The sequence below is a fragment of the Ovis aries genome, chromosome 2 (genome assembly GCF_016772045.2).
Source record: "Ovis aries strain OAR_USU_Benz2616 breed Rambouillet chromosome 2, ARS-UI_Ramb_v3.0, whole genome shotgun sequence".
Classification (NCBI taxonomy): Eukaryota; Metazoa; Chordata; class Mammalia; order Artiodactyla; family Bovidae; genus Ovis; species Ovis aries.
The window spans coordinates 118,978,961-120,132,393 of NC_056055.1; the positions used below are offsets into that span (position 1 = coordinate 118,978,961).

At 39.2% G+C, this 1,153,433-nt stretch overlaps 11 protein-coding genes, 3 long non-coding RNA genes, 5 other non-coding genes and 1 pseudogene across 75 annotated transcripts; 10 read left to right on the forward strand and 10 right to left on the reverse strand.

Annotated features, from left to right (window-relative positions):
• The first annotated feature begins 9,428 nt into the window (after positions 1-9,428).
• Positions 9,429-119,365, forward strand: HIBCH (3-hydroxyisobutyryl-CoA hydrolase). 4 transcript variants are annotated; one of them, XM_060409636.1, is made up of 15 exons: positions 9,429-9,539; positions 19,748-19,790; positions 36,607-36,808; positions 38,968-39,108; positions 40,891-40,975; positions 45,004-45,084; positions 55,065-55,117; positions 80,726-80,804; positions 94,154-94,299; positions 97,538-97,624; positions 102,013-102,071; positions 102,786-102,867; positions 111,020-111,139; positions 115,641-115,674; positions 118,731-119,365. In XM_060409636.1, exons 4-15 carry the CDS (start codon positions 38,971-38,973, stop codon positions 118,844-118,846), a joined length of 1,080 nt encoding a protein of 359 aa, XP_060265619.1. In that variant the 5' UTR covers positions 9,429-9,539; positions 19,748-19,790; positions 36,607-36,808; positions 38,968-38,970; the 3' UTR covers positions 118,847-119,365. The 4 variants fall into 4 exon arrangements, with proteins under 4 accessions (XP_060265619.1, XP_060265620.1, XP_004004547.1 ...); XM_060409637.1 differs by having other exon boundaries at positions 36,689-36,808; XM_004004498.6 differs by lacking the exon at positions 36,607-36,808.
• On the forward strand, positions 66,779-66,849 carry TRNAG-GCC (transfer RNA glycine (anticodon GCC)). Its single transcript has one exon. It is a non-coding gene; the product is annotated as a tRNA-Gly (tRNA).
• Positions 119,366-121,644: 2,279 nt separating the features above from the next.
• Positions 121,645-164,455, reverse strand: C2H2orf88 (chromosome 2 C2orf88 homolog). The gene is made up of 2 exons (XM_042243623.2): positions 164,142-164,455; positions 121,645-125,450 (listed from the first exon to the last, which is right to left on the reverse strand). Exon 2 carries the CDS (start codon positions 125,278-125,280, stop codon positions 124,993-124,995), a length of 288 nt encoding a protein of 95 aa, XP_042099557.1. The 5' UTR covers positions 125,281-125,450; positions 164,142-164,455; the 3' UTR covers positions 121,645-124,992.
• PMS1 (PMS1 homolog 1, mismatch repair system component) lies at positions 121,645-596,642 on the reverse strand. Of its 41 annotated transcripts, none has more exons than XR_009599278.1 (18): positions 596,542-596,642; positions 588,711-588,862; positions 584,051-584,233; positions 572,200-572,302; positions 543,016-543,179; positions 514,856-514,972; positions 511,444-511,566; positions 510,373-510,516; positions 509,280-510,169; positions 497,499-497,984; positions 494,268-494,398; positions 489,478-489,638; positions 488,755-488,861; positions 477,013-477,094; positions 413,457-413,478; positions 350,992-351,042; positions 350,751-350,826; positions 121,645-125,450 (listed from the first exon to the last, which is right to left on the reverse strand). XR_009599278.1 is itself a non-coding variant. In XM_060409623.1 (14 exons), the coding sequence occupies exons 2-14, from the start codon at positions 588,840-588,842 to the stop codon at positions 477,088-477,090; spliced, it is 2,748 nt and encodes a 915-aa protein (XP_060265606.1). In that variant the 5' UTR covers positions 588,843-588,862; positions 596,542-596,642; the 3' UTR covers positions 474,002-477,087. The 41 variants fall into 41 exon arrangements, 13 of the variants coding, with proteins under 13 accessions (XP_060265606.1, XP_060265608.1, XP_004004549.2 ...); XR_009599285.1 differs by having other exon boundaries at positions 350,751-350,839; XR_009599281.1 differs by lacking the exon at positions 121,645-125,450 and adding an exon at positions 352,869-353,877 and having other exon boundaries at positions 339,978-350,826.
• On the forward strand, positions 267,497-267,568 carry TRNAC-GCA (transfer RNA cysteine (anticodon GCA)). The gene has a single exon. It is a non-coding gene; the product is annotated as a tRNA-Cys (tRNA).
• Positions 306,898-313,654, forward strand: MSTN (myostatin). Its single transcript, NM_001009428.3, has 3 exons — positions 306,898-307,478; positions 309,312-309,685; positions 311,716-313,654. Exons 1-3 carry the CDS (start codon positions 307,106-307,108, stop codon positions 312,094-312,096), a joined length of 1,128 nt encoding a protein of 375 aa, NP_001009428.1. The 5' UTR covers positions 306,898-307,105; the 3' UTR covers positions 312,097-313,654.
• On the reverse strand, positions 324,490-324,561 carry TRNAE-UUC (transfer RNA glutamic acid (anticodon UUC)). Its single transcript has one exon. It is a non-coding gene; the product is annotated as a tRNA-Glu (tRNA).
• Positions 477,380-477,462, reverse strand: LOC114113390 (small Cajal body-specific RNA 18). The gene has a single exon (XR_003588427.1). It is a non-coding gene; the product is annotated as a small Cajal body-specific RNA 18 (non-coding RNA).
• On the reverse strand, positions 477,538-477,679 carry LOC114113405 (small Cajal body-specific RNA 17). The gene has a single exon (XR_003588441.1). It is a non-coding gene; the product is annotated as a small Cajal body-specific RNA 17 (non-coding RNA).
• A 160-nt stretch (positions 596,643-596,802) lies between the features above and the next one.
• ORMDL1 (ORMDL sphingolipid biosynthesis regulator 1) lies at positions 596,803-608,152 on the forward strand. Of its 3 annotated transcripts, none has more exons than XM_042243633.2 (4): positions 596,803-597,099; positions 598,437-598,617; positions 603,609-603,760; positions 606,613-608,152. In XM_042243633.2, exons 1-4 carry the CDS (start codon positions 597,077-597,079, stop codon positions 606,746-606,748), a joined length of 492 nt encoding a protein of 163 aa, XP_042099567.1. In that variant the 5' UTR covers positions 596,803-597,076; the 3' UTR covers positions 606,749-608,152. The 3 variants fall into 3 exon arrangements, with proteins under 3 accessions (XP_042099567.1, XP_004004552.1, XP_004004554.1); XM_004004503.6 differs by having other exon boundaries at positions 596,803-596,887; XM_004004505.6 differs by having other exon boundaries at positions 596,803-596,849.
• OSGEPL1 (O-sialoglycoprotein endopeptidase like 1) lies at positions 603,646-628,454 on the forward strand. Of its 4 annotated transcripts, none has more exons than XR_009599297.1 (8): positions 603,646-603,760; positions 617,851-618,091; positions 622,636-623,023; positions 623,803-624,007; positions 624,084-624,232; positions 625,025-625,192; positions 625,280-625,351; positions 626,834-626,929. XR_009599297.1 is itself a non-coding variant. In XM_060409633.1 (8 exons), the coding sequence occupies exons 2-8, from the start codon at positions 617,871-617,873 to the stop codon at positions 626,910-626,912; spliced, it is 1,245 nt and encodes a 414-aa protein (XP_060265616.1). In that variant the 5' UTR covers positions 603,646-603,760; positions 617,851-617,870; the 3' UTR covers positions 626,913-628,454. The 4 variants fall into 4 exon arrangements, 3 of the variants coding, with proteins under 3 accessions (XP_060265616.1, XP_060265615.1, XP_060265617.1); XM_060409633.1 differs by having other exon boundaries at positions 625,025-625,155; positions 626,834-628,454; XM_060409632.1 differs by having other exon boundaries at positions 625,025-625,155; positions 625,280-628,454.
• Positions 610,982-616,250, reverse strand: LOC132659192 (uncharacterized). Of its 3 annotated transcripts, none has more exons than XR_009599300.1 (3): positions 616,057-616,250; positions 614,395-615,290; positions 610,982-613,701 (listed from the first exon to the last, which is right to left on the reverse strand). It is a non-coding gene; the product is annotated as an uncharacterized LOC132659192 (long non-coding RNA). The 3 variants fall into 3 exon arrangements; XR_009599299.1 differs by having other exon boundaries at positions 610,982-612,260; positions 613,552-613,701; positions 614,395-616,250; XR_009599298.1 differs by having other exon boundaries at positions 614,395-616,250.
• A 1,222-nt stretch (positions 628,455-629,676) lies between the features above and the next one.
• Positions 629,677-683,455, reverse strand: ANKAR (ankyrin and armadillo repeat containing). Its single transcript, XM_027964714.2, has 22 exons — positions 682,826-683,455; positions 673,543-673,980; positions 671,794-671,957; positions 671,089-671,192; positions 669,772-669,952; positions 668,477-668,696; positions 662,752-662,953; positions 659,746-659,954; positions 655,764-655,868; positions 654,056-654,297; positions 652,056-652,224; positions 647,131-647,372; positions 646,826-646,979; positions 646,580-646,741; positions 645,099-645,205; positions 642,751-642,873; positions 639,615-639,773; positions 638,449-638,566; positions 635,772-635,881; positions 634,121-634,317; positions 631,472-631,518; positions 629,677-629,988 (listed from the first exon to the last, which is right to left on the reverse strand). Exons 1-22 carry the CDS (start codon positions 683,424-683,426, stop codon positions 629,741-629,743), a joined length of 4,302 nt encoding a protein of 1,433 aa, XP_027820515.1. The 5' UTR covers positions 683,427-683,455; the 3' UTR covers positions 629,677-629,740.
• A 7,487-nt stretch (positions 683,456-690,942) lies between these two features.
• On the reverse strand, positions 690,943-695,742 carry ASNSD1 (asparagine synthetase domain containing 1). The gene is made up of 3 exons (XM_042243634.2): positions 694,234-695,742; positions 693,780-693,961; positions 690,943-691,288 (listed from the first exon to the last, which is right to left on the reverse strand). The coding sequence occupies exons 1-3, from the start codon at positions 695,740-695,742 to the stop codon at positions 691,015-691,017; spliced, it is 1,965 nt and encodes a 654-aa protein (XP_042099568.1). The 3' UTR covers positions 690,943-691,014.
• ASDURF (ASNSD1 upstream open reading frame) lies at positions 690,943-699,959 on the reverse strand. Its single transcript, XM_027964716.3, has 4 exons — positions 699,791-699,959; positions 697,542-697,595; positions 696,457-696,532; positions 690,943-695,834 (listed from the first exon to the last, which is right to left on the reverse strand). Exons 1-4 carry the CDS (start codon positions 699,878-699,880, stop codon positions 695,764-695,766), a joined length of 291 nt encoding a protein of 96 aa, XP_027820517.1. The 5' UTR covers positions 699,881-699,959; the 3' UTR covers positions 690,943-695,763.
• Positions 699,960-798,238: 98,279 nt separating this feature from the next.
• On the forward strand, positions 798,239-825,011 carry SLC40A1 (solute carrier family 40 member 1). The gene is made up of 9 exons (XM_042243635.2): positions 798,239-798,351; positions 799,567-799,745; positions 800,236-800,303; positions 805,550-805,709; positions 807,869-807,984; positions 809,243-809,369; positions 817,987-818,229; positions 819,049-819,702; positions 820,909-825,011. Exons 2-9 carry the CDS (start codon positions 799,703-799,705, stop codon positions 821,220-821,222), a joined length of 1,725 nt encoding a protein of 574 aa, XP_042099569.1. The 5' UTR covers positions 798,239-798,351; positions 799,567-799,702; the 3' UTR covers positions 821,223-825,011.
• Positions 825,012-870,524: 45,513 nt separating this feature from the next.
• Positions 870,525-909,658, forward strand: LOC105608837 (uncharacterized). Of its 5 annotated transcripts, XR_009599303.1 has the most exons (7): positions 886,869-887,856; positions 891,159-891,319; positions 894,558-894,705; positions 904,580-904,726; positions 908,693-908,733; positions 908,957-909,039; positions 909,454-909,658. It is a non-coding gene; the product is annotated as an uncharacterized LOC105608837 (long non-coding RNA). The 5 variants fall into 5 exon arrangements; XR_009599302.1 differs by lacking the exons at positions 886,869-887,856; positions 904,580-904,726 and adding an exon at positions 870,525-870,648; XR_009599301.1 differs by lacking the exons at positions 886,869-887,856; positions 891,159-891,319 and adding an exon at positions 870,525-870,648.
• Positions 909,659-913,585: 3,927 nt separating this feature from the next.
• LOC101119622 (lysine-specific demethylase 3A-like) lies at positions 913,586-926,772 on the forward strand (annotated as a pseudogene).
• A 25,239-nt stretch (positions 926,773-952,011) lies between these two features.
• On the reverse strand, positions 952,012-987,563 carry WDR75 (WD repeat domain 75). 2 transcript variants are annotated; one of them, XM_004004512.5, is made up of 21 exons: positions 987,453-987,563; positions 981,386-981,515; positions 980,560-980,625; positions 979,705-979,795; positions 976,443-976,567; positions 972,899-972,969; positions 969,483-969,602; positions 968,954-969,042; positions 964,866-965,024; positions 963,926-963,985; positions 963,720-963,835; positions 962,369-962,544; positions 961,079-961,236; positions 960,428-960,608; positions 959,351-959,445; positions 958,106-958,201; positions 957,343-957,512; positions 956,793-956,852; positions 953,989-954,138; positions 953,544-953,635; positions 952,012-953,258 (listed from the first exon to the last, which is right to left on the reverse strand). In XM_004004512.5, exons 1-21 carry the CDS (start codon positions 987,536-987,538, stop codon positions 953,054-953,056), a joined length of 2,496 nt encoding a protein of 831 aa, XP_004004561.1. In that variant the 5' UTR covers positions 987,539-987,563; the 3' UTR covers positions 952,012-953,053. The 2 variants fall into 2 exon arrangements, 1 of the variants encoding a protein (XP_004004561.1); XR_006058719.2 differs by lacking the exons at positions 952,012-953,258; positions 953,544-953,635 and adding an exon at positions 954,473-954,733 and having other exon boundaries at positions 954,026-954,138.
• Positions 987,564-987,732: 169 nt separating this feature from the next.
• Positions 987,733-1,028,838, forward strand: LOC132659193 (uncharacterized). Of its 2 annotated transcripts, none has more exons than XR_009599305.1 (2): positions 987,733-988,019; positions 1,021,893-1,028,838. It is a non-coding gene; the product is annotated as an uncharacterized LOC132659193 (long non-coding RNA). The 2 variants fall into 2 exon arrangements; XR_009599304.1 differs by lacking the exon at positions 1,021,893-1,028,838 and adding an exon at positions 1,015,576-1,019,772.
• The last annotated feature ends 124,595 nt before the right edge of the window (positions 1,028,839-1,153,433 follow it).

Here is a 1,153,433-nt window from a genome sequence, read left to right on the forward strand (position 1 = left end):
CATCCACTCTGATTTTTTTTTTTTTTTCATTTCATTTATTTACTTAGGCTATGCTGGGTCTTCATTGCAGTTCAAGGAAAAGACATTGGTTTCATAGCTGTGGCACACAAGTTTTGTTGCCCTGTGGCATGTGGAATCTTCCCAGACAAAGCACTGAAACTGTGCCCCCTACATTGGCAGGCAGATTCTTAACCATTGGATCACCAGTGAAGTCCCCACGCTGAATCTTAAAAACACACCAAACAAATATTGTGATCTTGCCTTCCAGTATCTTTTTGCTTTAAGTGACCATTTTTCTCCTAAATACAGGCGGAAATTTTACAAATTTTGATAGATCTTACCACTAATAACATGGGATACATTATCTTGGTTTTTTAATTTAAGATTTGGAGGCAAGGGTCTCAAAGGAGGGTTTCTCAGCATTGAGGCTGCACAAAATACTGATGTTCACAAGTTTCTCGTTTGTTACCTCTTTATCTTTGGGAAGGTGAATGTAGCATTAAGAATAGTAGCAGACCTCACCAACCAAACGCCAGAACAATAAAAATGTGACTCTGAAGAGGACTCAAAGTCTTCTCATGTAAGAGGAAAAGCATATGATTTTGACAGTCATTTTATTTTATTTCTCCTCCCCCAAAGAAATAGCAAATATTAAGAAATCCAAAGTCCATAAGAGTGAACTATATGCATACTTTAAGATAAGTTTTAGTCTTCTTACATATTATTATTGCTATGTGTGCATGTGTGTGTAGTTGCTTCAGTTGTGTCTGACTCTTTGCAACCCTACAGACTGCAGCCCACCAGGCTTCCTGCCTAAGGAATTCTCTAGGCAAGCGTACTGGAGTGGGTTCCCATGCCCTCCTGCAGGGGATCTTCCCAGCCCAGGGATGGAACTCCCATCTCCTGTGGCTCCTGCATTGCGGGCAGATTCTTTACCGCTGAGCCACCAGGGAAGCCCATTGCTATGTTCAGATGCGTACAATTCTAGGGAATTGTAGGGAAACCTCGAAGAGTTTAAAGACTATAATTATCACAAAAGATTTTCTTGATTACATAGTTTCCAGTTGACCTTGCTAACATAACAGTATTTGTAACTGTACTTACCAAACTTGGTGAGTGAAAAAAGTGATGTTGCTCAGTCGTGTCTGACTATTTGTGACCCCGTGGACTGTAGCCTACCAGGCTTCTCTGTCCATGGGATTCTCCAGGCAAGAATACTGGAGTGGGTTACCATTTCCTTCTCCAGGGGATCTTCCCGACCCAGGGATCAAACCCAGGTCTCCCACTTTGGAGGCAGATGCTTTAACCTCTGAGCCACGAGGGAAGCCCTTAAGAAAGGTCAATTTACACATTAACTCATTTGGGGATGTTATAGTGGTAATATAAAATATTTATTGCTAAACTGAAATCCTGAAGACTATATATAGTATGCATATTTCAAAATAATGAAGCTAATTTGACATTACATATTAGAAATATGCCCATTATTAGAAATATGCAAATAGACATTTGTACTATTATCATGTACCAAGGCTTATGTTTTTTGAAAACAAAGTGCTTCATAATGTCAGTGTTATATCTTGGGTTGTATATATAAGAGTTATGCATGTATTTTTATGTTAATTATTAAAGACAAAATTGTGCATGCAATATATCAAAATAAGCAATAAATGAAAGCTCTTATGTAAGGAATCTGATTTGGAGACACTACCTTAAGAAAAAAACATGTCTTCCCATCTTTGATGTGATATAATCACCACCTGGTGGCAGCTTACTAGAAACCCAGTCCACGCCACAAATTCATCTGAAAAGTATTTGGGGAATTACCTACAAAGAAAATGTGGTAGGTTTTGTGTAATGTTTTTTATGTCCTTAAAAACAACTTTTTGTTGCAAAACAATTATTTACTCTCAAGAGAAACAATAGAAAATATAAATTGTAATAGCGAAGTAGAGAGTCACCCCTGTTTCTACTACCACCCAAGGATAACTGCTGCTAACATTTTGGGTATATATTCTTCTAGAGTGTTTCTGTGCATATACACAGATTTTTTTTTTCTAACAGAAACCATCTTTGTTTTTGAAATTTCCCATTTTATTCATGCTCCTAACTTTATCAGCTGCTGTTTGAATCAATACACTGAGCATGATACTGGCTGATGATCTGAGAAACAACCCATCATTGCCTACCAAATCCACATAATGCTGGAACTCATGAACATTCCCAGTATCCAAACAGATGGTTAAATCTCATGATCTCTGAATCTAAGGTGACCAGTTTATAGCTCAAAAAAGTAAAACCAGGGACTTCCCTGGTGGTCCAGTGGTTAAGAATCTGCCTTTCAATGCAGGGGAGGTGGGTTTGATCCCTGGTTGGGGAACTAAGATCCCACATGCCACGAAGAAATTAAGCCCATGCCACAACTCCTGAGCCTGTGAACCACAATTAGAGAGTCCATGGGCCACAATAAAAGACCTCATATGATGTAATGAGGATTCCATGTGCTGAGATCCAAAGCAGCCAAATGAATAAAAAACAAAACAACCTGAATTCTTCTGAGTAGCCTTTTCTGATTCCTAGACTATGACAAGTGGCCCTACCCTGTGCTCCCATCGCACCATGTAAACTCCAAGGCTGCAGGGCCCAACACCTAACTCAGCATCTGGATCATTAGAGGCCCTCAGTGACTAGACAAAGCACCAAGAGAGAGGCAGATATACCACAAGTGTGTGTGAAATTCCATGTGACCAGAAAGAGGAAGTTGAAAAGAAAGGGCACTCAGAAATGTGGCTCAAAGGTAAGCAATATTAGACGATGTTTTAGTCACTGGTTCAATTGTTAAATTTAAATTAAAAATAATTCATTTCCTCAGTTGCACTACACACATTTCAAGTGTTCAGTATCATTTGTGTCTGGTGTTGAACAACACGTGTGTATGTTAAGTCGCTTCAGTCATGCCCAGCTCTGCGGGACCCCATGGACTGCAGCCTGCTAGGCTCCTCTGTCCATGGAATCCTCCAGGCAAGAATACTGGAGGGGGTTGCCATGCCCTGCTCCAGGGGATCTTCCCAACCTGAGGATCAAACCCTCCTCTCATACATCTCCTGCACTGGCAGGCAGGCTCTTTACCACCAGCACCACCTGGGAAGCTTGAACAACATGGTAATAGATGATGGTGAGACTTTTTAGCAACTAAATAATAAGTCAAAAGGGTATCCTAGGAAGACTTGTTATCAGTAAAATCAGTAAAGGATGTGACGGTTGAGAGACAAGAGAGAAGTCACATCTGGAATGAACGTACACGAATGTGGGTACTAGAATGGTAGCAGTGAGGTGTTGAGAGGAGCGGGCAAATCTGAGATAGGTTGCAAAGAAATCACTGGTATGCCTGGATGACTGATCGGCGACGGGAGAAGGAAAAACTATTCAAGAGCGGTAGCCAGCCTCCAAGCAGCCCTCCATGACCCCTGCTTCCCAATAATCACGCCCTGGTGGAGTCCCCGCCCACACTGTACCAGGCATGGTCTGTGTGACCCATAGAATAAGGCAATAGTGATGGTACCTCATTCCCAAGATTAGGTTATAAGAGATATGGTGGCTTCTGTCTTGGTGGCTCTCTTTTGGATCACTCGGTCTGGAAGAAGCTAGCTGCTACTTTGCGAGAAACTGTAAAGAGAAAACCTTGAGGCTAGCATTGAAGGCTGCCAGCAGGCATGTGAGTGAGTTTGGAAGTGGGCTCTTCTGCCCCAGGAGAGCACTCAAATGACCACTGTCCCAGCTAACGAACTGACTGCAGTCTCAGCAAAGATTCTGAGCCAGAACCACCCACCTAAGCCTCTCTCTGATTCCTGAGCCTCAGAATCAGAGACATAATAAATATTTGTTGTTTTAAGTTGCTAAACTTTGGGGTAATTTGTATCAGCAAGTGATAATCGTTGCATCAAACACTAATAAAAAGATAACCTAATTTAAAAATGAGCAAGAGAGTTAAAACTGCTACTTTACAGAAAAAGATAAAAAGTATATGAAAAAGTGCTCAATATCAGTAGCTACAAGGGAAATGTAACTGAAAATCACAATGAGGTAATACTAAACACACACCAGTAGACTAAAATTAAAAAGACTGACAGCATAAAATATTGATAAGGATGTGGAGCAAACACAATTTTTTTTTTAGGTTGAGATATAATTCATAATACTGATTTACCAATTTAAATTACGTAATTCAATGGTTTTTAGTTTAGTGCAACCATAACAATGGGCTTCCATGGTAAGTCAGTGGTAAAAAATCCACCTGCCAATGCAGGAGGGCAGGAGACTCGGGTTTGATCCCTGGGTTGGGAAGAGCCCCTGGAGAAGGAAATGGCAACCCAGTCCAGTATTCTTGCCTGGGAAATCCCATGGACAGAGGAGGCTGGCAGGTTACAGTCCATGGTTTCACAAAAGAGTCAGACATGACTTAGCAACTAAACAACAACAACAACAAAAAATCAGAACATATTTCAGAATATTTTTATTACACCAAAAAGAAACTCATATGACTTAGCTGTCACCCTCCAGTTGTCCCACCACTCCTCCCAAGCCCTAGGCAGCCACTAGTCTACTTTCTATCCCTATATATTTGCTTGTTCTAGACACTCATATCAATGGAATCATAAAAAATGTCATCCATTGTGACTGGCTTCTTCACTTTGCAGTGTTTTCAAGGTTCATTTATGTGGCAGCATGTATCAACAGTTCTTTTCTCTTTATTGTCAAATAATATTTTATTGTGTGCGTATATCACTTAAAAATCCACCAGTTAGGCCAATTTTTTCATGATTATAAATAATGCTTTCATAAAGATTTGTGTGGACTATGTTTTCATTTCCCTTGGGTGTATATCCAGAAGTGGAATTGCTAGGTCTCATGGTAACTCTGTGTTTAACCATTTAAGGGACTGTCAGACTTCTTTTCTGAAATGGCCATGGCATTTTACATTCCCACCAGTATTCAGGATTCCAATTTCTCCACCAACACCTGTTATTATTTGTCTTTTTGATTATAGCCACCCTAATAGGTGTGAAGTCACATCTCATTAGATGGTTTTGATTTGCATTTCCCTGATGGCCAATCATATTGAGCACCTTGTCATATGATTATTGATCATTTATACATCCTCTTTGATCTTCTATGGTGGCTTAAACAGTAAAGAATCTACCTGCAGTGCAAGAAACCTGGGTTCAGTCCCTCGGTCAGGAAGATCCCCTGGAGAAGGAAATGGCAATCCACTCCAGTATTCTTGCCTGGGAAATCCCGTGAGCAGAGGAGCCTGGTGGGCTACAACCCATTGGGTGGCAAAGAATTGAAAATGACTTAGTGACTAAGCAACAACAACAGCTTCTTTGGAGAACTGTCTTTTCAATCTTCTGTCCATCTAAAAGATTGGACTATTTGTAATTTTTTACTATTGAGTTGTTACAGTTCTTTACATATTGTAGATACCACCTCCTTACCATATATATCATTTGCAAATTTGTTTCCCATTCTGTGGATTGTCAGCAACTAGAATTCTTAGTCTAAAATAATACAAACACTGAAAAAGATTTTAGGTTACATAATTTGCCCAAGGTCACTAAATTCTTAGTGTGTTAGAGGCAGGTCAGGATTGAATACATAATTTGTGGAGCTTAGTGCAAAATGAAAATGCAGATTCCTTTGTTCAAAAATTATTAAAAGATTAGCAATAAAGCAAAGGCACAGTCCTTCTAAGCATGGGGCCCGTGAGCCACAGATTACACACACATGAAGCTGGGGCATAGGGAAGATTTGAATTTTGGACTTATCATGGGAAAGCCTATGCTTTTCAAAGTAAACCATGCTGATGATTGTTCATTTTTTGTATATTGTCACCCTGCTTATTTAACTTATATGCAGAGTACATCATGAGAAATGTCGGGCTGGATGAAGCATACACACACTAACTGACGGTGATGTGAGAGTTGAGTTCAGTTGCTCAGTAGTGTCTGACTCTTTGCAACCCTATGGAGTGCAGCACGAAAGTCTTCCCTGTCCATCATCAACTCCCAGAGTTTACTCAAACTCATGTCCATTGAGACGGTGATGCCATCCAGCCATCTCATCCTCTGTTGTCCCCTTTTCCTTCTGCCTTCAATCTTTCCCAGCATCAGGGTCTTTTCAAATGAGTCAGTTCTTCACATCAGGTGGTCAAAGTATTGGAGTTTCAGCTTCAGCATCAGTCCTTCCAATGAATATTCAGGAATGATTTCTTTTAGGATGGACTGGTTGGATCTCCTTGCAGTCCAAGGGACTCTCAAGAGTCTTCTCCAACACCACAGTTCAAAAGCATCAATTCTTCCGTGCTCAGCTTTATAGTCCAACTGTCACATCCATACATGACTCCTGGAAAAACCATAGCTTTGACTAGATGGACCTTTGTTGACAAAGTAGTGTCTCTGCTTTTTAGTATGCTGTCTAGGTTGGTCATAGCTCTTTTTCCAAGGAGCAAACATCTTTCAATTTCTGCAGCCACCATCTGCAGTGATTTTGGAGCCCCCCAAAATAAAGTCTGTCACTATTTCCACTGTTTCCGCATCTATTTCCTATGAAGTGATGGGACCAGATGCCATGATCTTAGTTTTCTGAATGTTGAGTTTAAGCCAAATTTTTCACTTTCCTCTTTCACTTTCATCAAGAGGCTCTTTAGTTCTTCTTTGCTTTCTGCCATAAGTGTGGTGTCATTTGCATATCTGAGGTTATTGATATTTCTCCCGGCAATCTTGATTCCAGCTTATGCTTCATCCAGCCTGGCATTTCTCATGATGTACTCTGCATATAAGTTAAGTAAGCAGGGTGACAATATACAGCCTTGACATACTCCTTTCCCAATCTGGAACCAGTCTGTTGTTCCATGTCCAGTTCTAACTGTTGCTTCTCGACCTGCTTATAGATTTCTCAGGCGGCAGGTCAAGTGGTCTGGTATTCCCATCTCTTGAAGAATGTTCCACAGTTTGTTGTGATCCATACAAATCAAAGAATTTAGCATAGTCAATAAAGCAGGAACAGGTATTTTTCTGGAGCTCTCTTGCTTTTTCAATGATCCAATGGATGTTGGCAATTTGATCTCTGGTTCCTCTGCCTTTTCTAAATCCAGCTTGAACATGTGGAAATTCGCGGTTCAAGTACTGTTAAAGCCTGGCTTGGAGAATTTTGAGCATTCTTTTGCTAGCATGTGAGACAAGTGCGTTTTCATAGTCTGAGCATTCTTTGGCATTGCCTTTCTTCAATCCCAAAGACGGTGATGTCAGAGGGAGATGTCAAATAGCAATTTCCCACAACTGATTAAAAACTGAATTGGAAGTCAGGAGTTCTTTCTGTCACCCTGTTTGTCCTCTGTTCAATGGGTATTTGGTAATTATATTTGAGGTAAGTAGAAAGGTAATTTTGGACCAAAGCCTTGACAGTATATCCACAGATGTCAAATTGCTGAGACTAACTCCTTCAAATTCCCTCTCTGAAATTCTTCCCTGAGTTCCTCCTTCTTGATAAATGTATCAGTGCTTCAGTCGTGATGAAATGTTTGCTGAGGGACATCTGGGTGTATCAGGTCGCAGAGGACCAATATTCTGTATCTACGTAATAGTGGATACCAATGGATGAGTTAAATTTTGGTTTCATTGAAGAGTAGGCTACTTTCTAAGTGCAATTATGCTTTCACTGATAACAGTAACTTATTTCAGTTGAAGACATATCTATCACCTCTTAAGGAGATAATTCTTGTCTGTCATTAATTAAGAAAGAGTGGGGAATTTATAACTTTTCCAAAAAACTGGAAATATTAATATCTCAATATTAATATTCTGCTGTTAGGCTAGCAAATAGATGGGGAAACAGTGGAAACAGTGTCAGACTTTATTTTTTTGGGCTCCAAAATCACTGCAGATGGTGACTGCAGCCATGAAATTAAAAGACACTTACTCCTTGGAAGAAAAGTTATGACCAACCTAGATAGCATATTCAAAAGCAGAGACATTACTTTGCCAACAAAGGTCCGTCTGATCAAGGCTATGGTTTTTCCAGTGGTCATGTATGGATGTGAGAGCTGGACTGTGAAGAAAGCTGAGTGCTGAAGAACTGATGCTTTTGAAGTGTGCTGTTGGAGAAAACTCTTGAGAGTCCTTGGACTGCAAGGAGATCCAACCAGTCCATCCTGAAGGAGATTAGCCCTGGGATTTCTTTGGAGGGAATGATGCTAAAGCTGAAACTCCAGTACTTTGGCCACCTCATGCCAAGAGCTGACTCATTGGAAAAGACTCTGATGATTGGGGATTGGGAGCAGGAGGAGAAGGGGACGACAGAGGATGAGATGGCTGGATGGCATCACTGACTCGATGGATGTGAATCTGAGTGAACTCCGGGAGTTGGTGATGGACAGGGAGGCCTGGCGTGCTGCGATTCATGGGGTCGCAAACAGTTGGACGTGACTGAGGGACTGAACTGAACTGAACTGAACTGAATGACTGAGGCTAGAAAAGATTACATAAATGTCTTCCTATCACATATATTTCATCCATTTGATTCTCAGAATAGAAAGTAAGTTTATATTTTTTAAAATTAAAAACAAAAATTTTTTGACCCCACCGCCAGGCATGCGGGATCTTAGTTCTCAAACCAGAGATAAAATTTATGTCCTCTGAAGTGGCTGGCTGGCAGTTTTAACCACTGGACCGCTAACGAAGTCCTAAGCTTACATTTTTAATTTTAAAAAAGCCCTTAAAGCTCCAGAAGAGTCTCTCCTATCACTCAATAGTCAAAGTAAGCTAGCTAGACCGCTTGGGCTTTTCCCAACAGAGCCCCTAGCGAGCCATCGCCTCCCACGCTCCCTATCAGCCCGCCCCTGTTCTCTGACCGCGTCTTCAGCCCCACCTGGACCTCCGCCTCCACCCCGCCCCCGGCCCGCCCCCGGCCCGCCCCCGGGTCGCCCCGGCCCGCCCCACCCCACCCTGCCCCCTGCCCCGCCCCGCCCCGGCCCCCGCTCCGCCCCCGGCCCGGCCCCCGGCCCCTGCTCCGCCCCCGGCCCCGCCCCCGCCCCGCCCCGCCCCTGCCCCCGCCCCGGCCCCGGCCCCTGCTCCGCCCCTGCCCCGCCCCGGCCCGGCCCCCGACCCCGCCCCGCTCCGCCCCGGGGCCGGCCCGGCCCCCGCCCCCGGCCCCCCGGCCCGGCCCCCGCCCCCGCCCCCCCCCCCCCGCCCCCCCGGCCCCCCGCCCCCCCCCCCGCCCCCGGCCCGGCCCCCCTCCTTTCTCTCTCAGTCCGTTTCCTCAGCAGTTGTTCTCTCCCTACCCCTCAGCGCGGCGCAGTGGAAAAGGCCTGCTCTGGGCCTCTCTAGCCCTCTGGAGGACTTGCCGTCTGTTTCTGGAGGCTTCCGGCGGCGGTAGGCGGGCCTGGCCTGAAGAGCCGCGCCGAGGGGGCTGCTCAGTCAGCGCGGATTTGGCTCGGGAGTTTTGGCAATGGGGCTGCAGGAGTTGTGCAGACTCATGTCGAGGTGAGTAAGCGAGCGGCTAAGGACAGCCTCGTCAGTTGCGCTTGCCGGGATGAAAAAGGTTGGGAGTGGGGACTGTCTGGCCTTGAAGTTTCTCGTCGCCTTTGGAGACGGCAGCTCTCAGACCCGACTCGCGCGGATCATCCCTCTACCCACCTCCTCCGAGTGTCGCCTTACTCCTTCTAGCACCATCCTCTCAGCATCGCCTTCGTTTTCTGCCTCTCTGACTCTTAGGCAGCCTTGACCCCCGTTCCTTTCCTTCTTTAGTTGAGGAAGTTTGGGGGACACGCAGTTTCAACTTGGAGGAATTTTGTGGCATTTTTGGTGCTGGTGACAAACATTCGTGCTTTGCTAGGTGTCTTTGTGCTCGTGGTGTGACTACTGTCACATGATTCCAGCGTTGGTATAGGTGTCTGAAACTTTGAGCCGTGTGTTGCGCACACACAGCTTGCCTTGGGGAATATGTGTGCAAACGTTTAACTTTTGAAAGTTCTGCTCAATGCCACTTGAGCTCAGCTGAGAAAATCTGGTAGCTATCACTGTAGGCAGGCAGTTAGGCTGCAGCAGTCCTGAGACCGTTTGCCTGCCCCCCCGTGCATTAAAAGGTAGCAGATGGGACCACTTGAAGGGAGAACCATTAATTTGCCTAACGGCTGAAATTTCTGGGGTTTTAAACCTTGGCGTTTGCCTTGGGGAAAAGAGATGGGAGTGGTTTTTTGATTTAAGGCTAGTTGAAATGGCAACCCACTCCAGTATCCTTGCCTTGAAAATTCCATGGATGAGGGGCCTGGGAGGCTATAGTCCATGGAGTCGCAAAGAGTTGGATACGACTGAGCGGCTTCACTTCACTTTTAGGGCTTCAGAGGGGGCTTCCCAGGCGGCGCTAGTGGTCAGAAACCCACCTGCTTGTGCAGGAGACAGAAGAGACCACGGGTTCAATACCTGGGTGGGGAAGAACTCCTGAAGGAGGAAATGGCAACCCACTCCAGTGTTCTTGCCTAGAGAATCCCATGGACAGAGAAGACTGGCGGGTTGTAGTCCATAGGGTCGCAAAGAGTCGGACACGACTAAAGCGACTTCGCATGCACAGCTTTAGAGCGATGTGTCTTGTCTTAACATTGAATCTGTGGGCCTGGGGCTTCCCATGTGCCGCTATTGGTAAAGAACCCGCCTGCCAGTGCAGGAGACATAAGAGAAGTGAGTTTGATCCCTGGGTCTGGAAGATACTCTGGAGGAGGGGATGGCAACCCACTCCAGTATTCTTGCCTGGAGAATCTGATGGGCAGAGGAGCCTGATGGGCTGATAGTCCGCAAGGTAGCAAAAAGTTGGACACGACTGAAGGGACAGCATGAATGCACGCTGAGGACCTGGTGTTCAGTATTTGCGGGGGGCGGGGCGGGGGGGGGGAATAGAAGAGTTGCTTTTGTTCTCTCTTTGTGGTTATTTTTTAAAAAATTTATTTACTTGTTTATTTTTATACCTTGAAATTATTTGTCCCTGTGGCTCTAACTAGCTCACAGAGAGACTTGGCAGATATAAAGAAAATAATCACTGCTGCTGTTTTTTTGAAGCTGTAAACAAATACCAGATTGTTTGAGAAACAAATTGGGAAGGCATATTTGTTAACAAAATTAAATGACTTGGGAAAGACTTTGTTACTCCCAGAGTTCAGGTTGGCTTTGTTCCTCCCAGTATTGCAAGGTGCACTAATTAGGCAAATCCTGGATCCGTTTGGGGGTTTTGCTCAGAGATGCATTTTCCAGGGGTAGGTCTGGTGTGGGTATTACCCTAGCAAAGCAGAGAATGGAGGCCAGTATCATCCAGTCTATCACAATGTAGTCTACAAATATACTAAGTAACAGGGTGCCACAGTTTTCTGAGAGGAAGTAGGGTCTCTGTGCTGTGGTTGACATTGTTGTCCAGTCCTTGAAGTCTGGCTACCCTTGGCTTTTCGGCCAGTGTCTTGCTTTCCTAGTACCACTGTCCACTATTTATCTTGCCCTGGTGCCAATACAGCCCTTGGAATTTGTCATCATTATTCCCCAATAAAGTACCTCTCTCTGAAGATAACTCTCAGGTTTGTATGACTAACCCTAGTTTATCCTGAGCTCCAGTACTATTCACAAACACCTGAATGTCTTCTTTGCACCTCAAATGTACATTTGAACGTAACTGCAACCCTTGTTCCACCTCTGCACTTTCAACTTCTTAGTACTGTCCATCCTTTTAGATTCCTAAAGTTATCTAACTTCTCCCATATGCTCAATCCTTATCTCTTCCTGCTCATATGAATTTGAACCCTCTTCTCATGTTCATTTTGTGGAAACTTGATTTATCTCTTGTTGTTCAGTCGCCAAGCTGTGTCTGGCTTTTTGTGACCCCCATGGACTGCAGCTCTTCAGACTTCACTGTCCTTCACCATCTCCCCGAGTTTACTCAAACTCATATCCATTGAGTTGGTGATGCCATCCAACCATCTAATCCTCTGTTGTCCCCTTTTCCTCCTACTTTCAGTCTTTCCCAGCATCAGGATCTTTTCCAGTGAGTCAGCTCTTGAATCAGGTGGCCAAAGTATTGGAGTCTCAGCTTCAGCATCAGTCCTTCCAGTGAATATTCAGGACTGATTTCCTTGAGGATGGACTGGTTTGATCTTGCAGTCCAAGAGACTCGCAAGAGTCTTCTCCAGCACTACAGATCAAAAGCATCAATTCTTTGGCACTCAGCCTTCTTTATGATACAACTCACATCCATACGTGACTGCTGATTTATCTCTTATCTCTTTGCAAGGTGAATAGTTTCTGCACATGGCTGTCGTGTTAATCTTGTGAAAGTTTACTTCAGTGCCATCCATTTCTGTGCTCAGAAGCTTTCAGAGGTGTCCTCTTAGCTATGGCGACCTCCTTCAAAAGATCCCATGCATGTACTGTTACATTCACTGCCCCCAACCCTGCAGCAGGCCACTACCACCGACCCACGCCTCCACTGGAGACTCCTGGACACTCTCGGGCAAGTGTGGGTCAGTCTCATGTGGGGTCACTGCCCCTTTCTTCTGGGTCCTGGTGCACGAAAGGTTCTGTTCGTGCCCTCCAACAGTCTTTTTCCCAGTCCTGTGTAAGTTCTGGCGGCTCTATGGTGGGGTTAATGGCAAGAGTGAATGTTGACATTTTAGAAATCAGTGAACCAAAAAGGGACTGGAATGGGTGAATTTAACTCAGATGACCATTGTATCTACTACTGTGGGCAAGAATCCTTTAGAAGAAATGGAGTAGCCATCATGGTCAACAAAAGAGTCGAAATGCAGTGCTTAGATGCAATCTCAAAAATGACAGAATGATCTCTGTTCGTCTCCAAGGCAAACCATTCAATATCACGGTAATCCAAGTCTATGCCCCAACCAGTAATGCTGAAGAAGCTGAAGTTGAATGGTTCTATGAAGACCTACAAGACCTTTTAGAACTAACACTCCCCAAAGATGTCCTTTTCATTATAGGGGACTGGAATGCAAAAATAGGAAGTCAAGAAACACCTGGAGTAACAGGCAAATTTGGCCTTGAAGTACAGAATGAAGCAGGGCAAAGGGTAGTAGAGTTTTGCCAAGAGAATGCACTGGTCATAGCAAACACCCTCTTCCAACAGCACAAGAGAAGACTCTACACATGGACATCTCTAGATGGTCAATACTGAAATCAGATTGATTATATTCTTTGCAGCCAAAGATGGAGAAGCTCTATACAGTCAGCAAAAACAAGACCAGGAGCTGACTGTGGCTCAGATCATGAACTCTTTATTGCAAAATTCAGACTTAAATTGAAGAAAATAGGGAAAACCACTAGACCATTCAAGTATGACCTAAATCAAATCCCTTACGATTATACAGTGGAAGTGAGAAATAGATTTGAGGGATTAGATCTGGTAGGCAGAGTGCCTGATGAAACACGGATGGAGGTTCGTGACATTGTACAGGAGACAGGGATCAAGAACATCCTCAAGAAAAAGAAATGCAAAAAAGCAAAATGGCTGTCTGAGGAGGCCTTACAAATAGCTGTGAAAAGAAGAGAAGTAAAAAGCAAAAGAGAAAAGGAAAGATACCCATTTGAATGCAGAGTTCCAAAGAATAGCGAGGAGAGATAAGAAAGCCTTTCTCAGAGATCAGTGCAAAGAAGTAGATGAAAACAATAGAATGGGAAAGACTGATGATCTCGTCATGAAAATTAGGGATATCCAGCGAACATTTCATGCAAAGATAGGCTCAATAAAGGACAGAAATGGTATGGACCTAACAGAAGCAGAAGATATTGAGAAGAGGTAGCAAGAATACACAGAAGAACTAAAGAAAAAAAGATCTTCATGACCCAGATAATCATGATGGTATGATCACTCACTTAGAGCCAGACATCCTGGAATGTGAAGTCAAGTGGGCCTTAGGAAGCATCACTATGAACAAAGCTAGTGGAGGTGATGGCATTCCAGGTGAGCTATTTCAAATCCTGAAAGATGATGCTGTGAAAGTGCTGCACTCAATATGCCAGCAAATTTGGAAAAGTCAACAGTGGCCATGGGACTGGAAAGGGTCAGTTTTCATTCCAATCCCAAGGAAAGGCAATGCCAAAGAATGCTCAAACTACTGCACAAGTGCACCCATCTCACACAGTAGTAAAGTAATGCTCAAAATTCTCCAAGCCAGAGTTCAACAGGACGTGAACCGTGAACTTCCAGATGTTCAAGCTGGATTTAGAAAAGGCAGAGGAACCAGAGATCAAATTGCCAACATCTGTTGGATTATCGAAAAAGCAAGAGAGTTCCAGAAAAATATCTACTTCTGCTTTATTGATTATGCCAAAGCCTTTAACTGTGTGGATCACCACAAACTGGAAAATTCTTTAAGAGATGGAAATACCAGACCTCCTGACCTGCCTCCTGAGAAATCCGTATGCAGGTCAGGAAGCAACAGTTAGAACTGGACATGGAACAAAAGACTAGTTCCAAATAGGAAAAAGAGTACGTCAAGGCTGTATATTGTCACCCTGCTAATTTAACTTATATGCAGAGTATATCATGCGAAATACCAGGCTGCATGAAGCACAAGCTGGAATCAAGATTGCCGGGAGAATTATCAATAACCTCAGATATGCTAATCACACCACTGTTATGGTAGAAAGTGAAGAACAAAGAGCCCTTTGATGAAAGGGAAAGAGAAGGGTGAAAAAGTTGGCTTAAAACTCAACATTCAGAAAATGAAGATCATGGCATCTGGTCCCATTACTTCATGGCAAATAGATGGGGAAACAGTGCAAACAGTGACAGACTTTATTTTTGGAGGGCTCCAAAATCACTGCAGATGGTGACTGCAGGCATGAAATTAAAAGATGCTTGCTCCTTGGAAGAAAAGCTATGGCCGACCTAGACAGTATATAAAAAAGGAGAGACATTACTTTGCCAACCAAGGTCTGTCTAGTCAAAGCGATGGTTTTTCCAGTAGTCATGTATGGATGTGAGAGTTGGGCTATAGAAAAAACCTGAGTGCCGAAAAATTGATGCTTTTGAACTGTGGTGTTGGAGAAAACTCTTGAGAGTCCCTTGGACTGCAACCAGTCCAATCTAAAAGAAATCAGTCCTGAATATTCATTGGAAGGACTGATGCTGAAGCTGAAACTTCAATACTTTGACTACCTGATGGGAAGAACTGACTCATTTGAAAAGACCCTGATGCTGGGAAAGATTGAAGGTGGGAGGAGAAGGGGATGACAGGAGATGAGATGGTTGGATGGCATCACCGTCTCAATGGACATGAGTTTGAGTAAACTCTGGGAGTTGGAGATGGACATGGAGGCCTGGTGTGCTACAGTCCATGTGGTTGCAAAGAGTCGGACATGACTGAGCAACTGAACTGAGCTTAGCTATGGAATTAAAGAAAAACTTCCCAGCCTCGGTTTCAACAATTTGGCCCCAGTTTACCTCATGAATTCAGTGGTACTTACTGTTCTGTTAACAGCTCCTGGGAGATAGTATTCTAGGCACTTCTCTTATCCTGTGGCCAAACTAGACTACTTGTTCTTATTGTTCTTACTTCAGGTCCTTGAAATCCAGGGGGATCAGATGAAAAACAGATATTTAAACAGAAGTAATATTTATCAGCTCTGATAAGTGTCTTAAAGGAAAAGAAAACCAGGTTTAGAAGGAAGTGGGAGATCAGGGAGCCTCTTGAAAGAGATTGATCTCTTTTAAGTCGTTAGTAACACTGATTCCCTTTATCTCCTCTGTGGTTTGCTGAACGGTATTCTTTTGGTTTGCTTCTTGGTCTACTTCTCTTTACTTCTATGTAGTTGTTTCTGAAGACTCAATACTTGATTTAATTTTGTTTTTCCTGTGCTGAAAGTGAGAGTGTTAGTCACTCAGTCATGTCGGACTCCTGGAGTTTGCTCAAACTCATGTCTATCGAGTTGGTGATGCCATCCAACCATCTCATCCTCTGTCGTCCCCTTCTCCTCCTGCCCTCAATCTTTCCCAGCATCAGGGAGATAACTTTTCCAGTGAGTCAGCTTTTTGAATCAGGTGGCCAAAGTATTGGAGCTTCAACATCAGTCCTTCCAATGAAGGAAGGACCCCATGGACTGTAGCTCCTTTCTGTTCAAAGAATCACAAACTCATATGCAGATGCTCAGATGGGAGCATTGAGTGGTGCTGGCTGGTGGCAGCAGTGGGGATGAGCAGGGAACTGGTGAGCAATCGAGGGGGCTTCCCTGGTGGCTCAGTAGTAAGGAATCTGCCTGCCAGTGCAGGAGACTTGGGTTCGATCCTGAGTTGGGAAGATCCCCTGGAGAAAGAAATGACAGTCCACTCCAGTATTCTTGCCTGGGAAATCTCTTGGACAGAGGAGCCTGGTGGGCTACAGTCCATGGGGCTGCAAAGAGTCAGACGTGACTTAGCGACTGAACAACAAGTGAGCAATAAAGAGCCCTCTGTCTCAAGGAGGCAGCTTTTCCACCTTGGGCATTGTTTCCATTGTGAAACGTAGGCCCAGTGTTTCCATAACTATTAATATTTCTGGAGAGACTGGAAAACTCCACTGTAAGTGAAATCTCTTGATGATTTTTAAAATCTTCATCATTTTAAAATCCTGCTAACCATACAACACATTTGTCGGCACAGGCAGCCTTCAGGCCACAGTTGTCAGCTGCAACTTTCTAATTTATTCCCCATAGAGAACTGAGAGGTTTGTATGCCTCAGTGATTGTTTATGCATGTGACTTGTTGACAAGTCTTTAGCTAACTTTTCTTTCAAACTCCAGTCTCTTCTCCACTTGCTGTTGAATATTTTTACTTATCCCATTACAAATTCAAGAAATTAAAAATGGAATTCATATTTCATTCTACAAACTAGCTAGTTTCCTTTCCAACCTTTTCAGTACCTATTTCTCCTGATTCTCCTGGCTTGAAATCTTGGGGTCATTTTGGCATAATTCTTTTTCTTTTCCATTGAGTTTTTACTTGATAATAACTCCATAAATCATGCTTTTGTTTCCACAATTGCTTTTCATCAGTTCATGTCTGAATTGCTTGGCCTTGGACTTGATCTTCTATTCTATTCATATTCTACTTTGCCTATTTCTGCTGTAATAATCTTCATTAAGCACTATTTTTATTATATCGTCATCTTAAACAGGTTCACTGAAAGTTAATTTTGTAAGCCCGTGTGTGTGTGTGTGTGTGTGTGTGTGTGTGTGTGTTTGATAATCAAAAATTCCCTAAATGGTAAGGTTCTCATTCTTCTTAGTTGTTTTTAACCTTAGCATGTATCAGGATTACCTGGAGGGTTTGTTAAACATAGATTTCTGAGCCTTACCGCACAGTGTCTGATTCAGTAGGTGTGGATGGGGTCAAGTATTTGCATTTCTACATGTTCCCAGGTAAGCTGATGATGTAGGCCCAGAGACCACTTTTGGAACAACTGCTGCTAGCAGCAGAGTTGACCATCATGTGAAGGAAGTAAGCCTTATAAAGTGGATTAGTAAATTAGCAGTAGCTGGGATGTGCATGCCTCTTCCCTTCTTCCAGATGGCACTCTGGGAGCCAATAGGAAGGAATATGAATATCATAAATTCAGAATTACTTGGAGACTCTGAACATGCAGATACATTTTTGAGTTATAAAAGTTAATACCAGTTTAAAAATAATAATTGAGTATAAATTGGAATATATAGAAGTAATAGATTGTATAGAATCTGGCAGGGAACTTAGTTGTACTTAAGTTTGTTTTCTATTTGCTTTATAGTAATTGGTGCAGAGATTTTTTGACCTGTAAGTGTGATACATAGTGGTTTGAACTGATGTTTTATAGTTTTACATCAACTTTCTTCAAATGAAATAAGATTTTTTTGAGCTTCATTGTTTTATTCACCTTTTCCCCTTTAGTGTGGACTTGAATTTTCACTTCTGGAATGGTGGAACAAATTTGGGGTAGTTTCTTTAAAAAATTTTTTTAAATTGGAATATAGTTGCTTTACAATGTCGTGTTAGTTTCTGCTATACAGCAAAGTACATCGTTTATACATGCACAGATGTCTACTCTTTTTCAGATTTCCTTCCCACGTAGGTCACCACAGATCACTGGGTAGAGCTCCCTGTCTAAATAGTAGGTTCTCGTTAATTATCTGTTTTATATGTAGCAGTGTATATGTCAGTCCCAGTCTCTGAATTTGTCCCCCCATCTCTGCTGTAGCCATAATGTTCTTGCATCTGTGACTATTTCTGTTTTGTCAATAAGTTCATCACAGTTATTCTGGGGGACTTCCCTGTGGTCTAGTGGCTAAGACTCCTGTGTTCCCAATCAAACCTAGGATCAAACTCCTGGGTTTGATCCCTAATCAGGAAACTAGCTCCCACATGCCTCAACTAAGAACCGGCACAGCCAAATAAATATTAAAAAAATAAAAATAAAAAAGGAGTTCAGTGTTATTCTGGATCTAAAGAAATTAGCACTTAACTTTTTTGATACTTAATTTTTCTTTCTGGAAGTTTCTGAGTTAAGTTGAAATAAATTTTAGAAATGATGCTTTAGGGTAAGTATAATTCAGATTTTAAAAGTCTGTATGAAATTTATTTTAGCAATGCTCCTAAATAAGCTAGAATCTGTCACTTCAGATTAATTTTTTTTAAGTATTGATTTTAATGATAACTTGTCTGCACTTTGGAATCATATAGGAGGAGCTTCAAGCAAAATATGTGCCCTATTTTGTTATGTTAGGACACACAATATGTCTGTATCCTTCCATAGTTTTCAGAATGTCCTATGCTTGGGATCACAAAATATATATAGCCTTTTCAGATTGACTGCTTTTGCTTCAGTTCAGTTCAGTTCAGTTCAGTCGCTCAGTCTTGTCTGACTCTTTGCGACCCTATGAATTGCAGCACGCCAGGCCTCCCTGTCCATCACCAACTCCTGGAGTTCACTCAGATTCACATCCATCAAGTCAGTGATGCCATCCAGCCATCTCATCCTCTGTCGTCCCCCTCTCCTCCTGCCCTCAATCCCTCCCAGCATCAGAGTCTTTTCCAGTGAGTCAACTGGAGGTGGCCAAAGTACTGGAGTTTCAGCTTTAGCATCATTCCTTCCAAAGAACTCCCAGGGTTGATCTCCTTTAGAATGGACTGGTTGAATCTCCTTGCAGTCCAAGGGACTCTCAAGAGTCTTCTCCAACACCACACTTCAAAAGCATCAATTCTTCGCAGTGTGCTTTTAAGGTTCCTCTCTGTTTTTTTTTTTTTTTCCCCCAATGGACTGGTGTTTCTTTTTATTGCTGAGTAGTATTTCATTGTATATATATGCCATAGTTTGTTTATCCATTCAGCAATTGAGGAACCTCTTGGTTACACCCACATTTTGGCTAATATGAATAAAACTATCATCAACATTTACTTGTAGGTGGACATAAGTTTTCAGCTTATTTGGATAAATACCAAGGAGTGCAATAGCTGGGTCATATGATAAGAGTATGTTTAGTTTTTAAAGAAACTACCAAAATTTCTTTGAAAGTGGCTGTATTGTTTTGTGTTCATACCACAAGGAATGAATTAAACTTAAAAAAAATTTTTTTTTTTGTTCTAGTAACTGTTCAAAGAAACTAAAGCAAACAAAAGGGAATGTAGTATTTATACACTGAAACATGACTATCCACGTTACTGTGTTCATTGTATTCTACATTTGTTTCAGGTTTAATTCATATAAAAGGACTAATATCATACTGCAGCATTTGGTAAGTTTGGATTTTGTTTTTCTGGCATTATTAGACTATGATGGGTAATTTAAAATGTCATTGTTAGGGAAGTAGAGAAATACTGGTAGATTTTGTTGACCATGGTACACTGTGATTTTCAATTTTATAGTATCAAATTTGACACATATAACTGGTAGGAATTGGCATAAGGTTATAGGTAAGAGGTCAAGTCAGAATGCTTAGGTTTAAATAATGAATCTGCTACTTAATCTTGGGCAGATTACTTGCTGTCTCTCAGCCTCCTTTATGATATTTTAAAAAGGGGGATATTAGTATTCACCTTAGAGTGCTTATGAATAGTAAATAATTCATTTAAAAATCTAATATAGTGCTTGGCATATAATGGTCATTTAATACATGTTACTACTACTATTGTACTAATAGTACCCTTCCAGAGCTTAGATGGTCTTAGTTTATCAAGTTGTTAGGAAGAAATGCTTTTTATTCATTTTTGTGTATCTCCACTATCGACTGAATCTGTCCCCCCAAATTCATATGTTGAAATCTAATTGCCAGTGTGTTGATATTTGTTTTTTGTTTTTAATTAAATTTTTATTTTTACTTTATTTTACTTTACAATACTGTATTGGTTTTGCCATACATTGACATGAATCCACCACGGGTGTACATGCGATCCCAAATATGAACCCCCCTCCCACCTCCCTCCCCACAACATCCCTCTGGGTCATCCCCGTGCACCAGCCCCAAGCATGCTGTATCCTGCATTGGACATAGACTGGCGATTCGATTCTTACATGATAGTATACATGTTTCAATGCCATTCTCCCAAATCATCCCACCCTCTCCCTCTCCCTCTGAGTCCAAAAGTCCGCTATACACATCTGTGTCTTTTTTGCTGTCTTGCATACAGGGTCATCATTGCCATCTTTCTAAATTCCATATATATGTGTTAGTATACTGTATTGGTGTATTTCTGGCTTACTTCACTCTGTATAGTCGGCTCCAGTTTCATCCATCTCATCAGAACTGATTCAAATGTATTCTTTTTAACGGCTGAATAATACTCCATTGTGTATATGTACCACAGCTTTCTTATTCATCTGCTGATGGACATCTAGGTTGTTTCCATGTCCTGGCTATTATAAACAGTGCTGCGATGAACATTGGGGTACATGTGTCTCTTTCAATTCTGGTTTCCTTGGTGTGTATGCCCAGCAGTGGGATTGCTGGGTCATATGGCAGTTCTATTTGCAATTTTTAAGGAATCTCCACACTGTTTTCCATAGTGGTTGTACTAGTTTGCATTCCCACCAACAGTGTAGGAGGGTTCCCTTTTCTCCACACCCTCTCCAGCATTTATTGCTTTCAGATTTTTGGATCGCAGACATTCTGACTGGTGTGAAGTGGTACCTCATTGTGGTTTTGATTTGCATTTCTCTAATAATGAGTGATGTTGAGCATCTTTTCATGTGTTTGTTAGCCATCCGTATGTCTTCTTTGGAGAAGTGTCTATTTAGTTCTTTGGCCCATTTTTTGATTGGGTCGTTTATTTTTCTGGCATTGAGTTGCATAAGTTGCTTGTATATTTTTGAGATTAGTTGTTTGTCAGTTGTTTCATTTGCTATTATTTTCTCCCATTCAGAAGGCTGTCTTTTCACCTTGCTTATATTTTCCTTTGTTGTGTGGAAGCTTTTAATTTTAATTAGATCCCATTTGTTTATTTTTGCTTTTATTTCCAGAATTCTGGGAGGTGGGTCATAGAGGATCCTGCTGTGATTTATGTCGGAGAGTATTTTGCCTATGTTCTCCTCTAGGAGTTTTATAGTTTCTGGTCTTACATTTAGATCTTTAATCCATTTTGAGTTTATTTCGTGTGCAGTGTTAGAAAGTGATCTAGTTTCATTCTTTTACAAGTGGTTGACCAGTTTTCCCAGCACCACTTGTTAAAGAGATTGTCTTTACTCCATTGTATATTCTTGCCTCCTTTGTCAAAGATAAGGTGTCCATATGTGTGTGGATTTATCTCTGGGCTTTCTATTTTGTTCCATTGATCTATATTTCTGTCTTTGTGCCAGTACCATACTGTCTTGATGACTGTGGCTTTGTAGTAGAGCCTGAAGTCAGGCAGGTTGATTCCTCCAGTTCCATTCTTCTTTCTCAAGATTGCTTTGGCTATTCGAGGTTTTTTGTATTTCCATACAAATCTTGAAATTATTTGTTCTAGTTCTGTGAAAAATGTGGCTGGTAGCTTGATAGGGATTGCATTGAATTTGTAAATTGCTTTGGATAGTATCTCATTTTCACTATATTGATTCTTCTGATCCAGGAACATGGTATATTTCTCCATCTATTAGTGTCCTCTTTGATTTCTTTCATCAGTGTTTTATAGTTTTCTATATATAGGTCTTTAGTTTCTTTAGGTAGATCGATTCCTAAGTATTTTATTCTTTTCATTGCAATGGTGAATGGAATTGTTTCCTTAATTTCTTTTTCTACTTTCTCATTATTAGTGTATAGGAATGCAAGGGATTTCTGTGTGTTGATTTTATATCCTGCAACTTTACTGTATTCATTGATTAGCTCTAGTAATTTTCTGGTGGAGTCTTTAGGGTTTTCTATGTAGAGAATCATGTCATCTGCAAACAATGAGAGTTTTACTTCTTCTTTTCCAATTTGGATTCCTTTTTATTTCTTTTTCTGCTCTGATTGCTGTGGCCAAAACTTCCAGAACTATGTTGAATAGTAGTGAAAGTGGGCAAGTGAACAAGACCCTTGTCTTGTTCCTGACTTTAGGGAAATGCTTTCAATTTTTCACCATGGAGGATAATGTTTGCTGTGGGTTTGTCATATATAGCTTTTATTATGTTGAGGTATGTTCCTTCTATTCCTGCTTTCTGGAGAGTTTTTATCATAAATGGATGTTGAATTTTGTCAAAGGCCTTCTCTGCATCTATTGAGATAATCATATGGCTTTTATTTTTCAATTTGTTAATGTGGTGAATTACATTGATTGATTTGCAGATATTGAAGAATCCTTGCATCCCTGGGGTAAAGCCCACTTGGTCATGGTGTATGATCTTTTTAATGTGTTGTTGGATTCTGATTGCTAGAATTTTATTGAGGATTTTTGCATCTGTGTTCATCAGTGATATTGGCCTGTAGTTTTCCTTTTTTGTAGTATCTTTGTCAGGTTTTGGTATTAGGGTGATGGTGGCCTCATAGAATGAGTTTGGAAGTTTACCTTTCTCTGCAATTTTCTGGAAGAGTTTGAGTAGAATAGGTGTTAGCTCTTCTCGAAATTTTTGGTAGAATTCAGCTGTGAAGCTGTCTGGACCTGGGCTTTTGTTTGCTGAAAGATTTCTGATTACAGTTTCAATTTCCGTGCTTGTGATGGGTCTGTTAAGATTTTCTATTTCTTCCTGGTTCAGTTTTGGAAAATTGTACTCTTCTAAGAATTTGTCCATTTCTTCCACGTTGTCCCTTTTATTGGCATATAGTTGCTGATAGTAGTCTCTTATGATCCTTTGTATTTCTGTGTTGTCTGTTGTGATCTCTCCTTTTCATTTCTAATTTTATTGATTTGATTTTTGTCTCTTTGCTTCTTGATGAGTCTGGCTAATGGTTTGTCAATTTTATTTATCCTTTCAAAGAACCAGCTTTTGGCTTTGTTGATTTTTGCTATGGTCTCTTTTGTTTCTTTTGCATTTATTCCTGCCCTAATTTTTAAGATTTCTTTCCTTCTGCTAACTCTGGGGTTCTCCAATTCTTCCTTTTCTAGTTGCTTTAGGTGTAGAGTTAGGTTATTTATTTGACTTTTTTCTTGTTTCTTGAGGTATGCCTGTAGTGCTATGAGCTTTCCTCTTAGCACTGCTTTTATAGTGTCCCACAGGTTTTGGGTTGTTGTGTTTTCATTTTCATTAGTTTCTATGCATATTTTGATTTCTTTTTTGATTTCTTCTGTGATTTGTTGGTTATTCAGAAGTGTGTTGTTCAACCTCCATATGTTGGAATTTTTAATAGTTTTTCTCCTGTAATTGAGATCTAATCTTAATGCATTATGGTCAGAAAAGATGGTTGGAATGATTTCGATTTTTTAAATTTATCAAGGTTAGATTTATGGCCCGGGATGTGATCTATCCTGGAGAAGGTTCCATGAGCACTTGAGAAAAAGGTGAAATTCATTGTTTTGGGGTGAAATGTCCTATAGATATCAATTAGGTCTAACTGGTCCATTGTATCATTTAAAGTTTGTGTTTCCTTGTTAATTTTCTGTTTAGTTGATCTGTCCATAGGTGTGAGTGGGGTATTAAAGTCTCCCGCTATTATTGTGTTATTGTTAATTTCCCTTTCATACTTGTTAGCATTTGTCTTACCTATTGCGGTGCTCCTATATTGGGTGCATATATATTTATAATTGTTATATCTTCTTCTTGGATTGATCCTTTGATCATTATGTAGTGTCCTTCTTTGTCTCTTTTCACAGCCTTTGTTTTAAAGTCTATTTTATCGGATATGAGTATTGCCACTCCTGCTTTCTTTTGGTCTCTATTTGCGTGGGATATCTTTTTCCAGCCCATCACTTTCAGTCTGTATGCATCCCTTGTTTTGAGGTGGGTCTCTTGTAAGCAGCATATAGAGGGGTCTTGTTTTGTATCCATTCGGCCAGTCTTTGTCTTTTGGTTGGGGCGTTCAACCCATTTACGTTTAAGGTGATTATTGATAAGTATGATCCCGTTACCATTTACTTTGTTGTTTTAGGTTCAGGTTTATACGCCCTTTTGTGTTTCCTGTCTAGTGAATATCCTTTAGAATTTGTTGGAGAGCTGGTTTGGTGGTGCTGAATTCTCTCAGCTTTTGCTTGTCTGTAAAGCTTTTGATTTCTCCTTCGTATTTGAATGAGATCCTTGCTGGGTACAGTAATCTGGGCTGTAGGTTATTGTCTTTCATCACTTTAAGTATGTCTTGCCATTCCCTCCTGGCCTGAGGAGTTTCTATTGAAAGACCAGCTGTTATCCTTATGGGAATCCCCTTGTGTGTTATTTGTTGTTTTTCCCTTGCTGCTTTTAATATTTGCTCTTTGTGTTTGATCTTTGTTAATTTGATTAATATGTGTCTTGGAGTGTTTCGCCTTGGGTTTATCCTGTTTGGAACTCTCTGTGTTTTTTGGACTTGGGTGATTATTTCCTTCCCCATTTTAGGGAGTTTTTCAACTATTATCTCCTTAAGGATTTTCTCCTGGTCTTTCTTTTTGTCTTCTTCTTCTGGGACTCCTATAGCAGTGTGTTGATATTTGGAGATGGGGCCTTTAAGAGGTGATTAGGTCAGGAAGGCAGAGCTCTCATGAGTGAATCAGTACCTTTATAAAGGAAACACCAGAGAGCTCCCTCCCCTCTTCTGCCTTCCGAGGAAGGATGCAGTGAGAAGACAGCCATCGATGTATGAACTGGGAAGTGAGACCTCACCAGACACTGAATCTGCAGGCGTTTTGATCTTGACTTCCCAGCCTCTAGAATTGTGAGAATCAAATGCTGTATAAGCTATGCAGTCTATGGCGTTTTTGTTATAGCAGCCTGAATGGGCTAAGATACCCTCTCATACAACCTGACAAACCCCTTGCACATAAAAATGACAAGCCCCTCTGATGTAGCACTTATGGTATGGCAGGTGCTATTCAAAGTACTGATACTTACTATTAATAGTTCAGTTGATTCTCATAGTGTTATGGGATAGATACTACCGATCTTTCATCTGTAGTTCTGAAACCTCAAAATCAAACGTTTGTGGATGTTTGTGGTCAGTGCATTTGGTGGCTATCTTGCTGTTCACGCTGTGATCACTGAACCCAGGGTATGCAAGGCACATGCTAAGAGACTGGAAGGAGACTCAGGAAGCCACAGGAACTGCAAACACATTTATTCTCTCCCGGCTGGCACAGCAGCCATTACACAGCCTCTCTTTTGGCTGATGGAGCAGTCATAGCAGCAGCCGTAACATAACCAGAACGCAGCTGTGACCTTATATAACATAACCGTGATGTCACTCCAGTATAGCCCCGATAAGCAGCAGCAGCTGGGGCTTTCATGGTGGAGCTCATACAGGTGTACCTCACACACTAGCCTGCGACCAGGTGAGTACCTCGTGATGCGCCTGTGCAGTACCATAAGCAATCTCAGCTGTTACATACCGTGCAAAGTCATTGTCTACAGAACATGAGGTGAGAGGGCCTGACTCGTGCCATCTTGTTAATTTCTCCACATTCCACCTCTTCAGGCTATAATCCATGGGGTCGCAAGAGTTGGACATGACTTAGAGACTAAACCACATTCACCCCTTCAGGGTCTCTCACATCACAATCTATCCACAGTCCATCTTCCACGATGTTCCCTTGACAAGTAATGCTGATCTTTGAATTTACATCTCCCAAAAGCCGTAGCTATAACAACAGTTACATCCCCCAAACATAGAAAATCCAGTGCCGGGTATCACCTGGAACTCATGTTGCAGTCCTTGCCATCAGTGGGGCTAAGAAGAGCCACCTACTGCGTGTGGAGTGCCGTTTTCTTCCTTGGCCAAGTCCAGTCCACCATCTGTCCTTGTGAGATTTCAGGAAAGCCTTCACAGGAGCAACTCCATGTCTGCTGGTTTTTTTTTTTTTTTTTTTTATTAAGGATCCACAAACCTCCCCCATAGGCTCCAGGCCCACCCCTTCTGGGAGGGGATTTTTTTTTGTGGTATTCATGGACCACCCACATGATTCCAAATGCTTTCACACTGTTCTAAATCTGCAAGAGAATCAGAAGTTAGTAGCACATGACAGGACACAGCCTTTACAGTACGACCTATATCACAGAACACAGCCTTTACAGTACGACCTGTATCACAGGACACAGCCTTTGTAGTATGATCTATATCACAGGACACAGCCTTTACAGTACGACCTGTATCACAGGACACAGCCTTTACAGTACAATCTGTATCACAGGACACAGCCTTTACAGTATGACCTGTATCACAGGACACAGCCTTTGCAGTACGATCTGTATCACAGGACACAGCCTTTGCAGTGCACTATTCTACTAAATCTACATCACAGGTCACAGCCTTTACAGTACACTGTTCTACTAAACCTATATCACAGGACACAGCCTTTGCAGTACGATCTGTATCACAGGACATGGCCTTTGCAGTACGATCTGTATCAGAGGACACAGCCTTTGCAGTACGATCTGTATCAGAGGACACAGCCTTTGCAGTACGATCTGTATCACAGGACACAGCCTTTGCAGTATGATCTGTATCACAGGACATGGCCTTTGTGGTACACTGTTCTAAATCTATATCACAGGACACAGCCTTTACAGTACGATCTGTATCAGAGGACACAGCCTTTGCAGTACGATCTGTATCAGAGGACACAGCCTTTGCAGTACGATCTGTATCAGAGGACACAGCCTTTGCAGTACGATCTGTATCAGAGGACACAGCCTTTGCAGTACGATCTGTATCAGAGGACACAGCCTTTGCAGTACGATCTGTATCACAGGACACAGCCTTTGCAGTATGATCTGTATCACAGGACATGGCCTTTGTGGTACACTGTTCTAAATCTATATCACAGGACACAGCCTTTGCAGTACGATCTGTATCAGAGGACACAGCCTTTGCAGTACGATCTGTATCAGAGGACATAGCCTTTGTAGTACGATCTGTATCACAGGACATGGCCTTTGCGGTACACTGTTCTAAATCTATATCACAGGACACAGCCTTTATAGTACGATCTGTATCAGAGGACACAGCCTTTGCAGTACGATCTGTATCAGAGGACACAGCCTTTGCAGTACGATCTGTATCAGAGGACACAGCCTTTGCAGTACGATCTGTATCAGAGGACACAGCCTTTGCAGTACGACCTGTATCAGAGGACATGGCCTTTGCGGTACACTGTTCTAAATCTGCATCATTTGCCTGCCATAGCCATCAGTGTATGCGTTAGGAATGGGAAACTGCTCTGGCTTGCCATAAACAAGGCTGCATTCAGCACCCGTGTCACCCAGGGCCATTACTCTTTGTATACTAGCTAGTGACCAGTGAATTGCAAGTTCTACATGGGGCCTCTAGTCCCTGTTTGGGCTCAGGAGGGTGCCTTGATCTGAGCCCTATTCAAAGTGAAAAAGGGCGTCATCTAAAGGTACATGTTGGGTGCATGTAGCCTTCTAACCGAACCACCTATATCTCTTGCTCTGGGTGCTTCCCGAACTTGGTAAACTTCTCCTTCAGTCTCAGTTGCCTCCATAGCTCTCTGGGCTATCAGTTTCATTTTGGTCAGCTCCTGCTACTAGCAGATCAGCCCACATTTGCATTCTCATCACCTGGAGGGGGCTGTTATCAGTTTGGGCCCCCTTCAGGGTCCTCACACTTCTAATCCCCTGTGCCTGTGGCCATCCCTCTATTTCTCCCAAGCTAGCCACCACTGAGGTCACCGCATAGATGGGACGTCCCACATAGGGTACAAGAATAGCAGTCGGGGTCCAAAGTGGTAGATGGGGCATTGTTCAAAATGGCATCTCGAGCGCCACCAGTGAAATGCTCATCATCTAGGCCCCAGCATTTGGGTTAGCTGTCTACTGCATCATGCCCAGTCCTCTCGCCGCTTGGGTCAGCTCAGCATAGGCATGCCTCTTAGGGTATCCGGAGCGCTCCCGCGTTCGACCACGTGGTACAGATGGCAGCGTTAATCCATTCCGTCAGGGTGTGTGCTTGGTGAGGTGCACCCTGCGTGAGCCACCTAGCCTTCTGTAGCCTTTGTCTCAACGAGGGGTGAGTGGTTATAGATGCCAGCTGTTCTACCTTGTGCCCGGAACACAAGATGCCGTCTACCCTGGTGTCCCCGAGTTGCAAAAGCCATCCATACTGCCAAGGGTTCCCTGTGCGTTTGCTGAAACTGCTTACCCAAGTCAACCAGCTTGACCTGAGTATACGGTGGATACCTCATTAACTCAGTCACATTGGAGCCCGCTTGAGGATGCCCCCAGCCCAGGTCACAGACTGCTCATGCTTCCCCTTCTGCTGCACAGCGGGCCTCACTGCCAAGTGGAGACCCGCAGTCTCGCAGCGTTCATCACCACTGTCACTTACCGCCTCGCTGTCAGAGATGCTGGGTTCCCCGGGGCCACAGGGTTCTTGCTGCAATGCCAGTACACTTCTTCCAAGCATCTCTGCATATTGCACACCGGAGTGGCATCATGGAGAGCACTCTCCATATTGGCCTTCAGGGCAGCCAGGAGGATCCACTGTACGGTGCCAGTGGCAGTCCGTGCTGCCTTGTGCAGCAGAGGGGAACTCATCGCCTGTTCACCTTTCCAGTGCTGTCCAGGGAACAGTCCACCACTTTGTGGTCTTCCACTGGAGCCCACACCAAGAGGATCGCAGCCACACAGTACCGCGTGCTATGAGATGGCCACGGTCTTCCTACATCCAGTGGAGCCTCAGGCTCTTCTCCCTTCTGGGTACCCTGCCGCCTCTTCTTATGTGGAGCCTCAGGCTCCTCTCCCTGCTGGGTATTTTGTCAACTACACCAATTTATTGCTCTTCATCCTGTTCCTGACACCAGTTGTCTTGCTGTTCACACTGTCTTCGCTGTTTGCTGAACGCAGGGTAGGCAAGGCATGAGCTAAGAGCCTGGAGGGAGACTCGTGGAGCTGTAGGAACTGCAGACATGTTTATTCTCCTCTGGCCGGCACAGTAGCCATAACACAGCCTGTCTCCTGGCTGATGCAGCAGCCGTAGCAGCCACAACATAACCATAGCGTAACCGTAACAGACTCACATGACTCACATAACATAATCATGACGTTGCTCCAGTGTAGCCCCAGTGCAGCAGCAGGCAGGGCTTTCATGGTGAAACTCACACAGCTGTACCGCACACGCTAGCCCGCAACCAAGTGAGTACCTGTGACGTGCATGCACAGGGCTATGAGTGATCTCAGCCCTTACACAACCACGTAAAGTCATTGTTTACAGAACACGGGGCGAGAGGGGGTGAGAACAGCGGGTGAGAGAGCCTGACTGGGGCCATCTTGTTAGTTTCCCCACGGTGGCAAAATATGACCGGAACATACTTTTGAAACTCTTTTTGTCTCTATCCTTTTTAAAAAATATTTATTTATTTATTTTAATTGGAGGCTAATTACTTTACAATATTGTATTAGTTTTGCCATACATTGACATGAATCAGCCATGGGTGTACATGTCTTCCCCATCCTGAATCCCCCCTCCCCCCTCCCTCCCCGTCCCATCCCTCTGGGTCATCCCAGTGCACCAGCCCTGAGTGCCCTGTCTTATGCATTGAACCTGGACTGGCGATATGTTTCACATATGATAACATACATGTTTCAATGCCATTCTCCCAAATCATCCCACCCTCGCCTTCTCCCACAGAGTCCAAAAGACTGTTCTATACATCTGTGTCTCTTTTGCTGTCTCGCATACAGGGTTATTGTTACCATCTTTTTAAATCCCGTATACATGCATTAGTATACTATATTGGTGTTTTTCTTTCCTCTGTATAATAGGCTCCAGTTTCGTCCACCTCATTAGGACTGTCTTTATCCTAACTAGTGTAAATATCCATGGTTTGGTGCAGAAGTAGTAAAGCATTTGGTTACAGTGTACTGACCCAGACTCTATGTGATACGTATTTTTACCTTTCCAAAGTCTAGAAAATTTTCTGAATTTTGAATTGCATCTGGGCCCAAGGAGTTGTGATAAACAGACTATGGCCTTATCTCTGTTTACTGGGTCAGCATCAGAGGGAACAAGAGGCTAAGTAGTGTGCCCCAGTGTCCATGCTGCAGAAGTAGGAGGTGGGGTTGAATCCAGGCTATCTGGCTCCGTGACTGCCTACTGCGCTCTAGCCTGTGGTGGAGTGGGCGCTGAGTTTAGCCATTGCGGCGTGTTTCTCCATCCAGCCCAAGTGGAGATGGGCATATGAAAACTGGAATGTCTTACCCTTGTTTGTTTTAGTCAGCTGATTACACAGAGGCTGAGGAGTTCCCTGGAAAAGAACTTAGAACAATGTTATTTTTCATATTTAGGTTCATAGTTAGATACGCACATAAGTGGAATACCCACTTCCAGTGGTATTCCAAGAATATTCTTGCCTGGAGAATTCCATGGACAGAGGAGTCTGGCGGGCTACAGTCCAGGGGGTTGCAAGAGTCAGACACGACTTAGTGACTAAACCACCACCACAAGTGGAATAGAAAGACATGGCAATCCAAATTTCATGGGATTGTGTGACCTGGGGTATAAACCACTTTGAGCAAAGGAATGTAAATTGGACTCTCATCAAGGCCTGAGGGCTGAATGGTTCTAGGTACCAGTGTTGGTTTTTACATATTCTCAGATCTGGGGGGAGAGGAGCTTCCCAGCTGGCACAGTGGTAAGAATCTGCCTGCCAATGCAAGAGACATTTGATCTCTGGGTCAGGAAGATCCCCTGGAGAAGGAAATGGCAACCACTCCAGCATTCTTGCCTGGAAAATTCCGTGGACAGAGGAGTCTCATAGGCTGTTGCCCATGGAGTCGCAGAGTTCACATATGCACGTGACTGAGCACATATGCACACAGAAATAGGGAGGCTGTATCCCAAGAAGTCCTTCTGTGACCCTTTTAAAGAGCTAATGACTCCAGGAATAAGAGCCCTTTTGATTTCATACTGGAATGATGGAAATATGTCATTGATGGCAGAACTTCAGGCAGAGTTATGAGAAATGGATAGAACTGACTTGTGATAATAGTGTGACATTCCTTTTGACCCTTCAGAGATATTAGATGGACCTTACCTGCCTTGTGAGAAATCTCTATAAAGGTCAAGAAGCAACAGTTAGAACTGGACATAGAACAACAGACTGGTTCCAAATAGGAAAAGAAGTACGTCAAGGCTATATATTGTCACCCTGTATTTAACTTATATGCAGAGTATATCATGAGAAATGCTGGCTGGATGAAGCACAAACTGGAATCAGAATGTGAGGAGAAATATTAATAACCTCAGATATGCAGATGACACCACCTTTATGGCAGAAAGTGAAGAAGAACTAAAGAGCCTCTTGATGAAAGTGAAAGAGGATAGTGAAAAAGCTGGCTTAAAACTCAACACTCAAAAAACAAAGATCATGGCATCCGGTCCTATCACTTCATGGGAAATAGATGGGGAAACAATGGAAACAGTCACAGATTTTATTTTCTTAGGCTCCAGAATCATTGCAGATGGTGACTGCAGCCATGACATTAAAAGATGCGGGCTCCTTGGAAAAAAAGCTATGACCAACCTAGACAGCAAAGCAGAGACATTACTTTGCCGACAAAGGTTTTTCCAGTGGTCATGTATGGATGTGAGAGTTGGACCATAAAGAAAGCTGAGTGCTGAAGAATTGATGCTTTTGAACTGTGGTTTTGGAGGAGACTCTTGAGAGTTCCTTGGACTGCAAGGAGATCAAACCAGTCAATCCTAAAGGAAGTCAGTCCTGAATATACATTGGAAAGACTGATGCTGAAGCTCCAATACTTTGGCCACCCAATGCGAAGAATTGACTCATTTGAAAAGACCCTGATACTGGGGTCATCATTCTAGTGGCTTTTAACAGAAGATTTCGTAATATTCTTTGTTCGAAGTTTGACCCTCTGTAAATGTCCTGCAAAAATACTTCACCTAAGTGCTGGAAAGTCCATGTTTAAAGATATTCCTACATCACTGTAATAGCAACAGTAAAAAATTAGACACAGTGTTGATCAGTAGGGGACTGACTAAACCGTAATTGAGAATGAACAACTGTTGAAAATAAGTGGGCAGCATGAGTGTGCAATTGGCAAAATGCATACTAGGAAATACAGTCAAGGCTATGGTTTTTCCAGTGGTCATGTATGGATGTGAGAGTTGGACTGTGAAGAAGGCTGAGCGCCGAAGAACTGATGCTTTTGAACTGTGGTGTTGGAGAAGATGCTTGAGAGTCCCTTGGACTGCAAGGAGATCCAACCAGTCCATTCTGAAGGAGATCAGCCCTGGGATTTCTTTGGAAGGAATGATGCTAAAGCTGAAAGTCCAGTACTTTGGCCATCTCATGCGAAGAGTTGACTCATTGGAAAAGACTCTGATGCTGGGAGGGATTGAGGGCAGGAGGAGAAGGGGACGACAGAGGATGAGATGGCTGGATGGCATCACTGACTCGATGGACATGAGTCTGAGTGAACTCTGGGAGTTGGTGATGGATAGGGAGGCCTGGCGTGCTGCAATTCATGGGGTTGCAAAGAGTCAGACAAGACTGAGCGACTGAACTGAACTGAACTGAACTGAAATGCAATGCTCTTCTCCCTCCCCCGCAATAAACAGAAGAGGAAACAAAGGGATGGAGGCTGAACCTGAGATTTTAAGACTGAAAAGATACACCCTCTTTTAAAAAATGAACAGATGACGTTTATGAATGTATATTTTGTGTTTATCGTAGAAACCAAGGCAGTTGTTACTTTTGAAGAGAAGGAGGAGTCTGTGATCAGGCTGGGGCAAGTGAAGCTGGCTAGATAACAGAGTTTGGGATAGGTTTTAGTCTGGTAACTAGTAGTTAGCCTGTTAGTGTTCCATGGATGCTGGGAAAAGATATGAAACTCTTGAGTTAGAGATAGAGAACATCATTATTAGTGACCCAATGAGCAGTGTTGAGCTTCAGGTTAGTTCTGGTTTCCCTTGCTCCCCAAGCCCCACGGGTGGCAAAAGGCCCAAATGAATGAGTTCATATGCAGTGAATTGCATTACAAGACAGTGGTACTGAATTTGGGGGAACCTGCCAGTCTGTAACATGCTGTAAGCAAGCTACTGTCTGTCCCAGAGGGACACTACCTTTTCTTCAGTTTTTCTCACAGCAAATACAGCTCTGAAAAATGACCCGGGAGCAGAGCAGTCAGGCCCTTGGATACATGACATACAGCAATAAAGTGCAGGGAAACCTCAGGACCTGCAGTGGATGGCTTTTCCCAACAGCCCGTCAGGTCACTGCAGGTGTAATTAGTTAAAACGAGGCTGTACCGGAGTAGGAATTACTGGAGTAATTCAGTATCGCTTGTCCTTATGTTGCCCTTGTTGTTGTTCAGTCACTATGTCATGTCCTACTCTTTGCGTCCCCGTGGACTGCAGCACGCCAGGCTCCTCTGTCCTCCACTTGTCCTTATATAAAGGGAAAATTTGGAGATATACACAGGAGAATGCCGTGTGAATATTGGAGTTATGCTGTGACCAGCCAAGGAATTACCAGAAGCTAGGAGAGAGGCCTAGAACAGGTCCTTCTCTAGCGACTTCAGAGGAGGTTTGGTCCTGCTGACAGCTTGATCTCAGCCTTCTAGCCTCCACACGGTAAATTTCTGTTTAAGCCTAGACTTAGTCTGTGGTGCTTAGTTACAACAGCCCTAGCAAAGGAATATAGTTACTGTGTTACACTTGTCAAAATTAAGAACATTGCAATATTAGTGTTAGTATTAATTTTGGACTTTGTTTGGATTTCACCAGTTTTTCCGTTAATTTTCTATTGCAGAATCCAGTCCAGGATATCGCCTGGCTTTTCTTTGTTGTGTCTTCTTAGTCTTCCAATTTGTGCACTTAATCAGTCTTTCCTTATTTTTCATTACCATGGCAGTTAGGAGGAACACTGTCTGGTAGCCTGTAGAATAGTCTCTAATCTTGGCTTGCATCTATTGTTGCTGTTTGTTTTTTAATAACTAGACTACAGTTAAAAGTTTATGGAAAGAATATTACAAAGGAAAGCCACCTTCTCATCGCATATCAGGGACTATCTGAGGGTTTTGACATATGCCTCAGGGAGTGCATGACATCCTCATGACAGCTGGTGATGCTGACCTTTATCAGATAATTAAGGTGGTATTTGTCAGTAGCTCAGCTGGTAAAGAATCTGCCTGCAATGCCAGAGACCCCGGTTTGATTCCTGGGTCAGGAAGATCCGCTGGCGAAGGGATAGGCTACCCATTCCAGTATTCTTGGCCTTCCTTGGTGGCTCAGCTGGTAAAGAATCCGCCTGCAATGTGGAAGACCTGAGTTCAGTCGCTGGGTTGGGAAGATCCTCTGGAGAAGGGAAAGGCTACCCACTCCAGTATTCTAGTCTGGAGAATTCCATGGACTGTACAGTCCATGGGATCACAAAGAGTTGGACATGACTGAGCAACTTTCATTGCTCTCTGAAGTTGCTGTTTTTTTCCCTTTTCTACTCTGTATTTGGAAGCATGTCAGTAAGTTCAGCCCACACTTGGAAGGTGAGGGGGACTATGCTTTACCTTCTGGAAGGCGGATTTCCATAAATTATTTAAATTCTTCTGTGGGTGAGATCATCTCATCTCTCCCATTGATTTTTTAAAATAATATTTATTCCATTTTTATTTGGCTGCATGGGGTCTTAAGTTGTGGTACACAGGATCTTTGATCTTCGTTGTGGCATGCCAGATTTTTAGTTGCAGCTTGTGAACTCCTAGTTGCAGCATTTAGTATCTAGTTCCTTAACCAGCTTTGCAAGAAATGTTCCCTTGGTATCTCTAATTTTCTTGAAGAGATCTTTAGTCTTTACCAGGAATGGTATGGACCTAATAGAAGCAGAAGATATTAAAAAGAGGTGGCAAGAATACACAGAAGAACTATACAAAAAAGATCTTAATGACTCAGACAACCATGATGGTGTGATCACTCAACTAGAGCCAGACATCCTAGAATGCGAAGTCAAGTGGGCTTTAGGAAGCATCACTACAAACAAAGCTCGTGGAGGTGTGGAATTCCAGTTAGCTCTTTCAAATCCTAAAAGACGATGCTGTGAAAGTGCTGCACTTAATATGCCAGCAAATCTGGAAAACCCAGCAGGGGCCACAAGACTGGGAAAGATCAGTTTTCATTCCAATCCCAAAGAAAGGCAATGCCAAAGAATGCTCAAACTACTGCACAATTGCACTCATTTCACATGCTAGTAAAGTAATGCTCAACATTCTCCAAAGTAGTCTTCAACAGTATGTGAACCATGAACTTCCAGATGTTCAAGCTGGGCTTAGAAAAGGCAGAGGAACCAGCGGTCAAATTGCCAACATCCATTGGATCATCAAAAAAGCAAGATAATTCCAGACAAACATCTCCTTTGCTTTATTGACTATGCCAAAGCCTTTTACTATGTGGATCACAACAAACTGTGGAAAATTCTTCAAGAGAAGGGAGTACAAGACCACCTGACCTGCCTCTTGAGAAATCTGTATGCAGGTCAGGAAGGAAGTTAGAACTGGACATGGAACAACAGACTGGTTCCAAATTGGGAAAGGAGTACATCAAGGCTGTATATTATCACCCTGCTTATTTAACTTATATACAGAGTAAATCATGCAAAATGCCGGGCTGGATGAAGCACAAGCTGGGATCAAGATTGCCGGGAGAAATATCAGTAACCTCAGATATGCATATGACACCACCCTTATGGCAGAAAACAAAAAGGAACTAAAGAGCCTCTTGATGAAAGTGAAAGAGAGTGAGAAAGCTGGCTTAAAACTCAACATTCAAAAAACTAAGACCATGGCGTCTGGTCCCATCACTTCATGGCAAATAGATGGGAAAGCAATGGAAACAGTGACAGACTATTTTTTGGGGCTCCAAAATCACTGCAGATAATGACTATATCCATGAAATTAAAAGACACTTGCTCCTTGAAAGAAAAGCTATGACCAACCTAGCAGCATATTAAAAAGCAGAGACATTACTTTGCTGACAAAGGTCTGTCTAGTCAAAGCTATGTTTTTTCCAGAAGTCATGTATGGATGTGAGAGTTGGACTATAAAGAAACCTGAGCGCCGAAGAATTGATTCTTTTGAACTGTGGTGTTGCAGAAGTCTCTTGAGAGTCCCTTGGACTGCAAGGAGATCCAACTAGTCCATCCTAAAGGAGATCAGTCCTGAATATTCATTGGAAGGACTGATGCTGAAGCTGAAACTGCAGTACTTTGCGAGGTATCTTTTTATCAGTATATTCTTTTGTTCATCACACTTTTAATGTTGTAGCCCATTAATCCTTAATGTTTGGAAGGTACTGTGAGTCATAGACCAAGGGTGTGGTCCTCATAAGTGCTCCTGTCCTTTCTCTGGGAATGGGTTGCCTTTCCCTCCCTCACTTTTCCTTTGACTGCTGTTCCTTTTCTCCAACTCTGGGTGATAAACATTTAGGTCAGGAGGCTGTGGTTTTGAAATGCTTCTCCCTTTGGATTAAGGTTCTTATTTGGTAAACCTCCAGCCTATTTCCCCACTGTGGAAGGGCTCCCCTAGAACAAGGTTTTGAAGTCCTTTCTCTTTCCCCTGCAGATTTAGCCTTTTGCTCTGTAAGATGAGAGAAAGGAATTTAGCTGTGCCTGATGTTTCCCACCCTCAGCCACCACCACACGGGGGAGCTTTCTCTAGTCTTCCCTGGGAGAACCTGATTGGTTTCCAGGAGGAAAAGCCAGCAAGAGTAGGAGCTCCCCGCATGATTGTGACCCCCTCACTCCCCGCCATCAGGAACTTCATACTCTCAATTTGCCCACACTTGACCTCTCAGTTCAGTTCAGTTGCTCAGTCATATCTGACTCTTTGCAACATGCCAGGGTTCCCTGTCCATTACTAACTCCTGCAGTTTGCTCAAACTCATGTCCATTGAGTCGGTGACTTGACCTCTAGCAAATCATTAGACATTCTAGTTAATCTTCCTTAGGGCTTCTGCCTGAGGTAAGCAAATATACTGGTCCCACACCTCCCTGAAGGCACCTCTCTCTCCAGACTTTATTATGGGACTGTTTGACCTCTGACCTCCTGTGTCTGATTGAGTTCATCAAAAGCCATTAATTTGCAGTCTCTTCACCCTTTTTTCTTGTTAGAAGGTCAGGAGGTGCATCTTTTCAGTCTCAGCATCTCTGAGCTGAAGCCAAATAATAGTCTTAAGATTGTCTCTGATATTAGGTGGTAATTTATGTTGTTGTTCAGTGAAACTTTTTTTTTTTGACTGGCAAGTCTGACTTGGTTTAAGTAAAAAAGAAATTGAATGTGGAGAGAGATGAAAGTTTGTTAATACTTGTATGTAGCATGTTATATAATATGAAAACTTTTATCTGTATTACTTTAAAATTTAGAATAATGTAGGTATCTGAAAACTGCAATTTTTTTGGTCTATCGTCTGTTTTTTGTCTGAGTAAGGGTTTAATCAAGGAAGTAGAACCACCGAGTATTGAAGGGGAGCAAAATTCGCCACCCCAAGATGTGCCACTTGCCTCACTCAGTGTGGTGTGTGAGGCCCTTCTGGTTGTCGTTTAGTCACTTGGTTGGGTCTGACCCTTTATGATCCCATGGACTACATATAGCTCATCAGGCTCCTCTGTCCGTGGGATTTCCCAGGCAAGAATGCTGGAGTGGGTTGCTATTTCCTCCTCCAGGGGATCTTCCCAATCCAGAGATCGAACCTGAGTTTCCTGCCTGGGAAGCCTGGGTGAGGCCCTAAGAACTTCTGTATTAGGCATGTTCTTCACTACTACTGTATATGATCTTGTAATCTCACTTTATAATCTGGCCTTAAAGCACTTTTTCTGCCTACTTTCCTGTCATTTTCTCAATCAGCCTTTATCCCACTCCTGTTAAACATCTTAATAGTACCAGATATTCGTTGTTTATGTTTCAGCATGTGCTACTCTCCAGGATTTTCACTCCTTTTTTTCCTAGAGTACATCAAGGTCCAGCTCAAATATCATTGTTTTTTCTTTTTTCCAAGTTGTTGGTAGCTACTATAGTCAGAATTACTTGCCCTCTGTATTCATCTTTGATTTCCAAGTACCTAACATATTGCTTGGTATACAATAATACAGATTTAAGAGTATTTCATAGTCTAAGAAATTCTAGGACTGGGTTCTAATCGATTCACTAAGTTCACTCAAAAATTAAGAGATTTAAGAGGTATATATCTTTTTTGGAATTGTTTATCTACACTGTGTAAAGAACTTTAAGACACTTTGTCAGATGTACCAAGTTGTCCGTTTGATTAGCTGCTCTTAACATTGTGTGAAAGATTTGCATTTAATGTGTGATGTTGATGTTGACTTGTGACAAAAACTTAATGAATTTCATCCTAAAGTTATTCTTTGTTTATACAGAAAATGTCTAATCACACAGATGCAGCAGCAGAAGTCCTGTTGGAAAGAAAAGGTTGTGCAGGAGTGATAACACTAAACAGACCAAGGTTTCTGAATACACTGACTCTTGGTATGATCCGGCAGATTTACCCACAGCTAAAGGTTTGTCATTTTCTTAAAGCAGTCATATGGATCCTTTTAAAAGCGTGTCTTTATAGAACTTTCCTAGTGTTTTCTCCCACAGAATCGCTTCAGTGTATGGGCGCAGTGCCCAAGGCCCATTGCTTCTGGAGTCCTCAGTTCTTTCCTCCGTGGTTGTCCTGGAGCATCCCTAGTGACAGGGAGTTCATTGCTGCATAAGACACTCTATTCGGCTTGAACGTGGCTCCAGGTTCTGGTGGCTCAGATGGTGAAGAATCTGCTTGCAATGCAGAAGACCTGAGTTCGATCCCTGGGCTGGGAAGATCCCCTGGAGGAGGGCATGGCAGCCCACTCCAGTATTCTTGCCTGGAGCATCTCCATGGACAGAGGAGCCTGGAGGGCTACCCTCCATGGGGTCACAAAGAGACACGACTGAGTGACGAAGCACACCACAAGTTTCTTCTTACATTCTGCCGCTCTTCATTTTTCCAACCTTTTGACCAGTAATATTGGTCCTGCCTCTTGCGTCATGAGTATACACATATAGTCTGCTTCTACATGACAGCTTTTTTGGTTGGAAGATGACTGTTTTTGAAGTACTTGTCCAGCCTTTTCTTGGAGAAGGCCTTAAGCTTTCCTATTCTAAGAAAACTGCATGGTGTAGTGGAAAAACATGACTTAGTCACACAACCTGGGTTTGAAATTTTGAATTTCTGTTTATTAACTGTATAGATTGAAACTGTTACTCTCTCTGTGTTCCATTTTCCTCAGCTGTGAAACAGGGATGGTAATTCATAGAATTGTTGTAAAGATAAAGTGAAATAGTATACCTGATACACTTGGCCACATAGGGGTTAAAGATGAGTTCTCCCCTGCTCGCCAGTTCCTTAATTCTTCATTTGATGAGTCTTCCGTTCTTTATCTGTTTGGGCCACCTTATAATATGTACTTAAGTGTGATACAAAGGAATAAATCAGGTGTTCCAGGTTAAAGTGGAAGAAAAGTAGAAACTTCCATGTTAGAATACCATATTTCTATTAATGTAATCCAGTATTGCATTAACCTGTTGGACAACCACCTCTTCCCAGGTACATCTCTTCTTTATCTTGTATATTTTTATTCTCTAGTGTAGAATTCATGGAACCCTGGTTAATTCTTCTGGCTCTGGGAAACGAATTTTTCATTTGGTCCATTGTTCTAGCCTTTTCAATATCCATTGGCTCTTGATTCTTTCATCCTGCTTATTTATTAGCTGTCCTTACCAACCCTAAAACACTTCCGGATTTGATCAGAAGTGTTTCCACTCTGTTATTTACAAATTTGTCAGTAGGACAGAGCCTTTATCACCACAGTAGAAAGATCACTGCTGTTTATCTGCAATCTCTGGGCTGACTTGTTTATCAAATTTATAAGCTTATGTAACATAATATTATTAGGCCCATATTTTTTTCACCTTGTATCAAAGTTGTCATTATCAAATATGGATCACAAAATGTACTCATTTAGCAACTTTGGAATAGCTTCTAATTTATGTCAGAAAAGAAAATGAAGTTAGAATCCATTCTTCTGGATACGCTTTATAAAGCTTATGCTTTGCATATATCCATATATGTCTATATATACACATATGTGTTTATGTGTATATGGATATATATCATTCATTTTTGTAATTTATTTTTTTTATTGACGAATAATTGCTTTACAGAATTTTTGGTTTTCTGTCAAACCTCAATGTGAATCAGCCACAGGTCATGAGTTTGTATTTATAATATGTTTATACCGTCTTCTTTTACATTTGACTAGAAGTGGGAACAAGATCCGGAAACTTTCCTGATCATCATAAAGGGAGCTGGTGAAAAGGCTTTCTGTGCTGGAGGTGATATCAGAGGTAAAAACATTGCTCCCTTTCACCTAAATACTTGATTTCCCCTAATCATCTTGAACAAAATGTCTAATTTATGATATGTGAATTCACTTTTTATTTTTGAATAGCTGTTATTAACAGCTCAGTTTATCACAGGCATACATGTCTGCGTGCTCAATCGCTCAGCTGTGTCTGACTCTGTGACCCCATGGACTCACCAGGCTCCTCTGTCCATGGGATTCTCCACGCAAGAGTACTGGAGTGGGTTGCCATGCCCTCCTCCAGGGGATCTTCCCCACCCAGGGACTGAACCCACATCTCCTGCATTGGAAGGCAGATTCTTTACCACTGAGCCACCTGGGAAGCCCTTTCTTTAGGCAGTTTACCAGAAATGCTTCCTGGTTATAACTCAGCTTCCTCTCCCTAAACACTCATAGGCCTGACAATCTGGCTATGTTGAGTACTTGTCATTCTCCAGATATAGTGTATTCTTACATATATCTATGACTTCATCTGTGCTTTCCCACTGTTCGTGATCCCAAAGCAAGAATGCACTTAATATAGTATTTATCCTGTTTATATTATCAATGTTTTTATGTTTAAATACACATGTTGAGATAGTCAAAAAGGTTAATTATCCTTATCTTGCTAATTATTTAGGTCAGTCTGTACATATTTAACAGTTAAAGACAAAAGAGAGAAGAAATGTTGAGTTTGTAGGCTCCTGGGATTTTTTTTTTTTTTTTAGTGTTTTATTTTTTATATTTGATTTTTTTTTTTGTATTGTGTTAAGATGATGTTCGGAGAAGGCGATGGCACTCCACTCCAGTACTCTTGCCTGGAAAATCCCATGGGTGGAGGAGCCTGGTAGGCTGCAGTCCATGGGGTCGTGAAGAGTCGGACACGACTGAGCGACATCACTTTCACTTTTCACTTTCATGCATTGGAGAAAGAAATGGCAACCCACTGCAGCGTTCTTGCCTGGAGAATCCCAGGGACCGGGGAGCCTGGTGGGCTGCCGTCTATGGGGTCGCACAGAGTTGGACACGACTGAAGTGACTTAGCAGCAAGATGATGTTAGGGTTATTCTGTTTACTAAATCTATAATTTTATGTAAACCATTATATTTGGAATAGAAAGAAACGATCTCGATTCAGGACATAATTTCAAATATCTGTTAACAGAACTGAATCTTGAAATCTCACTTTAAATTTTTCAGCTGCTCAGGCTTTATTTTCAGCTGTGCTGGGCCTTTCTTGCTGTGGGCTTTCTCCAGCTGTGGTGAGCAGGGGCTGCTCTAGTTGTGGTGCTTGGGCTTCTTACTGCTGTGGCCTCTCTCGTTGCAGAGCATGGGTGCTCGGCCATGCGGGCTTCAGTAGTTGCTGCACACGGGCTCAGTAATTGCGGTTCTTGGGCTCTAGAGCGCAGTCTCAATAGTTGTGGCACTGGCTTAGTTGTCCCACTGCATATGGGATCTTCCCAGACCAGAGATCAAACTGATGTGAAACTAGAGAAAGTGTTAGTCGCTCAGTCATGTCTGACTCTTTGTGACCCTATGGACTGTAGCCCACCAGGCTCCTCTGTCTGTAGAATTCTCCAGGCAAGCATACTGGAGTGGGTAGCCCTTCCCTTCTCCAGGGGATCTTCCTGACCCAGGGATGGAACCTAGGTCTCTCCTACACTGTAGGCAGATTCTCTACTGTCTGAGCCATCAGAGAAGCCCTAGCCTGACTTGTTAATTGAATTGTTTTTGAATTTATTGTTTTGCCTACAACTGAAATATTTTTAAAACATTGTTTTTCAGCCTAGAATTAACTTTTGCTCTAGAGTTGGGCCTTTGATCCTGTCAGTTTACAAATGAGCAGAGCCTTATGTGTTGATTTTAGCATCTTCTATTTTTGCATATGAGTTTTAACTTTATATTGCTGTTTGGGAATACATTTACAAATTCTAGAATTATCCTCATTTGCATGTATTAAGTAACGGATCTCAATTCCAAGAAATTTAGTTTCTTTAAAAATAGTCTGAGACAGTAAGTGAGCACTCTGAAAAAGATTTTTAAATGATATTACTAAAACGTTATTTAATTTATGTGAAACTATTAATAATTGATTAGAATAAGATTAGAAGGCAATCTCAGAGGATTTCTGAAGTAAAAGAGATTTATTTCACCAGCAATACAATTTGTACTCCTCTTCTTTTAGAATTGGTAAGAAATGAAAAAAGATAATAGATAATAGTTTTAGGGATTTTATCAGTGAAAGCCTCAGAATGAGGCTCAATATCAAACCTTTAAAAATTTTTATATCTTTTAAATTTCACTTTTAATGATTAATTAATTAATTGATTTGGCTGTACTACATGGCCTTTGTGTAGTTCTCTGACCAGGGATTGGACCTGGGCCGTGACAGTGAACTCTGATTCCTAATCACTGGACCAGCAGGGAGTTCCCAATCTTTTTTTTAAAAAAAAAAAAAACAGGAAAAGAAGTCAATATTTGGTTGGGACATTTTGAAGGAAGCTGTATCAGTTCTGAAGTTTGTCTAAAAATCTAATAGTCACCAATTTTTACGCAGCTCTTTCCCATAAAAGAAGAAACATGTATATATATTTAGTTTATATTTTAGTAGGTAATTTTCATGGAGAAGGAAATGGCAATCCATGGCAGTATTCCTGCCTAGAGAATCCTGTGGACAGAGAAGCCAGGTTGGCTGCTGTCCATAGGGTCGCACAGAGTCGGACATGACTGAAGTGACTTAGCATGCATGCGTGCATTGGAGAAGGAAATGGCAACCTGCTCCAGTGTTCTTGCCTGGAGAATCAGGGACAGAGGAGCCTGGTGGGCTGCTGTCCCTGGGTGTCACACAGAGTCAGACACGACTGAAGCAACTTAGCAGCAGCAGCAGCAGGTAATTTTCATAGGACTTAAAGACAGGAAAAGCATATGCACTTGGTAGAATATGGAAGAGAGTTTTGATGGCAGTTTTGACATTGACTATAGTAAGAGTGTAGTGGATGTGAACTCTGGATAACAAAAGAAACCATTTGATTTTAACATCCTTATTAATTAATATCCATGAAAATATAATAAGAATATTACTATCTCATTTACCTCTCAAGCCTCTTAGTTTTTAGAACTACTTTTTCTTTACTTATTTCTTGATTTTATTCTTCTTGCTGTTTGCCATTGTAGGTACCCCTTTGTCTACTCAGAGCCCCCAACCCCCCGCTGCCATCATTTTCTAGGAAACCCTTACCTGTTGTTCACATTTGGCTCAGATGTCTCTTTTCTGGATTCCGGAAAGCCTTCTTTTAATCGTATCTCTTCTGCTTCCATTCCTGTCGCATCCCAACCTTAGAGTGGGCATGGCACAAGGAGTCTATTTTAACAGTCTGTCTCACTAGTCTGAACTCCAGGCAGCTGTTTTATAACAGCACTGAAAGCGCATGGTACCTAGTAGATGCTCAACAAATGTTCCATGAAATGAATATGACAGACGTATTTAACTAGTCAGAATATATAGAACTCTGTGTGTGCATTTATTCTTTGTATGCATTCGTATAATGTACTTTTTCTCTTTTTTTGGCCATGCTGCACAGCTTGTGGGGTCTTAGTTCCACCACCAGGGACTGTGCCCCCTGCAGTGGAAGTGTGAGTCCTAACCACTGCACTGCCAGCGAATTCCCTGTATAACGTATCTGTGTTAAGATATGTTGCCAAAGAAAACATGTATACAGCAAATGTTTATTCAGGTGCTATAGAAAATAGTCAAAATAATATGTATTTGGTACCAATATATAACGTACAATTTATAACACCTTGTAAGTTGTTCTAAATAAGAATTTTTGCCTTGAAGTTTTGACATTGAACTATGGATTTGGGGCTGACTATACTATGTCTGTGGTATGGGCGACTTCAGAACCTTAAGAAACCATTCTAGACTTTCCCCTTGGTACTTTCTATCACAGTATTTTAAATTTATCTGACTGTATTGACTGGAAAATACTTTTTTATATCTGTAATCCTTTTTTTTTCTTTTCTCATATTTTAGCACTCTCAGAAGCTAGAAATACAAACCAGAAAATGCTTCAAGATTTATTCCGAGAGGAATATATTCTGAACAACGCCATTGGTATGTGTGCTCTGCTGAGACCTTTGAAAATGGAATGAAGACAAAAGCTTCATCAGTTCAGTTCAGTTCAGTCACTCAGTTGTGTCCGACTCTTTGAGACCCCATGAATCGCAGCACGCCAGGCCTCCCTGTCCATCACCAACTCCTGGAGTTCACTCAGACTCATGTCCATCGAGTTGGTGATGCCATCCAGCCATCTCATCCTCTGTCGTCTCCTTCTCCTCCTGCCCCCAATCCCTCCCAGCATTAGAGTCTTTTCCAATGAGTCAGCTCTTCGCATGAGGTGGCCAAAGTACTGGAGTTTCAGCTTTAGCATCATTCCTTCCAAAGAACACCCAGGGCTGATCTCCTTCAGAATGGACTGGTTGGATCTCCTTGCAGTCCAAGGGACTCTCAAGAGTCTTCTCCAACACCACACTTCAAAAGCATCAATTCTTCAGCACTCAGTTTTCTTCACAGTCCAACTCTCACATCCATACATGACCACAGGAAAAACCATAGCCTTGACTTTGTTGGCAAAGTCATGTCTCTGCTTTTGAATATGCTATCTAGGTTGGCCATAACTTTCCTTCCAAGGAGTAAGCGTCTTTTAATTTCATGGCTGCAGTCACCATCTGCAGTGATTTTGGAGCCCAGAAAAATAAAGTCTGACACTGTTTCTGTTGTTTCCCCATCTATTTCCCATGAAGTGATGGGACCAGATGCCATGATCTTCGTTTTCTGAATGTTGAGCTTTAAGCCAACTTTTTCACTCTCCTCTTTCACTTTCATCAAGAGGCTTTTTAGTTCCTCTTCACTTTCTGCCATAAGGGTGGTATCATCTGCATATCTGAGGTTATTGATATTTCTCCTGGTAATCTTGATTCCAGCTTGTGCTTCTTCCAGCCCAGCGTTTCTCATGAGTCAAGACGCTTTATTTAGTCTTTTATATACTTTGTGACAGAAATGAACTCAATTAGCCTGACTGCTCAGTTCAGTCACTCAGTCGTGTCCGACCCTTTGTGACCTCATAGACTGCATCACGCCAGGCTTCCCTGTCCATCACCAACTCCCGGAGCTTACTCAAACTCATGTCCATTGACTCGGTGATGCCGTGTAACCATCTCATCCTCTGTCGTCCCCTTCTCTTCCTGCTTTCAGTCTTTCCCAGCATCAGGGTCTTCTCCATGGAGCCAGTTCTTTGCATCAGGTGGTCAATGTATTGCAGGCTCAGCTTCAGCATCAGTCGCTCCAGTGATTATTCAGGGTTGATTTCCTTTAGGATTGACTGGTTTGATCTCCTTGCAGTCCAAGGGACTCTCAAGAGTCTTCTCCAGCTTCACAGTTCAAAAGCATCAATTCTTCAGCACTCAGCTTTCTTTATGATCCAATTCTCATATCTGTACATGACTACTGGAAAAACCATGGATTTGACTAGATGGGCCTTTCTTGGCAAAGTAATCACGAGCAAAGCTAGTGGAGGTAATGGAATTCCAGATGAATTATTTCAGATCCTAAAAGATGATGCTGATAAAGTGCCGCACTCAATATGCCAGCAAATTTGGAAAACTTGGCAATGGACACAACTGGAAAAGGTCAGTTTTCATTCCAGTCTCAAAGACGGGCAATGCCAAAGAATGCTCAAACTACTGCACAAATGCACTCATCTCACACACTAGCAAAGTAATGCTCAAAATTCTCCAAGGTAGGCTTCAATGGTGTGTGAACTGTGAACTTCCTGATGTTCAAGCTGGATTTACAAAAGGCAGAGGAATCAAAGATCAAATTGCCAACATCTGTTGGATTATCAAAAAAGCAAGAGAATTCCAGGAAAACATCTACTTCTGCTTTAATGATTACGCCAAAGCCTTTGACTGTGTAGATCACAACAAACTGTGGAAAAATCTGAAAGAGATGGGAATACCAGACCACCTTATCTGTCTCCTGAGAAGTCTGTATGCAGGTCAATAAGCAACAGTTAGAACTGAACATGGAACAAGAGACTGGTTTCAGATTGGGAAAGGAGTACATCAAGGCTGTATATTGTCACCCTGCTTATTTAACTTAATATGCAGAGTACATCATGCAAAATGCTGGGCTGGATGAAGCACAAGCTGGGATCAAGATTGCTGGGAGAAATATCAATAACCTCAGATATGCAGATGACATCCCCCTTATGGCAGAAAGCAAAAAGGAACTAAAGAGCTTCTTTATGAAAGTGAAAGAGGAGAGTCAAAAAGCCGGCTTAAAACTCAACATTCAAAAAACTAAGATCGTGGCATCTGGTCCCATCGCTTCATGGCAAATAGATGGGTAAACAATGGAAACAGTGAGAGACTTTATTTTGGGGGGTTCCAAAATCACTGCAGTTAGTTACTCTAGCCATGAAATGTCTTTTAATGCTTTCTCCTTGGAAGCAAGCATTGCTCCTTAGAAGAAAGGCTATAACCAACCTAGACAGCATATTAAAAAGCAGAGACATTACTAGGCTGACAAAATCTGACTGCTCATTCCAGAACAATTCACACTTTATTATTAAATGGGCTTCCCTGGTGGCTCAGATGGTGAAGAATCTGCCTGCAATGATGGAGACCCAGGTTTTGTCCCTAGTTTGGAAAGATCCCCTGGAGAAGGGAATGGCTACCCACTCCAGTATTCTTGCCTGGCGAATTCCATGGACAGAGGAGCCTCGTGGACTACAGTCAGGTTTAACTACTGTTTGCCCTATAATCAACATGGAATCATGGATTCTGATCATATGGTTGGGTTTCTTGGAAAACAAAAAATAGGGTCCCAGTTTTCTCTATAAAATGAAGTATCATTTCCTAATTCCTGAGAAACTCTGGGATGAAATTTCATCATAGTTATCATTCCAGATTTCATTGTAAGTGAAGTAGTAGTTACTTTTATTAAGCATGTGTTTCAAATGTTAAATTATAGTGGATAATATAGTGAATACTTGTGTACCCACTAGCTCAGAATGAATAAACCTCTATATTTTATTTCTGTTTGATGTTTTGGAACTTATTTGAATTAAATAGAATACTGTAAATTTTTAAAATCACTGTCCAGTCTACTTTGTTGCTCGCTTCAGTGCCATTTCTTTCTCCAGAAGCAACCTGATCCCTCCTCAGAAGAAACCATTGTCATTAATTTGTAGCACATCTGATTAGGCTGTACTTTATATTTTTACTATACATTTATGAACAAAAGTAGTATAACTTCGTGTTTTTGAAATTTTCATAAGTGCCTTTTTACTGCATATGCCAAAAGTTGTTTTTTTAATAGCATTGAATGTAACTGTTCTATATTATTCAGCTACCCAGTATTACTTATCTGTTTGACATTAATGGAGATTTTAGATTATTTCAAATTTTTATTAATACAGATTGTTACATCCTTACATATAAATCCTTGGTGCCCATGTACAAAAGTTTCTAGAAATAATAGAAGCCAAATGGATGGATCATAGTTTATACCACTTCAGTATGTTTCCATATTCCTCTCCAAAGTACAAGACTTTATTTTCTGCATGTCATTGCTATCATTTGTTTGTTTTTAAACTTTGCATGCTTGATATCTGATTGTGGTTTAATTTGTGCTTCATTGTAAGTGCATGAGGTAGAAGGTGTTTTATGTTAATCATTTAGATTTTCTTTTCAGTTTCATCCTTTGTTTTTCTTTCTTATGGATCATTTTTTTCTTAATTGATTTTATAGGTCTTTATGTAAACACACTTTTCTCAGTCTGCTACTTTATCTTTTAAAATTTTTTGTTTGAGATGAAATGTATGGATTCTTTTCCTTTATGATTTGCATTCTTTTCACTAAAAGAAAAACAAACAATAACATGGGAGTGTTTAAGATGTTCTTTTATATCTTCTTTTAATAATTTGTTTTTTATACTCTAAGTCCTTAATGTACTTGAACTTTTTTTACATGTGACATAATCTATTTTCTTTTTAGAAAACTAGATGTGTAATGTTTTTGACTGAATAGGCCTTGTCTTCCTCACTGGTTTTAATGATACTTCTATCATATATCGAGTTCTTCTTTGTGATTAGATCTGTTTCCGGACAACTTTATTCACTGGTCTATTTGTGCTTATGATGAAACTATAGTGTTAAAATTATTATGGCTTTAAGATACATCTCTATGTGGTAGGACAAGTTACCCTTGTTTTCTTTTAGGATTGTCTTGGCTACTCTTGGAATTGATTTTCCAAAAGGATCTTAAAGTTATTTCGATGTTTAGTAAACTTATGCAGACATCACCATAAACCAGTTTTAGCACATTTTCATGAGATTGACTTTCATATCCTTTCATGTTTTGTAATTTTCTCTATAAAGATCTTGCTGATAAAAATATTTTTTAAAGTGTTATTCTTAAATAGCTTATGTTTTGTTGCTTGTTACATTTCCTAATTGACTATTTCTAGCATATAGAAATATTTTTTATTTTAGTATTTTGTTTTTATAACCAGCAACCCTGCTGAAATTTGTTGTTAGTTTTAAAGATGTTTCTGTAGATTATCTTGGCTTTTCTATATAGGTAATTCTACCCTCTGCACGTGACTTTTCCCCATCTCTTTCTAGTCCTTATATTTATGACTTTTCTTGTTATATTTGGTTAGAACCTCTGTTATAATACTGAATGATTGTAGTGTTGTCTTATTTCTGATATACATGGGAAAGCTTTTAACATTTCATTCTTTAGTATAATCTTTTTGTAGACGTGTTTTTACCAAGTTACAGACATTATTTCTATTCCAAAGTTGTTCGGGGTACTTTCTTTTGTGTGTTCAGGTGCGATGGCCCAGTACTTGAGCATCCAATTTTTCTGACTTTTTGCGACTTTTTCCTCTTCTCTCCTGGGCAGGGACTTACTGAGTCCCAGTATCAGCAGATAGAGTTTTCCTAGCTATGTTTCACAAACCATATAGCTCTTATTACTATAAGGCTTTATGTAGGTAGCTCATTGCATGTTCTGTGTGGCCTAGAATTTGTTCCTGACTCAGAACAGATACACACACCCTCGCTCATAATCTTTGGCTGTAGCTTCCCCACAGCTATTAGCTTTGAGTTTCTTGTATGTTTCTGGCACTTGGGGATTTCCCTTGTTTGGCTTTGATCTTGGATATACATTGAAAAATTATTTTTTTTCTAGAATTTCAGTGTCTTTGAAGTAGCAGTTGGGAAAAGAGGCTGTTTCCCAATTTAAGTGAGCCACTTTTAGTGGAGAGCTCTAATTTTTTTCATAATCTGTAAAATTATTCAGATCAGATTCACTTAGAATGTTTTATTTATTCATTCTAAAAATTCTTACCAGCACTGTCCAACAGTACTTCCTGGAATGATGAAAGTATTCTGCTTCTGTGCTGTGTAAATGGCCACTGCTAGTCACACGTGACTAACGAACACTTGGAATGGGGCTACTTGTGATCAGTAAGCCTAACTTTACCTTTGTTTAATTGTAATTAATCTAACTATATTTGGCTGTTGGTATACTAGTGCAGTTCTGTACTAAATAAAAGAGGGGAGAAAACCTCTAGTTTGAAAAGAGTTTGGTAAAATATTAATATACAAGAGAAAGCCTTCCAGACATAAAATTTCTGTACATTATAATGACCTATCTTAATCATTATGGAATTTGACAAATTTTGGCCTTGTGTCCTGCATCAGTTAGCTTTTAATACTTTATAACTAAAATATATGCATCTGTAGCTGAAATAGTGAATTTGTATTTACTCCACCACAATCAATAGAGACAATTTCCATTGTTTCTAGGGAATTATAGTTAAAAATTGAGGGCTGTGGACATGCTTGTGTATGTGAAGTTAGAATTGTACTTTGGTGGTTCGTTTGGCAGGTTGGGAATAATTACAGAATTGCTAGATGGATCAAACCTGAAGTTTTATATTGGTCTTTGGTAAGGAAGTTGTATTGGCAACAAGCTGTAGTAGAAGTACAGTGATGGATATGTTTATGTTGTGGGTGACTCCCTCTCTCAGAGGAAGAAAAAACAAAAAAGGGAAAGGAGCAGAGTAAAAGTTTGCAGAATTTTTGAGCTGGAAGGAACTTCTGAAGCAAATCTCATTTAATAGATGAGAATTTGTATCTATGTATCATATACGTAATATACATATGTATGATAGGCATATATACATATAGCTTATGTGTGTATATATGTATACAAATGTGTACATATATGGAAATGCCAGTATATAAGTAGAGACATCACCTTGCCAACACAGGCCCATATAGTCAAAGCTATGGTTTTTCCAGTAGTCATGTATGGATATGAGAGCTGGACCATAAAGAAGGCTGAGAGCTGAAGAATGATGCTTTTGAACTATGGTGCTGGAAGACTCTTGAGTCCCTTGGACAGGAGGAGATCAAACCAGTCTATCCTAAAGGAAGTCAACCCTGAATGTTCATTGGAAGGACTGATGTTGAAGCTGAAGCTCCAATACTTAGGCCACCTGATGTGAAGAGCCAACTCATTGGAAAAGACCCTGATTCTGGGAAAGATTGAGAGAAGGAGAAGGGGGTAGCAGAGGATGAGATGGTTCAGTTCAGTGACTCAGTTGTGTCTGACTCTTTGTGACCTCATGTACTGCAACTTGCCAAGCTTCCCTGACCATCACCAACTCCCAGAGCTTACTCAAACTCATGTCCATTGAATAGGTGATGCCATCCAACCATCCCATCCTCTGTCGTCCCCTTCTCCTACCTTCCATCTTTCCCAGCATCAGGGTCTTTTCCAAAGAGTCAGTTCTTCGCATCAGGTGGCCAGAGTATTGGAGCTTCATCATCAGTCCTTCTAATGAACATTTAGGACTGATTTCCTTTAGGATAGACTGGTTGGATCTCCTTGCAGTCCAAGGGACTCTGAAGAGTCTCCTCCAACACCACAGTTCAAAAGCATCAATTCTTCAGTGCTCAGCTTTTTTTGGGGTCCAACTCTCACATCTGTACATGACTACTGGAAAAACCATAGCTTTGCCTAGACAGACTGTCGGCAAAGTAATGTCTCTGCTTTTTAGTATGCTGTCTAGGTTGGTCATAGCTTTTCTTCCAAGAACCAAGCATCTTTTAATTTCACTGATGTAGTCACCATGGGCAGTGATTTTGGAGCCCAAGAAAATAAAGTCTCTCATTGTTTCCCTTGTTTCCCATCTATTTGCCATGAAGTGATTGGACTGGATGCCGTCATCTTTGTTTTTTGGATGTTGACTTTAAGCCAGCTTTTTCACTCTCCTCTTTCACTTTCATCAAAAGGCTCTTTAGTTCCTTTTTGCTTTCTGCCATAAGAGGGGTGTCATCTGCATATCTGAGGTTATTGATATTTCTCCTGGCATCTTGATTCCAGCTTGGGGTTCATCCAGCCCAGCATTTCTCATGATGTTCTCTGCATATAAGTTAAATAAGCAGGGGGACAATATACAGCCTTAACATACTCTTTTACCAATTTGGAACCAGTCCATTTTTCCATGTCTGGTTCTAACTGTTGCTTATTGACCTGCATATAGATTTCTCAGGAGGCAGATAAGGTGGTCTGGTATTCCTATCTTTTGAAGAATTTTCCAGTTTGTTGTGATCCACACAGTCAAAGGCTCTAGCTTAGTCAATGAGGCAGAAGTAGATGTTTTTCTGGAACTCTCTTGCTTTTTCAATGATCCAGCAGATGTTGGCAATTTGATCTCTGGTTCCTCTGCCTTTTCTAAATCCAGCTTGAACATCTGGAAGTTCTTGATTCACGTACTGTTGAAGCCTAGCTTGGAGAATTTTGAGCATTATTTTGCTAGCGTATGAGATGAGTACAACTGAGTGCTAGTTTGAACATTCTTTGGCATTGCTTTTCTTTGAGATTGGAATGAAAACTGACCTTTTCCAGTCCTGTGGCCACTGCTGAGTTTTCCAAATTTGCTGGCATATTGAGTATAGCACTTTCACAGCATCATCGTTTAGGACTTGAAATAACTCAGCTGGAATTCCATCACTTCCACTAGCTTTGTTCATAGTGATGCTTCCTAAGGCCCACTTGACCTCGCACTCCAGGATGTCTGGCTCTAGGTGAGTGATCATACCTCCGTGATTATCTTGGTCGTGAAGATCTTTTATGTATAGTTCTTCTGTGTATTCTTGCCACCTCTTCTTAATATCTTCTGCTTCTGTTAGGTCCATACATTTCTGTCCTTTATCGAGCCCATCTTTGCATGAAATGTTCCCTTGGTATCTCTAATTTTCTTGAAGAGATCTCTAGTCTTTCCCACTCTGTTGTTTTCCTCTATTTTTATGCATTGATCACTGAGGAAGGCTTTCTTATCTCTCCTTGCTAATTCTTTGGAACTCTGCATTCAGATGGGTGTATCTTTCTTTTTCTCCTTTGCCTTTTGCTTGTCTTTTTTTCTTAGCTATTTGTAAGGCCTCCTCAGACAACCATTTTGCCTTTTTGCATTTCTTTTTCTTGGGGATGGTTTTGATCACAGCCTCCTGTACAATGTCATGAACCTCTCTCCATAGTTCTTCAGGCACTCTGTCTATCAGATCTAATCTCTTGAATCTATTTGTCACTTCCACTGTATAATCATAAGGGATTTGATTTAGGTTACCTGAATGGCCTAGTGGTTTTCCCTACTTTCTTCAATTTACATCTGAATTTTGCAATAAGGAGTTTATGATCTGAGCCACAGTCAGCTCCGAGTCTTGTTTTTGCTGACTGTATAGAGCTTCTCCATCTTGGCTGCAAAGAATATAATTAATCTGGTTTTGGTATTGACCATCTGGTGATGTCCATATGTAGAGTTGTCTCTTGTGTGTGGAAGAAGGTGTTTGCTACGACCAGTGGATTCTCCTAGCAAAACTCTGTTAACCTTTGCCCTGCTTCGTTTTGTACTCCAAGGCCAAACTTGCCTGCTGCTCCAGGTATCTCTTGACTACCTACTTTTGCATTCCAGTCACCTATGATGAAAAGCACCCCTTGCTTGTGCTCCAGGTATCTCTTGACTGCCTCCTTTTGCATTCCAGTTCCCTATGATGACTAGGACATCTTTTTTTGGTGTTAGTTCTAGAAGGTCTTGTAGGTTTGTATAGAACTGTTCAGCTTCTTCAGCGTTTGTGGTTGGGGCATAGACTTGGATTACTGTGATGTTGAATGGTTTGGCTTGGAAACAAACGAGATCATTCTGTCAATTTTGAGTTTTCACCCAAGCACTAAATTTTGTCTCTTTTGTTGACTTTGAGGGCTATTCCATATCTTTTAAGGGATTCTTGCCCATAGTTCATCTTCCAGTGTCATATTTTTGCCTTTTCATACTGTTTTTGCGGTTCTCAAGGGAAGAAGACTGAAATGGTTTGCCATTTGCTTCTTCAGTGGACCGCATTTTGTCATGGGAGAGATGGTTAGATAACATCATTAAATCAATGTACATGAGTTTGAACAAACTCTGGGAGACAGTGAAGGACAGGGAATCCTGGCATGCTGCAGTTCATGGGGTTGCTAGAGTTGGACACGACTTAGTGACTGAACAACAACAGCAATAAGTATTTAATACCAACATATATATTGAATATTGTTGAATTGCCAGTTAATGACAAAGCAGAGACTACAATTTGGGTCTTCTCACTCTCAGTCCATGCTTTTTCCTGTATGCTGCACTTCTCTTTATATCCAGATGCTTCTTTAGATGCATAAAAAACAAATTATGTTCTTTAAAATACAGCTGTGTTAGATAAACATTCATGACTTATAAGGGAAACATTATTCTCAATAGCTGAATTATATGGCCTTTCATTTGTTTCAAATTGAGGTATTGAGTTATTTAATAACAGTGAATAGCTGATTAGGATTGCATATGAATTGATGTTTTAAAAAACATGTTTGTATTATAAGCTGTGTATTTAATCTACTTGATATTTCACAGTTCATGTAACTTGTGATTTTTAGAAAAAGCAAATGTATTTTAAACATTGTAACTAATTACAACTCCATTTCTTTTAGATTCTTGCCAGAAACCATATATTGCACTTATTCATGGAATTACAATGGGTGGGGTAAGTAGCCAGCTCACTCTCGACATTGTTATGTGAGTGGTATTAAAAAAAGTTGATTATTAAACAGAAGTGAGATGATGAATATAATACAATAGAACTTGTTGAAACAAAATCATGTTTGGAGCCTTGCAGGTTTGGGATGTAATATTTGCTTCTCTCAGAAGACTATGTTATATGCTATTTCTGCTTCTTCAATTAGTAAGTTTTTTTAGCTGACAAATGGGCTTCCCTGATAGCTCATTTGATAAAGAATACCTGCAATTCAGGAGACCTCTGTTTGATTCCTGGGTCAGGAAGATCCACTGGAGAAGGGATAGGCTACCCACTCCAGTATTCTTGGGCTTCCCTTGTGGCTCAGCTGGTAAAGAGTGCACTAGCAATGTGGGAGACCTGGGTTCGATCCCTGGTTTGGGAAGATCCCTTGGAGAAGGGAAAGGCTGCCCACTCCAGAATTCTGGCCTAGAGAATTCCATGGACTGTATAGTCCATGGGGTCGCAAAGAATGGGACATTACTGAATAACTTTCACTTCACTTTAGCTGACAAAAATGATTGCGTCTTTTTTTTGTAGAGCCCTTTTTCTACTTACAAGGGAACTGATTGCTTTCACCAGTTTCATGAAAGAAGCTGGAATGTTGAGGTTTTTTTAGACTCTGTATAGGATGTGGTTTACCTAAATTATATCTACTGCACAACGTCTCACCTTAGTGAAAGTGTGTGAATGCTTTGTAAAGTTCTCTGAAAGTACATTTCTGTCAATTGACAAACCTTTTAATAACACAGATGCAAAATAAATAAGTCTTAGATATCACTAGCTTTGAACAACTTTATAAGGAGTTGGAGAATACATGAGATAATTACAGAAGAACTGTTCAAATGTATGACACTGACAAAGACAAACTTTTAAAGTGAGAAATCACAGTGGGTCTTTATGGTGGGAAAAGATAGGATTTAAGAAGGTGGTAGGAAGTTGAAGGGTGAAATTTCAGTGTTTGAACTTGTTAAGTGTTTCAAAGATTTTGTCAGTGGGAAAAGTCTCCCTTCTTCTAGGAAGACCACACACTAAATGAGGTCTCTTGGGCACTTGGAATTGCTTAGATTAAAAAAAAATTTTTTTGAAGCATAGTTGAAGTATACTGTGTTAATTTCTGCTGTACAGCAGAGTGATTCATTTACACATATATGTACATTCTTTTTCATATTCTTTCCCAGTATGGTTTATCACAGGATATTGAGTATAGTTACTGTACTATACAGTAGAACCTTTTTGTATATCCATTCTGCATGTAATAGATTGCATCTGCTAGTCACAAACTCCCTATCCATTGGAATTGCTTAGATTCTGCACATGATTTTGGAAAAGGGCTTCCATTAGCACATGTAGTTAGGAACAGGATCAAGGGCAATCTACATCTTTGTTAGTGGCAGGTATTAAGCCTGAGTTGATTGTGCCTTTTTTGTCAGTGAAGTGTTACCATGGGAAAAATGAGAAGTCCCTGAAAGAATTCTGCAGAACAAAGGGGAAGGAGCATAATGGGAAGCACTGAAGAAGGAGCCCCCTGTGTATGTGAAATGAACTAGGAAAGAATGAAAACAAACAAAAAAACATTGGGCATACTTGATAACGTGCAAAATGATGTGGCTTCAATAAAATGGGAAAGATAGTCTGTAGGGAGACAACAGACTCAGATGAAAGGGCAGCAGCTAACAGAAGGAAGGCTGACTAGAAACTGAAGCACAATAGCAGAACCTGACATTCCACTTTGAAGGCCATGGATTAGGACTCGAATTTAACATTACAGATGAGCAGTTGTGTCTGTGGAGGACAAACTTGACAAGCTCTCACCAAGAAAGGACAAGGATAAGAATGATGAGACCAAATGTTGTGAGGTAATGAATATGGAAGAAAGATACTGGGAAACCAACAAAGAAATGATACCTATTCAGTGGGAAGTAACTCAAACAAATGGTCATCTATAACTAAAGATTACTTTCTTTTACTTAATTCAAAACAACAGCAAACCTCTCTCTAACCTAAGATATGTATAATCAAGGGAAAAACAGCTTTTCAGGTAAAAAAAAAAAAAAACCCAACACAAAACCTGTGAAAGAGATCCACACCTAGATAAAAACTCAGGTAAGGTTTTTAGAATTGTGTACTTTAGGAAACAATGCAAGTGTTCAGGCCAAGCACTGCTGCTGATGCCTGGGTGGTTAGTGGCTATAGGTTATGTATTGGGTTGGCCAAAAAGTGTGTTCAGTTTTTCCCATATGATGATATGGAAAAACCCAAATGAAAATTTTGGCCAATCCTATACAAAGGAGTGTAAATCATTCTGGTTTTAGACTTTCTTGCACCAAGTGCCAGAAATCAGTAGACAGAAAGTTGTGAAATAAAGTGATTGAGACCCAAGAATTTTCTACCCAACCAAATTATCGTTTAGTATAAAAGAAAAATTCTCAGAAATGAAAGGAAAATGTATTGCTAACATACCACTGTTGAAAATATATCAATAAATATGTGGTCTAGGTGACTGAGAGACTGCTGACTGCTGAAATTGAATAACACAAGGCTAGTTTCGATAAGAAAGGATTGGTGAACTGCCCTTTTTTTTTTTTGCTATTAATGGATAGAACTTCCTTCTTTTCATAGGAACCTGAGAAAAATTGTTTTGGCATACCACATGTAAATGAATTCGCCATACCTTTTGGCCTCTGTGACATGTATAGATTGCTATAGTGTTTGCATACATTCCTAGGTAACAGCCAAGAATACTCCATTTATTTGCAAAGAAAAGACTGCAGTAAAACAGACCAAAATTTTGTCTTGAATAGAGGGAGTAAGTGGGATGGTACTTCTTCCTATGGGTCTTTGTTTTCTGTATTTACTTTGAGGAGTATAAATGCCTTTCAAAATGAAAATATACTTTATATTGGCTTTTCTTAACCAGAAACCACCATATAATTAAATTTTACTGCCCTGAGGCAAGAATTGTCAAGGCCTTAACTTAACCCTGTACCAACAGTATCAGTAGCATAGAATTTCTTAAAATGCAAAATCTTTTTTTTTTCCTTCTGTGTAGCATAAGGAAAGCATCTTAACTCCTCAACCAGGGTCAAACCTGTGCCTCCTGCATTGGAAGCATGGAATGTTAACCACTGGATCACAGGGAAGTCCCAAAATACAAATTCTTTTTTTTTTTTTTTTTTCCAAAATACAAATTCTTGAGGCCTACCCTCAGAGTCAAACTTCAAGGGTAGAGCCCAGCAGTATGTGTCTTGATCTAAGTGATTCTGAGTCGTGTTAAGTGGGGACTAGTTCCCAAGCCATCGATTGTATGTGGTGACTTAACTTCCCTCCTTCTGACTTCCCAGGTGGTGCTAGTGGTACAGAATCTGCCTGCCAGTGCAGGAGACACAAGAGATGTGGGTTTGATCCCTGGGTCAGGAAGATTCCCTGCAGTAGGAAATGGCAACCCACTCCAGTTGCCTGGAAAATTCCATGGACAGAGGAGCCTGGCGGGCTATGGTACATGGGGCCACAAAGAGTCAGTCATGACTGAGCGACTTAGCACACACAATTGCATTCCTATTTCTGCCTTATAATTCTAGAATGGTACCAGTTATATACCATCCTTGGGAAAATTGAGAAAATAGTTAAGTCATTTGTAATTATCTGTGGTTCAGATGAGGAACCCCTCAAAGGGACTGAGGATCCCCAGGGAATCTGACTTTAAAGGACAATGGGATTTGATTACAGAACTTCCACAGGACTAGGGGAAACAGAGGCTCTTTGAAGGCAAAAATAAAATCTTGTGCCCATCAGGACCCAGGGGAAAGGAGCAGTGACTGCTCAAGAGACTGAGCCAGATCTGCCTGTCAGTATTGAGGGCCTCCTTCAGTGGCATGGGTTGGAAGTGGCCTGCCGCAGGGACAGGGGCACTGGCAGCAGCAGTCCTGGGAGGCTGTGTTGGCCCAAGTCCTTTTTAGAGGTCACCAGTAGCCCTACCATAGAGCCTGTAGACTCCTGGACTGTAGACTCCTCAGGCCAAGCAACTAACAGGGAGGGAGCACAGCCCAACTTATCAGCAGGCGATTGGATTCACACATTTACTGAGCATGGCCCCAAAGAAAGGCAATGCCAAAGAATGCTCAAACTACCGCACAATTGCACTCATCTCACATGCTAGTAAAGTAATGCTCAAAATTCTCCAAGCCAGGCTTCAACAATATGTGAACCGTGAACTTCCTGATGTTCAAGCTGGTTTTAGAAAAGGCAGAGGAACCAGAGATCAAATTGCCAACATCCACTGGATCATGGAAAAAGCAAGAGAGTTCCAGAAAACATCTATTTCTGCTTTATTGACTATGCCAAAGCCTTTGACTGTGTGGGTCACAATAAACCGGAAAATTCTTCAAGAGATGGGAATACCAGACCACCTGACCTGCCTCTTGAGAAATCTGTATGCAGGCAGGAGGCAACAGTTAGAACTGGACATGGAACAACAGACTGGTTCCAAATAGGAAAAGGAGGCTGTATATTGTCACCCTGCTTATTTAACTTATATGCAGAGTACATCATGAGAAATGCTGGACTGGAAGAAACACAAGCTGGAATCAAGATTGCCAGGAGAAATATCAATAACCTCAGATATGCAGATAATACCACTGTAATGGCAGAAATTGAAGAGGAAATAAAGAGCTTCCTGATGAAGGTGAAAAATCAGGCTTAAAACTCAATATTCAAAAAATGAAGATCATGGCAACCAGTCCTATTACTTCATGGCAAATAGATGGAGGCAAAGTGGAAACAGTGACAGCTTTGATTTTCCTGGGCTCCCGAATCACTGCAGACCGTGACTGCAGCCACAAAGTTAAAAAGACGCTTGCTCCTTGGAAAGAAAGGTATGACAAGCCTAGAGAGCATATTAAAAAGCAGAGATATCACTTTGCTAACAAAGGTCTGTATAGTCAAAGCTATGGTTTTTCCAGTAGTCATATGTAGAGGTGAAAGTTGAACCATAAAGAAGGCCAAGTGCCCAAGAACTGATGTCTTCAAACTGTGGTGCTGGAGAAGTTTCTTGAGAATTCCTTGGATAGTAAGGAGATCAAACCAGTCAATCCTAAAGGAAATCAACCCTGAATATTCATTGGAAGGACTGATGCTGAAGCTTTAATGTTTAGGCTACCTGATGCAAAGAGCCAACGAGAGGAGGAGAAGGGCACGACAGAGGACGAGATGATTGGATGCCATTACTAAGTCAAAGGACATGAGTTTTGAGCAAACTCCGGGAGATAGTGAAGGACAAGGAAGCCTGGCGTGCTGCTGTCCATGGGTTCGCAAAATGTTGGACATAACTTAGCAGCTGAACAACAGCAACATATTGTCAGCTCTGCCCCTTTAAAACAAACTAACAAAAACATCTCTTTTCTTCCATCAGGTCTGCCAACTACAGTGCCCCATATGTACTCTACTTATAATTCATCCTTAAAGACTGAAGTTCTACCCTGTCTTTTTAAAGTCTTAAATACCACTATGGTTTGATGTGATTTCTTTCTTCATTGACTTGGTGCATTCAAACTTTACTGCAAATATGGCATTTATTCTTGTTGTCAGTTATTATGAAATGTGCCTAAGTATGTTAGATGGTTTATAAAGGCAACAACTACTTTTTAACATTTCCATAGCAACTAGTGAATGCACAGTAAATATTTAACAAATTATTTATTGAAAATTTTGCCTTAGATAATAAACATCTTGTAGCCTTTGAAAGAGTAAAATTTACAGACTCGACACGAAGCAGTTCTTCTTGTAATAGGATTTTGTATGTATCTTGGTTTTGAAAGCTAACTGTTGTATTTTTTCACATTTCAAATAATGTCAAATTATTTAATCTATGATTTTGGTAGAAAATAATAATACACACAGAGTTAAAATCATGCCAAGGAAATAAACTAGGTATGAAAAGTTGCATTGAAAAGGCATTATGTTATTCTTAACATGGCAGTGTTCTCAAAATAAAATTACATTAGAAGTCCTCCAGCCTGGTCGCACTTTGGACTTTACCTGTAACTGACTGGTGGGGGTCCTTACTCTGGTACTACATGGCTTACTAACATCAGACATCGTGTTTGTATACCCCAAGAAGTATGAAACTGAAATCCTTGCTCTGTGGTCCACTTTTCCATCAGAGTTAGTGATAACAAGGTCATTGGCACCCTGCCTGCTGCCTGACCTGAACCGAGAACCAAACGTGCGTGCAGTGTTCTCAGTCTGTTCTAGTCTCTACATCTTTCTGAGGATCTTTCTGGCTAGCTAAATTGTGAGATGGAATCTGAAAGCTTGTTGAGGACTCTTGTTTTTCTGTTGTTCCTTCTGGCTATGCTCTTTCTTGAAGGCTAACTTTTCATGTCTCATTTACAAACACTGCTTAACCTAAGACTCAGTGAACTTTAACTTTTGAAAATGTAACTCCCTAGATCTGTGGCTCTCAACTTTGGCTGCCTTTTAGAATCACCTTAGAGATTTTCAGAAACCCCAGTGCCCAGGCTTTACTTACCTCCCAGAACCATTAGTCAGATATTGGAGCAGGTCTGATGCATTTTTAAAGCTCTCTGGTAATTCCAACATGAAGCATAAGGTAATGAACTGCTGATCTACTAGTGATTCCTAACTAGTAGTTCAGTGTTAGCTGTGGACTTTTTTCAAAATTCCCCGAAGGCAGTGGTTCTTACAAGTTGCCGCTGTTGCTGTTTAGTTGCTCAGTTTTGTCCAACTCTTTTGCAACCCCGTTGCTCAGTTTTGTCCAACTCTTTTGCAACCCCGTTGCTCAGTTTTGTCCAACTCTTTTGCAACCCTATGGACTGTAGCCCACCAGGCTCCTCTGTCCATAGGAATTTCCAGGCAAGAATACTGGAGTGGGTTGCCATTTCCTTCTCTAGGGGATCTTCTTGACCTAGGGATTGAACCCATGTCTTTTGCATTGGCAGGCAGATTCTTCTTCTTCTTTTTTTTTAAAATTTATTTATTTTTGACTGGAGGATAATTGCTTTACAATATTCTTTTGGTTTCTGCCATATATCAACATGATTCAGTCATGGATATATATATGTCTCCTCCTTCTTGAACCTCTCTCGCATGTCCTGCCCCATCCCCACGTTGTCACAGAGCACCAGATTTGAGCTCCCTGTGTCATATAGCAAATTTACACTGGCTATCTAATTTTACGTATGGCAGTGTATATGTTTCAGTGCTACTCTTGCAGTTCATCCCACCCTCTCCTTCCCTTCTGTGTCCACGAGCCTGTTCTCTATGTCTGTGTCTCTATTGCTGCCCTGCAGATAGGTTCATCAGTACCATCTTTCTAGATTTGCATTCCCACCAACAATACAATAGTGTTCCTTTTCCTCCTCACCCTCTCCAGTGTTTATGGTTGATTTTTTGATGATAGCTATTCTGACTGTGAGGTGATACCTTATTGTAGGTTGATTTGCATTTCTCTAATAATGAGTGATGTTGAGCATCTTTTCATGTGTTTATTAGCCATCAGTTTGTCTTCTTCAGAGAAATGTCTGTTTAGGTCTTCTGGTGGGTGGATTCTTTACCACTTGAATCGAAATCCAAGAACTTGTTAAAAGGTAGATTTCCCATTCCAAATTCCAGTTTAGTCAGTCAAGGATGGCCTAAGAATTTGCATTTCTAGACGACCCAGACGCTGCTGCTGCTGCTGGTGACAGTGAGCATGCCTCACTTTTGGAGCTGCTGCCTTAAAGTGTTGAGAGCGCATAGTTTTTATGCAAAGGGCCTTTTTATTTTCAGAATTTTTAGTAGAATTTTAGTATTATATGTAGTTGTTTTATGGATATGTTTTAAATCCTAATATAAAAGTATGAGAATAAGATAGGGAAAATGTAGCTTAACAAAAAAAGGTAGCCAAATAGTTTTGCCTCTGTCTTTATCTTGCATCTGATCAATAAATTGTTTCCTGTAAGAACGAATTACAAGAAAACTTGAACAGTCCAAAAGATGGCTCCATAGAACTTGATTTTTATTTTTTTCTTTTTACTATAGAAAAAAAATTTTTTTTTCAGTAAGGAGAATGACAGTTTTACAGTCTCTTAACGTTTACCATGAAGAGTAGAGGGGATGCACGATGTAGAGGGGATGACTAAATTCTATTATGTTTCAGCTTTTGGAAATTCAAATGTTTATTTGATATTTTGATATGCAGTAAAATAAAATGTTTCTGAGTGGTTTTCTACTTGGTTAACCAAAACTATGTAAGATTATATCTTTACAATGTTTCTGAAATATACCAAATTATTCTGAATAGCAATTTGAAAGAATAATTTATTCTGTTTCCAGGAAGAAAGAATTTTAAGTTCTTTTACCGTTTATTTTTAAATATCTAAAGTCATATTTTCTTAAGTTAGTATATAACAGGAAGGCAAACTTGCTTTAAAATTAAAATTAATTTTAAATATATATAGAAGAGAAAAAAAAATGTTTTTGTTTTGTATATGTAGTACTACCTGCATTTCCTTCCCAACTGAATTGAATTTAAAGAACTTTTGATTCTTTCCTTTCTTTGTCCCTTTCTCTCTCCCTTCCTCCCTTTTCTCTTCACACCAATGCATTTTACCATAGAAACAAAATTAGTTCCCCCAACTCAAAATATGTATACAGTATGGTATTGTTTTTCTGTTTCTTAAAGTGTCCTGCAGATGCTGCCAGCAGAAGGATTTGTGATTAATGTAAATGGAAAATTAAGGTTTCAAGGCATACTTTAGAAGGGGCATATTCTGATGAATAGACAAAAAGTAGGAACTGGGTTGGGAACACTGAGCATATACAGTCTTCGAAAGGCTTTCTGGGCCACAAACCAGACCCATGGAAAACTGACTAGTGCTCAGTTAAGTGGGACCTGCTGAGTCAGATTAGGTTGAGCCACTGATTAATGTCACTGAGACATGTTCTTGTGAAAAGAATGAATAGTCTCACAGATTGAATTAGCTTGATGTACTGCAAAGGTCTGTAAGACATCTTTGTTCTGTATTATTTTTTCTTACATTGCTTTTAAAAAAATTTATTTATTTTAATTGTAGGTTAATTACATTGGAGGTTTTGCCATACGTTGACATGAATCAGCCATGGGTGTACATGTGTTCCCCATCCTGAATCCCTCTCCCACCTCCCTCCTCATCTGATCCTTCAGGGTCATCCCAGTGCACCAGCCCTGAGCACTCTGTCTCATGTATCGAACCTGGACTGGCGATTCGTTTCACATATGATAATATACATGTTTCAATGCCATTCTCCCAAATCATCCCACCCTCGCCCTCTCCCACAGAGTCCAAAAGTCTGTTCTTTATATCTGTGTCACTTTTGCTATCTCATGTATAAGGTCATCGTTACCATCTTTCTAAATTCCATATATATGCATTAATATTCTGTATTGGCGGTTTTCTTTCTGACTTATTTCACTCTGTATAATAGGCTCCAGTCTCATCTGCCTCATTAGAACTGATTCAAATGTATTCTTTTTAATGGCTGAGTAATACTCCATTGTGTATATGTACCACAGCTTTCTTATCCATTCATCTGCTGATGGACATCTAGGTGGCTTCCATGTCCTGGCTCTTATGAACAGTGCTGTGATGAACATTGGGGTACCTGTGTCTCTTTCAGTTCTGGTTTCCTCTATGTGTATGCCCAGCAGTGGGATTGCTGGGTCGTGTGGCAGTTCTATTTCCAGTTTTTTAAGGAATCTCCACTGTTCTCCATAGTGGCTGTACTAGTTTGCATTCCCACCAACAGTGTAAGAGGGTTCCTTTTTCTACTCACCCTCTCCAGCATTTATTGTTTGAGAACTTTTTGATAGCAGCCATTCTAACCGGTGTGAGATGGTACCTCATTGTGGTTTTGATTTGCATTTCTCTGATAATAAGTGATGTTGAGCATCTTTTCATGTGTATGTTAGCCATCTGTATATCTTCTTTATTAATTATGTTAAAGAAGATTTTTAAAGAAGCTTTTAACTTTGGTATACCTCTCCCCCCATGCCATTTAAATATCTTGATTAAAAAACATTATTATAATATTCTTTAATGTGTGTACATTGTAGTATAATGAGAACAGTGAGACTTTCATGGGCCATGCCATTTTTAAATGAGAAACCAGCCAAGAAGCTTTCAAAAGATCAGATATTATTAAGTCATTAACACAGCCTGGAAAACATTCTAAATTTACATTTTAGCCATTTCAGTTGCTCATGCTTGAGACTTTCATCATGAAGGCTGTATTCCACCAACCAAAGAATGTTCTTTTTCATGCAATAAAGATAGGAAGGGCTATGCATAGAAAATCGATCTTGTATTTGCTCCTGCACACCATTCATTAGTGATGTTTTGTTTGAAGACTAATTGAGAGGCCTAGCCATGTTACAAGAAAAGAGTTTAGAATGACCAACCTTCCTCCAGTGAAATAAAAATCATAATAATTCTTACAACTAGAATGAGGTGTAATTGGTAGGTAAATTGCAACTAAAGTATGTAACTTGATGATATAAATACATTGTGAATGGAATATATTATGAAAGGATCCTCTGATCTTATTCGTCTTATAACTTTTGTCTTTTTTGTCTCTTTTGTTTGTGTCTTTTAAACAATGTCTTCATATTTTCCCCACCGCTGAGTCCTGGCAACCTCAGTTCAAGGCTCTGAGTATATGAATCATACTTTTTGTTGTAGTTGTTCCACAAAATGAGTGATATTACCCAGTATTTGTCTTTCTCCTCTGGCTTATTTCACTTAGCATAACACCCTCCAGGTTCATCTGTATTATTGCAAATGGCAGAATTTCCTTTTCTAAGATTGAATGATATTCCATATTTTATATATATATGTAATTTATACTATGTGTATATTACATAATCACTATATCTAATATGCTATATATTCATATTATATATGTGTGTGAATACACACACACACCCCACATTTTCTTTATCCATTTTTCTATGGACAGGCACATAAGTTGTTTCACGTCTTGACTATTGTGAATAATGCTGCAGCAAGCATGGGAGCACAGAAGACTCTTCAAGACAATGACTTCATTTTCTTTAGCTATATACCCAGAAGTGGAATTTCTAGATAACATGGTTCAGTTCAGTTCAGTCGCTCAGTTGTGTCTGACTCTTTGTGACCCCATGAACTGCAGCACGCCAGGCCTTGCTGTCCCTCACCAACTCCCGGAGTCCACCCTGCTTTTAATTTCTTGAAGAATCTCCATACTATATTACATAGGGGCTGTACCATTTTTCATTCCCACCAACAGTACAAGTGTTCCCTTTTCTCCACATCCCTGCTAGTGTTTATCATTTGTCTCTTTAATGATGGACATCCTAACAGATGTGAGGTGATAACTCATTGTGGTATTGACTGATGTTGAATACCTTTTCATGTGCCTGTTGGCTATTTTATATACCTTCTTTGGAGTAATGCTCAGGTCTTGTGCCCACATTTCAATTGGATTGTTTTTTTGCTATTGAGTTGTGTGAATTTTTTGTATACAGTTGCCCCTTTGTATCCACAGGGGATTGCTTCCAAGACAATGCCCCCTCCCCTCTGCCATGGATAGTAAAGTCTGTGGATGCTCACTGATGCATAGGTGGTTCAGTGGTAGAATTCTCGCTTGCCACATGGGAGGCCTGGGTTTGATTCCCAGCCCATGCAGCTTCAGTGTCCCCTTTGGGTTCTCTGATGGCTCAGATGGTAATGAATCTGCCTTCAGTGTAGGAGACCCAGTTTCCATCCCTGGGTTGGGAAGATCCCCTAGAGAAGGGAATGGAAACCCACTTTAATATTCTTGTCTGGAGAATTCCATGGACAGAGGAGCTTGGTGGGCTACAGTCCGTGGGATCACAGAGAGTCACAACTGAGTGGCTGGTCCCTCACGTAAATGGCATAGTATTTGCATATAACCTATGCATATCTTCTCATAAACTTTGAATTATCTCTAGGTTACTTATACCTAATATGATGTAAATGCTGTGTAAATACAGTGTTAATAGTTGCTGTTGCACAGCAAAATTCAAATTTTGCTTTTTGGAACTTTTGGAAATTTTTTCTTCCAAATATTTTCAATTCAGTTGGTTGAATCTGCAGGTATGGAGAGCTAAGTGTATTCTGGATATTAACCCCTTATCAGTTATATGATATTTCTCCCATTTCAGATGGTAGATGATTTCAGGTCTCCATTCCAGTCTTTAATCCATTTTGAGCTGACTTTTGTGTGTGGTGTGAGGGACTTAGTTTCATTTTTTCCCATTCCAGTTTTCACAACACCATGTATTAAAGAGATTGTTCTTTCCCCATTATAGATTCTTGACTTTTTTGTTGAAAATTAATCAACCATATTGTGTGGCTTTATTAATATTTATAGGCTCCCTTTACTTTTTTTTTTTTGAGTGGGGTTCCATTGATATGTGCATCTGTTTTTATGCCAATACCATAGTGTTTGGATGACTATAGCTTTGTAATATGATTTGAAGTCGGAAAGTGTCATCCTTCTAGCTTTTGTTTTTCTTTCTCAAGATTGCTTTGGCTGTTTGGGGTCTTTTGTGGTTCCATACAATTTTTAAGATTATTCTACTTCTGTGAAAAATGCCAATGGAATTTTAAGAGATTATGTTGACTCTGTAGCTGCTTTGGGTATATGGACATCTAAACAATGTTAATTCTTTCAATTCATGAGCACAGAATATCTTTCCATGATATGTGTCTTCTTCCGTTTCCTTCATCAGTGTCTTATAGTTGTGTAAATGCAGCTCTTTCACCTCCTTGGTTTAATTTATTCTTAGGTAGTTTTTGTTGATTCAGTTGTCAATGGGATTGTTTTTTAGTTTCTTTTTCTGAAAGTTATTTGTGTACAGAAACACAACTGACTTTTGTGTATTGATTTTGTATTCTGCAACTTTATTGAATTTGCTAGTTTGAACAGTTTTTTGGTGGCATCTTTAGGATTTCCTATATATACGATCATGTCATCTTCACAGATAGTTTTACTTCCTTTCTGCTTTAGATCTTTTTATTTCTTTTTCTTGACTAATTGCTTGGACTAGACTTTCTATGGTGAATAAAAGTGATGAGAGTGTGCGTCCTTATCTTATTCCTGATCATAAGAGGAAAGGCTTTCATCTTTTCACTGTTGAGTATGATATTAGCTGTGGGCTTGCCATATATGGACTTTATTATGTTGAGGTACATTTCATCTATATTTAACTTGTTGAGGGTTTTTATCATAAAAGAATGTCGAATTTTGTCAAATGCTTTTTCTGCATCTATTGAGATGATCATGTGATTTTTATCCTTCATTTTGTCAATGTTGTATACCACGTTGATTGCATATGTTGAACCATTCTTGCATCTCAGGAATAAATCCTACTTGATCATGATATGTGGTTCTTTTATTGTTGAATTTGGTTTCCTGATGTTTTGTTTTTCACATGTGTGTTCATCAGGAATACTGTCCTGTAATTTTCTTTTCTTACAGTGTTTTTGTCTAATAAGAATGGTAGACATTTTTATTGCTAAGCCTGTTTGTGTAGATCAAGGTAACCTGATTTCAGACACATGAATCTGAGACAAGTATGCATTGAACTATGATTGTGCTTTATGGGCTTAGGGTGGAAGCAGTCAGTTGCAGGTATGATGGAACTAGACTTGAATGTACAAGGATAAAGGATGATCAGTCGGAGGCTAAAGGAACGTATTGCAGTGCATTTGCCCTGGGAAGTTAAAAGAACTGTATTGACAGGCAAAGCTGTCTTATGGAGAAAACAGTAAAGTATATTAAGAGAGGGAGAATAATCAGACAAAAAAGGATATGAGAAATTCCCTCGTGGTCCAGTGGTTAAGACTAGGTGCATTCACTGCCAGGACCCGAGTTTGATCCCTGCTCAGGGAACTAAAATCCCACAAGCTGCGTGGCATGGCCAAAAAAAGAGAAAAAGAGCCTTTTTAAAGAATGAAGATTGGTAACATGGCAGGATCTATGAAAGGAAGAATAGAGAGGAAATTTTCCTTGGATTTCTAAGTGTTTAGAATAAATTGTATATTCATTTTCATTTGTGTTCACTAATGAAATTTCTTCAAAGAGATGAAGATCTTTTTCTTGATAGAGAGGGTTAAGTTCCTACCCTCCCCCCATAGGATTCTCTCTACTTATATTTTGTTCTGCTATTTTAGGAAAGAGTAAAGATTGCTTTCATTTGCAGAATTTCTCATAATAGATTTTTAAGGTTATCTCATTTCTCAGCAAGCCTTTTTCGTAGGTAAGCATGGGGTTCTGTTTTTCAAGATATGATGGATTACCCTCTAACAAATGTTTCTCCATTGTTTAACCCCGTGTCACCCATTGTCTGTCTTATTAGATAGGGCCTTTCAGTCTGTCCTTTCCTCTGCTCTTTTCACCCTGGCTTTTAGCCCAGACATATCTGGTACAGAATTGGGGAGTGCTTCCATTTACTAACCAGGAACTTCGCTTTACTGCTTGGGGCTTGCCCTCTGCTCAATCTCTATCCTCATTTTAAGGTATTGATTTCTGGGAAGTAAGAGTTTTAACTTTCCATGAGTGTGGGTATTCTTGGCAACTTTTGTAAACTTACAGATTCTCAGATCTACAGATAATTCTTTTCCTTTTTCCTTGGCCATTCCCTGTGGTCCTAATGGTCAGGATTTTCGTTCATTTCCTTTTTAACTGTGAAAGTGTTAGTCACTCAGTCGTGTCCGACTCTTTGTGACACCATGGACTGTAGCCTGCCAGGATCCTCTGTCCATGGGATTCTCCAGGCAAGAATACTGGAGTGAGTTGCCATTCCCTTCTCCAGGGGATCTTCCTGACCCAGGGATCAAACCCTGTTCTCCCACATTGTGGGCAGACTCTTTACTGTCTGAGCCACCAGGGAAGCATACTAGGTTTTGGTCTGTGCCATTCTCATCCTGCCTCTATTTTACCCCCACGGTGCGGAGTTGGATGATTTGTGGTCTAGAGGGCTTTGTGCCTTATTGATGCTTCAGATTATTTCACAGAGAAGAAAGAGGTAGAGGAGCTCCACTTGCCAATAATATGAGCTCATTCTCCTAAGGTATATGGACACAGGAGGTTTAAGACTAACTAGAGGTTCATTTTGATTTTAGCCATAATGTGAGGTTGCTCTCAGCTGTTTGAATAACTAGCAAAAGTTACTGGATGTACTGGTTAGGCTCTGGGGATAAGATACTGAGCAAGATAAATCTGTTTTCTTTCCTTTTGGAGCTTACTGTCTTGTAGGTGGGTGTAAGGTGGTCTGGAAATACATGAGTACCAGCCTTAACTGTGTATGTATATGCAGGCACTTTAGTAATGGGGATGGTGTAGGGAAAGGATACTGGAGGAAGTTTTATTTAAGCTGAGACTTAAAGAAAAATCAACCAGGAACAAACAAGTTGGGATAGTAGAGAAATGTGATATAGTTGATGCAGGTGTGTTAAAAGGTTGCTGGAGTATAGAAGATAGTATGTAAGAAGACAATATTAATAGTATACGTGAAGCTGAGAAAATTCATGTTTGGGAAGAGTTAAGTGTGCCTAGATTTGAGACTGTGAAGGAGAAAGTGGTTCAGTTCTTTGGTTAGAGAGGAAGGCAAGAAGCCAGATCAGTCCTCTTATATAAGATATATTAAGTTTATCCTGATATCAAGAGGGAGAGCCATTTTTAAGTGCTTTTAGCCAGGGAAATGGCTTGAATGGTGAATTTTAGACAGAACTTTCTCATGGGAAGAACAGGTGTAGGGGGCATGGATAGGATCGGACGCAGAGATTATTCAGGAAGCTATTGCAGGGATCCAGGTGAGTGATTGTGGTGATGTTGAGCTAAGGTAGAGATAATGAAGGGGGAGAAAATTAGGTTTAAGGGAGATACTTAGGAGGAGACTTGTGGGATTCAGTGATGTATTGGGTGTGAGAGATAATGGGAAGAAAAAGGCAAGGATTAATTCCAGATTTTTAGACTGGGCAGTGGGATGAACAATGGACTATTTAAGATTTGGGAGGAAGTATGGCTGGGGAGTGGGTTGGAGAGAGAGTGAAGGGAGATGAATTTAATTTGGGCCTTGTTAGGTGTGAAATGCCTGTGGGCTTATCTGTGTGGGAGGGTGTTGTCTGAACCGCAGTGTTTCATCAGTTCTGCAGGTCTGGAGCTCAGGGTGAAAAGGCTATGGGCTTATCCGTGTGGGAGGGTGTTGTCTGAACAGCAGTGTTTCATCAGTTCTGCAGGTCTGGAGCTCAGGGTGCTGCCTAGGTAGGAAGTGTAACTTGAGGACTCAGGCACCGTATGCTTCATGTATGCTTCTGCAACATGAATTAAGTCATAAGTGATTGGCAATGGGAAAATGATATTAGGATAATGCAAAATTAGATTGGTTCAAGTGCAGTTTTCTTTTTTTCCCTAGGCAAGGAGAGATAGGATAGGCAGTAGATGTATAATCATCTAGTGGAGCTTCCCTGGTGGTTTAGACGGTAAAGAACCTGTCTGCAATGCGGGAGACCCGAGTTCGATCCCTGGGTCAGGGAAGATCCCCTGGAGAAGGAAGTGGCAACCCACTGCAATATTCTTGCCTGGAGAATTCCACAGACAGAGGAGCCTGGTGGGCTACAGTCCATAGGGTCTCAAAGAGATGGACACGACTTAGCAACCAACACTTCAGACAGGAAAAGACCACTTAAGTAGCTCAGTCATTGCACTGTGAACAGGAATTTTCTTGTCTGTATTTTAAGAAAAAAATAAAAACCCACAGAAACAAATGCCTGTAGCTCGGGGTGGGGGAACCTCCTCCATTAGGCGACCCCCCAATTTCTGGCACTTGGTGTGGCACTTGGTGTTTCGTGGCAGTTCCACTGGCTCATAGCTACACTTCAACCACTTTGTCTCAGTATCTGCCAGTCCTGCTCTGATTAAAGTATTGTCATTCTTTCCACTTCATTTTTGTGCATTTTAAATATTGCTGTGGCATTCTTTATTCATATTGAGCTGGCGGTCCTAATCAAGTCCTTGGGACCATTTATACTTCCTATTAGCACTCAGATTACAAAGCTGTGTAGGTTTTGAGCAGACTGCTGAAACTATTTTTCTTATAAGATCTGCCCAGTTTTGTAGAACCTGAGGATTTTTTCAGTAACTCATGTTATAGCAGAGATACTTGTATTGAAAATTTGTCAGTAGAAAAGATTGTGCAAGGAAATGTGACAAAATAGAGTGAGAGCCAAAATAAGTCCAGAATGGAATACAAACGTTTATTGGCCAGAGGCAGAACAAGGAGCCTATAAAAGACATTGAAAAAAGGGGAGCCCAGAAGATTGGGGCAAACCAGAAGGATGGACTTGTCCTGGAAACCTTCATGTTGGTTTCTGTACCCCCAGAAACCTTTGATGGTAAAGAACCATATTCCAGGTTCGTCTGGTAAATTTCATTCACCAGACTTAGAAGTCAGCTGTTTTCCAAGGATGGTTAGCAATGATATTCTTCGTCGTTGGTGTTTGGTCACCAAGTTCTGTCCAGCTCTTTTGCAGCCCTGTGGACTGTAGCCCGCCAGGCTCCTGCGTCCTGGGATTTTCCAGGCACGAATACTGGAGTGGGTTGCCATTTCCTTCTCCAGGAAGATACCCTGCATTGCAGGCAGATTGTTTACCATTGAGCCACCAGGCTGGCCCCAGTAATAGCCGGGGCACTCGTTAAGTTTGTAATTGTTTTCTAGGCTTTTTTGAAGAGAACTTAGAATGTGTTTTGTTTTTAAGAGAAAAACAGACCCTAAATTAAATACTTCCTATTCAAATTTAGATTCTTACTCCTTTGATATTTGTATCTTTCTTCCCATATATGTTGAATATCCTGTTTTTTTAAAAAATAACATTTATATGGCTGAGTCTCTCTGCTGTGCACCTGAAACTGTCACAACGTGGTTAATCAGCTATACTCCCAATATAAAATAAAAAGTTAAAAATAACGTTGTGACAAATTTGCTTTGTCTTAATGTGTGTAGTAGTTTCAGAATAACAATATCAACATTATTATGAAGAATAGTCACTTGAGATAATTGCTGTCTTTGCCTTATACCAATTTATTTTAGTAACTTAGCTTTTTCATATTTTCCCAGAGTATTTGATTCTCATGAAACAATTATTTATTTATGACTGTTATTTGGTAAACTCTGAACTCAAAAGATCAGAGAGGTGAAAGTCGCTCAGTCGTGTCCAATTCTTTGCGACCCCATGGATTATACAGTCCATGGAATTCTCCAGGCCAAAATACTAGAGTTACTTTTCTCTTCTTCTCCAAGGGATCTTCCCAACACAGGGTTCAAACGCAGGTCTCCCGCCTTGTGGGTAGATTCTTTACCAGCTGAGCCACAAGGGAAGCCCAAGAACACTGGAGTGAGTAGCCTATCCCTTCTCTAGGGGATCTTCCCAACCCAGGAATTGAACCGGGGTCTTCTGCATTGCAGGCAGATTGTTTACTGACTGAGCTATCAGGAAAGCCCTGTATCAGGCATACCAGAGAGTAGCTTTCAGGATGCTAATTAATATGGATATTAGTTAATGTTTTGTGGAGCTAGTAGAAATCTTTGGTAAATCTGAGGTCTATTAAGAGTTCCTCTATTATAATAGCCCTTCTTGTTTGAATATATAATATAAGGCAGTGGTTTCTTAGAGCCTCTCTTTTTGGCAAAGTCGCTCAGTCGTGTCTGACTCTTTGTGACCCCCATGGACTGTAGCCTACCAGGCTCCTCTGTCCATGGGATTTTCCAGGCAGTAGTACTGGAGTGAATTGCCATTTCCTTCTCCAGGGGATCTTCCTGACCCAGGGATCGAACCCCGGTCTCCCGCGTTGTAGGCAGACGCTTTACCGTCTGAGCCACCAGGGAAGTAAGCATCTGTTAAATATATAGGGGCTTCTCTTGTGGCTCAGACAATGAAGACTCTCCCTGGAATGCAGGAGACCTGAGTTTAACCCCTGGGTGGAAAAGATCCTCTGGAGGAGGAAATGGCCACCCACTCCAGTATTCTTGCCTGGAGAATCCCATGGACAGAGGAGCCTTGCAGGCTACAGTCCATGCAGTCACAAATACAGACGTTTAAATATAATATGTGATAATGCTATATTGGGAGAATGTGGTTATTGAGGTAAAAACCTTGAGTATGAATTTAGGAGGCATGTATAAGAGTTATTTCTAATTTATGTTTTAAAGTATGATGTACCAAATTCATATTTCTACTCCCTGGCTTTTTTATTGTGACATAATTGATGTATAATTTGTTTTAGATGTACAGCATAGTAGTTTGATGAATGTATATGTTGTAAAACAATGCTAATACTCATCGCTACACATACTTGAAAAAAATGTTTTTTTCTTTTGATGAAGACTTTTAAGATTTATTCTCTTGGCAACTTTCACATCTCTCTTTTTCTTTTAAACCAGAACTGTACCTCCAAAGATGTTAGACTGTTAATTCATAAATAAGTTAAATATTTCTACCTCAATTATTTGTTTCTGTTGAACATGTTTTGTCTAAACATAGCATGAACTATGTGCATCCAAAGCAGAATAAAAAAATGTGTTTGGTGCTAATCTCTGTAGTCTATCAGTATACATTAATGTTACATAATCAATATGTTAATATCACTAATATGCAGTATTAGCCTGTTAATATTAATGTGAGAAGTGTAATAAAAAGTCATTGTTTTTACTGTGTAGGCTGCTAATTTAAAGCGTGTGGACCTGAAGATACATTATGAAACTTATGATATTAACCTTCATACCATAGTGAGATAATGTGTGATGAAAAATCTATTTGAATTTCTAACAAAAATATCTAATTTCAAGACACCATTTATAACCGTGAATGATGTGAGAAGACTCCCTCGCATACTCTCTGATACTGTGACGCGCTGTTCATTCTGGACAGGCGCTTACTCATTCTCTCTGATCATAATTTAAATTCATGACTCTGTGTGTGAGCATGAGTCACATCACCCCATTGTATGCCTTTCTGACTTTGTTGTTTTCTTTACTGTGGGTGTTGGTGCTGGTTACTCTGGAACATTTATTTTTATTTTCATTTTGGTTAAAAGGACTGTTTTATTGTGAAACAACTGTCAAACTTACAGAAAAGTTGCAAAAGTAGTACAGAGAACTCTGATGGATCCTTCATCCACATTCCCTGTTATTTCCACAGTGGCTTTATTTTCTCTTCTCTCCGAAATGTGTCTAGTTTCTGGACCATTTGGGAGAATTGAAGACATGATAATCCTCTGTTTCTAAAGTATTCACTATGTATTGCCTTGGAATAAGGACACGAAAATCAGGAAATTTAATACTGAAATATCTGGAACATTTCTTTTTCAGCTACCAAACTAAATTGTTCTACATGTAGTTTGTTTGTTTTGTGTTGGGGGATTAATCTTGTCTTTAGTAGAAATTATGGAACAATTGACTGTATTAAATTAACTTTAAATACCTGTATAATTTTCAGTTTTTAAAAGTTAATATTGCTTTTTTGTCTAGAATAGCAATATTGAAATACAGAAGTGATGCTTATTTCTAAAGCATCAGATAAACCGATTTGCATTTTGAACGCTTTAATTCGGGGCTTCCATGGTGGCTCAGTGGTAAAGAATCCACCTGCCAATGTGAGAGATGCAGGTTTGATCCCTGGATTGAGAAGATACCCTGGAGAAGGAAATGGCAATCCAGTACTCCTGCATAGAAAATCAAAGGACACAGGAGCCTGACGGGCTGTAGTCCATGGGGTTGCAAAAGAGTTGGATACAACTTAGTGATTAAACAACAACAAAATTTTACTTTTTAAAGTAATTATAATGAAATCTTCTTTAAAAGCCTTAAAGCTATACCAGCCTTTCCCATCTATTAAACAGTCTGGAAACTCACCTAGCTACGTCTCTTAATTTAACAAAAGTGTTAGATTGCCTAAGTTTTGCCTTTAAGAATGTGAAACTTAAAGAAGGTTACAAGTTTGCCTACATTCATATATTCAGTTATTCATGCTTATCCACATTAGTATTCTCTATATGAGCTTATAACTATGGATCAGACTCATTTTACTTTATCTGCACAATGTTCATACAGTATTGCAGTTAAAATTATTTAATAATAATCCATCTAAAAAGCAATGTCAGAATGCTTGCAATATCATAATTGTAAGACCCAGAAAGATTAAATGTAAAATAATAGAAAAAGATACTATACCAATACAAAATAAAGCTAATAGTTATTTTTATATCAAATAAGGGGTGTGCTTGCATGTGTGCTAAGTCGCTTCTGTTGTTTCTGACTCTGCCACCCCATGGACTGCCACCCCACCGCCAGGCTCCCCAGTTCATGGAATTCTCCAGGCAAGAACACTGGAGTGGGTTGCCATGCCCTCCTCCAGGGGATCTTCCTGACCCAGGGATCGAGCCCACATCTCTTTTGTGTCCTATATTGGCAAATGGGTTCTTTACCACTAGTGCCACCTGGGAAGCCCCAAATAAGGTACATTTTATGGCAAAAACTTGTAATTAAGGACATTTCACAGTTATAAAAATAGGTATAACAAATCTAAATTTGTATGTCCTGTGAATCTTTCTATTGTGTATTTTTTCTATTAGGCTTTAGTCATATGGTCTTATGTTGGATTATTTCTAGTCAAGTGCTGGTTGTTTATGACTGAGTTATTTCTACTTCAGTATTATTTGAGCCCTAAGATATAATCTCCTGACCTTTGTATCTAGTAGTATTTCGGCTAAGGGCTGTAGCATCCCAGATCATCTCAATTTGGTCAGGAATGAGAGGCTTTGAAGCTGATCTTCACTTCACGTGAAGGATTATTTAAATCCAGGCCACGGTAACTCATAATGTGTAATGTTTGGGGGCTCAATTCAGCAAGGCCTAAATTTCAGTTCTTGTTCTCTCAGCAGGTAAGACTTAGTTCAGTTCATTGAAAATTGTTCAGCCTTTCTCCTTAAGATCAGTGAGATCACATTCTGAAAGTAATCTTACTGATTATAATCAACTATAGAAAGATATTTTATAAATATTGTATAAAACTGTTTCTAGCAATGAAGCAGAACAGAATTACTTAATGAGTTTTGTAACATATGACACTGAGAAACAGTGGAACAAGCCTCTGCCTCTTTGAGATAACTACTGGTGTGATATTTTCAAACATTTAGAAATGTGTGGTCTTTCAAAAAACTGGAAAGTCCTTAAAGGAGAAATAGACAAAATCACAATCCTAGGAGAAGTTTTAAACATACTAATTTCAATAACAGATGAAACAGACATAAACAGTATATATATGTATGTACGTGATCATTTTACATGCACACACATGATTTGAACATTGTTCAGTAAACTTGATCCAGTTAATATGTAATCAATAATTTTCATGTTCATTTCATATGTGCATGGAGCATTTACCAAAATTGGCCATAGAATTAGTCTCAGCATATTTCAAAGGATTAATCTGACAGGCTGTTCTCTGGTCCCAAAGGAATTAAGCTAGTTTTCGATAACAAGTGAAAGTGTTAGTCTCTCAGTTATATAAGACTCTCTGCAACCCCTTGGACTATAGCTCACCAGGCTACTCTGTCCATAGAATTCTGCAGGCAAGAACAAGCCCTGAGTGGGCCTTAGAAAGCATTGCTACAAACAAAGCTAGTGGAGGTGGTGGAATTCCAGCTGAGCTTTCAAATCCTAAAAAAATGATGCTATGAAAGTGCACTCAATATGCCAGCAAATTTGGAAAACTCAGCAGCGGCCACAGGACTGGAAAAGGTCAGTTTTCATTCCAATCCCAAAGAAAGGCAATGCCAAAGAATGCTCAAACTACCGCACAATTGGACTCATCTCACACACTAATAAAGTAATGCTCAAAATTCTCCAAGCTAGGTTTCAACAGTACATGAACAGAGAATTTCCAGATGTTCAAGCTGTATTTAGAAAAGGCAGAGGAACCAGAGATCAAATTGTCAACATCTGTTGGATCATCGGAAGAGCAAGAGAATTCCAGAAAAACATCTCCTTTGCTTTATTGACTATGCCAAAGCCTTTGACTGTGTGGATCACAACAAACTGTGGAAAATTCTTAAAGAGATGGGAATACTGGAGCACCTTACCTGCCTCCTGAGGAATCTGTATGCAGGTCAAGAAGCAACAGTTAGAACCGGACATGAAACAACGAACTGGTTCAAAATTGGGGAAGGAAAACGTCAAGGCTGTATATTGTCACCCTGCTTATTTAAGTTATATGCAGAGTACATCATATGAAATGCTGGGCTGGATGACTCACAAGCTGGAGTCAGGATTGTGGGGAGAAATATGAATAACCTCAGATATTCAGATGATATCACCCTCATGGCAGAAAGTTAAGAGGAACTAAAGAGTCCCTTTATGAGGGTGAAAGTGGAGAGTGAAAAACCTGGCTTAAAACTCTATGTTCAGGAAACTAAGATCATGGCGTCTAGTCCCATCACTTCATGGGAAATAGATGGGGAGAGAATGGAAATAGTGACAGACTTTATTTTCTTGGGTTCCAGAATCACTGCAGATGGTGACTACAGCCATGAAATTAAAAGACCCTTGCTCCTTGGAAGAAAAGCTATGACAAACCTACACAGCATATTGAAAAGCAGAGACTTCACTTTGTCGACAAAGGTCCGTATAGTCAAAGCTGTGTTTTTTCCAGTAGTCATGTATGGATGTGAGAGTTGGACCGTAAAGAAAGCTGAGCACCAAAGAATTGATGCTTTCGAACTGTGGTGCTGGAGAAGACTCTTGAAAATCCCTCGGACAGCAAGGAGATCAAACCAGTAAATCCTAAAGGAAATCAGTCCTGAATATTCATTGGGAGGACTGATGCTGAAGCTGAAGCTCCAACACTTTGGTCACCTGATGCGAAGAGCTGACTCATTCAAAAAGACCTGATGCTGGGAAAGATTGAGGGCAGAGGAGAAGGGGATGACAGAAGATGAGATGGTTGGATGGCATTATCAACTTAATGAACATGAGTTTGAACAAACCCTGGGAGATAGTGAAGGACAGGGAAGCCTGACGTGCTGCAGTCCATGGGGTTGCAAAGAGCTGGACAAGACTGAGCAACTGAATGACAACAAAAACATTGTGATAAACAAAAGTGCAGAGTAGAATGTGAGGCAAAGGTTCTTACTGCTGCTGCTAAGTCGCTTCAGTCGTGTCCGACTCTGTGCGGCCCCATAGATGGCAGCCTACCAGGCTTCCCTGTCCCTGGGATTCTCCAGGCAAGAACACTGGAGTGGGTTGCCATTTCCTTCTCCAGTGCATGAAAGTGAAAAGTCAAAGTGAAGTCGCTCAGTCATGTCCGACTCTTAGCGACCCCAGGGACTGCACCCCACCAGGCTCCTCCGTCTGTGGGATTTTCCAGGCAAGAGTACTGGAGTGGGGTGCCGTGCTTACAATAATACAAAAAATTATTAATAAAACTAGTGCATATGTGCGTGCCAGTTCGTTTCACTCATGTCCAACTCTTTGTGACCGCATGAACTGTAGCCTGCCAGGCTCCACTCTCCATGGAGTTCTCCAGGCCAGAATACTGGAGTGGGTAGCTGTTCCCTTCCTTCAGGGCATTTCCCAAGCCAGGGATCGAACCCAGGTCTCCCACACTGCAGGCAGATACTTTACCATCTGAGCCACCAGCGAAGCCAGAGATAGAATTCACTGGTTCAAAAGGATTAAGAATGAGTAGATGTTTTGAATACTGTGAAAAGAACATAACATAGGAAATGTATGTCACAATGTGAGCATTGATACAAACTTGGATTCTTTGTAATCACATGTATACCTCTTATTTTATTCAAATATGTCTGTTTATTCCAGAGATGTCTCTTAAGTTTGTCCTTTTCAGTGTATTTATCAAATCAGAAAAGAATTTCAGCCAAATCTTCTTATTTTGTAAAACTTTTGCTTACTAACCAATTTTAAGAGTTAAACGGTTCCTAAGTGGTATGTCTGAGAAAATTGTTGCTAATTTTATTTGATGGAATAATGTGAATAAATAAAATGTGTGAGTATGCTATTTAAGGCCACTGAAATTTTCTAGAATAGCTTGGTTATGCTTTTTCGATGATCTGTCCTACTGAGAACAGCCAGTGGTTCTGGGAATAGTCAGTACTCTGTAATGCTGAGTCTAGTTTGAAATGAGAAGGAACTGGGGGAGAGGATATGAAGCAGAAGATAGGACGCTGATGAAAGGTGGCTTGCTGCTAAAACAAATCTGTTCCATATATCAGGGATACCCATGTATCTTTTTGCTTAGTAAGTTCTGAAATTGTGCGGTTTAGGTTTTCCTTCTCATCTGTCTCCTGAAATTTCCTTTAAAGATATGCTTTATGAGGAGTTATATCTAATACCTATTACGTATATCTTTATATATAATATATAGGGATAATTTACTTGGCTTTTAATGTTTATAAATGTGAGAGTTTAATTTTTTTTTTACCCCCACATTATTTTTAAGTAATTTTTTGCCTTTTTCCTAGGGAGTCGGTGTCTCAGTTCATGGGCAATTCCGAGTGGCTACCGAAAAGTCTGTTTTTGCGATGCCAGAAACAGCAATAGGTAAACTAAAACAAAAACCACCACAATAATTACTTTTAGAATGATCATATTTTGATACTTTTCAAATTATGTTGTTATTAAAGGAATTGATGGAATTTTGTGTGAGCTACAGCAAAGAAAGAACTTTTAAAGCAAAATTATTATAGGAAGATACCTGAGAATTTATATTAGCTCATAGGTTTATCTGAAAACACAAAAGCAAGCATATTTAACTGGAAACACTAGCACATTGTAGTTGATTTTATTTATTTATTCTTATTGAAGTGTAGTTGATTTACAGTGCTGTGCTAAGTTCTGCTGTACATATATTTAATTTTAGATAAAAAATTATTAGAGGAAATATTCTTACATTCAGATCTAGTCTCAATTTGGAATAAACTTTTTATGTGGTGTGAGGTGTGGGTCAAAGGTAAAGATCAAAGTTTAGGTTAAAGGTATAGATCAAAGTTAATTATTTGCTTATGGAGATTAAAGCATTCCCACATTATTTTTTGGAAAAAGCTGCTGTTTCTCCACTGATTGCCTTTATGCCTTTGTAAGTGCCGATCATGGGGCCAATGCCCTGCTGTTTTGATTACTGTTGCTTTACAGTAAGTCCTGATCAAGTAATGATAATCCTCTAATTTTGTTCTGTTTTTTCCCCTCGCAAATTGTTTTGGCTATACAGATCATTTGTATTTCTATATGAATTTTAGAGTTGTCAGGCGAGTGTATTCTCCTCGGTTCTGTCTCATCACAACAAAGACTTGGAGTGACGGACATTAAAGCCCTTGGCGCGTCACAGCTCTTGGGTCTTGAACAGACCGTGTTATTGCTCTTAGACAGATCAGTGTTACAGCTCTGTGTTACAGCTCTATTTTATTTAGAAAATAGCAGGAAAATCCATCCTCGAGGCATGAGGGCATGCCGACCGGAAGACGCGAAGAGAAGAGAGTGGGGGAACGCGTCAGTGCGCGGGAGAGAGACCGGGCCCTTTGGCTCCTCTTTTTATATGTTTTTCCTCCCCCGGGTCTGTGCTATGTAAACTAGGCTAGCCAGGACTGCTGTTTGTCCTACCCGAGGCCCTCACTCTGGTCCTCGGACCTTCCTTTGACCTTCCTTTGTTCTATTTTCGTGGGCTTCTCCCTTCCTTGTCTTTAGGCCACCGCCATTTTGGACTCCTGTTTCGTATTCTAACTACCTAACAGAGTGATTTTGTAAGTTTCAACAAGAAAACATATTAGAATTTTTATTTGGCTTGTCTATGATCTATCAATTTAGGGAGAGTTGACATCTTAACAATATTGAGTCTTTAAACTTGTGAGCAAGGTATATCTTTCCATTTATTTAGGTCTTCTTTAATTTCTTGAAGCCAAATTTTGTAGTTTTCAATTTCTTATACATCCTTTGTCAGATTCTTCCTTAAGAATTTAATATTGTTCAATGATATTATAAATGATATTAAAAAATCTAGTTCTGATTGTTAGTTATTAGAAATTGACTTTTGTACTTTGTATCCTGGGAGAAGGAAAAGGCAGCCCACTCCAATATTCTTGTCTAGAGAATCCCCATGGACAGAGGCGCCTGGAAGGCTCCAGTCCATGAGGCCGCAAGAGTCAGACACGACTTCGCGACTATATCACCACTACCACCTTCATATCCTGCAGTGATACATTCACTTATTATTCTAGTAGATGTTTTGTAGATTGAATTGGAGTTTCTAAACATAGTTATGTTCTTTACAAGTAAAGTATGTTTTACTTTTTTTCTTTCCCATCTGAATACTTTATTTTTTCTTGTCTAATTCTGCTAGGTAGAACCTCCAATACAGTGTTGAACAGATATGTTGAGAGTGGACCTTCAAACATTCAGTCTACACCAATTAAGTATAATGTTAGGTATAGGTTTTTCATAGATGCCCTTTATGGAGGATGAGGAACTTTCCTTCTATTGCTTGATTTCTGGGGGATTTTATTAGGAACGGATTTTAGATTTTGTCTTTTTTTTCCCTGCATCTGTTCATATGACCACTGGTTTTGTTTTTGTTTTTTTAGTTTTTAGTTTTTGGTTTTTCTTTTTTAGTTTATTGTTAATGATGAATTACTTGATTGTTTTTTCAACATTAAACTAACTCTGCATGCTGGAATAAATCTCACTCTAGTATGTTGTATTCTACTTTTTATATGTTGTTGGGTTTGGTTCACTGAAATTTTACTTGGAATTTCTGCATCTGTGTTCATGAGGTATATTGGTCTGTAGTTTTCTAGCAATATCCTTGCTTCATTTTGATGCAGGATAATGCTGGCTTCATTTCTTGAAAAGTTTTTGTAGAATTGGTTCTGTTTATTTTTTTCCCCCACTGGTTTGGTAGAATTCACCAGTGAAACCATCTAGGCTTGGCGTTTCCTTCTGTAGGCCTGGTAAGGTTTTTAGCTCAAATTAAAATCTTTAATAGACATAGAATTTTCAAGTTGTCTATTTCTTCTTACACAAGATTTGGTCATTTGAGTCTTTTAAAAAGTTTGTCCATTTACTAGCCTAAAGTTAATTTCCTTATTATCTTTTCAGTATCTGTAGAACCAATATCTGGGTCTCTCATTCTTGATATTAGTAATTGTGTCTTCTATTTTTTTCTGATCAATCTAATTAGCATTTTGTTAACTTTATTGATCTCAACCTTTTTTTTTTTTTGGTTTTATTTATTTTCTATTTTATTGATTTCTGCTCTGATATTTATTACTTCTTTCTACTTTCAGTTTTACCTCTTTCTCTAGTCCCCTAAGGTTAAACCTGAGGTCAGGTATAGAATTCTGTTCTGACGTTTAAATGTGATCTTACCCTTATCTTGGTTCCTCTGTGGGGTTTTTTTTCCTTTCTATGGCTGCTCTTAAAATTTTCTATTGGTCATTTGATGGTGCTGTACCTTTGTGTAGCTTTCTTCATGTTTCTTATGTTTGTGTGTGTGTGTTTTTTCATGCTTGCGTTTGTCTAGTTATATTTATAGTTTTTATCAGATTTGGAAATTTTGACATTATTTCTTCAAATATTTTTGTGTTCCACCGCTTCCTTTTCAGGAACTCCATTTAAACTTTTATTAGGCTCACTCATGCATTGTTCATTTTTAAAAATTTTCTTTTTTTCACCTTGTTGTTTGCTAAGTCGTGATACTTGCTATTGCTATATCTTCAAGTTCACTAATCCTTTCTTTTACAAAGTTAAAATTGCTCTTAATCCCATTTAGATATTTTTTTTAGCTTATACATTCATCTTAGTTTTCATCTGTAGTACTATCATGTGGGCATTTTTTGTTTTTAGCTTTTTGAACGTAAGGTATATGTATATTATAACTGTGTTGATCTCCTTGTTTGCTAATTCTCATGTATATGTCAGTTCTGAGTCAATTTTGATTGTTATATCATGTCATTATGGGTAACATCTTCCTAGTTTTAGATACCTGTTATTTTTTTATTGGATTCTAGACATTGTAAGCTTTATTTTGTTGGGTGCTGGCTACTTTTGTATAGATGATTCCTAACTTATGATGGTCTGACTTATGACTTTACAATGGTGCAAAAGCAATATACATGTAGTAGAAACTGTTCTTTGAATTTTGACCTTTTCCTTGGCTGGCCGTATCTGGTTCCATACTTTTGTGATGCTGGGCAGTAGCAGTGAACCATACCTCTTAGGCAGTCATCTAATCACTAAGATAAATATCTGGTACTTAGAACCGTTTTTTCACTTTCAGTGTAATATTCAATAAAATTATATGAGATATTCAATCAGTTCAGTTCAGTCGCTCAGTCATGTCCAACTCTTTGCGACCCATGAATCACAGTACACCAGGCCTCCCTGTCCATCACCAAATCCTGGAGTTCACCCAAACTGACGTGCATCGAGTCGGTGATGCCATCCAGCCATCTTATCCTCTGAGATATTCAATATTTTATTATAAAATAAGCCTTGTGTTAGATGATTTTGCCCAACTGTAGGCTAATGTAAGTGTTCTGAGCACACTTAAGGTAGGCTAGGCTAAGCTATGATTTTTTGATAGATTGGGTATATTAAGTGGGTTGGCTTATGGTATTTTCAATTTATGCTGGATTTATCAGAATGTAACCCTTACACACAACCCCAATGTAAGTTGAGGAAGATCTGCATTCTTGTAAATGTTCTTTACTTTGCTTCTGGAATGAGGTTAAGTTACTTGGAAATAGTTTGTTCAAGTCTTTTAGGTTTTTCGTTTTTGTTTGTTTTTAATGTAGGATTGGAGCAGTGCTCAGACTAGGGCTAATTATTTCCTGCTACTAAGAAGTAAGACCCTTCTTTGGATTCTACTCAGTGCCTCCATGAATCCTGAGCTGTCATGGTCTGGTTGGTGGGAACAGGTACTGTTCTCAGCCCTGTGTAGGTTCCCAGTACCGTTCTCTGTAATTCTTGCCTGTGGTTCTTTCCTTAACCTCACAGTTTCTTCATTGAACACATGTATTTGTCAGTACCAAGCTGGGGACTTACGGGAGACACTCTGCTGATCGCCAGTGTTTTCTCTCTGTGCCGCTCTCTCCTCTCTGGTACTCTGTTCTGGGAATTCTTTCTGCCTCTGTCTCCCTGAACTTTTAGCTTAATTCCCCTCAAATCTAGGACTGTTTTGGGCCTGGACAGTCTCTCCAGGCATTAAGATGGAGCTTTTGTGGGGCTTGTTGTATAGTCTCTTCATTGCGTCTGACTCTTTGAGACCCCATAGACTGTAGCCTGCCAGGCTCCTCTGTCCATGGGATTTCCCAGGCAGGAATACTGGAGTGGGTTACCATTTCCTTCTCTAGGGGATCTTCCAGACCCAGGGATCAAACCCGTGTCTCCTGCATTAACAGGTGGGTTCTTTACTACTGAGCCACCAAGGAAGCTTTTAAGTAGGGTTTACCTCATTTGTTTTCAGATATTCAGACATCACTTTCCTTTACTGCTTGGTGGTCCAGTATGTTGAAAACTTATTTCATATACTGCAGTTGTTTTTCTATACTTATTTTAGGCGAAGAGTAAATTCTGTTCCTTTTACTCCATCTTACTCAAAGTGTAATTCTCCTGAATGGCTATTTTAGCTTTATTTCAGTTCATTTCAGTCACTGAATTCTGTCTGACCCTTTGGAGCATGCCATAAACTGCAGCATGCCAAGCTTCCCTGTCCATAACCAACTCCCGGAGCTTACTCAAACTCATGTCCATAGAGTTGGTGATGCCATCCAACTATCTCATCTTCTGTTGTCCCCTTCTCCTCCTGCCCTCAATCTTTCCCAGCATCAGGGTCTTTTCAAATGAGTCAGTTCTTCACATCAGGTGGCCAAAGTATTGGAGCTTCAGCTTCAACATCAGTCCTTCCAATGAATATTTAAGACTGATTTCCTTTAGGATGGACTGTTTGGATCTCCTTGCAATCCAAGTTATTCTCGAGTCTTCTCCAACACCACAGTTCAAAAGCATCAATTTTTCGGCACTCAGCATTCTTTATAGTCTAACTCTCACATCCATACATGACTACCATAGCTATGGAAAAACCATAGCTTTGACTAGACAGACCTTTGTTGGCAAAGTAATGTCTCTGCTTTTTAATATGCTGTCTAGGTTGGTCATAACGTATCTTCCAAGGAGTAAGCATCTTTTAAGTTCATGGCTGCAGTCACCATCTGCAGTGATTTTAGAGCCCAAGAAAATAAAGTATCTCACTGCTTCCATTATTGCCCATCTATTTGCCACAAAGTGATGGGACTGGATGCCATGATCTTAGTTTTCTGAATGTTGAGCTTTAAGCCAAGTTTTTCACTCTCCTCTTTCAACTTTCATCAAGAGGCTCTTTAGTTCTTCTTCACTTTCTGCCATAAGGGTGGTGTCATCTGCATATCTGAGGTTATTGATATTTCTCCTGGCAATCTTGATTCCAGCTTGTGCTTCCTACAGCCCAGCATTTCTCATGATGTACTCTGCATATCAGTTAAATAAGCAGGGTCACAATATACAGCCTTAACGTATTCCTTTCCTGATTTGGAACCAGTCCATTTTTCCATGTCCAGTTCTAACTGTTGCTTCCTGACCTGCATACAGATTTCTCAAGAGGCAGGTCAGGTGGTCTGGTATCCCCATCTCTTTCAGAATTTTCTGGTTTGTTGTGATCTGCAGTCAAAGGCTTTGGCATAGTCAATGAAATAGAAGTAGATGTTTTTCTGGAACTCTCTTGCTTTTTTGATGATCCAACGGATGTTGGCAATTTGATCTCTGGTTCCTCTGCCTTTTCTAAATCCAGCTTGAACATCTGGAAGTTTACAGTTCATGTACTGTTGAAGCCTGGCTTGGAGAATTTTGAGCATTACTTTGCTAGTGTGTGAGATGAGTGCAATTGTGTGGTAATTTGAGCATTTTTTGGCATTGCCTTTCTTTGGGATTGGAATGAAAACAGACCTTTTCCAGTCCTGTGGCCACTGCTGAGTTTTCCAAATTTGCTGGCATATTGAGTGCAGCACTTTCACAGCATCATCTTTTAGGATTTGAAATAGCTCATTTGGAATTCCATCACTTCCACTAGCTTTGTTCATAGTGATGCTTCATAAGGCCCACTTGACTTTGCATTCCAGGATGTCTGGCTCTAGGTGAGTGATCCTGGTTATATGGGTCATGAAGATCTTTTTTGTATAGTTCTTCTGTGTATTCTTGCTACCTCTTCTATTCTGCTTCTGTTAGGTCCATAACCATTTCTGTCCTTTATTGTGCCCATCTTTGCATGAAATGTTCCCTTGGTATCTGTAATTTTCTTGAAGAGATCCGTAGTCTTTCCCATTGTATTTCCTCTATTTCTTTGTATTGATCACTGAGGAAGGCTTTCTTATCTCTCCTTGCTATTCTTTGAAACTTTGCCTTCAGATGGATATATCTTTCCTTTTCTTCTTTGCCTTTTGCGTCTTTTCTTTTCTCAGCTTTTTGTAAGGCCTCCTCAGACAACCATTTTACCTTTTAGCATTTCTTTTTCTTGGGGATGATCTTGATCACTGCCTCCTGTACAAGGTCACAAACCTCCATCCATAGTTCTTCAGACACTCTGTCTATCAGATCTAATCCCTTGACTCTATTGTTACTTCCACTGTATAATTGTAAAGGATTTGTTTTAAGTCATAACCAAATGGTCTGTTTTAGCTTAGATGATTAAAGAAGTTGTCCACGGAGATGTCTTTAAGCTGAGATTTGAATGACAGGAAGCAAGCAGCTATATTAATATCTTTTATAACAGAACACTGTGCATTAAGAAAAGTTAGTCTAAAGCAAGAATGAAGCCTTACTGTATTTGTTCAAGAAACCAAATAGCGTCTGCTGTCTGAATCGGGGGCAGAGTGATACACTGTGCTCTTCCAGAGCTACACAGGCAACGCAGGTGAAGAGTTTGGATTTAAAGGTAAATGTTATGGGAAACTGTGGGAGGGTTTAAAGCAGAGAGTGATGTCATCTGGTATACATTCTGATACATTCTGACTGCTTTAAGGAAAATGGATTGTATGTATGCAAGAGTAATGGCAGAGAGGCTTGTTAGAAGGTTATTACATTAATCTAGAAGGAAATGGCAGCCCACTCCAGTGTTCTTGCCTGGAGAATCCCAGGGACGGGGGAGCCTGGTAGGCTGCCGTCTATGGGGTCGCACAGAGTAGGACATGACTGAAGTGACTTAGCAGCAGCAGCAGCAGCAGAGCTCTGTTGTCTAATACTGTAGCTACTAATCACATATGACTATTTAATTTAAATAAATTCAGTTCCTCAGTTGCTAGCCACATTGCAAGTATTTAATAGCCATATCTAGTGGCAGCATAGATTATAGAGCATTTTTATCATCAAAGAAAATTCTATTGAGCAGCACAAGTCTAGAGAGAGATAATTTTAGGCTTGGAGTGATAAGAAGCTGTAAAATTGGAATAGAGAGGATATATTTGGAAAATGTTTTGGAGTTAACTTGTGATGTAGTGAATCAGGAATAACTCCAAGGTGTTTAGCTAGTGCTGCTAGATAGCTATAAGGCCACTAGAGAAGGAGCAGTGTGGTTGGAGGAATGTGACTCAAGGCTTGTGTTTGCCGTGTTATGTCTGGGATGTTTATTATCTATGTGGTTAAATGCAGATATGATAGTTCATATCTAGGAGAAAAAACCATAACTAGATAGATAGATTTGGGTCTGTATTGGGCTACCATAGCAAAATACCAAGACTGGGTAGCTTAAACAACATTTATTTCTCCCACTTATTCTTCCCGCTGGAAGCGGGAAGTCCTGTATCAAAGTATTGGTAGGTTTGGTTTCACCCAAGGCCTCTCTCCTAGACTTGTAGAGAGCTGCCTCTCTCTGTGTCCTCACATGGCCTTTTGTCTTGGAGTCTTTCCTCTTCTTATAAAGACACCAGTCCTATTAGATAAAGCCCCACCCTTAAAACCTCATTTAATCTTCAGTTCTGTTCAGTTCAATTCAGTTGCTCAGTCGTGTCCAACTCTTTGCAACCCCATGAATTGCAGCATGCCAGGCCTCCCTGTCCATCACCATCTCCCGAAGTTTACTCAAACCCATGTCCATTGAGTCGGTGATGCCATCCAGCCATCTCATCCTCTGTCGCTCCCTTCTCCTCCTGCCCCCAGTCCCTCCCAGCATCAGAGTCTTTTCCAATGAGTCAACTCTTCGCATGAGGTGGCCAAAGTACTGGAGTTTCAGCTTTAGCATCATTCCTTCCAAAGAACACCCAGGGCTGATCTCCTTCAGAATGGATTGGTTGGATCTCCTTGCAGTCCAAGGGACTCTGAAGAGTCTTCTCCAATACCACAGTTCCAAAGCATCAATTCTTCGGCACTCAGCTTTCTTTACAGTCCAACTCTCACATCCATACATGACCACAGGAGAAACCATAGCCTTGACTAGATGGACCTTAGTCGGCAAAGTAATGTCGCTGCTTTTGGATATGCTATCTAGGTTGGTCATAACTTTCCTTCCAAGGAGTAAGCGTCTTTTAATCTCATGGCTGCAATCCCCATCTGCAGTGATTTTGGAGCCCCCTAAAATAAAGTCTGACACTGTTTCTACTGTTTCCCCATCTATTTGCCATGAAGTGATGGGACCAGATGCCATGATCTTCGTTTTCTGAATGTTGGGCTTTAAGCCAACTTTTTCACTCTCCTCTTTTCATTTTCATCAAGAGGCTTTTTAGTTCCTCTTCACTTTCTGCCATAAGGGTGGTGTCATCTGCGTATCTGAGGTTATTGATATTTCTCCTGGCAATCTTGATTCCAGTTTGTATTTCTTCCAGCCCAGCGTTTCTCATGATGTACTCTGCATAGAAGTTAAATAAGCAGGGTGACAATATACAGCCTTGACGTACTCCTTTTCCTATTTGGAACCAGTCCATTTTTCCGTGTCCAGTTCTAACTGTTGCTTCCTGACCTGCATATAGATTTTTCAAGAGGCAGGTCAGGTGGTCTGTATTCCCATCTCTTGAAGAATTTTCCACAGTTGATTGTGATCCACACAGTCAAAGACTTTGGCATAGTCAATAAAGCAGAAACAGTAGTTTTTCTGGAACTCTCTTGCTTTTTCGATGATCCAGCGGATGTTGGCAATTTGATCTCTGGTTCCTCTGCCTTTTCTAAAACCAGCTTGAACATCAGGAAGTTCACAGTTCACGTATTGCTGAAGCCTGGCTTGGAGAATTTTGAGCATTACTTTACTGGCGTGTGAGATGAGTGCAGTTGTGCAGTAGTTTGAGCATTCTTTAATCTTAGTTACCTCTTTAGAGTCCGCTTTTCCAAATTGTCACATTGTGGGGCTAGGACTTCAGCTTAAGATTTTGGGACACAATCTGGGATAAAATTCGATATTATCTAAAGCTTCAGAGCTAAGGAAACGTGTGTAGTGGGGAGCGGATCGTCTAAGATGAGGCCGAGGTACAGCAGCATGTGCAGGCCCAAGGGAAGTGAAGCCAGCAGAGGCACTGGAAGGAAGCAGCCACTGAGGCAAGGGGCGAAGGGAGAACGTGGGTCTCTGGAACAGATGAAAGTGCTGCAGGACAGAGGTGTTTTTGCTTCGACAGAGTGCTCTGAAGTTCAGGGTAAGTAGGAATGAACATTGAGGAACAGAAAGATGGCCAAAATGCCTGGGGTATAGTGAGTGAGTGGTAAGAGATGTAATTGAGAAAGTGATAAGGGGTCTTGAAGACGGATAAAGGTGTTAGTTTTAACCTAAAAGAAATGGGCAGTCATGGAAGACTTTTAAGCAATAGAATGCAAGACTCATCAAAATTTGCATTATGAAGATAATTTTAAAAATTCAATCAGACAAGAGCATTAAAAAAAGATTTTTGTTATTAAAAAGATCACTGGCTGTTGTGTAGAGAACTGTCTAGAGGAGGAAGCGACATCATAGTTGTTGATGGAGGGTTAAGGGGGTGGTACAGGAGGAGGTTTGAGTCTGGATAGTTGTACCCTTTATTGGGGTGGGTGATCCTGGATGACAGTGTTGGCGGGGGTGGGCAGGGGTTATGAATTCAACTTTAGACCTATGTTGTTTGAGATGTTAAGAGATATTTCTATTTACAGTAACATGCCACTGATGCTAGGAACTTTTTGGCAAGTGGACCTGGAAAGAATTTGAATACTTGTATTTTTATCTCAGCTTAATTAATTGAAGCAATTTTGAAATAGATAGCTTTTAAACCTAGAGAGTCAAACTTGTTTAGGAAGCTCTTAAACACCAAAAAGTAGTATATTGACAGATATTTTCATATCTGCTGTTTTTAGTTGTTGCCAGTAGAGAGAATAAGGGAATTTTTAAAATACTCATGATTAAGAAAAGAATAGGTGCAAGTTCTGTTGATTCAGTATAAACTTGTTCATTTACTCGAACTAATGGTTATCACATCACTTTAAGTACCTTGAATATTAGATATTTGACTGTTTAGAAATTGATTAAATGGTAATAATAATTTATCACATAATAGCCACAGGTTACATTTTTTTCTGTGCTAATCGTTTGGACAGGAAATATTTGTTTTCAGTCTTTACCTACATTGGAGATTCTTAAAAAGTAGTAGTTGAGATAAGAAATTTAGGTAATATTTATCAAGTACTTACATGTAAAACACTGTGTCATCAAATCCTTTATTGTCTTCTATAGAAATGAAACATGAAAAGTTTGAAGTATGGTACTGGCACAAAGACAGACATATAGATCAATGGAACAAAATAGAAAGCCCAGAGATAAATCCACACACCTATGGACAGCTTATCTTTGACAAAGGAGGCAAGAATATACAGTGGAGTAAAAACAATCTCTTTAACAAGTGGTGCTGGGAAAACTGGTCAACCACTTGTAAAAGAATGAAACTACATCACTTTCTAACACCGCACACAAAAATAAACTCAAAATGGATTAAAGATCTAAATGTAAGACCAGAAACTATAAAACTCCTAGAGGAGAATATAGGCAAAGCACTCTCCGACATAAATCACAGCAGGATCCTCTATGACCCACCTCCCAGAATACTGGAAATAAAAGCAAAAATAAACAAATGGGATCTAATTAAAGTTAAAAGCTTCTGCACAACAAAGGAAAATATAAGCAAGGTGAAGAGACAGCCTTCTGAATGGGAGAAAATAATAGCAAATGAAGCAACTGACAAACAACTAATCTCAAAAATATACAAGCAACTCCTGCAGCTCAATTCCAAAAAAATAAACGACCCAATCAAAAAATGGGCCAAAGAACTAAATAGACATTTCTCCAAAGAAAACATACGGATGGCTAACAAACACATGAAAAGATGCTCAACATCACTCATTATTAGAGAAATGCAAATCAAAACCACAATGAGGTACCACTTCACACCAGTCAGAATGTCTGCGATCCAAAAATCTGCAAGCAATAAATGCTGGAGAGGGTGTGGAGAAAAGGGAACCCTCCTACACTGTTGGTGGGAATGCAAACTAGTACAGCCACTATGGAGAACAGTGTGGAGATTCCTTAAAAATTGCAAATAGAACTGCCATATGACCCAGCAATCCCACTGCTGGGCATACACACCGAGGAAACCAGAATTGAAAGAGACACATGTACCCCAATGTTCATCGCAGCACTGTTTATAATAGCCAGGACATGGAAACAACCTAGATGTCCATCAGCAGATGAATGGATAAGAAAGCTGTGGTACATATATACAATGGAGTATTACTCAGCCGTTAAAAAGAATACATTTGAATCAGTTCTGATGAGATGGATGAAACTGGAGCCAATTATACAGAGTGAAGTAAGCCAGAAAGAAAAACACCAATACAGTATACTAACACATATATATGGAATTTAGAAAGATGGCAATGACGACCCTGTATGCAAGACAGCAAAAAAGACACAGATGTGTATAACAGACTTTTGGACTCAGAGGGAGAGGGAGAGGGTGGGATGATTTGGGAGAATGACATTGTAACATGTATACTATCATGTAAGAATCAAATCACCAGTCTATGTCTGACACAGGATACAGCATGCTTGGGGCTGGTGCATGGTGATGACCCAGAGAGATGTTATGGGGAGGGAGGTGGGAGGGAGGTTCATGTTGGGGAATGCATGTACACCCGTGGTGGATTCATGTCAATGTATGGCAAAACCAATACAGTATTGTAAAGTAAAATAAAGTAAAAATAAAAATTAAAAAAAAAAAAAGCAGAGACATTACTTTGCCGACTAGGGTCCGTCTAGTCAAGGCTATGGTTTTTCCAGTGGTCATGTATGGATATGAGAGTTGGACTGTAAAGAAAGCTGAGCGCCGAAGAATTGATGAGTTTGAACTGTGGTGTTGGAAAAACAAAACAAAACAAAACAAAAAAAACCTCTTGAAACTATATCCCCTGGTGTTGTATTTAGATTGACTCTGAAAGAAAATGGGGAATACTAATGGTGATCATATTTGCTTTAAAAACATGTAATATCTCGGGCTTTCTTGGGTTTTCATGGAAAGTGGGTTGAATCTCTTAAATGAGAAAATTTCCACTTGGATTCATGATTCCATTGTATTATGATCTGAAAATAATCAAACTGAAGAAAAGCATTTCCAAATTTAGCAGCAATTGTAATAAACTTAAAATTTGTAAAGGGCAAAAAAAAAAAAGATATCCCAATTAAGTTAGCACAATTTATAGCACGTCTTTTGTGATATTGGTTGTGTTGTATGTGTTGCGTTATAGTACCATGGTATAGTAATAATATTTTTAATATAGATTCAGACTCCAGAGAAGAATGGCTCTTTGATATAAAGTAAGAGAGCTGCAGTTATCTCTTTCATTTGAATCATTATCTTTTTTCGTTTTTACAGGGCTATTCCCTGATGTGGGTGGAGGTTATTTCTTGCCACGACTTCAAGGAAAACTTGGGTACTTCCTTGCATTAACAGGATTCAGACTGAAAGGAAGAGATGTGTACACAGCAGGAATTGCTACACACTTTGTAGATTTTGAAAAGGTAATTACTTGGATGGCTGCACTTTGTGTTGTTGGAATAACTCATATTGCATGGGGAGGTGGTATAAGTGTTTGGGATAACAGGCTTTTGGCAAACATGGGTCTGAATCCTGCATCTGCCCTTCAAGCTGTGTGACCTTGGAGAAGGTGCTTAAACTCTTCAATCCCCAGTTTTCTCGTATGCAAAATGGAGATAATTATATCTAGATCCAGGGCTGTTTTGCCTACCTCTAGTGAGTATCTTTTAATGAATAATTATAGTCTGTGTAAAAAAAAAAAAGTAATTTTAAGAAAGTCTAATATATAAAAATCTGAATTTATAAAAGAAGAAGGCTGAATGCTGCAGAATTGATGCTTTTGAACTGTGGTACTGGAGAAGACTCTTGAGAGTCCCTTGGATAGCAAGGAGATCAAACAAGTCAGTCCTAAAGGAAATCAACCCTGAATATTCATTGGAAGGACTGATGCTAAAGATGAAACTCCAATACTTTGGCCACCTGATATGAAGAGCCAGCTCATTGGAAAAGATCCTGATGCTAGGAAAGATTGAAGGCAGGAGGAAAAGGGGGTGACAGAGGAAGAGATGGTTGGATGGCATCACTAATTCAATGGACATGAGTTTGAACCAACTCTGAAAGATAGTGAAGAACAGGGAAGTCTGGTGAGCTGCATGCAGTCCATGGGGTCTCAAAGAGTTGGACACGACTTAGCGACTGAACGATAACAGTGGCTTTTGTAAAAATATTTTTGAAAGGTTCTCTTGTTAGTTTCCCCAGTGCATTTAAAAGTTTGTAAAATATGATCTTAAAAACTCTTCTAAAAGGGTATTTGTTGTAAGGAACCCATATTTCTTATCTTGGTCTTAGAATTTTTTTTTTAAGCCGCATGGTCAGTTTTCTTAGCACAGGATAACATAGTGGCAAAGGACGTGCAGATGGACAGTCTGGTTTTAAATCCTAGCTTGAATTTAGCCTCTTTAGCTCCAGTTTTCCCATCTCCAAAGTGAGGACAGCAGTTTTACCATAGCAGTTGAAACTCATTGTGTTACATGTAACAGAAACCACAGTTCAAGTTGGTTTTGGCTCAGAATTCTCAGCAAGAGATTTGAGATTTATTCTTCAACTAGTTAGCTCAGTCTGATTCAACTGGCTTGTATAATGCCTGAACCACGTGGGTGGGTAGAATATATTGACTAATCTCTCCCAACTCCTAGAACTGTGGGAAGTCAGCTTTCCAGAAATTTCTGATCTTGAGGGCAGGATGTTAGGGGATAGGGGAGGGAATGTTATTAAAATGTATGAAAGTATACAAAGTTGAAGGTTGCCCCTGTAGTGCTGACATGAGGGCCTTTCATCACATTTGCCTGAATTTTCAGATCTTTATTGGCATCTTCGGTCACATTGAGTAGGTGGCTGTCTCATTCTTTCCCAAGCTGTAACAGGGAGCAAACAGGGGCACTCTGTTATCTATTCTGGAGGGACATAGTGGAATTTGGTTAAGCCTGGTGGGGAGAACTGATCCACAACCCTTCCTTTTTTTGTCAGTCTGCCCAGTAATATCTGCAGTGCGTAGGCTACCATTTACAGGGCCTGAAGCAGATAATAGAAATGAGTAGTATACATTGAGAATGGAGCTAGAGGCAAAAGAGATAAAAATCCACCTGTATCGTCTGACAGAGTAAAGTATGATAAGTCTACAGATAGAATACAAAGAAAGGATTCAATGGACTGAGAGGAGGAAGAGGTTGCTTATAAAAAAGGACTGAAAATTTCCTCTTAGAGGTTGCAGTTCAACTTGAATCTTAACAGGTCAACTGGGCCTTAAGTCAGGAGAAGGTTTTCTGGATAGAGGAAGCTTTAATGAGCAAGCCCATAGGGTAGGAAAGCATTAGCTTTGTTTTAGAAACAGTAACAAGTCCATTTGGCTGAGCTTAGGAAGAGGTGTGTGAGGGATATAGATGGAGAGCTGTTGGAAGATAGAGGGAACAAAAAGTACCCACCAAACTGGGACAGTATCTTGAGACCAAAAAAAATGAGGCAGATGTCTCCATATAATCATTGGATCAGTTTATTATAGGGTAACGTACTCTCAGGGTGGGATCAGGCGGACCGTGATCTGGCAACATTCACAAGCTGAGGAGCCACTGGGACGGTTTTATAGTTGACCTTTGGGTCTGGAGGTGTGTGCTTGGAAACAGGACATGCATTCCTAGATCAGGATTTATGGATGGTTAATTCATTTCTGGGCTTCCCTGGTGGCTCAGGTGGTAAAGAATCTGCTTGTCATGCAGGAGACACAGGTCCTATCCTTGGCTGGAAAGATCCCTTGGAGAAGGAAATGGCTACCCACTCTAGTATTCTTGCCTGGGGAATTCCATGGTGGGCTTCCCAGGTGGTGCTACTGGTAAAGAACCTGCCTGCCATTGAAAGGGATGTGCGACGTGGGTTCGATCCCTGGGTTGGGAAGATCCCTTGGAGGGCATGGCAACCCACTCCAGTATTCTTGCCTGGAGAATTCCATGGACAGAGGAGCCTGGCGGGCCACAGTCCATGGGGTCGCAAAGAGTCAGACACGACTGGAGCAACTTGGCACACACACACGAATTCCATGGCATCTCTTGGGCACTGGGAATATGTTAGCGGGAGTCTTCATCATCGTCTGGGGACTTAACAGAGCATGGAGACCACCTGGCCTCAATGATTATTAAGGGAGGTCTGTTAACTACAGAGTGCTTGATAGAGACGGAGTTCCTGCGCAGCACAGTCCTGGCAGGGTCGGTGGAAGAGCAGAAGAACCTGCCTGGGCGCAAGATGGCATCAGCTACGTTAACAGCTGCAAGAGCTAACTGTGGCCATATTATAGAGCTGCGCATTGACCTCAGTAACTGTGAGTCACAAGTGGCGGTTTCTAATTAAAGCTGACTAAAGTAAAATTTATAGTTCAGATCTTTGGTTTGCAGTAGCAGTGCTCAATAACCAGAAGGAAACAAAGATGAATGTCTCTATTTCTCCTCTTCATTTTTTTTTTTCTTTCATCTTTTATCCATTCCTTGCAAGGCAGCATTTGCTTTGTGGGAACGTGTGTGCCTGCAACTTCAGTGAAAATTGCCTTCATTGACTCAGCTGAAAAGCGAGTGTCATAATTTTAAGACAAGGATTTTTATGAAAGAATAAGGTTTCTTTAAAAAAAAATTGTGTCTCTATGGGTTTTTAAATGTTTTCCTTTTTTTCCACCTGTAGTTGGGCATGTTAGAAGAAGATTTGTTAGCCCTGAAATCTCCTTCAAAAGAAAATATTGCAGATGTCTTAGAAGCTTACCATGCAAAGGTAATCTTATCAGTATTCTAACCTCAGATTTTAATTCATGGGAAAGGGGAAGTGACTGAAAAATTAGAAGTTGATGAATATTATAGTTTGTGACTATAAATAAACCCACTGGTATTTATTTACTTTAAAACCTGATGGGAGTGTCAGTGTTTCACAGTTGTTAGGATGGGCATCTGAGAAGATGACTTCTTTACCTGCAACTACATGGCTTGTTTTCTCATTGCTGGTGAATTTCAAGGCATAGCCTTGTGACTGGCCCTTGCAAAGGCCTGTTACAACACACTGTGACTTTTCTATAATGTAAGTTCAATGTAGATGCTACTTGTGGAGCTGCTAAAGTGAAAGTTTGGTATCTGTCTGAATATAATAATGAAGTACATTGCAGTGTTTTCTTTTAATTGCTTATGTAGTCTACCTTAAGTTTTCTTTTGAGCACTGAGAATCTATAAACATGCGACATGAATAATAGTTAAAAATGATATCAATAGATTGAATATATGCTCTCTCCTGAACCCCACTAAAATTATCATGAAGGAATAGAAAAGGCAGGAATCCACAAAGAGAAGCAGAGCAGAAGAGGAGACAGTGGCAGGTATGAGATGTCACTATTTTGGAAGCTTGAAAGTGGAAGGATGAGGGCAGCTACTTATCCTTCAATGGGGGAGGCCAGTAAGCAAGCCAATTCTTGCTGTAGACTCTTTGTAGGTACCAGGGCCTCTGACAGGGCCTCACTGGCTAAGGGCAGGGTAGATGAGGTGTTCTACTGAAAAGATGCAGAACATATTAAATGGGAAGAATGCTGGCTCTCTTCCTGGTTGACTCCTAGAATTCTTACATACCATCTATCTTAGTTTGGGCAGCCATAACAAAATTGCTGTAGACCTGTGGCTTAAACAATAGAAGTTTCTCCCGGTTTTGGAGGTTGGCAAGTCCACGATCAAGGTGCCAGCTGATTAGGTTCCTGGTGAGGGCCCTTTTTCTGTTCTGTATCCTCACACAGCAGAGAGAGAAAGTGATCTCCGTCAGGGCTCTGTGTATGAGGGCACTAATCCCATCCCGAGGGCTCCATCCTCTTGACTTAGATACCTCCCATAGGTCTCACCCCCCACATACCATCACACTGGGGTTAGGGTTTCAATGTGAGCTTTGTGGGGACACAAACATTTAGTCCATAGCACCATCCCACTCCCAAGCAATTCATTAGAAGCAAAAGAAAACGTGTAGCTATTGACATTCGAGGACCTTTCTAATGAAAGAAACATTCGGGCCTTTGTGTGATCATCTCATAATGTATAGATATTTGACACTTCTATCATTGCAATTGACATTACAAAGCTTCTAAATTTTAGTGCCTCACACAGAAAAACAAGGATTGTCAGGCATTAAAAAACAGAGATTGGCCAAAAAAGGTACTCGAAGGGAGTAGACAGTGCAAGGAGAAGGAAATGAAGCAATTATAGATTTGGCTGTGTGTTTTTTTTTTTTTAATCTTCAGATAAGAGAAACATATTTTATCTGTGAAATAAGAACAGTTGTTACTAAGAGAAATAGTTGAAGAATAAAAGAGATATTTAAAATATGACAGTGAAAGGGAGAAGAAAAACCCACAATCGATTAGACTAAACTTGGTGGATGAGGAAAACTCTAAGAGGATAATACGATGAAAAATGAAGAGAAAAGAGGATTATTCCAGGAGGCCCAATATTGTAACTGTCAGGAATGTGTAATAGAGGACAGGAAATATTTAGAGAAATCATTCCCCCTCACCCCAAAATCACCCAGAACTGAAAACCATGAGTAGAGAGTCATGGGCCGTGAACACTTAGTGCTGTGACTATGCATGCAAGCATGTGAGCGTTTCATCGGAGTTTGTCAAAGCATTTGACAGTCCCTTATGTTGTCAAGTTGGATAAATGTGGGATGGATTATAGTATGTGGAGGCTGAAGGGCCTTACCAGAGAGTTCTGATAAGTCTGTAGCTGTTGGTCTGTAAGTAAAGTCATCTTGGCCTTATTCAGTGGTTTTCTTTCTAGTTATTTGGATAAGAATGTTGATGGCATTTTGATCAGATTGATTTGAAACTAAGAAAAAAAAGTGCTTCCAGTTCAGAGTAATATGTTTAATAGTAAAACTATGAAATTTGATCGGTATGTAGGGAAGCATTCCGTGTGTTTCCTTTATTCTCTCATTACTGCCGTGTTCATAACACGCCTGACACCACATGTGTTTGCTTTCCACGTATTGGGCGGTTCTGTACAGACACCAGCGGGGTGTCTTATGACTCATTGCAGTGCTAACACCACCTGCCTGAGGTTACCATCAGATCACACCACTCACAGGCCCGGTCCCACAAGATGGGCCGCCCTTCAGACTCCAGTTACAAGTCTCAGGTTGTCACCTGTGCTTCTCACTGACTGGCAGTAAACTGGGGTTCTTTCCTCGGCTTTGATAATTTGCTAGAATGACTCATAGAACTCAGGGGCACATATAACATTTATTGGTTTATTATAAAGCACACAATGAAGGATATGAATGCACAGCTCAATGGACAAACACACTGGGTGAGCTCCGGAAGGGCCCCAGGCCCAGAAGCCCTGTCTTCGTGAAGCTGGGGTGAGCCACTCTCCCTGCATGTTTATCACCTGGGAAGCCTTCCAGACCCCGTCCTTTGGAGTTTTTTCTTCGGAGGCTTCACTACGTAGGGACAGTTGATTAAATCATTGCCCACTGGTGATCAAACTCAATTTCCAGCCTCTTTCCCTTCATTAGAGGTGGACACGGGGGAGGTGTGGGAGAGTGTGGACAGTGAGGGATGAGACTCAAAGTTCCCTTGGTTGGTTCCCCTGGCACCTGGGGGCTTTCCTCAGGAACATAAACAAGGGTGTGATTGAAAAGGGCTTGTGAATAACAGAAGACACCCATTTCACCTTCATTTCAGGAACTAAGGACAAAAGACCACATATTATAACAAAAGATGCTCCACTTAGGGATTTCCATGGGTTTTCGGAACTGTGAGCCTGGAATAAACGGCCAAATATATGGGTGAAGACCAGATACATGTTTTTTATTTTAAATCACAATGTCACAATAGAGTTAATTGAATTTCAGTCGAGGGTACTAAATTCATAAGTACAGGATGGGAGAAATGTAGCCTACAATGGCACCAGTTTAAAGAAAGTCTTAACTGTTCAGTGGAAACCAGTAGCATAAGAAGACTGCCCCGAAACTAAGCCAGAGTTGTTGCAGGAAGGGGGACCCCTTCCAGGGCCTGAGAGGGGGCTCTTGTCTAACACTCAGAAATGAATTTCTGAGGAGACACACGTGCTGACAAAGCAAGAGATTTTACTGGCAAGGGGTGCCCGGACAGAGAGTGGTAGGGTAAAGGAGCCCAGAGCGGCCCTGCCTCGCGGCTCGCAGTCTTGGGTTTATGGTATGGGGCTAGTCTCTGGGCTGTCTTTGGCCAGTCTCTCTGATTCAGAGTCCTTGCTGGTGGGGTACACATTGCTCAACCAAGGTGGATGCCAGTGAGAAGGATTCTGGGAGGCGGTAGCACACGTGGCACCTCCTTTTGATCTTTCCTGAACTCTGCTGGTTAGTAGTAACTTATTAGTTCTGTGTTCCTTACTAGGACCTCCTGTCCTAAAACATCTCACACACTTGGTTACGGTGGTGCCTAGCCAGGGTGGGCGGTTCCAGTCAGTGTGCTTCCCCTAACAGTTAGTCCTATTATATAAAGCATTGTTTCCAAAACAAGCAGGGGTGTGCAGAGCCTTGTTGTACTGTGCTGTGATTCAGCCACACCTGCAGCTAAGGTACTGTGCCACACTTGGAGAATAAACTGGGACTTGTACATAGGCAGCTCTGGATTGTAAGGGGACTCAAAACTGCACTGTGCAAGAACTAGCACTATAACAGGAGAGGGCGGATTTTTGGTCCAGATTTTTTTTTTAATCCTAATTATAGTTTTTCATACACTCATGAGTTCCTTTCTGAGGTAGTGTTTTTCCCCCTGGAGGTCAATGCTCTGGGGACATCAGAGATGTGGTAGGAATTTGTGTATCAGAAATTGGGGCAGGATGACTTCTCAGGTCCCTTGCAATCCTTAAATTCACTGACACACTTTGATGATGATATCATCATGTATACTGCCTACAAATAAAAATACAAGAACTTTTTTTTAGCTGTTGATACTTTTATCAAGTGTTAGTCTGGAATAATATATAGTCTGACTTTTGAACATACAGTGGTAGTTATTTATGAGACTGGATGTAATTTTGACTGAAAGTTATAATTTCCCTCAAAATATATCATTAAAATGGTGAAAATTTTAAAGATTTTACAAAGATTTGTATTACTTCAAATTAATTAAAGGTTTTCTTTTCAAACAGTCAAAGATTGATCAAGACAAGCCTTTTATACTTGAGGAACACATGGACAAAATAAACAGGTACTTAAAGAGAGATCTCAATTATGTCTGTTCCTTTGGAAAGACTATATTAAACTGAATTTACTGACACTGTAATTGTGCTGTTTGACAGTGCACCGAATTCTGAGATCAGGTAACATAGTGTTTTTATTTTCACTTACCTTTGAAAGTGGCTTCGTGTCCACTCTTTCAGGGGGAAATAAATTCATTATATTTAAGTAATCTATCATGTTGTTTCATTTGATCACAAAACATCTTTCTTTTTCTTTAATGAGGAAGAGAGGCTAGAAAATAATTAACTTATCTGTTATCTTCGTGAAGTCATCTTTTCTGAAGGTCTTATCAAGCTGATCAGCAAAACGTTTTGTGCAGTGTTTGCGAGACCGACAGACTGACTGAAACGTAAGAGGAGGGAAAAACCACTGGAATATAAGGCAACTATCTTTATACTTTAGAAGCATCAGTTTTTTTATAGTTCAGACATCATTTATGTATATATAATAGATTTAAGAAAGCAGAAGAGAAATTTAGGCTATATTCATATTAGTGAAGGTAGGTTGCAAACACATACCCAGAGAAGCAGTATTTTATTTCATCATCCTGTAGTATAGGTTGGAAATTTTTTCATTTTTGAAATAAGGTTTAAGGGAAATCTATGTTTAGATTCGTTGCTATCATGGAAAGAAGAAATCGCTTGCATGTTGTTGAAGTCATATGTTTCCTTTTTTTTAATAGTTGGTTCTCAGCTAATACTGTGGAACAGATTGTTGACAATTTACAGCAAGACGGTTCATCTTTTGCCCTGGAGCAGCTGAAGGTAACACACAGACTGTCTCTGCCTGGAGTGTGGTGAGCTCGTGACAGAGCAGTCTCTGGGGGTGTCAGAGCTCTGTGCTAGGGATGTGGCCCACTGCACAGCGTTTTTTCTGAGCTCCATTGAGCATCGGAGAGTAGTTCCACAGAGCCTTTACCTAAACTCAGATGCCCTGTTGCCGGGGTCCAGCCCCGGTGGATCCAGGGTAATTCGAAGGTAGGGACGGAGTCGGCGTCCTGGAAAAAACTTATTTAATTACAGATATAGAGGGAGATTAGAAACAGATAGTGTAGTAGAAAAAGAGGCTGAATTCAGCTAGGAAAACGGGGAGCGAGAAAGAAACGACACGGGGGAATCAGTCTTTCCAGAAACTGAGCTGATTTCTTTATTTTTCAGGTTTGTTTATATACCTTTTTGTTGTACATAGGGATGAATACAGAGTCACGTGGGAGTCAGCAGACCTGACCCTTGTCAAAATCAGGTGCTTCATATAAAATTATACAAAGGTCTTATGAGTTTCATCATTTTTTAGCCATGAGGTCTGCTGACATTTTATGGCCCTTTCTGATACCGGTCAGTTAACCAGAAAACTTATTTTCCAGGGGTGATTTTTTCTTAAATCAGGCGCCACCCTCCAAATAAAGTTGCATTCCTATAGGGTGAGGGTGTAGTGAGTTACAATCAAGAAAGGAATTTATTTAACCTAAGGTTTAACATGATTAATCTTAAAGGTTAATACTTATTTCTCCTATATGTTAGTTATATTCATTATAAGGGCAGGAATATGGAGATTTAGCAGCAAATATTGGCTCAACAAATGTAAACCCTTCACCAATGTTTCCCTTAAGATCTATTTTGTCTTAAGATAGTGATAAAGTTACATTTTGCATAGCAAGGACACAGTGATTTATAACAAAGTACAGTGATCTATAACAAAAGATTCATTAACTCAAAAGTCTAGTATTGCTAACATCAAAAAACTACTATATTTCCTTTTCTATATTCCAGATACATTGATTAATGTATTCTCAGGTGCCTAAGGATATGGAGGCCTGATGGCAATCATTGACTCATCAATGAAAAAAGCCCTATGCTAATACTCCAAACTCTCTGTGCTATTTATGGCTGAGAGGCTGTCACACAAGCTAGTCTGTCAGCAGAGAGGTTTGACCTGAGACATCCTTGTCACACCCAGGGCAGGGAATCAGCAGTAATTATTGGCATGACAAATGGAAAAAACCCTTCACCAATATAATTCCTAATCAGCCTACTAATACTATACTAATGATCTTCTAACTTCTCAAAAGAGTCTGTATTTAGAAAGTTTTAAAACATCCTGTGCCTCTCACAGTTGGGAGGCTGTAAACAATCACATGTGGCTGGACAAGCCTGATCAGGCAGGCCAGAGAACCTTCAGAGTTCATAAGTTGAAACACTCTTGTCACGCCCAGGAATTTTTATTAACTGGAGCTGCAAGTTAACTCCTTCTCTGAGAGAAATGGTTATGGGGGAGCGCTCCCTGTAAAATACTCTGATTTTGGGGGTAGATGCTCGGGAACAGGGGGTTTCCTGAGGCTTGATCACGCCTTTGCATATGCCAAGCTTCCTTCCTCATGACCTTTGCCATGGGTGGAGTTCCTCATGCTGGCTCCCAACACCCTGTCTACCCACTGCATAGTGACAGCAAAGCTAAGCTGATTTTAGGTTCTTTGAATGGAATAGAGAAGGACTTCATGAGCATGCTTCATCTCCAGTAGTCCTTTTTGTCTTGAGGGAGAAATGTTCAGGGACATTTTTATAAGGGCTGGATTGATGGACAACAGTCAACCTTATAATTTATTGCAGTTGTGACATTAAAATGTAAGTTCTGTTAAACTTGCAACACGTCAGAATATGGTCTTTTTAGCAGGAAGTTTAATAAGAAAGTGACCCCTTTAAAACCAGCAAGAGGCTCCATCTTCAGCCATAGGTGAGTGCTAAGTGGTGTGTTAGTACACACCAGTGTTAGTACACTTCCGTCTTTCTTCAACATGACTCTCCTTGTGACCGCAGGAGAAAAGCTGTTTTTGTGTAAATGAGTGCACATTTGGATACTGACATTTGTGGAACCGTCATGTGACTGTTAAAGTTGGTTTATTTTAGACTTCTAGACAAAGGAAAGAAAAAGATGTTTCCTTATCCTGAAAAGAAAACGTGGTTTCTCATTATCTGATAGTATTTTTCAATTTATAGGTATAGCATTTCAGTTGTCAGATAACTTACTGACAAAAATTTAAGTTAAATCTTACCTGTAAAGATGAAAACATTTCTTCATTCTTGAGGGAATGTTAATTTGTCACTTAGGATCTTATTTAGTATGGGGATTTTATTAACTTTCAAAATGAAAGTGAAAGTGAAGTTGCTCAGTGGTGTGAGACTCTTTGTGACCCCATGGGCTATAGCCCAGCAGGATCCTCCATCCATGGGATTTTCCAGGCAAGAATACTGGAGTAGGTAGCCTTTCCCTTCTCCAGGGGATCTTCCCAACCCAGGGGTTGAACCCAGGTCTCCCGCATTACAGGTGGATTCTTTACCAGCTGAACCACAAGGGAAGCCCAAAACAGCCATATGTTTCCCTAATTCACAAAAATAATGTTAGCATTAATAACTCTCAGAAATGTTTGCATAAACGTAGGTAATCATTTTATATTTCAAGGATTCTGACTTGGAAGTTGATTTTGTTGGTTTCAGAGCAACACAGAAGCCAGCATTCCTGTCCCCCCTTCGCCTGCCCCCCTGCAAGAATGTTAAGTATGCACTTGGCAGTTTCATTTGAAAGCAGTCATGGGGCAGCATATTATCTCATAGGCTATATAGCACCACTTTAAGGCAGTACAGAAGAGCAACTAGCCATATTATTTTAAAACCACTGGCCTAAGATTGATTTAGCTTTCTTCTTGGAGGAATTTCCAGGATATTGATCTGTAAACGTTACAGGTAAAACTCCACAAGACCAGGGAAAGAGTCACAGGAAAACAATAGTTTGAATAGTTAGCAAGGCTCACACAGGTCTGCCATGAGCCAGAAGGTTTACACTTGAGCAGTGGGGATAAATTAATACTAGATTGAAACTTGCTCTGAACTCCCAGGATAATTCAGTGGGGAGAAGAAAGCGTTTTCAACAGATGGCTCTGAAACAAATGGATATCCATATGCAAGGAAAAAAAAAAAGGTTATTGGCTCTTACTTTGCCCTTGTAGGGAGGAAAAAATCCTCTATCCTCTTAGGTTCTCTGGCTGGTCTGAGAGTCACACTGACATAAGACAGATCAATGGGAAAAGAATATACAGATTTTATTAAATTTTTACAGATACATGGATGTCTGTACAAGAGAATGAAGATGTGAGGGATGACCAGAGCAGGAAGCTTTCATACCTTTTAGATAAAAAAAGACAATAAATTTGTAAAGAATTGACAAGACAAAGAACTTTTGGTTAGGAGTAGTACATGGTGAAGAAGTAAACAAGGCTTATTTGTATAACAAGATTTATTGGCCCCAGTGGAGAAGGAAATGGCAACCCACTCCAGTATTCATGCCTGGAGAATCCCATGGACAGAAGTACCTAACGGGCTACACTCCATGGGGTCTCAGAGAGTCAGATATGACTGAAGCGACTTAGCACACATGCATTGGCCCCAAACTCCCTGTTTCTGGTGATCAGGATTTCTTCCTTCCTCCTGGCACAGGGAGGGTACCTTTCACATGGGGGTTGCATCTCCTGCTTTCAGGAAGAAAAGGAGGGTCAGAGTGCCCTTCTTATACCTATTGTTTCCCAAATGCCTTTTACTCAAAATAATCAGTATGCCAAGGTGGCATATCTTGGGGTAACATGCTTTGAGCTCCTTCACACCAGATGCAGTTCAAAATAGATTACAAATGTAAGTGCTAAAACTGTACCACTCTAAAGGAAAGCATAGGAGAAAATCTTGGTAACTTTGGGTTAGGTAAGATTTTCTTTAAATGTGCAAAGCTGGAATAGCAAAAGAAAAAAAGTTGATAAATCTTTATTACAGTCAAACACTTTTCCTCTTTGAAAGACACTATCAGGAAAATGAAGCAACACTTTGGGAGGAAATATTTGTAAGACATGTATCTTATAACTAGACTTAAATCCACCATATATGAAGAACTCGTATGATGTAAGAATGTAAACACAACTAAAAATGGGAAATGTGGACATTTCACCAAAGAAGATATGTGAACGGATAGGAAGCACATGAGAAAATGCTCAGCATCTTTATTATTATTAAAAAAATATGTCTATCTGTGCTGGGTTTTAGTTTCGGCCTGATGGATTCTTAGTTCCCTGACCAGGGACTGAACCCAGGGCCCCTGCATTAGAAGCATGGAACCTTAGCCACTGAACCACGAGGGTAGTCCCTCAAGATCTTTAATCTTTAGGAATATGCAGATTAAAGCCATGATGCGATGCTGCTGAGCATCTATTAGAATGGCTAAGACTTAAAAGGTGACAGCACCAACACTTTGTGTGGGTGAAGATGTGGAGCACCTGCATCTCACGTATTTCCGGCAGGAAAGCAGTTTGGCAGTTTCTGATGGAGTTAAATGCACACTCACTGGGAAAATCCAACAATCCTGCTTCTAAGGGTTTACCAGAGAAAAATACAAACATATGTCTACACAGGTGCTTGTACTTACATGTACATAGTAACTTTATAGTTGCCCCAAACTGGAAACAATCCAATCCCTGGTGCTGTTGAATGAGTAAACAGATTGTGATAAATTCATACAGTGGGATATTATATTCAACTATAAGAAGGGATGAGTTGGTACATTAAAAGCTTGGATGAATTTCAGAAGCAATATGCCAAGTGAAAGAAGGCAGACACAGAGGATTACTTAATGTATGACTGTATTTTTATGAAATTCCAGAAAAGCCAGAACTGTAGGCACAGAAAACTGTTGCTCAGTGATAGAATTGAGGGAAGTAGAACTCTTTGGGGTGATGGAAATGTTCTGTATCTTTTTTGTGGAAGTAGTTGTACAACTGTATACATCAAAATTTGTAGACCTAAATTCACTTAAAATGAGTGAATTTTATCATATGTAAATTATACTTCAGTAAAGCTAATTATTTAAAAAATAAAATGATATGCCAAATTATGTTTTAAAGTTTGCACTATAGAAGTGGGCATTAAATTTGCTGCAGTTTTGCTTTTGCTAAGACATTTGAGGTTATTTGTAGTTTTTTACTGTTAGAAATAATGCTGCTATGAACAATTTGGTCTATGTCTTCTGGTAACAAAGATACACATTTCTGTATACACCTAGGAGTAGTTCTGCAAAATCACATGTGTTGTTAAAAGATACGCTGAGGGATATTAAAATTTTTAAGAGTTTATTTGAGCAAAAATTGATGCAAATGGGGCAAAGTCTTTTATGGAAAGGAGGTGGAAGCAAAGCTTATTTGTTTGGCTGTAGCTTAAGCAGTAGCTTTATTTGGGAAAGCCTAAATTGGCTGTTTATGATTGGTTGTCCTTAAGTTTTTATTTTTAAACTTGAGGCATTACAGGCTCAGATTTTGGTTTGCTTACAGGCTACTAAAGCATTAAGGGCACTTCAGTTGGTTGGCCTCTATTTAATTTAACAGTATGTACATTTATGTTGGTTACTGTCAAGAAGTTTTCCAATATGGTTGTACCAATTTACATTGCATAGTGAGTTGCTCTACATTCTCACCAATGCTTGAGATTACTTGTCTTTTTCAATTTAGTCACTTTGGTATATGTAAAATAGCATTGCATAGTGGTTTTAATTTGCATTTCCCATGATGACTAATGAGGTTGAGTATTAATTGATACCTTTATTGACTGTGTGGTATCTTTTCTTGTGAAAAAAAAAAAAAAACAAACAAAAAAAAAACAAAAAAACCCAAAAACCTAAGTTGCGTCAGTCGTGTCCAACTCTGTGCAGCTCCACAGACGGAAACCCACCAGGCTCTGTCCCTGGGATTTTCCAGGCAAGAACACTGGAGTAGGTTGCCATTTCCTTCTCCAATGCATGAAAGTGAAAAGTGAAAGTGAAGTCGCTAAGTCGTGTCCGACTCTTAGCGACCCCATAGACTATAGCCTATGAGGCTCCTCCGTCCATGGGATTTCCCAGGCAAGAGTACTGGAATGGGGTGCCATTGCTGTTAAATCTTTTATTATTACTGTTAATATGTAGGAGTTATTTCTATGTATGTGGATATTTCTATCCATACTAAGTCCTTTATCCAGTACATAAGCTACATAGATCTTCCTCCTATCTGTTACTTGCCTTTTTTCTCTTTTAATGGTGGCATTTATTTCTGTTCAAAATATGTGAAGACCGTATCCTGAAGATTTGAGGCAGACCCACAAATGGGAGATTTCATTAAAGACTCTTTACATTAATCAACTATAATGTAGGAGTTTGTTATTTTGTGGTTTTGATATCTGTTAACTGTGTTATTATTCTTATTAACTTCTTAAAAAGTGATTGGATATACCATTTTAGATTTTTCTTAAAAAAATTAAAAATCCAACTGTATACAGTGTCTCTAATTAGTATTCCTTACTTTTTTATTTTCTAAGTGTCATTTCCCCTTGTAGAAAACATTACTTCTAACCAAAATGGTTTCTATACTTTTCAAATAATTTGTTTTGACCTGTTTAGCACTGATTTATTTCTCTTGTGCCTTGCAAGTATTTTAAAGTATCTGCTATTCAAATTAAATAATTAAATAATTTCTATTGTATGAACAGATGATTTATTCTTCTTCTCTGACCTCTGTAATTTGAAAACTACATTGAATACTTCTTAAATGAATACTGCCTGTAACTTACTGAAACTTTTCTCCATGGCATTTTTAACAGTTCAAAGAAAGTTTTTATTTTTTAATTAATTTATTTTAAGCTAATTTTTTTCTTTTGTATAGTTCAGTTCAGTTCAGTCCAGTCACTCAGTCGTGTCCGACTCTTTGCGACCCCATGAATCGCAGCACGCCAGGCCTCCCTGTCCATCACCATCTCCCGGAGTTCACTCAGACTCGCGTCCATCGAGTCCGTGATGCCATCCAGCCATCTCATCCTCTGTCGTCCCCTTCTCCTCCTGCTCCCAATCCCTCCCAGCATCAGAGTCTTTTCCAATGAGTCAACTCTTCACTTTGTATAGTTATTTATTTATTATTTTTGGCTGTGCTAGGTCTTCGTTGCCATAGGGGCTTTTCTCTGGTTGTGGCAAACAGGGACTGCTCTTCGTTGTGTGTGGGTGTCTCATAGCGGTGCCTGTTCTTGTTGCAGAGCACGGGCTCTAGGGTGTGCAGGCTTCCCTAGTTGCTGCACGTGAGCTCAGGAGTTGTGGCTTCCGGCCTCTGGAGCACAGGCTCAGCATTTGTGGCACACGGACTTAGCTGCTCTGTAGCACGTGGGATCTTCCTGAGATCAGGGATCAACCCTGTGTCTCCTGCATTGGCAGGCAGATTCTTTAGCACTGATCCACTAGCGAGGCCCCAAAGACAGTCTTTTAAAGTAGTGATTTGGGGTTTTTAATGGAAGGATTAGAAATTTCATCTCATAGTATGCTAATAGATTGGGAATATTCTGTAGTCTTTCATCAGAAGAGAGCAGAATTATATGCATTTATATTTTTTCCTATACCTGTATATATTCTTTTGAGTTAGATGAAGAATAAGCCAATTTGTTGCCTTTAATTAGCTCCTTAAGCTCTCAGTTCCTGTTCATTGTCTTTACCCTCTATTTAATTTCAGTTATCAGCTCCATTTTTCAGTGCATTTTTAAAGAGTAAAATGATCTAAGTTTACTTGAATTTCTATTAGTGTTCCTACTTTTGAGATTAAATTTGACAGAATTTAAACTTTAGAGAACATTATACATTTTTTTTTAATAAAGAAAAAATGATCTTCTTTGTGGTACTGGACTAAAAACTTTTGTTTGGTGCTTTGCCACAATTAGGCTAAGGCATAATCTTACTTTTGTGAGATTTTGTTGTATGAAGGTATTGTTAAGGAGCAAATTTTAATGTGATTTGTATCAAAACTCAGCTAGTTTATTATTTAAAAGTAAAGGAAGTATTGGGTTAAAGTGAGTAAAAAAATTTTTTTTTCTTTAATAGGTAATTAATAAAATGTCTCCAACTTCACTAAAGATCACACTAAGGCAACTCCTGGAGGGGTCTTCAAAGACCTTGCCAGAAGTATTAACTATGGAATATCGGCTGAGTCAAGCTTGTATGGTAAGAATTTTTCTTTAAAGTAATTCCATTTGCTAGTTGTGAAAGTCATATATGTTCATTATAGAACATGATAAATATAGAAAATTTATAAACAAGAAAATTGAAACTGTATAAATTTACTCTGTGAAAATACAGTGAGCCAGTTAGCTTAAGGTGTGTGGAAATACTAGATTGTTAAGCCTTTATGAAATAGCAGTTACATTTCCATGTAATTGTAAGAAGGACTCTGACCTCTTGAAATTCAAGTAGAAATTATAACCATTTTCAGAAATTATATGCCATTTTCAGGCATAGGCAAGAAGCGTAAATTCTCTAAATCTAAATGTATATAAAATGTGCAAAGGGAAGTTATTAGTCAGTTACGTGTTTCAGTTAATAGACTAGCATTAAAATACCATTATGGATACACTTAAAATAGGCAATAATCACATAGAATATTGATTTCATGAAATATTTTAGTCATAGTGATTTCTTCTTCCAGGTAAATTCTTTTAAAGCAAAATTACCTCTTTTGCGTTATGTGTAGAGAACCTTTGCATTAATAAACTCATCGCCTAAAGGAAATATTATGTTTAATATCTAGAAAGCAGATATACCTAATAGACTTCCATGTCCTAGAATATTATTGTGAAGATACTCAAAGTAGTTCATATAACCATCAATGAAGCTCTATTAGTCATATCTTGAGGTTACTCCATAGTCTGTAAATTGCAGTGAGGTCAAGTCAGCACTGTGCTTGGTACTTTATATGCATTCCCTCCATTAAATATTATACCGTCTCTAGAAAGCAGGTATTACTATTATTTCCACTTTGCAGATGAGGAAACAGTGGCATAGAAGAGTAACCTACCTCAGGTGATGCAGCTGTTAAGTGGCACAGACATGGCAGGTGAAGCCCGGTGGCCAGAGTCTTGACCACCACCCGATATGCCTCACACAGTGCCTCTTTCCCACTGTACATTTAGCGCACTGACTGGATGGACTGGTTCCTCCCTCCCGTCATTCTCCCAGCAAATACGCTAGCCATATGCCAGGCACTGTGCTGTGTATTACATTGTTGTATGTCCTTGTTCTCATGTAATTTATGGTTTCCTGAGACTATGAAGGACAAATAAGTAAAATAATCACCAGCTGTGGTAAGTGCTCTGAAGGAAACATACAAGGTTGGTGACAGCATTATGTGGGGAAAAGACGGAATGGGGGAACCTTTAGATAAGTAGGTCCAGGAAAACATCTTGAGATGTTAGCTCACCTGTCACCTGAAGGGTGAGACATGAACATGTTGAAAAGCCTTATGGGTTTCAGCAGGGGGTGATTTGGTTTGATTTGTTTCAAGAAGGTAATTTATTCCTGCTGAGTGATGATGGGGTTGGAGGGGTTTCAGAGTGGGGGTGAAGATCAGATATGAATTTACTGCAGTAATCCAGGGGCAAAATAGTAGTGGCTTAGATGTGAGTGGTGGCAGTGGTGGGGAATAAATGGATTTGAGATAGATGTAGCAGATAGATAGGCCTTGATGGATATGAAGGACAGAACACATTTAGGAGTTGGAGTTTACAGGTGTGGGTTAGAAATTTAAGTCTGAAAGACACCACCAGTTTAAAAACAAACAAAACTTTGGAGATTTACTTATTTACTTAACAAATACGAGTGCTTATTACCATGGGCTCAGCATGGTAATAAGGTGAACAAAACAGACATATCCCTCCTCCCATGGAACTTTCTTTATAGTGGGGCAGATAAACTATAAATAGATAAATTTGTTAATATGTAGTATATTATTATAAATACTAAGGAGAAAAAGTAAATTAGGAAGAAGGGTAAGGAATAAGGAGGACAGAAGTTGAACTTGTAGATAGGATGACCAGGGAAGAGCCCACTGAGATGGTGATCTTTGAGTGAAAACCTGAAAGAAGTATGGTAGTGAGTCACGCACATACCTGGAGGGCACCTGAGTACAAAGCTCTGAGGCGAGTAAGGGGTGGCCTCGTGGATAGAGTGGGGCAGGGGTGGTCAGTGGGTGAGAAAGAGCAGAGCTGACAGGGTAGGGAATGGCTGTGCAGAGCATAGGGGCCTTGGAGGTCTTTATAAGACTTCATAAGATTGCTGCAGGGGTGCCATAATTCTCATGGCCTGCAACCAGAAAGGCAGGAACGTGGAGTAGAATTGCTATCATGGCATTTTATGGGATCATGTCCATACAGTACCCAGGGCAGATGAATGAGTTTCTGTGAAACTGAAGTTAAATTCATAAAAGACTTCATTGATTTTCTCTCCTTTTCACTTCACTTCAACATGTGGCTGTAGGTAGGGTAGTAATCTTCCCTGAACATTTCTTGTACAGTAGTCATCTGTTTTAGCTATGTCAACTGCTTGCTTTCGTTCTGAGTAAAATGGGAAGGCACTGGATGTTCTTTGAGCAGTGGAGGGCCAGAATCTTATATGTTAACAGAACTGATTGCTTAGGCACTGCTGTGTTGAGTTTAGAGTGGATAAGATCATATCCTGATGCTGGGAAAGACTGAAGGTCAAAGGAGAAGGGGGCAGCAGAGGATGAGATGGTTAGATAGCATCACTGATTCAATGGACATGAATTTGAGCCAACTCCAGGAGAGAGTGTAGGACATAGGAGCCTGCTGTGCTGCAGTCCCTGAGGTCACAAAGAGTCGGACGGACATGACTTAGCGACTAAATGACAAGAAGAAGGTCGTATAGAAGGAAAATGAGCAGTGGAAGAGGAGGAGGACAGAGGTGGGAGGACCAGAAGAGCATGGTGTCATAAAAGCAGGAGAGGAGTGCCCCAGGGAGGAGGAGTGCTGCCGAAGCCTCTGATAGACAAGAATAAAGGCATACTATGCGACGGCAACACTGAAGGTACAGGCAAGCCATTTCAGGGGTGTGTTGAGGCAAAAGTTACAGTGTGATAAGTTGGGGAGGGGAGGGGAAGTGAGTAAATGGGATGTGAAGAAGCGAAGACTGTGTTCACAGCCTTTTCTTCTTAAAAGAGAAACAGGGTAGAAGCTGAGGCTGTGAAATCAAGTGAGATTCCTTTTTTATTTTGTAAGGTGGAAGTTACTAGAACATGTTTGTAAATGATTGGAAATGATCCAACAGGGGAAAAGGATTATGTTGATGCTACTAATAATAGTTAACATTTACTGAGCACTTACTTTCTGTCAGACGTTGTATTGAGATGTTGATATAAAATAATTGCAGAGAAGGCAATGGCACCCCACTCCAGTACTCTTGCCTGGAGAATCCCATGGGTGGAGGAGCCTGCTAGGCTGCAGTCCATGGGGTTGCTGGGAGTCGGACACGACTGAGCGGCTTCACTTTCACTTTTCACTCTCACGCATTGGAGAAGGAAATGGCTACCCACTCCAGTGTTCTTGCCTGGAAAATCCCAGGGACAGGGGGAGCCTGGTGGGCTGCCGTCTATGGGGTCACACAGAGTCGGACACGACTGAAGCGACTTAGCAGCTTAGCAGGAAGATGGAGGCATTATCATTTCATATAAGGAAACTGGGAAGTAGAGAAATTACTGGCCCAGGGTCACGTAGTTACCAGGAGATGAGCCCAGATAGCTGAAGTGTAGGCACTTAACCACAGTTATACTGTGTACATTGACCATGCCAGGAAGAGAGAGAGAGAGACCTTCTCAGGTATAGCCCTTGAGAAGAGGGCAGATGAATGGGAAGGCAGGGGAGGACTGGCCTTTGGCAGGGGAGGGTCCCTTCTGCCTTAGTTGGGGCTCAGAAGGCATGGTGCAGATAGCTGTAGTTGGACTGCAGGTTTTTCGATAGTGAGAAGAAGAGAATGTTCATGTCTTAGGGCTTCTCTTTCTTTTTTTAAAATAAAGGTTAAGTCATTAGCTGAGAATATAGTGTGGGCGGTTAAATCATTAGTTGAGAATCTAGTGTAGAGAGTAGAACTTGCCTAGGGGTAGACGTTGCGAGGACGAAGACAGTGGAAGTCATATCCAGCAGTGGGGGAGAGAGCACGGATTGTGAGGCCGTTCTCTGTGCCTTTGAGGTTTGTGATCATGACTTTTACGGAGCCAGTCATAGCTGTATGGTTCGTCTGCAGTGAGATTTAGCTGTGTGAACGCAGGCAGAGATAAATGGTAGGGTCTAGCTGGTGCTGAGATTTTGGCAGGATAGAATAAATGGGAGAAAAAGGCTTGAGGGAGATGAGGGCATTTTCAAGAAAAAAATGACTGCATTAAATAACTGGGGAAACTGGGCTGGATGAAGAGCAAAGTGAAGCCAGAACAAATGGTGAAAAAGTCATAGGTCACTGGAGCTCAGTAAGATTGGGGATTTGAAGCAGTGGAGGTACTTAGCAAATAAGAATAGGAGGAGGTGATCAGAGGTGGTCCAGTCTCTGAATATCGTGGCTCAGGGTTGGCCACGAGAGTGGGGACTAAAGGGGGTGGAAGAGCAGGGCTCGTCAGGAAGGAGGATGCCCAGAAATTCCTCTTTGAATCTTGATTTTCTTTCAGAAAGGCCATGACTTTCATGAAGGCGTTAGGGCAGGTAAGTGACACTTGTTTCCTTCTTGGGTATTATGGAAACGGGAACAGGATTTTTGAGCATATATTGTTTAAAAAGGACAGTTGTTTTATTAGTGAAAATCAAACTTTTGTAAAGACTGAAAACAAATTTTAATATTACCAACTGACATATGAGGGAAGATCAATCTTTGAAACCAGAATTGTTTTAAAAATTCCAGTAGCCTTGTCACTGCTCCCTAATTTATATATAAGAAGTAATCCTGCTCCTAGCAGTCACACGGACTGCCTCTGCTGAGTGCAGTGTGGGTTTGTCAACTCATTCTGCAGCTGAAGCTTTTGAAAGATGCCTTTGTTCTCTTGCAAAAAGCCCTGAAGTCCCTGCTTTTCTTTTGTGCTGCCTTGGTGAAACCCCAGCCATGTTGAGCCCTGCCATCTACCACTTTGCCTGTACCTAGCAGCTCAACATTGCCTTGAGAAAAAACTGCATGACATAATTAGCAGCATCTGCAAATGGTATCAATTTCTATTCTTGCTTGTCATCTTCAATCAGAATATTAAGAAAAAGCAAGCAACTGATTTTTGTTCTAGCAAATTTGCAATCATTTTTTAATGTATGAGCTCATATCCCTATAAACAATAGCTGTCATTTATGTTGTGTAAAATGAGTTCTTTCCCTCTGCATGTATTTTACATATCTACCTTTCTTGTGTTTTTATTTATCACTTTAATATAGTACAGACTCTAGATATACTTTATCTGAATAAATATTCTCTGAGCAGTAAGCTTCAGTAAACACTAGTCACTATGGTAGAATTCTCTTCACTTCTGGCATGATATAGTATAAGAAATAAAAAATCCTTTTAGAGAACACATGGAGCTGAATCAGAGGAGATGGTTATACAGAGGAGTATGTTTTATAGAAAACATACATTCATCCCACTGATTCCCTGCAAATTCTTGCTGCATGTGGATCAGAGCTTAGACCTCTGATTTGAGGAGGACCTGTGTGCTACTTCGGAGAAGGCAATGTCACCCCACTCCAGTATTCTTGCCTGGAAAATCCCAAGGGCGGAGGAGTCTGGTAGGTTGCAGTCCATGGGGTCGCTGGGAGTTGGAGACGACTGAGCGACTTCCCTTTCACTTTTCACTTTCATGCATTGGAGAAGGAAATGGCAACCCACTCCAGTGTTCTTGCCTGGAGAATCCCTGGGACGGGGGAGCCTGGTGGGCTGCCTGTGTATGGGGTTGCACAGAGTCGGACACGACTGAAACGACTTAGCAGCAGCAGCAGCAGCAGTGTGCTACTTGGATTATGCTGCTAAAGTATTCAATGTATGTTAATAGAAGCCCTTCTTAACTTAGAAAGGTATTATTTTTAGGTATACCGTTAGATATTTTAAGGAAAAAGGACTGAAACCAAGTGACATCAAAGTTTTAATTCACAGGGCAGGGGCTTATCAAGCTACTTTTTAATGAGGAGTAAGTATGCACCCTCATCTTTCAGCATAACCTCTTTATTCAGAAAGCAGTATCTATTCTGAGTAAAACTGTTAAAATGTTCTTGCATAACCAAATGTTACAATTTGCTAATTATAAAGTATGTTAGCAGATTAATTAAACTACCAAATTAGAGGAATGGTTGTCAGAAATGCTCTTAACGTCTAGAATAAACTTCTTCCTTTAGAACTTACAGAAATGAATTTTAAAAGGATTAACTCAGATTTGCTGGAGAGTTACCAACTGGAGTTTTGAGTGGGTACCTCATGAAACCTTCTGAAAAACCTGAGTTTCCCAAATGGCAAGAATGTTTTATCTGTGCTGGATTAAAAGTGTTGTTAGTTTGAAATTAAGTAACATTGAAGATTTGAGTGATACTCTCTTTGCTTTTGTCCTTTAGTAGACTGTTAAGAAGGTATATAGCATTGCCTTGAGAGCTTAAAAGAGATTCTTGTAGAAAGAATATTCCAGGATTGTTTTTATTTACTCCGTCCAGGGAATGTAAAACTTTCAAATTGGCTGGGATCATAGCATCAATGTTCAGTATCACCATTGATCAGATACTGGAATCCTGTAGTCAGGCGGCTAAACCTTGGAACCCTACAGTATCCACATTTAATTATGCATAAATCCTCTTTCCTTCTATCTCCCCCTGCTGCCTTTGGTTCCCAGATTGCTTCTTTAATTATTTAGCGTTTTAGTGATAAACTTATTTTTTAATGTCGGCCAGTTGGCCTTGTATGTTTAAATATTTTCATTCCTCACAAGAATTATGCACATTCTAAGCATGGTTGAAATTCCCTACCACAGCTCATTCTTTCTTGTTTTTAATTTTTTTGAGATAATTGTAGATTTACATGTAGTTGTGAGAAATAATATGGAGAGGTCCTCCATACCCTCTACCCAGTTTCCCAAATGGTAGCATTTGTATAACTGTAGTATGTGATCACAACCAGGAAACTGACATTTTCCTCCCTTTTAGAAGGAGGTTATGGATTGCTTCATCCTTAAAATCCTGTGGGGATACTGTGTGGCTATGCTAAGTGATGACTATACTTGAAATAAGAGAAGTAGAGCTTCTCCTGATAACCTGAGGTGGTCTGGTGTTTTAATTCAGTGTGAGCTAGATGATTCAGCAAAACAGCAGTATGCATATTAATTATGCATAAAGTCCCTTTCCCTGTACCTTAAGTAATTTTCCTCTCAGTTCAGTGTAGAGGTTAGAAGACAGATCTGGGCTCTCCACCGTCCCCTGCCTTTTTTAGCTCTTTTACAGCAGAGATTTCATTTATAATTTTATTAGAAAAAGTTTGAAGGCTTAAATCACTGGATGAGTTCAGTAGACTGTATTCAAGTTAGAAGCATCAGGCTTAGCATGTTAGGTCATCATCCAAATTCTGTGGGGGCTTAATTTAAGGAGAGTAGGGGAAGGAACATATACAAAAATTTCAACTTTGCAGAAAAAGATGTGCTATAGAAAAATATGCCTAGTCCAAGGTAGTTTGTGTCAATTCAGTAATTAAAATCTGGTAATACCAGGAAAAAAAAAAAATTAACATTTCTTTTGTCTCTACTTGACAGTTTTAATAGATAAAGACCAGAGTCCAAAGTGGAAACCAGCTGACCTAAAAGAAGTTACTGATGAAGATTTGAATGATTACTTCAAATCTCTGGGAAGTAATGATTTGAAATTTTGAAATGATTGGATTTTTAAAATATTATTTTGGAGCAGAGGTTGCCAAACTATGGCACATGGGCCAAAGCCAACCTGCTGCCTGTTTTTTTTATATATTGCTCAGCTAAGAATGGTTTTTGCATTTTTAAATTTGGGAGAAAAGAAATCAAAGACCAATATTGGCATGGCATGTAAAAATTACATGAAATTCAAATATGATTGTCTATAAATGAAACTTTATTGGAACATGGTTTTACTCATCTGTTTACATATCTGTGGCTGCTTTGAGTAGTTGCAGTAGAGATTGTAAGGCCTGCAAAGCCTAAAATATTTACTTATCTCATCCTTTTCACTGGAGGTTGGGGCTGGTGCACTGGGACGAACCAGAGGGATGGTATGGGGAGGGAGGAGGGAGGGGGGTTCAGGATGGGGAACACATGTATACCTGTGGCGGATTCATATTGATGTATGGCAAAACCAATACAATATTGTAAAGTAATTAATCTCCAATTAAAATAAATAAGTTTATATTAAAGAAAAAGAAGTTTGCCAACCTCTATTTTAAAAGATGGAAAAATTTGAAGGTCTTTAGAGATTCCTGAGTTAGCATATCTAACTGAAATGGGAATTTTATGTTTTGGCTCTGGATATTGATTTTGAATGTTCAGTCAATCAGTTGTGTCCGACCCTTTGCAACCCCATGGACTAGACACACCAGGCCTCCCTGTCCATCACCAACTCCCGGAGTTTACCCAAACTCATGTCCATTGAGTCAGTGATGCCATCCAACCATCTCATCCTCTGTCATCCCCTTCTCCTCCTGCCCTGAGTCTTTCCCAGCATCAAGGGCTTTTCCAATGAGTCAGCTCTTCGCATCAAGTGGCCAAAGTATTGGAGTTTTCAGCTTTAGCATCAGTCCTTCCAATAAATATTCAGGACTGATTTCCTTTAGGATGGACTGGTTGGATCTCCTTGCAGTCCAAGGGACTCTCTGAGTCTTCTCCAACGCCACAGTTCAAAAGCATCAATTCTTCGGCGCTCAGGTTTCTTTATAGTCCAACTCTCACATCCATACATGACTACTGGAAAAACCATAGCCTTGACTAGACGGACCTTTGTTGGCAAAGTAATGTCTCTGCTTTTTAATATGCTGTCTAGGTTGGCCATAACTTTCCTTCCAAGGAGTAAGCTTTTAATGTTAAGTTTAATGTTAAGTAAACTTATATGTAGGTTATAAAATGTTTTTTGGATACTTTGTTAACACTTCATAGAATTTCATAGTATAAAAATCTATTTTAAAGAATTCCGTGTTACTGTAGCTGAAGTGTTCCTTTTATAACATTAGAAATCTCAAGCAGAGAGAAAAAGGTTATTATGATATTGTCTCTTCATTATTAACTCAGCCTTGGCCTTCCCTGAAGTTAATCAGAATCCCTTCCTATGGTGAAAGTAAAAGCATTATTTCTTGTTGCTTGCAATATTTGCTAATCTGGCAGAGTGAGGTATTAGAAAATTCTTATCTCTTAAGATAGACACTCTGCAATTTACATCAGACTTTGGTGTGATAATAGTAATTTGTCCTTACAGTAGTTCAAATCAGGAGAAAAAACTTGAAAACCCTTTGGTTTTCTGGTTTCAAGAAAATACTTGAAACCCTATGAAATACCTTCCGTAATTGCTACTGTTGACAAAATAAGTTTAAGGTACATAACTGTCAAGGCCAAGGTTTTTCCAGTAGTCATGTATGGATGTGAGAGTTGGACCATCAAGAAGGCTGAGTGATGAAGAACTGATGCTTTTGAACTGTGGTGCTGGAAAAGACTCTTGAGAGTCCCTTGGACAGTAAGGAGATCAAACCAGTCAATCTAAAGGATATCAACCCTGAATATTTATTTGAAGGACTGATGCTGAATCTAAAGCTCCAATACTTTGGCCACCTGTTGTGAAAAGCCGACTTATATGAAAAGAGTCTGATGCTTGGAAAGACTGAGGACAGGAGGAGAAGGGGTCGATGGAGGATGCGATGGTCAGGTGGCATCATTGACTCAATGGTCATGAGTTTGAGAAAACTCCAGGAGATGGTGAAGGACAGGGAAACCTGGTGTGCTGCAGTCCATGGGGTCACAAAGAATTGGACACAACTGAGTGAACAACACAACTGTGGATATCCCAGACTTGGAACGTTAATGTCTAGGTAAGAATCATCTTTAAAGATCAGCTTATAATTTATTTTATAACTTGGTTCAGTTTTTCCTTCATTCCAAACCCCTCAGAAACTAAGAGAACTTTAGTTTTGAAAACTGAAAAGCAGGCAGAACTGAAAAAGACAAAGATTATATCCAGCACTCTTTTCATAGATGAGAAAATTGCAGTCCAGAAGGATTTGCTTTACAGTTTCTGTTCAGTATCTTTAACATGAATCATCCCTCCCCTCCCCCAGAATTAGGACCATATTTGGAAAAAAGATGCCATAGTAATGAATGAACATGTTTACATTTATATTCTTTTTTTTGTTTGTTTTGGCTGCCCGCCACTACATGAGGGCTCTTCCCCAACCAGGGGTCAAACCCATGCCCTTTGCAGTTGATGCATGGATTCTTAGCCACTGGACCACAAGGGAAGTCCTACATTTATATTTTTAAAGCTCCTAAGTGTGGATGCAAATGACCTAGGAAAATATTTTGTATAAATGGATTTTTATTTTCTTTGCATTTGCTAGAAATGCAGAAAATGTTAAGTCCTTTATGTTAAAAAAATTTTGAAATCGCACAGTGGGAAAAGGCAGTTGCTTGCATCAATTAAACAAGAACTCATAACTAGTTAATTGCAACTGGACTTTTATTGTACAGTTAGGAAAAGTATTTTCACAAAAATATTTGGAAAAAATATACCATTTCATAGGTAAGTCTTACAGTGAAGAGAATTTGCTAACAAATGTCATTTCAAGATGTAGGGAGTACGTCTGAGCTCGTGCCCACTGCTCCAGGGAAGACATGTCCAGTTTGGTCACAAAGATACAGGATGAGGGCATTATGATTAAGCAAGCCATTTATTTGTTAGAACTTTGTTTCTAAATTACTGCTCCTTGATATTATAATTTGTCTCTTAACTTCTGATTTCTAAAACTATATAATTACAAAAGTATAGTTCCCCTATCTCATAAAATGCCAATGATACCAAGTGGGCTATACGCACGTCATGCTACTTGATTCATTCAGCACGTCTCTCTTTAATACTAATAAGGCAGTCTGACACAAACGATTCCTGTGGGACTAAGGTCACGTTTATCCCCTTCAAAATTGTGCTTTAAGTGCTAATAACCATAGGTAGTTTGCAAAGAACTGATAAGGCAACGAAGTGGAGCGGTCTCGATCAAAGGCCCGTGCATGAAAGGTGGTGACTAGCACTGGAGAGAGGCTGCACGGGGAAGGGGGCGGTGATGGCGCGTGTGGGGGTGTGTGGGCTTTTAAGGGAGGAACTTGCACCGCTTCTCTGCTCATCTGCTGCTTCCACAGCTGCCCCTGCAGGTGCTCCGTCATCTGCTGGCACTCATCTCCCCCCTCCACTGGGTGTTCTTGAGGTAAAAGATTGAATGGTTTCGCGCATGGCATGTGGTAACCAATGGAGTGGTGGTGGTGGAGGGGGAGGGGGGTCTTGCCCTCAAATAGCAATACTGGAAGCTTGTTTTTAGAGCCTCATGAGAGTGTTGTTTCTTGGTCCCTCTTTCCCCCACTTTCCTTTTCCTTATAGTTTAGTCACTATTCTTACTTCTTCGTGTTTGTGATCTAAGTTGGAACAGATGTTTTCAGTTCCAGTAGCAAATAATTCTTTCAGTCTTGTTTTATTATTGTCTGTCTCCTTCCTTCTCAAACAGCCTTTCTAGTTTGTTCATGAAAGACCTTCAAATGGAGGAAATCTGATAAATATTAGGGCAGGTTAGAAGTTGAATTATCCTGTCAAAGATGTTCTTGTTTATCTTGCCATCACACCAAACTATATCTTGATAACAGTCATATGTAGTACATTTGATCCAGCTGTTTCTTGCCTGCCCCCAGCTTGGTTTATCCACTAACTCACTGATTATACAAGCTTTAAGTCTCTGTGTCACAAGCTACTATAACTCTGTTACAATGAGTTGGGAGCGAGGGGGTGGTGCTCAGTGACAAAGCCATAGAATCAGAGAGGTGGCAACAGAGATTAGGCTTCTAGCTAGATTACGATCTGGCAGACATCCTTGTACTACTCCCCTGGAAAGTAAAGGCCCAGGGCAAAGGAGGAACCTGAGGTTAAAATATTTAGGTGTAATCAAAGCCTTCTAGTCTATATCCCTATGTATGCTGAAAGATCTAGTGTAACACACTTTCATATGGCTTTGTGTTTTCACCATAATATGTATTATCTTATATACTTAATTATATCTTTTAAACAGCAGTGACCTTGTAGTGAAAGTATATGATGTGAGATATAAAATGAATGAAAAATGACAACATCTAGGCTTTTGTTTGAGTCATTAGTATAAACACTCATAAAACTTAATTTTTCTTCATGAGCTGGAAATACGTTTTGCATGTTTTGGAAACTTTCTATTCTTAGACTTGTGACTTCAGATCTTTGTATGAATGGGGTGGTGGTTCTTCTGTTTTGTACAGTTGCTAGATTATAAGTACAACAGTACAGTACAAACCCTGGGAGTAGGTGAAGGTTAAACGACCAGTTTTACAAATGCAACTGAAAGATGACACGCCTGTCACTTTGAAGAATTTTCTTTGCCCATTTACCTTGGAGAACTTAGTCTATTTGACTGTGGGCTTCAGGGTATAATGCTAAACTTAGAGGTCGCAATTCTGTCTGCTCATAAGGTCTTATACATTTATGTCATTAGAGGTCACAAGCTTTTTTTCTGCCCTTCTTTACTTTTGATTATAAGGGTCTATGTATCTTAGTAAAAGGATCTTATAATGTTTCAGTTTTCTTGCAAGTTATGTCTTCTCGGTATCTTCTTTCTGCTTTCCTGAATTTTCCATCACTATCTTAAACTAATTTTTTTTAAGAAAACTTCCCCCAAAAGCCAAATTTATGAAAATAGTATAGTATATGGCTGTAAATGCCCCCATGGGCTTTTTTACCAGTAAAAATATATATGTGAGTATTCCCTTTAAAGGAGTATTTGATCTTTTGTAATAACTATACATCTCATGCATAATCCGAATAGTAATCTGAATGGTGCCTGTCCATGTGCCAGTAGTCCCTTATATCTGTGAGACAGTAAAACTTAACACACGTGCAGCACTGAGACTGGGTTCTTCTTCTTACCTTGCCAGTGAGGGTGTCTGTTACTTTATAGTTTTTGGGATTGCTGTTTATAAAAGCTATGCATGCTTGTTTTCTTATATAGTAGTATCACTGGGCTACCTAATTCAATGCAGTAAACATTGTCATGACTTCTATAAATTGTATCTTGTTAAGACACTTATATGCAAAGTCTGAATCATCCAATAACAGCTGTGATTAGTTAGGGCCCTGACTAACTATCCAGGTGATAGTTATGCTTTTCATCTACAAACGTAAATATTTAATTAAGGACAGGGTTCATGATAGACCTCTTCCACATGGGTTGCTTTCTTATGTTTGACCATTTGTGTTAAGGAGGGATCCAAACCTTGACCCAAAAGGTTTTGACAAACAAAACCCATCGTTAACCACTCTGGCTTGAGTGCCATTCCCTTACCCAGGCATTTCAAGAAAAATCCTTTCGTACCTTGTGGTTTTTGTTTAAATTGACAGTTATTTTAAAGAAATGTCTTTAAAATAACCATTTGTAAACCCAAGGTGCTTTTAAAATTCTTATTTCTTTGGTGATGGCATTACTGCCTCTGGAAGGAAGTGGTGTGACACACAGCTGATTGATTCCTGTGGCTCCAGAGGACTTACATTTAAACCTTTAATGACTAAAATCCAAGACCAAGCAGAGAGAAACTGCTTAATGTAGAACTGCTTAAACACTTCATTTTAGGTATTAGATTCTTGAAGCTATTGTAATATTTTTCTTTACACCCAGGTGGAGTTATTTGAATTTATTCACACCAGTTTCTGCTATTGTTTCATGTATTTAAACTAGCACCAACTTTATCCACAGTTCAAGAAAGTGTTGTCATCCTACACATAGAATCAAGGCCCTTCACTCTCAATATATGGGATGTCATAGTACTTGAGGTTGTTGCCTGCCCACTGCTGCAAGGCATCACTCAAGATTTCCTGGGACAGGTGCTGTGCAAATTCGAAGACCACAATTTGAGGCCCTGGGGGTTCCTTCACTTCCTCTTTGACATTAACTAGAGAAGGTATCCTGGGTAGAAATTTCTCTTCAGGCATAAAGTTTTCTTCACTCACATGCCTCTTCTCACTCTCAAGTGTGGTGGGAAATGGGAAAGTTTGCTTTGATTTCATGCAGCCCATGTTATGAAGAGCTCTGACTGAGTGAAGGAAAGCAGTAGCAAAGACTACTTCAATAGCATCTTTGGAAAACACCAAGCATTGTCCACTTGATACTGACCAGTGTTTTTCCTCTCCAGGACACTTCAGAAATCAATATTCCCTTTCACCAGTCTTCACATGTAGTGTTTTATCTGTCAAGAGAAGGTAAATTTCATTTTGAAGTCATATAATGCAAATACTGCCCATTAGGTAGCAAGTAGAAACAAATCTTTATCACTTTACTAAGGTATCAACAGTTTTATCTTATCAATAGAAAAGATAATCATTCAAAACTGGCAATTAAGAAATAGGAAAACATTTTTTCAAGATCATGAAACTTGAAAATAGTCAAACTGTTGTTACCTTAGATTTTTTTTTATGTACACTAGGGTTCAGCAAACAGTATATAGTCTTTGGTTGTAGTTCACTGGAGGGACAAGAACTCAGGTGGCCATAGTCCTGGGGAAAACTCACTGGTATGCACTCCTTTGGCCAGGTGAGATGCTGAGAAAGACTGAAGGCAGGAGGAGAAGGAGATAACAGACGATGAGATGTTTGGCAACATGAGTTTTAGCAAACTCCAGAAGATAGTGAAGGACAGGGAAGCCTGGAATGCTGCAGTCCGTGGGGTCACAAAAAGTTGGACACAACTGAGTGACTGAAGAACAACAATGAGCTTTTCTGGAGGTGGCCATCAGAGAGAAGTGAAGAAGAGAAGTAAATGAGTTCAGTCGTGTCCGACCCTTTGTGACCCAATGAACTGTAGCCTGCAAGACTCCTCTGTCCATGGGCTTCTCCAGGCAAGAATACTGGAGTGGGTTGCCATTTCCTTCTTCAAGGGATCGTCCCAACCCAGGGATCGAACCCAGGTCTCCTGCATTGCAGACAGACTCCTTACTGGTTGAGCCATGAGGGAAGTTCAGAGGTGGTCATTTTCTCCCCCAAACCTGGCCCCACCCTAGACCCTTTAGGCTCCAGTACTGGGAACCCTCAAGGCAAACAACCAATAGGATAGGAACACAGACCACCCCCATCAGCAGACAGGCTGCCTAAAGTCTTCATGAGCCCATAACTGCCAGCTAAACATACTCCTGGAAATAGCCCTGCCCACCAATGGACAGGAACTAGTTCTTCCCACCAGGAAGCCTGCACAAGCTCTTAGACTGGCCTCGTGCACCAGGAGACAGACAGCAGGAGCAAGAGGAACTACAGCCCTGCAGTTTGTGAAATGGAAAGGGCAATCACAGAAAGTCAGACACAGTGGAGATGGCACAGGAATATGTCCCAGACAATGAGCAAGATAAAAGCCCTAAACAACAACCAAGGGGAGTGAGGCTAGGTAGTCTACCCCCAAATAAAGAATTCAGAGTAATGACAGTACAGATGATCCAAAGTCTCAGGAAAAGAATGGAGGACAGTACAAGAAGATACATACATGTTTAATAAAGAGCTAGAAGATCCAAAGAGATGAACAATGACAATAACTGAAAATACATGAGACTAAATCAGAATAAATGGGCAGAAAAATGGATTAGTGTGAGTTGGAAGACAGAATGGTGGGAATCAAAGAAAATAGTAAAACAAGGGAAAAGCAACAAATAATATACAAGGCAATTCCCATAAAGTTTTTCAGCAGAAACTCTGTAGGCCAGAAGGGCATGACATGATAGATTTACAGTGATGAAAGGGAAGAACCTTCAACCAAGAATATTCTACCCAGAAAGTCTCTCCATTCAGATTTGACAGAGAAATCAAAAGTTTTACAGACAAACAAAAGCAAAAAGAATTTGACACTATCAAACCAGCTTTGTAACACACTAAAGGAACTTCTTTAAGCAGGAAAGGAAAAAAAAAGCCACAACTAGAAATCAGAAAACTATGAATCGAAAAGCTCCCTGGTAAAGGCAAACATACAGTAAAGGTAGGAAATCATCCAACACAAATACAATATCACAGCAATTGTGAGGAGAGTACAAATGCAGGATACTGGAAATGTATTTGAAATTAAAAGGTCAGTAACTTAGGACAACCTTGTTTATATATAGAATGCTATATCAAAACCTCATGACTACTGCAAACCAAATATCTACAATAAATTCACTCACACACACACAAAGGAATCCATATAACAGTATGAAAAGTCACAAGAGAAAAGAACAAGAGGAAGGGGAGAAAAAAAACCTAAAAAAAAAAACAAACCCACCACAATTAACAAAATGGCCATAAGAACCATATATATTGATAATTACCTGAAATGTAAATGGATTAAATATTCCAACCAAAAGAAATATATTGGCTGAATGGATTAAAAAAAAACCAAACAAACCAGGACTTTTATATATGCTGTCTATAGGAAACTCACTTCAGATTTAGGGACACATACAGTCTGTAAGTGAGGGGATGGAAAAAGATATTCCATGCAAATAGAAATCAAAAGAAAGCTGGAGGAGCAATACTTGTCAGATAAAATAGACAAGAAAGACTGTTACAAGAGACAAAGGACACTACATAATGATAAAGGGATCAATCCAAAGAGATATAACAAGTATAAACATATGCACCCAAAATAGTATTTGCCTTATATATTCAGGTGCTCCTAACAGCTATAAAAGTAGAAATTGCCAGTAACAATAACAGTGGGATATTTTAATAGCCCACTTTCATCAACACACCAGACAGAAAATCAATAGGGAAACAGGCCTTAAGTGACATATCAGACTAGATGGAGATAATTGATATTTAAAGAGCATTCTATTCCAAAGCAGAATACACACTCTCTAAGTGCACATGGAGCATTCTCCAGGATTGATCCCATGCTGGGCCACAAAGCAAACTTGCTTAAATTTTGGAAAATGGAAATCATATTAAGCAGCTTTTCTGACCACAACACTATGAGATTAGAAATCAACTACAAGAAGAAACTTGTAAAAAACACAAACACGTGGAGGCTAAACAGTATGCTACTAAAAAATCAATAGATCACTTTAGAAGTCAGAGAAAATACCTGGAGACAAAACAAAACCCACAATGACCCAAAACATATGGGATGCAGGAAAAGCAGTTCTAAGAGGAATTTTATAGCCATACAATTTTACATCAGGAAACAAACCTAACCTTACACCTAGAGCAACTAGGGAAAGAACAAACAAAACCCAGTTAGTAGAAATCATAAAAACCAGAGCAGAGATAAATGAAAGAGACAAAGAAAACAATAGAAAAGATCAACGGGAAAAAAAGCTGGCTTTCTGAAAATATAAAATTGTTAAACCTTCAGCCAGATTCACCAAGAAAACAAGGGATCATCTTGAGATTCTGCCTGGAGCATCTTCCAACATTAACACTAGAAGGCTGAGTCCAAGCAGAGTAGCAACTCTGCTGTGTTATAGCAGCAGAGACTGAATTACTGAAGCAGATGAAATTACAAGAGAATTCAAGAGAAAAAGGAATTGGGAAGGAGGAAGAAATTTGCATGAAGTCTCACTAAAACCAAACAGGACCCTGCAGGGCCTTCCTTGGGAGAGACCTGTGGTTCCTCTGCCTTTTCCAAGGCCTTCTCTGAGTTCCAAAGAACAAATGCAGAAACAAAGGAAAACAGTCAAGCAAGACAAAATAATAATAGCCATGAAAAAAAAGTCAAGAATCTTTAGTTCCTCTTCAAGTGCTATAGATAATACCTTGAGCCATATTCTTGCTAAAACCACCAGGTGAAGGAAGTTAACTGTCTGCTGACCACCAGCATGCAGACCCCAGACTCGCTGGAACCAGAAGGTTGATGCTATTAACTCCAGAGTGCCACCTAGTTACCTCACCACTAACCAATCAGAAGGATGTCCATGAGGTGATCACACATCCTGAGACCTTCTCCCTTACCCTGCCTTAAAAAAAAACAAAACTTGAAAACTATATACCTGTATATGTATAACTGAATCACTTTAACTGTAACTTCACTATAATCTGAAACTAACATTTTTTTTTTAACTTTATTTTACTTTACAATACTGTATTGGTTTTGCCACACATCCACAAATCTGCCACGGGTGTACACGATTCCCAATCCTGAACCTCCCTCCTACCTCCCTCCCCATACCATCTCTCTGGGTCATCCCAGTACACCAGCCCCAAGCATCCTGTATCCTGCATCAAACCTAGACTGGCGATTCGCTCCTTATATGATATTATACATGTTTCAATGCCATTCTCCAAAATCATCCCACCCTCTCCCTCTCCCACAGAGTCTAAAAGACTGTTCTATACATCTGTGTCTCTTTTGCTGTCTCACATACAGGGTTATCGTTACCATCTTTCTAAATTCCATATATATGTGTTAGTATACTGTATTGGTGTTTTTCTTTCTGGCTTACTTCAGTCTATATTGGCTCCAGTTTCATCCACCTCATAGAACTGATTCAAATGTATTCTTTTTAATGGCTGAGTAATACTCCATTGTGTATATGTACCACAGCTTTCTTATCCATTCATCTGCTGATGGACATCTAGGTTGCTTCCATGTCCTGGCTATTATAAACAGTGCTGCAATGAACATTGGGGTACACGTGTCTCTTTCAATTCTGGTTTCCTTGGTGTTTATGCCCAGCAGTGGGATTGCTGGGTCATAAGGCAGTTCTACTTCCAGTTTTTTAAGGAATCTCCACACTGTTCTCCAAAGTGGCTGTACTAGTTTGCATTCCCACCAACAGTGTAGGAGGGTTCCCTTTTCTCCACACCCTCTCCAGCATTTATTGCTTGTAGACTTTTGGATCACAGCCATTCTGACTGGTGCGAAATGGTACCTCATTGTGGTTTTGATTTGCATTTCTCTGATAATGAGTGATGTTGAGCATCTTTTCATGTGTTTGTTAGCCATCTGTATGTCTTTGGAGAAATGTATATTTAGTTCTTTGGCCCATTTTTTGATTGGTTCGTTTATTTTTCTGGAATTGAGCTGCAGGAGTTGCTTGTATATTTTTGAGATTAGTTGTTTGTCAGTTGCTTCATTTGCTATTTTCTCCCATTTTGAAGGCTGACTTTTCACCTTGCTTATAGTTTCCTTTGTTGTGCAGAAGCTTTTAATTTTAATTAGATCCCATTTGTTTATTTTTGCTTTTATTTCCAATATTCTGGGAGGTGGGTCATAGAGGATCCTGCTGTGATTTATGTCGGAGAGTGTTTTGCCTATGTTCTCCTCTAGGAGTTTTATAGTTTCTGGTCTTACGTTTAGATCTTTAATCCATTTTGAGTTTATTTTTGTGTATGGTGTTAGAAAGTGTTCTAGTTTCATTCTTTTACAAGTGGTTGACCAGTTTTCCCAGCACCACTTGTTAAAGAGATTGTCTTTAATCCATTGTATATTCTTGCCTCCTTTGTCAAAGATAAGGTGTCCAGAGGTGTGTGGATTTATCTCTGGGCTTTCTATTTTGTTCCATTCATCTATATTTCTGTCTTTGTGCCAGTACCATACTGTCTTGATGACTGTGGCTTTGTAGTAGAGCCTGAAGTCAGGCAAGTTGATTCCTCCAGTTCCATTCTTCTTTCTCAAGATTGCTTTGGCTATTCGAGGTTTTTTGTATTTCCATACAAATTGTGAAATTATTTGCTTTAGTTCCCTGAAAAATACTGTTAATAGCTTGATAGGGATTGCATTGAATCTGTAGATTGCTTTGGGTAGTATACTCATTTTCACTATATTGATTCTTCTGATCCATGAACATGGTATATTTCTCCATCTATTAGTGTCCTCTTTGATTTCTTTCACCAGTGTTTTATAGTTTTCAATATATAGGTCTTTTCTTTCTTTAGGCAGACATATTCCTAAGTATTTTATTCTTTTTGTTGCAATGGTGAATGGAATTGTTTCCTTAATTTCTCTACTTCCTCATTATTAGTGTATAGGAATGCAAGGGATTTCTGTGTGTTGATTTTAAATCCTGCAACTTGACTATATTCATTGATTGGCCGTAGTAATTTTCTGGTGTAGTCTTTAGGGTTTTCTATGTAGAGGATCATGTCATCTGCAAACAATGAGAGTTTTACTTCTTCTTTTCCAATTTCGATTCCTTTTATTTCTTTTTTCTCTCTGATTGCTGTGGCCAAAACTTCCAGAACTATGTTGAATAGTAGCGGTGAAAGTGGGCACCCTGTCTTGTTCCTGACTTTAGGGGAAATGCTTTCAATTTTCCCCACTGAGGATAATGTTTGCTGTGGGTTTGTCATATATAGCTTTTATTATGTTGAAGTATGTTCCTTCTGTTCCTGCTTTCTGGAGAGTATTATCATAAATGGATGTTGAATTTTGTCAAAGGCTTTCTCTGCATCTATTGAGATAATCATATGGCTTTTATTTTTCAATTTGTTAATGTGGTGAATTACATTGATTGATTTGCGGATATTGAAGAATTCTTGCATCCCTGGGATAAAACCCACTTGGTCATGGTGTATGATCTTATCAATGTGTTGTTGGATTCTGATTGCTGGAAGTTTGTTAAGAATTTTTGCATCTATGTTCATCAGTGATATTAGTGTATAGTTTTCTTTTTTTGTGGCATCTTTGTCAGGTTTTGGTATTAGGGTGATGGTGGCCTCACAGAATGAGTTTGGAAGTTTACCTTCCTCTGCAATTTTCTGGAAGAGTTTGAGTAGGATAGGTGTTAGCTCTTCTCGAAATTTTTGGTAGAATTCAGCTGTGAAGCCATCTGGACCTGGGCTTTTGTTTGCTGGAAGATTTCTGATTACAGTGTCAATTTCCGTGCTTGTGATGGGTCTGTTAAGATTTTCTATTTCTTCCTGGCTCAGTTTTGGAAAGCTGTACTTTTCTAAGAATTTGTCCATTTCTTCCACGTTGTCCCTTTTATTGGCATATAATTGCTGATAGTAGTCTCTTATGATCCTTTGTATTTCTGTGTTGTCTGTTGTGATCTCTCCATTTTCATTTCTAATTTTATTGATTTGATTTTTCTCTCTTTGCTTCTTGATGAGTCTGGCTAATGGTTTGTCAATTTTATTTATCCTTTCAAAGAACCAGCTTTTGGCTTTGTTGATTTTTGCTACGGTCTCTTTTGTTTCTTTTGCATTTATTTCCGCCCTAATTTTTAAGATTTCTTTCCTTCTACTAACCCTGGGGTTCTTCATTTCCTCCTTTTCTAGTTGCTTTAGGTGTAGAGTTAGGTTATTTATTTGACTTTTTTCTTGTTTCTTGAGGTATGCCTCTATTGCTATGAACTTTACCCTTATCACAGCTTTTAATGTGTCCCACAGGTTTTGGGTTGTTGTGTTTTCATTTTCATTCATTTCTATGCATATTTTGATTTCTTCTTTGATTTCTTCTGTGATTTGTTGGTTATTCAGAAGCGTGTTCAGCCTCCATATGTTGGAATTTTTAATAGTTTTTCTCCTGTAATTGAGATCTAATCTTAATGCATTATGGTCAGAAAAGATACTTGGAATGATTTCAATTTTTGAATTTACCAAGGCTAGATTTATGGCCCAGGATGTGATCTATCCTGGAGAAGGTTCTGTGAGCACTTGAGAAACAGGTGAAATTCATTGTTTTGGGGTGAAATGTCCTATAGACATCAATTCGGTCTAACTGGTCTATTGTATCATTTAAAGTTTGTGTTTCCTTGTTAATTTTCTGTTTAGTAGGTCTGTCCATAGGTGTGAGTGGGGTATTAAAGTCTCCCACTATTATTGTGTTATTGTTGATTTCCCCTTTCATACTTGTTAGCATTTGTCTTACATATTGTGGTGCTCCTATGTTGGGAGCATATATATTTATAATTGTTATATCTTCTTCTTGGATTGATCCTTTGATCATTATGTAGTGTCCTTCTTTGTCTCTTTTCACAGCCTTTGTTTTAAAGTCTATTTTATCTGATATGAGTATTGCTACCCCTGCTTTCTTTTGGTCTCTATTTGCGTGGAATATCTTTTTCCAGCCCTTCACTTTTAGTCTGTATGTGTTCCTTGTTTTGAGGTGGGTCTCTTGTAAGCAGCATATAGAGGGGTCTTGTTTTTGTATCCATTCAGCCAGTCTTTGTCTTTTGGTTGAGGTATTCAACTCATTTACGTTTAAGGTAATTATTGATAAGTATGATCCCGTTGCCATTTACTTTGTTGTTTTGGGTTCGAGTTTATACACCCTTTTTGTGTTTCCTGTCTAGAGAATATCCTTTAGCATTTGTTGGAGAGCTGGTTTGGCGGTGCTGAATTCTCTCAGTTTTTGCTTGTCTGTAAAGCTTTTAGTTTCTCCTTTGTATTTGAATGAGATCCTTGCTGGGTACAGTAGTATGGGCTGTAGGTTATTTTCTTTCATCACTTTAAGTATGTCTTGCCATTCCCTCCTGGCCTAAAGAGTTTCTATTGAAAGATCAGTGTTATCCTTATGGGAATCCCCTTGTGTGTTATTTGTTGTTTTTCCCTTGCTGCTTTTAATATTTGTTCTTTATGTTTGATCTTTGTTAATTTGATTAATATGTGTCTTGGGGTGTTTCGCCTTGGGTTTATCCTGTTTGGAACTCTCTGAGTTTCTTGGACTTGGGTGATTATTTCCTTCCCCAGTTTAGGGAAGTTTTCAACTATTATCTCCTCAAGTATTTCCTCATGGTCTTTCTTTTTGTCTTCTTCTTCTGGGACTCCTATAATTCAAATGTTGGAGTGTTTCATATTGTCCTGGAGGTCTCTGAGATTGTCCTCATTTCTTTACTCGTTTTTCTTTTTTCCTCTCTGATTCAATTATTTCTACCATTCTATCTTCTACTTCACTAATCCTATCTTCTGCCTCTGTTATTCTACTATTTGTTGCCTCCAGAGTGTTTCTGATCTCATTTATTGCATTATTCATTATATATTGACTCTTTTTTACTTCTTCTAGGTCCTTGTTGAACCTTTCTTGCATCTTCTCAATCCTTGTCTCCAGGCTATTTATCTGTGATTCCATTTTTATTTCAAGATTTTGGATCATTTTCACTATCATTATTTGGAATTCTTTATCAGGTAGATTCCCTATCTCTTCCACTTTTGTTTGATTTGGTGGGCATTTATCCTGTTCCTTTACCTGCTGGCTATTCCTGTGTCTCTTCATCTTGTTTATATTGCTGAGTTTGGAGTGCTCTTTCTGTATTCTGGCAGTTTGTGGAGTTATCTTTATTGTGGAGTTTCCTCGCTGTGGGTGTGGTTGTACAGGTGGCTTGTCAGGGTTTCTTGGTTAGGGAAGCTTATGCCAGTGTTCTGGGTGGAGCTGGATTTCTTCTCTCTGGAGTGAAATGAAGTGTCCAGTAATGAGTTATGAGATGTCAGTGGTTTTGGAATAACTTTGGGCAGCCTGTATATTGAAGCTCAGGGCTGTGTTCCTGTGTTGCTGGAGAATTTGCGTGGTATGTCTTGCTCTGGAACTTGTTGGCTCTTGGGTGGTGCTTGGTTTCAGTGTAGGTATAGAGGCGTTTGATGAGCTCCTATCGATTAATGTTCCCTGGAGTCAGGAGTTCTCTTATGTTATCAGGATTTGGACTTAAGCCTCCTGCTTCTGGTTTTCAGTCTTATTTTTACAGTAGTCTCAAGACTTCTCCTTCTATACCACATCGTTGATAAAACATCTAGGTTAAAGATGAAAAGTTTCTCCACATTGAGGGACACCCAGAGAGGTTCACAGAGTTATATGGAGAAGAGAAGAGGGAGGAGGGAGTTAGAGGTGACCCAAATGAGATGAGGTGGACTCAAAAGACGAGAGAGAAGCTAGCCAGTAATCACTTTCTTATGTGCACTCCACAGACTAGACTGCTCAGAGATGTTCACGGAGTTATACAGAGAAGAGAAGAGGGAGGAAGGAGACAGAGGTGGCCAGGAGGATAAAAGGGGGGAATGAAAAGGAGAGAGACAGATCCAGCCAGTAATCGGTTCCCTAAGTGTTCTCCACCATCTGGAATACACAGAGATTCACAGAGTTGGGTAGAGAAGAGAAGGGGGAGGGAGGAGACAAAGGTACCCTGGTGAAGAAAAAGGAGAGTCCAAAGGAGGAGAGAGCAGTCAAGCCAGTAATCTCACTCTCAAGTAAAAATGGGTACTGAAGATTGGGTTTTTGAAGGTACAAAATTGATAACAAATACCAAAAAGCAAAGATTAAAAATCTAGAGTAGAGGTTGGATTTTTCAAAAATACAATATTAAAGAAAAGAAGATGAAAAAGAAAGAATGAAGTCACAAGAATTATTAAAAAACATATATATATATATATATATATATATATATGAAGTTTGCTTTAAAAATTGGGTCTTGTTTTTGAAAAGTAATAGTTGGTTATAAAAATGAAAATTAAAGGAGTAATAGAGGACTTAAAAATTTTTTTAAATTTAGAAAAAAGGTAGAAGAAAAAGAAAAAAAAGAAAAAAGAATGATCATAAAAATAGTAAAGATATATCTAGGACTTTCTCTGGTGGTGGTGTGGGTATTGTGGGGTCAGTTCATTTTCAGATAGTTCCTTGGCCCGGCTTATATTTCTCAAGATCTATAGGCCCCTTCCTATGTAGTCGGTACTAACTGCAGGGTTTTAATCTATTGCACCTGTCACTTCCAAGGCGGTTCCCTTTGTTTTAGCTTCTTCTGTTTGCTGGTCTCTTCAGTGTCTGATTTCAGCCCTGACACAAGAGGGGCAGTGGTGGACACTTTTTTTAGGCTTACTTGTTCAGTAGCACTGTGGGGAGGGAGGGATGCTGCAAACAAATAACACTGGCATGTGCTTGCAGTGTCTCAGCCACACTGGGCCTGCCCCCGCTCACAGCGCACACAGTTCAGGCTCTAGGTTGCTCTGCCAGGAACCGTCTGAGGCCGGCCCTGGGCTGCATGCACCTCTCAGGTCTAAGCTCAGGCTCAGGCACTCAGTTGGTCCTCAAAGGCTCAGACTCGGTTGGGCCTATGTTTTGTGCCCTTCCCAGGTCTGAGTAGCTCAGGTGTTTGGCGAGCACGGTTGATGCGACTTATCGCCTCTCCCATCCCTGCTGCTCAGTTTTCTGGGTGTACAACTGGCGCACCTTCTCAGGAAGATGACGACTGTCCAGAACCCCAAGAAGTCTTAGTTAGCAAAGAAGCCTGTTTGCAGTTTGGTAGTTAATGTCTCTCTGGGGCTGCTATTGCCCCCTTCCGGCCCTCTGGCTCTGGCTGCCTGTCACTGGAGGGGGATGGTCTGCAGCTGGGCTAATTCTATTCCGTCCTTTGTTCTGTGCACGGTCCTGGTGGTGTCTTATGTTAGAGCTTTTTGTGTGGCAGCTACCCCACAGTCTGGTTTGCTAGCCCAGATTAGTTTGCCTGGTTACCCTCGGGGCATTTGGGCATGATCCTTAAAAAGCAATGCAGCCTCCCTGCCCAGCCCCTGCTTGCTAGTGGTGGATCTAGGTGTCTGCGCTGCTTCTTGCTGAGGGAGTTACTGTTGGGCTCGTAATCTGTGGGTTTTATTTATTTTTCCTCCCTGTTATGTTGCCTTCTGTGCTTCCAAGGCTCGCCACAGACTCGGCAGTGAGAGTGTTTCCTGGTGTTTGGAAACTTCTTTTTAAGACTCCCTTCCCAGGACGGAGCTCCCTCCCTACCTCTTTTGTCTCTTTTTTTGTCTTTTATATTTTTTCCTACCTCTTTTCAAAGACAATGAGCTGCTTTTCTGGGTGCCTGATGTCCTCTGCCAGCATTCAGAAGTTGTTCTGTGGGATTTACTCAGAGTTGAAATGTTCTTTTGATGAATTTGTGGGGGAGAAAGTGGTCTCCCTGTCTTATTCCTCTGCCATCTTAGGACCGCCCCCCCTAACATATTGTTAGTTAACTTTACTCCAATGTAAAAAAAGACAAAATGTCCAATGATAAAAAATAAATTTGACACTTTGCTATTTAATGACTATGTTTTAAACAGTGTTTCTGTATGTTTGTCACTACAGCATCCTTAATTAATCTGAACGTGGGTAATAAAGCTTCTTAAAAAGAAAAATCCCTTCACCAAAAGCCATCAAGGAGTTCAGGGGTTTTGACCATGATCTGTTTATTCTCCTTGCTTGGTCCCACACTAGGCATCTTGCAATAAACACTGCTCTCCTTCACCACAACCTGGTGTCAGCTGCTTAGCTTTGCTCTGCATCAGAAAATCAGACCTAAATCTGGTTTGGTTGAGGGCTGGGGTGTGTATATACAGAAAACATTTGCAAGAGTTAGCAAATGAATACCTGCTCTGGGACTTAGAATTGAACAGTGATGCTATAAGTTCAATAGTGCTAGGGAATTCCTGAAGTTCCACACCAGCCAACGTGATGAAACCTCACTGAACACTTGAGGCATTTCGCTACCACTTTATGTGACACTTTAGGAGTGAACCCTAGAGCAGAGTTTAATGAAACTTTTCACTAAAGGTCTAGATAATATAGTAAGTCCCCTACATACCAACAGATTCCATTCTGAGAGCATGTTTGCTCCTAAGCCCAACAAAATTAGCTAAGTACCCAATTAACACAATCAGCTATGTAGTACTGTATGTAATAGGTTTATAATACTTTTCACACAAATAATGTATAAAAAATAAAATATTTTTGAAAATGGCAGAGTAGAAGGAGATGTACTCATCTCCTCTTGTGAGAGCACCCAAATTGCAAATAGCTGTTGAACAACCATTGATAAGAGGATGCTGAAACCCACCACAAAAAGAAACCCCACGTCCAAAGACAAGAAGCTGTAGCAAGTTGGTAGGAGGGATGCAATCACAATAAAATTAAATCTCATACCTCCCAGGTGGGAGAACAGTAATACCAAAGAAGTTCTTGCACTATTGTGAAGATTCTGAACCCCAAGTCAGGCTTCCCAGCCTGGGCATCCAACAAAGGGACTGGGATTCCTCAGGGAATCTGGCCTTCAGGGCCAGCAGGATTTGATTATAGGCCTTCCAGAGGACTGAGGGAAACAGAAACACTCCAGTCTTAGAGAGCACAAACAAAATTTTGCATGCACCAAGACCGACAGGAGAGGAGCAGTGACTTCACAGGAGCCTGAACCACCACTACCTGCTAGTGTTGGAGGGCCTCCTGTGGAGCATGGGTTGGCAGGGGCTCACCACAGAGATGGGGCACTGGAAGGTCCCCCTTGGTGTAAACCCTCTTGGAGTTCACCATTAACCCTACCATAGAGCCTGTAGACCCCTTAGGCCAAATAACTACCAGGGTGGAAGTGCAACCCCACCCATCAGCAGACAATTAGATTAAAGCTTTACTGAGCAAGGTTCTGCCCACCAGAGCAAGACCTAGTTTTTCCCATGCCAGTCCTTTCAATCAAGAAGCTTACACAAGCCTCTTAGCCTCATCCATCAGAGGACAGAGAGAAGAAGCAAGAAGCACAGTCTCACAGCTGCTGAAACAAAAACCATATTACAGAAAGTTATGTCCTAGATGAATGGACAAGATAAAATCCCAGAAAAACAACTAAATAAAGTGGAGACAGGCAACCTTACAGAAAAAGAATTCAGAATAATGATGGTAAAGATGATCCAGGATCTCAGGAAAAGAATGGAGGCAAAGTTTGAGAAGATGCAAGAAATGTTTACCAAAGACCTAGAAGAACTAAAAAACATGCAAACAGAGGAATAATACACTAGAAGGAATCAACAGCAGAATAACTGAGGCAGAAGAACAGATAAATGACCGGGAGGACAGAATGGTGAGAATCACTGCCACAGGACAGAATATAGAAAAAAGAATGAAAAGAAACGAATATAGCCTAAGAGACCTCTGGGACAACATTAAACACATCAACGGTCACATTATAAGGGTCGCGAAAGGAGAAGAAAGAGAGAAAGGACCTGAGAAAATATTTGAAGAGATAATGGCTGAAGACTTCCCTAACATGGGAAAGGAAGTAGTCAGCCAAGTCCAGGTAGCACAGAGAGTCCCAGGAAGGATAAACCCAAGGAAGAACACACTGAGACACATAGTAATCAAACTGACAAAGACTAAAGACAGAGATAAAATATTAAAAGCAACAAGGAAATTCCCATCAAGCTATCAGCTGATTCTCAACAGAAATGATACAAGCCAGAAGGGAATGGCATGGCATATTAAGGTGATGAAAGGGAAGAACCTAGAACCAAGAATACTCTACCCAGCAAGACTCCTTCAGATTTGATGGAGAAATCAAAAGCTTTCCACACAAGCAAAAGTTAACAGAATTCAGCACCACCAAACCAGCTTTACAGTCAAAGCTAAAGGAACTTATCTAGGCAAAAAACCCAAGATAAGGAAAAGACCTATGAAAATAAACCCAAAACAATTAAGAAAATGGTAATAGGATCATGCTGCTACTGCTGCTAAGTCGCTTCATTGTGTCCGACTCTGTGTGACCCCGTAGACAGAAGCCCACCAGGCTCCCCCGTCCCTGGGATTCTCCAGGCAAGAACACTGGAGTGGGTTGCCATTTCCTTCTCCAATGTGTGAAAGTGAAAAGTGAAAGTGAAGTCGCTCAGTCGTGTCCAACTCTTAGCGACCCCATGGGCTACAGCCTACCAGGCTCCGCCATCCATGGGATTTTCCAGGTAAGAGTACTGGAGGGGGTGCCATTGCCTTCTCCCAATAGGATCATACATATTGATAATTACCTTAAAATAAATGGATTAAATACAGCAACGAAAAGACTCAGACTGACTAGTCGATGAAAACGTGCATGTATGCAGTTCAACTTACCATATCACTCTGCTTGACCACCCCCCCAATTGTATGTAATTATTTTATATTGTTAACTTAATCATGTTCCCATTATGACTTAGTTATAATTATCTTCTATTTATTTGTCTGGCTATTGATTGTTGTGAAAACTGATAAACATCTTTTACTATTGTGATTATGTAACTATTACTCACTTAATACCACTGTATCATGATTGGTCAACAGAAAAATAATAGAGCTTTATATCACCAAAACTGGAATCTAATAGAAAAATCAGTAATCAGTTTTTAAAATCCAGATGCATATCATAATTATCTTGAAATTTTTTGAAAAATACAAATGCTTAGGTATTGCTTTTTTTCTCCAGAGCTCCAGATATTATGTTTCTAGAGAGCAGTCATGTTTAAAAACAACTGGACTATATGATCATCTTTTATTTTTATCTAGTTTGTTTTGCTTTTTCTATTTCATATTCAGTATTCCCGTTTCATTTAGTTTATGTTCTCCAATTTCTCCCTCTCTTTTTATTTGATGCTCTTTCTCAAGCCTTTAACAAGTGTAGTAGAAAAGCTTTTGTATATATGTTAGAAAACTTTTGAATTTTTGCCTAATTATGACATTTTGATTCTGTTTGATTTAGTATAAATATAATTTTGATTTCTAATTAAAAATAGGTATACAACAAGCAACAAAGTTTTACTGTAGAGCATAGGGAACTATATCAATATCTTGTAAGAACTTATGATGGAAAATCATTTCAAAATAATATATGTGTATTTGTATAACTGAATCACCCTGCTGTGAACCTGAAACATTGTAAGTCAACTATACCTCAATAAAATATATATATATATATTTTAAAAATAAAACATTTTTACTTGAAAAGTACAATAGTACAGTAACAATAGCTGGTGCTTCTTAACTGTACCAGCTACATCACTGCTGCTTTTATGCTTGCTTTTGGACATCCTAAACTTGAAATAAGGATACTGTACTAAAACTGTATACAGTACTGTGCAGTAAAATATGCAAAAGCAGAACCACGTGCAGAGGATTACGCACGTAGGCTAGACATGGGAACTAACAAGTGACAAGACACGCTTGTATCTTTGAAAGTTTGCAACGTGAACTTTTGCATATAGGGGACTTACTGTGTATAATTTAGTTTTGTGAGCCATATAGCCTATGTTACACTACTCAGGCCTGGTATTGTAGTGCAGAGGCAGCCATAGATAATTTGTAAACAGACGGGCAAGGAATAAGTTCCAATAAAACTTAATTTTTAAAAAACAGGTAGCCAGTCCAATGGGCCGTATTGGACTAAGTTCGCACAAACAGTTCCATTTGAACAAAGGATAAAATTCAATACTATTTAAAGGGAGATAGCATAATCCAAAATTCCTACAAATTATCCACAATGTCTACCACATAATAAAATATTACTAATAATGCAAAGAAGCAGGAAAATGTGCCTATTCAAGAAATAAAAGTTACTAGAAACAGATCCACAGATGACCAAGCACTTGGTAATTAACAGAACTTAATAGAACTTTAAACAGCAATGTAAATAATTTCAAGGCTCAGATGGTAAAGAACCTGCCTGCAATGCAGAAGGCCCAGGTTCAGTGCCTGGGGTGGGAAGATACCCTGGAGAACATACCTCCCCAGAGAAGACAAATGGCAAATAAGCATGTGAAGGGATATTTAACATCATATATCATTAGGGAGTTGCATTTTAAAACTACATTGTGATATCAGTACAATCTACATGAATGGCAAAAATCCAAAACACTGACAGCACATAACGCTATTAAAGATGTGGAGAAACATAACTCTTTTTTATTGCTAGGGGAAACGCAAAGTTGCACAGCCTCTGTGGAAAATAGTTTGGCAGTTTCTTACAAAATTAAATATACTCTTTCCATATGATCCATCAATTACACTCTTTTGAATTTACCCAAATGAGTTGAAAAACTATGGTGATACAAACATTCATACATGGATGTTTATAGCAGTTTTGTTTATAATTGCAAAAACTGGAAGCAACCAAGATGTCCTTCAGTAGGTGAATGGGTGAACAGTGGTATATCCAGACAATGGAATATTATTCAGTGTTAAAAAGAAATATGTTATCAAGTCATGAAAAGAAGCTGAAAAGCCTTAAATGCATATTACTAAGCTCTAAAGACAATCTTTCCAACTGTATGACAGTCTGCAGAAGTGAAAATTATGGAGACAGTAAAAAGCCCAGGGGTTGCCAGCAAGTAGAGAGGAGGGAAGATTGACTAGGTGGAGCACAGAGAATTTTTAGGGTAGTTCTCTGTGTGCTACTATGATGGATAATGTGCCAGTTGTCAAACCCACAGAATGTATAGCACCAAGAATGAATCCTAACATCCAGTAAAGACTTGGAGAGGTCACATGTCAGTGTAGACTCATTGACTGTAACACTCAGATTGGAATGTTGACAGTGGGAGAGGCTGTGTGTGTTGCAGGGGGTGAGGGGAATGGGAAGAAGGTAACTGTATTTCCTGCTCAACTTTGCTGTGAACCTAAAACTGCTCTAAAAAAAGGAAGTCTATTTAAAAAATCCAACTATATTGCTAATTATAAGAGATATACCTTACGTACAAATATACCAGTTGCAACGAGGTGAGAAAGGATATACAATGCAAACAAGTATAAAAAAGCTGCTGTGGCTATATGAATATCAGACAAATCAGACCTCAAAGAACCAGTAGTATTACAAAAATTAAGAGGGACATTTTATGTGTCAATGAGGAGAAGACATTATAATCATAAGTGTACACATAACGAATAACAAAGCTTCAAAACACATTAAGAAAAACTGATAATTAAAGGCAGAAACAGTATTCTCTCAGTAACTGATAAGACTACCCAAAGGAAAAAAATAAGGAATTCAATTTTTTTAACAACACTATAATTCTGCTGGACTTAACTAACATTTATAGAAGATTATACCCAATAACTGTAGGATACACTCTTATAAAATGAATACAGAACAATCACCAAGACAGACTACATGATAGTCTCTACAAATTTCAAAAGCTTGGAATCTTAGAGTATATTTTCCAACCATCACAGAATTAATAAATAATAAAATATCCAGGAAAGTCCCAGATACTTGAAAACTAAACAAAAACCCATGGGGCAAAGAAGAAATCATAAGGAAATTAACATATTTCAACCAAGTAATAGCCACAACGTATCAAAAAATTTTAAATGTACTCTTGAAAGTTTAAAGGGAAACTGATAGGCTTAAATCCTTGTAACAGAAAAGAAGAAAGCATTAAGTCAGTGATCTAAGCGTTCACCTTAAAAAGCTAGAAAAAGAAAAGTAAAGTAAACCCAAAGTAAACAGAAGGAAGGAAATAGTATAGATGAGAGCAGAAAAAAAAAGCAAAGGAAAAAGGCAAATATTGGAGAAACATCAATGGAACCAATAGTGGTTCTTAAAAGACCATCTCATAAAATAGCTAAGTCTGTATCTAGTCTGATCAAGAAAATGAGAGGACACACATAACCAAGAAGTGATGGGGGAAAGGACACTAGTGTATATTCCTTATGCATTAGAAGACTAAGAAGGGAATATTATAAGCAACTTTGTACACACCAAATTACCAAAACTGGCACAAGAGAAAACAGAAAGTCTGACATCCCTATATAAATGAAAGAAATTGTATTTATAACTTAAACCTTCCCAGGTAGAAATCTCTGGGCTCAAATGGCAACTCTGAAGTTCTAAATTCTTTCAAATGTTTCAGAAAGAAATAATACCAATCTTACCCAAACTCCAGAAAATAGAGGGAGAGGATTCCATATTCATTCTGGAAGAAGTCAGGATCCCCCTGCTACCACAAGCAAAGACAGTTCAAGTAACGAGCACTCTGCAAGTCAATATCCCTCATGAATACAGACTCACGTAACATTTTTTTTAAATGGCAAACTGAATCCAGCATATATATATAGTATGGTTGCTACATCATGACCCAAGTGGGATTTATACCAGAACACGATGTAAATTTTGATTGTAACATTCAAAAGTCAATGAACATAATTCACTGTTAATATAAAAAACAGCCAGATGATTATCTCAATAGATGCAGTAAAAGCTTTTGATAAACAACCATGCATGATAAAAATTCTCGGCAAACTAGAAATAGAGACTTCTTCAAACAAATATCTAACAGTGAAAGACTGAATAACTTTAGCCATGATGGGAACAAGGCAACAGTGTTTATTCTCATAATTTCTATTTATTTTGCAATTTTTACTTAATATTGTACTAGAGGGAAGAAATACAAAGCATAAAGTTTGTCAGAAAAAAACCTGCCTTTAATTGCAGATGACATGACTTGTATATGTATGTAAAAAATCCAAAGGATTATATATGAAAAAATTACTAGAATAAATGATTTTAGCAAAGTCTCATGATACAAAGTTAATGCACAAAAGTTAACTGTACTTCAGTATACTTAGCAACTGAAGGATGAAATTAGTGCCATTTGCAGTATATAAAAACTGAACAGCTAGGGACACATTTAACAAAATATATGAAAAACTACATGGTATATGCCATACGTAAATAATATAAATTGTAAACTAAGTAGATAAAGTGTTCATGATCTCAAAGATAATATTGTTAAGATGTCAGTTCTCCCCCAATTTATATATATATATATATATATATATATATATAAGTTTACATATAAGCACTAGTCCAGGAGGCTTTTTTTGTAGAAACTGACAAACTGATTCTAAAATTCCATTCAAAATCCCATGAGGATTTGTTATAAACACGCCAAGTCTAAGCTCACTATGGAAATGCAAAGAAAGAAATTAGAATAACCAAAACAATTTTGAGAAAGATCAAATTTGGAATACTCACATTACCCACTTTTAAGAATGATTAAAAGGCTACAATAATCAAGACAGTGCTATATTGATGAAAGGCCAGACACACAAATTTTTGGAACAGAAGAGTCCAGAAATAGACCCACAGAAATATGGTCAATTGAGTTTTGACAACTGTGCAAAAATAATTCAGTTCAAAAAGGCCAATTTTTTCAATGACTGGAACTAGAAACAACTGGGCAGTCATATCCACCCCTCAGAGATCTATACCTTACCCTTTATATAGAAAACTAACTCAAAGGAAGTCATAAATCTAAATGTAAAATATAAGACTTTCACAAGACGTTACAGAAAACATTCATGATCTTGGGTTTGACAAAGAGCTTCTAGATATGACACCAAAAGCATTAACCATAAAAAAAAACCTGATAAACTTGACTAAAGAAAAATTGAAAACTTTTGTTCTGAGTAGAACACAGTTAAGGAAATAAAAAGATGAGCCCCAGATGGAGAAAAAAATATTTGCACATCATTTGTCCAACAAATGACTTCAATCTAGAATGGTCAAATACCAAAAGTCAACAGTAAGAAAACAATCCAATTGTTAAGGATGTGTAACAGAATTTTCACGCAAGACATCATCTATGGATGGCAAGTAAGTACATGAAATGAAAGTGAAATTGCTCAGGCATGTCTGACTCCTTGCGACCCCGTGGACTGCAGCCTACCAGTACATGCTCAACAATACTGACCATTTGAAGAATGAAAACCATGGTATGATACATCTGTACATCTATTAAAATGGGTAACATTAAAAATATGCAATACCAAGTGCTGGTAAGTATGCAGAGCAATTAAAACTTTCATAATTGCTAGTGGGAATGGAAAATGGCACAGCTACTCTGGGAAACAGCTTAGCATTTCTTATAAAGTTGGAATATCCACTTATCACATAACCCAACACACCTAGGTATTTAGAGGAATGAAATTTGTGTTCACATAAAAAGCTTTATGTAGTAGATATTTATCCCAGTTTTATCCATGACTGCCAAAAATCGAAAGTAGCGAAGATGCTGATACCAATATGGATGACTCTAAAAGCATTATGCTGATTGAAAGATCCCAGTCTTAAAAGGTTTCATGTTGCATGATTTTATTTATTACATAGTGCATGATTCTGGAAAAGGCAAAACTATAGGAACAGACAACAGATGTGGTCTTTAGGAGTCAGGGTAAGAGGAGAATGTGACTACAAAGAGGCAGCAAAAGGGAACCTTTTGGGGGTGTTAGAACTGTTATGCTTACTTAACTTATACACAGAGTACATCATGAGAAATGCTGGGCTAGATGAAGCACAAGCTGGAATCAAGATGCTGGAGGAAATATCAATAACCTCAGATATGCAGATGACACCACCTTATGGCAGAAAGCAAAGATGAAAGTGAAAGAGGAGAGTGGGAAAGCTGGCTTAAAACTCAACATTCAAACAATGAAGATCATGGCATCTGGTTCTGTCACTTCATGGTAAATAGATAGGGAAGCAATGGAAACAGGGACAGACTTTATTTTCTTGGGCTCCAAAATCACTGCAGATGGTGACTGCAGGCATGAAATTAAAACACTTGCTCCTTGGAAGAAAAGCTGTGACAAACCTAAATAGTGTATTAAAGAGAAGAGACATTACTTTGCCAACAAAGGTCCATCTAGTCAAAGTTATGGTTTTTCCAGTAGTCATGTATGGATGTGAGAGTTGGACCATATAGAAAGCTGAGCACCGAACAACTGATGCTTTTGAACTGTGGTGTTGGAGAAGACTCTTGAGAGTCCCTTGGACAGCAAGGAGATCCAACCAGTCCATCTTAAAGGAAATCAGTCCTGGAAATTCATTAGAAGGACTGATGCTGAAGCTGAAACTCCAATACTTTGGCCACCTGATGCAAAGAACTGACTCACTGGAAAAGACCCTGACGCTGGGAAAGATTGGAGGCGGGAGGAGAAGGGGACGACAGAGGATGAGATGGTTGGATGGCATCACCAACTCGATGGACATGAGTCTGGGCAGGCTCCAGGAGTTGGTGATGCACAGGGAAGCCTAGCATGCTGCGATGCATGCAGTCGCAAAGAGTCAGACACGACGGAGCAACTGAACTGAGAACTGTTGTGTATCCTGATTGTCATAGCAGTATATGAATCTATACATACATCAAAACTCATAGAACTATTCACCAAAATAAAGTCAGCTTTGCTGTATGTAAACTAAAAATTAAAAAGGTGTTTTCAAAACAATATCACCATTATATACTCATTAGGACTACTAAAATTAAAAAGCCTAGCAATGCCTAGTGTTGGTGAGGATGTGGAATGCATATATTGTGGTGTGAGTGGAAAACAGTACAACCACTTTAAAGAACTAAACTCGCCATTTTATTTCTAGGTATTTATTTATGACAAGTGCAAACATGTCTGCAAAAAAAACTCTAGTCCAGTGTTCATAGCAGCTTTATTCATAATACTGAAAGCTGAAAACAAATGTCTATCAATAGGTGAATGGATGAGTAAACTGGGATATCCATAAAGTAGAATACCACTTGTCAATACAATCCATGCCGCAACATGGAGGAATCTCAGAAATATGTTGGGCCAGATACAAAAGATTGGTCACATTTATATGAATGAACAGTACTAATCCTATGAATGGAAATCATAAGAGCAGTTCTTTTGAGTGGGAGTTGGTAAGGACTGCTTGGAAGGAGGCATGAAAGAAATGTGTAGGTTATGGAAATGTTCTATATCTTGACGGAAATGTCAAGTGCTTTGATTTGAAATAATGTCAGAAGAGAAATCAGTTTACAAATTGGATATGATGGTCCTTTGTCCTTAACAGTATTGTTCCTGAACTTATAGCTAATGGGAGTGGAGTGGGGAGAGGGATAGACAGCCTTTCTAAAGAAATGGATTAGTGATACCCCATTCCCTACAGTACAGTCTTTAGTTTGAGTACATTATCTTGATTATCTACAGGACCAAAAAATATCTAAGTGGTAAAATATTTATGCCACCAACTAGGTTTAGTGATACTGCTTCTAACATGGATAGAATATTCTACAGTTATCACTTAAGTTCATTAATTTATATCATGTTTACCATCTGCTTCCTTCTAACTAATAGAACCAATCAGCAGACAGGCCTGGATATTTCCACTTGCAGAGGAAACTGACCCAGAGAAGTCACACTTCCTAGTGTGAGCTCCCATTCTTAATTACAGGTTCTTCTGAGAATAACAGTTGCTCCAATAATACTTTATCTTATAATTTTTAAGTGTTTAACACTTATAGGTTTCAAGTGTTAAACATCCTCCCCCTCTTGAATTTACAGAGCCTCCCTCCCCACCTCTAGTTTTGAAGTTAATTCTGACAAAGACCAATACAGCTTCTTCCGAGGCTCTCCTGTTACTCTCTGCTCACTGGCCTAGTTTGTGATCTGGTCTCCATCAGCAGGGACATTATAGCTCAGAGCTTCCCAGGCTCCCAGAGACCACTATCTAGGACTAGCTGTCAACTCTGGTCTTCAGGGCCTATCTTTGATAAAATGACACTGATACATTCATGTCATTGGGTAATCAACTGGTCCAGTAACTGTCTAATGGAATTTCTTATCATCACATGCTTAGAAAAGATGTACTTGCCCTGACAGAACAGGATTGGTAATCCTATATCTTTGTTAATCAGATTGTAATTCTGTGGTTTTTTTGGAAGAGTGATCCTGAAAGGAAAATCAGAGCCAAAAACAAAAAGTTTATGCTACTTCTGTTTATAACAGCTATTCGAACACTTGACAGACATGGTAAAAAGCAAAAATAGAGAGTTTTCTGATCGTCTTGTTGTTGTTTAGTTGCTAAGTTGTGTCCGACTCTTTGTGACTGTGTGTACTGTAGCCCTCCTGGCTCCCCTATCCATGAGATTTCCCAGGCAAGAATGCTGGAGTAGGCTGCCATTTCCTTCTCCAGGGGATCTTCCCAACCCAGGGATCGAACCCATGTCTCCTGCATTGTAGGTGGATTCTTTACCACTGAGCCACCAGGGAAGCCCTCCCTGTTGGTGTCTAGTAGTGTTAAGATTTGGTGCTTTCACCACTGTGGCCTGGATTCAGTCCCTGGTTGGGGAACTGAGATCCCCCAAGCTGTGTGTCATGGTCAAAAATAAATAAAATTACAGATGTGAATAAAGAAATGTGAATAAAATTACCTTAAAGGCAATGAAATCCCAACCTGTATGTCACTGAAGAATAAGCTTTATATAATTTCAGTCTCCTCTAATAAGACAGTCGATTCATAATGAAGCAATAGTTTCAACAGTGTTCACTATTAATGCATGCTAATAGTTGGGCAGATATAATTGGCCTTCTAAGGATTGGCCTTTAGGATGAGCTCTCCTTAAGTTAATTCTTAGACTGCATTATTCATCTGGCAGGTTAGAAAGTTACCACAGCTATCAGTTAAAGGTGTGATGTATTTAACGCTGGATGTTAGCAAAGAAAAGTGTTTTGGCTCTCTTGTCATTGTAACTGGCTGATACGGAAGTGTAAGTATAAAATGTTTTTTAAAATACACTTTTCAAAAATACTGAATATCAGTTTCTTTTATACTATAGTTTAACATCTTAAGATGCATAAAGAGTTGTCAGTGAGAACATTCTTCAACCATCTAGCCAGTATTTAGTGAGTTTCTGTGTGTTCAGGACCAATATCCATCAATATAAGTGCTTTCAAAATGTACTTAACAAAATAAAATCAAAGGGAAACAGAGTGAGAATGAGATGACAGCTCACTCAGGCTATAATTAGTGCAAATGCCCAGAAAGGACCCTTCGCATTATCTTTGTCCCAGTATGTGAAGTGGCCATTTGTTCGTGCCACTGCCAGCAAAAATAAAATACAAAGATGCCCCCCACCCCGCCCACCATTCCTTCCCCAAATCCCAACACTTATATGTATACACACACACATACATCAGAGTCACACATAAAGAAAGCCCCTTTTACTTGGTTCCCTCCATGCTAATGTAATGTAATGTTAGTCGCTCAGTCATGTCCTACTGTTTGCAACCCTATGGACTGTAGCCCCCCAGGCTCCTCTGTCCATGGGATTCTCCAGGCAAGAACACTGGAGTGGGTACCCACGCCCTTCTCTAGAGGATCTTAGTTCCTTCAAATAGAAGATGCAGTTTACAGCAGCTCATTCTGTATATTTCATCTTGAAGCTGTAGCCCTCCATCCTGGATTCAATGTCATCAGATTGAGCCTGGTAAGTAAGCTCCTTGGGAATACATCAGGGAAGGTTCGCCAAAAAGCTTAACTTAAATATGAAAGTGAAGGGAAAGTAAAGTCACTCAGTCATGTCCAACTCTTTGTGACCCCACAGACTGTAGCCTGCCAGGCTCCTCCATTCATGGAATTTTCCCAGCAAGAATACTGGAGTGAGTTGCCATTTCCTTCTCCAGGGGATCTTCCTGACCCAGGGGTTTAACCGGGTCTCCCACATTGCAAGCAGACTCTTCACTGTCTGAGCCACCAGGGAATCCCCAACTTGAATATGAGTGGAGCCAATACACACAGCTCTATCAGAGAAAAAACACAAAAACTTCCAAAATCTGCTCTGAGAATGAACAGGCTCCTAAATCCTTGAGAGTCCTTCTTAAATACTAGATTAACAGAAATGGTTATTACTGTTGTCCTACTTTATTTCATATTCTAAGCCTTTAAACAGGTTTTAAGGTTTTGTATCTCAAGCTATAGCTTTAAATGGGCCCTAGCCCTGAATTAATGCAAAAATCTATATAATAAAAACCACATCGTAGTCTTTAAAAGCTGAGTGAATATACTGTCTTTCAAAGTTTAATGCAGTTAATTGAAATGCCAATTCTTTAAAAATATAAAGTTCATTAAAAAAATAACCAAGTTCCTAACAGCATGTTTGTCATTGTTTGTTCTGTAATAACGGATACTAAGAGTATATTTTCCTTCTTGTAGAGGTCCGTGAAAATCAGACAGTTAACAGAGGACTCTGTATTGGTAATACTGACTCTAAATTCTTAACCAGATCAAATGACACCCGCTAGACTGGCAAGCAGAAACGGACTCAAATGTAATACTCTCATGAAAAAGTAAAGGCTAGAAAAGCTAGCAGATGTGATTTTGGTCCATCTGAAGGTCACCTAAAGGGCACTACTGTACAGTCTTGGAAACTGAGTAGCTGGTTTCGTCCTCAGACACACAGAACACACGCTGTGTGCAGCTGGTCTTGAGCAGGCTGTCACAGGGGCTCTTCGTGAAGTCACACGTGGGGCCAACTCTTCCCAGTGGAGAGGCAGAGGAAACAACATTGAGAAGGGAAAGGATGGCATCTGAGAGTCTAATAAACCTGAGTAGAGCTGTGCGGTGTCTTTTTCTGTAAACTGGGAATCTACCTCAGGTGTCCATGATAAAAATCATGTGCGCTTCTACACTTGGAGCATCTAGAGCTGCCTGGGAACAGGGAAGGTGTTCAGTAAGATTTCTTTTCCTTCTCTCTCTTAGATTGTCTCCTAAATCTACTAAAATCAAATTATTAACTATTTTAAGTGCTTTAGACAAATGGATAAGAAAGACAATATCTGTGTCTCTTTTCATGTCTCACATATAGGGTCATGTTTCAGAATTATAATTAGGGAAGAGAATTACAACCCAAGAATGCTGACAGTCATTTGGGATATTAAAGAGTTGTCAGGTGGCCGGTCTATGTCAGGTGTCAATTACCAGGTTCTCCAGGTGGTGACAGGAAACGGGCTTTGTTCTGGGTGCAAGTCTCCTCCACCTGACCAAGCCTATTTATGACTATAAATATTGAACTTCAGTCTCCAGCCCTGTAATCTACACCCCTGTAGAAAATGACAGGTAGCTCCTGATCAACTAGTTGAAGAAACCTGATCTAGATCACCAAGATGGTAAACATTTAAACTTTATATTCTGTACTCGTCTCTCGGTCATGTCATGTTCTAACTCAACGACACAACTGTACTAATGGCACATGAATTAAGTTCTGTAAAATTCTTCAGCCAGTTCCTTAAGCAACTGTTGCTAAATGGAGGTGGGGAGTGGTGGGTACTGGGTGACTGAGCCCAAATCAGAACATGAAACTAAAACACAAAACACAAAAATGAATGTTCAGTCCTCAATTCACTGCAATCTGAAACCCATGATCCACTCATTCTTATATACTAAGCCAATTACTGAATCCATAGATGCCTATATCACATTTGTAAACTGTTTTCTGTTCTAAAAGGGCTTTCTTTTTTTTTTCCCCCCTTCTAATTCACACGGATCTTTTCTCTTTACAGAGTGACTGATTTTTAAAAAATTAATATTTATTTTAATTGGAGGCTAATTACTTTACAATATTTAGTGGGTTTTGCCATACATTGACATGAATCAGCCATGGGTGTACATGTGTCCCCCATCCTGAACCCCCTCCCACCTCCCTCCCCATCCCATCCCTCTGGGTTGTCCCAGTGCACTGACTTTGAGTGCCTTGTTTCATACACTGAAGTTGGACTGGTGGTCTATTTCACAATACATATGTTTCAATGCTATTCTCTCAATTCATCCCACCCTCGCCTTCTCCCACAGTCCAAAAGTCCGTTCTTTATATCTGTGTCTCTTTTGCTATGTCACATACAGGGTCATCATTACCACCTTTCTAAATTCCATATATTTTTGTTAATATACTGTATTGGTGTTTTTCTTTCTGACTTACTTCACTCTGTATAATAGGTTCCAGCTTCATCCACCTCATTAGAACTGATTCAAATGCATTCTTTTAAATAGCTGAGTAATATTCCATTATGTATATGTACCACAACTTTCCTTTTTTAAAAAATTTATTTATTTTAATTGGAGGCTAATTACTTTACAATATTGTGGTGGTTTTTGCCATACATTCACATCAGCCATGGGTGTACATGTGCTCCCCATCCTGAACCCCCCTCCCACCTCCCTCCCCATCCCATCCCTCTGGGTCATCCCAGTGCACCAGCCCTGGGTACCCTGTCTCATGTATCAAACCTGGACTGGTAATCTATTTCACATATGATAATATACATGTTTCAACACTATTCTCTCAAATCATCCCACTCTTGCCTTCTCCCACAGAGTCCAAAAGTCTGTTCTTTACATCTGTGACTCTTTTGCTATCTTGCATATAGGGTCATTATTACCATTTTTCTAAATTCCATGGATATGCATTAATATCCTGTATTGGTGTTTTTCTTCATGACTTACTTCACTCTATAATAGGCTCCAGTTTCATCCACCTCATTAGAACTAATTCAAATGCATTCTTTTTAATGGCTGAGTAATATTCCATTGTATATATGTACCACAGCTTTCTTATCCACTCATCTGCCTATGGACATCTAGATTGCTTCCATGTCCTGGCTATTATAAACAGTGCTGCAATGAACATTGGGGTACATGTGTCTCTTTCGATTCTGGTTTCCTTGGTGTGTATGCCCAGCAGTGGGACTGCTGGGTCGTATGGCAGTTCTATTTGCAGTTTTTAAAGGAATCTCCTCACTGTTCTCCATACTGGCTGTACTAGTTTGCATTCCCACCAACAGTGTTAAGAGGGTTCCCTTTTCTCTGCACCCTCTCCAGCATTTATTGTTTGTAGACTTTTGGATAGCAGCCATTCTGACCGGTGTGAGATGGTACCTCACTGTGGTTTTGATTTGCATTTCTCTGATAATGAGTGATGTTGAGCATCTTTTCATGTCTTTGTTAGCCATCTGTAAGTCTTCTCTGGAGAAATGTCTGTTTAGTTCTTTGGCCCATTTTTTGATTGGGTCATTTATTTTTCTGGAATTGTGCTGCATGAGCTGCTTGTATATTTTTGAGATTAAATCTTTGTCAGTTGCTTCATTTGCTATTATTTTCTCCCATTCTGAAGGCTGTCTTTTTACCTTGCTTATAGTTTACTTCATTGTGCAAAAGCTTTTAAGTTTAATTAGGTCCCATTTGTTTATTTTTGCTTTTACTTCCATTACTCTGGGAGGTGGGTCATAGAGGATCCTGCTGTGATTTATGTCAGAGAGTGTTTTGCCTATGTTCTCCTTTAGGAGTTTTATAGTTTCTGGTCTTACATCTAGGTCCTTAATCCATTTTGAGTTTATTTTTGTGTATGGTGTTAGAAAGTGTCCTAGTTTCGTTCTTTTACAGGTGGCTGACCAATGTTCCCAGCACCACTTGTTACAGAGACTGTCTTTTCTCCATTGTATCTTCCTGCCTCCTTTGTCAAAGATAAGGTGTCCAGAGGTGCATAGATTTGTCTCTGGGCTTTCTGTTTTGTTCCATTGACCTATATTTCTGTCTTTGTGCCAGTACCATACTGTCTTGATGACTGTGGCTTTGTAGTATAGCCTGAAGTCAGGCAGGTTGATTCCTTCAGTTCCATTCTTCTTTCTCAAGATTGCTTTGGCTATTTGAGGTTTTTTGTATTTCCATACAAATTGTGAAATTATTTGTTCTAGTTCTGTGAAAAAATACTGTTGGTAGCTTGATAGGGATTGCATTGACTCTACAGAGTCAATGCTTTGGGGAGTATACTCATTTTCACTATATTGATTCTTCTGATCCATGAATGTGGTATATTTCTCCATCTATTAGTGTCCTCTTTGATTTCTTTCATCAGTGTTTTATAGTTTTCTATATATAGGTCTTTGGTGGCTTGTGGGATCTTAGTTCCTCAACCACAGACTGAACCTGCACCCTTGGCAGTGACAGCACAGAGTCCTAACTACTGGACTGCCAGGGAAATCCCCCAGATAGACCCATTCTTAAGTGTCCATCCCAAGTACACTTCCAGTGTAAAGGCCTTCTCACTACCTGATAGTACTCTTATCAGGTAGTTTCCATAACATAGTTATCTTTGTCACTGTACTTTTCTCATTCTGCTTGTTTATAAGTGTGCTAGACTCTTGAAGGCAGACAAACAGCCTTCTTAAATTCTCTATGAAAGAAGATGGGTAATAACTAATTGTTCATCTCTGTATCTCACTCTTATATGCCTAGCACAGTGAGGGGCGTCCATAACTGATGTAAATAATTTAAGTTTAGATATTTTAAGTAAAAGTCCAATACTCTTAGCAACAGAGTATGTATAGTCCTGAGTTACAAATGATAACCCAGTGTCTGGAGTTTTTCAGAGTAAATTACCCATCTATCTCTATTTCTGTTGAGCATATTTCATTTGCATTTTCTCTTTTCTTCTTTTCCTGGTATCTTATAAGTGAATTTATACAACAGAGAGGGATTATTTTTCCTCAGTTTACAAAACACATTGATGTATAACTCTGTAAGTAAGCAGCTTAACTATCCTACCTTGGGAAGCATGTGACCTTGATGATACTGTATGACAAATCAAATGCACTGCCTGGTCTAACATCCATATCTTTTGATTCTAATTTCAGGGATTTTGCTAGATCACAGTGCTTTCCTTTCACATCTCATGACTTGTGCTAATTCAAATAATTGCCTAATTAAGGAACAATTTATTTTATAAACCCAATCTTCTAAAGAACTCTCCCGCAGGTAAGATAAGACTATAGCCCCAAGTGATAACTTGATTTTGAGAGACTTTGAAGCAGAGGTACTCATCTAAGCTGTATTCAGATTCCTGATCCACAGGAACTGTGAAATAAATATATGTTTGTCATTTTAAGTAATCAAGTTATAGGATAATTCATTATATGAAAATAACTTTAAAAATATTTAGTAGCTTGAGAAAATGTTCATATGTTCATTTTTTAAAATTACCAGTCAAATGGTTATTTATCCATAGCAAAAACTATGGATAAATGAAAAATGAAAAAAACTCAGGCTATAAATAACAAAAATATTGCTTAAAAACAGACTGTGTACTCACATATTTGTTATTTGAACCAATAATTTCCTATAATATTTCTATTTATTGAAAATATTTTCAAGACTGTTATAAGCCTGCCTTGTAATATCATATAATCTTACTTGTAATTAGCATTTAACTAAAGAAATGACACCAAACATTGAAGATATTACCGTCTGCTGCCTAAAATAAAGAAAAATTTGCAAAGATTAGAAGATTCTTCCAAGTCTCTAGAACTTATAGTTAATTTTTAAAAGCAGAAGACTATAATATACATGTATGATTCTAATTTTTAAAATATATATCGTTTTAAAAGAATAGAAAACAGGGCTTCCCTGGTGGCTCAGTGGTAAAGACTCCATCTGCCAATGCAGGAGATGTGGGTTGGATCCCTGGTCCAGGAAGCTCCCACATGCTGTGGGGCAGCTAAGCCTATGCGCCACAACTGCTGCTGAGCCTGTGCCCTAGAGCCCGTGTTCCACAGCAAAGAAGCCACAGCAGTGAGAAGCCTGAGCACTGCAGCTGGAAAGCAGGGCCCACTTGCCACAACTAGAGCAAAACCCATGTAGCAACAAAGGCTAGCACAGCCAATAAATAAATAAAATTTTAAAAGATGGGCTCAACTCTATGAAGGATTTTTTTAAAAAATAGAGAACAACAAGTGTTTCTCTTTGGATGGTGGAATTACAGGTAACTTAAATTTCTCCTTTGCACTTTTTTCTGCTCCCCAGTTTTTCAAATGCATATATTATTTTTATCATCAAATATATCTTTTTTAAGAAAGTCAAACTGATGATTTGATGTAACACATTTTAGCTGCTTCAAACCAAGATTTAATGTGAATAAAAGACTCAATCATTTTGTGAAGAGAGAGAATAATAATAGCACTGAACCCATATCAAGATGTGACTTCCCTGGTGACTCAGACGGTAAAGTGTCTGCCTACAATGCAGGAGACCTGGGTTGGGAAGATCCCCTGGAGAAGGCAGTGGCACCCCACTCCAGTACTCTTGCCTGGAAAATCCCATGGGCAGAGGAGTGTGGTAGGCTACAGCCCATGGTGTCACAAAGAGTCGGACATGACTGAGCGGCTTCACTACACTACATATCAAGATTTAGGGGATAGCACTCAATTAGCAAGTAAAAAGTCAATAATATATCTAAATTTCTTTTTTAAAAAAAGATGAATAAGCAGCTTTGATGCTGAGAGTCAGATGAGAGTTAAGCAGACGCAGTCTTCAGACACGGGAATGAGTCTGTGCGGGGATATGACAGATGTGCTCCGTGGTACTGGTCCAGAAGTTCAGGGTTTACTAATAAATAAGAACATCAAAGAGCTGAGCAACTCTTCTGTCTCCCATAAACTCAATATTTATCACCTATGATTTACCTGGAGAAGGCAATGGCAACCCACTCCAGTATTCTTGCCTGGAGAATCCCAGGGACAGAGGAGCCTGGTGGGCTGCCGTCTATGAGGTCTCACAGAGTCGGACACGACTGAAGCAACTTAGCAGCAGCAGCAGCAGCAGCAGCAGCAGCATGATTTACCCAAATATGCTTGAATCTTACATTCTAGCCCACATCAACTTCGAGGATTTTTTCTAGGTACAGTATAAAGTGTGTTTTCTATTAAAGCTTAACGTACAGGGAGAAGGGGAAAATTGTTTCAGGTTTTAGGACTTGGTAAAATTAATTTTTGTTGAGCCATTTCTCACTTCTCTGAGTGCAGACAGGTCATTCATCCAAGACACAGACGAAGTTCCTTTGAAAAATGACACCTTGATATTATATAATATTAAACCTAAAAGGCTCCACTAAACAAAATGACTTTACCCTCAAAATCAATGCATAAAATCTTTTTCTCACAGAGTTTTCTTTGAACCTCATGAGCTTAAGGAGAGAAATTTATCATGCACAGCAAACTTGTGCCATTCTGTACTCAGAAAAGTCAGAAAAACCAATAGATTCTAACTAGAGACCTCTTCACATGACTTCTGTCTAAAAAAAGGTAGAGGAATTTAATTAGCAGTGCAACCACAGGAATTTTTCTTTTCTTCTTTGAGACTCTGCTTCCTCATCTTTATACTAAATGTAATAATGCCTGCCCCAAATTCATCGGGTATAGTGATAACGAAAACCAGAAAGCACCATAGAAATGCAGCAGTTATTTTGCTATTATTATTACTAAACTGATAAGGAGGTAAAAAGAAGGAAGAAAACACTGTGAAAAGGAAAAGATGACTGTTGAGTAGATTATGTTGGGTAACTCACATTTCCTGGTTCTGAACAGTTCTTCCAATCTCCTCCACAAAAATCTACCCATAAGAAACACATCAGATACCTCAGTCTCAAAACTTCCCTTAAAGGTGGAAGCCATATACTCCAAAACAATTTTAAAATATTGATCCTTGCGGAATTACATTTCACTGTGACTGCATATCCCGTTCTAGTGGGATGGATGGTAGGTCTGTCAGTCTCTTTCACAACCTATGAGTTCACAGAGGGTAGACACTTTGCCTTAGTCAAGTCTGAACCTTAATATGTAGTGTCTAATCAAGGTTGGTCCAAAATACCTAAATCTTAATCATTTTAATTGATCAAATAATCTTAACTGACATTTTTTTCGGAGCCATTACATTTTATTTATCTCAATTGTCATTAAGGAATTTGAGAGAGATTAGAGTTTGTCACCCCAAAATTTGCCACCCTGCCCAAGCCTTTTTTGAGCCAAAGGCAATTAGGCCTCTGCCCTCCAACTTTTTGTCCAAAAGCAGGGCAAAAGCACCTTTGTAAAGGTGTCTCACTCTCCTATACCAAGAAGAGTGCCACTCTGGAGACAATTCTCTGCAGAACAAACAACCCTATTTATCATATATTTCCTAGCCACCTTCACAGAACTCACTGTCATGCCCTTTTCTTTAGCCTCTTTCCACACTTTAATATCCTTTGTTAAGATGGTATGTAAGTCTGCAATTTTAATCATCCCCTTGAAACATGATTTTTGTGAACTCTCATGCGTACAGAGGCAATTAATTCCTTTCTCCTGTTAACTATTCTGATTTGCAGGCCCAGCCAATGACCCTAAGAGAGTATATGATCTTTTTTTTCTTCCCTACATAATCAAAATAAGTTAGTCCTTATGTAGTGAAGCCACCTCAAATATTTTAGAACAAGTAGGAGGCATAAATAATGAGTGTTAAGTGCTATGCACTGAATTAAATTCCAGGCAGCAGTACACATAATTTTGAATAACTAAAAGAACCGTTATTCATATGTAGAGACATGAGAAAACATGGTATCCAAATCCACTTGGACTCTAGGTCAAATGACCAAGAATTCTGAAAGCTTTGCTATTTAAATTTTTGTACTGTTCTCATGATACATATACAACACTACTAAGAAGTGATTATAGAGTGATTATACCCTAGTCTCTGTAGCTGATGATACAGTATTTTAGGATGGGCAGTGGAGGTAAGGTACGGCAGAGGTACATTTAAACATTTCTAAAAAATCTTCTTTTTACCTAGTGGATTTAATTTCTCACTAATCCAAGGACACTTCCTCCCCCATCAAGATATTATCCTTACCACAAACACACACACATCCTCATTTTCTCCTTCCGACTTTCTCTTGGTTGAAAAACAGCACCTGCCCTGTATCTCTACCCTGTATCTCCAGCACCCTTTCCCTCTTCCCTGTATAAACCAAATCTGTGCCATCTTTAAGGCCAGAGGAAATGCCATCTCCTTCGTGCAGACCTTCTGAAATTCCTCAAACCGTTACCCAGAATTCTTCTTGAACTTGTGTCCAGCCTATTAATTTATAAGTGCTGCTTCCTCAAATGAGATCAAACATTCCTCAAGGGCAGGAGCAATTTCTCCTTTTGTTATTTGGCAGAGAACAGTTCTCTACCTAAAGGCACTTAATGAATGCTAATTAAGGTTTGGCTAGACCACCTAACCTGCTTCTTGAGAAATTTGTATGCAGGTCAGGAAGCAACAGTTAGAACTGGACATGGAACAACAGACTGGTTCCAAATAGGAAAAGGAGTACGTCAAGGCTGTATCTTGTCACCCTGCTTATTTAACTTATATGCAGAGTACATCATGAGAAACGCTGGACTGGAAGAAGCACAAGCTGGAATCAAGATTGCTGGGAGAAATATTAATAACCTCAGATACGCAGATGACAGCACCCTTATGGCAGAAAGTGAAGAGGAGCTAAAAAGCCTCTTGATGAAAGTGAAAGAGGAGAGTAAAAAAGGTGGCTTAAAGCTCAACATTCAGAAAACGAAGATCATGGCATCTGGTCCCATCACTTCATGGGAAATAGATGGGGAAACAGTAGAAACAGTGTCAGACTTATTTTTGCAGGCTCCAAAATCACTGCAGATGGTGACTGCAGCCATGAAATTAAAAGACGCTTACTCCTTGGAAGAAAAGTTATGACCAACCTAGATAGCATAATCAAAAGCAGAGACATTACTTTGCCAACTAAGGTCCATCTAGTCAAGGCTATGGTTTTTCCTGTGGTCATGTATGGATGTGAGAGTTGGACTGTGAAGAAGGCTGAGTGCTAAAGAATTGATGCTTTTGAACTCTGGTGTTGGAGAAGACTCTTGAAAGTCCCTTGGACTGCAAGGAGATCCAACCAGTCCATTCTGAAGGAGAATCCCAGATCAGCCCTGGGATTTCTTTGGAAGGAATGATGCTAAAGCTGAAGCTTCAGTACTTTGGCCACCTCATGCGAAGAGCTGACTCATTGGAAAAGACTCTGATGCTGGGAGGGATTGGGGGCAGGAGGAGAAGGGGACGACAGAGGATGAGTTGGCTGGATGGCATCACGGACTCGATGGACGTGAGTCTGTGTGAACTCTGGGAGATGGTGATGGACAGGGAGACCTGGCGTGCTGCGATTCATGGGGTCGCAAAGAGTTGGACACGACTGAGCGACTGAACTGAACTGAACTGAACTGATTTATCAAATATGCATGTGCTTCAAGGTGTGTTAGATACTGGGGATAAAACAGTGAGACTCCATGTAGTTCTGCCTCTTTCAGGACACTTGCAGCGAGCTGAAGCCACACCCTCACAGCAGGGTTAGGGCCAGTGTATCCTTCGCCCAGTGTAATGCTCCAACTGCTCTGAATTAGAACAGCTCTAAGCTGGGCGTTCACGCTCCAGTTTGCAGGACTCTTGTCATGCTCATGTCTGGAACCCATCCAGCTTCACCAGTCTATGTTACCCTCAAAGCCCCTTGTGAAACATCCTTTATTTCACAACTCTTAACTTATAAGGAGTAAATTCTTAAAGTGCAGGCTCTTACTATATCATATATTGACTAGTAATTTATTACTCCCTAAACTTTCAACATGATAATGTAGTATTTCTCCACCACCATTCTGTTCGTATCAGTCTTACTATGGAAAATAGGCTCCAGTTTGATTAAAAAAAAAGAAATCCCCAATCCAAGGCAGATGGTATATTAATTAATTAGGGAAAGGAAACAGAACTGCTCAGCAATTGTTTAGCTTTCTTAAAAGCAAATGATCTTTAAGCTGCAAAGTACAGAAGAAACCTCAATGCACAAGCAGAAGAGGTCACTTTAAAAGAATTCATGTCTTCAAAATCTGGTGAATCACATTCCAGAGAGAATTGGCAGATGTAAGCACAAAAATATTCTGACAACCTCAGAAAAACATGGAGAAGGAAGGCAGTCTCAAGAGACTAGAGATTGAAACACACTTTTTCTCCCCTAATTAAAAAAGTATTCAAAATTGAAGGAAAGAATTAGAATTCCTAGGCAAACCAGTTAATTTAATACCAATCTCCAGCAAAATTCAAGATTTAATCAGAAAACAGGGTGAAAAATACTGAGGGTTTCAAAGAACTAGGACTTTACTGAGAATCAATCATTTTAAAGCTAATATCATTTACTTTTGTGATGGATCAGAGAATTTTTTATTTTTAGCAAAGCATTTGATTAAAATTATTTTCATAATGTCTGTATGAAGAAGACTGATCTGTAGGCTAGAAGAGTTTAATCTGAAAGACAGTGTTAAATTCAGTGGATTAATTAGTCTCAGCAATACCTACTGAGAGCCAAATACATCTTCCCAACCAGTACTGTAGTTGGCACTTTCAATACATTACTTTGAATTCTAATAATTACCTGAAAGGCAGAAATTCCTAACCTCAATTTATTGATATGGAAAAGAAGTTTCTCATGGTCACAAAGCTAGTAGCCAGGCTCCAAAACCAGGATCCCAAAGTCCACATCTTTCTATGTGCCACAGGCTTCTACAGATGCCACATGCCGAAAGGACCTGTCGCATGTATTATCAATGATACAAATGTCTAGTGAACAAACTCACCACATGCGCAGGTAACACAAAGCCAGAGGCAGGGTGAGCATGCTGAAAGCCACAGTCAAGACTGAAACACATCACCGGAAAAGACCCTGATGCTGGGAAAAACTGGGGGCAAGAGGAGGAGGAGGCGACAGAGGATGAGATGGTTGGATGGCATCACCGACTCAATGGAGCAAGCTCTGGGAGATGGAGAAGGACAGGGAAGCCTGGCGTGCTGCAGTCCCTGCAGTTCCAAAAAGTCACACAGGGCTTAATAACTGAACAACAATAACAAGCTGGGAATGGGAGAGAGACTTAAAGTAACAGACGACAAGAGAAAAAGTGTTCATCGTCAAGAAGTTAACTGCATAATTTAAAAATGAATAAAGCCTACCTAGACAGCAAAGTATGTGTGTTGGGGGTGGGGGTGGGGGGTGTGTGGATAGTGGTAGTGGTGAGTTTTTTAGTCAACTTTGTTGTATTTACTACAACAGCCGATTAAAAATCAGATGATTTTTTTTGAAGATAGGAACTCATTGCAGTCTGTACTGTTCAGACTAGACTGCATTTTTAAATTCAATTTGGGACTAAGGATCTTTAGCACAGAGAAAGGTCTTAAGTAAGGGGAAACAAAATGAATATTATTTAGTGACGATAAACATTTACTAACTTCTAGACAACTATGATAAGTACTTTATGAATATTATCTAATTCTCACAAAACCCCTATCATTCCTATTTTACAGATGGGGAAGCCAAAGCTGTCAAGTAAAGGAGACAAAAGTCTTACTCTAAACCATTTTAGACTTTCCATTTCTTAACAATTTTTTGGTCACAAACTTTTTCAGATGGATGAAAGTCTTAGATCTCTGCTGAAAAATTCTACGTATAATTTCACAGGCTAGAGAGCTATTGGCAAAAGCAGGACTAATGAGAAGCTGGTCCAAGGAAGCAGTTGTCAGCTCAGTGTCAACAAGGCCTTGCTGACAATAACAGAAAGGAGGGACACTCACAACGCAGTGAGCCTCCTGTCACTGAAGCGCCCCCGCAAAGTGTGGCCAGTCTGTCAGGACAGCAATAGAAGGAATGTTAAAATGGACCGGAGGTTGGTCAGTGATTTTAAAGTATCCTTTTGTTGTAAGACCGTGGGCCTAATAAGTAATTTTTGTTTGATGGCAACACAAAGAAGTTAAAAACTGAAGTTATGGCTTTAACAGACTATTCTGCTGAATACCTAAACATTCGTTATTTCCCACTTATATATGGTATCTATATCAAGTACTTGAAAACTACCTCATCCAAATATTAAAGGTATATTCAACTGTTGATCCTGATGTGATTTATACACTGTCATAATAAAAATAGACCCTTTATTCCTCTGAATTCTTCACTAAAATATTCCCTAAGATAAACAGCATAAATCTCCGATCCGAAAACGATGGGGTCTTTGATGAAAATGTTTACTATTTCCATAAGAGATGGGGAGCGGGCAGACGGGACACAGGAGAGAAATAAACTCTAATTGTTCTGCTCTGCTTCCCAGACCCCTTCGCTAACAGCCAAAGGGTCTTACCGCCAGCTCTGCTTCATTTCCCACTTGCGATATAATGCACCTCCAGATTCAGCCTCCCACAGCTCCAACCGGAGCTCACAGTTTGCTCCTGACATGCCATTCGGAGCATAAGCCTGACAGCTCGGCATACAAATTAAACGTTCACAGGCAAATCTTTTACCTGAAAATCTTCTTCACGCTTCAGGTAAGGAGGAGGGAAGAAGGTGAAACTGCAATTTATTAATGCAAAGCTTTGAATCTGGGGGCTGAGAACAAGGGGGATGGGGGCGGGGGCTAAGTTCTTAATTAGGAGCCGGAGACACGAGGCTCTAGCAGGCAGCTGGCCAAGAAAGGTCCGGTTTAATCAAAGCCTCCTGCAACTCAGATTTCTGTCACTCAAAATCAAAAAGGCAAAACGGAGGAGCAGAGGCCGACGGACAGGTCGCCCACCTCTCAGGAGTTCACTTACACGACAGGACCGGGGCAGGCGCGCGCCTCTCTGGCGTCTGGCTGGCGGCGGGGAGGGAGCAGGCATCCGAGGCGGGTGGGCGTCAGGCCGGGCGGGAGCTGAGGCCGGGCCCGGAGCGAAGTGCGGTCCAGCTGTGCGGGCAGTGGCGCCGCCTTCTCGCCAGCGGCCGGCTCAGTCAAGTGGCAGCGTTTGGAGGACGGGGTGCCCTTCGGCCACGCTCTGGGCTCCTCCTCTCGCCGCTGCCGCCGCCGCCGCGCCCGCCGCGCGCTCCAGAAGGGTTTGCGCCCAGCGCCCGGCTGGCCGGCCCCGCAGGTGGCGGCGGAGGGGCGCGCTCGGCTCCAAGGCACGCCCTCTGCGGGCGGCACTCCAGCGCCCGGCGGGGCGGCCTGGGCAGCGGGGATCGCGTCCTCAGGCGCTGGTCGGGGGCGAGGGCGGAGCTGGGCCGTGAGGCTAGCGGTTTCGGCCACCACCCTCGCGCCCACCCTCTATACACTATCCAGACTGCGGCTGTCCCCGACCCCAGCAGGAATGAGAGCCCCAGATTTCAAAGACAACGTAAACGAGCAAGTCACTTCACTCCCCTGGCCCCTGATTTGAGCCCCCAGGGCTGCTAACTCTGGGCTCTGCCCAGGTGAAAAGAGGGTTTGGTCCCTTGCGGGGCTGTGGGGAAAACAGGAGCCCACGTGCACAAACCCAGCAGCCTCACCGAGGTCTTCCCAGCTAAGGGTTCCAGCGCCCCGGTCCAGGCTGAGCAGCCAAACCCACTTTGACCTCAGAACCTCACACCCTGCAAGCCTAGGTCAGGGACTCTGCCCTTCCTAACTAGCGTGCACACTGAGTATGCGGAGCAAAAGTGCTTGATGTCATAAAAAGGACACATCCATTTGGTACTTCTCTATCCAGAAACACTCAACATTTTCCAAGCATGTTTCTCCTTAAAACACCACTAAAAAAACATCCTTTACTAGCTCTTTTTGGTGCTTAAGTCTCTATCTCAAAACATGGCCATAATTCAGTGGTCTTTCCATGCACATTCCCGGTGATGCCTTTATCTTTCCAGCATGATTCCTGGCAACGATAAAAGCCCCAAAAGAACTACAGAAGAACCATTATTTTAGTTATGTTCTACAACGGATTAGTCATGCACAACTCACACTTGAAGAGACTTTGGTGATAACTTCACCTGACTTCTTTACGTAACAGGTGAGGACAGAGGCCCAGAGTCCAGTGGCAAAACTAAATATGAAAAAGAAAGGCTGGAACCTACACAGCTCACAGTCTGTAGATTAACATGAAGGTTAGCTCTTTAGAGGTATAGTAAAGAATATGCCTAGATTGCAGAGTGGTGGAGAAGCATAAATTATACAAAATCTAAATGGTTCAGACTTTTTTAGACTTTAAATGAATCAAACATTCCTACTTGCTACAATGCTTAAATTAACTAAAGTAACTTTTATACACAGAGACAGTAGCTCAGGAACACAATTTTCCTTCAGTATAATATTGATGGAATTGGAGTAGTCACATTCTGACACTTTTAGAATATGAAATACTTCTGTTAATTGATTTGTCTGATCAGCATTAATTTCTAATGTATACCAGTTGACCACACTAAGATAAAACAAGTATTTAGTTCCATATATTTCAGGCATATCATGCTAAATAGTTAGGATCAAATGCAAGGTTCCACCATTAGGCCTAACTCTTCCCTGAAGGTGTCACTGTTTGCCCTCCCTCTTCACACTTTAAGCCTTTACCAACTTTAGGCTGCAGTGATCCGTGAGAGACCTCTGGGTTCCACACTGAGAGATCAGTGTTAGTTCATGGTGTGCTCAAGGTACACACAATACCGCCATACAGCCAGACACCGAGATATGATAGTCACGAAGTAACTAAGGAAGTTCAGTTCAGTTCAGTCGCTCGGTCGTGTCTGACTCTTTGCGACCCCATGAACTGCAGCACGCCAGGCCTCCCTGTCCATCACCAACTCCTGGAGTTCACCCATACCCATGTCCATTGAGTTGGTGATGCCATCCGGCCATCTCATCCTCTGTCGTCCCCTTCTCCTCCTGCCCTCAGTCTTTCCCAACATCAGGGTCTTTTCAAATGAGTCAGCTCTTTGCACCAGATAGCCAAAGTATTGGAGTTTCAGCTTCAACATCAGTCCTTCCAATGAACACCCAGGACTGATCTCCTTTAGGATGGACTGGCTGGATCTCCTTACAGTCCAAAGGACTCTCAAGAGTCTTCTCCAACTAAAGAAGAGCTATAAGCAAACCAGCCAGTCAATATATACCAGTGGATAGAGGACAGCGTATACTGCAAAATGTAAATCATAAGAGGTCAGCGAAAAGTGAGTTAGTTTTGATTAGGTCATGAGACAAGCATAGAATTTTAATTGTTGCAAGAAGATGTGTAGTTGATGCTATATCCACAGGGGTGGCAAAGAGCCTGGAACACATATGAATGGGAAGAAAATGAATCCATGAGAAACAGCAAGGCCTGGGGCCCACTGATGTCAAACTAGGGTGATTTGTTTAAAGAAATAAATCAGCCACTGAAAGTTCTTAAATTGTAAATTGATGTAATAAAAATTGTCCTTGACTAGAATAGATTTAGGATTAATTTGGCAACTCCAAGTAATTAGGTAGAGATTTGTAACACAAGCCAATCATTCTGCAGAAATCCAGATGGAAAAATACCATGACCTGGCGTACTATAATGCCTGAGAATGAAAAAATACTCATAGAAGATGCTTTGTTATGTTCCCTTCATAAACTTTATCTGTGGTTATTCTTGACAAGATCTGAACTACCAAGATCTGAAACACTTAAAGCTTACTGGAGTTTAAGTATTACTTAAGTATACACTGAGTTTTAAGTATTTCAAGTAATAAGAAATTTGCTCAGGCAATAAAAAGTATCTACCATGTACATATTTCTAGAGTGGAGTTGAAGCAATCACTCAGTTTGCTCAGTAAAAATAAGAGTGTTATTCCCTGGTGGTGCAGAGATTAAAGTGTCTGCCTGCAATGTGGGAGACCTGGGTTCAATCCCTGGGTCGGGAAGATCCCCTGGAGAAGGAAATGGCAACCCACTCCAGTATTCTTGCCTGGAGAATCCCATGGACGGAGGAGCTTGTGGGCTACAGTCCACGGGTCGCAAAGAGTCGGACACGACTGAGCGACTTCACTTTCACTTTCACTTCAGCTGAGTCTGAAATTACTGGAATTTGAGAAAGGCTTTTGTTTTGAGAACTTAACCTTTTTGTAATGAACACTGATTACATTTGGAGTTAGAAAAAAAACCCAGTAAGACAGTTTACATTTTGAAAAGAAAAGTTGAATAGTTTTAGGCCACCTCTAAGAAACCATGAGGTCTCTTAGACCATGGGGTCCTTGTTTAGAAATTAGCTACTAGTTTCAATAAAGTTTTAGCTAGTACAGTTTTAGCTTCTTTATCAGGTCTTGCTTGACCTTCAGTAAAATATTTTGGACAGTATTTTCACTATTTACCTTAAAATTTTTTTATTTACATGTTATAATAGAGAATTAGAATTATTGGTACAAGAGGCAATTTATGGATAACCTATGACCTAAGCCAAAGGAGCTAGATGCTTTAAATCATTTCATTGGCTTCTCAGAGTTCCTCCTATGACCTCCACCTAATGTGCTACTTGCAACTGAGCTAAATTGATCATCTCGAATTAACGATGAGCTTCCAATTAAAAGCGGTTACTGGGGGCCCATCTATTTCCCAGGAGAATGCCTAGCTCAAAAGAGTTCAATTTCTGGGACATTACTACTTATTCAGATCTTGAATTACTCAGTCTTTATGGACAAGGAAGTTCAACACACATAATCTACAGTCAACGTTACAGATTCCTAACCTGATTCCAGCCTGATCTAACAGCTGAGATCAACTTGACAAGTCTAAAGAGACCAAAGAGTGAATTTACCCAGGGTAAAGCACAACAGAACATCTGTACAACAACCGCCTTATCTGTTTTATGCATGGATCTCAGCCCCCGTTTCCTCCAGTGCATAAGACCAAGACCACCCCTCCTATTACTGTGAGTCAATCACAGCCTGAGCTACTAAGCTTTAGGGTCTCTTTCTGGCTGAGATGACCCCACCCTTCTTGATGTCAGCTGCTATGCATACAACTCTAGCTTTCAGTTGCTTCTTTGGAGGGATGTACCGCGTAACTTCTGTTCCTTTCTTGTGAGGCCACTCTACATTTCAATTTGTTATTTGAATTTAGCATGGCTATGTGTTTAGAGAGTGATGAGTCACGTACCAGTTCAGTCCCCCTTTTGCTAGAATTGGAGGCCCCATTTGCTCTTCAGCATACTCCAGCCTGGCTTCTATTCCAGCCACTCTTAAGATGCCTGTTCCTGCCAGTCACCAATGTTTCCTGCATCATTAAATTCAAGGGACATTTCTTAGGCCTTAATTTTTAGGGCATTCGTAAGAACTGAAACACTGAAATATGATGCTGATTTCCTTCCTGTGTCTCTAACTGCTCCTAGTCTTCTGATTAATCTAAATACTGTTGTCACCCCGGGTCGGGTGTAGGTTCTCTTCTTTCTCTGCAATATTTCTTCTGAGGACCTTATCCATTTGCACTGCTTTCATATCATCCTCCTGCCAGCCCCCAAATTTACATGTTCTGCCTTGGAGGCCTAACAGGCACCTCAACTTTAACATGTCAAAAACAGAACACTTGACACCGTTTCTCCAAATAAGTTTCTCCTCTGGTCTTCTCCAACTCAATAAATGGTAACTAGTGGCTATGAATAAAATCAAACTTAGGAGTCATTTTCAGTTCTCCTACTTCTATATCCCTCGTCCCATTATATACAGTTTGCTAGCTGTTACCTAGATTACCTCCTCTTCAATTTTACCTTATACAGGCGGTTCCTTTTCTCACTTCAAGGCCGCTCAGTTCAATTCAGTTCAGTTCAGTTGCTCAGTTGTGTCTGAGTCTTTGCGACCCCATGAATCGCAGCACACCAGGTCTCCCTGTCCATCACCAGCTCCCGGAGTTCACTCAAACTCATGTCCATCGAGTCCGTGATGCCATCCAGCCATCTCATCCTCTGTCATCCCCTTCTGCTCCTGCCCTCAATCCCTCCCAGCATCAGAGTCTTTTCCAATGAGTCAACTCTTCGCATGAGGTGGCCAAAGTACTGGAGTTTCAGCTTTAGCATCATTCCTTCCAAAGAAACCCCAGGACTGATCTCCTTTAGAATGGACTGGATGGATGTCCTTGCAGTCCAAGTGACTCTCAAGAGTCTTCTCCAACACCACAGTTCAAAACCATCAATTCTTCAGCGCTTAGCTTTCTTCACAGTCCAACTCTCACATCCATACATGACCACAGGAAAAACCATAGCCTTGACTAGATGGACCTTTGTTGGCAAAGTAATGTCTCTGCTTTTGAATATGCTATCTAAGTTGGTCATAACTTTCCTTCAAAGGAGTAAGCGTCTTTTAATCTCATGGCTGCAGTCACCATCTGCAGTGATTTTGGAGGCCCAAAATAAAGTCTGACACTGTTTCTACTGTTTCCCATCTATTTCCCATGAAGTGACGGGACCAGATGCCATGATCTTCATTTTTTGAATGTTGAGCTTTAAGCCAACTTTTTCACTCTCCACTTTCACTTTCATCAAGAGGCTTTTAGCTCCTCTTCACTTTCTGCCATAAGGGTGGTGTCATCTACATATCTGAGGTTATTGATATTTCTCCCAGCAATCTTGACTCCAGCTTGTGCTTCTTCCACCCCAGCGTTTCTCATGATGTACTCTGCATATAAGTTAAATAAGCAGGGTGACAATATACAGCCTTGATGCACTCCTTTTCCTATTTGGAACCAGACTGGTTCCATGTCCAGTTCTAACTGTTGGTTCCTGACCTGCATACAGATTTCTCAAGAGGCAGGTCATGTGGTCTGGTATTCCCATCTCTTTCAGAATTTTCCAGTTTATTGTGATCCACATAGTCAAAGGCTTTGGCATAGCCAGTAAAGCAGAAATAGATGTTTTTCTGGAACTCTCTTGCTTTTTCCATGATCCAGTGGATGTTGGCTATTTGATCTCTGGTTCCTCTGCCTTTTCTAAATCCAGCTTGAACATCAGGAAGTTCACGGTTCACATATTGCTGAAGCCTGGCTTGGAATATTTTGAGCATTTTTTTTTCTTATTTTAAAAATTTATTATTATTATTTTTTTTTACTTTACGATATTGTATTGGTTTTGCCACACATAAACATGAATCTACCATGGGTGTACACGTGCTCCCAATCCCATTACTTTAATATTGTGTGAGAAGAGTGCAATTGTGCGGTAGTTTGAGCATTCTTTGGCATTACCTTTCTTTGGGATTGGAATGAAAACTGACCTTTACAGGCCTGTGGTCACTGCTGAGTTTTCCAAATTTGCTGACATATTGAGTGCAACACTTTCACAGCATCATCTTTCAGGACTAGAGACAGCTCAACTGGAATTCCATCACCTCCACTAGCTTTGTTCGTAGTGATGCTTTCTAAGGCTCACTTGGCTTCACATTCCGGATGTCTGGCTCTAGATGAGTGATCACAGCATCGTGATTATCTGGGTGGTGAAGCTCTTTTTTGTACAGTTCTTCTGTGTATTCTTGCCACCTCTTCTTAATATCTTCTGCTTCTGTTAGGTCCACACAATTTCTGTCCTTTATCGAGCCCATCTTTGCATGAAATGTTCCCTTGGTGTCTCTAATTTTCTTGAGGAGATCTCTAGTCTTTCCCATTCTGTTCTTTTCCTCTATTTCTTTGCACTGATCACTGAGGAAGGCTTTCTTATCTCTTCTTGCTATTTTTTGGAACTCTGCATTCAGATGCTTATATCTTTCCTTTTCTCCTTTGCTTTTCGCCTCTCTTCTTTTCAAAGCTATTTGTAAGGCTCCCCCCCTCCCCCGATAGCCATTTTGCTTTTTTGCATTTCTTGTCCATGGGGATGGTCTTGATCCCTGTCTCCTGTACAATGTCACAAGCCTCCGTCCATAGTTCATCAGGCACTCTATCTATCAGATTTAGTCCCTTAAATCTATTTCTCACTTCCACTGTATAATCATAAGGGATTTGATTTAGGTCATACCTGAATGGTCTAGTGGTTTTCCCTACTTTCTTCAATTTGAGTCTGAATTTGGCAATAAGGAGTTCATGATCTGAGCCACAGTCAGCTCCTGGTTTTGTTTTTGTTGACTGTATAGAGCTTCTCCATCTTTGGCTGCAAAGAATATAATCAGTCTGATTTCGGTGTTGACCGTCTGGTGATGTCCATGTGTAAACTCTTCTCTTGTGTTGTTGGAAGAGGGTGTTTGCTATGACCAGTGCGTTCTCTTGGCAAAACTCTATTAGCCTTTGCCCTGCTTCATTCTGCATTCCAAGGCCCAATTTGCCTGTTACTCCAGGTGTTTCTTGACTTCCTACTTTTGCATTCCAGTCCCCTATAATGAAAAGGACATCTTTTTTGGGTGTTAGTTCTAAAAGGTCTTGTAGGTCTTCATAGAACCATTAAACTTCAGCTTCTTCAGCATTACTGGTTGGGGCATAGACTTGGATTACTGTGATATGGAATGGTTTGCCTTGGAGATGAACAGAGATCATTTTGTCGTTTTGAGATTGCATCCAAGTACTGCATTTCGGACTCTTTTGTTGACTATGATGGGTACTCCATTTCTTCTGAGGGATTCCTGCCCACAGTAGTAGATATAATGGTCATCCAAGTTAAATTCACTCATTCCAGTCCATTTTAGTTCACTGATTCCTAGAATGTTGACATTCACTCTTGCCATCTCCTGTTTGACCACTTCCAATTTGCCTTGATTCATGGACCTAACATGCCAGGTTTTTATGCAATATTGCTCTTTACAGCATCGGAGCTTACTTCTATCACCAGACACATCCACACCTGGGTGTTGTTTTTGCTTTGGCTCCATCCCTTCATTCTTTCTGGAGTTATTTCTCCACTGATCTCCACTAGCATATTGGGCACCTACTGACCTGAGGAGTTCCTCTTTCAGTATCCTATCATTTTGCCTTTCATACTATTCATGGGGTTCTCAAGGCAAGAATACTGAAGTGGCTTGCCATTCCCTTCTCCAGTGGACCACATTCTGTCAGACCTCTCCACCATGACCTGCCCGTCTTGGGTGGCCCCACAGGGCATGGCTTAGTTTCACTGAGTTAGACAAGGCTATGGTCCTAGAGTGATTAGACTGACTAGTTTTCTGTGAGTATGGTTTCAGTGTGTCTGCCCTCTGATGCCCTCTTGCAGCACCTACCATTTTACTTGGGTTTCTCTTACCTTGGGAGTGGGGTATGTCTTCATGGCTGCTCCAGCAAAGTGCAGCTGCTGCTCCTTACCTTGGACGAGGGCCCTCAGACCTTCCATTTCCTCTGTTTTTCCTACTTTTTCACTTGGCTGCCTCCTTCACATCTTGCATGTCTCAGTTCAAGTGTCCCTTCTTTGGAGATGACTTTCATGACTATCTCTTAAAGCAGCCTTCTCTCTATAACCAGTTACTCTTTTATACATCACACTGTTTATTTCCTTCGTAGCCTTTATCGCTACTTGAAATTACCTTATTACCAAATTCAGACATAAATTGAAAAAGTAGGGAAAACCACTAGACCAATCAGGTATGACCTAAATCAAATCCCTTATGATTATACAGTGGAAGTGAGAAATAGATTTAAGGGCCTAGATCTGATAGATAGAGTGCCTGATGAACTATGGACGAAGGTTTGTGACACTGTACAGGAGACAGGGATCAAGACCATCCCCATGGAAAAGAAATGCAAAAAAGCAAAATGGCTGTCTGGGGAGGCCTTACAAAGAGCTGTGAAAAGAAGAGAGGTGAAAAGCAAAGGAGAAAAGGAAAGATATAAGCATCTGAATGCAGAGTTCCAGAGAATAGCAAGAAGAGATGAGAAAGCCTTCTTCAGCAATCAATACAAAGAAATAGAGGAAAAGAACAGAATGGGAAAGACTAGAGATCTCCTCAAGAAAATTAGAGATACAAAGGGAACATTTCATGCAAAGATGGGCTCGATAAAGGACAGAAATTGTGTGGACCTAACAGAAGCAGAAGATATTAAGGAGAGGGGGCAAGAATACATGGAAGAACTGTACAAAAAAGAGCTTCACCACCCAGATAATCACGATGGTGTGATCACTCATCTAGAGCCAGACATCCTGGAATGTGAAGTCAAGTGGGCCTTAGAAAGCACACTGCGAACAAAGCTAGTGGAGGTGATGGAATTCCAGTTGAGCTGTTTCAAGTCTGAAAGATGATGCTGTGAAAGTGTTGCACTCAATATGTCAGCAAATTTGGAAAACTCAGCAGTGGCCACAGGTTTGTAAAGGTCAGTTTTCATTCCAACCTCAAAGAAAGGCAATGCCAAAGAATACTCAAACTACTGCACAATTGCACTTATCTCACATGCTAGTAAAGTAATGCTCAAAATTCTCCAAGCCAGGCTTCAGCATTACATGAACCGTGAACTTCCTAATGTTCAAGCTGGATTTAGAAGTGGCAGAGGAACCACAGATCAAATTGCCAACATCCACTGGATCATTGAAAAAGCAAGAGAGTTCCAGAAAAACATCTATTTCTGCTTTATTGAGTATGCCAAAGCCTTTGACTGTGTGGATCACAATAAACTGTGGAAAATTCTGAAAGAGATGGGAATACCAGACCACCTGACCTGCCTCTTGAGAAATCTGTATGCAGGTCAGGAAGCAACAGTTAGAACTGGACATAGAACAACAGACTGGTTCCAAATAGGAAAAAGGAGTATGTTAAGGCTGTATATTGTCACCCTCCTTATTTAACTTATACGCAGAGTACATCATGAGAAACGCTGGACTGGAAGAAGCACAAGCTGGAATCAAGATTGCTGGGAGAAATATCAATAACCTCAGATATGTAGATGACACCACCCTTATGGCAGAAAGTGAAGAGGAACTAAAAAGCCTGTTGATGAAAGTGAAAGAGAAGAGTGAAAAAGTTGGGTTAAAGCTCAACATTCAGAAAAGGAAGATCATGGCATCCAGTTCCGTCACTTCGTGGGAAATAGATGGGGAAACAGTGGAAACAGTGTCAGACTTTATTTTTTGGGGCTCCAAAATCACTGCAGATGGTGACTGCAGCCATGAAATGAAAAGACGCTAAATCCTTGGAAGAAAAGTTACGACCAACCTAGATAGCATATTCAAAAGCAGAGACATTACTTTGCTGACTACGGTCCGTCTAGTCAAGGCTATGGTTTTTCCTGTGGTCATGTATGGATGTGAGAGTTGGACTGTGAAGAAGGCTGAGCACCGAAGAATTGATGGTTTTGAACTGTGGTGTTGGAGAAGACTCTTGAGAGTCCCTTGGACTGCAAGGAGATCCAACCAGTCCATTCTGAAGGAGATCAGCCCTGGGATTTCTTTGGAAGGAATGATGCTAAAGCTGAAACTCGAGTACTTTGGCCACCTCATGCGAAGAGCTGACTCATTGGAAAAGACTCTGATGCTGGGAGGGATTGGGGGCAGGAGGAGAAGGGGACGACAGAGGATGAGATGGCTGGATGGAATCGCTGACTCGATGGACGTGAGTCTGAATGAACTCTGGGAGTTGGTGATGGACAAGGAGGCCTGGCATGCTGCAATTCATGGGGTCGCAAAGAGTCGGACACGACTGAGCGACTGAACTGAACTGAAATTACCTGATTTGTTTTTATTTATCTGTCTTCTCTAGAATTTGGGTTTCATGAAAAGAGCTACTTTTAGTAGCATTTAAACATTATTGGACTTCTCTGATGGTACAGTGGAAAATAATCTGCCTGCCAACTCAGAGGACACATATTTGATCCCTGGTCCGGGAAAATCCATATGACACAGAGCAACTAAACCCACATGCCACAACTACTGAGCCTGCGTCCCTAGAGCCTGTGCTCGCAAACAAGAGAAGCCACCACAACAAGAAGCCCTACTGGCCATGACTAGAGAAAGCCCTGCACAGCGAGAAAGACCCAGTGCAGCCAAAAGAAAGAAAGAAAGGAAGAAAGGAAGAAAGAAAGAAAGAAAGAAAGAAAGAAAACCCCATTATTTGCCAGTGCCTAGGATAATAGTACCTGGGATACAGTAGGCACTAAAAATATTAATAGTTCTTGAGCAAATAACAAAAAGCTATTTCCACTTCCAATTATAGCAGACTAATTTATATTACATCAACTTTCCCCATGAAAATAAGTATAAAATTTGGATAAAATCTTAAAAAATTGAATAAAATTATCCAAAAACTATCAAGGCAGTCAAGACTCAAAGAACCAAGATCCTTATTTGAATATAAATGCTAAAAAGTGAACCTGAGGTTTTGTGCAGCATGTCCACTTGAGGCCTTTGCCAATGTGTAAGCCAAGAGGCTGAGAAGCTTTCATTCATTTCACGGAGTTTGGGAGTTGGAACTGCTGAAGTGGTACATTGCAGGAATAACCAGAATAAATCATAAATAAAGTGAAAGTAAATCAGCTCTCACAAAAACTAAGCCTAGTTTTGATTAGCTCAAAACATTATGTAGTCTTCCCTAGTCTAGCAGACTGCAAAAGCACCACCCAGAATCTCAAATTACTCCCGAAATTTTCAAATCACAAAGTCTGAGATTCAATTAGTTACTGCCACACACATTCTGAAGACAAAGACTAAAGACTAAGAGAAAAATGGGAAAAATAAGTAGATCTACAAGAGTTCCAGACACAGATTTAAAATAACTATGATTAATAAGGTAAAAAATAGAAATCCACACAGAATCTTTGTTTTAAATCATATAGAAAGTTTAGAACTGAAAAAGGCAATAACCAAAATTAAGAACTCAGATAGACTGAGTGCAGATTAGATACAAATAGTAAGAGGAATGGCTTCCCTGGGGGCTCGGTGGTAGAGTCTGCCTGCCAGTGCAGGAGATGCGGGTTTGATCCCTGGTCCAGGAAGATCCCCTGGAGAAGGGAATGGCACCCATTCCAGTAATTCTTGCCAGGGAATCCCATGGACAGAGGAGCCTAGTGGGGTCTAGTCCATGGGGTTGCAAAAGAGATGCAATTTAGCACCTAAGCCACAACAACAGTAAGAGGAATAGTGAAGAGAAAGATTGGACCACAAAAAATATCCGGACTAAGTCTTCAAATCTTAAAAAGATGAAAAATGTAGCAGACTTTAAGAGGAAAATATGCATTATAGGTGAAACTGAGAGTTTCAGGGGAAGATATAGAGAATAGGGCAAAAGTGATATTCGAATAGATAACAGAGGATTTTGCAAAACTGATGAAAAACATCAAGACACATATTCAAGATCCTCCATGAATACCAAGCTAGAGAAAGTCCAATAAAACCACATCTCAGCACATATTAGTAAAACTGCTGAAAAACAAACAGAAGATCTCAGAACAGCGGAGGAAAAGAGATAGTATAAATCAATAGTATTTACAAAAAGATCAATAGTATTCACAACTGCCTTTGAATAGAGTTGATGAAAGCTAAAAGGCAATAGAAACGACATCAAGATGTTTAATAAAACCTGCCAATATTCATGTTTTTTCATAACCCTGCATAAGCAAATATTTCTTAAACAGAACACAAAAAGAATATCCATAAATGAGACTGAGTAATAGAATCAAATTAAAAGCAAAACCTTTTCATGAAATGATACTAAGAATGAACATGTGAACCACATCATGCTGCTGCTAAGTCACTTCAGTTGTGTCCAACTCTGTGCGACCCCACAGACGGCAGCCCACCAGGCTCCCCCGGCCCTGGGACTCTCCAGGCAAGAACACTGGAGCGGGTTGCCATTGCCTTCTCCAGTGCCATAAAGTGAAAAGTGAAAGTGAAGTCGCTCAGTCGTGTCTGACTCTGTGCGACCCCATGGACTGCAGCCCACCAGGCTCCTCCATCCATGGGATTTTCCAGGCAAGAGTACTGGAGTGGGTTGCCATTGCTTTCTCTGGAAACATATCATAGGAAAAGACAATTGCAATAAAGAGATCTTTTTTTTTTTTTAATAAAGAGATCTTAAACAGGACTCACATATAAAATAAAAGTAACTTCTGCAAGAAAATGATAACCCAATTTTTAAAATGCTAAAAATTTTGATGGGAAATTTACAAAAGAGGACATCTAAGTGGGCATTTTACAACAGAGGATTAATAAATATATGCAAATATGCTCATCATTACTAGTCACTATGAAGTGCAAATTAAGATCAAAATAAGATACTGCTAGACACCCATAAGACTTGGGAGAACACCAAATGTTGGTTAGGATAATGCACAACTGGAAGTCTCATATGCTACAAATGGGAGGAAAATTGGTACAATCATTTTCAAAGATGTTTGGCGCTATTACTTAGAGCTAAATATTTTCCTGTCATAAGATATGGAAATCACAGTCATAACAAAAATTTCTGTGCATGTGTCCCAAGAGACAAGAATATTTACAGCATCGTTCTTTATGATAGCTCCAAAACTAGAAATGCTCATTACTATTAGAACCACATCTGGTAATTAGTGTGCACTCAATGAATATAAGTTTTATCTTTTTAGCCTATGAAAATCTTTCCATTATATTGTACATTCTAAAAAATCTGCCTACCTGAGAACCAAAACCATCTGCTTAGAAATATCTAATTAAATATAGTAATTGGAAGTACCTAAATAAAATCATTACTACCTCAAGAATTGTTAAAATTTATAATAAATTTAATCATTAAGTTTTTTCTTTTCAAGTATCAGAATTCCAATATTAGGCATAAATTAGATTCAATTTAAGAGGCATGCTCTTACGACACTGGAACAAAGATTCGTCTCCCTGTTGAAATGCAGAACTAAGTTTTTAAAGCAAATAACTTGCAAAGAGAAAAAAAAGTGTTACTTCACTATACATCATCAGTTAACATCTTGGCTACTAACTGTGGCCAAGTGAATCGGATAATTTCAGGAAAAAATAACCTGAAGTTATCAGGTTCACTAAACTATTACCAGTCTCCTTCAGTAGTTGTGAGCCCAACTGAATGGTTCCTCCGTAGATGTTAGAGTCTTGTTTTTTCAAGACCTCTCATGCTACTTTTTCTAAGTGACGGTTGAAAAAGATTCACAAGATGCAATCCTAATCCTAAGAATCACTGGTTTAAAAAACATATACACACACAGAATATATACACACACATACTGGAACTTGGTATAAGATGATTTGTTAAAATTCCTACATATTCTTTCTGAAAATGCGAAACCAAGGATCCACAGTTAGTGGCCAAGGAACTAGTCAAAACCTACAGGACTGATTTAGGGGCACTTTTCCCTGTCCTCCCATTATGTTTTATATATGTGTCCCTAATAAGATGTACTTAGTTGTAAAGAATGGTTTGCATTTCTGTATTCTCACTCAAATGACAGAAATGATGTTTTAGTTAGCAAGTTTGAGATGGACATGTACACACTGCTATATATAAAATAGATAACCAACAAGGATGTGCTGTATAGCACAGGTAATTCTGCTCAATGTAACAACATAATTGGGAAAAGAATTTGAAAAATAGAAACATTTATATGTATAACTGACTTAATTTGCTGTACATCTGAAATTAACATGATGTTGTTAATTTACTGTACTCCAATAGAAAAGTTCAAAAAAATGATGTCTTTTTATTAGCATGCCCAATTCCTAGCTGAGTGGCTAGTGCCTAATGGGAACTTAAGATGTGCCAAGTAGATGAAAACCAAAGGAAGTTATAAATACACTAGAGAGAATTGTGAATTTCAAGTCAAGGTCTCAGATTTGTAAATCACAGGGTAAGACAAAACTTTGTAGAACTTGATATCCCCTGGGTGACCTAACAGAAACCAAATCCTAAAGTCAAAAAACAAGCAGTTGGATGATGTCTATCTCAACATGATTTAGTAATCTGTTTCAACATTGGGACAGTCTGGCTCATATTTATCATAATGTACTCTTCTGCTTACCTTCTAATGGTATTTGCTTGTAATAAGAACTTTTATTCTTTCATTTCTAGTGAAATAAAAAAATTTACTCTCAAATATCTGGATAAATAGGTAACTACTTAAAATGATAAATCTATCATCATTGTATTCCAGATAAGAAATTTTCATTAAAATGTTTCCTTAGAAATTGCTCCCATGTGCCCAAAATCTTAAGCAAGAAAAATCCATAGGATTCCTCAGATATGTCTATCAGAGTTTGTTTGGATTGTGTTTCTTACCAATAAATCTTAAAACAAGACTTAAATAATTATTTCCCTGGTATTTTGTTAAGTGATCATGGGGACATGACCATTCCAATTTTACTGATGGAGGAATCAAAAGGCATAAAGCCCTCTTGCCTTACCTCTGCAGTTCTGAAATTGGGAGAGAGATTACTGACCAACATGTTTCTCTCAGATGTTGCCTTTGTGGCTCTACTAGCAATTCTATTTTCTTTTCCAGGGCTTCTTTATGATTCATAAAGTTTAAATTATAATTTCTTTTCTGTATATATTCCACATTTATGGCTTCTTTTCCTTCAAAAGACTTTCATTCCATTTTTCCCCAACTACTTCATTGCCTAGGGTGGTTGAGAAGAATATTCTGTTTAAACAGAAAGCTATCATGGGACCAACATCAGTTCAGTTCAGTTCAGTTGCTCAGTCATGCCTTTGTGACCCCATGGACTACAGCACACCAGGCCTCCCTGTCCATCACCAACTCCCAGAGTTCACCCAAATTTGTGTCCGTTGAGTCAGTGATGCCATCCAACCATCTCATCCTCTGTCATCCTTTTCTCTTCCTGCCCCCAATCCCTCCCAGCATCAGTCTTTTCCAATGAGTCAACACTTCTCATGAGGTGGCCAAAGTATTGGAGTTTCAGCTTCAGCATCAGTCCTTCCAATGAATATTCAGGACTAATTTCCTTTAGGATGGACTGATTGGATCTCCTTGCAGCCCAAGGGACTCTCAAGAGTCTTCTCCAACACCACAGTTCAAAAGCATCAATTCTTCAGCGCTCAGCTTTCTTTATAGTCCAACTCTTATACATGACTACTGGAAAAACCATAGCTTTGACTAGATGGACCTTTGTTGGCAAAGTAATATCTTTGCTTTTTAATATGCTGTGTAGGTTGGTCATAGCTCTTCTTCCAAGGAGCAAGTGTCTTTTAATTTCATGGCTGCAGTCACCATCTGCAGTGAGTTTGGAGCCCCCCAAAAAATAAAGTTTGTCACTTTTTCCACCATTTCTCCATCTATTTGACATGAAGTGATGGGACCAGATGCCATGATCTTCATTTTCTGAATGTTGAGCTTTAAGCCAGCTTTTTCACTCTCCTCTTTCATTTTCATCAAGAGGCTGTTTAGTTCCTCTTCACTTTCTGCCATAAGGGTGGTGTCATCTGCATATCTGAGGTTATTGATATTTCTCCTGGCAATCTTGATTCCAGTTGTGCTTCATCCAGCCCAGCATTTCTCATGCTGTATTCTGCATATAAGTTAAATAAGAAGGGTGACAATATACAGCTTTGATGTATTCCTTTCCCAATTTGGAACCAGTCTGTTGTTCCATGTCCAGTTCTAGCTGTTGCTTCTTGACCTGCATACCTATTTCTCAGGAGGCAGGTCAGGTGGTCTGGTATTCCCATCTCTTTCAGAATTTTCTACCATTTGTTGTGATCCACACAAAGGCTTTAGCATAGTCAATAAAGCAGAAGTAGATGTTCTGGAACTCTCTTGCTTTTTTGATAATCCAACGGATGTTGGCAATTTGATCTCTGGTTCCTCTGCCTTTTCTAAATCCAACTTGAACATGTAGAAGTTCACAGTTCACGTACTGTTGAAGCCTGACTTGGAGAATTTTGAGCATTACTTTGCTAGGAACAATATATGCATAATGAAATTGCTAAAAAGTTATTGTATTAGAATAAAAATTAACTCATATTACTACTCAGATTTTCAAATAACTTCTTTATTTCCTACAACCTGTCCCAATTACTCTCCACCCCACCAGGGAGCATCCTGGAGGTGAAGGTGGGACTTTGGGAAGTAACCATGTGTGCTCAGTTGGCCATCCTGATCTGAGGAGTCTCTGGGTGTAAACCTCACATCCTCTGTACCAGAAGGGAGCATCCTAGGCAGCAATGCGTTTGAGGAAAGTTGATTACAGGGCTGTCAACTACCAACTAGGTTAATGACTTTAGTTTTGGAATCGTTGATCTGACGTCATTTTCTGTTTTTCTGGAAGAGATCAGAGAGTAGAACCAAGAGCCTTCTAAGGTCACTCCTGGGTCCTGATAACAAACTCAGTTTATCATCTGAATAGAGGCCTTTTCTTTTTTGAAGCTGAGAAAAAAAAATGTAACCCATATATCCTGAAGTAAGTCTAGAACACATTCCTATTTCCTATGCACTCCTAAATTTTTTCTTAGGCCACAAGAGACTATTTCCACTGCTCAGCCCCTGTTTCTGCACAAGCATCTGTAACAGGTGCTGCATTTTGTCTCATAACTGATTCCCACCCCAGGAGTCAAAGGCTGATCAACAAAAATAAAAACTAATAATCTGCTTCACAGTGAATCTAACAGATCTCTCCACAAGACAACATAACAATAATAAAAGAATGGAGTGGTTATGCCTGGAGTCCGCTGCTACTTTCTTGGAATGTAGGGCTGGGAAGTCCATGGAAAACAAATCTACTATAATTTAAAATGGAATGCCTATTAAGGGAATAGTTTACCATTTGGTTAAAGAAATGCCTTATAAAGGCTGGTATAAACTACATTCTGGTTTCAACCATATTAGACCATTCCTGTGGGGCTGATAAACGGCAAACAAATGACTAATTAATAAATATGTCACCATGGGAAGTGTCATTGATCATTTCTGGAGGTAAGGTCTTCCTTCAAGCACCAGCACCTTCACTGAAATTAGTGGAAACCTCTCTTCAAGAGCAGCTGAAATTCAATTACTCCCTCACGGTGGCCCCCTTTGGATATCAGCCTGTTCCCTCAAAAACTTCAGCAAGAAGGAGAAAAGCGAGGTATGAGTCCTACTTTTGAACTATTCTTTAGAATAAGCTGCAGCGTCAGAAAATGACCGTCACTATAAACTGAAGATGGTTTGAGAAATCAGAAATAATTGACAATTGATGAATTGTTTTCTTCTCTCATATTTGCTCACACTTTTCCTTTTTTTTTTGCAGTCAAACCGTATTATAGATACCATACAACTTTATGCATAAACCCAAGGAAGTTACTTCCTCCACACACATAATACTATACCATAAACTATAACAAATAGGGCCTTAAAAAATACCAAAATATCACCATTATATTAATAACTAACAAAATTTACAATTATTCCCTAACGGCACATGGAAACATCCAAGTCCAATGTACCTGTCTGACCTAAATCTCTGGCTTTGATTTTTTATTAGGATCCAAATAAGTATCTTACAGAATACTAACTGAAATATAATTTAATCCTTTTAAAATCTATAATAGCCACTCTCCTTTTCTTTGCTTTTCCTTGTGATGAAAAGACTGAATTATTTATCCTGTAGAATTACTCAGATTCTGTATGTCTCTGTATGCACCCTGCCTGAACACACCATGTATATTTTTAAAAAGAAAGCTTAATTTAATTATAAATGTATTAATCAAGAGAACTGAATTAAAGCCCCAGTTTTGTCCCTGGGTAACTGAAAAGCTTTAAAAATATTCGTCTCTTAGAGACTGTTTGTTCTATAGGTTTTTCTAATGAATCATCTAAAAGCAACTAAAAGTTAAATTTTAATATTCTTCATAGGTGAGTATTTTATTAACTTTACTTTCACTTAAGAGTGTAAGTGATAAAGCAGAAATTAAACTAATTCTACTATTAGTTATTTTAAGATTAAGCAGAAAAAAAAATCAGCATGCTTTTCAAAGATAAAATCTTTAAATATTTTGATATATTTCCTTTCAATCTTTTATATATTTTATAGTAAATACCTAAAATTACATTTTATATAGTGCTTCTTATTTAAGTATAGTTCTATAATATGACTTTTATTTCAAATAACATTAAATAGTATTGACTTTTCTGTAATTATTGACTATATTTATAGTATTTAACTGAATGAAACCATATTTTCACTTAGGGAAACAATCTGGAATATATTTCTTTCTGATTTAAAGCAAGTGTGACTAGACTTTTATATAACTGAAAATGAACATGTAGGATCATTGAGAAATGTTACTGTTATATTAAGAAATAAAAGTTAGTCATCCATGGGATAATATACTTATCTGTCTTGGAGTCTCTCAAGCATTAATCATCCCTCATGCTGAAGTCTTTTGTGGTTATTATTTAATATCTGTCTTTAATTTTCAAAACCTATTCCTCTTAAAATATCCTAAATGAATAAAAAGAGCTAATTATATAAAACACTTTGTCTTAATGTCACTTTAACTAGACAGTGTAGGTCAAGCACAATAGTCATATCTGCATGAAAGGAGAAAGAAGTATATCCTAAAATTCCAATTTGTCTCCCATTCCGTGAGTCAACACACAAGTTTAATCATATTTTGTAGATATCATGGGAGAAAATATGTTTCAAAGTGTATGCTTTTAGCCTTGAATATGGGAAGCTATTCAACTCTCACACAAACTATAAATAAAAGGTTAAGAAGCTAGTATTTAAGGGTTCATATTTTGAGGCGGGAGATCCCCAAAGAGGAACATGGACTGATAAGTCTAGGACTATGGCTTAAAAAAGCCTTTTTCTAGGACTAGTCCTATCAAGGCAGGAAGGAAAAACTGGAGGAGAGTGTGGAGATAACAGACCAATGTCCAAGGGCAGTTCATAAATGACGACATCATCAGCCCACTCCTATGCTCTAAATATGTAGTTTTTTCAAAGCAGTTTAATTTAAGAAACAGAAACCAAAAAGATCAAAGTAACTTGAGGTTGAAAGTCACATCAAAACTAGGTCCATGAAAACATCAACTGGCTCCTGACTGTCCTTAAAAAGTTCCTAACGTTGAAAATGAACCTCCACTGTCAGAGTAACTGCCTGGATCTAAAGAAGTACCTGAATTCTAAGCCGAAACATTAGCAGAAATAGTTCAATAAAGTTTTTTTTTTAATTCACATTATAACTTTATATTAGTTTCAGGTGGTGGCTCAGATGGTACAGAATCCACCTGTAATGCAGAAGACCCAGGTTCAATCTCTGTGTTGTGAAGACCCCCTGGAGAAAGGAAGGGCTACCCACTCCAGTATTCTTGCCTAGGAAATCCCAGGGGCAGAGGAGCATGGTGGACTACACAGTCCCGGGGGTTGCAAAGAGTCAGACATGCCTGAGTGAGCAACACTTTCACTTTTTACATAAAAAATAATAATTTGATATTTATATATATTGCAAAATGATTACTACAGTAAGTCTAGTTAACATCTATGCAATAAAATTTTATTTGCAATGAAATTCTAAACTCATACATTACTTTTTGTTTGGCATTAACAGATTTCAGTTCCTAATACCTTAACGTTTTCAGATAAAGATAGCAGTTTTGAGAAGTTAAAGAATAGACACAAATGGGGCCAACCATGCCTCTTAAGAATAAATGACTGCAACTTGAACTTGAACTTTCTCACATTTCTTCATTGAATTCCTTGATGCTTTCCCCTCCTCCTCTATATGGCAAAAGTCTGGTTTTGTGAGTCACTGAAGTCAGCCTTTTTTCTTAAAGTGATCTCTCAGTCTGAGATACTGAATGCTACTGGCAAGCTCTGTTACTTTACATCAGGCTGGCTAGAAGAATGTGGTTACAAAGTAGTCCTCAGCCAAGGACCTTGGGGACAAGAGAACTTGGAAAACCAAGCCTCACAATACAAAGGGGGCTCAAAGAAAGGAGTCCCGCTCACAGCCGAATATGACAGCCGCAACACATCAGCAGCTCTACTTCACAAACTGAAATAGGCCATGTCCTGAATTAGGTGAAAAAACCCAAACATCTCCAGAAATTGTGTCCAGTCTAGCTCCTAACCAAAGAGTAAATGCTAGCTATTAACAATGGCATTTTTGTACTCAAAAACATACCACTGTTAACAGTGACTTGGATAGAAAGTGAGAACACAGCAACTCAGCACAATAATATGCATCACCTAGAACTCCCCTGAGCCTCCTTGGAGGCCCTGCCCTTCAGCTCCGCCACTGTCTCCAGGCCCATATAAACAAGCTCCTGAGACAAGTAGGCGGTTACGGCATCACCAATAAAGTCTGTATCAAATTGGGTGGAGGCCAATCACTGCTAATCATAACTCTCATGTAGAGGGACCGAGGCAAGACCACCTGTCTTCTCTAGCTCTTTTATGCCCTTCCTCTGCTCCCTCAGCCTGGCAAATCCCCCTATCATCCTTCATCTCAGCCCCTTTCACTGCAGCCTTGGGAATCCTAATCCCGGTCCAGTCAACCTCCTACATCCTCATCTCGTCATAGCAGTCTCTTTGCCTCCAGGCCCGAAGGGGAACCTGGGCCTCCTCCTAGGATAACTCTTCTCCTGCAGCCCCTCCTCCAAAATGGATAGAAGATTCTCTACCCACACACGTCTCCAAACAGGAGCATTTCCCTGTTTCTTGAAGCTTTTGCTGTGGGATCATATTCTCTGCTATGCTTCATTGCCTTTCTATTTTATTTTTTTTTAAAAAACGAGTTTATTTTTTGGCCATGCCTTGCAGCCTGTGGGATCTCAGTTCCCCAAGCAGGGACTGAACCCAGGCCAGAGCAGTGAAAGCCCAGAATTCTTACCATTAGGCAACCAGGGAACTTCCTTCTCCACCCTTTTAGATCCACCCCTTACACATTCCTTATTCAGTGGGAACTTTGGGGCTTGGGTCCACCCTTCTCCACCCTAGTGTCCACATGATGCTGGAGATGATGTTATCCATGCAGAACAGAATAAAAAATAAATTTCTTCAATGATAATGTAAGACTGTTCTGCTCCTCCTCAGGAATTCATAATTTAATCAATATTATTAAAAGTAATGTGATTATAGCTTGTATATAACAAAACTCATTTAAGATATATAAATATTTATATAGGCGTGTCAAAATAATTGTTACTGGTTCCTATTCAGTAAGTGAAACACACTTTAATTTGCTTCCAATTAATTAATGTAAGAAACAGTATGTCACCACATTAAAATGAAACTACTTTTTTGAGGGATCTGCATACATATTAAAATATATATTAAGTTTAACTTCTGCTGAAAAAAAACCTTTGCTTTTATGACGATGTTGAGAGTCTTACATATTAAATCTTACATATCATCACCATACCCTTTCATTAGCCTTAATTTTTTAAGTTTTAGAGATGTGGGGGAAATAATTTTGAGGTGGATTTACAGAATTATCATTATTATGTCCCCATTAACTTAGGTTTTCTCGGTATCACTTTCCGTTCCCTCAATCATGCATGCTCATTAAATAATAATACAATTAAGTATTAAAAACCAAGGTAAAAATAAAAATGACAAACAATCCACTCTTTCATACTCAGATAATCATTCTTTCATAAATAGCTATATGGGATTAGAGGCTTCAAACTTTTCTTTTACCATAAATAGTAAACTTCCTTCTTCCTTAAGAAATAATGTTACCTCATGTGTAACACATCAGACTTTTCTGGTATACAAACATATCCTAGATACATAGCATGGTATGGGGTTTGTGTGTATCTGTATACAAAGTGCAGGGGCCGTTTAGTTTTATAATAATGTTATATTTTGTGGGGCTCCCAAATCACTGCAGATGGTGACTACAGCCATGAAATTTAAAGACACATGCTCCTTGGAAGAAAAGCTATGACCAACCTAGACAGCATATTAAAAAGCAGAGACATTACTTTGCCAACAAAGATCTGTCTAGTCAAAGCTGTGGTTTTTCTAGTAGTCTGGTATGGATGTGAGAGCTGGACTAAAAAGAAAGCTGAGCACCAAAGAATTGATGCTTCTGAACTGTGGTGTTGGAGAAGACTCTTTAGAGTCCCTTGGACTGCAAGAGATCCAACCAGTCCATCCAGAGGAAATCAGTCCTGAATATTCATTAGAAGGACTGATGCTGAAGCTGAAACTCCAATACTTTGGCCACCTGATGCAAAGAACTGACTCATTGGAAAAGACCCTGATGCTGGGAAAGATTGGAGAGGGGAGGAGAAGGGGACGACAGAGGATGAGATGGTTGGATGGTATCACTGATTTGATGGACATGCGTTTGAGCAGGCTCCAGGAATTAGTGATGGACAGGGAAGCCTAGCATGCTGCAGTCCATGGGGTTGCAAAGAGTCGGACACAACTGAGCGACTGAACTGAAGGTTTTCATTCTGAACAATATTATGAAAATCTCTCCAAGTCAGCTGGCATAAAGAGAAAGCACGGTGTATTCAGCAGTGTTCACTGAGGCCTTGGATAACTTTGTAACAACGTAACCTGTAACATCATGGCTACCTACTTCATCAGGTTGCTGTGAGGACCACTGAGAGCCCACCAGGGGAAATGCTTCGTAAGAACACAATTTATAAGATCAAGTGCTGGCTCAGACAGAAAGCATCTGTCTACAACGTGGGAGACCTGGGTTTGATCCCTGGGTCGGGAAGTTCCCTGGAGAAGGAAACGGCAACCCATTCCAGTACTCTTGCCTAGAAAATCCCATGGATGGAGGAATTTGGTGTCCATGGGGTTGCAAAGAGTTGGACACGACTGAGCGAAAGAACACAATTTATTTCTTTCAACGGGTGCCTAATACCTGATATGGTTATGCCATAAATACTTAAATCATTTACCTCCTGAGGGCCATTCACTCTGTTTTCAGTCTGACTAGTACAGTGTACAATAAACATAATCTCATATATACCTAATCTAGTGATTTTATTCCCATGGAGTAGATTCCTAAGAGTGGTTTAAGTAAATGTGTTATCAACTTCAATGGCTAATAACATATTTCTTTTCAAAACGGCTGAAACAATGGCCATTTCCACATACATTAGAGTACCCTTCTCCCCAGCTTTCTTCACAACAGGTATTTTCACTCTCAGCTTTTGGTCATCTAATGGCTTTGAGAGGCTGTGTCATTGTTTACTTCCCTAACTCCTAGCAAGGTTGAGCAAGAGATCACATTCACTGGCCACTTGGATTTGTTTTCTCCAAATCTCGTTTGCCCATTTTTCTTTGTGGTTATTTATGTTTTTCTTCACTGGTGAGCACTTTTGTATAGTTTCAGTACAGTTCAGTCGCTCAGTTGTGTTCGGCTCTTTGTGACCCCATGGACTGCAGCACACCAGGCTTCCCTGTCCTTCACCAACTCCCAGAGGTTGCTCAAACTCATGTCTGTCAAGTCATGAAGCCATCCAATGATCTCATCCTCTGTCGTCCCCTTCTCTTCCTGCCTTCAATCTTTCCCAGCATCAGGGTCTTTCTGAGGAGTTAGTTATTCTCATCAGGTGGCCAAAGTATTGGAGGTTAAGCTACAAAAACAGTCCTTCCAATGATATTCAGGACTGATTTCCTTTAGAATGGACTGATTTGATCTCCTTGCAGTCCAAGGGACTCTCAAGAGTCTTCTCCCACAACACGGTTCAAAAACATCAATTCTTCAGTACTCAGCTTTCTTTATAGTCCAACTCTCACATCCATAATATGACCACTGGAAAAACCATAGCTTTGACTAGATGGACATTTGTTGGCAAAGTAATGTCTCTGCTTTTTAATATGCTGTCTAGGTTGGTCATAGCTTTTCTTCCAAGGAGCAAGTGTCTTTAAATTTCATGGCTGCAGTCACCATCTGCAGTGATTTTGGAGCCCCAGAAAATAGTCTGTCGCTGTTTCCATCATTTCCCCATCTATTTTCCATGAAGTGATGGGACCAGATGCCATGATCTTAGTTTTTTTGAATGTTGCGTTTTCAGCCAGTGTTTTCACTCTCCTCTTTTACTTTCATCAAGAGGCTCTTTAGCTCCTCTTCACTTTCTGCCATAAGGGTGGTGTCACCTGCATATCTGAGGTTATTGATATTTCTCCCTGTAATCTTGTATAGTTTAGAGCTTCTCTACTATGTATATCAAGTAATTTCCCTGAAGTTATTATTCTCTTCTTTAAAGTTTATTGAAGCACAACATTCATTTCTTTCTAATTTACATTTAATCTTTTGTAAATACTTTAAATTTTAAGATGAGTATCTTTTCCTTTACAGCTTCCTAGTTAATCTACAACTTAAGTAATACTTGTATGTATATAAAATCTATTATTTTCTTCTTTCTTCTCTTTACTCAATCTGGAAGTTATCTGATATACTTTTTTCCAGATGACCAGGTTGTTGAGTTAGCATCATTGTAAAAATAACCCATCTATCCCCATGCTACTGAAATACCATTTTTGTTTTATGTCAAATATCTGCGTGTACTAAGATCTATTTCTGACCTTTTAATCTGTTTTCTGACTGGTCTCTTTCTAAGCTCAAACCAGAGCTTTTAGGTCACAATATGCTTCAATCATATGAAACAAGTAATTTTTTCCTAGTCTTATTTACAAGATTTCAGTAACCCTTAAGGTCACTTTATCCACCCATCTTGTTCACATTTAAATCAGAATTGTATTACATTTGCTTAATTTCAGGAGAATTCATGTTTTTATGATATTGTCTTTCTGTCTAAAAACAGATACTGTTTAATGTCTTTGTATAAAGTTTTTCAGCTGACCCATTGTTATTTTTTTGTCTTTTATAACTTGCTGCTAGTACAGAAAAAAGTAATTTATTTTTATCTATCTTGAGTCAAATTCAACTTTAGTGTTTCAGTGAACATTCTAAACCTTGCTGTTCAAGCTGTCCTCGTTCTCACCAGACACACTCGCTCCTACTTCATTTTAAAAAACTGAGGTTATCAGCTTTCCAGACTCCTCCATGCACAATTACCTATGTTCAAACCCATTCTTAACACCTTTCCTCTATTTCTGAAGGACTTCAAATCCAGGCTTTATTGACTCCAGTCCTTTCAACCTCCTTGAGTACCTTGCTCTATTAGCTATGCCCGCTTCACTCTTGTGTCTTCCACCTCTGCTTCTTATTTCTTTTTTTCAGTCTTTGTTCTCTGTTAAAATCCCCGTTCTGTTGCGGAGAGGCTTCTTTAATTCCCTTGGCCAGGTTGTACAGTCATGCAGCCATTTCTAGCCACCAGAAAGACATCATTCTGATGGCCAGCTCTTCTCCTATGTTGTCTTAACTTAGGCCAAAAGCTGTGCTCTGTTTCTTGGAGTGAGAAGAAAGGGCAAGGAACAGGTGATAGTTATTTTCAGGAGAAAATTCTATGAATCCCAATTTCTTGTATCTTCTCATGCTTAGAGAAGCACTAAAATCATTAACTAAGATATCTGTGCCTTGTGATTTGCAGTAACCTTCTACCAAGATGTGTGCTTGGCTACACAGACTCCTTTCACCAAAATCATATTCTGACTGTCCCCAACTTCCTACCTTTTTAGAGCAGTTCCTCAGAACTATTTGAGAGGCTGTCTCCCAGGCTCTAGTCCTCACTAAACCCCAAATAAAACTGAACTCACAACTCTCACATTAGACTTTTTTTTTTTTTTAACCCAGTCCACACATGGATTCTTAAGTGTTAGTCACTCAGTAGTACTCGACTCTTTGCGACCCCATTGACTGCAGCCCACCAGGCTCCTCTGTCCATGAGATTTTCCAGGCAAGGATACTGAATTGGGCTGCCATTTCCTTCTCCAGGGGACCTTCCCAACCCAGGGATTGAACCCATGTCTCCTGCACTGCAGGCAAGTTCTTTACTGACTGAGCTACAAGGGAAGCCCATATGGATTCTTAGGTAAGGTTCAAAAAACATCTCTCTCCAGCATAGTTTCTTCAGAAGGAGATCGGCCTACAGGAGTGCATATCTCTCCATTCCCCAGTTAATTCCTACACAGGCAGTCCACCTCATTGCCTGGAGTATATCCCATTCTTTGACCAAACAGTAACAAAATTTTGCAACTTTGCAAAGAAATTTTGCAAGAATGGAGTTAACTTCCCCACCCTTTGAATCTGGACTCAGCCATGAAATTTGCTTTGGCCAGTGGAACATAAGAGAATGTGACTTTTGGGGTTTGTATGCAAGCTATAAGGCACACTTCTATTGTAAAGCAAAACTGAGCACTATGCTGTAAACAAAAGGCACTCCAGAAGTAATGCAATTCAGTTCAGTTCAGTTCAGTTCAGTTCAGTCACTCAGCTGTGTTGGACTGTTTGCGACCCCATGAACAGCAGCTCGCCAGGCCTCCCTGTCCATCACCAACTCCCTGACCATCACCAACTCCCTGAGTCCACCCAAACCCATGTCCACTGAGTTGGTAATGCCATCCAAGCATCTCATCCTCTGTCGTCCCCTTCTCCTCCTGCCATCAGTCTTTCCCAGCATCAGGATCTTGTCAAATGCGTTAGCTCTTCGCATCAGGTGGCCAAAGTACTGGAGTTTCATCTTCAACATCAGTCCTACCAATGAACAACCAGGACTGATCTCCTTTAGGATGGACTGGTTGGATCTCTTTGCAGTTCAAGGAGCTCTCAGGAGCCTGCTCCAACACCACAGTTCAAAAGCATCAATTCTTCTGTGCTCAGCTTTCTTTATAGTCCTACTCTCACATCCATACATGATCACTGGAAATACCATAGCCTTGACTAGATGGACCTTTGTTGGCAAAGTAATGTCTCTGCTTTTTAATATGCTGTCTAGGTTGGTCATAGCTTTTCTTCCAAGGAATAAGCATCTTTTAATTTCGTGGCTGCAATCACCATCTGCAGCAATTTTGGAGCCCCCAAAAATAAAGTCAACCACTGTTTCCACTGTTTCCTCATCTATTTGCCATGAAGTGATAGGACTGGATGCCATGCTCTTCCTTTTCTGAATGTTGAGCTTTAAGCCAGCTTTTTCACTCTCCTGTTTCACTTTCATCAAGAGCCTCTTTAGTTCTTCACTTTCTGCCATAAGGGTGGTGTCATCTGCGTATCTGAGGTTATTGATATTTCTCCTGGCAATTTTGATTCCAGTTTGCGCTTCCTACAGTCCGATGTTTCTAATGATGTACTCTGCATATAAGTTAAATAAGCAGGGTGACAATATACAGCCTTGACATACTCCTTTTCCTATTTGTAACCAAGTCTGTTGTTCCAAGTCCAGTTCTAACTGTTGGTTCCTGACCTGCATACAGGTTTCTCAAGAGGCAGGTCGGGTGGTCTGGTATTCCCATCTCTCAGAATGTTCCACAGTTTATTGTGATCCACACAGTCAAAGGCTTTGGCATAGTCAATAAAGCAGAAATACATGTTTTTCTGGAACTCTCTTGCTTTTTCCATGATCCAGTGGATGTTGGCAATTTGATCTCTGGTTCCTCTGCCTTTTCTAAAACCAGCTTGAACATCAGGAAGTTCATGGTTCACGTATTGCTGAAGCCTGGCTTGGAGAATTTTGAGCATTACTTTACTAGTGTGTGAGATGAATGCAATTTGAGCATTCTTTGGCATTGCCCTTCTTTGGGATTGGAATGAAAACTGACCTTTTCCAGTCCTGTGGCCACTGCTGAGTTTTCCAAATTTGCTGGCATATTGAGTGCAGCACTTTCACAGCATCATCTTTCAGGATTTGAAATAGCTCAACTGGAATTCCATCACCTCCACTAGCTTTGTCTGTAGTGATGCTTTCTAAGGCCCACTTGACTTCACATTCCAGGATGTCTGGCTCTAGACGAGTGATCACACCATCATGATTATCTGGGTGGTGAAGCTCTTTTTTGTACAGTTCTTCTGTGTATTCTTGCCACCTCTTCTTAATATCTTCTGCTTCTGTTAGGTCCATACAATTTATGTCCTTTATCGAGCCCATCTTTGCATGAAATGTCCCCTTGGTATCTCTAATTTTCCTGAAGAGATCTATAGCCTTTCCCATTCTGTTGTTTTCCTCTATTTCTTTCCATTGATCGCTGAGGAAGGCTTTCTTATCTCTCCTTGCTATTCTTTGGAACTCTGCATTGAAATGGGTATATCTTTCCTTTTCTATTCTCTTCACAGCTATTTGTAAGGCCTCCTCAGACAGCCATTTTGCTGTTTTGCATTTTTTTTCATGGGGATGGTCTTTATCCCTGTCTCCTGTACAATGTCACCAACCTCCATCCATAGTTCATCAGGCACACTGTCTATCAGATCTAGTCCCTTAAATCTATTTCTCACTACCGCTGTACAGTCATAAGGGATTTGATTTAGGTCATACCTGAATGGTCTAATGGTTTTCTCCACCTTCTTCAATTTCAGTCTGAATTTGGCAGTAAGGAGTTCATGATCTGAGCCACAGTCTGCTCCCAGTCTTGTTTTTGCTAACTGTATAGAGCTTCTCCATCTTTGGCTGCAAAGAATATAATCAGTCTGATTTCAGTATTGACCATCTGGTTATGTCCATGTGTAGTCTTCTCTTGTGTTGTTGGAAGAGGGTGTTTGCTATAACCAGTGTGTTTTTTTGGCAGAACTCCATTAGCCTTTTCCCTGCTTCATTCTGTACTCCAAGGCCAAATTTGCCTGTTTCTCTAGAATTTTCTTGACTTCCTACTTTTGCATTCAAGTCCCCTATGATGAAAAGGACATCTTTTTTGGGTGTTCTAGAAGGTCTTGTAGGTCTTCATAGACCTGTTCAACTTCAGCTCCTTCAGGGTTACTGGTAGGGGCATAGACTTGGATTACAGTGATATTGAATGGTTTGCCTTGGAAACGAACAGAGATCATTCTGTCATTTTGAGATTGCATCCAAGTACTGCATTTCAGACTCTTTTGTTGACTATAATGGCTCCTCCATTTCTTCTAAGTGATTCCTGCCCACAGTAGTAGATATAATGGTCATCTGAGTTAAATTCACCCATTCCAGTCCATCTTAGTTTGCTGATTCCTAGAATGTCTATGTTCACTCTTGCCATCTCCTGTTTGACCACTTCCAATTTGCCTTGATTCATGGACCTAACATTCCAGGTTCCTATGCAATATTGCTCTTTACAGCATCGGACCTTGCTTCTATCACCAGTCCCATCCACAGCTGGGTGTTGTGGATGCAATTCAGTAAAAAGAAAAATAAAAGGATGAACAAATACTAACAAAAAGAAAGCGTGGCAGTGATTTTGGTATCAGTGAATACAGAGCTGAAATAAAAAAGCAATTTTAAAAGACTTTTTTTTTTTAAATGCTAAGGGTAAGAATTCAAAAGGAATATAAGAAATGAAGACCTAGGTACCACATAAGTGACTTAGCAATAGCTAACTTTCATGAAGTAAGAAATCATAGACTATACAAGGAGAAAAAGAAATATACTACAAACAGGATACTTTAATTTACTTTCCAATCCAAAAATATCAAACAGTCAAAAAACAAGATACAAAATAAATGGAAATAATCACAAAACCAAAAGGGATTATAGAACTATTTTGTACAACTCTATGAAAAATAAATAAATAAATAGATAAATTCCCAGGAAAAAGTATTCTACCAAAACTTACCCCAGCAGGTTTAGGAATTTTATTGAGCTCAATTTCTATTGAAACTTATAAATTAGGCTGTAGTAGCTAAAGTACAGTTAAGAGTATCAAGGTTAAACACTGTTGGATACTAAAGTTATATATTGGAATTGAGGGAATTCTGACAAAAGTGGTTGCAAACTAGCTTAATTGCTGGTTATATGTATTGCAAATATCTACTCCACCCCTCCAAAAGTACTATTTTCTAGTTTCACAGAGAAATCTTAAGAGAATAGGTAATTCTAACATTATTTAAACTATCTCAGATCTCAGAAAATGTCTCAGTTCTCAGAATAATGAAAACTTGAAAATTATCTCATAAATCATTGATACTAAAACTGATAGAATGCAAAAAGATGAATTATATTTATGACTATCACTTCAAGAAGACAATAAAATATTAATAAACAGTACAGTAAGATAATTGTCATAATCAAATTAGGTTCCTCCCTACCCCCTTCCTGTACAAGAATGTCTGAATAGTTCAATAGTACAACATTTAGTTCTGTATTTTAGCATATTAATAAATCCATGGAAAAATTACATTTATATATAATCAGAGAAGGGAAGGTCCCCTGGAGTAGAGCATGGCAGCCCACTCCAGTATTCTCGCCTGCAGAAGTCCAGGGACAGAGGAGCCTTGCAGGCACCAGTCCATGGGGTGACAAAGACTCGGACCTGACTGAAGCGTTTAGCATGCATGCACATAGACACAGAAAATCAATTTGCTAAAAATAAATCTACCCTTGATTTACAAAAATAAAGCACTCAGAATAAGAACTGATGAAAACTTCACTTATATGATTGGACATATTTTATCTCAGCCCTAAGGAAAATGTATTTCCTAATGGAGAAATATCTCCTAAAGTCAGAAACTAGACAAACTGTCATTATCAAACTATCAAACTTCTACAATAATCACTACAATAATCCACTACATTGGATACAAGTGAACACTGTCTAATTAATTACCTAATACCTCCAAAACCATAGAAAGTTAAAGGTAAAAAATTGGAAAAAAAATTATCTCCATTTTGCAGATGGTAAGATCATATACCTGAAAAAGCCCAAGAGACAGCAAATGAAACTGACAACTAAAGAGAATTCAAAGTAGTCTGATATAAAATGATTATTATACAGAAATTATTAAAACCACAATGACAGAAATCATGTGCTAAGTAGACTCTCTTTCAATAACAACAAAAGATGAAGTATTCAGGGCTTAAGAAATACCCAGAACCCAAAGGAGAATCTTTCTAATGCAAAGAATATGAAACTTAACTTGGGAGGATGTGGAGAAAAAGAACCCTTGTGCGTTGTTGGTGTGAATGCAAACTGGTGCAGCTTCTATGGAAAACAGTATGGAGGTTCATGAAAAACTTAGAAATAGAACTACCATATGGTTCAGTGATTCCACTCCTAGGCCTATACCTGGAGAAAACCATAATTCAAGAAGAGACATAAACCCCAAAGTTCTCTGCAGCTATTTACAATAGCCAGGAAATGAAAACAATCTAAATGTCCAATGACAGGAGAATGGATAAGACAATGTGGTACACATACACAACGGAATATTACTCAGCCATAAAAAAGAATGAAACAGTGCATTTGAAGCAACATGGATGGGCCTAGAGGTGATCATACTAAGGGAAATATGTCAGAGAGAAAGGCAATCATCATACGATATGATATCACTTATATGTAGATGCTAAAAATGATACAAATGAACTTATTTACAAAACAGAAACAGACTCACAGATCTTAGAAAAAAATGTATAGGTGTCAAAGGGGAAAGGTGAGGGTGGAGGCAGGATAAATTAGGAGATTGGGATTTACATGTACAAACTACTATATATTAAATAATCAACAAGGACCTGCTGGATGACACAGAGAACTCTATTCAATATTCTGTAATAACCTAAAGGGTAAAAAAAATCTGAAAAAGAATAGAAAGAACAGACATATGAACATGTATAATGGGATCGCTTTGCTGCGCACCTGAAACACAACTCTGTAAATCAACTATACTCCAATATGAAATAAACACAAAAATAAAGCTTAGAAATAGAACTATCATATGATTTAGCAATTCCACTTCTGGGTACTTTTCTGAAGGAAACAAAAACATTAACTTGAAAAGATATGCTCATATTTGCTGCAGTATTATTCATAAAAGCCAAGACATGGATATGGAAGCAACTGAGGTGTCTACTATTGATGGATGAATGGACAAATGAATGGATGAATAAATATTGATGATAATTTAGCCGTAAAAAGAAGGAAATCCTGTTATTTGGACCTGGAGAGTACTATACTGAGTGAAATAATTATGAGAGAAAGACAAATATTGTATGATCTTACCTCTATGTTCAGTTCAGTTTTTTTAGCTTAACTTATATGGAACCCAAACACGGAAGAGATTAACATAACCAAGCTGGTACTAATGATTATCAAGGCTTGGATATTTTGAGTATGTTGGCTATCTCCTACATGGTATAATGATGATTGTTCTCAATTCATGTCTCAATTTGATTGCTATCAACTTCAATTGTTCTACCTGACTGTGGAGCATCATCCAGTGAAAAATTTCCAGCCTGAAACTTCACAAACCACTTTTGACATGTTTGGTCACTCGGAGAACCTTCTCCATACACTGCAAAAATCATTTGTGTTTTAGTTGTGTTTTTACCTTTCTTGAAATAACAAAGCATAATATGCTAAAAATTTTGCTTTTCTTCCATTTTCAATAATAAAACAGCTACAAAAATTTTGCCAATATTTTTAAAATGCATGTCAGTATGACAGCTGTCATAATACAATCTAACAAAATGTTCTGAATGAATCTGAAGACTGCTGCTGCTGCTGCTAAGTCGCTTCAGTCCTGTCCAACTCTGTGTGACCCCATAGACGGCAGCCCACCAGGCTCCCCCGTCCCTGGGATTCTCCAGGCAAGAACACTGGAGTGGGTTGCCATTTCCTTCTCCAATGCATGAAAGTGAAAAGTGAAAGTGAGATCGCTCAGTCATGTCCGACTCTTTGGCCCCATGGACTGTAGCCTACCAGGCTCCTCCATCCACGGAATTTTCCAGGCAAGAGTACTGGAGTAGGGTGCCATTGCCTTCTCCGAATCTGAAGACTCAGTGCTACTACAGCCATCTTATGGGAAAATCCTGAATGAACTTTTTGGCCAAGCAACTATATCAAATTATTATGTTGTATACCTGAAACTATTAACTAAATTTTATATGTCACTTATATTACAGTGAAAACAATTTAACTCAGATTAATGGAAAGATGTATTGTGTTCTTTAATGGGAAGCCAATATCATAAAGCAATGTGTGATTTTTAAATTATCAAAGAACAAACAGTAAAAATATGGATTATTTTCTGGAACTAGATAAACCAAGTTTAAAGTGCACAGGAAAAAATAAATGATCAAAGAAGAATAATTTGGAAAATTCTAATAATGAGTAATAAAGGTACTACTCCTTCCAGTGTAAAAATACTATAATGCATCAATCATTAAATTATAGGACTGGCTCATGAAAAGACAGACTAATCAAATAGGATAGAAAGTGCAGAGACAGACTTGAATACCTATGGGGGTTTAGTGTGCAATGAACACCGCACATCAAATCAAACAGTAAAGACAGACTTTTTAATAAACAGTGTTGGGAAAACTGGGTAGCAAGATGGAAAAAATAAGGCAGATTCCATACTGATGCTATGTATCAAGTTAAACAAACAGATCCAAATGGATCAAAGATTTAAACGTAAGAAAATGAAATTTAGAAGCATTAGAAAACAGCAAAGGTGGTTTTTATTATAACCTTGGGAAAGTATTTTTTCATAACTATTTAACTGTGACTCAAATTTTGGAAAGGCTAACAGTTAAAAGTAAATACAAATGAAATCAATACTTCTGCATGTCAGAAATATGCCTTTAGCAGAGTTAAAATAAACATAACAAAATAGGCAAGATATCTCCAACTCATAGCACAGACCAAATGCTTACATCCTCAATATACATTAAAAACTTTTAGGAATAGAGAAGAAAAAGACTAACTTTATAGAAAAGTAACGGAAAGATATGAATGGACAAGTCACAGAAAAAAACCCAATAGCATAGCCACTAAATCAATAGCATCTGAAATGGTGCTAACTTCACTAGTAAAAATGCAAATTAATACTACTCTGAGACATAACTGCTTAACCATCAGATTGGCAAAATGCAAAAATGTTATAAGATGCTGTTGGAGAGGAGGCTATGGAGAAATAGATACTTTTAAACATTGTTGGTAGGTGCAGAAATAACCATTAAGAAAGAATTTCTGGAATTATCAACCAAAATCTCAGATGCATTTACTCTTGATGTAACTGTCTAAATTTTAAGAATCTCATACATATGCGCAGGAGATTTATTTTGCTGCTGCATGTTCTCTGTCACGTCTGACTCTTTGCAACCCCATGGACTATTGCTTGCCAGGCTCCTCTGTCCATAGGATTCTCCAGGGAAGGATACTGAAGTGGGTAGCCATTTCCTTCTTGAGGGGATCTTCCCAACCCAGGGATCAAACTCACGTCTCCTGAGTCTCCAGCATTGGCAGGCAGATTCTTTACCACTGTACCACCTGGGAAGCCTGTGTGTGTGTGTGTGTGTGTGTGTGTGTGTGTGTGTAACATAAGAAGATACAGATATTGTATGTAACATGCATACACATACAAATATATACACATGTGTGCCTAACTATATATCTGTGCTAATTTGAAATGACTTTTATTTTTTGCAGAATTGTTTGTAAAAGCAAAAGACTAGAATGCAGCGTCCAGCAGTATGGGACTACCTGAATAAATCATGGTATATAAAAAATTCTGCATCCACAAGAATGACTAAGGAATATCTGTATCAACTACTGACTTGGAAATATCTCTAGGATAAATTTTCATGTTAAAAAAAGCGAGGAATAAAAGTGTGTATATATTTCAGGCTATGTAGCGCAGGAAACACAGGAGAGGCAGGTTCAATCCCTGGGTCAGGAAGATCCCCTGGAGGAGGAAATGGCAACCCACTCTAGTATTCTTGTATGGAAAATTTCATGGACAGAGGAACCTGGTGGGCTAGACTCCATGGGGTCACAAAGAATAAGTTACCAATGAGTGAAAGAGCACAAGGCAATCTTTTATATAAAAATACATTCATATCCGCTTGTTTTTGCATAAAGAAATACTGAAAGGACAACAAATGAACTAGTAAAAAAGGTAATGTAGTGTAGCTAGAGGAAAAAGGTGAAATGGCACAGGTAGGAATGAGATTTCAATAAACATATTTTAAATTCAGACTTAAACTGAAGAAAGTAGGGAAAACCACTGGACCATTCAGGTATGATCTAAATCAATACACCCTTATGATTATACGGTGGAAGTGACAAATAAATTCAAGGGATTATATCTGATAGACAGACTGCCTGAAGAACTATGGACAGACATCTGTAACATTGTACAGGAGGCAGTGATCAAAATCATCCCCAAGAAGAAGAAATGCAAAAAGGCAAAATGGCTGTCTGAGGAGGCCTTACAAATAGCTGAGAAAGTAAGAGAAGCAAAACACAAAGGAGGAAAGGAAAGATATATCCATCTGAATGCAGAGTTCCAAAGAACAGCAAGCAGAGATAAGAAAGCGTTTCTCAGTGATCAATGCAAAGAAATATAGGAAAATAATGGAATGGGAAAGACTAGAGATCTCTTTAATAAAATTAGAGATACCAAGGGAAATTTTCATGCAAAGATGAGCACAATAAAAAACAGAAATGGTATGGACCTAACAGAAGCAGAAGATACTAAGAAGAGGTGGCAAGAAAACACAAAAGAACCATACAAAAAGGATCTTAATGACCCAGATAACCACAATGGTGTGATCACTCACCTAGAGCCAGACATCCTGGAGTCCAAAGTCAAGTAGGCCTTAGGAAGCATCACTACGAACAAAGCTAGTGGAGGTGATGGAATTCCAGCTGAGCAACTTCAAATCCTAAAAGATGATGCTATGAAAGTGCTGCACTTGATACGCCGATAAATTTGGAAAACTCAGCAGTGGCCACGGGACTAGAAAAGGTCAGTTTTCATTCCAATCCCAAAGAAGGGCAATGCCAAAGAATGTTCAAACACACAATTGTACTCATCTCACACACTAGCAAAATAATGCTCAAGATTCTCCAAGCCAGGCTTCAACAGTACATGAACCGAGAACTTCCAGATGTTCAAGTGGGATTTAGAAAAGGCAGAGGAACCAGAGATCACATTGCCAACATCTGATGGATCATCAAAAAAGCAAGAGACTTCCAGAAAAACATCTACTTCTGCTACACTGACTACACTAAAGCTTTTGACTGTATGGGTCACAACAAACTGTGGACAATTCTTAAAGAGATGGGAATACCAGATCACCTTATCTGCCTCCTGAGAAATCTGTATAGAGGTCAAGAAGCAACAGCTAGAACCAGACATGGAACAGATTGATTCCAACTTGGGAAAGGAGTACATTAAGGCTGTATACTGTCACCCTGCTTATTTAACTTACATGCAGAATACATCATGTGAAATGTCAGGCTGGATGAAGGACAAGGTGGAATCAAGATTACTGGGAGAAATAGCAATAACCTCAGATATGCAGATGACACCACCCTATGGCAGAAAGCAAAGAGGAACTAAAGAGCCTCTTGATGAAGATGTAAGAGGAGAGTGAAAAAGCTGGCTTAAAACTCAACCTTCAGAAAAACTAAGATCATGGTATCTGGTCCCATCTCTTCATGGCAAATAGAAAGGGAAATAGTGGAAACAGTGACAGACTTTATTTTCTGGGCCTCCAAAATTGCTGCAGATGGTGACTGCAGCCATGAAATTAAAAGATGCTTGCTTCTTGGAAGAAAAGCTATGACAGACCTAGACAGCATATTAAAAAGCAGAGACATTACTTTGCTGACAAAGGTCCATCTAGTTAAAGGTATGGTTTTTCCTGTAGTAATGTATGGATCTGAAAGTTGAGAAAACTTTCATATAAAGAAAACTGAGCACTGAAGAGTTGATGCTTTTGAACTGTGGAAATGAGGACCCTTGAGAGTCCCTTGAACTGCAAGGAGATCCAACCAGTCCATCCTAAAAGAGATCAGTCCTGAATATCCACTGAAAGATTGATGCTGAAGCTGAAGCTCCAATTCCTTGGCCACCTGATGCAAAGAGCTGACTCATTGGAAAAGACCCTCAGGTTGGGAAAGATTGAGGGCAGGAGGAGAAGAGGGAGACAGAGGATGAGATGGTTGCATGGTATCATCAACTCAATGGACATGAGTCTGAGCAATCTCTGGGAGATAGTTATGAAGGACAGCAGCCTGGTGTGCTGCAGTCCACTGGGCAGCAGGGAGTCAGACAAAACTGAGTGACTGAACAACAAATTAAATTAATTATAAATAAAATTGACTGTGTTTATATAACTTCTTTTCAATAGAAAAGTGTTATTTTCTGGAGAAGAAATGGCAACCCACTCCAATATTCTTGCCTGGGAAATCCCATGGACAGAGAAGCCTGGTGGGCTGCAGTCCATGGGGTTGCAAAGGGTCGGATATGACTGAGCAACTGAACTGACTGAATCAAATTAAAATAAATAAAAATATAAATTTTTCTTAAAACCTCATGCCAATTTTTAGAGCAAAGATATCTGGATAAACTTTAGCAAAGTAACACAGTTTTAGAGAATTATATGAAGAAATTACCAATCTTTGCTTTCAATGTGCCAATCTTTTGATTAGGGTATTCTCCTTTTCAGTGGAAACTGAAAACTCACAAAACTTGACAAAATCAAATTTTAATGAAATCATTTATGTCAGGTACTGAGGATGGAATAAGAATACAAATTCTTGCTCTCAAGGAGTTTGTGGTCTTATAGGGAAGACCACAAAAAAAGCATTGATTATGCACTGTAAGAGCACCAAGAACTGTATGTAATATGCAACATGATTAACTACCTTCTTTGCCAAGGCAGTCTTCCTAGAAGAGACAAAAGCCAGAAGTGAAATGAAAGTGTTGGTAGCTCAATCATGTTCAGACTCTGTGGGCTACAGCCTGCACCAGGCTCCTCTGTCATGTTATTTCCCAGGCAAGAATACTGGAATGGGTAGCCATTCCCTTCTCCAGAGGATCTTCCCTCCCCAGGAATCGAATCTAGTTCTCCTTTGCAGGCAGACTCTTTACTATCTGAGCCATAAGCCAGACTCTAAAGCATGACTAGGAGCTTGAAGAAGACCCTGGAAGGGGGGGCGTTCCAGGCACAGGCAGCAGCAAGTTCCAGCATCAGTGTGCGTTGTTATGCTTGTAGGGTAAGTCTCAAGCTCCTTCGCCTCAAAGCACCCCTTCACAAGCTGGCTCTGGCTTATCTTTCTTTCCTTATCTCCTACCATCCTGGAGGCCTGGACGTGGTTAAGTGTGGCAGGAATTAGAAAGTCGGAAATTGTGGTCAGGAGTTTACTGGCATATAAGATGTCTCCTATAGGGTGGCCCCTGGAGTTGAGGATGTCAGGCACTCTGAAATAGGAGAAGAAGCTGAGCTTATCAACAGAAGGCAGCAGGAGTCTGGGTTAGAGAGAAAAACTGTGACCCAGGGAGACTACACTCAATAAATACTACTCAGCAAAGCCCACGTGAATGTAACTGCAATTACTGACTGAGCACTGTTCTAAATGCTGCCCTCAGAGACAGTTTTTACCTGCATAAGTCGTGTTACACCCTTACATAAAATCATTGCTTCTCATTACATTTAAAATGATATTTAAACTCCTTCCTCTAGCCTTCACATTCAGGTCCCACAAAGGCCTTTAAGGTCCCCTCTGTCTACAAAGCTCTCTCCTTCCTTTGCTCCGCTGCCTATATCCTACCTGTCTTGCTCTTCTCACTTTATTTATTTATTTTTTTTAATTTTTATTTTTACTTCATTTTACTTTACAATACTGTATTGGTTTTGCCATACATTGACATGAATCCACCATGGGTGTACATGAGTTCCCAATCCTGAACCCCCTCCCACCTCCCACCCCATATCATCTCTCTGGATCATCCCTGTGCACCAGCCCCAAGCATCCTCTCACTGTAAATGCACCTCCTCAGGCCTTGCCACCTGACCACCTCTCCACCACCTAAGTTATATCTCTAAATAAACCTTTGTTACCACACCCTATATATTCTCCCATATTAGATTTTGTAATTATCTGTGTATAGTCAACTTTCTTGCCTCATGAAACTATAAGCTTCATGAAGGAAGGATTTGTTTTGTTGAGTACTTAGGAAAAAATGCCCAGCACAGGGTAAGTAGCAACCATTTGTGAAAAGGATGAGTACATTTAATCTCCATAGGCTTGCAAAAACAACTCCCCTTTTTCAAATGTGGAAATTGAGACTCAGAAATGTAGTGTGATCTATTCAACATCTCAAAATATGGATTCAAATCCAAATCCCATGATCCTAAATGCTATATACATTGTCTCCCAAATGAAGAAGGGCTTCTCATGAAAGTAAGAAAAGTCTAGAAGTGGCCTAGGTGGCTGAAGTGGATGATAACCTGCCCCCTGGCTCTGGTTTATGAGGTTAAGGTTATGCACGAAGAGCAGGCTCTGTTTGAGGGGGCTGAAACACGAATAAGGTCTGAAATAAAGATGCAATGGAATATACTCTAGATGGGTTGAGTGAAGTGCATTTGCAAAGGAACAGGGCTTTCAGAGGCCCCTGTGGAACTGAATGCAGAGACTGCACACCAGTAAGAAAATGGGCAAGGAAAGAGGGTGAGACTTCCAAGCATCCACAGGGATCAAAGCACAGACAGATGTTTGGCTGAATGCCATGAATACCTAGGGAAGCACGTGGGGACTCTGGGAACAAGCAGCTTGGACATGGTTAGAGGGACTGAACGACCAGGAGTATCAGGGAGTATTCAGCCAGTGTGAGGCTGCAGTATTCACTACCATCCTTCTCCCTGGACAGACTTCTCCACTAAGATGGCCTGTCTGTCCCTCATCAAGTTCTGGCGTAACCCTTGGTTCCCCTGGAAACTCCTGCTTCACTCCTATTAGCTGAGCTGTATCCTGCTGCAAGGGCCAGAAGCAAGAAGATAAATCCCAGTCAGTAGCAGGAGGAGAAATGTAGAAATACAAGGCAGGAAAACAAGGTGGCCGGGGATGGGTTTTTCAGGAGGAGTTGAAAGTTCCTGGGGGATGTTTAATACCATATCTTATGTTCTTGGAAATGGATGTAAATCTGGGTTATCATCCCAGACCACTCACTGAAGAACGTGTCAAGCCTAAAAGGAACAGATAGGAATGTTTTTAAAAAACCACTAAAGCTTATGACCTCAGACCTATTATAGGGTAGTTCAGAAGGTCTATATATTTATGTTATATTCAGAGGTGGATTAAAAGTAATAATTATATGTTTATTGTATCAGTCACTAAAAAGCAAAATATTTAATATTAAGAGTGGCTAAGAAAAATTCTACCTTAAAACTGGAATTCAGATCATCCAAAACAGATATCCCAGGAGGTGTGTAGAAGCAGGCAGATGGCTCCTGAAAGGCGGCAGCAGCAGCTGATTCCCAGCCACCTTTCGCCTAGAGACAGTTGCTAGGCAGTACTAGATTTGCTCATAAATGCACTTTTTACCCAAGGATCTGTATTATGATAACACACATACCCCCTCCCACTCAATTTCTCTGCTCCTCTTTCACTAAAGGCAAGAGACTGATAAACATTATTGGTGATGGTTAATAGTCTCATGGATACTGAATTGTGCTGGGCTGTTTCCTGGACAAAAACATTATTTTTGCCTCCTAGGAGGATGTAGAAAAGCCTGAAAGCTACCTGCTTCATTTGTTCTTAAATTTCTTTGAGTCTGAGTACAAATGCTGTCCAGGGAGAAGAATGACGGGATAATGGACCTGAGACTCATTTTTCTTTCAAATTCTTTTGTTGATTCATAAACAAGCTAATAATTAATTAATTACTAATACAAATTAATAATTAATCTAAATGCAACTCATTTAGACTAAGGGAAAGACAGACAAGAATTTGAACTATGTAAAGAAAACAAAGATGTTTTCATTTTAGAGTTTTAAGGTTTTCCCGTTGTAAGATGCTAGTGAAGTGCTCAGTAATACAATGAAAGGAAAAACCATTATTGGCTTTGTTTTGGTCAGGTTGGTTTATGTCTCTGCATCAGTTCTTGTCTCACTGCAACAATAAACTGGAGTGACAGACTGCAAGGTGCAGACCAACAGACAAGTTAAAGCTCAGTTCAGCTCAAGCAGACAAATCTTTTATTAATCAGACACTCCCAAAGAGGTCTTCCTATCCATCATCCTTCGATAGGTCATCCTTCCTATCGATCCCTCTTGGCTTCCCCCTTTTATACTTCCAGTCTCCTCCTTTTTGGTTGCAAAGTAGGGCTTGTGGCCACAATCAATCAGTGAAAGGGAATGGAAATGAGCATACGTTTAAGGCCGATTGACAACTGTAAGTTATATAACAGCAGGCTCTGTTGTCTGTCTTCCCATAATTCAGTCTATCTCCTGCCTGCCAATGCGGGAGGTATAAGAGACACTGGTTCGATCCCTGGGTCTGGAAGATTCCCTGGAGGAAGGCACTGCAATCCACTCTGATAGTCTTGCCTGGAGAATCCCATGGACAGAAGAGTCTCGAGGGCTATGGTTCATAGGGTTGCACAGAGTGGGACAGGACTGATCCCATGAAGGAATGGAAGATCCCCTGGAGAAGGGAATGGCTACCCACTCCAGTATTCTTGCCTGGGAATCATCTATTTAAAACCATAAAGTAAAAATAAAGGAGCATGCCCATTCTTTTCATGTCATTTATATATGTCTATTATTTAAATAAAAACTACCTACTCCACCCCCTTTTTCTTACCACTTTTACTCTCCCCAAATCTATGATTTTGTGGGTCAAAATTTGTTTATTTTGTCTTTCTTTGCCTAAAGTCCTAATTCTGTAACTTATTTGAATATGCATGTAAACAACTTCATATCCAGGAGCTTTTCCTATGGATCTAAAGTAACATTAACCACCAAGTGAAAATTTTTGTTGTTGTTACAGAAGGAAGTAAAGTAGAACAATACTCCTCACATTTATTTACATATATTTAGAATGCCACATAAAATAGCTCCTTGTAGATTTCTCTTATATGTGAACTAGGACACTATTCATAGATAAGCATTTTTTTAAAGGATACTATTAAGGTGCTTTCAGATCACTGTAGTTTATACATATTTAACACAACATGCTTTTTTGTTAATGAAAATTTATATAATGCTGCTTTCCAATATATAATGTATCTTCGATTTTAATACATTACATCTGGAACAATGAATAAATCTCAACAATTAAAGACATTGTTTTCAAAATGATTTTGAGGGTAAAAATATCTCATGTCATATATTTTACATAGCTTTGTGTAAGTAAGAAAGCCTTCCTCAGTGATCAGTGCAAAAATAGAGGAAAACAATAGAATGGGAAAAACTAGAGATCTCTTCAGGAAGATTAGAGATGCCAAGGAAACATTTCATGTGAAGATGGGCTCAATAAAGGGCAGAAATGGTATGGACCTAACAGAAGCAGAAGATATTAAGAAAAGATGGCAAGAACACATAGAAGAATTGTACAAAAAAATGTTCATGACCCAAATAATCACGATGTTGTGATCACTCACACTCACCTAGAGCCAGACATCCTGGAATGTGAAGTCAAGTGGGCCTTAGGAAACATCACATTGAACAAAACTAGTGGAGGTGATGGAATTCCAGTTGAGCTATTTCAAATCCTGAAAGATGATGCTGTCAAAGTGCTGCATGCAATATGCCAGCAAATTTGGAAAACTCACCAGTGGCCACAGGACTGGAAAGGGTCAGTTTTCATTTCAATCCCAAAGAAAGGCAATGCCAAACTACTGCACAATTGCACTCATCTCAGACGCTAGCAAAGTGATGCTTAAAATTCTCCAAGCTAGACTTCAGTAATACATGAACCGTGAACATCCAGATGTTCAAGCTGGTGTTAGAAAAGGCAGAGGAACCAGAGGTCAAATTGCCAACATCTGCTGAATCATCGAAAAACAAGAGAGTTCCAGAAAAGCATCTCTCTGTTTTATTGACTATGCCAAAGTCTTTGACTGTGTGGATCACAATAAAATGTGGAAAATTCTGAAAGAGATGGGAAGACCAGACCACCTGACCTGCCCCTTGAGAAATCTGTATGCAGGTCAGGAAGCAACAGTTAGAACTGGACATGGAACAACAGACTGGTTCCAAATAGGAAAAGGAGTACATCAAGGGTGTATATTGTCACCCTGCTTATTTAACTCATATGCAGAGTACATCATGAGAAATGCTGGACTGGATGAAGTATAAGCTGGAATCAAGATTTCTGGGGAAAATATCAATAATCTCAGATATGCAGATGACACCACCCTTATAGCAGAAAGTGAAGAAGGACTAAAAAGCCTCTTGATGAAAGTGAAAGAGGAGAGTGAAAAAGTTGGCTTCGAGCTCAACATTCAGATCATAGCATCTGGTCCCATCACTTCGTGGGAAATAGATGGGGAAACAGTGGAAACAGTGTCAGACTTTATTTTTCTGGGCTTCAAAATCACTGCAGATGGTGACTGTAGCCATGAAATTAAAAGACGCTTACTCCTTGGAAGGAAAGTTATGACCAACCTAGACAGCATATCAAAAAGCAGAGATATTATTTTGCCAACAAAGGTCCATCTAGTCAAGGCTATGGTTTTTGCTGTGGTCATGTATGGATGTGAGAGTTAGACTGTGAAGAAAGCTGAGTGCAGAAGAATTGATGCTTTTGAACTGTGGTGTTGGAGAAGACTCTTGAGAGTCCCTTGGACTGCAAAGAGATCCAACCAGTCCATCCTAAAGGAGATCAGTCCTGGTTGTTCATTGGAAGGACTGATGTTGAAGCTGAAACTCCAATACTTTGGCCACCTGATGCGAAGAGCTGACTCATTTGAAAAGACCCTGATCCTGGGAAAGATTGAGGGCAGGAGGAGAAGGGGACAACAGAAGGGGATGATGAGATGGTTGGATGGCATCACTGACTCGATGGACATGGGTTTGGGTGGACTCCAGGAGTTGCTGATGGACAGGGAGGCCTGGCGTGCTGCCATTCATGGGGTCGCAAAGAGTCGGAGATGATTAAGTGACTGAACTGAACTGAACTGAATCTTAGCCTTTCAACTGTCCAACAAGCCTCTGCTCTAGTCACCCTATGCCCTCCTCAAAGTTCCTGGCACCTAGCAGACATGATCCCTGATTTTCTCTGTCCCTCTCCAAACCTTCAGACTGCCTCTAAGTCTGTCTTACCTGAAAACTCTTAAGGTTTTTGTCTCTAATCATTACCTAATTTAGTTTTCCCATAAAAATGAATTCCCATTCCTCCATAAAGCTTCCTTCATTCTTCACGCTCACACTAATAGAACACCCTCAATTAGTAACTTTTTTTAAAGTATAGTTGATTTACAATGTTGTGTTAATTTCTGCTGTACAGCAGTGATTCAGTTATATTAATACATGTATGTATCTTCTTCCATTATGAAAGATATAATACATATATGCTATATATGTATTACATATATAGGATATTATACACATATAATACATCTACCTCTTCCATTATGGTTTATCACAGATATTAAATATAGTTCCCTGTGCTATACATAGAATCTTGTTGTTTATCCACGCTCTATACACCAGTCTGCATCCGCTAGTCTCAGAGTCCCACTCCAACACTGCCTCTTCCCCGTCTCTCTTGGCAACCACATGTCTGTTCCCTATGTCTGTGAGTCTGTTTTGTAGGTTAGTTGATTTGTGTCATATTTTAGATTCCACATATACTCACTAGTAACTTTCAAGTCAGTTGGCACCTCCATATGTTCTAGAATGTTATCAGTCAAGAATCTTAACTCATAATGAGAGCTGATACTTACATAGTTCTTATTCTGTATCGAGCGCCAATCGACTTTATCTCTAATAAACTCATTCACATCAACCTTATGAAGTAGAAACTATTAAAATTCCTATTTTTAAGTGAGGAAATTGGGGCACAAAGAGGCTGTATAATCTTCCCACTTAGTAAGTGGCAGAATTGGGAATCAAATCCAGACACAATGGTTCCATAGTCCATATGCCCTAAACCATTAACCCCTACTACAGTTTCCCTTCAGTTCAAAAATTCCTATACAATATCTAGACCACCCTCATCATCTGATCAAAGAGAAACAAAGGAGGAGAGATATTCAGTTACAAAAAGTTACATAAAGCAATGTTTTTCAAAACTGAACATGCTGTGAATCACCTACAGGTGTTTTAAAATGCAGATTCGAATTTAGTTTATATAAGATGAAGACTGAGATTCTACATTTTTAACAAGTTCCCCCATGATGCTGACTTCACTGGTCCATGTATTTCACACCAAGTGACAAGAACAAAGAGAAACCTAAGCTGAGACTGGAACTCAGTTTTGACTTATTCCCTTCACTCTTATCCCAAACATTATGCTAATAGTTAAGGAGGAAGAAAAATGTGATTAAGAGAATTTACTGGGAAAAATTTTACTTCCTTTTCAATCATCTTCTTGCTGATCATGAAGGCAAGAACAGTTTATGATGCTTTTTTCCACATACATTTTAATTTTGTAGTAGTATAAAAAGTACATTTAGGGACTTTGCTTGTGGTCCAGTGGTTAAGAATCCACCTTGCAATGCAAGGGACATGAGTTCAATCCCTGGTGAGGGAACTAAGACCCCACACACCACGGTGCAACTGAGCCTGTGCACCACAATGAAAGATCATGCCACAACTAAGACCCAACATAATCAAAGAAATAAATTTTTTTTTTTTTTTACAAAGTACATTTACAGAGTGCAAAGCTTTACTGGTTCTCTCAGATCTGCCTGAGCACTGAGCTTGTCCAAGATTTATCATCTATAAATTTACTACTCATTTCTTTGTATCCCATTGATTTGCTGCTCTGGGTAGTGCCTTGGGGATACAGGACTGAAGGAGGAAAGAATATGTGGTAGGAAAACAAGCTCTCCAAGATACCAGAAAGCTGGAGTCTGGACATCACTTGTGAATATTTGGGCATTCAGTCTAGGTTTTCCTCTGAATGAATTCATCACTGAGTTAGACTAGAAAACCAGAGTTCCAGATGTCTTTTTTTTTTTTTTTAACAATGGGATATATATTTCCTAAAGAAAAGCGAAAGTTGCTCAGTCATGTCTGACTGTTTGTGACGCCATGGACTATATAGTCCATGGAATTTTCCAGGCTAGAATACTGGAGTGGGTAACCCTTCCCTTCTCCAGGTGATCTTCCCAACCCAGGGATCGAACCCAGATCTCCTGCATTGTGGGCAGATTCTTTACTAGCTGAGCACAAAGGGAGCCTAAGAATACTGGAATGGGCAGCCTATCCCTTCTCCAGTGGATCTTCCTCACCCAGGAACTGAACTGGGGTCTCCTGCATTGCAGGAAAATTCTTTACCAACTGAGCCATCAGGGAAACCCATATATTTCCTAGTTCAGTTCAGTTCAGTCGCACAGTCGTGTCTGACTCTGTGACCCCGTGAATCGCAGCACGCCAGGCCTCCCTGTCCATCACCAACTCCCGGAGTTCACTCAAACTCACGTCCATCGAGTCAGTGATGCCATCCAGCCATCTCATCCTCGGTCGTCCCCTTCTCCTCCTGCCCCCAATCCCTCCCAGCATCAGAGTCTTTTCCAATGAGTTGACTCTTTGCATGAGGTGGCCAAAATACTGGAGTTTCAGCTTTAGCATCATTCCTTCCAAAGAAATCCCAGGGCTGATCTCCTTCAGAATGGACTGGTTGGATCTCCTTGCAGTCCAAGGGACTCTCAAGAGTCTTCTCCAACACCACAGTTCAAAAGCATCAGTTCTTCAGCACTCAGCTTTCTTCACAGTCCAACTCTCACATCCATACATGATTACTGGAAAAACCATAGCCTTGACTAGATGGACATTTGTTGACTAATGTCTCTGCTTTTGAATATGCTATCTAAGTTGGTCATAACTTTTCTTCCAAGGAGTAAGTGTCTTTTAATTTCATGGTTGCAGTCACCATCTGCAGTGATTTTGGAGCCCAGAAATATAAAATCTGACACTGTTTCCACTGTTTCCCATCTATTTCCCATGAAGTGATGGGACCAGATGCCATGATCTTCATTTTCTGAATGTTGAGCTTAAGCCAACTTTTTCACTCTCCTCTTTCATTTTCATCAAGAGGCTTTTTAGTTCCTCCTCACTTTCTGCCATAAGGGTGGTATCATCTGCATATCTGAGGTTATTGATATTTCTCCCGGCAATCTTGATTCCAGCTTGTGCTTCTTCCAGCCCAGCATTTCTCACAAGGTACTCTGCATAGAAGTTAAATAAGCAGGGTGATAATATACAGCCTTGACGTACTCCTTTTCCTATTTGGAACCAGTCTGTTGTTCTATGTCCAGTTCTAACTGTTGCTTTCTGATCTGCATACAGATTTCTCAAGAGGCAGGTCAGGTGGTCTGGTATTCCCATGTCTTTCAGAATTTTCCACAGTTGATTGTGATCCACACAGTCAAAGGCTTTGGCATAGTCAATAAAGCAGAAATAGATGTTTTTCTGGAACTCTCTTGCTTTTTCGATGATCCAGCGGATGTTGGCAATTTGATCGCTAAGGGCTTCCTAAATAGTGATATATGTCCTTGGTATGCAAAGCACAAGACAAAAGTAAGTTTTCCAGATCTGGGAAGACTTGCCTTGTGCAGCTAGTGTTAGCAGTTGTAAATCCCTCTTTTCAGGGGTTCTGGTGGCTGAGGGAAGCTGCACTGAGATATGCCAGGAAATGTGGCCAGCTGGTTTCCATTAAGTCTGTGTGACCTTAGCCAAATACACAAATATGTCAGAACTTGAGGAGAGTGTGTGTGTGTTCTCTTTCTAGCCATCTATTATATTTAGGGGCTTCCCTGGAGGCTCTAATTTATTTAACTAACATGCAGAGCACATTATGAGAAACGCTGGGCTGGATGAGTTACAAACTGGAATCAAGACAGGCAGGAGAAACATCAATAACCTTCGGTATGTGGATGATACCAACCTAATGGCAGAAAGTGAAGAGGAACTAACAAGCCTCTTGATGAGGGTGATGGAGGAGAGTGAAAGAGCCAGCTTAAAACTAAATATTAAAAACTAAGATCATGGCATCCTGTCCCATCAATGGCAAATAGAAGGGGAAAAGGTAGAAATCGCGACAGATTTCCTCTTCTTAGAGTCTAAAATCACTGCAGATGGTGACTGCAGCCATGAAATCAGAAGATGATTGCTTCTTGGCAGGAAAGCTATGACAAACCTAGATAGTGTGTTAAAAAGGAAAGACATAATTTTGCAACAAAAGTCCTTATAAGCAAGGTTATGGTCTTTCCAGTAGTCATGGACAGCTGTGAGAGCTAGACAATCAATAAAGAAGGCAAAGCACTGAAAAACTGATGCTTTTGAACTGTGGTGTTGGAGAAGACCCTTGAGAATCCCCTGGATAGCAAGGAGATCAATCCTGAATACTGACTTGAAGGACTGATCCTGAAGTGATACTTTGGCTACTTGACGTGAACAGCCGACTCATTGGAAAAGATCCTGATGCTGGGCAAGATTGAAGGCAGAAGGAGAAGAGGGCGACAGAGGATGAGATGGCTGGATGGCACCACTGATATAACGGACATGAACTTGGGCAAACTCTGGGAGATGGCAAAGGACAGGGAGGCCTGGCATGCTGCAGTCCTTGGGGCCATGAAGAGTTGGGCATGACTCGACAACTGAACAACTGTTGGCTCAGATGGTAAAGAATCTGCCTGGAATGCAGGTTTGATCCCTGAGTTGGGAAGATCCCCTGGGGAAGGGAATAGGTACTCACTCCAGTATTCTTGCCTGGAAATCATCTATTTAAACCCATAGAGTGAAAAAAAGGAGCATGCCAATTCTTTTCATGCCATTTATATATGTCTATTATTTAAATAAAAACTACCTACGCCACCCCTTTTTCTTACCACTTTTACCCTCCCCAAATTTATGATTTTGCGGGTCAAAATTTGTTTGCTTTGTCTTTCTTTATCTAAACTCCTAATTCTGTAACTTCTAATATGCATGTAAACAATTCCATATCCAGGGGCTTTTCCTATGGATCTAAAGTAACATTAACCACCAAGTGGAGATTTTGTTGTTGTTAGAGAAGGAAGTAAAATAGTACAATAGTCTTTATATTTATTTTTGATACATTTAGAATGCCACATAAAATAGTTCTTTGAGAGCTGAAAAATAAACCTTGTAGATTTCACTTATATATGAGAACTAGGGCATTATTCAAAGATAAACATTTTTTTTTTTTTAAAGGATACCGCTAAGGTGCTTTCAGATCACTGTAGCTTACACATATTTAACACAAAATGATTTTTTTGTTAATAAAAATTTATATAATGACACTTTCCAGTATATAATGTCTCCTCATTTTTAATACATTACTTCAAGAACAATTAATAAACATGAATTATTAAAGACATTGCTTTAAAACAGATTTTGAGGGTGCAATCGTCTCATGTCATACATTTTACATAGCTTTCTGTAGGTATTCACTGCAAATCAATAGCTTTGAGACCTGCTGTGCTGTTTTATTAACTTGCCTCCTCCTTCCACAGTATAATTAAGTGTGTTGGGGAGGGGAGACTTATTTTGTTGCCCTCAACATTTCATTAATTAGTTTACAGAAAGGTGTTTTGCCCATAAACTTTTAAAAGTTGAGATACAATTGATCTGTGATATTATATTAGTGTCAGGTGCACAGTATGACATTCAACTTCCCTGGTGGCTCAGGCAGTTAAGCGTCTGTCTACAAAGCAGGAGACCTGGGTTCGATCCCTGGGTTGGGAAGATTCCCTGGAGAAGGAAATGGCAATCCACTCCAGGACTATTGCCTGGAAAATCCCATGGACAGAGGAGCCTGGTAGGCTACAGTCCATGGGGTCGCAAAGAGTCGGACACGACTGAGCGACTTCACTTCCCTTCATACTCCATTTATAGCTATTATAAAATATTGGCTATCATCTCTGTGCTGTACAATATATCCTTGTGTCTTATTTAGTTCATGCCTTTTAATCTCCTACCCCTATCTTGCTCTCTTCCCCTACTCTCTCCACTGGGAACCACTAGTTTGTCATCTATATCTTTGAGTCTGTTTCTTTTTGTTATATTCTCTAGTTTATTTTCTAGATTTCACATTAAGTGATAGCATACAGTATTTATCTCTCTGTCTGACTTATTTCACTAAGCATAACATCCTCCAGTTCCATTCATGTTGCTTCAAGTCCCATGAACTTTCATTAATAGCAGATTGCCTTTAGAGTGCCATGTCAGGCGCTGTGTTCTTTGTGTAACAGACTTCTCAACATATATCCCAAAAAAGGAGTAGGAAAAGAGAGAGCTCTCTCAGATAACTCACTATTCCAGCACTGATTCCTCCATCAAGTACAGAGGCTGATTTCTTGGTTCACCATGCCCCGCCCCCAGTTTAAGTCAAGTCCTTGTCTTTTGTAGACAAAAGCTGTGTTAAAGAGCACAAGAGAATCTAACACCATTTCATTAAGGTGGCTTTGGAGACCAAAAAAAGAATCCTTTGAATTATGTAGAGGACATCATTTCACTGACAGATGGGCTTCGTGTACTCAACGTACTTAGTAAGTTCTGTAATTGTGAGCTATCTGCTTTTGGCAATGCTACAGAGTCATATATTCCAAATTTAGGAGAATATAAACTTGAAAGAATTAAGACATTTTCTAAAAATACACTTGAATTAAACGTGGAAGACTTGAGGTGAAGAAAGAATTTTAAAGCTAATGATATTATCTCTTGATAACGTTTACAAAAGCACAAGACTGATTTATCACATGAGGAATAAGCAGACTTCACACCCAAATACCAAGTTTTTCAGAAAAAGATTTTGGAGGAGCAAGCAAAGAAAAAAGAATCACAGCTACAGTTTTGCAGGTAAAATAAAGCTATATAAAAGGAACGTTAAGGGACTTCCGCGGTGTTCTGGTGATTAAGACTCCAAGCTTCCACTACAGGTGAGCTGGGTTTCATCCCTGGTCAGGGAACTAAGATCCTGAAAGCCACGTGACACAGCCAAATCAACAACAGCAAAAACTCCAGGGCTGCAAGAAGCGAAACATTATAATGAGAATGATATCTAGTACCATGTTACATGAAAAATTTACTAGTGTAATCTCTTCAACCACAAAGATAAAGGCAACTAAAAGTCTTCTGTAAAGTAGAACTGATTAAACAAGCAAATAAGAGAAATTAGTCCACTGGTCCCGTCAAGATCTTACTGCCTCTTTTTAAAATTTATTTTTTCCAGCTTAAAACATTTTTTTTAATTTAAACTTTTCTTTAGATTTATTCTTTTTCTTCTTTTTTTTTTTTTTTACTGGAGTATATGTGATTTACAATGCTGTGTTACTGCATCTTTAAAGAGAGAAACTGAGAGATGTAATCAGAAGCTTCCGAGCCTGTAGAAAATGCTACATCAAGTGAACAGCTTCAAGAATCCGATTAAAGTCATCCGTCCTCCATTTCTAGCCCACTTGCAACATAATCTGAAGGTCAGTCTACACAAGAAAGGCACCAGGACACTTGTCTGTGTGTGTGTTCCCCCTCTGCTTTCAAAGGCAGCCTTCATCAGTGGCCCAGCCACTTTTTTCAATAACAAACTCACCACTAGGTTGCAGTCTTAGCTCAACCCCTCCTTTGAGAACAAATTACTATGCATAAAATAGATAAACTCCAAGGCTGTCTCGTACAACACAGGGAATGCAATCAATATTGCACAGCAACTCTAAATGGAGCCTAAGCTTTGAACGCTGTGGATCACTACGCTGCACGCCTGAACGTGTAATGCTGCATGTCAGGTAAGCTCGGAAAAAAACCCGTTCATAAGCAGTTAGCCATTTAGTGGCTCAACACGTGCTACCTTTCTCTCCTGACGAAAGCTGACACAAGCCACGTCCAGCTTAACAATCAGTTCACTGGCCCATCCAAATGCCGTGCAGACACACTGTTTTCCAAGAGCATCAAAACTCACATATTGCCTGTCAGAATGTTCCCACTCATCAGCAGGCGCCCTCCTTAAGACCTTCCTTCCATTACAAGCGCATAATCATGTAGCCCCCCACATCATTCCCTGGGTATTTTAGGTCTCTAGTTTCAATGTAGAACAAATGGTTAAATAAGTACATAATTGTCCTCCTCTTTGTTTCATGGCTTATACTGGGTCCCGAGATCTCCATGTAAGGCCATGGAGGTTGACTCCTTTGAAATGTCCACCTGTCAGTAATTGTTGTCAGCACTTGCACTAGTAGTTTCCAAAAAAAAAAAAAAATCAGATAATATTCATTCTTTAATCCCTAAAGGCATATTTTTAAAGGAACGTGACACTTCTCATTTTAAAAGAGAAAATCCAGAAATAAAACAGGGAAGCAAAACAATAATTTCTTATTTGTAATGCCTTTGAATTTTTTTGAATATTTTCTAATGGAAGTGCCTGTAAATATATTCCACAAATGACTCAGTTCTGTGGGTGTTTTAGGGTGGAGGAGATAGCTATCACAAACTTTTCTGGAGAAAATACTGAGAAAAAGTCTTTAGATGAATCTGTTTCTGTTTTCCTGGCTTTGGCCTGGAGATGGAAGAGTGTCCAGTAAGCAAGAAAATACCAAAGGCAGGGCAGGGGGAACAGCTCTTGCCTCCGCCCATTTTCTGGAAGCAAGCTCTCTCTGCACGACCCGCCCCCCGCGCCCCCCCCCGCGCCCCCCCCCGCGCCTCCCCCCCCCCCCCCCCCCCCGCGCCCCCCGCCCCTGCCCTCATCCTCAGAAGCTGGCTTTCTCAGGCAGGATTAAATGGCAGCCACAAGTTCAGAGGGGAGCTTGCTCACTCAAAGTGTGTCCCCATTAGAAATTTAAATTCTTAGGCCCTACACTGGTTTTGGTGGTTTAGTTGCTAAGTCGTGTACAACTGTTGTGACCCCATGGACTGTAGCCTGGCAGGCTCCTCTGTCTATGGGATTCTCTAGGCAAGAATCCTGGAGTGGGTTGCCATTCCCTGCTCCAGGGGATCTTCCCAACCCAGGGATTGAACCCAGGTCTCCTGCACTGCAGGCAGATTCTTTACCAACTGAGCTACAAGGGAAGCCCTAGGCCCTACCCTAAATCTACTTAATTAGAATATCTGGGGTTGAAACTTATAGCTTACTATGAATGATGTCGGATTCGTGATCTCCGAAGAAGAAGATTTAGCTTTGGGACCAGGGGCCAGGCTTGATCTCTCAAGAGCTTTTGTGTAGCAGAGTACTATTAAAGTGAAAAAGGGACTGATAAAGCTTCTGACATAGACATCAGAAGGGGGATGGAGAGTGCCCCCTCGCTAGTCTAAGCAAGGGATTTACATACATTTATAATGGGTTGTTACAATAAATCAATGTCTCAAGGTTGTAAAGGTCTTACTAGACCTACTCCCACAATTTACATTTTAAGATAATAGCCAGATATTTTAAGATAATATTTTAAGATATTTTTAAGATATTTTAAGATAATTAGCCAGAAGGTTTTCAGGAAGGAGAAACTGTCCTCAAGCAGGATACATTGTTGTTATATAATCCTTAGTACAGTACAGAGTTAAAACTCAGTTGATTGTTCTGTAAACACGTTTTATGTGCCTAAGGCTAAGGAATGTAGAGAGAGAGAAAAGATGTTTGTTTTTCTCTCCTCCTTGAGAATTCCAAACTCCTATCTCCATTTTGAGAGCCCCAGACCCTTCTCCTCCTTGGGAATCCCGGACTTCTTATCAACCTGCTTAGGAATTATTCTCTCAGAATAAAGGAATTTGCATTTTAATAAGCTCTGGAGATGGCTGATTCATGTTAAAGCTTGAGAAGCACTGGTCCATAGCCATTGGAAGCCTAAAAGTGAGGCTGAGTCTGTCAGTGAGGCCCACAGGAGGCTTTGCCCAAGTTGAGACGGATCAGCAGTCTCCTTCAGCCACCAGGCAACAGGGGCCACTACTCCTCATGGGGAGGAGGCAGCCGAGAGAGAGCCCTGGGGCCCTGGGAGCCTGTCTTGCCCCTGTATCTTAGGATCATGTAAGCCTCATACCTCTCTCCCCAGGAATCTGGCCTTCCTGGAGGAGGGAAGAAGATAGATAAGAGACTTGGTATCTCATGCAAGAAAACCCAAGCACTACCCAGAAGAATTCTTTAAAATATTGGATAGAACTTTTAACTAGATTGGACATTTTTTTGTTTTATTGTTTGTTTTTCTAAGCAGAGAATGGTGAGCATGGGAAGAAGACCAGATCAGCTACAAAGTGAAGAAGCTATAAGCTATCTGTACATTTGAATTATGTTAACATGCATTGTAAATTTCCAAGAGTGAAAGGCTGTATAGCATTTCCACACTCATTTCAACACAGATCCCTATTTTCCCCTCTAAAAAGAATAAAAGTTAACACTGATTGTGCGCTTATTATCTGCCAGGGACTATATTAAGTAAGAACACTTGGAGAGAATAGAGACTAAAGTAACAGGAAAGTAGATTCCATGTCATTACCATTGTAGCAGTGGATATGCAATGAAGCGAAGACTTAAGACTTGGGGTCCTCCATGGAAACAACTAAAAATGCCCATCATTCAGCGAAGGAATGAATAAAAGAGATGTGGCACACACATAATTGAATATCACTCAGCCATAAAAAGGACTGAAATTGTGCTGTTTGCAGAGACATGGATGGACTTAGGGACTGTCATACGGAATGAAGTAAGTCAGAAAAACAAATAACGTATATTAACACATATATGTGGGATCTAGAAAAATCGTATAGGTGAACTCATTTGCAAAGCAGAAAGAAACACATTGTAGAGAACAAACATGTGACAATCAAGGGGAGAAAGGGAGGTGGGGTGAATTGGGAGATTGGGACTGACATACATATGTTCTGTGTGTGTGTTAGTCACTCAGTTGTATCCAACTCTTTGTGATCCCATGGGCTGTAGCCCACAGACTATTCATTCTGTCCATAGAATTCTCGAGGCAACAATACTGGAGTGGGTTGTGATTCTGTTCTCCAGGGGATCTTCCTGACTCAGGGATCAAACCTGGGTCTTCTCCCTTGCAGACAGATTCTTCACCATCTGAGCCATCAGGGAAGCCCATATATGCTGCTGCTGCTGCTAAGTCGCTTCAATCGTGTCTGACTCTGTGCGACCCCATAGACGGCAGCCCACCAGGCTCCCCTGTCCCTGGGATTCTCCAGGCAAGGACACTGGAGTGGGTTGCCATTTCCTTCTCCAATGCATGAACGTGAAAAGTGAAGGTGAAGTCGCTCAGTCGTGTCTGACCCTCAGCGACTTCATGGACTGCAGCCTCCCAGGCTCCTCCATCCTTGGGATTTTCCAGGCAAGAGTACTGGAGTGGGGTGCCATTGCCTTCTCCGCATATATATACTACAATGCATAAAATAGATCACAAGTGAGAACCTGCTGCATAGCACGGGGAACCTGACTCAGCGCTCTATGGTGACCTCAATGGGAAGGAAATCTACAATAGAGGGGATATATGTGTACATATAGTGGATTCACTTTTCCGTACAGCAGAAAATAACATAACATTGTACAGCTACTATGCTCAAATAAAAATTAATTAAAAAAAAATTAGGGGTTCTCACTTGCATAGCCCCTTCCAAGGCCCTGTGTCTAATTTCATATTGTTTTCTTCAAAAAGGCTGCTGTATTTCAGCTCCACTATCCTTGGCCACCTGGCTGCCGCCTACATTAAATGCAAGGTCAGTGGTAGAGCTTACCTGATAAAGAAAAATAATGGGGAAAAAGGTGTGCCTTAACCAGCTATACTTTGGAGATTAGAAAACTGAGATACAGTGGGCTGAAGGAACTTATTCAGTTAAAAAGCATCAGTTTACCTCAAGACCTGAGGTTTGAGCCTTGGTCACCTGACTCCATGCTCCTCACTCTTAATCACTACGCTGTCCTGCCCTTCTCCAGCTTAAGGTGTTATTCCCATAGTAAACTACTTTTGGAATTTCTTTATAGTAGACTAGGTCAGGCATCTTGGGGAAAAAGTTAATCCACTTACATACACTCATGCAAAGTTAAAGAACCACATGAAAGTTGAAGAATAAGGGAAGCCCAGTTCTGCCAGATGGGGGAACTGAGTCCAGGCTGATAGTTTTCACCTTACACTCAACTCTGGGCAGGCCACAAGAGGAAGAAATTTATGAACCCAGAGTCAGGCTCAGCAATGGAAACAAGCCCTATTAGTGGTCCTTCGGAATCAGAAAGTCACAATGGAGAAAGCAAATGGTGATGAGGATGGAGGGAAGGGCCACAGGGCTACAGCCGGGGTATGCATAGATGTGGAGCGTGCTCATGCTAAATTCTTTTCCTCTCATTCTCCTGTTCAGTTCAGTTTAGTCGCGTTCAACTCTTTGTGATCCCACAGACTGCAGCACACCAGGCCTCCCTGTCCATCACCAACCCCCAGAGTTTACTCAAACTCATATCCATTGAGTCAATGATGCCATCCAACCATCTTATCCTCTGTCGTCCCCTTCTCATCCCATCTTCAATGTTTCCCAGCATAAGTGTCTTTTCAGATGAGTCAGTTCTTTGCATCAGGTGGCCAAACTATTGGAGTTTCAGCTTCAGTATCAGTCCTTCCAATGAACATTCAGGATTGATTCAGGATGGACTGGTTGAATTTCCTTGCTGTCCAAGGGACTCTCAGGAGTCTTCTCCTGTAGGAACCTAAAAGCGGAGTTGCAATCACAGTCAGCTAAACTGGGACCAGAACGATAATACACATCCTCTGATTAACGTTCCAAGTTTGCCCAACATTAAAGGCTTTCCGATTTGTGTAGAATTCTGCAAAACAGGGCACTGGGTGTGCATTCACACACATACACACACGCACAAATGTATTGCATGGGCACAGATTTCCAAGACTCAGAACGGTGCCCATTATGTTGATCTCACAGAGATGGAAAACAACAGGATCAACTGGGAGCAGCCATGTGGATATAGGGCAGAGCCTGGACCTTGCTGAGTGGAAAGCCAGAGGAAGTAGTACCCTCTGGCCCCTGAGTATTTCCCCTGTCCCTCACTCCTTGATCAGGAAAGGAAGCAAAAAACAAAGCCATTTGCTTTGAGACAAACAGTGCTTCTAGTGGAGGGGTTGAGAATACCCCAAGGGAGAAGTGGACTGTTGAAAGGGAAAGCAGGAAGTAATAGAATTCATTAAATGAAGTCACTCAGTGGGGTCCAACTGTTTGTGACTCCACAGACTGTCGACCACCAGGCTCCTCCATCCATGGGATTTTCTAAGCAAGAATACTGGAGTGGGTTGCCATTTCCTTCTCCAGGGGATCTTCCTGACCCAGGGATCAAACCTGGGTCTCCGACATTGCAGACTCTTTACCATCTGAGCCACAAGGGAAGCTCAGATTAATGAGCACAAGCATCTCTCCTCTCCTCTGTTCTCTCCACTCTCCTTCCCTTCCCACATCCCTTTCTCATGCAAAAGTGTGTGTGCACACACACATACACACATTCCCTTTGAGAAACAGAAGCCAAGGCTTAGGCTTTTGTTCAAAGTAAAAAAACCAAGACAATACATTGTGCCAAAAATTAAAGATGAGCTTAAAAAGAAAAATAATTAATCTCTGAGGAACACAAGCATTTTGAAACAAAGATAACAAACCTAAACAAATTACAACAAAATTTAACAATATCAAAGACAGCGAGGGACTTCCCTCACTGTGGTCTAGTTCCTAAAACTCCACACTCCCATTGCAGGGGGCTAGGGTTCAATCCCTGGTCAGCGAACTAGATCCCATATGTGGCAACCAGTGTTTGCATGCTGTTAGGGAAAGCACACTGATTGAAACCGTCCTCCCTGGCCAGGCACCATAGCAACCATTTGCATGAGTTGTTTTACAACAGGAGGTCCTGGTAAGGAACACAGAACTAATAATCCTCCACGAACCAGAAAAGTTTGGGAAAGGTCAAAAGGAGACACCACATGTCCGACTACCTCCTAGAATCTTCTCTGGCATTCCTCTTGGCTGAACAAGGCATCACCACCAGAAAGGTCTCTGAGTCAGAATGATTGGCTAAAGAGAACTCAGAAATGAATCCCATCACCATAAAACCTGAGACTGCAAGCCATGTGACAGAGCTGTTCTCCTGGGTTCCCTTACCTACTACTCTCCACCCAGGTGCCCTTTCCCAATAAAATCTCTTGCTTTGTCAGCACATGTGTCTCCTTGGACAACTCATTTCTGAGTGTTAGACAAGAGCCCAGTTTCAGGCCCTAGAAGGGGTCCCCCTTCCTGCTACAAATGGCGACTCTGGCGGGGACTCTTCTCCCTGAGACTGACATCCTGACCACTCGGGGTACTCAGGGGCCAGCTTTCCTGCCAATGGACCAGACCCAGCGGTCGCAACTGGGACCCTTTTGTCCTTGGTCTCCTCCTGATGTGGACAACTGGCTAGAGTGCCCCCACTGGTAAGGAACAAGAGACTTTATTGACCTCTCTCCCCTTCCCTCTCTTTCCTCTCCTTAACCCTTCCTATCCTTCCGCGTTTTTCTAGTCCCTCGGTCCTGGATGCAGGAATCTGGTCAAAGGGCCTCAGCTTGAGCTGAGGATTGGAGACTGATCACCTCCTCTTGGCAGAGAACTCGAATTCTGATTTGAATTCTGGTTTCTGGTAGGGCCGAGTTCCAGTCCTCCCTTCTCTGGAGGCCCAGGGTAAAGTCCCATAATGCCTGGGTATCTGCAGGTGGCAGGAGACGTCTGTAAGGCCAGCCCTTCCACCCCCCTCTCCTGCCTCCTCCCCTTTCTTCTTCCAACCTGGCTTCCTTTCCTCCCTTTGAAATCTTTGAAGACTTGAGATATTTTCCTTTACTCTGTTAGTACCTGGATCTGAAGTTCTGTATCTCTATAGGAGGTTTTCTGAGAGACTGTATTCTTGTATTTAAGGGAGTGTCTGATGAGGACTGCAAGGTTTATATGTGTGTGTTTTAACTCTGTGTTCTGTGTTGTGATTTTTGATGGCCATTTTGCTTTGTCTGGCCACCATTTGGTTTAGACCTGTCGCCATTTTGTTAGAACTTGATTTTCTTTCCCTGTGCCTTGAGACCAGGGCCCTCAGGAACACTTATCTAGACTCCTGAGACTGAGGAAAAATGGGAAAAGCCTTTAAAATTTTTATTTATCCCAACTTTTTTATAAACTAGTAAATTTTATATTGTAATATCTAATTCATGACTAAACTTAGAAAATGAAGCTAGATCTTGCACTGTGTCTGTCTAAGTATGTCTTCATATGTCTTTGTCTCTGGGTAGTATTTTTGAGGTTAATTTGTAAATGAGCTCTATTTAATTGGCTTAAAGAAAGGTAAGCACTTACAAATCAAATAATTCTAAATTACACAATAAATTTCAGGTTCATGTGAACTGGAAAGTATTCAATATTAAATACCTGATATTAATGTTTGTTGACCTATCTAATATAGACATGTCTTAGAGTAATTAACATTAGAATATTTTTGTTGTACCAGGGTTTAATATAAGTTAAATATTATCCTATCTGTTACAAGTTTGTCAACAAGGACATTACCTTGAGTGAAGAAACTTCTTAAAAAAATGTAAATGAGATATGAGCTTTTAGATAAGCTCTATCATGAATAATTATGCTTTAGGAATATCTGTCTAAAATAGTCTCTCCAGATTGGGGTAACTTGAATTTCTAAGGTTGTGCTAAACTAAGTGTTGGAAGTCTATTGTATAGTTAGGTCATTTCCAAATAAAATAAGATTTTGAAACATTTACTACTAAACAGTGATTTCCTTTTACAGAAAAACTGAAGAGATTTGGGACTATAAATGAACAGTGTTTGGTGCCATCCTAAAGTGTTTTAAGAAAGCAAGGGTTTTAGAAACTATCACTGGTATTTATACTCATCAATCTATAAATTGCTAATATAAACGTTCTTGGTTGCTAACGGAAAGTAGGAAGTGTGTTTTCAGTAAAAAAAAAAAAAAAGGTATGAAAAAATACTAAAAAGAGTTATGCATGATCAGGATTTTTTAAAAATTGGATTGCAATTGGTTAGATAAATGGATTTTGTTAGGAATAACACAGCCATAGGAAAACTAGTTAGAGCCAAAACTTGTTAGGTCCAAGATGGCTGAGTCAACTTTCACTAGAACTTAAGCCTTGGTATATAACCCCATCGTGACATATCAGCAAGCTAAATGATACACCCATCAACATTGACTAAATCTGACCAAATGTTCTAAACCCTTTTAATAGATTTTTTTTTGGACAAAACTTCCTAAATTGAATTCTTTTGAAGTTCCTTTGACCTCTAGCTAACTTTGAGGTGCTTCAGAGGGCCCCTGAAACATCCCAAAGAGATATTAAACTGTGTTTATTTGGTTGGTTAAATTACATGAAAAATATTATCAAATGAGTAATAAATTCTCTCATGTCATAATGTATGGTAAATATTACTAATATAGATATCCTAGAAATTATATGGAGTTCTTAACATTCTGATATGTCCTGGTATTCTAATGAAAAATCTGATGACCTCACAGAAGTTAACAAAAGGACTGAATGAACCAGCAAATATGCTTATAACTTTTATGATTTCTATCTGAAAAATTATGGGTTTGAATCTTGTGTTTTCTGGGAGTAGGGAAAATCTTCCTCTCAAACTAATTATGATAATAATTTGGTAAAATTATATGTTATAAACAAAACAATTATATCTTCTCTCTATCTGACTCCTCCAGAAATTGGAAACTCTTAGGTTTCCAGTAAGTCTATCAAATGAGTTAGGAAGGTTATCTCATTAACAGGGATAAAAATCTCAAGGAATTTTTGAGATCTTAAAAAGGGAAGAATTCACCCAGATTTGTTAAGCTAAATCCACAGATAAACCTTTGGTGTGAGTTTCTCAGCCTTATTTTATTTTAAAAGTTCAGTCTGAGACTCTATAAACATTTCAGCAAAATAAAAAGTCTATGATCAATTATGGTTATGTAAATCATCAGGTCAAAATTAGTGAGAGTAGATGTATTTTGCAAACAAACTAGCCTTAATTTGGTTATATTTGATAAAAATGAGGGTAATCTTAGGGAGAAAAAGATGTTTCAATAAATGTTAAATCCCAGTTTGTTAATGGAGGTCTGCATCTAGTAAGACTCATCTCTTAGATAGTTCTTTGCTGTTATGTGATATTAATGTAAAATTTAATTGAATTCTTAAAGAATACCCTAAGTTTGTTTCTGAAGCTTATCTCATCTATCTTTGGATGAAGATCAGATGCCTCATGACCTGCAACCAGGACTGGAAAAAGACGTAATTTAAGGGACTGTCTCCAACCTGGATGGAAGGGCTTTTTTATCAGGTACTCTTAACTAGCTCATGCACAATGAAACTGAAGGAAAATTAACTCTTAGATTAATTCCCACTTCCAAAGGCCCCATACACTGGACTGGTCTATAGAGAAGACAGCTGACCTGATCTCACCTTAAAATGATGCTCAAGCAGGAGAAACTACACTACACCAGGATGAGAAGACGACGACATTAGAGGTAGACAACTTGCCCAAGATGCTGGGCCTGATTCATATGATCATTTATGTTTTCTTGGCTTCTTAGACCTATGCATATAAATCAAATGCTTTTCTAACATTGGGCTGATCCTATAGAAATCAATCCAATTGTTGGGTTTGTGGCCAATTACCTGTGTCTAGTTCTGGGTTGCCTTGGTAAATTTCTCTACTACAAGGCTATAACTGGTTGGCCCTGAGAAAATTTATTTTAAAAAATTGAAGTCATATTCAGGTCACTATTGATATTACTAGATGGGATCCCCTCATTGGGCCAATTAATGATGCCTCCTCTGACTCTGACCATAAATTTGAGCTTTCTTCTATTACTCAAGCTCAATCAGAGCAACAAGCAAAGTTTCAGCAAAGGAGGAAAAATCCCCCATAATTATGGGATGACTTTATATAGATAACAGCAGGCTATGAGAATCCCAGGGATGAGGGGAGTCTGGTGGGCTGCCATCTATGGGGTAGCACAGAGTAGGACACGACTGAAGTGATTTAGCAGCAGCAGCAGCAGCATGGTAATTTAGGTTTAAAGTATCCTCTATGTTGGAAACAATTAAATCATACTAAGAATAATCAGTCTAGTAACACTAGAAACTGGGCCATGTGCCTTATAGACAGTGTCAATATATAATTTCCCTGGAAGATAAAGATTAGTACAGAGTACACTAAGTCAGATGACCTAGGATATACTGGGCTACATCTAATGGAAGCTCTTAACTTAAGTCTTCCAGAGAAGGCAATGGCACCCCACTTCAGTACTCTTGCCTGGAAAATCTCATGGACAGAGGAGCCTGGTAGGCTGTAGTCCACGGGGTCGCTAAGAGTCGGACACGACTGAGTGACTTCACTTTCACTTTTCACTTTCATGCATTGGAGAAGGAAATGGCAACCCACTCCAGTGTTCTTGCCTGGAGAATCCCAGGGATTGGGGAGCCTGGTGGGCTGCTGTCTGTGGGGTTGCACAGAGTCAGACATGACTGAAGAGATTTAGCAGTAGCAGCAGCAGCAACTTAAGTCTTACTTGTGACTTCACTAATACTGCTAGCTGAGGGGCGGTCCTAGGATGGTGGAGGAATAGGACGGGAGACCACTTTCTCCCCCACAAATTCATCAAAAGAACATTTGAACACTGAGGAAATGCCACAAAACAACTTCTGAACACTGGCAGAGGACATCAGGCACCCAGAAAGGCAGCCCATTTCTTCAAAAGGAGATAGGACAAAATATAAAAGATAAAAAGAGAGACAAAAGAATTAAGAATGGAGACACCTCCCAGGAAGGAAGTCTAAAAAGAGGAGAAGTTTCCAAACACCAGGAAACCCTCTCACTAGCGGGTCTGTGGGGAGTTTTAGAATCTCAGAGGGCAACATAACTGGGAGGAAAAATAAATAAATAAAACCCACAGATTATGTGCCTAATAGCAACTCCCAGCAGAGAAGCAGCCAGGATGCTCACATCCACCAGTAGCAAGCAGGGGCTGGACAGGGAGGCACCAGCTGCATTGCTTAGGTTAAGGACCAGGCCTGAATGCCCTGAGGGCAATCTGAGGGAGCTAACGTGAGATAGCAACCCAAACTCTCTATAGGATAGCCATAGAGAGAAAAAGAGAGAGAGAGAGAGAGAAAAAACTATCCCACAAAGAGCCCTGACCTAAGGCACTGCCAGGCCGGCTTACAGAACAAAGGACTGAGCGAATACCAGAGGAGAGCTAGCCGGCTGCGGATCGGCCCATCCCCCACAGGAGGCAGAGAGGCAGGCGGGTGGCAGCCAGAGCCAGAAAGGGGCAAATGGCCCCAGAGATGGCATCCTCTACCGAACTGCAAGCAGGCTCCCAGTTGCTAACCAAGACTTCCTGGGATTCTGGATGGTTGACATCTCCCGGGAGGGTTGCAGCCAGAGATCAGCTCCCCAGAAGAGACACATGGCACGCCTGAGATGGTGCACCCAGAAAACAGAGCAGCTGGGACGGGGGAGGCGATAAGATGCACCCCACCTGGGGAGAGTGCGCTCACCAAGCATCTGGTCTCCTGAGCGGCTCAGACCTGGGAAGGGCACAAAACTCAGGCCCAACCAAGTCTGCACCTTTGTGGATGCCCAAGAGCCTGAACCTGAGCTGCTTAGACCTGGAAAATGCACGTAACCCAGGGCCCACTTTAGACAGTTCCCCTGCAGAGCAACCTGGAGCCTGAGCAGTGTAGACCTGGAAAGCACACATGCTATGAGCAGGGGCAGACCCAGTGTGGCCCAGACACTGTGAGCACTCCCCACACACACCAGTGATACTTGTTTGCAGTGTTCCTCCCTCCCCACAGCACGACTGAACAAGTGAGCCTAAATAAGTGACCACCTTTGCCCCCTTGCGTCAGGGTGGAAATTAGACACTGAAGAGACTTGCAAACAGAGGAAGCCAAAATAAACAGAGGGAACCGCTTTGGAAGTGACAGGTGCAACAGATTAAAATCCTGTAGTTAGCACCAACTACATTGGAAGGGGCCTATAGACCTTGAGAAGTATAAGCTGAAATAAGGAACTATCTGAAACTAAACTGATCCCACACTGCCCACAACAGCTCCAGAGAAATTCCTAGATATATTTTTACTATTATCTTTTTTTAAAGTAAAAAAACATTAAAAAAAATTTTAAGTCTTCTATTACTCCTTTAATTTTCATTTTTATAACCTATTATTACATTGCAAAAAAAAAAAAAAAGACTCTATATTTAAAGCAAACTTCATATATATTTGCTGGGGTCCAGCCCCGGTGGATCCAGGGAATTCGAAGGGTGAACAGAGTCAGTGAGGAAAAACTTACTTATTTAGAAATATAAAGAGAGATTAGGAAAGAATAGCATAGTAGGAAAATTAGTGGAGAAAAGAGGCTGAATAACTTGGTTTACATGGAAAGCTAATAAAACCTCGAGACAAGAGGTTTGCACCATCTACGTTAGGCCACAGGCGCCCGCTTGAATAGCAGAGAGTGCCTTGCCTTGGGCTCCCTCTCGCGTGGGTCTTAGAAGCCAGGACAAGTAAGTAGTCTCAGAGAGCCTCTGCCCTCCAAGGGATCAGCCTGAAAAGGAGAGGGAGGGAGACAGAGAAAGAGAGAGAGAGAGAGTCGACACGGGGGGAGCCAGATTTCCAAGAAACCAGTTCGAGAAGCCGGTCTGAGAAACTGGTCCATCCTTTATTGTTCGGGAAAGCTTTTTAAACTTTTGGTTGTACATAGAGATCAATGGATAATACAAAATTATGGTGTCAGCAGCCCTCTTACCAAGACCAGGCTTTCTCTCTGCATACCTAGCTGTATACACAAGTCTTAGATGATTTACATCATCTTCTGGCCAGAAGGCCTATTAGCATTTTATGGCCCTTTTCTGATAAGGGTCTGTCAACCAGAAAACTTATTTGCCTTAATAGTGTTGTTCTTCCCAAAGTCTGGTGCCACTCTAAGAAAGCACTAAATAAAGTTACATTCTTACATAGCAAGGGCACAACAATTTATAACAAAGAAAGAGGAGTACACTGATTTATAACAAAGAGAAAATTCATTAACTCAAAAGTCTAGTATTGCTAACATCAAAACTACTATATTCTTATTTCTGCATCCCGTTTACATTGATTAATATCCTCCCAGGTGCCTAAACGATAAAGGATATGGAGGCCTGGAGGCAAACATTAACTCAACAATGAAACCCTTCACCAAACTAATTCTTAGCTCTAAAAGGCTCTATATCTTTAAGATGTTTTAAACTTCGTGCCTCTCGCTGTTGGGGGGCTGTAAACAATCACAAGTTGTAAAAGTCTCCAACTGTCAGGCAAGTTAGAGAGCCATCAGAGGGATTTGAGCTGAGACACTCCTTTCATATGCAGGAGACCAGTTGGAGCTCTAAGTTAAATTTTTCCAGAGAAAGGTGGTCGAGGATAGCCCCCTGTAATGTCAGAAGAGTATAGTATAGCAGACAGTAAACAGACAGATTTTAGTTTCGGGGTAGATGCTCAGGCAGAGGACCCCTTGAGACCTGACTCACCTTGCCCTGTCAGGTCTCTCCGTATGACCTTGTCATGGGTGGGATCTCCTGTGCTGGCTCCCGGCATATATTTTTATAATTTTTGTGATTTTGTTTTGTTTTTTTAATATTGAATTTTTTGAGAGTCTAACCTCTACTCTAGATTTTTAATCTTTCTTTTTGGTATTTGTTATCAATTTTGTACCTTTAAGGATCCAGTCTTCAGTACCCATTTTTACTTAGGAGTATGATTACTGGCTTGATTACTCTCTCCTCCTTTTGACTCTCCTTTTTCTCCCCCAGGTCACCTCTATCTCCCTCCTCCCTCTTCACCTCTCCATGTAACTCTGTGAACCTCACTGGGTGTCCCTCACTGTGGAGAATCTTTTCACCATTAACCGAGATGTTTTATCATCAGCGCTGTATGGATGGAGATGTCTTGAGGCTACTGTAAGAATAAGACTGAAAACCAGAGGCAGGAGGGTTAAGTCCAAAACCTGAGAACATCAGAGAACTCCTGACTCCAGGGAACATTAATCAATAAGAGCTCATTCAAAAGCCTCCATACCTACACTGAAACCAAGCACCCCCCAGGAGTCAACAAGTTCTGGAGCAAGACATACCATGCAAATTCTCCAGCAATGCAGGATCATAGCCCAGAGCTTCAGTAAACAGGCTTCTCAAGGTCACATCAAACCCATAAACATCTCAAAACTCACTACTGGACACTTCATTGCACTCTAGAGAGGAGAAATCCAGCTCCACCCACCAGAACACCGACACAAGCTTCCCTAACCAGGGAACCTTGACAAGCCACTCATACAACCCCACCCACAGGGAGGAACCTCCACAATAAAGAGGAACAAAACCCACCGAATACAGAAAGGCCACCCCAAACACAGCAATATAAATAAGATGAAAATGCAGATAAATACTCAGCAGGAAAAGGAACATAATAAATGCCCACCAAACCAAACAAAAGAGGAGGAGATAGGGAGTCTATCTGAAAAAGAATTCAGAATAATGATAGTAAAAATGATTCAAAATCTTGAAAACAAAATGGAGTTATAGATAAATAGCCTGGAGACAAGGATTGAGAAGATGCAAGAAATGTTTAAGAAGGACCTAGAAGAAATAAAAAAGAGTCAATCAATAATGGATAATGCAATAAATGAGAGCAAAAGCACTCTGGAGGGAACCAACAGTAGAATAATGGAGGCAGAAGTTAGTATAAGTGAGGTAGAAGATAAAATGATAGAAATAAATGAAGCAGAGAGGAAAAAAGAAAAAAGAATTAAAAGAAATGGGCACAACCTCAGAGAGCTCTGGGACAATGTTAAACGCCCCAACATTCAAATCATAGGAGTTCGAGAGGAAGAAGACAAAAAGAAAGGCCATGAGAAAATACTTGAGGAGATAATAGTTGAAAACTTCCCTAAAATGGGGAAGGAAATAGTCACACAAGTCCAAGAAACCCAGAGAGTCCCAAACAGGATAAACCCAAGGTGAAACACCCCAAGACACATTGTAATCAAATTAACAAAGATCAAACACAAAGAACAAATATTAAAAGCAGCAAGGGAAAAACAACAAATAATACACAAGGGGATTCCCATAAGGATAACAGCTGATCTTTCAATAGAAACTCTTCAGGTCAGAAGGGATTGGTAGGATAGACTTAAAGTGATGAAAGAGAAAAACCTACAACCCAGACTATTGTACCCAGCAAGCTCATTCAAATATGAAGGAGAATTCAAAAGCTTTACAGACAAGCAAAAGCTGAGAGAATTCAGCACCACCAAACCAGCTCTTCATTCTCTAGACATGAAACACAGAAAAGGTGTATAAACTCGAACTCCCAAACAACAAAGTAAATGCCAACGGAAATCATAGTTATCAATAATTACCTTAAACGTAAGTGGGTTGAACGTCCCAACCAAAAGACAAAGACTGGCTGCATGGATAAAAAGATAAGACCCCTATATATGCTGTCTACAAGAAACCCACCTCAAAACAAGGGACACATACAGACTGAAAGTGAAGGGCTGGAAAAGATATTTCATGCAAATGGAGACCAAAAGAAAGCAGGAGTAGCAATACTCATATCAGATAAAATAGACTTTGAAATAAGGGCTGTGGAAAGAGACAAGAAGGACACTACATAATGATTAAAGAATCAATCCAAGAAGAATATATAAAAACTATAAATATATATGCCCTCAACATAGGAGCACCACAATATGTAAGGCAAATGCTAACAAGTATGAAAGGGGAAATTAACAATAACACAATAATAGTGGGAGACTTTAATATCCCACTCACACAAACAGATAGATCAAGTAACAGAAAATTAACAAGGAAACACAAACTTTAAACGATAAAATGGACCAGTTAGATCTAATTGATATCTATAGGACATTTCACCCCCAAACAATGAATTTCACCTTTTTCTCAAGTGCACACAGAACCTTCTCCAGGATAGATCACATTCTGGGCCATAAATCTAGCACTGATAAATTCAAAAAAATTTAAATCATTCCAAGCATCTTTTCTGACCACAATTCAGTAAGATTACATGTCAATTACAGGAAAAAAACCATTAAAAATGCCAACATATGGAGGCTAAACAATACGCTTCTGAAAAACCAACAGATCAAAGAATAAATCAAAAAAGAAATCAAAATATGCATAGAAATGAATGAAAATGAAAGCACAACTATGCAGAACCTGTGGACACTGTGAAAGCAGTGCTAAGGGGAAGGTTCATAGCAACACAGGTTTACCTCAAGAAACAAGAAAAAAGTCAAATAAATAACTGAACTCTACAACTAAAGCAACTAGAAAAGGAAGAAATGAAGAACCCCAGGGTTAGTAGAAGGAAAGAAATCTTAAAAATTAGGGTAAAAATAAATGAAAAAGAAACAAAGGAGACCATAGCAAAAATCAACAAAGCTAAAAGCTGGTTCTTTGAGAAGATAAATAATATTGACAAACCATTAGCCAGACTCATCAAGAAACAAAGGGAGAGAAATCAAATCAACAAATTAGAAATGAAAATGGAGAAATCACAACAGACAACACAGAAACACAGAGGATCATAGAGACTACTATCAGCAATGATATGCCAATAAAATGGATGACTTGGAAGAAATGGACAAATTCTTAGAAAAGTATAACTTTCCAAAACTGAACCAGGAAGAAATAGAAAATCTTAACAGACCGATTACAAGCATGGAAATCAAAACTGTTATCAGAAATCTTCCAGCAAATAAAAGCCCAGGACCAGACGCTTCACAGCTGACTTCTACCAAAAATTTAGAGAAGTGCTAACACCTATCCTACTCAAACTCTTCCAGAAAATTTCAGAGGAAGGTAAACTTCCAAACTCATTCTATGAGGCCACCATCACCCTAATACCAAAACCTGACAAAGATGCCACAAAAAAAGAAAACTACAGGCCAAATATCACTGATGAACATAGATGCCAAAATCCTTAACAAAATTCTAGCAAACAGAATCCAACAACATATTAAAAAGATCATACATTATGACCAAGTGGGCTTTATCCCAGGGATGCAAGGATTCTTCAATATGTGCAAATCAATCAACATAGTACACCACATTAACAAATTGAAAGATAAAAACCATATGATTATCTCAATAGATGCAGAGAAAGCCTTTAACAAAATCCAACATACATTTATGATAAAAACCCTCCAGAAAGCAGGAATAGAAGGAACATACCTCAACATAATAAAAGCTATATATGACAAACCCACAACAAACATTATCCTCAATGGTGAAAATTTAAAGCATTTCCCCTAAAGTCAGGAACAGGACAAAGGTGCCCACTCGCACCACTACTATTCAACAGAGTTTTGGAAGTTTTAGCCACAGCAATCAGAGAAGAAAAAGAAACAAAAGGAATCCAAATTGGAAAAGAAGAAGTAAAACTCTCACTATTGGCCGATGACATGACACTCTACATAGAAAAACCTAAAGACTCCACCAGAAAATTACTAGACCTAAACACAAGCTGAAATCAAGATTGCCAGGATTTCTCCGGCAATCAATATCAATAACCTCAGATATGCAGATAACACTACCCTCATGGCAGAAAGTGAAGAGGAGCTAAAAGCCTCTTGATGAAAGTGAAAGAGGAGAGTGAAAAAGTTGCCTTAAAGCTCAACATTCAGAAAACAAATATCACAGCATCTAGTCCCATCACTTCATGGGAAATAAATGGGGAAACAGTGGAAACAGTGTCAGACCTTGTTTTTTGGGGTTCCAAAATCACTGCAGATGATGACTGCAGCCATGAAATTAAAAGATGCTTACTCCTTGGAAGAAAAGTTATGACCAACCTAGGTACTATATTCAAAAGCAGAGACATTACTTTGCCGACTAAGGTCCGTCTAGTCAAGGCTATGGTTTTCCAGTAGTCATGTATGATTGTGAGAGTTGGACTGTGAAGAAGGCTGAGTGCAGAAGAATTGATGCTTTTGAACTGTGGTGTTGGAGAAGACTCTTGAGAGTCCCTTGAACAGCAAGGAGATCCAACCAGTCCATTCTGAAGGAGATCAGCCCTGGGATTTCTTTTGGAAGGAATGATGCTAAAGCTGAAGCTCCAGTACTTTGGCCACCTCATGCGAAGAGTTGACTCATTGGAAAAGACTCTGATGCTGGGAGGGATTGGGGGCAGGAGGAGAAGGGGATGACTGAGGATGAGATGGCTGGATAGCATCACGGACTCAATGGAAGTGAGTCTGAGTGAACTCCGGGAGTTGGTGATGGACAGGGAGGCCTGGCGCGCTGCGCTTCATGGGGTCGCAAAGAGTCGGACATGACTGAGCAACTGAACTGAACTGAAGTGAACTGAATCAATGAATATAGTAAAGTTGCAGGATATAAAATTAACACTCAGAAATCCCTTGTATTCCTATACACTAACAATGAGAAAACAGAAAGAGAAATTAAGGCAACAATTCCATTAACCATTGCAATGAAAAGAATAAAATACTTAGAAATAGATGTACCTAAAGAAACAAAGGACTATATGTAGAAAACTATAAAACACTGATGTAAGAAATCAAAGAGGACGCAAATAGATGGAGAAATATACCATGCTCATGGATTGGAAGAATCAATATAGTGAAAATCAGTAAATTACCCAAAGCAATCTATAGATTCAATACAATTTCTATCAAGCTACCAATGGTATTTTTCACAGAGCTGGAACAAATAATTTCACAATTTGTATGGAAATACAAAAGCCTCAAATAGCCAAAGCAATCTTGAGAAAGAAGAACGGAACTGGAGGAATCAACCTGCCTGACTTCAGGCTATACTACAAAGCTACAGTCATCAGGACAGTATGGTACTGGCACAAGGACAGAAAGATAGATCAATGGAACAAAATAGAAAGCCCGGAGATAAATCCACACACCTATGGACACTTTATCTTTGACAAAGGAGGCAAGAATATACAATGGAGAAAAGACAATCTCTTTAACAAGTGGTGCTGGGAAAACTGGACAACCACTTGTAAAAGAATGAAACTAGAACACTTTCTAATACCATACACAAAAATAAACTCAAAATGGATTAAAGATCTAAATGTAAGGCCAGAAACTATAAAAATCCTAGAGGAAAACATAAACAAAACACTCTCTGACATAAATCACAGCAGGATCCTCTATGACCCACCTCCCAGAGTAATGGAAATAAAAGCAAAAATAAATAAATGGGACCTAATTAAACTCAGAAGTTTTGCACAATGAAGAAAACTATAAGCAAGGTGAAAAGACAGCCTTCAGAATGGGAGAAAATAATAGCAAATGAAGCAACTGACAAAGAATTAATCTCAAAAATATACAAGCAACTCCTGCAGCTCAATTCCAAAAAAATAAACGACCTAATCAAAAAGTGGGCCAAAGAACTAAACAGACATTTTTCCAAAGAATACATACAGATGGCTAACAAACACATGAAAAGATGCTCAACATCACTCATTATCAGAGAAATGCAAATCAAAACCACAATGAGGTACCATTTCATACCAGTCAGAATGGTTGCTATCAAAAAGTCTACAAACAATAAATGCTGGGGAGGGTGTGGAGAAAAGGGAACCCTCTTACACTGTTGGTGAGAATGCAAACTAGTACAGCCACTATGGAGAACAGTGAGGAGATTCCTTAAAAAACTGGAAATAGAACTGCCATATGACCCAGCAATCCCACTGCTGGGCATACACACCGAGGAAACCAGAATTGAAAGAGACACGTGTACCCTTATGTTCATTGCAGCACTGTTTATAATACCCAGGACATGGAAGCAACCTAGATATCCATCGGCAGATGAATGGATAAGAAAGCTGTGGTACATATACACAATGGAATATTACTCACTCATTAAAAGAAATACATTAGAATCAGTTCTAATGAGGCGGATGAGACTGGAGCCTATTATACAGAGTGAAGTAAGTCACAAAGAAAAACAATTCAGTATACTAACGCATATATATGGAATTTAGAAAGATGGTAATGATAACCCTATATGAAGACAGCAAAAGAGACACAGATGTATAGAACAGTGTTTTGTACTCTGTGGGAGAAGGTGAGGGTGAGAAAATTATTGAAAATTATTGAAACATGTATATTATCATATGTGAAACAGATTGCCAGTCCAGGTTTGATGCATGAGACAGGGTGCTCAAGGCTGGTGCACTGGGATGACCCTGAAGGATGGGATGGGGAGGGAGATGGGAGCGGGGTTCCAGATGGGGAACGCATGTACACCCATGGCTGATTCATGTCAATGTATGGCAAAACCACTACAATATTGTAATTTGCCTCCAATTAAAAAAAAAAAATACTGCTAGCTATGTTATTTGTATTTCATCTGTTTTACAAAATTGCTGTTTCTTACACTGCCAAATATGTGACTGAGGCCTCTGATAAAATAATATATAGCTCCATATGAGATCAATGATGGTAACAGTGTAACTAGGTATGGGAAGAAGCAACAAGAGGGAATGTTTTCCTGGACCAAGAGCTAGTAAGACAGGTGGTCCAGAGAATTTTGGATACTGTTTTATGGCCTAGTCCAGTAACAGCACATTGAGTGACCTGTCAACAAAATCTTTGCCAAACCTGAGAACAGACATTCTCAGCACCATGGGATAAAATGGTCATGAAATGCCCTCGTCAAAATCACGGTCAAGTTTATGAACGAAAAGGGGCTCGGCCAACTGAAAACTGACACTTGCCATCTATGTCTAAAAAGATTAAATCATGGCCACTGCAACTGCTGACTTTCAATGTCCCTGAAAGGAGTTCAGGGTGAAAAGCAGGAATGAGGCACTCTGTGCTCTGGGAAAAACTGGTAGAACAGGTCTTCAGATAATTAGATCTTTTCAGGAGAAGATTTAATGAGTCCCAATTCTTGCATCTTCTCTTACTTAGAGAAACACTGACATCATTAATGGTGACATCTGCTTTGGCTATTATGGAAAATTTTACATTAAAAGTCAAGATAGAGTAGCTATCATTTAGACATCCTGGGATAACTAGGTGATACTATGGGTGTAATTTCAGATTATACATTGTATTGCTAAACACTTGAGTTTTCTGAGTGATGTCAGGCTTAGATGCCACCATTCTCAAAACAATGTCTGCTGGAAGCTAGTAACTGCAACCTTACTTTTTATAAAACTAGGCAACTGGGTACCTGGCTACAAGTCTCCCTGAAGTGCCAGGTCCAGACTGGGTTTCAGGCCTATTCTTCTAAAAAGAAATGAGATTTATTTTGCCTATTAAAATTCCAGTTATCCCACCTCTGGTCCATTACAACAAAATGGCAGACCAAGGGACTGAGATTTTAATCATACAAGGCTCAGATCTAGGACTTGGAACTCAGGAATACTTCCAATTCAGTGTCTCTTCTCCAAGTTGAGGCAGTCCTATGCCCTTTTGACAGGAAGTTATCACAGCCATATTTGCCCAGTTTCCTAAATTAAAACTGAGCAGGACTCTGTGGGGCTCTGGAGTACAGATCTGTTCTGTGCTCTCCATTTCTTGTCAGTAAGATATAGGCTACATTCAGCATCCTTGACCTTCCCTGAGTTCCAAAGGGTGGATTCAAACAATTGCTAATCAGGGAAGGGAGGGGATACAGAAACACAGGAGAAACAATCAAAGGTTGGTACAGCCTCCAGACAGGGTCCTGGCTCCTACTCAAGAAATATGCATAACAATGTCTTTGAGTTCTTCTACAGAACAGGAGCCCCCACCCAGGTAGAGGATGGTAATTTCAGACTAAACACAAGATTCCCAGAGCACAGCTCTGTTGCCTCACCACCAACCAATTTAAAAAAAAAAGTCACAAACCCTGCAGCCCTCACCCCAAATGTTGCCTCCTGTTTCTGGGGACCAGTGATGACCATCCTGTTAGGTCTCCTGTTTGGCCCCTGTCTATTTCATCTCTGAGAGGAGCCAACAGTTTCAAACTAAAGTGCCGTTATTACAAGGGTGAATGCTGGTTTCAGGCAAAAAAATACCTTGACTTAGATCAGGTAGAGAGAGACTTCTGCTCTGCTAGGGAGGCCTATGCCCATGCACAACAGGAAGAAGTTACAGAAGAAAAAGACCTCCATCCTAATTCCCAAGAAGTATCTTGAGTATGAAGTCTCTCAGGGGGAGTTGTTAGGGGAAGCACACTGATTGAAACTGCCCACCCTGTCCAGGCACCATAGCAACCATTTGCATGAGTTGTTTTATGACAGGAGGTCCTGGTAAGGAACACGGAACTAATAAGCCTCCACCAACCAGAAGAGTTCAGGAAAGGTCAAAAGGAAACATCGCATGTCCGACCACCTCCCAGAATCCTTCTCTCTGGCATCTATCCTGGCTGAACAAGGCATGCACCACCAGAAAGGACTCTGAGTCAGAATGATTGGCTAAAGACAACCCAGAAACGAATCCTATCCCCATAAAACCTGAGACTGCAAGCCATGTGACAGAGCAGTTCTCCTGAGTTCCCTTACCCTACTGCTCTCCACCCGGGGGCTGGTTCCCAATAAAATTTCTTGCTTTGTCAGCACACGTGTCTCCTTGGACAACTCATTTCTGAGTGTTAGACAAGAGCCCAGTTTCGGGCCCTGGAAGGGGTCCCCCTTTCTGCAACAATGCCACAATTGAAAAAAAGATCCTGCAGGATGCAGTGAAGATTGAAAATCCCACAACAATGGGATTTTCAATCCCATTGAAAATGCCACAGGTAAGACAAATAACTGCAGCCAAATAAATAAAATATTAAAAAAAAATCCAAAGCCAGAGAAAATTCTAAAGGCTTCAAGAAGTAAAAAGAAAAACAATAATATAAAAGGAAATTTAAAAAGACATTGTAAAAACAAGAATCATGCATTAAACTTTTCAACAGTAATATTGGTTAGAAGACAACATTGGAGATATACTTTCAAAATTTGGAGGGAAAAAACATTTAAACCTAGAATCTTATTTCCAGCTAAACTGTAAATACAAGGACAAAATAAATATTACAGAAAGTTTACCATCTTTCCTTTTTGAAATAACTACCATAGGCCTTACTCCAGGTAAAAGATCTAAGAGCCCAGGAGCAGGCAGTGAGAAATGTGTGAAAGACTAAAGCACTGAGTACTTTATTATTGTTTAAATCAGAAATTAGTACAAATAAACCCACTTGATCAATATGAATCTGGAATTTAAAAACCAAATGATACAAATAGGAGTTTGTGGTTGTATAGGTCAAAGTGTATTAAGAACCAATTAATAGGACTTCCCTGGTGGTCCAGTGGACTCTGCCTGCCTATGCAGGGCACAGGGACTTCCCAGTCCCTGGTCTTGGAAGATTCCACATGCCTTGAGGCAAGTGAGCCCATGTACCACAACTACTGAGCCCTTGAGCTCTGAGTCCCTGAGCCACAACTATCGAAGCCCACACACCTAGACCCTGTGTTCCACAACAAGTGAAGCCAAGCAATGAAAAGCCCATGCACCACAGTGAGACAGTAGCTCCCACTTGCCCCAACTAGACAAAGCAATGAAGATCCAGTGCAGCCAAAAATAGATAAATCAATAAAAGTTAGTTTTTAAAAAAGAACAAGTTAAGATTACTGGTTTGCTTGTGGTAAAGACTGAGATATTGATAAACTTTAGGTAAATGCCCTTGATTCAGGATCTTAGGGGTATTACCAGAAAAATACAGGGAGGGAACACAGCCCCACCCATCAAGAGAAAATGGGGTTAAAGATTTACTGAGCATGGCCTTGCCCATCAGAGAAAGAGCCAGTTTTCCCCACAGCCAGTCCCTACCATCACGAAGCTTCCATGAACCTCTTATCCTCATCCATCAGAGGGGAGAAAGAATGAAAACCACATTCACAGAAAACCAACAAAACTGATCACTTGGATCACAGCCTTGTCTACTTCAATGAGACAATGAGCCATGTCGTGTAGGGCCGCCCAAGACAAGACAGGTCATGATGGAGAGTTTTGACAAAACGTGGTCCGCTGGAGAAGGGAATGGCAAACCACTTCAGTATTCTTGCCTTGAGAATACCATGGAAATTATGAAAAGGCAAAAAGATATGATACTGAAAGATGAACTCCCCAGATCGGTAAGTGCCCAATATGCTACTGGAGAAGAGCTGAGAAAAAGCTCCAGAAGGAATGAAGAGATTGAGCCAAAGCAGAAACAATGCCCAGCTGTGAATGTATCTAGTGGTGAAAGTAAAGTCCGATGACGTAAAGAACAATATTGCATAGCAACCTGGAATGTCAGGTCCCTGAATCAGGGTAAATTGGAAATGGTCAAACAGGAGATGGCAAGAGTTAACATTGAGATTTTAGGAATCAGTGAACTAAAATCGTTGGAATGAGAGAATTTAATTCAGATGATCTTTATATCTACTACAGTGGGCAACAATCCCTTAGAAGAAATGGAGTAGCCCGCATAGTCAACAAAAAAGTCGGAAATGCACTCTCAAAAATGATAGAATGATCTGTTTGTTCCAAAGGCAAACCATTCAGTATAACAGTAATCCAAGTCTATGCTCACAGTACTAATGCCAAAGAAGCTGAAGTTGAACAGTTCTGTGAAGACCTATAAGACCTTCTAGAACTAACACCAAAAAAGATGTCATTTTCACCATAGGGAGTGGAACATTAAAGTAGGAAGTTGAGAGATACCAAGAGTAACAGGCAAGTTTGGCCTTGGAATACACAATGAATCAGGGCAAAGGCTAACAGAGTTTTGCCAAGAGAACGCACTGGTTATAGCAAACACCCTCTTCCAACAACACAAGAGAAGACTCTACACATGGACATCTCCAGATGGTCAATACTGAAATCAGATTGATTATATTCTTTGCAGCCAAAGATGGAGAAGCTCTATACAGTCAGCAGAAACAAGACCAGCAGCTTAGTGTGGCTCAGATCATGAACTCCTTATTGCCAAATTCAGACTTTAATTGAAGAAAGTAGGGAAAACCACTAGACCATTCAGGTATGACCTAAATCAAATCCCTTTACGATTATACAGTGAAAGTGAGAAATAGATTCAAGGGATTAGATCTGGTAGACAGTGCCTCAAGAACTATGGATGGAGGTTTGTAACAATGTACAGGAGGTAGTGATCAAAACTATCCCAGAAAATGCAAAAAGGCAAAATGATTGTCTGAAGAGGCCTTACAAATAGCTGAGAAAAGAATAGAAGCGAAAGGCAAAGGAGAAAAGGAAAGATATATCCATCTGAATGCAGAGTTCCAAAGAATAACAAGGAGAGAAAAAAAAAGCCTTTCTCAATGGTCAATGCAAAGAAATAGAAGAAAAAAATAGAATGGGAAAGACTAGAGATCTCTTCAAGAGAATTAGAGATACCAAGGAAACATTGCATGGGAAGATGGGCACAATAAAGGACAAAAACAGTATAGACCTAACAGAAGCAGAAGACATTAAGAAGAGGTGGCAAGAATACACAGAAGAAATATACAAAAATGATCTTAATGACACAACCATGATGGTGTGTCACCTAGAGCCAGATATCCTGGAGTGCAAAGTCAAGTAGATTTTAGGAAGCATCTCTACGAACAAAGCTAGTGGAGGTGATGATATTCCAGTTGAGCTATTTCAAATCCTAAAAGATGATCCTGTGAAAGTGCTACACTCAATACGCCAGCAAATTTGGAAAACTCAGTAGAGGCCACAGGACTGGAAAAGGTCAGTTTTCATTCCAATCCCAAAAAAGGACAATGCCAAAGAACATTCAAACTATCGCACAGTTGCATTCATTTCACATGATAGCAAAGTAATGCTGAAAATTCTTCAAGCCAGGCTTCAATAGTACAGGAACTGAGAACTTCCTAATGTTCAAGCTGATTCAGAAAAGGCAAAGGAACCAGAGATCAAAACGCCAACATCTGTTTGATCATGGAAAAAGAAAGAGAACTCCATAAAAAACATCTAGTTCTGCTTCCTTGACTATGTTAAAGCCTTTGACTGTGTGGATCACAACAAACTGTGAAAAATTCTTAAAGAAATGGGAATACTGGACCACCTGACCGGCCTTCTGAGAAACCTTTATGCAGGTCAAGAAGCAACAGTTAGAATGGGACATGAAACAACAGACTGGTTCCAGATTGGGAAAGGAGTACATCAAGGCTGTATATTTATTATTTAACTTATATGCAGAATACATCATTGGAAATGCTGGGCTGGATGAAGCACAAGCTGGAATCAAGATTTTGCCAGGAGAAATATCATTAACCTCAGAAATGAAAACGACACCACCCTTATTCCAGAAAACAAAAAAGAACCAAAGAGTCTCTTGATGAAGGTAAGAAAGTGGAGATTGAAAAACCTGGCTTAAAAGTCAATATTTCAAAAAACAAAGATCATGGCATCCGGTTCCATCACGTCATGGTAAATAGATGGGGAAACAATGGAAACAAACTTTATTTTCTTGGGTTCCAAAATCACTCCAGATGGTGACTTCAGCCATGAAGTAAAAAGACGCTCCTTGGAAGCAAAGCTATGACCAACCTAGCGAGCATATTCAAAAGCAGAGACATTACTTTGCTGACAAAGGTCTGTCTAGTCAAAGCTATGGTTTTTTCCAGTAGTCAAGTATGGATGTGAGATTGGACTATAAAGAAAGCTGAGTGCCAAAGAATCGATGTTTTTGAACTATGGAGTTGGAGAAGATTCTTGAGAGTCCATTGGACTACAAGAAGATCAAACCAGTCAATCCTAAAGGAAATGAGTCCTGAATGTTCATTGGAAGGACTGATGCTGAAGCTGAAGCTCCAATATTTTGGCCACCCGATGGGAAGAACTGACTCATTGGAAAAGACCCCAACACTGGGAAAGTTTGAAGACAGGAGGAGAGGGGGAAGACAGGCACAAGATGGTTGGATGGCATCACCAACTCAATGGACATGAGTCTGAGCAAGCCAGGAGATGCTGAAGGACAGGGAAGCCTGGTGTGCTGCAGTCCATGGGGTCACGGGGAGTCAGACACGACTGAGTGACTTGACACAATGTATATTCTGACTCTCACTCAGTGAAATTAGAAGGAAAATCATTCACAATATTCACAAGGTTGTCCTCCTCTGTTTTTGGTTATAGCAAACTATATTACTGGATGAACCCTTCTACTGAAAAAATCTAAATATACTGAATATAAGATTTTAAAAGATTTCTTTAAATTAATGGAGAATTGACAAGATTGTAAGAAATTACTAGGCAAAGCCTGAAGTGCACAGAAGAAGGTAAAGAGGTAAGCTCATACAGGGTCCTCTTTTGACTTGAAGGCCAGTCGCAGTAAATTTGAACTTTCGTTTTGATAACTTCATTTGAATGAGAAGATCAGAAAACAAGCTCAGTGTCAGACAAGGTGAGGAATCTAATGTTAGAGATTTCTCATGATAAGCTGGGATCTCAAAGACTCTGAGACTGGGGTTAACTGAAAACGAATCAGCACATATAGGTATAATAGTATACATTTCCATAATTGCAGTAGACCGAGGAACCTTAACTCTTGAACTTGCCTCAGGGTGGCACATTATAGTATCCGATAGAAGCCAATCTAAATTTTCTCTGGAAAAAAAGTAGCTTTATTCTAGATCTCAGAATTTTCTGTAATATTTTTTTAAGTACAATGGCTATAAAGCAGCCAAAGATAACAAATAAATAGAACACAACAAACAAGAACCGGAAAAAACAGCAGACAAAAGAAACAGATCTATAAACCTTCAGATACCAGAATTATCAGTCATAGACTATAAAACAACTATGTTTAAATAAATAAGACAAATCTGGGGGGAAAAGTTTGCAAGGAAGAAGAACCTAAAAACTGATGGATTATATCCAAAAGAAACCAAAACCTCTAGCAATGAAAACTACAATGAACCAAATTAAGAACTCAGTGGAAAGTTAAAAGAGTAGATTACAAACAGCTGAAGAGAGAATTGGTATAAGGAAAAAAATATACAGAATGCAGCCCTGGAAGATAAAAAGATAGAATATATAAAAGAGAGGGTAATATAGTTAAAGGACAGGGTCTAACAATCAACTGGAGTCTCAGATGAAAGAAGAGACTGATCAATATTTTTGAAGATAGCAACCAAGCCGTGTATAGAATTTATGAAAGACACCTTTTTATATATTTAAGAAACAACCAACGAGAAAACTTACAGCTGATTTTTACAGCAACAATGGAAGCTAAAAGGAAGTAGAATGGCATCTCTGTTGTGCTGAAAAATAATAGTCAAACTAGATTCGGCAACAATATTTTTTAAGAATAAAGGCAAACTTAGATCAACACCTATTCTGGCTCTCCTGTATAAGAAAAGATTCTCCATGTAAGTTTCTGCAGATTTTGCCTCCAAAATAGTTCTCAAAAGTCTATATATTTCCGTCTCTACTGCCACCACTCTATTTTTTTTTTAAATTTTTATTTTTACTTTATTTTACTTTACAATACTGTATTGGTTTTGCCATACATTGACATGGATCCAGCACAGGTGTACATGCGATCCCAAACATGAACCCCCTCCCACCTCCCTCCCCACAACACCCCTCTGGGTCATCCCCGTGCACCAGCCCCAAGCATGCTGTATCCTGCATCGGACATAGACTGGCAATTTGATTCTTACATGATAGTATACATGTTTCAATGCCATTCTCCCAAATCATCCCACCCTCTCCCTCTCCCTCTGAGTCCAAAAAGTCCGCTATACACATCTGTGTCTTTTTTGCTGTCTTGCATACAGGGTCATCATTGCCATCTTTCTAAATTCCATATATATGTGTTAGTATACTGTATTGGTGTTTTTCTTTCTGGCTTACTTCACTCTGTATAATCGGCTCCAGTTTCATCCATCTCAACAGAACTGATTCAAATGTATTCTTTTTAATGGCTGAGTAATACTCCATTGTGTATATGTACCACAGCTTTCTTATCCATTCATCTGCTGATGGACATCTAGGTTGTTGATCTAAGTGGGTAATCATTTGTCTATGTGTTATGAGTTAGACATTCCCAGAGAAAAACCTGTCTCCAAATATGATCCTTGTGAGCTGAAAACCAGTGCCTTCAATTCAATCATTAATGATTAATTTATTTTGATAAGCAATTAATCTAAGATCTATGTGCATTACAGAAGCAAAGCCAGAAATTATGTTTCCTAGAATCCCTTTCCTTGTGTAGCTGTAGGGAAGAGCTCACATGTGATTTGGAAGTTGGGAAAGGAGAAGCCAGTATTCACTGGACACAGTTGCACCAGATACAGAGGCAAAGGTGAGATTCACTGAGGCTTCCCAGTGATTTCTTAAGAATCAGTCTGTGGCAGACTGAGACAGTCGGTGCAAGCTTATCAGCAGTTTCCTGGCAAACTTTTGAGATTCACCCACTTTGTTGCTTCAATCTGATATCATCAGTGTTAGTTTCCTTGACCTTTGCTCGTCTAGCCTTTCCAAAGATTACCCCCAATTCCTGTAGTAAACTTTTCCTATTTCAAATGCAAAAAAAAAAAAAAAAAAGAATAAAGGCAAAATAGTCATTTTGTGACAAAAATGAAAGCATTTATCAAAATACACTCACAGTAAAGAAAATTCAAAGCATCTATAGATGAATAAAATGATGAATATGTAGGTAAACTATATGAACAATGAGTGATACAAAACAGTAGTAATAATGTCTTGCAAGGTTTAAAAATTATGTATTTTTCCTGTAATAGTGAACCTGGTGATTCTAATCAATGCACCCTCTGAGAACAACTAGAAAAACTGGCGTCAGAGAGCCTGTGGAGAATAACAGTGCCAAGCCCCAGGAGAAGAAATACAGATAAGAAGCCTGCTATTAGGAACATCTATTAATTACTGAAGAATCAGCTAATTAGGCCAAAAGCTGAAATGAGCTTTTCATAGACTCATAGGGGCAGCAGCATAAGGACTGACGTTTAAGACCAATTGAGTGGTAAATGGCGCCAGTAACACCCCTGCTTCAGGTGGCATCCCCAAATGCTACACGTGAGGAATAGGTGAGCTAAAATGTAAAAGCCAGGTTCAAATCACCAAACAACTAGAATGAGCTAAAATAATCTGAGATCACTTGTACCCCTGGACACCTGCCTGCAAAGGTAAACCTATTTTGGAAGAAACCCAGCAACAGTCCGGCTTCAAAATTTTCTACAATTTTTCAGAGTCAGTTCAAGTACTCAGCCTAAAAAAACTAGGCATACTAGAAAACGTGCTAAAATAACAGACAATAGGAAAAAATGCACAAAGATACAGATACTATCGGATATGGTACTGTTTTTAAAATAACACAATATTTTCAAGGAACTAAAAACAAGATTTAGAATTTTGACAGAGAACTAAAAACTATATAAAATAGCTGAATAGAAATTCTAGAACTGAGAAGTACAATAGTAAAGCAATGGATTGTTTTCAAGGCAAATTACAGACAGCTTAAGAAAGGATTGATGACCTAGAATATAGACCACAAGAAAATGTCCAAACCGGAGGACAGAGAGAAGAATGGAAAGTAGAGAAAACTAATGTAAAAGGCAGAAATTGCAGTGGGACAGTCTGATATGCATGTAATTGATATCCCGAAAAGGAGAAAGAAAACGGGACAGAAACACCTGAAGAGATGGTGACTGATAATTTTTCAGAAACAGTAACAAGCTACAGATTTAAAAGAACGATAAACAAAGGAGAATAAACATAGAGGGGAAAATACTAAGGAATATTACTGTAAAGCTGCTAAAACAAGTAGAAAGAGGAAAAAATCTTAAAAACAGATTACCTGTCCCACCCACTGCCACACACAGGGGTTTCCTTGGTGGTTCAGAAGGTGAAAGAAACCGTCTGAAATGCAGGCAACCCAGGTTCAATCTCTGGGTCGGAAGATCCCCTAGAGAAAGCAACTGCAACCAACTCCATTCTTGCCTGGAGAATCCCATGGAGAGAGGAGCCTGGTGGGCTACAGTCCATGGGGTTGCAAAGAGTCGGACATGACTGAGGGGTTAACCCGTTCAGTTTCACCACCACACACACACATACAAAAAAACCCAATATAATTCATAGCTGAATTTAAAACATAAAAAAGCGCCAGAAAACAATGAAATGATAGCTTTGAAAGGCTGGGAAAAAATTCCATAACCAATTAAAAATAAACATTAAACAAGGACATTTTCAGATACAGCTGAGAGAACCGGTCACCAAAAGACCCATTCTGAATGTGGAAGAAAAATGATGCCATCTGGAGGCTTGGGGGTGTAGGAGAAAATGGGGAGAATGAAGACTGAAGATCATGGCATCCAGCCCCATCACTTCACTGCAAATAGATTGGAAAAAAGCGGAAAGAGTGACAGACTTTATTTCCTTGGGCTTCGAAATCACTGCAGACAGTGACCTCAGCCATGAAATTAAAAGATGCTTGCTCCTTTAAAGAAAAGCTATGACAAACCTAGACAGCATATTAGAAAGCAGAGACATCACTTTGGTGAAAAAGGTCCATATAGTCAAAGTTAAGGTTTTCCCAGTAGTCATGTACAGATGTAATAGTTGACCATAAAGAAGGCTGAGCACCAAAGAAATGATGCTTTCAAACTGTGGTGCTGGAGAAGACTCTTGAGAGTCCCTTAGACAGCAAGGAGATCAAACCAATTAGTCCTAAAGGAAATCAACCCTGAATACATATTGGAAGGACTGATGCTGAAGCTGAAGCTCCAATACTTTGGCCACCTGATCCAAAGAATTGACTCATTGGAAAAGATCCTGATGCTGGGAAAGATTGGGGGCAGGAGGAGAAGAGGGAGACAGAGGATGAGATGGTTGCAGGGTATCATCAACTCAGTGGACATGAGTCTGAGCAAGCTTGGGGAGATAGTAATGAAGGACAGCAGCCTGGTGTGCTGCAGTTCTTTGGGCAGCAGGGAGTTGGACACGACAGCGACTGAACAACAAAAAATTAAATAAATTATAAATAAAATTGCCTGCATTTACATAACTTCTTTTCAATATATAAGTGATATCTTCTGAAGAAGGAAATGGCACCCCACTCCAGTTTTCTTGCCTGGGAAATCTCATGGACAGAGAAGCCTGGTGGGCTGCAGTCCATGGGGTCACAAAAGAGTTGGAAGAGTTGGACTTAGTGACTAAACAACAACAGATTCATCACACAGCAACAAAGACATGGGTGCAATCTAATGTATGTTGACAGATGAATGGATTAAAAACGGTATATATATATACACAGTGGAATACTATTCATCTTAATAAAGAAGGAAATTCTGCAATATATAACAACATGGATGAACCTTGAGGACACCATGTAAAGTGAAATAAGCCAGTCACAGAGAGACAAATATAGCTTGATTCCACTTATATGAGATACCTAAAATATTCTTTGCAGCCAAAGGTGGAGAAGCTCTATACAGTCAGCAAAAAAAAGACCAGGAGCAGACTGTGGCTCAGATCATGAACTCCTCATTGCCAAATTCAGATTTAAAATTGAAGAAAGTAGGGAAAACCACTAGACCATTCAGGTATGACCTAAATCAAATCTCTTATGATTATACAGTGGAAGTGAGAAATAGAGTTAAGGGACTAAATCTGATAGAATGCCTGATGAACTATGGACGGAGGCTTGTGACATTGTACAGAAGACAGGGATCAAGACCATCCCCATGGAAAAAAAATGCAAAAAAGCAAAATGGCTGTCTGGGGAGGCCCTACAAATAGCTGTGAAAAGAACAGAGGTGAAAGCAAAGGAGAAAAGGAAAGATATAAGCATCTGAATGCAGAGTTCCAAAGAATAGCAAGGAGAGATAAGAAAGCCTTCCTCAGTGATCAATACCAAGAAACAGAGGAAAACAATAGAATGGGAAAGACTAGAGATCTTGTCAAGAAAATTAGAGATGCCAAGGGAACATTTCATGCAAAGATGGGCACAATAAAGGACAGAAATTGTATGGACCTAACAGAAGCTATTAAGAAGAGGTGGCAAGAATATACAGAAGAACTGTACAAAAAAGATCTTCACGACCCAGATAACTATGATGGTGTGATCACTCATCTAGAGCCAGACATCCTGGAATGGGAAGTCAAGTGGGCCTTAGAAAGCATCATTACGAACAAAGCTAGTGGAGGTGATGGAATTCCAGTTGAGCTGTTTCAAATCCCGAAAGATGATGCTGTGAAAGTGCTGCACTCAATATGTCAACAAATTTGGAAAACTCACCAGTGGCCACAGGACTGGAAAAGGTCAGTTTTCATTCCAATCCCAAAGAAAGGCAATGTCAAAGAATGCTCAAACTACCACACAATTGCACTCATCTCACACGCTAGTAAAGTAATTCTCAAAATTCTTCAAGCCAGGTTCAGCAATATGTGAACCGTGAATTTTCAGATGTTCAAGCTGGTTTTAGAAAAGGCAGAAGAACCAGAGATCAAATTGCCAACACCTGCTGGATCATTGAAAGAGCAAGAGAGTTCCAGAAAAACATCTATTTCTGCTTTAGTGACTATGCCAAAGCCTTAGACTGTGTGGATCACAATAAACTGTGGAAAATTCTGAAAGAGATGGGAATACAGACCACCTGACCTGCCTCTTGAGAAACCTATATGCAGGTCAGGAAGCAACCGTTAGAACTAGACATGGAACAACAGACCAGTTCCAAATAGGAAAATGAGTACATCAAGGCTGTATATTGTCACCCTTCTTATTCAACTTATATGCAGAGTACATCATGAGAAATGCTGGGCTGGAAGAAGCACAAGCTGGAATTAAGATTGCTGGGAGAAATATCAATAACCTCAGATATGCAGATAACCACCCTTATGGCAGAAAGTGAAGAGGAGCTAAAAAGCCTCTTGATGAAAGTGAAAGAGGAGAGTAAAAAAGGTGGCTTAAAGCTCAACATTCAGAAAATGAAGATCATGGCATCTGGTCCCACCACTTCATGGGAAATAGATGGGGAAACAGTGGAAACAGTGTCAGACTTTATTTTTTGGGGCTCCAAAATCCTGCAGATGGTGATTGCAGCCATGAAATTAAAAGACGCTTACTATTTGGAAGGAAAGTTATGACCAATCTAGATAGCATATTAAAAAGCAGAGATATTACTTTGCCAACAAAGGTCCATGTAGTCAAGGCTATGGTTTTTGCTGTGGTCATGTATGGATGTGAGAGTTGGACTGTGAAGAAAGCTGAGCACAACAGAATTGATGCTTTTGAACTGCAGTGTTGGAGAAGACTCTTGAGAGTCCCTTGGACTTCAAGGAGATCCAACCAGTCCATTCTGAAGGAGATCAGTCCTGGGTTTTTATTGGAAGGACTGATGCTAAAGCTGAAACTCCAATAATTTGGCCACCTCATGTGAAGAGCTGACTCATTGGAAAAGACCCTGATGCTGGGAAAGATTGAGGGCAGGAGGAGAAGGGGACGACAGAGGATGAGATGGCTGTATGGCATCACTGACTCGATGGACATGAATTTGAGTGAACTCCGGGAGTTGGTGATGGACAGGGAGGCCTGGCGTGCTGCGCTTCATGGGGTCACAAAGAGTCGGACACGAATGAGTGACTGAACTGAACTGAACTGAAAATAGTCAAATTCATAGAGTCAAAGAGTGGAACACTGGTTGCCAGGGGTTGGGGGAAGGTGAAATAAGTTACTAATCAAAAGGCATAAAGTTTCAGCTAAGCACGATGAATAAGCTCTAGAGATCTGCTGAACAACACTGCCTACAGACAACACTAATATATTATGCATTTAAAATTTGTTGTGTGTAGATCTCGTTAGGTGTTTTTACCATAATGAAATAAATTAAAAAAAAACTGGTGGTAAAAAAGTTCACCTATAAGTAAAATATTTTTAAAGTATCACATCTTAATTATGTAAATAGATATTAATGTTGATAAAAAATCTATTCTGTTATTAAACATTTTCAACTAACTTCCATAAAAAGTGCTGTCTTCATGTATTATATCTGCATATATATTATATACATATACTTACTTGCTTATCTACATATGCATATACAGGCATATGTATAGACACATATATGCATGTTGTATGTATGTACTCAATGATGTTGAGTGTCTTTTATTGAAACTCTTGCTCACTCTATTGAGTTGTGCCTCTCTCAGTAATGGAAATAATTAAAAGAAACATCAGGAGGAAAATCGTAAAATATTTAGAAATGAATGAAGGCTTATTAAGAGAAAAGGGGAGGAAGATGTAAATAACAATATATGGAACAAAAAAGTTAAAATAGTCAAAAAGATAACAGATTTTTTTTAGTTATGAAATAATACCATAAATGAATTAGTGAACTTGAAAAATTAATGAAATGAAAATAATGAAGATAAAATTTTAAAATTGGCCAAGTGAAAGAAAACTTGAATAGATCAATAAGTACAAAGAAAGTTTAATCAATTATTTTTAAAAAAACTTTAAAAACTGGCTAAACCCCAAATTTCTAATTATTGGGAAAGCTACTCAATTAATTTTATAACACTAGTATTCTCTTCATACAAAATATAATAAGGATGGGAGAAGCAAAGGAAATTATGGGCAATTTTATATATATATATATATATATATATATATATGCAAAACATCGATGCAAAAATATGAAATAAGGTATCAAATAATAGAACCCAGGGTGCTATAAATGATAATAACACGGACAAGAAGAGCAACCAAACATCATGATCAAACAGAGTTCATGCCAGGAAGGTAAAGTCTAAGGAGGGAAGGCATGTGACCAACTCAGTCAGTTCAGTTGCTCAGTCGTGTCTGACTCTTTGTGACCCCATGAACTGCAGCATGCCAGGCTTCCCTGTCCATCACCAACTCCCAGAGCCTGTTCAAACTCATGTCCTTTGAGTTGGTGATGCCATCCAACCATCTCATCCTCTGTCATCTTCTTTTCCTCCTGTCTTCGATCTTGCCCAGCATCAGGGTCTTTTCCAATGAGTCAGTTCTTCACATCAGGTGGCCAAATTACTGGAGTTTCAGCTTCAGCATCAGTTCTTCTAATGAATATTCAGGACTGGTTTCCTTTAGGATGGATTGGTTGTATGTCCTTGCAGTCCAAGGGATTCTCAAAAGTCTTCTCCAACTCCACAGCTCAAAAGCATCAATTCTCTGGTGCTCAGCTTTCTTTATGGTCCAATCTTGCATCCATACATGACTACTGGGAAAACCATAGCTTTGACTAGATGGACCTTTGTTGGCAAAGTAATGTCTCTGCTTTTCAATATGCTGTCTAGGTTGGTCATAGCTTTTCTTTCAAGGAACAGATACAGAAAAATAATCTGATTACGTCCAAAATCTATATATGTTAAAAAGCTCTTAACAAAACTAGAGATGGGAAGGAAGACCCTTACTTTGATAAAATGATCAAAAAGCCTTTAGCAAGAATCATACTAATGGAAAAACTTAGTGTTCCCTTTACACTCAGGAACAAGATGGAGATTCTCCTTATCACTGTAACAGAACACTGCAGGTGTTGGCCAATAAAAGTTCAAAAGTACATAACTAAAAAGAAATAAGAAATAGGGTAGAAAATGAACATATCAAAATTTGTGGTGTTCCACTTTCCAACAAGTAGAAGATAAGATATCACAATAGTAGCAACAAGAACAAAAAAAACTAAGAAGACTCTACATAAATCAACAATGAATGCATAAGGAAAGTCTAGAAAATTCTCTAAAAGTTAAACATAAGACTACAAAATTTTATTAAATTTACAAGATCTGAATAATTGGAAGTATATATTAATACTACATTTATTACTAGAATCATGACTCAGGCAGAAGTGAGAAGGAAAAATGTTATTCTAAACAGTGTTATTCTAAACTGAAAACATAATGTTAAGTGAAAAAATAAGCAAATTTCTACAATTTATGTAAAATTTATAAACCAAAGACTATGTAGTTTTAACAATATGTACTGCTCATTTCCACATACATACACATGAACATATATACATTCCTGGTATGAACTCTATTTCTTGATCATGATGTGTTTTTACATATTTTGATATATTCTGTTTGAAGGATGAACATTAAAGACCCACAGAGGCTTATTTCTCCCTGCACAAGTGCCTTCAGGGGTGACCTAGTCTGGGCCTGAAAGACTTAATCTCTCTAAATACCTAGCTTAGTTTACCTCGAGTTGAAAGAGATGCTGCTGGCACACTCACACAGTTAGAATGATGGTAAAAATCCTCCAGATGCATTTTCAGTGTAATATCATACCTCTGCTTGGGTTTATTAATGCACTCCACGTGATGGCTAATGGATACTGGGCACATTGGAGCTCGGTCTCCTATGATGTCCTGCTCAGTAATTCGATGACCAGAAGTGGGACTCAGCCATGAGAAGGAATCTGATTTCATTTCTGGGATGGAAAGAAGCAAAGTAACAGAAACATTCCAACCCAGGTTGTGTTTTGTTTTCAAAGTGGGCGCTTTGACGAGGTATCTGGGTCACCTGGCAGCTCTGAGGCATGGCTCAATTTGCAATCTCTCTGCCCTGTCCACACACAGAATAGACCTTTCCCTGCACTCTCAGGGGTTCTCTCCGCTCCTGGAGGCCTAAATCATCCGCTCTTCCCACAGAATTAGAATCACTGCTTTTCAGTTCTTGACCACTTGTCTTTGGACAGATTAGGAGTCATAAAGACATGGTTGTGATCTTGCAGCCTGTCTTTGAGCTTCTAAATGCTCTGAGAGTTAGATCCTGGGACCCCGTGGAAGCCTCTTGCCTCAATGGGTGTGCTCCACATTCTTAATCAGGCAGGCTGATGTGTGTGACGGAGGATAAGACTGGTTCTCAGTGACGGTAAACATAGCCGCACCGGGTGCCAGCATCCATTAACAGTGTAAGATATGGCCAGAAGAATTTCCTTCCCCAGTTTACCTTCCTGAATATCACAGATCACAACTTCTAGATCATTTTTAAGACCAGGTGAATCTATGGTAATAAATAGTAATGCTATTTACATTACAGAGTCATCCTATATAAGAGAAGGAAATAATCTTGCTATTCTGCTGATTCTCCTATATTTGTCTACCTTATAATGTCAACTTTCTTTATCGTCCTTTTGATTTCAGCTTACTCTAAGCAGAGTCTGGGCTAAATTCAGGATTTAAAAGAAGTAAATGACCTCTAAAGAAAAAAATACTCAAAATTTCCCCTTGATATCAAAGGGAAAATAGTGCACAGCAGGATGTGAGGACCACTGTTTTGTATGAGTCTGGAAAACAATGCACTTTATTCTCTGGGAGGATTTGAATATGATGATGCCATGGTGATGCTTGGCAGCTTTCTTAGTGATTTATTGTCTTCCAGGGTGATATTCTGTCTGAGTGTTGTCAGTTTAAAGTATTTTTATTTTACTGAAAAATAGCTTCACATTTTTTTTTGCAAAATATACCCTCATTATGTGATATTTATGGGAGCAGCAGGTACGAGTGAGTGGTCTAGCTATTCTGATGTTGGGCCACTGTATTTTGTTGTGATTTTGTCTAGATCTCACCATACACCAGGTCAGTGGTTTGCAAACTGTGGTTCCTGGGCCAACAGCATCAGGATCACATGAGAACCTGTGAAAATTCAAATTATCAGGCACTACACCAGACCAACTGAATTGGAAACTCTGGAGTTTGTGTCCAGTAATCTCTTTCAAGAGAAACTTTAGGTAATCCTGACGCTTGTTTAAGTCTGAAAGCCGCCATCATAGGTCAGCTATACCCTCAGTATGTGGCGTCCATGGTAGCACCAGGGAGGCTGAAGGAGTCAAACTTTCTTAAGCCAGGCAATTGCATTTTTTAAATCAAATGTCCTTGGGCTTAGAGGGTAAGTCCGCAGCTTAAGGTTACAGTTTCTTTAGAAAGAAAATAACAGTCCTACTCTGAGAACTCTAGAAAAGAAGCAAACCCTGGGATAGGTAACAGGCATTTAGGAGGATATCCTAGTTCTCAGGTTTGTGGGATTATTTCCCCTCTCTAGCCTGGTGGTTACGTGGTCCTTAGGAAGAGGGGGTGTTTGTTCCTCCTAGGACAGAGTGGCCAGGCGGAGACAAGTGCCTCACCAGCAGATGGGATGTTGTGGGCTCACATCCCAGCAGAGGGTTGATGGAGTCCTGGAAAAGGCGTTGTCCATCCAGCAGAGGGATCTTGTGAGACAGTGCCAGCAGAAGGTGGCATACAGGCCTGTTAAGGAGCCTGTGTGACAGTTTTGGGAACACTGTCAGATAAAACCTGAGAAAATGGTGTAGAGGCTAAAGGTAGGCAACACCATGTTGGTAAGACAAATGAAGGTTACACCGACTGGCTGAAGATACCTGGACACGCGTTCACCCCTGGACATGCCTTTACACCTGCTGCATGGCCTCGATACCACAAACTCCTTCACTTCTTGTTTGCTGACCTCTGAGTCTAACACTGCCTCCCTGCTATTCTTATATCTCACAATATGCATACCTTTTCCCCTTAGCCCTGGCTATAAATCAATGAGATTTGAAAGGCAGGAAATACAATTTCACAGTTAATTCAATGCTGTTGTAAAAACATATCTTATTAAGACAGATTATTCCTCCGTATCTCCTACAATATTATAAACCAGCACCTGAGAAGTCATCAGAAAGTAAAGAAAACAGAAACCCCACATAGGAATGTTGAGAGAGCTAGCTAGCCTTTGCCTTTTGCCAGTAAGAATTTGAGTAAGTGAGGCAAATTTTAGCTAGAGTCCAGTCAACCTTTTAGGCCTCTTTGACTTTTGCTTGAGAGTCTGAAATTTATGTTTAAACATTTTTAGAAGGAAATATTTTCTCCTCTAACTTGAAATGAGGCCTTTGTGAAACTTTACTAAGAATCCTAAGGAGTCAAGAAAAATAAACACAGATGGGCAACATAGCATTTATTACTTGCTCATCACGTGCTTTCTATTCTCTCTAAACACCATAAACTCCCATTTTCTTCCTGATCCCAACAGACTCTTCCTACACATGTCTTATAGGTTTGATACTCAGACTGCCCAGAGAAACATCTTGCCTAAGATATTCCCCGATTTGTGCCCCCCGAATCCAGTCATTTCAATAACTTCAGCATTTGTTCAGGGGATGGCCACATTCTACAGGGAGAAGTTGCCATATAAGCACCAAGAATAATTCCTAGGTAAATCAGAGGGAATTTCCTATAAAGTTTCCAAACTTTATAGGAAAGGTTTTTTTTTTTTTAATTGTAACAGATTTAGTTTTCTTTATGTAACCAGAAGTGATTACATTGGTTAATAGATCTTTTTGAGTTGTCTCTATGTAAAATTTGGACAACTTGTTTATTTCTGTATGAAGCTGAAACTGTACCACCAGAAGAGTTTAGTGGCAAATATACTGGATTATCAGTAAAGTGGCCAAGTTACTTCTCCAGCCTATCATTTCTTCATCCATAAAATGAAGGAAATAGACTCTGATCTTTCGCAATATTTAATAGTAATTAAGGTCAACTCCAGAAAAAATTTTTTATGCTGTAAAATTCAATTTGATATGTTCTGTTGCATCACCTCACCTGGTCTAGCTGTTTCTATGCACAGAATACTGATAAGTGTTATTGGATGACTATCAGACCATGTTTCCAAAACTGTGTCCTGGCATTGCTTTCCTGAGACACCCATGCCTGACTTTGTATGACTCCACTCTTTCAGCAATGCACTTCTGGAACAAGCAGTACTCAGGCTGGTGAAGGATGAGGCTGGACAACATCCTGAAATCAAATAGACTCATCTAAATAGCCTACTCCCACTGGCAAACCAGCCCAGTTCCATATTTCTCAAACTGAAATAAAAACCCACTTCATTTCCTTCTCCAACTTGAAGTCCCGAGACCAAGATCATGTAGGTGAATAACAAGACAAAATGAAATTTTAACGAAAACTTGTTTTAAATAATTGCCTCTTTCATGTCAGATGTTCAGATACTTTAAAATATCTTTTTAAAAATTTACTGTATTAACGACCCAGTGAAGTAACTATTATTCTTCCCATTTTACAGATGAAGGCAAGGTCTCAGAGAAATTTGGTGACTTGTCATAAGGAAAGGCAGAATCAACTAGAATCCAGGTCAGTTTGAATGCTCTCCCTACTATATCACCCTGTCCCTCATGTTTTAGGTACTGATTAATAAACATGTGACAGCCCAGATATTTGAGTAAAAGGTACTATTTTCCACAAAAATACGGCCCTTCTCTTCAGTACACCTAGATGTGGCCCACACAGTTGCCAAAGATTACTTAGCAGTCTCTAATTTCACCTCTTCTCTCTCCAGCTTATGTTTCTTGCTGGCAGAATAGTAGGGTCTAGGAATAGAATCTCCTCAGTTGGGTGAATTTAAGCTGTTCCTCAGTGATGGTCACCACTTAACATTACCACAACAAAAAACATACCCGTTGAGTTGCTACACAATTGTTTAACCTAAATCCTAATGATAGAATATGTTTTAATGAACAATTAGCACCTCTTTTTGAGACAGAGACAAAGAATACAGTCATTTAAAAACCTTTTTTGAATTGGTCTCATTTCTTGGACATTTAGGATGAGGCTGATTGCTTTAAGATGCTTTATTTGGACTATGATTAGGATTTGCTCTGATAAGAATTAATCTGTATCCAAGGGATAAAGGCCTTGTGACTGTCAAATTCAGAATCATCCATGAATATAGAAAATAGGTGATAAGGAGAAAGGCTAGAAAAATGTAAAATTTCCAATGTTCAAGAGCTAGACAGCAATTAGGAACAGAGACGTCAGCAGAGATAGAACAGGATGAGCAGATATTGGACAACCAGAATAAGGACTAGGATGAGAACTTCCAGATGATGGCACAGATGGTTGGAAATGTAGGAAGGAGCTTTTCCTAGGGCAGGAACTATAGCAACTCCGCAAAACTGAAAACATTTTATAAGACTGAGAGTGTACTGGCAACCTCCAGTGACAGAATTTTCAGATATCCTTGATCTCAGTGTTATTGGCGCCTCAGAACAGATAACACAGAGAAATATAAGGTTAGTTAGATGTAAGCATAAAAATACAATTAAATCCTAGTATGATGTATCTACAGCTTTAATTATTATGCTACCTCATATTAAATAACTTATAAATAAGAAAAATACACTTAAATTTTTATGCTGTATTAGTTTGAAGTGTACAGCAAAGTGATTCATATATGTATATATATATATTCACATACATTTATGTGTAGATATAATCTTTTCTAGATTTTTTCCATTATAGGCTATTATACGATTTTGAATATAGTTCCTAGTGCTTCAGTAGGTGGGTGCATGCTCAGTCATACCTGACTTTTTGCGACCCCATGGATTGTAGCTCACCAGGATCCTTTGTCCATGGGATTGTCCCAGCAAGAACACTGGAGTGAGTTGCCGTTTCCTCTTCCTGGGATCTCCCCAACTCAAGGAAGGTGGATTCTTTACCACTGAGCCCCCTGGGAAGCCCATACAACAGGTTCAGTTCCATTCAGTTCAGTTGTTCAGTCGTGTCCGACTCTTTGTGACCCCGTGGACTGTAGCACACCAGGCTTTCCTGTCCATTGCCAATTCCCAGAGCCTGCTCAAACTCATGTCCATTGAGCCAGTGATGCCATCCAACCATCTCATCCTCTGTCGTCCCCTTTTCTACCTGCCCTCAATCTTTCTCAGCATCAGGGTCTTTTTCAATGAGTCAGATCTTCGCATCAGGTGGTCAAAGTATTGGAGATTCAGCTTCAGCATCATTCCTTCCAATGGATATTTAAGACTGATTTCCTTTAGGATGGACTGGTTGGATCTCCTTGCAGTCCAAGGGACTCTCAAGAGTCTTCTCCAACACCACAGTCCAAAAGCATCAATTCTTCAGTGCTCAGCTTTCTTTATGGTCCAACTCTCACATCCATACAAGACTACTGGAAAAACCATAGATTTGACTATACAAACCTTTGTTGGCAAAGTAATATCTCTGCTTTTTAGTATGCTGTCTAGGTTGGTCATAGCTCTCCTTCCAAGGAGAAAGTGTCTTTTAATTTCATGGCTTCAGTCACCATCTGCAGTGATTTTGGAGTCCAAGAAAATAGTCCGTCACTGTTTCCACTGTTTCCCCATCTATCTGCCATGAAGTGATGGGACTGAATACCATGATCTTAGTTTTTTGAATGTTGAGTTTTATATTTTTAATTTAAATTTATTTATTTTAATTGGAGGCTAATTACTTTACAATATTGTATTGGTTTTGCCATACATCAGCATGAATCTGCCACGGGAGTACATGTGTTCCCAATCTTGAACCCCCCACTCCCACCTCCCTCCCTGTACCATCCCTCTGGGTCATCCCAGTGTACCAGCCCCAAGCATCCTGTATCCTGCATCAAATTTGGACTGGCGATTTGTTTCTTATATGATATTATACATGTTTCAATGCCATTCTCCCAAATCATCCTACCCTCTCCCTCTCCCACAGAGTCCAGCTTTTTCATTCTCATCTTTGACTTTCATCAGGAGGCTCTTAAGTTTCTCTTCACTTTCTGCCATAAGGGTGGTGTCATCTGCATATCTGAGGTCATTGATCTTTCTCCCAGCAATCTTGATTCCAGCTTGTGCTTCATCCAGCCCAGCGTTTCTCATGATGTACTCTGCATATAAGTTAAATAAGCAGGGTGACAATATACAGCCTTGATGTACTCCTTTTCCAATTTAGAATCAGTCTGTTGTTCCATGTCCGGTTCTAACTGTTGCTTTTTGACCTGCAGATTTCTCAGGAGGCGGAGAGAGGAGGTACTTATTGTTGTTTATTTTTTATGTAGTCATGTGTATATTTTAATCCCAAACTCCTGATTATCCACCCTTTTCCCCTTTGGTAACCATAAGTTTGTTCTCTATGTCTGTTTTATAAACAAGTTCATTTGTATAATTTTTTTTTTTTTTTAGATTCCACATGTAAGCAATATCATATGATATTTGTCTTTCTCTGTCTGACTTACTTCACTTAGTTTGAGAACCTCTAGGTCCGTTCATGTTGGGGCAAATGAAGAAACATAATATACCCTTGTCTCTTTTGCCATGGTTTAAAAAGTTCATAAATTAGGTGCTATTCTTGTCATACCACGTGAATACTGAGACTAAGCTTCATTGTCCCACTTATGCTTCTTGTATTAGTTCTTTGTCATTTCATTCTCATCCTTATTCATTCATTGTTCAAGTATGTATTTCTGGCACTTTCTCTGTGCCAGGAAATCTGCTAGATGCTAGAGGGCCCCACTGCCAAGGAATTCTATTCGGCAGGATAACTAGATTCACAATCACATAACCCCAGTACAGTGTGACAATGCTAGGGCAGAGGTACGCCTGCAGTATGCTGGGATTTTAGAGACAGGAGTAGCATGGAAATGTTGCTAGGAAGCCTTGAGGGTCCACTAAGAACGAAGACAGTGAATATGCAGTGGAATCAACTCACTCTGCTGCTACAGCAAAATCACAAAATATATCAGAGCTTGTCAAAAAAAAAAAAAAGGCAAAGAAACCAAGTGGATCTATGGTAGACCTAGAGATTTGTAAGGGTTGTTGGATAGGGGAAAAAAAAAGGATCAAGAGATATGGGGTATTGATACTTTTCATGAAAGGGCTCAGACTAAAGTAGCTAGACAAGAGAGTAAGCTAAAAGAGGTTAGGTGAGTTTACAGATAAATAGAAAAGGAGGAGGATCAAAGAAACCAGAGGTCTCAATGAGATTTTAAGGGCCAGGAAAGAGGGAGACAGCGAATTAGGCATTTTGGTTCAATAAACCAATCAGCCCACAATCAGGGTATTCATACAAGTTTTATTGCTCAAACAGTGAGAGGAAGTGAAAGAAATTGTTAATCATTACTCCAGGCATCAGATGTAAATTGGAATGTCCCTAGGATACCATTACCCAATCAATAGTCCACATATTAGATAGACACTGTGCTAGTTACTACGGATAAGGTAGTAAACGAGGCAGAAATCGCACCTGTCATCATGGAGTTTATAGTCATCTAGGAATGACAAACATTGAACAAGACATTATTACAGTGATGAATGTTGCTAAAAAGGGAAACGAAGGAGCCATGAGAATTTATTACAGAGGAAACCAACATCTTCTCACAGGTCAGCAAAGGATCCCCTTTGCTGAGACTGCAAAGATGAGTAGGAGTTTGAAGGCAGAGAGGTGAGGCATGAGCGCACAGGCAGAGGGAAGAATATTTCCTAAAGGTCTTCAGGTGGAAAAGAACATTATATTTGATTTTAAATTCCATTGACTTTATAAAGATCCTTATCATTTTTTCTTGTTGTTTTTTCCCTTATGTTTTATACTCCTTCATTCATGGCTTTGAACATTTAAAACATAAATTGTAAACATTTTATTCTGGTTATTCTTCTCTTTCAAGCTTTGGCTCCTCTTTCTTTCATCTGCTGACTCTCGCAGATAGTGGTTTGTTTTAAGGTATGATTTATCATTTGTGCTTGTCACTAGAAGAGAGTTCCCTCTGGGGAAATAGTCTACAGGGTACTGCTCTTCTCAACTTGAGCAAAACAACCAGGTTTCTGTTCAGGTTGATTTCCCAGCTTCAGGTCCCTTCACACAAGGAATGTGATTTTAGACTCTCCGTCTGCATGCGGCACAGATCTGGGGTTTTGATTTCTTGTAGGTGAGGTTTTCTCATTTGTGATCCTGGGATATTATAAACCTTCTTGTTGTTTATATGAGCTGTTGGGAAGAGTTTCCTAAGTTTCATTTCAAAGTCTCCACAATCCTTTGTGACTCCCAGATGCATTGAAATGGCTCAGTTCCAGCTTTCCTCCGAGGGCCTGGAGCTTGCGCTCTCCTTCCAGGGCAGTCAGTTGTTGGAACCAGTTTCAGCATCTAAGGTCTATATCTGGTTCCAACAATTCTGTGAGCTGTTTGGGCATAAGAGTCTGCTTGCTGCTGCTGCTGCTGCTAAGCCGCTTCAGTCGTGTCCGACTCTGTGCGACCCCGTAGACTGGACTATGCAGCGCACCAGGCTCCGCAGTCCCTGGGATTCTCCAGGAAAGAACGCTGGAGTGGGTTGCCATTTCCTTCTCCAGTACATGAAAGTGAAAAGTGAAACTGAAGTCGCTCAGTTGTGTTCAACTCTTAGTGACCCCATGGACTGCAGCGCACCAGGCTCCTCCGTCCATGAGATTTTCCAGGCAGAAGTACTGGAGTGGAGTCTGCTTAGCACTCTGATTTGCTTAGCACCCTGTTTAATTCTGACATATGGAGGGGCTCTCCTGGTTTCAAGTGAGCCGCATACTTAAAGATTTAGCCATATTTTATTCTGTGTTTAGAGCAGAAAATAATTATTTTGTATCAGCTTATGTTATAATATGGTACATTTTATAAACTGTTTTAAAAAAGTATTCATTCATCCAAAACATATTCATGGAGCACCTATGATGTTCTAAGGATTATAGCACTCAAAGGTAGAAAGTACGGGAAGAGGGGCATTATATCAAGAATGAGATAGCGTTGTGCAGAACATGTTAACAGTCTGGATTTTTCTTGAGAGCAAAAGAGCAGCTATTGAAAGATTTTAAAACAAGTTTGCATTTTTAAAATTAGTAGAAAATGGGTTAGAGCCCAAACAGAATAGATGTGGGAGAAGTGTTCAGTCATCCAGTAAGGTGATGACAGCTTGAACTGGAGAATGCGGACAGATAAAAGGGAAGGTAAAAGGGAAGGTACTTAAGAGGTATTCAGGTAACTAATTTAGTAATACTTGCTTATGGACTTAATTGGGAAAGAGAGATGAGTCAAATGCCAATCCTAGGTGCTTGGTTTGAGTATCTGAGTGGTTGTTAATGGCATTTAATGACACAGAGAGAGTACAAGGATAAGGAACAAACTCAGTGGAAACTATCTCAGGTTCAGTTTGGGGCATGTTGAATTTAAGGAGCCAGATATCACGTGATATCATGATGATATCAGGGTAATATCAAGTAAGCAGTAGGCTATTTGGACTAGAGACTCAGAATGTAAGTCTGAGCTAGAGATGAAAAGAAAATGGAATTTTGTGGAGTAGATGAGGTTTCCTAAAGAGAGAGGGTAGAGTAATCCTAAAATTCATATGGAACCACAGAAGACTCTGAATTCCCCAAGCAATTTTGAGAAAAAAGAACAAAACTGGCAGTGTCATCCTTATAGACTTCAGAAAAAGCTACAGAGCTACTGTCATCAAAATAGTTTGGTACTGGCACAAAACAGACATTTAGGTCAACAGAACAGGAGAGAAAGCCCAGAAATAAAGCCATGCCCCTATAGTCAGTTAATCTATGACAAGGAGGCAAGAATATACAGTGGAGAAAAGGCAGTTTCTTCAGTTAAGTGGCACTAGGAAAATTGGACAGCTCCATGTAAAATGATGAGATTAGAACATTTCCTCACCTTTTCATATTTTATTAAAAAAATAAACTCAAAGTGAATTAATGATCTAAATGTAAGACCATAAAACTCCTAGCAGAGAATGCAGGCAGAGCATTCATTGAGGTAAATCACAGCAATATTTTTTGGATTGCTCTCCCAAGGCAAAAGAAATAAAAGCAAAAGTAAACAAATGGGACCTAATTAAACTTAAAAGCTTTTTCACAACAAAGGAAACCACTGACAAAAGGAAAAGACATGTTATGAAATGGAGGAAAATATTTGTTCATGATATAACCAACAAAGGGCTAGTATCATAATGATATAACAGTTCCTATAACTCAGTATCAAAAAATCCAAACAACCAATCAAAAAATGGGCAAAAAACCTGAAAAAACATTTTTCCAAGGATGACTTACAGATGGCCAACAGGCACATAGAAAGAAGCTCAACATCACTAATAATTAAAGAAATGCAAATCAAAATCAAATGAGATATCACTTCACACCTATCAGAATGGTTATAGTCAAAAGGTGTCCAAATAACAAATGTTCGCAAACATGTAGACAAAAGGGAACATTTTTTTTTAACCTCACTATACAACATGTGGGATTTTCACTGACCATAGGTCAAACTCGTGCCCCCTGCAATGTAGTTACAGAGTCTTAACCACTGGACTGCCAAGGAAGTCGGAGAAAAGGAAACCTTTGTATACTGTTGGTAGGAATGCAAATTGGTACAGCCACTATGGAAAACAGAATGGGGAACTAAAAACACCAAAAACAGAACTACGATCAGCTCAGTTCAGTCGCTCAGTCGTGTCCGACTCTTTGCAACCCCATGAACTGCAGCATGCCAGGCCTCCCTGTCCATCCTCAGCTCCCGGAGTTTAATCAAACTCATGTCCATTGAGTCGGTGATGCCATCCAACCATCTCATCCTCTGTCATCTCCTTCTCCTCCAACCTTCAATCTTTCCCAGCATCAGGGTCTTTTCCAATGAGTCAGTTTTTCACATCAGGCGGTCAAAGTATTGGAGTTTCAGCTTCAGCATCAGTCCTTCAAATGAATATTCAGGACTGATTTCCTTTAGGATGGACTGGTTGGATCTCCTTGAAGTCCAAGGGACTCTCAAGAGTCTTCTCCAACACCACAGTTCAAAAGCATCAACTCTTCAGCACTCAGCTTTCTTTATAGTCCAACTCTCACGTCCATTCATGACTACTGGAAAAACCATAGCCTTGACTAGATGGACCTTTGTTGGCAAAATAATGTCTCTGTTTTTTAATATGCTATCTAGTTTGGTCATAACTTTTCTTTCAAGGAGCAAGCATCTTTTAATTTCATGGCTGCAATCACCATCTGCAGTGATTTTGGAGCCCAAGAAAATAGTCTGTCACTGTTTCCACTGTTTCCCCATCTATTGTCATGAAGTGATGGGACTAGATGCCATGATCTTCGTTTTCTGAATGTTGAGTTTTAAGCCAACTTTTCATTCTCTTTGACTTTCATCAAGGGGCTCTTCAGTTCCTCTTCATTTTCTGCCATAAGGGTGGTGTCATCTGTATATCTGAGGTTATTGATATTTCTCTTGGCAGTCTTGATTCCAGCTTGTGTTTCTTCCAGCCCAGCGTTTCTCATGATGTACTCTGCATAGAAATTAAATAAGCAGGGTGACAATATACAGCCTTGACGTACTCCTTTTCCTATTTGGAACCTGTCTATTCTTCCATGTCCGGTTCTAACTGTTGTTTCTTGACTTGTATACAGATTTCTCAGGAGGCAGGTCAGGTAGTCTGGTATTCCCATCTCTTTCAGACTTTTCCACAGTTGATTGTGATCCACACAGTCAAAGGCTTTGGCATAGTCAATAAAGCAGAAATAGATGTTTCTCTGGAACTCTCTTGCTTTTTTGATGATCCAGTGGATGTTGGCAATTTGATCTGTGGTTCCTCTGCCTTTTCTAAATCCAGTTTGAACATCTAGAATTTCACAGTTCACATACTGCTTGGAGAATTTTGAGCATGACTTTACTAGCATGTGAGACGAACGCAATTGTGTGGTAGTTTGACCATATTTTGGCATTGCCTTTCTTTGGGGCTGGAATGAAAACTGACCTATTCCAGTCCTGTGGCCACTGCTGAGTTTTCCAAATTTGCTGGCATATTGAGTGTAGCACTTTTACAGCATCACCTTTTAGGATATGAAATAGCTCAACTGGAATATCATCACCTCCACTAGCTTTGTTCGTAGTGATTCTTCTTAAGGCCTACTTGACTTTCCATTCCAGGATGTCTGGCTCTAGGTGAGTGATCACATCATCATGATTATCTGGGTCATTAAGATCTTTTTTATATAGTTCTCCTGTGTATACTTGCCACCTCTTCTTAATGTCTTCTGCTTCTGTTAGTTCCATACTGTTTTTGTCCATTATTGTGCACATTTTTGCATGAAATGTTCCTTTGGTATCTCTAATTTTCTTGGAAAAAATCTTTGTTCTTTCCCATTCTATTGTTTGCCTCTGTTTCTTTGCATTGATCACTGAGCAAGGCTTTCTTTTCTCTCCTTGCTATTCTTTGGAACTTTGCATTCAGATGCTTATATCTTTCCTTTTCTCCTTTGCTTTTCGCTTCTCTTATTTTCTCAGCTATTTGTAAGACCTCCTCAGACAGCCATTTTGCCTTGTTGCATTTCTTTTTCTTGGGGATGGTCTTGATCCCTGTCTCCTGTACAGTGTCACGAACCTCCATCCATAGTTCTTCAGGCACTCTGTCTATTAGATCTAATCCCTTGAATCTGTATCTTACTTCTACTGTATAATTGTAAGGGATTTGATTTAGGTCATACCTGAATGGGCTTCCCTGGTGGCTCAGACGGTAAAGCGTCTGCCTGCAATGCAGGAGACCCAGGTTCGATTCCTGGGTCGGGAAGATCCCTTGGAGAAGGAAATGGCAATCCACTCCATCACTCTTGCCTGGAAAACCCCACGGATGGAGGAGCCTGATAGGCTACAGTCCATGGGGTCGCAAAGAGTCAGACACGACTGAGTGACTTCACTTTCACTGAATGGTCTAGTGGTTTTCCCTACTTTCTTCAATTTAAGTCTAAATTTGGCGATAAGGAGTTCATGATCTGAGCCACACTCAGCTCCTGGTCTTGTTTTTGCTGACTGTATAGAGCTTCTCCATCTTTGGCTGCAAAGAATATAATCAACCCGATTCCGGTATTGACCATCTGATGACGTCCATGTGTGGAGTCTTCTCTTGTGTTGTTGGAAGAGGGTATTTGCTATGACCAGTGTGTTCTCCTGGCAAAACTCTACTAGTCTTTGCCCTGCTTCATTTTGTACTCCAAGGCCAAATGTCAAGAACTACCATAAGATCCAGCAATTTCACTCCTTGATATATATCTAAAACAAAGAACACACTAATTCAAAAGATACACACACCCCAATTTTCATAGCAGCTCTATTTACTGTAGATAAGATATGGGAGCAACCTAAATGTGCATCAACAGACAAATGAATATTAAAAGATGTATATGTGTGTGTGTGTGTGTGTGTGTGTATGCGTGTGGGTGTATACAAAATGAAATGTTACTCACCCATGGAAAAGAATGAAATTCTGTAACATTGAAATGCAGTAACATTGAAGGACCTAGAAAACAATATTCTTAGTTAAATAAATCAAAGACAAATACTGCATGTTATCACTTATAAGTGGAATCAAAAAACACAATTGAATGTACAGCAAAACAGAAAGACTCATAGATACAGAAAACTAGTCTTACCAGAGAGGAGAGGTAACAGAAGAGAGGTATATTAATTTAAGGGTGTGGAATTAAGAGATACAAACCACTGTGTAAAAAATACACAAGCCACAGGATACATTGTATAGCACAGGGAATTATAGCCATTATCTTGTAATAACTTTTAATGGCATATAATTTATAAATTATAGTGAATCACTATGTTGTATACTTGAAACTAATAAGTCAAATATACTTCAATAAAAGAAATAAACAAATAAGCTAGTTTAAAAGAAAGAGAATAGACTGGGAAGAGAAGAGGGTTTGTTATTCACTTTGAGGAATTCCATCACCCAACCAGTCCATTCTGAAGGAGATCAACCCTGGGATTTCTTTGGAAGGAATGATGCTGAAGCTGAAACTCCAGTACTTGGCCACCTCACGTGAAGAGCTGACTCATTGGAAAAGACTCTGATGCTGGGAGGGATTGGGGGCAGGAGGAGAAGGGGACGACCCAGGATGAGATGGCTGGATGGCATCACGGACTCAATGGATGTGGGTCTGAGTGAACTCTGGGAGATGGTGATGGACAGGGAGGCCTGGCGTGCTGCAATTCATGGGGTTGCAAAGAGTCGGATACGACTGAGCAACTGAACTGAACTGAACTGGACTGAATGTTTAGGTAGAGGTAAAGAAAAGCCAAGAAAAGAACAGTTGGAAGGGAATGTTATATCAAGGGTGACTTTTTTCTCCTTAAGATGGAATGGATTGAGGATATTTGATGGCAGGAAGCGCATCAAGGAGACGGCTAAAGTCACTATACAGAGGAAAGACAACTGCCAACGTAAAGTTCCTGAGAATCTGGAAGAGGACAGGGATTAAGGGCAGAGGTAGAAGCGCTGTTCTTTGACGGGAACACAATGCTGAAACAGGAGGGAAGGAAGGCAGAATGGAGACAGATGCAGACAGCTTTGTAGAGTTGATTTTTGAAAAGCCGTGGTAGTTCTCTGACAATGTGTTACTTTCTGTGTAAAGCTGATGGTGAGTTCCCCTGTTCCATGTAATAGCGTAGGCAGAAGGACAGAGGCTTGAGCAAGTTTAAGACTGACCTGGCTGTAAAAACACACTGGGATTTCCAGGGAATGCTGACAGCTCAGAAATTTGCTTTTTTATATGATGTATTTCTATTAGTGCTCTTCAGCCTGGGTACAAGTATAGAGAAGATGGGTAGCTGGATTCATCCAGCATGGGCTTTGTCAGCTTGGGGCTTTGACAGGTGCTACAGAAAGACAATGAGGCAAGGTAAATAAGAATACTGACAGGAAACTGGCGAAAATGATAGCTTGTACAATATACACTGGATAAGGGAGGAAACTAAATACAGGAAGGAGATGATGAGATAAAGATAGTAGAATGGTGCTAGGGTCTGAACGTTTGTATCCTGTCAAAGTTCACATGTTGAAATTCTAACCTCCAAAGATGATGGTATTAGGAAGTAGGGTTTGGGGGATGAGGGGTGTGTTAAGTCATAAGGATGGGATCCTCATGGGTAGAATTAGTGCCCTCGTATAATACAAGAAACTCTAGAGAGTTCCCTAGCTCCCTTTTTTCTACCTTGTGAGTACATAGAGAGGAGGTGCAGGCTGTGAACCCAGGAAAATGCTCTCCCCCAACTATGCTGGCACCTAAATCTCAGACTTTTATTCTGTAGAACTGTAGGAAATAAATTTTTGTTTATAGGCTACCTAGTCGGTGGTATTTGGTTACTGTAACCCTAACAGACCAAGATGAATGGTCAGTGAACTGAAAGTTGTTAAGTGAAGTAGCAGTAGATCCAAGTGAGCAAGCCAAAAAGCTCAGTGTCTATAAACTAAGAACGTGAAGTTTCTAGAAGTGGTTTCAAAGGTGGAACTTTCCAGTGATGAGTTCTAGAGTTTGAATCTGGGAATGGTAGCTGTACTAGTCAGGAAAATATAAGCTATTCTGCATTAAAAGATTGATTCCAATCTCAGATAAAATCTCAAATAAAACAAAGCTTTACTTATCACTCAAGCCATTTAATTTTGGCATGCTGCCATTTCAACACATAGCCTTCAGGTTTCTATGGCAGGGGATGAAAAGACTGTACTGAGTTCTTAGATGCTTCGTTCTGGAAGCAAAACATGTCATTTCGGCTCACAGTCCTTTGTCCAGAAGTAGTCACATGGCCCCATCTGCAGCGGGGTAGGAATTTAAAAGAGCACATGGATATTTAGTGAGGAATAAATGTCTCTCCACAGCAGCTGAGATGAATGAAGTAGATGATTAAAAATAAAGTGATTACAGAATGTCATCTTTGATGAGCTGCTGGGGTGTGGTAGAAAGGAAAACTGAATGAGGTGCTATGGCCTTCAGTGAAAGGGCGAGCAGATGCAAGTTGGTAAACGACAGCAATGAGAAGAGAGCTGGATGGTGAGTCTTGAAGAAGAGTGGAATTTTCTCCTGGGTGGAGAAGAAAGTGCCCAAGAGAAAAACGATAAAGACGTTTATCACCTGGGCAACAGGAATCCAGCCATTCTACTAGACTGCCTGGGTATCTGGACTATTGCTCAATAAAGTCTTGTAGAGAGATTAGAACCGCCATCCAGCTGATCTTCAGAAACACAGAATGTTGTTGTGTGGTAGGAAATTATTTCTGAATATAAATGGATGTTTTCCCTTGGATTTCTTTCTCCCTATTGTGTTTGCCCCTATAAAGAGCTGGTTGTGCTCCTTGCCTCAAGGTAAGAGTTGTGGCAAGGTGGAAAGCAAAGGCTCTGAAACGTGCTCTTAAGTTCGAGTGTACCAATAGGCCAGCCTATGACCAGAATGGAAAGGTATGATATCCAGAACAACGGCTCCCCTAGAGACGTCCATGTCCTAATCTCTGGAACCCCTGAATGTGGTAGGCTAGCCGGCAAGGGGGAAGTAAGCGTGCAGATGAAGATACTAAACATCTGACATTAAATTAAGGAGACTTAAATGTAACACAAGGGTCTCTGACTATGGAAGAGGGAGGCAAATGAGTCAGTGTCAGGCTTATGCAGCACCAAAGACCTGACTGACCAGCAGTGGCTTTGGAGATGAAAGCGGGCCATGGACCAAGGAATGTAGGCTAATTTAAGAAGGAAAAGGAAAAGAAGAGCATTCTCCCCTAAAGCCCCCAGAGGGCACAAAGCTCTGCCAACACCCTCATTTTAGCCCAGTGAGACCCACGTCAGACTTCTGAACTCTAGGAAAAATTAGTGCCGTAATGTGTTACAACTGCAGTAGCAAACTAATATGAAGGGCACAGACAGAGTTTTGAGAGCTGGAAGTTTAAAGAGGGAATTACCCAGGAGCAAGGACTCAAGCAGTGCCCAAGCAGAAGCACAAACCCAACACGGAGCTGAGTTAACAGCAGAGAGAGAAGCCCAGGACGCTGCTCCCCAACGGAGCACGGAGGCAGGCGGCAGGCTCCCTGAAGTGGGGTTACGACCTGAGCTTCAGACCTGGCACCATGCGGGGAGACAGCAAGACCCCCACCGAAAATGGCACCTTAATTAGCCCCAGGAAGAGTTTGTTTTATTTTGGCCACTAGTATTTTGTCCTCTTTTCCAGTGCTATACCCATAATATTGTTTTTGTTTAGTGTGGTGGTTTTGTAATGTGGTAACCTGGCTAGAGTTCTTGGTTTTCCTTTCCTGTAGGTTGGGGTGGGCCCCAAGAGAGATTTTTTTTGTGGAGGGGGGTGGGCATGGGGCAGCACATGGAACCGTAGTTCCCCACCAGGGGTAGAAACCCTGTCCCCCGCAGTGGAAGCTGGAGTCTTAACCGCTGGCCGCCGGGGCAGTGCCCCCAAGAGAGGTTCTTGCGGGTGATGTGAAGGGCGGAAAGGAAAGAGCAGCTCAGCCGTGGGGTCACTCGATGCTGCTGAAACCGCCTCACTTTCCCCTCGAGCTTCCTTCTTCTCCAAAGCCTGCGCCAGGTGTGGGTGTTTAGCTCCCTGAAGAAAGCCCTGGCTTTGTATTAGTTTCCTACTGCAGGATAACCCACCCCACCATGAGCAGCTGCAATAAGAACTGATAGGTGCGTCTTGTCAGCTCCATCTCAAGCTGGGTTCTGGCTGGTTCTTGCTTCCTCCTACATTATATCCATCTTTCTTTCCCATCTGCCTGCTGCGGACTTCAAACTCCAGTTTAGATGTGAATATAATAGCCTTTCAGAGACTGCATCACCAGCTCCCCCAGACACAAAATCAAATTACTGTAATAAATACCTTGAATATGATATGTGTGTGTTTGCGTCTGTTAGTCAGTCATGTCTGACTCTTTGTGACCCCATGGACTGTAGCCTGCCAGGCTCCTCCGTCCGTGGGATTCTCCAGGCAAGAATCCTGGAGTGGGTTGCCATTTCCTTCTCCGTGAATATAAGAGAATGTATATGTCAGAAGGCCAACAGGCACACAAAAATATGCTTTACATTGCTAATTATTAGAGAAATGCGAATCAACACTACAGTGAGGAATTACCTCACACCAGTCAGAATGACCAGTAATAAACACTAGGGAAGGTACAGAGAAAAGGGAACTCTCCTATACTGTGGTGGGAATGTAAATTAAGCAGCGACTATGGAAAGCGCTATAGAAGTTCCTCAAAAAACTAAAAATAGGCTTGCCATATGATCCAGCAATCCCACTCTTGGGCATATGTCCAGAAAAGATGAAAACTCTAAATTGAAAAGATACACTCACCCCAATGTCCATAGCAACACTGTTTACAAAAGCCAGGGCATGGAAACAACCCATGCATCAACAGATAGATGCATAAAAAAGTGGTTTCATCTGTACAATGGAATATTATTCAGCCATAAAATGAATGCATTACTGGCATTTGCAGCGACATGGATGAACCTAGAGATTATCATACTGAAGTAAGTCAGTCAGACAAAGACAAACATTACATCACTTATATGTGGAATCTGAAGAATAATGCAAATTAATTTATTCACAAAAGAGAAACCGTCTCACAGACATAGAAAACAAACTTATGGTTATCAAAGGGGAAAGGAGTGGGGGATAAATTAGGAATATGGGATCAATAGATACACACTACTATATATAAAATAAAGATTTACTGTATGGCACAAGGAACTGCATTCAATATTTTATAATAACCTATAATGGAAAACAACCAAAAAAAAGAAAAAATACATAACTGAATCACTTTGCTGTACAGCTGAAACTCACGCAATATTGCAAATCAACTGTACTTTAAGACAATGTGTATATATCCAGGAGGTAGGGGAGAAGGGGATGACAGAGGATGAGATGGTTGGATGGCATCACCAGTTCGATGGACACAAGTCTGAGCAGGCTCCGGGAGCTGGTGACGGACAGAAAGGTCTGGCGTGCTGCAGTCCATGGGGTCGCAAAGAGCTGGACATGACTGAGCAACTGAACTGGACTGATGTGTGTACATGTGTCCTGCTCCTCCGAACCCCTGGTCTCCATCATATTTGTTTTTGATATAACCAAAAATTCTTTCCAGTTTCTGTGATTTGTAGGACTTATATTTAGTGCTGTTCATGGATTATTATTCTGGTCATTTACTCTTTTAAATTATCCCTCCCTTTTTCTGAATACTATTTTTCTTGGATCAGTAGAACATGAACAACTCATTCAGATAAAGTAATCATTTGTTCCCTGCTTAAAGCTATCTTTAAAATGCCTCCCCTCACCTCTGCTCTAACACTCTCCAAAAAGCCTTGAAAGGATCATTCAAAATACACAACAGATACACTGCTAATAAGGAACCAGTGATCCATGAATAAATTATGAGTAGTGACAGAAGGCAAGGCAATGTTTGTGATTCAGCTCAATAGACTTTGCTGGCAGGAAAACATCCTGTAATCAATCCTTTGATTGCTGGAAAACATAGTTCAAAGTAAAAAATGAAGTAATCCTGCACATACCGCCAGAAGCATAAGAACAAACACCGCAAACTTGTAATTCCCCTCCCTGGGCCTGCTTTGAGACAAAACTTAAGCAGCCTGGAAAGCGTGGGAGATAGGATAGTCAGATAGTCCTGGGTGGAAACTAGGACTCTAGTTTGGTTCCGGCACTCTGCAGCTCTGTGAGTTTAAGCCAATGATTTAACTTTTAGAAGCCCAATTTTCTTATCTACAAAATGGTAGTAATAGTACCAAACTCATAGGATTGTGGAAAAGATTAAAAATAATATGTAAAACTTCTAGCACAAAAAAGGCTATTATTAAACACCCCAAATAGCAGTTGCATCCCCTTTGTTAATACCTTTAAAAACATATGTCTCTGAAAATGATGTCCTAGAAAACCCCTGTAGGTGACTGCATCCGTGTTTACCAGCTGCTTACGCCCATTCATCTTCCTTTGCAGCTATAACACCCACTGAGGCCAAACTAAAGACGGGCAGGAGCTCGCCCTCTTCACGGCTGGGGGAAGACGGAAGTTCTTGGCAGGAGTGTGGAACCTTAGAGAAAGCAAGGCCCTTGTCCTCACTCAGGGAGCCGCCACTTCAGTAGCTGCACTGTGTGCCTGGTCACAAGACGGGAGGACAGAAAGCGGGCAGGCCGTCCTGGCCCAACCTGGAGTTGAGTGCGTGAGAAGACTGCTTTCCTCTCCGACTGCCTCCAGCTGTGTCCCACCTTCTTCTTCAAGTTTCTGTGGTCAGGTTACCAAGCCAGGGCATTCCCGAAGTGAAAATACACCGACAGCCGCGTTTGGAATCTATAAATAACATTTTAACAATTACGCACGGAGTCAAATTTAACACCAAGACTACGGGAAACTTGTCCCCAAAAGACTGAATGAAAATGAAGAGGTCACATGACCCTCAAATAGAGTGAAATTATGGATGAAGAAAGGAAGACATGAAAACAAAATGTCCTTGTGTTCCAGACAATAGTTTACACAATTCTGGGGCCAAGGGTGGTGGTGGCGGCTTAGTCGCTAAGTTGCGCCCGACTCTTGTGAGCCCATGGACTGTGGCCCGCCAGGCTCCTCTGTCCACGGGATTCTCCATGGAGTGGGTTGCCATTTCCTTCTCCACGGGATCTTTCCCACCCAGGAACTGAACCTGGGTCTCCTGCATTGCAAGGGTCAAGGGTACATAGCCTTAAACAAAACTCTTTATTTCCCCCTAACTATGCTATAAGGCGTCCAAGGATATTTATTTTCTGATTCTTGCCACACGTATTATTATCACTTTAGGTTAGTAGTTAATGGCTTTTTAAAAGCTGTGAACATTCATCTTTTGCCCTCATATACGTTTGCGGTGGCTACCCTGGTGGCTCCAGAAGGTAAAGAATTGGCCTGCGATGCAGGAGATGCAGGTTCAATCCCTGGGTCAGGAAGACGCCCTGGAGAAAGAAATGGCTACCCACTCCAGGATCCTTGCCTGGAGAATTCCATGGACAGAGGAGCCTGGTGGGCTACAGTCCATGGGGTCTCAAAGAGTCTGACGTGACTGAGCACCTTAGCACATGCCTATCTGTACTATTGATAAACTTTTCTACCTATGGTTTGAGGTTTCTGTAGATATGGGATCCAGAAGAGCATGAACTTCACGAATAGCGACATAGTCTTAAAAATGAAAATCGACAACACAGCCTTTCTTCTGTGTTTCTTCTGCTTCAGGCAATAAGCCCAATACAAGTGAAATTCTATTCACACAGGTTAGAATTAGACAACAGAACCAAGGTGGTGGTTTGAGACGTAAACGAGTGGAGAAAAGAAGGCTGCCCTGCAGAAGCCTGGTGAGGGGAGTGGATTCAGCTCACTTGGGAAGAACTGCTTCCAAGATGGTTCACTAACGTGGTTGGCACGCTGGTGCTGGCTGCTGTCAGGGGACTTCATTTCCTCTCTACAGCCCTCCTTGAGGGATGGCAGCTGGCTTTTCCCACAGTAAGCAACCCAGGAGACGAGGCAGAATACTTCCTGTGACCTTGTCGCAGAGAGCAGACTTTTGCTGTATAATCACCAGGCCACCCCGATTCACTGTGGGAGGCTTTCCTCGCTTCAGTTCAGTTCAGTCGTGTCCTACTCTTTGCGAACCCCTGGACTGCAGCACGCCAGATCTCCCTGTCCATCCCCAACTCCTGGGGTTTACTCAAACTCATGTCCACTGAGTCCTTCCTTATTAACAAATAAAAAGAAACCCAGTGATCTGCTAGACTAGGACTTTAAAATAATACTATTGGAAATGGCAGCAGCCCCTGAGATGGGCAATATCAATCTTTGTCCAAGGGGAGGCAGGTATGTATAAGAAGGGAAATGGAAGACAAGCTTAAATGTGTCTACCATTCACTTACATTTACAAGAACTGTTTTGGGCTAAGCAGTGTCAGGACGGGGTGCCATATACATCGTGCCGGAGGAGCCGAGACACAGAGCTTCACTGTATAAGAAGTCAGCTCTCTGGTTCCTGGCGCAATGGAGCCAGCGTCAGCTTTTGCATAAGCACATGGAGTTTGGGGAAAGGTTTTAGGGCAGACAGAACCTCTTCAGAGTAGTCCTAAATGGAATCGTAGCTCTAAAGAGTCCTAAGATTTAGGATTCAAGACTCAGGACTTAATCCCCAAACTTAGGACTCTAGGGAGTCCCACGACTTTTGGGGAGTAACACTGATATTGCAGGATGTCTGCCTTTCAGCCTCACAGGCACTGTGATCTCCAGCTGTCTGTGTGATATGTACGGTCACAATGCCTTCAGAACAAAAACATATGGTATAATTTGGCAATGGACAGGGGTATTGGAAATGAGAGCTATCTTTGAAATCCTTACCCAGCTCTTGAATATATGAACTTGTCCTTTTATAGGAAAAGCAAAGTAGCTATGGGGAAGTATAAGCAATTAACAGAATTCTAGAATTCTCAAGGATGGATGGGTTCTAAAGGAAGTGAGGCTTTTTTTTGGGGGGGGGGAGGGTGTTCATAGATTAAGAAAAAAAGATTGAATTTCGTTTTGTGCTTTAATATAATCTCATATTTTTGAAGAAATACACGTAATTTTAAATTTACCACAACTTTAAGAGGTGAAAAATATGACATAGCTAGTTAAAATAAATTCTCCTGAAAAACCTCCAAGTCAATGAAGGTGAATGATCACCTGTGACTGGGAAAATAAATAAATAAAACAAAGGAAAAGAAACAGAACAAGAAAATACCTGAAGATGAATTTAGGTAACAGCTGGGTGCAGACAGGTCTGTGTGGTCTCAAACAGAGCAAGCATCCAGACACAGGGTAGAGGAGATGCATGGTTATAGCGAAGATTCACTTAGGGCTCGATGGGACTCTAGTGACCCCTGCTGGAGCCTATCTTTTTATTTTTAAATTCGAGAACCCAAGCCAGGGCCTGTGTAAAGATAATTACAACTTCTACGGAGTAATTGAGTTTGAAAGTTGGGTAAAGACTTAGAGAGCATTTAGCATCCCTCATTATTTCATCAGAGAAGGCGATGGTACCTCACTCCAGTACTCTTGCCTGGAGAATCCCATGGCCAGAGGAGCCTGGTGGGCTGCAGTCCATGGGGTCGCGAAGAGTCGGACACGACTGAGCAACTTCACTTTCACTTTTCACTTTCATGCACTGGAGAAGGAAATGGCAACCCACTCCAGTGTTCGTGCCTGGAGAACCCCAGGGACGGGGAAGCCTGGTGGGCTGCGGTCTATGGGGTCGCACAGAGTCGGACACGACTGAAGCAACTTTGCAGCAGGAGAAGCAGCATTATTTCATAACTGATGAAATGGGTCTTTAGCCCACAGAGTTTAAAATGACTTACTTTAGATCACAGAACTGGGATTACCAAAAAAAAAAAAAAAAAAGACATCTGCCCAGTCTGTGGGCCTGTTTATACAGGTGGAGTTTTGTGTCACAACAAATAAAAGTACCTGTAACACACAAAATGAAGAGGCCAAGCAACATATCAGGAATTAAGCTTATTTTAAGATAAACTATTTAGTTGATTTGGTTAGTGAAGACTCAATTTTGCTGAAAAGACAAATTTCTAATCCACACTAACATGACATTTATTTTTCTTTCTTTCCTCTTTGGCCTTTATGAGCTTGCTGCTGCTGCTCCTGGTAAGTCACTTCAGTTGTGTCCGACTCTGTGCGACCCCATGGATGGCAGCCCACCCACCCCGTCGCTGGGATTCTCAAGGCAAGAACACTGGAGTGGGTTACCATTGCCTTCTCCAATGCATGAGAGTGAAAAGTGAGAGTGAAGTTGTTTAGTCATGTTCTACTCTTAGCAACCCCATGGACTGTAGCCCACCAGGCTCCTCCACCCATGGGATTTTCCAGGCAAGAGTACTGGAGTGGGGTGTCATTGCCTTCTCCACAATTTCATATCAGAATTAAGTGTTTTGGAACGTTAATTTCTGTCCTTCACTGAGTTACCTATGTTCCATACCTCTGCTGTTTTGATCCTTTTCAAATATTTCTTTGGGCTTGAGTATGATTTTTATGCCCTTCCCCACTGTCTACCTGTAAAAATCTCCTGACACTGTATTGAGAAAAAGGATGAAAGGGAAATAACACATATGGGAATGAATAATAATTCCATATATAAGAATATCATATCAGGATTTTCTGGAAAGCCTGACTCTAATTCTTCCCCTCTACTCAGGGCCCTGGGGTCAACCATTCCTGAGTGCTCTGCGTCTTCATCTTTCTCTCTTCAATCAACATCTCTCCTTCTCCAATCCGTAAACCAGAGTTCCCAAGACACAGGGTGACCCTGGGGTTTGTGCCTTTCTTCTCCTATCACTGTACCAGGGAGGCAAGATCCCAGTCCCTGCTTATATTCATAGGTAGCTATGAAAATTTTGGCAAAGCCACTTTTCTTCCACATTCTCAGTTCTGTGATTTAAATGAATACAATATTGGCTATATTTACTTCATAGTGTTTCAGTCCAGTTCAGTTCAGTCCCTCACAGTGTTTAGTGAGGTTCAAATAAGAGGAAATATTTGAAAGAGAATTGAAGAACAGAAAGAATTTTGGATAAGATAATTTCTGAGATATTATTTTTATCATTTTCTTTGTAATTTTTTTCCTCTCCAACTATTATTCAAGCAGGTAGCCAGATTCTTCTCTCTCTTTTTTTTTCTTTTGCTGGTGGAATTTTTTTGCACAGGGAGAACTTAAGCTATCTGAGGTTTTAAAAATTTCCTCTTATCTTTTATAGAAAAGATTATGCTAGGAACCCTTGGAGAAGGAAGGAAGAGGAGAGATGCAGGCAATGAGAACAAGATGGAAGTCTGTCCCATTTAGACTAGAAAGGTTATAGAGATTTATTGCTTTCATACTGCACAGCCTGAGGTTGCCCCTGAGGAAGGTGGCAAGACCTCCAGATAGAAAACTTCATGACAGAGATATTAAAACCTGACTGTCTGCTCTGCTTGCAGAGAGACAGAGAGAAGTGGAGATCTACCTCAGTTCATGGGCAAGTGCTATTTGACCAAGGGGTCAGGGGCTTGAAGGAAAGGATTAGTGGACTGATTAAAAGGAGGTCTGAAGAAGACTTGTGTGGATGGGCCTCTCAGAGTGGCCAGACTGAGGATATTTGCGTCTTGTACAGAAGTTTACTAAAAGGTACTCATTGAAAAAGATCCTCAGTAAACAAGTAAGTGATATGACCCATCCTGTGAATGTCAGTTAACTATTTTCCCCAGTCACCCTGGTGCCTGACAGTGGGCCCGGCAAGAAAGTGGGCTTAGGAATATAGGCTCCCTTTCATCCAGGCTGATCTGGCTACTTGCCCTGACAGTACCTAGCTAATCAACACCAGAAATCACACCGAACTCCTCAAATGGCATCAGTTCCAGGACTTGTCAGTCACCTAATGCAGGTGGGTTACGCTGAACCTCCATCATCACAGAGGAAAGACACACTCTGGATTTGGATTTGTCTTTTTGCCTATAATGTTTCTGCTAGCACCACTATTCACGGACTTAGGGACTGTTCCATTTACTCTCCTGGAATCCCATAAAAAATTTTTTTCCCCTTAAAAATTTTGACTAATGAACTCTATTAAAAGAATAAGAATTTAAGACATGGTTTCCCATCCAGAGGGAGAAGCTACCTTGATAGAATGGTGGAATGATCTATTAATAACACACGTATATTGCCTCTTGTTGGGCTGGGGAGTTGCCCCACAAGCTATACTGAATTCTCTGAGCCAGCAACCAATATATAATGCTATTTCTCCCAGAGCCAGAATATTTACAATACAGAATTATAATGAGCAGCGGTCCTTTCATTATAATTGCTAATGACCTAATCTTGTAACTCTCATCTCATCTCGATGTTACGCTCATAGCTTCCAAGGGAGGAATACATCCTCTCGGAAACATCAGAAGGGTTTCACAGAATAGGAGCTGAGACTGCCACATAGCCACTTGAGTTCTTCATGCCACTGAACCAGCAAGGATGGCAACCCACTTCAGTATTTCTGCTATACTGACTGGGGAACTTGATCATAATTAGAAACTAAGAACAGGGTTAGTACTACACCGCGAAGGGAGGCAGGACTCTGTCTGAAAGCCCAGGGATTTTTTTGGGCAATTCTTTGTACTCCCAGATCCATGTAACATCTCTGGAGGATTAGAGCAATCGTAGCCTAGCAGGAACCATGTATGGTTTAGCTTTTTCAGGGGTGGAAGTTTAGGTTACCCTAACTGACAATCGCAACTAGTGAAATTATTATCTGAAGACAAAGAGAACAGTGGAAAGGCTGTAGAAGAAGGGACTTGCAAATACCAAGGACGGCCTATAAACTGTGCAGAAATAAGGACTGCAATCATCAGGTATATTTTCATTTTTTTTTTTTTTCATTTTCTTCCCTGAGGTCTACCAGCATCCGAATCTAATTATGGAATAGGCCCAGGTCTGGAAGCAATGAGAAGCAGTGGGTTTGACTTTGAGGAGATTCCTTGCCCTCTGACAAATCAACTATCTTGGGTGATACTAAAACAGGTTATCATGGGACTTCCCTAGTGGTCCAGTGGTTAAGACTCAGCACTTCCACTTCCACCACTTCCTGGTGGAAGACTCAACCCTTCCACCAGGTGCCTGGCAACCTGTCAATAAATGGTGTACCTTCCTTCACCACCTACACACACAAACACAGACTCAGCAATTCCAATGCCAGTGTTGCAGGTTTAATGCCTGGTAGCTGAACTAAGATCCCACATGCCACAATGTATGGCAAAATAAATAAAACAGGGTATCAGGCAGAGATACTAAGATTATCAGGCAGAGGAGGAAGGGTTGCTTCTGGGAAGGTGGTGCAAGCGGTAAAGAATCCACTTGTCAACGCAGGAGATGCAAGAGATGCCGGTTTGATCCTGGGTCTTGAAGATCCCCTGGAGGACGGCAACCCACTTCAGTATTTCTTCCCTGGAAAATTTCATGTAGCCTGGTGGGCTACAGTCCATGGGGTTGCAAGGAGTCAGACATGAATGGGCACACATGTCCCTAAGACTCAGTGGGATTTGGGGATTCAAGGCAGCTGGATTCATTAGAAACTACCCAAGGATTTCCATTCTCAGGATCCCACTCTCCTAATTAATGCCTAGAAAGCTTGCATTGTAATGCACAAAGCTGCAGAATCAAACTTTGGTTTGTTTTTTGGGTACTTCAACCCCACTGGTTCAAGAAATGAGACATTTTTTTAGGAAGTCAAGGAAGCATTCTGATTCTGACAGTGCCCTGAACTAAAAATGTAAATCTCTGACTTTGTCATTTAGGTAAGCTTTCTAGTGCAATTAGAACCACACCCCACAGCTCACATAATTTCCACCTTGGTAATTTTACTGTAACAGCCACTGTGTGTGCATGCTAACTCGCTTCTGTAGTGTCTGACTCTGGGTGACCCCATGGACCATGGTCTACGAGGCTCCTCTGTCCATGGGATTCTCCAGGCAAGAATGCTGGAGTGGGTTGCCATGCCCTCATCCAGAGGATCTTCCTGACCCAGGGATTGAACCTCCATTTCTTATGTCTCCTCCACTGGCAGGCGGGTTTTTTCTCTACCAGTGTCTTGTTTTCCACTGACAGATCACTACTGATTTCAAATCTGACCTATGTACATGTTAATATCCACTATATGCTCATATTATGTGCCAGGCTGCTTGGGAAGAAAGGGATACAAATGAAGGAAAGAAATGGGCCCTGACCTCAAATATGTTGTGATCTTATAATTGGTAGCTAAAAGAGTTCTCCTAAACTCTGGAAAGCAAACAGCATTCCTTGAGCTGCTCCATTCCCTTTTCACTAGATGACCAGTGGGCGCTATATTTGTTAAGCTGAGTGAGAGAGGAAAGAAGTTTCTTGGGTCTCCCCATATTTTTCATTGAAACAATGTTATAAATGATGGTTCTTTTTATACACATTCTTCAAAGACTATTGAACCCCAAAAGTTACTGAAATGCAATGCTATTTGTATATAAAACAGTCTGTTTCTGGAAAAATTATAAATAAGCTTTAAGTGAATAACCAGGAAGCCTAATTACTATCCAGACATTGTTTCTATTATAAAATATACTTCACATCTATTATAAGACACTGAAAATATACTTACCCTTTCCCTCTCACCTAAGCATACAGACCAGCTCTGGCATCTGAGGCCGAAAGGGAACCCTCCTGTCCTGGTCACCTCTCAGTGACTCCATGTGGTCTGACAATTAAGGAATCATCCCTGCTGGCTTGGGAAGCATGTGGCGGAGGGCATGGTGGGCAGAGGGGGCCTTCTCAAGGCACTAGGGGCCGACTGCACCCTCCCAACCAGGCCACCAGAGGCAGCATTCACTCCATACGTTCCAATATAGAATCCTTTCCTCAAAGACACCTTTTACTTCTTTCAGAATCAGTACTATTGCCTGGAAAATCCCAGGGACAGAGGAGCCTGGTAGGCTATAGTCCATGGGGTCCCAAAGAGTCAGACACAATTGAAGTGACTTAGCACTCTCTTCCTCCAAAGATCACATTCCTTCCTCTGTGTGCTTTAGTACTTTCTAGAAAATACAGTCACTTTTAAAAATAGTTCACATTTCCCACCGAGTTATCCTGATAAATGAAAGCATGCCTTGCCTCAAAGCTTTCTATTCACTTTTGAGAGCTATGGTCTCAAAGCCGACAGCACTTTAAAATAATCTGGACTGTACTCCAGACCAACCAACTAAATCAGGCTCTATGCAGGCAGGGCTTTTTTTTTTTTTTTTTCAAAGTTCCACTTACGATTCCAGTATATTCCTAGGGTTGAGAACGACTGGTGTTTGAGGATCAGACCTAGGCTTGAAGTTGACAGCTATAATATGCTGGCTGTTTTAGCAAGGTACCTAGCAACATATTTTAAAAATTCACGCTGGTTACAGACAATGTATTTGAGCATCTCACACTGTGTCTGGCAAGTAGTAGAAATACAATAAATGTTAGCATTAAAACTGGACAGTGCTACAACGAAAAGAAAGTGGGGTTGTAGTTAGATAGACCTGATTTCAAATCCCAGTGTTAGTATTTTTAGATTTTTTAAGTTTAATATTCTGTGGCTTTGTTTCTTAGTTTGTATAACAGTTATAATAATTCCTATCTCATAGAATTGTGATATTTTTTAATCAAAATTGTGAAAATGTTTGTGAAAAACCTGGCATATTCCTCCTATAGTTTGTAATCTATGTTAGTAAAACAGTCATTGCAAACAGTTATAGAATGTTCCTTATTTTTAGAAATGTTATGTTTTAGATGTGGAATCGTACAGGTTTTTTTGTTTAGTATAACAGATTAAAAGGACAATGTGGGTTCTATTTATTCTCTACTATTCCATACTCTGCTACAGAATAAAAGCATAGAGATTTGATGATTGGGTATGATAAAGGGGCTTACTGAAGAGAGTACAGGTGGAGCCCATTGGGTCAGTGAGCTGGGACAAGAAATGCAGGCGTCTGGGTTCTTCCATCCATGCTCTGAGAAGAGAGGTGGCCTGTACCTGAGCCAAGTGCAGATCAAAGTGGCCCAGAACACAGCGGGGAGCCAGGCTAGCCGTCACGACTGCCATCATGAAACTGAGTCCAGAAGAGTCTTTAGCCGCTTCGGTCTCGATGCAGTTACTGCTGCCGCAGGGGCTGCCATCGAGATGAAATGTGTCAGCAGTGTTAAAGCAAACGTCCCTGCTCCATCTGGAGAGCAAAGTCTATAAATAGGAGATCGGGACATGGCTCACACCAGACCCTTGTGTCATTATCTGCCCTCACAGGATGTGCCTGGCACAAAGGGCTGAGAAATCTGGAACAGGGCCTGACGTATACAAGGTACTCAATAAGTGTTCCTTGAATTGAATTGACCTGTGTCCTCTGCCTGGGACACTTTTCTGATGGAACTGGATGTTAACATTTACTGGGTCCTACCAACTGCCTGGCCCTGTCCTAGGCACTTTATATAGAGATCATCTCATTCATCTGGCAAACCCTTGCCCATCCTTCAAGATCTGGCTCAAATGTCACCTATTCTGTTAAACCTCTTGATTCCCTGAGGCAGAGCCCTCTGCGCTTTTGCACTGACAGCTCTTTGCTCAGTCTTCAGAAGGGCACTTACCACCTTCTACTTTAACATATCTGTTTACAAGTCTGTCTCCCCCACTGGACTGAGAGGTCATCAGGGGCATCATGTCTTTATTACTTTTTTTGTTACTGGTACTTAGCACAGCATCTGAGGCAATTAATTTTCAAAACTCATTTGCAATTCTTCTGACTAAATAATGTCATGTTGAATATATTTATTTTAAAAATGGCATCTTTCTACACATAAAGCCAGCTAACGTCTTTATATAATCGTGGAAGGATAACTTTCATATAACTAAGGAAGAGTGAATCTTGCATTGCAGAGTCTGAACTGATTAAGAGTGAGATCCGAGGCCTAGCTGCACACATCAGCTGTGAGAATGAATACCTCACAGGAAGTGCCTGACAGGAAGTGCACATACCTAGGGACCCAACTGGAGTTCTCAGGATATCTGAGACAGTACCTGGCCACTGTCTCCTGGCAGTACCTACGGGCTGCAACAAAAAGAAACATGAGCAGATTTATATAATAAACATGCTAACACATACACACCCATCATTTTTCACTAAAGCACTATCACCTGAAAACTTAGACTCCAGTTATAAAATGGACAGATGACACTTGCTTTACAGATTGAGCGAGGATTAAATGAGATAACATATATGAAGTGTCTGATACAGTGACTAACTTATTGCTACCAAAAAAGGAGTGGTAGCTATTTTATTATCCTGCAACCAGAAAATACTCTATTAACCTTCCAGCTTTCTGATTCCTTTATTGCATTGAACAGCATGGAGCTGGGAACTTCTCAAGAAAAATTCCTCGAGTCCCAGATGTTTGACATGAGCAAGTGGTTGAATGATGGTGCCATGTATTGAAAATGAGAGGTCTGAGTGGGAAGGAGAGGATGAGTAACTAGCCATGTTAAATTAGAAATTCATATTAACTATCCAAAAGGGATTAACGTAGTCTGTTGAATATGAGTCTGGAGAAAACATCAGCAAATATTTAATACTAAAGTCATAGGCTTGGATGAAATATCTATGGAGAAAACATACATATTAAATGTAACTTTTCTTGTTTTCATAGATATATAATCTGTTCTAAAATTTGCTTTCTCTACTTAGCATGTGATATTCATCTTTCTATGTCACTGCATATGCCTAGATTTACCTGGACATACTAAAATCAATTTAGTTTAATTTATTTCTCATTATTGGACATGTAGGGTATTTTCAACATTTCAATATAATAAACTTCCCAAATATTTTTTAATAATTTATACTTGTTGATCTGAGGGGAAAGTTCTAGAAAATAGATTTGCAGGTCAAAGTGCCTGGTATATTTAAAATTTTGAAAGAGAATGCCAAAATGCTCTACAAAGTGGATAAAAATTAACATTTACACTCCTACTGAGAGGGAAAGAGGGGGCTATTTTCCAATGCTTATTCTACCACTTGAATGAGAGATGGTATTTCACTGATATATTTTAATGATATTCTTATTTGTGAGTGATGTTGAACATCTTTTCAGATTTATTGGAAATCTGTATTTCTCTTTTGTTATTTTCCTACTGGGTTGTTAACTTTTTCTTATTCTTGAGGGTAACTGAAGGTAAGAGAAATAAAGTCTTTTCCCTCTCATAAGTGTTTCATTTCCCGTTTTGTAATGTTTGTCTTCCCAGGGACCTCTATCCCTGGTCACATTTGTTATCTGGTACTGTACTTGCCTTCCTGCTGTAAACAATTAGAAAACAGGATAAAGTACAAAAAAAAAAACAAAAAAAAACAACAAACCAACTCTTTCAGAAACTGGAAAGAGACAGAATAAATATACATGGGTGCTGAATTTTGTCAAAAGCTTTTTCGGTATCTGTTGAGATGATCCTATGGGTTTATTCTTTAATTCGTTGATGTGATATATCACATTGATTGATTTGCGAATACCAAACACTCCTTGCATCCTTGGGAAGAAGCCCGCTTGACCATGGTGTATAATCTTTTCATGTGTTGCTGCATTTGGATTGCTGTTAATAGTATTTTGTTGAGTATTTTGTTAATAGTATTTTGCATCTATGTTTATCAGTGATACTGGCCTGTGGTTCTCTTTTTTGTGTGTCTTTCTATGGTTTTGCTATCAGGGTGATGTTGGTCTCATGGAATGAATAGACATAGACAGAACAAGACTGTGGTCTCTAAGAGAAGGGAAACGATTGATCCATAGAATTGCACTGGACAAACATTTTGGATTACAATGCAGAGAAGTAAAAGCCAAGCAGACTACAATAGTCTTGCTAAGCTGGGGAAACAGAGATCAGAAATGGGGGAGGTCAAGGGCACTGGATATTATGTGGTGGAGTGCTGGAGAGAGGGAGCTATTCAAAGGAAGATTCCAGAAATCTGCAAGGAGTCCCCTTGAAGTGGAAACAGGCTGCAGATGAATAGAGTACAACTTCATGGGCCAGGCAAAGAATAATCAGGGAACTGTAAGTTGAGTACTTCTTCAAGGTCACAAAGGGCTCCAAGTTCTGATTAGCCAGAGAGAAAGACTTGCTGAATATCCTGGGCATTAAACAATCTCAGAAACTTTGTATGCTCCTAGTTAGATTAAACTAGGCCTGGAGTAAAGGCTACTGTATACCCACCCTAGCAAGCCTGAAAATCAGCCTCATAAACATCAAACTTATCTGCTTGTCTAAACCAACTTGAACATTCATTACAGAAAGGACAATTTAGACCCTCTATAACACAGCATTTACAATTCAGTACACCTAATAAAAAATAGCAAACATACAAATGAACAAGAAAATGTGACTCAAAATAAAGAGAAAAAATAACAGCCAATATAACAGACACAGAGGAAAGACACTGATGATGGAATTTGCAGACAAGGATTTTAAAAGTCATTATAAATATGCCCAAAATTTAAAAGAAAATAAATGAACATAATAAGGAAAGAAATGGAAGGTATAAAAAGGAACCAAATGGATTTTGGGGGATGAAATACGATATCTGATATTAAAATTTCATTTGAGGAGACTAACAGATTAGACATAACAGAAAAAAAAAACCTCAGTGAACCAGAAAAATAGCTAAAAGTTGTCAAAACTGAAGCACACAGAGAAAAAGAGAATGAAAAACAATATTAATAGTGCCTCTGTGACTTGTGGGGCAACATCAAATTGTCTGATTAATACATGTGCAATTTCAGTCCCAGAAAGGAATAAGGCAGAAAAAATATTTGAATAATAACGGTTAAACTTTTTCAAAACTGATGAAAGCTCCAAACCCCCAAATTCAGAAAAGCAAATGAACCGCAAGCACAAGGAGAATTAACAGAAAGAAAACCACATCACGGTACGTCATATTGAAACTGCTAAGAACTAATAATAAAAGCAGTCAAAGAAAAAGGCATGCTAATACAGAACAATGATAAGTATTACCACTGATGTCTCTCAGAAAATGCAGGGTGGAGGACAAGGAAATGGCATCTTTAAAATCTAGGAGGATAACGGGGACAAAGAATTTTACACCCAGTGAAAATATCCCTCAGAAACAAAAGTGAAAAATGCTTTTTTTTTTAGACAGACGAAACCTGAGAGGCAGTTTCACCAACAATCCTCAAGTACACTAAATGCTCAAGAATTGCTTTTAGGCTGAAGGAAGATGATTTCACATAGAAACTTTGAGCTCTCCCAGTGGTTCTTGACTGTTGATAGTTCTGTCCCCTGGGGAAACATCTGGCCATGTCTGTAGACATTTTTGGTTAGCATGACTCAGGGGGAGAGCTGTTACTGGCATCTAATAAATAGAGCCAGGGATGCTGCTAAACATCCCACAGTGTACAGGACAGCACCCTACAACAGAGTTTTCCAGCCTGAAGCGTCAATTGTGCAGAGTGTGAGAAATCCTGATCTGTACAGCGAATGAGGAGCGTTGGAATTAATAAATATACGCATAGGGACTTAATTGTTTGAGGCAAGATTAATAACAATGTATTAGGAAATTGATAATACAGGGAGAGCACAATGGATGGGACAGAAGCATGTTATTAGGAAGTTCTCAGGTTATAAACAAAAGCAGTAAAATATTACTGGAAAGTAGGCTGTGAAAAGTTAGAGATGCATGTTATAACTCTAGAGCAACCACTACATAAAGGCACTAAAAAAATACTCAATTTGAAAGAAGATGGAAAAAGAAGGAAACTGGAAAAAAAATAACAGGTGGGACAAATAGAAAACAAATAAAACATGCTAGACTAAAACCAGGAGAAGGCGATGGCAGCCCACTCCAGTACTCTTGCCTGGAAAATCCCATGGATGGAGGAGCCTGGCGGGCTGCAGTCCATGGGGTCGCGAAGAGTTGGACATGACTGAGTGACTTCCCTTTCACTTTTTACTTTCATGTATTGGAGAAGGAAATGGGAACCCACTCCAGTGTTCTTGCCTGGAGAATCCCAGGGACGGGGGAGCCTGGTGGGCTGCCGTATATGGGGTCACACAGAGTCGGACACGACTGAAGCGACTTAGTAGCAGCAACGGCAGACTAAAACCAAGTCACACTGATGGCTGCAGTAAATGGAAAAGGCTTCCCAGGTGGCGCAATGGTAAAGAACCTCTCTGCAATGCAGGAGACACAGAAGACTCAGGTCTGATCCTTGGGTTGGAAGATCCCCTGGAGTAGGAAATGCAATCAACTCCAGTATTCTTGCCTGGAAAATTCCATGGAGACTGGTGCCTGGTGGTCACAGAGTTGGACATGACTGAGCATGCATGCATTAAATGTAAATAATCTAAACATTCCCAATAGAAGGCTGAGGTTGCAAGATTAAAAAAGCAAGACCAAAGTATATCTGGTCTATAAGAAACCCACTTTATTTTATTTCTTCAATAGTTTTCTTTTTCCTTATCATTATTATTATTATTTTGAGCCACACTGTGTAGCTTATAGGATTTCAATTCCCCTCCCAGGAATTGAACTCAGGCCACGGCAGTGAAAGTACCAAATCCTAACCACTAGACAATCAGGGAACTCCCAAGAAGTCCACTTTAAAAATAAAGACCCAGACAGGTTGGAAGTAAATAGATGGGAAAAGATACCATGCAAACACTAGTCCTAAGGAATCTGGAGTTAGGAATTCCCTGGCAGCCCAGTGGCTAAGAAACCTGATGTGTTATATTAATACCAGACAAACACGATTTAAAGGACAGGAAATAGTACCAGATATACAGAGGGACATTTCACAACCACAAAAATAATCAATTTAATTAATCACAAAAACGTAACAATTGTAGGCCTGTATACATCCAACTGTGCGTGTGTGTGCTTAGTTGCTCAGCTCTGTCTGACTCTTTGCCACCGCGTGGACTTGTAGCCCACCAAGTTGCACTGTCTATGGGATTTTAAAGGCAAGAATACTGGAGTGAGCTGCATTCCCTTTTCCAGGGTATCTTCCCAACCCAGGGATCGAACCTGAATCTCCTGGATAGGCAGGTGGATTCTTTACTACTAAGCCATCTGGGAAGCCCTTGCATCCAATTACAGAGCTTCAAAATACTTAAAGCAAAAACTGACAAAACTCCAACACTCCTCTCCTAGTAACTGATAGACTAAATAGACAGAAAATAGATAAGGCTCTATATAACTTAAACAACCCTACCTGACTAATCAACACCTTGAATCATACACTCAACCACAACAGGATACACCTTTTCAAGTGCTCCTGAAACATTCACACAGATAGACCATCTGCTGGGCCATAAATCTAGCTGCAATGAATGCAAAAGGCCTGAAATTATAGAGTATGTTATCTGATTAGAATAGAATTAAACTAGAAATCAGTAACAAAAATATATCTAGAAAGTCTTCAAATATTTGGAAACTAAACAGCATACTTCTAAATAGTTAAAAGGTCAAAGAAATAATCATAAGAAGAATTAGAAAATATTTTGTGTTGGGAACAACTTTGTTTTCTTTACCATGCTGAAATTTAAAATTTTTTAAAAATCTGGGCACATTTATTAAGCTACAATAGAAAAGATTGATAAATGGGCCAAGTTAATTTTAAATTCCATCATGACAAAGAGAACCTCAAACTAATTCATGGATGTATACATGCTTAGTCTATATGATACCCAATCCAAAATTTACATCATGGCATTTAAAAACCACTCACATTTTACTCTCATAATGTTTCATTTTTGAGATTGAAATTTCTGATGAATATGAAACTGTGCCTGTCTTCATGGAGGTTACAGTCTAGTAGCCAGAGGTCTATCTGGCTATATCTGCCCCTGCGCCAATACATAATCTAGCTATTTAATTAAAAAGCTAATGACACTTTTTATCTCTTATGTAGTTTTCTTGGGGCTTCCCAGGTGGAGCAGTAGTAAAGAATCTGCCTGCAATGCAGGAGATGCAGGAGATATGAGTTAGATCCTGGTTTGGGAAGATCCCCTGGAGCAGGAAATGGCAACCCACTCCAGTATTCTTGCCTGGAGAATCCCATGGAGAGCGGTACCTGGTGGCCAACTTCCATGGGGTCATAAAGAGTCAGACATGGCTGAGCATGCATGCATTAAATGTAATAATGTACATTATTTTCCTTACATGCTTGTGTCTATTTTTCATTCTTTTTTTTTCTGTTTCACATCTCTTTTTATTTTTTCCATAAATACCATGCTATGTTAAATTACTGGTCCTTAAAATGTTTTCATATCCATTAATGCTAGTCCCCTTTCATTCTTCTTCCTTACCAAAATTTACCTACCTATTCAGAAATATTTGTTATATTTATACAATTGTTTATGTTTTAAATGGAACTGCTTTGCATTTATAGACTAAAGAGAATGACATTTATATTATAAATCACTGAGTATTCCTATCCAAGAACAGGGTATGTCTTTCCATTTGAATTTTAATATTTTCTTCATATGAAGCAGTGGCTTTTTACCCTGGTTGTATACTATAATCACTTTGAAAATAAAAATGAAAGTCTCTCAGATGTGTCCCACTCTTTGCAACCCATGTCCATGGAATTCTCCAGGCCAGAAAACTGGAGTGGGTAGCCTTTCCCTTCTCCAGGGTATCTTCCCAACTCAGGGATTGAACCCAAGTTTCCTGTATTGTAGATGGATTCTTTACCAGTTGAGCCACAAGGAAAGCCTGAGAATACTGGAGTGAGTAGCCTATCCCTTCTCCAGCGGATCTTCCCAACCCAGGAATCTAACTAGGGTCTCCTGCATTGCAGACGGATTCTTTACCAACTGAGCTATCAGTTCAGTTCAGTTCAGTTCAGTCCAGTCGCTCAGTCGTGTCCGACTCTTTGCGACCCCATGAATCACAGCACCCCAGGCCTCCCTGTCCATCACCAACACCCGGAGTTCACTCAGATACACGTCCATCGAGTCAGTGATGCCATCCAGCCATCTCATCCTGGGTCGTCCCCTTCTCCTCCTGCCCCCAATCCCTCCCAGCATCAGAGTCTTTTCCAATGAGTCAACTCTTCGCATGAGGTGGCCAAAGTACTGGAGCTTCAGCTTTAGCATCATTCCTTCCAAAGAACACCCAGGGCTGATCTCCTTCAGAATGGACTGGTTGGATCTCCTTGCAGTCCAAGGGACTCTCAAGAGTCTTCTCCAACACCACAGTTCAAAAGCATCAATTCTTCGGCGCTCAGCCTTCATCACAGTCCAACTCTCACATCCATACATGACCACAGGAAAAACTATAGCCTTGACTAGATGGACCTTTGTTGGCAAAGTAATGTCTCTGCTTTTGAATATGCTATCTAGGTTGGTCATAACTTTCCTTCCAAGGAGTAAGCGTCTTTTAATTTCATGGCAGCAATCACCATCTGAACTGAGCTATCAGGGAAGCCATAATCACTTTAGACAGTTAAGAAAAATACAGATGTTTAGGCCCCAACATCAAAAGCTTAACTGGTTTTGGTGTAGAGCACAGGAGTTGTGTATTAAGAGCTTAACCCTGGTCAGGGTTAAGAACTAGCAAAGCCGGCCTGCATACTTGTTGAGTTCTTCTTAGGTGTTTCTACTTGTTTTGGCTTAGTTTGGGCTGTTATTTTGAATGGTGTCTGTTTTGTTCATTATTATTTTCTAATTGATTACTTCCTGCATAAAGAAAATCCAGGATTTAAGAATGTATTAATTTTGTGACTTGCCATCTATTGAATTTGCTTAATATACATATTTTCAGTCAATTATTTATATTTTATAGGCATTAAATTATACTACCTACAAAAAAGACAACTCTGCCTTTTCTTGTCCTATACTTATGCCTTATTCCACTGTCTTGTCTATTTGTGTTGGCTAATAATTCCAGAAAAATAACAAGTAATAGCTAAGGTATTTCTGACATATTTCTGATTTTAATGAGGCTATGTATAGTGTTTCACCATTAAGCATAATGCTGGTTTATCACTTCAAGAAAATATCTGTCTAAAAGGTTTTTTAATAAGGAATGATCCTAACTAAAGGACTTCTAAATTCTATCAAGTGTTTCACAGGGATTAAGATGATCGTATCTTTTCTCCCTCTTTCTACCTAATAATATGTTGAAAAATATTAATAGATTTCAGATGTTGAACCATGTTTGTGTTGCTGGAGTGACTTGGCTTCATTACAGTATATTGTTCTTTTCTGTGTACTGAGTAATTCTGTTTGCTAATATTTAATTTAAATTTTTGGGTTTATTTTTTTTCTTGCTTTCACAGACAGGTGTTAGCAGTATTGTAGTAGCTTAAATTTTTTGGTAAGCTTTCTGTATTAATTTATTTTTCTTCTTTACTTTCCAAAAATTCTAGAACAGTGGCTTTCGGAGTGTTTTGATTGTGACTCAGAGTAAGAAATATAACTTTAAAAGGGGACTTGACATAAATACATGCATTGTAACAAAAGTTTCAAATAATAATACATGTCCCATGAGTTTGACTTTATACTATTTTATCAGCATACAGAAATGCTCATCTTAAAAAACTATTTAGAAAACTACTGTATGTTATTTGAGGATTTGGAAGAACCATCTATAAACTGGTACTTTTTTCAGAAAGTAGCTCTCTGGTAATTATTCCATTTTCTTCCTTGTGTGTTTTTTTTTCTAGACAATCTATATATTCTTAATGTCACATAGGTCTCAAAATGTATTTGCATAATAATTTTGCAGTATACTCTAATTCTTTAACCCTCTCACAGAGTCTGTAAATCACTTTTCTTTGTTCTTTCTGATTTAGAAATTAGTGCCTTCTTTGGAATTTCTAATATTGACTGACTTAGCCTAGTATATTCTTGTTTTTCCCTCCTTAAGGAAACAGGCTATAGATTTATATTATCAATTCTACTGCTTTGATGTTTCTCATTTTACCTTTTTATTTCTTTTCTGCTTTTTAAGGTTTAATTTATAGTCTGTTTTGAGGTTCATTTTCTATTTTTTTTTTAACTTTGTTATTTTCTTGTGTTTGAAACCATGACTATCTGCTGAACAAAGAAGTTGTATTCTACAGCTTTGGGTGTATAATGTTTTAATTACTGCTTTGTATGCATTCTGGAGTATCAGTTTTCTTTCTTTCTTTCTTTCTTTCTTTCTTTTTAACCAAGTTTGCTTTAAATAGTTTTCATATTTCCAAGCAGTTGAGATGTTCATTTTTATTTTGGTCGTTCATTTTTTGTTGAATTGCATTGTTTTCAGAGAATGTGGTCTGGATTACTTCTAATTTTCGGAATTAACTGAGAGATCTATGTGTGTGTACGTGTGTGTGCCCGTGTGCATGCATGCACGTGTAGGCCAACATACAGTCAATCTTGTAAACGTTTCATGAGATTTTAAAAATAAGATTGATTTTCAGTTAACAGGATATCCGTTTCCTCTGTTATTTTATCAACCAAATCTATTTCATCAACCTCCTTGACTTCACTGTTCAAAATTACTAGCTACTGACGTCTTGATCCGGGAAGTGTGTTAAAGCAGGCTACTGCTATTTTGTTTCTGATTATGTTTCCTTGTAGTTCTGCAGTTTTCTTTACGTCCTTTTACTGTATGTTATTTATCCTTTTAAGATTTATGAAAGGCATATCTTTTCTGTAGATCCTTTACCATCAAAAAATTTCCCTTTCATCTTGTATTGTATTTTCTGCCTTAAATATCATCCTGTCTGACTAACATCATGATCCCAGCTTTCTTTTTGCTAGCACTTGCCTGGCAGATCTTTCCCCACTTTTTTCTCTCTAGTTTTCTAGTCATTTTGCTTTAGATCTTCCTTGCATATATCATGTATACTCATCCCTCACTTTTAGTTCAGTTCAGTCGCTCAGTCATGTCTGACTCTGTTACCCCATGAAGCGCACCACGCCAGGCCTCCCTGTCTATCACCAACTCCCGGAGTTCACTCAAACTCATGTTCATTGAGTCGGTGATGCCATCCAGCCATCTCATCCTCTGTTGTCCCCTTCTCTTCCTGCCCCTAATCCCTCCCAGCATTAGAGTCTTTTCCAAAGAGTCAGCTCTTCACATCAGGTGGCCAAAGTATTGGAGTTTCAGCTTCAGCATCAGTCCTTCCAATGAACACCCAGGACTGATCTCCTTTAGAATGGACTGGTTGGATCTCCTTGCAGTCCAAGGGACTCTCAAGAGTCTTCTCCAACACCACACTTCAAAAGCATCAATTCTTCGGTGCTCAGCCTTCTTCACAGTCCAACTCTCACATCCATACATGACCACAGGAAAAACCATAGCCTTGACTAGACAGACTTTTGTTGGCAAAGTAATGTCTCTGCTTTTCAATATGCTATCTTGGTTGGTCATAACTTTCCTTCCAAGGAGTAAGTGTCTTTTAATTTCATGGCTGCAATCTCCATCTGCAGTGATTTTGGAGCCCCCAAATATAAAGTCTGACACTGTTTCCACTGTTTCCCCATCTATTTGCCATGAAGTGATGGGACCGGATGCCATGATCTTCGTTTTCTGAATGTTGAGCTTTAAGTCAACTTTTTCACTGTCCACTTTCACTTTCATCAAGAGGCTTTTTAGTTCCTCTTCACTTTCTGCCATAAGGGTGGTGTCATCTGCATATCTGAGGTTATTGATATTTCTCTCGGCAATCTTGATTCCAGCTTGTGCTTCATCCAGCCCAGCGTTTCTCATGATGTACTCTGCACATAAGTTAAATAAGCAGGGTGACAATATACAGCCTTGACATACTCCTTTTCCTATTTGGAACCAGTCTGTTGTTCCATGTCCAGTTCTAACTGTTGCTTGCTGACCTGCATATAGGTTTCTCAAGAGGCAGGTCATGTGGTCTGGTATTTCCATCTCTTTCAGAATTTTCCACAGGTTATTGTGATCCACATAGTCAAAGGCTTTGGCATAGTCAATAAAGCAGAAATAGGTGTTTTTCTGGAACTCTCTTGCTTTTCCATGATCCAGAGGATGTTGGCAATTTGATCTCTGGTTCCTCTGCCTTTTCTAAAACCAGCTTGAACATCTGGAAGTTCACGGTTCATGCACTGCTGAAGCCTGGCTTGGAGAATTTTGAGCATTACTTTACTAGCGTGTGAGATGAGCGTAATTGTTACAAAAGTTAAATTTATACATTTTCAATTTAAAAAAGATTTCTAGCACAAATTATTATTAGTAATAGGAATACTGTTAGATATTGCTGGTATTTTTATTAGATAGTGATAGTGCCTTTAACATTGAATATTTATTAAGCACTTACTTGACAACAGGCACTGTTCTTGGTATTTACATTATTATCTCATGTAGTCCTCACAACTCGACTAACATTTCCATTTTGCAGATGAGAAAATGAAGGTTTCCTAATTTCTCCAAAGTCTGAGAGCTCATAGGTACTAACTGGCAAATGCGTTTCTTTATTCACAGGTTTTGGAGAGGGGAGGTTTCGTAATCTTGTTTCTAGCCACCTATTGATACTCTACTCGGTATTGTGAGTATCCCAGGTACCTACCATTTCACCAGGAAACTGTCGGTATGTCCCATAGTCCATACTCCATTCCATAACCTTGCGCTTGCTCAAGTACTGTTTTATAACTACGACCCACTTCTCTTTAGGTGTAGGGCAATGTTGTATATAAGTATGCTCAATGCCAACCACAACTAGTGAGTGTTACATAAATTTGTCGAGATGAAATTCTAAGTAGGGTCTTTACCACATTTCATCAAGGTTTTAAATTTCACCTGTTATCTCATCAGATGTGTCCTCCGAGTCTGAGTGAAGATGAAAAATGTTAGATTTATTCATTTATTAAGGATTTATTAATTTTAAATTAAGGTAGAATATTTTATTGTATTACAGTGGATTTAAATTCATTGTCTGAATAATGCACATGTTAAAATGTCCATTATTTAACACAAATTTTGAGTCTTAATAGTAATGCCTTATTTATGGGTTGTATTCAATACATTTCTGTTTGTTACAAAAAAGAGAGTAGATACATAAAACTGAATTCAAAGTTTAACCTGAAGTCCCTATGACCTTAGAAAGATTAACAGTACAGGTGATGTAGTTCTTAGAGTTCCCAGCAGGGGCCAGGATGTTCATATTAATGAACATTCACATTAAATGACAATGTTTTTACAGTAATTGAAGACTGTATCTGCTTTTAAATCAATAAGAAAGTCAAACAGAACTTTTTATAGTTAAAATTACTAGAAACTTCTGACTTATTCATTAAAAATTTTAAGAATGTAAATATATAATTCAAAATATCAAAAAAATGAGTTTGACAGAAGTAGTAAAGTTCTATAACAAAAGGCTAACCCCCAATATCTGAGCAAATGGGAAGCCTAAGTAGTTTTAGTCAGTAGACACTAAAACCCCTACACTAATTGCCAAACTCAGGTCACTGGGTCTTTTGGTTGCCAAGCCAGACCATGGACCGGGTCCAAGAACAAAGGTCACCATTGTGGCATTGACCCAGGAAATTGAGCACTGACCTTATTTGTTAATTTTAGAATATTAAAAAAAATTCTTAACTCAATATAAAAAGTACTGGTGCTTCAAAAGTATTTCAATGCAAATTGCCTTTGCAAATCAAACAAGCTTTTAAAATTTGATTCTAATTTAAGTCATGTAACCTCTCTCAGGGCCTCAGTTTCTCCATCTATTCAAGAGTAGATCAGATATGATGATCTTAAAATTCTGATGTTCCTAAAATTTAATTTTTTCTCTTAGACAATAGGCATCATTTTTTTTTCCTATCTCTCATTCTTGGCATGGTCTTAGCACAAACCAGGTGCTCAGGAAATGTTAAATGAACAAATAAATTAATAAATAATTTTTAGAGAGTTCCTTTCTAGGAATTTACAGAAGAATTTGGAAACAGAATTCCTCTGAAAGCCAGTCTTCCGTGAATTATGAAAAACAATGTTTTAGGCAATTTCAAGGAAATGAGAAAACATTTTCTGAAGACTCTTGAATAAAACTGAATTCTTCTATGGCTACCACCACATCCAAAACACTACCTGAGTAAAGAGGGAGTCATTTTTTAAAAAAGGTTTAAAACATTAAATTTAAAATTGAAATCTAAAAAAAATTCAAGAAAAATTTTTTTATCTGCAGAAACATACTCTGTATTGAGTCTATGGTTACCATAAATCCCCCCAAAACAAAACCCTAAGAATTGCAACATTTTCTCTTGGGAAGTGTTTGTTTACTGGAAGGCTTATTAACTCAATACTAAGGGAGAGTAAAGACTTCAGAACTAAAGATCTGGTTTTGTCTGTTCAATGTATATTGTCATCTGCTCTGGAAACCCTGAGCTTGTTCTAAAGTAAACTGAACTATCATGAAGAAAATCAGCCATCAAAAATAATGACAATGAACCTCTTACACTCAGTTTTTTCTTATTTATAAATTTAAAAAATTTAACTTCATTAAGTCTGGGGACCAATGTATAGCTGCAGGGAGGAATTTTATGGCTTCTTAATCCAGAGAGGTGGGCAATGGTGTGGGTTTAGACCCTAAGTAAGTATGTGGGTGCAGCAAGTATGACAGCCCAGCTAGAGACTGCTATAACTTATATCAGAGAATCTGAAACTCCCTATAGGCTCTGTCACTGTACGTGCACTCAACATAACCAAAAAGAAAATTCAAATCCAGTAAAAAGGGCTAAATTAGTGAATCACAGACTTTTGCCAAACAACAGTCAATGATTTGGGCAAAGGACTTAAGTAGCTACGCTTATTTGCTATTAGTAGAATAAAGAAATTTTTGAGCCTGGTTCTCAATGCTTGAATAGTAAGATTTCTTTTCAAGGAAAAACAATTTTTTTGAGAACTCATAGATAAAAGTCAAATCTATCACTTTAGATGTCACTTGAAACCAACTGTATTATAGTAAACAAACTCAGCTGTAAACATTTTTTTTATAACACTGTAGACACTGTACTTTTATACACTGTATAAATGAAGACACTGAAGATGTAAAGTGGTTACCTGGATGATCCAGAATATGCAATAGGCATCAAAAACTAAGTTTTTTTAATGATGCAAATGAACTTACTTACAAAGCATAAATAGAGTCACAGATGTAGAAAACATACTTACAGTCACCTAGGGGGATGGAGGGAGGGGGAACTGGGAGATATGAATTGACACACACACACTACACACACTCAGAAAGCCTGTATATACAACAGGTAACTAGTAAGGACCTACTGTGTAGCACACAGAACTCTACCCAATACTCTGTAATGACATAATAGGAACAGAGTCCAAAAAGGGTGGGTATGTGTGTATGTATACACTGATTCACACCCCTTGCCTTGCCTAAACACAGACACACAGACACACAGACACACAGACACACACACACACACCCCTTGCCTAAACACACACAGACACACACACACCTCCCCTTTGAGATTTCTTTCCTACTCTTTGGCTACTTTTGACTCAGTTTGACCTAGATAGGACCTGTGCTGGGTAAGGGCTTTGGCAGTCTTAAGTAGTGTCAGAGCAAGCACAGTTACTCCCTAGCAAGGTCTTATTACTAGCTACAGAGTCTCTCTGTGCAGTCATAGATCACTGAGTGCAAAACTCCAGTGGAATGTTTGAGTCCCAGGCATGCTCTCACGGAACTGCGAGAGGAGGCAAGGACGCAGGACCCACCAGTACTGGGACTCTCTACCAGGGCGAGCAAGAGGGAACCCAATAGAAATGCTGCGAGCCACAGAGCAAGCAAAAACACAAACAGAGCCAACAGAAAGCCTGTAAATATAAATATAACAACACGTTATGAATATATAAGTATAAATATACCTACCAGAAAATCAGAAAGTTGAACTTTTTTGTATTCAAGGGGACAGTCATTCATTTATCAGTTCAGTTATCAGTAAACACATTTGGGAACTGTAAAAATCTAAACACACATAAAATTTTAACACCAAGTCTTTGAGTCTAGTCTCTTTTTTCAGTGGAAAAGTAGAGGAAAGCAAATTATAACAATTTTTTTCTTTGTATTACAAACATATAATTAATAAACTGGAGTTTCCATTTCAGAAAGGAAGAAGAGAAATCACATTTTGCAGCTTTCCTGAACTAATACAGCTTCTAAAGGACAGTGAAATGCAGAAGTTTTGTTAACTGGATATTATTATGATACGTTGCCATAATATGAATGTTATCATCTCAAGACTGACCTGAAAACCAAAATAAATAAAGAAAACCCTCAAGACCAGATTTCAGTCTACCCCCTTCAGCTGACAAACTTGGGCAAATGTCCTCTACAGAACCTGTAAATTAGTAATTGGTAATTATAAAACAAGAAAGTGTATATTTATGCTCTTAGCAATAATATGTATCAGTTAAAAAGTATACATTGTCTAGAAATCACCATATTTGATGTCTCATTAAAACAAAGTTACAAATATTAAGATGAGAGGACTTAAAGTTAGATGGGAAAATATTCAATTGAAGCAGTATAAAATGCATTACTGTGGGGCAAAGTGTGGTCTGGAGATCCCTGGAGTGAAGACCCTTTTAGACAATCTGTGGAGTAAGAACCATTTTCATAACAAAGCTAAGATTTCCTTGCTATTCTCATTTTCTCTTAAATGTATAGTCAAGTTTTCCAGAGGTTCCATGTTATGTAACATCATTATTACTCTGTCAGCAAATAGAATATATGTGTGCATATGTCTATATTCTAACATTTTTCATTTTTAATTTATAATACATTAAATATTGATAGATATGACCCACATAAAAGCTTTTGAGGATCCTAAATAACTTTTCAGAGTAGAGGAACCTTGAGACCAAAAGGTTTGAGAATTACTGTTTTAGGGGATACACCTCAAGTGAAAGAGCATGCCTCATCAAATTTCCATTCTATACTGAAGAATCTAGAAGATTGAACCTACAATTGAAGATTGCAGGCTTTATGGAGACAGTGACTGGTTCTGTCTGCTTTCTCCTCAGAATTTAGCATGATGCCAGGCACATAATTTGTTGTTGTTCAGCTGCTAGGTCATCTCTGACTTTTTGCGACCTCATGGACTGCAGCATGCCAGGTTTCTCTGTCCTTCACTATCTCCTGGAGTTTGCTCAACTCGTGTCCATTGAGTCACTGATACCATCCAACCATCTCATCCTCTATAAGACACATTATAGGCATTAGAATATTTGATAAAATAATAAGTGAATTAATACAGTTGAAACTCAAACAGCACAGGGGTTAGAAGTACCAACTCTCCTCCCTCCCCATAACATCTTTCTGGGTTATCCCCATGCACCAGCCCCAAGCATGCTGCATCCTGCGTCAAACATAGACTGGCGATTCAATTCACATGATAGTATACATGTTAGAATGTCATTCTCCCAAATCATCCCACCCTCTCCCTCTCGGGGGGTTCATGTTTGGGAATGCATGTAAGAATTAAAGATTTTAAAATTTAAAAAATAAAAAACTAAAAAAAAAAAAAATTAAAAAAAAAAATGAAAAAAAAAAAAAAGAAGTACCAACTCTCATCCAAGTTGAAAATCTACATTTAATCTTACAGTCAGCCTTGGGTACATGCATATCCAAGGTTCTGCATCTGAGGATTCAACCAACCTCAGATAGTGTAGTACTGCAATACATGTTTAGTGAAAAATGTGCACGTAAGTGGACTCAAGCAGGTCAAACCTGTGTTGTCCAAGGGTCCACAGTACACACACACATGCATACATGCATTTCTAAATGAAAGCTTTGCCATCTGACTTACTCAGTTCAGTTCAGTTTAGTTGCTCAGTCGTGTCCGACTCTTTGCAACCCCATGAATCGCAGCACGCCAGGCCTCCCTCTCCATCACCAACTCCCGGAGTTCACTCAGACTCAGGTCCATCGAGTAGGTGATGCCATCCAGCCATCTCATCCTCTGTCATCCCCTCCTCCTCCTGCCCCCAATCCCTCCCAGCATCAGAGTCTTTTCCAATGAGTCAACTCTTCTCATGAGGTGGCCAAAGTACTGGAGTTTCAGCTTTAGCATCATTCCTTCCAAAGAAATCCCAGGGCTGATCTCCTTCAGAATGGACTGGTTGGATCTCCTTGCAGTCCAAGGGACTCTCAAGAGTCTTCTCCAACACCACAGTTCAAAAGCATCAATTCTTCAGCGCTCAGCTTTCTTTACAGTCCAACTCTCACATCCATACATGACCACAGGAAAAACCATAGCCTTGACGAGACGGACCTTAGTTGGCAAAGTAATGTCTCTGCTTTCGAATATGCTTTCTAGGTTGGTCATAACTTTTCTTCCAAGGAGTAAGCGTCTTTTAATTTCATTGCTGCAATCACCATCTGCAGTGATTTTGGAGCCCCCAAAATAAAAGTCTGACACTGTTTCCACTGTTTCCCCATCTATTTCCCACGAAGTGATGGGACCGGATGCCATGATCTTCGTTTTCTGAATGTTGAGCCTTAGGCCAACTTTTTCACTGTCCACTTTCACTTTCATCAAGAGGCTTTTAGTTCCTCTTCACTTTCTGCCATAAGGGTTACTCAAGGTCACATAAAACGTCAGCAAGAAACCCAGAACTATATTCCAGATCTCTATTCCTATACTGTGACTCCCTGAGTCAAGGGTACTTTCGTGTTTGTTCGTTTTTGTTCTGTAATCTATTGAGAGCACGGATAATCAGATACTGCCACCGTAGGATGGCAGCTTCTTGGGCTGTTATGTGAACTGAGTGCATAACAGAGCAGTTTGTTTCTGGCTTTAAGCATTATCAGAACAGTGTTATACCAAAGGGCTATCATCACAAGGAAATGGCAAGAGTGATCAGATAACATGCATCTTTCTCTCCTTTCCCACAACAGAGTCGAATTTTTCATGATCCATCCTTACTCTAATTCTTAGTCTCCTCCTTTCTTTGGCCACATCATCAAACTTCTGGCAAACTTTTACATTAATAATACTTGGGAGCTTCCAGAATGCAAATAGTAAAACCATTAATGTATTTTGGGAAATATGCTTTATACTCTCAAAGTTGTTTTGAAACGCACACCCCTCCCCACCGCCGCCTGGTGTTTGTAAGAGAGTTGAGAGAAGTTTGCTTGCTACCTTACTTACGGTTACACAAAGGTAAGGCCCATTGAGTACAAAGAACAGGGGGAAAGAAACCTACAGGTCTTGTGAGGAGGAGCACTGGACTCCTGTGAGAAGAAACTGCTTTCAAAGATGGGAAAGCTAAGACAAACCCAACACGGTGGTTGACAACGCCCTCCCAGTCACCTAGAAGGAATTCTCTATGCACTCATCCTAGCAACAAAGTCCTGTCCAAAGTTAGGCCCCCAGCACCCAGACGGCAGTGAAGGTTCCTACTGCTTGTCAACCTTGCTGCTCTGAAGCCAAGGGAAGGTTGCAAATCACGGCACTGGAGGAGGAAAATACATTCTTGAAACTTCTTGAGTACCTCTTAACTCATTCAATACTGACCTCCAGAGATCCTGATTGGATAGAGCTGACTCTCATTATTCACAGTGATTATGTTCTACCCAATCACTGCCAACATGAATAAGTGATTACTGAACCACTGCCCCTAGGGGAACTACAAGGTTAGATTCCCATCAGCCTCTGGTCACGTTTTTGTTAAACAATCAATAAATAACCTTGTTTTGTGTGCATTTCTATTTTAAAATATCTTGTTTAATACATACTGCTAATTCTTCAACATTGGATTCACAGCCAAAAGCCCTATAACTGAAGCCTGAATGAAGCTTACATAACACACATTGTTTTTCTATGAGGAAGAAATTTTCCTTCAGTCCTACCACAGCCTTCTTGTTTAAAAATTGTGGGCAAAATATACATAATGTGAAACTGACCATTTAACCGATTTTAACTGTACAGTTCAGTGGCATTAAGTACACTTACCTTGCTGTACAACTGTGATCAACATCCATCTCCAGAACTTTTTGATCTTCCCGAATTGAAAACTCTGCATCTAATGAACAGTAGCTTTCCCCCATCATACCGCACTCTTCCTCCAGCCCCCCGACACCACAGTCATCCTGTGCCTAGGAACACAGACCTTCAACACTATGCTTGAGGGGCACTGTAAGCAACAGAATCACCCCCTACCTCCACCAAATGCACACAAAAATATAAAAAGCATGGTGGTATACTGATTGCAAAAAGGGCCCTCACTAAGTATGAGGGCTGAAACAAGAAAGAGAGTTGACTTGGTTGACCTCAACTGGGATCCTGTGTGTTGGAGGCCTCAAATTTTTCATTGTTCTGTGCGTGTGCACAAATGCTTATAAAAGCACTGAAAGTACTGATTATGAAGTTAAGATAAATCTCAGCAAGACATAAATGTGCAAATGCAGGATCCATAAATAATGAGCACTGACAATATGGAAATGATAATCTTTGTTCCCTTTATCCCAGGCAGTAAGGAGAAAGCGCTCACAGGGCTACCTTACAACATTTTACTAGAGAGCTAGCCTATGTCAGTCGGTAACTGGCAACTACAAACTGCAACAGTTCTAGTTCATGTGGAGGATAAATTTAACCATAATCTCAAACCTCTCTGCATGAAACAAAGACTAAGTACTCAAGTACCAGTTATCAATCACTTACTATATGACAGGCACTGTACTCAACAATTTACATGTATTATTGAATTATATGCCCCCAACACTCTATGAGGAAACTGAAGGTTAGAGAAGTATCTCATTCATTATTACACAGTGGCAAATTGAGATCTGAACTCACATCTACCCAACTCCAGGACCTGAGATCCCAATTGCAACACAATTCTAATCAAGTTAAAAGGGAAAACAGATTTGATTTGCTCAGAAGTGTATAGGGGCATATGTTATGATTATAACATTACAAAGATTTATATGTTGAAAAATAAATTTACCAAACAAATAAAACTTTATAAGCCAGATCTAATACTGCTCCACAACAAAGACTATCTGAAATCCTTCAGGGCATCTGGTTTGTGTGTGGTTTTCCTTAATCTTTAATGATGGGCAAATCTAATGCATTATGTAAGGCCATTTTTTCTCAAGAGATGTAGATACCTCTTAAGAATTTGATGAAAATGCATTAACTTTTCAGGCTACTGAGTTGCATTTTAGTGCACTGAGGCAGTAAATTAGTGTACAATGTGCGAAAGTAGTGACCTAAAAAATAAATATTTGATATGAACCACTGCACTCTCTTGGGGAAGAAAGTAATGGATTAACTCTCTTAGGAGTCTTTAGCTACCGCAAAAGTAGTAGGAAAAATAAATCTCCTGTGGCCTGGAAACAGCTTCTATTTCTTTCTGGCTATATTTGTTTAGCTTTTGAATAGTTCATTTGATTAGACCTTGTGGCTCCCAAAGCTAAGGTTGAGAGTTTGATCCCTACAGAGGCCACTTAAATTTAGAAAACAAAAAGCCCCATTCTCTGCTCCCAGACCTTACCCTAAATCCCTGCCAGGAGTCTGCCCTCCGGTCAAATGAGAAACTTCAAAGGAAGTACTAGGAAGTGGCACAGTATTAGAAAGGAGAAAAATGTACCAGCACAGTAGTGAGAAGCAGAAAAATGGAACATAAAGAACACCTTTATGACGGCGTTCCTTTCCTTTTCTGTGTTCACAATGTTTGGATATAATTTACAGAGAGTAGGTAACTACGTTTTTTCTTTTACCGCTGGAAAGCTGAGGAAATGTTTGTTACCCATCATAAAATTCACTATCTTCTAAGTCATTCTAAGTTATTCTAAGATCAAATTGCTGACAATATCCTCTTTGTAACAAACAATGAAAAAACACATCCTCTAAGCCACATTAATCTGCAACTTTGATAGGAAGTAACTCAATAGTAGTCAATCGAAACTGAAATGCAATTTTCATATGAATAAAAGATATTATTTAAAAGTAATTCCATGAGCAATTTAATATTAAAGTAGGATTTTCATTATGTGCTAAGAATTTATTCAGGGAAACAAGTTTCTCAAATTATAGCAGAAAATCTTTTACTAGTATCACAATCTTTTCATTTAAGTCTTCCTGAATAAATCTGTATTTTCTAACTATACAAGACTAAAAATAATTTAATATAACGAATAAAACTCTTTTTATTTCAAATGCTTACTTAAATAGTATAAAATCATTTTATTTTCTGAGGGAAAAACATATCAACTTTTTAAGTATGAAGTGTAAGTTAAGATTTATTCACTTAAATTATAATTTTAAAGTTTCACATATAAAGATGAATAAGATCTAAGTGCATATGTTATTGTTACTAAAGTTTTTAATTTTTCAAATGTCACAGACAGCCTTTATTATTCATAGATTTATTCCTTTTAAGAAGTAGTCAAATGAATCAGCTCACCCTTGACTGTAACAAAATACTGTTTGGTGACTTGTGACAGACAGGGTTTTAACCTCTGACAGTGAGATTCATTGTGGAGCAAGAGCCAATCACAGATCCCGACGACACTTGTCTCATCAAAGTTGGAATATAAAAAGCCACTTGGAATACAGTATAAAAGATTCACTGGTGTGGCAAGTTGTCTCTCAGACTGGGCAGGCATTAACGTTTGGCTTGGCGTTACTCAAAAGCAAAAGAAAAGTAAAAGGAAGCAGTAAGAGCAAGGAAAAAGATTGTATTGATTTTAAAACCATGCAAAAACTGCAAATCTTTGTTTATATTTACCTATTTATGCTGCTTGTTGCTGGCCCAGTGGATCTGAATGAGAACAGCGAGCAGAAGGAAAATGTGGAAAAAAAGGGGCTGTGTAATGCATGCTTGTGGAGACAAAACAATAAATCCTCAAGACTAGAAGCCATAAAAATCCAAATCCTCAGTAAGCTTCGCCTGGAAACAGCTCCTAACATCAGCAAAGATGCTATAAGACAACTTTTGCCCAAGGCTCCTCCACTCCGGGAACTGATTGATCAGTACGATGTCCAGAGAGATGACAGCAGCGACGGCTCCTTGGAAGACGATGACTACCACGTTACGACGGAAACGGTCATTACCATGCCCACGGAGTGTGAGTAGTTCTGCTAGGGCAGAGCAACGACTCTGCTGACTGCTGTTCTAGTGTTCATGAGAAACCGATCTATTTTCAGGCTCTTTTAACAAGCTGCTGGCTTGTACGTAAGGAGGAGGGCAAAGAGCTTTTTGCAAGACTTCATGAGAAATATGCTAATGAGACTGAAAGCTGCTACATTATCTGTTTCCTTAGAGAGCTAAAAAGCTAAAAATCAGAAATGAAATGCTTGCATAGCATTCGTGTTATATAGTTTAGGATGACAACTATAACATGTTTATGTTTTCACAGCTTAATGCTACCAAGGTGAAGGATTGGGAGACAGTAGCAGCCATGTGAAAAATTTACATGAAATTTCCTAATTGCATTTGGTTGCCTGAAATATGCATTTATAATAACAGGGTTTTTTTCACTAATAAAAGAGAAAGGAAGAAATCTCTAGATGTTGAAGCCTATTTGGGCATTTGCTGAACACTTAGAATGACTTCTGTTATTCAAAACTATTTCTCATAGGGTTTTTATGTTCTTCATAGAGTATCTGATTTTGAAAGCTATTACAGTGGAAAGGATAAAAAAATGTTCTTAATAAACTTAATGTATTAGTAAGAGCAATAAGGAAGTAAACACAGCATAATGATAAATCATGAGCCAATGAGCAGAAAATGCTAAGAAATAAACATTTTAATTGAGTAGGTTATGGCTTACAAAGTCCCACTTATACCCTGACCATGGTACTATTGTTGAGAGTACCTGGTCTGCACATATCTAGGAGGCACATGCTTAATAACCTTCTAAAATATTATTTGATTCCTCATAGGAGGGAGAACTATTACCTGTATGTAGTATCTATATTGTTTCTGAAAGATAATATGTTTCATATATTTCTGTTGCAGTCAGTTCAAACATATACTCAAGGAAAGGGAGACAGGCACCTCAACAGAGAAAGCATGACCAGGAAGATTTTTGTGCCGTGTGTCTGCGAACTGGCTTTATGCTACCCACTTTAGACTGGACTCAGAACAGTTTCAAAATACTGGTTTTCTTATTAAGTAACTAGGTTATAAGGCAACAAACAAATTTCCTTTAAGACTGTGCTATCAGATAATCCTGGAATAGATTTGCCTTATTTATAAACAATCTTGAGAAAACAAAAAGGCAAGAAATTGCTAAGTGCTTCTGCTTACAATGACAGTCTGACCCTAAAGACAGTGTTTTCTAGGTTTTGAAACAGCTTGAATACAACATCGAAATTTTGGTGCCAATTACCTGCTAGTTTTTAAATTTTTTTTCCTTTAAAAGGCTGTCCCAGCGCCCTAACATAACAGATGCACTATATTTTCTACTAATTCCCGAGGCTCAGTTAGTTGCTCACTGTGTCTTGTCCCCAGGTAATTCAGGCCTGGGGGAAGGGTTCCTTCCTCCAGACTGATTGGTACAGCTGCTCAGTAAGTGTAACTACTCAGATTCCCAAAGAATTCTAAGTGGATGTTCTTCCACAGTGTCTCTTGTTCTCTCTAATCATCATCATTTTAAAATTTCATCCACTTTTCATTCCTTAATAGAATTTTCCTTAGTCCACAGTTCTCTGGAAAGGAAGTAGGCTGCTCATAAACAGCTGAAAAAACATATACCTAAAAGATTTTGACAAGCTGTAATAATTGTTATACTTGATATTTTGCTGTTATGAATGAAATGCTACATATTTTTCCATTTTAAAAGACTAAATATGCACACATTATTCCAATTTAAAAAATGTTCATAGATTGACATGGAGGCGTTCGTTCATTTTTCATAAAAATGATCTTAGTAACTTTTTTTCTTATTCATTTATAGCTGATCTTCTAGCAGAAGTGCAAGAAAAACCCAAATGTTGCTTCTTTAAATTTAGCTCTAAGATACAACACAATAAAGTAGTAAAGGCCCAACTGTGGATATATCTGAGACCTGTCAAGACTCCTACAACAGTGTTTGTGCAAATCCTGAGACTCATCAAACCCATGAAAGACGGTACAAGGTATACTGGAATCCGATCTCTGAAACTTGACATGAACCCAGGCACTGGTATTTGGCAGAGCATTGATGTGAAGACAGTGTTGCAAAACTGGCTCAAACAACCTGAATCCAACTTAGGCATTGAAATCAAAGCTTTAGATGAGAATGGTCATGATCTTGCTGTAACCTTCCCAGAACCAGGAGAAGAAGGACTGGTAAGTGATTACTGAAAATAACATGCTAAAAACCTTGTGATGTGTTTATTCATAATGTGAATGAATAGTAGTGAAAAATAACTACCAGTTTCCTGTGCTTATAAGCCAGACAAAGGTACCTTACCCCGATGGTAGCCCTGTACCCAATAAAAGTAGGTGTCCCATTTCACACCCTATGAAAACTCTCTTGATACTTTTACTTTGCATGAGGATTTAAAAGAAAAAAAGTTATACCATGGTCCTTAAGTTTTTAAGGAATTCTTTTGAATTGAAATTGAAATATAAAATGCTTTCCATTGATGTGCTACTTGATTATATAAATAAAAACAGGAAGTCTTCACAGTAGATCTAGTACACACTCAACAACACATTTTTCCCCCAGAAGAGTGAAATATTTGTTAAAATTCTTTTGCTTAGTAAAGCAGAAAAATAAACTCTAAAAGTTATAATTAAAATAAAATGCTTTTACTTATAGAAATTAACTAGATATATGTTTAGGTTTATATACTATTAAATATACTATATTTAAGATCTCTCATGATAAATATGTTCCTTGTTTTATAGACTATTGATGTACTGATGTATATATGTGGATTACTTTGTGAATTACTCCTAATAAAATAAAAAATTTCAGGCTAGTTAACTTGTACTACCCAGCTATTTTCTGAACTGTCTTACTGTTCTTTAACAGGAGTTAACTTAGGTAATGTCAACTAATTTAATATAAAGTCAAACAGAAAATAATGCCTTATATATTATAAAAATTAATAAAAAAACATTTTAAAATCTAGTATAAGTTTAGAGCTACTCACTCTTCTGGCTTATCTATGCTTGTATTTACTTCTGTTTTCAAAAACTTTTTTAATGTGACCATACTTTTTATTTCCATTTATTGATATAATTTACAACAAAAGATTATACTTGCAAGCTTTATAGTTTTTAAATGGCCTTATTTGTAAAGAATATCATATCTAAATGATATCTAAATGTAAAGTAAATCATATCTAAATGAAAACATATTCTTTAAGAGATTGTAAAATTTTCCAAGTGATCAATTTTTCTTTAAATATACTACATAAAATGTTATTAACTCCCCAAATGATGTTATTTTGTATAATCTTAAATACCAATAATTACCAGGTCTATTTTGATTTTAATATAGGATAAAAAAGAATGTGTTCTTTTTCTAGTTAGCATTTTAATGATCAAAGTTGGTGACACGGCAGAGGTTTTAATTATTATTAAACAGATGACTAATAAGATGTATTCCTCAGAATTTTCCATATAAAAGGAAAAATGTCTCAAATTCATGAAAAGATTGGTGCAGGAGGAGGATTAGCAAATTGTTATTTAAATATCTGAATGGAAACATATTTTAGTGAAAGAAAAAAAGGGAATATCATTGTATCTTCTTCTGAATCTGCGCCTCTCTCTCTTGGAGTTCGTCTTTCCAACCCTATATACTTACCACTACCTTCATCACTCTGCCTTCCTTTTTCCCATTACATCTGTGCAGTACTGGGTGGCAACTATTTTATTTCGGTGTTAATATCCAAATTTCCCTGAACAAGACCAAGTGAATGGAGAATGAATGAGTAAACCTATCCCTCCAGGAGTCATCAGACATATTTAGCCACCATATTTAATCAATAAGCAGGAAGACATAAGCTAGGCTTGTCCCTCTTCTCTCCTCCCTGCTCCTTTCTCTTCTCTTCCCCCCTCCCTTTACTGTCATCCATTAGTATATTCAGAGCATCTATTATGTGTCAGGCATTCAGATATTCAAACTGAGGAAAACAGCGATAAACAAGACAAAGCTCTGACCACAGGGGAATTCCTATGGTTCCTGTAGACTTTTGAGCCATAAAGGCAGAATCAAGCCTAGTGTAAATGAAAATTCCTTAATGCTGTGCAGTTTAGAAAGAGATGTGACATAAACAAAATGATTAGTTTCTTTCTTTAATAATGACTCCTTGCGGTAGGAGAGTGTTTGGGGATCTATTACTAACTCTTCTTTCCTTTCCATACAGAATCCTTTTTTAGAAGTCAAGGTAACAGACACACCAAAAAGATCTAGGAGAGATTTTGGGCTTGATTGTGATGAGCACTCCACAGAATCTCGATGCTGTCGTTACCCTCTAACTGTGGATTTTGAAGCTTTTGGATGGGATTGGATTATTGCACCTAAAAGATATAAGGCCAATTACTGCTCTGGAGAATGTGAATTTTTATTTTTGCAAAAGTATCCTCATACCCATCTTGTGCACCAAGCAAACCCCAAAGGTTCAGCCGGCCCTTGCTGTACTCCTACAAAGATGTCTCCAATTAATATGCTATATTTTAATGGCAAAGAACAAATAATATATGGGAAGATTCCAGGCATGGTAGTAGATCGCTGTGGGTGCTCATGAGATTTATATTTGGTTCATAGCTTCCTAAAACACAGAAGGTCTTCCCCTCAACAATTTTGAAACTGTGAAATTATGTACCACGGGCTATAAGCCTAGAGTATGCTACAGTCACTTAAGCACAAGCTACAGTATATGAACTAAAAGAGAGAATATATATGCAATGGTTGGCATTTAACCATCACAACAAATCGTATAATAAAAAGTTTTATGATTTCCAGAGTTTTTCAACTAGGAGATCAAATTCCATTTATGTTCAAATATATTACAACATATGCAGGTGAATGAAAGCAATTCTCCTTGTCTTCTGGTGAATTAAAGGAGTACGCTTTAAAATCTATTTCTTTACAGTTTCACTTAATATTTGCAGAAAAATCTATATGTAGTATTGGTAAAATGAAGTATTGTTATATACCATTATTTGAAACATCCTTAAACACTTGAATTTATATTGTATGATAGCATACTTGGTAAGATGAGATTCCACAAAATAGGGATGGTACGCCATATGCAAGTTACCATTCCTATTCTGATTGATACAGTACATTAATAGTTTATGCCAATGGTGCTAATACAATAGGCTGAATGGCTGATGTTATCAGGTTTATCAAGCAAAAAACATTCAGTAAAGTAATAAGTTTCTCCTTTCTTCAGGTGCATTTTTACACTCCTCCCTATGGGCAATGGATTTTCCATAAAGAAAGAAAAATCATTTTTCTAGAGGTCTACATTCAATTCTGTAGCATACTTGGAGAAGCTGTGTTTAAAAGGCAGTCAAAAAGTATTCATTTTTGTCAAAATTTCAAAATTATAGCCTGCCTTTGCAATACTGCAGCTTTTAGGATGAAATAATGGAAATGACTGATTCTATCAATATTGTATAAAAAGATTTTGAAAACAGTTGCATTTATATAATATGTATACAATATTGTTTTGTAAATAAATGTCTCCTTTTTTATTTACTTTGGTATATTTTTACAGTAAGGACATTTCAAATTAAGTATTAAGGCACAAAGACATGTCATGTGGGACATAAAAGCAAATGCTTATATTTTGGAGCAAATTAGTTGATTAAATAGTGGTCTTAAAACTCCATATGCAAATGGTTAGATGGTTATATTACAATCATTTTATATTTTTTTACATTGTTAGCATTCACTTATGGGTTCGTGATGGCTGTATAATGTGAATGTGAAATTTCAATGGTTTACTGTCATTGTATTCAAATCTCAACGTTCCATTATTTTAATACTTATAAATATTAAGCAAACCAAAATGATTTAACTCTATTATCTGAAATCAGAATAATAAACTGATGGTATCTTACAAATTGTTAATTTTATTTTATAATTTGATAATGAATATATTTCTGCATATATTTACTACTATTTTGTAAATTAGGATTTTGTTAATCAAATAAATTGTACTTATGATTAAGTGAAATTATTTCTTACATCTAATGTGTAGAAACAATGTAAGTTATATTAAAGTGTTTTCACCTTTTTTGAAAGACAACAGTTTTAGGTTATAATGATTAACTCTAGATTTCTGGCTTCCACTTTATTATAAAAGTTTAAGGACTGAGCACAAAAGTTTGGTTTAGAAATGTTAGGTCTGCTACTCTAGTTTCTCATGGGTGAAATTCCTGTTACATTGGTTCTGGTCAAGTTGCTTTAAACACACAAAAGCAAGGACTAGTTACATCTGTTTCATTTCTCTTTATCTTGACCTGAAAACTATTTATATGTTTTCTTAGGTTCAATTTCCAAATGCATTGCAGTTGGCAAGGGTATATGGTCCTAGAGTTACAAGTTCTACTGAAGCCACAGGGACACAGGGAAACTGCAACTTTTTCCTAGCACTTAATGAGACTGACACGTTTATCTGAGTTTGGGGGAATACATTTTCAAATTGAACAGAGAAATAATTATGAAGTGCCTAGAATCCTTAAGTGCAACACTATTTATACATGTTTTTGAAATGAGCTCTCTTCTCCACTCCTGGCCAGTTTAATAACTTAGCTCTAAAGAAGTGACTATGTTTAATTAGCAGTGACTAATTCTCTCTGGTGTTCTGGTTCTTAAATAAATAGTTTATAAGTATGATAAATACAATTTTAAACTATATTACAGCAATTTACACTCATGCAAACAAAATGTACTACTTCTTCTAATTGTGATAATATTTAACACTGACAAGGCTGGAGCTATACATGAGTTGCTCTTGAGGGGGTGGGGGTGCAGCAAGGAGCCAACTGTGGTGACGGGCTAAGGCCACTTTTTGATTGTACATATCAGAACCTGCTTTTTCCCAGGCCATGAATATACATGACCTAAAAGTCTGGGTCAGCAGGTGCATTCACTCTCCTTAGGCTCTGGAGTACAAATAACTGGGGCAATTGAGCCCTACAGTGAGAAATGGGAGGAAGTATCCCTCTCAGTTTCCACGGGCCCAGCCACAGGACTCCTCAGTCTTTATACTCAGCCTTACTCATGGACCCCCAGGATCACATCACCAATCTCTCCATTTAGTCGTCCTTTTCAAAACCCGTAAGACCATGAAAGAAAGCATCAGGACCAATTTCTTTTGTGACAAGACCTAGGCATTTCCCCCCACCCCTATTTTGCCCAAGTCATAGGAATGGCAAATGTGCTTTGGTAGTCTGTCTATGGGCACATCACTTTCATTTTCAGCACCCCGAGAATATTCACTTGTGACATGTGACACTAATCCCTGAAATTTTCTGAAAACATCATGTAAAGTTCGCTGTAGTGTATCTGTTTTAGTATTCTGAACGTTTTGTAATACTTCCCATGCTTCTCCAAATTTATATTAGTTTAAAAGCAAATACAAATAAAAAACAAACAGAAAACCCTTACAAACTCTATGGCTCTTTTTGTATTTAAGTTTATTTTTGCACTTCTCTATAGGACTTTAATTTCTTAAACTAAAAAGGCAATATTTTGACACTGACAGCAGATCAATTATAACTCAATTACCCTATTCCCCCTAACAGAAACAGATCTGCTTCACTTTAAGCTACCATATACTCACTGAAGAATATCTATGACCCTGCTGGGTCTGTTGAAAACTAGGGACACCCTCACCAGGAACAAGAAAACTCACAGTTTTGCATATAATATCAGGGAGTTTAGGGTCTTCCTAGAGTTTATTCACAAAATTAATTTACAAACCCTTAGGAGGGATATCAAGTTTTCCTTGTTAAGGTAAAAAATTGTTTATGAAGTATTAAAATACGTTTATAAAGGCCTGGTTCCTAATTAATTGGTTTTAATTCTTAACTAATTTGAATGTTTGAAAAGGAAAATGAATATCAAATCATCCTAGATGTCTTAACATGACTAAGTGAAAGTCACTCAGTCGTGTCTGACTCTTTGTGACCCCATGGACTATACAGCCCATGGAATTCTCCAGGCCAGAATACTAGAGTGGGTAGCCTTTCCCTTCTCCAGGGGATCATTCTAATTCAGGAATCAAACCCAGGTCTCCTGCATTGCAGGAGGATTCTTTACCAGCTGAGCCAGAGGGAAGCCCAAGAATACTGGAGTGGGTAGCCTATCCCTTCTCCAGTGGATCTTCCTAACCCAGGAATTGAACTGGGGTTTCCTGCACTGCAGACAGATTCTTTACCAACTGATCTATCAGGGAAGGCTCGACATGACTAAAACCCTTTATAATTGCCAATTAATAATTGGATGATCTTTAAGAAACATAGGATGTTTTATAACTTGACTAAAACCCTTGCTAATTATAAAAACATTCTATGTTTCTTTAAGATCATCCAATCATCAATTGGCAAGTCTGTGGCAGATTTAACTAGACAGCTGAATAAAAAACACTTCAAAATATGAACCCACATTATTTTCTTGTGTCAAGAACAAAGTCAATAAATCATCAGGGTTCTGATGTCTGAGTATCAGAATTAGGCAGGTATGAGAGACATTACTTTGCCGACAAAGGTCCGTCTAGTCAAGGCTATGGTTTTTCCCGTGGTCATGTATGGATGTGAGAGTTGGACTGTGAAGAAAGCTGAGTGCCAAAGAATCGATGCTTTTGAACTGTGGTGTTGGAGAAGACTCTTGAGAGTCCCTTGGACTGCAAGGAGATACAACCAGTCCATTCTGAAGGAGATCAGTCCTGGGATTTCTTTGGAAGGAATGATGCTAAAGCTGAAACTCCAGTACTTTGGCCACCTCATGTGAAGAGTTGACTCATTGCAAAAGACTCTGATGCTGGGAGGGATTGGGGGCAGGAGAAGAAGAGGACAACAGAGGATGAGATGGCTGTATGGCCTCACTGACTCGATGGACGTGAGTCTGAGTGATCTCCTGGAGTTGGTGATGGACAGGGAGGCCTGGTGTGCTGCGAATCATGGGGTCGCAAAGGGTCGGACATGACTGAGCGACTGAACTGAACTGAACTGAGAAGACAACAGTTGCTGAGCACCTTTGCAGATCTGTGCTCAGAATCTTCCTCACATGGTCAATATAGGAGACATCACCATCCTCCCTTCACAGAAGAGAGCTCTGAGGAAGTGAGACACCAGGAGGCACCCCAGTGGCTGGTCTGGATTTGAACTCAGAGAAACCTGACGTAATGATTCATTGCTCTAGTTACAACAATTCTTCAACAAATCCTAATGAAAAGTGAAGCTATATTTTTAAATGTTTACACTTTGTAATATATCCTTATCTATATTCAGCATCGGTTTCTGCAAATATTGTATGGCTGTATTTTGAAGTATTATGAGAAGGTAGAAGAAGAGCAGGTGACTAGCAAAGCCAGGAAACATAACATGCAGAGAGAGAAGTGTGTCAGTGTCAGAGGATATGAGAGCCGCAAGAGACCTTGGAGCCCATCTAATTAAATACGACAGAAGTGAGGTCTAAAGAGAGGGTTGCCCAAAGTCATACATTGAACTGGTTCATAAACTGAAACAAGAGTTCTGCAGTGCTGGAGGAGAGTGGATTGTGGGTCAGAGTGAGAAGAAAGATTCCAAGAGGCGAAACGCAGGAGAGATACGAAAGGAAACAGGCTCTGAGTCTTCATTTGCTGGCTGAGGAATGTCCATACTGGGCACTAACTAAATATCCATGAGGTGAAAACAATTTACATGTATCTAAATAAATCTCTTATCAACTGGAGATGTTCTTGGGCAAATAGACTCCAAAGGGAAATCCATGGCAGTATGTCATTAAAACCACTACTTTACTCTGCACAGTAACACAAATGAACAATATCTTTCAAAGAAATGATGTAATTTCCTCTTCATAATGCTTAAAGTATTATTATCATGCCCATTTCATAGAGGGAACTGAGGTTAAAATAAATTAATCAAACCACCCAAGGAAATCTAGCATTTATATTTGTATATTAATTATATAAGAAACAGAAATCTAAGTCAAATGTTAAATTTGTTTGATCATTCATTCCAATAGTACTTATTAAAAATGTAGCATGATAAGAAATTTCATTTAAGGAAATTTGCTGTATGACTCAGGGAACTCAAACCTGGGGTCTATAACAACCTAGAGGGGTGGGAAAGGGTGGGAGGTGAGAGGGAGGTTCAAAAGGGAGGGGACATATGTACACCTATGGCTAATTCATGTTGATGTGTGGCAGAAATGAAACCAATATTGTAAAGTAATTATACTTCAATTAAAAATTAATAAATTTTTAAAAATCATGCAAACAAAATTCCACTTAAAATATCACATGATCACTTAAAAAAATAAGACACATGAATACTACCCAGTAATATAACTAGGAAATTAAGCCTTAGGCTAAATATGATATGCAAGTCATGACTTGCCTGGCACATGACATATAGTGTTGAAATTTCATTTGCACGGCCATTCAGTTCCAGTTTACACATTGCAAAACATATCAAAGTAAACTATACTAATTCTGGCCATCTCTGAGTACAATGTCAAGCAATGCAAAGTGCTGCTAAATTTAGTTCATTCATGCCCAGATGGAATTTTGTAGTCTTTAAAAAATTAATACATGTTCATTAGAGAGCATTCATTTATAGCAAGATTATCTTTGCTACCATTTAAAACATTAGATAGATTATTTACAAATACTTTACTAGATTACCTGTCAAAATACCTCAATGAATGTCACATCCTGTCAACAACACAGAATGTTCTTGAATGTAAGACTTTATGTATGAAGCTGTCTAATGTATCTGATAGGTATAACATATACATGTAATAATGATAGACAACTCTCCAATAATCTGTTACAATGGTGGAACAGTTCACTTCAGCTGCTGTTTAACATTACATTAAATGTTCCTGATACAGAAATACATAGTTTTGTCAATGAAACAAACAAACAAAATATATGCTTTGTCTTTTCACTGATTCCAATTTTGCATTACTTCAAGACAGAAAAGTTTTTAAAATAGTACAGTGCTATTATTTAGGCTCTATAATAAAGGTAATTTTTATTAAACACACATATATCGACTTTCTTGAAAAACAGACTTTAATATTTTCTTTTATTAGTTCTGCATATCACTATAGATAAATCACTATTCACTGGAATCAACTTATCTAAAACATATTTCCAGATTCTGATCTTAAGGGGATCTGTGGAGCATTCTTCCAAGAAGGGCCAACAGATAAATTTGATTCCATTAATCTTAAAGGTAAGCTTTAGGCAAACCAAAAAAATGAAGAGATTAACCTACTAATTCTTATCTTTAATTTGTTTTCCTAACCATTCAAGACCATTCTACTAAGAAATTTTTTTCCCCTATAATGTTATGTTCTTTTACTTCCCCTAACATCTTATGAAGGACCCTATTCAGAACAAAATCTGATTATGCGGTTTTGGCCATGGATCCTCCACAGGACTTTCCCATATCCGCTCCCACGGACACTAACTCTAAGAAGCCAAACGTCTCTTGGCTCTATTCCCATGGAACTCAGAATTTTGGCATCACCTCTCCACTAGCCAAAAACAAAACATGTCAATACAGGAACGTTCGCCTACATCATGACATCAGATCTTCAAAATGCTGAGATAGGATTCTGAAAGTGAAAATCAAGCATAAAACACCAATTTACTGAGCAGACTAAAGTGACTGTGGGAGAAAACCCAAACTGTTAAATGGAAACAATAGGGCAGTCATTGAGGCAAGTGCTTGGCTTGAGCTCCAAGAATATCTTCCTGAAAAGCTGCATACTTCTCAGCAACTCGAGAAATGGCCTGAGTTATGTAGCTGCCTGCACCCTGAGTAAGGAATCTACTGAGGCCATCTTGGGCCCTGAACCAGGCCAGGTGCTCTGGGATGGAGCAAAACAGACCAAATGAGAGTATTGGTTGCTACTTGTAGACGTTGCCTGGCAGCAAGTAAAATTGTCCCAAAGTCTAGAATCTATCAGGACCTATAACTTATGAATTAGTGAATTATAGTTCCTTATAGTTCCAGAGTCATGCAAAATTCCAAGGAAGTTGCATAGGACTGATGGGAAGCTAGCTGGGCTCCCATCTACCCACAGGTCAGGATGCATCTCTGTGACTGAAATAACTTGCACCAACTGGGACTTTCCTGGGGGAAGACCCTACACGGCAGTGCCAGCAGAGCTCTCTCCTTTGCTGATAGGGGAGGGTAGACTGTGGCTAGTGAGCCCCACCTTGCTTTTACCAGATGTTTGAACAAGCAATCCTTGTACTGGCCAAAGAGAGCAGCGTTATTTCAGGCAGAATTTGTGCCAAAGGCTGGAATATGGCTTTATACCTGTTGATACAACATGCATTGTGTTGACACACTATATCTGGTAACCAGGTACATTACCTGGTTAGTATTCTTGGGCCTCATATATCCTGTTCAGATTGGCAAGAAATAAACTACTCATGGAATCTTGGACAGGAAGCATGAACATTTATTTACAAGGGAGAAGTACATTATATAGATACTAGTATCTCCACTTTTAAAATGAGGAAGTTGAGGTTTAGAGATGTTTGTGACCAAGTGACTAAGACAGGTGCAAACATGATGAGAGAAATACAAATACAGAACTAATACAACACTGTAAATCAACTATACTTAAATAAAAAAGTTTAAAAATTACAAAGGGACCTACTTAAAAAAAAGGCCTACTCTCCTTATTATGCAAATAAATAAATAAATGTAAAAAGAGACGTACTAAATGGCATAAGGAACTATACTCAATATCTTGCAATGATCTATAAAGGAAAAGAGTTTGAAAAGGAATATGCGTGCAGTCACTCAGTCACGTCAATTCTTTGCGACCCCATGGACTGTAGCCTGCTAGGCTCCTCTGTCCATTCTTATCCAGGTAAGAATACTGAAGCGGGCTGCATTTCCTTCTCCAAAAAAGGAATATATATAAAAGAATTCAGCCTATGAAGTAGGGCATCAAAAAAGATCACTGTCTAAAATTTCTCTCTTTCCATCAAATTCATTTGCATCATAACCTCATGAGATCTTTACAGGAGAGGATATAGGAATAGGTTCTGGCTATATCTATCTATCTATCTATCTATCTATCTATCTATCTATCTATATGCGCTGCTAAGTCGCTTCAGTAGTGTCCGACTCTGTGTGACCCCATAGACGGCAGCCCACTAGGCTCCTCTGTCCCTGGGATTCTCCAGGCAAGAACACTGGAGTGGGTTGCCATTTCCTTCTCCAGTGCATGAAAGTGAAAAGTGAAAGTGAATTTGCTCAGTCATGTCTGACTCTTAGTGACTCCATGGACTGCAGCCTACCAGGCTTCTCCGTCCATGGGATTTTCCAGGCAAGAGCACTGGAGTGGGTTGCCATTGCCTTCTCCATATATATATATATACAAGAGCACGCATACACACACACACACACATAAATTGAATCACTGTGCCATACACCTAAAACTAACACAATATTGTAATTCAACTATACTTCAGTTAAAAAGGTAAAACAGCCAAAACCTCCCAAATGTAGAAGTTATTAGTTCAGATGTGAAACTATTAGTTCAGACGTGAAAAAATAGATTTTCTAATTGTGAAACTGACATCAGCTTTTATCTCAAGTTTCCTATGATATATCACCATTTCTGCTCTATAGAGGCACTGTGATATCAATGGGACCTGCTCTAATAATGCTTCTCACCTCCACAGACCTCAACCAGAAAATGACGAACAATATACCCCTACTCTCAAGTATCCAAATTTAGAGGATGACCGTAACGTGTTTCTCTTCTCTACGTCTAGCTCAGCCTATGAAGCAGGGCATCAAAAAAGATCACTGTCTAAAACTTCTCTCTTTCCATCAAATTCATTTCCATCATAAGCTCATGAGATCTTTAAGAGGATATAGGAATAGTTCTAGCTATCTGAATCCATTTACTAATACTTTATATTTCATACCTGAACCCTAGACCTTTGAACTTAAAATTTTTCTAAATACCTTTTTTTATTGATTCTGATCTGAAAAGTACCTTCTATAAAAAATTTAACCTTTTAATAAATTATACTGTTCATTCTAATAATAAAAATGTAAATTAAAATTACATACTTGTTTCAATGCCATTCTCCCAAATCATCCCACCCTCTTCCTCTCCCTCTGAGTCCAAAAGTCCGCTCTGGGGTTCATGTTTGGGAACGCATGTACATCCGTGGTGGATTCATGTCTATGTATGGCAAAACCAATACAGTATTGTAAAGTAAAATAAAGTAAAAATAAAAATTAAAAAAATTACATACTATACTTTCACCTACAAATCCACTAAATTTTTATATTAAAATCTAGTGTTATTAGTAAGATGATCAGCAATAAACACTCTAAACATTGCCCATAGAAAGGCCCTGACCAGCTGCCTTCCAATATTTAATAAAATCCTTAAAGTTTCTACAGAATAATTTTAATTCTAAAATTTTATCTAGGGCTTCCCCAGTGGTTCAGTTGGTAAAATTTTATCCAAGGAAAACAAAGATTAAAATATTTACATGAAATCACAGTGCTATTTACTATCTTTAAAACTGGAAGTTATGTCTCCAGCAATAAGATATGGTTACATTGATTATGATAAGATAACAATAGCATGTATGCATGATAAGTTGTTTCAGTCATGTCCAGCTCTTTGCAATCCCATGGACTGTAGGCCCTCAGGTTCCTCTGTTTATGGGATTCTCCCAGCAAGAATACTGGAGTGGATCTTCCTGACTCAGGAATTGATCCTGCATCTCTTATGTCTCCCGAACTGGCAGACAGGTTCTTTATCACTAGCACCACCTGGAAAGCCCGTAACAATAGCATATTAAAATTTAAAGACAACCTGAGGACACAGCAAATACCATGAGGATGACAATGAGATGCAAAAAGAATCTAAGTCTTCAGTGATATTATTGAGATACTGATCTTACTGTACCTAGAGCTGCCTTACATCTGGACTTATATAATTGATTTTTCGACTGTTGAAGCCATATTTGAATTGGGGTTTCTGTTATTTATAGCTGAAAGGATTCCAAATAAATAAATATGTATATATAGCATGTGTGTACATACAAGGTACATATGATTATCTTTAATATTAGTAGATGTTGCCAATTCTGTGCTCTGTAGAGATCGAACCAATTTATATTTCCACTAATAATGCATGATGTTACTATTTTCCTGCACCCTCATCATTCTTTTTTTTTTTTTTTTTTTTTTTTAGTTAACAGATTTATTATACATAAATAAAACTCCCTAGACAATTCATGACACATGGATGAAACTCCCTGGACTATTTCAGACCTACACTTGAACTTAAATGCTATAATCTGAGGATTTATATACTTTATTTTTTTTTTTAATTTTAAAATCTTTAATTCTTACATGCGTTCCCAAACATGACCCCCCCTCCCGCCTCCCTCCCCACAACATCTCTCTGGGTCATCCCCATGCACCAGCCCCAAGCATGCTGCACCCTACGTCAGACGTGGACTGGCGATTCAGTTCTTACATGATAGTATACATGTTAGAATTCCCATTCTCCCAAATCATCCCACCCTCTCCCTCTCCCTCTGAGTCCAAAAGTTCATTATACACATCTGTGTCTTTATTCATGTCTTGCATACAGGGTCGTCATTGCCATCTTCCTAAATTCCATATATATGTGTTAGTATACTGTATTGGTGTTTTTCTTTCTGGCTTACTTCACTCTGTATAATTGGCTCCAGTTTCATCCATCTCAACAGAACTGATTCAAATGAATTCTTTTTAACGGCTGAGTAATACTCCATTGTGTATATGTACCACAGCTTTCTTATCCATTCATCTGCTGATGGATATCTAGGTTGTTTCCATGTCCTGGCTATTATAAACAGTGCTGCGATGAACATTGGGGTACATGTGTCTCTTTCAATTCTGGTTTCCTCGGTGTGTATGCCCAGCAGTGGGATTGCTGGGTCATAAGGTAGTTCTATTTGCAATTTTTTAAGGAATCTCCACACTGTTCTCCATAGTGGCTGTACTAGTTTGCATTTCCACCAACAGTGTAGGAGGGTTCCCTTTTCTCCACACCCTCTCCAGCATTTATTGCTTGCAGATTTTTGGATCGCAGCCATTCTGACTGGTGTGAAGTGGTACCTCATTGTGGTTTTGATTTGCATTTCTCTAATAATGAGTGATGTTGAGCATCTTTTCATGTGTTTGTTAGCCATCCGTATGTCTTCTTTGGAGAAATGTCTATTTAGTTCTTTGGCCCATTTTTTGATTGGGTCGTTTATTTTTCTGGAATTGAGCTGCATAAGTTGCTTGTATATTTTTGAGATTAGTTGTTTGTCAGTTGCTTCATTTGCTATTATTTTCTCCCATTCAGAAGGCTGTCTTTTCACCTTGCTTATATTTTCCTTTGTTGTGCAGAAGCTTTTAATTTTAATTAGATCCCATTTGTTTATTTTTGCTTTTATTTCCAGAATTCTGGGAGGTGGATCATCATTCTTATTTCTGGCATGAGAGGTAAAAAAAGGTATTTGATCATGGTTTTAATTGCACTTTTTTCTTATTTTGAGTTTGGTTAATAATCTTTTTATATTTAAGGATTAATTGTACTTGTTTTTCTATTAATTATTTGCTTTTATCCTTTGCTTATTTTTTCTATTAGGTTGTGAGTATTAAAACAAAACCTGCATACTTAAGAAATTAGCCACAACTGGGGAATTACCTGGTGGTCCAGTAGTTAAGACCATGGGGTACAGTAAAAAAAAAAATGAGCTATAACTATTTATTCCCAGATTGTCATTTGCCTTTTGACTTGTGGTTCCATGTTTTTTTAAATATAGAATTTAAAATATTTGCATGATGCTACATATTTTAATCTTGTTTTGATTTCCATTTATTTTCTTTTTGGTCATTCTACGCAACTAACAGGATGTTAGTTCCCTGACCAGGGATTGAACTTGGGCCATGGCAATGAAAGTGCCAAGTCTTAACCACTGGACTGTCAGGGAATTCCCTGGTTTCCAACTCTTGGTCATATTTAGAGACTTCTACAGTATATGTTTCGAAGAAGGCAATGGCACCCCACTCCAGTACTCTTGCCCGGAAAATCCCATGGACAGAGGAGCCTGGTAGGCTGCAGTCCATGGGGTCGCTAAGAGTCGGGCACGACTGAGCGACTTCACTTTCACTTTCACTTTCCTGTATTGGAGAAGGAAATGGCAACCCACTCCAGTGTTCTTGCCTGGAGAATCCCAGGGATGGAGGAGCCTGGTGGGCTGGCGTCTGTGGGGTCGCACAGAGTCGGACAGGACTGAAGTGACTTAGCAGGTTAGCAGCACAGTATATGTTTATATTTTTTAATGTTATAATTTCTTCTAACACATTTATGCCTTGTTAATTACTTCTGAAATCTTTAATCCAGCTCAACTTTATCTCATCATACTGTGAAGTAGGAATCCAATTTATTTTTCTTCAGATGACTATCCATTTGTCACCATTTATAATATCTTTCCCCTAGTGATTTGGAATGTGGAATGGTGCTTAGTGGACACTTGTTCACTGGATCCTCAGTGGACACCACATGGATCCTTATATCCTAAAAGTCATCTTTAGAGAATTTAGCAATAATACATGATCCTAATGTCAAAGCAGTCACTTTCTCAAAATCGAACTACAAACAAGAACAAATGAATATGAAAACAGTAGCATGATTGATGATAACACGGTTTCTGTCCAATCAGAAATGACCAGATATATTTATGTGAATTCATATTACTTCATTTATTCTGTCAAAAATTTAAGTCTACTATCATCGTATTTTAATTCCTGCTTCACCTTAGGTATGGCATACCTAGTCCATAACAACCAAGTCCATCCAGGGCAATGTCCTTTACCTCTACTGAAGCCAAAATCCCTTTCTCCCACAACTCCAGAGGGAAAAATGACACTTCCGTCCTTCCTCAGTCGCAAAAAAATATTCTCAATCATTCAGCCTCCTGAAGGACCAATATTGTCCCTCCAGTGTCATCAGAAGAGGAGGGCAAGAAAATGATTGTCTCTGGTATTTTTTCTCTGAAATAACATATTAAGTCTGTTCATATCTGTGTGATATCCTATCAAGTTTTACCCATCCACTGAATCCTAATCCATACCACTGCAGGAACTGTAGAGGGAGGAGAGGAGAAGAGTAAATCATGGTTCTTTCTCAAGGAATGCACAGGCGAGTGAAAGCAGAAAAGCACACAGTCAACTTTAATAAAATGTGACAAATGGTTTCCACAGGGTGCTGTGGGGGAGAAGAGGAAAGTCATCTCACCATACTGGGAGTTCCCTGAAGACTTAAAAGGACAAATTGATGTTAGATGTCTTTAATGATGAATAAAAGTCTGATGGATGAGTAAGGAGAAAAAGACAAATGAGGAGAAAAAAGAAGGAAGGGCATTCCAGAACAAAGTCCCCTCCCACAACACATATACACATGAATGCAGGCGTGAAAGAACATGATGACTGCCAGGCCCTGCGAGTATTTCAGAATGGCTGGAGGGAGAGGGCCTTGGACAGTGAGTGACAAGCCATGAGGCTCTAGAGGTAGACCAAAAAGACTGAACCAGGACATGCTCTGTATGTCTTTCTATGGAGCTTGTACTTGATACTGTCAGTGATGAAAGCTAGTGAAACATTTTAAGTAGGGAGCAACATGGTTAGAGGTAAGTTAAAAAAAAAAAACCACTTTTTTTTTTTTTTTAGCTTTCCAACAGGTTTTTATTTTTTTGCTTTATAATCTATTACAGTGTTTGAAACCTAAAGAAATACATTTTTTCTTCGAATTTGGATGTGCATATAAATATCACTTGTCTGGACTCAGCACACTCTATGCCATGATGTTTTGACCCATATCTGCTCCAAAATTATGAAGCTTTGTCTGTTTACCCATGGACTCTGAGAACATGGAAAACAATAGCAAGAGAAAATAAAAAACATTTTAAACAACGTACTTAAAATTTTATTGTGCCAAGTACCTCCCTTTCGATATCTGATCAAGCCTCTTTATCCCTTCTCAGAATAGTGATTTAAGTTATTTTTTGTTTAAATAAATGGTTTTAAATACATAATTATAAAATATTTAAATGTGTCATATAATAAAATCTGATAGCACAGAAACTTACTAAAATGAGTAACCTCTAGTAGTAGAAGTAGATTTACAAGTAGTGACATGACCAAAAGGAGCTGATATCCAAAATACATAAACAGATCACGTATTTCATTATCAAAAAAACAAACAACTTGACTTTTAAAAATGGGCAGAAGACCTGAATAGACATTTTGTGAAGAAGATACACAGATGATGAACAGGTACATGAAAAGATGCTCAACATCACTAATCATCAGAGAAATGCAAATCAAAACCACAGGGAGACATCACCTCACACCTGTCAGAATGACTGTCATCAAAAGATCATGGGCAACAGAGGCTACTGAGGGTGTGGAGAAAAGGGAACCCTTCCACACTGTGGGTTGGGCGTGCACATTGGTTCAGTCACTATGCAAAACAGTATGGAGGTTCCTTATGAACCTAAACATGGATCTATCAAATGACACAGCAATTCCACTCCTGAGTATATATCTGGAGAAAATAAAAACACTAATTTGAAGATACATGCACCCCCCAAATTCATAGCAGCATTATTCACAGTTGCTAAGATATGGAAAAACCTGTGTCCACTGATCGATAAATGGATGAAGATGATATAATATATATAGATACAATGGAATATTGGTCAGTTATTTAAAAAATAAGATGTTGCTATTTGCAACAGCATGAATGGATCTGGAGGGCACTGTGCTTAGTGAAATAATTTAGACAGAGAAGGACAAATACTGTATGTTATCACTTGTATGCAGAGGAACCAGAGATCAAATTGCCAACATTCACTGGGTCATAGAGAAAGCAAGGGAATTTCAGAAAAAAATATCTACTTCTGCTTCATTGACTATTACAGGCTAAAGCCTTTGACTGTGTGGATCACAACAAAGTATGGAAAAGTCTTAAAGAGATGGGAATACCAGACCACCTCACATGTCTCCAGAAACCTGTAAGTAGGTCAAGAAGCAATAGTTAGAACTGGACATGGAATGACTAGTTCAAAACTGGGAAAAGAGTACGACAAGGCTGGATAGTGTCACCCTGGTTATTTAACTTACATGCAAAATACATCATGCGAAAATGCAGGCCTGGATGAATCACAAGCTGGAATTAAGATTGCTGGCAGAAATATCAACAACCCCAGATATGCAGATGATACCACTCTAATGGCAGAAAGAGAAGAGGAACTAAGCAGCCCCCTGACGAGGGTGAAAGAAAGTGAAAGTGAAAGTGAAGTCGCTCAGTCATGTCTGACTCTTTGCGACCCATGGACCGTAGCCCACCAAGCTCCTCCATCCATGGGATTCTCCAGGCAAGAATACTGGAGTGGGTTGCCATTTCCTTCTCCAGGGGATCTTCCCGACCCAGGGATCGAACCCAGGTCTCCCACATTGCAGGCAGAGACTTTAACCTCTGCACCACCAGGGAAGCAAGAGGACAGTGAAAAAGCTGGCTTAAAACTCAACATTCATCAAACCAATACAACATTGTATAATTAACCCCCAATTAAAATAAATAAATTTATAATAAAAAAAACTCAACATTCAAAAAACTAAGATCATGGCATCCGGCTCCACCACTTTCTGGCAAATAGATGGCAAAAAAGCAGAAATGGTGACAGATTTTATTTCCTTGGGCTCCAAAATCACTGTGGATGGTGACTGCAGTCATGAAATAAAAAGACAATTACTCCTTGGAAGAAAAGCTATGACAAACCTAGCGCTGATGTGCTCAGTCATGGCCAACTCTCTGCGACCCCATGGACCATGGCCTGCCATGTTCCTCTGTCCATGGAATTTTCCAGGCAGAAATACTGGAGTGGGTTGCCATTTCCTTCTCCAGTGACAAACCTAGACAGTGTATTAAAAAGCAGGGACATCACTTTGCCAACAAAAGTCCGTATATGGCTTTTCCAGTAGTTGTGTATAGATTTGAGAGTTGTACCATAAAGAAGGCTGAGCACTTAAGAATTGATGCTTTTCAAGTGTGGTGCTGGAGAAGAATCTTGAGAGTCTCAAGGACCACAAGCAGATCAAGCTAGTCATTCCTAAAGAAAATCAAGCCTGAGTATTCATTGGAAAGAGTGATGCTGAAGCTGAAGCTCTAAAACTTTGCCCACCTAATGCAAAGAGCTAACTCATTGGAGACGACCCTGATGCTGGGAAAGATGGAAGGCAAAAGGAGGAGGAGGAGGCAGAGAATGAGATGGTTGGATGGCATCACCAACTCAAAGGACATGAATTTGAGCAAACTGGGAGACAGTGAAGGACAGAGGAGTGTGGCGTGCTATCGTGCTTGGTATCTCAGAGACTTGGACACAACTTAATGACTGAACCACAGTGTGGAGTCTAAAAAAAATAAAACAAACAAATGAATATAACAAAATAGAAATTGACTCACAGATATAGAGAACGAACTAATGGTTAGTGGGGTGGACAGGAAAGACAGAAGGAGGGGATTAAGAGGTACAAACTCCTACGTATAAAAGAAATGCTACAAGGATATATTACACAGAAAGGGAATATAGCCAATATTTAATAATAAATAGTATATAGTCTACAAAAATACTGAATCACTATGCTGTGCACCTAAAACTAATATATTATTATTCAACTATAGTTCAACAAAAATAACTTAAATAGAGAAAAGTAGTCGTGAGCACATATGAGATCATTGCAACAGCTACAACTTGATATGAAACCTTCGTGATTTTTGTTGATGACATGGAAACAGATATTATGAATAGTTTTGTGCCTTCAAGCCTATATTCAAAATTGAAAGAAATACCAATTTTAATTTTATGAGCAAAAAATTCTCAGATCTTCTGAATTCTACACAATAGTATTAATTAAAGGTGGAAATAGGGACAATGAATTCAATTAGGAATCTGTTCTACTAGTCTAGAGGAGAAGTGACGATGGTGTGAGTAGTAATAGCTAATATACTAATAAAATTGAGCAATTACTATATTTCGGGTACTGTTCAAAGTGCTTTATATGGTATCTCATTTGCAGAGTTAGGGCCATTATTAACCTATATTTTTACAAGCAAAGAGACTGAAGCACAGAGAGTTAAGGAACTTTATTCAGTTTGCACAGCTGGTGAGTAGAACTAGGTTTTGAATTGGGATAGTCTGACTCCAGAACCTCACTCTTATCCACTACTGGGACAGTAGAAACAGTGGTAAAAAAATGTACTAGAAGCATGTGGGAAATAGGGTGAACAGGGACATGGAGAAGCAGGAGAGAGGGGCATCTACAGAGAAGTGCAGGTCAAGGGGGGATGCTGTAAAAATACTTGCCACCCACTGTTTTGTCCTTCTTGGCAATTCCTCCTTCCCTGCCCTCATTTGGTCATTAAGGGTAAATCATGAAGGTGAGAATTATTGTCCCCAGAAAAGTAAAGAAAATACTAACTAGGAAATTGAGGTTTGATATTTTTTCTGGACCAAGAATGAGAGAGAAAGGGAATGAAAAAGGAGAAATCACATCCAAATAATTGAGATAAGTAAAGTAGAAAAATTCGGACAAATCTGAGTGAATCCAAGAATATTGGCACTGGTGCCTGGACTCCTATGTAGCATGGAAGGTCAGGAAGCTTCAAGAGAACTGTTCTGCTTGATATGGTCCTGTATCTGATAGGATGTTACAGGAGTTGAGCTGCAATGACCTAAGCTAAGAGCATCCACAATGGATCTGAACTCTCCGGAACGTTTCTGAAAAAGTATCTAGGAGCCACCCAGGCTCCAAAAGAGGACAGTTAGTTGAATGTGTTGCTGGATTGGCTGCTGGGTATGGGTGAGGATGACAAAGACCTCTTAACCAAAGGCAGTAGCGTTGCCATCAGCAGCGCCTGTCCGCACAATGCTCCGAAACCCAGGTGAGATCAGCAGCACATCCGCGGCCTTACACACAGCATGCTCAGTCAGCAGGGAGCCTTGCAGACCCATCAAGAGGGGATGATAAGGCCCTGAGGCCAGGCAATACAGACCATGTCAAGAAGAAGGCTGGGAGGGAGGACTAGAAAACACTTCTGCAGAGACAGGAAGCTGGGTGAGCCTTTCTGCTCAGATTCACTTAGAAAAGCAGAACAGGAGGAGGGGAGAACCTTCCTGCAGTGAGAAATACTGCAGTGAAAAAGTGGCTCCCTCTAAAAAATCCTAAATTTTTTTTGATATTTAATTTAGTTGTCTTTTTTACATTGTGGAAAAAGAAACCTGTACATAAAATTTACCATCTTAGCATTTTTAAATGTGAATTTTGCTAAGGTTAACTATATTCACATGTTATGCAACAGATCCCCCTCCTCACCACTCCCTCCTGCAGCCTTTGGTCAACACTATTTTCTGCTTCTATGAGTTTGAGTACTTTATATGAGCAGAATATAAGTGGAATCATACAGTACTTACCTTGAAAAAACCTAAAAATTTCCCTGGAAAACTGGAAACGTTGATTGGCACACTCAAGCATTTTCTATCATTAGAAGGAGAGGAGGTTTAAAAGCAAGGTGAGAGCAGGTAAAGAAAACTAGATCTCTTCAGCCCCAGTTTGTGACCATTACAACTCCAGTCATATCACAGGCCCTAAGAAAGTAAAGTGATTCATCAGACTCTGGAACTAGAGTCTCAGACTCAAGAGCAGCGTGAGTGTCAGCTCTGAGTCCTGCCTCTTATGAAGCTAACATAGCTCCACTAAGGTTTTCTTAGTCCTTTTAAACTTAACTCCGACAGTGCTAGCTGTAGGTATTTGTTCTGCCCTGGCTTTGGAGTTCATTCTCCAGCATTTAAGACTTGAGTTGTCTCTACCCACTACCCCAACCCTCCCCCGAAAAATCTCAATACTTTGAAAACTCAAAGTCCAAGCAAAGGTCCAAGTTCCGCCTAGCATTTTTCCCTTCAAGCGTCTGGCTCTGGCTGCAGGCTGACTTGGATCTCTAGGATTTACAATCATTCTGTGTTGCAGGTGTAGGCTGCGTCTAAAATCTTGGGCATCCTAGACAGGTTCTGAATGACTACAGCACTTGGTGCAAATAAATATTATTGTGGGACCGTGTCCATCTTCCAGTCTGGGTAGCTATGGCAAAGTATCAGATCAAGTCTTAGAAAGCCAAAAGAAATCAAGTCTGATTACTCTGCGGGTAGACTTCAAAAGGGATGTCTGTTCCCTGGGGGGTGAGTTATTTCAGGTCTCACTGGAACTTTCTCCCAGTTCAAGGAATCATCAACAATATCATTATCAAGAAGGTATTTGGCCTTCTCTGAAAATAAAATGAGACCTCATACCTTCTTGGTTGACAGTTCATCTGCTGTGTTGTGCTGTGGATTCCAAAGATAGATATAATATTAAATGCTTATTTTATAAATTGCCCAAATTTACTTAATAGCATAGAGTAACTCCTGTGCATTGATATTGCATATTAAATAATGCTTGCACCTTGTGGTTCTAGCAGTTTTAATTTTATCTGGTATGTTTAGAAGGTATGCTAGACACAGATCTAGCATACGGCCTTATTGTTGGTAGTACTCAATTAATAGTAGTTAAAAATAAAATGTTGACAATAATAATATATATCTGAATCTATTCTATACCATACTAAGTGAAAGTGAAGTCACTCAGTCGTGTCTGACTCTTTGCGATCCCATGGACTGTAGTCTACCAGGCTTCTCTGTTCATGAGATTTTCCAGGCAAGAATACTGGAGTGGGTTGCCATTTCCTTCTCCAGGGGATTTTCCTGACGCAGGGATCAAACCTAGGTCTCCTGCATTGCAGGCAGATGCTTTACCCTCTGAGCCACCAGGGAAGCCCCCAATACCATACTAAAGTAATAACTAATAAAGCACTTTTAAATTTTCTAATAAAATTGAAAATAGGTCATAGTCAAAACTCTGATGACAAAAAAGCAATTCTGTCAAGAATCCGGAATGCTTGACAACCAAATTATTTCACCAAGGCAAAGGATAATGCATTAAAACTAGGATGCCACTATTTAAACTTTATTTGCAAAATACCCGAAGGAAATGATACTTAACATAAAAAGAACCTATTTTAACTCTACCAAAAAAAGGCTTATTTCTTCAGTGGCAGCTTCATTTAACCAGAAAAATGAATCTTTTCGTCTGCAGTCTTGTAAGATACAGGCTGATTTAAGCCCTGACTTTCCTAAATCCAAACATGTTACAAAGATCAAGTCAGCTGTACTGCACCATGGCCCATAGCCACACTGTGATTTGGGGAGCACATAGTTGGCCAGGCTGTACCATGCTCTGTCCAAGACAACTCTAGCCAGGCTCTTGCCAGCAGTAAGCAGCAATATCAAGCAGTCCTGATAGTTGCTTCAGTGAGTCTTACTGCTTGGAGTAATCAAAATAACCAAGCACTTTAGATCAAAGATTTATTAGTAACAGAAATTTAGAACTCAAAATAAAATCGTATAGTTAACTTAAAAATTTGTACCAAAATACACTGAATTTTTCACTGCAATGATGTGCCCACTTTGGAAAACAGTTTGGCTATTTCTTATAAAAGTTAACATTGTCATCATATGGCCTAGAAATTCTATGCTTAGGTATTTACCCAAGAGAAATAAATACATATATCTATGGAAAAGCCCAAATGCTAATGTTCAGAATTGTTTTGCTCATACTAGCCTAAAACGGGAAACAACCTCAAGGTCTGTCACCTGCTGATAACCTAGGTATGTCCATAAAATGGGGCTTCCCAAGGGTGCAAGTGGTAAAGAATTTGCCTACCAATGCAGGAGATGTGCCAGAGGTGTAGCTTCAATTCCTGGGTTAGGGAGATCCCCTGGAGAAGGAAATGGCAACCCACTCCAGTATTCTTGCCAGGAAAATTCCATGGACAGAGGAGCCTGGAGGGCTGTAGTCCATGGGGTCTCAGAGTCAGACATGACTGACCATGCATGCAATGCAATATGTGATGCTGTGCTGAAGGAATAATATCTATCTATATATAAACATATATATATAATATATATAAACATATATCATATGTATAAACGTATATCATATATAATAAAGGAAATAATACAACAATTGCTGATACATGTAGCCACATGGAGGAATCTCAAAAGCCTTCTGTTAAATGGAAGAAGTCAGACACAAAAGGCTCCATACTGTTTTAATCCACTTATGTGACATTCCATGCTGTGTTGTGCTTAGTTGCTCAGTCATGTTCAACTCTTTGCGAATCCATGGACTGTAGCCTGTCAGGCTCCTCTATCCATTGGGATTCTCCAGGCAAGAATACTGGAGTGGGTTGCCATGCCCTCCTCCAGGGTATATGACATTCTAGACAAAGGCAAAAGGAGAAGGGGGTGGCAGAGGATGAGATGGATAGATAGCATTACCAACTCAACATGAATTTGAGCAAACTCCAGAAGACAAAGCAGGACAGATGAGCCTGGTATGCTGCAGTCCATGGGGTCATCAACAGTCGGATATGACTTAGTGACTGAACAAAAATGACAATTTCTTTTAATTTTTATTTTTTATTGTAGTTGATTTCTAGTGTTTCAGGCATACAGCAAAGCGATTCAGTTATATGTATTCTCTTTCAGATTCTTCTGTTATCTGTTATTACAAGATATTGAAAAGCGTTCCCTGTGCTATAGAGTAGGTCCCTACTTATCTATGTTGTATATAGTAGTATCTGTTAATCTCAAAATTCACATTTATCCCTCCTCTTTTTCCCTTTTGGTAACCATAAGCTTGTTTTCTATGTCTGTGAGTCTATTTCTGTTTTGTAGATAAATTTATTTGTATCATTTTAAATAAGTACCTTTGTATTAGTTTTTAGATTTCACATATAAATGATATATGATTTTTGTCTTTCTCTGACTTACTGTACTTAGTATAATAACCTCTAGGTCTATTTATGTTGCTGCAAATGGCATCACATCATTTTCGTGGCTGAGTAATACTCCATTGTATGTATATATACCACACTTTCTGTATTTACTCACCTATTGGACATTTAGGTTGCTTCCAAGTCTGGGCTATTTTAAATACTGCTGCTATGAACATTGGGGTACATGTATCTTTTTGAGTTAGAGTTTTCTCTGGATATATGCCCAGGAGCGGACTGCTGGATCATATGGTAGCTCTACTTTTAGATTTTTTCAAGAACCTCTGCACTGTTATCCATAGTGGCTTCACCAATTTACATCCCCACCACCAGTGTAGGAGGTTTTCTTTTACTCCATACCCTCTCCAGCATTTATTAACTGCAGACTTTTTGATGATGGCTATTCTGGCCAGTGTGAAATGATACCTCATTGTGATTTTCATTTGCATTTCTCTAATAATTAGTGATGTTGAACATCTTTTCCTGTGCCTGTTGGCCATCTATCTGTATGTCTTCTTTGGAGAAGTAACTATTTAGGTCTTCTGCCCATTTTTTGATTGGGTTGGTTGTTTGTTTTGATAATAAGCTATATGAGCTGTTTGCATATTTTGGAAAGTCATGTCATTTACAAATATTTTCTCCCATTCCATAGGCTGTTTTGTTAATCATTTCCTTTGCTGTGCAAAAGCCTTTAAGTTTAATTAGGTCCCATTTGTTTTTGCTTTTGTTTCCATTACTCAAAGAGATGAGTCCAAAAAAATATTGCTGTGATTTATAATGTTGAGTGTCCTGCCTGTGCTTTCCTCTAGGAGTTTTATAGTATCCAATCTTTCTTACATTTAGGTTTTTAATCCGTGTTTAATGTGTTTCTGTATATGGTATTAGAGAATGTTCCAATTTCATTATTTTACATAAAGCTGTTCAGTTTTCCCAAGATCACTTATTAAAGAGACTGTCTTTTCTCCATTGTATATTTGTACTTCCTTTGTTCTCAATTAATTGTGCATGGGTTTTTATTTGGGTTCCCTATCCTTTTTCATTGATCTATATGTCTGATTTTGTGTCAGCACCACACTGTTCTTGATTAGTATAGATTTTTAGCATATCTGAAGTCAGGGCCTGATCCCTCCAGCTCTGTTCTTCTTTCTTAACAATACTTTGGCTCTTTGGGGTCTTTTGTGTTTCCATACAAATTTTAAAAAATGTTTTGCTCCAGCTCTGTGGAAAATGTCATTGGTAATTTGATAGGGATTTTACTGAATCTTGGTTTCCCTTGGGGTATATGTTCATTTAAACAATATTGATTTTTCCAATCCAAGAACACAGTATATCTTTCCATCTGTTTGTGTGGTCTTTAATTTCTCTCATCTGTGTCTTACAGTTTTCAGAGTACAGGTCTTTTGCATCCCTAGGTAGGTTTAAACCTATCTAAACCTATCCATGTGTTTTTTAGGATTCATCTAAGTATGAGACAAAACATTTATTTATTTATTAGCCAAGCCACATGGCTAGCAGGATCTTAGTTCCCTGGCTGTGAACTGAATTGAATTCTAGCCTTGGTAGTTAAAGCACTGAGTCCTAATCACTGGACCACCAGGGAATTCCCACAAAATATTTATTTAAATGTAAAAAAAATGAATAAAGCAAAATTATTCATGCAATCATTCTTCAATAAACAGCTCTCAAGTTTCTACATGTTAAACACACAATAATATCTGCGTCAAGGAGCTCACAAATAGGAATTAAACCAGCTACAACATAATTGCTGCATATGTGGAAAAAAAATTAACAGTACCTGCTATGCAGAGTGGATATGGTTAGTGAGAGATGGTGAGAGGACTAGAAAATAATCTATAGATTCTCTAAACCTAGAAATTTGAGATGGAAGTTTACTTGGCCAGGAGAGTGGTATGGATGTGAGGGAAGGGAAGAAGGAAGAAAGAAAAAGAGCAGATTCTAGTGAGATATGCAGGCAGACGCACAAAGCACATTTGGGGACTGCCTGGAGTAATTACAGAGAAGCAGCAAAGCAAAACTGAATAATTCATTTATAATCAGCCCAATCTGTTACTGTCAGGTCCACGAACTGTGCAATTTGCTAATGCATATTGCTAATGAATTCATGAATTTATCTCACAAATAGCTAAAGTGGTTTTGTCCGATGGTCATAAGACATGTCAACGACTCTTGTCAGCTAGTCTATAAAGGTATGTTACTAACTCTGAGGCCAGACTCTGGATATGCTTTTATTGCCTCTATTGGAAAACCAATGTAAACTTCATACCGTCATTGTTTTTTGTCTGTAAATACATGTATTTAAGATATGTTCTTTTTAGCCTATCCTGAGCATTCTGGAAGAAGTTGTAGGAGAGAATAATTTGCTAGTTATTAATAAATTTAAGAGATTACATAACCAATAACCAAGGATCACTACTGAGTCACTTCTTAAGCAGATAATCGTAAGAATAGAAACTTGCAATTAACAAAATTATCAGATTAGTGTTGAAATACTAATCAGCTTCTTTGTTCCACCTGACTAAAATCCTGTTGTTGGCATGGTTGAGATTAAATTCATGTATATAGACTTGCATACCATCATGCTCCTTTACTGAGGAAAAAGAATTATTTTTACTACCTGATACCAGTGAGGATGGACATTTTTCTTTCTCCTCTTCACCCACTACCAACTAGGGAAGACTGAGTGGGCTGTTTTTGTTTCCAACTGTATAGTATATAGAGCCACGGTCTTTGAATGACAAATATTAACAACGCTGAAAGACAATTCTTTCAGTAATATTTAATTATTAGTGATGCAAGTTCTTAAACATTTAAGAGCATATCGATACCTCTAAATTAAATTCCAAGAAGGAATAAATAAGAAGAATGAGTCTACTAATCCCTGTGGGTGATAAGAAGAAGGAACTTAATGCTTTATATTATTTGATGGTTCAAAAGATAGACAAAACATTTCACCAAGGGAAAAACCTTAGATGCAATAATAAAGGAGTCCACTGTGAAAAAACGCATATGGTCAATTTTAGGAGTAAATTAATCTAGTCAAAGGAGCAGACCCAAAGACTTTTCTATTACACAAGCACACTTGAGCCTATTTAAAAACGCACATTAGTAGGGGTGAAGAGAGTTCAGGCCAGTAAGTCCTTGGCACCTCAATCAAGATTGCCAGCATAGTTATCAATTAATATTGCAGTGGTTTCAGTAATGCATACACGTGTCAAATAGGAACTATCTTGAGTCTGCCACTTCATTTTACACACGATCCTGAACACCTGTCAGGTCGTGATGATTTTCAGTCACTACTGACCCAGGATAAATTTTAACAGGTGACAGGCTTTGGATCAAATTACCAATTCCCTGAGGCATTCAGTCCTCCCGGACCTAAGTATTTTTGGCATGATTTATATGTTCTTTAGCTTCCTTTATAATGTAATTTAGAGTTATGTCAGTTCTAGTACTATTCTTGAAATGTGAGAAAATACCCAGTGTTCAGTTTTTTAAAACTCCTTCGCAGAAAACTATAAACCATAGAACATAAGGGAAAAATAGCTTTTTATTATTGTTTTAATGCCGTATTGTGCAAAACAAAAGCAGGCAATTCTTGTTGGTCTCATAAATTAGATACGAAATTTTAACAGTCTGAATTTAAACATCTGAAGACCGATGGTTTATAAGGATAAGGTAAAGACTAATTATCATTCAAGACCCTTCACAGTCAGAATTTTGGCTGTTTTCCCAGACTTTCCTTCTCTTTAGTGACCTTCCCTAATGCACACCTTATGCAACTGAAGGGATATCCGAGCACGTAATTTCCAGGAATTGCTGATCATTTCTATACCTTCAAATCTTTGTTAATATTACTCCTGCAGCCTGAAAAACCCATCCCTGTTCTGCCTGGAAAATCCTCAGACTTCTTACCCCTCACTTCTTTTGTGTTTTAGCAGATGAGGACAGCCTTCTACATCCTGAGAACAAGGGCCCTCAGTGTCGCCCTTTTGTAGATGTTAGACAACTGCGTTATCCTTGATGACGTTCTCCTCTACCGCTCCAAATCTAGTCCATCACTAAATCTTGTTAGTGTTTTTAAAATCTCAGAATCAATTTACCTCTATTCATTTCCTCTGCAATCTAACTGGTGAAAGTCACCATCATATCTTGCCTAGACAACTACAGGTAAGATTAGCTGGCTTCTCTGCTTGTTCCCTGGTGGCTCAGACGGTTAACGTCTGCCTACAGTGCGGGAGACCTGGGTTTGACCCCTGGGTTGGGATGATCCCCTGAAGAAGGAAATGGCAACCCACTCCAGTACTCTTGCCTAGAAAATCCCATGGACTGAGGAGCTTGGTGGGCTACAGTCCATGGGGTCGCAAAGAGTCGGACACGACCGGCGACTTCACTTTCTTTCTTTCTGCTTATTCACTTCTCAGTCCCTGAATACACCTCTAACACTGATACTGGAAATCCAGGATCACAATCTATGCACTTTGTAATTAAAGTTGAGCTATTAATAGTAAATCTAAATTTTAGCACATCGATAGGAGGAGTTTGATGTAAAGTCTAAGTCTGCATGAGGAGCTGAAAGTAGTTCTAGGGGACTGATTATTTTAAGTGGGTGTGAGTTTGAATAGGTTCCCGAGACAGAATTGGCTACCTGTCACTTTCACAAAAGTCCAGATAATGCCTTCATGGAGGTGGTATCTGAACTCATGAGGATGCCGTAAGAAACAATGTGCTGAGAGAAGAGAACTAGGAGAAACTTGGAGAACTCCTATATTAAGGGGGTAGGAAGAGAAACCAGAAAGTTGGCAGTAAGAGAGGGTGGAGCCAAGAAAGTCGTGTGTGCATGCTTATATTCATTTGTATTACAAACTTGGATTAATTCTGACAGATTCTAGAAGGCCAGGATAATAGAATTCTAGATTTCATATATATACTTAGGTAAATCTGGCATTTGTGCATATACTGGGAACAGAAAGGGCTATAAAAATTAGGGGCAAAGGTACTATTAAAGAAGCAAACACAGTAATGCTAGCTTGAGGTGATTCTGTGCCAAATAAAATGGTGAACTATATTTAAATATTACTGTATTTGGTACATACATATGTATCATAGAAGATCTTGGAACTCTCAGGCACATTAGCCTATGAACCTGTTTTTCTCAAGGACAAAAAGTCTCTTAATGAAATAGATAATTTTTTTTTACAACCTTTTCTGATGCCTATAAAAGCCAAATAATACAAAAACTAAAAAAATAGCAAGTAAAAATCATCTAGAATTCCCCCTATAGAGCCATACTTTTAACATTTGGGTGAACATTCTTCTAGAAATGTATATTCTTCCTCTCCCAACAACATACACTCTTTTACATATGTCGTAGGGGTCAGCAGTTAAGGTGATCATCTGTTTCTGTACATGAAGATTTATTGGAACACAGCCATAGTCACTTGCTGGACATGGTCATAGTATGCACATTATCCATGGCTACTTCTGTACTACAAGAGGAGGGTTGAATAGTATGACAAAAACTATATGACCTACAGAACTTACTTACTACCTGGCTTTTTATAGGAAAACTCTGACAACCCTGATATACAGAATCATACCACATATATTGTATTATAACTTACTTTTTCACTCAGTTCAGTTCAGTTCAGTTCAGTTGCTCAGTCGTGTCCGACTCTTTGCGACCCCATGAATCGCAGCACGCCAGGCCTTCCTGTCCATCATGAACTCCAGGAGTTTACTCAGACTCACGTCCATCGAGTCAGTGATGCCATCCAGCCACCTCATCCTCTGTCGTCCCTTTCTTCTCCTGCCCTCAATCCCTCCCAGCATCAGACTCTTTTCCAATGAGTCAACTCTTTGCATGAGGTGGCCAAAGTACTGGAGTTTCAGCTTTGGCATCATTCCTTCCAAAGAAATCCCAGGGTTGATCTCCTTCAGAATGGACTGGTTGGATCTCCTTGCAGTCCAAGGGACTCTCAAGAGTCTTCTCCAACACCACAGTTCAAAAGCATCAATTCTTCAGTGCTCAGCCTTCTTCACAGTCCAACTCTCACATCCATACATGACCACAGGAAAAATAATAGCCTTGACTAGACGGACCTTACATACCATTAATATTTTAACAGATCAATAAATATATATTATCATTTTAATGGCTGCATGTAATTCCATTATATAAAGCAGCTATAATAAATTTCTGTTGATGGCTATTTAGAGTTATTCTTCTATATTATAATCTATGCTGCCACAAAAGCCTTCACAGACATCTTACCACACGTGACTATCTTAAATAAATTCTTGGAGATAGAATTGTGGGGTCAAGAGCTCTCTATATTTTACATTTGATACACTTTTTCCAATAACTTTCATTCTTATCAGGAGAGAATGAAACTGTACATTTTTTCTATTTCCTTGCCAATCCTGAGAATAAGTAAGGATTTTGAGTCTGAAAAAAAAGATACATCAGCGGTTACCATTTGTCTTGTTTGATTCTTATAAGGGAAAATATCTTTTATGATTATTGGACATTTATGCCTCTTTTTTTGTGAATTGTGGATTGCATTACTTTATATTTACATAAAAATGTACTTCATTTACCTTGCCAGTTTTTCTGTTGAAGCATTTCTTAAACTGATTTGTAAGTGTACCATGTGCTACATAACTCAACAAATATCTACTGAACATTAAAGACACGAGAGCTCGAGCTATATTCCATATAAAGAGGAAAGGAGGTAGGGGCCCTGCTTTCACAGTCTTATAAAAGAGAGAAGTTATCATTTTGTTTGACATATAATGCAAAGCCATTCCTAAAATTCAGTGAATTGTTTGATAAAATCTCCTAGGAAGAGCAACATCTTGAACAAGTGAAATCAATTCACTTGAAAATTAATCTTAATCATGGGAAACTAGGCTTGTCTCTAAAGCCTACACGTTAAGAATCCTACTGATTAAGTTCTTAAAATTCTGAGAATGTCCAATGCTAGTTTTTTGCCATCAGAATAGTTTTTTCATTTTTCTAATTCTTATATACCCCAAACAACACAGAAAAAAATATATAAAAGAGAAAGTAAAACCACCTGAAATACTCTACACAAAAATGCTTTTACGTTTCTCTCCACTTTTCACTAATTACTGATCATATCTGAAGCATATGGCAGGTAATGAGGGTAATCAAAAAGCTAAGCAAAGAAAGGGAAACTAAGGGAAACCAGAAAATAAGGCAAGTCTGAGCAGAGAGAAGCAGAATATAGTAGAACAACCATCCTCTGCTCCTGAGGTTTCTTCTGGGATGACAGAAAACAGGCAGTTAAGAATTGAATTTCATACACAAAATTACATAGTGAAATTCGACAATACCTGCTGTGATCATTTGCTACAGGTTTGCAAATAAACAAACAAACAAACAGAAACAAAAAAGTATCCTCATATTTAAATTTATGGATTTTGAACAAATCTTGTTACACGTGAAAGAATTTAAAGAATTCTGAACATTCTCTCATTACCTCTTATAAAACCGAAGAGTGGGCTATCATCTCCTTATAGTTCTTACAAAATGTACAAGGGAAATTGATAATCAAACACCACTGATGACAGATATTTATATCAAATTCACATAACTATTCCTAATTATAAATATACATTCCAAGATTATCCACAAGTATGAACTCCTATTAATATGTATTGCAGTTACATATGCACACTGAAAAGAGATATGCCCTTTCACCTTTTATGTACTACTCAGAAATATTAGAGTATCACCAGCTGCCATAAAGGTCACACTGAATTTTGGGTGCTAATTGTGGCAGACTTATGAACATCACCTTATTTAAAAATAAAGTGTTGTTTAAATCTTTAATCTATTTCCTCCTGTTTAAATGGAAATGAAAACAAAATTTACCAAGAGGCTGTGTTTATATGTACTCCCCCCTCTATGAAAAAAGAGATTGGTATATGCAGCCTGTGAAACCTGATAGAGAAATTAGTTAGCTGAAACCTCAAGCCAGGTTTGATCTCAAGCACGTAGTATCACGTGATCCCCACTAACTCTACGAAGAGTACAGCTTTGTGCACGCATGTCACAGGCTCGGATTTGGAACATAATGTGGCATGCGGGGTGAGGGCAAGGGTTAGGGGGCAAGAAATATTACTCTGTTAACAAATGGTGTTGAGTATAAAGTTAATGCTAAGGTATATAATCTTTCCAAGGGCCAGTTTAAATACTTATATTCCAGTGTATGCAGTAAAGTTGTTCCCAAATTCTAATCATGGCATTTTGGACCTGGGTTACACTTGAGTTCATAGTTGAAATACATATGTATAAAAGACTTAAGTAAATTAATATGTTTGGTTGAAAAATAAAATTTATCTTATTTTTAGAAACTTACATAATTACTTTAACATGAAAAAATTCATTAAGTTATAGCTACACTGTACTGACTCCCCCAAAATGCCATTTGCTCTCACATCTTGTTGCTATGACTCCTGCTTTTTTCCTTTCAATTTAATTTCTCCACTCAGTTTTAAAAGCCTTTTCAATATCTAAAATATAGATCATTTCATCCAAAAAGCCATCTTCTTTCTGTCCTCCAAGCTGAATTTATTCTTTGCCCCGATTTCTTTCAGGACTTCACCTGCAATCTTTATTCACCGACTATTACATTATACCTCAAGGCATTGTTAGTTGCTACACTTCAGCCTTTCCTGCTGGCTTGGCCTTACAAGTAGTAGATTGTAAACTACTTGAAAGCAGGAAATGGTTTTATTACTTAAGCATTCTGTGAAGTGCCTAGCACACTAAACAAACAAAATGTTCCTTCAATTTAATTCAATAAACCTTTACTAAGAACATGTTGTATACAAGATAGCAGGCCAGTGTCCTAGAAACTTTTCATTGACACTCATCTCCTACACATTCACACTTCTGTATTATCCCTTGAATCACTGGGACTAGTTGCTTGAAAATGACATTTTCCAAAGTCCATTGTCAAGTGAATTCTGGTTAGATTCTGCCATTTGGAGGCACTCACATACAATCAGAAGGTAGGAATTTGATAGTAGCTATTTTTTTTGTTTCCAGCAGCTACAAAGCCAGATATAATAAGGCCATTAGAAATGTTGTTGTTCAGTTGCTCAGTCATGTGCCACTCTTTGCAGTCCCATGGACTGCAGCATACCAGGCTCCTCTGTCCTTCACTGTCTCCCAGAGTTGGCTCAAACTCACATCCATTGAATCAGTGATGCCATTCAACTATCTCCTTGCTGTCTCAAGAGTCTTCTCCAACACCACAGTTCAAAACTATCAGTTCTTTGGTGCCCAGGCTTCTTTATGGTCCAATTCTCACATCCATACATGACCAGTGGAAAAACCATATCTTTGACTGTACGGACTTTTGTCTGCCAAGTGGTGCCTTTTGTTTTTAATATGCTGTCCAGGTTTGTTGTAGCTTTCCTTCCAAGGAGCAAGCTTTTCATTTCATGGCTGCAGTCACCTTCCACAGTGATTTTGGAGCCCAAGAAAGTAAAGTCTTTTATGGTTTCAATTTTTTCCCATCTATTTGCCTGAAGAGATGGGACTGGATGCCATGATCTTTGTTTTTTGAATGTTGAGTTTTAAGCCAGCTTTTTCGCTATCCTCTTTCACCTTCATCAAGAGGTTCTTTAGTTCCCCTTCACTTTCTGCTGTTAGTTCAATTCAGTTCAGTCGCTCAGTTGAGTCTGAATCTTTGTGACCCCTTGGATTGCAGCACACCAGTCCTCCCTGTCCATCACCAACTTCCAGAGCTTACTCAAACTCATGTCCATTGAGTTGGTGATGCCATCCAGCCATCTCATCCTCTGTCATCCCCTTCTCCTCCTGCCCCCAATCCCTCCCAGAATCACGATCTTTTCCAATGAGTCAACTCTTCGCATGAGGTGGCCAAAGTACTGGAGTCTCAGCTTCAGCATCAGTCCTTCCAAAGAAATCTCAGGGCTGATCTCCTTTAGGATGGACTGGTTGGATCTCCTTGCAGTCCAAGGGACTCTCAAGAGTCTTCTCCAACACCACACTTCAAAAGCATCAGTTCTTCAGCACTCAGCTTTCTTCACTGTCCAACTCTTACTTCCATACATGACCACAGGAAAAACCATAGCCTTGACTAGATGGACCTTTGCTGGCAAAGTAATGGCTCTGCTTTTAAATATGCTATCTAGGTTGGTCATAACTTTCCTTCCAAGGAGTAAGCATCTTTTAATTTCATGGCTGCAATCACCATCTGCAGTAATTTTGGATCCCCCCAAAAATAAAGTCTAACACTGTTTCCCCTGTTTCTCCATCTATTTGCCATGAAGTGATGGGACCAGATGCCATGATCTTCATTTTCTGAATGTTGAGCTTTAAGCCAACTTTTTCACTCTCCCTTTCACTTTCATCAAGAGGCTTTTTAGTTCCTCTTCACTTTCTGCCGTAAGGGTGGTGTCATCTGCGTATATGAGGTTATTGATATTTCTCACAGCAATCTTGATTCCAGCCTGTGCTTCTTCCAGCCCAGCATTTCTCATGATGTGCTCTGCATAGAAGTTAAATAAGCAGGGTACTGCAAATACTGATACCTGATTTGGAGACATAACTGTAATTCCTCTAGACATTAATCATTTTGAATTGATTATAAATATATTTAGAGATTTTCCTTTACAGTGAGGGAAAAGATATATAGGTAGAGTAAGTACATCAAAATCTAGGCTAGAAATACTGAAGAAATGGATTATTAGATGTATGAGAGGTTATAACCAAAAGTTTACAGTTGACTCTAGAATCAGTATGAGTGAATTTGAATGCACACTGAAGGTTTCTCAAGTCTAAATTAAGACCTAAACAAATTACACCTGTGCACTGGTCTTCAATGACATAATTTTAAATATGCCTCAATATTTTTTCTTAACAGTATACTTAGTATAGTTTAGAATTGCATTGGACTTGTGACCAGTCTACAGTTTCACAAGGTATGTATAAATATGGCTTTATTTGTGCCCCTGTACACAGTATTAGAAAGAACTAGGCAACTTACAAAACTAATATAAACCAGCCTCATAAATCTTATTTTGGTTTCTCATTCAAAAAGACTTTTCAGATTCCAAGTGCATATCTGCCAACTGACTGCCTGATGGAGGCTCACACGTTTAGGAAGCCCACATCTACCAGGATGTTGTCCCATGACAGCATCTCCAGTCGAAACACCATGGTCGACAGGGCGATTCTCTCCCATCTCTTGACTTCCACATACCTGCCATTTACACAGTATGACGTCAAATACATTCCTTACTGTATCTAGTACCTCCTTGGAGGATATCATAGATTTTATAAGGCAAAAACAGTATAGATTTATAGGTATGGGTAATATCTCATCATCCAGACATCACTTTGCTGACAAAGATCCGTATAGTTAAAGTTATGGTTTTTCCAGTAATCATGTATGGATGTGAGAGTAGGACCGTAACGAAGGCTGAGCACCAAAAAATTAATGCTTTCGAACTGTGGTGCTAGAGAAGACTCTTGACAGTCCCTTGGATAGCAAGGACATCAAAGCAGTCAATCCTAAAAGAAAACAAGCCTGAATAATCATCAGAAGGACTGATGCTGAAACTGAAGCTTCAGTACTTTGACCACCTGATTTGAAGAGCCAACTCATTGGAATAAACCCTGACGCTGGGAAAGATTGCAGGCAGGAGGAGAAGGGGAATGGCAGAGGACGAAATGTTTGGAAGGCACCATTGATTCAATGGACATGAGTTTGAGCAAACTCTGGGAGATAGTGAGGGACAGGGAAGCCTAGTGTGCTGCAGTCCATAGGGCCAAAAAGAGTCGGACACACCTGAGTGACTGTACAACAAGCCTTCAATAGTACGTGAACCAAGAACTTCCAGATGTTCAAGCTGGATTTAGAAAAGGCAGAGGATCAAATTGCCAACATCTGTTGGATCATAGAAAAAGCAAGAGAATTTCAGAAAAACATCTACTTCTGCTTCATTGACTACTCTAAAGCCTTTGACTATGTGGATCACTGCAAACTGTGAAAAATTTTTAAAGAGATGGGAATACCAAAACACCTAACCTTCTTCCTGAGAAATCTGTGTGGAGGTAAAGAAGCAACAGTTATAACCAGACATGGAACAACAGACTGGTTCACAATTGGGAAAGGAGCATGTCAAAGCTGTATGTTGTCGCTCTTCTTATCTAACGTATATGCAGAGTACATCATGAGAAATGCTGGGCTGGATGAAGCCCAAGCTTAAATCAAGATTGCTGGGAGAAATATCAATAACCTCAGATATGCAGATGATACCACCCTTCTGGCAAAAAGTGAATAAGAACTAAAGAGCCCCTTGGTGAATGTGAAAGAGGAGAGTGAAAAAGCTGGCTTAAAATTCAACATTCAAAAAATTAAGATCATGGCATCTGGCCCCATCACTTCATGGCAAATAGATGAGGAAACAGTGGGAACAGTGATAGACTTTATTTCCTTGGGCTCCAGAATCACTGCAGACGGTGACTTCAGCCATGAAATTAAAAGACACTTGTTCCTTGGAAGAAAAGCTATGACAAAACTAGACAGCCTATTAAAAAGTAGAGACATTACTTTGCCAACAAAGGTCCCTCTAGTCAAACCTATGGTTTTTCTAGTAGTCATGTACCGATGTGAGTGTTGGACCATAAAGAAGGGTGAGTGCTGAAGAATTGATGCATTTGAACTGCAGAGTTGGAGAAGACAGCACAGAGTCCCTTGGATTCAAGGAGATCAAACCAGTCAATACTAAAATGATATCAACCCTGAATATTGATTGGGAGGACTGATGCTGAAGCTGAAGCTCCAATACTTTGGTCACTTGATGTGAAGAGGGGACTCGTTGGAAAAGATCCTGATGCTGGGAAAGATTGAAGGCAGGAGGAGAAGGGGATGACAGAAGAGGATGAGACGGTTGGATGGCATCACTGACTCAATGGACGTGAGTTTGAGCAAACGGGAGATGGTGAAGGGCAAGGAAACTCAGTGTGCTACAGTTCATGTGGGCTGCAAAGACTGGCATACAACCGAGTGACTGAACAACAGCAACAACTCCAGGGAATCTCCCTGACATAGGGATCACACTTGCGTCTCGTGCATCTCCTGCAGGCAAGTTCTTTACCACTGCACCACCTGGGGAAGCTGCATGGCATAGAAATAGGTAAAATGGCTCAGTTATTAGACATATACCCCAAAGGTCGAAAGCAGGGACTTGAGATATTTGTACATCCATGTTCATAGCTCAATGGTATAAGCAAGCCTAATGTCCACTGATGGATGAATGGATAAACAAAATATAGTATACACACAATAGAATATTAGTCAGGCTTAAAAAGAAAGGAAATTTTGACATCAACAACATGGATAAACCTTGAGGACATAAGCCTAAGTGAAATAAGCCAGTCACAAGAGATAAATACTATATGATTTCATTCGTATGAGGGATCTAGAATGTGCTACGCTTAGTCTCTCAGTCGTATCCAACTCTTTGCAACCCCATGGACTGTAGCCCGCCAGGCTCCTCTGTCCATGGGGATTCTCCAGACAGGAATACTGAAGTAGGTTGCCATGCCCTCCTCCAGGGGATCTTCCCAACTCATGGATCGAACCCAGGTCTCTCTCATTGCAGGCGGATTGTTTACCATCTGAGCCACCACGGAAGTCTGGTACCTAGAATAGTCAAATTCACAGAGACAGAAAATAGAATGGTAGTTGCCAGAAGGTGGGTGGTGGGTGGGGGCTGTTTAATGTGTACCTAACTTCACTGGGGAAGATGAAAAGATTCTGGAGATGGATGGGTGGTGATGATCGCACAATAATATAAATATACTAAATACGGCCAAATTGGTTTTTTTTTAATGGTTTTAAAAAAACACCCAATTTAGTTAAACAGAATAGGTAATCCAGAAATCATTCTGAGCATATATGTGACAAATGAGGTATTTCACTTCACTGGGGAAAAGATGCTATATGTAATATGTGATACTTACTCAATTAGCCAATCATCTGCCAGGAATAAACCTGGACCCTGGTCTCATAGCACATACAAACTTAAATTCTAGATTGATTAAACACTTACAACTAAAAGTAGAAATGTTAAAGGTAAAAAATTATACATAAAACATGTTTGACTAAGTTACAATGATGGTAACGTATGACCCTATATGTGAGACAGCAAAAGAGACACACATATAAACAGACTTTTGGACTCTGTGGAAGAAGGCGAGGGTGGAATGATTTGAGAGAACAGCACTGAAATGTGTGTATGATCGGAGAAGGCAATGGCACCCCACTCCAGTACTCTTGCCTGGAAAATCCCATGGATGGAGGAGCCTGGTAGGCTGCGGTCCATGGGGTCGCTAAGAGTCGGACACGACTGAGTGACTTCGCTTTCACTTTTCATTTTTATGCATTGGAGAAGGAAATGGCAACCCAGTCCAGTGTTCTTGCCTGGAGAACCCCAGGGACAGGGGAGCCTGGTGGGCTGCCGTCTATGGGGTCGCACAGAGTCAGACATGACTGAAGCGACTTAGCAGCAGCAGCAGCAGCAGTATGTATTATCATATGTGAAACAGATCACCAGTCTAAGTTCGATGCATGAGACAGGGTGCTCAGGGCTGGTGCACTGGGATGACCCAGAGGGATGGGATGGGGAGGGAGGGGAGAGGGGGTTCAGGATGGGGGACACATGTATACTCACGGCTGATTCATGTCAATGTATGGCAAAAACCACTACAATATTAGTAATTAGCCTCCAATTAAAATAAATAACTTAATTTCAAAAAACAAACATGTATGGCATAAGAAATTGTAAACAGACTTAAAAGATATGACATTTAGGCAAAAAATTTTTTTCACTGCAGCTGACATAATGGACTGATATCTGATATAGCAAGAACCCAAATATTGTTAAAACAAGACAATGCAGAATCTGAATGGAAAAATTGATATGAATAGAAAATTGAGGAACAAATCTACATGTCTAAGAGTTTCCAAATTCTATCTCACACACACCCCTCACATCAAGAAAAGATGGGTCTGTTCTTCCTTCCCTTGAATCTGCACTAGCTTTGTGACTTGCTTCATGAAGTCATGTCAAATGTCACTATCACAACTATGTGGGACAGAAGTGATGTTTTAGGTCTTCTGTTCCCAGGTGCTGAAAGGACTAGCATCTTTCTTTCAGCCCTCCTAAAATTCAGCTTTTATGCTACACAAATTCAGGCTTGCACTAATGAGAGATTTGAGGCCACTGGGGAAAGGAGACCTGGAGGATGAGGATGATGGTTCTTCTCGTTTCAGCCAAGATTTATGTTGGATGTTCCAGCCTCAGCTACACTCCTAAGTAAATGCAGTCTCATAAATGACAAATACACTAGTGAGGAAAGGTAACTGAAAATAAACAATATGATACCATTTACAAGCTTCATAGTGAGCAAAGATTTTTTGTTGCTTGCAGGTCAAGATATGCAGAAAATAAGACTTGAAGAGAGTTGAGTGGAAGATGACAATTGGCCCACAGAGTCTGAAGAAGTTACTCTGACAACCTTGTATTCTTATGGATTGTCCTTAAATCACTCTGAAAACACTGTCAGATTTGAAAACTGAATTTGTGTCAGTTTTCAAATAAATGTCATGTCCTTATTTATTTAGGGCCACAAGCAGAGGTATGATTTAGAACAATAATTTTCAAACTTTTGTTCTCATATTCCCCATAAGAATTTTGAAAATCTACATCTATATGTCCCTTTACAAATTTTTAGCTGCTGCCTAAAACTATTCATCAGAAGTTTAAATAGTTATAAAGGCTTTGGACATAAATATTGACATTAAAAAATAAAATTTTAATTTTATTCTTTGAACATATTCAAAGAAATCTTGATTTGTATACTAATATAAAAAACTCTTAAAATAAATTTTTTTTCACACAGTTATATCTATCCTTTGGCCACAAAGGAATTCAACTTAAAATTAACGAAGAAAAACCTTTGAGATTCTGCAATATTTGGAAAGTAAAGACATTTCAGAATAATCCAGAAGTCAAAGTAAAAATCACAAGATATTAGAAAATATCATAAACTGTATGAAAACAAAAACACAACATATCCAACTGATGTAAGACGGGGCTTACAGTTACGATGACCAGGAAAAGAGAAGACACGAGTTACCAGAATCAAGGGTGAGAGGGCACATCAATTCCAACGGCCCTACAAAAAAAGGCTAAACAAGTGAGCATCATAAACAACTTTAGACCAATGAATTAGACAACTTTAATGAAATGATAAATACTTAGAATGATACGAATGACAAAAATTACGAAGTAGAAAAACTTAAACAGATATATAACAAAAAAAAGAGACTGAGTTACTTACAAATTTTCTCATAAAGAAAAGCTCAGGTCCAGATGGTTTCTCTGATGAAATCTATCAAACAAAGAAGATGTAATCAAATCCTATTTCTTCAAAAACTCTTTCAGTAAAGAAAGAGAAGGGAAGAAATAATTTTCCACTTATTCTATGAGATCAATATTATCCTGATTTCAAAGATAGACCAAGACATCACAAGAAAAGAAAAGAAAGGTAGGGACAAATATCCCTCACAAATAAGACACAAACATCCTTAAAAATATTAGCAAATGGAATCCAACATATAAAAAGTATTATAACACCAGGACCCATTAAGATTTATCTGAGGAAGCAAGCTTGGTTTAACATTTGAAGATAAATTAGTACCATACACTATATTTGTAGAATGAAAGACAAAAATCACATGATCATCTCAATTGATGCACCAAAAACATTTGACAAAGTTAAATATTAATGAGAAAAACAAAAAACTCTAAACAACTAAGGAATAAGGAAAGTATTCTCGATCTTACAAAGAATATATTCAAAAAATACATAGCTGACATCACAAGTAACGGTGAAAAACTTATACTTTCACCCTAAAACTAAAAAAAAAGGCAAAAAGGTCTACTTTTTAAATTTATATCACCTTTGTAATACAGGTCCTGAAAGTTAGTGCCATGAGAAACAAAAATAAGTTAAGGACATCCAAATTCTTTAAAAAAAAAAAAAAGGAAAATTGTCTTGTTTTTCCAATTCTTTTCTTTATTCTAGGCCCTCTGCATTTCTATATAAATTTTTAGGATCAGCTTGTTCATTTCTACAAAAAAAAAAAAAAATCTGCTAGGATTTTGATAAGAACTGAATTGAATTTGTAGATCAATTTAGACAGAAGGTCGCCTTGACAATACCGAGTTTTCCAATCTATGAATATGAAATCTCTCTCTACTAATGCAGATCTTTAACTTCTCCCAGCATTATTTTGAAGTTTTTAGTATACAAGCATTGCCACTCTTTTCTGAAATTTATCTGAGCTACCCTGCTCGATTTATTTAGAAGTTATAGTAATTTTTTGAGAATTCCTTGAGGTTTTTCTATACCCAGAATCAAGGAGACATTCCTAGATAAGTTTCAGCATCTTTTAAAACAATACCCATAGATACCATGGCTCTGTTTACAAGGCTGTGCTGGTTTCTGCACAACTCCGCGAATCAGCTGTAAGCATGCACATATCACCTCCTTCCTGGACCTGCCTCCCAGCCCACTCCCCACCCCACCCCTTCAGGTCTTCGCGGAGCACTGAGCTGAGCTCTCTGCGCTATACAGCTGCTTTCGCCAGCTGCTATTTCACACAGGGTGATTGATATATGTCAGGGCTACTTTCTCAATTCATCCCGACCTCTCCTCCCGCTTGCTGTGTCCACACGCCTGTTCTCTTCCGCATCTCTGTTCCTGCCCTGTAAATAGGTTCATCAGCACTATTTTTCTAAATTTCATATATATGCATTAATATATGATATTTTTCTCTTCCCAACTAACTCAATATTATTCTGGTTATAGTAAGTCCTCTACATACAAACAAGCTCTGTTCTGAGGGCACGTTCATAAATCCAATTTCGTCTGTAAGTCCAACAAAGTTAGCCCAGGTACCAAAGTAACACAATCACCTATATAGCACTGTACTGTAATAGGTTTATAATTCTTTTCACACAAACACACAAAAATAAACATTTTTAATCTTACAGTACAGTACCTTGAAAAGCATAGTAGTACAGTATAAGAGCTGGCATCGAGTGGACAGGGAAGAAGAGTTACTGACTGGAGGAGGGAGAGGAGGTGGGAGATGGCAGAGCTGAAGGATCGTCAGCAATAGAAGACAGAGGGCAAGCTGCAATTTCACTCACGCCTAATGGTCCTGGTTCCTTGCTGGATTCAATCCTATCTACCCTCTTGAAAAAAGATCCAGTGGTGTCTGTGTGGTAGCTCTCTTTTTTTCCCATCATGGATGACACTGTAGCACTGGACGGCATTCTGAACAGCAGCTGCAACCTTCCTGCAGCGTTCTACATTTGGGTCCTGTGCCTCAAAAGCTAAGAGTGCCTTTTCCAATGAAGAATATCCCCCTGCCATTTCCTGCGTCATGGGTCTCTCTGGTTCTTTAGTTACTTCTTCCTCTGGCCTCTCTTTGTCCTTTCTCTGGGCGTCCAGTTCCATCAGGTTTCATTAGTAAGCTCCTTGTGTTGCATGGCAAGGAGTTCAGTGAAGCCGTTTTCTTGCAGATCTCACCCCAGCTTCTCGCTGAAGGCCACTGAGTTGCTGAAGACCTCTTCGGACTCCTCAACCAAACACACATTTGCATCTTTGAAAGCTTGCAACTTGAACGTTTGTATGTAGGGGACTTACTCTATTGCTTCATACAGTTTTGATATTCTTCTTACTTCTACCTTTCTATATTATGATGACTTTTAATTGATGAATTTAGTAGTTCAATACATTATTCCAATTATTTATACTTCTGGGCTTGTTACTATAATCTTATTTTGTGCTGTTTGTTCTGCTTTTCTCCTTTGCTTCTATTACTTCCTTGTCTTTTGAGTGGGAAGGAGAATTAAGACTTTTAGACTAGAAGTTTGGAGAAGGCAATGGCACCCCACTCCAGTACTCTTGCCTGGAAAATCCCATGGATGGAGGAGCCTGGTGGGCTGCGGTCCATGGGGTCGCAAAGAGTCGGACATGACTGTGTGACTTCACTTTCACTTTTCACTTTCATGCATTGGAGAAGGAAATGGCAACCCACTTCAGTGTTCTTGCCTGAAGAATCCCAGGGACGGGAGAGCCTGGTGGGCTGCCATCTATGGGGTCGCATAGAGTCAGACACGACTGAAGGGACTTAGCAGCAGCAGCAGCAGCAGACTAGAAGATATACATTACATTTTTATTTGTGGTTACCCTTAAGATTTTGTCATATGTGCTTAACAAATTCTATCTGAAGACATTGTCTTAGCTTTCTGAATTAATAAGCTACTCAAAGACACAGATCCTTAACAAAAAAGCATTTCTCCATTTGCTCTTGACATGAGCGGTCCAGGTTGAAAGCAGTCCAGGATATATGGAGCTCTGTTCCATATCACTCAGGGCTCTGGCCTGCTTCCATGTCATTGCGCCATCATCTGCTGGGATGCTGTCCCAGCTGGTCAACGTCTGCATGGTCAACACTGGACTGCTGCCACACCTATGCCACACAGGAAGGAGAAACAAGAAAAATCCAGTGCAAGCAATTTTCTTTCAAGCCAGTGAGGCAGCAGTTACCCAGCATTCCTGTCTAAAAGCAAATAGCCACATGGCAATATCCATCTGCCAGTCAGACTGGGAAATGTAAGTCTCTTGCTGCTAAGACCAAGTACCTAGGAAGAAAGGGAGAATAGACCTTTTGGAGACAACCAGAAGTCTGGCCATTTAAATACCTATGCCTACTTTTCTTCCACACATAGAAAAGGTCTGTTGCCTCTTTATGAAACACAATCCAAGATCCCACCTAATCCAAAATCCAAACATCCAGGTGCTGCAAAATTCTCTCCATTCAGCTCATATGAGGTGCATTTTAGTCCTATGAACAATATGCTAATAGAAATTATACAAACCGTAACCCTACTACGCTATGATGGAAGACCCTTTGGATAAAGGAAAAACTAGAACTCCAGAGCAGTCACCTGCCCACAGGAGGGAGAAAAATCATGCTGAGCAGGAATTACAAAGAACCCCTTGGCCTGGTAGCAAAGAAGGTTTCTTGGGTACGTATTGGTTCTAATCTATTAGAAAAATTCCCCTGTTAACGATGGGCTCTGCCTTTGCGTTCTGGACAGGCTTCATTGTTCTTAATCTGTGGTCCTATGTGATTTTGGAGAGAATGTTGTAGGGTGGATTAGGAATGCAGGAGTGTACTGTTTTTATAGCCCACTTCATTGCTAGAGCAGGTTTGCAAGCCTGAGGGTTGCACCAAGGATTGAACAAGCACAGTCTTTCACAAGATCTTACTTATAGACTTGTTGGAAATGTAATTCACAAAACACCTTATTTGGCTTTGGTTCTATTTATTTCCTATTTGCTTATACGCCAGAAATCCCATCAGAATTTGGGTTTTGTTCTTTTTCTAGGCAAAGTTTCCAAGCCAGCTCTTGCTTGTCTTGCTGCCCTCTCTCCCTCTTTCTCATTTCGGTGATGGCTACTTTGAAGCTATCTCAACAATAGGTTTAGGTTGGAAGGCAACACCCGCAGTCTGATCTCTGTCAAAAGACTGTCTTTCTTTGATGAAGATTTAGGGAAAAGGTGCAAGTCACAGTTTTATCTCATGCTATTTCTTATAATACATTACTAAAAGCAAAAAGGAATATGTGGTCACTACTCTTGTTCGTTTTAGCAAGGTGTTATTAGAAAAAGATGAGCTAAGGCAAGAATATGCCAATTTGCAAGCAGAGAAGGAAGGGGATACAGAATCCAGAAATTTGAGCCTTACAAGCTGGAAAAGCCAACTGCTTCTGTACCCCACACAACATAAGATCTACTGCCTCACTGCTAAGCCCTAAATTTTGCTAAGCCAAATGCCCCATATTTTAGGTTCCTGTGATTGTTGCACTCCAGCTGCAGGGACCAATTTAGTTAATGTTAAGGTTAAGCTGCCCTAAGAAATAAATCTAAAAATATGAAGAGTTAAGTAATGTAAATCTCTATCTCATGTGATGGTCACAAGTTAGAGTCAGGTTAGCTGTATGACTCTGCTCTACTTAGTCATTCAGGGACCCAGATGATTCCATTCTGTTGTTCCACTGTCCCCTATGTCTGTATTTGTATGTTCAAAGCTACATCTCTATATTTTCCATGTCCAAAAATCAGAAAGGAGGAAGAGAATTCGAGGATAAACAATTTCTTTTCAGAAAACAAGATGAAAGGGGAATACATGACTCCGCTTCACATGAGATTGGTGAGAACACAACACACGACCACCTCGCTGTATGGGGGGTCAGGGAAGTATGGTCTCTGATTAAATGGCCATGTGCCAAAGAAGGAGAGGAGAGAAGATTTAGAATCTGATTCCCTTTTAGGAGGGATACCACACCTACAAATCTCTGCTTCTCAAATACAGCTCTGAAAATATTTTAACTACAGCCAGCTCTCTTTCAGTTGATATGCTTTAGCTTAAGAGTTTTGTTTTTGTCATCCTTGAAGACCCTCCCAGAGAGATAAGACTGTTATTTTTCTCATGTATATGTTTAGATTTACTTAGAAGTTAACCAATTTATTTGCACTTTTTTTTTTGGTATTGTATCAGCTTTCCTGTTATTGTAAAATGAATTACCAGAAGCTTAGCAGCTTAAAACAACATTCACTCGTTAGCTCACAGTTCTGTAAGTCAGATGTCTGACAAGGCAAGGAGGGGTTCTTTGCTATGAGTATCACAAGGCTGATACGAGGTTGTCAGATAGACTTATGTTGGAGCCCAAGGCTTCCAAGTTCACTTTTTTTTAAAATTAGAGGATAACTGCTTTACAATGTTCTGTTGGTTTCTGCCATACCACAATGTGAATCAGCTCTAAGTATACACATGTCCTCTCCTTCTTGAGCTTCCCACCCACCCCCACCCCACCCCTCTGGGCTGTCACAGAGCACTGGGTTGCCAAGATCACGCTTTTGTTGCTAGAATTCAGTTTCTTGGGGTTGGACAACTGAGGTCCCCATTTTCTTGCTGGCCACCATACATAGGCAACTGTCAGCTCTTTTCCACATGGCCCCCACAGGCGGTTCCCAGAACGGATGTATGCTTTTGAGGTCACACAGATAGTGTCACTTTGACTTCCTCTTTTGCAATTCACTAAAGATATGCCTGTGTGTGTATACATATATAATACCTGCATGTGTGTTTATACTAGGCTCTCAACTGCTCTTTGAATCAGTCATAATAGCTTACTGAATAAAATAAATTCTTTGATACTTGTCATTTTAATGTATATGACTTGTGTTTTTTAATCTTTTTGAAAATTGTACTTTAAGAGTGGCATCCAGTAAAAAAGCCAGGTTGCTACGGATTGCCTTAATAATAACAACTGCTGGTCATCTAGCCCCACAGATAAATAAGAGCCTGAAATCTGATTTTTGGTACCTCACTATTAAATATGAAAAATGAATTTACATTTAGCCTCCAGTATGAAAATAGAGCAAAAAGAAGCAATCAAATCAAGAATAGACTGAGAGAATGCTAGGAGCAGAAGAAAACTTAAATGATATTTAAATTCTCAGAGAAACTTCCACTTCTGGACAAGATGGAGTCAGCACGTTCAACCCTGTCCCTTTCGCTGATTACAGTGAAAAAACCTGTGGATGAAATACACAAAGCAATTATCAGAAGATGGGGCAAGAGAGAGAAAAGAAGGTAGACTAGGTACCAAGGAATCTGAGAAATCGCCTGTGTGAGATGATTTTTTTTTCCTGTTTGTTGCTTGTCTCCTATATGTGCAGTGGGCACAGACCAAGACAAAAACAAAAACCGCAAGGAAAACTCATTTTCTTCTAGTGTCAAAGGACTAGGAAAAGAATGGCTTCGTAGAATGCAACCCATGTAATTACATCCTCTCAACTCCAGACAAGCATCATGAAAGGAACAGTGCCCCTCTTCCTCCACACCAGGCACTGTGGGAATGGAGCTCCGCTGACCATTTCCATCTTGCACTAAGCATAAGAGCAAAGAGCAGCATCCCATCTCCTCCCAAACTAGACATGGGGCAGAGGGAGGATCAAAGAGAGAAGAGGTAGGGAAAGGGGTTCCCGAATTTGTCTACAAAGCCCTGGGCACAACCTCAAGTGGCCCTGGCACAAAACAGGAAAGAGCCAACACTGTAAAAGCTGTAAAAACATAACTATAATGCAGACTATTGCCAGGCTTCAAACCAGCCTCCAGATAGCAGAGACATGCCAGATGCGCACTACAATTGCTTTGGAAACTAAACTGTCATTCAAGCCGCAGTCAACGAAAAAACAGGTCAGGATGTGTGTTCTGAACCCAAAAGGGATGACTGTCTGCTAGAAGAGAGGACTTAAATAGGAACTATATTCTTATAATACTCAAAATATCCAAGATATAATTCAAAAGTATACATCACATCAAGAAGCAGGGAAATTTAAACTTGAATGAGAAAAGGTAATCAATACATATCGTGACTGAGATAACACAGCTGTTGGAATGATCAAACAATGACTTTTTTCTCAGTTGCATTGTGCAGCTTGTGGAATCTTAATTCCCTGACTAAGGAATTGAACCTGGGCCCTTGGCAGTGAAAATGTAAAGTTCTAATCACTGGACCAGCAGGGAATTCACCCTCAAACATTGATTTTAAAGAGCTATCATACAAATGCTCCAAGAAGTAATTATAAACACTCCTGAGACAAGTGAGAAAACTGAAAATTTCAGAAAAGAAATAGAAGATATAAAGAAGAACCAAAGGAAAATTTTAGAACTGAAAAATACAATAACCAAGCTGAAATAAATCACTAGATGGACTCAGCGAAAGAATGGAGATGACAGGAAAAGAGTCAGTAAACTAGAAGATAAGTCAATAGCAACTAACAAATACAAGCAAGTGAGAAAATATATTTTTTTAAAAGATCTGCACCTTGGGGACTAGTCAGGACAATAACAAAGCTCTCATATCCATGTTACTGCAGTTTTACAAGAAGGAAAAGGATGCTGGGGTGGAAAACTTTTTGAAGAAGCAATGGTTGAAAACTTCCCAATCTGATGGAAGACAGAAGACGTAAACCTACAGGTTCAAGAAGCTTAGTGAATTCACTAAAGTGAAAGTGAAAAGTGAAGTTGCTCATTCGTGTCCAACTCTTTGTGACCCCGTGGACTGTAACCTACCAGGCTCCTCAATTCACGGCGTTTTCCAGGCAAGAATACTGGAGTGGGCTGCCATTTCCTTCTCCAGGAACTCACTAAAGAAATCAGTAAATAGGATAAGCCTAAAGAAACTGATGCTCAGATACCATAACCAAATTTCTGAAAAAGTAAAAACAAAGAAAAACTCTTGAAAGCAGCCATTGATAAACAATACAGGACCTGAAGGGGCCCAGTAACAGTGGATTCTGCATAATAAATCAAGAGGCTAGAAGGAGGTGGCATGTAGGGGTAAGGCTTTGCGGCATTGGTCTTGACAATGATTACCACAAGCACAGGCAAAAAAAAAAAAAAAGCAAAATAAAAAATAAGACTATATGAAACTAAAAAGCTCTTGTACAGCAAAGGAAAGAAATCAACAGAGTGAAAAGACAGCCTATGGAATGAGAGAAAATATCTGCAAAGCATATAACTGATAAAGGGCAAATTTTGAAAATATATAAGGAACTTCTACAACTCCACAGCAGGAAAAATTAATAACCATATTAAAAAATTGACTTCCAAGGAGTTATATACAAATGACTAACAGGCATAGGAAAAGATGCTCAAAGTCACTAATCATCAGAGAAATGGAAATCAAAACCACAATGAGATTACTTCATACCTGTGAGGACAGCCACTAAAAAACACACACACACAGAAAATAATGATTGGTAAGGATGTGAAGAAACTGGAATTCTTTTGAACAGTTGGTGGGAATATAACATGTGCAACTGCTATGGAGAATGATGCGGAAGTGCCGCAAAATAAAACAAAACATAAGACACAGAACTACCATATGACCCAGTAGCTTACTTCCAGCTATTATTAGAGAAACTGAAATCAGCATATCAAGGAGATATCTGTACTCCCATATTTATGGCAACATTGCTCACAATAGCCAGGAAGCAGAAACAAGCTAAATGTCCATAACAGATGAATGATAAAGACAAGACGGCATATACATATAACGGAATGTCATTTAGTCATGAAAAAGAAAGAAATTCTGTAATATGTTACAACATGGATGAAATCTGAGGATATTATGTTAAATGGAGAAAGCCGGTCACAGGAAGACAAATACTAAACAATTCTACTTACATGAGTTATCTAAAGTAGCCAAATTCATCAAAGTACAAAACAGAATGGGGTAGTTGGCCGAAACTGGAACGAAGGGGAAATGAGAAGTTGCTGTTCAATGTGTGTAAAGTTTCTGATATGTAAGATGAAAAACTTCTAGAGATTTCTGCACAACACTGTGCTAGTTGTAAACAATACTGTATTCTTAAAAATTTCAGAGGATAAATCTCACCTCATATGTTTTTTTCACAACTGAAAACAAAAAGCGACACACTATTTTTAAAGTGCTGAAAGGAAAAAAACTGTCATACAGAATCGAACATGTCAAAAAATGTGCAAAAGTGATTCAGTGGGGAAAAGGTAATATTGGAACAATTTGACCACTACCTGTGGGACAAACAAAGCAGAGAGAGATGGAGAGATATTCTTGAACTCAGCCTAAGTCTCACACCTTATACAAAAAGCAATACAATATGGATTATGGACATAAATGTCAAACGTGTAACAATAAAACTTTCAAAAGAAAACATAAGAGAAAATCTTAACTAATCATGACTTAACATTAAGCAAAGAGTTCTTAAACATGATACCAAAGGCACAATCCATAAAAAAATAAGTTAATTAGATTTTGTCAAAATTAAAAACTGCCCAGTGAAAAATATTTGTCAGGGAATGATAAAACAAGACAGAGACTGTTAGAAAATATATGCAAATCACATATAAACCATAAGAGAGGGAAAAAAAAGACAGAATCTTTTCATCATTTAGAAGAGGTTCCAAAAAAAGAAGAGGAATTAAATTGAGGGGAAAGTATCAAAGAAATAGCTTTCAAAACTTCCAAACACTGAAGAACATAGGTGTTAAGCCTGAAAGTACACAATGACTGTCCATGAAAATTAAAGACAGGAGATCTAGAGAAAGGGACATCATAAAATCTTAGAAAACTGGGAACACAAAGACAGACTCAGAAGCTCCCTGAGAGAAACAAGTAACATACAGAGGACCAACAATAAAAACGTCATCAGTTGTTCTTGTTGTTCAGTTGCCTAGTCGTGTCCAACTCTGTAACCCCAAGGGCTGCAGCACGCCAGGCCTCCCTGTCCCTCACCATTTCCCAAAGTTCACCCAAGTTCATATCCATTGCATTGGTGATGCATCTCATCCTCTGACGCCCTCTTTTCCTTCTGCCTGCAATCGTTCCCAGCATCAGGGACTTTTCCAGTGAGTTGTCTGTTTGCATCAGATGACCAAAATACTGGAGCTTCAGTTTCAGCATCAGTCCATCCAATGAGTATTCAGGGTTGATTTCCTTCAAACTTGACAGGTTTGATCTTCCTGCTGTCCGAGGAACTCCCAGGAGTCTTCTCCAGCACCACAGTTTGAAGGCAACAAATTCTTCGGCACTCTGCCTTTCTTTATGGTTCAGCTCTCATAACCATAAGTGACCAACGAGAAGATCATAGCCTTGACTATACAGACCTCTGTCAGCAGAGTAATGTCTCTGCTTGTTAATACACTGTTTAGGTTTGTCATAGCTTTCCTGCCAAACGGCAACTTTCTTCATGGCTGCGGTCACCATCCACAGTGATAATATCATCGAACTCATCAAAAACATTGGTTTCCCATAAACACTAGGGTAACTTCAGAACAAAAGCCCATTACATGACCCATAGGCTGTGTATATCTAGCTCCCGTCCACCTCTCAGGCCTCTCACTTTTTCTCCTTTCATTTCCCTTTAATTCAGCCACACTGGTCCTTTTCCTCGTCCTTAAGTGGAAGATTCTTTTCTTCTCATATCAGCTAGTTTATTCCATCTACTCTTCACATCTCAGTTCAATTATCCTTGTTTCACTTTTCAGTACAATTATCACTTTTAGGGGAAGTCTTTAACTCAAATCTTTCTACTACCTGGCTATATAGTACTGAGTGCTACCCCTTCATAATACTTATCTCAGACATGACTTTTTTAGTACAATTTTATTAATTCTCAAACAGCAACTTATTTGAAATAACAGCAGTAATTGATGGCTCATCACTCCCTCCTTGAAACATTGCCTTTGTCAGGCTTCCAGGACCCCGTATGCTCCTTTTTTTCCTTAACTGAATACTACTCATTTCCCTCTGAGATTCTTTCACATCTCCAACAACTTCAAAATGCTACAATGTCCCAAGGTTCCATCCAAAGCCTCTTTAATTTACCATCGACACCCATATCAATTTAACTGCTTATCTAACTTATATAAAGAGTACATCAATCAAAATGCTGGGCTGGATGAAGCACAAGTTGGAATCTAGATCGCTAGGAGAAATATCAACAATCTCAGATATGCAGATGACACCACCCTTATGGCAGAAAGTGAAGAGGAACTAAAGAGGCTCTTGATGAAGGTGAAAGAGGAGAGTGAAAAAGTTGGCTTAAAACTCAACACTCAGAAAATGAAGATCATGGCAGCCAGTCCCATCACTTCATGACAAATAGATGAAGAAAAAGTGGAAACAGTGACAGACTTTATTTTCTTAGACTCCAAAATCAGTGCAGATGGTGACTGCAGTCAGGAAATTAAAAGATGCTTGCTCCTTGGAAGAAGAGCTATGACCAACCTAGACAGCATATTAATAAGCAGAGACATTATTTCATTGACAAAGGTCCGTCTACTCAAAGCTATGGTTTTTCCAGTATGTATGGATGTGAGAGTTGGACCACAAAGAAGGCTGAGTGCTGAATAATTGATGCTTTTGAACTGTGGTATTAGAGAAGACTCTTGAGAGTCCCTTGGACTGCAAGGGGATCCAACCAGTTCATCCTAAGGGATAGCAACCCTGAATATTCATTGGAGGGACTGATGCTGAAGCTGAAGCTCCAGTACTTTGGTCACCTGATGTGCAGAGCTGACTAATTGGAAAAGACCCTGATGCTGGGAAAGACTGAGGGCAAGAGGAGCAGGGAGCAAGAGGAGAAGGGGGTGATTATATGCTAATCATTCTGGCATGATTGCATGGCATCGCTGACTCAATGGACATGAGTTTGAGCAAACTCTGGGAGATAGTGAAGGACAGGGAAGCCTGGTGTGCGGCAGTCCATGGGTTTGCAAAGTGTAGGACACAACTGAACGACTGAACAATGACAACAACAGCACAACAGCACATTTCAATAATTTCATCCTTTCTCATGTCTTTAAATACCACTGATAAGTGGCTACAAAAGTTAAATTTATAGCTTGGATTTCTCTTTGGAGCTCCAGACTTGAATGTCTTAATGCTTATCTACTTAGATGCCTAAGAGGCATAACACATATTTCTAGACAAACATCATTTTCAATAACAGCATTCAATATTTGAAATTATAACATCCTTCTGAGATAACTTAAGTCATGAATTATCTCTGGATTTCTTCAGTTCAAAGTAGATATTTACATGAGAGTTATCAAACTGAATCCAAAGGAAAGCATTCAATTATACATCAACACTATAAGCAGAAAAGGGGGAAAAATCACTTTGTAAGCTCCATTAGGGCAAGGATAGTGGTTTACCTTATTTACTATTAGACATTCAGCAGCAAGCACAATGATAGAAGACTCTCGATAAATATTCAATAAACAAACTTGTACTAGAGAGTTCCAGAAAAACGTCTGTTTCTGCTTTATTGAGTATGTCAAAGCCTTTGATTGTGTGGATCACAATAAACTGTGGAAAAGTCTGAAAGAGATGGGAATGCCAGACCACCTGACCTGCCTCTTGAAAAACCTGTATGCAGGTCAGGAAGCAACAGTTAGAACTGGACATGGAACAATAGACTGGTTCCAAATAGGAAAAGGAGTACGTCAAGGCTGTATATTGTCACCCTGCTTATTTAACTTATATGCAGAGTACATCATGAGAAATGCTGGACTGGAAGAAGCACAAGCTGGAATCAAGATTGCTGGGAGAAATATCAATAACCTCAGATACGCAGATGACACCACCCTTATGGCAGAAAATGAAGAAGATCTGAACAGCCTCTTGATGAAAGTGAAAGAGGAGAGTGAAAAAGTTGGCTTAAAGCTCAACATTCAGAAAACGAAGATCATGGCATCTGGTCCCATCACTTCATGGCAAATAGATGGGGAAACAGTGGAAACAGTGTCAGACTTTATTTTTCTGGGCTCCAAAATCAGATGGTGATTGCAGCCATGAAATTAAAAGATGCTTACTCCTTGGAAGGAAAGTTATGACCAACCTATATAGCATATTAAACAGCAGAGACATTACTTTGCCAACAAAGGTCCGTCTAGTCAAGGCTATGGTTTTTCCAGTGGTCATGTATGGATGAGAGAGTTGGACTGTGAAGAAAGCTGAGCGCTGTAGAATTAATGCTTTTGAACTGTGGTGTTGGAGAAGACTCTTGAGAGTCCCTTGGACTGCAAGGAGATCCAACCAGTCCATCCTAAAGGAGACTAGTCCTGGGTGTTCATTGGTAGGACTGATGCTGAAGCTGAAACTTCAGTACTTTGTCCACCTCATGCGAAGAGTTGACTCACTGGAAAAAACTCTGATGCTGGGAGGGATTGGGGGCAGGAGGAGAAGGGGACAACAGAGGATGAGATGGCTGGATGGCACTACCAACTCGATGGATGTGAGTCTGAGTGAACTCCAAGAGATGGTGATGGACAGGGAGGCCTGGCGTGCTGTGATTCATGGGGTCGCAAAGAGTCGGACACAACTGAGTGACTGAACTGAAGCAGTAATGGAGAATGAAAGGCAATTCATGAAGGGAGAAAACTAAATGGCCAATAAATATATGAAAAGTTGATCAACTTCATTAAGAAAATGCAACTTACAGCCATAGGCAGATATAATTCCATTTTTATTATTACAAATTTTTAAATATCTGACAATACTGAGGATGTGTAGAAACAAACTTTTATATGGTAATGAGTATAAATTGGTATAAATATTTTGGTGAGCAACTTGACAGTATCCTATGAAAATGTGCAGATTCTATGACCAGTATTTCTACTCATAAGCACAAAACTCAAAGAAACTCTCACATAAGAGATATGTAGAAAAATATTCATAGCACTATTGTTTGAATAGCAACATCTGGATAACCTAAATGACCATCAACAAAAGAATAGATTAATAAATTGAAGCAGTATATCAATGCAATGGAATATTACTCAGCAGTGAAAATGAATGAAACAGTTGTTTCAACTCAAATATATTGATAAAACACAACATTGAGCAAAAAATGAAAGCTGCAGAAAAATTCATAGTGAATACTGTTTATGTGCTAAAGTCACTTCGGTTGTGTCTGACTCTTTGCGACCCCATGGACTGGAGCCCACCAGGCCCCACTGTCCACGGATTTCTCCAGGCAAGAATACTGCAGTGGGTTGCCATTTCCTTCTCCATTGTTAAAAACAAGCAACATGATACCATATTGCTAAGGATACATATTTAATAAAAGTATTCAGAGAAATATGGGGATGATAAATATAACATTCAATATAGTGGTAACCTTTGGAGAAAAGTTGGTTTCTGTTGAGAACAGTAGCTCCTTTTAAAAAGTGCTTTGTCTTTTTTTATTGGTGTTCTGCAGTTACACTGTGATAATGTCTGAGTGTGTTATCAGTTTAGGGAAGTACCAGATGTGTAATGAGGAAAACTAAAAACAAATTAGTTCAAAATGACAGGGACTATCTAGGCTGCCTACCCCAGGTTGATCCGTGGGCTCTCATCCACAATGTCGCTCAGGAACCCAGCTTCCTTGCACCTTTAACAATGGCATTCCGACAGTCAAAACCAGGTCTTAGGCATATTCTTGCTTTGGTTTACAGGAAAGGCAAAGAAAACGGCCCGTTTATTCCTTAAGGTCCCCAGATGAAAACATTATATATGCAAGAAATTAGGCATTAAGTCACACTAGACCATACAGGATGGAGAGGGCAATGACACCCCACTCCAGTACTCTTGCCTGAAAAATCCCATGGATGGAGGAGCCTGGTGGGCTGCAGTCCATGGGGTCGCTAAGAGTTGGACATGACTGAGCAACTTCACTTTCACTTTTCACTTTGATGCACTGGAGAAGGAAATGGCAACCCACTCCAGTGTTCTTGCCTGGAGAATCCCAGGGACGGCGGAGCCTGGTGGGCTGCCGTCTATGGGGTCGCACAGAGTCGGACACGACTGAAGCGACTTAGCAGCAGCAGACCATACAGGAGATTGGAAAATGTAGAGTAGTTGAAAAGTCATGTCTTTGGTACTTGACTACTAAGCAAGAGAGAGAAATTGCAAATTAATGAACCTGCAAGTTTGTAAAGTTGTCCTTTACCACTCTACTTACAGATTTCCTTTACTTACTTTGCTTGGGCTTATCTGAGCTAGTTGAACTGTGGTATTTTTCATAATTTCTGGGGAATTTTTAGCTATCCTTCATTTCATGTAAAACTTTTTAGATCAATTCACATGACAATGTAAGAAATAACACAGCCAGATCCCCTATGTCTACCCAGTTTCCACTAATGGTAACATCTTACAAAACCATAATTCAATATTGAAAACAAAATATAGACATATAGCCACTAATCTATACAGATTTCCCCAGTTTATCACTTGTGCTGGTCTGTGTATACACCACCACAGTCAAGCTACACAACTGTTCCTTTATCACGAGAATTCTTAGTGCTGCCCCTTTGTAACTACTCTCATCTTCCTCCTCCTTCCCCCTCCCATCCCTAACTCCTGGTAACCACTAGTTTGTTCCCTACTTCTAAAATGTTGTCATTTTAAAATGTTATATGCTTGTGCTCAGTTGCTTCAGTTGTGCCTGTCTCTTTGCGACCCTATGGACTATAGTTTGCCAGGCTCCTCTGTTCATGGGATTCTCCAGGCAAGATACTAGACAGGGCTGCCATGCCCTCCTCCTGGGGACCTTCCCAACCCGGGGATCAAACCCACGCCTCCTGTATTGCAGGCAGATTCTTTACCCTTGAGCCACCTGGGGAGCCCAAAATGTCATATAAATGCAATTATACAGTATTTAATCTTTGGGAACTATTTCTTTTGCCACACAGTATAATTTCCTGGATATTTATCCAAGTTGCTGCATGTATCAGCAGTTCCTTTTTATCACTGAGTAGTATTGTATGGTATGGATCTGCTAAGTTTGCTTAACCACTCACTCACTGAAGCATATCTGGGTTATTTCCAAAGCAATGTAAAATGTGGTTGCTACCACTATATTATAATGATCCAACTTATACACTGTAAAAAAATATCCAGTATTTACAGTGAAGCATCTTACATGATACAGCTTTAAAATTTTTTAAATAGGCTTTCATGTAAAGAATTCAGTTTAGTTTTAAAATTGCATATACATCATTACTGTAAAAGTTCAAACAGTATCAAAGTACATAACAAAGTATAGTTCAGTTCAGTTCAGTCACTCACTCATGTCTGACTCTTTGCACCCCATGAATTGCAGCACGCCCGGCCTCCCTGTCCATCACCAACTCCTGGAGTTCACTCAGACTCACGTCCATCGAGTCAGTGAGGCCATCCAGCCATCTCATCCTCGGTCGTCCCCTTCTCCTCCTGCCCCCAATCCCTCCCAGCATCAGAGTCTTCTCCAGTGAGTCAACTCTTCTCATGAGGTGGCCAAAGTACTGGAGCTTCAGCTTTAGCATCATTCCTTCCAAAGAAATCCCAGGGCTGATCTCCTTCAGAATGGACTGGTTGGATCTCCTTGCAGTCCAAGGGACTCTCAAGAGTCTTCTCCAGCACCACAGTTCAAAAGCATCAATTCTTCAGTGCTCAGCCTTCTTCACAGTCCAACTCTCACATCCATACATGACCACTGGAAAAACCATAGCCTTGACTAGACGGACCTTTGCTGGCAAAGTAATGGCTCTGCTTTTCAATATGCTATCTAGGTTGGTCATAACTTTCCTTCCAACAAGTAAGTGTCTTTTAATTTCATGGCTGCAATCACCATCTGCAGTGATTTTGGAGCCCCCCAAAATAAAGTCTGACACTGTTTCCACCGTTTCCCCATCTATTTCCCATGAAGTGATGGGACCAGATGCCATGATCTTCGTTTTCTGAATGTTGAGCTTTAAGTCAACTTTTTCACTCTCCTCTTTCACTTTCATCAAGAGGCTTTTAGTTCCTCCTCACTTTCTGCCATAAGGGTGGTGTCATCTGTATATCTGAGGTTATTGATATTTCTCCCAGCAATCTTGATTCCAGCTTGTGTTTCTTCCAGCCCAGCGTTTCTCATGATGTACTCTGCATATAAGTTAAATAAGCAGGGTGACAATATATAGCCTTGACATACTCCTTTTCCTATTTGGAACCAGTCTATTGTTCCATGTCCAGTTCTAACTGTTGCTTCTTGACCTGCATACAGATTTCTCAAGAGGCAGGTCTGGTGGTCTGGTATATCCATCTCTTTCAGACTTTTCCACAGTTTACTGTGATCCACACAGTCAAAGGCTTTGGCATAGTCAATAAAGCAGAAATAGATGTTTTTCTGGAACTCTCTTGCTTTTTCCATGATCCAGCGGATATTGGCAATTTGATCTCTGGTTCCTTTGCTTTTGTAAAACCAGTTTGAACCTCAGGAAGTTCACGGTTCACATATTGCTGAAGCCTGGCTTGGAGAATTTTGAGCATTACTTTACTAGCATATGAGATGAGTGCAATTGTGTGGTAGTTTGAGCCTTTCTTTGGGATTGGAATGAAAACGTGTCTTGTGGCCACTGCTGAGTTTTCCAAATTTGCTGGCATATTGAGTGCAGCACTTTCATAGCATCATCTTTCAGGATTTGAAATAGCTCAACTGGAATTCCATCACCTCCACTAGCTTTGTTCGTAGTGATGCTTTCTAAGGCCCACTTGACTTCACATTCTAGGATATCTGCTCTAGGTGAGCGATCACACCATCATGATTATCTGGGTCATGAAGATCTTTTTTGTACAGTTCTTCTGTGTATTCTTGCCACCTCTTCTTAATATCTTCTGCTTCTATTAGGTCCATACTATTTCTGTCCTTTATCGAGCCCATCTTTGCATGAAATGTTCCCTTGGTATCTCTATTTTTCTTGAAGAGATCTCTAGTCTTTCCCATTCTGTTCTCTTCCTCTATTTCTTTGCATTGATCGCTGAAGAAGGCTTTCTTATCTCTTCTTGCTATTCTTTGGAACTCTGCATTCAGATGCTTATATCTTTCCTTTTCTCCTTTGCTTTTTGCTTCTCTTCTTTTCACAGCTATTTGTAAGGCCTCCCCAGACAGCCATTTTGCTTTTTTGCATTTCTTTTCCATGGGGATGGTCTTGATCCCTGTCTCCTGTACAATGTCACGAACCTCATTCCATAGTTCATCAGGCACTCTATCTATCAGATCTAGGCCCTTAAATCTATTTCTCACTTTCACTGTATAATCATAAGGGATTTGATTTTGGTCATATCTGAATGGTCTAGTGGTTTTCCCTGCTTTCTTCAATTTCAGTCTGAATTTGGTAATAAGGATTCATGATCTGAGCCACAGTCAGCTCCTGGTCTTGTTTTTGTTGACTGTATAGAGCTTCTCCATCTTTGGCTGCAAAGAATATAATCAATCTGATTTCAGTGTTGACCATCTGGTGATGTCCATGTGTAGAGTCTTTTCTTGTGTTGTTGGAAGAGGGTGTTTCCTATGACCAGTGCTAACAAAGTACAGTACATTATAAAAAGTAAATGTCCACCTTTATGCCTCAATACTAACATCTTTTTTCTCTTCCAAGAAGTGACTACTATTAATAGTTTAAAGTATATGTGTGTCTTGGATCTGGTCATATCTAAAAGTTTTTCAGTTAATTACTTTTCATTTGTGAGAAATCATATTACCTGCTTGCAGTAGTCTGTTTCTTCCCCAATATTAATCCTGCTTACACTTCCGCCTTTATAAAAATGTCGAAAGTGAAAAAAATAGGTACTGTCTTTAATTTCTACACTTAAAATTTGTAACATTTACATATTCATGTATTCTAATATGTTTTTCAGCAATTTTTATTGTTTAGGTTAGATTGACAACATTATCTATGAAAATATTAATGTTCAAACCATTTGTATGAGAATTCATTGTATATGTATCAAAATAGTTTTAAATATGGCCTACTTGAGCGTGATACTTTGTTGCAAAACAGTTTAAAATGTAAGTACTTTGACAAGATGTAATGATACCGTCCACTAGGAAGTAGGTGAAATCAGGATTTTGACCTATTGAATATATGAGGTGTGGAGGGCCAGGATAAGGAGAGGGAGCTGGTGTATGTTTCCTAGCCAGGGAATAACTGTTAACCTGATTAGTCATATTCCAGAACAAATCCTGGGGTACGTGTGTGTGTAAAGATCATGGGTATGGCCCTCCTTCCCTGTCATCTTCTTTATGATTCTGCAATTGGTATGAAGACATGATTAGAAGGAGGAGGAATCTATATTTATTCCCTGGCTTGTTTATTCCCTCTGAATCCCATGAGGTAGAATTTGGGCATTTCAAAGCACTGGCCAAACAATAATGGTCGAAGACTGGGCAACACACCAGGGTCATATTCTGAAACCTGACATAGGCTGAAGTGCAAACCTGGGCATTATTTGGAACAGAAAATAGAAAAGGCATACATTTTTTATCTAGTCAGGAGTTAGAGTTAGTAACTTCTTATGGCTGATATCAAAAAAGGCGTCTCTGTAGGCCTGCTATACTTCTATTAAAAGTAGTATAAACATCAAAGGATCAGCCACAGAGGTGAGGTCAGGAACCTCACTATCCTGACCTTGATATCCTCTGGCTAGCCATATGACAGGTCTCACTGAAGAAAATTCAAAAGCTATCTGCATCAGCATATTTCTTTTTAAAACATAGTGAAAGTCTGCCAGAGGTTAAGGCTTAATTAGCATCCTTGAATCTGACCAATTATGTTAATTTATACTCCTCTCCAGAAGAAAGCAAGGAAGATTCTTCCCTTCCAAGGAGCAGAGTCCCTTTTTTGCTTTATCTTAAGACTGAAAATTAGTATGACTGGGTTAACAGACTGGAAATAAAAGTGTGTGTGCTGGGAGGGAGGCAGGGGTACAGGAGCTCTATCAGCTCTTTCTGCTTATTGCTCACCCCACCTCTTTGTTCTTCCTGATTTGTTTATTTCCTTGAGGTGGAGAGGCCGTATATTCTACTCCAGTTTATCTGAGTACCCTAGCCTCAGGTTTGGAGTATCAGATAGGAGGTAATCTAATAATATACAGATACAAGATAATCTAATAACAGATGGATTTGAAGTTTTCCACTTTGCAGTTGACGGTCGTGTGTCAACTGCAAAGTGGAATCTTTGCAGAATATTTTCCCTTGGGAATCTTATGAAAATGGGTAGTTTTAGTCAAGAAAGATTTAGGCATGTGAGTCTCTTGAGCTAACATCTAACAGCAGGTATTCAATAAAGAGTAGTTATTACCAGGTAATGATCAAACAGATGATATGTACCAAAGATAAAAATTAATATGAGACTAACTTGAACTGGGTCCTGCCAAGGCAAGTGAACTCTGACTGAATACAAACACATACTTTCTTTCATTTTAAAAAATTCTTTATGATGCCTATAGGCAGAAGTGGCTCAGTAGTGTCTTCCTGTGAAAAGAATGTGAAAAAAACTACACAAATGTTACATTAAGATTCTTTTCACTTTATGAAGAGAACATTGAGTATATAAGTAATGATACCACAAATATTTCTGGGGATGTATTTTCTCATTTGAAATGAATATAACATTATCTACTCCCTCCAATAAAAAATTATAAATGGATTTTTAAGTTAATGAATCATGAAATATTTTTGTTGAGTTACAAGGGAACCAAATGGTCCTATTTATTTTAACACCTGGAAGAAGTCAGGATATGCACAGCTGGCTGTGAGCTCGTCACACATTCCTAAGCTTACAATTACTACTAGTGTTCTCAAAGTCCACTGACAAGCAGTTGCAGGTGGCCAAGATGTTTGTGTGTAGGAACAGCTTTACTCAGCAAAATCCAATAATGTATCAATAACAGTATTTACTTTTGAAACTATCAGTTTCTAAGAATGGCAGTTTCTATTTTCTTTAAATTATTTGAAGCATGCTTGGGTCTGCTAATAAGAAATTTGCAAAATCCCTCTCATTTCAAACAAATGTCAGCAAATAAAAGAGCATTTAAGAATACTGTCAAAGAAAAAGTTGATCTGCTAAAGTCTAACTATTTAGAATATTCTGACAGTGGAAATAGCCACACCCTCAAAGTATAATGAAGGTTACCTATAAAATTCATTCTCTAGAATTCATTTCTAGATGAAATGCAGCTAGTATTTCAGAGGAGGGAAAATAATTATTTTATTAAAAAAGTCATTCTCAGATTTTTAGATGATATAAAAATTTAAGTTTCTAGAGTAATTTAAATTGTTTTATATAATGCACTTTAATCAACACTCTGACAATGTTTTCATAATGGCAATGCACATATGGGCTTCATTCATTCAACATCATAAACAATAAACAAATGGTGTAGCTAAGTAGTTAAGAGTTAGGTTCTGAATCCAGATGCCTTGTATATATCTTAGTTCTGCCAGTTATTTATTAGTCATTAGACCCTGGGAAAGTCATTCAGCTTCTGGGCATCAATTTCCTCAACTGTAAAAATGAAAATATTAACAAATCTATCCCATAGATTGTCGTGAAGAATGAATGGCTCAATATATATATATATATGAAAGTCTTATAAAATGACTAAAATGTATAAGAATCATACAAATGTCAGCTGCCTTTAATTATTACTATTATTGTCATTGCCAGTGAGGTATCACCTTATACCTGTCAAAATGGCTGTCATCAGAAAGACTACAAAAAAAATGTTGGTAAATATGTGGAGAAAAGGGAACCACATATTATTGGGAATATAAATTGATTCAGCCACTATGTAAAACAGTATGCAGGTTCCTCAAAACCTAAAAATATTACAGACGTGCCATATGATCCAGCAATTCCAATCCTGGGTATATATCTGAAAAAAATGAAAACATAATTCAAAAAGACACATGCACCTCAATGCTAATAGCAGCGTTATTTACAACAGACAAGACGTGAAAGCAATTTAAGCGTCCCTCAACAGATGAATGAATAAAGAAGATGTGGTGTACACACACACACACCGTGGAATATTACCCAGCCATAAAAAGGAATAAAATCTCGCCATCTGCAATGATGTGGATGGAGTTGCAGGGTATTGTGCTTCTCTGGTGGCTCAGATGGTAAAGAATATGCCCACAATGTGTGAGGCCTGGGTTCAGTCTCTGAGTTGGGAAGACCCCCTGGAGGAGGGCATGGCAACCCACTCCAGTATTCTTACCTGGAGAATCCCCATGGACAGAGGAGCCTAGCAGGCTGCAATCCATGGGGTGGCACAGAGTCAGACACGACTGAGTGACTAAGCACAGCACGGAGGGTATTGTGCTTAGTGAAATAAGTCAGACAGAGAAAGACAATACTGCATGCTATCATTCATATGTGAAATCTAAAAAATTAAACAAACTAGAAAATACGGCAAGAAACCCACTCACAGATGCAGAGAACAGACGTGTGGTTCCCATGAGGAGACGTAAAGTGGAGAGGGGCAATATAGGGGGAGGGGATAAAGAGGTAGTACATAGGACTGTTTTACTATGTCTTAAATAAATAAATTACAATGATATATTTAACAGCATAGGGAATATAGCCACTATTTGTATTACTATAAATAAGAGTATAACCCATAAAATTTTTGAGTGACTATTGTATACCTGGTTCTAATAATGTAAACCAACTATATATCTCAGTTAAATATATTGTTGCTGCTATCTGAGCACCTGAGTTGCCATGTCCTCCTCCAGGGTATCCTCCTGACCCAGGGATGGAACCTGGGTCTCTTATGTCTCCTACACTGGCAGGTGGGTTCTTTACCACTAGCGCCACCTGGGAAGCCCAGGAATGCTATTACCCTTAAAAATAGGCACCAAGGCATGAGGGCTTCCCTTGTAGCTCAGTTCAGTTCAGTTCAGTCACTCAGTCGTGTCCGACTCTTTGTGACCTCATGAGTTGCAGCACACCAGGCCTCCCTGTTCATCACCAACTCCTTGTAGCTCAGTCGGTGAAAAATCTGCCTGTAATGCAGGAGATCTGGGTTGGATTCCTGAGTTGAGAAGATCCGCTGGAGAGGAAATGCAGCCACTCCAGTAATCTTGCCTGGGAAATCCCATGGACAAAGGAGCCTGGCAGGCTGCAGACAGTGCATGGGGCTGCACAAGTTGGACATGACTTAGCAACTAAACCACCACCACCACCACCAATGCATGAAGAAAAGAAGCAATCCCCTGGACTGATACAGATGACAAAGTCAGCTGACCATCTTTTACTTGTTTCTGTTGCTATTACCACACACTGGTCCTCTATTTTCATTCATTCATTACTACAGCCTATAATTTTCAAGTCCTAAACTGATGGAACGAAAAAGTAACTTATTTATAGTAAAGACTGATGACTATTACAGCTATGTAAGAATCAATTTGTTAAATAGCCAGAAGTAAAGCTGAAATACCGTCTGACTATATATTCCATAAGTTATAGAAGATGAGACTCAAAAAAGGTGGGAAGGCAAAAGTTCTTAAAACGATATATGCTTCCAATTATTTTACAGTTGCATGTCTTCGGTACAGTGAAAGTCTCCTGTTTCAAACACAAATGTAATGAGATGTTTTTAGATACTTGAAAGGTTGTTCTTTCCACTCTGTATTGTTCTTCTTTTACCCATTTCTCTTTATTCATAAATATATATATAAATTTTACTCTCAGGAAAAAGAGCAAATAAAGCCTAAAATAAGAGAGCTAAATGCTTGGCTTAGAACTCCAAGATAGGATCTCTGTGTATGGCTTTTATTTCTAAGATCTAGATTCACATTTAAAGAGAAAACTGGTTTTGTTTTAATTCCTAAAGGCCCTGATTTGTAAGATCAGAACCTCAAGCTCTGAGGATGTATCTATTAATGACCACCTTATGGCAAGGTAGGAAATAGTGGCTAACCTAAGCCTTTTCTTGCTTTGAGAAAACGTTAGACTAAAGACTAAGATAAGATAATTTTCTAACTTTAGACTTTTAGGTCTTGGAAGGATGATTGGAGAAAAATTCAATGAAATGTAGTATAAATGTAGTAATAGTAGTGCCTTACTATACATCTCTCTCCCGACTCCTTAGATCTGGCTTTCAAAGTCGTTAAAGCACTTACCAAAGGATTAAAGAGGAGCAATAAATGAATCAAGGTTACTAAATGAGGAAGATGCAGAGAATGAAACTAAAGTTTCCTCTGATGCCAACACCTGAGGAAGCTTGGTCAAACAGTCACGAAAGAATGGCAGAAGGGGCCTGAAATAACACCCCCAAACTCACTCCAGGTTCTTCTTATCTCCATCAAAGTGCAGAAGGGTCCAGAAAAGTTCCTTAGTGTTCTGCTACTCCTATCCCTGGGGCATGAAAGACAGTTGAGGTTGAAGTCAGTATACTTGCCAGGAGTAATACAGAAGCAAAGAGCCAAATGACACTTACCTACAGCTCAGACAGTAAAGAATCTGCCTGCAGTGCAGGAGACCTGGGTTTGATCCCTGGGTCAGGAAGATCCCCTGGAGAAGGGAATGGTTACTCACTGCAGTGTTTTTGCCTGAAGAATTCCATGGACAGAGGAGCCTGGTGGGTGACTGTCCATGGAGTTGCAAAGAGTCATTCATGACTGAAGCGACTAATACTTTTTGGACTTCCTAGTTGACGTTAGCGGTAAAGAACCTGCCTGCCAGTGCAGGAGACGTAAGAGACTCAGGTTCATTTCCTGGGTCAGGAAGATTCCCTGGAGAAGGACATGGCAACCCATTCCAGTATTCTTGCCTGGAGAATCCTGTGGAGAGAGGAGCCTGGTGGGTTATAGTCCACACGGTCGCAAAGAATAGGACATGACTGAAGTGACTTAGCACAACTTAGCAGGCAGGCAAAGAGCCAAAAGGCATAGATCAGTAATGGCAGCCCCAAACTGAGAAGTACAGAAGGGGCTTAATTAGCAGGAAATAGCTGAGCTCTCTAATCACTATACTCTGCCCTTGATAACATGATGATGATGACTATAAAGTGAAGTCTCTCAGTTGTGTCCAAATCTTTGTGATCCCATGGACTGTAGCCTACCAGTCTTCTCTGTCCATGTAATTTTCCAGCAAGAGTACTGGAGTGGGTTGCCATTTCCTTCTCCAGGGGATCTTCCCAACCTAGGGATTGAACCTGGGTCTCCTACATTGCAGGGAGACGTTTTATCCTCTGAGCTACCAGGAAGACTTATGATGACTATAATAAAGCAGATATTAGGTACTAAATGCCATTTAAGTAACTTACAGGAAATGAACTTGATCCTCACAATCCTATAAGATAGATAGAATTATATTCTCCTATTTTAAAAATGAGAGAACTGACACACAGAGAAGAAAGAAGATTTGCACAGCCAATAAGCAACAGACTTGGACTCTGAATAAGAGAATAAATCAAGAATTACATTGGTCATGAACAATTTATAGTAGGTAATATAGACAGAAGAGGCTTATTATGCCCAGAGACCAGCTGGGAAAAGACACCTCAACCAGAGGCGGTGAGGATCAGATTCCCCTTCCCCAATGCCAGGAGAATATGTAAACTCCTTGGGGACTTTAGATCATTAATGAGAAGAAAAATAGTGCAAAAAAGAGGAGGGAGAAACCTGTATGCTTATAATGGAAGATATATTCATATTTCATATCTATGTCTTTGAACGTTTATTTACTGTGATGTCTCTAGAAAACATGTAAGTAAGGCTGTCAGCTAGGTTTTTAAAAGCAATGCTGAGAAGTAAACTGTTTCATTTTGGTGGTCTTCCTTAATCTCTTTTAGATTCATGGTTTCTATTCTAAGCCTGTTTCTTACTTTCAGCAAATGCTATACTAAAGACCAAGATAAGATGACTCTGTAACCTTTGATTTTTAGGCTTTGGAAGAGTACTTAGGGAAATACTTCCCAACAGTGAAATGTAGGTAATAGTCATTTGGTTTACCTACAGATATACTTTCCTGCTCTGGGCTTCCCCAGTGGTTCAGTGGGTAAAGAATCCACCTGCAATGCAGGAGACACCAAAAAGATGGGTTTGATCCCTGAGTCAGGAAAATCCTCCAGAGGAGGAAATGGCAGCCCGCTCCAGTGTTCTCATCTGAAAAATCCCATGGGCAAAGAAGCCTAGCGGGCTACAGTCCATGGGGTCGCAAAGAGTCAGACACAACTGAGCACATATATATATTTATGTGTGTGTGTGTCTATGTATATGTATATAAATATGCATGTCTGTAAATACATTTAAAAAAATAGAGCCCATAAGAGTACAAATATTCATACTGAGTATTGCTGGGGAGTAGAATTATGGGTACTTTTAATTTTTTTCTTTATATTACCTGAAGATTTTTTTCTTGGTGGTATGGGGGTGATGTATGTTATTGCAATAGTAAGAAAAAATTTCATTTTAAAGAGTTAAATGAGTAAAAAGAATAAAAAATGAAACTGCAAAAGAAAATAGAGATGTACAGAAATTCCTATGCCCTCTGAGCTGCGGCAGAGACAAGGTAATAGTTCTGATATGAATCCCATTTTCAGAATGTATAACAGTTAAGATATGATGAAAAAGGATTTTTAATAATTGTGAATTAATTTCTTTCTCTGTTAACTTTCAGGGTTCAATTTGTATATTAAGTTAAGAATGCTATACATTTTAAATTCTCCCAACTTACTAACTTAATTGCTAATATTAACAAATTAATATTTGCATACTGCCTACAATGTGCTTACTGCTGTGGTAAGTTCTGTAGAAGGTAAAAAATGCACTTTTGATATGTTAAACTTTACACCAAGACAGCCTGTATGTGTGTTAGTTGCTCAGTCATGTCCGACTCCCTGCAACTCCATGGGCTATAGCCCGCCAGGCTCCTCTGTCCATGGGGATTCTCCAGGCAAGAATACTGGAGTGGGTTGCCATGCCCTCCTCCAGGGATCTTCCTGACCTAGGAAGGTTCAGTCTTCTCAAGGGATAGAATTCGGATCTCCTGCATTGCAGGTGGGTTCTTTACCATCTAAGCCACCAGGGAAACCCATGGGAGCCAGTCTGGCATGACACAACAATAATGATAACTTGGTAAATTTGCTGGTCAAAAATCTCAGCAAAATAAACATTGCTTCAAATTTCCATGTAACATGGCATCTTCAGTAAAGATATTACCATTGGTCCACCATCAACAAAGTGTGTCCTTTTGAATAATGGTAATAAGTTCATTATTCACACGAATTTGAAATTCTGGTTAGAATCAGAAATCACTAATAGTCAGCTAACTTAATAACCCATATAGGATTCAACCCATATACAAATTAAATTGTCATCTAAGAATGATGATGAAAGTGAAAGTCTCTCTGTTATGTCCGACTCTTTGCAACCCCAAGACTATACAGTCCATGGAACTGATGGCTTATAACTAGTATTTTTTGAGTGTTTAATATGTTCCAGGTACAAAGCTAAGCACTTCATCATCATCACCATTTAATGTCTTAGAAAATTTAGGCTCACAGGTTAAACAAGTCGTCCAGGTTCACATGTTTACTAGTGAGGATTCAAACCCACTATTGTCTGGCCATGAAGCACCGCATCACATCTTCATTAAATATTATATATATTTAGTCACTATGTAATGCTAAAGTAAATCGAAATGGTTTGTGAACTAGTGAACGTTTAAAATTTTATACTTATAAAAATATCTGAATACTTAAAATCCATGTTTGAAAACTTCAGAGCCAGCAAAGTACAAAAATAAAAAAATAGTTGCTCATCAAGCCAAAGCATATGCAGATGGAGAAGATGGAACTTAAGGGATAAAATTAATCTTTTTTTTTTCCTGTCACTAATTCATCATGTGGCCACAAATAATAATAATAATAATAATTCAACTGTTAGGTCAACTTTAGGGAACAAAAGAAAATAAGTTCCTACGACCAGGTACTTTTGCTATGCTTGCTAAATCCTTAACTAATCAACAATTTGATGAGACAGGTATTATTACTCCATTTAAAAACAAAAGAAACCAGATTAAGAAAGTGTGAATAACTTATATCCAGTTGGTAAGTGACAAAGTTGAGATTAAACAAAAGAAAGCACAATTAGAGAATTAATGAGCTGTACTTTAAAATAACATTTATGTGTATTGATCACTGACTACTACACTTATGTAACTAATTTACAGAGCAAACTAGTTTTCTGATACGATATGCAAGACCTAAGAATAAAAACATCTGCAAAAGTTTAAAAACATTTATTTTAAATTCTCTATTTGAAGACTGATGAAATGACCTCCTAACCATGGTACACGTATCCATTTTCCATGACTAAAAATCTAGTAATAAAAGGGGAAAATTCAGATTATTTCTGAATTTTGAAACTGAAAAGATTTTAATAACTGAGAAGGGAAACAAGATGTTTAAGACAAATGTGTAAAAACAGACATTTTCTTTTTTTGCAACACAATGCTCTAAGCCTACACTCTCAGGTTGCTAAATCGAAATCTTCTCTTTTAAATACTTTTCAAAAACCAGGAATTTAGAAAAGTATCACTCTGAACTATCTTTGAAGATCCATGGCATCCAACATCATCATATGAAATAAGAAATAGAAGCATCTTTTTAATGCTACATACTCTATACTCATCTGGAGAAGGAGGTGGCACCCCACTCCAGTGTTCTTGCCTGGAGAATCCCAGGGACGGGGGAGCCTGGTGGGCTGCCGTCTATGGGGTCGCACAGGGTCGGACACGACTGAAGTGACTTAGCACTCTATTCTCATCATCTTTCAACGTTTCCTAATTTATAGAATCAGATTTTTAAGCATGGTAAGATCATCTAGTCCAACAACTTAATGTTGAGAAAGGAGAAAATTGGGATCCAGGGAAGTTTGAAAAATTTCTCCATGACTGTTTGTGAATTAGTGCCTGAGTGGAGACTAAATCCTAGGCTTCCTGATATTAAGTCTAAAACTTATTATTCAATATATTATAATGCCATATTACCTCCATTTCTATTTTGAAAAATGTCAATAGTAACTATAGCATATTTAAATCCTGGGTCCCTAAGCGAAGGGTTCAGAAGTCCCCACCCTTCTATTGAGAAAGTTATTTAGACATATTCTTAGAGTGGTTATCTACTTAATATTTACCCTAAATGTATACTGGTCAGGTAAATTCAGAATAAATAGTCTCCTGATGAAAGGGGGTGCAGATTACTAGTGGCCCTACCTATAATGTAAAGGCCTCTCTGGTAGTACTTAAAAGAGCAATAACAACATATTTGGATACAAATTTATAATTTACAATGTCATTTCACATATTATCTTAGCTGAAGACCCTCAAGCAAGCTTCTTTTAAAGATGTACTTTACCAAGGTATAATTTAAATACAAAAAAACAAAGTACACCCACTTAAAGCATATGTGTGCTGGGTGTTCAGCACACAGTCTGTCTGACTCTTTGTGACACTATTGACTGTAGCCTCCCAGGCTCCTCTGTCCATGGGATTCTCCAGGCAAGAACACTAGAGTAGGTAGCCATTTCTTTCTCCAGGGGACCCAGGAATCAAACCCACATCTCTTACGTCTCCTGCACTGGCAGGCAGGTTCCTTACCACCAGCGCTACCTGGGAAGCTGTTAGTTGCTCAGTTGTCTCCGACTCTGTGACTCCATGGACTGTAGCTTGCCAAGATTCTCTCTCCATGGAATTCTCCAGGCAAGAATCCTTTCTCCAGGGTATCTTTCTGATCCAGGGATCTAACCCAGGTCTCCTGCATTGCAGGCAGATTCTTTACCATCTGAGCCACCAGAGAAGCCCTTAGAGCTTACAGTTTGAGTTTTTTGGTTTGTTTTTGACTTAAGAGAAAAAAGATTTATTATCAATGTCTAAGAACTTGGGAATGGCTTAGTTGGGTGCTTTGGTTCCAATGTTCTTACAGCTCAGTTCAGTCACTCAGTCATGTCTGACTCTGTGACCCCACAGGGTACAGCACACCAGGCATCCCTGTCCATCACCAACTTCAGGAGTTTAGTCAAAATCAAGTTCATCGAGTCCGGGATGCCATCCAACCATCTCACCCTCTGTTGTCTCTTTCTCCTCCTGCGTCCCTCCTCCTCCAGCATCAGGGTCTTTTCCAGTGAGTCAGTTCTTCACATCAGGTGGCCAAAGTACTGCAGCTTCAGCTTCAGCATCAGTTCTTCCAAGGACTATTCAGAGCTAATTTCCTTTAGGATGGACTGGTTGGATCTCCTTGCAGTCCAAGGGACTCCCAAGAGTCTTCTTTAACACCACAGTTCAAGAGTTTCAATTCTTCGATGCTCAGCTTTCTTTATAGTCCAACTCTCACATCCATACATGACTACTGGAAAAACCATAGCTTTGACTAGATGGACCTTTGTCAATGAAGTAAAAACTCTGCTTTTTAATATGCTGTCTAGGTTGATCATAACTTTCCTTCCAAGGAGCAAGCGTCTTTTAATTTCATGGCTGTAGTCACCATCTGCAGTGATTTTGTAACCGCCTCCTCCCCCCCCAAAAAATAACATATATTACTGTTTCCATTGTTTCCCCATCTATTTGCCACAAAGTGATGGGACCAGATGCCATGATCTTAGTTTTCTGAGTGTTGAGTTTTAAGCCAGTTTTTTCACTCTTCTCTATCACTTTCTTCAAGAGGCTCTTTAGTTCTTCTTTGCTTTCTGCCATAAGGGTGGTGTCAACTTCATATCCACGGAGAAGGCAATGGCATCCCACTCCAGTACTCTTGCCTGGAAAATCCCATGGATGGAGGAGCCTGGAAGGCTGCAGTCCATGGGGTCGCTGAGGGTCGGACACGACTGAGCGACTTCACTTTCACTTTTCACTTTCACGCATTGGAGAAGGAAATGGCAACCCACTCCAGTGTTCTTGCCTGGAGAATCTCAGGGACGGGGGAGCTTGGTGGGCTGCTGTCTATGTGGTCGCACAGAGCCGGACACGACTGAAGCTGCTTAGCAGCAGCAGCAGCATCTGCATATCTGAGGCTATTGATAGTTCTCCTGGCAATCTTGATTCCAGCTTGTGTTTCTTCCAGCCCAGCATTTCTCATGATGTACTCTGCATATAAGTTAAATAAGCAGGGTGACAATATACAGCCTTGACGTACTCCTTTCCCAATTTAGAACAGTCTGTTGCTTCATGTCCAGTTCTAACTGTTCCTTCTTGACCTGCATACAGATTTCTCAGAAGGCAGGTCAGGTGGTCTGGTATTCCCATCTCTCTCAGAATTTTCCACAGTTTATTGTGATCCACACAGTCAAAGGCTTTGGCATAGTCAATAAAGCAGAAATAGATGTTTTTCTGGAACTCTCTTGGTTTTTCAATGATCCAGTGGATGCTGGCAATTTGATCTCTGGCTCATCTGCCTTTTCTAAATCCAGTTTGAACATCTGCAAGTTCACAGTTCACGTACTGTTGAAGCCTGGCTTGAAGGACTCTGAGCATTACTTTGCTAGCATGTGAGATGAGTGCAACTGTGTGGTAGTTTGAGCATTCTTTGGCATTGCCTTTCTTTGGGATTGGAACAAAACTGACCTTTTCTAGTCCTGTGGCCACTGCTGAGTTTTCCAAATTTGCTGGCATATTGAGTGCAGCACTTTCACAGCATCATCTTTCAGGATTTGAAATAACTAAACTGGAATTCCATCATCTCCACTCGCTTTGTTCGTAGTGATGCTTCCTAAGGTCCACTTGACTTCACATTCCAGTATGTATGGCTGTAGGTGAGTGATCACACCATCATGGTTATCTGGGTTATAAACATCATTTTTGTATAGTTCTTTGTAGTCTTGCCACCTCTTCTATTTTGCTTCTTTTAGGTCCATACCATTTCTGTCCTTTAGCGAGCCCATCTTTGCATGAAATGTTCCCTTGGTGTCTCTAATTTTCTTAAAGAGATCTCTAGTCTTTCACATTCTCTTGTTTTCCTCTATTTCTTTGCATTGATCATTGAGGAAGGCGTCTTATCTCTCCTTGCTATTTTTTGGAACTCTGCATTCAAATGGGTATACTTTCCTTTTCTCCTTTGCCTTTTGCTTCTCTTCTTTTCTCAGGTATTTGTAAGGTCTCCTCAGACAACCATTTTGTCTTTTTGCATTTCTTCTTTTTGAGGATGGTCTTAATCACTGCCTCCTGTACAGTCATGAACTTCCATCCATAATTCTTCACTCTGTCTATCAGATCTAATCCCTTGAATCTATTTGTCATTTTCACTGTATAATCATAAGGGATTTGATTTAGGTCATACCTGAATGGTCTAGTGGCTTTCCCTACTTTCTTCAATTTCATTCTGAAATGGTAATAAGAAGTTCATGGTCTGAGCCACAGTCAGCTCCTGGTCTTATTTTTGCTGACTGTATAGTGCTTCTCTATTTTTGGCTGCAAAGAATATAATCAATCTGATTTCAGTATTGACCATCTGGTGATGTCCATGTGTAGAGGCTCCTCTTATCTTATTGGAAGAGGAGTTGTTTGCTATGACTGTGTGTTCTCTTGGCAAATCTGTGTTGGCCTTTGACCTGCTTCATTCTGTACTCCAAGGCCAAATTTGCCTGTTATTCCAGGTATCTCTTGACTTCCTACTTTTGCATTCCAGTCCCCTATAATGAAAAGGACATCTTTTTGTTGGATTTTAGTTCTAGAAGGTCTTGTAGGTATTCATAGAACTGTTTAATTTCAGCTTCTTCAGCATTACTGGTTGGGGCATAGACTTGGATTACTGAGACTGTGAATGGTTTGCCTTTGAAGTGAAGAGAGATCACTCTGTCGTTTTTGAGACTGCATCCAAGTACTGCATTTCAGACTTTTTGTCGACTATGATGGCTACTCCATTTCTTCTAAGGGATTCTTGCCCGCAGTGGTAGATATAATGGTTATCTGAGTTAAATTCACCCATTCCAGTCCATTTTAGTTCACTGATTCCTAAAATGTCAATGTTCACTCTTGCCATCTCCTGTTTGACCACTTCCAATTTACCTTGATTCATGGACCTAACATTCCAGATTACTATGCAATATTGTTATTTACAATGTTGGGCTTTGCTTCTATCACCAGTCACATCCACATCCACAGCTGGTTTTTCTTTGGCTCCATCTCTTCATTCTTTCTGGAGTTATTTCTCCACTGTTCTCCAGTAGCATATTGGGCACCTACTGACTTGGGGAGTTCCTCTTTCAGTGTCCTATCTTTTCACCTTTTCATATCATTCATGGGGTTCTCAAGGCAAGAATACTCAAGTGGTTTGCCATTCCTTTCTCCAGTGGACCACGTTTTGTTAGAACTCTCCACCATGACTCATCTGTATAGGGTGGCCTTACACGGCGTGGCTCATGGTTTCATTGAGTTAGACAAGGCTCTGGTCCATGTGATCAGTTTGATTAGTTTTCTGTGACTATGGTGTTCATTCTGTCTGCCCTCTGATGGATAAGGATAAGAGGCTTATGGAAACTTCCTGATGGGAGAGACTGACTGAATGGGGAACTGGATCTTTTTCTGGTGGGCAGGGGCCTTGCTCAGTAAATCTTTAATCCAATTTGCTGTTGATGGGCGGGGCTGTGTTCCCTCCCTGTTGTTTGACCTGAGGGCAAACTATAGTGGAGGTAATGAAGATAATGGTGACCTCCTTCAAAACTGCCACATGCAGCACCCCCAAACCCTGTACTAGGTCACCACTGACCCACGCCTCTGCCGCAGACTCCTGGACACTCACAGGCAAGTCTGGGTCAGTCTCTTGTAGGGTCACTGTTCCTTTCTCCTGGGTCCTTGTACACACCTGGTTCTGTTTGTGCTCTCCAAGAGTCTGTTTCCCCAGTCCTGTGTAAGTTCTGGTGGCTCTATGGTGGGGTTAATGGTGACCTCCTCCAAGAGGCCTCACCATAGCCAGGTCTGCTGCACCCAGAGCCCCTGCCCCTGCAACAGGCCATTGCTGACCCATGCCTCCACAAGAGATACTCAAACACAGTTCTGGCTCAGTCTCTGTGGGGTTTCTGCATCCTGGTGCACACAAGGTTTTGTTCGTACCCTCCAAGAGTCTGATTCCCCTGTCCTGTGTAAGTTCTGGTGGCTCTATGGTGGGGTTAATGGCAGCCTCTCCAAGAGGGCTTATGCCATTCCCAGGTCTGCTGCACCAGAGCCCCTGCCCCTGCGGCAGGCCACTGCTGATCTGTACCTCCACAGGAAACACTCAAACACTCAAAGGCAGGTCTGGCTCAGTCTCTGTGGAGTCTCCTGGTGCACACAAGGTTTTGTTTGAGCCCTCCGAATATCTCTGGTGTGTATGGGTGTGATTCTAAATGCAATTTCGCCCCTCCTATCATCTTGCTGAGGCTTCTTCTTTGCCTTTGGACATGGGGTATATTTTTTTGGTGGGATCCAACCTTCTGTTGTCAATGGCTCTTCAGCACTGAGTTGTAATTTTGGAGTTCTCACAGGAGAAGATGAGCTCACGTCCTTCTGCTCCACCATCTTGAATAACTCTTGCAATGTTCTCACAAGTTGTAATTAAATTGTCAGCCTGGATCTAGAGTAATCTGAAGACTACAGTGGGGCAAGAGGGATGGCTTCTAAAATGGCTCACTCACTTGGCTCTCTGGAGAAAGCGTCAGTTACTTGCTGGCTGTTGGCTGTTAGGAACTGGCCTCAGTTCCTAACCATGTAGACCTCCTCACTGGGTTGCTTAAGTGTCCTCATAAAATGTAGGCTGGAATCCCCAAGTTTAATGAGTTTTGAAAAACATATACCAGTGCATAACCACTACCACAATGAAGACACAGAACAACACTTCTATCATCTAAATAATTCCCTCAGGTACCTCCTCCTCTCAGTTCTGACTCTGGAGTGTGTGTGTGTTTCTTTTTTGAAAGCACAGTTTCACAAAACCTGTTTCAGTCATGTATAGTTACAAAAACATTAGTGTATCAGGTCACCATTCAAATTTGTTTCTTGTTGTCAAGTCCATACTTGAACAACTCTGCATCAGAGGGATGACAGAACTTTAATATGCATGGAGTAAGAGGACAGATTAATTCTCTCAACAATCTTGCTCTAATGTAAGCTGCTTAGAAATGGTATTGTTCTCCAGTTTTTCAGTTTTCTTCATCAGTTTGTTGACCTGGAATTCTTGTGCCTCTTAAAGATGTTATTCTAGATGGGCTTTCTCATGCTGTGAATATATCTGTTTTTTTGGAAAGCTCATTAGTGGGGAATTTTTCTCCCTTTTCATAATTTACACCCAGGGTTTATTTCTCTTTCCATAAAGGAAAAACTTGGCTTTCTGCTGCCATTGATTAGAGTGCATTTTCTAGAACTTTGTATCAGTGGAGTCACATAGTATGTAAGTAACTTTTGTGTAGGGCCTCTTTCACTAAGCAGAATGTTTTTGAGATCCACTCCTGTTGTGTCTATCAGTAGAACATTCCTTTTTATTGCTGAATATAATATAGCTTTATAACTATTATATAGTTATAAAGTACTGAATAATTATTACATTTTAAATTTCATCAATAAAAATTTTGTGGACATTTTCCTTTTGTTATATAAACACCTGTAAATATCCTCACTTTGCTTCTTGCCCTACAAAGTCTAAAATATTTACTACCTAGCCCTTAAAAGAAAAAGTCTGTTAACCTGAGACAGACTAGCAGATTAGTTATGAGCTGGGAGCTTGCTAGAAATGCAGACTCTCACACCCCACCACAGAACTATAGAATCTGAATCTGGATTATAACAAGATCCCAGGTAACTCATAGGCCTATCAAAATTTGAGAAACACTGGTGCTTTCGTTTTACAATTCTAACAAGAAACAACACATACTATATATGTAAAAGTGTGTGAACCCCTGCATGTGTGTGTTAATAAGCCTAAAAGAGGTACTAATATCCATGACTTCCAGAAAATTATTACTGGTATTTAAAATAAACATAAAAAATATGGGGCTATATACAGGTTGAAAATTCTAATTCTCTTGCTTAAAATCTTTCTTAGATATAAAATAATTATGATTTTATAATCCTGAGTATAAAATTATTTTCAAAAATTCCCTGTGAAAGCATTTTCCAAAAGAGCAAATGAAGCACAAATAAAAACTGCTCTGTCTTCTCTACAAGGATGTACCAGTGATTAGTAGAGATTAACAGATGATCATCTTCATGCATGTGATCAACAAGACCAAAAGGTCACCAGGGTTTTAGTTTACCATATGCTGCAAAATTCATGCGGCAAAACTACTTGGCATGTGCTTCCATTATGCACACCTTTTAATCAACAAATTAGATGGAAAAAAATCATTTACTTGCATTCCTATCAACATTTGCTCAATAAGTATCTGGGACATAAAGATGTTTCTCTTCTTTATGTAAAATTTAGTATGATAAAGACATTTTCAAAACTGGAGAAAACTAGTTTATGTATATGCTTATTTTAAATTTACAGTAAGCAGTAACAAATAGTTTAGTTTATTACTAAACTCAGACAGACATTCTATTTGTAATCATCTCAAATAACTAACAGCTGTAACCTTTTTGAGTTTCCTGGATAACATTTGAAATTAAATTATATTTACTATTTTAGATAAAGAGTTTTACATTTTCATTGATTTAATTATATCAATTCTAAGTTATATTTAAGGCTCTTAAGACATGTCTTCAAAATAAATAAAACATTTAAATCTCTTTAAATATCTATTTCATCAATGCTAGCCAGAAAATAGCAATTTTTCCTTTTCAAACAATCTTTTCCAGAATTTCTTGATTCACTTTGTATCTTTTTGCACACATGCTAGTTCTAAATATATACCTGAACTCTAAATGACTTCTGTTCATATTAATAGTCCATAACAAGCTATTAAATCTTCCTTACAAGAAGCAACAATATGCCAAAACACTTGCTCTGTATTTCAGTACTTTAATGAAAAGAACTTATAAACACTGAAAAAAATAATTATAAAAGAATAATTCCTTCATTAATAAATAGTGTTCTCCTTTCATATAACAAAATTCAGTAACAGTCAGAAACTATCAAAAGAATTGTTCAAAGATCAGGATAAGGGGGTTTAATTCCATTTTATATGAAAACATACATGTATTATGCTTAGAACAAGATTAGTTGGTATCTTTGAGCCCCTCAGCTATTCACCTAAATTAGCCCCACTTTGGCAAGTGAAAACTGTTTCCATGTCATTGTCAAAATCTTATCAGAAAAATGTTTCATGAGAGCACATCTTTTTATTTTCCTTTGGGGTTCTACTAATACTAATTATTCATTCTTCAGATAGAGTCTAATTTGTGAAATAGCAAAAAATTTATATTACATTATAACATCTAGTTTAAAAATTAGAAAAATTTAATAGTAGGAAAAATGTAATAAAAAGAAAGGTGTTATTTAAAACTGACATGCTTCCCTGGGAAATACAATCAGGAAATGAAAAAGATTATATGAAGTCAAATAACCAACAGAAATGTAAATAAGAATATGGCAAAATAAAATTATAGGTTTAAATACAGGTGATTGGAGAATCTATAATTCATAAGCAATAAGCCCTGATTTTAAAAATTAAGGAAAGTTTTTCACTCTGAAAGATACCCTTTCAAATTTGTAAGGTAATAATAGAGACAAACAGAAATCATTAATGATGCATGAGTCAGAACATTAGTTTAGAGTAAAAGCCAATTACAATTATGGAATCTGCATCTGTTCATTACAACTTTGTCAGTTTTCCAGAATATGAGTCGAGGCAGTTTTTACAAATGACGTAAATGGAAATGTGTTTAGAAACGGCTAAACAATGTGGGCAACGTGCAAAAAATGCGATGTTACAGCTAAAAAGGAATTCACTCTTCTTCACATTACTATTTATACAGACTCTCCTTGGTTCTATTTCCATGGACTTTTTTCTTACTGTGTATAATTCTGCCTTTAAGAGACTGACTCAACATTCCTTGAATGTTTAAAATTTCTACTACTTTGCCTATTAGAATAGGAAATATCTCCTACCAAGGTGTACAGAATGGCTTACAAAAAAATCTAAATGACTTTGAAAAATTGCATTAAAATTGTCTGATGAGTGTGTGATAAATGTTCAGATGGGTAATCTTCTTAAGGTCATTTACAATTCATGGTCTCAGCTTTTTGGGAAATCAATGGCCTTCCTAGGACAAGTCATATTTATCCAAAAAGAGGCTGTCCAGATTAGCAAGAAAGAAAATTCAGTGGAGTCATAACAAGTAGACTTAAAATGGCAAAATGATACAAAGTAATAAAGGAATCAGCCTAAAGAAAGGTAAGCAGAATTTTAAATATCAGATAAGTATTTCCCAATGTATATTCCTTGATATCACAGTCCCTTATAAACTGAGAGAAAAATGGGTTTTGTCTTAAATAAACTTAAAAAATGCTAAGGATTCTCCTTCTTTTAAGAGATTTGCAATGTACATTAAGATATAAAAATACAGGAAAGGAAATCAACCTGCCTTTTGTACATGAAATTCCCAACCCTTTTTTGAAAATTTCAAAACACATATATTTCCACAGCAAGCAATTTGGTAATGCTTTAGTTGATAATTGTATTTAAGCAGCAAAACGTTATGTGTAAAAATGGCCCATCCAGAAAACACTACTAAGTTACTTAGGTTATGACCTAAAGGAATTTAAGATTGAAGAAACAGAAGGGAGCTGAGACCTTTCTCTAGATATTACTCATTAACTCAACAAACATTTATTGAGCATGAATAGTGCCGAACATAAGCTGCTGCTTCCAGGCAAGAGTACTGGAGTGGGTTGCCATTGCCTTCTCCTCGAACATAAGCTAGACACTGTATAAAGCTTTGACATTTTTAGGAAGTTGCTCCGAACCCCAGCCTTACATTTCCCCCCAAAAGACCTGGAATCTTTTTGAGAGCTACTTCTGTTACATAAATAAACTGCCGATTTCAACTCTAACGCAGTGATAGCCTTGGTTCACAAGCCCTGAGATTAGTAAAGTCACTTAATAAGCAAAAATTCTTAAATGATAATAACAAAAGCAAAAATAAGTGGAATTATATAAAAAATTATTTGCATAGCAAAGGAAACCATCAACTAAATGAAAGGCAACCTAAGAAAGTATTTACAAATCATGTATCTGGTAAAAGACAAATATCCACTAAATACAATGAACTCATAAAACTCAATAGCAAAAAAAATGTAATTAAAAAAATGAAAGCAACCTAAATGTCCACTGACAGATTAATAGATAAAGATGTGGTATACACACACACACACACACACACACACACACACACACACACACACACACACACACACACCTCAGAATACTACTCAGCCTAAGAATGAAAAAATGGCATTTGCAGCGGCACGAATGGTAGAGATTATCATACTAAGTGAATAAGTCAGACAGACAAATACGTGATATCACTTGCATGTAGGATCTAAAAATGATATAAATGAACTCAACTACTAAACAGAATAGACTCACAGACCTAGAAAACAAACTGATGGCTAGTAAACGGGAAAGTGGGATGAATGGAAGCATAAATTAGGAGTTTGGGATTAACATATACAAAACAGATAAACAAGGACCTACTATATAGCACAGGAAACTACGTTCAATGTCTTGTAATACCCTGTAATAGGAAAGGATCTGAAAAAGAATATATACATATATATATATTTATCTGATGAACCATTTTCCTGCACACTTGAAACTAACACAACATTGTAAATCAACCATACTTCAATAAAAAAATAAATAAGAAAAGAAAAAGGTTAAAAATGAGTGGAAGGTCTGAACTGACATTTTCCCAAAGAAGACATACAAATCGCTAACAGGTTCATGCAAAGGTGCTCAATATCATTAACTCATCAGGGAAATGCAAAATAAAAATGAGATATTACTATATACTCATTAGGGTGGCTATTATAAAAAATACTAGAGGTAACTAGTGTTGATGAGGATGTGGAAAAAAGAGAACTCTTGTGCACTGTTCGTGGGAATGTAAATTGGTACAACCGCTACAGAAAATATTATGGTGTTTCCTCAAAAAAACTAAAAAATGAACTACCATGGGATCCAGCAATGCCGCTCCCAGGTAGAAGAAACTAGAAAGAGTAGCTCAAAAAGATACATTCCCCTCAAACTGCCGTGTTCATTGCAGCATTATTTACAATAGCCAAGATGTGAAAACAACCTCAGTGCCCATAGATGGGTGGATAATGGAAACTGGTATGTGAATGTGCGTGTGTATAAAAGAACATTATTCAGCCATAAAAAAGAATGAAATCTCACCATTTGTGACCACACAGATGGAGCTGGAGGCCATTATGCCAAGTGAAACAAGTCAGACAGAGAAAGACAAATACCGCATGATCATTCTTAAACTCAGTCAATCTATTTTTATATATAACCTCACAGCTTCAGAGAAAAGTGATTGCCAAAAGCAGGGGATATGAGAAATGAATGAACTAGTTTCAGTTTTGGTTCTGGCCCAGGTGGTGCTAGTAGTAAAGAACATCCCTGCCAATGCAGGAGACGTAAGTGACATGGGTTTGAACCCTGTGTCAGGAAGATCCCTTGGAGAAGACCATGGCAACCCACTTCAGTATTCTTGGGTGGGGAATCCCATGGACAGAGGAGCCTGGAGGGCTACAGTCCACGGGATCATAAAGAGTCAGACATGACTGAATGACTAACACTTTAACACTTTAGTTCAAATAAACTGAATTAGGGGAACAAACAAACAAACAAACAAACAAAATAAAACCCCTAGGGTTGGGGAATTTCTTTTAAGCAAGGGAAGCTGAAGTTGCATCACTTTTTCTCACATTCCATTGGTGAAATCTTTATCATGTAACGGTGGCTTTGCTGCAAGGAAGACTGGAAATGTATTCCAGGCTAGGCAGTCACATAAAAGCTATGGCTCTATTGTTATTGAAGAAGAGAATGAAGTTTCTTCTCACGGTCTATTTGCTCTTGTTTAGTTGCACAATCTTGTTTGATTCTTTGCAACCCTATGGACTGCAGCACTCCAGGCTTCCCTGTTCTTCACAATTTCCCAGAGTTTGCTCAAACTCATGTCCACCAAGTCATAGATGCCCTCCAACCATCTTATCTTCTGTTGCCCCCTTCTCCTGCCTTCAATCTTTCCTAGCATCAGGGTCTTTTCCAATGAGTCGACTCTTTGCATCAGGTGGTCAAAGTATTGGAGTTTCAGCTTCAGCATCAGTACTTCCAAGGAATATTCAGGGTTGATTTCCTTTAGGATTGACTAATTTGATCTCCTTGCAGTCCAAGGGACTCTCAAGAGTCTTCTCCAGCATCGCAGTTCGAAGGCAACAATTCTTTGGTGCTCAGCCTTCCTGATGGTCCAGCTTTCACATCCATACATGACTACTCGAAACACTATATGAACTTTTGTAGGCAAAGTAATGTCTCTGCTTTTTAATATGCTGTCTAGGCTGGTCATAGCTTTTCTTCCAAGGAGCAAGTGTCTCTTCATTTCATGGCTGCAGTCACCATCCACAGTGATTTTGGAGCCCAAGAAAATAAACTCTCACTGTTTCCATTGTTTCCCCATCTATCTGCCATGAAGTGATGGGACCGGATGCCGTGATCTTCATTTTTTGAATGTTGAGTTTTAAGCCAGCTTTTCACTGTCCTCTTTCACCTTCATCAAGAGGCTCTTTAGTTCCTCTTTCCTTTCTGCCATAAGGCTGGTGTCATCTGAATATCTGAGGTTGTTGAAATACGGTCTATTTATCTATAAACAAAAAGTCACGTTGTCTGCTTCCTCCCTACCCACTATCCAATGTTGATGTGGAAACAGAATAACCATAACGAGACTCTTATTGGAAAAAGGAAGAATTATAAACACTAACAGTCATTGAGTCATAGTGATTGCTAAACACGTAGCAAGTAATGCAGACTTCCAATGTGGACAGCAGATTAAATTCCTAGAGAAGGACAGAGCACAGATTTTATCACTTACTGTGGCAATCATTTCATAATGTATATTAAGTCACTATACTGTACACCTTAAAATTATACAGTATCATATATCAACCATATCTCAATAAATCTGAAATAAAAAATTGATAAAAAATAACTGAATGCTGATTATGTGAAAGATCTTTACAAAACTGAAGAGGGAACAAATGAGTGAATGTCCCAGTTAAACAGTAATGAAGCAATGGTGGTGAAAACATCTTGTTCTCAGTAATGAGCATGAGATATGGGATAACCCAAAGATGAGATACAGGCAATCATATGATGAATAACTTTTGATTTTTAGGTATATAGTGATGATTCAGATATTTAAATAGCTTTAAGACATTCAGCAGATCCACATGACTTTTAAAATTAAATGTCACCAATACTGCAAAACAATCTCATTATCAGGTGACATATTCTGACCAAAGGGCTCTTACTGGTCAATTCTTGGATAATTTGAAAAACAAATAACTAATTAGAGTAATAGATTTTAACCACAGAATGAAAGAATCCATAAGCTGATATCAACAGAAGTAAATAAATAAAGAAAGTCCTTTCTTAGAGTTCCAACTAATAAATGTGGTATAAATGATAAAATTAGAAAAACAAATATTTTTCCTGAAGTAAAAAGAAAACCTGAGGCATTATCCTAGAGTGGAGGAGACTGAGACACGACAACTAAATGCAAAAAGAGGTCCCTGAGCCAAAGTAAGAGCAGTAGAATGGCGAGCAAAACTTGAAACAGCTCCTTTTCTTCTCCTGCACAGCCTGCTATTGAAACCACCAACACAATTTGAATGTCTAGAGCATTACTGTCTTATAGAACTTTATGCAATGATGAAGATGGTTATACCTATGCTTTCCAATACAACAGCCACTCGACTGCTGAAAGCTTGAAACATGACCAGACCAGTGTGACTGAGGAACTAAATTTCTAATTAATTTAATTTAAATTTAAATAGCCACACGTGGCTATGGCTATCATTATCTTAAGCACAGATTTATATTAGTGTTAACTTCCTGATTTGATAATTGAGATTGTGTGACTTTCCTTATTTTTAGGAAATAAACTGAAATTTTTAGAGGTTGAAGGACATTATATGTGCAGCTTCAAGACGTTAAAAGAGTTTCAGAGAAAAGAGAGAATGGTAAAGCAAAATGCTAATATTTGGAGTAACTATGTGAAAGGCCTACATAACTCTCTATTATTTTTGCAATTTTCGGTAACTAATGTTACTTCAAGTTAAAAGCGAAAAGGATAAAATAGCTGCATAAAATCAATGTTGTTTCCACTAGAACTTATTTGTAAATATAAAATCAAGTTTTTATTAATGTCTATATTTTTCACTTAGTTTTTTAAACAGAAGTGTTCATATAATTCATTTTTTCATAAAATACAACTCTTCTATCACTCCATAAACAAACTATTTACTCCTTGACCCAAACCATATAATGTTATTTTAAACTTTTGTACTTAGCAGAGAAGAAAAGAGAGCCGAGCTCAGATTTCAGCCTGAGTACTCGAATATGAAAAGCAGCAAAGTTATTTAAAAGTTAAGGTCACTCAGGAGAACACAAATATCAGTTTTGGCATCTCTCTGAGGATGCAGGATATATACAGTCATTCCTTCTGAGTAAAACAGAGAGCCCTGTGAAGAGTGAGATTTAGTGGGTTCATCCTAGCGAAGATAACAAAAAAAAAGTTACTACAAATCCCCCCTTCTGCACTCAATCATATGTCAATGAAAAATAACAGAAAAGTTGCTGTATGGAAAACCTGTAAGATAAGGAAGAAGGGTAGCTGTATTAATTTGAAACCATATTTCTCTTTTTCTACATACTCCTTCATACACCTCCATCTAGTATAGGTTTCCATCATCACCACAGAAACTGTTTTCAGGACGATCATATGTGTACTTTTCACTCAATCCAAAGAATAATTTTCAGTCCTTAATGTATGGGTAATGTATGATAATACATATTATGATTTCTTTCTTGAGACATTCTTTTCTCCTTGATTGAATAGATATGTTTTCCTGATTTTCTCACATCTCTACACTCTGCTTCCAGTATCGTTTGCATGCTCCCCTTTCTTTATTCATTTCTCAACTACCGTTGTCTCTCAAGCTTCTGTCCTATACTATCATCTCTTTTCATTATGCACATCCCTGGGTGATTTCATCCCACGTTTCTGGCTTCAGAAACCACATATTGTACAAAAGGGAGTGAATCCAAAGAACATCCTATACTAAGCCAGTCCCAAGGTCCATGCTCATAAATGGACTCATGGGCATATCTAGTTTAATGTTTTTCAGAAACTTCTGACTCAATACATCAAATATTAAACTTACTATCTTAGATCCTTATGGCTATAGCCTTCCTGTAAACTGCTGTTCCTCTATTCCCTCCCTTAAAAAATGGCACCACCTTCTGCTCAAGACAGAATCTAGGAGTTAGCCTCAATTTTTTCTTTTCCATTATCTTTACTTAAAGATTCAGCAGGTTTTGACCATTCTACCATGTAGGTTAGATTCTCATTATGTGAAGAGTTATGCACCACTAAAAGGATGAAGTCAATGTTATTGATCTGACATTGTTCTCTTTTTTAATGGAGGCATTTACAGCTCCCAGTAGCTTCTTGTACTTGAGAGAATGAAAGCCAGAGCAACAGGAAACACGCTGCTTCAGATGGCCTTGGGTTGGCTGAGGCAGGGAATGGGCAAGGCAGAAAGCCTGAAATAAAAAGACCAGAGTTTTTAAGTTTGAAATTTTTGGCTGTGGTTACTTTCCCATGAGACAAACTGGAATCAGCTAAACTGGAATCTGGAAATTTGAGAGAATTTTTTTTAAGAACTCATATATATTATTTATAAAATCTTCTATTTAACCTCTAAAATAAATAATGGGCTCCTAAAAACACACCAGCAGAAAGTGGATCTCAAACAGGTACATCCCACAGGAAAAGCATATTTTTTAACACGCACTTTACATGTGGTTTTAAACAAGGAACATCTAGACAGAAAAGCCAGGAACACAGAAGAAATGGAAAAGAGGATTCCTCCCAACAAACAACTAGGGAGAGAGGGGACAGGTGAGATTATTTTATGAGTGGGAAGCGGTTATGAATATCTGGGTGGTCTATTAGTCATTCACTGGGATATACTGGATGATCACAAACAGCTTAAAACAAAACACATTTACTGTCTGACAGTTTCTGTGGCCTAGGAATCCAGACATTTTTTTAAGGAGGCTCTCTTGCAAGGTTACTGGAGAAACCAATGGCACCCCACTCCAGTATTCTTGCCTGGAAAATCCCATGGACGGAGGAACCTGGTGGGCTGTCATCAATGGGATCGCACAGAGTCGAACACGACTGAAGCAACTTAGCAGCAGCAGCAGCAGCTTGCAAGGCTACAGTCAAAACGTTAGCTTAGGGCTAGGTTCTTATCTGGAGGCGTCATTCTGTTCCTTGAGACTGCAGGGCTGATCTTTTTATAATACCTGACCTAGTCCAAATGAATATTACAGAAAATTACTGTGACCACTCTACCCAAACTTAACTATGGAGCCTTGATTTCCATTCTGCCAGTCCATCAGAAGGCACCGTTTAATCCTGCAGAAGTGGTGTCAAAGAACACCAGCCGGGAGCCAGGACTTTCATCCGCACTGGCTGATGATGAGGCTCTACCCCTGGGATATCGGTCAAGGTCTTGTGGGGAGCTAGATTCCACACCTACTCAGCAGTAATGAGAAACTCTCCCTATTCCACAAGCCCCCAGGAGTCAATGGAAGACAACTGGGAAACCTTGAACTTCTATCCCCACCTGGAAGCAATGAGGCAATATATTTCTTCTGTTAGGCAGATATCAGAGGAAGCCAGCTGAAACAGTAGTTTTAAATAATACTCAGCCTCACACTATAATTCTGAACAAAGAAATGTTCAAGTTTCAACTGAAAGTTACTCATCATACAACGAACCAGGAAGAACTCAGACTGAATGAAAAAGATAATGATGCCAGTGCCCAGATAAGACATATGTTAGAATTATCTGACAAAGATTTTAAAGCAGATTTTTTAATGTTTCAAGGATTAAGAACACACACTAAACAAATGAAAACAGGAAAAATCAGCAGTCTTTGCAACCCCATGGATTGTAGCCCACTAGGCTCCTCTGTCCACAAAATTCTCCAGGCAAGAATACTGAAGTGGGTTGCCATTTCCTCCTCCAGGGGATCTTCCCAACCCAGGAATTAAACCCTGGTCTCCCACATTGAAGGTGGATTCTTTACCATTGGAGCCACCAGGGGGTATCGTGTAAAAAGAGTTGCAGGAAATTCTTTAAACGGAAAGAAAACGATAAAAGAAGAAATCTGGGCATATCAGGAAGAAAGACTGCAGTGAGAAAAAGATATGGTTAAAGAAAATACATTTTACTCTGAGTTTTCTAAATTGTATTTGATGGCTGAAGTAAAAATTATGACACTGAATACAGTATCTCATATTAAAAAACAGAGACATTACTTTGCCATCAAAGGTCCATCTAGTCAAGGCTATGGTTTTTCCAGTGGTCATGTATGGATGTGAAAGTTGGACTGTGAAGAAAGCTGAGCGCCAAAGAATTGATGTTTTTGAACTGTGGTGTTGGAGAAGACTCTTGAGAGTCCCTTGGACTGCAAGGAGATCCAACCAGTCCATTCTAAAGGAGATCAGTCCTGGGTGTTCATTGGAAGGAATGATGCTAAAGCTGAAACTCCAGTACTTTGGCCACCTCATGTGAACAGTTGACTCATTGGAAAAGACTGATGCTGGGAGGGATTGGGGGCAGGAGGAGAAGGGGACAACAGAGGATGAGATGGTTGGATGGCATCACTGACTCAATGGACGTGAGTTTGAGTGAACTCCGGGAGTTGGTGATGGACAGGGAGGCCTGGCGTGCTGCAATTCATGGGGTCGCAAAGAGTCGGACACACTGAGTGACTGAACTGAGACTGATACGGTATCTCTAAATGAATACTTAAGACAATTATAATATATTATAAATGGAGACAGTAAAAGAACATCAGGGAAGTAAGACTGCTACAATTCACTTGAACTGGTAATATGACAATACCAACAGACAACAATAAGGATGTGTATGCTATGTGTGTATGCATATACAGCAATGCTTAAAAAGTTTAAACAAAGAGATACTCAAAAACACTAAAATCAAAACGGAATTCTAAAAATATTCAAGTGATCCAGAGGAAATCAGAAAAAAACAGAGAAATGAAAAACAGATTTAAGTTTAATGTTCATAATTATATTCAATGTAAATGGTCTCATTATTATCAATTAAAAGAGATGGGCAGAGAGGATTAAAAAACATGACTCAAGTATATGCTGTCTACAAGAAATTAAACTTCAAATAAATAATATAGTCAGGTTGAAAATGAAAGGATAGAAAAAGTTATATCTTGTAAACATAAATCAACAGAAAGCAGGAGTGGCTATATTAATATCAGATAAAATAATTTTCAGAAAATTACAAAGAGTGATACTGTATGGTATAAAAAGATCAGTCCATTAGCACAACAGAACAATCTGAAATGTGTATGCAGTGAACAACAGAGCTGCAATGTGTGAGGTAAAAACTGATAAAACTGAAAAAAGAAATAGACAATCCAAATGATAGTTGGAGACTTCATCATCTCCCTCTCAACAAGGATAGAACAAGATCAGGACAGATATAAAATCTGAACAATACAATCAACTAACAGCATCTAATAAACATTTATGGAATTCTCCACCTGTGTCAGTAGAATATACATTCTATTCAAAGGTTCACAGAACATATGCCAAGGTAGACCACATCCTCGCCTGTAAAACAAACCTCAACACATTTTAAAGAACTAAAATATCATAGAGTGTGTTCTCTGTCCATCAGAGAATCTAACTAGAAATCAATATCAGAAAAATCTTCAAACAATGCAAGCTACAAAACACACTTCTAAATAAGACAGATTAAAGACAAAGTCTCAAATTTTTAAAAGTACACTGAACTAAGTAAAAATAAAAATAAAGCATATCAAAAGATGCATTACACCATGAAAGGAGTACTGAGAGGGGAATTTATACCATTAAATGTCACGTGAAAGGAAGAAAAGTCTCTTATCAACAGTCATGTTCTTACTTCAAGATCCTAGAAAAAGATAAAAATAAATCCAAATTAAGTGGAAGAATGGATATAATAAAGAGCAGAAATCAATGATATTCAAAGCAGAAAAAATAGAGAAAAATCAAAGAATGAGTTAGTTCTTCAAGAAAGAGTAATACAATTGACTAACTGCTCACAAAACTGACGAAGAAAAAGTAGAGAAGATATCAATATCAGGAATGAAAAAGTATCATCATTATAGATTATGTATATATCAAAAGGTTAAAAGGGAATATTACAAAGACTCCTGTACACATAAATTTGACAACTTATAGGATGCATTACCTCAAAAATTACTATCTATCAAAACTCACCAAAAATAAAATATAATTTCCATAGTCCAACATATCCATAATTCTGTTGGGTTGAATAAGTCAATGATTGTTAAGGAAATTTAATCCATCTTCATCATCTTAAAAAACTCCCACTAAAAGAAATCTCAATGTCAGAATCCCATCAAATGTTTAAAGAAGAACTGATACAAATTCTGCACAATGTCTTTCAGAAAACAGAGGAGTATAGAACACTGTAATTCATTTTATGAAGTTAGTAATACCCTGATTCAGAAATAAAAGACGGTATAAAAAAACTATAGACAATATTTCTTGTAAGTATAGATACAAAAGTCCTTAACAAAATACTAGCAACTAAAACTCAGCACCATATAAAATTATTTTTTCATTATGACCAAGTAGGCTTTATTCCAAGGACACAGCCTGGTTCAATACCTGAGAAATCAATGCAGGACTTCATATTAACAAGGTAAAGAGAAATCACATGGTGATATGAACCACACATAAATCTTGTACTTGGCAAAACTCAACACCCACTTCATCATTTAAAATAAACTCATAAAAATGAGATTAGAGAAAACGTCAATGTGATAGAGTTATCTACAAAAACCTACAGTTAATTTTACAACTAATGGTAAAACAATATGTTTTCTCCCTAAGATAGGAAATAAGGGAAGGATATCCTCTCTAAATCACTCCTTTTGAAAACAGTGCTAGAAGGTAACAGCCAGGGCAAAAAGGTAGAAAAAAGGAATGCACACAGATTGAAAAGAAAGTAAATTGACCCTATTTGCAGATGACATGATAATCTATCTAGAAAATCCCAGAGAATCCACAAAAAATTTCTAGAATTATAAATGAATTCAGCAAGGCTACAGGATACAAGAGAAATACACAAACTAATTATATTTCTATATACTGGCAATGATCATGTAGACACCAAAATGCAAAAATGCCATACCCTTTAAAATCATTCAAGAAAAATGAACTACTTAGTTATAAATCTAGTTAAGACATAGAACGTGTGTGTGTGTGTGGTCAGTCATGCCTGATTCTTTGGGACAATACTTAGATGCTAAAACTATAAAATGCTGATTAAAAAAAATAAAAAATTCTAAATAAATAAACATACTGTGTTCATTAACTGTAAGACTCAATGTAATAAAAAGATTTTAGTACTTGCCATACTAATATATTGGGTTGGCCAAAATTCAAACATTTTGGCCAACCCAATACAAGTTGAATTCAATTCCTATCAAAATCACAGTGAGAATTTTTGTAGATATAGACATGATTGCTGAAATATATGTGAAGTTAAAGGAGCCAGAAAATTAAAACAATTTTGAAAAAAATAGAGGAATAAAATGTCCAATTTTAAGACATTATATAGCTACGGTAATCAAGGTTTTATGATACTGGTGGAGGGCGTCCCTGGTGACTCAGATGGTAAAGAATCTGCCTGCAATGCAGGAGACCCTGTTTGATCCTCAGGTTGGGAAGATCCCCTGGTTGGGAAGATCCCCTGGAAAAGGGAACATGAACCCACTCCAGTGTTCTTGCCTGGAGAATCCCATGGACAGAGGAGCCTGGTGGGCTACAGTTCGTGAGGTCACAAAGAGTCAGAGAACACTGACTAACACACACACATGATACTGATGAAGGGATACCCATATAAATCAATGGAACCCAAAAAGAACTAAGAAGCACAGCTACACAAATGTGCTCAACTCATTTTCCTAAGGTGCAAAAGCAAATCAATGGAGCAAAGATGGTTTCAACAAACGGTGCTGGACTAATTTAGAATCCATTAACTCCTCGTCCCCACAAAAACAAAAAAACAAAAACCTGGACCTAAGTTTCACATCTTATACAAATATTACTTCAAAATTAGATATGGACTTAAGTGTAAAATGTAAAAGTATAAAACCTTAGTACTGTGACCGAAATCAGATTTCTGTTGCTTTGGAAACAAACCAGATGTTCTTTACTGTGTGAATGGTTACACAAACAGTGGTACATCCACACGATCAAATATTGTGTGCTATGCTCAGTCGTGTCTGACTCTGTGACTCCATGGGCTGCAGCCCGCCAGGCAAGAATACTGGAGGGGCTTGCTATTTCCTTCTCCAGGGGATCTTCCTGAGCTAGGAATAGGACCAATGTCTCCTGCATTGGAAGGCGGACTCTTTACCACTGTGCCACTTGGGAAGTAGAGGTGAAATCCAGGTGAAGTCCAGGAAGTTCCCAGACTCCTGGGAAGTCTAACTATGAAATACTAGTTAGAAACAAAAAAGAAACAACTAGTGACACCTGCAACAACCTGAATGAGACTCCACAGAATTATGATGAGTGAAAAAAAGTCAGTCCCCAAAAGTTACGCACAGTATGGTCCCATTTATATATTCTTGCAATGACTGTATTATAGAAATACAGAGGAGGCTAGTTGTTTTCAGGCTTAAAGATGTGGAAAGGAAGCAGACGTGGCTGTGTAAGCTTAACATGAGAAATGCTTGTGATGATGGAAATGTTCTGTATCTTGTTTGTTTTCTCATCAATGTCCTAGATGGGATACGATCTATACAGTTTTGCAATGTGACATATGAGGGCAACTGGGTGAAGGGTACATGGGAACTCTCTGTACTATTTTATAAAATTGTATGTAAATCTGTAATTTTCTCAAAAAAAAAAGTAACTTCAAAAATGTAAAGGAAAAAACCAAACTGCCAAATAATTCTGCAAGATCTCTGTATTATATAAAATGATAATTTTATTGTTTATCTCTTGCATTCTCCATGTTAGGTAATTTGTTTTGATAGAAATAATCTGAATAAAATATTAATGTTGAATAACTATGGGATAGCTCCTTCCATTTCCCAAAATTGCAAATTCTTTCTTCATTTAAGACTGGCAACATGAAAAATGATATCTCATGTTCTTGTATGATAAACGATGTGTCTATTCATTTTGATATTTCAGACAGCTTGCCTACAAGAACATTTTGCCTCTTAAGAACCATCTTATAATGAACTTCTACAATATTAAATTTTTTTCCAGCAATACCTCATGACATGTTGATCCTAGTTAATCTTATAAGCATTCTCATCAGTGTCAAGAGAAACTACAAGTAGCCGTCTGTTAGAGACAGAAATCTTAAAAGTTTTCTATAAAAATAATTAGCTGGACACTTTTAGATTTCCAGTTTTTTTTTTTCAAAGAAAAAAATCAAATGCATACAAACATCATTTGCTAGCTGTGATCTTGACCAATTTATTTCCTACCTCTGAGTCTTAGTTTCTTCATATATACAATGGGATACTTCCTATGAAAAATGACAAAATAAACGGGGTGTGCTAAGTACAATAATATCTGACAGAACAGTCATTTAATAAGTTTCAACATTAACTGATAGTTCTAGGTTAAGGCATAACTAAAATAATCTAAGTAGAAATTACTTCATACTGCTCTTTAAAATCTTCTGAACCAAAGGCAGGTTCTTTTGGAAAACAGATTGTTAGTATTGTACCCACAAAGTGGCACAATTAAAACCATAAAAGGATATTTGAAAAGCTTTCTGCTGAAAACTATGAAATGATATCTGTGTTGCAAGATACTCCTGATGATGCTGAAGATCACTGACATAGTCAGCATGTAGTGAGGTACCAAGATTTTGAGCTCTCCATCTTCCCATAAATGTTTTGTATTTTCCTTTTAGGCAAAGGGACTAAATGATACAATGATCACTTGGGCATGTACATAGGGCTTAAAAAAATCCCCTCATCTGTATAATGTTACTATTAGATGCTAATGGTAAGAAAAATACAAAATTGTTAAGAACAAGAAGCTTGAGAGTGAAAATGTACACATCTATATTTGCTCAGTTGTGTCCAACTCCTTGCAACCCTGTAGATGGTAGCACACCAGGCCCCTCTGTCCGTGGGATTTCCCAGACAAGAATACTGGAGTGGGTTGCCATTTCATTCTCCAGGGGAAATTCCTGACCCAGAGATCGAACCTGGGTTTCCTGAATTGCAGGCAGATTCTTTACTGTCTGAGCCACCAGGGAAGCGAAAATGCCTGGGTTTAAATCCAATCCCTACCACTTCTCAGCTGGAAGACTTTGGTCAATTTGTTCGTGTGCCTAAGATTGAATTTCCTCAACTACTAAAAGGGGCAAGCATAATACTACAATAAAGTTCTTTGCACAATATTTTTCAGACATTAGAAACACAATAAATGTTAGCTATTACTAACAATACAAAATTGTCATGTGTAATACTCATCCTCATATTCATAATTTAGTTTTTAAAATACTTACAATTTTTATCCTACCTAGAATATTAGTCTGTTACCAAAATATAAGGAGTTTCATAAACATATGAATTTGTCTCCATAATAGACAAATAACTTTAGAAATCAAACTGTAATAAACAAACTACATTATGAAACACTTTAAAATTAGAAATTAGATCTCTAAATATTAAAACATTTGGGCATGGGAAGAAGAAATTAACTAAGAAATTCTATAATTGTAAGTAACAGCTGCACAGTCAATACTTAATCACTATATTGTGAGACAGTTCAGTAGTGGAAGACAGGATTAACATATTGCTTTAAAACATTCCATTACTTTCTGCATCTGTTTACTGATAATAAAAGACACAGCTGTTCTAAACGAAACACACTAACAGGTGTAAAGCGCCAATTTGGCATTTTACATAAAAGTTACTCATTATTTCCTTTTGGAAGACTCTAAAATTATACTCTAAGCATAGCTACCAATAACTTAAAGAATTTTTATACCAACTTGGATTAATCTAGTCATTGAGGAAAAGATACGCTTCTTTCTCCATGAATTCAAGATTATTTTTAAACAGTACACATCCTGAACTAATTATAATTACCCCAGATGTTTTCCATAAAAGTGGTCACACATCTGAATTGGGTTTCGTTAGCAACTGTTCTATATCAAATTTACTGCAAACAGCATCGAAATTATGAAGAAAGGCTGTATCGGATTCACTATGTTTAAGCTACAAATGATAATGAAGCTTGAGCTTATAATTTATTTTGACAAGTATTCTAGCTAATCTGCAGCCATATGTATTTAATCCAAGGCCACCACGAGGAAATTCAGTATTGTTTATAATAAGTTCTCCATAATCACATAAAACATGTGGAAAGTAACCAAAATTTGTGAATCCTATAAAGGTAGCTATAGTTTTGCAATGTTGTTTTTAAATATCACAACCAACTTAAAATGTCCTAAGTAAAAGAGCCGATCCCATTCTAATAACTTAAATATCTTTGATAACTAATTTTTAAATTTTATGTTATAACAGTGAATTTTTAATTATAAAATCAATGTCAATGATTAACATACTGGTGATTAGAAAGAACTCTGTGTAATATTTTAATTTGGCTATTATATTTAATATACAAAACTCAGAGAGGAAAAGTTAAGGAAGAATGTCAAAGGAGTCCAAAGCATTCCAGTAGCTTTCCTTTCTTTACTAAAATAAAGACATTTGTCAAATTAGCTTTAGAAAAAGAAGTTTGAAAAAGAGTCCTTGAAAATATGTCTGTATTTTGAGATATACATCTGAGGAGAAACCTACAAAATATATACATAATATTTAAGATTTTACAAGCCATTAAGCTCTTCCTGCAATAGTTCCTTTTCTTTGTTGGCTTCACTTCAGTTCAGTTCAGTCGCTCAGTGGAGTTTGACTCTGCAACCCCATGAAACCCAGCACGCCAGGCCCCCCTGTCCATCACCAACTCCTGGAGTTCACTCAGACTCACGTCCATCGAGTCAGTGATGCCATCCAGCCATCTCATCCTCTGTCATCCCCTTCTCCTCCTGTCCCCAATATCTCCCAGCATCAGAGTCTTTTCCAATGAGTCAACTCTTCGCATGAGGTGGCCAAAGTACTGGAGTTTCAGCTTCAGCATCATTCCTTCCAAAGAAATCCTAGGGCTGACCTCCTTCAGAATGGACTGGTTGGATCTCCTTGCAGTCCAAGGGACTCTCAAGAGTCTTCTCCAACACCACAGTTCAAACGCATCAATTCTTTGGCACTCTGCCTTCCTCACAGTCCAACTCTCACATCCATACATGACTACTGCAAAACCATAGCCTTGACTAGATGGACCTTTGTTGGCAAAGTAATGTCTCTGCTTTTGAATATGCTATCTAGGTTGGTTATAACTTTTCTTCCAAGGAGTAAGTGTCTTTTAATTTCATAGCTGCAGTTACCATGTGCAGTGATTTTAGAGCCCCCCAAAATAACGTCTGACACTGTTTCCCCTGTTTCCCCATCTATTTCCCATGAAGTGATGGGACTGGATGCTTAGGCTTGTATAATTTTAAATTCAAATAAAACACTCTACAGCTTCGCAGTAAAGTAACCTCAGCCAGGTCATTCGGTCATAATAGTTTTTCTGGTCCCTCTGGAAACAAATTATGATCAATGAAAATACTATTAATTTGCTGTTTAACTTCTGAAAAAAAATAAGCAATTTTTTACAACGAAAGAATGAAGAAAAAATATTAGTTTTATTGTGGAATCTAATAAAGCTAAACTCTGCCTATGATGTGGTAAAATGATAACATGTTACCTTAGAAAGAGAGATGTTCTGATTTGTAAAATAAATCAAAGTATATAGTCAATAATCCAAATCATGATACAGAAATTCATGTGTTATTTATATTCATGTGTTATTTATATGTTATATTTATATAAATTCATGTGTTATTTATAAACTCTGCCTATGATGTGGTAAAATGATGACATGTTACCTTAGAAAGATACCATGAGATGTTCTGATTTGTAAAATAAATCAAAGTATATAGTCAATAATCCAAATCATGATACAGAAATTCATGTGTTATTTATTATCTTATTCATAAGGTCCTTAGTTTTCATAACAAGAAGACAACCCACAGAATGAGAGGAAATATTTGCAAATGAAGTAGTGGAAACAGCTCATGCAGCTCTGTATCAAAAAAACAAACAGCCCAATCAAAAAATGAGCTGAAGATCTCAATAGACATTTTTCCAAAGAAGACTCACATTTTTAGATGGCTACAAAGCACATGAAAAGATGCTCAACATCACTAATTATTAGAGAAATGCAAATGAAGGACTACAATGAAGGACTTTCCTGGTGGTACAGTGGATATGATTCTGCCTGCCAATGCAGGGGTCTCGGGGTTTGATCTTTGGTCTGGGAAGATTTCACGAGCCCTGGAGCAACTAAGCTGATAAACCACAGCTACTGAGTCCGTGCTGTAGAGCCCATGAGCCACAACTACTGAGCCTACAATCTCTAGAGCCTGCACACTGCAACTTCTGAGCCTGAACTCCACAGCAAGAGAAGCCATTGCAATGAGAAGCCTGTGCACCACAATGAAGGGATGCCTCTGTGTGCCACAACTAGAGAAAGCCTGCAAGTAGCAATGATGCCTCAGTGCAACCGAAACTAACGTAAAAATAAAATCAATAAATAATTTAAAAAAAAACTACAATGAGGTATTTCCTTCACACTGGTCAGAATGGCCAACATCTAAAGACCTACAAACAATAAATTCTGGAAAAGGCTGGAGAGAAAAAAAAAACCTCTTATATCGTTGGTGGGAATGTAAATTGGTTCAGCTACTATGGAGAACAGTATGAAGGTTCCTTAAAAAACTAAAAATAGAGCTACTACATGATCCAGCAATTCCACTCCTGGGCATATACCTGGAGAATACCATAATTCAAAAAGATACATGCACCCCAATGTTCCCTGCAATACTATTTACAATAGCCAGAACATGGAAGCAACCTAGATGCATACCAATGGATAATGAATAAAGATGGAAGGAAAGTTATGACCAAACTAGACAGCATATTCAAAAGCAGAGACATTACTTTGCCAACAAAGGTCCATCTAGTCAAGGCTATGGTTCTTCCAGTGGTCATGTATGGATGTGAGAGTTGGACTGTGAAGAAACCTGAGTGCCGAAGAATTGATGTTTTTGAACTGTGGTGTTGGAGAAGACTCTTGAGAGTCCCTTGGACTGCAAGGAGATCCAACCAGTCCATTCTGAAGGAGATTAGCCCTGGGATTTCTTTGGAAGGAATGATGCTAAAGCTGAAACTCCAGTACTTTGGCCACCTCATGTGAGGAGTTGTCTCATTGGAAAAGACTCTGATGCTGGGAAGGATTGGGGGCAGGACAGAGGATGAGATTGCTGGATGGCATCACGGACTTGATGGACATGAGTTTGATTGAACTCCGGGTGTTGGTGATGGACAGGGAGGCCTGGTGTGCTGCAATTCATGGGTTTGCAAAGAGTCAGACACAACTGAGCGACTGAACTGAACTGAACTGAACATATATACAACAGAATATTATTCAGCCATGGAGATGAGTAAAATAATGCCATTTGGAGCAACACGGATGGACTGAGAGATTATCATACAGAGTAAGTCAGACAAATATCATATGATATCACTTAAATGTTGAATCTTAAAAAAATTGTACAAATAAACTTATTCACAAAACAGACCTACAGATGTAAAAAAAAAAAAGAATCTTACGCTTATGGTGGGAGTGGAAAGAGTGGGAAGGATAAATTGGGAGATTGGGATTGACATATATACACTATTATATATAAAATAGATAAATAATAAGGGCTTGCTGTATAGCACAGGGAACACTACTCAAAATTGTGTAATGACCTACATGGGAAGGGAAAAAGGGAAAGTGAAAGTCGCTTAGTCGTGTCCAACTCTTTGGGACCCCATGGACTTCTCAGAATACTGGAGGGGGTAGCTGTTCCCTTCTCCAGGGGATCTTCCCAACCCAGGGATTGAACCCAGGTTTCCCACACTGCAGGCTATTCTTTACCAGCTGAGCCACTAGGGAAGTCCAAGAATACTGGATTGGGTAGCCTATCTCTTCTCCAGTAGATCTTCCAGACCCAGGAATTGAACCAAGGTCTCCTGCATTGCAGGCAGACTCTTTACCAACTGAGCTATCAGGGAAGCCCAACCTATATGGGAAAAGAATCTAAAAAGGAGTGGTTATATGTATATATATAACTCATTCATTTTGCTGTGTAGCAGAAACTAACACAACATTATAAATCAACTATACTCCAACGTGTGCCTGCGTGCATGGTAAGTTGCTTCAGTCATGTCCATTCTTGTGACCCTATGGACTGTAGCCTGCCAGGCTCCTCTGTCCAGGGGATTCTCCAGGCAAGAACACTGGAGTGGGTTTCCATGCCCTCCTCTAGGAGATCTTCTCGACCCAGGGATTGAAGCTGTATCTCTCACCATCTCCTGCATTGGCAGGCAGGTTCTTTATTACTAGTGCCATCTGGAAAATCCACAGTCCAATAATTTTTTTAAAAAAATAAAAAGAATAAATAGAACATCAGTGAGCTGTGGGACAACTTCAAGTGAAAATACATGTAACTGGATTCTTTGAAAGGGGAAGAAATGGACAAAAATAATTTGAAGAAATTACGACTAAAATTTTTCCAAATTCAGTAAAAACTTTAAATCAAAAACACTTTAGGAAGATGGCAATGACGACCCTGTATGCAAGACAGGGAAAGAGACACAGATGTGTATAACGGACTTTTGGACTCAGAGGGAGAGGGAGAGGGTGGGATGATTTGGGAGAATGACATTCTAACATGTATACTATCATGTGAATTGAATCGCCAGTCTATGTCTGACGCAGGATGCAGCATGCTTGGGGCTGGTGCATGGGGATGACCCAGAAAGATGTTATGGGGAGGGGAGGTGGGAGGGGGGTTCATGTTTGGGAATGCATGTAAGAATTAAAGATTTTAAAATTTAAAAATAAAAAACTAAAAATAAATTAAAAATAAAAAAATCCAAAAAAAAATCAAAAAACAAAAACAAAAACAAAAACACAACTTCAATAAACCCCAAGTGCAAACAATATGAAGAAAACAAAACAAAAAAAAACAAACCAAAAACTCAATGCTCTAAGGCAATTAATTCAATTCAAGGAAAAATAAGACAAAAAGGCAACCAAGAAGGACAAAATGACTTGTCAGTTGATTAAAGATAGCAGGAATGACAGTTTAATGCCTTTAATGACCAGCCTTTAAAGAAATTGAAAGTGAAAGTGAAGTCGTGTCCCACTCTTTGTGACCCCATGGACTGTAGCCTACCAGGCTCCTCTGTCCATGGAATTTTCCAGGCAATACTACTGGAGTGGATCTTCCCAACCCAAGGATCGAACCCGGGTCTCCCACATTGTAGACAGACGCTTTACCGTCTGAGCCACCAAGGAAGTCCTAGAAAATGGTTATTTCTAATGATTAAAATATGCAGACGACACCACCCTTATAGCAGAAAGTGAAGAGGAGCTAAAAAGCCTCTTGATGAAAGTGAAAGAGGAGAGTGAAAAAGTTGGCTTAAAGCTCAACATTCAGAAAACAAAGATCATGGCATCTGGTCCCATCACTTCATGGGAAATAGATGGGAAACAGTAGAAACAGTGTCAGACTTTATTTTTGGGGGCTCCAAAATCCCTGCAGATGGTGACTGCAGCCATGAAATGAAAAGACGCTTACTCCTTGGAAGAAAAGTTACGACCAACCTAGATAGCATATTCAAAAGCAGAGACATTACTTTGGCGACTAAGGTCTGTCTAGTCAAGGCTATGGTTTTTCCTGTGGTCACGTATGGATGTGAGAGTTGGACTGTGAAGAAGGCTGAGCGCCGAAGAATTGATGTGTTTAAACTGTGGTGTTGGAGAAGACTCTTGAGGGTACCTTGGACTGCAAGGAGATACAACCAGTCCATTCTGAAGGAGATCAACCCTGGGATTTCTTTGGGAGGAATGATGCTAAAGCTGAAGCTCCAGTACTTTGGACATCTCATGCGAAGAACTGACTCATTGGAAAAGACTCTGATGCTGGGAGAGATTGGGGGCAGGAGGAGAAGGGGATGACTGAGGATGAGATGGCTGGATGGCCTCACTGACTCGATGGACGTGAGTCTGAGTGAACTCCGGGAGATGGCAATGGACAGGGAGGCCTGGCGTGCTGCGATTCATGGGGTCGTAAAGAGTCGGACATGACTGAGCGACTGAACTGAACTGAAAATAAAATAACTTTTAAAAAATGACATTGTATAAATAGTCAAATTTCTAGATTAAACTAAATTTAGTCAAATTTCTACATATTTCTTTTTTTTTAAGATTTGAAAATATGAAGTTTTATTCATAGAAAACCCTCCCATTCCCAGAACTCTTAATTTAAACTTCAAACTTTATAAACCTCTGATGAAGTCATATTCAAATATCCAAGAATAAGTTATGGAAGCATATGATCTACGTAAGTACCACATGGCTTTAAAATCAAACTGAATTTTTACTAAGTCAGAACAAATCAGAATATCACTGGAATATTACTTTCACTACTGTCTCTCTGTTTTTCCCAATCTCTTTTTTTTTTTCAGTTTTTTATTTTTTAAATTTTAAAATCTTTAATTCTTACATGCGTTCCCAAACATGAACCCCCCTCCCACCTCCCTCCCCATAACATCTCTCTGGGTCATCCCCATGCACCAGCCCCAAGCATGCTGCATCCTGCGTCAGACATAGACTGGCGATTCAATTCACATGATAGTATACATGTTAGAATGTCATTCTCCCAAATCATCCCACCCTCTCCCTATCCCTCTGAGTCCAAAAGTCCATTATACACATCTGTGTCTCTTTCCCTGTCTTGCATACAGGGTCGTCATTGCCATCTTCCTAAATTCCATATATATGTGTTAGTATACTGTATTGGTGTTTTTCTTTCTGGCTTACTTCACTCTGTATAATCGGCTCCAGTTTCATCCATCTCATCAGAACTGATTCAAATGAATTCTTTTTAACGGCTGAGTAATACTCCATTGTGTATATGTACCACAGCTTTCTTATCCATTCATCTGCTGATGGACATCTAGGTTGTTTCTACTCGACTGTTTCTTGTATGTATGGGTATGGTCAGAATCATGAGATATTTGCATCAGTTCAGTTCGGTTCAGTCGCAGTCATGTCCTGTCAGCTGTCTTGTAAAACTTCAAAAATTGCAAAGTATTTACTGTTATTTCCTACAAACACAATGTGGCTATTCAGCTGTGGATTAATTAAAAAATCTAAGTGGTGTGTTTTCCTTCCACCTTATGTAACATTTCCTTAAGAGCTCTTCTTCCCATACATTTTCTAGTTTCATGATTCAAATAAAAGGTTTCATTAATATGTAAATCCATACCCAGTATTTCATAGGGAATTTTATTTAGAAAAGGTATATTAGAAGCTTAACTTAAATTCATGGAATGAATGTTACCTCTCCTTTACTTGAGATGCTAATAGTGCTTAAAAAGGAAATAGATATGGAGGTATGCTTACATCAGATTTCAGTTTTAAATAGTGATTAACAATAAAGAAAACCTGGTCATGCTTCAATTTTTACAATAAAGCAAGATAATCATAAATATGATAATGTATTACTAATGCATATTAACCCAAAGAAATTTCTATTTTATGTAGTAAATAAGTGAATTTTAAAGAATTCAAATTTTATTGTCAGAATAGATCTAAAAATCAGCTATTGAAAATCAAAAGGAATTTTCACAGTGTTCTACAATTGTAGTTTTATCAGGTTTTAGAAAAGCAAGGAAAAATTTAAACTCAAATGTCACATATTACAGACTAGAAGATCATCAGTGCATTATCTGGGGTGTTAAAGAGGAGGGTAGAGAGAGAAAGATGAGAGTGGTGATCAGGAGATTGAAAGAAAACAAATACAGACCTGGGGATATGCTTTTTTTTTTTTTAATCATCTCTGCAAACATTCCAAATACTTATGACAGTGTAGTTGATTAGAAAAGTATAATTTGGCATGAAGTTGTTGGTTTAAATTCAAATTGGCTTGCCTAGGTCCACTTTCAGGAGAATACTCAAGTAAGTATATTACTGTGAATCAAGACTTTTGTCATACTATAAAGCCAAAATGTTAAGAACTGTAAGAAATACACTGCATCCAATGCTGATTAAGGCTGCAAATGTTATCGTTAACCTTGTTAAATTAGTTACTAAAAAACATTCTCTTATTTTCAGAGATTTCTTATATAAAAAGTAAGTAAGTAAGTAAAGTCGCTCAGTCGTGTCCGACTCTTTGCGACCCCATGGACTGTAGCCTATCAGGCTCCTCCGTCCATGGGACTTTCCAGGCAAGAGTGCTGGAGTGGATTGCCATTTTCTTCTCCAAGGGATCTTCCCGACCCAGGAATTGAACCTGGGTCTCCCGCATTGCAGGCAGACGCTTTACCGTCTGAGCCACCAGGGAAGCATTAACATGGCTTATACGCAAAGAGTGCTTTCAATGTTTGTTCTAAAGTAACTGAAATATGTTTCATTTGCATATTAATTTATTTGACAATGTATCATAATTCAAATAAACAACTGCCCTATCCATTTCAAATGATAAATTCTTGAATCAATAAAATTTGGACCATAAGGCTAAATTCAGAATATGCCCAATTTCAGAATATATACACAGGAAGCTAATCCAAAAACAGAGCTAAAGTAAAACATATATTCTAGATATTTGACCTGTGTTACAGAAACCATTTTTATAACTGAAAAATACCTTAACAAATTCTAAATGTAAAATTATTATAATTATCACTACTGAAATCAGTATTTACTGATAGAGTTTGAGATACATGGAAAACAAAGTTAATTAACCATTAATAAAATATCAATTCAAATTTTTGTATATAAATACTACAGCTTACCATGTTGGTGTCGACTTCTTTGCTGAAAAATAAAAGATAATTCAGAAATCAAATGATGTTAAAACATTATAAGGACATGGGTTCATCTTTTAAAAGGCTTGGGAGAAAAAAAAATCAATATTGACACATTTAATCTAAGCTATTCCTTATGATACCTACCATTATTGAGCATGAACTATATGTGAAATACTATCTATAACTCTGCACATGGATTATTTGTGATCTTTAAATCATCCCTACAAACTGGAATTTTCTAAATTTTATAAATAAGGTGACCATATAATTTACTGACAAAATTGCTACATTTCTGAGAATAAAGGCAGTGAGCATTATAACAATCATGCTAGGAGGACAGGTTATAAATCATGATTGTTGTAGGAAAAGTATGGTACATAGTCACTATACAAATCAAGAAACTGCCTCAGAGAGGTGTATTTTAAAACTTAGTTTGAAACACAGTATAAGAGAGGATTCTAAGGTTTTTGTACAAATTGATAAGGTAATGCATGACTATGGTTCTGAATAATTATACAGTAATAATCATTACACTTCTCCAATGATTTATAGCACTTGCTTTTCACATTCTCACAGGTTAAATATGAGTCACCTATTTAATTACATTGATACCTGCTTAACCTCATGTTACACACACTGTTTCATGTACTGAAACCATATAATTATTACCTGGCCCCACCACTTCTACACCTGCTGTTGTTGCTTATTTGTTTTTTCCAGATTAAAGTTTAAATCTAGATAATCAAACTAGATAATCAAAACCAGATTGAGGAAATAAAAAGTCAAAGAGAAGAAAAAAGTTTTTAGAAACAAAAATAGAAACTGGCAAAATGTTGGTTAATTTAACAATTAACATGACACTAAGCTGTGGGTTAAAACACTGAAATAAATTTTCAGTAACTATAGTATGATACTGCTTTGTACATTCTGTGGGTTAAACTAAATTTGTCTTAATCAGGGAGAAAAAAGATGATTATTACCTTTGCTAAAAAATTTCACAGAACTAGAACAAATAATTTCAAGATTTGTATGGAAATACAAAAAACCTCGAATAGCCAAAGCAATCTTGAGAAAGAAGAATGGAACTGGAGGAATCAACTTGCCTGACTTCAGGCTCTACTACAAAGCCACAGTCATCAAGACAGTATGGTACTGGCACAAAGACAGACATATAGATCAATGGAACAAAATAGAAAGCCCAGAGATAAATCCACACACATATGGACACCTTATCTTTGACAAAGGAGGCAAGAATATACAATGGAGTAAAGACAATCTCTTTAACAAGTGGTGCTGGGAAAACTGGTCAACCACTTGTAAAAGAATGAAACTAGATCACTTTCTAACACCGCACACAAAAATAACTCAAAATGGATTAAAGATCTAAATATAAGATCAGAAACTATAAAACTCCTAGAGGAGAACATAGGCAAAACACTCTCAGACATAAATCACAGCAGGATCCTCTATGATCCACCTCCCAGAATTCTGGAAATAAAAGCAAAAATAAACAAATGGGATCTAATTAAAATTAAAAGCTTCTGCACAACAAAGGAAAATATAAGCAAGGTGAAAAGACAGCCTTCTGAATGGGAGAAAATAATAGCAAATGAAGCAACTGACAAACAACTAATCTCAAAAATATACAAGCAACGTATGCAGCTCAATTCCGGAAAAATAAACGACCCAATCAAAAAATGGGCCAAAGAACTAAATCGACATTTCTCCAAAGAAGACATACGGATGGCTAACAAACACATGAAAAGATGCTCAACATCACTCATTATTAGAGAAATGCAAATCAAAACCACAATGAGGTACCACTTCACACCAGTCAGAATGGCTGTGATCCAAAAATCTGCAAGCAATACATGCTGGAGAGGGTGTGGAGAAAAGGGACCCAGCAATCCCACTGCTGGGCATACACACCGAGGAAACCAGAATTGAAAGAGACACATGTACCCCAATGTTCATCGCAGCACTGTTTATAATAGCCAGGACATGGAAACAACCTAGATGTCCATCAGCAGATGAATGGATAAGAAAGCTGTGGTACATATACACAATGGAGTATTACTCAGCCGTAAAAAAGAATTCATTTGAATCAGTTCTGATGAGATGGATGAAACTGGAGCCGATTGTACAGAGTGAAGTAAGCCAGAAAGAAAAACACCAATACAGTATACTAACACATATATATGGAATTTAGGAAGAAGGCAATGACGACCCTGTATGCAAGACAGGAAAAAAGACACAGATGTGTATAACGGACGTTTGGACTCAGAGGGAGAGGGAGAGGGTGGCATGATTTGGGAGAATGGCATTCTAACATGTATACTATCATGTAAGAATTAAATCGCCAGTCTATGTCTGACGCAGGATACAGCATGCTTGGGGCTGGTGCATGGGGATGACCCAGAGAGATGTTATGGGGAGGGGAGGTGGGAGGGGGGTTCATGTTTGGGAACGCATGTAAGAATTAAAGATTTTAAAATTTAAAAAATAAAAAAATAAAAAATAAATAAATAAATAAAAAATAAGAATTTTAAAATAAAGTCATTGGACAAAAACTAAAAAAAAAAAAAAAAGAATTTATTTTAAACATTTAAACATAACCATTAAAAACAATTACCACCAAACAAAAGTTAGGACTATAAACTACTACTTCCAAACCAGGGGAGATTGAAAAGGGAAATTAATTTTATTATTTCCAACAGAAAGCATTAATAGGAGGAAAGACAGACACAGACACATTAGTCTGATAAACAAAAAGCACAAAATAAGATAACAGCAGTGTGTCTAAGCAGATCTGTAACCACAATACATGTAACTAAATTAATCCACTAGCAAACAATATCATATTGTCAAGGAGATGAATAAAGCTATATACCCAATACTGCTAAAGGGCTAGAGGCAGAAAAGCCATGCTGCCACCTGGTTTCAATCTTCTACATAAAAAAGGATGATGATCTAGTATAAAGTAGTATGGACTCTCTTTTAAATATTCTTTCCCCAATACCCTCACCAAAATAGTATCACCCATATTGAACAGTAAGATCTCCTAGCCTTTGGGTTTCTAAAATGCTAGTAAGCCGGCTTACCCTCCAGGAATGAGATTAAAATATTCTTCCCTTAGGAATATGACCAGCCCAAAGAAAAAGCCTAAAGGTAATCCTTATATTCTGGTTTCTCCAAAGCAGCAGTCAGACAGACACAACTTTTCCATAAAGCCTTCAATAAACAAGCCCCACTCAGCGAGCTATTTAATGCCACTTACTCTTAATATAAGAAGGCAGCCAAGATCACACATCTGAGAAAACTCACTAACATAAAAGACTGATGGGGAAAACTGAAAGAACAACTTGTAGGGAACAAAGGGATATGAAACCTTCAAGAGAACTAACATTTCCCATGGAGAAAAAGGATCAGTGGTACAATCCCTGAAAATGTGGGTGTATCTAACAAAATTTTAAATGCTTTTACCCTTTGACCTAGAGGTCTTATATCCAGAATCTATCCTGAAAATACATCTCCACTAGTTAAAAAAATATGCACAAGGTTATTCATTGTGTCATTAGTTGTAATAAAGACCAGAACAATACAAATGATGATATCAGAGTACTAGCTGAACAGACTGTAAAATATACATATGACACAGCCATAAAAGAAATGAGGAACCTCTCTATGTATTGATTCAGAGCAATCTTCCAGATAAATTGTTATATAAGAAAGAGCAAGGTGTAGAACAATGAATTAGGAAAATTATAACTAAGAAAGCAGGGAGAAGCTATATATATGCAGGTATGTATGTGAGCATGTTTTCTTTTTAAGCTTTCTCTTTATTATTTTTTTATCAGTTCAGTTGTTCAGTCATGCCCAACTTTGCAACCCCATGGACTGTAGCACTCCATGCTTCTCTGTCCATCACCAACTCCCGGAGTTCACTCAAACTCATGTCCATTGAGTTGGTGATGCCATCCAACCATTTCATCCTCTGTTGTCCCCTTCTCCTGCCTCCTTCAATCTTTCCCAGTATAAGTGTCTTTTCAAATGAGTCAGTTCTTTGCATCAGGTGGCCAAAGTATTGGAGTTTCAGCTTCAGCATCAGTCCCTCCAATGGATATTCAGGACTGATTTCCTTTAGGATTGAGACTGGTTGGATCTCCTTGCAGTCATAGGGACTCTCAAGAAGTCTTCTCCAACGTCACAGTTCAAAAGTGTCAATTCTTCAGTGCTCAGCTTTTTTTTTAGTCCAACTCTCACATCCATACATGACTACTGGAAAAACCACAGCTTTGACTAGACAGACCTTAGTCAATGAAGTAATGTCTCTGAGTTTTAATATGCTGTCTAGATTGGTCATTGCTTTTCTTCCAAGGAGCAAGTATCTTAATTTTACACTGCAGTCACCATCTGCAGTGATTTTTGGAGCCCAAGAAAATAAAATCTGTCACTGTTTCCCCATCTATTTGTCATGAACTGATACAACCAGATGGCATGACCTTAGTTTTATGAATGTTGACCTTTAAGCCAACTTTTTCACTCTCCTCTTTCACTTTCATCAAGAGGCTCTTTAGTTCTTTGCTTTTGGCCATAAGGGTGGTGTCGTCTGCATATCTGAGGTTATTGATATTTCTCTCAGCAATCTTGATTCCAGCTTGTGCTTCATCCAGCCCAGCATTTTGTGTGATGTACTCTGAATATAGGTTAAATAAGCAGGGTGACAATATACAGCCTTGATGTACTCCTTTCCCGATTTGGAACAGTCTGTTGTTCCATGCCCAGTTCTAACTGTTGCTTCTTGACCTGCATTCAGATTTCTCAGGAGGCAGGTCAGGTGGTCTGGTATTCCCATTTCTTGAAGAATGTTACACAATTTGTTGTGATCCACACTGTCAAAGGCTTCAGTTCAGTTCAGTTCAGTCACTCAGTTGTGTCTGACTCTGTGCAACCCCATGAATCGCAGCACGCCAGGCCTCCCTGTCTATCACCAACTCCAGAAGTTCACTCAGACTCACGTCCATCGAGTCAGTGATGCCACCCAGCCATCTCATCCTCTGTCGTCCCCTTCTCCTCCTGCCCCCAATCCCTCCCAGCATCAGAGTCTTTTACAATGAGTCAACTCTTCGCATGAGATGGCCAAAGTACTGGAGTTTCAGTTTTAGCATCACTCCTTCCAAAGAAATCCCAGGGCTGATCTCCTTCAGAATGGACTGGTTGGATCTCCTTGCAGTCCAAGGGACTCTCAAGAGTCTTCTCCAACACCACAGTTCAAAAGCATCAGAGTAGTCAATAAAGCAGATGTTTTTCTGGAGCTCTCTTGCTTTTTCTATGATCCAACGGATGTTGGCAATTTGATCTCTGGTTCCTCTGCCTTTTCTAAATCCAGCTTGAACATCTGGAAGTTCATGGTTCATGTACTGTTGAAGCCTGGCTTGGATGATTTTGAGCATTACTTTGCTAGTGTGTGAAATGAGTGCAATTGTGCGGTGGTTTGAATATTCTTTGGCATTGTCTTTCTTTGGGATTGGAATGAAAACTGACCCTTTCCAGTCCTGTAGCCACTGCTGAGTTTTCCAAATTTGCTGGCATGTTGAGTGTAGCACTTTGACAGCATCATCTTTCAGGATTTGAAACAGCTCAGCTGGAATTCCATCACCTCCACTAGCTTTGTTCACAGTGATGCTTCCTAAGGCCCACTTGACTTCACATTCCAGGATGTCTGGCTCTAGGTGAGTGATCACACCATTGTAGTACCTGGGTCATGAAGATCTTTTTGTACAGTTCTTCTGTGTACTCTGGCCACCTCTTCTTTCTGTTTCTGTTAGGTCCATACCATTTCTGTCCTTTATTGTCCCCATCTTTGCATGAAAACTTCCCTTGGTATCTCTAATTTTCTTGAAGAGATCTCTAGTCTTTCCTATTCTCTTGTTTTCCTCTATTTCTTTGCATAGATCTTTGAGGACGGCTTTCTTTTCTCTCCTTGCTATTCTTTGGAACTCTGCATCCAAATGGGTATATCTTTGCATTTCTCCTTTGCTTTTTGCTTCTCTTCTTTTCTCAGCTATTTGTAAGCCCTCAGACAGTCATTTTGCCTTTTCTGATTTCTCTTTCTTGGGGATGGTCTTGATCCCTGTCTCCTGTACAATGTCACGAACCTCCATCCATAGTTCTTCAGGCACTCTATCAGATCTAACTCCTTGAATCTATTTGTTACTTCCACTGTATAATCATAAGGGATTTAAGTCATACCTGAATGGTCTAGTGGTTTTCCCTACTTTCTTCAATTTCAGTCTGAAATGGCAATAAGAAATTCATGATTTGAGCCACAGTCAGCTCCTTGTCTTGTTTTTGCTGACTGTAGAGAGCTTCTCCATCTTCAGCTGCAAAGAATATAATCAATCTGATTTCAGTATCACCATCTAGTGATATTGCATAGGAACCTGGAATGTTAGGTCCATGAATCAAGGTAAGTTGGAAGAGGTCAAATAGGAGATGGCAAGAATGAACATCAATGTTTTAGGAATCAGTGAACTAAAATGGACTGGAATGGGTGAATTTAACTCAGATGATCATTATTTTCCATAAAGACAGTTTATTTATCTATTTGTGGCTGTGCTGGGCCTTCGTTGCTGCACAGGCTTTTCTCTGGTCGTGGGGAGTGGAGGCTGCTCTCTCGTTGTGGTGTGCAGGTTTCTTATTGCTTTGCCTTCTCTTGTTGTGGAGCATGGGCTCTGGGGTTCACGGGCTTCAGTCATCGTGGCGTGTTCGCCCAGGCGTTGCAGCTTTAGGGCTCTAGAGCACAGGCTCAGATAGCTGTGGTGCAGGGGCTGAGCTGCTCTGTGGCATGTGGGATTTTCCTGGATCAGGAATTGAACCCGCATCTCCTGCACTGGCAGGTGAATTCTGTACCACTGAGCCACCAGGGACTCCTGAATGTATGCCTTTGTATATTTTTGCAAAAGGAAGTAATGAAAAAACAAAACCTAATGAAAATGGTTGTTTGTAAGAAATAGGAACAGAATGGGATAGTGGAGGGGAGAAATACTTTTTCATTCAGGTGTTCACTTTGAACATTATACAAATGTTTTACATAGTTTAAAATGAAACTAAATACAAGTAAACTCTGAGGCTGAAAACTGAAGCAGAAACAAATGAAACTCCCAAACTGTGTAACAAACCAATGGTAAAACCAGATGAAAACCTTATGATATATTCTCAGAATGCTGACTTTCAGACATCTAAAAACAAGCCAAACATGCAGATTCAGTGCTTAAATTTCATCCAGGACTTCTATAGTTAGTAATAACTAATGGTTTCAGATAGTACTACTGAAGCCAAGACCAAAAACAAGAAAACCTTTAAAGTTTTGTGAGAAATTTTATTTTATACTAGAGTTCTCTATCCTATGTAAGTGATTTTGATATGCCAAGTCTCAAAATTTTCAATTCTCAGGTACTATTTTTCCAAAAAACTAATAGAGGAGGCACGCTCCTAAAATAAGGTAGTAAAACAAACCAACCTAGATAGTGTATTCAAGAGCAGAGACATCACTTTGCCAACAAAGGTCTGTATAGGCAAAGCTATGGCTTTTTAAGCAGTCATGTACAGATATGAGAGTTGGCTCGTAAAGAAGGCTGAGTCCTGAGGAAATGATGCTTTTAAACTGTGATGATGGAGAAGACTCTTGAGAGTCCCTTGGACTGCAAGGAGATCTAACCAGTAAATCCTAAAGGAAATCAACACTGAATGTTTATTGGAAGGACTGATGCTGAAGCTGAAGTTCCAATACTTTGGCCACCTGATGTGGAGAACTGACTCATTGAAAAAGATCCTGATGCTGGGAAAGACTGAGGGCAGGAGGAGAAAGGGGTGATAGAGGATTAGATGGTTGGACGGCATCACTGACTCGATGGACATGAGTGTGATCAAACTCTGGGAAACAGTGAAGGAAAGGAAAGCCTGGCGTGCTGCAGTTCGTGGTTGCAAAGAGTTGGACATGACTGAGCGACTGAACAAAAACAGCAAAATAAGAAAGAGCAAGACATGGGATCCATGAAATGGAAATCAATTCAAGGGAGATGTAAAAGGAGTCCCCAGATGATGGTAGACCTCTGGATATAAGCTGTGTATGACTCACTGATGACATTCAAAATTAGAGCAGGCCCAAGTCTCTAGTTAGTCTAGTTAGTCTAGTCTAGTCTAGTTAGTCTCTAGTTAAAGTGAAAGTGTTAATGGCTCAGTCACGTCCAACTCTTTGTGACCCCATGGACTATAGTGCACCAGGCTCCTCTATCCATGAATTTGCCCAGTCAAGGATACTGAAGTGGGTTGCCATTTCCTTCTCCAGGGGATCTTCCTGACCCAGAGACCAAACCCCAGTCTCTTGCATTGCAGGCAGATTCTTTAACTAGGGAATCCTCTAGTTAGGTGACTTTAAGAAAATAGAAACAATAGGCTGCAAGATGTGTATAAATATACTGAAAGGCAAGTTAGATAACTGGGCAGATTTGGGGGATGAATGAATAACAGATGTAAAAATCTTGAATAAAAATGTGTAGAAATTGTATTTTTATTTACTCTTACAACGAAAAAAAAAGAGTCTTTCAAAAAACTGCTACTTATTAAAGCTGTTACACTATACAAGTAATACTTTTATCCCCAACATAGCAAAAAAAAGTTATAAAGTATAGAAAAGCATTTGGGAGAAAAAAAAACCACCTAAAATTCTACTACTCAATAAATAATTACTGAATGCCCTTTATAAACCCTGCTCTGTTTCAGAGTCTGTGATTCAGCAATCACTAAAATCTTGTTTTCATGAAGATTAGATTCTAGAGAGTAGTGAGAAATGACTAAACATTGACTAGGTCAGTGATAAAAAGAAAAAGTAGGGTAAGTAGCAAAAAGTGATAGGAAGAGAGCAATGCTATTTTTTATAGAGTGACTAGGGAATTCTTTTTTGATAAAATGACACTCAAGCAGGAACATCAAGGAAGTCAGTCAACAGACAGTGCTGATATTTAGAGTGTTTTTGAATGAAAAGTAACTAGAAAGACCCTGAGAAAAGAGCATGTTTGACACTTTGAAGGAGCATCCAACGGCCCAGTGTAGCTACAGAAATGAAACAGGGAACCCGATGCAGGGTATTAAAATCAGAGAGAAAATGGAAGTTGCAGCTGGGAGGCATAAATAAGACCTTGCAGGCCATGGTAAGGACTCGAGATTCCACTGTGACAAAGCACTAGAAGTTCTGTGCAGAGAAATGAATTTCAATGGTTTCTGTAGGTAAAGCAGCTTTGGCTGTTATGTGGAGGACTGATGATAAGGAAGGAAGAGTGAAATTAAAAGGTCAGTTAGGAAGCTCTTTAAATATTCTTGGTGAGAGATAATAGCACCCTATTTAAGACTTAAGTGTAATTCCTTCTAGTATTTGCCCATACAGTTTAGCATATGTAAAATTACCATCATTGGGATTAACAGATATGTACATTTAAGTGTTATGCTTATAGGAAAATATTTTCAAAATTTAAAATTGTCATACAAAGTAGTAATTATGTGTTTGACAAATATTTTCCTGGTTCTTTGCAAATTTAAGTGTTATGTCAAGAAATTTTAAATTAAAAAACTGGAGAAACTACATCCTAAATATTAAAAAATAAACGAATGTTTTAAAAAAATGATAGTATATCTATCTATCTGCTAAAATGAAAAGTGAAAGAAAGTGAAAGTTGATCAGTTGTGTCTGACTCTTTGCAACCCCATGGACTATGCAGTCCTTGGAATTCTCCAGGCCAGAATACTGGAGTGGGTAGCCTTTCCCTTCTCCAGAGGACCTTCCCAACCATGGATTGAACCCAAGTCTCCCACATTGCAGGCAGATTCTTTACCAGCTGAGCCACAAGGGAAGCCCAAGAATACTGGAGTGGGTAGCTTATCCCTTCTCCAGCAGATCTTCCCATCCCAGGAATTGAACCAGGGTTTCCTGCATTGCAGGCGGATTCTTTACCAACTAAGCTATGAGGGAAGTCCATATGCTAGAATAGTATGCAGCTATTAAAAATAACACTCAAAATTATAAAACATGGAATAAGGTTTGTATAATGGAAAGTTCAAAAAGCAAAATAAGACTATATATACCAAATGTTCTCAACTATTATATATATATATATATGTATATGTATATATATATATATATATCTTAAATACACTGGAAGAAATATATAAAATATTTTTCTATGTGGTAAGATTATGGATATTTTATTTTCTTTTGTATCTGCATTTGAATTTTCTTCAGTGAACTGGAATTAACTTTGTAATTTAAAAAATACTTTCATATTTTGAAAAACTAAGTAAAGGGGAGCAGAATCTGTGACCCCTCCCCCCCCAGAATAAAACACTTTCACACATTATTTTGAGCTAAAGGCAATCAAAATCCCAGCAGATTCAAGAAAAGCTCTTTTCCTCCCCCTTCAACTTATACTGGAAAGGGGGTTGATACTAGGAAGGGAGCAATTATCAGAGGTGCTTTTTACCTAAGACACTCATCTGCATAACAGCACAGCTTTTGTTTTCTCTGCTTCCTACAATGGGGCATTCCTTGCCTTTGCATCCCCAGGCCCCTGCCCCTTCCCTTTTCTCAGGACGTTTGGCTGCATTTTCATTTTCTATAACTGTATTTAGTGTTGGCTGCGCTGGGTCTTTGGCGTTTTGTGCAGGCTTTCTCTGGTTGCTGCGAGCAGGGACTCCTCTTCGATGCGGTGTGCAGGCTTTTCATTGCAGAACATTGGCTCTAGGTGCATGGCCTTCAGTAGCTGCAGCTCATGGGCTCTAGAGTGGAAGCTCAGTAGTTGTGGTGCAGGGGCTCTGATGCTCTGAAGCCTGTGGAATCTTCCTGGACCAGGGATGGAACCCATGTCCCCTGCATTGGCAGGTGGACTCTTAACCACTGTGCCACCAGGGAAGTCCTGGCTGCATTTTTGTATTTGGCTGAGTCTTTATATCTTTATGATGATCCTGTACATATGTAATTTTTTTTTCTCTTGTTAACCTGTCTCTTGTCAATTTGATTAGAAGGACAGCCAAAGAACCTAGAAAGGTAGAAGGAAAAAGGCAGAGCCTAGAAAGTCCCTTCATAAGGAATACAGAGAATTGAAAGATATAGGTTCCAATGCCTGATATGACACTAATCAGCTATTTCTTAGACTAGTTTTTCTCTTAAACATCAATTTCCTCACTTATAAAGTGAAGATAATAGTATCATACTCAAAGAATGACTCTGATAATTATGAGTTTAGTCAACACAGTATCAGTTCATTTCAGTTCAGTCATGCTCAGTAGTGTCCGACTCTTTGCAACCCCATGAATCACAGCACGCCAGGCCTCTCTGTCCATCACCAACTCCTGGAGTTCACTCAAACTCATGTGCATTGAGTCGGTGATGCCATCCAGCCATCTCATCCTCTGTCGTCCCCTTCTCCTCCTGCCCTCAATCCCTCCCAGTATCAGGGTCTTTTCTAATGAGTCAACTCTTCACATGAGGTGGCCAAAGTACTGGAGTTTCAGCCTCAGCACCAGACCTTCCAATGAGCACCCAGGACTGGTCTCCTTTAGGATGGCCTGGCTGGATCTCCTTACAGTCCAAGGGACTCTCAAGAGTCTTCTCCAATACCATAGTTCAAAAGCATCAATTCTTCTGTGCTCAGCTTTCTTCACAGTCCAACTCTCACATCCATACATGACCACAGGAAAAACCATAGCCTTGACTAGACAGACCTTTGTTGGCAAAGTAATGTCTTTGCTTTTTAATATGCTATCTAGGTTAGTCATAACTTTCCTCCCAAGGAGTAAGCATCTTTTAATCTCATGGCTGCAATCACCATCTGCAATGATTTTGAAGCCCAGAAAAATAAAGTCTGACACTGTTTCCCCTGTTTCCCCATCTATTTGCCATGAAGTGATGGGACCAGATGCTATGATCTTCGTTTTCTGAAGGTTGAGCTTTAAGCCAACTTTTTCACTCTTCTCTTTTACTTTCATCAAGAGGCTTTTTAGTTCCTCTTCACTTTCTGCTATAAGGGTGGTGTCATCTGCATATCTGAGGTTATTGATATTTCTCCTGGGATCTTGATTCCAGCTTGTGCTTCTTCCTCTTAACATATTAAATGCTTGATAAATACATTTCAAAAATATGAAAATGTGATGGTTTGAGAATTCATATTTCAAGTAAAATGCTAAATCTCACTGTTAGGGAACCACTGACCGAAAATGCCCATCTTGGCAAGGCAGGACAATAAATGCTTGCATGAATTATCTCACAGCAGGAGGTCCCAATAAGGAACACAGAACTGACAAGCTACCTACTGCCAACTGAAATAACTCTGGAGGGGCCAACAGGAGGAAGGACAGTATGTCTTGCCAGCCTCCCAGAAACCCTCATGCTGGAAACCATCTTGACTGAAAGATGTGTGCACCACCAGGAAGAGCTTTGAATCAGACCAAGTATGGGCACAAGCAAGATGACTGGCTAGAGACAACCTGGAAAGCTAACCCAATTACCATGAAACCTGAGGCTGCAAGCCATCTGGTAGAGTAGTTCTCCTGGGTTTCCGTACCCTGCAGCCCTCAGCCCAGGCACCCCTTTCTGATAAAGTCTTTTGTTTTATCAGTACAGGTGTCTCCTTGGCCAAGTCAACAATTCACTTCCAAGTGTTAGACCAGAGCCTGCTCTCAGGCCCTGGAAGGGGTTCCCTTTTGGTAACATCACATGAAGACCTGATCCAAAATGAATGGAAAATGTTATCTACTCTTTTACTCTGCTCACTGTTGTCTGCAATCCAGCTCAAACTGGAGAAAAATGACTTTAAAATTAATGCAAAAGGTAAACCAAATTGTTAACTTCCGTCCTTGGGACATCTGCCTGCCTGATATCCTCCCTAATGCTGGAAACAAATTTTCAGTCTTTGCTGCAAAAATCCATATTCCTAAAGCTGAATGTAAATGTTAAAGAAGAATCCTCAAGTTCTCTTTTGTTTAAGCTGATGCTACATGAAAGGGATTAAAGCAGTTTCCCACTGCTGCTGAGGGCTTAGAAACCATGTTGTTCTGACTCAGTTTAACAGGAAATCATCAATGGACTATTGATTGAGGATGGGCTTCCTGGTGGCTCAGAGAGTAAGAATTCACCTGCCAATGCAAGACACCCAAGAGATGTGGCTTTGATCCTTGGGTCAGAAATATCCCTTGGAGAAGAGAATGACTACCTACTCCAGTATTCTTGCCTGTAGAATTCATGGACAGAGGAACCTGGTGGGCTACAGTGTATGGGTTTACAAAGTGTTGGACACAACTGAGCAACTAAGCGCAACAGAACAATAGACTGGGAACAGGAAGCACTTTTAACAGAACAAATACCTAAATTTATTTTAGCCAAAGATTCACTTTGGCCAAAGAGTCAATGTAATCCTGTTGACTACAGATTTTGAAGACAAAGGATAAAAATTTCCTTTCACGACAGGAATCTAAAACTACCTTATTTGCTACAGATTGTTTTCCCAAAAGGATGAGGTTAGATTTTGATGTGTGTGGCAGGCAGGGGAACTGTGACTCTCAGTTACATCCGAGCTACCTACTTCTAGCTATACCCTTTACTCAGCCAGCCCTGGACTGAGGTAAACTTCCTTATTTTCACATTTTTTAAAGAATAAACAATTTCAAATTACTTCTCTAAGCAGCTCCATAGGAATGGAAACATGGTATACCGTGTATGAGGGCTTCCCAGGTGGCACTAGTGGTAAAGAACCCTTCTGCCAGTGCAGGAGACTCAAGAGACGTGGGTTCGACCCCTGGGTCAGAAAGAGCCTCTGCAGCAGGAAATGGCAACCCACCCCAGTATTTATGCCTGAAAAATTCAAGAGGAGCCTGGTGGGCTGCAGTCCATGTGGTCGTGAACAGCTGGACATGACTGAGCACATGGAGCATACTGTGTATTGGCAACTAAAGCACTGATTTCTAAGGAAACACAACTGCAGTTGTCTCTACTTTCAAGATTAAAAATCTAGGTTTTGAGAACAAATAAATTATGAAATAGTTACAGTACACAATGTATTTTATTCTTATCAAAGACTGTATCAAGTTTTCTTCTAGATGGAAACTTCAGTTCTGAATTTAAATATTTATTTGTAAATCTTATTTATTGGTGATAGAGTTTTAGAATCAGAGGGTTCTATTTAACCCCATCCTTCTCTTTTGGATAAAAACGTGACAGAGATACATAAATATACATTATTTTAGTAGCAATAAATTAAAATAATTATATAGTATTTTGATATATATGCTCTTGTTCCATCAAATAATTCTGTTAAATGATAAAAGTATTCTTTTCCCCATTTTTCAAGTGAGAAAGCTGGAAAAGAATCAAAGGTGATAAATGACTTTCCTACAGTCACTGAACTAGTAAGTTCCAGAGTCATTGTTTGAACATAGGCCTCTTCACTCTAGATCCAGTGTTCTCTGTAGTATAGAAAATCAACTTTTTTTTGCCATATTTTCTGTTAAGGTAGATTTTATTGTGGTACATGTGAGGATTAAGGACTGAAATTCACTATAGTCCATTATTGCATACAGATTTCCAAAACCATTCCTTCTTTTCACATATCTTATCCCAAAAGTGACTTTAAAAAACAGGTTCTGTCTTTAACATGGCCAAAATGACCCACCAGGAAACTGTTTTTATATTTCCCACTAAAGAATCCAGTTAGGTACTCTTTTCCCATGCTCTGTTAACAAGTTTAATACATTTAGAGATGAAGTTATGATTAACCCAGACAGCATATTCAAAAGCAGAGACATTACTTTGCTGACTAAGGTCCGTCTAGTCAAGGCTATGGTTCTTCCTGTGGTCATGTATGGATGTGAGAGTTGGACTGTGAAGAAGGCTGAGCGCCAAAGATTCGATGCTTTTGACCTGTGGTGTTGGAGAAGACTCTTGAGAGTCCCTTGGACTCCAAGGAGATCCAACCAGTCCATTCTGAAGGAGATCAGCCCTGAGATTTCTTTGGAAGGAATGATGCTAAAGCTGAAGCTCCAGTACTTTAGCCACCTCATGCGAAGAGTTCACTCATTGGAAAAGACCCTGATGCTGGGAGGGATTGGGGGCAGGAGAAGAAGGGGACGACAGAGGATGACATGGATGGATGGCATCACTGTCTCGATGGCCGTGAGTCTGAGTGAACTCCGGGAGTTAGTGATGGACAGGGAGGCCCGGCGTGCTGCGATTCATGGGGTCGCAAAGAGTCGGACAAGACTGAGCGACTGGACTGAACTGAACAGAACTGATGGAGTGAAGATGAAGCCTAACTGACTGCACGTATTCTCTGAGGTCGGATGACCCCCTATGGGAGTAGGATGGCCACCAGAGAACACCATGAACTTAAAAATAGTGGAAGCAGTCTATACAGCAGTCACAGGAGAGCCAGGACATCTGTATCAATATCCATATATTGACTCATGGCTAGGGTTAGCTCAAGACCCTCCTACTTGGACAAGGTTCTGTGTCCAGAAGGGAAAGGGGAAAATATTAATGGCACAAAAATTGGCTGATGATCAAAAAGGAAATTCTACAGGATTTGGACGGGGATGACCTGACCCCATCCCCATACTGGATAATGACGCGCCTGCCTCCCAGTTCTCCACCAGGACCGGAGGCCGCCTTACTGCCCAATCCAGGGCCAGGTGAAGTTCCCGCAGCAGCCACTGCTCTTCCACCCGCTCTCCCAGAGTACATAGAGCCACCCTTTCGGCGGGCTGCAATCCCAGCAATGGAGACCTCTGGTCAACGCCCCCAGAATTCCACCTTGGCTGGACCGCTTAGATTGTATCCCCCTCTACTGGTGAGTACTGATGGGAAGGGGGAAGAAAACACAACAGTTAGACAGAGGCTGCGCTCCGCCAAGGAACAGGGGGAAAGAAGCCCACTACAGATGCCCCTCAGAGAGCTACGACAGACTCCAGTTCAGGACACATGGGGCACTACCATCGGCTCCCTGTAGCCTAGTATTCCCAGCCATTTCCCTCCACGGATACATTTAACTGGCACAGACAGGCTTCACCGTACTCGGGGCAGCCACAAGCCATGATTAGGCTGATGGAGACTACTTTTTGAACCCACTGGCCCACATAGGATGACATAATTCATCTACTAGTCTCCCTTTTCAGCACTGAGGAAAGACACAGGATCCTAACTGAGGCCAGAGAATGGCTAAGAGAAATGGCACCTGAGGGTACTGCAGACCGGCAGCGGTGGGCAGAACTAGCCACCCCCGATGAGAGGCCCAATTGGGACTGTAACACAGAAGAGAGGGACCACCTGGAGAAATATCAGCTGACTATTTTACAAGGTCGCAAGAGGCGGCCCCAAAAGCTATGAGTATCGCAAATCCCTCTGAAGTGATTCAAAGAGAAAGCAAATCACCCTCTGAGGTCTGCGAAAGACTGTGCGAGGCCTATAGACTTTATACACCAATAGACCCAGCCAGAGGCTGCTGGGTCTCAGATGGTGATAAATGCAGCCTTTGTTTCTCTAGCCTACTCTGAAAATGTCAGATGGGGGGATTCCAAGTGACTCATGAATTTGTATACATCCCTGAATGCACAGTACCTTTGTTAGGAAGAGACTTGCTGTCTAAATTGGGGGCACAAGTCACCTTGCCCCCCATGAAAGACCCACTGTTCCAGTGGGCACAACCACCTATTTACACTTCCTCTCAGTAACCCCTCAAGATGAATGGACATTGCACGATCTCCCGGAAAGGGAATTGGACAGGCTAAGCACTTGAGAGACAGAGAGAGAGAGTTAACTCAACAATTCCTTGAGGTCTGGGTGGAAGACAACCCACTCCAGGTTTGCAAAAGAAGCCCCACTGGTAATAGAATTCAAACCTGGTACAATTATTTCAGCACCCACCTTGGGGCTGCCAGACCTGGCTAAGCCGTTTACTCTTTACATGGCTGAAAAGGACAAGGTGGCTGTGGGAGTGCTGTCCCAGATTATGTGGACATGGGACAGACCAGTGACTTAACTCTAATCAGCTGGACAATGTTGCCACTGGATGGCCAATATGCTTACAGGCAGTTGCTGTGGTTGCCTTACTGGTCCGGGAGGCAACCAAGCTGACTTTGGGCCAAGATTTGTTCATAAAAGTCCCGCATGAGGTCATCAGTCTCCTGTGAGAGTGTTTATCCCCATAATAGCTGTCAACATCCCGGATTACTCAATACCAGGGACTGTTACGTGAGAACCCCCACATTTACTACTGAGCCTTATCAGGTTCTGAATCTGGCCACTCTCTTTCGCGTGGGAGAAGGTGGGCCCTCACATGATTGCCAGGAAATATGCCAGCAGACCTGACTTGAGAGACCAGCCAATCCCAGACCCAGATTTGGTCCTGAACACCAATGGCACTAGCCTGGTGAAACAAGGACAGTGATTGGCGGAATATATAGTAGTCATGGAAGAAACCATCGTGGAGGCTAGCTCTCTGCCATCACTCTGGTCCGCTCAGCAGGCCGAAATATATGCTCCAATCCAGGCCTTCCAGCTGTCAAAAGGTAAGAAGACAAACATTTATGCAGACTCCAGGTATGCTTTTGCCACACTACTGGGCTCTGTATAAGAAGAGAGGCCTTTGACAACTAGTGAAAAAGATATTAAAAATAAGGAAGAAATTAAGACCCTATTAGATGCTGCCTGGAAACCAGAAAGGGTTGCAGTCATACACTGCAGAGGATGTCAAAAGTAGGATACCCCCCTGGCTCAGGGAACAGACTGGCTGATAAGACGGCTAAACCAGCAGGTGACGGCTTGGGGGTGACAAGTGAAGCCCCTATTAAAGCTCTTATATTGGCGGAGCTACCTGAGCTAATGCTAGACTCTCCAAGACACACTGAAGCCCAAAAGCAACTAGTCAAAGCAGAAGGGGCCATCAAGACTGAAAAGGGATGGTAGGAATTGCCAAGTGGCAAATTATTGGTACTGGAGGACCTGGCACCCACTCTGGTAAGCCAAACACACCAAGCGACCCATCTAGGCCATGATAAACTGGAAGAGCTAAGTTGAAAATATTTCTTGGTTCCCCACCTCTCTTCCCTATGCAGGACAAAATCTCAGAACTGCACTGCCTGCTCACAGGTCAATGCTGCCTCTCGGCATAGACAGAAACCTCCAGGGATTCAGGTAAAAGGCACGCTGCCCTTTGAACACCTGGAAGTGGACTTCACTGAAGTGAAACCTCACCGACACTACCATTACCTGCTGGTCATGGTACATACGTTCTTGGGATGGGTAGAAGCTTTTCCTATCCGGACTGAAAGAGCATCAAAAGTAGCCTGGTGCCTGCTTAGGAAGATACTTCCCAGATTTGGATTTCCTACCAGCATTGGATCGGACAATGGCCCCGCTTTTGTAGCTGATTTAGTATAACAAGTAAGCCAAACTTTAAACATCAAGTGGAAATGCATACAGCATATAGGCCTTAGAGTTCTGGGATGGTGGAAGGAGCCAGCCGGACACTTAAAGAGACACTCTCCAAGTGGGTCTTAGAGACTGACTGTTCCTGGGTGGACTTGTTTCCGATGGCTCTGCTCAGACTCAGGATGACCCCACAGTCCCATGGCTCTTCTCCATACACAATTGTATATGGGAGGATCGCTCCCTGAATAAAACAGGTGTCAACAAATTTGCCCCAGGTAAGGGGAGATGAGTTTCTCAGCAGATGGAACAACTGGGTAAGGTAATAAATCAAGTAACTAAGTTTGTACAAGAAAGGGTGCCGTTCCTCTTTGGGGAAGATTCCCAAATTTGTGCCTGGGGATCAGGTGTGGTCAAGGACTGGAAGCACGACTCGTTGGCCCCACATTGGAAGGGTCCATATACTCTTGTTCTAACCAGCCATTCTGCAGTTAAAGGTGTGGGTGTCACTTCCTGGATCCAGTTCATGAGGGTGAAGAGAGCATACCACACAGACCCAGAGGAAGCCGAGCAGACTACACACCAGGACCCCACTGAGCCCCATGAAACCAAGATCATCTTAACGAAGAAACAGAGATGAAGCTCTACAATCAACTGCTGCTACAAGGACTTGCTGCTATCATCTTGAGACTAATCATAGTTTCAGTACAAAGAGGGACCTGCGCTATAATTACAGTTGAATGTTGCGTATATATTCCTGATTTATCTGGCTATATATCAGCCACCCTAGATGACATGAAAGTTCAGGTAACAGTTATGTCTGATGATAATCTTCCTTTTTGGACTTCGGTCCTATCTTGGGTGAAGGGTATTTGGTGGAAAACTATATTTACCATTGTTATAGTTGTCTTGATTGTTCTGCTTTGTGCACCCTGTATTTTACAATGTGTTATGAACTTTGTAACACAAAGGTTGATGGCGTTCTCCCAAATCGGAGGTCGGAGAGTCAGGATGCACTATATCCCTATAAATGACAATCATACTATGAGTTAAGAGCGTCAAGAGGCGGGAATGAAGGGAGGAAACAGACAGAACAGGCTCCATCTTGAAAGCAGGACTCCATCTTGGGCCGGACTGTGGACTTTGAGCTAGACACCCAGTATCTATGGAAACGACATACCAACTGGAAAACCAGGCCCCCTGGATGGAAGAGCCCCAGGGCTCATACACAGACACTCTCTTCCCTAATAGAATATCCTAATTATCTGTGTAACCGAATAGAATCATAATATCTATTACACTTATTGGGGTATGACCACAGGCCTATTGATAATTTTCCACTGTTAACCACCTAGGCTTAAGGTCTATGAATCACGGGTTAACTTTGATGATATCTTTCTTTTCCTTTGTTCAGACTAGTTTCAGGGAATTTAGGGAGGTGGGTTTGGGCATGTACACTTAGGGTATATAAGTTTTTTCAGAAAAACTGGCCAGGGTCCTAGGCTAAGAGGAGATTCTAACATGGGTCCTGTTGGTGTAATAGACTGCACTCCACTATCTGCATTGTTTTCTGAGTGAATTTGTTTCCTAGAATGTGTGGCTAGAACACTGCTGCTGCTGCTAACACTACCAGATATTAAAACTTATTACATGGCAATAATTATAAAAGTATGGTTCTGATAACAAAATAAACTCAACAATATTAGTAACAAAAATAAATAATAACTCATTTATTTGGCACATATTATGAGTCAATCACTGTGTTAAATAAAATATGTTTTATACATATTTGTATTTTATTTATGACACATAGGCTTCTTCCCTGGTGGTTCAGAGGTTAAAGCATCTTCCTGGAATGCGGGAGACCTGGGTTCGATCCCTGGGGTGGGAAGATCCCCTGGAGAAGGAAAAGGTAACCCACTCCAGTACTCTTGCCTGAAGAATCCCACAGAGGGAGGAGCCTGGTGGGCTACAGTCCATGGGGTTGCAAAGAGTCAGACACGACTGAGTGACTTCACTTTCACTTTCACTTTATGACACATACTTAGTTCTCTTAATAAATTTATAAGTAGTATCTTGTTTTACAGAAGAGGAAAGAAAAGTGCACAGGTAAAGTAACAGGTAAGGGTATGGAGCTAACATATTTGCATGTACATAACTGCCTATAATAATTTAGTATATGATAAACACAGCATTTCAGGTGAGTGTTCATTTACATGATTTATGTATTAAGTTAGCTGGCTAACATTTTAGGAAAAAAGGTAGAGACTCATATCACTTTTATACAAAATTAATTTCTGTATGAATTAAGTTATTAAATTTTAAAAGTACCATAATTATATGTATATAATTTTGAGTTAAGAATACTGAGAACAATAACCTAAGAGAAACTCATAATATATTTGGTTCTATAAAGTAAAAAAACATCTACATAGCAAAATTTGCTCTCATCAAATTAAATATTAATTAAATTAATTAATTAATTTTAACTAATTTAATTAACTAAATTTAACTAATTTAAGTTAAAATATGCTGCACTCAGTATGCCAGCAAATTTGGAAAACTCAGCAGTGATCACAGGACTGGAAAAGATCAGTTTTCATTCCAATCCCAAAGAAAGGCAATGCCAAAGAATGTTCAAACTACCACACAATTGCACTCATCTCACACGCTAGCAAAGTAACACTCAAAATTCTCTAAGCCAGGCTTCAACAGTACATGAACTGTGAATTTCCAGATGTTCAAGCTGGATTTAGAAAAGGCAGAAAACCAGAGATCAAATTGCCAACATCCTTTCGATCATAGAAAAAGCAAGAGTTCCAAAAAAGCATTTACTTCTACTTTATTGACTATGCCAAAGTCTTTGACTGTGTGGATCAACAAACTGTGGAACATTCTTCAAGAGATGTGAATACCAGACCACCTGACCTGCCTCCTGAGGATTCTGTATGCAGAAGCAACAGTTAGAAATGGACATGGAACAACAGACTGGTTCCAAATTGGGAAAGGAGTACATCAAGGCTGTATATTGTCGCCCTGTTTTTTTAACCTTTGCAGAGTACATCATGAGAAATGCTGGGCTGGAGGAAGCACAAGCTGGAATCAAGATTGCTGGGAGAAATATCAATAACCTCAGATATGCAGATGACACCACCCCTATGGCTGAAAGCAAAGAACTAAGCCTCTTGATGAAAGTGAAAGAAGAGAGTGAAAAAGTTGGCTTAAAATGCAACATTCAGAAAACTAAGGTAATGGCATCTGGTTCCATCAGTCATGGCAAAGAGATAGGGAAACAATGGAAATAGTGTGAGACGTTATTTTCTTGGGCTCCAAAATCACTGCAGATGGCGATTGCAGCCATGAAATTAAAAGACGCTTGCTCCTTGGAAGAAAAACTATGACCAACCTAGACAGCATATTAAAAAGCAGAGACATTACTTTCCCAACAAAGGTCTGTCTAGCCAAAGCTATGGTTTTTCCAGTAGGCATGTATGGCTGTGAGAGTTGGACTATAAAGAAAGCTGAGCACCGAAGAATTGATGCTTTTGAAATACGGTTTTGGAGAAGACTCTTGAGAGTCCCTTGAACTGCAAGGAGATCCAACCAGTCAATCCTAAAGGAAATTAGCCCTGAATATTCCTTGGAAGGACTGATGCTGAAGCTCCAATACTTTGGCCATCTGATGCAAAAACTGACTCACTTGAAAAGACCTTGATGGTGGGAAAGATTGAAGGTGGGAGGAGAAGGGGACAACAGAGGATGAGATGGTTGGATGGCATCACTGACTCAATGGACATGAGTTTGGGTAAACCCCGGGAGTTGGTAATGGACAGGGAGGCCTGATGTTAGGGAGAGTGGACACGACTGAACAACTGAACTGAATTAAATGTTAATACACATAATAAACCAGTAATATTGGCTTTAATATTTAGAACAAAGTCTACTCTCTCCAATATAGATCTTCTTACAAATAATAAAAATACTGGCATTCAAATAGAAAAAAATGATAAAGAAGAGGACACTACCAGAGAAAAAAACGGAATGATCAATTAAGACAAGAAAACATTTTTATATTTAGTAGTAATCAGTGAAATTCACATTAAAATAATTGGTAATATTTTACTTGCCTAATGGGCAAAGATAGCTGGTATTAGGAGAAATATAGTAAAATCTCCACTCAAAATTATTGCTGATATGAGACTTACTGACAACATGTTTCAGGGGAATAAATATGTGACGTATAAAGTATCTTTTTTAAAAAGTCATATTCTTAGATTTTAAAAATCTCACACTTTATGAATTTACCCTAACCAAATAAATAGGCATACATTTTTGTAAAAATATGTATATAAAATGGGGATAACTAATTGGAAGCAAACTAAACTGCAACAATTCAATACTGTTTCAGCAAGTTCTATCAAATCAATATGTATTAGAATATACTATGCTATGACTAAAATGGTGATTTAAATCTTTATATACTGACATGAAAATGTATACAAGATTATTGATAAGAAAAGCAAGATACAGACAAGCATACTTAACACTATCCTAATTTCATTAAGGGATAATATACGAAAAAAGAGACAGTAGACTCCCAGATAATAGGGATGGAAAAGTGCAATAGCCAAACAGGAAAAGACACAAAATTTGGATCGTAAATAAGATTTTAAAACTATTATATATATGGAATTTAGAAAGATGGTAATGATAACCCTCTATGTGAGACAGCAAAAGAGACACAGATGTATAGAACGGACGTTTAGACTCTGCGGGAGAGGGAGAGGGTGGGATGATTTGGGAGAATGGCATTGAAACATGTATACTATCAGGTAAGAAACGAATCGCCAGTATATGTTTGATACAGGATACAGGACGCTTGGGGCTGGTGCACGGGGATGATCTAGAGAGATGATATGGGGTGGGAGGTGGGAGAGGTGTTCAGGATTGGGAACTCATGTACACCCGTGGCTGATTCATGTCAATGTATGGCAAGACCAATACAGTATTGTAAAGCAAAAGAAAGTAAAAATAAAAATAAATAAAACTATTATAGAAACAAGTTTGAATCCATGGTCTAATATCTTTGAAAGGAGTATGGATCAAAAAAAGAGTGGAGGATGAAAAACTCACTTATTATCCCATTTCTGATAATACAGTCATCAATTACCTCAGTGAAAAGAATAACGTGATGACTTAGTCATGAGCTACTATTTTATAACTTTGCACCAACAACTGGACACTCCTTTCAAAAACATTTAGCACAGAGGCTTCCCTGTGGCTCAGTGGTGAAGAGTAAGCCTGTCAATGTGGGGTACATGGGTTCAGTCCCTGGTCTGTGAGAATCCAGCATACTGCAGAGCTCCTAAGCCAGAGCATCACAGCTATAGAGCCTGTTCTTTAGAGCCCGAGAACTGCAAATACTGAGTCCACATGTTGCAACTGCTGAAGTCTGTGCACCCAGAGCCTGTGCTCTGGCCACCACGGTGAGAGGTCCATGCACAGCAACTGGATAGTGGCTCCCACTCTCTGAAACTAGAGCAAGGCCCATGCAGGGGTGAAGATCCAGCATAGCCAAAAAAAAAAAACAAATAAATGGAATTATCTTTAAAAATTAGAACAGACATATTTTATAAAACTATAACAATTAAAAACTACATATTAACTCTGAGACAGACAAACAGACTAATGAAACAGAATAGGAAATCCAGAAATCAATGGAGGAAGGATGGAACTCTGTAACAATAAATATCATTAGGATAAAAGAAAAATTATAATTCATATGATAACGAGCACTATTTGAATATACACAAAATAAACTCTAGATGAATTCAGTCCTTAAGTGTGACAATGTTGAACTTTATCTGAGGCTTGTGTTCCCTAGAAGAAGTGATAGCTGAGAAATCCTTTCATCTTTTTGTGTTTGCAGAACTGACTACAAAAGGCCACCCTGCCCTCATATATTCTTGATATGACCCACATCTACCCTTCCTCAACGATTATAACTTCCTTTTCTTCCCTTCTTTATAAAACCCCAAGTCCCCTTCATTTACTCTGAAATGGTCCTTACTGATGAACATTGTCCCTATTGCAAAAGTTTGGATATAATCATCTTAATTGCCTGTTGCCTCTGACAAATATGAAAAGCTAAGTAGTAAAACTTTTAAAAGAAAACATGAGAGAAAATCTTGGTAATACTGGGGGGCAGGTAAGAATTTACCAAGTAGCAAACCATGGATAAGCCTCAAAAATACTGTTCAGTGAAAAAAGTTGCAGGAAAATGTTTGTGTTCACATGTGTATAATTAGGGATACAAACCTATGTGACAAAATTATGGACAGGAAGAATGCAGAGGATAGCTACTAACTTTTTTGTGAGAGAGAGGTGAAGATGGTAGGAGAGGAGAAGTTTAGCTGGAAACATATCCTCCTTTATAAAAAGATTTACAGCAAAGTTTCAAATAATTTGGGAATTTTGTTAAACTGTAGATTCTAATTCTTTAGGACTGAGGAGATAGGGGAGGTACTGAGATTCTGCAGTTCTAATAAGCTACCAAGTAGAAAATACTGAAGAAAATGTGGTTAACTTTATTAAACCTATGTAGTGAACACAAAAGAATCTATATTTTTACATGTTAGAAATAGTTCATTAGCAAATATGAAGTTCAGGAGAACTAGCAACCTCCATAAGGTGCCACCAAGCACTAGTAAATAATCCCTCTGTTAACTTTACATATGGTATAAGGCTGTTCTAATTCTGTGAAACATAAAATAATATGTAGGAATATATAAACACATGAAAATAAGGAAAGTACTTGGGATTCTAAGAAAAAAGGCAGGATAGTAACTTAAATTCTTATAAAACTATTTTATAGTGAATTATTAATAAGTACTTTTTTGTCATGTACATCCAAAAAGTTGACAAATTTCATAGTTAATTTAATCCTAACCTCTTCATCTGTCATTGATGAGATACTCCTGAGGGAGACTTTTTGAGGTGTTCTACACTGTATTTAAAAAAGAGGATTATAATAGCATTCATTTAGATTAACATTTAGAATAACTTCAGATTACTGTCTATAGTAACATACATAAATGATCTCACACATACAAAAAAGAGTAAACTCTGCTTCATGAATGGATATTTTCTGTATCTGAAGAAGTGGGTTTAACAAATTTAAATTATACAGTCATTAAGCAGAGAATATAATAAGGTCTATGAAGGCCAGGGCTTTGGTGTGCTTTGTTCTTTACTGTTGTGTCAGAATCTAGAATGCTCCTGGTATATAAAAGCCCTCAACAAATACCTGTCAAATGAATAAGTTAAATTTCATTTAGTGACTACAGTATACCAGGATGTTGTAAAATATACAAAGATAAAATCAAAAGGTGGCCTTAACCTGTTAGGGTTTTTAAATCTAGCAGAGAGAACATAGACACATAGACTTAATTAATATATTATACACTATAAAATTATATATTTTATAGTATTGATTATTTAGAAACCTATTTATATGTTTTTATATAGTAGAAAAAAGCATGGTAATGGAGAAAAGAAGGAAAGATATGTATTCAGAGAGAGGATTTATATGATGAAAAATACATAATATGAAAAATAAATGAGGTAGTATGGATGGATGGTAAAATATATGCAAGTTGCTATGAAAACACATTAAGGAGTGAGTGCTCAGGGAGATCGAAATTAATTTTCAAGAATAAATATTAATTCTGAGTCTGGAGAATCCTCATGGACAGATGAGCCAGGCAGGTAATCCTGCCTCATGGACAGATGAGTCCATGGTGTCACAAACAGTTGGACAAAATTGAGCGACTAAGCACAGCACAGCACTGGGTCTTGAAAGATAAGGATAAGTAAAAGTTTGGTGGGTGGACTTGGACTGATGTGGAGAAGAGCAGGCATTAGGTAGCAAGAAATTGGAGACATACTCTGAAGAGAGTAATAGATAGAGAAGCAGGAAAAAAAACGGGTTTATTTTGGAAAAGTTCAAGCAATTTAGCATTTCAATGTTCAGGGTATCAGACAAAAATGATTGGAAATGAGGCTGACAAGACAGAAAAGAGGAAAGACTAAGACATATTTGGTATATCAATCATGCTAAGAAATTTGACTTACAACTGATTAATATCAAAGAGTGATTTGATTAGATTTCTATTTGAGAAAGATTCTTCAGTAGCAACATGAAATATGGACAAGAAGTTCATATGCTAATAATTTCAGATTACTACTTTAGATTCCTAGGTAGGAGAAAAAGAGACTGGAGGTTAGTTAAAATGGTTGAGGCCAAAAGTGATTTGAGCTGAACTAGGGCAGTGGCCTTGGGAGGCTGAGAAGACACAGAGATGCAGGAGATTTTATGAAATAGAACTGACAAGATCATCAGGGAGGTGTTAAGTCCTATATCCATGACTTGGGAGACTGGACTGATTGTGAAATAGGTATTATGTGTATACTGGTGCATGTGTGAACTAAAAGCATACACAAAAGACTGAAAGATGTGAAGTAAGCATGTCGGCACACAGGAAAGATAAAATATGTAATATATAAAATGAAATATATACTGGGGAAGAGTGGAGAAATAGTTCCAGAAAGAATGAAGAGGCTAAGACAAAGTGGAAATGACACTGAGTTGTAGATGCGTCTGGTGATGACAGTAAAGTCCAATGCTGTAAATACTGCATAGGAACCTGGAACATTAGGTCCATGAATCAAGGAAACTGGATATGGTCAAACAGGAGAGGGCAAGAGTGAACACTGACATTTTAGCAATCAGTGAACTAAAATGAATGGGAATGGGCAAAATTTAGTTCAGATGACCATTATATGTACGTTTGTGAGCAAGAATCCCTTAGAAGAAATGGAGTAGCCATCATAGTCAACAAAAGAATCCAAAATACAGTTGAACTGTTCAGTTGCTCAGTCAGGTCCAACTCTGCAACATGGACTTTGTAAAGTCCATGGTTTTTGCATGGCAGTCTTCCCTGTCCTCTACTACCTCCTGGAGTTTGCTCAAACTCATGTCCATTGAGTCGATGATGCCATCCAACCATCTCATCTTCTGTAGCCCCCTTCTCTTCTTTCCCAGTATCAGGGTCTTTTCCAGTGAGTCAGCCCTTTGCATTAAGTGACCAAAGTATTGAAGCTTCAGCATCAGTCTTTCCAATGAATATTCAGGGTTGGTTTCCAAAACCCAGTAATTGGGAGCAATCTCAAGATGACAAAATGATCTCAGTTCATTTCCAAGGCAAACCATTCAACATCACAGCTATCCAAGTCTATGCCCCAACCACTAATGCCAAAGAGGTTGAATGGGTCTAAGAAGACTGACAAGATCATTTAGAATTAACACCAAAAAAGATGTCCTTTTCATAATAGGGGACTGTAATGCAAAAGTAGAAAGTCAAGAGATATCTGGAGTAACAGGCAAATTTAGCCATAGAGTACAAGATAAAACATGGCAAAGGCTAACAGGTTCTGCCAAGAGAATGCACTAGTAATGGCAAACTCACTTGTCCAACAACATAAGAGACAACTGGATGTCAATACATGGACATCAACAGATGGTCAATACTAAAATCAGACCGATTATATTCTTTGCAGCCAAAGATGGAGAAGCTTTATACAGTCAGCAAAGAAAAAAAAAGACTGGGAGCTGACTGTGGCTCAGATCAGGAACTCCTTATTGCCAAATTCAGACTTAAATTGAAGAAAGTAGGTAAAACCACTTGACCATTCAGGTATGACCTAAATCAAATCCCTTATGATTATACAGTGGAAGTAAGAAACAGATTCAAGGGATTAGATCTGATAGACAGAGTGCCTAATGAACTATGGACAGAGGTTCGTGACATTGTACAGGAGACAGGGATAAAGACCATCCCCAAGAAAAAGAAATGCAAAAAAGCAAAATGGTTGTCAGAGGAGGTCTTACAAATAGGTGAGAAAAGAAGAGAAACAAAAGACAAAGGAGAAAGGAATAGATACACCCATCTGAATGCAGAGTTCCAAAGAACAGCAAGGAGAGATAAGAAAGCTTTCTTAAGTGAACAATGCAAAGAAATAGAGGAAAATAATAGAATGGGAAAGACTAGAGATCTCTTCAACAATATTAGAGATAGGGGGCGGTCCTAAGATGGTGGAGGAATAGGATGGGGAGACCACTTTCTCCCTCACAAATTCATCAAAAGAACATTTCAATGCTGAGTAAACTTCACAAAACAACTCCTGAGTACTGGCAGAGGACATCAGGCACCCAGAAAAGCAGATCATTGTCTTCAAAAACAGTGAACCTCTCTGGGTGTCCCTCAATGTGGAGAAACTTTTCATCTCTAACCTAGTTGTTTTATCATTGGTGCTGTATAGAGGGAGAAGTCTTGAGGCTACTGTAAAAATAAAACTGAAAACCAGAAGCAGGAGGCTAAAGTCCAAATCCTGAGAACATCAGAGAACTCCTGACTCCAGGGAACATTAAGCAATAGGAGCTCATCAAACGCCTCCATACCTACACTGAAACCAAGCACCACCCAAGGGCCAACAAGTTCCACAGCAAGACATACCCTCTAAGTTTGTTGTGGTTAGGTCTACAGCAACACAGGAGCACACCCCTGAGCTTCAATATACAGGCAGCTCAAAGTTACTCCAAAACCATTGACATCTCATAACTCATTACTGGACACGTCATTGCACTCCAGAGAGAAGAAATCCAGCTCCAGCCACCAGAACTCCGACACAAGCTTCCCTAACCAAGAAACCCTGACACGCCACTGATACAACCCCACCCACAGTGAGGAAACTCCATAATAAAGAGAACTCCACAAACTGCCAGAATACAAAAAGGCCACCCCAAACGCAGTAATATAACCAAGATGAAGAGACACAGGAATACCCAGCAGGTAAAGGGACAGGATAAATGCCCACCAAACCAAACAAAAGAGGAAGAGATAGGGAATCTACCTGAGAAAGAATTCCGAATGATAGTGAAAATGATCCAAAATCTTGAAATCAAAATGGAATCACAGATAAATAGCCTGGAGACAAGGATTGAGAAGATGCAAGAAAGGTTTAACAAGGACCTAGAAGCAATAGAGTCAGTATATAATGAATAATGCAATAAATGAGGTCAGAAACACTCTGGAGGCAACAAATAGTAGAATAACGGAGGCAGAAGATAGAATTAGTGAAATAGAGGATAGAATGGTAGAAATAAATGAATCAGAGAGGAAACAAGAAAAACGAATTAAAAGAAATGAGGACAATCTCAGAGACCTCCAGGACAATATGAAATGCTCCAACATTCAATTTATAGGAGTCCCAGAAGAAGAAGACAAAAAGAAAGACCATGAGAAAATACTTGAGGAGATAATAGTTGAAAACTTCCCTAAAATGGGGAAGGAAATAATCACCCAAGTCCAAGAAACACAGAGAGTCCCAAACAGGATAAACCCAAGGTGAAACACCCCAAGACACATATTAATCAAATTAACAAAGATCAAACATAAAGAACAAATATTAAAAGCAACAAGGGAAAAACAACAAATAACACACAAGGGGATTCCCATAAGGATAACAGCTGATCTTTCAATAGAAACTCTTCAGGCCAGGAGGGAATGGCAAGACATACTTAAAGTGATGAAAGAAAATACTGATTACTGTACCCAGCAAGGATCTCATTCGAATATGAAGGAGAAATCAAAAGCTTTACAGACAAGCAAAAGCTGAGAGAATTCAGCACCACCAAATCAACTCTCCAACAAATGCTAAAGGATATTCTCTAGACAGGAAACACAAAAGGGTGTATAAACCCGAACCCAAAACAATAAAGTAAATGGCAACGGGATCATACTTATCAATAAATACCTTAAACGTAAATGGGTCGAATGCCCCACTCAAAAGACAAAGATTGGCTGAATGGATACAAAAACAAGACCCCTATATATGTTGTCTATAAGAGACCCACCTTAAAACAAGGGACACATACAGACTGAAAGTGAAGGGCTGGAAAAAGATATCCCATGCAAATAGAGACCAAAAGAAAGCAGGAGTAGCTATACTCATATGAGATAAAATAGACTTTAAAACAAAGGCTGTGAAAAGAGACAAAGAAGGCCACTACATAATGATCAAAGGATCAATCCAAGAAGAAGATATAACAATTATAAATATATTTGCACCCAACATAGGAGCACTGGAATGTGGAAGACAAATGCTAACAAGTACAAAAGGGGAAATTAACAGTAACACAGTAATAGTGGGAGACTTTAATGCCCACTTACACCTATGGACAGATCAACTGAACAGAAAATTAACAAGGAAACACAAACTTTAAATGATACAATAGACCAGTTAGACCTAATTGATATCTATAGGACATTTCACCCCAAAACAATGAATTTCACCTTTTTCTCAAGCGCTCACGGAATCTTCTCCAGGATAGATCACATCCTGGCCCATAAAGCTGGGCCTTGGTAAATTCAAACAAATTGAAATCATTCCAAGCATCTTTTCTGACCATAATGTGTTAAAATTAGATCTCAATTACAGGAGAAAAACTATTAAAAATTCCAACATATGGAGGCTGAACAACATGCTGCTGAATAACAACAAATCACAGAAGAAATAAAAAAAGAAATCAAAATATGCAAGGAAACGAATGAAATGAAAACACAACAACCCAAAACCTGTGGGACACTATAAGAGCAGTGCTAAGGGGAAAGTTCATAGAAATACAGGCATACCTCAAGAAACAAGAAAAAAGTCAAATAAATAACCTAACTCTACAACTATAGCAACTAGAAAAGGAAGAAATAGAGAATCCCAGGGTTAGTAGAAGGAAAGAAATCTTAAAAATTAGGGCAGAAATAAATGCAAAAGAAACAAAAGAGGCCATAGCAAAAATCAACAAAGCCAAAAGCTGGTCCTTTGAGAGGATAAATAAAATTGACAAGCCATTAGCCAGACTCATCAAGAAACAAAGGGAGAAAAATCAAATCAATAAAATTAGAAATGAAAATGGAGAGATCATAACAGACAACACAGAAATACAAAGGATCATAAGAGACTACTATCAGCAATTATATGCCAATAAAATGGACAATGTGGAAGAAATGGACAGATTCTTAGAAAAGTACAACTTTCCAAAACTGAACCAGGAAGAAACAGAAAATCTTAACAGACCCATCACAAGCACAGAAATTGAAACTGTAATCAGAAATCTTCCAGCAAACAATTGTAGCCCAGGTCCAGATGGCTTCACAGCTGAATTCTACCAAAAGTTTAGAGAAGAGCTAACACCTATCCTACTCAAACCCTTCCAGAAAATTGCAGAGGAAGGTAAACTTCCAAACTCATTCTATGAGGCCACCATCACCCTAATACCAAAACCTGACAAAGATGCCACAAAAAAAGAAAACTACAGGCCAATATCACTGATGAACATAGATGCAAAAATCCTCAATAAAATTCTAGCAATCAGAATCCAACAACACATTAAAAAGATCATGCACCATGACCAAGTGGGCTTTATCCCAGGGATGCAAGGATTCTTCAATATCTGCAAATCAATCAATGTAATTCACCATATTAACAAATTGAAAAATAAAAACCATATGATTATCTCAATAGATGCAGAGAAAGCCTTTAACAAAATTCAACATCCATTTATGATAAAAACTCTCCAGAAAGCAGGAATAGAAGGAACATATCTCAACATAATAAAAGCTATCTATGACAAACCCACAGGAAACATTATCCTCAATGGTGAAAAATTGAAAGCATTTCCCCTAAAGTCAGGAACAAGACAAGGGTGCCCACTTTCACTGCTATTATTCAACATAGTTCTGGAAGTTTTGGCCACAGCAATCAGAGTAGAAAAAGAAATAAAAGGAATCCAAATTGGAAAAGAAGAAGTAAAACTCTCACTGTTTGCAGATGACATGATCCTCTACATAGAAAACCCTAAAGACTCCACCAGAAAATTACTAGAGCTCATCAATGAATATAGTAAAGTTGCAGGATATAAAATCAACACACAGAAATCCCTTGCATTCCTATACACAAATAATGAGAAAGCAGAAAAAGAAATTAAGGAAACAATTCCATTTACCATTGCAACGAAAAGAATAAAATACTTAGGAATATATCTACTTAAAGAAACTAAAGACCTATATATAGAAAACTATAAAACACTGATGAAAGAAATCAAAGAGGACACTAATAGATGGAGAAATATACCATGTTCATGGATCAGAAGAATTAATATAGTGAAAATGAGTATACTACCTAAAGCAATCTAATGATTCAATGCAATCCCTATCAAGCTACCAGCGGTATTTTTCACAGAGCTAGAACAAATAATTTCAAGATTTGTATGGAAATACAAAAAACCTCGAATAGCCAAAGCAATCTTGAGAAAGAAGAATGGAACTGAAGGAATCAACCTGCCTGACTTCGGGCTCTACTTAGAAAGCCACAGTCATCAAGACAGTATGGTACTGGCACAAAAACAGAAATACAGATCAATGGAACAAAATAGAAAGCCCAGAGATAAATCCACACACATATGAATACCTTATCTTTGACAAATGAGGCAAGAATATACAATAGATTAAAGACAATCTCTTTAACAAGTGGTGCTGGGAAAACTGGTCAACCACTTGTAAAAGAATGAAACTAGAACACTTTCTAACACCATTCACAAAAATAAATTCAAAATGGATTAAAGATCTAAACGTAAGACCAGAAACTATAAAACTCCTAGAGGAGAACATAGGCAAAACACTCTGCAACATAAATCACAGCAGGATCCTCTATGATCCACCTCCCAGAATTCTGGAAATAAAAGCAAAAATAAACAAATGGGATCTAATTAAAATTAAAAGCTTCTGCACAACAAAGGAAACTGTAAGCAAGATGAAAAGACAGCCTTCAGAATGGGAGAAAATAATAGCAAATGAAGCAACTGACAAACAACTAATCTCAAAAATACACAAGCAACTTATGCAGCTCAATTCCAGAAAAATAAATGACCCAATCAAAAAATGGGCCAAAGAACTAAATAGACATTTCTCCAAAGAAGACATACAGATGGCTAACAAACACATGAAAAGATGCTCAACATCACTCATTATCAGAGAAATGGAAATCAAGACCACGATGAGGTACCATTTCACACCAGTCGGAATGGTTGCGATCCAAAAATCTATAAGCAATAAATGCTGGAGAGGGTGTGGAGAAAAGAGAACTCTCTTACACTCTTGGTGGGAATGCAAACTAGTACAGCCACTATGGAGAACAGTGTGGAGATTCCTCTAAAAACTGGAAATAGAACTGCCTTATGACCCAGCAATCCTACTGCTGGGCATACACACCAAGGAAACCAGAATTGAAAGAGACACGTGTACCCCAATGCTCATCACAGCACTGTTTATAATAGCCAGGACATGGAAACAACCTAGATGTCCATCAGCAGACAAATGGATAACAAAGCTGTGGTACATATATACAATGGAGTATTACTCAGCCATTAATTAGAATACATTTGAATCAGTTCTAATGAGGTGGATGAAACTGGAAGCGATTATACAGAGTGAGGTAAGCCAGAAAGAAAAACACCAATACAGTATACTAACACATATATATGGAATTTAGAAAGATGGTAATGATAACCCATCATGGGTTATCATTATTATCATTACCATCATAACTCATGTTAATGTCTCTTTTGCAAGAAAGCAAAAGAGACACAGATGTATAGAACAGACTTTTGGACTCTGTGGGAGAGGGAGAGGGTGGGATGATTTTGGAGAATGGGAGGATGGCATTGAAACATGTATACTATCATGTAAGAAATGAATCATCAGTCTAGGTTCGATACAGGATACAAGATGCTTAGGGCTGGTGCACTGGGATGACCCAGAGAGATGATATGGGGAGGGTGGTGGGAGGGGGGTTCAGGGTTGGGAACTCATGTACACCTGTAGCAGATTCATGTCAATGTATAGCAAAACCAATACAGTATTGTAAAGTAAAATAATAATAATAAATTAAAACATATATTTCTAAAAAAAGAAAAAGAATATTAGAGATACCAAGGGAATGTTTCATGTAAAGATGGGCACCATAAAGGACAGAAATAGTCTGGACCTAACAGAAGCAGGAGAGATTAAGAAGAGGTGGCAAGAATACACAGAAGAACTATAGAAAAAATGTCTTAATGACTTGGATAACCATGATGGTGTGGTCACTCGCCTAGAGCCAGACATACTGGAGTATGAAGCCAAGTGGAACAAGTAGGAAGTATTACTAGGAACAAAGCTAGTGGAGGTGATGGAATTCCAGCTGAGCTATTAAAAATCCTAAAAGATGATACTATTAAACTGCTGCATTCAATATGCCAGCAAATCAGGGAAACTCAGCAACTCAACTGCACTTATTTCACAATGCTCAAAATCCTTCAAGCTAGACTTTAACAGCACATGAACCAAGAATTTCTAGATGTACATATTGGATTTAGAAAAGGCAGAGGAAATAGAGATCAAATTGCCAACATCCACTGGATCACAGAGAAAGCAAGGGAAAGAAAACATCCACTTCTGCTTCACTGACAATGCTAAAGCCTTTTGATTGTGTGGATCACAACAAATGGTGGAAAATTCTGAAAGAGATGGGAATACCTCACCACCTCACCTGACTCCTGAGAAATCTGTATGTAGTTCAAGAAGCAACAGTTAGAACCACACATGGAACAATGGAGTGGTTGAAAATTGGGAAAGGAGTATGTCAAGGCTATATACTGTCCCCTTGCTTATTTGAATTCTATGCAGAGTATATCATGCAAAATATTGGGCTGGAGGAAGCACAAGCTGGAATCAAGATTGCTGGGAGAAATATCAACAACCTCAGATATGCAGATGGTACCACTCTAATGGCAGAAAGAGAAGAGTAACTAAAGAGTCTCTTGATGGGGTGAAAGAGGAGAGTGAAAAAACTGGCTTAAAACTCAACATTCAAAAAATTAAGATCATGGCATCCAGTCCCATCACTTCATGGCAAATTATGGGGAAAAAGTAGAAACAGTGATAGACTTTATTTTCTTGGGCTCCAAAATCATTGTGGGTAGAGACTGCAGCCATAAAATTAAAAGACACTTGCCCCTTAGAAAAAAAGCTATGACCAACCTAGACAGTGCATTAAAAAGCAGAAACATCACTTTTCTTGCAAAGGCCTGTATAGTCAAAGCTATGTTTTTTCCAGTAGTCATGTATGATGTGAGAGCTAGACCATAAAGACTAAGTGCTAAAGAACTGATGCTTTCAAACTGTGGTGTTGGAGAAGACTCTTGAAAGTCCCGTGGATAGCAAGGAGATCAAACCTGTCAATTCTGAAGGAAATCAGTCCTGAATATTCATTGGAAGGACTGATGTTGAAGATGAATTTCCAGTACTGTGGCCACCTGACGTGAAGAACTAATTCACTGGAAAAGACCCCGATGCTGGGAAAGATTGAGGGTAGGGAGGAGAAAGGGGCCACAGAAGATGAGAGGGTTGGATGGCATCATCAACTCAATGCACACGAGTGTGAGCAAATTCCAGGAGACAGTGAAGGAGAGGGAAGAGTGCTTCAGTCTCCAGTGCAGACTGGAGTGCTGCAGTCCATAGGGTTGCAAAGAGTCAGATGCGACCAAGCAACTGATCAACAAATATATAGGGTTGGTCAAAGGGCTCATTTGGGTTTTTCCGTAACAGCTCATAGAAAAATCCAAATGAACTTTTGGGCCAACCCCATACAATGTGTGAGAGAGAAGATGGATGTAGATCCTAGGTGACGTTAGTGGTGAAGGACCTGCCATCCTGGGGTCAGGAAGATCCCTAGAGGAAATGACAACCCATTCCAGTATTCTTGCTTGGAGAGTCCCCATGGACAGCAGAGCCTGGAGGGCTACAGTTTATGGGGTCACACAATATCAGACACAACTGAAGCGACTGAGCTTGTACACAAGAATACAATGTGTGAGAGATAAGATGGACATAGGTGGGAAATCATGTTTGCTGAGATGGCTTCTTTAAAAGCAGTCCTCATTTTTAACTTTAAGTTACCTATACACTAACTTTTTATACAGGTCATGGGATTCTCACGGCAAGAATACTGGAATAGTTTTCCATTCCCTCCTCCAGTGGACCACATTTTGTCAGAAGTCTCCAGTATGACCTGTATGTCTTGGGTGGCCCTGCATGGCATGGCTCATAGCTTCATTGATTTTCTAAAGGAAACCAACCCTGAATACTCACTGCAAGGATTGATGCTGAAACAGGAGTTCAATATTTGGCCACCTGATGCAAATAGCCAACTCACTGAAAAAGACCCTGATGCTTCAAAAGATTGAAGGCAAAAGAAGAAGAGGGCAACAGAAGATGAGATGGTTGGATGGCATCACTGATTCAATGGACACAAACTAGGGCAAACTCCGAGAGATAGTGAGGGACAGGGAGGCCTGGCATACTGCAGTCCATGGGGTCACAGAGAATTGGACACAACTTGGTGACTGAACAACAACAATAAGCTCCATTTACAATTCAGGAAACACCTTCTCTAAGTGAGTTGATTTATATACATATATATGTAATAAATATGTATAAGTATACAAAATAGAATAGAGTATAACAAGTTTTAAAGGAATATTAGCTACTTTATTTTACCCAGAACCACTTTTAGTCCCTATTCTCTCTTTATTTCATTCAATTCTGAGTTCTAAATAGGGTATGGTAAAATCTCTGGGAAACATATATCTTTCAAATTCTCCAATGATATCTGTCACTTCAAGCATTTTGTTGAAATAAAGATGATCTGTTTATTCAAAACAAGGAGAAGCTAGAATAGGCACTTTCATTAATCGCTTATATGCCCCAGGAAATATATAAAACTTACCCACTCCCAATAGGTATTACATTAATAGTGATTTCATATCTAACTTAGAAAGATATTCTGTATCATTGAGAGTTAGTGCAATCTGTTTCTAAAACAGAGTTGTGAGAGAAGAATTTGAGAAGAAAAGGATAAAGAAATTTAAAAAATTTCCAGAGTTGGAGCTGGACCTTCAAAACATCCTCTTATTATTTTCTTTGAAGAACTATAAATCATCAAACCAAAAATACCTGTATTTTAAAGCAAACTTCAAACAAAATATGAATCATTTTTAACTATGCAGTGGCTCGCTTTCATTAACTTAATAAAAAGTTAACTATGAATTCATAGTATCATTGTTAGTATCTAATCATTAAGATAGCATCTGAATAAGATGCTGTTAAGAGTAACTTACCAAAAATGATATACAGTTGTTATACTTAGGTGCACAGTGATAGGCTGCATATTTTTTAAATGCTGTATTTTTTTTTAACTGTAAGCTTTCCTGAAGAAATAGATTAAAAGATATAGGGATGGGAACTAATAATTACTACATATCTCTTATGCATCAGCCATTGTACTAGTTGCTTTATATTCCTTCTTAGTTTTTTAAAAACTCTGCAAAGTAAATATCTCTATACAAGAGAGAGGAAGCACATAGAAGTTAAATAGTCTATGCTAACACAGCTAGTGATAAATACAGCTAGAAAACAATCCTGAAGCTGTCCAACTCCAAGGCACATGTCCTTACATTATACTGTATTAATAACTCTTAAATATAGGACATATATGCATTATATTTGAATAAAAGTCATAGATTTAAGACGAAGTTCTATGTCCCTGACAGACCATGTGCTTCTTTAGACCTACAATCTTCACTTGTCATTTCTGTTTCTTTTTCCTTTGAATAAAAGAAAAATATAGTATTAGGGCTAGTATCGAAATATACATAAGAGTAGGTAGTCCCCCCCCCAAAATGTATATCCCTAAACTGCCTCAAGCTCAATCAGAAATTAACTCAGGGCACTTAATTCCTTTCAAAATCCAAATATCCAAGTTGCTCACATTATAGTTTTTCCTACTTCAAGACAGAATACATCTCAACTTTATATTATTCACACTGATTTTAATACCTTTCAATCTAATTCTTCTCAACACTTCACCAGAATCAACCAAATTAAGAGGAAAGTATAATTGTGGTTGGGAAAGAGAATACAAACAAGAGGTTATTTGGAAATATTCAGGCCCAAGTGAAATGTGGGAGAAAGTACAGAGACAGCAATAAATATAACGAACCTAAAAATCTACAAAGAAGGATAATAAAATATGCATTCCCCCGCCTCCCCGGCTAAACATCAGAATATTTGCTGCTAAAAAAAAAAAAAAAAGATAAAATTAAATAAATTTAAAGCATCTTTTTGTCCATATATACCATAAACATCATTCTCATTAAGTATGGAATTGATATTCTCTAAAGTCACTAACATATTTTACTGACAAATATTAAAATTAGAAAACGGAAAATAAAAATATATGCTTTAAAATTTTACTTTAAGTTTAGAAATAACATACTTTTATACCTTAAGAATGTCAAATTCTTCTTCAAGTTCTTCTGAAGAAACTTCTTCTATATTGAATGAAGACAATGAACGTGAGATGACTAAGACATTTGGCTATAAATGGAATTTCAGCCATATGACTTTTTTTCAACTGACATTTCCTCCTCTATTCTTACTGATTCCAATTCATTTTTCTGATTCCAACAGAGTTTTAATCTAATATTCATAAACTACAGTTCTGATGACTATTTTCAAGCTCAAAAGCTGCTTTCCCAAAGTTGAAATCTTTAGTCTTATGTTCAGGTCCTCTCAAACTCTCTTCTGAATGAACTGTTATTTCCCAAGACTCTCCTTTGGATGGGGCATGGGACTAGTATTGACTTGTCAATACCAGCAGATTTGAAACTGAAGGGAGAGAATGCTACATAAAATGCCATGACTCAAATTTGCAGCTGTAGATTGCCTTCTAGGTTAGGCATAACTCTAGATGATATACATAAACAGGTAAAACTATATCCAAGAAAGTCAGAACAGCTAGTGACTTTAATACTAAGATCAACACCAAAATCAGATTGATTATATTCTTTGCAGCCAAAGATGGAGAAGCTCTATACAGTCAGCAAAAACAAGACCAGGAGCTGACTGTGGCTCAGATTATGAACTCCTTATTGCCAAATTCAGACTTAAATAGAAGAAAGTGGGGAAAACCACCAGCCCATTCAGGTATGACCTAAATCAAATCCCTAACGATTATACAGTGGAAGTAAGAAATAGATTTAAGGAACTAGATTTGATAGACAGAGTGCCTGATGAACTGTGGATGGAGGTTTGTGACATTGTACAGGAGACAGGAATCAAGACCATCCCCAAGAAAAAGAAGTGCAAAAAAAAGCAAAATGGCTGTCTGGGGAGGTCTTACAAATTGCTGTGAAAAGAAGAGAAGTGAAAAGCAAAGGAGAAAAGGAAAGATATACCCACTTGATGCAGAGTTCCAAAGAATAGCAAGCAGAGATAAGAAAATCGTCCTCAATGATCAGTGCAAATAAATATAAGAAAACAATAGAATGGGAAAGACTAGAGATCTAGTCAAGAAAATTAGAGATACCAAGGGAACATTTCATACAAAGCTGAGCTCAATAAAGGACAGAAATGGTAGGGACCTAACAGAAGCAGAAGACATTAAGAAGAGGTGGCAAGAATACACAGAAGAACTACACAAAAAAGATCTTCATGACCAAGATAATCATGATGGTGTGATCACTCACCTAGAGCCAGAGATCCTGGAATGTGAAGTCAAGTGGGCCTTAGGAAGCATCACTATGAACAAAGCTAGTGGAGGTGATAGAATTCCAGTTGAGCTATTTCAAATCCTGGAAGATGATGTTATGAAAGTGCTGCACATTGAGTGCAGCAAATTTGGAAAACTCAACAGCGGCCACAGGACTGGAAAAGGTCAGTTTTCATTCCAGTCCCAAAGAAAGGCAATGCCAAGGAATGCTCAAACTACCGTATAATTGTATTCATCTCACATGCTAGTAAAGTAATGCTCAAAATTCTCCAAGCCAGGCTTCAGCAATACGTGAACCGTGAACTTCCTGATGTTCAAGCTGGTTTTAGAAAAGGCAGAGGAACCAGAGATCAAATTGCCAACATCCACTGGATCATGGAAAAAGCAAGAGAGTTCCAAAAAAACATCCATTTCTGCTTTATTGACTATGCCAAAGCCTTTGACTGTGTGGATCACAATAAACTGTGGAAAATTCTGAAAGAGATTGGACTATAAGACTATTAGCAGATTTTTTAGCATGAACATTGTGGTTCAGAGGGATAGCGTAATATTGATATATTCAAAGCACTTAAAGAAAAAAATTCCAACCAAGAAAACTGTACATGGTAAAGTTACTATTCAGAATTTAAGGAGAGAGAGAGTTTTCCAGTGAACCAAAGCAAAATGAATTCATCACCACTCAGTTCAGTCATGCAGTCATGTCTGACTCTTTGTGACCCCATGGACCGCAGCACACCAAGGCTTTCCTGTCCATCTCCAACTCCCGGAGGTTTCTCAAACTCATCTCCATCAAGTTGGTGATGCCATACAACCATCTCATCCTATGTCGTCCCCTTCGCCTCCCGCCTTCAATCTTTCCCAGCACCAGGGTCTTTTCAAATGAGTCAGCTCTTCCCATCAGGTGGCCAAAGTACTGGAGCTTCAGCTTCAGTATCAGTTCTTCCAATGAATATTAAGGACTGATTTCCTTTAGGATGGACTGATTGGATCTCCTTGAAGTCCAAGGGACTCTCAAGAGTCTTCTCCAACACCACATTTCAAAAATATCAATTCTTTGGTGCTGAGCCTTCTTTACGGTTCAACTCTCACATCAACACATGACTACTGACAAACAACAGATCTGACTATACAGACCTTTGTCGGTAATGCTCTGTTTTTTAATATGCTGCCTAGGTGTGTTGTAGCTTTTCTTCCAAGGAGCAAGCGTCTTTGAATGTCATGGTTGCAGTCACCACCTGCAACCCATTTTGGAGCCCAAGAACATAAATCCATCATTGTTTCCATTGTTTCCCCATTTAATTGCCATGAAGTGATGGGACTGGATGCCATTATCTTCATTTATTGAAGGTTGTGTTTCAAGCCAGCTGAGTTATTTCAAATGAATGGAATTCCAGCTGAGTCATCACAACTAAACTAGCCTTATAAGAGTTGTTAAAAGGGACTTTTAAAGTAGAAATAAAGGGTGCTAGTTAGTAACAAGAACATATATTAAAGAACAAGTCTCACTGAAAAATAAATATACAGGAAGAGAGTAAATTAAGTACATCACCCTGCTTATTTAACTTATATGCAGAGTACATCATGAGAAACGCTGGACTGGAAGAAACACAAGCTGGAATCAAGATTGCCAGGAGAAATATCAATAACCTCAGATATGCAGATGACACCACCCTTATGGCAGAAAGTGAAGAGGAATTAAAAGCCTCTTGATGAAAGTGAAAGTGGAGAGTGAAAAAGTTGGCCTAAAGCTCAGCATTCAGAAAACGAAGAGATTGAGGAGAAAAGATGGCGGAGGAATAGGACGGGAAGACCACTTTCTCCCTCACAAATTCCTCAAAAGAACATTTCAACGCCGAGCAAACTCCACAAAACAACTTCTGTAGGCTGGCAGAGGACATCAGGCAACCAGAAAAGCAGACCATTGTCTTCAAAAACAGGTAGGAAAAAATATAAAAGACGAGAAAGGAGACAAAGGAGGTGGGGAGGGAGCTCTGTCCTGGGAAGGGAAGCCCGTCCCGGGAAGGGAATTTGAAGAAGAGAGGTTTCCAAACACCAGGAAACACTCTCCCTGCCGAGTCTGTGGCGAGCCTTGGAAACACAGAGGGCAACATAACAGGAAGGAAAAATAGATAAATAATTAAAACCAAGAGATTACAAGCCCAACAGTAACTACCCCAGCGGAAAAGCAGCACAGACGCCTGCATCCGCCATTGGGAAGAGGGGGCAGGGCAGGGAAGCACGGGAGGCGCGGGCTGCAGTGCTTTGTAAGAATCGGGCAGGAACGCCCCACGCGCAACCAGAAGGATCTAACTTGGGCTAGCAACCCAGACTGTGGGATAGCTACCAGGCGAAAAGCTCGAACATAAGACACCTCCAGGACTGAGCACAGAACAAAGGACGGAACGGAAAAAGCCGGCTGCAGACCATCCCCCGCCGGGGCCAGGCAGCCAGAGCCGTAAGGACTGGAAAGGGGCAATTGCAGACCCGGAGAGACTTTACTTACCTAACTGCAAGCAGGCTCCTTTGCTAAGACTTCTGGGGGTGCTGGACAGTCACAATCTGCCTCACGGGGTGCACCAGCGGTCCACCCAGAAAGCTGAGCAGCAGCGGCAGAAAAGGTGACAAGCCGCGGCGATCGAGCTCGCCAAACTCCTGAGCTACTCGGTCCTGGGAAGGGCACAAAGCGCAGTCCCAGCCGAATTTGTGCCTCTGAGGGCTGCCTGAGCGCCGAACCTGAGCGGCTTGGACCGGGGAAGTGCACACAGCCTAGGGCCGGCCCCAGATGGTTCCCGGCTGAGCATCGTAGAGCTGGAGCGGTTTGTGCGCCGTGAGAAAGGACAGGTCAAGCAGGGCTGAGATACTGTGTGCACACGACAGTGCTATGTGTTTACAGCATCCCCCCTCCCCACAGCGCGACAGAACTAGTGAGCCTAAAAACCAGCAAACAGAAGAAATTAAACAGAGGGAACCACCTTGGAAGTGATCCCACACGGCCCATAACATCAGAGAAGGGCTAGATATATTTTTACTATTTTTAAAATCATTCCTTTTTTTTTTTTTTTTTTTGCTTTTTTGGTTTTTTTTTTCTATTTTATTTTATTTTTTTTTTTAGTTTTTTATTTTTTAAATCTTTTTTTCTAACTTTTTTTAATTGTTAAGTCTTCTATTTCTCCTCTAATTTTTATTTCTATAACCTATTATTACTATTTTTTTAAAAAAAGACTTTTTTTTTTTTTAAGGCAAACACCATATATAGTCTTTGGATGGTTGTTGGTGGGTTTTTTTGTTTGTTTGTTTGTTTTTAATAATTCTTTTTTTCTTTCTTCCTTTTTCCTTCTCTTTTCTTTAATATTGTATCTTTGAAAATCCAACCTCTACTCTAGATTTTTAATCTTTGCTCTTAGGTTTTTGTTGTCAATTTTGTACATTTAAAAACCCAAACTTCACTACCCAAGTTTACCTGAGAGCGAGATTACTGGCTTGACCACTCTCTCCTCCTCTGGACTCTCCTTTTTCTCCACCAGGTGGCCTCTGTCTCTTTTCTCCCCCATCTCTTCTCTATCCAACTCTGTGAATCTCTGTGTGTTCCAGACGGTGGAGAACACCTAAGGAACTGGTTACTGGCAGGATTTGTCTCTCTCCTACTCATTCCTCTCTCTTATCCTCCTGGTCACCTCTGTCTACTTCCTCCCTCTCCTCTTCCCCGTATAACTCTGTAAATACCTCTGAGTGGTCCAGACTATAGAGCGCACATAAGGAAGTGACTACTGGCTAGCTTGCTCTCTCCTCTTTTGATCTCACCGCATCTCATTCCAGTTACCTCTAACTACCCCCTCCATCTTCTCTTCTCCTTGTAATTCAGTGAACCTCTCTGAGTGTCCCTCAATGTGGAGAAACTTTTCATCTTTAACCTAGATGTTTTATCATCTGTGCTGTATAGATGGAGAAGTCTAGAGGCTACTGTAAAAATAAAACTGAAAACCAGAAACAGGAGGCTTAAATCCAAAGCCTGAAAACATTAGAGAACTCTTGAATTCAGGGAACATTAAGCAATAGGAGCCCATCTAATGCCTTCATACCTACACCGAAACCAAGCTCCACCCAAGGGCCAACAAGTTCCAAAACAAGACATACCACGCAAATTCTCCAGCAACACGGGAACACTCCCCTGAGCTTCAATATACAGGCAGCTCAAAATTATCCCAAAACCTTTGATGTCTCATAACCCATTATGGGTCACTCCACTGCACTCCAGAGAGAAGAAACCCAGCTCCACCCACCAAAACTCCAACACAAGCCTCCCTAACCAGGAAACCTTGACAAGCCACTGATAGAACCCCACCCAAAGTGAGGAAGCTCCATAATAAAGAGAACTCCACAAATTACCAGAATATAAAGAGGCCACCCCAAACGCAGCAATATAACCAAGATGAAGAGACAGAGGAATACTCAGCAGGTAAAGGAACAGGAGAGTTGCCCACCAAACCAAACAAAAGAGGAAGAAGTAGGGAATCTACCGGACAAGGAATTCCGAATATTGATAGTGAAAATGATCCAAAATCTTGAAATCAAAATGGAATCACAGATAAATAACCTAGAGACAAGGATTGAGAAGATGCAAGAAAGGTTTAACAAGGACCTAGAAGAAATAAAAAAGAGTCAAAATATAATGAATAACGCAATAAATGAGATCAGAAACACTCTGGAGGCAACAAATAGAATAACGGAGGCAGAAGATAGGATTAGTGAAATAGAAGATCGAATGGTAGAAATAAATGAATCAGAGAGGAAACAAGAAAAACGAATTAAAAGAAACGAGGACAATCTCAGAGACCTCCAGGACAATATGAAACACTCCAACATTCGAATTATAGGAGTCCCAGAAGAAGAAGACAGAAAGAAAGATCATGAGAAAATCCTTGAGGAGATAATAGTTGAAAACTTCCCTAAAATGGGGAAGGAAATAATTACCCAAGTCCAAGAAACACAGAGAGTTCCAAATAGGATAAACCCAAGGCGAAACACCCCAAGACACATATTAATCAAATTAACAAAGATCAAACACAAAGAACAAATATTAAAAGCAGCAAGGGAAAAACAACAAATAACACACAAGGGGATTCCCATAAGGATAACAGCTGATCTTTCAATAGAAATGCTTCAGGCCAGGAGGGAATGGCAAGACATACTTAAAGTGATGAAAGACAATAACCTACAGCCCAGATTACTGTACCCAGCAAGGATCTCATTCAAATACGAAGGAGAAATCAAAAGCTTTACAGACAAGCAAAAGCTGAGAGAATTCAGCACCACCAAACCAGCTCTCCAACAAATTCTAAAGGATATTCTCTAGACAGGAAACACAAAAGGGTGTATAAACCCGAACCCAAAACAATAAAGTAAATGGTAACGGGATCATACTTATCAATAATTACCTTAAACGTAAATGGGTTGAACGCCCCAACCAAAAGGCAAAGACTGGCCGAATGGATACAAAACAAGACCCCTCTGTATGCTGCTTACAAGAGACCCACCTCAAAACAAGGGACACATACAGACTGAAAGTGAAGGGCTGGAAAAAGATATACCACGCAAATAGAGACCAAAAGAAAGCAGGAGTGGCAATACTCATATGAGATAAAATAGACTTTAAAACAAAGGCTGTGAAAAGAGACAAAGAAGGCCACTACATAATGATCAAAGGAACAATCCAAGAAGAAGATATAACAATTATAAATATATATGCAACCAATATAGGAGCACCGCAATATGTAAGACAAATGCTAACAAGTATGAAAGGGAAATCAACAATAACACAATAATAGTGGGAGACTTTAACACCACACTCATACCTATGGACAGATCAACTAAACAGAAAATTAACAAAGAAACGCAAACTTTAAATGATACATTAGATCAGTTAGACCTAATTGATATCTATAGGACATTTCACCCCAAAACAATGAATTTCACCTTTTTTTTCAAGTGCTCATGGAACCTTTTCCAGGATAGATCACATCCTGGGCCATAAATCTAAACTTGATAAATTCAAACAAATTGAAATCATTCCAAGCATCTTTTCTGACCATAATGCATTAAGATTAGATCTCAATTACAGGAGAAAAACTATTAAAAATTCCAACATATGGAGGTTGAACAACACACTTCTGAATAACCAACAAATCACAGAAGAAATCAAAAAAGAAATCAAAGTATGCATAGAAACTAATGAAAATGAAAACACAACAACCCAAAACCTGTGGGACACTATAAAAGCAGTGCTAAGAGGAAAGTTCATAGCAATACAGGCATACTCAAGAAACAAGAAAAAAGTCAAATAAATGACCTAACTCTACAACTAAAGCAACTAGAAAAGGAAGAATTGGAGAACCCCAGAGTTAGTAGAAGGAAAGAAATCTTAAAAATTAGGGCAGAAATAAGTGCAAAAGAAACAAAAGAGACCATAGCAAAAATCAACAAAGCCAAAAGCTGGTTCTTTGAAAGGATAAATAAAATTGACAAACCTTTAGCCAGACTCATCAAGAAGCAAAGAGAGAAAAATCAAATCAATAAAATTAGAAATGAAAATGGAGAGATCACAACAGACAACACAGAAATACAAAGGATCATAAGAGACTACTATCAGCAGTTGTATGCCAATAAAATGGACAACGTGGAAGAAATGGACAAATTCTTAGAAAAGTACAATTTTCCAAAACTGAACCAGGAAGAAATAGAAAATCTTAACAGACCCATCACAAGCACGGAAATTGAAACTGTAATCAGAAATCTTCCAGCAAACAAAAGCCCAGGTCCAGACGGCTTCACAGCTGAATTCTACCAAAAATTTCGAGGAGAGCTAACACCTATCCTCCTCAAACTCTTCCAGAAAATTGCAGAGGAAGGTAAATTTCCAAACTCATTCTATGAGGCCACCATCACCCTAATACCAAAACCTGACAAAGATGTCACAAAAAAAGAAAACTACAGGCCAATATCACTGATGAACATAGATGCAAAAATCCTCAACAAAATTCTAGCAATCAGGATCCAACAACACATTAAAAAGATCATACACCATGACCAAGTGGGCTTTATCCCAGGGATGCAAGGATTCTTCAATATCCGCAAATCAATCAATGTAATTCACCACATTAACAAATTGAAAAATAAAAGCCATATGATTATCTCAATAGATGCAGAGAAGGCCTTTGACAAAATTCAACATCCATTTATGATAAAAACTCTCCAGAAAGCAGGAATAGAAGGAACATACCTAAACATAATAAAAGCTATAATATGACAAACCCACAGCAAACATTATCCTCAATGGTGAAAAATTGAAAGCATTTCCCCTAAAGTCAGGAACAAGACAAGGGTGTCCACTTTCACCGCTACTATTCAACATAGTTCTGGAAGTTTTGGCCACAGCAATCAGAGCAGAAAAAGAAATAAAAGGAATCCAAATTGGAAAAGAAGAAGTAAACCTCTCACTGTTTGCAGATGACATGATCCTCTACATGGAAAACCCTAAAGACTCCACCAGAAAATTACTAGAGCTAATCAATGATTATAGTAAAGTTGCAGGACCTAAAATCAACACACAGAAATCCCTTGCATTCCTATACACGAATAATGAGAAAGTAGAAAAAGAAATTAAGGAAATAATTCCATTCACCATTGTAACGAAAAGAATAAAATACTTAGGAATATATCTACCTAAAGAAACTAAAGACCTATATATAGAAAACTATAAAACACTGATGAAAGAAATCAAAGAGGACACTAATAGATGGAGAAATATACCATGTTCATGGATCGGAAGAATCAATATAGTGAAAATGAGTATACTACCCAAAGCAATTTACAAATTCAATGCAATCCCTGTTAAGCTACCAGACACATTTTTCACAGAACTAGAACAAATAATTTCAAGATTTGTATGGAAATACAAAAAACCTTGAATAGCCAAAGCAATCTTGAGAAAGAAGAATGGAACTGGAGGAATCAACTTGCCTGACTTCAGGCTCTACTACAAAGCCACAGTCATCAAGACAGTATGGTACTGGCACAAAGACAGACATATAGATCAATGGAACAAAATAGAAAGCCCAGAGATAAATCCACACACATATGGACACCTTATCTTTGACAAAGGAGGCAAGAATATACAATGGAGTAAAGACAATCTCTTTAACAAGTGGTGCTGGGAAAACTGGTCAACCACTTGTAAAAGAATGAAACTACATCACTTTCTAACACCGCACCCAAAAATAAACTCAAAATGGATTAAAGATCTAAATGTAAGACCAGAAACTATAAAACTCCTAGAGGAGAACATAGGCAAAACACTCTCAGACATAAATCACAGCAGGATCCTCTATGATCCACCTCCCAGAATTCTGGAAATAAAAGCAAAAATAAACAAATGGGATCTAATTAAAATTAAAAGCTTCTGCACAACAAAGGAAACTATAAGCAAGGTGAAAAGACAGCCTTCTGAATGGGAGAAAATAATAGCAAATGAAGCAACTGACAAACAACTAATCTCAAAAATATATAAGCAACTTCTGCAGCTCAATTCCAGAAAAATAAATGACCCAATCAAAAAATGGGCCAAAGAACTAAATAGACATTTCTCCAAAGAAGACATACAGATGGCTAACAAACACATGAAAAGATGCTCAACATCACTCATTATTAGAGAAATGCAAATCAAAACCACAATGAGGTACCACTTCACACCAGTCAGAATGGCTGAGATCCAAAAATCTCCAAGCAATACATGCTGGAGAGGGTGTGGAGAAAAGGGAACCCTCCTACACTGTTGGTGGGAATGCAAACTAGTACAGCCACTATGGAGAACAGTGTGGAGATTCCTTAAAAAATTGCAAATAGAACTACCTTATGACCCAGCAATCCCACTGCTGGGCACACACACCGAGGAAACCAGAATTGAAAGAGACACATGTACCCCAATGTTCATCGCAGCACTGTTTATAATAGCCAGGGCATGGAAACAACCTAGATGTCCATCAGCAGACAAATGGATAAGAAAGCTGTGGTACATATACACAATGGAGTATTACTCAGCCGTTAAAAAGAATTCATTTGAATCAGTTCTGATGAGATGGATGAAACTGGAGCCGATTATACAGAGTGAAGTAAGCCAGAAAGAAAAACACCAATACAGTATACTAACACATATATATGGAATTTAGGAAGATGGCAATGACGACCCTGTATGCAAGACAGGAAAAAAGACACAGATGTGTATAACGGACTTTTGGACTCAGCGGGAGAGGGAGACGGTGGGATGATTTGGGAGAATGGCATTCTAACATGTATACTATCATGTAAGAATTGAATCGCCAGTCTATGTCTGACGCAGGATACAGCATGCTTGGGGCTGGTGCATGGGGATGACCCAGAGAGACGTTATGGGGAGGGAGGTGGGAGGGGAGTTCATGTTTGGGAACGCATGTAAGAATTAAAGATTTTAAAATTTTAAAAATAAAAAATTAAAAAAATTAAAACAAAAAAACAAAACGAAGATCATGGCATCTGGTCCCATCACTTCATGGCAAATAGATGGGGAAACAGTGGAAACAGTGTCAGACCTTATTTTGGGGGGCTCCCAAATCACTGCAGATGGTGATTGTAGCCATGAAATTAAAAGTGCTTACTCCTTGGAAGAAAAGTTATGACCAACCTAGACAGTATATTCAAAAGCAGAGACATTACTTTGGCGACTAAGGTTGATCTAGTCAAGGCTATGGTTTTTCCTGTGGTCATGTATGGATGTGAGAGTTGGACTATGAAGAAGGCTGAGTGCTGAAGAATTGATGCTTTTGAACTGTGGTGTTGGAGAAGACTCTTGAGAGTCCCTTGGACTGCAAGGAGATCCAACCAGTCCATTCTGAAGGAGATCAGCCCTGGGTGTTCTTTGGAAGGAATGATGCTAAAGCTGAAGCTCCAGTACTTTGGCCACCTGATGCAAAGAGTTGACTCATTGGAAAAGACTCTGATGCTGGGAGGGATTGGGGGCAAGGCGAAAAGGGGACGACAGAGGATGAGATGGCTGGATGGATGTGAGTTTGAGTGAACTCCGGGAGTTGGTGATGGACAGGGAGGCCTGGCGTGCTGCGATTCATGGGGTCACAAAGAGTCGGACACGACTGAGTGACTGAACTGAACTGAACTGAAAGCTTATGAACTTTAAAAGACAAAAGTAGTATAACCATGATTACAATAATTACTTAAGGGAAACAGAGGACAGAAAGATATAAAATGTGACTTTTAAAACATAAAACACGGAGGTGGAGGAACAGTAAAAAAAGTGGAGCTTTAGAATGGGAACACATTTCATTTGCTATCAACTTAAAACCAACTGCTATAGATATAAGATGTTGTATGTAAGTCTTATGGTAACCATAAAGCAAAAACCTATAGTAAGTGCACACACACAGAGAGAAAGGAATATAAGCATATCACTAAAAAAAGTCATCAAACTACAAAGGAGAAGTAAGAGAAGAAGAAGGTAACAGAAAGAAACTACAAGTTAGAAAACAATTTTTAAAAATGGCAATAAGCACAGACCTATCAATAATTACTCTGAATGTAAATGGACTAAATTCTTCAATTAAAAGACATAAAGAGGATGAGTGAATAAAAAGGCAAGACCCACTTACTTATTTGCTGTACACAAGAGGCACACTTCAGATATAAGCACACAGGCAGACTAAAAAGGAATGGATGGAAAAAAGATATCCCATGCAAATGGAAACCAAAATAAAGCTGGCACTTAAATCAGTTAAAACAGACTTTAAAACAAAGACTGTAATAAAAGACAAAGAAGAGTGTTACATAATGATAAAGGGAGTGATCCAAAAGGAGGTTACAAAATTTGCAAATAATTATGCCTTCAACGTAGTGGCACCTAATCATATAAACAAAGCATATATTAAAAGATGTAACAGGAGAAACTGACAGTCATACAAAACAGTAGGGGACTTAAAACAGCCCACTTACACCAATGGATAGATCATCCAGACAGAAGATTAAAAAGAAAACATTGACCTTAAACAACATATTCAGTTCAGTTCAGTTCAGTCGCTCAGTCGTGTCCAACTCTTTGGAACCCTATGAATTGCAGCATGCCAGGTCTCCTTATCCATCACCAACTCCCAGAGTTCACTCAAACTCATGTGCATCGAGTCGGTGATGCCATCTAGCCATCTCATCCTCTGTCGTCCCCTTCTCCTCCTGCCCCTAATCCCTCCCAGCATCAGGGTCTTTTCCAATGAGTCAGCTCTTCACATTAGGTGGCCAAAGTATTGGAGTTTCAGCCTCAGCATCAGTCTTTCCAATGAACACCCAGGACTGCTCTCCTTTAGGATGGACTAGTTGGATCTTGTTGCAGTCCAAGGGAGTCACAAGAGTCTTCTCCAGCACCACAATTTAAAAGCATCAGTTCTTCAGTGCTCACCTTTCTTCACAGTTAGACCAGCTATTAATAAATATTTACAAAGTATTTCATCTAAAAGCAATGAAATACACATTCTTCTCAATAGCACAAGACAGATCATATGTTAGGTCAGAAAACGTGTCTTAACAAATTTAAGAGGACTGAAATCGTACCAAGCAACTTTTCCATCACAATAGTATGAAACAAAAAATTAATGGCACAAAGAAAACTGGAAAATTCACAAACGTGGAAATTAACAAGATTCTACTGAGTAACCAGTAACCAATGGGTCAATGTAAAAAATCAAAAGAGAAATTAAAAAACATCTTGATGCATATAGAAATGGAAACGTAACATACTGAATTTTATGGGATGCAACAAAAGCAGTTCTAAGAGGGAAGTTCACAGTGATAAATGCCTACCTCAAGAAACTGAAAAAGTCTCAAATAAACAACCTAACTTTATGTCTCAAATAACTAGAAAAAGAACAAATGAAGTTTAAAATTAGTAAAAGGAAGAAAATAACAAAGATTAGCAAAGAAATTAATGAAATAGACACTAAAAATACAATAGAAAAAAATCAATGAAACTAAGACGTAATTTTTGAAAAACTAAAAATACTGGCAAAATTTTCTCTATACTTACCAAGAAAAAAAGAACCCAAATAAAATCAGAAATGGAAGAGATGTTATTATTGATACCAGAGAAATACAAAGAATCATAAGAGACTACTATCAATAACTACAAGGCAAGAAATCGGACAACCTAGAAGAAAGGGATATATTCCCCCAAAGATACGCTCTCCCAAGACTGAATCAGGAAGAAATAAAATATCTGAACAGACTGATTACCAGTAATGAAACTTAATCAGTTATCAAAAATTCCAACAAATAAAAAAGTCCAGGACCAGACAGCTTCGCAAATAAATTCTGTCAAAACATTTAAAGAAAAATTAATTTGGAACACTTCCAAATTCATTCTACAAGGCCAATATTACCTTCGTACCAAAACCAGAAAGACACCTTACAAAAATAGCAAATTATAGGCCAAATTCAACAGTACAGTAAAACTATCATATACCATGATCAAGTGGAATTTATTCAAGGAATGCAAGGATGATTCAAAATCCACAAGTCCATCAACATTATATACCATATCAACAAGACAAAGGATAAAATCAAATGATCATCTCAACTGATGCGGGAAAAGCTCTTGACAATATTTAACATCCTTTCTCATTGGAAAAGACCCTGATGCTGGGAGGGATTGGGGGCAGGAAGAAAAGGGGACGACAGAGGATAAGATGGCTGGATGGCATCACCGAGTTGATGGACATGAGTTTGAGTGAACTTCGAAAGTCGGTGATGGACAGAGAGGCCTGGCTTGCTGTGATTCATGGGATCGCAAAGAGTCAGACATGACTGAGAGACTGAACTGAACTGAACTGATGATAAAAAGTTGCCTTAAAGCTCAACATTCAGAAAACTAAGATCATGGATCTGGTCCCATCACTTCATGGCAAATAGATGGGGAAAGAGTGGAAACAGTGGCTGACTTTATTTTCTTGGGCTCCAAAATCACTGCAGATGGTGACTGCAGCCATGAAATTAAAAGACGCTTACTCCTTGGCACCTTGCATATTTAACTTATATGCAGAGTACATCATAAGAAATGCTGGACTGAAAGAAACACAAGCTGGAATCAAGATTGCTGTGAGAAATATCAGTAACCTCAGATATGCAGATGACACCACCCTTATGGCAGAAAGTGAAGAGGAACTCAAAAGCCTCTTGATGAAAGTGAAAGAGGAGAGTGAAAAAGTTGGCTTAAAGCTCAACATTCAGAAAATGAAGATCATGGCATCCGGTCCCATTACTTCATGGGAAATAGATGGGGAAACAGTGGAAACAGTGTCAGACTTTATTTTTTTGGGCTCCCAAATCACTGCAGATGGTGACTGCAACCATGAAAGTAAAAGACGCTTACTCCTTGGAAGAAAAGTTGTGACCAACCTAGATAGCATATTCAAAAGCAGAGACATTACTTTGGCGACTAAGGTCCATCTAGTCAGGGCTATGGTTTTTCCTGTGGTAATGTATGGATGTGAGAGTTGGACTGTGAAGAAAGCTGAGCACTGAAGAATTGATGCTTTTGAACTGTGGTGTTGGAGAAGACTCTTGAGAGTCCCTTGGCCTGCAAGGAGATCCAACCAGTCCATCCTAAAGGAGATCAGCCCTGGGATTTCTTTGGAAGGACTGATGTTGAAGCTGAAACTCCAATACTTTGGCCACCTGATGTGAAGAGCAGACTCATTTGAAAAGACCCTGATGCTGGGAAAGATTGAAGGCAGGAGGAGAAGGGGACAACAGAGGATGAGATGGTTGGATGGCATCACCAACTCAATGGACATGAGTTTGGGTGGACTTCATGAGTTGGTGATGGACAGGGAGGTGTGTTGCGGTTCATGGGGTTGCAAAGAGTCGGACATGACTGAACAACTGAACTGAACTGACTGATGATTAAAAAAAAAAACAAACTCAAAACGTGGGAATAGAGAGAACATATCTCAAAATAACAGGTTTCCCCGGTTGCTCAGATGGTAAAAAATCCACCTGCAATGCAGGAAACCTGGGTTTGACCCCTGGGCTGGGAAAAATCCCCTGGAGAAGGAAATGTCTAACCACTCCAGTTTTCTTGCCAAGAGAATTCCATGGACAGGGGTCATGGCAGGCTACAGTTCACGGGGTCAAAAAGAGTCAGACATGACTGAGTTACTAATACTCTCTTTCACTTTCACCTCAACATAACAAAACCAAAAGCCATATGTGACAAACTCTAGCTAACAAGCTAATAGATAGAAGCTGAAGGCTTTTCTCTAAGATGAAGAACAAAACAATGATGCCCACTTTTATTCAATACAGTATTGGAAGTCCTAGGCATAGTAGTCAGAGAAGATACACTGCAAAGGAAAAAGTAACACTGTCACTGATTGCAGATGACATGATACTATATACAAAAAACCTTAAAGACTATCAAAAAACCATTAGAACTAATAAATGAATTCAACAAAGGTGCAGTATTCAAAAATCTGTTTTGTTTCCTTACACTAACAATAAACTATCAGAAAGAGAAATAAGGAAAACAATCTCATTTGTAATCACATCAGAAATACCAAGAATAAATTTAACCAAGGAGGCAAAAGACCTGTATATTATTTTTTTTTCTTTTTAAAATTCTTTATTCATTTATTTTAATTGGAGGCTAATTACTTTACAACACTGTAGTGGGTTTTGCCATATATTGACATGAATCAGCCTTGGGTTTACATGTGTTCCCCATCGTGAACCCCCTCCCACCCCTTCCCAAAGAACTGATTAATTCTTTGTCAGTTGCTTCGTTCCCCATCCCATCCCTCTGGGTCAAGTGCACCAGCCCTGAGCACCCTGTCTCATGCATCGAACCTGGACTGGTGATCTGTTTCACATATGATAATATATGCTTCAATGGTATTCTCTCAGATCATCCCACTCTTGCCTTCTCCCAGAGTCCAAAATACTGTGCTATACATCTGTGTCTCTTTTGCGTCTCACATATAGGGTTATCATTACCATCTTTCTAAATTCCATATATGTGTGTTAGTATACTGAATTGGTGTTTTTCTTTCTGGCTTACTTCACTCTATATAATAGACTCCAGTTTCATCCACCTCATCAGAACTGATTCAAATGTATTCTTTTTAATAGTGGAGTAATATTCCATTGTGTATATGTACCACAGCTTTCTTATCCATTCATCTGCTGATGGACATCTAGTTGCTTCCATGTCCTGGCTATTATAGACAGTGCTTCGATGAACATTGGGGTACATGTGTCTGTTTCAATTCTGGTTTCCTTGGTGTGTATGCCCAGCAGTGGCATACTGCTTTTATATATAGTATCATGTCATCTGCTGGGTCATATGGCAGTTCTATTTCCAGTTTTTAAAGGAATCTCCATACCTTCTCTATAGTGGCTGTACTAGTTTGCATTCCCACCAACAGTGTAAGAGGGTTCTCTTTTCTCCACACCCTCTCCAGCATTTATTGTCTGTAGATTTTTGGATAGCAGCCATTCTGACCAGTGTGAAATGGTACCTCATTGTGGTTTTCATTTGCATTTCTCTGATAATGAGTGATGTTGAGCATCTTTTCATGTGTTTGTTAGCCATCTGAATGTCTTCTTTGGAGAAATGTCTATTTAGTTCTTTGGCTCATTTTTGGATTGGGTTATTTATTTTTCTGGAATTGAGCTGCAGGAGTTTCTTGTATATTTTTGAGATTAATTCTTTGCCAGTTGCTTCATTTGCTATTATTTTCTCCCATTCTGAAGGCTGTCTTTTCACTTTGCTTACAGTTTCCTTTGTTGCGCAAAAGCTTTTAATTTTAATTAGGTCCCATTTGTTTAGTTTTGCTTTTATTTCCATTACTCTGGGATGTGGGTCATAAAGGATTCTGCTGTGATTTATGGCGGAGAGTGTTTAGCTTATGTTTTCCTCTAGGATTTTTATAGTTTCTGGTCTTACATTTAGATCTTTAATCCATTTTATTTTTGTGTATGGTGTTAGAAAATGTTCTAGTTTCATTCTTTTACAAGTGGTTGTCCAGTTTTCCCAGCATCACTTGTTAAAGAGATTGTCTTTAATCCATTGTATATTCTTGCCTCCTTTGTCAAAGATAAGGTGTCCATATGTGTGTGGACTTATCTCTGGGCTTTATATTTTGTTCCACTGATCTATATTTCTGTTTTTGTGCCAGTACCATACTGTCTTGATGACTGTAGCTTTGTAGTAGAGCCCGAAGTCAGGCAGGTTGATTCCTTCAGTTCTATACTTCTCTCTCAAGACGGCTTTGTCTATTCAAGGTTTTTTGTATTTCCACACAAATTGTGAAATTAATTGTTTCTAGCTCTGTGAAAAATACCGCTGGTAGCTTGATAGGGATTGCATTGAATCTATAGATTGCTTTGGGTAGTATACTTATTTTCACTATATTGATTCTTCCAATCAATGAACATGGTATATTTCTCCATCTATTTGTGTCCATCAGTGTTTTATAGTTTTCTATATATAGGTCTTTTGTTTCTTTAGGTAGATATATTCCTAAGTATTTTATTCTTTTCATTGCAATGGTGAATGGAATTGTTTCCTTAATTTCTCTTTCTGTTTTCTCATTGTTAGTATATGGAAATGCAAGGGACTTATGTGTGTTAATTTTATATCCTGCAATTTTAGTATAGTCACTGATTAGCTCTAGTAATTTTCTGGTGGAGTCTTTAGGGTTTTCTATGTAGAGGATCATGTCATCTGCAAACAGTGAGAGTTTTATTTCTTCTTTTCCAACCTGGATTCCTTTTATTTCTTTTTCTGCTCTGATTGCTGTGGCAAAAACTTTCAAAACTATGTTGAATAGTAGTGGTGAGAGTGGGCACCCTTGTCTTGTTCCTGACTTTAGGGGAAATGGTTTCAATTTTTCACCACTGAGGATAATGTTTGCTGTGGGTTTGTAAAAGATGTGATATAAAAAGACTATAGGACATTAATGAAAGAAATTGAAGACGATATAAATAAATAGAAAGATATTCCGTGCTCAAGCGTTGGAAGAATTAACTGTTAAAATGTCCATACTATGCAAAGCAATATAAAAAATTCAATGCAATCCCTATCAAAATTCAAATTTAGCTTTCACAAAAATAGAACAAAGAATTCTAAATTTTTTATGGCACTACAAAAGACCCTGAATAACCAAAGCAACCTTCCGAAAGAAAATAAACCGCTGAAGGCATCATGCTACCTGATTTCAAACTATATTACAAAGACTAGTAATTAAAACTGTATGGTGCTGGTGTGAAAACAGATACGTAGATCAATGTAACAGAATAGTCCTGGAAATAAAGCTATATATATAGCATGTGTATATCTATATAACCTATTAATTATATATTATATATATAACTTATTAATTCATGATGAAGAAGCCAAAAATATACAGTGGGGAAAGAACAATCTGTTGAATAAATAGTATTGGAAAAATTGGACAGTCCCATGTAAAAACAGTGATAGTGGATCACTAACTTAAACCATACACAAAAATTAACTCGAAATGGATTAAACATTTGAACATAAGATCTGACACCGAGCCAAGTGTGGCATGGCATACAAACACAGCTGGTGCACAAAACCCCCATGGTGCAAAGGGCAGGGCTGGGGTGTTGATAGAGGGGAGGCACACAAACTTGAGAAGTGCACACAAACCTCCTGGCACAGTCCAGAGAACACATAACCCCCAGAGGGCAGGTGGTAAGACAGAACAAACGCATATAAACCCGGCAACCATGCAGAAGGCGGCATGGGGAGCCGAAACAACTCCACACTAGTCTCACAATGCAGAAGCCAGCCCAGGGAGCCAAAACAAGTCCACACAAGTCCCGCGATGCAGAATGCCACCCAGGAAGCTGATACAAGTGCACACAGTCCAGCCCCGTGACACAGAGGGTGGGCCTCAGGAACTGAGACAAGTGCACACAAGGCCTGCGACTCAGAGGGTGAGCTCAAGGGGGCTACAGGAAGCCCACACAAGTCTCTGTGACACAGAAGGTACAGGAAAAGATCCACACAAGCCCTTACTCAGCAAGCTTGCGCCAGAAGCACAGGGCAGGACAGGGGAACAGAAGCACTGGCAATGATCCCAGGGACAAGTAGGGGGCTGGCAGCACTGCAGATATGCTGAGAGGGTCACTTTGAAGCAGCTGAGTAAATAGACATGCCTAACACTGCCCATATGCTGATCAGGAAGCAACAGTTAGAACTGGACATGGAACAACAGACTGGTTCCAAATAGGAAAAGGAGTACGTCAAGGCTGTGTATTGTCACCCTGCTTATTTAACTTATATGCAGAGTACATCATAAGAAACGCTGGGCTAGATGAAGCACAAGCTGGAATCAAGATTGCTGTGAGAAATATCAGTAACCTCAGATATGCAGATGACACCACCCTTTTGGCAGAAAGTGAAGAGGAACTCAAAAGCCTCTTGATGAAAGTGAAAGAGGACAGTGAAAAAGTTGGCTTAAAGCTCAACATTCAGAAAACTAAGATTATGGCATCCAGTCCCATCACTTCATGGCAAATAGATGGGGAAACAGTGGAAACTGTGTCAGACTTTATTTTTGGGGGCTCCAAAATCACTGCAGATGGTGATTGCAGCCATGAAATTAAAAGTGCTTACTCCTTGGAAGAAAAGTTATGACCAACGTAGATAGCATATTGAAAAGTAGAGACATTACTTTGTCAACAGAGGTCTGTCTAGTCAAGGCTATGGTTTTTCCAGTGGTCATGCATGGATGTGAGAGTTGGAGTATAAAGAAAGCTGAGCGCCAAAGAATTGATGCTTTTGAATTGTGGTGTTAGAGAAGACTCCTGAGAGTCCCTTGGACTGCAAGGAGATCCAACCAGTCCATCCTAAAGGAGATTAGCCCTGGGTATTCCTTGGAAGGACTGATGCTAAAGCTGAAACTCCAGTACTTTGGCCACCTCATGCAAAGAGCTGACTCATTGGAAAAGACTCTGATGCTGGGAGGGACTGGGGGCAGGAGGAAAAGGGGACAACAGAGGATGAGATGGCTGGATGGCATCACCAACTCAATGGACATGAGTTTGAGTGACTCCGGGAGTTGGTGATGGACAGGGACGCCTTGCATGCTGTGATTCATGGGGTCGCAAAGGGTCGAACACGACTGAGCGACTGAACTGAACTGAACTGAACTGAACACTGCCCAAGCCAGAACACTGACCAAAGGCATACTGAACCTAAAGACACTCCAAAACCTACTACTGGACACTGCACTGCCCTTCAGAGAGACAACAACCAGTTCCATCAACCAGAACATAGGCACAAACTCCCCCTACCAGGAAAACATAATAGGACACTAACGCAACACCCTTTACAGTGGTGGACTCCGCAACCAAGATCTACAACCTTGACAGTCTTTAAAAAATTTTTTCTTTTTAATTTTTTTTCTCTCTTATAAATCACACTGTTTATTCCTGCAACATATCTCCACCTTCACATTAGCCTTTAGCAGTGCTGTGGAGTTTTCCTCTTTGTTTTTCATGTTATAAAAATTAAAAAGTTCATTTTAAGATTCTTTCTTTTCATAAATCACACTGTTTATTCCCCAACATATTTCCACCTTCACATTAGCCTTTTGCAGTGCTATGGAGTTTTACTCTTTGTTTTCCTTGTTTAAAAAAATTTCACTTAAATCTTTTCTTTTTTTCTTCTAAATCACATGGTTTATTCCCTCTATATATTTCTACCTCAAAAGATATTAGCCTTTTGAGGTGCTGTGGAGTTTTCCTCTTTATGTTTCTTGTCAAAAAAAAAAGAAACAAAAGAAAAAAATTCATTTTAAGATTTTTTTTTCTTTTTTCTTGATGAGTTTTTGATATATTCAACTGCTTTTCCTATAGTTCTTTACTGGCTGTAGCTATTCCTGAATATATATAAATCTCTTTCACGTACATCTATTAATCTTTCAGTTCAGTTCAGTTCAGTTCAGTCTCTCAGTTATGTCTGACTCTTTTCGACCCCACGGACTGCAGCATGCCAGGCTTCTCTGTCCATCACCAACTCCCGGAGCTTACTTAAACTCATGTCCATGGAGTCAGTGATGCCATCCAACCATCTCATCCTCTGTCATCCCCTTCTCCTCCTGTTTTTAAATGTCTATAAAATCATTCTTTATGAAACAATAAAGCCCCCTTAAGAAACTAATGTAAAAAGCAATATCTAGACAAATCATGGCATGAATCAAAAATAAAATTTAATATTCAATAAAGAATATTAATCTAATTCTCACTCATAGTTTGATCCCATGGATAAGTGACAGTATTTACAGGCAAGAATGGAAAATTCTAGTGATTATGTGGAAAAGCTGAAAATCAGATTTCCAAATTAATATTTTCCTCAATCTCGAAGGCATGATCATAAAATATGACTCAAATATTTAGTACTAGAACATTTTAATGAAAATAAGACCTAGATATTACATGAGTAAGTTTATAATAATTTTTAAAAAACCTAGCCTGCAGTATTATTTACATGAAAATTTCAGATGCATTTGCAACCTCTCATTTTCTGTAAGATCAACATGACATTTCAGTTATAAAACTCCTCAGGCTGGCATAAGATAAATGTTCTGTTTATCTATCTCTGCATGCATTATGTGTGCATGTTTAGTTGTGTCCAACTCTTTTGCAACCCCATGGACTATAGCTTTCCAGGCTTCTCTGTCCATGGAATTCTCCAGGTAAGAATAGTGGAGGAGGTTGCCATTTCCTCCTCCAGGGGATCTTCCCAACCCTGGGATCAAACCCGCGTCTCTTGTGTCTCGTCTCCTGCATTGGCAGGTGGATTCTTTACCACTTGCACCACCTCTAAACTTAGTGGTTTAACAGATTATCTTTCATGGTTTGGGCAGCTGATGAGCTCAGCTGGGCAGTCCTCCCTTGGGTACCTCAAACAATCAGATGGAAGCTGAGATCATAATCAATGAAAGGTGTCTCCACTCAACATCCAGCACCTGAGCTAGGATGACTGAACAACTGGGAATCAATTAGTCAAGCATCTCATTTTCAACATGCCCTCTTCACCTGGCAGGCTTGTACTTTTTCACATAATGGCAGGCTCAAGGTAGGCTGACTTCTTACGAGGTGACTGACTTCCGCAGAAGTTTCAAGAGACCCACGAGGAAAGCGGCAAGGCATCTGACTTCGCTTTGGGAGGCATATAGCCTCACTGCTGTTATAATCTAATTAATGGTAAAAGGAGTCAACAACTAGCCCAGATTCAAGGGAATGGAGGAGTAGATTCCACCTCTTAATGGGGAGATGGCTTGTGTGTATAAGAAGGGAAAGCTGATGGTGGTTATTTTGGAGTCAGCTACCTCAGTAGTGCTTCCCTGGTGGCTCAGACAGTAAAGAATCTACCTGAAATGCAGGAGATCCAGGGTTAATCCCTTGGTCAGGAAGATCCCCTAGAAAAGGGAATGGCAAGCCACTCTAGTATTCTTCCCTAGAAAATTCCACGGACAGAGGAGACTGGTTACAGTCCATGGGTTCATAAAAAGTTGGACACGACTGAGTGACTAACACCCACCCACCTCTAATATTTTGAGAATACAGTTGACCCTTGAACAACACAAGTTTGAATTATGCAGATACACTTATTCGTGACTTTTCTTCAATAAGCATACAGCCAGATGTTAGTATTACCAGGTTACACATCTGTGGAAACAGAGGGCCCACTATGGACCTGAGCATTCATGGATTCTGGTATTCCCCTCAGACCCCAACCCACACAGATACCAAAGGTCAACTTATATATATATCCTACTTCTTTATAAAGAATGATGTCACAAAAGAAAACCTAAATTTAACTTCCTAACAAAAGTAGAGAGCTATAAACACATTCATAATTCTGACTGACTTTCAGTATATTTGGATTAACAGTTTATGTGCAGTCTATTTCAAGAATCTAGCATTTGGCCAAAAATTATGTGCACTCCTGTTAACTCAAATATAGTTCCTGAACCAGCAGCACCTGGCAACTTGTCAGAAATGCAGAATATTAGACCCTATTTCAGACCTACTAAATCAGACATATATTTTACAAGATGCGTAGGAGATTCATATGCATATTAAAATTTGAGAAGTGCTGACTTAGGCTATACTCATATATAGCCATCACTTGGTATCCATGAAAGATTGGTTCCAGGATTCCCCACAGATCCCAAAATCTAAGAAGATGCTCAAGTCTTTCATATAAAATGGCATGGTATTTGCATATAACCTATACAGACCTTTCTGTATATTTTAACTCATCTCTCTCTAGATTACTTACGAAATATACTACCATGTAAATACTTTGTACATAGTTGTAAATATAATGTAAATACTATGTAAATATTTGCTCAGTAATGTCCAATTCTTTGTAACCCCACAGACTGAAGCCCACGAGATTCATCTGTCCATGGAATTCCTCAGGCAAGGATACTGGAGTGGGTAGCCATTCCCTTCTCCAGGGGATCTTCCCAACCCAGGAACTGAAGACATGTCCCCTACAGCTTCTGCATTGCAGGCAGACTTTTTACCATCTGAATCACCAGGGAAGCTGGTGTATGGTAAATTGTTGGTATATGGTAAATTCAGGTTTTGCTCCTGAATATTTCTGATGCATGGTCAGTTGAATGTGGAGATGTACAACTCACAGATACCGACAACAGACCTACTAGAATACACAGAGTATCCTCAAACTTGTCAGTTGAAGAAACCTAGAAAAAATGAAGTATTCATCTTCAACTCTGGGGGCGGAGAAGGACGGTATATTTCATTTGAGTTTTAAATGGGAAAAGTAGTTATAACTTGATTACTCCTATAGAACCTTTGAAAAGTTGGAAACCTCATGTGTGAAGGTTTGTGCTTTAATCTTGTTTTCATCTGGGACATCAAGGATCATCACTATGTATGGAGGGAAAAGTTCGATTTATGAGTTTTTTTATATGGCTAGGGAAGCTAAGAACAAAAGACTAAAAACAGTGCAAAAACTTTGAAGTAGGTAGTAGATATGTTATATACATTTAGTTATTAAGATGTAAACACACATGGAAAAAATTTTCACTATTATTATTAGCAAAATATTTAAAATATGTTTCTAGGCAGGTTAACATCATTTCTTGTCATAGATAAAATAAAAGCACATTTAGGAAAAAACTGTTCTTTTAAAGGAAATAAAATTAACTTTTGAAAACATACCATTTCCTTCCCAAAATACGTTCCATCCACTCAAGTCCATTTCTTGCCAGTTTCTTCTTAATTCATCATTCATTTCTATGATCTAAATTGCAAAACAATTAAGATGCCTATGAGAAACTTCATAAAAATCCAGTAAGTTCAACATTCAAATAAGTTCAAGATAATTTGAAATTTGCCAGTCATTACTTTATCTGTTAAGTATCTGGATGCAAATGTTATCTAGAAAAGTATATTTAAGTCTGTTATAGATAAAACTATTTTAGGAATAGCTAACACTTTAGTTTGTTTCCAAATGGCATCAGATACAAGCCTAGATTAAAATTTAAGCACCAGATTTTCCAATTTTTTTTTTTTTTTTTTAAATTTCCAGTCTCAGTCCGTTCTCAGAACACGCTCCATCACCTAGTTCCCAGAACTCAGATTGCGCAGTGGTCACGTCATCATCGACCAGGGCTCGCAGAGCGGCAGGGGCCACCCTAACCTCACCCAAACCTAAACCTAACTGCCTCCCCCTAACCTCCCAGCCCCCGGGTCCCTGGCCCCATTTCGCCAGACACGTTTTCATAATCCTCTCAGGTTCCGGGCCAGCGGCGCCGCAGGCATGGGGCCCGATCATATAAGGAAAATACTGCGGCCTCATCCGGGAGCTGCATCGTGGACCCGGGGGCGATCCTGTCCCCTACGCCACTCGCTACACCCCACACCTACCAACCTCCCTGCCCCGCTTCGCGCGCCCAGGCCTCCCGGGCTTGTCCAGCCGCCTCGGGCCCCCGGCCCCAGGCTGTTCTGCGCAGCCGCCCACCCAGATTTTCCAATTTTTTAAAAAAGATACTTAACACTTTGAATAGTTCGGTTCAGTTGCTCAGTCATATCCGACTCTTCACGACCTGAGGGACCACAGCACGCCAGGGATCCCTGTCCATCACCGGAGTTTACTCAAACCTATGTCCATTGAGTTGGCGATGCCATCCAACCATCTCATCCTCTGTTGTCCCCTTTTTCCTCCTGCCTTCAATCTTTTCCAGGATGAGGATCTTTTCCAGTGAATCAGCTCTTCACATCAGGTGGCCAAAGTATTGGAGTTTCAGCTACAACATCAGTCCTTCCAATGAACATCCAAGACTGATCTCCATCAGGATGAAATGGTTGGATCTCTTTGCAGTTCAAGGGACTCTCCAGAGTCTTCTCCAACACCACAGTTCAAAAGCATCAATTCTTTGGCACTCAGCTTTCTTTATAGTCCAACTCTCACATCCATACGTGACCACTGGAAGAACCATAGCCTTGACTAGACAGACCTCTGTTGACAAAGTAATGTCTGCTTTTGAATATGCTATCTAGGTTGGTCATAACTTTTCTTCCAAGGAGTAAGCATCTTTTAATTTCATGGCTGCAATCACCATCTGCAGTGATTTTGGAGCCCAGAAAAATAAAAGTCTGACACTGTTTCCACTGTTTCCCCATCTATTTGTCATGAAGCAATGGGACCAGATGCCATGTTAGTTTTCTGAATGTTGAGCTTTAAGCCAACTTTTTCATTATCCTCTTTCACTTTCATTAAGAGGCTCTTTAGTCCTTCACTTTCTGCCATAAGGGTGGTGTCATCTGCATATCTGAGGTTATTGATATTTCTCCCAGCAATCTTGATTCCAGCTTGTGCTTCCTCCAGCCCAGCGTTACTCATGATGTACTCTGCATATAAGTTAAATAAGCAGGGTGACAATATACAGCCTTGATGTACTCCTTTTCCTATTTGGAACCAGTCTGTTGTTCCATGTCCAGTTCTAACTTGCTTCCTGACCTGCATACAGGTTTCAAGAGGCAGGTCAGGTGGTCTGGTATTCCCATCTCTTGAAGAATTTTCCACAGTTTGTTATGATCCACACAGTCAAAGGCTTTGGCATAGTCAATAAAGCAGAAATAGATGTTTTATTTCTGGAACTCACTTGCTTTTTTTGATGATCTAGTCGATGTTGGCAACTTGATCTCTGGTTCCTCTGCCTTTTCTAAATACAGCTTGAACATCTGGAAGTTCATGGTTCACATACTGTTGAAGCCTGGCTTGGAGAATTTTGAGCATTACTTTACTAGTGTGTGAAATGAGTGCAATTGTATGGTAGTCTGAACATTCTTTGGCATTGCCTTTCTTTGGGATTGGAATGAAAACTGACCTTTTCCAGTCCCGTGGCCACCACTGAGTTTTCCAAATTTGCTGGCATATTGAGTGCAGCACATTCACAGCATCATCTTTCAGGATTTGAAACAGCTCAGCTGAAATTCTGTCACCCTCACTAGCTTTGTTGGTAGTGATGCTTCCTAAGGCCCACTTGACTTCGCATTCCAGAATGTCTGGCTCTAGGTGAGTGATCATATCATCATGATTATCTGGGTTGTGAAGATCTTTTTGTATAGTTCTTCTGTGTACTCTTGCCACCTTTTCTTAATATCTTCTGCTTCTGTTAGGTCCATACAATTTCGGCCCTTTATTGAGCCCATCTTTGCATGAAATGTTCCCTTGATATGTCTAATTTTCTTGAAGAGATCTCTAGTCTTTCATATTCTCTTGTTTTCCTCTATTTCCTTGTATTGATCACTGAAGAAGGCCTTTTCTCTCCTTGCTATTCTTTGGAACTGCATTCAAGTGGGTATATCTTTCTTTTTCTCCTTTGCTTTTCACTTCTCTTCTTTTCACAGCTATTTGAAAAGGCCTCCCTAGACAGCCATTTTGCTTTTTTGCATTTCTTTCTCTGGGGGTGGTCTTGATCCCTGTCTCCTGTACGATGTCACAACCTCCATCCATAGTTCATCAGGCACTCTGTCTATCAGATCTAATCCCTATCACACCTGAATGGTCTAGTGGTTTTGCCTACTTTCTTCAATTTAAGTCTGAATTTGGCAATAAGGAGCTCATGATCTGAGCCACAGTCAGCTCCTGCTCTTGTTTTTGCTGACTGTATAGAGCTTCTCCATCTTTTGCTGCAAAGAATATAACCAGTTTGATTTTGGTATTGACCATCTGGCGATGTCCATGTGTAGAGTCTTCTCTTGTGTTGTTGGAAGAGGGTGTTTGCTATGACCAGTGTGTTCTCTTGGCAAAACTCTATTAGCCTTTGCCCTGCTTCATTCTGTACTCCAAGGCCAGATTTACCTGTTAGTCCCAGTGTTTCTTGACTTCCTACTTTTGTATTCCAGAACCCTATAATGAAAAGGACATCTTTTTTGGGTGTTCATTCTAGAAGGTCTTGTAGATCTTCAAAGAACCATTCAACTTCAGCTTTTTTCAGCATTACTGGTCGAGGCATAGACTTGGATTACCATGATACTGAATGGTTTGCTCTGTAAATGAACAGAGATCATTCTGTCATTTTTGAGATTGCACCCAAGTACTGCATTTCGGACTCTCTTGTTGACTATGATGGCTACTCCATTTCTTCTAAGGGATTCTTGCCCACAGTGGTAGATAAAATGTGTCTAGTTAAATTAACCCATTCCAGTCCATTTTATTTCACTGCTTCCTAAAGATGTCAAGGTTTAGTCTTGCCATCTCCTGTTTGACCACTTCCAATTTGCCTTGATTTATGGCAATGGCACTCCACTCCAGTACTCTTGCTTGGAAAATCCCATGGATGGAGGAATCTGGTGGGCCGCAGTCCATGGGGTCACTAAAAGTTGGACATGACTGAACGACTTCATTTTCACTTTTCACTTTCATGCATTGGAGAAGGAAATGGCAACCCACTCCAGTATTCTTGCCTGGAGAATCCCAGGGACGAGGGAGCCTGGCAGGCTGCCATCTACGGGGTCACACAGAGTTGGACACGACTGAAGTGACTTAGTAGCAGCAGCAGCAGTAGCAGCATGGACCTAACGTTCCAGGCTCCTCTGCAATATTGCTCTTTACAGCATCAGACCTTGCTTCAGTCACCAGTCACGTCCACAACTGGGTGTTGTTTTTGCTTTGGCTCCATCTCTTCATTCTTTCTGGAGTTATTTCTCAGCTGATCCTAAGTAGCATATTGACCACCTACCAACCTGGGGAGTTCATCTTTCAGTGTCCTATCTTCTTGCCTTTTCATACTGTTCATGGGGTTATATTTATGATTTTCAGTGATTGTATTTGTTATGTAAAATGTTATACTGTATACACTGTCTCCATATATACCACCTGTAATTTTCAAGGAAAATTACAGAAATTTTCAAATTTCATTAATTTTAAAATTAAGATGTTTGTGTTAGGAGGTACAAATTGTGATACCTGAAATTCTACCTGTACCTGGGACTCTTTTCCTAGCACTGTCTGGTTTCCAACAACTCAAATACTGGAGTCTTTCCCATTATTCCCTTTAAAAATTTGGGGGCCCTCTCTGGGACACATTTCTGGGAGTAATCCTTTTTAATTAATGGATAATTGAGGAAAGAGAAGTTCATAGAGATATATAGAATAACAAGATTTGCATCATACATTTGTACCAGACCTAAACTAAATTTTGGAATCACTTTCCAGCTTACGGTCTATTATAAAAGGCCCTACATGCTCAATTGCTATTGTGTTTGACTCTTTGTGACCCCATAGACTGTAGCCCACTAGGCTTCTCTGTCCATGGAATTTTTCAGGCAGGAATTCTGGAGTGGGTTGCTATTTCCTTTTCCAAGGCATCTTCCCTACCTAGGGATTGAATTTGCATCTCTTGAGCTTCCTGCATTGGCAGCGGGATTTTTCACCACTGTGCCACTTGAAAAGCCGAAGAGGCCCTGCAACGGCTTCTTAAAAGAATAGATTCATTTTGCATTTTCTTTCCAGTACTTTATATTGGATTAAGTTAGTAGTTAGGACAAGTGTTTACCACCAATTTGCTATATACATTATGTACTTACTTTATATGATCTCATTAATCTTCTCATCAGATTTAGGATTGTAGGTACAATTGAGACTCCAATCCCAGAGCTCATGTTCTTTACCATTTTCACACTGTTTTGACGTGAGAAACAGGTCCTACTCATTAAGGTCAAGATAAGTATTTGAGAGGGGCTCTCCTGGAGCCTCAGATGGTATACAATCCACCTGGAATGCAGGGCACCTGGGTTCAATCCCTAGGTTGGGAAGATCCCCTGGAAGAAGGGAAAGGCTACCTACTCCATTATTCTTGCCTGGAGTTCACGGACAGAAGAGCCTGGTGAGCTACAGTTCATAGGGTCGCAAAGAGATGGACACGACATAGTGACTAAAGAACAAAGTATTTGGGGAAAGAAGTAATTACAAAACAGCCTCTGTCGCCTCTCTAAGGAGTGCTAGATTAACTGAGGCAGTTTGTGAAATCTAGGGGGCAGGATGGCTGTGGGAGGGGTGTTCTATTGAGGTCCTGCCTCCCAGCTCCTGGGAAGAGTGTGGAAGCCCCGCCCCTACGCGCGCCCTCCCCATCCCCTACAGGAAGCCGCACCCCGCCCAGCTGCCAACCTCGGGACAGAATGGCTCGAGCGGGCAGTGGCCACGCGAAGCCCTGCTCACAGGATGGAGGTGACGGCCGCTGCAGTTTGGGAAGCTGAAGATTAAGGGAGAGGCGAGGAGATCAGGAAGGAAAGGAAAGCCTCACCCCCAACTGCCCGTTTTTATCAGTAGGTTACAGCTTGGCAAGGAAGAGGGAGTACTCCTAAGGTGTCTCCCAAGAGACTCCTGAGGCCCAAGGGTTTTGCTTGGAATCTGAGTCTGGGCTTTAGCACTAGGGTGACGTGGAAGTCACGCAGAGATAAAGCCTGAAGGCCGCTTTGGATAGATCTTTCTCCTTGTGTGTAGTCATGTAGTCATCCAGCAATGTCTATAAGGTTTCAAATTTTAAACATACTAGAAAATGTTAGACTTGAATTGGGTGATCTTAGCCAGATTTTATGGCTTCAGATTGCAGGAATTGCCATCTATTCCACTGCAGCCTGTATTTCTTAACTAAGAATGTTAATACTATCTATTTATTGAAGTTGGAGATGGAGTTTGACTCACTAGTATAAAAACCAAAGTTGCTGAGATTAAAAAATACCAGTAATGATATTAAGGTATTTAGATGATCTACACATATTCTTGAAATTTTAGATTTTGGCAAACTAGTGTTTATGGATTCATAGTTGCTAAAAAGAATCTTTGGGATGGTAATAATCCAATCAGTTTTACAGGTGAGAAAATAGAACCCAGAATTACTAACTCTGAGTTGCCTGAGTGGCCACAACTGTTCTAGTACTTTACTAGTTTAACTTCAAATGTTGATATTACCATAAACAAAAAAAGAAGTACTGAAAGAAATCATACATTTTACTGCAAAACCGAATAAAAGGTGACTCAAGATATCAATTACTTCTGTTCATGGACATGAATAATTAAGAGTGACCTGTTAATTTATTCTCCATCTTTTGGGTGATATCACCTTTAACATTTTTAATCATCAAAATCTTCTGTTTCTTTTAATACTAACACAATACTGAGCTCTCTCCAATTCTGCCTTGAAATTGTTTTCTCTGCTTGCTTATACTTTTAATCACACTTTTTACTCCTCCTTAAGCCACTGTAAATTAATGTAAAATTCCTTTTTCTAGTTTTGAAAGTCCGGTTTCAGTGGTTATCAACTTTGAGCAACATTAGGAGAGCCACAGCCATATCTTATATCAAAGTTCTCCTAACAATCTCAGGTCCATTTCGTTTAGCCCATACTTTTTCATCTCTGCACTGAAGATGCTGAATTTGACTCCGAAGTACACAGTTATTTCTAACACACTAATTTTCCCCCTTGTCATGAATATTCATTAGCAGGACATGGGATTTCAGTTAGTTTTCAGTTAATAAGGCCAGTATTACAATTGACCATATTTAACTGCTTCTGAAAAGGTTCATTTTTTCCATAAAATCTTTTAAACTAATCAGTGGATGAGTGGGGAGTAGATTTCCACCCTACTGAAATTGGACTCAGAATCACTTTAACTCCCCCATTTCTCCTTTTGTTATATATTTGTCTCTATGTTTATTCAGTGACATTACAGAGTGTCACACTCAGTGCTGAACACATTACAAGACATTCCTTGCCCTCCAGATGGGAAATATTATTGCAGTGTAATATAATTGTTACGGGGTTAGTAAGCATGTGCTACCCAGGAGGTGCAGTGGTAAAGAATCCACCTGCCAGTGCAGGAGACTTAAGAGATGGGTGTTCGATCCCTGGGTCAGGAAGATTCTCTGGAGTAGGAAATGGCATCCCACTCCAATATTCTTGCCTGGAGAATCTCATGGACAGAGAAGCCTGGTGGGCTACAGTCCATGGGGTCACAAGGAGTCAGAAATGACTGAGAACACACACAGCATATACTATGGAAGCGTAGAGGGGCACCTACTCTCTTGGAGAAACCTGTGGAAGAAACTAGGAAGCAGTTAAGGAAGTATACAGGAGGAGAAAAATAAACATATTTCAAGCAGGAGAAATAGTATGTGCCAATGCATTGCTTAGTGCAAGAAATCCTACATTGCTGGTTCTTGAGAAATGGAGATTGGGTAAGAATGATAGGCTGTACCTTCATCGTAAAGGATCTCCTAGGCCTCTAAGGATTTGGTAGATTTTATCCCAAGGATGTGGGAAGCTAATAAAGCTTTTAAGCAGGGAAGCACACATTAAGATTCAGAGAATACTTTAGCCAAGTTAATGGCAGGTAGAGAGAGCAGGCTGCTTGAGAATTCAGACAGTGCCGTTGATCCAGACTAATGAGATATAGGCTCTGTGGTAACAAATAGAGAAAGTTCACTTGACAATTATTGAGGCCTTCATTGCCTTGTGAGGATCTTCAGTTTAGATTCTCTGGGATGAGGCCATAATAAAATTAGAGAGAGGTTTCACATTTGGCTAGATTCACATTACTGGAAGAATGGAGGGTCATTTTTCTGTATTCCTTATTCAAAGTGATCTCTGTTCATTTCCCAGGCAAACCATTCAGTATCACAGTAATCCAAGTCTGTGTCCCGATCAGTAACGCTGAAGAAGCTGAAGTTGAATGGTTCTATGAAATCCTACAAGACCTTCTAGAACGAACACCCACAAAAGATGTCCTTTTCATTATAGGGGACTGGAATACAAAAGTAGGAAGTCAAGAAACACCTGGAGTAACAGGCAAATTTGTCCGTGGAATACAGAATGAAGCAGGGCAAAGGCTATCAGAGTTTCGCCAAGAGAATGCACTGGTCCTAACAAACACCCTCTTCCAACAACACAAGAGAAGACCCTACACATGGACACCACCAGATGGTCAATACCAAAATCAGACTGGTTATAGTCTTTGCAGCCAAAGATAGAGAAGCTCTATACAGTCAGCAAAAACAGAAGCAGGAGCTGACTGTGGCTCAGATCATGAGCTCCTTATTGCCAAATTCAGACGTAAATTGAAGAAAGTAGGGAAAACCACTAGACCATTCAGGTATGACCTAAATCAAATCCCTTACAATTATACAGTGGAAGTCAGAAATAGATTCAAGGGATTAGATCTGATAGAGTGCCTGATGAACTATGGACGGAGGTTTGTGACATCGTACAGGAGACAGGGATCAAGACCATCCCCAAGAGAAAGAAATGCAAAAAAGCAAAATGGCTGTCTGAGGCCCTACAAATAGCTGTGAAGAGAAGCAAAAAGGAAAGATATACCCATATGAATGCAGAGTTCCAAAGAATAGCAGGAGAGATGAGAAAGCCTTCCTCAGTGATCAATGCAAAGAAATAGAGGAAAACAGTATAATGGGAAAGACTGAGAGATCTCTTCAAGAAAATTAGAGATACCAAGGGAACATTTCATGCAAAGATGGGCTCGATAAAGGACAGAAATGGTATGGACCTAACAGAAGCAGAAGATATTAAGAGGTGGCAAGAATACATAAGACCTGTACAAAAAGATCTTTACGACTCAGATAATCATGATGGTGTGATCACTCACCTAGAGCCAGACATCCTGGAATATGAAGTCAAGTGGGCCTCAAGAAGCATCACTACCAACAAAGCTAGTGGAGGTGATGGAATTTCAGCTGAGCTGTTTCAAATCCTAAAAGATGATGCTGTGAATGTGCTGCACTCAATATGCCAGGAAACTTGGAAAACTCAGTGGTAGCCACAGGACTGGAAAGGGTCAGTTTTCATTCCAATCCCATAGAAAGGCAATGCCAAAGAATGCTCAAACTACCATACAATTGCACTCATCTCACGCACTAGTAATGCTCAAAATTCTCCAAGCCAGGCTTCAATAGTATGTGAACCATGAACTTCCAGATGTTCAAGCTGTATTTAGAAAAGGCAGAGGAACCAGAGATTAAATTATCAACATTCGTTGGATCATCAAAAAAAGAAAGAGTTCCAGAAAAACATCTATTTCTGCTTTATTGACTATGCCAAAGCCTTTGACTGTGTGGATCACAACAAACTGTGGAAAATTCCTCAAGAGATGGGAATACCAGACTACCTGACCTGCCTCTTGAAACCTGTATGCAGGTCAGGAAGCAAGTTAGAACTGGACATGAAACAACAGACTGGTTCCAAATAGGAAAAGGAGTATGTCAAGGCTATATATTGTCACCCTGCTTATTTAACTTATATGCAGAGTACATCATGAGTAACGCTGGGCTGGAGGAAGCACAAGCTGGAATCAAGATTGCTGGGAGAAATATCAATAACCTCAGATATGCAGATGACACCACCCTCATGGCAGAAAGTGAAGAACTTAAAGAGCCTCTTGATGAAAGTGAAAGAGGATAATGAAAAAGTTGGCTTAAAGTGCAACATTCAGAAAACCAAGATCATGGCATCTGGTCCCATCACTTCATGGGAAATAGATGGGGAAACAGTGTCAGACTTTATTTTTCTGGGCTCCAAAATCACTGCAGATGGTGACTGCAGCCATGAAATTAAAAGACGCTTACTCCTTGCAAGGAAAGTTATGACCAACCTAGATAGCATAGTAAAAAGCAGAGATATTACTATGCCAACAACGGTCTGTCTAGTCAAGGCTACGGTTTTTCCAGTGGTCACGTACAGGTGTGAGAGTTGGACTGTGAAGAAGGCTGAGAGCCGAAGAATTGATGCTTTTGAACTGTGGTGCTGCAGAAGACTTGAGAGTCCCTTGGACTGCAAGGAGATCCGACCAGTCCATCCTAAAGGAAATTAGTCCTGAATATTCATTTGAAGAACTGATGTTGAAGGTGAAACTCCCAATACTTTGGCCACCTGATGTGAAGAGCTGACTCATTTGAAAAGACCCTGACGCTGGGAACAATTGAAAGCAGAAGGGGACGACAAAGGATGAGATAGTTGGATGGCATCACCGACTCGATGGACAGGAGTTTGAGTAAACTCCGGCAGTTGGTGATGGACAGGGAGGCCTGGTGTGCTGCAGTCCATGGGGACGCAAAGAGTCGGACACGACTGAGTGACTAAATTGAACTGTGGGATCTGGTTTTCAAAGAACACATGCACTATGAATACTCAAATCTAAATTTTAGAAATCTGTATCTTCCCATGTTCTGACAAATTTCGATCCCACAGCCCAACGATTTCCATTTAAGAGACAGCAACTTCTCATGTTACCCCCAAATAGAGGTAAATAACAGGATTTTTGAAGTTACGTTTTATCTTTTCTCTAAATTGTATTTCCTTACTTTTCCCCCACCCCGTTACTTTTCCCCTTTTCCTTTACACAAGATTGATAACTTGTCCGATACACCAGAATGTTTTATTTTTCCCCGCATAGGATGGAACCCAGTGTATTAGTTCAGGCTGCAATAGCAAAATACTATAGACTGGGCTTTAAAAGCACAACAGGCATTTTCTCCTAGTTCTAGAGGCTAGAAGTCTAAGGTTAAGGTGCTGACATAATTGGTTTCTGGTAAGAGCTCTACTCCTGGATTAGAGGGCCGCTTTTTCTCTCTGTTCAGCAGCTGGAATAGGAATTGGGATGTTGGTGAAACGGTAACAGGGAATAAGCAAACTCTGTGGTATCTCTTCTTAAAAGGGCACTAATCCCACCAGGAGTGCCCCAGCCCTAACCTCACTAAACCTAACTGCCTCTTTAAAAGGTTCATCTGCAAATGCCATCTCACTGTGGGGTCAGGGCTTTAACTGAAAAATTTGGAGGATACAATTTAGTCCATGTTGTTGATGTTCAGTCATCCAGGCATGACTCTCTGGACTGTAGCATACCAGGCCTCCCTGTCCCTCACCATCTCCCGAATTTGCCGAAGTCCGTGTCCACTGCATCGGTGAAGGCATCCAGGCATCTCATTCTCTGATGCCCTCTTCTCCTTCTGCCCTCAATCTTTCCCAGCATCAGGGATTTTTCCAATGAGTCAGCCCTTTGAGTCAGATGACCAAAGTAATCATCTGATGAGAACAGCTGACTCACTGGATTGAGTAAATCAAACACCCAAGAACAGTTAAGTATTTTTCAATTTAGAGTTTATAACCAATAGTTATTATGAAGGTTGTTTCTTGATAATAAAATGAATTAATAGTCTATATTAATTTTTTATAGTTTTGGAAAAATTTTCAATATACAAACAGGCCAGTGATTCCTTATTTACAAAACAACCATTTTAACACATGATAGTACACAGATAGTTTAAACCCGATTCATTATTTTATGACCATATTGACTTCAACAGTAACAAATTTTCTTAAACATAATTATGTAGCTTCTGGAAGATGGGTTAAATGATGAAAAAATGGGCGACCATGAACACACCCTTTAATTTCATTTCTAAACTGGTGCTTCATTCTGTAGATAATATCGTGGATGTCCTCTTTTGATAAGTACATGGGTAATTGTCTAGACAGACGTACTGCTTCTCCCTGTGAAGAGAAAGCCATACATTTTACTGTGATATACATGAAGCAGAAAACAGGTTTTTACTGGCAAATAGGAAGACAGAAAATTGATTATATTCTTTAATTATTTACTCACTCAATAAATATTTACTAAACAACAATTATGTGCTAGTCACTGTTGTAGGTTCTATAAATACAGCAGAGAACAAGAAAAGCAACATCCTTGCTCTTCTGAAACTGACAATCTAGTGCAGAGAAGCGGAAAGATAAAAAGATAACCTAGACAACCTAGGGGGGTGGAATGGGGTGGGAAATGGGAGGGAGTATATGTATACCTATGACTCATTCATGTCGATGTACGCCAGAAACCAACACAACGCTGTGAAGCAATTATCCTCCAATTAAAAATAAATAAATTCTTTAAAAGGCAAAATTTCAGCAAGTAACTGCACAAAATTAAACTGAGTCATGTGATAAAGAGAGTATGGTTAGGGAAAATTTCCTCCAGGTGACATTTAAGCAGCTTATCCTCTTGTAAACAGATAACAAACCTTATAGGATTTCAAAATCATTTACTATTTTATTAAGAAAGTTAAATACCTTAAAATCTAGCCAATCTACATAAGCTAATAATACATACCTCTAAATAACTTATCACTTTTCGAGGTCTACATTCATAAACTTCCTTTGCATTTTTGTTTAATATAGCATTAAGGATTTCTTTTAAATCCATCACTCCATAGAATGGAAGGCAATTAGCCATTCCTTCTATTTCCAAGTAGTTTTCAGCAATGGAAACTCCTAAAAGAAAAATATATATAAAACTACATATAGTTAAATTTTGTTTTAACTGTATTCCAGAAAATGTCTAAGAAAAACAAAATCACTGTTAAAATATCTGGTGAACATTCATTAGAATCTAATATTGTCAGAAAAAGTTTTGTTCCCTAGTTGAAGAACAAATAATAATTTCCCATAGGATTTCACATTCACATTAAGTCATAAGTGCTCAAAGAAACCACATGTACTTTATATCATTTAATCTCAGATATTATTGTTCTGTTCCCTACATTTGTTTAGAACATTTCTTACTTTGGAGAGAAAATGGAGTCCCATGATATTTATAAAAATAAAACTGGCTTAAATGTTTTAGCAACTGTTGCTATTCAAATTCTATCCTACTGGTTTAATATCTAAAAGCCTGAATTATTTTGAAGATTAGTTTATCTTACAAGTTATTATAAAAATATAGTAAGTTATGTTTTCCAGCTTTATTTAGATGTTTGACACATAACACTGTGTAAGTTTAAGGTACACAAAGTGTTGATAAATATACATATAAGCTACAAAATAATTACCACTATAGTAACTTATTAATATATTAGCAGTTTGAAGAAATGAAATACTAATGTTTAGTTTTTAGAATAATGTTTAAATCTGACATATCTATTATTTGAACTTCCCAAACATCAAATTTAGCTTTAGAACACATTTTATGATTTTTAGAAAACAGCAAAGATTTGGGGTTTTTGGCTCTATCTGTGTAACAGTATTCTTAATATTGCAGACCAAATAAGCTATCAAAGGGAAAATTTTAAAAGAGGAGTGATGTAGCTTGAAGAGTTTCAGGTCCTGAGATGAACCCATTCCTAACCTGCCATTTACAAACTAGTTCCTTGACCTGAATGGCAGATGCACTGGTGGTATAACAAACAGAGCAGGCATCCTAATGTTCCTCCCAGGAAACAACTGGAGAACAATATAAGATGATACATAATCAAGTGTTCAGGGATAAAATACAGAGTTCAGTAAAGGGAGACAAAATGCGAGTTTGAGCAACCAACCGAACTTAAATGGGACTTGAAACAGGGATTAGACAGGCAAAGAGGAAGTAGCAAAATATTCTAGTAAACATCTTATATATATATACAGATAGAAAAAATTTATCAGTCAAGAGACTCTTCATTATTGCTAGTTCTATATTATCTGCAGTATGATGAGACTGAAACATTTAATACTGACTACCTAAATGCAGGAAAATTTTGTGGATATGGGTAAAAATTGCTGTGTGTGCTTAGCCGCTCAATTGTGTCTGACTTTTTGCAACCCCATGGACTGTAGCCCACCAGGCTCTTCTGTCCATGGGGATTCTCCGGCAAGAATACTGGAGTGGGTTGCTGTGCCCTCCTCCAGGGGATCTTCCCAACCCAGGGACTGAACCCAGGTCTCCTGCATTGCACATGGATTCTTTACCATCCTGAGTTACCAGAGAAGCCCGGGTAAAAAGTATATGGGAACAAATGAGGAAATTGAACAATATGTTAATCTCTGTGTTTGCAGAATATAGAATATAGATAAGGAAAACTTAGGAGACATTTGGAATCACGTTCAAGAAGTTTTCATAAAATTCTGTGAAATGCTTCCCCATTTTCTGAAAATACTTTAATAAGTGGTCTGACAAGCTTGCAGTTCCCAAAATGGGTAATTCTCACTGATACAGAATAAAAGCTATTCTCATTAACAATCATATTTCTTTAAGGTCACATTAAGAATCCTTTTCCTTAAAGCCAAATGTATTCTTCCTCTTTTTCAAGTGCTTTTATCCAAAGATGTTTTCTGGCAACTGGCAAACTGCTGATCAAAAGTTAGTCCAATACAGTAAAACTTGCTAAAAGACTTGAGTAATAAGTCTTTTTTAAAAAATGACAAAAAATAATGAAGGAAAAAACAGCTAAAAAAAAATGAAGAAAGGAAACATGAATATTTTTACCTCGATCTGTTACAGAGAAGAGAAACAATGCTGATGATAACCTGAGTAAATTCCACTCAAGTCAGCTTGCAGATGACTAGCTTATTCATTTTTATATCTTTGGTGCCATGCAAAGTACCCCGCATTTATAGGACTTTTAAAAACACTATCTACAAGTTAAGAGCTGAATGTGTTCCTGAAACAGAAACTTACTGGGTAACTCAAAAACAAACATGCTCCTGAAACAGACAGGCTAATTATCCTAACTTAAACAAAAATTGTTGTGATAACATCTTTCATGAAAAAAAAAAAAGTACTTGCCACCAATACCACAAAGTTATTTAGGAAAATAGACTAAGAAAAAAATATCTTGCTACACGCATACATAAACTCCATACTTCAAATAAATCTTTAAATGTCAGAAGCTCTGAGGAAAAAAGATTTCTAGGAGGACCTAAAAAATGAGTGGAAGTGTTAGTCGCTCAGCTGTGCCCAACTCTTTGTGACCCCATGGACTGCAGCCCACCAGGCTCCATCTGTCCATGAGATTTTCCAGGCAAGGATACTGGAGCGGGTTGCCATTTTCTTCTCTAGGGGATCTTCCCAACGCAGGGACTGAACCTAGGTCTCCTGCAATGCAGGCAGATTCTTTACCGACTGAGCTACAAGGGAGGAGGTGCTGGAGAATAGGAAGAGAAGAGAAAATTTAAACACATACCATTAAACACATACCACTGGCATATATAAGTAAATATATAAATTTTAATAGGAAATAAACATTAATTAAGAGCTAGGTTTTAAAGGCAGATTGCTTGGGTTCATATCCTGGTTCTATCATTAATTCTGTATACTTAAGCAAACTAAACTTCTCCTGCCTTGATTTTTTAACTGTAAAAAATGTGCATAGTAACTGAACCACAGGCCTTTAGAAAGATCAAATGAATTAATACATGTAATACTTATAGACTAATGCCATGCAGGTAATAATTATTAGCTGCTACCGATGCGGAAACATTGAGGCCAACTGATTTTCCCTACAACATGTATTTAAATGGCAGATCTGGCACTTGAATTAACTCTTTACTCCAAATCTAAATATCCAGGATTTAGGTAGGGGGTAATAAGTTCTGAGTAGGTTTTCTTAAAACTGCTAGTCAATAAAAATTAAAGTATGGAACACCAAAGCATTTTCTGTATATATCCTATTTCATGGTTTTGTATATCACTTTTACTTATTTTCTCTTCATGTCTCAGTAAATCATTCCTTTAAAATTTTCCGACATTGTTTACCTACACTTTGCCCATGGGAAGTTTAGGGGCGAGTGGGCCAGGGGACAGTGGAATCACTCATCCTGGAACCTTTGTGCTTGATACCAGACAGAAGGCAAAGTAACAGGACAAGACCGGCCTGCATTTGCAGATGGGTTGGGCTTCCCTGGTAGCTCCGAGGTTAAAGCATCTGCCACCAATTCGGGAAACCCAGGTTCGATCCCTGGGTCGGGAAGATCCCCTGGAGAAGGAAATGGCAACCCACTCCAGTATTCTTGCCTGGAGTATCCCATGGACAGAGGAGCTTGGTAGGCTACAGTCCACGGGGTCACAAAGAATCGGACATGACTGAGTGACTTCACTTTCACTTTCCTTACCACTAGCGCCACCTGGGAAGCAGGGGTAGACAGGGCAGAGGCAGTTAAGTATGGAAACTATGAAAGAACAGAGAAGGGGCCAGCCAGGAAAACTAGAGTCTCCTAGCCAGATGAATTTTCCTTTTTCTCCTCACCTGGTGAATTTCCATAGTAAACAAACAGTATTATAACAGGCTTTATAGCAAAGCCTGGACCATAAAGAAAGCTGAGCACCAAAGAATTGATGCCTTTGAAATGCGGTGTTGGAGAAGAATCTTGAGAGTCTCTTGGGCTGCAAGGAGATCAAACCAGTCAATCCTAAAGGAAATCAGTCCTGAATATTCACTGGAAGGACTGATGCTCAAGCTGAAGCTCCAGTACTTTGGCCACCTGATGTGAAGAACTGACTCACTGAAAAAGACCCTGATGGTGGGAAAGATTGAGGGCTGGAGGAGAAGGGGATGCCAGAGGATGAGATGGTTGGATGGCATCACAGACTCAATGGACAAGAGCTTGAGTAAACTCTGGGAGTTGCTGATGGACAGGGAAGCCTGGCATGCTGCAGTCCATGGGGTTGCAAAGAGTTGGACATGACTCAGCGACTGAACTGAACTGATAGCAAAGCCATGGGAGCAAATCATTCACTCTCCAAGCAGTAAGACTGTTGATGTTAGACACCTCTTTGGAAAAACAAGTAAATCATTTTAGAAAAGAAAAAGAGATGTCCAATTTTGTAAGTTGATTCCAGTATTCTACATGTTTATTTCTGCTTCATCAGCTAAGAAGTATTTAATAATTCAGTTAGACACAGCAGGCAGTATGCATGCTGTGACAAAGGATGGCAAAAACTATAGTTGTTAGTTATGGAAATGCTATATATAACACAAAGCAGTGGACTGAAAGAGATGCCAAACTTGCTTGTTTCAGGCAGCTGACATCATACTTGTGGTGAGACAAAAACATACCATCATATCTGTAAATTATGAAACCCGAAAGTAACTTTTGGAACAAGATTTATTTTTCCGACTCAGGAAATATTAAACCACAGTATCATACCTGGTATCAATTTTATCTTGAAACCATTTGCTGTAAGACGAGGATCGGACAGGTAAATAGATCCACTGTACCTTTGGTCATCTGCTGTCATTTTATGTAAAATCTCTAAATAATGGGATCCATTAAAAAGACTGAAAAAGAAATTATGGCCCTTTAACTTCTTAAATATTTTAAGTGAAATAAGAGAATTTATGGAAAAAAGTGAATCTGAAGGCCCTTTAAAAAGTGTTATTATCAGTAACCAAAATACAACGGTGTAAGGAGCCCTGTGAGAAACTCTACTGCTTTTACATTTGCTTAATACTTCACAGACCTACCACAGACAGTGTACAGAAAGGAAGAATAGACAAAAACCAGTCTCTATCTTCTACAACTTTACAAACTAAATGTGAAATTTAAAAAGTGCTCTTTTGATATAATACAAATGAAAACTTTATTTATAAATAATGCCACGGCACAATATATTGTCAAGTTATTGATGCAGTCCACCTTGCATAATATTCTGTCATTAGTCAAGGCTTCTTCAATAAGAAGACGATAAGCAAGTAACCTTTTTTCCCAGGAACTTAAAAATTTAATAATTCAAGACTCTGGAGAGATTTGTCCTGTATACTATAGGCATGATATGTTTGCTAAAGGTGGCCTATAACATGGTTCTGAGTGGTAAAAGCATTAAACAAAATTTTGAGGTGGTGAAAATTATCTAGGGCAGAAATTAACCTTTCATGTTGGTTTTAGGCCTGCTCAGGGTGCTTCATAACATGTTATTCACAATAATGTGTCTGTTGACACCCACCATATGGTAGGTGTGTAAGGCACTATTCTACATTCTATCTGGTGCAGGATGATAAGCTGCTACTTGTTCATTAAAATCCTGAACTCCTCGAAAAAGCAAATAGATAATGTCTTTGCTTATCATCTCTGAAAGGTGGGGGAGAGCAGATACCACAGAGAGGAGAACTATCTATAATGTATAGATAGTAGGGGTGCTCTGTCTGGTGCAACCCAATATTCAGAAGATCAATCTGCAAGCCAGCAGTGGTGGTGATGATGATACAGTGTAGAAAGCAGTGGTGCAGGATCCAGAGTTACTGTCAAGATTGGAATCTTACATACACCACTTACATACTGACTGTATGAACCTTGGTAAGTTACTTGACGTTTCTGTACTTGTTTCTGTATTAAAATGTGGATATCTCTCATTAGGTTATTGTGAGATAGGATCATGAAAGCAAAAACCTTAGTAAAGTTCCTATCATACAGTAAGAGAGCAATACATATTAGCCACTTTTGTTATTATTATTGAGCTCTTACTTTGTATTTCATAGATCTCTATTCTGCTGAGAGATAAACTATACAACCTGCATTAGAAATCTGATGCAAAAACAGTCCAACACATAATTATCCTATTTATGACTCAGTTTTTTAAAACTTATTATGACTGGGATGTCACATTTCAGAAGAAAGGGGAAAAGAATTTTGAATGAAGCTTTGTTGCTATTCAAATATGAAAGATTATTCTCAGGCTGTACGGACCCAAATAATAATTTTAATGTAATTTTTAATCTGTCATATATTTTAGTACTTTTAATGTATTATAAAAATATCATAAAGAAAAATATTTTTTAAAACCTGTAATTTGTACAAGCACAAAACAATTTTTGATATAAATGAAAATTTACAAACATCATTTAGAAAAGCAATCGAGTATAAAATTTGAAATACACTCTAGCTCTTTTAAAGGGAAGAGAGAGAAAAGTACTGATTTTGTACAAAAGTACAAATTTTGTTACTGTTAAAATTAAACCTAAGGGTGTATTAATTCTTTTAAATTCTTCCTTTCACAATTTCCTAAGCCACTTTAAAGAGAATACTGTGAAAGACACTGGACTTTAGTTACTGTGATTACTACTGCAGTATTCTCTTTAAAACATTTAAAAATGTTTTTAAAATGAGTTTTGATTTATTTCTGTATGTTCTGATACAGAACTTTGTCCTACAAAACAAACTCACATTTTTTAAATTTTAGGTTACCTCCTTTATCATAACTTCTTCTACCTATGTAAGCCTAAAAAGAGAAATATTAAGTATATTAAAGTGAAATGTTAGTATTTTAGTTAATAGCTATGTTTTAAGAGAAAACAATTTGTTCATGTAAGATATGAACAGGAAATACTCCATTTATATCCTATAATAATGTAAGTGCAGGCAATAGTCATCTGTGGATAAAACCATTTTGGAAAAGTTAACCGGGAACTTTAAGGTGGAATGTCAGGTTGTCAGCAGCTCATTTCAGTTCAGTCGCTCAGTCGTTTCTGACTCTGCAACCCCACGGACTGCAGCACACCAGGCTTCCCTGAACCCAGTGATGAGTGCCTTTTGATGTGATGAAATATGAAGCACATAGCATCACCCATTAAGCAGTCTTACCAGAAAGTATCTATTCAATCCTCCTGAACTAATATCCATTTAAAAATGGGAGGGAAAAACAAGTTAAACACCACAAGGAAACAGACAGACAGACAGAGACAATGGGATATTCTAACAAATAAGTGACTAAGTATCCACAATAAGTTAATGGTATGATATCAGAAAAGATTTAAAATACATAACAAAATGTAGTGGCTGGACCTGGGTTAGATGTAAATTAAAGTTAATAATCCAAAATATACAAAAATACATTTTGAGACAATCCCAGTGAATTAGTATTGTATAGGGTATGAAAAAAGGCATTGTAGCTAGGTAAGAAAATGGCCACTTTAGCAATACACTGAAAACTCTTTTAGGTAGGAATCATTCTAAATCCTTTAGCAAAAGGAAAAACATACATGCGCATATATAAATATCAAAGACAGACAGAGGAAATGTGGGAAAACCTTGATAACTATTGATAAAGGCAAGCACTGTATAATTCTATGTTGGTCTATGTTTGAAATGCTAAAACAAAGACAACACAAGAAGTGCCATGGCAATCCAATGTCAGAATTACCCTGGGGAAGTTACTAACGTATGGGTGGTGGGCGACTGAGCTTGCTATTTATTAAGTGCAGAAGTAATCTAGAATATTCTAAAATTATTTAAAAGCAATTAATTCTACTAAATATTAGAAATCAAATTATACAATTTCTTTAAATAAATACCACTTTTCCATACTACGAAATTCAACTTTTCACCTTCAATTTCAATTAGCAAATGTTTTTAAGGGTAAAAAAAAATATTACTTCACCATACCTCTCTGTTAATATAATTGGTTTTTCCAGTGGCTCTGCAGGAAGTTTGTGATTCTCAAGAAGTCTTTTAAATAGCAGAGCTTCTTCCACTCTATATGGATTTAACAACATTATTTCTGTTTTGGATGTAATTAGCCAAGCGTCAGGAAACTTGAGATTGTGGATCAAGCAAAATTCGTCCTTTTCTTCTAAGTCAAATTTCTTCTGTGTATCAAAATTCTTTTTTAAGTTTTCCATAGAGAAGGGAATCTGAACTATTTTAATGTTTTGGTTCTGTTTTTTTTCAATTTGGGCCTGAAAGAGCTCATCAAGTTTTGGCTGATTAGATAGTGAGGTTTTCAACTTGTGCTTCTGTGCCAAATTCCAAACACTGGTGGGTTTCATCCTTTTTTTGCCATCTTTTAATGATACTTGTGACTCTTGTTCAAAGGCTCTCTTGATTTGCTTATTGTATCTTTCCAAGTCTTTAGTAGCTTTCTCTTCATATCTATGAATAAATATAAAAATGATCTAATAAAGTCATAATGAGAAATATATTAACCATCTGAAGTAAATGTTATAAAAAATAAAGAGGTGGCATTCCAGGCACAGTAATGCAAAGGGGCTCATACAGCACTAACCCACCAATATATAACCATGATAAGCTGTGAACAAAATAAAGAAACCAACTATTTAATACAGGCACTGAAGAGTATAGAAAAGCAACAGAATTTAGAATGGATTCAACCCTTGAAGAGATCCACATTTATACCACTTTTAACCAGACGCAGTCCCCAGCATTATGGGAGAATAGCAAGACCTCGGTCAGAAAGCTGAACTCACAATAGACTGAGTCATCAGAGCATAGAACACCCTGCTTCGAAAACAACTGGAAATCGAGGAAGAAAATCTCAGAAAATCCTACGTGTGAGAATCTAGAGGAAAGTAAGCACTAGACCCTAAATGAACTAAACAGAGATTTCAACAGCTGCATGCTGCAAAAGAAAGAAGAGTTTGGAGCTTAAGTTTCACATAATCAGATGACTCGGAGAACAGTTTGTGCTTTCAATTAAAATTGGAGAAGGGCTACTTCTTAGGGAAAAAACACACAACTATATTGTAGAACTCAGGAAGTTGCCCTAAGACTAAGAGCAAAATTTAAAGTCTCTGCCTGAAGTATAAAACAAAGCCTCCCCAAGCTCCAGGGGACCTGTCAGTAACTTAACTGTGTGGTAGAACAAAACCCAATACTTTTCAAAAGATATTAGAATCCAGGGTTTCTCCAACATATCATCAAAATGTCCCTTATACAAGCAAAAGGTAACACTCAAGCAATAAAACAGAACAATGTGAGTTATGGGAAAGAAAAAATGAACAGTAGAAACCATCTTCAAGATGATACAGATGTTTGAATTTCAAACAGAAATTTTTAATGGGTTTTTGACAGATGAATCATGGTAGAGAGTTATGACAAAACATGGTTCACTGGAGAAGGGAATGGCAAACCACTTCAGTATTCTTGCCTCGAGAACCCCATGAACAGTATGAAAAGGCAAAAAGATGTAACACCGGATGATGAGCCCTCCAGGTCAGTAGGTGTCTAATATGCTACTGCAGAAGAGGGAAGAAATAGTTCCAGAAAGAATAAACAGGCTGGACCAAAGCAGAAACAATGCTCCACTGTAGATGTATCTGTTGGTCAAAGTAAACTCTGATGCTGCAAAGACTGTATAGGTATTTGAAATGTTAGGTCATGAATCAGGGTAAATTGCACATAGTCAACTAGGGCTTCCCTAGTAGCTCAGCTGGTAAAGAATCCACCTGCAATGTGGGAGACCTGGGTTGGACACCTGGGTTCGATCCCTGGGTTGGGAAGATCCCCTGGATAAGGGAAAAGCTAGCCACAGGGTCACAAACAGCCGGACATTATTGAGAGACTTTCACAAGCAGGAGATGGGAAGAGTAAACATCGGCATTTTAGGAATCAGTGAACAAAAACGAACAGGAATAGGTGAATTTAATTCAGATGACCATTGTGTCTACTACTGTGGCCAAGAATCCCTCAGAAGAAATGGAGTAGCCCTCATAGTCAACAAAAGAGCTCAAAATGCTGTAGTATTTGACTGCAATGTCAAAAATGACAAAATGATCTTAGTTCATTTCCAAAGTACACAATTCAGCATCACAGTACTCCAAGTCTATGCCCCAACCACTAATGCCAAAGAAGCAGAAATTGAACAGTTCTATGAAGACCTACAAGACCCTCTAGAATACCAAAAAAAAAAAAAAAAGAAAAAAAATGTCCTTTTCATAAAAGGGAACTAGAATGCAAAAGCAGGAAGTCAAGAGATGCCTGCAGTAACAGGCAAGTTTGGCTTTGGAGTACAAAACCAAGCAGGGCAAAGGCTAAGAGGTTTACCAAGAGAACACACTGGTCATAGCAAACACCCTTTTCCAACAACACAACAGACAACTCTACACATGGACATCCCCAGATGGTCAATAGTGAAAAAAGACTGATTATGTTCTTTGCAACAAGACAGAGAAGCTCTATACAGTCAGCAAAATCAAGACTAGAAGCTGACTGTGGCTCGGATCATGACCTCCTTATTGCAAAATTTAGACTTAAATTGAAGAAAGGAGGGAAAACCACTAGACCATTCAGGGATGACCTAAGCCAAATGCCTTATGATTATACAGTGGAAGTGACAAATAGATTCAAGGGATTAGATCTGACAGAATGCCTGAGGAACTGTGGATGGAGGTTCATAACATTGTAGAGGAGGCAGTGACTAAAACCACCCCAAAGAAAAGAACTGCAAAAAAGGAAAGCGGTTGTTTGAGGAGCCCTTACAAACAGCTGAGAAAAGAAGTGAAAGGCAAAGAGAAAGGGAAAGACATACCCAGCTGAATGCAGAGTTTCAGAGAACAGCAAGTGAACTCGCGTCACTCAGTCGTGTCCGACTCTTTGTGACCCCATGGACTGTAGCCTACCAGGCTCCTCTGTCCATGGGATTTTCCAGGCAATAGTCCTGGAGTGGATTGCCATTTCCTTCTCCAGGGGATCTTCCCGACCCAGGGATCGAACCCAGGTCTCCTGCATTGTAGACAGACGCTTAACTGTCTGTCTTCCCTGAGCCACCAGGGAAGTCCCTGCAAGAGAATAGTAAGGAGAGATTAAAATAAAGATTTCTTAAATGAACAATGCAAAGAAATAGAAAAAAACAATAGAATGGGAAACACCACAGATCTCTTCAAGAAAATTAGATACCAAGGGAACATTTCATGCAAAGATGAGTACAATAAAGGACAAAAATGGTATGGACCTAACAGAAGCAGAAGATATTAACAAGAGGTGGCAAGAACATACAGAACTATACAAAAAAGATCTTCATGACCCAAATAACCATGCTGATGTGATCACTCATCTAGAGCTAGATATCCTGGAGTGTGAAATCAAGTGGGCCTTAGGAAGCATCACTATGAACAAAGCTAGTGGAGATGATGGAATTTCAGCTGAGCTATTTCAAATCCTAAAAGATGATGCTGTGAATATGCTGCTCAATATACCAGCAAATTTGGAAAACTCAGCAAGGGCCACAAGACTGGAAAAGGTCAGTTTTCATTCCAATCCCAAAGGAAAAGGCAATACCAAAGAATGTTTAAACTACTGTACAATTGTGCTCATTTCACATGCTAGCAAAGTAATGCTCAAAATCCTTCAAGCTAGGCTTCAACAGTACGTGAACCAAGAACTTCCAAGATGTACAAGCTGGATTTAGAAAAGGCAGAGGAACCAGAGATGAAATTGCCTACATCCAGAGAAAGCAAGAGAATTCCAGAAAAACATCTGCTTCATTGATTATGCTAAAGTCTTTGACTGTGTGGATCACAACTGGAAAATCCTTGAAGAGATGGGAATACCTGACCACTTTACCTACCTCCTGAGAAACCTATATGCAGGTCAAGAAGCAACATTTAGAACTGGATATGGAATAGTGGACTGGTTCCAAATTGGGAAAGGAGTGCATCGAGGCTGTATGCTGTCACCCTTTTTATTTAAGTTCTATGCAGAGTACATCATGTACTCTGGGCTGAATGAATCACAAGCTGGAATCAAGACTGCCAGAGGAAATATCAACCTCAGATCTGCAGATAACATCACCCATATGGCAAAACGTGAAGAGGAACTATCGAGCCTCTTGATGAGGATGACAGAGCAGAGTGGATAAGCTTAAAAACTCAATGTTCAAAAAACGAAGATCACGGCATCCTGTCCCATCACTTCATGGCAAACATATGGCAAAAAAGTGGAAACGGTGGCAGCTTTTATTCTCTCAGGCTCCAAAATCACTGCAGACAGTGACTACAACTATGAAACTCAAAGACGCTTGTCCCTTGAAAGAAAAGCTATGACAAACCTATTCAGTGTATTAAAAAGAAGTGACATCACATTGCTGACAAAGGTCTACATAGTCAAAGCTATGGCTGGACTCAGGTAGATTATGATAAATTAACGATGTACAATATATTACCCAAAGCAAAAAATCTGGCAAAGCCAGTAAAGAAATTTAAAATTAGATATGAAATTATATTCATGTAGTGGTCATGTATGGATGCGAGAGTTGGACTGTGAAGAAAGCTGAGTGCCAAAGAATTGATGCTTTTGAACTGTGGTGTTGGAGAAGACTCTTGAGAGTCCCTTGGACTGCAAGGAGATCCAACCAGTCCATCCTAAAGGAGATCAGTCCTGGGTGTTCATTGGAAGGACTGATGTTGAGGCTGCAACTCCAATACTTTGGCCACCTCATGCAGAGTTGACTCATTGGAAAAGACCTTGATGCTGGGAGGGACTGGGGCAGGAGGAGAAGGGGACGACAGAGGATGAGATGGCTGGACGGGATCACTGACTCGATACTCATGAGTTTAAGTGAACTCCGGGATTTGGTGATGGACAGAGAGGCCTGGTGTGCTGCGATTCACAGGGCTGCAAAGCGTCAGACATGACTAAGCAACTGAACTGAACTGAACAAACTGTCTTGTTAGTTTAGCACAGTACATCTAACTACAGGATTCAGATTCTTTTTAGATGTCCATTCTTCAAGATATGCTGCTGGGCTTGATTCTCAATAAATTTCAAAAGATTTAAATCTGACAGCATTTTACCCATCCATGATAAAATTAATCAGAAATTAATGGGCTTCCCAGGTGGCACAGTGGTAACAAATCTGCCTGCCAATGCAGGAGACAAAAAAGACGTGGGTCCAATTCCTGGGTCAGGAAGATCCCCTTAAGTAGGAGATGGCAACTCACTCCAGTATTCTTGCCTGGAAAATCCCACAGATGGAGGAGCCTGGCAGGCTACCGTCCAAGAGGCCACAGAGAGTAAGACATGACTAGGCATTGAGCACACACAGCACAGCAATAAGATATTTAGAACAGAAAAACTCCAAGTATTTGGAAACTAAACAACACAATTTAATTCATAATATCCAGAATCTGGAAAGAACACACTTTTCATCAGCTGGAGACTGAGAAGACAAACTGTGGTATACTTACACAACTGAGTACTATTTATCGATTAAAAAGAATACAGTATATGGATACATTGAACAAACCTGAATGAAAACCTCAAAAACATTTTCTTGGGGGAAGCTGGACACAAAGGAGTACGTATCATTATGATTTTATATATAAGAAGTTCAAGTACTGGCAAAACCAAACTAATGTGACAGAAATCAAAACAGTGGCTGCAAGTGGTGACTGGCTTGTAGGTAACAGTAAAGAACCTTCTGGGCTGAAGGAGGTGTTCTGTATTTTGTTTGTGGTGGTGGTTTCATCGGTGTGTACACGTGAAAATGCACTGAACTATCTACATATAGTTCAGATCTATGCAGTTCACAGCAGCTAAATTTTACCCAGTTTTAAAAACCATTTAACGTACAGGAAACTAAAAAGGGGGGGGGGGGAAGGAAAGAATTAAATAAAACATTAAGGAGTCAATTGCCGATCTGAAGAATTCCTTAAATATGTGGTGTAACATCAACACAGAAGAAACGATGCTCTGAGCACAACAAAACTTACATACATTTAGTAATTATATTGTTGTTTAGTCACTAAGTCATGTCCTACTCTTGCAACCCCACCAGGCTCCTCTGAACATAGAACTCCCCAGGCGAGAACAGTGGAGTGGGCTGCCATTCCCTTCTCCTGGGGCTCTTCCTGGCCCAGGGATGAAAGCCTTCTCCTGCATTGTGCAGGGGCATTCTTTACCACTGAGCCACTATGGAAGCCCTAGTAATTATACACTAACAAAATCAAGGTCAGTCTAATAGTAATGCTCAAAATAAAAAAAAATCATAATTAAATTTATAAATTTGTAATTTAGTTTTATGGCTAAATGTTAATTTTTTCAGTTACTATTTCTCATTTTAGAGTTAGCAATTAAAAAAAAAAAGTTCAAATAAACTGAACACAAAGGTCCAAGATAAGGGACCTTTTAAAATTATACTGGGTTAAAAAGTTAAAAGGTCTTTTCTATTTTGATTAATAATAACAGGGATAAAATGAACTTTTAGGGCCAAAAACAGTCTTGTATAGTGGTTATATCACCCCTTTTCTACTGGTCTCACTCTCAAGAGTTTACAATTCTCCATACTTAGGCTGAGTTTGGGCAGCAGTGTTTTGAGAGACCTCCATGGGGGATTCTAATACAAATCTAGAACTAAAAACTGCTATTTGTATTCAGCAAATGGTCCTGGCTAAGAGCAGAGACCTTAGAGACAGACTGCCTGGCCTGCCTTTGCCATTTAGCAGCTCTACACAATGAATTAACTTTCCTGTGCTTCAGTAGGCTCATCTGTAATATCTAGATAATATACATCTTAAATACTTCATAACTTTCATGTGAGGAATAAAATGAGTTGAAATGTTTTAGGTACTTAGAATAGTTCTTGGAATCTAGTGAAGTGAAGTCGCTCAGTCATGTCCAACTCTTTGCGACCCCATGGACTGCAGCCTACCAGGCTCCTCCATCCATGGGATTTTCCAGGCAAGAGTACTGGGGTGGGTAGCCATTTCCTTCTCCAGGGGATCTTCCCAACCCAGGGATTGAACCCAGGTCTCCCGCGTTGCAGGCAGAGGCTTTATCATCTGAACCAGGGAAGCCTATCATTTACTGGAACCTAGTAAATGATAATAAATATATGGTATCATTATTTTCTATCAAGAAACACCTATCTTATAATGAATGGGGCACACAGTTGATTAAAGATTGGTAATTATTTAAGAAACCTTGCTAAAAAGATTTTTAAATGCATTTTTAAATGCAGACTAGAGAATGTAATTCTGAGCTTTAGAAACTCTTAAGAAACTGTTGAGTTATATTGTAGGTGATATACATACATTTTAAAGGAGAAATTTGGATAGGTGTGTATTAGAAAATAAAAATAACACTATTGGGAGATGGAATTAAATGTAGAAAGGGAGACTAAACACGAGACGTGCACATCGTGTAGTTTGTACTCAGTACATATTTGCTGAATAAATAAATTTTACCTGAATAAGAACGTTAAAAAAAAAGACTATTTCACTGTAAACTAGGTAAACGAAAAATGCTTCTTATAGTTGCTGACTAGGCAGGCCATGTTCATGATTATTAATGTTATTTTCTTCCATTTCCACTTAGAATCTGAAATTCTAAGTTACAATGCACAAAGTTTTCAATACAGTTTACCTTCAATTAGTACTATAAATAAGTATTTTTAGCTCCGGGACATTCAAATTCAAAATTTTCTCCCACAGTGGGGTGAGTTCAAGATGAAGGTTACCATTTGTAAATAACTATAATGTGCAACTTTTCACACAGGATACTAATCTTTTGATTTATTCAAGAAGTCAATTTAATTAGTTCCTTGGGAAATATAAAAAATTATGTCCAAAGGAATATTAAGTAAATATTAAGTTAAAACAGATGTTATCTTTGACTTTATGTCATTAAGGGATTTAGTAACTTAAATGAGAAATATGAATTCTGATTTATCACTAACCAACTCAAGTGACTCTATCTCAAGATTACATGTAATTACAAAGTTTATTTACCATTTTTAATATTATCCCAATTACAGTATTATTCTTAGTTATTCTAAGCAGAAATATATTCAAGGCTACTGCAAACAAAAGTTCAAGGCAACTGACTGAGATACTAGTAGGAGGACAAAGGGTTTTCTAGTCCACTAGAGGAAAAGAGATGAAAGCAAGGTGGGGTGGGGTGGGGTGGGGGAGAGGAATCCAGAAAGGGAAAGAATTTTAGATGTAGGAACCTTCTACTGTAAAGTTTACCCTAAGCTTAAGCTGTTGGTAGAAAACCCTGACCCTAGGTCTTATTCAAAACTCTTCGAACCTTCCATGATCTGACCTGACTGGATCCTACGATCTTTGTTTTTGGTAACCGTTCCCTTCTCCAGGGGATCTTCCCATCCCAGGGACTGAACCCAGGTCTTCTGCATTGCAGATGGATTCTTTACTGTTTGAGCCACCAGGGAAACCCTTCTTTACCACACTCCCCTGTGGTATAATACATTCCTGTCATAAAGGGCATCTTTCCATTCCTCAATAACACTGTCTTCCTTCTAGCTTCTGGGCATTCTTATGTGCTGTTCCTACTACACAGAAAATTCTCTATACCATCCTGATCAATTTCTATTCAGGAAGTATCTCCTGTCCTATAGATATGATTAAGCCTAACTGCTAAGTGTTTTCATAACTCATTTCTTTAAGATTGTACTTTTATTAGTGAAAGTATGTTCAATTTATTATTTATCACTGTATCTGAAATGATTAGCTAGAGTACACCAGCCTGGTACACAGAATATTCTCAGTATTTCCTGAAAGTGAAGTTGCTCAGTCATGTCCGACTCTGCGACCCATGGACTATAGCCTACCACGCTCCTCCATCCATGTGATTTTCCAGGTAAGAGACCTGGAGTGCGCTGCCATTTCCTTCTCCAGGGGATCGTCCCAATCCAGGGACTGAACCAGGGTCTCCTGCATTGTAGACAGACGCTGTACCGTCTGAGCCACCAGGGAAGCCTAAGTATTTCCTAATTGAAAGGAATAAGGAAAAAAAAGACAGGAGAGGAAAGGAAAGGAAGGAAGAAAGAAAAAAGGGAGGAAGGAGGGTGGGGGAAAAAACTGGAAACAAGAGAAAAAAGAAAAGAAAAGGAAGAATAGACGGAAGGACTGATTATCTGTAGGAGACTGCTCTCATGTTCCTTAGCACTCCTTATAGAACTTAAGACCATGGAAAAGAATTCTAAGATAAAGACCAGAAGAGAAATGGTAGTTGATGCAATTCTTGAGTGTTAAACATTTTTGCTCTAACTTTTCACTTATCATGATTGTCAACCTGGTCTGCCATGATCATCAGACTCTGGCTCTGGATGATTCTAACAGAGCTTTCTGTGACACGTAGTAAGCTCTTTGATCCCAAGAAACCTAAATTTTCTCCACAGGTTTCTATTTCTGACCTTCAAATTAAATTTAATCTTGAATAAGCAAATGAAAAATAATGTCAATCCCAAGAGAGAAATTTCCTTTTCACAGATTAAAAACTCTGATTAACATCATGAACATTATTTACTATGTGCTAGTCATTTATAACACATAATACATCTTATTTAATCCTCACAACAACCCAAAAGATACTGTGCACACATTTTTACATAATGCTAGAGAAGAGAGGAACATGAGGTTTGAACCCAGGTGTAGCTTCAGAGGTCTTCAACAATGCTCTTCTGTTTACCTTACGGCAATAAGACAGAGAAAACTTTGAATTCCAGAATGCTGCCTGATCATTTTTAGATGAGGTCTATTAACGAGAACCCTTGTATCTTAACACTTGGGGCCTGCAAGGAGAAACAACGCTGAGACTGGGGTAATACCTGCTGTTCTGAGGCTGAAAGGGAACAGCTACCTTGAGCTGCTGCACTGTACCTACTTCCATGAGAACTGGGAACATCTATGCTTCTTTTCCCTATTCTTAGACAACTCTCAATTCATCACTTCCTGATCAATGCCATTCAATCTTCATGGGCTTGCTGTATTAAAACTTAAATGCTCTCATCGTTAAATTGAATGTGTCATTTTAAAACTAAAAATAATCATCATCATCATAATGTGACCTTCATTTGCATCTTGACATAACTTTTAAAATTTGACACTTATGAAATAATTAGAAATTTGAACACTGAAGATTAAGAAATTAATATTTTAGAAAGTGATGACAATTGTATTACGGCTCTACTTAAGAGTATCTTAACCAGCAAGGACCTACTGTATAGCAAATGAAACTCTACTCAATGTTATGTGGCAGCCTGGATGGGAGCGGAGTCTGGGAGAGAAGGGATACATGTGTATATGTGGCTGAACTGCTTTGCTGTCCACCTGAAACTATGAAAGCATTGTTCACTAATTGGCTATATCTTCACACAGAATAGAAGCTTAAATAAATTAATTAAAAGAATGTTATCTTTTATAGGTACATATTAAAACATACATAAATATGTTAAAAGAAAAAACACAGTCACCATCCCCACTAAAAAAAAAGAAAAAGGTAGAAGCTAAGAGTTGGGCATGACTAAGCGACTTCACTTTCACTTTTCACTTTCATGCATCGGAGAAGGAAATGGCAACCCACTCCAGCGTCCTTGTCTGGAGAATCCCAGGGACAGGGGAGCCTGGTGGGCTGCCGTCTATGGGGTCACACAGAGTTGGACATGACTGAAGTGACTTAGCAGCAGTAGCAGCAGCAGAAGTTAACTTATAGAGGTTTTGCCTATTGGTGTTAATAGTGATCTTTATTACTTTAATATTGATAGTGTTTTTATAAGACTGAATTAGCTAATAAAAAAAGAAAAACAATTTGTCAAGTATCCATGTAGTTTATCACCAAATGTAAACTCTGGATGACCAGTTACATTTAAAAGTTTTCCCAGATGTCTGACATAGTACTGAGATACCTTAGGTAATAATATATGATTGGAACTATAATTGCACTCTTTCATTTTCTGGTGAGCTAAATCACTCAAAACATAATATCCTGTGATTATACCAAGTGCCTTCAGTCAACTAGAAACAACCATCATATTTTTTTGGATTTATTCAGATCATTTGATCTAAAAATGGCAAATAATATATAGTTTTTAAATAAGAGATCAAGCCACCTATTAACCTACTCCTCCAAACCCACCATAGTTTATAAGTTGCCAATAAATAAAAGATTTTAGAAGAAAGTCTTTTGAGTTATACTGAATAGGAAGAGTATTAAGATCATTAAATTAAATCTGCAACAATGTTATGCTTTTTGTATTGTTACATGTTTTAAAGAGCAATTTAAAAAGGGAATATTCAAGATCTTAAAAAAGAAACCCTGTTCTAACAGAAAAGTTTAAAACAGTCCTGTAATAGGAAGATTAGTATAAAAAAGAAATAGAAGAAAATGGTAGTCTTAAGAATGTAAAACTTTTAATTACAAACTTAAACCAGAAAATAACTTTTTTATATAAAAAAAGAAAAATAAAAAAAATAAAAAACAAACAAACAAAAAAGAAAAAAAAAAAAAGTAAAAATCTCTAAATTAACCCCCCAAAAAGTGATGCCAAAAAGGTACTCTAGGACAAGCCACAAGGTATTTTCCATTCTGCTTTTCCATAAATAAGAAGAAAAAGGAGCTTTTAAACCCAGTGAGTGATATAGAATGGAAATATCTGAACATTCAGGTCATATGAAGGCTCTGGAAACTTACTTCAGCTTCTCCTCTTCACTCAATGTCTTCCACAGTTCTTCAATTTGTACTGTTGCCTCTTCCAAACTGGTCCTGGAATTTTCTGTGAGAAACTGAGCACGACGATCTTGAACAAAAAGGGCGCTTGCTGACATGGGTTTCTTGATTACTCGACTGCTAATTAAATCATAAGCTGTAAGCTGTCCAGATTTGTTATCTACCACATTTGACTTTTTGTTACAGGAACTTTCACAGAGATTCTTTTGTTCAGGACTTGTATTATTATTATTACTACTTACATTACTCCCTAAACTATTCTGAGGCACTAAAATTTTCACAGGTTCAATGTTTTCTCCTCTAGAATTAAGTATATTTCCCTTGCTCCAGTCATCTACACAAATTTCCAGAGACTTCTCAGGAACTGCTGCTTCTTCATTTTCCCCACTGTCATCTCTATGGCTTTCACTGCCATTTTCTGATTGCGCTTGCCCAACAGAATCCACAGAACAAGTTTCACTATTCTCCTCTTGGGTGTCCTCACACGATGAATCATTCTTTGGGGTTTCTTTAAATGTATTTCCATCATTCTTATCAATGCTAGAATTTTCACTATTAAAATGATCGCCATAATGGTCACCAATATGTACCTGATGATTTAAACAATAATTAGTGTTTTCCCCAGATGTATCATTACGCACATCATTTTGGAAAGGAATGGCTGAAGTATCAACATTTGGATAATTATTTCCAGATGCTTCCATCTTAGTAAGAAGTACATCTGTTTCTGTTGTTTTACTAACAACCATGTCAGCTGAGGAAACATCTGTTTTATTACTTTCATAAGAATTTGTACTAGGTAGTGATCCATAACGAGTCGTCATCAGATTTTCAAGAGCGATTAAAACAGATTCCTAAAAATACAAATTAACAAGCATTAGTGGAAATTATGAGATTAACATTAAAAAATCTACAGAAAAGTAGGTTTATAGAAGATGTACAGAAAAAGTAAAAAGATTTACAGAAAAGTAAATCTAAATCTTTTTCATATGAAAATAGCTAGGACTGCATAAGTTTATAAATAGTATAATACAAAAAATTATCTGAAAAAGGTTACCTTATTCTGTAACAATACTTGACTTTTATCAGGTGTTAAATTCACATCTACATCAGCTGTTGGAACGTCAATTTTCAGAAAGAAAATGGGATACAAACGAGTAGATTCCTTTAGACATTTCAGATTGTAATAATGTCGGATTAGCTAGAAATACATGTAATGAAGACAAAAAATGACAGAAATATACTAAACTATTATTCTTTAAAGTATTTATAAATAAAGATAGCATTATTTAAGTAATATTATCCTTAAAATACCACCAAAAGAAGCATATTCAACTGAGAAACTGAGTGGATGTAACTGCTTATTAGGAAAAGTAGTATCTAAATACTAATACTCATTTAGAGGCTTTGAATTTACTTAACATGAAGTGCAAGCAGGCATCCGATGCAACTGACTTCATGGAAAAGATCATGGTGTCAGGATGTTTTCAAAGTCCTGAGTTCAAATTCAAATTCTGTTACTTCCTAGCTACGTGGTCTAAGGTAGTCACTAACATTCAGTTTCTTCACTATAAAAGTAAAAGTCCCTCAGTCATGTCTGACTCTTTGCAAACCCTAGGACTATACAGTCCATGGAATTCTCTAGGCCAGAATACTGGAGTGGGTGGCCTTTCCCTTCTCCAGGGGATCTTCTCAACCCAGGGATCGAACCCAGGTCTCCCGCACTGCAGGTGGATTCTTTAGCAGCTGAGCCATAAGAGAAGACCTTCTTCACTATAAATAAGGATAATAATTCACCATAGAATTGTTGTGAAGAGTCATATGTAAGGTGAAAGTGAAGTGTTAGTTGTTCAGTTGTGTCTGACTTTTTGTAGCCTGCCAGGCTCCTCTGTCTATGGAATCCTCCAGGCAAGAATACTGGAGTGGGTAACCATTCCCTACTACAGGGGATCTTCCTAACCCAGGGATTGAACCCAGGTCTCCTACATTGCAGGCAGATTCTTAATCATCTGAGCCACTAGGGAAGTGCCATACTATATCTATTTTTCCTTTTCCTTATTTTAGAACAAATTCTTACAAGTAGTCCTTATAAGAAGCTGACAAATTACTTTTTTCTTAAAAAGATTACCTTCAATATATCTTTTTGGTGTACTGGTCGACTGTTTATAAAGATGAAACTCCTTTCTGGGGTTGAAAGACTTGTGCAAGAGTGGTCTGCATCATGCTTTGGAAGAAATCCACTTAGAAAAATCTATAATTGTAATAAATAATTATAGTACTGATATGCAATGTCAACAGTAAACATGAGTCCATGGATCTGGTTATACACATTTAAAGGTATAAACAAAATTAACAAATGGATTTTCATTTTAAGGTCTAAAGAGCCATATACTCCTTGATAACCAGGTCATGAGCATTAAACTTAAATTACTGAAGCATGTTAAATTGGTGTTCTCAGCTAACTTTCCCTTCTTGGAATTTTAAGGGAAAACTGGCATTCATTGAAATTTCATGAATACATATCTCTTTGTCATAGGACATACAGTATAAATACTGCTGCTCTCTGCTCAACCCTATTTCCTACTATTTTCAAAAAATTTCCTTTCCTTATATTGTAACTTTACTCCAGCTGTTCATCCTTTTCTTTTCAGCCACCATTTTCTGTGAAGAAGTAGCTATTTCTATCTTTATTTGAGTATGCCATGAAGTCAATCTGACTAGTTTTTCATTACTGAGGGAAAAAAAGATCTTTTACTCTTTGATACACTGCAATGTTGTACTTTATCTTCATTTTTGTTTAGAGAACTATTTCACAAATGTTTGAAAAGGAGGGGTAAAATAGAGAAGGATCCTAGAAAAAATACCAGTGAGAAGGGAGAGAGATTTAGTGAACAGAAAGCAAGGAAAATGCTCCTACTTTTGGAGATAATGCAAAGAACTGTTAGGAATACAGCACAGAGCCAGACTGAAATGGTTTAAACTCCGGCTGCTCTACTAATATGATCTTGGTCAAATTATTCAAAATACAGGCCTATAATCATCTCTTATCTGAAACAACTGGAATCAGATGTTTAACTAACCTGTTAAGAAACAGTAATAGTGAGAAATTTTCTGCTTAGGTTTAAAAAAGCAAGAGTGTCAGAGGGTTTGCTATTTTTAGTTAAGCAGAAACCATGAGGCTCCTTACCAACATAGGCTGTAGGCTGCCACCTAAGTCTGTGGCTATCCCTGCCCTTGGAAATAAGTGTTTAAGGAGGTGGATGCATTACCGACTTTAGAACACTAAGTGCGTTATTGTCACATTGCCAAACTGTGCCAATTTAAAAAAAAGTTAATACACAGAGCAAGATAATCCATTATAAAATGAAACTACTTCATTGACTATAAAACTTCACAACCCTTATAAATGGTTGCATCATTTACCAAGTAATATGAGAGCCTTCTTAAAGCACCTGCTGAGCATCAGGGAGAGCTGTTCAGCCTCTGAAAGACTTACTGGGCTTGTTGATGGAAAAAAAAAAAACCAAACCAGAATAGGTAAAAATAAAGATTACAATGAAGAAAACATCAGTAACATTGCTAGTGTTTTTCTTCCACACCATCTTGGTTGGCCACTGAATAAATAGTATTACTTCCAAATACTGAGCTTTAAAAATGGCTTAAGATAGATAACCTTAAGAACGAACATATGGTAAGTTATATGGAAAACTAAAATCAAATGGCAAAGTCTTATAAAATGTTACAATAAGTGAAAATCAGGCTAGTTTGTGGGGGGAAAAAAATCTCTGTAAGAGACCAAATCAGTGCAACAAAATAAAAAATAAGATAGGCCTTATAAGATTCTATACCCAAGTATCACTCAAGTAAAAAGCGAAAGGAAAATCAAAGGCAAAATATAAACAAAGGAATACTCCCCTGATTGTTCTTCAACTATGAACCCTTCTTTCCCTCCCTTCATCTCCAGCCTTCTATCATCTAGCTTCTACCTCAGTGACACTTAGTTCTACTAAGTGTCTACTTGAATCTCTGCAGACCCTGACACCAATGGGAACTCTCTCCTTTGGGAAGCATGACACTGTTTCAGCCTTCTCTTTTGGATTTTCTACTTCCTCTCTGAAACTTCCTCTTTAGGGGGATTTTCTCTCCCTTTGCTTACAGCCTATAAGGGTGATAGTCTCCCTCAGTCTCCTCATCAGACTCCTTTTTCTTGCTCTCTATCCCATCTGAGTAATTTCATTCCCATCTATACAACATACACCAGTGATGCTAAGATATAGACGTACAGCCTTTATTTCTTTCGTCTCCAAATGCTCACACAAATTTTCTTAATCTTACCACATTCAAAACTTGATAAAATATTTCAGCTCACTTTCATGCTGCTGTCCAATAGCTTCTCTTGTACTCCTTTACCAAAGTAAAGACCTCTGTCTCCTACTCAGTCTGTCAAACTAACAAGTTTCCAAGCAATACTGATGCTGCTGGTCTTCAGACCAAACTATGACAGGTAGACTCTCTAAAGCACAACACAGGTAGCAGGTCTGAAACTCCTGTCACAAGCTTCCTGGGTTACCAGCATGGGCAACAAAGTTCTAGGAAACCACAGAGAACCCAGCAAAATTTAGACAGTATCCTTATTATCCCAAGTCAGCTAGGACCAGTCCAAAGTGACACTAGTGTCTAAATTATTAAACAACTATTAAGAGTGCTCCAAAAAACAGACCCAAGTCAGATCATGGCTACCTGCCTTTAGTTCAGTTCAGTCACTCAGTTGTGTCCGACTCTTTGCGACCCCATGAACCACAGCATGCCAGGCCTCCCTGTCCATCACCAACTCCCGGAGTTCACTCAGACTCACAGAGAGAATTCTTAATACATTAACTGAGCACAAGCTCCATCCAAGACACTAATAAAATGATAATTATTAAGAACTCAATATTGTACAAGAGAATAGGAGGGGAACTAGTAGCTAAGAGACTGCAACAAATTATAAAAAAGAAAAGAAGTCATAATAATGTATAGTCTGTATAAGTTTTCAACTTTTAAAATGAATCTTCAAATATAAGATGGTTACGTAAGACACAGGTTCTGAAGCTAGATGACATGAGAGTGGAGCGGGCACTACAGCGAGCGAGCAAGCAAGACTGGGAGGGTTAGCAGCCACATCCAGCGTTACAGGGCCGAAGAGACTCTAGCACCGACAGGCCAGAAAATAAAGCTGGAAGACACACTCAAGGTGGGAAAGGGAAAACAAAGGTAAGAGGGCTCAACTCCGCTTCTTCACTGAGGAAAGCAAAGAGATGAAGATTCTAAATTGAAAATCATTTAAACAATTAATGTAACCACGATACTTAAAAACAATAAACAGAAGAGATAAAAATAGGAAGTAGGGCAGGGAAAAGAGATTTAATATGGGCTTATACATCCTTTGTCATTAAAATTTTTAAAGAGACACTTCTTCCTACCTCAACTCGACAAAAAGGAAATAATTAAACAGCTTCAGTGGTAAATTAGAATTATTAAAGAACATCTCTGTTGTATACCTGAGATTCTTCACAGTGGTACTGAAAGGATTCCATATTGCCCATAACAGCCGTCCCCAGAACAGACATGAGAGCCATTTTATGATCCGATACTCTAGTTTTCTGCCAAATAATTGCCTAGGGACAAAACGACAGACAGCTTTTAGCACAACCTGGATTTAGTAAACTCAAGTACTTACACAATATATTTCTGTATTTGGCATTCATCCCTTTCTGTATCATTTATAAGGTATCTATAGGCTATAAAGTTTGAGAGAAGTCTGGTTCTGAGTTTCAGTAGCTGTATATCCTGTAGTGTAGAGTCTATTTTAACTTACCTTAACCTCAATTTTGTTTTCTCTACAAGCTGACTAAGAATACTTATCTCCCAGAGTGTTGGAAGATGAACATATACGATGTAGGTAAACACAGAGGCCAGAGCATGGCATGAAACAATTTTATTAAATATTAATTTTCTCCCCCCTTCTAATCCTAAACTTCAGAATATATATTGCAGAGTGTATTTAAATTAAATTGCTACTTCAAGTAAACATTACTGTTTTATTGAGGAAGGACATCAATGCTATAAAATTTCTGTAAACAGTTAACCTGGTATAAAAATTTAGGGTAATGCATGCTTTTTAAAATTACCATTTATATACAGAGAACTTTTAAAAAGCTAACTAAACCTCACAGACAGAAAGGCTGAATAATGGACTTGTATTTTTTTCACTATAAGCATGTAGTAGGATAGCTTAAGAGAATGATGGCCCAGAGAGACAGCACTGAAGTGTGGCTGTGAATTGCATGTTGTAACATACTGAAATTTTTCCAGTTAATGAGGTTCAGTTATAGTCAAATCTCCTGAGAAACCATCAACATACAGACACATTCATTCAACAAATACTCACTTAGAAGTCTTAAGTCCTACAGAAAATGTGTAAAGGACTTAGGAGAAAATGCCAGCACTCAAGAGTCAGGCAGAGGAAGAGGACGAGACTGGAAAGCACTGACCACAGAGGCAAGAAGAGTCAGGGCAGCATGGTGCACTGACCAAGGAAGGTGTTTCAGGAAGGAGCAGGGCTTCCCTGGTGGCTCAGTGATAAAGAACCTGCCTGTCAATGCAGGAAACACAGGTTGATCCCTGATTCACGAAGATCCCACATGCCGCAGAGCAACAAAGCCATGCGCTACAACTAAGAAGCCCACGTGCCACAATGAATGAAGCCCGGTGCCCTAGAGCCCGTGCTCCGCAACAGGAGAAGCCACCACAACAAGAAGCCCGTGCGCCAGAACGAGAAAGCAGCCACTGCTCACCGCAAGGAGAGAGACATGGCCACAGGATTTAGCAATCAGCAGTGAAAGCAATTCTAGAGTAAATGAAGCCAAATTTTAGTTACTGGATAGTGACTATACAGAAAACACATGAAAGGGACAGCTCTTTTAGGAAGTTTGGCTGTAAAGTGGATAGCAGTAACTGGAGGCAGGTGGATCAAGGAAAGCTCTTGATGATACACTTGAATAAAAAGCAGTGAGGGAAAATGGGTTTACACAAGCAGGCTTGTAGAATCAAACGGAGGGAACTGAGAACGTTCTCCTTTGTTCATTCTTTCTCTCTCCCTCTTTTTTTTTGTAATGTAGAAAGGTTATTTGTTACTTATCACAAAAGGTTATTTGCAAAATGACACTGATTTAAATACCTGGTTGTGGAGAAAGTTTAAAAGAGAGACATTCTGACTGGCTAGATCAAAGGATCCTAGCCAAATGAATTCCTTAACATAACCAGGAACCTATGTAGGCAGGAAAAAATACTAACAATATTATACATAATAAAATGAAAGGGGAAGCAAATGAATTTATGTTGTTCTTTAACTGGCATATCAGGGGATAGTAGTGAAGGACAAGCTGACAACAGTCCCTGACTCTGCTTCTTGATCTGTACATCTGTAAGCCATTTTTGTTTTCAGAATCTCAAAGACCAATCTCCTTGGGAAAACAGTGTAACAACTGCTTAAGAAGACCAATTACCCAATAATTAGTATAACAGGAAACCCTTTTATCTATTCCCCGGGTTTCATTAATACTAAGCAAGTAGGAGTTACAATTTATGAAAAATTTACTTAGTAGGCACTAACTACCATCATAGAAACCGTTAATTTTCACAACCATTTCAGGCAGGTATTAGTATTTCATTTTGCAGATGAGGAAACTGAGGCTCAAAGAGATTTATTTACCCAAAGAATAATGATTTATACATAATCTTTCTGGCTCCAAACTTTTACTTTGCCAATATCTGTTTTCTCACCGGTCAAAGGTAGTAATAAGTTAAAGCCAACTCCAGATCCTAACTGGGAATTCTCAAATAGTGTCTTTGACAAATGTATTTTCATGGATGAATATGTGATATGTTATAAAATCTCCAGTTTCTTAAGAGTACTAATACATTCTCAAAATTATTTTAAAAATTCATTTAAAGTTAAATAAATAATCTACTGTTAGAAGGACAAGGAGTAAAAGAAGGGTCTCCATATCAAAGAAACCAGAATAACAGAAGTCCAAAAAGATTGGGAGCTACTCTCAGAGCATCATAGAGTCAGAATATTTTTGAGAGTACAGTCTGTCAGTACCAATCCTAATCTTATTATTGACAAGATTATTGATAATCCTTATACCTAAGGATTTCTAAGTTTCCAATAATTTTTATTTATTAATATTCATATAAATACAGATATGCAGTTATTTGTCCCAAAGTGCACAGTAAAATGACAGAACTAAAATGTAGGTATTTTTCTGTTGTACATGCCAATTTTTCATTATCTATTGTTTTGAAAGTGATCTGAATTAGAAAAAAAGACTTTAATTGGAAAATTTTTTTAAAGTACATGGAATCAAATGGAAAAATAAATTGTAAAAATTTAAAAATTAACATATAGCTTCAATGTGTATATTTTTCAACAAAAAATTATGTCTTGGTAACTACATTAACAGTTCAAGAATCTAGACTCTCTAAAATTGGAACTGCTAGAGGAAACATAGGCTGTCATGTAAGTATGTTTAATCTTTAATTTCATCACATAATATATAAATGCTCTGGTTAAATTAAAATTTTTGGAGAAAATTCTAAATTTATTCAGCAAATATTCATTAAACATCTACTTTGTAGTAGATTCCTGGGAATCCTAAAAGCTGGGAATACAAAGACAGGAGGACAAAGTCCCAGCTTTCAAGGAGCTAAAAATACAAAAGGAGAATGAGGTATTAAAATAATTATAATGCATTATGAAAACTGCAAATATAAAATATAGTGGGAACACTGTAGATGAAACCTAAGTCTACTTCACAGAGCACTTGGGTGTGTGGTGAGACCTGAGAAGAGTTTGACACCCACAAGTTATAGGAAGGGCATTTGTGATTGGTACATATGTGAGCATATGCAAAGGCATGAAAGCATAGAGATATGCCTTGCTGGAGATGAAGCTAGACAGATATTAGATACACAAGAACAAGATCATGAATGACCTAGCACGTCAGGTAAATAAAGAAGTTTACAATTTCTTTTATCCACAGTGCAGAATCAATGGACAAACCTAATTGGGAAAAATACCATGATCAGATATGGATCTTTGGACCTTGAGGACTTTCTGCTAAGTGAGATAAGTGAGACAAAAACAAATACTGTGTGACATTACTCATATGCAGCAGGAAGAACCAGACATGGAACAACAGACTAGCTGCAAACCGGGAAAGGAGTATGTCAAGGCTGTCTATTGTCACCCTGTTTATTTAACTTACATACAGAATACTTCATGTGAAACGCCAGACTGAATGAAGCACAAGCTGGAATCAAGACTGCAGGAGAAATATTAATAACCTCAGATATGCAGATGACACCCCCCTTATGGCAGAAAGTGAAGAAGAACTAAAGAGCCTCTTGATGAAAGTGAAACAGGAGAGTGAAAAAGTTGGCTTAGAACTCAACATTCAAAAAACTAAGATCATGGCATCCAGTCCCAACACTTCATGGCAAATATATGGGAAACAATGGAAACAGTGAGAGACTTTATTTTCTTAGGCTCCAGAATCACTGCAGATGGTAACTGAAGCCATGAAATTAAAAGATGCCTGCTCCTTGGAAGAAAAGCTATGACAAACTTAGCATATTTTAATAGCAGAGGCATTACTTTGCTGACAAAGGTCTGTCTAGTCGAAGCTATGGTTTTTCTAGTAGTCATGTATGGATGTGAGAGCTGGACTATACAGAAAGCTGAATGCCAAAGAACTGTGGTGTTGGAGAAGACTCTTGAGAGTCCCTTGGACTGCAAGGAGATCCAACGAATCAATCCTAAAGGAAATCAGTCCTGAATATTCACTGGAAGGACTGATGCTGAAGCTGAAACTTCAACACTTGGGCTGCCTGATGTGAAGAACTGACTCACTGAACAAGACCCTGATGCTGGGAAAGATTGAAGGCGGGAGGAGAAGGGGACGACAGAGGATGAGATGGTTGGATGGCATCACTGACTCGATGAACGTAAGTTTCAGCAAGCTCTTGAAACTGGTGATGGACGGGGAGTCTGGCGTGCTGCAGTCCATGGGGTCACAAAGAGTTGGACACAACTGAGGGACGGAACTGAACAGATCACTCCTATGTAGAATCTAATAACAAACTCATAGAAACAAAGTAAGATTGGTAGTTATCAGGGCATAAGGGTTAGGGGGATAGGACAGCTATTATTTAAGAGTACAGACTTGCAAAGAGTAGTAAGTAAGTCCTAGTGATCTAATGTACAATACAGTGAATGCAGACAACAATTATGTATTATAACCCTCAAACTTGCTGAGAGACTAATAAACCTAATTACTCCAACCACTAAAAAGAAAAATTAATGTGACAGAGATGCAATTACTGCTACAATGGCAATCATATTATAATATAAATGTATCAAGTCAACATGTTATACGTCTTAAATTACAGTTTTATGTCAAATATAAAAGAAGAATTTATGTCAATTTAAAAAAAGATCTTTGGCAAGAGTGATTTAGTGAGACCTTCAACTAAAGCAATATGGATTAAAAACTGTGACTGTAATATTTCAACTCAGAGAATCTCAAATTTTACTGAGCACATACAAAATGGATGAGGTTCAGAGTCACGAGATATTCTCATAGGCACTGAAGATGGTGTGTTATTTCTGGCACATGAGATGTAACAGTGCTGCTTTCTCTTCCACTCACAAAAATACAATGGAATGCAAGTCAGTAAAAGTGACATTTACAAGATTCAGTTCAGTTCAGTTCAGTTCAGTTGCTCAGTTGTGTCTGACTCTTTGCGACCCCATGAATCGCAGCACGCCAGGCCTCCCTGTCCATCACCAGCTCCCAGAGTTCACTCAGACTCACATCCATCGAGTCGGTGATGCCATCCAGCCATCTCATCCTCAGTCGTCCCCTTCTCCTCCTGCCCCCAATCCCTCCCAGCATCAGAGTCTTTTCCAATGAGTCAACTCTTCGCATGAGGTGGCCAAAGTACTGGAGTTTCAGCTTTAGCATCATTCCTTCCAAAGAAATCCCAAGGGCTGATCTCCTTCAGAATGGACTGGTTGGATCTCAATGCAGTCCAAGGGACTCTCAAGAGTCTTCTCCAACACCACACTTCAAAAGCATCAATTCTTTGGTGCTCAGCCTTCTTCACAGTCCAACTCTCACATCCATACACGACTACTGGAAAAACCATAGCCTTGACTAGACGGACCTTAGTTGGCAAAGTAATGTCTCTGCTTTTGAATATGCTATCTAGGTTGGCCATAACTTTTCTTCCAAGGAGTAAGCGTCTTTTAATTTCATGGCTGCAATCACCATCTGCAGTGATTTTGGAGCCCCCAAAAATAAAGTCTGACACTGTTTCCACTGTTTCTCCATCTATTTCCCATGGAGTGATGGGACCAGATGCCATGATCTTCGTTTTCTGAATGTTGAGCTTTAAGCCAACTTTTTCACGCTCCTCTTTCACTTTCATCAAGAGGCTTTTGAGTTCCTCTTCACTTTCTGCCATAAGGGTGGTGTCATCTGCATATCTGAGGTTATTGATATTTCTCCCAGCAATCTTGATTCCAGCTTGTGTTTCTTCCAGTCGCACTCTGCATAGAAGTTAAATAAGCAGGGTGACAATATGCAGCCTTGACGTACTCCTTTTCCTATATGAAACCAGTCTGTTGTTCCATGTCCAGTTCTAACTGTTGCTTCCTGACCTGCATACAGATTTCTCAAGAGGCAGGTCAGGTGGTCTGTATTCCCATCTCTTTCAGAATTTTCCACAGTTTATTGTGATCTACACAGTCAAAGGCTTTGACATAGTCAATAAAGCAGAAATAGATGTTTTTCTGGAACTCTCTTGCTTTTTCCATAATCCAGCGGATGTTGGCAATTTGATCTCTGGTTCTTCTGCCTTTTCTAAAACCAGCTTGAACATCAGGAAGTTCACGGTTCACGATTACTTCTCTAATTTTTTAAAAGATAAAACATGTGTGAACTTTGGTATTCTACTAACATTAACACCATGGCTAAGAAATACTGGACGGGGTAACAGAACTAAGCACACTGCTAAGAGTACAAGACAGCAGAGATAGACTGAAGGGCATGAAATAGACTCGATGCGACCGGGTGACTCACCACACATGAAGAGGAAGGGGAATTGGGAATGTGACTGAATCCATAGTACCAGAAACAGTGTCAAGTACTTAGAAGGGTCCAGTAAACAATTTGCTGAAGGAGTGAGCAAATGAATACATTTTTCTAAAGTAATCCTAATGGCGCTGAAAACTAGCTCTTTGTTCTTAAATATAAAGACTGCTGGTCGTCATACCACTACACGGATCTCTATTATTTTAGGAAAGCCAAAGCAGCCTTTGCTTTTCTTTCTTTTCTTTAAAATAACAGTTGCGTTATAATAGAATTAACACACGATACAATTTAAGTATACAATTCAATGGTTTTTAGTATATTTAGAGTTGTGCAACTAAATCACCACAATCTAATCTTTTAAAACAATTTTACCATTGCAAAAGGAAACCCTGTACCCATTAGCAGTCATTCCGCATGTCTCTGCACTTTGCCTGAGAACCTCACTAATCTGTCTTTATAAATTGCCTATTTTGAGTATTTAATGTAAATAGAATCATACAATACGCAGTTGTTTATGAATGAATGGTTTCTTCACTTAGCATAACTTTTTCAAGTTTTATTGTTGTATTAGCAATTCATTCTTTTTTTAAAATCCAGTTTTATTTAGCTACACAATGCTGAAGACCTTACAGATTGTCTCAGGAGTATCTTGTAGTAGGGATACAATTTAATTTACACAAAAGGGTAAAATATATGAATTTAATTTTGAGTTTATAGTCAGGGAAGAAGCTAGCATAATTAATATTATATGATCTGAAGAAATAATAAAGCTAACAAATTCTGTAGCTCAGTGTGAATCAATCAAGTTAACTAGCATTATTTAGCTCACACAGTCACTGTTTTTGGTTTTGTCTCCTTTTACTTTCATCCCACCACCACCTCCCCTCTGGTAATCACTTCTTGGTTCTCCATGAGTCTTTTGGCTTGTTATCTGTGGTCTTTTGTTTTTTAGGCTCCGCATTTAAGTGAAATCATAGTTACTCTTTCACAGTTCTTTCTCTCTTAGCATAAAACCCTCTATATCCATCTATATAGTTGCAAATGGTAAGAGTTCATTCTTTTCTCATGGCTAGGTAGTATTCCAACGTGTATATATACTACATCTTCTTTATCCATGTATCTGTCAATGGACATTTAGGGTCCTTCCATATACTGACTATTGTAAATAGTGCTGCAATGAACAAAGGGGTGCATATATTTTGTCAAGTTAGTGTTTTTATTTTCTTGGAAAAATACTCAGAAGTGGAAGAGGTGACGTGATAGTTATATTTTTAATTTTCTGAGAGCATTCCATGCTGTGTTCCTTAGTGGCTGTACCAATCTACATTCCCAGAGGCAGTGCATGAAGTTTCCCTTTTCTCCACAACCTCACCAGCACTTGTTATTTGTTGCTTTTTGATAATAGTCTTTCTGATGGATGTGAGGTGATATCTCACTGTGGTTTTGGTTTGCATTTTCCTGATGAATGGTAATTTTCAGAATCTTTTCAGGTGTCTGTTGGTCATCTATACGACTTCTCTGGAAAAACATCTACTCAGGCCCTCTGCCATTTTTAAATCAATTTATTTGTTTCTGATGCTGAGTTCTTTGTATATTTTGGATATTAAGTACCTTATCAGATATACTGTTGACATATCTTTTTCCATTTGATAGGAAGACTTTTCATTTTGTTGAGTTTCCCTTGCTGTGCAAAGCTTTTTAGTGTAGTCCCATTACTTTATATTTGCTTTCATTTTCTCGCCTGAGGAGAAAAAATATTGCTCAGACCAATGAGTGTGCTGCTTGTTTTCTTCTAGTTTTATAGCTTCACATCTTACGTGTAAGTCTTATTCATTTTGAGTTTATTTTTGTAAACTGTGTGAAATAGTAGTCCAGTTGATTCTTTTTCAAGTAGCTGTCTAGTTTTCCCAACACCATATATTAAACAGACTATCTTTTCCCTGTATATTCTTATCTCCTTTGTTGTAGATCAAATGGCCATGTACTTGTGGGTTCATTTCTGGACTCCACTGTCTTCCATTGATCTTTGTGTCTGGTTTCATGCCAACATCATATTGTTTTGATTACTGTAGCTTTGTAGTATAGTGTAAAATCAAGGAGCATGATAACTCCAGCTTTGTTCTTCTTAAGACCGTTTTGGTTATTTTGTCTTCTGTGTTTCCATACAGAATTTAGAATTATTTCTTCTAGTTCTGTGGAAAATGCCATTGGTATTTTGATAGGGATTGCACTGATTCATAAACTGCTTTGGGAAGTCTGGTCATTTAAAAATATTGATTCTCCCAATCCATGAACATGGTTTATCTTTCCATTTGTATAGTCTTCAATTTCTTTCATCAGTATCTTCTAGTTTTCGGAGTACAGGTTTTTATTACCTCCTTGGTTAGGTTTATTTCTGGGCATTTTATTCTTTTTGATGCAATTGTAAATGGGGTAGTTTTCTTAATTTCCCTGATAGTTTACTGTGAATGTATAGATATGCAACAGGTTTATGAAAGTGAATTTTGCAACCTACAATTTCATTGAAGTTATTTATTAGTTTTAGTAGTTTTCTGGGGGCATCTTCAGGATTTTCTATATATAGTATTATATCATACACTCCAGTATTCTTGCCAGGAGGATCCCATGGATGGAGGAGCCTGGTGGGCTGCCATGGGGTTGCGAAGAGTCGGACACAACTGAGCGACTTTACTTTCACTTTTCATTTTCATGTATTAGAGAAGGAAATGGCAACCCACTCCAGTGCTCTTGCCTGGAGAAACCCAGTGACGGGGGAGCCTCGTGGGCTGCCATCTATGGGGTTGCACAGAGTCAGACACAACTGAAGTGACTTAGCAGCAGTAGCATACACAAAAAGTCAAAGTTTTACTTCTTTCCACTTTGGAGTCTTTTTCTTATCTAACTGCCATGGCTAAGACTTCCAATCCTATGTTGAATAAAAGTGGTGAGAGTGGGCAATCTTGTCCTGTTCCTGATCTCAGAGGAAAATCTGTCAGATTTTCACCTTCGAGTATGATACTAGCTGTGAGATTGTTTTGTATGGCCTTTATCAAGGTGAGGTACATTCTTTCTGTACCTACTTTGTTGAGAGTTTTTTTTTTTTTTAATCATACTTGAATTTTGTGAGTAGCTTTTTTTGCACCTGTTGAGATGATCATATAATTTTATCCTTCAATTTGTTAATGTGGTATATCACACTGATTGAAGCATGGATACTGAATCATTCTTGCACTTCTGAGATAAATTACATCTGATCATGGTGTATGATCCATGTAACATATTGCTAAATTTGGCTTGCTAATATTTCATTGAAGATTTTTGCATCTATGTTCATCACTGATACTGACCTGTAATTTTCTTCTTTTTCTAGTGCTTTTGTCTGGTTTTGGTATCAGGGTGAGGCTGGTCTTGTAGAATGAGTTTGCAAGCATTCCTCTTCCATTATTGGAGACAGTTTGAGAAGGGTAAGTGTTAATTTTCCTTTAAATGTTTGTTAAAATTCACCTGTGAAGCTGTCTGATCCTGGACATTTGTCAGGATTTCATTCCTTGTTAATGGCTAAATGATATTCCCCTATATGGACATATATTTGAAATATTACTGCCTCTTATTATGGACATGTGGGTTACTCCCACTTTTTGACTATTATGAAAGATGCTGCTATAAACATTCATGTACATGTTTTTGTGTGACATACATTTTTCTTGTGTATATACCTAGGAATGAAACAGCTAAGTAAAGTGGCAACTCTTTATTTTTTGAGAAACTGTCAGACTGTAATCTTTTCATCTGCTCCACACATCTTTGTGTTTGTGTGTGTGTTTATGTGTGTGTCAGTGTAAAAAAACAAAGAGGTGCTGGCTTTTGCTATTATGGCTATTATTTTAAGCCAGCCAGGAGTTGCTGATTTAAGGAACAATGCTTAAAACAAGAGAAAGTAGGTTAAGATTCTGAATAATCTGCAACTGCATAGAAATTAAATGTCATCTTCTTCACAATTTCTATATCACAAGTTATTTTTAACAAAGAGTAGCTGAGCAATGAAAACTTATTCACAGAAAATTTCTCTCTTTAAAGCTATGCTAGCTCTATGATTCATACATACGTACAGAATGTATTTTAAATGAGTAGATATGAAAATATTTCAAGAAAACTAATGTTTTCAAATTCCTGCATTTAATACAGCTATAAAACCTGTGATACTTCTAATGGAAACGTATTATGTATTTTAGTTTGTATTAGGGACACCTCAGATATAAATCTTAGCTGCTGATTAATACAAAGATGCTAATGCACTGCCTGACCTACTAAGAAGTTAGTATACAGAATTGTAAAATGATCACTTAAGGAAATGGGTTCTAAACAAGCTATGAAACATGAGAACCACTGAATGTGAAAAAGAAATTTAAGTAAATACTGCTAGTAGTTCCAGAGCATTATTTCACACTGGGCAATTATTTTATCAGATCAAGTGGGCTGATTAAGAAGCATTTTCTAAGTATTTATAGTTAGGTTAACAATAAAGAAGTCTGCCAATAAATTAAACTTTCACTATTACTTAGGCAATTAAGATTCATTTTAAAAATGGGACTTATTATTAAAGAACTAAACAATAAAAGGTAGTAATTAAAAAGCTAAGGATATAGAAAATAACAGAATTTTTAAATGCTACATTTTTTACAGCAAATAGTTTTTAGTTTGCTTTCCCCACCATTTCACAAATCCTGTATTATTTTCTAAAATACAAATCTGTTCATTTCCTGAAGCTTTTCATGTATTCTGCCACTAGGCTGATAGCTTGCTGCTGTTGCTGCTGCTGCTAAGTCGCTCAGTCGTGTCCAACTCTGTGAGACCCCATAAATGGCAGCCCACCAGGCTTCCCCATCCCTGGGATTCTCCAGGCAAGAACACTGGAGTGGGTTGCCATTTCCTTCTCCAATGCATGAAAGTGAAAGTGAAAGTGAAGTCGTGTCCGACTCTTAGTGACCCTATGGACTGCAGCCCACCAGGCTCCTCCATCCATGGGATTTTCCAGGTGAGAGTACTGGAATGGGGTGCCATTGCCTTCTCCGGGCTGATAGCTTAACATGTGCTAAAAATACACACACATACCCCGATATGTTTTCTATCTAGGTCACACAAAGCTGGAGCATCTGGATGTGCCAAGTAAGAATCTGACTCTAGTCAGTATGATGACAGAGCAAAAACATCTCAATAAAAAATATATTATTACACACATACGACGTAATTGATTGAAGTTACCCAAATATATCTTACCACTGTTTCTACTTCATTGATATATACTATCTGAAGCTAGATGAGAATATTTATTATTTAATTAGTAAAGCTCAACTGTGAAAGCAATGTGTGATAATGGGAAAAAGCAGGTTACACAAAGGTAATATATAATTAACCCAAAACTGCAATGCTAATAAGACTGCCTGAGCAAAGGTGACTCCTAGAATATGAAATCATATATATACTGGTGAAGTGTGCAACTAAACTTTTCATGGAAATTATTTGCAGAGATGTACTAAGAAGTTCATGTTTCAATCTCTTAAAAGTCAGAAGTATTAACTACTTCCATGGTCTTACTAGTTAATGTAATTGGATCTGCATATATTGCTACCTACTTTTGGACATGTATTTGCACTGAATGGTTCAAAAAAGAACAGGGGCAAAAACACAATATAAGAAAAGATTCTTTTAATACTGGCAATATAACAACATTAGCTATTGAAGCTTATAGAAACTTTATTGCTGAATGTTTTGAATCTGGTGTAAAATTAATGTTATTCCATCATAATACCAATACTATTATCACATTCTATCAACATAATAAGGATTAATATAATTTGATTCTTACTAAGTAGCTCAGAGTTCAAAATTGGTAAAATTTATTTAGAACATTCAAAATTTAAAGCCTCTTATGCAGGAATTCCCTGACGGTCCAGTGGTTAGGACTTAGCACTTTCAATGAGGGGGCCCAAGTTCAACCCTGGTCAGGGAACTAAGATCCCACAAACCCATGGCACAACCATAAAGAAAAAAAAGACGACTCCCTCCCCCTTTAAGAAAAAGAAATAAAATCTCTAATGCCTACTTTACTCTGCTTATTGTTTATTTTATAGTCATGCTTTGGAATACAGTATGCATAATATTTTTTCATTCTACCTATTTCATACTTTCTGATTCATGTAAAAAAAAGTCAAAAATTTAAGCAAAAACTTGAAAACGTAAGTTAATTTTTGTATAACACAAAGGGAGATTGTAGATACTCTTTGTGGTCTTTAAAGCAAGAAATATTATTTCCAATTGCTAATCAAATCTTATCTACATCAGAAATGTTTTTCTTGCCCATAACCTCTTATACATACTCTGTGCAATTGCCTGGACTACTGAACCAGCTTGTTCTGTTACACAACTACAAAATGTAATTGGGTCCATTCTTCAAATGCCGTAAGAATTATCACTGTCTGTTAGTCTCCTACTAAATGTCCTTAAAGTTTTTAAAAGAATTTTTTATGTGGACCATTTTTAAAGTCTTTGTTGAATTTATTACAATATTGTTTGTATTTATGTTTCGGTTTCTCAACCATGAGGCATGTGGGAGCCCAGCTCCCTGACTAGGGAGTGAATCCACACCCCCTGCACTGGAAGGCAAAGCAATAACCACTGGACCTCCAGGGAAGTCCCTACATGTCCTTATTTTGTTTCCATTCACCACCTGGCAAGAAGTTCATATTCTCATGCAAAGTCCAAAAGATTCTTTAGAGTTCAGACTCAACCTTTCCAGCCTCATCTCTTTCTTTCTTATAGCAGCTTTCTCTGATCTCTCATGACTCCTTGACCTTGCATATGCTTTGAATACTTTTGCCCACTGAGTCTTTCTCAAGAATTAGTTCTAAAACCACCTATTCTGAAAATCTTTTTTGAATCCAACCAGGGTTTAATAACTGCTTTCTGATTACTTGTATTCTTAATACTGTTTGCAAAAATCTTTCAGATCAGTCTTTCTGATAGGCTCTTTTTAATACATATTTATTTATTTGGCTGTTGGGTCTTAAGTTATGCATGTGCGATCTAGTTCCCCAACCAGGGATAAAACCCAGGCCCCTGAAATTGGGAGCACAGAGTCCTAGCCACTGGACCACCAGGGTTAAGTCCCATCTTATCAGCTCCTTAACCTTGGATCTCTGAGGCAATCATTACATCCTCCCATATTTAACTATACAGAAAAGGTTATTTGCAAGTCAAGCTGGTACTGCTTTATATGATATTTGATTTCAGCTTTTCCTCTTTATTTGCACTGAATAGAACACCTTCCTATTACATTTTGTTTTTCAAGAGACTTTCTCTCTCCAAACCAACTCTTTCTTCTCCCTAACGTGTTAAAGGAAGCCACCCAAACCATCTCTTCTGCAATGCAACTCCATCCTGTACATGCTTCTCTAGTTTTCCTTTTTTCAGATCAAGACCAGTAACAGACAGAAAATTTAGACAGAAAATCAGTAAGGAAACAAAGGATTTGAACAACAATACAGATCAAATGGACCTAATAGATATATGGAGAACATTCAACCCCACAGCACCAGAATACACATTCTTCCCACGCTCAAGAGGATTTTTCTCCAGCATAGATAATATGTTAGGTCACAAAACAAGTCTTAAAAATTTTAAACAGTTGAAACGTACCAAGTATGTTTTCTGATCACAATGCAATCAAACTAAAAATCAATAGAAAAAGGAACACATTTATAATATGTGGAAATTAAACAACATACTCTTGAACAACCACTGGGTCAAAGAAAAAATAAAAAAGGAAGTTATGAAATACCTTGAGACAAGGGAAAAGGATAATACAACATACCAAAAGTTAAGGGAGCAGCAAAAGCAGTACTAAGAGGGAAGTTCACAGAAAAACACTTTAAAAAAGAAAGATGTTATATAAACACCCTAACTATATATCTCAAAGAGCCAGAAAGACAAAAACAAACTAAGCCTAAAGATAGGAAAAGAAAAAAATAAACATTAGTATGAAAAATAAACAAGATATGAAATAGAAAAAAACAACATAAAAAGAAATCAACAAAACTGAGTCAGTTTTTTTAAATGAGACACAATTAACAGACCCTTATTAGCTAGTCTAAGAAAAACACATTCAAATAAGTAATATTGAAAGTGAAGAGATATTACAATTAATAGCACAGAAATAAAAATAATCATGAGACAATATTAACAATTATATGACAACAAATTGGATAACCTACAAGAAAGGCTCAATTCCTAGAAACATGAACATATCAAGATTAAGTTATTATGAAAGAAGAAAAAGCCTGAAGAAACGTATAACTAGTATGAGGCTTGAATTAGTAATCAAATACCTTCCAAGAAAGAAAATTCTTTCTTGGAAGAAAATTTCTTTCTTTCCAAGAAAGAAAATTCTAGGATCAGATGGCATCACTAGTGAATTCTACCAACCATTTAAAGTAACAAATTCTTCTCAAACTCTTCCTAAAAACTGCTAAGGAAGGAAGAGGAAGGAAGGAAGAAAACTTCCAAATTCATTTTATCAAGCCAGCATTATCTTGGTATCAAAGCCAGATAAGAACACTATCAGAAAACAATTGATCAACATCCCTGATAAATACAGATGCAAATATTCTCAACAAAATACTAGAAATCAAACCAAAAGCATATTAAAAAGATCATACACCATGGTCAAATGAGACTTATCTCTAGGAGGCAAGGATGGTTCAACATATCCATTTCAATTAATGTAATACACCATAATAACAAAATAAAGAATAAAAATCACACGATCATCTGAACAGATGCAGAAAAAAAACCTTAGACAAAACTGAAAGAACCTGCACAATTAAAAACATTCAACAAACTAGGAATAGAAGAAAGTGATGCTGCTCAGTTGCATACAACTCTCTGTGATCCCACTGACTGTAGCCTACCAGGCTCCTCCATCCATGGCATTTTCCAGGTAAGAGTACTGGAGAGGGTTGCCATTTCCTTCTCCAGGGGATCTTCCCGACCCAAGGATCAAATCCAGGTCTCCTGCACTACAAGCAGACACTTTACCTGCTGATCCACCACGGAAGCCCACAGAGGGAAAGAAATTCAAAATAATAAAAGCCATCTAGGTAAAGCCCACAGTACTCGGCAGTGAAAAACTGAAAGCTTTACCTTTGAGCACAGTAACAAGGATACCCATACTGCTATTTCTATTCATTAGAGTTCTAAAAGGCCTAGCCAGAGCAATCAGGCAAGAAAAAGATAAACCAATAAAAGGGATGCAAATGAGAAAAGAATAAGTGAAGTCATCCCTGTTTCCTGATGACAAGGTCCTATCTCTAGAAAACCCTAAAGACTTCATAAAAACCCTGTTAGAACTAATAAATTCAATAAAGTTACAGGATACAAAATTAATACAAAAATTGGTTGTGTTTCTATTAACTAACAATGAATTATCTGAAAAGGAAATTAGAAAAACAGCCTTATCAACAATAGCACAAGAAAAAAATACTTAGAAATAAATTTAACAAGACCTGTATGATGATAAAAACTACCAAATACTACTGAAAGAAACTAAAGATGATACAAATGGAAAGGCATTCTGTGCTCATGTATTTGAAGACTTAACATTGTTAAAATTTCTATACTACTCAAAGTGATCTACAGATTTAATGCAATCCCTGTTTTTTTAAAAAAAACCTAGTGGTATTTTTTACAGAAGTAGAAAAACACAATTCTAAAACCCATATGGAACTATAAAAGAGCATGAATAGTCAAATGATTCTTGAGAAAGAACAAAGCTAAGAGGCATCACAGGTCCTGAGGCTGAAATAGATTAAAAAGCTACAATAATCAAAACAGTATGGGAGCATACAGGATGATATAAACACCAACAGAAAAAATTGAGAGCCCAGTAAAACATCCATGCATATAAGGTCAACTGATGTCTGATAAGGGGCAGAAATACAGTGAGGAAAGGATAGCTTCTTCAACAGACAGTGTTGAGAAAACTGGATATGCTCATGCAAAAGCTGGACCCTTTTATCACTCTACACATAAAAATCAACTCAAAACCGATTAAAGACATAAATAAACACCTGAAACTGTAAAATTAGAAAAGAACACACAAGAAATGCCTTATGACACTGGTCCTGACAATGATTTCTTGGATATTACACCAAAAGTACAAGCAACAAAGAGCAAAAATAGTCAAGTGGGACTACACAAAATAAAGAAGCTCCTGCACAACAGAGGAAGCAATCAACAAAGTGAAAAGGCAAACCATGAAATGGGAGAAAACATTTACAAACTATACACTGATGATTTATTCCAAAATACACAAGGTACTCCTACAACTCAAAAACAAAAAAAATCTAATAATCCACAAAAAAAACAGGCAAAGGATTTAAACAGACATTTCTCCAAAGAAGAAATACAAATGGTCAACAGGTATATGAAAAATGCTCAATATCATCAGTGAAATGCAAATCAAAAGCACAAAGAGGTATCACCTCACACCTGTCAGGATGCTGCTGCTAAGTCGCTTCAGTCATGTCCGACTCTGTGACCCCACAGACGGTAGCCCACTAGGCTCCCCCGTCCCTGGGATTCTCCAGGCAAGAACACTGGAGTGGGTTGCCATTTCCTTCTCTAATACATGAAAGTGAAAAGTGAAAGTGAAGTCGCTAAGTCATGTCCGACTCTTAGCGACCCCATGGACTGCAGCCTACCAGGCTCCTCCATCCATGGGATTTTCCAGGCAAGAGTACTGGAGTGGGGTGCCACTGCCTTCTCCGCCTGTCAGGATAGCTATTACCAAAAAACAAAAAAAAGGAAAAGACAAGTATTGGTAAGAATATTGGTGGAGAAACTAGAACCCTTTATAGTTTGTGGAGATGCAAAATGATGCAGCTGTTATGGAAAAGAGTATGGAGATACTCCCAAATATTAAAAATAGAAATATCATATGACCTAGATATCCAATATCTGGGTATTTTCCGGAAGATTTGAAGGCAAATCTCAAAGAGATATCAGCATTCTCATGTTCACTGCAGCGCTATTTACAATGACCAAGATGTGGAAACACCCTAAGTGTTCACTGATGGATGAACGGATAAAGGAAATGTATTATACACAGACAATGAAATATTATTCAGCCTCAAAACAGAAGGAAACTCTGCAACATGTGACAACATGGATGAATCATGAAGAACATTATGCCAAGTGAAATAAACTAGTCACAGAAAGACAAATACTGCATGATTCCATATATATGAGGCATTTAAAATGGACAAATTCATAGCATCAAAGAGTCATCAAAGAATGGTTATTAACAAGGACTGAAAATCAAAGGTAAAGTGAATTCGCTCAGTTGTGTCCAACTCTTTGCGACCCCATGGACTGTAGCCTACCAGGCTCCTCTGTCCATGGGATTCTCCAGGCAAGAGTACTGGAGTGGGTTGCTACTTCCTTCTCCAGGGGATCTTCCCAACCCAGGGATCAAACCCAGGTCTCCTGCATTATAGGCAGAAGCTTTACCGTCTGAGCCACCAGGGAAGACTAGGACTAAGGGTAGGAAACAACTGGAAGTTACTAACAAATAAACATTGAGGCGTTTGAACTGTGGTGTTGGAGAAGACTCTTGAGAGTCCCTTGGACTGCAAGGAGATCCAACCAGTCCATTCTGAAGGAGATCAGTCCTGGGTGTTCATTGGAAGGAATGCTGCTAAAGCTGAAACTCCAGTACTTTGGCCACCTCATGCGAAGAGTTGACTCATTGGAAAAGACTCTGATGCTGGGAGGGATTGGGGGCAGGAGGAGAAGGGGACGACTGAGGATGAGATGGCTGGATGGCATCACTGACTCGATGGACACGAGTCTGGGTGAACTCCGGGAGTTGGTGATGGACAGAGAGGCCTGGCGAGCTGCTATTCATGGGGTTGCAAAGAGTCGGACACGACTGAGCGACTGAACTGAACTGAACAAATAAGCATAACGTTTCAGTTAGGGTTTGTAAGTTCCAGAGACCTGCTGTACAACATACCTCTATTCAACAATACTATATTGTACACTTAAAAATTTGTTAAGTGCATAGATCTTATGTTAAGTGTTCTTCATACAATAATACTGGAAAAAAGAAAAAAGAAGACCAAACCCACAGATTCTGAGCTGCCAACACTCTTATAATCAGCTGGTTCCCTGGTGCTGAGTTGATGGCATTTCTTTTCCCATACATCCTGTTCAGGCAAATATCCCAATAAGTACCTTACGGTTCTTTATTTTTCTAATTCTGTCCTTTTATTTAAAAGACAAGCAACATGTTTTAAAGCTAACAAATAATATCCAGTCTGGAGTTGATCAGCTTTTCTTTCTTAACAGACTAGTCAACAAAAACTTTGTTGATGACGTAACAAATAACTTCACTTCCAAAGTTTTCCTTGATTCTATTACGTTCTTTCTGGAGAGAAATCAAAATTATGCCAGAGTAATTCATGAGTGCATTGTCACTCAGTCGTGTCCAACTCTTTGCAACCACGTGGACTGTAGCCCAATAGGCTCCTCTGTCTATGGAATTCTCCAGCTAAGAATACTGGGATGGGTAGCCATTCCCTTTTCCAGGGTAGCTTCCTAACCCAGGGATCACATTCAGGTCTCTTGCATTGCAGGCAGAGTCTTTACCTTCTGAGCCACCAGGGAATTCATGAAAGTGCTACATACTGGAGAAGAAAGACAGATGCACCCATTCACGAATAAAACAGGGATGTAATATTACCATTTTCCTAGGCATATAAGTTAAATAAATCAGGTATCCTCATCCTTGTATCTTCATTATCTACGTGCAGTCTCATGGATTCTTCCTTACAATAGTGGTCACCCTCTTTGTTTTCCATGCCCAATCTGTTTATCCTGATTCAGCCACATAGTGTCTGGATTTTTGTCATAGCTTCCTATAATTCCTCCCAGCATATTACTACCAAACTAACCGGCACAGGTAACACCTTGATCAAGTCACTTCCCTACTCCCAATTTGAATCCCAGGGACGGGGGAGCCTGGTGGGCTACTGTCTATGGAGTCGCACAGAGTCGGACATGACTGAAGCGACTTAGCAGCAGCAGCAGCATTAAAGACCCTTTATAATCTAGACTCAAATTGTCTTTCAAGATTTATCTTCCTATACTCCTTTATATAAAATACCTATTCACATAACATGACTTATTCACTGCCTCTAAATACTTTCCTACCTACATCTTTTATATTCATACTATTTCTATACCTAGAATGATCTTGATCCATTTATCCATATTAGCAAAGTATACTATAGTAAAATCAGCCCATGACCCACCCATTTGTGGAATCCTAGGTAAGACCACTTTGACAGGTTGTTCCTACTCCACTGAATCAAACACCCACCTGCCAAGTGGCTAAAGTCAGCCCTCCCTCTTCTGTGACTTTCAAGCAGACCTCCAGAAAGAAAGGGAAAGGTCTGAGTATAAAAGTTGATGCTTGATGTTTTGCCCCTCTCTGTTCCAGTTGTTATTTTTAATTCTATTGATATCATATACCCCTGTATCTTTGGTGCTTTAATGTCCATGTTAACAATCCAGTATGGGCTGGTGCCACCAATGGGATGGAATGCTCCTATCCTGCGTGCTCTCAACCCTTGCACTCATTAATTTAACGTATATTTTTTGAGTACCTACATGAAGTACAACTGTAAGCACTAGGGACACATCAGTGAAAAAAGTCAAACATCTCTCCCCTCATGGAGGTTGTATCTAGAGGAGGAAAGAAAGACAATAAATTAAGGTAGGTATAATATACAGCATGTTAGATAGAAGTTTTAATAAGAAAAAATAAAGCAGGAAAACGTGTGTGGTGTGGGGGAAACAGTTATCATTTTAGGGAGACTAAAGAAGATGTCACTGAGGAAGTTCTAAGTGAAGAACTAAAAGCCGAGGACTGAGCCAGATATACAGAAGGATGTCTGAGGCAAATGAACGACAAATGAAAAGGTCCTGAGTTGGAAGCATGACTGGCAAGTTCAAGGGAAAAACAAGGAGGCCAGTTAGCTGGAGCCAAGAAAATAAATAAATGAGATCGGACATAATAGCGGGTCAGATCACCTATAACGGGTCAGCAAACTATAGCATAAGGACCGAATCCAACCTACCACCTGCTTTTTAAAGTAAAGTTTTAATACCTTTACTTTCAAGCTACAACAGCAAAGCGGAACAGTTGTGAGGCAAACTGTGTGAGTTAGAAAACCCTAAATATTTATACTGTGGCTCTTTACAAAAAAGGTTTACTAGAATTCCAGGTGCCTCAGTGTTAAAGAATCTGCCCACGATGCAGGACACACAGGTTTGATCCCTGGATCAGGAAAACCGCTGAAGAAGGAAATAGCAACCCATTCCAGTATGACTGCCTGGGAAACCCCAGGGAAAGAAGAATCTGGCATGCTACAGTCCACAGGATTTCTTTTACAGAATTACTCTAGTTGTTAGGCTCAGAATAAAGACAGCAAGGTAGGAAGTGGAGAGAACCAATTAGAATATTATTACAAAAATCCAGGTGAGCGATCATGGTGGCTCGGATCACAGTGGTAGTCACACACATGATGAAAAGTGTTAGATTTTAGATATATTTTGAATGCAGACCAATGGAATTTACTCTTTTATCAGATTAAAGTGTGAGGGAATCAGTAGTTAAGGATAACCCTAAGCGTTTTGGTTTGCCAACAGAAAAGACAGAGTTCTCATATACTGATGGGGAAGGGTATGTAAAGAGCAATTCTGAGAGACAAGGTAGGGAGCTTTACTGCTTGTCATGTTAAATGTGAGGAGCTTATTACTGAACAAAGAGAAATTTGGGGAGGTAGTGAGAGCTATGAGTTTGGAGTTCAGGAAAGTTATAGAATGGAGATAAAAACTGAGGAGTCATCAGTGTATAAATGTCACCCAGAAACATGAGATGCACTCATCAAGAAAATGAATACATACGTGTGTGTGTGTGAGAATGAATTATATACATAAACTCCACAACTGAGCCACAGGACACTAAATGCTTACAAGTTAGGATATGAAGCAGAACTAGAAGACTGATAACAAATGGTAGAAAGGTGAGGGAAAAAACCAAGGATGTGTGTTGACCTAGAAGCCAAGTGAAAAAGTGTTTCAAGGATGAAGAAATAAACTGTGGTAAATGTTAAGTAAGATAAAATCTGAGAAATGACCACTGAATTCAGAAATCTGAAAGTCAGTGGTGACCTTGGTAAAAGTAGTTTTGGTGGAGTGGTAGAAAGAGAAAGTCTGACTAGAACGGGTTCGAGAGAGAAGGTGAAGAAAGCTAATTAGAGACAGTAATACAGACACTTATAAAAAGCTTTGCCCAAGTGAAGGAATCGGCCTTGCCTAAAAACGTGAGGCATACATCTATAATAGAAGAGAAGGTTGAATGTTGTGGGCACAATTGCAGACAGGTGGGTAGTTTATAAAAGTTCTCTCAATTTTCTCAGTAAAATAGGCTGTAAGATCAAGTAAGAGTGAAGACAGGGAAGAAAGACTTGATTGTCTGAGAAGAGAGATGAAATAGCTCTTTGGGATTTTGCAACTCAACATATGGATCATGGACCAGCAGCAACTGTACCACCTGGAGACTGGTTGGAAATGTATCTCAAGTCCTCGCTGAGCTACTAAATCAGAATCTGTTCTGTTAACAAGATGCCCAGGTGATTTGCTTATACAGTAAAACTGGCTTAAAGCGCTGTGGATATAGGAGACCAGGAGAGAAAATGGACTACAGAAACACAGTATAACTACCAGGCAGATTAGTTATCATGAATTTAAAGTGGTATTAGTCATTTTGATTTGCATTTCTCTAATAATTGGCAATGTTAAGCATTTTCTCATGTGCATTTCGGTCATCTCTATATGTCTTCTTTGGAGAAATGTCTTAGATCTTTTGCCCGTTTTTTGACTGGGTAGTTTTTTTTGTCTGATAATGAGTGGATGAGTTCTCTGTACATTTAGCAGATTAATCCCTTATTAGTCACATCATTTGTAAATAGTTTCTCCCATTCTGTAGGTTTTTTGTTTTGTTTATGGTTTCCTTTGTTGTGCAAAAGCTTTGTTAGGTCCCATTTGTGTGTGTGTATATATATACACACTAAGATGGAAAGTTGGAATATTACTCAGCCATGAAAAGGAATGAAATAAGGCATTTGCAGAATCATGGATGAACTTAAGAGATTATCATACTAAGTGAAGTTAAGTGAGTCAGAGAAAGACACATATTATGTGACATTGCTTATATGCGAAATCTAAAAAAAAAAATTCAAATGAACTTATATACAAATTAGAAATAGATCCCACAGAAAACAGAAAACAAACTTATGATTACCATCTGCCTATCTATCCCTCCCCCACACCCCACTCCCACCTGGCAACCACAAATGTTTTCTCTCTCTGTGAGTCTGCTTCTGTTTCACAGGGAAGTTCATCTATGTCATATTCTATATGCCACATGTAAGCTGCATCATACAGTATTTGTCTTTCTCTTTCTGGCTTACTTCACTTGGCATGATAACCTCTATGGCATTATTTCGTTCTTTTTTATGATCCATACTCAGTATATTGTAATACTAAGTGAGAATTAAAAGGAAAACAGATATAAGTAAAATGCAGCCCTCCCTTCCACAAAAGGCTGTTGGGACAGGGAGAGAGAATGCAAATCATTTCCAATAAAGCAAAAATCATATAATAGGAATAGAGAAAATGCTATGGAAAAAGTTATAGAATAAGTCCTGTTGAGGGACAGGGGAAGGCTTTAAAGATTTCTTAAAAATAGTGTCAGCAAACATCAAAATTAGAAATCAACTAAACTAAAATTTGACTTATATATGTCTCTTATCTTTTCTATACAGTATTTCTCAGAAGGCAGGTGAAAAGTAAAAGGATTTAATATAACAAAGAAGAAAACACAAGAACCATTAAAAATTTTATCCTTAACTTGCAAGTAAAAACAAACCAAAAGACAAACAACCAATCATAATTGATAATTAGCCCCAAGTTAACCTTAAAACATATCTGAAGGAACATCCACTTTCACTAATGAAACAAGAAATAAAAACAATTTCACCCAAACTTTCAAGGTTGGAACTGGAGGGATATATTCTTCAGAAGAAAGGAGCATTCAAACCATAATCCTGAACCGAAATTTCTCTTTGATTATACTGCCTCCACAACACTGGAGGGGATGGGAGAGGGAAAGGGAGGTGGCCTTTAACACTGGTCCAGTTATGAGCAAAAGACTTTTCCTTGATTCCTCACAGCACAGGTGAAACAAAATTGGGACATTCACAAAATATGAGTAAAAGGCTAAAAGATGCAAAGTAGAATAAAATGAACAAAGGGAATACCACAAATGTATGGGATACAGATTATAAATTACTATTTATTTATCTTCAGTTTATTACCCAATAAATGTGTCCCTTCTTTCTCATTCTTAGTCATCATTCTTCCAGACTTCAAAAATAAATAAACTGATCTCAATAAGCCTTAACAGTCATGTCATGTAAAGGAGAGATAGGTAAAAAGCCATTAATTTTCCTCTTGTAACAGAAAGACCTTATATCCATAATATCCAATGCAGCTTTTGCAATACCAGTGGGCCTCTAATTATCAAGACAGAACTAAATTCAAAATAATTTTTAAAAACACAAATGATACTTTAGGCAAAGGAAAATATTCCCTGAAATCAACAAGTATGAAGTATTAAAGTATCCATTATTTGAAATCACATATTTATCATTATGTTTGAACTAGTACTCTATAAAATTACTCATGAACATATGAAACAGCTAATATTAAGTGGGTTTCAGATCTTACCAAATTGAGAAAAACTCCTAATTCTATGAAATAACTATTTTATAATTGAAAAAATACATACAGCAGGACCTCACAGGGATTCAGTTACAAAACTAAGGCTGAGGACTGTAGTGCTTATCTAAGGAATGGCTCTAGCATTTCTCCAAATAAAATCTACTTTAAATAAAGTCACTGAATCCACTTGTAAATTATTTCCCTTTGGCTGTCTCATTATTCAATATGCTTTCAAGGAACATGGTGATGAAAGAAGAAAAATACCTCTTTCTAACATAACCATACTGGCAAGAACATCAACATTATCAGTATTCAAAGAATGTCTTGGCAGGTTATAAACCTTCATAAAAAGAAGGAACACTAATCCAAGATGTCAAAATAGCAATAGTACTTCTCATATTATGTGCAATATGATTGTTTGTAATGCAGAAAAAAATTTCAAATAAAGAAACCAATATCGCCATGTTTAAATTTTAAGCTAAGGCAAAAAAACAAATTTCTCAGAAAAGCAAATAAAGTATGACAAACATAAGCATGCTTATAAGAGTAGAGCCGAACTCAATGTTCAAAGAGATTTATGATAATGTGTTGATGCTATTTTTGGAACTTAATATATTTAACATTTGAGGCACAACAGCATATTAAGAAATAAAAGAGTGAAATAATAATTTATACTAGAAGAAAAAAACTTAGAAATATAACTGAGTCCATGATTTCCTTGTGTAGGTAATACTTAATTTTACTACGAGACTTTATTTGGGCTATATTAGCAGGCACAATTTATTTTAAAGTCATAAGAAACTTTTAAATACAGCACTATCTTCAGATCTCATAATCTAGCTCTATTTAGATACTCAACGCTAAAAACTGATGCCAAGACAGTGACATTTTACTTACAGGACTTGCACCTTCAGAAATGTCAAATTCCCCTAGAGGAAGGCATAGCCAGTTAACTCAGCATGCGCATTTAAAAAAAGATGCCTGGTGAAACTTTTGATTAAACAAAGACTAATCATACTGTGTTCACAATTATTATAAAACTATTTCATGTGCTGTTTTCCACTTGAAGGTTTTTACTTGCCTTTAAGCTTTCATGTGGCTCTTCCTGTCCACAAACTGATTTATAATTTTACTGTAAGACTTTTGATAGCCTTACATTACTTCAATGGTGCAATACTCTCCAAGATTTGCACTGCATCTGAAATTATTGAAGGCCACTGCGAGGCCTGTGTTTGCTCAATATAAGCTCAGATATGGTATACTTGAAAAATTTTAAAATACATTGTATTGAAAAGTACTACTTTCCATTTTCAAAAGAAAATACCTACACTGATGATCTTACACAGGTTGGGAAAATAATATAATAAACTTATCCTAAGTTTAGAAGATGTATCTTTGACTTTAAATAGTCATCTCCATTACATTAGACAATAATCTTATTTTATTCTTCTGTTTTCTCTTCCTCAAAACTTTTCTCTTTGGTTGCAGTCACTATTCCACTATAAAAATGTAGCTCCTGTCTTCATGTCTTACCTTTCACCATCTGTTTTCCTCTCCTGATCATTGTTTCTCTTGCCTTTGCTATTTTCTTAACTTGGGTACATTTAACTTTTAATAACGAAATGTTCTTTGGATCAAGAGGTCATAGGGTTATTTATATTAGCAGGATGAGCCTGCATCCATCAACATCCTGAGGAATTCTAGTATGATAGAGCTGGAAGAGATTTCAAGGTATCATTTGGTTGAGCTCTATGCCAGCAGTAACAGGTGGCTGACTATTCTTAATGTTTTTCTTTCTTTTTTAAGATGACTAAAAATTCTGATCATAAATATTCCACTGTAACTTGGTTTAATACGAGAATCTTCTTGGACTTCCCTGGTGGTCCAGTGGTTAAGAAGCTGCCTGCCAAGGCAGGGGACACGGGTTCGATCCCTGGTCTGGAAAGATTCCACATGCTGCGAGGCAGCTAAGCACACACGGCACAACTACTGAGCCCACACGCCATGACCACTAAAGCTTTTGCACTCTAGACCCCACACGCCGCAACAAGAGAAGCCACTGCAAGGAGAAGCCCATGGACTGCAACCAGAGAAAGCCTGCTCGCAGCAATGAAGACCCGGAGCAGCCAGAAATAATTAAATTAAAAAACATACGGAATCTTCTTAATAACAAGCAAAAAGACATGGAGCAGAAAGAAAACTGGATGAAAAAGCGCTCGGATCTCAGTAGATTACTTACTGTAAAGAAGAAAACAGGGCTTCCCTCATCTGCCTGCCAATGCAGCAGACACAGGTTCGATACCTGATCCAGGAAGATTCCACATGCCACAGATCAACTAAGCCCATGTACCAAAACTCTTGAGCCTGCGCTCTAGAGCTCGGGAGCCAACACTACTGAGCCCACATGCCACAACTACTGAAGCCCACATGTCCTGGAGCCCATGCTCTGCCACAAAACAAGCCACTGAAATGAGAAGCCCACGCACCGTGACTGGAGAGCAGCCCCTGCTCGCTGCAACTGCAGAAAAGCCCATGCAACAATAAAGGCCCGCCACAGCCATGAGCAAACAGACGAACCAGGAAAACCGCTAGCTGATGCTTAAGATTTATTAGCAAATCAGAAACAATTCCTTAGACCATTCTGAGCTTCAAGTTCCCCATACAAATAGAGGTAAGGCTGTCTAACCTACAAGGTTATTTTAAGTGCTCTGAAACGCAGAAGAGAACTACACAATGTAATAGAGTATTACAAAAGGAAGACAGAACAGGAGAGTGTGAAGAAGCTACACTCAGTAGGCACGTAAAGTTTCAAAACCCAGCTCAACAATTTACCAGCTGTGCAATACTGAGCAAACCTCTCTAAGTTCAGTGTAGAGGACCACTGCAAGCTGATCAAGTGTCTCTTCACTCAGCAGTTGCTGTGGAGTACAGGCGTCTCAGGCGCCTAGCACAGGTACTGGCCCTGTGCACACCCTCAATAAATGTTCTCTCTCTACTCCCCACTAGGTTTACAAACTTCTACTCCCCTTACAGCAAACATTTTGGGGTACACATGTGGAATTTTACGAAACAGAACATTTCAGAAGATATGTAAACCTTCCTTTCCCCTAAGATTTATCAAGCAACAAGAGAAATTCCTCATCAGCCCTGTTTGAAAAATGGAAAGAAATGGGTAGAGTTTCCTTTAAAAAGCAAACAAAACACTCTTCCAAAGAAGAAACCATTTAAAATAAAAGGTAGAAAATATCACTAAACAGTGAACTTTTTGTTGTTGTTTGTGTTTTTAAACAGTGAACTTCTTAAAGGAAAAGAACAAGTCTCAGTCATCTTCATATTTAGGAAGCACTCAAACATTTCTTGGATGAAAAAGTCTCTTGATAGAATAACTTATCTTAGAAATTAAGAAATAAAAGGTTCAATCAGATTTCACACAGATGTGAGGTAACAAAGATGCTCTTTATACAATAAAGAAAAAACTAAACAAAAGTGGACAAATTTTGAAAGACTCTTACACACCTGATTTAGATAAAATGCACTGTCCCATTACTATGTCATATATCAAAAAATTCCATAGAGAGTACAATAATGCTTACCTTGTTATGTATAAAAACAATCCTTACATCAGGTTTAAGTACACCATAGCTTATAAGGAGATCTTGGATCTTTTTTATTTCATCTTTACATTTTTTAGCAGTTGAGTAAAATTGCTTTCTTACAGGTAGGTTCTTAAATAATCGCAAAGCAGTTACAGTTGTACCTGTTGGCAGATAAGAAGAAAGCATATTTAGATGTAGAGTGAACGTCACAGATCTTCAAATCTACATATAATCAGTAATTAACTCCTTTTTATTACTGAAGGCCATTCTCTTCAAACTGTGGGAACCCAAAGAAGGCTCAGCTGTGCGAGCTATTCTGACCTCTTGCTTGGCTCTCCTGCTTCTAACAGGTCTGACCCATTAAGTATGATCTCCTATGTGGGCTTCTCACGTGGCGCTAGTGGTGAAGAACCTGCCTGACAATGCAGCAGACTTCAGAGCTGTGGGTTTGATCCCTGGGTCAGGAAGATCCCCAGGAGGAGAGCATGGCTTACCCAGTCCAATATTCTTGCCTGGAGAATTCCATGGACAGAGGAGCCCGGCGGGCTACAATCCACAGGGTTTTAAAGAGTCAGATATGACTGAAGCGACTTAGCACATGTGATTTAACCAGGAATAATCTTACTTCTACCACTACAGAAAAACATGGGCCTACTACTGATAGAATGTAGTATCTTGAAAAATCTGCTGATATTCTAACTACCTGGGAATGATGCTTATTCTGCACTGTAAAACATACAGGTGATATAAGGCTAAACAGCATATGTATAACCTTAATTATCAATTAAAAATTCTTATCTGTTGTGCAACACCATTAATTATCAGAGAAATGTGTATCGTAATTACAACAAGGTATCACCTCTCACTGGTTAGAATGGCCATCATTAAAAAGTCTATAAATAATAAACTCTGGAGAGGGTGTACAGAAAAGAGAATCCTCTTACACTGTTGGTGGGAATGTGAATTGGTACAGCCACTATGGAAAACAGTATGGAGGTTTCTTAACAAAAGCTACCGTATGATCTAGCTACTCTGCTTCTGGGCATATATCCAGAGAAAACTCTATTTCAAAAAGATACATGTACCCCAATGTTCAAAGCAGCACTATTTACATAAGCCAAGACATGGAAGCTACCTAAATGTCCACTGACACATGAACAGATACAAAGTGAGGTGATAAGGGAAGTCCAAGCTGGAGGGGCTATGTATACACAGAGCTGACTCACTCTGTCATACAGCAGAAACTAACAAAACATTATAAAGCAACTATACACCAAACAATTTAAAAAAGAATAAAAAGAAGATGTAGTACACATACACACACAAACACACACACAATGGACTGAGCCAGAAAAAATAAAATAATGCCACTTGCAACAATACGGACAGACCTAGGGATTATCATACTAAGTGAAATAAGCCAGAGAAGGACAATGCGTGGTATTGCTCATACGTGGAATTTAAAATATGACACAAATGAACTTACTAACAAAACAGAAATAGACTCAGGGACACAGAAAACAAATCAAAAGGAAAATAGCAAGAAGGAGAGAAAATTAGGAATTTGGGATGAGTAGACACAAACTACTATATATAATACAGGTAAACAACAAGGTCCGACTGTACAACACAAGGAACTATATATTCAGTATCTTATTTATAACAACATAATAGAAAAGATATGAAAAAGAATATATATGTGTATAACTGAATTACTTTGCTATACACTAGAAACTGCTGCAGCTGCTGCTAAGTCACTTCAGTCGTGTCTGACTCTGTGCGACCCCACAGACGGTAGCCCACCAGGCTCCCCCGTCCCTGGGATTCTCCAGGCAAGAACACTGGAGTGGGTTGCCATTTCCTTCTCCAATGCCAGAAACTAATGCAATATAAATCAACTATACTGAAAATTTAAAAATTCTTATCTGAAATAATATCTAATTGCCTGGTTTAATTTATCTCATCTTCTGAAATATGCAAAACTAGGATAATTGAACAAAAGTTTTTTTTGATTGTGAACTTATTTAACCAAAAACTTGAGGGGTGGGGTCAAGACGGCAGAGTAGGAGGATACAGAGCTCACTTCCCCCTACTAACACATCAAAAATATATCTACGTGTGGAGCAGTTCTCACTGAAAACAAACTGGAGACTGGCATTCAGACTCTTCCATAACCAAAGGTGTAAGAAAGATGCACGTGACATTGAAGAGCATGGGAAGGGAAGCAAGTCTGTGCAACTGCCTGCCCCTTCTGAGAGAGGGCGCAGAAGAGGAAAGCGCACACAGGCCCAGAGGCCCTTCCCGGGGAATAACCAGCTGGAACCAGTTACTGGGCTCCCTATCCCTGGGGTGCAACACCGGGAAGGTGAGTCCCTTCAGGTGGTTTGAAAACCAGCGGGACTGACAGGGCTCCAAGAAACCTAGACTCCACTCACGAAGAGTGAGCATATGCTTGCTTTCTCCTGAAACAGGACAGAGGAAGCAGGTCTCTGGCCTGTTCCCACCACCACCCCAGCACACACCTTGGGCGAGTTGAGCGGCCGCTCTGGCTTGGGCTCGTCCTGTGGCACAGCTCCACACTATAACAAGGGCTGCCTTAGCCAAAGGAAGTGCACAGTTGCAGGGGACCGGGGTGGCTTGGATCTGGGGCAGCATCCAAACAGGTCAGGGGCGATTGTTGCCGGCGCTTGCAAAGGAGATGGACTGGGAACAGTCTGGAACTCTGAGTAATAGGGCATCCATGGTGCATGCCCAATCCACACAGGGCATCTGCCCTGGCCCTTCCTGCTCTGCAGAAGAGCTCCCCATTAGGGCAAGGGCTGCCCTGGCTGTGGAGAATGTAGTTGTAGAGGGTGGAGCTGGCTCAGGCCTGATGCAGCATCTGAACAGGGAAAGGCAACCACTGTGGGTGCTCCTGGAGAGAGTGGATCAACAGCAGTCTGGTATTCTAAAATGGTGCCAGAACCACCAGGGCATGCACCCCGATCCATGACAAGTGCCCACACGTGCCCCTCTTGCTTCAGCCCCCCTCGAGGGCACGTGTGCCAATGCTGGGAGGGGGAGCGCACATACTTAGAGAAAACAGAGCCAGTTCAGACCTGATCCTCAGGCCTTGTATTACAGCAACATGGAACCTGATCTCATCCACAATCGGGTGGTACTGGTCACTGGGCAGAGAAGCCCCAGCTCACACTTGACTCGGTTCCAGCCCATCTGTCTCTATCCCTAGACCCAAAGAAGCTGAAAGCTGCCAGCACTCCGTGGAGGAAGATGTAATCGTATTCATATAAAACCTAGCTCTCCTACCAAAGGCACCTGGTACTAACTAGGGGTGCCCCAACCCAGACACCCCTACAAGGCTGCAATAGGTAACTGTTTCACCAAGTTTCACAGAGACAGAGAAAAGTGAGCAAAATAACAAGACAGAAGAATTTGCTTCAAATGAAAGAACAAGACAAAACCCGTGAAAAAAAAACAACTAATGACACAGGTAAATAATTTACTGAAGAATTCAAAGTATAACTAATTAGAACGCTAATCGGACTTGGGAAAATAACAGATGAAAACAGTGAGAACTTCAACAAGGAACTAAAAAAAAAGTCAGAACTGAATACAATAACTGAAATGAAAAATACAGTAGAAAGAAATAACAATAGACTTGGTGGTACAGAAGAACACGTTTTAAGTGGTATGAAGACAAAATAATAGAAGTCATCCAATCAGAACAACAACAAAAAGAAAAACAAATTTTAAAAAATGGGAAGAGTTTAAGGGACCTCTAGGACAACATCAAACATATTAACACTTGCTTATAGGGTCCAAGAAGGAGGAGAGAGAAAGGGGTCGAAAATATATTTGAAGAAGTTATGGCTGAAATTTTCCCAAACCTGAAGAAGAGATATCCAAGGACAGGAAGCATAGAAGGTTCCAAACAAAATGAACCCAAACAGAGGTACATCAAGACATATCATAATTAAAATGGGAAAGGTTAAAGATAAAGGGAGAATTCTAAAGGCAGCAAGTGAACCCTCATAAGGCTCACTGGATTATTTTGTAGAAACTCTGCAAGCAATCAGGGATTGGTATGATATATTAAAGTGCTGAAAGGAAAAAACCTACAACCTAGATATATTACTCAGCAAGATTATCATTTAAAATTGAAGGAGAGATAAAGAACTTCTCAGAGAAGCAAAGCCTAAAAGAGTTCATCATAAACTCTTAAAAACGACCCCAAAGATATGTTAAAAGATAGTTTCTAAGGAAAAGGAAAGGTTACAACAAGAAAAATTAAAATCTATAGGAAATGTAAAATCCTACTATATAAATATAGGGGAGTCCCTGGCAGTCTAGTGGTTAGGACTTGGCACTTTCACCACTGAGGGCCCGGATTCAATCCCTGGCTGGGGAACTAAGATCCCACACACTATATGGTGCAGTCAAAAAAAGAAAAAAAAGGGAAAGAAACCCCAAAACCAAAACAAAAAAATCCACAAAAACAAATACACAGTAAAGGCTATAGATCAACCAGTTACATGACGTGCACTCATCTTCTCCTGCAAGAACACCAAAACTGCAATTACCTGCTGAACAACCATCAACAGGATAATATTGGAACCCACCAAAAAAAGATACCCCACATCCAAGGGCAAAGGAGAAGCAACGAGACGCTAAGAGGGATGCAACAGCATTTAAAATCAAACCTCATAGCTGCCAGAGACTCTTGGACGGCACGAACAAAACACTGTGTGCAACAGGACCCAGGGAAAGGAGCAGCGACCCCCACGAGACTGAGACAGACCTACTTGTGAGGGTGAGGGTCTCCTGCACAGGCGTGAGTCAACAGTGGTGTGCCACAGGGACAGGGGTTCTGGCAGCAGCAGTCCTGGGAGGTGACACGTGTGGCGTAAGTCCTTCTGGAGGAGGTCGCCATCAGCCCCACCGTAGAACTGCCAGGTGGACAATCACAAAAGTGAAAAGTGTAGTCGTTCAGTCATGTCCGACTCTTTGCGACCCTGTGGTAGCCCGCCAGGCTCCTCCATCCATGGGATTTTCCAGGCAAGAATACTGGAATGGATTGCCATTTCCTTCTCCAGGGGCTCTTCCCTACCCAGGGATCGAACTCAGACATCCAGCATTGTAGACAGACACTACCACCTGAGTCACAGGGAAGGCCAATCCACAAACTGGAGAACAGCTGTCTCTGGTGGAGGCACAGGTCAACAGTGGCCTGCCGTGGGATCAGGGACACTGACAGCAGCAGTCATGGGAGGCACAGTGTGCTGGCTGAAGTCCTTTGGGAGAAGGCCACCACTGCCCCTATCAAAGTTTGCCTCAAGACAGAACACAACCCCACCCATCAGCAGAAAGTTGGATTTAAAATTTACTGAACACAGCCCTATCCACCAGAGCAAGACCCAGTTTCCCTATGGCCAGTTCCTCCCATCAGGAAGCTTACACAAGACTCTTATCCTCATCCATCAGAGGGCAGACAGAACGAAAACCACAATCACAGAAAACTAACCAAATTGATCACATGGATCACAACTTTGTGTGGCCTAAAGAAACTATGAGCCATGCTGTGTAGGGCACCCAAGACAGACAAGTTATGCTGGAGCATTCCCACAAAACATGGTCCACTGGAAAAGGCAATGGCAAACTGCTTCAAAGTTCTTGCCTTGAGAACCCAAGAAACAATATGAAAAGGCAGAAAGATAGGACACTGAAAGATAACTCCCCAGGTCAGCAGGTGCCCAATATGTTACTGGAGAAGAATGGAGAAATAACTACAGAAAGAATGAAGAGACTGAGCCAAAGCAGAAACAACACCCAGTTGTGGATGTGACTGGTGATGGAAACAAAGTCCAATGCTGTAAAGAGCAATATTGTATAGGAAGCTGGTCCATGAATCAGGGAAAACCGGGAGTGGTCAAACAGGAGATGGCAAGACCGAACATTGACACTTTAGGAATCAGTGAACTAAAATGGACCAGAATGGGGGAATTTAATTCAGAGGATCATTATGTCTACTACTTTGGGCAAAATCTTTTAGAAGAAACAGGAGTAGCCCTCACAGTCAATAAAAGAATCCGAAGTGCAGTACTTGGATGCAATCTCAAAATTGACAGAATGATCTCTGTTCATTTCCAAGGCAAACCATTCAATATCACAGTAATCCAAGTCTATGCCCTAAACACTAGTGCTAAAGAAGCTGAAGTTGAATGGTTCTATGAAGACCTACAAGACCTTCTATAACTAACACCAAACAAAGATGTCACAAAAAAAGATGCCCTTTTCATATTAAGGGACTGGAATGCAAAAAGAGGAATTGAAGAGAAACCTGGAGTAACAGGCAAGTTTGGCCTTCGAGTACAAAATGAAGCAGGGCAAAGGTTAATAGAGTTTGACAAAAGAATGCACTGGTCCCAGCAAACACCCTCTTCCAACAACATAAGAGATGACTCTACACATGGACAACCACCAGATGGTCAGTATCAAAATTGGGTTGATTATATTCTTTGCAGCCAAAGAAGGAGAAACTCTATACAGTTAGCAAAAACAGGACTGGGAGCTGACTGTGCCTCAGATCAAGAACTCCTGATTGCAAAATTCAGACTTAAATTGAAGAAAGTAGGCAAAACCATTAGGCCATTCAGGTATGACTTAAATTAAATCCTGTATGATTATACAGTAGAATTGACAAATAGATTCAAGGGATAAGAACTGATAGACAGAGTCCATGAAGAACTATAGACAGAGGTTTGTAATACTGTACAGGAGGCAGTTATCAAAACCATACCAAAGAAAGAGAGATGCAAAAGGGCAAAATTATACTCTTAGGAGGCCTTACAAACAGCCGAGAAAAGAAGAGAAGCAAAAGGCAAGAGAGAAAAGGAAAGATATACCTATCTGAATGCAGAGTTCCAAACTGAGAGATAAAAAAAGCCTTAAGTGAACAATGCAAAGAAATAGAGGAAAAGAACAGAATGGGAAGAGGTCTCTTCAAGAAAACTAGAGATACCAAGGAAACACTGCATGCAAAGATGGGCACAAGAAAAGCTCTTAAAGACCCAGATAAGCATGATGGTGTGATCACTCAGCTAGAGTCAGACATACTGGAGTGCAAAGTCAAGTGGGCCTTAGGAAGCATTACTAGGAACAAAGCTAGTGGAGGTGATGGAATTACAGTTGAGCTATTTCAAATCCTAAAAGATGATGCTGTGAAAGTGCTGCACTTAATATGCCAGCAAATTTGGAAAGCTCAACAACACAACTGCACTCATTTCACATGCTAGCAAGGTAACGCTCAAAATCCTACAAACTAGGCTTCGACAGTACGTGAACCGAAAACTTCCAGATGTTCAAGATGGATTTAGGAAAGGCAGAGGTACTAGAGATCAAACTGCCAACATCCCTTGGATCACAGAAAAAGCAAAGCAATCCCAGAAAAACATCTGCTTCACTGACTATGCTAAACCCTTTGACTGTGTGGATCACAACAAACCATAGAAAATTCTTCAAGAGATGGGAATACCAGATCACCTTACCTGCCTCCTGAGAAATATGTACATAAGTTGAGGCAAGAGTTAGAATCCAACATGGGAAAATGAGCTGATTCAAAATTGAGAAAGGAGTATGTCAAAGCTGTATACTGTCAACCTGCTTATTTAACTTATATGCATAATACATCATGTGAAATGTTGGGCTGGAAGAATCACAAGCTGGAATCAACATTGCTGGGAGAAATATCAATAAATTCAGATATGCAGATGATCCTTCCCTTGTGGCTCAGCTCGTAAAGAATCCGCCTGCAATGCAGGAGACCTGGGTTCGATCCCTGGGTTGGGAAGATCCCCTGAATGCACACGATACCACCCTCATGGCACATAGCGAAGAGGAACTGAAGAACCTCTTGATGATGGTGAAAAAGGAGACTGAAAAAGCTGGCTTAAGACCCAACATTCAAAAAGCAAAAATTATGACATCCAGTCCCATCACCTCATGGCAAACAAATGGGGAAAAAATAAGAGTGACAGACTTTTATTTTTCTGGGCTTCAAAATCACTGTGACAGCTGATGGCAGCCAGGACACTAAAAGACGATTGCTCCTTGGGAGAAAAGCCACACAATCCTAGGCGGCATGTTAACAAGCAAAGACGTCACTCTGCTGGCAAAGGGCCATATAGTCAAAGCTACGGTTCCCCAGTAGTCATGTACAGATGCGAGAGCTGGACCAAAAGAACACTGAGATCTGAAGAAGCGATGCTTCCAAACTGTGGTGCTGGAGAAGGTTCTTGAGAATCCCTTGGACTGCAAGGAGAACAAATCAGTCATTCCTTAAGGAAGGCACAGAAGAACTGTACAAAACAGAGCTTCACAACTCAGATAATCATGATGGTGTGATCACACACCTAGAGCCACACATGCTGGAATGTGAAGTCAAGTGGGCCTTAGAAAGCATCACTACGAACAAAGCTAGTGGAGATGATGGAATTCCAGTTGAGCTATTTCAAATCCTGAAAGATGATGCTGTGAAGGTGCTGCACTCAATATGCCAACAAATTTGGGAAACTCAGCAGTGGCCACAGGACTGGAAAAGGTCAGTTTTCATTCCAATCCCAAAGAAAGGCAATGCCAAAGAATGCTCAAACTACCGCACAATTGCACTCATCTCACATGCTAGGAAAATCATGCTCAAAATTCTCCAAGCCAGGCTTCAGCAATACGTGAACCATGAACTTCCAGATGTTCAAGCTGGTTTTACAAAAGGCAATTTCTAACCAGAGATCAAACTGAACCAGAGAGCAAATTGCCAACATCCGCTGGATCATCGAAAAAGCAAGGGAGTTCCAGAAAAACATCTATTTCTGCTTTATTGACTATGCCAAAGCCTTTGACTGTGTAGATCACAATAAACTGTGGAAAACTCTGAGAGAGATGGGAATACCAGACCACCTGACCTGCCCCTTGAGAAACCTATATGCAGGTCAGGAAGCAACAGTTAGAACTGGACATGGAACAACAGACTGGTTCCAAATAGGAAAAGGAGTACATCAAGGCTGCATATTGTCACCCTGCTTACTTAACTTATATGCAGAGTACATCAGGAGAAACTCTGAGCTGGAAGGAGCACAAGCTGGAATCAAGATTGCTGGGAAAAATATCAATAACCTCAGATATGCAGATGACACCACCCTTATGGCAGAAAGTGAAGAGGAACTCAAAAGCCTCTTAATGAAAGTGAGAGGAGAGTGAAAAAGTAGGCTTAAAACTCAACATTCAGAAAACGAAGATCATGGCATCTGGTCCCATCACTTCATGGGAAATAGATGGGGAAACAGTGGAAACAGTGTCAGACTTTATTTTTGGGGGGCTCCAAAATCACTGCAGATGGTGACTGCAGCCATGAAATTAAAAGACGCTTACTCCTTGGAAGAAAAGTTATGACCAACCTAGATAGTATATTCAAAAGCAGAGACATTACTTTGCCGACTAAGGTCCATCTAGTCAAGGCTATGGTTTTTCCACTGGTCATATATGGATGTGAGAGTTGGACTGTGCAGAAAGCTGAGTTCTGAAGAATTGATGCTTTTGAACTGTGGTGTTGGAAAAGACTCTTGAAAGTTCCTTGGACTGCAAGGAGATCCAACCAGTCCATCCTAAAGGAGATCAGTCCTGGGTGTTCATCAGAAGGACTGAGGCTGAAGCTGAAACTCCAATACTTTGGCCACCTCATGCAAAGAGCTGACTCATTGGAAAAGACTCTGATGCTGGGAGGGATTGGGGGCAGGAGAAGGGGAAGACAGAGGATGAGATGGCTGGATGGCATCACTGCCTTGATGGACACGAGTTTGAGTGAACCTCAGGAGTTGGTGATGGACAGGGAGGCCTGGCGTGCTGCAATTCATGGGGTTGCAAAGAGTCGGACACAACTGAGCGACTGGACTGAACTGAACTGAAAGGAAGGCAATCCTGAATATTCATTAGAAGTGACTGATCCTGAAACTCAGGCTCCAATACTTTGGCCTACTGATGCAAAGAGCTGACTCACTGGCTGAGAAAGACAAAAAATTTTAAAGTCAACTATATACAGGATATGGGATAAAAATGAAGATGCAAAATATGAATAGAAAATATGAACAGAAAATGTGGGAGAAAGGAGTAAAAAATGTAGATCGTTTATAATGTGTTTGAACTTAAATGATTACCAGTTTAGAACTAGTAGATATAGCTACAGGTCAACATATATAAACCACATACTGCTAAGTTGCTTCAGTCGTGTCCGACTCTGTGCAGTCCCATAGACGGCAGCCCACCAGGTACCCCGGTCCCTGGGATTCTGCAGGCAAGAACACTGGAGTGGGTTGCCATTTCCTACTCCAGTGCATGAAAGTGAAAAGTGAAGTTGCTCAGTCGTGTCTGACTCTTAGCAACCCCATGGAGTGCAGCCCACCAGGCTCCTCCATCCATGGGATTTTCCAAGCAGGAGTACTGGAGTGGGGTGCCATTGCCTTCTCTGATAAACCCCATGGTGGTTACCAAATTGAAAACTGCAACAGGAGTTTCCTGATGGCCTAGTTGTTAGGATTCCAGTCTTCCACTGCCACAGCCCAGGTTCAATCCCTGGCTGGGCAACAGATCCCACAAGTTATCAGGTTCAGCGAAAAGAAAGAAAAAATTTATAGGGTGGCTCACTGAATTTAAAAACAGGATCTAACAACATGCTGCTTAAAAGAGACTCACTTCAGAGCTAAAGACCCACATAATCTGAAAGTGAGGATATGGAGAAATTTCAAGCAAATAATGACAGGAAAGCTGGGGAAATAATACTCATATCAAAAAGCATTTTAACACAAAATCTATAACAAAAGACAAATAATAAAGGAATCAATATAAAAACAGGGTTTAACACTCATTAACATATATGCCCCTAATATAGGAACACCTAAATACATAAAGTAAATACTAACATATGTAACTAGAGGGGGGAGTGGCAACCCATTCCAATATTCCTGCCTAAATATCCCATGAACAGAAGAGCCTGGCAGGCTACAGTGCATGAGGTTACAAGGAGTCAAACGTGACTGACCAACTAAGCACAAACACAACATATATAGATGGAGAGACTGCCAATGATATAATAATAGTAGGGGACTTTAAGAACCCACTTACACTAATCATCTAGAAAATAAATCAATAAGGAAATAGTATTGGGCTGGCCAAAAAGTTCCTTCTTCTTCTTTTTTAAGTTAAAAAAAAAAAAAAAAAGACATTTTTCATTTTCACCAAGAAATGAACAAGGTATTCACTGTTTTGTTCCACTACCTTCTGCCATTTTTCAGGCAACTTCATAATTTCATCTTCCCTAAACTTATCTTTTGAACAAAGAACTGTTTCAAGTGCCTTTTACAGTCTTCCAGTGAACTGAAATTTTTCCATTAAGAGAATTTGTAAAGACCAACACAAACGGAAACCTGAAGGCGCAATGTCTGCTGGACACGGCAGATGAATCAGAACGCGCCAGCCAGGCTGCAGCAGTTTTGCCTGGTGATCAAATAAACATCGCCTTGTGTTGTTCTGGTGGAAGACTACGCATTCTCTGCGGACTGATTCTGGACACTATAGACACAACACATGCTTTGGCTGAAGACTGGCCTTTGGTGTAGTTGGTGGCGGTTCACCTCACTTGCCCCGCGTTCTCTTCTGCTCCACATCACTGTACAACATCCACTTTTCATCATCTGTCACAAATCGTTTTAAAAACGGAACATTTTCACATGCGGAAATATGGTCAAGAAGTTCTTTCTTTTTTTGGTTTGGAATGCAAACATCAAAATGACAAGCTGGTGCAAATAATATTCAATGTTGATTTGGATATTCTTTGTATGATGGCTATTTCCTGCATTGAATAACACTGATTGTTTTCAGTTACTGTCTCAATTTGATTGCTGCCAACCTCAACTGGCCTACCCAACTGTAGAACATTGTTCAGTGAGATATCTCCAGCACAAAACTTTACAAACCACTTTTGACATGTTTAATCAGTCACAACACCTTTCCCATATACTGCACAAATCTTTTTTTGCGTTTCAGTTATGTTTTATCTTTTTTTGAAACAATAAAGCATAATATGCTGAAAATGTTGTTTTCTCCCATCTTGAATATTAAAATGGCTATACAAAAATTCACCAATATTGATAAGCTTCTTAAAAACTGCATGCTGATATGACTCAAAGATTTAAGAGAAAGAAACAAGAAAAAAAGTTAAGAGAACAGAAATTATATCAAACATTTTGCCTGACCACAACAGTATGAAACTAGAAATCCATTCTAGAAAGAAAATGGGAAAAACACAAACCACATGAAGACTAAACCACATGTTACTAAAAACCAACAGATCAATGAAGAGACTAAAAAAGAAATCAGAAAACACCTTGAGACAAATGAAAAGAAAAACAGTTCTCCAAAACCTACCCAATACAGCAAAAGCAGTTTAAAAACAGAAGTTTACACTGATACAGTCCTATCTCAAGAAATAAAAAAATCTCAAATAAACAATCCAAACTACCATCTAAAGGAATCAGATAAAAGAAGAACAAGCAAAACCCAAAGCAGCAGAAGGAATGCAATAATAACATTCAGAGAGGACATAAAGAATCCAAGAAAACAATAGAAAGATCAGTGAAACAGAAAATTGTTTTCTTAAAAACATAGACAAAATTGATAAGCCTTCAGCCAGGTTCATCAATAAAAAGATTTCAAATAAATAAAATTAGAAAATGAAAGAAGAGAAACAACAATAGAGATAAAACACACACACACATAAGACAATAGATACCAAAAAAAAAAAAAAAGCCACACATAAGAAAATATTGTAAACAGTTATATACCAACAAATCAGACATCCTACAAGGATAAATTTCTAGAAACATATAATCTTCCAAAACTGAACCAGGAAAAAACAGACAATCTAAACAAACTGATCACTAGTAATGAAACTGAATTTATAATAAAAAAACTCCCAAGCAAAAACTTCCAGGACCAAAGAACCTCACAGGCAAATTCTACCAAACATATAAAGAAGAAATAATACCTATCCTATCAAACTATTCCAAAAAACTGAAGAGGAGGAAACAGTCCCAAATTCATTCTACAAGGCCTCTGTTAACCAGATACTATAAAAATAAAATTATAAGCTAATATCTCTGATGAATATAGATATAAAAATCCTCAACAAAATATTAGCAAACCAAATTCAACAGTATACGAAAAAGGATAATATACCATGATGAAGTGGGATTTATTTCAGGGATGCAAGGATGGCTCGACACCTGTAAATCAATCTATGTGATACACCACATTAACAAAAGGATAAAAATCACATGACAACAGATATAGAAAAAGCATTTTGACAAAACTGAACAACCATTCAAGATAAAAACTGTCAGCAAAGCTGGCATAGAGGGAATTTATATTAAAATAGTAAAGACCACTGATGACAAATCCATAGTTAATATCATGCTCAAAGGAATAACACAGAGTCCAAATCTTGCCTTTTCTATTTAACATAGTATTGAAAGTGCTAATCACAGCAATCAAACAACAATAAGATGACCTGATATTATACACAGAAAACCCTAACGTCTCCACCAAAAACTACCAGGACTAATAGATGAATATATTAAACTTGAAGGATACAAGATTAATATACAGAAATCTGTTGATAATAATGAAATAACTAATAACTAACAATTAACTATCAGAAAAAGAAAATAAGAAAACAATCCTATTTAAAACTGCATCAAAAATACCCAGGAGTGGCTTCCGGCTCAAGATGGTGGAGTAGAAGAACATGCGAGGGAGCATCAAAAGCGCAACTAGCTATTGAACAACTATCCCAGGAGGCTGCTGGAACCCACCAAAAAAGACAGCCTAAGCCCAAAGACAGAGAAGCAGCCGCAGCAAGATGGTAGGAGGGGCGCAAGCACAATAAAATCAAATCCCATACCGGCCGGTGGGTGGCCCACAGACTGGAAAACAATAATAGTGAAGAAGTTCTCACACTGTTGTGAACGTTCTGGAGCCCACATCAGATTTCCCAGCCTGGGGCTCCGACAAAGGGACTGGGAATTCCCAGGGAATCTGACCTTGAGAGCCAGGGGATTTGATTATAGGACTTCCAGAGGACTGGAGGAAACAGAGACTCCAGTCTTGGGGAGCACAAACAAAATTTTGCATGCACCATTACCCAGAGGACAGGAGCACCGGCCCCACAGGAAACTGAACCCAAACAACTTGATGGCGCTGGAGGCCTCCTATGGAGGCACGGGTCGGCAGGGGCTCACCACAGGGACAGGGGCACTAGAAAGTCCCCCTTGGTATAAACCTTTTGGGGTTTGCCATTAATCCTACCACAGAGCCTGCAGACCCCAGGGCTAGGTTGACTAGGCCAAACAAGTACCAGGAAGTGCAACTCCGCCCATCTGCAGATAATTGGATTAAAGCTCTACTAAGCAAGACCCAATTCTTCCCATCACCAGTTCCGCCCATCAAGAAGCTTACACAAGCCCCTTAGCCTTAGCCATCAGAAGCCAGACAGAAGCAGCAAGAAGCAGTGTCACAGAAGCTAACACAAAAAACCATTATTACAGAAAGTTAATCATGATGAAAAGGCAGGAAGTTATGTCCTAGATAAGGGACAAGATAAAACACCATAAAAACAACTAGATGAAGTGGAGATAGGCAACCTTCCAGAAAAAGAACTCAGAATAATGGCAGTGAAGATGACCCAAGATCTGAGGAAAAGAATGGAGGCAAAGATTGAGAAGTTGCAATAAATGTTACCAAACACCTAGAAGAACTAAAGAACAGAGATGGATAATACACTAAAAGGAATCAACAGCAGAATAACTGCGGCAGGAGAATGCATAAAAGACCTGGGGGACAGAATGGGGGAAATCACTGCCACAGAACAGAATACAGAAAAAAGAATGAGAAGAAACTAAGACAGCCTAAGGGACCTCTGGGACAACATGAAATGCACCAACATTCACATTATATGGGTCCCAGAAGGAGAAGAGACAGAAAGGACCTGAGAAAACATTTGAAGAGATAATAGCTGAAAACTTAGTCAAGCAAGTCCAGGAAACACAGAAAGTCCCAAGAAGGATAAACCCAAGAAGGAACACAGTGATCAAACTGACAGAAATTAAAGACAGAGATAAAACATTAAAAGTGACAAGGGGAAAATGACAAATAACATACAAGGGAACTCCCATCAGGCTATCAGTTGATTTCTCAACAGAAACTCTACAAGCCAGAAGGGAATGGCATGAGATATTTAAAGTGATGAAAGGCAAGAACCTGTAACCAAGAATACTCTACCCAGCAAGACTCTCCTTCAGATTTCATGGAAAAATCAAACGCTTTCCAGACAAGCAAAAGTTAAAGAGAACTTAGCACCACCAAACCAGCTTTACAACAAATGCTAAAGGAACTTCTCTAGGCAGGAAGCACAAGAGAAGGAAAGACCCTACAGAAAATTAACCTAAAACAACTAAGAATATGGTAACAGGACCATACATATCAATCATTACCTTAAATGTAAACAGACTAAACACACCAACCAAAAGACATAGACTGGCTGGATAGATGAAAACATGTGCATGTATGGATTTCTACTTATCACATCACTCTGCTTGCTGCTAAGTCACTTCAGTTGTGTCCGATTCTGTGTGACCCTGTAGACGGCAGCCCACCAGGCTCCCCCGTCCCTGGGATTCTCCAGGCAAGAACGCTGGAGTGGGTTGCCATTTCCTTTTCCAATGCATAAAAGTGAAAAGTGAAAAGGAAGTCGCTCAGTTGTATCCAACTCACTTTGCTTAACCCCTCCAAATTGTATGTAATTAATTTATATTGTTACGTTTATCATGTTCCCATTATGGCATGCAATTGTAATTATCTTTAATTTTTTCTCCGGACATTGATTGTGAAAGCTGATAAACATCTTTTACTACTGTGATTATGAAACTGTTATTCACTTAATACCACTGTATCGTGACTGGTCAACAGAAAAGTAATAGAACTCTGTATCACCAAAACTGGAATCTAACAGAAAAACCTGCAATCACTTTTTAAAATCGAGATGCATATCAGAATTATCTTGAAAGTTTTTGAAAAATACAAATGCTCAGGTATTGCTATTTTCTCCAGAGTTCCAGATACGTTTCTAATGAGCAGTCATGCTTAAAAACAACTGTATTCTATGATGGTCTTTTCCTTTTACCTAGTTTTTTTCAGTTTTTCTATTTCATATTCAGTGCTCCCATTTCATTTAGTTTATGTTCTCCAGTTTCTCCAATTAGAAAAATTTCCCCAATTTCTCTCTTTTTTTAATAGTCTTTCTTAAACATTTACGAAGTGTAGTGGAAAAACTTTTGTATAAATACAAATATGCATAATATGTATTTTACAAAACTTACAAATTTTTGCCTTACTAAAAAAAATGACATTTTGATTCCACTTGTTTGACTTAGTATGAATAGAATGCTAGATTTCTAATTAATAAGTAGATATGCAACAAGTAACAAAGGTTTACTGTATACCATAGGAACTATAGTCAATAATGTTGCTTTTTTGTACAATCAAATCACCTTGCTGGGCACCTAAAACATTGTAAGTCCACTCTATTTCAATAAAACATATATTTAAAGGTTAAAAAAAAAAACCTCGGAATAAGGAATAGAACTACCATATGACCCAGCAATCCCACTACTGGGCATATATCCTTAGAAAACCATAACTGAAAAAGATACATGTACCCCAATGTACGCTGCAGCACTATTTACAATAGCCAGGACATGGAAGCAACCTATAAATCTGTTGACGAATGGATAAATACGCTGTGGTGCATATATACAATGGAATATTATTCAGCCATAAAAAGGAACGAATTTGAGTCAGTTCTAGTGAGGCAGATGAACCTACAGCAGGTTATACAGAATGAAGTAAGTCAGAAAGAGAAAAACACTGTATATTAACACACATACATGGAACCTATAAAAATGGTACTGATGAACCTATTTGCAGGGCAGGAATAGAGACTCAGACATAGAAACAGACTTCAGGACACAACGGAGGAAGGAAAATGTCAGATAAATTGAGAAAGTAGCCTTGAAATATATGCATGACCATACATAAAACAGACAGCTAAGGAAGCTGCTATATAACACAGGGAGCTCAACCTGGTGCTCTGTGACAACCTAGACAGGTAAGATACGGTAGCAGGTAGGAGGGAAGTTCAAGAGGGAAGGGACATATGTATACCTATGGCTGATTCATGTTGGTGCACGACAGAAACCAACATGACACTGGAGAGCAACTATCCTCCAATAAAAAATGAATGGATTTTTAAAAATACCTAGGAATAAACAACCAAGGAGGTGAAAGATCTATAGTCTAAACACTATTAATATAAAACAGTGAAAGAAATTAAAGGTACAAAGAAATGTAAAGATATCTTGTATCCATGGTTTGAAAAATTAGTACTGTTAAAATGTACATCCTACCCAAAGCAATCTACACATTTAATGCCATTTCTGTCAAAATACCCCATGATATTTTTCACAGAACTACTATAAATAATCCTAGAATTTATATGAAACCATGAAAGCTCCTAAAGGATCATAGCAATCTTGAGAAAAAAGAACAAAGCTGGAGGTATCATACTCTCTGACTTCAGACTATACTACAAATCTTCAGTAATAGTATGTATGGTACTGACACAAAACAGTATGTATAACTGTTGCTGTTTAGTCACTAAGTCATGCCTTTAGCAACCCCAAAAGACTGTAGCCCATCAGGCTCGCAGGCCATGGGATATCCCAGGCAATAATACTGGAGTGGGTTGCATCTCCTTCTCCAGGGGATCTTCCCGACCCAGGGACTGAAACCACGTCTCCTGCATTGGCAGGCGGATTCTTTACCACGGAGACATCTGGGAAGCACATTGTATGTACAGTACTGGCACACAAAAACAGGCACACAGATCAGTTAAACAGAATAGAGCCCAGAAATAAATTCAGATAGTTATGGCCAATTAATGACAAAGAAGGCAAGAATTTGCAATGGAGAAAGGACAGTCTCTTCAGTAAGTGGTACCGAGAAAACTAAACAGCTACATGTAAAAGAATGAAATTAGAGCATTTTCTCACATCATTTACAAAAGTAACCTCGAAATGGATTAAAGATCTAAATATAAGACTGGAAACTGCAAAACATCTAGAAATTATGGGCATAACCCTCTAAGATAAATCATAGCAATATTTTTTTTTTGGAGTATCTAAGGCAAAGGAAATAAAAGCAAAAATAAACAAATGAGACTGAAAATATTTTGTATGGCAAAGGAAATCATTAATAGAACAAAATGGGAGAAAAATAGGAGAAAATATTTGAAATAATAAGACCAATAAGGGATTAATATCAAAAATACAGAAACAGCTCATACAACTGAATATCAAAAACAACTCACCTGATTAAAAAGTGAGCCAAAGACCAAAACAGACATTTTTCCAAAGAAAATATACAGATGGCTATGAGGCACGTGAAAAGATGCTCAACTGTGCTTAATCATTAGAGAAACACAAATCAAAACACAAGTTATTAACTTAAGAATGGCTATCATATGACTGCAAATAACAAACTGGCAAGGATGTGAGAAGTGAAACCTAACACACTGTTGGCAGAAATGTCAACTGGTGCAGCCAACTGACTATGGAAATATACTATGACAATATACTATGGAAAACAGTATAGAAATTCCTCAAAAAACTAAACCTAGAACTACATTATGATCCTGCAATTTCACCCCTGAGTATATATCTGAAGGAAGAAATAACACGAAGGCTAAAAGATACATGCACCCCAATAATCACAGCAGCATTATTTACAACTGCCAAAATATAGAAGCAACCTAGGCATCCAACCACAGATGTATGTATAAAAAAGATGTGAGGTGAAAGTCGCTTAATCATGTCCGACTCTTTGCGACTCCATGGACTATACAGTTCATGGAGTTCTCCAGGCCAGAACACTGGAGTGGGTTGCCATTTCCCTTCTCCAGAGGATCTTCCCAACCCAGGGATTGAACCCAGGTCTCCCACATTGCAGGCAGATTCTTTACCAGCTGAGCCACAAGGGAAGCCCATAAAAAAGATGTAGTATAAGAGAATACTACTCAGCCACAAAAAAGAATGAAACTCTGCCATTTGCAACAGCATGTATGGACTGAGAAGGTAGTATGTGTAGTGAAATAAATCAGAGAAAGACAAGTATCGTATGATTTCACGTACATGTTGACTCTAACACACAACGAATGAACACAAGAAAGAAAGCTTCACAGATGTAGAGAGCAAAGTATTGGTTACTAGCTGGATGAGGAGCAAGACAGTTGAGGAATGAGTTACAAGCTGCTTTGTATAAAAGAAATAAACTACAAGAATATATTGCACAGCACTGGGAATGTAACCAGTATTTCTTATAATAACTTTAAATGAAGTATACTCTATAAAATTAATCACTACACTGTACATCTGAAACTATTATAAATCAACAATATTTCAATAAAAAAAGGAAGAACTCAAATAAAGGTATAAAAATTATACCGCTTAAATATCAGGTTAATAATTAGCTTCTGTTGGGAAAAAAACCCATGAAATTAGTACTAGATGCTTTTTCAAGGCCATATATCTTACTATTTTTTCAAACATGAAGCAACTTCGACAACGACCAGTCACCAGCTAATCCAGACTTAATAAATCAATCTCCTCATGTCATTCTAATGAATGTACAGTAGGGCTGAGATACAAAGCACTGAAAAGCCAAAGAGTCAATTTAGTTTACAGTTTCTCAAACTTGGCACTGCTGACATTTATTGCGGGGGTTGTCCAGTGCATTTCAAGATGTGTACCGGGATCCCTGGCCCCTACCTATTAGATGCAGCCAGCAGCCAACCCAGTGTGACTATCAAAAATGCCTCCAGACACTGTCGTATGTTCCTGGGGGGGGCGAGGAAGGGACCATCATTGGTTGAGAATCAGTGATTCAGTATACAGCAACTAGCATTAAAAATAAAAAAATACTAAAATACAAATAAACTAAATGATAACAAAGTACATCACCCATAATAAGTATATATTTTGTTTTGATTGGATTTGTATAAACTAGGTTGCTATGTAAAATGTATTTCTTACTGTGAATCAGAATCAAAACACCTGAAAGTTGCTGCAAAGGTGCAGCAACTGACCTACTGTGACCTACTCTGACCTACTGCTCATGACAAATGGCAAAAACACAAATGGCAATCATGAAGGAAATATAAGATTTAGAAAGCCTAGCTTAAAATCAGGAATTCCAGGAAAAGAAAAAGAAACAAATGCAGAAGTATTTAAATAAATAATAGAAGAAAATTTTCTTGAGTTAAAAGTTTGAGTGCAGATTTCAAGAGCTTATAACCATTACAAATAGGAATTAAAACAAACTAAAAGACACCACATTCCACTAGAGGTCCTAAATTTTAAGGAGGATGAAAAACTTGATAAAAACTTCAGAAAGAACAAGTGCTTTATTAGGAAAGACTAACATTAAGTTTGCTATCTATAATACTAGAAGATAGACAATTTCAAACTGCTGCTGCTGCTGCTGCTAAGTCACTTTAGTCATGTCCGACTGTGCGACCCCATGGACAGCAGCCCACGAGGCTCCCCTGTCCCTGGGATTCTCCAGGCAAGAACACTGGAGTGGGTTGCCATTTCCTTCTCCAACGCATGAAAGTGAAAGATGAAAGTGAAGTCGCTTAGTCGTGTCCGACTCTTAGCGACCCCATGGACTGCAGCCCACCAGGCTCCTCCGTCTATGGGATTTTCCAGGCAAGAGTACTGGAGTAGGGTGCCACTGCCTTCTCCAATCTCAAACTGCTGAGGGGTAAATAAGAAATTTATACCAAGATAAATATGATATGCATATGGGCAAAGCATAGACTGTTCTCTACCTGCAAAGATTTAAAAGTATATTAGCCAAGTGTATTTGATGAAAACAGTGGAGGACGAACACTAACCAAATGACAATTACATAAAAACCAAAGAATTCATGATAAGAAAAGAAAATAAACTTATTGAGCAAAATATCTTCAGACAGAAGATGGCAATGTGGCTGGCATTGGAAATATAACTGTTAAATAAACACTAATAAACATTCTTAAAATGTAAGCGGTACAACATAGGGGAAATCCTAACTATAGCTTGGAACTCAATGTTTTAAAAGAAAAAATTCTTAGTGATACTGGGTAAAAACTGGAGAAAAGGGTTAGGAATAAAAAAGATACAAGCTTACATGATCTTATTTAACTTTCACTACGGCTGTCTCCTTTCTTCCAAATGTCCTTCCTTCCATTACTTCAGCACATCAGACTTCTTTCTACCTCAAGGCTTTCGGACATGTGTTCTTTCCCCTACCCTCTGCATTGCTAACTCCTTTATCAAGTGTCAGATCTCAATCTAAGTAACACCTCTTAGAGAATCCACTCCTAAATGCCCTATCAAAGGTTGCTGCTCCCAAAGTTAAATCATGTTTTCTCTCTTCCTAGAGATTATCGGTATTTGAAAAAGCATGTGCCTGCCTCTTCTTTTAGAATGCAAGTAGCATGAGAACAAGTTAGGGTTAGGGTCTGCCACGTTCGTCATTATTTCCCTAGCAATTCAAACGCAGACTAATAACCTGTAGGCATTTTATTTAAAAATTTTGAATTAACAACAAAACAATGCATGGATGAATGAATGCACTGAAGAAGAAAATAAACAAGGTAGTAAGAATAAACTTTGTTTAAACTGTTTCTGCAGTTAAAGAATTACACATGGTATTTTTATAGTTTTTGAAAGGGAATTTACTACAAGAAAAAATAATAATAAAACAAAGTTAGGGAAAAAGATCTTTGTGGAATAGGACCAAAGAAAAGCCGTATTTCTACTTGGCTCACACTTGATGTTCTTCTGCTTCTTTTCTCTTGATCAGGTGCGTCACTAGCATATCACCGTCAGTCTCCCTTATCAGTGGGTTCCACATCTGTAGATTCAACCAATTACTGAGCCAAAACAGTTGGGAAAAAAAATTCCATAAAGTTCCAAAAAGCAAAACTTGAATTTGCTGCAACCAATGGCAACTATTTACATAGCTTTTACATTGTATTAGGTATTATAAATAATTTAGAGATGATTTAAAACGTATGGGAAGATGCGTGTAGGTTATATGCCAACTACTACACCATTTTACATAAGGGACTTGAGCATCTGAGAATTTTGGTATCTGTAGGGTGCCCTGTAACCAATCCTCTGTGAATACTGAGGGAAGACTGTACAAACAATTTAAAGTGGGGTTTTCTTTTTTGGCCTCCCTCCAGGGTATTTTCTTGGCCTAAATGCAAGTCACTTTCACACACAGAACAGAAGTCCCTGGAACACCACAGAATTCCTCACTAGTAACACTGTGGTGCTGCTATTCTCTGCCTTAGCCAAGTAAAAATACCACTGCTAAATCCTGAGGTAAAGCTGACAGAGAATAAGGCGTGCACACACCCAGCAACCAGAACAGGTATGCACTCTGTCTCCATTGCTAAAGAGAAGTCACACTCACACCAAAATTCCCCTCACACCGTATTCTGAGACCTCTTATGCCTCCTCATCTCACTCTGCGTTCTCCCTAGATATTTCCTCCACTTCCACAGCTTTAAATGCCATTCATATGCCAATAATTCTTTTCAGCAAAGCTGTAAGAAATACACTTTTATGACCCTCTAAAAAATAAAAAAACAATATGCCAATTAAACTATGCTACAATGCCCAAATAACCATCCCAGGCAACACAGAACTAGTCACACCAGCCTTTCATTGCTCTGAAATTTCTTTTAAAGAGCCTCATGGATAAGGCCATTTCCTCGGGTGTCTTGAATTTCAATACTTGGCCTGTGATGGTAATCCCTTTCTATTTAACACAGCTTTTTTCACTTGCGGCTATTTTCCCTTCTAGGTCTCATAAAACACTTGTTTTGGAGGAAAATGTAAAGTTGTTGTTTAACCCTGCAATCAATACACAAATTATAAACAACGCACACAACTGCTTATCCAAAAGGGATTTCAGTTCAGTCACTCAGTCGTGTCCCATGCTTTGCGACCCCATGAATCGCAGCACGCCAGGCCTCCCTGTCCGTCACCAACTCCTGGAGTTCACCCAAACCCATGTCCATTGAGCTGGTGATGCCATCCAGCCATCTCATCCTCTGTCATCCCCTTCTCCTGCTGTCAATCCCTCCCAGCATCAGGGTCTTTTCAAATGAGTCAGCTCTTCGCATCAGGTGGCCAAAATATTGGGAGTTTCAGCTTCAGCATCAGCCCTTCCAATGAACACCCAGGACTGATCTCCTTTAGGATGGACTGGCTGGATCTCCTTGCAGCCGGAGGGACTCTCAAGAGTCTTCTCCAGCACCACAGTTCAAAAGCATCAATTCTTCGGCACTCAACTTCCTGCACAGTCCAACTCTCACATCCATACACAACTACTGGAAAAACCATAGCCTTGACTAGACAGACCTTTGTTGACAAAGTAATTAGGGAGGCCATTAATTATAAGCCACAACTGTTTTCTGAGATGTCAAAATGTGCATCTTATAATTAAGATATACACGTCTGAGACCTACAATACTCAACTTATATATAGGTACTTATTTAAAATTATTACCTGGATACAAAATTACTACAAAGATACTTCAAATCACCATGCCTAGATCTTTCCCCTGGAATCTGATACTACATTTATCCTCCCTTTCTCATGTAACATTGACATCAAACAGTTTCCAAAAACAAGTACTCTATATTGAACTGACTCTTTCCTCTATCTCTCACTACCAACATTGCCTAAGTCACCTAGGCCTAGCCATTCTATGCCCAAAATATCTCTCAAATTTATGTCACTTCCCTTCCTTCTCCTCAAACCTTAGTTCAAGATAACATCTCTTACAGTAAGACATGATTATGGTAGGAGTTATAATGTCCTGCCAGTTTATTTTGTAAACAGCATGATATCCATCCTCTACCTAAAGTTTCAGTGGCCCAACATTGGTTTCAAGAAGGCGTACAAACTCCTCACCATAACATAACATAATATCGTAACACCATAACACCATAACATAACCTAATATCCAAGCTACCATTTTCTAACTTCATCTCTTGCATCTACTATCTCCAAACATTCCCATAGAACTCTGCTATGTCATTCTTAGTATACCAGTTTAATCTACCTTATTGGCTTTTCAGCTTTACTTCTTGTATTATTTTAATGATACTTTTTGTTTTTAGTTCTAGAATTTTCATTAGGTTCTTCCTTAGAATTCCATTTCTCTGCTCAAATTTCCCACCTTTTTATCAAATTTGACTATCTTTTTCTCTAAATCCTTTTTCTTGTTTCCTAATTCAAGCATATGGAAGTTTGTATCAACTACTTTTTCTCTTGACTATGAATCCCATTTTCCTTTTTTTCAAGTCTCTCAATATTTTTATTTTTACGAGACATGATGCATAAAGGAACAATAGATACTGAAATAGATATTTCCCCCAGTGAAGGTAATTCACTTTCTCTGTCAAACAGTTAGAGTGAAGAGTAGATCTCTTCAATACAAAAGGAGTTCATCTGGGTTGGAGCTGAGTAGCCCTTTAGTTCCAGTTCACTTCTGGTTTCAAACATCTTGAAGATGGAGTCAGGTCTCTTCCTATGGCAAGGCTTTGGGATTCAAGCGCTGTAAGACTTGAAGATACTTCTCTCTCTAGCTCAGTCCTATCTCTCTTCATCACTGCTTACTCAGCAAGAGTCCTGATAAGATTTGGCTTCTCAGGGGAACTAGTATTTGAGGATCAATCCTATCCTCCAATCTGTCACGTCAGCCCGGATGTAACTAATAAATAAAGTTCAGCTGGTTTCTCTTAGGGCCATAAACAATTCCATATAGCAGGCTTGCTCTACTGCCTGCCTACACCTCCAGGATCAGTTAATACTCTGAGGGACACAAGCAGCCACTAATCTCTTTGTGCCTAGGTGCGTCTGCTGCTGCTAAGTGTCTTCAGTCGTGTCCGACTGTGTGATCCCATAGACGGTAGCCCACCAGGCTCCCCCATCCCTGGGATTCTCTAGGCAAGAACACTGGAGTGGGCTGCCATTTCCTTCTCCAATGCATGAAAGTGAAAAGTGAAAGTGAAGTCGCTCAGTCGTGCCCAACTCTCAGCGACCCCGTGGACTGCAACCCACCAGGCTCCTCCACCCATGGGATTTACCAGGCAAGAGTACTGGAGTGGGATGCTACTGCCTTCTCTGCTAGGTACATCTAGGAAGGCACAAACGTACATCTTGAACTTGGTTCATTTAACTTCTTTGTGACACAGTTTTCCAATGAATTTTAAAAAAACAACTTTTTAAATCATTTGTTTTCCCCTGTCATTACACAGAGAGCAGTCGTCTCATGACATCTTCTAAATCCATTCTTCTCTTATTGAAATGTTATATTCCCTCCTCTTCTTACCGACCATCTTCAAACTGAAATATTCTGTTTTCTGAAACACTTGCTTACCGTCCTCTAGATAGCTGTCATTACTTCTTTACTCATCTATACCCTCCACTAGTCTGTGAATTCCTTTCACTCACCTGTGGTCTCCACTAGCCTGTACAAATATAACGACTATACTGTAGCTGTGGACAGACAGTGGTAAGGAAAGTAGGCAGAAATCAGAGCAAATATGTGTTTGTGAAAGGAAAAAGATGTATGTTGGCTTTTAATTATGTTATGCATTGAAGACCACAATGTACCTAATCCGTACATTAACTGATAATTTATTGCTTCACCAGCTAAAAACCTTTTCTCTGAACAAATTGAGAATTACCAATAAGCCAAGAATTATACACATATGTTTGACTAAAACTTAATGAGGGAAAACTTTGCTGATTCCAAATGAAATGTATATCCTTAAAAAATACCAAGCAATATTGGCCAATAGGGAGGAGGCCCTAGTATACTATCATATTTTACAAGAGAACTGCTCAGCTCTCTAACTTTAGCACATTCTATAAACACCAGAATTAAACTGCAGTCCTGTAATATGCTCCCTGTTATATTTTTACATGACCCTATGTTATGCCATAAGGCAGCTATTTATATTCCTAATGTAAAGAGGTATGGTTGCTTGAATATATCAATGTTTTCTTAAATTATTCAATGAATAAAGTTCTATTCTCAAGAAGAAAAAATTCTTCAATATGTACACAATCACACATACCAAGCATTTACAAAGAACATGATGCTCTACTCTAATAAAAGGGTAGGGGAAAGATATACGCTGATCAGAGTACTTTAAATATACTACTTTTGATATCTGAGAAATTCCTAAGGCAGAATTACTAAGAGGTATTAAAACTGTCTAGGATGGTAAATCAATTTAGAAAGCTTAATGCTGATTATCTAGGGTAAAGGAAATAGAATCGATGACAGAAAAAAAGATATCAAAACAAGTCATTTAGTCAGAGTTCTTGGTAAAATAATTTAAAAGCTAGAAACTTATTTTTACATCTCTTGTTAATTTCTTAAATGTCTTAAAACTGAAGTGAACAGAAGGTAAAGGCAATTTAAAATCATATTCCATTAAACACACAAAGTATTCTAAAAATCCATAAAATAAACACCTATATCTGGAAAAATCAGAACTGGGACATCTAGTAAACAATTCTGAAACATTTTAAAATATGTTTTAAAGGGGTAATGAATTTTAAACACCTAAGAAAGATGTTGCTGTTAGCTGTCCCTCCATCTACAGTTAGGTTATCTACAGGTATCACCGTCCTATCAGATGATATGAGGAGTAACTGCTAAGCAAGGACATTCACACCACAGCAGAAATTAATCTGCAAGAACCCTAAATGCACAGGTATTAATTAGGATGGTTGTACTGTAGTTTTATCTTACACAGAAAATATTTAAATGGAAGCTGAATGACAGCTGGTGGTGAAATGTGAGTCTGTGATTTAATCGCTCAGAAACCATCAGCACTAAGGCAATATAAGTGTAAAGGGCTTTTGAAAGCGCTTGTGGGTTTCTATAATATGCCTACCTGGAGCAACAACAAACTAGGGGTTTGATTTTGTGTTGTTTATCTAGGCAATTGGTGGGGGGAAGCGAGTTATTAAAGACAGTAACTACTTTCACAACTGTTGACCTTCTAAGTAAGTAATTTCTTAAGAGGAATATGCCAAGAAAATAAGGTTCATTTAGTGACTGTAGAAATTTCTTAATATGCCTACACGGTCTCACTAAAAGTAGAGAAGGCTTAGGTCAGCAAGAAAAAAAATGAATCAGCAAATGGGCAAAGATCAGAAGGATTCCATATTTAAGGACTGTGATTTCATGGTTCCCATGGAAACGAATACAGAAAAGCATTAGAAGTATGCGTGATGCACGGGCACTGGCCATCCAGATTAGACTGGCTACTACTAAGATAAAAATAAATACATTTAAGTTTTATAAGGTGACTAGATTACTTCAAAGTACTCCACAGGATAGCCACTCAAATATCTCCTAATGGTTTCTTAACTTGAACTCCTAAGAACTGAAGTAAGAGCATTTCTGGATAGGGACCATATTAAAAAATGCCTTCTCTTTGTCTTTATTTTCAGTACATAAAAAAGAAAAGAATCACAATCTATTACTTTTAATTAAAGCATGCACAATATAGTATATCAAATTAAACTGCTATTAGACTTGAGTTCATTTTTATTTATCAAATAAATGAAGGGGGAAAGTGTGTTTTCTTAAGGGTTCCTATTAACTCTTTCCTTTATGTAGATGAAAAAATATTAATTTTTAATGAGCAAAAGTATAAATGAAGATTTATAAAATAAGAGAAAGTGAGAATATTTGGTGTCAGTATCATGATACAAGAAAATAAATTTCAATGAAGAAAGAAATCATTTGAAAAAATAAATCCAATAATTTAACATTAAAATTGGAGGGAAGACACCACAGAAAAAACTCAGTGCTTTGATAAATTAGAATGAGGAACCAAAAAATTAAAAATGAATTTACAACGCAAATCAACAACAAAATACTAACAACAAAATACTCAACAACACAAGTCCTTTCTCAGATCTCATAATTCTTTTGGGCATGACTCTAAACAGGCCATATCTTTAATATTCTCTCAACTTTATACATCCTATTACCAGAATTTAACAGCAAAAGATTCAAGTAGATATGTGACAGTCACACCTGAAAAGATATTTTTCTCTAGAAGTAAATAGGTAGCTGTTCAGTCCCTAAATCATGTCTTACTCTTTTGCAAACCCATGGACTGTAGCCCGCCAGGTGCCTCTGTCAGTGGGATTTCCCAGGCAAGAAAACTGGAGAGGGTTCCACCATGTTTTCTGCATTGGCAGGTGGACTCTTTACTGGTGAACCACCAGGCAAGCCCAAAATAAGTAGGGGAGGAACTTAAAAAGATGTCAATTAAAATGTACTAACATTGTGCAAGTGTATAAAATACTAAAGAACTAAATTACAAATAGCAAGTATAATGTATTTATTTGCTTCAAATAATATGTGAAACATTAGCAATGAGTTGATAATTACTGAAACTGAGAGACGGGTACTTCTTCCATTTATACGTATATTTGCAGTTTTCTATAAAAAATATATTTTAAATTATTTAATAATATCTTGATTAGTATGGTTAACTGCCATACATTACTAAATCAATAATGTTTACTGCCATGCATTACTAAATCAATAATGTTTTAGTCATTTCCAAAAAAATATTATCCTTCATATAAAGAAGACACTAATAGCCAAGTAAAACAACTGCTCTTACAATTTTTATAGAATAACCAATTCATGTTGCTCAAAGTCTTTCACACAGTTCCTCTTGAGAACAACTCTATGTATTTAAAAAAATCAGCAGCTAGAGTAAGGCTAAATGTTCAATCAGAAGTTAACCAGAATTTATGAGAATCAAACCCAAAGCAATACCTTTGAATTTAAAGAGAAAACAATTTAAAAAAATAAAGAAGAAAAAAAAAGCAAAGAATGCTACAAAGCTTCTGTCTTACCTTGACCAAGATGTGAAGGTTTTTGAGAAATTATGTGACCACCACCATCTAAAACATACTGGGTACTAAAGTTATCAGCAGCTGTCTTTGTTGTAATTGAAACCTAGAATAAGAAAAACTCAAATAAAATTATGACTTTATATACTGCAGTGGGCTCATTATAAAATAAGGTTTAAAATAATAAACATATATTCTCTCAACTGAAAAAAGTTTGACTTAATAAGTTCTTAGAACCACTTCTCTTTGAAATATTCCTTAGTGATACACTAATAAACAATAGGTTAGCTTACATTTTTCATGTTGCAAATTACTGATTTTTATTTCAAATATATTACCTTAAAACACACACACACACACATCAGTATACTTGAATGGCTATTTGTACTGTATGTATTAAATGACAACATCTGTAAACTCAAATACTTCAATTGCATTAGGGAAGCTTGCTTTTCGAGGGCAAAGTGAAAAATTCTTTTGTAAAGTGATCATTCACTCCTTCCTTTATACTGAGTACAAAACTGCACTTCTGTATTTCAAGTTAATGGTTCAAAAGAATAACAATCAATAAATCAAACACATATGTTGATATATCAGCAGTGTTTCTTAAACCCTAGCTTTAAACTCACTGTTTAAATGGAAACGTTTTATTATTTAAAAAACTAGAATTAAAACATGTAAAAAGGATTCCATTCAGCATGAAAATATTTCCTAAGCTATTACAGTCCTAGAAATATAAATTTAAGAATGTCTGAACTCTTCTGAGCCATCCTCACCCTCAGCTTTCTATTTCCCACCTTTGTGAGATTACTAGAAGAACACATGCTATCACAATGGTAAAACATTCCATTATGAGAAAATACCATAGTTGGTGAGTGGGAATGCTGGCAAAAAGCAGGGTGGATTCAAAAAAGCCTTCTCACATTTTGAGTGAGCAATGACGACCCAAAATTGGGAGCAATCTTTCTCAGTCATCCTTGGACTAAGCAGAGCTGACTATCTTAAAATACATCTATATAATTTAGAAAGAAGCCACAAAGATTCAGCACCACTACTGGAATTCATCTAGGTCCAGTTGGGTCTACATTTGATGATTCTGTCACCAAGTCCTAACCATGCCCTGATTTATGATAGGCCAGATGGCTCTGTGGAACATATGGGTACCACGAAGGCAATACCAGTCACCACAAATATATATATATATATGGCATATAAATATATTTCATATATATATTCAATATCAGTATTTATAAACATACATATATTATATACATAATATATATATGGCTTCTCTAGCTCATAGTACTAGCAGAGTCTGTTAGATTTTCTCCAAGGGTGATGTCCATAAAATCACTATTAGAGGCTCATTGCTGCAGGCTGCTATTTCTGTCATAAATGTTACCCCCCAAACGGCGTACCTGACGACTTTCCCTGGGGGTCGAGTGGTTAGGAATTCACCTGCCAATGCAGGGGATATGGAGTTTGATCCCTGGTCCAGGAAGATTCCACATGCTGTGGGGCAACTAAGACCGTGAAGCACAACTACTGAGCCTGAGCTCTCAAGCCCGTGAGCTGCAGCTACTGAAGCCCGTGCACCAGAGCTGGTGCTCTGCAGCAACGGAAGCCACCGCGGTGAGAAAGCTGAGCACCACGGCAGAGAGGCGCACCCACGCGCCATGACTAAAGGAAGCCTGTTCACAGCCAGGGAGGCCCAGTGCAGTCAAAAATTAAACCCAGGTCAATAAAACAAACAACAATAATATTGCTACCAAAAAAACGCTGGACCTGAAACAAAGTTGTGAGCCTCTGTATACTCTTAAGTGATTCTTCTATTTCCAATAATACACTTCATGGTTCAAAAGTTGTATTTTAAAAGTTTTCCTGATAACCAATCTCAATCTTCCCAGCTACATCCCAACTCTACTGTGTCCAATAGTGATTCCCTCGTCAAGTTTGTTAAAAACAAAGAGGACAGAAATCGCTAGAGATTTTCTTTCCTATTTCGAATTTAATCACTTTATGATTGTCCCTCTAAAAATAATTCTACATTTAACCAAACACTGCTCCAAAATGCCAAGGTCAACTGAATTCTATTTCTATTCTCCAAAGAGCTAGCCACCTGACGTAAGCCGGCGTCACTGAGTAAAGGCAGCCCTGGAACTCTGAGTTCTAGTACTAACTCTGCCAGTGGCTTGCTAGATGGTCCTGAATAAATGATTACACTATCATCTCAGGAGAAAGGTGATGATAAGATGAAGATGATGCTCATACTTTATAAGGTTACACGGGTTTCTGCTTTAACTACTTCAGAGCATTTTACAGATTTAGCCTTAAACCGTTAGGGAACAGTAAACAAACTCCAGCCTAGATGAATACACTGAAGTGCTAAAAGGTGAAACAGAACCTTAGTGGTCATAATGCGACATTTATGTTAAAGAAGTTAAAAAAAACATAATATCATCTTCCAGTGTTAAAATTTTAAAAACTAAATCGTTTATGGTACTATGAAAATTTATTTAGATAGGATATCCTTTGTAATTCCCTGCAAAAGACAGTGAAGGATAACACACACACACACAAAGTTTCACAAATTCATAAAACACAGTGTGTTCCTCAGAGGAAGGAATTATATTTCAAGAGTTCATTTCATCATATGACCCTGTGTCCTGGACAGGAAACCTTTTTTTGGACCAGGCACAGGTTCAGAATGTGTTAGCTGCTGTTAGCTGTGCAGCAGCTAACACATTTGAATTGGTAACAACTCCACCATCAGAAGCATCTCTAATATTATAAATTATTACTGGTGCTTCTGACTAGAGACATTGAGGAATTGTGGCAGTGAATGACTCCAGTGGTATTCCCAAAAGAAGAAATAAATTTATTTTAAAGAATTTTAAAATAAGTTTATTTTAAAAGAAGTTTTAGAAGTCCTTAGAGATTATATTAATTATCAATTGTTAAAAACTGACTCTCTGGTCTAGTTAATGAGTTTCAAGAAATTATAATACTATTACAAAGTTAAAATTGCATAAAAGCATTTAAGCTTTAAATAACTACTATTTTTCTCAATGTTTCAGAAAGTAAGTAAATTAAAAGCTTAGGATACATCTTTGAATTCATGAAAAAAAAAAATCCTCTCCTAACAAAATTTCATTTAAGATAATTAAAGTTCTGTGGAGGTTTTTGGGGTTTGTTTTGCTTCTGCTGACTTTTGGACAAATATTTTGGCACAAGAGCACAAATCTGAAAACTAAGGTAAATGGTCCTCATGATTCAGCTGAAAAGTGAACTGCACATGGATCACTGACCTGTCTTTTTTCTTCCTCAGTGTGAGGATGCCTGCCTGTCTGCCTACAGCTGTACGTTATGACTTCAAAGCCTTCCCCCAGATACTCCACTGTGGGACACTAGCAACAGGGAGATACTGGCCCTGGCTTTTTCCCCTTTCAACAGTTTCATGATCAGTGAGAAAGTTGCATTTAGGAAACATGATATACCAACTGCTTCAAAAATTCTGTGCCTATTCTAATTAAAGCCTTACCACAATGGCTCTCAAGGACACAGGAGATATCCTGCACTTTGTCACAGGGAGCAGGAAACATCAGAATCAATCCAGAGGCTTCCCTCTACTCTTCCACAGCTCTGTGGGACCACAAATAAGGGCATCCCAACCTCCATCTCGGAGAAGGCGATGGCACCCCCACTCCAGTACTCCTGCCTGGAAAATCCCATGGATGGAGGAGCCTGGTGGGCTGCCGTCCATGGGGTCGCACAGAGTCGGACACGACTGAGTGACTTCCCTTTCACTTTTCACTTCCATGCATTGGAGAAGGAAATGGTAACCCACTCCAGTGTTCTTGCCTGGAAAATCCCATGGATGGAGGAGCCTGGCAGGCTGCAGTCCATGGGGTTGCACAGAGTCGGGCACGACTGAGCGACTTCACTTTCACTTTTCACTTCCATGCATTGGAGAAGGAAATGGCACCCCACTCCAATGTTCTTGCCTGGAGAATCCCAGGGATGGGGGAGCCTGGTGGGCTGCTGACTATGGGGTCGCACAGAGTCGGACACGACTGAAGCGACTTAGCAGCAGCAGCAACTTCCATCTTCAAAACACAATGACTTAGCTTCTTATTCTGCCCCATTTAAGCCATAGAGGTTTAATGTAACATGAAACAAAAACAAACATCTATCCCTTATCATCTCATCACAAAATGTATAATGAATTTGACAGACCAACCTAACACTCAGCACATTATAACCACTTTAAAAATTTTGGATGAATGAATCAATAAACATGAGCGTTATGCAAGAGGATGGTCGTCAACTCTTCTAATTCTTCCAAGGGAAAAACAAAAGAAAAAAATAAATTTAAGCTACAGAATAAAGACCATTGGTGAGAATTAGAAGGAATTTACCTAGGCATGGCTATTAAATATTAGAAAGGATTTCCCAAAATGTTGAGGGGTTCACATAAAACACTTTGAAAGTGAAGTGGAAATACTGATTACAAACAAGAGAATGAGCAAGCCTGATGATTCCATCACCTGTGTGATACAGATGCATACTACTTTTCACATTCAAGTCCAGGGTAAAAGTAATTTCATCTGCATGGCACATGACCATATTCAAGATACTTTAATATATATTGTTTCATTTGATCCTCAAATGATTATCTCCACTTTATAGATTAAAAAAATAAAGACTCAGAAATGTTTTATGCTTTTGGCCAACTCTTATTCACACTCTTGGAAATAATGATTAGATTTCTGAGGTCCTGTCCAGAGTTTGTTCTAATTTGAAGAAAACAAAACAAATTAAAAATATCGTATGCTGCTGCTGCTAAGTCGCTTCAGTCGTGTCCAACTCTGTGCAACCCCAGAGACGGCAGCCCACCAGGCTCCGCCGTCCCTGGGATTCTCCAGGCAAGAACACTGGAGTGGGTTGCCATTTCCTTCTCCAGTGCATGAAAGTGAAAAGTCAAAGTGAAGTCACTCGGTGTGTCTGACTCTTAGCGACCCCATGGACTGCAGCCCACCAGGCTCCTCCGTTCATGGAATTTTCCAGGCAAAAGTACTGGAGTGGAAAAATTGAGTTGTGACTTAGCTTCCATTTAAAATCTAGTTCAAAACACTTATGAGTTTCTTATACATTTCTTTGGAGAACAAAATAGTTTTAATATAATATATATAAAATATCAGCCTAGAAGGAGTTTATTTTGTGTTTTATTATGTAGTAGAAAGAATACATACAAAGAGTCTTCTTAAAAATTATTATGGACATGTCAAAATAGGATTTTCACTACCTCTAGCTCATTCTAGTCAGTATGTCTAGCAATACGTACCAGGAATGTAACACTGAAGACTGATGAATATCCCAAAATTACTGTTCCACAACAATAATAAATTTCAAGAGATGTTATGCTTAATGATATAATTTAAAAATATATACGAATCACTTTGTTTCAGTCACTGATAACATTCATCAGATTATGGAAACAGGTAATTCCAGTTTTAAATACCACTCTTATAAAAATTTATTTTTTACTCTTTTGGACTGATTGGAAGTCATTTTATAACTGACAAATTAGGAAAACTGCTCATTCTTTTAAAATGCATAAATTAAAAAAACAGAATTAGATGTATTTTAAGTTTCAACAGCCAATTTTGTTGAAAGTCTACTTAATTTTTCTTTTTATAACTAAAATTATGATTAACTTTAAAATAATATAACACAAGATAATTTCAACAGTTGGAGTTTTGAGTGATGGCTGTGTGACAAAACTATATCTCAATTATCTATTATCAGTTTACCCAGTCAGAGATGATTTACATCTGTATGACTTTACTTTTTTATATAAATTTATATAATTGGAGGTTAATTACTTTACAATATTGTATTGGTTTTGCCATACATCAACATGAATCTGCCACAGGTATACACATGTTCCCCATTCTGAACCCCCCTCCCTCCTCCCTCCCCATACCATCCCTCTGGGTCATCCCTGTGCACCAGCCCCAAGCATCCAGTATCATGCATCGAACCTGGACTGGCGATTCATTTCATATATGATATTATACATGTTTCAATGCCATTCTCCCAAATCATCCCTCCCTCTCCCTCTCCCACAGAGTCCAAAAACCTGTTCTATACATCTGTGTCTCTTTTGCTGTCTCGCATACAGGGTTACTGTTATCATCTTTCTAAATTCCATATATATGTGTTAGCATACTGTATTGGTGTTTTTCTTTCTGGCTTACTTCACTCTGTATAATCGGCTCCAGTTTCATCCACCTCATTAGAACTGATTCAAATGGATTCTTTTTAATGGCTGAGTAATACTCCATTGTATATATGTACCACAGCTTTCTTATCCATTCATCTGCTGATGGACATCTAGGTTGCTTCCATGTCCTGGCTATTATAAACAGTGCTGCGATGAACATTGGGGTACACGTGTCTCTTTCAATTCTGGTTTCCTCGGTGTGTATGCCCAGCAGTGGGACTGCTGGGTCATAAGGCAGTTCTATTTCCAGTTTTTTAAGGAATTTCCACTCTGTTCTCCATAGTGGCTGTACTAGTTTGCATTCCCACCAACAGTGTAAGAGGGTTCCCCTTTCTCCACACCCTCTCCAGCATTTATTGCTTGTAGACTTTAGGATCACAGCCATTCTGACTGGCGTGAAATGGTACCTCATTGTGGTTTAAATTTATCTACATCAGTTAGTTTGGCCAATAGAATAACCAAATCACTAATTTTTATTATGTAATCACAATCTCTATCAAAAATTTTTCAAAATAAACTGGAGCCTTTAAAATAAACATGTAACTTCTATACTTGCAACTTCAATTCTTTCTGAATGGTGAAGAATATTGTTTAAAAAGTAGTATTTTTCCCCAAAAAAGCACTCATTAATTTGTCTTCCTAAATAATAAGTTTTAATTTTAAAATATAATTGACTTTAAGAACTATATATTACTTTCTGTGTTTTTGAAATACTATTCAGAAGCCTCCAATATACATTTCAACTTGACTACTCCTTGATAAAATCTCTATTGAGCACTATGGACCTGAGTATATTCATTATTTTAATATGAGGCAGTTTTAAACTTACTAATACCTTTTTAATCATGCTAGTAAGAAAGCAGCATGAGCTACTGTGGAAAACCCAGTACTAAGAGGTGTGAAATCATAAATGAATTTTTGGCTTTGCCATGGAGACATTATGTGTCTCTAAAGAGATCATAATTTTCTTATTCCGCTTACTTCACTGTGCACAGTTCCTCTGCAATAAACCACTCACATACAGTGGATAAAGAAACTTTATCTGACTTATTGTTAGACGTTTTGAAGTTGGGTTAAGAAAACCTGGCATTATTAAAAAGAATGCATTTGAATCAGTTCTAATGAGGTGAATGAAACTGGAGCCTATTATACAGAGTGAAGTAAGTCAGAAAGAAAAACACCATTATAGTATACTACACATATATGTGGAATTTAGAAAGATGGTAATGATGACCCTATATGCAAGACAGCAGGAGAGACACAGATGTAAAGAACAGACTTTTTTGGGCCCTGTGGGAGAAGGCGAGGGTGGGATGATTTGAGAGGGTAGCATTGAAACGTGTATATTATCATATGTGAAATAGGTCACCAGTCCAGGTTCAATGCATGAGGCAGGGTGCTCAAGGCTGGTGCACTGGGATGACCCTGAGGGATGGGATAGGGAGAGAGGTGGGAGGAGGGTTCAGGACAGGGAACACATGTACACCCATGGCTGATTCATGTCAATGTATGGCAAAACCACTACAATACTGTGAAGTAATTAGCTTCCAATTAAAATAAATAAATTTTTTAAAAAAGAAAAGAAAACCTGGCATTTGGCTTCATAAAACCTCATTTTCTTATCAACAATATGGGGAGACTAAACCATAGAAGACTAAGCTGGAGACTAGCACTGGGGAGTGCTCCAGAGATGATCATTTGTGGGGACAAGACAGAAAGAGAAGTGGGGCTGTGCCAGTCACAGCAGGCCTTGGCAGGCCCCAGCGGGGCACTCTGGAGCAGAAACAGCATGGCAGAGTTGTTTCTCAACCAGAATAGGGCCTTCACAAGGTTGCCCTGTATGAGCTGGGTAAGGGTCCACTACTAATACCGGAATCCTTTGTATCAGAAACAATCTAAATCATCAAAACATCTGTGATGAAAGAGTATATACTGTAAGAGTCCATTTAGAGCAAGTTCAAGTACAGGTATGACTAATCTCTGTCATACAGATCGGAAGAGCCACTACCTTTCGAGGCATACTAGCTGGAAGCAGGAATGAGGGAGGCCTTCAGGGGTGCTGATAATGGTCTAAATCTTGATCTAAACTACACATACATAAAAATTTACACATACACGCACACACATCTATGTGTGATTTTCCCAAAGACTTACAAGACTTATAATATTCCACAAAATACTGGAATATTTTCTAAGATAAACTTTGGACTCTGAAATATGTAAATCGAACATAATTTTTTAAAGCCTACAGTTTTCTATCATTGTGATAATTTGACAATTCTTCTACTCCTTTTGTAATTTTGATGAACAAAATTATTTTAAGTATTTATACTCAAGACATTCAAATACCTCAAAAATGAATCAAGAGATCAAACGATAAATTTGGATATTAAGTGGGCTTAAGTCATCAAATGAAAAAACAATGCTGTGTACCACTGGATAAAGACTTGCCAAACTGCCATCTAAAATCGTAACTACAGTGAAGAGTTGGATAAATTATGACTTAAGTACAATGTTATTTTAAAAGACTAAGTATAGTACTGCCACCTAGCAGACAAAGTTGGTAATGACCAACTTCAGTCCTGAAAGGCTAATATACACATCTTATAGAAAATAAACAAAGGAAGTGGCAACCCACTCCAGTACTCTTGCCTAGAGAATCCCATGGAGAGAGGAGCCTGGCAGGCTGCAGTCCATGGGGTCGCAAAGAATCGGACACGACTGAGCGACTTCACTTTCACTTTCTATAGAAAATACAAAAAGGCTGAACAATACACTATTTAACAATACCTGCCAAATTTGGACAACAGTTAAAAAATCAAATACTTTACTCTCAAACAAATAATACAATTTTTAAAACAGCCCTGAGAACTCAAACAACAGTATTTAGTACTGGGAGCTTCAAAGCCTCTCTGGTACAAATCACATTCCAATTAAAAAAAAAAAAAAAGACGCTTTCTACAAGATTCCAGGACTATACGTTCCAATATACAGTCTACGGGGATAAAAATGGGCAATGGTCAGTAAATTTTGGAGACTCAGCAAACTCTAAATAAAGCCAGTGCTGAGAAAGAGAGAAAGCACAAGGTGCGCAAGATTTTGGATAGAGATTTTTTACACACTATACACTTCAGGAATGACAAGGTCTTTTCTCCTTTAGTGATGTCTGAACATCTGGATTCTAAGAAGCAGGGTCCTCTGAGCTAGAACAGCATAACTTCACCCTTTAAACTCTCCCTCCTCCACAACCCACAATTTTTCTTTCTTTCAGCTTACAGAGCCCTGAAGTTAAAGACTAAGTGAATACCTAGATGGGACCTTACCACCAAAACTGGAGAAAACCTACTTTATGCAGACACTCTAAGGGAAGGGCTGAGGGAAGACAGAGAAGCCTGGAGAAGGGGTCACTGTTGGGGAGACTAGATTACTAAAGAGACAATGAAAGCAACAATATCTCATATCTTTGCCACTTTTCTGAGACAACAGTTCAGTTCAGTTCAGTCACTCAGTCAACAAGTCCCATCATTTTACTGCACCTGAGCATTCTCACCCAAACAGCAGTCAGCACAAATGAAAGGATACATGGCCACCAGGCAAACGCAGGCAGCTAAAGAGACCCTCACAATTACCACGTAAAACAGCCACACTGGCACACAATCACACTGTAAAACAGACCCTAACACAGAAGCGAACAGTCCAGCACAAAGCAACTAGTGATCAAACACAACTGATATACATGGAAATGGAGAGATAAGGTTCTAGACGGGCTTTGCCAAAAACCAGCTGTGTGATCCAGGGAAGAGGCAGTGACAGAATTGATACCATGCAACGCAGTGGGTCAGACAACAACTGAATGAAGGGTTTATACACACTGAAAACATCCAGCAGTCAGGACAGGAAAATTCTAACTAGGGTTTAGCCCAAGCCACTGCATATCTCCAGTGAGTGCCTGAGTGTTTGCTCAGTCGTGTCTGACTCCTTGTGACCCCCATGGACTGTAGCCCACCAGGCTTCTCTGTCCATGGGACTCTAGGCAAGAATACTGGAGTGAGTTGCCATTTCCTTCTCTACATATCTCTAGGGCACAGTCCAATTATCTGTGTTGACCAGCGTAGTATTTCCAGAGTGTGTTCCACAGCAGAACAGAATTAACAGTGATAGCTATCTCATTAAATGGGTTTCATAGCCAAGTGTGCAGGAAATGTCCCTATTGTAAACCACCAACCTCAGAGATTCATAATGTACTTTAGTACAGTAAAGGCTCTGAGAAATGCTTATAGTTACCTGTATAATTTTAATACTTTTCCAAGCCATTAGATGATTAAACCATTTTTTTGCTTATATTTATATATATATATATATATAAACACTGAAAAACACTCTTTGCCATTCCTCAAAAAACTAATTACAATAGTCCCCCTTACCCACAGGAGACACGTTTCAAAATCCCCAGTGGAGGCCTGAAACTGCAGATGGTATCAAACCCTACATACACTATGTTTTTTTTCTAAATACACATATCTAAGATAAAGTTCAATTTATAAATCAGGCACAGTAAGAGAGTATCTGAATTGCTGGCATCCCTACTCTTGTACTTTGGGGCCATTATTGAGTAAAATAAGGGCTCCTTTGAAAACAAGCACTATGACACCTTGACAAATCTGGTAACTCACCCAGCTAGAAAGTAACTAAAAGGCTGTAGTGTGTACAATGTGGACACATAAGACAGATAATTCACATCCTAGGCAGGACAGAGCAGAACTACACCATATTTCATCATACTACTCAGAATGGCACACAACTTATGAATTATTCCTGGAATTTTTCCACTTAATATTTTCTGACAGTGGTTGGCTGCGGTAACTGAAACCACAGAAAGCAAAATAGGGATAAGGGGGGATTATTGAACCATTTGACCCAGCGATTCCACTTCTGGGTATATACCCAAAAAAGTGAAAGCCAAGGACTCAGACATTTGTACACCAATCTTCACAAGAGTCAAACCCTGGAAACAACCCAAACGTCTCTTGATAGATGAATGAATAAATAAAATACGGTTTATACATACAATGGAGTATCATTCACCCTTAACAAGAATGAAATTCTAATACACATTATAACATGTATGAACCTTAAAGACATTATGCTAAGTTAAATAAACCAGACACAAAAGATAAATACTGTATGATTCCAAGTATAAGACACACCTAAACAGTCAAACTCATAGAGACAGAAAGTAGAATATTGGTGACCAGTGGATGGAGGAAAGGAGAATAGGGGTTTATTGTTTAATGGGTACAGCTTCAGTTTGGGATAATGAAAAAGTCCCAGAGATGGACAGTGGTGATGCCTACACAACAGAGCAAATGCATTTAGTATCACAGAACTGTAAACTTAAAAATGACTGAACTGGTAGAATTGATGTCTATTTTACACAATAAAATAGTAAATGTTACATGTATTTCACACAGTTAAAAAGAAAACTGCCAAATTCTGGGTGAGTTTTCTCTTAATTCTAATACCATGTTATTATGAAACCGCTAAAATGATCAATACAAATTACCTTACCTCAGCTATACAACAAATTGACCCCAAGGCTTCTCCACGAAAACCATACGTTGTCAAATTTTCGAGATCTTCATGACTACTTATTTTGGAGGTGTAGTACTTCACTGCCATTACAGGTGCATCAATAGCCTTGATACCCTCACCATTGTCTCGCACCTCAATTTTATCAAATCCATAGTTTTCCTATGAAAAGTTCAACAATACTTTTAGTATATAAAGACATTAAACTGTTATCACATTTAGAGACAGAAGGCAACACAAATGAAACGGTTTTGCCATTTATCTATCTCTTATGGAAACTTAGGACTTCCCTGGTAGCTTAGTTGACGAAGAATCTGCCTGCAATGCAGGAGAACGAGGTTCGATTCCTGAGTCAGGAAGAAACCCCAGAGAAGGGATAGGCTACTCGCTCCATTATTCTTGTACTTTCCTGGTGGCTCAGATGGTAACGAATCCAGCTGCAATGCGGGAGATCTGGGGTCGATCCCTGGGTTGGGATGATCCCCTGGAGGAGGGCATGGCAACCCACTCCAGTATTGTTGCCTGGAGAATTACCATGGTCAGAGGAGCCTGGTGGGCTACAGCCCATGGGGTTGCAAAGAGTTGGACACGACTGAGCAACGAAGCACAGCACAGCACAGCATGTAAACTTAACATTAAGGAAGTTAAGAGTTTAAATTCTTAACTCTACCAATTCCTAGTTATGGTACAATGGGCAAGTTCCTTGTTTTCCCTGGACTCAGATTCAGTGTAAAATAATATCAGTATGATCTTCAAGGTTCCCTTGAATTGTTTCCATATAATAGGTATTTACATTTAAATTTATGTTTAAACTTCCCCAGAAATATTCTTCAGTTATACAGACCTTTGTATATATTATTGCAGCTGTTCAGTCACTAAATCGTATCCAACTCTTTGCAAGCCCATGGGCTGCAGCCACCAGGCTTCTCTGTCATCCTCTACTGGAGTTTGCTCAAATTCACATCCACTGAATTGGTGATGTTATATAACCATCTCATCCTCTGCTGCCCCCTTCTCCTCCTGCCCTCAATCTTTCCCAGCATCAGAACCTTTTCCAATGACACGGCTTCCCATCAGGTAATCAAAGAACGAGAGCTTCAGCATCAGTCCTTCCGATGCATATTCAGGGATGATTTCCTTCAGGATGGACTGATTGGATCTCCTTGCAGTCCCAGGGACTCTGAAGAGTCTTCTCCAACACCACACTTCAAAATCATCAATGATTCAGTACTCAGTCTTCTTTATGGTCCAACTCTCACATCCGCACATGACCACTGGAAAAACCAAAGCCTTGACTATAAGGACATTTGTTGGCAAAGTGATGTCTCCGCTTTTTAATATGCTGTCTAGGTAAGCCACTCCAGTGTTCTTGCCTGGAGAACCCCAGGGACGGCGGAGCCTGGTGGGCTGCCGTCTACGGGTCGCACAGACTCGGACACGACTGAAGCGACTTAGCGGCAGCAGGTGTGTCACAGCGTTTCTTCCAAAGAGCAAGCGTCTTTCAATTTCACGGCTGCAGTCACCATCTGCAGTGATTTTGGAGCCCAAGAAAAGAAAATCTGTCACTGCTTCCACATTTTCCCCTTCTATTTGCCATGAAGTGATGGGACCGGATGCCAAGATCTTAGTTTTCTGAACACTGAGTTTCAAGCCAGCTTTTTCACTCTCCTCTTTCACCCTCATCAAGAGGCCCTTCTGTTTCTCTTCACTTTCTGCATTAGAGTGGTATCATCTACATATCTGAGGTTGTTGGTATTTCTCCCAGCAATCTTGATTCCTGCTTGTGAGTCATCCAGCTCAGCATTTTGCATGAAGTACTCTGCCTATCATCCATGTGTCCTGGGTGGTCCTGCATGGCATGGCTCATAGCTTCACTGAGTTACGCAAGTCCCTGCGCCATGACAAGGCTGAAGGGTGCTTTGTGTATATATAATCTCCCAAATAAAACAGAACAACATCACCATCAAAACAACACCTGATTCTTCCCACCAAGAGCCCAGCAACTATCAATATTCAATCTGATTTTTAATATTTTCTCTCTTAAACTAGCTATTGTAGTCATAAATAGAAATCTGTTAATTATGACTTTCTGAATTTCTTTCTGAAAATAGTTACCTAACAGATTGCTGAGAAAATACACCTAATTAGCAATTTCAGTGAATTTTTAATTTGGAAATGGAGAAGGAAAAACAAATCATAGCTTAATATGGGTAATTTAATACTAAAAATATGCATACATTGCAAATACAAAGCATAAATTCCTATGGTCATCACACTTTCTGTGAGTACACATTTTAAATTTGGTAGCAAACTTCTATCATAAGCTTTACTTCACAGAGTTTTATGTGTATGGCCATAAATGCAAGTTATATAGGGAAAAAAAAATCTTCCTACAATTATAATGACTATTATTTAAAAATAATACAGTACCTTTTTAATAACCTAAAATTATATGACACTGTGTCATTCTTTTTTAGATAAATTATAAATACAAGGTTCTGGGGAGAGTCACCTAAGATTTAGTTTCTTATCTCTCCCTTAATCTAAAATTATGATCCTGGTGATAGCTTGTCTACTTTGTTTTATAGAAAAATAATTAACTATAGAAATGTCAGTCTTTCAATACAAGTAAAAACTCAAGGCATCTGAGTAAAATAATACAAACATCTGTTTAGGAGTCTGAAATAATGTCAACATATTTAATTTACTTATTATGAAAACATTCCTACCCAGGACAGTTATTACTATATGAAACTATAATAAAACAGATCTTATTATATAGAGCAAAAGAGTTGTTTTAAAATTCTACAAACCAGAAACGGATAAATGTCAAGAGACTTAAATATATAACCAGATAAAAATGTGTACTTTAATTTCCTTTTTAAAGAGGACTTCTGTTGGCTCTGTAAAACTATTGTTTAAAACTGTATTTTTCTTCCAAGACCTCTCAGAATAAGATTTATGTCTGCCTGCTTAAGATTCTTACATTAAATTTGTGTTATAATTATCTAATCCTATTTAAGTATTATCAACTATATTCTAATCAGACTGAACTATATAAAATGTTTAAGAAAAAGGAAATGTCTTTCATTTTTTTCATATTTATAAGTGAAGTGAAGTGAAGTCGCTGTCGTGTCCGACTCTTTGCTACCCCATGGAGTATATAGTCCACCGGGCTTCTCTGTCCATGGGATTTTCCAGGCAAGAATACTGGGGTGGATTGCCATTTCCTTCTCCAGGAGATCTTCCCATCCCAGGGATCGAACCCAGGGATCGAACCCAGGTCTCCCGCATTGCAGGAAGATGCTTTAACCTCTGAGCCACCAGGGAAGCTTTTACTGTATCATTTAAAATCAAAGTACAAGTTTGACATAGGATAGAACAGTGGTTCTCACCATCAGCCAGAAACTTCTTAGAAACACAAATTTGGGGCCCTACCTAGAATATGAAATTCTAGGGCCCAATAACTGTTTTAACAAACTCACTAGGATTACTGATGCACCCAAGTGTTGTGAGAACCACTAGCACTGACGAAAAATCTTGAAAGGTTTTAGAGTCATAAAGATCTGGAATATAATCTCAGCTCCACTACTTACTACCATACTTACATGACTTTGGGAAAGTTCTTAGAACCTTAGTTATTTGTAAAATGGGTAGCGGTAGCTAATTTATAGTTTTTATAAGGATAAAAAGGGATAACATATATATATGTACATGTATATGAAAAGGGAAGGTCTCTTTCCTACAAAGATATTCATATCAGTATTCTTGCTAATGCCATAATACCAGAAATAATATGAATATCTGATGATCAGGAGATTATAAAAAAATGCATTCTTACATTCACTCAAACAAATTTATTTACCATTTATGTACCAGGTACTGAACAGGTATAGAGAACACAAAAAAATATAGACTTTACCTCCACGAGCTAGTAATTTACAATAGAGGTGGTAGAGGTTCAGACTCATTGCAAGAAATCATAGTTAAGTGTCATAAGTCATATTATCTCAAATGATTTAATATGTAGCACTTAAATTAAAAATGTGAAAACTATGAAACAACAAAGGACACAGTTCTGAAAGAAGATTAAGTAGAAAAAACAAAATACAAATGAGAATATATAAAACAAATAAGCACATACAATCAAGGGTAAGTAATAGCAGAAAATATGGACAAATTAAGTTCATTTATGTGAAAGAGTCCTCAAGAATAAGCATTCCTTCATGACTTCCTTTAGTGTTACTGTATATTGATTTAAACTAAAATGCATTTTTAAGGATTTACTCTTAAATAAGACAAAGTATTCAATGTTCTAAAAATAATTTACTGGTATATAAAGAAATAAAAGATAATAGGTGTAAGGAGAAAACATCTGTCCAACTCTTTTTTTGCTTTAAAGGTTAGTGTTAGTTAGTGTTAGTCACTCAGTCGTGCCCGACTCTTGGTGATCCCATGGGCTGCAGTCCACCAGGCTCCTCTGTCCATGAGATTTTCCAGGCAAGGATACTGGAGTGGGTTGCTATTTCCTTCTCCAGGGGGTCTTCCCAACCCAGGGATCGAACCTGGGTCTCCTGCATTGCAAGCAGATTCTTTACCAACTGAGCTACAAGGGAAGCAGCATCTCAAGAACACTCACCAGTTTAACATCTATGCTTGTGGCACCGGCATCCAAGGAGTTTTCAATGAGCTCTTTTACAACACTGACCACGGAAGTGATTATTTGAGAGCTTGAAAGCAGGCGAACTGTTGCTGCGGACAACTGTTTCATTCTAGCTTTCAGCACAGTAGCTAGAAAATAAACCATAAGATGTAAAAATAAATATTGTTAAACATTCCTAACAGAACTGACAGCAGTTTGGTTACAAGTCTCATTGTATGTCAGGCTCTACTGTTAAGCACATACAGTATTAAATTGCTTATTTATTATGAATATCCTTTAAACTCAATGCCATATCATCTGCATATTGTAAGACTAAGGCACAGAGAAATTACTTGGTAAGTCACACTATGTTACTAATTGAAGAATGGTAAGAACAATCGTGGAATAAGTGTAATGTATGACCTGCCTGGCTAGGAATGACCAGATGGTGCTGTCAACTGATATGCAGATAATGTCAGTCATGTGCCTTAATGGCAGTGGCTCTTGAACATCACTAGTCATCGATACATTTCAATGAATTACAATTATCTCTTTTAATTACTGAGCTCTTTTAGAGTTAGTAAATCTAGACTCCAGAATTACCCTTAATCTAACCTAGTCACATCTCTGACATATCACATCAGATTACCATCCTGTAAACTACTGAGCCTAAAACATCTTTCTAATCATGTGGCTCCCCAAAGCCAAAATAAGATAAAGCTTAAATCCACGTGCTGGCATTCAAGGTCCTTTACGTGCCGATCCAACTTGTACATCCGAATCTCTCTACCAGTAATTGTTTTAAGCCATGAAACTCTGTCTTGAAACTTTTGCAAAGAAACAAAAAACCTCATATGAAGTCATATATACAAATCTGTAGGCAGTGGGGTTTGCCTCTACTTTAATGCCTAACTTCAGAAAAGATTTCAATAAATTAAAAAATACTAGCTTGTCAACATACATTTCCTCTAGAGTTAGGATTTCATCTGACAATAAAATGGGGGAGGGGAGAACCCGAAGTGCGTCCTTGATTTACCATGACTTGTTACATGTGCATGTGGTGGAACGATCCTACGGATCGAGGTCCAAACAAAACAACAATACCAAAGACAAAAAGGCTTCTGCTTAGGATTCTTTTTCAGGCAACTTAGGTGTAAACAAGCAGAGTGACATAAAGTTTAAGAATAAGTAATTGAGCAAGAAATGGAATACAGCCACTAAGATTACACAGAATTTTGAGGAATGTATTTCTGGGAAGTAGTCAATACACTGACTTCTGAATGGTGCTAACTGTTCACAATTCATAACTACATTTTGCTTTGCACAGGCAAAGCTGATTAGCACAATGGAGAAATATGCCAGACCAGAGTCTAAAAACACAGGTCTGGGTGTTCATCTTTAGTCACATAAACTGAAGATTACTTAAATCCCTCTGTAAAATCAACTTATCACTTGTATGCTGTTGTTCAGTTGCTAAGAAGTATCCAACTCTTTGTGACTTCATGGACTGCAGTGCCCCAGGCTTCCCCGTCCTTCATATCTCTCAGAGTTTGCTGGAATTCATATCCATTGAGTCAGTGATGCCACCCAACCACCTCATTCTCTGCCACCCTCTTTGTCTCCTGCACTCAATCTTTACCAGCATCAGCATCTTTTCAATGAGTAGGGTCTCTGCATCAGGTGCCCAAAGTATCGCAGCTTCAGCATCGGTCCTTCCAATGAATATTCTAAAGGGTTGATTTCCTTTAGGATTGACTGGTTTGATCTCCTTGTAGTCCAAGGGACTCTCAAGAGTCTTCTCCAACACCATAGCTCAAAAGCATCAATTCTTCAGCGCTCAGCTTTCTTTACGGTCCAAATCTCACATCTGTACATGACTTCTGGAAAACCACAGCTTTGACTACATGGACCTTTGTTGGCAAAGTGATGTATCTGATTTTTAATATGCTGTCTAGGTTTGTCATTGTTTTCCTTCCAAGAAGCAAGCATCTTTTAATTTCACGGCTGCAGTCACCATCTGCAGTGATTTTGGAGCCCAAGAAAAGAAAATCTGTCACTGCTTCCACATTTTCCCCTTCTATTTGCCATGAAGTGATGGGACCGGATGCCATGGTCTTAGTTTTTTGAATATTGAGTTTTAAGATAGCTTTTTCATTCCCCTATTTCACCCTCATCAAGAGGCTCTTTAGTTCCTCTTCATTTTCTGCCACTGGAGTGCCATTACTTAAATCCCTCTGTAAAATCAACTTATTACTTACATAAATGAGGATAACCCCTCATTAGTCTGTTTTGAGAATCATATAAAAAAATACACACAAAATGTTGTGGAAATGATAAAGCCATATAAAATATACAGTATTCTCATTACCATGATCATTATATACAGAAACACTGAAAATCCTTTTCTAACAATTAACCTCTAATTACTCTATGTATATAATTTGGGGGTAGCCCAGTCTTAGGAGAGTAGCTGTCAACAACCACCTTTCAGTGTTTTTCTGTGGCTCTCATTGGCCAGGAGGCCTTCCCAGTCAGTCAGGAAAACAGCACACAGTCAGCTGCTCCATTGCCATAATAGTCACACAAATTAATGCTATCACAACAAAAGGTACCCTCTGTCCTGTTCCCAGGCTTCAGACTGGCCTCAGGTCTAAAGGAACAGAACTGCATGGTACTATTAGCAACTAGCACACACACGGTCGTCACCAGCCACTTGTGATGGCTCACACATGAAACAGGGCTACCCCAATTGTGATATGCCAATGCACTCTGGATGTCAAACTTGGTATAAAATACGTAAGTTTAATTATTTACATTGATTAAAATTAAATTATATTCTGAATATATTGGATTATATATAATATTAAAATTAATTTCCCTTAATTTTCCCCCCTTTTAATGTGACTTACCATAAAATTTAAAAGTGTGTGTGCATACATATATGCAACCCCATGGACTGTAGCCCGCCAGGCTCCTCTGACCATGGTGATTCTCCAGGCAAGAATACTGGAGTGGGTTGCCATGCCCTCCCCTCCAGGTGACCTTCCCAACCCAGGGATTGAACCCAGGTCTCCTACACTGCAGGTGAATTCCTTACCATCTGAGCCACACCAGGGAAGCCCACGAATACTGGAATGGGTGGCCTATCTCTTCTCCAGGGGATCTTCCTGACACAGGAATCGAACTGGGGTCTCCTGCATTGCAGGCCAACTCTACCACTGAGCTACCGGGAAGCCCATACATGGCTTGTATTAGTTTTCTACTGCACAGTCCTGGAGAGAGTAGTGGTTACAAGAGCAATCTCTGAAATCACACTGCTTTGGTTCTAGCTTAGCTTTTACCCTAATAATTATATAAATGTTGAGAAAATTAAACTCTAAAATTTAATCATCTAATCTACAAACTAGAGATAATAATGGTATCACATGGCTGTGCTGAGAAGTCAGTTCAGTTCAGTCACTCAGTCATGTCCGACACTTTGTGACCCCATGGTCTGCAGCACACTAGGCCTCCCTGTCCATCACCAACTCCTAGAGTTTACTCAAACTCATGTCCATTGAGTTGGTGATGCCATCCAACCCTGTCGTCCCTTTCTCCTCCCGTGAAGTAAAAAAAAAATAATGTATACAACTTACTGGGCTCCCTAGTGGCTCAGTTGGTAAAAAATCTGCCTGCAATGCAGGAGACCCCGGTTCGATCTTTGGGTCAGGAAGATCCCCTAGAGAAGGAAATGGCAACCCATTCCACTACTGTTGCCTGAAGAATTCCATGGACGTAAGTGTTGGCAGGCTACAGTCCATGGAATCGCAAAAGTAGGACATGACTCTGTGACTTTCACTTTCATTCAACTTATTATAGTGCTTGGCATATACATGCTAAAAGATCCCGGGATCTTTGGACTAAATTGAATTCCTCCAAACTAGTAAACGAATCCCACCCCCACCTCTACCTACACACACACAGCAGACCTCTAACTACCTCCAACAGGAGCTAACCCATAGCTTGAAATCAGATGAGGCTTGGGGTTAAGAAATCTGCTTCCTCAGTTTGAGAGTCTCAAGGAGGTAAGAAAAACACTTATTAATCAAGTTTTGCAGTATTAACTTAGCCTCACCTCAACCTTCCCTTTCTGCACAATCTTTCTATTCATCTCATCATCTTTGTCTCATTCTCTGTAACTTCTCTTTCAAAATCTATTTCCTGTTCCCAAGTCCCTAATTTCACCCCAACCTTCCTCCTCTTCTACCTACTGAGATCAAGGCAGACCACAGCATGATCTCTATTTTCACACACTTTACCTTCTCACCACAGTGTTCTTTGGTTTCTTACGATGTTTACATACTCTTCCTCCCTCAGTCTCAGGCTAATGTCTCTTTCTTCTAAGCTAACAATTTCACCTAGTTTCTTCAGTCCCACCCCACCTCTAGTCATCCTGGCCTTGAAAGCAAAAACAAACCAAAAATCTTCCCTCAACCCTATTACCTCTGTGATTATCTTCTTTCTTTATGAAGCCAAACTTAAATAAGTAACCTATCTTCACTGTCACCAATTCTCTATCACTGACTCACTTCTAAAACCCTTGCAAAACAGCGTATACAATCCACTGTTAGGATTCTGTTCTCAAGTTCACCGATGAGCTCTTACGTCATCAAACCCTTTTCTCAGAACTCATGTTCCTTGACATCCCTGAAGCATGTGACATTGATGATACTGTTCAATTCTCAAGAATTATATCATCCACCTACACCTCTTGAATCTCTTCATATTTTCTTCACTCTCTTCCCAGAAAATGGGCATTCCATAATCCCTCCACATTCTTCTTATATACCTTAAAACCCAAAGCTGCAGCTATACAATCGCATCTAAATCTACATCCCAACAGTGTCCTCTCTCAAGACAAGCGTTTCTTACAATCAGCGTCACTGATACCTCAAAATAGGTATTTATAAAAGAGAACTTCTCTTCTTATTCCCCCTTCACACCTCCCATTTAACTTTGTTATTTATCTTATTAGCACATTGTTCTTACTGACAGCAGTCAAAAATGTCAATCTTGGGTTTGCCAGCAATCCCACCCTATTTGCACCTTCACACTCTCCTAATGCAAAACTATCTATCATTCTAGACCCAATTTCAGTATCATTTATAACCTGGTCCTTTATGATCACTGAGCCAGGAATGACCCTTTTTGCTCACCCTACATTCTTAAAGAACTTGGCTCACTTAACACACCTGTGTCCTTACCTAAACAATGTCTGAATGCAGGGAATTATTATTTCTGGATGCAACACAAGAGTAATCAGAGTACTTCACAAATTAATAAAGTGGGTCACAAAAAATTATTTTATCAGCACTTACCTCTTGCAAAGGTAAACATTACGAAGAGTGACCTCCCTCCCTTTATGTATTCTAATTGGCCTCCATTTCATCCCCTGCACATCACTTGTACCTCCTAACCAGGACCTAATGTCTAGAATCCAGGACCTAATTTCCAACCACTTTCTAAATATCATTATTTAGATGACAGGGAGGCACCCTAACTTAACATGACCCAAGGGGATCTCAGATCTTTCTCTTTCTTCTTGAATTTATTTGATAATAAAAACAGCTTACATAAGCTACTTTATAAATTAATACATACAAAATTAATCCTCACAAGTTTATGTATACTGTCATTCCTCCATCACAAACAAGATTTAAAAGCTTGATAACTTGTTCCAAGATCACACAGCTATTAAGTGACAGAGGCACACCTGCATATCTTGGCATGCTTGACTGCAAAGGCTATGTTCATCCATTCTCACAAAGCAAAATTAGAAACCTTGAGTCATCCTTGAAATTCTTCTCACTCTCTACATCCTGCCACCCAAGTCCTATCTATCCTACTATTCAAATCTCTCTCAAACTAGTTCTTTCCTCTCTAAAGCTACGGTACTACCTCTGTTCAGCCTCTTAACAATTTTCCCCTGAACTACTGCCATAACCAGGTAATTGATATTTTCCTGAGATCTCAACCATCTACACTGTTCTTTATATAATTTAATCATGTTGCTATCCTACTTAAAGTTTTATAAAGATTTCCAACTATTAGGTTAAACCCAAACTCCTTAACAACTCTATCTCTCTGATCTCATCCCACTCTTCTCCAAATAACACACTAGACCAGTCACACTATACCATTTGTCTCTCTTAATGTAGCAGCCCTGATTCCCTCCTCAGAACATAAGGTTCCCTTTCTCTACTAATGATTTCTAACCATACTTCTAGATTTAGTTCAAGTACCACCTCCTCCAGGAAGCCTTTCTTATCAGCTCCAATCCTTGCCCCAACAAATTATACCCTCCTTCCTCTGTACTCCCAGAGCACTTTTCCCTTATTTCTAACCCCAAACTCATCACAGATTATTCTAAGTATTCTATTTCTGTCCCTTCCTAACTGAAAGCTCTTTGAGAACAGAGATTGTATATTAATCTTATATCCCTAGCATAACTTTTGGAACAAGCACTCTACTGAATGTGTACCAATCGGCATCTTTTTAAAAGCGATATCAGGCTTATGAATCACAGCACAGAATGCCTAAGAATGTCAGGAATCAGTCTTCCATATTTGCTGAGGGGTAAATCAAACATTCGCAAAAGAGGGCTGATAATCAGGAAAATCAATTAAGGACAACAATGTATCTAAAAAAGAGGCAAATATCAGAGAAGTCATAGATAAACTTTAGGGAGAATACAATGAAATAATTAAAAGGAAAAAAACAACTTGTTTCATAGGGCCAACAGAAATGCTATATATACATACATATATAAATCCATATATATATATAGGGTTTCCCAGGTAGTTCAGTGGTAAAGAATCTGCCGGCCAAAGCAGGAGACACAGGAGATGCGGGTTCAATTCCTGGCTAGGGAAGATGCTCTGGAAAATGAAATGGCAACCCACTCCAGTATTGCCTGGAAAACACCATGGACAGAGGAGCCTGGCAGGTTACAGTCCATGGGGTCACAAAGGGTTGGTCACGACTTGACAACTAAGCAACCACGCATATATATAGTCCACCTTCTCTTACACCAATTTTGAAATGCCCACTGAAAGTTATTTCAGCATTACAAATAAACTCTGTGTATTGCGAAGGTAATAAAATTCAACTTCAAAGATAACTACAAATAATCTGATTTTTTTCCTCTTTTATCTTGAATAAGATCAATTCTCAAAGGAATTCCCAGGCGGTCCAGTGGTTAGGATTTCACTTCGCTACCAAGGTCCGGGTTCAATCCCTTGTTGGGAACCAAGGATTCCACAAGCCTCCCTGCAACCCACGGGGAGCGGCAAAATAAATAATCCCTTGGAACCCATATTTCCTCAGCAAACAAGTACCCGTCTTCTGCGTGTAGAGAGACCCAGAATGACCTAAGTAAAAATCATCGCCAACCGAAAAGTTTGCTTGCCCCACTTGCATGATGCTACTACATACAATATCACGAAGCCTACCCTCACACTCAAAGACAGGCTGAATTATGGCTGTCCGGAGGTAAAATTCTGCCCGGCAAACTTTAAGACCTGCACTCACAAGGATCTGAGGAGTGGGCTGAGACACCGTTTAGTCAAGAAAGCCCAGACACTACGGAGGCCCGCAGCTGGTGGGAGGCCGCTACCCGCGTGTGCGCGCCCGCGAGCGCCGCTGCGCCTGCTTCCCGCTCCGCGAGTGGAGAGGGGGAGGGGCGCCCCCGGCGGCCCCCGGTGCTCGCGCCAGACCAGGACCAGGTCAGAGGAGGCCGCTCTCGAGCCTACAATGTAACAATGAATGCCCGTTGGCCACACGACACTACCTGCTTGCTCGCGCGACGTGGGCAATTACAATCCACTAGCGGACCGGCCAGCGTCCCGACGGGAGCCCGGGCCCGGCCTCGCTGAGTCCCGACTCACCCACAGCGCGCGCGGGGCGGGGCACACACGGAGCGCACCGCCCTCAGTCCCGCCCAGTCCGGCGAACGTGGGATTGGCGCCGCCCTCAGCCAATCCCCGGGCAGCGCTTTCCGCAAGGAGCGCTTCCGCCAGCCGCGCCGCGCGGCGCGGCGCTGAGGCTGACCACTCGCATCCGGCCTGAGGAGACGCCGCCTTCGCCTCCGCGGCGCTGGTATTGTTTCTGTCCGGCCGCCGGGAGTGGGGCGGCGGGTGAGTGGCCACGAACGGCCGCAGGGGCTGGGATGCTGCCTGTGCCGTGGGGAGCTTCTAGCAGGCCCTCGGCTTGAGGGGAAAGGTGGACTTTGGCTCCATCCGCAGCGCCCCGTCTGGCGATGCGGGCCAAGTGGCCCCCAGGACTTGCTCCCCAAATCCTCGTCGTCGCGTCCCGGCCGTGACGGGATGTGCAGCTCCGAGAAGAAAGGGTGGGGAGTCGGGGCGGTTTGGCGATAGCACAGCGGCTTTTGCTGAGCTTCCACTACCCGGGAGCTCCGGCCGCTGGGGAAGGCTGCCCTTGGCTGTGTAGCGGGCGGTCGCTGGGTTCCCTGCATCCGCGAGGGCAGCGCCGAGAGGGTTCTTTGCTCTGTGAAGTCATTGTTTGCTAGTCCTGAAGTGGCGCGGCAGACTCCCTGGAAAGGTTTTCTGCCCTGGGGTAGGATCAGTCTTCGCCTTCCGCCTCAGATGTAGATTTTAAGGTCTTTCGAGCATTTAAAAAAAAAAAAAAAATCTGTCGAAAGTGGGAAAAGCACCCTGTGTGGTGGCATGTTCTAAGTACAATTTATAGCGTATAAAAATTATATATTATGTACGGTGGATATTTAGACTGGAAGACATATTTACACGTTTAAATTTGAGACTGACTTGATGATTTTAGTGTAACTTTCATCACCGTAAGCCTATAGATTTTTGGAGGGAGAGGGCCATTGTACTCTGAAAATACTTGTTGGATGGAGTTAGGATAAATTTCTCTCTCAGTGCTGACTCTGTAATGAAAACGGTTTGTGTATTTTTAACTCAGCTGTTCCCAATACACTGTAGCACGCCCCCCCCACCCCCCAATCTCAGAAAGAAAAAAGGAAGGGGGAAGAAGGAAAGAGAAAAAAACAGTATTTTAGGGACGGTGACCAGAATTACAACGTGCAGAAGACAGACTCCTTGTTTTAACCTAATTGTATCACAAGATTGAGAGAGAAACCTCATCCTTTGACCATGTAAAATTTCCACCTCTTTGTGTTTCTCTCATTTTCAGTGTTCCTGAAGGAGTGATTTGAACTCTGACCACTCTATGGATACATTGTTAGGTGTAAGAGTCTGGCTACTCAGAACAGACTGGTTTAGTTTAACTTTGTTCTTTTTTGCATATTAGTTTATTCTGTTGGTGAACTTCCTGAATTTTCACTTTGCTCTCATGATATAAGAAAATGTAGGTTTTCTCTTTCAGTTTGAGGTTTCCTGCCCATTGTTTCATTTAGTAAAACCAACATGCTTGACGACAAGCTTTAGGAAAGGAATTTTAACTTTATTATTTTCAACAAGAAGCATAAAAATAAGTCTTGTCTGTCTTAGCTTAGAATAGGATGTGAATAACTATTGACCTCTTGGGGATGTGAAAGTAGCATATTTTGGAGGGTCTGTTCTATTTTAGAACGATGAGGAGGAAAAAAAGTAATCCCAGTAGCACACTTATTTTGTCATGTCAAAATTAGGAATATTTGAGTTTCCAGTTACATCAGTGTTGATTCATTTCATTGCTTTTCTACAGCGCAAACATGAATGTTGGCGTTGCCCACAGCGAGGTGAATCCGAATACCCGGGTAATGAACAGCCGTGGTATGTGGCTGACATATGCATTGGGAGTTGGCTTGCTTCACATTGTTTTACTCAGTATTCCCTTCTTCAGTGTTCCTGTTGCTTGGACTTTAACAAATGTTATACATAATCTGGTAAGAATTTCACCTTGTACTAAACACTTAAAACCTTAAGGTTTAATGATTTTTCAGAGACTGGGCGGGGAAAAATGGGGAGTTATTGTTCAATGGGTAATGTTTTGTAAGATGAAAAGTTCTGGAGATGGATGGTTGTAATGGTTACATAACATTGTGAATGTACTTAATACCGTAGAACTGTACACTTAAAAATGGTTAAGATGGCGTATTTATGTTATGTGTATTTAAACAATTTTTTAAGAACCTTAAAGTTTTATATTAAAAGAAAAACACATGACTCAGTTTTTAAACAAACAGTTATATAAAATTAAACCATTTATATAGTTCAGTGATTTTTTTGTATCTATGACAGTTTTGAAAAATTCTTATCTCAAATAAGATTATATTTTTGTATCACTTTATATTTAAACATTGGACCCTTTTTATAAGACCTTTTTTTTTCTTTCTGTTTTATAGAATCTGAAAAAAAAAGTCATTTTAGCAAAAATTACAAGATGCTTTAACTCAGACTACTATAATATATTGATTAACCAGAATGCATCAGAAGTAATTATGTTTTTTGGTTAACTAGAATCTAATGAACATCTTTGGTTTAAATCCTTGTTAAGTCTTTCTAAATTGTATAAATATACTTTTCTGTTTCAGTGTAGAAATTTTGAGTTTAATCTGTCTTAAATGATTCAAAAACTTATGGTGCCTTAGCTTCTTCCTGTTAACTATTGCTTTTGTATTATATGATAGCTCTACAAAGTACCAGAGATTAGACCGAATACTCTGGAAATTGCCTATTTAAAAACAAAAAACCTGATAGTGACTTTTTTTGTCTTTCACAAACTATTAAAATAGAATGAAAGGGGAGAAATCTAGTTATTTGAGACTTTTAGTTGAATCCAGATTAACTCTATTTGTTTAAAGATATATCCAAAATGAGAAACTTAGAACTAAAACAGAAAAGTGTAGGAGAAATAGATGTTTTTTAATTAGTATGATTTATTTTAAATCTTCTGGAAAGTATATGAAGTTGGCTGTGTGTGCTCATTCGTGTCCAGTTCTTGTGACTTGGTGGTCTGTAGCCCACCAGGCTCCTCTGTCCATGGGATTTTCCAGGCAAGAACACTGGAGTGGGTTGCCATTTCCTCCTCAAGGGGATCTTCCTAATCCAGGGATCAAACCTGCATCTCCTGCATTGGCAGGCGGATTCTTTACCACTGAGCCATCTGGGAAGCCTTGAAGTTGACTGGAGAAGGACAAAGATGATGTGGTAGAAATAAATGAATGTCCAATTAGTTTATTTTATATGATAGACTTTGAAAGGAATGTTTAACACTATTTTTAAATAGTGATCTCTGAAATATTTGATGCTAGTTTTATCCCTTTTATTGGAATTCTTTTCCTTTAGCTTCCATGGGACTGCTTTTTCCTGGATATATTTTGGATCTTTCCTTTCCTACTTCCTCTTGCAGTCTTCTCTTTTCTTCACAAGTATTGCTATTACCAAGGTTTTCTTTTTCATCCCTTCTTATGATATATATTCTACCTAGGTTACTTAATCTATCTGTATTTTCAGTTTCTACCTGTTAAATGATGATGACCATGTTAATACTGCCAGATCATCTTGCACCTTAAAACCAAACAAGTTTAAATTACACTCACTCCTAATATATTCCTTGCCACCCACCACGATCTGTTTCTGGACTTTGTTCCTAATCTAATCTAAAGGTACCACTATCTGCACAGCAAGCCAAGCCACATAGCTGAATGTCAAAGGTAAAGTGATTAATACAGTGTATCATCCAAACCAAGACTGTTTTGAGAGTAAAAGAGAGCTCTAGTAATAACAACCTTGAGAGAGTAAGTATAAATCAGGATTACCCATGCAAACTAGTATATATGGTCACACTAGTCTTAGGGTAACTTTTTTTCTTTATATTCCACAGCCATTTAGTCAAAGCCCTATCCTGTTTTACTGTCTTCAGCTTGATCCTTACTGACATTGTTATAATTCATGCCCTTTTTTCCACTCAGGTAGATTACTCCTACTTGGTCTCCTTGATGCTCCTCTACTCTACTTTCCTTCATTTGAGTTTGGCAGAGTGATATTTTTAAAATTCATGTTTATTCAAGACACACTCTTAAGTCTTTCAGTGATTCTATTGCATTCATAGTAAAATGCCAAGTTCTTTGTGTGACATAGAAAACTAGTTGAAAATAGTACAGAGGCAAGAAAGAGACCCAATCTTAACACATCTCCAAACACAACTATGGTCTTAAAATAATGAAAATCATCTCTCACCTTTCTGCTTTGACTTAGGCTCTTCTTCCACTATTTTAATACCCCTCCCTCCTTCCTGCTCTGCCTGGCTGATTCCTGCTTGTCCAGGCAAACTTCTCAAGTATCACCTTTTCTAGGAAGCTACAAAATCCCCATCCTGGATTCTTTTTTCATGTGTTTATCATACTGTTATAATTAGCAGTTTATCTCGTTTCTATTTTTTAACTTCTGTATCTCTAAAGGCCTATTTAAATGTTGCTGAATAAATTATGTATGTTCTCAAATAGTTTTCCCTTCTCCAGTGGCACATGTATTAAATGAACTTAAGAAGTCATCAGCCCACTTCATGTTTTCAAGTTGGTTGACTGAGATTGAGACACAGTATCTGGCCACGGACAAAGGACGAGTAATTGAGGACACGTAGGGGAGTAAACTTCCAACTTCGTAGTCCTCTATACTAAAACCTGACTAACCAGCCATAAATGTAGCGATTACATGATTACATGATGCCAAATGTAAATTTCTTTTGATGTTAACCTACATTAAACCAATTAAAAGTGTGAAATATGTACTGCACGCTTTTTAATACTGAAAAATAGACCTAATTGTTATCCACGGTTAGAAAAAAACATGGCCTCTGTCTTTATAAACTATATATGAGAAACCTACAGGAGTTGTTTTACTCAGAGCTACAGTTCACTCTTACAAGTTCTAATACTTCACAAAGTTCTTATCCTGGCTTTTAAAATAAAAGAAAACTCTTTTCACTTTGAGTCAGTAAATATTTGTTAAGGTCTAATCATGAGCTACATACTTATTTCCCTAATTCTTTTAATGTGGGTATTAATCATCACTAAAATTTTCTAGAAAAACAATAAAAATAATGGAGTAGAAGATAAATGGTTAGATAAGATTTTTTTCATTAAAAAGAATACATAAAATAAACTGTTTGAATATTATCTTCTAGACCCTGGTGAGTGCATGTGGTTTGAAGGACATAATAAGAGAATTATTTTTTCTCTTCAATAACTTCTAATACATATATGGTGTAAAGCAGAGATTCTTAACTATTAAGGGTCACATTCTGCTGAGAATTTGAAAGCACAGAATTTCTGTTTCATAATCTCTTTTAAAACCAACATGAAAATGATTTCCTTGTGCTTACAGAATAAACATTCCTTGGTTTAATGTCATCTTGGCTTAATATCTAATAGTTGCTTTGTATGAGTCCCTGTTCCTGAGGTATTCAGGCTAGTGGGAAAACAAACAGTATAAAAATAACTTCAATATAATGTATTGTGCTATAATAAAACTATTTTCAATAAAATTCTATATATGCACATAGGGAAGAGGTTAATTAATGCTAATGTGAAGCGCTTCACTAAGGAATTATCATTGAGCTGAACCTTCAAGAATAAGGTAGTTGACAAGGTACCATCAAGGCTTTTGCTTTGCATTTCCTGTATTTCATTATACCTTTGACAGAAATTTCTGTCTTACATTGTAGTTGTTTATGCATACCTTTTTTTTTTTCCTTACCATCTCAGAAGATTGAACTTTCTCAAGGGGTTGCACATGTCTTGTTCAATTTCATATATGTATACAGGTCCTGTGTTCTATACATATTAGCCACTTATTAACCATTTGTAGATTTACATCTGGTTGAACATGAATCCATGCTTCTGTTGCTTATGTGTTATTGCAGGTAAACAACTGTTAAACTGCCTAATGGAATAACTAGGAAGTAGACCAAGCTTTAAAGAAGGGCTGTCTTAACCTATTAATAATAACGTAAAATTTCAAATCACTGAGTTTTCTATTTTTTCCATATATTTATTAAAAGTTGAAGTTAAAAATGATAATCACATCATGACTTTATTGGGTAAAACTGTTCCACAGTAATATATATGCTTTATTCTTTTACCAGTGCCGTACATGGTAATCCTGTTACCTATAAATCTAAGTGGATATCTCCAGGAAACCAAATCTAGTACACATTGTTTTTTTTCCTAATTAACCACAAAATTAGATACTTAAACGTATCACTGGCCAGAATGGCTCTTAGGAATTTTTTTTACTTTTATTTTTAAAAACTACCTTCTAAAAACACACTATTGAGTTACAGTGGTGATTTTAAAAGCAGGTTGTGTTAAACATTATTACCTAGTACATCAAACCATCTTTGTTCAGACATCTTGAAAAAGAACTAGTGAGACAAAGACTAATGTTAAGTATTTTCAAAATAATTTTCCCCTACACAGATTATAATATTTGTCAATTTATATGTTTTTATCATTATATATATATAAAGTATCATCAGACTTACTAATATAACACTCTAAACTTCCCAACACACTGGAGATAAGGTAATCCTATTTCCTAATAGGAAATGTACTAGGAAATCTAAATGTAATGATGCAAAGCTACTCTAATGGTACTTTTCACTTATTTTCAGTTTAATAAGAGATGAAAACAGGTTATTTTTGGTGGACTTTATAGTGGTTTTCACCAAATAATATTTCCATTTAAGCCCACAGAAGTCTAGTTTTACAATGAAGAAACTGGCCACAATCTTTCACAATAATATGAAATCTTAAAACTTGAGCTGTTAAGTTTATCATGCACTCTGACACAGCCTGGAACTATCTTAATGCTTAATGACAAATACTCATTTTGTATTTGATATTAACTATATACCCCCTTGCTTGTTTTTCAGGGGATGTATGTATTTTTGCATGCAGTAAAAGGAACACCTTTCGAAACTCCTGACCAGGGTAAAGCAAGGCTCCTAACTCATTGGGAACAACTGGACTATGGAGTACAGTTTACATCTTCACGGAAGTTTTTCACAATTTCTCCAATAATTCTGTAAGTAGTGGAAATTTTCAGGTATGAGGAGGTCTGGATGAGATGAAGCCATTCTTTTATTAAATTTGAAATAGAAACAGATTATTTTGTTGAAAACATCAATAAATTGTTACTTCATAGAGAATATAAAATACAGGCAAAATTTTTAACAAACTGTTAAAACTAGTTTTCACTTCAGTCAAACATATGGAGACAACATTACATGTTCCTCAGTATGCCAAGACATTCTAGAATGTACAAGTCAAATATATTCTAGTTCATTTTCTTAAGCTGCTTGCAAGAAAACTAAACACATAATCTTGTTCTGTTGTCCACTATCAGATTAATCTCCCTCAACAAAGATTTAGATGATTTCAGATGAATTTCATTGACTACCTGCCGCATTTGAATGCTCAAACTCCTTGGGAGAGAGTATGGTTTAGAGAAGACAGAAGTTAGGCTTTCATTGTAGGACAGACCTGGGTTGAATCACGTAGCTGTCACTTAGCCTGCTTGGTTTGCTCATAAATAAAATTCTAGCCAACGGTACCTAACTCAATAAAAAATGAATGAGATAATACCTATCTGTAAAGCATCTAACCTTATCTGATTTCCTCCTGCTGCTGCTGCTAAGTCGCTTCAGTCCGACTCTGTGCGACCCCATAGATAGCAGCCAATAAGGCTCCCCCGTCCCTGGGATTCTCCAGGCAAGAACACTGGAGTGGGTTGCCATTTCCTTCTCCAGTGCACGAAAATGAAAAGTGAAAGTGAAGTCGCTCAGTCGTGTCGGACTCGTAGCAACCCCATGGACTGTGGCCCACCAGGCTCCTTCGTCTATGGGATTTTCCAGGCAAGAGTGCTGGAGTGAGGTGCCATTGCCTTCTCCAGATTTCCTCCTAATATCTGATATTCAGGATCCTCCACAAGATGGTTCCTACTTTATTTTTCCTTTATGTGAATATTATACCTTAACCCAACTCCCACCTAGCCACACTCTTGTAATCAGCATTTCTTAAATATGTTTTATGTATAATCCTATTTCTGTGCCTTAGTTCAAGTCATTTTTTCCAAATGCTTTCTCCTTTCTTACCTGTCTTGTTTTTCTTTCAAGATTTAAATTGTGACCGTCTCAGTGAGGTCTTTTCCTTAGCAACCAACCTTCAGTGAAATGCTCTGCTTTGAACTTCCATAGTAGTAGTTATATATCCCTTATTTATGCCACTTTATATTATTTCTCTATTATTTTATTTCTGCAAAGAATTTATAAGTGCATACAGTGCTTTGAATTCTACACTCAGATGCTTGCATACGATAGATATTTCACATATATCCCAATCACTTACCCAATCACAAAGAATATATATAATTACATATCCATTATAGAATCAGTGTGGTCTGCAGTAACTGTAAAGACTTCTTAGAGGCATTGTTGTTGGTCAGTTGCCAAATCGCGTAAAGCTCTTCGCAACCCCATGACTGCAGCATATCAGGCTTCTCCCTCACCATCTCCCGGAGTTTACTCAAACTCAGGTCTGTTAAGTCAAGGCATTAGAAGCCCTTAAAATGGAACTTAAGGTAGGTTAGGTGGTACATTGATGTTTAAGATAGGGAAGGCATTTTCAAAGAAAAGAATGAAGTAATCATAAAGTGGTAGATTTCTTTTTCCTTATGTAGATTTCGTTCCACATAAGAGGAAATTTTTTAAGTTTTTAATTATTTTAGCCTGACATCAAAAGAAAAATATGTATGGTCTAACAAAGATTAATGCAATAACAAGAATAATGGCTATTCAGAGAGCCCTAAATTTGTATTTTAGCTCTGCTGCCCTCTAGCTATCTGACTTTCAGCCATATTCTTGAAAGTCTCAGTGTCCTCATCTATAACATGTTGAAGATTGCATTATAATACGGTTGACCATTGAATAATGTGGGGCTTATGTGTGCCTAGCTTCAGTATAGTTAAAAATCTGGAGTATAACTAGTCAGCCTTCTATATCAAGTACAGTACAATGCTTTATTATTTACAGTCTATATCCTATTTATATTAGGATACTCTTTTGGTGGCTTCTTGATATATCTTCATTCTGACGTACCCTTGGGTCAAACTTGGGCATTCTGAATTGATGATTTATGGTCTTAAAGGTGGCTTAGGCTTCTGAAAACAAATTCTCAGATATTGGATATCCTGAATATATACACTCAGATGTTCAGTTATAGAAAAACAGCTGGAATCTTACAGTAATATCTTTCAAGTTGCCAATTATACTGGTTATATACCTGTTCAACTACAGTATGGAAAAAAGAACATCAAAAGGGCAATCAAGTATTTGTTTGCTTTCAAAGATGGCTATTATAAATTATACTAATGCACTAATACCCTGTTTTTCACAACTTTACAGCAGTGGCTTTTAACCTTTTGGTGGGTCACAATGAACCATTTGAGAATATGATGGATGCTTTGAATCTGGATCTTCTCTTTAGATATATACACATTAATACAAAACTATACCTAAAGCTTCAAGAAGCATACGAACCCTAGTTTGAAAGCCTTCTGCTTTAAGGGATGCTAAGTAGTAACTGTCTTCCATTAAATACATTTTACACAATTGCAAAAATGCAAAATGTGCATATATGCCTCTATTCAACCAATGTTTCAGTCTCAATTAAAATTAATTTAGGCCCCCAAACTAAAGTGTTTGCTCTTGTTCTAGTGCTCAAAAAACAAAATGGTTCTACTTTTAGGTATTTATGTTTCAGTGGCCTTTTTCCCACCTTCAAATATTTAAAGATTTCTAAGCAATTTCACTTTTATATATTTTATATATATATATATATATATATATATATATATATTCTTAACTTTTGTTTCTACAGATATTTTCTGGCAAGTTTCTATACGAAGTATGATACAACTCACTTCATCCTAAACACAGCTTCTCTCCTGAGTGTGCTGATTCCCAAAATGCCACAGCTACATGGTGTTCGGATCTTTGGAATTAATAAGTATTGAAATGTTTTGAAATGGAACAAAAAGTTTTACAGCTACCAAGTTTTCTGTAAGGAAGGAGTGGTTAGTAAACTGCATAATGTGAAATGAGAGGTAGCTACATTAGAAGGCCAGTTGCTAGTTCGTCATAGGCTATTTTGAAGTGCAGATTCTTCCAGGAAGATGCCTCTGTTTAATGCACCTGGTATCTTTCTGAAGAGAGGCTTTATGGGCAGGCTGGGCAGGCCCAGCTTATAAGTTAAATGGCTGTAATGTAAGGGTGTAGTAGATAAATCCAAGGAAGTAGAGATCAGAAACTAAGTCTGGCTTAGCTTAGAATGAATGGGCATTATGTTCGGAGAAGAAAATTTTCAATCATTCAGTCATGGTCAGTTTAAGCCGACTTACATGTAAACCAGAATCATCTCTTTACAAGTTTATTATAAATTGTTTTTATTACCATACATATTCCTCTTGTGTTATATAAGAGGATATATATCCTTTGTTTTATACAAACCAATTCCTACCTTATGAACTTTTTTGGTTTTGCAGGCTCAACATTGTTTGATAAATGACTTTTATTTTTACATTTATTACTGAGTTCATGAAAGTTCACTTTCATGACTGATTGATGATAGAAGATAGTCAGGCATCTTAGAAGCAGCCTCTTAGCTGGCCTTCTAATTTTGGAATAGAGTGGGTTTTGCTGCCTTTCCAGATACAAGGCTGCTAAACCAATTAAGAAAATAATTTATTTTTCGTAATTAAAGTATATGGTAACTTAAAGTCTCTGCTTATTTGGTGGAGCAATTTAATTGTTGCCGTCTGCCATTCTTTAGTAAAGAAAATTAAAATGGACAACTACCTAGCCAACCTGTGACCTGGCAGAAACTGCTTCTCTAGTAATAGTATCAGAGTATATAATGGAGTCTTCTTGTAGCAGGTCTGCAGTGAAAGAGAACATCATCTTTTCTTAGTCCTCCTGCTCTCAATCCCCATCGTTTACCCATTCGTATTTTACCTTTCAATATGTGAGTCTTAGTGTAGATAACTCAAATTTCCAAAGCAGCAACCATATTGAATTTTTGTCCCATAGAGAAGCTTTCTATAGTTGCTAACATTAATTCCAAGAAATAACTATATGCTACTTTGAGAAGTAAACATGTCAAAAAAAAGTTCTGATATGGAATAAAACTGAAAAACCTAGTAACATTTGTAAGCAAGAGTGAGTATAAAGAATTATAAAACCAACTTAAAAGTCAGTTTGTTTCAAACTGACTCTTAGGGGGATTGATCATTGTTTTATATTTTAAAAGTGTTGAGTTTAGAAATCAGTTGTATGATAATGCCTTTGTATGTTTGTATTTTTAAATAACCAGTAATCTATACTTTAATAAAATTTTTCTTCGGTGTAAGGTTATTGCAAAAGCTTCTAAACTCGGTCATTAAATTATGCTTAAATTTTTTGTTTTAAGCAACTGAATTTGTAAAAGTGAAAGTGTTAGTGGCTCAGTGGTCTCTGACTTTTTGCAACCCTGTGGACTATAGCCTGTCAGGTTCCTCTGTCCATGGAATTCTCCAGGCAAGAATACTGGAGTGGGTAGCCATTCCCTTCTCCAGGGGATCTTCCCAACCCAGGGATTGAACCTGGGTCTCCCACACTGCAGGCAGATTCTTTACCATCTGAGCCACCAGGGAAGCCCTTCTAAAATTAAGGCACCTAAGAAGTATTCTTTCATTTTTCTTCATTTTAAAGTTTATCTCAAAAGGCTTAAACTTTTTTCCACAGACTTCAGAGACAGAAATCTGCCTCTGATACAGGTCTTCTGCTGTTTCCGCTACTTTAGCCCTTCAGTGTGTTAAAAGATATTTATTCAATAGATATTTGAAGACCCATTCCATTGTAGGAACTATTTTAGGTATTGTGGGTACAGTTTGTAGCAAGACAAACCAGATCCTTTCCCCTATGTGCCTACATTCAAGTTGGAGAACAGATGAGTAAACAAATACATATTATTTTACATAGTGATAAATGCTATGGAGGGGTGGGGGGTGGGGGGGGGTAAACCAGTAAAAGGCAGGGGAGCCTGCCTCAGAAAAGTCTTCCATAAAGATCCTAACTAATGCAACATTTAGACAGAGACTTTCCTGATGTAAAGGAGCAAGCAATACAAAGATCGGCTTTCAAGTACTGGTGATGGCAGGTACTAAGGCTCTGGGGCAGGGAGGAGGTGGTATGTTTGAAGGACAGTCACTGTGCCTGGAAAGGAGTAATAAGCAACAAGGATAAGAATGGTACCAAATGAGTTCAGAGAAGTAGGTAGGGGTCGACCAAGGTAAAGAGCAAATTTTATTCTAAGCCTGACAAAGCCATGAGAGAGTTTTGCACAGGAGAGTAAAGGGATCTGGGTTTTTGTGGTGGTTTGCGTGTGTGTCTGTGAAGGTCACTGGCTAATATTGGAAATAAACTGTAAGGGAATGGGAAGCAGGGAGAACAGTTGGGAAGCTACTACAGGCAAGAGGTAGCTCAGACTAGGGAATTAGCTGATGCAGTGGTGAGAAGTGGTAAAATATGGGATACACTTAGCAAGTACAATTCACAGAACACTGATACAATGAAAGTAAGTTGGAGGAAGGGAACTAAAATAACTCATAGTTTTTTAGCCTTAACACCTAGGTGAGTGGTTGAATGGTAAATAAGAAAACCGTTCCTAATTTCACAAATTTGTACAGTTTAGTGTAAGATAAAACTTTTTTAAACATAATCTATAATGACTATTATTTGGAATAAAATCAACTGCTATGCTATACTTGCTCCTAATTTCAAGTCAGGACACACAATACCAATTTCTAAATAGGTCTGAGTTGAGAAATGCTGCTAATTTTAGCATGCACTGGTGACTCCTGACTGCATCGGTTATTCCTTTGGAGTTCCAATGGTGGTGGTTTATTTCCTTCATTCCTTCTACATGTATTTACTGGAATTCTTTTGTAAGGAAGATTTTCCCCTTCTCTCCCATTTATTCACTCATTTATATTACGAGCTCATGGATGTTTTATTGTTTGTTTGTAATCTATTATAACGATTAATTTGTTGCTCAAATTGTCCTCCAGCTTTGACCAATGCGAGTTTCCACTGGAACATCCAAAGTTAACCCCTGTATTCTTTTCACTTGCCCCATTTTTCATTTTTGTTTTTAAGCATAGAATGGTATTTGTTAGGTTTATGTCACTATTGTCTGTTAAACTAGAAAGATCTTGAGGGGCATAGCTGTCTCCTTAACTAATATCTATGTGAGTTAGCCTTACAAAACTATATGATGCCAAGAGTTGGAAAAGACCTTAGATGCTGTGTAATTCAGCCTTACCCTTTAGGTTCAGTTTTCATTGACCACCACGCCTCTGTTCAGTCCTGTGTTGGCACTAATAAAGGAGGACTTAAAAAATACAAGGCTGCATTTTTGCAATGGAATTTATAACCTGTTTTACATTTAGCCAAAATGTAATGCTTATTCCACATAACTTTTCAGCTTTTAAACTGTTACCAACAGCACTGAATAAATAGTACCAGAGCGCTCACCATTTTCCATTATGATACGGTTTTAAATTTTTCCCACTGTCCTGATAATTCTGCTCTAAGTCGCAGTTTATTATATATCACACTGAGGCAACTACAGATGTGATGTCACTCCAACAGTACCGCTTCCCTTGTTCTGGATACTCTTTATTCTTAATGGAGCATATTTTAGCTGTTTTGAAAGTCGCATATCACTGATTCACTTGATGGTCACTAAAATCTCCGGTCCCAACGTGCAGTGCTGTTCAGTGATGGTTTTCCCTTTGTGTACTTACTTAATGGATTTATCTATATTCCTATAGATCCCCATGTTGTTGGATTTTAACCTGTTGATTCATCTTGTTTAGCTGATGTTGAATCTTATGCAATATATTTCTCTTCTGTCTCCTATATTAATCTGTGTGTGTGCGTGCGCACGCTCAGTCATGTCCTACTCTTTGCAGCCCCATAGACTGTAGCCTGACAGGCTCCTCTGTCCATGGAATTTCCCAAGCAAGAATACTGGAGTGGGTTGCCATTTCCTCCTCCAGGAAATCTTCCTGACCCAGGGATCAAACCTGTGTCTCCTGCATTGGCAGGCAGGTCTTTACCACTGAACCACCAGGGAAGCCCTATATTAATATGTATCACTAGTAAATACGACTCCAAAATATCCTCATGCAAAAGACAAATGCAGCAACTCAGCATAGACCAATGCAGTTTAATATTCTTTCCAACAGGACAGAAAAGTGTAATTCCCTAGACAGTTACATGTATATTACATATTGGTGTTGGAAGTGTAAACAAATTAGTACTGGGGAGACAGGTCTAGGTTTAAAAGAAAAAACAAAAAGCAATTTTTGAATAGCACTGGGCCAAGAAGTAAGGTAGGTAAGAGGATAGCAGAGATAAACACCTTCATTTTGCTTGATGTCAAAAAGTGAGATGTCTCAGATTTCTATTTCACTCCATAATTACAGTTCCAGTTAAAAACGATACAGCAGGTAGTTTGTTACGGGGAGTTTACAAGTTTTTGTCTAGGGCTTCCCTGGTGACTCACTGGTAGAGAATCCACCTGCCAATGTAGAAGACACAGGTTCGATCCTTGATCTGGTAAGATCCTACATGCAACAGAGCAACTAAATTTTGCCCCACAACAAGAAAAGCCATCACAATGAGAAGTCTGCACCACAACTACAAGTAAGCCCGTGCAGCAACAGAGACCAGCACAGCCAAAAATAAATGATTTGTTAAAGTTTTTGTTTAGCTACAAGTGAATTAATTCATAAGAATTATAAACATCAAACTTACAACACTGAATATTTGGGTATACAGTACACAGCTCAACTGAAGGGTGATACTTTAGCTCTTAAATTGGGTCTTTGGTTCACAGAAGTTGATTATATTATTTTTGACACTTTCATAATTAAAATATTTCATAATTTAAAAGTTAATAATAAATTTGGATTTTATGTTCAGCATAGTATAATTCTATTTTTTGACTCATTCAAGCCTTTAATAAACTAATGCTTATGAAAGGGACTCAATCTGTAGCTCTAAAGATCTATGTAATCTCAAGTTAGCACATAAGCTAGTTTTGTTACTATGACATTTAACTGCATAATTACATGGATAAAAATCTCAAATTCAATAATTGACAGAAACATTATTAATGCTTAGAATGAACTCTTTAAAATATGAAAGGAATTTTACAATATAAATTTTCTGAATTTCCAATTACGTTGTTGTTCAGTCACTTAGTCTTGTCCAACTCTGTGACCACATGAACTGCAGCACTCCAGGCTTCCCTGTCCTTCACTGTCTCCAGAGTTTGCGCAAACTCATGTCCATTGAGTTGGTGATGACATCCAACCATCTCATCCTCTGCCACTCCCTTCTCTTGCCCTCAATCTTTCCCAGCATCGTGGTCTTTTCCAGTGAGTTGGTACTTCACATCAGGTAGTTACAGATTTTTTGACACTTTTAAAAAGTTACAGATTTTGGAAAATTGTTATTTTGACCATATTATAAAGAAGATAAGCATGCATCATTTTATTCATTTTATAGTTTTCCAAATGAGAACAGAAGAGCCAGGTGATTCACTGGCTATTGCCCAGGAAAATACCAGTATACCAGCTACTACATGAAATCTTGATACAGTGGTCCTGCTTTGAAAGGTGTCCCTCCTTTGAGTTACCAAACCCGTGCTTCTATCATGGCATTTAATGGTCCCAGGGAGTTTAGGGGAGCAACAAAGAGATTCACCCTCTCCATCTCCTGCCAAAAAGCACAGACTCCACACACTTGAAAAATAAGATTACCTGAGTCTGTTAGTTTCTCAAAAAGTTAAACAGAATTACCATATGATCCAGCAATTCCACTTTGGGGTATATACTCCAAAGAAGTGGAAGCAGAGATGTGAAAAGATACTTGTACAACTCATGTTTATAGGAGCACTATTCACAATAGTCACAAGGTGTAGGTGGCTGAAGTGTCTGTCCATTGACAGTAATGCATAAACAAAACATGGTTTATATACACAGTGGAATGCTATTGAGCTTTAAAAGGAAATTCTCACATATGCTACAACACTGGATGAACCCTGACATTAATGCTAAGTGAAATAAGCCAGTTACAAAAGGACAAGTACTGTGTGACCTAGAGTATGAGGCACCTAGAGTATTCAAAGTCATAAAGAGAATGGCGGTTGCCAGGGGATGGGAAGAAAGGGAAATAGTGTTTAACGGATAGTTTCGGCTGGGGAAGATGAAAGAGTTTTGGAAATAAGATGGTAGCGATGGTTGCACAACAATGTGAATGTATTTAATGCCACTGAACTGTACACCTTAAAATGGTTTTTCTAACACTTTAACATGATTTTTTAAAAAAACAGTAAATTTGTGATACAAGCATCATGGTTCAGCAAACAAAATAAAACATGTTCCAAAGATGAGACCTGCCTGATGGATGGTATTGCTGCTGCTGCTAAGTCGCTTCAGTCGTGTCCGACTCTGTGCAACCCCATAGACGGCAGCCCACCAGGCTCCCCCATCCTCGGATTCTCCAGGCAAGAACACTGGAGTGGGTTGCCATTTCCTTCTCCAATGCATGAAAATGAAAAGTGAAAGGGAAATCACTCAGTGATGTCCGACTCTTAGCGACCCCATCCATGGGATTTTCCAGGCAAGAGATGGATGGTATTACCATTAATTAAAGAACGTAAAGTGAAAGTGTTAGTTGCTTAGTTGTGTCTGACTCTTTGCTTACAGACCTCATAAACTGTAGCCTGCCAGGCTCCTCTGTCCATGGGTTTCTCCAGGCAAGAATACTGGAGTGGGTAGCCATGCCCTTCTCCAGGGAATCTTCCGAACCCAGAGATGGAACCTGTGTCTCATGTCTCCTGTCTGAGCCACCAGGGACGCTGTGATGAAAGAATGTTCCACATCAAAAAAGATATTTGTTAGCAAATAAAGGCAAATGACTTTTTTTTTAAGCACAATTCAACCTATGAAGAACATAAGACAGGTATGTGACTCAAGTGGAAAGGGGTGCATCAAGCCTGAAATATTAGCCATTAAAAGCACCAAACTCATTTCTATTGCTTCCATTCCATTATGCCAAACAATCTGGTTATAATTTGGATCTGGCTTTCATTGTAATTTGATCAACACAGAAAAGGTAAGGATCAGCAGGCTCTAGGATCAGCTATCCTAGACCCTTCATCATTTCTCTTAATACATTAGTACTATGGTTTTTACATAGCAGTTTATTAGCAAATTGTGTGACTCAGCACTCGAGTCCAATCACTTCTAGACCTGATAAACTGATTTCAACCCTAAAAAAGAATCAGATGTTGAAACCCAAGAAGCACACTATGGTCCTGCTAAACTGTGGATAAATCTGTGGCAAGTTGTCCCCTTCCCCAAGTGACTCTCCTCTCTTAATGCACATTTTCCATAATGCTGAATTGTCATTGCCTATTATCAGACCTATGGGGCTTCCCTGGTAGCTCAGTGGTAAAGAATCTGCCTGCCAATGCAGGAGATGCCAGTTCAATCCCTGGGTTGGAAGATATGCTAGAGTACGAAATGGCAACCCACTCCAGTATTCTCACCTGGAAAATTCCATGGACAGAGGAGCCTCACAGGCCATGGGTCTCAGAGTCGGACACAACTGAGCATGCACATACGTTAGACTCCATTCCTTGAAAATAGAAAATGGATATTTTATCTTTTATCCTTAACAACTGGTAAACTGACTAGAAAAAGGAAAGAACCCAATAAAGATGTGATATGTGAAAATCCAATTTAGTATGACAATTAATAAAAATTCTTCTATATAAAGTTTTCCTCTAAAGTTTACAAGTGGAAAGCTAAGCAATACCAGAGAATGTGAACATACTTATAATTCCAAACTCAATTCATGTTGCAGTTACAGTGGTTAGGCCATGTTTTCTTGAGAATGCCCATGAGAGTGGCATTCAAACCATATAATGTGATCTGCGTGAAAGCCCAGACAAGCCCCAGAGAGCGTACGTCTTTCCCCCAATAACTTCTCCAGTATAATAAAGAATATGGAAGAATCATACTTTCACTTGCCAAATATCTAGGACTGGTGTAAGTGCCATTCTTTCCACTACCCATATTCTTCCTGTTGTTGTTCAGTCTAAGTCATGTCCAACTCTGCTACCCTATGGACTATAGCCTACCAGGCTCCTCTCTCCACAGGATTTTCCAGACAATACTGGGGTGGGTAGCTATTTTCTTCTCCAGGGCATCTTCCCAACCCAGGGATCTCTTACCTTGAGATGAGGAGCCACTGAGCCACCAGGGAAGCCCCAAATTCCTTCCTAACGTCCTTAAGTTCCGCTCTTTCACCTAATGCAGCATTCAGACTCAACAGCAGAGTACCCAGATAAGGAGTGCCGTAATAAGGTATCTATTGATACAACCAAACACAGCAGTGATAACTCTGACAACACAGGAGAGCACTGGGATAATGTAATTCAAGCTGCAAGAAAAACACCACCAGATGTGAACGATTTTATGTTCAGCATAGATCCCAGTGTATAAGAGAAAATAATTCCTGGCCTATCATATGCAATCAGGATGACATTATTCTTTAACCTTTAGGTCTTAATTTTTCTTTTTTCCTCTTTTTGGGTCAACAACACATCCTAGGGAAAATATGAGCTATTTAATGTTCTATCAGTTAAGAGAACAGACTCCAGGGCAGATGGCCTGACTTCTAATCCTAGTTCTGCATTTACTGTGTAACCTGCAAATCACCCAAACTCTGTTTTCCAGTTGTCTCATATGTAAAATCAGGACAGTAACTACGTCATGGGGTTGTTATGAGGATTAAATAAATCTTCAACAGTGCCTAGCGCACAGTAAATGCCACTTTATTGTTAATTATGTTTATTATTGTCATACGTAAATGAAATTTTTGATAAACATTAAGTTCTACCTTAAAAATTCTTAGTAAATGCTGATAATCATAAATTTCATACCTGGTAATTATGAATTACATATCTGCCACTAGACCATAACTGTGACTTTCCCTACCTCATACCAAGACCTTCACACCAAGAAAGGCACAAACTTGTGCCAGCCCTGACCAGCTTTGAATTTATAAAGACCTTGCGGTAAAATCTTAATGCCTCTCAGGGAAGAAGAAAGAATAGATTCGGACAAAGCTATTCAAATGGTAATAAGTTCACTTACGAATAAAAACAAAAAAAGACTGAAGGAGGTTAAAGAATAGGAGTACATACTATGCTGAAGATTGCCTCCAGAGTAAGCAAACACCATACTTTTCTCACAGTGGCGTCCAAATTCCAGCCTAAGGCAAAAAAAATTTTTTTCTTTTACTGTAGCATACGTAGTGTTTAGAACTAAATGCTACGTAGTCGAATCTGTGCTCTCGTAGCCGAATCTGTCTCCGCTGTATCAGTAGCCATGTGACCTTGCAGACGTCTTACGTACAAGTCTGGGAGAATTGCTTGAGCGCACGCAGAGCATTTAGGGAAAAGACAGCCTTTGCGATGGTACTTATTCTGAGTGACGCCCTCGGGGAAACGGCTCCTGACCCTGGCGACGGGACGCGGCCCCGTGTTCATGACATCACTTCCGGGGTGGCAAGTTCAGGCTTTCCTGCGCCTGGTAAAGGGCATTCAATCGGCTTTGCACGGAAAGGAGATGAGTACTAGCTACTAACGTTGACGAGTAAGGTGGGTGAGATAGTTCAGCCCTCTTCTCTCTGTTGCTTTCGCGCGGCTAGAAGAGCGGTTCCGGTTAGAATCCCTCGCTTCTTAGAGCAGAGCCCAGCGCGGGCCAAGTCCCCAGACAGACCAGATTCATTTGGGACCCAGCTTAGCTCCAACGAGAAGGGCTTCGCACAAGCTTCCTTGGCTGGATTTAGTGACTGTAAATCTAAGTTTTCATGGCGCGTGTGTTGGGACTGCATCCTCTGCAGCCGTCCTCTGTGAACAGGTCGCTCATCTCCAATCCCTGGACGCCCCCCTGCTCCTGTGGAACAGTAAACGTTCCAATATTTGCTCCCCACCCCCCATTTTGTCCACTAGTGTGATAGAGAAAGAATCTACTAAATCTCTAGAAGGTTCTAGAACAAGGTGATTTGGGAGACATGAGATTAGATACTTGGCAGTGTGAAAAAAACAAAGTGCTTTAATGATGGACAGCTGTTATTGGAGAGAAGAGGATTTGGGGAGATCTCTGTTGGTGGCTCACTGATAAAGAATCCCTGAGTGGAAAAGATCCCCTGGAGGGAGAAATGGCAACCCACTCCAGTATTCTTATCTGAAAAATCCCATGGACAGAGGAGCCTGGCAGGCCACAGCCCATAGGGTCGCAAAGAGACACAGCTGAGCTCGCACACTAGTAGGATAAACCTGTGGCAAAATGGAGATTTAATTCGAAAATTTGCAATTAATAGATAAAATAGGTATTAGGTTATGGTCATTTTAGTTGAGGTGTTCTTTTAAGATGAGCTTAATGAGAGCGCTTGTGTCTAAACTTACACGCCTGAATCTTACTGTGTGTTTAATGCGAACTCTTGTTTTTCAACCACACGATTAAATTTTTCGTTTGAAACATGTTTCCAGGAAACGGGATGCATTAATTTTCATTAGTTTTGCTTTGCCTTTATTGTTTTGACTTTTTAAAACAACAATTTGTCTTAATTTTGGCTATAAAAAATAAATAGCGCTTTTCAAGGGATTATGTAACTATTGTACTGTAATATTCTTTTATAAAGAATAATCGTTTGCTAAGAGCAGCATACAAGTATTAGTAATACAGAAATTTTATATATAATTTTATGTCTATATAATGTTCCCCTTAAAAGAGCACTATATTAATTCATAATTATTTATATTAACAGTTTCTTACAGCCTTTAAAATATTGTGCTAACTTTTAACAAAACTTTCCTAAATTTTTATAAAACTATATATTGAAAAATAAACCAAGTTTTCAGGAATTTTGCTTTACTGAAAGAGCTAGTGGCAAATGTCAGGTCCAAATAATAGTTTGTTTCTTTCTCCTCTAGGAATTACCCGTACAGTAAATATGCTAATATTGAATAAGACAGCAGGAGTCTTTTTTAAACCATCAAGAAGGAAAATTTATGAATTTTTAGGAGGTTTTCATTTTCATCCTGGAAAACTATTTCTTCATAAACTAGTATTGGGAATTGAAACCAGTTGTGATGATACAGCAGCTGCTGTAGTGGATGAAGCTGGAAATGTTTTGGGAGAAGCAATACATTCCCAAACTGAAGTTCATTTAAAGTGAGTAGGCATTATCTTGGTAGTTTCCACTTTTTTTGAAAAGTAAAATGAAATAAAATCTTAATTTATTACATATAAAAGGCAAATTTTAGGATCTAATTTCTTCTTTTGTGCAAAAGTCTTAATAACTGATGTAGAAAACCTTACACCCTTCAACCTGGCTTTTAAGAACCTCCACAGTAATTTCCTGACCTTAGCTAATCCTGTTGCCAAAAAGAAACAAACTTCAGTGTTTCTTGAATTCCCATGAATTCCCATGGCTGATTCATGAATTAGCCATGAATTCCCTTCAGCAATGCCATTTGCTTTTGTCCAGCTGTATGTTTCGTGGTCTCCACTGAAGTCCTAGGAAAGTATGACCTGACCTACAGCCTGTGTTAATCACTGAAAAAGAAAATCGTATATCCACAAATATAAATATATATATATATGTCACGTCGATACTTAATAATATACCGTTGTATTAAAACACAGAATGGTGCCAGGTTTATAACCTCAGCTGTTTCCAGAAGGCCACCAGGCAGATTGCATAAACAAATGGGCTGGGAATAATATAGAAAATAACTGTAGGAGGTCTACTCTGCTCCAGCCAATTGTTGCCATACAGGAATGTAGGCCTTGTGTTATTTGATCATCAGAATTTTCAAGAGAATGGAAATCCAGAATGTTATGGTAATATCTCCCAAATTTTAAAAATTAGTAGGTAACTCCAACTTACTAAAATACTGTGCAGTACAACTACGCCTTCAAGCCATTGATTTCCAACGTCTGAGTAGTGGAAAAGGCTGGTGTTTTGAGACCATAAACTTGTATTTGAATCATGAATTAGCAGTCGGTATTGGCTCTGACTTTGGAAAGTTCCTTATCCTCTCTGAATCTGTTTTATTTTTTTTTATTTATTTTTAATTGGAGGATAATTGCTTTATAATGTTGTATTCTGTTCTGCCACACAACACCACGAATCAACCTTGAGTATACATATGTCCCCTCTCCCTTGAATCTCCCTTCCACCCCTGCCCCTATCCCGCCCCTGCCCCTATCCCACCCCTTTAGGTATCCCACCCCTTTAGGTTGTCGCAGAGCACCAGGTTGAGCTCCCTGTGTTATAGACAGCAGCTTCCTCCGAGCTGTCTGTTTTACACATGGTAATATGTTTCAGTGTTAGTCTCTCAATTTGTCCCACTCTCTCCTTCCCCTGCTGTTTCCCAAGTCTCTTCTCTATGCCTGTGTCTCTATTCCTGGCCGTTAATAGGTTCATCAGTACCATTTTTCTAGATTCTGTATATATGTGTTTATATAAATACTTGTTTTTCTGTGACTGCGTAACAGGCTTTAGGTTCATCCACCTCACTAGAACTGACTCAAATTCATTCCTTTTTATGGCTGAGTAGTATTCCATTGTATATGTATGTGTGTGTGCATGCGTGCCTGTGTGTATACTGTGTATACCACAACTTCTTTATCCCTTCATCAGTCAATGGACATCTAGGTTGCTTCTGATTCTGTTTTCACATCCATAAAATAGGAAAGATAATACCTGCCTTATGGGATTGTGGGTTGCATGATACTTAGAACAACAGAATATTATAATTGGAAATAGTATACTTGAAGAGGCAGAGTAGGCCTCTAATGGTTACATATTATATGAAAGCGGCTGTGGTGGGCCTTAAGAAGGTGCAGTGAAATACTAGCAAGTCCTTGCCTCCAAGAAGCTTAACCTGATCTTTGAGACATGATATATAGAGCTACAAGGACAGTTAGCAGTGCAAGGCAGCATAAAGTAAGCATCACAGAAGTAGTACAGATAATAACTTACTGCCATACCTCAGTTTCACAATCCTTTTACTATTTTGGGGTTATTGGACGTCTGAACAAAGGAATGTTAACTGCACAGAGAAGCCTCCCCTGACCACTTAACTGAATTAGGTACTCCCATCCAGTTTATTCTATATCATCATGTCCTGGTTATGTTCATAATAGTTCTTTTCATAATTTTTGTGTTTACTTATGTACAGTGTTTCCCCCAAATAGACTAAGCTCCAAGGTGGTGGAGGCTGCGTCTGTATGAATCACTACACTGTGCCCAGTGGCCAGCACAACACTTGACATGTTGCATGGGTCAGTGGCCTTGAGAGACAGATAGGCCTTCAGTGAATGGAGATGGAAAGACTATTGTAGACTGAGATAGTCTTATTGGCAAAGGCAAAGAGGTGAGAAAGCGCTGGACCAAAAAAACCTTTCAGTTTAGCTAGGGTGTAAGTCACGTGAGAAGAGTATACAAGCTGTTTGATACCAGCTCATCTCAGCATGTTTTGAACACCTATAATTGCAAGGCAGCCTCTGAGGCACTGTGGGTACAAATATACGATTTTTTTCCTCTGAGCAACTTACCATATAAAAGGGTTTAGATTCTGATTCAGCCACTGACTAGCTTGGAGACCTTGCACCATTTTCTGTGACTCAATGTCCCTATCTGTGAAATGGGGATAATAATGGCTCCTAGCTCATAATATTGTGAAGATTAAATGTGAATTCTTTTAAAGTATATAATGTAGTTCTTGTCAAATAGGAAGGGCTGCAAAAAACCCCATCTATTACTGGTAACAATAGTACTTCTCTTTCTGTTATATATTAGTGAAGAAGACAAAGAGGCAAACAGGTTGTTGTAAAACAGCATATAAAGTGAAGTAATAGAGGTCTGCTCTGGAGAGGAGTTCCTTTCTTCCAAGCCAGAGACCTGGAGGACAGTCTTGACTTGTCCCTCACCACTCTGTACCCAAATCAGTCATCCGGTCATGGTAAATCTACCTTCCAAATACGGAAATTTTCCTTTCCCTTTTCTCAGACTTAATTCAAACCCTTATTGTTTCTTGTCTGAACTCCTGGCTCTAGCCTTGAGGCTAAATGGTTTCCATGCCTCTTTATTAGCTTTATTCTTTAATCATCCATTTTCCATACTGTCTAAAAATTATTTGATTATTAATTGACTTGTAGCAATCATTGTTAATTCTTTGAGAATAAAGCCATTGTGTTTTTCATCTCTTTCATCTCTGATGCTTAGCATAATCCTTAAAATACATAGAAGAGGCACAGAAAGAAGGGAAGTGTAGGCAAGTGGGGGAAGGAAGAAATACATAGAAGGGAGAGGATTTGGATTTAAAGTCTCCCATATTCCAGTCATCACTGCTTTTTTTTCTGACAACACAGTATAGTACAACTCCAAGGATCGGATAAAGTATCTGGAGAAGTATAGTTAGAAGACTTTGAACAGAGTGACTTAATGAGTGAGGGCTTTTTGACATTGCTGGTGACAATCAAACAGCCTGACCTCATCAGTACTTATAAACTTAATTAAATGTGGAAAGTGAGGAAAAGGGAGGAGATAAAGATGAGCCTTGAAACCTAAGCAGTTTGGAGGTTATTGATGCCATCAACAGAATTGAGGAATATAGAAGAAAAAGTAGCTTTAAAGAATTAAGGAAAATTGTATTACAATATGAATGTGTTGAAATAAGGTAATTCCTCTTAAATAGCTCCCTCATTGACTGACACATACATATTTTAACTATTCAATAAATCACTGAATGCCATTTGTATAGAACCTGCAGATCTTACAGCATCAAATCATCAAACAGTTGACGTTCTCTTTTTGAGAGTAGAGGTATGTCTTGCAGACCCTCCACATTTTTGCTCTGCCTTCTGATCAGTCACATGCTGGCAGTTTTTTTTTTGCTGTCAACCTTTGCCTTCTAATTCTTTACTCTTGACATTTGGAGTGATCGTCCACTGCTTGTCCTACATGGACCCAAAATCAAAATTGGATTCTTGGATTAAGATTGGATTCCCAGACTTTATTTCAGGATTGCAGGCTGTCTACTGTCCTACCATGAGCTCAAGTGCAGTGTGTTTAAAAATAAACTCGTCTTCATCACAAAACTGTCCTCGTGTTTCTGTTAGGATTTCTTTTCTCCCAGTCATTCCGGCTCAGGATTTACCTTTGATGGCTTGGTTCCCCCTTCCCCTGATACCCAGTTAAAATTATTACAGTTTTCGGTTCTTGGTCCCTTTCCATTCTCATGATCACTCAGTTTAAGATGTAATAACCTTACACAAATACTTTTGCAATAACCTCTTTAAAAATCTCCCTGCCTGCATATAGATTCCTTCCCCCAAAATCCTGATTTCCTTTCCTGAAACCCAATTTTATCCTGTCCTTTCCTTATTTAAGACGTCTTCCTTAGAATGCCTCTCAGAATTATTTTGGTGGTTTGATTTATCAAGAAATAAATCTGTGGGAGTTTGTTGTGTACAGTTTTGCAAAGTCAGCAACAGTAAATTCCATCCTTAATCATTGCATGTTGAGTTCTTATAATGTACTACATATTATAAGGCACACATAATTAGAAAATACTTGACTTACTAATGTTTTTAGCTATATAATGATAATTTGAAAACATGCCTTCAGCCATAATACATACTTTTTCTTCCTCTATTTTTATAATCTTAAACTTATAAAAGTTGGGTTTTTTGTGTGTGTCTTTCAGAACAGGTGGGATTATTCCTCCAGTAGCTCAACAGCTTCATAGAGAAAATATTCAACGCATAGTACAAGAAGCTCTCTCTGCCAGTGAAGTCTCTCCAAGTGAACTCTCAGCAATTGCAACTACCGTAAAGCCAGGACTTGCTTTAAGCTTGGGCGTAGGTTTATCATTTAGCTTACAACTGGTAGACCAGTTTAAAAAGCCCTTCATTCCCATTCATCACATGGAGGCTCATGCACTTACTATTAGGTTAACAAATAAGGTAGAATTTCCATTTTTAGTTCTTTTGATTTCTGGAGGTCATTGTCTTTTGGCATTAGCTAGAGGAGTTTCAGATTTTCTTCTTCTTGGAAAGTCTTTGGACATAGCACCAGGCGACATGCTTGACAAGGTAATTATTTAAGAATTAACATCTCCATTCTTTTTTGCTAGGTGTCTGTTTCAGCTAAATAGTAATAGATGAACTGTCACCATTCATCTAAATGTTTCTGGATAATATTAAACTGAAAATATTATGTGAGCAAAACAAAAAGAGTAGTGCATAATTTTATGAAAGATTCCTTCTTACCCATTCTGAATAAGATAATATGAGGTTTACATCAGTATATAAAGGCTCTAATAGTTTGCATATATTACATTTATGATTTTAGTCAAATAACATGAAACAAAGTGCTTTGTGAAGTGTAATGTGCCTTTTAAAACTGAAACGAGGATATGTAAAATGACATAAGGACATTAAAGATGCACAATGTTTTATTATTAAATGTTATCATTGCTGATACCACTAACAAGCAGATTTATTCTCCTTTGTTTTAGCATTCTAAAAATGACTTCCTTATATAAAAAACCTGCTTCTATGAAGCTGAAAGTCAAAAGGAATAGGGCAGGTTCTTATTCTGAAGTTTATAATTGAGCAGTCATTGTCATTTTCAAACCTATTTTCCATCCCCAATAAAAGAGCAAAAGTAGATAGGAAGGCAGTGATTGGCCACTATTGATCACTTGTCAGAAGGAGCAAGATGTCTGTCTTGACCGACCACCAGATACAGTCCTTAGTTGTAGAAGTATAGCATGTCTTATTCATCCAGGGTAAAAATCATTTCCTTTGTATCTTGGTTTCAAAATGTATAGTTTCATGATGTTACAGAATTTTTTGTTTGTTTTTGGTAGGTAGCAAGAAGACTTTGCTTAATAAAACATCCAGAGTGCTCCACCATGAGTGGCGGGAAGGCTATAGAACATTTGGCCAAACAGGGAAATAGATTGCATTTTGATTTCCAACCTCCCATGCAACGTGCTAAAAATTGTGATTTTTCTTTTTCTGGACTTCAACATGTTATTGATAAGATGATAATGCAGAAGGAAAAAGAGGAAGGTATATTTGTAATTAGTAAAGTTGGACTGATAAGTAACACTGGATGGTACCTAAAAATACCTGCTCATTCCTGCAGGTATCGAGCAGGGGCAGATCCTGTCTTCAGCTGCAGACATTGCTGCTGCAGTCCAGCACACCGTAGCCTGCCACGTTGCAAAAAGAACACATCGCGCTATTCTGTTCTGCAAGCAGAGAGGCTTGTTACATCAAAGTAACGCAGTACTGGTAAGCCTTGTCAGAGAATAGCAGTAATCCTTTACAGTGTGTTCCTTTCCTTTCCAGAGCTTAATTGACCATAAGCATAGGATGAAAAGATCTTTATGCCACATGTTGTCCCTGACAGTAAGAGATTATGAAGAATAGAAACTAACAGCCATTTCTTGTACAGGTGTGGCTCTTATAGGACATCTGCACAGCATGTGTGGCAAAAATGTTCAAGGCTGCATGTTACTGAATTTAAAAGAGTGTTTACAGTATGAAACAAAATGGAGTATAACTGCTATCGTTGTTCTAGAAAAATGGACTGTCTCCTTCAAATTTATGTTCCTTTGATGAAATCCCTTTAAATGTGCTTAAAAGGCTCGATAAATTTCCTGTGTCACTGTATCTTAAACTTCATCCTTTTGAAAATTGTAAAGTGGGACAATATTTAAACAGTAGGTTCACAAAATGGAATATTACACAAATATCAAAGGTAATAGTTTCAGAATTATGTAGTAAAATTTAAAAAATGCTTATAAGCAAAAACTGCAGGGTCTAAAATACTGTATAATGACTGTACTGTGAGGAAAGGGTTAGAAGAAAATGTACAGAAATGATAGTGATCATATGGTAATATTGAAGTTTTTTTTTTCTTTTCCAAATGTTTATTATATACATATACTACTTAATCATTTACCCACCTACCAAAATGTGATATTGTCTTATTGTTTAATGCCGGTATTTTCCCCAGGTTTAGCTCACAGCTCACCTCATATTCATGTGTGATATTTGTTCACTTTGGTTGAACTTTTTCAGGTTGTATCTGGAGGCGTCGCAAGTAACTTATATATCCGAAAAGCTCTGGAAATTGTGACAAACGCAACACAGAGCACTTTGCTGTGTCCTCCCCCCAGACTCTGCACTGACAACGGCGTTATGATTGCGTGGTAAGCCACAGGGTATTAGTGGCTCACTCAGGCTTAGGTAGATACTAATTGCTATTTCATCATGCTAAATTTTCTTCCTTTAAATCTTCGGCTAGTTATTTTATTTTTAATGCTTCTTATTTAGGAATGGTGTTGAAAGACTACGTGCTGGCTTGGGCATTTTACACAACACAGAAGGCATCCGCTACGAACCAAAGTACGTGGTACCATTCATAATCTCTGTGCAGCTGTACCATAAAAATCAAAGCCTGAATTTTGCTTTTACAGTTAAGGTTTTCATTGACATTCTAGTGGTACTTGAAGAAAGATTATATTAATTTTTTTTCTTCTAACCTAGGTGGTAGATAACTTACAGGAAATATTTTTGTTATAGCAAGAAATTATACAAATGTTGGCCAATTATAGGTTAGAAACACAGAGTAGGTAAGGATGATGAATGCTTTTGTTTGGGACCAGAATGGAAACCATGTCCGTGACCTGGACTTCTGCAGTGTCAGGACCATCTCAGCACCAATTGCCATGCTGAAAATAACAGAAACATGAAAAAAGTATTCAGGTGTGAGACGGGGTTGTGAGTATACATCTCCACAGGATGCTGAGAAAGTGCCAAAAGATCGTTTATTTTCTGCAGTCCTTGGATTTCCCGTCCCAAATTGAAGTTCCTAGGAGTAGCACAGTTTTTCAATTTGTTATCAAGTTCTGGTCTAAGTTAATTCTGGAATAGTAAAAATAGTAAAGCATGATTATATTTCATAATCTAACGTAATTCTGTTTTAGTATTGTTTCATCTGCCGTTTTAAAACTTGTCAGCATGTTAGTATGTAACTGTCAGCCACGTGAACCGCAGACTATTAAAGCTGATCATAAATGGACAGATTTTAGTTAGTAGTGACAAAAAGAATCCCTTTAGTTGATGGCCTAGCCTCAGGTGGAATCCACCATCTGATCCAACACAGCCTTCTTGTGGCAGTGTTGAGGCTGGAGATGATGGCTTTTAGGTTGGGGTCCAACTGAAGTCTAGCATATGCTAAACGTAAAAAAAGCAGAAATCTGAGGCCAAAGTTATTTACTAAGGAAGAACAGAGGAAGAGGGTAGGATCTAAAGCCTCTCCTGCCACCAGTGACAAAGGAACGTAGAACGGAACGAGCCTGCTTTTGAAACCTCAGAGAAGAGCTGGTGGAAACCTGGTCAATTTCTGAAGTAGGAATGGATAGTTTAGCTGTATGGTAAACTTTTTAGCCTTTTAGCTTTGTAGAGCATAAAGCATTTTTTGTAATTTTTTTGTTTCAGCTTTTAAGTTATCTACAGTATTTGAGAGCAGTAGAACTCTTTCAAAAACATCTTAACCCCAGACTCACTAAATTGTGTACATTAAATATGTATAGTTTTTAACATGTTGATTATACCTCAAAGAGATTTATTTGTGCATTTTTTTTCTTTTAGAATAATGAAAGAGGTTTTAAAATATTGCCAAATTTAGATTTCTAGTCTTCCTTTACCTGTTTTGCTAGTTTGAGGTTCCACTCTATACGTATTCAAGAACCACCATCACATATGATAGTTACATACTAGATACATATATTTTTTGTCAGAATTCTAAACAAATAGTTTGCAGAGCTAGTGACAGATCAGTAAGCAAGTATTTGAAATAACGTGATTTGTCTGGTTTTGATGCAGATGTCCTCTTGGAGTAGATATATCAAAGGAAGTTGGAGAAGCTGCTATAACAGTGCCACGATTAAAAATGAAGATTTGATTTTTGCTTAAAAAAAATCCCTAAAGGTTTTTATTTTTTTGTATATAAAATATATAATATTCATTGTTCATCAAGACTTTCTTTGTTATTACTTTTCCTATGTTTGATGTTTAACCTGCTCTTCTGAGAGACAACAGTAATAGTCTTACAAGGGAGTATAGCAGTTTGGTTTTTCTATTATCAAAAACCAAAATAAAACATCTTGTGAGGAAAATAATATACTGATATTGGCAGGTGAAAAGAAAAATCTTGGGAAAAATTGTAGCAGTTCTGCTAACTCATGGCCCCATGTTAATGCAGGCATAGATCTTTTCCCATCTCTCTCATATCAGAATAGTATAAGTTCCTATGGAAACATCACACTGACTTTTCTAGTAAGACAGCAATGTTTGAAAGGCCATGGCACCCCACTCCAGTACTCTTGCCTGGAAAATCTCATGGGCAGAGGAGGCTGGTAGGCTGCAATCCATGGGGTCGCTGAGTCGGACATGACTGAGCGACTTCACTTTCACTTTTTCACTTTCATGCACTGGAGAAGGAAATGGCAACCCACTCCAGTGTTTTTGCCTGGAGAATCCGAGGGACGGGGGAGCCTGCTGGGCTGCCGTCTATGGGGTCGCACAGAGTCGGACATGACTGAAGCGACTTACAGAATTCTAGGACAAAACGAAAGGAGACTTTCTCTAATAGAATCTAAGTTAATAATTATAAAAATATATATTAGTAAGTATCTTCTCTGGAGCAAATGGGATTTCTATACATTTCTTAAGATCCATCTGAGATTTTAAAAAATATGACATGCAAGTAATCCCTCAAGGGTGTATTGTGCTTTTTAGTTGGCCACATATATTAACATTCTTTATTTCAGAAAGTATATTTAATCAGTGAAAATACATGAGATGAAAAAAGGTTTGGTTTTTTGGTTTTTTGATAATGTCCTTTGAATCTGAACTTTTACTGCAGATATCATAACAGTTCATGACTTTTTTTCTGCCCAGATTAAAGGAACTGAATGTACTGTCCTTTGAATATAAGGGTGATGCCACCATCTGTTCAATGTCCTTTGAGAGGTTTTGCTAGTAGAGATCTATGTTACACCATCCATAACTGGATCAAGTTGTTAAAATCCATAGGGTCACAAAGAGTCAGACACAACTGAAGCGACTTAGCGTGCGTGCACAGGTAAGAGGCAGGTGATTTGATGAACTGAGACCTTTCTCATTTTACATACAATTTTTAAAAATAAAAAGAAAATGCAAAGTAATAAAAATAATCTTTATTTTGGCCCTGTACTTAAAGAGAAATAATGTAAAGTTTTAAGCATGGTAGGATGGTCTGTCTAGGCCAAGATACTCAGGAAATGCCTAAGCTATTGAATGCAATAATGATCCTCAACTTTGAAGCCACCTGAATCTAGCGACAAAATTCAATATTTGCTTCTAAAGGCTTTTTTTTTTTTTTAATGTCTACAGAGGCTTAATGTTTCGTTGATGTGAGTTCTTAACAATGCTGAATAAATGATACTGGTTTTTATCATTTGAATTATTTATCCCTTTCTAGTATAAAATTCTCCCCAGATTTTTCCCTGGAATTCCTGTATTTTAGTCCCTCCACCAGGAAGTTGTGACTCTGGACTGTTCAGATAATTTAGAATTGAATTTGGAGATTAAGGAAGTCTCTTGTGGCTCAGAGGTTAAAGCGTCTGCCTCCAGTGCGGGAGACCTGGGTTCGATCCCTGGGTCGGGAAGATCCCCTGGAGAAGGAAATGGCAATCCACTCCAGTACTCTTGCCTGGAAAATCCCCTGGACGGAGGAGCCTGGTAGGCTACAGTCCACGGGGTCGCAAGGAGTCGGACACGACTGAGCGACTTCACCTTCACCTTATTGTAGAGTGGTTAAAAGCACAGGCTTTGGCCTGTGACACATAGAAAGCCCTAAGTTCCTGTAGCCAATATCACAATCACCATCATCATCATTGTTATGTGAAGGCATGTTGGAGAAAATAACTGCTGATTAACATACATGTTCCAGTGCAGACCAGATAGACTATAGAGACAGCTGAGCAAAGTGGACAAAGAAAAAGCAGTGCTCTGAAGGACTCACTGAAACCCAGTTAGCTTTTATGTCAAATCTGTTTGCTGCTGTAAAATATGAGAAGCGGACATAGATCAAAGCTTGCACCTACTGGAAACAGTACTCTTTGGGCAAAGACATCCTGTGATTCTAAGCCACAGAGAATATCATCTATTCCAGCTGCAAACCAAGGATACTCTGTTGGTATGGAGTCTGGTCAAAAGTGGTGGCCATACTTTTTAGCCATGCTTTTATGCTTGATAGGAAGTGATTTCAGATTTTTTTCAATGTTTTTAAATGTATACATTTCAGATTTTTAGAAGGCTCATGCATCTGTGGTACCTATCATTAAATGTCTTATGGTAGCACAATGAGTGTTAACATGTAGGCTACTTTGAATCAGACCTTTTTAGCCCAGCATACCAATTTAAAAACTCTGTAACATTTGATTTTATATATATATATATATATATATATATATATATATATATACACACACTAATTGTGTCACTTGTGTCAGCTGCTTAATGGCTTTAGGTGCAGGCATTCTATTATAGAAAATGCTACTTAATCTTTGAAGCCATATATCAGACCTGATGTTAAATTCCAGTAGACATGCTAAGGAAATTTTGTTAAACATCAATATCAAGAATTTGCATTCAGAAAGATTATTCAGTTATGTATATTTTAGCGCAGTTGAAAATAAACAGTTTTACAAGATTGCTCAGGAATCCTTTCACACTAAAATGCTTTTATTAGCCTTCTCCAGGCTCCGGATTAGCTTTCTGTACATGTTTGCCAAGTTGGTTCAAAAGCACTATTCTTGGTCTTGATACTGTTATGATATCTGATGAAATTGCAGATGAAAAGGAAAAAATATTATGAGAAACAGTAGTCTTTTTTGTTGTTTTGAAGAGTCCCATGAAGTTAGTTACAGGAGGTATAAAAGTCAGAGAATCTCTTGGTTGAACTTTGGGTTTTAATTTTCTTCGGTGCTCTTTCCCTAAAAAGGAAAGAGCCATAATTAAGTGTCTCTTAAGCCTAAGAGCCCTAGGAGTAGTCTCATTGCTTTTAATTCTATATATTTCTGTTTCTTCACATCGCTGAAACATACTAAGAGGGCAGATCAGTAGCTTCCAGACTTTGAGATGCTGGAATGCAAAAATCTGTGGAGATCAATATATGTTGCAAACTTTTTATCATGCCAAGTTGGCACTAATGAAAGAACAAATGCCAGCTACTTTAAACATCATCTTGGAAAAGAAGGAATATTTTCTTGTCAAAAGAAGGTGTAAAAGCCATTATCTTAGAATGGAGGACTTTACTGGAATGAAACTAACTTTATTAGACACCTAGTTGTCCTTTTTCCTTTTTGCTGTATGTTATCACAAACCTGGTCTGGACTTTGCAGACCATTACTGGTATACATATTATTCAGAAGCCAACTTTAAAATGAAGAAATAATGGAACTAGCTTTATCCTTCTAGGTAAATTACTCTTACACTAAAGAAGTGATACAAAAACCAGACCATACAGAAACCATTCTACTACCGATGATACTCAAAAATATAGCTTCCACACATACCTACCTTCCCTCAGATACTCCCTGATAAATGAAGTTCTTCCCTGTCCTTTTCTTTTCCTATTCTCTGTCTTTGCATTTGTGACTCCCACAAAGTGATCTTGATTTCAGAAAGTTCTGTCTTTGCTTTTACAGGGAGGTAATATACCGTGTGGACTGATTTTGGGTCCTACACTAAGCGCACATGATGAGGCACGAAGCATGTACATACAGGCAGTACATGATTTATTTTCTCTGTTACTAGTAGGAATTGGATACTAGCATGATAAGATCTGGATTCTGATCTCACAGGCCTCAGCCACTCAGCCATCAACTCTATAAACTCATCTATCAACTCTATAAAACTGAACCAAGGGAAAGAATGTCATCTCTGCTGTAAGAACTTACAGGCAAGTGGTACATGAAACAGAGTAATAGCAAGATGGTAATTAAAGTCATACTTACATGTTGTTTCAATAATGACATTTCTATGCATGGCTTATGAGAAAACACAGATTTCTGTCAAATGACGTAAGTGGGGAAGACTTCCAAAGGAATGATTAACACAGCACGGGCTTGTAAATGGGAAGATATTTTAGGTACGTAACACTAGAAAAGCAGAAGTTTACCGGGAAACATCTTTTGGTAGCCTCTACATTTTGAATTCTTAGAAATAAAGCAATTATAATAGGTCTGAATAGAAAGTATCTCTGAGATAAAAGAAAAATCAATTACCTTTTTTTTTTTTTTTTTTGCCTTCATCTTTTTTTTTTTTTTTTTTTTACTTTATTTTACTTTACAATACTGTATTGGTTTTGCCATACATTGACATCCACCACGGGTGTACATGCGTTCCCAAACATGAACCCCCCTCCCACCTCCCTCCCCATAACATCTCTCTGGGTCATCACCGTGCACCAATTACCTTTCTTAAAGACAGGAATTATGGATGGTCCTCCATTTTTCTCCAGACTGAAAGGAAAACACTTTTATCACAAAAACTAGAAATATATAAAAACTTAATATACCCAGGTACCATATTCAGTGCCTAGTGGTCTAATTTATACATGTTACCTGTACTAACTATGCATGTTACCTGGAAGTACTTTATAGTCCATCAGTCATTTATTCACATGTGGAAGATTCAGTATGCTTGAAGTGAATAGGAAAAGTTTCATGGAAGAAGAGACACTTCAGCTAGGTTTTGAATAAAATAGGTCTTTAAATAGATGAGTTGGGGGAGGGTATTCCAGACATGGGGAACAGAAGATGAAAAATTACTGCAAAACAGCATGGCATGTTCAAAGGGCACTAACTACTTAGGCTAGTGTGATCAGAATTAAAGTTATCTGGAAACTTTATTTTCAAAGTAATGTGATACTAATAAAGTATTTCAAGCTAAAGAATAACAAGGTATACCTAAGTTGATATGGTGTGGCTTTAATAGAAGTATTTTAATCATTATCCTGGACATGTAACATATAACTATGGTGTTACAAAATTTCCCTGGTAATGAAATATAATTTTAAATATTAAATATTAAGACTGCTTATGACAGATGTGTTCCTGGTTAATTTGATGAGGAAGGAACATTTGCTTTTGTCAACTTCAATAAGACAGGCCCCCGTCTGTTCAATATGCCGACTTCGTGGCTGTAGGGTAACATGAAACTGGCTAGTACTTTAGGCTCAGATTATTTTCACATAGGGTCAGTTAACAGTACGATTTTGTCTACATACTTCAAAATTTACACATCCAAAAACTCTTCTAATCTGCCATTCTTGGGGCTGAATGAGGGTGTGGGAATAGAGAAGTGGTCTATACTCCAAAACAGTGCTGCCGTGACCCCAACCAAAATCAATCTACCTTATGTTTCCAGTAGTGGTATCAAGGAATATTTTGTGGAAATTAATAATCTTTTAGCACATTCCCCATCGTTTCATTTAAATAAAATTCCCTTGCAGGATTGTTATGAAAATTAAAGGGAATAGTCAATCTATATAAATACTGTAAGGAGAGTATGTAGAATTATTAGTTATGAGAGTAATTGTTATTTGTTTACCAGTTCTCCCTCACTTGGTAGTCATTCCCATAAGTTTACTGATCACTTGTTATTGTTTATAATCCTGAAAATTGAAAGTTCACAACTCTAGGGGATGCCGTTCACCTCACAGTAATTGCAGATGGCAATAAAGTGTACTGAAGAAGGAGTATCTTATTCTAATTCCCAAAAAGTTGCCATATGGGCTAGCTGTGGGAATGATTGTGTAAAATAATACTTCCAATATTTATATTAATTTTTAAGTAAATATTATTTTAAACATTTTTTAAATTAAAATTTTTTACCCAGAAAATTAAAACAATTATAATTTAGATTTCCCTGGATTATATAAAATTAGATGATAAGTTTTGGGTATTCAATTTTTCAAAGAATTCAAATTAAAGTGACTGAAGATATACTCATTTTTCTCTGTACTTAAAATTGATTTATAGAACCATGATACACTACTGGATTCTATTGTCTTCTATTATTATAGAGTTAATAATATATCTTGAGTAGTTCTGTTTCTCGTGTGTAAATAGCACTATTTGCAGAGACTTAATTCAGCTGTAATTATAGAAGAGAAAATACGCCCATTGTAAGGAGATTCTCCTCCTCTCTTTTTACAGAAACTTAAGTTCATGGTAGAACTGCAACACTGAAGCAAAATCCTCTGAATAAATGCCTGGCAAACTTTGCCATAACTTTAGCCACTGGGTCTGATTAGCCCTGTTTATACCCTGTGAATTTGGCATAGCTTTGAATTAGGTGTAAAAGCCCCATTTGATGCCAAGGTCATAGTGGCATTCCTGGTTGCTCAGAGCTCTCAGATGTACCCCAAACCTACCAAAGAATGACTTCCTGAATCACCGCACTAGGCTCCTCTCTCCATGGGATTCTCCAGGCAAGAATACTGGAGTCGGTGAGTGAGTGAAGTTGCTCAGTCGTGTCCGACTCTTTGCGACCCCGTGGACTGTAGCCTATTGGGCTCCTCTGTCCAGGCAATAGTACTGGAGTGGATTGCCATTTCCTTCTCCAGGGGATCTTCCCAACCCAGGGATTGAACCCAGGTCTCCCGCATTGTAGACAGACGCTTTACTGTCTGAGCCACCAGGGAGGTCCTTACTGGAGTCGGTAGCTATTCCCTTCTCCAGGGGATCTTCCTGACCCAGGGATTGACCCCCAGTCTCATGCATTGCAGGCAGATTCTTTACTCCTTTGAGCCACCAGGGAAGCCCAAACTGAATTTGGAGGCAACTAATCTTCCAAAACTTCTGAAAAGGGGATGAATAACCCTGACCAGACAGGACCCCCAAGATCAGTTGTATTCTTGTCTGCACCCTAAATTCTGTTGCTAAATTGGAATTAAAACAAGGCTTTGGCAGTAGACATTTAATGAAGTCTTTCCTTTGTTATGCAGTGCATAGATTCATATCAAGGATAGTTCCCTTTGTTTGATCTTCCTTAAACTAACTTCCTTAAAAATTCGTCTCAGTAATTTCACTACTGCCACTACAAATATAGGAATAATACCTTAGGGAAGGAAGTCCCACTTTTTGTTGCATTTCAAATTCCTTTAAAAATGCTGGGTTTATACTTGCATCTCTGCTGATATAACTTGTTATACGAAGGAACTGATTAGGCTTATTCCTGCATTCCTTTAATAAGAGTCGGAAAGCATTTGCATTGTAAGTTAAGTAACCAAGAGCACTGGAGCAAGCCATGCGAACCTAAGTGAAGAAGAAACAATTTCCCCTTTAACATTGAGCTTTGTTCTTAAAGTATCTAACCCAGTGTGCTCATTAAATATTCCATAGGAAATCTCTGTAGAGATCATACAGCAAATATGTATGTCAGCTGATGGCAATTTGTAGACAAAACGTAGCCATATTTTTCGGGAGGCCTGTGAGTTGCCATTGATTTCGAGTAGTTGTTGTCAGTCCTGGCTGCATTTTGGAATCACCAGTAGTTAAAAAAAAAGCCCACCAACTAAATACAGTCTCTCTTAGTAGAATCTGGTGTTACATGTATTTTTTAAGTGCCACAGGTGATTCTAACGGGCAGCCCAAGTAAGAACCTTTGAGTTTGAACTAAGGTAGTAGGTCTCGGTTTTCACTGTGAATTGGAATCACCTGGATAGCTATGAAAATCTTGTCTGTATTCCGCCCCCTAGAAGCTGATTTAATTATTTTGGAGTTCAGAGAACTGAATATTGGGACTTTTCAAAACTGCCCAGGTGATTATAATATAGGAAACTAGGTAAGAAACCAGAGCATAGAAGTAGGTTAAAAATAAGCCACCCAAGGAAGCAACTCAGTTATCCACTGGCAAAGCCAAAGACACAAGCCCAAGTTCCAGGCCATGGGACTCCAGAAAAAGTAATCCTTCCTTTGCAGGAAATACTCTGCATTTCACTCTGAAGTAATTTGGTTGTTCATATAATAAAATACACCCCTGGGAAGTTCTTAGGAAAATCTCCTCGTGGTGGCATAAGCAACGTTGAAAAAATGAACGTAAACCAAGCCCATGCAGGGTACCAGAAGGCTGACATATTGGTCTTTACACTGACATACGGCTTCTGGCTATGCCCCCAAATCTTCCCTGGCTTGCACAGAGGTCCTGGAGCAGCAGCCTCAGCTTCTGGGAACATGTTAGAAATGCAAGCTATAATGCTAACTCTACACCAGATATATTAGATCAGAAACTTTGGGAACAGAGGCCAGCAGTCTATGGTGTCACAAGTCCTCCAGGTGATACAGCCTTAACGTTGGAGAAATACTGCCTTTTAGCCCTTCCAGGAAAAGAAACAGAAGCAACACACTATCATAGCCAACTGGGCTTCACACACCCTCACTCTTAGCTGTTGGGCAGGTAAGGAAAATGTTCCAATGGATTCCACTTTCACTCATTACAAATAATCACAGAAATGACTGAGTGACTTTAATTATAAAACATTTTATAAATAAGTATTTTTGTGTTATCTGTGTACTTATTCATAGACTGAACCTTAAAGCCTGAAGTTAAAACCAATGTGCATATTTTGTGGGAACCAGAATTGTGAATAGCAAAGGTAGGACTAGAAAAGTCATAAAATTATAACACTCAGCCTGTGGAGAAATTGGCCCTCAGAAGTGAGAGGCAAATTATTTTTAGGATATTCTGTTTTAGAATTGCTTTTTCTTACCTCTTCTTGTCCTGAGTACAAATGATAGCAGAGCTGTTGGACTGTCCCTAATGTGGTAAATGCTTCTGGAATACCAGCTCTAGAATGAGCCAAGGTAGCTATTAAGTTCCCTATAAATTAAACAAGAAAACATGCATGTGCCATTTAATTGATATAAACCAATATACTGTGCCTTCACTCATTTGCATATATGAAAGTATTAAAAAGCTTTTGAGTCACATCTCTATTAATGAAGAACTGCTGAGGAAAAATATGTGTCTGTTAAATATAAACTTTCCCTAAAATTATGGTTTGGTTTTCTGTCACAAACAGTAAAAGTTAAATAGGTTCATTTAAGTGGGAAGAATTTTGAAAAATCAGAGGTTTTCTTCTTCTTGGCTTCAGAATATATTTTATTTTGAGGGTTCATGTTTTTTAATGATTATGATCATAATGTTTGAACTATGTAAGAAAATTTAATGTCCTTTTTGCAATTCAAATGGTTTTAAGAGCTTAATTATATTTTTAAAATCAAGCAATATATTGCTTATTGACATTTAAAATAATTGAAGTTCTTCCCATAAAAGCAGTGTTTTGAGATTGACGTAATAAAGTGATCTAGTAATTAAATAACACGGAGAAGGCAATGGCACCTCACTCCAGTACTCTTGCCTGGAAAATCCCATGGACGGAGGAGGCTGGTGGGCTGCAGTCCATGCGGTCGCTAAGAGTCGGACACGACTAAGCAACTTCACTTTCACTTTTCACTTTCATGCATTGGAAAAGGAGATGGCAACCCACTCCAGTATTCTTGCCTGGAGAATCCCAGGGACGGGGGAGCCTGGTGGGCTCCCGTCCATGGGGTCGCACGGAGTCAGACACGACTGAAGTGACTTAGCAGCAGCAGCAGTAATTAAAGAAATGTGCAGCTGCTAACTTAAAATTGTTTCATTACAATTTGTGTTTTATTTTTAGAGATTTCATGTGATATTCTTTCACAATATTGTTGCTGTGTTGGAATAAGTGTAACACAGTAAATCTATTTTTACATTTGTGGGTGGATACTTTATTGAGGTATTCACTGAGTTTTTGTTCTCCTTTTGTTTTTTCCAGCCTCCATTAAAAGCCAGAAAGACTTCTGTATTTATGGCCTCAGGATGAGGAGAGTTGGGTGGTATGGTCTAAAGCAAAAATTATCCAATGATAACCTTACTTTCAGGCTTATATTTTCTAAAGCCTGAGTTTATAGAAGGGGAGGAAGGGGAAAAGGTGTCTTTACAGGATGCTTGAGGCTGGTGCACTGGGATGACCCAGAGAGATGATATGGAGAGGGTGGTGGGAGGGGGGTTCAGGATTGGGAACTCATGTACACCCGTGGCGGATTCAAGTCAATGTATGGCAAAACCAATACAGTATTGTAAAGTAAAGAAAATAAACGGAAAAATAAATAAACAAATAAATATAGGGAGTAAGAAATGGGTAAGGGCAGAAAATCTAAGACTAAAACAGATAGCAGGACTTTTTGTGAAGAATTGCTAAGTGGTACACGTGGGAAAACTGAACTGCCGGCAACAGAAATGTCAGTTTATGTAAAATTTCTGTGCTTTTGGAGCCTCTTCTGGAAACCTTACCAACTTGGACTTGAGCATATCATTTATTTTACTTTATCCCTGAAATCTAAATATCTGGCTTTGCTTGAGAAATCCCAGATAGGCATATGACTCTGGAGGTGCATATGACTCCAGTGGTGGAGTGCAGAGGAAGCCAAATAATTTTTGAGATTCAACATCTACCCGCCTGGGAAAATTAATATTTGAAAGCTAAAATAATATGGCATTTCTTGCACAGAGGAGTTTATGAGGTAACATTTAAACCCACTACAGTTGTTTTTCAGAGTCATAGAATTACTATGACTAAGAATGTTATTTAGATAAAATATATTTAATAACTCATATTAAACATGTATTTTTTTTCTAGCTAATTTTTGTTTGCTTGAATTTACCTTACACCATACAAATGTAACTTTGTGGCAGCAAGTGAAAAATTTTTTTTGGTGTGTTCAATAATCCCTTTCAGTTAAAAAACAAAATACTTTATTTTTTGGTAGCTGTCTCTCCATATGGCTGTCATTTTGATACTGTTTTATGTTGTATTGAGCATGATAGGTCAAGCAAACTAACATATTTATCATCTGGAGAGTTAGATCTGGATAGATAGACTCAAACAATTACGACTAACTATGTCAAGAGTGCTGCTAGACCATTTTGCTCTGCTACATTGCATAGCAACATAGAGAACTCAAACACGAGCCAAATATGCACATTTAGTGGAAAGGAAACAGACAGAGGTTATCAGTATAAGTCTGCCAGTATGACTACAAATTAGTGTATGAATTTTGTTGTTGGTAGTTCATAGTTGAATTCTCATTTTACATTCTGAAAAAGTTAATTAGAGGTTTAAAAATAATTAGGAAATCAGAAAGGCTCTAATTGGGGTGCAGAATAGACTTTGATTGTTCCATGCAGACTCAACTCTGGAGTTCCACGAAGACCTACACGAATTCATTCTTAAAACCATGTGACAGAGTGTCAGGCTTACTTTATTACTCCTCAGATTGCAAAAAAAAAAAAAAAAAAAAAAAAAAACTTTTTTGAAAATAGTTTTATGTGGATATGATTGACTTCTAGGTATTTCTTACCTGTCAAGACAATAGTAGAGGAATCAGCTGAATTTAGACTATCAACTAAAATAGTAACACCTCTTGCAGTCAAAGTAATGTGGTCCACGTCTATAATGACTTTAGCTAATACAATAATCTAAAAACAAAAAGCATAGAATCATTGAACATTTTCTACTCAGCTTCTGTAATTAACCTTTTATTTCTGAGGGGATGCTTCTCAGGAAAGTAAGAGGGTCAATTTGGTATGATCCAATAGAAAGAAGTGGCAACCCACTCCAGTACTCTTGCCTGGAGAATCCCATGGAGGGAGGAGCCTGGTAGGCTACAGTCCATGGGGTCGCAAAGAGTCGGACACGACTGAGCGACTTCACTTCACTTCAGTAGAAGAAAAGCAAGCTGTGCGGCGAGGACCCAGCGTGTGTTTCCCTATCTGATTACTGAGTAACCATCGTAGGTGATATTATTCTTCCATTTTCTTCCTACAATGTTTGCAACTTTTGCATCTGTACAGTATGGGTTCACAGAAAACACTTCTCTCAAAGAAGAGAGAATAAGATCAAGAAGAAACCAGAGACATATGGTTGTCTACATGGTTGAAGAATCACATGATCAGCTAGAGATCTGCAGTTAGAAAACTTGTTTCTCTACCTGCTGCCTGGTAAAATAGGGGTGATGAAAATAATACTACATGCCTGTCAACCTGATAGGGTTGTTTAAAGCATCAGGTGAGGCAAAATCACCTATTAATTTGTAAAAAACAAAAAAACCTACATCGTGTTGTTTAGTCACCAAGTCATGTCCAATTCTTTTGTGTGTCCCCCTGGACTGTAGCCCACCAGGCTCCTCTGTCCGTGGGATTCTCCAGGCAAGAACACTGGAGTGGGTTGCCATTTCCTCCTCTAGGGGATCTTCCCGACCCAGGGATCACACTTGGATCTCCTGCATTGGCAGACGGATTCTTTACCACTGAGCCATCTGGGAAGCACCTAACCTTGTAAAATTCTACATAAATGAAGGACTCCTCATAAAGAATGAAATTCTTATGAAGTGGAAGGGCGTGGTGTAAAAAATACTGTGAATTTTACAAAATCAGTTCATATTTTCCAGATCCAGTGTTTTTTCTAGCTTCCCAGTTTTCACTAAAAAGATATATTGATTTGAAATTTTAGCCATCAAATTTATACCTGAAATGCTGCCATTGCCTTCTCAGTTTCGATTGTTGATTCAAGGAAAGGTTCAAAAATTGATATGCTCATTTTTCCATTTTCCAATATTAAGTATTGTTGAAAGCGATTATTGAAGGCAAAAAGGGTTAATGCATAGCCTGCTCTTAAACAAATATTCTGGAAACAGGAGAGATGCATTATCTTTAGCTTCATTTATCATGTTACTCAAGGCAATAGGTGTTTTTTTTTTTTAATTTTATTTTTTTACTTTACAATACTGTATTGGTTTTGCCATACATTGATATGAATCCACCACAGGTGTACATGAGTTCCCAACCCTGAACCCCCCTCCCACCACCCTCCCCAAAGCAATAGGTTTTGAATTCTTGCATATTAAGATACATTTCATTCTTATCTCTGGGAGTAAAATAAGACATAATTAGGGAAAACAGGTAGTAGAGTTGCCCCAGAATGTTATTGAACAGATAAAACAGAGAATTAGGTAGTGGTATCAGGGAGAAGAGAAGAGAAAAAAATTTTAATTTTTAAATGGAATGTTAGATTACTGATTATATAAATGAATACCTAAATGGTAATAGGAATCTCCATAATTTTATTAGCCTTCAATTTTTTAATCACATTTTTATTTCAACATTTCAAAATACAATTGATAAATTAAAATTTCTCTTGTATAGCATGATATTGTTGAATTTTATGCATTCTGAGATGATACCACTCATTTCTTAAATTTACTTGTAAAATTCTGCTGTATTCTAAGGGAGAATAAAAAATTATTTCCTTTTTAAAAATCTCATTTTAACATTCTGGGACTGGGCACAGAGCAAAAGTCAGTTTTCCCTTTGGCAGTCCATTTGCCAAAGATTTACAAGTATGGTTGATCTTCTAGAAAGACCCAAAAGATAGAATCTTATCACTAAATCTTATTTTTAATATTTCATTTGAACACTGTGGTACACAGAGAGAGAACCATTATTCTCAGTGTGAGAGAACATTAATCTTAGTGAGTGTTCTTCTGTCACTGTTAAACATATTGAAATGCTATAGGTACACATGAAATATTCACCGATAAAAGTATGTGATGCCTGAGATTGGCTTCAAAAGTAATATATGGATAGTGAGGGAATATATAAATGAGATAACTGCTGAAAACAGGTCATGGGAATATGTGAGTATGCTACCTTGTCATTCTATTTCTGTTTGAATTTTTCCATAATAAAAAGTATATACTCACCAAGTACTCTGATACAAAGTAGCTCCAGTACTGTGGCCACCTGACAAGAAGAGCCAGCTCATTGGAAAAGACCCTGATGCTGGGAAAGACTGAGGGCAGGAGGAGAAGTGTGCGACAGAGGATGAGATGGTTGGATGGCATCACCAACTCAATGGACATGAATCTGAGCAAACTCATGGAGATAGTGAAGGACAGGGAAGCCTGGCGTGCTGCAGTCCATGGGGCTGCAGAGTCGAACATGATTTAGCAACTGAACAACAACTTACACAGGAGTCCCCTGATCACAGGCAAGAAGAAAAGTACTAGGTATAAAGGGGAAGGGTCCAGAGAGTGGCGCAAGTGGTAACAACCTGGGAGGGATTGTGGAATGATGGAAAGTAGAGCGGGCAGCAGAAGGAAAGGGAGAACATGGGCGTCTCTGAGGAGCGGCTTAACGAGAGTAGCACGCAGATGGAACAGAAGAGAGGGCGCAGACGTGGTTCAGAAAGCCGTCAGATGATTTCTGCCCTGTTATTGCCCATATTACAGCAGCACTGCTCATCTTTTTGTGTCCTACAGTAGAGTAAAATCCCGCTTAAAAAAATAAGAATACAATGACTTCATTTCTCCCCTTTACCACTCTCCTTTCTTCCTCAAAATCTCCTGGAGCTGAGACATAATTGGTAATGTTCTTTCCTCATTGCTCAGTGCATGTAGAATAACAGTAGTTTGGGAGTTTCTCTATTTCTCTAGGGTTAGTGTGGCCCATGGACCAGTGATAGTTCACGAAATAGTTGACAAAAGGATTATACAAACTGAGAATACTTGAAATTGGTTAAATACCAATTAATGTAAAAAAATTGAAATCACCATTAGGCGTATCACAGTAATTATTATTGCATCAATGGATCCTGAAACCAGTGAGCAAAAGTACATTGCATAACACAGTATTTCCATAGTCTCAGAGACACTCACCTCCAAATACTTGTTAATTACAAAGGGAAGAACAGTAACTAAAGGGAGAAATATGGAGCCATCACTTTAATCAGGCACCCAAAGTTAACACGGCCAGTTATCAACATCGTGTACTCCCTGCAGTGATGCACTGGGAAAGGCAGTGAAGAGTGTTCTCAACCAAAATGCATGACCTCAGTTTAACCATGAGAAACAGCAGATAACTCAAAGTGAGGGACATTCTAGAAAACAACTGGCCTGGACTCATCAAAAATATTTAAGTCATGAAAGGCAAAGGACTTGAGTGTCACAGAGTAAAGGACACTAAAGAGACATGATAACTAGATGCAATGTGGGATCCTGGATTGGATTTTGGAATAGGAAAAGGACATTGGTGAGAAACTGGCAAAAGTTAAATGAAGTCTGCAGATTAGCTAGTAGTATTGTATCAATGTTAATTTCCTGATTGACATCCAAGAAAGCTGTGTACTTTCAGAACACTCTGTACTATTTTTGCAGATTTATGGAAAGTCTAAAATTATGTCAAAATTTACCATTTGGTTGCTTTAAAATTAACTCCTCATAACTGTTTGCTGGGGAAAAAGCTATTCATTCATCACAAATAATTTGAGAACCATCACTCTAGAATACTGGGTAAGAAGCAGATGACTGAAGGTTGAAAGGTCATAAAATTAAGTTGAAACTTGATGCATCCAGGACAGAAGAGATTTGTTTTTTGGCTTGTCACCAAGCATTAAAATTGCTACATTTCAAAGATGAAATATAACAACTATGAAAAATACGGAACAATATTATTACATCATTACAAACTAACAACCTACCAAAGATATTTTACATTTTTTAAATAATACATTTAAATATTGCATGAAAAAGATAATGAAATTTTGAGGATGTAGTCTAAAAATCATTTTCTTCTAAATGAGCTCTAACATTTCGTAAAGTTATTACCTTATCTTCTGAGTGAAGAAGATAAAGGACATCAGCATAATCAAATCCTTCAATTTCTTGTAATTCCTTCTGCAGGAGATCATTCCTTAGGACAATGCATGCCAAGGAAAATGCCACTTCAACCTACATATGTAATTTTCAGAAATACATTTTTCACTCATGGTTTATCAAATGACACATTTCATCATTCAAATACTTATATAGGATATACCAATTCAAAGATACCATAGAATACCATTAATTCCATTTCTCTGACTAGTATTTAGAGAGTAGCAATTACAACTTCTGGAAAAATTCCCCTCATAATTTTTAACAGCTGAGAAAATAATCTTTCTGTGTACCGCACAACCACAAAGCTCCATGTGAGGGCACAGGCAGAGGTAACCAGGGCCTGCAGTACGTGTGAAGATATTTATCATAAGTGCATAGTTGCATTCCTTTTTTTTTAAATTTCCTAGCATGGTGCTTGTTAGCTACTGACCATTGAGATGTAATGCTCTAATGGAATGCTTTCAACTGAAGCAAAGCATTGGGGAATAATCCTGAGGAAGTTTTCTTCTTCTGGTTCTGGAGTCCTTTACGGCACATTCTGAAGCCCTTTAAGGAGACTGTTAATGAACCTCGGTATTACTGGGCTCAGTAGTAAATTTTTAAGTACTACACCATGGATTTCTATAAAAAGCACTGTGAATTTGAAAAGCATGATTATTATTGCAAAAATATTTACATTAGAATCTTACTTGAGGAAAAGTATTAAAATGTTAAATATTGTTCTGTTTTAATAAATTTTAACAACTCATTGAAAATATATCTGAAATATAGACACAACTGAAGTAAACTGTTTGCCATGAAAATGTACATTTTTAAATAAAAATGTATTTTATATGTCATTTTCCTTAGTCTTGAGAAATTTATTTGTACTTTGAAAGTCAGTGCTGCTGCTGCTAAGTCGCTTCAGTCGTGTCCGACTCCGTGCGACCCCATAGAAGGGAGCTCACCAGGCTCCCCCGTCCCTGGGATTCTCCAGGCAAGAACACTGGAGTGGGCTGCCATTTCCTTCTCCAGCGCAGGAAAGTGAAAAGTGAAAGTGAAGTCCCTCAGTTGTGTCCAACTCTTTGCAACCCCATGCAGCCCACCAGGTTCCTCTGCTCATAGGATTTTCCAGTCAGGAGGACTGGAGTGGTTGCCATTGCCTTCTCCGGAAAGTCAGTGAAGTTTTTACATATAATGCAAGCCAAAAAGTGCTAGCATGTGCCTCTTTGTTTCCCTAATCAACTTCTGTAATGACATTATCTCTCTCATGGCAAGAAAAGCCAGATAACATAAAACATCTTTTCTGATGACAAAATAACAAACACTTTCCTTAAAAGAAATCATGCTATATTTTCTTATATATTTTCTTCACATGTTATATGTATTTTTTGATTTCTAGCACAGCCCTTACCAAATTTTAAACAGAAAATAAATTTTTGTCATTATAGTTTGTGTGGCCAAGTATAGATGTCCTGAATTTCTAAAACCTTGGTAAAGGATTTTAATAGATGTGCATGTCATTTTACTAAAGGCATTTAACTAGAAGTAAATGGAAGAATGGATGACTCTTCAGCAACTCGTAGTAATTCCTAGCAGTGTCCACCCTTGAGAAAAGTATTGCTGCCAGCCAACACAGGTTGCTTGGTGGAAGGTAGGACTGTTCTGATGGTGTAAATACTGACAGGACTCATTTACATTTGAGAAATTTTACTACATAAATCACACATCCTCATTATCCCCACCCAGGTTTAGCAACCAGTATCTGAGGAAGAAGGGAAGAAATTCTATGAATAATCAAATATCTGAGGAATAAAACTTCTTCGATAAGTAAGGACAGAAGACTAAGACTTTCTTGTTAAATCTGAAGAAACCACATTTTGATAAAATTTAGTAATATCTTTGCTACTATCTTTGTAGCAATTTTTTTCACTTTAATAAGGAGTTTTAATTTCCTTCATATTTTTGTTTTTGGCATTCTAGTCTTAAAATCTAGATAGGAAAATTAACGCAATTCCCCAGAATTCAGGTTTGTTTGATTTTTTTCTTTTGAAGTATCAAAGAATCCACAAAACCTCTTTCGGTGGCAACTGTTTTGTTTAAAACTTCTGGGATTTTGTGATTTTGTGTTCGTCAGAAAAAACCAGAAATTCTGTAAAGCAATTATCCTTCGATGGAAAAATTTAAAAAAATTAGGATTTTGTTTAAAAGGTTAGATATTTTTATTATACTTCTGAGCTTGCCTAAAGATAAAAATTATTCTTTAAAAAGCCATTTATGTTAATTTTTACTATATCACACAAAAGTCTTGTATATACCTTAATATTAGGAGAAGGGTGATTTCTCAGTAGTTGAATAAGTACTGGAAAGGCATTTTCATCTACAACAAATTGTTGACTAACGGGATTGCTTGTATGAGCAACACCTGTAAGAACCCACATCTCAATAAGATAACGTTTTTTCCATCTTAGAAATGTTACAGTCAAACATAGCTCAATCTGTTTGGTTCTCAATGTGTCCTTGCATAATATGGTTGGTAAATTGCAAAAGCAAATGCTTTATTGACGCTATTTTACCTTAATTAACTTTTTAAAAGGCAAAGTGAATAATCCTGGAAAATTTACTGTTAGAACAGTTTTCTAATAGTCACAAAACTAAGAAATTAGAAGTGCTGGACTATCAGGGAATAATAATGTAATAGCTATCATTTATGTAAAAAAATTATGTGCAAGGTACTTCAGCTTATAGCTGCTACTGTTTTCCATTAAAAGTTTGTTTTTATAAAAATAACTTGAGTAATCACCTGGTGAAAATGTCTGGATTCCTTAAATACTCATACTAAAACGATAATCTTACTTCTTCTAAGCATACTTCTTTAATTTGCAGCTCTACTCTCAATTAAGAGACTCAAATCATCTTTCTAGTGGACATGAACGAACAATTTAAAATTTGTTATTTTACCAATAAATGCCACACTACAAATACAGTGGGTTTACATACTTAAATATAAGTACAAGATCGGGCCCCTTTAGGAACAATGAAGAGAAAGCACCTACTTACTATTACCCGGTGAAGTTTGAAGCAACTAAGGGAAGAGGAGCAGCAGGGAATACTTTTGTTTCATTGTTCCCTACTCCCCCTTTCCACTGGCCACCAGGAGATGCACACAGGCAATAATTACATGACTATTCTTCATTCAACAGACAAGTACTGAGTGCCTGGTGCACTAGGCGCTGAGGTAGGGAGTGTTGCATGCATGCTGTATGAAGTACCTAAGGTAAAATTGGCAAAATATTGTGCAAGAACTGTACACTGCAAACTATGAAACATTGCTGGGAGATATTAAAGGCCTAATTAATGAAGAAATATGTGTGTTTATGGAAAGGGTAATTCCTTTGCAAAGAAAGGAACAAGACCAGGTGGCCACTACCTAAACAGAGAATGGCCTTGCAAAGAGTGGGATAGAAAAACGTGCTGCAGCATGAGAAACACTTCTGTGTCTTCGAGAGCATATAGTGCCTAAGATTCAAAATAAGAAATATTGTTCTCTTAAACGTGAAAAGAGATTGCTTTAGGTCAAAATAGCCAAGGCTCATGGTCCTCATTTCTCACTCTAACCAGAATTCAAAGCAAGACTGATATACTATGCTTAATTACATCAGCTCTACTCATTAAAGTCTTTGAGAAATAAAAATATTATAATAACAGATTAGATATGGTTAAGGGCTGCAACAGTAGGGATGGGGAGGAAGCGTAGTACCTCACTAATATTTTTAGAACTGAGAATAAATGTACAAACCAATACAGATGGATCCCACTGCTTTGATGACGCTCAGCAGTGTGCCATCGGCTATTTTACTAATCCTTAGTAAGCGGACCAGTGGTGCGATCCCATTCCCTTCACATATTTGATTTTGGTGGATCTTGCTGTCCTTACTTAGAGCTATGACGGCTTCACCTCCTGACAAAGAAAAGCAAGAAGCATGTCTAACCCTCCAAAGTCCTGTTCTCTATTGTGTAGATTTATGCATAGAACATAGCTTACCAACATACTGCATTTTAGCTGATGGCGATAAAAGCATATTTATGATAAAGTTGTATCCAATCTGTTCTGCCATATACTTTTGCTGTTTTAATGTTTGTCCTGCCAAGGCCCAAAGTGCTACAGCTCCTTGTTCCTTAACATCTATTTGAAATGCCTATTAAAAAAAAAAAAACATTCCATTCAGTCAGTGAGGATTTACTGAATACCACAGGAATGTGTGTTTAATGTGGTTTCAGTTTTCTTTTCACTTAACTAAATTCAATATTGAATACTTTAGGAAAAATGAAAAGTAATGCAGTTCCTACCTTGAGAAGTTTTAAAAGATATTTACTTAATGATTTTTCTAGAAATGCTCTCTGGATAGCAGGGTTGTGACTTGCCAGTGCTTCCACAGCCATTGCACCCTTCACTTGGACACTAAGCTGCTTTCCTTTAAACAGAGCCACCAGAGGAGGGATGGCTCCTTCCAGAGCCATAGCATCCTGAACTTCCTTGTTGTCACGAGCAACCTCAGCGATTGTAACAGAAGATACAGCTGTCAAAATATCTTCAAATGAATTCAAGAACCAGTTAAATAAATCTTTTAAAAAGTAGGAATATAAGCATGCAGCATATCACTAGTTTTCCATATTTAAAAGTCAAGTTTATACAGTCTAGAAAATTTAGAAAATAAAGAAATAAAACTCTTCAGACTTTCCCAGCTAATCACAAACATTCCATGTAATATCATCCACTATTTTTGTAAATATATAATATATGTTATATAAATATAGATAATGTTGTGCTGAGTCACTCAGTCGTGTCCGACTCTTTTGTGCCTTTATGGACTGTAGCCCGCCAGGCTGCTCTGTCCATGGAGATTCTCCAGGCAAGAATACTGGAGTGGGTTGCCATGCCCTCCTCCAGGGGATCTTCGCAACCCAGGGATCGAACCCATGTCTCCTGCACTGCTGGTGGATTCTTTACCGTCTGAGCCACCAGGGAAACCACTTTAGATAGTATTGTACTTAACACTGCTGCCGCTGCTGCTGCTAAGTCACTTCAGTCGTGTCCGACTCTGTGCGACCCCATAGACAGCAGCCCACCAGGCTCTGCTGTCCTTGGGATTCTCCAGGCAAGAACACTGGAGTGGGTTGCCATTTCCTTCTCCAATGCGTGAAAGTGAAACTGCTCAGTCGTGTCCAACTCGTTGCAACCCCATGGATTGCAGCCTACCAGGCTCCTCTGTCCATGCGATTTTCCAGGCAAGAGTACTGGAGTGGAGTACCATTGCCTTCTCCGTGTACTCAACACAGTTGTACTATAAACACAGTATCCTGCATTTTAATTTACCAGTAAAAAAAATTTCTCCCATTCTTTATGAATATCAGTGTCTCCTAAATATTCCATTAATGTATACCTCACATTTCCTTAAACATTTACATTTTTAAATCACAGCAGGATCCTCTATGATCCACCTCCCAGAATGCTGGAAATAAAAGCAAAAATAAACAAATGGGATCTAATTAAAATTAAAAGCTTCTGCACAACCAAGGAAAATATAAGCAAGGTGAAAAGACAGCCTTCTGAATGGGAGAAAATAATAGCAAATGAAGCAACTGACAAACAACTAATCTCAAAAATATACAAACAACTTCTGCAGCTCAACTCCAGAAAAATAAACGACCCAATCAAAAAATGGGCCAAAGAACTAAATAGACATTTCTCCAAAGAAGACATACGGATGGCTAACAAACACATGAAAAGATGCTCAACATCACTCATTATTAGAGAAATGCAAATCAAAACCACAATGAGGTACCACTTCACACCAGTCAGAATGGCTGCGACCCAAAAATCTGCAAGCAATAAATGCTGGAGAGGGTGTGGAGAAAAGGGAACCCTCCTACACTGTTGGTGGGAATGCAAACTAGTACAGCCACTATGGAGAACAGTGTGGAGATTCCTTAAAAATTGCAAATAGAACTACCTTATGACCCAGCAATCCCACTTCTGGGCATACACACCGAGAAACCAGAATTGAAAGAGACACATGTACCCCAATGTTCATCGCAGCACTGTTTATAATAGCCAGGACATGGAAACAACCTAGATGTCCATCAGCAGATGAATGGATAAGAAAGCTGTGGTACATATACACAATGGAGTATTACTCAGCTGTTAAAAAGAATTCATTTGAATCAGTTCTGATGAGATGGATGAATCTGGAGCCGATTATACAGAGTGAAGTAAGCCAGAAAGAAAAACACCAATACAGTATACTAACACATATATATGGAATTTAGGAAGATGGCAATGACGACCCTGTATGCAAGACAGGGAAAGAGACACAGATGTGTATAACGGACTTTTGGACTCAGAGGGAGAGGGAGAGGGTGGGATGATTTGGGAGAATGACATTCTAACATGTATACTATCATGTGAATTGAATTGCCAGTCTATGTCTGACGCAGGATGCAGCATGCTTGGGGCTGGTGCATGGGGATGACCCAGAAGGATGTTATGGGGAGGGAGGTGGGAGGGGGGTTCATGTTTGGGAATGCATGTAAGAATTAAAGTTTTTAAAATTTAAAAAATAAAAACTAAAAAAAAAAATAAAATAAAAATAAAATAAAATAATAAAATAAAAAAAAAATGGGTTGTTTCTAACTTTTCACTGTTTTAAACAATGCTTAGGAAAAATCTTGGCACATTTCCTTCCTGTTTGTATATTTTTCCCCTTAGCATAGAGTCCTAGGAATTATTGGAATAACTGAATACATTCACCGTAGATTCATTTTCTTTTTTCTCCCTTTTCTCTTTTTTAAATTGAAGTATAGTTGACATACAATATTGTTATTTCAGATGTACAGGAAACTATCACCCCAAAAAGTAACTGTCTATTCCCATACAAAGTAATTTCAATATTATTGACCACATTCCTTATGCTGTATATTACATCCTCATGACTTATTTTATAACTGGAAATTTGTACCTCTTAATCCCTTGCACTTACTTCACGCAACCCCCAAACCCCTTTGCCTGTGGCAACCACAGTTTTTCTCTCTTTATCTACAAGAGAAAAAGTACGCTTTTTTTCTCTGTATCTACTTTTTGTCTTGTTTGTTCATTTGTTTTCAGTTTTAGATTCCACATACAAGTGGATGCAGTATTTCTTTGTCTGACTTATGTCACTTAGCAGAATACCCTCTAGTTCCTTCCATATTGCTGCAAATGGCAAGATTTCGTTCTTTCTGTGGCGGTGGCTATTCCATCGTGTATATACACCATCTGTCAATAGGCACTTGGGTTGCTTCGGTATCTTCATTATTGTAACTAATGCTGCATGGAGCATGAAAGTGAAAGTCGCTCGGTCCTGTCTGACTCTTTACGACCCCAGGGATCAAACCCAGGCCTCCTGCATTGCAGGCGGATTCTTTACCAACTGAGCCACATGGAACATAAGGGTGCTTTTATCTCTATAAATTAGCCTGTAAGCTTTCCTTGCGTAAATACCTAAAAGTGGATTTGCTGGATCATTTGTTAGTTCTGTTCCATCTTGGCTGTACCAATTTACATTCCCTCCAGCGGTGCACCAGAGTTCTTTTTTCTCCACACCCTTGTTATTTGCCAATGCTTGTTATTTGCTATCTTTCCAATGATAGTGCTTTGGACAGATGTGAAGTGATACCTGATTGTGGTTTTGATTCACATTTCCCTGAGGATTAGTTATGTTGCACATCTTTTCATGTGTCTGTAGGAAACTGAAAATGTCTTAAAGGGTGCATGCGAAATCTCACACGTTCCGAGGCCCAGTGCAGAGAGGCAGTAGTGTGAAAGGTGCCTGGGACAGACCTACTTGCTCATCTTGGAGAGCCCCCAGGGGAAGCAGGAGGCAGCTGACACTCCACAGGGGAATCAGACACCGAGACAGCTAGTTCTGTGATCTCCCTCAACTGTGCTGATGCTGGCAGGCACATTTTGGAATCCTCCTTCTAGCCTATCAGTGCTAAGGGCCTGCTCCCCACCTCCCACCAGCTCGCTTGTACCAGTTCACGACAGGCCTCACAACTAGCTACCCATCAGAGCCTGCCCTGCCCACCAGTTGCCCACAGCAACCACACAAGGCAGGGCCTCTCAGCCAACAAATCCCGAGGCCAGCCTTGCCTACCAGTGGGCCCACTGTAGCTGGCCCCGTTACAACAGGAGGGGCATACAGCCCGCATAAGGGTCCTCTCTGAGCATCTAGGTCTGATGGCCAGAGGGTAGCATGAGGCTGGACTCCATAGGACATCTCCTACGTGAGGCCGCTTCTCCAGCCTACCCAATACACAGAAATAGAGAATTAGGCAGAATGGGAGACAGGTGAATATATTCCAAATGACTTTATGAATTTGAAACAAAGGAAAAGAACTTTCAAATGATTTCACTACAAGAAAGAAGTTCTTAGATGATAATTGCTTAATTTGAAGTACTAAAGTAAAAGAAAACCTTCTGCAACAAACCCCTTATCCATAACCTTGTCTTACATTATAGCCAACATAGTTATTCCGTATTCATTGTCCGAGAGCTAGACTAGAAAGAGGATAAACTGAACAGGAAGGAAAACATACAAGCTTTTCCCCAATTTTTTATTCCTCCCACTTTCTCCCAATTTTTTCTCCCCCCATATGTGGGGGAAAACCACAGACTTGAAGTTTACACTGTTATGTGTGTGCTCATTGGGATGAGAAAACTCTTACGGAGTCTAAGAGAGCATTTGCAGCAGCTGCAGAAACTGCCTCATAGCTTCTGGTGTTCTTGGTATTTATATGCACTTCAGAGTCTAACAATTAGCCTAATTACCTCCTTACCTTGAATTTTGATATCCAATATCTCACAACAAATCTAAAGTCCTTACGTAACCTGAAAAATAGCTTCCAATGATCAACATGTGTCTTACTCACCCAAGAAGACGTCTACTGGCCTCCCTGGGCATATTAACTACATTATTTTTATTACTTGCAACAACGTTTCCATTTTTTTAAATGTCTAGTTCAACATTTTAAAAATTAATGGCTTTGAGAATGAATTCCTTTTATAAATTCAGTGGTTTAAATGTAAGTGTTTCAGAAGTTAAGTTATGTTACACATGTCTAGATCCATCCTAAGTGAAATCCAGGACATCTGTTCATAAATGATAGGTCCAAACCTTTATTTGCTTCACTTAGTATATCTGGTCACTTTAAAATATATAGAAGTAGAGGCTTACCTGAATCAGAACTCAGAAATGAAATAAGGTACGGGATGCCTTTATGGTCCTTCACTGCTCTTTGGTTATTTTTGTTTCCCATACATAAGACCCGCATACAGTTCATCACATTCACTAGCACGCTTTCTATGTCTAAGTTTAAGAGATTTATCAGAGCTGGGATTCCATTCTAAAAATAAAATGGTATTTAATTATAATCAAATTAATTTAGGAGGTCTGCCATCTTTAGTTAGAAACACAAGTCTATAATCTTTCTTGATATAAATGTCTGCTTATTTAGGACAGAACAATTGCCCATAAACAAATGTGTTCACCGATATGGTACAGTAAGTGACAGTTGTCACAACTTTGAGCGTGTCTTTAATTTTAAGGTGAGTATTCTATAAATATATTTTCCCTCATTTTTGGCCATTCCATGCAGCATGTAGGATCTTTGTTCCCCAACCAGGGATCAAACCTGCATTGGAAGTGCAGAGTCCCAACCACTGGACAGCCAGGAGAGTTCCTATAAATGTATTTTCAAATAGCCTCATTTATACCAAAATAATTTGAGGCTGCAAGTTCACTGTAACATTTAAGTATCTAAACGTGAAACAACTGAGTAATATCAACTGAATACAATGCCCATTTGGAAATACCTGTCATTGTATACATTGCACTGGCAATTGGCAGGTATATTTATGTAACACAAAATACTCTTTTTCAATGTAAATATAGTTTACTAATTTCAAGTGGAGTAAAGATGGCATTTCTCCCTACTAACAGTAACAATGCAAGAATATTAAACAAGGCAAGAAACAGAGGTGTAACATTATTTTCAATAGCTAGGAGACATCTGTAATGCTGAACGATAATAAATGTTTATGAGTAACCAACAGAGATGAGAGAGATCTCCCATGGCCACTGGCTACAGGAAATACTGGCAGGACACAGTTTTCTAAAGTAAATGGCTCTACTTTAAGGGACAGGAAAACACACACACACACAATTCCCCGTCTGGAACAATAGGAATGGGTGTGGAGGACGGCAGCAGGATCTTCCCTTGACCAGTTAGTCATAAAGTGTTGCAAGTTAAGGAAGGCAAGGATAAATAGAGAATTATACTGATAAGATGTTTATAAGAAGACTTATTGGTGAGATAAAAAGAAAGAGACAGATTTTTGCACTGTGGAGGAAATAGAAACGACATGATGGGTACTATATCGCTGTCAGCTAAGGGAAAGCAAAGCTGAAAGGTCCCATGCATACAAGTCTGCAGCCTATGTCATATTCTTGCAGCCTAGACCATGGACCTGGGCTCTTTCCCACATGCATTTCCTGCAAATAGCTAGGTTAGAAAGAACTTATCTCATTCAAGCTGAGTACTGATCAAAAAGGACCTAGAACAGGATCTGTTCAAACATATAAGAGGAAAAATAGGAAGAACTTATGACAGATGAAGAATGCTCATCAGAAAAAATATATCACAAAGTAGATGAAAAACTTTAACTGAAAATGATTTTGATATTATCAGTGAAAAAATTATATTAGGCGATCACCTTTATAAAACAAGGACATACAGAAGAGACAGCAGTGCTCAGGGAAGATTTTTTGAGACAAGGGACAGTGAAATGAGTTGGAAAAGCCCAGGAAGGATGTGAAGAGATATAAAAGACAGACAGTAGTCCACACAAAAATAAACAAGGCCAAAAACATAGCAAGAGACAAGGAGGGTAGGACTGGGTGGCGGGGGAATGAAATAAAATCAAACAGCAGGACTTCAGGACAGGGTTGACACACAGCCCTTCACTGTGCCTGTTCTGAGCACAGAGCTCTTGTTCTTGCTCTTGTTCACTTTGGTCCTCATGGTATTGTGGCTGGTTTGCTCTTTGCATGCTCACTGAGATTGGAATTCTCCCCTGGGAGTTTATGAGGGCCACTGCAGAATGAAATGGGCATCTTTCTAGCTTCCATGTGAGAGAGTCACTCAGTCAAAATGATGTTCTATGAAAAGAGCTTACGTGTTTGGCAACGACATCCTTGTTTTCAAGTTGAGCAATATCATACAGAATGACAGCGCATCGGGAATGTAGCTCAGGTTCCTCAGAAACCAGGAGGTTAATCAAAGCTGGAATGGCTCCTGCCTCTACTAAAGCATGTACTATACTTGGGTGGGTTGAGATATTACTCAATAACCCAACTGTTTTGCACTGTAATTTTATTTTGGAGCCTTTTAATAGATTGATTAATGCAGGAATGGTGCCTACAATGAAAAGATCAAGAAAGAGCATGGTTTGTAACTATTTGTAGTCAATTTACCATGATAGACTTAATATTTATGGGCATTGCCATATAAACAATTAGCAAATAATTTGATGAAATACTTATAAAATTACCATTTGAAACCACACCAATGCACTTTTCCATCTTGTCTATAGTGTGGGCAGTTCTCATTGTCTACACATTTGATTTTCACGCAGCACACAATCATATATTTCATATTGGCAACACTAAGCCACCTTTGAAACACTGAATTTTGGCTTAAGATAATTGAAAAATAAATTATTTGGGCTACTGTATGGTAGAGTTCACTTTTTGTTATTGCATCAACCATTGCAGTGGTATATGCAATCATTTGAGCACTTTATTATATTTTACCCATATTTTATATAAGCAGCTGTGAAAAATGAAAACAATTGGTTCAAAGATAGAAATCACTGGGCACGGTTAACATAGAAAATACGGCTTCCATTGGACGCTTGTTACTTAGGTTCAGTGAAGGAAAAACACTAACAAGCATGCCTGGAACAGGGGAAACATAATGGGTATAATTAGGGATATATGTATGTGTTTAGCTACCTTAAATGAAACCTGCATCATGACGTGTTTATCTGTGGTTCACTTTTTTGAACAAAAACTTTTTGTACTTGTTTTGCATCCAATGAGTTGGAAAAGCCCAGGAAAGATGTGAAGAGATATAAAAGACAGACAGTAGTCCACACAAAAATAAACAAGGCCAAAAACATAGCAAGAGACAAGGAGGGTAGGACTGGGTGTGGGTGGGGGGGAATGAAATAAAATCAAACAGCGGGACTTGCTAGGGGACTGCCTATAACTTCTTCATTCATTCATTTATTCAATCAATCAATATTTCTGAAGCATCTCATTTAGGCCCAATATTCACATTAGAGTAATGGCTACCATAATGGATAGTGTAGATAGAATATTTCCATCATTTCAGAAAGTTATAATGGGTAGTGCTGTTCTCAAAACAATCCTATGAGGTAGTAGCTATTTTACTAATGAGGAAATTAAGCTTACAGAAAAGTAAGCAATCAGTCTAAGTTCTAAATGCAGAGCTGGTTACAGACCCAGGCCTGATACTGTAACCGCTGTTTTTATAAATAAAGTGTACAAATAGAGAAAAGGGATCATTTTTAAGCGAAAGTAAGCATAAGGGTAGTATGGTGAATTAATTTACTATAACTTTTAAGCTTGCAAAGGTTTAGAGAAATGAGCTTTATATAGTTTTTAATCCTGTGCCACTTTCACTTGAAATATAAAATTCAAGGTTTACAGGTAAAGGGAATTATCTTAGAAGAAACAAAAATAGAAACTGAAGATCAACTAAAAAGTTTTCTTCACAATCAGAAATACATTTTAGAGTTAGTGAACATATCTCTCCATTAAATAGCATAAGTAAAAGATAGTTAATAGATTTTACATCACCTGCATCCAAAATACATTTCCAGTATTCATCATTTGCTAAGCAGATTACTTCTAAAGACATGACAGCCATCATCCTTCGTTTATAGCTTTCGCACTGCAACATTTCTAATAAGTATTCAACAGAAAAATACACGCTGTAATTTCACAAGAGGTAAGAGCATGATTGATTCTGTTTCTGTATAGACCAACTGAAGCCGTGAGTTGAGATCACCAACATCACCAACTGCATTCTTTAAGAGGTGCACTGAACACCCGTGATCTTCAAAGTTTATAATCTATATAATACATCCTAATCTATATAAAATCTGTATAAAATATCCTAAAATTATTTATCTTTGGCCTGAATGACTTAGATTGGCTAGTCACATGGTTCAAAAATCATCTGGAAAATAATATAGCTCTTATGCCTGAAATCAGTTGTTGCATAAAATTTGAGCATAGGTTTTCAAACATAGCAAAGTAAACTACATTACTGTCAATAAAAATCTGTTGTTTTGTTCAGTTGCTAAGTTGTGTCTTGCTCTTTGCGACTGTAGCATGCCAGGCTCCTCTGTCCACAGTCTCCCTGAGTTTGCTCAATTTCATGTCCATTGAATCAGTGATGCTATCTAACCATCTCATCCTCTGTCACCCCCTTCTCCATTTGCCTTCAGTCTTTCCCAGCATTAAATCATATACGAAGCTTTATACATTGTCTGAGTATGAAGAAGATACTTTAAAAAACCTTGAGTGAACTTATACTCCAGATAAAAAATTATATAAATATACATGATTCTAAATAATTTATCTGGTGCAAACAAAGCCTCATAGAAATATCTTCATTCATCTCTTTTTACCCAGCCCCCATAATAACAAATCTAGTTCCAGCTCCTACCCAGGTAGTTGACTCCATGGTATTCTCTTTTAAAATTCAGGTTCCACTCCAAGAGCTAATCCTGGAAAGTTCTAGTAAATGCTAATTCTTCTTTTACTGACAGTGGAAATGGCCAGCGTGGTGAGAGAGAGCGATTATAGAGCATGAAGCAATGAAGCAGTGGCTAGACGTTCACGGCTACTGTCCACATCATTATCAGGACTTCCCGACAATGGCTGTGGCAGGAATGGTTGTCAAGAATTTTTCTGTACCATTAGGCTATTACTGTTAGGGGCCAGAATGTCTTCAGTTCATTCACTCAGTCATGTCTGACTTTTTGCGACCCCATGAACTGCAGCACACCAGGCTTACCTATCCATCACCAACCCCAGAGCTTGCTCAAACTCCTGTCCATCGAGTCAGTGATGCCATCCAACCATCTCATGCTCTGTCTTCCCCTTCTCTTACTGCCTTCAATCTTTCCCAGCATCAGGGTCTTTTATCAATGAGTCAGTTCTTCACATCAGGTGGCCAAAGTACTAGAGCTTCAGCTTCAGCATCGGTCCTTCCAGTGAATATTCAGGACTGATTTCCTTTAGGATCAACTGGTTTGATCTCCTTGCTATTCAAGGGACTCTAGGGAGTCTTCTCCAATACCACAGTTCAAAAGCATCAATTCTTCAGCACTCAGCTTTCTTTCTGGTTCAACTCTCACATCCATAATAGTGCTGAAAAAACCATAGCTTTGACTAGACGGATCTTTGTTGGCAAAGTAATGTCTCTGCTTTTTAATATGCTGTCTAGGTTTGTCATAGCTTTCTTCCAAGGAACAAAAGTCTTTTCATTTCATGGCTGCAGTCACCATCTGCAGTGATTTTGGAGCCCAAGGAAATAGTCTGTCACTGTTTCCATCTATTTGCCACAATGGGATCAGATGCCATGATCTTCATTTTTTGAATGTTGAGTTTTAAGTCAGCTTTTTCACTCTCCTCTATCACTTTCACCAAGAGGCTCTCTAGTTCCTCTTCACTTTCTGCCTTAAGGGTGGTGTCATCCGCATTTCTGAGGGTATTGATATTTCTCTTGGCAATCTTGATTCCATCTTGTGCTTCATCCAGCCCAGCATTTCACATGATGTACTCTGCATATAAGTTAAATAAACAGGGTGACAATATACAGCCTTGATGTACTCCTTTCCCAGTTTGGAACCAGTCCGTTGTTTCCTGTCTGGTTCTAACTGTTGCTTCTTGACCTGCATACAGATTTCTCAGGAGGCAGGTAAGGTGGTCTGGTATTCCCATCTCTTTAAAGATCTTCCATAGTTTTTTGTGATCCACACAGTCAAAGGCTTTAGCATAGTCAATGAAGCAGAAGCAGATATTTTTCTGGAATTTTCTTGCTTTTCTATGATACAACTTACCACTGTGTTTCAAATGTGTTAGCCTTAATCAAAAGTAACAAGATACTCTTCTTCTCATATATATATATATATAAAATCTATAGATATGGGTATATTTATACTATTTATATATAAATATACATAATGTCTATATACATATCTATGGATAGTATGTATATACATATCTATATGTCTGATATAGATATATATTTGAAAGTAAGTGAAAGTCATTTAGTCATGTCTGACTCTTTGCAACCCCATGGACTCTACTGTCTGTGGAATTCTCCAGGCCAGAATACTGGAGTGGGTAGCTGTTCCTTTTTCCAGGGGATCTTCCCAACCCAAGGATTGAACCCAGGTCTCCCACATTGCAGGCAGATTCTGAACCAGCTGAGCCACCAGGGAAGCCCAGATACAGATTTAGATAGATATATATTATATATACATTTCTATAGATAGATAGATATGTATCATATATACAATGTCACAGCAAACATTATCCTCAATGGTGAAAAATGGAAAGCATTTCCTCTAAAGTCAGGAACAAGACAAGGGTGCCCACTCTCACCACTACTATTCAACATAGTTTTAGAAGTCTTAGCCTCAGCAATCAGAGAAGAAAAAGATATACAGTGATATATATGCACACAAATAAACACTGAAAACCCTGTCCAGTATCTCTTGGGCTGATATAGTATATATACACATTTATTTTTCTATCTATATCTATAGATAGTATATGTATAAATATATATCTATGTATTGCCTAGAGGTGATAATTTCCTTATTTTATTTCATCTGCTTAGTTTGCTCTGTACCTGTTGGTCATTCCTCCCACATTTTCCTGCTGGTCTGGGTACACTCTTTCCATTCTGGTACTTCCCTTTGCTATCATTTTTGAAATTCGCTTTGCTTTTCTCTTGGTTCAGATTCCCAGTTTCCAGTTAGTCGGACAGAATTCCCTCTTTAGATCTGTAGGTCCTTCCTGGTTAGCCTCTGCAGAAAGCTCTGCAGCCAGCCAAGTGGGGATCTGTAGTGCGAATCTGAGATGTGCTCAGCTTTCCCACAGTTGGCTTGGAATGGGTTTCTCTGGTCTGCTAAGTCCTAGGATGTGCCTGTCTGCTTTCAACATTTTATTGCTTCTTCTGGTTTTCTCTTCAGTGCTTGTTTGCTGCTATTTAATCGCCATGTAATTTTAGTTGGGACTTAGGAGGGAGTAAAATTAGATGTGTACATTCAGTTGGCCAGTAATTCTTACCTTTATAGTATTTCTGGCTAGATTGAATAAAAATTGAGTGGGGGGAAACTCAAATAGAATTTTTTCATACAACATTATCAAAATATGAGGAAAGATGTTGCTGAAACTCTGTCTAAAATTAGGAGGTGAGGAATGAATTTTGTATTATCCACTCAAACTTTAATTTCATAATTCTTCTTCTTCTTTTTTTTTTTTGATGGAACAGAGGATGCTTTTGGAAAAAGTTGGAAAAGTAAAAATAGATATAATTGTATAAATTATCATCTGGGTTATTATTCTTTTATTTTAATTCAGAAATAAAACTAATTTTTCACATAGAAAAATAAAAATAGTTCAGTTTTGTTGTATTTTTGGTTTTAACTCAAAATATGATGCATGTTTTATTTGTTCTATTTCAGAGTGAGTATCAATAATTAAATTGAATAATGATAAGAACAGTTATTTATAAAGAAAGTATGTGCTCCATACTCACCTACCAATGTTTTCCAAACTGGGAGTTCAGGAATATTTAACTCTATTATATGCTTGAGCACCTCTGTGTGAAAGGTTAGCACTGATAAATGAATGATGTTATTTCCTTTAATATCTGTTTTTCTCCAGTTAGCACCAAGAGAAAGCAGGTATTGAATGGAGTCCAGGGCTCCCGATGTGGCAGCAAGGAGCAGTGGGGTACACTGATTGCTAAAAACGGAGGAAAACCTGGTAATAACTGAGCACACGTATAGTGTCAAAATCACTTTCTGTAAAGCTATCCAAACCACTGTTGGAGGAACTCTGACGGCTACATCACCTTCTCTTCCTTACACAGTACTCTTCTGTAGATACCACAGGTAAATAGATTTGCCTCCCTGGCCTTAGCTGTCCCCATCCTCCCTCCCAACTTAATTATCATGCCTTGTAATCTGTTCAGAAGTTGACATAATCTGTACAGAGTTCTTAGAATATGCCATCTCATTGATTCCTCACAACAAGTCTATGAATGAAGGTGAAAAGGCGAGGCAAGTATGATCAGCCCATTTTACAAATGATGAAACTGAGGCTCAGACAGTGTGTCAACCAATCTCTTTAGAACTCATGTCCACTTCTCAAATAACAGCGTCCTCAGTGTGGCAGAAACCAACACTTTTTGTCAAAAACCTCAGGATCTGCTTTTTGGACAGTGAAGGTCTTTTGGTTGGGCACAAAACAGGTCAGCCCAAGGCCACGTTTCCTCGCTTCCCATGTGAAGAGGTATGGCCACACGACTGAGTTTGGCCTGTGTGGTGTTAGTAGAAGTTAGCTGGCGATTCCTCAAAGAGAAATGGAGTGTGCCATTACTTTTGCTCTCTCTTTCTCTCAAGGCTAGAATGCAGGCATAGTAATGAAAGCAGAAGTGGTCATTCTGTACCAGAATAGGGGACCCACACGTGAAGACGCAACAACCCTGAGGACCTCTGGGTTTCTCATCCTGCCAGCCTGTTACGCCAGCATTCGACCATCAGCCTAGACCTCACGGAACAGAACTGCATTATCCTTTTGTAAAACACAGATACTTGGGGTCTCTTTGTCAAGGCAACCTCGACTGTAACTCTACTAACAGATCTATTGAGTAACAATGCGACCTTGAGCAAACTGGATCACTTTATTGTCGGTAAAAGAATGAGAGTACCAACAATCAGCTTATTAACACGGCCTTCATACATTGTCTCCTTTCCTTTTTTCACCATCTTGCTGCTGAGTCGCTTCAGTCGTGTCCGACTCTGTGTGACCCCATAGACAGCAGCCCACCAGGCTCCCTCGTCCCTGGGATTCTCAAGGCAAGAACACTGGAGTGGGTTGCCATTTCCTTCTCCAATGCATGAAAGTGAAAAGTGAAAGTGAAGTCGCTCAGTCGTGTCTGACCCTTAGCGACCCCATGGAGCCTACCAGGCTCGTCCATCCATAGGATTTTCCAGGTAAGAGTGCTGGAGTGGGGTGCCATTGCCTTCTCCTTTCACCATATTACATGACCTCAAATATTAATTTTCTAGTCCTTACACCCATGCCTTCTGAACCCCTTTCTCTTGCTGCCTGTCCTTGTACTCACCAATACCCAGCTGGCCCAGGCCTCTCCTCTATCCTCTTTTTCCTGGGCCCAGGGAAAACTTGTCCTTTATGAGTAAACATCTCTTCATTTTCTCCCTTTTCTATTTGAACAAGAATGTTCTCTTCCTGTTCCTTTCTTTCTCCTACTCAGTGGTAGGAATAAAGGTTACTTCTATAATACTTCTAACACCCTCGCTCTGATTTCCCTCACTTGAAAAACAGGTTATCAGATTACATTACCCTTTCCAGGTCCGCACTGCCACTGCCCTCCTGCCAGTGGGTCCCTTCCACCATCCTAGCTCTTGCATCGGCTGCCTCACCAACATGCCTCCTTTCTGTGATCAGTGACTTCAGCACCCATGCTAGCCACCATCTGTGTCCTGATCTCGCAGGTCCCCATCACACCCTCCTCATCTGTCTCCATATCACACATGGCCACACTTCTCAGGAGCTCCACATAGATCTCAACCTTGGTAACTGTCCTTTCTATAAGATCCTTTGCTTCTTCCTTATGTTCGCAGATAGCTTCTTACTTCAACTTCTCATTTTCAACTGTTGGACGTTTTTAGTGCTTCCAGTCTTTTATCCCACTTGGACTCAAAGACAGATTGTCAAAACACGACAGAACTAAGAACTGCACTCAGATCTCCACTTCTCTTGGCTCTTTCCAGAGCCTATTTGCCAGAGAATCTATTAGCCAGAAATCCTGGTTTCCAGAAAGCTTTCTCCACACACGTCTTTGCCCCAACCTAGGGAGGATTTATTTCTACAATGAATAATAATGGACAAGTTGTCTGAAGATTCAGAGATGTCTGAAACTCTGCCTAAATCAAAACAGTAACCCGGTAGCTGGATTACTGGCCAAGAAAATACCCTCAGGAGAAGTTTACCTTCACCCCAAAGGTTGCGAGTTAGCTAAATTGTAAAACAGAACATTGTGTGGGATGTTTCCCTATCGCAAAGTTGTCTTCCCTCTTTGTATTGTCTTGGATACCACTAGATATTTCTCCTGTTGTCCGTGGTCTGTCCATCTTGGTCTGGAGCGGCCTCCTGGTTGTATAAGGCTCAATTTAGAACAACTTCTCCTTCCCTTGTTTCGTGTTTCTTCTAAGACACTAAGTAGTTAACTTGATAAACTAGTCTGTAGAACCACCCTTTCAGAAAAGGTTAGGAAAAACTTCCTAGGACTTACTCCTTCCTTATTCTTCCAGAAAACTTGTATAGGTTAATAGAAGTTTGCTGTTTATAAATTCTAAAACTAAATGGTAGAAGAAGATAGCGACCAGAAAAGGCAGCAGAGTAAGCCTGACATAGCCTTTGAAATCAGTCCTAACAACCATTCCTTTTAGGGTCAGTGTTTGGGGCAAGACACGAAAGCAGAAATTTGTATTTTTACAAAAGATTAGTAACTTACTCAGCTGTTGCCTCAGCTTCTAGTAAACTAGGATCCTTCCTGCAGAGAACAATTATGATGCAGATATTGTCATAGAAAGCAGCAAAGTGAATTGGCATCCAGCCTCTTTTTTCAGAAAGTGTATAATCAGCTTTGAAACAGAGGAGACAGATGGTTGTTTCTAAGGAGCAAGTCTGTGCTGCCAGGTGTAAAGGTGTTGGACCTAGAATGGACAGACAGTTACTTCAGTGCTCAAAGACCTAACATTCCTAAAAAACATGCCTTTTTATTAATTATATCCAACCACAGAGCTTAGTTCTGTGTGATATAAAAGCTCTAAGAAGATCACTAAAAGGATTTAGGCAACTCTATATTTCTTTAACTCTGTATACCTGACCATTAAAAATAAATACTTCTTTATAAGTTATGAAGAATAAATGTAACACTCAAAATATTAAATATTTGAAAATTTAAGTCAATGTATAAAATAGTCTTATCAGTGTTATAAACTATTTCTTGTTTAAATTACTTTCCATTTTATTCAAATGCTTTGTAGTATGATAAAGTTCTTTAAAATTAAATATATATATATATGCTCATAAAAGATCTCTATGTCACTAAATCCCAGTGGGTATTTTTCAATTCTTATTTTCTCAACAGTAAGTTGAACACTTCAGTTTTAAAATGGTTTCTTCCCCTGGCTTTTGAGATATGAGACCCTCTTATTTCTCTCCAATCCCTCTGGCTACTTACTGTGCAGTCTCTTTTGGGACCTTTTCATTGTCCTGATGTCGAAATGAGCCTTAAGACTTTTATCTCCTCAATGGCTTCATTTACAACCTATAAGTTGATGACTCCTAGGCTTATGCCTCTAGATCTGATTTATTCTCCAAGCTCCAGATCTGTTCTCTCACTAGGCATCTCCACACCCCCTTCAAACGTATCCTATTCAAAACTGAACTCCCATCTTTTCCTCCAAACTTGATCCTCTTTCATTGCTCCCTAATTCATGAAGGATGTTGTCTTCCAGCCAGTTCTATAAACTAGAAACCTAACTTCTCATTTCAGCTTCATAACCAGCTCTCATTACTAAGTCTGGGGATTCCGAAGAGGCTCAGCATCCGCCTGCCAATGCAGGAGACGCGGGTTCAATCCCTGGATTGGGAAGGTTTGCTAAAATTAGAAATGGCAACCCGCTCCAGTATTCTTGCTGGGATAATCCCATGGACAGAGGAGCTTGGTGGACATCAGTCCAAGATATTGTAAAGACTTGGACACGACTGAGTGACTAAGCACACACGCACATCACCAAGTCTAAGTATCTCTGGAACCTCAACTGATATCCCCACTTTGCTCTTGCCCTTCCCAACACTTGTCAAAATGTACTGATCTTTTTATCTCTTGTTTAAAACTTTTGAGTGGCCTCCTGAGGCCACTTGATCATGAGTACAAAAAAAGGATGCACTAGCTCCAGCTTAACCTGAACCATCTCCCCTCCAAGAAGAAAAAGAAAGGAAGAAAGAAGGGAAGAAAGAGAGAGCTAAGATAGATGGAAAGAAGCACAACGCACATCCCTTGCTCTCTTCATTCCTGTAGCTCCTCAAACATACAGTGACTGACCACACACTCCAGGCTCCCAGGAAAGTACTGGTCTATGCCTGTTGCCCAGCAGAGTAATTAATAGTGCCCATTCATTTTCAAACTCCTTGCTTTGGATGATGAGTTATCTGATCACTCTGGGCTATTTCTGCTGTCTGAAAGCTTCCTTCTCCCAAACAATACTTCTGTGATTGGGGTCTACCTAAATCTTATTTATTCCTCAGCCAAAATGGTATTTCCTCAGGGAAGCACTGTATTTCTTCCAACTCAGAAAATTTCAATGGCTTCCTGCCTGTCTTAGCAGTCTAAGATCTATATCACAGCCTTTAATAATACATAACATCTGAGCCAATCTAATTGTTTAAAATTATTGCTTAGTCTTCTAGTTTCTGGTCTCGCCTGTAAGGAGCTTAAAATTCCCCAATCCATCCTAACAGCAAGGAAAAACTTGAACAAGCTGGAAAATGAACAGCTCTTCTCAGATCCATTAGAGAAGTGAGGTCACAGGGCAGAAATGCTGCTCCTAAGACTAAGAGAGGTAGGCAGGAAAATTACACAGAACCACAGCTTACTGGGGCAGAAACCCAAGAGCAGAAACCTCCACAGGATCTTCTTCGCCTGTCTATCCTTTTCCAAAAAATATTTCAGCACAACCTAGGGGCAGGAATAATAGTCTTAAATCCCCCTCTTACTCCTTTTAAAGTATGTTTAATAGGAATTCGGGACCTTGGCTCTTACTTCAAGCCCTCTGAATCAGTCTTCATTTAACAAGATACATATGATTCCTACACACTTGAAAGTTTTACCCCATAATAGTGCCCCCCCCCACTTTGACATAAGCAATGTCTGATGGTATTTTTGGTTGTCACAACTGGAGTGCGGGTCACTAGTGGCATTTAGTGGGTAGAGGCCAGGGACGCTATTAGACGTTTTACAGTGCACAGGACAGCCCTCACATCACAGAATTGTTGAGCCCACCACATCAGGAGTGCTGAGGCTGAGAAACACTGTCCTAGTCATGCTCAAATCAGGGGCATTCTGGAGGGATTTATATAGTCTAAAGAAATTCTCAGGTAAAGAAAGTACTCTGGTCTAAAGAACAGATGCTTTCTTGGGACCTTTCTCTCTCTCTCTCTTTCCTGAACTTCTATAGTTTGTTGCTCTGTACTGATAATGTCAGTGATTTTGAAATACTTCCCTGCCGTCATCCATCATGTCACTCAATAACCACACCTGACTACCTACTATGCCGGGCTTTCTTCTAGGATTCCATGGCAAAGTAAACCAAATCCTTGCCCTTTATAGACCTTATATTCAATTCAGGGAGTCAGAGTAAACAAATAAATATTATACAAGGTAGCCATAAGTAGTATTTAGAAAAGAAAAAGAAATAAATGGAGCAAGAATGCAAGAAGTATACCATTGCTGAAAGTGTTTGTTGCTCATCCGTGTCCTATTCTTTGTGGCCCCATGGACTGTAACCCACCAGCCGCCTCTGCCCATGGGATTCTCCAGGCAAGAATACTCGAGTCAATAGCCATTGCCTTCTCCAGGAAATTTTCCCGACCCAGGGATCAAACCCAGGTCTTGTGCATCGCAGGCAGATTCTTTACCATCTGAGCCACCAGGGAAGCCTTACTCAGCTGTAAATTAGATGGGCCAGTAGATAAGCTTCCTTTTCCCGCTCCAGGCCACTCACCTCCCTCTACCATCCTTCTTGCTCTGTTCAGACTTTGCAGGCCTCTGCAGATTTTGCAGCCCCTGCCCTTTGTCTTCTTGTCTGTAACTGCCCGTGGGGAGCCCTGGCAGGAGACTGGAGGAGGGAAAGGTGAGGTCAGGATACCTAACCTCCCTGGTCACCTCTGGTTAGCTGTTCTTCCGGCAATGGCTAGAGGCTGGTTTGCGTAACTATTGCCCTTCCACTGGCTTCCCTGGCGGCTCAGATGAGAAGAAATCTGCCTGCAATGCAGGAGACCCAGGCTTGATCCCTGGGTCGGGAAGATCCCCCAGGGAAGGAAATGGCAACCCTCTCAAGTATTCTTGCCTGGAGAAGCCAATGGACAGAGGAGCCTGGTGAGCTACAGTCCATAGGGTTGCAAAGAGTCAGACACAACTGAATGACTATCACTCTTCCCCTTACAAAATTCAGGACTTTGCAAATGATTTCTTTAAAAATAAACCCTCTTTGAATTATCTTATTTAGAGTATGAAGGTATAGTCTTTTATATATATATATATATATAGTCACCATATATATATATATATATATATATAGTCTTTTATATATATATAGGGTGTATCCTTTAAAACTTTTTCTGATTTCTGCATATGCAACACTTGGGTTAAAGTCTCTCACAGCAAGAATGATGCATTCTCAGACTGCCCCGAATGTGCCTGTCGCTAGGTGGCAGCATATCTAAATACTACTAACTGCTCATTCTGGGGGGCATAAAACCCATTTTAGGCCCTGATTTTATAAAAATAAGTAGAGATAATTTGCAAATACCATGGTTAAAAAAGGATTTACTGTCCAAACTGAAAAAATATGAATGAATAATCACAGGTAGAAAAAATACACACTTCAGATTGTATAGCAAGATCATTTTGTGTTATCCTCACGTGGCAGAATTTGAAGATTATATACTATAAGTTTTAATACATGCAGTGAACTTTTAAAAATGTGAAATATTTTGCTTAAGTCTTACCATTTCTTTCTTTTTTCATGTCTACTTTTGATGACTCTGTTTTAAAAAGGAATACACATAGAAGTATGATTATTAATACGTAGCAGTTTCCCAAATTAGTCAAAATTGACTCATATGGAGGTGAACAAAATGACTATGTTGAGATGCAGGTGACAGGGTTACATCAAACAAGACTGAGAGTAACTTCTGGCAAAGCCATCTAGGCGTGGGTATGCGCCTGGTATGGCATCAGACAGACCCAGGAGTGCTGCCTCCCACATAGCTGGCCAAAATTCACAGGGGACAGCTTTGTGTTGGTGAAGTCATAATACACAGACATCGACAGTGGTTAGATATTTTCCGTACCTCAATCTCTACTCAGTTCTCAGCAAATGGAAATCGATAGTCACAATCTGATAGTCACACAGAAAATTTAATTATGAAAGCTTTTTTTTTAAACATCAAAAACTCTTAAAACACATCTTCAAATAACAGGCCATCTACTACATTTTGACTGAATTTTGCTCTATTTTAACTAAGTTCATTGTCTGCTGAATATTTTAATTAAGTAATAGGAGCATCTTAGTGCCAAAGCATTTCAATTATACTGACAGAGTACGAAATTGTTCAACAGTCAATAGGATTAAAGCAGCACATTTTGTTTTGGTGTGAAAATTTAACACAGCTTCTTAAGACAACATGTTAAAATATAAAAGCACCATTTCTTATTGCCAGTATTGTTGTATCAGACCTTATTTCCCCTCTTTGGTTATGGAGGGCTTCTACTTTCATTTTCAATTTTATTATTTTTATACTGGTTAAATTTATTCCAATGAACATATAAATATGTATATAATTCTAATAATCAGGAAATTTTGCTTTTTAAAGTTTAAGCCAGGTTAGCCTTAAAGGGGTCATTAATCCTAAAATTATAATTACAGAGGGATGTTTTGTTATTACATATGTTTATGTAGTATGAAGAAACTATTACCTGGTTAAAAACCTGGGATAAGAACAGGGTGTTCTGTCGGGATCTCTAATTATCTCCCTTTTTTCAGACTTTCTACAGTACATCACTGTATATTAATTATGTCAGTGATTATCAGATACTACCCTGAGTTCACCATCATGCCATTCATTCAACAAGTATTTCTCAAGCATCTACCAATGCCAGGTTTTCTTGTGGGCCCTAGGGCTCCATGGCAAACAAAGTAAACCAAATCCTTGCCCTTCATGGAGCTTATATTCAGTGAGGGAAACCCAATAAACAAATGAATAATACTATATAAGAGGGCAACAGGTGATACTTAGAAAACTAAAAGGAGCTCCTCTGAGATAAATAAAACCAAAACAACTGTGCTCCAGTCTCCAATACTAAATTTTAACCTTGTGTTAAAATCAACATGCATTTGTAATGCTGAAGTAAAAGAAAAACATTTCAAGAGATAAAAACATTATGGCACCTTGGTTAAGTATAATGAAGCGTCTCTGATTGACGTTGAAGTTGGCATTGCACAGCTGACAGATGATTGGAACTCTGTTGTGTAGAGCAGCGTGATGGAAAATAGCATAACCTGCTTCATCTGAAATATTGATCGTCGAGCTTGAGGTTTTACGGCTAAATGTATGGAAAACAGCATATAATCCTCTTTCAACAGCAGACTTCATACCAAACGGGATACTCTAAAATTATGAGGAAGGTCAGAATTAGTGTTTTCAAAATGCACCTAAAATTTAGTGAAAGGACAAAAAGGACAATGAACTATATTAATGTAATCACATGATTGGTGTTCAATTACAGTAGAATTTTCACAAGACCCATGTGTAAAGTGTTTCACTGGGCAATGAAGTTGTTAGGGCTATAAAGAAACTCTGAGAACTTGAAAAATATTTTGGGGAAATTCTTTTCCTTCCTTTTTTTAAAGGAGAAGTTGTAGATCTTTCTTCTCAGGAGACAGTTCAAGCAAGATAGACAAATACCCTTCTGAAATATTTAAAAACCAGATGGTCATCAAATTCCTTCTCTAACTTAAGAGCAGTCTAACTTAGAAGTCCAGAGACTTGAAATATATAGCTACAAGAGTAGTATTCTTTGCTTTATATCTCAAAGTTGAGAGGTGAAAATGTCCCATTTTTAGATGTTCTGACTACTCAATATTTTAAAATTAAACTAAGTTTATCACTACTTAACATTTATGGACATTAAAAGAAATAAATGGTAAATAAATGCCAATGTGCCCTTTGAAATTGGTGAGCTCACCACTTAATTTATCAGTTTCAAAAGTTGTAAGTCAAGGCATATTGAAGCAGAAATGTGATTTAGGACGCCAGATTTGTTCCTTAGATTTAGTCCCCACAACTGAAGCCTGACTCTGCAGTTTACTAGCTGTGTGATTTGGGAAAGACCCTTAACTCACTGCATGTCAAATTTCTTATTTGTAAAATAGGATTGATAACACATAATACTAGTGTCTAAAAAGAGTTTGTTGAAAGAATTTGTAGCAGTGCCTAGCATACAAAATAAGCACTCCATAAATATCAGCCGTTATTAAGATTAATCATAATTCCATTCATAAACAGTTTGTTTTGTAACTTGGCCAGAAATGTAGAACTCAGAATTTTCAGCTACTAAAATGTAGAATCTTAATTGTATATTAAAGACTTCATTTAACCCATTATTTATTCCTATGATAAAAGTTTGAGATAGCTACTTATTTATAATTTCTTATACTAAATTATGTAGTAACCACTGAAATACCTTGCATTTCATAGCTTTCTTGAAACCAAATTTTTTCTTAAATTGTTCGTGTAATTGAGCATCTGTCAGTGGAAGTCTTTTTAGCCTCAAATTGTTCACGATTTCATTTATGGCTCCCCACCACTGTGTCTTATACAGTTGCTGATAGAAAATTTCAAGTTCAAAACTGATCACATAGTAGCTGTTAAAAAAAAATAAAGAAAAAATTTTAAGTTTTTCTGACTTGGAATGCTGGCAAAACTTTTTCTATAACAGTTAACAATTTTCTATGACAAAAACACAGCCATCCCCATTTAACCACTGTGTTCATTAGAATAACAAATTACCATGTCTAAGGATTATTACACAGACTGTATCAAGGTGTTACTGTCGTTTAGACGCTAAGTGATGTCAACCTTTTTGTGACCCCATGGACTGTAGCCATGAGGCTACCGAGGACTGTAGGCGCCTCTGTCCAGGGGATTTCCCAGGCAAGAATACTGAGGTAGGTTGCTGTTTCCTTCTCCAGGGGATCTTCCCCATCCATGGAGCGAACCCTAATCTCCTGCACTGGCAGGTGGATTCTTTACCACTGAACCACCAGGGAAACTGTATCAAGGTTTATGGAGTCATAAATCTAGCATTTAATACTTCAGAGAGTTTGCAGTCATTCGCGGGGGCTGTTATTGTTCCGGGATCTCCATCCTGAAGTTTGAAGTTCAGTTCAGTTCAGTCGCTCAGTCATGTCGGACTCTTCGCGACCCCGTGAATCGCAGCAGGCCAGGCCTCCCTGTCCATCACCAACTCCCGGAGTCCACTCAGATTCACGTCCATCGAGTCCGTGATGCCATCCAGCCATCTCATCCTCGGTCGTCCCCTTCTCCTCCTGCCCCCAATCCCTCCCAGCATCAGAGTCTTTTCCAATGAGTCAACTCTTTGCATCAGGTGGCCAGAGTACTAGAGTTTCAGCTTTAGCATAAGTCCTTCCAAAGAAATCCCAGGGCTGATCTCCTTCAGAATGGACTGGTTGGATCTCCTTGCAGTCCAAGGGACTCTCAAGAGTCTTCTCCAACACCACAGTTCAAAAGCATCAATTCTTCTGTGCTCAGCCTTCTTCACAGTCCAACTCTCACATCCATACATGACCACAGTAAAAACCATAGCCTTGACTAGACGGACCTTAGTCGGCAAAGTAATGTCTCTGCTTCTGAATATGCTATCTAGGTTGGTCATAACTTTTTTTCCCAAGGAGTAAGCGTCTCTTTGCATTTTGACAGTTTCCTGGTTTCTGCTTTCAACAAGCTGTGATACTGTGAATAGATACTAAAAGTTCCTTACCTTTTTCCATTAAATTTCATGACTGGTATTGAGTAATGTTCTTTGTATCCTGAGTCTTCTGCCAATGCATTAACAGCACAATCCCGTATTTTTTCCAAGTTATTCTAAAATATAAATTATGTTACTAAAAAAACAAGTATAAACAATTGAAAGAATTATTTTAGATGAAATTTTATGCATGTAAAGAACAAATTTTTAATAAAATATCCCAAGAGACCCTGATAATAACTGAATGTATACAATCCCTAATTTGGATTCAAGGGAAAATTTTTTTTACAAGAAATATAGTATGGGGAAGGTAGAACAGCAATGACAATTGAAATGTATTATGTTTTCCAGATGAAGAACTATTGTTCTCAGACTCTGGAGGATCTCTGTTTTAATGCTAATCCTTGAGAAAAAATGAAGAGCATGCAGTTAATGTTCAGGGATTTCTTCTGTACTTGGTTAACTATTCCAGGGCAAATATGGCCTATAAATTCTGCAGGGATGATAGTTGTGCCTCTGAGTTTAACACAGGGCCTTACACAGACCTGCACTAAATTCGTGTTTGTTATGTAATGTATGAAGAGACTAGTGAGCTGCGGAGGTCATCGTCTGGAGAGCTGCCTAGCACCTGCACCAACAGAAACTCTTTCTGGTTGCAGAATAGGGTGAAAGAGTTGTGAAATGACGAACAATTTCAGGAACAACAATAATTTAAACCTTAAAATCTTCCAAAGCATTCTCAATGGAAGGGGTGCTGATATCAAATTCAATTCCTCCATGAACATGAAAATACTGATCCTCTTTGTAGTGAAAATTTTGGCATTTAAAATCTCGTCCATAAATAAATGGAGGCAATTCTCGCTCTGTCTTGACCTTGTCATCTCAAAAAAATGAAAACAAAATTTTGTTTAAAAGTTCAACAATAGAATATAAGCAGTCATATTTTGGAGGTCTCAAACCATTTTTACATAAAGTGAAAAGAATCCATGTGAAATGGAAATCTTCACAATTGTACTCTATAAAATTTATGCTCAATGTATATTTTAATATTGACATATATTTATATCATATGTTCCAGGCATTTTTGATAGTTTTCTTGTACAGACATTTCAAAAGAATACTCAAAACATTAATTTACTTATTGATTACTATGTGTGAGCTCATGACTAATATTATACTGCCATTATCAATAGAGATTTGAAACTCTGTGCCATGGAGACTCTCTAGTTAAATAAACAAAAGTTACCTTAAGGAAGGGAGACATTATAAAGAAAAGGTGGGTATCTCTCATATGACAAAAATAATCAGTTCATTTTTCTAGAAAGCTACACATATAACATTTATTTTTAAAACTAATTTTCTAAAATCCTGGCAAGGATTAGTTTATTCAGTATTTTGACTTGTTAGCAGAATATAGTTTCATCAATATAAGGTATATATTTCAAGAAATGCAAAAGGTCCAGAAAATTACAAAGAAAAATGTAACACCCAAATCTCACCACATGGAAATTAATTATTAACATTTAGTCATATTTGTCTCCAATAATTTAAGTAGTAAGTCATTACAGGTACAGCTAACATCCTCTAAAGAGCACATTAGTTCCATACACAAGACACTGCCCCCACCTGCATCCCTGGACAAGATTGTCATGAGTTCATTTTTAAATAGTTCACAGGTATGGATTATAAGCTTCACTATCATAATTCTCATGACACAGATTTTATTAAATGATTTGCAAAATTTCTACTGAAAATCTGGCATCTGAATAGAAAACCTGCTATAAATAAGCCTATATGTTTAAACACCAATGAAAATATGCAATTTGTGTGCTAATCTGGGTGGGAGGAATAGTTTGCTCTGTATTCCTGTCAAATTCCGTATAAACATGACCCTATTTCAGCTGCCTCTACTCTTTTGTTATAGGACCAGTATATTACTAAAGTTTTTAATATATTTTCATCTTTTTTTTTTCAGAAATGTAAGATCATTCATGATCTTTTACTGCTCCATATTAACCTGGGTCAGTTTCTAATTTTCCTGAAAAACACAATAGGGATGTTGAGTAGAAGTGCACTGAATTTATCCTTTGCATGAGCTATGATATAGCGTTATCCTGGCATGGACATAACATACGTCAGAAATCATTTTGTCTTTCAATCATCCTTGTAATTGATAAAAATATGTACCTTGTACTATGTGAATATACCAGGCATTTTTAATTACTTTGGAGACATCACATTTTGTTTTTTATTTGTTTATATTTTAATTGAAGGAATTGCAAATTTGTTTTTTGTAATTGCTTTACAGAATTTTGTTGTGTTCTGTCAAACCTTAATATGTTTTTCATTTTTAACATGCTATAGCTTGGTTATATGCTTGGATCCACATACTATAAACAAAATTGAATTTAAACATAAATTCAATGTATATCTACATTTTAAATATAATTTTGGCAATACTCTTACCTGAAAAAGGTGGAAGCAGACCACTTAAATATGGAACTTTCATCTTCTTTTTTAAGCTCAGCAGGAATGGAGTCAGAAAACATATTAATTTTAGGTATCCTATCCCTTTCCTGATTTCTTTTTTCTTCTCAAAGTGTTTTTGAATAATCTTTTTTTGAAGATATAATCTTTGCTGTAATCTCTGGTAGGTACAAATATCAAGATTATCCTGATTACATTTTATAGCATTAGTAAGCCAATAGGCTGTTTCAAATATAAAAACATTTTCACACTGTTGAACTTGTGTGGTGCTGAATGTCATCTTTAGTAGGATATATTCTGCATATTTCATAAATACAGCTTTTTCTTCAGGGCTATTGGGATTATATGTTGGATCATCATTCATGTCTTCATCATAGATTCCATCAAAGTCTGGATCCTTTGTAATATCAATCAAACCTTCACAGTAAAAAAGACAAATTTAATATTGTGAAATTTTCATACTTGGCTGCTGGACAAATAGATTGAATACGGTTTCATCTCAAAATTCTACCAAAATGACAGCAAAGGAATAATGAAATACCGTTGAAACTGTCAAAGAAGAAAAGCAGGCAGATACATGGTAACTAAGCAGAGTAAAGAAAGAGAGAAGCTGGTAGAATTAAGGAGAATTGATTTTCATTCTCTTTGAAGGAATAATACACCACCATGGAAACATAATAACACGTCTCATCTTTAATTAAAGAAAATATGAAAGAACAACAAGAAATGTGATCTTCCTTTAAGCAAAGAATCAGCTTCTTACTTGGGCATAAAGTATATTTGTTTATTCAGTTCCTATAATACACATTTCTTTTCCTTGCTGATAACAGAAGCTAAATATATACAATAGATAACTTTCCTACTAACTAATCATAATAAAACAAGAATTAAAACTTAGTTTTACTCTATGCTATAAATGACAAATTTCTTGCATTTTCTTTCCATTTATAATGAAATTGTCATTTCTTGTTGTCAGATTGACAACCCCCTTCCCCTTCTCTCAAAGCAGGAGACAGAAGGAAACAGAGCGGTCAGAAAGATAATGGCATCCGGGGAGAGGCCCCCCAGAGATTTACTAAAGGAAATCAGTCCTGAATATTCATTGGAAGGACTGATGCTGAAGCTGAAACTGCAATACCTTGGCCACCTGATGTGAAGGGCTGACTCATTGGAAAAGACCCTGATACTGGGAAAGATTGAAGGCGGGAGAAGAAGGGGATGACAGAAGATGAGATGGTTGGATGGCATCACCAACTCGATGGACATGAGTTTGAGTAAACTCTGGGAGTTGGTGATGGACAGGGAGGCCTGGCGTGCTGCAGTCCATGGGGTCGCAAAGAGTCAGACACGACTGAGTGACTGAACTAAATGAATAAATATCTTTACTTGAATGTCCTAGAGGCACTCCCAAACAAAATCCATTTTTCCTCTCCCCCAAATTTGCTTTTCTTTCATTCCTTATCATAGTTAAAAGCACTATTTATCTATGAGTTCCTCAAACTGAAAGGGCTTCCCTTGTGGCTCAACTGGTAAACAGCCTACCTGCAATGCAGGAGACCTGGGTTTGATCCCTGGGTTGGGAAGATCCCCTGGAGAAGGGAAAGGCTACGCACTCCAGTATTCTGGCCTAGAGAATTCCATGGACTATATAGTCCGTGGGGTCACAAAGAGTCGGACACGACTGAGCGACTGAACTGAGCTGAACTGAAGCACTGTACGGGGCTTCCTGGTGGCTCAGTGGCTTGGTGGTTAAGAATCTGCCTGCCAATGCAGGAGACTCAGGTTCAATCCCTGTGTCAGGAAGATCCCCTGGAGAAGGAAATGGCAAACCAATTAAGTGTTCTTGCTTGGAAAATTCCATGGAAGAGGAGCCTGGCAGGTCCATGGGGTTGAAGAGTTGGACACAACTCAGTGACTAACTAACAACAAAGCGCTGTAGGTGTAATGAGAATTTAAAGACAAAAAAGACACATTTCTGTGCTCTCGGGTTCTCGAGCACCGAAAATCTAATCAGGAAGACAGAGATGAAGCCAACAATTCCAATAAAAAGTGGTACGATGTGCACAGAGGAGGTGGTGTCTGAACCAAGCATCAAAAAATGAGTAGCAATAACCTGGGAAGGAATGCAGAAGAGTGGGGTGAGGGAAAGAGCATTCCAGACAAAGGTCAAGGAATAAAAAAACAACCATTTCACTCTGCCAGCTTTGGGTATTAAACAAGGTCATCAGATCAAGGGACCCGCCCTAATGAGTATACTTCCTCAGCAAACTGGAGGACAGGACCAGATTTTTGGTGTGTTGTATTCTCCACAACTGTTGCTACTGGTTTTCTGAGGGTGGTGTTTCCTGGTGGTTTTGTGCTGTGCAAAGCTATCAGAGAGCTGAAGTTGAACTTGTCCTCATTGATGCACAAAAGTTTTCCTTCCCCACAATTTTGTCAGCTTCCTGCAGAGTTCCTTGGAAAGCCGTTTTAGCACAGGTTTTAAGACAATCACGTGGTCAGTTGCAAGGTTTGAATCCAGATTCCCAGTCAAGAGAGGAGGTGCTGTTTCTCCAACCATGAAAGATGAAATAGCAAGTCTTCCCAGCATCTTGCTGCTATACTGCGGCAACTACAAGGACTAAACTGGGAGCCTGGGGCTAAAGCCACATTGCCATGAGTCACACTATATATCAGACACCTGTGTCCCCTGGCAGTCTATATTTCACTGTGGCTCTTATTGCATGGACTAGCTCCACACAGATATAACCTGACCACGCCTTGCCTCGGATGCACCATGTGGCCCTTACTTTTGCCCTGGGGTTTCTCTTCACTGCTGCGTTGGACTCCTGATGGAATCCGGTCAGCCCCTCTGATGGATGAACAAATCTGTACACAGAGTTAACCCCCATGTAATCTTTGACCAATGCAGGAGAGGAGCCAGGGAATACATGTTCCCCTCCTCCATCCCGCAGGCTGACAATCCTGAAGTATATTCTGTGTGACTCCCCGGCGTCCCAGCCAAACCATAACTAGTTATCTAAGTGGTGAAAGCTCACCAGCGTATCCTTGGGTTGATGATTCCTCCTTTTCTATGCATTGCCTGTCCCTTGGAGTCATTTTCCATAAACTACCCTGACTTGAGTCCTCATTTCAGACCCTAGTTTGGGAGGCAACCTAGGCTAATCCACTTTGCACTGGTAAGCTGGTATCTGACCCTGTACATCCTTAAGCATGCAGCATAAAAGCCCTATCTCCTAAGGGTCCAGGTGCCTTTCCTGCAATCTGATGCTTGGCCCTGCAGGATTTCACAGGGATGCTTCTGACGTGGTGGCTGATGGGAACCTGTACCAATCCCTGCTGTCTCTCTGAGGTTCCCCTCTGCAGACCGCGCCAGCACTCTGCTGTATGTGCGACCATCGTTTGCACTATACGGTTGTTACAGTGCCTGGGGCATGCTGGTGCTGCCGGGTCTTCAGCAGACTCCTGAACAGTGGTCGAGGGAGAAGAAAATCTGTCCACATAAGATGCACTTCTTTGACTGATCGGCAGCCAGTATTACCAAGTGCTTTGGTGTAACACAGTATTTCTCCCAAGGTGAATGGTGGTAGAATGACTGGATTTGCACGATTTCTAGCCTCATTCATTTTCAGTGAAAAGGGATCATAGGCAGAGACAGCAGTCAGAAGGCAGTTGCAGTATGTCAAGCTAGAGAAAAGGATATTCTGTATCAGGGTGTTGTAGCTGAGATGAACCAAAGTGGATAATTTTGAGACAGTTTAAAGGGAGGATCATAATAGTCAAGGCATGAATTCTCATCCAGGAAAGAAGAATTAAGTAGACATGTCTAGGACTGATATTTAGCTATATACCAATATGGCTACATTGTTAAAATACTGGAACCTTTGATATTGTTTGGTAAACTGAATTGCTCTAGCCCTGAGCTCTTTGAATGCCTCCCTCCCAGGGACAGTCTAGAAAGCTTCATGATCCAGGGAAGGGTACATATGGCAAGCGAGAGGCCTCTGAGATCTTGTTCCAGCATTATTGCTGATGCCCGTTCTAGCTGGCCAGTGCTTATGCAGTGCTGATGATTAATTCTGAATATCACCTCTGAAAATGTAGACAATGGAAGACAGACAACTTCAGTCTCTGGGTGCTCCCCAGCTCCACCTACAACTTGATTAGAATGTTTCCATGTGGCTCTGATCCCCTCAACCAGGAGCATCCCTGTGAGGGAATCCTCATAGAGGGTGGCCTCAGATGTGACGGGCAGCTGGATTCAATAGACCAGAAGCTGGGCTGCGAAGTTGCTTGATAGAATTGATTTTATCATCGACTAGGCGGGAGCCTTCTGTCCTTAGATACAAAACAGGGCATGTGCTCCCTCCTGTCCTGCTCATGTCTCTTCTTGCTACCTATGCTCTCATGGGATGGCCCAGAGGCTCTTGTGACTTTTACATATGAATGGCTGAATCCTCCATGTGCGCCTCTAACCCTCATCATGCCCCAGAATTTGACTTCTATAATTGAAGTTTCCACCTGGGTGCAGGAGGGCCTAGAGGAGCTTACTCCACGTTCAAGGTGAGGAGCGGCAGCTATGAGGAGATACCCCTCGTCCAAGGTAAGGAGCAGTGGCTGTGCTTTGCTGGAGCAGCTGTGAACGGATACCCCATGTCCAAGGTAAGAGAAACCCAAGTAAGATGGTAGGTGTTGCAAGAGGGCATCAGAGGGCAGACACACTGAAACCATAATCACAGAAAACTAGTCAATCTAATCACACAGACCACAGCCTTGTCTAACTCAATGAAACTAAGCCATGCCCTTTGGGGCCACCCAAGACGGGCGGGTCATGGTGGAGAGGTCTGACAGAATGTGGTCCACTGGAGAAGGGAATGGCAAACCACTTCAGTATTCTTGCCTTGGGAACCCCGTGAACAGTATGAAAAGGCAAAATGATAGGATACTGAAAGAGGAACTCCTCAGGTCAGTAGGTGCCCAATATGCTACTGGAGATCAGTGGAGAACTAACTCCAGAAAGAATGAAAGGATGGAGCCAAAGAAAAACAATAGCCAGCTGTGGATGTGACTGGTGATAGAAGCAAGGTCCAATGCTGTAAAGAGCAATATTGCATAGGAACCTGGAATGTTAGGTCCATGAATCAAGGCAAATTGGAAGTGGTCAAACAGGAGATGGCAAGAGTGAACGTCAACATTCTAGGAATCAGAGAACTAAAATGGACTGGAATGGGTGAATTTAACTCAGATAATCATTATATCTACTACTGTGGGCAGGAATCCCTTAGAAGAAATGGAGTAGCCATCATGGTCAACAAAAGAGTCCGAAATGCAGTACTTGGATGCAATCTCAAAAATGACGGAATGATCTCTGTTTGTTTTCAAGGCAAACCATTCAATATCACAGTGATCTAAGTCTATGCCCCAACCAGTAATGCTGAAGAAGCTGAAGTTGAATGGTTCTATGAAGACCTACAAGACCTTTAAGAACTAACACCCAAAAAAGATGTCCTTTTCATTATAGGGGACTGGAATGCAAAAGTAGGAAGTCAAGAAAAACCTGGAGTAACAGGCAAATTTGGCCTTGGAATACAGAATGAAGCAGGGCAAAGGCTAATAGAGTTTTGCCAAGAGAACGCACTTGTTATAGCAAACACCTTCTTCCAACAACAAAAGAGAAAACTCTACACGTGGACATCACCAGATGGTCAACACCGAAATCAGATTGATTATATTCTTTGCAGCCAAAGATGGAGAAGCTCTATACAGTCAACAAAAACAAGACGAGGAGCTGACTGTGGCACAGATCATGAACTCCTTATTACCAAATTCAGACTTAAGTTGAAGAAAGTAGGGAAGACCACTAGACCATTCAGGTATGACCTAAATCAAATCCCTTAGGATTATACAGTGGAAGTGAGAAATAGATTTAAGGGACTAGATCTGATAGATAGAGTGCCTGATGAACTATGGACTGAGGTTCATGACATTGTACAGGAGACAGGGATCAAGACCATCCCCATGAACAAGACATGCAAAAAAACAAAATGGCTGTCTGTGTAAGCCTTACAAATAGCTGTGAAATCAAGAGAGGTGAAAAACAAAGGAGAAAAGGAAAGATATAAGCATCTGAATGCAGAGTTCCAAAAAATAGCAAGAAGAGATAAGAAAGCCTTCCTCAGCAATCAATGCAAAGAAATACAGGAAAAGAACAGAATGGGAAAGGCTAGGGATCTCTTCAAGAAAATTAGAGATACAGAGGGAATATTTCATGCAAAGATGGGCTCGATAAAGGACAGAAATGGTATGGACCTAAGAGAAGCAGAAGATATTAAGGAGAGGGGGCAAGAATACACAGAAGAACTGTACAAAAAAGATCTTCATGACCAAGATAATCATGATGGTATGATCACTCACTTTGAGCCAGACATCCTGGAATGTGAAGTCAAGTGGGCCTTAGAAAGCATCACTACGAACAAAGCTAGTGGAGGTGATGGCATTCCAGTTGAGCTATTTCAAATCCTGAAAGATGATGCTGTGAAAGTGCTGCACTCAATATGCGAGCAAATTTGGACAACTCAGCAGTGGCCACAGGACTGGAAAAGGTCAGTTTTCATTCCAATCCCAAAGAAAGGCAATGCCTAAAAATGCTCAAACTACCACACATTGCACTTATCTCACACGCTAGTAATTAATGCTTAAAATTCTCCAAGCCAGGCTTCAGCAATACATGAACCGTGAACTTCCAGATGTTCAAGCTGGTTTTAGAAAAGGCAGAGGAACCAGAGATCAAATTGCCAACATCCGCTGGATCATCAAAAAAGCAAGAGAGTTCCAGGAAAACATCTGTCTCTGTTGTATTGACTATGCCAAATCCTTTGACTGTGTGGATCACAATAAACTGTGGAAAATTCTTCAAGAGATGGGAATATCAGACCACCTGACCTGCCTCTTCAGAAACCTATATGCAGGTCAGGAAGCAACAGTTAGAACTGGACATGGAATAACAGACTTGTTCCAAATAGGAAAAGGAGTACGTCAAGGCTGTATACTGTCACCCTGCTTATTTAACTTCTATGCAGAGTACATCATGAGAAATGCTGGGCTGGAAGAAGCACAAGCTGGAATCAAGATTGCTGGGAGAAATATCAATAACCTCAGATATACAGATGATACCATCCTTATGGCAGAAAGTGAAGAGGAACTAAAGAGCCTCTTGATGAAAGTGAAAGAGGAGAGTGAAAAAGTTGGCTTAAATGGGGAAACAGTGGAAACAGTGTCAGACTTTATTTTGGGGGGCTCCAAAATCACTGCAGATGGTAATTGCAGCTGTGAAATTAAAAGACGCTTACTCCTTGGAAGAAAGTTATGACCAACTTAGATAGCATATTCAGAAGCAGAGACATTACTTTGCCAACAAGGGTCTGTCCAGTCAAGGCTATGGTTTTTCCACTGGTCATGTATAGATGTGAGAGTTGGACTGTGAAGAAAGCTGAGTGCCAAAGAATCGATGCTTTTGAACTGTGGTGTTGGAGAAGACTCTTGAGAGTCCCCTGGACTGCAAGGAGGTCCAACCAGTCCATGCTAAAGGAGATCAGTCCTGGGTGTCCTTTGGAAGGAATGTTGCTAAAGCTGAAACTCCAGTATTTTGGCCACCTCAAGCGAAGAGTTGACTCATTGGAAAAGACTCTGATGCTGGGAGGGATTGGGGGCAGGAGGAGAAGGGGACGACAGAGGATGAGGTGGCTGGATGGCATCACTGACTTGATGGGCGTGAGTCTGAGTGAGCTCCGGGAGTTGGTGATGGACAGGGAGGCCTGGTGTGCTGCGATTCATGGAGTTGCAAAGAGTCGGACACGACTGAGTGACTGAACTGAACTGAACTGACCTACCTAGTTTCTACCTAGAATCTCAGAAGGGGTCATTGTTTCTTTGCCAGTCAGTCTGTCGTGTCTGGCCTGTGCTTTGCTTGACACGTGCCAGCTTGGAATGATGGTTCTGTAGTCCCACCTCATCTCCAATGGGGGCCTCAAAAAGATTTTTGTGAAAACGGAAAAAAGGCAAAAACCCAATTTTTGTCAGGATTGTTAAAGCTCTAACATTGTTAAAAGCTGCCAAACGCTCCTGCTGATCCTTCATACCCTCCATGGAGCTCAGATCTTCACAGAGCTCCTGTCACCATCCCGATCGAGGAGAGCAAACCATGAAACCTAGTTTCCCAGACACGTCTTGGTCAATGCAAGCAGCAGAAACAGCATCTGACTTGTGCCATGGTTTCCAGCCTTCCAGTGACTAGTTAGTAGACTAGACAATTTCCAGGATAGAAGCGTCATTGGCTACGAAAATTGTATCCCAATTTAAAATTAGTTATATTTTATTTATGTGACCTGAACTAGCCTTGAAGTTCCTAAACTACCAGAAATGATAGAACTTCTGGGTGAATGCTAACAAAAGTTTTTAAGATTTTGACCATACCATATTCTCTTCAACAATGTATCTATAGGATGTCAAAATATCAGTACCCTTTAAGAGGGAACTATCAGACCAGTCAAAGGAATGCAGAAATTAATGGAATTTACCAGCTATTACTGGCAGTCTTTTACGTTACTTCACCCTAATCATCCAAAGATCTGAACAACAAGGAGAGATTTTTAGGTTCCAGTTATGGCTATGATTTTTTTAGTAGCCAGTGACCCTTCAGTCCTAGGAGCAGAGGATATAAGTACCTATCCAGCAGCATTCGTGCTGATTCCAGCAACATCACAGACCAATTCTCTCCCAGAGGAGGAGAATTTCTGCCTAAACTCACTACTCTTGGACTCTCCTCTCAACAGAAGTTGATGACCTCACGTGGAAATGAGAGCTATTACCAGACATAGAGGTACCATCTCCAAGAGACGGTACTGCTTGCTGGTACGCAAAAACTTCAGGACCTGAAACACTACTGGATACCCAACCCGTAGCAGGCGAGTCAGGCTGCCTTGTTGTCATCAAACAAATCTTATTCACATGCATTTGAACTTCATGGCAGTCTAGCCACAGATGTAGTAAAAAGCAAATGAACACTTCTGTGGTTCAGGTTCTAACCAAGATTCAAAAGGTGACATTGAAAAAAAAAAGATTAATTATTGAAAAGATAGATTCTTTGGAATTAAAAAAATCTCTATTAAGAAATGTGGCTAAAATAAAACCAAATCACATATAAATTACTTTTAATTTCTAAAAGAGGATTCTAATAAAGATAAAACATGTTAAGTTCTCTTACCTGCTGAACTAAACTCTGCAAATATATCTCTGTTTGTTTGAGGCTTCCCATCTGGATCAATGTCCATGATGGTACGCCACAATTCAGAAAATCTAGCTCGTTTTTCTTTGGGCATATATATTCCATGCCATAGTGCTTTCAACATGTAGTCAATATTGATCAGAATTTGCCCAATTCTGGTATCAAAATAAGCTGGGGGTAATTGACAAGAAGAACTCTGATCATAATTAGCTTCTAAACTGATTGAAGGAATTTGATTTAAGCAATAAATTCCAACAGCCAATTCCCTTATGATCTGATGGACTTCTCTATAGTCTAAGAGGGCAGTAGGGTCCACAGGAGTCAGTAGGATTGCAGTGGAGAAGCCTACGTTATTCATTTGACTCATAATTCCACACGGCATGTCTAGTTGAGAGCGAACATCTTCTTTGGCAGACAACCAGCTAACTAGTGCAGTAGTTAGCAACTCTTGTACTTCACTCCGATCATATTTTTCAAAAAAAGCAGAAGCATTTCTCTGTACAGCTAAATTTTCCAGGTAAGTTTCTTCATCTTGATTTTGATCAAATCTAGGTGCTCCTTTTTTGGGCAATCTTAACATTTCTAATTAATTCTAGTGTGTCCTTTTTGAAGTTTCTGCAATGAAATGAATAAAAAGGAAAAGACAAGCAATACAATTTATCATGGCAATGAAGCTGAATTTCTCAAGAAATAAATCTGTACCTTTCATCTTTATGGTTAATTATGTAATGGTCAACCATTACATAATTGACATACATTATGTTAGTTTCAGGTATACAACATAGTAATTTAATACTTGTATATATTTTGAAATGATCACCACGAAAAATCAAGTTAACATCTGTTACCATACATAGTTACAGAATTTTTTTTCTTATGGGAACTTTTAAGATTTACTCTTAGCAACATTCAGATATGCAATATGTTATTATTAACTATAAACATTTATTCATTTTTGGCTGCTCTGGGTCTTTGTTGCTGCAAGGGCTTTCTCTGGTTGCGACGAGTGGGGGCTAATCTTCATTGCAATATACAGGCTTCTCAATTGCGGCGGCTTCTCTTGGTGCGTGGGCTGCAGACGTCGCAGCTCACCGGCCCTAGCTGCGTGGGCTCAGCAGCTGTGGCACAGGGACTCAGCTGCATCTGAAATCTTCCCGGACAAGGCACTGACCTGTGTCTCCTGCACTGGCTGGTGGATTCTTATCCACTGCGCCGCCAAGGAGGTCCTGCTATTATTAACTATCGCTGCCACGCTATACATTACTTCCCCATGACTTCTTTATTTTATAACCGAAGTTTGTACCTTTCGACTCCCTTCACCCATTCTGCCCACCTCACCCTCTGCCTCTGGCAACCACCAAACTGTTCTCTGTATCTATGCTCGGGTTTGGTTTTTGTTTGTTTTGAGATTCCACATTAAGCAAGATCATATAGTATTTGTCTTTCTCTGTCAGACTTATTTCACTTAGTATAATGCCTTGAAGGGCCATCTGTGTTGCCACAAATGGCAAGATTTCATTCTTTTTTTATGGCTAAACAATATTTCATTGTATATGTGTAAATAAATGCTCCACTTTATCCATTAATCTATCGATAGGTTGTTTTTATGTCTGTTGTAAATAATGCTGTAATAAATATGGAGGTCTATATAGCTTTTGGAGTCAGTGTTTTCATTTTCATTGAATAAATACACATAAGTGGAATTACTGGATGATATGGTATTTCTATGGGCTTCCCTGGTGGCTTAGACAGTAAAGAATTTGCCTGCAGTGTGGGAGACCTAGCTTGGATCCCTGGGTCTGGAAGATCCCCTGGAGAAGGGAATGGCAACCCACTCCAGTATTCTTGTCTGGAGAATTTCATGGACAGAGGAGCCTGGTGGTCGACAGTCCATGCGGTCACAAAGAGTCAGACATGATCGAGCAACTAACCCTTTCATGGTAGTTCTAATATATTTTGCAGGTTTAAACTAATTGCAGCATAAGAAAGTTGAAATCTGAGTTAAAATTGCAGAACTTTTAACATTAATCATAATATGCTTTTCAAAAGAAGTAAAAAGATACGAGGAAGTACATCCAAAAGGAACAAGTTTATATATAAGAAGATACTGCTGCATACCTATTCTTTTGTTGTTGTTGTAGAGGCATTTTCACAAGGTCAATTTTTTCAGGGTTTTTGTTTTGTTTTTGTTTTTTTTTTTTTTTAAAGCAAGAAAAACACTTGCTTAAAAAAAAAAAAAAGCGAAGACAAGAAATACTTCCTTAACGTTGTATCTCTGTTCAATAGAAATGGGATTCTATGCAGTGCTTCTCTATTTCTGGAATAATAACCTAACTACTATTTACTATTTACCCAGCTCTTTATATACAAAAATTTCCATTTAACTGGCCTCTCTGAACAGCGATTCTCAAAATCTAGGCTGTTTTGAAATCACCCGGGGCTTGTTCCGGCAGACTGCTGGACCCTACTCCAGGGATTCTGAGTGGGGTAGGAGTGGGGCCAGAGGATTTCCATTTCTGAAAAAGATGCTGCTGGTTCTGGCAGGATGCTTGGAGAACCCAGTTCCGTGACAGGCGTCGGGAGCCCAACTCCGCAGAGGCAGAAACCAGGCTAGGAAGAATAGAGGATGGGCCGGAGGTTTCACCCCTTCAGAATCAGAACAAACTGATTCCTCAAGGCCATCGTCAAGTCCAAGCCCTGTGCCCACACAGACACGGGGAAGGGAAAGGACGGGGAAGAGGAAGAAACCTGCTCTGAGACGGCAGTTTGTCCAGGACAAGGACACGTCATCCACACCGGCTCCCAGAGGACTCCCGGGGTCAGGGACTGCAGTCTTCTCCAAGGGTCTCTAGCCTGGATCCGAATTCACCGTCCGGAACCCCGAGTGACCGCGGGCGAGCGGAGGACTGGGCGCGACTCTGCTGAGCAGAGGCCTGGGAGGCCCGCTTCCCCCGCGGGGTCCTGGGAGCCCGGCCTCGCCTGCGGTCCTGCCACCCGCGCGGGCAGCCGCCGTTGGCCCTCGGGCTTGGGGCCGCCGGCCGGGCGCCGCCGCGAGAGGGCGCTCTGATACACCCATGGGTGGGGCCTCGCCCAGAGGCCGCGGGCGCCCATCCGGGCTAAGATTCGTCCCTCACCACCACCCTCTGCCCCACCCCTTTAGAACTCAATCTGGACTTGGGCTTGCGAAGTCAAGTGGGCCTTAGGAAGCATCACTACGAACAAAGCTAGCAGAAGTGATGGAATTCCAGCAGAGCTATTTCAAATCCTAAAAGATGATGCTGCGAAAGTGCTGCACTCAATATGCCAGCAAATTTGGAAAACTCAGCAGCGGCCACAGGACTGGAAAAGATCAGTTTTCATTCTAATCCCAAAGAAAGGCAATGCCAAAGAATGTTCAAACTACTGCACAACTGCACTCATCTCACGCTAGCAAAGTAATGCTTAAAATTCTCGGAGTGAGGCTTCACCAGTATGTGAACTGTGAGTTCAAGCTGGATGTAGAAAAGGCCGAGGAATCAGAGATCAAATTGTCAACATCTGTTGGATCATAGAAAAAGCAAGAGAGTTCCAGAAAAAAAAAAAATCTGCTTTATTGACTACACCAAAGACTTTGTGTGGATCACAACAAACTGCGGACAGTTCTTCAAGAGATGCGAATATCAGACCACCGTTACCTGCCTCCTATGAAATCTGTATGCAGGTCAAGAAGCAACAGTTAGAACCAGACATGGAACAACAGACTGGTTCCAAATAGGGAAAGGAGTACATCAAGGCTGTATATTGTCATCCTGCTTATTTAACTTCTATGCAGAGTACATCATGTGAAATGCCAGGCTGGATGAAGCACAAGCTGGAATCAAGATTGCCAGGAGAAATATCAATAACCTCACATATTCAGATGACACCACCCTTATGGCAGAAAGTGAAGAGGAACTAGAGAGCCTCTTGATGACAGTGAAAGAGGAGAGTGAGAAAGTTGGCTTAAAACTCAACATTCAAAAAATGAAGATCATGGCATCTGGTCCCATCACTTCATCGCAAATAGATGGGGAAACAGTGGAAACAGTGACAGACTTTATTTTGGGGGGCTCCAAAATCACTGCAGATGGTGACTGCAGCCATGAAATTAAAAGACGCTTGCCCCTTGGAAGAAAGCTATGACAAATCTAGACACCAAATTAAAAAGCAGAGACATTACTTTGCTAACAAAGATCCGTCTAGTCAAAGCTTTGGTTTTTCTAATAGTCATGTATGGATGTGAGAGGTGCACCATAAAGAAAGCTGAGCACCAAAGAATCGATGCTTTTTAACTATGGTGTTGGAGAGTCCCTTGAACTGCAAGGAGATCCAACCAGTCCATCCTAAAGGAAATCAGTCCCAAATATTCATTGAAAGGACTGATGCTGAAGCTGAATCTCCAATACTTTGGCCACCTGATGTGAAGAGCTGACTCATTTGAAAAGACCCTGATGCTGGGAAAGATTGAAGGCAGGACGAGAAGGGGACGACAGAGGATGAGATGGTTGGATGGCATCACCAGCTCAATGGACATGAGTTTGGGCAAGTTCCAGGAGTTGGTGATGGACAGGGAAGTCTGGCATGCTGCAGTCTATGGGGTCACAAAGAGTCGGACACGACTGAGCAGCTAAGCACACAACACACAGCATGGTGCTCAGAGCCCAAGTCCCGTTCAGTCGAGTTGCTGACTTGTGTCCGACTCTTTGTGACTCCATGGACTATAGCCTGTCAGGCTCCTCTGTCCATGGAATTCTCTAGGCAAGAATAGTGGAGTGAATTGCCATGCCCTCCTCCAGGGGATATTCCCAACACAGGGATTGAACCTGGGTCTTCCTCATTGCAGGCAGATCCTTTACCGTATGAGCCCCCAGGGAAGCCCAAGAATACTGGAGTCAGTAGCCTAGTCCTTCTCCAGGGGATTTTCCCGACCTAGGAATCTAGCCTGGGTCTCCTGCATTGCACGCGGATTCTTCACCAGGTGAACCACCATCTCTATCATTTCTTACTTTGACAGTTTGACTCCAAGGAAGCACAGAAGTGTGGCGTTGGCAAGGCACCAGGCTCTGAGGTAGTCCTGAATTGGAATCCCTCCTCTACCATCATTCTTTCCTTCAATAAACACTTACAGAACGCTGGTTATGAGCTAGGCACTGGAGACCCTGGAAAAGGCAGAGGTAAAGCCCCAAGGTTAGTTCCTCCAATAAGCACACAGCTGTATTTAAACAATGCCGTAAGTGTATGATGTCATAACAGCATGTGAAGGAATGCTAACTAAGACCAGGGCTGGGAAAGGCTGCCCTGAGGAAGTGATCTTTTAAGCTGAGCCTGATAAAGATCTATCCACGCAGAGAGTTGGAGAAGCAGCTTTCCGAGGATAGGGAACAACAGGTGACGAGCAACTGAGATGAGAAAAAAGTTCAATTTTTGAGCAATGGAACAAAACTCTGTATGGAGAACAAGAAAGACGTGGACACAAAAATATGATGAGGAGGTAGGTGAGGGCTAAAGATTCTGAACTTTATCCCAAGAGTATGGGCTTGATTTGTGGCAGTAGAGGGTAGGTAGGTACAGGCTTGAGTAGGGGCGCTTGAGAAGTAAGGAGAGCTGATTGGCAACAGATCGAGTAGTGGGAAAGTTTAAAAAGACGGTGGTCATGTAGCGACACCTAAGTTTGTCAGACATGCAGGATCAGGGCAAGATTAAGAGTTCAGTTTTACCTGTGAGAGAACCAAGCAGAGGTGTCAGATGTGCCTAAGATACAAAGGTCTGAGTTAAAAGCAGCAGCTTGGGCTACACGAATACACTCGGGCTGGCTTAGGGTAAATGAAGCCAGGGAAATGGCTGGAATCACCATGAAAGAGAATAGAGACTTGAGAACCCAGGATGGAGACCTGAGGGATTTAATTATTTAAAGGTCATGTGGAGAGGGTGGAGGCAGGAAAGAATACCAACAGCGAGCCGCCAGGAGAGCAGAAACCAAGTGTGGTCATAGAAGCCAACTTCACTGGATGCTGCTCCAGGTCAAGGGCGATGAGAACCCAAACCTTTCACTGAATTTAGCAACAGAGGGGGTTTTGGTGGGAGAAGGAAATGGCAACCCACTCGTGTTTTTGCCTGGTGAATCCCAGGGATGGAGCCTGGTGGGCTGCTGTCTGTGGGATCGCACAGAGTCAGACATGACCGAAGTGACACAGCATGCATGCATGCATGCATTGGAGAAGGAAATGGCAACCCACTCCCGTGTTCTTGCCTAGGGTCCCGTGGGCGGAGGAGCCTGGTGGGCTGCTGTCTATGGGGTCGCACAGAGTCAGGCACGACTGAAGCGACTTAGCAGCAGCAGCAGGGTTTTGCTTAACTGTTTGAAGGTAGAATTTCTTAGTCCAACCATGTCATTATTTTAGCTGCTGTGGTGGCAGTATTAGTAAATTTGTTATTGCTTTCCCAGGGCAAGGGATGTCAAACCACGGTCTTCTTTAGGAATTGCATGTTTGCACTTATGAAGTATGAGTAACGTAAATTTCTTTACCTAAAAGGTTTTGTTCAGGTATGCAGATAGTTTGTTTTATGTGGGATCTTGGGAAAGACTTTTGCTTTGTTTGAAGGATTAACAGAATTTCATTCCAGTTTATGGGGTTAGGTATCAAAAAAGTTGTAAAAAATCAGGCCCTTTGGGGACGGAACAAAAACCAAAAAAAACAAACAAACAAAAGACATGCACAGAGCATCCTGCCAGAACAAGTGAACTAGAGATTCCCTTCAGAGATTCAGTTGATTAAATTAATACATGTAAAATTCAGACTAGTGCCTGGCATCTTTAGTATTGAACTATAGTTATAAAAATCATTACATTGAACTCTGGGGTGCAGGGCAAACTTCATCTACTCCCATTAGGAGCATCAATTTAGTGCTCAGGACCATGAAGTCATCCAGTTTAAAGCTATTCAGTTAATATCTGAATCTCGTTTGAACACTGCATTTGATGGGAAATAAATTCAGGGCGTGTGAAGATCTTTTGACACATGCTTGTGCTAAGTTGCTTCAGTTGTGTCCAACTGTGTGACTCTATGGACTGTAGCCCACCAGGCTCCTCTGTGCATGGGAATCTCTAGGCAATACTGTTGAGTGGGTTGCCATGCCCTCCTCCAGGGGAGCTTCCTGACAGGGATCAAACTCATGTCTCTTACATTTCCTGCATTGGCAGGCAAGTTCTTTACCACTAGAGCCAGCTGGAAAGCCCTGACACACGCCTGCTAGTATCCTTTCTTTCCCACTATACTTAGGAGAACCACAGTATGTCCAGACCTAGAAAGGGTGTCAGCCCTAAGTGGGGATGGATGCCAAATGTGACCTTGGTATCATGGTCACGAATGAATACTGTGGGTGGAAGTCTGGTTGGAGTGAACTTCAGTAAATAGGTAAAAAGGTTGAAAGGGTGAAGGTGAATGGGAGGCAAGAGATGGAAGATGTGGGACCAGGGATATGCATTTTAAATTGGTATATATTAGAACATTTTAAATACATTTCTCTAATAGCAAGAAGGGAGAAAAGGATGGGTGCACACACAGGTAAATTAGGACTTTTGGTTTTGGAAAACCAAGTCGTCCTTGGCTTGATTTTGATTTCTCTGTGAAACGCCCAGGTCATGAACTGACAATGGGAAAACAGAGGGACATTAGAGATCTGTGGGACAGGAGAATATTCAAAATAGTCTTCAAAAGTTCTCGGAGCAGGGCCGTGAGCTGTCTAAAGAGATGTACCACACATCACTCAGGAGTGTGAACCTCAAAAGCCTTAGTTCTCTCGTCTGTTAAAGAATAACAAATTGACTTATACTAGTATTTCTGGATGTAGCTACCATGAAGAGAGTCCATAAAAGCTGCCTTTTTTCAGTGACGCTGGTGGGACATAACCATGTAAGAGTTCAAAACAATATTAATATCACAGTTTAAAATATCCAGGTTGTTCTTTCAAGTGTAATCTCTTTCTCTGGAGTATCAATTTGATTAAATTGGTTGCACTACTCTACAAAGTTATATAAAAATTCATGTAATGAACTTTAAAAACACATTATGCAATAATAAAGCAGCAGAGTATTTTATTTTTTTTTTAAAAAACCACCATTCAGTAAATGTTGTTACACTATGAAACATCTAGTTTTCAACAGAAAGGTTTTCTAAGGAGATGATTTGGAGCCTTCCACATTTATCAGATGCCTTTTCATTATTCTTTTCCATTTTTGCAATTCTGGATCCAAACTGCATGGCCCGCTTTGGCAGAAGAGCAGAGGCTGTTAGACCAAGTTCCACTGCTGCAAGACGCAAAATTAGTTTTTCACCAATTCCACGGGGTAAAGTCAAGTTTGCCTTTTCCCAGACTGGCAGGGAATTTAGAAAGGAGACAACATTTTCATCCAGGAAAGGAAATCTAAAATAAAAAGTATAACCACAATTTAAAAAAGTTATCTCTTGTGATTGTTTGTATTTTATTCAATATGTTAAAATTTAAGGTATAAATTAATTATTGAAGGCACAATTTTTCTAAATTAAAAATATTCTATTTACATAACTTTACAGCTAAGATTTAATCACGTTAAAAACTATTTCACAACACTTGTCTAACTGTAATACACATTCTAAAATGTAAAAAATTTTTCCCTCAATAAATAAAATAAATTAAGCCTATGATGTCAAGAAATAATTTCAAATTGTTTCATAAGGTATCTTCAGGAATGCCTTGAAAATAAGCATGGTCTTGAGTTGATAAGTCAACCTGTGTCTGCTCTTTACATGTCTAAAGAAACTGAACTTAAGGAATACAACTCTCTGCTCTTTAGGTTCCCCTAATTTCCTAGCAAATTCTGTTGTTTGTTTAAAATACTTGAATCCCTCCCCCATCCGCAATTATACTAGTGTTTTATATTTCACTTTAGCTTAAGCAGAGAGATGGGAAAGGGTAAAGGCATTCTTTAAACAGAATATTTTATAAAAATGAATTGTGAAAGCAAATTTAGACGAGAAACTAATTAACAGAATATGGTTAATATGTATGCCCAAATCCATAATAAACTGGTTTAGTTCAACTACAATTCTGCATTAGCTGTTTGAAACATTCTTCATATCCATTTTTATCCATGAGTATCATATGGCGGGGTGGCGGGGGGTCTTTTAGAATTAACTGCTTTTACTGAATAAAATAAATTCTCTTTTCTCTAACTTAGCTGAAGTGGGCTGAATTATCTCTCATATACAGATACACTTCAAAAGGAAAACATTTTATACACTTTGTATTGTGGTGTTACTTATTTCTTTATGATAGAATTTTGAAAATTATGTTAATTTTAAATGTCAGAACTGGCAACATGGGAATAACAAAGTAGAGACAAGAAACAATGATGTCCCAGAGCTGGTATATTATGATGTTCCAACTCCCACAAAGCTCATTTGGACTCCTTGCATGCTTGTACCCCTGCAATAAAACTACCACTTAATAAATTAACCTACTTGAACAAACTTCTGCTTTCTATAATTCAACGACACATCTTTTTCCTTAATGCTTCAAAAAGTTGTATTCAAGCATTTGTTTACTATCATCAGAAACATGTTGTAGGTAAACACAAATCCCTAAGATTAAAAAAGAATATACACATGTAAATGCCTTGATCTCTGAAACTATTAAGATAACTTGGAATGTTTATGACTAAATTGTGTTCAAAACACCTATGATAGAGGGGACTCCAGTACTGGAACCACCGTTTAAATCAGTATGGATCTTGTTTTATTGCGCTTCATTGAGACTGCTCTTTTTTTTTTTTTCCTTAACAAACTAAAAGTTTGTGGCAACCCTGTGACGAGCCAAGTCTATCAGTGGTGCCATTTTTCCAACAGCATTTGCTCACTTCATGTTTCTGGGTGACGTTTTTGGAAATGCTTCCATATTTCACATTTTTCTTGTTATATCTGTTGGGCTTCCCTTGTGGCTCAGTGGTATAAAATCTGCCTGCCAGTACAGGAGACCTGGGTTCAATCCCTGGGTCAGGAAGATCCCTGGAGAAGAAATGGTGGCAACCCACTCCATTATTGTTGCCTGAGAAATCCCTTTGGCAGAGAACACTGGCGAGCGACTATGGGGTTGCAAAAAGAGTTGGACATGATTTAGCGACTAAACAACAACAGAAACAATTATATTTCTTATGGTGATATGTGATAACATAAATAATCTTTGATGTTATCACTGAGATTGCTTTTTGTAGTTTTAAATTAAGGTATATATATAAAAATTTAGACAAATGTTATGTTTACTTATATCAAAATACATAAATACATATTTTAAATACTAAATACATATTTACATCTAAATACAGCAAACATAAAAGCATGCGGCTGCATACTCAATAAACTACAGCATAGTATAAAGATAGGTTTTGTATGCACTGGAAAACCAAAAAATTCGTTTGACTTGCTTTGTTGCAATGGTCTGGAACTGAGCATGCAGGATTTCCAAGTACGCCTGTACATACAAGAAATGTCTACAGAGTCAGGCTCTGTAACACTGGAGGAGGAAGCCTGGGAAGAAAGCAAACATTTGAAACAAAACAGAGCCCTTGAAATACCTCCCCTCAGTATTTCACTACCTCAAGTTTTACAATCTTTCACTGTAGCCTTTAATCACATCATTGTACCACCTTTGAAAATTACTGTAAAGCCATTTCTTGGAGAATGAGTTCTGGAAACACTGTTCCTCTGGCTCCTCTCCATCACTGCTTCTGACTAACTGTAATACAAAGCCAAGATACTGCTGCTCCTGTTACTCACCGGGACAAGTATCCAAAGAAAAAGGGACCTACAAGTCTCCTTTTTAGGTTCAGTCCACCGCTTTCACAAAATTACCGAACAACCCTGCAACAGACAAGAATTACCTTGCTTCTTTTCCATGATCACTGATAACTCTATCATCACGACCAAGATTTCTAGAGGAAATTCGACCCAGTTCCATTTCGATTTCCTTATTCAGTCCTTCCAGCCCATGTGCCAGGAAGCGGACCCGATGACGAGAATAACCCGCAAGCTGCTCATCCGCACCAATCCCAGTAAGAACTACCTACAAAGGTTGAGAGAAATCTATGTCACAATATTGCCTACCATGCAGTAAGGAAAGCAAAAGCTTAAAAAAGTAATAACCCCAAAGATAACATTTTCAGAAAAAATCTACAAGGCAGACATAAGATAGTGAAGTATGCCCAGTTTTTACAAAGTCATATACTTTGTGTGGTAGTTTAAATGCAATTAAAAGACGCTATATTCTTGCAACTTGCGTTAAAAGCTTTAAGGGTCAAAATTAGGTCTCAGAAATTCTGAGCAGCTGTGCCATACCTTTGCACTGCTCTGATACGGCTGTGCTCCATCCTGGGTCACTAACCAGCCAGCTCCTCGGGAAGCAAACCAGACTGCACAGCCAATGCTATCATCCAGGACTGTATCCAAGGGCTGGATTAAGTGCGATATTCGAGTTCTTCTTAATCTTTGCAGTTCTTCTAGAGAAACATTAATTTCAACAAAATTCCAAATCCGTGAAGGGTTGGCAGCTTGCAGTTCCTTCAGTCCTGCTCTTCCTGTGACTCGATCTGGTACATTGAACTGTTCACCCGGGCTGGCGGCAGCGGCAGCAGCAGCAGCAGCAGCAGCAGCAGCAGCAGCAGCAGCAGCAGCAGCAGCAGCACTTTTGGAGAATTCTTCAGAGGGTATTTCACAATGATTTTTCTGTTTTCTCCCTTTTTTGTTAAAATTAACTGGTACAGTCTTTTCTTTAGTCATGAAAGCCACATTAAGAAGATCAATTGGTTCATCTAAAGGAATATGATGGTCAGCAAGGGCTGCGATGACCATGGAATCAATCCCTCCAGAAAACAGAATTGCGACATTTGCTTTCCTGTTATTAGTTTTCAAAACGTCGCTTGGTGCCAGGTTTTCATTCCTAGGTAAACACAAGACACGTCTCTTGACTGCGATGCTCAGGACACCAATGAACTGCTCAACTACTTCCTTCGTGTGTCCATCAGTAAGAAAGACCCGAAGGGTCTCTCTTGTCAGTGGACTCCTGGAAATGCTGCTGCAATGGGTCTCAAATGCAGCTTGCGGCAACGCCTTATTTAAAGGGACAACAGGTTCTTTAAGATACAGTTTGGCTTCATTTACTGCCACCAAGACAAATGTTGGCAAGTCTGCTGAAATCTCAGTCAGGCTATTAACACATTCTCTGATATCATCCCCCCCAGAATTGTATTTCCAAGGATACAACTTTAAAACGACAGACTGGGAAATGGAAACAGATTTGAGATCAATTCTGAAAATTCCAGATGCTGGAACCTCCTGCCACTGATCGGCCACTCCAGATGCCTGGGTGCCAACTGAAGAGAGGCAGAAACTTTTGCCCAAGTTACTAAAATGCCAAAGCAAGCTACGACGACCAAAAAAGTCCCTACCAAACCATAAAGAATGGCTAGATGCTTGATAATATATAAAAGACCAAGGACCTTGGACTTTTGAGAAGAGCGACAAAATATCAGATTCATTCTTGCAAGAGCAAAGATAATGAAACATGATTTGAGTATCATTCTCTTCGGCTTCAACCTTGATCCCACTAAAGACTTCTCCATTCCACAGGAATACATTGCCTCTTTCATCTTCCACAGGCTGGGCAGTCAATACACCTCTTAAGTGAAGGACGTGGCCAGAGAATAAACACTGGTAGTTAACACTGGACCTTAGTAACTGTTTACTACTATTGGGCCCCCGTCGTTTAAGATTACACAGTAAATCCTCTTTCAAACCTCTGCTAAAATGCTCAACAGAAAAGCTTACTGCACAACAAATGCCACACATTGCTATGTAAAATCAAGTTGGCTATTTCTTGATTTTGGTCTTCTCTGAGTTTTCTATTTCTTGATATTCTTTCTTCAGCTCATCCAATATGTCTGTGGGAGAGGGGAGAAGACACAGTAAAGAATAAAAATTCTTGAAGCTTTACCTAGTAATTAAAAGGCAAAACAAGCTATTTTTCCAAGATTGAACCACATATGTACTGTGCCAGTTTCAATAATAATTTACAACAGACTTCTGATGAAGAATGTTTATTATTTAGGAATCTAGTTTCTGCTGTTAAATGCTTATTTTGACCCAGGCATTGGGCTATGCACAGTTTATACACATATCATTTTATTTAAATTCCGTAAGACTTGGCAGGCTCAAAGTGATTCACTCAAAATCAAAAAGGCGGAAATTGGTAGAATAATCTTTCATACCTATATCTGACTAAAATTCCAAAGCTTACATTAATTATTGTGGCTTTCCAACACATCTTATAGTTCTTAAATTTGATTTTATTGTTACTGTTAACTCAGCATTAGAAGGCTAACTTGAAGAAAACCAAACCATTCCACTAATTTTATTAACTAGTACACCACCATCCAATCTTTAGATATATATATTTATACATTCAGCTGTAGACAGTATAATTTAGCCACCATCATGAATTTCCACAGAAAGCCCACAAAAGAATTTCTTTTTGTTTCTGTATAATGTGCCAAAAAAACTTACTTTTGCTTTCAGAAAGCATTTCTGTTCGGTCTGCAAGAAAGAATATGTTGCTGTTCTGTTGCTGCCTATATACTTTCTGCAAAACATAATTTAGGCTAATATCATGATTTGATCTAAAAGGTAGATGTCAAAACTCTGAACCCTATTATTACTTAGTATTGAACTTTAGTAACATGTTCAGAACGATACCTTGGCAAATAAAGATAAACAAAGAACTCACCCATTATCCAACTATCTAGAAACTGCTACCATTAACACTGAGGTAAAACTTTTTTTTCTCTGAATATACTTAATATCATTTTTCGTCAGTAATATTATAGTTTATCTGGTCATTTAGATGTTGCCAACTTTTTACTATTATAAATCAAACTTGTGATGAATGTCTTTGTAACTAAATTTCTGTGTACTCCATGATACTTTCCTAATGTATCAATTCCTATAAATAGGAATCAAACTGGATTTGCTAGATCAAAATATTACACAGCTTTAAGACTGATACATTTCGCCAATCTGCCTTATACAAAGTTTATCAACTGTAGCTTAACTGCTACTCCACATATGAGAAATGTCTAACCTGTCTGTTATCCAGTAACCTTTAAAAGCTTTAAAGGGCTCAAATCATTTCTTAACTTTAAAACACAATGTTTGGCAGTATAATGACACACTAAGCAGAAGCTTGCTTATCTATAAATACATTAATGAAAATGGAGTTAAATAACCACGTTAAGGATTTGGAAGCTTGGAGTAAAAACCTGAGGAGGTAGGGAGAGGAGGTGGTAGCATTTATCTTTTTTAAAAAATAAACAAACAAAAAATAATTATCCACATTCACTTGTATAGCTTCTCCTCTTCTCAACAGATTCAATGTTTATGTCAAAAGAATACACCAAATTCAAGTACAAAATAAATACCATTATTGACTAAAGCTCCAGGATAACATAGTACAATCAGTATCATTTGATTCGCAGGTAATGTCAATTGCATATGTTGGGGAAAGATTATCAGCAACTATGATTAATACATAGATTTATACAGTTGATATCAAATCCTCCCACATAGTATTCAGAGTAATGCTAATAACTCACCCTGTTCTTCTTCAGGTTAGAAAGTTCATCCACAACAACTTTTTGTTCTTTAATCTATTGAAATAAAGAAAACGTACTAAATCAGAGATTATCAAAGCATGCTCAATAAGAGCCCGTACTCTTGCCTGGAAAATCCCATGGACAGAGGAGCCTGGTAGGCTGCAGTCCATGGGGTCACTAAGAGTTGGCCACGACTGAACGACTTCACTTTCACTTTTCACTTTCATGCACTGGAGAAGGAAATAGCTACCCACTCCAGTGTTCTTGCCTGGAGAACCCCAGGGATGGGGGAGCCTGGTGGGCTGCCATCTATGGGGTTGCACCGAGTCGGACACGACTGAAGTGACTTAGCAGTAGCAGGGCTCAACTAAATGGAAACTAAATTTCTTTTAAACTCTTTTCAGTAATGATAGTGATACTGCAAACATGATTGATTACACAGTGTCACCATAGCCTCTAAACAGTGTTATTTTGTAACCTCTGATGCCTGGGGATCTGTCATACATCAGTATAAGTGGCATGCTGCTGCTGCTAAGTCGCTTCAGTCGTGTCCCATCCTGTGCGACCCCAGAGATGGCAGCCCACCAGGCACCGCCGTCCCTGGGATTCTCCAGGCAAGAACACTGGAGTGGGTTGCCATTTCCTTCTCCAATGCATGAAAGTGAAAAGTGAAAGAAGTCGCTTAGTCGTGTCCGACTCTTTGCAACCCCATGGAGGAGCCCACCAGGCAAGAGTAAAGGGCATGCTATGGTAGGAATCAGAGCAGGCTGTGTGCAGTCTGAAAATTCATTCCCCACAGATGTGTACCCTTCTGCTTTCCAGCTGCCAGTCACTGTAGTGACTGATTACAGAGATTGAGTTGAATTCCAAGACTGAATTTGTACAACTTCCTTTTAAGGCTTATGTTTGAATAGCACTTTCCCATTCATTTTAGGAATGGTAGGTATACTTTAGAACTTCAGACAAGGAAACTGTAACAGAGGAATCAGAGATGTGCCCAAGATGCCAGTGTCAGTTTGGGACAGAACCAAAGTATTATCTTAGACATCTATTACCTGAAAGATTATAGCCATCCTCATTTCAAATGTTAAAAAAATTTTTTTTCTTTTTTCCATTTATGGCCTTATATTGGCTCCCTTTTGTGAGGGGAGGAGCAGAAGAGCAACAATGAAATAACATTTTTAGGAGCATGCTGCTGCTGCTACTGCTAGGTCGCTTCAGTCGTGTCCGACTCTGTGAGACCCCAGAGACGGCAGCCCACTAGGCTCCCCCATCCCTGGGATTCTCCAGGCAAGAACGCTGGAGTGGGTTGCCATTTCCTTCTCCAATGCATTAAAGTGAAAAGTGAAAGTGAAGTTGCTCAGTCCTGTCTGACTCTTAGCGACCCCATGGACTGCAGCCCACCAGGCTCCTCCATCCATGGGATTTTCCAGGTAAGAGTACTGGAGTGGGGTGCCACTGCCTTCTCCGCTCCAGCTAAATGAAGGATAGGGGAGAAGAAGGCAACAATGGCTAAGGAGAGACCAGTTAGGAAACTTTTGCAGGATTCCCTATGGCACATGCAAGGGGCGGGTTTAAGATGGTTAAAAGTGTACACAGTGATAAAGGGACACCTTACAAAGGACAGAACTTCGTGACGGATGCAAAGATGGGCTCCCAGGTTACTGGCATGGACAACTGCATGGATGGCGCTGACATTTTCTGAGACCGCAGGCAGCAGATCTAGGGTGGGAGGTAATTTCTAAAAGTTTTAACTAAGAATACATAGAAAAAAATCCAACCGTGAATCTCAAAGACATTAAGCTTGGAGAGGCATAAGCTGTGATTTCACTACATGATGTGCTGGGAAGGATAAAACTGTCCTGATGTAGAGCAGATCAGGGACGGCCAGAGGTTCTGGGCGGGGGAGAGCATGCCTATAAAGGGAGTCTTTCAGGGTCGTGGAACTTGTCTATATTCCAATTGTGGCGGTGGTCACACAAATTTAGACACGTGTTAAATACAGAGAAAACGAAAAAGAGCCAAATTTTACTGTATGATACTTTAAAATATGTTAAAAATTGATAAAATAAAACCAACTAAACTTCCGCCTTACTACCATCTGGGTCTAATCTCGGGGCAAGTTTCAAGGTGTCCCTTTAACTGTGCCTCTCGCAGCAGGGCAAAGTCGAGACTAGAGCACGCGGCCACCGAGGCTCGTCTCCGGCGGTGAGCAGCCCGAGGGCCATGTTACCTCGTCCCGCACTCACCTTGCTGCTGAGCTCGTCCTTGTGCAGGGTCGAGCTCTCAGCAGGGACGGGCCCAGCGCCGTCCTCGGGTCGCTCACCCCGGCTGGGCATCTCCGCGGAGAAGCAAACAGGCAGGGCGCGAGGCCGGGCGGCACCCCAGCAGTTCCGCGTCCGCAGCCCCTGCGCGTCTGCGCTCCCCGCGGCCCAGCCCCTCCCTTTCAATTTCCGGTGAGTCCTATCAACGGCGTCTGCGTGCTCACTGGAACGCCTGCGCAGGCCGGATCTGGGCTAGGAGTACTCGCGCGCGTGCGCACAAGTTAGGGGCCCGAACGGACCCTAGCGGTTGGGATGTTGAAACGCTCTTTACCCTGTGGCATCTAGTAGACTGTAAATTATATGCGCCCCCTAGTGGTGACTATGAAGAATAGAAGCTCAGTAGAAACACCGCTTAATATTTATTATCTAGGAAAAAACCAAGGTTATCACGATGGTATGATCACTCACCTAGAGCCAGACATCCTGGAATGTGAAGTCAAGTGGGCCTTAGAAAGCATCACTGCGAAAAAGCTAGTGGAGGTGATGGCATTCCAGTTGAGCTATCTCAAATCCTGAAAGATGATGCTGTGAAAGTGATGCACTTAATATGCCAGCAAATTTGGAGAACTCAGCAGTGGCCACAGGACTGGAAAAGGTCAGTTTTCATTCCAATCCCAAAGAAAGGCAATGCCAAAGAATGCTCAAATTACCACACAATTGCACTCATCTCACACGCTTAAAATTCTCCAAGCCAGGCTTCAGCAATACATGAACCGTGAACTTCCAGATGTTCAAGCTGGTATTAGAAAAGGTAGAGGAACCAGAGATCAAATTGCCAACATCCGCTGGATCACTGAAAAAACAAGAGAGTTCCAGGAAACCATCTATTTCTGCTTTATTGACTATGCCAAAGCCTCTCTGTGGATCACAGTAAACTGGAAAATTCTTCAAGAGATGGGAATACAGACCACCTGACCTGCCTCTTGAGAAACCTATATGCAGGTCAGGAAGCAACAATTAGAACTGGACATGGAACAACAGACTTGTTCTAAATAGGAAAAGGAGTACATCAAGGCTGTATATTGTCACCCTGCTTATTTAACTTCTATGCAGAGTACATCATGAGAAATGCTGGACTGGAAGAAGCACAAGCTGGAATAGATTCCCGGGAGAAATATCAATAACCTCAGATATGCAGATGACACCACCCTTATGGCAGAAAGTGAAGAGGAACTCAAAAGCCTCTTGATGAAAGTGAAAGAGGACAGTGAAAAAGTTGGCTTAAAGCTCAACATTCAGAAAACGAAGATCATGGCATCTGGTCCCATCACTTCCCACTTCATGGGAAATAGATGGGGAAAGAGTGGAAACAGTGTCAGACTTTATTTTGGGGGGCTCTAAAATCACTGCAGATGGTGATCACAGCCATGAAATTAAAAGACACTTACTCCTTGGAAGAAAAGTTATGACCAACTTAGATGGCATATTGAAAAGCAGAGACATTACTTTGCCATCAAAGGTCTGTCTAGTCAAGGCTATGGTTTTTCCATTGGTCATGTATGGATATGAGAGTTGGACTGTGAAGAAGACTGAGTGCCGAAGAATTGATGCTTTTGAACTGTGGTGTTGGAGAAGACTCTTGAGAGTCCCTTGGACTGCAAGGAGATCCAACCAGTCCATTCTAACGGAGATCAGCCCTGGGTGTTCTTTGGAAGAAATGATGCTAAAGCTAAACTCCAGTACTTTGGCCACCTCATGTGAAGAGGTGACTCATTGGAAACGACTCTGATGCTGGGAGGGATTGGGGGCAGGAGGAGAAGGGGACGACAGAGGATGAGATGGCTGGATGGCATCACTGACTCGATGGACGTGAGTTTGAGTGAACTCCGGGAGTTGGTGATGTACAGGGAGGTTCATGGGGTTGCAAAGAGTCGGACATGACTGAGTGACTGAACTGAACTGAACTGAGGCAAAAATATCGGAGAAGGCAATGGCACCCCACTCCAGTACTCTTGCTTGGAAAATCCCATGGATGGAGGAGTCTAGTAGGCTACAGTCCATAGGGTTGCTTAGGGTCAGACACGACTGAGCAACTTTACTCTCACGCATTGGAGAAGGAAATGGCAACCCACTCTAGTGTTCCTGCCTGAAGAATCCCAGGGACGGGGAGCCTGGTGGGCTGCTCTTTATGGGGTCGCACAGAATGGGACAGGACTGAAGTGACTTAGCAGCAGCAGCAGCAGGCAAAAATATGGAAGCCAAACACAGATTTAAGAGATACACTGTTGGTAATGACCCTGTACAGACTTGATAAAGCTAATGTTAGTTTGTTGTTAGGGTTAAAAGATAAATACAGGATTCCCTGTTAAATATGAATTTCAGATAAATGAATGTAATTTTAGTATATATGCCCCATGCAGTATTTGCAATATCTCACTCCTATGAGAATAATTTTCCGAAACCTGGAAATAGGCAAGAGACTATCAAGGTGTTCCTTCGTAGCTTTTCTAGGTATGATTTTTTATTGACTGGGCTCATTTATATTCTGTTAGGGGTGGAGGGGTGTAACTGCTAGATTTTTGGTAGATATGAAAATAATTTCTATCTATTAGACCAGATAACCCCACAAACTGTGATTTAATATTCTGCAAGATATTAATCAGTTTTGCATCTAACTCTGCAATCTTATCCTAATTTTTAAAATTAATATATGTCTCAGTCAGTTCACTCAATCATGTCCAACTCTTTGCAACCTCATGGACTGCAGCACACCAGGCTTCCCTGTCCATCACCAACTCCCAGAGCTTGTTCAAACTCATGTCCATCGAGTCAGTGATTCCATCCAACCGTCTCATCCTCTGTTGTCCCCTTCTCCTCCTGCCTTCAATCTTTCCCAGAATGAGGGTCTTTTCCAACAAGTCATTTCTTCGCATTAGGTGGCCAAAGTGTTGGAGTTTCAGCCTCAGCATCAGTCCTTCCAATGAATATTCAGGACTGATTTCCTTTAGGACTGACTGGTTGGATCTCCTTGCAGTCCAAGGGACTCTCAAGAGTGTTCTCCAACACCACAGTTCAAAAGCACCAATATATGTCTACTTTCTCATAAACTCTTTGAATTGGTTTTAGAATCTTACTTATTCCCTCATTAATTAATGAGTTGAACAAAACTTTGACAAATGTTCATTTTATATTCGTACAGGAAAAATGATTTTCTGTTTTTGAAAAGTATACTTTGACATAGGATATCTTAAGTTTTCATGAAGATACCCAAGTGAACCTGTGTGATGGAGTCACACTTTATGGCTAAGGAAGTGCACCTCATGAGTTGTTTAAACCCAAGAATATCTTTTATTGGCTCTTAGAGTACATCCAAAGCGGTTATAGAATTAAGATTACTGTCTGTTTTGTCTTTTTACTGATTTTTAAAAATTTTGGTTTTGTTTCTAATTTATGCCTAGCTAAGTTATTCCATATTGGTAACAATGATTGGGAATTTGGTTTTAGAGCCTAACCGTTTGATGACAGGCCTTCATTGGTGGCTCAGTGGTGAAGCACCTGCCTGCAATGCAGGAGACTGCAGTTTGATCCCTGGATCAGGAAGATCCCCTGGAGGAGGGCGTGGCTACCCACTCCAGTATCCTTGTCTGGAAAATACCCTGGACAGAGGAGTCTGATGGGCTACAGTTCATAGGGTCGCAAAGAGTCGGACGTGGCTTAAGTGACTGATCACACATACGCACATTTGGTGATAATTTCTGGTTGATGGAGATCTAGTCTCTGTTAGAAGTGAGAAAACAAAGAATCCAGGTTTTTAGTCTTTTCACTTGTCCTTGTGAGCTCAAATTAATTAAGAATTTTGTGCACCAACTTGGATGAACAGCTTTTTGACATCTAAACTGGTGAATTTTTGTGTTTCTCTGTTTAGTTTCACCCTGGGGTTCAGTCTGTAAAACTGAAGCTATAAGTTCTCTATAGGTCTGTGTCTGTAATTTATAACAGCCTTTATATTTTGCTGAGTAATTGTAAAATGTTTTCCTATTCTGTAGGGTATTGAAAAATTCTGTTCTAAAGCCTCTTAAATTAAAGGAACTTTGATCTAATTGGTCTATAGACAAACATATGCACTTGCATAAATCCCCCAAATTAAAAAGAAAAAGAATTTCTAAAGCTTTAGGTGTGCTAAGCTTAAAAAAAAAAATTACTAGTTTAGAAACGTTTGAAGAATCCAAGTTTATGTAATTAAGGTGAGTCTTTGGAGAAATCAGCCTGGATTAATAATTTTGGTTTAAGGAAAAAGAGGCATTTGTGTCTTTTCTCTGATTTAGCAATGTTAAGTAAAATAAATACAAACATTTTTTTAAAAGGCATTAGATTTGTTTTCTCAGGAAGAGATCAGCTAATCTGAACTTCTTAAACTACTTATATTGATTTATTCATTAAATAAGCTAATCGTATTGCTAGAAAATATTTAAGTTTATGAAAGTGTTAATTTGCATTCACTAAAGTTATTGAGACAAACTTTTTACATCCACAGAAATTATGTTTTGTACTATGTAAGTTTAAATATAATTCAAAATCCTTAAAACCCTGAGATAATATTAAATTAATCACTGATTAATCATTTTGTAACTAGATTTTTTAAAAATTGAATTCTAAAATGTTGATTAATAAAAGCATGATTTTACACTCATATACTTTTGCTCTTATATGTGATAGAATGGCTATTGTTTTGAGTCATATTAATGTATGTATGTATTTTTGCCACTTTCAGAAGGTGTGAAAGGAATGTGTGTGGCTCTAGACAGTTGTGTTATGTGAACTTATGAGTTTTATTCATCTGCTGAAATGCTTGCATGTAACAGGTCTCAATAATCTACCTCCAGCTTCCCCTATGAAACAGAAGTTATTAAATTGGTTGAAGGTTATAATTAATATGGGGCTAAGACCACGTTAAGGGAGGTAATAAGACAGCATGCAAAGTAATGCAATGAGTCTTGTTTTGCACGGAAAAGAGAGCCCTAAAGTGTCACTTTGTTCAGAACATGAAAGAGCACAGTGAAAGACAAAACGTGAGGAAGTATAGCAAGTTGGAGAAGTTTTGATGAAAGTGGATCTTATTTGCCTTGGTTTGTAATACAAGGCTCTGAAAAGAAATTTCGAAATATGCTAAAATTTTGGCAAAGTCATTCAGTTTTGAAGTATTTTTCACCTATAGTAATTTTTTAAAAACATTACTGCCAAATTGTATATTAATTAAAAACTAAAAATTGACATTCTCTTAACGCACCGTCTTGCTCCATTTCCCCAAACCTTTTGGGTTCACTACAATTTATCTGGGGCTTCTCCTGACATATAAAGGATGCCATCTTAATTCATGTTTTTGGGGGGGATGGAGCACTTATCTGTAAAGCTTTAGAGAATGAACTTCGCAGGGTATTATCCTCTGTAACTCAATTCCTATGGTAGAATCTGGCAGAGTGGAAGCTCTGATTAACATTTGAACTGACCCTGACCTACAGTTGTTTCTAGGGGCTTTCCTGTGGCTCAGACAGTAAAGAATCCGCCTGCAATGTGGGAGATCCAGGTTCCATCTCTGGGTGGGGAAGATCTCCTGGAGAAGGGCAGGCAACCCACTCCAGTGTTCTTGCCTGGAGAATCCCATGGACGGAGAAGCCTGGCGGGCTACATCCATGGGGTTGCAAAGAGTGGGACACGACTGAGCGACTACCACTTTTCACAGTTGTTTCTGGAGTGAGTAGCCAGAAACACTGCTGACGGATCTATGGTTTGTCATCCCTCTTTGTGGGAGGGGTGGTGCTGAGAGAATTGTTTCTTATGGGTCTGCTTTGGTTCTGATGTTTCTATTTATTTTCTGAGGCCACCCCAAGATAATGTAATACTAAACCGTATAGGGGTAATCATATGGGTATGGTGACAAACTGTTTTCTAAGTTCTTTCACATTTTATCTTGCTTTCTTCACATTTAATTAATTGCTGTTATCTTTCCCCTCAGTTGCTGTAGCTCCTGTGTCACTTGAAGTAATACTTTAGGGCTACTTGGTATCATTTGTCTTGCCTGACTGGTTCAGGGCTGTCTGTCTGGAGCCTAGGATACAAACAGCTAGGCTGTTCTTCCTTCTTTCATGTGTCTTTCACTTAAGTCCATTGATGCTGTATATCCTGCTTCATAGGATAATTCATATTTATTAATGCTATTTATATTCTTCCTCTGATGCTACATTCTTAATATATTTCATTTGCTTTAATAACACATAGTTCATATTGACCATTTTGTAAAAGTGAGGTGTATTATTAGATTGGCTTTCAAGGTTTTGAATAAATAATATCCCAAACACTGTTTTCCCTCAATTTAATCTAACACAGATTTGTTTCTAGCCACGCAAGTTCCTGTTGTCCTATTTCTCTCAAATGAGGTGTGGAGTAATGCTGTAGTTCCCAAATATCAGTTAGTAGATGGGTGACCTTCTTACTGTATAAAACCACCTGAAAGTCTTGTTTAGTTACATATAGATTTCTCAATCCTTTCCCAAGATTTACTAAATCAACTCTTTGTGGATGGGACATGATTGTCTCTTGCAGAGCAAAGTGCTACCATACATCCTATAACCAGAATGTTTGGGTTTGAATTTTGGCCTCTACATATATTAGAAACTTTGGGTAAGTCATTAAAACTCTCAAGTCCCAGTTTCCTGATCTGTAAAATGGGAGTAATAATGGTGTCTACCTCAGATGGCTGTTGTGGGGATTAAATGAGCTAATAGTTGTTTTTTCTTTTTCTTTTTTTTTTTTTTTTAACAGTTTCAGGCATATACTAAGCAGTATCTAAGCATGTGTTAAATAGATAAATCAGAAGTTACCCTTGATGATTTTAACACACACAGATTTATGAATCAATGGAATGGAATGAGGCTCTGAAATGCTTGACCTGTTTCTCATTGAAGATATACCCTTTCATCTATTTCCAGTGGTTCTCAGCAGGGCTACTACTGCCCCAGCCACTTCTTTTCAAAATATGTGGAGGATCTTTTGGTTGTCACAATATTTTGATTGGTTCTGTTAATGCTGATGGGGGCAGAAATAACTGGGAGTTGGTCGAAAGGCGACAGACTGACCCACAGATGCCAAGAAGCCTGGACTAGCAGGTCAAAGGGCAGTCTCTGGCGGCAGATGAGGGGCCCTGGAATCCCGTAGTGTCAGGAAGCATTTAACAGGAGGCTTCCTGTGTGGTGTTTTGGATCTGTCAGGAATCCTCTGTTCCTTAAGAGGAGAGGCAAGCCTCTCTTGGGGCTGAGGGATCCAGGCATTTCTAAGTACCCTCTTCCTTTTTATGAACCATATGGTAAAAGTGATTATTTACAACTCTCTCTCTCTTTAATATGGATCGCCTATGTTTTGTAAGTCTGGAATTTTCATCTTTATCTTTGCTGAGAATAACTACAGTATATATGCCCACACCATGTTGATTAAAACACCTTTGCTCCATCAGAGCTTTGGTCCCCGTGTCTTGCTTTCTCTCTCTTTCTCCCTCTCTTTCTCAGGCTATTTCTTTGGAGCGCAGAGGCTCTCTGAGTTCACTTTCCTGCCCTGACTTCTAAGACCCTCTCGAGAAGGCGCTTTGCTCCTTCACCCCATCGGGAGGGCGCCTGAGGCCTCCATGAACAGAGCAAGCCCCGTGCAGGGGCTTTATTGGCTTTCTGAGTAAACCAAGGAATATTAGCCTCTTTCTCTCTCCTTTACTTTATTATCAGTTGACTCCGGACCACCAGGTTCCGGTCCATTAAAGGACTGCAACACAGTAGCGTGGGAATACAGATGGACTCTAAGGCAAATCACACAGAGGTGAAATCAAGGTAGAAGTGATGCAATCTGAGCTCGTGACTTGCCTCAGGAATCATGTCGGAAGATGATGGCCTGAGATACTGGACTAGTGTTTGTAGGCAGCCTCTAGGAAAGGGGGCTTCCCTGGTGGCTCAGTGGTAAATCATCTGACTGCCAACACAGCAGATGCAGGTTCAATCCCTGGGGTTGGGAAGATTCGCTGGAGAAGGAAATGGCAATCCACTCCAGTATTCTCACCTGGAAAATCCCATGGACAGAGGAGCCTGGTGGGCTACAGGCCACGGGATCAAGGAGTCAGACATGATTTAGCAACTGTAACCACCACAACCACTAGCCCTTTATAACACAGGCATCTGCAAGACTCAGGGACTTAGTCCTAATAAAGAAGTGAGTGTATCAGGTTGCTGTTTTTCCCTCAAGGGAAATAGCTGAGCCTCCATGCACCGGGCCAGGGATGAGTAAACTTTACTACCTGACGTAAGGTTGGTTCTGAAGTTTCGCTTCAGCCATGGAATGTGGAGATCAGGTGCTCCTGACTCCTACAGACAACATCACTTTGGGGCTTTTCTGCAGGATAGGGACTAGGATGAGGTAAATGAGGACCTTGGGCACACACTTTAAAGAGGCCGTCATTCTCAGGGCCCTGCAAGTGAGTGTCTCTTTAAATTTTTCACCCTAGGTACCTCAAACACCACATCATAGTCTCAAACTTGCTCTTAAACCAACTGGATTTGAGGCTTCATTGTTGGTGGGTCTGCCTTACAAAGTAGTGCTCAGTGGGGCTTATGAATGGCACCAGTGATAAATGCTTCCTACGCTGCCCATGCCTGGTGTATCTTTATGTGCTTGACAGCTGTGTCGAAGGTTGATCAAAATTAGCTTCTTCCAGAGCTTCCGCATGTGGTTGCCGCAGTCCACCTACTTTTCCAAAGACTGTGACTCATTGGGAAAGACCCTGATGCCAGAAAAGATTGAAGGCAGGAGGAGAAGGGGGCAACAGAGGATGAGAAGGTTGGATGGCATCACCGACTCAATGGACATGGGTTTGAGCAAACTCAGGGAGATAGTGAAGGACAAGGAAGCCTGGCAAGGGTCAGTTCAGGGGGTTGCAAAGAGTTGGACACGACTTAGTGACTGAACAACAAAGGACATTTTTCAAAAGTTTTGGTCTACATTATTGAAGAGGCAAAATTAAGCATAGTCATCTCTGTGCCTTAGATTGCAGTGAATGACTTGAGTCAGTTAAATAAAATACTTAAGAATGTTTGATGTCTAAAGAGCTACAAATAGTGATTAGGCCTACTGTTGCCGAATTTGCATTTTGGTGATGTTACAACTTGTTGAAACGAGTCCACCTGAGTGAATCAACAAAAACAACTAAAGTTAAAATGTCTCAGTGATAAATATATATATTTAGATAATGTTTTTCTTTGTAAAATGCCCTCATTATAATGCAGGATTTTTCATAGCTGGGTATTTTTACTTCAGTTCTGATTGTTAACACTCATACAGTTTTACAAAGCTGTTAACCAAAATCTGTTTATGGCAACAACGTGACTTTGTGTGTCTTATTCCTATGTTTTGTGAAGCACTAGGCAAGAAAATACTACTTGTGCTATCACAGTGTAAACAAGCAAGTTTGTTCAGTTTCACTGCATGTATTTGCCTGTTGTTCTGGTGTTAAAAGCATTGCAGTGCAGTGATTATTGGCTTGCCCTAGTGAGACCAACCTAGATAGCATATTAAAAAGCAGAGACATTACTTTGCCAACAAAGGTCTGTCTAGTCAAGGCTATGGTTTTTCCAGTGGTCATGTATGGGTGTGCTGCTGCTGCTGCTGCTAAGTCGCTTCAGTCATGTCTGACTCTGTGTGACCCCATAGACGGTAGCCCACCAGGCTCCTCCATCCCTGGGATTCTCCAGGCAAGAACACTGGAGTGGGTTGCCATTTCCTTCTCCAATGCATGAAAGTGAAAAGTGAAAGTGAAGTCGCTCAGTCATGTCTGACTCTTTGCGACCCCATGGACTACAGCCTACCAGGCTCCTCCGCCCATGGGATTTTCTAGTCTGGATGTGAGAGTTGGACTATAAAGAAAGCTGAGCACTAAAGAATTGATGTTTTTGAACTGCGGTGTTGGAGAAGACTCTTGAGGGTCCCTTGGACTGCAAGGAGATCCAACCAGTCCATCCTAAAGGAGACCAGTCCTGGGTGTTCATTGGAAGGACTGATGTTGAAGCTGAAACTGCAATACTTTGGCCACCTAATGTGAAGAGTTGACTCATTGGAAAAGACCCTGATGCTGGGAGGGATTGGGGGCAGGAGGAGAAGGGGATGACAGAGGATGAGATGGCTGGATGGCATCACCGACTCGATGGACATGAGCTTGGGTGAATTCCGGGAGTTGGTGATGGACAGGGAGGCCTGGCGTGCTGCGATTCATGGGGTCACACAGAGTTGGACACTACTGAGCTACTGAACTGAACTGAACTAAGTAAGATAAAACAAAACAGGATATGAGTATATGTCTGTACCTCTTGATTTTATGGTAGATGTTGAGTGTCCAAGGAAGGCTGAGATTAAACTCTGGATGACTAAAACCAGACCAGGTCTAATGTTATCAATATAAGTTTGTGTGACTGAGGCTTCTTGAAAAAAGGGGCATGGATGGCTTTTGTAGAAGACAGTATATACGTATAGGGCAGGGGAAGAGGGAGGAAATGAGAGAGGAGGAGGGATATTGGGCAGTTAGATCTCTTGGGAGACTATTTTGTTAAAAAAACAGAAAACAAAAACTTGGAAATTGTGACTTCCCAGTAGCCCAGTTGTTAAGACTTCAACGTTCCACTGCAGGGAACATGTGAGTTTGATCTCTGTGTAATTAGTGATGTTGAGCATCTTTCCATATGTTAGTTGGCCATCTGTACCTCTTTTTTTGAAAAATGTTTTCTCAGGTCCTCTGCCTACTTTTTTTTTGAGTTGTATGAGTTTATATATATGTATATATATAGGATATAATCCCTTCTTGTATATATCATTTGCAAGCATTTTTTCCCATTCATTAAGCAGATTTTTGTTTTGTTGAGTTTTCTTCACTGTACAAAACCTCTTTAGTCTGATGCAGTCCTATTTATTTTTGCTTTTGTTCCCCTTGCCTGAGGAGACAGATCCAAAAAAACAATACTGCTAAGACTGATGTCAAAGAATACAGTGCCTATGTTTTCTTCTCAGAGTTTTATGGTTTCATGTCCTGCACTGAAGTCTTTAATTCATATTTTGAGTTTGCCACTGTGAGTTGTGTGAGAAAGTAATCCAATTTGATTCTTTTGCATGTAGCTGTTCGATTATCCCAAACACTATTTACTGAAGTATCTCTCTAATCCTGAGGATTAGAGATGACTTTTGGAAATGTTTGGGGCTTCCCAGATAGCTCAGTGATAAAGAATCCGCCTGCCAGTGGGTTCGATCCCCAAGTTGGAAAGATCCCCTAGAGGAGGAAATGGCAACCTACTCCAGTATTCTTACTTGGGAAATCTTGTGGACAGAGGAGCCTGGTGGGCTACAGTCCATGGGATTGCAAAGAGCTGGACATAACTGAGTGACTTGGTGTGGAAATAATATTATAATCCCCTAGCCTAATTTTTCTTTTGGAAAATTAACTGTAGTTAAACTAGGAAGCAATCATATAGACCTTTAGCTTATCCAGTACAAGTTGTCCCTTCTCTGAAATATTTGTAGGAATTCCTGGGTTACAGAGCTTATTGCTGGACGCTTTGGGGCAACAGACATAAATCTTCACTCAGGCTGCATTTTACTACACTCAGATCTTTCTTCTGAATTTCATTTTGCCTAAGCTTCCTGACACTGTTTAGTCTGTTGGTATGAGGAACTAGCTTGACTGCTTTCTAAATGTTGAACCAATCTTATATTCCTGGGATAAACTCCAGTTGGTTATGATGAATTATGTTTTAATATTTTTTTGTATCCAATTTGCTAATTGTTTTGAAGAGTTTTACGTCTAGGTTCATGAGAGCTGTGGGTCTGCAGCTTTATTTTGTTGCAATGCATTTTTTTTTTTCCTTCTGATTTTGGCATCAGGGTAATGCTGACTTCAGAAATCAGTTGGGAAGTGTTCCTTCCTAATTGCATTTTGGAATAGTTTATATAAATATTATTATTTCTTCTCTTAACGTTATGTAAAATTTCCCAGCAAAGTAATCTGTGTCTGGAATTTTCTTTGTTGGACAGTGTTTTAAAAACAATTATTTTGATTTCTTTATTAGAGATAAGACAAGTTATATGTTTCTTTTTGAGCTTTGTCTGTGACTTGCAAAGAGTTTGTCCCTTCCTCAGGCCTGCGCCTTAAAGAAGTCTTGCTCAGATCTTACTTGTGAGCACCAGTGGTTGTGAATTTCCATCTTATCTATGGCCACCCAGACTTTGTATCCTCACGCTTTTCAGCAATTCCCTGAAAACATTAGCTGAGCTTTTCCTCTTGGCTTGTCTGGCATCTGGGAGTGTCTGACCCAGGAAGAGGTGCCTGTGACCTGACTCTCACTGAGGGCTCCTGACCTTCCTTTGCTTCAGCCTAGTTTGTTACCCTGTGAGCTCGGTTCTCCGATGTGTTCACGGAAAGTTGTGATTCTGCAGATCTTTCATGCTTTTGCTATTACAAATGGAAGAGTGCTTTTCTTTCAGGCTTTCCATAACCTAAAGAGGAGCTCGAAGTCTAATACTAGTTTTTTTGTAATTGAACTTAAATTTCACTTATAAACAAATGTCTGCGTATATATTCATATTTTCTTCCCTTCTTTTAGATAAACTGTAGCATACTGTACATACTTTCCTGCATTTTGATGGTCTTATCTAATATTATATCCTGGAGATGATTTCATAATAGTGTAAAGCAATGCGTGCTTGTTTCTGCCCATGGCTGCCCAGTAAGAACCCCATCACGTGCTGTCCCTTAGGTGATTCGGTCATCCTTCTATTTCAGGACTTTGTGGTTATTTCCATTCCTTTGCTTTTACAAGTAGTGCTGCATACCTTATCACTTATTATTCTTGTTTCTGAACCTTACTTCTGACCTTTAAGCCCTTTTTATATGTTTATAATACAGTATCTCCTTCCTGAATTTAATATGGCTATGTTTTGAGGAGCTCTGCACCCAGAATCCCACTCATTCCTTAGAGTTTGAGACCGCCTCCAGACATTCCCATACTTTTTCAGTTCAGAATACCCTAAATGTCTCCATAACTTTTTCCTGGTCCCCAAAGCTGAGAACAAGCCAAAAAACAAATGAGCAAAAAAATTCTGAGTAATTCTTTTTGCTAAGTAATGAGGTCCAAAAACTTAAGAAATATTTGCATTTGAATAACTTAGTAGCTGCTTGAAAAAATAATACACATAAAATTGAAATGGAGAATAACATTTACATTTTATTCTTAAGTAACCACAGTCATTAAAAGGGTGTGTATGACTGCTGGGCCCTGTATAACTTCTCAAACCTTGGAATAAGATTGAACATCACCACCCTCGTTTCTGTTCCTCAGTGATTTTCATGAGGTATTTTTTTCATCTCAGAAACCACCAGGTATCTTTGCAAAGATATGACATCACTGTCAAAATAAATGTAGTCTGATCTAATGTTGAAACTGAGAATACCTTGAGCAACCAGTTCAAGCCATGTCCAACAGAGTCAGTATCACTGTGTTTCCCTCAAAATTGCGAATACCCCATGGTGTCCTTTGGGTTCACGGACACCCCACGGCATCACAGGGCACAGTCTGAGAATCCCAGGCCTTCCTTCTTGCTGCTATCGGCACCACAGACGATTTAAAACTCTGTTACCTATAAACACCTTTGCATCCACGTTAGCTTTCTTCCAGTTTAACAACCAGATTCTACTTTCTGAACACATCATTATGGTCATACTTCATTTCTCATTTCTTATTACTATTCTTCTACTATGTTATTCCTCAAAGACACAGCTCTGAGTCTGTCCTGTTGGACTAGAAAATCACCTGCCATCTTCTTTCTTTCTTATCTACACAATCACTTTCTCATTCCACTGGAAAATAATAAAATCTATATCTATATTGACAATTCTTTAAATTCTTAAATTCAATATTTAAAATGCTAAATTAAAAAAATCTTGTTAATACCTTATTCCTAATGACCAGCATGACATCACTGGATGCAGAGTTGGAAAGAATTATGCAATTGTACCCTATAGATGTAAAAAGCTAAAGGGTATAGATAATAGTAAAACACAGTTTAAAAAAATTAGGATATGATGAGCTTTCACTATCTATTGCTTTCATTTAAAATAGAATTTATTTAACTGTAGATTTATGCAAATTAAAATAATGGTCATGTTTAATAATCAGCTTTAAAAAGTCCTAAAAATTTACCCATCAGCCAGTTTAAGCTGGTTTCAATCACTCTTCTTCTAGATAAATTTTCATTTAAAAAAATTAAAGATTGCTAAAAAGATATACTATACCGTACAGGAAATATAGCCAATGTTCTATAATAACTATAAATCATGTATAATCTTTAAAAATTGTGAATCACTATATTGTACAACTGCAATTTATATAATATTGTAAATCAACTGTACCAGAATTTAAAAATATTAAACAAGCATGGGGATATTTTTGGTTCATGTTCCTTTCATCGGGTTGTTATCACCTCTTAAATTTTACTCGGTACTTATCATTGCTCTTGTGCTGATATCTGTGTCAGTTTTTGCCCGCTGGAGTTTAAAACTGGCCATAGTCGGCATATGTGCACCACCTAAATTGGCAAATAAGACAAATGGAGGCTTCTCTACGCCACCTCTTTCTCTTTTCCATCCGCAGGGAGGGCAATTGTTAAACATTATTGACACAGCACTGTTCTGACTAAGATATAATTTAACAATGAAGCAATATGCTGTGTGTAGAGAGATTACGTGTAGCAGGATTTTAATTTTAATTGCAAAATGCCTAAAATACTTTAAATTGTAAGTCAGGACTACTTGATTTAAGATTTTATTTCTGTGAATCTCTAGCAGTCATTATAATATACACAAAATATCTAAACACGTGGAATAGTGTAGTTCAGTTCAGTTCAGTTGCTCAGTCGTGTCCAACTCTTTGTGACCCCATGAATCGCAACACACTAGACCTCCCTGTGCATTACCAACTCCCAGAGTCCACCCAAACCCATGACCATTGAGTCGGTGATGCCATCTAATCATCTCATCCTCTGTCATACCCTTCTCCTTCCACCCTCAGTCTTTCTCAGTATCAGGGTCTTTTTCAACGAGTCAGCTCTTCACATCAGGCGGCCAAATTATTGCAGTTTCAGCTTCAACCTCAGTCCTTCCAATGAACACCCAGGACTGATCTCCTTTAGGATGGACTGGTTGGACCTCCTTGCAGTCCAAGGGACTCTCAAGAGTCTTCTCCAACACCACAGTTCAAAAGCATCAATTCTTTGGGTTCAGCTTTCTTTATAGTCCAACTTTCACATCCATACATGACCACTGGAAAAACCATAGCCTTGACTAGACGGACCTTTGTTGGCAAAGTAACGTCTCTGCTTTTCAATATGCTATCTAGGTTGGTCATAACTTTCCTTCCAAGGAGTAAGCATCTTTTAATTTCATGGCTGCAATCACCATCTGCAGTGATTTTGGAGCCCAGGAAAATAAAGTCTGCCACTGTTGCCACTGTTTCTCTATCTATTTGCCATGAAGTGATGGGACTGGATGCCATGAAGTGATGGGACTGGATGCCATGATCTTCGTTTTCTGAATGTTGAGCTTTAAGCCAACTTTTTCAATCTCCTCTTTCACTTTCATCACGAAGCTCTTTGGTTCTTCTTCACTTTCTGCCATAAGGGTGGTGTCATCTGCATATCTGAGGTTGTAGATATTTCTCTCAGCAATCTTGATTCCAGCTTGTGCTTCTTCCAGCCCAGCATTTCTCATGTTGTACTCTGCATAGAAATTAAATAAGCAGGGTGACAATATACAGCCTTGACGTGCTCCTTTTCCTATTTGGAACCAGTCTGTTGTTCCATGTCCAGTTCTAACTGTTGCTTCTTGACCTGCATACAGGTTTCTCAAGAGGCACGTCAGGTGGTCTGGTATTCCCATCTCTTGAAGTTTATTGTGATCCACACAGTCAAGGGCTTTGGCATAGTCAATAAAGCAGAAATAGATGTTTCTCTGGAACTCTCTTGCTTTTTCCATGATCCAGCAGATGTTGGCAATTTGATCTCTGATTCCTCTGCCTTTTCTAAAACCAGCTTGAACATCTGGAAGTTCACGGTTCATGTATTGCTGAAGCCTGGCTTGGATAATTTTGAGCATTACTTTACTAGCGTGTGAGATGAGTGCAATTGTATGTTAGTTTGAGCATTCTTTGGCATTACCTTTCTTTGGGATTGGAATGAAAACTGACCTTTTCCAGTCCTTTGGCCATTGCTGAGTTTTCCAAATTTGCTGGCATATTGAGTGCAGCACTTCCACAGCATCATCTTTTAGGATTTGAAATAGCTAAACTGGAATTCCATCTCCTCCACTAGCTTTGTTCATAATGGTGCTTCCTAAGGCCCACTTGACTTCACATTCCAAGATGTCTGGCTCTAGGTGAGTGAGCATAGCATCATGATTATCCAGGTCGTGAAGATCTTTTTTGTACAGTTCTGTGTATTCTTGCTACCTCTCCTTAATATCTTCTGCTTCTGTTAGGTCCCTACCATTTCTGTCCTTTATTGAGCCCATCTTTGCATGAAATATTTCCTTGGTATCTCTAATTTTCTTGAAGAGATCTCTAGTCTTTCCCATTCTGTTGTTTTCCTCTATTTCTTTGCATTGATCACTGAGGAAGGCTTTCTTATCTCTCCTTGCTATTCTTTTGGAACTCTGCATTCAAAAGGGTATATCTTTCCTTTTCTCCTTTGCTTTTCGCTTCTCTTCTTTTCACAGCTATTTGTAAGGCCTCCCAGACAGCCATTTTGCTTGTTTGCATTTCTTTTCCATGGGAATGGTCTTGATCCCTGTCTCCTATGCAATGTCATGAACCTCCACCCATAGTTCATCAGGCACTCTGTCTATAAGATCTAGTCCCTTAAATCTATTTCTCACTTCCACTGTATAGTCATAAGGGATTTGATTTAGGTCATACCTGGATGGTTTAGTGGTTTTCTCCACTTCCTTCAATTTCAACCTGAATTTGGCAATAAGGAGTTCATGATTTGAGCCACAGTCAGCTCCTGGTCTTGTTTTTACTGACTGTATAGAGCTTCATCTTTGCCTGCAAAGAATATAATCAATCTGATTTCAGTGTTGACCATCTGGTGATGTTCATGTGTAGAATCTTCTCTTGTGTTGTTGGAAGAGGGTGTTTGCTATGACCAGTGCGTTCTCTTGGCAGAACTCTGTTAGCCTTTGCCCTGCTTCATTCTGTACTCCAAGGCCAAATTTGCCTGTTACTCCAGGTATTTCTTGACTTGCTACTTTTGCATTCCAGTCCCCTATAATGAAAAGGACCTCTTTTTTGGGTGTTAGTTCTAGAAGGTCTTGTAGGTCGAGAGATGCTAGTATAATTATGTGAAAATTGCATATGTGAAAGGATAAAACTTGGAAAATGTCACTGAAAAATTTAAAGTTGTTTAGGTGAGAGCACATTACACTCAGAAATTGTCTTAGTTTTGATGATTACTCATTTAGTGTTATATATTTAATCCCACATACTCTTCCTACTCCGGGAGTTGGTGATGGACAGGGAGGCCTGACGTGCTGTGACTCATGGGGTCGCAAAGAGTCGGACACGACTGAGCGACTGAACTGAACTGAACTGAACTGAACGGAACTGATTGTGCTTTTAATTTCAGAGAGAGCACTTCATGAAATATTATAGACAATGCCAAGAAAACAAAAGGCAACATTAAAGGGAAATATGCTACAGTGGTTGTAGATTTATGTGCCAGCAGCTTCATGTATTACATTTATTCCAGTGGGAAAATTAGTTATGAATTATACAAGTTTCGATTTATGTGAGGTCTTGAGTAATTTATCCCTTACATAAAATGCATCCCCCTATAAGTACTGGATTTACTTGGCACTTTGCTCACGATTCATGTGGTGTGTACATTTAAGATGGGAGTCGAAACATCTCAGTCCTAGTGGAATTGAATCGTCTTTATTTTTACAACTGATAAATGAGATTTTTAAGTCAGTTGCTTGAAATTCAAGAATTCATTTTTCAAAGAAACAGTCTCTACACAGGAGCTCACATTTGATAACCCACTATTTATGTGTTGGTGCTTTACATATTATTTCTGTTTTATTGGTATCAATTCTTTTTTTAATTATCAAAGATTATAATTGTACAATATTGAGAAGTATAGAACAAAGTCCAACTATTGGAGGACCGTTGATCTACAATATTTTGTTGGCCTCTGCCACACATCAACATAGATCACCCACAGGCACATACTCCTGCTTTAACTTCAAGTGAGGTCTTTTGCATTTATATCGTGCTACAATGCTATTTTGAAGAGCTGAATCATGGGAGTAAGAAAACTTTAGTGATCTTTGCAGAAACAGAATATAAGAATCTTGGAAACTAAAGTACTAATTTTAGTTTATTTGTAAGATGATTTCCAGATTATAAGTAATTTAACATAAGACATTTCATATAGTATCCAGCAATCTTGGGAAGTGGGTATTATTTTGCTTGTTTTATAGGTGAGGAATTTATAGCTCAAAAAATTCAGTGATTCATTTAAGGGAATACTTCAAGGTAATAAGAAATCTGAATCTTTTATTTTCCTCCAGAGGAATTATTTATTTTTATTTGTAAATGTCCATATCAGGGAATGCATGTAAGCACTGTGATGATGAATTCTTCCCTAGTAGCTCAACTGGTAAAGAAATCGCTTGCACTGCAGGAGACCCTGGTTCAATTCCTGGGTCCCCTGAAGAAGTGATAGACTACCCATTCAGGTATTCGTGGGCTTTTCTGGTGGCTCGGACAGCCAATAATCCACCTGAAATGCAGGAGACCTGGGTTTGATCCCAGGGTTGGGAAGATCCCCTGGAGGAGGGCATGCCAACCCACTCCAGTATTCTTGCCTTGGGAATCCTCATGGACAGAGGAGCCTGGTGGGCTGCAGAGTTGGACATGACTGAGTGACAAAGCATAATGATGAATTCTTATTGGCAAGATTAAAGTCAAAATGTAAATATAATGTGTTAGGAGAAGGGAGCATGTACAGCTTGGTAGAAGAGCATGTTACTATAGCTTCATATTAGCAGATGGGAAGGCAGCAGCTTTAGAAAGAGCAGCTTGCATGGCAATGTGGTACAGAAAATGAAGGGGGCTTGTGGTCCAAAAAGACCTCAGTTTGCATTTTACATCCCTTTTGACTTTCTTGCTATGTGAATTTAGGCAAGTTCTTAACCTCTTTAACCTAGATTTTCTCCTCTGGAAAATGGGCAGAAGAACTCCTACTTAGTAGTATTTCTGTGGGAGGGATTGGGGGCAGGAGGAGAAGGGGACGACCGAGGATGAGGTGGCTGGATGGCATCACGGACTCGATGGACGTGAGGCTGAGTGAACTCCGGGAGTTGGTGATGGACAGGGAGGCCTGGCGTGCTGTGATTCATGGGGTCACACAGAGTCGGATACGACTAAGCGACTGAACTGAACGGAACTGAAGTATGAAAAATATCCCAAAGAATCTAGCACTGAATAAGTGTGTGTGCTCAGTCACTCAGTTCAGCTCAGTTCAGTCACTCAGTCGTGTCTGACTCTTTGTGACCCCACAGACTGCAACATGCCAGGCTTCCCTGTCCATCACCAACTCCTGGAACTTGCTCAAATTCATGTCCATCTAGTTGGTGATGCCATCCAACTGTCTCATTCTCTGTTGTCCCCTTCTCCTCCTTCCTTTGATCTTTCCTTAAATCAGGGTCTTTTCCAATTGTTCTCATCAGGTAGCCAAATTATTGGAGTTTCAGCTTCAGCATCAGTCCTTCCAGTGAATATTCAGGACTGATTTCCTTTAGGATGCACTGGTTGGATCTTCTTGCAGTCCAAGGGACTCTCAAGATTCTTCTCCAACACCACAGCTCAAAAGCATCAATTCTTTGGTGCTCAGCTTTCTTTATGGTCCGACTCTCACATCCATACATGACTACTGGAAAAAACTGTCGCTTTGACTAGATGGACCTTTGTTGGAAAAGTAGGGTCTCTACTTTTAAATAGCTGTCTAGGTTAGTCATAGTTTTTCTTTCAAGGAGCAAGCGTCTTTTCATTTCATGGTTGCAGTTACCATCTGCAGTGATTTTGGAGCCCAAAATTATCACTGAGCCACCTGGGAAACGCAAAGGCACTGAATAATTGCTCAGTTATATGTATAACATCATATATATGTAGCAAGGAGTACGTCAAGGCTTTATATTATCACCCTGTTTATTTAACTTATATGCAGAGTGAATCATGTGAAATGCCGGGTTGGATGAAGCATAAGCTGGAATCAAGATTGCCAGGAGAAATATCAATAACCTCAGATGTGCATATGACACCACTCTTATGGCAAAAGCAAAGAGGAACCAAAGAGCCTCTTGATGAAAGTGAAAGAGGAGAGTGAAAAGGTTGGTTTAAAACTCAACATTCAAAAAATGAAGATCATGGCATCCAGTCCCATCACTTCATGGCAAATAGATGGGGAAGCAATGGAAACAGTGACACAGTTTATTTTCTTGGGCTCCAAAATCATTGCAGATGGTGACTGCAGCCATGAAATTAAAAGACACTTGCTCCTTGGAAGAAAAGCTATGATCAACCTAGACAGCATATTAAAAAGCAGAGACATTACTTTGTCAACAAAGGTCCATCTAGTCAAAGCTATGGTTTTTCCAGTAGTCATGTATGGATGTGAGAGTTGGACCATAACGAAAGCTGAGCATCAAAGAATTGATGCTTTTAAACTGTGGTGTTGGAGAAGACTCTTGAGAGTCCCCGAGAGAGATTGAGGAGATCAAACCAGCCAATCCTGAAGGAAATCAGTCCTGAATATTCATTGGAAGGACTGATGCTGAAGTTGAAACTCCAATACTTTGGCCCCCTGATGTGAAGAACTGACTCACTGGAAAAGACCCTGAGGCTGGAAAAGATTGATGACAGGAGGAGAAGGGGATGACAGAGGATGAGATAGTTGGATGGCATCACCAATTTGATGTACATGAGTTTGAGCAAGTTCCAAGAGTTGGTGATGGACAGGGAGGCCTGGCGTGCTGCAGTCCATGGGGTCACAAAGAGCCAGACATGACTGAGCGACTGAACTGAGCTGAACAACATATATATGAAAGTATATGCATACACAGTCATATAATACATGAATTGACTAGTTGTAGGTAATGTCCACAGACTATTTTATTATATTCAGACTTAAAAAAATGAAATTTTTCCATATAGACTTTTTATATACCAACAATGACTGTATCCGTATATAATTCATATAATTTTTGTTTTTCTTACATACCTGGCACCACATTGACATATCACGGATTCCTCAATCATTTAAGAATGTTTTGTTTGTATGAACAGTACTGCTTTATCATTTATTGGATTATTGACTAATGTACACCCACATGTGTACCTAGTGTAGCAATATACCCTATGAGACATTTTATGAGAACCTGACATCTTTCATTTCACATTTGATTTACCTGAAATGGTCAAAGATGGCCAATTTTACAAACATATTTGAGAACTTGTACTTTATCCATTTTCTCAAAGTTGACTCTAAATATTTTGGTATTCAAAGCATCCTCTCTTGAATCACCTATTGTGGTATAAATGAATCTTGCTAATTTTCTCTGTAGTCAAAGGCTTTTCCAATTATCTGTGACGTACCACTTTGTAGCTTTGCACCATTGGTAGTACCACTTTGCAATTCATTTTCATTTTGTATATTTACATTGAACGCTTCCATCATCCCCAGTAGCCAGAGGCTAACCCTTCATTAACGAGGATATATTCTAGTGTTCATGAGGGTAAGGAAGAAAAGACATGTTAGAGTGGAGGCAAATTTTATAGTGGTCAGGTCATTATTGAATGATTGTGGAATCTAGATTTTTCCTTCCCTACTCAATACAATTTTTCTGGGATGTCAGATAATAAATCACAAATAAAAAATATGCCTTATGACAAAACAAACCAAAAACAAGTAGGAACAGAGATTTAGTAAAGATAAAATTTTAAATTGTGAAACAGGTTTTAAATTAATAAAAAATATATTTAAAAACTGAGTTCTCAGAAAAGATTAGCAAGCTTGATTGAGAAAAAGAAAAAAATTGAAGATATAAATTTAGAAAATTAGAAAGGGAATATGAGTAGAGACATGAAAGAAATCAAAAGAAAACTTTTTAAGAGAATATAATCTGTAATTCAGTGGCAATATATTTGAAAGTCTAGAGAAAACTATTTCTGATAAAATATAAATGAAAAAATTGACCCCCAAAAAGGAATAAAATAGAGAAATACTAGTAAATATAGAAACAATTTGTTTGAAAGATTATTGAAGAAATACTATTTAAAATGGCACCAAGCCTGAGTGATATTTTTCTCTCTCAAACCTAGAAAAAATAGACAATTCCTGTATTTTAACTAGTCTGATTCATAAAATATTATGCAGAAAGTCCTAGTTTATGAAGCTATCCTGGTTAAATACCAAAACCTGGTTAAGTTCCCCAAACTTATGAATATACATGCAAATTTTTAATTAAAGTACTAGCAAATTGAGTCCATCATTGAACTGGAAGAAGACCATAGCAAAGTGGAATTCATTCCAAGGTTAAAATGTTGGGTTTCCTTCTTAATCACCTAAATGACAAATAGATGAAGGCAAGATGTTAATGGAAAAAATGGAAATAAGCAATAATGAATTCCCAACAATTATTCTTGATAAAGTGTAATTACTCTAAGTTCAGCAGGGATATTTCTAAGAGTTGCTCAAGTGAAAAGCTACAATTTACTATTTTGTAACAGGTAAGCATCTATAAGTCACATAATCATATAATAAAATCAATATTTATTGAAATCTGGCCATTTAAGAAAATAAAAGAATAGTGCATTTCAGATAGTAAATTTCAGTTTTAAGCTAACTAAATTATAACTAAATTAATAAGACTATTTATTTTGGGAAAAAATTTTGCTAATGGCTGTAATGCATGTTCTTTAAGGTCAAAATAAGTTTCACTAACATATTTTTGCATTTTAGAGAATTTTTAATACTTCTTTACACTGAATAAATATTCATTTTAGAATTTGAAAAGCAAGAAAAGACGCCCACACAGATGCAGTCATATTTAAATTCTGAATGTGGAAAAAACATAAAGTAAGTTTGTTTGTCATTTAGAACTGAAGAGAAATTCCATAGACTTTAAAGTGATAAAACTTAAGCCCTCCAATTATTATTGCCCAGCACAATACCTGACACCTATGAAGCATTCAAATATTTGTTGGATTCAACTGAAATCAGTTTTTTAGCCACTGAAAACCATTTTGGTGTTTTTTCATTGACCTGTCCTATGATAAAAGTCAATGAGCAAATGAACTGGGTTACGGTATCATCTCCACTCATAAGCTATGTGACCTTGGACAGTTCATTAAATATTTGGCCTTATTGAGCTATGACCAGTAAATTCTCAGACCTCTAGGACATGTGATCCACCATTTTATATGTGAATGAATTTTTAAAATTTATAAACTATTATTCCATAACCGTTCTGTTCAACATGAGTCACAAATGTGAGCCATGTATTTAATATAAAAATTTCTAGTAGCCACACTAAAATAAGTCAATAAGGTAAAATTAATTTAAATAATATACTTTATTTAGCTCAGTATACCCCAAACTTTATCATTTCAGTGTGTAATCAATACAAACATTATTAATAAGATACTTTTCATACTGTCTTCAGAATTCTTTGTATATTTTATAACCCATCTCAATTAAGACTTGGCATATTTTGAGGGCTCACTTGCCGCATACCTAGTAACTGTATTATTGGTTAATGCAGTTCCTAGGTCTGTTGACTTAACAAAAATTATAAAAAGTAATGAAAAGAACGTCTGCCATTATTATGTGAGGTATAACATGATATGGCCAAATAAACTTTAAGATGATTCTTAAGCACAGCAGTGGAACATCAAGGAAGTTTAACCTGATTTATACATGAATGAATTGCATAAAGTGGTCTAATATGAGAAATGGTTTCTTCTATTTCTGATATTAATGCTGTGGTTCTATCAAGTGCCTTGCACTGCAGAGCCACTTAGCATTGTTGTAAGAAACACCTGGAATAACAGGAAAATTTGGCCTTGGAGTAAAGAATGAAGCAGGGCAAAGGCTAGTAGAGTTCTGCCAAGAGAACGCACTGGTCATAGCAAACACCCTCTTCCAACAACACAAGAGAAGACTCTACACATGGGCATCACCAGATGGTCAATACTGAAAACAGATTGATTATATTCTTTGCAGCCAAAGATGGAGAAGCTCTATACAGTCAGCAAAAACAAAACCGGGAGCAGACTGTGGCTCAGATCATGAACTCCTTATTACCAAATTCAGACTCAAATTGAAGACAGTAGGGAAAACCGCTAGACCATTCCGGTATGACCTAAATCAAATACTTTATGACTGTACAGCGGAAATGAGAGATAGATTTAAGGGACTAGATCTTATAGACAGAGTGCCTGATGAACTATGGAATGAGGTTCGTGACATTGTACAGGAGACAGGGATCAAGACCATCCCCAGGAAAAAGAAATGCAAAAAAGCAAAATGAGTGTCTGAGGAGGCCTTACAAATTGCTGTGAATAGAAGAGAAGTGAAAAGCAAAGGAGAAAAGGAAAGGTATACTCATCCGAATGCAGACTTCCAAAGAAGAGCAAGGAGAGATAAGAAAGCCTTCCTCCACAATCAATGCAAAGAAATAAAGGAAAACAACAGAATGGGAAAGACTAGAGATCTCTTCTAGAAAATCAGAGATACCAAGGGAACATTTCTTGCAAAGATGGGCTCAATAAAGGACAGAAATGGTAGGGACCTAACAGAAGCAGAAGATATTAAGAAGAGGTGGCAAAAAATAACAGAACTACACAAAAAAGATCTTCATGACTCAGATAATCACGATGGTGTGATCATTCACCTAGAGCCAGACATCCTGGAATGTGAAGTCAAGTGGGCCTTAGAAAGCATCACTACGAACAAAGCTAGTGGAGGTGATGGAATTCCAGTTGAGCTATTTCAAATCCTAAAAGATGATGCTGTGAAAGTGATGCACTCAATATGTCAGCAAATTTGGAAAACTTAGCAATGGCCACAGGACTGGAAAAGGTCAGTTTCCATTCCAATCCCAAAGAAAGGCAATGCCAAAGAATGCTCAAACTACCACGCAATTGCACTCATCTCATATGCTAGTAAAGTAATGCTCAAAATTCTCCAAGCCAGGCTTCAGCAATACATGAACCGTGAACTTCCAGATGTTCAAGCTGGTTTTAGAAAAGGCAGAGGAACCAGAGATCAAATTACCAATTTTCACTGGATCATCGAAAAAGTGAGAGAGTTCTAGGAAAACATCTATTTCTGCTTTATTGACTATGCCAAAGCCTTTGACTGTGTAGATCACAATAAACTGTGGAAAATTCTCCAAGAGATGGGAATACCAGACCACCTGACCTGCCTCTTGAGAAACCTGTATGCAGGTCAGGAAGCAACAGCTAGAACTGGACATGGAACAGACTGGTTCCAAATAGAAAAAGGAGTACATCAAGGCTGTATATTGTCACCCTGCTTATTTAACTTCTATGCAGAGTACATCATGAGAAACGCTGGGCTGGAAGAAGCACAAGCTGGAATCAAGATTGCTGGGAGAAATATCAATAACCTCAGATATGCAGATGACACCAGCCTTATGGCAGAAAGTGAAGAAGAACTAAAGAGCCTCTTGATGAAAGTGAAAGAGGAGAGTGAAAAAGTTGGCTTAAAGCTCGATATTCAGAAAACGAAGATCATGGTGTCCGGTCCCATCACTTCATGGCAAGTAGATGGGGAAACAGTGGCTGACTTTATTTTTCTGGGCTCCAAAATCACTGCAGATGGTGATTGCAGCCATGAAATTAAAAGACACTTACTCCTTGGAAGGAAAATTATGACCAACCTAGATGGCATACTAAAAAGCAGAGACATTACTTTGTCAACAAACGTCTGTCCAGTCAAGGCTATGGTTTTTCCAGTGGTCATTTATGGATGTGAGAGTTGTACTGAAAGCTGAGTGCCGAAGAATTGATGCTTTTGAACTGTGATGTTGGAGAAGACTCTTGCGAGTCCCTTGGACTGCAAGGGGATCCAACCAGTCCATCCTAAAGGAGATCAGTCCTGGATGTTCATTGGAAAGACTGATTTTGAAGCTGAAACTCCAGTATTTTGGCCACCTGATGTGAAGAGCTGACTCATTAGAAAAGACCCTGATGTTGGGAAAGATTGAAGGCAGGAGGAGAAGGGGACAACAGTGGATAAGATGATTGGATGGCATCACCGACTCAATGGACATGAGTTTGGGTAAACTCCGGGAGTTGGTGATGGACAGGGAGGCCTGGCGTGCTGCAATTCATGGGGTCACAAAGAGTCGGACACGAGTGAGCAACTGAACTGAACCTGGCATTTAGATTATATAGGTATGCTTTGTCTCATTCCATAAAAGTTTTTAGGCAGAAATTATTGTGGAAAGAAGGAAAATGAAAAAAAAAAGAGAAAGAAAAAGGAAAGAAGGGAGGAAGAGGTTAAAGGACAAAAAGAGAGGGAGGGAAGAAATGGAGGAAGAAAGAGAAAGGGTAGTTGGACCTTCTCCAGCTCCATTAGGTTTATTGTCATTATTTCTGGTATCAAGTGAACTTTCAAACGGAAGCCTTAACTGTTGGGTGCAGTGCTCTTTTAAGCTACAAAGTACATTTTCCATGTCCCATGAACCCCTTAGACTGTGGACTTGTTTATATGTGGCATAGGTTTAACAGACCTTGGGCTTTGTGATCATAACCCTGTAACTGTAGAGCTGACGTTGCCATGAGAATGACCAAAACCGCAAAATCTGCAATTTGCTCCCTGGATTTTCATGTTTAATGATATTTAAAATCATGTTATGTTATTGTAAAGATATTTCACCCTGTCCATTTTTAAGATTTAAATATCTTTTACTGGTTTAAACTGTTGAAATCCACTTTATCAGGACACAATATAGGCTAGTCTACTTTTAGGCGAATTTCTAGTTTGGACTGAGTTGGGAGATAAACCTCCAGAGGGCAGAGGAGAGAAGGGGGTATACCTGCTATGACCATAACTGGGATTTTCAGTGTAGTGTTTCAGCATAATTTTCATGGCAGTTGGACTAAAATTCAGGCTTTCTTAAAACATGGTGCTATTTGTTGGACTGTGAAATACTTAAGCACCAAGAATCTACTGCCCTAGCACCTACGTAGTCCCCAGTGTGTAGTAGGTGATTTCAACCGTCTCTAGTGACTTCAGGTGTCATCTATGTGTTGACAGCTTTTGTGATTTTGTGTTGTAACTTTAGTCCAGGTTTTGTTTTTGTTTCAGACCCATTTTGATCAAGACCCCTCCTTGGTTGGGAAGTCTCTGGTTGTCCAGTGACTAAGACTTGGTGCTTTTACTGCTGGGGCCCAGGTTCAATCCCTTGTTGGGCAACTGAGATTCCACAAGCTGAGTGGCGCAGCCAAAAAAAAAAAAAGACCCCCATTTGGTTGGTCCACAGGTATTTCACACTCAATGTGTCCTGATCTGAGCCCATGTTTTCCACTGAACCTGCTCCTCCTCCAGGGTCCCTTAACTCAGTGAATGTATGGTCGTCCACCCAGTTCTTAGTGAAATCTTGACTCATTAGGGCCATGTTGAACAGCCCATGTCACTGGGCCTCTCTGAGTGTCTTCAGATGGATGTCTTGAATCTACTCTCCTTCATCTCTGCTCATGCCACTGCAGTCCAACTTACACTCCAGGAGCCTGTTTCCTCTGTTCCCACAGGCATCTCTGTGCTCCAGGCACTGTGGAGACTCTCAAATACATACATCAGATCACTTTCGTCCCTAGTTAAAGTATTCAGTGCTCTTAGAATAAATAAATTCTAAGCTTTCATAATTGGGCATCTTAGAATAAAATTTATTCTAAGCTCTATGCTATTTAGGATAAATTCTAAACTCCACTATTTGGATATTTTAGGATAAATTCTCAGAGAAGGCCATGGCACCCCACTCTAGTACTCTCGCCTGGCAAATCCCATGGATGGAGGAGCCTGGGAGGCTGCAGTCCATGGGGTCGCAAAGAGTTGGGAATGACTGAGCGACTTCACTTTCTCTTTTCACTTTTATGGATTGGAGAAGGAAATGGCAACCCACTCCAGTGTTCTTGCCTGGAGAATCCCAGGGGCGGGGGAGCCTGATGGGCTGCTGTCTCTGGGGTCGTACAGAGTCGGACACAACTGAGGTGACTTAGCGGCAGCAGCAACAGCAGTATAAATTCTAAACTCTCTTATATGGTCTTCCACATTTTCTTCACATTCTGGTTCAAGCCTCTTTTGTCTTCCTTCTGTTTCTGGCGCATGGAAGCTCTTTCTGCCTTCAGTTTCTTCCAACCCGCTAGTCACTCAGCAAGCACTCTTAATTCCAGTTCGTTTATTAGGCTTCCCCTTAGCTCACACTTCCTCCTGGAAGCCTTTTTGCACAGAGTGGGTTAAGTCCTCTTTATGCATTCTTGTAGCTCCCTGTATTCCCCTGGGATCCCAATTGCATTTGTAACATTTACACAATGTTTATTTTTCCATGTGGGCTTGGACTCTTTCTCATACATTGCTGTATCCCCAGCAACTAGCACAGGGGTGACAGATAACAGCCACTCAGCAATCAATATTACTTTGAATACTGAAGGAACAGACAGATATATACTTTTCTTGATTTAATTAGCAGCTGATTTTTGCTCTTTATGCCTGACAAGTTTGAAAGGCTTTATTATACTCCTGAATATTTTTGCATGGTAGTAATAACTCATAAGAATATTAAAATTATTCAGCCTCTTTCATACATGAATATCAAATACCTAACAAAGATGTTACTGAAAAAAATTGAATTAAAAAAACAGTATTTTATTTTTTCATATGGCATGAAATAAATGATGTCTAGAGTCAACATGAGAATTAGAAAATGGCAGGGCTATTAAATCATGGAGTTATTTTTGGAGTTGGAAAGTGTCTTAAAAATCACCCAGTTCACTTTATTTTAATCTCAATTGTACCACATAATCGCTTGGATCAATTAAATTAAAATCTCTGGGGATAGTATATTCTGAAACTCTTAAAGTGATTCTAATGTTCATCCATGAAAGAGAACTACTGATCTGGCCTAACTTTCCTTTTTTCTATAAATGAGAAATTGAAGCTCAGAGTTCTTAAGTGACTTCTTCAAGGTCACACTGTTAGTTTCTGTATTAGTGGTCCATTTAGTAGAATATGCTGCTAAGTCACTTCGGTCGTGTTCGACTCTGTGTGACCCCATAGATGGCAGCCCACCAGGCTCCCCCGTCCCTGGGATTCTCCAGGCAAGAATACTGGAGTGGGTTGCCATTGCCTTCTCCAATGCATGAAAGTGAAAAGTGAAAGTGAAGTCGCTCAGTCGTGTCTGACCCTCAGCGACTTCATGGACTGCAGCCTCCCAGGCTCCTCCATCCATGGGATTTTCCAGGCAAGAGTACTGGAGTGGGGTGCCATTGCCTTCTCCAGTAGTAGAATATATCTCCCCCTATAAATATATATTAGTAGAATATATCTCCCCCTATATTAATAGCTGGAAAAAAATGGAAACTTATAAGGAAGAATACTGCTAAGCCCCTGAAATTAATAATTTCTTTCTCCAAGATGCCTAATTGTTGATTGTCAACTAGGCCTGAATATCTCATCAGATCAGCTGGTAAAATACTACCCAGTAGCTCAAGATCAGTGTCTCCTCAATTCATCTGATCATGAAAATCAGGGGATGCTTGTTAAGCATTCAGATTCCCAGACCCATATCCCAGATATTCTGATGTAGTAGGTGTGGAACAGAGCCCAGGAGTCAAAATATTTAATAAGCACTCAAGTGATCTTATCCTCTGTTATATTTTGGAATCATCGGTCTAGATAATGTCATAATTTTCATTTCCCAAGACTCCAGAAAACAGGCCATAAAGATTAACTTCAGCATGGTGATTGGGGTTTACTCCCAAGGAAGAAAGTCAGTGTCAGACTATGCTGCAGAAGTGAGTCAAGGTGTGTGATAGGGAAGGGAGCCCAAGAGTATTGAAAGCAAAGAGCCAACCGAGGGCTCAGGCTGGAGATGAGGGGGCAGAAGGCGGGTGTGCTGGCAGTGGTGTCTCCAGGTGGCAGTGAATATGAGGTGACCTCATATAGGGTGGAGCCTAGATGTCACGGTAAGGTCGGAACACACACTTCTGTGAAGCACTGCCTCTATTTCTGTAGCAGCAGAAGGCTTTCCACAGAAGTCAACTTATAAGGACTCACTGAAGATCTTCCCTGAGAACAGCCTGTAAATGTGAAACACGGTACCAGAATGCCACAGAACTGTAGTCCATCTGGGCAAACATGAGACTTCAGCAGATATCAGCGAGTTAAATTAAGGTGCTAGGTGGTATGGGATGGACTATTGGGGTTGAGAACACCTTGAAATAGAAAGGTCTGGAAGAGGCTACAGTTGTCAGAGAACACTTTACGAAGGGGCTTCAGCCTGAACGGGGTCTAAAAGAGTGTCAGAATTTTGGTGGAGAGGCACAGAGAAGGGAGAGTAAGGAAAGCCCAGGATTCCGGGCACAGAGAGGCGGTCCGCCTCAGCCAGTTAGTAAGACAGCAAGGATTTTGGCAGGAGGAAGAGAGACAGCATGACAAGGGGCAGAGACAGAGAGAGAGTATTTCGAGGGACTTGAATGTCACTTATTGAAATTTAAACTTGATGCTTTAGGAAATAAGGATTCACTAGCGCTTTTAAGTGGAGAAGGCAATGGCACCCCACTCCAGTACTCTTGCCTGGAAAATCCATGGGGTCGTGAAGAGTCGGACACAACTGAGCGACTTCCCTTTCACTTTTCACTTTCACACATTGGAGAAGGCAATGGCAACCCACTCCAGTCTTCTTGCCTGGAGAATCCCAGGGACGGGGGAGCCTGGTGGGCTGCCGTCTATGGGGTCACACAGAGTCGGACACGACTGAAGTGACTTAGCAGCAGTAGCAGCAGCGGTGCTTTTAAGAATCCGCCTGCAGTGCAGGAGATCCTGGTTCAATTCCTGGGGTCAGGAAGATCCACTGCAGAAGGGCTAGCTACCCACTCCAGTATTCTTGGGCTTCCCTGGTAGCTCAGACAGTAAAGAATCCACCTGCAATGTTGAGACCTGGATTCGATCCCCGGGGTGGACAGATCCCCTGAAGGAGGGCGTGGCAACTCACTCCAGTATTCTTGTCTGGAGAATCCCCACGGAGAGCGGAGCCTGGCAGGCTACAGTCCATGGGGTCTCAAAGAGTTGGACATGACTGAGCAACTAAGCACAGCACGTAGTCGAACAGTAACTTGGTGAGTGAATCACTGCAGAAGATTGATCAGGCAGCAGGATACTAAATGAACTGGAGTGGTACAGTGAAAGCCACTGACGCGTTTTGGCTGTTGTGTTTAGTGAGGTCCAAGAATAGGATGGAGTTCATAGAAACAAAAAGGAGTGGAAGAGTATGCATATTACTTGGAGAGGGACTTGGCAGGGAAACAGAGGGAGAGAGGAATTAAAAATGAGGCCTTATAATGTTTTAATTCACAGTTTTTAAAAGGTCTTTATTGAATTTGTTACAGTATTGCTTCTGCTTTATGTTTTGGGTTCTTGGCCATGAGGCATGTGAGCTGTTACTCCCCTACCAGGTATCAAACCTGCATCCGCTGCATTGGAAGGCAGAGCCCAAGCCGCCGGAGGACCAGGGAATCCTAGTTCACTTTCTGAAGTAGTGCCATTCTTGGTTATTTACCTGCTCTGTGTGGGATTTACCAAAACTCTGTAGCTCTGAGTAGAAATACTGCGATTCAGGAGTTATGGGCATGAGATGAGGATTCCTGAGATCATCTCACAGCTCTGTAAAGGTGAGATTTGGCTCCATGAAGGTCCGGCTGTGACCTCTACTTACAGGAAGTACATTTGTGGATAAAGCCAAAGGAGGGCATGAAGACAAATATCACTACAGGTGGGAGACATTCACACAGTCAAGACTGTGGAGTCAGCTGAACCTGGGCAGGTTGGGCCACTCAGGCAAGTTGGTGACACAGATGTCATTTTCTTACCTACAAAATAGAGAAGATTCCATGGGCACAGTATTTTGAGGAATCAGTAAAATAGAGAGCTGTAGAGAGCTCAGTTTAGTGCAGCAGCTCTCAACCAGGGCTGATTTTGCTCTCCAGTTGTGCTTGCCCTGACCAGGGATACGCTGCTGGCATCTGGTGGGTAGAGAGCAGGTATGGGCTAAATGTTCTGCAAGGTGCAGGACACCCCCCACAGCAAAGAATTATCTGTCTCAAAATGTCAATCATGCAAAATTTCAAAAATGCTCCTGGAATGCCTGACACAGAGCAGGCTCTCAAAAACAGCTACAATTTTTAAAGTCCTTAAAATGTGTAAGACTACAGTAAACTAAGAATTTAACATTATCTTCTACTTAAATTCTTTTAAAAGTCCTGAAGGTAATTACTCTTATTAGGCCCATGTTACAGGTAAAGAAAGTGGGAGTATGAGAAATTAAGTAACTCTCCCAAGGACAGACAGCAGACATGCAGATTCAAACAATCTGACTCTAGGGAGCTGTTGTGTAACCACCATGCTCTCAGTTCAATAATGATAGATACTATTGTTTTCATCACTGTTGTGTAAAGAAAATATAAAGTTCTAAACCCATCCATCAGTTCAACAAATCTAGTACCTCTGAGTCAGGTCTGTTCTAGGTACACAAGACAGACAAGTATGAACTGCTGTGAACAAGTCTGAGCTGAAACTAATTGGCGAGTTAAGCCTCTTTTCGCTCCCTTTTCTGAATATGGGCAAGCCAAACCAAAGGCCTATGATGATGACTTGTCGCAGCTGTTATTCCAATGAAAGGTTTCCAAGCGGTGGCCACAGTGGCGATGGTGGTGCTTGGGGCCACACGGTATTAGCCTGTATTCCCTCCAGGACTTTCAATCGCATGTTGTCGCTGTACAAGAGTAAGAACCGGCCACCACTGCTGACTGCTGATCTAGCTTGCAATTTCAATGTCACGTGGAGTTGAGAGTACTGGGAGCTGTTACGCCCCAAGCTAGGGAGTATTCTGGAATGACTAGGCCAGCTTTACTAAACAAGGAAGCAAAGCCTTTGGTCTTTCAGCCCTTGTACTTGGCATTCGTTAACAGATGAAGCTGGAAGATGTCACTATCTTCAAGGCCTCCGAAGTTTTCATTATCTTTTAGGAAATCTCCAACTTGATTTTAATATTCATAGTAATACCTAGAATTAGTTATTCACCTCCATTATTGTTTTTATTTGTAAAGGGTTTTCAAGTAAATAATTAACAGATTAATCTTAAAATACTTAGTACTCATGGGTACTATGGCTGTTAGTTTTAACACACTTATGGGTGTTCTAGTAAGTACTTTGGAAGAACGCAGAAGAATAGCAAAGTTCTTGAAAAATCTTTCATGTACACCCGTGGTGGATTCATGTCAATGTATGGCAAAACCAATACAGTATTGTAAAGTAAAATAAAGTAAAAATAAAAAAAAAAAAGAAAAATCTTAAACTCGGGTGAGGAGACAAAATATAAACAGATGGACTGATATTAGGATAATTGCAAAACAATTCACTACCATATAAAATAAAGGCGACTAGTCCCTTACATGCAACAGTGATACAGAAAGAGAAAATGAGCTGGGTTCATAGGAGACAGATATGTGAAGAGTGGCCTTATGATATGGATGTAGGGCACAACAAGTCCTGAGTAGTAACAGTTGGAGGATGGGCAGGGTGTCACAGCGGTTAGGGCCCAGCCTATGGAGCCACATACACTGTGACCAAATCCTGACTCAGCGCTACCAGCTGTGTGATCTTGGCGAGTGACTTCCACTCTCTACATTTGAGCTTTCTCATTTGTAAAGTGAAGATCATCATAGCCGCTTCATTGAGCTGTCACAAGGATTAATTAAATCACAGTATCCTTAAGTGCTTGAAATCCTGGCAGGCTGACTCCAAAACTTGAGCTATACACCTCTAAGCTATGCTGCTGCTAAGTCTCTTCAGTCGTGTCCGACTCTGTGCGACCCCAGAGACGGCAGCCCACCAGGCTCCCCCGTCCCTGGGACTCTCCAGGCAAGAACACTGGAGTGGGTTGCCATTTCCTTCTCCAAGCTGCAGCAGCCTAGAATTGTCATCAGTGTTGCTGTGCTGGTTGTTATTACAATAGCATGTGAAGCAAGGGGTCAAGGAGACAATAAATATGAGATACTATCCAAGGTTGCCGCAGAAATCTAGGAATACATAGGACCTGCATTAAGGCAGTGATTTAAAAATAGATTTTAAAAAAGGGAATAAATGGAGAAAAGTACCAAATTCAAAAGACAATGTGTGATACAAATCAGGGGGTTGTTGGCTGATGAGGCTCAAGTATAGACAGTGAAATGTAAGATAACAGGATTGAATCCAAGTGGTCAAAAGTTGGGTGATGCTGTTGAAAATAATGAAGTTTCCATCTTATTATGGAACAATGACAAGTTCAGGTTTTGAAATGTTGTGTTTCGTTTGCCAAAGGGAAATCTAAGTGAAGATCACCTGTAGACAATCAAATACATGGTCAGTAAGAAGCTGGAGACAGAAGTAGAGATTTTCTTTTGCACCACATGGCTGTTGTGCCACTGGAGTAGAATAAGGAGGGTTGGCGTATTGCCCCCCTCACCATGTTCTTGACATAGTTCTGGGATTGGGATGGCTAGTTAACCTTAGCTGCCGTCATTTAGAGTACTTTCAGATTGTCTTGTTTTGCTTTGATGTATTTCCTTATCTTTAAACCACTCTAGTCTCCTGTGCAGTGCTAAAGTGTTACAAAGGTTGGTAATCTTGTTGCTAAGTAGCCAAGAGGTTCTTTCCAGGTCATCATCCATTTTATCAGCAATAATACTTTGATTGATGTTTATTAATAATTCATTCAAGTGTTTCTGGGATTGAGTATGGTGATTATTATCGTCTAATTGTTTTAGCAGAGTTCAAATTGCTACTGATCAAATGTGGAACATGAAAAACCAGCCCTTCCTTCTTCCTTGAGATCAATGTCTCTCTTAGTTCAGAGTACAATGTTTTACAATGATTTTTAGAAGTTATACATTCCTAGCAGTTGACAAGGAGAGAAGTCATATCTACATAAGAGTCCATCGTAACTTTCAATGTCATTATAGTGACTCAGAAAAAAATTACAATTTCTTGAGGTGGAAGGGTTAGATCAGAGTTTTTCAACCTCTGACTATTGATCTTCGGGGTTGGATAATTCTTTATAATGGGGAGCTGTCCTGCACTTTATAGGATGTTTAACCCCATCACTGGCCTCGACCCACTACGTGCTAGAAGCAGCTCCACCCCCAAATTGTGACCACCCCCCCAAATAACTCCAGACATTGCCAAATGTCTCCAGTCAAAACCGTTTGCTTAAGTTCTTCCATTTAGTTGTTTATGTTGCTAATTTTGAATATAATTTAAGTCTTGATGCTATATGAAATAGCTTATGCTTTGTACATGTTCTGACACCAATGATTTTAAAGATCCTTTCTTCTGAGGGGAGTGATATGCCTGGTTTAGATTGTATGATTTTGAAATGTGAGGCACAACTCTGCATGCAGGGTGGTGTGCGTGTATATATATATGAACAAGTACACTCGGGACTTATTTTCTTATCTTCTTTCTGACAGTATCTTGCTGAATGTTCTTAAGCGAGTATTTAAAATCTGCTCAGCATTCACTCAACCAAGACTGTATTAAGTAACTATTATGTATCTGACATTGTTGCTATCCACTGAGGGAACAAAGAGGAATAAGCTTGTCTCTAACCTCAAAGACTTTGCAGTCAAGTGGGGAAGCCAGACAAGGAAACACTTATACCACGATGTGATAGATATTGTAGCTGAGGAATGAAAAAGATAAAATGAAGCTCAGAGGAAAGAGTATCTAGTTCTATTTGAGAAAATCAGGAAAAGCTTTTCAGAGGAACAGAACTCATAGCTCCCTGACCAGGGATCTAACCCATGCCCCCTGCAGCGAACGTCCTAACCACTGGACCACCAGGGAATTCCTCTCAGATGGAGTTTTCAGATGAGTAGGAACTTACCAGGCATAAGAGGAGAACAAGAACTTCAGGCCAAGGAAACAGCCTTAGCAAAGGTTAGAGACATGGTTTTCAAGATATGGTAAGCCTGTCTGCATAATTGGAGTTGGGGGAGTATGGGGTACTGGTGGAAGAGAAGGATAGGAATGTGGGCAAGGGGGAGCTGCTGAAGATCTTGAATGCCTGGTAAAGATCTCTGACCATTTTTCCTGTTGGCCATGAGAAGCCCAAGAAGGATTTATAGGCCAGAATAGGATATAGGCTGGAATAGCCTGTTCTCTGAATCAGTGGTAACCTAGCCAATACTGAAATTTTATAATTGTTTTAGAATTGTGTTTACTGTCAACTTTGGGGCATGTGATCTGTTCAATTAAAAAGAAATTAATGAGTGACTGTAATGAATAAGGTCTTGTGCTACATGTTGGGGAAACAGACAAGTTTCCCCAGACAGACATGGGAAGTGTATAAATCTGTACGTAATGAACAGTTCTCAGACAAGGAGGAATACTTAACTCTGTCTGAGAGAGTCTGATAGTCAGGGCTTGGATGGCCTTTACTAGATGGACAAAGGCTTGGTGACAGCACCTTGAAGGTGTGCTCATGTTAGAAATGGAATGTTTACTCTTACCCTTCACGTTTTTGTTTTCATGAAAACGTATCACTTCAGTTCATCACTTTGATTTAAGCTTAGACTATGTGAGTGAGTGAGTTGAGTGAGTGAGTGAAGTTGCTCAGTCGTGTCTGACTCTTTGTGACCCCATGGATTGTAGCCTACCAGGCTCCTCCATCCATGATGTTTTCCAGGCAAGAGTACTGGAGTGGGTTACCATTTCCTTCTCCAGGGGATCTTCCCAACCCAGGGATTGAACCCAGGTCTCCCGCATTATAGTCAGACGCTTTACCGTCTGAGCCACCAGTGAAGTCCTTAGACTATGTAGATAAACGTAAAGGCTCATTCAGATCTTTACTCATAGGCAATTTTTTCATTGAGGATTTCCCTGATCACCTGTTTATTTATCTCATTTTCCCCCATATTACCTTTACCACCATGTAACAGTCTGTGCTGCATATTATATTAATTTTGTTTATTTTCTTCCCCTTCTAGAATGTAAGCTTCATTTGGCAAGGATTTATGTCTATTTTGTTCATTGATGTGTTCCCCACTGCCTACTAGAGAACCTGGCATATATCAGATTTCGATAAATGATTTTGAATAAATGAGTATAAATTTTATAATTAATTATGTTGACTCATCTAAAATTCAGTTGTCTGCCATATCACTATTTTTTTCCGTTTGGTTTCATATCTAAGTTCAAAATTCATGAATAATTTTATAATGACTGAAATGATACAATTTTAAAATTGAAGTTCTAAAACCATTTTAGAAACTTTAAGACTAATAAATTATTTTGCAATACTTATGTTCAGAATTTATACATGCTGCTGCTGCTAAGTCGCTTCAGTCATGTCCGATTCTGTGCGACCCCATAGATGGCAGCCTGCCAGGCTACCCTGTCCCTGGGATTCTCCAGGCAAGAACACTGGAGTGGGTTGCCATTTCCTTCTCCAACGCGTGAAAGTGAAAAGTGAAAGTGAAGTCGCTCAGTTGTGTCCGACTCTTAGCGACCCCATGGACTGCAGCCCACCAGGCTCCTCCGCTCATGGGATTTTCCAGGCAAGAGTACTGGGGTGGGGTGCCATCGCCTTCTCCATCAGAATCTATACATACTCAGTCCTAATAACGAGATTTGACTTTCAGTAGGTCAAAATGTATTGAATCGTTTTGTTTGAGAACCTATCTAGGGTTAATGGACATTTATCTCAACTTAAAGAAACCCTAAGTATGTTTCTTTTCCCTCCTTCTCTTTCTCTCCTCCTCTTTATTTCTTTGCTATATTACAATAGAATTGTTTTTAAGTTAGTGATTCAAGCAGTAGAGACTTATTCTAACTGTAGAGGAATGAATGAAAGTCAAATGATGTCAGTATCTGTCTGTTGCTTCAAATGATGTCAGTATCTGTCTGTTGTTTCAAACTGGGAGAATGTATTTGACTGGTGTAGTGGGGGAAGATGTTGGTCCTGTTTCAATCAACGGTGGTCAGGGAGAGAGCATCACTTGTTCCTGAGATTCATCTTTCCTGTGGGGCAATGCAGGAAGCAGGGGTATACCCATGGGAGAGCTGGGCAGGGAGATAGTGGGAGGAGGCAGTCACACAGGTAGCCCTGGAGTGCCTCTAGTAGTAACTCCACAGTGGGCACAGAGAAGAAAGAGCTTTTTTTCCTTCCTAAGAGCATTAAAAACATTAAAAAAAAAAACATTAAGATTAACAGGTAAAATTTTGCTTTTTATTCTGAAGCTGAAGTTCTGTTCATCTGATCTTTTTGCTGTTTCCTAGTAATAAATACTGGAGAAGGTGATGGCACCCCACTCCAGTACTCTTGCCTGGAAAATCCCATGGACAGAGGAGCTTGGTGGGCTGCGGTCCATGGGGTCGCGAAGAGTCAGATACGACTGAGCGACTTCCCTTTCACTTTTCACTTTCATGCGTTGGAGAAGGAAACTGCAACCCACTCCAGTGTTCTTGCCTGGAGAATCCCAGGGACAGGGGAGCCTGGTGGGCTGCCGTCTATGGGGTCACACAGAGTCAGACACGACTGAAGTGACTTAGCAGCAGCAGCAGCAGTAATAAATACTAAAGTTGAGTTAATATAGTGCAGTCCTAATCCTTGGATTAGGAAAACTGTCAGAATTTTTTTCTTTTCTTTTTCTTTTTGGCTTCCTTTTCCTTTCCCCTGCTGAGGGAAAGGAAAGATAACATTTTTTTTCCACTTGATAGCTAAGAAAAAGTCTAGATTCAAATCAAGAAGCTATTTTTTTCTCTCTCTCTCTCGAAGATCAACAAACTTGTTAAATGTTTTACATCATGAGAACCAGAATCAGACAGCTCCCTGTTGTTCAAGATTAAGAATGTGCTTTGAAACAAGGTTTTGTTCAGTTTATTTTCACTGTCTTTTTTCTATTTCCATCTTTTCCTCCCTGCCCCTGCCCCTTGATGCTTTTCAGCAGTTTGTGTTCCATAGTAACAATTCAATTCCTTTTCAAGTTTTTTTTTTTTCTTTAACCCAAAATAAACAGTAGGAATAACATGTAAAATCCTCTGGTATGAAAACTGAGCCCGCCCCAGCTAAGAGGGAGATAGATTTAAATGACCACATGTTTGCTTTCCTCGTTCTCAGGTTTCTGTTAAAGACATAGGCCGAGTCACGGCCAAATCAGAAGGCATTTCTTGGCCCAGCGTGGAAGACCACTTTTCATCCAGCATGCCTTCTAAATGCCTGTGCGGAATGAAAATACAAGCCGCATGCAGTACTTATCATGCAGCCGGCCACATATTACTCCTTCACGCCCCAAATAAACGCCAGCTTCTGAGTCTGTGCTTGGCTAGGTAGCTGCAAACATAAGAGTGAGCCAGACATCTGTCTTGGTGATGTAGCTAGAGAGGTAGGCAGGTATGCAGACCCTTGTCTTCTGAAGTGATACATGCTACGATATGGAAAGTGCATCTTTTGCTGTGGGAGCTGTGGGGATCCCCAAGCCCAGCGTGACTGCATGTACCCTTCCATCAAGGCTTGTGACACCTTGGCCAGAGTTCTGGAAGCACATGAAAATCAGCTCAGCCATATCCGTCATCTAGAGGAGTCCTCCTGTTTAGAAAGAAGGGATGCTTTCTAGTTCACCCAGTCCTCTCCTGGACCACTTCACTTGTTTGTGTTAATCTGTCTGATATTTAAACCCTTCTAACATTTTAACCATGTCAAAGAGATAATGTTTGATTGTCTCTGCATATGGCCTCCTGAGGCACTCAGTTCTCTCTCTTTGCGAACCTATGGACTATAGCCCTCCAGGCTCCTCTGTCCGTGAGATTTTGATCAGTTATATCCCAATTCAGAAAAGTTTTAAAAAATAAATAAACAGGAAAAAAAGGTAATGTCTGGCAGACTTGATACATAAAAATGCAGCATTTCTATATGGTAAAGGACCTCTGAAACAAAGTTAAACTACAAATAACACTGGGAAAATATTTGAACATATAAGAGACAAAGGTTAAAATTCTAATCATTTTGTCTATCAACAGGAAAAAAAAAAAGAAAGAAAGAAGGAAGAAAAGAAAGAAAGAAATCCTATAGAAAAATAAGCTGAAGGTAACAAAAGGAAATTCATTAAAAAATACAAATGGCCAATAAACTTACGAGAACTATAAATTAAAACACCAACATACTATTTTTTGCCCATTAAATTTATGGCAAATTATAACATTAAAACACATCCCCCCATATGTATAGAGCAGAGCCACTTCATCCTAAGCTGCCAGCCCATTCATGCATTTTGACTGGCTTGTGTTAGGTGTGGGATATAGAGTTTGGGATCCCGAACTCCAGGGAGCCCCATTCCCATTGTATTCTATGTCAGTATCATCTGGAGCGTGTCTCTATAGAAAGTGACCTATGACCCTTGGGACTGAGCAACACTATGAGGCCTAGGTGTGAGTACAAAGTATTTGTAAACTTCATTTCAGAAGAGAAATGACTCCTCATCTCTCCCACCAATATTCAGCTAGTGAGTTTTGCCTTGCTGCTTTCTCATCTGGATGGAATCCCGGAAAGGAGACGCAGTGCTAGGAGCAGAGAGAGAATTAGGAGATCCTGCCTTACTAGCTTCCTGTGTTTTTCAGTCCTGTCTGATTGCTTCATCTCCTGCGTATCAGCTAGAGATAAGAAAAAATCTGGGGTCCAAGGATGACTTTGAATGTGTCCCCAGGCCAGTCACTCAGCCCTTGGTCAGATGTGTTTAGTCTGTGAATCCGTGGCAAAGATCCCCAGATTGTCAGTCATGTCTGAGTTTCTCTAGTACTGCATTTTTCACTCATTGGGTAACAGCCTTTCTGAACTTCAAGTTATGAGAGTCAAACAAAGGGAGGGATGTGCAGTATTATTTGCTATGTTATGAAGACTTGGAATTAATCATGCCACTCTCTAGGCTTGACTTCCTCTCTGAGACTGTCTCTCTCTATAAACAATAAAGGTTGCTATTCTAGGCCCATGATGTGGAAGCTTGGACCGGGTGGTGAGATGGGATGGAGACAGGAGGATGGAATTTGCCCCACCTCCTCACCCCAGGCCTTCCATTCAGTGTCGGTATAGAGGGTGTCTTAACAGGCCCCTTTCACCTTACCTTTCATTGGCCCCACCTTTGCTTCCTTCTTTGTGGTTCCATCCCTTTGATATCTTCTTTGACTGCAGACACTCTCTCTGGAATTCTGTGGCTTTGATCAGATGGCATGGATATGCACGGAGATGAGGACCTGCTCGGTACCTTTGACTACTTCGGCTTCACAGCATTGAACGGGGGCCCAACGCAACCTTTCAGCCACTGAAACTGGGGAGCAAGGAATAGGGCTTACCTGTCCAGCGTGAGCTGTAGGTGTCTCTGGAGACCTACCGGGAATTGACCAAGAGCTTGAAAATCACAAGGCAGAGCCTGAAACCTGATCACCAGACAGTGCGCACACCCTGCACATTGTCATCAAGCGCAACTGGAAGGAGCACATCAAGGTCACCTTCTCCAGAGAGGGGAGAGGGCCGTGCCATGCACGACAATGCTCGTATATGCAGTTTGGGCTCAAAGATGAAGTGGAAGTGAAAGCTTCTCCGTTGTGTTTGACTCTTTGCAAACCCATGGACTGTAGCCTGCCAGGCTCTTCTGTCCATGGAATTCTCTAAGCCAGAATACTCGAGTGGGTAGCCATTCCTTTCTCCAGGGTATCTTCCCAACCCAGGGACTAAAGCCAGGTCCCCCGCATTGCAGGCAAATTCTTTATAGTCTGAGGCACCAGGGAAGCCCTCAAAGACGAAACCCATGTCCATTTCCTCCAGGAGGACACCAGTGTGCTTACAGTGTCTGTTAGCCTCAGATTATCCCTCTTTCTGGTCTTCTTTCTTCCTCCTTATTAATTGAATTCCAAACCATCTGTTCACTCTCTGCCTCCTTTTCCCCTAGGCAGAGATGTGAACACTTCTACAGAGTAATGCCCTCACCTCACAGTGAGTGAGTGTTAGCAGATCAGTCATGTCTGACTCTGTGATCCATAGACTGTAACCCTCAAGGCTCCTCTGTCCATGGAATTCTCCAGGTGTGAATACTGGAGTGGGTTACCATTTCCTTCTCCAGGGGATCTTCCCAAGCCAGGGATCAAACCTGGGTCTACCACACTGTGGGCAGATCCTTTACCGTCTGAGCCCCAAGGGAAGCCCTTGCAATGTGTCATCAAATCAAACATCTTGAAGAGCTTCCCCCGGGAGGGCTTTTCCTTCCCTGGGGTGCACATTTCAGAGGGAGTCCTATTTGTCGTGTTTAATGCATGCTCCCCAGACAGATGAACGCTATAGACATGACAGAATCTTAGATGAATTTACCTTCATCTTAGGCTGAGTGCTCCTAGGATCCAGCATAGCAGTACTGCCTGCCATGTAACCCCCTACCCTGCAGGTACAAAGCTCTGGGATCAGCAATTTTGGAGACCTGCTCTAAAATGCAAAAGCCACAGTTTTCAGGAAAAAATATCCTGTCCCTGAACCACTTCAGAGCTCGGCTGTCTTGTAGAGTGGGGCAGTGGAGAGGAGGTGGGGAGAGATGGCCCCGGACAGGAGTCAATTTTATGGATCAAGGTTGGAATCCAGTCTACACTCCAGTGGTGGAAAGTGAGCTGAGTCCTACATGAAACTATATACAGATTGCTTATCCAGAATGTTGGTCCCTCTCTTTGGCCTCCTCCTGACAGGGGAAAGAAGATGTGGATATGGCTTTACCACGCTCATTTCCCCCCACCCCTATCCCCCAAGTACAGAGAATCCTGCAGTCAGGTAGCCAAGGTTACCACGCACATACACACCTGTACCTCTCACCTGAGCTCTTTCCACCTGCTCTGCAGTGAGGCAGAAAGGGAAGGTGTGTCACCTGTGAACAGAATATCTGAGAACTAGCTTCTTTTCCTCTGTTCCAGAGGGGCGAACAAGACCCAGTATCCTTCCTGTTGCCTGCTGTCTGTCTGCATACCTCCCAATTGGCAGGGAGAGCTAAGCCGACGTCAACCTCCTTTTCAGCCCCTGGTCACCTCTGAGAGGCCAGAGCAGGACAGTAGGGGCTAAAGCAGACTCCCTCCTTCCTGAGAGCCCAAACTTTGGAGAGTCCCTAAACAAAACCCAACCACAGCACCAACAGAAGCGAGCGTATTAGGAGAGTAAGTAAGTTTAGAAAGAATAAATATCCTTGGTTATGAGAAACAGAGATTGAGGGCCATCCTCTTCAGGGCACGTGGTAGCTTGTGGAATAATTCATTTTTTCTAATTGCACTGAAATATTTCTTTGAGAGAAAGTTTCCTGCTCAGAGGAGAGGGGAAAGCTTTCTTGCTGATTCAGTAAAATGCATCCCTGAAGACAAAGACTGGGGTGGTGAGGAGAGCAGCCAGAGGAAGCCAGCCTGCTTCACTCGTCCTTAGGGCTGACTGAGGGTACAGGGGCTCAGGGGATGGGGGTGACCCAGGAACCGTGGTTGATCCATGATTCTGACAGTTTTGTTCTAGATGGCAAAGATAGTACCTTCATGGGCATTAGTGTGTACACTGACAAGATTTTGATAGAATAGATAAAATTCTGTAGCAGTGTTTAATTCATTAGAGTTTAAGTGAACTGTGTGTATAAAAGAGAGTATCTTTTTCTTTTAACCAGATGGAAACTGTAGTATTTCTAGAAAAAAAAGGCTGTAATATATGCAGCCTACCCCAAAAATCTATTTCTCTATCCATTAATCTGGACAAAGAAAGATAAAGAGAGAATGAGTGAGCAAGGGGATCTTATGGTTAAAAGAGGGCAAATTTGGGTCATGGATGTATAGTCATACAACTTTTCTTTCGGTTTTATCATTTTCCCAAGTTAAAACAATGGTCTTTGGCTCTGTCTCCCTCTCATCAAGAGGCATGCATCATCTTTCAATTATTACTAAAGTTATCTAATTTTCATTATGAAAAATTCAAACGTACACATCAGAGGAAAAATATCACCTCCTACCTTAAAACTGTCATTTTACCACTTGTGACAGTACCACCTTAAACAAGTAGAGGAACAGTCCAGTTGAATTTCGTGTCCCCCATCTCTAGGAGGCAGTGCCAAGCTCCCTCAGGCCCACCTTGCGGATCTGCTAGAAGTCTCCTGGTCCCTCACCAGCTCAGGTTCCTGCTGGGAGGGCTTCATTCTGCAAACTTTTGGAGACTTCGGATTTGCGGGACCAGAGGAGGAGCAGTGTAGGTACGAATCCAGTACTGAGGGACTGGTTGAAAGTCTGCGTGTGAAGTTGAAAGTCCAGTTTCCAACTCATACTCTGAACAGCCCAACTACCTTGCCTTCTCCTGACTAGTCTTTCCTCATGCCCACTTTACCACAGGTAGCAGGGTCATTAGCCTAATTATATTAGAGAATTCCAGAACCAATTCCAGAAAACCCAGGACTGACTCAGAGATCCCATCCTTAAATTCTGTTTCCCGGAACCATTTCTGGTACTAAGTTCTGCGTCATTCAGGGTTTGGCCAGAGAAGCATAACTAGCAGGGTATATATTTATGTATGGACATGAATATGCATATATATGGACTTTTACAAGAAACTGACTGACACCACTGAAGGGGCTGGCCAAGCATGCCCCAAACTGGTTGGGCAGAAATGGAAAGTCATGAGCAGGCTGGAGTTTCATGGGCATGAGCAGAAGCTTGCTGTCTGCAGGCAACTGGGAACAGAAGATTATGAGTATGGCTTAAGCTGAGGCTTATAACTTGTAATCAGAGACATCCTCAACTTTGTCACTTGACTAAGTAGCTCTATGTGGGGAAGTATTACAGAAATCAAATGTCAGGAAAGTGGCCACCATCAACCTGGTATGATCTATTGATTTATATCTGTGAACTCCTAGGAGATTTTCCTTTCTACTCATAATGGATATCTCCCATTAGAATGATGCTTTCAACTTAAAGGAATGAAAGTAGGTAGGAAATAACATCCCTTGAGGAGCCTTGATTCTTTCCCTGGAATGAACAGATGCCCTCATGGCTTGTCCAGTGCTAGTCTCAGGCAACAATGTTTTTTATAGTAATAAATACTCTTTATTGAACCCGTACTGTATGCCATCTAACTGGTTTCTCACATCTGTGCAAGTCTTGCAAGCAGAGGCACTACCTGCCTTTGTTCCTAACTATCTTCAAGGGTATTTGTACACAGACTTTCCATGTGACTCAGCAATCCTACACCTAGATCTTAACCTAAGAGAAATGGAAACAAGTAAACACCCTTATGGAAAAAAGCGAGGAAGAACTAAAGAGCCTCTTAATCAAAGTGAAAGAGGAGAGTAAAAAAGTTGGCTTAAAACTCAACGTTCAGAAAGCGAAGATCATGGCATCCAGTCCCATCACTTCATGGCAAATAGATGGGGAAACAATGGAAACCGTGACAGACTTTATTTTCTTGGGATCCAAAATCACTACAGATGGTAACTGCAGCCATGAAATTAAAAGATGGTTGCTCCTTGGAAGAAAGCTATGACCAACCTAGACAGCATACTAAAAAGCAGAGACATTACTTTGTCAACAAAGGTCCGTCTCGTCAAAGCTGTGGTTTTCCCAGTAGTCACGTATGGATGTGAGAGTTGGACTATAAAGAAAGCTGAGCACTGAAGTATCGATGCTTTTGAGCTGTGGTGTTGGAGAAGACTCTTGAGAGTTTCAAGGAGATCCAACCAGTCCATCCTAAAGGAAATCAGTCCTGAATATTCACTGGAAGGACTGAAGCTGAAACTCCAATACTTTGGCCACCCGATGCGAAGAGCTGACTCATTGGAAAAGACCCTGATGCTGGGAAAGATTGAAGGTGGGAGGAGAAGTGGATGACAGAGGATGAGGTGGTTGGATGGCATCACCAATTCAATGGACATGAGTTTGAGTAGGCTCCGGGCGTTGGTGATGGACAGGGAAGCCTGGCATGCTGCAGTCCGTGGGGTCCCAAACGGTCGGACATGACTGAGTAACTGAGCTGAACTGAATTCATACAAAAACCTGACGGAAATCAGGTTTATTGCCCATTGTGAAATAATTCAGTTCACTATATTTGAGGTTCCTCTTCTGTAACATAGCCCATTGCATTCGTAAGTGACACCTGGCCTTCTTTGCAGAATTAGAGCTGAGGGAACCTTTGCAAATGCTAATATTCTGGCACTGCTATTCCTGGGAGCAAGAAACTGTTCATTGCTCTGACTCAGGAGTCTCATGGCTTCTGCCACCCTCCGTGACTAACTTGCTAACTTGAAAGGAGGGTGAAACCTCTGATTCTTTGAACTTCTAGATAAAGTATTACATGTGTCTGATCAATAATTACAAAAACCCTACGAGGGAAGAATTCTTTTGGGGATGTGGAAACAGATTTAGGGAGGTAAAATTTGCAAAGGTCACCATTTGTAAGTGGCAGAGAAGGTGGTAATTGAGAGTTTTGTCTCTGGAGTTGGATTGTCTGGGTTGAGGTCCTGACCTCACCATCGAATAGCTTGTGTAAGAGGGGGATCTGGTTAGGAATTCTCATATTGTCTCAGTTGTCATGCTCTGTAATTTTTAGAAATTTATTTTTTTAGTTGGAGGATAATTGCTTTACAATATTGCGTTGGTTTCTGCCATACATCAATATGAATCACCATAGGGACACATTATATCCCTTCCCTCTTGAACCTCCCTCCCACCTCCCACCCCATCTCCCCCCTCTAGGCTGTCACAGAGCACCCGATTTGCATGCTCTGTAATCTTAAGCATAATGGCTAGTGAGGAAATATGACTCCATAACTTAATACAAACCAAGTGCTCACTTGAATACAGATTGTCAGGGCCTCTGCATCATTGGTGGGTTTCCTTATACGGAAAATGAAAGACAGGAACTGAGTTTTTATGTCTCCTCTAACTCTGAAGTTACGTGTTTTAATCTGCACTGTACTTCCTCTCCTATTTGTGTTTAGGATTCAGAGGTGGACCAGCAAATCCTATGACCTTTGATCTGAGGGTGCTACAGTGGCCCCTTCCTATATACCCCCTGACCCTCCAGTTGGAGGAAAGTCGTAATAAAACAGGATCAATTTGATCTTGGAAGTGCAATATGCAAGAAAATACACTGTTTCTGAGAACCTAATGCCAGTGATTCTGTTAGATTCCCGTTGATACTTGTACCTCCAGGGAAGTCTTTCTTTTCTAACTACACTGGCCCATATCAAGCGAGAAAGTTCAGGTTCCTAAAGTCAACAAAACAAAGTTTACATGAGGCATAGTAAGGTCATCAGTTTGAGTTAGAAAAATTCCTTTTATTAGGTATGAAGATTTACTCATCTAAATGTATGTCATCTCAAGTGCCTAGAATAGCATGTAGTATGGAGTAGGAGCTCAATAAATTTTTAATTAAATAAATGAATGAATATTGATATAGAGGAATATATTTGCTTTCCTAAGTGAAAAAATGTAAGCCATAGGACAGTTTGATCTTCTTATAACTGCATATTTAATTTGTGTTCTATTACCTACCATCTATCTTTTTATGATAACACAGTGAAAGTGTTAGGCACTCAGTTGGGTCTGACTCCTTGTGACCCTATTGACTGTAGCCCATGAGGCTCCTCTGTCCATAGAACTCTCCGGGCAAGAATACCGGAGTGGGTTGCCAATCCCTTCTCCAATGGATCTTCCCAACCCAGGGATCAAACCCAGGCGTCCTGCATTGCAGGCAGATTCTTTACCATCTGAGCCACTAGGGAAGCCCTGATAATCACAGTAAAAAGACCAAAAAATCTTGCTGCAAATAGGCTCTGTGACATATTATGGTCTTGTACTATTGAAGTAGCTCATGTAAGCTATTTACTATACAAGGGGCAATATTTGATTATGGGAAAGCAAATTCAAAGCAGTTATCTTTTGTAGTTAGATGAGTTCTTGATCGAAGTATCTTAGCTTATGTATTTATAAAATACCTATACTTTTATGGGCCTTGAAGATGCCACTTTCTTTTCTGCCTTGGATGTTTCAGCTTGCTACTTCTAGTGCATGGAATCTTGCCTTATTGACTTAGCACATGAAAGCTTTCAGTTTAAAGGTCACCTCCTTATAGAGGCATCAGTTGTTTTGCACCCAACATCCATCCATCCTTCTTTTGGTAAAACAGTGACACAATTTTCCTCTGGAGTTCCACCCTGATCCCACTTTAAAGCTTGAGGTTTAGGTGGGATGGACCCTATGGCCAGCTCTAGGTGTGGTCCCAACTGGTATAAGTCAATAAGCATATTCCTTTACCTGGGCCACCGTGATCGCTTTAGGGATGGGCTTGTAACCCAGTCAGAGCCGAGGAGATGTGAGAAGACGCTTATTAGGGTTTCTGAGAAAGAAAATTTAATTCCTATTCATTGAGAGTTTTTGAAAGAGACTTCCCTTTTCCTCTAGGTTCTTGAACAGTAGTTACGCTCTGGAATGGAAGCATATCTGTGTATTCTTGTAGGAGGGGAGAGCTGGGGTAAGGAGTGGAGGGCAATGACTGTGGAGGGCCTCTGGATGATTTCATCAATGAGGAAAGCACAGATGGGAGGCGGGCTGAAAATCTTCTGGAAGGACTTTGAGCTGCTAGACCAAACCCTGCAGGAAATGAGGCCTATTCCCAGACAAAGCGATAAATTCTTTTTAAGCCAAGTTTTTTTTTTTTTTTTTGTGGTTGTTGTTTGTTTGTTTTGTAGTTGTTATTTAGAACACAAAGTGTTCTGATCAATACAGCAGTGCAGGGGGGATTTTCCGGATGAACCTATCTAAAGTGATTCTCTTTCCCCATTACTACTTATCATGAACTCTTTTTACTTCCTTCATGTTACTTTCCGCAATCAAAATTAAATTTTTTGATTTGCTGGTTTACTTGTTTATTATCTGCCTCAGCTATGACACTGTAGAGTCTTCAGGGCTGGGCACTTGTGTATCTAGCTCACTAATTATCCCCAGCACCTGAAACAAAGTCTGAGAAAATGGAAATAGTGTTTATTGGATGAATGGATCAGGAACTTTTCTGTAGATCTGAAAGTGCATTCTCCACCCCCTCCCCCAATTTCACCCTCTATGCCCCTCTTTAAAAGCAAGAAAATAGATAGTTTATAAATACACTGCCTGAGCTCATCAGTATGAATTCTGACAGCTTTTTCCAAACCAAATGGAATCATTTTCCTGGAAGCCAGCTTTTAACATGAAATTTTATTGTTTTACCTAACCACAATTAGACTTCCAGAAGTTTTATAGTTTAGTCTCAGACAAAGAATTTTTTTCACCATCTGCTTTTAATTTTGAAATGGCTCTCCAGAAGACACACATTGAAAGGGTGTTAAAGCAGAACTTAGGTAGCTTTAGAGGAGGAGCATAATGTTTTCCCCTAGAACTATGACCCAAAATGTTGGAAATTAATTCCTTACTACTTTAAGGCAAAAAAACAACAGGAAAAAAAATAGACAAAAAGCTTCTTAATTTTGTGATAGTTGCAGATAATGACCAGGAATAAATGAGATATAAACATGGTAAAAAATAGTTTAGATGCTCTGAAATATGCTGAAGAAACATCTTGGAGAAGATTACTGTGTAGATGTTTAATCCTATTAGTAATTTTTAAATTTATTTTTATTTTTGAAATTTTTTATTTTTAATTTATTTATTGAAATATAGCTAATTTATAATATTGTGCTAGTTTCTGATGTATAGCAAATATATATAAGACAGATAATATTTTAGTCATTGTTTTACATGTAACATAGCAATTAACAGCAAAGAATTCTATTTTCTGTGTTTTCTTTTACATATTCTAAAACATAAACTAGTTTAAGAAAAAATAATAAAATATACAGCAAGATCCTATTGTATATTCATGTTGTTTTCCATTATAGGTTATTACAGATATTGAATATACAGTAGGATCTTGCTGTTTATCCATCTTATTATTTTTTCCTTAAAATTTTTCATTGAAGTATAGTGAATTTACAATGTTCTGCTAGTTTCCAGCATACAGCCAGGTGATTCAGTTATGTGCATATATGTGTGTGTTGGTCACTTGGTCACGTCTAACTCTTTGTGGCCCCCTGGACTGTAGCCCATCAGGCCCCTCTGTCCATGGGATTTTCCAGGCAAGAACACGGAAGTTGATTGCATTTCCTTCTCCAGGGGATCTTCCTGACCCAGGGGTTGAACCTGGATCTCCTGCATTGCAGGCAGATTCTTTACCATCTGACTATAGGGAAATCCACATGTGTGTATATAGACAGATTGATATTTGAGTCATTGCTTTACCTGTCATGTAGTGATTAATAGCAAAGGATTTTATTTTCTGTCTTTTCTTTTACACATTCTAAAATATAAACTAGTCTTAAATGGGAAGAGATAAATTTTTAAACATGCACTTTGTCAATATTCTCAGAGTGATTTTTCAATTCTGGGGAGAGTAACACAATAATTTGGAGAAGGAAATGGCAACCCACTCCAGTATTCTTGCCTGGAAAAGGCCCATGGACAGAAGATCCTGGTGGGCTACAGTCCATGGGGTTGCAGAGTCAGCAACGACTGAACACTGGTTAGCAACACAATACTTTTTCTAATTTTTCTAATGAAAATATCTATCTCTGGATATTTAACAATATTCATTAATTCACTTAAAAATAATTATTAAACATCTACAGTATTCTAAGCATCATATTAGACTTTATTTGCACAAGATGACAGGGTTCCAGCTCTTAAGGTACCTATAAGCTAGCTGACAAAGTATGGTAAATGTTCTTAGCACATAGTTTATATCTTAAATGTGTTGATAACAGGAAATTTAAAAGATGAATTGCTCAAATCTGCCACAGTGTACAGTTTTAACCATCTGACCCTGAAATGTGTTATATGACTATTTGGGAAATTTAGTTGATAGAGAACCCTGGGACTGCAGTAACATGAAGGATCCTAGAGGTCATCTAATCCATTCCTTGCATCAAATAGCAGAAGAAAGAAGTTCTAGAAAGTAAACATTCATTCCATTTTGATGTCCTGAGAAATATGACTTCCTAAATATTAAGACATTTCTGTTCTAGGGTAATATACTTAAAATGGTAGTTTTAAAGCAGATATTGGAATTCTGCTGCTCTGTCCTTCAATTATAGGACTTAAAAGACAAAAGATTGATTTTTAGGAATTTCAAAACCTAAAAGAGCTAAGAAAGAAACATGCTTTCTACATCCGGAAAGGAACAGAAGCCCAAATAATTAATTAGTAGACAGTAAAATTTGAGTAGCATCAGACACATAGCAAGGATATTTAATCAACCAAGACATTTTAATAATGCAATTATTCTAGTATGTAATCCACACAAGCCTTTCAGTGGTCTTCTTTATTTATACAGTACCCACCCACGACTTGTCACCGTTGTAAGTATTCATTATGGTTTATCCTTCAAGAACACCTGATGTGTGTTCTTGACTCCTTGTATAATGCATGAAAGGCTTCCCTTCTTGTCCCCTGACACTGAGCAAAGACCTTTTCTACCTGTGATACCCTCGCAATCAGAGCACTTTTCTTGCCACTGAATTCTTGTTTTCTCTGCTGACATCCCCTTGTTTTTTAAAAAAATATCCAGGGGAGTGAACATGTGTCCTCCTCCAGCCCTAGTTGACATCAAGGATTCCCTAGTTATTTTTGAGGCGTGCGCCTGTATTTGAAGCTCACTCTTCTGTTGATTAAAGGCTCAGACTTTGGGAAGCTATGTGTTTATTTATAGATTTGTTTCCAGTAAAGATGCAAATGATAAGTATAAAGGGCAGTCCTATGATTATGGTGATTAAGGTATCATTTTTCTATGAGACATTCACCAGTTTAATATTCAAACTAGAAATCTTATTCTAACATTCTTCCTCAAAAGCCTCTGTGTACCAGTTTTACCAGTTTCCTAGTTCTCTCGTTAATTAGAGTTGAATAAAATCTTTGAGATGTATTAATTTTTTATTTATAAGAGTCAAGTTTTAACTTTTTGAAAATTTTATATCCCTTTGGAAGCTTCTATTGCTATTTCCAATGAGGCACAGAATCCAGGCCCTGCCCACCCTTTTTGGCGGGTATTATTACCTTGCTACATCAATATGGAATTAATATGGCCAGTGCCCAGGGCCTTCAGGTGGGCTACACGCTCCTAACCCTGTTTTCCTCAATACTTATATAGGTTTGAAAGGGAAGGGCCTAAATTTTGAGGTCAGGCTTAAGAATCTTTGCGGAGCTTTGACTAAAGAATATTATTAATGTTTCTGGCACATTGTAAGTTAAACTGCCTTCCTTTTGGGGCTAGCCAGAGGACTTTATCACACATATTTTGTATCTGTTGCGAAACATTAGCAGATTCCAACTGAAGTGAAAAATAAGTGTTAATTGCTCAGTCATGTCCGACTCTTTGCCACCCCATGGGCCCACCAGGCTCCTCTGTCCATGGAATTCTCCAGGCAAGAATACTGGAGTGGATAGCCATTCCTTTCTCCAGGGGATCTTCCTAATCCAGGAGTTGAACCCAGGTCTCCTGAGTGGCAGGCAGATTCTTTACCATCTAAGCCACCAGGGAAGCAAAATGTAAGCATATTCCAACTAACCATTGTAGAAAAGACTATTTTGAATATAACCAGATGGTAAAATGATGGCTATCAGTCCTCTTTGCATCTCTCCATCTGGTAAACAGTACTCTGATTTTCCTTACTTTCCCTTGGAGTCTTAGTGGGAGTTTTACTTAGAATGTCTCATTGTTTCCTAGGCAGGGAATGACATACGACCCCAACCAATAGATGCTCTGGAACTTGACTCTTAAAGGTGCAACACACCATCTGAAATAATGACTGTGGCTCATTCATCCCAAGGTCAGGGCCCTGAAGAGGCTGCCAGCTGGTCCCTGGCACCTAAACCTCCATAAGTGCCTGGGTCCTCTCCTTTCTCAGACCTGGTTCTTCAACTTGCCTTCTATTCTGTGAGCTATCCTGTGACTTCTAATTTGTTCCAAGTTCCCAAAACACTTCCTTTTGTTATCCAGGGTAGATTTATAGTGTTTGTACCTGGAGAACAGTAAGTGATAGATTTGCTGATTATATGTCTCATTAAAATGGAAACAACAAACATTCTATTGTTTTCTTATTACTTGTTAAAACTAAGCATAGTAATTGTAAGAACTAATAAATAATGTTGACTAAGTGCTTGTCTTTGTTCAAGAATAGCCTATTTAATCCTCACAGTGGCCCTATGACATGAAGAAACTGAAGGTCAGAGGGGTAAATAACTGGCTCTAGCTTACATACTATTAAGTCATGGGGCTGGGGTTTGAACTTGGGCAGTCTGACACCCAGTTCCTTGCTCTTCATCAGATTTCTCCTTGGGACAAAAACACCCTGTTAACTGATTGAAAAAGCTACCTTGCAGGTGACTTCCTGCTGCTGAGTGACTTTTATTCTCAGGATGATTTTTACTTTTCGAATCTAACACAATCCAACAGACGACTTGAAGTTATACGTGTATTAAAGCATTGGCATGAAGGAGAGCATTCTGTGCTTTCTGAATGCGGAGTGGCTCTGCAGTGGATTGAAGGAAGGGGTTTCAGTTCTCCAAGGTGACTCTCTGGGTTTCTGGAAGGAGTTTCCCCAGGTTTTCTACGCTAGTACTGTGTGAAGGATCAACACAGCAACTCTGGACTGCTTCCTTTGCTGTGCTGGAAGAAACTGAATCAATGTTTTGTATAGATAGGACTGTAGACTACAAATTAGGACTTAATCTTCAGCTCTCTGCTCTCTCACCGAATCTGCATTCTCTGCTTTCTTTATGTCTCTCTTCTCCCCTTTTGTGGCCTGCTCTATTGAAGACCCACCCAGCTGGACACAGAGCTGACTGAGGAGGTGACTGCGGAAGACCCATGCTGTGTCATCTTTCCTCTATTTTCCCGCCTGCTTATTTTTGCCTCATTAATTAACCTGTCTGAGCACCAGAATCGCTGGGGAAATCTTTATAGTCATGTGGGTTCCCAGACCTATTCCAAGCCTTTTAGAAGTGGGATCTAGGAATCTGAGTCTTATGTTTAGGGTCCCTTGCAAAGGAAAGAATTCTGAGAATCCTTGGGTTCTTTTGACCCTTACCGTGGTCTTTAATTTCTTTGAATATTGGTTTCCCAGTCTGTAGGATGGGGAAAAAAGACCTGCTCTGTTTGCCTTACTGGTTATTATGAGGCTGCTGACTATGAAAACATTTTGGTGACAGCTTTACTACCCTTGTTTTAAAGAAAAGGCAGTTTGTAAAAGATGTTTTTACACTGTCAGGGAAATGAAAGCTTGCAAAGTATCAGTGTCATAAACACACACAGTTCTCTCAAATGCAGATGGTATAAGATATGTTTATGGAGACTCATTGCCATTGCTGGCCTGCATCTACCTAAGAACAGAAGTCATTCTGAAGAGGAGTATAGGGAATCCTCCACCTGCACCACTACCACAATCCCAAACCTGGACAATGAGGCCGAAAGTTCTTTTAACAAAGAAAAGCCTTTTATTCCATAAATAAGGCTCTTCTTATCTTTAAAACAAAGACCATGGCATCTGGTCCCATCACTTCATGGGAAATAGATGGGGAAACAGTGTCAGACTATTTTTTTGGGCTCCAAAATCACTGCAGATGGTGACGGCAGCTATGAAATTAAAAGACGCTTACTCCTTGGAAGAAAAGTTATGATCAACCTAGAGAAGCATATTGAAAAGCAGAGACATTACTTTGCCAACAAAGGTCCGTCTAGTCAAGGCTATGGTTTTCCAGTGGTCATGTATGGATGTGAGAGTTGGACTGTGAAGAAGGCTGAGGCCGAAGAATTGATGCTTTTGAACTGTGGTGTTGGAGAAGACTCTTGAGAGTCCCTTGGACTGCAAGGAGATCCAACCAGTCCATTCTAACGGAGATCAGCCCTGGATGTTCTTTGGAAGGAATGATGCTAAAACTGAAACTCCAGTACTTTGGCCACCTCATGCGAAGAGCTGACTCATTGGAAAAGACTCTGATGCTGGGAGGAATTGGGGGCAGGAGGAAAAGGGGATGACAAAGGATGAGATGGCTGGATGGCATCACCAACTCAATGGACATGAGTTTGGGTGGACTCCAGGAGTTGGTGATGGACAGGGAGGCCTGGTGTGCTGCGATTCATGGGGTTGCAAAGAGTCGGACACGACTGAGCTACTGAACTGAACTGAACTATCTTCAAAACACACTTCATGAGATTAACAGCTTTACTCAAACTGTCCCAGTGGTGAAATACTGACTGCAATCTTCTTCCATGATCCCTACTTGAGAGTAGCTCCGGAGAGGGCTGAGCGGTGTGTAGGAACCTGTGCGAACCACCCAGCAGTTGGGCAAGGGGGAAGGGCTGCAATTAAGAGGTTGGAGAGCACAGACCCGAAACACAGGGAGACAAGCGTAAAAAAGTACTCACACTTCAAAATCTTTTCTATGGCCAGCTCCTGGTTTGGTACCTTATTTTATTAATATTTCTAAGTGGGCAGCAGCTTCATCTTTCTCGCTATAAATTTGCCTGCCTTTGGTGAATGTTTAAACTATCCTTGAAATTTTGCTTGAGATGATAAACACTTGTAAGTTTCTCATTTTATAACTGGCTCATATATTGCCTCATATTTTATTATTGGGGGAAAGGAGAGGGGAAGTTGGAAATCTAATTTCTAATTCATTCTAGGAGTTTTGAAGTTAACATTTTTCAGTTAGTTGATTTAACTGGGTCTTATTCAAATTATAATTACCTGACTCCCCAGTAATACATAACATTTTTGTTAAGTTGTTCTTTCAAGATAGCTCTGATTCCGTGGGAGGGAAAGACTATATAAAAAGTTTGCCATCAAGGCTACCATTTCCTTTTCAGAAATCATGCATGCTCTATTTAAGGTCATGAGTATTTTGGGATTTGAGATAGCAAACAATCTTGACATTTTTGGTCAATGCTTGCAAAATAACAAAGACGCACAGGAGAAAAGAATTGCAGGAAGTGGAGCTGGCTGGTGGAGAGCAGAGAGGAGATCCGGCCTTGTATGCTTCAGCCTTCCACAGGCTGGGGACTCTCACTATCGGACACCTCCAGTGACGTGTGCCAGATATCAGCTGCAGTCCCAAAGACTGCAGACTCACACTGATCCAAAACAAACACACCCCGAACTGAAAACAACTTGGGCACTGGCTTGACTTCAGTATTTACGGAAAAAAACTTTTTGTTGGTTTCATCTTTCTTAACTAACTTAATCAGTATGTGGGTATTGGACAACACATGTGTGGTTTGGGACTCTGTTTCAAAGAAAGGAAGAAGGGACGGAAGAGACAAGGGAAGGAGGGAGGGGAAGAAAGAAACCTATTAGCTACGAGTTTTTTTGTAAATTGCTCTGCCAGCGTTAAAACAAGAGATGAAATGTCATACAGGACTGATTTAATGTTTATTTTTTTCCCTAGACAGAGGTCCAAGAATCATGCATAAACCAAACTCTTTCTGTAGTTTTAATCACTTAGTGAGGTTTCCAGTATTCACGTGGGAATTGATGTGACTGGAAAGCACCATGGCCTCTGCAGACCTATGTGAACCTTGACACCAATCCTTCTCTTCCACAAACTTGGCGTCCAGTTTCCCTGCCAAAGTGGGCACATGAAAATGGCTGGCTCAGCTCTTAATGGTGAGAGGAAAAAAAAACCAGACAGTTTGGACTTCATTTTCTGCTGACACCATGTTTTGAATTGGTATGTCTTGACATTTTAGATGGAAAAGATCTCCTAAGTCAGAAAGTAAGTTGTTCGGTAATGCAGGGAAGGCAACTGAAAAAATATCCTTGGGGAACGTGAGCCACAGTTCCCATTCTGCTGTGAAAACCTCATGTCTTTACAGTATTACCACCAGCTCTTTCCTTCGGGAAAAATGCAATTTAGACTTTCTCCTATCTCCTTTTTTTTTTCTTTTAAAAGTTATTGCATGCATTTTTAGAATGTTTATCCCATAGTTTCAGCATGTGTATTTCAGCATTTTTAGCACGTGTACCCTAAGATCCATGGTGGACCTGTCCTCCCAGAGCGCTGGTTCTCACTGTCCTCACAAGGCAGCAGTACTACTCACAGGTCAGTCTGGAGGACTGGGGAAGGGGTCACTGAGTTCTTCCACACCACTCCCAGCCACCTCTCCCAGCTACAACTAAATATCCAATCAATATATAACTAGGGCTGATTTACTTTTCTGTATAGCAGAAACTAACACAACACTGGGTGGTGGTTTAGTCACTAAGTCGTGTCCGACTCTTGTGACCCTACGGACTGTAGCCTACCAGGCTCCTCTGTCCATGGGATTCTCCAGGCAAGAACACTGGAGTGGGTTGCCATTTCCTTCTCCAACACGACACTGTAAAACAACTACACACTCCAATAAAAATGTTAAAAAAACAAAACCGAAACTGTGCTTGCTATGTAGTTTCAAGACAAGTCCATCAGTTCCCCTCTATTGTATCTCCTAAGGCCACATAGACGGATTCCAGAGTTCCCCTGCCCTGCAGTATTTGGTTGTCTAGGTGAAATGGAGATTTTTACGATTATGCAATAATAGCTACCCCACATGACTAGTGAGGATTCAATGAGATAAGTAGGTAAAGCATCCAGCCTAATTAGTCCCCAACTGGCAATAGGTGCATGCTAAAAATGTTAGTAATAGTTCTCTAAGTTCACCTAGGTGCTCTGTAATTCAAATGTCTACTAGGTCAGGTTCTTCAATCCACTTGAATTAGTTCTCTAAAAGGGGAGCAAACGAAATCTGAATTGGTAAAGGGGCCAGATTCCCAATTAGAAGCAATTCTACCTGTGTTCTCTTTAATGGGATTTAACATCTAGGTGCCATAGGTATTTTTTTTTAAAGTTGTTAATGAATATCTCCAAGAGCAATTCAAGACAATAAAGTCTGGATTCCTAAGACGGCACTGACCTGGGGCTTGTTTCACACGATGTGTTTTCTGCCTGTCCACGTAGACCTTCTGCTTGCAGCTATGATGTCTGTCTCCAGCAGTGCCAAAAAAGATCATCTTGGAGTCCTGGAAGATGGCCAAGTCACATCTTTGTTGTGGTGGTTGGCACAGTTTCTGGGATAAAGGAAATTCTTGCTTGAAGGGACCCATTTGTTCTTAGGCTTAAGTTTGCAATATGTGAGCTGAACCCTGGAATTTATATATGTAATTGCTTTTGCAGGGGTAAGAGATATAGAGAGCCAGTCGTAACTGGTTTGTTCAAATTGAGCCCAGAGCCAGGAGACTTGTGACAGGAGGGGCAGAAAAGCCAGATCAACTTGGCAGCAAGAGTCTCAGGCTGTTCAGACCAGTTGAACATGCTCATAGGAGCAGGTTGCATCCTGGGGGAAACCAGGTCCAAAAATAATGGCCTTACCCAGCATGAGGGTGTCATGACTTTGGTTTTCTGAGGCTGACTCATTTCGACAAAGCTTTGCAAAGATGGCAAATGTATATTGTACAAGTTTGTATGCAAGTTAGAAATCAAGAATATGGATTTTTATGTCAGGTGGCAGACTGTAAACTTAAAAATTAGTTCTAATGATGGAACATTCTACTTATTATGGTATAGAGCACCATCCAATTCTTTCATGGATGTCTGAAATGATGAGGACATAGTAAAAGAGAGAATAATGTTTCTCAAGAATCTGTGGACACCTAGAGGTCTAAAGACATTATTTTCAGGTCCTTGTATTTTGTGGTATGTGTGTGTTTTTAGTTCTATGGTGATATTTAAAATTATCATTTACCCTCACATGAGTAAACTCTTTTTTTCACAGTTGTACAACCAAAAAGTCCTTTAGAAACATATCTTGGCTCAATATGTTTTAAACCAGGGACTTGGCATATTCTTGATTCTTATAAAAATTTTTTACTAAATTTTCCCTAGTGGCTCAGTGGTAAAGAACCTGCCTGCAACGCTGGAGTCATAAGTTTGATCCCTGGGTCAGAAAGGTCCCCTGGAGTAGGAAATGGCAACCGACTCCAGGGTCTCTCTTGCCTGGAGAATCCCATGGACAGAGGAGCCTGGCAGGTTACAGTTCATGAAGTCACAAAAGGTTTGGACACAACTCAGTGACTAAGCAACAACAAATATTTACTCAAGCATGAGAAACACTATAATCTTGGGCAGATGAGTTAACATGAGCCCTAATTTCTTGATCTACAAAGTAGGATTTATAAGGCCTCCTTCAAAAGATTGCTATGGATTAAATGGATGAAAAGTTATAAAGCACTTGAAACTTAGTGGTGATAGTCACTCCATCATATCTGACTCTTTGCAAGCCCATGGACTGTAGCTTGCCAGACTCCTCTGTCCACAGAATTCTCCAGGTGAGACTACTAGAGTGGGCTGCCATTTGCTTCTCCAGGAAATTTAGCAGGTGCTCACTAAATGTTAGTTCTCCTCTCTTTCTGAGCTCCTTTCCTTCATTCTCTGAGATTACAAAGAACCAAATGTGTAAGGACTCCAGTTGCAAATACTTATCTTCTCTTCCTCCAGTAAAGAAAGTAGATTGGTTTTAGCAAATTCAGCATTTGTCAGGCTTTTAGAAAATTACACTTAGTCATGAGGTCACTCTGGAGTCTTGAGAAGGAATCTGAATAGAACACTGAAGATGACCCAAGGGTAGCTGGAGGGCCTTATATTTTCCAGCCTTCTGCGATTGTCCTTCCTCTTAATATAGAAATCAAAATTATTTGAACTCCCATTTGCTTGCTCAAATGAAGCTCATTTCCCTCCCAGGTGTTTTTGGGAATCCCTTGGAGTATGTTGACCAGAGGGTCGGTGACATGGAGCCTTGGTTCTTAAGGCATCAGTTGAAGAGCCGTCATCTTTGCTCCCACGAGCTGCCTCCCGGACCCACATCAGAGACTGGAAACACAGGGCTGCCCCAGTGAGAGGGCCAGGCAGGCCCTCTGGTCTGGGGTGCCCTGGCTCTGCTTCTGTTGCACAGCTCTTGTCAATCATGTACTATCTTTGGGTATAGGCACTGAAGTGTTATGTGGACTGTCCACAGTCCAAAATAGCAGGTGGATTAATCCATGTCGTATGGAGCTGTTTTAGTTACACGTGTACTCTCTGCACTGTTTCGCTAAGGATATTTCCCTGCACATTCTGACTGTTCTCTGAACACATCAAGGGAGTATTTGCCCTTGTTCATGCATTCACTCTTTCTTCTTCCATCCTTGTATCCCTCCCTTCTCTCTTTTTTTCTCTTCCTCCCTCCCTTCCTTCCTTCTGTGCTGGGGGGTAAATATATAAATTTTTATGCTACTACTTATTTTTGATCTCTTAACTGTGGCCAGATACTTAATGATTTTACAGATATGTCATTTAATTTCATATAGAAATATGTATTATATAATATAAAATTGTATATAAGTAGCCGACTCATTGGAAAAGACGCTGACGCTGGGAATGATTGAAGGCAGGAGAAGAGGGCGACAGAGAATGACATGATTGGATGGCATCACTGACTCAATGAATAAGATCTGAGCAAACTGCAGGAAATAACAAAGGACAGGGAAGCCTGGCATGCTGCAGTCCACAGGGTCGCAAAGAGTCAGACATGACTTAGCGGCTGAACAACAACAATATATCATAAACACAATAACATACAAATATAACACACTTTTATATATAATTTAAATATAAAATTTATATTTGTATAAATTATGCATGCATTTAATCCTCAAACCCACGTTTTACGCATGTTTGTAGATAAACTAAAGCACAGAGATGTCTGCTCTCAAGGAACTTTTATAGATGTTAGACTATACGTTCCCGGTCTCTCCAACCGTGACTAAAGTAAGATCACAATTCCCCCTTTGTATACAGGCTTTCATGACACAAACTTTCAACCTATGTGACTGGCCCGAGTCCAGGATTCCTCTGGTTTCTTTCTGCAAATACCACCAGGAGAGTCCCAAAGCATACGCCACAGAGTAAGAATTGAGATTCTCCCACCTCAGCCTTTTGGCCTCGCAGCGTGTTGCTTCCTCATCGCTAGCGACCTTTGTGAAGGTTAACTGCTCCAGCAGCCTCAGCTGTCCTTCAGACACTGTCTACTCCCTCACTGTGGCCTTGAAAAGAAACCCTGCTGTTTCGTCTCTCAGCTCTTCCCTTAGAAACACAGTCAAGCTGCCAGGTCACTGATCTAAGCATGAATGAACCCGGAAGCATGAACCCAGAGTTGGTTAAACGACTCGATCTCAGATACGCTTCACAGAGCAGGGACCTGTTCACCCTAGCCCCTTGGCACGTCTGTGACTTGGAATTCAGGCCCCAGATATAGATGGTGGAAATTTCTGCCTACTGCCGCACAGCTGAGTGAGTAAAAGACTCTTAGAAGTGGTTCTTTTTGGACAAAAACAAATTCCAGGTCTTCGATCCAGAAGGCAGAAATTGATTGGGTGTTTTACAACAGCACATTCTAGATCCTTTGAGATAGTCTTAACATCCAGACACTTTGGGGCACAGAAGACAGTGGATTTCTACAGCCTTAAATAACCACATCATCACAGTGGAGCCCCCACCTCCAGCTTCAGCATTTTTACCACAGCAACAGTGCTTGATGCCTTTAGGAGAGGGCTGAAGCATTTTAATTCGATGGGAATATTAAATCGTAACCTTTTAGAGTGTTTTAGAATCATTCCATGTGATGAATGAGCTGTGATTTGTCAATGATCCTCTGGAAGAGAACATCTATCTCACACTTTGAGCTACTGATCTGTGAGCACATAGGCAAGAGGAACAGGAAGGTGAAGGCTATGATCTGCTCACCTGGTAGTAATTAAACCACACACACACTTCACATGACTTCTCACTGCCAACACAGGCTTTTATAACAGGGCCAGTTCACGTTTATGCCCTCCCCACATCGATCCCCTTCTCTTTCTTTCTCTGTCGTCTGAGTTACATGTGTGATTAGTCGCTCAGTCATGTCCGACTCCTTGTGACCCCGTGGACTGCAGCCCACCAGGCTCCTTTGTCCATGGGGATTCTCCAGGCAAGAATACTGGAGTGGGTTGCCGTGCCCTCTTCCAGAGAACCTTCCCAAACCAGGGATTGAACCCAGGTCTCCTGAATTGCAGGTGGATTTTTTACCATCTGAACCACCAGGGAAGCCCATGAATAACTGGAGTGGGTAGCCTATCCCTTCTCTAGCAGATCTTTCCGACAGCAATCGAACCAGGGCCTCCTGCATTGCAGGCAGATTCTTTACCAGCTGAGCTACTAGGGAAGTGGGAAAGTGTTATATTTGTAATTTTTCTTGTGTTTTTCTCTCAGGCCTCATATACTTAGCCGAAGTTTCTCATTAGCACATGAATGGCAGACTGAAGCCTGCAGGGGAATGTCTTCCACATCTTCACCATCAACTGCACCAGGGTGGTCTGTACACACTTTGAAGCCTTACAAATGAGGGCAGAGGCAGAGGAAGATGGCCATTAGAATGAATCAGAAACTCCAATGACACAGTCATGAACTATTTGTGAAAAACTGAGAAATAAAATTGTTGCCTTTTTATTATTTTAGAATTGTTTTCAAGGGCTTTTTAAAAAGCAAGTTTATTCTTCTTTTTCCTGAGAAGCATTATTTTTGCATTGTCTGCCAGATTTTGTCAGTCTATGTCCGTTTCTCCTGTTTGTTTTTACAGTGTTTATTATTTATGTCAAACCACAGTGCTATCTTCAAGTAGAAGGCTGAATTGATAGTTTTATCTTTGAGGAAACTACTGTAGGTTGTTTTTATAACTGGTCTAACCTTAACCAAATTAAGCATAAGTAAATTGAAAATTAATTTCTTTAGGAGAGCATTTTTTTAATCCACTTGGTTGCTAGGCAACCAAATAAAAAATGATGAATTTCCTCTTAAGTAATCTTAATTGACTTTTTACTATTAGTTAGACTATCATGCAATGTTTTAGTATGGACTATGAATGAGCTTAAATAGTACAGTTTTAGGAAAGGACAGACAAAATTAGCATGGCAAGTGGAACCACTTTGAAGTGCTATGAATTAATGTATAGGCCACATACTATTGTTATTTTTAGTTTCTCAGTTGTATCTGACTCTTTTGTGACCCCATGGACTGTAGCCCACCGGGCCCCTCTGTTTATGGGATTCTTCAGGCAAGAATACTGGAGTAGGTTGCCATTCCCTTCTCCAGGGGATCTTCCTGATTCGGGGATCGAACACTTGTCTCCTCCATTGGCAGAAGGATTCTTTACCACTGAGATGCCAGAGAAGCCCTCACATATTATTACTAGAAAAATGAGGTTCCCAGAGCTTTCTAGCAAGCCATACTTATGTCACCCAACTAGTTTGTTGGCCTTCAAACTGGTAAATCTTTTTTCTGTCTAATATGTTATTTCTGTGGACTAGATAAAAGAAACTTTTTCTCCATGCCGCCAGAATTCCAAACTGAGTAGCTGGAGTGTAAGGAGCTTTTAGAATACAATGTGGATAGCTGAAACAGCTACTAGCCTTTGGCTCAGGTGTTTATTTTATTTTATTCTATTTTATCTGGGGGAGGGTCATGTGGCATGTAGGATCTCAGTTCCCTGACCAGGAATTGAACCCATACCATCTGCAGCGGAAACGCAGAGTCTTAACCACTGGACCACCAGGGAAGTCTGGCTCAGGTGTCTATTGTTGAGATGGTAACATACGACCAGGCTGAAAGACAAGTGGCAGCACTATAATAGGACTGTTAATGGAAAGACGATGTGAATGATTTCCGAGGAACAGGGTGAACCATCTTTGGTTGCTGTTAACTGTTATTGTTGGTGATCATTTCTCTTCCTTTCTACAGATGCTGTGATTAGCGGTCAATAACTCAACTCAGCAGCTATCCTTTTATAGGCTTTCATGGATTGATAGAACTTACATATTTCAAAAAATTTTAATATTGGAGGACCTTGGAAGTCTAGCTGAATTCTGTCTTTTTATAGATGAGGAAAATGAGGCTCAGGGCAGATACATGACATTCTATATTGGATTTTTTTTGCTGCAGAATGAGGTCTGGATTTCGGGTCTCCTGGCTCCTGGATCAATCTTCTTTTTCCCGTATCACCGCACCTCCTTTGCATATCAGTCTCATTTACTCACTACAGGTAGAAGTGACCAATTTTAGGAATTTCTCCTACAAGAGGAGAAGATGTTTCTTCCTAATGCATGGAAATACGGCCGTCTGTACATCTTTTTTTTGGCTGTGTTGAGTCCTTGTTGAGGCATGTGGTATCTTTAGTTGCAGCATGCAAACTCTTAGTTGCAGCACGTGGGATCTAGTTCCATGACCAAGGATTGAACCTGAACCCCCTACACCGGGAGCATGGAGTCTTAGACACTAGACTGCCAGGGAAGACCCCCTCCTATACATCTTGCTCAAGTCTGTGCATCCTTTTTCAGTCCATCATGCAAGGTATCTATTTCCCAAACACTCACCAGATATTTAGATTTGGTGCAGGGGCTCTCTAATGGAAACAATTGTTATTGAGTTTATAGAATAATACTGTTGTTGTTCAGTTGCTCATTTGTGTCTGACTCTTTGTGACCCATGGACTGCAACACGCCAGGCCCTCCTGTCCTTCACCATCTCCCGGAGTTTGCTCAAACTTGTGTCCATTGAGTTCGTGATGCCATCCAACCATTTCATCCTCTCATTTCCTTCTCCTCCTGCCTTCAGTCTTTCTTAGTATCAGAGTCTTTTCAAATGAGTTAGCTCTTTGCATCAGGTGGCTAGAGTATTGGAGCTTCAGCTTCAGCATCAGTCCTTCCAATGAATATTCAGCACTGATTTCCTTTACGATTAACTGGTTTGATCTCCTTGCAGTCCAAGAGCTCACGAGAGTGTTTTCTAACACCATAGTTTGAAAGCATCAGTTCTTCAGCGCTTGGCCTTCTTTTAAGGTCCAACTCTCACATCCATACATGATTACTGAAAAAACCATAGCTTTGACTATACAGATCTTTGTTGGCAAAATAATGTCTCTGTTTTTCAATATGCTCTTCCTCGGTAGCTCAGATGTAAAGTGTCAGCCTGCAGTGCAGGAGACCTGGGTTTGATCCCTGGGTTGGGAAGATCCCCTGGAGAAGGAAATGGCAACTCACTCCAGGACTCTTGCCTGGAAAATTCCATGGATGGAGGAGCCTGGTAGGCTACAGTCCATGGGATTGGAAAGAGCTGGACACGACTGAGCGAATTTGCTGGCTCACTGGTAGCTTTGTTGTGGTTTTTCTTCCAAGGAGCAAGCATCTTTTAATTTCATGGCTGCAGTTGCTGTCTGCAGTGACTTTGGAGCCCAAGAAAATAAAGTCTGCCACTGTTTGCATTGTTTCCCCATCTATTTGCCATGACTTGATGGGACTGGATGCCATGATCTTCATTTTTTGAATGTTGAGATTTAAGCCAGATTTTTCACTCTCCTCTTTCACCTTCTCTTTTACTCTTCTCTTTCTCCTTCACCTTTTTTAGTTCCTCGTCACTTTCTGCCTTAAGGATGGTCTCCAAAAACTTGGATAGGAATAGGTGGCAATTATTGATAAACCTGTCCTTAGTTCATGGAAAACTACAAAAATTAAGGACAATATAGTAAATTTTCAGATAGCCAATTTGATTCAATTAATTTTTGAAATCTGAGTTTGGAGTTTTTCATTGTTTTCTTCATTTGGTGTTTATGACAATGGGGACTGTTGGAAATACAATGACTTGTCCTCATGTACAAGTGAAGGACACAAATTTTGAACAATTAAAACACATATTTCACATGACAGTAAGTTCTATGCAGAAAATAAAGTGGAATGTCAGGACAGAGAATGCCTGGAGTAAGACAAGGGTAAGCTAACTCAGGAAGAGTGATTAGGGTGGTTAGGAAGGTCTGTGAGGAAGCAGAATTTGAGTGAAGCATGGATGAAGAGAAGGAACCACCAAGTAAAGACTTAAGGAAAGAACATGTCTGTCAGAAGAAAGCATGTGCAAAGTTCCTGAGGTGGGAATGGACTTGGTGGTAGCAGACATGGAATGAGAAAAAGTGGAGAACAGAAGTGAATGAGGCCACAGAAGTAGTCAGGGGCCAGGTCATGCAAGTAAGGCATTTGGATTTTATTCCACATATAACAGGAAGTCCATTGGAAAGTTGTAACCTAATAGAGTAACAGAAAGAAAGAAAGTGAAGTCGCTCAGTTGTGTCTGACTCTTTGCGACCCCATGGACTGTAGCCTACCAGGCTTCTCCATCCCTGGGATTTTCTAGGCAAGAGTACTGGAGTGGGTGGCTATTTCATTCTCCAGGGGATCTTCCCAACCCAGGAATGGAAGCCGGGTTTCCTGCATTGCAGGCAGAGGCTTTACCCTCTGAGACACTAGGGAAGCCCCAGTAGAGTAACAGAGAGGGAGACGAGTTAAGAGGTTATAGTGGTAGTGCTAATGAGAGAAAACGAAGACAGAGACTAGGGAGGCTGAGTTGCAAATGGAGGTGATGAAAAGTGGCAGATGGGGTATGTCTTAGATGTTGGACTGACAGAATGTGCTGAAAGACTGAGTGGGAAAAATACAAAGAAAAAAGAAAAAATACAGAATTGTGGCAGACAGACTTTAAGATAGTATGCCTGACCACTGCATCTTGGTGTTCATGTGCTTGTTTAATCCTCTCCCCTACTTTTCTGCCTTTTTTTTTCCTGTATTTTTAAAAATTATCAAATATTAAGATTGTACAACATTGAGAAGTATAGAACAAAGTACAATTGTTGGAGGACAATTTCTCTACAATATTGTGTTGCTCTTTGCCACAAGTCAACACGAATCAGCCATAGGAGTGTGGCTGGGACCTGCGACTAACTTTTAACCAGTAAAATATGGCAAAGGTGATGGGATGTGACTTCTGTGATTACATTAGATAAGAATCCATCTGGCTAGAAGGCTTTCTCTCTTTCTCCTTTGCCAGCTTTGAGAAAGCAAGCTGCTATAATATCCAAGGGCCTATGGAGAAAGCCCTGTGGCAAAGAACTGTGGTTGGCTTCTAGGAATTGACAGTGGCCTCCAGCTAACATCAAGCTAGAAGCTTGGGCGTTCAGCCCTTCAACCACAGGAACTGAATGTTGCCAAAACCTCATGAGCTTGCAAGCAGGTCACTAGCTGAGCTTCCAGATGAGAACTGAGCTTCTAGAGGAGAACCAAGATTGTACATCTAGATTGCAGCCCTTGCAGCGCCTTGCTGAACTCTGACCCCTGACCTATTGAAAATATGAGATACTAAATGTGTTGTTTCAAGCTGCTAAATTTGTGGTCATTTGTTACACAGCAATAAAAATGTAATACACAGAGGATGTTTAATTCAACTTTGCTAGTCTTAGTATCATGAAGTGTTTAAGCAATAAAAACCCCATGATTCTGGGACATGGCCCACCTGATTTGCAGACTGGCAAAACAGCCAGAGTAAGCGACATGTCTGAGGCCACGGGACTCTCTAGGAATTAGAAGCCCACCTCCTGACTTCCCCAGCCACTGCTCTTCCTGATGCACTGTCCTGCCTTCTAGTAAACATTGTTTTTGTTTGTTACTGTTAGTCTGTGCGATTCTATTTTTATTTATTGAGGCTTGTCAGAAAAAAAGACCTCTTTCTGTACCTCATCCAGGAGATCTGCCCATGTGTGATTTATCTGGATTCTTACCTTGAGACCTGTGGGGCCTCCTTTGTGGGAATGAAGTGACATCAGATTAGGAAGAACCCTTTAGACTCCTCCACACACAGCTCATTTGTCAATGTCCTGCCCAGCCAAGGCAACACACCTCTCTCCACATAAATTCTTGGGAGCCTTCGGAAACTCTTGCCCTGTTTATGTGGCCTCTCCTGGGAAACCGAACCACAGTAGGGGTCATTGAAGGGCCACTGGGTTGAGGTGGAAAGCCAATAAATAGAAAATAGTTTTGAAATAGAAGGAAAGAAGGAAGAAAGGAAGGCAAGCAAGGAAGGAAGCGCAGAAGGAAGGGAACTACATCACAGCAGTGCAACCGAAAATGCCAGTGACCCTTGGTGCTCATGATTAAACATATACGATTAAATACAATGAACGTCTCTTATTAGCTGCCGTCAAACCGGATAGATGCAGCTCATGCTATTTTCTATGTCCATTGCCAGAGACAAGACACAGGAACTGGAATTTTGGTTAATGCTGCTCTGGAAGTTGCTCTTTCTTTATGTAGTTCATGAAGTATTGGGAGGATTGAGTGAACAACCTCATCATGTCAGGCTTGTCAATAATTGTTGCATATTTTTGCACCCTTTGTCTCTCGATCTGTTCCTTGCTTATCTAATACAAAGGTACTATTTTCATTCTTCTATTAACAATACCAGGATGAGGAGAAGGAAGTCCTCTCTCTTGTGTATGAGCCAAGGCATCGGGGTTGAGTGAGTGAGACAGGTACCAGGGATAGTGCGAAAGATGACAAGTCGACATCCATGTGCAGCGGACAACCAAATGTTGTTCTGTGGATTGCAGTAATTTTGGATGACTCAGGATAAAATGAGACTCATAAATGATTATAGTTTAAGTTACCAACCTGTAGGTTGGACTCTTACTCAGCTGTTTGATATAAGCAAATACTAGCAGACACATTTTATGGGGAAATGGTTCACCTAAGTACATAGGAATATTTACTGTACTTCTGAAAATAATGTGAGATTACAAAGCTTCCCCATTCCTTTTACTGAGAAGATGCCTACTCCCTGCCAACCCTATTCCCCTTGCTGCTGCTAAGTCGCTTCAGTCGTGTCCGACTCTGTGCAATCATCCCATAGATGGCAGCCCACCAGGCTCCCCCATCCCTGGCATTCTCCAGGCAAGAACACTGGAGTGGGTTGCCATTTCCTTCTCCAATGCATGAAAGTGAAAAGTGAAAGTGAAGTCACTGAGTCATGTCCAACTCTCAGCGACCCCATGGACTGCAGCCCACCAGGCTCCTCCATCCATGGGATTTTCCAGGCAAGAGTACTGGAGTGGGGTGCCATTGCCTTCTCCAACCCTATTGCCCCATCACCCTGCAAAAGTACTTTCTTCATTTGCCAGGATCCTGAAATTGAAGAAGTAAATGTTTTATTCTTTGCTTATTTGTTGTTTATCTAAAATTTATATAATTCAGGAATGATAACATTTGAAGCTTTGTCAGCTATTTATACATGAAAGTGAGTCTATCCCATCATTTCCTGGAGGCAGTGTAGGGGAGGGGTGAGGAGGCTGGTTTGAGAGTGAGGAAGATTGTAAGGGAGGAGGAATGAGGGGGGCATATGTGGGAGATTCACTTGGGGAAGGTCAGGCAAAGGGAAGGAGGCTCTGAAAACCAAAGCAACCTACTTGACACTCTGCCCAGCCAAACAGCAGTCTACCATGATCTCAGTCTGGCTTCTTTCCTGATCCTGGTAAGAAATGGTAGATGTCTGAACAGGCTCAAGAACCTAAATAACAATTGATGTGGCACTCAAGAGCCACACCTTGTTACACATTGTCTAGTAACATAAATATTATTCTGTATAGTTCCATGCATTCAAAGCTTTTAAAGCACACTGTCAGGTTACTTAAACAGCTCCCATGGTATTATTACTTTTTTGTCTGATGAAGATATATTAATGATATGCAAATTTTGCTGTATACAGGCAATGAATACTTGAGGTTACATTTTCTGAGTTTCCATATTTTGAGCAAATTTAATTTTTAATCTGGGTACTTTATACTATGTTTAATAACACTGTCACTATTCAGCTCAGTTCAGTTCCGTCGCTCAGTCGTGTCCGACTATTTGTGATCCCATGAATCGCAGCATGCTAGGCCTCCCTGTCCATCACCAACTTCCGGAGTTCACTCAGACTCACGTCTATCGAGTGGGTGATGCCATCCAGCCATCTCATCTTCTGTCGTCCCCTTCTCCTCCTGCCCCCAATCCCTCCCAGCATCAGAGTCTTTTCCAATGAGTCAATTCTTCGCATGAGGTGGTCAAAGTACTGGAGTTTCAGCTTTAGCATCAGTCCTTCCAATGAACACCCAGGACTGATCTGCTTTAGAATGGACTGGTTGGATCTCCTTGCAGTCCAAGGAACTCTTAAGAGTCTTCTCCAACACCACAGTTACTAAAACTGGTTAATTAGTTCAACTAAGCAAATGATTAATTTAGGAGAATATTATTTCAATTTGACTATTTTATTCTGTTTAAAAAATGTAAACAAAATTAGCCAAAACAAAACCAAAATCCCAAACAAATACTAAGCGTTTCAGTAACTCTGTCAAAAAATTTGAGACGTTAGAAAACAGGTTATTTGCAATAGCAATGTGAATTTTTGTGAATCCACCAAAAGTTGAAGGAATTTGATTATGATTAACTTTAAGAATTAGTTCTTAAAATGTATATATTTATAAAAATATCCCTCTGTAATGGTGAATAACTTGTATAGTTACTGAAGATCAAAACGTCATTGCATGTTTGTCCAGACTCATAGAATGTACAATAGCAAAAGTGAACCATAGTACAAACTGTGGGCTTTGGGTGATAGTATATTAATGTAGGTTCATCCGTTATAACAAATACAGTGCTCTGTGGGGAATGCGTGCAGGTAATGGAGGCCACTATGCTTGTATGGACGGTGGGCAGGAGGTGTATAGAAAATCTTTGTACCTTCCACTTAATTTTGCTGTGAACCTAAAACTGCTCTAAAAATAAAGTCTGCTTTAAAAAAGAAAAGAAGTCTGGGCTTAAGAATGTGGGCTTTTCACCAAGGAAATAACGGAAATTCTTCCCCCCAAAAGTGCTGGTATATGAAAGATGAGCATGATTAGGTTGAGAGAAATGAAACAGGAAAGTAATGTTTACAATTGACTAGGAAAATTTAGAAATCTTTGGCTAAACTCTTTAGGTATCAAAGTTGAGTTCATTAACTTACTAGGTTTTCTCTCATTTATACTGAAATCAGTTTTGCCTCCTGAACCAGATTACTAAAGACTAATGGCCACCCAGAAAAGAAACAGAGGAGTAGGGGAGAGAGAGATAGCGAGAGAGAAGCGGGCGCACGTAGTCAGGCACACACACTGTGGACCTGCTCTTGGTTGACTGCCTAGCCTCCCCCAAGGGTGGTTAGAAAACCACTGCTTCTTTCATGGCGACAGAATACTCTCTTCCTACTGGCTGCTTTGTTGGGAGGGTTGCCAGCTTCACTGAAGAGGACAGACTGTTGTTGTTGGTAAAGAAAGATGGAAAGAAGCAAATTGATTCCTTGGCTTTGTTAAAAATAGGCTACTTAAGCTTGGAGGTCAGGGAGGTTTGAGAATGAGGGGCATGTCAGGTTCAGACCCTTGCTGTCAGCTGTGCAGTGTTTACTGAATAAAATTCAACAGGTAACAGACAGAGCAAACACAGATAATCTTCAGAAGCTTAAAAATCTTTAAAAGTAAAATAAGTTAGTCTTTGACCCTAGGATAATATCAGGAGTCGGATCCCAATGTGATCTGTGTATTCGGATCAACTTTCTGAAACTATGAAGGGACAATGAAGGCAACGTATGCGCAGGTAGGTATGTACATACATGCATATGATATATGTTCCAGGGTTAAGGGTTTACAGTAAATACTAATTAAAATGACAAATACACAGCCATTTTTGGTTTAATTTCTTTTAGATTCCCATTAGTTGACATAGTGAAATGAGGCATCTTTCCAGTAAGTTCCCTCTTACTTATTGTTGTTCTGTTGTTCAGTCGTGTCTGGCTCTTTGTGACCACATGGGTTGCATGTGGTCACATGGCTTCCTGACCTTCACCATCTTCCAGAACTTGTTCAGACCCATGTCCATTGAGTCGGTGATGCCATCCAACCATCTTGTCCTCTGTTGTCTGCTTCTCCTTCTGCCTTCAATCCTTCCCAGAATCATAGTCTTTTCTAAGGAGCTTCAGCTTCAGCATCAGTCCTTCAAATGAACATTCAGGATGGATTTCCTTTAGGATTGACCGGTTTGATCTCTCTGCTGTCCAGGGAACTCTCAACAGTCTTCTCCAACACCACAGTTCAAAAGCATCAGTTCTTTGGCGCTCAGCCTTCTTTGCGGTCCAACTCTCACACCCATAATGACTACTAGATAAACCATAGCTTTGACTATATGGACCTTTGCTGGCAAAGTAAAGTGTCTGCTTTTTAATACACTGTCTAGGTTTGTCATAGTTTTAATCCTTTTAGTACTTCAGTATAATAATAGTTTATTTATTAAGAATAATTTCATATATTTTGTAGCTCTACTCTACACAGGAAATTTATGTTAGCATGTTTAATCTGCCATCTTGGACTATTCAGAATTTAAAAAATAATAGCTATCTTAGAAGCCATTATGAGTCTCCCTGGTAGCTCAGTGGTAAAGAATCTGCCAGCAATGCAAGAGCAACAGGAGATGCAGGTTTGATACCTGGGTTGGGATGATCCCCTGCAGAAGGGTTATGGCAACCCACTCCAATGTTCTTGCCTGGAGACTCCCATGGACAGATGAGCCTGGTGGGCTACAGTCCACAGGGTCACAGAGAGTCAGACAAGACGGAATGCCCTAGCATGCAGCACGCACGGGGCCATTCTTTATGCATCAGTTTGCTGTTCTTATGGAATTCACCTTAATATTCAACTCACGCTAAAGTAACTTATTAAGACCATTTAATCTGCTTGAGAAGACTGAGACACAGTAGAGGTTTTGGTCTTGATGTCTTGCCACAAAGCATCCATAGTTATTACTACTGCACAATGAGTCGTATTTCCAGAAATGTGCTGGGCTGTGCGTAGTCGTTCAGTCGTGTCTGACTGTTTGCCACCCCATGGACTGTGGCCCACCAGGCTCCTCTGTCCATGGGGATTCTCCAGGCAAGAATACTGGAGTGGGTTGCCTTGCAGGGGATCTTGTCAACCCAAGGATCGAACCCAGGTCTCCTGTACTGCAACCAGATTCTTTACTCTCTGAGCCACCAGGGAATGTATAAATTGGGATAATTACAAAATTATGTATTTGGAGAGGATTTCAGAGAATAAAAATCAATTTTTCCCTGTAACACCAGTTATCTAGTGTTCTTGCACTCAGAATAGATAACTAAAATAGTCATCCCTAACCTTGAATTAAATTTGGAGAACTCTCATTTTTAATTTGGAGAGCTCTCACCTGGCTTTCATTTTTGTCTTTTAATGAATTTGTGCATCTTTGCTGAGAAAAGATATTTGAATCTAATAAGCAGTTTGTCAAAATGCATTCCCCTGCACTGACACAGGATTTTTGTTGCTAGTTAATTTTGTTTTTCAATCAGCAGTTTTGTCATGGGTTGGTTAGGATCAGAGATTTGACCTCAAGCCTGTACAGTCTTATAATTATGATGCCCATATCTCTGCAGAGGCAAGGAGCTCATTATTATATTTATTTTTATAATATATATGTAACAATCAGGTTTGTGAAGTGTGCAATGATTCATTGCCTACTGATGGTTAAATGGAATTAGGATGTTTTGTTTCCCTAGTTGATAAAAACACAGTAAAGAAAGAAAAACAAGATAAATGTAAAATAAACTTAATAAACACAAGTTATGCAAACAGCACTTAAAATATAATATCATGTGGAGTTTAAAACTGCAAAATACTTCATTATTTATACTTTTGCAGGAAAATTTTTCCCCAAAAGTACAAAGTAAATCAGTTATTTTTGTGATATTGTAAGTATTACTGAGACTGTTTAGTATTTGGTAAGCATTCGATACATAAATCAGTCCTTAGTCTTAAATAAAGCTAAGCAAAATGAGCTTGTGAACAGATGGCTTAATAAAAGAACAAATAAATTTTACATTTTTCTCAGGGCTTTTGCCCATAACACAGTTTTTACCTAAAATTCACCCTAGTTTCTTATCCCAGTCAATTGTGCTTTTAACAAATGCTAAGTCTTTTTCACCTGCAGAAGGAAATGGCAATCCACTCCCATATTCTTGCCTAAGAAATAGAAGAGGCTGGTAGGCTACAGTTCATGGGGTCGCAAGAGTCAGACATGACTTAGCAACTACGCAACAGCAGCAGCCTTTTCCAAACATTTCCTATGTATTTCTGCTTCATGTCATTTCCTTCTTTGAACCTCTTTGAACCTTTGAACCTCTGTTGGTTATCTGGTTGGTTATCTGGTGGTTATTTAAAAACACCTTTATCAATTCTTTATCCATTACAAAAGCTTTCAATGTTGAGCAACAGAGATTCTGGTAGTAGCTTAAAAATATCGGATTTTATTTTTCGCACATGACACAAAATCTGGGAGGATGTGGCTGAGGGAAATGTCAGCATCTTAGTGATGTCAGCACCAGCATCACTGATTATCTTGTTTGTTCCCATTTGATTCCAATATAGCTGCTACAGCTCCAGGCATCGCTTCAGCTCTCAGTGTAGGAAGCAGGGGAAGGGGTAGCTGCTAGCCATAAATGGCTTTCCTTATAGCAAGAAAAGGAAGAATTTCCTAAACACAGTCTACAGACTGCTTACATTTCATTGGCCAGAACTGTGTCACATGGCTATATCTACTTGTAAGACTTTGGGAAAGGGAGTTTTTAGCTTTTCTTGCCTTTGTTGTGAAGGACAAGTGGACTGGGAACCAAGAATAACTGACATGGATGGTAATCTGTGTTTAGTCACTCTTATTATCTCTGTATTGCTGCTCTGTCTCCAAGCTATAGACATCACCCCACTGTTACTTACTGATATAAATTAGTTTTGTATAAGAACTATGTACTTTTCAAAAACACTTTAAAGTTTATTGCCTTATTTGAGATCAGTTACCAAAATTTAGGAAAAAATTACATTATGTTGTTGGAAGGTATTTAATCGCTATTAATTGAATATCTATTAAAAAAATAGTTCTGGCAATGTTCTAAGGAGTCACAAGAAAGACATAGCTTCCTATGAGAAATGAAAGTGAAGCTGCTCAGTCGTGTCCAACTCATCGTGAACCCATGGACTGTAGCCTACCAGGCTCCTCAGTCCGCGGAATTTTCCAGGCAAGAGTACTGGAGTGGGTTGCCATTTCCTTCTCCAGGGGATCTTCCCAATCCAGGGATTGGATCCAGGTCTCGAATCCAGGTCTTCTGCACTGTAGGCAGACGCTTTACCATCTGAGCCACCATTCACATAAATATTTATACATGTGATATCGATAGGTGATTTTGATGAAGTACAGAATAGTTTTGCCTTTGATCTTGCTAAATTTCATACTTTATTTTTCCCTCCTTTGGAAAGCCAAGAAAGAAGTAATTGTTAGAGTGGATATAGCATCCATCTCTTTTTTTCACTAAATTAATGTATGTGTAACAAAATAAAACTTTAAGTCGGCAAAGTGCATGTTAATAAATGAACAATGAGCAACATAACAACACATGTATTTTATTTGTAAATAAAAATTTACAAACAGTCTGTATTTTGGAATAATTTTCACTTTGAGGGGGAATTTACTAATTTTGATGTATGAGGCAAAGAGAAGGAAAAGAAAGAGAAGTTGACTTTTGTTTTTGTCAAACATAAAATTTTAATCTTTTTTACAACTATTTTGACATGAAGATCTCTATTTAGTCATTTTCAAATTTCCAACAAAAGTTCCTTTCAACTTTTCCTTTTCCAACCAATGTCCTCATGTTATATGCGTTAAATATTAAAGGTGTTAGCTTTCAGAATGATCATTGTTTTATGTTAAATACAAGCCTGGGAAGACAATGCTAATAGACTTACTAATAAAGGGCCTTATTTGACATAACCATATCTTGAATCAATTATTGGTTCCTGCTTTTTAAAAATTTCTCTTAGCATTTTCCCTCTTTCAGCAATGAAGACAACTAAATTTGTACCATTTGTGACACTGAACCTCAGTGTACTATCGTCACATATGACCCTTAGTGGGATGCCTGTAAATGGCTGAAGTCCCAGTAGTCAGACTGGCCTGGATTTGAAGAGCAGAAGTACACGAGGACCGTGAATATGTCCTGTTGATAGCTCCCGCTGCACACACACCCCCACACCCGGCTTCTCATGTGTGAGAAGAACTAATTGAGTCCAGCGGTTCCCAAGGACTCAAGTTTCTTTTATTGAGTGTGGATGTCCCCTGGTGTTCCTGGACCACCTAAGTATTAGAACTGACCTATGTCCCCAGGGACAGTAATGGTCCCCAGAGATTGAGAGTCTGGAAAATGGCCAATGATTTCTTCAGATTTATTTGAATCTGGCTACAATGAACAGATGCTCCCTGGAAGGAAAGTTATGACCAACCTAGATAGCATATTAAAAAGCAGAGATATTACTTTGTCGACAAAGGTCCATCTAGTCAAGGCTATGGTTTTTCCAGTGGTGATGTATGGATGTGAGAGTTGGACTATAAAGAAGGCTGAGCTCCAAAGAACTGATGCTTTTGAGCTGTGGTGTTGAAGACTCTTGAGAGTCCCTTGGGCTGCAAGGAGATTCAGCTAGTCCATCCTAAAGGAGATCAGTCCTGGGTGTTCATTGGAGGGACTGATGTTGAAGCTGAAACTCCAATACTTTGGCCACCTGATGTGAACAGCTGACTCATTAGAAAAGACCCTGTGCTGGGAAAGATTGAGGGCAGGAGGAGAAGGGGATGACAGAGGATGAGATGGCTGGATGGCATCATCGACTTGATGGACATGGGTTTGGGTGAACTCTGGGAGTTGGTGATGGACAGGGAGGCCTGGCATGCTGCAGTTCATGGAGTCACAAAGAGTCGAACATGACTGAGCGACTGAATTGAACTGAACAATGAACAGAGTTAAAGTCTTTTTGCCATTGAACTTAACAGTGAGAGTAAGGGCCTCTACATTATTCTTTTTTATCTAGTACCCCTTCTGATATAAATACTTTATTAATCCTGAAAAAAGTAAGAGACAAGAGAAAGGCTTTAAAATTATTACAGTGAGGCTACATAAAACTGAATAAGAACGATAATTACAAATGAGAGCTGTAGATATATTTTTAGTTCTTAGAATGTGTCAAGGTTTTAGAAAAATATTAGATTAGGAGTAATTTGCCATGGACTTTCCTGGTGGCTCAGATGGTAACGCATCTGCTTACAATGCGGGAGACCTGGGTTCAATCCCTGGGTCGGGAAGATCCCTTGGAGGAAATGGCAACAAGGAAATTTGCCACAATTGGAAGTGCTTTCATGATGAAAGGCACTTTTGGTAAAAAGAAAGAATGGGTTTTTCAGTTCAGTTCAGTTGCTCAGTCGTGTCCGACTCTTTGTGACCCCATGAATCACAGCACACTAGGCCCTCCCTGTCCATCACCAACTCCCGGAGTTCACTCAGACTCACGTCCATCGAGTCAGTGATTCCATCCAGCCATCTTATCTTCTGTCGTCCCCTTCTCCTCCTGCCCCCAATCCCTCCCAGCATCAGAGTCTTTTCCAGTGAGTCAGCTCTTCACATGAGGTGGCCAAAGTACTGGAGTTTCAGCTTCAGCATCATTCCTTCCAAAGAACATCCAGGGCTGATCTCCTTCAGAATGGACTGGTTGGATCTCCTTGCAGTCCAAGGGACTCTCAAGAGTCTTCTCCAACACCACAGTTCAAAAGCATCAATTCTTCAGTGCTCAGCCTTCTTCACAGTCCAATTCTCACATCCATACATGACTACTGGAAAAACCATAGTCTTGACTAGACGGACCTTAGTCAGCAAAGTAATGTCTCTGCTTTTGAATATGCTATCTATGTTGGTCATAACTTTTCTTCCAAGGAGTAAGTGTCTTTTAATTTCATGGCTGCAGTCACCATCTGCAGTGATTTTGGAGCCCAGAAAAATAAAGTCTCACACTGTTTCCACTGTTTCCCCATCTATTTGCCATGAAGTGATGGGACCGGATGCCATGATCTTCGTTTTTTGAATGTTGAGCTTTAATCCAACTTTTCATTCTCCTCTTTCATCAAGAGGCTTCTTAGCTCGTCTTCACTTTCTGCCATAAGGGTGGTGTCATCTGCATATCTGAGGTTATTGATATTTCTCCCGGCAATCTTGATTCCAGCTTGTGTTTCTTCCAGTCCAGCGTTTCTCATGATGTACTCTGCATAGAAGTTAAATAAGCAGGGTGACAATATACAGCCTTGACGTACTCCTTTTCCTATTTGGGAACCAGTCTGTTGTTCCATGTCCAGTTCCAACTGTTGTTTCCTGACCTGCATACAGATTTCTCAAGAGGCAGGTCAGGTGATCTGGTATTCCCATCTCTTCCATAATTTTCCACAGTTTATTGTGATTCACACAGTCAAAGGCTTTGAAATAGTCAATAAAGCAGAAATAGATGTTTTCTGGAACTCTCTTGCTTTTCCATGATCCAGCGGATGTTGGCAATTTGATTTCTGGTTCCTCTGCCTTTTCTAAAACGAGCTTGGACATCAGGAAGTTCACGGTTCATGTATTGCTGAAGCCTGGCTTGGAGAATTTTGAGCATTACTTTACTAGCATGTGAGATGAGTTTTTAGTTAATAATAAAAGTAATTTAGTACTTTTATATGGAGACTTCAGTGCACGTTAGATACAGAATTAAACTTTCCAACAGGCAGCCTTTTTCCTAGATGACTGAACGGACAGGAACTGATTTATGAAAGTTCACAGAACAAGTTACCAACATAACTTGAATTTCAATCTATGACTTATTCCCAATCCAGGTAGCTACCTATGATTGTACACCCATAAGGTGTATGTTTATTAATCAACGTTGATCCAGTAGTGACTATGTATCAAGCATTATAGTAGGTGCAGAGTTTCCAAAAATGAATAATATCTAGTTCTGCCTACAAGAAGCTCATAGCCATTCTGTGTTCACCTAATCACCCTGCACTGCCCACATGGTTATCCTGGAAGGGGCAGTAGCCTCTTGAGTTTCACTCTGCCTTGAGCCTGGGAATTTGTCATGAAATATACCTGAGAAATATGTTTAGAGCTAGACTTGCTTAGGCTATTTGTGTAGCATACAAAAAAAAAACACCACAATTGTGCATGGATATTTGGGTGGGACCAGGACTTTTTTTTAAATGTGAATATGTAGAAATGCCCTTTCATAAGTTTTCAAATATTAAATTATTGTCAAATCAAATGTACTAGCATCTTTCTTTTAAAATTTCTTTTCTTATTTTCCCTGAAATATTTTCCTCTGCTCTTGAGCCAGTTGGTTCTGAGCCAGCTGATTCTTGCCACCAAAACACTCCCCATGGTTGGCTTCCTATCATAAATTTATTTAATGTTTATTTCTGACTTTGAAGATCAAAGGTTCTTAGAAAACTTCTTTTCCCTTTTCTGTGTAATAGGTAATCCAGCGACTGCTTGTTAACTTCTTTGTCTTCCAGACACAGATCCCTAAATGTTAGCGTGGAAGAAACCCTAGAAATGGAAACGTCTCAACTTTCATGTTCCCTCAGACCCTAATTTATTCCCAGGGATGCAGTATGTCTCTTCAGTTTCCATCTATAGCGAGCCTATACTTCTCAGGAGAATGACAGAAACAGTTACAAGCAACAAACCCAAGGTGGTAATTCTTACTGCTCATCAACTTTTTATATTATGTCGATATTCTACTATATTCAAAGCTCAGTTTAAATGGTTTTTTAAAAAATATTTGGAATAGATGGGTAGTTGCTAAAGGAAGGGGTGAAGGGAGCCAAAATATATAAACTTCTAATTATAAAATAATTGTCATAATATACAGCACATTGGCTATAGATAATAATACTCTATTACATATTTAAAAGTTCTGAAGGAGTAGATAGAAGTTCTCACCTCAAGGAAAAATTCTGTAATTATATATGGTGATGGATGTCAAACAGATTTATTGTGGTGATCACTTCACTATATGTACGAATATCAAGTTGTTATACTGTACCTTTGAAACTAGTATAATGTATGCCATTATATCTCAAACTCCATCAAATCCACAGAAAAGCAGTGTTCAAATAAAGATATTTGGAGTGGTCTTTACCACTATGCTCCCTATTAACAGGGATAATTAAGAGACATGATTATATGGTTACACATGTCTCTGGAATGTGTTTTGAACTTTATTTTATTGTATGTCATGATGAAAATCTACAAAAATTCAGATAAAATAATGAAGCTTTACCATGAAGCAGAGACTCCTAAAATACAGAAATTGCCAACTTTTCATGACATCGGCTTTTGCTTATTTCCTCACTCTCTACCAATCCATTCCAGTATTCTTGCCTGGAGAATTCAATGGACAGAGAAGCCTGGCAGGCTACAGTCCATGGGGTCACAAAGAGTCGGACATGACTGAGCAACTGTCGCTCGCTTGCTGCCTTATGTTTGGGATGGCCAGCACCTTCGCTTGGTCTAAAGAAACATCAGCCTAAGCCTAAGCAGAGATGACTTCCTCCGCTCCCACCCAGAGGATCTGCTGTTGGTCCCTCTTCCATGTTTGTTAGGAAGGTTAACTAAAATTTTTGCTCTAAAGAGTGGTAATTAAAATCTTTTCCCCTTAGCTTTTGGTAGGCTGTAAGAAAACTATTGAGGAAGCAGTTAAACAGGAAAGTAGTATTATGAACCTGTGCAACGGAAAACATGGGTACTGCTGTCGATAATAGGAGCAGTTAATATTTATTCGTTTTCTTTAATCACAGATTTTTACTCTATTTGAGGATTTTTCATGTGTGATAGAAAAATTTGCAATTATATTTCTTTTTCTCAGTATTGGATTTCTTCCACTGAAATTATCTAGCCAGTCAACAAACTTTTCTCTATACTGTGCCTGTCTGGACATGGTTCACTTATTCCAGCGAGAAGGCAAATACACTGGACAGTTTCATTTGTTTTTATGAAGTAAATGAAATTCTTCCTCTTTTCTTCTCTTCAAAGTGTGTATCCTTTGAGGTCAGAAAGGAGAGCTATCCCCTTTGTTTATGTCTTAGATTCTCAGCATCATTCATTTTGAAGATAAGAGTCAGAATCCGGAATCTCTGCTGTGATAACTGGTGCTGCTCAGGTGAAGGACTTCACGTTGTGACTTCACGTTGTTTGTTTGTAAGGAATTCTCATGGGTATAAGAAACTAGAGTTGTATGTCCTTTCGAGCTTGCTGAAAATAGCCCCGCAGCCTACCTTAAATTTTCTTAATTTAGGGAATATCCAGGTATCATTCCCTTTAAGAGAGAAAGACAAACACTTTTATACAGTGTCAGATCCCTTCCTATAATACAATGAATAGTAAATAATGAGTGGCTGAGTATTCGACAGTTTGAAAAATGATGATTAATCATGCCTTCATTCTAAAAGTATTTACTGAGTGTCTTCTATGTGCTCAGACTACCTCAATTTGAAGATTCCAGGTATTTCTATGACTGTTATTTTCAGAGACTACTGATTATAGTCCATAGTGTAGTCTTGTCTACTTAGGATCCAGAACAGGCAGGAGATCAGGATTTTTCAGTTGCTATCCAAGTTTTGTCTGTTAGTCTCACAAGTCAGTTGTGGAGAATGGTGCAGTCTAGAGCCTTATACACAGTGCGTGCACAGCAGATGTTAGTTCTCAGTCTGTATCCACTCCTCCATGCTTTGCTACTCCGGTTGTTATTTAGTCACTCAGTCACGTCCGACTCTTTGCAGCCCCATGGACTACAGCACGTCGGGCTTCCCTGTCCTTCACCATCTCCTGGAGCGTGCTCAAACTCATGTCCATCGAGCCAGTGACGCCATCCCACCATCTCATCCTCTGTTGTCCCCCTCTCCTCCTTCCTTCGACCTTTCCCAGGATCAGGGTCTTTTCTAATGATCTGGCTCTTTGCCTCAGATGGCCAAAGTACTGGAGCTTCAGCTTCAGCTGCTTCAGGTATAAGGGATCAATATCCCAAGCCCTGAGTTGTCATAGTGGATGTAAGCCTGATAGGGGTAGAGATCTTGTCTGTTATACTCACTTCTGTATTTCACTACCTGGATTAATGTCTGCTGCCAAGTAGGTGGCTGCCTAAATGAGTGTCCCAAAGAAAGGCAATGCCAAAGAATGTTCAAATTACTGAACAATTGCACTTATCTCACACACTAGCAAAATACTGCTCAAAATTTTCCAAGTAAGGCTTTAAAAATATGTGGACCAAGAACTTCCAGATGTTCAAGCTGGATTTAGAAAAGGCAGAGAAATCAGAGATCAAATTGCCAACATCTGTTGGATCATCGAAAAAGCAAGAAAGTTCCAGAAAAACATCTGCTTTATTGACTATGCCAAAGCCTTTGACTGTGTGGATCACAACAAACTGTGGAAAAATCTTCAAGAGATGGGAATACCACACCAGCTGACCTGCCTCCTGAGAAATCTGTATGCAGGTCAAGAAGCAATAGTCAGAATTGGACATGGAACAACAGACTTGTTCCAAGTTAGGAAAGGAATACGTCAAGACTGTATGTTATCACCCTGTTTATTTAACTTCTATGCAGAGTATATCATGCAAAATGCCAGGCTGGATGAAGCACAAGCTGGAATTAAGACAGTGGGGAGAAATATCAATAACCTCAGATATGTGGATGACACCACAATTATGGCAGAAAATGAAGGGGAACTAAAGAGCCTCCTGATGAAAGTGAAAGAGGAGAGTGAAAAAGCTGGCTTGAAACTCAACATTCAACAAACTAAAACCATGGCATCCAGTCCCTTCATTTCATGGCAAATAGATGGGGAAAAAATGGAAACACTGACAGACTTTATTTTCTAGGGCTCCAAAATCATTGCAGATGGTGACTGCAGCCGTGAAATTAAAAGACACTTGCTCCTTGGAAGAAAGCTATGACAAACCTAGACAGCATATTAAAAAGCAGAGACATTATTTTACCAACAAAGGTCCATCTAGCCAAAGCTATAGTTTTTCTAGTAGTCATGTGTGGATGTGAGAGTTGGACCATAAAGAAAGCTGAGTGCCAAAGAATTCATGCTTTTAAACTGTGGTGTAGGAGAAGATTCTTGAGAGTCCCTTGGACTGCAAGGAGATCAAGCTAGTCAATTCTGAAGGAAATCAGTCCTGAATGTTCATTGGAAGGACTAGTGCTGAGGCTGAAATTCCAATACTTTGGCCACCTGATGCAAAGAACTGGTTCATTAGAAAAGATCCTGATGCTGGGAAAGATTGAAGGCAGGAGGAGATGGCTGAATGGCATCACCGACTTGATGGAAGTGAGTTTGAGTGAATTCTGGGAGTTGGTGATGGACAGGAAGGCCTGGCGTGCTGCAGTTCATGGAGTTGCAAAAAGTCGGACATGACTGAGCGACTGAACTGAACTGAACTGAAAGGATTTTTTGAGTCAGTGTGGCAAAGCCAAATGAGTCTCCTGTCTACTATTATGATCTTTCTTGGGCTACTTGCCAGGCAGTTCCCTTTTCTTTGGATGGTACTGACAATCAATTTATCTTTCTCTTCCTTCCTTCTTTTCATCTCTCTCTCTCTCTCTCTCTCTCTCTCTCTCTCTCTCCTGAGTAGGGACAGCTCCTTTCCATGGAGAGTTTAATCTCTCTAGAGAGACTTTCCACCCCTAGGATAGCCTCAGATATTTCTAATTAATTGTGACTATTTATTGTATTAGTTTGCTAAGGCTGCTGTAGCAAAGTACCACAAATTGGGTGGTCAGAAGAGCAGAAGTGTATTGTCTCACAGTTCTGGAGGTTAGCAGTCTGAAATTACCATGTCTACAGGGTTGATCCCTTCTGAAGGCTGAGAGGGAGAATCTGTTCTCTGCCCCTGCCCCCGCTTCTGGTGGTTTGCTAGTAATCTGTGGTGGTCCTGGCTTGTGGAGCTCTGCCCTCACCTTCAAATGGCATTCTCTTTATTTGTGTGTCTCTGTCCAAATTTACCTGTTTATAAAAGGATATCTGTTATATTAGATTAAGGGCCTATTCTACTCCAGTATGACCTCATCTTGACTACACCTGCAATGACACTATTCCAAATAAGGTCACATTTTGAGGTACTGGGGCTAGGATTTTAACATAGGAGTGGGGGGAGACACACAATTCCACCCGGAGCAATTATGATCCCCAGATTCCATTTTTCAAAGCTCACATGCATGGAGACCTGTCCTTTGGGTTTGTACCCTACCTGAAAAATATATAAACACAAATTCACCAGCCAAACACACACAGATGAATCTATTGATCAGCTAAACAACACATTGCCAGTAATTGATTTTAAAGCTCAGTTGACAAGTTGATTGAGAGAGGCTTCCTCTCATAAGCACAGATTCAGAAATGACACTCTCTTACATCCTTACAAGGATCTAACACCCAGAAAGTTGCCGTGTAAAAGGTAAGTTCTAAAAAAAGAATGAGTGAGCAGATAAAAAAGAACCAAGTTTGAAAAATTTCAGATTTTATATAATCTACTGACTAGGAAACTCTAAGGGTGCCACCTGTCCTGTATTCTGTGGAATTGTTTCAATTTTACCAGGAAAATCTTACATTCTATAAACAACTTTCGTATCTGAATAAATGCTTAATATGGACTAGAGTGGCAAAACAAGTTAATGGTTGATGACAATTTGTTCTATTACCACCTCTTTTCTCCTGGCACGTAGTATAAAGTGTGGAAAGTCTACCAACGAATAACTGAAGATATTTTTAGTAGTTACCTTTTATAGCATATAACATTTAAAAATAAATGACCTTTAATTGTGACTATTGGCTATTTTTTAAAAGGTAGAGGTGAGTGTTTAGGTTTAATAGCCAGGTTTACCCTGATACGTCTGTTTTTAATAAATTCTAGATACAGATACACTTGGGGCTGCCCTTGTGTCTCAAGAATCTGCCTGTAATGGAGACCCGGGTTCGATCCCTGAGTTGGGAAGACCCCCTGGAGAAGGAAATGGCTACCCACTCCAGTATTCTTGCCTGAAGAATCCCATGGCAGAGGAACCTGACCTTGCTACAGGTCAAAAGAGTCGGACATGACTGAAGTGACTAAGGATGGACATTTGGGAGCACAGTTATAATGAACAATAAACAAATTGAGTTTTTATCCTTTTATCAAATTTATAATCCTTAATACTTATTAAAAATTACTGGAAACAGGTGATTTTTTTTTTCCTGAGGAGACATCTTACTCTGAGGCATCTTTACTATGACACAGGAAATTTTATCACCTAAAACTGACTCAGTGACATCACCACTGACTCAGTGGACATGAGTTTGAGCAAACTCTGGGAGATGGTAAAGGACATGGAAGCCTGGTGTGCTGCAGTCCATGGGGTCTCAAAGAGTCAGACATGACTGAGCACTGAACAACAGCAATCACCTAAAACAGTATATCCGAAAACGAAGCAACGTTTTTCTCACTAGTAATAACAATCTGGAGCACCTCACAAACCAGTAAAACCCTATTAGATCATAGATACTGCACAGACTAGTAATTTTTAAAGCCTTGTACTTTCTGGTTTAATTTGAGAATGATATTTTGAGAGCGAGCTTGTCTTTTCATAAACAGTTTCAGTTCAGTTTAGTTCAGTTCAGTCGCTCAGTCCTGTCCGACTCTTTGTGACCCCACGGACTGCAACCTGCCAGGCTCCTCTGTCCTTGGGATTTTCCAGGCAACAATACTGGAGTGGGCTGCCATTTCCTTCTCCAGGGGATCTTCCCAACCCAGGGATCGAACCAGTTCTCCCGAATTGTAGGCAGATGCTTTTACCGTCTGAGCCACCAAGGAAGTCCAATTGTGCGATAGTTTGAGCATGTTTTGCCATTGCCTTTCTTTGGGACTGGAATGAAAACTGACCTTTTCCAGTTTTCCCTTTGACCTTTTGCCGAGTTTTCCAAATTTGCTGACATATTGAGTACAGCACTTTCAAAGCATCATCTTTTAGGACTTGAAATATAGTTTAACTAAGTTAAATTTCGAAAGGTTGGATTCCACTTTTTTGATGGCTTGTATGATATTCTATTGGAGAAGGAAATGGCAACTCACTCCATTGTTCTTGCCTGGAGAATCCCAGGGATGGGGGAGCCTGGTGGGCTGGTCTATGGGGTCGCACAGAGTCGGACACGACTGAAGCGACTTAGCAGCAGCAGCATGATACTCTATACTAGATATAATGTCTAAGACATCTATGACACTAGAAAGCTGTTTGAATTTTTCACTTTATGATTCATGATTTTATTCTTGTGGTCACTGATTAGTAGGGCAAACACAAATCAATATTCTTATGCTCACAATAAAAGATAAGTTTTCAGAATCAGTCCAGATCTTAATTTATTTCTATTTGTTGAAATAGATCTTATTTCCTTTATGAAGACAAAAAGCCATTCAGATACACATCTTCAGGAATGGTAGCAACATCACAGACACTGGCAAAAAATCTGAGGGATTATTAGTTGTTTTCCTTGAATTATACACAAAATTTTATTTAAATTATTTAATTAACATTAACAAATTAATTACCATTGCCTTAGTTTTGCATTCACTTCTAGCAGTAGTAACTAAAAGCATTAATTTTATGTCTAGCTATAGCCGAGGAAAATGAACAGTACACTGAGTTTTAACAGGTCCTCCAGAGTAGGTTTGAGGATGGCAAAGCCATTCTCCTATTTCCTCTTCCTTGCTCACAGATATTAGCTGGAGATCCAGTGATCTCAGGGGAAGTGGTCCTAGTTTCTGGGCCTCGGAGTGAGAATGAAACCCAATTCTGACCAATGAAGTATAAAGGGCAATTCCCTAGAGGTCTCCTATGAAATATTTTCCTCTCTGATAAGAGGCAAGGAAGCTCTCTGCTCTGTACCACTAGCTACATCTGTTCTTGCACATGGTCCTTGGAAGACATGATGCCTGGTACTTCAACAATCTTGCCAGTCAGAAAAGTTCAAGGACTCTCAGAGGCTCTAAACCTGACTTCATAGGGCTACTGGGCCAACATAGCTGGAATATCCTTTCTCCAAACTGTAAGGGGGAGAAACTCTCATTTATTTAAGCCACTGTTGGATAGGCATTCTGACTTGCAGTTGAAAGCATTATTAACAGGTATAACCAGGTATAACATATAGTGTATTACCAAAGCAAACACATGGGTAGATTCTTTTTTTAAAACTTTTTATGTTGTATTGGGTTATAGCCAATTTTCAATGTAGTATCAAGTGATTAGTGAAGGGACTCAGCCATACTCATATATGTATCCATTCTCCCCTGAACTGCCCTCCCATCAGCCAGGCTGGCACATAGCACTGAGCAGAGTACACATAGGTCCATTCTTAATGGCATCTATTTGCCCATGCCTTGATTCAGTCAACAAACATTTTTTAAGCAGCTGCCATGTGGTAATCACTATGCTGCTGCTGCTGCTAAGTCGCTTCAGTCGTGTCCAACTCTGTGCGACCCCATAGACGGCAGCCTGCCAGGCTCCCCTGTCCCTGGGATTCTCCAGGCAAGAACACTGGAGTGGATTGCCATTTCCTTCTCCAATGAAAGAAAGTGAAAAGTGAAAGTGAAGTTGCTCAGTCGTGTCTGACTCTTAGCAACCCCATGGACTGCAGCCCACCAGGCTCCTCCGTCCATGGGATTTTCCAGGCAAGAGTACTGGAGTGGGGTGCCATCGTCTTCTCCGAATCACTAGGCTAGACACTGGAAACACAAACATGTTTTCCCGCAATTCAAGTGAAATGGGGTGAGTTATTCAACTCAGTGGCTAACGAATAACCCCCGCTTTGCATCCCTGCTTTCAGGCCCGGTTGTGCATACCGATTTTACATCCCACTTCCTGTCTGTAAAATTATCTAGGAGGTTTGGCCAGTCAGTACTACCCAACTACTTAATAAGATCAGAAGGAAGATTGATTGATAATTATTCAATGAGTTCTAACCCCTAACTTTAATTTGTAAATGGGAAGATTTAAAGGAGGAATGATTGAAGACAATGAAACTGTAGAAGGCAGAACAAGTGAGCATGAACTTTAAGAAGTCTAACCAGGGTTCTTTTCTGACAGTTTGAAAATGAGCTTTCAAGGTAAATAAAATAATGAATGTAAACACATGGACTATTTTTTCCAGATAGGGAGTGATAATAAATTTATGTTACAAAATCAGAACACAGATTGAGGAAATGTGGAGATCAGTGAAAAGATAACTCTTAACAGGTTTCTAAGGTGTCTGTCTCTAAGTTCTGATGAAGAAATTGACATTTGCGGTTCACCATGTACCAATGACATTTCATTTATGCCTTACATGGACTATGCAAAGAGACACCACTATCTCCATTTTATTCAAAAAGGAAGCTGAAGTCCAGAGAGTTTGTAATCTCATCACATAGTTAATAGGAAGTAGATTGATTGAACTCAGATTTGTCTCGTGAATGTCCCACCCTATGTCTTACTATTAATGCTTCCTTAAAGACAAAGAAGCAAGCCACTGTCATCTTCTTACAAATTATCCCTTTATTCCAAAGTTGGAGACTAAATCTTGGATCCAGGTTAGTTCCTTCTGACATTTAGAGTCCTGTTCTTGGGAATAGTTTAAATAACAGTGTCTGACTTCTTAACAGCAGAGCCAGAAAATAAAATTTAAGTTCAGAGAATCTGGATTAAGTATCAGAAGGATCTTCTTTTCTCTTTTAATTTCAAAATAAATGGATTTCAGTAGAGGTGTTTCCTTTCCCTTGAAGAAGTAATAGTTACACAGGAATAATTTGAACAAAATTTATACCCAGAGTTGGCCTGAACATATATAGATAAAGAGAAATTTATCAGAGAGATATTTTGACCAGTAATCCTTATAAACACCCCAGACATGGTTACCCATTCTTTTGTTGGTTGAGCCATTAGTTTATATATTTGGCTGGAGTTTTAGGTTTAGTATGGAGAAGGCAATGGCAACCCACTCCAGTACTCTTGCCTGGAAAATCCCATGGACGGAGGAGCCTGGTGGGCTGCAGTCCATGGGGTCGCTAAAAGTCGGACATGCCTGAGCGACTTCACTTTCACTTTTCACTTTCCTGCGTTGGAGAAGGAAATGGCAACCCACTCCAGTGTTCTTGCCTGGAGAATCCCAGGGATGGAGGAGCCTGGTGGGCTGCCATCTATGCAGTCGCACAGAGTCGGACACGACTGAAGTGACTTAGCAGCAGCAGCAGCAGCAGCAGTGTAAGCCAAACTGTCTTTTTACAAACATGAAAGTATTTTGAACTGGAAGTATCAAAACAACTATTTTGATCTTTTTCTACAAGAAGATAGCTACTTAATTTGACCAAAAGGCATGGTTAGGGCACTTCTGGGACTTGTCCCTTGAGGTCTTTATATACTGTTATGGTTTGCAAAACAGTTTGGAACAAATGGCATTGATAAGCCAAGCAGACTTTGAAATAGGAAACAGAATAAACCAGGAGAATTGTCACATACTTTGACTTTTAAAAAGTGTCAACAGTTGAAAGAGAAAATATGCCAGATTTCCCTTGGCACCATATAGCAGAATCAAATAAAGATAAATACTAATTTAATATAATTCATGAGATTTTAGTGAGGAATTACTTCCTAAATATTTATCCACCAACTCAGTATAAGCTCACAATAGGTGAGTGAATACAGTTAATTTCCTAAAGAGCTGGTCAACTGTAATGAGACTTTTTTTTTTCAGTAGACAGAAGAGATTTCTATGATGCAAATATGAACCTTCCCTCAACCATTTTATCCTTAGCACTCAACTTTAGCTTAGATGGTCCACCCTGTGAACAGCTGACACACAGTTAATCATCACTATAGGTCAGTCCACTTTACCTTAAAGGGCAATCGATTGCTCACATGAGGAAAAACAAATTAGGCATGTCTAAGTAATTGGTACTAAGAAGAAACAAGCAAACTCATTTAATGATACCCTATATCCTCATAAACTGATAATTGTAGCCCAGGTGTTTTTCATTTATAGTTTTAAATTAGTCAAAACATTAATGTTTTCTAGTGTGACTTCTTAAGGATGCATCTTAATGCTAGGAGCACAAAGTAGATTACAAAATGTACATACCTCGTGACCACAAGAAATGGGATGCTGAGCTTGCCGCAGCACAGTAACTGGCCATTAATGTCTATCAGAGAGAAAGGGTGGGGATGGAAAAGGGGAGACTCATGGGCAGTGTTGATGGAGGGTCAGATGAACCTAAGAAAACAACTCTTGAAGAAGCTGAAGCTGGCTTAAGCTGGACTTCCAAAATAAAAGGAAACCTAAAAGTTCGAGAACACATTCTTTGAGAGTGATAACCTTGAAAATATTTTTGTCCATCAATTCTAGCAGCATATTTTTTTATATTTTTGGCAACTATAGGTATGTATGGAAAACCAGTCTTCATATGTAAATACAGTTTTTCAGGAAGCAAAACTCTATTGTTAATTTCAGATGGCTGATGGACTAAACAATTAAAAAAAATTAAAGTACAGAAGCATCAAAAGAGTTACCACACAAAGGTCTCTTACTTGGTGATATTACTTTCTATCTTATAAATATTTGGACCCAGTAGATAAGTAAACTAGTCTAAAAATAAACAGGGATCATATGTTACTTTAATGACTAGCTCAAAATTCCCCAGAGATATAATAATGCGATAATATCAAAACTAGACAGCTATCATCCGTTTTTCTCTTGAATAAAATAATACCATATATTGTGGCAGAAACATTTGAGAGTTACTTCAAACACATTATTGCAACTCAGTTTAAAAAAAAACCTTAATTAATTTAATTAGTATTTTATGGATCATTGTCCTTGAAGATAATTTACACTTAGTCCTGTTCAAAGGTTGAAGTGGCATAAACTGATACAAGAAAGCCTTTCTGTGGTTGAAGGAATTAGACCACAGAAAGTTTAATCTTTTTGTTTCTGGATATATAGGTAATACATGCTCATCATAAAGGTATGTAAGTAATACATGCTCATTATGTGGAAAATTATTGAAGGAAAATAAAAATCACTGAGGCTAACTACTGTTATTGAATCACAGACAGTTTTGATAAATTTGACCCCAGAGTTCAACTAAAGCCTTCATTTACAAACAAGAAAACAAACCTTGAATAGAGGTAAAGCCAGTTGCCCAAGGACACAAAGCACAAACCCACCAATTAGCAAAGATGGAACTTTGTCTCCTGATCTCTAATCTGAAGCTTGTTTCTGATGTACCATACTGCCCACTCTCTTTCTCCCTGCTCTTTTGTTCACTTTTATCTTCAGCTCCTTAAATTCTGTTAACCCAGTCCCCTTTCCAAACCCATAATATCCTACATTACAAGCTTCCATCACTCAAAACCTTTCCTGCTTCTAGAGGGACATGTACTGTGTGTGTGCGTGTGAGCATAGGCAATGGACTTCTGGGATTAACTTGATGTATGATGGCCATGATCAAAATGTACAATTATTAGGGGATTAAGTAAGAAAACATCAAAGGACATTCTAGACTAAAGAGACCTATGCAGATATTTTGTAATAAGGAGATAATGATCTGAGCCACAGTCAGCTCCAGGTCTTGTCTTTGCTAACTGTATAGAGCTTCTCACCTTTGGCTGCAAAGAATACAATCAATCTGATTTTGGCATTGACCATCTGGTGATGTCCACGTGTAAAGTCATCTCTTGTGTTGTTGGAAGAGGGTGTTTGCCATAACCAGTGCATTCTCTTGACAAAACTCTGTTAAACTTTGTTTCATTTTGTACTCCACGGTCAAACTTGCCGGTTACTCCAGGTATCTCTTGACTTCCTACTTTTCATTCCAATCCCCTATGATGAAAAGGACATCTTTTTTGATATTAGCTCCAGAAGGTCTTATAGGTCTTCACAGAACCCATCAACTTCAGCTTCTTTGGCATCAGTGACTGGGGCATGGACTTGGATTACTATGAGGCTAAATGGTTTGCCTTGGAAATGAACAAAGATCTTTCTGCCATTTTTGAGACTGCACCCAAATACTGCATTTTGGACTCTTTCGTTGACTATCCTTTTGCAAAATTTAGGTTTAAATTGAAAAAAGTAAGGAAAATCACTTGCCTATTCAGTCGTGACCTAAATCAAATCTCTTATTATTATACAGTAGAAGTGACGAATAGATTTAAGGGATTAAACCTGGTAGACAGAGTCCCGGAAGAATTACGGACAGAGGTTCATAACATTGTACGGGAGGTGGTGACCAAAACCATCCCCAAGAAAAAGAAATGCAAGAAGGCAAAGTGGTTGTCTGAGGAGGCCTTATAAATAGCTGAGAATATAAGAGAAGTGAAAGGCAAATAAGAAAGGGAAAGATATACCCGGTGCAGAGTTTCAGAGTATAGCAAGGAGAGAGAAGAAAGCCTTCTTAAGTGAACAATGCAAAGAAATAGAGGAAAACAATAGAATGGGAAAGACTAGAGATCTCTTCAAGAAAACTGGAGCTATCAAGGGAACATTTCATGCAAAGATGGGCACAATAAAGGACAGAAATGGCAAGGATCTAACAGAAGCAGAAGAGATTGAGAAGTGGTTGCAAGAATACACAGAACTGTACTAAGAGGTCTTAATGATCCAAATAACCATGGCAGTGCGGCTACTCACCTAGACCTAGACTCACACATCCTGGAGTGTGAAGTCAAGTGGGCCTTAGGGAGCAACACTATGAACAAAGCTAGTGGAGGTGATGGGATTCCAGCTGAGCTGTTTCAAACCCTAAAAGATGATGCTGTGTAAGTGCTGCACTCAATACGCCAGCAAATTTGGAAAACTCAGCAGAGGCCACAGGACTGGAAAAGGTCAGTTTTCATTCCAATCGCAAAGAAAGGCAAAGAATATTCAAACTACCATACAATTGTGCTCATTTCACATGCTAGCAAGGTAATGCTCAAAATCCTTCAAGTGAGACATCAATAGTACATAAACCAAGAACTTCCAGATGTACAAGATGGATTTAGAAAAGGCAGAGGAACCAAAGATCAAATTGCTAGCATCTGCTGGATCATAGAAAAAGCAAGGGAATTAAAAAAAAAATCTACTTCTGCTTCACTGACTTTGCTAAAGCCTTCGACTGTGTGAGTGAAAGTCACTCAGTCGTATCCAACTCTTTGGGACCCCATGGACTAAGCCATGGAATTCTCCAGGTCAGAACACTGGAGTGGGTAGTTGTTCCCTTCTCCAGGGGATCTTCCCAACCAAGGAATCAAACCCAGGTCTGCCGCATTGCATGCAGATTCTGCATTGCAGGGGGATTTGACTATGTGGATCACAACAAATTGTGGAAAATTCTTAGAGATGGGAATACCAGATCATCTTACCTGTCTCCTGAGAAATCTGTATGCAGGACAAGAAGCAATAGTTAGAACTGAACATGGAACAATGGACTGGTTCCAAATTGGGAAAGGAGGACTTCAAGGCTGTGTATTGTCACCCTGCTTATCTCACTTATATGCAGAGTACATCATGAGAAATGCCAGGCTGGATGACTTACAAGCTGGAATCAAGATTGCTGGGAGAAATATCAGCAACCTCAGATATGCAGATGATACCACTTTAATGGCAGAAAGTGAAGAGGAACTAAAGAGCCTCTGGATGAGGGTGAAAGGCAAGCATGAAAAAGCTGGCTTAAAACTCAACATTGAACAAATGAAAATCATGGCATCCAATTTCATGGCAAATGGATGGGTAAAAAGTGGAAACAGTGACAGATTTTATTTTCTAGGGCACCAAAGTCATTGCAGATGGTGACTGCAGCCATGAAATTAAAAGATGCTTGCTCCTTGGAAGAAAAGCTATGACAGACCTAGACAGTGTATTAAAAAGCAGAGACATCACTTTGCTGACAAAGGTCTGTATAGTTAAAGCTATGGTTTTTCCAGTAGTCATTATGGATGTGAGAGCTGGACCATAAAGAAGACTTAGCACCAAAGAATTGATGGTTTCAAATTGTGGTGCTGAAGAAGACTCTTCAGAGTCTCTTGGACAGCAAAGGGATCCAAGCAGTTAGTACTGAAAGAAATCAACCCTGAATATTCACTGGAAGGACTGATGCTGAAGCTGAAGCTCCAGTACTTTGGCCACCTGATGTGAAGACCTGGCTTATTGGAAAAGACTCTGATGCTGGGAAAGATTGAGGGCAGAAGAGGGTGACAGAGGAAAAGATTGTTGGATGGCATCACTGACTCAATGGACATGAGTTTGAGCCAACTCCAGGAGATAGTGAAGGACAGGGAAGCCTTGCATGCTGCAGTCCATGGCTTGCAAAGAGTGGCACACAACTGAGCAACTTAGCAGTAACTCCATGAAACAGATAGTATTACTCCTGATACATTCTGCCCATCCAGTTTTACATTGGCCTCCACTGTCAATGCTAAGTTCCAGCTCCCTACTGGTGCCTGAGTCCCCATCATCTCTAAGGGAGCCAACAGGAAAAAGCCCTATTTATGCTTATTGGCATCACCTGTGTTGTCCCAAGCTTATTAGGTGGTGACAGACAGAATAACAAAGCAGAAAGAGCAAGGGCTTTGCAGCTAGACAAGTCTAGGCTTGAATCCTTTCTGAGTGACCTTAGATGAGTTATTTAACCTTGCTGAGTCTCTAATTTCTTTATGTGTACAATGGGGATAATAATAGTATACTTCATAGGGGTGTCGTAAAGATGAGACAAGATAATATCTGATAAGCCCCTTGTTTAATATCTGCCACGGTGCTCCACATGTGATACCTTCGGTTATTTATGTAGCTCAATGCAGATAGCATTGCAGTAAAACACTTCTGGCAGACACCTTTGGGAAGACCTTCTTACTGTATTTTTAATTATCCTTAAATGATTAAACAATCACTCTAGTTAATATTTTCTAATTGCATTAAACCGGAGGTTTGTGTCTAGGGCACATGATAAGGGTCTTATTTATCATATGTGTGCAAATTCAAGGACCCACGATGAGGGATGCCATTAATCAAAATTTTATGGCTGTGAGACACCATTATCTTTTGTTATGCTGCATTCATGATTGACATGCTGTCACAACTGGGCATCTTATGAAACTGCTAAGGAACAAATTAACACTATGGAAGCGGTACTTACTGAAATAAAAAACAAACAGAAGGGCAGGCACAATGATCACATCAGTAAGAGACTGGGGTGGGGAAGGAGCTGGAAAACAGAGACTCTTACACTGGACATGCGGACTATGTTCCAAAGGGACATAGTTAGGAACTCTGAAATTTTTGTGAAGAGTCCAGAGTGCAAACTTCATGCGTAAGTGTATGGCCAGCTTAGTGAGAATCAGCTTCAGGGTTATGCTCAGACATAGGGATGCAGTGTGGAGTGTCTGAGGCAGATGACCGAGAATAGGAGCCTATATGACATGGGAATTCTACTCAAATGAGTTAGGCCCTGTGTGCTGTCTCCTGGGAAGGCCTTGCAAGCAAATGGTGCAATTGAAAAGGGTTACCAAGAAGATCAGTTAAAATGACTGAATACCAGAGAAATCCATCCCTGTTTTTTTTTTTTTTTAAGCAGAGGACAGCAAGTCTGGGTGAAGCCAAGCAAGGTCTGGAGAATATGAAGGGAACATTGTGGTGGCGCTAGGTGTTTTCTGTCTCTAAAGACAGCATACAGGAAAATGGGCACTAATGCTAACATGAGAGAAATCGATTTGACAGCAAATGAAACTACCTACGGCAAAACTTGAGAGACTGAAACATTCATTAAATGAAATTTGTATGTATTTTCTGGCTGCACAGAGAGAACCTAAACAGTAAATTCAGTGCCATGTTTTTTCGGGTTTCCAGTGAGTGTGATGGACAGAATGTCTCTTTTTCTCCTTCAAATTCTCTTTCTTTTTAAGAGTTTCTAAGACCACGTTTGGTTTACTTTCATCCCAATGAATACTATTATTGAAAAATGGCAAACTTTCCATAAATGAATACATTTCTTAAAAAAAAAATTGGGTACCCCTGGCATAGCACAAAGTGCATGCTTTTCAGTGAGTTTTAGTGCATGCAAATGTTGTGCAGCCATCGCCACTGTCTACTTCCAGAACATTTTCACCACTGCAGAAAGAAACCTCACACCCATTAAGCAGTTACTACCCATGCTCCTCTCCCTCAAACACCTTCTCTCTCTATGGATTTGTCTTTAGGAATGTATTTCTTTTGGAATCTTATGAATTTTGCATTTAATTTTACAACTAGAGGTAGTAGACTACTGAGTGTATGTGTAGTGTGTGTGGGTATGAGAGCGAGAGAGATGAGAGGTTAGCATTCATGAGAAACTTTGCAAGGTAAAATCTTGAGAAATAGCACAACAAAATGGAAATGTGGGAGGATACTTAGTTTTTAATTAGCTGTTCATAACTTAGGCATCTGAAGGTAAACTCCTCAAGGGTCCAGTCAATTACAGGTTCAAGAAATGGCCAACAGTTCTTGAGATATACCTGAAACACTGAGAAAGGCAGTGTGGCTTTATCACTACTATGTTAGGCTAAACAGTTTCACACCCGACAGAAGCTCTGTCCTAGATCCAAGCTCTTCCTGTAATTGCTGATGATAACCCTATTACTTTTCTTTAGAGCAGTGTTGCAGCGACCATTGCTTATTCTGCATTTATTTGTCCTGGTGAGCACATCAGATACAGCAGAGGAAACTTAGGATGCCTGACGGGTAAGTTAAACACAACTTAAAATAATAAAACTTCTTTTGTAGCCATAACTACTTATCAATTTTAAATTAAAATACACATTTTACTTCATCTGGAATTTTTAAAAAGTTAGGTAACCTATTTAATTTAAAAACTTGGAGAATGAACTAGAAAATGTTTTATAGGGCATTTTTTTGGTAAACTGATTTAAAACTTGCATGACTTTCTTCGTTATGATTATATTGACAGGAAACTTGTGTTGTCTAAATTCTGGAAAAGATACATACAACTTGAAAGAAATCTTAATTTTCAACCAGTCAAGTAATTCCTCAGGAGGAGGAATAGCCTGTTGGGTCTTGTGACTTCAGTGGTGCTTTGTAATCTGGACTGTCAAGGCCAGGAGATAGCTGTCATTTTGCATTTTGTGTATTTTGAGGAATTTTATTCCATTTTCATTCTCAATTCCTTTCCATTTCATAAGCCCCAACTAATTATCTTAACCATTTCCACTAATAAGGACTGGTTGTGGTTGTGGTATTATGGATCTTGCCTGTTTTGTTTACAAATTTCTTATCCACATGCTTCACGGTAGTCTCCCGCCTCTTCTTTTTGCCCCCATTCTCTCATTTTGGCTTCTGAGAACTCCTTGATGATGATGGAAAACAGTCTCCACATCACATTGTGAAATGTGCATGACTTAGCTACTATTCCAACAAACATTTCTCAGACAGTGTGGGCCGGAAGTAACTTTTTTTTTAAACCAACCGAATCTCCTTTAAGATACCTGGAAGTTGAGGGCAGCACACCACTTGTCTTGTGGCAAGCACAAATTAATGCAAAGCACTTGGGGGTCCTCATTGCTGAGAGACAATGCGGTGAATCTTTGGGGCCTTGCTTGAGGACCTGTCAACAAAATTCATCGGAAGAGACTGCCATAATGTGGAAGGTGTTTGATTCCTCAGTTCCCTTCTTCTGCATGTGCCTCATATGAGGGTGCCTCGGTTTACTTCTCAAGGATGTGTGGGTACATTACCCTATTTTCCAACTTTTAGAAGACAAACCAAAACCTCTCTAGGAGTGAAGAGAAAGGACTTGAAAGTGTTGTGAAAGAAACGGGGAAAAAGAGGGCTTGAAAAGGACAAAGGCAGTTAAGAGCAGTAGCTAAACTGTAAATCACCTATCTCTGACCTCCAGACCACATCCCAACGCAGTCCAGCTGCACCCCGCCCCTCCGACCTCTGGGGCTCCTGACTGAGAGTCTAGATACAGGGCACATACTCATTTGTGTCTCCTTCCACTACTGGGTGGCAGTCTGGCCTTTTCAGGGAGTGGAATCTGGCTGGAGTTTCAATGTGTAGGGTCCAGTCCCCAGGTTTCGGCGAGACTGAGAAGGGTAAGTTTAACCTGGGGGTTTAGAGGCTCCAGGGATTTGGGCAGAGAGGTGGTGGGATGGGGTGGAAAAGTCAAGAGAGGCTCAAGTCTGGTGTTCTTTCGAGTTTTTCACTAGCCCCTCCAGGAGGCCACCGAATGGCTTTATCTGGACAGGGACACAACTGGGATAACCGGTATTCCTGGTAACTGCCTGTCCCGTCCTGGGCCACTTGGAGGAGAGGTGGGGAAGGGCCATGTGGGTGCGGGCAGGGCTCAGAGGGCGCTGAGGGAGACGCAAGCTTGTTGGTAAAGGAGGTGCTTGGGTGCTTCCTCCTGGTCGCCTCTCCAGGAAGGACATGGAGCCCCTAGCTCTGGGCTGGGGCTGGGTCCCTACGTCGTTTCGGGATTTCACCTTTCCAAAGGCCCCGTTTACTCGTCTGAAGAGGGCTGGACTCTGATGCCGGCGCTCCTTCCTGCCCTTTGATTCTGGTTCTTTGAGGGAAGCCCCGCCATGAGATCCTGGGAAGGAAAGACATTCTCTGCCTGCAGGCGGGCCGGAACGGCAAGGCCAGGAAAACGGCCTCTGTGACACGGATTCTATTTATTTATCTATATTAAAAATGATTTTCGTTTAAAAAAAAAAAAAAAAAGGATGTTTCCCCAACTCTTCCAAGCCGACTGGCGCTTTGCACGACATCCGTCGACCGTCGGCGGCAGCCCGCTCCCCGACCGACCAGGCCGCCGGTGCGAAGCGCGGCTCCGCCGCCGCGGCCCGGGCCTTGGCTCTCGCCTCCCCCAGCACCGCCCAGCCGGCTGGCTGCCCCGGCTCCCCGACCTCCGCTCGCGGCCTCCCGGAGGGCGGGTAACCCGGCGAGCACAGCTCGTCCGGCGAAGGCGCCGCCAGGCCCGCGGGTCGTTTGCGGCCAGACGGACCCTAGGGCCGCGGGTAGGCGGCGACTCTACGAAGGGCGTGGAAGGCTGCGGGGCGCCTGGCCTCGCGCCGCGGCGGCCGCCGGAGCTCCGCCCCCGTCCCCGTATAAGTGGCGGCCCCGGCCCGGCCCGCGGCGGCGGCGGCGGCGGCGCAGGGCTCTCCCAGCTCGGCTCGGACGGCCTGTTGAGCCTCCCACCCGCTTCCATAAGGCTTTGCCTTTCCAACTTCAGCTACAGTGTTAGCTAAGTTTGGAAAGAAGACTAAAAGAAGACCCCCGGCCGTTTTCCTTTTTTGTTTTTATCACAGTCGTCGTCAGAGGCTTTTTGCACAGAGTTGTTGTATTTTCGGCGGTGCTTTCTTCAGCTTCTTGCACTCCTGTTGACAAACACCTCAGCAGGAGCAGCAGGAACCGCAGACGAACAAGCGGGGGGCGTCTGGTGTCATGACCAGGACAAGAGAGCAGAGCCGTCAGGGAGGATGCTGTGGTGAGTTGAGCCCACGCTTGGGGTGGAAACAGGTTGGTTCGTTGGAGACCGGCAGCTCCGTGCAGGTTTTGGAGGAATGTGGCTCAGCTGTTAACCAGCGTGCTCAAGAGCTCCTTTGACTCATGTTTTGGTGGAGGTTAAGGAAGAAAGGAATTTCAAGGTTTGGGAAAGGAGTTTGCACACAAACGAGGATGGAATCTACTGGACAGTTGGGATTGCCTTGTGAAAAATAGAATGGCGTTTAAGACTGTTGAAACAAGAGTTTTCTTCACTGTATGTGAAGTTTTGCAGATACTGACCGATAATAGGTCATGCTGAATTTCTCATCTACCCATCAGTTTCTAGGTGACTTGATGAAATCTGCGTGGTTTGCCCCACAAAACAGTTTTTCATAATTGTATTTAATAAGAGCAAATGAATGAGCATTCCAACCTCAGTTCACTCAAGTGACTAAATACGCTTTTTATCTCCCCACTGTGTATCTTTGCAGGATCCTTAGCAAACTACCTGACCTCTGCAAAATTCCTTCTCTACCTTGGTCATTCTCTGTCTACTTGGGTAAGTGACGATCTACAGTAATTCTTACAGCTTGCTTGCACAATTTCTTGCTTCCTTTCATTTGGGCCAGTTATATTAAGCCATCTTCCAGTTTTGTCATGCATCTGAAGAAATCAATTGAACACACATGCTCTAAGTTATTTTCACCAAAGATGTTTTCCCATAGGTGTTAGTGAATGCTACTTAATTGTTAGGTTATCATACTTTATGTAGACCAACAGCTATCCAAAGACAGGATTAAAAAGGGCAGGATTATCTTCGCTACTTGTATTGTATTTTGCTTTACAAGGCTTAATAAATGGTAATATCTGCTACTAAGACTGGATGAATGTCTCATTGATATTACTTTCTGTTTTTACATATTTTAAGGTATTTGTCTATTTTTTTTTGTTAAGATAAGTTCCAGCATACCACACTATGAAAATACAGTAGAATAATGGTGTGACTAACAGGCTAAAAATAGCAGTTCTAAGATTAATGTAGATATGGACCCCAAGAACAAATATCTAAGTGATGAAAATTCTGGTCTCTTAAGATGTTATCTGCTAGATATGTGTGAGACATCTCAGTCTATCTTAAAAGCCATCATCCAATGAAAATCAGCAGCTGATTGATAAGTCGCCCTCTGACTTCTTACGTGGTCTTGGAAGAGTCCCAGTGTTTCTGTGGGCCTGGGTTCCTTCACCAACACCCCCTGACCCCAAAGAATAATCCCCAAAGGATGATGGATGTGTTTTTGATTATTAAATCATTTTGATTATTAAAATATTTTAAACAATTGGTCTTATTGTTTAAAGCAATAAATCTGAGTATATTCTATTCATGTGTCATGCGTGATAGTTACAGAACCATAAGTTTCTGTTTTACAGAACTGTAAGTAAGGAGAATGAATTTTGAGAGTAAATTTTGGGAATGTTATTTTCTTTTTAAATTGGAAACTTCTATTGGATCATCCTTAAGACATGAATGCAAACTATAGTATGAGGAAATCTGTACCCATGCCCTTGGGAAATTATTAAGCTAGGTTATCAGCTCTTTAAGAAAGAGCAGTTCAAAGATGGCTCTTTAGAAAGGCCAGCGTCTATCTCCCCAGAGGCTTAGACAGGGATGACTCTGCAAATACATGTAAACAAAGTAGACTTGGCCTGAGTTTCATTTCCGGTAACTGATGATTCTAAGTAGAAATCGAGTGAAACTGCCCTTAATTAATTTAAAGCCAATTAAATTATTCTTCTAATTTAATTCAGTAGTATTTTTATTTTAAAGTGGTACGTGACGGACGTAAGTGTCTGAAATTCTTATCTTGTGATCTGGACCTATCTCTTAGGGGAAGAAGGTGACTAACTTCCAAATACTGATCAAGTTTTAGATTTATATGACCTTTCGTTTGTAGGTTGACAGGTCAGATTTGCCGAAAGAGGGGAACTGTGATTGTTCCAGGAGGATTTGTTTTTTGTCATACAAAACACAAGAAAAATGACAGACGCTTACTCCAGTCTTAAAGATAATTGAGCAAAAGGAGTTCTTGTGGGAAACTTGGTTTAAAACAAAACACAGCAATTACAGCCATGTAAGGTTTAGTGAATTTTCACTTCTTGGTGCAGAAGAGTGCAAAAAATGAATGCTCTCTAACGCTAGATAATTCTGCCTTTTGAGTGTTGTCTCCTGTTTGACGCTTTGCCTGGTTTTATTCCAACAAAATATATGTGCTTATTTATTATATATGCATATGTATACAAATCTATCTATCCATTGCCCATGGTTTCCTGTACACTGAGTATATAGGTGTTAAGGTAGAAGGTAATATTGGGTTAGATTTGTGTGAGGTTGAATGCTTTTCTTTCTGACTTCATTTCTTTCTGCCAGTGGATCAATATATTTTACTCTATGCTATCAGAATACAAAATATGGTAAGAAGCGAATCCTGTTTTCAAGGGATCTATGACATAATTTGGTATGGGTTTTAAACAATGTATCTAATTACAAAAAGATAACTAACAGTGTAAGGCAGTGAAAAAGGGTGGCCAGTGTTACTGTCTTATGCATCGTGCTATGGACTGTCTCCATTTATGTGCCAGATGTCTGCATGGCGCCAGCTCTTACTTCCTTGGGTTTCTACTCATAGGTCTGCTTCATGCAAAATGCCACCTTCCTGCCCACCCTACGTTATTTTTCCATGTAGCATTTATACCACCTGGCCTACTCTGGGTTTACTTTAGGTCTCTGTTCGCTGGGATGCAAGCAGCATGAACATATAGATCTTGATTTCCGTGTACTGCTGAATTTCTAGTGCCTTCAGTATGGTTCAGAGAAGGCAATGGCACCCCACTCCGGCACTCTTGCCTGGAAAATCCCATGGATGGAGGAGCCTGGTGGGCTGCAGTCCATGGGGTCACTAAGAGTCAGACATGACTGAGCAACCTCACTTTCACTTTTCACTTTCATGCATTGGAGAAGGAAATGGCAGCCCACTCCAGTGTTCTTGCCTGGAGAATCCCACGGATGGGGGAGCCTGGTGGGCTGTCATCTATGAGATCGCACAGAGTCGGACACGACTGAAGCGACTTAGCAGCAGCAGCAGTATGGTTGGGTACATAGTAGCCTCTCAAAAAGTATTCAGTGCAGTAATGACATTCATTTGGCCTTCGGCTCAGGGCACTGGAAGTAGATGAACATGTAAACAAACCCTCAAAGTATGATGAGTGCTTGTGGGAGGGCAGGAAATGGAGGTTAGGAAAGAATGGGTGGGTGGGCCTGAGAGCTCACTTGGTCAATATTTACAGAGACTTTACCTGATTCTTGGGCTTTGTGAATGTTGAGCCTGTTACTTCTTAAAGCCTAAGCCTTTGGAAATTAGAGCAAGTGGAGTAGTTTTATTCTTCTTTATCAAGGAGGTGGCAAGAGAAAATTTTGTGGCACTTGTTTTGAAGTCCTGCTTTAAAGAAACCTAAACAAATTCTTTTGGGAAAAAAACATAGGAGTAAAACAACAAACAAAGAAAGAAGCACCTACTGAGTAGCACAGGGAACTATATTCAATATCGTGTGATAAACCATAATGGAAAAGAATGTGAAAAAGAATGTGTAACTGAATCACTTTGCTGTATACCAGAAACTAGCACAGCATAGTAAGTCAACTGTTCTTCAATAGAGTAACTGCAAGAAAGGGAAGAAAGAAGCAATAGGAATAATATTTCTTATTCTTTATGATAAGAAAGAGGAAATTCTCTCATCAAGGCAGGCTATCATTTGAGGCATTTGTGTGTTTTTGTCTGTTTTGAAGATGGAGATTAGGATAAAGCACCTCCACTCTCCTCATCCCATTTTATTCTTATCAAATCGAAATTTACTTCTCATGTTAAAGCTTAAGAAAATAGGTTAATTTGTTACTCTTACTGACATTTTTATCTTAATGTAAAATTGTCTTTTTATTGTTTTCAAACAAGCTGTATCATATAGTCATTTAGTACAATGGTATTTGAAATGTTATTCCTACTTAAGTGGAAGAAATTTTCCATTATCAAAGCAAACTTTAAAAAGCTGTATGAGAAATATGAATTATGGTACTAATTAAACCTCAAACTTCTTGAACATTCATGTAACAAATCTAATGTACCAGAACATTATAGTTGATGAATTAGTCTTACTCTATACTCATTTACAGCCAGGATCCACCATGTACCCACGTCTGTGCTGATTCCACAGTTATTTACTGTGCTTCTAGTCTGGGCTTTTGCCCTGTGCTGAGGCTTGTCCTCAAGCTCACATCCCAGACCATCAAGTGAGAATCAGTCTTTCAAACACGGTGCTTCCACTGGTTTCCAGACGTTTACTCGTCCTGGTTCACGCCATCCCTCAAGGCCCTACTCTTATGTTAACTTTGAGCTGTGGTTCTAAATAATGTTCATAATCCTCCTCACCAAAGTTTCTGTACCTTGGCACTGTTGACGTCTTGGCCTGATTAATTCTTTGTTGTAGGGACTGTAGATGCCAGTAGTAAACCCACCCTCACAGTTGTGACAACCCAAAATAGACCCAGACATTGCTAAGTGATCCCTGGAGGATCACCCCCATTTGAGAAATACTGGTCTACATGAAGTTTATTGTAAATTTTTGCTACAGTATGCGCATCCATTTAACTTTGGATGCATCAGATTGTTGTCTTGGCTTTATTAAATGTTTAAAATCATAGGACATAGCAGGATAATGCATTGCTCCTTTTACACTAAATTTGTCAGGAGGATGTTAAGACGTTGGAAAGAACTAGGAGTGTAGTATTACTTCCACTCCATAACTATGGAGGCCAGCCTGGGAATTTAGTTTCCTGTAGTGATTCCTCGTAGCGATAGGTTATGATAGAACATTATTGTCCTGGTTTAGGTTAACCTCACAAGTCAGCAATGGGGCCTGAAAACTCACAATAAAGTCCATTTTAGACTTCTTACACATTAATTTGCTCAACTCATTGAAAAGTTTCTGTTACTCGTTTTGCGGCAGTGAATTCCAGAATTTCCTGTATACTCTGGAGAGAAGAAATAGGTTTTTTTTTTTTCCCCCTTTTAAAACTCATCTATGTCAAAATGTTAAAATAATTTATGTATTTATTTTTGACATCTTCATATGGTGCCAGAATTTGAACATATTAACTTCACCTTTTTGATTGTCCTGATGTTTTATGTCTTTGAAATTTATTTCTGAAGTAGAACATAGATTTTAGAATGTTATAGGTAAAAGAAACTTGAAAGGTAATGTAGTACATTCTTACCATTTACAAGTTGGGAAACTTAGCTCTTACTTGACATTCAAGGCATTCTGATGTTTGTAAACTACGATACTGTAGTTTCATTCCGATTCAGTAGCAAACTCCTTTATGCCTCTCAATCTCAGGCCTGGCTAGAAACCTCATTAAATAAAGGGAACAGGTTTTATCTCAAAAAAACCTTCTTGAACTTGGAAACTGTATGCTTTTCTGGAATGATAAGTATGTTTGTTTCATTAAGATGCTTTTTCTCTCAGGTTTACTTAGTAATTGGGCAGGATATTTTCCACTGTGCCAGGATGAACAGTTTTAACACCTGACCACATTCAATCCATAGAGGAACTGTTGACTTTGAAAATCTCCTGATATAGTCGGAAAGTGCTCTTTTGTTAGGAAGCAATTTTTTGAGTATAATTGACTAGAAAGTCCCCCCCCGCCCCACCGCGCCCAAATCTGTCAGAACCTTTTCTCTTGTCCCCTTATTCTAGGGGGACCGAATGTGGCACTTTGCAGTGTCTGTGTTCCTGGTGGAGCTCTATGGGAACAGCCTTCTCTTGACGGCGGTCTACGGACTGGTGGTGGCAGGCTCGGTGCTGGTCCTGGGAGCTATCATTGGCGACTGGGTGGATAAGAATGCCAGACTGAAAGGTGAGTGGTGTCATAGGAGCCTCTGTGTTCACAGGACCAGTGCCTGTGCTAGAGAGAAGCCGCTGTGACTCACCCACTGCACCTCTGCAGCCCCTACCTGGGTGGTAGGGTGCTCAGTGGCAGCACCCCTGCTTGGAGGGTCCTGGGACTCCCGAAGATAGATGGGATATCAGATTTGGGGAGGTATCTATTTTGGCTCTTCATAAATTACAAATGTTAATGATTAACATCATAGCAGTTTTCTGTGAACCGTGTTAAACATTAAAAGTTTACTTAACTCTGGCATCTTTTTAACCAGGACTTGCACTGGAATTCATTTAATATAATGTTCCTGGGACAGCTTTAACATCTGTCCCCTGGGGTACTGTGTTTCATATAGGTGGGTGTGTAGGGGAAGTGGAAACAATGGATTTAAAAAAGAGTATCTGATCACAGAGAGCTGAATTATTAATTTTTTAAGAAAAAAGGAGAAATGATAGTATACTGACATTAATCTAGAGCATTAATACTGAAATCATTAAGTATTGTATAAGAAAGAGAACAGTTCAGTTATTCTGAATATAAGGGCAATTTGGATAATAATTCAGGGCAGAATTTCCTAGAATTAGTCAGCTGATAATGCTAAGACCTGGCCATGTCTGTCGTAGTCATTGGGGAAAGATTGAGGTATCTGTTTCTTTCAACTCAGGATGACTGCCCCTGGTTAGAGAGCAACTGGATTATCAAATTCTAGGACTTGATGCTATTAGTAAAATGGCCAAGGTGGACGTTATTTTATTTTGAGAATCAATACACCAGAGAACATACAACATATAGAAAAAGGTTTTGTATCCTAGAAAAAAATTCCCAGTTATTTACATCATTATACATAAGGGCATGGAAATGTTATATATAGAGACCTTTAATCTTATGATTGTTGAACACTGAAATTGTAAGTTAGGAAAGAATTTGAGTTGGATGAAGAGGAGTTTGGTGGGATAGCAATCTTGTACTTATCCGCTGTAATCAACTCATGTGTCTGCTTCCATGGAAATCTTTGACGTCTCTAGGCTGAGTTAGCGAGAGACACTGTTTTTTTCTGCACTCCCATTACAGCTTTGTTAATACCTCTGCTATTTCACTTCTGCTCTTATAATTATCTGTTCACGTGTGTACCCTTCCTGTGGTCTGTGGGGTTCTGAAAGCCAAAAATCTCATTCAGTTGGTATTTAAGCCTTGTACAATAAAAGAATGACTTATGTGTTGGGATTTTATTTCAAACTAATTTCAGAAAGCAGTTTGTTTTGTCTCGAGGCTTTGACATAACCTTCCAAGCCAGAATGAGCTTTACTGTCCTTAAAGGCAAGAGCTATAATTATACCTTTTATATTCAACCCTCTGTGTTTTTCAGAGTGCTTTCATGAGTATTTTATTTGAGCATCATAATGACCCCATAAAGTAAGGAAGGCAGATAGGTGTGTATTACATCCTCACTTTATAAACACAGACACAAGAGTTTAAGTATGCTGCCCTAGATCCTCTGCGTAGTGAGCGGCAAAGGAAAGACCCCAAGGTGTCCTTTCCTGGTATCCTGGCCCATGCTTGTGCTCTTGGTCTGCACGGACGCCTCACTCTCAGAAGGTTGGCATTTTTCTCTGAGGAAAGGTGTAGTTTAGAATTTCATAGCAAAGCAAATGGCTTTAGAATTCTAAAAGGAACACACTGCTGCCTTTTTCTTGGCAATTTTTTATGTGTCTTTCCTACTCATCCGTACGATCTTATCAAATTCAGCCCGCCATCTAGGAGGTTATGAATTCCGTGACCTCTTCCTTAGCCTCTTGCATGTTCTTATTTTTGCCTAAGCTGCAAAGGGCTGAGACGTGGATCTTGTTTATCTAATATAGTTCTGTTTATGACCGTATACTTTCAAGAAAATAAATGAAAATGCGGTCATTATGAATGGCTATATCAGGGAAAATGAGAAGTACTTCTTTATTCTGTCTGCAAGTTTTACTGCTCTGATGTGATAGGCTGGGTCCTGCTAGAAATAGTTCAGGTAGGAATGTTTTCATTTCTTGTAATTTGCATATGCATTAATACAGTAAAATAGTGATGTGTGGATGAAAACAGCTCCGTTGAGATGCTTGGTGTGTGAACACTTTGTTTCTCCCTCTGTATAGTGGCCCAGACTTCACTGGTGATCCAGAACGTTTCGGTCATTCTGTGTGGAGTCATCCTGATGATGGTTTTCCTACATAAGAACGAGCTTCTGACTATGTACCATGGATGGGTTCTTGTAAGTTCTCAACAAGATTTTTGATGGCAGAAAGTTAATGTGTCTGTTAGTGATAAAAGAGGAAAACTCTCTGAGGCTAGGGAATGTCTTTTTGCAAATAAGCCCTGTTAAATTTAATCTCATAGTTTCGTTGAGTTAGACAAGGCTGTGATCCATGTTACTTTAATATCCCCTACCACTTTTGTTTTGTTGGTTTGTTTGTTTTTTGCCCATAACAGGCATTCATTGTGTGTTGTTTGAATTTAAATTTTGTTCTATTGGTTTTTTTCCTTTTGTGTTTTAATGGCAGTTCAGAGTTCATTACATAATCCAGCTGCTAGCCTTCAGGTCATTAGTATTAACCTATAATTTGTTCACACCATATAAGAGATGTTATCCATATATATAAATCAGTCATGATTGTGGTCCTCCAATAATAATTGGTATTTGTATTTGAGGACATGGAGTAGATAACTTCTCACACTTTAATTTCATAATAGCTTGACAAAAAGAGCACAGAGATGGGTGTAGTGGAAAACAATAAATTTGGTGTCACTAGTAAGTCTTCTTAGGTATATTTGAGTTGATATTGTAGAGTTCTAAAGCTAGATGGACAAGAAATCTTCTACTCTATTCCCTTCATTTTGTTGATGAAAAAGTGAGGCGAGGTGATGTTAGCTGATTGCCTGTGGTCATGCAACTGGAAAATGTCAGAACTCTGATTTAAACGCAAGACTTTTCACTTCCCCTTCAATGTTTCTTCCAAAGGACATATTTATGGGAGGGATTAAAAACTACCCCGAGGTTAACACTCTGATAACCAGGTCATATGAATGTGCATATATTTTCTATCATGTATACCACAGATGGGGCTTCCCAGGTAGCTCAGTGGTAAAGAATCCACTTGCCAAAGCAGGGAACGCAGATGTGCTTGGATCCCTGGGTTGGGATGATCCCCCGAAGTAGGAAATGGCAACCCATGCCAGTATTCTTGCCTGGAGAAGTCCATGACAGAGAAGCCTGGCAGACTTCAGTCCATGGGTCACAGAGAGTCGGACATGACCAAGCACTCAATATGTTTTTGTACCACAGAAGACACAGATTAGAAAGATATTATGCCCTTTAACTTGACCACTGCTGTCTTATTATTTCATGTCTACAAGTAAGATGATATTTTATAATTTATGAAATTAAAATACAAATTTTATTATGCTACCAAAGACCAGTTGGTACAGTGTAGTGAAACTGACATTTTAATGTTTTTCCTGTAATTCCTTAGACTTCATGCTATATCTTGATCATCACGATTGCAAATATTGCAAACTTGGCCAGTACTGCTACTGCAATCACAATCCAAAGGGATTGGATTGTTGTTGTTGCAGGAGAAGACAGAGGCAGATTAGCAGGTAATTTGCTTTTCTCTTTCTACCAAATGGTTTATGTTAGGATTCACTTTAAATCAGTGGTAATAACTGAGGCTTAAGCCTTTTTTTCTGAGTAATTTTAAGGAATAATAAATTGAAAGTATAGTCTTTTTCTTACATTATCAATCTCAGCGCAAAGGTGTGTCTCACTGTTAAGAAGCTAATTTATAGGCTAGTGACCTTCTCTTTTATTCTGTGAAAACCTGGCAAATAGAAGAATATTTCTTTTGAGCTCTTTCTTTCTAATACTTAAAACAGTGAATATCTGACATGAATTTATCATCATAGTATGGTTATTATTACCAGTAAATATTGTGAATGTTACTTTTATCTAAACAAATAGAAACAAATATGTGGCTCAGTTGGTAAAGAACCCTCCTGCCAATGCAGGAGGTGCGAGAGTTGTGGGTTCGATTCCTGGTCAGGAGTATCCCCTGCAGAAGGAGATGGCAACCCGCTCCAGTATTCTTGCCCAGGAAACTCCGTGGACAGAGGAGCCTGGAGCACAACAGCCCGTGGGGGGGCAAAGAGTCGAACATGACTGAATATGCAGCACACACAATTCTAGGGCAGACTCTAGAAGTTAATTCCTTCAACTTTAAAGTTATAGTTGGTAACCTTTATTACATTATGTATGATGCACTGTAATTGCTGTTGTGAACACTAAAGAAGTAGAGGATAGAATGTAGGTCTTACAGAGCTTGCATTTTAGTTGTCCGTTAGAAACGTACAAGAGTGATTTTAGGCAACCAGTAAGGACAATTTTGCATCTGTATTTTTTACTTCTATAAGTTTTTTTTTTTTTTTTTTTCAGTGATCATATTGCTTTTTTTTTTAATATTTTTTTTTAATTTTAGTTTTTTATTTTTTAAATTTTAAAATCTTTAATTCTTACATGCATTCCCAAACATGAACCCCCCTCCCACCTCCCCTCCCCATAACATCTTTCTGGGTCATCCCCATGCACCAGCCCCAAGCATGCTGCATCCTGCGTCAGACATAGACTGGCGATTCAATTCACATGATAGTATACATGTTAGAATGTCATTCTCCCAAATCATCCCACCCTCTCCCTCTCCCTCTGAGTCCAAAAAGTCCGTTATACACATCTGTGTCTCTTTCCCTGTCTTGCATACAGGGTCGTCATTGCTATCTTCGTAAATTCCATATATATGTGTTAGTATACTGTATTGGTGTTTTTCTTTCTGGCTTACTTCACTCTGTATAATAGGCTCCAGTTTCATCCATCTCATCAGAACTGATTCAAATGAATTCTTTTTAACTGCTGAGTAATACTCCATTGTGTATATGTACCACAGCTTTCTTATCCATTCATCTGCTGATGGACATCTAGGTTGTTTCCATGTCCTGGCTATTATAAACAGTGCTGCGATGAACATTGGGGTACATGTGTCTCTTTCAATTCTGGTTTCCTCGGTGTGTATGCCCAGAAGTGGGATTGCTGGGTCATAAGGTAGTTCTATTTGCAATTTTTTAAGGAATCTCCACACTGTTCTCCATAGTGGCTGTACTAGTTTGCATTCCCACCAACAGTGTAGGAGGGTTCCCTTTTCTCCACACCCTCTCAATCTGTGCCATCTTTTCAGCAGGCTGCCTCTACTTCAAATTTTGGAAAACAGAACAAACGTGAATCCTGTATTTCATTTCCAATTAAAATTACCCATTATACATACCCTGAAAAAAAAAAAAAAAAGAAACGTACAAGAGGGCAAACAAAGGCTGAAGAATGCCTACAAAGCAATATATCCATTACATCAGTACCTGGGCTTAGAGTAACCTGCCTTACTCAATATTCCCTACTTACCCCCTACTGCATACAGCACCCAGACACAGATGGATTGAAATTGCACCGAGCAAGGGAGGAATGTATACTTTTTACCGAACAGGTCAGCTGAGTCAGCTGTGCTAGCCACTGAGATTAATGGGTATCACAAACTCGTTGCCAACCACCCTGACTGACAAGACCATTCCCGATCACTTCAGTGGCTTATCCCAGGACACAGAGGCAAGATTAAGTACTGGGGTTAGCAAGCAACTTTGTTTGACTAGACATGTGGTTAAAAAAAAAAAAATAGGAAGTTGAGAGAAAGGGAACAAAATCTGTGAAAGGTCTACATGAAGAAAGAGAAGGATTTGCTTAAGTCATCATTTTGTGATAGCAGTAATAATGCTGCTTCAGATAGAGATACCACAGTGATTTTAGAGGTCAGTGAATATGGAAGATGAATTTAGCACAGGAAAGCCTGTATTGCAGGAAATTCTCTCTGGAGCTAAAGTAGTGATTCTCATTGATTTTTCTTCCTGTGATCATTTACTAATAGGAAATAATTCCATATCTCTTTTTGTCACATAGAATTAAGAGATAAGATTTTGTCCCTTTTTGGGTATTTTTCCCTGTTATTTTCTTCCTCTTTTAGTGTGTTAAGGATGTAACGTATGTCCATATTCTGAAATTCAAAGGGTACAAAAGGATATATTTTAAAAATAGATCAGATATATCTGTTGAAATGTATTTGGGGGAAAAGTAAGCTTTTAAGATGATTTTCTTTCTCTTTTCTGAATTTCTTATCTCATGCTGACTCTGTGAAGTCTGTAGAGTCTATAATTGGAAAAAAAAAAAAAGTCCCGAGTAAAGAGAAAGTACTCAGAATCTTTAATTTGTGTTAAATATCTAAATAAATAAATAACAAAACAAAGATCCCGTGTAACTTTCTGGGACCTTTCTGACTATAAAGTGATATTCCAGGAAAGCAACAAAAATATGACTGGCCACTTCTCAGCTGTCTTTCTTTATTTGAGGAATTATTGCATAATGGAAGAATCCGGGCTAACCAGACTATTTTCTGGCACCCCACTCCAGTACTCTTGCCTGGAAAATCCCATGGACGGAGGAGCCTGGTAGGCTGCAGTCCATGGGGCTGTGAAGAGTTGGACACGACTGAGCGACTTCCCTTTCCCTTTGCTTTTTCTGGAGTTTCTCGAGTTTGAGAAAGGAAGGAAGCTGCCTGTTGAACTCTTGTCCATTGTGGATTAGTTTAGGAAGTGGTGCTGTTTCAAATTCAGCCGCAAGTACAGGATAGAGCCTAAAGAAGCTCTCCATGTTGTTTTTCCTTAAGTTTTGACCTCCATATTTGTTTAAAAACTAATTAAAAATGGTCCTTCAAAATAGGAACAGGTAATTCTTCCATGCTGGGGGTCAGCAAGGCTCTCACCATGGATTTTTGGTACTATCCCTGCTATAAGTCAGAGGTACAGAACAGATAAAAAAGAGAAGGGTAAAGGAAAAATAGAGGAGAAAGGGGAAAAGACTCCAGCTGCCGCCTGTGGTACCTCTGGTGTTGTGTCTCTATACACACATACACATCTGTTCCAGGCAGGAGCAATTTATGTTCATGCAGGTGATCTTTGAGGTTGCTGGCAAAGACTGTTAGAAACCAAGCAGGAGGCTGGGCAGGACCAACTGAACTCATGTGCATCACGCACGTGTGTGTGTGTATGTGTGTAAAGTGTATGTGATGGGGTAAGAGTGTGCTCATTAAGAGAGAGGGTTGTCAGCTGGAAGCGAATTGTTCCCAATCCCTCATCCCAATGTTTCTTGTTTTCAGAGTAGTTTATAAAATTGGAAGTTATATCACTGAGGGTAAAGAACAAGAGAGAGATTCCCTGGAAGGTTGAAAAGTTTTATAATTTCAGTGGCATCCGGTCAAAATATAGTTGTTACCATCCAGTTTAGACAGCTCCAGAAAAGGTACTCTTCTTCCGCATAAATACTGTTAATCTGTCGACTGATTTGTCTAAGTACTTGACTTAGTTAGTGTCTCACTAAAGCCTTCTCATGACCCTTCGCCTGTCAAATCTGTTTGAAACTCACTTCCTTTCCCTGACTTTTTATTCCATCCGTGGTTTTATTTCCCTCTTCATTTCCTTTGTTAATCACTTTTTGTTCATAGCGTCTGAGATTTTTCTTGCCCCTCATTCTAGAGAAACATCTGCTGGTTGGCTTGATCAAGTAAGGTAGATACATTTCTTGTTTGAACTCCATTGACTGAAAATTGATTTCATATTTGAAGTAGACAAACCTGCTAGGTGCTATTTGCTCAGCAAACCTGTTCTCTATTATTCTATGAGATATATACCCTTTATAACAGCAAGTAGCTACTGATGTCCTGCTCTGTCACAGCTGCAGCTGAAAAGTTAATTGGAATTAAATGAGCACACATTTGTGTGTTTCCATAAGAATCAATACAGGCTTGTGAAAAAGAGTATGTTTGCACATTGAGAGGACCAGCTCTTCTCTAACCTGTTACCAGTAAAATGGTTAGGTCTTTTTCAAAAATTGTTTAATTAATTCTGCTTCCGAAAAATGAACTCTCTTTTCTGATACTACATTACGTCTAAACATTATTCGCTTCCTCAGACAGAAATTTCTAAATTTTGATAATAAAGAAAAGAAATTGGTGGCCTTAGGAAGTTTCATGAGCACTTGAAAAGGGAGGTAGTGAAAAAGTAACAAATCATTTTAATGAAATTTCATTGTTGTTCTGAGGCCTTCAGATCCAAGTGTATGTTTTCATTAGTATTTGATTTTTAGATTCAAGTTATTGAGTTATTAGGAGCAATCCTATGTTTCCATGTTAGGAAATTATTAGCAGGGGCAGATGGAAGTTAATGAGGCCTCTGCAAAATTGGTTATGCATAAGATCAATGAAAACTGCCTTTGCTTCTCAAGTGAAAGGTGAAATATGTCAAAGTTCTCCTGCTATCACGCAGGTGTTCTGCGTGCATGGGGCTGATTGGAAGGCAGTTGAGGACCAGGAAGAGAGAAAGAATAATGAGTTTTCTGTTAATGTGCTTATTAGTCACGTGATGTTTTTCCAAGGTGCCCCACGTGATTGATAAGAACTTTCTCAGTTTTGAGAAAGTAGGTTATTTTCTTGATTTCCTCGCCTTTATGCATCTTGTCCTCCACTCTTAATTCAGCTGTATGTTCCCAGGGTCATACCCAAAGACCTTGTTATCACTGCAAAACCCTCCCCTTCCTTAATCTCGATCTTTGGCATCCAAGACGTGACCTATACCTCCTGCCTTATCAGCTCCCTCCTCCTGGTTCCCCGGCCACAGCAGCGCTCCAGCCTGGTTGGCACCTACAAGTCATCGATTCCACTGCCTTTCCACTGCTCATGACCCCCTTTTTTCTCCTCTCCTTACCCAGTTTAAATTCCAAACGCAGTCGTTCCAACCATAGGAACGCCTCCTAGTATACACCCTCAGCTCACTTGGCCTCCTCTCCTTTTGTTCTTTTCCTTTCATAAGATCCTGCTTAAATCCAACTCTCCATGGTAGCACATGGCTGGTGAAAAAAAAAAAAAACGCACAATTTTGCTCACTGCTCTTGCTTAAAGTTCATGACCGCTGGGTTCAAGCTGGCCCTTTCATGCTGCTGTGTGACTGTGTGATCATAGTTTCCTCTGGCCCCTTCCTCCTCCCACTTTCCTAAAGGACTGTGTCTCCCTTTTTCCTCATACATTCAGTACTGCCTCTCTCCCATCCTCACGTTCGCTGACGACCTTGCCTTGTATTCTGCTGAGAAAGTGGAAAAATGAGAACTTTCACGTGCTCCCGTCTTCACGTCCCTCTTCCCACTTGCACCTACAGCCATGTGCGTGACCTACACTCTCGAATTGCTTGTGGTCCTGTCTAAGAACAGCTCTGCCGCTTGTGCGGTAGACTCAGATTCTGTCCTTTCTCGCCTGCTGAATCATTCGTATTAGCATATAAACATGCTGTGACTTTGCTCATCTTAAAAATGCCCTTCTTTACCCCCTCTATTCACTCCCATTTCTTTATTCTCCTTTTGAACGAAACTTAACAAAAAGAAATAGCTGTGCTCAATCTTCCCAATTCCTTTGCTTGGTTGGGGCCTTGCTTTCCATAATACCAGGGCTCGGGGGGGACGAGGGCAACATTCACATTGTGAAGCTGGGCGGTGCCACTCACTTAGAATATAGTAGAAATGGTGTCCCCTGGAGTTGGCACCAACCTCTTTAACCAGCTTCAATCAGGCACTTGCCCTTATTGCTCACTAGAGCTAGTCTTTTTAAGGTCCTCAATACCTTCCATGTGACCTGTCTAGAGATGCTTCTCATTGCTCATCTTTCTTGACTTAACGGCATTGCTTGCCAATTGATCACTTCCTCCTCTTTGAAACATTGCTCCCTGTTGGCTTAGGACACCACACTCTCCTGGTTTTTCTCCTCTTTTGCTGGTTCCTCTTCATCTTCCTGACCTCTGAACAGTGGCATGCCTGGGACTCAGTCCGCAGACCTTATCAGTCTCTACTCACTCTCTTGGTCTCCTCCAGTGTCTTTGGTTTAAAAAACAAGCAGCTGGTGGTGACTCACAGATCTGGTACCTACTTCTTCCCTGGACTCCAGACCTGTATGTTTTAATTGTTTGCTTGACAGAGCCTCTTGAATGTCAGTAGACTTAGAGAAATGAACGTCTCTAGAAACAAATGCTTATTCTTTTGTCCAAACCTGATTGATCTGAAGTCTTCCCTTTCTCGGTAAGTGGAAACTCTATCAATCCAGTTGTTGCTCAGTATAAAAACTGTAGAGTCATCTGTAATTCCTCTCTTTCTCTTGCATACCATATCTAATCTGTTTCAAGTCTTCCTGATTCCCCTCTAGATTATGTCCAGTATCTGCTTCTCTGTTTCCACCGTTACTGTCTTGCTCCCCCCACATCGTCTCCCACCTGTCTCCTTGGCTCCACTGTTATCTACACCCCCCACCCCACCCACACACACACAGTTACTGCACCCCCACCCCCCACACACACTTACTGCACACACACACTGCACCCACACCCACCCACGCACACACACACTTACTTCACCCTCACCCCACCCACGCACACACTGCACCCCCAACCACCCACACACACACTTACTGCACCCCCACCCCACCCATGCACACACTTACTGCACCCCCACCCACCTACGCACACACTTACTGCACCCCCACCCCACCCATGCACACACTTATTGCACCCACACCCACCCATGCACACACTTACTGCACCCCCACCGACCCATGCACACACACACTTACTGCACACCCGCCCCACCCACGCACACACTTACTTCACCCCCACCCACCCACGCACACACACACTTACTGCACCTTCACCCCACCCACCCACACACACACTTACTGCACCCTCACCCACCCACTCACACACACACACACTTACTGCACGCCCACCCCACCCACGCACATACATACTTACTGCACCCTCACCCCACCCATGCACACACTGCACCCTCACCCACCCACACACACACACACACACTTACTGCACCCCCACCCCACCCATGCACACACTTACTGCACCCTCACCCACTCACACACACACTTACTGCACCCCCACCCACCCACACACACACATACTTACTGCATCCCCACCCACCCACGCACACACTTACTGCACCCCCACCCACCCACACACAGACACACTTACTGCACGCCCACCCCACCCACGCACACACTTACTGCACCCCCACCCACTCACACACACACTTACTGCACCCCCACCCACCCACGCACACACTTACTGCACCCTCACCCACTCACACACACTTACTGCACCCCCACCCACCCACGCACACACACACTTACTACACGCAGTTTTCTCATCACAGAAGCCAAAATGAACCTTTAAAAATACAAGTCATGTGGTACCACCTCTCTGTTCATTAGCTTCAAAAGGCTTCCTGAGTCATCCAGCATAAAAATTGATTTCCAAGTAGTAGGCTAGGATCCTGCATGATTGGGCCAGTCCGTCTCTCTCTGACTTCATCTCTTCTTATCCTCTCCCTTCCTCATTCTGCTGCAGGCTTACTGTCCTCCTCGCTGTTCCTCTGGGCATGCTCCTCCAGTTCCAGGATTTTTGCACTTGCCTTGGTCTGGGATTGTCTTTTCCCTAATACTCACAGGACTCACTCTTTTGCCTCCTACTGCTTCATGCCTTTGCTATGATGCTCTCTTTTTTTTCCGTGAGTTCTTCCCTGACCTTACCATATATAGAACTGAAGTTTACCCCTTTCCCTGAGCACTCTCTATACCCTTTTTCTGCGGTACTTTTCACTCTAGTCTTTAATGAACATTTGACTTGCTATGTATTTATATGCTTGTTGATTCTTTGTTTTCCCATGTGAGTATAAACTTCATGAAGACGGGAAGGGTATTCATTTTTCGTCATAGCCTAATTCATGATAAGCATTTAATAAATGCTTGTTGAAATAAATGAATGTAGAGTTACTATTGAATTCATTTTAAAAAAGCAGATGTTAGACTAATTTATATAATCCTAGAGAATTATGATTTTTGAGGCAAGTTTAATGTGATTGCTCCAAACAGCAATTGATTTTCTACCAAAACAGTTTGCTTACAGAGTGCTTTTAAAAATTTACATCTTAGGAATCAATACTCCTGGTTTATGAGTTGTGTTATGTAAGTGGGCAGTCTCTCTTTGATAGATTTGCACACTTACCTGCCTTTTTCACCTATCTCTGTAGATATGAATGCCACAATACGAAGGATTGACCAGTTAACCAACATCTTGGCCCCGATGGCTGTCGGCCAGATTATGACATTTGGCTCTGCAGTCATTGGCTGTGGTTTCATTTCGGCATGGAATTTGGTATCCATGTGTGTGGAATACTTTCTGCTCTGGAAAGTTTACCAGAAAACCCCTGCTTTAGCTGTGAAGGCTCCTCCTAAAGAGGAAACTGAGTTGAAACGGCTGAATTTATACAAAGGTAAACTCAACAAAATGTTCAGTCCCTTTATTTTGATCTTACTTTGATTTTATTTGCAGATCTTATATGTTGGTTGAGACCAAAATAATTCTGAATTTATGTCAGGTTTAGTTACTAATGATGGCCTGCTTGAGGTTAACTATATCAACATGGTAATAAGTTAAAACCCAGTCTTTTGAGGATCTGTGGAACAAATCTGGGTTGAACCTCAAGGGGTTGGAGTGGGACCTCTGGCCCTTTTTCTTAATGTGAATAGCAGGCACAGAGGAGCAATTAACTGAGGGCTGGGCAAAGTTGAGCATGGTAATGAGAAGAACACTGGGGGAAAGAGAAGAGGATTCCTAGAAGTCTGTAAAGAGGGGAGCTGCTTGCCATTTGTGGGACAGTGGGAGAGAGTGAGGATATGAGGGTGGGCATTTTTCAAGAAGAGAAGAGGAAGTTAGGCTTCTGAGCAAATGGAATCTTAAATGGGCCCCAGAAATAAGGTTGTGTATTTTTCTCAGACAGTTATTATATTTTATCTGTTAAGTTTTCCTGCTGTTTACTTTGGTGGGATTATAATTTCTGAGAGAGAGGGGGAATGGGGAGGGGAGAAGTGTCAATAGTATTTTGTTTATAACGTAAATACTTGGAGTTTATTCCTTGGCTGAAATCCTTAGATGAGTCAAAGAAAATACATATTATATTGTAGTAGCTGAGGGTGTCCATGGGTGATGCCCTCCATAGGTGAGGGAATGGGGAGAAGAAAATTACTGAGTAAGGTAGTTAGCTTTTTCTTTCATGTCCCCTCCCTCAAATAATAATGTCTTTTATTAACAGAATCTGAGCCAAAACCCCTGGAGGGAACTCATCTAATGGGTGAGAAAGACCCTGACATCCATGAACTTGAACATGAGCAAGAGCCAAGCTGTGCCTCCCAGATGGCTGAGCCCTTCCGCACTTTCCGAGACGGATGGGTCTCCTATTACAACCAGTCTGTGTTTCTGGCGGGCATGGGTCTTGCTTTCCTCTATATGACTGTCCTGGGCTTCGACTGCATCACTACAGGGTACGCCTACACTCAGGGGCTGAGCGGGTCCATCCTCAGTATTTTGATGGGAGCGTCAGCCATAACTGGAATAATGGGAACTGTGGCCTTTACATGGCTGCGTCGAAGATGTGGCCTGGTTCGGACTGGTCTGATCTCAGGACTCGCACAGCTTTCCTGTTTGATTTTGTGTGTGATCTCCGTCTTCATGCCTGGAAGCCCCTTGGACTTGTCTGTTTCACCTTTTGAAGATATCCGTACTAGGTTCATTCAAACAGAACCACTTTCAGTTACACCTACAAAAATATCTGAAATCATCTCTACAACTGATATGCACATGTCAAACGGGTCTGTTCCTGCTAGTATTGTCCCAGAGATGAGTTCTAAATCCGTGCCTATAATCTCTGTCAGCCTGCTGTTTGCAGGCGTCATTGCTGCTAGAATCGGTAAGAAGTCTCCTTTTGTATACTGATGAATTAAAGTGTCTTTTTGCAATGGAGGTTCAGATAACTTAGCTGAAATTGGGCTAAAATATTTCCTGAATGTTAATTTAAGCAAAGTCTACTTATTCTTATGTATAATCCAGTCATTTATTATGAAAATTTAACTTTATAGTTTGAAATAACCTGCATTTTGTAGAGTGTGTATGTATATATACTTTCCTAAAACATGGTTAGGGCTTGAAGCTTCTTACTGAATGGATATCTTTCTCTTTTAATGTAATCTAGTTAATCTTAAAAAAGATATTATCAATAATAATTATAATTTTAGTAATTTAGAGCCATTTTATTATTATAACTCTACCAAAAGGACTGTAACTTAGCAAATAGTTCAATGCAATAAAGTTAAAAAAAAGTGGGGTTTAAATTTTAAAAAATAAGACACAATAGTTAGAGAAAAATCCTTCAGAGGTCTTCTCTAGCTGATGTTTCTTTGTTGTATACTTTGCCAAACAAATGATTTTTATAGCCCTGAAAGGAAGCATAATGTAAAAACCTCTTATAAGGGAAAGTTTAAGTAATCATTAATAGACTACTGATGAATTATCTCTGTCTGAATTCATTCTTGAAATGAAACCATATTTATCTTGTGATACAAAGCAGTTCATTAATTTATCAAGGATATTAATATTAAAGCAAGACAGCTTTATTGTAGGGGCTTTAGGACTGAAGCAGTAAATGTATTAATGGCTTAAAGTTTCCTTACACTTTAAACCTAACAATATGTTAGGTCCGTTCATTTTAAACTTTAAAAATACTAGTAATTATAATAGGATTTATTATGTCTCTGATTTCAGAGTTTTGCTTTCAGAGTATGAATAATCACAGAAAAGAATTATTTCTTATGGCTGTAAAAACAATTTCTTGAAACCAGTAATAACACAGTATTTATTAATGAAAAATAATTCTCTAAAATTCAGCTATGATAAATATACATATGGTGACTTTAAGGTAATCGTGTTAAGTGTGTATTTTGTATATGTCAACAGATATTTATCTGGGTCAGGAGGGAGGTGGGAGGGGGGTTCATGTTTGGGAACGCATGTAAGAATTAAAGATTTTAAAATTAAAAAAAAAACATATTTAGTGTATAGTTCTGAAATGTATGGCTCTAAGTTAAAATTAAGTTTCTAAAAATACCTTTTCTTTTAGGTCTTTGGTCCTTTGATTTAACTGTGACACAGTTGCTGCAAGAAAATGTTGCTGAATCTGAAAGAGGCATTATAAACGGTGTGCAGAACTCCATGAACTATCTTCTCGATCTTCTGCATTTCATCATGGTCATCCTGGCTCCGAATCCTGAAGCTTTTGGCTTGCTCGTGTTGATTTCAGTCTCCTTTGTGGCAATGGGCCACATCATGTATTTCCGATTTGCCCAGAAAACCCTGGGCTCCCAGCTTTTTGCCTGTGGTCGTGATGATCAAGAAGTTACAGATGCAGATCAAGCTAACACTTCTGACGTGTGAGACAGTTCGGCTGTTGCCGCCCCTGTTACTAGGTTATGTAGAGCTCATGTGCATATTTTGTTCTTCAGAATTCCAATAAATTGCTGGGTGTCTCTCTCTGGTTTTACCATAGCTATGCCTTGAGGGCCAAAAGCTAGTTAGGAAACAAGCCAAGAGAAATGAGCTGGTTAATTTCCCTTCTATTTAAGGATAGGAAAAAAAAAAAATAGAGAAAGAGAAATTCAGTTGAAATACAGAGACTAGAATAGTAACACTGATTTTCCCTATTTCTCATACGAGTGTAAAATTTTCCAGAGAAGAGTGACTAGTCAGGTGAATTAAGTGATTTCTTGGCAGATATTTATTATCTGCACTCGAATTCAGATATGTCAGGTTGCCCTAACACTCTTGTTCAAGTCTAATTAATTTACTTTTTAAAATATCTGATTCTCAATTATATTATAAAAACAAATTCTCTTCCAAGTTTGAAAATTAAAGTTTGATAACCAGTATTATCCTTGTTGGTCCTGTTGCTATTAAGGGATTGACATATATGTGGAGACATTAAATACGTAACTAGAATTCTTTAATAGGGTTTATGGTTTACCTTTAGAGAGCACCTTTGTATTTTTCTTGTCAGCTAGGGCAAAATATTGTATTACGCATATGTAGCACTTCATAAAATGGCTTATTGTGACAGCTACAGGCAAAAGCAAAGCTATAGGGTAGATTCATAATACGGTGAAGGCATGAGGACTGCAAACGTGCCAGCAGTTTGGCCACAGAAGCTAGAAGTTAAAAGTCACACGAAGGTCAAGATCTGTACTTAACTCATGCCACTATCTTTCATGATCTCCGTCTTGGAACATGAGGGAGTTGGCCAGTTAAATGTAGAAAGCAGGCCCAAACTTGGAAAGGTTTTGTTTTTATAAATCATTTGATTTACTTTTAACATGCTCGGTAGAACATTTGTACTTTTACTGTTTTGTGCCCAGGAGTTATTTTTACCTAGTCGTAGAGCAAAACTGTTCATAAATGTATCCCTTTCAAATGTCTGTGAGGAAAATGGAGGGAAAAAAATCCTTTTTTATATATATTTTTTCACAACTGTTTTGCAAGTCATTTTGCAGCATGCCAATACCAGCGGCATACTTTGCCTTAACCATTCATGCACTTTCTTGGAGACGGCAATACATTGCGCTGAGCACTTTCTTTTTTTCTTGAGGTTTAATCTGTTTCTTCTTTCTACAGTATGATGCAATGATTTGCTATGTTGTAAAATCTTTGTAAAATATTTCTATATAAAAACATTTAAAAAAATCTTGGCTTCTTTTTTCTGAGTTGCGTTCCCTTGTTGTTTAATATTGCTTTCGTTAAACAGAACATCTGTTTTAGATAGCATCTGTTTCTAAAGATCTATAATGTTATAATAATTCACAATTTTAAGTGTTATCTCCCTGGTTATATGTCTAGTTTATGGTGGCTTGGATAACAGTATAGTAAACATGAGCCCCAGAACTCATTCTTTGACCTTGAAGAAGTCACTTTAAGCTCTCTTGAATTCTATTTTCTCTTCTGTAAATTGGAAGTGTTGTTATAAAACCAGCTATACCTACATCACAGTTTCCCTGAATGAGTCAAGTAAGGTACTTCTTGTAGAAGCGCTTTGTGGACTATACGACAAGGTAGTATTAATAGTATTACTAGAAGTCAGGTCTAACTAATAACAGAGAGTTAGATTCCTGTTGAGAGGCCAGAGAGAGTAGAGCCACATTCTGTATTCAGCAAATGTTAACTAAACAACCAATCTGTGTCCCAGACTGATTGGTCTTGGAGATACAGATTTGACTCAAAACATGGTTGATCAGAGACTCCTTTTCTTTTCCCCCCAAGTTGGGAGCTTGAGGACTTTTGGCATCACCCATAATTACTGATCAGCTGCTGACTTCTGAGTAGACAGTAGACGCTTCTGTTAGGTCTGGCTGCTGTCTTGAACAGATTATCCACTTCTTCCCGCAGGGGTCGAGCTAGGGTTGGAGGTCTGCCCTGAGCGTTTGTAGCTGTAATTGAAGGCCTGTGACCTTGTGAAATGAGTACAACCATCTTAGCAAAGGAAGGTCCCTTCTCTTAATGTGGGCATTTTGCCAGACTGTGGGCCTGGTGAGAGAGGCCCTGTGTGAGAGGAAGGAAAGTGGAGTTAGTTAACAGAAATGTTGATAGCTGCTGCCCTTATCTTTGCAGAGCGTTGCTCAGAGCAGGAGGAGAAGGGAAAGGGAGGAAACTCACTGCTGGACAAGGTAGCCTTTGCTGGGTACTGCCCCAGGCATACTAGGGCTGGGTAGATGATGTGTGTCATTTTGGGTATGTTTCTAACTAGGGAGACAAACTCAGATACCTACAGGGTCAATAGGTAATACAAATGAGTGAAATGAACAGTCTTACATTTAACATGTAATTGCATTTCACAAGAGTATCAATTTGTTCCCACTTAAATTATTACCTTTTTTTTTTCTTCTTAATTCTGGCTCCATCAGTAAAGAATCTGCTGGCAATTCAGGAGACGCAGGTTTGATCCCTGGGTCAAGAAGATCCCCCTAAGAATGAAATGGCAATTCATTCCAGTATTGTTGCCTGGGAAGTCCCACAGACAGAGGAGCCTGGTGGGCCACAGTCCATGGGGGTCTCAAGAGTCGAACACAATTTAGTGACTAAACCACATACCACCACAATTCCCATGCAGGCTTCTTGTGGTTATTAAAATTGATTCTTTCCACATAGACCTCCTTTGCATAGGAAAAACTATTCATTTCCTGAAGAAATATGCCTATTCTTACTTTTTTTCTTGGGGCATCTGGCTTCCTTGATATTCCTTTCATTTCCTGCCCCCCTGACCCATTTAAAGAAAGAAAAGGGTATAAGTAGGAAATAACTTTCCTGTTCACCCTAAGAAAAAACAATATAAGAGGGGAGCTAACCCCCTGAACGTGCTTTTGGGGAGGTCACAGGGTATGCAAGCTGGCGAGCACATAACCAGGATAAAGGAACAGCCAAGCAACATGGCATGTGAGCCTCTCTAGTCATACCTTTTATCTTTCAAGAGAAGCTGGGATTCTGAAATTTTGTGTCATATCTCCAAATCCTTCAGTTCTGGCAATTAATTTGAAAATACATATACCTGTAGGCTACTGAAGATCCACCCATGGGGTGCCATTTTAAAAATTTTTCTTTAAGAGAATAGTTGTTTGCAAGAGAATGGTATTTGAAAAATGTATAGATAAAAGGAGGTATATATACAAAATTGGTGGAGCACAAAGAACAAGAATGAACTTGGCAAACAATGGTGAAAAACATTAAGAGATTAGGCATCCTTTGTTAGAGATCATTTAAGATCAAATAATCTATGCATTTGTTACCTGCCATATTGATGTCAGAATTCTGCCCCCTGTCCCTTATTCCATGTGTTGTTTATACAGCTGTGTTAAAGGACAATGACGATTTAATTTAAAAATACTTTTAAAGTTTGTCTTAAGTATAAACATAACATGCTACTGTTTTAAAAAAGAAAAAACACAGACTTTATTCAATTCCTCTCCTCCTACCCTGCTCCTCAAATCCTCAGTACCCACTGTGAACAGTTTAGTGTATACTTCCACAGAATTTTTTAATGAAAGTTTCAAAAATAATTTGTTATATCATTTGGTTTATTCACCAAGATTGTATCATTCTGTCTGTTGCTTGATCAGTCAATCAATGTATATTCCCCCTCCCCCTCAAATTCGGAGGGCTCTATTAAAGTCATGTTTGCATTAAGGGTGTTAATATAGTAATTAGAAACTTTAAAAAGTGACATAGGTATACAAATTTCCAAGTCTAAATTTATTGTCATTGAAAAGTAGATTTAGTCTGATATTTCTTTCAGCAAGACAAAAGACCACTGAGTTTTACCTTTTTCTCCTCAAATGACACTTACTTGAAATTCTTTTACTTCAGTTAAGCATTGCTTTTCCATGTATAATGTCTCCTTTTTTTCTCTTGATCCACCATTCAGAGTAATCTTTGCTATCAGAACAGTTTTGTTTTACAAGATAGCAATTCAAGAATAGAGTTGAAATGTTAGAACCTTGTGACAACACATATACTTTTATTACAAACAAGTCTGAACTGGTTACATTTAGTCACACTTTGAAAGCTAAGCAAATTTTATCCCTTATATAGGTACTTGTTTACATTTTCCAAGTCCAAAAGAGAGCAAGTATTTTATCTAAAGAATGGACAAATGAGAGGTGCAAAGTTCAAGTACTTTTTTCCAGTTCTTCACCCTAAGTTCTCTGTAAGTTATTACATATCTATCTTCCTGTTTGAACATTTTCCTTATTGCATTTCACTAGGATAAAAGTGCATTGCAAACTTCTTGAAATAGTTACTTTCAAAAATTGTCTTAGAAAGTGGTTGTCCTTAACTTATGTATGCAGTTGTGGTGATGATAATGCAAAAATAATTAAACAGATTGAAGATGCAAGAAGATGAATATATTTTATAATAACTAAAACACTTCAGGAGAAATAGATGTTTTGAAGAACTAATTTTCAAAGACCTTACGATAAATGATCCCTAATGAACAGGACATGGTCACATAGTAAAGCATACATAAAGGAATATTTGAGCTTAATGTATATATATTCTAAAAACAAGGTTGTCCTATGATAGATTTATTTTTATTTAGTACTATGTATTGACCAAATATATACATAGTATATATTTTCTGTTAATTCTAAGTTGTTTAAATAAAAGACACCACGGTGGAAAGGAAATAATATTTAACATCTGTATTTGTCAGCATTTTATTCATTTAATCCTCACCATAACTCAGTGGAGAAGGTATTATTATCTGTGTTTTATAGATGAGGAAACTGAGTCGTAGGGTGTCATGCACTTATATAGTTAAGTGTAGAATAGAACCTAAAATCATTTCTGTCTGTCTCCAAAGGCTGTCTTCCTTGTTTCATAACACAACTCCAGCATGTTTTTTCTTTTTTCTAATGGGAAAGGTCAGAAAATCCTAAGGGGGTCTATTTATTTATGGCAAACATTTCAACTTACATAGTGCAGTGAGTGTAACTATGTTAACTGACTCATTGAACATGAGAATTTCTAATTGTTTTTCCAGACAGCTCAAGCTTTTCCAGTCATAACTGTCCCCTGTTTTAAATGTCTTTGTTGGTCCTTGTGCAGTGCTTACAATACTTTGGGACTTTCTTAATACCTATAGAAGGTGGAATGCAGAAATAGTTAGGAGTGGCGGAGAGACCTGGGTTCAGATTTTGGCCTGGCTAGTAATTAGTGATTACTAGCTTCTGTGCTCTGGGAATGTTGTCAAACTTCCCTGAACTTCTGCTCTTCATTCACATAATGAGAATATTAATACCTAACATACAGAGGATTAGAACTCTTAATAAAGTACCAAATACATGCCCCAAAGTGTTTCTTAAATTCATATGAGGAATAATTAAGGATATTTTCTGTTTCAACATATTTATTGTTACATGTATTATCCTTATGCAAAGTGTCATGTTGGAAGAACTATTTAGTTAAATATACCTGTTAATTTTTTTCTTCAAATGTGACATTTTTTTTTCATAGTAGGAGTCTACAAAGAGATTTGTTTAAAATAGAGAAACTAAATTGTTTACTTTCTGTTCTTTGGAAAACAGCTGAAATTTCTACTGTAGTCATTATAAAGAACCTCTATGGTGAAAAAGGAGGAAAATTTTCATCACTGTTTTTTACTTTTACTAAAGTATAGATGATTTACAATATAGTATTAGTTTCAGGTGTGCAACACAGTGATTCAAGATTTTTATAGATTAGACTCCATTTGAAGTTGTCATTAAGGTATTGGCTATATTCTCTGTTGTATACTACATCCTCATATATTATTTACTTTATTCATAGTGGTTTGTACCTCTTTAATCCTCTAATGTCATCTTGCCTCTCCCCTCATTTCTGTTCCTACTGGAAACCACTAGTTTGTTTTCTATATCTGTGAGTCTGTTTCTGTTTGGTTATATTTGTGTATTCCTTTTATTTTTTAGATTCCACATAAAAGTGAAAGCATACAGTATTTGCCCTTCTCTGTCTGATTTATTTCACTAAGCATAATACCCTCCAGGTCCATCCATGTTGTGACAAATGGCAAAATTCATTCTTTTTATGACAATATTCCATGGCGTATACCACCTCTTTATCCATTCATCTATTGACGGAACTTAAGTTGCTTCCTTATTGTGGTTGGCTATTGTAAATAATGCTGCTGTGAATATCAGGGTAACTTTTCAAATTAGTGCTTTCTTTTTCTTTGAATATATACCCAGGGGCATAAACAGTTCATACAATTCTATGTCAGAAAAACAAACAACCTGATTAAAAAATGGGCAGAAGACCTAAATAGTCATTTTTCCAAAAAGGACACAAAGATGGTCAAACAAACACATGCAAAGATGCACTACATTGCTAATTATCAGGGAAATGCCAATCAAAACTACAATAAGGTATCACCTCACACTTGTCAGGAAGGTTATTGTCAAAAAGACAACAAATAACAAAGGTTGGTAAGGATGTGGAGAAAAAGGAACCGTTGTACCTTGTTGGTAGGAATGTAGATTGGTGCAGCCATTAAGGAGAACAGTATGGAGGTTCTGCACAAAACAAAAAACAGATCTACCATATGATCTGGCAATTTCACTCCTAGGTATACGCTGCTGCTGCTAAGTCGCTTCAGTCATGTCCGACTCTGTGCGACCCCATAGACTGTAGCCCACCAGGCTCCCCCGTCCCTGGGATTCTCCAGGCAAGAACACTGGAGTGGGTTGCCATTGCCTTCTCCAATGCATCAAAGTGAAAAGTGAAAGTGAAGTTGCTCAGTCGTGTCCGACCCTCAGCGACCCCATGGACTGCAGCCTTCCAGGCTCCTCCATCCATGGGATTTTCCAGGCAAGAGTACTGGAGTGGGATGCCACTGCCTTCTCCATCCTCGGTATATATCTAACATCATTTCCGAGACTTCTAGGTAGTGATCCGTAAAAGAAAAGGTTAGAGGAAAAGATGGAGAGAAGAAGGAGTGAAGGGTATTGGGGAGAGTAGGGAGGGAATTCACAGCCCACGTTGTTAGTCAATGATAGATAGCAAACAGAGTAGTACATCTATTTATCCAATCTACTCCTCAAACATGGAGAGGTAACTACAGGAAAAATGCAGAGACAGAGCCGAAGCAAAAACAACACCCAGCTCTGGATGTGACTGGTGATGGAAGCAAGGTCCAATGCTATAAAGAGCAATATTGCATAGGAAGCTGGAAGGTTAGGTCCCTAAAAAAGGTAAGTAGGAAGTGGTCAAACAGGAGATGGCAAGAGTGAACGTTGACATTCTAGGAATCAGAGAACTAAGATGGACTGGAATGGGTGAATTTAACTCAGATGACCATTATATCTACTACTGTGGGCAGGAATCCCTTAGAAGAAACAGAGTAGCCATCATAGTCAACAAAAGAGTATGAAATGCACTACTTGGATGCAATCTCAAAAATGACAGAATGATCTCTGTTTGTTTTCAAGGCAAACCATTCAATATCACAGTAATCCAAGTGTATGCCCCGACCAGTAATGCTGAAGAAGCTGAAGGTGAACAGTTCTATGAAGACCTACAAGACCTTCTAGAACTAACACCGAAAAAAGATGTCCCTTTCACTATAGGGGACTGGAATGCAAAAGTAGGAAGTCAAGAAACACCTGGCAAATTTGGCTTTGGAGTACAGAATGAAGCAAGGCAAGGGCTAATAGAGTTTTGCCAAGAGAATGAGCTGGTCATAGCAAACACCCTGTCCCAACAACACAAACAAAGACTCTACACATGGATAACACCAGATGGTCAACTCTGAAATCAGGTTGATTATATTCTTTGCAGCCAAAGATGGAGAAGCTCTATACAGTCAGCATAAACAAGACCAGGAGCTGACTGTGGCTCAGATCATGAACTCCTTATTGCCAAATTCAGACTTCAACTGAAGAAAGTAGGGAAAACCACTAAACCACTCAGGTATGACCTAAATCAAATCACTTATGATTATACTGTGGAAGTGTGAAATAGATTTAAGAGACTAGATCTGATAGACAGAGTGCCTAATGAAGTATGGATGGAGGTTCATGACATTGTATGGGAGACAGGGATCAAGATCATCCCCAAGAAAAAGAAATGCAAAATGGCTGCCTGAGGAGGCCTTACAAATAGCTGTGAAAAGAAGAGAAGTGAAAAGCAAAGGAGAAAAGGAAAGGTATACCCATTTGAATTCAGAGTTCCAAAGATAGCAAGGAGAAAAGAAAGCCTTCCTCAATGATCAGTGCAAAGAAAGAGAGGAAAACAATAGAATGGGAAAGACTAGAGCTCTCTTTAAGAAAATTAGAGATACCAAAGGAACATTTCAAGCAAAGATGAGCTCAATAAAGGACAGAAATGGTATGGACCTAACAGAAGCAGAAGATATTAAGAAGAGGTGGCAAGAATACACAGGAGAACTATACAAAAAGATCTTCCTGACCCAGATAATGACAATGGTGTGATAACTCACCTAGAGCCAGACATCCTAGAATGCAAAGTCAAGTGGGCCTTAGGAAGCATCATTACAATCAAAGTTAGTGGAGGTGATGGAATTCCAGCTGAGCTATTTCAAATCCTAAAAGATGATGCTGTGAAAATGCTGCACTCAATATGCCAGCAAATTTGGAAAACTCAGCAGTGGCCACAGGACTGGAAAAGTTCGGTTTTCATTTCAATCCCCAAAAAAGGCAATGACAAAAAATGCTCAAACTACCGCACAATTGCATTCATCTCACACACTAGTAAAGTAATGCTCAATTTTCCAAGCCAGGCTTCAACAACTTGTGAACCGTGAACTTCCAGATGTTCAAGCTGGTTTTAGAAAAGGCAGAGGAACCAGAGATCAAATGGCCAACATCCATTGGATCATCAAAAAAGCAAGAAAGTTCCAGAAAAACATTCTGCTTTATTGACTATGCCAAAGCCTTTGACTATGTGTATCACCACAAACTGTGGAAAATTCTTAAAGAGATGGGAATACCAGACCACCTGACCTGCCTCTTGAGAAATCTGTTTGCAGGTCAGGAAGCAACAGTCAGAACTGAACATGGAACAACAGACTGGTTCCAAATAGGAAAAGGAGTATGTCAAGGCTGTATATTGTCACCCTGCTTATTTAACTTATATGCAGAGTACATCATGAGAAATGCTGGGCTGGATGAAGCACAAGCTGGAATCAGGATTGCTGGGAGAAATATCAATAAACTCAGATATGCAGATGACACCACCCTTATGGCAGAAAGTGAAGAGGAACTAAGGAGCCTCTTGATGAAAGTGAAAGAGGAGAGTGGAAAAGTTGACTTAAAGCTCATCATTCAGAAAACAAAGATCATGGCACCCAGTTCCGTCACTTCATGGCAAATAGATTAGGAAGCAGTGGAAACAGTGACAAACTTTATTTTGGGGGGCTCTAAAATCATTGCAAATTGTAACTGTTGCCATGAAACTAAAAGATGCTTACTCCTTGAAAGAGAAGTCATTACCAAACTAGACAGCATATTAAAAAGCAGAGATATTACTTTGCTAACAAAGGTCCGTCTAGTCAAGGTTATGGTTTTTCCAGTAGTCATGTATGGATGTGAGAGTTGGACCACAAAGAAAGCTGAATGCTGAAGAATTGATGCGTTTGAACTGTGGTGTTGGAGAAGACTCTTGAGAGTCCCTTGGACTGCAAGGAGATCCAACCAGTCCATTCTAAAGGAAATCAGTCTTAACATTCATTGGAAGGACTGATGCTGAAGCTAAAACTCCAATACTTGGCCACCTGATGTGAAGAACTGACTCATTGGAAGAGACCCTGATGCTGTGAAGGATTGAAGGCAGGAGGAAAAGGGAATGACAGAGGATGAGATGGTTGGATGGCATCACCGACTCGATGCACATGAGTTTGAGTGAACTCCGGGAGTTGGTGATGGACAGGGAGGCCTGGTGTGCTTCAGTCCTTGGTGTCACAAAGAGTTGGACACGACTGAGTGACTGAACTTAGTTGAACTGAGCTGAACTCCTCAAATGCCAATGATATGAAAGGAAGAGTACCAAAGCATGTCGGCTCCTTCTTTTAAAAGCAGGATAGCCTGTAACCATTAGTGGATCAAAAATAGATTTCTGATTATGTCAAATGTCATATAAGCCATTTTGACATATATTGACATAGAAGTCCCAAAAGCTGCAGCACAGTTGTAAGCCATCTTTCCTGGAAAGGCTTGGGTCCCCAGTGAGGGGAATTGGCAGATGGATTGTATTTAGTATATAAAATGGCTGCTCCTTCCCATCTATGCAGACCTTGTTTGCAGTGCTAATTAGCCTTGGAAACTCTCCTGGTGAGGATGTGAGCAGTAGAAAAGAGCCTCCTGCTCTTATAATGAGAGTGAAACCCTGATTGCCTTTGTGTTCTCGCTCACATAACTTAAAGGAGCCTACCCATCAGCATGACTTGCCCACTTACTCTGAAATCTTCCCAGTCAGTAGCACATTTTGAGAAAAAAAACCACCTACTCAACAGTGGCGGAAATCCACCCAAACTACTTGAGTTCATTAACCTAGCCTTTCCTTTGTAAATATGAACAGATGATACCAGGAGTAAAGAAACAGCACCAAATAAGAGAACTAAGATGAATGAAGAAGGTGACGGATCAAAAGAGAATCAAAGAAAGTGAAAATTCAGGTAAGAACATGACTTTTTTTCAACTCTAGTTAATATCCTCAGAAAGATTTTTTAAAAGGATGGCATCTATCAAGAAAGAATCAGGTTGTATGCAAAAAGAGAACAGGAGAAAATGATTGAAAGTTAAAAATATTGCCCTCCCCCCTAAGTTCAGTGAAAAGATGAATTTAAAAATAGGGCAGGGGGGCCCACTGTGGCCCCAGGCACCAGCCCCACCACCCTTTGTCCTGGAGCGGGCAGGGCTGGCACTTGAGTCCTCCTCAGACCCCCCTGAGCCTGGCCTGCAGTAGCCACGAGTGCAGGCTCCTCCCTGACTTTGCCTGCCCCCTCGGGGCAGGCTTGCTCCGGCAGCTGTCGAGGTTCAGGGAGTTGGGTGTGCAGTGCAGTTCTTAGACAAGCAAAAGCTGAGAGAATTCAGCACCACCAAACCAGCTCTCCCACAAATGCTAAAGGATATTCTCTAGACAGGAAACACAGAAAAGGTGTATAAGCTCAAACCCAAAACAATAAAGTAAATGGCAATGGGATCATACTTGTCAATAAATACCTTAAATGTAAATGGGTTGAATGCCCTAACCAAAAGACAAAGACTGGCTGAGTGGATACAAAAACAAGACCCCTATATATGTTGTCTACCAGAAACCCACCTTGAAACAAGGGACACATACAGACTGAAAGTGAAGGGCTGGGAAAAGATATTCCACGCAAATAGAGACCAAAAGAAAGCAGGAGTAGCAATACTCATATCAGATAAAATAGACTTTAAAACAAAGGCTGTGGAAAGAGACAAAGAAGGACACTACATAATGATCAAAGGATCAATCCAAGAAGAAGGTGTAACAATTATAAATATATATGCACCCAACATAGGAGCACTGCAATATGGAAGACAAATGCTAACAAGTATGAAAGGGGAAATTAACAATAGCACAATAATAGTGGGAGACTTTAATACCCCACTCTCACCTATGGACAGATCAACTAAACAGAAAACTAACAAGGAAACAAAAACTTTAAATGATACAATAGACCAGTTAGACCTAATTGATATCTATAGGACATTTCACCCCAAAACAGTGAATTTCACCTTTTTCTCAAGTGCACACGGAAACTTTTCCAGGATAGATCACATCCTGGGCCATAAATCTAGCCTTGATAAATTCAAAAAAATTGAAATCATTCCAAGCATCTTTTCTGACCACAGTGCAGTAAGATTAGATCTCAATTACAGGAGAAAAACTATTAAAAATTCCAGCATATGGAGGCTGAACAACACGCTGCTGAATAACCAACAAATCACAGAATAAATAAAAAAAGAAATCAAAATATGCATAGAAATGAATGAAAATGAAAACACAACAACCCAAAACCCATGGGATACTGTAAAAAGAGTGCTAAGGGGAAGGTTCATAGCAATATAGGCATACCTCAAAAAACAAGAAAAAAGTCAAATAAATAACCGAAAGCAACTAGAAAGGAAGAAATGAAGAACCCCAGGCTTAAAAGAAGGAAAGAAATCTTAAAAATTAAGGCAGAAATAAATGCAAAAGAAACAAAAGAGAACATAGCAAAAATTAACAGTCAAAAGCTGGTTCTTTGAGAAGATAAATAAAATTGACAAACCATTAGCCAGACTCATGAAGAAACAAAGAGAGAAAAATCAAATCAATAAAATTAGAAATGAAAATGGAGAGATCACAACAGACAACACAGAAATACAAAGGATCATAAGAGACTACTATCAGCAACTATATGCCAATAAAATGGACAACGTGGAAGAAATGGACAAATTCTTAGAAAAGTACAACTTTTCAAAACTGACCCAGGAAGAAATAGAAAATCTTAACAGACTGATCACAAGCACAGAAATAAAAACTGTAATCAGAAATCTTCCAGCAAACAAAAGCCCAGGACCAGATAGCTTCACAGCTGAATTCTACCAAAAATTTTGAGAAGAGCTAACACCTATCCTACTCAAACTCTTCCAGAAAATTGCAGAGGAAGGTAAACTTCCAAACTCATTCTATGAGGCCACCATCACCCTAATACCAAAACCTGACAAAGATGCCACAAAAAAGAGAGAAAACTACAGGCCAGTATCACTGATGAACACAGATGCAAAAATCCTTAACAAAATTCTAACAAACAGAATCGACCAACACATTAAAAAGATCATACACTATGACCAAGTGGGCTTTATCCCAGGGATGCAAGGATTCTTCAATATCCACAAATCAATCAATGTAATTCACCACATTAACAAATTGAAAAATAAAAACCATATGATTATCTCAATAGTTGCAGAGAAAGCCTTTGACAAAATTCAACATCCATTTATGATAAAAAAGAAACCCCCCAGAAAGCAGGAATAGAAGGAACATACCTCAACATAATAAAAGCTATATATGACAAACCCACAGCAAACATTACCCTCAATGGTGAAAAATTGAAAGCATTTCCCTAAAGTCAGGAACAAGACAAGGGTGCCCACTTTCACCACTACTATTCAACATAATTTTGGAAGTTTTGGCCACAGCAATCAGAGCAGAAAAAGAAATAAAAGGAATCCAAATTGGAAAAGAAGAAGTAAACCTCTCACTGGTTGCAGATGACATGATCCTCTACAGAGAAAACCCTAAAGACTCCACCAGAAAATTACTAGAGCTAATCAATGAATATAGTAAAGTTGCAGGATATAAAATCAACACACAGAAATCCCTTGTATTCCTATACACTAATAATGAGAAAATAGAAAGAGAAATTAAGGAAACAATTCCATTCACCATTGCAATGAAAAGAATAAAATACTTAGGAATATATCTACCTAAAGAAACTAAAGACCTATATATAGAAAACTATAAAACACTGATGAAAGAAATCAAAGAGGACACTAATAGATGGAGAAATATACCATGTTCATGGATCAGAAGAATCAAAATAGTGAAAATGAGTATACTACCCAAAGCAATCTATAGATTCAATGCAATCCCTATCAAGCTACCAATGGTTTTTCGCAGAGCTAGAACAAATAATTTCACAATTTGCATGGGAAAAAAAAAAAAACAAACAAACCTCAAATAGCCAAAGCAATCTTGAGAAAGAAGAATGGAACTGAAGGAATCAACCTGCCTGACTTCAGGCTCTAGTACAAAGCCAGTCATCAAGACAGTATGGTACTGGTACAAAGACAGAAATATAGATCAATGGAACAAAATAGAAAGCCCAGAGATAAATCCACACACAGATGGACACCTTATCTTTGACAAAGGTGGCAAGAAGATACAATGGAGAAAAGGCAATCTCTTTAACAAGTGGTGCTGGGAAAACTGGTCAACCACTTGAAAAAGAATGAAACTAGATCACTTTCTAACACCATACTCAAAAATAAACTCAAAATGGATTAAAGATCTAAATGTAAGACCAGAAACTATAAAACTCTTAGAGGAGAACATAGGCAAAACACTCTCCGACATAAATCACAGCAGGATCCTCTATGACCCACCTCCCAGCATATTGGAAATAAAAGCAAAAATAAACAAATGGGATCTAATTAAAATTAAAAGCTTCTGCACAACAAAGGAAAATATAAGCAAGGTGAAAAGACAGCCTTCTGAATGGGAGAAAATAATAGCAAATGAAGCAATTGACAAAGAATTAATCTCAAAAATATACAAACAGTTCCTGCAGCTCAATTCAAGAAAAATAAACGACCCAATCAAAATATGGGCCAAAGAACTAAACAGACATTTCTCCAAAGAAGACATACAGATGGCTAACAAACGCATGAAAAGATGCTCAACATCACTCATTATCAGAGAAATGCAAATCAAACCACAAGGAGGTACCACTTCACACCAGTCAGAATGGCTGCGATCCAAAAGACTACAAGCAATAAATGCTGGAGGGGCTGTGGAGAAAAGGGAACCCTCTTACACTGTTGGTGGGAATGCAAACTAGTACAGCCACTATGGAGAACACTGTGGAGATTCCTTAAAAAACCGGAAATAGAACTGCCTTATGACCCAGCAATCCCACCACTGGGCATACACACTGAGGAAACCAGAATTGAAAGAGACACGTGTACCCCAATATTCATCACAGCACTGTTTATAATAGCCAGGACATGGAAGCAACCTAGATGTCCATCAGCAGATGAATGGATAAGAAAGCTGTGGTACATATACACAATGGAATATTACTCAGCCATTAAAAAGAATACATTTGAGTCATTTCTAATGAGATGGATGAAACTGGAGCCTATTATACAGAGTGAAGTAAGCCAGAAAGAAAAACACCAATACAGTATACTAATGCATATATATGGAATTTAGAAAGATGGCAATTATAACCCTGTATGTGAGACAGCAAAAGAGACATAGATGTATAGAACAGTCTTTTGGACTCTGTGGGAGAGGGTGAGGGTGGGATGATTTGGGAGAATGGCATTGAAACATGTATAATATCATATAAGAAACAAATCGCCAGTCCAGGTTCGATGCATGATACTGGATGCTTGGGGCTGGTGCACTGGGACAACCCAGAGGCATGGTACAGGGAGGGAGGAGGGAGGGGGGTTCAGGATGGGGAACACGTGTATACCCGTGGCGGATTCATGTTGATGTGTGGCAAAACCAATACAATATTGTAAAGTAATTAGCCTCCAATTAAAATAAATAAATTTATATTAAAAAAATAATAAAAGTAGAGCAGTGTGACAAAAACATAGAATGAGAAAAAAACAGGTGACATTAAACATTAATCCAGGATGCCAAACATCTTTGTACTGAGAAATCAAATAGTTCAGTTCAGTTCAGTTGCTCAGTTGTGTCTGACTCTTTGTGCTGATAGCTCAGTTTGTAAAGAAATCAAGTAAGAGGAGCAGAAAAATTGAGATGAATGGGAGGGGAAGGAAAATAAATTGAATTGCTTTAATAATATGAGGAAGGGTACATATGTTTTTTTTGTCTAATAGGGGAAAAAAAGCAACTAGAAAACTCAGAATAAAACCTAAAACTTGTATAAGAAAGTCATTTCCATATATGAAACAAAGTAAACTACGCTTGATTCCAGTTTAATTAATTTTACTTTAATTCTTTGATCATTTTCTTTAAATGGCAAATTTTTCCTTACATAGGATTACATTTTTTTTCTCCTGAGGTTCAAACGTCATACTTGAATCTGCAGTGAATAATCATGACATAATAGTGTTGTACTGTTTTTAATTTTTAGAATTAACCTCTAAACAAAGCTCAGAGTCTTCTATACAAGTTATAAACAAGGTCAGAGTGGCTGTAGATAAAATTGTTCTAAATACTGATAATTTAAAAGTTCTGGTGTGGTTGACAAAGCTGGGAGCTGGGGGCAGAGAAAGGTGAAGGTAATGTAGGGGTCTTATTCCTCCATTACACTGAAAGGGAATTAAGACACTGCCTAAAATAATGAAACAATAATGTAAGCATTTTATTTGAAATTGTATTATTTGCAATTCTATGAAATTATGAAATAATTCCTATTATATGAATAATGTAACCAATAAAAAGAGCTAAGAAACCAACAAAACCTGGGAGAAGGGGTAGGTGAGAAGCAAGGAGTAACGTGAGGTGAATCACTTCTCAAGGATCATTGAGAGATACTGTCTTAGGTCTCTAAATCGAGAAATAGAGATAAATTAGTAGTCTGAGAATTAGATGTAGCTGGCTTACTATCCACCTCTCTAGCACATCCTGGTAGCTATCTGTCTTTTATCTACACATTTATTAATAAGCTCAGTCCTTCTCAAATACAACTCCCAGTAAGCTCATTGATCGAATTTTTTAGAGGATAGTTTGTTGATTTGAACTTACATGTTTAGGAAGGTATGAACAGACATTTTCTAAAGTTTATTGTTGTGATATGCTAATGGCCATTGATGACTGAATATGTAAGAGACTTCCTTCTTCTTTTATATAAGTTTATTTATTTTTGGCTGTGCTGGGTTTTCGTTGCCGTGTGGGCTTTTTCTCTAGTTGCAGAGAGCAGGGGCTCTTCTCTAGATGCAGTGTGCAGACTTCTGGTTGTGCTGGCTTCTCTCCTTGCAGAGCATGGCGTTTAGGGCCCATGGGCTTCCATAGAAGTGGTTCCGAGGCTCTTAGGCTCAATAGTTGTTGCACAAAGGCCCAGTTGTTCGGAGGCATGTGAGATCTTCCCCAGATAAGGACTGAACCCATGTCCCCTGTATTGGCAAGCAGATTCTTTACCACTGAGGCACCAGGGAAGCCCTAGACTGCCTTCTTTTAAAAGTGAAATGTATATTTGTGTAAAGTGAAAGGAAAAGGCTGTGTGACCTTAGATCCATATCAAAATTAATTGCAGGATTTATGCTATAAATATATGCCATGCAAGTGTGCTCAGTCATGTCTCTTTGTGACCCCATGGACTATAGCCTACTAGGCTTCTCTGTCCATGGAATTTTCCAGGCAGGAATACTGGAGTGGGTTGCCATTTCCTATTCCAGGAAAAATGTGCCCTAATGTGCTATAAATTATAGTCATATATAATTGTGCTGACTATAGCTTGTATGTTCCTTGCGTCTGATACTTCTTTTTCATGCTTATTTCTAAACATCCTTTCTTTAACTTTCTCCCTCTCTTTCTTTTCCCTGGAAGTATTTCATTCATATTCCCCAGTGTTTTACATTTCTTAAAACTTTGGGTGACTTCACTGGCTGTCCAATGGTAAAGACTTTGCCTTCTAATGTAGGGATTGTGGGTTCAATCCCTGGTTGAGGAACTATCCATCCCACATACTTTGAGGCCAAAAAACCAAAACATAAAATAGAACCAATATTGTAACAAATTCAACACGGACTTTAAAAGTGGTCCACGTCAAAAATAAATAAATTAAACTTTTGGACCATTGGTTTTTTTTTTTTTAATTTTTATTTTTACTTTATTTTACTTTACAATACTGTATTGGTTTTGCCATACATTGACATGAATCTACCACGGGTGTACATGCGATCCCAAACATGAACCCCCCTCCCACTTCCCTCCCCACAACATCCCTCTGGGTCATCCCCGTGCACCAGCCCCAAGCATGCTGTATCCTGCATTGGACATAGACTGATGATTCGATTCTTACATGATAGTATACATGTTTCAATGCCATTCTCCCAAATCATCCTGCCCTCTCTCTCTCCCTCTGAGTCCAAAAGTCCTCTATACACATCTGTGTCTTTTTTGCTGTCTTGCATACAGGGTCATCATTGCCATCTTTCTAAATTCCATATATATGTGTTAGTATACTGTATTGGAGTTTTTCTTTCTGGCTTACTTCACTCTGTATAATAGGCTCCAGTTTCATCCATCTCAACAGAACTGATTCAAACGTATTCTTTTTAATGGCTGAGTAATAATCCATTGTGTATATGTACCACAGCTTTCTTATCCATTCATCTGCTGATGGACATCTAGGTTGTTTCCATGTCCTGGCTATTATAAACAGGGCTGCGATGAACATTGGGGTACATGTGTCTCCTTCAATTCTGGTTTCCTCCGTGTGTATGCCCAGCAGTGGGATTGCTGGGTCATATGGCAGTTCTATTTGCAATTTTTTAAGGAATCTCCACAGTGTTCTCCATAGTGGCTGTACTAGTTTGCATTCCCACCAATAGTGTAAGAGGGTTCCCTTTTCTCCACGCCCTCTCCAGCATTTATCACTTGCAGATTTTTGGATCACAGACATTCTGACTGGTGTGAAGTGGTACCTCATTGTGGTTTTGATTTGCATTTCTCTGATAATGAGTGATGTTGAGCATCTTTTCATGTGTTTGTTAGCCATCCGTATGTCTTCTTTGGAGAAATGTCTATTTAGTTCTTTGGCCCATTTTTTGATTGGGTCGTTTATTTTTCTGGAATTGAGTTGCATAAGTTGCTTGTATATTTTTGAGATTAGTTGTTTGTCAGTTGTTTCATTTGCTATTATTTTCTCCCATTCAGAAGGCTGTCTTTTCACCTTGCTTATATTTTCCTTTGTTGTGCAGAAGCTTTTAATTTTAATTAGATCCCATTTGTTTATTTTTGCTTTTATTTCCAGAATTCTGGGAGGTGGATCATAGAGGATCCTGCTGTGATTTATGTCTGAGAGTGTTTTGCCTAGTTCTCCTCTAGGAATTTTATAGTTTCTGGTCTTACATTTAGATCTTTAATCCATTTTGAGTTTATTTTTGAGTATGGTGTTAGAAAGTGATCTAGTTTCATTCTTTTTCAAGTGGTTGACCAGTTTTCCCAGCACCACTTGTTAAAGAGATTGCCTTTTCTCCATTGTATCTTCTTGCCACCTTTGTCAAAGATAAGGTGTCCATCTGTGTGTGGATTTATCTCTGGGCTTTCTATTTTGTTCCATTGATCTATATTTCTGTCTTTGTGCCAGTACCATACTGTCTTGATGACTGTGGCTTTGTAGTAGAGCCTGAAGTCAGGCAAGTTGATTCCTCCAGTTCCATTCTTCTTTCTCAAGATTGCTTTGGCTATTCGAGGTTTTTTGTATTTCCATACAAATCTTGAAATTATTTGTTCTAGTTCTGTGAAAAATACTGTTGGTAGCTTGATAGGGATTGCATTGAATTTGTAAATTGCTTTGGGTAGTATACGCATTTTCACTATATTGATTCTTCCGATCCATGAACATGGTATATTTCTCCATCTATTCGTGTCCTCTTTGATTTCTTTCATCAGTGTTTTATAGTTTTCTATATATAGGTCTTTAGTTTCTTTAGGTAGATATATTCCTAAGTATTTTATTCTTTTCATTGCAATGGTGAATGGAATTGTTTCCTTAATTTCTTTTTCTACTTTCTCATTATTCATGTATAGGAATGCAAGGGATTTCTGTGTGTTGATTTTATATCCTGCAACTTTACTATATTCATTGATTAGCTCTAGTAATTTTCTGGTGGAGTCTTTAGGGTTTTCTCTGTAGAGGATCATGTCATCTGCAACCAGTGAGAGGTTTACTTCTTCTTTTCCAATTTGGATTCCTTTTATTTCTTTTTCTGCTCTGATTGCTGTGGCCAAAACTTCCAGAACTATGTTGAATAGTAGCGGTGAAAGTGGACACCCTTGTCTTGCTCCTGACTTTAGGGGAAATGCTTTCAATTTTTCACCATTGAGGATAATGTTTGCTGTGGGTTTGTCATATATAGCTTTTATTATGTTGAGGTATGTTCCTTCTATTCCTGCTTTCTGGAGAGTTTTTATCATAAATGGATGCTGAATTTTGTCAAAGGCCTTCTCTGCATCTATTGAGATAATCATATGGTTTTTATTTTTCAGTTTGTTAATGTGGTGAATTACATTGATTGATTTGTGGATATTGAAGAATCCTTGCATCCCTGGGATAAAGCCCACTTGGTCATGGTGTATGATCTTTTTAATGTGTTGTTGGATTCTGATTGCTAGAATTTTATTGAGCATTTTTGCATCTATGTATCAGTGATATTGGCCTGTAGTTTTCCTTTTTTGTAGTATCTTTGTCAGGTTTGGGTATTAGGGTGGTGGTGGCCTCATATGAATGAGTTTGCAAGTTTACCTTCCTCTGCAATTTTCTGGAAGAGTTTGAGTAGGATAGGTGTTAGCTCTTCTCAAAATTTTTGGTAGAATTCAGCTGTGAAGCCGTCTGGACCTGGGCTTTTGTTTGCTGGAAGATTTCTGATTACAGTTTCAATTTCTGTGCTTGTGATGGGTCTGTTAAGATTTTCTATTTCTTCCTGGTTCAGTTTTGAAAAGTTGTACTTTTCTAAGAATTTGTCCATTTCTTCCACGTTGTCCATTTTATTGGCATATGATTGCTGATAGTAGTCTCTTATGATCCTTTGTATATCTGTGTTGTCTGTTGTGATCTCTCCATTTTCATTTCTAATTTTATTGATTTGATTTTTCTCTCTTTGCTTCTTGATGAGTCTGGCTAATGGTTTGTCAATTTTATTTATCCTTTCAAAGAAACAGCTTTTGGCTTTGTTGATTTTTGCTATGGTCTCTTTTGTTTCTTTTGCATTTATTTCTGCCCTAATTTTTAAGATTTCTTTCCTTCTACTAACTCTGGGGTTCTCCAATTCTTCCTTTTCTAGTTGCTTTAGTTGTAGAGTTAGGTTATTTATTTGACTTTTTTCTTGTTTCTTGAGGTATGCCTGTATTGCTATGAACTTTCCTCTTAGCACTGCTTTTATAGTGTTGGACCATTGATTTTTAAAAAATAAATATTTAGCAATGCATATGCCTTAATAAGCTTTTCTGTACTATGTTAAGATTAAAATGATAACACGTGCTTAATGTGTTGAAATTCCAAACTTAATTTCTGAAAAATTAAGTAAACAAACACTAAAGAAGACACGACTCCCCCATCAGTGTAAATATTTATAAAACAGGAGTCATAGTTTTCATGTTACCATTAACAGCTGGTGCTTCCATTGGCTGGAAGAGCGTGTGAAAATCACACCCACCTTAAACTCAGGGAGACAAACCCAGTGGTGAAGTAATCACCTGAACACCTATGAATAATATGAAATGATTACCTCTGGTTGGTGTGTTGACAGCTAAAGCTTTTCACTTACTCCCATTCTGTCTGCTGCTTTTTAAAGCAACAATAAATAGCACCATCAACACCAAAACTAACACGGTCCTCTAGAATATGTTCAGGAACACACTAACACTTTGAATATGGACTTTTAGTCTCTCTGTTTTTAACTAATTTCATTTAGAGGACTCCTTTGCAGTATCTGATATGTTATTTACTCCCCATTTCACATATTTAAAATGTCATATTACTATCTCATAATAATTATAATATAGTAATAATTAGAGACCATATGTTGTTGTTTGGTCACTGAGTCATGTCTGACTCTTTTGCTGCTGCTGCTAAGTCGCTTCAGTCATGTCCGATTCTGTGCAACCCCATAGATGGCAGCCCACCAGGCTCTGCCGTCCCTGGGATTCTCCAGGCAAGAACACTGGAGTGGGTTGCCATTTCCTTCTCCAATGCATGAAAGTGAAAAGTGAAAGTGAAGTCACCCAGTCGTGTCTGACTCTTAGCGACCCCATAGACTGCAGTCCTCTGGACTTGTCCACTCATGGGATTTTCCAGGCAAGAGTACTGGAATCGGGTGCCATTGGCTTCTCCGGTCCAGCTCTTTTGCGACCCACTAAACTGTAGTCCACAAGACTCCTCTGTCTATGGGATTTCCCAGGCAAGAATACTGGAGTGGGTTGCCATCTCCTTCTCCGGGGGATCTTTCTGGCCCCGGAACCAAACCTGGGTCTCCTATGTTGGCAGGCAGATTCTTTGCCACTGAACAACCCAGGAAGCCCAGTTAGGGACCATGTCTACCTACAATTCCTATCTGCTACTATAGTTCAAAAGCGCTAACTCCAGAATGTATTTGCCGTCTGGCTAGAGGAAAACCTCACATGATGAAGTCAACAAGCTGATAAGAAGAGCTTGTTGTGAAACATTTTTGAGTGTTACTCAGCGCCAAAACATTTTTTCAATGTCAAAATAGAGACAGAGTTCAGTGGAAAATTTGGAGCTGAAAGAAAGCACGCCTAAAGCAAGGCCCTCAAGCAAACACTGCTAGCTCTTCCTTGCCCCCACAGTCATTGGCGGTAGATGTCTGTTGCTGGGCAAATTATCCTCATTTCCAGTTAAAGATGCAGAGAGTGACACATGTTTCCAGTAGCAAATCAGTGTCAGGCACTGTCACAACTGAAACAGCAGTACTCAAAGAAGGGTTCTGAAGGATGTTGGTTAACTCCTTGAGCCCCTTTGTCTTGCTTGAAGGGAGAGAGATACATTGAAAAAGGTGCTATTTTGCTTTTTTGCACAATGCATTTATCTTACTAAAACCAATGGGGAAAACAGTATCTTAATATCATAAAACTCACACTACTGTCCTGAACAATATATTAATTTACTAGATGTTTGTTTGAGCTCCCAAATGGTTGAGCAACTGGGTGCCTGCTCTTTCCAACCTCTGAGCTTAACACAGGAAGAATAGCATGAATAGGATATCAGGGATATTCAGGAGCTGATGATTTAGCTCACTAAATTGTAGCTATTATTATATACCAAATTCACATGTACTGTGGGATTATTTCTAGACTGTTCTGTTACATTCTCTAAAATCTAGAAATTCGTGGGACAGTACCAATTCTAGCTTTATCTTATGTGTAAACAAGTTCTCTCATTCTTTTTCAGAATTTTCCTGATTCTGTGTTTTTTTTCTAGATGAACTTTGGAGTCATTTTATCAACTCCTAACAAGCTTATTGAGATTTTGATTGTTATTATAGGGACTAGATTTAATTAAGAAAAATTGAGTTTTGAATTTTTCTTTCCATTAAATAGGTATATCACTCTATTCAAGTGTTTTTTTGTGTGTTATTTAATAAGGACTTATAGTTTTATTCATATAGATCATTTTCATTTCTTGATCCTGAATATTCTGAGCTAAGTCATGAAGGATAAACAGGAATAGCCAGACAGAAGGAGAAACATTGTCTAGTAGTGTCTCTTTGGGTGCCAGAAGGCATAGTTATGCTTGGAACATTTCTAGTTCTAGAAATAATGTTCTTCAGTGAACCCACATAAGATACAAGCAGTAAACTGAACTGGAAAAAATGTGTTCTTTCCTGCAAAGAAGTAGAGTGGGGCAGGTGGCCAATATTAAAAATATTTATGCAGCTGTAGCCTGAACTCATCCAAGAAACTTTTGGGGACTGGCAACAACATACATATGCAGCTTCTTCTGAACCTATTCACTCTTAAAAAAAAAAAAATCCAAAATCACTCTGTGTGTATGAGCCAAGAAGTTTGAATATGGATTGATGTGTGCTTGTGGGTGTTTTGAGCAGAGCAGGAACTAGGCAATTTTGTGAAGTGGTTCCAGTTTTCCTACACTTGCCATTTGATCTCATGTTCAGCCCATCTTACCTCAGCTTCAGAAGCATGGCCTTGGAATACCAGTGCTAGGGTTTAATTTCCTGCCCAAGTATTTACCTTCTGTGCCCTGTTCAAGCTAACACTAAGCAGAGTCCTCTCCCTCAAATACTGGGTCATGAATAGCTGGTCTTAGTTAATCTGTGCTTAGCCAAGTGGTGAAATAAACCACAATGTTCTCCTCTCCTACAGAACCTGTCTCAAGGTGTTTTTATCCAGAGTAGCCCTTCAGAGCTCAGAGTTTTAGAGATTTCTGATTCCCCATCCTGTGACACTTGATTTCTACTCTCTATACCCCAAAGGGATATAAGATTGTATCCCCTCTTCTCTAAGCCCTCAAAAATATCATGTATATTTGGGTAAGGGGATCCATTTTATTCTTAGGGCATGAGTCCAACCTATATGCCAACCTACAACCCAACTGTTGAAAAAAATAATAATCAGGCCATTGTTTTCTTCTGTTCTACCAGCCTGATTGATCTTGTATCTCATATGAAAGAGCCAGGAACACTGATATTAATATCATCCAGCATTGCCTTCATGTTAATTAAATTTTTACACTTCTCCAACTCTAAAAATCCTGGTAATTCCATTAATAAAATGGTTCCTTCTACTATTCAACCATAGCTTTACAGGGACTTAGGGAGAATTCTAAAAAAGATAGAGTACAAAAATTGAAAAAGAAAGAGACATGCTAACTTATTAGACAAAAGGCAAACAAAAAATGTTCTAAAATCAAATTGTGGTAATAGTTGCAAAAATCTATGAGTATACTAAAAACCACTGAATTGAGCATTTTAAGTGGGTGAAATGTATGTGAATTATATCTCAATAAAGCTACTTTTAAAAAGTCAAAGAAATCCAGATATCTTACAGCCTAAAACAAAAACAAACAAACCAAAAAAAAACCCAACCGTAATTATCAGTTTAATTTGACGGTATAACTAATTGCTATGAGTAATAATATTTAAGGCAGCTTGAGTGGCTTCTTCAGAGAGGGAAATTTATATAAAGTCTCAATGTTTATAGTAAGCTTATGAGGAAGGAAATGTGATTATTATCCTTATTTCACACTTGGGAATTTTATCCTTAAAGAGATTAAATGTCTTGGTTAAAGCGATGCATTTAGTAGGGAATGGAGTTGGGATTGGAGCTTAGTCATCTGACTTCAGAGCTCAACCTCTGAAACACTGAGCTAATCCAAGCACTCAGGACTGATGTGGTTTTGACTGCCCTTTGCTGTAAACTTCAATTATCCCACATATTAGTATCAGTCTCTGAAAGACCTAGACAACTTCCTTCATCTAACTGGTTCTAGTTGTGGCTTGTAATTTTATGCAATAGGATCTATAAAACAGTTGTTTACACACGATAGCTTCTCAATAATCTTTATTTAATATATATTTCTGGAAAAAAAAGGGTCAGATTTTGCAACTCGAATTACATTTTAAAATAATTCAAGGGTAGAGTAGCCTACAGCAGAAAGGGATGCCTATGCCTCTTATACAAATAAATTAAAATGGTAAATATTTTCCATATTTGTAAACTCATAATTTAGACTGCATTTCTTTCAAGCAAAGTATCTGAAAAATGTGATGGTGTTAAATTTCTTCCCATTTTTAGAAGTTCCAGTATCATTATCGCTGACTATCATGCCAGCTCAGGGGAAGGAGGAGAAAGCAGAACCTTCAATTTCTCTATAAGTAAACTCAGCTTTCAAGATAAATAAAAAATAAACTTAGATGATTTAATGTGAGCTTGTAAGTAAACACAAACAAGAACATCTTTCATTACTATTGAAAGTTCAATTTATGAAATTAGGAGACAAAACCAAGCCTTGGTCTCTTGCCTGAAATCTTGTACTAAAGAGTAACAGATACAGGCACATGTGAAAATTTTGTCATGGAGACATTCTTAAGATTAAGATTTGGGATTACTTCTTCTCCTTCACTTTCAACAGGGTTCATGGGTGCATGAAGTTTCCTTCTGTTATTCTTAATCCGTCTCCTCCAAGTCCTCAGGCATTAGCAGCCCATGGAACCTTCACAAGAGAGTTATTATGATGTTTCAAAGATAAGGTTCTTTCATCCAATAATCAGTGTTGTGATTGTTGTTCAGTCGCTCAGTCATGTCTGACTCTTTGTGATCCCATGGACTGCAGCATGACAAGCTTCCCTGTCCTTCACTATCTCCTAGAGTTTGCTCAAATAATCAATGCAAATAACAAAATAGATAGTTAGGTCAAATAATAATTGCAACATTCTGCTCATCTATCGGTTGGGAAGCTTATAACAGAATTTTTTGTGTCAGGTTGATTTCTCAGTATCCTTTATAGTTTAAATTAATAGTCTTTAGTTAGTAGTCTAATTAAAGCACAGAAGAAGGAAGAGTATATGCGGTAAAAAGAGATGGATTATATAGAATATTCAGTTTTTATAATTGCACTGCAGATGGTGATTGCAGCCATGAAATTAAAAGACGCTTACTCCTTGGAAGGAAAGTTATGACCAACCCAGATAGCATATTCAAAAGCAGAGACATTACTTTGCCAACAAAGGTCTGTCTAGTCAAGGCTTTGGTTTTTCCAGTGATCATGTATGGATGTGAGAGTTGGACTGTGAAGAAAGCTGAGCTGTGAGAAAGTTGATGCTTTTGAACTGTGATGTTGGAGAAGACTCTTGAGAGTCCCTTGGACTGCAAGGAGATCCAACCAGTTCATTCTAAAGGAGATCAGTCCTGGGTGTTCATTGGAAGGACTGGTGCTGAAGCTGAAACTCCAATACTCTGGCCACCTCATGCGAAGAGTTGACTCATTGGAAAAGACTCTGATGCTGGGAGGGATTGGGGGCAGGAGGAGAAGGGGATGACAGAGGATGAGACAGCTGGATGGCATCACCGACTCGATGGACATGGGTTTGGGTAGACTCCAGGAGTTGGTGCTGGACAGGGAGGCCTGGTGTGCTGCAAGTCATGGGATCACAAAGAGTTGGACACGACTGAGTGACTGAACTGAACTGAACTGAGACAGGATGCCCATAACTTTAAGGCAAGGCCTATGGGGGGAAAAGTCAGTTAAGATGTTTGTTGAGTGTGTACCATGAGCCCATCCCTCTGTCAGGGTGGTGTTAAGTGGAACAATAGAGGTTCCAAATAAATGCTAAGCCACAGAGATCCTGTTGGATGATCAGAAAATGACTTCATAGAGAATATAGAATAAAAAAGCCCTAAAGAATGCACTGTTTGGAAAATCCCATTTTTGTCAAATCTATTTTTGACAAAAAAAATAGCAAGGAGTCTAATTTGGTCAAAGATGGGATACCTGTACAACACTGGCCAGAAATAAAAGAACCAGAAGAGTATATCCATTGTATAGAGGTCACAGATGCCAGTTTGAAACTTTGGGCTCAGTTTAATATTTATAGAGAATGAGGGAATCATATATGTTTTTCAGCTGAACTTTTGGATGCAGAAGAAGCAGGGTAAAGTTTAGCGAGGAGCAGAGAGTGCCTGAGATAACAGGAAACAATTTAAAATCCTCAGATGAAAAAAAAAAAATGGGACAAGGACAAGTCAGAGGAATACCATTATATGTCAGAGGTAGAGGCAAAAGATTTTCCAGAAAGATGGCTATATGAGAAGAGGAACAGACATATATGATGATCACAATTTTCCAAGCCTGGTTGAGCAGAAGAAAAATAAATTAACAGAAACAGTGTGATGCAGAGGAGAAGATGACTTAGGGTGAAGGATGGCATGATAATTTCAGTTGTAGTTTTATTGAGTTTCATGTACAAACAACTGGACATGTGAGTCTATAGTGAGGTAGAGAAGTCAAGGCTAGAAACCCCAGCTTAGGAATCAGGCACCTAAAACTGATGATTGGAATCAGGAGTAAAGGCAGTCATAAGACAGAGCAGGGAAAGAGGACAGAAATGGAGTATAATGTGGAGAAAATTCTACAGTTCACTGAAGATGGCAACGAGTGAGAAGAAGGCAAGAAGAGAATCAAAATGGAAGGACTTCCCTGGAGATCCAATGGAGGAGACTCTACACTTCCAACATAGGGGCTGCAGGTTTGATCACAATCGGGGAACTAAGAGCTCACATGCTACACAGCATGGCAAAAACATAACAAAAAACCCCCCAAACCACTGGAGAGCTAGGCATGGAAGCCAACAATGGAAGAAAGCCAACAATGGCGAAGAGTATCACAGTGATAAGGTGACAGTCTCTCAGATTTTTATAGCAAAAGTCCACCCCCAGGCCACGTTACCTCCATTTTTAAGAAACAAGATTAACTCTTTTACCTAAAATGCTCTCATTCTTTTATTTTAGCTCTTAAAACATAATACTAATTTATCCATTTCCAGTCCCTGGAAACGAATCCCTGATAAAATCTAATTACAAAGTTCAAATATTGAACAAAATTTTCTCTAACTTTTACCCTGATAAAGGCCTATATCATTCATAAATCCTCTAAATGCCAAGAACAGAGAGTATGGCTTATAAGAGAAAAGTGAGAGAGTAGCCTTAGTTTGCAACTTCTTTTTCTGTTAGTATAATTCCTGTTATAGGCAGAACTCTCAAAATTTACGTTAAAAGCTTAAGCCCCAGTAGCTCAGAATGTGACTTTACTTGGAAATAGGGTTGTTGTAGTTGTAATAAGTGAAGGTGAGATCATAGTGGAGTAGGGTGATCACCTAATGCAATACGGCTGGAGTCCTTATGAAAGGGGTGCACGCCTGCTCAGTCACACAGTTGTGTCCGACTCTTTGCGACCCCATGGACTCTAGGCACCAGGCTCCTCTGTCCATGGAATTTTCCAGGCCAGAATACTGGAGTGGGTTGCCATTTCCTCCTCCAGGGGATCTTCCTGACCCAGGATTGAGCCCAAGTCTCCTGTGTCTCCTGTATTGGCAGGTGGATTCTTTACACTGAGTCACCTAGGAAGCCCATAGAAGCAGAGATCTGGACAAAAATACACACAGGAAGAATATCACATAATGACCAAGGCAGAGATCGGGGTGATACAGCCCCACACAAGGAATGACAGAAATTGCCAGCAGACCTCCAGCAGTTAAGAAAGAAGCTAGAGACAGATTCTCTTTCACACCCCTCAAAGAGAACCAACCCTCCCAACACGTCGGTCTCAGACTTACAGGGTATAGAACTGTGAGGCAATACATTTTTGTTGCTTAAGCCACCTCATTTGTGGTACTTTGTTATCACTAACCTACTAAATTAACATAGGTCCATAAGCAAATAGGTCAACAAAGTGTTTCTGCAGGGGATATACACTGAAATCTCACATACCCTAGAGAACAGAGTGACTTAGTTCACACTGGAAAAAAATGTGATTACCTAAGCAATTTAAAACTGCTTCATTTCAGAAGCCTACTTCATATTCCAAATCTGCCTTATTTCCCAGAGGCAACAGTTCTTTGACTAGAGTTTGCATTGAGAGGGAACAGCTAGTTTTGGAGAATAAATTTCTTCCACTAGTCCCACTATTTGGGGCTGCAGACCCTTCTCAACCAGCCTAATAATAGAACTGGCCTGTTTACAATGATTGGCCTTTGCATAGTCGAACCATCAGAGGTGTTATAAAATGTTGTAAAAATAAAGTCAGATGAAGTGGCCTGTTAACAAGTGAAGGCTCTGAATAGATGTTTTTAACCAAGGAAGTGATTATGATTTCTGGAAATGTGCTATTCATGCTGACTTTTGATATTCAGTGTTACTGGAAAAAAAAAAAACCACCAATGCTGTTTTATAAAGTAGCCTTTTAAAAAGTAACTTTAGACATTTACAGCTCATCATGGTTGTACCTGGCTTGGCAAAAGATTCCTCCTATACAGTGGAAGCATTTTTTAGGAGTCAAATTGTTGAGTGAGTGACTTCCAAGGCAGAGATATTTTTTAGTACCCTTTTATGTACATTTAGAATCATGACTTTCTGTTTACAAGAACTTTAGGAGTTGTTTGTGACCAGAGCTTTCTTCCCAGAAAAAAAACAAGCTAGATTCTGGCTGACATCCATTGAATTTAAAATATGATTTTATAAAAATGATATAAATACACTGGCCCAAAATTCTAAAATCTAATTTAGGCTTCTTTTCTCTAGTACTAAACAAAGCCAGGACTTTCAGTGATTATAATCTGTAGAATCTGTATGTGTGTATGCAATTACTGTAAGTCACCCATGAAATAAAACTGTCAAAATAAATCTGTCTGAACTCAAGAGGATATGGGGCCTCAGTGGTGAAACCATGATGATCTGGCTCCTCTTCCCAGCTTGCCTGCAGATTCATTTATCTCCTTTCCCTGATTTGTTCCAAGTCTCTGTCCAGTGTGTTTCAGAGGTGGAGATAAAATCAGGAGCCTTCCATGGGCAGTTTTTAAAAACTGGGATGGCATTTTTTTAAACAAGAAATGACTGTCCATTTAGGCAATTGTTCAAGGCAGTAGAAAGGTAGAGGAAGAATTGTGCGGCCACAGAGGTGACTGAGCACCGGGTGAAGCAACCAGTCATCCATCACAGTGCCAAGCTGGGGATGATAATCCACCCCTGGCTCTGCTGCCACACTTGGGAACACAAGGAAGGGAGGGATGATGAAGACCTGTACACACCTCTCTTTCTAAAAGAGACAGCTGCTCCTCAGCTGATTCCTGCCACGGAAAGTAGGTTGAGTGTGGACAGTATTTTCCAAGATAAGCAAAAAAGGTAGATTTTTTTAAAAATTTAGTTTATTTTTTATTGAAGGATAATTGCTTTACAGAATTTTGCTGTTTTCTGTCAAACCTCAACATGAATCACCCATAGGTATACATATATCCTCTCTCTTTTGAACCTCCTTCCCATCTCCCTCCTTATTCCACCCCTCTAGGTTGAAACAGAGCCCCTCTTTTTAAAATTAATTAATTTATTTTAATTGGAGGCTAATTACTTTACAATATTGTAGTGGCTTTTGCCACATGTTGACATGAATCAGCCATGGGTGTACGTGTGTTCCCCATCCTGAACCCCCCTCCCACCTCCCTCCCCATCCCATCCCTCAGGATCATTCTGTTTGAGTTTCCTGAGTCATACAGCACATTCCTGTTGGCTATCTATATTACATATGGTAATGTAAGTTTCCACGTTACCCTTTCCATACATCTCCCTCTCTCCTCCCCTCTCCCCATGCCCATAAGTCTATTCTCTATGTCTGTTTCTCCACTGTTGCCCTATAAATAAATCCTTCAGTACCATTTTTCTAGATTCCATATATATGTGTTAGAATATGGTATTTTTCTTTCTCTAAGAAAGGTAGTTTTTCTGTGTCAAAACTTCTGATTTTAAAATGTTGAAAATTGTTTTAGCTTTCTATTGCTGCCAAAACAAATTACCACAAATGGTGCTTCCCTGATGGCTCAGAGGTAAAGAATCCACCGGCCAGTGCAGGAGACGTGGATCCCGTCCTTGGGTCAGGAACATCCGCTGGTGAGGAAATGGCAATGCACTCCAGCATTCTTGTCTGGGTAATCCCACGGACAAAGGAACCTGGTGGGCTACAGTCCATGGGATCATAGAAGAGTTGGACATGACTTAGCTACTAAACAGCAACAACAAATGGGGTATGATCTTCCAGTCCTGGAGAAGTGTGCAGTTTGTTTCAGTGGGTTGATATCAGGGTGTTGGCAGAGCTGTGATCCCTCCAGAAGTTCCAGAGGAAAATCCATTTCCTCACCTTTTCTAGTGTTGAGAGGCTGCCTGCTTTCCTTGGCTTGTGGCTTCTCCCTCCACCTTCAAAGCCAGCAGCACAGTATCTTTTAATATTCTGACTCTGATCCTCTGCGCCCTTCATCACAACTCCTTTTGTGACTTTGGCTCTTCTCCCTCCTTCCCCTGGTATAGACCATTGTATTGTGCTAATCTGTGTAATCCAGCATAACCTCCTCTTCTCAAGATCCTTAATGTAATCACATCTATAAAGGCCCTTTTGCCTTGGTAGGTAACATATTCACAGGTTCTGGAGATTAGGACATGGGCATCTTCAGTTTAGTTCAGCTCAGTTCAGTCACTCAGTCGTGTCTGACTCTTTGTGACCCCATGGACTACAGCATGCCAGGCTTCCCTGTCCATCACCAACTCCTGGAGGTTACTTAAACTCATGTCTACTGAGTCAGTGATGCCATCCAACCATCTCATCGTTTGTAGTCCGCTTTTCCTCCCACCTTCAATCTTTCCCAACACCAGGGTCTTTTCCAATGAGTCAGTTCATCACATCAGGCGGCCAAAGTATTGGAGTTTTAGCTTCGACATCAGTCCTTCCAATGAATATTCAGGACTGATTTCCTATAGGATTGACTGGTTGGACCTCCTTGCAGTCCAAGGGACTCTCAAGAGTCTTCTCCAACACCACAGTTCAAAAGCATCAATTCTTTGGCACTCAGCTTTCTTTATAGTCCAACTCTCACATCCATACATGACTACTGGAAAAACCATAGCCTTGACTAGATGGACCTTTGTTGGCAGAGTAATGTTTCTGCTTTTTAATATGCTGTCTAGGTTGGTCATAACTTTTCTTTCAAGGAGCAAGCATCTTTGCATTTCATGGCTGAAGTCACCATCTGCAGTGATTTTGGAGTCCCCCAAAATAAAGTCTGTCACTATTTCCATTGTTTCCCAATCTATTTGCCATGAAATTATGGGACCAGATGTCATGATCTTAGCTTTCTGAATGTTGAGTTTTAAGCCAAATTTTTCACTGTACTCTTTCACTTTCATCAAGAGGCTCTTTAGTTCTTCTCCACTTTCTGCCATAAGGCTGGTGTCAGTTATTTATATTTCTGCCTGCAATCTTGATTTCAGCTTGTGCTTCATCCAACCCAGCGTTTTTCATGATGTACTCTGCATATAAGTTAAATAAGCAGGGTGACAATATACAGCCTTGATGAACTCCTTTCCTGATTTGGAACAGTCTGTTGCTCCATGTCCAGTTTTAACTGTTGCTTCTTGACCTGCATACAGATTTCTCAGGAAGCAGGTCAGGTGGGCTGGTATCTTAGTGGAGGTTTTAATTCTGTCCACTCCATCAACTGATTAACTTTTTAATGTAAAGGCTTAAATAAAGCAGATCCATGGTCACTATTTTGTGATTTCTGGTTAAACTTTGGCTTACCATCTCTGAGAATGAATGTTGGTCCTTTAGAGATGTGTGTGTGCATGCCAAGTCCCTTCACCTGTTCCCTGATTATCTGAAGGAAGGGAACTGTTTGCAGCTCCCATTAATAGGAAATTCTCAGAGAGAACCTGGGCATGACATCTCCACATCCATGCTAGGTTGCTTTGCATGATGGAAAATTCCACATGCCACACTGAACTGTCCAGCTGGAGCACCTGAATGTGAAAGTCGCTCAGTCATGTCTGACTCTTTGTAAACTCATGGACTCTGTGGTCCATGGAATTCTCCAGGCCAGAATACTGGAGTGGGTAGCCTGTCCCTTCTCCAGGGGAATCTTCCCAACCCAGGGATCAAACCCAGGTCTCCCACATTTTCAGGCAGATTCTTTACAAGCTGAACCATCAGGGAAACCCAAGAATACTGGAGTGGGTAGCCTATCCCTACTCCAGTGGATCTTCCTGACCCAGGAATTGAACTGGGGTCTCCTGCATTGCAGGTAGATTCTTTACCAGTTGAGCTACCAGGGAAGCCCAGAGCACTTCAGGGATTTATTTTAGATGGAGTGACTTGGGGGAAATGAACAGTGAGGAAAAGGGGGCAACCACTGTGGTTAAGAGTGGGGTTTGCCAAAGGTGATTTGTGAGGTGCAAAGAGGTTATACCAGATGGGTGCGGATAAGGCAACAGGATGAGAATTTGGGGAGGGTCCATCTAGAAACTTCTCAGGGCTGAACCTTGTTGGTTGTTTTGCCCTTGGACAAATTCTCTTAACTAAATGATTCGTCTCTTGGCCCAGTGCTTTCAGTGATCTCAACAGTTTGGATGAGACTGACTGACGCGTTACACAGCTCTGTGGGCTGGGCCTGTAGCAAACATGCGGGTGGAGAAGAAAAGAAATTGGCCTGTCTTGCCTGCTGGTCCCATGGAAAGAAGTGGCACGCTCCTTCAAAGGGGACTCTGACAGCAAGTTCTAGAGAACCCCCAGCTGCAAAATGAGTCATGCCAGATGCCAGAATTTAAGAGTGGGGAGGAGCAATTGCTGGGTGTATATAGTTGAGGAAAGATGAAATACAGCCCATTCCTGAACATACCAGAGGAAGGTGTCTCAGTGCAGAGAAGCAGAGAGGCAGCGGAGGTGGAGGGGTGAAGTTGACACAGATCACAGTGATTATACGGCTCTACCCGCCTGCTGGCATCACTTTCCACTCTTTGGACCACTGTCTGTGCCTTTGGCCAACAGTTTGAAAGTTTTACATCCTGATTTTCTGACAATATTTCAGTGGAATTTAGGGGACATCAAAGTGAATACAAGTTCACATCACTATATCCCATTCCAAATATCAGCAGGGAAAAAATCAGCAGAAACAAATTTTGTTCACACCTAACAGGTCTAAGTGGTTTGACGTGACCTCTTTCAGGTCGTCTTCCTCTTAGTGACTGAACTTCAGAGTTTCCCCTGCATTTTCCTAGGGTGGAGCATTGGTACACCCTGGCACAATGAACATGACGTTAACTGCTCTCATAACAGCAACCTGAGACATTGGTTTGCTGAAAAGCTGAAAAGCTTTCTTGGTGACTTGTATGGACCTGAACAAAAGCAGAATTGACACAGAGACTTTTTTTTTTCTCATGATTTATGATCTATCAAGGTCAATACTGAAGGAGGGCAGATAGACTGAATTGGAACTATGACTGGTTAGAGTTTTCTTATCTGCTGGAAGAGACTAATTTCTAGCTCATTCCTGCAACTGTTAGACTTTTCACTGAGAATGTGTGTGCATATGCTAACACGATGTGAAGAAAGACACTGTCTTGTTCATTGCTGTAACCATCGCATCTTAGTAGGGACACCCGGTTTGTCCTCAATAAAGGGAAAATATGGATAATATGGAGTTGACTTTGGTCATGTAGCATCTGAGTCACCCCAGGCGAATTACTCAACTTGTTAAACAAGAGAATAATGTCTATTTCACAAGAACCTCATAAGAACTAAGTGAAGTAATGGATGTGAAGGTACATATAGTTCTGAAGTGAAGGTATGCTGTAACTCTGAAGTGTCTCATAAATGTTTTGGTTGTTATTTGTGCAAATTGAATTAGATTTTTTTTTCCTGTGTACTTTAGGAGAAAACACTAATAATCTCACTAATTATCTGGTCTAGGTACTTTCTAAAGGATTATACAATAACATCTATTTAAGGGCATCTCAGCTAACTCAGTTGCCTGGGATCCAGATACTATTAGGCTTTAAGAAATTGTTTTTGAACACTTTTCTTGGTGAAAAAAATCCCCAAAATCAGAACAAGCGAAAACATTCACATTAAGTAGAGTAGGCCACACAAAGCAGGAAAGGCTCATAAATTTTATCTATTGGAGTCTCAGTCAGAGGATGCGCACTTCGGACCCCGTGATACACTGGTAATTTCATGGAAGAATTGATCTCATTAATTTCATTAAAGACATTTTCAGAAAACTTCTTACTAAACAGAGTTAATTGGCTTGAAGAAAACATGTTGAGGAGATATTTTGGAGGGAGAAGCATATTTGGTCATTGACAAAATATTTCCCATGCACAGACACTGATTTAGGGATTGCTAAAAACAATTGAAACACTTTGTTTTACCTTATTATGAACCAGGACATTGGAACTGTAGAAAACTCCATCAGCTGTTTACGGAGCTGGTGAACCATGGGCTGCCTGAGTCATGGACTCTCTCTGAGTGTGGCAGAATTTAAGACCATTGTTTCTGAACTCAATTTTGGCTTCTTTGTCAATTTTTCCCAATAAGTTCATATTCTCTTCAGGTCACACATATTTACCTGTTATTACATTGGTCATTTGACTGATTCAACTGAACAACTTGTGTTTGCTCATCTTATTCTGTTGTTTCTCAGGAGGGAGTTAGCTTTGTATCTTCCAGCAAACAAAGAAAAGATAAGCCTCTTTGTTAACACATTGATCTTCACAGGACAGCTAAACTGCCTGAAGCTCCGTTTGCTGCTGGAGAGGCGAAGCCTACCTTCCTTATGGGGCCTGAGACTTGTGGGGACAAAAGGTATTGCTATGAATCTGTCCCCAGCATTAGAGGAAACTTAGGGTGAACTAAGAACGAGCATGAATTCCAGAGTCTAGAAAAATGGTCTCAAGTTCCAGTTTGACATTTTTTCCTGGGTAAACATTGTGGCATTAACATTTGTCTTGATTGCAATAGACCCTTGAAATACTCAAGGGATAATCTTGAGGCATAGCAGGTTTAAATGAAAAAAGACTACTGGAGCACTTCTGAAAAGCTACACAGATAGGGAAGAGTTGTGAGAAAAGCAAACTCAAAAGGACATAGACATCCTTGCCAGTAATCCTGTCTCACTCATTGGTTCATCATTTGCTCCATGACCTCAGCCTCCAAGGGTGCATCAGCTTCACGTGAGTGCTTTAGACAAATGCCAAGTCCTAAATTTTTGGAGTTATTAGAAATAGCTGAAACTTCTAATGTTAAATCTTCAAATGAGAAGACTCTACTGTAATACTTATTTCATGTTTCATGTTTCTTGTAAACATGAAAAAATGTAATATAGGTAGATGAGTTAAAACATGATATGATTGATAAATATAGACTCTTTTCTTCCAAAATAACATTTGTTAGATGAATGAATTTGTAAGAGATCTACTTCTCTTCAAGTAGAAGTACTAAACATAGGTGACTCTTGGACATTTCTTGCTAGAATTCTCCAGGCCCATCTCCCTTTGGAAAATATTGTCTGAGTCAATTACTTGGCTCTATGGCCACATAAGGAGGAAGTTATGTCATGGTGGCTCATTCACTCCTCCTCCCTTCTCCCTCTTCTTCATTCCTTTCTGAGGTAGGATTTGTCCTCATCCACAAAAAGATCTTCATGACCCAGATAATCATGATGGTGTGAACACTCACCTAGAGCCAGATATCCTGGAATGGGAAGTCAAGTGGGCCTTAGGAAGCATCACTATGAACAAAGCTAGTGGAGGTGGTGGAAGTCCAGTTGAGCTATTTCAAATCCTGAAAGATGATGCTGTGGAAGTGCTGCACTCAATATGTCAGCAAATTTGGAAAACTCAGCAGTGGCCACAGGACTGGAAAAGGTCAATTTTCATTCCAATCCCAAAGAAAAGCAATGCCAAAGAATGCTCAAACTACCGCACAATTGCACTCATCTCACACGATAGTAAACTGATGCTCAAAATTCTCCAAGCCAGGCTTCAGCAATACGTGAACCGTGAACTTCCAGATGTTCAAGCTGGTTTTAGAAAAGGCAGAGGAACCAGAGATCAAATTGCCAACATTCACTGAATCATTGAAAAGGCAAGAGAGTTCCAGAAAAACATCTATGTCTGCTTTATTGACTATGCCAAAGCCTTTGACTGTGTGGATCACAATAAACTGTGGAAAATTCTGAAAGAGAGAGGAATACCAGACCACCTGACCTGTCTCTTGAGAAATCTGTATGCAGGTCAGGAAGTAACAGTTAGAACTGGACATGGAATAACAGACTGGTTCCAAATAGGAAAAGGAGTACGTCAAGGCTGTATATTGTCCCCCTGCTTATTTAACTTCTATGCAGAGTACATCATGAGAAACGCTGGGCTGGAAGAAGCACAAGCTGGAACCAAGATTTCCGGGAGAAATATCAATAACCTCAGATATGCAGATGACACCACCCTTATGGCAGAAAGTGAAGAAGAACCAAAGAGCCTCTTGATGAAAGTGAAAGAGGAGAGTGAAAAAGTTGGTTTAATGCTCAACATTCAGAAAACAAAGATCATGACATCTGGTCCAATCACTTTATGGCAAATAGATGGGGAAACAGTGGCTGACTTTATTTTGGGGGACTCCAAAATCACTGCAGATGGTGATTGCAGCCATGAGATTGAAAGACACTTACTCCTTGAAAGGAAAATTATGACCAACCTAGACAGTATATTAAAAAGCAGAGACATTAGTTTGTCAGCAAAGGTATGTCTAGTCAAGGCTATGGTTTTCCCAGTAGTCATGTATGGATGTGAGAGTTGGACTATAAAGAAAGCTGAGCACCAAAGAACTGATGCTTTTGAATTGTGGTGTTGGAGAAGACTCTTGAGAGTCCCTTAGTCTGCAAGGAGATCCAACCAGTCCATCCTAAAGGAGATCAGTCCTGGGTGTTCATTGGAAGGACTGATGTTGAAGCTGAAACTCCAATACTTTGGCCACCTGATGCAAAGAGCTGACTCATTTGAAAAGACCCCGATGTTGGGAAAGATTGAGGGCAGGAGAAGAAGGGGACGACAGAGGATGTGATGGTTGGATGGCATCACCGATTCAATGGACATGAGTTTGGGTCACCTCCAGAAGTTGATGATGGACAGGGAGGCCTGGCGTGCTGCTATTCATGATGTCACAAAGAGTCAGACACAACTGCACAACTGAACTGTACTGAACAGTATGTGTGGGAGGGAAAGGAGGTATTTTTAAAAAATTTTATTTCTTATTTTTGAATGAATTTGCTAAAAAATGGTTTTAATGTGGCTTAAAAAATGCATCACAGGATTAACATAAATCTCAGAATTCAATTCTAAATAAGAAAGAAAAGTTAAGAGACTCAACAATTGTATATTGGCCATGTTATGTTCCATGTGAGAAGTCATTCTTTGAGCAGGAAAGGCAAAGAGAAATTGTCTATGACAAATAATATGTATCCCATAATTTCCTTCACATACATATAACTTAAAACATTAAGAAATGGCTTCTAACATTTCTGGTTTAAGATGGCAAATGATGCATACACTTTCATTTTAACATCAACTGAAATAACAGTTCAGTTCAGTTCAGTCGCTCAGTCTTGTCTGACTCTTTGCAACCCCATGAATTGCAGCATGCCAGGCCTCCCTGTCCATCACCAACTCCCAGAGTTCATTCAAACTCATGTGCATCGAGTTGGTGATGCCACCCAGCCATCTCGTCCTCTGTCGTCCCCTTCTCCTCCTTCCCCCAATCCCTCCCATCATCAGGGTCTTTTCCAATGAGTCAACTCTTCACTTGAGGTGGCCAAAGTTTGGAGTTTGTGGAGACACACAAAAAAACATGTTACTAACATTAAAGAAAACCACACTGGGGATGAACAAATTCAACCAACAAATGATTTTATCAAGTTTCTGGGAGATTGGGAATGAACAAGAATGTCTTGGTAAGTGAAACAGGCTGGAAAAGTCATGGTTTTATAGACGGTAAGGAGCTACAAGGAGATAAGAGCTGATCTGCTCTGCAGAATCCCAGAGTCTCTGGCCTCAGGATAAACAGCAAGCAAGTGAAAACTCGAGTTGAAATCAAGGGATTCACGTGAGGTCTGTGATGAAATTGTGGCCACCAGTGGGTACCTCTCTCCTCCTTCCCCAAACCAATACATAGGCAGATGGCATACAGATGAAAGTCGCTCATTTGTGTCCGACTCTTTGCGACTCCATTGACTATACAGTCTGAGGAATTCTCCAGATCAGAATACTGGAGTGGGTAGCCTTTCCCTTCTCCAGGGGATCTTCCCAACCCAGGGACTGAACCCAGGTCTCCTGCACTGCATGTTATTTCTTTACCAGCTGAGCCACAAGGGAAGCCCAACTAAATAAACTGAACAACATTTGGGGAAAGAAGCGTAGCCTTGAATCACTTATGGACAAAATGTGGAAGCCTTTGCTGTGCTTGCAGGACAATATATAAGTAATAATAATTGTAAAATGTAAAAAAGTAAGCAAGCTGATGGGAGGAAGGACATGTAGAAAGAAAAGTAAGGCTGCTAATCGACTAATACCATTTACTAATTCACCCGACAAAAATTTACTGAGAACTGTTGGGTATAGGTTCTGTTCTAGGCACTTGGGAAACAGAAAGACAAACATCAGAGAACTCCTTACCTTCAGGGAGCTTCCCATACATTATGCCATTAGCATATGAGGCTGACACAGATCATCTCAAAGCTACTGGAATAAAAAAAAATAGAGATTTATATATATTATTAAAGATGTAAAGATAACTAACATCATAATAACATATATCGAGTAGAGATGAGTAAGTGGCCTGAATATAAGCTTTCATATACAGGGTTCAGTGTCTATGAATATACACTGAATATATGTATGAATCTACATAGTGCTTCCCAGGTGGCACTAGTGGTAAAGGGCCTGTCTGCCAAGGCAGGAAATGTCAGAGACTTGGGTTTGATCCCTGGATCAGGAAGATGCCCTTGGGCATGGCAACCCACTCCAGTATTCTTGCCTGGAGAATCCTATGGACAGAAGAGCCTGGCAGGCCACAGTCCACGGCGGTCACAGAGTCAGATAGGACTGAAGTGACTTAGTATGCACGCACACATACAGGATTCACGATACTATGTCTAAAGTAGATGAATCAAAACAGAGATAAAATCATAATGTCTAGAGGGAACCACCAAAACTAAAAACAGAAACCAGTGAAAAAGTATGCTCCTGGGGAGTGTGCCGAAGGTGAGAGAAGGATGAGCTTATTCTTTTTGCTTTCATCACAAGTCCTATTTGCTTTATTACCACATGCATGTATTATATTGATTAATATATGTTAAATGACTTCTAAGAACAGTTATTTATATAATCAAAGAATGAAATTCATTTTTCATCTACCAAGTGTCATGGGATTAAGCACACAATCATTAGAAATGAATTTTCCTTTCTGCATCACTTAGCAAGTAGTTAAAAATAGATACTGGTTCTTTGTCTTCGCCTGGCTCTAATGAATGGCAGGGCCCTTAAAACAGGTTTGCAAAGATAAGTGCTGAAAATGAAAGATAGCATGAAGTTTGCAGAGTACATTATTAGAACAGCTTGGGTTCTAAGTCCATTTGAACAAAACAAAGCTTTTTTCCCCCTATTGTTTGCCTTTGCTTAGCTAGCACTGTTTAGGAAAACAGAACGAACATTTATTAAATGCTTATTTTGTAGAAAATACCTTGCATATGATAAGTCACTTCATGCACTTAAAACCCTTGTGACATTGGTATTAGTGTCCACATTTGGTAAATGAGGAAATTGAAATTAGACACAGGGCAAAGAACGCTAATGGCAACCCAGTGTAAGCAGGGAGCTGTATCACCAGCCTAGGTTTGATTCCAAAATCTGTGCTCTTTCATTTAAAAAAATCTTTTTTATTTTATATTGAAGTCTAACTGACTAACAATATTGTAATCAGTTCAGTTCAGTTGCTCAGTCGTGTCCGACTCTTTACAATCTCATGGACTGTAGCATGCCAGGCTCCCCTGTCCATCACCAACGCCCAGAACTTGCTCAAATTCATGTCCATTGAGTTGAGATGCCATTCAACCATCTTATCCTCTGTCATCCCCTTCTCCTCCTGATGTCAATCTTTCCCAGCATCAGGGTCTTTTCCAGTGAGCCAGTTCTTCACATCAGGTGGCCAAAGTATTGGAGATTCAACTTCACCATCAGTCCTTCCAAAGAATATTCAGGACTGATTTCCTTTAGGATGGACTGGTTTGATTTCCCTGTAGTCGAAGGGATTCTCAAGAGTCTTCTCAAACACCACAGTTGAAAAGCATCAATTCTTCAGTGCTCAGCTTTTTTTTATAGTCTAACTCTCACATCCATACATGACCACCGGAAAAACCATAGCCTTGACTAGATGGAACTTTGCTGACAAAGTAATGTCTCTGCTTTTTAATATGCTGTCTAGGTTGGTCATAACTTTTCTTCCAAGGAGCAAGCATCTTTGCATTTCATGGCTGCAGTTAACATCTGCAGTGATTTTGGAGCCCCCCAAAATAAAGCCTGTATCTGTTTCCATTGTTTCCCAGCTATTTACCATGAAATGATGGGACCAGATGCCATGATTTTTGTTTTTTGAATGTTGCGTTTAAGCCAGTGTTTTCACTCTCCTCTTTCACTTTCATCAAGAGGCTTTTTAGTTCCTCTTCACTTTCTGCCATAAGGGTGGTGTCATCTGCATATCTGAGGTTATTGATATTTCTCCCGGCAATCTTGATTCCAGCTTGTGCTTCCTCCAGCCCAGTGTTTCTCATGATGTACTCTGCATAGAAGTTAAACAAGTAGGGTGACAATATATAGCCTTGATGTACTCCTTTCCCAATTTGGAACCAGTCCATTGTTTTATGTCCCAGTTCTAACTGTTGCTTCTTGACTCACATACAGATTTCTCAGGAGGCAGGTAAGGTGGTCTGGTATTCCCATCTCTTGAAGAATATTCCGTAGTTTGTTGTGATCCACATAGTCAAAGGCTTTGGCATAGTCAATAAAACAGAAGTAGATGTTTCTCTGGAACTCTCTTGCTTTTTGGATGATCCAACTGATGTTGGCAATTTAATGTCTGGTTTCTCTGTCTTTTCTAAATCCAGCTTTAACATCTGGAAGTTCATGGTTAATGTACTTTTGAAGCCTGACTTAGAGAATTTTGAGCATTTCTTTGCTAGCATGTGAGATGAATGCAATTGTGCAGTAGTTTGAACATTCTTTGGCATTGCCTTTCTTAGGGCTTCCCTGGTGGCGCAGAGGTTAAAGCATCTGCCTGCAATGTGGGAGACCTGGGTTCGATCCCTGGGTTGGGAAGATCCTCTGGAGAAGGAAATGGCAACCCACTCCAGTATTCTTGCCTGGAGAATCCCATGGACGGAGGAGCTTGGTGGGCTACAGTGCATGGGTCGCAAAGAGTCGGACATGACTGAGCCACTTCACTTCATTTCACTTCTTAGGGATTGGAATGAAAACTGGCCTTTTCCAGTCCTGTGGCCACTGCTGAGTTTTCCAAATTTGCTGGCATATTGAGTGCAGCACTTTCACAGCATCATCTTTCAGGATTTGAAACAGCTCAACTGGACTTCCATCACCTCCACTAACTTTGTTCATAGTGATGCTTCCTAAGGCCCACTTGACTTCCCATTCCAGGATATCTGGTTCTAGGTGAGTGATCACACCATCATGATTATCTGGGTCATGAAGATCTTTTTTGTATAGTTCTCCTGTGTATTCTTGCCACCTCTTCTTAACATCTTCTGCTTCTGTTAGATCCATACCATTTCTGTCCTTCTTTGAGCCTATCTTTACAGGAAATATTCCTTTGGTGTCTCTAATTTTCTCGAAGAGATCTCTAGTCTTTCCCATGCTACTGTTTTCCTCTATTTCTATGCATTGATCACTGAAGAAGGCTTTCTTATCTCTCCTTGCTATTCTTTGGAAGTCTGCATTCAAATGGGTATATCTTTCCTTTTCTCATTTGCCTTTTGCTTCTCTTCTTTTCTCAGCTATTTGTAAGGCCTCCTCTGACAACCATTTTGCCTTTTTGCCTTTCTTTTTCTTGGGGATGGTCTTGATTACTGCCTTCTGTACATTGTCATAAACCTCCATCCATAGTTCTTCAGACACTCTGTGTATCAGATCTAATCCCTTGAGTCTATTTGTCACTTCTACTGTATAATCGTAAGGGATTTGATTTAGGTCATACCTGAATGGTCTAGCTGTTTTTTCTACTTTCTTCAGTGTGCTGACAGTTTCGGGTGAACAGCAAAGGAACTCAGCCATATACATGCATGTATCATTCTCCCCAGACTCACCTTCTTCTTTGGTTTCCCACTCCATACTTTCTTAAAAAAGACCAAATTTTAGTAAAATTGCATTACCAGTTATATTTCCATTAAAAGTCAATATTTTCTATAATGTGAATTTCTACAAATACCCTATTTTTTCTAGGTACCTAAGGCATTTAGCTAGTAGTAAATATTTCAGCATTAAATTAATAATAAAGGTACATGACTATATTTTCCAATGTTTGAACAAAGGAAATCCTTGGAAATTTTATTTTCACTCTCCACCAATAATGTCCTTTCATTCCCTATGCTGTATTTAAAAATATTTCTCAATGGTAGTTTATTCCTGGATAACTCTTTTCATCCATCTAATGACCAACTTTGTACATATATCATTTATGTTGCTATTATCTGCTGGAATAAGGTAAGCAGCCTCATAGCTGCTGAGATTATGACTTAAGCCCACTAAGTTATCAAAAAAGATATACCCTGGTAGCACATTAAGGACATACAGATTCAGGGGAAATGGTAGTAATAAAACTAACAAAAATAAACAAGCTATTGTTTGGGGTACTTATTAGATGCCAGATGTTTTGCATACATCATCTCATTTAATCCTCTTTGTAGATCTGTGGGGCAGATATTATGATCAGTATTTTATAAATGGAAACTGTAACCCAGACTTTCAGCAACTTGCTCAAACTTGTAGCAAACCAAGGAACTGGAATTTGAACACTAGGTTTAAGAGTATGCTTGTCATGTTTCTGAAGTTGCCTGATGCAAAAATAGTTTTACAAGTTCTCATGCTGTCCTTGGGAGACAAGAGGGACTGTTGAATAGTTGGACGAAACTTGAACTGTTGCTGTGATGTGTATTTGCCTCTATTAGTGCCTCTTTGGAGAGAGACAGGTTCCACGTGGAGTACCAAGAGAAACGTTTAAATCTTGTTTGGTTCCATGTTTTTATTAATGGATTATAGACGTTCATGCCATGCTGCTGCTACCACTGATTATTATTATTAGTGCAGGATGTGCAAAGATGGCAAGAGGAGGGGGAGATTGAGAATGAAAACCTTAAAAAAAATTTAACAGGTGACAGCAATAATCTGACTCCAACAAAACGAAATCAAATAAGAATAAAATCATAACTGTGCTTTTGTCAGAAAAGTTATGTTTATGAGTACAAGGGTGGAAAGATGTGGCTTAGTAGGAACCATGAAAAAAAAATCAGCTGTCTTTTCAGCTTAAAGGCTTCATTACCATCTTTAAAATTATAGTTTCCAAAGACTCTTCTCCAGCCCAAATCTCTACATAGCTCCAGTCTTCTATTCAATAACTCAACCAATTTCTCTTGGAGCTGGATATCTGAAAGACTCCTCATTCTTAGCTTGTCCAAGATTGAACTCAAAGCATCCTTTTCAAGCTAGGTCCTCTTCCAATACTCTCAATCAGCAAATATTCCTACTCTCTCTGCTGTTAGTCAACCTGGCATCATCACTGGTCCCTCTTTCTCCCTCTTCCCCATCTTTAACTCCTCTCCAGACTTCACTCATTTTAACTCCTAAAATCTCAGAATCTGTCACTCAATCATCTCCACCACTATCTTCTTAGTCCATAGGGTCATCATTTCTCACTATTGGTATATTCCATCTTGTCTCGCTGCTTATTCTCTGGCTCTCTTCACCCCATGTAACACACCAGCCTTAGTAATTGTTTTATAATGCAAATATGCTTGAGTCATATACACATCTACCCCCAGATTAGGTGCTTCTAATACAAATAAAAAGCACGTCTGTATATGTCTCCTGAGGCTTGTCTCAGCAATCTCCTCCTTGTTCTCTATATCCCAGTCATATGGGCTTTCCTTCAGTTCCTTGAACACACTGTGAACCTGCTGTACAGCACAGAAAACTCTACTTAGTGCCATATGGCAACCTAAATGGGAAGGAAATCTTTAAAAAGAGAGGATATATGTATACATATAGCTGATTCGCTTTGCTGTAGAGCAGAAGCTAACACAACATTGTAAAGCAGCTATTCTTCAATAAATTTTAAGTTTAAAAATCAGTTCCTTCCTAAGGATCTTCATTTGGTGATGGAGGAGAGACCAACAAATAAAACATAAAGGATGTTCATTGCTGTTAGGCATTATGGAGAAAAGTACATCAGAGAGTGTAGACAGTACCTATGTGTACACGAGTACAGGTTATTTTAAATAGTTGGGAAGGAAGTGATTCAGTAACATTTGAACTAGAGAGTGAAACTTGCATGTCCCTAAAGGCAGACTGCTCCAGGAAGAGAGAAGAGTAAGGGCAAAAGCCTGGAGATAGAAGCATGTTTGCCATGTTTAAAGAACAGAATGAAGGTCAGGGTGTTTGGAGCAAAGTAAATGGAAATGCAAATAATAGGAGATGAAGACAGAGAGGGGTTGGGTGAAGCAGGACCTGAAAGGTCAATGTGAGAACTTTGGCTTTCAGTCTGAGTCAGTGGAGAATAATTATGCAATTTGAACAAAGGACGTGATCTGACATACGTTTCAAAAGATTGCCCTGGCTACTGTGTGGGCAGTAAACACTCTGTATGGATGAGAGTCAGGGAATAGAGCAGAGATAGCAGTTACAAACTTGTCTGTGCTAATCCAGATAAGATATGATGGTGCTTTGATCAAGGTAATAACAGTAAAAGTGAAGGGAGTGGTCAGAGTCTGGATATTTTTGAAGGAAAGATGACAGAATACATTGACAGATTGCATATGAGTTTATAGGAGAAAGGAAAAACTATCAAAGATTACATTAAGGTTAATGGCATAACTAGAAGACTAGCATCACCATTTACTGAGATGGGCAAGTCCATGAGAGAAGCAGATCTGAGTGGAAAGATCCATCTAGACATGTCAGCTTTAAGATGCCTAGCACATATCCAAATGGAGTTAGTAGTTGGTCGGATGTAAGAACCTACAGTTTGGGGAAGAAGTCTGAGTGGGGTGACCAGCCATCCTGGTTTGCCTGAGATTGAGGAGGTTCCTGGGACATGGGACTTCAGGTGCTTAAACCAAGAAAGTCCTGGGAAAACTGGGATAAATTGGCTATCCTAGGTCTGGACTATAGATATGCATGTGTGAGCTTTCAGTATATAAAAGCCACTTGAGAGATTGGATTATATTGTCCAGAGAGAAAATGAACCAAAGAAGAAATGTCCAAGGTGACCTGAGCATTTAGAGTGAGGAAGTTGAGAAGGGATCGACAGAAGACAATGAGAAGGAGAGCCCAGTAAAGCAGGAGGAAAACCAGGGAAGTATAATGTTCTGGAAGTCAAGTGATGAATATATTTCAAGTAAAAAGTAGTGATCAAGTGTGCCAAAGACAAGTCAAATGAGATGAGGGCTATGACTGATCAGTGGATTGAGAATCTGGGCAGTTACTGGAGATCTTGAAAAGGACTATTACCATGGAACCGTGGGGGGCAAAACTTTGATTGGACTGGGTGCAGGGTAAAGGGTGGGGTGGGATGAAGATGTTGGAGGAAGTTTAAAGGTTAAAAAAAAAAAAGAGGCAGGTGAGCCAGAGGCTGTTTGGAAGAAGGTAATGGGTTGTATTAAAAGACGCTTACTCCTGGAAGGAAAGTTATGACCAACCTAGGTAGCATATTAAAAAGCAGAGATATTACTTTGCCCACAAAGGTCCATCTAGTCAAGGCTATGGTTTTCCAGTGGTCATGTATGGATGTGAGAGTTGGACTGTGAAGAAAGCTGAGTGCCGAAGAATTGATGCTTTTGAACTGTGGTTTTTGGAGAAGAGTCTTGAGAGTCCCTTGGACTGCAAGAAGATCCAACCAGTCCATCCTAAAGGAGATCAGTCCTGGGTGTTCATTGGAAGGACTGATGTTGAAGCTGAAACCCCAATACTTTGGCCACCTGATGTGAAGAGCTGACTCATTTGAGAAGACCCTGATGCTGGGAAAGATTGAGGGCAGGAGGAGAAGGGGACGACAGAGGATGGGATGGTTGGATGGCATCACTGACTCAATGGACATGAGTTTGGGTCACCTCCAGGAGTTGGTGATGGACAGGGAGGCCTGGCGTGCTGTGGTTCATGGGGTCGCAAAGAGTCGGACACGACTGAGGGACTGAACTGAACTGAACTGAACTGAATGGGTTGTATAGTCTGCTGACAAGGGATTTCAAAGGTGGAGCCTGGAAGCTGGGGGGCAGGAATCAGGAGTGAGAGAGAAAAAGACAAAAGAGAATCAAGGAGGACACATTTCCTACCTCCATACACAGAGAGATAGAAGAGCCACCACCAGAGAGGGCTATGGGAAAAGCAGATTCCTTAAGGGAGTGGGAGATTTGGGGTAGAACACAAAGGCAATAGGAACAGTCATGGAAATTTTGAAGATATTGGGGATTTTTAAAGTGTATATATTTATTTACTTCAAGCTGGATTTAGAAAAGGCAGAGGAACAAGAGATCAAATTGCCAACATCCACTGGATCATCAAAAAAGCAAGAGAGTTCCAGAAAAACATCTACTTCTGCTTTACTGACTATGCCAAAGCCTTTGACTGTGTGGATCACAACAAACTGTGGAAAATTCCTCATACCAGACCACCTTACCTGCCTCCTGAGAAATCTGTATGCAGGTCAAGAAGCAACAGTTAGAACTGGACGTGGAACAACAGACTGGTTCCAAATAGGGAAAGGAGTACGTCAAGACTGTATATTGTCACCCTGCTTATTCAACTTCTATGCAGAGTACATCATGAGAAATGCTGGGCTGGAGGAAGCACAAGCTGGAATCAAGACTGCCAGGAGAAATATCAATAACCTCAGATACGCAGATGACACCACCCTTATGACAGAAAGTGAAGAGGAATTAAAGAGCTTCTTGATGAAAGTGAAAGAGGACAGTGAAAAAGTTGGCTTAAAGCTCAACATTCAGGAAACTAAGATCATGGCATCTGGTCCCATCACTTCATGGCAGATAGATCAGGAAATAATGGAAACAGTGACAGACTATTTTTTTGGTCTCCAAAATCACTGCAGATGGTGACTGCAGCCATGAAATTCAAAGATGCTTGCTCCTTGGAAGAAAGTTATGACCAACCTAGATAGCGCATTCAAAAGCAGAGACATTATTTTGTCAACAAAGGTCCATGCAGTCAAAGCTATGGTTTTTCCAGTGGTCATGTATGGATGTGAGAGTTGGACTATAAAGAAAGCTGAGCACTGAAGAATTTGCTTTTGAACAGTGGTGTTGGAGAAAACTCTTGAGAGTCCCTTGGACTGCAAGGAGATCCAACCAGTCCATCCTAAAGGAAGTCAGTCCTGAATATTCATTGGAAGGACTGATGCTGAAGCTGAAATTCCAACACTTTGGCCACCTGATGCGAAGAACTGACTCATGTGAAAAGACCCTGATTCTGGGAAATATTGAAGGCAGGAGAAGAAGAGGACAACAGAGGATGAGATGGTTGGACAGTATGACTGTCTCCATGGACATGGGTTTGTGTAGGCTCTGGGAGTTGGTGATGGACAGGCAGGCCTGTGGTGCTGCAGTCCATGGGGTCACAAAGAGTCCGACAGGACTGAGTGACTGAGCTGGACTGAATTTATTTATCTGGGGTGTTAATAATATTGGACTGTGTATTCATGAGGGGACAGCAGAAGAGTTTGAGGAGTAGGAGGTGGGGTGGGGGCTGGAACCTTTTGGGGTTAGGGTTTGTGTTTGTGGATCTCCTGAAACCAGGACCTTTTGTGCTGACTACAGTAAACAGGGATAAAGTGCAAATAGTGATAGAAAGACTATTAGCCTCTCTTGGGAGGAAGCTATGGAGCGCCCTCTTTTTCCCTGCCACTGAAGGACAAAGCGCAAGGGAAGGCTGTGAGATGGGAGTATAGGTGGTCCTGGGCCACCATTAGGTGAGTAATGAACGGTACTTTCATGAGTGTGATTACTGGCTTAGTGCCTGTCTCCCCCATTAGATGCTAAACTATATGAAGGCAGGCGGCTGTTTTTGCTTTTAGTCTTTTATATTCTCTGGTTCCTTTTATATAGAGTGCTTGGTATATAATAGAAGTTCTTGGTATATAATAACAGAATTGAAGCTTTAATTGACAGAAAAGTCATTATGAGCTGTGTGATGAGGCTGCTAATAAAAAGAGATGATTTTCAGAGAGGAGAGGGTGATCATTTCCCTCCTGGAAAGAGAGATCATTTATTGGACTATATGACACATTCCACTCATTTCTTGCTGCAACACTATAAGAAGGGTGTAGTAAGCTGCTTTGAAAAGCTGGAGCAGTATCTCGGGCCATTTTTGCTGCCAGAAAAAGAGAAAACAGTATGATCTCAAACTACCTCCAAGTACTGAGGGATTGATTGTTAATATATTTGTAGAAATAAGGTAATACCGATTTCATGGAAACATAGGAATGGCACTCTAAGTGGTCCTCATGGAGGCGAAACACACTTGGGAACTGGGTTATTTTGTGGCTTCCTCAGTGGGAAAGACAGAGCCAATTCTCCATCATAACAGTGACTCAGCTTTTTGACTGTTGTACTACTCTTGTCAACACCAATCAACTGTTACCTCTAACCCTGTTCTTTTTTCTACTTCATACAAGCCCAGAGTTTCTGCTTATTCACTGTTTCTACTTCATTACTCAGAAATGACACCACCCTTATGGCAGAAAGCGAAGAAGAACTAAAGAGCCTCTTGATGAAAGTGAAAGAGGACAGTGAAAAAGTTGGCTTAAAACTCAGCATTCAGAAAATTAAGATCATGGCATCTGGTCCCATCACTTCATGGCAAATAGATGGGGAAACAATGGAAATGGTGACAGACTTTATTTTGGGGGGCTCCAAAATCACTGCAGATGGTAACTGCAGCCATGAAATTCAAAGACACTTGCTCCTTGAAAGAAAAGTTATGACCAACCTAGACAACATATTAAAAAGCAGAAACATTACATTACCAGCAAAGGTCCGTCTAGTCTAGGCTATGGTTTTTCCAGTGGTCATGTATGGATGTGAGAATTGGACTATAAAGAAAGCTGCGCGCTGAAGAAAGCTGCGATGCTTTCGAACTGTGGTGTTGGAGAAAAGTCTTGAGAGTCCCTTGGACTGCAAGGAGATTCAACCAGTCCATCCTAAAGGAAATCAGTCCTGAATATTCATTGGAAGGACTGATGCTGAAGCTGAAACTCCAATCCTTTGGCCACCTGATGCGAAGAACTGACTCGTTGGAAAAGACCCTGATGCTGGGAAAGATTAAAGGAGGGAGGAGAAGGGCACAACAGAGGATGTGATGGTTGGATGGCATCACCAACACATTGGGCATGAGTTTGGGTAAAATCCGGGAGTTTGTGATGGACAGGAAGCCTGGTGTGCTGCGGTCCATGGGGTCACAAAGAGGTGGACACGACTGAACAACTGAACTGAACTGACCCTGAACCTCTTAGGCTGGTCTTCCTTAGCTTCCCCTATCATATCTGTCGATATATTCAGTAACCACTTTGCACCCTTCTCTCAATATTTCAAGTTCCCCAAGTTATTTTCAGTGTCTGTGACCTTAAGAAGATGCTTCTCATCTGTTTTCTGTCTTCCCAGAGCTGTTACAGGCCATAGTTTCTGATTTGATAGCAGCTGACTCATCATTCCCCTCTCTAAAACCCTCGAAAAAACCAGTTAGACACGGGAGCATCCTTTTTCATATCAGTCTCTCCTGGCCTTTCAGACTTCATTTAAATCTGTCAAGATGTCCATGAAGATCTCAATATTTCCTTTTAGGAAGTTTTTCTCATTCTCCAGGATAATTAGCCTAGTTTCTTTAAATTGTTTTCCTTCCAATTTTATTGAGATATCATTGACATACAGCACTGTATATTTAGGGTGTAGAGCACAATGATTTGGCTTATATATACCACGAAATGATTAACACTGTAGAATAGTGAGTACTCATCATCTCAAATAGATTCAAAAGAAAAGAAAAAGAAAAAAATATCTTTTCCTTGTGATAAGAACTCTGGATTTACACTCTTAACTCTCATATATAACATGAAACATCTTCCTCAATTTTGTTTCCAGTCTTCTTCTCTTCCTGTTTTGATAATAAGGTGTAAACATGTTCCTATTTGATTGCCTAAACAAGTCTGACTTCTAGAGGCAGAGAATGTCATGCATGAGTTTTTCATTGCCTTCTTAGCTTTAGGGTTTGTCTTGATTGGGTTCTATTATTTCTCTACTTCAGCTGAAGATCTATATGTATATCCAAAGGACTTATTGGACAGCACCAACTTAGTGCCCTATGGGAAGTTCACAGAAGCTTATTTCACTTAGCATAATGTCCTCAAGATTCCTTAATATTACTGCATATTTTAGAATTTCCTTCTTTTTAAAGGCTCGATATAGTTCTGTTGTATATTTATACCACGTTTCTTGTCCATTCCTCTGTGGACGGGCATTTAGGTTGTTTCCACACATTGGCTACTGTGACTAGAGCTGCAGCGAACACGGGTGTGCTAATGTGTCTTTGAGATTCTGATTTCAAATAGTGCATGATTCCACCTACATGACAGATCTAAAATAGTAAGATTCACAAACTGAAAGAGCGAATTTAGTGATTGCCAGGGACTAGAGACAAGAGGAGGTAGGAAATTACTATGCAACAAGCATAAAGTTTCAGTTGAGCAAGATGATTTAAGTTCTTGGACAACGTTGTACAAATAAGTCAACAATACTGTATTTTACATTAAAAAAGTTACGAGCTGAATTGTGTTCTAAGTATTCTTAACACAATAAAAATAAAAAATATAAATATAAATACAAACAAATCTTCCCCTTAATATCCTAACATGTTTCTACTTCAGCTAAATTTACCACCACCTACCCAGGAGCTAAAGGTCCCTGGCCCTCACTCGACATATTTTATTAGTTAGCTGATCTTAAATACTTCACAAATATGCCTCTTCTCCTCCATTCCCATTGCCAGCCCTCCAGTTCAGGTCCCCATCACCACTCACATGAACCAATATAGTGATTTCTTGCCAGAAATCCTATATTGACTCTTCACCCCATCCAATCCTCTCCCCACCTCCACCCGAGTGAAGATGATCTTTCTAGAGTTTAAATCTATTTATTCACTTCCTGGATTAATACCTTTCAATAGGTATCTATGACCCTCTGGGTAAAGTTAAAAAGCTTCTATCATGGCGTATGAACCCCTTCATGAATTAGTCTCTGCTGCCTTCTCTGGTCTCATTTCCCCAATCCTATTCCATTCCATTGTACCGTCGTTGCATTAAGAACAAACTATTAGCAGATACACAAATTTGCCAGCTTCTTTCATATCTCCCTGTGTTGGCAATATTGTTACAACTGCCATTTTCCCCTTTTCTCTGGCAAAGTCCTGTTCTTCTATCTTGACAGCTCATAAATGTTTCCTTCCTCTGCCTTGGATGTGGATGCTGCTGCTGCTGCTGCTGCTAAGTCGCTTCAGTTGTGTCTGACTCTGTGCAACCCCATAGACGGCAGCCCACCAGGCTCCCCCGTCCCTGGGATTCTCCAGGCAAGAACACTGGAGTGGATTACCATTTCCTTCTCCAAGGCATGAAAGTGAAGTCGCTCAGTCGTGTCCGACTCTTTGCGACCCCATGGACTGCAGCCCACCAGGCTCCTCCTTCCATGGGATTTTCCAGGCAAGAGTACTGGAGTGGGGTGGGATGTTGATGAGCCTCTTTTAATTCCTTGCTTAGCACTTTCATTACACTTGTTACACTGTCGTACAGTGACTAGTTTTCATGTCTATTTCCATATGAGACTGAGAGTGCCTGAGGGCAAGATCTGTATCTCATTATCCTTGTGTCTCCTGTATCTAGCAGAGCATCTGACCCATTCAAGGTCCTCGGTGAATAGTTGAAAAGTAAATGAGACTCCTCTGTATTTCCTAATTTCTTCCTATCAGAATTTCTTAAACAGTAAAAGGAAGCGGAGGTTATAGACAAATTCATTTAGATTGGGAAAGGTGAAGAGAGCTGACATGATAGGGTATGACTTTAGCAAATAAAATACTTGTGAGGCTCAAGATTATGAGCATGAGAGTTTCATCTGGCTGTTTCAGTAGGAAGTATGCATGTTACCAAATGCCCCAAACAGAGAAGTTAGCAAATTTCAGGGAAGGAAAGAAGTGGCAATGAAACATGGTTCAAAATCCTCATGTACCCCCTGCCTGGGGCTCTTTGTCAGGAGCCCTGCAGTCTTCATCAGGAGCTGGAGTGCACCCGGTCATGTGACGATGATAGAACTAGTGCCGTGGCTACTTTAAGCAAATCTTAAGCTTTCTTCCTTAAAGGTCATGCAGTTAAAGACAAGTGCTTACTCTTCCTGTCTTACTATTTACATTGGAATGAATGCAAAATAATTTTCAGGCAACAGCTGTTAATCATTACAGAGAAAGCATTTTATGGCTGCCTGGCTAGACCATTTTTATGTTTGAGATGATGATGTGTTGGTTGACAGCTTTTTTCTCTACTTCACCAATTTTACTTTTCTTGCCTTTGCTTACATTCATTTCCATCACAGACACCACACCTGTCCTACTAACCCATCACATGACCCTTTCTTGTTAACTAAAAGCTCCACCAAGTCAATTCAGACTCTGATCTTTGGTCTCTGAGCTGTTGACTAGTCTGTCATCGGTTGCCCAGGACATAGCAAGTCAGTCTGAAATCTGGAAAATAAAGCACAGCCTATCAAACAGTATATTTTCTTTCATTTTCAGATTCTCTGGAGGGTCTTGAGAATAAATTGGGTGGGCACATGTCGTTAAAAGGACTCAATTTGTATGTGTGCTGGTGTGCCCTGTATTATTTTCAGAAGGAATAAAGAAAATGTTCAGGTGCCACATTTGGTGAGGCAACATATTAAGCATGTCCATATATATTAACTTATTCAAGCTTCATAAGAAATCAGTAAGGCATTATTTTCATATTTTATGGTTATAGAAAAAAGTCAACTCAAGTCACATAGCAAGTAAATGGCAGAATAGGGAGATGAACCTGGACTGGTTTCTGTCAAAGCCCATGCCTCTTGCAATATCTGTAGCAAGCTGTGAGTTCATGGTTATTTACACCAGGAAGAAAGATATCTGGAGATGTGGCTACCATATCCTCAGCCCTTGTGCCTGTCTTTTTTCTCAACCTTTAGTTTATTGTTCATCATCAGAAAATGCCATCTCCCCTGACGCTTTGGCATTTGACAGCCCGTCTTCTGCCCCTTTCATTTTCTGGTTACTTCAGACTTTAACTCCAAGAAGAAAGGAATGTTTAATAGTGTCATGCATGGTGCATACTCGGTCGCTCAGTCATGTTGAACTCTTTGCGACCCCATGGATGGTAGCCTGCAAGGCTCTTCTCTCCATGGAATTTTGCAGGCAAGAATGATGGAGTGGGTTTTCACGTCTTCCTCCAGGGGATCATCCTGACCCAGGGATCGAACCTGAATCTCTTGCGTCTCTTGCATTGGCAGGCAGATTTTTTACCTCTGAGCCACTTGAGAACCCCTCAATAGTGTTATAGTGTCAGATAACAGAACTTAGATTCACTGTAGGCTCTCCTCCTTCTTAAAGGCATGAATTTGGATAAATGATCAAGCTCCTCAGGACTCAGTTCCCTTATAATAAGTAGATTGGATGAGTCTAAGTTTGCTCCCTGCTTAGTTAATGTTTAACCCTAATTGTGAGTTCATGAAATTTTCACATTAGGGTGTAAATATTATTTAAACTCTCATTCAAGGAAACTAAAACTAAAAACTCTCATTGAGGAAATTGAGGCTCTGGGAGACTGAGTGAATTGTCCAGGGGCCCAGAACTAATAGGTGGTTGACCTTAAATTGGAATCAATCTTTTTCTTAATTTTTCAATGTAAATTTTATTTTTTAACTGGAGTGTAATTATGTTTACAATGTTGTGTCAGTTTCTGCTGTACAAGGAAGTGAATCAGCTATGCATGTGGAGGTGATCAGTCAGTAAGCCAAGTCCGGCTCTTTGGAACCCCATGGACTGTAGCCTGCCAGGCCCCTTTTTTCATGGGATTCTCCAGGCAAGAATACTAGAGTGGGTCGCCATGCCCTCCTCCAGGGGATCTCCCTGACCCAGGGATGGAACCTGCGTCTCTTACGTCTCCTGCATTGGCAGGCAGGTTCTTACCACTAGCACCACCTGGGAGGCCCAAATCAGCAATATGTATACATATATCTGGGCTTCCTCGGTGGCTCAGATAGTAAAGAATCTGCCTGCAAGGCAGGAGACCAGGATTCAATCTCTGGGTGGGGAAGATCCCCTGGAGAAGGCAAAGGCAGCCAACTTCAGTATTCTTGCCTGAGAAATCCCATGGACAGAGGAGCCTGCCTGCTACACTCCATAGGGTCACCAAGAGTCAGACACCACTGAGCAACTAACACACATACATATATCCCCTCCCTCTTGAACCTCCCTCCCAAACCCCACCCCATCCCACCCAGCTAGGTCATCACAGAGCACCAAGCTGAACTCCCTGTGTTCTACAGCAGGTTCCCACCAGCTACCTATTTTGTACATGGTAGAGTACCTATGGGGGCTTCCTGGGTGGTTCAGACGGTAAAGAATCTGCCTGCAATGCAGGAGACCCGGGCTTGATCCCTGGGTCAGGAAGGTCCTCTGGAGAAGGGAATGGCTACCCACTCCAGTCTTCTTGCCTGGAGAATTCCACGGACAGAGGAACCTGGCAGACTACGGTCCCTGGAGTCGCAAAGAGTCAGACATGACTGAGCGACTAACTCTCAGCGCATGTAGTCGGCCTAATCTCCCAGTTTGTCCTGCCCTTCCCTTCCCCTCCACATCTACATGTCTTGTTTTCTACGTCTGCGTCTCTCAAGTCAAATCTTAACAGAGCACACAGATTCTTCATGAGCTTGGCCTGTCTACCTCTCTAGACCTAACTCTCACAGTCTGCTTTATATTCTAGTAGCTGATGTGTGTGTAGATGCTCTAAGCAAATCATGGATGGGATGTACACAGAATTTAACTTGTCTTCCACCTCTCTGGGCCCTTGCTGACATTCATATACTTCCTCTGCGGTGCATCTTTACTTCCTCTCACCACTGGGCTAATTCCTATTTTTTCCTCCACAGTTTAGTTCATGTATCTTCTCTCTTACAGAAATTTTTTCAAATATTCTGGTTGGGGTAAATGCTCTCCTTCCTTGCTCTCACAGCGCAGCAGGCAAACTTTCATCTTCAAATCGACTGCATTAAAAAAAAAAAAAACAACTATATATGAGTTATTCTGTCTCCTCCATAAGCTTTTGGCAAGAATGCACCTTGTCCTGTTCATCTTTGTGCTCAATAAATATTACTTGAACTCAACTGAATGGAGTGATGCCAATCACCAGACTTTGCCCTTGCATTTCTGAGTTATTTTCGGAATATGATTATATTTACACTCTCACATTGTGGACAGGGAAGTGAAGCCTGTGTAACTGAGAACAGAACCTCAAAATTCTGCTCATGATCAGGCTTTTAAGAAGAGTAATTATGTGCACATTTTCCTAATGCCTTCACTTCCCTTTCGCAGCTCTGTTCTCTCCAATCTACCATAACTCTAGCTGTCCTGGCTAAGATCTCAGTGGTGACCCCATTGCAAAATTCTCCCCTTACTTGACTTCCTGTGTGATCACTTTCTCTATCTGAAATTCTCTTTTTCTTGGCTTCTGTGATACACAACTTACTGTAACACACACACAGTCCACTGTTTTTTCTACCCCATCATGACAACCTTTTTCATTCACCTTTGATAGAGCTTCCTCCTCTGCTTAGCAACTGGAGCTTTTCAAAGATCAGTCTTGGAGCCTGTTTCTTTCTTACCTCACATTCTTTTCCCATGAGCTCTCATTCACTTCCACAGCTTATAAATAATACTGTGTATTCACCATGACTTGGAGGTTGCATTCGCCAACACAGATCTCCCTTCTGAGCTACAAAACTGTACGTACATTTATTTGCTATCTCCTCTTGGTTACCTGTCTTGCATTTTATCCCTTAAACCTATTCTTCATTTAGTATTTTCAGTCTTCCCATCTCCCATGCTTCAAGATGCTGATATGACCTTTGACTGTTATCTCCTTGATAAGCATCTTGTACCTTCCAGATGAATCTTGAATCTGGTTCCGTCTCGATGTACCCACAGCTACTCCTCTGTCTCAACTGTCATCATCTTTTGCCTAAACTACAGCAGTAGCCTCCCCAACTGGACCTTTACTTTCATCCACATCTGCCATAATCATGTTTTTCTCATCTCTTCTAATTCTTTCTATTTATAGACGTGTAGAGTTGTCTTTTAAAAATAAACTTTTAATCATAGCCTATTTCTAAACTTTACAGTATTTACCATTTATCTTAGGATAAAATAGAAAATCCTTGAGATAGTTTATAAGGCACTGTACAATCTGGCTCTCACCTTTCCATTTCTCAAAAAAGCTCCATTTTGGCTTTAATCACAATCATAACTATCTCGTTATTCATGTGTCCCTGTGTTCATTTTTATTTTTAAATTATTTCCTTCCACCCTAGAAGGTAAATTCTGAGATCAGTGACCATGTCTGTGCTGTTGTTTGGCAAATCACAGAAACCCAGAACAATTCTTGGTGTGCAGAAGACGGACAAAAAATATGTACTGAATAAATGAAGGAATAAAATAATTAGTGAAACTTTATTGTGTATTGAGAATAAGTCATCCTTTAGAGTTGGAGAAGGAAATGGCAACCCACTCCAGTGTTCTTGCCTGGAGAATCCCAGGGATGGGGGAGCCTGGTGGGCTGCCGTCTATGGGGTCGCACATAGTCGGACACGACTGAAGCGACTTAGCAGCAGCAGCAGCATCCTTTAGGGGCCCCTTCTGGGAAATTCTCGCCGTTCAAGAATCCTTAAAAAAGTCTTATTTTTAAGAATTAAATCCAGCCACGTCATATCCCAAGATACTCACTTTTCTACCATTTGTTTATTCATATGTAAAATTCAACTATGTGCCAAACACAGAGGTGATAGAGTAAAAGGACAGCAAGGCACAGTGAGAAGAAAAGAAGAGAAAGGTTAGATGAAATGGGTTGTTTTAATGCTCAGAACAAGTATTTACTAATTTGAATATCAGTGTCCTGGGATATTTCTCTGACATTTGAAAGGTGATTGCTGTGGCCACTGCTTGAAGAAGGTGGGTCTGCCCAACTTCTTATGTGTGTGTTCTATGATGTTTGGGTTATGATGCTTTTTCAGTGTGCATATGCTGTTAGGGGCATTGATACTGCTGCTGAATGTTAGGCTATTTTTTCAAAGCTAATCCAATCCTTTTGGGAAACTTTCTTCAGCTTTTTTTTTTTTTTTTTTTTTAATGATGTAAGCTTTGGTCTAATATTGTAAGGAATCTGATCGGTATTTTTTTAGGCCAGTTGTTTCCTCATGCCCAAGGCAGTGTGGCCACGTGGAATTTGGCTTAAAAATGGAGTATTTGTGTTTCCTTACTTGCTCAGTCGTGTCCAACTCTTTGCGACCCATTGGAATGTAGCCCACCAGGCTCGTCTCTACATGGAATTTTGCAGGCAAGAATACTGGAGTGATTGCCATTTCCTCCTCCAGGAGATCTTTGCAACCCAGGGACTGAACCCGAGTCTCCTGTGTCTCCTGCATTGTAGTCAGATTCTTTCACCTGCTGAGCCATCAGGGAATCCCCCCTACAAAAAGACAGCCAATATAAGTAGTGGACTAAATTTCATATTGGTCATTATTCATCCAATCATCACTGATCTTTCTTCATTATGGGTAATCTTAAGCAGGAGATTGCATGATTAGCTCATATCACTGTGAGTCAGCATTTTCAGTGAGTGTATACTGTTGAACTATTGAAAGAAAGAGAGTGCCCAGGGTGGTGATAAGAGTGGGATAAAATCAAGGCATACATATTTTACCTAAAATCTTTCTGTCAAAAATGTTAGAACTGTCAGGAATTCACAGGACTCGGTTCTTATTTGTACACGGTTGTTTCTTCTCCCCAAAGAGATATCCCAGTATGTGGGTCCTCAAATTAGTAGATATGAAAATGGTAGGTGTGAAAAACTACTGGGGCTATGTGTTTACCTATAATTTCATTTATTTTTATTACTAAATCTTTTGCTCCCAGGAAATCAGCACAGTTTTCTTCTGTATGTATGAAAATTTATGATTTTTGCACAGCACTAGTGTTTTATTGTACTGAGAACATCAAGTGAGAAGTTGACTCTCTTGAGCTTCCATAAATAGTGTGGGTTTTTGTAGGTTGAACAAAATGTGTAGCATTAAAGTATTGTAAATCCCTAGACTGAAATCTAAGGCAAAGGTCAAATCCCTTTTTTTTTTTTTTTTTTTTTTTTGCTGACTCTGTGTATTTCTGTTTAAACACAATGCTGATCCTGCCCAGGATGCTCATTTAAATGCTTTTTGATATTAACATCTTTACTTAAGTTTTATTTAACCCATTAGAAGGGTTTCTGGGGCAGGGGTGGGGGGGTGGGGCGGGGGGGGGGGGGGTGGGGGGGGGGGGCGGGGGTGGGGGGGGTGGGGCGGGGTATTAGGATACCATAGCAGTATAACATATTTTAAATCTTTTTCAGAATCCCTTATTAGTATTACTTAAACGAGAAAGCAAACAAACATGATAACTAAAGTATTCACTGACTGAGATGGTCTACATTTAATTACATCTTCTAGATAAACTTCAAAGTGCTGCTGTTCTTTGAGCTTAAGCCTGCATTATTGAACTCTTTGTAAAATAAAAATTTCCTTTTTCCTATATTGGGTGGGTAATTTTGAGCACAGCTAAGCTCCTGAAGTCATCCTAAAACACCTGACTCGTGTTCTATGTCGTGTGTGTGTGTGTGAATGGATCCCCACGCTCCTCTTTCTGGCTCCCTCAAATGGCAACCCACTCCAGTATTCTTGCCTGGAGAATCCCACGGACGGAAGAGCCTGGTGGGCTACAGTTCACGGGGTCACAAAGAGTCGGACACGACTGAGCGACTTCGATTTCAGGCTGACCTGAGAACTCCAGGTGTGCAAAACCACATTTCATAGAAAGAAAACCTATGTTTTTATTTTATTTCTTTACATTTCCCAGTGTCTATTTTGACAGCTTATCCACAGTGGGTGGCGGGGAAAGCGCAGCTCCCAAGGTTGGCCCAGGAGCAGCTGCCACAAATCTTTTTCTCTCTTGCCCTTCTGTGGCACTTGTGCCAAAACAACTCTAGATAAAAGGCATTTTCAGTATCTAGTGTATTTTTCCCTGGTGGTTAAGGAATGAACATTTAGAAAGGAGAAACCACTGGAGGAGACCATAACTGCTGAAAGGGCTGAGCAGGGAAGGTTCTGAAGAGCAGCCCTTTCAGTGCCTGAAACGAAAGGGCGCAGCTGGGAGGACCCCATGGACAGAGTTCCAAGTGGAAACAGTTCTCTCAGGCTGAGAAACTCCAAAGGCGAGGGAAAGGAGGAGAACCGGTCCAGGGAAGAAAAGAGATTAACTGGAAAGCTTGACCTGATACTCTGAGTCTTCCTGGGGAAGACACTGCCTGTGAGGAGATGGTCATCAGAAGTGAGGAACATGGCTGAGGAGACGGCAGGGAACAGCTGCAGCTCAAAGGCTGAGTGTTGATGGAGAAAGAAAGTAGAAGACAAAGAGGATGCTAAGGGCCTTGCAGTGGGTAGCAGGACGCCATGACTTAGTAATAATTGCTCATAAGCAAGAGAGGCACCATAGTTCACATTTAAGAAAAAGAACATAAAATGCCTACTATAGAGTATGTACAAAAATAAGTAGAATGAAGACAAAAATCAGAGCAAATGATAACTTACTTTTACTATGTGACAAAAACACACAACCGTGAGAACCTGCTGCCAGGGCTTCTCTTAAGGCTTGGAAAAAACCCTTGCAAGAAAAGCGATTAAAGCTTAAAACTTCACTAGATTTATGGAAAATCCACCTCTGGTCATAAAAGGTATAAATGCTACTAGAGCAAAGATCTGGCCAGCCCACTCTCAGACAGCATCTCAAAGAAACTTTCATCAAAGCAGATGTTGGATCCCTTTACAATACTGCCTCAAACTGTTCAAAATAAACTCAGAGCAGTTCTAATTTCTGATATTTTACAAGACTCAAGTAAGAACATGTATATGAAAGCACTTTAAAAACTTGTAAATTACTCCCCAAATGCTAAGTGCTTTTTTTCTGAACAATCTCAATTATTTACCAAATTTATCTAAGACTTCAGAGAACCTATTTATTTTTACCCTGTATAAACTCCTTATAAGTTTATCTTATAATTACTATGCAGTCTTTCATTCTTTTCTAGAACATTGTTCTTTAAGCTTCTGTGTTGCATATTTGAGAAAATAATATTGTTTTCAGTTCAGTTCAGTTCAGTCACTCAATTGTGTCTGACCCTTTGCGACCCCATGAATCGCAGCATGCCAGGCCTCCCTGTCCATCACCATTTCCTGGAGTTCACTCAAACTCACGTCCATCGAGTCGGTGATGCCATCCAGCCATCTCATCCTCTGTCGTCCCCTTCTCCTCCTGCCCCCAATCCCTCCCAGCATCAGAGTCTTTTCCAATGAGTCAACTCTTCGCATGAGGTGGCCAAAGTACTGGAGTTTCAGCTTTAGCATCATTCCTTGAAAGAACACCCAGGGCTGATCTCCTTTAGAATGGACTGGTTGGATCTCCTTGCAGTCCAAGAGACTCTTAAGCATCTTCTTTAGTCACTCTAAAAAAATGATTTTCCATCAGCTTTCATTTTTCTAGACTGAGGTTCTAATCTTTGCTTTCACCTTCTATTGGTAACTCCTTAATTCTCTTGAAAATGTACAGTTCTCAACTTTGTAGTTTTCCAAGATTGATTCTTGTGTTTCTTAAGTACTTGGCCAGAACTGAAGCCGGTGTAGAATGGAAAAAAGTGTTATAGTTTTAGAAATTGTGTGTGTGTGTGTGTGTGTTTCCAATTTCCTTGATATATATGCCTAGGATTTGCTCAGCCATCGGTGAAATTAGGCAGATTCTTTTTTCTCAGTTGGATATATCCTTTTGACTCCCATTTAATAGTAGTTAGTTGGGATCATAGGAGAAATTTGATCAGAATAATCCAAGATACAGAGGACATTTGGAAGAGTAGGCAAGGGCATTCAAAGTACTAGGGAGAATTGATACACAAGGCAAAGAAAAGTTGATAGAAGTGGGACTACAATCTGAAAGAAGCACTTGAGAGCCCATAGCTGGGAAATTCAGGTAACAGAACACCAGGAGCACTGGCTAATTGACAAGATAAGAAGTTATGGTCCTAGAGAAAAAGCAGGAAGTTATGACACCAGGTTGATATAGTGGAGGTGGAGCTGTACCTTGTAATTAGGTCCAAAGATTTTTCATCTGATGAGTGGCCGGTGTGCGACTGATGTCAGGATGATCAACTAGAAGGATCATGTGAAGTAGAGATTAGAGGAGTAGTTCCCACCCCTGCTTGCACATCACAACAACCTGCAGAGTTTTAAAACACATCAATGCCTTCGTCCCAAGGGCCAATTGAATCAGAATCTGGGGGTGGACCTAGGCACTGGCAGGCTTTGAAAAATTATCAGTTGATTCTTACATATATTCAGAATTGAAAGCTGGAATGGAGCAGTGGTTCTAAACTGAAGTTTTTATGTTTTCTAAGTTTTTCTAAGTTTTCTAGGTTTTTATAATTCTACTGGTCAAGGTAATCTCACCTTGGAATATTCTCGCCTTTTGGAATATTTTGGGGTGAGCTCTAGGCCTCACGAGTTTTTTTTTTTTTTTTTTTTAATTCCCGAAGTGTTTCCAAAGTTTAGGAAACTTTGGAATACAGGCATTGTGTCCTGTGACCCACCACGCATCACCACTAGAGTGAAAGGATATTTTCTTGTATGTTAAAATCATACTTTCAGCCTTAATGTTTAAGACACAGAAAGGACTCCAGATACTGATGTTTGTCTTGGTTCTGATGCTTTAGCACATCCACATAATTTAACAAAATTAGAATAAAATGATTTTTGAAAACTGGAGAAGAAGTGATTTTTATGCATGAGAAGTAAGAGGCCCAGAAAGGACAGAAGAATTGCTTGTTATCACTTGTGTAGTTAAAGACAGAGTGGGATCCTCTGACTCAATTCTTTTCCAATCTTCTTCCACAGTGCTGGCTATATTAAAGCTCTTAGTTTTGAAATGACAAACACTAGAAGTGATATGATTTAATTTCTAAAATCTACAAAGTACTTGGACAGGGTCAATGTCAACTTGTCCTCAAAATGCTAGAACACTACAAGGTATCCTTGAAGCATGAAAAAAACTCATTTTAAAACAAGTAAATTAAACCATTAAAAAAAAAAACCCTAATACACAACATGACATTTGTAAACTTGCTTTTTGGCATTTGTAAACTTGCTGGTGTGAGAATTCTTCACAACAAAGAGATAGCCCCTAGGCAATTACTCTGTTTTATTTAGGAAAACTGTAGTTGGAGGGACTTTAGACCTAGGAAAATACTTGGGTTTCCTGAGGCCACATTCTAAGATGTAAAAGGAAGTTTTGCAATTGGTACCTAGACCCTCAATCATGTGGTTCTCATGTGTTTTCATATCCTCTGAATTGGTTAGTCTAAGTCCTGAACTAACCCAGCACTGAAGAAATTAAACAAAAGCAGGTTTCTTGAGGGATAAAGTTAGTGGCATATGATTATATTCTGTTTGTTGAAATGTGCATATTTCCCTGTGTATTCACAGACTCAAGTCCCAGTATATGATCTTTGCAGAAAAATGTAGGGGTCACTTCCCACCTCACAGGGTGATTATCCTGTCATTGGGGTTTTATCTCGAGCTATTTCCTGTCTAAGGTCTTCGCCAGGGCTGTGGTGATCAAGACTAGAGCTGACTTGAAGAAGGCATAGTGAATAGATTAGATCACAGAGCCAGGGTTCAGGAAGGTCTCCATGGGCTAAATAAATGACCACAATCTAAGCCGATGTAATTCAGTGGCGAGAGGAAAACACAAGTCCTTTCTTAGACATGGTTCACAGTACGGAGGGTAAGAGTGCTCTCTCACTTACAGCATTTGAAGGGCTATTATTGAAGAGGGTTTCCAACCTTGAGGTTCACAGACCATTATATGCATTCAGAAGGCTGCTTGTCAGCCTTTTTGTGTTTGGCTGTAGTCTACATTTTTTTTTTCCTGGGGATGGGTCTATATAGTTCATTAAATTCTCAAAATAAAAGCAAATAAACAGACTTAATACTTATAACTGGAAAAAACAAAAAGAAGTTACAGGTAGATTTTTTTTTTTCAATATGAGAAAAGACATTTCTCAGTTAAAGCTGTCCAAGATGGAATGTGCTAACATGGGAGGTTTCAAATTTCCAGACCTCTTGGCCAGAGTATCATAGAGGACATTTAAGCAACAGAAGAGTAGTTGAAATGTGCTTTTTACATTTCTACAAAACAAACAATGTTGTACATGGAAAGAATGCTTGATTACAACTAATGTGAATGCTGGTGGAATTAGGGAGTCTAGGGGTCAAGGCCCTCAACCACAGAGGCTGTGCAGGAATTGTAAAGGAGTGCCTCTTCTTGGCAGATCCTGGGTCACAGATTGCTAGACCAAAAGTCACCCTTGTGGTTTTGTTTTGCCTTTGGGTCTAGAGGGAGGACACACTCTATGATGAGTTCCTTCATGATATCTGATAGACAAATAACCCACAAATTTTTGTAGAGAAGTAGGTTGAGAAAGAGGTAGAAGTGGGTAGAGAAATAAAACCACTTTTGTACAGTGGTTAAGAGCAGGGACTATAAATGTCTCTCCTGCCTGCATATTTGCTGGCCAGTGTGTGATGCTGGAGCAGTCAGGTGGCTTCTCCGTGCTTTGGTTTTTCACATGTGGAATGAAAATGTCAGTAGTGGAGGGGATGACCGAAGATGAGATGGCTGGATGGCATCACGGACTCGATGGACGGGAGTCTGAGTGAACTCCGGGAGATGGTGATGGACAGGGAGGCCTGGTGTGCTGCGATTCATGGGGTCGCAAAGAGTCGGACACGACTGAGTGACTAAACTGAACTGAACTGAACTGAATCTATGTTATAGGTTATAGAATCAAATAAACACAAAAAGTCACGTGAAGAATGAAAAACCTTGATAATAAAAAACTGGCTATATGATTGTTGTCATTTCTAGCTACTGGTGGAAGATGCTTGAATTCTATTGCAAACTCATTTATCCACTGTGTGATGTAAGGAAAATTCCTTACCTCTCTGATTTTATGTTTGCCAGCCATAAAATGGTAACCACACTTACATTAGACAAATTAAATACTGCCCTTAAGAATTAAGAGATTCAAAGGATTCTGACCGATCTTTGTTTTGGGTTTTTTTTGTATTTGTTTATTTTGCTGCACTGGGTCTTGGTTGAGGCACGGGGGATCTCCCCCTCGTCGTGGCATGTGTGAACTTTAGTTCTGGTATGTGGGATCTAGTTCCCTGACCAGGAATTGAACCTGGCCCCCCTGCTTTGGGAGCACAGAGTTGTAGCCACTGGACTGCCAGGGAAGTCCCTCTAAAAGATCTTAGGAAGCAGAGTTCAACAGTAATTTTAAAAGTTTAGGTTTGTATTAGTGTTTTAATTCTCAACTTTGAAGCAGTGCTCTAGATTAGGTTTTTAAATCATCAGCAAGATATACTGATCTGCCTTATCACAAGCTTTGTTAGAGCCTCACCTATGTTTTGAATCTGCTGTCTGTAGAGCTCCACCCAAAACTTTTAATATGAAATACCTGAGAGAGATTTTTTGTGTGCATCTTTTTTGAGATTACTGTATCTTTTGAGGTTACTGCTTCAACTAACCTAAGGACTTCACAGTCATTCCTGATTTGGCCCCCCGCCAGGCCTAGGATTCCCAGAGCCAGAGAAGAACTCTGCCTCCCAAGCACTCAGATCCTTGGACGCCTCCTAACAGATGACAGACTCCTCTCCTGGGATGTTTTCACAACAGGGAGCAACCCAGCCAATTGGCTAGGGAGGTTGGTCATGCTTTGCAGTCTATTTATAAAGTTTTATTTTTGTCTAAAAATGAGGCCTTGCGTATATGTATTTAATGTGTAAGAGTGCATAATCTTTAATTAACAACTGATGGAGCTTCATATGAAAGGTAATGGGTTTTTGCTTTTAAATCTAGCTTCAAATGATGCATGTGAGCAGACATGAGTCAGGACAGGCCATTGTTTGGCCTCTGCTCCTTGAGGTTTGTGGTCATTGGCTAGACCAATGTGTGCTTTTGCTAAGTCAGTCATTTTCTTTATAACGTAAATTAGTACCACATCCAAACATTTAAGAGGTGTAAAAGAACTGCTTTTAAGTACTTTTCATTATAGATAACCACTAACATGCTCATTATAATTTTTTTCTCAACAGCTCATTTATTAGCCTAGCAAGAAATCCATTTACCAGCATTGAATTAGCAATTGAAGAAATGTAATGAGAGGAAGGAAGTAATCAAGGCTATCATGTTTTTTAGCTTGAACAGTTTCTCAAAAAGTTGAAAATACTAAGCGTGACATCAGTTGTCAACTTAAAGCAAGGCAAATGATCTCGAGAGGCTTTTCTTGGCTCTCGATGTCAAAAGATGTTACCAGTACTAGTCAGTTGTCACCAGAGAAGTCAGTGACGAGTTTGAAGTGACTGAAGAATTACTGTCCATGACTTCTCCGTGTGGAACAAATACAGGTTAAAATGCTTTCAAGGATGTGCTCATTATAATTCACTCTTAATTATTTATCACATCTCTTCTTGAGAGGAATCAGAGACTTAAAGTGTTGACAAGGCCAATCTTCAAGTCTGAGTTCTTGGCATTCTTTGAAAAGAATGGTTTTTATTAGGTATTTATCTTCAGCCCAGGCTTCAGTTTTCCACCCAGTCTTCCATCTGCCGTGTCCTGCTTGGCTGATCTTTTAATATATTACTCATGTAAAATATTTAAGAGCTAGTCTATGCTGATTTGCAGATGTCAGATTTTCTTCAGGCTGTTTATCTCCTTCTGAAGTGTCTGGGAAATCTGCTTTCTAGCTGTTCTGTTGAGTTAGAAGTGAAACAACCAGGAAGGAGACAGCCTCTCACATGACTTTCCTTCATGACTAGAAAACATTTCTGGAACAACCAGCCACAGTCACTCCAGTCTGGAGCCATACAAGGAAGCATGCAGAGCCCTGAACCCCATCTCTTCTCTCCCAACCCACAAGCCTTGGCTTCCTCTAGTATATATATAGAACATTCCTTCTGAGAAGGGCTCCATAGCTTAGAATTTTGTTCTTTGAACCTTTCCTTTCCCAAAGTGAACGACATGTTTACAGAGCATTTCTACAACATCTTACATTCAAGAGCAAAGGAACAAAAGATCACAAATATTTTTCAGTGTTGTAGTACTTTGAATTTAGGACTGAAGTCCAATCTTCTGATCACTAAGAAGTCGGGGAGAATGAGCCCCTCCTCTTTTCCTGTGTTCTCGAAAGTCTAGCCATACAGGTTCTCCAAGACATCACCACAGCTCTCAGGGGACTGAATCCCCAGGCTTTTGCCTGCCCTGGCTGGCCTCTGTCACACATGGAAGGGATCTTCAAGACCTTTTCTTTTAGGACCCAGCTCGGCACCAACCTCCCCTATAAAACAGTTCTGTATGCTGATATCACCAATTTGCGGCTGCAGCTCCCCTCAGCTCTGCGTACTTTGTACTCTTCTTGTAAAGTCATCTTACTTCATGCAGGTTCTCAACCCTGACTGGACCCTTCAGATGTCGGGTTCCTCCAGCGCAGGGTGCCTTTTGGGATTATCACACCCAGCATAGTGCCCTAATAGCTATATATATTCACAGCACAAATATTTCTGTAGCACTGAAAGAATTCTAAACATTGGACCATTTTATCAGAGATAAACAGAATTAATGCAGATTCCAGAAATTACAAATTTGGAGAGGTCAGTGCTAGCCAATTACTCTGAAACAGATGGAAGAGAAAGATTGTTTTAAATAAGATCAACCTATAGTAAAAATCTTAAACCATTATGTACATCAACAGATAACATGTCAAAATTAATGCAAAATGTAAATAGTAAAGTTTTCTTTTTTTTTTAAAGAAGATATTGTTTCTAACTTTTAAGTAGAGAAAATATCTCATACTAGGCTTTAAAAATGCTGCCTGATGGTAAGTCTTCATTTTAACTCAGCTATGTGGCAGGAACTGTCAAGGCTTTTGAGAACCATTCCTTTTGAAATACTACCTCTGATCTGATACTAAAGAAGCATTTTAGACTGACACTGGTGAAATGTTTTTGTTTTCAGGAATTTCATAGGAATAAGAACAATATATACTTTAAATGAAGTAAGATAAACATAAGGTTATATTAATACACTAAGTAATTATGATCAAGGCTGATTAGAATTATTATTAAATAATAATACTTAAACCAATAAAACATTTAAATAGGAATGCCATTTTATTACATTTGACCCTTGTACAACTTGGGGTTGGAAGCACCAAGCGCCCCCATATTTTCAACTCTGCACAGTTGAAAACCCAAGTATAACTTGGCCCTTTATATAAGTGGTTCCTCCATATCAGTGGTTGGATATCTGCAGATACTACCAACCATGAATTATGCAGTATTTACTATGGTATTACTGTAGCATTTACTGTTGAAAAATATCCACATATAAGTGAACACTTACAATTCAAATTCTTGTTGTTCAAGGGTCAACTGTACTTTCAAATAGAGACAGGACCTGGATCCAGGTTAACATGCTTTCTAGTAGAGGTTGTTTTTAAGGAATATAGAAGAATGGTCAGCAAATCCATAGTTAGACAATGTAGCACTGATTCATCTCACCATAGAAATGTTTCCATTGGCATATATTCATTCCACACTTCAACACAATTTGTCCATTCCAGTAAACAGAAGTTTTGAAATTGTGTTTACTCTTCTTGCTTCTTGAAAGATGTGCGAAACGAAAGTTTACAACTAGGTCACTTCTAAACTACACCAAATTTTCAGTAAAAGAAAAGATTGAATTAATGGGAAATTGAACATTTTAAAAGTTGAATGTGTATGGTGGGGGAGAGGTACTCAAAAACGTGATTTACTGTTTCATTTACAAATGCAAGTCAATTTTAAATGATTTTTAATCCATATATAGAGAGAGATGGGCATGTTAGGATACGGAATTTTAATTGCAAAAGAAAGTATTCAAAATTGCAAGTTCTGATTAGTGACTCAGCAAATCACAAAGTCTTTCCACGCTGTCAGCATTTCTGTCACAGGATTCTTTGTTTTGCAGTTCTCGGGAGTGATCTCTGAGACTTGTGACCGCCTTGAGAACCTGGCACATTGACCTGAGACAATGTGAAATAAAAATGAAATATTCTCCAATCATGTGATGCTTGGACTAAAAATAACACATGTGCATTTTTCAGTTCTGAACTCAGTAAATGGCACAATGTGAGTCGAGTTTGAGAAAAATAGGTGAGCGGGAAGGAAAGGAAAGGAAAGTGAAGTAGTCTCTGGGAGAAGGAAAAGTAGCTGAGGGTGGAGAGGGTGAAGATACAAAGAAGGTTTTATTTTGGCTCACAGTTTGGTTTTGAAACCCTTGCTCTATCTTGAGTGTAGTTTACTTTGGAGAGTACAACCTCTCCCCGCTCAAATTTGGCTAGCCTGGTTTCCCATCTTCAATGTCATTTTACTAGAAAGTGGGGTTGATTTTAAGAGCCATGGTGGGCAGGAAACTTGCTGACCTGAGTCCTGTTGGGAAAATTAAGGAATTTATGGTGAGTCCACCCTCCCTCTGAGCACTTAATGCTTCCAGATATTCTTTCCTTTCTTTCTTTTTTTAAAAGTTTCATTTCTTTTTCTTCATTGGGATGGTCCCAATTATTTTCAAACCTTCATCAACTCTTTATCCTACTCATCTTCTCATTCTAGGTATATGACTTTATCTCTTAAGTCACAGGGACAATAAAGCCCATTTATTTCCCTTTCCTATCCTTCCAGCATGAATAACTTCACCCACCACTCCCCCTGCTCTTTCTGTCTCCCTAAGGGAATCCTTTCTCTCCTTTTATGACTTAGTTCAGTCGGTGATTGTTGGCTCTTTTAAGGCATAAAGGACTTACAGAATCGCCCCTTGTTTCTGCCTCTGCCTCAAACTATAGTCATCCCTTGGTATCTGTGGGGGATTGACTCCAAAATCCTCCTAAGATGCACAAATCCACAAATGCTCAAGTTCCTTATCTAACATATAACCTAACATACATACTCCTGTATGCTTTAAATCATCTCTTGAATACTTATAATACCTAGTACAGTGTAAATGCTGTGTAAATAGTTGCTGTGTGCAGCAAATTCGGTTTTGCTTTCTGTAACTTTCTGGAATTCTTTCCTAATATTTTCTATCCAAGTTTGATAGAATCCATATGTGAGGAGCTCCCAAATATGGAGGGCCAACTGTTCTCCTATATCTTGTTCCCTTTGACACCAAAATGTGTATAAAATTTGTCGATATTTTCTCTCTTTGACTTCCTGATCTCTCTTTGCAAACTGACTTCTATCACCACAACCCCTCAGAAAATATGCTAGTTAGGATTGCTAACACCTTTATTCCTGACAAGTCCAGAACCTGTTTCCAGGCCTTACCTTCCTTGACTTTGTAGCAGGTATGCTATTGGTCATTTTCCCTTTATTTCTACAGTGTTACCTTTTCTTAGTTCTCTTGTTTCCTGTTCTGTGGCTCCTTCTCAGTTTCTCTCATTCTTTCTGTTTATTCACCCAGGATTAATTTGGAATTGCTTATTCACATTCATGTTCTCTCCCTGAGATAGTCGTTTCATGCATTCCTACCCTATCAACAATTACCACTGTGCCATCAACTGCCAATATCAACATTATTTCTCCTACATTGCCTCTTCTTTTGAGCTCCGTTTAGGCATTAAATAATATAACATTTATTGTCATGTTTTAGGGATAACAAAGCCAGTGAATATTATTTTCTATTATTTATGCTTTGTTGAAGGAGTTGAAGGTGAGAAACAATTTATGTATTACCTAGTTATGTAGCTATCTCTGTAAGCTTCTTGAGACAAGCATCTGTGTCTTATGATAATGTGCACAGCCAGGCATCTCTGCTTGGCACAGATGTGTTGTGGAGGAAGTTGAAATAGATGTCAAAGAGGGGAAACACCATATCTGCTTACAGATGGACTAATATTGTGGAATAAATAGAGAGTATGACCGCCTGTGACAAACATGATGATTAGCAAAAATGAGGAAACAGAACTAGTCTCAAACTAAGCAATTCAAAACACTGAGTTTTGTTCCATTTCAGTTCAGTCACTCAGTCATATCTGACTCTTTTGCAACACTATGGACTACAGCATGCCAGGCTTCCCTGTCCATCACCAGCTCCCAGAGCTTATTGATCCATTTAAATATCAGCATATTCCAAATAAAAATACATTGCCTTGCATCTTGTTTTGGTGAATTAGTGTTTTCTTTATTTTTTTAAATTTAAATTTACTTATTTTAATTGGAGGCTAATTACTTTACAATATTGTATTGGTTTTGCCACATATCAACATGAATCCGCCATGGGTGTACACGTGTTCTCAATCCTGAACCCCCTCCCACCTCCCTCCCCATATCATCCCTCTGGGTCATCCCAGTGCACCAGCCCCGAGCATCCTGTATCCTGCATCGAACCTGGACTGGCAATTCGTTTCATATATGATATTATACATGTTTCAATGCCATTCTCCCAAATCATCCCACCCTCTCCCTCTCCCACAGAGTCCAAAAGACTGTTCTATACATCTGTGTCTCTTTTGCTGTCTCACATACAGGGTTATCATTACCATCTTTCTAAATTCCATATATATGTATTAGCATATTGTATTAGTGTTTTTCTTTCTGGCTTACTTCACTCTGTATAATCAGCTCCATTTTCATCCACCTCATTAGAACCGATTCAAATGTATTCTTTTTAATGGCTGAGTAATACTCCATTGTGTATATGTACCACAGCTTTCTTATCCATTCATATGCTGATGGACATCTAGGTTGCTTCCATGTCCTGGCTATTATAAACAGTGCCACAGTGAATATTGGGGTACACGTGTCTCTTTCAATTCTGGTTTCCTCAATGTGTATGCCCAGCAGTGGGATTGCTGGGTCATAAGGCAGTTCTATTTCCAGTTTTTTAAGGAATCTGCACACTGTTCTCCATAGTGGCTGTACTAGTTTGCATTCCCACCAACAGTGTAAGAGGGTTCCCTTTTCTCCACACCCTCTCCAGCATTTATTGCTTATAGACTTTTGGATAGCAGCCATTCTGACTGGTATGAAATGGTACCTCATCGTGGTCTTGATTTCCATTTCTCTGATAATGAGTGATGTTGAGCATCTTTTCATGTGCTTGTTAGCCATCTGTATGTCTTCTTTGGAGAAATGTCTATTTAGTTCTTTGGCCCATATTTTGATTGGGTCATTTAGTGTTTTCTTTAAATTTATGCATTTAGAAGTATTAATAGGTAGCAAATTATGTATTGTTCATCATATAAGTAGTACAGACTGAACTATGTTGAAGATATGCTTTTCTCAGTGTTTTGTTACACTGAACCTCAGGCATTATAAAAATTAATTTATTCATTGATTTAACAAATCTCTTTTGCATATTGCTCTGTGACAGGCTTCTCTGGTGGCTCAGATGGTAAAGTGTCTGCCTGCAATGCAGGAGACCCAGGTTCGATCCTTGGGTTGGGAAGATCCCCTGGAGAAGGAAGTGGCAACCCGTTCCAGTATTCTTGCCTAGAAAATCCCATGGTTGGAGAAGCCTGGTAAGTTATAGTCCATGGGGTCGCAAAGAGTCAGACACAACTGAGTGGCTTCACTTCACTGTGCCAGGCACAGATGCATGATGGTATAGAATATTACAATACACAGACGCTTGCCTCAAGAAGCTTAAAAAGATAGCTACATAACGAGACAGAACATGTGATAGACATGTGCAACAGGTACGAATGGAGATCATTTCACTCAAAACAATAAGCAGAGCAACCCATGACTGGAGCTTGCCTTCCTTGGCCAAACGGCAGTAACAGCTCAGGAGGGCTGATGAGTTACCTATCCCAGACATCTTTCTCTCCGGGTCAGTATCTCAAGAGAGCCTATGGCTTCTGTGGAAACAATATAGACACTCCTCAAAAAATTAAGAACAGTACTACCATATGGTCTGACTATTCCACTTCTGGATATTTATCCAAAGGATGTAAAAATGTAATTTGAAACAAATACATACACCCCTATGTCCATCCTAGCATTCTTTATAATAACTCAGATATGGAAAAAACCTAAGTGCCCACCAATGGATGATAGAATAAAGAATTGTTGTTGTTTAGTCACTAAGTCATGTCCAACTCTTTTGCGACCCCAGGGACAGTAGCCTGCCAGGCTCTTCTGTCCATGGGATTCCCCAGGCAAGAATACTGGAGTGGGCTTCCATTTCCTTCTTCAGGGGATCTTCCCCACCCAGGGATGGAACCTGCCTCTCCTGCCTTGACAGGTAGATTCTTCACCACTGAGCCACCAGGAAAGCCCCAGGATAAAGAATTAGTGGAATATGTATTCAACGGAATAACACTGGCCATAAAAAGAGAGAAATCTTGCCATTTGCAACAACATGGGTGAAGTTGAAAGTTTCATGAGAAATGAAACAAGTCAGAGAAAGACAAATATCTTATAATTTAACTTATATGTGGAATATAACAAAAATAGATGAATAAACCAAACCAGATAAACATGTAGATAATGAGAAGAGAGTAAGGATTACTAGAGAAGAAGGGGCAGGGAAAAGGGCAAAAGGAGTAAAGGGGGTCAACCGTTTGGTGTTGGATATAAGCTAGTGTTTTGCATGGTGAACACACTGCTTACAGAAGTAGAAATATGATGTTATACACGTGAAACTTGTATAATGGCATAAGCCAATGTTATCTCAACTTAAAAAAATCTGTGGCTCAACTCAAGACTAGAATCTGCCATATTTTCTTCCTCCTTACCAGCAACACTTCTCTTTTCTGTATCTTGTTCCCACAGGACTGACCTCTCTACCAAACCATTCCCACCCCACACCTAATTGCACTGTACTGAGTCTTGATGTAAGCTTGTCCCAGGATCTCAGAAGCCTGGAGAGTTTTCAGACCTGGTCTGATCTCAGGTCTCAAGTCACTCTTTGAATAGTTGAAGACACTGAATAGGATTAAAGTATTTGCTTGGGCAGTTGTCTTGATTAATGATAAAACTATTTGAAAGATAATCTGGATTTTAGAGGCTGAAATGGTTATTATTTCTTTCATTCTTAAAAGGTTTAAGAATAAAATGGTATTTTCAAATGTTTGATTAAATGAATCTATTAATTAGGTGTAATAAATTCAAGAAAAAAAATGGGGATCTCTTCCACAGGTATTGAACCTTCTGGAATAGTTGAAACTTATTCTATATAGAAATCTGACTTTAAAAAGAGTCAGCACTCCTTGTATTCTGGTCAGGACTTACTGTTGAACTGAACCTTGTCTTATGAGGGAAGAGCCAATGTTTACTTCCTTCTCAAAGGAACTGACTACAGTGTTTCTATTTCGGTAAAATACATAAACAGGTTTCAATGAGGGCAAAAAAAGCAGAGCATAGCATGGTTGGTGATTTAACAAAAATGGGGATGGCAGTGGTCGGGGGAAAAACAATTCAGATCTATTTGTTAGTACCACTTCCACCAACTCTCAAAGATCCTGCTTTTAAAGTTGTCTGAAGAAGGAAAATTAGGCTGTTTTTGAAATTCACTCGATTTGAAGCTTATGGTAGAATCTCAGCAAAAGTGACTGATAAGGAGTACTGAGGTAATGATCCAGTATTCGATCAGACATTACCTTCCAGATAACATTCTCTGGAATTTGAAGTTTCTGTACTTCGGACTACACACAGTCATAGTCAATATTTTCAAGAATAAAGGATGAGATGGCTTTTCAAGTACCTTTCTTTGAAGCCTGAATGCTTAGTCTGTGAGCATGATGTTGTATTTGCTGTCTGAGCTTTTTCCCCCCCTCATTTTAGGAAATTAATCTACCAAGGCAGCCCCATTTTACTTCTCACTGTCAAAATAGGTAAACCTCAGCTGTGAGACTGTGAGATATAGGGATATAGGGTGAGGCAACATCAGCAGCGTAGGCTTCCCATGTTCACAAGAGTGTGAATATAACTAATATACCAATCTAACTGCACCGCATTTGAAGAGATTTATTGGAAAATTAGTTCAATGGTTCATTCATTCAATAAATATGAATTGAGCATTTACTATGTTGACACAGCCTCTGACCTCACGAGGTTTGTAGCCTAATGGTAGAGACCATCAAGTAAACAGACATAACCAGGAAACACTTTGGAAAAGCAAAACAAATGTAATTTTAATTCCCATCATATTATGATACTGTATAGCTCCCTACCATGCATGTACACAGATAGACCATATGATCCAAACTTGGGCTAAGGAGGTGTTGTTATAAGGATGAATAAAAGCTGGGGGCTAAATAGTGTCAGACAAAAACGCAAATAAGTGCGAATCCCAGTGAGAGCATTCGAGGAACCGAAACAAGTTCAGCATGACCGAAGTGAGAAAGGAAGTGGTAAAAGATGAGGATGGAGAAGTTGGCAGAAGCGAGATTATGTAAGGCCAGATAAGCATGGTTACCATGAGTCTGGTGTATTTGACAAATTGAAAGGAGAGCACTATGGATGGAACCATCTAAGTGCTATAGTTAAAATTAGTTAATAGTTACAATTAGCTAGTTAATAGTTAAAATTATAGTATAAATAAAAATGATCAGTATAAGCAGTGACCACTTTGAACATTAGAATTCAATAAATTGATCCAGCATGGGGAACTATGAAATAGCTAAGAATGTTCTTATGATCTGATTTGGATTAGTGTCTTGAGTGAATAAAAAAAATGAAATGGAATTTAGGTATTTGTTCAAGTTGTCTTCATACTGAACTGGATATAGAGAAGTGATGGACTCCACACAGCAGGCCCTGGGTGGACATTCCTGAATATTCGAGGGCTTATTTGCAACAAGAGTAGGCTCAGTCTCTGGTTCCAAAAAGAGCAGGAGAAAGTCTGTGAAGCAGCTCTGAGTGTTCTCCTCTCTCCCTTACTAGGGATACCTCTCTGGAGGCAGAGGAATGAGCATTCATTTAAGAGGCTCTGATGTAACCCCTGAAAGAGCTGTAGGCTCTTGGGGTTGAAGGCAGAGTAAGACAGGTGTATGCGGCACTAAACAAGGTAGTTATTATTTAACCCATGTGGGTCAGAGGCATCCAGAGAGCTAGTCTGTAGTATGTACCTAAGGAAGAGTGCTATGCCCCGCCCCCCCAAAAAAGTCAGAATCCAAAAGTCAAGAAGGAGTCTAAGAGTACAGGAACAAGGTGAGGAGTTTACAGTCCAGTAGTGGAGGGGTCTTGTTCAGTCACCGAGCCGTGTCTGACTCTTTGTGACCCCATGGGCTGCCTGCACAACAGGCTTCCCTGTCCTTCACCATCACCCGGAGTTTGCTCAAACTCTTAGATGGTTGGATAACATCACCAACTCAATGGACATGAGTGTGAGCAAATGCCGGGAGATGGTGAAGGACAGGAAAGCCTGGTGTGCTAGAGCCCATGGGGTCACAGAGAGTTGGGCACGACTTAGTGACTGAACAGCAACAATGACACGTCCACTGAGTCGGTGATGCCGTCCAAGCTTCTCATCCTTGTTGCCCTCTTCTCCTGCCCTCGGTCTTTCCCAGCATCACGATCTTTTCTAATGAGTCGGCTCTTCACATTGGTGGCCCAGGTCTGGACTTTTTGCAATGAGCAGAGTAATGATGCTTGGCTTCTCCTTTATTGGGCATTGATTCTATTTGCATAAATCAGTCAGCCTCAGTTAACACAGGGTCATGGTAGACATGTACAAAAGTCAGAACACTGCTAACACTGCTAATAGAACGGTCTTCACTGATCACCTGCAAGAGCAATCATCAAGAAAATTCGTAGTAAACCAGAGAAGTGTCCGTGATCACACATCTGGAACTAACAGAGAAACCAAGGGAAGCTACAGCTGAGAGCCCCAAGAGGAGATGGCCCCTGGAAGGGCCAGGCTGGGAGGCCACATGGCTTGGTGGCCTCTCTCCAGCTTTCTCTGAAATTCCAGTGGAAGTCACTTTTGGTAGAGAAGAGAGGGGTAGAGATGGAAGTAAATTGGGACAAAGAGGCCGCCAGCTTTGACCAGCAGGTACACAGTGATAGTGTATCCTGGGCTTCCAGCAGAGGGTAAGAGAAAAGATGGTTACCTAGGCCTTTGCTTATATACGAGCAGAAATACATTTACATAAAAGCCATTCCTTCTATTTAGGACCAAAAACAAATTGAAGGAATTTTTGGCAGAGTGGGTTTTTTTTTTTCTTTTTAATGCCTACCATATGAGTTATACTTAGAGATTTGAATTTAGATACAGGAAACCAGTTTTTCTTAAATCAAGAGAACTTATGAGTTTGTTAAAATAGGGAACTAAATATCCCTGAGTCTTAAGTTTTAAAGTGAATGGAAACACAAATATATTAGGTAATCCTGCATGTGTCCTTTTGCTAGTTTTATTTCGTTAGAGTATATTGTTTATCTTTTTGGAAAAAGATTTAAAATAAATAATGCTTAAGTAGTATTATAGTGATGTTATTAAATTGCTAGAATTAAATGAACTTCAGTTGGCTGAGATCTTTGATAAAATTTTAATAAGTATAACTTCTAAGACAAATTATATTGAAAGTAAACAGGTATGAGGAAGAGAAAAATATCTCTAGTTAGGTAAAAGTAGTAAATGAGAACAAAGCTTAGATCTGAGTTTCTAGGTAGGACAGAAATAAATCATGTTAGATTCTATAGTTCTCGTGATCTAATATAATTATATTTTTGTATTCAAAGGGACGCTTCATTTTCTCCAATACTCTGAGAAAAAATTGTCACAGAAATTAGTACATAGGAGACATTTAATAATATGGCAGACAGTGCATTCAATTCATAGTTTGAGGAGATGCAAAAACAGTCTTCAGATGGTTATTTCTTATAATAAACCTTTCTAAAACAGAAAGGAAAATGTTAAGCTGTGCTGTGAAAGTATGTCTGTGTTGTGCTCAGTTGATGGGTTGTGTCCGACTCTTTGCGACCCCACAGTCTGTAGCCCAACAAGCTCCTCTCTGTCCGAGGAATTTTCCAGGCAAGAATACCGTAGTGGGTTATCATTTCCTACTTCAGGGGATCCTCCCAACCCAAGGAGGAACCTGTGTCTCTTGTGTCTCCTACATTGGCAGGTGGATTCTTTACTGCTACCTGGGGAGCCCATATCTGTGTTAGAGTAAGTTAAAAATGCATTTTTTACAATGTGATCTGATTGCTGCTGTGATAAGCTGTTGAGAAGCTAGGGTAATGAGTTACCCTCTCAGGATTCAGATGAGCTTGTGAAAGAGCAGAGAAGAGGGCTTGAAACCAAACCTACTCCAAAATTGCAAGATTCTGAGTTATAAATGGATAGGATTTCCTCATATAGTCAGCACATGGCTAAGAAGCAAGGTCAAAATTTTTTAGGCTAATTACAGAGCTTTTGCAAACTCCCACCCAGATGGAGATACCTACTCACATTTTCATAGAAGTGGATTATGAAAAAAAAAAAGGTTTGGGAAAAATTAATAGTAGTGGTTTTTGCACAGTAAATTGGCTGCTGATGTTATTTGAAAAGAATATAAAGTACTCATTGGCTGCCTGAATAAAACCTACTTGAACTATCATTTTCCAGCCATCCTGTTGACACAGCTGTCTTAACCTTCATGTGGCAAAGTGTGTGCTCACTAATATTCACTGCTCATCACCATTTTGCTTAGAGAAGTACCTCACAAAGAAAAGAAACTCATGTTGGTAAAAAACTGTGGTAAAGACTTTTTTGGACTTCCCTGCTGTCTCAGAAGTAAAGAATCCGTCTGCCAACGCAGAAGACACAAGAGATGAGAGTTCAATCCCTGGATCAGGAAGACCCCCTGGATAAAGGAAATGGCAACCCACTCCAGTATTCTTGCCTGAGAAATCTCATGGACAGAAGAGCCTGGCGGGCTGCAGTCCACAGGGTCCTAAAGAGTCAGACACGACTTAGCGGCTAAGCAACAACGAAGACTTTTTTATTTGAAATTAATTGAGATATTAATAGCTATAGATTTATATGCAGTTGTTAAGAGGTAATATAGAGAGATCCTGTTTATACATTTCCCCGTTCCTCTTTGTGATAACATTTTGCGCACTCTAGCGTATCATCACAACCAAGATCAGGACAAAACCCACTGATTTTATTGAGATGTCCTCGGTTTTACTTGTATTCACTTGTGTGTGTGCATGTGCGTTTAGTTGTATACAATTTTATCACATGTAGGTATTCTTATATCTGTCACCAGTCGTGATACTGGACAAGTACCTTTCCCATTGTGCTTTAATAACCATATCCCCTCTTCTCCCCTCTATACCTCTCACCCTATACCTCACCCCTGGCAACCACTAATCCATTCTGCATTTCCAAATTTTGTCCTTTAAAAAATATTATGTAAATGGAATCATATATGATGTAACCTTTAGGATTGATGTTTTTCACTCAGCACGATTCTCTGAAGGTCCCTCTAAGTTGTTGCAAATATCAGTGAAAGTGAAAGTGTTAGTCACTCGTGTCTAACTCTTTGCAAACCCCTGGACTGTAGCCGGCCAGATTCCTCTGTCCATGGAATTCTCTGGGCAAGAATACTGGAGTGGGTTGCCATTCCTTTCTCCAGTGGATCTTCCCAACCCAGGGATCGAACCTGGGTCTCCTGCATTGCAGGCACACAGACTCTTTACTGTTTGAGCCACCAGGGAAGCCCCTTGCAGATATCAATAGTTCATTTATTTTTATTGATTAGTGGTGTCCCATGGTAGGGATGTACCACAGTTTGTGTTGAAAGACATCTGGGCTGTTTTAACTTTTTGGCTCTTACAAATAAAGCTGCAATGACAATTCATGTACAGCATTTGGTGTGGGCATATGTTTTAATTTCTCTAGGATAAATGCCCAAGAATGTATTTGCTGGGTTGAATAGTATTGTTTGTTTAGTTATATAAGAAACTGCCAGCTGTTTTCCAGGGCAGCTATACCTTTTCACTCCCTACCAGCAATGTATGTGCGATCTAACTTCCTGTACATCCTCACTAGCATTTGGTTGTTACAAATTTTATTTTAGCTGTTCTGAAAGGTATAGTGATATTTCATGGTCATTTTAACCTGCATTTATCTGATAGCTAATGATGTTCAATATCCTTTAATGTGCCTGTTTACCATCCATATAGCCTCATCAGTGAGACGTCTGTTCAAATCTTCTGTCCTGCTTTGTAGTTTAAAGTGTACAGCTTTCTAACTTCAGTTGTTTTTAGATTGGAACATGCATTGATGCCGTATATGAGTTACTTGTCAGTTTCATTTCAAACAGATGGCAACATGTGTCCTACAGACATAATCCTTTTATTTGTACTCAAGAGTCACCTGAGTACACAGCAAAAGAGAAATAGCTTCCAGAACATTCTAAAAAAAATTTTTTTTAAATTTTATCAATTATTGGTGATCCTTAGGGATTCTAACTGGGTTTCCCTGGTGGCTTAGATGGTGAAGAATATGCCTACAATGCAGGAGACCAAGGTTTGATCCCTGGGTCAGGAAGATCCACTGGAGAAAGAAATGGCTACCCATTCCAGTATTCCTGCCTGGAGCATTCAATGTTCAGAGAAGCCTGGAGGGTCCATGGGGTCCATGGAAGTCCATGGGGTCACCAACAGTCAGACACATACAGAGTGTTTCTAATTATTTCAGTTAAATGGTTACTAAATTAGACCAGTAATGGAAAATAAATTTACTTTTTGACAAAAATACATTTCGATTGTAGAATATACTACACTGCCCATTGACATCTAGGTTTAGCTAGGAGAAAGCTTCCAAAAAGAAGCAGCAGGATCTAGAAGACGTTGAACCTGTATTTGGGGGCCAGACTCAGCAGGCTTGCAAGACAAGTGCTGATTGCCAACTTGTGGTGCGCGGTTTACTATCAGTGAGTGGCAGAGAACTGCCAGTGGCAAGAGGCACTGGAATCTCATCTTGAGCAACCTCAGCACAGCCCAGCATAACAGCAGTGGCTGGGTGCTCAGTAAAAGTCTCTGCTGTGAGAGGATGAGGGGTGAGGAGTGGTGACCTGGGTAGAGAAGATAGTGACATCTCCCCTGAGCCCTGGGGCCATACCTGTCTAAGGTCCAACATAGAGGAGATGTTTCCAATCCAGTGAAGACAGAGATGGATTAAATGGACTCACAAGAGGTGTTAGGAAGGAACAGGACATGGCTTTAAATAATTGTCTGGGAAAAGAAGTCTGAATGAGAGGAAAGCCCACACTTATATTGAGAAATATTACATCTTTCTTTCTTCCTTCTTCCAGTAACATATCATTGAAAGTTTCTTTTAGAAATCATAAATGCTAGTGTGGGACTTGTTGATAGTGGGTAGTGAGGAAATGAATAACCCATTTATTTATTTATTTTGGAGACTATACTTATTAGACTCTCCATCCTCCTCTTCAAATACTCTCTAAGGACCAACAACATCCCAAATTTAAGGGGTAAAGAAATTCTAGACCAATAGAGTGAGCTGATGATTTGGGGGATGGACAAAAAGTCCCCCTAAATTCCCTATGTCCCCCTTCAGCTACCACACTCTTTTACTTGTAGTTTTCATAACCAAATTCTTAAACAACTTAGTCCTATTTCTTTATTTCCTCTCACCCTTTGGCTGACATTTGTTTCCATCTCACCTCCAGTATAGTTCTCGCGGACTTAATGCCCTCCATGTCACTAAACCAATGAGCATTTTTCAGTATTCACCTTACCAGACCACTGAGCAGCAACTTTCCCCGCTTCTGACTCTTAATGCCCCTCTTATCTTTCTACCTCTTGTTTTTAGACTTCTCCTCTATTGAGACGTTACAAGTTGGAGCCCCTCAAGGCTTATTCCTCAAACTTTTCTCTTAATCTATATCCACAGATATGGGATGGTACCCAGACCTCTTTTGAATCTGGCAAATTCTCTCCATTGAATCAAACTTGCCATGTTAATCAAACTTACTGTTTTTTACTTTTGCCTCTCAGCCCACCGATTCACTCCACAGTGTTATCTCAAGAAAGTAATATTGTCACGTCTCTGCTCTCAGATACAGACTGGCTCCTGCTTATTTCTTTGACTGACTCCAGTTCCAGGCCCCTTCAACACAGCCTCCTTTCAGCTGTTTCTGTCTCAAAGTCTTTGCTAAAACGTCTCTCTCTGCTACGATCCTCTCCATCCTGCCCCCAACTTCATCTCACTGTTGCTGTCATGTATTAGCCCAGATGTTACTTCCCCAGGAAAGCTTTCTGACAAGACCAAAATAAGTCTGCATTTCATATGCTTCAGAGCCACCTGAACTCTTCAAGGCTTTTCACTATTTTAGCGTATTTAGGTAATTAGTCGATTGAGTTGTGTCTCTCTTACTGGACTCTAAGTTCCAGAAGAGCAGATGCCTTGGCTCTTAGCCCTCTCTGTATCTCCAGAGCCTAGTACAGAGGATGAATGAAGAAACCAACTCATCCTGGTCATTCAGGAATGTGAAAATTTCCCCCGTGGCTCCCAGGTCCACAGACTGAGGCTTCCTTGCACAGCCGAGGGCATGAGGATCCTGGGGTTAATACACTGGCCGGGTAAGTCAGCATGAATTGTGACTATCTCATGCTTAATTGTGCCAAGTTCAGCTTCTAATGCTCTTCTTTTCTGATTATTTAAATAATTCCCGGAGGCTCTGCTTAGCTAGGAAGTTGTCTCAGATTTTATTTTTCAAATGTTTTTAAATGACATTTGTAGAGCATTTTATAATTTGTAAAATATGTATATTTCCATTATGGCATTTGAATGCCCAGCCATCCTAAGAAGTAGTGTATTATGTATTCTTAATGTCAGATGTTGAAAAATGAGTCCCAAGGGACTGAGCAGGGACTTCATCCCAGATTTTGCAATGCCAAGTTCTGTCTTTTCCCAGCACTAGTAATTGTTCTTGGCTTCTCTTCACTTGGTCAAGTCTGAATTTGAACTTTTGTTCAAAACCACAATAACAAAACCACAAGAATGATGTAGATTTCATCACAGTTACATATATGGCATATACAGAAGTCCATCACATAAATGGCAGATACAAAATATACCACAACAAACACACACACACACTCACATTCCTAATTTAGGAGAATACTTCCAGCTGTATCAGTCTTTCTTATACTTGAAGAGAGAGATTTGATTTACAAAGACTTTAGATGTTCATGTCAGAATTCAAGGTTTGTTAGTCTTAAATAGCCTATTAGCTACTACTGAAAAATGAAAAATATGAAAAAAAAAGAATTGCAGTGCAGACAATTAAGCTCTTTGATTTTGGTTTACTAAGATTTTTTTTAACTTCATATCTTTTTAAATATAAATTTATTTATTTTAATTGGAGGCTAATTACTTTACAATATTGTATTGGTTTTGCCACACATCAACATGAATCTGCCACCGGTGTGCACGTGTTCCCCATCCTGAACCACCCCCCCACCTCCTTCCCCATACCATCCCTCTGGGTCATCCCAGTGCACCAGCCCCAAGCACCGTGTATCATGCATCGAACCTGGACTAGTGATTCGTTTCATATATGATATTATGCATGTTTCAATGAGATTCTCCCAAATCATCCCACCCTCACCCTCTCCCACAGAGTCCAAAAGACTGTTCTATACATCTGTGTCTCTTTTGCTGTTTCACATACAGGGTATCGTTAACATCTTTCTAAATTCCATATATATGCATTAGTATACTGTATTGGTGTTTTTCTTTCTGGCTTACTTCACTCCGTATAATCGGCTCCATTTTCATCCACCTCATTAGAACTGATTCAAATGTATTCTTTTTAATGGCTGAGTAATACTCCGTTTTGTATATGTACCACAGCTTTCTTATCCATTCATCTGCTGATGGACATCTAGGTTGCTTCCATGTCCTGGCTATTATAAACAGTGCTGCAGTGAACATTGGGGTACACGTGTCTCTTTCAATTCTGGTTTCCTCAGTGTGTATGCCCAGCAGTGGGATTGCTGGGTCATAAGGCAGTTCTATTTCCAGTTTTTTTAAGAAATCTGCACACTCTTCTCCATAGTGGCTGTACTAGTTTGCATTCCCACCAACAATGTAAGAAGGTTCCCTTTTCTCCACACCCTCTCCAGCATTTATTGCTTGTAGATTTTTGGATAGCAGCCATTCTGACTGATGTGAAATGGTACCTCGTTGTGGTTTTGATTTGGATTTCTCTGATAATGAGTGATATTGAGCATCTTTTCATGTGTTTGTTAGCCATCTGTATGTCTTCTTTGGAGAAATGTCTGTTTGGTTCTTTGGCCCATTTTTTGATTGGGTCATTTATTTTTCTGCAATTGAGCTGCAGGAGTTGCTTGTATATTTTTGAGATTAGTTGTTTGTCAGTTGCTTCATTTGCTATTATTTTCTCCCATTCTGAAGGCTGTCTTTTCACCTTGCTTAAAGTTTCCTTTGTTGTGCAGAAGCGGTTTACTAAGATTTTTATCAAGAGTGATTTCCCCTTAAAGCTAACTTTCTGGTGACAGTTATTATCTAAATTTTGGCTATATAAATATTTCTTTAAAAGTCACATGTAAACTTAGGTCATGGTTCTAAAACCAATATGTTAATATGATTAACAGATTCTCTGTGGGGTTTCAGGAAGAAAAAAAAATGTTAAAAGGAGCATGCTCAATATACTTGTCAAGTACAGACACTTGTCCAGACAACATCCATTGTATTAATAAGATTCACCCCTAGTTTGAAAATAGTTTTCTTCCTTTTTCATGGCAAAGCATACATGGAAAGCTGGCAGGAGGTGATGGACCTGAGGGCTCTAGCAGTACCAGTCCACACCAAATCTCTCTGAAAGCAGAGGGGATTCATAAAAAAAGAAAAATGCAGAACAAAAGAACAAACAAAAATCCTCCCAGCTCATTGGAAAAGAACATGACACTATTTTAAATATAATCACACTAACATAGAACCATTTGATTTCAGAAAAGTTAAACTGGGGAAAAGTACGTCTTAGGATAGAGGAAGCCTGGTAGCTAATTCCGTGTGGCCAATTCTTTTCTAGTTTACATACATTACACCAAATCCTGGATGAAGGCATATCAAAGAGATTTTGCTTACCAGATATCTCAGATGAGGGAACATCAGGCCCTGTGAGCTTCAACACTGCTTGCCAAACATTCTGTGCTATTGTGCAACTCAACATATTTTAAGAGATGGAATTTTAAATGATGTGTACTTACTGACAACAACATATTTGTTCCTTAAAAAATCCTTGAACATCTTTGAATCTCATTTAGATTCTTTCTGAATGAATAGAGAAAAATCAAGCAAAAACCTTTGTATTTTTTGTATGGTGTTTTTCAGATTTTGAAACATTGACTTCCATGCTCTAAAATAAACAGTAACACATTTCTGAAATGCATAATGTGATTTCAGATAGATGACTTAAAAATAGATTCACAAAATAGAGATTAATTCATTTACACTAAAATGGCATTTATAGACTCGCTAGCATTTATAATCACAGGAAAATTTGCTATAACAAAATACATGGATTTGATTTGGTAAGCTGAAAAAGTGATTTCCTGTTTATATCCCAATGACAGTGGAATGCATTACGGAGAGGTGACCTGTTAATTCCACGTTGAGGATGACTCTCCAGATATTGGTGAAGCGCACAGTGCAAACAGTATGACTGGCATTGCCTCAAATAAAAGTTTAAGTGCTTTTAAACTACTAATATTCTGCTGAAAGTTCTTCTCTAATCTAAGCATAAGATTAAGTTTTGTATTACTAAGAAAGGTCAGCAGTCTAAAATTTAGAAAGTTTTTGTGAATAGCAGCAGGTGGGAAAAAACTATAAAGAAGTAAGTGGGACGGTTTTAATTCAGAATCATATTAAAAAAGCCATTTGTCTCTGTTTTCTGTAAATTCCTTCTAGTCTAAAAACATTTTGTCCTATAGTCAATGGTTTAGAGAAATCATGCTTTTAAATGAGATCTCTAAAAATATAGTCTGTTGCCTGCATGGGAGAGTCTGTAAAGAGAATTTTCATTATAATGAGTCATTATTTTTAAAAGCCCCTATATATTATTTGTGGAATCTGTATACCAAATGCTGAAAATAACTAGTTAAATTTCTTTGTTACTGATAAATTACCAAAAAGTTGAGCATGTTTAAAAAAATGTTTTCTTGTGTTTGTAATTTTCCTCCTAGTTGAAAAATGGTCAAACCTTAAGCAAATATCTTCAACTGGGTCAAATACAGTTGAACTTTGTTATTGTTTTTGTTCTTGTTGTCATTTAACATCTCTTGTTACGATTGGCTCCATCGGAGATGCCCAGAAATGGATTCTTACTGAGTGAGATCACATGGTTGGATTGAAAAGTTTGTGTCCCATCTCCAGTGATGACAATGTGTGGCTTTATATGTGATACCAAATAGCAAGAATAGAATTGATTCTGTTTGATGGTAACCTGAAGTCTTCCCTGGCAAAACACATTCAGAAGTATGAAGTAATATTTTAAAAGTATATAATTCTTTTGGTTTCAGAATAAGCCTGTGGGATTTAAGCCTGAAGCTTCTATGAGGAGGTAAGCTGCCTTCAAAGATCTTAGCCCTTTTGGTATCTTTTACGTTTTTCCAGCAGAGAACTCATATTTGGTACTGCTACAAATTCATATTTGTTAGTTTGACACAATGTGTCCTGAATTCATCTAAGGAAACTGTCCTTTAATGTTAATACTCTTTCCCTTTTTAGAGCATTCACCATCCATTGTAACATCTCAGTCTCAACAAAGTCGATTCATTTTCTAGGGAAATTTTCTCTTTGATGGCCACTGTTGACGATGGATTAATCCACTCACATGATCTGTGCTGGACTTCCCCCGGTGGCTCAGGTGGTAAAGAATCTGCCTACTGTGGGTGGCGGGGAGTGGGTGGGCTGTGCGGGGGGACCCGGGTTTGATCCCTGGGTTGGGAAGATCTCTTGGAGAAGGGAGTGGCAATTCATTCCAGTAGTCTTGCCTGGAGAATTCCACAGACAGAGGAGCCTGATGGGTTACACTCCATGGGAACACAAAGAGCTGGGCATGACTGGACAACTAACACACATGATCTGTGCTAATGGATATTCTGGCAGATAAGTAATTAGAAAGGTTCCCTCAAATACCAGGTGCAGACCTTGCCTCTTGGACTGAGAAACCTTTTAGTGAGTCAGAGGAACAGGTTAATTGTACTTAATCTCAGGTAAACCAACTACTGGGAAATATTTGCTACTTACTCCATAATCATTCTCCCTGTTTCCCCGCCAGCCTCCATATCCCTCCCGTACAGCAAAGCTCATCAAAGAGAGAAAACTCTACGACAGTGTTTACCCTCCACTCAGCATGAGAATATTCGTTTTTGTGCAGCAAATGTGTCCACTTATAGGCAAACAAACAATATTCTGAAGAAAAAATAAAGAGTTGTGTTAATGAACCACTGTTCACACAATAAATTCTGTCTTTTCCTTACAAATAGGATGTGATTGACTTATTGATATTGGACTGGACACTAGAATTTATTTGATTTCATTAGTGATAGTGGATTTTCATAGAGCCATCCACCTTGCATGCCTCATTGCTGGTGACCTTACAGGCAATTTGAGACACACTTGGTAGAGGGTTAGGAATGTAAGTGTGACCTGGAGTCTTTAGTCTTGTGCAAGTGTGGTCTTGTTTCTGAGATGATGTAAACTGGTACCACAGCAGCAGCAGCATTGTTGCTTTCAGGAAAACCTCATATAACCACTTACAAATGAATCAGAACAAACCACATCTAACCGAATTGTAGGAACCGATGCTGCCTCTCATTGAAGGCGCCCAGATAACCCTTGTATCTACTCCATTTTTAGTTTCTTCCCACATTCTTTTAGTTCCATTTTGAGAAGTGGCAATGTTTAAAGAAGTCTTCTAAGTTTCTCTTTTGCTGTTGCCCTAATGCTCCCTACATATCTGCTGCTAACTTGAAATAAAAGCACACGGTTTGTAGAATGACTTACCTTGGCTCACTTACTTAACTACTAGATGAAATGCTGTCTGAACTAACTGTTGCCACTTGAATTTTGCCATGTTTTTTTAGCTTGATTACACACCATTTTTCAGAATAGTTGTTTATTGAAAACAAGACTATCCCTGAGGACCAGAGTACAAATACAGGACCAAATACAGTGAGTGGACACTGAGATTGATGCCCAGCAATTCTTTTTACTCTGCAGCCAGTGGTCATACTTCCTATTGAAGTTAAGAGAAAGTTTTGTGGCTAGTATCCCACATCAGGAACACAATAAAATCTTCCAGTACATGCCTCGTCAGTGCTTATTCAATGGAATGGAGGTATAATTGAAAAGGGGGGCATCAGCATCATGGTTCAGGTAAATTATAGACTGAATCATTTTTTTGGCTTGGAAGCCCAACCACCATTTTCTAAACTGACGCAAGAACATACTTTCCCATAGAAACAAACAGCCTAACATACAAGCAAATGCTTTTAACAGGAAACTGAATGGCCTACACAGAGGCTAGGGAAGGTCAAATTAAACCCAATACATGAATAGACAGAATTTATACTGTCTATAGGGAAAATTTCACTTCAGAGATTGGGAGAAATGCATTTTATAGGTTAGCAGAGTTGATCAAGATATAGAAATTCCAGATACACTTTGTGGAGAAAATGATAGGAGTGCTTTTTGAAGAGGTGACAGCTGTAATTCAGAAGAGCTGGACAACAAAAATAGGAAGGATCACCTTCCAAAGCTGCCATGTCCAAAGATCCAGGTTCAAACTTGAAAAAAAAAAATCATTTTACTGACCTTGAACAATTAGCCAAAATGCCATGGCAAAACTGATATCATTCCTTGTTAAGAACCATGGAGTTTCCATGGTTTCTTCCAGCTCTATAATCTGCATTTTTCTTGAAAAGATATTCTTTTACTTACATAGCTAAGTATTTTTTATAATTTCCTCTTCTTTTTTTTTTTAATCAGGAAAGGTAATTCAGGAAGTGACGCTGTAACAGACACACTATTCACCCATGGTCCTCTAATAGTACAGAATCTATTCTAGGCAATTTTATCCCCAAATCCTGGCAGCAGGAACAATCATGGAAGAACCACAGCACCCTCTAGCCTGCATGCCTTCATAGCCTGAGGCTGGGCTTTCTCCTACTGTAGGAAATCATTGAGCTTTGATAGTGGGAGATATTCTTCACACAATATGTTTTCTTATCATTTGTTTATGTAACTTATAGATTTCAAAAGTGTTGCTCTCTCTTCAAGTTAAAGGAAACAATTTGTCATTTTAGGAAAATGAATTACACCACCCCCAAGACCTCTATTCCACTTATCCCGTCCCTTGGCAGTTTTAATTTTTAAAACCTGATTTGTGGATATTTTGTCCCCACTAAGGGGCTTCCCTGGTGGTTCAGATGGTAAAGCATCTGCCTGCAATGCTGGAGACCCGAGTTCGATCCTTGGGTCAGGAAGATCCCCTGGAGAAGGAAACAGCAACCCACTCCATACTCTTGCCTGGAAAATTCCATGGATGGAGGAGCCTGGTGGGCTACAGTTCATGAGGTCACAAAGAGTAGGACACGACCGAGCAACTTCACTTTCTCTGTCCCCACTGAGGAGAGAAGTTGACAGCAAAACTTCCTGATATATATGAAAACGTCACTGAGCATATTATGGTTATATATTTGGAAAAGTAAATGGACATGCATATCATATTAGGTGGGACCATATTGCATTTCTGAAAACTTTAAGCTGTGTTTGATCTGCAAAAATTGTTTTTTTGTTTGGTTCACCTTGATATCTAAAAGGATAGAGAAACTAGGGAAAAAAACAGGAACTGGGAGACATATGAGAGGCAGGCTTACTTTTCTCCACACATTCTTTGAAATCCAAGGATATTCTTCTCATACTCAAAAAATTAATATAGACATTTTAAAAAGAGAAGTAAATGCAGTCATAAGTCTCAGATCAGTTCAGTTCAGTCACTCAGTCGTGTTCAACTCTTTGAGACCCCATGGACTGCAGCACACTGAGCTTCCTTGTCCATCACCAACACCCAGAGTTTACTCACACTCATGTCCATCGAGTCAGTGATGTCATCCAACCATCTCATCCTCTGTTGTCCCCTTCTTCTCCTGCCCTCAATCTTTCCCAGCATCAGGGTCTTTTCAAATGAGTCAGTTCTTCACATCAGGTGGCAAAAGTATTGGAGTTTCAGCTTCAACATCAGTCCTTCCAATGAACAGGACTGATCTCCTTTAGGATGGACTGATTGGATCTCCTTGCAGTCCAAGGGCCTCTCAAGAGTCTTCTCCAACACCACAGTTCAAAACTTCAATTCTTCAGCGCTCAGCTTTCTTTATAGTCCAACTCTCACATCCATACATGACTACTGGAAAAACCATAGCCTTGACTAGAAGGACCTTTGTTGGCAAAGTAATGTCTCTGCTCTTTAATATGCTGTCTAGCTTGGTCATATCTTTGTCTAGATTGACTTATTTTCTCCTCTTCCCCCACAGTGCCCATGCTCTTCTCTCCTATGCCAGAGGCTGATTTTTTTTTTAATTATTATATGTTCCAGGTATACAATATAGTGATTCAAAAATTTTATAGTTACTGTAAAATATTTGTTATATTCCTCTCTCTGAACAATATATCCTTGCAGCTTATTTTGTACCTAATAGTTTGTACCTCTTAATTCCCTACTCTTGTATTGCCTCTGGGCTTCCCTGATAGCTCAGACAGTAAGAAATCTGACTGCAATGCGGGACACCTGGGTTTGAGCCCTGGGTTGGGAAGATTCCCTGGAGAAGGAAATGGCAACCCACTTCAGTATTCTTGCCTGGAGAGTTCCAGGGACAGAGGAGCCTGGCGGGCTCCAGTCCACGGGGTCGCAGTGAATGGGAAACAACTGACTGACTAAGCCCGCATGCACATATTGCCCCTCCTTCCCCTCTCCTTACTGGTAACCACCCATTTGTTCTGTATGAGTCTGCTTTTTTTTTTTCCATTCACTAGTTGTATTTTTTAGATACCATGTATAAGTAATATTGTACAGTATTTGTTTACTAAGCTAGCTGATAATCTATTATTTTCAAACATTTGGCAAATCACTGTTAGCAATGCATCTTAAGGAAATTTACCATCTGATTACAAACATCAAATTACAAATATCTATATATACACAAGAGTTTTTACCATTTTAGGATGGTGGAAAATTTAAACAACATAGATAGGAGCCTGTATAAGTAGAATACAATGCATTCTTCTATTGGAATACGATGTAGGCACTGCTGGTGTTCTTTGCTTTTAGTATGTTTTGTGATTTTTTTCCTTCTAATAACCAGATATGATGTACTGGGTGAAAGGAAATGCTGTACTGGGCCCTTAGCAATATGGTGATGCGGTATGTGGTGTAGGGGGAACGATTCTATAGCCCTGTGATTAGCTCTCAGTCTCTCAGTGAAGTTGTACCTCTGGACTGTGAACATCACAAGTGTTTCTCAGTTAGGTGGGAGAGGCTGGCTAGAGTGGGCTGGGGCTGGCTGGAGTATTTCTTTCCCCAGCCAGGTGAGTTAGCTTCTAATAACACTCCAACATGTCAGAATCTGGTTAACTCTGTTTAACCTTGTTGCGAACACGCTGACATATTTCAAAATAGGCCCTTTTCCCCCTTCCTGCTAGAAACAGGAGAGCTTTTTTCTCCATTTACTATGCGAACCTGCTTGAGCTCCTGGAAACGAATTTCACGATACTGCGGGGGTGCCCTCTGACTGGGTCCCCTGAAGTTTTTAATTCTCAGCGCTGTCTGCCTGTCCAGTCTTGGGGGCAGAAGTTTGCAGTGTGTCCTTCCTTCCCCTTTTTATGGATCCAAGAAGATTGTGGATTTTTCAGTGTGTATAGCTTTTTACTTGCTGTTAATTTGAAAGGGTGATGGCCAAGCTCTTTATTTAAATGCAAAGCAGCAAATGGCTTGAGATTTGTTTATTGGTAAAGACACTGAGGTTCTTTGTAATGAACATTAAAGATTCTTACAGCCATTTGCAACAACATGGATGGGCCTTGAGGGTATTTTACTAAGTGAAGTAAGTCAGAGAAATAGTGTACTTATGTGGAATCTTTAAAAAAGATTTTTATTGCTGATGACACATTGGACCTTTATTTGGGTGCATTATTACTACCACATCTAATTTTCCCAGGTCAGTTTGTGCATCTAACTTTTGCAAGGAGATTGAATTTTTCCATTAATTTTAGTCACAGTTTTATTGCGTATGGTTTGAGTGATTTTTCAGTTTTATTTGGACTGAGGCTTTCTTCTACGAAAGTCTGCGTATTTCAGTAACCCTTTAACTGGTGTCCTATTATAGTGAAGTGGGGTCCAGACCACACAGAGACAGAAGAAGGATGGCAGGTGCATGAAAGCAGGTGGATGTGGCGCTGTGACGATGTGAGGATGTCTGCCTAACAGCTCCTATTTTAGCGGGGGAGGAAAAGAACAGATGCTTTTGGAGAGAGAAGAATGTGTGATGTAGTTATTTTGGAGAGAGGTGACGTCATCATATTAGCAAAGTGTGGAAGGATTGTTGGTTCGTGTTACGTGTTCTTTTGAGATTTGTAGTCACGGATTTTAAGTGACACTAGCTGTGTATTTCACCCCCACCCCACCCCCCATTCCCCTACTAAGCTCAGGAGCATGGAAGACAGTTGACTTTCACCTGATTGGAGTTTCCCAAGGTGTTCCTTGCTGCGGGAGAAAGCATTACTCCCATAATTACGTCTTTTCTTCCTGCATCGTCAAACTTTTATTCACTGATTTTTTTCCCTTTGGTATAAAATATGTCCAGTACTGATCATCTTTAAATAACACCAAAAAATATAAAATAATATACAAAGAAACAAAACCTTTCTTTTACCAATTCCTCTTGAAAGGGCCACATTACCACCCCATTTATCTGTTTCCTTAAACTCTTAACTTCTTAAAAGAATTTTCTATAGTCTGAGGTTCATTTTCTCACTTCACATTTTTCCTTAACCCAGTCTAATCAGGTCTCTCTCCCATCACTCCACAGAAATTGATTATCCCAGAAACAGTGACCACTACCATGCTGAATTAATAGTTCTCAGTCCTCATCTTACTTGACGTCTCAAAGCTTGACCACTTGAAACAATTTCTTCTCTCCAATGCCTGGACACCACCCATCCCTCTTGCCAATTCCACCCTCATTTAACTGGCTGCTCCTTTGAGATCTCCTTTGCATATGTTTTAAATGTTGCAGATCACATTCTTGGGAATCAATTTATCTACTTTGTCTTTCTTAGGGAATCTCCTTTATTAATAAGGATTTAAATATTATTTATATTTCAGTCACCTCCATAAATAGATTTTCCAGTGTTGGAAAACCCTTGCATTTCTAGATCCACCGTTGGTTATGATGTAATGTTTTTTCTTGTACATTGATGAGTGTTGTAGGGTAAGGGAGTAAGAGAAGGAAAGGTTCAGAAAAAGGAGACAGGCACTTTACAAATGAGGTGAGATATTCACGATGGTGTGATCACTCACATAGAGCCAGACAGCCTGGAGTGTGAGCTCGAGTGGGCCTCAGGAAGCATCACTACAAACAAAGCTAGTGGAGGTGATGGCATTCAGTTGAGCTATTTCAAATCCTGAAAGATGATGCTGTGAAAGTGCTGCACTCAATATGTCAGCAAATTTGGAAAACTCAGCAGTGGCCACAGGACTGGAAAAGGTCAGTTTTCATTCCAATCCCAGAGACAGGGAATGCCAAAGAATGCTCAAACTACCACACAATTGCATTCATCTCACACGCTAGTAAAGTAATGCTCAAAATTCTCCAAGCCAGGCTTCAGCAATACTTGAACCGTGAACTTCTGGATGTTCAAGCTGGTTTTAGAAAAGGCAGAGGAACCAGAGATCAAATTGCCAACATCTGCTGGATCATGGAAAAAACAAGAGAGTTCCAGAAAAACATCTATTTCTGCTTTATTGACTATGCCAAAGCCTTTGACTGTGTGGATCACAATAACCAGTGGAAAATCCTGAATGAGATGGGAATACCAGACCACCTGACCTGCCTCTTGAGAAACCTGTATGCAGGAAGCAACTGAACATGGAACAACAGACTGGTTCCAAATAGGAAAAAGAGTACATCAAGGCTATATATTGTCACCCTGCTGATTTAACTTCTATGCAGAGCACATCATGAAAAACGCTGGGCTGGAAGAAGCACAAGCTGGAATCAAGATTGCCAGGAGAAATATCAATAACCTCAGATTTGCAGATGACACCACCCTTATGGCAGAAAGTGAAGAGGAACTAAAGAGCCTCTTGATGAAAGTGAAAGAGGAAAGTGAAAAAGTTGGCTTAAAGCTCAATGAAAACAAAGATCATGGCATCTGGTCCCATCACTTCATGGCAGATAGATGGAGAAACAGTGGAAACAGTGGCTGACTTTATTTTTTGGGCTCCAAAATCACTGCAGATGGTGATTGCAGCTATGAAATTAAAAGACACTTGTTCCTTGGGAGCAAAGTTATGACCAACCTAGACAGCATATTAAAAAGCAGAGACATTACTTTGCCAAAAAAGGTCCGTCTAGTCAAGGCTATGGTTTTTCCTGTGGTCATGTGTGGATGTGACAGTTGGACTGTGAAGGAAGCTGAGTGCTGAAGAATTGATGCTTTTGAAGTGTGGTGTTGGAGAAGACTCTTGAGAGTCCCTAGGACTGCAAGGAGATCCAACCAGTCCATTTTAAAGGAGATCAGTCTTGGGTGTTCATTGGAAGGACTGATGCTGAAGCTGAAACTCCAATACTTTGGCCACCTCATTGGAAGAGTTGACTCATTGGAAAAGACCCTGATGCTGGGAGGGATTGGGGGCAAGAGGAAAAGGGGACGACAGAGGTGAGATAGCTGGATGGCATCACCGACTCGATGGACATGAGTTTGAGTGAACTCTGGGAGTTGGTGATGGACAGGGAGGCCTGGCGTGCTGTGATTCATGGGGTCGCAAAGAGTCGGACACAACTGAGTGACTGAACTGAATGGAATGAGGTGAGAAGGGGCAGCAGTCAGAGTAGTGAGCTGCTGCACTAATCGAAGAAAAAAGTAAGTATATATAGGCATATATGTGGAAATCTACTGTCTTAATGGGGCCTGTTCTTCTCCAAGGTTGTTCAGGTTCAGTTCAGTCGCTCAGTCGTGTCCGACTCTTTGCGACCCCATGAATTGCAGCACACCAGGCCTCCCTGTCCATTACCAACTCCCGGAGTTCACTCAAACTCACGTCCATCGAGTCGGAGATGCCATCCAGCCATCTCATCCTCTGTTGTCCCCTTCTCCTCCTGCCCCCAATCCCTCCCAGCATCAGGGTCTTTTCCAATGAGTCAACTCTTTGCCTGAGGTGGCCAAAGTACTGGAGTTTCAGCTTTAGCATCATTCCTTCCAAATAAATCCCAAGGCTGATCTTTAGAATGTACTGATTGGATCTCCTTGCAGTCCTAGGGACTCTCAAGAGTCTTCTCCAACACCACACTTCAAAAGCATCAATTCTTCAGCACTCAGCTTTCTTCACAGTCCAACTCTCACATCCATACATGACTACTGGATAAACCATAGCCTTGACTCGACGGACCTTTGTTGGCAAAGTAATGTCTCTGCTTTTCAATATGCTATCTAGGTTGGTCATAACTTTAGTTATCTCTTAAAAGGCTGGGGTAAGGAATTCTGGAGGTCAGCCAGAGGCTGGGACCAGCTGGGAGCTGGGCGTAATCAACCTTAATGTCCATTTTTTTCTTCAGGTGAGAGACTCCTTTGTTTTGCATAGAATGGTGGGGAGGATCCCGACGGGAGTTTTAACTCCAGGATATTTTGAACCTTGTAACTTTCCTTCAAGTGTAGTTTTTGAATATTTTATTTAGGAATTTTGCAACTGTATTTATCAATAAGGCTACCTTAAAATTTTTTTCCCATTGGAATTAAACTCAATTTTTCAAAATAAGCCCTATTTCATTTTATTGTCATTTTTGACAATTGTATTTATTTATTGAGTTGTGGCTGCACTGGGTCTTCCCTGTTGTGTGCAGGCATTCTCTAGTTGTGGCAGGCAGGGACTACTCTCCAGCTGTGGTGTGCAGGCTTCTCACTGTGGTGGCTTCTCTTGTTGGTGAGCATGGGCTCTTGAGCACAGTCTCAATAGCTGTGGCACAAGGGCTTAGTTGGGATCTTCTGGGACCAGGGATTGAACCCATGACTCCTGGATTGCCAGGTGGATTCTTTACTAGTGAGCCACCAGAGAAGTCCCCAAATAAGCCCTATTAAAAAAATTATTCCATATTGAAACTATTAGTTTTAATAGAACTTTTCTTTCTAGAAACATAATGAAACAAAGCATTTTATAAAATGTGGTCCTGAACTAGTCACTGTAAATAAACAAATATATATTTAACTTCTACTTCCTCCAAGCAGAGGCTGCTTTCTGCTTCTCTGCCTTGGAAACTATGTGAAAAACAATCCATAAGCAATTTTACAGAAGGGCTGCCAAAACCATGCTCAAGCCAGTTGGATGTGGACACCTCTTAAAAGAATTTGGGGGAATCTGACCAAAGAATCCAAGTTCTAGTTTTAGAACAGATACAAAGGTCAAGCGGTTTCTGCCAAGCAACAATGCCTCCTGAATCAGGCCCACCCTATGCTCATCTCTGATAAGCTCCCGAATAAATCCTGATGCTTTCACTCCAGAGGAAGTGTTTTCTTTTTAGAGGTTCAGTGTCCAGGGAGCTCTTTATGTGACTGAGTGAACAGAGGCGCCGCGTGGGTGTTTAAGGGCTGGAGTCAAAGTACTTTCCTAATAGCAGCTAGAGAAAATACAGCTGTCAGTGACTCACTCCTGGTTTGTCCTGCATCCTCACCATGCATTTGCAGACCTAGGAACACAGACTTTGCTATATCATTATAACAACATCTGACGTCCATACTAACTTATGATTCACATTCTGTGCCTGGAAACAGCCCCTGTATTTAACCATAATTCCTACACAGAATCCACTGTTGCAATGTATTAAATACATGGTCACAAAACATTAATGATCTGTAGAAGATCATAGTCTTTTAACCATAGTTATCACGTGTTACATTCACAGCCAGAATCCCCAAGGGTTTTTTTTTTTTTTTAATTGAACAAAACTAGCAATAATGTAAAAGATACATACACACACGTCTTACAGAATTGTGCATGGGGAAACTCCATTCGTTAAATGCCACTGAAGGTATATTTTGCTAAGTTGTTCCTCCAGGTGTTTTGTTTGGAAAATCTATCCCAGTAGGGCATGGCTGTTTATTGGGTGAACAGAAATGAGATCCTTGTTGCAACCAGAAAGTTTAAGTTCAGAAAAAGGACCTGTAGAAACACTTAAGTGTTCTCAGGATGTGGTAAAGTTGAAGTGAAATGTGAAACCGAACCAGCTGCAAAAAGTACATACCAGCCATCTCTTTGATGGCTAGCCTGGTACCCAGATGTGCAAACAGCTTCAGGACACTTAATTTGTTGGCCTCCTCCCAGCTCGTGGCATAATCTCATGAAGTGTGAATTTCACAAAAGATGCATACCACTCTGCTAATTAGCTGTAGAGGATTTGCTCATACCCTTCCCAAATATGATCTTTTTAGTCTTGTAAGAGATGCTTACACATTATTCCAACTTGTTGGACGATGGAGGAGGACTGATTGGTGTTCATCCAGGAGGAACCTGGAGAACCTAGATGCTGGGCATGCCGAGGAGGGAGATGACTTCCCAAAACACAAGCTTTGCGAACAACTTCTGTATGACTCCACTTCTGATAGTGACTGTAGTCTTGCTTGATGCTCTGAAAAATTTGCTCCGGCTGAAAGGCACCCTGGATATGGCGCAGGGCCAGTCTGCTGCAGCGTGGGTGGTGGGCTCTGGTCCTCAGCGCGGAGTCGGGGCCCTGGACTAGAAGTGCTGCGGCAGCAGGCGGGCAGCAGGCGGGCAGCAGGCGGGCAGCAGGCGGGCAGCAGGCGGGCAGCAGGCGGGCAGCCCCGCAGCTTCAGGGAATCAGCGCTCAGCAGCGCCGCCCGGGTGCCGACAAGTCGCCCCGCAGTTGTGTCGCCAGGTGGCTGGGGACCAGGAGCCGGCGTGACAGGCTGCCGCCCCACTTCTGACTCTTCGGTGGGACTGGCAGGCAAGAGGCCTCCAGAGGTGCTTCCAGCACTCGCATACGAGGTGATTTTAATAATTATTGCTAAAATGTAGTGTAATTAATTAGTAGTTGTGAAGTATTATGTGACCATCAAGCAGATAAAAGAGTGGAATCAATGAAATCCAGTCTCTGAGATTTAAAGAAAAAGAAACTACAACTGTCATTTTATATTTTAATATCTTCCCTCTTAGTTTATAATTTTGAAACACTTAAAAAATACCAGACCCACGACCCCAAGTGTTTTAAGTGTGCTCAGTTGTGTCCGACTCTTTGTGACCCCGTGGGCTGTAGCCCGCCAGGCTTCTGTGTCCATGGGATTCTCCAGGCAAGAATACTGGAGTGGTTTGCCACTTCCTACTCCAGGGGATCTTCCCGACCCAGGGATCGAACCTGTGTCTCTTGCATCTCTTGCAATGGCAGGTGGATTCTTTACCAGTAGCGCCACCTGGCGCTTTTGAAGAGTTGATGCTTTTGAACTGTGGTGTTGGAGAAGACTCTTGAGAGTCCCTTGGACTGCAAGGAGATCCAACCAGTCCATCCTAAAGGAGATCAGTCCTGGGTGTTCATTGAAGGTCTGTTGCTGAAGCTGAAACTCCAATACTTTGGCCACCTGATGTGAAGAGCTGACTCATTGGAAAAGACCCTGATGCTTGGAAAGATTGAGGGCAGGAGGAGAAGGGGACCACAGAGGATGAGACAGTTGGATGGCATCACTGACTCAATGGACATGAGTTTAGGTGGACTCTGGCAGTTGGTGATGGACAGGGAGGCCTGGAATGCTGCGGTTCACGGGGTCTCAAGAGTCCGACATGGCTGAGCGACTGAGCTGAACTGAGCACCACCTGGAAAGCCTGTGTTAAGTGTGAGGAACCCTTTTTTAACATAAAGTAGTTAACAGGCCTTTATGCAATAAGTTTATAACTACTATCTTTTAATGAGAAAATCCATCAGAAAAAGCTGTATTGACTTATTACTTTTCTTGAAGAAATCTATATTCTATTGGTCATGGACTGTGCATGGCAGGTGTGGTGAAAAGGTGAATTCTGGAGTCAAGTGGCTTGGTTTCTAACGCTGCTCCATCCGTTTCTCAGTTCAGTTCAGTCGGTCAGTCGGGTACCAACTCTTTAAGGCCCCATGGACTTCAGAACACCAGGCTTCCCTGTCCATCACCAACACCCGGAGCTTACTCAAACACGTCCATCGAGTCGGTGATGCCGTCCAAACATCTCATCCTCTGTCGTCCCCTTCTCCTGCCTTCTGTGCTTCCTAGCATCAGGGTCTTTTCCAGTGAGTCAGTTCTTCACATCAGGTGAGTTTCAGCTTCAGCATCAGTCTTTCCAATGAATATTCAGGACTGATTTCCTTTAGGACTGACTGGTTGGATCTCCTTGCAGTCCAAGGGACTCTCAAGAGTCTTCTCCAACACCACAGTTCAAAAGCATCAATTCTTTAGCACTCAGCTTTCTTTATGGTCCAACTCTCACATCCATACATGATGTGAGAACACTCCCTCTCACAAAGGTAACAAAGGTAACCTCTCAGGATCTCAGTTTATTCATACTTAAATTGTGGAATAATAGTACTTATCTCAAAGAGTAGGCATGATGGTTTATTGAAATATAACATGATAAGCTCTTAGAAGCGTAACTGGCATAAAGTATATTGATTTAAAAAATAAAACACATTTGTCTTGGACTCCATTTTTTTTTTAGTTGACATGTAAAGTCCAGTGGGCTGGGAAACTTAGAGACTGAGATCTGAAGTCCTGGAGATCAGGGACTGTGTTATCGGCCTGCATCCTCTGTCAACACCTGGTGAGTAATAGATGCCTGAGTGAATGAAATCAGAGGGATTTGGGCTTCACTGGTAGTTTTGCCGTGTGTGCGCAGCTGCCTAAGTCCCCTGACCACTTCACTGTAAAGTGAAAAAGCTTCATAAATTTGTCGTGAAGATAAAGTGAGTTAATGCATTCGAAGTACTTAGTGTCATACCTGGCACCTCCTGCATCAGAGACACGGGCTATTCGCAGGCAGTCACACTGTGAAACAGAGTTTGAGTTGTGAAACAGTCTATGTCAGCCTATTCAACTATCCATCAATGTTATAGCTGGAGACCCCTGCCCAGGAAAGCAGTTTGTAACTTTATTGTTTCCTTGCTTTCCCCTCTTCCTTCTGCTAACTAAATCAGAAAAATAAGTTTCTAACACTTCTTTGGACTACTCTGGTGGGAAGACACTGTTGGATGCCTACCCAAGAGCCATTCCTTTCTCTCCCATTCCCCAGGTTGGTGGAATTAGGGGACAGATTGAATTTTTGTTCCCAATCCTTCATTCTCTCTCTAATAGAATTATACATCCATTGGTGCACCTTTTGGCGCATGACTTTATAGCACTTTCCACTGGAATAGGCAGAGCATGTATTCTTGCCTAGTTTGTATTGGACTTGGCCAGGTGATTTGTCTGCAAATGTAATGTTACTGGACAGGACATGAGCAGATCCTCTAAATGTGTTTGTATAAATTTTACCTGGCTTCTTGTGCACCTATCATTTGCCATGAGAAGAATGTGCTATGTGGCCAGTAGTGCCAGAATAAGAAGATATATGGAGCGGACATGAAAACATACAGCCTACATTCAACTCCAGCTGATCCTAGTCAAACCCAGCAGAGTCACAAATGACCTGTGTGTGTTAGTCCCTCAGTCATGTCTGACTCTTTGTGACCTCATGGCTTATAGCCCACCAGGCTCCTTTATCCGTAGGATTTCCCAGGCAAGAATACTGGAGTGGGTTGCCATTTCCTACTCCACACAAATGACCTACTTGCTCATAATTAAGAAACAAATGCTTGTTCTTGTAAACCACTAAGAATGTGGGGTTGCTTGTTATTGAGCTTTTTCACAGCAATAGCCAACTGATACAGGCTGCCCAGCTCCAAGGGCTGAATCATAATTGATCTAAGCTAATTCTGTTATTCTTTTAAATACAGTTGATTTCCAGATTCTCTTGGAGGCAGGAGTGTCCAAATGACACAGACTGGCCAAAGAAATTTGCAAAGATGTTTACTGGGGACTTCTGGAAAAGCTTTTTCCTCCTTGATAAAAGGCATGGTAGGGACTGGAAGTGGTCTTTCCCTCTTCTTCTTTGCTTGAAAATTCAGTGGACATCTTGAGACCATAAGTTGAAAGACACAAAGATATAAAACTAACAGCTAAGGATCAAGGTTGTGCATGCATGTTCAGCTGTGTCCAGCTCTTTGTGACCCCATGAACTGTAACCTGCCAAGCTCCTCTGTCCCTGGGATTCTCCAGGCAAGAATACTGGAGTGGGTTACCATGTCCTACTCCAGGGGATCTTTCCGACCAAGGGATCAAACCCACAACCCCTGGTGTCTCCTGCATCGGCAGGTGGTTTCTGTACCACTGCACCATCTGGGAAGCCACACAGCCAAGGATGATGGAGCAAGTAAAGTCTAGGCTCTTGAAGACATGGCTTAGTGGTTGACCAACATCAATGACCGCCAATGTCTGCATTCTTTATTTAGTTAGATTTTCTGCTTCCCAAGGCACTCCTGACCTAGTATACTTAAAATAATGTCAGTTTAGTCATCCTAGGCACTGTTTCTCTGAGGTGAGTGATGAAGGAGAAAGGGGAGCTGTATGATTACAAGTCTCCTCACACAGATTCTAGAAAACTTCATTTACTAGGTTATTAGAACCTTGCCTTTATCAAAATGTTTCTAATAACAATGAAGTAGTTAGCTTATGGGTACTTGTAACCAAAAATGTTAGGGACTGATGTGGGTATAGAAAAGTACATCCTGGCCAATGTTGGAGACATCTATATCAAATGGCAATTTCTGAAAAGAAAGCCATGCCCACAGTGCAGCCGTATAGTAAGAGCATCTCTTGGAGGGCTGCTAGGAGTGAGCTGTCAAAGGTGTTCAGTAAATGTGTGATGCGTGTGATTCCATCATCTTCAGTCTGCACTGAGTGTATCCTCAGTGTGAATTTGGAGTTTGTGTGAATTGCTACTAGATGAAAGGGGAAGACTGCCAATGGGGAAGACTGCAAGACTTTTTCTTGGCTGAGATGCATGAAGAGTTAAATACATGAACCAGGGAACTTGATGCCTACACAGATCATTCTTGGAAAAAACCTCTATGATGTTGAAGTCCATTCATTTTGTAAGAGTAGTAAGGCAAATTGTTCTTGTTCATACAGGCAGTTTGTACTCTTTACAAAGCCAGTCTCAAAGGAAGACATAAAACAGAATGCCTTAGTCAAGAAAAAAAAAAAAATTCTTGGTGCTATGCTCCTGCAGAATTTCTCAGTGTTGGAATGAGCATCTGTGAGGAGGGGTGCAGCCTCCAAGCCAGCTAGCCTCATGAAATCAGCCTGTCCAATTAGCGCTTCCCTTTTAAACTGGCTGTCAGATCTAACCAGCAGGCATGTCCACAGGGAGGGGGAAAAAAGACATTTAATGAACTTAAGAGCACAGTAAAAATCCTTGATACATTTTTCCTTCTTTGGTAGAATATGTTTTTTTTTCTGATTTATGTAAGAACTTCAAGGACACAGGACATACCTGGCATCCTATGCTCTTTACTGCTGACCATGGGAGTAATTGCTTTCAGTACTTGCAAGATCCCAATATAGAGAGCAGTTGGAATGTGTTCAGAGTACCGGAAACAAGGGCAACCAGCCATCATAACCTGGACACTGAATTTTGAAAACCTGAGTCCTTCAGCAAAGTGACCAGGAAGTAGACCTACTAAATTGTAGGACTGTTCGAGTTGCTATAACAAAATACCATAGACTGGATAGCTTAAAAAAACCAAACATTTATTTCTCACAGTTCTGGAAGGTGGGAAGTTCAAGGTCCAGGCACCAGTAGATTTGGTATCTGGTGAGGGTCCACCTCCTGGTTCATAGGTGGCTGTCTTCATGTGTCCTCATGTGATGGAAGAGGGTGGTGGAGCTCTCTGGGGTCTCTTTTATAAAGACACTAATCCGATTCATGAGGGCTCTGCCCTCAAACCTAAGGCCCCCCCTCCAAATACCATCACACTTGGGGATTAGGTTTCAACATACAAATTTTGGGAGGACACAAACATTCAGTCTGTACCAAGGAACAATGAAATCGTCACAGAAGCCACAGTAGGATACTTCTGGAATGGATTTGAGGATTTTCCAAATGTCTTGGAAAATGAAACAGAATTAATGATGTTGATACTTAAGGACTGGCTATCGGGAAAGTTCAGAGATGCCATGTCCTCCAGGTTTGATGATCAAACCAAAGCCAGCATCCCGTTACTTGAGTACGCAGGGTGAGATGACAATTGAATTTTGTCTCTAGGCTGCTTAACTACTTTATTTGCTCAGACTGAGGTCCCATAATGGGGTCCATAATGCTTATGGATTAATTACTCCAGAAGATTAAAAATGTGGAGCAATTCTTTACTGAGACATCAGATACGGCTAATGTTCTGGTCTATGTGGGAATTCTCAAAGGACAGTGTGACCAGGAAGTCCTTAAATTTGTGCAAGGTGGAAATTCTCAAGAACTCACAATAAGCAATTTATTGGAAGAGAAGCCAGGAGCCTTCTGGCAAATATATGCTAATGAAGACATGAAGAAGATATGAAGATTCTTTAAAAAAGCACCAAAAGAATGTTCAAGAAAACCCTGCAACCATGATCCTATCAGTGATTAGAGCTGGTATTTAGATTGATCACCAAGAAAATATCTTCATAAAGAATATGGAATTCAAGCCTGGGCTGTTATACAGTTTATACAGTTTCTAGAGATGTGGCATTTATCCCAGCTGGAATTACATGCAAGGTTCATAACTTATATAGTCACATCAAAGTGTTTGAAGAGTCTGTTTCTCCAGAGCATGTTAATGCTTCTGGCTAACTCAGGAGTTCTGGTATCTGTCACAAACTTATACTAATCATGAAGATAAATTAAGGTGAAGAATGTTATTTACCACAGGGTGAAAGATGCACTTGCCATACTGAAGACCAGAAAATCCAGTTTGGACAAACCCTAAGGGTCCCAGAGATGCCTTAACTCCTGCACAATGAAGATAAACCCTTCAGGCAGGATTCCCTTGGACCTTGAAAATCACGTTACTTCATTCTTTTTAAAACCTACCCAACTTTTGACGAATACATAGACCTACCCTGTCTAACATATTTCTACTGTTTATAGACACTAAATGTATATATTTAACTTCTATTTAAAGAGCATGCATTCTTAAACTGTGACAAAGTTTTTTACTAAGTACTTAGTACAAAGCTTTTACTAAGCTGTAAAAACAAAACTTATCAGCCTGGGAGCACTGTATTTGGATTGTGTTTTGCTTTGTGTCTGTCTGATTACTCCCTCCTCTGCCCTTGAGTGAAGAACAGTGAAGATGCAGTTCTCATTGTGTCTCATAGGATTGGCATTATATAGCATTATACATCAGAAGGCAATGGCACCCCACTCCAGGACTCTTGCCCAGAAAACCCCATGGATGGAGGAGCCTGCTAGGCTGCAGTCCATGGGGTCTCTAAAAGTCACTGACACGACTGAGCGACTTCACTTTCATTTTTCACTTTCCTGCATTGGAGAAGGAAATGGCAACCCACTCCAGTGTTCTTGCCTGGAGAGTCCCAGGGATGAGGGAGCCTGGTGGGCTGCAGTCTATGGGGTCGCACAGAGTCGGACACGACTGAAGCGATTTAGCAGCAGCAGCAGCAGCAGCAGCAGCAGCAGCAATGAAATAATTCTTGGAGTTAATCATCATTGTTTAATTAAGTTTTTTATTTAAATAAAGCTTTGATAATTTTAAATGCTAAGCATTTGCGTTAAAGTACTCGTATAATTTAAAAAATTTTACAGGATACCTTTGCTTAAAAAAAAGTGATGCAGCATTAGAACATGTAAGGCTTAAGCTAAGGGAGCTGCAAGGAGAAATAGATGAACCCGTTATCATCATTGGAGAGTTCAGTGTCCCTCTATCAGAATGGACAGACCCAGAAGGCAAAAAAGCAGTAAGGACATAGTTGACCTCAGTCAGTTGAACCATAGCTGAACCATCAATCAACTGGATATAATAACATCTACAGACCACTTCATCCAACAATAGTAAAATATACAAGGACTTCCCTGATGGTCTAGCGGTAGGACTGTGCTCCCAATGCAGAGATCCTGGGCCTGGCCAAGGAACTAGATCCCACATGCCACAACTAAAGATCCTGCATGTGGTGGATAAGACCCAGCACAGCCAAAACAAACAAACAACAACAACAAAACCCCCACAAAAAACAAAATAAAAAACCCATAAAATATGCATTCTTCTCAATCTCACAGGGAACATTCACCAAGACCACATTCTGGAATACACCTTAACAAATTTAAGAGAATAGAAATAATGAAATGTCTGCTCTTTGACTATGGTAGAATCTACTGGAAATCAAGAAAAAAATAGGTAATTGATAATTTCCAAAATATGCTATGATTAAGCAACACTTCTAAATAACACATTAGTCAAAGAAGATATTTCACAAGAATTTAAAAAATACTTTCATCTGAATAAAAATTAAAGTGCAACTTATTAAAATATGTGAGTGAAAGCAGTGCTTAGAGGAAAATTTATAGCATTGAATGCACATATTAGAAAAGAAGAAATTTCTATAATCAATAATCTAAGTTTCTACCTGAGAAAACCAGAAAAAGAAGAGTGAAGTAAATTAGTAAGCAGAAGAAAAGAAATAATAAACATTAGAGCAGGCATCAATGAAATTAAAAGAAGTTACTATGGAAAACTGGAGGTTTCTCAAAATATTAAAAAAATAACTACCCTATGATCTAACAATTCTACTTCTGGATATTTATCTGAAGGAAACAAAAACACTAATTTGGAAAGACATATGCACCCCTCTGTTCATCGCAGCATTGTTTACAGTAGCAAAGATATGGAAACAACCCACATATATATAATTATATATATTTTATATATTATTTATATAAATTAAATATATATTTTTATTAAAATATAAGTATATATTTATAAATATAAATATACTTATATATTTTATATACTTTATATTATATATATATCTAGAAATATATTTATATATCTTATACAAATATATATATATATATATATATATATATATATATATATATATATATATATATAATGTTACTCAGCCATAAAACAGAATGAAAACTTACCATTTGCAACAAAATGGATGGGCCCCAAGGGGTATAATACTAAGTGAAATAAGTCAGACAGATAAAGATAAATACTGTATGATTTGACTTACATGTGGAATCTAAAAAACAAACATGGCAAAACAGAAAGAATCATACATACAGAGAACAAATAGGTGGTTGCTAGAGGGAAAAGGAGAGGGGAAATGAGAGAAATAGGTGAGGGAGATTAAGAGGCACAAACTTCCAGTTAGCAGATAAATGAGTCTTAGGTCTGAAACGCACACTGTGGGGAACATAGTCAATAAAAATGTCATATCTGTATGAGATGATGAATATTTACTAAACCTATTGTGATCATCATTTCATGATGTATGTAACTGGAATCATCATGCAGTACACCTTAAATTTATACAGTGCTGGATATTGATTTTAGCTCCAAAAGATCCAAAAACAGAGCAAAAATAAATGAAATTAAAAACAGGAGATCAATAGAGAAAATCAGTAAAACCCAAAGCTGTTTCTTTGAAAATATGAATAAAATTGATAAGCGTCTAGCCAGGCTAAGAAAAAGAGCACACAAATTACTAACATCAGAAATGAACGAAGAGACATCCCATGATCATTCAAGGGATAATCAAGGACTACTATACAACTCTATGCCCTTAAATTCGATAACCCAGATGAAGTGGACCAAATTTTTGACAGACATATCCTGCTTAAACTCACACAAGAAATACAAAATCTGAATAGACCTATATCTATTAAAGAAAGTGAATCAATAATTAATAACCTTCCAAAATGGAAAGCACCAAGCTCCAATGAGTCAACTGGTGAATTCTACCAAACATTTAAGGAAGAAATTATATTAGTTGTTTATAATTTCTTTCAAAGGAAAGAAATAGTGGGAATATGAGGAGATACTTCCTAACTCATTCTATGAGGTCAGCATTACCCCAGTACCAAATCAGGTAAGACATTCTAGGAAGAGAAATCTATGGACTGATGTCTGTCATGAACATGGATGTACAAATCCTAAAAAAAAGAAATGAGCAAATCAAATTCAATAGCATACAATTGTGTCATAATATCCACAAGGGGTTTGTTCCAGGACCTACTGCAGATACCAAAGTCTATGGATCTTCAAGTCCCTTGTATAAAATTCTGTAGCATCTGCAGATAACCTACCTGTATCTTTTCGTATATTTTAAATCATCTCTAGATTACTTATAATACCTAATACAATGTAAATGCCATGTAAATAGTTGTAAATATAGCGCAAATGCTAAGTAAAGAGCTGCTGATGCCTGGAAAATTCAAGTTTTGCTTTTTGGAACTTTCTGTATTTTTTTCTAATATTTTTGATGCCAGGGTTGTTTGAATCTGTAGATATGAAACCCATGGATATGGAGGACCAACTATATAAATGAACTATACACCACCACCAATGGAATTTGTCCCCCATATGCAAGACTGGTTCAACATTTAAATATTGACTAATATTGCTCTGTCACTACAAGAGAAAAATCTAATGAGCATATCAATAGATGGAAAAGCTTTTGACAAAATCCAATACTCATTCATGATAAAAAAAACACTCAGTAAACTATGAGTAGGGGAACCTTCCCCAACTTGATAAAGAATATCTACAAAAACCACCAACCAAACAAATAAAAAATACAGCTAACAGCATACTTAATGCTGAGCAAATTGATCCTTTCTCACTAAGATTAGATATAAGGTAAGGCTTATATCTGACCACTCCTTTTCAGCATCATAAAACACTGTTATTCAAATTATAAAAGAATTCCTAAAACTCAACAGTAAGAAAATAGTTTGATTGAAAAATGAGTGAAAGGCCTTAATAGACACCTCACAAAGAAGAAATACAGATGGTAACTATGCATGTGCAAAGAGGCTTCACACCATCAGTCATCAGGGAAATGCAAAATAAAACAAGAGCGTGATACCTCTGCACTCCTATTAGAATAGCCAAAATCCAGAATACTGACAACTTTAAGTGTTGCCTAGGATGTGGAATTTACTGGTGGGAATGCAAAACTACTTTGGAAGTCATTTTGGTAGTTTCTTATAAAACAAAACATTCTTCTACAATATAATCCAGCAAACACACTCCTTGGTGTTTACCCACAAGAATTGAAAACTCACACAAAAACCTGCACATAGATGTTTACAGTAGCCTTGCTCATAATTGCCAGATCTGGAAGCAACCAAGATGCCTTCAGAAGATGGATGGTAAATAACCTGTGCTATAGCAAGGCAATAGCATACTATTCAATGCTATAAAGAAATGAGCTATGAAGATATTAAAATACGTGGAGGAAACTTAAATGCATATTACTAAGCGGAAGAAGATAATCAGCAAAGGCTGTATAATGTGATTCCAACTATGACACAAAACTATGTATGTAGACAGTAAAAAGATAGGTAGTTGCCAGGAACTGTCGGGAGAGGAATTAAGAATAAAGTGGTGTCATCTTAGATTATCATGTACTCTACTATCCCACTAACTGCTGCCACTTTCCAGTGTTTGACTTATGCCATATGGTAACAAGCAGGACTTCCGTGAATTCTTCCACAGTTTCTTAAACTGGTCTAGTTTAAGAATTTTTAACATTTTCATGTCATCAGAACTTGGATGAGATATACTATAACTATTGGATTAATTAACATTATAATATTATAAACATTATTGATTGCTTACGTAGAATTATATAGAATTCACTTTGTGAAAAGGATTCAGGTTTTGTAATCAAAGATCTGAATCAGAATTTGACGTCCATTTTTTATTCATCACTTCGGGCAAGAAACTTCACTTCTTCTGGGCTATACTAATCACTCTTCTGACTGATTTTTATGGAGATGAATGAGCTGTTTTATGGGCATTGCATTTTGTGAACTGCAGAGGGGTCGGGATAGATAAGTTTCTATTAATACTACAGGTCTTCAGGACCTCTGTGTGCAGTGACAGTGAGGCAGCAATTTTCATGTGGTTGATCTGAGGGAAAATATCTGGTTACAATCTTTTCTTGCTATTTGACAGTTAGCCTGCCTGTATGTGATATTGATATATCTGCTCTGAAACTGTGTAAGCAGTAGTTTCTAGTCCCATTGGCCTGTAATAACTTGACCGCATGCACCATTGCAAATTAGGAACTATATCTTACCTTTTCACAAAGTATAAATTCAAAAGTTTACTGAACAAAATTAATTTTTTGAACATCAGAAATTTCTAGGCACTCCTTGGGTTAGAACTTGGTGGGTGTTTACAGGGAGATAAAGGTTCCCTAGCTTTTGTGGTGCCCTGCAAAAAAGTCCAAGCCTCCAGGCACTCTTCACAGATCATGAGAATTAAATCTGGATCCACTTGTCTGGGTAATTGATTTGATCTGAACTGATAATACAATTTCTCTTATGTCCCTGAGAAAGCTGAATTGTTACAACACAGACTAGGTCGCTAGGTTGAGCCCCAGGGTGCTGGGATGACCAGTGGCAGTGCTATCTCCTCTGGTTTGCAGTCCAGACCTTGGAGATGTCTCCAGCTCATAAATGGGATTATGTGGCTCCTGGAGTTATTTTAGTCACATAAGGAGCAAGGACTCAGATATATTTCTAAGGAGACTATTTCAGGAAGGGAGGGGGACAGGTACTTCCCTTCCTTTTTATAAGCAAAAGAGAAAATCCACTGTTTATCATCACTCCCTTACAGAGTGTCCAGCTACTTGGGTGAGACACTTGACCTGGCCCTTACTGCAATACCCTAGAGGGGTGGGGCAGTGTATTTCTTACATGAACACTGATCCAGAATACCTCATGTTCACATTCAGGATAACATTGATAAATATTGAAAACCTCAATGGTTTTGCCGTAGTTATAAACTGATCTGCTGAGTTTCTAACCAAGCTCACTGATGGTGAGCTGGACTGTAGATGTCTCTTCATTCCTCCTTTTAAAACATGCTTCTCAGGTGGCGTTAGTGGTAAATAACCCGCCTGCCAATGTAGGAGATATAAGAGATGTGGGTTTGATCCCTGGGTTGGGAAGATCCCCTGAAGGAGGGCGTGGCAACCCACTCCAGTATTCTTGCCTGGAGAATTCCATGGACAAAGACACCTGGAGGGCTACTGTCCATGGGGTTGCAAAGAGTTGGACAAGACTGAAGTGACTTAGTGCACACACACACACACACACACACACGGCTAGTAACGTTTTATTTAGGGAGAAACTTAAGGGTATGGGGCAGGGTGTAAGTAGAAGCTTACAGTGAGTGAGAAGTGAAAGGGTGGAGGACTAAAGCCAGTCAGGACTTGGGGGAAGGGGTAGAAGAGCCTACTCTCCAAGGGCACACTGTGACAGATTGAAGGGGGCACAGGAACCAGAGGTCAGAGGTCCTGGAGGTGAAGGCTCTTTGGTAACTTATCTGCTGAAGTCCTAGGAGTCTTCCCCCTGCATGGGAGTGGGGTGTTCCAGAGGTTGAGAGGAAGGTGGGTGTGTTTCCCTTCAGGTCCAGGGAGGCTGCTCCCCCAGTAGCAGCTGGTCCTCTCAGACAGACTGTTTTGTCAGGACAGAAAGCTGTCTTTCATGGTAGGTCCTCAGCTTCAGCTCTAGCGCAAGGGGAGGATGTGAGCAGGAGCCCCAACTTCCAAGGGGTGGAGGGGGCATGAAGATGTAGAAACCTCAGAGTATCACTTCTGGCTCCAACATCCAAAGATGGGAACACCGTCAGCAGAGCCCAGAGTGGGAGTCAGAGTCAACCTCAAAGGCGACAAGCATCACTATCTCTCTGATGACTCCAGTTTATAAGAGAGGAAGTCTCCATTGTTCAGAGTCTTCAGTCTTCTATTCTCCTCAGAGATAATTCTTAGTGGGTTGTTCAGAGGCTCCTGAAGAGGCACCAGAGGGGGCAGAGCAAGGCACCATGTAAGGGCTGGACCTCAGGAGCCCTCAGAGCTGCACCGAGCACACAGCAGCCTCTCACCTCCATTCAGCAAAGAGCCAGAGGCTGGGATGGCCCAGCCCACATGCTTGTCAATGTTGGGGATGATGTGGGCTCTCCAGCAGATGGGGCTTAGGGTCAGGACTGGGATGAAAAAGATAATCCCAGAGGCAAGGACCAGAAGGACCATGGACTGCCTGTCTTTTACGAAGGTGTTATACCTGGCACCGCTATACCTGGCAGACAAGCAAGCTCAGCAGAGCTACAAGGAAGATGGTGATGTAAAAGGGTGCGAGCAGCCTTGCACTGCCTCTGTACACAGAGGACATCCATAGCCCCGCCCATACCAGCTGGGTTGGCAGTGATTCTGTTGCTGAGGCAGGCAGACACCTCCCACAGGGGCAGCATCCAAGCATTCACTCAGCTGAGCAACGTCAGGACAACTGAGGCCAGGCCACCGAGGCTGTGGTGAGGTTGGGAAGAGGTATGAAGGAGACCAAAGAGCCTCCAGTGGGTGGGGGTGCGGGCAGAAGTGGGGATTGCTAGACTACTGCACAACCATGGAGGAGGAACGGAGGCCCCAGCTCTGACCCAGCTTCACAAGAGGGAATACACCCCATACAGGAGGTGCTAAGTTTGCAGGAGGCCCCAGGGTTGTGGTGAGGAAACCCACTTCCTGGCTTTGGGGACCTCAGTAGTTCTTAAGAGAGCAGGTCTTGGAGCCAAATGGAGCTTAATATCCACTCTGCCAGTTACTAGTACAATGGACTTGGGCAAGTCACCTCACTTTCCTGGATCTTAGTATCCTACTAAGATCCTTAGTGTCCTACTCTGAAAATTAGAGATAACAAGACTGCGTTTTAACATGTAACTAACATGCTAAGGCATGGACTAAAAGGCACGTGGTGAGCCCTAAAAAATGTTAGGTATTCCCATCATTATACCTCTGAAGTCCCTAAGACAGAGAGGTGGAATTCTCGAGTGATTCGATGCTTTATCTTTGACCCTCCCTCTGCCATTCTGCACCCTGCACCCTCCCAACTCCATCAACATGCGCGTGCGCAAGTGTCTGGACTAGAGCACTGGGAGGGCAGGACCAGGAGTGCGTCTCTGTGGCCTGTATGGAGATGTATTTGTTGAATTGTGACTCCTTTTAATTGTATAGAGAATTCTGCACACCATTTGTCTGTTAGTATATTCAACAATGAATTATTGCTATCAACGCATGGGTGCTTAGGCCCCCAGTTGTGTCTGACTCTTTGTGAACGCATGGACTGCAGCCCTCCAGGCTCCTCTGTCCACAGAGATTCTCCAGGCAAGAATACTGGAGTGGGTTGCCATGCCTCCTCCAGAGGATCTTCCCAACCCAGGGATCAAACCCAGATCTCCCACACTGTGGCAGATTCTTTACTGTCTGAGCCACCAGGGAAGCCCAGGAACACTGGAGTGGGTAACCTATCCCTTCTCCAGGGGATCATCCCAACCCAGGAATCGAACTGGGGTCTCCGGCATTGCAGGCAGATTCTTTACCAGTTGAGCTACCAGGGAAGCCCATCAAGGTATTACCATCTTAACTGCAGAAGATTTTTTTAAAAAATTTTTATTTTTACTTTATTTTGCTTTCCAATACTGTATTGGTTTTGCCATACATTGACATGAATCTGCCACGGGTGTACATGAGTTCCCAATCCTGAGCCCCCCTCCCACCTTCCACCCCATATCATCTCTCTGGGTCTTCCCCGTGCACCAGCCCCAAGCACTCTGTATCCTATATCGAACATAGACTGGCGATTCGTTTCTTACATGATAGTATACATGTTTCAATGCCATTCTCCCAAATCATCCCACCCTCTCCCTCTCCCACAGAGTCCAAAAGTCCATTCTATACATCTGTGTCTCTTTTGCTGTCTCACATACAAGGTTATCATTACCATCTTTCTAAATTCCATATATATGTGTTAGTATACTGTATTGGTGTTTTTCTTTCTGGCTTACTTCACTCTGTATAATCAGCTCCATTTTCATCCACCTCATTAGAACTGATTCAAATGTATTCTTTTTAATGGCTGAGTAGTACCCCATTGTGTATATGTACCACAGCTTTCTTATCCATTCATCTGCTGATGGACATCTAGGTTGCTTCCATGTCCTGGCTATTATAAACAGTGCTGCATGTCTCTTTCAATTCTGGTTTCCTTGGTGTGTATGCCCAGCAATGGGATTGCTGGGTCATAAGGCAGTTCTATTTGCAATTTTTTAAGGAATCTCACACTGTTCTCCATAGTGGCTGTACTAGTTTGCATTCCCGCCAACAGTGTAAGAGGGTTCCCTTTTCTCCACACCCTCTCCAGCATTTATTGCTTGTAGACTTTTGGATCACAGCCATTCTGACTGATGTGAAATGGTACCTCATTGTGGTTTTGATTTGCATTTCTCTAATAATTGCAGAAGATTTTATGTAGCATTCTTGTGATCAGGGACTCTCAGGGCTAGAAGGTATCTCAGTGATGACAGCCTTCTCCTGCCTCACTGATGAGTAAACAGATGCTTATGCAAGTTTAATATTTTGTCACTGCAAATTATTTATTAAAACAAAGCAATGCACAGTGAAAAAAATCCTATTAAACTTTTTAGTGGGAGTAGGATGTGACAAGGAAAGTATAGGGATAGATGGAGACAGCAGAGCCAGTTGTGACTGAGTTGAGGGTTGAGCTATGCTTTCTTTGCTGCTCATAGGGGAGAGTCTGTAGCATCCTGAGTGGGAAATACAGGTCTATAGTGACGGGCATATAGATTACTCCTGCTGGAGATCTTCCAAATGATGTAGAGGTATTCAGGGTGGCTGAAGTTCCCATTAAAAGTTGGAAGTGTTAGAAGACTGAGGTAAAATGTAAAATAGTGATTTATTGTCTTTGGTTTGAGATAGTCCCAATTATTGGACTTTACCAATAAAGTGCGTATTGGACATATGCACTTTCTGGGTAATTTAGCTTCAATAGCCAATCATAATCCCCATGATCCTTTATTCAAGTGACATGAACATATCAGTATATTTTGTGGTGTTCATTATTCCCTTTAAGTTGGCTTATATAGTCAAGAGGATATTTTCTATCTAGGATATGAACTGAGGGGATGAGAAGAGTTTAATACAGGTCGGATACACCAAAGGGAAAGGATTTAGGCATATTCAGTTAGCAGAAGTTCCAAAGATCTTCCAGGTTTTGGGACTAAAGATAAAGCAGAAATGTAGAACAGATTATGTCACATAAGGGGAACCTTTTGAGTGGGAGAGCTTAGTGGCCCTGCAGGAAAAATGAGAAAGGTCAAGATCTCAGAAGTCCACTTGGAGGATGACATCTTGTTCTGATGCAACAGAATAGGAGAGCAAGATAAATGCCCAGGAGGCCAAAGGAGCAGAGAGTAAGGCGAATAAACAAAGGGTGGTGTTATCAGAGCTGAAGCGAGATAAATTGCTTAAGAGGAAATGGTGGAAAGTCATGGGTTGTAAAACTCCAGGAGGACAGAATGAACTCATTAATTAAGAGACTTAACAAGTGAAGAATCTCAGTGGTTCTGGAGACAAACTAAAGATAGCTGAACAGAGCTGCAAAGATTTGGTCCTGCAATAATAGAAACAGCAGAAGTAGAAAATTTATACAATTTTAAACTTTTTTTTGTATTTTCATTTTGAAAGCTTTCAACCTATGAAAAATTTGCAAGAAAAATACATCGCGTATCCATATACTCTTTACTAGATTTATTATACAATGGTTAACATTTTGCTAGACTTACCTCTATCACATACACACCTTTTTTTTTTTTTTTCCTGAACTGCTTACATTATCTGTGAATTTTTGTCTATATCACACTTCATGCCTGAATATTTCATCACCTGTTTCTCAAGAACAAGGGCAGGGCTATGTGACAACCATTCACTTAACACTTTCAGGAACTGGAACATGGATATAACTCCATGTCTAAAATTTGTGTATATTCCAATTTCCCCAGGTGTTCCCAAAATGTCCTTTGTATTTTTTCCTCCAGTTCAGGATCTGACCAACGGGCAGCCATTGCATTTAGTTATGTCTGTTTTGAAAGTGAAAGTGTTAGTCATTCAGTCGTAGCCAACTCTTTGTTACCCCATGGTAGCTCGCCAGGCTCGTCTGTCCACGGAATACTTCCAGGCGAGAATACTGGAGTGGGTAGCCATTCCCTTCTCCAGAGGATCTTCCCGACCCAAGGATCAAACCCAGGTCTCCTGCATTGCATTATCCTTTGAGCTACGTCTCCTTTAATCTGCAGGAGTTCCCTGTCTTCTTTTCTTTCAAGACTGCTACTTTGGGGTCCTGAGTTCAGTTGTTCTGCAGAATCTCTGCCTGTTTTCTCATAATTGGATTTAGGTTAAACTGTTTTTGTAGGAGGACCACATAGGCGGCACGGTGGACAGCAAGCTTTGCAGTAAGTCATGATGCACCACAAAGTCCTATAAGCCTGCTGTGATTCTGCTTGCATCTGGAGAGTTTTGAAAGAACACGTGGGACGATTCTTCAGTGAACCAGGGATGTGCTGACAGTTGTGCTACACCCCCGTGATATACATTGGATTCACCTTAAAATCCTACCCTACCCTGTGCTCCATATAGTATTTCAGGAGTCAGGGGGCTGGCTTCTGTTACTGATCACCAGATCTCTTTATTCCAGAGCTTATACTTTACACTGTTGTTTTCTTAAAAGAATGGATTTGAAAAACAGATACATTTGGCAATGTACATGTCAAGTGTTAACCTCAAGTTGGATGTATTCTTGATGTAATTTATCCTCCAAGTGAAACTGAAATCCTTTTGTTGTTCAAAGGGCATACATTTTAAGTACTGTGGCTAAATATACCAACTGGTTTGCTCAGCTTTTATACAAAAATTTGTAGTTTTATGAAGAACTTATCATTTAGTTCAGTTCAGCCCAGTTCAGTAACCCTCAGTCATGTCTGACTCTTTGCGATCCCATGGACTGCAGCACGCCAGGACTCCCTGTCCAACACCAACTTCTGGAGTTTACCCAAACTCATATCCCTTGAGTAGGTGATACCATCCAGCCATCTCATCCTCTGTCTGCTTCGCCCCTGCCCTCAATCTTTCCCAGCATCAGGGTCTTTTCCGATGAATCAGCTCTTCGCATCAGGTGGCCGAAGTATTGGAGTTTCAGCTTCAACATCAGTCCTTCTAATGAATATTCAGGACTGATTTCCTTTAGGATGGACTGGTTGGATCTCCTTGCTGTCCAAGGGACTCTCAAGAGTCTCCTCCAGCACCATAGTTCAAAAGCATCAATTCTTCAGCACTCAGCTTTCTTTTCAGTCCAGCTCTCACTCCATACATGACTACTGGAAAAACCATAGCCTTGACTAGATGGACCTTTGTTGGCAAAGTAATGTCTCTGCTTTTTAACATGCTGTCTAGATTGATCATAAATTTTCTTCCAAGGAGCAAGTGTCTTTTAATTTCATGGCTGCAGTCACCATCTGCAGTGATTTTGGAGCCCCCAAAATAAACTCTGACACTGTTTCCACTGTTTCCCCATCTATTTGCCATGAAACGATGGGACCAGATGCCATGATCTTAGTTTTCTGAATGTTGAGATTTAAGCCAACCTTTTCACTCTCCTCTTTCACTTTCATCAAGAGGCTCTTTAGTTCTTCTTCACTTTCTGCCATAAGGGTGCTGTCATCTGCATATCCGAGGTTATTGATATTTTGCCCAGCAATCTTGATTCCAGCTTGTGCTTCATCCAGCCCAACGTTTCTCATGATGTACTCTGCATAGAAGTTAAATAAGCAGGGTGACATATACAGCCTTGACATACTCCTTTCCCTATTTGTAACCAGTCTGTTGTTCCATGTCCAGTTTTAACCATTGCTTCCTGACCTGCATACAGGTTTCTCAAGAGGCAGGTCAGGTGGTCTGGTATTCCCGCATCTTTAAGAATTTTCCACAGTTTGTTGTGATCCACAGAGTCAAAGGCTTTGGCATAGTCAATAAAGCAGAAATAGATGTTTTTCTGGAATTCTCTTGCTTTTTTAATGATCCAGCAGATGTTGGCAGTTTGATCTCTGGTTCCTCTGCCTACTCTAAAACCAGCTTGAACATCTGGAAGTTCACGGTTCACGTGTTGCTGAATGTTAATAACCACATGGCATTGTGAGATGACTGAAGCCTCAGAGAGGAGACTAGGGTAGTCCCAAACCTTAATCACACTCACTGTTCTTTGCTTGTTGAGGGTAGTTTTCAACCACTCATATTAATACACGACCTTCCTGTTTGCCTGAGAAAGGGGATTGTTTTCAGAATTGGTCATTAGAAAGATTGGGTTACCAGAGAGTTCAGGTTAATTGAGATCTTGAAACCTACAACAATTTTTGTAGAATGAGGGACAATCTTAAAACAAAAATATCATCTTTATTTATTGTTTTAATTTTATGTTACCTAATACATTAAAGTACTCATTTACTCATTGAGTTCTCAAACTTCTATTTGGAACTTACTTTGCTAGATGCAGGATGACAAATTGGCTATGATACCTGTTGGAATATGTGAATATTTGCATGTCCTTAGATGCAAGTCTCGGAGAAGGCAATGGCACCCCACTCCAGTACTCTTGCCTGGGAAATCCCACGGACGGGGGAGCCTGGTGGGCTATAGTCCATGGGGTCGCTAAGAGTCGGACACGACTGAGTGACTTCACTTTCATTTTTCACTTTCATGCATTGGAGAAGGAAATGGCAACCCACTCCAGTGTTCTTGCCTGGAGAATCCCAGGGACGGGGGAGTCTGGTGGGCTGCCGTCTATGGGGTCACAGAGTTGGACACAACTGAAGCGACTTAGCAGCAGCAGCTGTTTAAATGAAATGCATAGATCTTACTTGGATACTGATACAGACATAAAAAGCTACTTATAGAGAACAAGATGGTGGAAGAGTAGGTGGACGTGGAGTACATCTCTCTCCACGGATCCATCAGGAACACACCTTCAGACACAGAAGTGCATGCAGAACTCCAGCTGAGAGTGGACAGGAGTACCTGACCAGAGGAAAAGAATATACAGAACCATGCAAAACTAGGTCCGACGAAGGAACTAGGGGTTAAAAACAGGAGTGTTAATAGGACTGGACCTGCCCTCGGCTGGTGGGGAAACTAGAGCAGGGATCTGATTCCCACACTGGGGGCAACTGTCCGAGTCAGAGGAGAAACATTTAAGGCTGAGAATGAAACAGCTGATCTGTGGCAGCCTAAATGGAATCAGAATCAGACAGTTCTTGCCGCAGCCATACCAACCCCGGACAGTGACGCCAAGTCTCCTGGAAGTCGCAGCAGCTGGGAACTGGAGTTTAGGGGTTGTGGCGCAATCCCAGGGCAAGGGCTGCTGTTGACTGTGGAGAGACAGATGGAGGGGATGTGAGGGAGGAGATTTGGTGGGAAATGTCTGTGGAGGAAAGCCAGGCATCCGTGGATGCAAGGCAATACTGCTGAGTCATGTGTAGGGGGTGGAGCCACCATAGCCTCTTCTCTCCCCACACAAGAGCATTTGCAGCTGAACAATAGAGAGGCTGGCCCATCAAACGCCTGACATACTGAACTACAGAGTAGGACCCCACCCAGGGCGCCCCTTTAAGTGCCTGACACACCCACAACAGAGAAGGACCCCAGGCAAGGGAGCCCTCTAAGTGCCTGAACAGGCAGAGCTACGGAGAAATATTGGTCAAAGAGGCCTTCTGATCGCCGGCTACAAGAGGCTTGAAAAAAGACTCTGATAGGGCCATAACTCCTGCGGCAGAGGCAGTCTGTGTCTCTGCACACTTGGCACCACCAGGGTCCCCACAAGCCAAGCAGCTGAGCCACCTTCACACTCAACTCTCACTGGGGCAGAGCTGCCACAGGCAAAGAAAGTCTTGTGTCTATGCACACAGTCTACAGCTCTGCGACCCTGTAGACTGTGGCCTGCCAGGCTTCTCTGAAAGGATGGGGGGTTCTTCAGGCAAGAATACTGGAGCGTATTGGCCAATACTCGTCATGCCCTTCTAGAGCACTATATTACCTGCTGTCCTAGCCACCAACACCCTTGAGTATCTGGTGCTGCCAGAACCCCTGTGACCCAAGCAGCTGTACCACCTCCACACCTGGCCCTCACAGGGGCAAGCTCAAGTCCTCCAGAGCAGCCTAAGGGGCAAACCCCAGTGGACGACCCACATGCAGAGGTGGAAATAAAACCACAATTGAAACCCAGGGGCAGTGTGGCTAAGGAAGAACACTTAAAACCATTCTACCAGTTGTACAAGCTACAGATTAAATTCACACAATCAACTAGGCAGACTGTGTCTATGGGAAATATAAAAGGTCATTGAGAGCGCTCACAAAAGAAATCGCACTGGTTCTGATAGCCATGGACACTGGAGGCAAGAACACACAGGAGTAGGACCAGATTAGAATCTGAGCCGCCCCCACAGCAGGTCCAGAGATCAGCAGTGTTGAGGGCATCCAGTGTGAGGTGGACTGTGACTCCCAGCGAGGGAAAGGGCTCTGACAGCAATGACTCAAGAAAAACATTTATTATTTTTGTTTTGACTTGTTCTGTAGATTCTTTTGAATTTTTTTCTTTTCTCCCCTCATCTAGTTGTTGATTTTATTGGCACTATGAAATCTAATTAAGCTTTTGAGCTTTTTTCCCCTTTTTTTTCGCTCAGTCACATTTTCTATTGTTAGAAACCTCTGCCTCTATGCTGAGCTTTTGCAGTTGTGTGGAGTTTTCCTTTTTTTTTCCTTTCAATTTTTTAACCCTACTCTTGATTTTTCTGCATTTATTCCTTTGCTAGCTTGTTTTACTTTTCTTTTCCCCTTGCAGTTAGTCTTTAATGTATATAAATCTTTTAACTTTTCTACATTTATTCCTTTGCTGGCTTTTTTTACTTTTCTTTTCCCCTTGCAGTTAATCTTTAATGTGTATAAATCTTTATACACATCTTTAACTTTGCATGTCTATTCTTTCCTTTCCTCTCAACATACTTGAGGAATAAAACGAGTTTTATTTTCACTGATTTATTCCCCAATGGGCACTTTGCTTTAGTTCTGTTTTCCAGTTTGTGGTTTAGTTAGTTTTATTCTGGTAGATATAATTTTTGGTTTCATTTGTTCACTGGGTTAATCTACTGTACTTTTTGTTAGACTGTTCTGATTTTGTTTATGGGTGTATATGTATAGGTGTATATTCAGTCTCTTTTTATTGTTGTTATAAACCTCTGCCTCTATGCTGGACTTTTGCAGTTCTGTGGTGTTTTCCTTTTTAATTTTAAAAACCTATTATATTTTTTTTCTACAATTATTCCTTTGTTTGCTTTTCTTACTGTTCTTTCCCCCTTGCAGTTAAACTTTAATGTATATAAATCTTCATCTATATCTACTTAACTTTGCATATCTATTCTTTCTTTCCTTTCCTCTCAACATTATTTGTTAGTTTTGTTTTCATTGCTTTATTCCCCACTTGGCACATTGCTTTAGTTTTGTTTTCCAGTTTGTGCTTTAGTTAGTTCTGGTCTTAACTGTAAATGTAATTTTTCATTTCCTTTGTTCATTGGGTCAATCTACTGTACTTTTTTTTGTTGGACTGTTTTGACTTTGCTCATGGGTGTATATGAATATGCCATTATTTTAATTATTGTTTGCCTGCCTGATTTTGTAATTGCCATTTGTCTGCGGTTCATCTTTAGTTTCTCGTTTTTGGATATTTGTTTTCATCTCACTTAATGCCATAATAAACCACTTGTGGAATCTTCATTCCTGACCAGAGATCAAGCTCTGAGCCTTTGGAGTGGGAGCACTGATTCCAGAGAACTAATCCTAGGAAGTATCAAATAGTGAGAACTCACAAAGGAAACCACTTGAATACAAGACCTGGCATCATCCAACCACCATTAGCACCCTGTGCAGGACGCCTCATCTAAACAAACAAAACAAAAATACAAACCCAATCATCAGCAGACAGGATTACCAGCTCACTCAGCCTTGCCCATCAGAGGAAAAACAAAAACTCAGCACAGATCTCACCCTATACCAAGCTTACACAAACCACTGCACCAACCTTAGGAGGGCAGAAACCAAAAGGAAGAAAGAAGTCAACCTTGAAGCCTGGGGAAAGGAGACCTCAAAAACAGTAAATTAAAAAAAATAATAATGAAAAGGCAGAGAAATACAACACAAGTGAAAGAACAAAGTAGAAACACATAAGTCCAAATAAAAGAAGAGGAAATTGGCAAACTACCTGAAAAAGAATTCAGAATAATGATAGCAAAGATGATAAAAAAACATGGAAAACAGAATGGAGAAAATGCAAGAATCAATTAACAAAGATCTAGAAGAATTAAAGAACAAACATACAGAGACAAACACATTACTGAAATTAAAAATACTCTAGAACTAGAATCAACAGCAGAATATCTGAAGCAGAAGAACGAATCAGTGAGCTGGAAGATAAGAATGGTGGAAGTGACTTCTGAAGAGCAGAATAAAGTGAAAAGGATGAAAAGAACTGAGGATAGCCTCAGAGACCTCTGGGACAAGATCAAATGCACCAACGTTCGAATTACAGGGGTCCCAGAAGAAAAAGAGAAAAAGAAGGAGTATGAGGAAAATTTTGAAGAGATTATAGTTGAGAATTTCCCCAACATAGAAAAGGAAATAGTCAATCAAGTCCAAGAGGCACAGAGAATCCCATACAGGATAAACCCAAGGAGAAACATGCGAAGACTCATACTAATCAAACTAACAAAGACTAAAAACAAAGAAAGAAAATTAAAAGCAGCAAGGGAGAGGCAGTAACACACAAGGGAAACCCCATATGCTTAACAGCTGTTCTTTCAGCAGAAACTGTAGACCAGAAGGGAATTGCAGGATATATTTAAAGTACTGAAAGGGAAAAATCTACAACCAAGATTACTCTACCTGGCAAGGATCTCATTGAAAACTGATGGAGAAATAAAAAGCTTTCAGACAAGCAAAAGTAAAGAGAATTCAGTACTGCCAAACAAGCTTTACAACAAATGTTAAAGGGACTTATATAGTCAAGAAATAAAAGGGAAGGAAAAAGAGTGACAAAATGAATGCCGAACAATTAAGATAGTGGCAATCGTAACATATGTATCAATAATTACTTTAAATGTAAATGGATTAAGTGGTGCAAGCAAAAGACACAGACTGGCTGAATGGATACAAAAACAAGACCCATATAAACACTGTCTACAAGAAACCCACTTCGGACCTAAAGACACATATAGACTGAAAGTGAGAGGATGGAAAAATGTATTCCATGCAAATGGAAAGCAAAACTAAGCTGCAGTAGCATCTTCAGTTCAGTCGAGTTGCTCAATCGTGTCTGATCTTTGCGACCCCATGGACTACAGAATGCCAGGCCTCCCTGTCCATCACCAACTCCCGGAGTTTACTCAAACTTATGTGCAACGAGTTGGTGACACCATCCAACCATCTCATCCTCTGTTGCCCCCTTCTCCTCCTGCCTTCAATCGTTCCCAGCATCAGGGTCTTTTCAAACGAGTCAGTTCTTTGCATCAGGTGGACAAAGTATTGGAGTTTCAGCTTCAGCATCAGTCCTTCCAATGAACACCCAGGACTGATCTCCTTTAGGATGGACTGGTTGGATCTCCTTGCAGTCCAAGGGACTCTCAAGAGTCTTCTCCAACACCACAGTTCAAAAGCATCAATTCTTTGGTGTTCAGCTTTCTTTATAGTCCAACTCACATCCATACATGACTACTGGAAAAACCATAGCTTTGACTAGACGGACCTTTGTTGGCCAAGTAGTCTCTGCTTTCTAGTATGGTGTCTAGGTTGGTGAAAACTTTTCTTCCATGGAGTGAGCGTCTTTTTATTTCATGGCTGCAATCACCATCTGCAGTGATTTTGGAGCCCAAGAAAAAAAGTCTGTCACTATTTCCCCATCTATTTGCCATGAAGTGATGGGACCAGATGCCATGCTCTTTGTTTTCTGAATGTTGAGCTTTAAGTCAACTTTTTCACTCTTGTCTTTCATCAAGAGGCTCTTTAGTTCTTCGCTTTCTGCATAAGGGTGGTGTCATCTGCATATCTGAGGTTATTGATATTTCTCACGGCAATCTTGATTCCAGCTTGTGCTTCATCCAGCCCAGCATTTCTCATGATGTACTCTGCATATAAATTAAATAAGCAGGGTAACAATATACAGCTTTGACATACTGCTTTCCCTATTTGGAACCAGTCTGTTCCATGTCCAGTTCTAACTGTTGCTTTTGGACCTGCATACAGATTTTTCAAAAGGAAGGTAAGGTGGTGTGGTATTCCCATCTCTTTCAGAATTTTCCAGAGTTTGTTGTGGTCCACATAATCAAAGGCTTTGGCATAGTCAGTAAAGCAGAATTAGATACTTTTCTGGAATTCTCTTGCTTTTTCAATATCCAGCAGATGTTGGCAATTTGATCTCTGGTTCCTCTGCCTTTTCTAAATCCAGCTTGAACATCTGGAAGTTCATGGTTCACATACTGTTTAAGCCTGGCTTGGAGAATTTTGAGCATTACTTTACTAGCATGTGAGTGCAGTTGTGTGGTAGTTTAAGCATTGTTTGGCATTGCCCTCTTTGGGACTGGAATGAAAACTGACCCTTCCCAGTCCTGTAGCCACTGTTGAGTTTTCCAAATTTGCTGGCATACTGAGTACAGCACTTTCACAGCATCATCTTTTAGGACTTGAAATAGCTCTGCTGAATTCCATCACCCCTATTAGCTTTGTTCGTAGTGATGCTTTCTAAGGCCCTCTTGACTTCATAGTCCAGAATGTCTGGCTCTAGGTTGATGATCACACCATCGTGATTATCTGGGTCATGATCTTTTTTGCATACTACTTCTGTGTATTTTTGCCACCTCTTCTTATTTCTTCTGCTTCTTTTAGGTCTGTACCATTTCTGTCCATCATTGTGCCCATCTCTGCATGAAATGTTCCCTTGGTATCTCTAATTTTCTTGAAGAGAGCGCTAGTCTTTCCCATTCTATTGTTTTCCTCTATTTCTTTGCACTGATCACTGAGAAAGCCTTTCTTATCTCTCCTTGCTATTCTTTGGAAGTCTGCATTCAAATGGGTTTATTTTTTCTTTTCTCCTTTGCCTTTTGCTTCTCTTGTATTCACAGCTAGTTTTAAGGCCTCAGAAAACCATTTTGCCTTTTTGCATTTCTTTTTCTTGGGGATGGTCTTGATCTCTGCCTCCTGTACAATGTCACGAACCTCTGTCCATAGTTCTTCAGGCACTCTGTCTATCAGATTTAACCCCTTGAATCTATTTGTCACTTCCACTGTATAATCATAAGCGATTTGATTTAGGTCATACCTGAATGGTCTAGTGGTTTTCCCTACTTTCTTCAATATAAGTCTGAATGTGGCAATAACAGAATGATCTCTGTTCACTTCCAAGGCAAACCATTCAATATCACAGTAATCCAAGTCTATACCCCAAACAGTAATGCTGAAGAAGTTGAACGAGTCTATGAAGACTTACAAGTGCTTCTAGAACTAACACCCAAAAAAGATGTCCTTTTCATTATAGGGGCAGGAATAGAAAAGTAGGAAGTCAAGAAATACCTGGAGTAACAGGCAAATTTGGCCTTGGAGTACAGAATGAAGCAGGGCAAAGGCTAATAGAGTTCTGCCAAGAGAATGCACTGGTCATAGCAAACACTCTCTTCCAACAACACAAGAGAAGACTCTACATATACATATAGACATCATCAGATGGTCAATACCAAATCAGATTGATTATATTCTTTGCAGCCAAAGATGGAGAAGCTCTATACAGTCAGCAAAAACAAGACTGGGAGCTGACTGTGGCTCAGATCATGAACTTCTTATCGCCAAATTCAGCAATCCTTATGTCAGACAAACTAGACCTTAAAATAAAGATTATAAGAGATAATGAAGGAGACTACATAATGGTCGAAGGATCATTCCAAGGGGAAGACATAACAATCGTAAATATCTATGGACCCTGCATACTAGCACCTCAATACATAAGACAAACACTAACAGACATAAAAGGAGAAATTGACAGTAACATAACCGTAGGAGACTTTAACACCCCACTCACACCAATGGACAGATCATCAAAACAGAAAATTAATTAAAAACCACAAGTCTTAAATGATACATTAGATGAGATGGATCTCACTGATATCTTCAGGACATTCCATCCAAATCCAGAATATACCTTCTTAAGTGCAAATGGAACATTCTCCATGACAGACTACATCTTAGGTCACAAATCAAACCTCAGGAAATTTAAGAAAACTGAAATTGTGTCAAGCATCTTCTCTGACCACAACGCTATGAGACCAGATATCAATTATAAGACAAAAACTGTAAGAAATACAAACACATGGACATTAAACAATATGTTTCTAAGTAACCAAGAGGTTACTGAAGAAATCAAAAGGGAAAAAAAAAATCTAGAAAAAATGACAATGAAAACGTGACAACTCAAAACCTATGGGATGCAGCAAAAGCAGGTCTAAGAAACAAGGAAAAACATTAAATAGACAAACTAACTTCATACCTAAAACAACTGGAAAAAGAACCAAAAAAATCCCAAAATTAGTATAAGGAAAGAAATCATAAAGATCCAAGCAGAAGTATCTTAAAAAGAAATAAAAGAAACAATAGCAAAGATAAATAAAACTAAAAGCTGGTTCTTTGAGAAGGTAAACAGAACTGACAGACTCATGGGAGAAAAAAAGAGAGAATCAAATCAACAAAATCAGATATGAAAAAGAGGTTACAACAGACAATGCAGAAATACAAAGGATTATGAGAGACTATTATGAACAACTATATGGCAATAAAATGGATAACCCAGAAAAAATGGACAGATTCTTAGAAAAGTTCAATCTTCCAAGACTGAAGCAAGAAGAAATAGAAATCATGAACAACCCAATTACAAGCACTGACACTGAAGCTGTGATAAAAAATCTCCCCAGAAACAAAAGCCCAGGACCAGATGGCTTCACAGGAGAATTCTATCAAACATTTAGAGAAGAGCTAATACCTAACCTTCTAAAACTATTTCAAAAAATTTCAGAAGAAGGAACACTTTCAAATTCACTCTATGAGGCCACTATCACCCTGATACCTAAACCAGACAAAGACAGCACAGGAAAAGAAAATTACAGGCCAGTAACACTGATGAACATAGATGCAAAAATCCTCAACAAAATTTTAGCAAACAGAATTCAGCAACACATCAAAAAGCTCATATCCCATGATCAAGGTGGGTTTATTCCAGGAATGCAAGGATTCTTCAATATACAGAAATCAGTCAATGTGATACATCATATTAACAAACTGAAAGGTAAAAACTATATGATCATCTCTATAGATGCAGAAAGCCTTTGACAAGATTCAGCACCCATTTATGATTAAAACTCTTCAAAAAACGGGCATAGAAGGAACCTACCTCTACACAGTAAAGGCCATATATGATAAGCCTACAGCAAACATTATTCTCAATGGCAAAAAACTGAAAGCATTTCCCCTAAGATCAGGAACAAGACAAGTGTATCCACTTTCACCACTATTATTCAACATAGTTCTGGAAGTCCTAGCTACATCCAAGAAGAAAAAGAAATAAAAGGAATCCAGATCAAAAAAGAAGTAAAGCTCTCACTGTTTGCAGATGACATGAAAAAACATTAAAAAAAAAAAAAACCCTACAGATAGTATCAGAAAATTACTAGAGCTAATCAGTGAATTTAGCAAAATTGCAGGATACAAAATCAATACATAGAAATCACTTGCATTTCTATATACCAACTATGAAAAATCAGAAAGAGAAATTAAGGAATCAATCCCATTTACCATGGCAACAAAAGAATATCTAGGAATAATCTTAAGTAAGGAGACAATAGAACTGTACAAAGAAAAGTATAAAATACTAATGAAAGAAATCAAAGATGACAAAAACAGATGGAGAGATATTCCATGTTCCTGGGTAGGAAGAATCAATATTGTGAAAATGACTATACTACCAAATGCAATTTACAGATTCAATGAGACCCCTATCAAATTACTAATGGCATTTTTCACAGAACTAGAACAAAAAATTTCACAATTCATATGGAAACACAAAAGCCCAAGCCAAAGCAGCCTTGAGAAAGAAGAATGGTGCTGGAGGAATCAACCTTCCTGACTTCACATTATACCACAAAGGTACAGTCATCAAGACAGTATGGTACTGGCACAAAACATAGACCAATGGAACAAGATAGAAATCCCAGAAATAAACCCATGCACCTATGGGTACTTTATTTTTGACAAAGGAGGCAAGAATATACAATGGGGCAAAGACAGCCTCTTCAATAAATGGTAGTGGGAAAACTGGACAGCTACATGTAAAAGACTGGAGAAGGGCATGGCAACCCACTCCAGTAATTTTGCCTGGAGAGTCCCTGGTGCGTTGCAGAGTCAGACACGACTGAAGCAACTTAGCACACACACACGCACTTGTAAAAGAATGAAATTAGAACACTTCCTAACATCATACACAAAGATAAACTCAAAATGGATTAAAGACCTAAATGTGAGACCAGAAACTATAAAACTCTTAGAGGAAAACACAGGCAGAACACTCAATGACATAAATCAAAGCAAGATCCTCTTTGGCCCACCTCCTAGAGTAACAGAAATAAAAACAAAAGTAAACAAGTGGGACTTGATTAAACTTAAAAGCTTTTGCACAGCAAAGGAAACCATAAGCAAGGTGAAAAGACAACCCTCAGAATGGGAGAAAATAGCAGCAAATGAAACAACTGACAAAGGATTAATTTTAAAAATATACAAGCAGCTCATACAACTCAATGCCAGAAAAACAAACAACCCAATCAAAAAGTGGGAAAAAGATCTAAACAGACATTTCTCCAAAGAAGATATACAGATGGCTAACAAACACATGAAAGATGCTCACCACCACTCATTATTAGAGAAATGCAAACCAAAACTACAATGAGATATCACCTCACACTGGTCAGAGTGGCCGTCATCAAGAAGTCTACAAACAATAAATGCTGGAGAGGGTGTGGAGAAAAGGGAATGCCCTTGCACTGTTGGTGGGAATGTAAATTGATATAGCTACTATGGAAGATGGTATGGAAATTCCCTAAAAAACCAGGAATAAAAGCACCAAATGACCCAGCAATCCCACTCCTAGGCATATACCCTGAGGAAACCAAAACTGAAAAAGACACATGTATCACGTTGTTCACTGCAGCACTATTTACAATAGCTGGAACATGGAAACAACCTAGATGTCTACAGACAGATGAATGGATACAGAAGTCGTGGTACATACACACAATGGAATATTACTCAGCCATAAAAAGGAACACATTTGAGTCAGTTCTGATGAGGTGGATGAACCTAGAACCTATTATACAGAGTGAAGTGAGTCAGAAAGAGAAAGATATAGTACATAATGCATATATATGGAATCTACTAGAAAAATGATACTAAAGAATTTATTTACAGGTCAGCGATGGAGAAACAGACAGAGAACAGACTTACGGACATGGGGAGAGAGGAGGAGAGGGTGAGATGTATGGAAAGAGTAACATGGAAACTTACATTACCATATGCAAAATAGATAGCCAACAGGAATTTGCTCTATGGCTCAGGGAACTTAAACAGGGGCGCTGTATCAACCTAGATGGGTTTCATGGAAGGGAGATGGGAGGGAGGTTCCAAAGGGAAGGGATATATGTATACCTATGGCTGATTCATGTTGAGGTTTGACAGAAAACAACAAAATTCTATAAAACAATTATCCTTCAATAAAAAAATTAAAAAGGAAAAAAAAGAATGTAATAAGTTAAAAAGCACAATAATAAAAAACACTTACAATGCTATCTTTTTTTTAAATAAAATAAACATTTGCCTGACTCTTGAAAGCCACATTCAGTTGGAAGAAAGATCAGAAGAGAAAACAGAGCAGAGGCTCTAAGGGAGTGAATGGCTAAGAGCAAAATGTCCAGGGAAACGCCACTTCCTATGTTCTTTCCTAGTGGCTCCTTGGCCAGAGACCTCAGTTCTGCCATCTTCTGCAACTTCTGACTAGAAGCAGTGATGTATTCAACGAAGCTAATGAATTAAGTGAGAGAAAAAATTAAGAAAATATAAAGGCAATTTTAAGATCACAAGCTATACCCTCGAGAAGTTGAACTGAACCTCAAAATAGAACTTTCAACAAAATTACAAGAGGATAAGTGCTGGGATCAAATCTAATCATTTTTCCACAACGCTAACTGAAAAGAACCGAGCAAGGGACAGCGTGTGACAAGAGAAAAAAGATCCATCATTGTTCTGCTTTGTACCAATTTATTCAGCAGTGTTAGCATCCATGAAAACCAACAAAACGACCAACTAACTCGAGTGGCCATAAAGAGACATGACGGGATGTTAAATGTACTATTTTAACCACCATACTAGATAGTCAGTAGAAGACACTCTCTAAGTCCATAAATCATATAGATGTTTAAGCGTATTATAGAAATTTATAAGGTTACTTTCAATGAGTACCAATATAAAAGTGTAAAATCCCAAAATAGTAGAAATAGAATCTAAAAAAATATTTTAAAAAGAGCCACTTAGAGCAAATTTGTGAACATTCCCTGAGATGTGCACTTATGTGTACACTTGTTTTTGCATTAGCTTTTTAATATAGATTTTACAAAAGAGGATCACTGAATTGGAAAACTCCTAAGGGACTCTTCCATGACTCAGTAGACACAGTAACACGGACAGAGTAACACTAGCTCTTACTGGCTCTAAGGCTGACATGAAGACCGTATTTACAAGCATAGTAGACACCTTCGCAGAAAGGTATGGGGTCAGATGATGTTTCCAGATTTTAGGCAGCTTATATTATGTAACATTCTCAGCAAAGTCTGTGAAATACTACCATAATCAAATCATCTCCCTAAATATCTCTATGAGAAATATACAGGGGGCTGAAATCAAGACTGTAGAGAACCTCACATCAGTTCAAGTTGTACTTGGCCACCAAATGAATTCTGAAATTAAAACACTATCTACAAAACCTTAAAAAAGTTTATTTTCTCTCCAAATTGCAGATAAGGGGACTTATGCTGTATAAGTTCAACTTCCAGCTCTCCCTTAAGGCTGATATGTGAAATGAGATGATACATATGGCAACTGTAAAATGTGATGTAAACCCAACTTCATATTACCAGTTATTTAAAAGTAAAGCCTGTAAATATTTAACAGCCTGTTAATATTTCAAGAACAGAAATAACATTTAAATAGATTTGTGGAGTATCAACATATAATGAAAACAAATCAAAACATAAAAACAAAGTGCAGAACCCTCCCCCATCCTCCAAGGCTCAAAGAGCAGCTATCCAGCTGTAGTCTACTTTCCTAAATTTTTTCAGTTCCTTTTCTTCTGATTTTGACAACTGATGTATAATGTCTTCTTCCAAATCTGTGTTATTTGTATCCTGGATCTTTTCAGTGAAATTATTTTCTTCATCTGAATCATCACTTTCTTTTTCTTCTTCCATATCGACATCATCAGGATTTTCTTCAGCACTTTAACAATAACAGAAAACGCAATTACTATTGAAAAATATTTCTAAACAACAACTTTCTAATTTAAGATACTTATGAAAAAAATCATATGAACAACATTAATGAAAATTCTTGTTACTGAATACATTTTTATTTTATTTATTTGACTTAGTAATTCTATACCCTGTAAATTCAGATTAAAGCTGAAGGAGAAACACAGGGAAAGAATATTGTGATCAATGATATCACAGACCATCCTGTTTCTCAAAACAAGAGTATCTGAACACATCTAATGAATGGCCTTACCTCTTCGTCTCCGTAGACAGCAGCAGTGAGTTTACAAACATGGAGCAGAGGAAAGAAGCAGATGGCAGGACATGGGCTGGAGTGCGAAGAAGCTAAGAGTAAAACAGAAAAATAGGGTTCCATTTAAAAAGAGCAAATGCCAAGGCTTTTATCAACACCAGGTTCTGTTGATGAAAAAAGAAACAACTCCTACTTTTATGCAAACAACCCCTCCTCCGACCCCATCAGAAATCCTAAATTTTATACCATTTAGTTTGAGAATTATAGTTGCACAATACACAAATGATTATCCAAAAATTATTTGTTACAGATTGATTATACAAAAATTCCAACTTTAGTTAAAGTGCTTTACTGCATTTAATCCATGTCACATAGGTATAAGCAATTAATTTATACTATTAGTTTCAGTGTTATGATAAACTTGTGTAATTAGTTAATTACTTACCTCACTAATTGCAGGGATGTTTTCTGTTAAGGGCAGCTGCACCAGCTCATTCTCCAAAGCTTCATTTAACTTGTCATTTTGTTGTTGCTGCCTGTGCTTTCCCAATAAGAAATAAAATGGGGTTGTTGGAAGACTTTCTTCTGCTAATAGCTGTAAGGGTTAAAGAACAGGGAAATAGTTTCAATAAAAAAGGAGGAACTGCCTTCTGATCCAAGTACTACAGTAATAAAATAACAGGGATGAAAGGAATTGTAGGTTATCTTGTATGATTCTTTCACTTCACAAGGAAAGCAATTGTGACTAGCCCATTTACTCTGAGAAAAGCCAACGTGGACACTTGGATGACAGAACAAAATGCACACCTACCACTACCTCTTCCCCCAGTCCTACAAAAACAGCAGCAAAGGGGAGGGCATAAATCTGCAGTAATAAAGACACTGGGTGATGTGGAAAGCGGAAAGCAGGCTGAAGGGTGGTAACTAACCTAGCAGACCCAAGAGAACAGGATTCTAAGCTGGCGGTGGCGAGCGCTAAGGAGCATCCCAATGTATGCTGTGGCGGTGTGGTCTGGTCACTAAGTTGTGTCCACCCTTGTGACCCCGCGGACTGCAGCCTGCCAGGCTCCTCTGTCCATGGGGTTCTCCAGGCAAGAATACTGGAGTGGGTTGCCATTTCCTTCTCCAAATTTATTCTGTAGAATCTCACAATGCTCAAGAATTGGTACTAATAGTACCTCTGAAAAAGGCTAAAAAAAAAAAAAAGAAACCCAGTTAGCCTGGTTAAAGCCTATCTCAAGAGCTCTCAGGTTTCCAGATCTCCTCAGCCTCAGCAGAAGGCTGGCAGTATGCTCCTTGAAGAGCAGAACCAAGTGCCTCTTTAGACTGGACAGCGTGCTGTGGAGGGTGGTGGTGGCTGCGCAGCTGAAGGCAGCTGCAGCCCATAGAGGGCGCTTCCCACAGTGCTGGAGTCAGGTGATGCCTTTAAGGCAGGAACCTGGAAGAAGTCTATCTGGGTGATAACGACCAGTCTAAGAAAGTTCTAAAAGTAATGACTTCAGCTCAGTCAGCTAGTGGAGACCAGGGGTCAAGTTCCATCCAGGCGAACTTTCAAACGGTGATCTTGCTCACTTTTAATTAAAAGCAGACAGCCAAGAATCATCAGACTCTGATGATAATCTCCAAAACAGACTGAAAAGAAAAAACCTAATGGAAATAAACCATTCGAGATATAGAAAACAAAAAAAAAACAAAAAAACCCAACCCCAAACATATATATATATAAAAATAAGATCAGATGAAAAATAAGAAATCTCTCATACTATAAAAAATGGGAAAAAAATAATTACTTTCTAAAATACTATATATTTTACCTAATGTGTATTATCTGTACCTTCCTATTAGACTGTAACACTACAAATTTAGAGACTTGACCTTTCCATTCACTGATACCCTAAATGTCTAGAGCATACAGTAATGATCAACAAAAAAATGCTGAATGAATTCAATGAATTTTCAGAGAAAACTAAGACAGGTTACAGATAAAGTATAACAGTATCTTCAAAGTTCTAAGACAAAATGATTTTCAATCTAGATTTCTACGTAACCAACCAATCAAATGGGAGAGAATAAAAACAAGTTCAAACCTGCAATGTCTTAATTTACTGCCCATACACCAACAGGGAGATATTCACCAGAGCAAACGAGTAAGCAAAGTAAGCGATAAACCACAGGATCTATTACAGTAGAGGTGACTGAATCCCCAGAATGGCAGCAAATGCAGATCCTAAGATGACTACTGTGCAGCAGGTTTTAGGTTTATAATAGGGCAATCAGTTCAGAAAAAAGCAGGTCAGAGGCTCCTGAAAATACTTCTTCAAGACTCAGAATACCTAATATGAAAACCACGAGAGAGGACTTATACACTAGGATAGACTTTGATGGTGAACTAGGTGCCCACAGTGCAGGAGACCCAAGTTTGATCCCTGTGTCAGGAAGACCCCTGGAGAAGGGAATGGCTGCCCACTCCAGGATTCTTGCCTGGAAAATTCCATGGATGGAGGAGCCTGGCAGGCTACGGTCCATGGGGTCTCAAAGAATTGGACATGACTGAGCGACTAACACTCTCACTTTCACTAGATGAGAATAGGAAACTGAGCAAATGAAAAGATAAGCAATCATTAACTCCAGATAAAAGAAGCTGGTCATAAAAGGGAAAACAACCTGTTTGTTACTGCATGGCTCAGTTATGAATTGTGTTAACATTTTTAAGGATGAACAGCGATCTAAGATAAATTTAAGATTTATCTACACTGGAAAGATTAGGGACAGAATGTATGTGGGTGTATGTTGTGTATTTGGGGGTAGGGGTGTGGAAGAAATGTCAACTTCAATAGATCACAGTTAGAAAAGACCAAATCTAATGCCTAGATCTGAAAAATCCAGAATTAGCAATATAAACATGTTTCTTAGAGACAGAGAGGTAAATAAAAACTTCAACTAAATAGTTGAGAGTGAGTATCTTTGTGGGTCATCGCACTTGGTGGTGAAGTTCAAATTTTCTCACAGAAGTCTCATAAAACTATTTGATTCTTTGGATCACCAGCATATCACTAGCATTACAAATTAAAACTACAATTTCAAAGACCACTATGACATCAAATGAAGCAAGTAGTTTCTAAGTATATAATTTAAAACTCCACTTCAGGGCAGGTAAAACATTTTTGTCATAGCTGAGTTTTGAAAGATAAACTTATCTTTGCAGAGAGGCAATGTGTATGATCTGAGCTATAAGTGATCAGAACGTACCTGTTTGCTTGTGGGTGTGAGTTTCTCTTCTGGAGACTGTGTACTGAATGTCAATAAACTCTGAAAAGAGAGGTCAATTAATGATGTAAAATATAAACTGTAGATATTAAAGTTAGAAAATAATGTCAACTTTTCATGCTTATATATATATGCTCACAGAAAATGTATTTAGTAACTGCTGTGACAGTTCTAAGATTGTTCTGAAAGATATATATATATATATATATATAAAATCAACTGATAGATCTAATTTAAGCCACTGATTTCTTTATGGTAAATCAAATAAAAAAGTTTAAAAAAGGCCATTCTAACAAATACCATTCACAATACTCTATCTTTTAGATCATATATTTTTTACTGTCATGGAATGAATGAATACAAGAAATAGCCTTAAAGGTGGGGGCTAATATACTCCCACCAATAATATGACTGTACTGAGCATATTACACAATTTGGCAGTGGGTTGAGGTGGGTAGGGAGAGGAGGGGTAATCCTTAATAAAACTATTTCACACATACTAATGACTGCCTTTTCTGAGATGGATGGTTACCTGTGATTTTGTTAGGAAGTAAAACTGGGATCTGTTCAGCCACTGGTGAGCTTCTGAGGTGAATGATTCAGGGACATCTCGGGGAACAAACACTCCCCACAAGACTTCCTCTCTGCAGATATTCTTTTGAATATACAATGGCCTTGGCTCGCTAGGTTTAAATACAAACACTAGAGAAAAAAAAACAGACAATAACATTTTGCTGGCAAAGGTTAGTTCTAGCCTCAGGTTGGAGGACCATACTCACCCTGGGACTTACCCCATTGAGTAAATGGCCCAGGTCATGATTATTTCAGGCTTTGATTCAACAAGTATCTACGTGACGCCTACTATGTGTCAAGAAGGTTAGGAACAAGGGCTTTGAAGATGAAAAAGAGAAAGAAAAATTCCTATTTCTGAGAGCAGGGCCAACTGCAGAAAACAGACACCAAAACACTGCAGAAGTACTTTTTGTCTTAAGCTCTAGAACAGACATCTGTGGAGCCTTAAGGTCACTGAGAAGGCACGATTAAAGCTCCTTGGGGGTTGGGGGGTGCCTTCAAAACCCTTCAAAGAGATGAAATCTCTCTTGGATTTTGAAGACTGAGTAGGAGATGACATGCTGAAAAATGAGGGACATCCTCAAGCTGGAACTCAAGGAAGAGCAGTAGTCAGGCAAGTGGCTTTTGATCCAAAGTAAAGTTTAATTCAAATGACATTAAAGATGCTAAAAAGAAGATTTAGGTTAACAGATTTCTTCTGTCAAAGAAACGTGTGTACTTACAGTCTGAACCAACAGAAGACTGAGTGATTGCAGCAATATTCTCTGAATTGGGATCAGGTTCCATAACTCTCACATTTAATTTCGTACTCCATTCCACTGGGGGAAAAAGGGATTCACTTCTAAGAAGAGATTTACCAAAAGCTTTCTTAAAGTAGGTACTCAATATTTATTGGGACAATCAATTTTATTATTCTTAGGAAGAGGGATTTTATGCTTCCAGATAATACAGAGTCAACGTACTGAAATTATCTGTGGAAATCTGCACTAAGATGAAGGGCAGGAAGCAAAAAAACAGAGTATTTCTTCCACATGCAATGAAATGGTTATTATTTCAGTGCAACTATGGTCTGATGTTTTTCCACTACCGCTAAATGTGGGCAAAATGTTAACCAGAATCATCATAAGTTATAAACATTCATTACTAAGCAACCACCATGCCTTCCAAACATACTTGAATAAGTAAAATGCCACAGAGTCCATGTTTGTTAGGAGGACTGTTAATAGGCTCCATTCAAATTTAATGCTGTCAGGGGCACTGCAGGTTAATATGCATTATGAATCAGAGAAACTTTCCACAAATTGTTAGGAGGGTGGAGAATATGGAGGGCGGCAGAGTCATACACACTGAAGACAGTGGGGAAAAAAACAAGGACGATGGAAGCTGATTTGCTGAAAATTAGGTAATAATTTATAAACACTGCCGACCTTGAATAACGCGGATTTGAACTGAGCAGGTCTATACATGCATGCACTCAGCTGTGTCCGCTCTGTGGCCCCACGGACTGTGAACCTGCCGGGTTCCTCTGTCCATGGACTTTTCCAGGCAGGAATACCAGAGTAGGGTACCATTTCCCACTTCAGGGAATAAGCCTTCTTCCAGGGAACAAGGCTGAGTCTCTTGCATCTCCTGTGTTGGCAGGTAGATTCTTTACCACTAGTGCCACCCGGGGAAGCCCTTTATAAATACAGCTGACCCTTGAATGACACGAATTTGAACTGAGCAGGTACACATATATACAGACTTTTAAAACAGCGAATGCTACAGCACTGTTCAATCCAAGGCTGGCTGAATCCACAGAGGGATGTCTCTAAGTTATGTGCGAAGTTTTGATTGTGCAGAGGGTCAATGACCCTAACTCCTGCATCACTCAAGAGCCAACTGTAATCAAAGTCTATTATTATAGGCATAGCACTCCAAATTTTCCTATGTGCTCTGATACCACTTTATAGCAAAAAATATCTTACATGCACAACTGAGCAGATTCCAACAGCACAGAATGCCATTTTCAGTGACACCAAGAAGATACTTGGAACAAGTCAATCTCCCAAAGCAAAGGTGCCTAGATTAAAACAAGGAAGTTAACAATTTAGTTCTACCACACTTGGTTACAGAGGACTGCAGACTTCCCGCCCTAAATTAAAACAAGGAAGGTAACAAGTTAGCTCTGCCATACTCAGTTACAAAGGACTGCTGACTTCTTGCTTTATATTAAAACAGGGAAGGTAACAAGTTAGTTCTGCCATACTCAGTTACAGAGGACTGCAGACTTCCCACCCTAGATTAAAACAGGGAAGTCAACAACAGTTAGTTCTACTACACTCAGTTACAAAGGACTGCAGACTTCCCACATAGTACTAGTTTTGTGCAGTGCAGACTTTTAGATACACACACGTTTTTGTTCATAATTATCCTGCAGAAAAAGGGGGTAAGGAGCACAAAAGGAAAGGTTTATTGACCTATTTTGTTTCTTTAGGAAAACAGATCTGATGACCGATTCTTTTCTAATATGCTGTACAGTAATTGGCACATATAGAGAACATGTACGTGAAACATACCAAATTACTTAAAACCGTTTATGCTTTTCTTTTGCCTCAAGAGGCAGATTTGCAATATGAATTGTGAAGTTTTATGAAGTAAATTCAGAATTAGATATGTTAGAAATTATAAAAATTAGCCATTCTGTCCTCAAATGCTCAAGTGACCTAAAATAAAATGGAAGATATTATTGTTAATTCTCTTGCCATTATTAAAAATAATGAAGTTTGAGCGTAACATTGCTTTTATGAAGATGCAGAGAAAGTACACACTGTCTGGATCTACTGAGGCTTATGCATGGCATCTAGTTGTGTAGTACAACCAAGAAAACTAATGCACACGGTTTACAAACACAGCATTTCTTAGCTTCCCAGTATTTTGGTGGCACCACTGACACACAGGATGCCTTTGGAGAAAGCATAAATTATTATTAAAGTTTATGTAGAAAGACTTGTTTGAATTTAAAAAACATCCAGTAGTTTATACTCTCCCAATAATTTACCTACCTTATTTTCCCAGCTCGTTGACAAAAGGTACATTTAAGTTCCCAAGTCTCTGAATCCCATATTGTAACTATTTCTTCAAAACTAACTGCTAGTAATGAGCCATCTTCAGAGAAACAACAGTTAGTTGCTTGGTATTTATGATAACTACCCACAAAGTCACAGGTCCAGCCAACAGCCTTTTCTGTGGAAATATAGAGCATAAAAATAGTATAATGTTAGATAATATTTTAGGGCATTTAGTAGACACACATATTAAAAAACAAGGAAGCAAAAAAACCTTTCTGCCCCCAAATTTAGTTACATATCATTGACTGATATGAAATTTGTATCCCTTCCAAGAGACCTTGGCCTTCCTCTAGTGGAAAAGTAAAGGCAGTAACTGCGAAAGGGAGGAACTTTTTTTTTCAAAACTCTTTCCTCATAGAATGGAGTAATTAGCATACAATTAATCAAGAATGTCATAAAATAAGTAAAGATTTGGGAAAGAAAGATGTAAAATGTTATTTCCCAAATCATTTGAAATTAGGCAATGGTCTACAGAATTATAGTTGAAAAAAATCCTCCCAGAATGGATATGATTTTCATGAGTTAAACATACCAATTCTTAAACTTGTACACTACATATGCATATACTAAATTTAAGCAACTTACTGTATATATCAGAATCATCTGTTAAGATCCACACTTTGAAGTGGCCATCTTTACTTGCTGTAACCAATGTGGAGCTTTCAGATTTTTCTGCATTGCAGAAACAGAGAGCTGTGATGTGGTCCTCATGTGGCATGTTAACCTTTGTATTAAGAACAAACCTAGTAGGAAGGAAACCAATTTATTTTTATACCAGGACAATATGATATACTATCATTGAGTATTAAGAATTCCTTACAAGTTGTACATTTTCCAATAGAATCTTTAAGATTAGGCAACTTATATATTACCACCAGAATGACCAACAATTGAGTGCTCTGTCACTAACAGACAAAAGATGCAAAGAGTTCCAGCACATTACCTCTGGCCTCGGGTAACTTACATTAACACAGATGATTCGTAGTGTCAACTTACTGGTACAGAATGAGTATAAAATAGGGGTCTGTCAAAACATGGCTCTTGAAAGGTTACTACACTAAAATACAGGAAAACTGCAGGACACATATACCTATTTTGAAAAAAAAAAAAGCAAAAAAGGAAATGGCTATAAAGCCCCTCCTGTGGCAAGAAGGTAAAGAAACACTACCTATTTCAAACTGCCCCGGTCAGTATTTAATAAGTTACCCAAACTACCTCCCGAAGTTTGTTTCTGCCTCGACAGAACACTGGTGTGATTGGGAGGAACTCATGCTAGCATGAGAATATATCAGGGCAGTGGTCCTGTCTGGCTGACAGATTTTTTAAAAGTCCAGGTTATGAGAGTGGTATGGAGGGACTGTTTCCTCATCTGTAAAATGCAACAGGCTTATCTTGTGAAGATTCACAAGATAACTGGCACAGAGCACTAAGCCTAGGTCTTGACAAGCAAGGACTTGATAAATAGCTATTACAGCCATACTAACTGAAACTAGTGGGCTCCTTATCTAGTCGAAACTGCACCACACCACACTTCCACCACCTACTACTGTCATTTTTCCCAAAGAAGGTAGTCTAACATCAATAAAAGAGCCAAGGAACAAAGACAGCTGTCCTAATCCTGGATCCGCCTGGAATTAGGTGTGTCCTTGGGGTGTCACTTTTCCATGTCTCCTCATTTATGCAATGAAGTGACGCATAACTTGGAGACACCACTGCTTTCTCAGAGCAGAAAGCTTAAAGGCTTTATTAGAGGAGTAACACTTCCTTCATTTCTCTTAATATAAGTGTATCAAAAAGACCAATAATTGAAACCACAGGCTAGAAAGTCAAATAATTTTCTGCTCTGAAATTAAACAGCTATATAGGTAATCTTACCCTTGTGTTTTCTTATTATACATCCATATTTTCATTTGTAATTCAAGCTCAGTTTCCTTCTCTTGACGTTGTTCCACCGTTGCAAGCCAATTACCATAGCAGCCAAATGCAGCCTTTGTTAGCTCAATTTGGATCAGACCAGAATCATTGATATATTCTTGCTGTATAATATCTAACTGATGGGTTAAAAAAAATCCAAAATTTCTATTAATGTAAATACGTAAATGTTAAAGCAGTCAAGGAATATTAACCACATCACAGATACCTTCTGGAATCTAGAGTAACAAACTTTTAGACAAAAATGAACTAACAATTGCTTATAGTGATCAAAACTGCCATTAAAAAATGAAGCATAAATTCAGTGGTGATAATTTTTCAGCGATCTTGAATTTAAGTAATGATTATGTTCCATTTATAGATCTTAGAACAGAATCTTAGATTACAGTAATGTTTTTCTTTATAGTTTTATATAAAATCTCAAGACTAGAATTCACATCACTAGAAACAAAGAGAGCAGAAATAAAACCTACAATTTTTAAGGAGTGAAAAAAGAACAATACTGTAAACAGATGAGCATTTATAATTTTTTCCTTTATTCTATTTCCTCATCTACATCTAAAAATGTATTCAATGTCTACTATTTCCAGGCATTGTACTAGAAATGTACAAAGATCAGTAAGCTTTCTTCCTTTGAGAGGTTAAAAGGTGTCGGAGGGAAAGAGACAAAGTGTCAGAGAGGCTGTAATAGAAATTTATAAAGGGTACTGCTAAGTCACTTCAGTCCGACTCTGTGCGATCCCACAGACGGCAGCCTACCAGGCTCCGCCATCCCTGGGATTCTCCAGGCAAGAACACTGGAGTGGGTTGCCATTTCCTTCTCCAATCAAGGGTACTGTGAGGCACAAAAGAAAAAGTGGAAAGTCTAAACTGCATTTATTAGGATTACAGAAAGTGTTCCTCTTTAATCTACACTGAAAATTTTATCTTCAGTATGCACATATGACACTGTTTTGCCACAAAACACAGACATGTCTGTGTTGTCAATCCGCATATTCTCATATCCCATCCTTGTGGCAGACAGAGGTATCTACTCAAAGGTAGAGATGTGTCTAACAGTTAATTAGTGTTGTCTGAAACAATAAGAGCCTACACAACAGCCCTGACTGGCTTTTACAGGCAGACTTCATCTGCAACCGTGGCCTCGTTAGGATCATGCTGTAAACAACTGATAATACAATGTTTAAATAACACAGGCACAGCATCTTAAGAAGTCACAAAAGTTACCTGAACCCAGTGGGTGCTATAAAAACTTTCACTAGTTTTAAGATTAGTTAATGCATCAGAATCTTACGTTGTATAACTGTTTATCACTTTGGAGAGAATAAAACTGCAGGTGGCCAGGTTTCCCATTCAAAACCAAAGCTTTAGTTCTTGGGTCAATCATCAAACCAGTAAAGATACTTCTGTCTGCAAAACAAGTGATGAATAGTAGCTGAAATCAGAAAAATATTCACTTTAAAAAATGTACACCATTCCACAGCCAAAGGTCTGCAGTACCTTTCACGAGGCCTTGAATTACTGCGGACGCCTCAAGGTTTCGGTGAATGATTGTTATCTCTGTGGGTAAAAACAAACGGTTAAACATAAATGAGTCAGATTTCAAGGCAAAAAAAAAAAAAAAGGTGAATTTATATTCTTCTGATATATACCAGAATACAGAAGACAACTGAGTTATATTCTTGGGGTGTGATTGGAGAGTTAGGACTATAGTTTGTTATTTAATAGAAAAACTAGGGGTGGGATGAGGGCTTTTCATCCCACCTTTCAGTCCCTGTTGGAACCTCTAAGTTTTCTGCTGTGACTATGACTACACTGAAAATGTTAATTCAGGAACTTATTTGCCCCAAAAGAGATGGTTACAGTTTACTTTGAAATGAATCACTGCACTAATGGGTTGGTCGGCCATGCTCTCTGCTGAGGTGAAACAAGGCAGTGGGCTATGGGATTCACATCTCAGCTGAGTTATAACAGCATGACCAAATGCGCTGGCGGAATCACAAGACGGCCTCCATTTCTGTCAAAATTTCACAGTGAGATAATAGCTCTCACACTGAGACAGTGGTTATACCGAAGGAAAATCTCATAGCATTCTTACAAAAATGCCATTATATTGTAAAAACACAAACGCCCATTTCAAAACCCTTCTTTTATTCCCCTAATCATCCCACATGAAAAAGATCTTTAAATGTAAGTGCCACAACAATAACTGAATACATTTAGCCCTATACTCTCATAAAAACATCTCTGGAAATGTAGGATTCTGGTGGCACCTAAGGGCAAGAAAGGGATGGAGAAAAGATGAGAAATGGAAGAGAAAAATAGGCTGGTTAAATCCTATGCTACTCTTGCTTTGCTGTTTTCCATTCCCTACAGACGCTAGCTGATTTATGACATTACACAAAATCATATTTCCTCACGACAACAAATTCAGCCTTACTGTTATCGGAATGTGAAGTACAGAACAAATCCCCGGCTGGTGACACTGAGATATGTTCAATGGTAGCTCCTAAGCGGGGGAGGAACTCCTTATTCTTCTCTGCTGCCTCACGCCACTCTACGAGGACAGACTCACGGCCACCGCTCAGCAGACTGCTGCCTTCTCATCCACCCAAAGAAATGAAACAGACAGAGAAAAAACAGGAAGATATAATCAGCATTGTGAGTTTTCCTATGTTAGAGAAAAACTTTTTAAAAAAACATGCAAACAAGTGTCTTTATATCTTTTAATAAACTTGCAAGACAAAAGATTTAAAGATCACTGATTCATGGATTTTTTTTCTTTCCAGTAATGTGACTACTTCGTTGCTGACCAATTCTGCCAATAACTAGAAAATCTGGGTAACACAAACATCCTCCAGGCCCAAATGGCTTCACTAGTGAACTTTTCCAAACATTTAAAGAAGAAATAAACCAGTTTTACTCTCTTCCAGGTAACAAAATAAAAGAACACTTCCCAATTTGTTTTGAAGACCAGCATACTTCAGCACCAAAACTAGTACACCATATGAAAAGTGCAAGCCAATTTCTTAACAGGCAAAAACCACCACATGAAAACAGCAAGCTGAATCCAATGATACACTAAAAACACAGGACATCACTGCAGGGTAAAGTATACTGTAGCAATGTGAGGTTATTTTAACATTTGAAAAATAAACCAGTGTAATGAACTCTACTTAGAGAATAACGGAAAAATAAATCATCAGTATTTTATTATAGATGCAGAGAACGTAAATGATATTATTCTAGACCCATAATAGAAACTTAGTAAACAAGTAGTGAGACCTTTAAAATTTCACCAAAACACCTATAGAAAATCTACGAGTAGTTTAGTGGTGAAACACTGAAAACCTTCCCCCTGTGTTGGGAACATCATACCACTTTTATTCAACATTAACCCGAGGACCTAGAGCACTGAAATAAGAAAGGCTTAAAGATCAGAATGAAGTAACAAATTAGATGCTAGCAGGGTGGATGAACCTAGAATCTGTTATAGTTAAGTAAGCCAGAAAGAGAAAAACAAATATAGTATATTAACACGTAAATATGGAATCTAGAACAAGTGATATTGATGAACTTACTTGCAGGGAAGGAAAGGAGATGCAGGTGCAGACACAGAATGGACTTGTGGACACAGTGGGGGAGGGAGAGAGGGATGAACGGAGAAAGTAGCATCAACGTGTGTGCACTCTCGGGTGTGAGACGGACAGCTGGTGAGAAGCTGCCGGGCAGCACAGGGAGCCCGGGGCGGTGCTCTGTGATGGCCTGGAAGCATCGGATGGGGGCAGGGCAGGGGGGCTAGGGACGGCAGGGATGTATGTGCAATTTATTTGCATTGTTGTATGGCAGAAACTAACACAACATAATAAAAATTAAAAAAAAAAAAAGAAATTAACATGTGATACAGTATTATTAACTGAAGTACAGATTTTGTTCACATTTCAAATTTTTATGTTAGTGTCCATTATTTGTTTTCATACCTTATTCAAGACTCTACATTGTATTTAATTGCACTGAGCAGTATCAGCTGCATGCAAAAAATTCTGGTGAATTCTCTTTTCACTTTTATTCTATTACAAATATTTTGTAATTTTCCTTGTTATGGCATCTTAGATATACCCCTCATTCAAAAGTGGACATTTAATTTCCAAATATATGGGATTTTTTAAAGTAGCTCTGCTATTCATTTCTCATTTAAAAGATTCTCTGCAACCACCCTCTGTTTCTCAGTCCTCTAACTTTACTGAGTCTTTCAATGGCTAAGGCAAAGATCTCTCTTGGTAAAGGTCACACTGCACTTGAAGAAAACATGTGGGTTTTTTCAAATATCGTTTGATATTGATCTCTAACATAATTCCACAGTAAAAAGAGAACAGACTCTATAAGATCAATACTTTATGACTATAAAATTTCTGCACCTGGTCTTATGTCTGGATATCTCCTAGTTTAGTCTATGGGAACTTGAATAAAATTTGTATCCTACTGTTGTGCGAAAATTGTATTAATCTTAATTACGTCAAATTGGTTCATAGTGCTTTTCAGGTCTACTATATTCTTGGACTCATCTGTACATTCATTCTAATAATTTCTGTGAGTTTGATATTGAAACTCTAACTAAAAATCTTAATTTATTGACTTAAAACAGACAACTGTAATATATATGGTGAAACGACATGTAACTTTGTTTTGTATTTTCCAGGTCTCCTGTAAATGTGTTACTTTCATAATTGAAAAAACAACAAAAATTAGATGCTTTCACAGACAGCATGACTGGGTTCAAAGCAGAGCCAAAACAGTTTATACAGTTAATATTTACCCTAACTTATAAATAGTTCTAAAAACTGTTTGCACAGACAACTAATTTCTTTCTTCAATTAACTCTTATACACATTCAGGGTCAATTCTAACATTTCACTGACAACCATGTACTATATTACTCCTTGTTTACAAACAGTCATGTGATTTAAAAAAATGACATCAAGAATTCAGCTCTCTATTAGCCAAGATGATCTGCAGTACCTCCTGCACAAAAGCCCTGGGTCACAGCAGAGGCTTCTGGTATTCGTGTTTACTTTCTTTGAGTGCCAACTAATCTAACTATGCCTTCTTCCCTAACCCCACCTGAAAAGGCTGATCCTGAATGTTCCAGGGCTTAAGGATAAGTAAGGCCATCAAAAAAGCTATGACTAATAACTAGCTTGACAGGCGGTGGGCAAGATGGGTAAGGACAACAAAAGAGAAAAGTCACAATGACAACATTTATCAGCTGATCTTGGTTCTGATTTGAGCAGGGGCCACAGCAGAGAGAAACACACTGAGTAGGAAGGGCAGAAGAACCCGCCTTGGGTCAGGAAAGAATAAAGACACTGCCTGAACATCACAGACGCATATATGCAAAACGCCACAAACACCCTCATTTGTACTCTGGGGGCTGGGGTGGGGGCGGGGCTAAAGATAAGACGGCCTAAGTCTTCCATCCCCAGGGTTAACACCCTCTTCATTCTCCTTCTGTTCTCAGTTCCCGTATGTCGAGGCTGGACTCCTGCTGTACTACTCTAAGGGTCCCACCCTTCCAGATACCACTCCCCAACCCCAAAATCAAAAGCACAAATGGGCTGAGGATACCTTCCACTTCCCAAGGCTCCAGTGAGTTAAACCCAAGAAACCCTGTAGGAATCCAGAGCACACAGCACTAAGACTTGTCCTGGCCATCTCTAGGAAGACGTGCAGGAAGAAAATCCACTTTCTCCAGGGACATCAACCCCTGGAGCATCTAGCACCCCCTCCCCTGCATTGTTCAGAACCAGTCAAAATATGACATGATTTTCAGCACACAGGTGTAGGGATGCTAAAGTGACCAAAGACAAAATGTACCCCAAATTTCTATTGCAGGTCATCCTATTTCCAAGGGGGTATTTTTACTCATTACAGCCACTCTCATGCAGCTTAAATGGAACGAAGGACTGAATTAACTTCAAACAGTGAATGTGGCCATCTAATAGGTAAAAAAAAGAAAGTTTTGAACTAGATCTAGGTCCAAATCAAACTTACTAGCCATGTGACCTTTTAAGCAAGTTAGTTGTCAACTATAAAGCTCATTTATGGCATCTGTACAGTGAGAATAAAGGTGCCTATTATTTTTGGAGTCAACGATTAATTGAGATAATGGATGTGAAGCATTAGCAGTCACTTGCTCTTGATAAACTGCGTTAGACTCATGGACAGCAAGGACTTGACAATGTGCACATATATTAAAACAAAAAAGTAATATAATTTAAATAGGTGTGTATTAACAAGAGGCTTTATGAAAGGTGTACACTTTGATACTCTGAAGGGCTCTGAAACCTTAAGCAAATGGTATTGTGCAATAAGCGTTGTGCTAACTGTGCCTAAAACACGGGTAATATGAGCGCTTAAAATTCATCTGGCCCAGGCAATTTTAAGTCTTTCAGACTATATATACAGTGAATTAAAATACTTGGTTCACACATTTCAAAAGTTCATTTTAATGATTAAATCTGCACTTACCTGTCACTGAAAAAGCCAAATCCATAACCAAATCATGATGCCAATGTAAACATGTATATGTGTATTTCTTTTCATCATCAAAATTCCTCCTGTTGGAGAAAACCAAAATTCTTAATTTGGTCAAAGGGGTATGTTTATCAAGCTCACTGGTTTTAATGTGCAAAAAGAACACTTTCTATTTCTAAACCAGTCACTTCTGCAAACAACAAGCCATCACAGTATCCTACTAGTTCAATATTCACTGTTGTTACTCTTTCCATTTTACTTAAAGGCTGACAAAAAGCTCTCTTATAGATAAAAGGCACCTTTTTTACTCCTAGGGCCAAGGGTGGAAATCTTATAATAGTTAAGTCTGTGCAGCAAAGAGTATAGTAATATACGAAAGGGAGGACGCCAGCAAAGCCTCATCTCTACTATTAGCAGCTGCTTTTCGGTTCTGTCCTTCTCCCTGTACCCAGGTACATCCCTGTTCTGCAGGACTAATCCAGAAGAAATAAATGATCATCAAGCTTTGCAAGAGTAAACTGACCAAAGACGAATTTTGCCATCCTTGTGACCAGTTGCTATGCAATCTTCCTTTGGGTGACATGCTACACATGTAAAGTTGTTCCTAGCGTGTTTCTTATTTCTTGATGATGATAAGGTAAACCTAGAAGAAAAAAATTTTACCTTGATTATTAAAGACTTGGTGGGTATGATATAGTTAGGTAAAAGGGAGGTCCATCCTTATCCAGCCAAACTGGTGAGCTCTCAGATGTATTGAACATAAATGTACAATTTTTAAGAAAAACTGTGACCAGGAATCATGAATTGTGCTTTATAAACATTTATTGTTAAACAATATAAACTTTATGTGAATAACATTCTGCCATAATAACTTATCCATGCAAGCCACTGAGAGTGAAGTAAAGAATAGACAGTCCTTTTTGTGGTTTTCTACCTGGCCAAAGTTTGTTAAAATTTCTTGTTTAAGCCAAGTTTTTAGTATTAAGTATGGATAAGCCTAAGAAATTATATCTGAGACAACTGGATAATCTGTTCAAAGATGTCAGGATGCTTATTATACTGCAAAGGAAAACAAATGTTAATCTTAAGGCAGAGTTAAAGAGGACAGCGTCATTTGAAGAGTGACTTCTCATGCTTAGCACTGTGTTGCTGTGTGCTGTGCTCAGTCCTATCTGACTCTGCACAATCCCACAGACTGTAGCCCACCAGGCTCCTCTGTCCATGGGACTTTCCAGACAAGAATACTGGAGTGGGTTGCCACTCCCTTCTCCAGGGAAACTTGCCAATCCAACGATCAAACCCATGTCTCTAGTATCTCTTGCACTGGCAGACAGATTCCTTACCAATGTGCCACCTGAGAAGTCCCATGGTTAGCACTAGCCTCTTTAAATATATTATCTCATTCATCCTTACGACTCTATTCAGTTCAGTTCAGCTGCTCAGTTGTGTCCGACTCTGCGACCCCATGGACTGCAGCACGCCAGGATTCTCTGTCCATCACCAACTCCTGGAGCTTACTCAACTCATGTCCATCGAGTTGGTGATGACATCCAACCAGCTCATCCTTTGTCATCCCCTTCTCCTCCCACATTCAATCTACCCCACCATCAGAGTCTTTTCCAGCGAGTCAGTTCTTCGTATCAGGTAGACAAAGTATTGGAATTTCAGCTTAAGCATCAGTCCTTCCAATGAATATTCAGGACTGACTTACTTCAGGATTGACTGGTTTGATCTCCTTGCAGTCCAAGGGTCTCTCGAGAGTCTTCTCCAACACCACAGTTCAAAAGCATCAATTCTTCAATGCTCAGCTTTCTTTATAGTGCAACTCTCACATCCATACATGACTACTAGAAAAACCATAGCTTTGACTAGACAGACCTTTGTCGGCAAAGTATGTCTCTGCTTTTTAATATGCCGTCTAGACTGGTCACAGCTTTTCATCCAAGGGGTAAGTATCTTTGAATTTCATGGCTGCAGCCAACATCTGCAGTGATTTTAGAGCCCCCCAATATAAAGTCTGTCACTGTTTCCACATCTATTTGCCATGAAGTGATGGGACCAGATGCCACGATCTTTGTTTTCTGAATGTTGAGCTTTAAGCCAACTTTTTCACTCTCCTCTTTCACTTTCATCAAGAAACTTTTTAGTTCCTCTTCACTTTCTGCCATAAGGGTGGTGTCATCTGCATATCTTAAGTTATTGATATTTCTCCCAGCAATCTTGATTCCAGTTTGTGCTTCCTTCAGCCCGGCATTTCACATGATGTACTCTGCATATAAATTAAATAAGCAGGGTGACAATATACAGCCTTGAAGTACTCCTTTCCCTATTTGGAACCACTCTGTTGTTCCACGTCCAGTTCTAACTGTTGCTTCTTGACCCGCATAAAGATTTCTCAGGAGGCAGGTAAGGTGGTCTGGTATTTCTATCTTTTGAAGACTTTTCCACAGTTTGTTGTTACCCACACAGTCAATGGCTTTGGCATAGTCAATAAAGCAGAAGCAAATGTTTTTCTGGAACTCTTGTGCTTTTCTGATGATCCACTGGATGTTGGCAATTTGATCTCTGGTTCCTCTAAATCTAGTTGAAAATCTGGATGTTCATGATCCACGTTCTATTGAAGCCTGGTCTGGAGAATTTTGAGCATCACTTTGCTAGCGTGTGAGATGAGTGTAACTGTGCAGTAGTTTGAACATTCTTTGGCATTGCCTTTCTTTGGGATTGGAATGAAAACTGACCTTTCCCAGTCCTGGGGCCACTGCTGAGTTATCCACATTTGCTGGCATATTGAGTGTAGCACTTTCAAATCTTTTAGGATTTGAAATAGCTCAATTGGAATTCCATCACCTCCACTAGCTTTGTTTGTAGTGATGCTTCCTAAGGCCCACTTGACTTTGCATTCCAGGATGTCTGGCTCTAGGTGAGTGATCACACCATCATGATTATCTGGGTCATGAAGATCTTTTTTGTGTAGTTCTTCTGTGTATTCTTGTCACCTCTTCTTCATATCTTCTGTTTCTGTTAGGTCCATACACTTTCTGTCCTTTATTGTGCCCATTTTTGCATGAAATGTTCCCTTGATATCTCTAATTTTCTTGAAGAGATCTCTAGTTTTTCCCATTCTATTGTTTTCCTCTTATTTCTTTGCATTGATCACTGAGGAAGGCTTTCTTATCTCTCCTTGCTATTCCTTGGAACTCTGCACTCAAATGGATATATCTTTCCTTTTCTCCTTTGCCTCTAGTTTCTCTTTTCTCAGCTATTTGTAAGGTCTCCTCAGAAAACCATTTTGCCGTTTTGCATTTCTTTTTCTTGGGGATGGTCTTGATCACTGACTCCTGTACAATGTCACGAACCTCCATCCATAGTTCTTCAGGCACTCTATCAGATCTAAATCCTTGAATCTGTTTGTCACTTCCACTGTGTAATCATAAGGTAATTTGATTTAGGTCATATCTGAAGAGTCTAGTGGTTTTGCCTACTTTCTTCAACGTAAGTCTGAATTTTGCAACAAGGAGTTCATGATCTGCATTTAATGGTATCATCCCCATTTAAAACGTATGTTAATCTGAAGTACAAGGAGGTTCAATGAACTAATTTGAATCATGTTAAGCCCAGATATCCGAAAGCCTACATTCATTTCTCCTGCCATAAAATGAATGAGGATCATCTAGAAAAGACTTTGGAAACCACATCCCAATTCTGACAGCAGAAATCTATGTGTGGATGGGGTTTTAGGGAGACAAGCTCCCTAGGATTTTGTGGGTAATAATTTTGACTCACTGTGGATTAAAAATTCTACCTTTATATCTTGTGGTTTCATAATTTTAATATGGTAGAGAAATAGCATTGGGTCACAGGATGAATAAAATTAAGATAAATACAATTACAATGAACTCTTGAGTAAATAAAATAAGGCTATCAAAACGGAATTCTTACCTTGTTGTTGTTTTCTTTTTGAAAAAATAAACAGACAAGTAGAAGTCCCGTACTGCAGCAACATACTCCCCCTGGTATTGCAAAGAGAAGATAACATTCATAAAGACAGTTAACACCCTTTAAAAAGAAATATTCTCATCACAATAGTTAACAAAGCAACAAAATTGTTTTGCTGATTGAGTATATTAATATGAAACAATATATTACAGTTTAACAATGGAAAGGATGTGCAGCTGCTTAGTTGAATCTTTGTGACCCCCATGGACTGTAGCCCACCAGGCTCCTCTGTCCACGGGGATTCTCCAGGCAGGAATATTGGAGTGGGTTGCCATGCTCTCTTCCAGGGGATCTTTCCAACCCAGGTCTCCCACACTGCAGGCAGATTCTTTAACATCTAAGCCACCAGAGAAGCCCAAGAATATTGGAGCGAGTAGCCTATCCCTTTTCCAGGGGAACTTCCCGACCCAGGAATTAAACTGGGGTCTCCTGTGTTGCAGGTGGATTCTTTACCAGCATGATTATTGTATGGAAAGGATACTCCCATTTTTATAATAATCAGAAAATTAAAGAGGAATGTAGATCCTATATCCTAAAACTAGACTCTCAAACTTTAAGTATAATGATTAAAGCTTTTTTCTATTATGGCATAATTTATCAACAAAAAAGTGCAATGTCTAACATGCCTATAACCACGTAACCATCACCACAATCAAGATTCAGGACATTTTCTTTGCCTCAGGAGTGCTCATTTGTTCTTTATTCCAGTCAATCCCCAATGCCTCTAGCCCTGCCAGCTATCACCATAGCTTACCTCTCAGCCTGTTCTATAACAGAATGGTAAATATTAGGTTGGTGCAAAAGTAACTGTGGTTTTGTATTGCTGAACTTTGCCATTTGATATTGGAATACATTCTTAAATAAATGTGGTTATGTTATACACCATTTTGATGCATATTTCTCACTTTATGTTTTTTGCTAATGACTTATTGCTTGCTGTTTATACTTATTTTTAGACTATAGAAATGGTATTAGACGAAAAGCAAATTTATGTGATTCTCTTATTTGAGTTCAAAAAGGATCATAAAGCAGCAGAGACAACTCACAACATCAACTACACGTCTGGCCCAGGAACGACTGCGGAATGTACAGCGCAGCGGTTGTTAAAGAAGTTTTGCAAAGAAGACGAGAGCCTGGAAGATGAGGAGGGTAGTAGCTGGCCGTTGGAAGCTGACAATGACCAACTGGCAGCCATCATCAAAGCTGATCCTCCTACAACTACATGAGACGTTGCCAAAGAACTCAACGTCAACCATTCCGTGGTCGTTTGGCATTTGAAGCAAACTGGGAAAGGTGAAAAAGGTCAATGAGTAGGTGTCTCAAGAGCTGACCAAAAAGGGGGAAAAAAAAAAAAAAAAATATATATATATATATATATATATATATATATACTTTTTATTCTATGCAATAACAATGAACCATTTCTCGATCTGTGACATATGAGGAAAAGTGGATTGTATACGACAACCAGCAATGACCAGCTCTATGGGTAGACTGAGAAGATCCAAAGCACTTCCCAAAGCCAAACTTGCATCAAAAAAAGATCGTGGCCACTGTTTGATGGTCTCCTGCTTGTCTGAGTCACTACAGCTTTCTGAATCCTGGTGAAACCATTACATTTGAGGAGTATGCTCAGCAAGTTGATGAGATGCAGTGAAAACTGCAACGACTGCAGTCAGCACTGGTCAACAGAAAGCGCACAATTCTTCCCCAAGACAATGCCTGACTGCACATCACACAAACAACACTTCAAAAAATGAATGATTTAGGCTATCAAGTTTTGCCTCATCTATTATATTTCACCTGACCTCTTGCCAACCAACTACCACTTCTTCTGGCATCTCAACAACTTTTTGCAGGGAAAATGCTCTATAACCAGGATGCAGAAAATGCTTTCTAAGAGTCTGATGAATCCTGAAGCATGGATTTTTATGATACAGAAATAAGCAAACTTATTTCTCATTGGAAAAAATGTCTTGATTGCAATGGTCCCTGTTTTGACTAATAAAGATGTGTTTCATGTGTATAGCTGTGGTGGATTCATGTTGATGTATGGCAAAACCAATACAATATTGTAAAGTAATTAACCTCCAATTAAAATAAATTTATATTTTAGAAAATTAAAAAAGGGGAAAAAAACAAAGATGTGTTTCAGCCTAATTATAATGATTTAAAATTCATGGTCTGAAACCACAATTACTTTTGCACCAATCTAATACATTACAATGGTAGCTCCATATCACCTGAGATTCACCCTTGCTCTTATATGTATCATTAGTTCCTTTTTATTGTGAAGCAGCAACCAGTGAATGCATATGTATTACAAATCATTTACTCCCTTACTGACGCACACTTTCTCGTACACGTCATTTTGTGGCCATGCTTTCATGTTGCTACCTATAAGCAGAACTGCTGGGTCACAGTAAAGGCACATGTTTAACTTTACCCCATATTTAGCCACCACTCAGTACCACACAGCAGCAGCAGCAGCTCAGACAGTAAAGCGTCTGCCTGCAATGCAGGAGACCCGGGTTTGATCCCTGGGTCGGGAAGATCCCCTGGAGAAGGAAATGGCAGCCCGCTCCAGTATTCTTGCCTGGAGAATCCCATGGACTGTGGAGCCTGGTAGGTTACCGTCCATGGGGTCGCAAAGAGTCGGACACGACTGAGAGACTTCACTTTCACTTTTAGTACCGTCACTATCTGTTCTAGTGGACGTGAAGTAGTATCTCATTGTGCTTTTAATTTGTATTTAACTGATGACTATGATGCTGAAGAGTAATGACGTTTATGTTTTCTCTAAGAAATTAACCCTTTTTAGAACAAAGCCAAAATAATGTTACAAAACTTAAGACTAAAGAAACACGCCGTCACAATGATATCTAGGGGCTTTCTATGGTACTTGATTTGATAGCTGAATAAATTATTGTATGAACATCATACAGTTACTGTTTCAGATAAAAATTTAAGTATACACTGCTGCAGTGCTAAATGAAGAAAAAAAAGATAAAAGCCCTCAGATAATTATTCAGTTTGGGAAGTTATTTTATACATATTTAAGCAAAAGTCTAGAAAAAGATTCCTCAAATATTATCGCTTGTGAGATTTCATTTCTTTACTTTTCTGTAAAGGCATATTATTTATAGACATGGAGGTCATATTTTCAAAAGACATGTATCTATAATCAAAGAATTTAAGTGGTTTTACGTGGTATAGGCTAAGAAGTACAGAAAATATGTCAAACCATTGATTTTTCTGAACAATTACAGAGTTTATAAGGGCAGTAAGACAATATACAAAATAAGAACGGCCCTAAAAAATCTATACTGCAGATGTATGCTAAAGCTGCAAGACAGTTTTTTAGCTGCTAACAAAGGCACTGTAACTCAAGGCAATATTAACTGACTGTAACATAAAGTACTCAGAGGAAAGATTGCAGGAGAGAGATTTTATGTGCACAAAAGAAAACCAACAAAGCAAATTTTACCTCATTTCCAAAGGCAATGCACTTGGGTGACTGGTTTACGTAATCCAAAACGAAGGAGAGCTCCTTAGCTTCTATTTCCTGACTTGATGATTTTGGTAGTTTCACTGAAGCCAGCTGAAAGACATCTAGCCAAAGGCAGCTATATTAATAGAAAGCTTCTCCAGAGAAAAACATGTGTGTTTGTTCATATAAGACCGTTTATCAGAACTCCGGAGTTCACTTGATGCCCAGATCATAATTCTAGGCTATCTGAAAAAGCTGTACTCTTCATTTGAATATACAGGTTTTAACAGAAGTCTAATCTCACAACTCATTTATGTATACACACAAGCATCATATAGGTAGAAACAGGAAACAGTTTCTTTTACTGGTGCATTTTGCTTTCCAAAGTGCTGAGGTGAGCTTTAAAATGGAGACAGAACATGACATACTGGTGAAATGAGCAGCCACAAGCAACAAATCATCTGAGAACTTTCAGAAATGCTATGGACTTGCCACACATACATAGGATAAACCTTTTCTGTAAACCGGCACGCTTTTCTCTTTGCATTCTGTTAAAATAGCTTCTCCTTAAACAGGAAACAGTTATATTTCACTGCACTATTTCTTCCTTATCCTCTACCAGGGAAGCCCCCGAGACTTTACAATGAATACAAAATTCTGTAATGCACTGATCTACTATTTTTTTCTGTTTTCCAGTCTTTCTTACAGCCTTTTCAGTATCTCAAACTGTAGATACCTAAGTCCTAAAAATGTATTTTCTTTTCTAACGTGAAGTCTTCCCCAACACTGCCCACTTCAACTGAGGAATCATGCGGTGAGTATGGGGAGTGGCTACCAAACTACAGTGATGAGCAAAGCCACCTAGGAAGATACCAAAAATGCTCATTCCTAGACCAAATCTCAGACCCAGTGAGTCGGGGTTTAGAAACATTAATTTTTTAATACGCATACAGATTAAGAATTAAGAGAGACATTAAGATGCAGAAGGAAATGGCACCCCACTCCAGTATTCTTGCCTGGAGAATCCCATGGACGGAGGAACCTGGTGGGCTGCAGTCCATGGGGTCACAAGTGTGGGACACGACTGAGTGACTAAACAACAACAACAGACATTAAGAATTCACACATTTATGTACAGGCAGAACCTAAATACCGAAAAGTGCTATTTTAAACAGTCACCATATAAGGCAACAATCATTTTAAGAAATATACTGCCATTTCCAGGACATTTTTTGAAATGTCCCTTAAAGACAGTTTATGCTCTTGAGAACTCTATATGCAGGTCAGGAAGCAATAGTTAGAACTGGACATGGAACAAGAGGTTGGTTCCAAATAGGAAAAGGAGTATGTCAAGGCTGAATATTGTCACCCTGCTTATTTAACTTATATGCAGAGTACATCATGAGAAACGCTGGGCTGGAAGAAGCATAAGCTGAAATCAAGATTGCCAGGAGAAATATCAATAACCTCAGATATGCAGATGACATCACCCTTATGGTAGAAAGAGGAACTAAAAAGCCTCTTGATGAAAGTGAAAGAGGAGAGTGAAAAAGTTGGCTTAAAGTTCAGCATTCAGAAAACAAAGATCATGGCATCCAGTCCCATCACTTCATGGGAAATAGATGGGGAAACAGGGGAAACAGTGTCAGACTTTATTTTTGGGGGCTCCAAAATCACTGCAGATGGTGATTGCAGCTATGAAATTAAAAGACACTTATTCCTTGGAAGGAAAGTTATGATCAACCTAGATAGCATATTGAAAAGCAGAGACATTACTTTGTCAACAAAGGTCCATCTAGTCAAGGCTATGGTTTTTCCAGTAGTCATGTATGGATGTGAGAGTTGGACTATAAAGAAAGCTGAGCATAGGAGAATTGATGCTTTTGAACTGTGGTGTTGGAAAAGACTCTTGGGAGTCCCTTGGACTGCAAGGAGATCCAACCAGTCCATCCTAAAGGAAATCAGTCCTGGGTGTTCATTGGAAGGAACGATGTTGAAGCTGAAACTCCAGTACTTTGGCCACCTCATGCAAAGATTTGACTCAATGGAAAAGACTCTGATGCTGGGAGGGATTGGGGGCAGGAGGAGAAGGGGACGACCGAGGATGAGATGGCTGGATGGCATCACGGACTCGATGGACGTGAGTCTGAGTGAACTCCGGGAGTTGGCGATGGACAGGGAGGCCTGGCGTGCTGCGATTCATGGGGTCGCAAAGAGTCGGACACGACTGAGCGACTGAACTGAACTGATGGGTCACATAAGAAAACTCATAGCTTTTTATTCTTTCATGTCACATTTCTGATAGATAAAAACATTACTCCTTAACACGGTTGTTACCAAATGACTTCTAGCTGAAAACGATTTCACTTTCACAGTTGTGACTATTCTCAAGTTACTTAAAGTTCATGACATTAGCAATCTGCAAACTGTTTCAACAAAAGAAACGACCCCCCTCCCAAATCCCCCAAATCTAACTACCAACACCCCCCCAAAAACAAACCAAAAATCTCCCCAAAATTTCCAAACCACCCCCACCATGGAAAGGATTACTTAGTTAATGGGTTGTGAGCCAATCTAGCTGACCACCCAGTTACAAATTTAAAGCTGCTCTGTACTTTGTATTCTGAATGCAACTCTATTTTTAGGAGGATAAACACAGGTTGCACTGGGATTCTTAAAGTCTGAGATTAGAAAAATGCTTTGGATATATTCTTCATATTAATGCTGGGGTATTAAACTTACTGCTAAAGGATAATTACTTGTAACCACTGAAGATATTCTAGATTTCCTAGAATACTCTGAAACATGGCAATTTGAGTGAATAATGTTCCAATGATAAAAAAATATATAAAAATAATTTAGCCACTCTCTTAGCTGCTAATAATTTGTTTTCTATACCATTTCTTCCAGATTCAAGGTCAACAAATGGGTGGTGTTTGAGGATGGGTAAAATGATAGTGATGCTTAAAACTGACATTTGTTCAGTAGCAAGACACACTGTAGCTCAAAACAGCTTTAAAATTAGAGTAAGGTTGTCCATTATCACAACCATATTTTAAATAATCATTCCATCATCAATACTTCAGAAAGTAATACAAACCCTCCCCCATATGACTGCAATAATGATGAAACCAGTTTAAACACCAGCTCCAAAACTGTTGACTTCAGATTAAAACGAAAATGTTAAATTTGAGACACTGTTAAAAAAAAAAAAAGCCACTCAAAGATATATAAATAAAAATAAATTAATTTACTATACCTGGTTTTCCTTTATTTATCATAACAAAGACAGAATCCTCAGCGCAGGAAAGAGTAAAGAGGGCATGAAGTTCACATCCAACTCTGAAGGTCTGAAAGATAAAGAGCACCATATTATTTGTTCTGTCCACCCCCTGCAAAAGTTTCATAACAGGAGGGATTTTTTAATCCATTTTGCTCACTGCTATTCTGCCAACATCAGAAGAAAACTTGACCTAGGTAGACATTCAGTATGTATTTACTGAATAACCTTTTAAGTGAATATCTCTAGATCTACCTGGTTCTTTTCAATGGGTGCACAGTATTCTATTGAATGAATACCCAATTTTAACTCAAGATTAAATTCAACTTTTTTCTACCATGAACAATGTTTAATGTTTTAAGAACCGTATGTACCTGCCATTATTTCAACAAGAGATTCCTAAAGGTGAGATTGCTGGAGCAAACGTATTCGTTTTCAGTCATATACTGACTATATACAAAAATGTCTATTTCTCTATATTTTATCACTATACATTTTCAATTTGTAATTTGTCTAAACGGACAGGGAAAAATGCTGTGTTATCTCTTAATTTACATTTAACTATTAACAAGGTTAAGAACCTTTTCATGTTTATTGGCTATTTCTTTTTAGTGTATTACATATTCCTACTCTATACCAACTTTTTTTTCCTGTGGGGTCACTAGTTTTTCCTTATTGGTTCTTGGTAATTTTGTGTATCACCGATAATATCTCTTGTAAATATGTTCTTTCACTGCTCATTAAAAGATGAGACCTCAGAGAAGTAACAAAATACATCTGTCTTATGTTGCCATTCCTCTTCCCATAATGAAAATGGAAACTCAATCCACGTACCTTTATCAAAATGCCATCTATATAGTCCCATAGTTTAATCGTGCCATCAGCGGAACAAGAATACAGCTAAAAGGGTAAGAACAGTACAAAACTGATTAAGAAAAAGAACTACAATAAGATTATCAAGTAACTTAAATGCTAATACAGAAGGCATTGCCTATTCATTAATCTATTATTAGCTTTAAAGACGTGGAATCATTTATACTCTTTTTGCAAAATAAAAAATCTTATCACAGCTCTTTGCGGAAATGAGACCTATCAAATTTTAATTAAAAGAAGGAAAAAAGTCAAGCTTCTACTTTCAAGAGGGAGATGATAAGGTACCGAGTAATAAAAAACTCTTGAGAGCTTGTGACTATTATCCCAGAGCCCGGTTCTTTACCAGTAGAACTACTTTTATCTTGCACGGGTATCAAAGGAATGTAGGGTGTAACAGTCAATTTCTACACTTATCTCATTGTAACCAACAGTCTGTGGGCCAAACTTTGGTAACACGAGAATGCCTTAGTAACATGTTTTTATTTCTGTTTCAGTGGACTGAGTTTTACTAAGGTTATACTGAACTTGCGTATGTGCTATTATTGTGAAAACAATTCACAAGAAAGATGGTGGAGTAGGACATGGAACTCATCTCATAAATAATGTAGTTCTAGGCTGTGACCCTATTTTAATAATTAAAAATAAGTGAAAAATATCCTGAGTCAGAAAATCAAAATAGATATTTCCTTGATCGTCACCTAGAAAGCTTCTCAGCCAAATTCTATTGAAATTATTCTGGCAACAGTAACGCCAATATTAAAGTATTGAATTGCGACTCGTTTAACACCTGTAGGTGGTTGCTGGGATTGAGCTGGATTCCGGTCACCAGATTCCTGTGCCCTTGCAATATGTGCACACATTCTTCTGTAGCTGTGCTGTAAACTTTAATAAAGTCTCCAGAGACACAGAAGATATACCTGGAAATAAGAGAGAAAAACAAGAGTCAGTTCCCCATACAGTATAATCTGTCTATTGTCCATGAAAAATTAAAACATGCAATGGAGATTTCATTCAAACAAAAAATTCAAGAACGGAGTACTCAAATTGTGTTGCTCACACCTATGGGGACATCTCAGACCATTTAGTTCATTAACTCTCAAAAGTAGATCAATGATGCCAAAATCACATCTCTGACCTGTGCCAGGGGCAGAGGCTATATGGAATCATCCTGCAAAAATGGCTGACCTAACCAAGTTGCCGGCTCACTAATGGATGCAGAGGCTGTGTTATGCACTATCAGGTACTATTCTGTGGTGGGGTGGCCAACAGCAATCTTTCCCTGTCCTCCAACACTCCATCATTCATTGCGGACACCAGTTTACAAGTACAAAGTCAGAGATTCTCTACTCAGTGAGGTCTCTCATACAGCAAAGTGTAAAGACTTCATGGCAGTTCTTTTTCTTACTGCCAAAGTGATTTTGCCTTTGTTCTTCTAGATTTGTAGCTTTCTTCCATATAGCAGAGGCTACTAAATTATTAATTGTGGTTAATCTGGGGTAATATTTGACTTTTTTCATAGTAGGCATAACCATAAGACAAAGCTCAGAACTGCAAATATTCTAGGATCTATCAAATAAAAGATGCTTGTTCTGTGCCTATTAGATGTGACACTGTACCTGTCTAACATGGTGCTTCCTCATATACCAAAGAAGGTAAAAACCACAGAATCCTTAGACTGGACCTCTCTCTACTCTGTGATCCCAAATCATTTGATCTATTTTTGAATTGTGTTGAAATTCCTCATTTATCTAAATATCCATCTCCCTTATGTACCCATAAGCTCCTGTAGGGCAGAGGCCTGACTTATACTTGATTGCAATATATGCACACATTTGTCAAACAGAACTTGCCCAATCTTCAAAGGTTTTATAAACTATTTAGATAAACTGAACCAGTGAAAGAATTACCACCAAATAATCAAAGGGTACATCTACGCTGGCTAGGGCTGCTACTACCCTATTTTATCATTTCTAAGACACTTGAGTTTTCACACATACATCTCTGAAATCAAGATGCCTCTTCCAAGTGCTGTGACCAGAGGACACAGTTGTGTTCAGCTGTTTAATAAGATCAACAAAGAACAAGCAATGAAGCAACTGAGGCCCATGGACGCCCCTGCTGGCTGGTTCCTCCTCACCATGCCCAGGAGTACCCAGGTTCTCACAGTCTTCAGCCCAGACCACTCTTGTAAGGGCTCCCTTCAGTCTCCAGGTGTGGCCCTTCAATTCACTTTTATTATTCATACCAGACTAATTTTTACAAACCTGACCATATTACTCCCTTAAATAAAGACTAAATTAAAATCCTTCAAGGTTTTTTCACTGCTTTCAGGATATGATCCAAATTCCTAAGTCTGACTCCAATCTGTCTAGAACTTTTTCACTTGAACAGTAGGCCAAGCGGTTCAAATTTCCAACAACCTGCCCAACCCCCCGCCGCCCCCTGCATCAGCAGGTCCTTCAGGCAGTATTTCCTTGAGATGGCGGTGGGTGAGGGGGTACTGAAAACTCACCCTAGCTGATTTTGATACTCTTCTCTAGAGGAAAGTGATTTCCTCTCTCCTTCCTCCTCAGCAGAGAATAATGGGTTTAACTACCAATATTTGAATACAACCCTCTAGAGGAAACACTCCATGCTTTTGCACAGTCTGCTATCCATGGAGAATGAGAACATTTTCTATGTCTTCGACATTCAGCTCCGGCATCTTTCTACCGGAACCTTCCCTCATTCTGTTCCAAATCAGTGCCTGTCTTAAACGTGCTTCCACAGGGTGCAGAGCTCAGTTCTACTCCAGCATTTTCCACACACTGTTACGAGAGACCTTCCCGACCAGACTATGAGCTCCTTGAGGGGAGCAATTGCATTTACTTATTACAAATAATAATGGAAATACAGTGCAGAAGAAAAGAATGCATTTTAAAGAAGTCAAACCCAGATGGGTTCGAATGTCAGCTTTCATCCATGTATGGGCTGAATGACGTTGGAGAACTTACTTAATCTCTCTAAACCTCACTGATCTCTACTCACAGGGTTATTATAAAGATTATTATAAGATTATCATAAAGGTGCATTGAGACAATGCGTGCAAGTGCAAGCTTTGCACAGCTAACACTCAGTAAACACTTCTGTAAAATGAGGATAACAGTACCTAACCTATGTAGACAGGAATGCACATAAAGCACCGCCACAGCGCCTGTCGCAGAGGACTCAAGTCATCTTTGTTGATAAAGTGTTGATGAAATTAATGATGTTTTCAAGCAGGAAACAGGATTTATATGAGGTTCTGAAGAATGTATGATTTAAGGGCTGGGAAAGAAAAACGATGCTGCTAAAATTCCACGATTCTGTCATTTCATTTACTAATTCAGCTTTTTTGATAAACTCTTTGAAGCAAAATACAACATTTCCTTATTCCTCTTTGTGTAAGTTAGCCAACTCCTTGTAGTAGCTTTTAGATAATATTCAAGTCTTCAGTGATTTCATTATAACCCTGTTAATTTGATAAAAAACTGGCTTTAATTATTAGCGTATATATATATACATGAAAAAAAGCATCTCTAAATCTTGACCAAGTTCCTATCTTGAATTTCTACCTAAACACCTGCTACATTCACATTTATTCTCAAGGTACTTTAAACTCAAGAGGCCCAGTATGAACCCAACATCTTTTCCTTGTTAATCCTATTTGCTAAAGCACTCCAAAGCCCTGTCTTCTCTCTTCACCTTCAATAGTATCTTAATTTTGGCCAAAGTCATCTCTTGCTTGGATGCCTGCATTAGCCTTCGGAGCTCTGGTCTATAACCTTCTAGACTCTTCTCCCACCACTTCCCTTCACCCTATGCTGCAGATACACTGACCCCACAGCCATGATAACCCTCCGCCTATTCCAATTTAAGTTGTCTGCTTTGCTTAATCTCCCCGCCTCCCAACATATCACAGAAGGAGCAAACTCCTACTGGTTTTGCAAGATCCTACTGCTGAAGGGAAACTTTCTCACTGTGTGACCTCCTCTTCTATGCCAGCATTGTACCTTGAGTATGCTTTCCTACCGTCTCTCATCTCTCCACCATGTATTATACAGCTTTATGCTTCTGAACTGTGGTGTTGGAGAAGACTCTTGAGAGTCCCCTGGACTGCAAGGAGATCCAACCAGTCCACCCTAAAGGAGATCAGTCCTGGGTGTTCACTGGAAGGACTGATGCTGAAATTCCAATACTTTGGCCACCTGAGGTGAAGAGCTGACTCATTTGAAAAGACCCTGATGCTGGGAAAGATTGAGGGCAGGATGAGAAGGGGACGACAGAGGATGAGATGGTTGGATGGCATCACCAACTCAATGGACATGGGTTTGGGTGGGCTCCGGGAGTTGATGATGGACAGGGAGGCCTGGCGTGCTGTGGTTCATGGAGTCGCAAAGAGTTGGACAGGACTGAGCAACTGAACTGAAGTGATACAGTTTTCAGATTCATATTCTGAAACACAATCTTATGTTACCACCCCCTGCCTGAGTATACCTTATCTAGAGAACTAAAAAAATACACTCTCTTTGGACCAAACAACAACCAAGAATGATTCTGTTTCCTTTCGAAACTCACATCCCCAGCTCTCTCCACACACCATTGCTACTAGCTAACTGTACCATAGTTCTCATGCTTATACTGTGCCCCCTATCCCGAATGCCTTCCATCTATATCCTCTAGTCAAAATACCATCCATTTATTGTAGTTCAGTTGCTCAAGTCGTGTCCAACTCTTTGTGACTCCTTTGCCTGCGGCTTCCCTGTGGTTCACCATCTCCCAGAGTTTGTTCCATCCCTGTCGAGCCTAAATATCACTTCCTCATCAACCTTCTCCATCCTTTCGGTCTGAAACACTGTTTCTTATGGGCTTCCAAAGTGCCACTGTATGAAACATCTGTTACTGGTTATCTTCTTTTCCTCATTAGGTTTGAAATTCTTAAAGGTAGGATCAATCCTGGAATTATCTTAGTTTTCAAAATCTCAGTTTGTTACAAACACATAGTTGGTAAACACTTAAAAATTAACTGCAAGACTAAGGAAGTGAAAAACATTAGATCCCAATATAATGAATAACTTGTAGAAATAGTACACTGGAGGAAGAAACTGGATAAAAGTCCAAAGTGGCAGAACTCTGGCAATCTCGTGAAGCCTCAGTTTCCTCCTGACTCACGAGTATCAACAAAGCCCTCTGTATTGTAAAGACCAAAAGATCTTTTTTTTTGCCTCTAAAGCAATTTACAGAAGTTTCTTTAAGTCATGCATGCATTCAATAACTATTGCCATACACCCATAAGATATTGCGGCAATACAAACTTTCGTAAGATACTACCTCTGCTTTTCCAAGACAGAAAGGGAGTTTGGTAAGTGTCTATCCCTGAGTGACTTGGAAACCTTTTTATATTGTGTCATTTCTAGATGATGTTCACAATATAGCAATGATGTAAGAGCTGACATATATTGAGCCATTCAACGACAAGCATTGTTTGACATGCTCTCTATACACTTTGGCCACCTCATGGTTTTTCCAGTAGTCATGTATGGATGTGAGAGTTGGACTGTGAAAAAGGCTGAGCGCCGAAGAATTGATGCTTTTGAAATGTGGTGTTGGAGAAGACTCTTGAGAGTCCCTTGGACTGCAAGGAGATCCAACCAGTCCATTCTAAAGGAGATCAGTCCTGGGTGTTCATTGGAAGGACTGAGGTTGAAGCTGAAACTCCAGTACTTTGGCCACCTCATGCGAAGAGTTGACTCACTGGAAAAGACCCTGATGCTGGGAGGACAGGAGAAGGGCGTGACAGAGGATGAGATGGCTGGATGGCATCACTGACTCGATGGACGTCTGAGTGAACTCCGGGAGTCGGTGATGGACAGGGAGGCCTGCGTGCTGCAATTCATGGGTCGCAAAGAGTCGGACACGACTGAGCGACTGAACTGAACTGTGAAGAGCCATTGGAAAAGACCCTAATGCTGGGCAAGATTGAGGGCAGGAGGAGGCGGGGTGACAGTGGATGAGATGGCTGGATGGTATGTATCATTGACTCAAACGACAAGAGTTTGAGCAAATTCCGGGAGACAGTGAAAGACAGGGAAGCCTTGGTGTGCTGCCGTCCATGGGGCCGCAAAGAGTCGGACACGACTGAAGGACTAAACACTATGTATTAAGGCATTTAATTCCTCTTGTAACAACCCTATGAAATGAACTACTAAATATTATTCCCGTTTATAGATGAGGCAACTGAAGCAAAGATTAAGAACCTCGCGAAAAGCACACAATAGATGAACCGGGCTTAGTTACGCTTCCAGCTACACTGAACTCCTGAGCAGGGGCATCAGGACTTACGCATATATTTATCTCACACAGAATTTAATATCAGTTTTTACGGAGAGCTCCAAAAAGGCTATCAAAACGTATCTTTTAGGTGTTAGGGAACTGCAAAGAAATCGGAACCTGCAATCGTTCAGTAACCTAAGTCACGATTCGGTCCGAAAGAAGGCTGTTTACTCCTGGTTTTCCAAGAGTAGCGGATCTGTGCCTGAACCATTTTCCAGCCTCTCCAATGCTGAGCCGATTCTAACACAAGGGTCAGCCCGGGGGCCCCCTCAACCTATCGGCAGGTCCGGGGAGCCGGGAAGCGAGCGCGCCGCAGCCTGCGGTGCCTCTGGATTAAGGGGTTTCCGACTCCTCTCGCAGCACCCGGACCCCGGCTCCCTCCCGCGCGCGCCGCTTCCCCGAGCCAGAAGCGCCGGCTGGCCCGTCCGGACGCGCCCGGCAGTTCTCGCCGCCCGTGGACTCACGCCCCTCAGCGGGGCCGGCAATTACCCATGGCCTCATACTTAGAATCCGCAGAGAACACCGCTCTCCTGAAGTTCAACTCGCTGCCGCCACAACGAACCACGCGGATGCCCTCTTCCTCCACCATCTTCGCGCACGCGCAAGGACTCTCTACCGCCGGCTCCACCGAGAGCTTCCTCAACGGAAGCCGGTGGGTAGGTAGTCTGTCCCGGCCCACAGGCCGCCACGCGGGGGCATTCTAGGACTCAGTCTCTATGGTAGGTTTCTATGGTAAGACCCTGAGCCTGCGCGGCCATCTTTGACTTGGGCAACGTCACTTTGAAAAGTGAAAAGTGAAAGTGAAGTCGCTCAGTTGTGTCCGACTCTTTGCGACCCCATGGACAGTAGCCTACCAGGCTCCTCAGTCCATGGGATTTTCCAGGCAAGAATACTGGAGTGGGTTGCCATTTTCTTCTCCAGGGGATCTTCCAGACCCACATTAGGACACGTGTAAAAGGTAAATGAGTTGGAGTAAACTCCGGGAGTTGGTGATGGACAGGGAGGCCTGGCGTGCTGCGATTCATGGGGTCGCAAAGAGTCGGACACGACTGAGCAACTGAACTGAAAAGGTAAAAGCGAAACAGAGGCGTAGACACAATGTATATCAGATTCCTCTAAACTCTTGTTTATTATAGATACATTGCTCTCCTGCCTTGTTAACCTCAACTCTATAGTTTCTTCTGCTGGAAGAGAAAGGAGGCCCAAAGTATCAAGTGACCTCCAGTCTTTCCCCAAACCCTTCCAGTCTTTGCCTTTCTCTTACCTCTCATTTGGGCGCTGCAAGATGACGCCAGCGTTTCGAGCCAACGGCTTGCTTGGTCGCGCAAATTGAGTTCTTGGGTGGAAAGGTAGCGTTCTATATTTTGCACAGCTGTTAGGACCTCTCGTTAGTCGTCCCGTAGTCGTGTTCCTTTGAGCACACTTTCCTGCAGAACCCTTATAGCTCCATGAGCCTGGCTTTTTCCTTTGGACACCTGGCTCCTACTCCATCTCTCGCACGTTCAGTAGATCATTTACCCTGGCTAAGGGCTTTAGCCTGCCCCCTGGTTGCTGTTTCGCGCGTGTTTCTGGGGTTTTAGCTTCTCCAGTTAGTCAACCGAATCCCTGAACTCTGAGAATGTTTATGCCCCCCATCTTCATTCCCTTTTGTAAGCTTATATGTTACATATTCGTGGTCCTTATATATTAGGGGGTGCTTCTCTTCATTCATTGTTTCATTCATTCAATAAACAGTTACCAATCTCCTCTGTAACTCTCAAGTGTAAAGAGCCACAGACAGCTTAACTATAACAGGAACAGGAACTGCCTTGATTCTGTAGAAAATTACCACATCTCTCGTCTTTCTGGAGGCAAATAATTATTGAGAGCCTTCTATATGTGAGACACAATTCAAGACAGATGTGATCCCTGCCCTGTTACCTTCGATGGGAGAAAGGCAAAAATCTTTAACAAACAAAAAGATCAGAGATTGTATACTGAAGAAAATAAAATAGGAATATAAGAGAGAGAATAGTTTTCTCTGAGGAGGTTTAGGCTTGACTTGATGAATATGTGTTAAGGTTGTGTAGTTTAAAAGGTAATATTTTAACAATTCAATGGTAATACAAATTTGGTATAAAATCAGTGGGCAGAAATAGAATGGTCCCTGTTAATCCTATTCTCTGTTGCAGAAAGGGGGACCCCTTCCAGGGTTCAAATGGGGGCTCTTATCTAACACTTGGAAATGAATTGCCTGAGGAGACACACATGCTGATAAAGCAGAGGCTTTATTGGGAGGAGGCACCCCGGTGGAGAGCAGTAGATAAGGGAAACTGGGAAGACTGTTCAGTCACATGGCTGATGGTTTTCTCTGTCGAATCATTCTGACTTAGGGTCCTTCCTGTTGGCGCATGTATTGCTCAGCCAAGATGGATGCCAGTGAGAAGGATTCTGGGTGGTTAGAGGACACGTGGCATCTCCTTTTGCCCTTTCCTTAACGCTTCCAGTTGGTGGCTTATCAGTTCTATGTTCCTCAGCAGGATCTTCTGTCATAAAATAAGGCGTGGAAGTACTTACTATGGTGCCTGGCTGGAGTGGGTGGTTTCAGTCAGTGTGTTTCCCCTAATATCTCCACCGTGAAAAGTTTGGAGTGTATGCTTCTTGACATTTTTATAAGCATACATATATGCATATTCATATATACCTTATGTTATTCTTCAATGCTTTGCAATGCACCACGTTTTTTTTCCCCCGTCTATATGCTTTCATTGCAGTGTATTAAAATTTTATCTCCTTTTTAATAACTGCATAGTATTTCACAGAGTAAATGTAGCATACTTGATTAAATCAATCCCTCAAAAGTAGACATTTAGTCGTTTCCATTTTTTTTTTTTTAAAGGGCACATAGTGCTATAGGACATATAAATTTGACATAAATTTGTGACAGTATTGCTGTAGGAGATATTCATAGGATAAGTATTGTGGGGTTGAAGGATATATTTTTTTTTATTTTGAAGGAGTGTTTACTGGAATAGAGATGCGTGTTACTGGGAAAACCAAGAGAAATAACTAATAACAGCCAAAAAAGGGAACTATTTAGTCTAAAGTTTTGGGAAAGTCCATAAGAGAGTATGATTTCTTAAAAAGAAATCAGGAAGGAAGAGGACTGATGAAATAGTGCAAGGCAAACAAAGTTGCCTATAAATACTGCATCAGTGAGCACCAGTTGAAAGGTAGCAAGTGTGGGCAGTTCATTATTTAAAACTGAGTGTATTGTTGAGTCACTTTTGCAAGAATTGCTAAGTGTAGGAACTTCCCTGGTGGTCCAGTGGCTAGGACTCTTTGCTCCCAATTCAGGGGGCCCAGGCCTGACCCCCAGTCGGGGAACTAGATCCCACATGCCACAACTAAGACCTGGTGCAGCCAAATAAGTAGTTTTAAAAAAGGGAAAGAGAAGAAAGGAATTTCTAAGTATAATGAAAACTCAAATTTGGAAAACTCATCAGTGGCCACAGGACTGGAAAAGGTCAGTTTTCATTCCAGTCCTGAAGAAAGGCAAACTACCACACAATTGCACTCATCTCACATGCTATCAAAGTAATGCTCAAAATTCTCCAAGCCAGGCTTCAACAGTATGTGAATGGAGAGCTTCCAGATGTTCAAGCTGGGTTTAGAAAAGGCAGAGGAACCAGAGATGAAGTTGCCAACATCCACTGGGTCATAAAAAGCTACAGAGTTCCAGAAAAACATCTACTTCTGGTTTATTGACTACTCCAAAACCTTTGACTGTGTGAATCACAACAAACTGGAAAATTCATAAAGAGATGGGAATACCAATACCTTACCTGTCTCCTGAAAAATCTGTATGCAGGTCAAGAAGCAACAGTTAGAACTGGACATGAAACAATGGACTGATTCCAAATTGGGAAAGGACTACGTCAAGACTGTATATTGTCATACTGCTTATTTAACTTATATGTCGAGTACATCATGTGAAATGCCAGGCTGGATGAAGCACAAGCTGGAATCAAGATTGCCAGGAGAAATATCAATAACCTCAGGTATGCAGATGACACCACCCTTATGGCAGAGAACGAAGAGGAATTAAAGAGCCTCTTGATGAAAGTGAAAGAGGAGAGTGAAAAAGCTGGCTTAAAACATTCAGAAAATTAAGATCATGGCATCCAGTCCCATCACTTCATGGCAAATAGATGGAAAAGCAATGGAAACAGAGACTTCATTTTGGGGGGCTCTAAAAGTACTGCAGCTGGTGACTTCAGCCATGAAATTGAAAGACGCTTGCTGATTGGAAGAAAAGCTATGACCAACCTAGAAAGCATTTTAAAAAGCAGAGACATTACTTTGCCGACAAAGGTCCATTTGGTCAAAGCTATGGTTTTTCCGGTAGTCATATATGGATGTGAGAGTTTGGACTATAAAGAAAGCTGAGTGCCAAAGAATGGATGCTTTTGAATTGTGGTGGTGGAGAAGACTCTTGAGAGTCCCTTGGACTGCAAGGAGATCAAACCAGTCCATCCTAAAGGAAATCAGTCTTGAATATTCATTGGAAGGACTGATGCTGAAGCTGAAACTCCAATACTTTGGCCACCTTATGTGAAGAACTGACTCATTGGAAAAGACCCTGATGCTGGGAAAGACTGAAGGCAGGACGAGAATGGGACGACAAGGGGTGAGATGGTTGGATGGCATCACTCACTCAATGGACATGATTTTGAGGAAACTCTGGGAGTTGGTGATGGACAGGGAAGCCTGGCATGCTACACAGTCCATGGGGTCACAGAGTCAGACATGACTGAGTGACCTAACTGAACTGAAGTATAACAAATTCTGCTCCTTAATATTTTGTTTAGTATACTGACATTCATATATAACACCACAGTCTTCGTTGATTGGTTTACAAACATTAAAATAAAAGCAAAACTTTCATAAGTGTTTGGAGGACTTGAAAGAACTAATAGAATAATAAGGGTGATAGAAGGTGGGTGTTTACTCTCTGAACACGGTATCAGATACTTCCCTAGCCATTTCATAGAAAAGAACAAGGGACATTTGGCTCATTTGTTGAGAACTGAATGTCTTTGACAAGTCCTTGGTTCTCTTTAGTGCTCCTTTTCTTTCTATTTCTCTCCAGAATCTTATTTAAAAGTCAAGCATACTGGAGTGGGTTCCAATTCCTTTTACTAGGATATCTTCCCAGCCCAGAATTGAATCTGGGTCTCCTGAATTGCAGGCAGATTCTTTACTGTCTGAGCCACTAGGGAAGCCCCAATGCCTCTGTCTATGGGAATTGTTCAGGCAAGAAGACTGGATGGGTTGCCATTTCCTTCTCCAGGGAATCTTCTCAACCCAGGGATCAAACCCAGGTCGCCTGCACTGCAGGCAGACTCCTTACCATCTGAGCCACCAGGGAAGTCTTATTTCTCTAGAATAAATACCCATAAGTGGGACTGCTTAGTCAAATAATGTTCAAGTTTTTAGGAAATTGCCAGACTGTTTTTCCTGTTTCAGTACCATTTTGCATGCTAAGCAGTTAGTTATGGAAGTTGTAGTTGCATTACATCCTTGTCAGCGTTGTGTTGTCAGTGTTTTTAATTTAAGCCACTGTAATTTTATAGTGGGGTTTCATTATTATTTTCATTGCATTAATGACTAATGCTGTTGGGCATCTTTTCGTGTGTTCATTTCCTATCTATATATTAATATCATCTTTGGTGCAGTGTCTTCGAATATTTTATCCATTGTTTTATTGGTTATTTTCTTATCTTGGAGTTTTAAAATTTTTAAAAATGTATTTTAGATACAGTTCTTTTCTCAGATATGTGGATTGTAAATACTTTCTCCCAGATTGTGGCTTGCCTTTTCATTCTGTTAATAGTATCTTTCACAGAACTGAAGTTTTTGGTGTACAGTTATCAGTTCTCTTCTTTCATGGATAATGTTTTGTTGTTGTATTTAAAAACTCTTTTTATCTATTCCACATTTATGAACATATTCTCCTATGTTTAATGTGAAGAGTTTTATACAATTGACACTTGAACAACATGGGTTTGTGTTGAACTATGGGTCGACTTATATGCCCTGGACCACTCTTGAACTATGGGTCTGTTAGGGGAAGCACACTGATTGAAACCGCCCACCCTGGCCAGCTACCATAGTAACCATTTGCATGAGTTTTATGACGGGAGATCCTGATAAGGAATACGGAACTAATCAGCCACCACCAACCGGAGAGTTCGGGAAAGGTCTAAAGGAGACACTGAGTGTCCGTCCACTTCCCAGAATCCCTCTCGCTAGCATCCATCTTGGCTGAGCGATGCGTGCGCCACCAGGAAAGACTCTGAATTAGAATGATTGGCCAAAGACCACCTGGAAACTAATCCCATCACCATAAAACCCGACATTGTGAGCCACGCGGCAGAGCAGTTCTCCTGGTTTCCCTTACCCTACTGCTCTCCACCCTGGTGCCCTTTGCCAATAAAATCTCTTGCTTTGTCAGCAGATGTGTCTCCTTGGACAATTCATTTCTGAGTGTTAGACAAGAGCCCAGTTTCGGGCCCTGGAAGGGGTCCGCCTTCCTGCAACAGGTGCACTTATATGCAGGTGTTTTTCAACAAATATGTTGGATTTTTTTTTTTTGAGGTTTGTGGCAATTTGAAAAGACTCACAGATTCTCTGTATTGTCTAGAACTATCAAAAAAATTAAGAAAAAGTTAAGTGTGTCAGGAATGTAGAAAATGTATACAGATAATACACTTAACATAAAAATATATATTCACTGACTGTGTCATTCAGTTCAGTTCAGTTCAGTTCAGTCACTCAGTCATGTTCGACTCTTTGCGACCCCATGAATCACAGCACACCAGGCCTCCCTGTCCATCACCAACTCCTGGAGTTCACTCAGACTCACGTCCATCGAGTCCGTGATGCCATCCAGCCGTCTCATCCTCGGTCGTCCCCTTCTCCTCCTGCCCCCAATCCCTCCCAGCATCAGAGTCTTTTCCAGTGAGTCAACTCTTCGCATGAGGTGGCCAAAGTAGTGGAGTTTCAGCTTTAGCATCATTCCCTCCAAAGAACACCCAGGGTTGATCTCCTTCAGAATGGACTGGTTGGATCTCCTTGCAGTCCAAGGGACTCTCAAGAGTCTTCTCCAACACCACAGTTCAAAAGCATCAATTCTTCGGCGCTCAGCGTTCTTCACAGTCCAACTCTCACATCCATACAAGACTACTGGAAAAACCATAGCCTTGACTAGACGGACCTTAGTCGGCAAAGTAATGTCTCTGCTTTTGAATATGCTATCTAGATTGGTCATAACTTTTCTTCCAATGAGTAAGCATCTTTTAATTTCGTGGCTGCAATCACCATCTACAGTGATTTTGGAGCCCCCCAAAATAAAGTCTGACCCTGTTTCCACTGTTTCCCCATCTATTTCCCATGAAGTGATGGGACCAGATGCCATGATCTTCGTTTTCTGAATGTTGAGCTTTAAGCCAACTTTTTCGCTCTCCTCTTTCACTTTCATCAAGAGGCTTTTTAGTTCCTCTTCACTTTCTGCCATAAGGGTGGTGTCATCTGCATATCTGAGGTTATTGATATTTCTCCCAGCAATCTTGATTCCAGCTTGTGTTTCTTCCAGTCCAGCGTTTCTCATGATGTACTCTGCATATAAGTTAAATAAGCAGGGTGACAATATACAGCCTTGACGTACTCCTTTTCCTATTTGGAACCAGTCTGTTGTTCCATGTCCAGTTCTAACTGTTACTTCCTGACCTGCATACAGATTTCTCAAGAGGCAGGTCAGATGGTCTGGTATTCCCATCTCTCTCAGAATTTTCCACAGTTTATCGTGATCCACACAGTCAAAGGCTTTGGCATGGTCAATAAAGCAGAAATAGATGTTTTTCTGGAACTCTCTTGCTTCTTCCATGATCCAGCGGATGTTGGCAATTTGATCTCTGGTTCCTCTGCCTTTTCTAAAACCAGCTTGAAAGTCAGGAAGTTCACGGTTCACGTATTGCTAAAGCCTGGCTTGGAGAATTTTGAGCATTACTTTACTAGCGTGTGAAATGACTGTGCCATTGGTAAGGTTTTAGTTGGGGGTGTCCCTTGTAGCTTAGTTGGTAAAGAATCTGCCTGCAATGCAGGAGACCTGGGTTTGATTCCTGGGTTGGGAAGATCCCCTGGAGAAGGGAATGGCAACTCACTCTGGTATTCTTGGGTGGAGAATCCATCTTGTGTGGAGTCCATGGTGTCACAAGAGTTGGACCCAACTTAGTGACTACACCACCACCACCAAGGTGTCTACTCAACAGTAAGCTAGGAAGGGAGAATGGAGGGTGTCTGTGAAGACTGGAAACATGGAGAGTATTATTTTATTTTGTACTGACTGAGGATATAATTCAAAAGAGAACTTTTGTTGTTATTTTTTGTGGTAATTTTTCTCAGATTATTAAAATGATATCAAAAATTAAAAATTCTTATTGAACTCTCAGATTTTAATTTGAGAGTCTAGGCCATAGGGAATAGCTTCATAAAGCTGTGAAATGGAATATTTCCTGCCTTAGCTGTATACAAGGATGGCACAGCCTTTAGGGATTCCAACCTTCCAAATGTAAATTTCCAAGCCGGGAAGAACAATGCGAGCTATCCAGCAGCCATCAGCCACTCCCCATGGTTAGCCCAGAGGAGCTCATGGGGGTGGGAGAAAGTGCAAGTGCCAGCCATCCACCACACCCACCACTCTCTATGGTGAACAAATGAAGAATATAGGGTGTGAATAACCGAGAAGCAGGATGCTGGCCTCAGAGAGCTGAGATGCATATGAAAAGGATGCAAGCCCAGAGCTTGCATCTTCCCATATATAGAAGAGCACTAAATTTCTTAACTTGAGATATTTAGTTTCCTTAATTAACAATAATCTGATGTACTGACTATCTGCTCCCTTTCTTGCAAACTTCTGTATAAGCTGACTCCTTCCTCTGCCTCCTCAGAGCAGTTTCTTAGGCTGCTTGCGATGCTGTCTCTCAGGCTTGAAGTCCTAGCAATTTCCACCAAATAGACATACAGCTCTCAACTTTTAGGTTGTGTGTATGTTTTTTCAGTCAACAAAGCTTAAAAAATTCTACAATTTAATGACGACTGTGCACAGATTTGCAGATGATACCACTCTAATGGCAGAAAGCAAAGAGGAACTAAGGAGGTTCCTGATGAGGGTGAAAGGAGAGTGGAAAACCTGGTTTAAATCTTCACAAAAATGAGTACCATCCCACCCGGTCCCATCACTTCATGGCAAATAGATGGGGAAACAGAGGCAGATTTTATTTTTTTGGGCTCCAAAATCACTGTAGATTGTGACTGCAGCCATGAGATACAAAGATGCTTGCTCCTTGGAAGAACAACTATGGCAAAACTAGACAGCATATTAAAAAGCAGAAACATCGCTTTGCCAACAAAGGTCTATACAGTCAAAGCAAAGCTTTTCCAGTAGTTATGTATGGATGTGAGAGTTGGACCATAAAAAAGGCTATGTGCCAAAGAATTGATGCTTTTGAATTGTGGTGTTGGGAAAGACTCTTGAGAGTCCCTTGGACTGCAAGGAGATCAAACCAGTAAATCCTAAAGAAAATCAGTCCTGAATATTCATTGGAAGGACTGATGCTGGAGCTGAAGCTCTAATACTTTGTCCACCTGCTGTGAAGAGCCCACTCATTGGAAAAGACCCTAATGCTAGGAAAGATTGAAAGCAGGAGGAGAAGCGGGTGACAGGATGAGATGGTGGGATGGCCATCACCGACTCAGTGGACATGAGTTTGAGCAAAATCCAGGAGTTAGTGAAAGACGGAAGTCTGGGGTGCTGCAGTCCACGGGGTTACGAAGAGTCAGACATGACTTAGTGACTAAACAACAAGTGCAAAATAAGCCATTGAGTAGAGTCTCAAGTCCTACCCACATAAAAATCAACTTATACAAAACACTATACTTTTAAGTACTTGGCCTTAATAAATATTTTATGCTAGTTATATCCCCAAGGGTGTTCTAGCTATTCATTACAAGCTTTTACTAAAACTTCCTTACTATCTATAAAGATGTAATTAGCTACACATGGGCTTCCATCCTGGCTCAGCAGTAAAGAACCCACTTGCCAGTGCAGGAGATATGAGTTTGATCCCTGGGTCGGGAAGATCCCCTGGAGAAGGAAATGGCAACCTACTCCAGTATTCTTGCCTGGAAAATCCCATGGACAGAGGAACCCGGCAGGTTACAGTCTATGGGGGTCACAAAAGAATAACCTTGCTGCTAAGCAACAGCAACTACAGCAACAGAATGACCAGTCACTGACTCTGCTGAGGGCCTGATTTCATTAATCTTTTTTTGGAGTTTCTCTGATCTTATTCCTTTTCATGTTTATTTGGTTTTGTGTTTATAAGGATTTAGTACACTACTATGCATACATACACGCGTACAGGCGCATATCCCCAGCCTATGTGTATACATGTATTTGGATATGCATACTAAAATTGTCTCTTCAACTATTAGGGTGCAAAATTTAACAAGATTAGAAACTGGTTGCTAAGAAACAAATGTGAATATAGAGGGCACTTTTCACATTTTTAATACAGTATTTATTATTTTTAAACCTGATTCTAAATTGGTTTCCAAGATACTACAAAACTTTAAAAAGTTCTTCTTGTTTATATACAACTGATGTCTATTCTGTTTTGTTTCCTCATTTTTGAATTAAATTATGTTGATTAATTTATAATTCATAAAATCTGAATTAAATCAGATTAAATAATTATCCACTGATACATGCAATCATGAAATTTAATTCAACATGTAAGATGAAGTGTCTGATAATAAATTGTGTTTCTGCATTATCCCAAGTGATAAATTTCTAAGGCCTTTTGTTTTTTCCAAGATACAGTGTTTTTCTACACCTTAGAGTGGACATACAACCTTTGTGAATTAATTTAGTTTAGAAATTTGACAATTTTTGAAAAACAAGTGAAAATATAAAAACATTAAACAATTATGAAATTGTGATGGTCTATTTTATAAAGACGGAGAAGGCGATGGCACCCTAGTCCAGTACTCTTGCCTGGAAAATCCCACAGACAGAGGAGCCTGGTAGGATGCGGTCCATGGGGTCACGAAGAGTCGGACATGACTGAGCAACTTCCCTTTCACTTTTCACTTTCATGCATTGGAGAAGGAAATGGCAACCCACTCCAGTGTTCTTGCCTGGAGAATGCCAGGGACGGGGGAGCCTGGTGGGATGCCGTCTATGGGGTTGCACAGAGTCGGACACGACTGAAGTGACTTAGCAGAGAGATTATATAAAGTAGTTCATCCATTTAATCTTTTAAAAATCATCTTAATAGGTGTATTCAATTCAGTTCAGTCACACAATCGTGTCCGACTATTTGCGACCCCATGTATTGCAGCACGCCAGGCCTCCCTGTCCATCACCAACTCCCAGAGTTCACTCAAACTCACGTCCATCGAGTCAGTGATGCCATCCAGCCATCTCATCCTCTGTCGTCCCCTTCTCCTCCTGCCCCAATCCCTCCCAGCATCTAAGTCTTTTCCAATGAGTCATCTCTTCACATGAGGTGGCCAAAGTACTGGAGTTTCAGCTTTAGCATCATTCCTTCCAAAGAACACCCAGGACTGATCTCCTTTAGGATGGACTGGTTGGATCTCCTTGCAGTCCAAGGGACTCTCAAGAGTCTTCTCCAACACCACAGTTCAAAAGCATCAATTCTTCAGTGCTTAGCTTTCTTCACAGTCCAATTCTCACATCCATACATGACCACTGGAAAAACCATAGCCTTGACTAGACGGACCTTTGTTGGCAAAGTAATGTCTCTGCTTTTGAATATGCTGTCTAGGTTGGTCATAACTTTCCTTCCAAGGAGTAAGCGTCTTTTAGTTTCATGGATGCGATCACCATCTACAGTGATTTTGGAGCCCCCAAATATAAAGTCTGACACTGTTTCCACTGTTTCCCTATCTATTTGCCACGAAGTGATGGGACCAGATGCCATGATCTTCATTTTCTGAATGTTGAGCTTTAAGCCAACTTTTTCACTCTCCTCTTTCACTTTCATCAAGAGGCTTTTTAGTTCCTCTTCACTTTCTGCCATAAGGGTGGTGTCATCTGCATATCTGAGGTCATTGATATTTCTCCTGGCAATCTTGATTCCAGCTTGTGCTTCTTCCAGCCCAGCGTTTCTCATGATGTAGTCTGCATATAAGTTAAATAATCAGGGTGACAATATACAGCCTTGACGTACTCCTTTTCCTATTTGGAACCAACCTGTTTTTCCATGTCCAGTGCAAATGTCGTATATACATGGTGATGTGGGTTTACAGAAGGCCCCCTGACCTGATCTGAATTTCTGAGGGAAGTGATGATTCACGTAATTCTTAAAGGATGAATAGAAGTAAGCCATGTAAAGAGACTCTGTAAAGAACATTCCAGGCGGAATGAACAGCATAAACAAGACCCCAGGTTTCCCCCATGGTTTCTCACATGTGAAGATTGAGGAACTGTTATTTGAATCTTCCCCCAGAGATCTTTTATTCTTCATGGTGGTCTATAAGTGCATTTTAAAGAACAGATCAGTTATAGCATCCAATAGCATGACCCGCAGTAAATTTTCTATTTAAAAAAATTTTTACATCAACCATTTGAAGAAAACTGACCCAGTGCTAGAGTGTTCACTTTTACCTGGCCATCTAAGTCTCACCTAGCAATTGTCCTAGCCCATCATTCCTTTACGTGACTCTGCTCTTCTTCAATGCACACTACATTACACTCTGCTTCCAAAGGCACCTGTGAGTAAAATTCTTCTCCTTCCCTACAACGCTCACCCATCCACTCAGAACAGATCTCCGTAAAAGACTAGGAAGAAGGTTTCATATCTCACTGGGTTCAGTCACTGTCCATTTTAGTACTTATTAATTTTTTTTCTTTCTGGAGTGATTTATTGGTTGACTTTGATTTCAGGGCTTTGTAATCTCAAATTACTGATTCAGAGTATGATATTAAAGGGCCTGACTTGTTAGATTATTTTCAGTTTGGGAAATAAATTATTATTTCTACAGTGGTAGATAAAAGCATGATAATTTGAATCAATGATTCCTTATGATCCATAGGTAAAATCTAGGCTTCTTGATCTGGCAATAAAGTTCAATTCTGTTCAGTCACTCAGTTGTGTCCGACTCTGAGACCCCATGGACTGCCACACAACAGGCCTCCCTGTCCATGACCAACTCCTGGAGTTTACTCAAACTCATGAACATTGAGTCTGTGTTGCCATCCAACCACCTCATCCTCTGTTGTCCCCTTCTCCTCCTGCCTTCAATCTTTTCCAGCATCAGAGTCTTTTCAAATGAGTCAGCTCTTCGCATAGGGGCCAAAGTATTGGATTTTCTGCTTCAACATCAGTCCTTCCAATAAATATTCAGGACTGATTTCCTTTAGAATGGACTGGTTGGATCTCATTGCTCTCCAAGGGACTCTCAAGAGTCTTCTCCAACACCACAGTTCAAAAGCATCAGCTCTTCGGTGCTCAGCTTTCTTTATAGTCCAACTCTCACATCCATACATGACTACTGGAAAAACCATAGCCTTGACTAGGTGGACCTTTGTTGACAAAGTAATGTCTCTGCTTTTTAATATGCTGTCTAGTTTGGTCATAAATTTTCTTCCAAGGAACAAGTGTCTTTTAATTTCATTGCTGAAGTCACTGTCTGCAGTGATTTTGGAGCCCCCCAAAATAAAGTAAGGCACTGTTTCCACTGTTTCCCCATCTATTTCCCATGAGGTGATGGGACCGGATGCCATGATCTTAGTTTTCTGAATGTTGAGCTGTAAGTCAACTTTTTCACTCTCCTCTTTCACTTTCATCAAGAGGCTCTTTAGTTCCTCTTCACTTTCTGCCATAAGGGTAGTGTCATCTGCATATTTGAGGTTATTGATATTTCTCCCGGCAATCTTGATTTCAGCTTGTGTTTCATTCAACCCAGCATTTCTCATAATGTACTCTACATATAAGTTAAATAAACAGGGTGACAATATATAGCTTTGATGTACTCCTTTCCCTATTTGGAACCCATCTGTTGTTCCATATCCAGTTCTAACTATTGCTTCCTACCTGCATACAGATTTCTCAAGAGGCAGGTCAGGTGGTCTGGTATTCCCATCTCTTTCAGAATTTTCCACACTTTGTGGTGATCCACACAGTATTGATCCACAAAAGGCTTTGGCATAGTCAATAAAACAGAAATAGATGTTTTTCTGGAACTCTCTTGGTTTTTCTATGATCCAATGGATATTGGCAATTTGATCTCTGGTTCCTCTGCCTTTTCTAAATCCAGCTTGAACATCTGGAATTTCACGTTTCATGAGTTGTTGAAGTCTGGCTTGGAGAATTTTGAGGATTACTTTACTAGCGTGTGAGATGAGTGCAATTGTGCAGTAGTTTGAGCATTCTTTGTCATTACCTTTCTGTGAGATTGGGATGAAAACTGACCTTTTCCAGTCCTGTGGCCACTGCTGAGTTTTCCAAATTTGCTGGCATATTGAGTGTAGCACTTTCACAGCATCATCTTTTAGGATTTGAAATAACTCAACTGGATTTCCATCACCTCCTCTAGCTTTGTTCATAGTGATGCTTTCAAAGGCCCACTTGACTTCCCATTCCAGAATGTCTGGCTCTAGGTGAGTGATCACACCATCGTGATTATCTGGATCATGAAGATCTTTTTTGTACAGTTCTTCTGTGTATTCTTGCCACCTCTTCTTAACATCTTCTGCTTCTCTTAGGTCCATATCATTTCTGTCCTTCATTGAGCCCATCTTTGCATGAAATGTTCCCTTGATATCTCTAATTTTCTTGATGAGATCTACAAGAGAATATTCTACACATGGACATCACCAGATGGCCAACACTGAAATCAGATTGTTTATATTCTTTGCTGCCAAAGATGGAGAACTGTTAACAGTCAGCAAAAACAAGACCAGGAGCTGACTGTGGCTCAGATCATGCACTCCTTGTTGCCAAATTCAGACTTAAGTTGAAGAAAGTGGGAAAACCACTAGACCATTCAGGTATGACTTAAATCAAGTCCCTTATAATTATACAGGGCCATGCTCAGTACCAGTGACTGGATTTCCCTGGTGGCTCAGATGGTAAAGTGTCTGCCTACAATGGGGGAGACCTGGATTCGATCCCTGGGTTGGGAAGATCCCCTGGAGAAGGAAATGGCAACCTACTCCAGTACTCTTGCCTGGAGAATCCCATGGATGGAGAAGCCTGGTGGGCTACAGTCCATGGGGTCACAAAGAGCTGGACACGACTGAGCAACTTCACTTTCACTATGCTCTTGCTGCTGCTAAGTCGCTTCAGTCTTGTCCGACTCTGTGCGACCCCATAGGTGGCAGCCCACCAGGCTCCCCTGTCCCTGGGATTCTCCAGGCAAGAACACTGGAGTGGGTTGCCATTTCCTTCTCCAGTGCATGAAAGTGAAAAGTGAAAGTGAAGTCACTCAGTCCTGTCCGACTCTTAGCGGCCCCATGGACTGCAGCCTACCAGGCTCCTCCGTCCACGGGATTTTCCAGGCAAAAGCACTGGAGTGGGGTGCCATTGAATTCTCCGAAGGCACTGTGCTCAGTATATCTTGAATCCAGTTTTCTGTTGATGGGTGGAGCTGTGTTCCCTCCTAGCTATTTACCTGGGGCAAACTATGGTAGAGGTAATGAAGGTAATGGTGGCTCAGTAGTAAAGCAATGCGGGAGACCCAGGTTCAAGCCCTGGGTTGGGAAGATCCCCTGGAGAAGGAAATGACAATCCACTCCAGCACTATTGCCTGGAAAATCCCATGCACAGAGGAGCCTGGTAGACTACAGTCTAAGGGGTTGCAAAGAGTCAGACATGACTGAGTGACTTTGCTTTCAATGAAGATAATGGAGATGTCCTTCAAAAGATCTCATGCATGTATTTCTAGACTCAGTGCCCCCAACCCTGCAGCAGGCCACCACCGACCCACGCCTCCACTGGAGACTCCTGGACACTCACAGCCAAGTCTGGGTCAGTCTGTTGTGGGGACACTGCTCCTTTCTCCGGGGCCCTGGTACACAAGGTTCTGTTTGTGCCCTCCAAGGGTCTATTTCCCAGTCCTGTGTAAGTTCTGGCAGTTCTGTGGCGGGGTTAATGGTGACCTCCTCCAAGAGGGCTTATGCCATACCCAAGTCTGCTGCACCAGAGCCCCTCTTCCTGCGGCAGTCCACTGCTGACCCTTTCCTCCACAGGAGACGCTCAAGCACAGCTCCATTCAGTCTCTGTGGGGTCCCTGGGTCCTGGTGCACACAAGGTTTGTTTGAGCCCTCCGCTCACTCTGGTACTGTGCAGCCGGCAATGAAGGACTGACACGGATTGTCCTAACTTTTTAAAATCTATCTTATTTTTCTTGCTTTTATGAACCTCTCTGTGGGTATGGTCCTCCTAGCATTCCATGATGATTCTAAATCTGTACCTTTTCTTATGTTGCTTCTACCTGAAATCCCTTCTTATTTTTATTCTTAAAACTGAAATCCTTTCCAAGAGTTTTAAACCTTCTCAGTTCTCTTCCATGAATATTTTCATTTATCTTTCTACTTTCTAATCTGAGCAGGTAAACTTTTCTATATGACTTATTGCATTTTAATTATATAGTAGCTTGAGTTGTCTCAAGTTAATACTTGTCTGTGTTTTGGTGTTAACAGATGTACGATCCTAGAGGTCAAGACAGTATATTGTCCTTTTGGATATCATAATGCAGTGTTTCCTGCATTGTGGGTTCCTAATTACCATTTATTGGTTGATGATTTATTAGTAGGCAAATTATCTTGGAACCAACCTTATATTCCTGAAGTATTTAATATTATTTGCATGCCAGAGATCTGAGCTGATGATGACTTCAGAACTAGGTATGAAAATTGGTTTTTAAAAAATGACTGCAAAAATAAAAATACGCCACATGGTGGCACCAAAGACACATCATTATTTTTGCAGACTTTGTATTTTTACTTCTACCAGAAATTATAATTACCCTATTAGCACATAAAAAAATATTTTTAATATCTAGCTGATATTTAAGCTCAGTTGAGTGTTATGGGATGAGCATTTCTCAGTATAGAAACATTCAAAAAGATCTTTGTGAATCTTGTATTTATTTATAAAAGATGTCTTTAAGTCTAGAATTTTTCTATACTGTTTTGAAATTAGATTCCTCTTCCTTCACCATCTTATCCCTCTCTACCCTAAAATTACATGAGCATTAGAAGCTGTTCTTGACATTTGGGTTTGGGGATGGAGGTCATTGGTGGCTCACAGGACATTATATTCTGTAGAATGCGGACCTATACAAATTCCAGCTGTTGATGGTACATGCGTTCTTTGCAGAGAGGCTTCTTAGGCATGTTGCCTAAGTTTAATTTCTATGTGTAAAGTCATACTTAAAGTATGTAAACTGAAACAGCTGTTAGTACTCTGAGAATGCGTTTGGTGCACAGAACAGTTCCCTAGCCTCTCATTCCACCCCCACTTTATTTTGAAATACCTTTTGAATAGAAAAGGGCATTTTGGAGAGCCATCTAGTGTCTTTGACCCCATTAGTGAGTAGCAGTTTATTCCTGGGAAACCGTTGCATCAAACAAATTTTGGATTTTGCTTTAAACTCCTTCCTTGATAACCATAGGATTTCCTCTCCTTCTCTGTAAGCTTTGCTTATTCTTTACTTAGAAAGATATTCACTAATAATATAAGTTTTCTTAAACCCAAACTAAATCTCACTGTCTTATCATTTAGTAATAGCTTTGAACTTTTATTTTCCTAAAGGTTGGCAGTATTAAAGGCAGATTTTTGTATAACACCTATGTACCTTTTCATTGCTGTGGTATTTAAGGACTGTGTTTAAAAGTATTTTTATCTGGTTTATGTTGATGATTGCTTCTAGAGTTCTAGCCACACAGAATTTGTGCTTCTAATTGTTTTTCCCCAAAAGGTAGTTATTAGTTATTAACTACTCTTTTTTTTTGTTTGTTTTTAACTTATTTCTTCTTTCCCCACTCCCATTTCTCTTTTCAAAGATAATTGTTAAGGGCCTACCTCAGATTTGTGTGTGTGTGTGTGTGTGTTCGTCGCTTAGTCATGTCTGACTCTTTGCAGCCCCATGGACTATAACCCACCAGGCTCCCCTGTCTATGGAATTCTCTAGGCAAGATTACTGGAGTGGATGGGGAGGGAGATGGGAGGGAGATTCAAAAGGGAGGGGATATATGTATACCTATGGTTGATTCATGTTGAGGTTTGACAGAAAACAGCAAAATTTGGTGAAGCAATTATTCTTCAATAAAAAAAATAAACTAAAAAAAAAAAATAGAAAGAATACTGGAGTGGTTTGCCTTTTCCTTCTCCATGGAACCTTTCTAACCCAGGGATCGAACCTGGGTCTCTTGCATTGCAGGTGGATTATTTACCAACTGAGGTACCAGGGAAGCAAGATGGGAGGGAGGCTTAAACAGGGTTACGACAGATCCTTTTCTTAAGGAACATTCAGTATAACAGGAAAGGAGCACAGATTAGTGGTGCTGAGAAAAGTGGTCATCTACGTGTAAAAGAATGAAACTAGAATACTTTCTAACACCGTACACAAAATAAACTGAAAATGGATTAAAGACCTAAATATAAGACCAGAAAGTATAAAACTCTTAGAGGAAAACACAGGCAGAACACTCTCTGACATAAATCATAGCAAGATCCTCTGACCCACCTCCCAGAGTAATGGAAAGAAGGACAAAAATAAATAAGTGGGGCCTAATTAAACTTAAGTTTTTGCACAACAAAGGAAACTATAAGTAAGGTGAGAAGACAGCTCTCAGAATGGGAGAAAATAATAGCAACAGAACAACTGACAATTAATCTCCAAAATATATAAGCAGCTGATGCAGCTCAATACCAGAAAAAATGAACACCCCAATCAAAATGTGGGCAAAAGAACTAAACATACATTTCTCCAAAGAAAACATACAGATTGCTAATAAACACATGAAAAGATGCTCAGCGTCACTCATTATTAGAGAAATGCAAATCAAAACCACAACGCAATGTCATTTCACACCAGTCAGAATGGCCATTCATCAAAAAGTCTACAAACAATAAATGCTGGAGATGGTGTGGAGGAAAGGGAACCCTCTTACACTGCTGGTGGGAATGCAAACTAGTACAGCCACTATGGAGAACAGTGTGGAGATTCCTTAGAAAACTGGAAATAGAACTGCCATATGACTCAGCAATCCCACTGTTGGGGGGCATACACCCCAAGGAAACCAGAAAGCAACCCATTGGCAGATGAATGCATAAGGAAGTCATGGTGCATATACACGATGGAATATTCCTCAGCTATGAAAAAGTGCATTTGAGTCAGTTCTAATGAGGTGGATGAAACTTGAGCCTGTTATACAAAGTGAAATAAGTCAGAAAGAGAAGGACAAATACTGTATATTAACAGATTTAGAACGATGGTGCCAGTGATTCTACATGCAGAACATCAAAGGAGACACAGATGTAAAGAACAGACTTTTGGACTCTGTGGGAGAAGGCGAGGGTGGGGTGGTTTGGAGAATAGCACTGAAACATGTATATTATCATATGTCAACTAGATGAGTGCAAGTTTGACGCATGGAGCAGGGCATCCAAAGCCACTGCTCTGGGACAATGCAGAGGGATATGGTTTGAAGGGAGATGGGGGTGGTTCAGGATGGGGGAGGGGGGGACACATGTATACCTGTGGCCAATTCATGTTGATGTATGGCAAAAACCATTACCATATTGTAATTATCCTCTAATTAAAATATATAAATTAATTCAAAAATTTTCTGACCACACTGAAGAGCCAACAACATAAGCTGGGGTAAATAAAGAAGACTTTATAGAGGAGATGTTATTGGAGGTAAGTGTTGAATGATAGAAGGGAATTTCTCTAGGCACTGAACGGTAAAGCGGATTTTTGAGGCAGCAGAATGGAATGAGCACTAGGGTGATGGGTTTGTGGACATAAGGACTCATTTGGTTTTCTTTCAGATACATGGAAGGATAGGTGGTGAGAAAGAACAGAAAGGAAAGGAGATTCCCTGGGGTCCAGTGGTTAGGACTCTGTCCTTCCACTTGCTGTCAGATGCCTGGATTCAATCCCTAGTCGGGGTACTCTATCAGCCCCATGGTATGGCCAAAGAAACAAAACAGAACCAAAAATCCAAAAAGAAAATGCCCCAAAGTGCCTGCACTACTTGTTGCTAACCTTTCCCCTCACAAAAAAAGAGAGTTGAAAGGAAGCATGAGACTAGGTTTATCTATACTTAAAGGTTGGAAATATGAATGCAAAAATTTTTTAAATAAAAATTTCCAGATTATAATTATAAAATTTTGATATATGTTTTGACATGAAAAGTTTTGATTTACGTTATTTTAAAGTGATAACAATATATGTCTGTTTTTTGCATGAAGTGAAGTGAGGTCACTCAGTTTAGTTCAGTTCAGTCGCTCATTCATGTCCGACTGTTTGCGACCCCATGAATCGCAGCACGCCAGGCCTCCCTGTCCATCACCAACTCCCGGAGTTCGCACAGATTCACGTCCATCGAGTCCGTGATGCCATCCAGCCATTTCATCCTCTGTTGTCCCCTTCTCCTCCTGCCTCCAATCCCTCCCAGCATCAGAGTCTTTTCCAATGAGTCAGCTCTTCGCATGAGGTGGCCAAAGTACTGGAGTTTCAGCTTTAGCATCATTCCTTCCAAAGAACACCCAGGGCTGATCCCCTTTAGAATGGACTGGTTGGATCTCCTTGCAGTCCAAGGGACTCTCAAGAGTCTTCTCCAACACCACAGTTCAAAAGCATCAATTCTTTGGCGCTCAGCTTTCTTCACAGTCCAACTCTCACATCCATACATGACCACAGGAAAAACCATAGCCTTGACTAGACGGACCTTAGTCAGCAAAGTAATGTCTCTGCTTTTGAATATGCTATCTAGGTTGGTCATAACTTTCCTTCCAAGGAGTAAGTGTCTTTTAATTTCATGGCTGCAGTGACCATCTGCAGTGATTTTGGAGCCCCCCAAAATAAAGTCTGACACCGTTTCCACTGTTTCCCCATCTATTTCCCATGAAGTGATGGGACCAGATGCCATGATCTTCGTTTTCTGAATGTTGAGCTTTCAGCCAACTTTTTCACTCTCCTCTTTTACTTTCATCAAGAGGCTTTTTAGTTCCTCTTCACTTTCTGCCATAAGGGTGGTGTCATCTGCATATCTGAGGTGATTGATATTTCTCCTGGCAATCTTGATTCCAGCTTGTGTTTCTTCCAGTCCAGCGTTTCTCATGATGTACTCTGCATATAAGTTAAATAACTCAGTCGTGTCCATCTCTTTGAGACCCCTTAGACTGTAGCCTACCAGGCTCCTCTGTCCATGGGATTTTCCAAGCAACAGTACTGGAGTGGATTGCCATTTCCTTCTCCAGGGGATCTTCCCAACCCAGGGCTTGAACCTGGGTCTCCCACATTGTAGACAGACGCTTTACCATCTGAGCCACCAGGGAAGTTTTTTGCATAGCAAATATTCAATAGGTTTCATAACAGCTGATGTTCTTAAAGTTAGTGAGTTACCTTCTATGTGAACCAGTAAAATACATCAATGACTAAAAATCTATGCAATTCCATGTATATTCATATATTTTTGCTTTGTAAAGTAAACATAAAAAAGCATCGTTGAATTTGTCATTGTATTTAATCAAGTCCATAGATATTTAGCTTCTAGATTAAAAAATGAAGCTTTAGTGAAAAGTGTGTATAATGCATTTGTATACTTATAATGTGGAAAAGTGTTAGTCGCTCACTTGTGTCTGACCCTTTGTGAACCCATGGACTGTAGCCCGCCAATCTCCTCTGTCCATGGGATTCTCCAGGCAAGAAAACTGGGGTGGTTGCCATACCCTTCTCCAGAGGATCTTCCCAACCCGGGGATCAAACCCCAGTATCCTGTGTTGCAGGCAGATTCTTTACCATCTGAGCTATCAGGGAAATCTATTCTTTTTTTTTTTTTGGGAAATCTATTCTTATGAAATGTATGTGTAATTATATTTTTATGTTGGTAAATGATAATTTAGCCTTTATTAATGGCCTCAAAGAGTTGGACACGACTGAGCGACTGAACTGAACTGAACTGAACTGAATGGCCAACTTAGAAGGCTAAATGATAGCTCTCGTGTATATTAAATGTAACAGAAATAACAATTCTCTGGATAGTGTTTTCTTCACAAAAACAAATTCAAAATGAATGTGGAGAAACTTATACTCAAAAAATAAATTCTATGCTATTTTTGTCGAGCTAGCTTTTAGAATCATTGAGATGTGTTTCAGGAGCTCTGTGTTTCTTTGATACATAATGCTATTTTACTATTTCTATAAAAATAAGTTAAATTTTCCTAATTCTGGTTTTAGTATTTGTTTTATTCCCAAATATACATCTTTTGGTCTTGCCATTATAGTCTATAGTTGCATGGAAATAGATGATGCTATTTATTGGGATGTATGTGGATATTGGAATCTGCTCTGAAAGTATTTTATGTATATTATTTTTCTACTGGAACAGCATAAAACATACTTCTAATTTAAGAGGGAATCATTCATATTGCTCTCTTACATTTAATGCCTGATATTGAACTTACTCTTTTTTTCAGCCTGAATTATAGTTCTAAACAAATAGATTCTTAGTACTTTATTTTCCATTTTAAAGTTTCCCTCAAACTGTGGTTAGGGAGTGGACAGAAAACTATTATGACATTCTTTATGTTTTCTAGTCTGTTTGAGAGGCCATAAACGACAAAACTTCAGTAGTTTCGTTTATGGAAGTCAATTGAAAAAATAATGGCCTAGTAATTTAGTCACAAATTCAGTCTTATAAAAGAGTGTTGCAGAGATGGTATTTTTATTTTAATATTAAAACAATTCTATTTTCAGAACAAAGTTAATAGATTTTAAGGGATTAAGTCATATTTTAATCTGAATTTTTCCAGTGACTTAAGGTTTCCCACTTCACCTCCCAATTAGTAGAATGTAAATCTCATTTCCAGATCTTCTTGAGAAGGTATTAAGGAGGAACTAAAGGTAATTTCCTGTTTCATTAACCCCTTGCACAATATTGTAAGATGAACAGTGCTAACTGAGCAATTAAACTTGCATTTCTGAGTGACTAGGCCATATGTCCTGGCATTGAGGGAGCATAAAAATTCAATAAAATGTAAGGGTATTTCTATAATTCTGTGAGCAGAATCTATCTTGTGTCATTTTGTAAGTGTAATTTTCTGTTGAAATGAAATACTGGTGACTTTCAGAAAGAAGTTTTACTAAACAAAAGTAAATGTCATGAAGGAAACATTTTATAAACACGGCATCGAATAAGAGTGGATTCATGCTGCTTTTCAAGTGAAAGACTGTAGTCATAAAAAATTAAGCTTCTGAAGTACTCAGACCCTCAGTTATTTTATTTTCCTTTGATTGCTTCCAACCTGGGCTTCTACAACCAAAAGTAAAGAGGATCAGTTGAATAAATGATCCAGTTCGTTACATCAAAGCATCTGAAAGATTTACAAATATTCCTGGATAACTCAGGATAATATGATTAAATGATTATGTCTGGATTTACATGGAATACCTTTCTTCCCTATATTCCACTGTGGTTCAGATCTACATGAGGTCAAAGAAATAGCAGAGATGATGATTGTTTCTTGTATGGCTTCTATCTAGTGTTTAGAAAGATGATTCAAAGTAAGACCAGTGATAAAAAGATAAATTAGTGTATCTGAATAATTTTTATTTTCCATGCCTATTGATATAAAAGTTCCTATTTACTTTTTGAGATGTAATTGACATGTAACATTGGGTACATTTAAAATGCGTAGTGTGATTGGATACATTTATATTATATTCCAACTTAAAGAATGACTATTAAGAGTCACTGTGGTCACTGAATTATGTACTCTGGGTTGCTTTCCTTCTTAGGCTTTATATCCTTTATATCAGACCAGTATTAAGAATTGATAGCCACAGAATTTTTTAAGAACAGCTTCATTAAGGTATAATAGACAAATAAAGTATATATATTTAAGGTATACAACTTGATGTTTTTGATAGTCACACGTTTTTTTGAGTCAAATTTGAATAAAATATGTCAAGTCTATTTTACATAATAATGCTATGTACTTTGTTTTGACATCACACCATTGAGAGGCAAAAAGCAAAACTGCACATGTCCATATATTCTAATTTGTAATACAATGGGCAGCATGTGAATGTCTGTGAGACTGAGTTCATTTTCCTTGAGTTTCAGCTTTAGCTGTTGTCTCTTATTTCAAATAAATATTAGTATTACTTTTACTCAGGTTTGTGTTCACTCACCTTTATCCTTCACTCAGAAAGAGTGTTGGCTTCCTTGCTTGAAGTCAATCCCTTGTGCTAAATAATTGACTAGATAATAAGCACATTTTTTACAATCCCAGGCTTTAGAGTGGATTTCATCTTGATCAGCAAATTGAGCACACAATGGCCAGGTAAACAGAACCAGTCTTGAACAATCTTAACGTACTCTACTTTCTCCATCCAAAATACTGTGTCCATCCTCAGTGAAAGATCTTTAATCTGCCATAACAAGATTCGGAGTTTATGTTGCTGTTACTAGAAAGGCAGCTCTAATATTTTTTTTCCTCCAGAAAATGAAAAACAGAACTCATTTTCTGACTATATGTCTTAAAGCAAAGAAAATGGAGCCTGTCTCTGTTCAGTGCAATAGCTAGTAAAGAAGTGTTGACTTGCTGCAGTATTCCTGCAAGATAATTTATTTGTTGCTTTAGAAAGAAATTCTGTTTCCATTAAAATTATGTCTCTGGGTAGGTGATTCATAAGCAGAGGACCTGGAAGTGGATTCAGTCTCTTGAGCCTATTTGCATTCTTAATCGTACACAGCTGCTGAGTTGATGGAGGATTTTAGACTTTTCAAAGCAGAAAAAATCTTACCTTCTTCAATTAAAATGTTAGATCATGATCCATTAAACCAATACCAAGCAACATAATCCCTTAGAAAACTAAGTTTTGGAGAAGGTGACTATCCCACTCGTTATACAGTGAACCTCTTTTTATGTATTTGAGTTGGCTTTTAGTACATAATGATACAAACCAGCTGTAGCTATGTTTTGAGTGGTATAAATATTCCACTTCACCTCCTTATTCTTACACTTTTCAGGCTCAAGGCAAAGGATTTAAAAACTTTTCAGTTTCTTCTCATCATGCATTTCCTACAATTATTTGCCTTTTAAACTAAATAAACCTTTATAAAGAACCTTTTACAGAGATGCAGTTTGAATGCTGCATGATCAGTTGTGTCCAACTTTTCGACCCCATGCACTGTAGCCCACCAGGCTCATTTGAAAGCTTACTTGAAGCAAAATAACCTAAAAATGATGGAAAAATATAATCATTTTCTTGACAATTTAGTGTAACCTTAAAGCATCTTGCTATAGTATAGCCATTAATAAACTTTCAAATGCATTTTCTTCTGGGGAAGAACTTGGCCAGCAGACAATACAAGTTAAGACATGTTCAGTAGACATTTGGGTTGAAGCAGGCAAACTAATTATAATTCTTTTATCTTTGGGCTTGCAGGAAGTTATCCAGTTTCTTTAACCCCTATAAATTATAGCTCCATCTTTCTTGCTTTTGTGATGATTTGTCTATGGGCTCTTTGTCTGAATAATATTGAGATCTTACATCATCATTGATGAATTTCCCACACCTTAGAAACTGTGTTAACAAATTAATAGCTTTTTCTTGGCAACCTGTATTCGAATAACATCATGCACAAGTGATTTTTAATATATAAGCAATCCAATATAAACCAATTTTCAAGCAGTTTTCTTAGTCACATGGCTAGAGGTCAGAGTTGGGTCAGTCATGTTTATAGAACTTTTTCTGTGCTGAAATTTTCTTCCAGTATCTCAAGGAGTACATTTTCTTGTGATGTTTAAGAAGGGGAATGAACTTGATTTTAGACTAAGGAAAAATGCAAGGATAATATTGTAATTTGTGTCAGGAAACAGGCACTAAACTAATTTTTAAGGTTTTAGCAATATGTGCTTTTTTCGTGGCCTTGGCTATTTCTGAACATAGTCAGCTATTAGCAGTGTCTGAGATAAAATTATTTCAACAGTGCAGTCTACCAGGTCTTCATTTTATTTGTGAAATATATTGTTACCAAAAAGTACAGTGTTTTAGGAGAAATATATCTTAAAAAGCACTAATTGTGTGTTTTTAGAAGTATAGCTTAAAAATTACAATGAGATTGAAGTTAAAATTGGCAATTTCCAACACAGTATTGTTAACAGATTTTATTTGTTATATTGAACTTTTTTCTTTAATTAGTAATTCATTTTTTAAAAGATATAACATTAGCACTTAGAAATATGAAAATTACTGTTTGTGAATATACTTTGATCTTAGCTGAAATAAGTTTTCGCATATTTCCCCTTAATCATTGTATGATGTGGTTGCAAATGCTCTAGAAAGAACTAAGCTATTCATATTCATTGCTTTGAAAATAAATTAAGAATTTCAAATGATGCAACAAATTAATTTATTAGTCCAAAAAATAGTTCCTAAAGGGCCATAAGTGTTGACTAAGTTTTGGTAGTAGTTTTAGAAGTTATCAAAAAAACCTTGGGACAGCAGAGATTTTTGACTCAAATGCACTATAGCTCTACATTAGGTTCATGCTTATAGATACCCAGCTGGTTTTATATGCACTGTGAGCATGAAATCATGTGCAAGCATTTGTCTGTGTTAATTTAGCACAGTAGTATGTTACATATCTCTGCTTTATACTTTAACCAGGTTCTTTTGGGTTTCTATTTCTTGCCTATTGCCTCCCCACTGGCCAATATGTAGAATGTTCTATAGAGTGCAATAATCTTAAATTCTGTGACACTGAGCTTTGTTAAAGGGTAATTTAATTGCAAAAGAATATCCTATGTCATTTTTCTTTTTTTTTGGTGTGTGCTTCTTTTTCTTCATTTCTGTTCAATTAATTTGAATATTTTCTAGTTAGTAATAAATATATTGATAAAAACGGTCAATATCTATAGAGAAACCTCCTGTATGCAAACAGATTTATTTTGCTGGATTATCTGATTTATTTTTCACAGTTAACCTGTAAAATAGATACATTTATTATCATTTTGTAGGCAAGAAAACTGAGACACACAGATATTAAATAATTCATCCAAAATTGTATACTTAGCAAATGGCAGAACCAATATTTGTATCCAGACGGTCTGTCTCCAGAGCCTTTGCTTAGGCTCTGTTAATAGGAAAAATTGAAAGGAAGTAAATATTTGATAATGAAATTAGTGTGAATCACCTGTGTTCTTAGACACAAAACATAAACAAGAAAAGCAAGTAATTTGGCTTAAAATAAAATAGTTTGTAAAAAGCAGAACACTCAAGTTTTACATTTCTTTTTAGAATTTCTTTTGGATAAAAAAACATGGCAGTCACATACATGTCAGAATAGAAAAATTCCAGACATGTTAGAATGTCAAAAATCATTGAGTCCAAAATACAACATAATTCAACTGTAAGAACTGACAAATGAATAACTGCTGTCCATGTATATGGCTTTCTCAAGATGGCTCAGATGGTGAAGACATTTAACTGCATCTGAAAAACACTATTAGTACAAATACTATATCTCTGTAGGGCTTCTCAAGTGGCTCAGTGGTGAAGAATCTGCCTGCCAATACAAGAGACATGGGTTCGATCTCTGGGTTGGGAAGAAACTCTGGAGAGAAAACGGCAACCTTCTCTGGTATTCTTGCCTGGAAAACCCCATGGAGAGAGGAGCCTGGTGGGCTAAAGTCCATTGGGTGGCCAAGAATCAGACACGGCTGAGCACACGTGTACATATCTCTTTAGATACTCTATATGTATATATTTTATATATTATTGATGTTTTACAAATACAGAACCTTGCCATGTATGTTTTATAATTTGCAGTATTTTCTCAAACATTTCATTATGTCAGAACAGCTCAGACTGATACGTAAACTTGGACAACTAAGGATAATGTGGTTAATTGATTTTGTTAATCTTTAACTGGAGTGCCTTTCATTACTGCACACTTGTGGTTCTATTCTACATGAGATCAAGATGGTGATTGTATCTTATATGGAGGATAATTAGATGAATTTTTATATCTACTATACCTCTATTAACTAATTAGATTGTTTCAATTTTATTATAGCAAAAAGTGTGATTAATTACTAAAATGATATATATCTGAAAACATCTAAAAATGCAAAATATTTTAATATACTTATAGCATTATAAATAACTTATATTTATTTATTATATTTAATAATATATTATATATTTAATATAATTTATATATTTAATATAATTATATTATATTTATTATATAACTTATATTTATTATATTTAAGTAATAATATACTTAAAGTGTTATAAAACTTTATGCAGATATGCAGGTGACACCACCCTTATGGCAGAAAGCAAAGAGGAACTAAAGAGCCTTTTGATGAAAGTGAAAGAGGAGAGTGAAAAAGTTGGCTTAAAATTGAGCATTCAAAAAACTAAGATCATGGCATCTGGTCCCATCACTTCATGGCAAATAGATGGAGAAACATTGGAAACAGTGACAGACTGTATTGTTTTAGGATCCAAAATCACTGCAGATGGTTAGTGCATCCATGAAATTAAAAGACACTTGCTCCTTGGAAGAAAAGCTATGACCAGCCTAGACAACATATTATAAAGGAGAGACATTACCTTTCTGACAAAGGTCCATCTAGTCAAAGCTGTGGTTTTTCCAGTAGTCGTGTATGGATGTGATAGTTGGACCATAAAAAGACTGAGTGCTAAAAACTGATGCTTTTGAACTGTGTTGTTGGAGAAGACTCTTGAGAGTCCCTTGGACTGCAAGGAGATCGAGCCAGTCCATCCTAAAGGAAATCAGTCCTGAATATTCATTGGAAGGACTGATGCTGCAGCTGAAGCTCTATTACTTTCGCCACCTGATGTGAAGAGCTGACTCATTTGAAAAGACCCTGATGCTGGGAAAGATTGAAGGCAAGAGGAGAAGGGGACGACAGAGGATGAGATCGTTAGATGGCATCACCAAGTCAATGGACATGAATTTGAGCAAGCTCTGGGAGATGGTGAAGGACAGGAAGCATGGTGTGCTGCAGTCCATGGGGTCACAAAGAGTTGGACATGACTGGGTGACTGAACAACAACAAAAAGTATTATAAAAGTTTTATAACAAGCACATACACAATTTGGGGATATTTATTTTATTCCAAAGAGTTCTTTCACCCAAATTATTGTATCTACTAGCTTGCTTTCCATCTTGCTTTTGAAATTATATGCTAATTATGGACCTTGTATCTGTGAGACATAGTTCTAGAGAAAGAGGGGGGGAAAAGCCCATTTCTTTCTACTGTATTAGTGGTTTCCAAATTTACTGCATGTACCCTAGTGGGGTATTCTACAAAAGAAAGAAAATTTTAGAAAGGCGCAAACTGAGAATGAGAGAGGTTTAAATAATCTGACATCACACACTAGCTTTTTCTTCTAGTATACTTACTATTGGGCTTTCCCCATGGCTCAGCGGTAAAGAATCCTCCTGCCAATGCAAAAGACACCAGCTCAATCCCTGGGTCAGGAAGATCCCCTGGAGAAGGAAATGGCAACACATTCCAACTTTCTTGCCTGGGAAATCCCATGGACAGAGCAGCCTGGTGGCCTATAGTTCATGGGTTGCAAAAGAGTCAGACACAATTTAGTGACTAAATAACAGCAACATTTACCATTAAGAACATATCTATAAATTTCTTAAATTTTAAAGAGTTTAATAAAGCTTCCCTGATGGCTCAGATGGTAAAGAATCTGCCTGCAATGCTGGAGACCCAGCTTCTATCCCTGGGTTGGGGGAGATCCTCTGGAGAAGGGAATGGCAACCCACTTCAGTATTCTTGCCTGAAGAATTCCATGGACAGAAGAGCCTGGCAAGCTGCAGTCTATCGGGTAGAAAAGAGTTGGACATGCCTGAGCTACTAACACACACAAAGCTGATGCCAGTAAGAAACTGGGCCCAAATGGTGATAAAGTATCCTATAGCAGGACAAAATATCAAAAAGAGATATTTGAGTATATTTCTCACTCAAGTATTCTAATTCCTATCTAGTAGATGTTTTATATATATTCTTTGTTACTAGCATATTCTAAATGCCAACAAAACAGCAACAAATCATGTAGCTACCACTTTTCATGCAAAATTATGAAATTAACCAATAACCTCTTAAGAATGGCATTCTATACTACCTTTGCTCAACTTTTACTTAGAGATTTTCCTAAAACTGTTAATTAAAACAAATAATTTAGCAGCGACAAGAAATTCCAAGTTGCACCTGGCATCTCTAAGATAAAAACCAAAGGAGAACTTTTGGAGCTAATTGATACTTTTATCGTGTGTGTGATGAAGAACAAGTGTTCACCTAGAAGTGGTTTGGGAAAATAGAAGAGACTAAAGCTTAGTATACAAATCGTAACGTAAAATTGGAACTATTAATTGATGAAAATTCTTTCATTGCTTTCCAGCTTATGTCTACATTATGCTTTTCTTTATAAATTCATTTCATTCTAATTCATTATGTAAAAATTAGCATTGTTCATAGAGTGATGAAAAGTGTGGAAAAATCTTAAGTGATGTTAAAAAGTGTTCAAAAAAGTATGACATAGAACTTGTCAGCATCTTATTGTACTCTAAGAGAATAACAAATTCTGGAGCTGCTATAAACCATCTCATGAAAAGACAGACCTAAAATGAGTGACTAAAATAAAGTGTGTAAATCAAGACTAGTTACTGTTCAGTGTAGTTGAGAGTAGGTTCAGTATCATGAACAAAATGTGACTATCTGGGATGGGAACCATTTCTTAACTAGGTATTCTGTGTGGAGAAGGAAATGGCAACCCGCTCCAGTGTTCTTGCCTGGAGAATCCCAGGGACGGGGGAGCCTGGTGGGCTGCTGTCTATGGGGCCGCACAGAGTCGGACACGAATGAAGCGACTTAGCAGCAGCAGCAGCAGCTTTCTGTGAGCATCATCTCATTTTGTTGGACACCTTTCCCCCTACCTCCTTGACTCTCAATCTTTGTGCCTGACAAGCCTGTAAAAGAGGAAGATGTTTTATGACTCTCTGACTTTGTCATGTGATTAGTTTGCTGAGTTTGCTTTGTTATAACAGAATACCTTAGACTAGGTGGCTTAAACAGCAAACCTGTGTATCTGACAGTTTCAGAGACTGAAATTTGAGATCAGTGTGCCAGCATGGTTGGATTCTTGGGTGAAGGTCCTCTTCCTGGTTTGCAGACAACCATCTTCTCATTGTGTTTTCATATGGCAGAGAACAGAGAGGGGAACCAAGTTCTCTTGTCTCTCTTTATGTGGGCACCAATCCCATCATGTGGATTTCACACTCATGACCTAATTATCTCCTAATGTCTCCATCTCCAACTAATATCACGTCAGGGATTAGGAGTTTCAACATAAATTAATAAAGTCTGGGGGGGCATGATCATCTTATCCATTGCATAACCCTTCCACGCTTATTTGTGTTTTAAAGAACATGTGTATGAAGAACCTTAAAGGAATTTATTTTTTTAGAAGCTTCTTGATATTCCTTAGTCTTATCACATAAATATCTCTCTTAGAGAATCACCTTCTGCAGCTGCTTTAAGCTTGACATTATCTAGGAACAACTTAACTTTTCCATAAGAGGGATAAACCTTTGGGAAAAAAAAGAAGCTCAGTAATGACTAGTAGCAATTATAAGGATTGGTTGCTTATCAATCTTTGCTTTATTAAGGATTGCTTATTGGTTGCTTGTGATTGGGAGGTGTGCCCAAGAGGAGGCCTAATATAGTTTCTGATTAATATAGTTCAGCAAAGGGAACTTGCCTACTCAGCATGGGGAAATATAAAAAATATGGCTGAGAAAGAGCAAAAATTAAGTGGACAGAATGTCTTTTCATGCATGAACAGCAGGCAGGCAGTGTGGAGCTAGTGTGTGGTGAAGGCCTTACGTGTCTTGAAGGGTCAAATAATATTTCTTGCCACTGTAACTGAGAAATATTGAGGGATTTTTTGCATAAAAGTTCATTTCTTTCGGCATTCTAGGAATGGCAGACCAAAGAGAAGCTATAAGAATGGAGGGGTAAGAACTAGTTATTAAAAGAACCTCTTATCACTTTATGACTAATGTTTTTTGGTAGATTAGGAGTTTGTTTGCATCACTGTTGTCCAGGGGAATCCAACTTCAAATCTCTCTGCTGTAAACAACATTCCTTAAGCCATGAACCCATCCTGTCAACCATCAGACATTATACAGATGCTGCTTTGACAATGACTCACATTCCCTTTCTGGGTGGAAATGAAAGTCTTGTAAAATTTAAGCAGATAGTTAGGCTAGAAAGATAGGTCTCTGTAGTTCTAGCCAGTGTTTAAGCTGATGAAAATAGTTTAAAAATGAATTAATGGGATTGTGTAAAACCTTTAAAGTATGAAAATTTTCATTTACTATAAAATGTTGTCTAATCCTACTTTGTTATTAGTTTTAATTTACAATTAATGTTATGAATAAACATCAATGTTGCCAGACCCAAGACTGGAAAATCGTAGTACCTTTACACATAGGGAGTGAAGTCCCAGCTGGAACCAACTTCTTTTTGTATTTTTCTGTAAAAAATTTGGAAGAATTAAAAAATGTGTCCCAAATGTGGGAGACTGTGAGTTCCAGGGTCACACATATGGTGTTAAATTGACATTGCTAATTGGGAGCAAATTGGACTTATTTTAGTCTATTTATTCTTACAATTATATTTCTCATTGGTGGTAGAGTTCTGTTTAGCAAACAGGAGTAATAAGACTACAAGGGCAACCCAGATGTAACTAGTATACAGTACCCCACTTCCTTTTTTTTTTTGATAGATATGGAATATCTTAAATTAATTCCTCTTGCTTGATGACAGTACTCTCAAGGTAGGTACTTAAGCTGTTCAGGTGAGCAAATAATTTATGACCAGACCAAATAAAAAGAGAGGATGCTAAACAAAACTTCTGAGCAGGGTTAGAAAATAGTTGCTGCTTTAAGTGATTCTCAGCAGATTGGGCCACATGAAAAGTGAGATTTATTGTTGCTAATGACTCCTACTAACACTGCAGTGAGTTCTCACTCTGTCTTACCCCTTCCTTCCCCCCACTCTGCTGCACCGCTTGGTCCAAGCAGTTTTCAGTCTGGAAGAGATGGGAGGGAGTGGGACTACTCTCCTGGTGGTAAACTCAGATGGTTTGCTTCTTTAGATCAGGAGATGTGGAAGCACATTGGTCTGTAAAGTTGAAGGACCAAGGAAGACACAGTCTTTACCATTAGAGGTAGGAAAATGCAAACCCTGATTTTGTTTTTAAGAGTTAGAGAAGAGGGAGAGATAATCATTTGATGTGAACGTTGAAGTTTGAGACAACCAAGAGCACAGAGGGACAGTGCCTGGACTGTTGAGGGTATGGTCAAAGTCAGTACGACATTTTTGAGGAAGTATTCCCTGACTTTTTTACATGAATTTCTAGTTCTGTTGGAATCCCAAGATCTATCAACAGAGTTGTAAACAAACTCTGTCTTGGTACTGCATTGGTTTTTCACATTTGCAAATTTTTCTTTCCAGGTTTATGTGGAATTTTGAGTGGTTGAATCAAGCTCAGTGCCTAACTTTTAAGACATCTTATAACCTGATACATAAAAGTAAAAGTGGTTCTGTACTTTCCAGTATTAAATTTTCTCAAATTATTTCAGTTTTAAAATGGGAATGAAGGAATATTATAATGTACTGACATGACAAGGAAATTTTTAATAAAGATTAAGCTAATATCTCAGCTGAGCATCAATAACTTACATAGACTAGTTACCTAATGGGAACACCATTTCAACATGATGTCAAACTTCGTAACATTGAGATGTACAATTAACGTGAGGAAACCGTATCTGTTTAAATGGAAAAATTAGTGACCTATTAGCAACAGCATCAACAACAAGTTATATCACCCCAGTCGCCCTAGTTCTGCTTTTTGTGACCCTGAACCATCAGCCTTTGTCTAAGGAGCTACCAAATTCATTACTTTTGTGACATGAGAGAAACAGGTTCGCATTTAAAGTTTGTCATCATCAGTGGGATGATAGCCACAAGTCAGGGATGTTCTCCATAGTTCTCACTGTCATGCCACCTAGGAAATTTTTCAAGTCTAAACGGAATGTCCTGTAGAGCATGTCTGTCAGATGGTGTATATAGAACACAGGGAATGTCCTACCATCCTACCTCCATTTCAGATCTAAACCTCAATCTGTCTTAAAAGATCCAACCAAATATGAGTCTTAGAGCATGTGTTACTTTCAAAGTAGTTTAAAAAAAAATCTTTGAAAATAGCAACCACCAATTTTCCTAATGACTTACCTGTTAAGCCAACTTTAATAAACTCACATTTAAACTAAACAGACTTGACCAAAAGGAAAACTTTATTACTTTAAGAAATTAGCTTCTATCAATACAGTGATTATCTTACCCCCAGGTGATGGTTTCAGAGCATGGCAATAGTTCAGTTTTAATGAATTCCAAAAATCAATTACCAGTGCTTTATTACTTTGTTATAAATGGCTCAATTTGTTAAATAAATCCAAGAAATGGCTTCCAAGTACTGAATACCTTTTTTTTGTGTGTGTATTCATTTAGACTATAAAGAAAAGACTACAGTTGGAAACTGGTTATTTAGATCATTAAACAATCTTGGATACAGGAAAGCATAGTCCATACCACATGCTCCTGTGACCTTTGAGAGCAAAGCAGCCAACAGTAAGTATTTGGATAGCTTATTATCCCAACTTTTTATGCCGGATTTTTCTGTCTGTAGCCCTTACCTCATAACCTTATTTTCCCCCTTCCTTTATTCCAACCCCATGGCCCTGCTTTGCTAGGCAGCAGCAGCAAGATTTGACTTTATTCACATTAATTCTAACTTGTCTTCTGTTCCCTGCTTTTGGGGTCTTTTCTCCATTAGGACATGTGGACAGTCAAGTTTACCTTTCCTCTTTGGTCCGGCAGAGGTTTTGCTCAAATTTGGTAGTTTCAATCATCTTGACATTTTAACTAGAAATAAAAATTTTATTTACTAGATCTGTTTTCGTCCCTCTGCAAACCATTTTAGTGACTCTTGAGTCATACCACATACTTGCATTCTGCTCTGACTGTGTGTATTTTAGCTTGAAGGACCAAGCCATCTGGGTGTGTGCTATTGCGGTCTGTGCTGGTGAGTTCCTAGGCCTGGGGTTGCTAAGCTGGTGAACCTGTAGTTAAGCACAGAGTGATCCTCTGGGGACACATTTTACAACATTATGCTTTCTTTAGGCAACGTTTGGGGCTGGAATTTACAGACTTGGGGCATGCCCCGGAGAACCAGGAGGTCCATAAGAGTTCACATCTGTCCACGGCTCTGTCATCTTGTTCATTAGAATAGATAGACCGGTTTGCCTCCCCTGATGAAGGTGTTTTCACAATTCAAAATACTTCACAGTATTTCCAGGTTTCATGAAATTTAATGAGAGATAAAATGTGTTGATGAAATCTAGCTTCTAATGCAATAATATCTTCTTTTCAGTTTTCAGATATATTTAGAATTGCTAAAAACTCATTAATGTTGGCAGGTCATTAGAAGTTAAAGTTTCCCAGTTGCAGTCATCTTCAGTTCAGATTGGAATAGCAGTTGTTTTCATTAATGATCCAATTAATGATCACTGTACGTATGTCTTTGAGGTGTGAGGATTAGGAGCTCTAGCTGATTGTATTTTCTTCTCCTGAGGAGTAAGCAATAATGTCACAGACCCTTTACAAATTTTGAGCAGATTGTACTTGGTTGTAAAGCCAAATTGTGTTTTTCCAACCTAAAATTTATAGAGTTTTATAAATATTGGACTGACGGTAAGGATTTGGGCATTCTAAAGACACCAGATCAGATAAATTCTCTGAGGGAGAAGGTAAGAAATCTTGGAAAAAATTCCTAGAATATTCGCCAATTTGTTCATAATGATTTCATTAAAAAGTTTATTTTTATACTATGATGAATAAAATGTTTCCATATTTGAGTTTCCATATTTCTCTCAGCATGTTACTTCCCAAAAGTAATTTATTAAAAACTCTTTTAAAATAACATAAAGCTATCATAGATTTAAGGGACTAGATCTGATAGACAGAGTGCCTGATGAACTATGGACAGGGTTCATGACATTGTACAGGATAAAGGGAGCAAGACTGTCCCCAGGAAAAAGAAATGTAAAACAGCAAAATGGCTATCTGAGGAGGCCTTACAAATAGCTGTGAAAAGCAGAGAAGCCAAAAGCAAAGGAGAAAAGGAAAGATATACCCATTTGAATGCAGAATTCCAAAGAATAGCAAGGAGAGATAAGAAAGCCTTCCTCAGTGATCAGTGCAAAGAAATAGAGGAAGACAATAGAATGTGAAAGACTAGAGATCTCTTCAAGAAAATTAGACATACCAAGGGAACATTTCATGCAAAGATGAGCTCAAAAAAGGACAGAAATAGTATGGACCTAACAGAAGCAGAAGATATTAAGAAAGGGTGGCAAGAATACGCAGAGGAACTATACAAAAACGATATCACAACCCAGATAATCACGATGGTGTGATCACTCACCTAGAGCCAGACATCCCGGAATGTGAAGTCAAGTGGGCCTTAGGAAACATCACTATGAAAAAAAAGAAAAGGAAGCATCACAGCAGACAAAACTAATGGAGGCGAAGGAATTCCAGTTGACCTATTTCAAATCCTAAATGATGTTGCTGTGAAAGTGCTACACTCAATATGTCAACAAATTTGGAACATGCAGCAGTGGCCACAGGGCTGAAAAGGTCAGTTTTCATTCCAATCCCTAAGAAAGGCAATGCCAAAGAATGCTCAAACTACTGCACAATTGCACTCATCTCACACACCAGTAAAGTAATCCTCAAAATTCTCCAAGCCAGGCTTCAACAACTCGTGAAACGTGAATTTCCAGATGTTCAAGCTGGATTTAGAAAAGGCAGAGGAACCAGAGATCAAGTTGCCAATATCCATTGGATCATAGAAAAACCAAGAGAGTTCCAGAAAAACATCTATTTCTGCTTTATTGACTATGCCAAAGCCTTTGACTGTGTGGATCACAGTAAACTGTGGAAAATTCTCAAGAGATGGGAATACCAGACCACCTGACCTGCCTCTTGAGAAACCTGTATTCAGGTCAGGAAGCAACAGTTAGAATTGGACATGGAACAACAGACAGGTTCCAAATAGGAAAAGGAGTACATCAAGGCTGTACATTGTCACCCTGCTGATTTAACTTCTATGCAGAGTACATCATGAGAAACGCTGGGCTGGATGAAGCACAAGCTGGAATCAAGATTGCCAGGAGAAATATCAATAACCTCAGATATGCAGATGACACCATCCTTATGGCAGAAAGTGAAGAAGAACTAAAGAGCCTCTTGATGAAAGTGAAAGAGGAGAGTGAAAAAGTTTCCTAAAATTCAACATTCAGAAAACGAAGATCATAGCATCTGGTCCCATCACTTCATGGGAAATAGATGGGAAACAGTGGAAACAGTGTCAGACTTTATTTTGGGGGGCTCCAAAATCACTGCAGATGGTGATTTTAGCCATGAGATTAAAAGATGCTTGCTCCTTGGAAGAAATTTTATGACCAACCTTGACAGCATATTTAAAAGCAGAGACATTACTTTGCCAACAAAGTTTCGCCTAGTCAAGGCTATGGTTTTTCCAGCAGTCATGTATGGATGTGAGAGTTGGACTGTGAAGAAAGCTGAGTGCCGAAGAATTGATGCTTTTGAACTGTGGTGTTGGAGAAGACTCTTGAGAATCTCTTGGACTGCAAGGATATCCAACCAGTCCATCCTAAAGGAGATCAGTCCTGGGTGTTTGTTGGAAGGACTGATGCTAAAGCTGAAACTCCAGTACTTTGGCCACCTCATGCGAAGAGTTGACTCATTGGAAAAGACTCTGATGCTGAGAGGGGTTGGGGTCAGGAGAAGAAGGAGATGACAGAGGATGAGATGGCTGGATTGCATCACCGCCTCGATGGACATGAGTTTGAGTGAACTCTGGGAGTTGGTGATGGACAGGGAGGCCTGGCGTGCTGCCATTCATGGGGTCGCAAAGAGTTGGGCATGCTTGAGTGACTGAACTGAACTGAACTGAACCCTTCAAGTCCATTTATTATTTAAAGATTAGCCTGGAGTCCTTAGGTATGTGTATTTCTTGTCATAGTGTTTAGTGACTGTTCCCCTAGTCTCCTCTAAATGTTAACAGAGATACTCAAGTCAGAAAGAAGAGAGGAATGAAGTTAGGAAAATAGAAGAAGAGCTAACCCCCCTTTTGGCCTTGAGCTTAGGTACACAGAAGGGATAACAAGAGGGAGAATATGGAGCCAGGTAAATACGTGGCCTGATTTTCCCTCGCATGGCTTTTGAGAGAGTTTGGGCAACCAGGATTTCAGTGGCACGTGACTCTTCCTTGCTGTCCTGACCAGCACTGAAGGAGGCTGAGCAGAGAGGTCCTGATCAACACGGAGAAGGGAGCAGGTTGGACACTAACATGAGAGACAGCGAGGTGAGGTGATTGACCCCGCAGCAGGGGCTGAGAAGAAGCCATCAGGCCAGGGGACTGTATGGAGGCAGTAGGGAAAACCACAAGTGTGAAGTCAATAAAGATCGCGGGAAAGCTGAATTGGAAAGAGAAAGAAGCTAGTTTCTTCTGGGAACAAAATTCAAGCCAAAGGAATAGACCATAAGTTTTCTGGCTGTAATTTGTAGCAACAGAGGCCAGGGCAGCAAACTATCACTCAGAGGACAGGAGACCTCAGTTTAGACACCAGCAGCACCAGTGCAAGGACTGGCGTGAGGCTGGTGGCCACTTCATCCCAGCACCAAGAGACTATAATGCCTAAAATGATATGACATCACTGGGGGTTGAGTAAGATAAGAGGCTCTTGTGAGACAGAATTTTTATCCATATGGAAGACTGAGCATTACTTGAAGGGAATGTTAAATGACCTGATTGGATCAGAAATCTCTCAGAAACCCGCTAGGTATTACGTGCAGAAAAAGGAAGCTGGACAGATTGCTTTTAGGCAAAATAAGGAACTTAAGTTTTTGCTGCACATCTGAGTTTTAACGTCTGTTACATTTTATAAACCTGTTTTCCTTGCTTGACTTCAAAAGGAAAATACTGGCCAAGAAACTCTCTGGGGTTCCTTCTAGCTTTAAATACTACGGTTTCAGCACATTTGCAGTATTTGTCAAACTCTTCTAGCAGCTTCCTTAGAGGTTTTCCTCTCACCAATCATCTTTCCTTCCATACTCTGTCTCCTGGGTTGGAACAGGAGCACACTTTCGTAAATGCCTCTTTATTTATATTATTTCCCTGGTCTGAAGCACAGAGTCTTGGAACAGATTAAAACTCCTTTTAGGGATCTTAACATTGCCTATTGTCTGTTTTGTTTGAGGCCCTTTGCAGGGTCAAATGTATTTACCATATGTTGAAAACAGTTGATTCTCCTGGTCTTGTTTTTCTTTTCTAAAAGGCAGCTCTGTCCTCCTTAAAGTTTTTCAGGTTTATGCTCAGAACTTTTCTTTTTCACACTGATGCAGCAGGTTTGATTAGGCCCTCATTATAGTTTCAATTTCCTGGAAACAATTCCTCAGTGATACTGGACACACATTTTTATTTGCTGCAAAAAATACTATAGTGGGTGATGTATGTAGTTCATTTTTCTATAATTTTTCTTTAAATCTCTTCACACGTGTAATTGCAAAGGGACTTAATTTTCATAATTTATTTTCCCTTTAAATAATTTCTATACAGTTCTGCCCTTGGGGAAAAAAACTCAAGCAGTCCTTGCAACATTTCTTGAAACTGTTCTCTGGTTCTTTGAAGTCAAATATCAGAGTTGTAGTTTAGTTGTAAAAATGCCCAGTCTCTTGTACTAGTTAGGTTCAGAAGGGAGAGGATATATGTATACCTATGGCTGATTCATGTTGACGTTTGACAGAAAACAACACAATTCTGTAAAGCAATTATCCTTCAGTTAACAAATGAATAAATTTAAAAAACAACAGAAAAAAAAGAGAAAAATTCAGTCTTATTTTGTATTTGTGTGTCTTTACCTCTTCAGGCACTAGTAATACTCAGACAGGTATTTGAGGAGAAGATGGGGGTTATGGTCTGCTCCTTGCTTTTTCCTTGTTTTACTCCTTCTTTCTATCTTACCAACCACATTTTCTGAGCCCTCCAGCATGAGAGTTTTGGAAGGGAGAAGATGCAAGAATGTTGACAGGGCATGTAGCATATATTCTTTCTTTCAAAGGATGTCATATTATATTCTTGTTCTAAAATAAAAATAATATTTAAGTGATTTTAAATTTAAAAAAATGAAGGCTTTCTAGAGAATGTTATGTTATTGCGTACAACTAAATATAAGTAATACACATAGTGGATTTTACTATTTTCCTTTAATTTCTCTTCCTGAAGAAACTGGAAATAGCTTTAATTGCATATGAAGAACTATGATTTCCAGTATGGTGGCTACCAACCACATGGAACTATCGAAATAGAAATTAATTAAAATTAAAAATCAAGGTTTTCAGGTGTACTAATAACAGTTAAGTGCCAATAGTCAAAAGTAGCTTATGGCTATTATGTCAGATAGTCCAGACAGAGGACATTTACATCATCACAGACAATTCTGCTGGACAATGTAATCATAGATTCCATATGTCCCACAAAGGGCTTATTTCACCCGCTTTGAGCTTGGATGCTTCAGCAACTTGATTACTGAATTCTTGTCTTTTTTGTTTTGCATTTTCTCAATTTAAAAAACAATATATTTCTTGCCTTTTATTAAATCAACCGTGTTGAGAAATAATTTACATATAATAAATACAACCATTTAAGCATGTGGGCCCTGAGCAAGTTGAGGGCAGTGGTCTGGCCCGGCCTCCACCACGCTGTCGGTGAGCTCTCGGGAGGCCCAGCAGCGGCCCCAGGTCTGCGTCCACGCACTGGCAGATGAGGCGACGGGTGTGAGGGCTTTCGAGTTGATTGACCATGGATTGTATGTTAGGGAATTTTTAATAGGAGTAGGGTTTCCATATGTGTGGAAGGGAAAGGCTTCACTGTATAACTCCACGTATGCCTACCTTGTCATGGTGTGAAAGCCAGTCAACGGCAGAAACAAAATGCCACTTAAGTTTTAGGTCTTGGTTACTGTGTCTGGTGAACAACTTCGCAGAGATCAAGTAAGCATCATCAGCTTTACAGGTCAAAGGACGACACTTGAAGCATAGACTGCTGCCTGTTGATTACTTACTTTCTGGGAGCACAAAGATGACCTAAGGATGTTGTTGGTGAAGAATCTGACAATTTGAATCTTCAGGAGTAACTTAGAGTATTTAAAATTTCCAAGATTGCAAAAAGAATACTGCTTTTGGGAGGTTCATAAATGTACATATTAGACAGTGGGGATATAAATAAAATAATGTGCAAAAAATAAATAAAATGTATACTTTTAAGTATTTTGGTCACTGCAATTAAAAGATAAAACACTTTCTTCACGCAAGAGTTTCTTTAAGTCTGTTTAAAATTAACCACCATCTCCAGTTCTGGCCCCAAATAGTGACTATTCTACTGTCTGTGGCTATACGTTAGTTTCAGTTCAGTTCAGTCACTCAGTCGTGCCCGACTCTGTGACCCCATGAATCGCAGCATGGCAGGCCTCCCTGTCCATCACCAACTCCTGGAGTCCACTCAGACTCACGTCCATCGAGTCCGTGATGCCATCCAGCCATCTCATCCTCTGTCGTCCCCTTCTCCTCCTGTCCCCAATCCCTCCCAGCATCAGAGTCTTTTCCAATGAGTCAACTCTTCTCATGAGGTGGCCAAAGTACTGATGTTTCAGCTTTAGCATCATTTCTTCCAAAGAAATTTAGTCTGTTCTAAATTTCACACAAATGGGCTGATGAAATTTATGCTCTTTTGTGTCTGGCTTTCTTTCCACCATCTAATATTAAGTTCTTCCATGGTACTTGATTAATTTTTAAGTTTCTGAGTAATATTACATTTTCTGAATATATCAGTTTGTTTTTTCATTTGTTCATTCATTATTTTCCCGATACATTCTTTTGGAAATTTTTAGACTTAACTTTTATGTTCAGGACTATGTGCATTGTAAATTACTTTTGTGTACAGCCTTATAAAAGGAAAGAGGTTCATTTTTTTTTCATATATGTATTCAATTATTTCAGCACTATTAGTAGAAAAGGCTTTATTTTCTTTTTTGTTACCTTTATTGAGATCTGTGTCAAAAATCAATATACCGTGAATGTGGCTCTATATTCTATTTCACTGGCCATGAATTTATCCTTCCACCAGTACTTCACTGTTTTGATTACTGTAAGTCTTTAAATCAGATTAAGTTCCCAAACTTTGTTTTTCAATTTTTATGGGTATTCTGTGTAATTTCAATTTTCATGTGAATTTTAGAATCAGCTAATCAAGTTCTACAAAAGTGGGCCACTGGGATTTTAATCTTTAAACATTTAAATAAACCCTTTCCTGGCTTCCCTGGTAGTTCAATGGTGAAGAATTCACCCGCCAATGCAGAAGACATAGGTTCGATCCCTGATCCAGGAAGATCCCACCTACTTTGGAGTAACTCAGCCTGGGCGCCACAACTACTGAACTTATGCTCTAGAGCCCGGGAGCCACAACTACTGAGCTCACGTGCTGCCACTGCTGCAACTCGAGCCTCCTAGAGCTTGTGCTCCCCAACGAGAGAAGCCAGCAAGATGAAAAGGCCACACACTGCGACTGCGAAGTAGCCCTAGGAGCAACAAAGACCCAGCACAGCAAAATAAAACAAGTAAACAAAAAACTCCTTTTTTTCTGTATCAGCTACAATCCAACCATGCTGTAAACTTACTGGTGTTATGCTGAAAACATCATCTATCTAGTCAGTAGATGAAATTTTTTTAATGGATTTCTTTATAGGATAACTTTTAAAAACTTACTCATTGTAAACTGTGCTACTTAACGTTTGCTAATTAACATCTTTAAGCATAAAAGTCTTAACCTGCTGGTGATCTCTTTCTGTGAGCTAGAGGCCTAGAAGTGACATTGTTAAATCAAAGTTTATGAAATTTTTTAATTTTACTGTATACAAAAATTCTAGATAACATACTAGCAAACAGAATACTACAGTACTTCCAGAGTAACATATCATGACTGCGAAAGACTCATTCCAGGAATGCAAGCCTACTTTAATACCAGAAATTATTGTATTTACCAGTTAAAAGAGAAAGCTATATAATTATATAGTAGATACTGGAAAGCCTTGAATGAAAGAGGATATTCATGAAACACCTACGTATAATAAGAATAGCAGGATATGCTTAAATCAGTAAAGGCTTATTAGAAATAAATAGCAAGCGTGAAGCATCACTACGAACAAAGCTAGTGGAGGTGATGGAATTCTAGCTGAGATATTTCAAATCCTAAAAGATGATGCTATTAAAGTGCTGCATTCACTATGCCAGCAAATTTAGTAAACTCAGAGTGGCCACAGGACTGGAAAAGGTCAGTTTTCATTCCAATCCCAAAGAAAGGCAATGCCAAAGGTTGTTCAAACTATTGTACAATTGCACTCATTTCAAACGCTAGCAAAGTAGTGCTCAAAATTCTCCAAGTGAGGCTTCAACAGTATGTGAACTGAGAACTTCCAGATACATAAACTGAATTTAGAAAAGACAGAGGAACCAGAGATCAAATTGCCAAAATCTGTTGTATCATAGAAAAAGCAAGAGAATACTAGAAAAACATCTACTTCTGCTTTATTGACTATGCCAAAGCCTTTGACCGTGTGGATCATGACAAACTGGAAAATTCTGAAAGGGATGGGAATACCAGACCACCTGTCCCGCCTCCTGAGAAATCTGTATGCAGGTCAAGAAGCAACAGTTAGAACTGGATATGGAACAACAGACTGGTCACAAACTGGGAAAGGAGTATGTCAAGGCTGTATGTTGTCACCCTGCTTGTTTAACTTATATGCAGAGTACATCATGAGAAACGCTGGGCTGGATGATTGTTGGGAAAAATATCAATAACCTCACATATGCAGATGACACCACCCTTGTGGCAGAAAGTGAAGAAGAACTAAAAAGAGCCTCTTGATGAAAGTGAAAGAGGAGAGTGAAAAGGCAGGCTTAAAACTCGACATTCAAAATACTATGATCATGGCATCCAGTCCCATCACTTCATGGCAAACAGATGAGGAAACAATGGAAACAGTGACAGACTATTTTCTTGGGCTCCAAATTCACTGCAGATGGTGACTGTAGCCATGAAATGAAAAGACACTTGCTCCTTGGAAGAAAAGTTATGACCAACCTAGGAAGCATATTAAAAAGCAGAGACATTACTTTGCCAACAAAGGTCCATCTAGTGAAAGCTATGGTTTTTCCAGTAGTCATGTATGGATGTGAGAGTTGGACTATAAAGAAAGCTGAGCATAGAAGAATTGATGCTTTTGACCTGTGGTGTTGGAGAAGACTCTTGAGAGTCCCTTGGACTGCAAGAAGATCCAACCAGTCCATCCTAAAGGAGATCAGTCCTGAGTGTCCATTGGAAGGACTGATGCTGAAGCTGAAACTCCAATCCTTTGGCCACCTGATGTGAAGAACTGACTCATTGGAAAAGACCCTGATGCTGGCAATGATTGAAGGCAGGAGGAGAAGGGGACAACGGAGGATGAGATGGTTGGATGGCATCACCAACTCAGTGGACATGGATTTGATCAAGGTCCGGTAGTTGGTGATGGACAGGGAGGCCTGGTGTCCTGCTGTCCGTGTCACAAAGAGTTGGACACGACTGAGCTACTGAACTGAATTGAACTGAGTAAGTGTGAAATGAAAGTGCTAGTCGCTCAGTCTTGTCTGTCTCTTTGTGACCCCATGGACTGTAGCCTGCCAGGCTCCTCTGTCCATGGGATTCTTCAGGCAAGAATACTGGAGTGGGTTGCCATGCCCTCCTCCAGGGGATCTTCCCAACCCAGGGATTGAACCCAGGTCTCCTGCATTGCAGGTGGATTCTTTACATCTGAGCCATGAGGGAAGCCAAAAAAGTCCTACTTCAGGGCCCACTCCACTGTCCGGGCAGCATGCCAAGCATCCCATCTGACCTGGCATTAGCAGGTTCTACCTAGTAGGTTCCAGAATGAGAATAATGAGTTTGACTTTTTGTTTCTGTTTTCTTTCTTACAACTCTATCATAAACTATACAAGAATATAGAGGGACTTCTACATCATTTAAGACATGTTTAATAGTCTATTTATTATAACTTTTGAGGCACATGTACTAGTGAATAGTAATTTATGCAGTGTCCCTTGTCATTAGCAATTCATAAATATGAAGTGTTTTCAGGTGACTGATAGTTGGATGCGATAGTGACAGTTGTGGCCACATGTTGATGTCTTGGAGAACATATCAGTCCAAACTGGTACTGCTGTTTGTGGCAGAAAATGTCTATTTCCTCAGCTCCAGTGATAAAAGTTATTTGCTGGGAGGGAGACACAGGACAGTTATTAACATAGTGAAGACACTTCACAGGCGTAAAGAAACAATTAAAAGGAAGAAGGAGATAGATTTCGATCATGACACAGAATCCCACTCCTGAGAAAACAGAAATAAGCCTGAATTTTTGAGTCATCAGTAGGATTCAAGGCTCATGTTTTCAACGGCAGTCTCACAGTTTGTTCTCCAGGCATCTTGGGGAAACCAGGGCACTGTGTGGCCTATAGTTTCAGGACCTATCTTTCCAGCATCATGCCACCAGGCATGGGAGGGTAATTACAGGATTCGTGATAGCAGACCCCCAGCTCCCAAGTCAAGTATTTCCCTCCTCTCTGTTGCTGTCTCCATCCTACTTGATCCAATAAATCTTTCTGACATCCCAGAATACTTCAAAGGAAACCAGAGGAAGAAAGCTTGCTTACTTCCCTACTAGGTTCAAAGCTATTTTTTTTTAGTTTGAAAAATAGTAGCATACTGTTAGACAGTGTTGGGTTGACAGGAACTACCATGAGATCCGTAGGAAAGGGAATGTGAGAAAGTGGATAAATACACAAAACTACAGAATATTTTGTGCCTCAAACCCAGAGACTGAACTGAAAATAAAGGTTGTTGAGAACTGGTAAAACTTAAGTATCTCCTTGTCCCATCACTTCATGGGAAGTAGATGGGGAAACAGTGGAAGCAGCATTAGATTTTATTATTTTGGGCCCCAAAATCACTGCAGATGGTGACTGCAGCCATGAAATTAAAAGATGCTTACTCCTTGGAGGGAAAGTTATGACCAACCTAGAGAGCATATTCAAAAGCAGAGACATTCCTTTGCCAACAAAGCTCCATCTAGTCAAAGCTATGGTTTTTCCAGTGGTCATGTATGGATGTGACAGTTGGACTGTGAAGATGGCTGAGCACCGAAGAATTGATGCTTTTGAACTGTGGTGTTGGAGAAGACTCTTGAGAGTCCCTTGGACTGCAAGGAGGTCCAACCAATCCATTCTAAAGGAAATCAGCCCTGGGATTTCTTTGGAAGGAATGATGCTAAAGCTGAAACTCCAGTACTTTGGCCACCTCATGCGAAGAGTTGATTCATTGGAAAAGACTCTGATGCTGGGAGGGATTAGGGGCAGGAGGAGAAGGGGATGACAGAGGATGAGATGGCTGGATGGCATCACCGACTCGATGGATGTGAGTTTGAGTGAACTCCGGGAGTTGGTGATGGACAGGCAGGCCTGGCATGCTGCGATTCATGGGGTGGCAGAGTCAGACATGACTGAGCGACTGAACTGAACTGAATGTGCAAAACCAGAGAAATCCTGAGTTGTAGTCCCCGGTTATGTTCCTTTTATAAACGATCTATAAATTTTCCTGTAAATATTAAAAAAAGGGTGGAGAAATCATTAAAGCTTGTACTTAATACAAAACACACTGAAAGGGGGGGACTTGCCCATTTGGAGTCCTGTCTTAACTGATTTCTAAATTTTTGAAATAAATAGCAAATATTATTCTAAATGATGTAACATAAATATTTCTGTCACAACTAGGAAAAGAGCAGAGATGACCAGTATTTTATTAGTGTTAAACATTATTTTGGAGGTTCTCTAAAATGCAATAAGAAAAGTAAGAAATAACAACTGAAATATTGGAAGCAAAAACATAAAATTTTTTCTTTCTTTTTTTGTCTATGATATCTTAATATCCTTAGAAATTTCTGATGACTGAGTTATGCCCCCTCTAAATGTATATGTTGAAGTCCTAACCCCAAATGTGACCTCTTTGGAGACAGAGCCTTTAAAGAGGTAAATAAGGTCAAAATAAGATCATAAGAGTGAGACCCTAATCGAATATGACAGGCTTCTTTATAAGAAGAGTATTTTAGGACACAGACAGCACAGATGACTATGCTAAGACACAGCAAGAAAGCTTGGCTGTCTTCTCCAAGCCAAGAAGAAAGGTCTTAGGAGAAACCAACCCTTCTGACACCTTGGTCTTGGACTCTAGGCTCTGGAACTGTGAGAAAATTAATTTCTGGAGTTTAAGCCACAGGGTCTATCGTATTTTGTTATGGCAGTTTTAGAAAACTAATACAGAAAAAACCATGACATACTCATCCTATTAATAATAAAAATCTACAAATTAAGTGAATTTGATTAGATGGCTGGATAGAAGATAATTATACATGAATCAAAATTTTTCTTAATGTTATATATAGCCGCCTATAAGTGGAAATTAGAAACAATTCATAAATGTAATTAACTATATGATGAAGACAAGACTTTAATATCTTGATCTTTAACTACTTAGGTAAACATTGGTCCTCATTTCACTTATTTATGACTGGTAAAAGGAAATTCTTTGACTTCAACAAAAAGACACTCAGTTCTATACTGCCTTCTATTTATTGCTGGCTGAAATCATTAAGGCATGTAAATAATTGTCTCCTGAATTATTGAAAGGAAAAGTTTAAATTACTCAGAATGTTAATTGTTGAATGGTTATTTATTTGGCTTATGTATAATAATGTGAAAAAAATATTGAACATTAGCAGAAAATTATTGCATAATATCATTTTCATGTCACTAAATTTCATCAAATAGTTTCTGAAAATCAATCTGAAAGTAAATAATTTTTATTATAGTCCAATTTAATTATCCAGTAACACATGTAATAAGAGCATATTTTACAAATCAGTTTTCTTAAAAATGAAAATCATAGTACTTTTCTAGTTTTAATCTCAACTTTGAAATTTAAAGACTCTTTGAGGTAGGAAAGATATGTCATTTTACAAATTTATTCAAGTGGTGGAAAGAATGCAATTTTATTTCAAGTTTTCTCATTCAATCTTCTCTTCTGAAATTACTGTACAATCTTTTCTATATATAGAAGAATGTGTGAGATACCTCAACTATTTATTATTTTAACAGTACTGTTCCATCTTCTTTTATAATGTTTTTGTGATTTTAAGTAAAATGTTATAGAATTATTATTATTCACAGATTTGATGATACTATTTATAAACATGTAAACAAGCAAAAAATAGGCAAGATGTAACTCCTTTTATTTTCTGCCTGGAAAGGTGGTTTCATTCAGAAATGAATTCCCATATTTAATATGGAAAAGTCATCAGATGTCATAAATATACTTATATATACAATTATAGCAAGATTTATATTAATTATTTACTTGTGCTTTTATTATTTTAGAAATTAACTCTAGCTTTTAAAATGGAATATCAGTTCAGTTCATTTCAGTCACTCAGTCGTGTCTGACTCTTTACGACCCCATGAATTGCAGCACACCAGGCTTCCCTGTCCATCACCAACTCCCATAGTTTACTCAAACTCATGTCCATTGAGTTGGTGATGCCATCCAACCATCTCATCCTCTGTCGTCCCCTTCTTCTCCTGCCTTCAATCACTGCCAGCATCAGGGTCTTTTCAAATGAGTCAGCTCTTCCAATCAAGTGGCCAGAGTATTGGAGTTTCAGCTTTAGCATCAGTCCTTCCAATGAACACCCAGGACTGATCTCCTTTAGGATGGACTGGTTGGATCTCCTTGCAGTCCAAGGGACTCTCAAGAGTCTTCTCCAACACCACAGTTCAAAAGCATCAATTCTTTGGTGCTCAGCTTTCTGTATAGTCTAACTCTCACATCCATACACGACTACTGGAAAAACCACAGCCTTGACTAAACAGACCTTTGTTGGCAAAGTGATGTCTTTGCTTTTTAATATGCTATCTAGGTTGGTCATATCTTTCCTTCCAAGGGGTAAGTGTCTTTTAATTTCATGGCTTTTAATTTCATCACCATCTGATATGATTTTGGATTTCAGAGCCCAAAAATTTAACATCAGCCACTGTTTCCCATCTATTTGCCATGAAGTGATGGGACCAGATTCCATGATCTTCGTTTTCTGAATGTTGAGTTTTAAGCCAACTTTTTCACCCTCCTGTTTCACTTTCATCAAGAAGCTCTTTAGTTCCTCTTCACTTTCTACCAAAACGGTGGTGTCATCTGTGTATATGAGGTTATTGATATTTCTTCCAGCAATCTTGATTCTAGCTTGTGCTTCACCCAGCCCAGCATTTCTCATGATGTACTCTGCATATAAGTTAAATAATCAGGGTGACAATATACAGCCTTGACATACTCTTTTTCCTATTTGGAACCAGTCTGTCGTTCCATGTCCAGTTCTAACTGTTGTTTCCTGACCTGAATATAGGTTTCTCAAGAGGCAGATCAGGTGGTCTGCTGTTCTCATCTCTTTCAGATTTTTCCAGAGTTTATTGTGATCCACATAGTCAAAGGCTTTGGCATAGTCAATAAAGCAGAAGTAAATGTTTTTCTGGAACTCTCTTGCTTTTTTGATGATCCAGAGGATGTTGGCGATTTGATCTCTGGTTCCTTTGCCTTTTCTAAAACCAACTTGAACATCTGGAAGTTCATGGTTCATATATTGCTGAAGCCTGGCTTGGAGAATTTTGAGCATATGAAACTTCATATATATATATATATATATATTGCATATATCAAATTTCAAATGAGAACTTTGAGAGTTCAGTGCCAGAAAACCTGTTGCTTGCACTTAGTATCTATCATGTTAATTTCTTTTCCTTTGTAAATAATGAAAATAGATTACTCATATTATCTTTCCTTTGTACCTTAGCTTTCAGGCAACCCAAAATTAGAATTTAATTGAAATGACAGCATCTACATTGTTCTTACTAATATCATATTTATCTATTCCATAGAAGCTCTTTTCTAATTTTATTTTATGTGTTTTGTTATAAACTGCTTCAAATATTTTATGTAAACAGTAGGATATAAATGGATGTGCATTAGAAAATAAATTACTTCTGAAACTGGCCATGTAGAAGTCAAGGAGGGGAGATTTCCCTTTTCACAATGATCAGAAAATAATATTCTTCAGGAAAGAGAGAGAAAAAAGCAAAAATGACAACATTTTAAAATATATTGTAAATCATTTCTCTCCAGATTTAACTCAGATAACTCTCAAAATGGATTTGATTAGCTGGTGGGTGCCTCTTATATCCTTAAACAGTGAATCACTTGTGATTTATAAACATATTTCAAGCCTCAGAATAATCTAGATCATTTATGCAATAAAAATTATTGCATAAATGATTCACAAAAGGAAAAAAAATCATGTAACTGTTGCGTTTATTCTGTAATGATATATGAGTCTTTGAAAAAAAAATTTCTCCCTATGGTATTTGCCACTTCTAGGGGTGAGGAGAGGGTGGAGAGATTATGACAGAGAAATACAGAAGCTGTGGGATTGTCACTTTTGAGTGAGCCTTGTTAAAAAAAAAACACACACACAATTAAGAATTGGGTAATGGAACAGCAAGACTAGTGTGAACCTAAAAAAGGCTCTTGATTGTAACCTTAATTCATTTTAGACAGTCAATGATTTGTTCAAATATGAATTTATTCATTCAGAACATATTTTTGGAGTCTCTACTTTGTATAGGTACTATTCAGAAAATGGGACACAAACAGGAAAATATCAGCATTTCCTGCCTTTGAGGATCGTATATGTAGTTTATGGCAAATTAGTAATAGTGTCGTGAAACAGTGAGTGCAGCATAACTGTGCACAAAGTGCTCTACGAACAGAGGAGAATCATTGACAACGCAAGTTCAGAGAAGGGTTTAGAGGAGCTAATTTTGGCCTGGGTCTGGTCAAGATCTACTTGTCAAGGTAGGAACTGTAAAGGAGAGGAGTAAGGGCATTGAAGGACTTTCAGTTACTAGGGATGACTTTCAAATATCTGGAGATGTAAGAAAAATGTCAAGTAAACAATCTAACCCTATACCTAAAGGGACTATAAAAGAACAAACAAACCTGAAAGTTAGTAGAAAGAAGGAAATACTAAAGTTGAGAGTAGAAATGAATGAATTAGAGACTAAAGAGTAATAGAAAAGGTCAATGGAACTAAAAGCTGATTCTTTGAAAAGCTAAAATTAATAAGCCTTTAGCCAGACTCAGTAAGCAAGTAGAGAAAGTTTGCCCCAAATTAATTCAGAAATGAAAAAGAAGTTATAATGGATGCCACAGAAATACAAAAGATCATAAGAGAGTACTATAAACAAGTATATGCCAAAAATTGGATAACTTAGAAGAAATGGATAAATTCCTAGAGATGTACAATCTCTCAAAATTGAATCAAGAAAAAGTAGAAAATATGAACAGACTGATTACCAGTAGTGAAATTGTGTAAGCAATAAAAAAACTCCAAACAAGCATGATTCCAGGATTAGATGGGTTCATAGGTGGGTCATACAAAACCTTTAAATAAAAGTTAATACCTATTCTTCTTAAACTATTCCAAAAAATTGAAGAAGAAGGAATGCTTCTGATCTCATTATATAAGGCCAGCATCACCATGATACCAAAACTAGACAAGGACACCACACGAAAAATTATAGACCAATATCCCTGATGAATACAGATACAAAAATCTTCAACAAAATATTAGTAAATTCAATAATATTATATGTTAAAAGGATCATACACCATAGTCCAGTGGGATTTATTCCAGGGATGCAATATGGTTCAAGATCTATAAATCAGTGTGATACACCCCATTAACAACTTGAAGATAAAAATCACGATTATCTCAATAGAAGGATAAAAAGCTTTTGACAAAATTTATCATTCATTTATGAGTTTTTATGACAAAAACTCTCAACATAGTTGGTGTAGAGAGAACATACCTCAATTTAATCAGGCCATATATGACAAATCTATGGCTGACATCATACTCAATGATGAAAAGCTGAAAGTCTTTCCTCTAAGATCAGGAATAACAAAAGGATGCTCTAACCACTTTTAATCAACATGTTATTTGAAGTCCTAACCACAGCAATCAGAAAAGAAGAAAAAAATTAAGAGGAATCTAAATTGGAAAGGAAGAAGTAAAACTGTCATTGTTTGCTGATGACATGACAGTATATATAGAATATCCTAATAATGCTAACAACAAACTACTACAATGCACCAGTGATGTTGGTAAAGTTGCTGTTGTTCAGTCACTAGGTCATGGCAGACTCTTTGTGACCCCACAGACTGCAGCATGTCAGACTCCTCTGTCCTTCACTGTCTCCCGGAGTTTGCTCAAATTCATGTCTGTTGAGTCGGTGATGCTATCTAGCCATCCCATCCTCTACTGCCCTCTTCTCCTCCTGCCTTCAATCTTTCCCAGCATCAGGGTCTTTTCCACTGAGTCGACTCTTTGCATCAGATGGCCAAAGTACTGGGGCTTCAGGTCCAGCATTAGTCCTTCCAATGAATATTCAGGGTTGATCTCCTTTAGAATTGACTTGTTTGATCTCCTTGCAGTCCAAGGAACTCTCAAGAGTCTTCTCCAGCACCACAATCGAAAGCGTCAATTCTTTGACATTCAGCCTTCTTTATGGTCCAGTTCTCACATCTGTTCATGACTACTGAAAAAATCATAGATTTGACTATCCAGACCTTTGTCAGCAAGATGATGTGTCTGTTTTTTAATATGCTATTTAGGTTTGTCATAAATTTGCTTCTAAGGAGCAAGTGTCTTTTAATTTCATGGCTGCAGTCATCATTTGAATTTATTTTGGAGCCCAAGAAAGTAAAATCTGTCATTGCTTCCAACTTTTCCTCTTCTCTTTGCCATGAAGTAATGGGACTGAGTGCCAAAATCTTAGTTTTTGAATGCTGAGTTTCAATCCAGCTTTTTCACTCTCCTCTTTCACCCTTATCAAGAGGTTCTTTAGTTCCTTTTCACTTTCTGCCATTAGAGTGGTTTCACCTGCATATTTGAGGTTGTTGATATTTCTCCCAGAAATCTTGATTCCAGCTTGTGATTCATCCAGCACAGCAGTTTATATAATATTCTCTGCATATAAGGTAAATAAGCAAGGTGAAAATATCCAGCCTTATCATACTCCTTTCCCATTTTTGAACCAATCTGTTGTTCCACATCTGGTTCTAAGTGTTGCTTCTTGACCTACATACAGGTTGCCTAGGAGGCAGGGTAAAGTTGCAGGGTACGAAATTAACATACAGAAATATGTTGCAAATCTATAATCTAACAACAAACTAACAGAAAGAGAAATTAAGGGAACAATTCCATTTATAATTGCATCAAAAAGAATAAGATACTATTCTTGTTCTTATTTCTGAATAAATCAGGAATAAATCTAATCTATGAGGTAAAAATTTAATAAAACTATGAAACACTGATAAAAGAAACTGAAGAGTATAAAAAACACATGGAAAAACAATTTATACTGTACTCATAAATGAGGAGAATTAATATTGCTAAAAGGACCCTACTACCCAACACAATCTATAGATTCAATGTAAATCCTATCAAAATAAAATGGTATTTTTCATAGAACTAGAACAAATAATTTTAAAATCTGTATGGAAATACCTATTGGTGTTGTTGTTTAGTCACTAAGTCTTCTCTGATTCTTTGTGACCCCATAGAGTGTATGAAGAACACAAATAGCTGAAGCAATCTTGAGAAAAAAGAACAAAGCGGAGGTATTACACTTCCTGATTTCAAATCATACATTAAACTATGGTAATGAAAGCAGTATGGCACTGACACCAAAACTGACCAACAAATCAGTGGAACAGAATAGAGAGACGAGAAATAAGGACATACTAGTATGGTTAATTAATCTAAAAGAAAGAAGGCAAGAATATACAGTAGGGAAAAGACAGCCTTTTAAAATAAAATGGGAAAACTGCACAGCTACATGTAAAATAATCTATCTGAAGTACTTTCTACACCACATACAAAGATAAACTCAAACTGGATTAAAGAATTAAATGCAAGACCTGAAACCACAAAGCTCTTAGAAGAAAACCAAACAAGATAATATAGGTGGCCAACAGATACATAAAAATATCCTCTATATCACTGATCATCAGGAAATGCAAATCATAACCACAATGAGATCTCACCTCTTTGTGAATTGCTATTATCATAAAGTCAACAAATATGTTTTGGCAAGGATACAGAGAAAAGCGAACACTCATGCACTGTTAGTGATACTGTAAGCTGGTGCAATCTCTGTGTGAAACAGTGTGGTGTTTCCTCTAGAGAGTTAAAGTAGAACTGCCATATGATCCAGCAATTTCACTTCCAGGTATTCATCTAAAAAAATAAAATCTCTGAGTTGAAAAGTTGTATGTACCTGTAGGCTTCCCTTGTGACTCAGCTGGTAAAGAATCTGCCTGCAATATGAGAGACCTGGCTTCAATCCTGGGTTGGAAAGATCCCCTGGAGATGGGAAAGGCTACCCACTCCAGTATTCTGGCCTAGAGAATTCCATGGACTGTAAGAATGTTCAAACTACTGCACAATTGCACTCATCTCACATGCTAGTAAAGTAATGCTCAAAATTCTCCAAGCCAGGCTTCAACAATATGTGAACTGTGAACTTCCAGATGTTCAAGCTGGTTTTAGAAAAGGCAGAGGAACCAAAGATCAAATTGCCAACATCTGCTGGATCATTGAAAAAGCAAGAGTTCTAGAAAAACATGTATTTCTGCTTCATTGACTATACCAAAGGCTTTGACTGTGTGGATCAACACAAACTGTGGAAAATTCTTTAAGAGATGGCAGTACTAGACCCCCTGACCTGCCTCTTGAGAAACTTGTATTCAGGTCAGGAAGCAACAGTTAGAACTGGACATGGAATAACACACTGGTTCTAAATAGGAAAAGGAGTATGTCAAGGCTGTACACTGTCACCCTGCTTATTTAACTTATATGCAGAGTACATCATGAGAAATGCGGGCTGGATGAAGCACAAGCTGGAATCAAGATTGCTGGGAGAAATATCAATAACCTCAGATGTGCAGATGACACCACCTTTATGGCAGAAAGTGAAGAGGAACTAAAGAGCCTCTTGATGAAAGTTGAAAGAGAATGGAAAAGTTGGCTTAAAATTCAATATTCAGAAAACTAAGATCATGCCATCCAGTCCCATCACTTCATGGCAAGTAGGTGGGGAAACAGTGGAAAGTGTCAAACTTTATTTTTGGGGGCTCCAAAATCACTGCAGATGGTGACTGCAGCCATGAAATTAAAAGACGCTTAGTCCTTGGAAGAAAAGTTATGACCAACCTAGACAACATATTACAAAGCAGAGACATTATTTTACCAACAAAGGTCCATCTAGTCAAGGCTATGGTTTTTCCAGTAGTCATGTATGGATGTGAGAGTTGGACTATAAAGAAAGCTGAGCATGGAAGAATTGATGCTTTTGAACTGTGGTGTTGGAGAAGACTTTTGAGAGTCCCTTGGACTACAAGGAGATACAACCAGTCCATCCTAAAGGAAATCAGTCCTGAATACTCATTGGAAGGACTGATGTTGAAGCTGAAACTCCAATACTTTGGCCACCTGATGCGAAGAGCTGACTCATTAGAAAAGACCCTGATGCTGGGAAAGATTGAAGGCAGGAGGAAAAGGGAACAACAGAGGATGAGATGTTTAGATGGCATCACTGACTCAATGGACATGAGTTTGAGTAAACTCCAGGAGTTGGTGATGGACAAGGAAGCCTGGTGTGCTACAGTCCATGGGGTCGCAAAAAGTTGGACTTGACTGAGCAACTGAACTGAACTGAACTGCTCCTTTGAAGAAAAGTTATGATCAACCTAGACAGAATATTAAAATGCAGAGAAATTACTTTGCTGACAAAGGTCCATCTAGTTAAAGCTATGGTTTTTCCAGTAGTCATGTATGGATGTGAGAGTTGGAATATAAGGAAAGCTGAGTGCCAAAGAAAGGATGCTTTTGAACTGTGGTGTTTAATAAGACTCTTAAGAGTCCCTTGGACTGCAAGGAGATCCAACCAGTCCATCCTAAAGGAAATCAGTCCTGAATATTCATTGGAAGGATTGATGCTGAAGCTGAAATTCCAATACTTTGGCCACCTGATGGGCAGAACTGAGTCATTAGAAAAGACCCTGATGCTAAGAATGATTGAAGGCAGGAGGAGAGGGGGATGACAGAGGATAAGATGGTTGGATGGCATCACCAACTCAATGTATGTGTTGAACAAGTTCTGGGAGATGGTGAAGGATGGGGAAGCCAGGTATGCTGTATTCCATGGGGTTATAAAGAGTTGGACACAAATGAGTGACTGAGCAATAATAACATAAACATAAAAAATTCAAGTATTCACTAAAGGGAGAGTCAAAGAATAAAAGAAAGCATAATATCTTATAGATGCCATAAAGGTAGACTTTGCTTACCCGTATTGTTTAAAAGTCTCAGTGTATGCCAGAAAATTAGAAAAGCACAAAGCGATCTTACTCTCCTTTTGGAGGATGAGAAAAATTAGAGCCAATTTGAAGTTTGGGTTTAGTTGAAGGCTTCATCAGGAAGACTTGGGAATTTTTTCCCATTATTCTGACCTCTGCTAATCTTAGACCTTTATTAACATGCTAGTAGAAAGGGTCAAATTCAGACTTAAATTGAAGAAAGTAGGGAAAACCACTAGACCATTCAGGTATGACCTAAATCAAATCCCTTATGATTACAGTGGAAGTGAGAAATAGATTTAAGGGCCTAGATCTGATAGATAGAGTGCCTGATGAACTATGAAATGAGGTTCGTGACATTGTATAGGAGACAGGGATCAAGAACATCCCCATGGAAAAGAAATGCAGAAAAGCAAAATGGCTGTCTGGGGAGGCCTTACAAATAGCTGTGAAAAGAAGAGAAGCGAAAAGCAAAGGAGAAAAGGAAAGATAAAAGCATCTGAATGCAGAGTTCCAAAGAATAGCAAGAAGAGCTAAGAAAGCCTTCCTCAGTGATCAATGCAAAGAAATAGAGGAAAAGAACAGAATGGGAAAGACTAGAGATCTCTTCAAGAAAATTAGAGATACCAAGGGAACATTTCATGCAAAGATGGGCTCGATAGAGGTAGAAATGGTATGGACCTAACAGAAGCAGAAGATATTAAGAAGAGGTGGCAAGAATACACAGAACTGTACAAAAAGATCTTCACGACCAAGATAATAACAATGGTATGATCACTCACCTAGAGCCAGACATCCTGGAAAGTGAAGTCAAGTGGGCCTTAGAAAGCATCACTATGAACAAAGCTAGTGGAGGTGATGGAATTCCAGTTGAGCTATTTCAAATCCTGAAAGATGATGCTGTCAAAGTGCTGCGCTCAATATACCAGCAAATTTGGAAAACTCAGCAGTGGCCACAGGACTGGAAAAGGTCAGTTTTCATTCCAATCCCTAAGAAAGGCAACGCCAAAGAATGCTCAAGCTACCATACAATTGCACTCATCTCACAGGCTAGTAAAGTAAAGCTCAAAATCCTCCAAGCCTGGCTTCAGCAATATGTAAACCATGAAATTCCAGATGTTCAAGCTGGTTTTAGAAAAGGCAGAGGAACAAGAGATCAAATTGCCAACATCCATTGGATCATGGAAGAAGCAAGCAAGTTCCAGAAAAACATCTATTTCTGCTTTATTGACTATGCCAAAGCCTTTGACTCTGTGGATCACAATAAACTGTGGAAAATTCTAAAAGAGATGGGAATACCAGACCACCTGCCCTTCCTCTTGAGAAACCTATATGCAGGTCAGGAAGCAACAGTTAGAACTGGACATGGAACAACAGACAGGTTCCAAATAGGAAAAAGAATATGTCAAGGCTGTACATCATCACCCTGCTTATTTAACGTCTATGCAGAGTACATCATGAGAAATGCTGGGCTGGATGGACCACAAGCTGGAATGAAGATTGCCGGGAGAAATACCAATAACCTCAGATATGCAGATGACATCACCCTTATGGCAGAAAGTGAAGAGGAACTAAAGAGCCTCTTGATGAAAGTGAAAGAGGAGAGTGAAAAAGTTGCCTAAAATTCAACATTCAGAAAACGAAGATCATGGCATCCGGTCCCATACTTCATGGGAAATAGATGGGGAAATAGTGGAAACAGGGTCAGACTTTATTTTTCGCGCTCCAAAATCACTGCAGATGGTGACTGCAGCCATGAAATTAAAAGACGCTTACTCCTTGGAAGAAAAGTTATGACCAACCTAGATAGCATATTCAAAAGCAGAGACATTACTTTGTCAACAAAGTCCATCTAGCCAAGGCTATGGTTTTTCCTGTGGTCATGTATGGATGTGAGAGTTGGACTGTGAAGAAAGCTGAGCGCTGAAGATTTGATGCTTTTGAACTGTGGTGTTGGAGAAGACTCTTGAGAGTCCCTTGGACTGCAGGGAGATCCAATCTGTCTATTCTAAAGGAGATCAGCCCTGGGTGTTCTTTGGAAGGAATGATGCTAAAGCTGAAACTCCAGTACTTTGACCACCTCATGAAAAGAGTTGACTCAATGGAAAAGACTCTGATGCTGGGAAGGATTGGGGGCAGGAGGAGATGGGGACGACAGAGGATGAGATGGCTGGATGGCATCACTGACTTGATGGACGTGAGTCTGAGTGAACTCTGGGAGTTGGTGATGAACAGGGAGGCCTGGTGTGCTGCGAATCATGGGTCGCAGAGTCGGACATGACTTCGACTTTACTGAACAGAACTGAGAAAGGGTCATGGAGTGTAAACGAGTTTTTCCTTTTTATTTACTGTCTTCTGAATTCCAGATGTCTATGTAATTTGTTTCAAATATGACAGTTTTATTACTTTGCGTTCTTTATTCACCATTTTGAACTTACCTTGAGGCAAGAACTTGGGCCAGTTAGGTATGAGATCCATTCTAGACCTCCTATAATAAGAAATAGTACTGTACTGGGCAAAATGTCATTTGGGAAAGTAATATCCCTATATAAGAATTTAAACATTGATAAATAATGTATAACATATACTACAAACAAAACATAGACATCATATTAGTTGACAGAAGAAGCCATTGCTTCCATTTTGTGTTAGACAAACATGAAATAAATAGATTGTTTATAATCTAAGCACAGTATCGATCAATAAATTAAAATGGGACCTTCACGCTATCCAGCAAAATATAGTTATGAAGTAATGCTATTTGATAAAGGAGACTTGTATAGATATTATAAAATAGTTTATTCAGTAACTCTTTTATCTTCATTTTTGGCTTCCCTAGTGTCTCAGTGCTAATGAATCTTCCTGCAACGCAGGAGCCACAGGAGACGTGGATTCAATCCCTGGGTGGAGAAGATCCCCTGGAGGAGGGTATGGCAACCCACTCCAGTAGTCTTGCCTGGAGAATCCCGTGGACAGAGGAGCCTGGTCGGCTATAGTCCATAGGCTTGCAAAGAGCTGGACGTGACTGAAGTGACTTAGCACAGCACAGCACAAAGTAGGTCTTTACATTTTACACATCAATTTACTTTTGTAGGGCCATTTTGGAATACAGACCTTTTGAATGCCTGTTTCCCATTTTTGTTAGTTTTAGGTATGAATTTTCTCCATGTACTTCATGTATGTGAATACACATGTATACTATATATTTGGATACACTTATGTTCTGGCATATAATATTTTGCTTACATATTTTTCTGTGCATATGGGACAATTCAATCTACGAGGCAGTCAAATTTCCTGTTAACTTTAAGGTGTTTTCATTTGTTTGGAAACTATTTTTAAAGAGATCTATAGTGTGAAAGAACAGTTTATAAACTATTATGCCCTGAAGATTTATGCATTTATATTAACCTCTTCATTCATGTCTTCCTTAGTTCACATCTCCCTTGACCTGAATGCACACTTTCAATGGAGAATATATCATATAATACTAAGGAAAAAGTGGATCTTTGATAATTATTTTGAAGCAATGCATCTTTTAACAGTTATGTTTTATATAAATATAGCTCTTGAGTTATTCCATTAAATTGATTCTCTAGCAGTCATTTATTTAAACATGATACATAAAATATATTAAAGATTATTTTGAGGTCATGATAAATTTCTTCCTAAGAGTGATTGTAAAACTAAAAGAGAGTAAAATTGGACTTCAACAACCATAGGAATCTGAATCTTTCCACCTCAATAAAGATATGTAAGCTTTGAGATTTCCATAGGTAAGAACAAATATATGAAAATGATAATTTAATAATTCAGTATTTAGTCAGTTTTGTGCCCAACCCACGCCTTATCACTCATGCACTATGCAATTGTCATTTCACTTTTCACATTATGTTTTCTTTACAGTATTCTCTTCTAATTTATAAATTGTCTTTTGGCCTGATACTTCTTTTATGGCTTTTTTCTTAAACAGGGTTTGTGCAGGTTATTTTTTATTTCTTCATGGGACATTTTCTTGAAAAAAAAAAAAGAAGAAATCAATTTCAAGGATAAGTTCTTTTCACCTGTGTGTTTTCACAGCAAAAATCAATGACATATTGTCCCATTGCTTAAAAAAAAGTTCAAAATAGGATCTGTAAGCCATGCCCATGACCTTAGTCACGTGGGAGATTAAAGGCATTTCCTGAGTTGGAGATACTTCCGTGTGCAGTGTACAGAAGTTACAGAACTGATTTAGTTTTCATATTCTTTACCTCACTTCTTTCCTTTTCTCTCTTTTTTTCCTGTATCAGCTATGTCCTTTCGTGTTCTCTTAGAATTTAAGCTTCTCATATCAAATTTTGTTTCACATGAAGCTGAAACTCTTATGTCCCTGCCATATTTCTTCCGAGACCTTTCTCATTGCTGTCATTCACAAGGAATATTATTTTGAGTCGGATTATTCATAACTATTTGGAAAGTCTGGCACAAAGAAAGGTCTAAAGGGATTTTTACCAAGTAGGAATGTATAATTGAATTAGAATTAAATTTAAATTGATAAATTTAAACTAAAGAGTATATACTTATTTTGAAAAGTAGAAATCAGAGAAGTTCCTGTCTGTTGTGAATCTTTAGTCCTCAATGATCATATTGAAATTCTCTTTAGATATCTCTTTTAGTCAATGAATATTTCAAGCAACAGAGAACATAGCTTTCTTTGTTAGTCTTGAGCTTTATCCAGTTTGTGGTGTATAAAATGATCAATAAATGTTTGTTGAACTGAACTGAAAAGAACATTTTCTGGTTAGTAAATAGTAACTGTAACCAATAATGTAATGTTTGGGACCAAAAAAGCTATTATTAAAAAAGTCATATTCTCCCTGTTGAGATATTAATGTCTACTTAACTGGAATAGAAAAAAAAATGGCATCCTTTGGAGGAAAAAGTGAAGTAACACAGAAATTAGTTTTGCCACGAAATGATCCAGAACAATATAGGGCCTTCTGAAGTTGTGCCAAATGTAGTATGTGAAAAACTTTTAAAACATATGTCAACTTTCCCAAAATATGAAGTCATTGCCTTTGATATTAACTGACTGGCTTGCAAAATTCACCCTCTGGAACAGTCCTAACATCAAATGTGAGAGGTGTAATTTCATGAAAAGCATGAAAAAATAAAGTTTATTTGTATACATATTATAAAAATCTACAAGCCAAAGATGAAGTAATGGCTAAACAAGTCAACAAACCTTATCTTTTGGAATGTAATTTTAAAATATACAAGCTTATGCAAAAATGCTTCATCAGAAGAAAAAAGGGAAAAATTCCACTTTATAATGACTGTATTTTTTTGGAAAAATCTGTATGTGCTTATTTGATGATTTTGTGAGTAATTCATGGTCTTTGTAAACCCTCAGACTCTTCATAAGGACTTAAAATTAAAAGTGAAAATTCTCCTGCTAATTTACTTGCATAAATATTGTCATTTATAGTTTCTTATATATAATTACAGAACTTTTTCATATGTATTAGCAAATAGTCAAAGATAGACTTTTATTCATACTCAATGGAATCTGAGCAGACCCCAGGAGATAGTGGAGGACAGAGGAACCTGGCATGCTATAGTCCATGGGGTCACAAAGAGTCGGACACTGCAGAGTGACGGAATAACAAGAAAAAGATTTTAATCATTTTTCAATGTTTTACATATAAAGTATGCAAATTTGAATAATATTACATAGTTTAAAAAACTGGACATATATAAGCTTGAAGTAGAACCATGAAATAATTCATTTTAAAATATCAATTGTTTAACAACATTGATATATAGAAGTTTGTTGCATTTCTATGTACTAACAATGAAATAGCAGAAAGAGAAATTAAGGCAACAATCCCATTTACAATCATATCAAAACAAATACAATACCTAGGAGTAAGCCTACCTAAGGAGGTAAAAGACCTGTGCTCCAGAAGCTATATGACACTTATAAAAACAATTAAAGATGTTGCAAACAGATAGAAAAATATACCATATTCTTTGATAGGAAGAATCAGTATTGCCAAAATGGCTATACTACCCAAGGCAACCTACAGATTCAGTGCAAATGGGATTTTTCACAGAATTGGAACAAAGGGTTTTAAAATTTGTTTGAAGACACAAAAGACCCTCAATAGCCAAAGCAATCTTGAGAAAGAAGGACAAAACTGGAGGAATCAGGCCTTCTGACTTCAGACTATACTACAAAACTATAGTAATCAAAAAATGTGGTATTGGCACAAAAAAACAGACACATAGATCAATGAAACAGGAGAGAGAGCCCAGAAACAAACCCAATCACTTATGGCCAATCAATCTATGATAAATGAGGCAAGAATTTATAATGGAGAAAAGACAGTTACTAAGTCATGCTGGGCAGCTACGTTAAAAAAAATGAAATTAGGACATTTTCTAACACCATACATAAAAATAAAATGAATTGAACACCTAAATGTAAGACTGGATATTATACAACTCTTAGAGGAAAACATTGACAGAACACTCCTTGACACAAATTGCAGCTGTATCTTTTTGGATCTACTTCCAAGAGTGATAGAAATAAAAACAAGAGCAAACAAATGGGACTCAATTAAACTTAAAAGCTTTTGTACGGAAAAGGAAACCATAAACAAAAGAAGCCAGCCTATGAAATGGGAGAAAATATTTGCAAATGATGTGACCAACAGGGATTAATTTCCAAATTATACAAACAGCGTGTACGGCTTAATATCAGAAAACAAACAACCCTATCAAATAATGGACAGAAGATTTAAACAGACATTATCCCAAGAAGACATACAGATGGCCAACCGGAACGTGAAAAAGTGCTCACCACTGCTAATGCAGATCAGAGAAATGCAGATCAGAGCTACAGTGAGGTATTGCCTTGCACTCTCAGAATGGCCATTATCAAAAAGTCTACAGATAATGAAGGCTGGAGAGGGTGTGAAGAGAAAGGAACCCTCCTAAACAGTTGGTGGTAATGTAAATTGGTTAGTCACTATGGGGAACTGTATGGAGGTTCCTTAAAAAACTAAAATAGAGTTATCAATGATTCTGCATTCCATTCTTGGGCATATATCTGGAAAACCGTAATTTGAAAAGATACTTGCATCCCAGTGTTCATTGCAGCACTAATTAATAGCCAAGACATGGAAGCAACCTTAATTATGTCCATTGATAGATGAATGGATAAAGAGCATGTGATGTGTGTGTGTGTGTGTGTGTGTGTGTGTGTGTGTGTGTGTGTGTGTGTGTGTACCCATGGGACCCCACGGTATTGAGCCTATGTATAGGTTCATCTCTTCCACCACCACTACTTCATTCTTGGACCCATTGAAGAAGTCCTTGTGTGCCGAAGTGCAGAGGCTGGCAGACAGCCACTGGATAAGTAATCCTGTGTACCTGTTATTTAGGATGTCTTTTGCAGTTGATGCTCTATAAAGGGCATTTAGTGTGTTTCAAGAATGCTCAACCTTTGTGCCCACTGCTACAGGCTCATCGAAACACTTCTTTCTAAGACTTTTTTTCTTATCTCTGATCTTCCAGTCTTGCTCTTTACTGGCCTCTGACCAACCAGTCAAACCACCTTTTCATTGTCCCTGTGTCTATGAATGTCCTTATCTTTGGTCAGTTGTTGTCTTCAGATGAACTGGATGACCAGATACACTGACCCAAGTTTTGCTCATTGAGAGAATTTCTCCTCATTACTGTCTTTCAGGGCCACCCTTGAGTTGGTACAGCCACAGTCTATTTTTAATCTTGCCTCAACATATCTAGTAATCTGTGAACCAGTTCTGTTTTTTTTTTTTTTTCCTTTGTTAGCTGGCTGTAAGAAACTATTCCATGAGCCCATAGGTGTAAGAAAAGGATGAGTTATTGGTACATAATAAACCTAATCATGAAGCTTACTGTGTCTTCTAAGTTTTCTTCATTCTGTCCTAGGTATACCTGTATAAAGCTTATCTTGAAAGACATATCGTTGCTAGGCCATATGAGGGCTTCCCTGGTGGCTCAGATGTTAAAGACTCTGCCTGCAATGTGGGAAACCTGTGTTTGATCCCTGCGTTGGGAAGATCCCCTGGAGAAAGGCATGGCAACCCACTCCAGTATTTTTGCCTGGAGAATCCCCATGGACAGAGAAGCCTGGCAGGCTACAGTCCATGGGGTCGCAAAGAGTTGGACATGACTGAGCGACCAGCACACACACACAGGCCAGTTGAACCTTATGACATCTTGAGGTCTAACAGAATCTAATTCATTATGGGAAGCTATGGTCAATGGTCACTTGCTATCCTGTGGTCTTACGCTTAGTTTTCACCATGACTTAATAGCGTGCTAGGAACCGATTTCTAAATAGAATACAGTTCTCTACTGTAGATGGCATGACTTTGATCCAGAACCTTGGAGTTCTTTGCTGCAACTCTCCCACTGGGTGTTCCCAGAGACTCTATGTAATGTTGATCATGTAGATTAACAAAGATTCCTTTAGAATTATGGATCTGATTGGCTGTATGGCCCAAGTGGCAGGACTATTTGTATGTCAGCCTCGATTTACTGTAAAGCCCTCTTTTGAGTCACATGATAAGTGAGTCGAAACACTATTCATAAAGCCCTCCAGGTGCTATGCTTCTAAGCAGTAGGAAGTGCAAAGCACAATAAGGTGTTCTTTATCTTGAAAAGGATATTTTATACTGCTGGAGTTCTAAGCAATTGACTGGTAAATTGGGACTTTGTAGGACTTAATGCCCATTTTTAGGAGCTCATGTATGTTACTTGCCATTTTCTTTGCCATCAGAATACTTGCCATGTTCTGCTTATCAGTTCTATTTGCCACGTTGTTATCAATAAACTAGACCAATGGGAAAGTCATTAAAGGACCTATGGAAGATCCAGGTAATCAAGATGCATTAAGACTATAAGGTGACAGAAGAGAGGCGATTCAGCATAGCCCTGGGTGATGCCCTAAATGTATCATGTTGTTTGTCTCTGGTAAGTGAGAACTGCTTTTTAGCCTCTTTCCTGACCAGTTATTTAACAGACCAGTAGCTCCGTATCACACACTAGATGGAATCCCATCTTCCTTCCTGATACTGGGGCCAGGTTCCAGAGCAGCATGTCCTGCCTTCAGCCTCAGCCTGCAGAGGACAGCCATTCATGTTGATCTGCTGAATATACTACATTTAGCAAAAAAGCTAAAGTTGGGATTCATATGTAATTAAATTTTAGTATCTACTGTCATCTGCCATGCTCCATTTAATTTTTTATGGCCAAATTGGTGAATTAAATGGGTTATTAATAGTAAACACCTTCACTGCATTTTTTTAGGCCTTTGAGATTGGCACTAAACTGTCCTTCTATCTGAAATGCAGTATTACTCAGTATTGTTCTTGATTTTCTATTTTTCTTGGGTGAGGTATCTATTGTAGCTCTGTTGTCAGAGTCAGTTTAGATTCTGAATTTGGTAGATCTCAAAAGATCCTGGTCCCCACCCCCACCCCCAACCCCGCCACACACACTGTTGGTGGGAATATGAATTGGTACAGACACTATGGAAAGCAGTATGGAGGTTTCTTAAAAAAACTAAAAATAGAGCTACCACAGGATCTAGCTACTCTACTCCAGGGTATATATCCAGAAAAGATGAACACTTTAACTCAAAAGCAGTACTATTCATAGCAGCACTATTTACAAAACCAAGACATGGAAACAAACCAAGTACCCGTCAATAGGTGGCTGGTTTCAGATGCTTTATACATGGTGGTGGTTTATTCGCTAAGCTGTATCTGACTCTTTTGACCCCATGGACCGTAGTCTGCCAGGCTCCTCTGTCCATGGGATTTTCCGGACAAGAATACTGGAGGGGTTGCCATTTCATTCGATGAAATATATATTTCTATTAGATACAAATATACATAATTTATCAATATATGTGATATGTGTTTATACATATATAAATACATATTCTATATATTATATATTTTTATATAATACATAATATATATTATATTAAATATATAATATATACATTTATACAATATATATTTTATAAAATATACACATATATATTTATGTAAAATATTTACATTATTTAATACTATGTGTATTATATATGTATATATATCATATACATATATTTGATAAAATGGAATATTGCTCAAGCATAGAAAAGAATGAAATATTGACACTTCAGCAACATGAATGGACCTAGAGAATGTCATATTAAGTGAAGTAAATCAGGCAAAGAAATGCAAATATTATGTGATATCGCATAGGTGGAATATACAAGTATGAATATAAAAAATGCAAATGAATCTATGTATGAAGCAGAAGTAGATTCACAGACAGAGAAAACAAACTTGTGATTACCAAAGGGGAAAGGGAGGGAGGGATAAATTAGGAGTTTGGAACTAGCAGATACAAACTACTGTGAATAAAATAGATAGGCAGCAAGGATTTATTATACAGCACAGGAAGCTATATTCAATATCTTTTAATAACCTATAATGGAAAGTAACCTGAAAAATATATATGTAAACAATGAATGATCAGAGGTCACTGTGGGAAAAAACTGAGGGAACTGCTACCTTCGCTTACTATGGTATTTGAGAATTTTTCCTTACAGAGATCTGATGACTTGTCTAAGAACTGGCTCAGGTATAGAATGTTGGTGAGAGATTGCAGCATTTGATTAGTTCCACTGGGGCAGGTGATATCATCTTTCTGTTCATCCATTTTTGATCTCTCTTGAATCTATTTATATTATGTGTATATGTATATATGCATGTATCAATCATGTGAAGAAACTCCCTACTTACTGTTTATTTGTCTTGCTCTTTAGAACCATGGACTCTATTAGTCATCATGATAGTTCACTGTGGGTCAGGATGCCCTGGATGCCGCCATTTCAACTATGCTGTCAGTTACAGTTATTACATGCATCTTTTCTCTGAAAATTAAGTGCTACCAGCTGTCTCTACTACTCTGGAATCCCATCTTCTTTGCTGATGCTGGGGAGCCAGATTCTGTAGCAGGATGTCCTGCCATCAGCCTCAGCCTGCAGAGGCCAGCCACCACTAAGCTTCACATTAATGGTGGCATCTCTGTTTCCACTGCATTCCTTATCACCACAGTTAATGAAATCTTCTCTGGCCCCTTCCAGGAAAAGTCAGCTGGTGGGTTCTCACGTCTTATGTAATGGACTTGTTTTGCCATGTTCATTTCACTGGGCAGCCTATCAGTTCTGGCATCTCAGATTTAATAGAAAGCCATCATTATTATTTTTTTTTTCAAGCTTCCAAGATTCATCCCAGCAGCATATTAGAACATGCCAGGGCATTAAATCCTGAGTCACAGAGCATGCCCCCATATGAACAAATTCTTTCTGGGATTTCCCTGGTGGCCCAACGGTTCAGACTCTGTGCTTCCATTGCAGGGGGTGTAGGTTCAATCCCTAGCTGGGAAACTAAGATCCTGCATGCCTCACGGGCTCAGCCAAAAACAAATAAATCCAGCTCTAAGTTCAGATCCCATCCTGGTTCAGGACTTTCAAGGCATGCTGTCCTGCTTCTTACCAGTTCATATTAGCAAGGCCTTACAGCATCTTTGGTGGAAAAATCCCCTTTACCCTTAGCAGAGACAGCAATTCCCAAGTCAGGTATGGTAACACAGCCCTCGACATTGATCTAGTGGCTACAAGAATGAAGAAAGGCACATCAGAGGATCAGTGTTTTCTCGCAAGGTATCTGCCTCAGTTGAGGCTTCTACATGGTCTTTTGACTACCACTGAGAAATCAGTGTTAAAAGAAATGAATTTGTTTCCATCTGTTTCAGAATATTCTCTTGAAGACCTACTTCTCAAAAATTATACATGGTATAAGAAATTAATTTTTGTTTTCCTTTCTTAATGACTTAAAATTGACACTTAAAAAATGTGATCTAAACATTATTCAGTGAGATTAAAAACAAGTTCAAAAATGTTTGAAGTGAAAATGCACTTAAACCAGGCTTATATTAATAACATTCAATTATTGATCTGTGAGTTTGGATTCCTAATTTCAAAATATGGAGTATTTTCCTATCATAATTAGTAGTTTCTGCTGAATGCTTTCTTACTAAGTAGATAGAACTTGGACTTATTCAGCATAGGGAGGCTAATATGTTGAATAACTTATTGTTCACATCTGGCAGTTAACTACAGAGATGTAAAGTTAATAATATCCTTGCCAGGAAAGTTATGAATCAAAATGAAAAAAATTCTGACAGTGAGGATGCAACTGGAATATTTTTCACTAAGACAGATAGTTAATCATCATCCAGCTGTGCTCTGGGTTAGTAATTCATCAAATATAAGAAGGAGACAAATGACGAATGTTTTCCATCATCATGGTTCTAGTGTACTGGGTTGACAGAATGCTGTTGGTAAAATTAGGAGACAAACTGTGAGTAAAGGGAAAAATGGTCTATTTATTTAAGACCTAAGTTGAATATCTTTTTTTTCTACTGGTAACCAGGCTATTATTAAAGAAGAAAGTAGAGTGTTATAATGTTTCAAACCAGTAGAAAAAAAAAGTATTCAACTTAGGTCTTAAATAAATAGACCATTTTTCACGTTACTCACAGTTTGTCTCCTAATTTTACCAACAGCATTCTGTCAACCCAGTACACTAGAACCACAATGATGGAAAACATTGGTCATTTGTCTCTTTCTTATATTTGTCTTAGCGAAAAATATTCCAGTTGCATTCCTCTATTTCATGGGAAATAGATGGGGAAACAGTGGAAACAGTGTCAGACTTTATCTTTCTCGTTTCCAAAATTACTGCAGATGGTGACTGCAGCCATGAAATTAAAAGACATTTCCTCCTTGGAAGAAAAGTTATGACCAACCTAGATAGCATATTCAAAAGCAGAGACATTACTTTGCCGACTAAGGTCCGTCTAGTCAAAGCCATGGTTTTTCCAGTGGTCGTGTACGGATGTGAGGGTTGAACTATAAAGAAAGCTAAGCACTGAAGAACTGATGCTTTTGACCTGTGGTGTTGGAGAAGACTCTTGAGAGCCCCTTGGACTGCAAGGACATACAACAAGTCGATTCTAACGGAGATCATCCCTGGGTGTTCTTTGGAAGGAATGATGCTAAAGCTGAAACACTAGTACTTTGGCCACCTCATTGGAAAAGTTGACTCATTGGAAAAGACTCTGATGCTGGGAGGGACTGGGGGCAGGAGGAGAAGGGGATGACAGAGGATGAGATGGCTGGATGGCATCACTGACTCGATGGACGTGAGTTTGAGTGAACTCCCGGAGTTGGTGATGGACAGGGAGGCCTTGCGTGCTGCAATTCATGGGGTCGCAAAGAGTCGGACAAGACTGAGCGACTGAACTGAACTGAGCAGAAATTATTTGGTAGTATTAAAAATCATGGACTTCTCATTCTATGCATCCTAGCCTGTGTAAAAGTGAAAACAGACAAATGCCTTAAAAGTGTAGTCTAGTATATTCTTATTCTGTCATGATATTTATATAATACTATGTGATGACTTGTATTTTCATTTTCTCATTCAAATGTCACATTTATTGGTATAAACATGTGCTTAGTTGCTCGGTCATGTCTGACTCTTGCGACCCTATAGACTGTAGCCCGCCAGGCTCCTCTGTCCATGGGTATTCTCAAGGCAAGAATACTAGAGTGGGTTGCAATGCCCTACTCCAGGGATCTTCCAACCCAGGGATCAAACCCAAGTCTCCCACATTGCAGGTGTATTCTTTACTGTCTGAACCACCAGGGAAGCCATTTGTACTTTTCTGAGGGTGTTTTTCTTATTCATGAGATTATATCATTATTTAAATCTTATGAATATTTTAATAGATTTCTTAAAATGGACTTAGGACCTTTTAGAAAATGTGTTTTCAACTTCAGAGTCTAGCTCAACCTTTTATTTCACCAGGAATTGATCAATGAGTTAATCACTTAATCATAAACACAGTACTGGGTATAATATTTCTCAGGTAATAACTTTGAATATGCAAAGTAGCTCTCTTTATTTTTTGTAACTCAACCTAAGCTTCATTTTCAACTTCTGCACTATCTAGGGGCAAAAAGTGTAATCTAGTCGTTTTGCAGTACACTTGGTGCACTTACTTTCTCTTTGCTTGGCCTCTTTCAAAAAGTGAAAAGTTTTATTCACCCATTTAGTTCAAGGCTCTCCATACTTCTTGAACCCCTTAAGTCATCCAAGTATGCATGAAGTCATTTCTATAACCTTATGCCTGTGAATATTTGGAGCCTGTTAGCTTGCTTCTTCTCAAGGCAGCAGATGGGAAACAAAGAATAAGCTTTCAGTACTTAAATTTACTAGAGATTCTCTTTACACCTTCTTGGAATGGGAAGAAGTGAGGGCAGAGTCCCTTCTAAGAGACTCACATACGCATCTCATGCTATTATTCTTTTTAAAAGTTTCTTCCTAGATTGGAGAGCTAATTTCTTTCTTCATCATCCTTCAGTTGTTTAAAACATGCATTTTGTGCTCTATATTATAGATTTTCTGACTTTTTGCTGTCTATATGTGGGCTATAAAACTTTATTTTGAAAGTCAAGAGCTAAAAATTGGTTCCATCATTTATTATTATTTTTTTCTTGCATTTCTGCTTGGACAACTCTACTTTTAGAGTTACAGAATTCCTTTGCCACCTCCTAATTTGAGGAAGGAGATCAGTTAGAAAGAAGTGTTTTTTGTGTGCATGTTGGAGGCAGGAGGCATAGGCAGAGGTTGGGAGGAGCCACACTGGTAAGTAATTAAAATGATCTTTCCACCACACAAATATTGATTTAGAATTTATTGCATGTCAGACTCTGCTTTGTATAATGAAGGAAATGAGAATATATGCTCCCTGTTGACAGGGAGCATGTAATTAGTGGAGTGTGCAACAAACAAAAAATGTGGAATAATTAAAGTGCAGTGCAAAAAGTATATAATATATAATTAAATTTTAAATTAGGCAATCCATGCCCTAGGGTGAACTTACTGTGCATAAGAGAGACTGGGTTGTGGTAGTGAATTTAGAGTTGGTCCTGAGTGTTGGTTGAAATATATGTGAGAGGAGAAAGCAGTTAGGGCATGTGAGATGAGACAAATGATGTGAGTCAAAGCGCAGAAGCAGGCACAAGTACTGTATGCAAGGAGGGAGCAACGAAAAGACGGGTCTTTTCAGAAAAGAGATTGAATGCTCCAGATCAGGTGAAAGTAAGTTAGGCTGAAATATTAATAACTTAACATGCCAATATTTCAAGTTGGCAGGAGAATTTATGCTTTCTGTCACAGAGAGTAGAAGATTATACGGAGGCATGATAATTGGTTTTGAGGAGGAAAGAAATGGTGGAAGCTGGGATGAACTGGAGACTCAAGGAGAATATTGATGTAATCCAAGTGTGAGGTAAGGGCCCAGAAAAGGGTGATATGAAGTGGGAATGCAGTGAGAATGAAAAAGGGAAAGAGAAGGCAAATGATGGGACGATCTGGGAAAAACAGAATGGGATAATACACTGATATAGTAACCTAGCTTTAAACTTTGCATTGCGTTTTTCCCTTTTTCTTTTCCTAGTCAAGTAAGTGTTTGGTTCTGGAATCATTGTCTAAGGGAAGGGATATGGCTGGTTGGAACCACAAAACTTGTCTTTTGTTTTAGAAATCTAAACCTCATAATGGAGGAAGGCTTTGTGAAATTGGTACAACAAAGGGAATGTGAATACAAAGGAAACTGTCTCAGCTGGATTTCTGAAGGGGAATTGCTTTGAAACTAAAAGAAAATCGATTAGGCTAGGAAGAGAGAGCCTGGGAGATTCATGGCATCCTACAGATCTGACTGTCAGTTCTGCTTTCTGGCAATGTCCTTGAGAGGATAGGATTTGGTAAGATGCTACCAAGGAAACAACGTGAGGCTTTGAGCAGGTGGAGAGTGGGAAACTTTGTGGACACATTTCCGTGCTCTAAGAATGGGCAGGAAGGTGCATCAGAAAGACCATAATTCCATGGCCTGAGGGACTTCTCTGTTGTAACCTTTATATGAGAAGTGACGTTAGAGCTGTGTTAGTTCTCCATCTTCCACAATTCTTAACCTTACAAAATCTTTTACTCTTCTTTAAACCTCAACAAAATGCTGCGGAATTGGGGGAACCTTCAAAAAGACTCAAGGGGAAGCTTCAGCCTGAAATTCAGACCCATAATAACAATTCACTGGAGTAATGGGAAATATATTTGCATTAATTGCATATCTGAATTTGTGGCCTCCGTTTATCTCTGCTCTGATCCATTTTATTCCTTGTGAATACAAATCACGACTTTGTTAGAAAAGGATTAATCCGCTAAATGTTAAAATCCTTTTTGGAAAATATTTCATGTATTTTCTTTTTAAAAAATATTTATTCTTTTGACAAATAAATATGATAAGCTACTAGTGGGAGTCAGTCTCTAGCAACATGGAAACAAATAACACACAGGTACTAGCCTCAAAAAACTAAGTGAGGAGGAAAATGTAAACAATGATTCTAACATAGGCTGTCTCAGATCCACTGTGTAATAATGATCCACTGTGTAATAATAATCTGCTGTGGAATAGGTTAGAAAAGTATATTAATAATTAATAAATATAATTCCTGTATCCTATTATACGTACCATATGTATAATTATGAATTAAATCTGGTGGTTGTATGAGAAGGGAGTAGTTTATTTGTAAAAATATAATATTACATAAGAATTTATTGGCTAACCACCTGGTTAGAACTCTGTTCTTGGCTGAAGGAAAAACAGAAGGATGGGGTATATACTAAGGTAATTGTAAAAATCTTCCTAAAATGAGGAATTTGGCATTTCATTTTGAGGGCAATGCATGCACATACATAAAACGAGAGCAAGAGAGACTGGGGAAGATCAAATTCAGTGTTTAAGTAGCATCTGTTGGGAGTTTTCTGTAGGCAGTCAGAAAATGTGGTTGGAAGGCTTTGAGAAGGAAAAGGGAAAGGGAAGATGAGAGGCAAATGACAAAAGGTAGGCAAATGACAAAAGGTAGGCAAATGACAAAAGTTAGGCAAATGTTGGAGATACAGTTTTATGAATCATCTACAAATACAGTGTCATCAAGGAAGTATCTGAACTACTGAGGTCTAGTCACTAAGCTCTGGGAAATGCCCACAACCAAAGCTTTGAAGGGAGAGTTCAGGATGGGGGTGGTGGGGGCGAATGAAGAGCCGCCTGAGAGCAGAGAGCAGTGACCAATGGCCATGTCAAGAATCAGGGTGAGAGGACCCAGTCACACTTATAAGCTTTTGCACAGCAGAGGAAATCACAACAAGACAGAAAGACAACTTACAGAAAAGGAGAATGTGAGAAAATATCCAGAAACAATATGATCAACAGAACTCAGTTTCCAGTATATCAAACAGCTCATACAACTCAACAACAAAACACAAACAACCCAATAGAAAAATGGGCAGAAGACCTAAATAGACGTTTCTCCAAAGAAAACATACAGATGGCCAATAGATACATGAAAAAATGCTCACCACTGCTAATTATTAGAGAAATGAAATTCAGGACTACAATGTGGTATCAATTCACTCCAGTCAGAATGGCCATGATTAAAAAGTCTACAAATAACAAATGCTGGAGAGGGTGTGGAGAAAAAGGAACCCTCCTATACTACTGGTGGGAATGTAAGTTGGTGCAGCTAGTGTGGAAAGCAGTATGGAGGTTCCTCAGAAAGCTAAAAATAGAATTACCATATGATCCAGTAATCTACTCCTGGGCATATATCCAGACAAAACTGTGGTTCAGAAGGATATAGCACTGCTACATTCACACCAGTGCTAGTCAAGAAATGGAAACAATGTTTCCATGTCTATTAACAGGTGAATGGATATTGTCTATTAACAGATGAATGGATAAAAAAGATGAAGTATATATATACAATGGAATACTACTCAGCCATAAAAAGGACAAAGTAATGCCATTTGTAACAACGTTGATATAACTAGAGATTATCATACTAATTGAAGTAAGTTAGAAAAGGAAAGACAAATACAATATGGTATCACTTCTGTGGGATCTAAAATATGGCACAAAGGAACCTAAACATGAAACAGAATCAGACTCACAGGCATAGAGAACAGCCTGTGGTTGCCAGGAGGGAGGGGGTGGGGAGGACGGAGTGGGAGGTTGGGGTCAGCAGATGTAAGCTATTATATAGAGAGGAGATAAACAACAATATCCTACCATATGGCACAGGGAATTATATCCAGTGGTGGTGGTGGGTTAGTTGTTAAGTCATGTCTGACTCTTGCCACTCCATGTACTCCTCTGTCCATGACATTTCCCAGGCAGAAATACTGGAGTGGGTTGCCAGTTCCTTCTCCAGGGGATCTTCCTGACCCAGGGATCTAGCTGTGTCTTCTGCATTGCAGGTGGTCTCCTGCATTGAAGGTGGATTCTTTATCACTGAGCTACCAGGGAAGACTGAACTATATTCAATATCCTATGATAAACCATAATGGAAAAGAATATATTATAAAAAAGGATGTATAGCTCTTTGCTGTACAGCAGAAATTAAACAAGTTTGTAAATCAACTACACTTCAGCTTTAAAAAAAGGAAAAAAGAAAGAAAGAAAAAAAGAGAATCGGGGTGAGGCAGTTCATGCAAGAGGAGAGTCTCCAATCATGAGTTAAATGCACTCCGGAGCGTTTGTAACGTATGGCAAAACCATGCAGTATTGTAAAGTAAAATGACGTAAAAATAAAAGACAAAAAAAAAAAAAAAAGAATGAGAACTGAGTCAGGCCAACCTGTGACACAAGTTGGAAATTTTGCTGAGAATATGAGATAGACCCTTCCATGGTTTTAGAAGCCTGAAGTCTCACAATTTTCTTTTCCTTTTTCCTTCCCTTCTTTTACCAGGTTCCTTTCCCATTAGTTTTGTTTCCTCAAGACCTCGTTTTATCTTGATTTTACTTTATTTTCACCAAACTTAATTTTCTTGAATAAACAGTGCTTGCACATGGCAAAAATTAAAATCCAAAAGCTACAAAAAGTTACACAGTATGTATTGTATTTTTACACATACATATTGGCCTAGTTCTTTCCCTAACAATTATTATGGGGATTTCCCTTCTTATCATATGTGGAGAGCTGCCAAGGTCTTTTTGGGCTGCATATTATTTCTTGTGTGGATATAGCATAAAATATTCTACCAGTCCTCTGCCGCTAGATGCTTCAGCTGTCTCCAAGTTCAATGTCTGACAAACCATGCTGCAATTAATATCTTTATATATGATTCCTTGTGAACATGTGTGAAAATCTTTGGATAACTTTCTCGAAATGCAATTGCTGATTTGAAAGCTTGATCATTTTTATTAACATTAAGGCCTTAATTTGAAGTAGCATTTATTTTAGGTAATATGGCAACAGAGGACATCTAGTTGCCTCCAGAATTCAGTGTTTTTCAATTTGTTAGCTGGGTGGAAATCTCTAGAGTGAATGAGACTCCTGCAGCTCCAAAGTCATTTGAGAGAAACAGGTAGTGAGTCGCAAGGTGGAAATCTCATCAGTGTAGCAGTGGCAGGAGTTCCAGAACTCTTATTCTGATATTAATCCCAGGATTTTAATTTTGTAAGTTTCCCGAGACATTACAGAAAGTCCTTTGTTTAAAATATTTCAAAGTCAGGAAAAGAAAACCAAGTTGTAGTTCAGAAGGTAGAGAAATTAGAAACATCTGGTAAGGTCGGTTGCAGACACCGCTTGTGCTGACATGGAGATGTAATACCCAGGCGGTTGACTACTCCAGTCTAATTCGGGTGAATAATATTTTCTCAGCAGTCTCCTGGCCACTGAGTATCAAAAAGCAATGGGAACATGCTGTAAAGTGCCTTGATGCCCAGAACAATTACACTCTGGAAACATTCTCTTGGCTGGCTGAATGTGACCCATGACCACAGCACAGTTCATTCCATAAACAGAATTAGTCACAGAGTATATGTGGAACAACACTCTTTGAAGGACTTTCTTGTGTTGACTTTCCTCGTGCATGACAAGATGTTGGGCCCTAATACTTTGGAATGTTATTACCTTAAAATAGTAGGATGAAAAATACACAACACTTTGCTTTACTTAAGTATACAAGCACCATTTTCTCCATATGGTTATTGACTGTGTTCTTTTCAGAGCTATCTTATGAGTGAGGCCAGTCTAAGGGGGTCTATGCCTTTGGTTTTATTTATTTTTTTTTTGCTGTCTCAATATCATTAAAAACTTGCAAATTATGGGTATCCTAAGAAATACATTGATCTTCAGTTCAGCCTTGTACTTATGTTCTTTCCGATCCTTCTCCGACACCATGAGAGAAAATTAGTAATTTCGCTTTCATGCAATACATATGTACCTCAAACATTACCCAGTTGATTTACATGTCATTTTGTATTTTCATTAATTTATGTAGTTGTTTCCAATTAGACCTCTGCTCCTCAGGTCTCTTTTTTTTTTTTGCATTCCTGAGTGCCTAGGTTCATAGTAAGTAAAGATAAATATTTATATAACATGAATGAATCAGCCAGCTAATTATAGGCCATGAGGTACCTTGACATGAAACTCAACTTGACCACTACTAAAAATTTTTCTCCTATGGGTGCAATACTGCATTTGGTTTCCTTAATTTTTTTTTTTTTTTTTTTTTACTAATTGACATTTCTAGGTTATTTTCTAAAGGCAAGTATAAGTTTCTGAGTATGTACTCTGAGAGCATCAGTATGTAACTCTGTGGTCAGGGTAGACCGATTTTGTGATGTCATTCTCAAAGTTTCCACTGTATGATGGAGTCCATTTGCTCTAACCGCAAGTTAGAGTGTCTTGTTTTCTACCATACCTGGAGATTGTAACCCAAGGAATGTCCAAAATGGTGTATCAAATTAAGGAAGCTTCAAAAATGTTTATTACCAGGGATCTCTTTTTTGAATTATTTGTAAACCAGCATCATCAAAAAGTGCGTATCAAGCACTGACATCCTGAGTACTCTACCTGAGTATATCCCCCAGTACCGTACCAGTTAAGCTGCAATGCCTACGCAGACCCAATCGATGTAATACCCGATGTCCTATTTTTACAGGAGTCTTTTCAATTCTGTTATTTTATTTGTCTATAATTCTCTTTGATTTAAAATTGAATATGACTTTTAGTTATTGTCCATTCCTTTATCACTTTTAATTTTTACCATACAATCCTGAAAAAAGCATTTTCTTGGATACTTTCTCCCTGCCTTGCCCTTTCATGTTTACGTGAACTAGCCAAGTTTCATGTCCAAACCATCCTTTCTTTCTGTGAAAATATAGATGTATTAAAGTATCACCAGATAAGACATAATGGTATTATAGCTTTTACATTGCAAGAGGGCTAGGGGATGTGATCTAAAACATAAGTGAAGATTTTATTCACAATAGAGAATGTTGGGTTATTTTGTTAGTAACCGAGTCCAGCTATGTTGTGTGGTTTTGAGAAAATTATTTCATGTTTCTGAGTTTCCATGTCCTTAAAATATGGTGAGGATTAGAAATAATATCTGTTGAGCATCTTGCAAAGCTGAAATAGACTAGGCACTAAAAATGGCAGCTAATAGCAGAATCTACAGCTGTAAGAAAATGAGAGAAATAATTTTGTCTAAGCTTGGTATATATGTGACATTCACATTGCCCTTTGACATTTGTATTGCTTACTGCAGACGCTGCTAGTTGGTCAGCAGCTTTTTCATTGAGTCTGGATGCAGCTTTAGGATTATTTAAAAGCAGCCATTGCCGATTAACCAAAGCAGGAAAATGAGTTGAAATCCAGTTTCCATCTCTCATGTAGCCCAGGCCTTTAGTATTATGGAAGAGAAAACTGAGGCTCAGATAGGCTATGCGATTTCCTCACAGTGACACGTTTAGTGAGTGGTCAGAACCCACATTAGAAGTCAGAACTCTTAATTCAGTTCTTCCCCACTGCAAGACCTTTTCATTCATCTTCTTTTATAATAACCAGAGTTGGGATTCGGTATCAGTTGCCATCTTTTTTCTTGAGCAAATAAATTGATTCATGATTTTCATATTTATTAGTTTACTCAAATGAGCTCCACTGACCGCTTTACACTGGAGATTTTATGTGATTTTTAAAAGCCATACTGTTTGATTCAAACCTTCTGTTCTATTGGCTTTCAGAAAACAAAAAGCCTGAGGGTCAGCAGATGTTGAAGGAAGCATCATTAATGTAAACAATTAGATAATTAAGAAGAGATTTCCAAAGCAAGAGTAACTTCAAACATTTTCCATGTACTCTCCTTTGCTCATTTAACCTTTTTTTTTTGTTGTTGTTTTTCCTGGTATGGATATTATGCTGTAAATTTTGTGTTGGAGTCCACTGAAGCTGGCAACAGTTAATCCTTCTTTTTACTGCGGACATGCTCATGCTTGCTGACAGCTACGAAATTAATTTGGATTTACTTAGCTAAAGGAAAAACAGGATGAGAAAAGACAATATGAAGTCTCTTTTTCTCATCACTTATGCCTCCACCCCCACTGTTTTTTGTTTGTTTTAGTTACTTTTCCAAATATTCTCTCATTTTTCCCATGTTCTGTGTTCACTTAAGCAAAGCTGCTAATAGCACAGATGACAAACAGGAGTTCCAGAAGTGCTGACTCATCACAGCAGAAGTCCAGTGGTTTGGCAGGAGACTTCACTTCAAAATGTTGAGGCTGGCCATTTTCAAAGTAACTCCACAGCAGCAGATGTCACTGTTGGTCTATTTTAACTTTGGGGTGCTTGACAAATAGTGTTTGCACATGAGCACATGAGCCCAGTAATCCCAAATTTTAGTTACCATAGTCTTGTGGGACACTTCATGCTTGTTTTTAGCACGAATATAAGGGCCAATTTCTTACGCTTGGAACCTAATATAATTACACAGAACTTTTTTTTTGAGATATAGTGTCAATTACATTAAACATTTAATGTTATGATTATGTTTATACCAGTGCCACTTTCCTTTTCTAATAGAGATCTCTTCCACAATGTCCAAATTTTCTTTGTTTTTTCCCTCTTTCTGCATGTCATTCCTTAAGCATGGGAGAGCTTTTACTTTTCTGCTCAAACATGCTTGCCTGTTCATGCATAAATCATGTGTAAGTCTTATATTCTCTAAGATACTTCAACATTAATATTCTTGCTGTTAACTACAGTGCCATTGACATTCACTTTTCTGAGTAAAGAAGTGGTGTCAGTTATTTCCCTACTGTCTCTGTGTCCTCCTTTTTGCCTCTATTCTGTGATGCTAGGCCTATGACTCTGCAAACTCCATTCCTCAGATTTCTTCGCTGCATTCTTGACAGCATTAGGGTGGGCTGCAGTCCATGGGGTTGCGAAGAGTCGGACATGACTTAGCGACTTCCCTTTCCCTTTTAAAAGTATTGGAGGTGAGTAGCAGGAAAGGATGTAAGACTTCCTGCTTTTGAATTTGAACCATTCTTCTTGGCCTCAGTTCCAAAATGGCACTTTTCCTGAGCATCAGCTAGTGGCCACAGCTGTGGAAGCGACTCCAGCCTCCAGCTCCTTGTGGCTCTTCCAGAGCTAGTCTCATTGTATTCCCTCAGAGGAATTAGCCCCAGCTAGACCAAGCCCCTTCCTTAAAGCATCAAATCTGGGCACTTGTTCTAGTTCTTAGGTTCTGCTTTTCCCCTGCTTTCCCCTTTTGGTCCCCTAAGCTCAGGCATTGTAGCTGCCTCCTGGGTTAACTCAGTGTTACCTTTTTGCTCTTTCTGCCCTGTAACACATGTGAAGACAATTCTTTCCATCAAATCTGTTCTGTTGAAATCCCTTCTGTGTGGTTTTTTGACAAATATTTGATGCTTTTGAACTGTGTTGTTGGAGAAGACTCTTGAGAGTCCCTTGGACTGCAAGGAGGTCCAACCAATCTATCCTAAAGGAAATCAGTCCTGGATGCTCATTGGAAGGACTGATTTTAAAGCTGAAACTCCAATACTTTGGCCACCTGGTGAAGAGCTGACTCATTTGAAAAGACCCGGATGCTGGGAAAGATTGAAGGCGGGAGGAGAAGGGGATGACAGAGGATGAGATAGTTGGATGGCTTCACCGACTCAATGGATGTGGGTTCGGGTAAACTCCGGGAATTGGTGATGGACAGGGAGGCCTGGCATACTGTGGTTCATGGGGTCACAAAAGTTTGGACAGAACTGAGTGAACTGAACTGATATATATACACACACACACACACACACATATGTAATAGATATGTCATATATATCCTTTGCCTCCCAGGTGGCTCAGACGATAAAGAATCTGCCTGCAATGCCGAAGACCTGGCTTTGATCCCTGGATTGGGAAGATCCCCTGGAGAAGGGAATGGTTAACCACTTCAGTATTCTGGCCTGGAGAATTCCATGGACAGAGGAGCCTGGCAGGCTATAGTCCATGGGGTTGCAAAGAGTCACATGTATATCACATGCATCATCACATATACACCACACATATCGTATATATAGCATATATATCACATATATCATATGTACCATCATGAACGTATCACATGGTAGAGGATGTATATCACATACATTTTCACTATGTGGTATCAAACATGCCATGTAAAATGTATAACGCCTCCACCATCGAAAGCAAAAGTGGGTGTTAACATTGATAGTGATATCTCCTTGAAAAAATATTTAATCATTGCCAGTGGAGTTCTAATTAGGTTTTATCCTAGTTTATACTCCATTTTACAGAAAGCACACCAGACCAGGAGAGATGAAGAGACTTGCTCCAGGTCTTACAAGTGAGTGGTTAGAAACCCGGAGCAGAACTGAATCTAATTTTCTTTCCTTTTCCTCAAGCTGACTTAGTTGCTCATGACTACATGTATTCCGTGCAAGGGTTTGTTCCCTTTTGGCCAGAAATGAGCATAAATAACATAATTAATCTAGGTTTCTTTAAATTAATAATGTATTAACATATTATACTGAGAACTTTCATTTGGAAGGACAGTGTTGGAGAACTTGTTGCCTTTTGAAAGTCAATTACTTTCTTATACTGCACATCTACTCATTCATTTATATTCTGTCAATTAGCTTATGATATATGTATTAACTTTTAATATATATTAATGTGAGGTAATGACATGTGTTAATGCGTTAGTATCACTTTTGACTGTCTTAGATCTGTTCTCGGAGAGAGAGAAAAGAACCATAGACTGTTGAAGACATCCAGATTACCTAATTCAGTGGTTCGCACACCATTGTATGTACATTAGAACCATTTGGGAACTTGAAAATGCCTATGTCAGCACCCACTCAGATCAATGGCATTGGAATCTCTGGGCATTGACACCAATGCCCACTGCAGACTAATCATACTGTAATCTCTGTAGGTGAGGCATCCAGTATTGAGGACCATTTGAACAGAAGTTGGCAAATATTTTCTGTAAAGGACTGGATTGTAAATATTTTTGGCTTTGGTAGTATCTATAACATATCCGGCCTTATGAACACAGCTACTCGACTGTGCCATTTCAGCACACAAGTAGCCACAGATAAACAAATGAACATGCCTGTGTTCAAATAAAACTTTATTTATGGACACAAATTTGAAATCATACCTTCTTGACCCCTGATCTCAAATAACTTCTCATTTCTTTAAAAAAGAATTCAGCTTTATTGAGGTGTAAGTGACCTTTAAAGTGGTAAGATATTTAAAATGTACATTGTGGTGATTTGGCATACATTTACATTGTGAAAGGATTCCCCCATCTATGCAGTTAATTACCACAAAGGTCACCTCACCTATTTACCTTTTTATGAGGACATTTAAGTTCTACTCTGTCAGCAGATTTTAATTATACAATACCGTGCAATCCACCCTAGTCACCATGTTGCACGTTAGATCCTCAGACCTTATTCATTTTTTAGCTGAAAGTTTATACTGTTTGACCAAGCTCTCTCTACATCCTCCACCCCCTAGCTCCTGGTGACTGTTTTTGAATTCTCTGTTTCTATGTGTTTGGCTTTTTATGTTTCAAGATTGCACATATAAGTATGCCATGTGGTATTTGTCTTTCTAGTGCCCTTAAGTTACCCACAGTTACATAGTTGCAAATGGCAGGATTCCCTTTTTCATGGCCGAGTAATATTCCACTCTGTGTGTGTGTGTGTGTGTGTGTGTGTGTGTGTGTGTGTGTGTGTGTGTGTGTGTTTCATATCTTCTTCTTTATTCACTCCTTCACTGATGCACACTCAAGTTGTTCCATCTTGGCTGTTGTGGATATTGCTGCAGCGAACATGGGAGTGCAGAGATACCTTTGATATCTGTTCATTTCCTTTGGAAACCTCTACTTTTTGACTTACTCTTCCAATTTTTAAATGTTAGAAACTAACTGCAAAAAAAGTCTAAAATACTATGTAAGTCAAACTGAACATGTGTTTGGTCTAGACCCAGCTTACCATATCTCTGCATAGTCTGACCCGCAGAAAAATCAAGGGAGAGATGTGTGTGGAACCTGGGAAAGGAACTACATTTTCAAAGAGATTGTGTGTGAGGGAAATGTCATCTGTAAAGGAGGGATGGAGGGTTGAGCTTGGGAGTAGAGTGGTGATGAGTTGCTTAAGGAGTCAGGGGAGATCAGGCCTCCCTCTATTAACATACTTATTATATGAAGGAATAACTTTTATTTGGATAATGCTAAAGTGTTTTATAATATTGTGCCTTTTCTCATGTCCATGTCTTTATAGTTATTGTCAGGAAACAAGCCTACAAGAACCATATATAGATGATGAAAATTATTAAAGCTAACTGTCTGGGACATGAGGGTGGGGGAAAGACAAGAATGTGGGAGCTGGTTGGGAGTAGAGAATAGGCCTTGGAGGTGAAGATACTGATCTGTAAATGGAGTGAAGTGGACTTAGATGAGTATGGGGAGAAAATACCTCATGAGTGATATTCAATACTTAGAACAGAAAGGGAGAACTGGGGCTAGACAAAAGTGGAGAATAGCCAGGAATCAAGTCCTGGTGGGCTGGGAGGTGACTTGGCAGTTTGGGTCAAAGTAGAAGCCAAGGTGAGATACTGAACTGGGTGGCCAAGATCAGAGCCAGAACTATTGAATACAGAGCCAGGGATCTGGAGGCAGTTTGGAAGGATCTGCAAGGAGGACTATGCCAGGAATATATACCCCCTGGTATGGGCGTTTTCGAATGGGAAAACTGTTGAGTTCATAATACATATTATGTAACATAGTAATTCTTCATTGGATATCCTTTAAGTTAATGTTGAATTAGGAGTTAAACAAATTTAAAATCTGGAATTTTGTCTTAAAAAATGAAAACATCCAAACATACCATCTTTCCAACAAATGTTTTTTAAACAGATCTTTCAGCCAAGTTGCTTAAGAACAACAGTTGACTAGAACTGCACGTCTTCAAACTGTCTACTGCAGAATGGAAACAGGAACCTCTGGGAATATCTATGAGTCATAAAATGTTATAAGGAACTTTCCAAAGACTTTTTTATTTTTTTTTTTGCTAAAATGGAGAGTTCTAATCTCAAATTGGCAGGATTTCTTGGCGGCAATGTACATTGTTTACTTTGATTGCTTCTCAGCTGTCCTGCATGACCTTAGTTCATCAAGTTTTTGATATATTGTAGCAGAAGAGTTGCATAATACGACAAGATTGAAACTCCTCCTTTTTTTCTACTCTCTTAAAACAGATAAAAATCAGGATCCATATCTTTGCTTCCTCTGTGAGTATGTTTAAATCAATTGTCTTTGAAGAAAGTAGTTCACATTACTCCCATAATTTTGAAAGCTTATAGTACTGGTAATTGGAGACATATGCTTTCATTTCATTATAAAAAGGATGTCAAAAGCACTTCATAATGTTGCCAGAAAGGAGTATTTCTGTGCATGTGTGCATGTGTGCATGTGAGGTTTTTTAATCTAGTTTAAATATTGCAGTTTGAATTTGGCAAAATGCAAGCAGCAATATGTATCATATAAACATAGTTATCAAAGTTAAGAATGAACCAAAAAATAGGCCAGGGAAAAAGAGTACCTAATCCTTAGTCCATAAATTCAAAATTCTTCTGAATCTAAATTCAAAATCCTGAATCTAAATTCTTTGATATTTTATGGAATCTGAGTAATTTGTAAAATTGATATATTGCTTAGAGATGTTTTCTGTTTTTAATTCTTAAAATAAAGTTATACTTTATTTAACGTGAACATTTTAAGTTTACAGTTCAAAGGGTTTTCAGCTCTGTGTAGTCACCACCCAAATCAATATAAAGCATTTCCATCACCCACGAAGCTTCCTAGGCTTTTTTCCTACCCTCCTCCATCTACCAGAAAGAACAATTAGTTTTGCATGTTCCTGGACTTCATATAAATTAAATCTTATAGTATCTACTCTTTTGGATTTGATTTCTTTGACCCAATGTGTTTTTAAGATCTATCCATATTGTTCCATGTATCAATATCCTTTTTTGATTAGAGTTATCCTTATATTCTATAAGTCTTTTGTTAGATAAATATTTTCTGAACATTTTCTTCTAGTTTCTATATTGTCTCTTTCCTTATTGGTTTCTTTTATTGACTGAGAAATTATTCACATAGCATAAAATTTAGAATAAATCCCATATCCATTATCATTTACTCCCCATTTCCTCCTTCTCCTCCAGGCCCTGGCAACTGCTGATATATTTTTTGTCTCTATGGATTTGCCTGTTCTGGACAAAGGATATATATGAAATCATACAATCTGTGACCTCTTGTGTGTGCCTTCTATTTATCAGTAGATGGATAGTATGTTGTTTCTACTTTTTTTGGCTGTTAAGAATAATACTGCCATGAGTATCCACGTATAAGTTTTTACGTAAAGATAAATTTTCAGTTCTCCTGAGTATATTCCTACTATAGACTGGTTTGTGTTCCCCCAACATTCATATGTTGAAATCCTAATCTCTAATATGATGGCATTTAGAAATGGGGCCTCTGGGAGGTGGTTGGTTCATGAGGGTGGAGCTTTTCTTATGAGGGATTAATGCCCTTAAAAAGAGGCAAGCGCATTTGCTTCCTATGTCTCCTTCAGGTCACGAGAGGATACAGAACAAAAGTGGCTGTCTCCCAGCCAGAAAGCAGGTTCTCATCAGGCAGTGGATCGGCTGGTGCCTTGATCCTGGACTTCCCGGCTTGCAGAGCTGTAAAAATTAATGTTTACTGTTTAAGCCAACCATAGATTGGTGTTTTTGTTATATTAGCCTGAACTAAGATAATTACTTAGAATTGAATTACGAGCAATTCCATATGGTAACTGTTGAACTTTTTCTCCCATCAACTATACTATTTTACCTTTTCACCAACAATGTGTGAGGGTTCTAATTTCTCCATACCCTTGCAAACCATTGCTATTGACCGTTTTTTAAAATTATAGTTACTACTATGGTTTTGATTTGCATTTTTATAATGACTAATAAGCATCTTTTCATGTCCTTATTAACCACTTCTATATCCTCTTTGGAGGAATAGCCATCCAGATCGTTTGCTTATTTAAACATTTTTTTTTAATTGTTGTGCTATGAGAATTTTCTTTATATATTCTGGATACCAGACCCTTGTTAGATACATGGTTTGCAAATATTTTCTCCCATTCTTTGGATTGTAGTTTTACTTTCTATATAGTGCCCTTTGAGGCACGAAAGTTTTAGTTTTGATAAAGCCTTTGTTGTTGTTCAGTCACTGGCTCATATGTGACTCTTTGTGACCCCATGGACTCAACATGCCAGACTTGCTTGTCTTTCACTCTCTCCCGGAGCTTGCTCAAACTCATGTCCATCCAAACATGTCATCCTCTGTTGCCCACTTCTCTTTCTGCCCTCAATCTTTCCCAGCATTAGAGTCTTTTCCAGTGAGTCAGCTTTCCCATCAGGTGGTCAAAAGATTAGAGCTTCAGCTTCAGCATCGGTCCTTCCAATGAATAGTCAGAACTGACTTCCTTTAGGTGACTGGTTTGATCTCCCTACAGTCCAGAGGACTCTCAAGAGTCTTCTCCAGCACCACAGTTTGAAAGCATCAATTCTTTGGTGCCCAGCCTTCTTTATGGTACAACTCTCACATCCATACATGACTACTGGAAAAACCATAGCTTTGACTATATGGACATTTCTTGGCAAAGAGAAGTCTCTGCTTTTTAATATGCTGCCTAGGTTGGTCATAGCTTTTCTTCCAAGGAGCAAGCATCTTTTAATTTCATGGCTGCAGTAACTGTCTGCAGTAATTTTGGAGCCCAAGAAATTAAAATCTGCCACTGTTGCCATTTTCCCCCCATCTATTTGCCGTGAAGTGATGGGAGTGGATGCCATTATCTTGGTTTTTTGAATGTTGAGTTTTAAGCCAGCTTTTCCACTCTCCTTTTTCACCTTCATCAAGAGACTCTTTTAGTTGCTCTTCACTTTATGCCATAAGAGTTGAATCATCTGCATATGTGAGGTTGTTGATATTTCTGCCGCATTCTTGAGTCTAACGTGTGTGTCATCCAGCCTAGCATTTCCCATGATGTACTCTGCATATTTCTTTGGAAGGAATGCTGCTAAAGCTGAAACTCCAGTACTTTGGCCACCTCATGCGAAGAGTTGACTCATTGGAAAAGACTCTGATGCTGGGAGGGATTGAGGGCAGGAGGAGAAGGGGACGGCAGAGGATGAGATGGCTGGATGGCATCACTGACTCGATGGACACGAGTCTGAGTGAACTCCGGGAGTTGGTGTTGGACAGAAAGGCCTGGCATGCTGCGATTCATGGGGTCGCAAAGAGTCAGACAAGACTGAGCGACTGAATTGAACTGAACTCTGCGTATAAGTTAAATAATCAGGGTGACAATATGCAGCTTTGATGTACTCCTTTCCCAGTTTTGAACCAGTCCATTGTTCCATGTCTGGTTCTAGCTGTTGCTTCTTAACCCACATATAGGCTTCTCAGGAGGCAGGGAAGGTGGTCTGGTATTCCCATCTCTTTCAGAACTTTTCACAGTTTTTTGTGATCCACACAATCAAAGGCTTTAGTGTAGTCAATGAAGCAGAAGTAGATGTTTTTCTGGAATTCCCTTGCCTTTTCCATGATCCAACAGATATTGGCAATTTGATCTCTGGTTCCTCTGCTTTTGTCAACCCAACTTGTAGATCTGGAAGTTCTTGGTTCATGTACTGTTGAAGCCTAGCTTGAAGGATTTGAGCATTACCTTGCTAGCATGTGAAATGAGCATAATTGTGTGGTAGTTTCAACGTTCTTTGGCTTTGTCCTTATTTGGGGTTGGAATGAAAACTGGCCTTTTCCAGTCTGTGGGCACTGCTGAGTTTTCCAAATTTGCTGGCATATTGAGTACAGCACTTTAACAGCATCATCTTTTAGGATTTGAAATAGCTCAGCTGGAATTCCATCACCTCCATTAGCTTTGTTCATAGTGATGCTTCCTAAGGCCCATTTGACTTCATACTCCAGGATGTCTGGCTCTGGGTGAGAGGCCATATCAGTGTGGTTATCCCGGTCATTAAGACCTTTTTTGTACAGTTCTTTGGTGTATTCTTGTCACCTCTTCTTAATCTCTTCTGCTTCTGTTAGGTAGGTCCTTGCCATTTTCTGTCCTTTATTGTGCACATCTTTGCAAGAAATGTTCTCTTGGTTTCTCTAATTTTCTTGAAGAGATTTCTAGTCTTTCCCATTCTATTGTTTTCCTCTATTTCTTTGCATTGTTCACTTAAGAAGGCTTTTCATCCCTCTTCGCTATTCTTTGGAAGTCTAAATTCAGTTGGGTATATATTTTTCTTTCTCCTTGCCTTTTCTTTTCTTAGCTATTTGTAAGGCCTCCTTAGACAGTTTGCATTCCTGCATTTCTTTATCTTTGGAGTGGTTTTGATCACAGTCTCCTGTACAATGTTATGAATCTCTGTCCATAGTTCTTCAGGCACCCTATCAGATCCAATCCCTTGAATCTGTTTGATAAAGTTTAATTTGCTTTTGGTTGCTTGTATTTTAGATTTATGTCTAAATAATCATTGCCTAATCCAAAGTCACAAAGGTTTACGTCTAGGTTTTATTCTAGAGTTTCATAGTTTTATCTTATCTCTTAAATCTAGGTCATTGATCAATTTTGAATTATTTTTTATACATGGTATGAGGCACAGTTGCATTTTGATTCTTTTGCATGTAGTTATCCAGTTGTCCCAGTACCATTTATTGAATAGATTATTATCTTTCCTCACTGAATTGTCTTGGTCCCCTTGTTGGAAATCAATTGCTCATAAATATAAGCAAGTGCAATAAAGTGAGCAATAAATTACAATAAATATGAGCAATATGAGCTTACTTCTGGACTCTGAATTTTATTCCAGTGATATGTATGTCCATCTGTGTGCCACTGCCATACAGTTTTGATTACTTTGAAAGTGAAAGTGAAAGTTTCTCAGTCATGTGCGACTCTTTGTGACCCCATGGACTATACAGTCCTTGGAATTCTCCAGGCCAGAACACTAGAGTCGAGTTGCCTTTCCCTTCTCCAGGGTATCTTCCCAACCCAGGGATCGAACCCAGGGATCGAACCCAGGTCTCCCGCATTGCAGGCGATTCTTTACCAGATGAGCCACAGGGAAGACCAAGTATACTGGAGTGGGTAGCCTATCCCTTCTCCAGTGGATCTTCCTGACCCAGGAATTGAACTGGGGTCTCTTGCATTGCAGGCAGATTCTTTACCAATTGAGCTATGACGGAAGCCCCTTTGATTACTTTAGCTTTGTGTTAATGGTTTCTTTTGCTAAACGTTTTTAATTTAATAAATCTTTAACTTTGGATGATTATGATAAAACTGAGATAAAATTTTAATTTTTCCTTTTCTTTTATGGTTAATATGTTTTGGGTAAGTAGTATTTGTCTCCCTAAGGTCATGAATATGTTCTCTTACTTTTTCTTCTAGAAGTTTTGTGCTGTACATTTTATAGCTAGATCAATGATCAGTAATGAGTTAATTTTTTACATATAGTGTGAAGTAAATGTAGAGGCTTATTTACTTTTCCATGTGTATATAACATTGTTGTAGTACAGTTAATTGAATAGACTATAATTTCCTCCATTACATTGTCTTGAAACCTTTTTTGTAAACCAGTTGACCATATGTGTGTGTTCTATTTCTGAACTCTATTCTGTTCCATTGATAGATATGTCTGTCTTCATGTGAATACTACATGATATTTGTAGCCTTGAAGTCAGATAATGCAAGATCTTAATTTTGTTTTCTTCTGTTTTAACGTTGCTTTGTTTCTTCTAGGTCCTTTGTCTTTGCATACACATTTTAAAAATTCCTTGTCATTTTCTACAAAATCATCTACTGAATAATTAACTGAAATTTCACTAAATCTATCTATCAATTTGAGAATCTATTAATACAAATTTCTCTCCTTGTTTTATGAACATAGTATATCTTCACATTTATTTAGATCTTTAATTAATTTTAGGAATAGTTTTTATTTTTTAGTGTAAAGATCTTGTGTTTTTTTAGATTTAGTCTCAGGTATGTGATAGTTTTGATGCTATTGTGAATGGTATTGTTTTAAAATAAGCTTTCTAATTATTTGCTTATAGTATTTAAACATTATTAATTTTTGTATACCAATCTTATATTCTGAGACTTTGCTAATTCATCTGTTAGTCCTAGTAAATTTTTGGAGGATCTCTTTTCTAGGGTTTTATTCATATGCCACAGTGTTATCTCTAAATGCTGGTTGGTTTTACTTTCTTTCTACTCTGGCTATTTTGTCTTTTTGCACTGAAGACTTCCAGTTTTGTACTGTAAAGAAATGGTGAGGCTAGATATCTTTAGTATAATCCCAGTTGTAGGGTGACACCTTTCAGTGTTTCACTGTTATGAAAAATGTTAATTCTTTTCATAACTCTCTTTTATCAAATTTGGTGAATTCCTATCTATTCCTAATTCACTGAGAATTTTAAATTTCAAATTAGTGTTAAAAATTTTTGATTATTTTGAATCTATTGAGATGAGTGCCATTCTTTTTGAATTTATCCAAATTAGGTAGGGTTCTCCAAAAAATAGAATATATGTATATAGATAGATATACAGACAGACAGGTAGATAGATATAGAGAGATTACAAAGAATCGACTCACATGATTATAGAGACTAAGAATCTTACAATATGCCATCTGCAATTTGGATATCCAAACTAGTGGTGTAATTCTAGTCCTAGTTCAAAGGCCTGAGAATCAGGAGAGGCTATGGTGTAAATTACAGTCTGAGGGCAGAAGAAGATGAATGTTCCAGCTCAAGCAGTCAGGCAGAGAAATAATGAATTCTGCCTTCCTTTTTCTGTTCTATTCAAGTCCTCAAGGAATTGGATGGTGCCCATGCACACTGGAGAAGGCAATCTGCTTTACTGAGTCTAGTGATTGAAATGCTAATATCACTGAGAAACACCCTTACAGACATAGCCACAAATAATATTTAGCTAAATACCTGTGTACCCCATGACTGACCCAGTCAAGTTGACATATAAAATTAACCATTACAGTGTTTTTCATTTATTTCAAAAAATTCTTAACCATTATTATTTAAAATAAATATTTCCTACTTTTTTCTCCCCTCTTCTGGGACTTCAGTGAGTGAGTGAACGTCTCTCAGTCATGTCTGACTCTTTGCAAGTCAGACAGTCCATGGAATTCTCTAGGTCAGAATTCTGGAGTGGATAGCTGTTCCCCTCTCCAGGGGATTTTCCCAACCCAAGGACTGAACACAGGCCTTCTGCACTGAAGGCGGATTCTTTACCAACTGAGCCACCAGGAACGTCCAAGAACACTGGAGTGGGTAGCCTATCCCTTCTCCAGTGAATCTTCCTGACCCAGGAATCCAACTGGGTCTCCTGCATTGCAGGCAGATTCTTTACCTGCTGAGCTACCAGGGAATCCCTCTGGGACTCAAACTACACATATTGTGTGATGTGTGCTCTTGGTCCATATTTCGCTTGCTCTCTTTAGGTTTTAAGCATTCCTTTTTCTCCTTTTGCTCAGTTGGTTCCTTTTTCCTGTGCTTAAGTTCACCGATCCTTTCTCTGTTCTATAAATCCTGCTGTATGGTCATCACGTGACTTCTTCATTTCTGATTTTGTATTTTTCAATTCTGCAATTTTCATTTGATTCTTTTACACTTTCCATGTTTCCATGCATGTTTCCCAATGCAAATTACCTACATTTTCTCACAAATTGGCCCTAACTCCCTTAATGTATTTATTATATTATTTAAAACTTCTTGTATGGTTCTGACATCTGTATCTTCTGAAAGAGGATTTCTACTGACCGTTTTTCTTTAATTCTGGTTCACATACTCTTGTTTTATACCTGTCTCAAAGTATGTATGCCAGTGTTGGCGAACTCTTAGTTTCTGCTTGTGTGAGTTCTTTATTTCTCTTTCAATTATAAATGATAATCTTGCTAGGTAGAATATCCTAGGTTTCAGATTTTTCTCTTTTACCACCCTAAGTATATCATGCCACTTCCTTTTGCAGTTTCTGCAAAACAATCAGCTGATAGCCTTATGGGGGTTCCCTTGTCTATGACTCTGTTTTTCTCTTGATGATTTTATAATTCTCCCTTTAACTTTTGCCTTATTAGTTGGGATAGTGTGGGCCTGTTTGGGTTCATCTTTTTTGGGATCCTCCGTGCTTCCTGTATCTTGATCTCTGTTTCTTTCTTTGGGTTTGGGACATTTTCAGCCATAATTTAATTAAGTATATTTTTGGCCCCTTTCTCTCTCTCTTCTCCTTCTGAGACTCCTAAAATGTGAATTTTGGTCTGCTTGATGGTATGCCAAAGGTCCCTTTCATTTTTTAAAATCAGTTTTATGTTTGCTGTTCTGACTGTGTGATGCCCACTTTTCTGTTTTCCAGATCCCCCATACGTTCTCTGTGTCACGTAGTCTGCTGTTCATTCCTTCTAGTGTGTGTTTCATTGTTATTTGTCTTCAGTTCTGATGGTTCTTTTAAAATATTTTCTAGTTCTTTTTTAAGCTTTTCACTGTGTTTTTAGGCTTTATTTAGCTCTCTTCTGAAGCAAAGATTCAGCAAAACAAGTATGTATGGAGAATGTTTTATTTTGTGGTTCTTTACAGAATTGAGGAATTTTCTACTTTAGCTTGATGAATTAATTAAATATCTGGTGAAATTTCTGTGTTCTGAGTTACTCAAACAGTGAAGCCAAACTTAGGAACTGTTTCACTATGGGATTTGCTATTTCTTTTGTCGTATACTTTAATAAGGTGATAGTGCATAAAATTTTGGCAATGATCTTGTATAGATATATAAATCAAATGTAATTCACTTCACTTTAAGAAATAATGAAGATGATTAACCATTTTTTCCTTGAAAATGTAAACAAATATATAGAAGCTTAATAACTTCAAATATAAAATTATACAGATTCTTGAGTTCAGTTCAGTTCAGTCGCTCAGTCGTGTCCAACTCTGCAACCCCTGAATCGCAGCACGCCAGGCCTCCCTGTCCATCACCAACTCCCGGAGTTCACTCAGACTCACGTCCATCGAGTCAGTGATGCCATCCAGCCATCTCATCCTCTGTCATCCCTTTTTCCTCCTGCCCCCAATCCCTCCCAGCATCACGGTCTTTTCCAGTGAGTCAAGTCTTCGCATGAGATGGCCAAAGCACTAGAGTTTCAGCTTTAGCATCATTCCCTCCAAAGAAATCCCAGGGCTGATCTCCTTCAGAATGGACTGGTTGGATCTCCTTGCAGTCCAAGGGACTCTCAAGAGTCTTCTCCAACACCACAGTTCAAACGCATCAATTATTTGGTGCTCAGCCTTCTTCACAGTCCAACTCTCACATCCATACATGACCACTGGGAAAACCATAGCCTTGACTAGGTGGACCTTAGTTCTTAAATATTTAATGATTTTGATTCTAGGAGATAATACATTATTTTACTGGGTTTAAACTGGTTCAGTGAGCTTGGTAGGGCATCAGAAAGGTATATTTTGAGCATGTTTTTATTCCATGTAATTTGCAGTACTGCATTTATATTTTCCTTTATTCCATAGCATTTTATGTTCCAGACATTGAGATAGATGTGCTCACAGATCATCTTTTTAAATCCTTACAAAAAGTTCTTCGAGGTGGTATACACATGGCTGTTTTGCTGGAGAGGAAACAGAGTCAGGAGCTATGACTTCTTCAAAGTCATATTTCTAGTCTTTGGATCAGCATTAGACTGAAAACCCCAGGTCTGACACCATAATGCATGCCTATTTCAATAATGAATACCACTTTGCATGTTCTGGAACCATCTAGGCCTTCTATCACTAATCCTGTTAGCACTTAGTTCTCAAATGCACCCAGTCTGCAGGCTGTACCCTATGGCTCTTGAGGACATGTCTACATTTCTTTCCTGAGGAGGGTTATCACTTTATTCTTTGGGAATCTTCTCCTCCCAAGACTGGCTGAAGAGTGGGATGTAGTTTCACTCTTCTTCCTTTCTTGCTGCCTCAAGCACGGAGTTATTTTTATTTCTCCAAGTTAGCTGACAAATGTGGAAACGTTTTATTTATTTATTTTTGCCTCTAAATATGTAGAGAAAATATAGAAAATCTGGGAACATTCAAGGTTTCCTAATTTTAAGAAGTCTCTGTGTAGTCTCAGGTTTGTGTAGTTCTGACTTTCTTCTGAGAATGTAGATAGTAGATTTTAAAAAATGCAGCCACAAAAGGAAAGATAGAAACACGCAGGAAGATATTTCCACACAACTCTGCATGTAGGGATAAAAGACACAATGTAAAGAAGTACAAATATATAACATACCAAGGGATATGTATTTTAAGTCAGAAGACAGTGTTATTATTAAAGCATCAGAATCTTGACCCTCTTTGGCTGTAGTATCTGTGTATACTGAAAGGGGTTGCTTCACTTGGAGATTTATGCACACAATGGGAAGATTTGATGAGCAAGGTTGATACTATAGTTTACCATGAGAACTGTTGTCAACATATCTTTATTTACAATGAACTATAAAGGCCATAGGGGACATCCTTGTCTGAGTCTCTGGTTCCATCTTGCTTCTGAAATTAGTCCTTAAAAATTATGGATGTTGCTTTTTCTCTTTTTCCCAGGTTTCATGTGGTCTCATCTACATTAAGAAAGACCTTTATTTAGGGCCACTTTTTATTAAGTTTGTGCTTAAGCAGGCACTTCAACATAATATGAGAACACCATGACTTACTTTGGAATTGAAATAAACTGATTATACCAGAAAGCATTTGCTGTCTTTCAAAATATAAGTTATTTGTCAGTGGCAATGACGCCTTCCCTGTAACATGTAGGTATTGTCAAACAACATTTATCAAAGACCCATCATATTTAATGGCTTGAAAGAGTATATTGTGAAATTTGTGGAATGTACCCTTAAAATATTGAAATATGTGTGTTCCCCAAGTTATTGGCAGGATCTTGATACCAAGTTTTGGTAGGTCTTCCATGGAGGTTACATAGAATTGAGCCATGTAGCAACGTGGGTTCATGGGTTTAGGGTGTAGAGATTTCCTGAACTGGATGATGTCTCCAGTGGACAAAAATGCAGAATGATTTTAAGTGATTACCTCCAAGTAACTAGACCTCAGTGAATTACTGCAGTTTCTGAATTATTCTCTTTGGAAGCCCATAAAATTGCAGTCTGAAAGTGAATATTAAAAAATAATTATTTAGGGATTTTAGTTTAAAGCTTTAGTTTAAACCTTACCTTAGTTTAAAGATATATCTTCCTGGATAGTAAGCTGCAAAATTCTAATATTAATTGTGTATCATAACCATGGGCTCAATACTCTGACTACTTTTGGAAAAAATTTAAGAAAATAGTGGCTGAAAGCTCTGGAGTAGGATTAAAAACATGAAAATTTGTTTCTGCCCAGGATATTTAGTGGGATTCAATGTTTATTGTTTAGGGTCAGAGCTTAAAAACTCCGAGGTGTTAAGTATCCCAATTTAAATAGAACTGCCCGGAAGATGGAATTATTAGCGCTTCTCTCAGAGTTAATAATAAGTGACAGAACCAATCCTTCTGTACCAGCCACCCCCATCCACCCTCCTTTTTATAGAAAATGACTAGACTGGGGAGACAGCCATCACCGTGAATGGAGCTATTGTGTTAGAAGCTTCACTCTCCCTTCCCTTGGGGAGGAAGAGCGATGCTTTCCTTTTGAAGGCCAAATTGGGAATAGGAGGGGCTCCATGAGAATTTCTCATAAAGAATGGGGGCTCTTACCAGGAGAGACTGATTGGCACTGTGTTTCTTGATGAAACGTTTGCTTAGCCAGCAAACTTGCTGGTCTACCTCTTGGCCTATTTCAGCAGAAGAGAACACAATGAGAGATTGTTGGCAGAGTGGAGAGAGCCTGTATTTTCGCCATCTGGTGTGGTAAAGATGAGCTCAGGCATGTATCAAGGAATATAAACTGGCTTAGGCCTGCCTGCCTACTGATGTGGGCTGAATGTTTGTGCCCCTCCAAGATTCATATGTTGGTGATGGTATTTGAGTTTTAGGATGAAATTAGGTTTGGACGAAGTCACGAGGGTTCAGTTCAGTTCAGTTCAGTTCAGTCGCTCAGTCGTGTCTGACTCTTTGCGACCCCATGAACCACAGCACACCAGGCCTCCCTGTCCATCACCAACTCCCAGAGTTCACTCAAACTCATGTTCATCGAGTTGGTGATACCATCCAGCCATCTCATCCTCTGTCGGTCCCATAATGGGATTCAGGTCCTTTTGTAAATAGAGGAAGAGACACAGAGTCTCTCTTTCTGTGTACATGCATTTTAAAAAAGGTCATGAGAGGACATAAACAGAAAAAAGGACCCCACCTAGAACCCAGCAATGCCTCTACCCCGATCTCATACTTCCAGCCTCCAGTGCTGTGAGAAGTAAAGGTTTGTTAAGCCGCAGGGTCTGTAGTATTGGTTACAGTGGTCTGAGCTGATTAAAAGCCTTTTTGCTGGACAGGGAGGCCCCAGCTGGAAGAGGCAGTTAACATATTACCAGGGGAGGGAGTTGGGAGTGGAGAATGAGGTTGACCTGGAGCTTAACCTCCCTTCATACAGAACTGTGTTATGAAGGAACCCCTGAAGGCTTTCCCAAGAACTTTCACAGCCCTCTCAAGACAGTCAGCATTTAGATGGCTGCCTCATGGAGGGTGTCAATATCCAACCAGAGAAGCAGAGAAAACCAATAGAAAGCAGTTTTTAACAGCCATAATTATACAAAGAAGCACTTGTCCCTCTCTGTTTCTGTGCTCCCTCCCCCCCAACAACCAAAGGAAGTAGTCTTGAAGAAAAAGGATGGCCCAGGGACAAGAAGAATATAGTTATACAAAGTTCCCTGCCGCCCCCACCTCATCCCTACCCCTGGCAGCCTGTGTCGGCCCTCATGCTTGGAGCTGATGACATTTAGATTGAGTTTGAAGTTTTATTACTAGACTGAGTTTTAATAATAAAAAATGACTGGAAGTTTATGGAATCTACCAAATATGATGTTGAGGGATGAGAAAAGATTGGACAAAGCACAGTCAAAAGCAGTGATTGAAAAAATAAGTGATTTCACATTTGTGTTTCAGCTGTTTGAGATTGCACTGGTATTCATTTTGATAAAATGTCTTTCACTGGTTTGGCAAACAGTGGAGAAATAACCGTAGAAATGTGCAATGAGGGGCCACTTCTTTTTTACTTCAGCTTCTGGAAAATATAAGACTTTCAAGACTTTGGGTATTAAGATACAATCAGCAATATGAATGGCATTTTTGTGCTTATGGTTTTATACGGGATTAGGCTTCTGAGTAAGAACATTCAAAAGAAAAACTCACATAATATAAAAAGCATCTTGATTTTTCTTCACCAAATAACGAATAAGTTGTCAGTTATGTGAGCACAAAGGCAAATCGCTGTGAATCAGTTTTTGAAATGGACACATCTGGGAGATGCCAGTTTGCATCAATGATTCTAAAGGAGTACACACAGATGGTAAAGCATGCAGCCTCCGCAAGAAACTGGAGCTGCCCAGAAAGGCCCCGGCAGACCTGTGTTTTTTTTTTTTTTTAAATTTTAAAATCTTTAATTCTTACATACATTCCCAAACATGAACCCCCCTCCCACCTCCCTCCCCATAACATCTCAGACCTGTGTTTTTAAGCACTGACATTTTACATTATCATTTAAGGTGTCCCCATTTTACGCTAAAATTTAAATGTTTCTCATGTACTCTAAGATACTTTTGACCCCAAAGGGTCATCTTACACTATTAAAACACATTGAATTCTGCCCCTTTAGGTATTACTATCATCTTGAAAGAAATAAAAGGGAATACAAATCTTATTCACACGTATGAATACAAAAAATGAAGCTTGAGAACTTTCAGGTGAAAAAAACCTCTTCCCTCCTCTACTCCCCAGGTGAAGTGAAGTCGCTCAGTCATGTCCGACTCTTTGTGACCCCATGGACTGTAGCCTACCAGGCTCCTCCATCCATGGGGTTTTCCAGGCAAGAGTACTGAAGTGGGTTGCCATTTCCTTCTCCCAAGGGATCTTCCCTAACCAGGTCTTGAACCCGGGTCTCCCATATTGTAGGCAGATGCTTTACCCTCTGAGACACAAGGGAAATCCCCCTATTCTCCAAATACACCCCCAAATATAGATCAGGAGCAGAATCTACAGATGGACTCCTCACTGTCTGCCATTGTAACACAGTCCTGTGGTCAGAGAAACCTCTAGAATGGGGACAAAGAAGATTGTAGAGGTAAGGAAGTGTGAACAGGAGAGGCATTGAGCCTGGCCTACACTCCCCATCAGGTGTCAGAGGTGTGAGAACAAAACGGCCCTGTCCCGCTCGCGTCCATCTGGTCACTAAAGGTTGCAGCCTCACAGGAATGGAAGGGAGGCACCAGGGGAAGAGCAGACACTGCACTCATCCCTAAATTTCCCACAGTCCTCAGCAGGGTACCAGAGAATAGTCAGATCTCTAGGTGCTCCTGAGAAGGGTGGAATGGGTAGAGCAATTCAGAAAATTCAAGTAATGGGAGGAAGTGGAGGGGCCTGTGAGAAGCTGCTGCCTAAGGCCATGCCAGGCCCTTAGAATGTGGTGATGGAGGTCAAAGATATTTAGGATCAATTATGGGAGGAATTTTATATGCACTCCTAGAGATTATCATCAGCCCCAGGAAAAGAGGAATGGGGACAAAGAAACTATGGTTGCGTTTTAAACTGAAGTCTTTGGAAATCACTCAGTCAAACCGAGTTTACTACGTTTGGCAGTGTGAGGCCTGAGAGTCCAAAAAAAAAAAAAAAGGAAACTAAAATAAGCTATATTTTTGCACAAAAGCATTTTGGCGGATATCATAACTTTTTGCAGAATCTGAAATATATGCCTGCCGCACACCTCTTTTACAATTCAGTGTCCTGGAGACATTTCCTCACTATGTTTTCCCCACAAATATTGCTCCTGCACAACATCTCTTGTCTCTGATGTTGTTGTCTTTGCTGCAAAGTTAATTACCCAAATGCCATTTATCTCTCACTTGTGTTCTCATAACATCTTTCCCAGTGTTCCTGCCTGGTTTTGTTATTTCAGTAAGTTTTATGACCATATGATTTTTTTTTCTTACGGTACCATGTACTGTCGTAATTCATTCTTTGATTAGACCTTTCTAACTTTCCATGTCATACAAACCTATTTAGTGTGATTTGAAGACCAAGAGTATATTATACCCTAGTATAATTTATTTATGATTAACTTTCATTCTTTTAATCACTGAATCAATTATTTCTTTTGGAAATGCTATTTGATATGTGTTTGAGTGAAAATCACTTAAGCCTTGATATTTGCTTGAAATTATATCTGTATCCTTATGTTTATATTTTGAGACTTGCAGAATATGAAGGATTAAACTAATCCAGATCATTTAAGAAAGCAGCTAGATAAAATATTTTAAATAATTTAAAATGCAATACTATTTGCAATGAAAGGAAAGATAAAGATGGCAGGTATAGGTGCCAGGAATTGGGAAAAACAAAAGGCAGCATTTTAAATGGAAGCTGAGTCAATCAAAGCTCACATAGGTTTTAGTTTTTACACAGGCTCTATGGATGTAATTTTACACACACAAAAGGATGGCAGCAGTGTCATTTGATCCACAAGAGGTAGGGAGCTTGTACTGAGTACTCATCTGAAAAAGACAGTACTCTAAAGTAGTGCTCTCCTGGCAAAAATGGGACTAGAAACATCCTGCACACAAGGCTTGGGAAGCAGCCTGGAAGTCTGCTCTTTGTTTGGAGCTCTAAGTGGAAAAAAATACTAGTGAGAAACTGAAAGCCCAGGTTTGTGTCAAATGTGATCACAATGGATATTTCCTGAATGGTATGGGAAATATAAGCTAAGAAATTGGAATAAAATTTGGTCAAAGGCCATTCAAATCTACTGTATTCTGTCAGAAAAAAAGAGTGCAAAACTGATCTGTCAGGATAATTTAACAACTCAGGGAACATAGAACTCTTATGGAAAACACAGACCCATTGAAGATGAATTTGCTTTGTAATCAAAATTTCAAACTCATTAGCAAATGAGCCATTATGAGGGAGAGTAAGAAGGAATATATTGTCACCCTGCTTATTTAACTTATACGCAGAGTACATCATGAGAAACGCTGGGCTGGAAGAAGCACAAGCTGGAACCAAGATTGCTGGGAGAAGTATCAATAACCTCAGATATGCAGATGACACCACCCTTATGGCAGAAAGTGAAGAGGAACTAAAAAGCCTCTTGATGAAAGTGAAAGAGGAGAGCGAAAAAGTTGGCTTAAAGCTGAACATTCAGAAAACGAAGATCATGGCATCCAGTCCCATCACTTCATGGGAAATAGAAGGGGAAACAGTGGAAACAATGTCAGACTTTATTTTTGGGGGCTCCAAAATCACTGCAGATGGTGACTGCAGCTATGAATTAAAAGACGCTTACTCCTTGGAAGAAAAGTTATGACCAACCTAGATAGCATATTCAAAAGCAGAGACACTACTTTGCTGACTAAAGTCGATCTAGTCAAGGCTATGGTTTTCCAGTGGTCATGTATGGATGTGAGAGTTGGACTGTGAAGAAAGCTGAGCACTGAAGAATTGATGCTTTTGAACTGTGGTGTTGGAGAAGACTCTTGAGAGTCCCTTGGACTGCAAGGAGATCCAACCAGTCCATTCTAAAGGGGATCAGCCCTGGGTGTTCTTTGGAAGGAATGATGCTAAAGCTGAAACTCCAGTACTTTGGTCACCTGATGAGAAGAGCTGACTCAATGGAAAAGACTCTGATGCTGGGAGGGATTGGGGGCAGGAGGAAAAGGGGACGACGGAGGATGGGATGGCTGGATGGCATCACTGACTCAATGGATGTGAGTTTGAGTGAACTCTGGGAGATGGTGGAGGACAGGGATGCCATGCCTGGTGTGCTGCGAATCATGGAATCGCAAGGAGTCGGACTCGACTGTGTGACTGAACTGAACTGAAGAAGGACTAGCAAGCAGGAAGAGTAACACTCCCAAGAATAAAGAATAATAAACAATCTGAAGGAGACTATAAAATAAGTTTACTTAAACTGTTTAAAAAAAGATAGAGATGGAGCAGAAACCACTATGAAGAAAGAAAACATGAAATAAAGTATAAGAAGATAAGTATAATCATAAGGAGACATAGTTCAAGAGAGAAATTGTGGTTAATTTGGGGAAATCATCTCCATGAAATTATCTCGGAGAGATAAAGATATGAAGAATAATCAAAAGTAGCTGACAGATATACAAGTTAGAACATGGAGGTTAAATGTATATGTAATGGGAATCGTAGGACTAAAAATAGAGAAAATGGAAAATGGCAATAGAACAATAATTCATTGGTTGAGGATTTACCAGATCTAAAGAAGACAAGTTACCAAATCAAAATAGCATAGAATAAAATTCTCACCAAAAATATCAGAGTGAAATTACAGAATACAAAAGGCAAAGATATTTTAAAAGCAGCCAGAGAGAAGGACTATATATAAGGTGTGAGAGAGCAAACTATCTTTCTAGTCTGAGGAAAAAACTTTAAAGACATTTTCAGATATTGAGGACTGAGAGTAGACACTCACGATTCCCTGAGAAAAGAATTATTAGAAGACAGGTAAACTTAGAAAGACCAAGGGAATGTGAGAAGCAAATGGAAACAAGTTGGTGAAGATGTGGCTTAACCTAAAGAATGAATTGCCTAGCAGTCCTTTGTAGCTCAGCTGGTAAAGAATCCGCCTGCAATGCGGGAGACCTGGGTTTGGTCCCTGGGTTGGGAAGATCCCCTGGAGGAGGGCATGGCAACCCACTCCAGTATTCTTGCCTAGAGAATCCCCATGGACAGAGGGGCCTCGTGAGCTACCGTTCATGGGGTTGTAAAGAGTCGGACATGACTGAGTGACTAAGCACACACATGGAAAAGTGCTCGATTTTGAAGAGTTTGAAAATAAGGCAGAATTAAAATGCCATCTGAAATAACATAGAACATGTGATAAGAAGAGTTCAGAGTTAAGTGTTTTTATGGTTCTTGTATATAATGGTGGTGGATAAAGATATTTTATTTTATAGTCATTTATGACTAGCTATCTTATTTTGGCCACACCACACAGCTTGTGAGGTCTTAGTTCCTTAACCAGGGATTATAAACGGCCCATGGCCGTGAAAGTGCTGAGTCCTAACCACTGGAATGCCAGGGAGCTCTTCAAGATATATTTTTTTTCTTATGTTAAATTTGTATGCTAAGGTTTTTCAGTGCAACTACTAAAAGAATAGAAATAGATGTGTAACAAAAAGTAGTAGAGGTGAAAAAAAATTACCTGATTAATCTGAATAAGCCAAGGGTCAATATAAGACAGAAAGGATGAAAACAAAGAAAAAAAATCAGAGAAACTTAAAAATAAAAAATATAGGAGAAATGAAAATAGTTTATAAAAAGTCAAAAATTTTAGAGGGGAAAAGTAATCCAGTTAAAGAAAAACTTTCTATTAATGTATTGAGTACCTCACACCTGGAGTCAGAGCATACAAAATTGTCTTCACTGTAAACTACAAAGGAAGTTTCCACTAATTAACATGATATTCTTTGAAGGTAGTGTAGTAAAATTAGGACTCAGTAGCAGAAAGCTATTGCAGATGTGAAGTCTGGTTTCTGGTAAGTAGAGGAGCTTGTATTGCACTAAATTTCTTACCAATAATAATTACAAACTTTGAACAAAAATATTTTACAAATCTCTGAAGTACTGGAAGCCAATCAAAAGCAGGCAAAACTGGAAGGAAATCTCTTGAAAAACAGGAATGATTACAACTTAGATGCATGTGTATATGGCTTTTCCATTGAAGGCATCCTCAAGACTTGTGGGTACAGTGTATAGGGTTTGATCGGAAAGTCAGCCTTATTGGCCTGAAGAGGCAGAGGATAGGGGCTGCCAGAGTTGCTGGAAAATGAATAGCAAATATAAGAGTTGAGAAGACCTCAGAGGAAAATCCTTATAACTGGTGTATATCCTTCTTGTAAGTAACTCTTCTCAAATCTTTGGCTGTCCTTAAACTGTGCATATATTAGGATCTTATCAAGTAGCTCAAAGAGAAAACAATAGCTTGAGAACTGTAAAGGATGAATAGATCAACAGCTGCCTCCCAGAGGAAGACAAAGTTTGGATTTTCAATCCTATCAATTACAGAGTCTTGCTAAATATTTCAGGATTTTTACTGAAACCCAGGAAGGTTTGTGCTTTATGAATAAAGACTACATTCTAAGACTAAGAGATTCACCTTTGAACTAAGAGCAAAACTATTCCACCAGTCATTGAGCTACTTGCTTAGAACAAAGTTCACTATTTTTCACAGGAACATAATAGAATAAAATCACTCTACCATTTATTATAACTAGACAAATGAAGAAGTAGCAAAAGTGACCTATGATTAAGAGAAAAATCAGTCACTGGAATCTGCATATCAACAGAGAATACAGATGTTGGAGCTTTTTGCAGAAGGACTTTAAAATGATGAGCAGGATAACTATGTAAAGGAATCAATTTTAAAAGGTGGGTATAATAGATGTTGAGATTGGGAATTTCAGGAGAATTTGGAAACTATCAAAAATAATCAGATAGAAATCCTGGAAAAAGAAGCATCGTTTCGAACTTGAGAGATCCTTCAGATGACATTAATAGCAGATTGGAAGCAAGAGAAATGATCTGAAGCATAGAGAGAGGGAAAGAACTGAGCCTCAGTGACTTACGGGATAATGTCACCCAGTCTTAGATACATATAATCAGAGCCCCAGAAAGAGAGTAGAATGAGAATGAGGCAGAGAAATGTTTATTTTTCTACTTTTATCAAATCTGACTTAAATTATTCTGGGAGATGGATTGATATTGCTGCAACTTAGGTCAGAGTGTTCCAAGTTTTCCTCTATAAGTTTTATAGTATCCAGTCTTACATTTAGCTCTTTAATCCTTTTGAGTTTATTTCTGTGTATGGTGTTAAAGAATGTTCTAGTTTCATTTTTTCACGTAGTTGTCCAGTTTTCCCAGCACCACTTATTGAAGAGACTGTCATCTCCATTGTGTGGTCTTGCCTTCTTTGTCACAGATTAATTGACCACAGGTACATGGGTTTATTTCAGGTGCATGGGTTTATTTCAGGGCTTTCTCTCTTGTTCATTGATCTACATTTATGTTTTTGTGCCAGTACCATACTGTTTTGATGATTGTATGGAAATAAAAACAAAAATAAACAAGTAGGATCTAATTAAATTCAAAAGATTTTGCTTAGAAAGGAAACCACAAACAAAATGGAAAAAAAAAAAAACAACAACCCACAGAGTAGGAGAAAAGATTTGCAAACGATGCGACCAACAAGGCATCCAAAATTTACAAACAGCTTATGTGTCTCAATATCAACAAACAACCCAATCCCAAAATGGGCAAAAGACCGAAATAGACATTTTTCCAAAGAAGAGACACAGATGGCCAAGAAGCACATAAAAAGATGTTTAACATTGCTAATTATTAGAGAAATGCAAATCAAAGCTACAATGAGATATCATCTCACACCAATCGGAATGGCTGTCATCAGAAAATCCACAAACATAAATGTTGGAGAGCATGTGGAGGAAAGGGAACCCTCCTACACTGGTGTGGAGGAGTAACTTGATATAGACACTATGAAGAACAGTACGGAGGTTCCTTACAAAAGTAAAAATAGAGCTACTATGGATCCATTTCCAGGATTCCATTCCCAGGCATACATCTGGAGAGACACATGTTTTGAAAGAATTAATGGAGTGTTCACAGCAGGACTATTTACAATAGCCACGACATGGAAGCTACCTAATTGTCCATCGACAGAAGAATCGATAAGGAAGATATATTATCTATGGAATGGAATATTACTCAGGTATTAAAAAAAAAGAAATAATGCCATTTGTAGCAATGTGGAAGGACCTGGAGATTATCATACTAAGTGAAGTATGCCAGGCAGAGAAGACAAACATCATATGATATCAGTTATATGCAGAATCTAAGAAAAATGATTTAAATGAACCTAGTTACAAAACAGAAACAGGTTTACAGACTTAGAGAATGAATTTATGGTTACCAGCTTGGGCAGATGGGTAGACTGGGAGTTTAGGATTGACATATACACACTGCTATGTTTAAAATAGATAACCAACTAGGACCCACTGTTTAAAAAAAAAAAAAATGGTTTCTAGTACCAGTAAATCCAGAAGACTCAGAAAATCCCAATAAGGATAAATACAAATAAAATGGTATCTATGGACATCACAGTAAAACTGCTGAAAATGAAGTGATGATGAAAATATTCTGCCTTTGATTAAGGTGGGGTTGTCAACACTCATGAAACTGTACACTGTAAACCTGCTTTACTTATGTATATTTCAATTAGATGGAAAGAGTAACATGGAAATTTACAACAACATATGTAAGATAGAGAGCCAATGGGAATTTGCTGTATGACTCAGAAGCTCAAATAGCTCTGTGACCATCTAGAGGGATGGGGTGCGGAGGGAGATGGGAGGGAGGTTTGGGAGGGAGAGGACATGGGTGTACCTACGGCTGATTCTTGTTAATGTATGACAGAAAACCACAAAATTCTGTAAAGCAATTATCCTTCAATTAAAAAAATAAAGTGGCAAAGAAAATAAAAGAGAATACACATGTCAGCTACTTTTATTAGAGTTCTACCTAGTAAAATGTCTTATAGGTTTATTTCCATGATATGGCTTAAAGAGAAGAAAATTTTATGGTGGTATGACTAGATTTTCTTACTAGCATCATATTATTGTAAAGTTAAAAACAAATGTTTAAGTCAAGTCTTTTCATTGTATTGCTGAGGAAATTAAATTCAGAGATTAAATGACTTGTTCAAAGTCATTTATCTATTTCATCCAGACTAGAACTCAGTCACTCAGAGCAGTCAAAATAAAATTTAGCTGGAAACCAGAAAATATAGGACTAATGCTGTCATATGTTTAGGAGCTTTCTTTAGGCATTTTAAGGCTCTTGTATAAAAATATAATAAAAATAAGCATTATATTGTACATTTTTGTGTTATGAATTTATCTGAGAAAGAATTGAAATTGAAATGAAAATTAAATTCATTATTCTTTAATTTGCTTCTAGTAACTTATTTTCTTTTTTGATCAATATATTTTCAAGTAACCTTCTGTCAACATATCATTTAAAATAATTATATTGGACTTTCCTGGTGGTCCAGTGGTTAAGACTCCACGCTTCCAATGCAAGGGTCATGGGTTTGATCCCTGGTCAGGGAACTATGATCCCATGTGCCACGCAGCCAAAAAAATAAATAAAAATAAAATAATTACTAATGCATATATACAGAATTTGGAAAGATGGTAATGATAACCCTGTATGTGAGACAGCAAAAGAGACACAGATATATAGAACAGTCTTTTGGACTCTGTGGGAGAGGGCAAGGGTGGGATGATCTGGGAGAATGGCATTGAAACATGTATAATATCATATATGAAACAAAAAGCCAGTCCAGGTTCGATGCATGATACTGGATGCTCCGGGCAGGTGCACTGAGACAACCCAGAGGGATGGTACGGGGAGGGAGGAGGGACGGGGGGTTCACGATGGGGAACACGTGTACACCTGTGGTGATTCATGTTGATGTATGGCCAAGTTCAGTCCAGTGGCTCAGTCATGTCCGAATCTGCAACCCCATGAATCACAGCACGCCAGGCCTCCCTGTCCATCACCATCTCCCGGAGTTCACTTAGACTCACGTCCATCGAGTCTGTGATGTCATCCAGCCATCTCATCCTCGGTCTCTCATCCTCGGTCGTCCCCTTCTCCTACCCCCAATCCCTCCCAGCATCAAGACTCTTTTCCAGTGAGTCAGCTCTTCACATGAGGTGGCCAAAGTACTGGAGTTTCAGCTTTAGCATCATTCCTTCCAAAGAAATCCCAGGATTGATCTTCAGAATGGACTGGTTGGATCTCCTTGCAGTCCAAGGGACTCTCAAGAGTCTTCTCCAACACCACAGTTCAAAAGCATCAATTCTTCGGCGCTCAGCTTTCTTCACAGTCCAACTCTCACATCCATACACGACCACAGGAAAAACCATAGCCTTGATTAGATGGACCTTAGTCGGTAAAGTAATGTCTCTGCTTTTGAATATACTATCTAGGTTGGTCATAACTTTTCTTCCAAGGAGTAAGCATCTTTTAATTTCATGGCTGCAATCACCATCTGCAGTGATTTTGGAGCCCCCCAAAATAAAGTCTGACACTGTTTCCGCTGTTTCCCCATCTATTTCCCATGAAGTGATGGGACCGGATGCCATGATCTTCGTTTTCTGAATGTTGAGCTTTAAGCCAACTTTTTCACTCTCCTCTTTCACTTTCATCAAGAGGATTTTTAGTTCCTCTTCAATTTCTGCCATAAGGGTGGTGTCATCTGCATATCTGAGGTGATTGATATTTCTCCTGGCAATCTTGATTCCAGCTTGTGTTTCTTCCAGTCCAGCGTTTCTCATGATGTCCTCTGCATATAAGTTAAATAAGCAGGGTGACAATATACAGCCTTGACGTACTCCATTTCCTCTTTGGAACCAGTCTGTTGTTCCATGTCCAGTTCTAACTGCTGCTTCCTGACCTGCATACAGATTTCTCAAGAGGCAGGTCAGGTGGTCTGGTATTCCCAACTCTTTCAGAATTTTCCACAGTTTCTTGTGATCCACACAGTCAAAGGCTTTGGCATAGTCAATAAAGCAGAAATAGATGTTTTTTTCTGGAACTCTCTTGCTTTTTTCATGATCCAGCAGATGTTGGCAATTTGATCTCTGGTTCCTCTGCCTTTTCTAAAACCAGCTTGAACATCAGGGAGTTCACGGTTCACGTATTGCTGAAGCCTGGCTTGGAGAATTTTGAGCATTACTTTGCTAGCATGTGAGATGAGTGCAATTGTGTGGTAGTTTGAGCATTCTTTGGCATTGCCTTTCTTTGGGATTGGAATGAAAACTGACCTTTTCCAGTCTTGTGGCCACTTCTGAGTTTTCTAAATTTGCTGGCATATTGAGTGCAGCACTTTCACAGCATCATCTTTCAGGATTTGAAACAGCTCCACTGGAATTCCATCACCTCCACTAGGTTTGTTCGTAGTGATGCTTTCTAAGGCCCACTTGACTTCACATTCCAAGATGTCTGGCTCTAGATTAGTGATCACACCATTGTGATTATCCAGGTCATGAAGATCTTTTTTGTACAGTTCTTCCATGTATTCTTGCCACCTCTTCTTAATATCTTCTGCTTCTGTTAGGTCCATACCATATCTATTCTTGCTATTCTTTGTAACTCTGCATTCAGATGCTTATATCTGTCCTTTATTGAGCCCATCTTTGCATGAAATGTTACCTTGGTATCACTAATTTTCTTAAAGACATCTCTAGTCTTTCCCATTCTGTTGTTTTCCTCTATTTCTTTGCATTGATCGCTGAAGAAGGCTTTCTTATCTCTTCTTGCTATTCTTTGGAACTCTGCATTCAGATGGGTATATCTTTCCTTTTCTCCTTTGCTTTTCACCTCTCTTCTTTCCACAGCTATTTGTAAGGCCTCCTCAGACAGCCATTTTCCTTTTTTGCATTTCTTTTCCATGGGGATGGTCTTGATCCCTGTCTCCTGCACAATGTCTGAACCTCATTCCATAGTTCATCAGGCACTCTATCTATCGGATCTAGGCCCTTAAATCTATTTCTCACTTCCATTCTATAATCATAAGGGATCTGATTTAGGTCATACCTGAATGGTCTAGTGGTTTTCCCTATTTTCTTCAATTTGAGTCTGAATTTTGTAATAAGGAGTTCATGATCTGAGCCACAGTCAGCTCCTGGTCTTATTTTTGTTGACAGTATAGAGCTTCTCCACCTTTGGCTGCAAAGAATATAAATAATCTGATTTCGGTGTTGACCATCTGGTGATGTCCATGTGTCGAGTCTTCTCTTGTGTTGTTGGAAGAGGGTGTTTGCTATGACCAGTGCATTTTCTTGGCAAAACTCTATTAGTCTTTGCCCTGCTTCATTCCGCATTCCAAGGCCAAATTTGCCTGTTACTCCAGGTTTTTCTTGACTTCCTACTTTTGCATTCCAGTCCCCTATAATAAAAAGGACATCATTTTGGGGTGTTAGTTCTAAAAGGTCTTGTAGGTCTTCATAAAACCGTTCAACTTCAGCTTCTTCAACATTACTGATTGGGGCATAGACTTGGATAACTGTGGTATTGAATGGTTTGCCTTGGAGACGAACAGAGATCATTCTGTTGTTTTTGAGATTGCATCCAAGTACTGCATTTCGGACTCTTTTGTTGACCATGATGGCTACTCCATTTCTTCTAGGGATTCCTGCCCGCAGTAGTAGATATAATGGTCAACTGAGTTAAATTCATCCATTCCAGTCCATTTTAGTTTGCTGATTCCTAGAATGTCGACGTTCACCCTTGCCATCTCCTGTTTGACCACTTCCAATTTGCCTTGATTCATGGACCTGACATTCCAGGTTCCTATGCAATATTGCTCTTTACAGCATCAGATCTTGCTTCTATCACCAGTCACATCAACAACTGGGTATTGTTTTTGCTTTGGCTCCATCCCTTCATTCTTTCTGGAGTTATTTCTCCACTGATCTCCAGTAGCATATTGGGCACCTAATGACCTGGGGAGTTCCTCTTTCGGTATCCTATCATTTTGCCTGAACAATATGAACAGTATGAACAGTATGTATGGCCAAACCAATACAATATTGTAAAGTAATTAACCTCCAATTAAAATAAATATATATTTTAAAAATAATATAATTAATATATATATATCATCAATAGCATATCAAGAGATTTTATTAGCTTACATTAAATTAATTTCGACTATAAGAACTGTGCAAATTATAATTATTCAAATTTGAGAATGAAATATGTTTTATACATTTTCTTCTTATTCTTTCTAGTAACCTGTTTATTGTTGCCAAAATAATTTTTATAATAAATTTAAAAAATAGTTACTCAGTTTTGCTCCTTTAGGGATTTCCTAAAGTATGTTCCTCTGAATATTAAATATTCTCTCAGGATCCAAGGAAATGGCAACCCACTCCAGTGTTCTTGCCTGCAGAATCCCAGGGATGGGGGAGGCTGGTGGGCTCTGTGTGACTCTATGGGTCAGACAGAGTGAGACACGACTGAAGTGACTTAGCAGCAGCAGCAGCAGCAGGATGTGCTACCCCAAAAGGTGGATGGTCAAATAAACTTGAGAAACTATTTATCCCTTTGTAGATTCTGAGTTCAGTTCACTATATTGGAAATTCTGAGAGGTTGTGGAATGGAGAAAACTTAGTTTGACTGAATCACTTCAGCTATAGGGCTCTATTGAGCACATTATATTCAAAACACTTGGGTTCAAACACTGGTTCCACCCTTTCTATCAGTACGACCTTGGGTAAGTTAAATTTCTTGAGCTTCAGTTTCTTTACTTTTTCTGAAAAATGAGGACATAAATTTTAAGTGCCCCATGAGTTTGTTGAAAGGATTAGTCTACTCATGTGTAGACTTTTACCTCAGTGAATGTCATATGGGAAACATTATTTTTTTAGCTATTTTTATTCCTGAAATACTTGCAGTTTTAGTATTTCTCATGACTTTGGAAAAATATGGTGCAATATCCCACGGTAGATGAACTACTGTATTTTCTGGCATAATTGTTCTTACACTTCGTGTTTTCCTCTTTATTAGCATTCCACTGTAAAAGTTGCCAAGAATTGAACTAAAAAATATTAAAAATTCAGAGATGTGGAAAAACCCCTAAATATTTAGCATAGATATATCTCAAGGATAATTTTAATTTTTAGCTACAGAGTAATATATGAAATATCTGTGACACTTTTTTACTAGCAACATAAGAATATTGATTGGAATTAGTGTGTTACTTTAAGGAGTAAAGTTTCCCTCAAAGTATAAATTAGAACACAGAGAATGTGGTAGACATGTCTCCATTTACTTAAGGGTATCTGTGTAGAAATAAAAATGTAATTACAATGTATTTTTAGCTTTTCTCTTGGAAGACATTTGATTTTCCAGTACATATTGAGGGTATATTTGATTGTTGCTTTGAAATTGTCTAGTGAATTTTTATGAGTTTAGTTTGCTTTAAAAAAAGAATTGTGTTAACAGATATTGAATATATTGCGTATTTTATTACATTGCCAAGTGTGATGTATTCCAAGAATCACAGGTTATTAGGAATATATTAAAATCTCTGATCACTAAAAGGTAGTATCAGCTTTTTCCTCTAATGGAGTTGACTAAGTTAAATATGAAATAGCTCTTTCTGCCTCATTTTATATAGGTATATATATATATTTTCATAGAGCCAGCTGATATGAAGTTATATAAATACAGTTTATGTAAATAAACTTTGAGGAAGAAAAATATTAAATAACCTTCAACTTATTGTATATTCCCCTAGTGGCAGACTTGAGTACAAAGTTTTGAGTGCAATTAGTGATTTGAAAGCTGTTTCCAGGAAACACTGATAGAGGAGTTCAAAAGGAGGAAGGAAAGAAGAAAGGCAGATAGGCAGGTGTAGGGTATATTATTATGCAAGTTACCACTTGCTCTATCCTGTTGTGCAAAGATGGGCACAATAAAAAGGACAGAAATGGTATGGACCAAACAGAAGCAGAAGATATTAAGAAGAGATAGCAAGAACACACAGAAGAATCATACAAAAAAGATCTTCACGACCCAGATAACCACAATGTTGTGATCACCCACCTAGAGCCAGACATCCTGGAATGTAAAATCAAGTGGGCTTTAGGAAACATCACTACGAACAAAGCTAGTGGAGGTGATGGAATTCCAGTTGAGCTATTTCAAATCGTGAAAGATGATGCTGTGAAAGTGCTGCACTCAATATGCCAGCAAATTTGGCAAACTCAGCAGTGGCCACAGGACTGGAAAAGGTCAGTTTTCATTCCAACCTCAAAGAAAGGCAATGCCAAAGAACATTCAAACTACTGCACAATTTCACTCATCTCAGGCTAGCAAAGTAATGCTCACAATTCTGAATTCCCTGATGTTCAAGCTGGATTTAGAAAAGGCAGAGGAACCAGAGATCAAATTGCCAAAATCCACTGGATCATGGAAAAAGCAAGAGAGTTCCAGAAAAACATCTACTTCTTCTTTATTGTCTATGCCAAAGCCTTTGACTGTGTGAATCACAACAAACTGTGGAAAACTCTTCAAGTGGTGGGAATACCAGACCACCTTAGCTGCCTCCTGAGAAATCTGTATGCAGTTCAAGAAGCAACAGTTAGAACTGGACATGGAACAAGAGACTGATTCCAAATTGGGAAAGGAGTGCATCAAGGCTGTATATTGTCACCCTGCTTATTTAACTTAAATGCAGAGTACATCATGAGAAATGCTGGGCTGGCTGAGCACAAGCCGGAATCAAGATTGCTGGGAGAAATATCAATAACCTCAGATACACAGATGACACCACCCTTATGGAAGAAAGCAAAGAAGAACTAAAGAGCCTCTTGATGAAAGTGAAACAGAAGAGTGGAAAAGTTGGCTTAAAACTCAACATTCAGAAAACAAAGATCATGGCATCTCGTCCCATCACTTCATGGTAAATAGATGGGGAAACAATGGAAACAGTGAGAGACTTTATTTTCTTGGGCTTTAAAATCACTGCAGATGGTGACTGCAGGCATAAAATTAAAAGACACTTGTTCTTTGGAAGAAAAGCTATGACCAAACCTAGACAGTGTATTAAAAAGCAGAGACATTACTTTGACAACAAGGTCCATCTGGTGAAAGCTATGGTTTTTCCTGCGGTCATGTATGGATGTGAAAGTTGGGCTATAAAGAAAGCTGAGTGCTGAAGAATTGATGCTTTTGAACTGTGGTGTTGGAGAAGACTCTTGAGAGTCCTTTGGACTGCAAGGAGATCCAACCAGTCCATCCTAAAGGAAATCAGTCCTGACTATTCATTGGAAGGACTGATGCTGAAGCTGAAACTCCAATCCTTTGGCCACTTGATGTGAAGAGCTGACTCACTGGAAAAGACTCTGATGCTGGAAAAGATTGAGGTCAGAAGGAGAAGGGGATGACAGAGGAAGAGATGATTGGCTGGCATCATTGACTTGATGGATATGAGTTTGAACAAGCTCCGGGAGTTGGTGATGGACAGGGAGGCCTGGTGTGCTACAATCACAAATAGTTGGGCACAACTGAGCGACTGAACTGAACTGAACTGAACTGTTGCCTCATTTGTAAAGATAGACTAGAATACCTCAGGCTAAATTCCTAACTGGGGAAGGATGCTTATGCATCAACTCCCACCCATCAGTCATTGGTTGAGAACTGGTCCCTGAGGTCATTTACTCCCAAGCATTTCTCTTCTGACTCTTGTGCAGTTCAGATAGGCTCTGACCAGGCAAAGCCCTCAGACCTTCTTTAGCATGCAACAGAATGGTCAAGGTCAATGAGTAAGAGATTGAGACACTGACAGTATCTCCTAGTTTCAGTATAGTTCCTAAACAATTTTTTATTAAAATAAATGTTAATCACGGATCAGTTTACCTAAGCTGATCTTTTTCTCACCAACTAATGTTAGTAATTTAAAAATATGATCTTCCATACAATGGACTATATAGCTAATCACATTAAACTGGATTACCAAGTTCCCATGAACCAGACTGCTAAGTGGAATTTCTTGGATTGAGTATACTACTGTTTTTCTTTCTAAAGAAATGCAAAAATTCTATTTCATAGGTCATGAAGCTATTTATTAAGCCAATTTATTTCTGGGCTGTAAGTTATGATTATGTAATAAAAAGGGTACATTAATTCCTTGAAAGTGAGCTCTTCATTTTTATAATATAGAGAAGCTCTAAAAATGTCTAGGTAGATTTGCACAGAAGATATATAGAAGTTAATTATTAAAAATTAATATTTTTTAGTATAATCCAAGATTTGGAATAAAACATTACAGAATATAGCAAGCTCTCTTTTTAAATTAAGAAGCTTAATTGTCCCTAGGAAAAACACTAGAAAAATTTTCAGTAATACAGAATGAGAAAACATTTTACCAAGATGTAAAAATTCAAGGCATGATGAAGAGAAATGATCTTGTTCATTACAGTGAGTCATAATTTCCAACTGAGTTTCTTTGAATGTGGCTTATGAGTACATTATATGGTCTGTGTAAGGTCCTTCTGGAATGAGAATCACACCTACTCTGAAAGAATTTATCCATTAAATTTAAATGAAAATATAGTCAAATGTCATAATAAAGTTATGGGGAAAGAGGTGCCACAAATGAAATAATCAATTTCAAATATAAAGGACTAAAACTGAGAAAATGAAAATGTCTCAAAAGTTTATGAATTTTGCCTTTTTGTTCTTAAGCACTTGCAGGGATTAATAAATGTTTAAAATACCATGTGTGGCAAAATGAGGAAACCTGGTCTTCTGTTTCCTGCCAGATGTGGTTAAGAATTATAGAGCTAAACCTCTGATCCAGAAACAGCAGCAAAGCAAATCTTTCAGTCTTCTGTCATGAGTGGATATAAAGATAACTACTAGGACATGAAACCAAAATGTTTATTGAAATTTACAGAGTTAATCCATGGAATTTAGATAAGAGTCAGTATGATTTTTGTTAAGTGGGAATTCTTAAATGCCCTGATTAAATGTTGCAAAAATTAACTGAATGTTTCTTTGACATATGTTATGACTTATCAATATAAAAAACAGTATATAACATTTTAAAATCTTTTGTTTACTAAAACATTAGTATCTTCAAGAATAAGGCCTAGTACTTTAGAATCTACAACGAAACTGTTATCTCTGCATTTGTACACATCTAGTGGAAACCCTAATTTAACCAAATGGCTCTTTTGTACATGCCAATATATTTTTCCTGGTTTTGAGGTTTAATACCTTTCGTGTATTTGTTATGTCTAACACTCCTCCTTCAAAAAGGAATTTGAAGTGCTATCTCTATTTGCCTTTATATATATATCATCTATATAATAATGTGTGTATATGTATGGTTTCAATTACTATATATATATGATGGAATCTCAGATTTATCCAGTCCAAATTTTTCCTTTGGGTACTAGACACTAGACTCCCAAGTATTCAAACAGGATGTTGGGAAATCCTCAGAGATAAACTGGTACAGTTCAACCCACCAAAATCTGAAGACTATACATCTGTATTATTATATCAATATTGTATAGTTATTTTAAAATAAAAAGTTGATGCATGTTCTTACTATAATGCAAAGAGGCCAATAGGAATTATCTTTTAAGCTATCTACAGTTCTTCAATTACAGAATCCATTTCTTAGCAATTTTTATTTTTCTAGTATTATAAATGTGATTAAAAACTAATGTTAGGGCTAGTAAAAGAATATGAATTATAGAAGTATTTGAGCTCCTTATTTTGATGGTGTATTCTTTTTCTGGGCTAATAATGACAAAACATACTTCTTTATTGTATTTTGCAAATGTGCATCATTGTAAATAAAGCTGATGCATGAAATAAGAATTTATACATATTTTAATATTTACTTTTTTTTACAAAAAGATTGTTTATTTTTCAAATAAGTCATAATCTAATTGCATATGAAAGTTTTCTAATATGTTAAGAATGCTTTAGATTTGATAAATATAAGGTAGGCAGTATAGAAAATTCTTATAAATGAGAAAATAAAAATCATCTATATTCCACCCAGGGACTCTGTTAAAAATTTTTTGTTTATATTTTTCCAATTGTCTTCAATGAGATCACACACACACATTTTGTATACTGTTTTTTTCTCTCAACTTTTAGAATTTTCTCAGAATTCTACATATTCTTTATATATGTATTTAGCATTTGCAAATTATTGCATAATATAGAAACATTTTTATTGTTTTTAGTTTTTATTTGATAATGATGCAGTGAATGTGTTTGGGTATAAATCTTTGTGTTTTAAAATGATATCTTCCAAATAGCTTCTTAAAATTGAAGTTATTGTGTCAAAGAACTTAAATATTTGAGGTTATTTATGGGTATTGTTAATCACTTTTCTGCAGGAAATTTAATCAATATGTAATCCTGCTATATATGCATGATAGTACATCCTTATTGTTTACCACTTATTATGGACTGTATGTTGGTCCTTTCTCCTAGCGCCAACTCAGGTATTGACATCTGATTCCCAAATGTCCTGGTACTGGAGGTGAAGCCCTAGGGAGGAAATTAGATCATGAGTATGGAGCCATCATGAAAGGGTTTAGTGTCCTTGGATGAGACCAGAGAGGTAGCTCACTCTATTTGCACTCTGTGAGGATATAATATGTTGACAGTGTGCAGTCCAGAAGAGGGTTCGCACCAGAACTTGACCATCCTGGCATCCTGGTATCAGATTTCCAGCATCCAGAAGTGTAAGAAAGAAAATACTGTTGTTTATAAGCTACCCAGTCTATGGCACTTATTTAGGGCAAAACATAGCTGGGATTTCCAGGTGGTTCAGTGGTAGAGTCCACCTGCCAATGCAGGAGATGCGGGCTTGATCTCTGTGTCAGGATGATCCCTTGGAGAAGGAAATGGCAATCCACTCCAGTATTCTTGCCTGGAGAATCCCATGGACAGAGGAGCCTGGTAGGCTACAGTCCATGGGGTTGCAAAGAGTTGGACACAACTGAGCGACTTCACTTCACTCACTTGTCAAATTTAAAGCAAATATTTTTCTTGAAATGTTTGCCTTTTGATTTTGTTATAAAATTCAATTTAGGTAAAAGAGTATATTTTAATTTAGTTCTTTTAAGTTGTCACATCTAATAATCTTCTGATTTTAATTTTTCTGTTGTTTTCATGTTAAGAAAGCCTTTCCAATTTGGGAGATCATGTTCACTCATATTTACTTTTAACAGCTTAATGTCTTAGACTTAAATTCCTTATCTATTAATTATTCTGATATGCAGTCTGAATAGAAGATCTAAAATTTAATGTTTCTAAGTAATTATTCAATTATACTATTATTTATTGAATGGTTGTTCTGCCTGATTTTATATTTGTATTATACTTTTAATTATCACAGCTTTATAAATTTTTGTATATGGTATATCAAGTTGCCATCCCTGAAATTATTTTTTTCTTCCTTAAAGTTAACTCACTTTTTTTTCTCATGTGTATTTTTCTAAAGATTTTAATGATAAAATTCTTAAATGACTGTACAGAAATCACCTTGGAATTTTGATTAGATTCCATTTACCTACAAATTAATTTTAGGTGGGTCAATATTTGTTGTGTTTTTTTCTTAAACTGTGTTTCTTCCCTATTTCATTCCCACCAGAGCTTTCTCTTCACTTGGGAGTCATACAATTTCAGGGAAGCTATTCCAGCTAAAGCCAATCAGTACATTCCTTCTTTCTTGTGACAGAGATGGAGGGTTAGAGAGTTAAATCAATCCAATTACAGGGGATCTCAGTGTTCACTGGGGATGCTAGGTAAAGAGGCCTTAGGCAGATAATTGAGATAGAAAGAATTCAGGTATTTTGTGTCATTTTTGGACTCCTGGATCAGACTTCATTTGAAGTATCTGCATTTTTTAGTTATGATATCCAACAAATTCTTTTCAGGTTTTAAAGGTAGCTTGAATTAGGTTTTTTGTTACTGTCAGGGAGGAAGAAATTTTCCTCTACCTTTCTAGGATTTTCTGGCTGGTCTAAGAATGAAATGTTATGAGACAGATTGACAAGAGAAAGTTAAACTGAGGTTTAATTCCCTGTATTCATGGGAGAGACCCAGGAAAACTGAGTAACTCTCCAAAATGACTGAAGCCTTCATCTTAAATACCATCTTCAACAGACGAAAGAGGACGCTGCAGTAGGAGTTTGGGACCTCAGAGAAGAGGAAGGCAATTCACATGAAGAGGGAAAAGCAAATGTTTGGTACACAAATGTTTGCTGAGTCATGTCGAGACGATGAAATGCAGAATAAATTCTGATTTCCAGAATTCTGCCAAGTTCCTCCAACTAAACCTAACCCGTACCATATTCTTTGTAGATAGTTCTAGCAAAAGCTTAGAAACAGGCTTCTTTGTAAATTCTTTTAGGCAGTTAGAGGAAGAGTCACTTTCTTCCTGAGTCTTTTTGGCAACTTTGCTCCCTTTCATTATTTTCAAATAAAACCATTTATACTATTATTATATCATTATAATATCTGTTTTCATCTCGGTAAACATGGTGTGATAATTTCCATAAGACTTTTTTTTTTGTATGTCAGCAACGTTGTTTCATTTTCTTCGCATAGACAATATTTCTTGATTATTTCTGAGTGCTCTAGTACATTTTAAATTGCAGTCTAAAAGCTTGGTTTTGCATAAAGCATTGGAGAAATACATGGTAGACTACAGTAAAGAAATAAATAGTAATAATAAATAATATTTTTACTCATAAATTTTTATGGAGTAATTATTATGTTCCAGATGCAATTCTTTCTGTATGTTGTCATGTATTATATTATGTAATGTATTATATTATGTATTATATTATACTATTATTATATCATTATAATATCTGTTTTCATCTCGGTAAACATGGTGTGATGATTTCCTTAAGACTTTTTTTGTATGTCAGCTACGTTGTTTCATTTTCTTCGCATAGATAATATTTCTTGATTATTTCTGAGTGCTCTAGTACATTTTAAATTGCAGTCTGAAAGCTTGGTTTTGCATTAAGCATTGGGGAAATACATGGTAGACTACAGTAAAGAAATAAATAGTAGTAATAAATAATGTTGATGCTCATAAATTTTTATGGAGTAATTATTATGTTCCAGATGCAATTCTTTCTGTATGTTGTCATGTATTATCTCATGAGGTAGCTATAAATATGATCCCAGTTTTATGGATGAGATAAAGGAGGCAGAGATATTGAGAAACTACCCCAAACAGTCAGTAGTGCATCTGGGATTTGAAATCAGGCGGTCTGGGTCCAGGGTCTGTGCTTATAACCAATACCTTATACTGGTCCTTAATTATAACTGTATCCAGAATAAATAAAAGTGTAGCAAAATAGCTGTGAATTGTTAATATCAAAAATATTTGTTAGTTTTTAGAATTATGTGAAATAAGTAGGCCAGTTGGCAGTTGCTAAGTGCTAGAGTTGCTGCCAGCTCAGGTTCCTAGGTGTGATTTACCTTGGTTTCCGGTTGGACTCAAGGCAAAAGAAATGATGATGATACACATGATTCCTTTTATTTTACCACCGAGCAGTCACATTTTGGACTGTCTGATACTGCATGTAGAGCTTTTTAAAAACTACACAGTCACTTAGGAAATCACATAGACATTTATCTTCATGTACTAAAAATTTTACATAGAAGATAAGCACAAGTAGAGAGTTAAACAACCTATCACCTCTATATTGTTCAAAGGAGAGAGACAAGGAGTAGACTTGTTCACAATAACTTTAGGTATACATGCATGGTCATAGACTTGTTACAGTGTGCTGGAGTCAAGATCTAGGAAATCAGATGCAACTCAAAACTTTTTCAGCTAAAATCGTCTTCAGAAACCATCATTCTGTAAACAGCAGGGGGCATACTTTCTTTTCTGATCTCTTTTTCAACAGAGCTATCGACATCTGTTAAACTTTCCAGTGCTGTTGCTCTTTGCTTCTTGCACATATATAACTCACAATTTGGGGAATTCGTGAATAGTTTATGCTCATCTGGGTGAAATAACTCATAATTTTGTATCTCTGAAATGTTTGAGAAATTATTAGACATTTAAAATTCAGACATGTGAAACCCAAGTCAGAGGATTTCTGGTTTAACTTGGAAAGCATAAGTAAACTATATATCTAAATAAAGGAAAGTGATGGAAAGCAGTAGGCATTTTACATTTTTTTAGAGACTGGTAGAATATGACATTTTGAGATGTATTGAGAAGAGTAATCATAGTGATTTCCCTTTCCAACAGGTTTTGCATGCATATGGCTTTGAATCTTATAATAGTTAGAAAGATTTGTTAGTAAGAACCCATTGTGATGCCACTTATTTTAGTATCTAATCATAAATCTCTTTGTTCCATGTGTGAGAGTTTTGTCTTATCATCGTGATGAGTAGCTCTTGAATACAGGGATGGGACATCTTTTAGAGGACTAGGGCCCTGGTTGGAGCCCATTCATTACTTCTTATTAAGCTGAATGAAAGAATTGTCTGAAAGTGGGGTTTTCCACACATATCATTACATCTCCCTTGCACTCTCCTTATCCTTCCCCAAGTTGTCTGTCCTGTGATCAGTGTGCGTGTGCCGCATCTATGCCAAATCTCAGCAGTCAGTAACAAAACTGGAAAAACAAGAGACATTATTTATTCGGTGGTTCTTTAGCTTTTTGTGGAAAATTTTTTTGAAACCCTAACTATCATTTATTATGTGCTAAGTACTTTGCAGATGTTATTTGCTTAAATTTACAATAACTCTGCAGTCATATACTCTACCTATGAGCTATACTCTTTCACAATAACTCTATGAATTAGGTACTATTTTTTTTTCTCATTTTATAGAAGACATGGAAACTTTAAACTGATAAGTGATAGAACCAGCACTGTACTGTATTCCTAGTGTCTGCTGGCCATAGCCTCTCAGGGGTGCAATTAACACTCCGTCATATTAGGAAGATTGTCTCCAAAGCACCAATCATCTTTTCCCCAGGAAGCATGTAATGGATATTAAGATATTAGCTCTAAATTAATATCCACAATGTAAATATTTATTTTTCAATTCATTCTTCATTTTGCTCCTATAGTTTGAAAAATAACAGATGATAATTTCTTCCTAAAAATGTGAATCTAAAATTAATCAATATCTTAGGATATTTTTCTCCTTAGAAAGATATTCAAAGATTTAGAATCTTAGACAAAACCAATTCTGTTGTATTTATGAAACCAGAAGTAGGCTAAAAATGATTTTAGAAGGTACATTTGTTAATTTAGAACATTTTTTTCAAGGATTTGGTTCACTTTTGAAATAGTGCCATAAAACCTCTTAAAATCGTTTAAGACTGGAAATCTCATCCATGTTGTGGAGTGTCTTCAAGTTGTGCCAGAATCTCACCACTCTCAAGATATGCCTTTTCTGTCTGAAGTGCAGTGTGGCCACCTCCTGTTTTCCCCTCCAAGTGCCTCCCATGGAATTTCTTGAAAAATAAAGCAACGTTTCAACCCACACTTTAATGAGTGGACTGGAATCCCTATTCCTTTAGATATCTCAGTAGTGACTCATAGAATTGTCTAGCCCTCGCTTTCCTAACATTTTCCATTCACTGTAAGTTATTTCTTCATCTTCTTTGGCTGCTCAAAAGTGCTTTTCATGTCTGCCAGCTGAAGAACTAGAAATAAATGAGACCTATAGTTTCAGATTTGAATGTGCTATTTGAGCTTTTCTAACACAGCCCTAGTAATCTGGTGTTTGGCAGAAGTACCATCTGAAAATGGACAGTTAGGATGCAATTAAGAGCTGCTTGACTATAATTTACTAAATGCAAAGCCAAACTGTGCAATCTGACCTGCCTGTGCCATTTAATGCTCTCTTCCATCTTCAAGTCATTTGTTTCATCACATGTGAGCTTCTGTGGAGTCACCCTTAGGCCATTGAAAGAAGCCAGGCGCTGAATTTCAAATTGTCTAATTAAATAAATGGCTGCCCGGTGAAATAAAGTAGTGTTAGAAACATATACCAAAAGGGATGTTAGGATACAGACACAAAATGAGTTCCTTTGGAAAACCTGAAGAATAGGCAACATTCTAATTAACTGATAGGTTGAACCAGAAATGTCCATACCTCAGCCAGTCACTCACTTGCTTCATGGAAAAATTCTCTCAGTTCAGTTCAGTCACTCAGTCGTGTTCAACTCTTTGTGACCCCATGGACGGCAGCACGCCAGGCTTCTCTGTCCATCACCAACTCCCAGAGCTTGCTCCAACTCATGTCCATCGAGTCAGTGATGCCATCCTATCATCTCATCCTCTGTAGTCTAGTTATAGTTTAAAAAGCTAAAAATAAGGTTAAGTATTATTAGTAGTGAGAGAAATTAATCTCTAAAGGACATTATATTTTATCAAAGGAATTTTCCCAGGATACACATCTTGAAAAATCATTTCACTTTTACTTCAAAGGACCACTTTGCCAATTAGTCTGAAACTATGTCTTTGACATCGTGCCTGGTTGGACTTGATGTTGCTGGTGGAAAGATGTCAAGTTAGGTGACCTAGCATCATTGTAGTCCTGCCTTGGTAGTGTAATACGTGACCTTCTGGAAATCAGTTATTTCATGTCAATTATAGTTTTTCTTTGTATAAAATGAAAATAGTAGTTCTTGTTTTGCATATCCTATAGAATTTTTGTGAGCACCAGATGAAATGATACTAATGAGAAACTGCATTACCAATGTAGGTTAGAAGTTGAGGGGCCCTTTCAAATTGTCTTAACTTTGTCTAGAGGTGCAAGACCTGAAATTACAAGCAGTGTTTTGATGTTGATGAGTTCAGGACTTTATATGTAGAGGTGTGATTTTTTCAGGCCTTTGGAGAAGTTTTAACGTATGATGTGGCATTCAGGGGACAGTACCAATGTTTGTCACGGTGGCCCATCTCAGAAAACAGATGCCTACATTCAAGGCCAGCGGCCAGCAGAGAGGTTCACCCGGTCTTGCTCCATCTTTAATTTTTCTTTTTTGAAAGATATAGCATCAAGAGAATGCTTTCCCAGTCTTTCTCATACACTCACTCATACATTCATGAATGCTTGCACAATAGTACACTGGAGGCTAACTCAGAGGTGTCCTTACGTATATCACACAGGAAGGGTTTCATAAGATAAACAAGCAGGTGAAATCAACCAGAACAACTCCATCTTAAACAAGAAAACATCAGCAAAATGTTTGTTATCCAAGCATGCCTTATATTTTGGTCAGTCCTTGGGTTTTCCAAGGACTCTGTCTATATAGCTGTGGCATTTCAAGGACTATCCATATATAGTTGAGGAACACTCAACTATTGAAAATGGAATCAAAAAACTTTGGTATTCCAATGCAAGCTATTACGTTTAGAATGCATAAACAACATGGTCCTGCCATGCAGCACAGAGACCTATATCCAGTCTCCTGGGATAAACCATAATGGAAAAGAATATTTAAAAAAGAATGTATATGTGTAAAATGGAGTCACTTTGCTGTACAACAGAGATTGGCAAAACTTGTAAATCAACTATACTTCAATAAAAAGACTTTTGTATTCTAAATAAACATGGCACTTGGCAACCCACTCCAGTACTCTTGCTTGGAAAATCCCAGGGATGGAGGAGCCTGGTGGGCTGCTGTCTATGGGGTCGCACAGAGTTGGACATGACTGAAGTGACTTAGCAGCAGTAGTAAAGAATTCAGCTGCCAATGCAGGAGACATAAGATTCCTAGGTTGGGAAGATCCCCTGGAGGAGGGCATGGCAATCCACTCCAATATTCTTGCCTGGAGAATCCCATGGACAGAGGAGCCTGGCAGGTTATAGTCCATAGGGTTGCGAAAAGTTGGACACGACCGTAGCAACTTGGCATACATGCATTCAATTCTACTTTGAAGAATACTCCTTGGAAGAAAAGTTATGACCAACCTAGACAACTTTAAAAAGCAGAGACATTATTTACCAACAAAGGTTAGTCTAGACAAAGCTATGGCTTTTCCAGTAGTCATGTATGGATGTTAGAGTTGGACTATAAAGAGAGCTGAGCACAGAAGAATTGATGCTTTTGAACTGTGGTGTTGGAGAAGACTCTTGAGAGTCCCTTGGACTGCAAGGAGATCCAACCAGTTCATCCTAAAGGAAATCAGTCCTGAATATTCATTGGAAGAGCTGATGCTGAAGCTGAAACTCCAATACTTGGGCCACCTAATGCGAAGAACTGACTCAGAAAAGACCCTGATGCTGGGTAAGGTTAAGGCTGGAGGAGAAGGGGATGACAGAGGATGAGATGGTTGGATGGCATCACCTACTCAATGGGCATGAATTTGAGTAAACTCTGGGAGTTGGTGATGGACAGGGAGGCCTGGTGTGCTGCGATCCACAGGATCACAAAGAGCTGGACACGACTGAGCAACTGGACTGAACTGATAACATCAAATGAGGCTTGATAAGAGAAAACCTGTGGAATAGCAAAATTCAGTAAGCCCTTCCTTTTTTTACAGAGCTTGAGAAATTCTGCTATTTTTATTTTACAGCTAATACTTCATTGTCTCTTATATTTGGATGGGCATTCTTAGCATTTTTAGCTCTATTTACTGAAATATGGCTGTATAAAAGTCTGTTTCCAGATGGCATATTAATCTGAACTATAGGCTGCAAGAGACTTGTTATTAATCTTGAGAACCGAAGTATTTTAGGACAGGCTAGGTTATACTTATCAAATCTCAGTGGACTTGAATCCAAAGAGTTTACTTCATACTGTGTGTTCATTGTGAGTCAATATTAGAGCCTTGCTCATTGATGTCACTCAGGGGTCTAGAGTGACAGACAGCTGCCTTAACATGAATGGTCCCCTTGCCAGAAGGAAGGACTTATGCAGAATCTCATATTGGCTTGCAAGTGACATGTATGACTTTTGTTAATAATCTTTTGACCAGGATATCACATGCTCTACCCAACCAAAAGAGAACTAGAAAGTGTAGTTTGCTATGTGTCTAGAATGAAAGTAGGTAGAACCAGAAATATTTGGTAAATAACTCTAATGACTACCCACAGTGAGAACAACTTTTAAAGAAATTAAAAAATATATTTTTCTCCCTTTGTTTCTTGATGAGTCTGGATAATGGTTTGTCAATTTTACTTATCCTTTCAAAGAACCAGCTTTTGGCTTTGTTGATTTTTGCTATGGTCTCTTTTGTTTCTTTTGCATTTATTTCTGTCCTAATTTTTAAGATTTCTTTCCTTCTACTAACTCTGGGGTTCTCTATTTCTTCCTTTTCTAGTTGCCTTAGGTGTAGAATTAGGTTATTTATTTGACTTTTTTCTTGTTTCTTGAGCTATGCCTGTATTGCTATGAGCTTTCCTTTTCTCACTGCTTTTATAGTGTCCCACAGGTTTGGGGTTGTTGTGTTTTCATTTTCATTCATTTCTATGCATATTTTGATTTCTTTTTTTTTATTTCTTCAGCAATTTGTTGGTTATTCAGAAGTGTGTTGTTCAGCCTCCATATGTTGGAATTTTTAATAGTTTTTCTCTTGTAATTGAGATCTAATCTTAATGCATTATGGTCAGATAAGATGTTTGGAATGATTTCAATTGTTTTTGAATTTACCAAGGCTAGATTTATGGCCCAGGATGTGATCTATCCTGGAGAAGGTTGCGTGAGCACTTGAGAAAAAGATAAAATTCATTGTTTTGGGGTGAAATGTCCTATAGATATCAATTAGAAATGAAAATAGAGAGATCACAACAGACAACACAGAAATACAAAGGATCATAAGAGACTACTATCAGCAATTATATGCCAATAAAATGGACAACGTGGAAGAAATGGACAGATTCTTGGAAAAGTACAACTTTCCAAAACTGAACCAGGAAGAAATAGAAAATCTTAACAGACCCATCACAAGCACAGAAATTGAAACTGTAGTCAGAAACCTTCCAGCAAACAAAAGCCCAGGTCCAGACGGCTTCACAGCTGAATTCTACCAAAACTTTCGAGAAGAGCTAACACCTATCCTACTCAAACTCTTCCAGAAAATTGCAGAGGAAGGTAAACTTCCAAACTCATTCTATGAGGCCACCACCACCCTAATACCAAAACCTGACAAAGATGCCACAAAAAAAGAAAACTACAGGCCAATTTCACTGATGAACATAGATGCAAAAATCCTTAACAAAATTCTAGCAATCAGAATCCAACAACACATTAAAAAGATCATACACCACGACCAAGTGGGCTTTATCCCAGGGATGCAAGGATTCTTCAATATCTGCAAGTCAATCAATGTAATTCACCACATTAACAAATTGAAAAATAAAAGCCATATTATTATCTCAATAGATGCAGAGAAGGCCTTTGACAAAATTCAACATCCATTTATGATAAAAACTCTCCAGAAAGCAGGAATAGAAGGAACATACCTCAACATAATAAAAACTATATATGACAAACCCACAGCAGACATTATCCTCAATGGTGAAAAATTGAAAGCATTTCCCCTAAAGTCAAGAACAAGACAAGGGTGCCCACTTTCACCACTACTATTCAACATAGTTCTGGAAGTTTTGGCCATAGCAGTCAGAGCAGGAAAAGAAATAAAAGGAATCCAAACTGGAAAAGAAGATGTAAACTTCTCACTGTTTGCAGATGACATGATCCTCTACATAGAAAACCCTAAAGACTTCACCAGAAAATGACTAGAGCTAATCAATGAATATAGTAAAGTTGCAGGATATAAAATCAACACACAGAAATCCCTTGCATTCCTATACACTAATAATGAGAAAATAGAAAAAGAAATTAAAAAAAAAATTCCATTCACCATTGCAATGAAAAGAATAAAATACTTAGGAATATATCTACCTAAAGAAACTAAAGACCTATATATAGAAAACTATAAAACACTGATGAAAGAAATCAAAGAGGACACTAATAGATGGAGAAATATACCATGTTCATGGATCAGAAGAATCAATATACTGAAAATGAGTATACTACCCAAAGCAATCTACAGATTCAATGCAATCCCTATCAAGCTACCAGCAGTATTTTTCACAGAGCTAGAACAAATAATTTCACAATTTGTATGGCAATACAAAAAACATCGAATAGCCAAAGCAATCTTGAGAAAGAAGAATGGAACTGGAGGAATCAGCCCGCCCGACTTCAGGCTCTCCTACAAAGCCACAGTCATCAAGACAGTATGGTACTGGCACAAAGACAGAAATATAGATCAATGGAACAAAACAGAAAGCCCAGAGATAAATCCACACACATATGGACACCTTATCTTTGACAAAGGAGGCAAGAATATACAATGGATTAAAGACAATCTCTTTAAGAAGTGGTTCTGGGAAAACTGGTCAACCACTTGAAAAAGAATGAAACTAGATCACTTTCTAACACCATACTCAAAAATAAACTCAAAATGGATTAAAGATCTAAACATAAGACCAGAAACTATAAAACTCCTAGAGGAGAACATAGGCAAAACACTCTCTGACATAAATCACAGCAGGATCCTCTATGATCCACCTCCCAGAAACTGGAAATAAAAGCAAAAATAAACAAATGGGATCTAATTAAAATTAAAAGCTTCTGCACAACAAAGGAAACTATATGCAAAGTGAAAATACAGCCCTCTGAATGAGGGGAAATAATAGCAAATGAAGCAACTGATAAACAACTAATCTCAAAAATATACAAGCAACTTCTGCAGCTCAATTCCAGAAAATAAACGACCCAATCAAAAAATGGGCCAAAGAACTAAATAGACATTTCTCCAAAGAAAACACATGAAAAGATGCTCAACATCACTCATTATCAGAGAAATGCAAATCAAAACCACAATGAGGTACCATTTCACACCAGTCAGAGTGGCTGCGATCCAAAAGTCTGCAAGCAATAAATGCTGGAGAGGGTGTGGAGAAGAGGGAACCCTCTTACACTGTTGGTGGGAATGCAAACTAGTACAGCCACCATGGAGAACAGTGTGGAGATTCCTTAAAAAATTGCAAATAGAACTGCCTTATGACCCAGCAATCCCACTACTGGGCATACACATCGAGGAAACCAGAATTGAAAGAGACACATGTACCCCAATGTTCATTGCAGCACTATTTATAATAGCCAGGACATGGAAACAACCTAGATGTCCATCAGCAGATGAATGGATAAGAAAGCAGTGGTACATATACACAATGGAGTATTACTCAGCCATTAAAAAGAATACATTTGAATCAGTTCTAATGAGGTGGATGAAAATGGAGCCTATTATACAGAGTGAAGTAAGCCAGAAAGAAAAACACCAATACAGTATACTAACACATATATATGGAATTTAGAAAGATGGTAATGATAACCCTGTATGCGAGACAGCAAAAGAGACACAGATGTATAGAACAGACGTTTGGACTCTGAGGGAGAGGGAGAGGGTGGGATGATTTGGGAGAATGGCATTGAAACATGTATACTATCATGTAAGAAACGAATCGCCAGTCTATGTTCGATACAGGATACAGGATGCTTGGGGCTGGTGCACAGGGATGATCCAGAGAGATGATATAAGGTGAGAGATGGGAGGGCGGTTCAGGAATGGGAACTCATGTACATCCGTGGCAGATTCATGTCAATATATGGCAAAACCAATACAGTATTGTAAAACAAAATAAAGTAAAAGTAAAAATTAAAAAACAAAACAAACAAACAAAAAAGAATGAAATAATGCCATTTGCAGCAACGTTGATGGACCTAGAGATTATCTTACAAGTGAAGCAAGTCAAATTGAAAGATAAATATCATATGATATCAATTATATGTGGAATCTTAAATATAATACAAATAATTTCACTTACAGAAAGGTGTAGACTCACAGACATAGAAACAAACTTATGGCTACCAATGGGTAAGAGGGGAGGGATAAATTAAGAGTTTGGGATTAACACACATAAACTCCTATATTTAAATAGATAAATCAGAAGGTCCTATTATATAGCACAGGGAACTACATTCAATATTTATGGCTTTCCCAGTGACTCAGTGGTAAAGAACCCACTTGCAATGCAGGAGACACAGGAGATTCAGGTTTAATCCCTGGGTCGGGAAGATCCCCTGGAGAAAGGAATAGATACCCACTCCAATGTTCTTGCCTGGAGATTGCCACGGACAGAGGAGCCTGGCAGTCTACAGTCCACAGGTTCACAAAGAGTCGGACAAGACTAAAGCTACTGAGCACACGCACAATCTATATTTATCTATACGTCTGTCTGAATTTGTTGTATACGAGAAACTAACACAACGTTGTAAATCAACTATACTTCAATAAAAGTAAACAGGAAAAATTTCAAAAAATAAAAACAATATTTTTTGAGAACTATGTGTCAAGTCCTGTGCTAAATTATTTCCCTGCCTTCTTTCATGTTGATTACACAATAAGCCTGTGGGATGAGTTGTTTTATGTCCGTTTTTAAAACTGGGAAAATATACGAGCCAGTTTAAGTTGCTTGTCCAAGACATCAGAGTCAGTGAATGGTCAAGTCAGATCTTCCTGACCCCAGACAGCAACTGTTATCATGCTTCACTCTTCAAAAGTGTCCACGGCTGTCTGTGATCACATTTACCATGATAAGTATCATGATGGAGATCTGTACATTTCCTGTGTTATCCACAACAGTGTTTCACCCTTTCATTTCTAAAAATAGGAGCCTGGGGAAGAAAGGCCAACCCATTGGCTGAAGATGTATATCCCAAGGCAACTGGAAGGGTGTCATCTATTCTTAAAATTCTGGTTCCAACTAGTTAGGCTAAGCAGCATTATTCTCTGTAAGGTAATTTTAGTACATTTTTCCAGATTAGTGGTGAATGTGGATCAGAATGGAGAACAACTTTGGATTCATGTGGTAGTTTCGGAGAAGGCAATGGCAACCCACTCCAGTACTCTTGCCTGGGAAATCCCAAGGACAGAGGAGCCTGGTGGGCTGCAGTCTATGGGGTCGCAAGAGCTGGACACGATTGAGCGACTTCACTTTCACTTTTCACTTTCATGCATTGGGGAAGGAAATGGCAACCCACTCCAGTGTTCTTGCCTGGAGAACCCCAGGGACGGGGGAGCCTGGTGGGCTGCCGTCTCTGGGGTCGCACAGAGTTGGACATGACTGAAGCGACTTAGCAGCAGCAGTAGGGTGATATTTAGGCTCACATTTTAAAAAATAAACTTTTAAGTTTAGGTTAATTCTATTTATTTATAGAAAAGTTGTGAAGGTAGTACAGAGTTTCCATATGCCTCACATCTAATTTCCTGTATTGTTAATATCTTACTTTATTATAGCATATTTGTCACAATTAACGACTCAATATTGATAGATTATTATTAAATAAAGTTGTCTTCCAGGTAGCACTAGTGGTAAGAAACCCACCTGCCAATGAAGGAGGCATAAGAGACGCAGTTTCCATCCCTGGGTTTGGACGATCCACTCGAGGAGGTAATGACAACCCACTCCAGTATACTTACCTGGAGAATCCCCCAGCGGAGCTTGGCAGGCTACAGTCAATAGGGTTGCAAAGAGATGGACACGACTGAAGCAATTTGGCACAAATGGATACTTTATTCAGATTTCCTTAGTTTTTAAAAATTTATTTATATTTTTATTGAAGGATAATTGCTTTACAGAATTTTGTTGTTTTCTGTCAAACCTCAACATGAACTGGACATGGAACATGCTCTGCTGGATGAAGCACAAGCTGGAATCAAGATTGCTGGGAGAAATATCAATAACCTCAGATACACAGATGACACCACCCTTATGGCAGAAAATGAAGAAGAACCAATGAGCTTCTTGATCCAAGGAGAGTGAAAAAGCTGGCTTAAAACTCAACATTAAAAAAACTAAGATCCTATCACTTCATGGCAAATAGATGGGGAAACAATGGATACAGTGAGAGACTTTTGGGGGGGGGCTCCAAAATCACTGCAGATGGTGACTGCAGCCATGAAATCAAAAGACACTGGCTTATTGGAAGAAAAACTATGATCAACCTAGACAGCGTATTAAAAAGCAGAGACATTATTTTGCCAACAAAAATCTGCCTAGCAAAAGCTATGGTTCTTCCAGTAGTCATGTATGGATGTGAGAGTTGGACTATAGAAAGCTGAGTACCGAAGAATTGGTGCTTTTGAACAGTGGTGTTGGAGAAGACTCTTGAGAGTCCCTTGGACTGCAAGGAGATCCAACCAGTCCATCCTAAAGGAAATCAGTTCTGAATGTTCATTGGAAGAACTGATGTTGAAGCTGAAACTCCAATACTTTGGCCACCTGATGCAAAGAGCTGACTCATTGAAAGAGACCCTGATGCTGAAAAAGATTGGAGGCAGGAGGAAAAGGGGATGACAGAGGATGAAATTGTTGGATAGCATCACCAACTTGATGGACATGCATTTGAGCAAGCTCTGGGAATTGGTGATGGACAGAGAAGCCTGGTGTGCTGCAGTCCATGGGCTGCAAAGAGTCAGACATGACTGAGTGACTGAACTGACTGGTCAGGTATTTTGTAGAATACTTCAATTGGTATTTGTATAACATTTGTCTTATGATTAATCTGGAGTTATGGGTGCTTTGGAAAAAGACCACAGAGATTAAATTCAGCTCATATTCTGCTCTTTCAGAAATTTCATAGGCCTTTTATTTTTCTTTTCTTTAAATTTTCTCTGCTTTGTTTCCCTTTTTCTTTCCTTTTCTGGTCCCTTTTCAATTTTCTTTTCTCTCTTTTCCCTATTTTTCTCCCTCTTACCTTCTTCTTTCCTTCCTCTTCGTTTCCAAACAAGTCAACAGCATTTACTAGTAGTAATGTATTTTCCTTGTACGTGAAGATTCCATGGTTCTTTATTCACCACATTTAACTAAAAATAATTAACTATGTGTTTTTGTTGACACAGGAGGCAAATTTATACATTTGTTGAGTTGAATAGGCAGCCCTTGAGTGCTGTTTCTCAGATTTTGTATTTTAGGTTTAAGCAACTAAGGTGTCTAATTTGTACAATAAATATCATAGACTTTGTAGTTATTGTTGCTCTTGATATTGATTTTAACAGGAAATATGAAGCATCATTTAAAGAATCTATAATTAGGATTTTGCATTTATTATAGATTTTAGATCTTTTTGGAGTATTCAGAGATCATCAGGTACAAAAACTCTATTGAGTCAAGCAATTGACTTTGATCCCACCTACATGTAGTAATCTTTTAATATCTTGCTCTGAGAGCAAAGTCACTGACCTAGAAAAGATGAATCCAAGCATTCATATAGTCAGAATGGATGGTGGCATGTGTACAAATGGCGTGTTAAAAATTAGTCCATTTTATTTCCATATCTTATAGACAAAAACAAGCTCATCATTTTACATCCTGTTACACAAACTTTCTTAGGGTTAATACATGCTTTCCATTAGCCTCTCTGCTTAATAATCTTCTTTACTCTGATCATGGTTTTATTATTTCCATATTATAAGTGCAAAAGCTGATAGCAAGTGACTCCATCAGAAAGAAACTGGAAGCAGGGTATAAGAGTGAAATTAGCCATTCCAATTCCCAACATTTATATTTGTTTTATAATATCATGCTTCTTTTGAAATGTTTTCTATCATTTTATCTTATCAATGTTAATATGATTCATAGTGTGAGGTCCTACTTCCTGCCTCTGATATATAAAGGATTCTCAGGTCAGAGGACACCTGACCTACTACTGGGTCTACTTACTGATTAGCTAGTATCTATCTGGGTCATTGCTTACTGAATGACAGTACTCTGTATCATAATTCCTCAATGCTTCAGACTAGTTTTGTTGGAAGTAGCATCAAAACTAACTTCCAGACTCCCTTGCAGCTAACACAGATCTGACCAATGAGAGAGAAATGAAAGTTTAATGGGTATTTTGTGTAGTTGTTTAACTGGGTGTTTGGGGGAAGTTTAGCTTCCTGGGGGTGGGGGTGGATGTGGCATAGCCATCTCTTAACTCTGAAGTTATGAAATAGGCTGATAATGCTGTGTTGTTGCTGCACCGCCATAAGACTGCTAGCTTCTAAAGTTAAAATTAGAGAAAAAAAAGCTTAATAGTTTTTTTGATGACACTGTAATTGGATTTGTGATATACATATATGAATATACTTCTCAACATATATATTTCTTGGTTACTGTGGCAGTGGCAGGGACTGTTCATGCCCTGGAGCTTCCAGAGGTACAGCAGGTGATGTGTGGATGAGATGAGCATATTTAAAGGGCCAAGGATGGAGTGGAAACCTCCCCTGTGACCTTTAATATTTTGTGCCTTGATTTCATATGACTAGGGACTCTCTGGTCTTTGTATTTTAGACCTTGATCCACTTTGATCCTTTGGCAACTTGTGAAATTTAACATCCAGATTTCTTCTAAAGATTCTGGTAAATTATTTCTCATTTCTTCCTTCCACTCAGTCATCCCTGTCCCATTTCCTGACCTAATGAGAGAAGGCTTTCCATTTTTATATGTCAACACGCAAAGAGCCTTTGCAGTTAGTTGCTGATCCTCTGCTTAGACTGTTCTCTCTGCATATATCCATATACCTCATTGGCTTACTTCCTTCAGGTCTCTGCTCAAATTTTGTTCAGAGTGGCCTTCCCTGACTACCCCTTAACTTCTTTATTCTTTTTAATAGCCCTGATGTACTTTCTAGTTTCCCTATTGTTTGATCATTTCAGAGGAATATAATTCACCCCAAATCATGGTCTTTGCTTTGTACATTGCTACATCTCCTTACCCCTTCATGGATCACAGCCTTGTCATGGCAAAGGGCCTTGTGTCTCTCAGTGAGGCTATGAGCCGTGCCGTGCAGGGCCACCCAAGATGGATGGGTCATAGTGAAGAGTTCTGACAAAATATGGTCCACTGGAGGAGGGAATAGCAAACTACTTCAGTATTCTTGCCACCAGAATCCCATGAACATTATGAAAAGGCAAAAATACATGGGCCAGAAGATGGGCCCTCCAGGTCAGAAGGTGTCCAATATACTACTGGGGAAGAACAGAGGGTAATTACTAATATTAATGGCTTCAGAAAGAATGAAGCGGCTGGGCCAAAGCAGAGATGATGCTCAGTTGTGGTGTGTTTGGTGGTGAAAGTAAAGTCCAATGCTGTAAAGAACAATATTGCATAGGAACCTGTAATGTTAGGTCTATGTATCAAGGTACATTAGACATGGTGCAATCTCAAAAATGACAGAATGATCTCGGTTTGTTTCCAAGGCAAACCATTCACCATCATAGTAATCCAAGTCTATGCCCCAACCAGACTGGAATGCAAAAGTAGGAAGTCAAGACATGGCCGGAGTAATATGCAAGTTTGGCCTTGGAGTACAAATGAAGCAGGGAAAAGGCTAACAGAGTTTTGTCAAGAGAAAACACTGGTCACAGCAAACACCCTCTTCCAACAACACAAGAGAAGACTCTACACATGGATATCACCAGATGCTCAACACTGTCTTTGCAGGCAAAGATGGAGAAGCTCTATACAATCAGCAAAAACAAGAACAAGAGCTGACTGTGGCTCAGATCATGAACTCCTTTTTGGGAAATTCAAGCTTAAATTGAAGAAAGTAGGGAAAACCACTAGGCCATTCAGGTATGACTAAATCAAATCCCTTATGCTTATACAGTAGACATGATGAGTAGATTCAAGGGATTAGATCTGGTAGACAGACTGCCTAAAGAACTGTGGACAGAGGTTCATAACATTGTACAGGAAGTAGTAACCAAAAACATCCAAAAGGAAAAGAAATGAAGAAGGCAAGGTGGTTGTCTGAGGAGGCTTAATGAATAGCTGAGGAAAGAAGTGAAGAGAAAAGCAAGGGAGAAAGGGAAAGATATACCCAACTGAATGCAGAATTTCAGAGAATTGCAAGGAGAGATGTTCAGTTCAGTTCAGTTCAGTTACTCAGTTGTGTCTGACTCTTTGTGACCCCATGAATTGCAGCATGCTAGGCCTTCCTGTCCATCACCAACTCCCAGAGTTGACTCAGATTCACGTCCATCAAGTCACTGATGCCATCCAGCCATCTCATCCTTGGTCGTCCCTTTCTCCTCCTGCCCATAATCCCTCCCAGCATCAAAGTCTTTTCCAATGAGTCAACTCTTCGCATGAGGTGGCCAACATACTGGAGTTTCGGCTTTAGCATCATTCCTTCCAAAGAAATCCCAGGGCTGATCTCCTTCAGAATGGACTGGTTGGATCTCCTTGCAGTCCAAGGGACTCTCAAGAGTCTTCTCCAACACCACAGTTCAAAAGCATCAATTCTTCAGCACTCAGCCTTCTTCACAGTCCTACTCTCACATCCATACATGACCACAGGAAAAACCATAGCCTTGACTAGACGGACCTTAGTTGGCAAAGTAATGTCTCTGCTTTTGAATATGCTATCTAGGTTGGTCATAACTTTTCTTCAAAGGAGTCAGCGTCTTTTAATTTCATGGCTGCAGTCACCATCTGCAGTGATTTTGGAGCCCCCCAAAATAAAGTCTGACACTGTTTCCCCTGTTTCCCCATCTATTTCCCATGAAGTGATGGGACCGGATGCCATGATCTTCGTTTTCTGAATGTTGAGCTTTAAGCCAACTTTTTCACTCTCCACTTTCACTTTCATCAAGAGGCTTTTTAGTTTCTCTTCACTTTCTGCCATAAGGGTGGTGTCATCTGCATATCTGAGATTATTGATATTTCTCCCACCAATCTTGATACCAGCTTGTGTTTCTTCCAGTCCAGCGTTTCTCATGATGTACTCTGCGTATAAGTTAAATAAGCAGGGTGACAGTATACAGCCTTGACGTACTCCTTTTCCTATTTGGAACCAGTCTGTTGTTCCATGTCCAGTTCTAACTGTTGCTTCCTGATCTGCATACAGGTTTCTCAAGGGGCAGGTCAGGTGGTCTGGTATTCCCATCTCTCTCAGAATTTTCCACAGTTTATTGTGATCCACAGAGTCAAAGGCTTTGGCATAGTCAATAAAGCAGAAATAGATGTTTTTCTGGAACTCTCTTGCTTTTTCCATGATCCAGCAGATGCTGGCAATTTGATCTCTGGTTCCTCTGCCTTTTCTAAAACCAGCTTGAACATCAGGGAGTTCACGGTTCACGTATTGCTGAAGCCTGGCTTGAAGAACTTTGAGTATTACTTTACTAGCATGTGAGATGAGTGCAATTGTGCGGTAGTTTGAGCATTCTTTGGCATTGCCTTTCTTTAGGATTGGAATGCAAACTGACCTTTTCCAATCCTGCGGCCACTGCTGAGTTTTCCAAATTTGCTGGCATATTGAGTGCAGCACTTTCACAGCATCATCTTTCAAGATTTGAAATAGCTCCACTGGAATTCCATCACCTCCACTAGCTTTGTTTGTAGTGATGCTTTCTAAGGCCCACTTGACTTCCCATTCCAGGATCACACCATTGTGATTATCCGGGTCGTGAAGATCTTTTTTGTACAGTTCTTCCGTGTATTCTTGCCACCTCTTCTTAATATCTTCTGCTTCTATTTGGTCCATGCCATTTCTGTCCTTTATCAAGCCCACCTTTGCATGAAATGTTCCCTTGGTATCTCTGATTTTCTTGAAGAGATCTCTAGTGTTTCCCATTCTGTTTTTTTCCTCTATTTCTTTGCACTGATTGCCGAAGAAGGCTTTCTTAACTCTTGCTGCTATTCTTTGGAACTCTGCATTCAGATGCTTATATCTTTCCTTTTCTCCTTTGCTTTTGACTTCTCTTCTTTTCACAGCCATTTGTAAGGCCTCCCCAGACAGCCATTTTGCTTTTTTGCATTTCTTTTCCATGGGGATGGTCTTGATCCCTGTCTCCTATACAAAGGGGCCTTTTTAAATGAACAATGTGAAGAAATAGAAGAAAACAATAGAATGGGAAAAACCAGAGATATTTTCAATAAAATTAGAGATATCAAGGGAACATTTCATGCAAAGATGGGCATGATAAAGGACAGAAAGGGTAAGGACCTAACATAAGAAGATATTAAGGATCTAACAGAAGGAGAAATTAAAAACAGGTCTCAAGAATACACAGAAAAACTATACAAAAAATATCTCAATTAGTTGGATAACCACAATGGTGTTGTCACTCACTTAGAGCTGGGCATCCTGGAATGTGAAGTCAAATGGGCCTTAGGAAGCATTACTATGAACAAAGTTAGTGGAGGTGATGGAATTACAGCTGAGCTATTTCAAATCCTAAAAGATGATGCTGTTAAAGTGCTATACTCAGTATGTCAGCAGATTTGGAACACTCAGCAGTGTCCAGATGCATGATAAATATCAGTTTTCATTCCAATCCCAAAGAAAGTCAATGCCAATGAATGTTAAAGCTATTGTACAATTTCACTCATTTTATATGCTAGCAAGGTTATGCTCAAAATCCTTCAAGCCAGGATTCAAAAGTATGTGAACTGAGAAATTTCAGATTGCAAGCTAGGTTGAGAAAAAGTAGAGGATCCAGAAATCAAATAGCCAACATTAGTTGGATCATAGAGAAACAAAGGAATTCTAGAAAAACATCTCCTTCTGCCTCACTGATTATGCTAACGCCTTTGACTGTGTGGATCACAACACATTGCGGAAAATTCTTAAAGAGATGGGAATACTAGACCACCTTACCTGTCTCCTGAGAAACCTCAGTCAAGAAACAGCAGTTAGAACTGAACCTGGAAAAATGGACTCATTCAAAATTGGGAAAGGAGTATGCAAGGGTGCATATTGTCACCCTGCTTATTTAACTTCTATGCAGAGTTTTGTTTTTTTTTTAGTCACTAAGTCATGCTGAGTCTTTTGAGATCCCATGAACTGTAGCACACCAGGTTCCTCTGTCCATGGGATTTCCTAGCAAGAATACTGGAGTGGGTTGCCATTTCCTTCTCTAGGAGATCTTTCCAACCCACAGATCAATTCTGCTTCTCTAGCATTGGCAGGTGGATTCTTCACCACTGAGCCACCAGGGATGTCCTGGTGCAGAGTACATCATACAAAATGCTGGGCTGGATAAATCACAAGCGGAATCAAAATTCCCAGGTGAAACATCAACAACCTCAGACACACAGGTGATATCACCCTAATGGCAGAAACTGAAGAACTACTAACGAGCCTCTTGAAGAGGGTGAGAGAGCTAAAGAGGGTGAAATAGAGGAATGTGCAAAAGCTGACTTGAAACTCAACATTAATAAAACTAAGATCATGGCTTTTGGTTCCACTACCTCATGGCAAATAGAAGTGGAAACAGTGACAGACTTTAATTGCTTGGATTCCAAAATCAGTGCAGATGGTGAGTGCAGCCATGAAATTAAAAGATGCTTGCCCCTTGGAAGGAAAGCTATGACAAACCTAGAGCGCATATTAAAAAGCAGAGACACCACTTTGCTGATAAAAGCCCATATAGTCAAGACTATGGTTTTTCCAGTAGTTATGTACAGATTTGAGAGTTGGACCATAAAGAAGACTGAGCACTGAAGTATTGATACTTTTGAATTGTGTGGTGCTGGAGAAGAGAGAGTCTCTTGGACTGCAAGGAGATCAAACCAGTCCATCCTCAAGGAAATCATCCCTGAATATTCATTAAAAACACTGATGCTGAAACTGAAGCTCTAATACTTTGGCCACCTGATGCAAAGTGATAAATCCCTGGAAAAAGACCCTGATGCTTGGAGAGATTAAAGGCAAAATGAGAAGTGGGTGGCAGGGGATGAGATGATTGGGTAGCATCACCAACTCACTGGACATGAATCTGAGCAAACCCTGGGAGATAATTAAAGACAGGGGAGCTGGGCATGCTGAGGTTATGGGATTGCAAACACGACTTTGCGACTGAACAGCATCAACAATAAAAATGAACTCATTAGGTATAGTACACACTCAGTAAATATTTGTTGAATGAGCAAGTTTTTTTTTGCATGTAGCTGACCTTACTGTTCTTAGAGATGATATTACTGCCAGCCAATCTAATTATGGGCTTCTGAGCTGGCATTAGTGGCAAAGAACCTGGTTGCCAATGCAGGAGACATAAGAGATGCAAGTTGGATCCTTGGGTCAGGCAGATCTCTGGCAGAAGGGCATATCAACCCATTCCAGTATTCTTGCCTGAAGAATGCTCTAGAGAGAGAAGCCTGGCTGGCTATGGTCCATAGGGTTGGGAAGAGTCAAACATGTCTGAAGAGGCTTAGCATGCATACAATCTAATTATAGGGTATAGTTAATCAAAGATTAATATGGGACAGAGATTCTTTGCCTCACCAAGCACACATAAAGATGCATTTATAACAACTGCCTTTTTATCCTTCTTTTATCATTATTTGGAGAGTCTGAATTTTTGAGACACTCTCTTTTAAATATCCAGTAAACTCAGTCTTCTACTCATAAGAGTAAATCCATTCATTGTGATTTTACACTAAGCAGGCCACTCTAATGTAGTCCTTTCCTAATTATTCATAAACATGTGGCATTTTTGAGTCATTGGTTTGATCCATAAAGTTCCAAGTTCCTTGTACTCTTCCTCCTTATGAAGAACTCTTTTATCTTTCAATCCAGTTTCTGTCTAGAAATCTTATCCAGCGTCACCATATGACAGTGGGCATGTCATTTAATTTAGTTGCATTCAGGTTTTGATTTATAAAGTGGAAAACATAATAATAAAAGGAGAGGGTGATGTATGGAGAGAGTAACATGGAAACTTACAACACTATGTGTGAAATAGATAGTCAATGGAGATTTGTTGTGTGGCTCAGGGAACTCAAACAGGGACTCTATCAATCCCACAGGGGTGGGATGGGGTGGGAGATGGGAGAGTGGCTCCGGAGGGAGGGGACATGGGAGGATCTATGGCCGATTCATGTTGATGTTTGACAGAAAACAATGCAATTCTATAAAGCAATTATCCTTCAATAAAAAAACAAATTAATTAAAAAAATACCCATACTGCAATCTTATAGGGTTTTTTTAAGGTTAAATGATTTCAAATTTATTATACAATGTGGAAATTTATTATAAAATGCAAACATAATTTTAAACTCACTGTTATCCATTCTAATAAAACAGAACGTTTATTAAGTAGTATTATACTTATTGGTTAATCATAAATTTTACGTTCAGTTCAGTCGCTCAGTTGTGTCTGACTCTTTGCGACCCCATGAATCACAGCATGCCAGGCCTCCCTGTCCATCACCAACTCCCGGAGTTCACTCAGACTCATGCCCATCAAGTCAATGGAAGTTGCAAATTGAGTCAAAATAAATTATTTTCATCTTCTTAATTGAGAATTAGATTTTTGCCAGGAAATTATTTTCTTGGGTTTTCTCAGCTGACCTAATTGACTTCCTCAGTATAAGAAATATTCATTTTATTTGACCAAATATACAGTGTATATACTCTATGCTGGAAAATATAAAAATTATTGAAATAATGTTATGTGGAGACATTTACTTTGGAGCTAGGATGAATTAGCTCTGAAGCTGTATTCCATGTCTCTTGTTTTGGTTTTTTGGTTTATTGTTAAATAGCTGTGTTATATTATGCCATTATACAGATATTTACAATATATGTATATATAATATCTATATTTTATGTAATTTATATAACCATTATAACAGGTTGTATAGCATCTGTATATTATATAATATAAGATATTATGTTAATAAACATAATATTTGTAAATTATAATTTACAAATTATTTGTTATAAATAAAATATTTATTATGAATTATATAACATATTTGCATTATTATTATACAGTTCTTATTGTATACTCCTTGATGTTGTGCAAAATGTGTAAGAAATTGTTAAATACAGAAATACAGAATATATTTGAGAATTCCCTGAGCAGACAAAACCATATAAGCCATGTAAGAAAGATTAAATCTAGTTTATTTCATGATTATAAGTGAAACTTTTCTTAGGTTATTGCTTGTAAATATCTCTGATAATTATAAAAGAAATCTAAGCCATCTTCCTAAAAATGGTATAAGATAATCACATTTTAAGCAATCTGCTGCTCTCTGGAAACCTCCATTGTAATAACCAATCATTGTAAAGATTAAACAACTTCCGCATTTTCATTTTGTAAGCTATTAATGACTCTTGAGCTTCATATTAATTTTAAATTTGCAAGCTTCCAGTTGAGAAGTGTTTTTACACCCTACAATAAACTCTTACTATCTAATCAGTTCAGTTCAGTCTCTCAGTCATGTCCGACTCTTTGCAACCCATGGACTGCAGCATGCCAGGCTTCCCTGTTCATCAACAACCAGAGCTTGCTCAAACTCATGTCCATTGAGTCGGTGATGCCATCCAACCATTTCATCCTCTGTAATCCCCTTCTCCTCTGACCTTCTATCTTTCCCAGCATCAGGGTCTTTTCCAATGAGTCAGTTCTTCACATTAGGTGGACAAAGTATTGGAGTTTCAGCCTCAGCATCAGTCCTTCCAATGAATATCAAGGACTGATTTCCTTTTGAATTGACTGGTTTGATCACCTTGCAGTCCAAGGGACTCTCAAGAGTCTTCTCCAACACCACAGTTCAAAAGCATCAGTTCTTCAGCATCCAGCCTTCTTTATGGTCCCAACTCTCACATCCATACATGACTACTGGAAAAATTGTGGCTTTGACTATATGGCCCTTTGTCGGTAAAGTAATGTCTCTGCTTTTTAATATGCTGTCTAGGTTTGTCAGGGGCTTCTTCTAACTAATAGAAGGCCCATCATATCCATGGATGTGGAATTTGTAGATATGGAACTAAAGAAAAATGGAGACTTTGGTTTTGAAAAAGCACAGTGTGTGCCAAATAGAATACAGGAAAAATCCAACATCAAACCCTCTCTAATGAATATTAAGAGTGAATGCAAAGAAAACATTCTAAATGCTATTTGAAGGTAGGGCTTGTGTCTTCTAATATTTTATTTTCTAATTCTTCCCAGAAGTATGCTCTGCAGATTGTTGATATGCAATATATTTTGGATTGACTGAATGTTCTTAATTATTAACCAAACAAGAAGGCAACACCATCCACTATTCCCCAGCAAGATTTCCTGAATAAAAACCAAGAAGATGGAAAACTCCACTGTCCCTGAAAAATGACTTCATTAATTAATTTTCCAGAAAGTATTTTAAAAAAGATTCTTTGTGGGAAGTTAAATAATTTTTTTTTCTAAATCTAGCTATTCCTGTCCCAATGTCTGGCCAGTAACAGCATATATAGTTCAGCTCACAGAGAAGCAGACGATAATAAAGACACTATCAAATTATGATTTGAAAGAAATGTGGCAGAAAATATTTCCTAAAATTGTAAAAGTTGTAAAATTTTTTATTTAGTCAGCAAAATTTTAACTGAAATACAATGATTTGTGTATACATGCACATATATTTAAAACATTTATTTTCCTGGTAATATGAAAAGTCAGGTACGTCTCCCATTGGGTCACACTTCTGGAACTAACCTTTTAAGGAAGTCATTTGCACAATGCTGCTGCTACTGCTGCTAAGTCGCTTCAGTCGTGTCCAACTCTGTATGACCCCATAGATGGCAGCCCACCAGGTTCCTCTGTCCCTGGGATTCTCCAGGCAAGAACACTGGAGTGGGTTACCATTTCCTTCTCCAATGCATGAAAGTGAAAAGTGAAGTCACTCAGTCACGTCCGACTTTTAGCGACCTCATGGACTGCAGCCCACCAGGCTCCTTCATCCATGGGATTTTCCAGGCAAGAGTACTGCAGTGGGGTGCCACTGCCTTCTCCACAGTTGCACAATAGTTCCTGTTTAAATATGTTTTAAACGACCTCTGGATTGTTAGGTTACAATATCTGAAAGGCAACTTGAAATCAAACCAAAGAATTGGTTGAAAAGACATTTAAGGTAGATTATATCCAGCAATTAACTTAGATATAAATATAACTTTTCACATTTATCTTAAAATGGGTTTCCTTCCTAGGAATTTATATTTATCTAAGCATGTTTGTCTGCAGTCAAGGTCCTAATTCACTTTGAGGTCATCTCTTACTCTCCTGAATAATTTACACTGGTCAAAAATTTCAAATCAAAACTAATCATTTGACTGTAGGATCTCTCAGAGGCTTCCACTTTGCTTCAAGTAAGCAATCTACTTTTATTTAAATATAATTTTAGACCCAGATTTTGTTTGCTGCACTACATTTTTGATGCTGATGCACTGGCCATGGAGTATTTAAATCCCTTGTGTTGCCAGGGCAGCTCCAACTAGTACAGCTTCACCCCTTCATCTCCAGAATGGACAATCCCCTGTCTATTCTGACTATATGGTCAGTGTTGATCACACCACAGTGCATCTCTATGATTTTCTGGTCTTATCTGAACATTTCTCAGGTGTCTGCAGTTAGCATTCTGGAAGTGGAAACTATTTATTTTCCTGGAGGAAATTCCCTATTTTTAGCTGTAAAATTAAGGTTTCCAGAGATGTTCTTTGACCTCCTGGAACCCACCCAGTTTGGAAATCTAAACAGATTCCCATTTTACCGAAAAGAGAAAGAAAGTTCCTTAACAGCCAAACTCACATTCAAATACTGCTAGTTGGGGCTGGCAGGTTGCTATTGTTTTGTCCATTGTGCTTGGTTAAAGGATAAATTGGTGGAAACACTGACAAAGGGCTAATCTTTTAGAATATCGTAAATGAGACTGTGACAAACAAGATACTGGATTTATGAGTACCTATGCAATGGCAATACGGAGCAATCTATGTTAGTTTTATTTTAAGATATATGTTTCCGTAGATTTTGATGGATACCTTGTCACTAGTAAAGCTTCTCTTGTTTCTGAAGCCTAGTATCTTCCCAAACTGTGGCCTGCAAAGGACCTCCCCCTTGTGATTCTTAAGTCTAACGAAAATGGCTGACGTAGGCCTTTGTAATGTCATGATGTTTTGCTATTAAGGGGTATAGAGAAGGGTAAGAATTTATAGTGTTTGACTTAAACTCACAGGTAATACTTAACCCAGCCCTTGTGTTTTCAGTCTGTTATTTAGCTAAATAAGCCAGACTTACTGTTGCTTACTTGATTTGCCTTAATTCTGGAATATACTTCAGTGAATCATGGGTCATGTAAACATTTTGATAGACTCATTCACATATGTAAATGGCCCTTATACAATGAAAACTTCTGTGGTTAGAAGGCTTCTTGTTTTGGATTATTGGGTAGATGATACTAATAATATTAACAATTAGTACCTTTATTCACTTAATGTAGGCAAGTCATTAAATTATGTGGTTTATTTTTTGCCCAATTTAATTTCTACATATAATTTTTAGTATCATTATTTCATACATGAGAAAACAGAGTTAGGAAAGTAAAATAATGTCCCCAAAGTTTCATAGCTGGTACACAGCAGAGATTTGAATGCAGATCTATTTTATTTCAAATATCAAATTAAGCTATAATAACTAAGCTGTAATAAATTAAGCATTCATGAAATATAGCTTCAAAATTTGCCTTTTTACATTAGAAAATTAAGAAAATTAAAATACTGAGTCAAGGATTTAATTTTTAGATTTTAGATTAATTTTTAGATTTATGACAACTGAAAGGAAGTTCAAAGTAACAGATGTGATGGGAATGAGATGAGAACTGAAAAATGTAGAGAACTACAAGAGAGTATGACATAAGCCAATACGTTTAGCATAGGAGAAAAGAAATCTTACTTTTTAATATATTAAATTTAAATTATGATGCTTCTGTTTAAGTATATTTTTGAAGTAGTTTTCTAAAATGATATGGCCTTAAGTGAGTCAAACCCATATAATATGAATCATAACTGAGCAATTCCTAAAGGGAATTTGTGTGGCAATAAGACAATAATTGTATGCAATATGGTACTCTGGTACATATTTAGCAGTCTCTGGAAATCTGATGTCATTCGTAAAACCAGAAAAAAAATTCCCAGACTGTACTATGTCCTTAACCTCAAGGGAGACAATTTACCATAAATGAGCAGTGGAGAGTAAGACATCTCACCAGACATGCAACCCAGAGAATGGATGACATTAAATAGCATGTGGTGGTCAGGACACACAGTGAATACAGGTCATAATGCTTAACCAACTCCAGCGCTGCCCTCAGAGTAAGACTACCTAATTTGGAGAAAAGAAATATCAAAGTTGGTTTGGGGCTGAGATAAAAATTTGAAATCATAGACTGTGTAGTGCCTGTGACAGATTCCCACAAGTTCCTATTGGCTCTCTGTGTAACTGATAGGAATACGTGTCAACATTTTTCTTTTGAAATGGGAATATGATTAGTAGTTTGAACCATATAAAGTGCTGATATTCAGCCATATTTTTCCTAAAAAGTGGCAATTTCATAAGGTACAAATACTAAATCAACTGATCTAAATTGTTGGCTTCTAACAAATGATGAAAAAGAATATTTTTATTTAGAAATAAAAAAGCTTTCCATATTTTTACATATCTACAGTTAATAAATTAGATGGTAGTGTTTGAGGAAAAGGCTTAAAATATAAAACAAATTAACTTAATGGTAATCTGTAAGATTTGATTCCAAATTATAAATAGTAACATTAATTTGGAGAGATTGGAGTGTTATAAGGGTTCTTTTATTTTAAAATAATATATTTAAAGGGATGTTCCATATTTCAGCTATTGTATATCCATTAATTTAATAATAATATTAATATTTTGAAAAATATATTTAAATGGAAAATGAGAGAAATGTGCTACAGATGTTTAGAGAAAAAGCTTTTCCTTTAAGGAGACTAATTTAATGCTAATAAAAAATTTTTTTAATGGAATTACTATATGATCCAGCAATTTAAATTCTGGGACTATATCCAAAAGAAATCCAGCTTGAAAAGATACCTAGAGCCTCATGTTCAAAATAACATTATTTATAATAGCTGAGACATGGAAACAACCTAAGTGTCCACCGATGGATGACTAGATAAAAAAGTTTTAACACACACACACACACACACACACACAAATGTTATTCACCTCTAAAAAAGGGAGGAAATCTTATTTGTGACAATATGGGTGGACCTTGAAGGTATTATGCTAAATAAAGTAAATCAGACAGATAAAGACAAATACTGCAACCTCACTTAAATGTGCAATCTAATGGAAACATACACACATACAAACCAGTAAATCAATAGAAAAAGGGACCAGATTTGTGTTTACCAGAGTTGGAAAGTGAGAGGAAGGAAAATAGGATGATGATGGTCAAAACGTATAAACTTTCAGTTTTAAGATAAATAAGTACTAAGGATGCAATGTACAGCTTGAAGACTATAGTTAACACTGCTGTATGATACACAGGAAAGTTAAAAGAGTAGATCTTAGGAGTTCTCATTACAAGGAGAAATTTTTTCAATATATCTATATGAGATGATATATATTAACTAAACCTATTGTGATAATTATTACACAGTATATATAAATCAAACCATCATGTTGTACTCTTTAAACTTGAAAAAATGCTTTGCTGACTTTATAACTGTTAGATTTGGGAACCAAATATCACACAATTAAATTTGTAATTTCTTGGCAAGATTATAAATAAATACATAATTGGAAAGATTACTTTCCTGTTGATTATCTTAGAGCTTCAGTAAAATTCACTGTTGTGTGGCCAATGTTTGATTTACTATAGCCAAAATAATTAAAATCACTGAAGTGTTTCCCCAGTCAAGAGCCATTATACAAGTAATTAATTCACTTAGCAGAATAAAAATAGGAATACCATAAGTAGAAAAATAACATGGGTTCAGTACAGGTCAGCCCAGTCACTCAGTCATGTGCGTCTCTTTCTGACCCCATGAATCGCAGCACACCAGGCCTCCCTGTCCAGGACCAACTCCCAGAGTTTACCCAAACTCATGTCCATCGAGTTGGTGATGCCATCCAGCCATCTCATCCTCTGTCGTCCCCTTCTCCGCCTGCCCCCAATCCCTCCCAGAATGAGGGTCTTTTCCAATGAGTCAACTCTTCACATGAGGTGGCCAAGGTATTGGAGTTTCAGCTTCAGCATCAGTGCTACTAATGAACACCCAGGACTGATCTCCTTTAGAATGAACTAGTTGGATCTCCTTGCAGTCCAAGGGACTCTCAAGAGTCTTCTCCAACACCACAGTTCAAAAGCATCAATTCTTCGGCGCTCAGTTTTCTTCACAGTCCAACTCTCACATCCATACATGACCATTGGAAAAACCATAGCCTTGACTAGACGGACCTTAGTCGGCAAAGTAATGTTCTGCTTTTGAATATACTATGTAAGTTGGTCATAACTTTTCTTCCAAGGAATAAGCGTCTTTTAATTTCATGGCTGCAATCACCATCTGCAGTGATTTTGGAGCCCCCCAAAATAAAGTCTGACACTGTTTCAACTGTTTCCCCATCTATTTCCCATGAAGTGATGGGACCAGATGCCATGATCTTCATTTTCTGAATGTTGAGCTTTAGGCCAACTTTTTCGCTCTCCACTTTCACTTTCATCAAGAGGCTTTTAGTTCCTCTTCATTTTCTGCCATAAGGGTGGTGTCATCTGCATATCTGAGGTTATTGATATTTCTCCCAGCAATCTTGATTCCAGCTTGTGTTTCTTCCAACCCAGTGTTTCTCATGATGTACTCTGCATATAAGTTAAATAAGCAGGGTGACAATATATAGCCTTGACGTACTCTTTTTCCTATTTGGAACCAGTCTGTTGTTCCATATCCAGTTCTAGCTGCTGCTTCCTGACCTGCATACAGATTTTTCAAGAGGCAGGTTAGGTGGTCTGGTATTCCCATCTCTTTCTGAATTTTCCACAGTTTATTGTGATCCACATAGTCAAAGGTTTTGGCATAGTCAATAAAGCAGAAATAGATGTTTTTCTGGAACTCTCTTGCTTTTTCCATGATCCAGCAGATGTTGGCAATTTGATCTCTGGTTCCTCTGTGTTTTCTAAAACCAGCTTGAACATCAGGAAGTTCACAGTTCACGTATTGCTGAAGCCTGGCTTGGAGAATTTTGAGCATTACTTTACTAGTGTGTGAGATGAGTGCAATTGTGCAGTAGTCTGAGCATTCTTTGGCATTGCCTTTCTTTGGGATTGGAATGAAAACTGGCCTTTTCCAGTCCTGTGGCCACTGCTGAGTTTTCCAAATTTGCTGGCATATTGAGTGCAGCACTTCCACAGCATCATCTCTCAGGATTTGAAATAGCTTCACTGGAATTCCATCACCTCCACTAGCTTTGTTCGTAGTGATGCTTTCTAAGGCCCACTTGACTTCACATTCCAAGATATCTGGCTCTAGATGAGTGAGCACACCATCGTGATTATCTGGGTCGTGAAGATCTTTTTTGTACAGTTTTTCTGTGTATTCTTGCCACCTCTTCTTAATATCTTCTGCTTCTGTTAGGTCCAGACCATTTCTGTCCTTTATCGAGCCCATCTTTGCATGAAATGTTCCCTTAGTATCTCTGATTTTCTTGAAGAGATCACTAGTCTTTCCCATTCTGTTGTTTTCCTGTATTTCTTTGCATTGATTGCTGAAGAAGGCTTTCTTATCTCTTCTTGCTATTCTTTGAAACTCTGCATTCAGATGGTTATATCTTTCGTTTTCTCCTTTGCTTTTTGCCTCTCTCCTTTTCACAGCTATTTGTAAGGCCTCCCAAGACAGCCATTTTGCTTTTTTGCATTTCTTTTCCATGGGGATGTTCTTGATCCCTGTCTCCTGCACAATGTCTGAACCTCATTCCATAGTTCATCAGGCACTCTATCTATCAAATCTAGGCCCTTAAATCTATTTCTCACTTCCACTGTATAATCATAAGGGATTTGATTTAGGTTATACCTGAATGGTCTAGCAGTTTTCCCTACTTTCTTCAATTTGAATCTGAATTTGGTAATAAGAAGTTCATGATCTGAGCCACAGTCAGCTCCTGGGTTAGGTAATGATAAAAATAATTATAATTATACAGAAGCTTAAATAGTGTATATTCAACCACTTTCCACAGGTTTTGGTTTGAAGAATAACTATGTATTTGGTTTTGATTTTTATTACTGGAACGATTGACTATGGACACTAGGAATATTTAATACTGTGAATTGTAAAGCACAAAACAGAAGTACTTTTAAGATTAAAACAGTTACCATGATTCAGTATTTACTATTTTTAGCTTCTGACATAACTCCCTCTCATGGAATTTCCCACAGAGGTGGATGGAGGAAGTTAATGTTCATCAAGTACCTTGTCAAGAAAATGCTTTACTCTTGTCGTAGGGAAAACAGGTAGCTATGATTCTCCAGTGACTTCTGTAATTTACTGAGCACTTTGTTGGGAAAAGATCTATGTTTTCAGTACAGAACCTGAGGCTGGATCACATTTTTCATGTAACTGAGAGTAGGCAGTGAAGGTTGTGAGGATGATGCAAGATGGTGGCCAGCACCTGCAAGGTGAACTCAAGGTTAAAGAGAGTGCAGACCTTGTGGTCAAAATCTGGTGAATGATCACAGAGAACTGTGAGTACAATTGCGTTCAACCCCCTGAGACTTTGTAAATGTTCAGTAAAAATGCCCAAACCATGATATTCTTGCTGTTAATACAAATGGATTTCCTGTTGATGTTTATGAAGGATTATGTGTTGGCATTATTCCAGGTTAGCCTGAGCAGATGAGAGGGTACTGTACATCTGGGTTATACCTAATTTTCTTATTAAAGCCTCAGAACAATCCTAGGAGGTACATATTATTAGTGTCAATTGCATATTCAAAATTGAGGAAACTAAGGCCCAGAGAAATTAAATAGTAACCTGTGGAAGGACATAGGCCATCAAATGGCAATAATACAATTTTGAATCAGACCTCACATTCAAACTTTCTATGCTTTCGGTCATCATGAATGCCTTCTTCCATCAAAGCAATTTAATTTTATCTGAGATTCATGTACAAAAGCACAACATATATCCACATTGCTAATGTAAGAGATCAGAAAACAGCCAGTGTTTTGATCTATCTAATTTGAAATCTATCTTCTGTTAGAATACTATAAAGAAAAGCTATTTGTACCTTCTAGTTTGTGGATGATAGAGGAGAACCACCCAGTCATTTACATTGGCATTCTTGGCAGAGAAAGTTATAATCATTTCACAAAATTAGTGGTCATAATGTACAAGGAGTAAAGGTTTTTTTAGTTTCTGAAATATCCATGCTATTTCTCATGTCCTTAAACTGGTAGAGAATTACACTCAGCTGTATTAAGATCCTCCAGGAATTTCATTGTCTAGGTTTGAGACTCACATTTCTAAAATCTAGAAAACTTGGAGTAGAGTCATGGGAAAGCCAGTACATGATTAAATAGTTAGAAATTGAGTTTTTTTTTTTTTAAAGGAAAGTTTGAGACTATCCAGTCTGGAGGAGAAAAATCTAAGTTGTGATTTATTAGGTCTATTCAAGTATGGAATTAATTTTTTCCATACAAGGGAAAGTAATCATCTGTTTTCTAACCACATTATAGAATTATTGGAAGGGCTTAAGATTTAGGCTAGCCCAGAAGAATTTCCTGATTGTGAAAAAGGTGAAGTATTGAAGTTGGTAGCCAACCAAATGTTTGGATTCTCTCATTTCATTCCATTAAGACAAGGCTAGACTCTGGTTTCAGTGAATTACAGAGTTTTGGGGACACAAGTGATCATCTTATTTAATATCCTTCCTTTACAAAGGCAATGGGAGTTTAAGCAACTGCTAAGTAGTTGATAATGCTCAAATTTGATTTATGTAAAATTATCTTCTTTACCAAAAGCTATGCAATTTTTCTGTCTATTCTAATGTTTAGCTCTATGCAAAAGGGATATTGTTCTAATGAAGAATTAAATGTATGCAAAATATCCACTAATAGTGACTTTTTTTCCCTCTAAATTTTGTTAAAAATTAATGATTCATCTTATGGTCAAATGATAAAATACTTATGAATTCTTCAAAGTTTATTCCCAGAAAAGGCATATTATTTTTTACATGTTCACTCATAGTTGAGAAACTTTTTATTTTGAATAATTTATTATTTGTAAATGCACACCTGTTAAACAAGGGTTTTCTCTGAACCTCAGTTGCATTAATTTTCATTGCTTCTTACTTCTTGGAGGAAGAATGTTTGTCTGAAATTTGTTTCTAAAAGTGTATGCTGAATAGAGTTTGCTCAGATGACTCATATAAAAATAGCGTGAGGTCTGGAAACAATTTAAACTTCTGCCACATATTCAGTAAGCCAGAGAAATGGTGCTGGAACTACTAACAATTTTAGGCAACAAAATGAAGTTTTACTTAAAAGAAGAGAATGTTATACCTTAGAAATGAAATGATATCTTTGTTTCTTATGGAAACAATGACAATTTTCCTAGAATTTTTAGTTTGGTGGTAAGCGTGACTAAAGGAATAGGCCATAGTGATGAAGAGCTTCTTTTTAAAATTATTTTTAAAAAATGGCTCTATGACCCAAAAGATATGTGAAAAAAAATAAACCAGAACTCTACTTACTGAATGAAAAAATAGTGGATAATTTGACATTTTAATTCCAGTTTTTGAGTAGGAAGATATATGAAGCCTAATTATATATAGCTATATCTTTGTCCTAAATAGTCAATAAGGCAATATAGAAAAAAACACGAAGTGAAGTGAAGTGAAAGTCGCTCAGTCATATCCTACTCTTTGTGACCCCATGGACTATACAGTCCATGGAATTCTCTAGGCCAGAATACAGGAGTCGGTAGCCTTTCCCTTCTCCAGGGAATCTTCCCAACACAGGAATCAACCCCGGGTCTGCTGCATTACAGGTGGGTTCTTTACCAACTGATCTATCAGGGAAGCAGAAAGTTACATAATCCATAAAAATATGAAAAAGGAACAAATGAGTGGGTAAACACTGAACTAGGGATCAACTAAAATGTATAATATAATGGCCAGACTTGTGGTGATGAGTTTGGTTGTCTTATTTGGTTTGCTAGAGTCATTTTCAGTTGGCCAAATAACTTTTAGTAAACTACTTATTCTTGACCCTAAAAGCATTCCTGTAAAAATAAATACAAAGTAAGACACATCATCTGTATCTACCAGTAATCTATTAAATGGAGTCAGCCTTCTCTGTGAATCATGTGGAGCAAATAGAAGCCCAGACTTTGATATCAACCCCTATTCTTCTCTGCATTTGGTACCCTGGCTTCTCAATTCTCTGGCATCTTTATTTTATTGTTATTTTAATGGAATGCACATGGAATTAATTTCCTTTTATTACTATTTACATTGTTCCTATTTTCTTCCTGTCCTCTTGGGCAATTAATTAAATGTATTTAATATGTATCTTTTCATCTGTATGTGTTTTTGCAAAGATGAATATGTTTGTACATGGACTTTTAATAAATGAATATATATGGATTTTTTTCTTTTTTTAATTTTTATTTTTACTTTATTTTACTTTACAATACTGTATTAGTTTTGCCATACATTGACATGAATCCACCATGAGTGTACATGAGTTCCCAATCCTAAATCCCCCTCCCACCTCCCACCCCATATCATCTCTCCGGATCATCCCTGTGCACCAGCCCCAAGCATCCTGTATCCTGTATCGAACATAGACTGGCGATTCGTTTCTTACATGATAGTATACATGTTTCAGTGCCATTCTCCCAAATCATCCCACCCTCTCCCTCTCCCTCAGAGTCCAAAAGTCCATTCTATACATCTGTGTCTCTTTTGCTGTCTTGCATACAGGATTATCATTACCATCTTTCTAAATTCCATATATATGTGTTAGTATACTGTATTGGTGTTTCTCTTTCTGGCTTACTTCACTCTGTATAATAGGCTCCAGTTTCATCCACCTCATTAGAACCGATTCAAATGTATTCTTTTTAATGGCTGAGTAATACTGCATTGTGTATATGTACCACAGCTTTCTTATCCATTCATCTGCTGATGGACATCTAGGTTGTTTCCATGTCCTGGCTATTATAAACAGTGCTGTAATGAACATTGGGGTATATGTGTCTCTTTCAATTCTGGTTTCCTCGGTGTGTATGCCCAGCAGTGGGATTGCTGGGTCATATGGCAGTTCTATTTGCAATTTTTAAGGAATCTCCACACTGTTCTCCATAGTGGCTGTACTGGTTTGCATTCCCACCCACAGTGTAAGAGGGTTCCCTTTTCTCCAGCATTTATTGCTTGCAGACTTTTGGATCGCAGCCATTCTGACTGATGTGAAATGGTACCTCATTGTGGTCTTGCATTTCTCTGATAATGAGTGATGTCGAGCATCTTTTCATGTGTTTGTTAGCCATCCATATGTCTTCTTTGGAGAAATGTCTATTTAGTTCTTTGGCCCATTTTTTGATTGGGTTGTTTATTTTTCTGGAATTGAGCTGCATAAGTTGCTTGTATATTTTTGAGATTAGTTGTTTGTCAGTTGCTTCATTTGCTATTATTTTCTCCCATTCAGAAGGCTGTCTTTTCACCTTGCTTAGAGTTTCCTTTGTTGTGCAGAAGCTTTTAATTTTAATTAGATCCCATTTGTTTATTTTTGCTTTTATTTCCAGTATTCTGGGAGGTGGATCATAGAGGATCCTGTATATGGATTTTTTTTTTGCCAAGCATCATATTGTTGATGTTCATCCACATACTTTGAAACAAGTGTATCTTATCTGCTTTTTGAAAGATTGCCTAATACTACAGAGTGTGCATCTACCCCTGTTTTATCTATATACTTTTTTAGTGATGAACATGTAGGTTGCCTCCAGCTTCCCAGCACTATGTTTTACACTATAATAGACATTTTCAGATATGTTATTATATAACTTCCCAAGAATTGTAGGGTGTATATATATATATATATATATATATATATATATATATATGTTCATACATACATATATATATATACATACCTCAAACTGGTTCCAAATAGGAAAAGGAGTACGTCAAGGCTGTATAGTGTCACCCTGCTTATTTAACTTATATGCAGGTACATCATGAGAAACACTGGGCTGAAAGAAGCACAAGCTGGAATCAAGATTGCAGGAGAAATATAAATAACCTCAGATATGCAGATGACACCACCCTTATGGCAGAAAGTGAAGAGGAACTAAAGAGCCTCTTGATGAAAGTGAAAGTGGAGAGTGAAAAAGTTGGCTTAAAGCTCAACATTCAGAAAACGAAGATCGTGGCATCTGGTTCCCATCACTTCATGGGAAATAGATGGGGAAACAGTGGAAATAGTGTCAGACTTTATTTTGGGGGCTCCAAAATCACTGCAGATGGTGACTTCAGCCGTGAAATTAAAAGACGCTTATTCCTTGGAAGGAAAGTTATGACCAACCTAGATAGCATATTCAAAAGCAGAGATATTACTTTGCCGACTAAGGTCTGTCTAGTCAAGGCTATGGTTTTTCCTGTGGTCATGTATGGATGTGAGAGTTGGACTGTGAAGAAGGCTGAGCGCTGAAGAATTGATGCTTTTGAACTGTGGTGTTGGAGAAGACTCTTGAGAGTCCCTTGGACTGCAAGGAGATCCAACCAGTCCATTCTGAAGGAGATTAGCCCTGGGTGTTCTTTGGTGTTCTTTGGAGTTTCTAAAGCTGAAACTCCAGTACTTTGGCCATCTCATGCGAAAAGTTGACTCATTGGAAAAGACTCTGATGCTGGGAGGGATTGGGGGCAGAAGGAGAAAGGGATGACCGAGGATGAGATGGCTGGATGGCATCACTGACTCGATGGACCTGAGTCTGAGTGAACTCCGGGAGATGGTGATGTACAGGGAGGCCTGGCGTGCTGCAATTCATGGGGTCGCAAAGAGTTGGACACGACTGAGCAACTGAGCTGAACTGAACTGAAGCTAGGAGTAGAATGGCTGGGCCATAGATTATCTACGTACTTCATTTGACTAACTAGTGACAGAAAGCTGTTTTAAAACAATATTTTGAAGAATCTTTTTTAAAATAATGTTTTTATTGAGGTGTCGTTATATACCATAAATCTACACGTTTGGTATGTGTAATCCAGTGTTCTATAGTATATTCATAGAGTATGTGCACCACCACTATTTTAGAACAGTTTCATCACCCCGAGAGGAGATCCCGTACCCATCTCCTCCTCCTCCCTGCTGGCGACTATGACCCTACTTTCTGTCTCTATGTACTTACTTATTCTGAGCGTTTCACTGTATGGAATCATCCAGCATATGGCCTTTGTCTGGTTTCTTTCACTTAGCATTAAGAATTCAGGTTCATCCATGTGGTAATATACATAAGCACCTCATTTCTTTTTATGGCTGAATAATATTTCATTGTATGATTAACCAGGTAAATGTTTACCCATTCATCAATTGATGGGCATGAGTTTTGACTGTTATTTTGACTATTATTAATAGTGGAGGTGTGAATATCAGTGTACAAATTTTTACATGGACATATGTTTTTAATTCTCCTGGGTATGTACCTAGGAGTGGATATATGAATAAAAATGTTCCAGAGAAGCAAAAATTAATAACCTCAAATCAGACATAACTCAAATGGCCATTAATGATTAAAAAAATGGATAAGTACATATATCTTGGTGAACACATTGTAGAGAATACAAACCCTTTGTCAGTTACATACTTTTCAAATATGTTCTCCTAGTTTGGCTTGTATTTAAGTGTTTTTGGTAATTTTAATTATGATTAATTTTATGATTTATATTTTTGTGCTTGATTTTAAAAAATGAAGTCAGAAATATGTTCTATATTTTTTCTAGAATTAAAAAGTATTTTCTTATTTATATTCTCACTCATAGGAAATGTCATCTTTTCCTCACTGCTTTACAATGCTCTCTTTTTTATATATAAAATTTTTCTATATGTATACATTTGTTCTTGGGTTTTCCATTCTATTCCATTGCATCGTTGGGGTTCCCTGAGTTAATAACACAATATCTTATTAATTTATACAGAAAATACTCAATACTCCCATGAGAGTTTTTCTTGTGAAGATTTTATTTTTATTTCATATACACATATATATATATATCCATCCTAATATATGTGTGGTTTTATCTCACTTACTCATTTATCAGATATGTGTCTTACAAATATTTTCTCCCATTCTGTCGATTGTATTTTCACTCTCTTGACAGTGTATATCACAGAGCAAAAACCTCTAACTTAATGAAATCCAGTTTTCAATTATTCCTTCATAGATAATACCTTTTTTGTTGTATCTGAAAAATCTTTGCCAAACCCAAGTCATCTAGACTTCTGAATTTAAGCTTGTGATCCATATTGTGTTAATTATTGTGAAGGATGTCTCAATTTTTTTTTTTTTTGCATGTGGAAGATCAGTTGTTCTAGCACCATTTGTTGAAAAGTCTACCTTTTCTTCATCGTATTGCATTTGTTCAATAGTCAAAGATCAGTTGTGTTGGCTAGGATTAGTCTTTTTCCTCTCCATATAAACATTAAAAACATTTTCTTGATAGCCATAACATAACTTGCTGGGATTTTGATTGAGATTTAGTCAACCTTTAGATCAAGTTGGGAAGAATTTATATCGTAACAATATGGATCCATGACCATGGAATATATATCCATTTATTTAGTTCTTTGATTTGATTATAAGAGTTGTCAGTTTTTCTCTTATAAATATTATACACATTTTGTTACATTTCTGCCTAAGGATTTTAATTTTGAAGTTGCTAACCTAAATTGTACTGTTTTTAATTTTATCCATTGGATCATGGCTGGTCCATGGGAAAGCAATTGAGTTTTATACATTAATTTTGTATCTGGAAAACTTGATATCATCACTTACTAACTCCAGAAATTTTTGTTGATTAGTTTTAAATTTTCTACGAAGATGGTCATGTCATCTGGGAACAAAGACGTTTCATTTCTTCCTTCCCAATCTGTATAAGTTTCATTTCCTTTTCTTGTCTTACTTGCATTAACCAAAGCTTCCAGTATAATGTTGAAACCAGGATTGAAAGAGACACATATGCCTCAATGTTCACTGCAGCACTGTTTACAATAACCAAGACACAGAAGCAACCTAGACGTCCATCAGCAGACGAATGGATAAGAAAGTTGTAGTACATATACACAATGGAATATTACTCAGCTATTAAAAAGAATGCATTTGAATCAGTTCTAATGAGGTGGTTGAAACTGGAGCCTGCTATACAGAGTGAAGTAAGCCAGAAAGAAAACACCAATACAGTATATTAACACATATATATGAAATTTAGAAAGATGGTAACGATGACCCTATATGTGAGAGAGCAAAAGAGACACAGATGTACAGAAGAGACTTGGATTCTGTGGGAGAGGGCAAGGATGGGCTGATTTGAGAGAATAGCATTGAAACATGTATATTACAATATGTGAGCTAGATCGCCAGTCCAGGTTTGATGCATGACACGGGGTGCTCGGGGCTGGTGCACTGGGACAACCCAGAGGGATGGGATGGGGAGGGAGGTGAGAGGGGGTTCAGGATGGGGACACATGTACACCCATGGCTGATTCAATGGCAAAAGCCACTACAATATTGTAAAGTAATTAGCCTCCAATTAAAATAAATAAACAAATTAAAACAAAAAAAGAACAGTGGTGAGAGATGACATACTTGCCTTGTTCCTGATCTTAGTGGAAAAGCTTAAAGCTTCTCACCACTAAGTATGATGTTAACTGTCAGTTTTTTGTAGCTGAGAAAGATTTCTCTCCATTTCATGAATAGATGTGAGATTTTGTGGAGTGCTTTTTCTGCATCTATTGGTCTGATTATATGTTTCTTCTTCAGCCTATTGATATGTCAGATTACATTAGTTGAGTAAGCCTTGCTTACCTGAGGTAAATTCCACTTGATCATGGTGTATAATTTTCTTATACATTGTAGGATTCAATTTAATAATATTTTGTTGAGGATTTTTTAGCATCTGTATTCATGACAGATATTGGTCTTAGTTTTCTTATCATGTCTTTATCTGGTTTTGGTATTAGGGTAATGCTAGCTTCATAATAGAGATTGTAGAAAATTAGTATAATTCCTTTTTTAAATGTTTGGTAGAATCCATGAGTGAACTCATCTGGACCTGGTACATTCTGTTGTGAAAAATAATTAATTATTGGTTCAGTTTCTTTAATAGATATCAGCTTATTTGGGTTACCTATTTCTTCTTGTGTGAGTTTTAGCAAATTGCATCTTTCAAGGACTTTTTCCATTTCATCTAGGTTATAAATTTGTGGGCATAACATTGTTTATAGTATTCCTTGATTATTCTTTTAGTATTCATGAGTTCATGAGATCTGTAGTGATATCCCCTCTTCATTTCTGATATTAACAATTTATGTCTTAGGTTTTTTCTTTAGCCTAGATGCTTACTGATTTTATGAATCTTTTCAAAGGACCGGCTTTTGGTTTTAGTGATTTTCTCTATTAATTTCTTGTTTTCAGTTTTATTGATTTATGCTATAATTTTTTTCTGCGTAATTAGGATTTCATTTTCTCTTCTTATTCTAGTTTCTGAAGTGGAAGCTTAAACAATTAACTCTAAGTCTTCTTTTCTAATATGTGCATTTAATGCTGCATCCCACACATCTTGACAAAATGTGTTTTGATTTTCATTTAGTTCAACATATATTTAAATTTCTCTTAAACTTTCTTCTTTAGCCCAAGTGTTATTTAGAGATTTATTGCTTATTTTACAAGTATTTTGATATTTCCATCTGTCTTTCTGTTATTGATTTTTAATCTAATAATTTAATTCCACTGTGTGCAAGCAGACATTATATGATTCCTACTTTTAAAAAATTTATTAAGGTGTGTTTTATAGTTCCAAATGTGGTCTATCTTAGTGAACATTCATATGAACTTGAGAAGAATATGTCTTATGTTGTCATAGGATGAAGTAATCTATAGATGTTCATTATATGTGATTGATTGATGGGTGTTGTTGTATTTAACTATATCCTTACTTATTTTTTCTTCCGTGGATTTGTCCATTCTGAAAGAGAGTATTTAAGTCTCCAGCTCTAACAGTGGGTTCATCTATTTCTCCTCACAGTTCTACCAGTTTTTGCCTCATGCACGTTGATGCTCTATTTTTACTCTCATATGTTAAGGACTGTTACGTCTTCTTGGAAAACTGACCCTTTTATCATTAAATCATGTCTCTCTTTATCCCTGGTAACTTCCCTGACTCTGAAGTCCGATCTTTCTAAAGTTAATGCAGCTATTCCAGCTCTCTTTTGATTAGTGGTAGCATGGTACATCTTTCTTCATCTGTTTACTTTTAATTTATATCTGTCTTCATATTTTAGATGGATTCCTTGTAGAAAACATATAGTTGGGTCTTGATTTTTGATCCACTTTGACAATATCTGTCTTATTTGATGTGTTTATACTATGACATTCTAAGTGATTACTGATACGGTTGAATGAGTATATATCATTCTTTTTTATTTTTTTACCATTTATCTATTTGTTGCCCTTGTTCTTTATTTCTTTTTTCTCCACTCTTTTTGCCCTTTGAGGTTTTAATTGAGCATTTTATATGATACACTTTTTCTCCTCTCTTAGCATATCAATTAAAAAGAAACTTTTTAGAGAGAGAAAAAACTTTAAGAAATCATTGTCCTAGAATTTGCAATATACATTTACAGCGAATCCAAGTTGGTTTTCAAATAACATACTGCTTCATGGGTAGCGCAAGTACCTCATAAGAACAACATAACCCTAATTCCTTATCTCATCCCTTGTATCAGTGCTGTCTTTCATTTGGCTTTTAGTGGCATACACTGTTTCATTTTGATTCACTTTATCATACTTGTACTTCACAGATACTTTGTTTTTTACAAACAAAGAGATTTGTGGCGATACTGCGTGAAACAAGCCCATTGGTGCCTTTTTTCAAATGGCATTTGCTCACGTTGTGTGTCTGTGTCTCATTTTGTTAATTCTTCCAATATTCTTAGCTTTTTCATTATTATAACGTTTGTTATGGTGATCTGCCATCAATGATCTTTGATGTTACTACTTGCAAAAAGATGATAATTTCCTGAAGGCTCAGATAATAGCATTTTTTTAGCAATAAAGTATTTTTAGTGAAGGTATAACATTGTCTTTTAAGACATAATGTTATTGCACACTTAATAGACTACAGAAGAGTGTAAACATAACTTTTATATGCACTGAGAAAGCAAAATATTGTGTAGTTTGCCTTACCGCGAGATTTGCTTTATTGTGATGGTCTATAACTGTGCAGTATCTCCACGGTATTCCTGTACAGAAGTACACATGACTGCTGTTATTTTTGACAAGCCGTTACCTATTACATCAATTAAGAATAAGCAAAATCAAAATTTTTCTTTTGCCTTCACTTCCTCCCTCTCTGGTGTTCTTCTGTCTTTACGTGGACCAAAGTTTCTAAACTAGATGCCTTTCTTTCTCACTAAAGCACTTCTTTTCACATTTCTTCCAAGTCAGGTCCACTAACAACCAGTTTTCTCAATTTTTGTTTGTCTGAAAAAGTATTTTTTTCTTTATGTTTTGAAAGAGCCAAGGTATCTAGATGTCTTTATTTAGCCCTATGATTCTTAAGGTTGAGGTGGAGGTGGTGTGCTGCATACATTTCCTAGCATGTAGCGTAAAACTGTCTTGTGTCTTGCCTGATCTGAAGGACTTGCCATTCATTCATTTGAAATGAAAAATTCATTTGTAATTATTTAAGCCTAGAAACCACCTTCATTATATATACAAACAGTATTATCTGTACAGTTTTATTATATAATGTATTTTTCTGAAATGCAGCTGTTAAGTATATGACTATACATTATTTAGCCTTTATATCTAGGTATTGAGCATAAATAGTACTGTAATAATCAGATGAATGTTGTCTTAATTGTATTATATGCATATTGGTTGCTTATCAGAAGGTGTAAAAAAAAAGTAGTGAAAGTATAAGTCACTCAGTCATGTCTGACTCTTTGTGACCTCATGGGCTGTAGACCACCAGGCTCCTCTGTCCATGGTATTCTCTAGGCAAGAATATTGGAGTGGGTAAGATCCTTCTCCAGAGGATCTTCCTGACCCAGGGATCAAACCTGGGTGTCCCACACTGCAGGCAGATTCTTTACCATCTGAGCCAACTGAGAAGCCTATAGGATTTTATTTCTTATGTCATCTAGCCTAGTAATGGCTGTACACTTATTAATATGTACTAAAATACATATTATTTTATTTTAAATTCCTTTTTACTTTCTTGTTGCATTGCAATTAGGATATTATATTGATTTGTTAAAGTTAGATATGTTTATAAGTTATATATTCCAAGAGCTTCATGATACTACAAAAGTGTTAAAAATATTTGTTATTAAAGAAGACTCTGAGTCAGTGTTTAGAATCATTGGTCTAAATAGAGAATCACTTGGTTAACCATAAATGGTAATTCTTTTTGTAAACAGTTTTAAAGTTTCACCCAACTCCACAAATATAGCCATCTAAGAACGGCAATAATCTTATGTTTTTAAGCAAAAGGATTTTTTTAAAATTGATTTTTGTCTTGATAAGATGAGAAAGGTTTGTTTGTGTGTATGTGTGAGAGAATTTATAATGGAAGGATTTAGGAAACTAAAAGCTCTCAGAGAACTACACAGAAGGAAGTAGAGTTTAGACAGGTGGTATCGTTTTTTCCTCTGTGGCTTACATCTGGTGCTGCTAACATTTTCCTTTCCAGCTGGAAGGCTAGCAGGGGACAGCTCTAAAGGAATGGAATAATTTCAAATTATTTGTATAGATTATTTTAAGAGTTAGCATTTGGAAATTTTGAATTAGGATTCTTATTTTGAAACTATGTTTTCTCTGAATTTGTAGTTCATTAGAACTTGAGGTTAAACCATTTAAAAACACAGGTGGTAATATTGGTAAAACAGTTACAGAAAATAATTATATTTTTGTAAAGAATATTCTTAACTCTGATGTGGATTCTCAGAGTTATGCCTTGGAGTCATGTTTGAAAGTTCTCAAACTAAATTCATACCTTCGTGTATTTGGAATTGCTTACCTCTGCCTCCAATTCTGCCCTTTAGATTGTCTGTTTAGTCTGTTGCCATAGTAGTCACTAAAGTGCTTCCTAATATTTGGCTAAAAGTCAATCTTCAGCTGTAGGTGATAGAAATGGCAGTTTTGCCTCAGCAGTTGGTCAAAGTGAAAAATGGTGAGCACGGATGAGAGGATCGTGACATTCTACCCTAAATTCTGTGTGAGTGTTTTGAAAAAACAGGAACTCTAAACGTGGTCATGAAGCCAACTATATAAAGTAGTTACTGACTCTTAGAATTGAGACCAAGAACTAGCTAGCAGACATATGATTCATATGCACTATATGATGGAGGAGGTAGACTTCATGATTCATATTTTCTCCTGACCAACTGCCAACTCTCTTTGCTGACTGACTGACCAAATGTCAAATACCTTTTGGAGGTTTTTCTGCTGTTTTTGAGTCAATCTGTGAATCTCATTATTTTTCTAACGGTCTTTTCAGAACTTTTTTTTTTTTTTGGTATTTACTTTTCCATTACTTTCCGCATAGTTTTCCAGAGTGTACTTTACTTAAGATATTATTTGCAACATATGTATGTAGATATGAGTCATTTTACTTAAAAATATGATTTCAAATGAGAACCAGACTGCTACATCTTGATGTGTTCACTATGAATTCTTGTTAATATGAATTAGTAGGAGTACTGATGCTCGTGAGTGGCTTCTGTGATTATGTTGACTAAGAATTCTATTAAGCATATTTTTATTCTCAATTTTGTATAGAAAAGTTTGGGTGAAATGTCAGATTAAGGGAATGCAATGGATTTGAAGGCTATTCATACTAATTATTATAATGAAATAAATGTCAAATATAGACATGCTGGTCTTTAAAGAATTTCAATATGTCTGTATATATCTGACATGATCTCTTGTTTCTGACAATCTTATATTCAAATCCCTGAAAGCACGCTAATGTCCGTTCTGTTTTCAAATGTTACATGGAAAGAGAATAACAATGGCCACCAGTAAGTAATTCTCATGCCTTGCAAAGTTCACTGGATACAAGATTTTCCTTTTATATAACCTGAATTCCTACTACTGTAATGCACTTTCCCTTTTACAGATTCCAGATGGACCACATCTGGTCACCATCTTTCTTTCTTTCTTTTACCTTTTGCCAATGCCATTTGCAGAGCCCTCTCCTTTGACTTTTACTATTCAGGTCTGACCCTTAAAATCCCACTTTGTTTTTGTCTGTGGCGTTTGGGCATGGTGCACAGGCAGCAGATTCTTTGATTGACTCAGTCCAATACGGTGTACCTTATATTTTGACCCTTTCTAGACTCAGCTCCTGAGAACTGGGCCCCCTGATTTTCATACCACAAGTCACTCCTGCTCCATTTTGTAGACCAAACAGGACATATAGAAGATGGTGATAAACAGCTTCAACTTCCCATGGAGGCTGACTCAATTATCCTCCCAGTCTACAAACTGGGGAATCCCCACCAGTCAGTAGGATATTCAAATACTCTTAGCTGCTAACTAGATTTGGCATTTGCTGGCCATCCTCCTACCAGGCTTCCTGGATGGCTCAGACAGTAAAGCATCTACCAGCAATGCAGGAGACCTGAGTTCAATCCCTGGGTCAAGAAGATCCCCTGGGGAAGGAAATGGCAACCCACTCCAGTACTCTTGCCTGGTAAATTCCATGGACAGAGGAGCCTGGCAGGTTATAGTCCATGGGGTCCCAAAGAGTGGGATATGACTGAGTGATTTCACTTTCACTTTTCACCCTCCTAGATCACCCTGCAGATTTGTTTAAGGGTTTGAACTGACTTCAGGAAGCTGTGAATCCCCTGAAATTGCCCATAAGACACTGACATGTAAGTTTTTTTTTTTTTCCTGACTAGCTTTCAGCACTTTCTCAAGGAGAAATGTAATACAAGTTTAAAAACAGCTTATATTCTAGAGACATAAAGTAAAGGATTTGAGAGTGCGATATCATGGTATCTACAGCCAGTAGAAAATAAAATTAAAGAAATAAACATTTCCCCTTGCTTCCATATATCCTTGTGCCCAGCACTGGATACCTGATGACCCACCGTGCTCTTTCCCCTCTGTTCATTGCATGGATTCCTAGTACTAATGGGGACCTCAGCCTAGTTACCAAGCCCTGAGGCCCTTGTATATTCTTCTCAGAAGACAACTGCTGGTCTGTCAGCTTCCTAAACTTAACTGACTTCTTTCCCCTCAGAAGGACCCTACTATAATCACTTGGAAATGCTATTAACAGTGGAGCAATCCTGACTTTGCTTCCCAGGCCTTCTAAACTCTGTGTGCTCAGCTACTATAGCTAAATATCTCCCAATATCTCTGTCTAGTTAATGGATAAAGCTTATGTGGGGCTCCAGTTCTTTCTGTCACCACATCAGCTTGTAAAACTATGAGCCAAGTACAAAGATGTGAAATATAACATTCTGGGTATCTCCTTAGTCTACTCTTCTCATCTCAAATTTATTACTATAATCAGAGAAGAAAAATAGAAAGACAGTAGCTAAGTATATGGATAATCATATCTCCTAAGCTTAAAACAAAAGAGATAAAGTTTAAAACTTTGCCTAAATTTTGGATAAAACTATTGGAAGTGGGGCTGCCTTGGAAAATTGGTGATGTGTGGTTACCATAGTGAAGTAGAATAATCACCCTGTGTAAGGTTAAGCATAATGTTGGAAAATTAGACTTGAATGGCTATTACTATAAGAAGCTATAAATGGAAAAATCTTAGAATGGCCTACAACATTGTTAGATTTTTTTTTCACATTTTAAGAAAGAAATTAATACACATTTATTGCTGGTGTAATTACCTTCTAGCACACTTTTTTCTTTGAATAACAATTATTCTGCCACCAAAGGCATTTGGGGGCTAAAATGGACCAAGGATTCATTACAGATTACTTGCCTTAGGTAGGTACAAGGAGACTGAAAATCACAGTTTGCTCCTTTCACACACAGATGAGTGAAACTTCTCTGTTCTGCTCTGTTTGGGATCATGGAAGTCCAGCTGGATAAGGATGGATAAGATTGGAGTTACCAAAGCATAGACTAGAATATTGGCCCAGGAGGGGTCTTGGGTGGTCAGATTTTTCAACTGAGGAAATAGGTCAAGGATTGGCAGGTGACTTGCCTTGGCTCATTTGAAGTCAGAGCTGAGGCTGGTGCCCACTCTCCCAGCTTCTGGATGCATCTTTTTCCTGCGCCACCATATTACTCCCTGGTCACTTGGGTGTCTCCTGGGCTCTACAGCTCCCTGTCCTTCCTCTTTCAGGTGAAAGTAATAAAATTTGTATCTGAGTGAAAAAGCATCCTAACATTGTCTCCCTGTTACACACAAAAACCTAGTCAAATTTCACCTTCCTTACAATCATTCATTTTGAGGGTAGGATTTGATTAAGAAACTGCATATTGCTTTTTTAGCAATCTTGGGACAAGAATTACTATGGTAAACAAAGATAGGACTCTTTTATTTTTTTATTGAATTAATTATCGTCTGTTCCCAATAAAATGATTGGGTGTAATTAACTAAAATCTCTGTTCAGAAAAGCATGTTAATTTAAAGTTATATAGAAAAAGCAGCAATGTAAATTAATTATTTTGAATACACAATTATACATCATAGGTTAATTATTAGCCCCAATATTTTGGTCGGAGAAGGCAATGGCAACCCACTCCAATACTC

Bases quoted from the DNA above. Each gene is read 5' to 3' on its own strand.
- HIBCH (XM_004004498.6), top strand. From the start codon at position 9,505: ATGGGGCTGCAGGAGTTGTGCAGACTCATGTCGAG. The intron at 9,540-19,747 runs GTGAGTAAGCGA...CATTTGTTTCAG, and splicing joins TTGTGCAGACTCATGTCGAG to GTTTAATTCATATAAAAGGA. The intron at 102,072-102,785 runs GTACTTAAAGAG...TTTTTTTAATAG, and splicing joins CACATGGACAAAATAAACAG to TTGGTTCTCAGCTAATACTG.
- C2H2orf88 (XM_042243623.2), bottom strand. From the start codon at position 125,280: ATGGGCTGCATGAAATCAAAGCAAACTTTCCCATTTCCCACCACACTT.
- MSTN (NM_001009428.3), top strand. From the start codon at position 307,106: ATGCAAAAACTGCAAATCTTTGTTTATATTTACCTATTTATGCTGCTT. The intron at 307,479-309,311 runs GTGAGTAGTTCT...ATTCATTTATAG, and splicing joins CATTACCATGCCCACGGAGT to CTGATCTTCTAGCAGAAGTG. The intron at 309,686-311,715 runs GTAAGTGATTAC...CTTTCCATACAG, and splicing joins AACCAGGAGAAGAAGGACTG to AATCCTTTTTTAGAAGTCAA.
- PMS1 (XM_004004500.5), bottom strand. From the start codon at position 588,842: ATGAAACAGTTGTCCGCAGCAACAGTTCGCCTGCTTTCAAGCTCTCAA. The intron at 543,180-572,199 runs GTAAGACAGAAG...ATCTGCCAACAG, and splicing joins ACCTTCACATCTTGGTCAAG to GTACAACTGTAACTGCTTTG. The intron at 510,170-510,372 runs GTAACCTTTTTC...TTGTATTTTTAG, and splicing joins AAGTATTGTTACAGAATAAG to GAATCTGTTTTAATCGCTCT.
- ORMDL1 (XM_042243633.2), top strand. From the start codon at position 597,077: ATGTGCAGCTCCGAGAAGAAAGG. The intron at 597,100-598,436 runs GTGGGGAGTCGG...GCTTTTCTACAG, and splicing joins TGCAGCTCCGAGAAGAAAGG to CGCAAACATGAATGTTGGCG. The intron at 603,761-606,612 runs GTAAGTAGTGGA...TTGTTTCTACAG, and splicing joins ACAATTTCTCCAATAATTCT to ATATTTTCTGGCAAGTTTCT.
- OSGEPL1 (XM_060409632.1), top strand. From the start codon at position 617,871: ATGCTAATATTGAATAAGACAGCAGGAGTCTTTTTTAAACCATCAAGA. The intron at 618,092-622,635 runs GTGAGTAGGCAT...TGTGTCTTTCAG, and splicing joins CAAACTGAAGTTCATTTAAA to AACAGGTGGGATTATTCCTC. The intron at 625,156-625,279 runs GTAAGCCACAGG...CTTCTTATTTAG, and splicing joins AACGGCGTTATGATTGCGTG to GAATGGTGTTGAAAGACTAC.
- ANKAR (XM_027964714.2), bottom strand. From the start codon at position 683,426: ATGTTAAGATTGCCCAAAAAAGGAGCACCTAGATTTGATCAAAATCAA. The intron at 671,193-671,793 runs GTTTAAATTATT...TTTATATTTTAG, and splicing joins ATGCTTTGGAAGATTTTAAG to AATAACTTGGAAAAAATACG. The intron at 647,373-652,055 runs GTAAGCCTCTAC...ATTCATTTGAAG, and splicing joins ATTTCTGAGTTCTGATTCAG to ATATTTTGACAGCTGTATCT.
- ASNSD1 (XM_042243634.2), bottom strand. From the start codon at position 695,742: ATGTGTGGCATTTGTTGTGCAGTAAGCTTTTCTGTTGAGCATTTTAGC. The intron at 693,962-694,233 runs GTATGGCACAGC...CAACCTTTGTAG, and splicing joins CGTATCAGAGCAGTGCAAAG to GTAGTTCTTACTGGGATTGG. The intron at 691,289-693,779 runs GTAATTCTTGTC...TTTTTATTTTAG, and splicing joins GATCATGGAAAAGAAGCAAG to ATTTCCTTTCCTGGATGAAA.
- ASDURF (XM_027964716.3), bottom strand. From the start codon at position 699,880: ATGCCCAGCCGGGGTGAGCGACCCGAGGACGGCGCTGGGCCCGTCCCT. The intron at 697,596-699,790 runs GTGAGTGCGGGA...TTATTTCAATAG, and splicing joins AGGACGAGCTCAGCAGCAAG to ATTAAAGAACAAAAAGTTGT. The intron at 695,835-696,456 runs GTAAGTTTTTTT...CCTCTCCCACAG, and splicing joins AATGCTTTCTGAAAGCAAAA to ACATATTGGATGAGCTGAAG.
- SLC40A1 (XM_042243635.2), top strand. From the start codon at position 799,703: ATGACCAGGACAAGAGAGCAGAGCCGTCAGGGAGGATGCTGTG. The intron at 799,746-800,235 runs GTGAGTTGAGCC...GTATCTTTGCAG, and splicing joins CCGTCAGGGAGGATGCTGTG to GATCCTTAGCAAACTACCTG. The intron at 807,985-809,242 runs GTAAGTTCTCAA...GTAATTCCTTAG, and splicing joins TGTACCATGGATGGGTTCTT to ACTTCATGCTATATCTTGAT.
- WDR75 (XM_004004512.5), bottom strand. From the start codon at position 987,538: ATGGTGGAGGAAGAGGGCATCCGCGTGGTTCGTTGTGGCGGCAGCGAG. The intron at 965,025-968,953 runs GTAAGTGCAGAT...GTGGATGAGAAG, and splicing joins TTTGGCTTTTTCAGTGACAG to GCAGCAGTCTGCTGAGCGGT. The intron at 959,446-960,427 runs GTAGGTAAATTA...GTTTTAATCTAG, and splicing joins CAACGAGCTGGGAAAATAAG to GCACCTTTGCTTTGGGAGAT.